We start from the raw sequence: 1075729 nt of genomic DNA, 5'->3' as shown, positions 1-1075729 counted from the left end.
TGATGATGATGATGTATATGATGGTAATATTCGATCGAAGACAAAAAAAAAATTATTGATTTCCAAAAAAACAAGCAAAAGAAAAAAAAAGAATAATGAGATATTCGATCAAAAAAAAACGAGAGAAGAGAAAAAAATGATGTACATTCTTTTACAACGAAAAATTCTGTGTGTGTGTGTTTCAAGACAAGATTCATTACTCTGTCTCTTTCCCTCTCTCAAGGCTCAGGTGGATCGAGAATATTTTTTTTTTTTTTTTTTTTGAATTTATTTATTGCCCAAAAAAATATATTCTGCTGCTGCTGCTGTTATTGTTGTTGTTGTTGTTATTGATATCTCGTGTGGAATATCACAATTTTCATTTTCTTTCAAAGATGTTTTCGAACGAAATACCAAGAAAAAAAAATGAAACGTTCGAATTTGATTTTGATTGAATGTTGTGTTTGGATTTTTTTTTTTTTTTTGGCGTTCGTTCTCGTCTTATCAATTGGGTACCAGATTGCATACATTGAGAAACGAGATGAAACAAAATTCGTTTGGTTAGTTTCAAAAAGCCAAATTCTTTTTCTGTCTTTTTTTCTCTCAGATGTTTCAAAATTTCTTTTTTGAATTTGATTTGAATTTTTTTTCCAACAACAACAACAGCAGCAGCTTTATTATTATTCACGAATGGACCTTTTACATCATCATCATCATTCTGATCCATTCATGTTTTTGTTGTCTCTGTTGTTGTTATTGTTGCAAATGTGTGACATATCCATCATCATCATCATCGTTATTGAACTGAGAATATAAGGAATTTTCAATTGATTCAGGTTCTTATTGAAAATTCTTATTTTATTCAATTTCCATTCGATGACACACACACAATGTTGTCAAAATCGTATATATTGATTATTTCATTTCGAACAACAAATCGAATCAGAATATTCAGAATGGATGACCACTGTATTCACTGTATTCATCATCTTATATTTCATCATTATCAATAAAAAAAACCTGCAAAAGTAAATTTGTTTTTTTTTGTTAGTTCATTTCCTCATTGAATCAACTATAATAAATAAAACAAACGAATTAATAATAAACATTCACGACATTCAATGAACTACCTACTTTGAACCAAAGAAAAAAAACCAAATTAACTTTAATGATGATGATGATGATGATGATGACAATTCTGGAACCCTAGAGATAGTGATAGAAACGGGAGAAAAATAAAAACAACATTTGTATCAAATCGAATAGAATAAGATGATGAAATAATCAAAATAATAAAGAAAAACCGCTTACAATTCATTCATTCATTCGATTGAATTGGATTCATCATCATCATCATCATCGTTGTTGTTGTTGTTGTCGTTGTCGAATATTTTTATCCGAATTATTTTTATAGAGAGAAAGAATATTCTTTCAAATCTTTCTCTCAATAGAAATGTAGCCCCCATCACAATAAGGAAATTGAGTTTCAACGACAACGACGACATTATTGAGCCGGATTCTTTGTCGTTCATATGGCTGCTATACACAATTAACATCATCATCATCATCATTTAACTTAAGAACTTTTTTGTCTTTGAATTAGAATTCATCATCATTGATGAAAGAATCGAACGATTTTTGAACTTTGAGAAGCAACAACAACAACAAAAACAAAAATTGTGGGCTAAACAAAAATAACGTTTTTTTTGTTTGTTTGTTCGATTTTCTAACGTTCGAATTGAATTCTTTGTTGTTGTTGCTTCAATTCTGCCGTCGATTCTTGATAAACAAAAACTGAAAGCGACATTGTTTTTTTTACGAAATGGATTTAATCTGTGTGTATGTCTAATTTTCCATCTGGACGAATTTCAAATCATCTGGTTTGGTTCCTTTGACGATACGGATGATAATAACGATGACGACGACGGCAAACTTAATCAAAAAAAAAACGGTAAGCATTAATAATATCGAAGATTATTTTCATTTCCCGTTTTTGTTGTTGTTGTTCTTGTTCAATGTCCCGAGCGTCATTCTACTACTATTTTCTCATTACGGTATTATCATCATCGTAGTCAAACGTCTTAAAGATTTTATATTTTCTCTGTTTTTTTTTTGACGTTTGTTTGAATTCAAAAAGAAAAGAAAAGAAAAACAAATAAACAACGAGAGAAGAAAAAAAACGATTTAAAAAAATTAATTAAAATTTATCGATGATGATGAAAAGAAGAAATTTTAATTAAATCTTTTTTTCGAATCAAACAAAACAAACAAACAATTTCCAGTATTCAGATTGTTGTTGTTATGTCTGGATCATATCAAATCATTGGCTGCAATTCGATTTGTTGTTGTTGTTGTTGTTTTTTTTCTCATTCTATAATGATGGGCGACATATGAAATGAATATCGATGACAAGCATATGAAGAAGCAATACACAGACATCATCATCATCATCGATATGCAAATCATCACACAAGAAGAAAAATAAACAAAAAACAAAAAACTTTTTGAGAAATGAAAAAGTTTTTCAGAAATAGCAGAAAATTTTAAACTTTTTTGTTGTTGTTGTTGTTGCCGAAAATACAAGATTTGAATTAAATTGATTTTTTTTCTCTTTTTGCGGTTTCTCACCATTTTCTTTTCTTTTTTTTTTTTTTAGTTTGACACTCCAGAATCACATTCCTAGATTCTCGACAACATATCACATCATCGAGTCGTAAAATCGTAAATCAAAAAAAAAGCTCTGTCATACAACAACAACAAACAAATTTGCATTTAGCCATCATCATATGAAAATCGAGAATATGTGAAAAAGTTTTTCTTTCCACTGCCATCAATATTGCATACACACACATACACACACACACACACGTCTACTGTCCATAGGAAAGTTGTACGATGATTCTTGATTCTAGATTCTTGATGATGATGAGTCTAGAGAATCAAAAAAAAAAAAAAAAAAAAGAAAATATCTTGGGAATGTGTCTAATTAACATAAAGTTTTTTCTTGTGCATATATTCAAATTCAATTGTGTGATTTTTTTTTATTCATTTCATCAACATCATCATCATCATCATTTTCATCTTTGGTTTGACAAGTTAATTTTATAATTTCATCAGAAAAAAAAGTTTCTTTCATTATCAACTTTGCTTTGCTTCGGTGGTGGTGGTGGTGATGGGGATGGTGATGGTGTCAGTCAACTTTTTTTCATTTTCAAGATTTGCATCGTTTTTTTTCTCTCTCTCATTTGATCAAATCAATGGCTAAATCATTGAATGTTTATTAATTAAGAAACGATCGATTGATTTAAATGTCAATGTACGTGTGTGTGTGTGTTGTGTATACACCTGTACAACAATACAACCACTACCACAACCGCCAACAACATGACCAAGAATAATGGAGAATTTTGGAATTTTGGAAAAAGAAAGTAAAAAATTTTAGCAGCAAAAATGATGATGTACGAAAAAAAAATAAACACGCATGACTATAGTAGATATTACACAGAATATTCTATATTCTCTCTCTATATATAAATTCATTCGTCAAAACGGTTATTATTAAGAAAAAAAATTCTTGAATTCCGTGTTTAAAGTGAGCGCCAAATTCGTACCAATACCGACAACAACAACAACAACATTTCGGTTCGGCAGTCATTTTGTCGGTTTGAAACTTTTTTCTCTTCTTCTTTGTCGTATGCAAAAAAAAATCTTTTTTCGAATTGAAAAGTTTCTCATTTTGGCCAGTTTCATTCATTCATCCACAAATTCAAATTGACAAAAAATCAAAATTCTTTTGACATTTTTTTTCTGTTTCGTTTATGAATAAATTATCAAATTCTGTTTACCTGATAAGGGTGTGGGTGTGTGTGTTCATCAAAGCTTTTTGTCTGTTCATTCATGATATACAGAGTTTTTTTCCATCTCTTCATTTCAGTGGGCAAAAAAATTGATTTTTGATTAATCAAAAATCAAACAAAGAAAAAAAATCACCAAATGAAATTTGAAAAGTGAGGAAAAAAACCAAACCAAACCAAACAAACAAACAAACAAACAAAAAAAAATCTGAACCAAAGTCCAAGAAGAAAACAAACATCATTCAACAATTTCTCATCAATCTCGACAATTTTGTTGTCATTTGTGAACTTTGTGTGTGTGTGTGTGTATGTGTATCGTCGTCATTATTAAATGAACATCAATTCTTCACATGATCGTGCAAGTAGTATAAATCCAGCAGTTCGAATTTCGAATACCAAAACAAAACAAAAAAAAATTCAAGTGAATTAATCTTCTTAACGTTTCCGTTTTTTTTTCAACGATCATCCATTCTTCTTCTTGTTGTTGTTGTTGTTCATGTTCATGTTCATTGTGAATGAATTTCAGAATTCAAAATTGAAACAAAACACACAAAAAAAATCATCAAATCAATAGTTTATCGTCCGATTGTGTGTGTGTGTTTGTCTTTTGATCTGATTTTTGTTATTGAATCTAGCAAAAAAAAAAAAAAACAGAGATCAAACTTTTTTTTCAAATAGAATAAATTAGATTAGACACATACATACACACACATTCTATTTGGAGAATAGATAGCCAACAATGTCAATGAAATGAAATGAATGGTCAAGAATATGTCAATCAAGTTTCATTTGGCAAAATAAGAACATTCAATAAAATTCTTCTGGATCGGTTTTCGGCTGCTGTTGCTGCTGCTTCTGTTGCTTGCCACCATCATCATCGTTTAAGTTATTGGCCAATCATGTGATCAACATGATTTGAATCTGATTGGTTTGGTTGAACAACACAAAAAAAAATATCGTCGTTTACTATATTATTTGCTGCTAATGTAATTTCTGATGAATAATAAAAAGTGAAGAAAGCAGAAAAAAAACAAACAAACAAACAAACGTTTGAAGTGAATGGACAATTTCCGAGTGTTTTTTTTCACTGTTCATTTAGCTAAAATAAGCCAAAAAAACAAACCATCTCATCATTCTTTGTTCCTGGATCGATTAAATGAATGAATGTGAATATATAGATTCTTCTTGTTTGTTTATGTTGTGCTGTGGAGAAAAGAGAGAAAAAATATTTATTACTCATTATCATCATACATTTTTTTTTGTACTTGCCTTTCCACAAAAAAGTGTGTGTGTGTGTGTGTGGCTATCTTGTATGTAATACACACATTCTCATTATCAAATTATGATCGATGATGATGATGATCAAATGTTGTTGTTGATTAGTGATCGTTAGGTTGTTGTTCTATAGAAACAATTTGAGAAGTTTTGAATACTAATGCACACACTTCATCTTCACGTTTTTTTTCATATTCTACCATAAACTTTTTATATATTATTTTCACGATAAATGAATATAATACGATTCATCATCATCATATAAATTGATATATCAAGACCACAAGAATCACCATTAGTAAATAATCAAATCAAATGAAAATGTAATCATGTTCGATCGATCATCATTCAATTTGACTTAAACATGCATGTTTCGAGATCACAACCAGAAATTCGAATCAAAAAATGAAAACATTCGAAACATTGAATCTATACATAAATGACGTGATCATCATATGATATATTTTGACTTGTGAATAGAATTTTTGAAACAAAAGCAAAAAAAAAAAAAAAATGGAAACGATCAAACAACGAAAACAATCATCATCGACAACAACAATCAAATTATGTAATATACAACAACCACTGGAAACGAATCTGATGAATTATTTTGAACATAATCATTTTTCAAAATTATTTAGATCAATTTGGCTATTTTTAACTGATAATTTTCGTATCATTTCATCATCATCTTCATGGTCATTATCATCAATGTCGATACATCATTATCATCATCATCATCATCATACATCATCAGTGATTATTAATTATTTTGTGATTATATTCATTATATTATCAGCTATAACGTCATTGATAACCGATTTGGTTATTGTAGCAGCAGCAGCACCGCCCAGTTCATCATCATCATCATCATCATCGAAATCTGTATTAATATGGCCTGATGAAATTGAAGATAATGCATTGGCAAAACATGATGAAAGTGGTGATTTTGTTTATAAACAATGGATGATGATGTCACAACAACAAGGAGGTGGAAATGGTGAAAATAATGGTCGTGGACCACCACCACCACCAGGTTTATTTTATTCTGGTAGACATCATGCTCAATCATCATCGTCATCGTCATCATCATCAGCATCATTATTTTTTTGGCCTCAAACAAAATTTCGTGACGACCATCATCAGGATAATAATAATAATCGATATGAAACAAATAATAATAATTTCCATAATTCAGCTTCATTTATAAATCATCATGGTGTTAGTAACGCCATCCATTGGCAACAATCATGGTTATTTATACGTTTTTTTGGTAACATTCTTTTGTTCTATGGTTACTGTTATCAACAATTTAATCGTTTATTCATAATATTTTGAATCAAATCAAATCAAATGTTTATTGTAATGAATTGATCAATCAATCAATCAATCAATCAATGGTTACTGTTGTATTATTTGATGATTGTGAAAGATTTTTGAAAAGAAATCTATATATATATTGGTAATAAATTGGTTTTTTTTTTGTATTTATTATTTGCTCTATCGCTATTGATTGGAAATCAATTTTTTTTTTTTAATACTGATTCAATCATCAGTCTGTTTACACAGGTAAGGTGATTTGTCTAGTTGAGAATATATTCCATGGACCATTTGTTTTGGAATCGAGAAAAGAACAACAACAATGATGATGATGATGATGATGATGATGAATATTCGAAAAAAATCAATGGAATTTATTCATAGACAAAAATCACGATTTAATTGTTGTGAATTAATTTTTTGTATTTGTATCATTTTGTTGACAATTTGGTGTATATGGAATATTGAACAAGTATTACATGGCTATTCTGATCGTGAAACAACCATCAGATTGGATAGTCGACTACCAGATCATACAAATTTTCCTGGTATCACTATTTGTGGTCGTGCTATTTTTACACCAGAATATCTGGCCAGTAAGTAATAGCCGTATTTTTCTATAAATAAATAAAAATTCAAACATTCGATCTAATCAATTCATTCATTCATTCCAAAATAGATAAATATAGTGAATTCAATCGATCATATCATAAATTTCAACAAGATTTTCATCATGATCCATTTGTCAATACAACATTGGCCATACGTAATCGTTATCATTTGTTTCGTATTTATGAAAATATTGCTTTAACAGATTTCAATGGTTCCGATGTCATTGAGAATCATAGCCTACGTTTAGAACAATTGGTACGTTGGTGTCGATTTCGTCCAATAAATATTCGTACATTACATCGTTGTGATGATGATAATTCTACAACGGCCACTATTGTTGATCCAATATTACAAACACAATTTGATTGTGATAAAATTAAACAACCAATACCGATTGTTTATAATGGACATAAATGTTTTATGTATTTTAGTGATCTAGAAAATGTATTACCAGAATGGCGTCATTATAAACCACCAATAGATGTTGATGATTTTTTCAATATTCATCATTATCATCATAATCATAATCATCATAAATATAAACATAAAAATCAATCATTATTCATCGATGTAGCAAAATCGATCCGAATCAATGATAATGACATTGACCACGACGACGACGACAACGATGATAATGTGAATGATGATGATTATTACAACGATCACCATCATCATAGTTTCAATACGGATGATTTAAAAAGAATGAAATTCGAATTAAATCCTTATATTGTAATGCAGATTAATATGCATAATAATATTTGGAATTTCATAGGCGATACATTCGGTACAACAACCATAACGGTTCATCCACCAAATATTTTACCAAATAAACGTCGTTTTCGTTCATTTCAAGTACAACGTAGTTCATATTATGAAGTTAGTTTTACAAAGAAAACTACACATAAATTACCAACACCATATCGTACCAATTGTATTGATTATCTAAATGATAAGATATTTGCTCGTTATCGTACCCAGGATATGTGTCGTAATGTTTGCATAAAAGAATATTCATATGGAATTGATGATTGTGCAAATTATTATATGGCACTTTCTACAAGAATGTTTTCGGAAGATAATTCTGAATATATTTGTGATCATGATTATCAGGTAAAATTATCATGTGATGTTAATTGTGGATAATAATGGGTTTTTTTCTCCACTTTAGAATTATACAACATTTTTATCAGCTGAAAATCATTGTGAAAATCGTTGTCCAGATGAATGTTTACAGACAATATTTCAGCTAAATGGCCGTATCGATCCAGTGATAACCAATGGTTATGGTTGGCCATTATATGATAATCCAGATACACATACAATTGTGTTGATAAAAATATCACCAAAACCATTTCAAATTATTCAACATAGGCCACGAATATCACGTGAAGAATTTGTTGGTATAATTGGTGGTCATCTTGGTATTTGGCTTGGCCTGTCGATTTATCTAGTTATTCGTTTTATTGTAAATTTTATTTTTAATATCATCAAACGATTAGTTTATTTTTTCAATTTATTTAAAAAACAACCGCATCATGATATAGAACAACGACAAAGTGTTAGGTTATGAAATTTAATTTAAAAAAAAGATCCACAAGAATATTCTAGATAAAATTTAATAAACATTAAATTTTTGCAATTGAAAATTCATTCTATTGTTCTGACCAACAAGGTAAACACATAAACAGGGAAAAAAAGTAACTCGAATATGAGTCACAATATATGACACACACATGCATGTAAAAAAGAATTTTTACAATTTCCAATATAGAAACACAAAATGAAGATAAAATGCATGTGAAAGTTGATTTACTTGATTCCAAATGATTATTATCACCACCATTACCTTTTGTATAACTTTTTCACATTTTGTGCAACACACACACACACACACACACCAACACAAACACAAAAAGCATTGACTTTGGACAACGACGATGAAGAAGAAGAAGAAAATGTGGTCAACATGTAAATCATCATCAGGTATATATAATTCGTTGCCCAGCAATTGACTTTGTTATTATTTGTTTACTTTGATTTGAATCTGGTTTGTTTTTTGTCTGTTTTTTAGTCGAGTGGTAGTCATTTTCGTCATCATGAATATTGTCGATAAATATTTGCAACTAATCAATCGAACCTATTATGGATTATCGGTTGTTTATCCAGAAACAATACAGCAAAAATTTCGACCACCATTTTTAATTGATTTAATTGAAACTATTCAATATCGAATGGAAATGAATAATTATTATTGGATGGAAATCATATCGATTGTTGTATGCATCATATTGTTGGCCATTATTCGTTATGTATTGGTGAATAAATTCATCATTAAACAATTACGACATTATCGTCTTATATTGGGCCACCATGATCATCATCGATTTGGCAATAATTTATGGAATTGTCTATTTTATATGCATACATTCACATTATCATGGTGGATAATGGCCAATATTGGATGTTTAGAATATCCAAAACGATTCTGGATCAATAATTCATCGGACATTTATTATGGTGGTCAAACATCAATGATAATAATGTATCTTTATTTAATAGATATTTCGAATTATATCTATTCAATGATTTATTTATGCAAAAATTATCGTCAACAATTGTGGGATAAAGATTCACCAATGATCATCATACATCATTTAGCCGCTATTCTGTTGTTTACATTATCACATATGATCAATATGCATCGTATGGGTGTAGCAATCATTTTTCTTCTTGAAATATCAGAAATTTTCTATTTTCTTCGCTGTATGGTTAAATTACAGATCCATTTCATACAACGATGGCAAAATTCAATTCGTTTCATTGGTTTCACATCAATGTGTATTGTATGGCTATATAATCGATTATATCGATATCCATTGATTATTTTAACATCAGTTATCGATTATGGTTATCAGAATCTTGTAGATATGGATAGAATTGCCATCTATATATTGATTTATTATTTGTTATTATTGATACAATTATTCAATATTTATGGATCATTTATTTTGATTAAATTAATCATTCGTATCTATAGTAGTGGCCTGGATAAACTGGAAGATGTACGTGAAATCCATTGTCAACGTTAAATCATCCAATCAATATATATATATATACACACAATCACGATAGTTGTTGTTGTCCAGTAATGTACGAAATGTGATTGAATGATGATAGAGGGAGATTAACGTCAAAACATTGTTGTTGTTATCAATCTATATCCTGAATTTAATTTTTTTTTTTATTTTATTTTCGATGAATAAAAAAAAAATTTAAAAAATCTTTTGACGTAAATTTGTTGAAAATTTTTATCTTCAAAAAAAAAATGACCACTATTGACTATTGTAGTTATAATAAGCAAAGTAAACAAAAAAAAAATGACCAAACCAAACCAAACCAAAAAAAAAGAGTCTGACGTAAATACTTGAATACTTTAGCCAGAAAAATTGAATGAATTTTGTTTTGTTTAAATTGGACAAGGAAATGACCACAAACAAGAAACGTCGGTAAAGATTCAATTTGACAAATTGATTTGAATATTTAAATATCAATGGTAGGATTTATTTGTTTGATTTTTTTTGTCATATGTTTTTCTTGTGTACGTGTTTGTGTGTGTGTCCATCGTTGATCCAAAAAAAAAAAATTCATGCTCATCACCATCACAATGATTCGATTATTGGAACAATATTGGCACATAATCAATGGTACCCATTATGGTTTGGCCATTGTTTATCCACATTATATACAAGAAAAAATTTTCCCACCATTTTTCGATGATCTAATCCAAAATGTACAAGAATTATTGATTGAAAATCATTTCTATTGGCAACAATTATTGTGGATTTCATTCACCGTTTTGATCATTTCAAATATTCGTCATTATTTTTGTCGTTATATTGTAAATTTTTTAATTGAAAATCATTATCTATTGGAATGTGATCGAAAAAGATTTTCCGGTAACATTTGGGATAGTGTATTCTATTTGCATACGGTTTTATTGGCCAGATTTATTTGTATACGATTACAACTGTTGAATGATGAAAATGATACAAAATTTTTATGGCTAAATAATGAAGAAACTGGTGGCGTTGATTCATTTCTAATACGATTATTATATCTAATCGATATGGCAAATTATTTACATTCAGCTCATTATATAATATTCATAGATCAATGGGATAAAGATTCACCAATGATGATCGTACATCATGTGATTGCCGCATTTATGTTAACGATATCATACATAATACATATGGAACGAATCGGTGTGGTCATGATTTATTTGCTAGAAATCTGTGAAGTTTGTTATTTCATACGTTGTTTGAGTAAATTACAAATTCATCTTTTACAACGTCATCTGAATCCATTACGTTTACTGGTATTCTCTGTATTAATCATTGTTTGGTATTATAATCGTCTTTATCGTTATCCAATTATTATTCTACAATCATCAATTGAATTCGGATTCAATCAATTGATCAATATGAAACAGGTTGCCATCTACATTCTACTATATTATCTTACATTAATTATACAATTATTCAATATTTATTGGGCCATTCAATTAATACGTGTAATAATAAGAATATTCCGTAAAGGTTTAGAAAATATTGAAGATTTTCGTGAATTTCATCATCATCATCATCATCATCATGACCATCATTGTCAACATGATCAACAAAATAAATTGAATAATGGAAATATTTTTGAAAATTTTCTTCAAATTAATGATGAAAAAAAATACATTGCATCATAAATGTGCACTCGTAAAAAAAAATAAAAAAAAAATTCAGAGGAAATCAAGAGGCCCAAAAAAAAAAACAAAAACAAAAAAAAAATTTTTAAAATTTTCCATTAAAATTTTTGATAATTTACGTAAACATATGATATAATAACAATACATAAATGTGTCGTATTTGTATCATCATCATCATCGGTCAGTACACATGATATTTCTATTCTGATTTTTTATTTCGTTAAAATACAAATCAATTATTTCTAATTTTTAAAAAAAAAAATTATCATTATCAACATCCTCAATGAATCTAATCGAAACAATTGACGTTGGTAATCAATTGGTTTCCATTTAGTGTATTTAATTTATCAATTAATTAGGAAACACTAGGATTGGATTCAAATGAAAAAAAAAGTATTTTTTGATTCATTTTTATTTTTTTTTTTTTTTTTTGTTATCATTTCTATAACGAAATAATATATTCATGGATAAAAAAAAATGGAAATAAAAAGACCAGTAAAATTGATTTCATTGTCATTTTTTTTTTTTTGCTTTAAATTCCAAATAATCATCATCATCATTGGTCATCAAAATGAATAACATAATAGCCGATTATTGGAATATGATTAATGATTCACATCATTTATTAATCAATGTTTATCCTGAAATATATGATCATCAACCATCATCATCATTATTATTATTTTTTTTACAATCATATTGGAAATTATTCGTATTGAATAATTATTGTCTATCGGAAATCATATCGATAATATTGGGCATTACAATCATTTCAATCGGAAGAAAATTATTATTAATCAATATCGTTGATAAACTATTACAACGTCGTTTATTATTGCGACAAGATTATAATAAATTTGCCATATATTCATGGGAATTTCTTTTCTTCACCATGACGGTTATAATATCCGGTAAAATTGTATTAATCGATAATCAATGGCTAAAACAGCCGGAATTATTCTGGACTGATTTATCCATCGATAATAATCATCATAAACAAATGGCCACAATGATTAAATTTTTATATATAATGGACATTTCGAATTATATTCATTCTGCATTTATAATCATTTTTAAAGAAAAAACTTGGAATCGAGATTCACCACTATTGATCATACACCATATTATTGCTTGTTTATTGTTGATCACATCATATATGATTCGTTCGTATCGTATCGGTGTGGCAATGATATTCTTAATGGAAACAAATGAAATATTTTATTTTATACGTTGTATAATTAAATTACAATTTACCATCATACAAAAGTATTCTAATCAATTACGATTAATTGGTTTTTCTCTATTGACTTGTTCATGGTTCTTGAATCGTCTTTATCTTTATCCATTGATTCTGATAAAATCGGCAATAGAATTTGGATCAACCATCGAATGTAAACAATCACCGTGGCTTATAATCTATGTTTTTATCTATTATCTAATGATAATCATTTTGTGTTTCAATATTTATTGGTCAATAATTTTAATAAATTCAATCATTCATATATATCGTAATGGTTTGACGAGAATTGAAGATATTCGTGAATATGATTACAATTGCAACGACAACAACAACGATTTGGATGATGATGATGTTGATGATGACATTAAAAACAAAAACAAATAAAAACGACGAAAACCATTGTCACATTTTTTTCATTATCGATATATATCGGCAAATACATCCTGTGAATGTTTGTTCGCAATAAAAAAAATTTTTTTGTGACGTATTTGTGACGATTAAAAATTTTCAAATTTCTTTTATTTATGTTTTTTTTTTCTATACAATTCAAGATTGACCAAAAAAAAAAAAAAAAATGAATGAATGAATGGAAATGATGAAGAAAAAACAATAAAAAATGGATAAAATTGTTTATCATTTATCAATCATCAAATCGTTTTGGCATTGTAACATGTACCGGTGGTTGATCATTACGATATTGTTCTTTTTCCTCTTGATGTTCACGACGTTTACGTACGATTAATATGATCGCTAATATGATGGCAATGATTAATATGAATATCAATACACCAAGCAATGACCATGTTGCCTGTTGATAGGATTTATATTCTTGTTGTGGAAAATATGGTGGAAATATGACGGCCGTATCTTGTAATTTATAAATAAAATTATTAATAAAATCCACATATGAAGTACGATATCCTTGTTGATTATTATGTGCTGTTTGTGTTACTAATTGTCCATTACGTGTTAGTATCTGATAATTTGGTGCAGCAGCAGTATATAATACATAACGACTTTGTTGTGGAAATCCATATAGAATGAATTCACCAATAAATCGACAATATTGTTGTGCTACTGATAATTCAATTCCGGTTAAACCAGATGCATCATATTCAGTAGGCATCAGATAGAATAGATCATTAAAATGTGTTGAACCATAGGTTTCGATGCTTGGTTGTTGTAATACATTATTCTGTATGATACCGAATGATCGTTGTCCAACATAATCGAAAATCATCATCATTGCACGTGCTTGGGCTGAATGTAAGCCGTACAGCATAATCGATTGGACCAACAAAAAGAAAATCACCGAGCATCTATTGATGGAAAATTGAACTAAATTAAACTCCAAAAAAAAATTAAAAAATTTCAATTTTTTACCTCAGAAAACAGCTGATCCAATTCCAATTGGGTATAACCAATATTACCATTTGCATTACCCGTTATTGAATATGGACTATAACCACCGGTATTTATCTGATTATTCAATGTATATTGACTCTGTATCAATGATGGATTATTATTCAGTGCATTCTGTGGAATGGTTAACGAACGATGTGTACGATTAAAATAACGATATTCAAATGCACTGGCCATTATCAATTCATTTGTATAATATTTAAGATATGGACGAATCAGGAATGCAATTTGTCGTTCTAAATCCGGAGTACCTTTTGGCATACGTCCAGCTTGTAGATAATATTCAAGCGTACCTTCACGTCCTGTGGCAATGACTAGATATTGTTTTTTATTAAATTGTCCATTTTGATATAGATTCAATGGGAAATCTCGTAATAATGCTGAACCAGAAACATTACGATCAACAACAGGACGAAACCAAAATGGTTGACGATTTTGTTCCCAATCACGTTCGCCATTCACAGACATTAATTGTCCTAGATCTTGATAACGTAAACATTCAACAATTTGATCTTCACGATAACCACAACTAAAACGATAGGCAAAATCACGTGCCTGTGCCAATGGATTATCATTTATTGCCCATGGACTAAACACTGTACCACTGATTGATATTGCATTGGTGAAATATCCTATTGAAATGAATAATTTAAAAAAAAAATCAAATCTTCATCCACATCAAATAAACTTACTATCAGCTTCTGGATTCAACAGATGAAATGATACTGATGCACCACCAGCATCATGACCCATAATAGTTATATTAGCTGGATTTCCACCAAATTTGGCAACATTTTCATGTATCCATTGTAATGCTAATGTTTGATCACGAATACCATTATTACCTGGACAATTAATATCATCGGTAGATAAAAATCCAAGAACACCAAGACGATAATTCATTGTGACAATGATGAAATGGCTATTTGCATTATTTCCAGCTTGTAATAATAAATCTGGTTTATAGAAATCTTTACCACCATAACGAAATTCACCACCATGAATATATACTAGTACAGGTATGGTATTTGGACGATTATCCTTACATTTTCATTTTTAAAAGTAAAAAAAAAAATCAATCAATCAATGGAATCAAACACAAACAAACTTACAACTGGAACATAAATGTTTAATTGAAGACAATCTTCATCTTCACGTATAGCGGCAACATTTGGAAAACGTTGATAAACTTGTGGACACATTATTCTACGTGTACCAGTACAATCCAATGTTTGTGTCCATACTGGTGGAAAATGTGGTGGCTTTTTATTTAGTATTCAGTATTAAAAACGATTAAGAATTAGAAATTGGAAATTGGAAAACAAAATAACAACACAACTTACACGAAAACGATTAACACCAACTGGTGGTGCACCATATGGGAATGCCAATAAATTGTACAAAACTTAAACCATTTGTGTATGGTCGATTATTTGTAAACGATTGTGATGGTGTAAATTTTGAACCAAGTACTGGACCATATTGTGTTTGAACGATTGGATTATTTGGATCGAAAAAATATGAACCACCACCACCAATGCCTATTTGTGCATCGACAACCATATGATGATGATTGTTCACAAAAAACGTTATAACCGTAAACAAAAACAGATGCATTATTTTTTTCAAAATGTTTTCAAAAACACCAAATTTAAAAAATAATTATCCGATTGAGATCCGATTCATTCGACAACCAAAATGATGATGATGAATGTTTGAAATGAAATGGTACAACCTAAAACCAAGTTGACAATTTATTTTTATTTTTTTCATTTTGTTTTTTTTTATTGACCCAGTGTTGTTGTTGTTGTTTTTTTTTGTTGTGTATCGACGACGACAATAAAATGTCGGTATATGTTTGTGTTGCTTGGATTGTGTGTTGTTTACACACACACACACACACAGGCACACCAGTGGATGATAACCATTGATAATCAAGGTAACAATAACGACGACGACGATGATGATTTAGATATGGTAACGGAAATGTATAAAAAAAAATCAAACCGAAAATGTACCGCCCGAAAAAAACAAAAATTTATTGTTTTTTCTCTCCGGTTTACACCGTTGCCCGTGCAAATATGTGTGTTACAAACAGAAAAAAAAATATCCGGAAATGGTGATGATTTATAGAATTTCTCTATGAGTAATGCACATGTGTTTGATGATTCAATTTCACAATCCTCCAGTCAATTAATTCATTGCGACAACAACAACCTTGGATCATTGAAAAAAAAATTTTTTTTTTTTAAATTTGAAATTTCATAACATTATGAAATATGGATTTTCATTTTTGGATTTCAAAAACGAAAAAACGAATCTAATCATCATTATCTGGAGATTTTTTGCTTTCATTTTTTTCGTTATAATCGATATATAATAATCACATTATTAATCATTTACAATTTGATTTGATTTATGTCTTGTTTGTGTGTTTGTGTGTATATGATGCCAACAAACAACAGCAACAACAATTACCTGTGACAGAAATATATTTGTGATTACACACACACACACACAGATTTTATTGTCAAAAAGAAAAAAAAATAAAAAATCCATTTTTAATGGTCGTTGATTATGATGATGATGATTATGATTTCATCAGTTGTTTGCTCGCGTATATACATGTTTCTTAGGTGATCAAATTTGATCAAAGTCTCTTCACCGTTATTATTATTAGACATTTGGTATAATATTGCATATAATGCGAAAATCATTTTTCTTTCTTTCATCATATCATTTGCCATGATATGATTATCGGTATCTGTTTTGACAAAATGCCGACAAAATATCATGTTTTTCATTACGATGATGATTACCAATTGACATGGTTTTTATTATTATCATTTTTTTTTTGGTGATTATTAATCAACAAAATTTTGTTGCATGAAAATGAAATTTTTTTTAGTGTGAAATCATGATGATGATGATGATAATGATTCATCAAAATGTTCGATTTTTTGAAAAATAAAACTTAAATCCGACGATAGATGGCGTGTGTGCAAAACAGTACATATGATTCGAATATTTTTTTTTTTTTTTTTTTGAATGAATCAATTGATTTGATGATTTTGAACCAGAAATTTTTTTTGGGAATAATGGGACAAAAAAAGGTCACCATTATCATTATCATTAATACGGTAGTATACAGTATCATCGATTGTGTTTTTCATTTAATTCAATTTTTTTTTCATTTCTTTTCATTTAGAATCGTTGTTGTTGTCATTGAATCATTATGCAAAAAAAGGCCTGTTGATTATTATTATTGAAATCATCACCATTGTCATTACTGTCGTCGATTTGTGTTGAATTCAATTAACAATTTTTAAAAGAAGCGTTAGCAGCAACAACAAATTCATTCATAATGAATGAATGAATGAATGAATCGAACAACAACAACAACAAAATGGAAAACTTGAAAATTTAAACTGTTTTTTTTTTGTCAAAAGAAAGCAAAAAAAAACTGAATGATTAAGTTTTCGATTCAAATACATCATCATCTTACCTCGGAGAAAAAAAATCATAAAAACCTAAAGTTCTTCAAGACGTCTGGTATACAACATACACACACACAATGACGAATCATGAATCGATTTTCTTCATCGTCTTCTTGACATTGAATTATAAGATTGATCAATTTGATTTGATGATGATCATTATGAATGATGATGATCATCATCATCATCGTCGTCATTATCATTAAGTTCATCATCATTATTATTGTCATCAGGACAATTGATGAAGAAATGGGATTATCATCATCATCATAATGATAATCGGTTTGAAATTTTTTTTTTATTCAACAACAACAAAAAAAATTTCAAACCAAAAAAAAAACATTTCAATGTTTACGGACCATATGATTGGTACCAGATACCTTGGATAAACCTGCTGTTGTTGTTGTTGTTTGGATCAATTGTTTTTTTTCCAATTTCAATTTAATTATCATCAATTATTATAGTTGTAATCAATCATTTTTTTCTGTTAAAAAAAAGAAAAAAAAATTATTTTCTACATCGAAAAAAAATCATCATCATCAGACATCCAACCGGTAAAAAATGAAAAACATTTCAAATTGTTTTCATTGTTTGGTTGTTGTTGTTGTTGTTGTTGCTGTTCTCGGACATCATGTTGTTTGATTCGCAAGCAATCCCCAAACACAACTTGAAACAGCAAGTGATCAACATATGAAAAAACCAATGAACGAATTGTTGCAACGATGGCCGTTGATAAAGATTTTTTTTTTGTTTTTCCTCCTGAAATAAATCATTAATTGATTGAAACAAAAGAAAAAAAATGGCTATGACAACAAAGATAAAGATGTGAAAAACATAATGATCACTCACCGGTGAATATAAATTCATCAAAAAAAAGTGGGAATCAATACCGATGAGTTTTGTTTTGTTTTGTTTTGTTATCGATTATCGAAATTATAATAATCAATCGATCATATAATGATCAATATATATTGACACATTGATTAATTCACATTGTTTTTATCAATCGTCATAATTTTTGACCTAGATCAAATATTTGATTAAAATTCTTTTTTGTTGTTGTTGTTGTTGTTCTTGGAAATAGGTGCGTTGTGTACCATACAATTATATATCATTCAATGATGATGATGATTATAATTAGTAAAGAAAAAATTTTTTTTCTTTTCTTTTCACTTCAAAAAAAAATTCAAGGCCTTTTTTTCTGTTCTTATATTTTTTATCGATGATTGATTATTGATAAAAGAACAAACAGATTTGATTTTTGATGATGATGATGATTCGTGATGGGCGTTTTGTTTTTTTTTTTGTTTTATAAATTCTTGTTAAATGAAGCGGAAACAAATTTTTATTGGCTTAAAACAAAGAATAACAATCGATATATCGATCGAACACTATCGGTTTTGTTTCGAATGTTCATATTCATTCATTCATTTTTTTATTTATCCAATGGCACTATTTTGCCAATAAAAAGATTGATTTATTTGATTGATTGATTGATTGTTTGAAAGTGTTATTTTTTTCTGAAAAAAATTTTCAATGAATCGATCATCGAATTTGTTCGGTTGTGTCTGTGTATGTGTTTATTGATGTGTAAAAGTAAATATTAATATTCAGTACAAAAAAAAATGTTTTTTTTTTTGTTTTTGAAATGGTGATGATGATTGTATAACAACAAGGTGATGATATCGTCATTGTTTTCCCACCATCATCACCAACACCGAAAAAAAAAACAAAGTTTCATTAATTTAAACAACAAAAATCCCACACACACACAAACAAAGATCATATTCATTTGATATGATTTGTGAATTTAACACCTGGTTATTTTGACCAACACATGTGTGTGTGTGTGTGAATGTAAAATGTTTGAACAGAAAAAAATTTTTTTTTCATCAATTTCACAATTATGTTATAAATATGTGGCCGAATTGTTTGCTGTAGATATATTCATTGGATTTGAAAATGGCCAAAATCGATCAATTCGATCTAATCATCATCATCATCAGCAGCAGCAGCATTTGTTTATTTATTCAAAAAAAAAAAAAAAATGATCAAATCTGCAAATGAATGAACTGAAGATTAAATCGGATTTTTTTTTATTTATAATCGGTCAAGGTGTTGTTGTTTAATTTCATGTGCATTTGAATATTATTTTCATCACTAAAATAATATATTTATATCCATCCATCATGAAATATTGAAAATCATGAAACTTTGAAAATGACTATGTATTGAAAAACTAAAACACAACAACATTCGAAACTATCGATACTATCGAGATTTTTGTTTTTTTGGCCCATGCAAGAACTATTTCTGCCGGATCTAATATTTGCCATTGAAAGAAATCAAAACAAAACAAAAAACATTGATCCAATATGTGGTGATTTGATCTAATTTTTTTTCTATTGAATCGATTGATCGATCCATCATCAATGAAAATGCAAACAAACAAATGAATTGATTTGAAAATCAATGTTTTCCCTACACACACACAGATCACAACAAACAATTTCTCTCTTCAATTGAATTCTCAAAAATCATCATCATCATTATCATCATCATAGTCATTTATTATTGCTTTTTTTTGTCAAAGTTATCTTATTTCTCTTTTGTTCTTTCTCTCTCTCTCTCTCTCTCTGAAACAAATCACATCTGTAGTATGAAAATTTTCGAAAATTATAAAAACTGATGAAATGAAAAGAGATCAAAATGGCAAAAGAGAAGCACCGCTTCAGGGCTTTGTTAATTTAAAGATTTTGTATCCAAAATGTTGTTGTTGTTGTTGTTTGCTGTTTGTATACAAATGATATGTGATTTTTATCCAATTCATCAGAAATTATGTTGTTTTTTTTTTGGTTCGATCTGATCAAAGCAATTTCATTCTAAGGTAAGTTTTTTTCTCTCGTTTTCTCTATGTGATGTGTTCAGTTAACAAAAAAAATTTTTTTTTTTTTGAAATGATAACGATTTTTTTTGTTTATTTCATTTTCAGAAAGAGAGAGAGAGAGAGAGTTAAATTTATCTGAATTGCTATGGACAATGTAATCGATTGATTGTTTTGTTCATTCGATTCATTCAATTTCAATTTGCTGTACGCACTATTCATTCATTCATTCACTTGTTGTTGTTGTTGTGATGGTTGTGGTCAATAACAGCAGTACTTCAGAAAAAAAATCAATTATTTTTCATCTGAAAATCATTAATATAACCACCACCAACGACAACAACAACAACAACACCATCGCCAAAACGAACCACCATTGATGATGATGATGATGATGTTAATCTTTGAAGAAAAAGAGAAAAATTGTTTTTTTTTCATTTCAATGTTTGTTTGTTAGTGTGTGTGTGTGTGTGTGTGTGTACGGAACATTTTCTCTTGACAAAAAAGAAAATTTTCTTTTTTTTTCATTTTGAAAATTATCAAACACATCTGAAGACACCGTTTTTGTTTCTTATATATATACAAAGTTTAATTTGTAACTCTCTCTGTAATGTTGGTGTGTGTGTGTGTCTAATGGTGGAAAATTGCTACCAAAAAACATCGAAGAAACTTGTTGAATTTTATTAATTGGATAATCCATGACAACGACGACAAACAAACACCAATGATGATGATGATGATGGGAAAGTGAAATGAATTTGAAAGTAAAAAAAAAACAACGACGACGACGATCCACATCCATAATCATCATTATCATCATCATCATCATCGATTGATTATTTGCTGATTGTTTTCAATAGAAAAAAAACATTAATTTATTGATTTTTCCTTAGTAACGACGGTAATTGTTGTTTGTGTGTGTGTGTGTGTGTGTAAGTGCGTGTGACAATCATAATCATCATCAACCGAATTGATTCAATGATTGATCTATCAATCGATAGTATAGTAACATCTACGAAGGAAAAACCAACAAATTGTTTCAATGAATGATCCATAATTTACAAATTATTGATTTATCATCATCATCATCGATGGGTGGTTGTTATTCATCTTCTGTAACTTGAAAATTTTTTAATTTATCATCAATATATAAAATGTCATCGAGATCTCCATATTCTTTTTCATCATTATCATCAATAATGTCGTTGTTTCCGACAACATTATTTCTATTCCTCATTATTGTTCATATTCATTTTTCATCCATTTTAGCTCATAATATTAATCCACCATCATCATCATTATTGATTAAATCAAATTCATCATCTTCGACGACGACGACGACTGAAAATCCGATATCGATCAAGAATGAATATATGGAAGATATTGATAATGATGATGGAGAACTAGATGATGATGATGATGAATATTCATATGATGATAATAATGGTTATTATAAGAATAATAATAATAAAGATAAAGATAATGATCATTATACAGCATCATCATCAAATCATCGATCATCATCATCATTGATTTCACCAATAACCAATGATATTGATGATGATGATTTTTGTAATGATACATTTATCGATTCAGCATATTATAATGGTTATGATACAATATTAACACGTGGTAATCATTTATGGTATTATTATAAAGATCAAAATCGTTTAAGCCGTTCATATGATCAACGTAGATTTACACAAGGTATGTATATCTTGAATGTTTTTGGTCAGTAATTTTAATATATGTGGTCAATTTTTTTTTCTGATTAAACCATAAGATGGTTATGCCATTTTATTTCAAATTTTGATTTGTTTTTTATTTTGATGACATTTTATTAATGATGATGATTTTTTTTTTTTTTTTTTTTGATATTTGAGGTCATTATTTATGCGAAAAAAAATGAAAAAGAGGGTTTGACCTGTTTCGAATTTTTTTGTTTTGTTTTGTTTTTTTTTGTCAATTTGCATTTTGATTTATCTATCTATCTCTTTGTAGTTTTCATTGTTTTCTCTCTCTCATTTCGATAAGTTCTTTGTTTTTTATTTTGTATGTGTGTGTGTGTGTGTGTGTTTGGTTTTGAAATATTTTTTCATCATCATCATTATCATCGTAAATTTGTTCAGCTTCGACGAATATCGTTCGGCCTTGTTGTTTGGATCCAAAAAAAAAAAAAAAAACAGAAAAACAAAAACAATCTGATGACGAACGACGTTAATGATGATGAATTATTAGACCATATTTTTTCATTTTTGTTTTCTTGGCTAGAATTGATGAAATGATTGATGATAAAGATATGAAAATCTTTAATGATGGTCATTTTATTCGTGTGTGTGTCTGTGTGTGTGTGTGTTTGTGGTAGCGTAAATCGATGTTTTTTCTCCACTGGAAAAAAAATGCCATTTTAAATACCTGATTTGTTCTTTTTTTTCGGTTTAAATTTTTTTTTCCCATACAAAAACAAAGCCGGACATGTTTTTTCCGGCCAAACTGTTTTTGTCGTGTTTTTTTTATATATTTTGTTTTGTTTACCACAAAATAAGAGGCATTATCTTTCAAAATCAAAAAATTGTTTGTTTTTCATCTCATTTGTTAATCTGCTTATAATTTTGTTGTTAATCAAAGTTTTTTTTTGCCTAGAAATTTAATATGAATGTCATACACACACTAACACACAGAATTAGATCTTAATTTGTGCAACAAAAATCCCATTTTTTCTTCAATCAGATGTAGCCAATAAAAAGTCTCTACTACACAGGTATAATAATTCTATGTTTATCGATTCATTTGATGATGATGATGATGATGATAATGGCATTATTTCATTTTATATATCACAATGGTAAAAAAATATCGATTGTATCGAAAAAGCTTCTTCATATTTTTATTTTCCTTTTCATCATCATCATCATGAAAATATAATCGTTTGACATTTTTATCGACAACAGCATTACATAATTCCATTTATCTGATCATTTATTTTCCTCATCATTCAGGTGAATATAGAAAAAAAATAATACAATAAAAATCGAATTGAAATATTCTACAAAAAAAAAATGACAAATGACTAAACGATATGCAGATCAAGAGGGAAAAGGTCAGGTCAAAATGGTGTAATAAGGAAAAAAAATGATTCCTAACACTCAACAAATGATGATGATGATGATGATTGAAAAGTAGGGAAAAAATTCGGAAATCATGTCATCATTTATTGATTTGAATTGAAAAAAAAAAATTTATTCATTTCATCATCATCATCATCAATGTCATTATTATTGAAATGATGACATTTCATCGATAATTTATCACTTATTGTTATCATCATCATCATCGTCATCCACATGCGTGTTGAATATATAGAAATTGTCCATAAAATTTTTTTTTCTTGTGGCTACTTTTAACTTGACATTTTTTTCCATTATTTTTTTTTTCAATGTCTCTTTTTTTCATAGTCAATAGTCATCTTCATCATCATCTTTTAGATCAATGTCGATGATTTTTTTTTCGTTTGTTTGTTTGTCAATGAATTGATGAATTGATCATCAATGTTTTGTTGTTGTTGTTGACCTTTTTTTGTAGTAGATAAATTATGGATGCTTCTGTATTGTCCACTGGTTGACAGAGACAATCAACATCATGAAATTGTGATTTTTTTTAATCATCATCATTGTTTTTGTTTTTGTTTTCATCTTCTTCATTTTATGTATTCATGTTCCAACAAACATCGTTGATATCATCGATGTTGATGATGATTATGATGATGATGATGATAGTCATTATAAATGAACATTTAATAGTGGAGAAAGGAGATATCATTTTTCTTTTCCGTTTCGATTTTTTTTTTGCTCTTTCTTCCCATTCACATACACACACCCCTTTTTTTCATTCATCGATATTTTAGATAATAATTCCCAAATAATTAATGAAACAATCGATATGTAGTAGGGCCATTATCGATATAATTTACTCGGACACACACACACACACACACATGTTTGGGACACCATACATTTTCCGAAACCAATTGTCTTAAAGAGCATTGATGATGATGATGAAAATGATGTTTTCATCCATACGAGCATTTGTTACTGTTTTTTTTTTCTTTGACTGTCTGGCCTCTTTTGTTCATTATTTATGGACAAAATGAGCACAAAAAAAAACTTGACCACAACAACAACAACAGCATCCATGAAAATCTACATAGACATTGAAAAAAAATGTAAATGAAAATGAAATTCATAAATTTGCCAAATATGATCTTTGTAAATGTAGGTGGGTGTGTGTGTATGTTTCGAAAATGGCCCGGTAAAAAAAGAAGCATTCTTTTCTTTTAATCAAAAAAAAAAAAAAAAAAAAAAAACAACAGAGATTTTATGATAATCCGTGTATGGCGTGTGTGTGTGTGTATTTGTTCCAAGAATATTTAAGGCAAATAACAACAACAACAACAACAACAGAGAAAGAAATAATCAGCACATCATTATCACTATGCTGATTGTTGTTGTTGTTTTTTCTCTTGTTTTAATCATCATCATCATCATCATTATAATTATAATGATGATGATTCACAGTATTAGATAATGACATGTGTGTGTGTGTTTTTCATGAATTTCATTAATTAATATTCATAATTCATTTTTTTCATTTTAAATCATGAAATGGATGATCGTTTTGTTCAATTTTCAAATTCGTTTTCCATGTCCATTTATCACTCTTTTTATTTTTCCGATATTTGATCATTCTCTCTCTCTTTTGCTCTTTTTGATTTCAATGTCATCATCAATGTTTTCAGAATCACAATCGATTAGTTGAAAGATTTTGTTTTTGTGTTTCTTTGGAAAAAAAATCATTGAAATTCAATCATAAATCATTAACTTGGACAAAAACTTTGTGTTTATCTCGAAAGAAATGAAACAAATTTTTTATTTTTTTATTTTTATTTTTCGTAAATTTGTTTTGTGTATATGTCATTATAATTGATAGTGGAATGAAAACGAAAAACAAGAAACTCGTGTCAAACTTGTTGATAATAAATAAAAAAAAATTTACATCAAATTCAATCACCATTGAAAGTTCATTTTATGAATTTATCAATCATCATCATCATCATATAGAGAGAGATATAATGATAATAATTATATTACATTTTCTGCTACATTTACTCCACTGACATCGATCAATCAATCAATCAATCGATCGATCGAACGAACGAACGATTGATCAAAAGAAAAAAAAACTATTTGATAAATCCTATCCTAATTGAACCATTGAATTAATCGATTTGAAATTTTTGTTGATCACAACAAAAACAAAACGAAATTGATCAGAAAAAAATTTATCGAAATGAATGGTAATTTAGATGGATGGATAGATAGATAGATTGTTTTTCTAAAAACAAAACGAAAGTAATTTTCATGCCATAATTTTGTTGATTTTGTTTTTTCGTGTTTTTTTTCAATCACATTTATATAGGTGATCATATTCAAGGTGCATTCAACATATCACGAACACCATTATATTGTCTTAATAATCACAATCAATCTAAACATCGTCGACGACAAACACGTCAATCATCATCGGCATTATTATTACGTAATCCATTATTGAATGCCAAACAACAACAGCAGCAAAGAAAATCAATGCCATTATTATTGGAAAAACGTTCAAAATTACTGCAAGATCAACAATCAACAATATCCGGTGATTGTCAAGAATTACAAAAATTACGTTCAACAGCAATATATTTTCTACATAATAAAGAACGTACACGTAGTTATTATAATCTGGATGTTCGATATCCAAATGGTACACAACGTAGGGTACGTTCACGTGATTTACCATGGAATATGAAACAGGTATGTGTAAAAATGTTAATGAGAATCCATTTTCAACTCGTTTTGAAGATATTTTTATCGTTTGGGTTTTTTTTTGTATGACATCCACTTGACATGATCATCAGTTGTGTGATTGAATATCAACTGATGACATAAATTTATAGATTATTATAGGGATTTTTAGTGTAGAGATGATTGAAATTCAATTAGTAGCAGTAGTTTTTTTTCTGGCATTCAATTAATCATTATGTAACGTGTGTCTGTGTGTGTGTGTGTGTGTTTGTGTGTTTATAGACAGTGTAATTATAGACAGAAAACATTTCTAAAAAAAAGTAGCATGTTGTTCATTCAGACGATGGTTACATTTTTTTTTTTTTTTTTGATCTATTTGAAATTTGGTTATTTTTAGTGTCTGTGTGTGTGTGCGTTTTTTTTTTACTTGTTGCTTATCCTGGATCAAAAATTTTTACGAAATAGTCAGACAGTTTTTTTATACCCGTTGGTATGACATCTTTTTTTCCTGTTGTTGTTGTTGTTGTTTTTTTTTATTATCATTTCCTATCGAAATAAACACCGGGAAACTTGACTTGGTTTATTCGCGTTATATTCATTTCATTCATTCACACTCATATGGATCGATAATGATGTTGTTGATAATAAACGTATATATGTTTTTTATGCACTTAAAGAAATCATAAAATGAAAAATAAAAGTGAATCAAAAATATTTTGAGAGTTTTATTTGTGTAAAAGTGCATTGTGTGTGTATGTATAAACTTTTCTTGAATAATAATAATAAAAAAAAACTTGACTGATAATGAATGACCACGATTGATTGATTCAAATTCAAAAAAAGATTGATCATTGAATCTCAAGTGTGTGGTCTTGTGAAAACAACACAAACAAACAAACAAATAAATGTGTGGTTTTTGTGTTTGTGTGTTTTTTTTTCTATGAGTTTATTTGATTTTCTTTCATTCTGCTGTTTATTAAAACAAAACCAAAACTTTCAATCATTGATTTGTTTGCACTTAATAGAGAGAGAAATTTAACAAATAAATTTCAGGATCGATTCGGTCATCCTGTGTGTGTGTGTATGCTGTTTGTTTTCCTGTTCCCATTATCATCGCTATCATCAAGTTATGGTTATGAATTTCCGACAAAAAAAAACCCGACGACAATAATTATAATGATGATGATGATGACAATCTGAATCAGACATTTTTTTCTCGAAAAAAAAATTTCACTTAATCATCATTTTTATCGATTTATATGAACGGTAGTTTTTTTCCCCTCAAGTTTTTAATTGAAAAAGTGAAAAGCATCTTGATTTTTTTTGTATTTTCTTGTGAAATAATTTTTTTTTTCTTAAACGTTCCAATTTATAACTTTCTGAAGGCGATTTATTTTATAAACTAATGCTGGAAATAACGAATTTCGGTGGCGGTGGCAAGGAAACCGAAAAAAAGAAAAAAGAAAAAATCCAAAATTAGTAATTATTTTTATCTAGGGATTAAATTTTAGTTTTTTTTCGCTACTATCTTCATGTGTGTATAATTATGATTTGCTCGAAGGTGGCTGCTGGTTTTGGTGGTTTTTACACATTTTTTTTCAAGATTTGGAAATGTGTGTGTTTGATTTTCCACAACTGAAAAAAAATCAACACACACATTTCCTCATCAAAATAGTCGGGTTTTTTTTCTATTCGTCGTCATCATCATCACCGTTATAAGTCTACTATTTTCAGTTTGTTAGGAAATTTTTTTTTCTCTCTCATTAATTGATTTGATTTGATTTGATTGATTAATGATTTGAAAATGGTTCGTTCGATGAACTTTTTTTTTAATCGAAAAATTCCAGAAATTTTTTTTCTTTTTCATTCATTTTGGAAACTAAAATCAATTTTTTTCCCCATTTGAATCAATTCGATCTGATCACTGTGTGCGTGTGTGGGTGGATGGATTATTGAATTTTTGTTTCTCTCTCTCTCTCTCTCTGTGTGTGTATGTGATGATTCTCATCGAAAAGAAAAAATATTTTGAAAACGGTGGGCGCCATATTTATCGGATCCAATCAGTAAAGTCTCGTCCATACATGTCGTAATCATGCATGAATCGTTTTTTATCGAAAAAAAATTTCATTGACAAAGATGAAATTTTTTTTTTTTTGTTTGTTCATTAATCGAAAGGATTTCGTAAACTAATTGTTTAGAAACGATATTTGAAATGAATGAACAAAAAAAAGATATCCAACCATTGGCAATTGAATTGATCAAGAAAATCGAAACTGGATCCTTGAGTTTTTTTTCCTGGAAAAAAAGTGAAAAAAAAATTTCATAATCACCATCATCATCATCATTATCATTGGTTTTTGATCAACGGAAAATGAAATGAGAGTTAAAAGAAAAATTTTCCGCTTTCGTTCGCATTTCTATATTTTCCATTGATTTTATCTAATATTTGGTTGGTCATTGCTAAAATGTGCTTATTTGTCTATCTCTCATCGTCTTCATCATCATCATCATCATCAACATCACAATTATGCAAATTATTATCAAAAAACAGACAAAAAAACGATCAAAATCTCTGTGTTATTTGAAACCTGAATTTTTTTTTAATTTTTATGTTGTTTTTATTTTGAAAAACACACCACACACTCATGAACACGCGCGCAAAATAAATTTTGTGCTTTAGCTTTGATCAAGATTTGAAAAGAAAATTTTTTTTTATTTTTTCTTTTTTCAATTACATTGGAAAACATTGCTTTTTTTGTTGTTTTTTAAAAATTCATTCGATGATGATGATGATGATGATGATGACAAAGTTCACATTTCATGTTTATCAAATGATTCTCAATTTTTCTTCATGTGTCGATTATAAAGTTCCAATCATAATGATATTGATGATGATAAAATGGTGAACTTGATGAAACCTACTAACACACACACACACACAAAAAACATGATTTTACTTGGAATAAAAAATGAAAATTAAACTAATCTAGAAAATTTTCTATTTAAACAGTGTGTGTGTATGTGAGAGAGAAAGAGAGAAAAAAAACTTTATTCAGCTCATCTTCATTCATCGATTGATTGAAGCATCGCTTCTTGTGATTTATCTGTGTGTGTGTGTCATTTTTTTTTTGTGTGTTAATGTTTTGAATTTATATTTTTTTTCTCAATATATTTCTTGTATGAATCAATGACAGTAACAAGCGAAAAAAAACGAGATCAAAATGTTATTAGGACGATGAAAATGAAAACACATGATATTTTGTCACAAAAACATCAGCTGTCATCCAAATATTATTCACTATTATGGATGATGATTATTGTTTTATGAATGAAATTTTTTTTTTGTATTTGATGGTGACATATGATTGGTTTAGTTTAGAAAAAAAAAATTTCAGGTCGTTAGCGATTCCAAACCAATTATCCTTTTTCAATTTCTGAGAAATTTCCACCACCATCATCATCATCATAATCCAGGTTATCTTAGTTTCGGTTGAATGGAATAAAATTTTTTTTCTTCTGTTTTTTTTTTGTTTCACCCATTTTTTCCGTTTGTTTCCTTTAGGCGCTTTTTATACATACTATAATTTTTTTTTCTTTGCTTATTCATGTGTGTATGTGATGTACCTGATAAGGTAATGATGATGATCATTACCCGGTTACACATTTTTAAAATACCATTTTTTGTTACACTTGATTGATTTAGGTTCCAAAAATCGTTGTTGTTTACTATTTTGTTTATTATTTTGATTAACGAAATTGTTTTTTTTTCTATTAACTTTACTAGGTTGGTTTACTTGGCGGTAATCTATGGCCAAATGGTTGGGAAATATATCAAGAATTTCGTCCGGTTGCATTTTTACCTGCACGTTATGAAATGATATTTATTTTGAATGAACATCATTTTTCGAATCTAGAATCATCAACCAAGCAACATCAACAACAATTTCAATCACAACGTTTATCATTAAATAATAATAAACAAACAAAGAATAAAATTCCATCACCAATTTTAATATGGAATAATTTAGATGCTACAAATTGGAATACATCATGGAGATCAAAATTATTACATTTTGATCCACCGGTACGTTTTACCGGTATGTTTGAAATGAATGGCATTGTTTATGCTATTGGTGAATCGACGAATGATAATCATTCGCATTCAATATCACGAAGAATTGGAAAAATGTATCGATATTATGTTACGGAAAATGATGGCCGTGATTTTAAAGAATTAGTAAGTGTCATACTGATTTCAAATGAATTTTCAATTTAATCGATAAATTTTTTTTCCAGAATCAAACTGTACAAGAATTTTTTGGTTGTCCAAAATCAAAAATTCTTACAACAACAACAACCACAACATTCAAACCTTTTACCAAGGCTTCAAATACTTCAAGCCAAAGGTTAAATACGATTATTCCAAAATTAACAACTACAACAACGACAACAACTACTACCACCACAACAACGACGACGACGACGACAACTACACCAAAGCCCACGACAATAACAAAAACCACCACATCTACAACTTCCACACCATCTACCAATATTATGGAAGATTTTGAGTCATCATCGAAATCTTCAAATAGAATTGATAATTATAACGAAGTCGAAGACGAAGATGATGATGATAATAATAATGAAGATGCATCAGCTAATGATACTGACGATTCATCATCATCAACACCTCCTATGGATCATATAATTATACCAAAGAAAAAATCTTCAAGTCATTCAATTCCGGTTACGACGACAACAAATAAACCAACAGAAGAATTTACATCATCATCATCGTCGTCGTCGGAAATACCATCATCGGTATTTTTACGAAATTCACGTGCAAAAATTACATCCGTAATGCCGACAAATATTAAATCAATCGGTCATAATAGTCATTCATCATTGGGTACGACTGTACAACAACAACAAACCATTGGTGGTCATCCTGTTACAAAATTATCATTTCCAAAATTAGCTACAGCTGGTTCGGCTTATCCAACAGTTACATTGCGAGAAACTGATTCAATCATGCTGACCATATTGATTGCAATCGTTATCGGTGCTTCAATATTATGTATTATATTGGCCTGTTTAGTCATTAATGGTATGTAGTTTTTTATGTTCTCACACACCCCACATATATACATGTAATAGGCAGAATTAGTCAGGAAAAAAGGATAAATAGGATTATTACCCCTTTGACCACCGAATAACATTTAGAAATGACCCCAAAAACCAAAAAAAATTCTTTATATTTTTTGTCGTGTTTATTTCGTTCAATTACAATTCATAACATCAAATCAAAATATTCCCCAATATCGAAATTTTCTGAAAAAAATGAAAGGAAAAAAACGTCAACTTCCTCCTCATTTTGAAGGTGGTCATCATATCGAACCGGCTATACCGAAACCAACAATTATTGGTCTGGATTATCATCGCCGTAAAAATTCCACAACTAGTTCATTGACGCCATTCAATTTTCTTGCACGATATGATTCAATGAATTCATTGACGGCCATCTATTCACAAGTAAATCATCATCCGGGTTTGCATTCATCACATCATCATCATCATCAATCACGACCACCATCATCACGATTATCACCATCATCGATTATTGAACCAACAGCGTCTAGCCCAAATTTACATGCATTGCATCCAAAGATTCCAGCTCCGCCACCACCACCACCACCTCCTCCTTCAATATCACCACCGACAACAATATCTAGAAATGTCGGTGGACCAACACTACATCATAAATCTGTTTCAGTAAATCTAACTAATTCTAAATCTGGTCATCATCGTCATCATCATCATCATCATCATCATAATTCTCATAATCATAATCATTATTCATCATCATCCATATTAGTGAATTCTGAACCAAATCTAGTTGTAGCCGAAGAAATAGCTGGACCATCAATGACGAAAAGTGGCCCAAGTCATCATCATCATCATCAATCACAATCAATTCAACAAGAACAACAACAACAGCAGCATCAGTCATCATCATCATCATCATCACCGAATCGAATTAAATCATTTGAAAGATTTGAAAATTTAATTTGAAAGAAAAAACCTTTTTTTGTGTGTTTTTATTTTATTTCGAAAAAAAAATTTTGTATTACCATTTATATTGTGCATAATAATTTTTTTCAAAAAAAAACTGTGACAAAACTTTTTTTTTTGATTGTACAGATTCTTGTTTTTTTTAGACACACGCCCAGTATTCTAGTTATAATAATGATGATTATTGTCATTGATTGATTCGAAAATTTTCTTATTAACACATTGATTTCAAAAAGATTTTATTTTATTTCTTTTTTTATATAAAGATTTTTTGTTTTTTGATTTTCTATAATTAATATTTATTAGTTGAGTGAGATAAATAAAGATGAGATTGTCAAATTATTTAGTTTTTATATCAACAGATGGCAGCACTTCAGTAAATTGACACAGGTGATTTCAAATTTTACCGACAGCAACAAACTGCACGTCTGACCACAAACACCTTGTTTTATTTATATACAATCAATCAACGACGGAAACAAAAAAAAAAAAAATGAAAAAATGGGAAGAAAACAACCTTCAAGATACACACACAGATACATATAGATATTATTATAAAGTAAAGAAAATCAAGAAAAAGATACACATTGAAAAAAATTGTGGTGTTACACAAAAACAATGAATATAAAAATTTTTTCATCCAAAATCCAATCACAACAGATGATTCAAAAATCAATTTTTGTTTTCAATAATCGGCTAATATAACTGGTGTTGTTGTTGATTATCAATGGAAGGTGGTTAAATGGTTTTTCTTAAATTCTATCAATATATCATCATGAAATAATAGTGGAAGCGTTTTACATAGATTTATCTGTTTGTTTTTTTTTGGAAAAAAGTTTCTCACTTCTGGTTTATATTTTGTTGTTGTTGTTGTTAATTGTCTCTTTCCATTGTTGATTTTTACATACAAATTTTCTCTTCCGGAAAAAAATTTGCAAGAAAAATTGCAAAAGGGTAAGACAAAAAAAACAAAAATTCCAATTTGAAAAAAATAATGACAAATAAAAGATGTTAATATCAATATAGTAGAGTGAAAGGGGGAAGAGTAATAATCGGTTTATATCGCGCCCATTCATTTGTGTGTGTGTATGTGTATAATATGAGTGTGTATCACTAAGTTTTAAAGTTCCATTTTGTTTTGAGTGAAAAAATTTTGTACGAATCAATAGACAAATATAAAATGATGGTGGTGAGAAAAGAAGAATCAAACGGTATTAATGCTTTAAGAGTGTATTTAAAAGTGTGATTTAATTAATGAAGAAAAAACATTTTGTATCACACAAACACACACATTTAGGGGTGCTAAAATTTATGATGATGATTGATATTAATGCGGCTGCTGCTGTTGTTTTATCAATTTTAGTTCAGTTTATTTGGACCAAAAATAGTGATAATAATGATGATAAAGGAGGCAAAGATGAATAAAGAGAAATTCAGTGTTGTTGGTTGATATAATTACGGAGAATGAAATAAATTCCATTTGAAAGAAAATATTTTACTTTGTTCCTTTTTTTAGTTGTGATTATTCCAATTATTCCATTGCTATACGAAATGTAATGATATGAAAGAATATCAATGAAATTGTAATTTTCAATCAATTTTCTTACCATTTTCGAAGTATCCAATGTACCGACATTATTGATCGGTGATTTATTAGCAGAATTATTATTAGTATTTGTTGACCAATATTCTGCATCATTACTACCGCCAGTATTGTTCAGTATGTTTAACATTTTGAAATCATTAGCGACCTGGAGAAATAAACATAAAAATCAATGGTGATATTTTTTTACTTTGATAAAACAACTTACAGGATTGTATGGATCAAATGATGAATCATCGCCAATACGTGTGGCTCCAGACGGATTAACCGTTGTAGGATTATTTCTACCACCACTTGTTGCAGATGTGCCAAAAGTATTCAACAATCCAAAATCATTCGCTGTTGGTTGTGCTGGAAAAATGTCAGAAAAATCCGTGGTGCCAAATGGAGATGGCAGATGTGCACCACTACCAGGGGCCACAGATGAGCCAGAAGAATCGACTGCAAGATCATCACAATTTTCTAACCATCCCGAAGCAGTGCCAATCGTTGGATGATGTTCACCAAACAATGCGTTGGTTGTCACCGATGAAGCAGTAGAATGTTGTTGATTTGGATTTTTTCGTTGTGCACGTTCAGTTCCGATCGGTGCCGGTGGTTTCAACTTCTGTTGTTGTGGATTGTTACCATTATCTCCAGTATTATCTATTGTAGTAGCTGAAACTGTAGACAAATTATTTACAACATCATTTTGTTGTTGTTGTTGATGATTAGAAGATGAAGTCGTCGATGATGATGTTGCTGAAGTTCCATACAGATCATAATTCGATAGTGAGAAATTACCATGATTATTACTATTATTATTGATCAATGGATGCTGCTGCTGCATTCGATAATGTTGCATCAATGGTAATGTGGATGCTGTCTGTTGTTGTGGCAATCCAGATGAATAAGAATCGATATTATTTGTTACTCCAAGCATTGTAGCTGCACGGATTTGGCCTTGTTGTTGCTGTTGTTGTTGTAACATGTATTGTTGAATCATATTCAATCTATTATCTGCAACTGGTGGACCAAATTGTGGTTGTAATGGTGGTGGTTGTGGTTGATGTGTGGGAATATGTGGTCCAACAGTATTATTCAATAGTACTTCACTCTGTGCAAATGAATGTGCAAGACGTGCTGCTGCTTCTTGATGACGTTTCGGTATTTGATTTTGGAAAATATTCATTGAATAATTGACAATCATTTGACGTACATCGTTCGAAATATTGGGAGCTACATTTGTACCAGCAGCAGCAGCTGCCGCAGCGGCAGCAGCAAGGAAATTAGGTCTTCCGACACCAGTTTGCAAATGATTAGGTGCAGCCATATTGGCCCCAAAATTTGATACAGTGTGAGCAGATTGACTTAATGATGGATTCATTTGATTTAGATTCAACGAGAGCATTGAATTTGGCTGTGACAATGTATTCGTTGAAAATGAATTTGAACGGGAAGCAAAATCCGGTGCATTTGGATTCAATTGCGATGATCTACTGGATGACGATGATGATGTTGTTGGTTTGGAAGAATGATGTTCATAGATATTGGGCGTGATTGGCCTATGATCAAGGAAGCTAGCAGCATTTACAGATGCACGATTGATTGGTGAACTCATTGATACTGGTTGATGTCCCATTATTCCATGATGATGTGAATGATTCGATAAGGTCGATTCAGCATTTGAATTGATCATCATATTGGATAAAAGAAAATTTGGATGTATTTGATTATTCTGGTTATTAGCACCATTGCTATTGTGCTGTTGTTGTTGTTGTTGTTGTTGAAACAAATTAGCATATTCCGATGTTGTGGATGAAACAGCAGCAGAATTCAATAAGAATGGATCAACATTATTCAATTTGTTATTATTGTTTCCAGTTACATTTGATTGCAACAGTTGTTGTTGTTGCTGTGAATCATTACTATAAAGAACATCTGATAATGTCTGCTGTAATTGTTGTGATTGTAGATTATTTGAATTGGCCGATATAAATTTGGAACCAAATGAAATATAATTCGCAATAGGAGGAGTACATGGTGCCGATCTCACATGTCCAATTGGTGTTGGATTCGAATGCTGTGGCTGCTGCTGTTGATGATATTGTGAATGATGTGGTGGAACAGATTGATTATTGTTGTTATTATTATTATTACTATTATTATCCACACAAGTTTGTATCGATAATGAGCCTGTGGTTACAGCTGATGATGGTGAAAATGCTGCAGCAACATCAACAGCTGATGATGATGCCGATGATGAAGAATTTGATGATACAAATTGTCGATTATTACTACTACTATTTGAAACATTACTGGTTTTGAATACAGAAGTTAGATTAGATTGTTTATCATCAATAATCATTGAATCTGAATGTTGATGTTGTTGTTGTGTTGTGGTTTCGATATTGATGTGGAAGAAGCCATTGAAGATGATGGTGATGTAGCTGAATTAATCGAAGATGGTGATAATGCGATATTATGATGATGATGATGATGATATGAATCACCAATGTTAGAACTAACAGCAATACTGCCAGCAGCAACAGAAGCAAAATTCAATTTTTCATTCATCTTGGATGATGTCGTCGTTGTCGTTGTTATTGTCGACGATAGACATTGTACACTGGATGATGATTTTGTTTCATTCATTGAATGCGAAGTTTCCATTTTCGTAGCTATACTATTGTTGTTGTAAACAATATTATTTGTGTTTCGAAACATTTGAGATTTATTCGATGGCTTATAAACGGCACTCATAATTTTCACACCATTATTGATTGTGGTAGTAGTGCTACTACTATTTCCGCTGTTTGATTTGATATTCGAAACTGGTGTCGTTGTTGTCGACAATGTCGAAACCGAAGATGATGATGATGATGAATTTATTGATCGTATTTTAGAATTTACAGCCATTGTATAGGAAACAGTATTCGATGTTCCAGATGATTGTTTATTCGAATCGGATTGATTTTTTCCCGATGAGACTAATGTTTTGCCATTATTCGTATGAAAATTGGTTACAGATGTTGTGGGTGTTCGACCAACCGATTTCGATGCTTGACGTTGTTGTGTTTGATTACTGGTATTTGAAACGGTCGTTGAAGTTTGCGAAATTTCTGATGTTCCAGAAACAGGTGAGGATAATGTTGTTGTAGACGATTCTGTCTGATGGTGATTAGAATTGGACACCGCGGGAACAGTTGCAACAGCAGTCGTCGTTGTATCATTTGTTGGCTTTGATAGGCCTAATTCTCGAATAATTTCGGATAAATCTTTATCGGCTTCTTTCGATAATACCGTAATCAATTGTGAAGCAATTCGTGTAACATCGGCCGATCCACGAATAATAACCATACGATCTCCTTGACCTTTTTGTTTTTCCACTTCGATATGTGCACCGGAAATTTCACGAATAGTATTGATATTGCATCCAGCACGTCCAATTACACGGCTAATTGCATTGGCAGGAACCAATACTTTTTTAGATTTTCTTCTCTCAACAACTTCTTTCCAACCGTCTTCACGTTTCATTTCGTTCGTTATTGTTGTTGCTGTCGTTACGCTAGCCGTAGACTTATTATTATTATTATTCGACAATAATGATGCCGACGATATATTCGAATTCGAATTTGTTGATTCGAAACGTTGTTGTTGTTGATGGTGTTTACTAGTAAATGTTTTATTACTACCACTACTGCTACTACTATTGTTGTTACGAGAATTTCCAACGTTATTCGCTTGTTGTTGTTGTTGTGATGGTTGATTTTGATTATGATTTTTATGCTGTTGTTGTTGATAATTAGAATTAGTCATCAATGGTACAGCAGTTATCGATGTTATTTGATCAATTTTGCCCAAAGTATTGTCACCGTGGTTATTACTATTGTGATAATGTGATTGATGATTATTATTCGATCCGGTAAAAAGACTATTTTAACAAAGAATGAACACATGAAATAAGAAAAAAAATGTGAGTTTATAAAAAAAAAGTATATTATAAAAATATATCCATAAATGACGTTACCTGTTGTCGTTGTTATGGGAAATTTCCTGATTAGTTTTTCGCAATGATGATGAATTCGTTGATGATTCATCATTATTATTATTAATTAAAATTTGTTTTCGATTTTGATGATTTTTTATAATCTGAATTTTTGTTGTCGGTGATGTTCGATTTGTTTTATTACTAACACCATTTATCATCTTTTTATTATGTACCATTGTTTCTGTTTTATTATTATTCTGTTGCTGCTGCTGCTGTTGTTGTTGTTGATGAATTTTAATTATAGCATCTGCCACATCAACTTTAGCCTGTTCTTGTTGTTGCTGCTGCTGTTGATTAATTAAATTCTCTACCTGTCGATCATGTTGTTCATCAATTTGTCGAGATTTTTGTTTCTTCTTTTTCATTTTTTTCATAAATTCACTATTTTTATTCATAGATGATGATGATATTTCAGCATTAGTGTTGGTGGAAATTTTCGTTTTTTCTTTCGATGATATTGAAGAATCCAATTGCTGTTGTTTCAATTTATTATTATCAACCGATATCGTTTTCTCACCATCACCATCAACATCATCTTCATCATCATCATCGATTGTAAAATCATCATTATCATTTGATTTTATCGGTTCTTCACTACTGGCTTTATCACTATTGCTTGATTTCGTTGTTGAATTCATTTCATCATCCATTTGATTATTATTATTATTCGATTCCAAATGATTCTTACCGGCTCTTTCTTTTTTCTTCTGTTTTTTTCGTTCACGACGTCTAGCTGCTGCTGCTTTTCGATTCTCTTCACGTGAACGTTCTTGATCAATTTCTTCCAATAAATTTGCAGCATTCTTAAATGCTTCAGCTGCTTGTCGATCTTTCGCAAAACGTATGATACCGGCACAGATGCAAACTTTTTTCTGCAATTCTTCATCCTGACAAATGGACAGAAAACGATTGATCTCTTGATCCGATGGAAATTGTATCACGTGTCGAACCATTAATTTAACAATTTTTATATGACCCTTACGAAATGCTGCCATCAAACAGGAAATCTTACGATTATCCTGTGCATCGACATCACATTTTGCATTGATCAATAATTGTACAACATCATAATGGCCACCATTACATGATAACCATAATGGTGAATAACCTTTTTTATTTTTTGCATCAACATTTGCACCACGTTTTATTAATAGCTCAACAAATGATGTATGTCCTTTATCAGCAGCAATTGTTAATGCTGTATCACGTGATGCCGGTACAGGTGATGCATTAACTTCGGCACCTTTATTTAGTAAAACTTTTCCAACGTCAACATAACCACCGGATGCTGCTTCCATCAATGGTGTTAGGCCAGTTTTTGCACGATGTTCAATATTAGCATTACGTTCTAATAGTAAGGCAACAACTTCGGTTCTACCTTGAAAACATGCCAATGTTAATGCAGTATTTTTATTCGTTTCAATATAGGCATTGATATCGCTACCACGATCTAATAGGATTTTTGCCGTTTCCGTATGACCATTCATTGCAGCCAACATTAATGGTGATATACCCAATTTGGAACCGGTACGTGAATTTATTTCTGCTCCATAACTTAACAACAAATTAATGATGGATACATAACCACCAGATGCAGCTAAACTAAGCGGTGTATAATCCGATACATTCCTGTGTTCTTTATTGGCACCACGTGCCAATAATTTTTCCACCACTTCATAACGGCCGCCTGAACAAGCCAATGATAATGCCGTATCTTTTGTACGATCAGTATGTGCTTCAATATCGGCATTATGTGCAATTAAAATATCAACAATTTTCGAATGACCATTTGTTGCTGCCAACATTAATGGCGTATAGCCTTTCTTTTCACGATGTTCAATATCAGCACCTTGCATTAATAATAATTTCACAGTTTCTTCATGACCAGCTGCACATGCTAATGTCAATGCTGTATCATGATTGGAATCATTATGTGAATTTAGATCAGAATATGGTGATTTAAATTTTGTTGATTGATTCAATGTTTGTTGTGGCTGTTGTTGTTGTTGTTGTTGCCTGTAGCAATTGTTGTTGAGACTGTTGTTGTTGTTGTTGACAATTCGGAGCAATCTTTTTAATCGTTAATGACGATGATGCTGATTGGGTCGTTGTTTTTGATGATGACAACGGTGGTGGTGGTGGTGGTGTTGTTGTAGCCGCTAATTGTTGTTGATATTGTTTTGCTTGTGTTTCATAATATTTTGTAATCATTTCCTCATCATTCATCATTGATGAATAAAGATCTTGTTTATGAATTTTTGCAGTTCGTGGTATTGTCGTTGTCATTGTTGTTAAAGATTTTGAATGAGGTGATTTAAATAGAAAAGGTGAAGGTTGTTTTTGTACCTGTTGTTGATTTTGATGTTCCATCATCATTACTGAATCAGCATTATTATTATTATTCATAAATAAACCAGTACGTGCAATAGTTGCTGTTGATGTTGTATTTGTTGGTATTATAACCGTTGTAGCCGTTATCATTTGTTGTTGATTGGTTGAATGCTGTTGTGCGACCACAGGAACAAATGCAGAATTTGTCGATTGATCAAGCACATTTAGATAGGTTTTATAATTCATTTCATAATTCAATTCTGGCGATTGTGGTTGTATCGATGTTGTAGTTTCGATTGTTTGACATTCATCATTATTATTATTATTATCATTAGAAATGGTTGATAATAATGCATCATTCATCAATGATGACGAAGATGATGTCATCGTTGTATTCATCATTGTTGACGTTTGTTGATTTGCAGTAGCAGCAAAATGAAATAATGACGAAGTTGATGGTGAAATTGTTGTAGCCGTTGTTGATAATTGACAATGATTTAGATCAGGATTCACGGTGGTAGTCGTTGTTGTTGTATTGGTCATTGAAAAATGTGGCAATATTTGAATGGTTTGATTTGTATCATGTTCATGTTGTTGTTGTTGTTGTTGTTGTAATTGGGCAGCAATCATTTCTCGGAATAATTTTGGGACATCTGAAATAAAATAATAAATTAGAATTGAAATGAAATAGAAATTCAAATAAAAACTCAAAATTTGATACAAACACATGTGTGTATTTAGTCACTAATCTAACATAAACGAACTAAAACGATCGAAATGGAATCGAATTATCGAATCCGATCACGTATCACGTGTTTTTTTTCGAAATCTAAGAAAAAATAAAGCAGACAAAAACACTTACCCGAAGTTAATCTATCATCATTATTTGTTTTTCCCATTGTTTGGTCCAAATCCATTTCATGATCATGTTGATTATGTTGTTGATGTTGCTGATGCTGTTGTAGACGTTGTTGTCGTTGAAATAATTCCGTACTACAATTTCCTAACTCACGAAGACGTTCACGTAATAATTGAATCTTATTCTGATCACTAATCGATGATTGTGGTATAGCGTTAATAAATTCAATTAAAGCATTTGGTAATAATGTATTTGCTGACCATGATGGTGGCATCATTGATGATGGATCATCAACATTGTTATTATTATTACTAGTAACAGCATCTGAACATGCAACAGTTGGTTCCATAATAAAATTTGTTGATGGAATCACGGCAGCAGCAGCAGCAGCAGCAGTAGTTGTAGCCCCAGAAGCATTAGGAACATTATCATTAGAGGTAATTGAATTTTTTATATTATCCACCATAGACTCATTGATTGATGTTGGTGATGGCGATCTAGATCTTTGTTGTTCTTGACGATCAAATTGATTATTATTCATTAATGATGATGTTCCATATGTAGGCATTATGATACCATCACTTGAAATGTAGAAAACCAGATTAATTTCATATGAACCATCCATTGTGGTATTGGCCATCATCATTTGTGGTTGTTGTAACAATGCAATTCTTGGATATCGTAGATTTTCACGTAATAAATCTTTTGCATATTTATCTGTAGTAAATTTTGCAAATGATAATGAAGCAAGTAATTGATTTTTTAATTCCATTTCCACCTGTTCCGGTGATAATAAACATTGCCATATTTTTGATCGTCGATCACCATCATCATCATCAGTAGAAATAGCATCATTTTTCACTGTTTCAACTGTCGAAATAACATCATCATCATCATTACTATTGTTGTTATCGTTATTATTAGCCGTTGTATTTGAAACAAGTGCCATCATTTCATTAAATTGTTTCATATCAGCCGTAGACAATGAACGTGATGCAAAATACCAGAAATGTAATTCAATTTCATCTTTCAATGATTCAAATAATTCATCAATTGAACGTGAACGTACACTCTGTATACGACGATAGATTAAATCAAACAATGGTTGCATTACTTGTTTTAATGTTGATTTTGTTTCAACCAATTGCATCAATTGTATCATTGATTCCGGTTTATTTGGTGATAAAAATGTTCTTGATAATTTGCAAAAAACTTGAAACAATGAATTATCCAAATAGCCAACTGGTTTAATATCATCATCATGTATAGCGAAAATTATCTGTTCTGGATAAATTTTTTCCAATTCTTCAGGTGGATGAAAATGATCAACATTGCTGTTCGTAGATATATCTTGTAATGATGTTTTCATTTGTTGTTGCTGCATATGTTGTTCAATGTTTGTTGATATTATTGATGATGAATGATCACCAGTACCAAAATACAAACAATCCTGTTCAGTTAATGAAGCTGATCGATTTTCTTTTGTTGATTGTCCATTATTCTCATCATTTTCGCCACTTTCATCATTACCATCATCGTCATTCAAATTGGTCACCATACAAGTTGCCGATGTAGATGTTATTGGTAAGCCAAATGTTTCATTTTCTACGGAATTGGCGGCTACATGTTCTGTTGGTACATAACCATCCCATTTTGCTTGTAACAATTCTTGTAGCTTATCCAATAATTTTGGATTGACAATTCCAAAAAATGATTCAATTATACGTTTATGTCGTAGAAATGTTTGCAAAACAAATCCAGGTACAATGATTGGTGGCTGAATCTGATCATCATCATCGTCATCAACAACATTTGTAGCATCACCACCATCATGTTGTTGTTGTTGTTGATTTGATAATGATTGTTGTTGCTGTTGTTCATAAATATTAATCTTTTTATACATTGCCATACATCGTCGAAAAATATTCAAAAATTTAAGACGAATTTCAATCCATCCACGCCAGAAATCAATTTCATCCTTATTATCAATCAAATCGTTTACATTGGCAATCACTTCATTGAATAAACGATCATCATCTGGATATAATTTTTTTTGTTGTTTCATTAATTCTGTTACATTATCCGTTGTTATCAACATTGATGGTTTCAATAATGAATGAAATACACTGTAAAACATTGAACCAACCATTTCATCATACAATAATAAACGATTATTATGTGAATAATGATCTGATTGTTGTTGATCAATATTAACAAATTGATTAGTTGTTGCTGTTGTAACCACTGGATTCACAATTGAATGACTTGGATCAGAAAGGCTACGTGTTGATTTTGTTGCCAATGGAATTTTCTTATCATTACTACTATCACCACTACTACTATTATTACCACTTGTTGCACCGGAAGATAATTGTGGTAATGATGATGGTGGTGGTGGTGGTGGCAATGATTCAGGTATTCGAATCTTTTTTGAAGCCAATTCAATCGTTGTTGATGATTGCGAAGTTGTTGTTGGTGGTGGTGGTGGTGGTGGATAGATCACTTTATTTGAAATTGATTCATTAATTCTAGTCATTGTGATTCGTTTATTATTTGTTGAAGCAGATTTTTGATAGACATTTGTTGCTGTCGATTTATTTGATGATTGTTGCTGCTGCTGTAATTGTGTCATTTTTTTCTGCATCTTTGCACAAGGTGGTAATATTCTTGCCGATGAATTGTTTGAATTCTTTTTCGATTTAGTCACTGTTGTTGATCCCTGATTCTGATGTTGTTGTTGTTGTTGTTGTGGTCCACTACCATTTTGATTATTAACAGGATATTGACATGAATTATTCAAACGATAATGATGACTATATTGTAATAATAATTCCACAACATTCACGTGTCCTTGTTTAGCCGCTTCCATTAACATTGTTGAATTATCTTTAAGACGATGATAAAGATCGGCACCGGATTGTAGAAGAATTTCTGCCACTTCTGCATGGCCATTTGAACATGCCAATGATAATGGTGTTGCATCGTTTGTCATTGTACAACGATTTATCGGTGCTTTCGCTGCTATTAAATACGTTACGATTTCTATACGATTATTCTGCGCCGCCTTCATCAATGGTGTACGGCCACCATTAGCAGCAATATCAACATCGGCACCAGATTCAATCAATAATTTTACGATATCAAAATAACCATTTTCCGCTGCTAATGCTAATGGCGTTTCACCCGAACTATTAAACGTGTTGATTTCAGCACCAGCATCTATAAGTATTTTGACAATCTCATAATGTCCTTCTTGTGCCGATTCAATCAATGGTGTATTGGCACCAATCTCTAAATCAGCGCCAGCTTTAATCAATAGATTAACAACTTCGGTTGATCCAGCACCACAAGCCATCAATAGAGCAGTTTCTTTTGAATCTTCAGTAGTGGCATCGATTTTAGCACCATGTGATATCAATAATGCAACCATCTCTTCATGACCTTCACGTGATGCTTCCATCAATGCTGTATAGCCTTCATCGTTGACTTCTTCAATATTGGCACCACGTTCCAGTAACAATAACGCTAGCTCAACATGACCACCACAAGCGGCTAATGTTAACGGTGATTCAAAACTATCCGGTGGCATATTGACCTGAGCACCGGAATCAAGCAATAATCTTGCAACTTCAACATGACCATCCATTGATGCTTCCATCAATGCGGTATGCATCTCTTCATTACGATGTGCCATATCTGTTGAGCCAATTTCAATCAAATATTTCACCATTTCTGTATGACCTTTGTATGCGGCCAACGTAAGTGCCGTTTCTTTATATTCATTTGAATGAACATTAATGCTGGCACCTTGTGATACTAGATATCGTACGACATCGGTATGACCGGCACTTGCAGCTTCCATTAATGCCGTATGACCACTTTCATTTTGAGTTTCAATTTCGGCACCTTTTTCAACCAGATGTTCAACAACAACTAAATGACCATTTTCAGCAGCACAAATCAATGCTGTACTGCCCTGGGAAGACTTGTGGTTTAAATCGGCACCATGATCCAACAAAAGACAGACAACATCTAAATGACCATTACTTGCTGCTTCCATCAACGGTGTCATTTCTTTTGCACCACATTTATTAACATCAATACGTGGATTTTTTAACAAATATTCCACCATTTCATAACAACCAAAACCGGCAGCATATTGAAATAATTTATCAACATCAGCACGATTAGAATCATCATTTAGTGATAATAATCCGGCTACAGTTGCCGCTGCTGATGTGGATGATATTGATGAAGCCGATGATGATGATGATGATGATGAAGCGGAGGAAGAAGAGGATGCTGAAGATGACGATGATTGTTGTTGTTGTGGTTGCTGCTGCTGTTTGGACACTTCATCATCTATTGATGATGATGATGCTTTTTGAATTATTGTTGTTGCCGTCATATTGTTGTTGTTGTTAATATTCGTTGAATCCGGTCTACATTTCATCATTGTTTCTTCAATAAAATCAACATCATCATCATCATCATGAACATCTTCACTATGGTGATGATGATGATGATCCAAATATTTTGTTGTTGTTGCTGTTGTATCGACATCGTTATTTATTGATGAAGGCAAATTCTGTTGCGATTGTTGTTGTTGATTATCACTAATACGCATTTTGGCAATGGTGGCACCAACTACATCAAATGCACAATGTATATCAGATGAAGTAAATTGTAATTCATGATATAATTGAGAACCTAGATTTAAAAAAAATTGATTAATTTGAAAAAAAATTTATCGAAGAAAAAATCAAAAAAAAAACATACCTGGAAAATCTGTAACAGAAGACGTATTCAATTGTTGTTGTTGTTGTTGTTGTTTAGGATTAAAAGATGATGATGAAAATTTAATTTTATCACCACAAATATCTAAAGAATATGGAGCAAAAAAAAAAAATGATCATCGATTAAATTGAATTGATTGAATGAATCAATACTAACCATCTTTATTATTTTTACGAATAGAACGTGTCATCATTGATACAAGATCTAATGGTGTTTTACCAACAGTAGTAGTAGCAGTTCCAGCATTAGCAGATGAAACATTAAACATTGCTCTAGTTTCATTATCATTAATCGGTTGTTGTTGTTGTTGTTGTTGTTGTATGATACGATCCGTTGATGAATGAATATCCTCGTCCAATGTAAAAGATTCCACCTTTGAAAATATGAAATAAAATGATGATAATTATCAATAAAATTTTCAAATTTTTTTTTTCACCATTATTTCATTCAATCATTCAATCTATAGATCACAATTTGATGAGAAAAAAAAACAAATCACATTTCACACACACACACACACACATAACAGAAGTGAAATAAAGCCAAACAAATGATGATGATTTACAAAAAAAAAAAATAAAAATAAAAGACGTGAATATGACAAACAAACAAACACACACACAAAAGTTCAGTCATAATCAAAGATCAAATTATTATTATATATACAATGTTTATTAACATCACCACCAATAATGATGATGATGATGATGAATTTTTAAAAAAAAACCAAAACAAAATTCATCATCATCATCATGGTTTTTACCGGAAAATCTGACCCTGTTTGTTGTTGTATTATTGTCAATGGTCATACAACAATAATTGATTCTTTTTTTTCAACAAACCAAGAAACTAAAGAAAAAAAAACATAACAACAAAAACTCAACAACAACAACAACAAGAAAAGATGAAATGATGAACAAATAGGCAGAAGAAAAAAAAACTCAAAGATCCACACACACACAAAGACATACTTGCATGGTGGCAGATAATAATAAAATACCGAAAGAAGAAAAAAGAGGAAAATCTAAAAATTTTATTTTATCGTTGAAAATAAAAAAAAAGAGAGAAAAATCTACACACACATACACACCATACATATAAATTAAAAAATATTCGACAAAAAAGTATACATCATCAACCACCACCACCACCACCATCACTTCTTCCACATTTTTTTATCTATATTTCTCTCTCACTCTATTTATGCTCTATTCAATTCAATAATCATATCGTCGTCAAATTTCATCATCATCATCATCGAATCTCTTTCAAAGTTTATCGTCATCGTTTGTTGTCGTGGTCGTCAATTTTTTTTTATACTATTGGAATTGGAATATAAAAAAATTTAAAGAAAAAAAAAATTCATGCAATTACCACATCCACTCACACACACACACAGACATTGATTGATTTTTCCTGAATAATAAAAAAAAGAGAATGATGATGACAACGACGACACTTGTTGTTTGACATTTTTTTTTTGCCAATGATGCTGCAATTTTTTTTTCTACATTTCTTATGATCAACAGATAGAAAAAAAAACAGAGAGAGAAAGATGCAACTTTACCAGAACAAAAATTATTCGACCTTTTACATAGTAAAATTGAATTTTATTCATTTTTTACCGATTGCTGCAATCTATCTATTTTTTTTTTGCAAAACTCTAAATCATCAATGTACTACCATCACATTTTTTTTTTTGGTGATAACCAAAAAAAAAAAATCCATATGGAAACACACTGTGTGTGATGGTTTCTCAAACTATGGTCAAATTTCAGACACAATTTCAATTACCTGTAATATTTCATCGTTTGTTTTTGTTTTTATTATTCAATTACTTGTCAATGGCATATGTGGTCAATCATCATCATCATCATCATTACGGTTGTTATCTGAATAAATAATAAAATGAAAATAATAATGATGACGATCCATTGATCCGTTTCACAACAATATTCCAACAACAACAACAACAACAAACTTATTTGGAACGATAATAATGATTTCAATATAAAAAAAAAAATATTCGCTTCCTTGCTTCTTTACTTTCCACTATCACCACAACTAACTCCACTCTATAGAGTGTAAGCAATCTATCTATCTTGTTATCATTCAATTCAGGCCATTTGTGTCTATAGTAGATAGATATGAAAAAATTCATGTCTCACGGACAACAACAACAAACAAAACAAAACAAAAAAACAACAAATCATTGATTGTCCCAACAACAACAACAACTGACAATTATGAAAAAAAAATAAATTTCAAACAACAGCTGGAACAATTGTATAATCATCATCATCATCATCATCAATCAATGAATAAAAACATCATTGGAACACACACACACACACACACACACACACAGAAATGGAGTGAGACAGTATTACGGAAACACATCAATATATATCGATCATCTTTTTTTTCATAAAATAATAATATTGATGATCAATTGCAACAACAACAACAACAACAAACATTGAATAAAGAAAAGAAAAAAAAACAAAATTACTCATTATTTGACCACACGATATTCACACACACACATATATAATAACAAACAACTTACTTGTTGAATGTGTGTGTGTTTGTGCTTGTGAATTAGAAAGTAGAAAAAAAGTCGATCAAATAAATAAAACACACACATACACACACACAAACAGCGAAAGTAAGTAAAAGACACCTGTGACTATGAAAAAACAAACTAGATTTCAACTGGAACACACACACATACACACATGCATGCAAATACAATTTGAAAATGAAAAACAACAAAAAAAAATTATTAGAGGAAAAAAAACAACAAATGGCAAGCCCGGAACTGACCGGATATATCTTTTCCGTTTCTCTCTCTTTCTCTCTCTCACTCTCGTTATTTTATTTCGTTATTTTCTCTTTCTCTGTTTTTTTTCTAATTTCACAATCATCATCATCATCGTCAAATTCAATATTTACATTACCATGCAACAAAATTTGACATGTAATAATTTCAAAAAACAAAAAATTTCAGGACAAACATTGGATTACAAACACGCACCCACATACACGCATATATATGATTTATAAACAGTAAAATATGGTAGGTATATTTTTTTTTAATACATACTTCAGAATTTTCTTCTTCTTCTTCTTCATCATCGGCATCATTTGCAGCATCGATAACCAAACCATCACCAACATCACTTTGATGATTATCATTAATAGTTGTTGTTGCTGATGATATATTATCTAGCTGCTGCGTTGTACGTAATTGTCGAGCAATTTGAATTCCTTTTTTCCATTGCGGTTGTTGTTGTTGTTGTTGTTTCATTAGTTGATTGCTTTTTAAATCCACATTATCATTCTTATTATTATCTGCAATGATCATTTGTTCATCAATTACATCATTGTCGTCATTGTCAGGTTGATTAGTATCATTCAATTCTTCTTCGTCGTCATCATCATCCATTTCATCCTCCTCATCAATATCGACAATATTCTCTTCATCTTCAATATCGATAGGTTCAACAACATAATCATCGTCATCATCATCATAAATTTCTTCATCATCATCTTCATCTTCGTCTTCGTCATCATCATCGACATCGACTTCATCGCCATCTTCATCTTCCGATGCAAACAATTCAGCCATTAATGTCATTTTATGTGATGATAACTATAAAGAGAAAAAGATTATTGGTCATCATTCAATCAATTAATGAAGAATCCAATTTACCTTATCAGAAATCAATCCAGCTGCTTTCATGATGGTACGAACTTGTGCAGCAAATGCCTCATGATTCATATATGGTGATGGTGATGTTGTTGTCGATGATGTTGAATTTGTATTATTATGATGATTATTTGATCCGGTGGTATATGCTGCCAATGTAGCATTAGACGATGTTACATTATTGGCCGTGACAACAATAGAACCATTTCCATGATGATTATGGTGTTGATGTTGATGATGGATATGGCCATTCATTGTTGAACGAATTTTATCACTTAACAATGTTGTTATTGGATCATTAAGATGATGATGATGTTGTTGTTGTTGTTGATTTTGTATTTTATTGTTGGTTATAGTCGTTGATGAGGATGGTGGTGTTGTAATCAATTTCGTTGATTCATTCGTATGACCGGTTATTGTCATTGACTTTGGTACGGCTGTTGCTGTTGTTGTTTTAGCCGTTTGCATTGATTCCATTATTATTAAATTCTTCAATCATCTATAAATCAAAATTTAAAAAAAAAATCAAAAACAGATGAACAATAACAACCAAAAAAAAATCTTACCGGAAAGTTCCAGAATGATCCACCGAATAAAGAAGAAAAAAATAAGCCGATAAAATAGAAAAAAAACAGGCGATAATTCGATGATTTATTATTTTACTATATGGGTGGGTGTTGTTGTGTGTATTTCACAAACAAACGAAAAAAAATACCGAGCACTACCAACACATAGACACACACACACACACACAATCGATTTGATTCAATTTCCAGATATTTTTTTTCGGTTATTATATGATTTCTTCTATAATAAACGATCATCAATGGATTTTATTTAATTCCTGATTCCTGGAACAAAACAAGAAAGAAAATGAGAATCATTAGAATTTTTTTTTAAACAAAAATGAAATGATTTGATTAGAAAAGAAAAGAAAATCTAGCTTGTGGATCAAACAATTCTTATCGGTGCAATTGGTGGGCGCAAGAAGATTTCCAAAAACCACAACGGAAATGAATGTGCGGGTGTGTGTGTGTTTGTGTTTGTGCAAAGAGTGGTGTACACAGAGGACAAAAAAAAATGAAAAATAAACCACCAATCTAATCATTATCATTTCAATTTTATGAATTAAAAAAAAACACATGCATGCATACATTGGCAATAATCAATCAATCAATATATATACCTGAATGAGCAAAAATTTGAGTGAAAAAAAAATCGAGTACACACAAAAGAATGGACAACGATTCAATTCGATTCTATTTCGATCAAATAATGTCTGTATGTAGAATAATATATATTCGATTGTGTATGTTTCAAATTGAATTCAAGAATATATAAGATGTGTGTTTACAAAATCAATCAATTCTTAAACAATGAATGAAAATAAGAATGAAAAAAAAATTCCAAACTTTTTTTTTTAGAAAAAAAACATACACACCATCAATACCATACACAAAATTTTTACTCACACTCATATACAAAACAATTGCTCAAATAATACACACACACAAACAGAAAGCGAGAGAGAGAGAGAGAAAATGATGATTTTTTTTTCACTTGATCCTCATCATTGAATGTATTTTTTTTATGGGGGATGTCAACGACAAACAAACAAACACAACAACAACAACGAAGAAGACGACGATGGATGGATGATAAAAAAAAATGTGGTCGTCTGAAATTATAAAATGTATGTATGTATGTGTGTCTGTGTATGTCTGATTCTTTTTTTTCGATACGATAGATGGTGGATGATGATGATGCTAGTTTCGATGATGATGATGATGATTATATACTGGTGTTCTATGGTGTTGGCGGTGGTGGTAAATGTGAATGATGAATGTGTTAAACATCGATATCGATGAAAAAAATATTAGTTCTACATGCACAAATATAATAAAATATATAATAATAATTGAAAGAGAAACAATGAAATAAAATGAAAATAATAATATATGGGTGATCGATCAATCGATCGATATATAATTTGATTGATTGATTTAGGTTTGATGGATGCCAATTCATTGATTCAATATGATTCAATTGTCATTGCTGTTGTGATATGACTATATGACCAATCACATTTTATATTCAAAACAAATTTTTTCAATCAAACGATGACCATTTGTTCAACAGAATATAATGTTTGAGCAATTTGGTTCTTATTATTTTTTTTTCTCTGGATACAATCACTGAACATCAAGAATCATTGATTTTTTTTTCGTTTGTCCTTAGTTTCATTTGATTAGAATAATAATTTGATGGATTCATTTGTTTTTTTTTTCACAATTCCCGAATATATAAAATTCATAAACAAAGAAACAAAAAAAAATGTTCAGTGTATTTGAGTGTGTTGTGTTGTGTGCATCACAAACACATTCTTTGGGTTTAGATTTTTTTTTTTTTTTTTTTGGGATTTTAGCCACACATACACAGTGTGAGAGAGAAAAAAAAAAACTCAACACACACACACACACGGTGTTTGATCCAATTGATTTTTATGTGTGTGAGAGAGAAATAAGGAGAAATTCATAAATAAAGTACTCGTGTTTTTTTTTCTTTTTTGTTTTTTTGGTGATGGGTGTTTGTCAATTTTTCATCAAAATTCCAACAACAATAACGATAACAACGATAAAATTGAAATTAACCACAGGAATAATCAATCAATTTTGATTCACTAAACGTAATCATGTAAATTTGATTTTTTTTATCCGCAGATCTAATTTATGATTTTTCTCATTGTTTTTTTTTGTGTGTAATATAGAATGGAAAACAATTTTTTGAAAGAATTGCAAAAACTATCTACCATGAGTAGAAAAAATCGAAACCTACGTCCAACATTGGAAAATTGTCTATTATTTGCTTTTCATCAACCGAAACCATTGTTTGGGGACAAAGAACGTGCCGAAGTTGAATGTATGGTGGAAAAAATCATTCCTATTCTAAAGGAATTTTTCATCCAATTGAGAATAAGTCTTATACCTGATACAGTGGAAACTGCTCAACGTTTTCGTTCTGGTCTTCAATATATTGTTGATGAGCTTGGTAATGGATCCATTTTAGACAGAGTTCCTTGTGTACAGGTTGATGAATATATTAAAAATTGTAAGGAATTATCTTTGCCTATCGAATATCCATCTGTTCATTATTCTCATGTGACCGACGAACAAATCTCTCGTATCCCTCGCAATCATTGGTGGTGGTTTGTACAACCTATATCCGACAATGATTCGGATGAACAACAAGATGAAAAAGTTTAAATAAAACGATCTATTAATTTTCCAATAAGCGATTATCATTTTAAAAAATTTTCTGCAATGGTATTGAGAATGGTCAAAATTTGGGACTAATCTCCAAGGAAAAGGAAATATATGTAACATTATAAAATTTGAATTATAATATTTTCTATAAATTCCAAACATTTAAACATAACCGATAATTTAGTTATCGGATAATTAATAAACACAAACAAAAATATCAATCAACATTCTTTAAAATTCATATACAAACTATTTAAGGGGATAGGAACTGTAGAGGGCGCCAAAAAAACGCATTTTTTGTTAAATGATTGCTCTTTAAAGAAACATCCGAAATTTTTGAAACTTACCTATGTAATTATTTATGAGTCCTAGAATAATTTAACATAAACAAAAATTTAAAAAAAATTATACATTAATATGAAACAATCAGTTGAAATCAGCTGTTCAAAAAGCATGGTCGGTGTGATATCTTAAGAACCGTAGCTCAGAATTTGATGAAATTTTCAGGAATTATGGACAGGATCAGTGGCTATGGCGTATGACTAAATCACTATATATCTCCAAGAAAAAGAACATTTTTGGGCCAAATGAAACTTAGGGTTGAAAAATTAACAGTTTTTTCAGGCTAATATTTACTGCAATATCCGGTTCTACGCCTTAATTTAGTCATACGCCATAGCCACTGATAATATCAATAATTCCTGAAAATTTTATCAAATTCTGAGCTACGGTTCTTAAGATATCACGCCGACCATGCTTTTTGAACAGGTGATTTTTAACTGATTGTCTCATATTGATGCATAAATATTTTTTATTTTTTTTAATGTTAAATTATTCAAGGAATTGTAAATAATTACATTAGTAAATTTCAAAAATTTTGGACATTTCATTAAAGAGTAATCATTTAACAAAAAATGTGTTCTTTTTTGCGCATTCAACACTTCCTATCCCCCTTAAACTAAACACAGAACACGACAATCTTTATCTTGTGGAGATCACACTATTTAGCAGTGATTTCATTTGAATAAAGTTAAATTTTTTACATATATTTTGCCACCATTGTGCCAAAGTGGACCATGATCAAGGATGATCTTTTTTTCATATCAAAATACTCAATCTCAATCATATCGAGATATGACTAGCTGAGGATTTTTTTTATATTACCTGTGAAATCAAAATTGACAAATTGACGCTTAGCGTTTTTATTGGGAATTGAATGCAATCTCATTGGTGGCGAGACAACAACATTGTACATTATCAGCATTTGATGTTGATTTTGATAAATTATCAAAATATCATGGAATTCTAACGACAATGGAAAAAAAATATTAAAATTAACCATAGGAATAATCAATGGATTGCATTCATTTTTTTCATGACACGTAATCATATAAATATGATTTTTTTTTATCCGGATCTAATTATTTGTGTTTTGTTTCATTTTCTATTTTCTATTTGTTTGTTTTTTTTGAATCACAAAAAAACATCCCAATCCTTTTTTTTTTTGATTTCCCATCTGGTTTCAACCTGATTTGACCGCTGAATAAAATTGTATCGTAATCATTTGTTGATGGTTTGTACAGCTATCCTAAATCCAACACTAATTTAAACGAACAAAATGGAAAATAAATCATTTTGGAAAGAAACCGCCGTTAAAACAATGAAAATGTTTTATCAAAGTTTTAATGGAAGTCAATATGATGAATACAAAATCGGTACCGAGGACGAAAAACTATTACTTGCAAAAATATGTTTTGCCATTTATGGTCCTCCAACCATTAGCGAAGCTGAAGAACTTTGGCAAGGTTATACCAATGAACAACGTACAGAAGGCGAAAAGTTTTTGAAAATTATTCTGGATGTTCACAAGAAAGAAAGAAAAGGTTTTCGAAGTCTTCTTGTCGGTACAATATTCATTTATTGTAAGACAAAAGAAAATGAATTTATTTTGCCGATATTCCGATTGTATACCGGATCTAATTCTCAACCAAAAACAGCTGATGATGGTTCGAACGTTTTTATTGATATGCAACGACGAACTTATTCGGATTGGAATGATTGGAAATATAAGAATGTCTTGCCAAAGCTTGAGTATTATTATCCTAGACTCGGTTTTTTTACTGCTTCTGGTGCTGGTAATAATTTCATATTCGATCCAGACAAAGATCCTGACATTGAATATGGAACGTCGCCCGCTTGTGATGTTTCTTCTAAGGTGTTAAACTTCACTGATAAGATTACTGCATTAACAACATTTTTATGCGGAGTAACTGGGATAATATCGATGTTCACGCCGCTCGCTCCTATTGTTTTGTTTAGTTCCGCATCCCTTGGCGGTTCCTCTGCTATTTACGGAACATGTCGAGCCATTCATCGATTGGTCGATAAAGGGTCCCATGGCGAAAGTTTAACCGATATAGAAAGCTTTCTTCTTTGGTTTAGTATTGCTGCCACACCGCTAAACTTTACAAGCTCAATGGTCAATGCTGCTTTGGTTCGTGGTGCCACAGAGGAAGGTCGAATATTTAGTAGTTCTATGCGTATGTTTGCAACGATATTGAATTTCAGCACACTTGGTGTCGATGGCATTATGATTGGTTTTGGTATCGCTAATCTGATTGAAAAATCTAAAAATAATCAGCTCACCTCTCTGGATGTATTACAATTTTCAATGAGTTTATTCTTCTTTACCAATACTTTAATTCGACCAAAAATGGCCTCTACTATTATTCAAAAAGCTCAAGAAAAACATATTCAGGCATATTCAAAATCATTGACCGATGTTGATGCAAAGAAAACATTCGACAAATTTTTGGCTGACAACAAAGGAAGTGGCTCGATTAAAGATAGATCAAAGATAGTTCGAACAATAAATAAAATAAATGATCCGAACAAGCTTTTTGCCAATCTAAAAGATTCAACAAAAATCGAAATTGGTGGACGAAAAGGACGTACTTTGTTGATTAGTGACGGAAATAATTTAAAGCATCGTATAAGGCCAAATAGTAATGTAAAATTTACTAGCAATGTACAACAATTTGGTGCAGTTAATTTACAAAAACAGACACAAAAATGTTTAGAAAAAATCAATGCAGATGGAAAAAAGATTTTCGACAATTTAAATGACCGTCAAAAATCACGGTGTAACAAAACAATTGGTGGAGCAGCTGGCAAAAATGAGAATATTCTTAATGAAGCTATCAGCATCAGCAAGGATATGGGATTGAACAATATCGATGATGTATTGAGCATTGCTGAAATTCTTTGTGCAGAACTCGAAAAATGTAAGTTATACTAATTTTATTGTCAAAAAAAAAACAAAACAAAATCAATAATAATTTTTCTATTCCTCACAAACAGCGTTTCCGTATCGTAGTATGAAAGAAATCAATTCAGGCCATTTACAATCAATTGACAAAAAATCATTTATTTCGAAAATTGACTCTGATTATAAAATAGCAATGGATATTGCCAGTAAAAATGATGTTCATTTTGAAGATCCATTGAAAGCAGTTTATCATTATCGTAAACATGGCCATGAATTTCCGAACGTTCTTAAACAGAATCGAATCGATGTTTATTTGGATAAACTTCCAAAACATTTGATTGATATTACAAATTTGACTCAAATGGAGACTGTAACAAATGATGTGGATAAAACTTCGTTTGTACGAAAATATTACATGACTCCGGATGATAAATTTGCCGTTGTGATTGAAAAATTAGATGGAAAAACAATTAGTTCAATGTATCGAAAACTTGGTTGTTATAATGAACATCATTCGCAATTTCCTACTACCAATGATCAACAACAATGGTCGATTGATCCATTTGATGGTATCCACGAACAATTGGCTAAATCAATGGGATTCCGTGCCCATATACCAATCTATCTTAATTTTGAAGAACCAAACGATGATAGTGATCGTCGTCCATCATCCGAAAACTAAAAATGTGATTAAATTGTCATAGAAAAAAAGTTTAAATAAAATGATGATGATCAATTTAATTTTTAAAAGTAGAAATAGAAACATTTAATATTTCTTGTAATATATAATAATAGGTAGTAGTCACAAATTAACAAACAAATTTAAAGGTAAAATAGAAAGTGAGGTGTGTGTGTGTGTAGGTGTGACAAAGGGAAAATAACAAAGACAAATTGGGTGGATGATGATTTTGTATTTGTTTTGTTTGGACAATAATAGAGGTGTGTGTATGTGTGTGTGACAACACATCAATAAATATATATAATAACAAGTAGGAAAAAAACAAAACTAAAAGAAATTTTAAAAATTTTTGTTTTTGTAAGAAGGAAAAAAATGATGTTCCATAACTTGGTATTTTGCACTGTTGTTTGTTGTTGTGTTGACGATGATGATGACGATGATGATAATGAAATGATTTCATTTTTTGGGGGGGGGACAGGTGGAAGGAAAGACAGAAGAAACGGAAACACGATATAATAGATTTACGACTAGGATTTTTTTCCATTCAAGAGAAGAAAGTTGTTGTTCCATATGTTTGTGGTTTTGTTTTGGTTTTTTTTTGTTTTATTGATCGTTATCGGTATATATCATTCCATCATTATATATCGTTTTTGATTCGATTATGGAATGTATTGTCATCATATTGGATTTTTTTTCGTAGTTATTATGATTTCTTAAAATTCAATTGACTCGTTAGCCGTTTGATCATATTCTAATGTATCATAATGAAATTGGAAAAAAATTGAAATTAAAATAGATTCTAGTCAATTATAAAACTTGAACAAAAATACCTTATGATAATTGATCAATTGTTGCAGTTGTAGTCGGCTATTATTATTATGACCAATAATTTGACCATCAATATCGAATATGGTAGACAAATTACTATCTGTACTTGTTGTTGTTGTTGATAAATTATTTGACTGATGATTCATCATCGTTTTTGATGATCCATTACAATTAACATATGTTGCAGGTTTATTTTGTGATGATGATAATGTTGATGATAAAAGATGACAATCTTCAATATCATATCCATTATCATTAACCATTCTCATCATATTCGGATGTTTGTTGATATTGTTGTTATTGTTGGCTAATCCATTCATTATGGGAGGTTGATGTTTGGACATTTCGCCCATATCATCATTATTATCACAATTAATTCGATTATCTGTAATCATCAATCCATTTGTCATATATGGCGTTGTTGCCAATGCATAATTATTAAAAATTTGATTTGATCTTTTGAATAAACATGTATCGCTTAAATGTCTATTCAATATTGTTATTGATGATGATGATATTGTTGTATCTGTAAAATGTTTTATTGATGGTAAATTTCTATTATTGTAATTAGTAGATGGCGGTGGTTGTGGTTGTGATGGCTGTGACTGTTTCATATCAAAATTGGCCAAACTTTCATATGATGCTGAACGATTAAGATCACATTTAGATTGTGATTGACATTTAGTTTCATGTTGACAATCAAATTGTTCATTGTTTGTATTGGCAATAGTCGATCGATTTGTGGCCAATGAAACAACAGCTGCTGTCGATGCTGTTCCATGATGATTACAAATACCATTACATGATGATATTGCCATATTCGTTACATCGGTTCCATTATTCGATACAGGTACATATATTTCATTCCAAAATATTATATCCTTTACACGACATGAAGGCCGTAATACCTTTGTTTGTTTTGTTGATGAAAAAATTCAAATTCAAATTATAATTGCGAAAATTCATTAATTTCATTCAACAATAAATAAATAAATAAATACCTCAAGCGTTGGCAAATAAAGATAATTGATAAAATTGGCTCGATTCATTTCAAAATATGACCATAATGATATTGTTTTCTCATACACCTGATATGAACGACGTTCTTGAACAGTATTACAGGTGAATGTACCAAACAAACATGAATATGAATGATAGACAAGTTTCATCTAAAGTAAAAGTAAATCAAAATAAATGCTAATGTACAAAAACAAAACATCACAATAATTACCAGATAGAAAACATTGAATTCAAATTCTCGTGGAAATTGTTTGACCAATTGATGAACACAATCAACCCATTGCAGAAACACTGGACAACGTTCATTTGGATCAATATTCAATGTACTACTACGACAACGATCAGCAAACTTATGACCATATTGTAGCCATTCTTTTTCAATTAAGATTTTAAAACCATCAATTGTACGATAAAATGGATCAAGCATTAATTCAGCCAATGCAATGACTTGCGGTGTACGATCCCAACCATCTGAACAATGTACCAATACAGGACGTTCTTGTATGGTGATTGCATCAACAACAACAACGGCAGCTTTGCAACAACAACAACGATTCAATTCGATTCTATTTCGATCAAATAATGTCTGTATGGAGAATAATATATATTCGATTGTGTATATGTTTCAAATTGAATTCAAGAATATATAAGATGTGTGTTTACAAAATCAATCAAATTCTTAAACAATGATGAAAATAAGAATGAAAAAAAAATTCCAAACTTTTTTTTTTTAGAAAAAAAACATACACACCATCAATACCATACACAAAATTTTTACTCACACTCATATACAAAACAATTGCTCAAATAATACACACACACATACATACACAAACAGAAAGCGAGAGAGAGAGAGAGAGAAAATGATGATTTTTTTTTCACTTGATCCTCATCATTGAATGTATTTTTTTTTTTTTTATGGGGGATGTCGACGACAAACAAACAAACACAACAACAACAACGAAGAAGACGACGATGGATGGATGATAAAAAAAAATGTGGTCGTCTGAAATTATAAAATGTATGTATGTGTGTCTGTGTATGTCTGATTCTTTTTTTTCGATGCGATAGATGGTGGATGATGATGATGATGATGATGCTAGTTTCGATGATGATGATGATTATATACTGGTGTTCTATGGTGTTGGCGGTGGTGGTAAATGTGAATGATGAATGTGTTAAACATCGATGAAAAAATATGAGTTCTACATGCACAAATATAATAAAATATATAATAATAATTGAAAGAGAAACAATGAAATAAAATGAAAATAATAATATATGGGTGATCGATCAATCGATCGATATATAATTTGATTGATTGATTTAGGTTTGATGGATGCCAATTCATTGATTCAATATGATTCAATTGTCATTGCTGTTGTGATATGACTATGTGACCAATCACATTTTATATTCAAATCAAATTTTTTTTAATCAAAAGATGACCATCTGTTCAACAGAATAGAATGTTTGAGCAATTTGGTTCTTATTATTTTTTTTTCTCTGGATGCAATCACTGAACATCAAGAATCATTGATTTTTTTTTCGTTTGTCCTTAGTTTCATTTGATTAGAATAATAATTTGATGATGGATTCATTTGTTTTTTTTTTCACAATTCCCGAATATAAAATTCATAAACAAAGAAACAAAACAAAAAAAAAATGTTCAGTGTATTTGAGTGTGTGTTTTGTGTGCATCACAAACACATTCTTTGGGTTTAGATTTTTTTTTTTTTTTGGGATTTTAGCCACACATACAAAGTGTGAGAGAGAAAAAAACTCACACACACACACACGGTGTTTGATCCAATTGATTTTTATGTGTGTGAGAGAGAGAGGGAGAAATAAGGAGAAATTCATAAATAAAGTACTCGTGTTTTTTTTCTTTTTTGTTTTTTTTTTTTGATGGTGGGTGTTTGTCGATTTTTTTTAAATTAAAATTCCAACAACAATAACGATAACAACGATAAAATTGAAATTAACCACAGGAATAATCAATCAATTTTGATTCACTAAACGTAATCATGTAAATTTGATTTTTTTTATCCGCAGATCTAATTTATGATTTTTCTCATTGTTTTTTTTTTGTGTGTAATATAGAATGGAAAACAATTTTTTGAAAGAATTGCAAAAACTATCTACCATGAGTAGAAAAAATCGAAACCTACGTCCAACATTGGAAAATTGTCTATTATTTGCTTTTCATCAACCGAAACCATTGTTTGGGGACAAAGAACGTGCCGAAGTTGAATGTATGGTGGAAAAAATCATTCCTATTCTAAAGGAATTCTTTATCCAATTGAGTATAAGTCTTGTACCTGATACAGTGGAAACTGCTCAACGTTTTCGTTCTGGTCTTCAATATATTGTTGATGAGCTTGGTAATGGATCCATTTTAGACAGAGTTCCTTGTGTACAGGTTGATGAATATATTAAAAATTGTAAGGAATTATCTTTGCCTATCGAATATCCATCTGTTCATTATTCTCATGTGACCGACGAACAAATCTCTCGTATCCCTCACAATCATTGGTGGTGGTTTGTACAACCTATATCCGACAATGATTCGGATGAACAACAAGATGAAAAAGTTTAAATAAAACGATCTATTAATTTTCCAATAATCGATTATCATCTTAAAAAATTTTCTACAATGGTATTGAGAATGGTCAAAATTTGGGACTTATCTCCAAGGAAAAAGAAATATATTTTGCCACCATTGTGCCAAAGTGGACTACGATCGAGGATGGTCTTTTTTTTCTCATATCAAAAGACTCAATCTCAATCATATCGAGATAAGAATAGCTGAGGATTTTTTTATATTACCTGTGAAATCAAAATTGACAAATAACGCCTTGCGTTTATATTGAGAATTGAATACAATCTCATTGGGCGAGACGACAACATTGTACATTATCAACATTTGATGTTGATTTTGATAAAGTATCAAAATATCATGGAATTCTAACGATAATGGAAAAAAATATTAAAATTAACCATAGGAATAATCAATGGATTGCATTCATTTTTTCACGACACGTAATCATATAAATATGATTTATTTTTTATCCTGATCTAATTATTTGTGTTTTGTTTCATTTTCTATTTGTTTTTTTTTTTTGAATCACAAAAAAACACCCCAATTCTTTTTTTTTTGATTTTCCATCTGGTTTCAACCTGATTTGACCGCTGAATAAAATTGTATCGTATTCATCGTAATCATTTGTTGATGGTTTGTACAGCTATCCTAAATCCAACACTAATTTAAACGAACAAAATGGAAAATAAATCATTTTGGAGAGAAAACGCCGTTAAAACAATGAAAATGTTTTATCAAAGTTTCAACGGAAGTCAATATGATGAATACAAAATCGGTACCGAGGACGAAAAACTATTACTTGCAAAAATATGTTTTGCCATGTATGGTTGTCCAACCATTAGCAAAGCTAAAGAAGTTTGGGAAGGTTATACCGATGAACAACGTACAGAAGGCGAAAAGTTTTTGAAAATTATTCTGGATGTTCACAAGGAAAAAAGACAAGGTTTTTCACGTCTTTTTGTTGGAATCATATTCATTTATTGTAAAACAGAAAAAAATGAATTTCCTTTACCAATATTCCGAATGTATACTGGATCTTATTCGCAACCAAAAGCAGCTAATGAAGATTCGAATGTTTTTATTGATATGCAACGACGAACTTATTCTGATTGGAATGATTGGAAATGTAATAATGTCTTGCCAAAGCTTGAGTATTGTTATCCTAAACTTGGTTTTTTTACTGCTTTTGGTGCTGGTAATAATTTCGTATTCGATCCAGACAAAGATCCTGATATTGAATTTGGAAAGTCGCCCGCTTGTAAGGCTTCTTCTAGTTTTTTAAACTTCGCTGATAATATCACTACAGCAGCAACATTTACATGCGGAGCCATTGGAATTGCTTCGATGTTCACACCACTTGCTCCCTTTGTTTTGTTAGGTTCCGCATACGCTGGCGGTTCCTCTGCTATTTACGGAACATTTCGAGCCATTAATCGATTGGTCGATAAAGGGTCCCATGGCGAAAGTTTAACCGATAAGGAAAGCTTTTTTCTTTGGTTTAGTATTGCTGCCACACCGCTAAACTTTACAAGCTCAATGGTCAATGCTGCTTTGGTTCGTGGTGCCACAGAGGAAGGTCGAATATTTAGTAGTTCTATGCGTATGTTTGCAACGATATTGAATTTCAGCACGCTTGGTGTCGATAGCATTATGGTTGGTTTTGGTATCGCTAATCTGATTGAAAAATCTAAAAATAATCAGCTCACCCCTCTCGACGTATTACAATTTTCAATGAGTTTATTCTTCTTTACCAATAATTTAATTCAACCAAAAATAGCCGCTACTATTATTCAAAAAGCTCAAGAAAAACATATTCAGGCATATTCAAAATCATTGACCGATGCTGATGCACAGAAAACATTCGACAAATTTTTGGCTGACAACAAAGGAAGTGGCTCGATTAAAGATAGATCAAAGATAGTTCGAACAATAAATAAAATAAATGATCCGAACAAGCTTTTTGCCAATCTAAAAGATTCAACAAAAATCGAAATTGGTGGACGAAAAGGACGTACTTTGTTGATTAGTGACGGAAATAATTTAAAACATCGTATAAGGCCAAATAATAATGTAAAATTTACTAGCAAAGTACGAAATTCTGGTACAGTTAATTTACAACGACAGACACGAAAATGTTTAGAAAAAATCAATGCAGATAAAATTGAAATAGATGGAAAAAAGATTTTCGACAATTTGAATGACCGTCAAAAATCACGTTTAAACAATGTAATTGGTGATACAGCTGGCAAAAATGAGAATATTCTTAATGAAGCTATCAGCATCGTTATTGGCATGGGAATGAACAATATCGATGATGTATTGAGCATTGTTGAAATTCTTACTGCAGAACTTAAAAAATGTAAGTTATACTAAATTAAATGCCAAAAAAAAACAAACAAAATCAATAATAATTTTTCTATCCTACACAACCAGTGTTTCCGAATCGTGATATGAAAACAATCAATTCAGATCATTTCCAATTCATTGACAAAGAATCATTTATTTGGAACATTTTATCTGATTCTAAAATAGCAATGGATATTGCCAGTAAAAATGATATTCATTTTGAAGATCCATTGAAAGCAGTTTATCATTATCGTAAACATGGCCATGAATTTCCGAACGTTCTTAAACAGAATCGAATCGATGTTTATTTGGATAAACTTCCAAAACATTTGATTGATATTACAAATTTGGCTGAAATTGAGACTATAACAAATGCGGATAAAACTTCGTTTGTACGAAAATATTACATGACTACGGATGATAAATTTGCCGTTGTGATTGAAAATTTAGATGGAAAAACAATTAGTTCAATGTATCGAAAACTTGGTTGTTATAATGAACATCATTCGCAATTTCCTGCTACCAATGATCAACAACAATGGTCGATCGATCCATTTGATGGTATCCATGAACAATTGGCTAAATCAATGGGATTCCGTGCCCATATACCAATCTATCTTAATTTTGAAGAACCAAACGATGATAGTGATCGTCGTCCATCATCCGAAAACTAAAAATGTGATTAAATTGTCATAGAAAAAAAGTTTAAATAAAATGATGATGATCAATTAATTTTTAAAAGTAGAAATAGAAACATTTAATATTTCTTGTAATATATAATAATAGGTAGTAGTCACAAATTAACAAACAAATTTAAAGGTAAAATAGAAAGTGAGGTGTGTGTGTGTGTAGGTGTGACAAAGGGAAAATAACAAAGACAAATTGGGTGGATGATGATTTTGTATTTGTTTTGTTTGGACAATAATAGAGGTGTGTGTATGTGTGTGTGACAACACATCAATAAATATATATAATAACAAGTAGGAAAAAAACAAAACTAAAAGAAATTTTAAAAATTTTTGTTTTTGTAAGAAGGAAAAAAAATGATGTTCCATTATCCATAACTTGGTATTTTGCACTGTTGTTTGTTGTTGTGTTGACGATGATGATGACGATGATGATAATGAAATGATTTCATTTTTTTTGGGGGGGAGACGGGTGGAAGGAAAGACAGAAGAAACGGAAACACGATATAATAGATTTACGACTAGGATTTTTTTCCATTCAAGAGAAGAAAGTTGTTGTTTGTGGTTTTGTTTTGTTTTTTTTTTTTGTTTTATTGATCGTTATCGGTATATATCATTCCATCATTATATATCGTTTTTGATTCGATTATGGAATGTATTGTCATCATATTGGATTTTTTTTCGTAGTTATTATGATTTCTTAAAATTCAATTGACTCGTTAGCCGTTTGATCATATTCTAATGTATCACGATGAAATTGGAAACAAAAATTGAAATTAAAATGGTTTCTAGTCAATTATAAAACTTGAACAAAAATACCTTATGATAATTGATCAATTGTTGCAGTTGTAGTCGGCTATTATTATTATGACCAATAATTTGACCATCAATATCGAATATGGTAGACAAATTACTATCTGTACTTGTTGTTGTTGTTGATAAATTATTTGGCTGATGATTCATCAACGTTTTTGATGATCCATTACAATTAACATATGTAGCAGGTTTATTTTGTGATGATGATAATGTTGATGATAAAAGATGACAATCTTCAATATCATATCCATTATTATTAACCATTCTCATTATCATATTCGAATGTTTGTTGATATTGTTGTTATTGTTGGCTAATCCGTTCATTATGGGAGGTTGATGTTTAGACATTTCGTCCATATCATCATCATTATTATCACAATTAATTCGATTATCTGTAATCATCAATCCATTTGTCATATATGGCGTTGTTGCCAATGCATAATTATTAAAAATTTGATTTGATCTTTTGAATAGACATGTATCGCTTAAATGTCTATTCAATATTGTTACTGATGATGATGATATTGTTGTATCTGTAAAATGTTTTATTGATGATGGTAAATTTCTATCATTGTAATTAGTAGATGGCGGTGGTTGTGGTTGTGGTGGCTGTGACTGTTTCATATCAAAATTGGCCAAACTTTCATATGATGCTGAACGATTAAGATCACATTTAGATTGTGATTGACATTTAGTTTCATGTTGACAATCAAATTGTTCATTATTTGTATTGGCAATAGTCGATCGATTGGTGGCCAATGAAACAACAGCTGCTGTCGATGCTGTTCCATGATGATTACAAATACCATTACATGATGATATTGCCATATTCGTTACATCGGTTCCATTATTTGATACAGGTACATATATTTCATTCCAAAATATTATATCCTTTACACGACATGAAGGCCGTAATACCTTTGTTTGTTTTGTTGATGAAAAAATTCAAATTCAAATTATAATTACGAAAATTCATGAATTTCATTCAACAATAAATAAATAAATAAATACCTCAAGCGTTGGCAAATAAAGATAATTGATAAAATTGGCTCGATTCATTTCAAAATATGACCATAATGATATTGTTTTCTCATACACCTGATATGAACGACGTTCTTGAACAGTATTACAGGTGAATGTACCAAACAAACATGAATATGAATGATAGACAAGTTTCATCTAAAGTAAAAGTAAATCAAAATAAATGCTAATGTACAAAAACAAAACATGACAATAATTACCAGATAGAAAACATTAAATTCAAATTCTCGTGGAAATTGTTTGACCAATTGATGAACACAATCAACCCATTGCAGAAACACTGGACAACGTTCATTTGGATCAATATTCAATGTACTACTACGACAACGATCAGCAAATTTATGACCATATTGTAGCCATTCTTTTTCGATTAAAATTTTAAAACCATCAATTGTACGATAAAATGGATCAAGCATTAATTCAGCCAATGCAATAACTTGCGGTGTACGATCCCAACCATCTGAACAATGTACCAGCACAGGACGTTCTTGTATAGTGATTGCATCAACAACAACAACGGCAGCTTTCAATAGACTAGCTAGATTATGAAGCCATTTTGTATTATCCAATAATGTATACCAACTGTGTTTAATAAATGATAAATTAATAATTGTACAGTTTACAAAACAAACAAAAATATTCCACTTACTTTGATTGATCAATCTGTGATGATTCACATATATAACGTAAATTATAAAAACTTTTCCGTATACCATGTATATTATTTAAACCCATAAATTGTATATCACAATTTGTATAATATTCTGGACATTCACAACCACCACCTAATGCACGATTAGCAAATGCAGCTGTATATGATCTTGCATCCAATATTAATAGCTTATTATTATTTGATTGATCATCATCATCATCATCATCGTTATCATCATCATTTGAAGAATCTTGATCAACAACAGTGGAATGATTCGTTTGTTGTTGTTTCGTTGCTGTTGTTGTCGTCGTACTACCACCATTTGACAATAATTTAAAACCATCACCACCACCATTCATTTTAATTGATTGATTATGATCCATATGATTTCCATTACCATTGTATAGTGCAGGTGTTGTAGTTCCATTACTATTAATCATATTGCCACCGTTTGTCAATTTTGTTGTTGTCATCATTAAATTATCACCACCACCACCACCACCATAATAATTATATTGTGTATCACGTTGACATATTTTCAATACTTTTTGCAACATTTTTTCATCTTGATTACAACGGCCAAAAAACCAACCAACAACTGGCTGTGATGAACGCATTATAACACAACCATTATGACGATTACGCCAAACCACTACTGGTATACGTCTTGAATAACGAAAATTTGCAATATATTCCAATTCTTTATCTGTTATATCTGCTGGTACAATAAAATATTCTGGATAACTATTACAGAACTTGAAGTCTTTATTCAAATCACAAATACGCCATGATTGTTGTTGTTGTTGATCATTATCATTATCATCATTATTTTTAAAATTCATTCTTTTAAATTCAAAATGAATCAAATGATTAGATTGGCGATATAATTTTTCAATCACATCTTGATTATTTGAAAACAAATTTATAAATTTGTTATTAATAATATGATTATTATGATGATTATTATCAATGCCAATGGCCAATTCACGATAGAATTGAAAACAGAACAATTTATTAATATCAATCTGTTGTATATCACATAAACGTTTATGCCATTGTTGTATTGATTCTTGATTATCAAACGTCAATACAAATGATTCAATATATTTTGTATAAATTGTAAGAAAATAAATGTCACGTATCTCTATCCAATCAATATTATTGATTGGTATAAAAAATTCTTGCCGCTGATCATTCGAATGTTGATGATAATTAGTACGATGATCATTTTGTTGTTGTAGATAATTTAATTGATTATTATTATTATTATTAAGATGAGATTTATTATTATTATTATTTTTAATTGTTACATGACCATTTATACCATTCTGAAAACAAACAGCTGTAGTACCACCATTCATTGTAATTGTTGATGGTGTCGTTGTTTGTAAATGTTGCTGTTGTGGTGATGATGGTATCATTATTGATGATCGTTTATGTTGAATAATAATATTTTTTACAAAAAATCGATAATTTGTCAAGAAAATTTGATAATCATTCGTCGTTTCATGATGTTGCAATGATTCACCTGCTAATAATGGAAACGGTACCTGTTGTTGTTGTGCTATTTGATGATGATGATGATTGGCAGTTGATTGTATCATTGTTGACGGTTGTTGTTGACCTTTATCACCATTATTATTATCAATTAAATGATCATGATCAATTTTGTTCGTTTCATTTTCATTTTGATTACGATTATTACACATAATAATACCGGCCATATGATTATGATGATTTACATCATGATTATCATCAGAATTATTTGATGATGATGATTCACTTGCTGTATCACTAATTGTTGTTGATGTTGTCGTTGTTGTTGCATCCAAATTTCGATCATTTAATTCATAATTATCGGTAATTAATTGTTGTTGATCTTGTTTTACATCACCATTATCGATTATCGATGGTGATGATTTTTCACATAAACATCCATCAACAACAGTAACAACATTATTATCAGTTGTTTCTACACTAATATCTTCTCGTTGTTGTGATTGTTCAATCTTCATTTCGGCTATTTTTATTGATTCTTTATCATTATTATTAATACCAGAACCATTCGGTAATAATGATGATGATTCGTTCATTTCGAAATATATATATGATGAAAATTATTATTTCATTCGAATGTCAAAAATTGATTGGCTAAATTTCAAAATCATAAACAAAATAAAAAACAAATTAGCATTAATCAACCAGACAACAAAAAAAAGTACATTGAAAGATAAATAAATGAATGGAAATTCTGTAATTCAATGATGACCATCAACTCAATTTTTTTTTCGTCAAGATTCATTCACACTTGCTCATAATACACATTTATAGACTTTGAAAAACAAAATTTCATTCTTATCACACACAAACAAACAAAACACTACATTACAGTTCAATCCAATCAATCAATCAATCGATCAAAATGGATAAGAGTAAAAAAAAATGTACAAAACGAACCAAAAAAAACAAATAGTTAATTGAAAATGTTGAAATTGATAACAACAAATAAATATTGCTATTGTTGATGATCAACGAAAATGAAACAAAAAAAAATTTTGACAAGAAATCCAATCGCGGAATTTTCTTTTCAATTATAAATCAATCAATCAATCATCAAATGGGATGAAATCAATCACAAGAAAAAAAAGGAAAATCTGATATTACAACACACTAATAAATTACATAATAATAACTACATCAGATTTTTAACAACAACAAAAAAAATTTCAAAATTAAAAGCAAATTATTATTTATATATCACTGGTGGAACCATCCATACAAACAAAAAAAAAAAAAACAACACATAACACCAAGTTTCATGATCAAATGACATCCACTATAGTAGAAGATAAGGGCGTTTTTCAAACACACACACAAACAAACAGGCCAAAACCAAATTTCAAGATCTAGCAGCATAAACAGCAAGAAAAAAAAATTGTAAAATTTTTCATTTCAATTTGGAACAATTTCAAAAGAAATTGCGTCATAACTATAAACGAATTTGGCCTTTTCTCTTTTTTTTTCATTCATTTTTCAAGAGATTAACGGTGTTTCTTAATCAAATCGATCCATAGAAAAGAGATAGATAGAGAGAGAGAGAGAGAAAAATTTTGAGAGAAATGGAAAAAGACTACATTTGAACATACATACAGAGATTAAAAAAAAATGTTGATGAGTTGATGATAATGATGAATCCGATGTTACAATGATTATTAGAAAATATGGTTACATTATATGAATGAATGGCTGATCAAATTGATGTTGTTATGATGATAATAATGAAGATGATGAAAGTGAAACAGAAATGAGCAAAGAAAAAAAAACACGAATGAATGGGAAATGGAAAAAATTTTTTTTTTTTCGCCAATTACAGCAGAAATACTTTTTTTTTGTTGTTCAGTTTCAATTTGTTGTTCAAAAAATAAAAAGATAAATGATCAATTTGTTCGGTGATAATCATCAATGATAAATGGGATAAATATATTCAAATTTACTTTTCTTATTTGATACATTATAAGGTTAACCATTTTTTTTTTTTTTTTTGCTGTTGTTGAAAGTCAAATTTATATATCTATATAGATAAAATTCAGGCAAAATGTTGATTTTCATACACACACACACACAAAAAAAAAACAGGTGTCGAATAATTGATTTATATATTGTCAAATGATGATGATGATGATGATGAATGTTGTTTTTTATTGGTTGTTTGATACATTTTTTTTTTCATTATACTGGTCTAGGTCTGGTGAGTGTGTGTCTTACATTTGGTTGTTGCGTTTTTTTTATTGTTTCCTATTGATGTTATTGAATTTAATTCAACATTATATCAACAATAAAGACACAACCAACTCGACGAAAACAAACAAACACACACAATGAATGATGACGATGATGATTTGAAGAAGATGATAATTACGAAAACGACAACAACAAGATCAAAATGGTGAACGAAAAAAAAAATATAATATAATAATTTATTAATTCACTTTGAAAGTGAAAGACGTAAACATTGAAAATTGAAAAAAAAACATCGAACGCTAACGCTAACGCTAACAACAACAACAACGACGACGACGACGACGATTAAAATTTATCATTCATATAACAATTATATGCCGCTAGTTGTTGTGTGGTTGTGTATTGTGGACTCACAACAAACAAACAAATGAATAAACAAGAGCATTATGTGTAATGAATAGTTGTAGTAGTAGTGGTATGAATTTTGTAGTGACAAAATGACATTTTACCGTTTATAAGAACGTTTTTTTATTTGTCGTTATGCTACTACCTTTTATTTTTTTTCTGGTTAAAAAAAAATTGTTACTATCGTTTTATCACGATTTTTTTCTGTGTAAATAAAATTTTTTTCTATATGTTGTACGTCTTATATGGATGGTTCAATTTTGTATATGATCATACATTTTTTTTGACAAAGTTGTTTTTCCATTACAAGATGAAACGGTAAAATCCAATGAGCTTAAATTGTGGGGTAGTGGTGTTGTTGATATCTTGATTACGCCATTGCGGCTCTTTTTTTTTCTCTCCTCAAAACATCTGGTTGGATTCAATCGATTAGCATACAACAAAAATGATCATCATAGATTATCACCATAAAAAATTTTTTTTTCCTGAACGGAAATCAATAACGGTAATGGATTTCAGCATAATAATAATAAATATGAAACTGTTTCGAGGTAAACATTTTCTTTCCGGGTTTTCTGATCCCCGGAAACGAGATGATCGACCGATTGAAGTCATAATTAATATATATTGTTATATTGTTTTGACACCAAGTTTGGTGTCTAATTTCTTCCTAATAACAATTTTTATTTAAACTAAAAAAAACAATCATTGGAGAGAAAATATTTAAACAATTCAATTCATTTTGATTGATTGTTGTTGATTATCAATCTGAATACTTGATGATTGTTGTTGTTGTTGTTGATGATACAATGGTTCGGTTGAACTAGATCTTGATGGCGGTATTCGATTACTTCGAATCTAAATTGTCGTTAATTTTTTTTTTTTTTTTTGAACAAAAAAAATGAATAATTGGAAAATTTTGAAAAGAATACAAACCTTATAAGACTGATAGCTCCATCTGGCGATGTGAATTGTCAATAGTGAAAAACCACCAAAAAATAGTAGATAAATGATAATGTAAACAGCATAAATTGGATATAATGCTAAACGTAATTCACCACTTAGTTTATCATCAATTTTAGCACTTTTTTGCATCCACAATAATGGTAGTATAGTGCTATGAACATCCGAATATCCACTTAGATATGGTATCGGTTCTAATAATGCATTGATTTGTATTTTATCTACACCATTAAATGGACTGCCGGTAATCTGATAAATGATTAAAAAAAAATTTCAATCATTCAAATCAATCCAAAAAAAAAAAAACAAAACACATACCGGATCTACATCAATATAAGCACGATGACGATTTTCAGATGGCCGCATATTTTCAACATTGGTACGAATATCCGAATGTGCATAAAGAAAATGTGGAAATGAATATGCTAATGGTGCACCGGCTAAACATTTGCTAAGATCAAATATTCCATCACAAAGATTTTCATTATCCATATGGCGACAAAAACAACGATTCAATGGATTTTTTCTTGGCGCTGCAAATGCATTACGATCTGGTCCAAAACGATATGTATGAAAACCATTGACCCATGTATCTTGTTGATAGATAACATTTAAACTTCGACATAAATCATGTGTGAATAAATAATAATAGCGATCTCTGTGTACATTCAAACCAAGTGTACTGCCTTCAGTTCCATTCAAAGCATTACATTCATCATTATCATAAAAATCTAATTGATATTGTCCTTTAAATGTGACCATTCGTAAAAGATCTGTACCATCTTGCCCGGTATATGTTTGATATGGACCATTTTTTGTACCATTTTTGGTCCATAAAAATCCAAATTTATTATCAGGCATACCGGTATCTGGTAATTCAATACCAAACAATCGTAATGGTGCTGCTAAACGATCAATAGTGTCCAATATACGAAATGGATAACCATTCAATAGTTGACCAGCTGTAAGATTTTGTTTGATCATTGATTCACCATGTGTAAGAAATAATAGGCTAACCAAACTGAATACAATCGGATTAAGTCCAAATGAAAATGGCATCGATGCAATCATTCCACGTACCATATTGGCCATTGCCTATTTATAAATCAATCAATCAATCCATTAATTAATCAATTGTCAATGTTTACTTACATAGGCTGGAAAATTAAGCACATTCACTCGGTCACTGAGTTGACCATGTGATTCATGATTTTTAAAATAAAATTTTTGTACATCAAAAAATGTAACTATCCTATTATCATCTTCAAATGAAACAATTTCTTTATGTATTGCCAAACTGAAACAAAAAATGATTAATGTTTTTTTTTTTTGTTTTACAATTTACAAACATTCAAATATTCTACTGCTAAAAAAAATTACCGATATGAATATGGTCCCATTTCACGTATTTTAGCACGACTATGGCCACTAGCAAATTCTTGTGGATTATCAATAGAAAATATATAAGCATCAATGGTGATTGGTATCGGTGGATCTTGCCAATTTTTTGTAAAATCATTTGGATCTCCATTTATCTGTAATTGTGATTGTAATGCTATGACAAGAAAATCAGTAAATTTCATATATAAAAAACCACCAAACATTGTTATAATCAATAATATGATTGCCATTCTTTGTTGTTGTCGTTGATTTGAATTATTATCATTGGATTTGATTTCATTGGCCATTTTTGTCATTCGATAATCATTGGATAACCACCATGGAATGGATGAAAAAAATGAATAAATTCATATTCTTTGCTTTCATTCGAACAAAGCAAATGAAACATTTATTATTTCCACATTATAAATCATTTTATTTCGATCAAACAAAAAAAAAAAATGACATTTATTCAGACACACATGCGACCATGGTAATATAATCATGGTATATCATACACACAACACAATCTTCAAAATTTCATCTCAATATATCCACACTAATAAAAAAAAACAAACAAACAAACATAATTTCTGGATCAATAATGTTGTAGTGACAAGTAAAGTAAAATTCAGATCAATAATTCACCGATTTTTTTTTTTTTTTTTGATCATCAAGATCATGGTCACCATCATGTGTCATATGAAGATGAAATAATCGATTCTGTAATCATCATATTTGTTGTCGTCATATTTGTTGTACTTAGATTATCTAATTCAGCAATATGAATATTATCATCATCCACACATAATGCACCATTATTATCATCATCAGTAATAACAACGCCCAACATACGAACAGCATTACTACCACCACCACCACCATTACCGTTACCTGCGCCAACTTGGCATTCTATCGTGTTTGTTGATAATAAATGTTTCTTTTTCTTCTTTTTCTTATTCTTCTTTATATTCATACAAAATAATCGATGAAAGTTTGTCTAGAGAAAAAAAAACATCATAAGAAAGATGAAAATTAGAAAAACGAAAAAACGATTTTCATAATGAAATTGAAAATTTAGACAAACCTTGAAATTTTCACTCATAAAACCATAAATAAATGGATTAAGAAAACTATGTGCCATTGCTAGCCAATGGCAAATAAAAAATGATATAACATATGACATATAACCAATGTATGTTTGAAATCTAATTGGATGAAACCAAACAATAAAACTATGTATATGAATAGGTAGCCAACAAACGACGAAAATAATGACAATCATAATTAACATTTTGATTACACGTATTTTTTGTTGCCATTGTACAGAATCACGTATTATTTCCGGATTGCCAGGCATTTTTCTATACCATAAATGTATACCAATTGATGCATAAACAAATATCAATATCGATATTGGCAAACCGAATGTAAGAATAAATAAAAATATTGTATAATAACGTCCTTGTTGTTGATTCCATAATTCTTTACAATCAAATAATATTTCATCACCATAACGAAATGGTACGGCACGTGTTTGCATTAACTGTATGATGGAAAACAGAATTCCCGTTATCCAAATGGTTATAATAACATTTAAACGATGTGTTTTCAAATAAATAATTGGATGATTAAATGGATGTATGATGGCAAAATAACGATCAAAACCAATTACGGCCAATGTATATACGGAAACATAAACAGAACAAAGCTGTACGGATTGAATAAATGGACATAGCCATGATGGAAAAATCCATTGTCCAAGCATGAATGATGTATATGTGAATGGTATTGAAAACATGGCCATCAATATATCGGCAATAGAAAGATTAACAAGATATTTCCATATCTCTGACATGAAACGATCACATTTTATCAATATAAATATGGCTAAAACATTTGAAATTAATGATAAAATTGCTGTTGAACTATACCAAACAATCAAAATCATTTGCCATTCATTGTTCAATAATTCCAATTCATAAGTATTATTTAGACTTGCTAAATATGTTGGATCCATAATTTTCATTCAATAATTCAAAAAAAAAAAAAAAAAAAAATTTTCCCGATGAGTTGCTGGTTTAGTATGTCCACTATTGATAGGTTTTTTTTTAAATTCAAGCCACACACTGGAATAAAAATCGTTGTCAGTACTGATCATCATCATCATCATGATGCTTCTGCCATTTTGAATCGACCACCATACACATACACACACACACACACACATATCAGCATCATCATTGAATACAAATGAATGATGATGATCAGGATATGGGGATCCAGGATCGAAGAAAATCGATACGAAATAATAAAATAAAATTTGGCAATTTGTTTATTCAAGAAGCAATATATTTGATGAAAAAAACCAGCCACCCAGCCAGCCACCCACCCACCACAACAACCCCTAAAAATTGTAATAATCAAAATCGATCGATTAGATTCTAGATTCTGGAACAGAAGTGATAATAATAATAATAATAATAGAAAAGGGTGCGTCCGGGTTCATTATAATGTAATGTCGTCTATGTTGACATGAGATGGTACCGCTAACCAACCAACCAACCAACCAAACAACAACAAAAAAAAATTTTTTTATTGATGTTTGGAACAATTCAAAATCGAATGATGATATTTTATTACATTTTATAGCCATTTTATGTGCATGTGTTCGTGTATAAGTGTTGAAAATGATTTGATAAAAAAAACCGAGCCAGAAACATTGATGATCAACGTGTTTAATGAATGAATGATGATAATGAAACATAAAAACCGGAAATTCAGTAATACAGAATGAATCAAATTGAACAACAACAATACAAACACGTACACACATATTTTGAATGAATCAAATTTTTGTCAACAAGAAAATTAAATGTACACAAGTTATGAATTAATTTCAATTAAAATTGACAGCACTTGATGATGATGATGATGATGAAGGCGGTGGTGGATGATGATGATGGTTATATATAATAAAAACAATAATGTACTTGATTAATGTTAATTCACAAAAACAACAGTAAACTGGATAAAATGATTAAGAAGAACATGCCAGGAAATTTGAATTACAATATTTTTTGCAACATTTAACACTTTGGTTTCTTCTTGATGTCGAATGTGATTTTTGAATTTGGATCAACAATTTCCATTGTTGTTGTTGTTGTTGTTTGCAGAAAGTTTTCCTGCAACAAACAAATGAAAATATCGAATCGCCACTTTGTAATATGTGTGTGTGTGCGTATTATTCGTGAAAATTCCATGATTCAATGAATATTCATGAACAAATCACTTGTGATCTCCTGAATAAACAGCAACAACAACAACAACAAAGTAAACAAACCAAATCGAGAGAATTAATAAAAAAATTTTTTTTTCAAAGTGAAAACAAAAAAAAACAATTATCAATATCGTACCAAAAAAAAGGTGTGTGTGTGTTATGTGCGATGATTATCCATAGATCATATCATCATCGATGTTATCGATATAGTTGATTTTATTGTTTGTTTCGATAATTATTTATGTAAAACGTTCATCGATTAGCATATCATCATCATCATTTTTTTTGGGTTGGTTTTCTTTCATCCACAAAAAGGTGAGAATTTCAATGATGATGATAATCAGAAAATCAATTACGCCCTGAATATAAAAATTTTTTGATGATGACAAAAAACAAACAAACAAACATTCGATGTATGATTTGCCAGTGTGATACAAAGCGTGGTTCGATGATTCATTCATTCATTAATTCATTCTCACTGTTGATAGTTATAAAATGTTTGCGAAAATCAAAACCGACACCTTTTGAATGAATGATGAAAACAAGATGAAAACAAAGAGAAAAAAAAGATATCTGATCAGGCTTTGACCAGAAATGTGTAAAAACAACAACAACAACAAAAAATTTACAAAAACAACAACAAGACGAAAAACAAAAATATACAACTTATACTCGACAACAAAGTTTGTTTTTTCTTTCTCTTTAAAATACCCAAAAAAGGTTTGAGAATGAAAGGAATGAATCATCGAAACAGAGTTGAAGAAGAAAGAAAAAATTCAAAACACTTTGTTGTTCATTATAGAAAAAGAACTGAGAATAATAACGTAGGATGATGATGATGATGATGATTGAAAACTTGAATATTTCTTACCTGAAAACATTATCATTCTAATTTCGCTTAGTTCGTACATGATTATGATCACTATGGTGGTTGGCTGGTTATTTCACTCTTGTTAACTTTTTACATTGATTAATTGATTGATGATATTCGAATGAATCATACATTTGATAAGACATTTTTTTTGATGATGATTATGATGACCAAATTCAAATGAATGTCAATCATCATCATCATAATCATTGGCAATATTCGAATGTTTTTTTTTTTGTTTTGTTTTGTTTGTTTTGTTGATTATTCGAACATTTGTTATTTTCACATAATACGTGCACACATATAAAATTTTATCATTTTTTTTTTTTTGATTTTGATTTTTTCATTTCGTTTCATAGATCATCATCATCATCATCGCCATTATTCATCGTTCATAGGAATGTGAATAAGCAAAAGATTGCTGTTGCTGTTGTTGTTGTTGATATACAATGTTTTGTTTTTTTAAATACTTTTTTTTCGGATGTTTATTGTTCGTGTCTGTGTCGATTGATCACCATTGGTTACTAAATCATCATCGTCATCAAAATTGGATTGAATGAGTTTGCCATCGTTTCCATGTTTCAATTACCGTGTTTTCAATTTATCCATCTTTTTTTTTATTTGATCAACTATCAACGTGTCTTGTCGGCTTGATTTGATTCATTTTTCAGTTCATCCACACCCGATTTACCGCGTAGGAAAATAATTGAAAAAATGTCGACCAATAAAAAATTCTTTTCATCATTTCGAATGTTTAATGCAAATTTCTGCTTACTACAATTGATTATAATCATTGTAATAATGGTTCAAAATGTTCATCAACAACAACAACACCAGGAACGGACACCAAGTCCAAATATACAACAACAAATGGCAACAACAATAAAAACATTATCATGTAAAGCATCAATGATACCACGTATGTTAACCATAAAACCATCATCATCATCATTATCATCTGGTTTAGATATTGTTACCACTCAAGATACAATAACTGTTCGTTGTATGGCTAATTTAACTGATCTGAATGATAATTTCATTCATCCGGTATTTGATTTATCATTTGGTGATACAACCAATACTGGTGTTTATATTGTACGTGGACAACCTGATTGTTTTGATAATTATACTAGATGTAAAAGTGAATTTCATGTATCAACATTGGCATTGATTAAATTATTATTACCATCATCATCTACAACAGCAAATCATCGTCCTCAATATTCGACATCATCACCTTATACAATAAAAGTTACATGTGATGTTGCCGATACATCTGGTTATTCACGGCTACCTATACGTTGTAATGATTCGGGTTTTTTTCATTTTCCAAAAGGTAAAGTTTTTTTTTTTTTTTTTTTTGATTTAAATTGCGATAATTATTTGTTTGTTTGTTTATGGATCAAGTGTTTAATTATGGTGATATGTGCTACGCCAAAACTGGTTCGACTGAAGATGTATGTGGAACAAATATGAAATGTTTGAAAGTTGACAAAAATTCACCATCATCATCAATGTCGTGTCAATGTAAACATGGATATTCAAATGTAACCATTTGGATAATGGCAATGAATTTAGCCAAAACAATTTGTATAAAACCGATTGGATTACAACAACAACAACAATGTTTAATCAATGAACAATGTATGGCAATGGATTCAAATTCTATTTGTCAATATGATAATAAATATGGCTATCCAATATGTAAATGTCGACATGGTTATCATCCAAAACAAAATAATTCAATCTGTCAATCAATTGAACGAACAACAGTACAACCATGTACTACTGATATTGAATCAACATTATCGAATCAGCCTAAAAACACTGTATCACCATCACCAATTATCGATAAACAAATGAAATCGAACGAAGAATCAAGTCCATTGTCGAATAAAATAAGCCATTTAGGTTTGGTCATATTTTTAATCGTACTATTATGGGCAATCATTATTGCAGCTGTTTTAGTCAGGTATGTGAATATTGGTCTTGTGTTGATTTATTATGGCATTCTTTTTTTTTCATTGATTTTTTTTTCTCGTTCACCATTTCATAGATATGCAAAACAGAAACAACATTTAGATATTCATTATCATCATCAAAAACATCGCCAACAACAAATACAACATGATAATGATGGTAATGATGAAAAATTGAAAAAAAATTCCAATATGATTAAAAATCATCATCCAGTAATTCTTAAATCACATGATCATCTCTATCATTCAAATAGTGATAATGATGATAATAATGATCAGATTGAAATGAGAATCGATGATAACCACGGTGTTCATGAATTGACAACAACAATACAATCAACAACAAAACAACAACAAATAATTCGTAATGAACCACCAAATTTTGATATTTTTGCCAAACAATCAGTTGTTTAATCAATCAATTCACAACCACTACTACTACTACTACTACAACCACCATCATCGCATATATTATCATCTTATCTATCCATTTATCTATCTATCTATATATCTATCTGTATTTTGTATCCAGATCTCTCATTATTATTATTATTATATAATTTAATTATATTCATTTATTCATGACACAACAACAATTTTTATTCCATCAAAAATTTTGCCAAATTGTCACACACACATAGGCATTTTTTTTCGTTTTAATATAAAAAACAACGACAACAACACTAATTGAACAATAAATAAAAAGATTTGACTTTGAAAAGGAAATCTGTTGTTTATTGGTGGTGTTTGATGATGAAATTCGTTTGTATTGGCCACTCCTTCTATAATGGCCATCATTATTGTTTTTTCAAAAAAAAAAACAAGAGAAAAAACATTAATTTTGTCGCCATTTGTGTTCCAAACATCCTGTAAACACATATACAGTATAAATAAACGAGAAATTTGATAATAATTTTCTTTTTCCTGTCACCATTGTTGATTTTGTTGTCAATTTGTTACAAACAAAAAACAATATTGTGTCTGTCATTGCCATTATGATGATGATGATGATGATGATGATGATGGTGCCGGTAACATTCAAGCATCAGAATAAATGATCCAAGCGCTTGCGCTTGATTCATGAAAAACATTCTGGTGGTTATCGACAATTTATATCCGTATATATGGCTAGCGGTTGTCGAATTCTATAGAATCCATATATATAGATATTCGAATTCAATATTCTCGATTGTATATATTGTTGGTCGGTGTGTGTGTGTGTATGTTGGAATCCATTTTTTTTGTAGCTGCTCGAATTATTATTTATTCACAAAGAATTGGAAAAACTTTTCGTCTTTTTCTTCTTCTTCTTCAAATTCCACAACAACAACAACAACAATAAAAATTTTCTGGTAACCATTGGTTTCAGCAATGTGTGTCTCTGCGTGTGTAGTATTGAATTTTGAATTCAACTTTTATCGATTCTTCATTTGAGAATTGTCAATGTATGATAAATTTCATTCTATAGATGACCAACAACAACGACAACAACCATTGAATCGTCATTGCAATTACATTCATGTCATCTATATTTATTGAAAGAAATGAAAAAGAATTCGATTAAATTTGAATAGCTAAAAAATCTACATTTTACAGAACAACGACAAAAAAATTTCTGACAGAATCAGAATTCTTCTATTAAATTAAATATATAATTCTGTCTTCTGATCAACTGTTATTGACAACAATATATGTTTATTATATAGATGGTAAAAAAAAATTGGGCCTTCACTTACATGTTTTTTTTTCGATCCAAAAAAAAACACCACAATTTGATCATCATCTGATATGAATAGTGGAAGCCATCCTTTTTAATCGACAATGAAATTCTATTCATAATTCAAAATTCTTTCAATCGATTTCAATTAGAGAATAGCTGAGCTGTTCTTCTCACATCTGTATGATTTCGACTATATCGACATAATAATAATAATAAGAATATATATTCTCAATTCATTCGGAATTTTTTTTTCTTTATTATCATCATATTTGGATCGATTTGAATTTCATTTCTTTGTTGATTGAATTTATATATTGAAAATATAATTGTTATCGATCTTCTTCTTTTTTGCTCTATATAACATCATCATATCGTGTGTGTGTCTTCTTTTTTCTTTTATAAAACTGCTATATTAACACATTTTGCTGCTTGCTGTTTTTTCATTCATTCATTTTTTTTTGTCATTCTTCATTATCATCGAATCTTTTGTTTGTTCCATTCAATTCAGCTGCTGTTCCCTAACAACAACAACAACAACAATAAGATGCTCTGAATGAATCGTTCACAAACATATTCGTCGCTATCATCAGCCACATCATCTAGTGAATATCCATTCGATCGACCAACAGCAAACCGTCAACAACAACAATATGATAACGAAATTAATTTCAACGATGATGATGATGATGATGATGATGGCCAGAAAAATCCATCAACAACAACAGCAAGAAAATCTTATGGTTATTGTGGTTGGAATCAAGTAAACTACAGTGGACGTGGTGGTACAATATTAAGTGATCCATTATTTCAAAACAACACTAATGTTGAATTTCGTGGTCAAAAAATTAATCCTTGTAATATTAAATTAAAGTTGACAAAAAATAAATTTGTCCCACCAAAACCGACATTGGTCATCATCATCATTATCATTAACATCATTATTATCATCATCAACATCGATTCAAACAGAAATGGATACAAATCAATTATCAGAGAATAAATCAATCAATCATCGATCATCATTAGAACATGGTTCAGTAGGATTGATAAGCGGTTATGATGAAACTCAACGTCTTGTTGATAACACACATCATCAACATCACAATTCAGACATAGAATCTAGTCATCAGAAGAAGAAAAATCGAAATTCCAATGAAACAGCCAATATTAATAGCTGTAATTTTGCCCTATATAAAGGCATTTTTTATTCATCATTATCATCAGTTTTCTTTTCATTATCAGCTGTTATTGTTAAATATCTTAAGGTATGTTTTCTTGGCCTGTTTTTTTTTCATTTCCATTAATATGATAATTATTTAATCAGGATATTCATCCCGGTCAATTGGCTGTATCACGTTTTTTCGGCATATTCATTCTGACCATACCATTGATTGTTTATCATGATTTGAATCCATTTGGTCCACCAGAATTACGTCCAATATTAATAATGCGTGGTATTGCCGGGGCTACATCATTGTTTCTACGTTTCATTGCATTTCATTATCTATCAATTGCTGATGCATCGGTTATTATTTTCTCTGTACCAATATTTGTCTCTATATTTGCTTGGTTCTATCTAAAGGTTAGTTTGGTGCCAATAAATGAATATATAAAACCTAAATATCTTTGTCCATTCTATAGGAACCATGTGGCTTATTTCATACATTGACCATAATAATAGCAATGATTGGCCTAATTATGACGACAAAACTACCAATATTTTTCTCCTATAGTGGTAATCATATTATGGATGATAATTATTACAATTATTATCATCCATCATGGTCATCAACATCATCAATGTTTATGAATATGGCTGGCTATCATAATGGTAATAATGTGAATAACATATCATCATCATCATCATCACCAAAAATGACGATGATGATGATTAATTCAAATTCCACAATGACATCATCATCATCAATTGTTGTTGGAAATCATAATGATCGTCTAAATCATCTATATGGTGTATTGGCCGCGCTTAGTTCATTAATATTTTCATCATCTGTATTCATTTTTATACGTAAAGCAAAAGGTGCACATCATGCTGTGATTATGTTTAATTTTGGCTGGGTTGCCATCATTGAAACCATCATATTGACAACATTATTGAATGGTTTTTCAATGCCACGTACACCATTCGAATGGTATCTAATAGTAGTGTTGGCTGTGTTTTCATTCTGTGGTCAAATGTTATTGACACGTTCATTACAATTAGAACAAGCTGGCCCAGTATCCGTTGTACGTGCTACAACCGATATTACATTAGCATTTCTTTGGCAATTGATTATATTTAAAGAAACACCAGATTTATGGTCAATTTTTGGTGCCTTAGTCGTATCCAGCTGTATTGTATTGACAGCAATGCGTAAATGGGTTCTATCATTACCAGAACATTCACGTATTCGGGATAAACTTTATTTCCTGTTATTATGAATGATGAAACCAAAAAAAAAAGATTCACTTTTTCATCTGATTGATTGATTAATGGCTGCCAAAAAAAAACAACAAAAACAAAAATGCAAAGATTTTATCATGTGTATAATAATGAGAAACACATATAATGATCAAATTGTAATGAATCAATAAAAATGAATTTATAAATAAATAAATTTTTTTTTTGTTTTTTGTTTTGTTATCTTGAATTAGATTCTGGATTCTGGATTCTTTTTCTTTTCTTCACTTTTTTTTCAATCATTTGGAAAGAAATGCAAAACGTATACGCATCGGATGATTATCAGGCAATCCAATTATGTATTTACGAAATGATAATAGAAAAACGGCACTTAATACTAATATGGCACCAATCATGGTGAATAGATCCGGTATTTGTTGAAAGAATATTATTTGCAATATGAATGCAAAAAATGCCTAAATGAAGAAAAATGAGAAAAAAAAATAAACAAAACAAAACAAAACAATTTCACACATTACCTCGCTACTTGTACGTACGACGGAAACAACGCCAGCTTCTTCAATCTGTATGGCACGTGTTAATAATAATTGTGCATAAAATGATAATATACCAATCAGAAATATTAGATATGGTGTATAACCAGTTGTTGGTAATTGAATATCATAGAAAAAATAATCAATCATGACCATTTCAATCATTGATATGATGGAAAAATTGAATAAAATCACATATTTATCAACATGTTTGAGCTGTGTAAACAAAATTATATGTTAATTAATAAATCAATCAAGAATTTCAAGAAAAAAACACTTTACCTTACGAATAATCACATAGACAAAACAACCGACAAATGTTGCACCAAGACTATATAATGTACCAATTAATTGATCACTTAAATCCATTGATTTTGTTATTGGGTTATCATCAATATAATAATTGGTTTCATTCATTGTTTGATTACCATTATCATTGAAAAATTCTGTTGTGGCCATTGTCGTTGTCGTCGTTGTTGTTGTTGTCATTATCATTGTATTATTATTGATCACAAAATCATTTTCTTCACCCATTGGTTTGCCAAATATAATTTCTAATTTTGATGCAAAAATTATACCAACAATAGACATGACTAATGCTAGTACATGATATGGACCAAAATGTTCTTTAAGAAAAATTCTGGCAAAAACAAATACAAAAACAGGCATCGATAAAATGATGATTGTAGAATCAGCCATCGACATATAATGTAATGCTGAATAACGGCAAAAAACACTGGTACCACCAGCCAGGCCACGTAATGCAATCCATAGATATGTACCAGACATACCGAATAATGGTTGCGGTGATTCCAATGCCAATGGAAATGATAGTATAATGATTCCTGATGAGAATTTAACAAATGTTTCAAATTATTATTCAAAAAAATAATAATCATTTGCATTAAATGGTTAAAAATTTGCTTACCAAAATAACGGAAACCAGCCGTTGTACCAGGTGAAACATCTTTAACATATTTTACAACCAATGTTGTGATTGAAAAAAATAATCCCGAAAGAATTGTCAAACAAATTCCTTTTAAGAATTTTTTTGTACGATTTAAAAGATTACTTTTTTGACTATTTGTCATTGAATGTATTGAATTTCGTGGTTGTTTACCATTACCATTACCATTACTAATCTGTGATGATTGTTCAATAATTGGTAACATACGAAAATCACCATTTGGTTGATGATTCGTTGTTGTTGTTGTTGTAGAAGCAGCCGTAGTAGTAGTAGTAGTAGTTTGATGACCATTTTTCATTGATGATGATTTATCCAAATCATTCGATGTTGTTATTATCGATAATGGTTGTTGTTGTTGCTGTTGTTGTTGTTGATTATTATGATGATGATGATGATTTTTACCACCATTTTCATTACCACCACCACCATGATTATTATAATGTTGTGATAAATTATTCTGTATAGACATTATTGATTGAATTGAATTGAAATGAATTTAGAAAAAAAAATTGATTCAATGACAAAAAACGAGAGAGAGAAATCTGTAAAAAAAAATTAAAAAGATAAATTATGAAAAAAAACACTTGTTGTGACTATGTTTATATAAACAATATATCAACAAAATTTTTATTTTGTTTATAACTGCAATATAAATCATATATATCAAGGAGTTTAGATGACCACTACACACAGTGATGATTATTATTATCATTATCAGCAGCAGCAGCACACCACACTAATCGTTTATTGTACGTGATTTCAATAACGTTATAATTTTTAGAACACATAACAAAAAAAAACGACCAGTTTAAGACAAAATTTATTGACATCTTTATTCAATGAAATCTTAAAACATTATGATGATGATGTTGATTAACTAACAATAAAATAGTTTTAATTGTAAAGAAAGAAAGAAAGAAAATCATTAACCATCTCTCTCTCTCTCTCTCTCTCTCTCTCACCACCACTGACATTACATTTCTCCAGTCATTGGTTATTTTGTCCTTAAGCCAATTTTACACATCACAAGTATTTTCTGTAAATTTCTCCCCCCTCCCCGTTTTTGCTATCTCCAATGAGACAATACGTTGAAGAGCGGGACGAACCATTATATTATCGCCAAGTTTTATTTTATATGTTCGTACTATTTTTCCATCAGGAATTTTATCCATCACCACACCAGTAGTTCAAAGCGCAATGTCTTCAATTTGCACTTGATGATGGTCATTTCCGTTCTGGTAAAACTTTCGTATATCTTTCATGTATACTCTTGCCACCCAGTGTTTATCATGTTTAGTTTCCGGCGCCAGTATGTCAGTAATTTGTCGGAATAAATTCTTGTTGATTTAACTTAAGTTAAAATTCTCAGGTTATCAATACCATCGTCGATATTTCGTTTCCACTGATCAGGTTGTATTTCAATTTGTTGGAGCCATTCGTCATACGAAATTTTTTTTTTTATCCAAGTCGATAATATATCCAATATTTATAATTAGGATGCAATTGAAATGACTTTACAGACACACTGTATAAGACAATTTACACATTACAAGTATTTTCTTCACATTTTCGTATATTTATTCAAATCATCATCATCATCAATCAATTTATTTATTTATCAAAATGTTTGGCACATTTTTGTCATAAATACCACTTGATAAATAAAATCATTTATCAAATAAGATCAAATAATGACCAAATGACATAAGAATTGTAAAACAATTTATTATATCATTATAAAACATTACGTGATAATTAACTGAAGGTAATTATTCATAGAAAGATAATTATCATATCATCAACATTATCTAATGTACTAAAAATTTTGTCACATAATAATTATCATATATCCATTATTATATTATTACTAGGAGATGAAAATAAAAGTTAACTATTAGTTTAGTTTTTTACCATGTTTTTCTTGCCAATGTTTACCCAAAAAAAAGAAAAAAAATTTGGTAAACACAAAAAAGTTATTATTGAGGAAATGAACAATTTTTTTTTGTTTCTTAGATTTTCTCTTTTCTTTTTTGGGCCGGTATTTTCCCCATTTTTTTATAACGTACATATCCGGTTATAATAAGAGACAACTACTTACTTGGTTAGCCAATTATTTGTTGTTGTTGTTGTTGTTGTTATTGTTATTGAACACAATCAAATAAAACTTGTAAAATGAAATTTCGAAAAAAAAGACATTTCCACCTTGTATAATGTCGAAAGATAGAAAAAATCTGATCAATGAGATGAAGAGGAATGATTTGGTGAAAAAATTTTTCTTTTCAATCAATCACAAAAATTAAAAATCAAAATTGAGTCATTCCAACATCATCATCATCATCATCGATCGATTAATCGATTGATGAGAAAAAAAAACAAATAAACAAACACTTGTTGCTTTTCGGTGCTCTTTTTTTTATCACATCATCATCATTCATTATTAATTAATTAATTTCAATTTAGAAGAAAAAAAATTTCACATTTTAAAAACACTGGTTGGTTGTTCATCGTATTGATGATGGTGATGATGATGATGATAATGATGACTAATAAAATCACTATGTGCAGTGTTTTAAATTTCAAAAAAAAAAATTGAAATTTGAATTTCTTCAAACAACCGAGATTGTGATTGAATTTACAATGACAACATTTCAATGTCATTGAGCTTTGATTTTTGTTCAATTTGTTGCTGTTGTCACACACACACACACTCATTAAAAAATCCGATGAATATGAATAACCGAAACATTGAATGAATGGAATAATCGGCCTTGGCATTGACACACACACACAATATGTTAATTGACAACTACGACGACAATTAATTATTAATTATCAAAATTCGGATGTTTAAAAAAAACATTTGGATTTTTAAATTAAAAAAAAACCGTCAATCACACCTTGATGGTGATGATATGATGATGTTCAGGTGACAGAACAGCACACACATTCATACAAACTCAATTTTTGTCACCTGGACAAATATGTGTATTATTCAGAATGAATTTTTTTTTTTTTTTTGAAACAGGATTTCCACAAAAAAACATTCATCTCTATAATTGATTAAATGATGATGATGATGATGACCGGTATCAAATTGGGATCATCATGCATTTCAATTACATAAATATCACAAACACACAAACACATACATAGAAAGACAGGATGATGACAAATACCCACAAATAAACAAACGAACAACGACGACGACAACAACAACAACAAATGATGATAATATCCTGTTTTGAACTTGTTACGATTTTTTCTGTTTTGTTTTGTTTTGTTTGTTCAGACAACACAAAACAGAAACAGAAACAGAGAGAAAAATAATAAATCTTGAAAATCTTGATAGGATTATCGTAGTCGTTGTCGTGGTGGTAGCGGTGAAGGTAGTAGTGGTAAAAAATTGAAATTCGTTATTTTTTTTTTTTTTTTTTTGGTTGACAAAATGTTCGGCATCATCGTCGTTTGTTGATGTCATATACCACGATTATCATCATGACAACAACAACCAATGATGATGATGATGATGATGATCTTGATCAAGATTCTTGAATCAATGATCATAATGATGATGTCAAGACACAATGAGTTGGTGACTTTGATACGATATAGAAGAGTAAAACGATGATGAATGTGACAAAAATAGAAATTTTTTTTTTTTTTGAATGTAGCGAAAAAATGAAAACAATCGAATGTGAATGTTAAACATGAAAATGATGAACATGAACATGTGATCGAGCGAAAAAAAAATTTCGAAATTAAATTGTTACCAAAAAAAACAAAAAAAAATATTTAGCTGCTGTTGTTTTTGATGATGATGATGATGATAAACATCCAGAAAAAGAAACCAAAAAAATTGCCAATTTGATATTGATCGGCCAGGTACATCTATTGATACAGTTGATCGAATTTTGATTTGATTTATTCGCTGCTTCTGCTGTTGATGATGATGAATTTCATTTTTTTCGCTATCTAAACAAACGATGTGTCTTTTTATATAAACGAAATGATCAAAAAAAAAAAAATCAGAATTTCCCCCATTCAATTACAAAAACAAAAAAAAATGTACCTGATTGATGTTCAATATACACAGATGTACTTGCATCGTATGAATGTGATGTGTGATATAATTATTTCATTTTTTTGTTGTTGTCTTCCTGGTATTTTTTTTTTTTTTTTTTAATTAAAAAAATCATTATTATTGGGTACAGATGTTTTGTTTTTTTTTCACTATCTCAATGTTGATGATGATGTAATTAATTTGATAATTATTTTCGTCAGGTAATTTTGGGTACTTTTATCGTATTATTAAATTTTAATTTTCCACCAAAAAAAATCATTCGAATTTAACGAATCTATTCATTCATAAATGACGTATCCGAAAAAACAAAATTCCAAAAAGAATTTTGTTTTCGTTTTCGTTTGGAATTGATTATATAGCATATATCAATATGGTTATTATATACTCATGTATCTAGGACACGCACATAAAGGACAAATTGAGGTTTTTGTTTTCATTATTCGGAAGAAAAAATTCAATATTTTCCGGATAAATTGAAAGAAAACAGAACCAAATTCTCCTATCTAGACGGTGGTTGATTTCGGTCTACTCAACTTTGGGTAAGTTTTTAATGTGTAAAAATGTAGAATTTATAATTTTGTAAATCGTTGAATTCTTTGTTATGTCAAACATTTAATTGCCAGCATTTTTAACGATAAATGGTGGTGGTGATGATGGTGGTGGTAGTGGATTTTATAAATAGAAATTAACAAAAAAAAAATTCGAATTAACAGATAAAAAGAAAAAAGGTTAGCTAAAGGTCTCAATGTGTGTGTGTGTGTGTGTATGTGTTGAATTCACTATAGTTTTTCTTTTGAACAAAAAAAAACTTTTTTTTTGTCGAAAAAATTCGAAATCGTTCGTTTGTTAGAAAATGTCATCATCATCTCTTAGATTAAATTTCGAATTTCTATCGTGTTTGTTTGTTTGATTTATCATCGTTTAGATTCGGTTTTTTTTTCTCTGATTAACAATTTCACTGTCGTTTTTTGCTATTTTTGTCATTTTCATAATTTTAATTCAATTTTTTCCATTGTCCAATAACGACGATACAATTACTATTACTACTACTACTACTACTACTAATAGCAATATCATTGATATGGCACCAACAACGCAAACATCAACGACATCTACAAAACCAATCATTATTTTTGTTATTGGTGGTCCTGGTTCAGGAAAAGGTACCATTTGTGAACGAATAAAAACAAAGTAAGTCAGATTTCTGATTGTAACATTCGAACATTTTAACATGGTTTTTTTGTTGTTGTTGGTTCGAATAAAACCCACACAGATATGGTTTCACACATTTATCAACCGGTGATCTATTACGTGATGAAGTTGCATCCGGCTCATCATTGGGTAAAGAATTGAATACGGTAATGCAATCCGGTAAATTGGTATCCAATCAACAGGTATTGACTCTGTTGAAATCAGCTATTGAAAAAAATCTTTCCAAATCCAAAGGATTTCTAATCGATGGTTATCCACGTGAAATAAATCAGGCCATTGAATTTGAAAAACAAATTTCACCATGCACAATGGTCTTTTATTTTCATTGTTCAGATCAAGTGATGATTGAACGATTAATAAATCGTGGTAAAACAAGTGGCCGTGTTGATGATAATGAAGAAACAATTCGAAAACGTTTGCAAGTATTTCATGAAAATTCTGATCCAATCCTGGAATATTTGAAAACAAAATTGGCAAAAATTGATTCAAATAAACCGGTGGATACAGTATTTGTTGCCGTTGAAAATGTTTTGTCCAAATTAATTTAATCTGATGATGATGATTTCTATCCAAAAAGCTTCGGTTTTAAATACTCAAAAAAACAACAACATACACACGTGTGTGTTTGTTCATTTAAATTCAAAGTTAGATTAAAATTGTTGTTTTATGCTCATTGAAAAATTAAATGAATTTTATTCAAATTTTAAGCCTTTCAATCTTTTTTTTTGCACACAAATTTTAATCAATTATAATGGGTAGTCAAAATGACACCAGGTGTACGATGATTTGATACTTTTGCTGTCATAGATGATGGTGATGGTGCACTACTAATCTGTGAATAAATATTTTCAATCTGTTCATATTGATGATGATTAGGATTATTTTGATAATTGGCTGGCATTAAATGATTTGGTAATTGGTGATTATGATGTTGATGAATTGATGTTCGATAATAATGTTGTGATGATGATGATGGTGGTGGTAGTGGTGATAATCCATATTGTTGTGTAACTTCTTTAATTGCACGTTGACGTAAACGTGATACTTGTAATTGGCGCCAATCACGTATTAGTATACAATAGATTATTGTCAATAAAATAAGACAGGCCAATATCGATGTACGCAATATAATCCATCCGGCTGTATCGAATATTCGTGAATACATCAATAGCAATAGATAGAAAATCATTGATACAGCAAATATTAATATACATGGTACATGTTCTTTGATGATTGCAATCAATCCGATTAAGAATAATATGATGCCCAACTATATATAAAATTAAAATAGTAATAAAATATTAATGTTTGGTCAGTTTCAAGATAATCTTTCTGCTAACTTACCAACGAAATAATTCCAACAGCAAGATATGATCGTTCCAAAAATGATTCAGCAACAATTATGGCAATAATTGCAATGATTATCATTGATAATAACAATGATATCAATGTATATTTTACACATTTGAACCATGAACTTTTTGGTATAATATCTTCAGGTTGTATTTCAATCTTTTCAATATAATCGGCTTTTAATTGTGGTCGTTCCATTTTATTTATTATTATGATTATTATTCGGTTGTTCAATCATTTGTCAAAACAAAAGATTGGTAACCGTTAACACACAGACAAAATTATCGAACTAAACGAACAACAAAAAAAAACTAAGCTTTAGAGTGAGAAATAAAAACTTGAAGAAAGAATTTAGGACATACGAATTGGAAGAAATACAGAATAATTTTTTTTATCATCATCATCATCATCATCGTAGTCATCAAAGTTGCTCATCATTTTTGGCATCACAACCGATGTGGATTCTGTATGGATGAATGAATGAATGTTTGTAACACATTCTATACAAAGAAAAAAGCAAGATTTTTATTACTTACTTACATTGCCAAAATCTTCATTACTTTTTTTTGATGACATCATATTTTTACAGAATGAATTTCAAAGAAAATATCACATACACACACACATACACATTAATGATGATTCAATTTCCGTTCCAATTACCGTAGCAATTTGGCCTAGATTTCTGGATGATGATGAGAACGGAAGATTGAATCTAATACACGTCGTCGTCGTCGTGTACCCAAAATGAAAATTTGAATTATGAGGGGGTACCACGATGTTGGTGTTTCATTTTTTTTTCGGTTTCCAGGTCATATCGTCTAAATTTTAAAAAAAAATCTAGGTCTTATGGATGCGGACGGAATATCATGATGATGATCAAGTCAACATTTGATTATCATTATCCATGAGAAACGAAAAAAAATAGATTTCGGTGTTTTGGTGTTATGAACACACACACACACACACTCACAACGACAATGATAATGATAACACATGCAGGATGATTGGTCAGGATTGTGATTTCGATTTTTTTTTGCGGTCAAACTGTTACTTTTGTTTTGATTTTCATTTCATCGTTAAATCATTCAGTTAGAAAAAAAAGTTCATCGTCGAGAAATTCGTTCCAATTGGCAACTCTCGACGGTAGACGGATGGATATGGATGAAAGAGGGGGTCCATGTAATTGAATTTTTTGTTTCTATTTCGACTATAAAAATGCTGTGAACATCCATCGATGATAGATTCAAATCAAATCAAATCAATCAATGAAAATTTGAAAAAAAACAAAACAATACAAAACAAAAAAATGTTTTCCATTCGACATATGTTGGCTTTTTTTCTGATGATGATCTATACACAAACAATGTACTACATGATTATTGCTCAACAAATTGATAATAATAATCTTGTTTCATCAACGACGACAACGACAACAACCGAATCAATTTTATCTACAAATAAATCAATATCAATTCGATGTGGTACATATCAAAAAATTACCGGATCAATTCATAATCAACAAGTACAACAACAACAACCATCATCATCACCAAGACAGCCACGTATAATTGGTGGTCAAGATGCATTGATTGAAGAATTTCCATGGCATGGTTCGTTGCAAAAACTTCGTCTTTTATTTCCATTACCAATACCAGATTGGCGTCATATTTGTGGTGCATCGATTATCAATGAAAATTATCTAATAACCGCTGCACATTGTGTTGATGGATTAATCAATTCATGGTGGCCAGGACAATTACGTGTTGTACTCGGTACAGATAGATGGCGTTACACATTGTTTCAACAAAATATTCAAATGATACCTGTTGCTAAAATCATTATACATCCAGAATGGAATTCACGTCGTGCACAGAATGATATTGCATTGATACGAACAACAAAACCAATTGTTTTCAATCAACGTGTACAGCCAATTTGTTTGCCTGAATCAAAGAATTATGAATTACATGGTGGACAAACCGTTACGGTTGCCGGTTATGGTTATACAACGGACAATCTGGTTTTTAATTTTCTACCCGATCGTTTGAAAGCTGTTCGCGTACCGATTGTACGTATGGATAATTGTCGTCAAACATATAATGTTTCACGAATACCAATAACGGATCGTATGATTTGTGCCGGTGTCACTACATATGGTAGATGTTCGGTAATTTTTTCATTGTTTTTTTACTTGAATTTCGTTTTTCACATTTCTATTATTTATACACACACACACAAACAGGGTGCAATGAGAGGTGATTCTGGATCAGCATTAATTACCTATACTAATGATAATAATGATCATGATGATGATGATCGACGTGCAATACATACTGGTATTGTTTCATTTTCACTTCCATGCCGTATGTTTGGTGCACCGGATGTTTATACACGAACATCATCATATATTGATTGGATCAATAATGTTATCAATAATAATAATAATGGTAAAAAAATGATTTAGGAATTTGTGGCTCCTTATCATCAGCTGTCAAAACCATTGATGTTATTATATTATTGAATTATTTCTTTTTGTTTTTCGTTTTTTTTTGATCATTTTTTTAATCATGATTTCAATTTTAAATAAAAAAAATTGAACATTTTGCAATATTGAAAAGGTACACAGAAAAAAAAGAGTCTATGGAGACGACCACGCATTTTTTTTTTACCAATTAATAAATCAATAATTGCAGTTGAGTTTAAAAAACTCACTGCTTCTCATAATACCATATCTTCCAGGACTAAGTCAGAGTCTGAGTCTTCTGGCTTCAGAGTAATTGCTAAAGAAATTACATTTAAATTACATATATTACAGATGTCTATTTAATATTTATGATAATCTAGTATTTACATGGTATGTATGTTCAGCGGTTTAGAAATCACTGGATGATCTTTATATTCGTGATAAGTGGGGCCGCAAAATCTTTAAAATATAATTAAATTATATGTAGATAAAACATAAAAAGAAAAAAAAATTAATTACCGGCAGGCGAAATAGGTGGAAAAATTTTGTTTAAATCCTAACAGTTCTGACACCCCCAAATTATCGCCTATCACAAAAGCCAATCAGACTTTTATAGTGATGCCACGTTCCCAGAAGAATAGTCCTCGGTCCTGGAAATTAAAGTTATTGAAAAAATTATAATAACTATGCAAAAACATACTTCTAGCCGCTTCAAATCTGAAACCAATGGTGAAAGAATTTGGTGGATCGAAGTTGCTTTTATGGTTTTACGATTAGCCAAAAGGAGAGCTGGGAAATCTTCCGATTTAGTCCTGTATTTGGTGGTATTGTCCGAATCCAAATACAAAGAAAAAATCTTTTGCGTGCATCGTGTAAAATTTGTTCACCTAAATTTTTTTAGTAATTTATCAATTGATCATTGGCGAAAATATATGAATTGTTAAAAGAAATTTCTTCAAGAAATATCGAAACATCTTGTTCAATAATCGTCACTTTCCGGATATAAAATAAATCTGTCGTTGTTGTTTTAAATTTGTCGTTAAAAAATATAACTTTTTCGTTTTCAATGACAAGTCGTTTTGCTTTGATGAAAACGATATAGTCATCTGAATCACCTTTAACGATAGCACGGACTATGTTTCTGTCCAACGATCAGGATTCAAGAGCTATTTTAAATGAAAAAATTAGATCAATAATTTTAAGAATCAATCACATAAATTTGAATGATCTTACAAGTTTGATTCGCTGCCTCGTCCAAATGACATTTTGTAGCCAAGAATTTCATTCTGGGCTAGATTATCGCTTATAACTTTGGATAATCTTATTTTCAAATTTTTCATCAAGTTCAGCGCTCAATTGGTAAATGCTACAAACGCAAAACTTTGTTTTGATCATTCATCAATGTCGAAAACATTTCGATAAGACGGCAAAAAAATTCAAATTTCTAAAATAATAAACACTAGAATAAGTCAATCTTTTTTACCATTTAAAAACTTACTTGAATCGCCGCCTTTCCCATTATTTGGAAGTTCGGCTCGAGTTAGTTGACCCACCTGATGGATTTGATCTTCCTCCTAATTTCTCACTTCCTTACTTTCAACCAAATCAAAATTGATTTGGTGACATCAGTCAGAATGCCTTCCTGAATGTCATGAAAGAGGTCGGGAAGGGCCAACTTGAACAGGTTGCAGTTGAGTTTAAAAAACTCACTGCTTCTCATGATACCATACTTTTTTGATAATTTCATTTATTACACAAATTTTTTAATTTAATTTTGATGGAATTTTTTTTTCACAATATAAATTCGAAGTGGAAATTCTATGAAAATGCTACACGCATGTTTCCATGCTCATGCTTTATATTCCGTTCGTTTTTCATCCGCACATGTTCATAGATGATGTTACAGCTTAAAAATTGTTAAAAATCGTGTATACACGACGACCATCAATGTGTCACAATGGACACATTTGACTATTTCCACCCAATTGGATGAAAACACACAAACAAATAGACCCCCATTTTTGGGGTAGACTTTATATTATTTATACACACACACACACAAACAGGGTGCAATGATTCATGCATCCATGATGAGGTGATTCTGCATCAGCATTAATTACCTATACTAATGACAATAATGATCATGATGATGATGATCGACGTGCAATACATACTGGTATTGTTTCATTTTCACTTCCATGTCGTATGTTTGGTGCACCGGATGTTTATACACGAACATCATCATATATTGATTGGATCAATAATGTTATCAATAATAATAATAATGGTAAAAAAATGATTTAGGAATTTGTGGCTCCTTATCATCAGCTGTCAAAATCATTGATGTTATTATATATTGAAAATTGTTTCTTTTCGTTTTTCGTTTTTTTTTTGATCATTTTTTTTACCCTAATTTCAATTTCAATTTTAATTAAAAAAAATTGAACAATATTTTGCAATATTTAAATTGAAAAACTAATTTGTTTTTTGTTGTGATGATTGATTTTATTTACAATCTATAAAAGTGCTGCCATCTATTGTTAATGGTGAAAAGAGTTTTTACAGAATTTATTTTTCATATAATAAATATATAACAAGCGTCATACATTTGAAAACGGAAAAAAAGTTGTTTCCGTAAGATCCATGCAATTTGAATAGAACATAATTATCATAAAAAATATATTAACAGAACACAATTACATGAATTACAACATAAATATTTGTGTTGCGGGCTGTACATAATTACCGCAATAATTTGGGTATATATGTCTTTGATTATGAATATCATTTTTTCATATATTAAACTAGAATTTTACCATGGTGGAAATTAAAATTTTCTAGTCGATTAATAATATGATGATCGATGGTGATGTTAGATCAAATCCATTTTCTTTGCACTTGATGATTACATTCAGTTAAATTAGATTCGTTATTGATTTCGAATGAAGGTGTAATATTTGAATTATGTGTTGGTTGCGATCGATAATTTGTCTCAAAAATTTTGTTGAGAAGTGTATAAATTATCAAATTCCTCAAGAGTTTTTAGTACGTCGTATTCGTAAAATTGTCATCTTGAAATTGTTGGAACCATGGTTGAACAGTACGAGAAGTGGTAGTGATTTCGACAGCAGCTCTCGTGGTGGTCGTCAATTATTTGATGTTGTATTTGTAAAAGGTTTCTTTGTATTTGGAATAGCTGATTTCGTTGGTTGTGATCCATGTTTCTAAATTGAATATATCAGAATCAATTATTGTGAATGTTTATTTTTTTATGTTTATATAAGCCACCTTTGCTGAAGAACGATTTTCCACATCCAATTTTCTTGCACTTATTTTTCTGTTCAAGATGGAATATTTTCTCGTGTTCATTATATTTTCCAATTTTCAGGAATTTTTTGTCGCATCTTGGTCAAGGACAAAGAAATTTAAAACTCTTCTTTATCATTACCATAATTTGGAAATAATGATACAGATGAGGATATAAAAATAAATGTAATTGTTGCAACATCAAAATCGTTCATAATTTGATCATGAATAGAATTTAGAATTTTTTTTTTTTTTGATAATTTCATTTATTACACAGAAATTTTTTAATTTAATTTTGTTGAAATTTTTTTCACATAAATTCGAAGTGGAAATGCTATGAAAATGCCACACACGTGTGTTTTCCATGCTCATGCTTTATATTCCGTTCGTTTTTCATCCACACATGTCCATAGATGATGTTACAGCTTAAAAACTGGTAAAAATTGTGCCATCAATGTCAACATAGACACATTTGACTATTTCCATCCAATTGGATGAAAAGAAAAGATTTCTCCCGCTTTTGTGACAATAAAATAATCACACACATCTACTAAAAATGTAGAACAACGAACAACGAACAAACACCACCAGATGCAGAGCATAGAAACCGAAACATATACGGATAAAGAATTTACACATTTCTCACATAAATTCTTTATACAAACGAAACGAAAATTGGGGGCAAACAAAGTTATTTTTTCAAGTTTTCATTTATATATTGATATATAAACGCGCATGCTCAAATCATTAAAATTGCAATCCATTCAATGATGATGATGATGAAAAATTCTTCCTGTTGATATTCTTATTGTTGATCATTCGCAAATTATCACGATTCTTGAATGGTTACGCGGTGTGTGCGTGTGCTTGATAAAATATTGGTGGTTAACAAACAAAAAAAAAACGAGAACGAGAACGAAACATTTACTACGGGCATTTAATATTGGCCCGGTATTTGTTTCACGAATGAGATAATAATGTATACCAGCAGAGTGTGAATTGCGATTAATTTTTGAATTGGATGAAAGTGAAACAAAAATGCACACGAATAATATCAACAATGAACCATCGTAAACGAAAATACGAACTAACCTGATCGAATCATTTTTTTTAATGATTCGATTAAGGTTTTTTGTTTTCACATTCGAACGACGACGACGACGACGAAAAACCTTGTTTTGTTTTCAACGAATTTGTGATTTTTAATAATTTTAAAATTCAAACATACACACACAAAAAAAAACAACAGTTCATTTTCGAGAACCGAAAAATTTAATTCTGTTTCGTCCATCATCATCATCATCGTCATCAATCATCATCATCATCATCATCATCTTTTAATATCATCCATTTGTCTGCTTCTTACGTAATCGACTAACTAAAAAAAAGCTAAACTAAAAATTTCATCATCAGTCAATCATCGAGAATTTTCATCAAAAACACACCTAATAATTAATCATGGACACACAACAACAACAACAACAAGAAACGTAAGTTTTTTCCATATAAAAAAAATTCGAATGTTTGTTGTTGATGACAATAACAACAACAACAACGACAAACATTTGAATTTTTTACCCCTTTTATGGATTTTCGAGTTCTTTCTTTTTTTTCTAATGTTCGGCGTTTCCTATATCCTTTTTCATTGTTGTTGTTGTTGTTGTTGTTCAACTCTCAACAAAATGAATGAATGAATTCAACCCATTAACACAGTTAAATAGAAATTTAGTTCGAAAAGAATTCGAACCAATGAGAGAATATTGTTGTTGTATCGTTGATGATGATGATACGAACTTTAAAAAAGAAAAAAAAAATTTCTAATTATAGAATCGATTTTTTTGCCTGTTGAATATATATTCACTGTGTGTGTGTGTTTACGTGTTTTTTTTGCTACACATTTTTTCTGTCAAGAATCATCAACAACGACAACGCCCCCCCACTATATTGCCGTCAATCCGTAATTTAGGAAATGAAAAATGAATTCATCATGGTGGTAGTGGTGGTGTTGTCTGGATGTTTGGCTGCCATCACCATTATTGTTGTTGTTGTTGCTAGTGATGAATAAAGATTATGATGATGGCAATGAGAGATGATCTTTTGAATAATAACTCAAAAGGAAATGAAATATTCAAACAACGTAACAGCCGATTGCTTTAGCTAAAAATATATTCGCTCTAGAAACAAAAAAAAAGTAGAATATAAAATAATAAATTACAAACCCAGAATTTAGCGAAAAAAAAAAATTTAAAAAGAATTTGAATTGCAAAAGTGTTATTTGCTGATTGGATTTGAATTGATTGATTAATATATTGATTTTCTTTTTCGTTAAATCAAATGCCGGAATCAAGGCCATATTTGGCACCGTTATTTGAGCGACCACCAGAGATTGAAAATATTCATGAAGGTGATGATGTATTGCTCAAATGTAAGATACGTGCACAGCCACCGGCTACAGTACGTTGGGTACGACATGGCTATATGCTGACACATACTAACAAGTAAGTAGTGTATCGATTGTTTAATTATCGATTGTATTGATTATTGAATTTTTTTCCCATTTTTTTTATTGAAGATATCTCATTTCAAATAATCCACAAACCGGATATCATTCATTAATTATAAAAAATTTTCACGAAATCGATGATGGTGAATATGTTTGTATTGCCAGCAATGTGGCTGGTGAATCATCAATTATAGCGGTAATTAAAAAAGGTGATAAAAAAGATAATAAACCAGAAATGGCAACTAGACAATTTGATTCATTCAAAGAATTACATGATTTTCAATTGAATCGTTTGACACGTCAAATCGATATGGTAAGCAATTCTGATTCCGAATTAATATTCTTGGTTTCATACTCTCTCTCTCTCTCTCTCTCTCTCTCTCTCTCTCTCTCTCTCTCTCTCTCTCTCTCTCTCTCTCTCTATATCTCTCTCGCGACTTTTCAGAAATCAAATTTTGATTGCGAAAAATTCGAAAACGATCTAATCAAAAATGACGAATTTCGCCATAATAAATGTTCATTATTTGAACGTGATGAACATTTTAATCGATTAAATCAACAAAGTGATCAACGCCGTACGGATATGGTGGAATCGGCACCTGAAATTATTGAAAAACCAAAAGATATTGTTTGTTATGAAAATGATGATCTTGTATTCGATATTCGTGTCGGTGGTAATCCGATACCGAAAATTTATTGGTTCAAAAATGGTCAACCAATGCCACAGATAGAGAATAAATGTCGAATAAGTTATGATAATGATATTGTACGATTACATATTTCACGATTATTAAATGAAGATGCCGGAAGTTATACAATTCTTGCTGAAAATAATCATGGATCAGCAACATTTTCAATCAATCTGAATGTACATTATTTTATTGAAGATGATATCTATACAAAACCGCAATCGAAACCAACAAATGCAACTGGAACTAACCTGATGTCCGGTGGTATAAATACACAACAACAACAAACTATGACGACGAAAACAACAACAACAACAATAACACAACAACGACAAACTACAACATCAAGAAGGTGGGTGGTAGTATGGATCGGTAGTGTTTGCGGTAATTAATTAATTTTTTTTGTTACATTTTCAGTGCTGATACCGTAGATGAATTGCCAATCATAAGTGGTATACGGCCAAATTTCTATCTAATTCCATATGATATGGAAGCAATGGAAAATCAAATTGTACGATTCGAATTACGTGTTAGTGGACGCCCAGAACCGGAAATCACATGGTTCAAAGATGGTCGACAATTATTTGATTGTGAACATTTTAAATTAGTAGTAAATGAAGAAGGTAGTCATGCATTATTAATAATGGGAGCTGATCCACAAGATTCTGGCCTTTATAAATGCGTTGCTTCAAATCAAAATGGCCAATCAGCATTTACAGTACGATTATTGGTGTTGGAAAAAGAACCAACGGTATCACCGAAATTTGTTGAAAGATTTCAAAATACCACAATCAAGGCTGGTGAATCAATTGTCTTTCATTGTCGTGCTGTTGGAACACCATCACCAATTTTGACGTGGCAAAAAGATGGTATACAAATTGATCCAAATCCACCGGCCGTTGAAATTCGTTCGGATCAATGTTCATCATCATTATATTTGAATAATGTTTCGGCACGTGATTCTGGCTGGTATCAATGTACAGCACAGAATCAAGGCGGCACAGTTGCAACACGTGCACGTTTAAATATTGAATCTGATCAGAAAACTCTGTTGCAAGGTGAACCATTGAGATTGAATCTACCAAAAACACATCGTCGAATTGAACCAGAACCAGGACAACAATCAGAAACAATTATCTTGAGACATGTTCAGCGATATTATGAAGAAATACCACCAGAACAACGTGATTTCATTACATATGAAGAACGTAAAACAAAACCAATATTTGCAACACATTTACGTGATGTTAATCTCCAAAAAGGAATGACTGGACATTTTGAAGCATATTTAAAAGCAGCTGATTATTCAAATATGAAAATTGAATGGTTTCTCAATGATAAACTATTGGAAAATAGTGAACGATTTATTATTACAGATAAATATGGTTATATTGCCTTAACAATATTAAATGTACAGCCAGAAGATTCTGGTATCATCACATGTAAAGTAACGAATCAATATGGTGATGCACAAACATCGGCTACATTGAAATGTGCCGATACAATAGCAGCACCAGCACCAGCACCAGTACCAGCCACAACAACAACAACAGCAAAACCAGAAAAACCAATACAACAACAAGTGAAACCAGAACAAGAAAAACAAAAAGAGACGACTATATCACAACAAAAGCAACAAGCGAAACAACAGGAGGAAAAAGACGAAGAATATCGACAAAAATACCAACAAATTGAAGATTCAGAATTTTATAGTTATCAAAAAGAAGTAGAAGAATCGTATAGGAAAAATTGCACCACATTTTGTACGGCCATTACAATCACAAATTTTGACCACACAAGGTGCAACAATATTATTGGAAGCACAAATCACACCAGTAAATGATCCAAATATGCGTATAGAATGGTATCTAAATGGACAACCATTAATATCTAATGAACGAATAAGTTCTAAATTTAATTTTGGTTATATTTCATTGGTTATTGTTGATCTACGTGAATCTGATAGCGGCGTCTATATGGTCAGAGCCATTAATGGTGCCAATGAAGCTACATCAACTGCATCGATTCATGTGAATCCGCTTGAACCACCACCACCACCACCAGCACCAAAACCAATTATTGAGAAAAAACATCAACAAGTGGAAACGGAAACACAACAACAACAACAACAAACAACGACAACAGCAACAAGTAAAATTCGTAAACATACACGTGAAGAACATGTTTATAGTCCAACTGCTGCTTCGATTGTTGATATTCGACAAATACGTCCATATTTTAAAAAACATTTTCAAAATTTAATTGATACTACAAAAGGTGACACAATTCGTTTTGAAGCATTAGTTGAACCAAATGATGATCCAAATCTTGAAGTTTATATAGTGAAAGATGAACAAATAATTTTGCCAACACCAAAAATACAAATTCTTTATAATCGTGGTTTAGTATCAATTTGTATCAATGATTTAGCCACAGAAGATTGTGGCGTATATAAATGTACAGTAAAAAATTCATTAGGTCAAGCTGAAACAATTGGTGAGTTACGCGTAAAAGAACCAGTAAAAATGGATGATCAATATTTAAAATTTCAACAACAACAACAAATGGACACAATGACAACAAAAGAAACTGTTCTAGCTACACAAGAATTCTATACGCATACACAACCACCACCACCACCACAACCACCGGTAATAGCAATGAAACAAGAATCATCACCACCGGTGATGCAATTTCAGCCATCACCACAGGTACAAACAAAGCAGCCACCAATTAAATCTGTAGCAGTGCCAAAAATGACCACTGGTATGGCACCAATATTTCGTATACCGTTACAGATACCACCATTAATGTATAGTGAAGGTGAAAATGTCTATATGGAAGCATTTATTGAACCAGTTAATGATCCAAATTTGAAAATTGAATGGTATCTTGATAAAGTACCGGTTGTATTCACTCAACGACATCATCAAAAATTTGATTTTGGCTGTATTTCGATGATGATTGAAACGGTTAACATAAATGATGGTGGTGAATATACCTGTTGTGTACGTAATCATTATGGCCAGGCTGTATCATCGGCTAATGTTTCGATTGTAAGAATTCCTGGTGTAGAACAAACACAACCACCAGAAATTCCACCACCACCACGTCCTGCATTACCAATTCATATAGCACCAGCTATACCACCGCCACCTGTTTATTCATATTTTGATGAAAGTCAACGGATGCAAACCAAACAAGAATGGTTTGATACAACAAAAACAACAGTGACAACAGATCAGTATGAACAAATTGTACCACAAAGAGCTTATTATCAAGAAGTGTATCCGGTTACAACTGGTCCGCCACCACCAATTCTAACCACAACGGAACCACGTGAAATATTTCCAAAACCCAAATTTGTTACTAAAATGAATAATGTTACAATACCAGAAGGTAAAACAGCATGTCTGGAAAGTCGTATCGAACCGACATTAGATCCAAATCTAGCAATTGATTGGTTTTTCAATGGCAAACCATTAACCGTTGGTAATCGTTTTCAACCATATTATCATTTTGATTATGTTGTATTGAAAATATTGAAAACACAACCAAATGATTCTGGTTTGTATACATGTCGTGTATCGAATGAATCTGGTTTCGATGAAATGTCCACTACAATTGTTTGTTATGAAGAAAATCTTGAAACGGACATACAATTTCATGAACCAATAACAAAAACAAAACATCGAGATGATGAAGAAATTTCTGGACAACAACAACAAGCACCAAGAATAAAATCCACTTCGATGAAAGATATCCATACGATTGAAGGACAAAAAATTCATTTAGAATGTTATGTACAACCAATGGATGATCCAGATCTTGTGGTGGAATGGTATAAAGATAATGAACTATTGAGAAAAGGATCACGATTTGTAGAGATTTGTGATTTTGGTTATGTTTGTCTGGATATTCTTTGCGTTTATCCGGAAGACAGTGGATTGTATACATTGAAAGCAACCAATAAATATGGTACGGTAACAAAATCATGTAATATTTATTGTATGCCAACTGCAAATCTTGATACAAGATCATTGAATGAAATTAGTATGCAAAGTATACGTCGTTTAGAATTGCGTCATGAACAACGATTTGAACGTGAAACACTGATAACTGAACCACCAAAATTCTTGCAACCATTACAATCAGCTAAACGTATTGAAAATGAACGTGTTCATTTTGAAACACGATTGGTGCCCATTGGTGATGAAAATCTCCATGTGGAATGGTTTTTAAATGGACAATCATTGAAATCAAGTTCAAGAATTTCATTTATAAATGATTTTGGTTATGTATCATTGGATATTAAAGAATTAACACCATATGATTCTGGTACCTACACATGTAGAGCACGTAATGCTAATGGTGAAGATAGTGTTTCCGCTACGTTAACAGTACAAGCAACCGATACAATTATCAATGATACAATACATCCAGGAACGGTAGCAAAATTCTCGACATTAGAAACGAAAACATTTAAACGTAAAGAAATTGAAGATGATATCACCGGACAAACACGACCAACATTTAAACATTCATTGAAAGGAACACGTCAATTAGAAGAAGGAATGGCAGCACATTTTCAATGTGTTGTGGAACCATCGCGTGATGAAACAATGAATGTTGAATGGTTTCATAATGGCCGACCAATGCCCGTTGGAAATCGTTATCATACATTGTTTGATTTTGGTTTCATAACATTAGATATATTGAAAGTTACTGCTGAAGATTCCGGTGAATATCGTATACGTGTCACAAATCATCTTGGCATGGTTGAAGATAGTATCCATTTAACAGTTATTGAACGTGATACAATACTACGTGGTAGTCAACAACCACAAAGTTTGGAAAAAATTCAGATTCTTGAACGTACATCATCAGCACATAAAAAGAAAAAAATTGAAGATGATTATGTGATTATTGATCAACCGAAATTTGGTCAAAAATTACCAGAACTAAGTGAACTAATGGAAGGACAACCATTGTATGTGGAAAGTACGCTTACGCCTATAAATGATCCAACAATGAAAGTTGATTGGTATCTCAATGATCAATTACTGAAATGTGGTCACCGATTTCGTACATTGAATGATTTTGGTTATGTTTCATTGCAAATTCTATACGCTTATCCAGAAGATAGTGGCCGTTATGAATGTCGTGCCACAAATGATCTTGGTGAAGATCGTATTCATTGCAATGTACAGGTGAAAAGTCGAAAAATTATCGATACATCAACCATACATGATGAATCATTGGCTCGAATTCAACAAATTGAACGCCATACACGTGTGAAACAAGAACAAGAAATTTTTGATCAACCAATACGGCCAAGAATTATTCGACCATTGCGTAATTCACATGAATTAAATGAAGGTGATTCTGTGTGTTTAGAATTGACAGCTGAACCAGTGAATGATTCAACGATGATTATTGAATGGTCACATGATGGAGTTCCTATTAAAACTGGTCATCGTTTTGTTGTTATTCATGAATTTGGTTATATCGCTCTAAGGATTCTTTATGTTTATCCAGAAGATTCCGGTACATATACCGTACGGATATCGAATGCATCTGGTGAAGTGATACAAACATCAAATATAATTGTCAAGGAAAAAAGAAATATCATTTTCGATACAATTCATCCGGAAGGATTGGAAAAAATCCAAATGTTAGAAAAACATGTACAACGAACCACTAGAATTGATTATGAACAAATGGACATGACCGCGGCACCACATTTTGTTTCAAAACTTCGTGCCAATAATACTCAACTGACCGAAGGTGATAATTGTCATATTGAATGTCAAATTGAACCGATTAATGATCCAGACATGGTGGTTGAAATATTGCATGATGGCCGACCATTAAAAACTGGTTCACGTTTTCGTACACTTTGTGAATTTGGTTACATAGCATTGGATATTCATTCAATGAATCCAGAAGATATGGGCACATATAAATTTCGTATATCAAATCGTTTAGGACAAATTGAAGATAATATCAATCTGCAAGTAAGACCAATAAAATCCATTCAAACTGATACAATGTATGGTGAAACATTGAAAAAATTAAATATCCTGGAACAACAACAAGCTCATCGAGTAACCGATGTAGATGATGGCAAAACACAACAAAAACCAATATTTACACAACCATTACATAATGTTTATAATGTAAGGGAAGGATCAAATGCTCATCTTGAATGTCGTCTAATACCGGTGGGTGATCCATCAATGAACGTGGAATGGTATAAAAATGGCCGACCATTACAGCATAGTTCTCGTTATCATCATATCAATGATTTTGGTTACATTTCATTGGATATTCATAAAGTTGAATCGAAAGATTCAGGCACCTATACAGTAAGAGCAACAAATGAATTAGGTGAAGCACATACACTATGTACATTGGAAATACCGTCGGAAAAATCCGTCATCACCGACACAACAAATGTTGAATCATTGAAAACCATTCAATATTTGGAACGTAATTTAAGAGCCACCAGATCAGATCATGATCAACAGCAACGAATGGAGAAACCGAATTTTTTCGTACCAATTCGTGGTCCAAACATGGTGAATGAAAATGATCGCGTATGTTTGGAATGTCAAGTAACACCGATTGGTGATTCAACAATGACATATCAATGGTATAAAAATGGCCAAGAATTATCACCAAGTTCAAGAATTGCAACATCAAATGATTTTGGTTATGTTTTTTTGGAAATTGCTTCCGCCTGTGAAGATGATAGTGGTGTTTATATGTTGAAAATTGCCAACGAATCTGGTGAAGCAATTTCATCACATCAATTACGTGTGAATACATTTCCAGCAATCGATACACAATGTCAACATCCAGAAACATATAAACAGATTCAATATTTGGAAAAATTTAAACGTGGCTCACATCGACAACCAATTCAACAGCAGCCATCAATGGGTGAACCACCAAAATTTACCAAACATTTGAATAGTATCGATAATGGTAATGAAGGTGATTATATAAGGCTAGAAACACGTGTTGAACCTGAGATGGATGAAAAACTAACAATTGAATGGTATAAAAATGGCCAAATATTAACACTTGGTTCACGTATTACATCGAATTTTGATTTTGGTCTCGTCATTTTGGAAATTATTGGCGCAAAAAGTGAAGATACTGGTGTTTATACTTGTCGAGCTGTAAATCAATTTGGAGAGGCAACCAATTCTTGTACGATCAAAATAAAAGATAGTAACCGCATTGAAACTGGATCATTTTTTCCGGAAACATTGAAAACCATCGAACAATTGGAACAACATCCATCAAAGATTCATAAATCAACAGGTCAATTAGAAATACGACCACAACAACAAGGAGGTCAACCTCCTTATTTTACAAATCATATACAGAATATGGTCATACCAGAAGGTCAAAATGTTACATTTGAATGTAACGTACAACAGCCAATACAAGATCCAAATTTAGAATTCCGTATTCTACATAATGGACGTGAAATTCAAGTAGGAAATCGAATTCTCGTACAACATGAATTCGGATATGTACGTATTGAAATTGATTCCGTTAAACCACAAGATTCTGGTATCTATACGGTAAAAGTGGCAAATAATTTTGGTGAATCCACTTCAACAGCATCATTGAATGTAATACCGACAACTAATGTTGATTATCAACCGGTACATCCTGCCGGTATGAAAGGAATGAAAGCAATTGAAAAAATTGAAAAACAACAACAAAAATATACATCGACTATTACCACCACCACTGCTACACAGCCAGAAAAAGAATTTCCATCTTCACCCAAATTTATACGATCATTACCAAATGAAATCCGAATACGTGAAGGTAATGATTTGGAATTGAATTGTGAAATATCAGATGATACAACCAGTAAAATTGAATGGTTTCTAAATGGCGTACCATTAAATGGTTCATCACCAAGAATAAATCTGAAACAAGAATCGGGTAAAATTCTTTTAACAATCAAAAAATCTGAACCAAAAGATTCTGGACTTTATAAATGTCGTGCATCAAATAATCAAGGTGAATCATATACAACCACACAGGTATATGTACAGCCAAGTGAATCAAATATTGTCAGGGAATCATTATTCTACGAACAAACAACGACAACGACAATTGATGACGAAATCCACGATAAATTGCCATCAATTATACCGTTAACAGATACGGAAATTTTTCTGAATGAAGGTTCAAGTCTTCATCTTGAAGTCAAAGTTGATCCGATGAATGATTCATCAATGCAAATTGAATGGTATCATAATGAAACCGAGCTAAAAATCGGTAATCGTATCACAACGTTTCATGGATTTGGTTTTGCTATCCTGGAGATTAATGATTGTAATCGTGATGACGGTGGAACATATGCATGTATCGCTAGAAATGATAAAGGTTATTCACAACAAAATTTCCAGGTTAATCTGATTGAAACGATGATCAATGAACCAATGATCCAGCAACCACATCCACAGCCACAACAAGAAAAACCACAATTTCAACAACCATTAAATGAAGACATTCAAGTAGTGGAAGGTGAAAGTATTCATGTTGCAACAACCGTAATACCACATGATATACAATTAGAATGGTTTCATAATGGCCAACCATTACAACAAAGTTCAAGAATCAAAACAACCGGTGATTTTGGTTACGTAGTGTTGGAAATATCAAAAGTAGAACCAAAAGATTCTGGTGAATATCTACTTGTAGCTACTAACAAGTACGGTATTGATACATTAAAATTTAATCTTGATTGTCAACCAACAAGTAATATTGATCATGGTGCAATGTTGGATCCAAAATATCAATCAACATTACAAATGATGCCAAGGCCACAACAAGTGGCGCCAAAATTTAATCGTAAATTACCTGAACAAATTAATGTTTGGGAAGGACAAAGTGTCCATTTGGAAAGTGATTATCAACCATTTGATGGTACAGTACAAATTGACTTCTTAAGGGATGGAAAACCATTGGTGGCAAGTGAACGTTTTCAAACAATAAATGAATTTAGTTTTGCAATACTGGATATTGTCTATCTTTATGAAGAAGATAGTGGTATTTATGAAATACGTGCCACCAATCAATTTGGTACCGATCGTGTACAAACACGTGTTAATGTACAATCAAGAGATCAACAGCAACAAATACTACTACCAGGTGAAACAGTGCCAACAATCAATTATATTGATCGTGTTGTCAGTAGTAGAACAACACACATACAACGAGAAGTGGAAACACGTTATGAATCACCAAAATTTGAATTACCATTAAATGATCAAACAAATCTGAAAGAAGGTGATTGTGTTCATTTGGAAACACGTGTAACACCTTCATCAGATCCATCATTATCAATTGAATGGTATAAAGATAATCAACCATTACGTGCATCAAATCGAATCCGTACAATAAGTGAATTTGGTTTTGTCATCTTGGAAATAAGTCCAGTCTGTCCAGAAGATAGTGGTCTTTATACAGTTCGTGCTACCAATAATGTTGGTGAAGCTGTACTTTCTACACGTATTTTCTGTCACGATAGCCGTAATATTGTTTATGATAGCCAAATATTACAACATACAACAACGATGGATAAAGCACAGATTTTCAGTAGTACAAAACAACAAAAACCACGATTTCTTGATCAATTAACTGATCTGAATATGAAAGAACATGATTTTATTCATTTGGAATCCCGTTTAACACCGATTGGTGATCCAACAATGAATGTTGAATGGTTTGTCAATGGAAAACCATTTACAACTGGATCAAGATTTCGTACAATCAGTGATTTTGGTTATGTTGTGCTAGAAATCATTGAAGCATATGCACGTGATTCTGGTGTCTATGAATGTGTTGCCACTAATCAATATGGCCGAGATTCAATTAAAAGTCAAATAAATGTGGAAAAAACAAAAAATGTCATAATGGAAACACAATTACCGGTGGAACACAGCCGAACATTACAATCATTGGAACAACGTATCATGAATCAACAATTTATTCGTAAATCCGATGCTGATGATCAACGAGAATTTCCGATGCCAAAATTTTTCGGTAAAATTGAATCCACTATCCACAGAAAAGAAGGTGATGCATTACATGTGGATTGTCGTGTTGAACCGTCAAATGATCCTGATCTTACTATTGAATGGTTTCTTGATGGTAAACCATTAATTACAAGTTCACGTATACATTCAATCAATGATTTTGGTTTCGTTGTATTGGATATTGATTGGCTATTTGATCGTGATTGTGGTACATATCAATGTGTCGCTAGTAATCATCATGGTAGTGATACATTTGCATTTAATCTGGTTGTTAAACCAGAATCCAATATTGTTTATGATAGTCAATTACAACCAACTATTTCAACATCAACAACAATAACATCACCACAGCAACAGCAACAAAAACAATTAATGGCACCACATTTTACAAAATCATTAGTGGAAAAAATAATCATAAATGAAGGTGAAAATATCCATTTTGATAGTCGTATTGAACCATTTGGTGACGGTGAAATGAAAATTGAATGGTTACATAATCAGGAACCATTACGTTCAGGTCATCGACATAAAACTATTAATGATTTTGGCTACATTTCATTGGATATTATTTCGGCTGACTTAGAAGATTCTGGCCACTATACATGTGTTGCAAAATCACCACGTGGTGAAGATCAAATCATGTGTTTAGTAGAAGTACGTCCTCGAAAAAAATTGGATTTTAAACCACAAATACCAAAAGAAATGTCAGCTGCATTCGAAAGAATTCAGGATCTTGATCAACAGCAGCAACAAATACCAAGAACACCGGATTTTGTATCACCAGATGATCGACGTGAAAATATGGCACCAACATTTGTACAGAATCCTGAACCACTGTGCGTATTGGAAGGTGATGTGGCACGATTCTGTTGTCGTATAATTGGTTATCCAAAACCTCGAGTTATATGGACATTGAATGGTAAACCAATACCGAATGGATCACGATATAAAATTCGCTATGATGGTATACATCATTTGGAAATTCCAAAAACTCGACAATATGATCAAGGAAAAATCGAAGTAATTGCAAAAAATAATCTTGGTGAAGTTAGTGCATCGACAATGTTGGAAGTTCGTCCAAGAAATGCTGATTATCGTGCCATTTTGAAACATTCACCAAAAAGTAAGTGAAACTAATTAATTATTTTTGATATTCTCATTCTCGAATTCATTCATTTCATTTCATATATAGCTAATTATGATGATAATATGGAAAAATATCAAAAATCACGTAAAGAACTTGAAACAGAAAATGTGTTTGAAGAACGTATTAGTGATAAAAAAGAAGAAATTGTTTGGTACACTGAACAATCTGAAGATGGTGAACGGATAAAAATACGTGAACATCTTGTTGATTATGTACCGATAAAAGCGGATGCAACTTATTGTAAAGATGAAACAACCACAGCAATGAAACCTGCCATGGAAATGGAACCAAAAAAGAAATTTAAAATAATTTCTTCACCAAAACCAAAATCGACTATTTCTATTACACCAGATCAACAACAACAAGCCGAAACATTAGTACATGGACGTGAAGTTGTAACAAAAGAACAGAAACAAACACAAAAAGAAATTCGTGATCAAACTGAGATAACCAGAAAAATTAAAGAAACAAGTTCAATTGATCAAGAACATAAAATGATGACAGCTGAACGTAAAATTGCCACGAAAAAACCACCACAAGCCATTATAATTGGACCAAGATTTATAAAGAAAATTAAACCATGTCGTTGTGTGGAACGTAATCAAGCACGATTTGAATGTGAATTTTCAGGGAAACCAACTCCAGAAGTAACATGGTATAGAGAGAATTTTGAAATTCAATGTTCAGATGATTTTAAGGTAATGTTTCAATGATGATGATTGTTGTCAAGAAAATTAGAAAAAACTAAATTCAATTTCATTTTCATTCACACACACAGATCATAAATGAAGAATTTAAATCCACATTAATCATACAGGAAGTATTCCTGGAAGATTCCGGTGTATTCAGTGTTGCAGTACGAAATGATGGTGGAATCGCTAAATGTTCGGCAAATTTGATTGTTGAAGGTAAGATGATGATTAGGTTCAATTTATTCAATGATGAAAATAATGATAATTTTTTACTCAAAAAAAAAAACAGAAATGCGTAAAAAATCCGATGATGTGCCACCAAGTTTTACGAAAACCATACAATGTATACGAACAAAATCCGGTTTGGTCATCACGTTGGACGCAAAAATTAATGGTTCACAACCGATGAATGTATTTTGGGCTAAAAATGGACAACGTATACAAGAGGATAAAAAACATCGTATCGTTGAACATGAAGATCAATATACATTGGTTGTATTGGATGCCCATGTCGATGATTCTGGTTCCTATGAATGTGTTGCAATGAATAATGTTGGTGAAGCACGTTGTATTGCTGAAGTATTCGTTGAAGAAGCTGAACCATTGTCGGTGGAAAGTTTTCCGGAAGAAGAACCAAAAATAATTGAAAAACTCAAAGATATCACTGTGAAAGAAGGACAATCAGCTGTTTTTAAATGTCGTATTACATGTACGAATCAAGGTAATGAAAAAAAAACTAAATTAATGAATTTGTTCAAATCCTAATTGATTTATTAATTTCTTTCTGTAGAAGTAATCTGGTATAAAGATGATGAAATGATTAAACAATCACGTTATTTCCGTATGACATCAGATCGTGAATGTCATACATTACGTATATATGAAGCATTCACTGAAGATGAAGGCATTTATCGTTGCTGTATTGGTCGTGTATCAACATCGGCACGATTAAGAGTCATTTGTAAGTATTAATCAAAATTTACCCACAAAAAACATTCGACACAAATATATATCAAATCAATAATTGAATATATATCAATTTTTTTTATTTCCATCATCATCTAGCTGATGAAGCAGAAAAACCAAAATTATCCGAATTAAATGATCAAACAATAAAAGAAGATTCACAATTACATTCAACATGTACACTATCTGGTTCACCAACACCAAAAGTAACATGGTATAAAGATGGACAACAAATTTATCAATCCAGAGAAGTTCAGGTATAATCAAAATATATTTAAAGAAAAAATTTTCAATGAAAATTCAATATTATAAAATGATAACAACGCAAACAACATTTGCAAAAAAACACACGCATACACACACTCACAACATCAAAATTCATTCACAAATCACACAAGAATTTACTCAAAAAAAAATTTATGAAAATTTGCATCCTCACTACTACTACTACTTACACGCTCAAATTAATTACAAAACACAAACAGAATATTCTTTCTAATCACTATTAATTGATTACTAAAGATTCTTTCACTTTAGCTGTGAGTGCAAGAATATTCTCAACCACAAACACACACACACAAACATACATTCATTTATTCTTTCTTTTCATTTCTTAATTTTCATTTTTTCTTCCTTTTTTTCTTTTCTTTCTTTTTTCCTTTATGAATATATATAATTTGTCTATCGAAAAAAACAAACAAAAACAACAACAACAACAACTACATCAAAAATACAAAAAACTTGCCTTAAAAATGATGAAATAAATTCGTTGGAAAACAAAAAATTTAAATTTCACTTGATGATGATAATGATGATAATAATGATTAGATTTTACAAGATGATATATCATGCACATTGATTATTGCACAAATATGTCCCGAAGATGAAGGTCAATATCGATGTGTAGCAGAAAATAAGCTTGGAAAATGTGAAAAGAAATTCAAAGTTACAGTGGAAAGTATGATGATGATGATTTTGTTGTTTGTTTGCGATGCGATTTTGAAAATTGAATTTTTTTTTCTATTTTGCACTTGAACACACTTGTACTTTGCAAAAAAAACATTATAATTAGGAAAAAAACAACCAAGTAAAGAGAAATCGGATTCGGAAGATTGGTTGTTGGATGATGATGGTGGCAAAAAACCGAAAAAAGATTGTCAAGTAATATTTGTCAAACCATTACGGCCATTAACCATAAGAAAAAATGAACCAATCATGTTGGAAGCAATTGTTGAATCAGTACCATCACCAAAAATTTATTGGTTTCATGAAAATCGTAAGATAAAAAATTCACGTTTTCATCGTATTGATGAGCAACATGAACCGAATGATGATCGTACAAAAATTCGTACAAAAAGTCAATTACAAATTGATAAAGCACATCCAGATGATTCAGGTAAATATACTGTTCGTGCTATTAATCGTTGTGGTGTACGAACATCATCTGTAAATGTTAATATTCTGGGTAAGTTTGTTGAATTGGTGTGTGCACGTGATTTATGAACAAATAATCTATATACAGGAGAAAAACCAGAATTTATTGAAAAAATTCAATCAGAATTACGCGTTAAAGAAGGCAGTATAATGACAATAAAATTAAAAGCTCAAGGAAATCCAATGCCACGATTAACATGGTATCATAATCAACGAATGATACGTGATCGAAGATTTTTTATTGTTAAAACATTCGAAGAAATTGGTTGGACTGAATTGACCATATTTGAATGTTTCAAAGATGATGAAGGTGAAATTAAATGCGTGGCAGAAAATAAATACGGTCAAACTGAAACCGTTGGACGTATCCAAATTCAAGAAACCACACCATCGGAACAACCGTTGGAGGATGTTTACGCGGATCTAGTACCACCAGATTTCACACGAACATTACGAAATCAAATTGTAAAATTAGGCGAAAAAGATTTCCTATATGAAGTGGATTTTATTGGCAATCCAAAACCAGAAATATTCTGGTATCATAATGGTAAAATTATCGATGCTGATTCTGGTGGTGACCGTGAATATTATCAAATAATAACCGATGGTTATAATTCAAAATTAATCATCAAAAAAATGGATGAAGAAGATATGGGTGAATATCGTGCACGGATATTTTCCTATCTTGGCGAAGCCATTTCCATTGCAGAGATTCGATTTCAAGAACAAGAACAAGATGAAATTGAATTTAATGAGGAAAAAATTATTAAAAGAGTAATAAAAATAACTAAACGTAAATCCATAAAACAAGAACAACAAGAAGATTTACAACAGGAGGTAAGTGTGGCTATTTATACAGAAATACAAAAAAAAATAAATCTTAAAAAAAAATCTATTTTAACATAAACAAAGGAAACAACGACAATGGCGGCTAAACCAATCGATGAAAAGGATATAATAAAGGTAAAAATAGAGGAAAAACAACAACCACTAACAATGAAGACGACAATAATTCCTAAACCAATCATCGATGACCAAATCCCGAAGATTCCCATTGATAATAATGGTGATAAAAAACTAACAAAAAGTGTTAAAATAGCCAAAGTAAGTAGATTATTTAATGATGATGATGAAAGAAAGGTAAGTAAAATTGATGATGATGAGCGATATACAAAAACGAAATCAATTCTGAAGAAACCAATCAAAAGTGATGGCAAAATCGACGCCACTGCCATCACCAAAGTTAATGAAGAACTAATCGATGATAATGAACAACAGATTATTGGAGAAGAAATACTTGAAATTTTTCCACAAGAACAACAACAACAGGAAAAAGGAATGAAACCAACAACAACAACAAAAAGTCCAAGAAAATTAATATTGAGACAAAAATTGGGAAAACTCGGTAAAACGGAAATGATAACCGAACAATTAATCGATGCTGATAGTTTGACGGAATTTTCCGTCGGTCCTGGTAAACCAAAAAGGGTTATATTGAAACGAAAATTAAAAAAATCCGATGAAACAAAATGGATTGATCAACAACGTGATGTAACCAATGAAATTATAAAAATTATTGATGAAGAAATCTATGAAATACCAAATGATGATGAATATCAGCAAAAGAAATTTGTTCTACGTCGAAAATTAAGACGACCCGATGGAAAGGAAGAAATTGATGAACAAATTGTTTTGATGGAAGATATTGTTGAAGTATTACCGGCGATTAGTGGCGACAAACAACCGGCGGTAAAACCACGAATAATTGTACGAAAAGCAAAACCGAAACAACAACAACCAGAAACAAAGATGTTATTACCGGAAAAATCATCAGACAAAGAAGAAGAAAAGGAAACAATGACAATGATGATTTCAGAAGAAATTTTTGAATTTCCTGGTGATGAACAAGAAATGCCAAAAAAATTGATCATCAGACGAATATTGAAAAAACCCAATGAATCACAAATTATTGAACAGGAGATTTGTGCCCATGAAATCTGCATCAAAAAAGAACCGAGAATTATTGATGATGATGATTCAAAAATGATGAAAAAACCAAAACGAATGATGATTATGCCGAAGATATCTGAGAAAACCAAATCTGAACAAAAAGATGTGGTAGAAATAGCAGAAATTGTCAGTGAAGAATCAATAGAAATACCAACTGTACCGAAAAAATTTATTATTCAACGAAAATTACGTCGACCAGATGGTGCAGAGCAGATAATTGAACAACCATTAGACAGTCATCATAGATCAAGTATTCAGATTGATGAAATCAAATCAAAAATAATACGTGAAACTGATTTTGATGATGTTGAGAGAAAAGTGAAAAAATCTAAACCCGAAAAATCAGAACCAAAACAAGAAGAAATCATTGAAAAACCTGTTGCTGAGACATTGCAACAGGATATTGGAGATGACCAGAAACAAATGAAAATTGTACATAAACCAGTTATGATTGAAGCAGATAAAAAACCAGAAAAATTGAAAAAATTAATCGTCAGACGTGAACCAGAAAAACAAACGGAAAAAATTGAGATAATTTCCGAAGAAACAAAAGAAATGCCATCTGAAAAACCAGGCAAATCAAAAAAGAGAAAGACAATACAAAGAGTGAAAAAACCGGATATCACCAAAGAAATTGGTGAACAAATCTCGGCTGACGATGAAGATGAAAAGCCGAAAATGTTAGCCATTCATAAATACAAACCAGAACTTCAACAACAAAAACACATGACCGAAGTTATTTTTGAAGAAATCAACGAATTTTCACCAACAGAACAAACAGAACAACCAAAACAAATGAAAATAAAACGTGAAATTCAAAAACCAGATAAAACTGAAGAAACTATCAGTTTGAAAGAGGTTTGTGCAATCATACCCGAAAAAATTATTGAACAACAACCAGAAGAAACACATAAAATCAGAAAGAAAATTGTGAAAAAACCAAAATCAGAAACGATTGTTGAAACAGTCGTAAAACCATGCATTGAACCGATAGAAATTGAAGAAAAAGAGATTGTCATCGATGAAATAATCGAATATCCAGCAGAAAAATCTGGCAAACCTAAAAAACTTGTCCTGAGAAGAAAATCAAAGAAACCAGATGGCAGTGATGAGATTGTTGAACAACAAATTATCAGTGAGGAAATTATTGAATTTCCTGCTCGCACATCAGATGAACCAAAGAAATTGATCATCCGACGAAAATTACAAAAACCCGATAAATCCGAAGAAATCGTTGAACAAGCCGTACCGGTTGAAGACATCGTTGAAGTTCCATCAAAACAATCACATGAACCAAAAAAAGTGATGATCAAGAAAAAATCAAAAAAACCAGATGGAACTGAAATTGTCGAACAAAAAGATGTTACCGACGAAATCATGAAAGTGGTCGCTGAAGAATTGATTGAGATTCCAGCGGATAAAACAGCGCCAGTAGACAAACCGAAAAAATTGTTACTAAAACGAAAAATCCGAAAACCGGATGGAACCGAAACGATTATTGAACAAACTATCGACGAACAACAAAAACAATTCATCGAAGAATTGGACAAAGACGAAAAGAAAATTGTATTAAAAAAACCAAAAAAGAAGCCAGATGATGAAAAAGCTGAAAAACCGAGCCAAATTCTTCATCGAAAATTGAAAAAAGATGAACAAAAATTATTGGCTGAAGAAATAAATGAAATTCAAAATGAACCAGAAGAAAAAACAAAAAAATTAATAATAAAACGCCAATATGAAAAATCAGATGGCAGTCAAATGACGGAAATAATTGAGATTCATCATCCACAACGAATTGGTGATGATGATAAAGAAAAACCGAAAAAGATTATTATTCGTAAATATCAAGCAAACGATGGTGAAGAAAAACCAAAATTAATAACAGAAGAGAAAATCATTTCCGAAGAATTAATCAAAATACCGGGTGACAAACCAAAGAAAATATTAATTCAACGTAAATTGAAATCACCGGATTCATCGAAAGATTTTATCCAAGATATCGGTGAAGTTTTAATGGAAGAAATTATTGAAATAACCAAATCAACTGATGTTGATGATGATAAAATGGAAAAACCGAAAAAACATTTCATTAAACGTTTATTGTTGAAAAAATCGGATGGAAATGAAGAAATTGTTGAACGATCAATCGATTCTGAGATGGTGGTCGATTCACAAACCAATATGGATCAACCAGAAAGAATTTCTGTACCAAAAATTGATCAAAAAGTAAAACCAGAATCAGAACAGCAAAAGAAATTCATAACCGAAGAGATAATAAACGTGACCACTAGTGATGAAGAAGAAGTGGTAAGCAAACCAAAAAAGATTCTCATTAGAAGAAAACATGAGAAGAAACCAATGGATGAAATAATTCCGTTCATGTATCATCATCATCCAGACGAAGAAAAAGAAATAATCGAAATCATATCGGAAGAGACACAAATGATTCCATCGGATAAATCTGATAAACCAAAAACGTTGATAACGATTCGTCATATGAAAAAACCAGATAAAACAGAAGAAATTGTTGAACAAATTGTGGAAATCACAGATGATGATCGAGACAAAAAACCAAAAAAATTGACTATTCGTAGATATGAACCAGAATCACAACAAATGACTAAAGGTCAAATTATTATTTCAGACGAAATTATTGAAATTTCACCCAAAGAATCAACGGATAAACCGGAGAAAAAATTGACAATCAAACGTCGAATACGAAAACCAGATAACAGTGAAGACGTTGTCATCCTGAAAGATGTTCGTGAAGAAACAGCTGAAATTACATCTGAAGAAATTATTTCAGCACATGATGAAAAAGAAAAGGATGAAAATAAATCTAAAAAAGTGATAATAAGACGTAGTTTGAAAAAATCCGATGGCACTGAAGAAATTAGTGAAGAAGAAAAAATGATAATTTCGGATGTTGATCATGTACTACCCGTAGATGATGAATCAAAAATTGAACCGACCGAAAAAATCGAAAAAGAAGAAACTGATGATGATGGCAAAAAATTGAGAAAAATTGCACGAAAAATTCCTGCAATACAACAACAAGAAGAAAAAGTCATTATAAAAGAGCCACCGAAACAAATGACAATGGTGATCATTTCAGAAGAAATTCTAGATTATTTACCCGATGATCAAGAGGATGGTAAAGAAAATGTACCAAAAAAGATTCTTAAAATACGAAAATTGAAAAAACCAAAAAATAGTAAAATGCCTGAATTAAGCACGATAAAACCGGAAGATATTGTTGAAGAAACGGTAGAAATCGTTGCTGAAAAAATGCATGAAGAATTGCCCAAAAAATCGGGTGAACCAAAGAAAACAATCCTTATGCGTCGAATGAAAAAACCGGAAGAACAGAAAGAAATTATCGAGCAAACTGAAATCGAAGAATATGGAAAAAAACCGAGAAAAACTGTTGTACGTAAATATCGACAACGGCCAGAAGATCGGAAACCGAAAATTGTATCGGAAGAGCGAATAATTTCTGAAAAAATTATTGAAATTCCGACAGAAGAACCAGAAAAGTGGAAAAAAATATTGGTTAGTCGTAAATTGAAGCCCGGAATCGTGGATACGGAATTTATATTGGATAAAAATATCATTGAAGAAATCGTTGAAGTGGTTTCTGAAGAAATTTTCGCATTACCATGTGAAAATGATTCAAACGAACCGATGAAATTTATTATTCGACGACAATTAAAACAACCAGATGGCACGGAAGAAATTATGGAAAGACCGATTGATAAATCAATGATAGAAATTCAAGATGATCAAATCAAAATGAAAATCATACGTAGACCAATGACAAGAATAGATGATGAAATATTTGAATATTCCGTATTCGATTCGGAAAAAATAAAGAAAATTGTCCAAAAACAAATACCAGATACTGCTGGTGAAGAAATAGTGATTGTAAAGAAAACTAAAGATGAAAAAATCACTAAAGAAGAAATAATTGGAGTTGTAACTCCTTCCGAACAACCGGAAAAGGCAAAAAAATTCATTATAAAACGTAAACCAAGTAAACAACCAGAAGAAATTGGTGAAATAATTTCCGAACAAACACAAGAAATCAAAGAAGAACCAAACAAACCGAAAAAGATAATAACCATAAGAAAAATAAAGAAACCGGATAGCAGTGAAGAAATTGTCGAACAAATTGTGGAAATCGACGATGGTAAAGATGAACAACCGAAAAAATTGACCATTCGTAAATACAAACCAGAACCTGAACAAAAACAATTGACTGAAGATGAAATTATTATTTCAGAAGAAATTATCGAAACAGAACCAACCAGAGATAAACAAGAGAAAAAATTGACAATCAAACGTCGAATTCGAAAGCCGGATAACAGTGAAGAAACTGTCATATTGAAAGATGTTTGTGAAGAAATAGCTGAAATTATATCCGAAGAAATTATTGAAAAAATTTCGGATGAAAAACCCGAAGAGACAAGTAAAAAATTGATCATTCGACGTAAATTGAAAAAACTCGATGGAAGTGAAGTAATCAATGAACAACCATTTGTGGAACCACCACCACCAATTGATAGAATAAAAATAGAAAAGAAAATTATTGAAAAAGAAGACAAAGTCATTGACTTACCAACAACATTATTGGATGATGATGATGAAAAGCAATCAAAACGGATGAATATGATTCGACGAAAACAAAAACACGATAATGAAAGACAAATCATGGGTGAGCAAAAAACATTCGATGAATTGAAACTAAAATATATCGATGATGACAATCGACAATCGGAAAAAATTAAGACAACAATCGAATTTGAACAACAGAAAACACCAGATGGCACTACTAAATTCACGGATGACAACAAAGAACTTGTTGATGATGAGATTCCCACCAAAAAATCATTCGAAGAAACAAATTTTGTTGTTGAACAACAACCGAAAGAACCAAAAACATTGGATCGAAGAATCATTGAAGAAATTATTGAATTACAACCAGATAAACAGAGTGATAAGAAAAAATTGATTATAAAACGTAAAAAACTGAAAAATGAAACCACCGAAAATGAAATGCGACCAACCGAATTGATTGAAACTGTTAATGTTATCAATGAACAAATTGTTGTTGATGATGAAGAAAAACCGAAAAAATTCCACCTACGACGATTGGTAAGTAAATCTGATGGAACTGAAGAAATAATTGATGAAAATGATACAATGGTTAAAAAAATGATAATCACTGGTCCACGACACCAGCCATCAGAAATGGCCGAAATAATTTCCGAACAAATTGTGATGATACCATTGGATGATCAAGTAGAAAAACCGAAAAAAATTATACTTGAACGTAAATTACAAAAATCAGATGGCAAAGTGTTGATTGAAATGAAAGATGTAACCGAAGAAACTGCCGAAATTGTTGATGAAGAAATAATTTCTGTTGAATCATCAACATCAGAAACAAAACAGCAGCCATCAGATGATGATAATGAGATGGCCGCAAAACCGAAAAAATTAATTCTAAAACGTAAACTTCGAAAATTTGATGGCAGTGAAGAAACAAGTGAACAATTATTGCCGGTCAAACAATCCGATGATGTTGTTGATGATGAATTGACGCCAGTCGAAGAAGCTGAAATAATTTTCGAAGAAATTCTCGACGTTGATGGTCAAGTTGGTCAAGTTCAGACACCATCATCATCAGATGATGATGGTAAGCCAAAGACAAGTCGAATCCTTCGACGAAAATTAATACGAAAACCAAAAATATTTACCGAAGCAATGATTCCCGATTCCGAAGAAATGATTGAAGAATTTTTTGAAATTCTTACTGAAGAAAAAATCGATGAATCAACAGAAACCAAAAAGAGGATAATCAGAAGAAAATTAAAACGACCAGATGGAACAGAAATTATTGAAACAAAAAATGAAGCCACTAATGTTACAATAGCGGAAGAAGAAGAAATGAAAGATGGAAAAAGAAAAATGATCCGAAAAATGAAATTGAAAAAATTCGATCAACAACAATCGAATGATGATGATGAAGTGACAAAATTTCTAGAGAAAAAATCAATCGTCGAACAACAAATTCAAACACCAACAGCCGAATTCAAAATTATTGAACAAACACAACAAACAGTTCAAGAAGAAGAAGTATTCGCTGACATTGAACCGATTGAATTCATTGAGATTGCCCAAATTATCGAAACCATCGAAGAGATAGAAGAAACACCAGATGGTGATAAGAAAATTGTGCATAAAATCAAAAAAGTGAAAAAATCAAAAGATAAAAAATCAGAAGAATATAAAGAACAACCAGGCGATTTGGTAATCGTTGATGAAACGAAAAAACCAAAGAAAATCATTCGTAAAGTAAAAAAACCAGAAAAAGTAACTGAAGAAACGATTCCAATGACTACTGAATTCATTGAAGTTTCTGATGTTGTTGAAGTGGTTGAAGAAATTACCGAAACACCAGAAGGCAAAAGCAAAATCATCAAAAAAGTAAAGAAAATAAAGAAACCAGAAGAAAAGTTACCAGAAGAATACCAGAAAAAACCGGACGAACACATCTTGTCCGATGAAACTGGTAAACCACAAAAGGTGATCAAAGAACTCCGAAAACCTGGGGATGTTGTTTTCGAGGGGAAAATTGAATTGGTCAAAGATAAAAAGAAACTTGTCTTGAAGAAACAAAAGAAACCCGATGATGTGGCTGAAGAAACGACACCAGAAATCAGTTTCAAACCAATTGAAGAAAAAATGCCAGAAAAGAAACCTGAGGAAACTACCGAAGAATTCACTGATATGTATCTTACAGAATTCGTCGAAGTTTCTCAAGTAGTTGAAACTATCGAGGAGATTGAAGAAACACCTGAAGGTGGCAAAAAAACTGTCCATAAAATTAAATTGGTGAAAAAACCAAAAGCCAAAAAACCAGAAGAATATAAAGAACAACATGGCGACTTGATAATCGTTGATGAGACGAAAAAACCAAAGAAAATTATTCGAAAAATTAGAAAATCAGATGAAAAATCTGAAGAAACGCATGAAAAGTCATCTGAATTCGTTGAAGTGGCTGATGTAGTGGAGGTTGTTGAAGAAATTACCGAAACTCCAGAAGGCAATAAGAAAATCATCAAAAAGGTGAAAAAAATAAAGAAACCAGAAGACAAAGTAACCGAAGATTATGAAAAGAAACCAGATGAACATGTGGTTGTAGATGAAACGGGTAAACCAAAGAAAATAATCCGAAAGATCAAAAAACCAGAAGTCAAAACTGAATCAAAACAAGAGATTGAACTTAAAGACAAGAAAAAGATTGTCTTAAAGAAAACGAAAAAACCGGATGAAGTTGTTGAAGAAACGAAACCCGAAATTAGTTTCAAACCAACTATAGATGATAAATCAGAAGAAACGACCGAAGAAAAAACCGAAATTGAGATGAAAGAATTCATCGAAGTATCCGAGGTTGTTGAAACAATCGAGGAGATTGAAGAAACACTTCAAGGCGACAAGAAAACCGTACACAAAATCAAATTGGTTAAAAAACCAAAAGAAAAGAAACCAGAAGAATATAAAAAACAACCAGGCGACTTGGTAGTCGTGGATGAAACGAAAAAACCAAAGAAAATCATTCGAAAAGTGACAAAACTCGATGAAAAATCTGAAGAAACGCCTGAAAAGCCTACTGAATTTATCGAATTGGCTGATGTAGTCGAGGTTGTTGAAGAAATTACCGAAACGTCAGAAGGCAAAAAGAAAATCATCAAAAAGGTAAAGAAAATAAAGAAACCAGAAGAAAAGTTACCAGGAGAATACCAGAAAAAACCGGACGATCACATCTTGTCCGATGAAACTGGTAAACCACAAAAGGTGATTAAAGAAATCACAAAACCGGGCTATGTAGTTACTGAAGAAAAGATTGATTTGACGAAAGACAAGAAAAAGATTGACTTGAAGAAATCGAAAAAACCAGATGAAGTTGTTGAAGAAATGAAGCCCGAAATTAGCATCAAACCAACAACAGATGATAAACCAGAAAAGAAACCAAAGGAAACGACTGAAGAATTCATTGACATGGAGCCTATAGAATTTGTCGAAGTATCCGAGGTTGTTGAAACAATCAAAGAAATTGAAGAATCACCTGAAGGCGACAAAAAAACCGTACACAAAATCAAATTGGTGAAAAAACCAAAAGCTAAGAAACCAGAAGAATATAAAGAGCAACCTGGCGACTTGGTAGTCGTTGATGAAACAAAAAAACCAAAGAAAATCATTCGAAAAGTGAAAAAACCTGATGAAAAATCGGAAATAATCATTGAAGAATCAGCAGCAGAAGTAGAATTTGTTGAAGTTTCTGATGTTGTCGAAACAATTGAAGAGATCATCGATACACCCGATCGCGAAAAGAAAATCATTAGAAAAGTCAAGAAAATCAAACGACCAAAAGAAACTAAATCTGAAGAATATGAACCAAAATCAGATGAACACGTGGTTGTCGATGAAACCGGTGAACCAAAGAAAATTATTCGTATAATTCAGAAGAAACCATGCAAAGAAACGAAACCTGATATCCACCTGAAGGATGGAGAAAAAATTACTGAAAAAATGTCTCCGATAAGTTTTGATGAAATAATCGAATATCCAGCAGAAAAAGCTGGCAAACTTGTCCTGAGACGAAAATCAAAAAAACCAGATGGCAGTGATGAGATTGTTGAACAACAAATTATCAGTGAGGAAATTATTGAATTTCCTGCTCGCACATCAGATGAACCAAAGAAATTGATCATTCGACGTAAATTACAAAAACCAGATAAAACCGAAGAAATCGTTGAACAAGCCGTACCGGTTGAAGACATCATTGAAGTTCCATCAAAACAATCACATGAACCAAAAAAAGTGATGATCAAGAAAAAATCAAAAAAACCAGATGGAACTGAAATTGTCGAACAAAAAGATGTTACCAACGAAATAATGAAAGTGATCACTGAAGAATTGGTTGAGATTCCAGCGGATAAAACAGCGCCAGTAGACAAACCGAAAAAATTGTTAATAAAACGAAAAATCCGAAAACCAGATGGAACCGAAACGATTATTGAACAAGAAATGTCAATCAATGAAAAATCAGTTCAGCCACTTGATGATGACAAAACAATGAAAAAAGATGAAATGGTCAAAGATAAAAAACGACCAAAAGAAACTGAAGAATCAATCAAAAAAGAAACTGAAAAGCCGTCACAAAAACCTAAAGAAACATTGGTGACCATTTCGGAAGAAATCATTGATCAACCAATCGAAGATTCATCCGGAACCGAAACTAAAAAGATTCTCAAAACAAGAAAATTGAAAAAACCAAAAGACAGTAAAATGCCCGAGTTAAGCACGATCAAACCGGAAGATATTGTTGAAGAAACTGTCGAAATCGTTGCTGAACAAATTCATGAAGAATTGCCCAAAAAATCGGGCGAACCAACAAAAACAATCATTACACGTCGATTGAAAAAACCGGATGAACCAAAAGAAATTATTGAGCAAATTGAAATTGAAGAATATGGGAAAAAACCGAAAAAAACTGTTGTACGTAAATATCGTCAACGGCCAGAAGATCGGAAACCGAAATTGATTAACGAGGAAAAAATCATCTTGGAAAAAATACTCGAAGTTCCTTTTGAAGGTACGGAAAAACCGAAAAAAATATTGCTCCGTCGTAAATTTAAACCGGGTATTGTTGAAACTGAATTCATTCGAGACAAAGATGTGGTTGAAGAAATTGCCGAAATAATTTCCGAAGAAATCATCGAACTACCATGTGATAAACCTGGAGGAGAACCAAGCTTCAAATCAATCATAAGACGAAAAGTGAAAAAACCAGATGGCACTGAAGAAATTATGGAACGACCTGTTGATAAGACAATGCAGTTGGATATTGAAGATGATGAACAGAAAAAAGTGAAAATTGTCCGCAAACCAGTAATGGAAACAAAAGAAGATGTTGATAAAAAAGATGAAATCATCGATGAACAACGAAAATCGAAGAAACCAGATGGCAGTGATGAAATTGTTGAACAAAAAGATGTTACCGATGAAATCATTGAAAAGATTCCTGAAGAAATCCAGGCAAAAGATGAATCAGAAAAGACGAAAAAATTGTCGTCGCTTGAACCGAAACTTTTGACTGAAGGTCAAATATCAGATTTGGTTCTTGAAGAAATTGTTGACGATAAAACTGGACAACATTTACCAGAAGACAAAAAATTAGAAGAAGAAATAACCGAAATTCGATTTGAACAACCGGAAAAAGCGAAAAAGAAAATCATAAGACGTAAAACAAAAAAACCTGATGATGGAAATGAACAGATAATCGAACAAATAATCGAAACAGATGATGAGAAGGGAGAGAAACAACCGAAAATGATGATCATACGAAAATATAAACCAGACGACGACCATTCGAAAGAAATGGTAATTAACAGTTTTCTCACCGAAGGTATAATCATATCGGAAGAGAAAATCGAAGTTCAACCCAAAAAATCGACAGATGAACCGAAAAAATTTACAATTAAAAGACGAATCCAGAAACCAGATGGTACTGAAATCGTCTATGAACAAAACGATGTTACAGAAGAAATTGTTGAAATTTCAGAATCACCAGAAAAACCGGATGAAACAATGAAAAAGGTTATTAGACGAAAAAAATTGAAAAAATCCGATGGAACGATAGAAGTTGTTGCTGTTGATCAACCTGTTGATCAGAAACAAGAAGAAATCGAACCAATGGATGATGACAAAATCATTGATGATAAAGTGAAATTAATTTCTGAAGAAATCATTGAATTTCCATCAACTGGAAAACCGAATGAACCAAAACGTATGATTATTGAGCGAAAATTTCAGAAACCCAAAGAACCATCAGTGCTGCCATCGTTGGAGAAAACTGAAATTGAAATTTATAATCGAAAACCGAAAAAAATAATCGTACGCAAATATCGATCTGATAATAGTGGACAATCAAAATTAATTTCTGAAGAGAAAATATTGTTGGAAAAATTGATCGAAATACCCGTTGATGATGATGATGAATCGGCCAAGAATAAAATGATTCTGATTCAACGTAAATTAAAACCCGGCATAATTGAAACGGAATTCATCAAAGATAAAGATATTGTTGAAGAAATATCTGAAATTATTGATGAAGAAATTGTTGAAATTCCAACATCATCATCATCAACAACAACAACCACAACTGATGAACCGAAAAAATCTTTAATTCGAAGAATTCGATTACGAAAATCCGATGGTAATAATGAAGAAATAATTGAACGACCAGTTGATTATTTACTTAGACCAGATGGTGAAACCAAAATTAGAGATGATAAGTCTAAAAAAATTAAAATCATACGAAAGCAGCCAATCAAATCATCATCAATTGAAATAATTGACGACGAGAAATCATGCCATGAAATGATGATGATGGCGAAGCCGGAAAAAATAATTTCCAAACATGTGGCTTCCGATGATGAAGAAACGATTGAACCGGAATTATATACAAAAACATTATCGTTGAAAAAAATTTTACAAAAATCAGATGAGCAACAAGAATGTCGTGAAATTGCCATCACTGAACAAGTGTTTGATGAAAAGGAAATTTTCGAAGATATTCAGACGGAAATTTTTGAAGAAATAATCAATCTTCCATCGCAGGAAATTTCTGATGAATTTCCAGCAGCCGTATCTGAAGAAACAATGGTACCATTTGATCAAATAAAAAAAGATCAGAAGAAACATTCTGAAGAAGAAATTATTATTGAACATAAAGAATCAATGACACCAGATGGCGTTCGGAAGAAATTTGAACGAAAAATCAAAAAGATTCGAAAACCAAAAACTAAACCTGAATTGTCGATCAAATCAATGATGATGATGGAAGAAGTTGAACAACGTGTTCCAGACGAAATCATTGAACATCATCCTATTGTCGATGACGACTATATAATGATTGATGAATTGATTGAAGAAATTATTGAAGAAGAAACAATGCCAGATGGTCATAAACGAATAACGAAGAAAAGTCGAACGATACCAAAATTTTCGACTGAAATTCAGCCTCTCATAGATAAATCGATTGAAGAAATTACCGATGATTTACAATCGGAAAAACCGGAACAAAAATCAAAAATGAAAATAGTACGACGTAAAGTGGAATCAAAATTAGATCATGATGATGATGATCATCGAGATCAAAAACGATTTGAAATTATCGATAAATCTCCAATAATCGGATTGCAACAACCAGGTATGTTTCCTGTAAATCACTGGAAAATTTCTAATTTTATTTTTCATTTAATTTAGGCGAATCAACTACCATTATCGACAATAATTATCGTGGAGACCATCTTCATCCTCATCATCATCATATTATTACTACTGACAAACACCTACCATTACTACCAACAACACCTACTACTACTACTATAACTACCACCAAACCCATCACAATAATTGCCAGTTCCATGATTGATTCATTTACCTGTGTAGAATATAGTGTTGTCATTAACCAAATTCATACCGATCACCACCACCAACCAAAACTAACGGTAACATTTACCATTACTACTAAACTATTGAGTTGTATATGAAAAAAAAATTTAATTAATCAATTTTATTAATTGGACAAAAAATCGTGATCAAAATCTCAAATGGAAGAATCAAATTAATACTTTTGAATTTTTTTTTTTGTTTCATCACATAATTTCAGGATGATCATGAACCACGTGCTGAAGAATCCAAGGAGCCAGAACTGGAAACAGAACAAATTGATCAAGGTATGTATAAAATTAAATGAATGAATGCAGCTTTTAAATTTTCTATGATGAAAATGGCCGAGAATTGGTATGATAAATCCCCCAAAAAAGCAATATGAAATTATCATTTAAGCTCTACTTCTGCTTGTGTATGATGATGCTGTGTGTGGCATTTTTCGCAAACACCACCGCCACCACCTTCTACCACCACATCACCATGCAACCGCAATCCATTGGATGTTTTCTGAATGGACACTATACGCTATAAAACGCTCCAAAAAATGCTCTCAATTTGATGATGACAAATAATCTTCAATTAATTCAAAAATTAAAAGATGTCGTCTATGAAGAACAACAACAACAACAACCGGATGATAAAATCATCAGGAAAATCGTACGAAAACCAAAGAAAATCGAACCGAAACAAGATCAACCAATCAAATTGGAACGTGTCATAAAGGCAACAGATAAGCAGCAGATTGACCAAGAACCAGAAACAACGATTGAACAACGACCATACGATTTAGATATCGAGGAATTTATTGAAATATCAGATGTCGTTGAAACAATTGAAGTGATCGAAAGTTATGACGAAAAAGAAAAACCAAAAATTCAACATAAAATTAAACTAATCAGACGGCCAGAAGATCAAAAACCGATTGAATATCGTGAAGAACCGGATGATCATTTTGTGATTGATGATCAAACAATGAAACCGAAAAAAATAATTCGGAGAAAACAACCAAAACCCGTGACAACTGTAGAAACAATAAAACCATCGCCGGAATCATTCGAATTTATTGAAATTTCCGATATCATTGAAACGGTGGAAGAAATGACCGAAACACCGGATGGCCAAAACATTATACGACATAAAATCCGAAAAGTTAAAAAACCTAAAGATCAAAAACCAATTGATTATGAACCTAAATCCGGTGATCATTTACTTGCTGATAAAATGGGTAAACTAAAGAAAATCATTAGAATGGCAAGAAAACCGAAAGAAATCGTTGAAACCAAACCTACCACCACAATATTAGCAACGATAACAAAACAAATCCCCGATACAGAAGAAGAATGTAAAAAACCAAAAGAATCAACAGAAGAAGAATATCCAGAAGAATTACCGGAATTTATTGAAATATACAAAGTTGTCGAAACAATCGAAGAGATTGAAGAAACAACAACTGAAGGTGATAAAAAATCGGTTCATAAAATTAAATTAGTACGAAAACCAGATGATAAAAAGCCAATTCCATATGAAGAAAAACCTGGTGATCATGTTGTCATTGAAAGTGAGACGAAAAAACCGATAAAAATTATACGTCGCTTACGAAAATCCATCGATGATGAGCAAAAAGATGATGAAAAAAGATTAGAATTTATCGAAATATCTGATATCATCGAAACAATTGCTCAAATTGAATCGACACCAGATGGAAGTGAACGTGTTTCGAAAAAAGTTATTCGAATCCGTAAACATGATGAGAAAAAACCCGAAGAATACGATAAACAACCTGATGATCATATGCTTTCGGATATAAGTGGAAAACCGAAGAAAATTATCCGAATTCATGCCAAACATCCGGATGAAAAAGATAAAAAGAAAATTTTATTGAAAAAACCAAAAGAAACCAAAGAAGAAGAAAAGCCAACAGAAATGGCTGAATATATGGAAATAGCTGATGTCGTCCACATAATCGAAGAAGAAGTAGACGACAAGAAAAAAGTGCACAAAATTAAATTGATTAAAAAACCCAAAGAAAAACAACCGGTAGAATATCAAGAGAAACCGGGTGAACATATTTTGATTGAAGAAACAACAAAGAAACCAAAGAAGATTATCAAACGTGTGAAAAAACCTACTAGTGACGAAACAATCGAAATACTACCCGATGAGGATAGACAAATTCTTGAATTCATAGAAATCACAGATATCGTGGAAACTATGGATGAAATATCCGTAACACCTGGTGGTAAAAAAATCATAAAACATAAAGTGAAAAAAGTAAAGAAACCAGAAGATGGAAAATCTGAAGAATATCTCCAGAAACCAGAAGAACACATGTTATCCGATATTTCTGGTAAACCAAAGAAAATCATACGAAAAATCCAAAAACCCAAAGAAATATCAGATCAAGACAAGAAAAAGATTGTCTTGAAAAAGCCAAAGAAATCTGATGAAAAAGATGAAGAAAAACCAAGAGAAATTGTTGAAAAAATTGAACATGAACCAACACAAATAATACAAGAAAAAATTCATCCTGAAATTGAAACAATCACTGAAGAGTTTGTTGAAATATCAGAAGTTGTTGAAACAATCGAAGAAATAGAGGAAACACCTGAAGGTGATAAGCAAACAACTCATAAGATTAAATTAGTGAGAAAACCAAAAGCCAAGAAACCAGAAGAATACAAAGAACAACCTGGTGATCATATTGTGGTGGACGAAACCAAAAAACCAAAGAAAATCATACGCAAATCCAAAAGACCAGAGCAAATAACAGAAGAAACAATTCCAATGACGGAATTCATCGAAGTTTCCGATGTTGTGGAGACAACCGAAGAAATTATTGAAACACCAGAAGGCAAAAAGAAAATTGTAAGAAAAATCAAAAAAGTGAAAAAACCTGAAGATAAAAAGCTCGAAGATTATGAAAAGAAGCCCGATGAACACGTGGTTGTAGATGAAACGGGTAAACCAAAGAAAATAATCCGAAAGATCAAAAAACCAGAAGTCAAAACTGAATCAAAACGAGAGATTGATCTCAAAGATAAGAAAAAGATTGTCTTGAAGAAACAAAAGAAACCCGATGATGTGGCTGAAGAAACGACACCAGAAATCAGTTTCAAACCAATTGAAGAGAAAATACCAGAAAAGAAACCAGAGGAAACTACAGAAGAAAAAACCGAAATTGAGATGAAAGAATTCATCGAAGTATCCGAGGTTGTTGAAACAATCGAGGAGATTGAAGAAACTCCTGATGGTGACAAGAAAACCATACACAAAATCAAATTGGTTAAAAAACCAAAAGAAAAGAAACCAGAAGAATATAAAAAACAACCAGGCGATCATGTTGTGGTAGACGAAACGAAAAAACCAAAAAAAATCATACGAAAAATTAGAAAACCAGAAGAACATGAATCCGAGGAAAAGCCTGAAAAGCCAACGGAATTTATCGAATTGGCTGATGTAGTCGAGGTGGTTGAAGAAATCACCGAAACGCCAGAAGGCAGAAAGAAAATCATCAAAAAGGTGAAGAAAATAAAGAAATCAGAAGAAAAGTTACCAGAAGAATATGAGAAAAAACCGGACGAACACATCTTGTCCGATGAAACAGGTAAACCACAAAAGGTGATCAAAGAAATCACAAAACCGGGTAATGTAGTTTCTGAGACGATTGATTTAACGAAAGACAAGAAAAAGATTATCTTAAAGAAAACGAAAAAACCAGATGAAGTTGTTGAAGAAACGAAACCCGAAATTAGCATCAAACCAACAACAGATGATAAACCAGAAAAGAGACCAAAGGAAACGACAGAAGAAAAAACCGAAATCGAGATGAAAGAATTTGTTGAAGTTTCCGAGGTTGTGGAAACAATCGAAGAAATTGAGGAAACACCTGATGGCGACAAGAAATCTGTACACAAAATCAAATTGGTGAAAAAACCAAAAGCCAAAAAACCAGAGGAATACAAAGAACAACCAGGCGATCATGTTGTGGTAGACGAAACGAAAAAGCCTAAGAAGATAATTCGAAAAATTAGAAAACCAGAAGAACCTGAGCCTGAAGAAACGTCTGAAAAGCCAACTGAATTCGTTGAAATGGCTGAAGTGGTCGAGGTTGTCGAAGAAATTACCGAGACACCAGAAGGCAAAAAGAAAATCATCAAAAAGGTGAAGAAAATAAAGAAACCAGAAGAAAAGTTACCAGAAGAATATGAAAAGAAGCCAGATGAACATATCTTATCTGATGACACTGGTAAACCACAAAAGGTGATCAAAGAAATCACAAAACCTGGTGATGTAATTTCTGAAGAGACGATTGATTTAACCAAAGATAAGAAAAAGATTGTCTTAAAGAAACAAAAGAAACCCGATGATGTGGCTGAAGAAACGACACCAGAAATCAGTTTCAAACCAATTGAAGAAAAAATGCCAGAAAAGAAACCAGAAGAAACTAGAGAAGAAAAAACCGAAATTGAGATGAAAGAATTCATCGAAGTATCCGAGGTTGTTGAAACAATCGAGGAGATTGAAGAAACTCCTGATGGTGACAAGAAAACCATACACAAAATCAAATTGGTTAAAAAACCAAAAGAAAAGAAACCAGAAGAATACAAAGAGCAACCTGGCGACTTGGTAGTCGTGGATGAAACGAAAAAACCAAAGAAAATCATTCGAAAAATGAAAAAACCCGATGAAAAATCTGAAGAAATGCCTGAAAAGCCATCTGAATTTATTGAATTGGCTGATGTAGTCGAGGTTGTTGAAGAAATGACTGAAACACCAGAAGGTAAAAAGAAAATTATGAAAAAAGTGAAGAAAATAAAGAAACCTGAAGAGAAATTACCAGAAGAATATGAGAAAAAACCGGACGAACACATCTTGTCCGATGAAACTGGTAAACCACAAAAGGTGATTAAAGAAATCACAAAACTGGGTGATGCAGTTTCTGAAGAGATAGTTGATTTAACAAAAGACAAGAAAAAGATTGTCTTAAAGAAAACGAAAAAACCAGATGAAGTTGTTGAAGAAACAAAGCCCGAAATTAGTTTCAAACCAACTATAGAAGAAAAACCTGAAGAAACGACCGAAGAAAAGATGGAAATCGAGATGAAAGAATTCGTCGAAGTTTCTCAAGTAGTTGAAACTATCGAGGAGATTGAAGAAACATCTGAAGGTGACAAAAAAACCGTACACAAAATCAAATTGGTGAAAAAACCAAAAGCTAAGAAACCGGAGGAATATAAAGAACAACCAGGCGATCATGTTGTGGTAGACGAAACGAAAAAACCAAAGAAAATCATTCGAAAAATTAGAAAATCAGAAGAACCTGAATCCGAGGAAAAGCCTGAAAAGCCAACTGAATTCGTTGAAATGGCTGAAGTGGTCGAGGTTGTCGAAGAAATTACCGAGACACCAGAAGGCAAAAAGAAAATCATCAACAAGGTGAAGAAAATAAAGAAACCAGAAGAAAAGTTACCAGAAGAATATGAAAAGAAGCCAGATGAACATGTAGTTGTAGATGAAACTGGTAAACCACAAAAGGTGATTAAAGAACTCCGAAAACCTGGTGATGTTGTTTTCGAGGAGAAAATTGAATTGGTCAAAGATAAAAAGAAACTTGTCTTGAAGAAACAAAAGAAACCCGATGATGTGACTGAAGAAACGACACCCGAAATCAGTTTCAAACCAACTCATGAAGTTGAGCAAGAAAAGAAACCAGAGCAAACAAAAGAAGAATTTGCCGATATTTACGAACTTACAGAATTCGTCGAAGTTTCTCAAGTGGTAGAAACAATTGAAGAAATTGAAGAAACACCTCAAGGCGACAAGAAAACCGTACACAAAATCAAATTGGTTAAAAAACCAAAAGAAAAGAGACCAGAAGAATACAAAGAACAACCAGGCGACTTGGTAGTCGTTGATGAAATGAAAAAACCAAAGAAAATCATTCGAAAAGTGAAAAAACCAGACGATAAAAAACCATTGAAAGAAGAAGTAGATGAATCAACAACAATTACTGAATTTGTTGAAATAGCAGATATCGTCGAAGTTATTGATGAAATAATCGAATCACCTGAAGGTAAAAGAAAAATCATTAAAAAAGTGAAAAAAGTAAAGAAACCCGAAGATGAAAAGCCCAAAGATTATCAAACAAAACCAGATGAACATTTATTATCCGATGATCAAGGTAAACCAAGAAAAATCATCAGAAAAATTCCAAAATTACCCGAAAAAGATGTAATCAGTGAAGAAAATATTGAAATGATCAAAGATAAAAAGAAAATCATTCTTAAAAAACCAAAGAAATCTGAAAAAGAAGAATTTGAAGAGCCAGAAATAATAACAAAAATTAAACACTATGATGATGAACCTGTAATGCAAAAACCAATGGAAGAAACTATCGAACAATCATCAAGCGAAATAGAAACAATGGAATTCGTTGAAGTTTCTGAAGTTATCGAAACAATTGAAGATAGTGAAATCATCGATGATGATCAAAAGAAAACTATTCATCGAATTAAATTGATTAAAAAACCAAAAGTTACGAAACCAGAAGAATATGAGGAAAAACCTGATGAACATATTGTGGTGGATGAAATTAGTCAAAAACCAAAGAAAATTATACGAAAAGTGAAAAAACCACATGAAACGACATCAAAAGAACAGCAGCCAATAGAAAAATTGGAATTCGTTGAAGTTTCCGATGTTGTGGAGACAATTGAAGAAATCACTGAAACATCGGAAGGCAAGAAAATCGTAAGAAAAATCAAAAAAGTCAAAAAACCAGAAAATGAAATGCCTGAAGATTATGAAAAGAAACCCGATGAGCATGTTGTGATGGATGAAACGGGTAAACCAAAGAAAATTATCCGAAAGATTAAAAAACCGGATGATAAGAAACCAGAAGACCAAACTGAAACAAAAGAAGAAATTAAATTAGTCGAAGATAAAAAGAAACTTGTCTTGAAGAAACAAAAGAAATCCGATGATGTGGCTGAAAAAACGAAGCCCGAAATTAGTTTCAAACCAACCGAAGAAAAAATGCCCGAAAAGAAACTCGGGGAAAACGACTGAAGAATTCACTGAGATGGAACCTAGTGAATTCGTTGAAGTTTCCGAGGTTGTTGAAACTATCGAAGAGATTGAAAAAACACCTGAAGGTGGCAAAAAAACTGTTCATAAAATCAAATTGGTGAAAAAACCAGAAGAAAAGAAACCCGTAGACTATAAAGAACATCCTGATGATCATATCATCGTCGATGAGACAAAAAAACCAAAGAAAATCATACGTAAAATCGTCAAACAAGAAAAAGTGACTGAATCAAAGCCATGCGAATTTGTCGAATTGGCCGATGTGGTTGAAGTGGTAGAAGAAATTACCGAAACACCAGAAGGCAGAAAGAAAATGATCAAAAAGGCGAAAAAAATAAAGAAACCAGAAGAAAAGTTACCAGAAGAATATGAGAAAAAACCCGATGAACATGTGGTTGTAGATAAAACGGGTAAACCAAAGAAAATTATCCGAAAGATTAAAACACCGGAAAAAACTGAAGATGTACTGGTTGAAGAGAAAATTGATCTGACAAAAGACAAAAAGAAAATTGTCTTGAAAAAACAAAAAATGTCAGATGAAGAAATAACTGAAGAAAGTAAACATGAAATAAGTGAATTGATAGAAACTTCAGAAGTTATCCAAACAATCGATGAAATTGAAGTCAAAGACAAGAAAAAAATTGTTCGGAAAAAACAGAAAAAGACAACAGATGATGTTATTGAAGAAACTAAACCAGAAATTAGTTTTCAACCAACAACTATAGAAGAAAAGCCAGAGAAAACGACTGAAGAACAAACTGAAATTGAGATGAAAGAATTTGTTGAAGTTTCAGAGGTTGTGGAAACAATTGAAGAGATTGAAGAATCACCTGAAGGCGATAAGAAAATTGTTCATAAAATAAAGAAGGTAAAGAAACCAAAAGCTAAGAAACCAGAAGAATACAAAGAACAACCAGGCGATCATGTTGTGGTAGACGAAACGAAAAAACCAAAGAAAATCATTCGAAAAATTAGAAAACCAGAAGAACCTGAGCCTGAAGAAACGTCTGAAAAGCCAACTGAATTCGTTGAAATGGCTGATGTGGTCGAGGTAGTTGAAGAAATCACCGAAACTCCAGAAGGCAATAAGAAAATCATCAAAAAGGTGAAGAAAATAAAAAAACCAGAAGAAAAGTTGCCAGAAGAATACGAGAAAAGACCAGACGAACACATATTGTCCGATGATACCGGAAAACCACAAAAAGTGATCAAAGAAATCACAAAACCGGGTGATGTAATTTCTGAAGAGACGATTGATTTAACCAAAGATAAGAAAAAGATTGTCTTGAAGAAACAAAAGAAACCCGATGATGTGGCTAAAGAAACGACACCAGAAATCAGTTTCAAACCAATTGAAGAAAAAATACCAAAAAAGAAACCAGAGGAAACTACAGAAGAAAAAACCGAAATTGAGATGAAAGAATTCATCGAAGTATCCGAAGTTGTTGAAACGATCGAGGAGATTGAAGAAACACCTGATGGCGACAAAACCTTACATAAAATCAAATTGGTGAAAAAACCAAAAGCTAAGAAACCAGAAGAATACAAAGAGCAACCTGGCGACTTGGTAGTCGTGGATGAAACGAAAAAACCAAAGAAAATCATTCGAAAAGTGAAAAAACCCGATGAAAAATCTGAAGAAATGCCTGAAAAGCCATCTGAATTCGTTGAAGTGGCAGATGTAGTGGAGGTTGTTGAAGAAATTACCGAAACGCTAGAAGGCAGAAAGAAAATCATCAAAAAGGTGAAGAAAATAAAGAAACCAGAAGAAAAGTTACCAGAAGAATATGAAAAGAAACCCGATGAACATATCTTATCTGATGACACTGGTAAACCACAAAAGGTGATCAAAGAAATCACAAAACCTGGTGATGTAATTTCTGAAGAGACGATTGATTTAACCAAAGATAAGAAAAAGATTGTCTTAAAGAAACAAAAGAAACCCGATGATGTGGCTGAAGAAACGACACCAGAAATCAGTTTCAAACCAATTGAAGAAAAAATGCCAGAAAAGAAACCAGAAGAAACTAGAGAAGAAAAAACCGAAATTGAGATGAAAGAATTCATCGAAGTATCCGAGGTTGTTGAAACAATCGAGGAGATTGAAGAAACTCCTGATGGTGACAAGAAAACCATACACAAAATCAAATTGGTTAAAAAACCAAAAGAAAAGAAACCAGAAGAATACAAAGAACAACCTGGTGATCATATTGTGGTGGACGAAACCAAAAAACCAAAGAAAATCATACGCAAATCCAAAAGACCAGAGCAAATAACAGAAGAAACAATTCCAATGACCGAATTCATCGAAGTTTCCGATGTTGTGGAGACAACCGAAGAAATTATTGAAACACCTGAAGGCAAGAAGAAAATTGTAAGAAAAATCAAAAAAGTGAAAAAACCTGAAGATAAAAAGCCAGAAGATTATGAAAAGAAACCAGATGAACACTTGGTTGTAGATGAAACTGGTAAACCAAAGAAAATAATCCGAAAGATCAAAAAACCAGAAGATAAAAAACCCGAACATGAATTACATGAACGTATTGAAACATTAATTGAAGAAATAACAAAAACATTTGAAAAAGAAATTACCGATGAAAAACAAAAAGAAGAAACGATTAAATCGGAAATTCAGGAAATGCTGAAACAATTACAAATACCAACGGAACATGACAAAATGGAAAAACTTAAAGATGATGTTGAACAATTGAAATCACTGACAGAAGAAATGGATGAATTTGAAGATGTTCTACGGGAAAAACTTGGCAAACCACGAAAGAAAATTGTTCGTAAAATCAAAAAAGAAAAGAAACCAGACGAAGAAGTTAGTGAAATTCAATCAAAAGTCGAAGAAAAACCTGAATTAACTGAACATCAAATTGAATTGAAGGAAATTCTTGAAGAAATTGATGTTGTTGTCTCAATAACTGATGAAAAACCTAAAGAAGAAAAGCCAGAAGATATTGTAGGATCAAAAGAAGAAATTGAAATCAAAGATAAAAAGAAAATTGTCTTGAAGAAAAAGCCCGATGATGTGGCTGAAGAAACGACACCCGAAATAAGTTTCAAACCAACTATAGAAGAAAAACAAGACAAGAAACGACAAGAATCGACCGAAGAAAAAACTGAAATCGAGATGAAAGAATTTGTTGAGGTTTCCGAGGTTGTGGAAACAATCGAAGAAATTGAGGAAACACCTGATGGCGACAAGAAATCTGTACACAAAATCAAATTGGTGAAAAAACCAAAAGCCAAAAAACCAGAGGAATACAAAGAACAACCAGGCGATCATGTTGTGGTAGACGAAACGAAAAAGCCTAAGAAGATAATTCGAAAAATTAGAAAACCAGAAGAACCTGAGCCTGAAGAAACGTCTGAAAAGCCAACTGAATTCGTTGAAATGGCTGATGTGGTCGAGGTTGTCGAAGAAATTACCGAGACACCAGAAGGCAAAAAGAAAATCATCAAAAAAGTGAAGAAAATAAAGAAACCAGAAAAAAAGTTACCAGAAGAATATGAAAAGAAGCCAGATGAACATATTTTATCTGATGACACTGGTAAACCACAAAAGGTGATCAAAGAAATCACAAAACCGGGTGATGTAGTTTCTGAAGAGACGATTGATTTAACAAAAGACAAGAAAAAGATTGTCTTGAAGAAGCCGAAAAAACCGGATGAAGTTATTGAAGAAACTAAGCCTGAAATTAGTTTCAAACCAACCCAGGAAGACAGACCAGAAAAGAAACCAGAGGAAACTACAGAAGAAAAAACCGAAATTGAGATGAAAGAATTCATCGAAGTATCCGAGGTTGTTGAAACAATCGAGGAGATTGAAGCAACACCTGAAGGTGGCCAAAAAACCTTACATAAAATCAAATTGGTGAAAAAACCAAAAGCTAAGAAACCAGAAGAATACAAAGAGCAACCTGGCGACTTGGTAGTCGTGGATGAAACGAAAAAACCAAAGAAAATCATTCGAAAAATGAAAAAACCCGATGAAAAATCTGAAGAAATGCCTGAAAAGCCATCTGAATTCGTTGAAGTGGCAGATGTAGTGGAGGTTGTTGAAGAAATGACCGAATCTCCAGAAGGGAATAAGAAATTCATTAAAAAAGTGAAGAAAATAAAGAAACCAGAAGAAAAGTTACCTGAAGAATATGAGAAAAAACCGGATGAACACATCTTGTCCGATGAAACTGGTAAACCACAAACGGTGATCAAAGAAATCACAAAACCTGAAGAAATTAAAATTATAAAAGATAAAAAGAAACTTATAGTGAAGATGGCAAAAAAACCAGCTGATGAAATAGAAGAAAAAATCAAACCAGAATCGGACAAAAAACCTGAAGAAGAAATAACTGATCAACAACCAAGTGAAAAAATTGAATTCATCGAAGTATCTGATGTCGTTGAAGAAGTGATAACTGAAACGTCTTACGATGATAAGAAGAAAATCGTGAAAAAAGTTAAAAAACGAAAAGATCAACAACCGGTAAATCTTGACCAGTTTGATGAGCCAAAATTAATGGCCGAAGAAACGGTTCATATGAAACCAGAAGGAAAACCAATCGTGCCGTTTGAAGAATCGGATGAAGAATTAACCGAATCGGTTATAAAACCTGAACAGGAATTCATCACAGAAAGTAGAAAGAAAATTCAAACGAAATCAAAAAGAAAAGAACAACCACAAGAAATTTATGAAGAATTTTCTGCAAAAGAAATTGATGAAGATGTTATGACAGAAATTTTTGAAGAAATAATCGATCTACCAGATGATTATGATAATGAAGATAAAACTGAAGGCGAAGATTTAACAATAAATAAACCGAAAAAATTAATTCTTCGAAAAACGAAATCAGAATCCATAGAATCTGAACAATCTAAACAAGATGAATTTATTGTTCAAGAACAAAAAGAAGAAGTGATTACACCAGAGGGTAAAAAGAAGGTTGTGAAAAGAATTAAAAAGATCAAAAAACCTGAAGAAAACAAACAACTAGAGAGTGATTACGAATTAAATATAGAAAAAGAAAAACCGATGTCTGAAGAAATCGCTGAACAACCTGAAGAAACAGAAATGATTGAAACGATCGAAGTTATTGAGACAATTGAGGAAACACCCGAAGGCGACAAAAAAGTTGTCAAAAAGATAAAAAAAGTGAAAAAACCAAAAGTAACAACTGAAGAAACAATCAGCTTGAAACCATCTGATGAACCAATCATAAAAGTTCCTGAAGAAGAGATTCGTCCAGAAGCTGAATCTGAATTGACAATCGATACAGAAACAAAAAAGAAAATATTGAAAAAACCAAAACGAAAAGAATCGATTATCGAAATTCCAGAAATAAGCGATAAAGAAGTGATTGAAGAAATCAAAACAGAAGTCTTTGAAGAAATCATTGAATTGCCCAAAGACGATGAGCAAAAACCAGAAGAAATTATTGAAACAATCGAAATGACACCTGAAGGTGATAAAAAAGTTGTCAAAAAGATCAAGAAGACAAAGAAACCAAAAGAGGAAAAACCAGAAGAAATTAAACCAGAAATCAAAGATACGAAACCAACTGAAGAAGAGAAACCGATTCAGGAAAAAACGACTGAACAACCTGAAGAAAGGGAATTGATTGAAACAACCGAAGTAATCGAGACAATTGAAATGACACCTGAAGGCGAAAAGAAAATTGTCAAAAAGATCAAGAAGACAAAGAAACCAAAAGAACAACCACTTGATGAAGAATCGAAACCAGAAAAACCAATAGAGGAAGAGAAACCGATTATCGAAGAGATTACTGAACAGCCTATTGAATCCGAAATGATTGAAACAACTGAGGTTATCGAAACCATTGAGGAAACACCTGATGGTGATAAAAAGATTGTCAAAAAGATCAAAAAAGTCAAGAAACCTAAGGCAGAAAAGCCAGAAGAGGTTAAGTCAGGAACTGATGAAATAAAAACAACCGAAGATGAAAAACCAACCCAAGAAGAAATTACTGATCATCCTAGTGAACCAGAATTGATCGAAACGATTGAAGAGACAATCGATGATGGAAGGAAAATTGTCAAAAAGATCAAAAAAGTCAAGAAACCAAAAGTGACAGAAGAAACAATCAGCTTGAAACCATCTGATGAACCAATCATGGAAGAATCTCTTAAAGAAGAGATTCATCCATTAGATGAATCGAAAATTGATACAGTAACAAAAAAGAAAATATTGAAGAAACCAAAACGAAAAGAATCAATCACCGAAATTCCAGAAACAAGCGATAAAGAAGTGATTGAAGAAATCCAGACTGAAGTCTTTGAGGAAATAATTGAATTGCCCAAAGATGAGGAACAAAAACCAGAAACAATTGAAACGACACATGAAGGTGACAAAAAAAACGTCAAAAAGATCAAAAAGCCTAAAACAAAAAAGTCAGAAGAAATCAAACCAGAAATCGAGGATATGAAACAAACTGAAGAAGAGAAGCCTATGTCTGAGGAAATCACTGTACCACTAGATGAACAAAAAGATGTGATCAAACCTGAAGATAAAACTCAACCTGAGATGCCCGATAAAATCATTGAAGAAATCAAAATGAGCAAAAAGAAAATTGTCAAGAAGATCAAAAAGGAAAAGAAACCTGATGAAGTGACAACTGAACTTCAACCTGAAATTGAAGAGAAAACTGAAGAACCAGAATTTCATCCATTACCCGAAATAACAGAACATATGGTCGAACCATCGGAAATTTTCGAAACAATTGATTTAGTCGAAACAATTGAAGAAAAACTTACTGAAGAGGAGGAAATCGAATCCAAAAAGGAACAACCAACCGAAGAATCAAAAGTTGAAACAACAGTGACTCAAGAACAATTAGAAATAACAAAACAGAAAAAGAAATTGATACGTAAAAAAGATAAAAAATCAGAAGATGAAGAAAAACCAATCGAATCGGAATCAATACAACCAGAATTAGAAACGAGAAAACATGATGAAATTGAAGAAAAAGTTACTGAACCGAAAGAAATTACTGAAGAACTAATGTTGGAACAGCAAGAATTTGTTGAAATCATTGAAATTTACGAAGTGATTGAAATGGTGGAAGAAATTGAAATCTTTGATGAACAACCAAAGAAAAAGACTTATAAAGTGAAAAAGATAAGAAAACCTAGTGATAAAAAACCAATGGATTATGTGGAGAAACCGGATGATAAAATCATTACCAATTTGATAAATGGTAGACCGGAAAAAGTTTTACGAAAAACAAAAAAACCAAAAAAATTAATCGATGAATCTGAACAACAACGATCAGAAGAACAAATGGAAAAAATTGATGAAACTATTGACGAAATAGAAGTGGAAGAAATTGTCGATGAAATCGAAACATCAGATGGTGGGAAAAAGATTGTTAAGAAAATCAAAAAAATCAAGAAAAAGATGATCGATGAAACCGAGATTTTCACTGAAGAAGAAGAAGAAGAAGAAGAAGCAGAGCAACCCGAAAAAAGTAAAAGAAAAATTTTGAAAAAAGTTAAAAAACCAAAGAAACCTATCCAACAAGAATTGGAGGAAAAACAACCGACAGAAGTGATTGAAATGGTTGAAATCTATGAAGTTGTCGAAACCATTGCAATAATCGAGATTGTTCAGGGCAAAAAGAAAAAAGTGCATAAAATTAAACAAATCAAGAAACCAGAATCTATTGAATCGATTAAATATGAAGAAAAACCAGATGATCAGGTAATTTTGGATTCAGAAGATAAACCTGAAAAAGTCATCCGTAAAATCAAAAAGGATAAAAAACCTAAAGAAGATGAGTCTAAACCAGAAAAAGAAGAAATGTCGGAACAACCGACAGAAACCGATCAAACTGAAACAACAGAAATCATTGAAACGATCCAAGAAATTGAAACTCCAGAAGGCAAGAAAAAACTTGTTAAAAAAGTGAAAAAGACTAAGAAAACAGAAGCTACAAAACCAACAGATGAGAGACCAGTTGAAGAAAAAGATAAACCAGAAGAAATTATCGAATCCATTGAAGAGATTGAAACAACTGAAGAGAAACCGAAATCTGTAGAAATTATTGAACTGCTGCCACAAGAACAAGAATTGATTGAAACAACTGAAGTCATTGAAAAAATTGAAGAAACACCTGATGGAGGTAAAAAAGTGATCAAAAAAATTAAGAAAGTAAAAAAACCAAAAGATGAAAAGTCAGATGAAATAATAACAGAAATTGAAGATAAAAAACCAGCTGAAGAAGTGAAGCCAATTTCTGAAGAAATCATTGAACAACCAAAAGAAACAGAAATGATTGAAACGATCGAAGTTATCGAGACGATTGAGGAAACACCCGAAGGGGACAAAAAAGTTGTCAAAAAGATAAAGAAGGTGAAAAAACCAAAAGTAACAGAAGAAACAATTAGTCTAAAACCATCTGATGAACCACTCACGGAAGAAGTTCATGAAGAAGAGATTTGTCCAGAAGATGAATCGAGAATCGACACAAAAACAAAAAAGAAAATATTGAAGAAGCCAAAACGAAAAGAATTCATAACCGAAATTCCAGAGACAAGCGATAAAGAAGTGACTGAAGAAATCAAAACTGAAGTCTTCGAAGAAATCATTGAATTGACCAACGATGATGAAGAAAAACCAGAAGAAATTATTGAAAAAATCGAAGCAACACCCGAAGGTGAACAAAAAGTAATAAAAAAGATCAAAAAAGTAAAGAAATCAACCGAAGAAGAAAAAACAATTCCAGAAGAAATAATTGAACAACCAAAAAAATCAGAAATGATTGAAACAACTGAAGTAACCGAGACAATCGAAATGACACCTGAAGGCGAAAAGAAAATTGTTAAAAAGATCAAGAAGACAAAGAAACCGAAAGAACTACCACTTGATGAAGAATCTAAACCAGAGATCAAAGATACAAAACCAACTGAAGAAGAAAAACCGATCCAGGAAGATACAACTAAACAACCTGAAGAAAGAGAATTGATTGAAGCAACCGAAGTAACCGAGACAATCGAAATGTCACCTGAAGGCGAAAAGAAAGTTGTCAAAAAGATTAAAAAAGTCAAAAAACCGAAATCTGAAAAGCCAGAAGAGATTAAACCTGGTACTGATGAAATAAAAACAACAGAAGAAAAACCAACTCAAGAAATTACTGATCAGCCTAGAGAGCCAGAATTAATCGAAACCATCGAAACAATCGAAATGACACCTGAAGGTGATAAAAAGATTGTCAAAAAGATCAAGAAAATAAAAAAATCGAAAGAACAACCACTTGATGAAGAATCAAAACCAGAAATCGATTATGAAAAACCAATTTCTGAAGAAATCACTGAACAACCAAAAGAAACAGAAATGATTCAAACCACCGAAGTTATCGAAACCATTGAGGAAACACCTGATGGTGATAAAAAGATTGCCAAAAAAATCAAAAAAGTAAAGAGACCAAAGGAAGAAAAGCCTGTTGAAGAAGAATCGGAATCTCAAATCGAAACTAAAGAAACAACAGAAGAACAGAAAACAATTTCTGAAGAAATCACTGAACAACCAAAAGAAACAGAAATGATTGAAACCACCGAAGTTATCGAAACCATTGAGGAAACACCTGATGGTGATAAAAAGATTGTCAAAAAGATTAAAAAAGTCAAAAAACCGAAATCAGAAAAGCCAGAAGAGATTAAACCCGGTACTGATGAAATAAAAACAACCGAAGATGAAAAACCACCCCAAGAAGAAATTACTGATCATCCTAGTGAGCCAGAATTGATCGAAACGATTGAAGAGACAATCGATGATGGAAAGAAAATTGTCAAAAAGATCAAGAAAATAAAACCAAAAGAACAACCACTTGATGAAGAATCGAAACCAAAAATCGATTTTGAAAAGCCAACTGAAGAAGAGAAACCTAAACCAGAAGAAATTACTGAACAACCTGAAGGAAAAGAGATGATTGAGACAACCGAAGTTATCGAAACAGTCGAAATGACACCTGAAGGTGAAAAGAAAATTGTTAAAAAGATCAAAAAAGTCAAGAAACCGAAAATCACAGAAGAAAAAGTAAGTTTCAAACCCGATCAACAACAACCAATGGATAAAAAATCCCCCGAAGAGGACATTCGTCCAGAAACTGAATCGACAATCGATACAGAAACAAAAAAGAAAATATTAAAGAAACCAAAACTGAAAGAATCGATCAATGAAGTTCCAGAAATAAGCGATAAAGAAGTTACTGAAGAAATTAAAACCGAAATATTCGAAGAAATCATTGAATTGCTCAAAGATGATGAAGAAAAACCGGAAGAAATTATGGAAACAATCGAAATGACACCTGAAGGCGAAAAGAAAATTATGAAAAAGATCAAAAAGACAAAGAAACCAAAAGAGGAAAAACCAGAAGAAATGAAACCAGAAATCAAAGATACGAAACCAACTGAAGAAGAGAAACCGATTCAGGAAGAAACAACTGAACAACCTGAAGAAAGAGAATTGATTGAAACAACCGAAGTAATCGAGACAATCGAAATGACACTAGATGGTGAGAAGAAAATTGTCAAAAAGATCAAGAAGACAAAGAAACCAAAAGAGGAAAAACCAGAAGAAATAAAACCAGAAATCAAAGATACGAAACCAACTGAAGAAGAGAAACCGATTCAGGAAAAAACAACTGAACAACCTGAAGAAAAGGAATTGATTGAAACAACCGAAGTAATCGAGACAATCGAAATGACACCTAAAGGCGAAAAGAAAATTGTCAAAAAGTTAAAGAAGACAAAGAAATCAAAAGAGGAAAAACCAGAAGAAATGAAACCAGAAATCAAAGATACGAAACCAACCGAAGAAGAAAAAACATTTACAGAAGAAATAATTGAACAACCAAAAGAATCAGAAATGATTGAAACAACCGAAGTAATCGAGACAATCGAAATGACACCTGAAGGCGAAAAGAAAATTGTCAAAAAGTTCAAGAAGACAAAGAAAACAAAAGATGAAAAAACTGTGGAAGAAGAATCGAAACCTGAAATTGTAGAAGCGAAGCCAATTTCTGAAGAAATAATAGAAAAACCCATTAGTGAACCAGAAATTATTGACATGACGGAAATCGTTGAAACAATTGAAGAGACACTTGAAGGTGAAAAGAAAGTGATCAAGAAAATTAAAAAAGTCAAGAAACCCAAAGAAGAAAAACCCGAAGAATCAAAACCGATTGAAGATATTAGTAAACCAGATGAGAAATTTCAGCCCGAACCACAGAAGGAGGAAAAAATCGATCAACCCGAAATGCCAGATAAAACAATTGAAGAGTTGAAAGTGGACAAAAAGAAAATTGTGAAGAAAATCAAAAAAGAAAAGAAACCAGATGAAGTGACAACTGAACTTCAACCTGAAATTGAAGAGAAACCTGAAGAACCAGAATTTCATCCATTACCCGAAATAACAGAACATATGGTCGAACCATCAGAGATTCTAGAAGAAAGTAGTATCATCGAAACAATTGAAGAAATTGAAATAACACCAGAAGGTGAAAGGAAAGTTGTAAAACGAAAAACAAAGAAACCAAAACAACCTGATGAAAAAGAAGAATTGCCTTCTGAAGAAAAATTACCAATTGAAGAGGAAATCAAGCCAATGGAGGAAAAACACGAACCAGAAGAAGACAAACCTAAAAAAATAAAGAAGATTATTCGTCGAAAATCTAAACCAGATGTTGTTAGCGATGAAATTGCTGAACCGCTTAAAGAAGATATCATTGAAACATTGAAAAATGAAGAAAAGCCTGAAGAACAATCAATTGATAATGAACAAACAAAGCCAATCGTTGAAGAAAAAATTGAAATAACCAAAGAAAAGAAAAAAGTAATCAAAAAGATTAAAAAAGAAAAGAAAGATGAAGATTCAGTGATTGAAGAAATTAAACCAGAAAAACCAATTGAAAAACCTGATGATGATATCACCGAAATAATTGAACAATTTATTGAACAAATTGAAATCTATGAAGTTATTGATTCAATTGCTACAATTGAGACTATTGATGGCAAAAAGAAAAAAGTGCATAAAATCAAAAAGGTGAAAAAACAAGAGGATCAAAAACCCATTGAATACAAAGAAGAACCAGATGATGAAGTGATACTTGATCATGATGATAAACCAGAAAAAGTAATTCGTAAAGTTAAAAAAGATAAAAAACCGAAACCATATGAAGAAGTGATGCACGAACAGCCAACTGAAACTACCGAAATCATGGAAATCATTGAAACAGTCAAAGATATTGAAACACCCGAAGGCAAGAAAAAAGTTGTCAAAAAAGTAAAGAAAATAAAGAAAACTGAAGAAACGATGCCAACAGGTGATGAAATAAAGCCTGTTGAAGAAGAAAAACCCGAACAAATAATTGAAACAATCGAGGAAATTGAAACACCAGAAGGCAAAAAGACTGTGCTCAAAAAGATCAAAAAAGTCAAGAAACCAAAAGATGAAAAGCCCGTGGAAGAAGAAACAAAACCACTGATAGATTATAAAAAACCAATCGAGGAAAAGAAACCAAAACCAGAAGAAATCGCTGAACAACCAAAAGAAACAGAAATGATTGAAACGATCGAAGTTATTGAGACGATTGAGGAAACACCCGAAGGGGACATAAAAGTCGTCAAAAAGATCAAAAAAGTCAAGAAACCAAAAGTGACAGAAGAAACAATCAGCTTGAAACCATCTGATGAACCAATCACGGAAGAAGTTTCTGGAGAAGAGATTCGTCCAGAAGATGAATCAAAAATCGATACAGAAACAAAGAAGAAAATATTAAAAAAATCAAAACGAAAAGAATCGATCACCGAAATTCCAGAAACATGCGATAAAGAAGTAATTGAAGAAATCCAAACCGAAATCTTTGAGGAAATCATCGAATTGCCCAAAGATGATGAAGAAAAACCCGAAGTAATTATCGAAACAATGGAAATAACACCTGAAGGTGAAAAGAAAATTGTCAAAAAGACCAAAAAACCTGTTGAATCAGAATTGATTGAAACAACCGAAGTTATCGAAACCATTGAGGAAACACCTGATGGTGATAAAAAGATTGTCAAAAAGATCAAGAAAATAAAGAAACCGAAAGATGAAAAACCTCTGGAAGAAGAAACAAAACCATTAATCGATTATAAAAAACCAATCGATGAAAAGAAACCTAAACCAGAAGAAATCACTGAACAACCTGAAGGAAAAGAGATGATTGAAACCATAGAAGTTATTGAGACGATTGAGGAAACACTCGAAGGTGACAAAAAAGTTGTCAAAAAGATCAAAAAAGTAAAGAGGCCAAAGGAAGAAAAACCCATTGATGAACCAACTGAAGTCGTCGAATTAATTGACATTTATGAAGTTGTCGAATCAATTCCAACAGTTGAACATGTTGATGGGAAAAAGCGAAAGGTCCACAAAATAAAGAAAATCAAAAAGCCTGAAGATCAGCAACCGATTGAATATGAAGAAAAACCAGATGATCAGGTAATTTTGGATTCAGAAGACAAACCAGAAAAAGTAATACGCAAAATCAAAAAGGATAAAAAACCGAAAGAAGAAAAATCAGATGAAAAAGTGATACCCGAACAACCAACTGCAACAGATATAACTGAAACAACAGAAATCATTGAAACTGTTCAAGAAATCGACACACCAGAAGGCAAAAAGAAAGTTGTCAAAAAAGTGAAAAAGACAAGGAAAACTGAAGAGATGAAGCAAACAGAAGATGAAAAGTCAATTGATAAATCAGATGATGTTATGGAATCGATAGAAGAGATTGAAACACCTGAAGGTAAAAAGACTGTTTTGAAAAAAGTCAAAAAATCCAAAAAACCAAAAGAAGAAAAACCATTGGATGAAGAATCGAAACCATCGATCGATTATGAAAAGCCGATCGAAGAAGATAAACCGATCCAAGAAGAAATTATTGAACAACCTGAAACAACCGAAGTGATCGAAACATCTGAATTGATTGAAACCATCGAGGAGACATCTGAAGGCGATAAGAAAGTTGTCAAAAAGATAAAGAAGATAAAGAAACCTAAAGATGATGAAACTATTAAAAAATCGATCGAATTCATCGAATCGATTGAGATCTATGAAGTCATCGAATCAATTTCCACTATTGAGATCATTCAAGGTAAAAAGAAAAAAATTTATAAAATTATGAAAGTAAAAAAACCAGAAGAAAAAGAACTGATTGAATACAAAGAAGAACCAGAAGACCAGATAATTCTGGATGAAAATGATAAACCGGAAAAAGTTATTCGTAAAGTCAAAAAAGACAAAAAGAAACCAGAAGAGGAATTACCCGAACAGCCGACTCAAACTGAAATGACTGAAACGACAGAATTGATTGAAACGATAGAAGAAATCGAAACACCAGAAGGCAAGAAAAGTGTTAAAAAGATTAAAAAAGTCAAAAAAACCAAAGAAGAAAAACCCGATGTTGAAACGAAACCTGAAGAACCTGAATTTCAATCATCACCCGAAATAACAAAACATGTAGTTGATGAACCATCAGAGATTCTAGAAGAAAGTAGCATTGTCGAAACAATTGAAGAAAGTGAAATAACACCAGAAGGTGAAAATAAATTTGTGAAACGAAAAACAAAGAAACTAAAACATCCTGATGAAAAAGAAGAATTGCCTTCTGAAGAAAAATTGCCAATTGAAGAGGAAATCCAGCCAGTCGACGAACCAGTTGGAGAAAAACCCGAGGAACCAGAGAAACCGAAAAAACCAAAACGAAAATCAAAACCCGTGGAAGTCATCGAAGATCAACCATTATTATTGGATGAGAAACCAGATGACAAAGAAAATGTATTTGAAACGGCCGTTGCCACAAAAATCGCAGAGGAAAAACCAGAAACAATTTTGGATGGGAAAGACGAAACAATCGTAAAAATTGTTGTTGATGATAAACAAGGTATGTATAAAAAATTTTTTATTAATAAAAAGAACATAGAAATGGCCGAGATAATAGGTACAAAAAATGCAAATGAAATGATGATGATGACTACGCCAATGAATGTTGATGAAACAGCCGATGTTGTAATGGCAATGGACAACAACGACAACGATGATGCTATGGCTATCAATGCTGCTACTGCTGCCCGTGTTGATGATGATAAGAATGCTATTGTTGCTATTGATGTTGCTAATGGCTATAATTTAGCCAATTATTCTGAATTAATTGATGATGATGATAAAAAATCAAAAATTTTAGAAAAATCACAACTACAACCAGAGAAAGAAGTGGCAGTGGAGATGATTGAAAAACCGATTTTGGATGACCATAAGGAGAAGGAGGAAGAACCACAAGTGAAAACTGGTGCTGATCAGATTGAGAAAAAAGTCGATGAACCAGAAGTTGAACAGCAGCCATTAGCTGAAAAAACGAAATCATTGGAAATTTTTGAATCTAAAGAATCAGAAGAAAATACACAGAAAAAAGACGAAACATTAGAATCGATAAAACAAAAACGTAAAATTATTCGGCGTAAATCGGCCAAATTAGATGATGAAAAACCAGATTTGCAGCCTGAAAGTAAAATTGAAGAGAAACCTTCCGATGAACCGGAATTTTCACAGACTTCATTGGTAACCGAACATGTAATTAAACCATCAAAGCCATCAGAGATTTCTGTGGAAATTGATATCGCAGAAACAATTGAAGAAATTCAAATGCCAGAAGGGAAAAAGAAAATTGTGAAACGAAAAACAAAGAAACAACAACAACCTGAAAAAGACGAAACGGTTTCTGAAGATAAATCTATAGAGAAAATTGAACAAATAACAATCACAGTAGATGAACATTCTGGAGAAAAACCATCAGTTGAAAAAGCAACAGTTGTTGATGAAGATGATAAGATTGAATTTGAAAAACAACAAATGATTGAAACAACTGAAGTCATTGAAATAATTGAAGAGACGCCAGAAGGTGATAAAAAAATTGTCAAAAAGACCAAAAAAGTTAAGAAACCAAAAGATGAAAAACCAGTGGAAGAAGAAACAAAACCATTAATCGAAGATGAAAAACCAGCCGCAGAAGAGAAACCAATTACTGAAGAAATCATTGAACAACCTGAAGAAAAAGAGATGATCGAAACCACAGAAGTTATTGAGACAATCGAAATGACACCTGATGGTGAGAAGAAAATTGTCAAAAAGACTAAGAAAACAAAGAAACCGAAAGAACAACCCCTTGATGAAGAATCGAAACCAGAAAAACCAATAGAGGAAGAGAAACCGATTATCGAAGAGATTACTGAACAGCCTGTTGAACCAGAAATGATTGAAACAACTGAGGTTATCGAAACCATTGAGGAAACACCTGGTGGTGATAAAAAAATTGTCAAAAAGATCAAAAAAGTCAAGAAACCTAAGGCAGAAAAGCCAGAAGAGGTTAAGCCAGGAACTGATGAAATAAAAACAACCGAAGATGAAAAACCAAACCAAGAAGAAATTACTGATCATCCTAGTGAGCCAGAATTGATCGAAACGATTGAAGAGACAATCGAAGATGGGAAGAAAATTGTCAAAAAGATCAAAAAAGCCAAGAAAATCACAGAAGAAATTAGTTTAAAACCAGATCAACAACAACCAGTGGATGAAAAATCCCCCGAAGATGAGATTGGTCCAGAAGCTGAATCGACAATCAATACAGAAACAAAAATGAAAATATTAAAAAAACCAAAAAGAAAAGAATCGATCACCGAAGTTCCAGAAACAAGTGATAAAGAAGTGATTGAAGAAATCCAAACCGAAATCTTCGAAGAAATCATTGAATTGCCTAAAGATGATGAAGAAAAACCAGACGAAATTATTGAAACAATCGAAATGACACCTGAAGGTGAAAAGAAGATTGTGAAAAAGATCAAAAAAGTAAAGAAACCAAAAGAGGGTAAATTAGAAGACATGAAACCAGAAATCAAAGATACAAAACCAACAGAAGAAGTAAAACCGATCCAGGAAGATACAACTGAACAACCTGAAGAAAAAGAATTGATTGAAACAACAGAAGTATTCGAGACAATCGAAATGACACCTGAAGGTGAAAAGAAAATTATCAAAAAGATCAAGAAAACAAAGAAATCGAGAGTAACTGATGAACCAGAAATAAAAGAATCTCATGAAGATGATATCCAACCAGAAGATGAGTCTAAAATCGATACAAAAACAAAAAAGAAAATATTGAAAAGGCCAAAACGAAAAGAATCGGTTACTGAAGTAAACGAAACAGATGATAAAGAAATAACGGAAGAAATCCAAACCAAAATCTTTGAAGAAATCATAGAATTGCCCAAAGATGCGCAAAAACCGAATGAAATTATCGAAAACATTGAGGAAACACAAGAAGGTGATAAAAAGATTGCCAAAAAAATCAAAAAAGTAAAGAGACCAAAGGAAGAAAAGCCTGTTGAAGAAGAATCGGAACCTCAAATCGAAACTAAAGAAACAACAGAAGAACAGAAAACAATTTCTGAAGAAATCACTGAACAACCAAAAAAAACAGAAATGATTGAAACCACCGAAGTTATCGAAACCATTGAGGAAACACCTGATGGTGATAAAAAGATTGTCAAAAAGATTAAAAAAGTCAAAAAACCAAAAGAGCAACCACTCGATGAAGAATCGAAACCAGAAATCGATCATGAAAAATCAATCGATGAAGATAAACCGATTATCGAAGAGATTACTGAACAGCCTGTTGAATCAGAAATGATTGAAACAACCGAAGTAATCGAAACCATTGAGGAAACACCTGAAGGCGAAAAGAAAGTTGTCAAAAAAATCAAAAAAGTCAAGAAACCGAAATTAGAAAAAACCATTTATGAACCAAACGAAGTCATCGAATTGATTGACATTTATGAAGTTGTTGAATCAATTCCTGCAATTGAACAGGTTGATGGCAAAAAGAAAAAAGTTCATAAAATCAAGAAAATTAAAAAACCAGAAGATCAGCAACCGATTGAATATGAAGAAAAACCAGATGATCAGATAATTTTGGATTCAGAAGACAAACCAGAAAAAGTAATACGCAAAATCAAAAAGGATAAAAAACCAAAAGAAAAATCAAATGAAGAAGTGGTATCCGAACAACCAAGTGCAACAGATATAACTGAAACAACGGAAATCATGGAAACTGTTCAAGAAATTGAAACTCCAGAAGGCAAGAAAAAACTTGTCAAAAAGGTAAAGAAAACAAAGAAAATTGACGAAACAAAACCAACAGATGAAATAAAACCAGACGAAACAATCGAATCAATAGAAGAGATTGAAACATCAGAAGGTAAAAAGACAGTCCTCAAAAAGATAAAGAGATCCAAAACCAAATTGGAAAAAGAAGAAAGTGAACCAGACATCGAATCCGAAGTTGGCGTGGAAACCAAGAAAAAGTTGGTTAAAAAATTAACAAAACCAAAAGAACCAACAGCAGAATTACATGAAAAACCTGAACAAAAAGAAATTACAGAAGAAACGACAGTCATTGTGACTGAGGAAATCATCGAACTTCCCGATGAAGAACAAAAACCAGAAGATGAAACGAAACTCGTTGAAGAAAAACCGAAAAAGAAGAAAGTCATCAGACGAAAATCCAAACCAGATGCTTTGGAAACTAAACCCGATGAAGAGACGAAAATTATCACTGAAGAAATGATTGACTTGAAACCAACAGATGAAATTTTGGAAGAAAAAGCTCCAGAAGATGAAATTCAACCAGACATTGAATCAGAAGTTGATGTTGAAACAAAGAAAAAATTGATAAAAAAATTAACAAAACAAAAAGAACCAACAGCTGATTTACAGGAAGCTGAGGAAAAAGAAATAACCGAAGAAACAACAGTCAATGTCACCGAGGAAATTATCAAACTTCCTGATGAAGAGCAAAACCCAGAGGAAGAAATTCCAGAAGAGAAATGCGAAGAAGGTAAATCGAAAAAACCTTCAAAGAAAAAAGTCATCAGACGAAAATCCAAACCAGATGCTTTGGAAACTAAACCCGATGAAGAGACGAAAATTATCACTGAAGAAATGATTGACTTGAAACCAACAGATGAAATTCTCGAAGAACAAGCTCCAGAAGAAGAAATTCAACCTGACATTGAATCCGAAGTTGGAGTTGAAACAAAGAAGAAATTGGTTAAAAAATTAACAAAACCAAAAGAACCATCAGCTGATTTACATGAAGCTGAGGAAAAAGAAATTACCAAGGAAACTACAGTCACTTTGACCGAGGAAATCATCGAACTACCTGATGAAGAAGGTGAAAAATCCGAAGATGAAACTAAACCCGTTGAAGATAAACCGAAAAAGAAAAAAGTCATCAGACGAAAATCTAAACCAGATGTGAAGGAAGAAGAGAAACTAGAAAAACCTTCAGAAATGGCAGAGGAAGAAAAAGTTGTGGATAAATTGAAAGATGAAAAAAGACCATCAAAGAAAATCAAAAAAGATAAGAAACCTGAAGATGTAACAGGCGAATTACAACCTGGAGTTGAAACTAAAAAAGTAACCGAAACATTTGAAAAAACTTCACCCGAAGAAACGACAGAACAACCTGGTGAAATTGAAAAAACCGAATCGGTTGATATTGAAATCACTACAGAAGAAATAACCAAAGAGAAAAAGAAAGGCGTCAAAAAAATAAAACCAAGACGACAAGAAGATATTGTGAAAGGTGAAACTAAACCTGATGATGAAGTTGTCGAAGAGGAAGATAAACCTGAAAAAGAAGAGGAGAATGTAATTGAAGGAAAAGACGAACCTATAAAACCTGAAGACGAAACCAAGCCTGAAATTGATGAACAATTGGTAGAAGAAAAACCAAAGAAAACAAAGAAATTGAAACCTAAAAAATCAACGGAAAAACCAGAAGATGAGGATAAAGTCATCACTGAAGAAGTGATTTCTATAAAGCCAACCGATGAAATTTTGGAAGAAAAAGCTCCAGAAGATGAAATTCAGCCTGACATCGAATCCGAAGTTGGCGTGGAAACCAAGAAAAAATTGGTTAAAAAATTAACGAAATCAAAAGAACCAACAGCTGAATTGCAGGATGCCGATGAAAAAGAAATAACCGAAGAAACTACAGTCATTGTGACTGAGGAAATCATCGAATTACCAGATGAAGAAGTTGAAAAACCAGAGGATGAAACGAAAACCGATGAAGATAAACCGAAAAAGAAGAAAAAAGTAAAGAAACAAATCACAGAACAAGTGATTGAAGTGATCGAAATCTATGAAGTAGTTGAATCAATTCCAACAGTTGAAATAATCGAAGGCAAGAAGAAAAAGGTTCATAAAATAAAGAAAATCAAAAAACCAGAAGCCATTGAACCGATTGAATATAAAGAAGAACCAGAAGATCAAGTGATTCTGGATTCAGAAGATAAACCAGAAAAAGTCATCCGAAAAATTAAAAAAGACAAAAAACCGAAGCCAGGTGATGAGTTGATACCCGAACAGCCAACTGATACCACTGAAACAACGGAAATCATTGAAACTGTTCAAGAAATATATACACCAGAAGGTAAAAAGAAAGTTGTCAAAAAAGTCAAAAAGACAAAGAAAACTGATGAAACCACTCCAATTACTGATAAAATTGAATTCGTTGAAGAAGATAAACCAGAAGAAATCACGGAATCAATAGAGGAGATTGAAACGCCAGAAGGCAAAAAGACTGTCCTCAAAAAGGTTAAAAAATCCAAAATCAAAGTTGAAGAGGAAGAAGAAATGAAACCAGAAAAAGAAACAAAGACGAAAAAGCCGAGAAAATTAAAACCCAAAAAACCTACTGAGGACGATGAAAAAGCAATCACTGAAGAAATGATTGACTTGAAACCAACAGATGAAATTCTCGAAGAACAAGCTCCAGAAGACGAAATTCAGCCCTGCATTGAATCTGAAGTAGGTGTTGAAACCAAGAAAAAATTGGTTAAAAAATTAACGAAACCAAAAGAACCAACAACTGAATTGCAGGATTCCGATGAAAAAGAAATAACCGAGGAAACAACAGTCACTGTCACCGAGGAAATCATCGAACTACCAGATGAAGAAGGTGAAAAACCGAAAGATGAAACTAAACCAGATGAAGAAAAACCGAAAAAGAAGAAAGTCATCAGACGAAAATCCAAACCAGATGGTTTGGAAACTAAACCCGATGAAGAGACGAAAATCATCGCTGAAGAATTGATTGCCTTGAAACCGACAGATGAAATTCTCGAGGAACAAGCTCCAGAAGAAGAGATACAACCTGACATCGAATCCGAAGTCGGTGTTGAAACCAAGAAAAAATTAACGAAAACAAAAGAACCAACAGCTGATTTACATGAAGCTGATGAAAAAGAAATAACCGAAGAAACAACAGTCACTGTCACCGAGGAAATCATCGAACTTGCAGATGAAGAAGTTGAAACTAAACCAGATAAAGATGAAGAAAAGCCTAAAAAGAAGAAAAAAGTAAAGAAACAAATCACAGAACAAGTGATTGAAGTGATCGAAATTTATGAAGTAGTTGAATCTATTCCAGCAATTGAACAAGTTGATGGCCAAAAGAAAAAGATTCATAAAATCAAGAAAATCAAAAAGCCTGAAGACCAACAACCGATCGAGTACAAAGAAGAACCAGAAGACCGGATAATTCTGGATTCAGAAGATAAACCAGAAAAAGTTATTCGTAAAGTCAAAAAGGACAAAAAACCAAAGAAAGTCCAACCAGATGAAGATGTGATTGAACCTGAACAACCCAGTGAAAAGGAAATCACTGAAACGGAGACCATTGAAACTGTTCAAGAAATCGACACACCAGAAGGTAAAAAGAAAATCGTCAAAAAAGTAAAAAAGACAAGGAAAACTGATGAAACCACACCAATCACCGATAAAATTGAACTCGTTGAAGAAGAAGATAAGCAAGAAATCACCGAATCAATAGAAGAGATTGAAACACCAAACGGTAAAAAGACTGTTTTGAAAAAAGTCAAAAAATACAAAAAACCAAAAGAAAAACCACTTGATGAAGAATCAAATCCATCGATCGATTATGAAAAGCCGAACGAAGAAGAAATCAATGAAATGCCTGATGAATCAGAAATTATTGAAACAACCGAAGTCATCAAAACCATTGAGGAAACACCGGAAGGTGAAAAGAAAATTGTTAAAAAGATCAAAAAAGTCAAGAAACCGAAAATCACAGAAGAAAAAGTAAGTTTAAAACCTGATCAACAACAACCAATGGATGAAAAATCCCCCGAAGATGAGATTGGTCCAGAAGCTGAATCGACAATCGATACAGAAACAAAAAAGAAACCAAAATTGAAAGAATCGATCACTGAAGTTCCAGAAATAAGCGATAAAGAAGTTATTGAAGAAATTAAAACCGAAATATTCGAAGAAATCATTGAATTGCTCAAAGATGATGAGCAAAAACCAGAAGAAATTATTGAAACAATAGAAATGACACCTGAAGGTGAACAAAAAGTGATAAAAAAGATCAAAAAAGTAAAGAAACCAAAAGAGGATAAATTAGAAGACATGAAACCCGAAATCAAAGATACGAAACCAACTGAAGAAGATAAACCGATCCAGAAAGAAACAACTGAACCTGAAGAAAAGGAATTGATTGAAACGACAGAAGTTATCGAAATCATTGAGTACACACCTAAAGGTGAAAAGAAAATTGTCAAAAAGATCAAGAAAACAAAGAAACCAATAGAACAACCACTTGATGAATCTAAAATATCAATTGATTATGAAAAATTAATCGAGGAAAATAAACCGATTATCGAAGAGATTACTGAACAGATTGTTGAATCAGGAATGATTGAAACAACCGAAGTAATCGAAACCATTGAGGAAACACCTAATGGTGATACAAAGATTGACAAAAAGATCAAAAAGGTCAAGAAACCGAAGGCCGAAAAGCCAGAAGAGATTAAAACAGAAACTGATGAAATAAAAATTACAGAAGAAAAACCAACCCAAGAAGAAATTACTGATCAGCCTAGTGAGCCAGAATTGATCGAAACCATTGAAACAATCGAAATGACACCTGGTGAGAAAAAGATTCTCAAAAAGATCAAGAAAATAAAAAAATCGAAAGAACAACCACTTGATGAAGAATCAAAACCAGAAATCGATTATGAAAAATCAATAGAGGAAGAGAAACCGATTATCGAAGATATTGAACAGCCTGTTGAATCAGAAATAATTGAAACAACGGAAGTAATCGAACCCATTGAGGAAACACCCGAAGGAGATAAAAAGATTATCAAAAAGATCAAAAAAGTCAAGAAACCCAAAATCACAGAAGAAATTAGTTTAAAACCTGATCAACAACAACCAATCGATGAAGAATCTCTCGAAGAAGGGATTCGTCCAAAAGATCAATCTGAAACCAAGAGAAAAATATTTAAGAAACCAAAACAAAAAGAATCGATCACCGAAGTTCAAGAAACGGGTGATAAAGAAGTGATTGAAGAAATCAAAACAGATTTCTTCGAAGAAATCATTGAATTGCCCAAAGATGAGGAACAAAAACCAGAAACAATTGAATCGACACCTGAAGGTGACAAAAAAATTGTTAAAAAGATCAAGAAGACAAAGAAACCAAAAGAGGAAAAACAAGAAGATGAAAAGCCAGATGAAGAAGAGAAAACAAAACTTGAAAAAATTATTGAACCTGGTAAACCAGAAATGATTGAAACAACTGAGATTATTGAAACTGTTGAAGAAACACCTGAAGGAGACAAGAAAATTAAAAAAGTCAAGAAGCCTAAAATTGAAGAAATTAAACCAACAGAAGATGAAAAGCCAATCATTGAAGAAATGACTGAAAAACATAACGAATCAGATATTGTGGAATCCACTGAAATAATTGAAACGATCATAGAAGACACACCAGGAGATGATAAGAAAGTTGTCAAAAAGACTAAAAAAATTAAAAAGCCAACAAAGACAATATCTGATGAAGAATTAGTGGAATTGATTGACATTTACGAAGTAGTTGAATCTATTCCAGCAATTGAACAAGTTGATGGTAAAAAGAAAAAGGTTCATAAAATAAAGAAAATCAAAAAACCAGAAGCCATTGAACCGAATGAATATAAAGAAGAACCAGAAGATCAAGTGATTCTGGATTCAGAAGATAAACCAGAAAAAGTCATCCGAAAAATTAAAAAAGACAAAAAACCGAAGCCAGGTGATGAGTTGATACCCGAACAGCCAACTGATGCCACTGAAACAACGGAAATCATTGAAACTGTTCAAGAAATATATACACCAGAAGGTAAAAAGAAAGTTGTCAAAAAAGTCAAAAAGACAAAGAAAACCGAAGATACAAAACCAACTGAAGATGAAAAATCTGTTGAAAAGGAAGATGAACCAGAAGTTGTCGAAACGATCGAAGAGATTGAAACACCAGAAGGTAAAAAGACTGTGCTGAAAAAAGTTAAGAAATCCAAAAAACCAAAAGAAGAAAAACCAATTCAAGAAGAAATCACTGAACAACCTGAAGAAACAGAAATGATCGAAACTACCGAAGTTATCGAAACCATCGAGGAAACACCAGTCGGTGAAAAGAAAATTGTGAAAAAGATAAAGAAGATAAAGAAACCAAAAGAACAACCCCTCGATGAAAAATCGAAACCAGAAATCGATTATGAGAAACCCATTGAGAAAGAAGAACCAACACCTGAATTGATTGAAACCACTGAAGTCATCGAAACTATTGAAGAGACACCTGATGGTGAGAGGAAAATTGTCAAAAAGATTAGAAAAGTCAAAAAACCAAAAGTAACAGAAGAAACAGTCAGTTTGAAACCAACTGATGAACCGATAATGGAAGAATCTCTTGAAGATGAAATCAGGCCCCAAGATGAATCGAAAATTGAATCAGACACCAAGAGAAAAATATTAAAGAAATCAAAACGAAAAGAATCGATCAGCGAAATTCCTGAAACTAACGAAAAGCAAGTGACTGAAGAAATCAAAACCGAAATATTTGAAGAAATCATTGAATTGCCTGAAGATGAAGGGCAAAAGGCAGAAGTTGTTGAAACGACACCTGAAGATGAGAAGAAAGTTGTCAAGAAGGTCAAAAAACTTAAGAAATCTGATGACAAAAAACAGGAAGAAATAAAACCAGATGAAGATATCAGCAAAACAGAAACAACAGAATCCGAGCCAATACCAGAACATGCAGACGAGAAATTGAAGATTTTCGATGAAACAGATATGATCGAAGAAATTGAAACAACCACAGAACCGGATGGCAAAAAGAAAGCTACGAAACGAAAAACAAAGAAACCAAAACAACCTGAAAAAGACGAAACGGTTTCTGAAGAGAAACTCGATGAACCAATAGAACATGATGATATTGTTGAAACAATTGAAATGATTGAAATATACGATGTAGTGGAATTTACTCCAGACATAGAAATTATCGATGATAGTAAACAGAAAAAAGTACAAAAAATCAAAAAGATTAAAAAGCCAAAACACAAAGAACCAATCGATTACGAAGAAGAACCAGAAGATCAGGTGATTCTTGATGCAGAAGATAAACCAGAAAAAGTCATTCGAAAAATGAAAAAAGATAAAAAACCAAAAGATCAGCGAATTGAATCAGAAGAAATATTAGATGAACCAAAGACTGAAGAAATCATTGAAACTGTGGTGGAAATCGCTACACCAGAAGGCAAGAAAAAAGTTGTTAAAAAGTTGAAGAAAATCGAGAAAACTGATGAAATGAAACCAAAGGAAGAAGAAGAAGAAAATCTCGAAGAATCAACAGAAATGATCGAAGAAATTGAAACACCAGAAGGTAAACAAACCATATTGAAAAAAGTAAAGAAAATCAAAAAGATTAAAAAGGAAAAACCAAGTGAAGAACAAACAAAACCAGAAATTGAAGAAGAAAAACTGATTCTTGAAAATATTGTTGAAGAGCAGCCTGATGAACCCGAAGTGATTGAAACAACCGAAGCCATTGAAACTATTGAAGATACACCAGAAGGTGAGAAGAAAATTGTCAAAAAGGTTAAAAAAGTCAAAAAACCAAAAGTCATCAAAGAAATGATTGATTTGCAACTTTCTGATGAACCAATAATTGAAGAAATACCAGAAGAAAAGATTCCAAAATCCAAACCGGATGAACAATCGATAATTGAATTGATTGAAATCTATGAAGTAATGGAATTAACATCAGATGTAAAAAATGTTGAAGGCAAGAAGAAAAAGGTACACAAAATCAAGAAAATCAAAAAGCCTGAAGATCAACAACCGATCGAGTACAAAGAAGAACCAGAGGATCAAATCATACTTGATCAGTATGACAAACCTGAAAAAGTTATTCGTAAAGTCAAAAAGGACAAAAAACCAAAAGAAGAGCCAGATGAAGAAGTTATACCTGAACAGCCCAATGAAAGTGAAATAAATGAAACAACGGAAATCATTGAAACTGTTCAAGAAATCGACACACCAGAAGGTAAAAAGAAAGTTGTCAAAAAAGTGAAAAAGACAAAGAAAATTGAAGAGATACAGGCAAAAACGGATGAAAAACCAATTGATAAAACAGACGAAGTGATGGAATCGATAGAAGAGATTGAAACACCTGAAGGTAAAAAGACAGTATTGAAAAAAGTGAAAAAATCAAAGAAACCAAAAGAAGAAAAGCCATTCGACGAAAAATTAAAACAAGAAATCGAGTTTGAAAAATCTATAATGCAAGATGAACCGAAAATGGAAGAAACTGTTGAACAACCAGGCGAAGAAAAAATGATCGAAACTACTGAAGAAACACCTGATGAAGGACAGAAAATAGTTAAAAAAATAAAGAAAGTGAAAAAACCAAAAGCGATAGAAGAAACAATCAGTCTGAAACCATCTGATGAACCACTCACGGAAGAAGTTCCTGAAGAAGAGATTCGACTAGAAGATGAATCGAAAATCGATACAGAAACAAAGAAGAAAATATTAAAGAAACCAAAACGAAAAGAATCGATCACCGAAATTCCAGAAACATGCGGCAAAGAAGTAATTGAAGAAATCCAAACCGAAATCTTTGAGGAAATCATCGAATTGCCCAAAGATGATGAAGAAAAACCCGAAGTAATTATCGAAACAATGGAAGTAACACCTGAAGGTGAAAAGAAAATTGTCAAAAAGATCAAAAAAGAAAAGAAACCAACCGAAGAAGAAAAACCAATTCCTGGAGAAATAATTAAACAGCAAAAAGAATCAGAACAACCTGAAGAAAGAGAATTGATTGAAACGACAGAAGTTATCGAAACCATTGAGGAAACACCAGAAGGTGAAAAGAAAGTTGTTAAAAAAATCAAAAAAGTAAAGAGACCAAAGGAAGAAAAGCCTGTTGAAGAAGAATCGGAACCTCAAATCGAAACTAAAGAAACAACAGAAGAACAGAAACCAATTTCTGAAGAAATCACTGAACAACCAAAAGAAACAGAAATGATAGAAACCACCGAAGTTATCGAAACCATTGAGGAAACACCTGATGGTGATAAAAAGATTGCCAAAAAAATCAAAAAAGTAAAGAGAACGAAATCAGAAAAGCCAGAAGAGATTAAACCAGGAACTGATGAACTAAAAACAACCGAAGATGAAAAACCAACCCAAGAAGAAATTACTGATCATCCTAGTGAGCCAGAATTGATCGAAACGATTGAAGAGACAATCGATGATGGAAAGAAAATTGTCAAAAAGATCAAAAAAGCCAAGAAAATCACAGAAGAAATTAGTTTAAAACCTGATCAACAACAACCAATGGATGAAAAATCTCTCGAAGAAGACATTCGTCCAAAAGATGAATCGACAATCGATACAGAAACAAAAAAGAAAATATTAAAAAAACCAAAACTAAAAGAATCGATCACCGAAGTTACAGAAACAAGCGATAAAGAAGTGATTGAAGAAATCCAAACCGAAATCTTCGAAGAAATCATCGAATTGCCTGAAGATGAACAAAAATCAGAAGAATTTATTGAAACAATTGAAATGACACCTGAAGGTGATAAAAAAGTTGTCAAAAAAATCAAGACAAAGAAACCAAAAGAGGAAAAACCAGAAGAAATGAAACAAGAAATCAAAGATACGAAACCAACTGAAGATGAAAAAACAATTTCAGAAGAAATAATTGAACAACCAAAAGAATCAAAAATGATTGAAACAACCGAAGTAATCGAGACAATCGAAATGACACCTGATGGTGAGAAGAAAATTGTCAAAAAGATCAAGAAGACAAAGAAACCAAAAGAACAACCACTTGATGAAGAATCGAAACCAGAAAAACCAATAGAGGAAGAGAAACCGATTATCGAAGAGATTACTGAAACAACTGAAGAAAGAGAATTGATTGAAACAATCGAAATGACACCTGAAGGTGACGAAAAAGTTGTCAAAAAGATCAAAAAAGTAAAGAGGCCAAAGGAAGAAAAACCCATTGATGAACCAACTGAAGTCGTCGAATTAATTGACATTTATGAAGTTGTCGAATCAATTCCAACAGTTGAACATGTTGATGGGAAAAAGCGAAAGGTCCACAAAATAAAGAAAATCAAAAAGCCTAAAGATCAGCAACCGATTGAATATGAAGAAAAACCAGATGATCAGGTAATTTTGGATTCAGAAGACAAACCAGAAAAAGTAATACGCAAAATTAAAAAGGACAGAAAACGTAAAGATGAGTCAAAACCAGAAAAAGAAGAAATGTCGGAACAACCGACAGAAACCGATCAATCTGAAACAACAGAAATCATTGAAACGATCCAAGAAATTGAAACTCCAGAAGGCAAGAAAAAACTTGTTAAAAAAGTGAAAAAGACTAAGAAGATAAAAGAAACACCAAAGGATGATGGAAAAGTCGTTGGAGTAGAAGATAAACCAGACGAAGTTGTTGAAACTATCGAAGAGATTGAAACTCCAGAAGGCAAAAAGACTGTGTTGAAAAAAGTGAAGAAATCAAAAAAACCAACGGAAGAAAAGCCTTTGGATGAAGAATCGAAACCAGAAATCGATTATGAAAAATCAATCGAAGAAGAGAAACCCATTCTCGAAGAGTTTACGGAACAGCCTGATGAATCAGAAATAATTGAAACAAGCCAAGTCATCGAAACCGTTGAGGAAACACCTGAAGGTGATAAAAAGATTGTCAAAAAGATCAAGAAAATAAAGAAACCGAAAGTTACTGATGAACCAGAAATAAAAGAATCTCTCTCATCTCATGAAGATGAGATCCAACCAGAAGATGAATCTAAAATCGAAACAAAGAAGAAAATATTGAAAAGACCAAAACGAAAAGAATCGGTTACTGAAGTTCTCGAAACAGGTGATAAAGAAGTAACGGAAGAAATCCAAACCGAAATCTTTGAAGAAATCATCGAATTGCATGAAGATGAACAAAAATCAGAAGAATTCATTGAAACAATTGAAATGACACCTGAAGGTGATAAAAAAGTTGTCAAAAAGATCAAGAAGACAAAGAAACCGAGAGCAGAAAAGTCAGAAGATATCAAACCAGAAAACGTAGATGAAAAACGAATCCAAGAAATTACTGATCACTCTAGTGAGCCAGAATTGACCGAAATCATCGAAACCATTGAAAAAACGCTTGATGATGGAAAAAAAATAGTTAAAAAGATTAAAAAAGTAAAGAAATTGAAAGAACAACCACTCGATGATGAATCAAAGCCAGAAATGGAGTTGGAAAAAGAAGTTGTTCCAGAAACAGGTGTTGAAGAAGTGACTGAAGAAATTAAAACTGATATATTCGAAGAAATAATTGAATTGCCTGATGATAAAAAGAAATTGGTCAGAAAAAAGAAACCAAAACAAACTGAACCTGAAAAACCAATTGAGGAAAAAGATGATATGCCTGGTCGTGATGAGATCAGTGATGAACAACCAACCGACGACAAACCAATTGAAGAAAAGCCAATATTAGACGAGCAACAACTTCAAAAAAAACCAAAGAAAAAATCGGTGCGTATCAAATCCACCCCCGAAATAATAAATGAAAAAGATTTAGGAAAATCTCCAGTGGAAACAATTTTAGATGAATTAAAAGATTCGGAAAAACTAGATGAAACTACTGATAAACAAATCGAAACACTAGTTCAGCCACAATCTGAAGAAGAAAAACCTAGAAAACCAAAAAAATTGAAACACAAAAAACCTACTGAGGATGAAGAAAAAGCAATCACTGAAGAAATGATTGCCTTGAAACCAACAGATGAAATTTTGGAAGAAAAAGCTCCAGAAGATGAAATTCAACCTGACATTGAATCCGAAGTTGGAGTTGAAACCAAGAAAAAATTGGTAAAAAAATTGACTAAACCAAAAGAGCCATCAGCTGATTTACATGAAGCTGAGGAAAAAGAAATAACCGAAGAAACAACAGTCACTGTGACCGAGGAAATCATCGAACTACCTGATGAAGAAGGTGAAAAATCCGAAGATGAAACTAAACCCAAAAAGAAGAAAGTAATTAGACGAAAATCTAAACCAGATGTGAAAGAAGAAGAGAAACTAGAAAAACCTTCAGAAATGACAGAGGAAGAAAAAGTTGTGGATAAATTGAAAGATGAAAAAAGACCATCAAAGAAAATCAAAAAAGATAAGAAACCTGAAGATGTATCAGAGGAATTACAACCTGAAGTTGAAACTAAAAAAATCGATGAAACCGAAACATTTGAAAAAGCTTCACCTGAAGAAACGACCGAAGAACCTGGTGAAATTGAAAAAACCGAATTGGTTGACATTGAAATCACTAGTGAAGAAATAACTAAAGAGAAAAAGAAAGGCTTCAAAAAAATAAAACCAAAACGACAAGATGATATTGTGAAAGGTGAAACTAAAACTGGAGATGAAGTTGTCGAAGAGGAAGATAAACCTGAAAAAGAAGAGGAGCATGTAATTGAAGGAAAAGACGAACCTATAAAACCTGAAGACGAAACCAAGACTGAACTTGATGAACAATTGGTAGAAGAAAAACCAAAGAAAACAAAGAAATTGAAACCTAAAAAATCAACGGAAAAACCAGAAGATGAGGATAAAGTCATCACTGAAGAAGTGATTTCTATAAAGCCAACCGATGAAATTTTGGAAGAAAAGGCTCTAGAAGATGAAATTCAGCCGGACATTGAATCCGAAGTTGGAGTTGAAACAAAGAAAAAATTGGTTAAAAAATTAACGAAACCAAAAGCACCAACAGCTGAATTGCAGGATGCCGATGAAAAAGAAATAACCGAAGAAACAACAGTCACAGTGACTGAAGAAATCATCGAACTTCCTGATGAAGAACAAAAACCGGAAGATGAAACAAAACCAGTTGAAGATAAAGAAAAGCCAAAAAAGAAAAAAGTCATCAGACGAAAATCTAAACCAGATGCTTTGGAAGCTAAACCCGAAGAGGAGACAAAAGTCACAACAGAAGAAGTGATTTCTATAAAGCCAACCGATGAAATTCTCGAGGAACAAGCTCCTGAAGAAGAGATACAACCTGATATTGAATCCGAAGTTGGAGTTGAAACAAAGAAAAAATTGGTGAAAAAATTGACTAAACCAAAAGAACCAACAGCAGAATTACAGGAAGCCGAGGAAAAAGAAATAACCGAAGAAACGACAGTCACTGTGACTGAAGAAATTATTGAACTTCCTGATGAAGCGCAAAAACCAGAGGAAGAAATTCCAGAAGAGAATTCCGAAGAAGGTAAATCGAAAAAACCTTCAAAGAAAAAAGTAATTCGACGTAAATCGAAACCAGATGCTTTGGAAACTAAACCCAATGAAGAGACAAAAGTTATCACTGAAGAAATGATTGCCTTGAAACCGACAGATGAAATTCTCGAGGAACAAGCTCCTGAAGAAGAGATACAACCTGATATTGAATCCGAAGTTGGCGTTGAAACCAAGAAAAAATTGGTTAAAAAATTAACGAAACCAAAAGAGCCATCAGCTGATTTACATGAAGCTGATGATGAAAAAGAAATAAACGAAGAAACTACAGTCATTGTGACTGAGGAAATCATCGAATTACCAGATGAAGAAGTCGAAAAACCAGAAGATGAAACGAAAACCGATGAAGATAAACCGAAAAAGAAGAAAAAAGTAAAGAAACAAATCACAGAACAGGTGATTGAAGTGATCGAAATCTATGAAGTAGTTGAATCAATTCCAGCAATTGAACAAGTTGATGGCCAAAAGAAAAAGGTTCATAAAATCAAGAAAATTAAAAAACCAGAAGCCATTGAACCGATCGAGTACAAAGAAGAACCAGATGATCAAATCATACTCGATCAATATGACAAACCAGAAAAAGTCATTCGAAAAGTTAAAAAAGATAAAATACCAAAAGAGAAGCCAGATGAAGAAGTTATACCAGAACAGCCAAGTGAAATAACTGAAACGACGGAAATCATTGAAACTGTTCAAGAAATCGATACACCAGAAGGCAAAAAGAAAGTTGTCAAAAAGGTAAAGAAAACAACGAAAACTGATGAGGCCACACCAATCACTGATAAAATTGAACTCGTTGAAGAAGAAGATGAACCAGAAGTTGTCGAAACTATTGAAGAGATTGAAACACCAGAAGGTAAAAAGACTGTCCTCAAAAAGGTTAAGAAATCCAAAATCAAAGTTGAAGAAGAAGAAGGAATGAAACCAAAAGAAGAAACAAAACCTAAAAAACCGAAAAAGTTGAAATCCAAAACTACTACTGAGGACGATGAAAAAGCAATCACTGAAGAAGTGATTGCCTTGAAACCAACCGATGAAATTCTTGAGGAACAAGCTCCTGAAGAAGAAATTCAACCTGACATCGAATCCGAAGTTGGCGTAGAAACCAAGAAAAAATTGGTTAAAAAATTAACGAAATCAAAAGAACCAACAGCTGAATTGCAGGATGCCGATGAAAAAGAAATAACCGAAGAAACAACAGTCACAGTGACTGAAGAAATCATCGAACTTCCTGATGAAGAACAAAAACCGGAAGATGAAACAAAACCAGTTGAAGATAAAGAAAAGCCAAAAAAGAAAAAAGTCATCAGACGAAAATCTAAACCAGATGCTTTGGAAGCTAAACCCGAAGAGGAGACAAAAGTCACAACAGAAGAAGTGATTTCTATAAAGCCAACCGATGAAATTTTGGAAGAAAAGGCTCCAGAAGATGAAATTCAGCCGGACATTGAATCCGAAGTTGGAGTTGAAACAAAGAAAAAATTGGTGAAAAAATTGACTAAACCAAAAGAACCAACAGCTGAATTGCAGGATGCCGATGAAAAAGAAATAACCGAGGAAACTACAGTCATTGTGACTGAAGAAATAATCGAACTTCCTGATGAAGAGCAAAAACCAGAGGAAGAAATTCCAGAAGAGAAACCCGAAGAAGGTAAACCGAAAAAAACTTCAAAGAAAAAAGTCATCAGACGAAAATCCAAACCTGATGCTTTGGAAACTAAACCCGATGAAGAGACGAAAATCATCACTGAAGAATTGATTGCCTTGAAACCGACAGATGAAATTCTCGAGGAACAAGCACCAGAAGAAGAAATTCAACCAGACATTGAATCCGGAGTTGAAGTTGATACCAAGAAAAAATTGGTTAAAAAATTAACGAAACCAAAAGAACCAACAGCTGATTTACATGAAGCTGAAGAAAAAGAAATAACCGAAGAAACGACAGTCACTGTGACTGAAGAAATCATCGAACTACCAGATGAAGATGTTGAAACTAAACCAGATAAAGATGAAGAAAAGCCAAAAACGAAGAAAAAAGTAAAGAAACAAATTGAAGTGATAGAAATCTACGAGGTTGTCGAATATGTTTGCGAAATTGAGATCGCTGGTGACAAAAAGAAAAAAGTGCACAAAATCAAGAAAATCAAAAAGCCTGAAGACCAACAACCGATCGAGTACAAAGAAGAACCAGATGATCAAATCATACTCGATCAATATGACAAACCAGAAAAAGTCATCCGAAAAGTTAAAAAAGATAAAATACCAAAAGAGAAGCCAGATGAAGTTATACCAGAACATCCAAGTGAAAGTGAAACAACGGAAATCATTGAAACTGTTCAAGAAATCGACACACCAGAAGGTAAAAAGAAAATCGTCAAAAAAGTCAAAAAGACAAAGAAAACTGAAGAGATGAAACCAATGGAAGATGAAAAATCTGTTGAAAAAGAAGATGAACCAGAAGTTGTCGAAACGATCGAAGAGATTGAAACACCAGAAGGAAAAAAGACTGTCCTCAAAAAGGTTAAAAAATCCAAAATCAAAATTGAAGAAAAAGAAGAAATGCACGAAGAAGAAACAAAATCTAAAAAACCGAAAAAATTGAAACCTAGAAAACAATCATCAGACCAGGAAAAAATTATTACTGAAGAAATGGTTTCTATAAAACCAACGGATGAATTTCTTGAAGAACAAATCCCTGAAGAAGAAATTCGACCGGACATTGAATCCGAAGTTGGCGTCGAAATCAAGAAAAAATTGGTGAAAAAATTGACTAAACCTAAAGTACCAACAGCTGATTTACATGAAGCTGAGGAAAAAGAAATTACAGAAGAAACTAAAGTCACAGTGACAGAGGAGATTATCGAACTTCCGAGTGAAAAAGATGAAACCAAACCAAGTGATGAAAAAGAAGAACCAAAAAAGAAGAAAATCATTCGAAGAAAATCTAAACCCGATGTCACTGAAGAGAAGAAATTAACAGAAAAACAACCTTTAGATGAAGAATCAAAAATAAAAGATCAAACCGAAGAAAAGCTTGGACAGCTTTTGGAAGAAACACCTAAACCAAAGAAAAGTAAAAAAGTTATACGGCGAAAATCAAAATCATCTGAAGTATTGGAATCTGAAGAAAAGAAACCCGATGAAAAAGAATCAGAGAAGATTACAGATTTAGAGAAAGATGAAATAGTTGAACAATTGATTGATGAAATCACAGAGATTTACGAAATTGTTGAGTTGATTTCTGAAGTTGATATTGTTGATGGTAAAAAGAAAAAGGTTCACAAAATTAAAAAAATCTTGAAGCCAGAAGATAAAGAATCGATTGTATATTATGAAGAACCAGATGATGTAGTGATTTTCGATAAGAATGATGAACCAGAAAAAGTTATTCGTAAATCTAAAAAAGGCAAAAAACCAAAATTAATATATGAACCAAAAGAGACACTTACCGAGAAAGCTGAAATTATTGAAGAATCAATCGATGAAGAATCAAAATCAAAACCAACAATTGATTTTGATAAACCAAGCGAAGAAGAAATATCGAATCCCGAAGAAGAAATTATCGAACGCCGCCAGGGTGCAGCAGAAATAATTGAAACGATTGTAGTGACATCTGATGGTGAGGAAAAAATTGTCAAAAAAATTAAAAAAGTGAAAAAACCAAAAATCACAATGGAAGAAATAAGCTTGAAACCTTCTGATGAATCAATTAAGACAGAAATTCCTGAAGAATTGATTCAACCAGAAGATCAATCAAAAATTGACACTAAAACCAAGACAAAAATAGTTAAGAAAGCCAAACAAAAAGAATCGGTAACAGAAATTCCGCTGGCAGACGCTAAACAAGTAACGGAAGAAATCCAAACCGAAATCTTTGAAGAAATCATCGAATTGCCAGAAGATGATGAGCAAAAACCAGAAGAAATTATTGAAACAATTGAAATGACACCTGAAGGTGAACAAAAAGTTGTCAAAAAAATAAAGAAGACAAAGAAACCGAAAGCAGAAAAACCGACCGAATCGATTGAATTGTTTGAAATCTACGAAGTAGTTGAATTATTCCCAATTGTTGAAATGGTCCAAGGCAAGAAGAAAAAAGTGCAACGAATCAAGAAAATCAAAAAACCTAAAGATCAGCAACCAATTGAATACGAAGAAGAGCCAGAGGATCAAGTGATTTTGGATTCAGAAGATAAACCAGAAAAAGTCATCCGAAAAGTCAAAAAAGGCAAAAAACCTGGAGAAGAGTCGAAACCAGAAAAGGAACAACCGACTGAAATTGAAATGATTGAAACGACAGAATTGATTGAAACAATAGAAGAAATTGAAACACCAGAAGGAAAGAAAAAACTTGTGAAAAAAGTGAAAAAATCCAAGAAACCAAAAGAAGAAAAACAATTGGATGAAGAATCAATTGAACCTAGTGATTCAGAAATGATTGAAACATCCGAAATAATCGAAACAATTGAAGAGACACCAGATGGTGGCAAAAAAGTTGTCAAAAAGATTAAAAAAGTCAAAAAACCAAAACTGACAGACGAAGCAATCACTCTGAAACCATCTGATGAACCAATCACGGAAGAAGTTCCTGAAGAAGAAATCCGGCCAAAGGAAGAATCGAAAATCGATGCAGAAACAAAGAAGAAAATATTAAAGAAACCCAAACGAAAAGAATCGATCACCGAAATTCCTGCAACAGGTGATGATGAAATTACCGAAGAAATCAAAACCGAAGTATTTGAAGAAATTATTGAATTGCCTGAAGAGATTATGGAAACAATCGAAACGACATCTGATGGCGAAAAGAAAGTAATTAAAAAGATGAAAAAAGTTAAAAAGCCAAAAGATGAGAAACCAGAAGAATTAATCGAATTGATTGACATCTTCGAGGTGATTGAATCCATACCAACGGTTGAAATAGTCGAAGGTAAGAAGAAAAAGGTGCACAAAATTAAGAAAATTAAAAAGCCTGAAGACCAACAACCGATCGAGTACAAAGAAGAACCAGAAGACCAAATAATTCTGGATTCAGAAGATAAACCAGAAAAAGTTATTCGTAAAGTCAAAAAGGACAAAAAACCAAAGAAAGTCCAACCAGATGAAGATGTGATTGAACCTGAACAACCCAGTGAAAGTGAAATCACCGAAACAATGGAAATAATTGAGACTGTTCAAGAAATCTATACGCCAGAAGGCAAAAAGAAAGTTGTCAAAAAAGTGAAAAAGACAAGGAAAACTGACGAAATGAAGCCAACGGAAGATGAAAAACAAATTGATAAACCAGACGAAGTTGTGGAATCGATAGAAGAGATTGAAACACCAGAAGGTAAAAAGACTGTGTTGAAAAAAATGAAAAAATCCAAAAAACCAACAAAAGAACAGCCAATCGGCGAAGAATTTAAGCCAGAAGTTGAGTTTGTTATGCCAATCAAAGAAGAGAAAACAAAATCTGAAGAAATCATTGAACAACCTGGTGAACCAGAAATGATCGAAACAACTGAGATTATTGAAACTGTTGAAGAAACACCTGAAGGTGACAAGATAATTGTAAAAAAGATTAAAAAAGTCAAGAAGCCTAAAGAGGAAATATCTATGAAAGAAGAATTAAAATCTGAAATTGAAGAAATTAAACCAACAGAAGATGAAAAACCAATCATTGAAGAAATGACTGAAATAATCGAAACGATCATAGAAGACACACCAGGAGATGATAAGAAAGTTGTCAAAAAGACTAAAAAAATTAAAAAGCCAACAAAGACAACACCTGATGAAGAATTAGTGGAATTGATTGACATTTATGAAGTTGTTGAATTAATTCCAGCAATTGAACAGGTTGATGGTAAAAAGAAAAAGATTCATAAAATCAAGAAAATCAAAAAACCAGAAGCCATTGAACCGATTGAATATAAAGAAGAACCAGAAGATCAAGTGATTCTGGATTCAGAAGATAAACCAGAAAAAGTCATCCGAAAAATTAAAAAAGACAAAAAACCAAAACCAGATGATGAGTTGATACCCGAACAACCAAGTGAAACTGAGATAAATGAAACAACGGAAATCGTTGAAACAATCCAAGAGATCGAAACACCCGAAGGCAAGAAAAAAATTGTCAAAAAAGTAAAGAAAATGAAGAAAACTGAAGAAACAATACCAACAGGTGATGAAACAAAGCCTGTTGAAGAAGAAAAATCCGAACAAATAATTGAAACAATCGAGGAAATTGAAACACCAGAAGGCAGAAAGACTGTTCTGAAAAAAGTTAAGAAATCCAAAAAACCAACGGAAGAAATAATTGAACCAGAATTATTAACAAAAAAATTGGATGAAATGGAAGAAAAACTTGTTCCTGATGAAGTAACAACCATTGAACAGCAGCCAGATGACAATGATAAAACTGAAACCATCGATATAACTACTACCGAAGATATTATCGAAAAGAAAAAGAAAGGCATCAAAAAAATGAAACCAAAACATTTGGATGATGATCAAACTGAACCAGAAGATGGTTCAATACAACGACGACCTGTTGACGAAACAATCGAGCAATCAGCTGATCAGGATCAACAGGTTGATGAAACAGAAAAATCTAAGAAACCATTATCGAAAAAGAAAATAATTTGTAGAAAATCTAAACCCGATGAATCATCATCATCAACAACATTATTAATGACAACACCATTGGAAATTATAACCGATCAAATAAAAGATGAACAGACTGAAATTCCCGTACCGGAAACATTAGAATTTCCAATGGAAACTACAACAATGGATGAAAATCATTCAATTACATATGCTACTGAAGAAATTGATGTGCCAAAAAAGAAAAAATTACGAAAAATTAAACCATCATCAAATGATCAAAAAAGTAAAGAATCTAGTGATGATAAAATGCCAAAAATTGATGATGGCGATGATGAAATTGGCAAACATCCAGATATTACAATTGAATCAATTGAAGTTATGATCGACAGCAGCGATCATTATGATGATGATGATGATGATGATGATGACAAAACAATTCAAGATGGCATTCTTGGTGAACAAAAACCAAGTGAAGAAAATATCAAAAACAAAGGAAAAATTATCACAAAGAAAATCATTAAAAAGACAAAAAAGAAGCCAAAAGAATTTGCTGCTGCTGCTGCTGCCACTACTGAACCAGATGAAGAAAAATTGGTCAAGGATGAAATAACTTCAATGACAATGGTTGGCATGCAACCAACTGATGATAAAGCTAAACCGAATGAAGACGAACAACAACAACAGCAGCCTGATGAGGAAATAATTGAAGCCAAATCTGACGATCAAACAAAAACATTTAAAGTTGATGATGATGATGATGATAATGTGGATGATTCTACACAGAAATCGAAAAAGAAGAAACGAATAATTCGAAGAAAATCTAAACCGGAAATAGAACCGGAACAATTACCGAAATCTTATGAAGATGATGATGATGATGATAATGTTGATGAAGACAACAAACCAAAAATCATCAAAGACAAAGATGATAAAAAAATCGATATGATACAAATTTTGGAAAAACCAAACGACAATGAAACATCAACAACAACAACAACAACAGCCACAAAACAAGGTAGTGTAATTTTGTTTTGTTTTGTTTTTTTTTTCATTTAGGAAATTATTTTGGCTTTCAATAGTAAAAATAATGGAAAATCAACAACAGCAAAAGAAAAAAAAAATTCATCACAGTCAAATATTCAATTTTTTTTCGCTGCCATTGATTTTTGCTTTTTCATATATAAATTTTTATTTATTGTCATCTGAAAATGTTGTTGTTTATGCGCAAAAAAAAAGAAAAAATGGAAAACGCTTTTTTTGAAAGCAACCAGTGTTTTTTTAAATCCGGTATTTATGAAATTATGAAAAAAAATTTTTATCAAAAATTCGTTCAATTTTTTTCTATATTTTTTTAATCATTTTTTATCTTGTTTCTTTTTTTTCACACCCGTCCGTTCACTATTTAAAAACCAATCTCGGTCATTTTCATTTTATGAAAAAAAAACTTATGAATTATGTGTGTGGTTGAGAGTGTTGATATGCTTGATTAGTAGACACGTTGCTAACATCCGCTTTTTTTTTGGTTTTTTTCCAACAGAACTTCAACAACAAACTATTGTCGTTGGCGAACAAGAAGAAGAGATTCCAGTACAATTCATAACGATTGAACCAGAGATGATGGTGATGGAAGAAGAAAAAGTAAAACAGCAGAAAGTTGGAAAGAAAATCAAAAAATCGAAACAACCAAAAGAAGAAGAATCGAAACCTTTGGAAGAAGAAACACCAGGTATAGGAATTTGAATTTTGATGAAATTTTTTTCTGAATTTTTTTTTTGCAGCTTCATTCATATCACCAAATGAATTACGAATATCACCAATTGAAGATGAAAAACTTGAATCCGTACAGCCATTATTATATGAAGCTGAATGTAAAGATTTAAAATCAATCATATTGAATGAATGTTGTTTTGCTGAACCATTTAATCGAAAATCAACAACAACAACAATCAGTACGGTGCCAGAGAAAATAACCGAACAAACAGTGTATGATATAACGTTTGAAAATTTTACAAAAGTTTTGAAAAAAATCGATGGTGATGATGGTGATGATGGAAAGCAGCCAGATAAACAACAAGAAAAACAACCAGAATCAGCTGAAGAAAAACCAAAAGAAATATCCATCAAATTGAATCTTGTAACACCAGTGATTGCATTTGATAAAACCAAGGATTACATAATTCCATTAGAATTGTCTGGTGAACAATTGTCCAGATTTGAACAGCATATGATTGATGATCATAATATTGATCAATCATTATTGGATGAAATGAAACAATCCACGTGTCCAATTGAATGTCGTACGAATATCAAATTACAACTGAGTCAATGTTATGCAACCGTTACGGAAACACCGTTATATGAAACATATCAAATGTTGGAAGAATTTACAGCGGATGATGAATTTGAAAAGATCGATAAACCATCAACAATTGAAGAACATCGTGAAACACAATCTGTAATAACGGAAGAAACATTTGTATTTGAAACATGTAAACCATTCAAAATTCCAGATGAATTATGTCAAGCCACTGAAGTATTCGATGATGATCTAACCAAACCGGAAACCAAAGAAGATGAAGAAAAACAACCGACAAAGAAAAAAGTGAAAAAACCTAAAAAAGATAAACGTGAACCATCGATAACCATTGAAGAGATCAATGTTACATCACAAGATGAAGATCAAAACGAACAGCAACCAATGAAAAAACCAATGAAACCAGTTGTATCATTGTTTCAAGAGGAACGTGATATAAAAATTCAGATTGAATTGGATGATTTAGAAATCAAAGATTTCACTGAAGGTGATGATGATGATTTATCACGATTGGATATGTCGGGAAAAATTGAATTAATCAGTGAAGATGATGATCAACTAAAATCATTGGGTGAAGAATTGGAATCACTGGGCGAGGAATTGATCGAAGATCAACCAACGGAAACGACAAAAATTAAAAAATCAAAGAAAATGAAAAAAGTTTTAAGACGAAAATCAACACTCGATGATGATGAAGAAAAGCCGAAATTTGTTACCACTGAAGATTTGATTGAATTAAAACCAACGGATGATTTACCATTACAAGAAGAAAAGCAGACAACGATTGAAGATGAAATTCATCCAGATATTGAATCTGAAATTGATGTTGAAACAAAAAAGAAAGTGATAAAGAAAATGAAACCAAAAGAACAATTTGTTACCGAATTAGATGGATTTGATCAAAAAGAAGTGACAGAAGAGGTGAAAACAGAAATTTTTGAAGAAATTATTGAATTGCCATCGGATGAACAGCCAGAAAAACGGGAAGATGATGAAAAGCCTATTGATGATGATAGGCCACACGATGAAAAAGAAAAACCGAAAAAGAAAAAAGTCATCAGACGAAAATCCAAACCAGATGCATTGGAAACTAAACCAACCGATGAAGAGACGAAAATCATCACTGAAGAATTGATTGCCTTGAAACCAACCGATGAAATTCTCGAGGAACAAGCTCCTGAAGAAGAGATACAACCTGATATTGAATCCGAAGTTGGCGTTGAAACCAAGAAAAAATTGGTTAAAAAATTAACAAAACCAAAAGAACCAACAGCTGATTTACATGAAGCTGAGGAAAAAGAAATAACCGAAGAAACTATAGTCACTGTGACTGAGGAAATCATCGAATTTCCCGATGAAAAGCAAAAACCAGAGGAAGAAATTCCAGAAGAGAAACCCGAAGAAGGTAAACCAAAAAAACCTTCAAAGAAAAAAGTCATCAGACGAAAATCTAAACAAGATGCTTTGGAAGCTAAACCCGAAGAGGAGACAAAAGTCACAACAGAAGAAGTGATTGCCTTGAAACCAACCGATGAAATTCTTGAGGAACAAGCTCCTGAAGAAGAGATACAACCTGACATCGAATCCGAAGTTGGAGTTGAAACAAAGAAAAAATTGGTTAAAAAATTAACGAAACCAAAAGAACCAACAGCTGAATTGCAGGATGCCGATGAAAAAGAAATAACCGAAGAAACGACAGTCACTGTGACTGAAGAAATCATCGAACTACCAGATGAAGATGCTGAAACTAAACCAGATAAAGATGAAGAAAAGCCAAAAAAGAAGAAAAAAGTAAAGAAACAAATCACAGAGCAAGTGATTGAAGTGATTGAAATCTATGAAGTTGTTGAATCAATTCCAACAGTTGAAATAATCGAAGGCAAGAAGAAAAAGGTGCACAAAATCAAAAAAATCAAAAAGCCTGAAGATCAACAACCGATCGAGTATAAAGAAGAACCAGAAGATCAAGTGATTCTGGATGCAGAAGATAAACCAGAAAAGGTTATCCGAAAAGTCAAAAAAGACAAAAAACCTAAAGAAGAGAAAGATGAAGAAGTTATACCTGAACAGCCCAGTGAAAGTGAAACAACGGAAATCATTGAAACTGTTCAAGAAATCGATACACCAGAAGGTAAAAAGAAAGTTGTCAAAAAAGTCAAAAAGACAAAGAAAACTGAAGAGATGAAACCAATGGAAGATGAAAAATCTGTTGAAAAAGATGAACCAGAAGTTGTCGAAACGATCGAAGAGATTGAAACACCAGAAGGTAAAAAGACTGTCCTCAAAAAGGTTAAAAAATCCAAAATCCAAATTGAAGAAAAAGAAGAAATGAAACATAAAAAACCGAAAAAGTTTAAATCCAAAACACATACTGAGGATGATGAAAAAGCAATCACTGAAGAAATGATTGACTTGAAACCAACAGATGAAATTCTCGAGGAACAAGCTCCAGAAGATGAAATTCAACCTGACATTGAATCCGAAGTAGGTGTTGAAACCAAGAAAAAATTGGTTAAAAAATTAACGAAACCAAAAGCACCAACAGCTGAATTGCAGGATGCCGATGAAAAAGAAATAACCGAAGAAACAACAGTCACTGTCACCGAGGAAATCATCGAACTTCCTGATGAAGAGCAAAAACCAGAAGAAGAAATTCCAGAAGAGAAACCCGAAGAAGGTAAACCGAAAAAACCTTCAAAGAAAAAAGTCATCAGACGAAAATCCAAACCAGATGCATTGGAAACTAAACCCGATGATGAGACAAAAATCATCACTGAAGAATTGATTGCCTTGAAACCAACAGATGAAATTCTCGAGCAACAAGCTCCAGAAGATGAAATTCAGCCCGGCATTGAATCCGAAGTAGGTGTTGAAACAAAGAAAAAATTGGTTAAAAAATTAACGAAACCAAAAGCATCAACAGCTGAATTGCAGGATGCCGATGAAAAAGAAATAACCGAAGAAACAACAGTAACAGTGACTGAAGAAATCATCGAACTTCCTGATGAAGAACAAAAACCGGAAGATGAAACAAAACCAGTTGAAGATAAAGAAAAGCCAAAAAAGAAAAAAGTCATCAGACGAAAATCTAAACCAGATGCTTTGGAAACTAAACCCAAAGAGGAGACAAAAGTCACAACAGAAGAAGTGATTTCTATAAAGCCAACCGATGAAATTTTGGAAGAAAAAGCTCCAGAAGATGAAATTCAGCCTGACATTGAATCCGAAGTTGGCGTTGAAACAAAGAAAAAATTGGTTAAAAAATTGACTAAACCAAAAGAACCAACAGCAGAATTACAGGAAGCCGGGGAAAAAGAAATAACCGAAGAAACAACAGTCACTGTGACTGAAGAAATTATTGAACTTCCAGATGAAGAAGTTGAAACTAAACCAGATAAAGATGAAGAAAAGCCAAAAAAGAAGAAAAAAGTAAAGAAACAAATCACAGAACAAGTGATTGAAGTGATCGAAATCTATGAAGTAGTTGAATCAATTCCAACAGTTGAACTAATCGAAGGAAAGAAGAAAAAAGTGCACAAAATCAAGAAAATCAAAAAGCCTGAAGACCAACAACCGATCGAGTACAAAGAAGAACCAGAAGACCAGATAATTCTGGATTCAGAAGATAAACCAGAAAAGGTTATCCGAAAAGTCAAAAAAGATAAAAAACCTAAAGAAGAGCTAGATGAAGAAGTTAAACCAGAACAGCCCAGTGAAAGTGAAATCACTGAAACAACGGAGATCATTGAAACTGTTCAAGAAATCGACACACCAGAAGGTAAAAAGAAAGTTGTCAAAAAAGTGAAAAAGACAAAGAAAACTGATGAAACCACTCCAATTACTGATAAAATTGAACTCGTTGAAGAAGATAAACCAGAAGAAATCACGGAATCAATAGAGGAGATTGAAACACCAGAAGGTAAAAAGACTGTAATCAAAAAGGTGAAGAAATCTAAAATCAAAGTTGAAGAAGAAGAAGAAATGAAACCAGAAGAAAAAACAAAGGCGAAAAAGCCAAAAACAATAAAACCCAAAAAACCTACTGAGGATGATGAAAAAGAAACCACTGAAAAAATGATTGCCTTGAAACCAACCGATGAAATTCTCGAGGAACAAGCTCCTGAAGAAGAGATACAACCTGATATTGAATCCGAAGTTGGCGTTGAAACCAAGAAAAAATTGGTGAAAAAATTGACTAAACCAAAAGAACAAAAATTTGAATTGCAAGAAGTCGATGAAAAAGAAATAACCGAAGAAAGAACAGTCACTGTCACCGAGGAAATCATCGAACTACCAGATGAAGAAGAAGAAAAACCAGAAGACGAAACAAAACCAGTAGAAGATAAACCGAAAAAGAAAAAAGTCATCAGACGAAAATCTAAACCAGATGTGATGGAAGAAGAGAAACTAGAAAAACCTTCAGAAATGGCAGAGGAAGAAAAAGTTGTGGATAAATTGAAAGATGAAAAAAGACCAACGAAGAAAACCAAAAAAGATAAGAAACCTGAAGATGAAACAGAAGAATTACAGCCTGAAGTTGAAACTAAAGAAATCGATGAAACCGAAACATTTGAAAAAGCTTCACCTGAAGAAACGACCGAAGAACCTGGTGAAATTGAAAAAACCGAATTGGTTGACATTGAAATCACTAGTGAAGAAATAACTAAAGAGAAAAAGAAAGGCTTCAAAAAAATAAAACCAAAACGACAAGATGATATTGTGAAAGGTGAAACTAAAACTGGAGATGAAGTTGTCGAAGAGGAAGATAAACCTGAAAAAGAAGAGGAGAATGTAATTGAAGGAAAAGACGAACCTATAAAACCTGAAGACGAAACCAAGCCTGAAATTGATGAACAATTGGTAGAAGAAAAACCAAAGAAAACAAAGAAATTGAAACCTAAAAAACCAACGGAAAAACCAGAAGATGAGGATAAAGTCATCACTGAAGAAGTGATTGCCTTGAAATCAACCGATGAAATTCTTGAGGAACAAGCTCCTGAAGAAGAGATACAACCTGATATTGAATCAGAAGTTGGCGTTGAAACCAAGAAAAAATTGGTTAAAAAATTGACTAAGCCAAAAGAACCATCAGCTGATTTACATGAAGCTGATGAAAAAGAAATAACCGAAGAAACTACAGTCATTGTGACTGAAGAAATCATCGAATTACCAGATGAAGAAGTCGAAAAACCAGAAGATGAAACGAAAACCGATGAAGATAAACCAAAAAAGAAGAAAAAAGTAAAGAAACAAATCACAGAACAAGTGATTGAAGTGATCGAAATCTATGAAGTAGTTGAATCAATTCCAGCAATTGAACAAGTTGATGGCCAAAAGAAAAAGGTTCATAAAATCAAGAAAATTAAAAAACCAGAAGCCATTGAACCGATTGAATATAAAGAAGAACCAGAAGATCAAATCATACTCGATCAGTATGACAAACCTGAAAAAGTTATTCGAAAAGTCAAAAAAGACAAAAAACCTAAAGAGGAAAAACCAGAGCAGCTGACTGAAACTGAAACAACGGAGCAGCTGATTGAAACGATCCAAGAGATTGAGACTCCGGAAGGAAAGAAAAAAGTTGTCAAAAAGGTAAAGAAAACCAAAGAAACAACAACTAGTGATGAAATAAAGCCCGTTGAAGAAGAAGATAAGTCAGAAGTAATCACCGAATCAATAGAAGAGTTTGAAACACCAGAAGGCAAAAAGACTGTCCTCAAAAAGGTTAAAAAATCCAAAATCAAAGTTGAAGACGACGAAGAAGAAAAGAAACCAGAAGAAGAAACAAAACCTAAAAAACCGAAAAAGTTGAAACCCAAAACACCTACTGAGGATGAAGAAAAAGCAATCACTGAAGAAATGATTGCCTTGAAACCAACAGATGAAATTCTCGAGGAACAAGCTCCAGAAGATGAAATTCAACCTGACATTGAATCCGAAGTTGGCGTAGAAACCAAGAAAAAATTGGTTAAAAAATTAACGAAACCAAAAGAACCAACAACTGATTTACAGGAAGAACCCGAACAAAAAGAAATTACAGAAGAAACAACAATCACGGTGACTGAAGAAATCATCGAAATTCCTGATGAAGAAGTTGAAACTAAACCAGATAAAGATGAAGAAAAGCCAAAAAAGAAGAAAAAAGTAAAGAAACAGATCGTAGAACAAGTGATTGAAGTGATCGAAATTTATGAAGTTATTGAATCAATTCCAACAGTTGAAATAATCGAAGGCAAGAAGAAAAAAGCGCACAAAATCAAGAAAATCAAAAAGCCTGAAGATCAACAACCGATCGAGTATAAAGAAGAACCAGAAGATGAAATCATACTCGATCAGTATGACAAACCTGAAAAAGTTATCCGAAAAGTCAAAAAAGACAAAAAACCTAAAGAAGAGAAAGATGAAGAAGTTATACCTGAACAGCCCAGTGAAAGTGAAACAACGGAAATCATTGAAACTGTTCAAGAAATCGATACACCAGAAGGTAAAAAGAAAGTTGTCAAAAAAGTGAAAAAGACAAAGAAAACTGATGAAGCCACACCAATCACTGATAAAATTGAACTCGTTGAAGAAGAAGATAAACCAGAAGAAATCACGGAATCAATAGAGGAGATTGAAACACCAGAAGGCAAAAAGACTGTCCTCAAAAAGGTTAAAAAATCCAAAATCAAAGTTGAAGACGAAGAAGAAGAAAAGAAACCAGAAGAAAAAGACGAAATGCACGAAGAAGATACAAAATCTAAAAAACCGAAAAAATTGAAACACAAAAAACCTACTGAGGATGATGAAAAAGCAATCACTGAAGAAATGATTGACTTGAAACCATCAGATGAAATTTTGGAAGAAAAAGCTCTAGAAGATGAAATTCAACCTGATATTGAATCCGAAGTTGGAGTTGAAACAAAGAAAAAATTGACTAAACCAAAAGAACCAACAGCTGAATTGCATGATGCCGATGAAAAAGAAATAACCGAAGAAACTACAGTCATTGTGACTGAGGAAATCATCGAATTACCAGATGAAGAAGTCGAAAAACCAGAAGATGAAACTAAACCAGATGAAGATAAAGAAAAACCGAAAAAGAAAAAAGTCATCAGACGAAAATCTAAACCAGATGCCTTGGAAATTAAACCCGAAGAGGAGACAAAAGTCACAACAGAAGAAGTGATTGCCTTGAAACCAACCGATGAAATTCTCGAGGAACAAGCTCCTGAAGAAGAGATACAACCTGATATTGAATCCGAAGTTGGCGTTGAAACCAAGAAAAAATTGGTTAAAAAATTAACAAAACCAAAAGAACCAACAGCAGAATTACAGGAAGCCGAGGAAAAAGAAATTATTGAAGAAACAAAAGTCACATTTACTGAAGAAATAATCGAACTTCCTGATGAAGTGCAAAAACCAGGGAAAGAAATTCCAGAAGAGAAACCCGAAGAAGGTAAACCGAAAAAACCTTCAAAGAAAAAAGTCATCAGACGAAAATCCAAACCAGAAATTACTGAAGAACAACCAGAAAAACCAGTGGTTACCGAAGAATTGATTGACTTGAAACCAAAAGACGAACTTTTTGAAGAACAAAAACCTGAAGATGAAATTCAACCAGAACTTGATGAATCTAAAATAGATGTTGAAACAGTCAAAAAGACTGTGAAAAAATCGAAACAAAAAGATTCAGTAACAAAACCACAGGAAACAGAAGAAGATAAAGAAATTACGGAAGAAACACAAATTACAGTAACTGAAGAAATTATCGAATTACCTGATGAAGAAAAGAAACCAGAAGAAGATAAAACTGAAGAAAAACCAGAAGAAAAAGGAAAAACAAAGAAGAAGCCTTCAAAGAAAGTAATTCGTCGTAAATCGAAACCAGATGATGTTACCGAAGAACAACCAGAGAAACCAATTTTAACTGAAGAATTAATCGAATTGAAACCAAAAGACGAAATCGTAGAAGAAAAACCAGAAGATGAAATCAAACCAGAACTTGATGAGTCTAAAATAGATGTTGAAACAGTGAAAAAGACTGTGAAAAAATCAAAACGAAAAGATTCAGTGACCGAACTACAGGAAGGTGAAGAAGATAAAGAAGTAACTGAAGATACACAAGTTACTGTATCGGAAGAAATAATCGAACTTCCTGGTGAAGAACAAAAACCAGAAGAAGAGATTCCAGAAGAAAAACCTGAAGAAGGTAAACCAAAAAAACCATCAAAGAAAAAAGTAATTCGACGTAAATCGAAACCAGATGTCGCTGAAGAAAAGATGGATGAAAGTAAAAAACCAGTCATGACCGAAGAATTGATTGAATTGAAACCAAAAGATGAGCTTTTTGATGAAGAAAAGCAAGAAGATGAAACGCGACCGGAAATAGAAGCCATAGTGGATGATGAAACAACAAAAAAGACAGTGAAAAAGTCTAAACGAAAAGATTCAGCAACCAAATTACAGGAAAGTGAAGAAGATAAAGAAATCATTGAAGAAACACAAGTTACAGTCACTGAAGAAGTTATTGAACTTCCTGGTGAAGAACAGCAGAAACCTGAAGAAGAAAAACCCGTGGAAAAGATGGCGGAAGATGAAGAAAAACCAGAAGAAGAAGGTAAGCCGAAAAAACCATCAAAGAAAAAAGTGATTCGACGAAAATCGAAGCCAGATGTCGTTGATGAAGAAGAAAAACAACCAATTGTCACTGAAGAATTAATCGAATTGAAACCAAAAGACGAATTTGTCGAAGAACAAAAACCAGAAGAAGAAATCCAACCAGAACTTGAACAAACCAAAGTGGATGTTGAAACAACAAAGAAAACGATTAAAAAGTCGAAACCTAAAGATTCAGCAACCAAACTACAGGAAGGTGAAGAAGATAAAGAAATTACGGAAGAAACACAAATTACAGTCACTGAAGAAGTTATTGAACTTCCAGATGAAGAACAAAAACCAGAAGAAGAAATTCCAGAAGGGAAACCTGAAGAAGGTAAACTAAAGAAACCATCAAAGAAAAAAGTAATTCGACGTAAATCGAAACCAGATGATGTTACTGAAGAACAACCAAAGGAACCGATTTCGGTTGTCACCGAAGAACAAATTGAAATGAAACCAAAAGAAGATATCTTAGATGAAAAACCAGAAGATGAAATCAAACCCGATGCTGTTGAATCAACAGTGGATGTTGAAACAGTGAAAAAGACTGTGAAAAAGAAAACTAAACGTCGCGAATCGAAATCAGAATTGGAACAACCAAAAGAAGAAACAGAATTTGAAGAAGAAACAGAATTTGAAGAAGAAACTGAAATTACAATAACCGAAGAGATTATAGAATTTCTTGGTGAAGAATTGAAACCTGAAGAGGAGATTGAAGAAAAACCCGAAGAAGGAAAACCAAAAAAACCATCGAAAAAAGTTAAAAGACGTAAATCAAAACCAGATTCATTGTTATTGGCTGAAGAAGAAGAAGATCAGCCAATCAAAAGGGAATCTAGTCCTGAAGAAGAAACTGAAGAAATCACAAAAACACCGAAAAAATTGAAAAAAGATAAGAAACCAGCCGATGTAATGGCGGAAAAATTAGAGCCAGAAATTATATCGAAAAAAGTAACCGAAGATGAACAACCTGAAGACGAAAAGGAAACAACCGTCACTATGGAAGAATATCCAGCTGAAAAAGATGCAGATGAAATTGAAGACATAGAAATTACGACCGAAGAAATAACTAAAGAAAAGAAAAAAGGTGTGAAAAAATTAAAACCAAAAGAAAAGGAAATTCTTCACCAGAAACCAACAGAAGAATTACAACAGCCTGAAGAAAAAGATGCTGTTACAACGACGGAAGAAACAATTGATTTGAAAACATTCGATATCGATGAACAACGACCAGAAGATGAAATTCAACCGGACATTGAACATACCGTTGATGTTGTGACAATGAAAAAAGTGAGTGAAAAACCAAAACGTCGAAAATCACAACCAACATGCATTGAGGAAACAATTGATCAGAAAGATATTTCGGAAGAGACCACGGTTACCGTAACTGAAGAAATAATTGAACTACCAGATGAACAAGAAAAACCTGAAGAACAGCAGCAGCAACTCGAAGAAGGTAAACCGAAAAAATCTTCATCGAAGAAAATTCGACGTAAATCTAAACCGGAAATTGTTGAAGAAATCAAAGATGTTGATGAACCAGTGATAACTGAAGAATTTATCGAACTGAAATCAGCCGATGAATCTGTGGTTGAAGAACAAAAATCTGTTGATGATGCTGAAATTAAACCCGAAATGGATGAATCAAAAATTGAAATTAAAACTAAAAAATCGGTTAAAAAACCAAAACGTAGAGAATCGCTAACACAATTAGATGAAACAAAACCCGAAAAAGAAATGGAAGAAAAAACACAGGTAACAGTGACAGAAGAAATTATCGAATTACCGGATGAAGTGCAAGAAGAACCGGAAGAAATTCCAGAAGAGAAACAACCAGAAGAAGAAAAACCAAAGAAGAAACCATCAAAGAAAATTCGACGTAAATCGAAACCTGACGATATCACTGAAGATAAACCTGAAAAACCGGTTGTAACCGAAGAATTGATTGACTTGAAACCCAAAGATGAAATTATTGATGAAAAATTGTCAGAAGAAAAAGAAATAAAACCCGATGAAGTCGAATCAACAGTTGATGTTGAAACAACAAAAAAGACAGTGAAAAAATCCAAACGAAAAGATTCAGTGACCAAAGTACAAGAGGGTGAAGAAGATAAAGAATTCATTGAAGAAACACAAATTACAGCAACTGAAGAAGTTATTGAACTTCCTGGTGAAGAACAGCAGAAACCTGAAGAAGAAAAACCCGAGCAAAAGATGGCGGAAAATGAAGAAAAACCAGAAGAAGAAGGTAGACCGAAAAAACCATCAAAGAAAAAAGTGATTCGACGAAAATCGAAGCCAGATGTCTCTGAAGAAAAGATGGATGAAAGTAAAACACCAGTCATGACCGAAGAATTGATTGAATTGAAACCAAAAGATGAGGTTTTCGATGAAGAAAAACAGGAAGAAGAAATTCAGCCTGAACTTGAAGAATCCAAAATCGAATTTGAAACCAAAAAATCAGTGAAAAAATCCAAACGCAAAGAATCTGTAACTACAGAATTGGAAGAAAGTAAAGAAGATAAAGAAGTAACTGAAGAGACACAAGTTACCGTATCGGAAGAAATAATCGAACTTCCAGATGAAGAGCAAAAACCAGAAGAAGAAATCTCAGAAGAGAAACCCGAAGAAGGTAAACCAAAGAAGAAACCTTCGAAGAAAATACGACGAAAATCAAAACCAGATGTCGTTGATGAAGAAGAAAAACAGCCAATTGTCACTGAAGAATTAATCGAATTGAAACCAAAAGACGAACTTGTTGATGAACAAAAACCAGAAGAAGAAATCCAACAAGAACTTGAACAAACCAAAGTGGATGTTGAAACAACAAAGAAAACGATTAAAAAGTCGAAACGTAAAGATTCAGCAACCAAATTACAGGAAGGTGATGTTGATAAAGAAATTACGGAAGAAACACAAATTACAGTCACTGAAGAAGTTATTGAACTTCCAGATGAAGAGCAAAAACCAGAAGATGAAACTGAAGAAAAACCAAAAGAAGAAGGTAAACCAAAGAAACCATCAAAGAAAAAAGTGATTCGACGTAAATCTAAACCAGAAATTACTGAAGAACAACCAGAAAAACCAATTGTAACTGAAGAATTGATTGACTTGAAACCAAAAGACGAAATCGTAGAAGAAAAACCAGAAGATGAATTCAAACCAGAACTTGATGAGTCTAAAATAGATGTTGAAACAGTGAAAAAGACTGTGAAAAAATCGAAACGAAAAGATTCAGTGACCGAACTACAAGAAGGTGAACAAGATAAAGAAGTAACTGAAGATTCACAAGTTACTGTATCGGAAGAAGTTATTGAACTTCCTGGTGAAGAACAGCAGAAACCAGAGGAAGAGATTTCAGAAGAAAAACCTGAAGAAGGTAAACCGAAAAAACCTTCAAAGAAAAAAGTGATTCGACGTAAATCTAAACCAGAAATTACTGAAGAACAACCAGAAAAATCAGTGGTTACCGAAGAATTGATTGAATTGAAACCAAAAGACGAACTTGTTGAAGAACAAAAACCTGAAGATGAGATTCAACCAGAACTTGAAGAAGCCAAAGTGGATGTTGATACAACAACAACAAAGAAAATGAGCAAAAAATCGAAACGAAAAGATTCAATAACAAAACAACAGGAAAGTGAAGAAGATAAAGAAATTACGGAAGAAACACAAATTACAGTCACTGAAGAAATTATCGAATTACCTGATGAAGAACAGAAACCAGAAGATGAAAGTGAAGAAAAACCAAAAGAAGAAGGCAAACCAAAAAAACCATCAAAGAAAATACGACGTAAATCTAAACCAGAAATAACTGAAGAACAAACGGAAAAACCGATTGTAACTGAAGAATTGATAGAATTGAAACCGAAAGACGAAATTATCGATGAAAAGTCCGAAGATGAATTTAAACCAGAACTTGATGAATCTAAAATAGGCATTGAGACAACAAAGAAAACGATTAAAAAATCAATACGTAAAGATTCAGCAACCAAATTGCAGGAAGGTGAGGAAGATAAAGAAATCACGGAAGAAACACAAGTTACTGTATCGGAAGAAATAATCGAACTTCCTGGTGAAGAACAGAAACCAGAAGAAGATATTCCAGAAGAAAAACCAGAAGAAGAAATTCCAGAAGAGAAATCCGAAGAAGGTAAGCCAAAGAAGAAGCCTTCAAAGAAAGTAATTCGTCGTAAATCGAAACCAGATGATGTTACTGAAGAACAACCAGTGAAACCAATTGTCACTGAAGAATTGATTGACTTGAAACCAAAAGAAGAAATCTTAGATGAAAAACCAGAAGATGAAATCAAACTTGATGAAGTCGAATCAACAGTTGATGTTGAAACAGTGAAAAAGACTGTGAAAAAATCTAAACGAAAAGTATCGATTACAAAATCACAAGAAAGTGGAGAAGATGATAAAGAAATTATTGAAGAAACAAAAGTCACAGTTACTGAAGAAATAATCGAACTTCCTGGTGAAGAACAAAAACCAGATGAGATAAAACCTCAAGACGAAATTCCTGATCAAGGTAAACCAAAGAAACCATCAAAGAAAATACGACGAAAATCGAAACCAGAAATCCAAGAAGAAGAAAAACAACCCGAACAAGTTGTTACCACTGAAGAAGTGATCGATTTGAAACCAAAAGAGGAAATTATCGATGAACAAATGCCAGAAGAAGAAATTAAACCTGAATTTGAAGAATCCAAAATCGATGTTGAAACGAAAAAATCTGTGAAAAAACCAAAACGTCGTGAATCAAAAGCAGAATCTGAACAGCAGCCTACAGAGGACAAAGATGTAACAGAAGAAACCAAAGTAACAGTTACTGAAGAATTCATTGAATTACCTGGTGAAGAACAGAAACCAGAAGAAGAAATACCTGAGGAAAAGATAACGGAAGAAGTGAAGCCTGAAGAAGAAGGTAAACCAAAGAAACCATCCAAGAAAATACGACGAAAATCGAAACCAGATGTCGTTGATGAAGATAAACCTGAGGAACCGATTACGGTTGTCACTGAAGAAATGATCGAATTGAAACCAAAAGATGAAATAATTGAAGAAAAATTACCCGAAATAGGAGAAGAAGAAATAAAACCCGATAAAATTGAATCAAAAATTGATGTGGAAACAACGAAAAAGATGGTGAAAAAATCAAAACGTCATGAATCAAAAACAGAAGTAGAACAGCAGCAACCAAGAGATGAAAAAGAAATTGATGAAAAAACCGAAATAATTGTTACTGAAGAAGTGATTGAATTACCGGGTGAAGAGAAACAACTCAAAGAAGAAGATGAAGATGATGAAAAACAGAAGCCGAAAAAACCATCAGTGAAATCACAACCTGAAGATAAACCAAAAGAAGACGAACAAATTGAAACAGCCTGAAGAACAAAAACCAATCGAAGAGGAAACTGAGGAACCTCAAATCAAAGATGAAGGGAAACCAAAAAAACCATCGAAAAAAGTCATAAGACGAAAATCGAAACCAGAAATTGTGGAAGAAGACAAAGAAAAACAACCTGAAACAATCATCACTGAAGAATTGATTGAACTGAAATCCAAAGATGAGCTTGTCGAAGAAGAAAAGCCAGACAAAGATGAAATCAAACCAGAACTTGATGAAGCAAAAGTGGATGTTGAAACAACAACAACAACAACAAAGAAAATGAGCAAAAAATCAAAACGTAAAGAATCGATAACAAAAATGGAAGAAACTGAAACTAAAGACATGGTGGAAGAAACTAAAATAACTGTATCAGAAGAAATTATTGAATTACCAATGGAAGAAAAACCAATTGAAACGGAAGAATGGACAGAATCGAAACCAACGATGGATGAAAAACCAGAAGAAACAATCATTGCCAAAGAAGAAGAAGAAGATGTTGGTGGTAAACCAAAGAAACCATCAAAGAAAAAAGTGATTCGAAGAAAATCAAAACCAGATGTCGTTGTTGAAGAAGAACAAGAAAAACAACCAATTGAAACAATGGTGACTGAACAACTGATTGAATTGAAACCAAAAGATGAAATCATTGAAGAACCGAAACCACAAGAAGAAGATGTGATTCAACCAGATATAGAATCAACAATTGATGTTGAAACTGTTGAGAAAAAGACTGAAAAGAAGAAAATTAAACGTCGTGAATCGAAAACTGAATTGGAGGAACCAAAAGAACAGCCGAAAGACGTTGAAGAAGAAACTAAAGTTATTGTCACCGAAGAAGTGATAGAATTACCGGGCGAACCGAAACATCCAGAAGAAAAAACCGAATTCGATGAAGAAGAAAAGAAACCCGAACATGATGAAAAAGAAATTCCCGAAAAACCAAAAGAAAAGAAAAAATCAAAGAAAGAAAAACGAGAATCATTGAAACCAGAAATTGAAAAAATGCCTGTAGAAGAAACAAAACCGGTTATTACCGAAGAAATGATTGAATTGAAACCAAAAGATGAATTGATTGAAGAACAAATGCCGGTGGATGAAATCAAGCCGGAAATCGATGAATCTAGAATTGATGTTGAAACAAAAAAATCGTTGAAAAAATCTAAACGACGTGAATCTCAACCACAAATTGAAGAAAGCAAAGAAGAAGGTACCGGCATTGAAGAAGAGACTAGTGTTACAGTTTCTGAAGAAATCATTGAACTTGCTGGTGATGAGAAAAAACCCGAACAACAACCAAAAGAAGAAGAAATTCCCATTACTGAAGAAAAACCCGAAGAAGAAGGTAAACCAAAGAAACCATCGAAAAAAGTCATAAGACGAAAATCTAAACCAGATGTTGTCGACGAACAAAAACCCATTGTCACGGAAGAAGTGATCGACTTGAAACCAAAAGAGGCGATCGTCGATGAACAAAAACCAGAAAAAGAAACTAAACCTGAACTTGAAGAATCCAAAATCGAAGTTGAAACAAAAAAATCGGTGAAAAAATCAAAACGTTCTGAATCAAAAACAGAATTAGAACAACCGAAAGCGGATAAACCGGATGTAGAAGAAGAAACCAAAGTAATAGTAACTGAACAAGTGATTGAATTACCGGGTGATGATCAAAAACCGGATGAAGAAAAACAACAGGAAGAACAAATATCTGAAATGGAAGAAAAACCCAAAGAAGAAGAAGAAGGTAAACCAAAGAAACCATCGAAGAAAATACGACGAAAATCGAAACCAGAAATCCAAGAAGAAGAAAAACAACCAGAACAAGTTGTTACCACTGAAGAAGTGATCGATTTGAAGCCAAAAGAGGCGATCATCGATGAACAAAAACCAGAAGAAGAAACTAAACCAGAACTCGAAGAATCTAAAATCGATGTTGAAACAAAAAAATCTGTGAAAAAACCAAAACGTCGTGAATCGAAAACAAAAATGGAACAACAACCTACTACAGAGGACAAAGATGTAGCAGAAGAAACCAAAGTAACAGTTACTGAAGAAATCATTGAATTACCTGGTGAAGAACAAAAACCAGAAGAAAAACCCGAAGAAAAGATAACGGAAGAAGAAAAGCCTGAGGAAAAGATAACGGAAGAAGAAAAACCCAAAGATGAAGAAGAAAAGATAACGGAAGAAGAAAAGCCTGAGGAAAAGATAACGGAAGAAGAAAAACCCAAAGATGAAGAAGAAGGTAAACCAAAGAAACCATCGAAAAAAGTCATAAGACGAAAATCGAAACCAGATGTCGTTGATGAAGAAAAACAACCTGAACAAGTTGTTACCACTGAAGAAGTAATCGATTTGAAGCCAAAAGAGGCGATCATCGATGAACAAAAACCAGAAGAAGAAACTAAACCCGAACTCGAAGAATCCAAAATCGACGTTGAAACAAAAAAATCAGTGAAAAAACCAAAACGTCGAGAATCACAGCCAACAACGGTTGAAAAACCTATGGATGAAGATAAAGACGTTGAAACCGACGCAAAAGTCATTGTTTCAGAGGAAGTAATTGAAATGCCTGCTGATATCGAGAAAAAACCAATGGAAAAACCAAAAGATGAAACTCATATGGTTGGCGAAGAAAAACCAGCACAGGAACAACCAACAAAAGAAGAAGAATCAAAACCCGAAGAAGAAATAGGTAAACCAAAAAGACCATCGAAAAAAATTATCCGACGTAAATCATCACAACCTGATGAAGAGAAACCTGAACAAGTTGTTGCTACCACTGAAGAAGTGATGATTGATTTGAAACCAAAAGAAGAAATTATTGAAGAAACAAAACCCGAAAAAGATGTTGATGAAATCAAACCAGAAGAAATTCAACAATCTACAGTTGAAATTGAAACAACAAAAGTGATAAAAAAATCAAAACGTAAAGATTCAAAATCCGAAGTGAAAGAAGAAGATCGTAAAGAAGTGATCGAAGAAACAACAGTAAAAGTGACTGAAGAAATCATTGAATTACCGGGTGAAGAAAAACGGCCAGAAGAAAAAGTTGAACCAATCAAAGACGAAGACAAACCACCAGTGCCGGAGAAAGAAGAAATCAAACCAGAACCACAAGAAGAAGGTAAGCCAAAAAGACCATCGAAAAAAATTATTAGACGAAAATCATCACAACCTGAAGTGAAACCAGAAGACGAAAAGGTCGAAAAGGAGGAAATTTCGAAAGAATCACCTGTTGAAGTTGAAACAATAAAAATCGAGAAGCCTGAACGACAACCAGAAGAATCGTTACAATCACAACCAGAAGAAATTCCCGATGATAAACATGTTGATGATGAAACAAAAATTACCGTTACTGAAGAAATTATTGAAATTCCATCGGAAGAAAAACCCGAAGAACCTAGAACTGAAGAAACAGTTCAATTGAAACCGATTGAAGAAACGGTTACCGAACCGACACCCGAAGAAGAAATTAAAACCACAAATTGAGGAAATTGCCACCGAAATTGAAACAAAAACAACAACGGTTAAGAAATTAAAACGAAAAAAAGAGTCTGTACCAGAAGCAATCAAAAAAGATAAAGATGTCGAAGAAGAAACAGAGTTCAAAGTAAGTGAAGAAGTTATTGAATTACCAGGTGAAGAAAAACAGCCACTGGAACCAGAAAAAGAAAAACCAGCACCAGAAGAACAACCTGAAGAGAAATCTGAACTCAAGGAAGAGGAAAAAATCGAAACGACAGTAGTTGAAGAAAAGAAAAAGAAAAAACTCAGCATCAAACGAAAATCGAAACCAGATATTATGGAAGAGGAAAAACCAATGAAACCCGATGAAACAACTGTTGTGGAAATTGTAAAATTGCAAAAACCAACAATCGAACAACCTGAAGACGAAACTACGGTTGAAGAGGTAATCAAATTGAAACCAACTGTCGACGAATCGATTGTGGAAGAGATTATTCAATTGAAAAAAGAAAAGACTGATGAACCGAAAATTATTTCCACTGCCGAAATAGTGGAACAAAAACCACAGATTGATGAAGAAAAACCTGAACTGCAGGAACCAATTAAAGCCCAAAGAAGATAAACCGAAAAAAATTGTTCGCCGAAAATCAAGCACAAAAATTGTTGTTGAAGAAGAAAAACCAAAAGAACAACCAAAAACTGAAGAAGACGAAATCAAACCGGAGATTGAATCAACAAAATTCGACATAAAAACCGAACCTAAACCGAAAAAAGAAGAACAGCCAAAAGTAGAGGAAAAACCCGGAGAACAAATGGATGTAACCGAAGATGTGAAAGACAATTGAATCGGAAAAAATTGTTGAAACGCCGGCAGAAGAAGAACAACCGAAAATTGAAACAACCGTTGAGGAGGAGGTGGTGGTGGAAGAAAAGAAGAAAAAGAAATTAAGTGTAAAACGCAAATCTAAACCAGATATCATGGAAGACAAACCAAAAGAACAACAGCAACCAGAAACAACTGAAGAAACAACAGTGCTATTACCGAAACCATTGAAAGAACCAGAAATCGAAGAACAGGTAATAAAATTGAAACCAAAATCAACCGATGAATTGCCGGAAGAAACAACGGTAGAAGAAGTGATAAAATTAAAACCAACTGTTGAAGAACCAACTGAAGAATTGGTTGAACAGGTGATTAAATTGAAAAAACCATCTGAAGAAACTGCTGTCGAAACGACTGAAGAAATAATTCGATTGAAAAAAGAAGATGCAAAAGAACCAGAAATCATTTCAACCGCAGAAACATTGGAACAAAAACCAGAACCTAAAACTGAAGAAACGATAACATTGAAACCACAAGAAGAACAAATTCCAGAAGAAAAACCCATAGATGAGATGATTAAACCAGAAGAGCCTGTAAAAGTGGATACGGTTATTGAAACGAAAGAAACACCAGAAGAAAAACCATTGCCTAAACATGAAAAAGTTGAACAAGAAAAAGATGTGGTCTCTGCAACAACAACAACAACAACTTCAGAAGAAATTGTTGAATTACCAAAACAAGAAGAAGAGAAAAAACCACGAAAATTGAGTATCAAACGAAAATCTAAACCTGATATTATGGAAGAAAAACCAAAACCTGAAGAGGAAGATGAACAAAAACAACCTGAAGAGGAAATCACAGTGGAAGAAACATTTAAATTATCGAAACCAAGTGATGATCAACCGATCGAAGAACAGGTAATAAAATTGAAACCAACCGATGAATCACCGGAAGAAACAACGGTGGAAGAAGTGATAAAATTGAAACCGACCACTGTTGGTGAAGAATCACCAGAAATTGTAGAACAAGTGATTAAATTGAAAAAACCAACAGAAGAAACAGTAGTAGAATCTATTGACGAAGTAATCCGATTGAAAGAAGAAAAAACTGAAAAACCAGATATAATAACCGTTGAAAAGGTAATCGAACAAATACCGCAAGTGGTGGATGAGCAGCCTTTGAAAGAAGAAGAGAAAGAGGAAAAACCGAAAAAGATTATTCGACGAAAATCTAGTATAAAATTAGTCGAAAAAGACAAACCAAAAGAAAAAGGAAATACCAGCCGATGAAGTAGAAGAAGAAGTATTGAAACCAGAAATTCCACAAGCACCTGTAATTGAAACAGAGAAAACGATAGAAGAAGAAAAACCAAAACGAAAAGAATCAATACCACCACCGGAATCGGAAAAACCTGATGAACAAAAAGAAGAAAAAATGACCGAAACAATAACCGAAGAAATTGTCGAACTATCCAGACCAGAACCAGAAAAAATTGTTGAAAAAGAAGAACCGAAAACCGAAACAACAAAAACAGCAGTGGAAGAGAAAAAACCACGAAAATTGAGTATCAAACGAAAATCAAAGCCTGACATAATGGAAGAACAAAAGAAACCTGATGAAGAAGAAAAACCTGAAGAGAAAATCGTGGAAGAAACGGTAAAATTACCGAAACCATCGGAAGAACAACCGGTAGAAGAACAGGTAATACGATTGAAACCAAAACCAAAAGAAGAATCGGAAGAACAATCGACAGTAGAAGTGATAAAATTAAAACCAACTGTTGAAGAACCAACCGAAGAATTGGTTGAACAAGTTATCAAACTTAAAAAACCATCAGAAGAAACTGCTGTCGAAACGACTGAAGAAGTAGTCCGTTTGAAACCCGAAAAACCTGGTGATAAAACAGAAGAGATTTCTGTGGAAAAAGTTGTCAAACAAACACCACAAATTGAAGAAAAACCCAAAGAAGAAGAATCAAAGAAAATTGTTGAAGAAAAGCTTAAAGACGAGCCAAAAATCGAAACACAAGCAGTTGAAGAGAAGAAACCGAAAAAATTGAGTATAAAACGAAAATCTAAACCCGATATAATGGAAGAGAAACCTAAACCAGAAGAACCGAAACCAGAAGAAGAAACCATTAAAGAAACGGTGAAATTACAGAAACCAAAAGATGAAGAACAACCAAAACCAATCGATGAAACACCGGAAGAAACTACTGTTGAAGAAGTGATAAAACTTAAACCAACAATTGAACCATCAGAAAAAGACGAAGAAACTGTTGAACAAACGATACAATTGAAAAAACCAATCGAAGAAACAGCTGAATCGATTGAAGAAGTGATTCGTTTGAAGAAAGAAGAAATCAAACAGCCGGAAGAAATTTCCGTTGAAAAAGTTATTCAACAAACACCACAGGTTGAAGAACAACCAGAAGAAGAAGAAAAACCAAAAGAACAGCCAAAGAAAATTGTGGAAGATGTGCACAAAGAAGAATCAAAAAATGAAACTCAAGTAATTGAAGAGAAAAAACCACGAAAATTGAGTATCAAACGAAAATCTAAACCCGATATCGTGGAAGAAGAAAAACCAAAACCAGAAGAAGAAACCACGGTGGAAGAAACATTTAAATTACCGAAACCAAGTGAGGATCAACCAATAGAAGAGGAACAAGTGATAAAATTAAAGCCAAAACCAAAAGATGAAACACCAGAAGAGACAACTGTTGAAGAAGTTATCAAACTAAAACCGACGGTTGTAGATGAACCGGATGAAACCATCACTGTACAGCAGGTGATAAAATTGAAAAAACCAAAAGATGGTGATACAACAGTTGAATCTATTGAAGAAGTAATCAAATTGAAGAAAGAGAAACCAGTTGAACAGCCGGATGAAGTTTCAGCCGAAAAAGTTATCAAAATAACACCACAAGTAGATGATGAAGAAGAAGAAAAGAAACCAGAAGAAATTGAAAAACCAGTGGTGGAAGAAAAACCGAAAAAAGTTATACGACGTAAATCAAGCACCAAATCGCTAAAAGATGAAAAAATTTCATCCAAAACACCGGTTGAAAAACCAACCGTTGAAGATGTGCTACAACCGGAAACAAAACCGGTGGAAAAACCGAAAAAAATCATACGAAGAAAATCAAGTACAAAACTTGAAGAAAAACCAAAAGAAGCAAAAACCCGAAGAAGAAGAAGTAGAACAACCAGAGGTTGTATCCACTGTTGATATGGAAACAAAGAAAAAAGTTCAACCTGAACGTAAAGATTCAACAACAAAATTAGAATCAATCACTGAAGATAAAGGTGCAATATCTGAAGATGTTGTGGAAGAAGAAACAATTACCACTACGACAACAATCAAAACTGTAGAACCACCACAGGAAGAACCGAAGAAAATTGATGAGAAAAAATTGGATACAAAACCACCAATAATGGTGAAACCAATAGATGAAGATGTTTTAAAACAGGAACCAAAACCAGTGGATAAACCAAAGAAAATGAAATTGAAACGTAAAGAATCAAAACCTGATGTTAAACCGGAAGAAAAACCAAAACCCGGAGATGATGACAAAACAACAGAGGAAACAATTAAATTGACAAAACCAACAGATGAAAAACCAGTGGATGAAATTGTACGATTGGAAAAGAAACCCGATGAACAGGAAGAAGAAGAACAAACGGCGCTACATACGATAAAATTAGCCAAACCAAAAGAAAAACCAACGGATGAATCTGTATCGGAAACGATAAAATTCGTTAAACCAAAAGTTCATGAAGAAGCATCGGCTGAAGCGACATTGGAAATATCGACAAAAGAATATGATGAAATTTCTACGGAAATTATTATTAAACGAAAATCGAAAAAATCTAAAGAACCAAAAATTATCGATTCCGATGAAGTGACGGTTAAATTGCCAACAAAACCGAAAAAATTTTCATTCTCTGAAGCAAGTGCTGAATTGAAAGTGACGAAAAAAATTGATGTAACATTGGACGATGTTGTCATCGTTGATGATATAGTGACCGTAATTGAAGAACGAAAACCGAAGAAAAAAGATGAACCAGAATCCGAAGAAGAAGAAGAAGAAGAGGAAGAAGTACAACCGAAAATTGAAATGCCCGAAGAATCGGATGAAGAAAGACCACAGGAACCAGTAGAAGAGGAAGATGAAGAAATGGAAAAACCGAAAATTGAAGAACTTCAACCAGAAGAAGAAGAAGAAATATCTGAAACATTTAGATTGCCAAAACCAAAAGATGATGACACCGTTGAAGAAGAATTACGATTATCGAAAACGAAAACCACGCGACGAAGATGAAGAATCTGTCAAGGAAACAATTACAGTAATCAAACAAGTAGTAGATGATGTGGAAATAGTTGAAGAAATTGTACGATTAAAGAAAAAACCAAGTGTAGACAGTATTGAAAGTGAATCAACAATCGAATCATCATATCGATTAGTGAAAAAGCCAAGTCAAGAATCAGAAACTGAAGAATCAGTATCGGAAATCATACGGATACAAAAACAAGCCGAAAAAGAAGAAGAAGAAACAATAGCACAGATTATTAAATTGAAACGGAAATCTATGCCGGAAGATGATGAAGAAACGGTTGAAGAAACATTTCGATTACCGAAACCTGGATTTGATGAACAATCAACATTTGCATCATTGGATGTGACGAAAATTGCTGACAATGAATATGATGAAGTATCCACAGAAATTGTCATAAAAAAACAGATGAAAAAATCCAAAACAAATGATGAAATATTGGATGAATCATATACATTAACAATGCCAACGAAACCACGAGAAATTGGTTATGATGAAGCTGCAGCTGAACTTAAAGTGCAGATTGAATCAAAAATTGATCAACAATTATTGGAATCCAAAATGGTTGAAGAAATGATCAGTAAATATGCTGTTACATCGGAAATACCGAATGTAATGTCATTACGACAAGGTGATCGTATTTATGTTGTTGAACGTGTCAATCAAGATTGGTGGTTTGTCAGGAAAAAGATAACAAAAGAATTTGGTTTTGTACCAGCAGAATTTCTTACAGATGAAATTTCATATACATTACATTTGGATGATACATTAAAAGAATTTATGGAAACTGAAGAACAAGTTGCTGAACATATTACTATAAGAAAAAAACAGCCAGAAATTATTGAAGCACCTGATGAAATGATAAAAGTTGAATCCGGCCAATCATTGGTATTGGATTTCAAATTCGATGGATCATTTCCAATGCATTTTGTTTGCTTTAAAGATTCACGGCCACTGCAACCAGATTCAAGAATTAAATTATTTTGTGATGAAAATAATGTTTTACATCTGAATTTTGATGAAGTTTATTGCATTGATTCTGGTACATATTCGATTGTGATGAAAAATCCAGCCGGTGCCGCCAAACATACATTTACATTGGAAGCTGATGGTCATATGTCGTTTGTGAATGAAGAAATCTATTTCCATAATTTGCCATTCAAAGATGATGAACAACCATCAAATGTACCATTATTCTCGAAATTTAATGATTCCATTGAAATCAATATAAATGAACCGTTCAATATTGAATTCACTGTTTATTCGTTGGAAAAACCACGACTGAAATTGACAAAAAATGGAAGAATTGTTTATAATTCCAGTAAATTTCAATTGGAACATTTGGAAACTAATGAATATTTTCATCGTTATCGTGTACAATGTACCAATACGGATGAAAATGATGATGGTATTTATGAATTGTGTGCACAAAATTTGGATGGTGAAAATCAAGCCACATTTCAGGTGGTTTACAAAGATCGCATTGAAAAACCAACATTCAAAAAACGATTTAAATCGATTCGATTACAGGAAGGTAATCAATTATTATTGGAAACAACGGTGAATGGTTATCCAACACCAACAATAACATGGTATCGAAATGATGATCGTATTGTATCATCATCACAATGTTTGATACGACAACATAAAAATGATGCAACATTAGCGGTGAATAATGTGTCGAAAATGTTACACGAAGGTCAATATAAAGTGATTGCCCGTAATAAATATGGTAAATGTCAACATGAAGAACGTGTTGTAGTGATAAAAAAGACACCAAAATTTTTGGAACGTTTAAATGACATTGAAGTATATGAAAATGAAAAAACATTCCTTTCAGTGAAAATAACCACAAAAGAAGATGATGTTCAATGGTTGAAAGAAGGTGAACCAATAGATCAAGATGATGATGATGATTATCAAATGATAAAAGATGGACATTATAGAAAATTATTGATCAAAAAAGCAAAAGTATCACATCAAGGTGAATATTCATGTGTATTGGAACAAGATAAATGTACTGGTTATCTGGAAGTGATTGAATTACCAGCTGAAATTGTTAAAGATCTTAAAGATTGTAATGTAAAATATGGTGATAAAGCACAATTTGTGGTAGAAGTATCCAAAGGTGATGCTATATTACAATGGTATAAAAATAAACAACCAATCATGTTTGATGATCGTGTTTATTTGGATATTGATGGTAAACAACAAACATTATCCATTGAGGATTCAAAACTTGAAGATATTGCCGAATATTCATGTCAATTGAATCAACAAACATCAAAAGCACGGTTACTTGTATCATATCCATCGACAGAATTTTTACGACGTTTACAAGATGAATATTGGATTGATGAAAATTGTGAAACAGTTTTCACTGTGGAAATATCACGGCCAGATGTTGATGTTTTTTGGTATCATAATGGTGAAGAATTATGTGAAACATCCAATATTAAAATGATTACCGATGGTACGGTAAGAAAATTGATCATTCACCACACACGAATGACCGATATGGGTGAATATATTTGTATGGCCAAAGGTGATCAAACACAAACCACGTTGAATGTATCGAAAGATCCATTAGTATTTTTATTGAAACTTAAAGATTTCAATGTAAATGAAGGTGAAACGGCAACATTATCTGTTGAAGTTATTGATGAACATATGAATATCGTATGGATGAAAGACGATGAAATTATTGAACCGGATGGCAATCGTATGATGATGAGCAATATTGGTAAACATAAAAAATTGATCATAAAAAATGTCAACATACAAGATCGTGGTTACTATACCGTTGTTTGTAATGATCAACGTTCAACAGGTAAACTTTCTGTGTTGACACCACCAAAAGTATTGACAGATACAAGACGTTTTACTGCTGTACGTGGAGAAAATTTTTCATTGGATATTTCATATGAAGGTTATCCATCACCAAAAGCTGAATGGTATCATTCTGGTAAAATCATTAAAACATCGAAAAAAGCATCAGTAGAAATAATGATGAGCCGTACAATATTGACAATTAAAAATTTCGATGATGATGATATTGGTCTTTATAAATTGAGTCTGGAAAACACCATTGGACAATATATAACACATTTTGAATTGTTCATCATCGATAAACCAGATCCACCAAGCAAACCGGAACCGATGAATATAACGAATAATTCATTGATTCTAGTATGGCAAGCACCGAAAAAAGATAATGGTTCACCTGTATCGAATTATGTGGTTGAATATAAAGAATCAAAAGCTAAAAATTGGAAAGAATATAATGAATTTATTAATGAACAACATGTCAAAATAAGGAATTTGAAACACAATATTTGTTATGTATTTCGTGTATATGCCATAAATAAAGCTGGAAAATCATCACCATCCACAGAAAGTGAACCAGTCACTATGAAAGAACAATATCTACCGATGGCACCGACATTTATACAGCCATTACCATCGACCATAAGTACACAACCATTTACAACGACAACAATGGAATGTAAATCCATTGGTAATCCAACGCCGGAAATCCAATGGTATCGTAATGATGAACCAATCGATGAGAATGATGATAATAATGTTATCATTAAATATGATCAACATTCATCCACATTGATTATAAAAGAATGTTCATTTGAATGGGCTGGCCATTATAAATGTGTGGCACGAAACGTTGAAGGTGATGCCATAACGAAAACAAAATTATCTGTAGAAGAAAAACCATATGCTCGTTTCAATAATGATGCCATTGTGGCGAAAGTTAAACAAGGCAATGAACATTTAATTGAATGTGAAATTTATGGCTATCCTGAACCGGAAATCAATTGGTATAAAGGTTTAATAAAATTACGACGAACATCGAACATTTTCGTTGATGATCAAGAAAAAGGAATGACAAAATTGGTGGTGAAAAATTTTTCGTTCGAAGATGCTGGCATTTATACATTGCATTTGATCAATGCAGCCGGTGAACGTAAATATGATTTTGAATTACGAATGTTGAAACGACCTGGACCACCGGAACAGCCAATTCGTTGTGTGCCGGGTGGTGAAAATTCCATCGAATTATCATGGAATCCACCGAAAGATGATGGTGGTTCACCGATTCTATTCTATTTGATTGAAAAATATGAAACAAAAATGGGCAAAGAATGGATCGAAGTTACCCGTGTGAATGGTAATGAATTTTCCCATACAATTCGTCATCTAATCGCTGGTTCACGTTATCGATTCCGTGTCAGTTCAATCAATGAATTCGGTACAAGTGATCCAGCAATGACTGAATCGGTTGTTTGTCGTAAAATACTTGAACGTCCATCACCACCAACTGGTCCGATTAAAACAAGTGATCATACTGAATCATCATTTAATCTGCATTGGAATCCACCCGAATATGATGGAAATTCTCCATTGATTGAATATCTTATTGAAACACGTGAAGTTGACGAAACAGAAACCACTATTACAAACACGTGGAAAAAATCAACAACCGTAAATGGTGAAACATTGACAGCAATGATTGAAAATCTAGAAAAAGAAAAAACATATCAATTACGTATTACATGTCGTAATGAAATTGATTGGAGTGATTCATATTATCCTGAAACAACCGTTATGGTTAAATGTCGATATGGACCACCAACAGCACCGGTTGGCCCGCTGGAAGTGAATGAAATGACAAATGCATCATTACGTGTGGCATGGAAACCACCAATATCGAATGGTGGATTAGAACTGATCAATTACATAATTGAAAGAAAATTAACATTTGAAAATACCTGGATTCGTGAAGCAATTGTTAATCCGGATCAATTAACATATACGATACCGAATTTATCATCTAAATATGAATACAATATACGTGTGTTGGCTGAAAATGCATTGGGACAAAGTGATCCATTAGAATCCGATTATCCGGTACAATTATGTAAAGATGCCACACCGCCAGGTATACCAACAGCACCATTAGAAATGCGTTCCGTTAGTCCTAGTGCAATAATGATTGAATGGGGTAAACCAGAACATGATGGTGGATCACCAATCACTGGTTATGTAATAGCAGCAAAAGATGCACGTCGTACAATGTGGATACAAGTTGGTAAAGTAGATGCCACAGTACATCGATTACAAATAAAAGATTTCCAAGAAAATCGTTCATATAAAATACGTGTTATGGCTGAAAATGAAATCGGTTTATCCGATCCATTAGAATCAGAAGAACCAATTACCGTGATACGGCCACCTGGATTTGAAGAACAAGAAGCTGAACGTGAACATTTAGAACGTGATGATACATTATCATTATCATTTACAACATCTGAAACAACATCATGGATGCGTGAAGCTAATGTTGAAGCACGTGTTGAATCATATACAGTACATTCATTATTGAAACGTAAAGAATATTTCTTTTCATTATGGGTGAATGCAGATAAATTGTTCAAATAAATCAAACGAAAAACGAACGAAAAAAATCACCGAGAATTTAAATTGCCGCTATTTTTACCTAACGAAAACGAAAATCAATCATCATCATCATCATCGTCGACAATGAATGAATATCCGGTTTTTTCAATAATTTAATTTTAAACACAAAAAACAATATTATAATACTAACCTTGCTAATCTATATTTTCCGCAACAAAAAAAAAAATATATTTCCCGTTATGTTTATGTTTTTGTTTGTTTTGTTTCAAAAAAAAAATGTCTATTTTAACCCGATCAATAATCAATAAAAAATAATCTTTATTCAAAACAAAAACAAAACAAAAAAAAATTTGTTTTTTCATCTGTTACCATCAACAAATGGTGAAAAAAATGGGGAATGAATTTTTTCTCTTTTAATTTAAAATTTATTTTTTTTATAGAAAATTCAATATATTTTCGCCGTTTTAATTCATCGATATTCGATCGATCCATCCAATCAATCAATCAATCAATCACCGTCCACATACACACACATACAGATACAGAGATTACGTGTGTGTATATCAAAAACAAAAATTGATCGAAATATAATTCAAAAATGAATAAACAAAGGAAAAAAGAAGAAGAAAAAAAAAATCATTTAAGCATTCTATAGATTCTTTTTGTTTGTTTTGTTTTGTTTTGTTTTGCTTTCTAGTCATATCATGGTTTATAAATAATAAAAAAAAAATTCTGTATTTCTGTAGTTGCTGTTGTTGTTGTTGTTTTTCATAATCCATCACATCATTACACACACATATATAAATCATCATCATTAATTGTTAGTAGTAGGTAGTAGTAGTAATATAAAGAAAATTCATGAGAAAAAGATTGAGAGTATAAAATTAGAAGCCAAATTATAGATTTTTTTTGTTTGTGTAGGTGTGTGTGTGTGTGTGTAGGTGTAATGTTCAGGTATCATTAAAGACATTTTGAATTCAGTCTAAAAAAAACGTAAAACACATACATATTATTATTATAGAAAGAGAGCAATGAAAAAAAGGGGACACCATTGATAATAATAAAATATTTAGGTCCATCATTTTTGGATCGATACATTGTTCATTGAGGATAATTAATTGTTTGAATGTGTATGTGTGTGTGTGTGTGGATGTGTGTATATTGGGTGGATGATAAACAACGAAATTACAGACTTTTTTTTTCTTCTTTTTCATTATTCACCGATAATAAACACGATGGAAGAAAATTATTCAATTATGAATTTTGATAGCTTTCTCCAGATGAGTATAACGTGAACGTTTAGGCGTTTTGTTCACATGATCCAAACCGAGCCATGTTTTTGGCAAATGAGTATTGACTGAATCTGGATAAAAATAGAATGAATGAAAAATTAATATCAATGAAAGATGAACAAAAAAAAAAAAAATGAAATCTTACTGCATGTAGCAAATTCTTCTTTGTTGAACACAAAGTTTGTTTCATCATTTATATATTGAACTCGGGCCGTTATGATTGCAAATTTGTACTGTTTGAAAAAAACAACAGCAAAAGGTAAAAAATAAGAAAAAAAACAAATTGGAAATTACTATATAACCTTTTCATATTCTTTATCCGGTATGTCGAGCTTTTTCTGTATTTTTTCCTTGACCGATGCGAATGTTTCTTTCTGTGATCATGATTGGAAACCGAAACAACAGAAAATGATAAACAATGCCAATGATGAGAGATTGAACTGAAACTTACATTTTTAACTTTCAACAAAAATGGCACACCAAACGTATGATAGGATTCTTTTTGAAAATGAGCAACCGGTAATAGGAATTCATTTGGTTCCATTTTCAGCTGATCTTTAGGTATCTCTTCAATACGATAAGATTTTGTTCCAGTTGCATTCAGACATTCAAGCAATATATCATTTGTTATGACATAATTAATTTTACTTGAAACCACTTCCAATAGACGTAATTCACGTGATGAATCTTCACTGAATTCAATCTGTTTTTTTGCTTCTTCAAGCAAATCATTGACAGTGCCATTCTTATTGGGATACAATTCCATTTCCTTCTGGGTGATATGGTCGTTGATCAATCAACATTATGAATCAATGAAAAATAACGACAATAGTGATTAGAAAAAAATTCAATTGAACAAAAAAAAAACAAAAAATCCTACCTCTTCTTTGAGTTTACTATTGACATATGTACATTTGAATGATCGTTTGTTCTCAAGCTCATGTATGCTTATTGTCAACTGATTGAATGGGATAAAAAAAATTAAATGAATCAAAATGCCTAAGAAAAATGAAAAAAAATGTCTGCTTACATGTTGATAGAAAATCTTTTTCGGTTGTCGTGGTTTAAAATAGAAAAGAATGTCTTTAAGTGTTCCATCATAATTGCAACGAAGTGGACATCCCGGTCCTTCACGGTAACTGCTACAATGTTCATCGAATGAGAAGAAAAAACAAATTTAATTTTCAAGTCAAAAAAAAAAAAATTCCATATTGAAATGAAAAACTTACCTTTGATTTTTGAAAAATTGAATCAGATATGGTTCCGTACCTAGACGCATGGCTACAGCATCGGCCATCTGTGTATAATTCATTTTCATTGACAATTCCAATACAAAACCAGGATCGTTTGGATTGTTTTTATCACAGAACAGTACTTCAACCTTATGTATTAAATCTGTATAATATTCTTTGACCGATGCACATTCATCGATCACAATATCATCACGATGGAAAACAAGTATATCACCATCGGATAGATCGACAATAGCATCAGACAATGTTTTATCCAAATCATTAATTCTATTTACAGTAGCTAAATATTCTTCCTCATAAATGGCCAATGGTGTTGATTTCGGTAAGCCAGCTTTTTCACATAAAATGGGCATCAAATCAGCAACTGTCATGACACGTTCTATATGTCCGAGGCCACAATAAGTTAAATATTTTTGATTCGGATCATAATACTTGAAAAATAGCAAGACTTGTACTGTGAATAATGAAAGAAAATTGATAAGAAAAAAAAAATAAAAAAATTCCATGTCAAAAACATACCATCATTTTCCGAATCAGGCAACATTTTATATGGTAATTCCGGTGGTATTGTTTCCACAAACAATGTCATATTATTCAATGATTCAGTTACATTACCCATATCATTGATCATACGTGTTGGACGAAATGAATGATTATTACGTGTAATGAATGGCCATAAACGGATACCATCCGTTGGATAATTCATTTGTTGCGCTATTGTGGCCAGATTTTCTCTATATGAACCCAATTTATATATTTTAAATGTATAACATGGTGTCTTTTCTGGATTGATCAAATCAATACCCTTATGTGACATAATATTGTCTTCAGTGTATACGGTTATATTATTGAAAAAATGAGCTTCATTTCGTTCTTTTCGCCGTAATGCTTCCTGTTTTTTCTCCTCTTGTAATCGTTCAATCAATTGATCGGGTATATCTTCTTTGGTTACTGGTTGTAATACATCACTAATAGCCGATTCACGTATATATACCAACATGTATGCATTTGTTGAATGTTTTCCAGGTAATTCTTCATCATTACCGCCGAAATTATGATCAACAGCTTCTGTTTTTGAACAACATGATACAACATCATCATCAAATTTACACCATTTTCCATCGCCATTCGGATTGATAAATACAACATAGTGGCCACCATGATTATCACCAGAATGTACCAATACAGCATGTAATATATAATTGGCCGGTGTACTTTCCGGACTTTGTAAATATTTATTTAGTGTTAACTTCTCCGGAAATTCCAAACTAAAGTAGAACAAAAAAAAAATAAAAAAATCATTTTTCAATAGAAAAAAAACAAACAAACCGATCATTAATCTTGACATTTGCATCGGTCAATGGATCATATTGAAATCGTAGTAAATGTAAATGCAATACGGGCGGAAATGATTCAAATGTGATGCCTTTTTCCGCTTCTTGAAATCCATGTTCACCGGCATCATATTTATTTTCACCATCCAATGTTTCAACTTCCACATAATCATCGAATGATTCATAGATATCTTTTTTATCTTTTATATTCAATTGTATATCATAAAATGGTTCGGTACGTGATGATGAAAAAATCACATGTTTACATCGAACAAATGACTGGAAAAAACAAATTTAAAAAGAAATTAAATTAAAAAATCTTTTAATTAATTAGCAAGAAAAACCTACAATCATTTTTCCTTCGAATAATTTCGGAATCGTACCCTCAACGATAGTATTCTTCATTTTACTTTCCATATTATCGAGCAATACACGACACAATTCTTGTACATCATGTTGCATAAATGAATCAAGCGTTTCCCAACCAAATGATTTGGTTAATTTTTTCGTTCCAACTGGTTTATCCGAAAATTGTAGATCATAAAATACACGTTGTAATGCCAATGCAACACTTTTGGATGAATCATCACTTTCGGTGGGCATTTGATAAACAGCTTTACGTAATTTGTTTGTAAAAAATAATGTTTGTAATAATGAATTCATATAGCATGTAGCTCCTTGATTTTTTAGGCCAACATATCCGGTATGTTTTTTTGAATCCCAACTAACACCATGTGGTGCATCGGCTTGTACCCAAACTTCGAATGTAACGGCATCATCTTTAATATAGCCTTTGTTTGGATCGCATAAATCCTTTATTTCATTTCAAAAATGAATTTAATGAATTAATTAATAATCAAAAATCATTCAATTATGAAACTTACATTCCAGCCAATATAATAGCTATAACCCCAATCATTTTCTTTATTATAGAAAATATGTTGAATTCTTCTTGACATATTATCAACACCTTCTTTTTGTGAAAGAATTCTTAATTCAGCTACGGCACTACATGACCATGCTCTATATATATTAAATGAATGGATGAATTTAAGTGAATGAAATTAAGAAAAAAAACATTTTATAATGAATGACACTTACGTTGATTCGGATTCACCATTACATTGTAGGAAATAGCCTAGACTTTTTACTGCTTGTTGATTTGGTTGTCCAGTACGTGGCATTACCATTATACGCCATGGTAGATTACGTACATATGTTGCTGGACTTAGTTCAGAATCTTTGATTTTACTAAAATTTTCAATTTTATAACTGAATGTTGCTTCAGATCGTGATTCATCTACTGTTTAAAATGATTGATTATTTATTAAGCAAATTTTTTTCTTCAAAAACAAACCTTCTTCCATATTGGCATCAACGTTCTCTTCAAGTGTTTCATCTGGTTTAACTTGTGGACTAGGAATTAAATGACGGACAGCTAGTATATCTATAATTTATTAAATTATCGTTAAATTCGAATGTGTAAAAAAAAAAATAAAATCAACCAACTATTATCATCCTCGACCATAGAATTTTTTGGATAATCACGCCATCGCCATTTTTTCATATCAACATCCATTTGTTCTTCATCTTCATCGGGCCACATTTTATTACTCATCTTTAATAATGATCTATATTTCTAATCAAATTAATTTAAATGACGATGATGATGAGGAATTTATTGGTGGCAAAAAAAAACTTACCGATCCAGAATGTGTGAAATTTAAAATAGCTGCTAGACTCACACACTGCTGTGGTGTTCAATGGATCAAATACAAAAATAGCCGGCCGGCTTATTTTCAAATATAATAAATATATAATGGGGAAAAAAATGGATGATTGATTTTTTGAAATTTTTGTTTAAATGTTTTTCACACTTCCTTTGGTTGTTTTCGTGTGTGTAGTGGTAGTTGTTACAATTAGTCATCAATATAACAAGGAAAATATATCAACTATAATACAACATAACATCCAAGATGAAATATATTTTTCACAAATTTTTCGATGTATCGATATTATCGAAATAGAATCGTTGTGTGTTTGTTGAGTTGTTGTATATAGAATTCGAAGAAAGAAACAAACAAAAAAAATTCATTCAGAATTAATGAATTTGAATTTCAACAATAAACAAAAAATAATAATTCAATTTGAATTTCGATTCCTGGTATATGATGATGTTGTTTGACAAACTTTTCGATTGTTGTCATTGATTTTTTATATTCATATAAGATTTACGTGTTGGCAATCATCACAATTGATTTAATGTTTTTTTTTTGTTGATGTTATTGTCGTCGTCGTCGTTGTTGTTTTTTGTAATTTAAATTGCTGAGCACAACATATACACAAAAAAAATGAAAAAAAAACTTTGAATAGGCCCGGTTTATAGACGACAACATATCATCATTATCATTAAAAACCAGAAACAAAAAGAAGCAGCTGAGACCATATATAATAATAATAATATTCGATACCAGGATTATTTGAGAAATCCAGAAAAAATATAAAAAATCATCAACCAGAAAACTTGGAAAGAAAGTTTTTTTTTTTTTTGTTTAACTTGAACCACCACTAACCACAAATAGATAGACGAATAACACACACACATACAAGTCGAGCGACGACAGAGAAAAAGGGAGAGAGCGTAGTAAAAAGGCAGAGCACGCAGCACATTCGATTATGTGGTGGTGTTGGTGGTGATGATGATGATGATGATGATGAATTCAATTTGTTAATGTCGACTATATCCACCTAAATGGGTAAATAAAGGGGGTTTGGGTATTTTTTGAAATTTAATTCAGTTTTTTTGCTTTCATTTTTCATTTATCACAAATATATTTTTTATTTATTTATTTAGTAAAAAAAATATGATGGCAATAAGAATATGAACAAAAAGAAATAAATAAACAGAGAAAAAAAAGAGAGAATCAGATGATGACAATCGGTTTTTTGTTTCTGAAAAAAATAATGTTTATGGCTGCCTGTGTACGCGCGTTTAGTGGTAGTAAAAGTAGTATATATATATGGTTTCCAAATTCTGGTTTCGTTATTTTGAGAGGGTGGATGATGATGATGATGATGAGAGATAGTGGGGAGAAAAATGATGAAAAATAACAAATAAAAAAATAGATCACAAAAAATAGTATAGATTAGAATAGAATAAGGTAAGATGCCGGTAAGAATTTTTTTTTTTGCTTCTTCAAGATAGTAGCCAATCGTGTTCTTTTTTTTAATCAATTTTTTTTCAAGAATTATCCGAATCATCCGATGAATGATATTGAAAACCGTGATCATCTTGATGATCTACAACTGTTGCCTGTTGATGATGATTTTGTGATGAATGTGTGGATGAATCATCATTATGCTGTTGTTGTTGTAAATCATTCGACGATTGTATGGATAATTTTTTCAATTCTCTTCGTAAACAGGAAACATATACACGATAACGTTTTATCTAAATTAATATACAATTAAATTAAAATGAAAGTTAATTTTATATGATAAAATCTAATCCATTGTTATACCTCATGTTGTAGATAGGTTTCTTTTTCCATAAATCCTTTACGATATTTAGAATTTTGGCATGATTTTTCCAACAATTGTTCCAAATCTTTTTGTAATGATAATAATTTATTTTCTTGATCTTTTAGTTGTTCACGCTAAAAAATTTTTTTTGTTAAGTAGAAATAATTAGGACTTGTTATTCACAATTTCAACAACAACAACAACAACAAAAAATTCAACTTACCAATGATAATTTAGTATGGCTAACAGGAAATATTTCTTTTGTTGTTTTAAATTTTCGACTATCCGAACTTACTGCCATTGGTAATGTTGGTGCCGAGAGACTAGCTGCAGTTGTATTGATCGTTTCGATCCATGATTGTAATTCTTTTGAATCACTGAGGAAAAAAATAAATGCGTTAGTGTGAAAAAAAACAAAAAGAAATTTTTTTTTTCTTACCTAGTTTCAAATAAATATTCCGCATAATCAGCTGTGATTAAACGAAATACAAATTTTTTCTTAGGATAATCATCCGCTTTCGATGCAATTGAATGATGTATTCTTATTGAATTGGCAAAACTTTCCTGTAATTGTGATTTACGAAATCCATTTTCATCTTTATGTAGATAAAGAACTAGATCTCGTAATGTTGCATAGAATAATTTCCAGTTACGTTTACCGATTGAAGCTAAATAATAATAATAAATAACAACAACAATAATAATCAGATGACATTAATCAATCAATCAATCAATCAAGGATTATGGAAAAGAAAATAAAAACACTTACTTTTATGTCCATTTGAATCATAACAACATTTACGACGAATATAACCTTTTTTATATTCAATTGCAACCAATGGATTTGGTAGTTCAATAAATGGACTTGTTGCTAATGCTGATGCGGCTGTTATTGTTGCCGTTGTTGTCATCATTGATGATGATGACGATAATTGTTGATTAAATTTTCTAGGTAATGTTGCATATGGTGAACTAATCGATTTCGATATTGTTGTTATTTTAGCAAATACATTATTATTATTATTACGATTTTTTATTGTTGTTGTTGTAGATTTTCCTCCCATTGTTATAATTTGATCTTCATCACTATACAACAAAGAAAATGAAAAAAAAAAAAATGAAAACAATTTAGAATTATACACACACACATACACAGACAATTATATAATAACATTATTATTATTATAAGTAAATGAACAACGAAACAAAAAATAACTAAAAATAAACTTACTCAATCCAACCAAGTGGATTATTCTTGACCGAATAATAAAGATATTTCAATAGATTACTTGGATAATCATCACCATCATTCATACCGGCTAAATTGAGTATAAAATTTGAACAAGTCATTTTACGTTGAATGTTCTATTTTGTTAAACAAAAATTATTTCAAAGTGAATAATAGAATGAAAATTGACCACTTACCTCTTCATGTAAATCCGTATTCAATAACATCAATGCACATGTCAAGGTGTGTATTGAATCAATACTTTTAAATTCGGTATCTGGATTACATTCATGATAACGTTTAGAGAAATAAACTAAAACACGTTCACGTTCTTGTGTTTCACCAATCAAATGAAAATAGGAGAAAAAATTCCGTAATGCAACATCCAATTCTTGATTAGTAAAATTAAATAATTTCAGATATTCTTCTGCCACTGTACGACAAAATTCATTATTCTTCGATAAATGTCTGGCTACATCAGATTTTTTAAATCCTTCAAGATTATATAATCGTCTTGCTAGTCGTGATGCACTCGGTGTATCGATTCCTTGTTGTTGCTGTTGTTGTTGTAGTTGTTGTTGACCATTTAATTTTATTGGTGATGAATAATATAACAGGCTACTATTATCACTTTCAATCGATAATTCATCCATTGATCGAGAATAATCATCATTATCATCATCGTCATCATCATCATCATCAGGAATTAAATTATAAAGATTTGATTCCTGTGATTTGAATAAACAATCGCCAATATTTTCATAACAATTTTCTTGTTTTTTATCTGATTTTTGTTGTTGTTGATCAAAAAATGAAAAATGTTGATAATCACTTGAACAATTCGATGATGGTGGTTTTGATGAATGTGATGGTGATGATGGTGATTCATGTTTTACAGATTGTTTTCTACTACCACCACCATCGTCATCGCCATCATCGCATACAATACCAGATGATACATTTCCCGATGATGTCGTTGCTGTTGATGATAATGAATTTGATATTTTTGATGATGATTTGAATGTATTATTATTATTAGTAGTTTTGGTCAATTCTACATTTGTTGGTCCAGTATTTGTTATTGATTCATCATCATTATTGATATCAGTCTCTTTTGCATGTTGTAAATTTTGTTCCAAATTTGAACGTATACAATCAAGACAATCATCATGATCTGTATCATTTGAAATGATTTTACAATTATCATCATCATCATCCGTGATTAATTGTCGTGCTTTTGATTTCAATGATGATGAAGATGGTGATGAAGATGGTTTAACTTGATTTTGATTATCATCCAAAATTGTTGTTATCGTTTGATCATCATCATCATCATCATGAATGTTTGAAAATTTTTTCAAATTTTGTTGTTTCCCATTCACAAATGTTGTTGTTGTTGTTGTTGCTGTCGTTGTTGTTGATGATAATGATGATAATTGTCGTCGATTTTTTCCATTCAACAAATTATTTGTATCACCTGTTTTTGTACTACGTAGATTGATAATTAGATCACCAGTCATAAGGAACCAATCCTGATTATTTGATGTTGTTGTTGTTGTTGCTGCCATTGTTTTTGTTGTTGTTGTTGTTGTTCAGTCATTAATTTATTCTTCATTCACATCGATTGTTGTTTGTTGATCATTATTATTATTTAAAGCCGTCATTATTTATTTATTTTTTTTCGAATTCACGAAAACGTCAACGAAAAAAAAGCACAACCCAAATTTTTTTTTTCAATCAAATAAATACACATACAATACAGGCAAGCAACCACACAGCGATTGATCGATCGATCAATCACACAATTAATCAATCAATCAATTTATGTGGCCACAGATTGAAAATAAAACAAAAATCACACACACACACACACAACAATGATTTGATTATGAAAAAAAAGAGAAATGTGAAAACAATTGTTTTTTTTATGTTTTTAATGAATGAATAGGATCTTATTTTTATATCAATTCGACGAGAGAGAGCGATGTTGTTGTTGTGCAATTCAATTTGTATTCGGATCAATACAAAAAGATCAATATCATCATCATAAGCGTTGTCGAATTTTTTTTTTTACATAAACATGATTATTTGGTGATGGTTGATATTTGTATCCATTTATAGCTTTCACATACATACACACACACACATAAAATGTGAATTGTTGAACGAATAAAGAATTTCACATCATACACAAAAAAAAAAACACGATTCTATAACGAAAATATCGAGAATTTGTTGTTTCGATTGTAAAACGTATTGTTTACGATGAACATATCCATGTGTGTGTGTGTATGTATCGATCACATCATATCATAATCGTTGATAATCATCATCATCATGAAAAAAATAAAAAAAAAATCTTCAGTGTTTATTTGCTACCCCATTATAACAACCAACAAATATATACGGGCCTGTTGCTTTGCTTTTTTCTTGCTGCCGATGATGATGATGATGATGATGGTATAGTTTTATAGTGTATATCATTCACGATGAATTTGAATGTGATGGTGATATTTTTGGTTGAAAGTTTTCAAAAACATCAAAGACGACAGATTTTGAATGAATATAACTGTGTTTTGTTGTTGTTCAATGTTGCAAAATATAGAAAAAAAAACGACAGGCCATAAACCACCAACATGTGTGTGTGTGTGTATGTATGTATGAAAAATAATCTATATATCGAGATAAAGATAGAAAATTGAAATGGTGAAAAATGAGAAAAAAACAAAAACACACACAGTAAGAATATCTGGTTGAATAATGATTTTTTGTTTTTTTTTTGAGTTTAAAATGTACAGAAAAAAATAACAAAAACAAAACAAATGAATGATTGAATCACAAGGAAAAAAAACAAAACAAAATTTTAAATTAAAAAAAATCAGTCTTTTTTGATGCTGCCGCTGCTCTCACATATCAACCGACAAATCGACCAACAAATCAACCAACCACAAGGAGTGCCAAAAAAAAAAAAAAATCAGTCTGTAAAGGGATAATCTCAATCCTATACCAACTACATCGACTTTGAGGATAAACACCATTTATACGCACAGCACACACACATACAAAATATTGGTGGTTTAACACATTTTGAAACTTGACTTCAAAACCATCAATTTCATCATCATCATGATCATCAGTATAAATGGCAATGGTTTTATTTTATATTTGAAACCATCCACATTTTTTTTTAACCGACGACTACGACTATGACGACGACGAAATAGGAACATTCATATATGAAAAGAAAAAACTAGAACTAATCATAATCATTTGTGTATATAGCATCAGCCATAAGGAAAGAAAAAATAAAAAAAAATTGAAAAAAAACTATAATATTTTTGATTTTCTCGCTTTTTTCTTGCCAAATTGCTATATGTATGTGATTGTGAGCAATATATATTGATGATGATGGAAGAAAATCTCTAAAAATTGTGTCTCTATATGTCTCACATCAACATATCTATGTGTTTTTGTTAATGATAAATGATGATTTCAAACATTTATATACTTACTTTATAAACTCGGCATGAATAGAAAAAAAAATGAATGAATTGTAAATAGGAAAATGAAACAAGAACACACAAAGTTATAAGTTCAAAGTTATGAACTAAAAAAAAATGAAATGAAATGAAATGAATGACTGAATTATGAGAGAAATGAGAGGAGTTGTGAGCATTGAAAAAAAATAAATATAACACACAAACACAAACACTACTATGAATTTCGAATTCGTCGTCGTCATATGATGATGATGATGAGAATGATGATTGGATTCAAAATCCAAAATATTCGACAGTTAGACAAAAAAAAATGCTGTTTGCTGTTTTCATCATCATCATCATCATCAATTGATCATTCATGATGATCATTGCAATTTTTCTTTGCCGTTGTTGTTTTCTTCTTCTTCGATTCAGTATTTTTCTATTCTATTCGTTGATATAATCATCACATTCATACACCAACACACAAACATACAGTTGCATGTATATGAATCAAAGATGTTTTCATCATCGTCATCATCATCATGATGAAAATCAATTTTTCTTCGCAAAAAAAAGAAAAAATTTTCACATAGATCGTTGTTGTTGTTGTTGTCGTTTTTGGCTACATTTGGAATTGAAAAACAAGTGAAAAAGTTACTATTGTCGACATGATATATTGATTAATTTTTTTATCGTTGAGAAAAAACAAATTGAGAGACAAACATAAACACAAACACAACAAATATTTTAATTCTATTGTTCCTGGAACAATAATAATAATAAAAGAATGAATGAATCGTCCCAAAAACAGAAATCGAATGTTTTGTGTGTGTGTGAGAGAGAGAGAGAGCAACAGAAAATTCTAGTCGAATCGTTTTTATAAATAAATGGCCACAATGCAAACATAAATGTAGCTGTTACAATAAACATTTAGAATTTGTTGCATTCATTTTAAATTGAAAATAGAGTTGGTCACATTGTTGTGGCTATAATGAATTTCAATGTATCAAAATTAATTGTGACCGTAGCAGTAGTATGTTCATATTTTTTTTCTCTCTTCATCGAATCATTTCGAATTTAGGCTCATTTTTGGCCAACGCAAAATCGGTTTGTTGTTCATCATCATTTGATTGATTTGTTCGTTTTTTTTTATTTGGATCAAAAAAAAAAAAAAAAATTTGGCGCGATAAAATTCAATTCATCTCACCAACACCACCTGATGATTAATGAAGATTATTAAATCAAATCGATCATTAATCAATCAAAAATTTGATTTTTATTTGATATGAATTTCACCTGAATATTAAAACAAAAACAAAAAAAAATGATATGTGATTGATCAATCATCTTGATGACATGATGATTGGTGCATACTCGATCAACAACCTCATCTTCATCCTACGCATGAGAAACCTATGGCCATCACTATCACCATCATTAACATCATCGACATTGAATTGAATTAAATTGTGTTTAATGTGAAAAGAACACGAAAAAAAACTATGTTCCAAAATGGTAATAAAAAGGCGGCGTACAGGATTTGAAAATCGCAAAGTTTAAAAAGTAAAAAAACCAAACCATTATGCAGAAGCAAAGATGATATAATCATCGCCAAAATAAGATGCTCATCATTCGTTTACCATAAATGATTTTTTTTTTTTTTTTTTGATATTCAAGTTTCTCATTTTCATTTCATTTCACAATAAAATAAAGACATATTTATTTATTTATTCGGTTTGTATATATGAAGGAAAAAAAATATATCTATGTTGTGTTTTAAGAATATATATGAAAGATGAAAAAAATGATTGAAATTGATGATGGCGACAGATGAAAAAGAAATAAGAAATAGATAAGGATAAATATTGAAAAAAATGTGATTGGTTGGTAGTAGCATTTAAAAATTTGATATTTTAAGAGGATACGATAAGGTGTGTTCTGGTGGCTGGTTAATAATAAATTTTAAAGATTCCATGAGATATATAAATTTGGCTGAAAGCAAATGTGATAAAATTGGACATTGAAAATTGTGTAATGAAATTTTTTTTCCCATGAATATAACCGGATTGAAAATGATATTCTTGGCGTTTTTTTTCTCTCGTTTGGCTCTATATTTTGAATTTGTTCTTGTTGTTGTTGTTGTTGTTTTTGTTGCTGTTGTGATGAAATGGCACTGATAAAAATGGAGGTTTGAATTTTCATTTTCGGTTTGTTTTTTTTCGATGTAATACTTGGGCCATGTAATGATAGCAGTAGTAAAAGGATGAGGATGAATGTGATAAAATGATTGACACATTTTTGTTGTTTAAAAAAAATTTGATTGATGATCATTCAAATCGATGGGTGTTGGGGGTTAAGCGAAATGTGGAAAGCAATGAAAATTCATTATATCGATGATCGATTTCGGTTCATTTTCCTATTTTGTTCGCTTATTTAAATCATTCAATGTGTTTCACCATTATTTGTACGTGATGATTCATCAGTATCCAATGTTATATTATGTGCTGCTAATGCTTTTTCTGTATCACGAAGTCTAATCTCATGTTTCAATACGATTGCCTTCAATTTATGTACTTCATTAGCTAATTCTTCGAATTTTTGCAATTGTTCCGGTGTCATACCGGGTGGTGGTAATGATGATAATAATGCATCAAGACTATCACCACCACCACTACTACCAGTAACAGCACTTGATTCACCATCAGCTGTTGATCGTTTTGATGCCGGTTTCGTATCCAATATGTTGCTCTTCTTTTTAACAACTTTAAGGTCCTGTTTTTTTGTCGATTGATAACCTTCTTTCAATGACACCTAAAGGCAATAATTAAAATTTTTGTTAAAAATAGTACAAATCCATATCCATTTTAATTAAAATAATATATAAATAAAACTCGTTCATACCAGAATCGGTTCAGCATCTTCACCATTAATCCATTGTTCAGCTGTTAATGCTGGTTCATCGCCTGCTGTATCCGGATAGAGATCATCTTGAAATAGTTCAGACTAAAAGAGAGAAAGAGAACATTAATTCAAAAAATCCAAATATCGATTCCATCGATTGATTGATTTTTTTCCTTACTTTTCTTGGCACAGTAAAACTAATTACTTCACATAAACCTTTTGAATGTAATTTAAAAAGCCTAGCAATTTCATTATTATGAACATCACAGCCACGTTTTGGCATATAACCAATACCACGTTGTGGTTCACTTGATTGGTATGTATTTATATAATGAACAAATGGTGGTTCATCGGTGATTTCAAAGTAACGTATATTACTATCACCCTATGTATGTGCGTGTGTAATTGAAAAAAAATTACAATTAGAAAGATTTTTTAAACGAAAACAAAAAATGACAAACCTTAGCACAAAGATATAAAAGATTAACATCCGGATCATAGAATGGATATAATACACCATTACTAGTGTCCAATGTTTCCAAAACGATTGGCTTTAGATCCGATTCACTACGTAATGAATATTGTCGTTCACTCATTTTAGAGAATCCGGTTGTGAAAATTAAATCATCACGAAGATAGATGGCTCGTTGTGGTTTAGCGCCTTCATGACCTTCACCTTCCTGATGTTATATAAAAAATGTCATTGTTTTATACACACACTCACAAAAGATTATTATGAAAAAAGACAATACCTGTTCCATATCTCCAGTACGTGGATCATATATTCGTATTTTTTTATCTTTCGATGTTGTTACAATACGTGAACCATTCCAACACCATGATACATGAAAAATAAGATCAGGCAAAGAAATGGCTGATAATATTTCACCAGTGCCAACATTCCAGATGATAATTTTACAATCAGCACCAGCTGATAACAGTACATTATTAGCGGATGGATGCCAGGCAAGAAATCCAACACGACGTTGATGACCAACAAGATCGACAACCGGATCGGTTAATGTACGTGATAGGCCATGATCAGGAATTTGCCAAACTTTAACCGTTGTATCTTCCGATGAACTTGCAATAATATTATCATTGAATGGACACCATGCAATATCCAATACAGGTCCTTTATGACCGGCAACTAATGGATGATTAATATCAACACGTCCAGGCTATAAATATGAAAAAAAATATTAATCAAAAATCATCTGTTAAAATATATATTCAACTTACCTGTTTCAATGGTAATACGAGGAAAGCACCACCACCGGCAGCTTCAATAACGATGGCAACAAATTTTGAATTTACAGCACAAAAATTACCATCCCATGAATTTTTCGATATCCGTATATTATCATAACAATTTTCACGTTTAAATGCTTGACCAAATACATGACGAAATTTACTCGTACGTACAATACCACGTGATGCCATTATTTATTGTTGTTGTTGTTTTCAATTTTATCTAATTTGTTATTGTTGATCAATGTATTGTGTGTGTGTGTTGTTTCGAACAACAATCAATTGAAAGAATTTATTTTTTCTTTTGCGCGAATCGACCAAATCTGTTGAAAGGGAAGAGAAGAAAAAAATCGTTAAATACGTGTTATTCTCGCAAACATTTCGAGGACAAAAAAAACAAAACAAAAAATGAAAAAAAATCACATTTCCACACCCAAAAATTCAAAAATTGACATTTTTTTATTTCATTGCCTTGCTCTGATGCCTGTATATTTTTTTGGTACAAATCCAAAAAACAAAAAAAAAAATCTTTTCATGGTTACCATTCGGGCCTAATATAATAATGTTTTCATCATCAACATCGTCGTCGTTGCAATCATGATCATGATCATGGTCAGTGATTCTCAAATTCAATCATTGAATGAATGAAAAAATTTGAGAATCTCTGATTCATTTGATTATTTACCCAATTAAGACACCCATCATTTACAACAAAACCATAACCACCTACAAACAATGATGATGATGATGATTGCATATTGCAACAATTGAATTTAGCATTCAACATTCGAATGTTTGTTTTGTGTGTGTGTGTGTGACATTCGAATTCGAATGTAAAACAGAATTCATCAACATGATCATTTACATAAATCTCAAAAAAAAACAAACAAACAACCATCAAAAGAAATTAAATGGCACACACACATACCATGAAGAATTATCAACGAAATGAGATTGTCAACAAATTATTTTATTATAATGATGCTGATGATGATAATGATGCGGCAACGATAATTATCACAATAATTCAATAAAAAAAACCGACGACAACAACCAAAGAGAATTTGGAAATTGAAAAAATTTATTTGACAAATTATTTGTGTGTGTGTGTGTGTGGTTTAATCGTTGTATCCTCATACCGATTATGATGGTTTCATATCAATAACAAAACACACACACAGGAACCGAAAAAAAATCAAAGAAAAAAGCCAATGTAAAAAGAACAAAAAAAATCCATATCTAAAAAAATAACCAAACCCAAAAAAAAAGTTTTTCATTTTGGGTGTTGACAACAACTTTTTTTTTGTCAAGTGGTTGCCTCTCTCTCTCTCTCTCTCATTCTTTTTCTTTTGTATCTCTCTCTCAAACAGGAAATCCAATCTCTCAATCTCTATCGTTTTTGACTTTATTATATTTCGATATTTTGGGCTATTATCGAGCTATTAAAACACACACACATTAACCAGCATAACAACACAAAACAGATATAGACAATATAAATAAACGACAAAAAAAACAACAAACAAACAAACAAACAAAAAAATCATCCAGCATAATCATTATCAAACAAATCAATCGAACAAAAAAAAATCGTCACCATAAAAAAAATGGGAATTTTTGTCAATTTTTAAGGATTAAGATTTTCAAAACACAAAAAAAACTTAATCATCAAAATTCGAATGGCCAATGGCATACAAACACAGAAAAAAAGACTATTTTGACTTTATTCATATTTTTAGATTTTCCGATTGTTGTAAATATCGATATAATCGGTTCGAATGTTTGATCTATACGGCCATCATTATTAACATCATCATCATCAATGATATTCGATCAATAGATGAATGAATCGGATTTTGAATTTGAATTTTTTTTTTGAATCGAAAATCGATTTTGAAATATGATGAACAATGCAACAAAAAAAAATAAAAAAAATTAGAAATGTAAATAACAAACGAATGATGACGACCTGAAACCTAAAAATAGTTTTTTTTCAACCATCATCATCATCATCATCATGTTCAATGCCTGCCCTAAAGACGTCGAAAAATTCAACATTGAAATAATCAAACTAACACACACACACACCGACTGATGATGACTGGCATCGCACCAAATTGGGATACCGAATTGTCGACGATTATTACATTATAATGATGATGATTCCATCACACATCACACCGAATTCGGATGAAAAACAAAAATTTAAAAACTAAGACACACGTCAATAAAGAATTTTACTATTTAATGAAGTATGTGTATTATTGCCTAACAACAACGACAACAACAACAACAACAATTTATTATTGAATGAGATATTTAGGTAGGTAGGTGTGTCAGAAACAAGACAGACACACATTTTTTTCACAAATACAAATTTTATACAAAGAAAACTTACCAGTTTTTTTTCTTCTTTTCTCAGAATCTGGATCGTATAAAATTGGTTCAGATCATAGATAATATATATCGGAGGGGAACAAAATTTCAGAATCGAAAAAAAAGAAAGAAAGAAATCAAGGCAGATTGAAAAAACCGCTCAAAACCAAACACAAATGAACAATGAATGTCGATGTTGATGGTCAGTGGCACTACTTAATCGAATTTTGAAATTAATTTAATATAAATATAAAATTTTGAAAAGTTTCATTGTTTTTTTTTTTTTTGAATCAAATTTCAATTTTTTTTCCCTCGATTCTTTGATCTGATGATGATAATGATGATGATGATGATTTGATTGTGTGTGTGTGTGTCTGCTCTGCCCACAGTTGTCGTTTGTAATTGTTGTCGTCGTCGGCATCCATCAGCTTACACAGGCAGTCTTATTTTACTGTCTGTCTGTCGGTTCTTTCTTTCTTTTTTTTTTTTTTTGTTTGTTTGTTGTATGCCTCTGTGTCAACATTGTTAATCTGTAGTAGAGGCATTTGGTATATATATGGTATAGAAATAAAATTACAAAAAAAAAAATGAATGAGTCATCAATCAATCGATTAATCGCGATACAATCGATTATTTTAAAATTCAAAAAAAAAATTTATTAATTTTTCAAAACTAAAAATTTATGATTGAAAATTATATAAATCCAATACAATACAATACAACACAATAAAATAAAATGATTAATAATATGAAAACGAACATTGATTTTGGATGAGTTGGTAATGTAATCGGTGAACAAAATCGGGGATCAAGGCACCACCATTATCATTCACAAGTTTTGTGATGAAGAATTCATTTTTTCTTTTCGATTTTTCATCATCATTTTACCACCACATTTACCGACAACTGTTGCATTCAACACGGCAGGTAATGATGATAATTGTAATTGTCGTTGTTGTCGTTGTTTTCCATTTTCATCATGTAATTTAAGCATTTCTTCTTTCAATTTATTCAATATTGCATAATTTGGTTTATTCGAACAGGCATTATTTTGTAATTCAGTTATTTTCTGTGCTTCTTCCTATAAATGTTCATTTAGATGTATTGATTAAAATCCAAAAAATCAATTTTTCAATCAATCAATTTTCAAACCTTTTTCTCTTTCGATGTTTTACATGAACCTTGTCCATATAATTTTAATAATGCACCCCAACATGTTAATTGTGGATGAATACTTTTTAGTATTTTCTGTGCTGCACGTTGTTTACCTTCACGTTTATTTTTACAAATGACCACAGCTTCATGTTGTCCTGCTGTCATTTTAAATTCAATTTTATGATGTTTAACAATTCTTGTATCGGTTTTTATGTCCATATCTTCGAATCCATATAATCTAGTCATCATCATAATCATAAAAATAAACTTTTCAATTACACAAAAACAAAAAAACCAACCTTTTGATACATTCAACCAATATCTGATATGGTGAATATTGGCCAGCTTTCAAACATAATTCACTAACACGTTGATCTTCAATGGAAATTGAATCAAAAAATTTCAAATCATTCAACGATTCAGCTCTATTCTGTTCTTGATTTAATGTCTGTTTCAGATCCGGTATCAATATATCTAGACTGGCACGTGCTGTTTGAAAAATGAAAAAAAGTTTTTTTTCGATTCCCTTTTTTTTACAAATTCATTCACAACAAAACTTACCAGCTTCAGTTTTTGCTTCTTTTTTACTACTACCATAACCTTTACCATATTCCATTTCATTGATAAAAACTGTTGCACAATATGGTTTACTGACATTTTCCAATTCTTGAAATTCATATTTTGGCTGCGTACGTTCAGTATGTTGTACATATTCATGTAGAATACAAATATCGGATTTACCAACTGGATTCATGATGAATTCTGTTTGGCAAAAAATAAATGAAAAAAATCCACACAACCGGACAAAAAAAAAATTTCGAACCTTTTTTAAATGGTTTACCGATGGTAGCGGCAGAAACACCACCACCACCACCACCACCATTAACCGTTGCCGGTATCTTTGGTATCGTACAAGTAATTAATTTTGTAGATTCAGGCAGTGATGGACGTTGTGCTAATTTTTTCGATTGTTCATGTTTACGGCGATCGGCCCAATTACTAAATTATGGACAAAAAAAATCAATCAATTTAAATTTTAAATTTAAAATGAATAAATTATACTAACGTAAATTTTTTCACTGTAACTGTTTTAAATTCAAATAATCGTCGACAATATTCACGAACTTTGGCCGCTTCTAATGAACGTTCTTTTTTATTCTCTTCAAGTGTTTCAACTTTTGCAATTGGTTGTGGCGGCTGTAGTGATTGCTGTCCACTACCATCATCGCCATTGCCATTACCATCGACATTATTATTATTCAAACATTTTGATTCCAATTCTTCACGTATTTTACGTTCTTTTTCCAATTCATTTCGATATTGTAAACATGGTATGGCTGATAATGGAATATGATGTTTACGTGCACTACCAGTGCCAAGATGATATGGTTTCGATAATGTACAAACACGACTTCGTTTATCCAAATAGATTGGCATACCACTAAAATGTGTTATCTCTACCCAACCTTCGGGTAGAATTTCAAATAGATCATGACCACGTTTGACTAGAATATTTTTCTGTTTAGTTTCAATTCGTGATTTAGTTGCTCGTTTTTTACCCGGTTTTCCTGTAATACGAGCAACAGCAGCAGTAGTAGTGGATGATAGTAATTTAGTTTGTTGATCAATTTGTACATCTTCATTATCAAGATCATCTAATTTACGTTTAACCTGTTCACATCGTTTTAATGATTCAATATCAACACTTTCTTCAAGCATATTATCAACAAATGAATAATCATCATCATCATCATCATCTGAATCGAATGAATTAATTGAACATTGATCATCAACATCATTATCTTGATCATTATTTGATATTTCATTCATCATCATCGATATTGTTGTTGTTGAATCATTATGATCACATTGTTGCGGATCATTGTTTGTCGAATCATCAATCATCGATGTTTCATTCGTTAACATTTCAACAACATTACAATTATCAACAGCGACACTAGAATCCGTTTCATTTTCAGTTATTGTTTCCGACATGATTTTGTTGTTTTTGTTTCGTTACTAATTTTCATTGTTTACAATTTTCTGGTGTCTGCACGCGTTAACCACCACCACCACCACCACCACACTTTTAATTGTCTATCTATGTGTATGTTGGGTTCAGAATTTTTTTCAACAAATAATTCACCAACAGATGGCGTTGACTATAGAATTTTTTTTCACAATAAAATATTTTGCCATCTAGTGGCCAAAATCTTTATTAATTGATTATTTTAAAAAATTCAATCATCTTGGCACGTATTTTTTAGATTTAATTTAAAATCAAACGAAGAAAAAAAAAACAAAAAAAAAAAAAAAAATAGTCAAAATTGTATTCAAATAGTATGAATGGATAATAATAATTTGATTGTTTGATTCAAATTCAATCATATAAGTAAATAGAAAAACACACACACACACAAGCTGTTATTGTGACACGCAAACACACTTATCTTCAAGAAAATGATGGTAATTTAGCTACTTTTTCATCAATCATTGCTAATAATTTATCCATTTTTTCATTTTTTCCTTTATATTTATTTAGATCGGGTCCAAGCATTTTAATCAATGCCGGTACATCTGTTGGACTAATTTCAATAAATCTTGTAATAGCCGTCAAGCTAAGCAATGCTTGATCATCTGGTAGATCACTATGCATATATTGCAATACAGCTGTAGCCAATTCAATTGATACGTCTTCGAAAACTTCTTTCAATGATAGATTATAGATAAGATAAACACCATTACGTTGTAATGTTGTTAGTTGATCATTGAGCAATGTATGTACCGCTGCACGAATTGTAACACGTGAATTACTATTTGGATGTCCATTTTCTTCACACCATTCACTAATATACATTAGCCAATCGATTGTTGATGGTTGTCCACAAAGATTACATAACAATTTAACAATTTCTTCTTGTTCGGCAAGTGTTAAATTTTCAATACGATTTATATAGCTCATTATACGATGATCTTTACGATCCTGATGTAGAATCAAAACAACATCTTCTTTTAATGATGCTGCTTGTAACACTTCTAATGTTAATAATGTTACATTTGGTGCAAATTTTCCATCACCACCACTATATTATTGTATGGATAGAAATTTTTAACAACAAAAAAATTCTGACAAAATCTAACTTACTTGAGTAAATAGGCGATAAGATCCAAATGTTCATCACCGATAGCCCAGGCACCTGATTCTGATTGTAGATATTCATCAATTTCTTTCAGACATTGTTGTTGTTGTGGATTCAACATTGTAAATACCATTTCTTCTACTTTACGAATGGCTGCAAGTCCCTAAATATATAATTATAATTTGAATATATCGATTATCGGATCCAAAAATTTAAACTTACATCAATATCTTTGAATACAATTGGTGGATCTTCATATTTATACGAACGTCTTGATGTTGATGTTGTAAATTTATCACCAATGGCTTTATCATCACCATCATCATCATCATCATTATTAATATTTTCACCATTATTATTTGGAAAATTTTCCACCAATTGATCATCCGACATTTTTAATTTGTTTTGTGATGATGTTGATGTCGGTATTTCGTTATTATGATCAGAAACAGATTTCGATATTGTCGTAGATATTGATGAATCCGTTGAAATTTGTTTCGGATGATTATTATTATTATTATTATCTTCACAAACGTCCGGATTATAGAAACGTACACCAGAACCTTTTGGCCGTATTGTTAATGTATTCAAATATTGTTGTAATGTTTGCCCAAGTGGCCTGAAATCATCATCACCATCATCAACAACAACAACGACAACAACAACAAAAAAAATCAAAAATTACGAAAAATAAAAAAAAATTTCAATTTTGCAAATGAAAATGTGAAGCAATCCAATAATAAACAGCAAGCACAGAAAAAAAAACATGCAACAAATCACAAACAACACCACAAGCACAAAGTTTGGAATCGATCCAAACATGAAAAACTGTGAAACCGAATACACACACACTTACATAGAGAGAGAGAGAGAGAGAGAAAGGCTTCAATAGTGGGGCAAAACTTTGACTTTTTTTTTGCTAGAAAAAGAAAAATTCTCTCAATCACAATTCTATGAATAGATTTTTTTTCGTCTCAACTTTTTACCATACACACACAAATACACACATTATATGGAATACATACAAACTAAAAGATTTCACACTGTCTAGAAATTCTTCTCAAATCATCATCACTACGCTGTAGTTGAAGAATTTGTTTTTTTCTTCCTCTTACCATAATCATCTAATAATCAAAATGGATAAATTTAGCCCATTCTGAAGAATCACGAATCATGTCATCATCACATTATCGTTATGAATTTTTTTTTTTTGATTCCTGTATATATGATAATGCGTGTGTGTGTATGTGTTGGGTGTGTACACTTTCTGTGTTCTCTTTCGTTATAGCTACTTGATTATTATATAAAGAATTTATATAAATAAAACAAGAAAAACATGTAATACATACGTGGAAAGAAAATCATTTGGTAAGTTCAATATCTCATCCGGAATGCCATTACCAGTAAGAAATAGGGCAATTTCATTTGAAAAATTATTACAATTATTTTCAAATATTTGATATGAACTAGGTCTATAGGTAAAAATTTTTGTCATAGAATCATTCATCGGCAGTATAAATCATTTATAACTTACGAAAATGTTGATTCACCCATTGAGAAAAGATATTCAAGAAATAGATTGTACGATACTTCTGTATGACCCAATGCTAATATCTGATCCGGTTCACCTAATTGGCTTGAACCCTTGATTTCCGTGTTAGAGAAAATAAAGAAAATTTAATTAATTTCCTGAAAAATCTTCAAAAAAAAACAAACTTACAGCAATACAGCTTTCAATTCCACGACCACCGAAAAAATATTCACGGTCATATACAACAATGGCCGTATGCCAAATGGCCGGAATTTCACGACCTGACCAAAAAAAAAAGAAAGAAAAAAAAATGAAACGAAATCCACCGAGAATAATAAATGAAAAAAAATAAAAACCTAAAAACAATGTCGATAATGATCGTGCCATCCCTTTGGATAGATCATAGATATAAAGTGAAACTTCATAACGTTCTTGATGATGATGATGACTCATTATGGAACTATATCGAAATTATCGCAGGAATGAATATGTTCGATAAAAAAAATGATGAACAACAAATATCGATTATAATCGATATATATAGCAGCAGTAGGAGAAGGAGGGTATTTCGGGAACAATTGAATTTTTTTGGAACTTAATTTCGTTTTTTTTTCAATCAATACACAAAATTGCCAATCGACCATTCAATTACCATTGATTTTATTTGATTAAAATAAAAATCATCATCATTTTCTGCCAATTCATCGTTGTCGACTACGACGACGACGACGTCAATGACGCAAACTCCACCTTTTTGAAAAACATCAATTTATTTGTTGTAACATTGTTGATATATACAATCAACTGTTGTGCAGTTTGAGTTTCTCGGTTTTTTTTATCATGATAAAAAAAATTTCAGAATGAATAAGTTTCCTGTATGTGTGAATAATAATCAATGAATCAAACACATTCATCAGCATTAGTAAGCAAAAAAAAAAGAAAAGAAAAAACAAATTCAAGGCAATGACCAATCACAACAAAAACACGTGTTGTTTACCTTGACAATGTTCAATTGATTTTCATTTGATCTGAAGAATTTTTTTTTTGTCTTGACAATGAATTTTTCAAAAAAAAAATATTTGTTCAAGTTGAGAAAATTCAGTGAAAAAAAAACTATTTCGATTGTTTTCATAAATCTGGACATGAGACATTATTCGGGTAGAAATAGCGTGAAAAGAATAACGGATCATAATAATTTTTTTTTCTAAATATAAATATTCGATTCGATCGATTGATTTGAACATCTAAGAACGAATATTCTTCGAGATATGATGAATAATATTCCAGCAGAAATATCTGTAAATCCGGTGCCTTATATATCATTGCTTGGATTAGATGCCGCAAATAATCCAATACATTCTATAATATGGAATAGTTTTGCAATAAATCGTTCAGCCGATCGACCAGTTTTATATTATAAATTATTACCCATTGATTATCGATTTCCATCATCTAAAAATCGAGTAAGTATTTTTTTCCAAATAAAAGAAATCTCGAATAATTGAAAATTTATTATTTAGCGATCATATGATCGTTATATACCGGCCGGTATAATCAAAACTAAATGGCTAAATAAACATCTGTTTGAAATACCATCAGTGGTCGTGGTGTTTGTTTCATTGCAAAATTGGCAACAATTAGATCGTCATCGATTAATTGATGAAATTAATTCATTGAAAATGGCACTAATAAATCGTCAGATAAAAATCGTCGTAATTCTATTACAAAGTGAACCAATATCATCCATTACATATAATCATCAAGATAATCATCAAGATGTTAATCAAATTAACAAAGATCAAGCTAACACGTTTATGTGAAGAATGTGATATTAATCCAAAATCATTATTCATCATACCAGTACAGGATGAACAATCCATTCCAGGTTATGTACATCGTATTGAATCAACATTGAATGAATTGGTTAAAGCACATTTTTCATCGAAAGTAAAACAAATTAAATCCTATCGTGATCAACTAAATAAAATTACACAAAATTATCTATTCGTACGTCATGAATTTAAACTTGGTTTCTATCATGAAATTCGTCAAATTTATAATCAAGCATTGGTTCATTATAAAAATGCTTATGCATCATTGATGGAACTACGACAATCATCAATTAATCTGATTGAAATTAAAAATGTTGCCACCGTTTTAAATTATAAAATCATACGTTTATCATTCTATTTAAACATTCCGTTGGATGCAATTTCCTATTTTCGTAAACATATCGATATATTTCACAATCGTTTTGCCGATGATGAACGTATTGAATTTGAACATTATGCATGGCTTGCCAATCAATTTTATTTGTTTGCCGAATTATTCGATATGTCAATATCGATGTTACATCTTTCACCGTCGTCATCACAGAATCCTGGTGTTTATTATTTTGAATCCGCTATGTATACGATAAAACGTCGTGAATCAAGTCAACGATCATCATCATCATCATTATCGTCGTTGAATCATGAAGAAATTGCCCATGTTGAACGTGCACTACAGAATGGATCAGAATTCATTGGACAGCTTAGTTGGTATCGACCTGGTGAATTGAATGATGATAGCTATGTGAAAATATTTCATCATATTGAACGTACAACCGATCTGGCACCATTTCTTATAAAACTTTTGGTTAATGTATTGAATCAGATCAAAAAATTCAAGAAACCACGTTTTATGCGTTTTGTTATGTACCTGATTGGTCGTGAATATTTCTTGCAAGGTAATTACAATGATGCCTTAAATTATTTTGGCAATATCCTCGGTTATTATCGTGAAGAACGATGGAAACCAATTCATCGACGTCTTGCTCAACTTGCGTTGCAATCTGCATATCTTTGTATGGATTATGTTAGTGTTATAAAATGTTCATTCGAATATATATCGAATGATACGATTGATCCACAGAGAAAAATTTCACTACTAAAATCATTGCTCCAATTTTTACAATTAGAATTTCAATCATTCATCACTGATGATACAGATGTGGAAATGAAAATAAATTCGAAAACTTTATCAGAAGCTGAAATGGAATGGCCAAGAAAATTGATGGATATCGAACAAAATGGTCTACCATCGAATATTGGTGGTGAAATACTAATCAATGCTGATCATGAATTGAATTTTATGAAATGCAAAGTTACATTTGATCGTCGACAATATACAATTGAAGATGATATTCGTATTAAGGTGGCAATTTTCAATCAACTCATCGAACAACTTGATCCAATAGACATACAAATTAGATTTGAAATACCTGAATTTGATAAACAATGTCAATTATTATCACCGCAAGGTGAACAACAACAATCTATACTTTATTCAAATTCATTAAATTTATTTGAATTTCGTCTACGATTACGACCATCCAATGATCGTCAATATTGTCGAATTAAAATCAGTGAAATAGCAGTGATATTGAAATCGAAAATTTCCGTTCGTTTTCAATGGCTTTATACATCCACAATGTTGACGATGGCAACAACAACAACACCAGCAATAACTTTACCAATTTCATCGATATCCGATGATTCAATCAAATTTAATAAAATTGATAATAGAATCGATGCTGATTTGTTGGACTTGGAATCACGGTTACAATTGATTGGCATCGAAATGAAACAACGTTTATTTCGTAATGAAAATGCATCCATACGGATTCGATTACGATCAAAAGAACGTCATGTTATTGGTAATTTAAAATTATTGCCGAAAATTATGACTCAGCAGCAGCAACAACAACAACAACAAGTGGCTATATCTGCAACCGAGATAAACATTGATAATACTGCTACCGTTATGAATATTATCCAGGATACCAATTGTCAATGGTCAATTCGTCTTGTTAATCAAACTGATGCTTTTGAAACCATTCCATCCGATTCAGCGGGCATTTTAATCACTGATCAACTTGAACCTAGCCACGATGATGATGGTGATGATGATTTCATCATTGATCTTATACTCTGCTCACGTGATCTTGGATTGAAAATATTATCATTCGAATTTAGTTATGATTTAATGATGAAAACAGATGATGATGATGTTCAATCGATTCCGATAACAAAAAATTTTCAAACATCAATCAATGTTGTCGAACCATTTCAATTTTTAGCCAAAGTGGCTAATTTTGCTAATCCAGATACATCAAACATACGATTAGATGAACCATTTAGATTGAATTGTCATTTACGATTACCAACGAATGGTGATGAAGAAGATGATTACAGCAGCAGCAGCAGCAACAATAATCAAAAAGATGATGATTCATCAATAATTGAAATTGATTCGATTAGTTCGAATTTTGATGAAAATATCAAAATTATTTCACAAAAAATGACCAAATTACCAGCATTGTTATCGAAAGATTCAACTACGCCTATTGATTCATATCTAATGAATTGTATTAAATCTGAACAGAAACCACAACCATTAGGATCATGGTCAATACGATGGCATCGAAAATCGGAAACCACCACCGCTATTCATGCTCCAATACTATCGGAAACCACGTTTCCATTACCAGCAATTACAATGATACCGGCAATTATTTATGTGGAGCTATTCGTTCCGGATAAATTATATGCACGTAATCCATTTATGGCTAAATATAAAATTACCAGTCGTTTAGATGTGGATGTTAGTCTTGAAATACAGATTGGACAAGCCGAATATTTTATGATTGCTGGAAATCGACAAGTAAGTAGAAAACAAATAATCGATATTCGATAAATCGTCCATCAACTAACTATCGATATTTTTTTTTATTAGGTAAAAATTATTCTTCCATCACGTTCGATTATTGAACAAGTGTTTATATTTTTTCCTCTTACCTGTGGTCAACTTGTTTTGCCTAAACTTGATATAATGGTACATCCTAATGGCTACAATGAATTCATTATCATTAACATCCAGTAGCAGTAGCCAAATTGGATCAAAACAAACCATAACACATCCAATTAAAATTGATTATATTGGTCAAATGATTTTACCGACAGTATTTGTTCTGCCAAAACTTCGTACCAATATTTTTGTAATAATTACCAACATGATGATGATCTTATGTGATTGTGAATTATTTCAAAAAAAAAATTTTTGATTACAATCTAAATCTGTTCATTTTGTTTGTTTGATTGTATATGATGTTTGATGATTGCAATACCCCAATAATGATGATGATGATGATGATGATGATCAATGATTATATATTGTATTAAAAAGAAAAATTATTTTTAGAAAATTCATTCGATTCGAAATAATGATGACATTTTTTTTTATTCTCCACCCAAATTTTTATTGTACATATTTTGACTTTGATCATCAACCGATTGTTGTTGTTGTTGTTGTTGTTGTTGTTGTCGTTGTAGTTGTAGTTGTAGTTGTTGTTGTTGTTGTTGGTTAAAATCGTCGAACAAGTGAAAAAAAAACTACATCATCATTGACCTTTGATCCTGATTGTCATCATCATTATAAAAATCAAACAAGTGTCATCGATTTTGAGCAATGATGATGTTGATGATGATGTTTTTTTGTATTGATCATCATCATCATCATTATGAGGAAGAGATAATCATCAAATAATTATCATCATCATCTTTATCATATGACGTCATCTGCATTACATGTACAACATGGTGAATAAAAGATTCGAAATTGTTGATCCAATCTGTGTGTGTGTTTTTGTGTTTGAATCAATCAATAAATTATTATTATTGAATAAATTATGATCAAATTTTTAAATTGTGAACAAAACAAGAGAAACGAAGACGACAAAGATAACGATGATGATGATGATGATGATGATAATGGAACACGAAAGAAAACGACCAAAAAAAAAAGTAGTCAAACGACATCCACATCGAATGTTTACATGACGACATTGTGTATACGCCCACCACAAAAAAAAATATCATAAACATCTATACACATAAGAAGATGAAGAAAAGTCGAGTGAGAGAAAAGAAAAGGAGCCAAAACAAAATTTTCAGTGAGGCCAAAACGATGAAAAGACAGAAAAAAGAAATGATGATGATGATGATCATTATTATTATTATTATTTGATGATTATGATTACCAATTCGGCATATAGAAATGATCATCAAATGATCATCAAATCACACATTGTTTGATTGATTGATTGATTCGGTTTTTTTCTTTTTTTCTTTTTATTCAATTCATTGATTGATTGATGGTGGTTGGTGGTGGTGGTAACACATCATCATCATCAACAGCAGCATCTTAAAATGGTCTGATGATGAATGAATGAATGAAATACGGAATGGCCCAACAACAACAACAGCAACAACATTATTATCACCGTCATCATCATTATAAGATTAGTGGTAGTAATAAAAAAAAAAAAAAAGTTTTTCTGAAAAAATTATTTAAGTATTTGATTTTTAGTAATCATCATAATTGAACATATATATTGGTGGCGATAATAAATATTAAAGATTCAAAAATATTTCAATTCAAATACATCACATACACATTTAAACAGACCATTTTCAAATCATTATATCAACCAAGCAACAACAACATCATCGACAACGTTAAATCAATGTTAAATCATCATCATCATCAAGAATTTTTTACTATAGTAGAAAAATTATTCTAAAGAATTGATTGTTTTTTTTTCTTTTTTTTTTGAATTTAAAAACATCAATCATCATCATTATCATCAAATTTCATTTGTTATATGGAAGGACCGTAAAAAAAGAATGTAAGTTTCATTCGATTGTTATTTTCATTTTCATTTTTTTTTTGTTTTAAATGTTCGAATGTAGAACACATTCGAAATTGAGATCATCGTCAACACACATCTTCGATGATGATGATGATAATTTTTTTTTTCATTTCTAATTTTTTTTCCCATATTCGATGGCCACTGTCAATTGTTATCATCAAAACATACACACACACACACACAAAAAAAAAAACAAAACAAAAATAATATTTTTAATCATCATCATCATATTATCATCATTTGTGTGTGTTCTAAATGTCGATGACACAAAACATGGAAGCACTTAAACTATCCATTCGTTAAATATATTTATGATTCTAATATCTATCTATCTTTATATATATATATCATTTATAATCCAAACAGAAGATTATTATTTTACTACGTACGTCATATATATAGCCGATATAAAATCGACAATTAAAAAAAAAGCGAGGGAGAAAAAACCTATACCAATAACAGTTTGGTTCAAAATTCAATCAATCAATCAACCATAATAAATAATAAAAAAAAAACATTCTTAAACAACGACAACTAACACGACGAACGATAACAACGTTGACCGAATTATTTGGACATTGGAACCATTTTCATATTGGTGGTAAGTGTGTGTGTGTGTGTGTGTGTGTGTGTGTGTGTGTGTCTATGTGTTTATATACATGTATGTTAGTATGGATCATGATCATTTGAATGATTTTTAATTTTCATAGTAAAAATGGAAACGATCACGAATAATACCCCAAGTGGTGTTATGGATGAAGATTCCGTACGACGGATATTTCGTTCATCCGATGCTGTTTGTTTTGATGTGGATTCCACTGTTTGCCGTGATGAAGCTATCGATGAATTGGCTAAATTTGCCAATAAAGAAAAAGAAGTTATGGAAATGTAAGTGTAACAAAAAAAAAAATAAGAAATAAGATTTTTTATATAATTTAATTAATTTTAATTTTTTTTTTCGAAGGACTCGACGTGCAATGCGTGGTGGTTGTAGTTTTCATGATGCTCTTAGTAAACGTCTACAATTAATTCAACCAACTGTGGATATGGTTAGTGATTATATACGTACACATCAACCACGATTTACACCTGGAATTAAGTATGGTTATCATCAACAAAAACTATTGTGAAAAAAAAAATTCTAATAACCAATTTTTTTGTTCCATTATTCAACAGAGAATTAGTATCATTATTACATGCAAATGATGTTGCCGTATATCTTGTATCCGGTGGATTTTATTCAATTATTGAACCAGTTGCCAAAGAATTACACATTCCATACAAGAATATCTATGCGAATAGAATAAAATTTTTCTATGATGGAAATTATGCCGGTTTCGATGAATCGGAACCAACAAGTCAACAACATGGTAAAGCTAAAGTAATTGCATATCTTAAGAATCGTTATAAATATCGCACAGTAACAATCGTTGGTGATGGTGTTACCGATATGGAAGCCTATCCACCAGCGGTAAGAATAATAATCGATTTGATTGGAATTTTCATAACTAAAATTGTTTCATTTTTTTTTAATAGGATGCATTCATCGGATTTGGTGGTAATCAAATACGTGAAAAAGTTAAAAAAGGTGCTAAATGGTTTGCCACTAGTTTCTATGATCTAATCGAAGAGCTTAAGGTGGATTCATAGAATTTATGAATATTTTTTTTTGTTTGTTTGTTTGTTTTTTTCGGAAAAATCTATCTCTTAATCACTGTATACGAAATGATGAAAAATCAATAATGCCAAAAAAAACAACATACACACAAACAAACAAACAAATATTTTCAACAAGCTAGGAAAAATAAAAAATTTTTTTTATCACTTCCTTATCACACATACCTCTGGCCTTCACAAGAATAAGAAAAACAAAAACAAAACAAAACAAAACAAAAATTCTGTATGTATAAAATGAAATGAAAAATAAATGACATCAAATTTTCTAAAGAAAAAATAAATTCAAATTCTAAATCCTGGAACATTCTGTCTTTCCATGTATCCGGGAATTTACCAGCAACATTAATGTTCGAATTTTCTCATTTTTGGATCCACCTCACCAACACGACCAAAAAAAAAAAAAAATTGGATCCAAGCTATATAATGATTGTAATTGATGATTATAACTTGAAAAAAAATTGGATCCAATTACAATTAAATAGTGATTCTATGCTTTTGTCTATCTATATGTGATGTTGATTCAACAACAACAACAACAACAACAAAATTATACGCAGATCCATAGAATAATGAAATTGAGCAGCCAGAATTTGTTGAAAAGTTGTTATATAGAATGAATGAATAAATGAATGAACGAACGAACGAACGAAAAAAAAATATTCCAGAAATATGGAATAACCGACAAAACCAGGATCAGTGAAAAACAAAAAAAAAACCAAATTTTTTTCCACCCATTACGTTTCAGGAATTTTTGTTATCGTTTTTCTTTTGCTCACCTACATTCATCAAACACCGTAAAGTGTTCTCAAACGAAAAAACAAACAAACAAACAAAACGATCCGAAGGAAAACAAAAAAAAAAAAACGAACCTTGAACGAAAAATTTTTCAACAACTCAAACAAAGAAAGAATTCGAGTTTTTTTTCTCTCGTCAATTTAATATCGATTTACGTTCTATTTTGCTGTAACAAATATGAAGATGAAATTATCATTTCCATCATCATTCAATCTACAGAATTTATCATTGAAATCAATCACCAAAAGCCTTGGACAACAACATCAACCAATGTATTCCTCATCATCATCATCATCATCATTAATTTGGTTCATCATTATTTTACAATATTTTCTACATCAATCAATAATTCAAGTAGTCAATGCAATCGATAATGGCCACATCAGTAGCAGCAGCAGCAACGGTGGAGGAGGTGGAAGTGGAAATAGTTGCCCAGTACGATCATTAATAAAACCATGCCTTTGTAATGAGATAACAAAAGGTCTTGAAATCATATGTGAAGGTGTACAATTGGAAATGCTCAAAGAGATTTTTGATCGATTACCAGTTAATAATAATAATAAAAATGGTGGTGGTGGCGGTGAGCATCAAAAAAATCAACGTACAACAATAATGTATTTAAAAATGAAAAATAATCATATCCATTCATTTCCGGCACGTTTATTAAACAATATAAATGTTCGTCATTTAATGGCACATAATTGCAATATGATTGCTGTTGATTCAGATGCCTTTTTATCAATACATGATCAGATTGAATCATTAGATTTATCGCATAATAAATTTCAGAAGGTAAGTTTTTTTTTCATGCATTAATTAAATTACTAATAATAATAATAATTTGATAATGAACCTGAATATTTAGATACCTGATGCCCTAAAAGGCCTTTCAACATTGGTTTCATTGAATCTGAATTATAATGAAATTGAAACCATTGAACCAGATCAATTTGATGGCCTGGAATCATTATTACGACTATCATTATTTGGTAATCGTATATTTGCCGTACATGAACGTGCATTTATTGGTATCGGACCGAATGTAACACAAGTGAATCTTGGCGGCAATGAATTATCACGTATACCATCGGATTCATTACAATATTTAGGATCATTACAACGATTACAATTGCATGAAAATCGTATACATACAATCACACGTATGGATCTAAAACATCTTCGTCAATTAGCCCATTTGGATGTATTGATTTTGGCCAATAATCTAATCAAACAATTAGATGCTAACATATTTGCTGATTTATCTGTATTAAATTATATTGATCTTGAATCAAATCAAATATCGATGATTGATGAACAAGCATTCAATGGTATTGAAAAAACATTAGAATGGCTAAAATTGGATAATAATCAATTGCAAATAATACCATCAAATGCATTAAGAAAAATAACACGTTTGAGACAATTGGATTTGAAAAATAATCAAATTGAACATATTGATCGTCATTCATTTGAATCATATGGTAAGAATATAAAATTTTTATATTTACAAAAAAATCGTATCCAACATATTGATGATCAAGCATTTGAATCATTCGAATCATTGGAATGGCTATATCTACATTCAAATCATTTACAACGTTTATCAAGAAAATTATTTGAAAAAGTTATTGATAAAAATTTAACAATTCTTGATCTTCATGGTAAGTTTGGTTAACATTTTTGGAAAATTTTTTCCATTTTTTTCATTTTTATAATTTTTTTTCTTTGATTCAATCCAAAAAGATAATCCATTCATCTGTAATTGTGAATTAAATTGGTATAAACAATGGATTGAAGATAATGAAAAAAATCAAATGTCTCATATTTGGAAAGAAACAAAGTGCTATTATTATGATGATGATGATAATTATAACGATAATGAACCAGTTTCAATAATGGATCAACAACAACAACAACAACAACAACAAAAGCAACGTAAACGTGAAATATTTCTCACTGAAATGGATAAAATGATTGAATGTCATGCATTTACAATGGATCGATTATCAATGACAACATTATTAACAATGACTATGATGATGACAATTATTATAACGTCAATATAATTATAATTATTATATATATGTTTGGTGTTCATATAACTCGACAAACAATATTAGACATGTATGTATGTCGACCATGGTAACGTGGAATGGTGATAATTTGTTTAAATACAACGACGACGACGACGACAACAACAACAACAACTAAATCTGTGAAATACAATCATAATCCTCATCAACAAACAAAAGAGAGAGCCAGAGAGAGAGAGAGAGAGCCAGTAAAAAAAAACCGGAAACCAAAAATCAAAAAAAACAAAACAAAAAACAAACATAACGAGCAAATTCAATCCAGATTCGACAACGAGATGATATATATTGGTGATAGGAGAAAAAAAAATTAGACATTGAATGAAAATCAATATAATACAAACAATGACGAATCATAATTTTTTTTTTGTTCTCTAAATTCTCGATGATACAAAAAAAGTGAAATTATTTCATTAAAAGAAAAAAAAAATTCAATCACTTTTCTTTTCACTATTCGTTTCTATGAATTAATCTCAATGCAGAAACAAAAAAAAACATTCGAATTCGAATTTTAGGTTTTTTTTTTGTTTTTTTTTTGTTTTTTTTGAATACGATCTGATTTTGTTTTCCACAATATTGATTGATTTGTTGTTGTTGTTTTGATCGATTTGGTTGTTGTTGTTGTGTTTTTTTTTTCATTGGCAGGGCGTGTGTGTGTGTTTTTTTTCCGTTTGATAGATTTGGCAATGATGATGATTTGCATCGATTTCAATAAACAATAATTTAATGATGACAGTCTTGATATTGATTTTGATGATGATGATGGTGGTGGCCATCAAATCAAGGTAACTATGGTGAAATTTAATTATGATGATGATGAAATGTTTAACATGATTCGATTAAAACATTTTTTTTTTGTTTGTTAGTTGAATGAAATCTTGATCTTAATGGTTTCTATTCTTTATCTATATCAGCTAGTTTCCGATCCGAATTGTTTATCAAAATAGTGGGTAATTTCTTTGGAATTTTTTTTTTCATTCGTTTTTAAATTTTTATTTTTATTTTTTTTCAAATAAAAAGATTGTAGCGACAAATGGTGAAAAAATTTAGCAACAATTGTTATCTTTACAATTTCAACATCAACTTCAACTTTATTTTATTTTGGTAGTAGGTGGCATAACAAAAAAAAAACCCGAGGGGTTAAAACAACAAGTGAAAATAATACCACTACTACCATATACATACCATATATATATATAAATATGGGCGTGGATCAAAGAAATGTGATGCAACAGCCAAAAGTGAAAAATAAAAAAAAAATTCCTCTTTTTCCTCCTCCTCATAAAAATTGGTTATAGTCACAATGATGATAACAATCAGATTTATTTTCTAACACAAACAATGTATATATTGTATAAAGTTAGTCAGATGTCCATATAGAGTAATTTTTTTTTACATTTATCTATACTACTAGTTATAAACGTAATTATAAACATAATGCATTGTAACCATTGCCCGGTATTTTATGTGTAATTGATAAAAAAAAATGGCCTGATAACCGTTGCTGTTGCTACTTGTTCTCGCTCATTGTGTGTCTGTGTGTGTGATGAGTAAATGTTCAATGTTTTTTCTTTCCCCCCCTCTCGTCAACAACCATTGAAATATATTGAAAGACCATAAAAAATTGTGCTTACCTCATCTTGTATGTATGTGTCTGTGTGTCGATGCTCAAAAAGGAGAAGAATAAAGAGAGAAATAGAAATAGAAATAGAAAAAAAATTATTATTTGCAATTTTGTTAAATCAATTGGCTCATCATCATCATCCTCATCATCATCATCATCATTGACATCGCCATTGAATTGTCGTTGAACGAACACAAGAAATTAAGTGAAAAGTAAAAAAAAAAATTTTCATTTTATCTTTTTTTGTTCAATGTTCATTTCTCTAAAGATCAAGATCTTTAATTGATTGGCAATCTATCGAAATCGAAAAAGCCAAGTTTTACGGTAATTCGAATTGAATTTTTTTTTCTATCGTCAAACAACGAAGATAGAGAGAGAGAGAAGAAGGTGGTTTTTGAGCTTTCATTTGATTCGAATATTTGTTGAGGAAATCTATTGCTTATCATTGTGATTGTGTTGTTTGTGTGTGTGTGTGTTATTTATTTGCTTGCTTGCCAAAACAATTTTTTTTGTTTAGAACTGAATTTTTTTTGACGTTTTTTTTCTGCCGGTGTTTTTTCTTCCCATCATCAAATTTTGACGCACATACATTCCTTTTTTTTCATTCATTTGAACCGGTTAAAGAACTCGAATAATAATTTAAATATATATAATACAATGGCTGAAACCCGTGATGATAGTGTATATAAGGCTAAATTGGCCGAACAAGCTGAACGTTATGATGGTAAGAATTTGTTAACCGTTTTTTGAAGTTTTTAAATTTTATTTTTTTCTCACCATTTTTCTATAGAAATGGTGAATGCAATGAAAAATGTTGCCATGGTCGATGGTGATCTAACCGTTGAAGAACGTAATCTTTTATCTGTTGCATATAAAAATGTAATTGGTGCACGTCGTGCTAGCTGGCGTATATTATCATCAATTGAACAAAAAGAAGAAATGAAAGGTGGTGAATCGAAATTGGAATTGATTAAAAATTATCGTTTACAAGTGGAAAAAGAATTACGTGAAATTTGTAATGATATATTGGAAGTATTAGAAAAACATTTGATACCGGCTGCAGCCAATGGTGAATCGAAAGTTTTCTATTATAAAATGTAAGTTTTTTTTATGAAATATTCTGAATATTTCTTCTGAACATTGTCAATTTAGGAAAGGTGATTATTTCCGTTATCTAGCCGAATTTGCAACCGGTAATGATCGTAAAGATGCTGCAGAAAATTCATTGGTAGCATATAAAGCTGCAAGTGAAATTGCTACTACTGAGCTACCGCCAACACATCCAATACGTTTAGGTTTGGCATTGAATTTTTCTGTATTCTATTATGAAATTCTTAATTCACCTGAACGAGCTTGTCGATTGGCAAAGACAGCATTTGATGATGCCATTGCTGAATTGGATACATTATCCGAAGATTCATATAAAGATTCAACATTGATCATGCAATTATTGCGTGATAATCTAACATTATGGGCATCGGATGTTAATCAAAATGGTAAAAGCTAAAGATTACAACTGATGATGAGATTTTATGTCAATAATCAATTTTTTGAACTAGGTGAACAAAAAGAAATATCCGGTACCGGTACTGCTGGTGGTGATGCAGGTGGCAATACAACAACTGAGGCTTGTGCTGCTTCATCTGAAGAACCAAACGCATAATACCACCTGCATACATTTACATCCATGATGATGATTGATGGGTGTAGGAGTGGATATCACATCACCAATTTAAAAATATATAATACATGTGTTGGAACCAATTTTTTTTCAAATGAAAATCTTATTCCATTTAACAACCAGCCAATTAATATTTAATGTCCCAATATATAATGATAAAAAAAAACATACAAAAAACAACCCCATTATATGATGATGATGATGCCAACAACAACAACAACACTATTTGATCCCTTGATATTTTTCATGTTTCAAACACAAACACACCCAACATACATACATACACACATTAAAAACGCTCATTTATTATTATACACACAACAACAAAAAAAAAATAGTCAAACTATATATTTCTGTTCATTTTTCACTTGATGAAATCATTTTATCATAACACACCCATAGAGAATATCAACAACTTATCACCACCACCAACACACCCACACACACAAACCTCAATTTCATAATTCATTCACACTGATAAAAAAAAAATAATTTTCTTTTCTTTTCTCTTCATTTAATGATTTTTGATTTTGTTTCACATATTCCAAATTTGATTTGATTTAAAATTATTCTTTGTTGAATTGAGTAGTTTGATCAAGATGAAAAAAAAATCGAATGTTTAGATCATTATACACACACACACCGGACACAATGAATTTATAAACACAAATAACGTATAATCCGGTTCTAGTCGTTTTGTTTGATTGTTTTTTTCTTTTCTTTTTTTTTGTTGTCGTCGTCGTCGACCAATTCTGAATCAATTTTAGTTATTTGTCTTTAATCACCACACACACACAAACAGACACGCACACACCCACACACACCCAGACCAGAATTTCAATAGAGTCCAATCAATACTACCATCATCAATTATATACTGGAATACAAATACAAACACATATATATGTCTTAATCCGGGAATTATTATTTCTCACTTTTTTTGTCCCTTATATGTCCCAACATTCTTTTTATTTATCCTATTATGAATCCATTTTCTTTTCTTTTTTTCTTTTCTATTCTTTTTTTTCCATGAATTTTCCATGAATGAAAACAGATAATGAAAATGAATAAATTTTGATTTTTAAAATTCAAAACAAACCGAAAAAAAAATTTCGAACGCAAAAAAAATAACTTGAAATTCTCATCAAAATGATTGTTGGGAAAAATTCTTTCCCAGAAACATTTTCTCTCAATTTGATGATTCTTCGAATGTTTGTGTGGTTGTTGTTTTGGGAAAGTTGATTGATTTTAAAAAAATTTGATTTTTTTTTTTTGGTTTAAATTTAATCAATCTTGACATCGACAACGATGACGACAACGTCATCATCAGAATCGAATCAACAATCAATGATGACAATGATTGATTCAAATCTTGAATCATCAATATTCTGGCAACATATTATTGCATTGGATGTTCAATATAATTCATCACGTTACTTTTGTACCTATATGAGTGAGTAATGATGTTTTTTATTTTACTAATTATTAATCACTTTATTATGACAATCATCAATTTTTGATTTATAATATAGAAATTCTATACATAAAACGTCGAAATCAATTATTTCGTGAACTAAGTAAACAACCATTGAATTCATTTCGTAAACAATATCTTCGTTTACGACATACAATCCTTTCGAATTGTTATCAACAACAGCAACAAAAGTACGATTTATAATTGTAATTGTTTTTTATTATCTAAATCATTCAATATTTTAACAGAAAACATGTTCGAAATAATAGCGATAGTAGTTTTCTATCATTCATCTATGATGATTTACGATCATATTCTGGTGGTGATTGGAAATCTAATATTACATTGACAAATGATGTCAATCAAATTGAACATCTCCAATTTCATCAATCAACATCATCTTGCAATGCCGACAAAAACCACAACAACAACAACAACAACTACAATAGTAATATTGCATTCTGTGAAAATTTTGCTTTCTCCGGTGTTCATCATATATTTGATCAACATAAATCAGCTGTAAATTGTGTAAAATTTGCCAATTCTAATAAATCATTAATTTGTTTTGCATCGGATGATCATACATTATCGATTTGTCAACTAACACCATTGCCAGCTTCGATATTGTTTGTTTTACGTGAACACCAAGCACCGGTTACGGCATTCGAATGGTCACAATCAAATGATTTGATTGTCAGCTGTTCATTAGATTCAACAATAAATCTATGGTCAACAATGAATGGCCGTTGTTTGCGGCGATTTAAAGATCCACAAAAATGTTCCATTCTTACCTGTACATTTTTACCGACTAATAATAATATGATATTCACTGGAAATCAAAATGGTATCGTTAATATATTGAATTTATCCACAGGAATTTATTCGAAAAATTCCATCAACATTTGTGATGGTGGTCATATTGTATCGATGTGTTTCGAATCAAAAGGTCAATTACTTTGGTGTGGTGATTCTAAAGGTTTTATATCAACATTTCGTTTTGAAATGGAAACCTGTAAATTATTGTTGGTCAATAAAGTGATTATAGTACCTGGATGTCCAATTACATCATTATCATCATCATCATCAACAATTATTGGTTATGATATGAATCAAAATCTTCTACTAGCAAATTGTGCTTGTAATGCTGTCGTATTATTTCGTACTGGTATTGATAATAAATTGGAATTTCTTAAATGTTTTCCAATTAAACATCAAAATTCTAAATTAAAAATTAAAAGTTCATTCTGTCCAAATAGTGATAATATTGTCAATAATCAATTACCACATTACCATCAACATCATCATCAACAACAACATCGACAACGACAACACCGGGAATATGTCTAGTAACCGGTAGTGAAGATACCTGCATCTATTTTTATCATTATCAACCACCAGATTTGAATACAAAAACACCAGCCATAAGTCGTTGTGTAAATAAACTACAAGGACATTCGGCAACGGTTCTTGATGTTCGTTTTAATCATGATGAAAGTTTACTTGCATCAGCCGATTCAAAAGGTTCAATTATCATATGGAAACGTAATAATAATTCATCTGTTTCGAAAAATTTTTAAATTTTCTTTTTATTTTATTTTTCAAAATTTATAAATCAATTTATAACAATTTGTTTTGACATTTTTTGAATTAAAAAAAATAAAATAAAAAAAATTATGATCATCATTTTCAAAAACATTCAATCTGTTGTTGTCAATGATGATGATGGTGATATTTTCTTCGATAACGTTGTTGCTGATGATGATGAATGGCTAAGAAATTTTTTGCTGATAAAAATATTGAAATAGGTGTATCATTATTATCAGATTTTGACCAGTCAAATTCCGGTAGATTCAATTGATGATGATTATCATCGATTAGTGTTGAAATAGAAATCGAATGATTTTGTTGTTGATCATTATTTAGATTTCTATGAACAGTGGTAGCAACTAATGATGTTGATGCAATCACAACACCAATGGCTATTGTATATGCAGCTGTACAAATAAGTATTCCATTGATTAATGTGACCAGATTTGACCATAATAATTCATTATTTTGATCATAAAAATGACGTAAATAATTGAATGATGATATCATTTCCATATATGTCATTGTATTACGATTACGTTTACGAAATTCATTCAATGATATTAATCCTTCCATTTTAATCATTTGTTCTTGAAATGTTTCTGGCCGTACATAACATGACCATTGTATGGCATCAAGAAAATCACGTTCCAATTGATTTAAATCATCCAAATCGATATTGGTAAATGTAGCCCATTCATCATTGTAAACCAGATCGGCACCACCTTTATCATATAGAAATTTCGTTGCAACAACCAATGATGCTACAAATAATTCCGATGATGTCATACTTTCAAGATAAGTGGAATTGGTTTTTTTCAATCGATCCAAATAAATCATTGCCAATATTACCGATTCAGGTGAAAGAGCCGCTTGATGTAATATATATGATGCATAATTTACATCCAATTTTCCTAAACGTTTAACCGTTTTTGATCGTCGTCCTGATGTACCACCACCATTACGATATAATGTTTTTTCAATCAAATCAACAGTAACTTCGGTTAATGGTAAATTTGATTCAAACGATGCAGTTAATTCAGAAATCGATGTTGATGATGTTACCGTTTGTGGTGATGATGATGATGACGATGATGAAGATTCACCATCCATTGATTGACCATAGAAACCAAAATCTAAAGCTCGTATTGTTCGACATAATCTATTCCAAAGTGATTGTGTTTTATAATCATCCATTGTGAACCAAAAAAAAAAAAAAAAGAAAATCGAGATCAATTTACGAAAACAAAAAAAAAATCAGACGAGTCAAACTAAAAAAAAACAACGCGTCCAAAACAAACAGCAAAAAAAATCGCAACAGTTGTAACCAGTTCCTTCCGTATAGTACGTATTTATTTATTATTATCCAGCGATTTCCAACTTTAAAAAACAAAAAAAAATCCCGTATACGGATACTATGTTTGGATATACATACTACTACTATGACATCATCATCATCATCATATATATGATCTGTATATATACAGACTGTTGGATTTGCATTGAAATATCGTGTCATAACTAAAAAAATGCTGCTGCAGCTGCTTTCTTATTACATGGTGATGAATTTTGACATTTCAATTTTTCTCTCTTTTTTTTTCAAGAAATTACAAATCAAATCGCCATTTAAAAAAAAAGAGAACAAAACGTGTGTTGTGTGTTTGACCATAAAACATGTTGTCCTTGAAACTATTCATCTTGAATGAATGAATAAATGAAACAAACATCTTCCTCAATGTGATCAAATAAGCGTGAACTTTTTTTTTTAATACTCGTTGGACTATATGATTGAACGATTTGATTTTTTTTTTGAAATTGAGGAAAAAAATGAACATAATTTAAATTGAACACTTTTTTTATGTTGGTCATACAAATACTCTGTCTTAGTGAATTAAACAAAAACAATTTTTAAGAAAAAAAATGGTAAGTTTCTACATGTTTTTTTTCCCAGTTGTATTGACTAATTTGATTATGCAAAAAAAAATTCTTTATGAATTCAGGAACAAACCAAAGAATTTGATATTAAAATTTGTTGGCTACAAATTGATGGTCTTAGCTGTCATACATGTATTAATACAATAAAGAAAAATTTAGCCAATTTACATGGTTGTTCGGTTAATATTGAAATCTATTTGGAAGATGGAAAAGCATTTGTTGAATTTGATCCACAATCCATTCGAATTGATAATATTATCGAAAAAATTGAAGAATTAGGATTCGATTGTCGTCTATTGGATGATGATGATGATGATGATGATAATGAAATTAATAGTGATTCAAAAATCGATAAATTTACCGTATTGGTCAATGGAATGACATGTAAATCATGTACGAATAATATTGAAACGAATCTAATGAAAATTGATGGTATCAAAAATGTCGTGGCTGATCTCCATACCAAACAAGTTTCTGTTACATATCAATCTACATTGATCACAAAACATGTGATTCTTGATCGGATTGAATGTCTTGGTTTTGAATATCAAACTGAATCTGAAACGGTGAAAAAAGATTCAAACATTGACAATGCTACTGTGGAAACAGCAGAACAAATCAAAACAACATCATTGCCGGTAATGGATAAAGAACAAGAGAATTCAAGAAAATTTTTAAACAAATGTTTCATCACCATAACTGGTATGACTTGTTCATCGTGTGTAGCAAAAATTGAACGTAATCTATCGAAAATAACTGGAATACATGGAATACTCGTTGCATTATTGAATCAAAAAGCTGAAGTTCTTTATGATCCTGGTTGTATGGATTCGAATCGAATTATTCAATCAATAATTGATCTTGGATTTGATGCTAAACTTATTGTTGATAATATTCATGATTCGAATGGTGAATTATATGAACTTTGTTTATCTATACCTGACGTATCATCATTATCATTATCAAATCCATTACAAATTGAATCTACATTGGAACAAACTGTGGGTATAAAATCGGCAAAATTTGTACCATCATCATCAAATCAATTAAATATTCAATATTATGGTGATCAAATTGGTGCACGAGAAATTGTACGAATAATAAAATCATTAGGATATAATTCATATCCATTGGATTGTGATCGAAAACAACAGGCTGAACATCGCCAGCTACAACATCGTGAATTATTACATTGGCGACATTCATTTCTATTTTCTCTGGGATTTTTCATACCATCAATGGTTCTTATGATAAATCATATGACTAGTGAACATTCATTTCATGAACATCTATTATTACCCGGTTGGTCAAAGGCAAATTTTCTTCAATTTTTGCTTGCAACACCTGTACAATTTTATGGTGCAAGATATTTCTATTATCAAGCATATAAAGCGATTAAATATCGTTCACCAAACATGGATGTATTGATCATGTTGGCTACGACTGTTGCATATTTCTATAGTTTTTTTGTATCCATATATTTCATGATAATCGGTGCTGATCGTAGTCCGAAAACATTTTTCGAAACACCACCAATGTTATTAACATTTGTATCATTAGGCCGTTGGCTTGAACATATCGCACGTGGTAAAACATCCGAAGCATTAACACGTTTAATGTCATTGAAAGCAACAGAAGCAATACTAGTCGAAATGGATGAAAATAAAAATATAATCAATGAAATGGCCATTGATATTCAATTAGTTCAACGTGGTGATATGATCAAAGTGTTACCTGGTACAAAAATTCCTGTCGATGGTCGTGTATTTGATGGTACATCAACAGTGGATGAAAGTTTGATTACCGGTGAATCACGTGCGGTTATAAAAACAGCCGGTTCTTCAGTGATTGGTGGATCAATCAATATGAATGGAACATTATTGATTTGTGCAACACATATTGGTCGTCAATCAACATTAGCATCAATTGTTGATCTAGTTGAACAAGCACAAACCGATAAAGCACCTATACAACAATTGGCTGATCGTATTGCCGGTATTTTTGTACCTGTCGTCATCTTTTTATCAGCATTGACATTGATCATTTGGATTATCGTTGGCCATAAAAATTTAAATATAATTCAAACATATAACATTGAACATCGATATACGAAAATGTCATCCATGGAAATGATTTGGCAATTTGCATTTCAATGTGCCATCACTGTATTGTTGATTGCATGTCCATGTTCATTAGGTCTGGCAACACCAACAGCTGTTATGGTTGGAACCGGTGTTGGTGCTTTAAACGGAATACTCATAAAAGGTGGTAGTGCATTAGAAAATTTCTGTAAAATTAATTGTCTGGTATTCGATAAAACCGGTACAATAACATATGGATCACCACAAGTTACACAAGTATTTTTATTCGCACCAACCAACGTGAATGTTATCGATCATTTCAAAAGAATATTTTTAGCTATATGGAGTGCTGAAAATCAATCAGAACATCCAATTGCAAGATCATTAGTGAAATATTGTCAAAATATTTTCGATTATCAACAACGTTTATGTCGATGTGAAGATTTCCAATCAGAAAGTGGTTCTGGTATTCGTTGTCGAATTTCCATGGAAGAATTTAATCGACAATTGACAACATTTCAACCGAAATCTGTCTGGTTCGTTTATTGTGAATTTTTTTTTTGTTTTTTTTTTGAATAATTTATTTTTCTTTGAATTTTTTTTTTGTAGCATTAAAATCGACAATAATAATAGCAACAATTTTGGAACAAAACAATTTTCCATTGGTAATTCAATTGTTACAACGGTAAAATCGATGGAGAATTCCTTTTCATTAATTTCCAAAACAACAGATCTAGTGATTCTAATTGGTAACAAAGAATGGATGATAAAAAATAATGTCAACATTTGTAAAAAAGTTCAAATTGTAATCGATGAAATGGAACGACAAGGATCGACCATTGCTTTAGTAGCCATGAATGAAATAATCGTATCGGTAATATCGATGTCTGATACGATTAAAATGGATGCAAGACAAACAATTCGTGAACTAAGACGTCGACGTCCAAATCTTAGGATAATGATGATGACTGGTGATAATGAACGTGCAGCACGTAAAGTTGCCCGTCAAATTGGTATCGATCGTGAAGATGTTATTGCCAAAATATTACCATCAAATAAAACGGAAATTGTTCGCCAATTACAATTGAAAGGTCATTGTGTAGGAATGGTTGGTGATGGTATCAATGATTCACCTGCATTGGCACGTGCCGATATTGGTATTGCATTTTCCACTGGTACGGATGTTGCTTGTGAAGCAGCCGATATAATACTCATTAATAATGATCTCTATGATATTGTTGATGCTTGGGATCTAAGCTATCGTACTGTACATCGAATACGAACAAATATTGCATTTGCAAGTGTTTATAATCTAATTGGTATACCAATGGCAGCTGGTATTTTTCTACCATGGGGTATTGTATTAAAACCATGGATGGGATCAGCTGCAATGACATTATCATCAATATCGGTTGTATGTTCATCATTATTATTGAAACGATGGCATCGATCAACATTGAAACATACCAATGATAATATTGATCACCATTATAATCGATTTAATGATTTTGATAATGATAGTGATGAACAAAAATCATCATCATCATCATCATCATCATCTGAAGAAATGAAATTATTTACATTTCGTGAAAAAAATGTCCATTTATCAAAAATTCTAAGTTTAATGCCATTATATAGTCGTCGTAAAATTATTAATGATAATTTATCAATTAATACTAATGGCTATCGTCCATTGAATCAAAGCGATGATGATGATGATGATGTTTACAATGACAACGACGACGATGATGATAATGATGGTGTTTGTATCGCTTAAATGGTATGTGAACAGCAACCATAATTGTTGAATTTGAAAAATTATTTATATTCCAAATTTTTTTTTTCGTTACGTAAAAACAAATTTTTTTTTATTTTTATTATTTATGTTACATTTTTTTTTATTTGAAAATTGTAAAATTGTGAATTGATTAAAAACGAACATTTCATTTCATTTGGCCCCCTTTTGTTGTTGTTGTTGTTTGGTGATGGACGATTCGATTCGATTCGAATTGCACAGAAATAATCGATTTTCATATGGCACATTTAATTGTTCGATCATGTCGTGCACGATTTGTTAATCGTTTCCATTGATCTAAACCGATTGAACATTCGATAAAATATTTGCCTAGAATTTGTTTCCCAGTGAACAATTGACGAATATTATCAAACATCAACATTGATCGATTTGAACAGATTGGACGATTTAATATCAAGGTTTGTTGTGTTGAATTTGTATCCATATCACTAAGAATTATTGTATTATTTTGGCCATATGGTATACGATGAATATAGAATGGTTGAATACGATATTCCATTAGATTTAAATCGATTCGTTCATGATAGTAAATAATACGACCAGTCAATACAAAATCAGCACGACAATATGAATCCAAAATTTTATCATCTGAACATTGTTCGGTTTTGGCCGTTATACATTGTGGATCATCATCATTATCATCTATGATTGATTGATTTGACGATGATGATGATGATGATGAAGAGGAAACAATTTCCTCGAGATCATATTGAAAAATCACAGGATCATTAGCATATTTGATCGATATATTTGAATCAATGATTGATGAATCAATGAATAAGGCAATAAAATGATTGACAGAAACAAAACAACGGAAACGATCAGGATGTTGACCATCATCGGCGGCAAAAATTTGTAATAATTGTCTTTTACCTTCAATATAAATACGAACATTACGGCTAGTATTCTGAGCAATACGAATACATCCACGAAAATCACGACTATCATCAGTGCCCAATTTCAATACAACACGTAAACCACCAGTTGGATAGAACCATTTAATCTGGCCACGTGAACAACGAAGATATATTGGCATTACTAAACGTTTACCATTATTATTATCATCTAATGTCGACAATAATGATGATTTCGATCCAGACCAATCACATTGATCGCTTACATAGCCATGATGTTGTTGATGATTTACATTAATTGTCGAATCTGTTGTTATTATCGGATTGTATTCATCAATCGTTTCAAAAGTGATGGCTATTGATGAAACGATGAATGATACGATAAAAAATATCCACAATGGCAGTAATATTCGATGATCCATTATCATCGAATAATTTCATTCATGATTGATTGAAACAAAAGTAAAAGTAAAAAAAAAGTTGAATGAATTCTTTCGAATGAAACCTGTGCAATGTTGCTCACACCACAGTTTTTTTTTTTATCGAAATCGATCGATCAAATCAATCATGGTGGTTGTGATGGGCGTTCTCAAGAATGCCTCTGTGTGTGTGTGTGTGGTTGATGGTGGTTTGAATATCGATGAACAACAAGTGTTCAAAGTTCATTTGATTTGTATGCTATAGCAGTGGTCATGCACAGAATGGACCCATAAATGGTCATAAAATACCACTACCACAAACCGTGAGTGTGCCATATTTGTTTGCTTTTTTTTTGGTTTTTTGTTTCAAGGGTTTTTTCATGATTGGTGATAATTTTTGAAATTTTTTTCAACTTTTGAATGATTTTGGTTTCATTCGCGATGTGTGTTCCAGTCCAAATTTTTTGCAAAAAAAAAAAATGTTTAAAATTCGGTAATTTAAAAAAAAAATTTCATTTCAATTCAGCAATCACCGACCAGATGGCGACACTAGGTCCGCATTCCAAAGAATGAAATCTGAATCCAAAAAAAAAAAAAAAATAGTAGTAGTAGTAGCATTGATCAATGTTGTATATTTTATATGTGTGGGTGTGAAATAAAGAATCTTTTTTCATTACGTTATATGCCACTACAATTACAACATTGTTTTCATTTCCCCCCCAAAATTTTTTTTTTACTATTTATAACACCTGCTATAATTTTATTAACCACTACTACTAATCCTTATTTGAGATATATCAATGACAAAAAAAACACACCTGAGTCGCGTAGGTTCAGATTCCTCATTGTAAAATTTTTTTTTTTTTTTTCGTTTTGTTTTGCTGTGCTGCATGGCTTTTTAGGTTTTGGTCTGGTTTCTTTTTTTTCTGCTTTACTTATTATTATATGTTGTGCCCGTGGCCGTCCGCCGTCGTCGTCGTCGTCGTCGTTGTTGTTGTTGTTTGTTTGTTTGTTGTTGATTGTTCAATTAATTTTCATTCATTCATTGTGGTGGTTTATGATTCAAAACAAAAAGAATTCGTTGAACAACAACAGAAAAAAATTCTTTTTGTTTTTTTTTATCTATAAATACATCATCATCATCATCATCATTCGAAAAAAAAATACAAATACACACACCCGACAGGGACAGACAAACATCTTTAACTCTTGTATTTTTTTTTTCTTGTCTTGTTGTTGATTTAAATATATATAAAAATATCACACCCACTTTGTTCATCATCACTAATCATCATTATTATTATCATCATCATCATCATCATTGACATCGACAAGAAAGTGCAAAAAATTTATCATCAAACAAACAAACTACCATCGACCAGCCAACCAACCAACAACAACAACAAAAAAAATTATACCAAATATCATCAAATAAGTAAAAGACAATGATAATATGCAAAATTGAACATCAATGAAATTGTTGAAGAAAGAAAGAAATGTAAAAATTTCATTCCATAATTCATATTAATAATTTATTTTTTTTTTTTGCAATTCGAATGTCATTTTTTTTCTTTTCGCTTGTTGCCTTTTTTTTCCAAATCATACGATTCAATTATATATATATATATAGTTTGTTAGTTGAGTGTGAGCATCATTTTTTTTGTCATCATCCTCATATAATCATAATCATTCATCGTCTGTCTTTTTTTCTTTTTCTTCTTCTTCTTCTTCACCACAATATCAATGTCTTTTTTTTCTGTTTGTTTGAATGTGTTTGATTCAACAATAATAATAAGCTGATTTAATATGTTTGCTTGATTTTCGTTTTCCTTTTTCTACAATATAAATATTTGAGATGTTGATGTGTTGATGATGATAATAACAAACTACCAGCATAACCACCACTCCTACTAGTTAAAAGTTAGATGAAAATATACGAAATTGTCACCAGAAAAAAAATAATAAATGATAGATCTATCTATCATTTATTTTTTTCTTTGCCAAAGAAAAGACTCCAAGGTTCAATCTGTGTGTGTGTGTGTGTGGCAAAATTACAAGTGGTCTATATGTTGATTTGCCTATATGTTGTTTTATACAGGAAGAAAATCTGAGATTTATAATCATTATTAAACGATACAATTTCTAGTCCCCATAATCATCAATATCATCATCATTGCAACCATACAAAATCATTTAATGATTTAATCTTGGGACTATCCTTTTTTATATTTTGAATCTGATTATTATTATATTTTGTTTATCTTGGTTATCATCATCAACTAATAGTAGCAGTAGTAGTAGCATCAGCAACAACAACAACAGTAGCAAGTGTTTTATGAAAAAAGAAGAAGAAAAAGAAAAAAAAAATCCTATCCTTCCATCCATCCAATTAATTCAAGGTGTTTGGTATGAAGAAGAAAAAAATTTTTTTTTTTTGTTGCCTCTTATTTACACTAGCATAAATCTTTCTTGTTCCTTGTTGCCGATGTCATCGTCATCATCATCATCATCCGTGTTGATGATATGTGATCATTTAATTGGCAATTAATTTTCTTTATTATTTTCTCTTCTAAGAAAATAAAAATCCAATGATGATGATCTTTGCTTTAAAAAAATTAAAAAAAAATCATAAATCTAATACGTTTCTCTTTTGTTTTTTTTCACGTTTTGTTACAGCAACAGATATATTGCAGCAAAAAAAAATTTTCATATGTGCCCTCAACCTCTCGCTACAAGGCAACCTTTTTATGTCTCATGTTTGTTGTTGTCGTTGTATTCACCCGTGATTATCATCATTATTATCATTTAATTTCAACAACAACAAAGAAATTATCAGATTGTAATTGAATATTTTTTTTTTGCCAATTCACCGATTCATCATCACCATCATCAATCAATCAATTGATATCAATTTTGTTGCTTTTATAAAATCAATCAATACGCCTTAAATTTACAAATACACACACACACACAAACACAAACACAAACACAAAACACTTGTATCGGATAAGCTGAAGATCCGGATTTATATATTTTGATTATTGATTACTATTATATACCAACAACAACAACAACAAATTTATGTATATCATGAAAACATTGAAGAATCTGTGATTCGAATCTTTTTTTTTCGTGTAAATATTTTTTTTTGTGTGTGTGTGTGTGTATGCAAACCATTCACTCTTATCGAAAAAAGGAAACTATTTTTCTTCCAATTGGCCCTTTTTTTTAACAAAAAAAAAATCATAATTTACGAATTTAACTGGAAAAAAAGAACTTGCAAGATTTTTTTTAATATATATAAATGGACGGCCAAAATCATCATTATAATCATCCACAACAACAACATCATCATCATCATCAATCGATCATAACACAAGTAATGACAGATGGTGATGTTGGTAGTAATATTACATCACCAACACCAATAATAAATACTACGAATATAAATGTGAATAATTATCAGAATAATGATACTGATTCTGGTGAGTGGAAGAAAAGGATTTTTTTTTTTTTTGGTTACTAATGACAATTGATTGATTTTGGTTTTTGTTTTGTTTTTTCACAGATACAAAAATAACGAAAAAGAAACGACATAAAAATATTTTACATACATTATTCTGTTGTTTTCGTTGTGTTCGTACACCTGAAGTTGCCTCTTCCGAGGAAAGTGTTTCACTTGCCGTAAGTTTTTTTTGTTGTTGTTGTTGATATAATTTAACATTTTTAAACTAATTTTTTTCTTATTAAATTTCTCATAGTATCAACATCTATTGCCAAGTGTTCGTAGCCAAGATGAGAATAAAATTTGTCTGGTCATCGATCTTGATGAAACACTTGTGCATAGTTCATTCAAGGTATTGTTGTTTATTGGATTTTTATTTTTTGTTCATATGAATATTGATTATTATTATTTTTTTGAAATTTCTTTGTTTTTTTAGCCAATAAGTAATGCCGATTTTATTGTACCAGTCGAGATTGATGGTACTACACATCAGGTCTATGTTCTTAAACGGCCACATGTTGATGAATTTTTACAACGTATGGGTGAAATATATGAATGTGTCTTATTTACGGCTAGTTTAGCTAAAGTAAGTTTATTTTTTATATAACAAATGATGATCAACGATGTAACAATGGATTTTTGTTTTTTGGTGTTTTGACATTGTGTTTAGTATGCCGATCCAGTTGCCGATCTACTTGATCGTTGGGGCGTTTTTCGTGCTCGATTATTTCGTGAATCTTGTATATATCATAATGGAAATTATGTTAAAGTAAAGTTATTTTTGAGAATTTTGTTTGAATTTTATTTGTAAATGTTGCCATTTCTTATTATTATTATAGGATTTAAGCCGACTTGGTCGTGATCTAAACAAAGTTGTGATTGTCGATAATTCACCAGCATCATATTCGTTTCATCCGAATAATGCTGTAAGATATTTTCAACAAGAATTTTGTCATTTAAAACATTGAAATTTTTAATTTACAAATAGGTTCCAGTTGCATCCTGGTTTCAGGATATGAATGATACTGAATTAAGTGATCTGATACCATTTTTTGAACGTTTAGCCAAAGTAGATAATGTTTATAAAGTGTTGAAAAATGCACAAATTCAACAACAACAACAATCAACAAATAATATGATGTTACCTTTGATTACAACGGGCAATAGTGGTAATAATAATAACAATACGGCAACAACGACAACAATGACAAAAACTGCTACAATTGTTGTTGATCATCGTGCACCATTAAATTCACCGATGACAACATCGGTATTATCACCTAATCCACCTGTAGCTGGTGGTGTTGTATCATTCATACCGAATGTTACTGTTTCATCGTCATCATCATCAACATTATCATCACAATCATTACAATCATCATCGTATCAAAATAAAAATCTTCAACAGCAACAACAACAACAACAGCAGCAGCAATATTTAATTCAAGGAATATCATCTTCATCATCACCTGGAACGATGGCGACGACGACAACAACAACGGCAATGGCCGTACCAAATGGTGCTACATCTTAGCTACAATAATTTTTTTTCATATTTGTTAAAAAAAAATTATAATTTTGAGATTTTAGTTGACCATTTTTCTTTCTCATTTTAATTCAAACACATTGTCATCAATCAATTGATCATTGAAGCCTACCAATCATCAATTATCACATCCCGATCATAATCATCATTATGTCGTCGTCATGATTATTATATTATATTATTATATTAATTGTTGTTGTTGTTATTCTTATTATTAATTAATTAATTGATTATTTGATCATTTCATTATATATATAAAAAAAACTTTATATAACATCTAACAATTCGTATATATAAATATAAATAATTATTATATTTGTCAAATTACAACATGGATATATACGATTATTATTATATATTAATACAGTTCTATATCTCAGTAAATGAAATTAATTTTTTCTATAAAAACAAAAACAAAATTTCAAAATTTTAATCACTAAAAATTTGTTTATTACTCAATTGAAATTTAAAGTATGTGGATGATTAGGTCCAGTCACCGGTTTTAAATTTGTTCAATAAAAGTGCTGCCATCTGTTAACAGAAAAAAGAGCTATTATTTGACAATTTCATTTTTTTTCTGACATTTCAAACTATAATTTCGTTTTCATTTCATTTTGGAACAAAAAAAATATCACAATGTTTGTTTGTTTGTTTTTTTTGAATGGAACAAAATTTAATTTACAAATTTTATTCTCCTTTTTCACACTTTAATTTGATCAATACTAATGTTTAAATTATAACGATAATATTCAACAGTTTTATTCCATAATGATATAATCGTATGACTTATTTCATTTGGATCATTATAATGATTAGCATCGATTAAGCTTAACATCGGCGGTATTGAAATGGCAGATGATTTGGTTGATTTAATGAGCCAATTTTTTACATTTTCATTTTTATAACAATGTATTGATTTACGAAAATCAAAATGATCAATATGAAGATCATTTGCTAATATGCCGGATATGAATACATCATCGATCCAAAGTAATGGCCGATTACCGGCTATTCGATATAGATCTAATGTAATATCATTCGACATTATTATTGTCCAACCATCACAATATGCAGGATAATATTGTTCAGAATATTCCTGATGATTAATAGAATATATAAATGTTAGATCAAGTTATCATCATTATAACAAATCCAAATACATTACCTTATAGCTAACACGCCATTTATTACGATAACTACGTGATACACGACTATTTTTATTAACATAGCATGCCATTAAACGTTGTGGATGATCACCGAATTTGCCATGTAAATAATAGATTAATTGATGAAGATCAATAAATATATCATCATCGGCTTTCAATATATATGAAGCATGTGGACAAAAATGGTTTATCCATTTTAATCCCATCACATGTTTATAGGTAATATTTCTATACGTATCCAAAAATGAACCTTGAATAATGTCACCATAGTGTTGACTTTCTTGTTGAATTTGATTCTGAATAGTTTGATTTTTGGTTGTTCCCAACATGAATACTAATCGAACATTGTAATGATTATCGATACCGAAACCAATTGAATGATTGCCCCATGTTTTACGGATGATATCACGTTTATCAAAATTTTTTGTGGCACTATGAATAAATATTGCTAAAAATATGTTTGAGTATTGTTGTTCACTATGATCAAATGATGATCGACAAATATTAGGTTCATTTATAAGAAATTGAAAATCTTTTAGATCCAATAATGTGGATAGATTATCATTTATAGTGATGGAAAAATTCATTTTTGATCGATAATAATTTGGTAATGGTAACATTCTTTGCCGTTTGATAGAAATATTCGAATTGTCATCATCATCATCATCAGCATCATCATAATCATCATTATTTGATGAGAAAATAATAATCAAAACAAATAGAATGAGCAATGTTATGATGAAAGAATTGAATGAATTTAATTTTAATTTAGTAACATTCATGTCTCTTTTTGGAATTGATTAGTAATTATATCACAATTTTGATTAGATTTGATTTTTTTTTTTAGTGGAGAAAACATTGTAAAACACAAACCAAACATCAGCACTAAAGAATTTTTGAACGTCATATTTGAATCGATCGCTGTGTGTGTTTGTTTTGGAAAAAAAAATTTAATCAAAATTTTTTGATTTGAATTTTTCTTTTTTGTTTTGTTTTGTTTTGAGAGTTACAAGTTTCAAATCTAAATCATCATCATCATCATCATTATGGATTGGATGTATAAAGGTGTTTCAGGTCATGTTGATCGCGAAGATTATCTTACTGGACGTAAAATTGATAAATCATTTGAAATGATTGATCGTGAAGAGAATCCACATTTGCATCGTAATGATGATGATGAATTTTGTTTGCCAACAACATCAACATCAACATCAATGAACGATAATTTGGAACAATCCATAATGAACATGTCAAAAACAGATATTGTTGCCAAAATGCGTGAAGATCCATTATTTCAGATTAAAATGAAACAAATGGAAAAACGAAAAGAATTATTGAAAAATCCATTGAAATTGAAAAAATTGAAAAATCTATTACAATCATCGTTGGCAAAAGAGGAAAAGAGTAAAAAGAGAAAAAAGAAACGAAAAGCAAATGATAAAAAGAAAAAACAACGTAGTAAAAAAAGTCGAAAACATTCTAAACATTCATCAACTTCATCATCATCATCATCATCATCGACATCTGAATCTGAATCGGAATCATCAGATTCAGAATCAGATTCCAATCATCGATCAAAAAAATCCGCTCATCGTCATCATCATGATAATCGTGATCAACGAAAACATCAAAGTGATAGAAAATATCATTCTAATCAAAGACAATCAGAATCAACAAGAAGACATTCAAACAATGATAGCCATGATCGATATCGATCTTCAAAATCCAATCACCAATCATTGCCATCATTATCGAAAAATAAATCAAAATTAACGGAAGAAGAAATTGAACGAAAACGACGAGAAATGATGTCAAATGCAGAATGGCGTGAACAAACACGTAGTGAAAAAGTGACTAAATTAAATCAACGTGATCATCTTGAAGATCATCTTGCACGTGAATCATTTCGACGACAACATGATAATAATAATGATTCAGATGATGATCATGGCAATCATTCTGGTCGAAATAATAGTGGTTTTATTCGTTCAATGTTATCAAAAATGGCCGATAAAAATACTGTTGAAAGATCCATACAACAGAAACGTTTTCATTCACAACGTGATCACACAGCAATGGATAGGAATTTTGCAAGAAAAACCTAATTAATTAATTTTGCATCATTGACCATTTATAAATTCTTTTTTTTCCCATTTATTTTATAAATTAAAAAAAGCTGTTTTCAAACTAAAAAAACTAGGCCAAATTCAAAATTTATTGATCGATCGGAAATATCTTTTTTAGATTCGTTCTGCGATTGATTCATGAATTGATGGATAAATAAATTGATGATGTTACATAAGCATAAGAAATGTCATACATTTCTCTTCATTCAAATGACACACCTTCGGGTTTTTTTTTAAAAATACGGACGGATGCACAGATTTTCGCTTTCATCCACATAATACAAATACACACACCCAGAAAAATTTAAATCGAGGCTAAAGATGCTTCTTCTTTAAGAAGAATAGAGAAGAGACCTAGAGACCTAAATTCATCATCATCATCATCATCATCAATATCGTTATTCATGTGAAAGTGAAATTCATAAGCCACAGATTGTGTTGCCTATTCAATTCAACTTTCACATCACTGAAAATTTTTTTTTATTTTTTTTTTAATTTTGAAACATACCGTATATATTTACCGATATCGGTGATGATGATGTTTGATTGAGGGATTTTCGGATTTTTTCTTTTCTTTTCTTTTCTTGTTGTTGTTGTTGTTGATATGACCTTGTCCATGTCCGGTTTTTTTTTGGTCCACCATCGCCACCGACAACCACCATCACTATCAACAACAACAAACCATAAACACCATCGCCACCGACACCCGTATTACATCAAGATTGACAAAAAAAAGAGAAGAGAAAAAAATCAAACAAAAGATTTTTTTTTCTTTTTTCGATAAGGGTCCATGGATAAGAGTACAGGTAATGATGCGGTCGAGATTCATTCGATGCGTTTTTTTTTATCAGAAAAAAATGTTCCCACGCATCGCGCAAGCTATATTATATATAGCAAGCGTGGAGAGTGAGAGTGAATTTAAAAAAAATGAAATGAAATGAAAAGAAAAAAAAATTGAAAAGACTTACAGAGTGGGAGAGAAAACAGAAAAAGAGAGAAAGAAACAAGGCCAGTAGTGTATCAACAGTGTTCCAGAAAAAAAAATCTCATATATACCAAAGAGAGAAAGAGAAATGGTTGGTAGGTAGGTATAGGTATACAGGTTACAGGTTTCCAGGACCAAGGTGTGCAACACCAACAACAAGAGATATATACAGTTTTTGATGATGTAAGCTTACATCATCAACAGGCGCGGCATTAGGGTCGGGATTTTTTTTTTATTTCGTGCTTGACCCGTAATAATGGCCTAATGAAAAAAACGGTACCTACACACACACACTCACACACAAACACAATACCAAGATGCATCAAATTTTGAGAAATTGAAAGTTTTCAATATAGACAAGAGGCTGGGGTGGGGGTTTATATCTAGAATGGGGGTGGATATGAAGAAAAAGAAACAAAAAAAAGGAGGAGGAAGATGGTGACAATCAGATCAAATGATCCACCTTCTCGTCATATTGAACATCATATATATTTGAATCATAAGAAAAAAATTTTTTTTTTAATTTGAATTTGAAAAAAATTTCATCTTCGGGTCATGTATATATAAAAAGCGTACGAGATTTGTTGGGAAATTTTTTTTTTTTGATGTGACATTTTTCATCAAGTTCAACAACGACGACGACGAAAAAAAAAATTTCATCATTCTCATATTGGTGGACAGAACAGAGAATTGAAGAGAGACAGAGAGAAAAAAATTCTGGGATTCAAATTCAGAATCGACATTTCAGTGATCATCATCATCATCATCATCATCATCATTATTGTTTTTGTTTTCAACCTCCACAGAAAAAAAACCACCAAATGTGTGTATACCCAAATGAAGAGAAAATTTAAATAGCAATGTCGTCATTTCATTTATTATTATTATTATCGGCCCAAATGAATGAATAGAAAATAGAAATGAGAAAAGAAAAGTTTAAATGTCATCATCATCATCAACAAAAACAACAGTGAAAAACATTCCAGAAACATCGTCAACTGATAAAAATGAAAATAAAATAAAATCCGGGCATCATGATGATGATGATGATCATCATCATTCCCAGATCAAATGCATTTCCATTTGTTTGTAGTTAATGATGATGATGTTCAACAACAACAACAACAACAACAAAAAAAAAGAATTTTTCTGTTGCTGTCAAAACACCGGTCTGGGATATATTCTTCATCTGTGTGTGTGTGTATGTGTGTGTATGACATCATTCATTCATTCCAAGTAAAAATGATCCATGAGAATTTAGTGAAAAAAAAAATAAATCACAGGACCTAAGGGACCTGGAACAAAATAAAAAAAAATTTCATCATCTTCATCATCTGCTTTCGACTAACTTGATTCGGATTTTCAAACAAAAAAAAAAAAATACTGGACTAGAAGAAAAATCCTTACTCATCCTCTTCTTTATTTTACTCTAATACCAGAATAAAGAATTTTCAAATTCCAATTTGTAAATGTCGATTCGATAAACGAAAGATCGACCTGATCAACCGAATGATTGAAAAAAGACTGAAAAATAATCACTACAATACACACATATATCGAGAGGGAAACCAAATGTTTTTGTAAAAACTTTGTGATTCTGTGTGTGCGTGTGTGTGTGTGTGTAGGCGTGTGTGTGTGTTCCATAACAACATCATCATATGAAGATCAGAATCAGAAGATCTGAATATTAATAATAAAAAAAAACAACAAGAACAGACTATAGAAATATTCTGGATTCGTCGCAAAGAAAGAAAAAAAATCCAAATGTAATAAAGGTACCCTCTATTATATAACAATAATGATGATGATGATGATGACGAAATGAAAGAATTTTAACCCCCCTCCCCCGCCACTAAATCAACCACCATAAACAACAAACAAAGTTTCAAACAAAATTATCGTGCGCGCCAAACTAAAAATCACATATTAAATGTAAAAAACAGACGATGGCTTTTCGTTTTTTTTTTTTTTTTTTTTTTGATCATGATCGTCATCATCAACATCAACAATAATAATAATAATAACAACAACATGATGATGATGATGATGATCGTTGGATAGTCGTCGCACACCTTGAACTTGAAAAAATATATGTTTTTTTTTCATCTTCGTTGTCGTCGTCGTCGTAGTCGTCGTCCGTTCATTCGACACATTTTATTCGATTATAAAACAACAACAACAACAACAGAATATTATTTTATTCTTTTTTTTTGCAAATTTTCAAAATAAAAATGATGAGCTTTTTTCAACAGAAAAAAATCTGATTAAAAAATCTGATTATCAGTGACCATTGTCATCATAAATAATTAAATACATTTCAAAGAGTTTACATTATTATTATTACTGTTGTTTATTTTTTTTTGCCAATTTCATTCCAGAATCGAAATATAATCGGGTAAGTTTATCGAGAATTTCATTTGTTTATCATTCATTCATTATTATTATTATGGTATTTGCATGGCAATTTTGCATTGTTGTTTATTAAATTTTGTTGTGTAGTGTTTTGTTTTTTTTTTCTTGTTCATTGGATAATATTTCGGCCACTTGTTAACCCATGATCACACATTGAATGAATTTTTCATTTTTCATTTTTTTTTTTTTTTTTTTGAAGAATTTTTTTTCACTATTTTCACAATAAAAAAAAAGTTTGTTGCATTTGGTAGAAATTGCAGAAAAAAAAACAAAAACATTAGCCTTGAACATGAAAAACATTTCTTGATTTTCAATCAACAATGTTGTGTTATTTTTTTTATTCGTTTGTTTATTTGTGATATGGATCACATTGTGATGAAGGTGAAGGGTCAAATTCGTAGAAAATAATTGAAAATTAAAATGACAAAAAAAAAAATAGAGAGAGTGGGAGAGAAAGAAAAAACAGAAACCCGGATTGTTTTCACGGATTGTGGAAATAATGACAAGTAAATAGTACAATCAAAAGCAACAGCGAGAATAATTTCATCGAATCCAGAACCCAGAAGGAAAGAGAGAGAAAAAAAATCCAAAAACAAAATGAAAATCGCCAACGATGAAAGAGAGAGAATGAGAGAAAGAAATAGAAAAAAAAGAAAGAAAACAAACCAAAGGAATGGCACAATATATCTGGTTTGTTGTGTTAGTTTATTGACGTCAAACGATTCCCGGGAACATATTTTCTTCTTTCATTTCCAACAGAATCAAAAAAAAAAAAAAATAACCAGAATATATATGGTATATATATTGGTATAAGGGTTCCCGGTGCGTGCATCTGTATCTACATACTCTACATACAAATACCATATTATATATAATAAGTAGAATTGAAATGAACAGAATATAACACGGGAAATCTTCTGCTTACATGCATCAAAAAGAAAAAAAAATAAAAAATAGATGATGGTGATATATTCAAGACCGGACAAAATGAAAAGTAAAATAAAATAGAAAATGAAAAAACAAAATTTAATTCTTATGATGACGCCAGTATGAATTTATTATTATTTTTTTTCTCGCTAATTCACATGATGATGATGCATGATCAATCCGAATTGATAGTCAGCAAACATATTAGTGAGATAATAATTAATGCAAAAAGTTATGATTCTGTTGATGATGATTCTAGTGGGCGTAATTGCATTGTTTAACTACATCATCATCATAAACAACAACAATTCAATTTTATTATTGTTGTTGTTTGCCTTTTATTTGTTGTAAAAATTCATTTGTTGCTATGTGCCCCATTAGGTTTAGGTGTGTGTGGGTGTGTATATTTGTTTATTTCAATTATAGATTTCTTTTTGTTTTTTTGTGTTATATTGTGTTCAACCAACCGACTTGTATTTGACATTATCAAATTCAAGTAGAGAGATAGAGAGAGACAGAAAAAAGTGATTGCAAAAGCTTCAACTGGGTGTTCATAGTCATCATCATCATCAAATCACAGAATAAAAATCAGAATTAAAAACAAGGATGATGAAAATGTAGAATGGGGGGCTATCATCTATTGATGAGATTCAAACAATAATGATAGTCTAAAGAAGAAAAATATAAAATAAAAATGACTATACTCGATGATGATGATGATGATGATAAAGAATGGGCAAGAGAATAAAAAACAACCTACCCTACACTTTACCATAGGAATATTTTTTTTCAATTCTGGTAAACTCGAGCGCAATTTGCGTCATTACTTTCTGTTGATGGTGGTGGTGGTTTTTTTGCACTCAATAGAGAAAGAGAGAAAGAGAAAATCCTCCTCACTGGTTGGTTGTTTTTTTGGATCATTGATGATTGGATATCATTTTTTTTTGCTGTTTGACGTCATTGGAAAAAAAAATTTTTTCGGCTACTGACGAATAATAATGAAGATGATGGGCAAATAATTTTTTTTTATCCGGGATTCTACTTCTTTTTCATCTGAATAGCTTTGTATTTGTGTGTGGGTTTTTATTTTTGGAACATTTTCTGGAACATACACACACACACACACACAAACAGTGGAAAGCAAAAAGTCCCAGACATACTATATTGCCTTATAAATTTTTCTTGTGACATATAGCATAGACACCCACGCATGGCGCCCACAATTGAAAATTCTCAATAGTCATAGCCAACTATGGTGAATGGAATTTTTTTTTCTTTGAAATAGGAAAAACGTTACATGTTAATGGAACACACACACATATACAAAGAATGAATGTCTGTTTTCAATGTCAATGTCGCAATACAGGCCAATAAAAGCAAAGATGAAAAAAAATGTTTAAATATCAAAAAAAAGGAAAAGGAAATTAAATAAATAAATAATTAGATCAATCTATATCCTGAGAATTGGTAGGAAAGGTAAGAAAATTCGATTACTTACCAGTTGTACGTCATCATCATCATATTCAATGACCTTTGACACACACAACAAAAATGAAATCAAAAAAATTCGACGAAGAAGAAGAAGAAGAAGAAGAAATCTTTCAATACAAGGTTCTTTTTTTTTTGCTTCTATCTATTTGTTGTTGTCTTACTTCTGTATATTAGATTCTATTCTGTCGATAAAAAAAAAGAAAAAAAAATATTAAATGGAATGCCCAGCAGTGTTGTTGATAAATTGCTTGTTGAATGGTAAATGATATCAATGATTTGATGATGATGATGATGATGATGGCAGTTGTGGGTGTATATGTTCGAAAAACGAAAGAAAAGGAAAAAAAAATTTTTTTTCCCATTTTTAATCATTCGAATTCGAATATTTAAGAAGTGGATGGATGGAAGGAAAGATACAACCCTGATAGCAAGTGGATTCGAATTTTTTTTTTCATTTCATTTCATTTCATTGCGCTTCAATATATTATCATCATTGGTAATGGTAACGATGATGGTTTGTTTGTGTGTGTGTGTATAATGTGTGTGATGGCCATATTGAAATTCATGCCTTAGGCAATTATCGTTGGCGGCGGTGGCGGTTGTCTTCAAAAATGATGATGGTCGAAGTCGTTGATGGTTGGTTGGTTGGATAGATGATTGGTCGATGGTTAGTTGATTGGTTGATGGTCAAATTGAAATGAAATATCACAATCAATTCAATCTTTTGAAAATTCGTCGTCATCATTTGACGAATCTGTATGTGTGTATTTATGTCGATGTGATGTGTCGACGATATGACGATATGATGATGTGATGATGATGATGATGAGATCGTCATTTTCATCTGGAGCTTCTGTTTAACAAATAAAAAATTTATAATTTTGTTAATGAAAGAAAAAAAAAATTTAATTTCTTCGTGTAACCAGATTTTTACGTTTTTTTTTTGTTGTTGTTGTTGTTGATTTATTTGCAGGGGCGTGTGAACGTGTGGGTTTTTTTTTCTTCATCTTCTTGGATGTTAACGAAGAAGAGAATAATATTAAATATGTAATTGATATAGCCACCAAATGTCGAATAATCGTACACCATCAATCAATACGACAACAACAACAACAGCAACAACCACAACAACAACAGCGACGACGACGATATTAACATCAATTTCCCAGATACCATTATTATCACCATCATCATTATTAACCATTTCCTCTTGTTCCACTATTTCCACCAATATTCCTCCCATTTCTTCCACAACATCGACAATTATTTCAACAAAAACATTCGATTCGACTATTTTGACTGCCGATGTATTAACAACCCAACAACCAACAACAACTACAATAACAATAACGACAAAATCCTCAATAATGCCTTCATTAGTACATAATACCAAACGTAAACGTTTGGATGCTGTTGTAACAAAATTATCAATGTCAAAAATACGTAATCCATTATCATCATCCACCGCATCATCATCATCATCATCATTATTGTCAACAACCATATCTGAAGCATCAACAATTGTTCCAATTTGTTCCAATTTGGTTGATTATGATGAATTATCATCATCATCTGTAATTGACGATAATGATAATTCACCATCATCATCAACAGCCATAATGATTGTGGATGATGAAACAAAATCATCACCAAAAAAACAATTATCATTAGATTCAGAAATGAGCTTAACAGTTGGTAATTTAAATTTAAATATTTCAACATCAACATCATCATCAGAAATTATGGAAAAAAAATTTCATCATCATGCATCGACATCGACATCACCTTTATCATCACCATCATCAACGACAACGGCAACATACACAACATCATTGATTACTCCACCCACAACAAAATATTATGAAGATAAAAAAATTGAAACTACAAAAAATATTGATGAAATTATTGTTTCAGGCAATATTTTTGAAAGTAAAGAAAAATATTTTACTGATGATAATAAACAGGAGACGAAAATGAAAGATAATAATGATGACCATGAAGTTGTTGGCGGTAGCAAAAGAAGCAACAGCAGCAGCAGCAATGAACAATTATTATCAGGACCTAGATCATCATCATCTATATTATCAGGTAGCAACAAGCTACCAGTGATGATCACAACAACAACAACAACAGCAGCAACAACCACCACCAGTAGTCGATCAGGTAATTTGTTTTCAACATCGTCAACAGACGATAAAGTAAAAAACTTGAATACGAATCAACAACAACAAGAACATGAACAGGAATCTCAATCAACGAAAACTAATATCAGTGAAGAAAAAAATGATGATGATGGTGATGGCAAACTCTTAAGTCACGATTTAGCTGTAAGGCCAAAACAACAAGAACAGGCCAAAACATTAGAAATTGGTGAAAATGTTAAAGAAGAAAAAAATTCAACTTTGACGTCGTCGTCGACGTCGTCGGCGGCGGTGGCGGTGGCCAAATTCCAGCAGCAGCAACAACAACAACAACTACAAAAGCAGAAGCAACAGGTGACCGATCATCATCATGATGAACAGCAACAGCAGCCATTGCCACCGTCGTTGAAACAACAAGAAGAAAAAGAAAAAGAAAAAGAAGATGATGATGATGATGAAAATGAATACCAGCAGCTAAATCTAAAAAATAAGCAACAGGTCAAAACCGAATTGGCTATTCAGTCGATTTCGACCGGCGAACCGATCGTATCGACTTCGATATCACCGTCATCATCATTGAAACCATTTAAATTACCATTATTTGATTGTCTACCATTTCAATGTAAATGTCAACATTGTCACCAACATCAACAACAGCCACAACATTCGATTCGAATACCAACCATACAATCAACATCATTGATAATACCTATGCCAACTAGTTCAACATCACCGACCATGACTGGTCATCATCATCTTCATCATCATTCTCATCATCAGAAATCAACATATTGGCCACAACCACAATCATCATCCACATCGTCATCATCGGCTACATCAACAGCAATATGGTTTAATAATCCAAAAAAATTTTCATCAACCGGTGGCGATGGCCGTTCAACATCACCAACGACATCGACAACAACACCACCGGTTATGATGGGAAAATGTTCACCACCAATATTGGAATCGGCACGTATGCCAAATTATAAGAAACAAATTTTATCCGCTGCATTAAAACCACAACAACAACAACAAACGTATGAACAACCTGTAATGACATCCGGTATAGATATGATAACACCCGGTAAAAAACGTAGCTATTCCGATTCTGATGTACTAGTCGCTGATTATTTAACAATGAATGCAGCAGCTGTAGCCAAAAGTAATACTGCCGCTTTATCGTTATCACAACAACAACAAGAACCAATTCCATTAATTCGTACAGAATCTGGTCTAATTCATGATAAAATTGGACGATCATTGCCAAAATTGAAAACACAACATCAACATCATCATTATCATCATCAACAAGAATGTCCATTAGATTTATCTTGTAAAACAATAATAAAAAAACATCCACCACCACCGCCATTACCATTGAAAACTATTTCTACAACAATGCTCAATATTGCTCATCCATCATCATTATCATCATCATCATCATCATCATCGTCGGCAAAAACGACATCATCATCCTCATCAGCATCATCATCATCATATACACAGAATATATTCTTTAATGAATCCGATCCTAATACTCCAAATATTCCGGTTACATATCCATTCAATCAAACAGCAACAGCAGCAACTACATCAGAATTATTGTTAAAATATTCAAATTTATTATTAACAACAGTTACAGCATCTTCATCATCATTATCATCATCATCGGTACCACAAACATCGCCAAAACAAACAAAATATTCGCCACAAATATTACCATCAACAATATTATCATCACCGATTATAATTGCTGGACAATCTTTTAAAACACCATCAACAACAACAACTACAACGACAACTACAGCCGATAATATAATCACTAGTACAACATATCAACGTCATATAAAAAAATCATTTAAATCGAAAAGTTCTGAAGATTTTTCATCAACTTCAGCTACTTCGGAAATTACTGCTGCTGCTGCTGCCGCTGGTGGTGGTGGTGGTGGTGTTGGTGGTGGTAAAAGCTGTTCATTAACCGATCTAGTAATTGATAGTAGTAATCGTGGTACAATAACGAATCGTTTATCGACCAAGTCATTTACTTGTACCATTTGTAATGAAACATTTGGACAACATGATAGGCTTGCTAAACATATTGCAAGTAGACATAAAAATCGTCAACAATGTGATTCGGTGGCGAAAAAATATCTATGTGAAATTTGTCATCGTTCATTTGCACGTAGCGATATGTTATCAAGACATGGTCGTGTACATACCGGTATTAAACCATATGCATGCGATATTTGTGATCAAGCATTTTCACGTTCCGATCATTTACATACACATTTGCGTACACATTCTGGTGAAAAACCATATAGATGTGAATTTCGTAATTGTGGTTATGCTGCATGTCGTCGTGATATGATATCTAGACATATGCGTACACATTTTCGTTATGAAAATTCAACAACAACAACAACAACAACAACATCGACATCGACATCGACATCCACAACAAATCAACAATCATCATCATCAACTGGTGATTTTTAATATATAATCATTAAAATTCATATCGATAACCAGAATCGGACCTCAAAAATATTGAAATTACTGTCCACTGTCCAAACATACTTTTTTTGTTTTTCATTTTTTTTTACACTTACCACCATCTTACCTAATGCTGCACAACCATGAACAACAGTGATCTCTAATTTCATTTTTTTTTTCAATTTTTTTTGCATCTTACCTTTGTCTGTGTGTGTGTGTGTGTTTATGTCCAAATCAATTAATGAAAAGGAAATTCATGTATAACAACAACAACAAACAACAACAACAAAAAAAACAAAACAAAACAAAACAAAACTTGCCATAATAATCCAATGATTCTGATATTTGTCTATTTTTTTTACCTCTTTTTGTTTTAATAATGAAAATTTAAATATGCAAAAATAAAAAAAAAATTTAACAAAAAAATTACTTGCTTGCTTGCTTTTTTTTTGCTGAAACGAAATCAACCAAAAAAACGAAGAAAAAAACTGGAGAAAAGAATTTCAATTTGATACCATTATCATCATCATCATCAACGTCGTCATTATTATGGCACATGGAATAGTCAAGAGTAAAGGTTAAAAGTCAACGATAATCATAGCTTGTTGTATTTTTCTTTTCTCTTTCTCTCTTGAACAATCTTTGAACAACAACAACAACAAAACCGAACAAATGAGTGGGTGTTTAAAAAACATAAAAACGATTCTATTGATCGATCGATTTGATTCGAATGTTTTTTTTTTCGTTTTCGTTTTGTTCGTTTTTGTTCGAAATCAACCTAACCTGTCATTATAGCCATATTTTGTGTGATTTGGCCGGTTCATTTTGTTGTTGTTGTTGTTGATCCATTTTCGTTTGAATTTGAAACAAAAAAAAACAAAACAAAACAAAACGAAAATTCAATTAATGGGTAGGTGGTGGTGGGTGGGTTGGTTCATATAAAAATGTTTTTCAAAACAACGAACAACGAATGATGAATGATGAATGAATGATGATGACCACAACATGATTATTATAAGTGAATCTTTTTCTTTCTTTTTTTGGACCATCAATGATTGTCGATTTCATTTTATCATTCATTTGTTGTGAAAAGAAAAGAAATGAAAAAAATTTCTGCTCTCAAAAAAACGTCATAATACAAAAGATGTTGTCGTCATCGGTCAAAATTTTCTTTTTTTTGTTGACGAAATGGAATGATTTTTTGTTTTATTTTTTTTTTTTTTAATTTTAAATTCAATGCCTCCTCCACATTCTATTACTACGAAATTTAAATTAATTTTTTTGTTCCCATTTTGTTCTTTTATTCATTTCATCCATTCATTCATTCATTTGTATTCGATTTTTTTTTTGTTATTCATTACAACAAACAATCAACAGGTAGGTATATATGCACGTAATAATGAGATTTTTTTTACGTTCCTAAAACTAGAATGGTCATAGAAAAATGACCAAGTCAATTAATTTGCATTTAAAATTCCATTGACCACCACCATCATCATCATGTGTCCCTTTCATAGGCCCATTTTTTTTTGTTATCACAATGTTAAATTGGAACAACGAAAAAAAAACTAAAAATAGCCAAGACAACAACAACAACAAAAGCAGCAGAAGTAAGAAGGGCACCGACTAATGGAAGTCCACACACTGAGGCCATAGGGTAATTTATTTAATTTTTTTCCATTTTGTTTGTCATTATTTTTTTTTGTTATTCAAGTTTTTTTTTCATTTAATTTTCAATCAAAAAAATTTTTTTTTCGTTTGAATTTTAAATCTAAAAGAAATAGAAAGTCTTTTTGTTGTTGTTGTTGTTGTCCGTAAACATATTGGTGAAAATCATACAAAAAGACCACCACCAAATGTGTGTGTGTAATGTGTGACAAACGGTGAAGTGACAATTATTCAATTTTTTTTTTCGTTAAATTATACAACAGGTTTTTTCTCTTGCCTTTTTTTTTTTTTTTTGTCGATTACGCAGTATAATAATAATGTGTAAATAAGTTGATTTGTCGATTTTTGTTGAATATAAAATAAATAATTTCGTTGATTGAAATGAATGAATGTAATAAATGTAAAACGAACAAATGATGAAATAAAATTGATTACAAATTAATTCAATCTATTTTTGTAGCCATTGTTGTTGTTGTTGTTGTTGTTTTGTTATTTGATTGAATTTGTTTCATTGATAAATTTTCTGTTGATGGACGTGTTGATGTTGTCGATGATGATGAACCACCATCAATCATGTCTAATTGTTGTCGATCACTAGATTGTTCATCACTATCATAGCAATCATTGTCATTATCATTATCACTTTGATATGGTATATAAAAATAGGCCATTACAGCAAATATCAATGCATCAATAAACATAAGACCAAAAAATAGGAAAAATTCATGTGATTGTTTTTTGAATTTTACCAATGTTATAAGGGCAACAATAAGATTTCCAAATGCAACGGTCATCAGCCATGCTGCTTGTAGTACAGATTTCATTGATTTTGGTGCTTGTGAATAGGAAAATTCCAATCCAGTAATGGAGAATAAAATTTCTGCAGCTGTCATTATAAGATATTGAATCAATTGTAAAAATATTGATAATTTATTCTCATCAACGATCCGAGATAATCGTGATTCTGGTTCAGTATTTAGATCACCAATGATTACTTGGATATATGTAGCACCTTGTCCCATCATTGGATATGTCATGCGTTTATTTTCACCAATCATTAAGACAATATCTTCACCAATAATATCCACTTCGAATGGATTTAAATAGCCAATTGTTCTACCAGTGTCAATATTGTGCTGTACAATATTTGTAACCAATCCATCTTTATGACCGTCGATGGCGAATTTATCAAGAGTTTCATTGAAATTTTTCAAATCAAATATAGTGAACAATTTAGCGCCGCTTGTATCTGGTTTGACTAATATATTTTCCCATACGAATTTCAATGGTGTTTCAACGGTGGTATAATAAAGAACTAATGTTTCATCATCCGTGAAATTCGTGATTGGACCAAATTCTGATTCCAATGATGATCGTTCAATATTGTCTAGAACTTTGATTTCATTTGGCATTAGTGTAATGTTTGAGAGAATGGTCAAATTTTTGGGCATATTATTAACGATGGCTAAATGATTATGACCAGGCATCATTGAAACAGGTGCTTCAGCTTCTATTGATAGCTGGAAAAAACCACAAACACCAAATGATAATGATGCTAATAGACCACCGATAACTATTCGTTTCAATGGGGTATAAAGACCAATTTTGTTCATCATTGGATAGATAAGATAATCGAAAATTGGTACGAAAAATATGACCAAAAATGGATTAATGGCTTGAATTTGATCTGGTTTTATGGTGAAATGTTCACCAAGTTGTCCGTTCATACGAATTGCTTGTAATGTCCATCGAGATGCTTGTTGATCAAACAATGCCCAAAATACAGGTAATGGTATATACAAGAATAGTATACGAAGCAATGCTTTTACATCTTTACGTGTTTTATTCTTTCAAAAAAAACAATGAAAAAAAACAATGAGAAAAAAAATTCTAGATAAAAATCAATAAAAAGTTTCTTACATCATATTTATCATCAGCATAATCGATCCAATGTTCTTTTTTCGTTGAATTTGATGATGAAAAAAATCGTCGATAAAATGCTCGCTATAAAATGAAATTTGAAATGATAAAAAATTGTAAATTCTAAACAGAAAAAAACTTACCCCAATACAGCTAAAAACACGAAATACAATATTATTTTTTTCCGGTGGATTAATAGTATAACCAGTTATAAATTTTCCCAATATAAACAATATCAAAGCAACAACCATCAATATGGCTGGAACTCCGAATGCTAATGGATAACAATCGGATCGACCTAAACATGAGACATTTTGACGTAGAACTGGTGTTAAAAATGTTGAAATTAAACTGCCCGAATTGATAGCAATATAGAATAATGAAAAAAATTGTTGCAATTGTCGTTCTTGTCCTGGTTTAAATTGATCGCCACCAAATGCTGAAACACATGGTTTTATGCCACCGGTACCAATTGCAATCAATGCCAATCCAATAAATGATATCCACACGGTACCACCAATGGATGCACCAGATATAATAATATTACCAGCTGCATATATACAAGAAATACTCAAAATGGTCCAATATTTTCCCAAATATGAATCAGCAATTATAGCACCAAAAACTGGTGTAAAATAACAGACCATAACAAATATATGATAAATTTGTGTGGCTAAATCTTCATTGAATAATAATACATATTTGAAATAAAGAACCAAAATTGCTAAACAAAAAAAAAAGACAAAAGATTAATAATCAGATAATATTTATGAATCATCAAGTTGGAACTTACTTCGCATTCCATAAAAAGAGAAACGTTCACAAAATTCATTACCAATAATGAATAGAATGGATTTTGGATATGGAATCTTTTTTTCACCACCATTCTCTTTATCCACTGTATATGAATTTGAATTCTGTTTTGTAGAGTGATGAAAAAATTGACATTAAAAAAAAAATCAGGTAAACATTAAATTTATCATCTGCCATGCTATACTAACAGCCATTTTGAGTGGATTTTTCATTTTTCAATTGTCATCAATCAATCAATCAATCGAAACAAACTTAAACCAAAATGAAAAACAAAAAACAAAAAAATTCCAAAATATTTTCGATGTAAAAGTGTTGCATAAAAATTGGCAATCGTTTTTTTTTTGGTGGTTATCAATAATCAAAAATTCTTTAAAAAAAAACAAAAACTTTTACAAACACAGACACAAATGAGATGAAAAAATTTTTTTTTTCTACAAATAAAAGTCAAATAAAAATTTTTGCTGCTTCTTGTTTTTATTGTTTTTTTCTTGTCTCAATTGAACTATATGGTTGTCATTGGGCAATGAATTTGGGTTATCAAATACATACACACACAAATATTATGGCCACACAATAATCCGATGGTTATCAATGCAATGTGGATGATTAAATCAAAAAAAAAAAAAAAAAAAATGGTCGTTGGACAAGCAATATATAAAGAAGCGGTAAATGCAACAAAATTTGATTATGAATGATAATAATGAGATAATGATGATGATGGTTATTTTTACAATTTTTAATTACAAGTGAATTAAAAAAGAATCTGATATCATAAAAAAATGGAGAAAAATCGGGTATTAATTAATTTTTTTCCCTGATTTTTTTGATTGTGCCAAAGCAGCAATCATATAATGAGACACACGAATGAAATGATGATGATAATAAAAAGAAAAAAAAATCGATTTTCGATGATTCGATGAACAACAAAAACAAAACATTCGAATTCTATTCACAGGAAATAATTATCGTACATACATAAATAACGTAACCATGCCAATTGATTGAGATGATCATAGATGAGCATCATCAACTTAAATATATAATATATCTCTGAGCAACGATAATCGATTTTTTTGTTTTTGATTTTATTTTTCATCATAATCTTTAAATTACTATACATTTAGATTGAATGTTGATTGAATTAATAATTGATCTCCTGGATACAAATGATGTCAACGACAATAAAGCATTGATTGAAAGAAATCAAAAAAAAAAAAAAATCAATTCTTACCTTTGACATGTTTGTTACAAATGTTTGTTGATCCGATGATGATTATTTGACAACCACGCTGGTTTTTTTTTTTGAACATTCACAATATTTAGAAAAGAATCCAAAAATAGGAAGGGTGTTGTTGTTGTTGCAATCAAAAAGCTCAAAATGATGATGATGATTTGAACATGTGTGTGTGTGATGGATGGATAAAAATAGACTGATCCCGGATATATTCGAATTCGAATTTTTCATACACACTCGCACACACACACAGAAAGATGGAGAAATTAACAATCCATGAATGAATGGTAAAGAATCTTTTTTCAATTTTCTAAATTTGTTGTTGTTGTGTTTTCCACCAGCAAAAAAAAAAACACATGAATAAATTTGAAAAGAAGAAAAACAAGTTGTGAAATAATGAAAATTGAATATCGAGAAAAAAAAACCCTTTATCTCAGTCGTTGCAAAAGAAACTTTGTTTTTAAATCGAAAAACAAAACAAAAAAAAATTTTTTTTTGTTTTTTTTTGTTCTCTCTGTTGTGTTGATCATCAGCCAGTCAGCCAACCAACCAGCCAACAACATAAAACCGGAGCCAAAATGTGAATATTATTCGACTGTTTGTGTGTGATAAGTTATTATCACAAGATGAACGAAAGATGACAAGTTGATTTTTTTTTCCATCATAAAAACCATGATGATGATGATGATTGGTGTTACAACTAAATGATTGATGACCGACCACCGCCACCATCATCATCATCACCGGATGAGAAACATTTTTGTTTAAAAAAAAAGAAAATTTTCTTCAAAATCTAAGAGTTCAATGTACAAAAATCTATATGGAAAAAAATTTGACCGAAAAAAACAACCAACCAACCAACCAACAAAAAAAACACAAAAAACATGTGTGTTTTTTTGTTGTTGTTTTTTCATTACAAACTCGTTCATTGATGTCTTTTGCTTTTGTCGATGACTTTTAATTTCATTTAAAAGAACAACAAAAAAAATTCATTTCTGGTATTGTGAATGATTCGGCTGAAAAAAAATTAATGAAATTCATTTTTTTCTTTTCATTTTCAATTTGGCTTCCAGGTTTTTTATCCTTCAAATACCATAAATCAATCAATCAATCATTCATTGGTATCGAATGTGATCGACACACACACACAACTACATTGGATCCCTTTATTTGTTTGTATAATTTGGAATTTTTCTCCCCCCACTACCACCACCACCACCACCACAACCATCATTCGATGATGATGAAATCAGGTATGTAACATATGCCAGCATAATTGACAATGTAATTTTAAATTTTTTTTATTATTATTATTTATTAATTATCAGGTAAGGATTAAGGTAAAAGAAAAAAAAAGAAATCTAGCACTCACGTGAGATAATAAATCATGTGTCTGTGTTTTGTTTGTTGTATGGAACAATGACATCCTATCATCATCATCATCACACATCATCACACATCATCAAAATCCTTCATAGGTGACCTGTAGTTATGTTAATTAAAATTTTTCTGTTCCAATAATAAGACACAAAGTAAGTGAAAGTGGTGTGATTGGAAAAAATGAAAATTGGAACAACTTGTCTGGATTTCAAGATGGTCACAAGATTTTTCTTTTCCTGTCAAATCGGGTAAAAATTATGGAAAAATTTTTATTTGTTTATACTCAAATGCAAACAAAGTAAATAAAAAAATAAAATAAAATTGAATCAAGAAATCAAGGAATTTTTTGTTTTGTTTATTTATTTATTCATCTGATTCAAATACAAGAAAAAAAAATTCAATGATTTACTTGGAATTTTTTTTTGCACTACAGAATTACAGAATTTTCAAGAAACTATTAATAGGAGGAAAAAAAACGGAAATCTTGATGAACAATCTTGATGTTCAAAGATGATGGTCACTTGAATTTTCATTTTGTATTATTACATTTGTGGTAAACTTAATAATGTATGTTGACCAGGTGGAAGATAGGCAATATTACGTGAACGTGATAATTGTTTAGCAATTTCTTCAGCAGCTTCCATACGACGTAATTCAACCAATGCTTCACCACAATCACCAAATGCTTTAGCCAATAATGATGCTGCTTGTGAATCACCTTCAGCACTGATAACTGCTGCTTTTTTCAAATGTTCAGCTTTTTCCACAACAAAACGGGCACGTTCTGCATCCTGTTGTGCAACTTGTTTCATTTCAACAGCAGCCGTAAATTCACGACCAAAACCTAAATGTGTCTAAAGAAAAAGGAATCGTTGAAATCAAATGAAAACAAAAAAAAAAAACAAGAATTTTACCAATGAAATGTCATCAAGTACAAGACCAAAATGAGAGGCACGTTCAGTTAAATCTTCACTAACACGACTTGATACAATTTCACGTTGTGTAATCAATTCGCCGGCATCAAATTGTGCAACAACAGCTTTTAGTACTTCATTTGTAATCGATGGCAATACACGTTGATCATAATCTTCACCTAGACTACTATATAATTTCGGCAATTCCGATGGTATTGGACGGAATAATATCCTCAATGTAATATTGACTGTTTGTAAATCTTTACTGCCGGTTATTACTGATACCGATTTTGGTCGTGATCGTATATCATATATGATGGCACGTTGTACCCATGGAATCAAAAAATGTGTACCTTCACCGACAACATTTTTTTTAATGCCAGCAAAACGATCAAAAATAACAGCTCGTGATCCACCGTCGACTGTAAATAGAAAAATGAAGATGAATATTTCAAATGTGAAAAAACACAATTCGCTAAAAAAAAAAACACAATTCTTACCATTATACAATGAAGTATTCAGAACACTAGCACCAATAGCTAAACCAATACCTAGCCGGCCAAGACTGTTGAGAATTTGTGCAGCCATTATTATTGTTGTTTCAAGAAAAAAAATCAATAAATTCCGCAAACAAAAAAATCAAAATTAATTCAACAAGAAATTAGTGACAATACAAGATTTGGCGAATCAAAAAAAAAAATTCTCACGCAATGACATCAAGCATGGTTTTTTTTTTTTTTTTGGTCAAGCATCAGCCAAAGTATGGAATCATATGTTCGAAAGTAAAAGAGAAAAAAAAATTCGAATACCATTCATAAATGATAGGACCGATGGAATTTTTTTTTTTTTTTTTTTTTGGTTTTTAATCTTCATCAAGAACCAGCAAAAAAAAAAAATTAGAAAAATAAAACAACCAAAAACATTTAATTAATAAAATGAATTTAGAAATTGTGTACACCTAAATTCTCATTGAATTATCATAGTTCATTTTTGAAACAAAAACCCAAAAAAAACCAAAAAAAAAAAAAAAATCCAGAATTCATTCTGATCAAGAATGGATGTGTATGTTCTGTGTGTTCTGTGTGTTTGTGCATTCAACTATATAGCATCCCCTTTATTTATTCCAAAACAAGAATTCCATTCATTTTCTATTTCACCTCCAACGCTTTTTTTTGTATGTTCTTTCTTTCACTGTTTTATTGTCTATTCCACCATCATCCACTATCATCATTGAATCGTATATATCTGAGCTTTGTTTACCATTTACATTGACACATAATAATACACCCGTGTATATGTTATATCCCCACACACACACAAAATGATAATGATAAACAAAACAAAACAAAACAAAACAAAAAAAAACAGCGGCTCGTTTTGTTTATTCTCCAGAATTTGATTGAATATTTGATTGGCGATAAATATTTGAATGGAATCAATGAGAAAATGATGCTAAACAACAACAAAAATTTACATAACATCATCAAGCAATAATTAATAAATTCAATCATCAAACAAAACATGCTCACCATTATACGATCTATTCGTTTTGAATGATGAATGAATGAATGTGTTTACATTAACCAAACACACACAACAATCATCTATAGATATGGTCAAACCGATAAATGTGTGTGTGTGTGATGTCAAATCTGAATTAAATTCATGAAAATTAAAAAAAAAAACACCGCTGATAATATTGATTCTGTGGAGCCAAATTTTTTTTGTTTGCCCCAGCGATCAATCAACAATTATCGAATATCGATTTTTTCTTCACTCTCTTTCTCACCTTCGAATCTCTTTTCATAAATCATTCGCGAATCAATGGCCAAAACAAAAAAAAAATTTTTTTTTTTCATTCGAATAATAATTTGATTGATAACGTTGTGATCACGAAATTGAATTTTTAAATTTTTTTTTTCGTTCACCATGTTTTTTTGGGTGTAGATAATTTTAGTCAATCATCGAATAATAATCAACAATCGATTATATTATATCAAGATCTCTATAAACATTCGAACATTTTTTTTGGACCGAAACAAAACGATCTTCATCATCATCATCACTTCCATTTCTTCCATTATCAACTGAACCAAATTCTTTGATTATTAAACATTAGAATTTTCAGTACAAGAAATTACAAAACAACAACAACAACAACAATGGATCAAGATACATTATTATCCATATCACATCTGCATAAACAATTTGCCGATATTAAACAAAATGCACCATCAATTGGTTCATCACAATCGGCAAATGAATTACATGAACAAAAAATTTATAACATTTTACCATTATTTTGTAAAATATTCAACAACAACAATAATTATCAACAACAACAGACAGAAAATTCGAATGAATCGATTGCTCAACAACAACAACAACAACAACCAAATATCGATATATTCGAAACATTTGCTGATGCAACATCATTCACACAAATGGTATCACGATTAATGGTCACTGAAATAAGACGTCGTGCATCGAATAAAACCACCGAATTAGCATCATTAGCGATTGTGGAATTTTTAGAAATAAGTCCAACGGTTACAAATATTCCGGCAAATAAAAAAGGATGGATCCTATTGTCTACGTTGAATATACTGGTATCATTTAATTCATCACAATTGATTGCCATAATGACAAATAATTCATTGGCATCAACATTGGTTAAATGTCTTTATCTTTTCTTTGATTTACCACCATTTGATGATGATGATGATGAAGATGAAAAATCAAACAACAATAATGATTATTATCTATCCATTGGTGAACGTCGTCAATTATTACAAAAAGTTTTTTCACAATTATTACAACGATTATGTACATCACCAACAGCATTGAATGATTTGACTAGAAAAGATGATTTAATATTATTATTCAATGTGATTACATCATGGTGTCCAGAACATAATAGAATGTGGCGTAAAACAGCCGCCGATACAATCATAACGATGGCCAAACATGGCAATATAAATGTTGATTATTTACATTCGAAAAATTGTATCCATTTATTTGTAGAGAATGTACAAAGAATATTGGAATTAGGCACAGCACCGAATAATGAAATATTATTGATGATACGTACATTTATTGGATTCATGTTTGAATATGTCCACTATTATTATCAACATTCATCGATTACAAACAATTCAAATGTTGCCATACAGATTTTATTGGATGATTTTAATGAATGTTTTGGTTATCAATTTTTTGTCGATTTTGGAACACGTTTAGAACAATCTGAAGATTTTGATTTATTATCAGATTTTTTAATATTAATCTGTTTGTTCACGAAAATTGGTGCAACACAATTGAAACCACGGCCATTATCAGTGAATCAAGTGTTTATTATTGAAAATTTTTCCATACCAAAACCATCGATAAAGAATTCGATAAAAAATTTAAAAGCATTCAGTATTTATGTATCATTATGGCAAAAATCACGTACAATAGAATTACAGCGAATGATATTGAATCAGATACAAAAAATTTATGCCGAAGATAAAGCCAATTATTTTCTACTTGAATCACAGAATACATTAAGTTCATTTGCCGATCAATTGGAAGAGAAAAATGAAACAATACAATCGATATATTATTCATTATTAGAATATATTGTTACTGAATTGAATTATGTTCCATGTAAAGAATTGATTACCATTGGTATGATATTGAAAAAACAAAATTCAACACCACAAAGTTCATTATTGGCATTGAAATCATTGAATTCAATGTTAAAATTGAATACAATATTCAAAGAAGTATTTCGTGAAGTTGGTCTTGTCGATATACTTTGTACGACATTTAATTCATTTATTGAAATTCTTGAACAACAACAACAACAACAACAACAACAGATTGAAATAAATCTAACTGAATTATTGGAAATTCTCATACAGCTATTGATTGGTGGTGGTGGATCATCAGTGAATCAAAATTGTCAAATATTTCATGATCTTGATTCATCAACACATACATTTCAATTGATTAAAATACTTACCACTAGTAGTAGCAGTGGCAACAATTCCGGTAGAAATAGTTCATTATCATCATCTGGTGGAAATAGTGGTAAAGAATCATCACGAAGTAATAATAATCATCGTGAATCAATCAATAAATCCATTCGTAAACGTGCATTCACATTGATACAACAATTAATATTATCGAATAATAGTGAAGAAAATTTATCACAATTATTAGTACTATTACATCGTGATCGAAATTCATTCAATAGTGTACAAGAAATGTTGAGTTTAAAATTATCCGTTTTAAAATCATTACTTATTGTATTGAGTGAAAATCATCGTGTTCGTGCCCTATTCCGTAAGATTGGTGGATTCGTATCCGTCATATCGGTTATTGTTTATATGGAAAATTATCTTATTGAAATACCATCATCATCCATACATTCATTTGATAGTCGACAAATATGGAATCTATTGCGTTTTGTTTTCGCAATGTTAACAACAGCAATGCGTTTTGAACCGGCAAATTCCAAATATTTTGCTCAAGAAATTTGTTCACCAAGTTTTACCGATTCATTACGTTTATTAGGCTGTTTTGATGAATTACAATTTGGTTGGAGAAAATCAACAAAAATGAAACAAGAACAACAGCAGCAACAAGAAGAAGAAACGAAAAATTATCAAAAATTATTCGAATCAAATGTTGATGAATTACAATCGAATAGAAAATATTCGAAAAATGAATGTGCTTGTGTTCTAATGAGATTATTATATGATATGGCCATGGATTCATTGGATCGAAATATTGGTAGTAATAAGACTGGAACACATCAACAACAACAACAGCCAAAACAATCGACAAATATAATTGAAACAAATATCATTATTTATCCATGCATCATTGATTCAATATTTCAATTATTGAAATTCATTGAATCTGGTCGATTATGTAGATTTTTGATGGAAAAAATTGGTGCATTATTACGATTAGAACGTAATTGTCAAGCAATTTGTGAAACTGGATTAGTTACCGAATTAATGAATTCAGCATATGTGGATATTTTTATGGATGAATCTAATCAATTACATCAATTAATACGTTATATTTTCGAACGATTAGCAGCACATCATATACAGGCTAAAGATTTACGTATATTTCTTCGCCTATCGAATCCATTGAATTCAATACCAGTGGATGAGATTAAACCGAAAATATTTCATCGTGATCGTTCGATTCCTTTGTCAAGAATTAAATCTATGATTAGTATATCAACACCACGTGATTCACAGGATGATTATCATCGAAGTATTCATGGTTCAAATTTACGAAATCTAAGTCCACCATTCACCGAATTTGATATGAATCCAGAAGGATTTAGTTGCATATTTATTCCATCGATTGCACCTATTTCGACAGCTGGTAATTTTTCAAATGGTCCATCAAGCCTATTGACCGGTGCAATTGTTGGTAATTCTGATGTGCCTGTATTGGTCAATGGTGGCATAGGCACCGGTGAACGAGCATTTCCATCACAATCCGGCTTATCGTTTACTAGTTGGATTTTTATCGGTCGTTCAGATCCATCGAATGATAATCATACTATTAATGTATTGACATTATATCGTGCAACACAACCAAATGCTGAATATTCATGTTTAAAAGCATACATAAGTTTGCAGGAAAAAACAATGACCATATCAACACAAGAATTGCCAATATTTACAACGATGACAATGCAAATGAATCTTGATTCAGATCATAATGTTCGTTTTCCAGTGCCGGAATTGACCACTACAAATTCATGGCATCACATTGTTATTGTATTGAATAGAGCATTATTGAAAAATTCTACAATCTGTGTTTACATTGATGGTTGTCTTCGTTTATCGAAAAAATTAAGTTATATTTCATCCATTGTTGGTGGAAGTTATGGTATTGCCAATACAAGTCCATTATATATCAATGCATTCATTGGTACACCACCACATTATCGGAAACAAGGTTCACGATTGGTATGGAAACAAGGTCCATGTCATCTGATTGAAGAAGCATTAGGTCCACCATTTGTTTCATACATCTATATGCTTGGTCCGAATTATATTGGAAGTTTTCAGGCGATTGCTTATAAACAACCATCACAATATCAGCAACAATTACAATTACCACAACAACAAATAGCTGAAGATAAATTAATATTTGGTTTGAATGCTCGTGCAACATCGGTGATGACATTATCGAAAATGCGTCGTGTTTATTCCAAATTTGATTGTAAACAAATTGCCAAAATTATTGGTCTTTCAACACACGAAAATGCTACACCAATATATGTATTACATAATTCAGCTGGACATCTTTGTGGACCAAGTCGACCATTAGGTGGTGTTCTTATCGGTAATATTGGTGCACGTTGTTTTGTACCAAAACCAATTACATTAACTGTAGCCGATATTGGTGGCACATATCTATTACTTGGATTAGTGGCCAATGCACATGATAATGAATCATTGTATGCAAGTTGTAAAGCACTTGTATGTATTTTTCGTGCAAATCGTGAATTACAACTAGAAATGGATCGTATTAATGGATATCAAATATTAGCAATGTTATTGAAACGTAAACGTTTATCATTGAATAGTCATATTCTTACTTTATTATTCGAATTGGTGGATAATCTTGATGCAAGATTGATAATAAATCAAACGAATCGTTCACTATATTCATCGACAACCACCATAACGAATGTAGTTGCTTCAACTGTCTCGAATAGTATTAATTCTGGTCAAAATCAATCCCATTTAGAATATCCAAGTAATTATCGTGCATTTAAAGAATTATTTATCGATTCTATTGATTTATGGTTTCAATGTGACCTGTTGAAATCATTATTGGATCGAATCAATGAAATAATCATAAATGGTTCGACAAGTTCAAGTATGGAAAATGCATTTTTAATTGAAAATCGATTGAATATTTATCATTTACGTAAAATGAATCTATTATCAAGATTATTCACATTGTTCAAAGATCATATGGAATTGAAAGATGATGAAAAACTTGTTCCAACTATTATGATAATTTGTTTCCGTTTGTTGAATAAAACAAATCGATCCAAAGATCTACTTTGTATTGGTCAATTTATCGTTTCATTATTACCGATCTGTCAAGATGATATGCAACAAAATAATGCTGATAAATCTGAACCACAACAACAATCGAATGAAGTGACAATCGATTCATCGATCGAATTGATAAATTCATTATTGAAAATTATATTACAATTAATGAGTCGTAATACACCGGCATTAAATGGTCAAATGCAAGATGAACTTGTACGGTCGCTTGGATTTGATTGGTTCCTACTGTTTATTGGTGGTGGTGGTCAACAAAAAAAATTACATATGGAAACAATAACCATTGGTTTAGTGAATTTAATGCTTTTATTATCAAATCCAGTTCTTTATTCAAAATTTCGTGAAGGTCATTCAAATGGCCAATGGTTAAAAGATGCAGATTCATTTATTGAAAATCGTTCCACCGGTTTTCAATTGGCTGGTTTTAATATATCGACAGCAGCAACAAAAACAACGACAACAACAAGTAGTTCAACAGCAGCTGCTGCAGCAACAACATCAACAAAACAATCAATAACCAAAATTCAACGTGATTTATTCACATTACCTGGTTTTCAACATTTAAATTGGCTACTTACATATCATTTATATGAACCAAAAATTTATCTAATTTTATTTCAAACAATATTTGGTCATTATCGTACGTTAACACCAAAAACATTGGAAGATATTGATTCATTTGATCAACTATCAATGGAACATTTGTTGAATGTACTTGTTGTGGATGTACGACAATTGAAACAAGAAAAAATTTATGGTAAAGATTTAATATTATCGATTATTGGCATGATAAATGCAATTTGTTGTGAACGATCATCATCAACGAAACGAAATGAATATCCAACAATATTGTTTACATTCATCAAATTTATCTATAATCATAATCGTGATTTTCGTATTTATTGTCAAACAAATACAGAATTTCTTCATCATTTATGTCGTGCTTTGATTTTCGTACAATCAGCCAATGGTTTGAATAATAATAATAATGATATGAATGAATCGATTGAGTTATCATCATCATCATCACAATTAATTGATCATTCTGTTTGCCAATCAATATTGGAATTTATTATGGCAATTTTCATCAATATAATCAATACAAATCCATACACATTGACAATGAATCAAACGGCGCAATCATTTTTCATGAATAATAAACCATGTACATTATTCAATAGTTTATTGAATTATATGGGACAATGTCGTCTTGGTCAAACAAAGATTATGTCATTATTTATGGATTGTGTTTGTAAATCATTAGATTGTAATAATCAATCTTCGTCATTATCACAACAAAATGTTATTTTAAATTTTCAAAATTCCTATTCCAATATTGTTGTTCTGATGTCAGCAATAGTGGATAAATTATGGCAAAATTGTTATATTGATGATCGTCGTAAAGTACTTGATTGTCTTATTCGATTATTACGTGCAAATTCACCAAATGATTCGTCATCAGTGGCTATGAAATCACAACAACAATCAATTAGTTCATTTAAAACATCATTGAAAAATCTTACATCACAAGTATCCGAATTAAATCTACTATGTAAATCAATTAATCGTAGTATATTGTATCTTATATCCAGGTCACTTGATTCAATGTCTGATCGTATACAATTATTTGAAATATTACAGCTGATACATACGAATAGTCAATTATTGATCATATCCAAATGTAATAATGATCCAGAATTTTTTGCTTGCCTCACTCATTGTCTGCTGCAATTGATACAGGAAGAAACAATTTGTTTGACAAGCGTAAAAGATCGAACATCACAAACAACATGGTATATTGGTAATAATTCCGGTTCGATGGATATTGGTACCGATACTGATGAAGGTACATTATTGATTACATCAACAGCTAAAAAAATCTGGCAAGAAATTTATCTATCAAGAAAAACGTTATTGGAAGAAACACTGAAAATATCACTTACATCAAATAATTCAGCATTTGGTATTGAATCTTGTGATTTAAGCCGTTTTCGTGATGTTCTCTATGAACCGACATTGAAATGTTGGTCAAATTATATTGAACAAGAATCACAACGGTTAAAAAAGAAACCAGCAACATCATCATTATCATTTGATTTACCATTGCCGAATTCAAATGTTTTAACGGAAAAATTTACCAATATCAATAAATTGAATAATTTGGTCACCAAATCAGCTGGTGGTCTTGTATCGAAAATTGTTGGCGGTACTTCTGGTGTTGTTGGTAGTGCCATATCATCAGCTGTTGGTACAACACGTAAAGAAGTATTTCGTTCAAGTTCAAGTTCAGATTCAACACATTCACCACATCATTCTACTCTAATACCATTGTGGACATTGATGTCAAAAAATGATGTTATGTATTGGTCATCGATACATGAATTGATTGTAAAGAATTTTGTCAATTTTCAAGCTAAACAAAAACGTACATTAGATTATAATCTTCGTAAATATGTCTACAATGAATGGTTGAATAGTGAATATGAATTTCTTACCCGTGAACGTACTATATGGGGTCCATTGTATGGTTCAAAACGTTTCGATAAATGGATGATGGACATGACTGAAGGTCCAAATCGTATGCGTAAAAAAATGATTCGCAATGATGAATTTTATCTCAATTATCCATTTCGTCCAGAAATGGAAAATGCAAAATATCCAAAATTTCGTTCACCAATTTCATTGGATTCAAAAGATTATTTTCGACGAATTCATTCGGAAAAATATTTCCATCTGGATAAAGATGAAGATGTACAATCATTTGAATATGAAATTGATGAATTACCATGTGCATCGATCAGTGATTCAAATGAAACATCTAAAGGATCATTATCAGATTCGAATAGACCAAAAACATCATTATCAAATACCGATGATGATTATCCAGAATTTGCTGATCCTTCGGATTCATTGGATATATTTGAAGCTGAACAAACAATTGGTGAACAACAAGTGGTACCTGCGGTTGGTAATAATGAAAGTGGAAGTAGCAATAACAATAATAAACAAACACCAAATAAATCAGTTGCCAAAGATGTTGTAATGCATGAAGATAATAATGAAATGCAAACAATATTACGATTATTGGAAGAAGGAGAAAAAATTTCACACATGTTTCGTGTTGCTCGTGTACAAGGTCTTGATTCATATGAAGGTCTCCTATTATTTGGTAAAGAACATTTTTATCTTATTGATGGTTTTACATTGTTGAAAACAAAAGAAATACGTGACATTGATTCATTACCACCAGGTGTTTATGATTCAATCATACCAAATACACCAAGTTCAAGTTCAGTATCGGTTTATACCGGTAAAAAAGTATGCAATAAATTTGCATTCGAAGATATACGTGAAGTCCATAAACGGCGTTACCTTTTGCAACCGATTGCATTGGAAATATTTTCAATGGATGGTCGTAATTCATTGATGGTATTTCCAAGAAATTTACGAAATAAAGTTTATGCAAGATTTTTATCAGTAGCTGTTCATATTACCGATAATGCACAGGATTCATTGATGGGACAAAAACGTAATGTTAATGTTGAAACCGGTGGTTTATTGAGTAATCTAATTGGTGAAACTTCCGTTACACAACGATGGGTTCGTGGTGAAATATCAAATTTTCAATATCTAATGAATCTCAATACATTGGCTGGCCGTTCATATAATGACCTGATGCAATATCCAGTGTTTCCATGGATTGTAGCCGATTATTCAAGCTATGAATTGGATCTAAATAATCCGGCATCATTTCGTGATCTAGGAAAACCGATGGGTGCACAAACACCTGATCGTTTGGAACAATTTAAAAAACGTTTTAGTGAATGGGATGCCGATACGAATATCAAAGGGGTATGTATGTTTGTATCACGTGTATGATTTGAATTTTAAAAAATTTTTCCTTCAAAAATTTCAGGGTGATGAACTCATACAAGGTGCATATCATTATGGAACATTTTATTCAAGTGCAATGATTGTTGCTTCATATCTTGTACGAATTGAACCATTCACACAACATTTTCTTCGATTACAAGGTGGACATTTTGATCTAGCTGATCGAATGTTTCATTCAATTGGTGATGCATGGCTTTCAGCATCTAAACATAATATGGCTGATCTGAAAGAATTGATACCAGAATTTTTCTACTTACCAGAATTTTTAGTCAATTCAAATCGTTATGATTTTGGTTGTAAACAAAATGGTACACGTTTAAATGATGTTATATTACCGAATTGGGCTAAAGATGATCCACGTGAATTTATACGTGTACATCGTGCAGCATTAGAATCGGATTATGTATCGGCACATTTACATGAATGGATTGATTTAATTTTTGGTTATAAACAAAATGGTTTGTGCTCTTGACCATTTGACCATTTGAATTAATCTGTTTTTTTATGGTTTTATTAGGTCCACCAGCAATCGATGCTGTAAATGTATTTCATCATCTATTCTATGAAGGAAATGCCGATATTTATAATATTGATGATCCATTGAAAAAGAATGCAACAATTGGTTTTATCAATAATTTTGGTCAGGTACCAATGCAATTGTTTAAAAAACCACATCCACAAAAGAAAACATTCCAATCGAATATGGTTTCAACACCATTAATTTCATCATTACCACCATTATTATCATCTGTAAATCTAAGTGGTTCAAATATTTCAACAAGCAAAGTATTTATACATAATCTAGAATATTTGAAACCAATGATGCATCCAATCAAAGAACTAAAAGGTGCTGTTGGTCAAATCGTACAACAGGAAAAAACAATATTGGCTGTTGAACAGAATAAAGTATTGATACCACCATTATATAATCGATGTGTAGCATGGGGTTTTGCTGATCATAGTTTTCGTATTGGTCCATATGAATCGGATCGTGCACTTTATGTTTGGGAAAGTGAATTATTTCCACCGAATGGTGAAATTCTTTGCACTACGGTACCAAATTCTCGTATCATAATAACGGCTGGAACAAATTCAGTAATCTATGTATGGCGTGTGAAAACTAAATCATTAACATTATCATTACATCAAAAATTATATGGCCATACTGAAGCGGTTACATGTTTGGCATCATCTTCAGCATATGGAATTGTTGTTTCTGGTTCTCGTGATAAAACCTGTATTATATGGGATCTAAATCGTTTTGTTTTCATACGACAATTAGGTGGTGGTCAGGAACTAGTTCATCGATCTCCAATAGCAGCAGCTGCTATTAATGATTTAACTGGTGATATTGCCACTTGTTGTTCAACAATGCTTTATCTTTGGTCAATTAATGGTGATCTAGTTGCACAAGTCAATACACTGGATTGTTCACCATCATCAGCAATGAATTCAACGATGGCTTCACCACAACAACAGAATTGTCCACCACAAAATTCGGCACAAATATTATGTTTAGCTTTCTCATCATACAATGAATGGGATGCCGATAATGTTATACTAACTGGATCATCAGATGGTGTTGTAAAAATGTGGGCATTACGTTATGTTCAAGAAAGATCACAAGAAATGGATGAATTTAAAGAAAACATTTCAAAAACTACATCATCTTCATCATCGTCATCATCTTCGTCACCATCATCATCAACATCATCAGCTGATTCATCTGTATCGGAAGATTTAAAAAATTCTATTGCATTAAATCCATCGAAAGATGAAATTGTTCGACGATTATCGATAGTGTCGACAAAAAATGAAAATGAAGATTCGGAAGAGAATTCAACAACACCTGTTGATGAAGGTGATAATGTTGATATAAATGATTGGAATCAATCATCTAATTATCATCAACAACAACATTATCAGCAGCACCAGCACCAACAACAACAACTTATTATTCGTCCACAGCCTACTATTGCATTAACACATTCAGAATCATTTACAGAATCAAAACCTGAACAATTGCTACATGATACATCATCAAAATCATCAACGAAATTATTATTGGGAAATTCTTTACAAGCTGGACCGGTTGGTGGATCTATTCGAAATTCAAAATCTGATACAGCATTAGCTGAATCATTATCGAAATCGAAACCACATGATATAGATGAAGAAAATCCATGCTTAAAAATGGGCCATCGTTGGGCAACAAAATTATTATTTCGTTCAAAATTAACAATGCATACAGCATATGAACGTAAAGATAATAAAGATCCGGCAGCCATCACCTGTATAGCCATATCGAAAGATCATCGTAATCTTTTCGTTGGTGATGCACGTGGTCGTATATTTTGTTGGGCAGTAAATGAGAATAAAAATCTTGCCGCTGATCATTGGATTAAAGATGATGTGGCCACAAATTGTACAAGCTGTTCAATAAGATTTTCCATTACCGAACGTAAACATCATTGTCGTAATTGTGGTAAAGTTTTCTGTGCACGGTAAGAATATTATCATCGGAATTTAAAAAAAAAATTATTTAAACCTTTTTTTTCTCTTTCATTTCGATAATGATCTGTAGATGTTCACGATTTGAAGCAACAATTGTACGTTTAAAAATAATGAAACCGGTACGTGTTTGTCAGAATTGTTTCATCTACTTACAACAACAGCAACCAAAAACAACATCATCTGGATAGAAAAAAAAGACACCATTCTTATACCGATGTTCATTGTTATTTCGTGGAAAACAACATCGAAAAAAAAATTCTAGTCAAATTTCGTCACAAACACACACACACACAAACCAACGGCTACATATGACTTAAATATTTTTTTTCCACAATGAAGAAATTCCAAAAAAAATTGTTTTTTTTTCTTTTGCACATCTCATCATCATCATCATCATCATCGAATTCATTACTCTTTTTGTTGTGATAAATTTTGGAACAAAAACAAAAACATCAATTAATTGTACATGAAGAAAAAAAAATTATCATAATCATCATTTGTTTGTTGTTTATTTTTAAAAATTTTTCTCGTTTTTGTTATTATTAATTATTATTAATCTGATTATTTTTGTCATTGATTTTCGTTTTCTCATATATGAATTATATCATTCAACAACAACAACAACAACAAAAAACATTCGAATTTTTTTTTTCTCATATGATTCGACTCTGATCGAATCGATTCGAATTTTTTTTTCGAAACATCACAAAAACATCACTGGTAGTATATTTGTTTAAGGTGTGAACTTTGATTTAGAGATTTTTAAAAATTGCCAATTAATTTTAAAATGTGTGAGAGAATCATAATTATTATGTTCAATTAATTTGATGATGAATAATAAATGAATTCATTCTTGGTGAGCATTCTTTTTATTTCTCCATTTTCATTCATTCATTTTTTCATGTTTAATAGAATTCCACCCTGATTTTTTTTTTTTTTTGGTCTGCTTTTGGGCAAAAAATTCTCCAAACAAATTGGTTGAATTTGTCTCACTAATCTCACTTTTGGTGTTTTATGGTTAGATAATTTAGTATTTTTCAAATTTTGATCAAATATAAAATAACAATAAATAAACATGTTGTCGTGGATGGTGGTGGTGTGTGGTCATCATCGATCATATGGATCATAAAATGGATTTTCCCGGAAATCATTAATCGATGATGATGATGGCCATCGATAATATTTTTTTTTGTTGTTGAAAAAAAATGGTCATTTTATTCACAAATTGAATTTGTGTTTTATTATGGATGGGATTTTTCAATCTAACAGATTGATCGATAATAAACGATATGATGATGACGACAACGACAATCTGTTAAAATGTGCAAAGACCCAGATCGGCATTAAACAAACACATATGACAATAGATTCATCATCTAAAACAACAATAACAATTCAACATGTGATTATGATGATGATGGTGAACGTGACCAAATCCTGGTATTACTCGAAAATCATCTATTATCTTGTTTTGGAACAAAAATTTAAAAAAAAACGAGGCCACCGGATATTCGAATGATGAAAATAGTCATGTCATGTATGAATGTGATTTTGAAGGAAATTAAAAGTTTTTTTTCAATTGATTTATGATGATGATCACGATCATGATCACACGTCAATAAATCAAATTGATCCAACCATGGCCGGTTAGTTCCAGTAATGATTGACCTTTAAATTGACTGGTGATTCGTTTCATCATCATCATGTTGAATGATCGCACAAGTTTGCCTTGAAAATAGTTAAAAAAAAAAAACAAGGAGATTAGCAAAAATAACAAAACAAATGATTGTCATTAATAAAACAGAATTTTTGCGAATGAAATTTTTTTTTTCTAATACTTCTTCTTTTCAAGGAAAGAATCCGATACTTTGAATAAATAATGAATCAATCGATTGATTTGTCCATAAGCAACATTCGAACATTCAACACAGAATATATAAATGGGTATATTCATAAATTGAGCGAATTTTTAGCCATTTTTGTTTACTGTGTGTGTGTTGTGGTGGCTGTAATTAGAATCGGCTATTTTTGACACACACACACAAACACACAGAGAGAGACTCCACCTTAACACTTTATCATCTGTGATGATGATGATGTTTGTGTGTTTTGTGTTTGTTTTGTTGTGTTCAATGATCAATAGAATCAATCAAATTCAACAAATTCAAAATGTGTCAATGAAATTTATTTTTTTCTTTCTTTCTTTCTTTATAGGGAAAAAATTCAGGAAATTTATCTGATAAATAAAACAAAACAAAAAAAAAAATTTTTTTTTTCTCTTCTATTCCATTGCCATCAACAACAAAACATCTTGTCCTGTGTGTGTGTGTGTGTGATGGCCATCATCATCATCATTCAGTTTTTTGTTCGAATGTTTAAGAATGGCCTTTTCAAACAACAACAACTACAAAAATCATCATCATTTATCATAGAGCAAAGTAAATTTTGTTTTTTTTTCTGTTTGTATGTTGATATATGAAAACGAATTGTAAATTTGAAAACGAGAGATATAAAGAAAAAAAACCCTTGTTGTTGTATACAATGAATGAATGGTAAATGAAAAATTCCTTTCTTCAATTCATAATAATTTTTTTGACAATCAATTCGATGATCATCAACATTGAACAAACAAACTGAAGATGTCAATGTTGATGATGAATTTTTCTTCACTCGGTTATTCTTTCTGATCCCATAATGATGGTGCCGTTGTTTGATTTTGTTCATTTTACATTCGACATAGCTAAAAATCAATTTGAATTTTTTTTTTCTTATCATCAATAAATTATCATCGTTATCATTATCGTAGCGATGAAAATGAGCGGAAATTCAATATATACTTTATCAATGTTCAAAGTTCATTCGAATTTTTTTTTATCATGCAATGTAGGTGAGTATAATAACTACTAAAAAAAAAAAATTTGAATTCGATCCTTTTTTTTTCATTAATTAATGGCTCTTTGTTTTTGTTTCTCTTTTATAAATATATGTTCGATAGAATCGAATCTAAATTGTTTGGTGGTGGTGGCGGTACAAAAACCATCATTTATTAGCACATGTTGATCGTTGAATTTTTTTTTTGTTAATCAAACCTTCCAATTGCCAAGACTATTTGGTGAATGTCGAATGAAGGTAATAATTCCATCACCATCACAGCCATCCTGTTAAAAGTGGAAATCAATCATAATTTTGTTGATTGATTGTGAATTGATTCGATTGGTTGAGTACAATTATGTGTGTGTGTGTGTGTGTGTGTGTGTGTGTGGTTTCAAACATTGGCAATTATCAAATAATTATCACAACTTCTCTCTCGCGCTCTCTCTCTCTCATCATCATCATTAAATATATAATTCGTTAATTGTGTTATTGTGTGATTGAATTTCTTTTGAATTTTTCCTCTGATTTTTTTTTTGTTGCACGAGTCAGCCCCATAGAACAACACCATCATGACAGCATACATATTGACATTATTTTATAATGATAATAATAATAATTGTCCACATTAGAACGAAAAACAAAAAACAAAAAAACAAAAAAATCTAGTCAAATTTCAATTCGCGCCTATTGGCTGTGGCTGTGGCTGTTGCTGCTGATTATATTTTTCTCTTCTCTTCGTTTTTTTTTTTTTTTTGATCATCATCAAAATAACTAGAATAAACACAAATAAGTGGCTGCTCATTTATCAATCAATTTGGTTATAGAAGAAGAAGAAAAAAAATTCAAGATAACCATCCATCCATCAATCAATTATTCGATAATCACCATCATCATGGTATAATAGTGATTATAAAAATGATAATGACTACGATGATGATGATAATGGTAATCTAGTCACACAAATATACCACACACACGCACACTTATATTTGAAGAAGAAAAAAAAATCAACCCAAAAAAAAAATCAAATCACTGAATTTCAATGCATCAAATTATCGAATGACATTATTATGAATTGTGTCGCAGTTAAATTTTTCCAACAAAACAACAATTTTCTTCAATCAATTTAATACAGACCTTTATTGATCGATCGATTGATTGATTGATTGATTAAGATTTCTATTCCGGTTCTATTTATCTTTAATTTTTCTTTTTGAAAAAAAACCAAAGATTAATCAACCAAAAAAAAAAAATAAAAACATTCAATTCAAAATGATTAAATTGACAGAATTTCCACCAGTCACCTATAGTTCATCATTTGTATCGTATTTCATTCAGGTAATGTATAATTTGCTTGTTTTTATTATTATTATTATTATTATTTTAATTCTACAAAATAAAATTCTACATAATCGATTGTGATAAACAAACAAACAAACAAACACGCACATATAACACACACACACACATTTAATACCCTCATCATCATAAATACATTGAATACACACAAAAAAAAACATTCCACAAATACCAAATATCAACTTGTTTTTTTGTGTGTTTATATGTTATCGACCACACAAAATCAAACAATTTGAATTCAATTGACGTAATCTATTCTCAATATAAAATGAGATGCTATGGCAATTAAATTTTTTTTTGTTTACCTGGCTGATTGACTGATTGATTGACTTAGTAGAAAGTAATTGAAATTTTATTTTCACATTGTTTTTCATATATAGACACATTGTTTGCGTGTTTGTGTGTGTGTGGTTTGCAATATTGCAAATTTGAAATTTATTTTTACAAAAACAAAGAATCAATAAAACACACGACATTGAAAAAGATTTAAATTATCTTATCATTTGGATAGATCAGAAATTTTATCCTTTATCTCTATCTCTCTATTTTGACCATTCTACAGGTCAAATTAAATCGTTGACTTTCAAAGTTGTTTACAAAATGACAAAATTTTTTAAATTTATTATATCACATGAATGAATGAATGAACGAATGACGTATTTCATCATTTTTTTTTTTTTTTTTTTTGATCATTACCGTTGTTTTTGTGGTTGTTGTTGTTGTTTGCCTGTTTGCCATTTATATTTATTGATTATTATTTCAATCATATGTAATATATTCACATTTTAATAATAGATGTGATATTGCAGATAGATTATTTCATGTCATGTCATGAATAAATACAATTTTTTCATTTCGTAATTAGAAACAAAAAAAAAAAAAATTTTACAATCAATTATCATCAACGATGGACGTATATATTATAAATTGATTTTATAAACACACACACACACACACACATTAGTTATTGCAATTCTTTTTTTTTTTTGGAATCAATTTGTCATGTTTGAATCATCATCATCATCATCATCATCGATTTATTTAAATGTAATAATTTTGTGTCCATTTTTTTTTCTTTGAATAATTGTACATTATTATATTATGTTTATAAATGTACTTTTTATTGGGTTGAATTCGTTAATTATTAATATCATGTGTGTGTGTGTGTGTGTGTGTGCATGTAATGTTTCGCCACCACCATCATTCATTTCTTCATTTGAATTTTTTATTTTTTGTTTCGTTTTGTTTCATCCATTCAATTTTCGAAGGACAATTACATTTTCAATTGACATATACATCTGGATGGTAAGCCACAGATTTTTTTTTTCTGGCGCTCGCGTGTATGTATTGTGTATTGTGTGTGTTTCACATTTTTTTTTTTTTTTTTTTTTTTTTGATTTCAATTTTCATTCATTCATTCATTGACGTAATATAATCGATACGCCCATTTTAATAGCATTTCAATTAAATTCATTCATTTGTATACCCATCCATTCATTTATCAATCACACACACACACACACACAAATATTGACATCATCATCATTCAACCGTATAGGCTGAATTTTGTTGTTTGTTTTTCTGTTATCTGTTGCTTTAAACTTTTTGTAAAAGAAACAAAAAAAAAATCATCATCATCATACAATTTGTTTCACATAAATGAAAGTTCAGCCATGTACACAAGCAATACCATGTGTGTGTGTTTGTGTGTGAGTGTGTGAAGATTTGATGAACTAATCTCTCTCTATCTCTATTTCTCTATTTTAATGAATTGGCAAGAGAGAGAGAGATAGAGAAAAACATGCTAAAAGTCATGTTCGACGCTTTATTCGATCCAGTTATTTTTATTTATTTATTTTTTTTTTTTTTTTGGTTTTCTTGCTATTCGAGGTTGAAATAGTCAAAAAAAAAAAAAAATCAAAATCAATTTCAAAAATATTGCCACACACACACACACATTTATTTGCAACATCAGATTATCAAAACGGTCATCATCATTTTCTGTTGTTTTTATTCAGTTTTTTTTTTTTTTGGTTGATGATTCAACCACACAAAGCTAAGCTAATCATCACCATAATATTCATTCTCATACCATTGATCAAACTGTTTTCATCTTGCACATACACAAATATTTTATACATTCACAATGTGAAGCTCATCTCTTTCTCTCTCTCTATCTATCTATCTATCTGTGTGTTTAGTACAAAAAAATCTAGATGTTTGAACCTGAACATACATATAATACATTGCAGAATAAATTAGACTCCATCTTTTTCTTCTTCTATACTACTTTTTTTCAAAGTTGAATGTTCAAATCATCAATATTTTTACGATTATTATTATTACGTGAATATTGTGAGGTTGAAATTTTTTTTTTTCTAAACGACAATTATTATTATTCATAAGAACATTTGGCTAGTCACGTAATTCTCTTTCGTTTGAATTTTTTTTTTAAATTTCATTACATTTGTGATGATGTTCTTTTAGTTCAGTAATAAATATATTCATGTGATTAGCTTGTGTGGTTCTGTTTTATGTTTTCTGTTTTCTTTTCTGTTTATCTCTCTCTGTTTGTGTGTGTGTGTGACTGTGTGGTGGTTGCGGAATTCGATCATCGTCATCGACATATAACCAATTTATGATCAAAAAAAAAACAAAAACAAAAACAACAACAACATTTTCAATTATAATGAAATCCTTTCAAATTTGATAATTGATAATTACAGACAAACATAGATTTTTGAACAAATTGTGAATACACACACACATGATAACGAAACAGGAAGATTCTTTTTAATTTTCAAATTTCAATTGAATTTCATTTCATTTTTCCTTTGTTTTTTTACATTATGCTCTATTTTTTTTATCTCTCTCTTTTTCTGAGAATAATTTTTGTTTTTTTTATTGAATTTTAATAAAATTGTAACAATTATGACGATGACATTAATGACCATACTTCAACATCATGATCAACATCAACAGCCGTCTGCACAAATACAATCATCATCATCATCATCTACAACATCGATATCGTCACCAAAAACAATGACATTATCATCTATAAATACATCATCATTATCATCATCTAAATCGATTGAATCATCAGAATTAGAAAAATCAAATTGTGAAATGACAACAGCAGCTGCAGCAGCAGCTGTTGCTGCAGCTGCAGCTATAGCTACATTATCAAATCATTGTTCATTATTACATAATTTTATGGTATTGAATAATTTATATGATTATTGAACAAATTTTTTCTGCTAATCAATTGATTGATTTTTTTTTAAATAATAACGATCTAATCCATTCGATTTTTTTTCTATTTTCAGAATACAAATAACGACAATGAACGATGTGATGATAATGTTGTAACGAATGGCCATCATCATCGTCATCATCACCATAATCATAATCATAATCACCATCATCATAACCATCATAATCATCATAACCATCATAACCATCATAATCATCGATCTAATCATTCAATACGGTTACGTTGGCAACAATTGGCTCGTGATGCATTTCAATATTCTTTACAAGAACAACAACGTCAAAAACAACAACAACCGCAGCAGCAGCAAAAACATCATCATCATCATCATCAACACCAATTAGAAATGTCTAATAATTTTGATATAATCAATAATCATCATCATCATCATCAACCGAATCAATTCGATATATTACAACAGAATCTAATTGATCTCATTGCTTTAAATTCCACTGGTTTAAATCCCAATATATTCGATCATCAATGGATACAATTATCTGGTCATGAAGATTCATTTGCATTAGCTGGACCTGGTACTATATGGAAAAAACATTCATCCGATTCAACTGAAATTGATGTTTATGAAGCATTAAGTTTAGAACCAATAGCCGAAATGATACCAAAATTTTATCGCAATGTTCAATATAAAGGCGATAATTTTATTGAACTAGAAGATCTTTTATATCCATTTAAAGATGCATCTATAATGGATATAAAAATGGGTACACGTACATTTTTAGAATCTGAAGTAAATAATACGAAATCTAGAAATGATTTATATGAAAAAATGTTACGATTAGATCCAAATCAATTGACTGCCCAGGAACATGAAACAAAATCTGTTACAAAACTGAGATATATGTTGTTCCGTGAGAATCTAAGTTCATCATCCAATCTGGGTTTTAGAATTGAAGGTTATAAGGTAAGGATATTTTCTTTTGTTTGATGTAAAGATGAATGGTAACCATTTTTTTTTTATTTCCACAAACATAGGTTGGCAACAATGTTAAACACAATAAAAATCTACATACAATTAAAACCGAACCTGATGTACAGACAATATTGGAATCATTTTTTCAAAACAAACGTTCGGTTTGTCGTGAAATTCTTGTCCGTTTACGATTGTTACGAAAATATTTTGAATCATCACCATTTTTTCGTCACCATGAAATTATTGGATCATCATTATTAATCATTTATACAGCTGATCGTGCCGGTGTTTGGATGATTGATTTCGCAAAAACCGTACGTATTCCTCAAGATTGTCAAATTAATCATAGAGATTCATGGCAACCGGGTAATCATGAAGATGGATATCTATTCGGTCTTGATAATCTGATTCATATATTGACCAAAGTTTTGGATCATTCAAAGAGTCAGCCACAATCATGATTTGTTTAGCATGATTGATATATAACACGCCAACCTTTACCTCAATATATAATACAAGGCCCTATGTGGTTTTGATGTTATTGGCAACTTTTTCCGATGATGAGATTTCGAATCGACGTTTTTGATGATTCATATTTTGATTTACGATTGGGATCTTCGATATTCAAGTGTAAATATTTGACCTTCTTTCATCGGATCTTTCATCACCTTTTTTTTATCTAAATTGTTTATTTTTAAATGAACACAAAATAAAGAATTGATCATTTAGAGAATAATTATAAAATTTTGTTTTTAATCATCATTTACTGATAATAATATTTTACAGAATATTCAATTTCAATTGTTATGAAGGTGCTGCCATCTGTTTACAAAGAAAAGAAATGTTCGAATTGTCAAATTCTTTTATATAAAATAGATAGATAGATAGAAACAATACATAAATGAACATGTTATGGCAGTATTTGGTAATGGGTAAAAAAAATCAAGATTTCATTTATATAAAATAGAAGAAAATCAATAATCGAAAAAAAAAATTATTTCAATCAATTTGTACATTGGCCATTAGATTCAATCGTTACGATTTCTGCCATTCATTCATCGATGTTGCTGTCGTTATTATATTATTATTATTAACATTGGTCAGTGTGGTTGTTGTTGTAGACATAAGATTAATCAACGATTTTTTGATACGTAATGCATTTAATCGTGAAAATGGATTCTTTGACCATGATTCTCGTATAATTTTGCATATTGTCTGTAATGATGGTATCTGATTGTATTTTGATTTTATGGAAAAAGAAAAATAAAATTTGTAATTTTAAAAAATGATGATGATAATAATAATAATAAATTCATCACATACCTCTGTGTTCATTTCTAAATGCGATGGAATTTCTGGTCGGAATTGTTCTACACAAACAATTTTATACATATCTTCAAAACTTGGATCCGAAGGTACTTTATATTGATATGGTACCTCATAATTCGATAATGGTGGCAGATCTGAACGACGTAAAATTTCCCAAAGTACTAGGGCAAATGAATAGATATCGGCACATGTATAGGCAGTAAAAACATCTTTACCAAATGAATCATCCAATACTTCGGGTGCCATATAACGTTTTGTACCAACACGATAATTATTACGGCCCACATCTAGTAAGCCGGTTATTTGTTTCGTAACGGCAAGACCAAAATCGGCAATACAACAAACTGAACGAGATTTCATCAATATATTTTTTGATTTAATATCTCGATGAGCGATAGCAACTTTTTTCTGTGTACCAAAATTTTCTGTATGTAAATATGTAAGACCATTTGCAATTGATGCCATGATGGAAATCATATCGGTGAATGAAAGTATATTTTGGCTAAGAAAATCGAATAATGAACCAAGCTCATGATAAGCAGTAACAAGCCATAAACGTGTACAGGAATTTTCTGATGTTACATCTGCACCAATAAATGATAGAATATTTTCATGTTTATTTAAATTCGAATGTGTGTAGATTTCAATTTCACGATTAAATGATGCTTCATCACGTGATAGAAATTTCTTTACAGCTACAGCTTCATATTGAAATAGACCTTTCCATACTTCACCATAGCGGCCTTTACCAACACATTGGATTAATGTAATTTGTTTGGAAATTGTACGTTGTGTAAGAATGAATGCACCCCAACCAGAACCGGATGAACATGATTCTTCTAAGGCTCGTAGTGTACTATCACCTGGTAATGATATTTTCAATTCAGGTGATCGATACTGTACATTTGCCACTTGTTGTTGTTTACTATGATGATGATCATTATTGAGATGCATTTTTTCCATAAAATCCAAATGATCATTTCCATATGATGATCCTTTCAATATTGATTTTCGACGTCTTATTTGAATGAAATAGTATGTGAATAATGCCATTGAAATAATGAATAAAATGATGATCATAATAATAAATATTGATAATGGTGTGATATATAAAAATTCATTCGTTTTGAATTCATCACCATCACCATCGCCATTAGCATTCAAATCAAATTTCATAAAATCATCATCATTACAGAATTGTTGTGAACAACATTTTATATAACTATCAACACCATTTGTAATATGATGATGTTGATTTTGATCAATTGGTCCCTCTAAATGTGGCAAACAAGATAGATTATTATCAACACAGCCACGTTTATAAATGATGGATGATTTATCATAAAAATCGACAAATGTGAAACACTAAAATATTTGTCAAATTGAAAATGAAAAAATTGAATAATTCGTAAAGAAATTCATCAACAAATTGGTTTACCTTGCCGACTAAACTTATACAATAATGTTCTGGATTCAAAGCGATTGCTTCATTAAAACAATCATCATCTTCACAATGATGACACTTGAATGTATACATTTCAATCAATCGAATTTAAATAATTTTTTTCATTGGCAAAAAAAAAATTTTTATTTTTCGTTGCTAATGGAAAAAGATTATCAACAAATTACATGAGCAACAGGCAAATTGTCTTCTATCAAACCATGAGCAACAACAACAACAGTAGCAGGTTAATAAACGAAACTCACACATACACCAAACAATTAATACCGATGAACTACCCTGTTTTTCTCAATTTTGATTGGTTAGATCCAATATCTTCTTCATATCATATGCTCTATGAATGGCCCAAACATTCCTGACAGAATTAATTCTGAGTCTCGGGGGTGTTTTGTTTTGTTGTTTTTCTTTTTTTTGTTGTGAATTTCGTTGCAATATATATCCACAGTTTTATTAATCAAACAATGGCTTCGGATCGTTTAAATCTGGAAAATGATGTTAAAAAAGCTTGTGAATTGATTGATAAATTACAAAAAGTAGAATATAATGCTTGGCTTTCAAGGTTTGTCATTTATTTTTTTTTCATTATTTACCTGTTTATTTGATTGAATTTTTTTTAAATTATTATTCTAGCAATTCATCATTGGAAAAATTGGTTACATTAAAAAAAATATTTGAAAGTGATTTTTTCAATGCTGTACGTGAAGTTTATGAACGTGTATATGAAACGGTTGATATAACCGGTAGTCCAGATATACGAGCTTCAGCAACAGCCAAAGCAACTATTGCCGTATTTGCTGCATCCGAAGGTCATGCACATCCAAGAATTGTTGAACTGCCAAAAACCGATGAAGGACTAGGTTTCAACGTAATGGGTGGCCGTGAACAGAATACACCTATTTATATATCACGTATTATACCGGATGGTGTTGCCGATCGTCATGGTGGCCTAAAACGTGGTGATCAACTTATATCTGTGAATGGTGTTAATGTTGAAAATGAATCACATGAAAAAGTTGTCGAATTATTAAAATCAGCTATCGATAAAGTAACATTAGTGGTACGATATTCACCAAAAGTATTGGAAGAAATGGAAATGCGTTTCGATAAACAACGTATGCGACATCGTAAATTTAAATGAAAATCTACCAATTCATTCGATCAATGTTCGATATTTTTGTAATGTTGTCCACTACCATTCACCATACACACACATTCCATTATTGTATTCAATTTTATTATCTGAAATTCTAATAACTATATATTATATTATTAATTAATTTACATGAATTTAACCGGATGGAAGAGAAAAAATTTACAATCACTTTTACAATTTTTTTTTTTTTTTGCTAAATTATTTCATTTTCACCATGTTTGTTATTATGAATAAATCAAACGCCAATTTGATGGATGATTATAGGCTAAAAATAATGGTGTATGTAACAACAATGAAATGGTACGATCTGTGTGTGTGTGTGGGAGTGAATGAAGTTTTTTTTTATTAGTTTTTTTTTCATTTTAAATCAAAATGGACATACCGTCAACATTCTTTGATATTTGTTGCCATTGTCGAAGCCAATCAAACATTTCTTGTTGTGTTAGATTTATAGGATTCAAACCACGTATAAAACAAGCTTGTCGTAATTGTTCAAATGATAATTCATTATCGAATAAATGATGATCCATTGATTGAATGAATGTTATATGTTGAAAAAGACGACGACGTTTAAAAAGAAATATTCGCCGTAGACCATGTGTACGACAAAGATGGACTAGATGTTGTTGTGACAGTGCACGAAGACCAAATGGTTGTTCAATGAATAATGGTTTCAATTGAACAATATCATCGACATTTGGATGTGTACCACTGCCAAGACGTGTGAAAACATATCGACATTTTTCTCTGGTATATGGTGATTCAATTGAATCAAGACGTTTTTGTAAGCTTCGAAATAATGGCCGATAATGATATAATTTACGACGATGATCATCGATAGCAAATTTTGTTCGTTGTTGAATTGTCCAATAATGTGAGGATAATAATTGTTTCGGAAACATAAACGCTAATGGTATGCTAACATATTGTGCTAATGGTAAAGCCGTGATCACTAGAAATGGTGTCATTTTTCGAATATCTTTGGGTGTTTTCATATAGCACATCAATTCATTATAGGTCAAATCTTTAACCGATTTATCGATGGCCAAATCTTTTGATATTCGCATATAATCAAAAACATCACCAGAAAATTCTTTGGTACCTACCGTAAACATTTGTAACATTCGATAGGTTGATGGAAAATTTGTCAACATTAAACGTTCATAACGATCGATTAATAGACGAATCTTGGCAAGTAAATAACGTTTAAAACCGCTTAACGGTTTAATCACAGATGGTTGTGGTAATTTTGACATGATTTTATAACTATAAACAATTGATCCAATTGGAGCGAGAAAATTTTTTCAAAAAAAAAAAAAAAAAAATGATTGCATCACAGTCATAAATCTTTTGCAGATGATTCGATTTGTGTACATCAAGATTGGCCAATGGATGCTGCCATCTATCTTACAATATAATCAACATCAATTCATTCGAATTTATGATGAGAAAAAAAAATTACGAACATATCGATTAAATAATAAAAAAAAACAAATTTCATATATCAACAACATGTCTTCACATTTAATGATGATCCGATCAAATCGGTTGTTTAAAAAAAAATTGGAATATGTAATTTAAGAAAAAAAATATATATAGAACCATAGTTGCTTATAATAATAATAATAATAATAACGAGAAAAAAAATAACAAAAATAACAACAATAACAATGAGAAATGGCATTATTCGTCGTTTTGAATAATAATAATAATAAAAAATTCGAATTAACTACATAATAATGAATGATGAATGATGATTATCGTTTACCCAATGGATTCGATTTATTAAATTTTAAACTATTCTGTGGTGATAATACATTTGTTAATGATGTTGATGATGAATTATGCTTAATTATTGATGATGATGATGTTTGTGATGGTGGTGGTTGTGATTCTTTACGATCTTTATTCATGGATAAATTATTAAATGAATTAGCTGTTGCAAGCATTTCTTTTGTTGCTACAACAGCAGCAGCTGTTGTCGTAGTCGACGTTGAACTTGTATTCGTTGTTGTGGATGTGTTGGTAGTATTATTATTATCACAAATATTATTATTTGGCTGATGATGATGATTATTATTTTGATGATAATCTTTTTCATTCGGTGGTGTAACCGATAATATCGATGAACTTAGATTCATTGTTGAAGTTAAACTTAATGTACTTGAATATTCACTCATATATTCATTATTGATATCATTTTCATTTTCATCAACAGTAAGACAAGTTTCAACCATTGCCTCTAAACAATTGACAAACAATTCAGCATTGTCTAAATTTGATTCGGATTTTAAAAATGGTCCAGCAAATCTCCATAGGCCCCCGAAGCCAAATGCTAAGAAAAAAACAAAAAAAAAAAATTTTTGAAAAATTCAAAGGGAAAAAACATTTGCATTGGAAACAAACTTTGTAAACAATGTGATTGTTGTTGTGGTTCTTCATTACACAGTACCATATTATGTATTATACATTGTACAGCACTCAATATAACTTTATCATGACATAATGATAGTACGCTTGTAATTTTTGAATCCAATAATGAATGTCTATAAAATAAAAGAAAAGAATTTCAGTCTAGAATTTTCATTTTCTGCAAAAAAATCTTACATCACAGGAAAAACTTTTGGAAAAACCACTGATGCTTCAGCCAAATATTCATATAATGTACGCATTTCAGATTCATCCGTTGTGTTTCGTACCAATGTTGCCTATTTATTTGAAGAGAAAAAAATTTTTTTTTTTTGAATAAAAAAATTCTTAAAAATCAACTACACACTTACCAGAATGGTTAGAATTAGTGCCTGATTTTGAAAATCAATCAATACATCTGGATCAAGCAAAATGTTATTCTCATTCGAAACGGATAATCGTGATTTTCGATTCGTTTGTTTTGGATCATGTTTTGAATGATGATGATGATGATGATGAATATCAACCAAATGATGATGATGTTTATGATGATCATGATTCGATGATGATGATGATTTTTGTTGTTGTTCCGGTGAATCTTTTAACGATTGTTCATCGAATAGATTATTATTGTCAAATAATTCACCATTTTTCGAATTATTAGCAATTTTTGGTGATGGCATTGAACTACTACGTTGTGTACGAAATAATGGTCGATATACAGATGATGTTAATGATTCACTATCTAAACTTTTCCAATGTTTATCATCCACATCTAATGATGATGTACAATTAGAATTGATTGATGAATTTGGTGATACAGATGAATGTAATACGGTAGCAGCAATATGATTTGAAAGATTTGGTTTCAATTGTGTTTTAATTACTTTATTATTAGTTCCGGTTGTTGTTGTTGTTGTAGCACCAGCAACAGCAGAATTAGCACCAGAAGTAACAGTAGTAGTAGTTACGGTAGTAGTCGTTGCATTTCCGGTTGATTGTTGATTTGTATAAAAAGTGGCCGTAGTAGTAGCAATATTTGAATCAATCGATTTTTGCCTTATACTTGTCGGTGTATTTGGATTCGATGATGATATCGATGATGTCGTTGTATAATATTGTTGATGTGTTTGAGCAAACATTACTTTATGTGGTTGTGTTATATAACTACTTAATGGTAGATTCATTAATGTTGATGGTGATGACAATGGACTTGGTGCTAATGTTTGCTGTATGGTCATCATAGTGGCCGGTGATGATGATGATGATGATGATGAAATATTTAATAATTTTGTATTAGAACCACCGCTGCCAGCACCGTTAACATTTGATGATTGTGTGTGTGGTGGATTATGTGTTGTTTGATTTTGTTGTATTTCATTGGTTGTTGGATAATTTTTCGACGATGTACGATCCAAAATCATACGGGTAACACGATGTCGAAGATGTACTCTACTTTGAACTTCTTCGGATACAGGTAATAATGCAGCTAAATATGGTACCGATTCAAGATTAACTTCAAATTTATCACGTTTATGTGGTTTAGCAACAATCTCTAGTAACATATTCAATATACGTGTTGTACGTGATACAGTTGTCGGGGTTGGATGACGAAAACCTTTTATCAGATGTCCAACTAATGCACAATGAAAATTTGATTTAAAACTTAAACCAACTGAATGATCTAATTGTTTGAAATGCCATTCTAGTGGTTCACGTGTTGCCATCATTACAGATTTCAATGTATTCAATTCAAATGTTGTTGATGAATCCAATGTATGTAGATTTTGTTCAAGTAATGCTAAACCAGATGCATATAATGATATTTCATCTAATTGTAATACGGAAATTGATATCCAAAATAATGCACGATGTATATGTGAATCAGGATTAAGTAATGGTTGTAATCGTGTTAAACACATTATAATCGATTCAATTAGTTGAAGATCTTGAAATGATTCTAATGCTTTCACTAGGATACGTAATAGACCAAGAATTTCTTTATCGGTCGTAAATTTTGATATACAACCCAATACAATAATGGAACGTGGTTGTAAAGCCGGATTATATCTGAATGCAAATGATCGGGACATTTCAGTCCACCGTTGTAGCCAATCACAACCAGGTATATTTTTCATACAAGCTTCCATTATTTCCAACAATGCATCGGTAATTGTTTCCAATGAATTCAATGGTAAACGATCATAATTTTCATTCATAGTAGCAATAGCACGATCCTGTGTCAGATTATTATAATGACGATCAGTACAATAATGACGATTATAATTCAATGTTGGATGTGTACGAAATGCAGTAACAGCCGCTGATTTAACATCACTAATGCCAAATAATAAATAAAATTTTGGCAAACTAAATTCATCCAAACTTAGTCTTAAAACACGTTGTGTTTCACCACTGAATGATGGTTTTGTACAAGTACACAATGAATGAATAATATTGATGACTAAACCATGAATGGATGCACGTAATGAAATTGGTCCAATATGAACTAATAATGTGACAATATGAAATAAATATGGCAAATGATTGGCAACATCCAGACAATTATTGAATGATAACATTAATAGATAACGACCTAGAATGGCAATATCATCCCACATAAGATGTTGTTCCAATGTTGATGTTGGTGATGTACAGGTTTTTTCGATTACCCGACATAATCGACTTATTACTTTCATTGCCACTAGTTGTACATTTGATGATGCCAATGCAACAGCTGTATCAGCCATAATTTCTGCCTGTGAACTACCAAGACCACCGGTTACAGATCGTTTCAAAAAGCTATCCAATGTTAAATCCAACAGATCCGAAATCTGTCCAATATTACCCCATATTTTGGCTTGTATTGATGGATACATTTCTACTTCTTCAATAGTCAATGTAATCAATTTATCCAATATGGTTGCAACACGTTGTCGTTTATTATCATCGGTTTGTTTACAGAATCTTGTCAGATTCGGTAACCATGGTGTCATATATTCAAGACAAAGATGTTTCAGTTCGATGTTTGATGAACGAAAACCTTGAATACATTCTTCAAGAAATTCTAATGTTAAATGTGATGCATTCATGGCCAATTTTTCACTAATTTGTTTGATGAAAATTGTATTATTCGATGGTATACAAAGACCAGCTGTTTCAAGAAGTTGACCTTCAATTTTCAAATCAAATGTACCGGTCAATGCACAAAGAAGATTATAGGCAGCTGTACGAAGATTTGGATCAGCGCTGCCAAGATTTAAAAGAGCCATATTAAGTAATGTACCAGGTACATCTTTTGGTCGTATTTTCGTATGAACCGTTACAGAATCTGGTTGTGATAATTCCCATCTTGTTCGTATGTGGATGATAGCCTGTACGATACTATCACAATCATTATGTATGAATGATAATGGACCACTTTCATTTGCAATGGTCAATGTAAATTGATTATCATCCACCAGACAAACTTCTTCAATTTCTGATGCATAATAAACATCATTTAAATAAACGGGAATACCCAAAACTTTTGTTTTTTCAGCCGATGTAATCTGTATGGCTGTTGGACCAACTTTTATCGATACTTTTGTATCTTTATGTGATAATTTTAATGCATTATTAAATACTTTAAGATCTTCTTCCAATGATAATGTAGCACCAGGTAATCGTTGTTGTTCAATATCAATATATTCACTTAATTTTTGTGCACTTTCAACAAAAATTAATTTACGACTACCTTTCAATGGTACCAATAGACGATCATGATATTTAGAATATTCACGTACCCAGCTATTACAATTATAAATATAGGTGGCGACAATTTTTTCATACGCAATTTCTGGCAATACAACAAACCATTTTTGTAGAAATTCTGTCCTATAACGATGATCAGCACAAGTATGTGTGAAATCGATGACCAATTCAAATGGTTTATGACAGAATGGTTTCAATGTCAATATAACATGATAGATCAATAGATCACCATTGGTTTCACCAATTTTATATCTACGTGCAATATAATAGAAAACTGGATTACCGGCTTTTGATGTACCAGCATGATAGAATATATTCAATGATTTTATCGATTTAAATTCATCTTTTTCATGCATATTATGTTTAGCCATTATTTCTTCGAATTTTGTTGATGTCATTTCCATTGAATTCCATTGTGATTCACTTATTGTTTTATGTTCAGGTGGTCCAAGATATGCTAACAATGTAGCCATTTTATCGAATGGCCTACGGCCCATTGCTTTATTATCACGTGAACTGGATAGATAATCACCAATTTTTTCCTGATGATTCCATAACAATCGATGTAATGCATGGACATTTGCATCACTAATAAATGATATATTATGATTAGCTTGATATTCGACTATTTCCACTTCGGATGCAATCTGATAAATCCATCGTTTACCGGCATCAAAATTTGTTCGAAGAAAATCATTAAAACATAACATATGTTGTTCTTTACTAAATTCCACGTGGTTAGCAATGTTTTGCAGAATTTTCGATACAAGCATTAGACCACGTTTAATTTTTGGCGCTGGTTGTTTTTCAATAATGCCCAATTCAAATGGTGACACTATTGCTGGATTAATGAACCGCAGAAATACCACCGTACCAACAGCGCTGATATTATGTGGAAAATTTGGAAATCGTTTATTGAGAACTTGATATAAACAATGGCAAATTAATTTCAATTGTGATGGAAATTTTTCCGCTGATGAAATGATTGCATTGAATATTTTCTGTGTTAATGCCATCAAATTGTTACGATTAGTTTCAACATTATCATTATCATCGAATCGTGCTGAATCTACTTCATAACTAGTGTTTGGTGCTGAATCCAACAACGGTTTTATCAATGGTTCAAGAAGATTTTTTAAATATGAACTACCATAGATTTTAAAACAAAATGCCATTATCTTGCTACCAAGACTATTACCACGAAACAATGTGGTCATACAATCGGATACTTCAACTTCTTTGTAGAACATATTCCACAATAATGATGATAACATATGTTTAGCATCGAATAATGTAACAAATACACGTGCCAATTCATCCATTTGTGGTGTGACAACCACTGTGGCTAATGCCATTGCAATGGGCAATTCACCTTTCTCGCCAATCATTGTTACCAGCTGAACTAATTGTTCATAACGATCGGCCAATACTGTTTCGGCTAACATATCGAATTCGGTACCTTGTTGAAGAATTTTTGTCAACACTTCCATAAATGCTGCACGTGTTTGTAGATCTTTATGATAACCAAGACCAATGGAATGCATTAGGCCAGAATCAATATTGGCACTCAATAAATTGGACATTGCCTGTATTGTATATGTTCGTAATTCACTCAATTTTGTTGATGTTGATGATTGAAAACGTGCTGCAGCAACAGTACAACGTGTTGCTTCACCAGAATTATTTGAAACAGTATCTTCAGTGGATAATACTTCACTACATTCATTGAGTAGATTCATAAATAGGCTAAAATATTTAAGAAAAAGTTGTGATTTTGCTTCCATTAAATCACCACGATCAGATTCTTCTGGTTGCAATGGTAAACCACGTAATAATGCCGCAACAGCTTGCATACAAGATTGATCTAAATCACGTAATAATGATGTTAAATCCGTATAAACTGTTGGCTGCATTTGATGTGAATTGCCCATAACCCAATCGGTTAAATATTCAACAAGTTTATTACGAAATTTCATTTCTTGTCTAAATGACAGATCATCACGACGTGCCATCATTGCTTCAACTAATTGACAGACTTTATTCTTGATATGTATATGATGATTATTATTTGAATCTAAATGGCGAACATAACGTACAATGGCCAACATTATATGTTCAATACTTGTTGTTTGTCCAAGATTTTCTGTTGTATGTTCAGATTTATTTTCAAATATTGATTTCATTATAAATATGATATGTTCGATGAATTGTGTATTCGTATCGGTTAATTGTACTTGGCCATTTGAATCGAAAAATTTTTCAATCAATATTTTTATCTGATCAAACAATATTGGATATAACATTGGTGACATTTCATGTGCCAACAAATCTTTCACATGTTTCTGTATTTGTGTACCAAATTTTTCATTATGACAAACAAGTAATTTCAATACGACACCAACAAATTGAGTGACTGGACAATATTGTAATGAATCATGACAGTTTGGTAGCACAAGATTTTTCTTGTTTGTATCAGCAATAATATTCATGGCAAATGATGATGATTTATTGGCAGATTTTTTAAAACAAACACCACCCAATGCACACAAGAATCCGGTCATATTGGCCCATTCATTAATTTGATCTTCTAGTTCATGTTCAGTGCTTTGATGTGATGCACGACGTTTGGAAACATTACGATGCAAACCATCCGATTGTTCAGAATCACCGAGTTTACTTTTTGGATAACTAACCAGAAATTTTGTTGTTGAATCCCAATTCAGGAATGAATCTTCCCATGCTTGTGAACAGCCTTGTGTACAATTTTCAATTTTACGCAACAATGCCATAATTCGTTTCTGTAATGCAGCACGACCAGTAGTAAGAATTGTACTTGCATTTGTTAATTCAAGATATACATGATAATTTGGCAATGAATACGTATCGGTTAAATCATCTTGGCCACAACGAATATCGGCTTCTTCGGTTAACAAAGCAAAACAAGACATGGCCACCAATACACATTCAATATCAATAGACCATAAATAGATGAATAGAACGACTTCAAGTTTTATATGTGCCTGTTTACAAATAGCCACATGACTGCCAATATTTGCATAATCTTTATGTCGTAATAGGAAATAATTTCGTTGTTTCAATATATCACGTAACCATTTCAATATTTCTGTATAATTAACGATTTGATGTTGTATTAATTTTTGTGATATTGAAAACAATACTTGTGATGATACATCCCAAAATGTATTGATCGGTGCTTCTGGATTCCATAATTCAATATTTTCAGGTCGATGTAGAACAAGTAATGCTTCCATTGCTTCTTGTGCAATATCAGGCATCGATGGTTGATGTACTAACGACACCAGTCCATTGATCAATTCAAGTGTATTACTTTGTATTTCATGGCCAGCTTTGCCTTGATTATTTAACATTAGTATAGGATTCACACGTATCAGGCGAACCATCCATAATAAAAGATTTTTAAAATTTAAACCTTCTTCCGATGATTTATCTTTGAATTTTAATGTTGTTACTTTTTCTTTCAATGTGAAACTCTAAATTTTGAGAGCAAACAAACAAATAAAAAAAAATAAAATTTAAAAATGAACAAACAAACAAACAAACAAAAAAAAACAACAACAAACCTGACAAAGCTAAGTTTTAGTGAAAAGAGAAAGTTAGAAAAAAGTAGAAAGAAAGGGTAAAAAAAAGGAAACAGAAAAAAACAATTAGCCATACCAAATGGGAAGAGAAAGAAATGGATCTGGAAAATTCATACCTGTATCATTCGTAATGGTGTATGTGAAATACATCCTTGTGTTGCTTTTATCAATGTTTCTGTAAACATAAAACGTAATTCTGGTGCTTTATTATAGATGATATCAATTTTTGGCCACCATGATAATCGTGGTTGAACAATGATGCGAAACAATGAACAAACCAATACATAATGATACATTGATGGACAATTTGGATTCAGGCAAACTTTCAATGCTTCATTATTATGCGGTGTTATACGGAATATTGAAACAAAACATTCAATCATCAATTCAACATCGTTATAAAGATTTGATGGGCTACGTATCAATGGTTTCGTGTTGAATAATAATAATTTCAAATCATTAATAACGGATTGTACCAATGTAAACATAACATTATTGCTATCCAATATGTTTATATATGTTGATGCTTTACATAATTTTACACATGTAATAGCAGCTGCTTCGGTCAATTGTTTACTGGAACTATGTGGTACTAATGATTTTTTAACATTTTCAATAAAATTTCTTTTCCTTTGATGTCGTGATGAAAATGGTGCACCACTATCGGCATTAACAATTTCTTCCAATATTTTTGGACATAGTAACAATAATAGGATTTGTAATGGCCAAACAAAATTTTTACGTTTATTATTATTTTCAGCATATGAATCCAAATGTTCAAATAATTTATCGCAACAATCACTTAGTTCTTCATTTGGCCGACATTGATATTCCATAAATTCCTGTGGATATGTTTCAATCCAATTCCATATAGCTTTTTCAACATTATTCAACAGTATATAGTGGGCATTCTTTTTCAATGAACGAAATTTTAAATTAATTTCCAATAATAATTTCAATAAACGATTTATATCAACATTAATATATTGTATTAATTCAATATCGATAAAATCCATATTTTCTTCCGATGTATTTGATAATTCTTGTAATCGTGCCGATATACGGCTAAAAACGGCATTAAAATTATTTAAACTAAGTGAAAATAGTACTTTGGATGCTAAAACTTTTAATTGTGCTGCCATTATATTATCATTGGATGATTCAATAAACTATTTTGGATAATAAATAAATAAAGATTATATGAAAATGGAATTTTATTTTTTTGTTGAAAAAATTCACTTACATGACAGATTTCTTTCAATAATGCTTTAACATTCATTGTTTCATCATAACGTGTTGTTTCTTTTGGCTGTATGCTAAGACATTTTTCCAATGTATCCAATAATAATAATTGAGATTCATAGAAATTTCTTTCAAATTCTGGCTGTATTGGACCATGGATTTGAGATCTTTGTGAAATGAACTAGTGATGATAGAAAAGAAAACAAAAATTCAATTAAAATTCGAATCATAAATGAATGAATGAAAAGAAAAAAACATTTACCATTTCATTTACAGTATGTAATGTTTTAGTTAAACCAGAAATAACTAATGAAAATTTTGTCTTTGAAATCTGTATCAATGTTTCTTTAATTTGTTCAACATTTACACGTGTTTGACTGGTCTGTGGACCACTACGATATGGTAATTGTTCTTCAAATCGTGATAACAGGGATGTAACCCATTCGACTGGTTTTTGATTGGCCATTATCATTAAACAATGGAACGATTTTCCACCGGTGAAAAAAAATATGAAAATTAAATACACACAAAAAAAATAAAGTTGAAAAGAGGAAAAAATCACACAAATCAGATCAGATCATGAAATGGAAATCATCATCATCATCAATTTGATGACAGATGTTGTTGAATATTTCAAAAAATTAAGAATCTTGTTGTGTTGATATTTGAATCAATGGAAATCATCATTGTGTTGGCCACCATCACAAGAAACGATAAACAATTCTTCATGAAATCAGTGATCAATGATTAATAATAAAAATGAGATGATGATGTTGATGATGACAGAAAGAATCACTTTATCACTCTCTCTCTCTCTCTCTCTTTATTCAATTCTATATACTAAAATGCTTTTAAATGCATCGAAATGTGTAGGCGACAGAAAAATGAATAAGTGGGGAAAAATTTACAAAAAGACTTCGCTTTCGTTTCACAATCAAAATTTATATAGAAAATTAACACCGGGTTAAGCGGCATTTTACGGTATACATTGAAAATTGAAAAAAAATGGCCCTACTGGCCAATGCTGTCAGTGTTGGCTCGAAGCGTCTGATTACTACGGCTATTGGTAGTAGATATATGTGACAGCATCGATTTGCATGGAAATTCACCATAGAAGATTCAGATTCGAATGTTGTCGTTTTGTTGTTGTTGTTCAATGTAAAACGGTGGCTTTTTTTTCTCTCTCGGTATGAATATGATAATTATTTATCTTCGGAAGTAAAAAAAATGGTCACACATCATCAGAACCAGAATCTATCAATATGGACCGCTACCAATATACCGCCATCAATATTTTTCTGGTCCGTTTCGATTTTCTTCGATCTTCTATATATATTTGGCTTGCGTAAAACACAGTTTTTTTGAGGGGGGAACTTGAAAAAACCAGAATCACTAGAAAATGAACAATAAGTTGAAATTTGTCGTTTTGTTTGCTCTTCACACACACACACACACACAAACAGAATCCTTCAGCAACATCAACAAAAAAACAACCAAAATGAAAAAAAATAACAACGACCAAATGATTTAGAATGATGAATGGAATAGAAAACTACCATTCAACAATCATCATCATCATCACCACAACCACAACCAACACCACTAGCACTAAGAAAAGAAAGAAAGAAAGAACCGAAACAAAACAAAAAAACCCGAAATGAAAAAAAAATTTGGCAGTAGCACACAATGATCGCTGGTCGTCGAACGACAATAACAACAACAACAACAACAACGACGACGACGACGACGACAGATGATTTTTTTTTACCACCAATATATCAATGGTGTGTGTGTGTATGTGAAGAATCTTCACTCTCTCTCTCTCTGTGTTTCGTTATTGTTCTTCTACTTTTTTTTACCAAAAAATTCATGATGAATGTGTGTGTGTGTGTGTGTATATATAGAGGATATATAATAAAGACAGACACCTACTATTCTCCCAAATTTCCCTAGTACTACAACATTCCATTGGGTATAATTATTGGGTTGCTGCTCTCCTACTGCTGCTTTATTTTTTTCCGATTTTTTTTTGTTTTGTTAAGAAATTTGTGAACCAGAGGAATGTTTTTTTTTTTACTATTTTCTTTGGGACACGACCCTAGCTAAAGTAGTAGTAGTAGCGGAACATGAAACCTGGTGGAGTGTGTGATTTGCATTTGATGAATAGCTTGCAAGTCCCTAGGGGGGGCCCATCGACGATGACAACAGTTGTCGTGGGTTTTTTTTTCATTCATAATTTTTTTCCATTTTTTTTTTTTGGTTATTTCTGCGCGCGCAAAATTGTTTTTCCTGTCCAAGTAAGTGGTGATCCAACAACAACAGATGGTGGTATTGTTTTTATAAAATTTCAAAAAAAAAAATTTTTTTTGAAATGAAAATTTTATTTTTTGTTCTTTAAAACTTAAAAAAAAATTAAATATAAAAATATTAAATCAAATCATTTGAATGATAATCAGGTTCTTGGAAATAATCCAGATTTCTTTGTCGATCAATAATAAATCAAAAGTAAATAAATAAATTTGGAACTTTATAATCGCCCACAAATCATCGAATGTGTGTGTGTCGGTATGTGTGATGGGCCCAAAAATGTAACGTTATCATTATCATCATCATCATACGTTATATGTATCGAGCTGATGATGATGACGATAAAAATGAGTCATTCATAAATTGTAACCACAATAATAGATAGTGGTAGTAGTCACAATGTAAAAAAAAAAAATTTATAATAAAAAATACGTAGGATTTTTTTTAATGCCGCTCATAAAAGATATAGGAAAAATCAAAAAGAAACCATGTATACATATACACATTGAAAAAGGGGAAAGTAGTCTTAGTCCGATAACAACAAGAATCATATCTATATATATTGTGACACAAACCGATTATATACACATATATATATATAAATGTATGAAATACAGAACACACAATTGAGCCGCTAATAATAACAAATGGTAGTAGCATTATTGGATGGTGAAAAACTTCAATGAGTGTGTGTGTATTGTGTATGGTGTATGGTGGTGGTGGTGGTGGTTGTGGTTACGTTTGGAACGGATGAAATGACGAATAGAAAGAACGAATTGAAAAAAAAACGAAGACATTCAACGAAGAAAAAAAAATGATGTGATTATTTTGATGATGATGATGATTGTGATATACACACTATATTTTGATAAATTATTGATTGATTGATTAACACAGCAAAAATTGTCGATGTTTTTTTTGTTGTTGTTGTTTTTGTGTTTATTGTTCATCATCATCATCATCATCATTTGTGTTAATCATCAATTGTTATAAATGTATATATAAAATAATTGTATCTCTATCTTTGTGTGTGTTTTGATGAATGAATTGGAATTTTTTTTTTATTATTATTGATCTGATGATCAACATCATTATCATCATCGTCGTCGACAAACAAACAAACAAATTAACAAAATATAACATCGCCATCATTAAAATAATTTTCGTTTTCTTTCCATTTTTGATCATCATCATTATCATATTTTTTTGTGCTGTTCAATCCTTTTTTCTTCACTGTTTTCGTTATTCATTCATGTGATGTAATTTGTTGGTTTTTTTTAATGAAAGAAAAATTATTCATTTTTTTTTCGTTGGATTGATAAGATATTGATGTCTGTTTGTGTGTGTGTTTATTTTGTTTTCATCATAAAAAAAGTATTTGATAATTAGAATAAATTTTCAATTTAAATCCTGGTTCAAACACACCAACGATCAACTAGGATTTCAACCATGATAATGGTGCTAACACCTCGTCAAAAGCAAGAATTGTATGTTATTATACACATATTTTTTTTTTTTTTGATTATTTTTTGTAATTATTACATTTCTTATATGTTTGTGTGTATTTTAGAGAATATGCAATTGCCGATTATTTAGAAAATAATGGTTATAATGACGCATTCGAAGCATTCAAAAAAGATGCAAATATTGTATGTAGTTTTAATGATAGTTTTTTTTTAAAAATTCGATTGATATTTTTTTTCTCCTGAATTTCAATAGCAAAAAGATCCAGATAAAGGACCATCAGGAATATTGGAAAAGAAATGGATATCTGTTGCAAGATTATCTAAAAAAGTTAATGAATTAGAAGATAAATGTCGTGAATTAGAAAAAGAATATGTTATTGGTGCACCATTAAGAGATAAACGTTCACCAACTGAATGGATACCACGGCCACCTGAACGTTGTACAATGGATGGTCATACAGCACCAATAACACGTGTATTATTTCATCCAATATTTGTCTGTGTTGTATCGGCAAGTGAAGATGGTACAATTAAAACCTGGGATTATGAAACCGGTACATATGAAAAAACATTAAAAGGCCATACAAATGCCGTTCAAGATTTGGCATTTTCACCTAACGGTAAATTACTTGCATCATGTTCAGCTGATCTAAGTGTTAAATTATGGGATTTTCAAAATTATATCTGCATTAAAACATTATATGGACATGATCATAATGTATCATCCGTTACATTCGTTCCATCGGGTGATTATGTATTAAGTTGTTCACGTGATAAAACAATTAAAATGTGGGAAATATCAACCGGTTATTGTGTAAGCACATTTACTGGCCATCGTGAATGGGTTAAAATGGTTCGTGTCAATGCTGATGGATCATTGATGGCAACCTGTTCAAAAGATCATGTATGTTTATTGGGACCATGACAATTCAAATTCAAATTGATTAATATCTTTGTTTTTCGTTTTTTTTGGTAGACAATCATTGTCTGGAATTTGATCAATGCTAATCAACATATGAACAGTGGTGGTGGAGGAGGTGGCAGTAATAATGATATTAAAGTTATGTTACGTGAACATGATCATACTGTTGAATGTATATCATGGGCACCGAATACTGCCTATAAATCAATATCGGAAGCATTCGAAGAGGTAATAATAATGAATGTGGCCGAAATCATTTTTTTAAACATTGATTTAATTAATTTTCCATAGAAGAGAAAAGAAATACAAGGCCCTTATCTGGTTAGTGGTTCACGTGATAATACATTAAAATTGTGGGATATTGGTACTGGTGTATGTCTATTCACATTTATTGGCCATGATAGCTGGGTACGTGATGTTTGTTGGCATCCGGCCGGTAAATTTTTCATCTCAGCATCAGATGATAAAACTATTCGTGTTTGGGATGTTGTCAATAAAAGGCTGACTAAAACACTTGAATCACATAAACATTTTTGTTCATGCATAGGTTTGTTTTTTTTAAATTTAATTTTTATGGGAAAAACAATCAATCAATTAATCCAAATGATTTCTATTTATAGATTTTCATCAACGAGCACCATATGTTGTAAGCGGTAGTGTCGATCTAACGGTTAAAATTTGGGAATGTCGTTAAATTATTATTATTATTATTATTATTAATTATTATATTGTGGTGACATATGAATCATAATTAATAATATGAAAATGTTTGTTGGAATCTTTCGTAAAAAAAACCCCGGAACAAGAAGACAAATAACGAAAACGTTAGACAATTATATTAATTAACACACACACACAAACACCTACACTTATACTTCGTGAACATAAAAAAACAAAACAAACAAACACTAATGAATCCCCTTGATCCACCATGAACATCAAATGCCTCTATCACTCTTTCTTTGGTCATCAAATCCATCCACATACATTATCATCATCATCATCATCATCATCAACATCCTCGTCACCATTTAGGGATCCATCATCATTATCATCATCATTTTTTTTTGTTTGATCATTTCGATGAACTGAATTTCAACAACAACAAATTTTTGATGAAATTACACTTGTCCTTTATTTCCTTCTTTTCATTTTTCAGATTAATATCAATGAAATTTTTTTGATGTGATGATCACACTTGTTCGCTCTAATTATACAAACAACAACAACACACACACATACATACATTTACTATTTACTTTCATTTAAATTTTTCTTTCATAAAATGTCTCTCCCTCTCTCTCTCTCTCTCTCTCTCTCTAATTTGATTTGATTTTGATTCTTTTTTTTCTTCTACTTTTTTTTAGTTGTCTATTTCTTATTATTATTATTCAGTTGATTAATTAAACAAACAAGAAAGAAAAAATTTTCGATTCATTGTAGTATATATATAACATTCGTGAATAGCCGAATTTTACAAAAAAAAAAATTTTTTTTTTCATTGATTTGAGTCGATTTTCTTTGATTTTTTTTTCACTTCATCTAACGAGATTGATTAATTGATCAGAATTTTTTTTTCTTTCTCTTTCTCTTTCTTTGGGATTGTTTCTATTTCTTACACACACACACACAGTGATCATTTGGACAGACAAACTTGATTAATTTTTGATGAAAAAAAATCAATCTGTAAATAATGAAAATTTTCTATTCATCTTGGAATTGGAAATGTTTTTTTTTTCGCAAATAAATCTAATCATTATTATTCAATTTTGTGGCGATAGATGGCAGTGCTGGCTAGTTGTTAATCACATGTTTTTCTATCGATCAATTTGCGCCAAATAATCCATTGTGTGTTCGATTGACAATTTTTTGTGGTGAAAATTTCAAACAAAAAAAAACAGCAACAACAAAATAATAATGAATCAAAAACGTGTACCATGGTTGGAAAAATATCGACCAAATAAATTCGACGATATTGTTGGTAATGATGCTGTGATTGAAAAATTCAAAATATTCAGCAAAACGGGTAATATACCGAATTTCATTCTCAATGGTCCACCGGGTGTTGGTAAAACAACAACCATTCTATGTTTGGCACATCAATTATTGGGTAATCATTTTAAAGAAGCTGTACTTGAATTGAATGCATCAAATGAACGTGGTATTGATGTTGTCCGTAATAAGATTAAAATGTTTGCCCAAAGTCGTATGACATTAGAACCATATCAACATAAGATTGCCATTCTGGATGAAGCCGATAGTATGACTGATGGTGCTCAACAAGCTTTAAGACGTACGATGGAGATTTTTTCATCAACAACACGATTCGCTTTGGCTTGTAATACATCGGAAAAGATAATCGAACCAATACAATCAAGATGTGCGGTTATTCGTTTTGGAAAAGTACCAGATGAAAAGATTGCCAAAAAATTGATTGAAATTTGTAAAATGGAACAACTTGAATATGATGAAGAAGGTATCGAAGCTGTTGTATTCACTGCTCAAGGTGATCTTCGTCAAGCTATTAATAATCTACAATCAGTGGCCGATGGTTATGATGGTAAAATTACTAGCGTAAATGTATTCAAAATATGTGATGAACCACATCCATTATATATAAAAGAAATGTTCAAATTATGTTTGGATGAGAAATTCGATCAAGCATATGCTATTGTTGCAAATCTTTGCCATCTTGGCTATTCAGCCGATGATATTATTGCGAATATTTTACGTGTATGTAAACGATATCCAATGCCTGAATATTTGAAATTGGAATTTATTCGAGAAATCGGTCACACACAGCTACGTATTCATCAAGGTATACATTCATCGATACAATTTGCTGGATTGATTGCTCGATTGGTTAAAAAACAACATATTATGGCTAATCATTGAATGGGGTAAAAAATTTCCAAAAAAAAGAACCGAATTGAATTTAAATTATTGTCCACTATTTTCACATTCATCATCTTGTATCGGTTGAAATAGGAAAAATTTGTATCTCATTTAATTATTTTTCAATATTTATTTTTTTTTTATTCATCATTCTCTTTACTCCTACTGATGATAAACCAATAAATTTTTTTTTAATGCCAATGAAGCGAATAAAACATTGTTGTACAAGTTAACAATCATTCAATAATCATGATTGATGATAAAAATGATGCAATCATTGTGAATGGTCAACCAATGACGTCGACCAATACCAAAATGAATCATTCTGTTAATGATGATGATGATGATATTCTTTTTACTGAATTTAAATCAATTCAAATCAAAAAATCACTTCAACAAAATGATCGATTAGCATTGAAAACATTGGCCTGCTCAAACGGTGGATTTGTTACAAATGAACTACGTGTAAAAGTTTGGTGCCATTTAGCAAATGTTGATGATAATGATAATGTATTCAATGACATTTCATCCAACATTCAACGTAATGATAATTATCGTCAAGTTATATTAGATGTTGAACGATCATTGAAACGATTTCCACCAAGTGTTCAAGAAGTGCAAAGGATTGCCTATCAGGATAAATTGACCGAAATAATCATTCGAATATTGGATCATAATCCCGATATGTACTATTATCAAGGCTATCATGATGTTTGTTTAACGTTTCTATTAGTCATGAATGAACAGCAAGCTTTTCATTTGATCAACACAATATCAAGATCACATTTACGTTTCTATATGGAACGTACAATGAATACGACAAGTAATTTACTTGAAATTATCTATCTAATCATACGAGATGAAGACAATGAACTATATGATTATCTTATACGTTCCGATGTTGGTACAATATTTTCATTAAGTTGGGTGATCACCTGGTTTAGTCATGTATTGAATGATTTGGATGATATATTACGTTTATTTGATCTATTCATATCAACACATTATTTGATGCCAATCTATATGACAGTGGCTATATTAATGTGGAAAAAATCAGACATTCTATGTATCGACTGTGATATGGCTAGTATGCATAAATTCCTTACGGCAATTCCCAATGACCAGCATTCACCATTACCTATTGATCGATTAGTACTGGATACATTGGAACTTTCCATACGATATCCACCTGAAGATACACTTGAACGACAAAAACAAATTGAAACAAATGCTTTAAACAATGGTAATGATAATAATCATAATAATAATAATAATGGTGGTGGTGGTCGATCATTGTTACGAATATCAACACAATTCCTGAGGGGAAATATTTTTTCCATGGCATTCATTGGTTTCATATCGGTAATCGTTTATCAATTCTATTATGACCATCTTCAATGATGATTATGATGATGACCATCGCGATGGTATTGATCTGGCTTGCTGTTTCATTGGATGGATCTGTTTTTTTCTCATTAGATGACGCTTGTCATTTTTTTTGTTGTTTTTATTTTTTTTTGTGTGTTCTCTTTTTATGAATTAATTCCAATTATTATCATCATATTAATTATTATATTTACATCAATCACAATCAATTATAAATCGTAAAAAATAATAATAATAATAAAAAATTCAATCAATGATGATGTTTTATTGTCAATAATGAAGGCAAAAATGAACCACCAATCAATAGAAATAATTCTTTGATTTTTAATCGTCGATGTTGAGTAATTTCCGGCAACACATGTACAGCGGCTACATATAAAAATGTTCCAGCACTAAACAATAATGATACACCGGTTGCATTATATTCATGGAATGTTTGCTGTGATGAGGAATTGATTCCAAAATATGTTATAAATGATGCTGTTGGTGCACTGATTGAAAACCAAAATAAATGCCTTTTAGCACGATTACGATCAAGACCTTCGTGCAATAAAAATGTAACCAAACCGAATGCTGCTGGTGCTTTATGTAATAATATGGCTAAAAATACGATCATTTCAACATCAGCATGTGATGTTGTAGCTGCCGCACCCAATGCTATACCATCGGCTACATTGAAAATAGTGGGAAATACAAAAAAAAAATTTAAAAATTTTCGATAAAAAAAAATCCAATTTCTACTACTAACCAGCCGAATGAACAATCAATCCAATGGTTGCAGTTAATTTTGAAGTACTTTTTTTATTAGAATGATGATGATGATGATGATTACTAGTATTGGATTCAGAATCGATTGCAATTGAGCTATCAGTGGTTGTGGTGGTGGTCAATTGGCTATAACCACCATGTGATCCACCATTAGTCATTCCGGTGGAAAATTGATCAACAATTAACATTGTAACAAAACCAATTAATAATGTTAATCCAATCACTGTATGTGGATCATATTGTTCATCAATATGATTATCATCATTTTCGATTGAAATGATTGATGAATTATGTTCCAATGATCGTCGTTCATCATGATGATGATGAATTTGTTGTTGTCCTGATTGATATATACTGCTAATACCTTCAGGTATAATCACACAAAGTGCAGCACCAATCAATATGCCAGCACCAAATACACTGAATAATCGTACTTTTGATTCGGATAAATAAAATAATATCGGTATTGTACCGGCAATATAGCTACCGAAACCGATTGAACAATTCAATAAAATTAAAAAAAATAATTGATCCATTTATGTGGATATGTAGATATCAATCAATCAATAAAAAAAAAGAAAGAAAAATCAAAAAAACAAAACAAAAAAATGGACAGAATATTCAACAAGATGATTATCGATATTCATCATCATCTGTTCAATATTGATTTCATGCCGATGTTTGTTGATGATGATGATGATTAAAAATTGCGTGCAGATAATATACAGATTTTAAACACGTATACAAAAGATATCATAGAACTAACTAATCAATCAAACTTTTGAGAAAAACAAAAAATCAAAATAAAACTCATCTCATCATTATAATCATATGATGACTTTTTTTTGAATTGAATCTATGAATAGCTCACTCTCAGCTGATAGGGATTCTTGAAAAATTCTCAATCTTATAAAATAAAAATTTATTGTTTCAAAATACATCACAATTTTAGGAAAGAAAAATACACACATTATTGTTATTATCATGATATTTTTTTTTATCGATGATAATGACGTCTAGATCTGGATGGTCGTGATGACGATGATGAACTTGATCTTGATCTCGATCTAGATCTTGATCGTGATGACAATGCTGATGTTGATGAAGATGAACGACGAAGATGATCATGATGTCGATTTCGTTTGGATTTTGAACTTCGATGATGATGATGATGACGATTTGATGATCGATAATTATGATCACGATCACGTGATTTGGATCTAGATCTTTTTCGAGAATGTTTTGAATGTCGGTTGTTTTTGTGATGACGTCTATGTCGTCTTTCCGAAGATGTTGATCTTGATCGTAATCTTTTTCGTCGCTGATGTTTATCGAAATCATGATCATCATCTGAGCCTCGATAACGTTTCGGTGGTGAACGGTAATCATCAATGATTATAGGATCATAATTTTTTGATGGTGATCGATCGGTTTTGACTATGGGTGTATCGACAACTTGATTCCGATCATCTTGTTGGTCGTCTGCTGAATCACTAGAATCATACAATGGTTGTAATGGTGGCGATGTAACCCTTTCGATCGTAGGAGATAATTCTACATTGTCCACTGGTGGTAGATTTGGTCCAAATGTAACAGGATCATTAGCCAATCGATTTTGATTGCGTAAAAATTTCAGAAATTCTTGAGCTTTTCTTTTACGAAATTCTTGCAATCGTTTTTCTTGAGCTGAAAGATTTTTGGCAACCGGTTTCGATTCTTCTCCATGATGATGATCACCATCATCATCACTATGATTATTATCACCATCATTATCAACACCATCATCATTTGGTTCAGCAGTTAAATTCTTACGAACACGATCATCAGTTATAACGACAAGACGAGATTTTTTCGAATCTTCTTTTCTTGTACCGGTCATTGAAAATGTTACAGAAGATGATGGTGATGATTTTTCCAATCTAGATTTTTGCAATTTTTCCATTCGTTCTTTTTGTTTATGGCGAGCAATAAAATGAATTTTTTGTTGTACATAATAGGCATTAAAACGATGTCCATTGTTAAGAAAATCAAATTTTGGATTATTTAATTCACGAATTGATGTTTCGAAATTTTCACCATTTTGTGCTACATGTTCGGCTAGTTTATCGATTATCAATTTGATATCAGCCGATGGTTTCGGTATCAACATTGGACTTGATTGATTATTATTACTACTACTACTACTACTACCAGCATCTTTTATTGTTGGTATTTCAGTAGATTCCGTTTTCGGTTTTTCTTCTGCCGGTTCGATATCATCACCAAATTTATCTTTGAAATTTTTAACCAATTTTGAATAAGCCAATTCTTGTTCACTATTATTATTCTTCATAAATAAGCTTGGAATCTCAACTTTTTCAATTGTTTGTGATGTTTTTTTGGACAATAAACTTGGATGAAGATAATCACCGTCATCATCATCATCATCATCGGATTCATCTTGATGATTATCATCATTTAATTTAGATTGTTTAGGTGAATCATCATTGAATCGATATCGTCCAGATTTCATTTCCGATAATAAATGTTTATAATATGGATGTAGCCGTGAATCAATGGAAAGAAATTCAAAATTCGAATTTGATGCCTGTTTTGTTTTCAATAAAATTTCCATTTGTAATCCTTGTGTTGAAACAAATGAAGCTGTCTTTGCAATAATTTGATGTAATTTCATATTCGACGGTAATTGCATATTATCCGGTATGATTAGTCCAATTGGTATTTGATAATCATCATCATCATCATCAGGTTTTCCATCTTCATCGCCACGACCACAACCACCACCACCACTATTATGGGTCAAAACATTCGAATCATATGAATAGCCAACATTAGAATAATCACCAGACATTTCTTTGTTTGTCACTTTATCATCTATGATGAATAAATAGAGAAATTAGTTTGTTTTGATTGTAAAAAATAATAATAATAATAAATAACATACCCATTTGATCTGCATCACAAAGATCACGAAAACGTTCACGATTCAATTCCAATTCAAATTTTTCATCATTATCATTATCATCATCAATAGATTTCAATGTTTGTCGATGATTTAGATCGGAAAGATCATGTAGATAGCCACGTGCATCATATCTTTATATGTGTTATATATGGATAATGTGAGTATGGGTGTTGGGAAAAAAAATTTGAACGGAAAAAAACGGGAATTAGATACGTATTTTTTTCAGCTTGTAATAAAAAAAAATGATGTAAAAGAAAAAAGTTATTCATAGTTAAACAAAAGTACAAAATGTATGTACAGGAGGAGACAAGAATTTTTTTTCAATCCACTCTCATTCTATTAAAAATATAATTTTTTTTTGTTCGTAGAAATCATACCCGTTTTTTTTTGATTTTAAGGAAATTTTTTTTTCGCTATAACTCGCGATACATTTTCCTCCTTTGGGTTTCTTCTTTCCATCGAATACGAGGAAATCAGTTCTCCGTGATAGTGATGATGATCACAAAGCCAATTTTTCGTTAATTGATTGATTGGAGCCAATTGATTCGGCAACGTTTTCTTTCTTTTCCATTTTGCTTCGAAAATTAAAATCATTTGTAATTAAGATGGGTGTGTGTGTGTGTGTGTGTGTTTGAATGTTTGTTTACAATCATCATGTTTTATGTGTAATTTTTTTTTTTTTAGTTACAATGTTTAATGAAATCATATTTTTTTTTTTTTTTTTTGATAATTTTCAATTTATAGATTTTTTTTCGAATCGAAGAACACACGAACCTGTCAATGAGAACATTATGATCACCCATCCATGGTATTAAATGTCGGCCATTGTTAATCCAACGTGCTTTTTCATCATCACGATATAATTTACATTGATAACCAAATACAAATAATGTTGTTTCATCATCTTGACCACCATTCAAAGCTTTATGCTTTGATCGTTTCCATTGATTGATACCGTTTTGCATTTCGAAATATTTTATTCATCAAAAAAAACAAGACAAAAAAAATTGAAATTTATGATTCGAACGAGATGATAACAAAAACACGATGTGATGAGTATTATGAATGGAATTTTTCATGCTCATGTGAGCAGCAGCACAAGCAATCGCTATTTATTTATATCGCGTATACACAGTGGCCATCTAGCGACAGAATACTAGAAACATTGAATGATTCGAATTTTAATAATGCCCGCCATACCATACAAAACTTGATCAACAAAATTCATTTTTTTATCGTTTTAATTTTTTTTTATTAATTAAAACTTTTAAATTTCTCTTCAAAATAATCAACTATCAATAAATGTAATATGATTTTTCTTTGCAAAAAATCAAAAACAAAATTGCAACAATAAAATCAACAATAAATATAACGAATGACAATAACAAATAAATAATATATTGTGATATGTGAATGATTGCACGAAAACGAATCTTTTCTTTGATTAAATCAATTTCAATGATGACTAGATGATGATGATGATGATCACTAAAAAAAAATATCTACGATGATTGTGATGATGCAACTACCATTCTATCAATGTATCTATCTATTTGTAAATAAATGAATCCAAATCAATGATATTTCGATTGATTGGAATAAAATAATGGTCACAACCTTGTTTTGAGTGAGTGTATTTGTGTGGGTGTGTGTGTGTGTGTGATTGAGTCAGGTGATATTGTTTGATTGATTGATTGGTAGCATTTGTTTCAATGTGTTTTTGTGGCAACAAAAACGGAAATAATTAAGGAAAATATACAGAGATGTAACACAAAGAAAATAACTCTTTCTACATGTAATTAGTAGTTGGGAATTTGTCACAAAAGAAAATATTCATTTTGTTTTTTTTTTGTTGTTCGGATAAAACTTTTGTTGTTTCACTAATAACAATAATTGAAGGGGGTATTATATATGTTGTGGCGGGTGTGTATTGTACTTTTGTTGTTGTTGTTGGATCACAATTTTTTTTCACGTCGGTTTTTTTTTCATTTGAACACAGTCAGGTTTCTTTTTTTTTACCAATTATGAAATATTAACGTTTGTCGTTGTTGTTGTATCGGGTGTTCGTGCCGAAAATGTTGCCAATGATCCATTGGCATTCATACGTAGACATAATTCACGCATCTGTAACAGGCTTCCTTCAAGACTTAATGCAAAAAAATCTGAACTAGTTTCATCGGAACTATAAAATGATGATACACAGAATATGATATGATTTTTTTTCGTACTATATGAACAACCATAACCATCGGGTACAACGGCACCATAACCAACCAATATATCGGCATCAGTAGGCAATTGGCTAGTCGATAGACGATAATTACCATATTCACCGAAAGATTTCTCACGAAAAACAGCTGGTATTGAACCAAAGTGTTTCTTGGACAATTCACGTAATGCACGAAGATGATTTTCAGGTCCATGACCACTCGATGTCTGAATATATATGATGTGATGTACATATATACGGGCACAACGAAAAAAAAAAACAAAAAAACAACAACAACAACAACGAACATGAACATTATTTATGGTTCAGTAAACACACACACAACAATTTCACTTACATATTGCATGATTTCCACTTGTTTTTGAATTGCTCGTTTGAAGAGTTTGATTTTCCGGTCCTCCTATGTGTGTGTGTGTTCAAAGTAATTGAAAAAACAAATATTAGAAAGAAAGACAGACAGAAAAAAAATGTTAATCAAAAAAAAAAAAAAAAAAATTCGCTCGAAGCAAATTTTAGAAAAAAAAACTCTTCAGGAATCAGAATGATGATTCTCTCTCTCCTCTCGATTCATTCATTTATTTATTTACCTCAACATCTAACAAATTGGCGGCTGTTGTTGTTGGATTATCAATTGTCGATGATGATGCTGATGATGATGATGATGATGGCTGTTGTGGACACATACTTTGAGCCCAATCACGTGCCTCCACAGTCGATGCACGTATTGTATCAACACGACCCATACGAAATTGTCGTAATGAACAACTTTCATATGTAGAAACAATACAACGATGTAATTTAAAATAGGTTAATTGTAATGCTAATTGGATGTATGCATCCGGTGATATACGTTGTTGTTTAATAAAATCACTACCATATTCATTGAAACGTAGTACATATAAATCTAGATCAACGACTGCTTTATCAGCACGTTTTTCTGCTTGTTTGATTTGTTTTTCAATTTCTATTGAAATATTCCATTGTAATGGCGTTGATTTTAGCATTGTTGTTGTTGTTGTCGATGATGATGATAATAAGGATGGTAATTGTGATGGTGATTTCCATTCAGCGCTTGTTTGCCGCATCAATAGATTGGAATTATCAACAATGGTTGTTGTTGTTCCAGTCGTTTGTTGTTGTTGATAATAAATGAGAAATTTTTCCAAAAAATTCAACATTGTAATTCCTTCGGATGCTGAATGTTCCATTAAAACACCGCAGATACCTTCTTTGGAAACAATAATCTGAAGAAATTTATCCCACCAACGATTTGCTGTATGTACATCACTACCACCACCATGTAATAACATTGAAGCCATATATGATTGATCCATTTTAGCAATCTGTATTGAATCACGATAACCAGTACGTTGACAAGATTTTGGTAGAATAAAATCATCCAAACAAAGTATAAACAATGATGTTTCAATCAATCGAATATTTTCGGCATTTGTCCGATCTATGATTGAGAAAAAAAAATTCATTCCAAGATTTATCACCCAAATCAAATTGAACATACCTTTAATCAGATCGGTACGAATTTTGGCCCAAATTTTTCGATTTTCCGTTGTCAATATACCAATGTTTGGTTGTTGAAATTGTTTCGGTGTTTTTGATCGATTCCAAATCAATGATAAACATTGTTCCAATTCAGCGATAGTCGGTAATGGTGATGATTGTTCCAGATGGACAGCAGTAAACTTTATAATTAATAAGTACAATGTGTAGTTGTGTTAATCAAAAAAAAAAAAAAAAAAAATAAATACCTGATTAAAAGCAGCTACAATAAAATGTCGGCTACCCGGAAATGGATGGATACGAAGTTCATCTTTATCTTCACCTGGTATACGACATGCAGTGAAAAAATGACGATATGTTTCCATACATAATCGTTTACCACGTACAATATCTTGTTTCAGTGTTTGTCTGTAAGAAAATCAAATCAAATCAAATCAATCGAATCTCATCAATCACACCACAGACATACCTAACAATTTGTTCATTAAACATGAATGCAAATTTTGTTATAAACGATGCAAAACGTATTAAATCCGATGTAAGCTGAAATGATTGTCGTGGTAATAGAAAAAATGGATTCGAATTGATCAATAATGGTGATGGATTTGTAAGATACATATCATCTAGCCAAAAATCGGTTGACTTTTTATTTTTTTCATGGAAAAAAAACAAAACAAAATAAAAAAAAATTACTCATTCGATCGAAATATTCGAATCAAATTTCTGAATATGATGATGACTCAATCAAACTCTTACACACACACACACACACACACACACACACACACACACACACACACACACACACACACACACACACACAAAATAAATGAATATATCCCCAATAGAATATTCATTGTCAAAAACCATATTGTGTGTTTAGTGTGTGTAGAAAAAAAAATTTTTTGGACACATTTGCACCAAAAGCTGACATTTCATGTCAAATGATTAAAAATGCTAATACACAGCTGAGCTCAATCATCATCATCATCGTTTGCATTTTGGATTCTGTAGAAAAATTCTTCATCTCTCTCATTTACACACATTCATCACGGGATTCAAGAATTTTTTTTTTATTGTTGTTCACATTCAAATTCGAAAATTGAAAATCCTGTCAATCTCTACTATGTGATGGTTGGTTGTACAGCACATACAAACACACAACAAAAATGCTGAATAGAAAATGATTCATAGAGCCTTGTTTTTCCGATGACGATGACTAGTGGCTAGTTGTAGTTTTTTAGTGATTGAGGTTCATATTATATTCAATGGAAAGAAAGAAAAACAAACAAAATAGAAAAACAGTTTTTTTTTTAAATTGAATAAAACCACACACCAAACGATGATGATGATGGAATCCAATTAAAAATTCTCCTCCAAAAAAAATCATCATTTTTCTAAACAAGCTAGATAAGTGGAATATTCTGCATTTTTATCCAGAGAGTTCAATGAAATCTTTATCTTGTTTATCGGTGGGTGCATAGCGGTATTTTTTCTTGTTCCATTTGTTTTTCATTTACAATCTTTTTTCTGCATTCTGGGGGTGGTGGTTCGGGGCTAGCTAAACCGTTATATATATTGATCAATAATTGATGATCAAGAAAAAAAATGCATTATTTTTTAATGATTATCATTGACACACACACACACACACACACAATCAATGTCGTGGCCTTGATTATTATTACTACCCATTCATTCACTCACGATAAAAAATTCTATTGATCTTGATCGTTTTGATCATTTCTGTCCTGGTATTTGTTGTTATATCATCATCATCAAATTTTCGATTGAAATATCTTTTTTGAAGTAAACAAACAAAGAAACAAATCTTGTCTATCATTTCTTTTGTCGTTTTTTGTTGTTGTTATTCTCAAGAAAAAAAAACAAACAAAAAAAATCAATCAAAAACATTCAAGTTTTTCTCTTGGAAAATTCTTTCGATTCAAATGGAATTGAATCGACACACACACACACACAGAGAGAGAGACAGACAGAATAATTGAAACTTGGACAAGATGCGTGTGAATGGACAACCACCATCACCACCATGCTGCCACCACCGGGGGTTTTTTTTTTGTTCATTAAAAATTTTCTCTTTCTCTCTTCATTTTTTAATCGATACAAATTTTGTTTGCCATGAAAAAGAGAGAGAAAGAAAAACCAAACCACATAATTGCTCGTAATTACCCATTCACATACACCCACCCCAACCAATGAAATTTTCTATATCTAAATAATAATATCATTTTTAAAAGTGAATTATCATTCATTCATTAAACGAGGAGAAAAAAATTCAATTTTTTTTTGCCAGTGAAAACGAAAAAAAAATCGATCAATCTCTCTCTCTCTCTCTCTTGCTCTCTTTTTATAGAAAGAAAAAAGCAAAATAAAAAATCGAATAAAATAACCATCAACTTTGGCCAGCTATACACATTTATCACACACACACACACAGACACAAAGAAAAAAACAGTCGCCAAGAATCGATCTTTCGATCTTTTGAATATTATATCATTCTATACTTTTTTACCATCTTTTCTTGACAATCATCATTTTGAGTTATTTTTTTTTGTCTACATTGTTCCTTATGTCTTTTCTGTCTATGGATTTGAAATGAAAATGTATGTACAAAAAAAAACCAACAGACAGAGACAGATTCTGAAATTCACATTCACAACCACCAAAAAATAAAAAAAAAATAAAAAAAAAAATACAATGAGAATTTAGACAGACAGTTCAGACAGATAGAATAAAAACACACACACACACACAGACAGTTTGTGTTGTTACGGAGAAAAAAAAACGAAAATTACGTTATAAGAGAATTGTGATTCATTCATTCATTTGGGAGCAGGTGGTAGAATTTCTTTCATTCCTATTTTTTCGATAATAATAATGATGATGATGATGATTCGGGAATTCACTACATTCGTTGTGGTGGCGGTGGTCGTTGATCTTATTGTTTTTTTTTTTTTTTTTTGCTGCTGTATTCAAGAGGATGTTGTTGTTGTTATTATTGTCAGGTCATTCAGAATCGATTCAGAATTCAAAATTGATAGGTAGGTTTATACATAAATGTGCGATTTAGAAAAAAAAAATTGCGTGAGTTTAATTTCAGAGAGACAACAAAAAAAAATCGAAAAAAAAATTCGTTTGCGTGTGTATGTGTCTGCCAGCCATGGAATTCAAAGCTTCACACAAATAAACATTTGAAAAAAAACGAGCTTCTGCTGTTGATTTTTATCTTTTTTTAAATGTGTTAATAAAACAAAACACACACCACTAGCCACTGGCCACTGGGTTAATATTATCATTATCATCATCATTTATAACACCCATATATCACATTCATGGATTGGCTTTTAAAGAAACAAAATCCATAATGAATTCTTGTTTTCTTTTATTTTTCGATTGTCGATTACAATCATCATTAGATATATATGGTAATTTGGCTAATCATCAGAACAATCATTGTGTATCGAATTTATCCAAGAATCATTATCACGCAACACACACACAGAGAAAGAGAGAGGCAAAGAGAATCGAAAATTCAATAGCACCACCACCACCACCACCACCACTCTTCTTGAATAGAATTAATCTTTGAGAATCAATGCTCTATATTGTACACACACAGCCAATTTTTTGATTCAACAACATGTCAATAATCTAAAAACAAGGGGGGATCAGTGGTTGTGTAAGAATATAAATCAGAGAGAGTTTTCCAACCCAATTCATGTTTGTTGCCAATTAACAACGACAACAACAACAACAACAACAAGCAAACCAAACAAAACAACCGAAAATAATGATGGAAGCAATTTGCAAAACATGATGAAAAAAAAAATTCTTCGATATTCTGTTGATGATAAACTTTTATATATATCGAGAAGAAAAAAAAACGTTAATTAAATTCATTCAGTTTGGATATTTTTTTTTTAGATAATTTGTAGCAAACCAAAAAAAAAAAAAAAAAAAAACAGAAATAAATAAATATATAAGGTGTCATTCAGATTCTGGTGATTATATTTTATCCAGTTTTTTTTTTCTTTTGTTGGATTGAAAAGAATAGAGGCAGTCGGTGGCGGTGGTGGTGGTGGTTGTATAAGATTTTCAATAGAATTCACTACTACCATCATCATTCATATGACCCTTATATATACATCATTTGTCGTTTGTGTGTGTATGTTTGTCGATTAGTCTGTGCGATCTGTTTGTTTGTTTGATCTATTTATTTATCATACCCGAGAATCGAGAAAGTTTTTAGGGTGGTTTTTTTTCGCAGGGGAAAAAGTCGTCGTCGCCAGCAAAACAGGCGATCGACTATTTTGTTAGATAAAGCCAATTAGGACAACAACAACAACCAGAACTAGAACTAGAACCAAAAAAAAAAAGATCTTTTTCTCGAAATGATCTCTCAGATCATTTATTGTTGTTGTTGTTGATTTGGATCGAAATATATCGAACCAGATAGAAGAAATAGGAGAAAGTAGGTAGGCGGCATACAAGTTTGTATTTATTGTGATGAGATGAATAGTGTAGGATCCACGATACACACACACACACCATTCATCAATGTTGAATGGAATAGGCCTGAATGTTATATTTCATTTATTCATTTTTATTATTTTGGCACACACACACACACACACATACACAACAAAACACAGAATTAGCTAAATCCATGCTTATTTTTTCTTTCAATATACACACACAAACAGAACAGAACAGAACAGAATTGGATGGCTAATACTCAAATAACAAGCAAATTGAGGAGGAGTAATACTTCTTCCTTTGTTCTCCTCTCATCCTCATTCTTCATTTTTTTTTTCTCTTTCACTAATTCTTTCTGGAACACTCAAAGATCATACACACACATACACCGAGAAGAGGATCCTTATTATTATTATTATTTTGGATTCGATTCTGGTCTTTTTTTTCCAAAAATTTTGCTCAGTGTGATTAACACACACACACACACACACACAGAGACAGAGAAAATATTCTTTCATTCTTTTTTTTCCAGAATTTTCAAAATGATAAGATAGAATAGAGAAAGAGAGAGAGATTAAGTGTATATTGTCGTCAACCACACATACACACAGCCATCATTCATTGTAACAAAAAAAAAATTGAATAATAGAATAATCCATCATTGAAATCATCATATGGATCACATTCACATATTATGAAATTTTTGAAGAGGTATTTACACACACACACACTGAACACATCACTTACCCAATTGTCAGTTTGTTGACTATATTCAATCAACAGTTTTTGTAGACGGTTTCCTTCACTGTCAACATCATCAACATCATTGCCATGAAGAAAATCCTTTACTGTTTGTCGTGTTTGTTCCATTTGCGATTTTGATTGTATCACCGGTTCCAGGCCAGATATATAACGTTCCATTGTTGTTTTTAGATCTGGTATTGGTGGACTTGGTAAATCATTCTATGTGTGTGTGTTCCAAACAAACGAGAAAAAATAGAGAAAAAAAATCATATCATTAATTTTCGAGAGAAAAAAAGTTTCCAGAAAGAAAGAAAAAAAATTTCAAATTTTTTAAACAAACAAAAAAAAAACAAACAACAAGAGAGCCAATTAAGGCTTGGAAAAAAAAATAATCAGACTGTTTGGAGAATATTTCGGCCAAATAGAGAGAGAGTGAGAGAGAAAAAAAATCTGAAAAAAAGAATCCTACATCCTCATCCTCCTCATCATTTTTTTTCTATCATTTCTAATGATCACACACACACACACACACACACACACACACAGTATGCCTTGGGCACCACCAATTCGGAAAAAAAAACTTGAAGAAAGCGCAGCAGCAGCAGAATATTCACAATAAATGTTCAAAGTTTTTTTTTATCCCAAAAATTCAGAATTCAGATGATAAAGAGAGCATGTGTTCCATTCATCATCATACCGAATATTCCCGACATTTGCCTAAAAACCAGACCGGACAACAAACAGTTGTTTTTTTTCTTACCACCGCCGCAAGCTTCCGTGCTCTATATATTGTCACCCACACATTATAAAAAAAAACACAAACCGACCAACCAAATAAACTAACCAGAAACAAAAAAAAATTGAGTTCGCTCGATTGAATATTATTTTTGTCTTATTTATTATGATTGTTGTTGTTGTTGTTGTTACACTTTTTTTCCCGTTTTTTCGGGTTGTTGGTTTTCCTTTTTTTTTTGGTTGATTGAACAACAAACACACACACACACATCATACATGAACGTCTATGATGATGATGATGACAAACCTCTAAATCATTACGCACGAATAATAATTCTGTATATATCCATGGTACAAATTATTCTAGATTTTTTTTTCTTCTATTTGTTCCATACACATATTCTATTTATCATTACCATCCACAACTAAGAATATTCTATAAAATCTTCTTAGAATGGGTTCACAAAAAAAAATCTAATTTGTGGTTTTCTTTTTTTTTGCTGATGATCATTCAAACAAAACCAAAACCAAAAAAAAAAAAAACAAATCAAACAAAAATCACACAGCAGGTTTCAGATTTCTGATGATTTTCTGGTGACATCAATTCTAATCATCATCATCATCAGAGACCTTATTTCTTATTCTTCTACACACACACACACAAAAAACATATTAGATTACACATGCCAATTCTCCACCATAAATAACTACTATCTCTAATGGATTTTCATTTATTCTGTGTGTGTGTGTGTGGTGAACTTTTTTTTCTGGGATTCTAAATCTAGAATTTTTATTTAAAAATAAAAGTTTTTCAAAACTAATAAATTGAATTTTTTTTCTTCTACTACAACTAAAAAACAACAACAACAACAACAACAGTAATCTATTTTCATTCATTTATTTTAAATGTTTCAAAAAAATTTCATATATGAAATTCATTCTCCATTTAACACACACAGTTGGAGATTCATTGAATTCTATCTATGGATTGTAATGATGTAGTTGAATTCTGAATTATTTCGATATATACCTATGGTACGACCTTAGAATCAATATATCCTTACTCACACACACGTGACCTTTGTAACCAATTTGTAAACACAACATGCACACACACACAGAATTTCATTCAGTCTTCTATTTTAATTTTGAATTCAAGACATTATTACTACTAGGCTAAAAACAAAACAAAAAAAAATCAGAAATGAAAAAATGAAAATGAAAAAGTGTCAAATACAGATTTTTTTTGCAAAAAAAAAAATCTTCAAAAAGGTTCGAGGGCAAATAATCATCATCATCAGTGAAAAAAAAAGACCAAAGTGGTGTATTCTACAATTCCACTTTTGGGGTTCATCATTCATTCATTCATCCAATTCATTCAACACTAAACAACAACAACAACAACAACAAGCAAGCAAATTGGTTTGCCATGTTATTAATTAATTTTCATTCATTCGTTTGTTCGATGTTGTTGTTACTTTACATTCAATTGTAAATATAATGATGATGATTATAATTAGGAAACAAATGGGGATAGATAGATAAATAAATAAATAAATGGAAAAAAAATCGGAAACGGAACATGCGTATAAAGAATAATGTTTGTGTGTAATGAAGCAAAACAACAACAACAACAACAACAACAACAATCCGATCACTATATATCAGCGCGTCGATAAAGACACGGGTATTTATTTATTTTCTGTTATAATAAACAATAATTTTTTGTCGACAACTGGTCGATCTTTTTTTTTCGGGGTTTTTTCGAGTTCGAGTTTATTGGTTGTTACGAATTTGCAACCCAAAAAAAAAAAAAAAAAAATTCTGATGAGAACGACAACACTTGCATCGGTAATGAAGCGCTTACACATACACATTCTCTATCGATTCATTGTTTTTTTTTATCTTCTGGTTAATTCTAGTCACAAAACACCCCTTCTTTTTTTTTCTCGATCACGTTGTTGTTATTGTCATCATTATCATCATCATCATCACCATTGTTATTACACAATCGACTAGAAAAACTAACTAACCAAATCTAAATTCGAATCGTACAAAATCAGTCAATTCAAGCGACTAACAAATTTATGGATGAAAGAATAGAAAAAAAAATTCATTAATGAAACACATACACACAACACACACACACAGCAGTAGCAGTAGAAATTCCAATTGGAACCATCATCATCATCATCATATTCATCAAAGAAGCATCTCATTTGGTCAAAAATAATTGCACGTGTTCTAGCAGTGGAACAGAAACAGAAACAAATGGGAAAAAAATAAATTGAAAGCAAGTGGGGGGGGGCAAAACTTTTGATCGATTCTTCGATAATAAAATACACCAAACCTTTTTCTTCTTCCCCCTCTCGCTATAATTATATGGCCAGACAGTAAAATAAAAACACCTCTCGGGGCTATTTTTCTTATGATGATGATGATGATGATGGGGGGTTATGTTTAGTTGGTTTTACCACACACCTCTATATTTGCCTCTAAACATCGGTATGACCACACCAACACTACTGCAGATTCTATACACACATACACAGACACAAACGGATAATAATTTGTCCCCGGCGGTTGTAGTCATTAGTCGTTTGTGTTTTTTTTTTACTGTTCGTTATCCTTATTATTATTATTGTCGTTACTTGCTTGTTTGGGTAGCCAATTAGTTTTTTTTTCTGGGGAATTATAAATTGTTTTCATTTTCATTGTCCCAATTTTTTTTTTGTTCGCTGTCAATTTTATGAAATAAAAAGAGCTAAACCACCACCAGCAGGCAAAAAAAAAAAGAAAAACAATCGACAATCGGAAAATGTCAATTGACAAAAACAACAACAACAACAACGACATAGGAATTGAATTTTGAATTGGAAATTTGCAAAAACACTGACTGACTGACTGACTTTTCCAATTTTCTTTCTTTTTTTTGTTTTGTTTTGTTTGTTTGTTTCTGGATCAGACCAAACCAAAAACAAATCGAACATGTACACACACACACACACATTCATGAATTTCATTTTCTGCTTTTATTATTCTGGCTACTCTTTTTTTTTGGATTTTCTATTCTATATTCTACCGACCAACCAACCAACCAACCAACGACAATAGGATTTCAGAAGGGGATCAATAATTACTCTCTTGACGCGCGAACGTTGCACCATATACACACACACACATACACACAGAATTGGTCTGAGAATCGAGAATAAAAATCTTTTTCACTACCAATGAGAGGCTAATTCTCTCTTTTTTTTTAATCTTAACTAAAAACTAAACTCGGAAATAATGAATTCTTCTTTTTCGAATTTGGGTATATAATAAAATGAATTTGAGCTAATTTTTTTTTTGTTCTAGAAATTCCAGAAAAAAAAACAAATTCTCTCGATACACACACACACAACACAAAATCCAATCCAAACGAATAAAATCTAATCACACACACACACAATCAGCATTGTTTTCGTTATTTTTTTTCAATTTCCTTTTTCATTTTCATTATTATAAAAATTGTCTCCTCTCTCGCTCACTCTTTTCACAATACAAACTTGTGAATTATAAATGTGAAAACACCGTAGACAAAGAGAAAGAGAAATGAAATTTCAATTTTCACACACCCACCACCACACCAAACAATTTATTACATATGAAGTGTGTGGGTGGGTGGGATAATTGAGAATTTGAAAAGTGAGATTAAAGTTTGTGTGTGTGTTCAGGTGAAAATTTTTTCCACTCCATTTCGAATTGTATATTCTGTCTGTGTGTGTGTGTGTGTGGATGGGGGTGTTGGAGAAAAATGGGATTCTTTTTTAATCACATAATCTTTATTTGGTAAATGGATCAATTTTGTTATTGTTGTGAAGTGAGAAAAAAAAATGATGAGCAATATTTTCAACAACTTTTTTTTCCGGCAAACAAAAAAAAAAAAAAAAATTCACACACAGACTGTTATCAATCCATTGGTTTTTTTTTTGTTCTGTCGACCAGATGGGATTCGTTTCAGTATGATAGTCGTCTCTGAATGAATCAGAATCGTGCAACAAAAAAATTTTCAGAAAATTTCCAAGAAAAATTTAAAAAATTTTTATGAAAAATAACGAAATGTTTTTTTTCCACCGAGAACAATAATCTCAACATCAATAATAATTGGATGCAAGGGATCTTTCCCTTTCTCTGTGTGTGATTGTCAAGTTTTCTCCAGAGGTCAATTTTTTTTTTGTTGAAATTATTAATATTCTCCATTGAATAAATTGTGGATAACACACACGAAGGGAACATCAAAATATAATTTGAACCAAAAAAAAAAAAAGAATTGTCACGCATCAGAAATATATAAATATAAAAAAGAATAAATTTTCCGATAAACAACAACAACAACAACAACAACAGCGACAATAAAAATAAAATTGTCAAAGTTAAAAAAGACAAGTTGGCCAAAAAAAACCTAAGGGAAACAAAAATTGGGTCATCACTACTATCCAAACATGCCTACCTACCCACCCCAACCAACCAAGAAAAAAAAACAAATCATTTGACTTAATGATTTCTTCTTTTCTCCACGATTCCAAACAAACAAAAAAAAAATTTCAGATCATCATCATCAGTGAGCTAAATAAGTAATCAAAAAAAAAGACACCACACACACACACCCCAAAAGCCAAAGACGAAAACATCATTATGAAATTAATGATGAGAGATCTTTCGCGTTGTATAAAAAAAAACTTTGAAAACTTGGAACACACCACACCATTCATATATTTCATTTTAAAATTCTTTTTGAAATTGAATGAATTTTTTTTTATTTTTCATTTTCACAAGAATTTCATTTCGTTTATTATTTCATTTAACAAAAAAAAAAAAAAAAAAAAAAAAAAAAGAAGAGAAAGAGAAATGAATAACAAAAATTTTCATTCCTACTCACACTGCACTGTACTTTTAATTCTCTCTGTTTTTTTTCATCATCATCATCATTTGGTTGGTTAAAAGTTTTGTAGTTTTCTAAAAACAACAACAACAACAACGATGATGATGATGATGATGACGATGACGACCAATTGGGTCCCAAGAGTACTTTTTTTTCATATTCTTTTTTTTTTTTTGCACAATTCAATTGAGTTTGAAGTTTTTATACGGATCGTTTTTTTTTCTTGGCACCAAATTCGATGCCACCCTCCTAGTTCACACACTATTATTAGCATATACATACAGAAAAAAACTAGGGGCATTTTCTCTCTCTGCTGCTTCTGCTGCTGTCGATGTTCATTTTGATTGAAATTCTGGAACTTTTTTTTCTTGGTACCCCAAAAACAAAACAAAACAAAACAAAAATTTGATTGTCTCTGAAGAAACAGAAAAAAACGACAACAACTATAGTTATAATAATAATAACAATACTAATAACCAAGAATTGCCGTAAAAAAAATTGCCATAAATGAGACGCCCACTCATTGAAGAAAAAATAGGAAAAATATGGTAATAAGAACCACTCTCACTAACTGTCTATATTTTATGAAAACAAAGAATATGAGAGAGCATTGTAGATAGATTAATCGAATCGATCCAAAATAAAAACAAACCAGCACACCAAGATCCAAAAAAAAAACTCAAACTGCCAATTATTATCTAGGAACCGGATCTAGAATAGGGAAACAAAACAAAACAAAAAAAAATTTACAATTCACATCTCATTTCACATTTAGAATATTCTCTCAGAAGAAACTTTGGTATGTGAATCACACACACACACGCACTTACTTATTTTACAAAGACACGCAAATTTTTTTTTCTCCGTTATTCAAATCGAATATACAAATTTTGCTTACTCTACCCTACTAGAGGAATAATAATAATCTAACCTATGGAATATTCTCGCTTCTCTTCTTCTTCTTTCATCGGAATCAATTCAAACAAAAAAAAATTGGAATTTTTTTTTTCTTGTTTGCCAAGCACAAAACTAGAATTAGGAATAAAAATGGAAGGTCAAATGTGGCTTAGAGATATATTCTAGTCAAGAATGAATATCTGTTTTTTCTTGAAAATGGCACGCACATTCATACTTTTTCTCTCTCTCCAAGAATAAATTGTTCTTGAGAATATTCTCATTTTTTTGCATCCTTTCGTATGCGAAAAAAATTCAAATTTTTATACCACACACACACAATCAACCATTCAGAATATAAGAGAATAATAAAAAATGGTGGGCGTCAAAACAAAGTAAAAAAAAAACAATAAATGAATTGTGTACCGAGAGAATACACACACACACACACACAAAAGATAAATTAAACTCTCTTTTTCTTTCAAACAAAACAAAAGTGAAAATGTCGAAAAATTTACATACCTCAATCCATTTATCTTGACACATTTCGCTGCTGCATGTCGTTTTTTCTCCTCCTCCTCCTTCTTCTTGGCCTGATCTTGAACCAACACAAACACCAACCCCACCACCACCACCAGTACCGCTTTCTTTCGGGCAGATATTTATTGCCAAATCTTTTTTACCGCCACCACCACCACCACCATCATCTTTAGTGATCATTGCTTTGGCTGTTCGTTGTTGTTGTTTTCGTTGTACATCATCATCATCATCGACAGTCATTACAAATCGAAACAACAGAGAGAGAAAAAAATATCAGCGACTAAACTGTAAGGAAGGGGATATTATTTTTTCAATGAAAAAAAACAAGAAAAAAAAGATCTTCAAAAGGAATGGCAAAACAAAACAGAAAAAAAGTTTTCAAATCGAAAATAATATTCAGAAATTTTCAGAAAAACTTTTGTCAAGAATCGTTCTTAAATACACACACGCACACACACACACACACACACACTTACACAAACAATTTGATTGGTTAATTCAATTAAATTAATTAAAAAGTAAACACACAATACACACCCACACACTAATATTATATTTGGAATCATTCTCAATTATACAGTATGTATAGTGAGAATTGTGACAAATCACGTGATTAAAAATGAAATAAAGAATTAAAGTAAACAAACACACTCTCTCTCACACACACACACACACACACACACACACACACTTAAAAAAACCAATAAACAATTTCCAACACCAAAAAAAAATGATCCTCATATGGATCGATTCTTGAAAGATCAAGAGTCATCATGTGTGTGTGTGTGTGTGTGTACAATGTTTGCGTTTTGTTTGTTTGTTTGTATATCTTGCATCATTGGTAATTAAAATGAAAACGAAAAAAATTTTTTTGGCTTTTTTTTCGATTCTTGGACATTTTCTCATTCAATTCTTCGTGTGTGTGTGAATAGAATTGAGTAAACAAAACAAAAAAAAACGGGAGAATCTAACTACCAAAAAATGAAAGGAAAAAAAATTCTTGGATTCCATCATCATCATCATCATCGATCCACCTGGGTTTCACAATAATTGATATATCGAATCTAATCAATGAATGAATGAATTCATCATGAATCGAATGTTTTTCATTTTCATTTTCATGATTATTGGTCAATGACGAAATAATATTATTGGCCATTGAAAGATGATGATGACGACGACGATGATTATCATTTTGTTTCAAGTATTCATCTATCGAATTCACCATTTCAATTCAAGAGCTTTTTTTTCTCGTTCAATAATATCATCATCATTGATGTTGTTTGGTTGTTTTTGGATATCTATCTGAAAATCTAATAAAAACAACAATGTAGAATAATGGTCCATCTCTATTTGGTTTTTGTTTTTGGTAATACAAAACACACACACACACACACACACATGATTTTGTATTTCTGGAACAAAAAAAAATTGGATTCATATCAGGTTTATTTTTTTAAATAAAAAAACAAAAAAAAAAAAAATGATATTGGTCATTACCATCACTATCAATGGCTATTTTCAATGATTGTAATCATCATGGTCATCATCAATGATCAATTCAAAGTATGAAAAAAAAGGAGACAAAGAAGACAAAGCTTAACGTTTCTCGCTCTCTCTCTCTCTAGTCTCTATATATATCCTATCCGGTCATACTATGCCATATCTCTATCTATCAAGGGATTCCATGCACACACACATGATCCCCTTGATCATCATCATCATAGCCGTTTACGTTGTTTTAGGTTGTATATGGAGCCATAAAATAGGCGCACAAACACATACACACACATTTATATTATATGGGGATTCTTTAATAATACAAAAAAAACAAATGATGATGATGATGATGATGAAATTGGATAATAAGAGAATAATATTACCCAATTTTTTTTTCGTGTGATTGTGATTACTATTGTGTAATCACAGCACATCATTTTTTGTTGTTGTTGTTGTTGTCTCTTGAAACGAGAAAACAAAACAAAACAATATCGGTATTTAAGCCCATTTTGAAAATGAAAAGCACATCACTATCACTGTTTTCTATCTATCTATTTATTTTCACTGTGTGTGTGCACCAAAAACAAACAAACAGACAAATAGACACCGGGTATTATGCTCAAATATTCTTAATTCAAATGGAGAGATTTTTTTTTCTCTATCTCTCTTTTGAATGAAATGAATGTTTGTGTGTAATAATAATAATAATAATGTGATTATTATAATTGAAAATGAAAATAAATGAAAAGAATTTTGTCAAAGAGAAAAATGGACACAGGCAGATAGAAAGAAGAACATATGTGGTGATACATATAACAAGGAATTTATATTAATGAAATGATGAATTTGTCATTCGATATAGAAATGAATGAAAGAGAACAAAAAAAAATACGAATACGGTACCCATATGGTATCAATAACAACTAATTCGATCATTGATAATAATATTGGTCAGTCTATTTCATCATCATTATCATTATCATTCATTGTGATGATGATCATGATCATGATCGAATGTATCTGGATTATATAAAAAAATAGGGGTCCACTTTGTTTGTTGTCATTGTTTTTTTTAGGATCCACACGTAAAACTTAAGGATCAATGATGATGATAAGGATGATGAGTGGAAAAGAATGTACTGTAATTTCGGCAACACACGCCCGTACCAAATTGAATGTGATTCGGATTTATCGGGCCATTTATCGATCCAATCTTTGTTCTTATATATGTTCATGGGAAAAAAAACACAACGAACAAAAAAAAGTTGATCAATATTTCATTTGAGTGAATGAGATGATAACAGGGCACATATGCTGATGATGATGATGATGATGGTGGTTGGATTCATTTCTAATGATAATCATGTATGATGTGAAAAAGGAAATCCGGCCAAGAAGAGGATTATTATTTAATGCAATGTTTCCGGTGCAATGATCGAACATTTTTCTATTTTTTTCCTATTTTGACATTGATTGCACAATTCATGTAGATGTAGCCGTCATCACCGAAGAAAAAAAAATAAATCATTCGAATCGTTTGATTTGTTTGATTGGCCGTGTATGATGACCGATTTGGTCGATGCGTAGCTATCGATGTAATTGCCAACACGCTAAAACACCCTTAACATTTTTTTTTATTTAAAATTTTTTTTTCACATTTCAAAAATCATCTATGAAAATCAATTCAAATTTGATTTTGAATCATGGGAAGCTAAAGCCATTTTAGCGTGCTATCAATCACATCACATATCGATGAAAGCCAATTCTTTTTTTCGACCAATCAATCAACCAAACTATAGCGTTCCATTAATTAATGTTTATTTATCGTTGCCACACACCCACACGCACAATTCATCCCGGTGTTTGTCGACATGTTGATTGATCGGTGATCATCATGCAATTATCGATCAATTAGAAAAAGGTTTGTTGTTTTTTTTTGTAAAACGGAAATTTTTATTCATTATTTATTTATTATTTAGGTAATATTTGGACAAATAAATATATAGATAGATATAGATAGAATGGATTGATTGACTGTTATGTGGACAAGACAATTATGTTTAACAAATGGACCGATTTTTATATATATCAAACAATAATGTGTCAACAAACAAACAGAAAATGAAAGAAAACAAATGACACATCAATTTCAATTTTTTTTTGTTTAATTCTTCATCATCATTGATCATTGACAACACATGCTGCATGCAAACATATGGAAAAACGATTGTGATTTGATTTGAAATTTACAAATTTTTTTTTGTTTTGTTTTGTTTTATTTCGGTAATCATCACATCAACAAAATCAATCGAACAAACAATGGAAATTCAAAATAACAACAACAAAAAAAACATCGATTATTTTCAAGAATCGATTAATCGAATCAATTCGAACGTCGTATTATATCAGCATTATTATTATTGATGATTGATTATAGCTCGATTAGAATTATTTTATTGAAATAGAATGGTAAAATTGGAAGAATGTGTATGTGGTGGTAATGAAAATGAATTTTTTTTTGTTTTGGTTTTGGTTTTGGTTTATCAAACTAAATTAATTTTTTTTCTCTTATTTAGGTTTCAATCTCAACAATCAAACACAATGACACACATCATACATGATCATCATCAAATGAATGCAACAGAAAGAAAATACTGAACATATGTACAAAAAAAAAGAAAAATTTGAAAAGAACAAAATCACCGAATAATAATTGAAACAAAAACAACAACAACAATAAAAAGAACAGTTAATAATCATCATCAATGACAAACAACAACAAGAGAATATATATAACAAATGAAATGTTCATGGTTTACGATGATTATCCATGGTCATCATCTTTTGTTTATTTATTTATTTGTTCATTTTACAGATTTGATTATCATTGTTTATTGTTTTTTGTATATATGTGATCATCTATTATTTCTATGATGATGTGAATGGATTGTATTTTGATTGTGGCGGTGTTATTGGCTCATTGTATTGTTGTTGTTGTTGTTGCTGCTGTTGTTGATATTGTTGATTTTGTCCAGACATTGTCATCATCATATTACGGTTCATTTCATTTGTTGAAGAATAATTGTTATTGTTAAATGTAACATAAGAAGATTGCTGCTGCTGCCGTTGTTGTTGTTGTTGTTGTTGTGATTGTCCAGTCATTATTAAACGTTGTCCCGATTGTTGTCCATATGGTCGTTGTGACGGTATCGTCTGTTCAGTCATACCAATATTTTCCGGTTCAAATTGTTCATAATCATAAACATGACGTAATGAAGCCAATACTGGTACATATAATAGATTGGATAATGCAATACAAACATTTAATGCAGTGAAACCAATCGATTCAACGATTGAACCAGCAATAATTGGACCAATTGCATATGCAACTGAATAGCTTATATCGGCAATAGCATATATTGAACCATAAACTGAAACATAACGTAAATCGACTAAATAACCAAGTGCAGGCAATAATGATGTATCGACCAATGCTATACCATAACAGATACCGGATATTGGTAATATTAGAAACCAGAATGATTTTGAGAATGGTAATATAAAACTACAGATGCCTTCAAGGGCAAGGCCGAATGCGGCAAAAAACCATTGATAACGTGGATATTTTTCCACTAATGTAACGGTTGAATAGACGCCCAATACATGTGGAAAAAATGCTGGTAACCATACTAGACCCATTTGCCATTCTTCAACATGCATCGTATCTTCCATCCACAATGATATTGTTGGTTCAAGAAATGCTAATGATACATTTGCCATAATTAATGCACCGGCACAACAACAAATATATGGATCCATAAGTAATGTATGTATGGGTGTACCGGCCGGTTTTTCTACTGATGAACATTCTTGTTGTATTTCTTTGGTCGGTTGCATCACAAATTTCAATAGAAATGCATCAATCAAACATACTAATGATAATATGATGAATGGTACTTCTTTACCAGCAATCTGATAAAGAATACCACCAAATGGTGGTGCTACTAAACTACCGAACGATATGAATGCCAACGCTATAGCCAATGCACGTTGTCGTTCATTTTCTTCCGTAAAACGATCAGCAATCATAGCCAAACCAGATGTATCGGCAAATGCTGAACCAACACCTTGTAATGATCGTGCCAAAAATAATACACCATAACTTTGGCCACAAGCGAACACAGCGGTCGAAAAGAACATAACACCAAGACCGATCATCATCGGTATATCATAACCGATACGATCGATTATAGCACCAGAGAATGGATTGACAAATAACTGGACTATTGCTTTCGATGCAAACAACATACCGACGGCTGAATCTTCACCTTCATAAACTGTAGTACCACCAATACGAAATGGAACGAATTTATTCGATATATTACGATATTCAATTTCGGCATTTTCTACATGTGTTTCCCATGCACCAATCTCTCGTAGATAATCCGGTATAATCGGTACAATAACCATATAAAGCATATTGTCCAATAATAATGCCACACATACTATAAACAATATAATACGACGTTGACTTTTTGGTTCTTCAATTTTTTCGTTGAAACGTTTCCATAATTCTTCCGTATCCTGATTAATAATCGGTATGAAAGGCATGATGAAGATGAATTTGAATTTGTGATGAACGAATTAATCGATAGTAATGATGATGATGATGATGATGATTTGTTCGAATTTTTTGTTTTTATATTTATTGCCCGTTGTCGTCGATAATTCCAAGTGCAAACATAAATCCACCACCAATAATACACAACACAATACACACACACAATTACCACCAAAATAGCACACGCAAACACACACACAATTATAATTAATTAATCAATCAATGATCAATAATCATCAGCACAATAATAAATAATCCAATTATTATTCAATATATATGGGGAAAACCATCGATCGTAAATATTTTTTTTCTCCAATAAATATGATTACATTTTGCCATCAACAACAACAATAACAACAAAAATGAATCATTTCCATCTTATTCAATTGGGTGTGCTTTAAAGACGTGTGTGTGTATGTGGTGTGTGTGTGTGTGGGCGTTTATTGAGAACGAGATGAACGAATTTGATTTTGAATCGAAAATAGCGCCCTGAAATTTAGAAAAAAAAACGAAAGAAAAAAACAAAAAAAAAATTTTTTTTTAGTCGCACAGCTTTGAATTTTGAATTTATAAAAAAAAACGTAGGCGGTAAACGCCCACAACAACAACAACACACGGGCAAACGCCAATTGAATAAGTGATATGGAAATTTTTTTTTTCATTTTATTTTGGGATTCGATCGATTTGACCAAAAAAAAAAAAAAAAAATGAATGAATGAATGATTATTCTGTATTCTGTATTCTGTTTTCGCTGTGCTGTGTTTATAATGTCAAAAATTTCAGAATAAATAATTTCTCAATTTTTTTTTATCATTCATCATGTGTATATCAAAAATTATGATTAGATTATCGTTATGATAATATTTTTGCATTGCAAATTTCAATTTTTCATCATCATCATCATCATCATCATCATCATCATTGAATCGAATCGACATTTTTTTTTTTACTCCTGAATGAAAAATAACCCTTAAGGCCATTTCTATTCTATTCTATCGTATCCAACAACCAACAACAACACACAAGATGACTTTGGTTGAATGAATTCAATAGAAATTTTTATCATAATCATCATGAATGATGGAAATATATATGGCCCAAAGCAACAAAAAAAAAAAAAAAAAAATGGGAACAAAGAACTAAATTTTTTTTTTCGTAAATGTCAAATACATGCAGAGCAACCATTCGATTCACTATTTTTGATCAAATTCAAAGAAATGATGATGATTATTTTTTTTTCTATAGGATGATGAAGAAAAAACGGAACGAAATTTAAATTCAACAGAAAATAAAAACCAAACGTGTATCATTGATGATTATATTTTATCTTTTTGCTGACAAATGTCCGAAAAAGAAAACAGAAATGGTATGTAAAGAAAAAATTCACCAAACACACACACACACACACACACACACACATTAACTATACACAAAAACTGTTCATAGGAAACAAGGGAAAAAAAATTTTTTTTTTTGTTTGTCCATATCAATTATTTATTACATCACGCGCCAAATACGCGTCGTCAAAAAAAAAAAAAAAAAAAAAAAAAAAAAAAACACCAATAATAACCAAAAGTAATAATGATGGTGTTGTATATTTGGTGGGTGTTGGAAATGTAATTTTGTATCACACACACATACACACACACTCAATAATTCTTTTGAGCACGTCTTTTGGCTGCTGATGCTATTGGTTTGGAACCACATTTACGTTTCGTTTTTGAAATTCACTTTATGATGATCAAATGAAAATGAAAAAAAACTACCAACTATAACTACATCTATATCATTTTCATGATCATCATCAATCCAATTAGCTAAAAAGCAAAAATATATGATGGTAGTTTGTTTTCAATTTGAAAATTTATTCTTTTTCATCATTTCAAACGTGTAAATTGTTTAAATGTTCCGGATATTGGTCAAAATATACGAACATCATTTATGAACGTATACGAGTAGTTTGAATTTGAATTCGAATGTTATGTTCTTGTAAATTATTGTTCCAATGAACAATAATAATATTTTCGATTGAATCTACAAAACGGAAATTGTTCGTTGTTTCAATGATAATTAAATAAGTGGACGCATACACACACACACACAATTTACTAAATACAACACAAAACAACAGCCAATTTCAGATATTTTGGGTACAAAAAAAAACTGGTGAGTAGATTACCCATGATACGATTGCCTAACAAAACAAATTTTTCTTTTCTTCCTTTCTTTGGCTGTCGTCGAATCAAATTCACTCCTACAAACTACGCGTATAGCATCATCATCATCATCATCATCATCATCATCATCATCATGAACATCCATAACATTGAATTGAAATCAAGCATAACAGTAAAGAAAATAAGCAAACCAAATGAATTCTTCATCCACTCACACTCTCATTCTAACCTAGTACGTGACCAGAGTGATAAAAACAAATTTCATTCATTCATTCATTTCTATTTCATTTTCAGTATTCTATTTTGTTCATTCTATTTTTGATCACACATCACCATCAGCCATCAACAACTACAACAACAACAACAATGATGCTGATGATGATGATGATGGGTGATCCTAGAACATTGGCGTCTTTCGTTTTTCAACATACAAATTATAAAGGTTAGAGTACGTGAGATTCGTCTCTATTTTTCGTTCTCTTTCATTTATTTATTTATTTATTTATATCATCATTTCATACTGAGAGAGAGATACACAGAGAATCTTTTTTTTTGTTGCATTTTCACATATTCTAGCATCAGTTTCAATAACAATGATAACTATGGTAAGCTAATATTTTTTTTTCTTTCATTCGAATATACATGTTATATGATGGTATAGATTCAAATTTCGTGACAAATCTATTATTTTCATTCAGGAATATTTAGCCATCAAAATGACTAATGTTACTAGCAAAACAACAACAACAAATTCCTATTCCTAAAATATGATGTGCTATGTGGTGAATGTCGATTCTGTTTTTTTTATTCCTATACATTTCCTATTGGTGTGTGTGTGTGTGTTTGTTTTGTTTAACTTTTCAATTTTTATCTAATGAAGAAAAAGAATCTCCAAAAAGAATTTGTTTTTTTTCTTCTTTTTCAACAAAAAAAAATTCAATAAACAATCAAAATGAGAAAAAACACAACACACAGGGGGGAGGGGAAGATTTGGCGATTTTTGAGAAAACAGAATTCTGATAAAAAAAGAAAAATTTACATACCTGATGTGTTTTAATAATAGAGTGAATAAGCTCAATATATGGATGAAAATTTTGATCGATTATATTGAATCATCATATTAATGGTCGATTTGAACATAACGAACCAAACACATTTGAAACACAATTGAAAATAATTTTGTTCGATAATTTCAACAACAACAACAACAACAACAAAAATCAAATATGATTTATCAATCAAAAATAACAACAACATGAATAAAATATGAATGGCACTTGAATTTTCTTCTTTTTTTTATTGCACTACATTGATTAATTGATTGATTGATTGATTGATCGGACAGAAACAATATGACAAAATGATGATTAAATGGCCGGGACAATAAATTATCGTTGATTAATAGATAGATAGATAGAGCTGTTGATCATTAATGATTTGGGTGGTGGTGGTGGTCAGATTTTTTTCACATTTTTTTTTTGTTGGTGTGGTAGTGGACAGGTGTTGCTATTTTGAATTTCAAAACAACAAAAAAAAGATAATAAAGGATTATTAGTTTGAGAGTGGTGGTGAAAAAAAATCAAATGAAAAATCAATATCGATAATAATTACCCAGAGGTTTTTTTTTCGTTATTATCCGTATCCGTTTAGATGATGGTGTTAGTCGGTGACAACCATCACAGTATGGCAGCCAAAATCATACTATTTTTATTCGTCGTTGATAATGACTATGATGATGATGATGATGATGATGATGATGGGTAGTCTGACATACACACTCACCTGTCTCTCTCTCTCTCATTTTTTTATTCGGTTTGATTTCATCGTTATTGCGGCGGACATTTTTTTTTTCTACAGCAATCTACAAAAAAAAACCTAAAGTGGGCGCGAATTCATATCATCATCATACAAAAAACACTGGTTAAATGAAAAACAGGAGGTGCTTAAAAACACACACGAAGAAGACAAAAAAAAAAACCCATCACCATCACCATCACCATCATATCATTGATGCCTATATACATACCATGAAGATGGCGCCGACTCATAAAAATTCAATAATGATCATGTGTGTGTATACGCCTTTTTTTCAGTATTTCATAAATGGCTCCTATGAATCATTTTTTTTTTTTTTTTTTTTTTTTTTTGGATGGTAGCCATTCCCACCCAGACAATGATGAAATTATCCAATCACAATCAAGTCATTTTTCTATATTCATTTCAAACCAAACACACAAATCATAAGTTAATAATATATATGCCATGTGTGTATATGGCGTGTTGAAAATATTTTAACCAGAAAAAAAATCGAACGATTCTATATAGAAGTATTTCGAACACTTTGCTTTCATCATCATCATCATCATTATATAGAATGTCGAATGTCGATGATATTTTTGTTTTGTTTTCTGAAAAAAAGAATATGAAAAAATTTTTTTTTTTCACGGTACATGGTTTGAAACACACACACACCCACACCCACCAACTGACATTTGATTCGGCGACCATTGTTATTGTTGTTGTTGTTGTTTTTTTCATTTTGAAAGAAGTGACGGCGGCGGTGATGGTGGTGGTGGTGGTGGTGAGGGGTAAAGATTGTGAATTTGTTTGGCGAAAATGGCATGATGATGATGATGATGGTTTTTTTTCACATTTCATTTCATTTTCTTATTGTTTTTGGTTTTTCAAGTGAAGAGAGAGAAAAGAAAAGAAAAAAATTTTCAATTCATTTCATAAAGTGTGTGTCTGTTTGTCGATGGCAAGACAAACACACACACACACACACATTTCATTTTGAAACGATTATTAAATTTTCAACGTTCTTTCGAAACTTTTATAACTAAATTTTCAAAACAACAACATGAACAACAACAACGTTAGAATTATGACTTACTTTTCTTTTCATATCATCATCATCATCATTATTATTACACTATCGATAATATCGATTCTCATCTCATACAAACCCAAGTTACAGTTGTAGTTGTTTTCGATTGAATATATTATCTCGTTGAAAAAAACAAAACAAAAAAAAATGCTGAAATAAGCAAGAACAGAAAAAATGGATCGATTCGAATTCTTTTTTTTTTTTTGCTTCGATTCATGTTCAAATGTTTTAACCTGTCTATTCTTGTCATGTCTTTCTTTGTAGTTGTTGTTGTTGTTGTTGTTGTTATTCTTAATTCTCTCCATTAAATTGTTGGCCACACAGAATTATTTTCTATTTTTTTTCTACTCTTAAATGATGATGGTAATGATGAATCATTTATCATTAAAAACAAATGTTTTTTTCTCTAAAAAAAATGATGATGATGATGATTCTGACAGGGCGGTGGGTGGGTGTTGGTGGTTTTTTTTCAATTCTTGTGTTTGATGATGATGAGAAGAAATGACAAGCTTATTATATGAATGAATCATGGTCGATTGGTTAGTTGGCTGTGGTGTGGTGTTGATCCATATATTTTTTTTCCCAAAGAATAGTTTTCGATTCTATGGTATTCTATCAAATAAATGTCATCATCATCATCATCATCATCATCGTCATAATACCAGCTTGAACATATGACAAAATAGGGCTTATGATCACCAAAAAAAAAAATTTTTTTTTTCGTTGATCGGTCGATTACAGTTTCATTACAGCTCTAATCGATCAATAGTTTTGATGATGGTAGTGTGGTGGTGGTGGTGGTGATGGTGGCAAGAAACTATTCAAAATCGAACAGATAAATGTTGTCAATTGTGTCAATTTCGGTTGCGAAACTTTTTTTTTTGAAAATGAATAAGTGAACAAAAACTGTTACAGAAGAAAAAAAATGTTTTTTGATGATCATAATGAAGCAGAAGTGAGAAGTGTGTGTGTGTGTGTATTTAACCATATAAATGGAATTGTCGAAAGAAATTATCGGGTACAAATCGAATGATTTATTTTTTTTCCCCATTGTTTCTGGCACGAGAAATATATGTACACACACACACAATGTTTATGTATGAATGCGGGGGGGTATTTATGACAAAGAGATGAGATGATGATGAAAGAAAATTTTTTTTTTGTATTGTTGTACAATACACGCAATTGGAAAAAAACCAGGTGTTATGAATCTCATCATCATCATCATCTATCAAATTCAAATTGGATTGTTCGATATAATTTTTTTTTGTTTTCATTTTTAGCTAATGTGCTGCCATCTATATTTTGTGTCTACAGTTATTATTATTTTTTGATCAAGAATACAATAATACAAGTTGTCGCCATCTATTATTGAATCCATATATTAAAATTAGATTAGAATTTTTCAATTTTTACGATTTACGATTTATAATTTTAATATAAAAATAAAATGAAAAGCATCATAAAGAGATAGATTCATCAGATTAAAATGATACAAAATAAATGAAAAAAGTATAAGTATGATTTTAAATGATCATCAAAAAATTGTTTTCGTACAATGAAAATGAAATCAATTAAGAAAGATAAACACGTAAATGGCCATCAATTTTTTTTCGACAGATTGGACAGTCAACAATTTGTGTTGAACATTGTGAACAAGAAGTTAGATGACAACAGGGAAAAAAAACAATCTGTCTTTCTCTATCCAAACATATTGAACATAGTGAACGATCATTATTATTATTGATGGATATGTTTTTACTTGTCGTTGCTGCTGCTGGTGATGTTGATGTTGATGTTGATGTTGTTGGCACAGTTGATCCATTTGTTCCATTCGATTGTTGTAATTGTGTATTATTCAAAAAAGTTGGAATGAATGAATGTGGAGTTTGTGTGAAATCTTGATATACATCATCGAATGTTTTTAATACCTTAAAATTAAGTTTTGGTTCACTATAATTATGAAGATTTTTACGCCCAAGAACATAGGATTCACCGCTTGATTTGAAAAATATGGCAAAATTGCCAAATTTTTCACAAGCAATGGCCTCAATGTTAGTGATCGAAATTTTTCTTTTAATCACAGTAAATACTTCACGACCACCAACATGACCGAATTGATGAACATTACCAGTGCCCATTAAAAACCATATATTACTGGCACCAGCAACGATATTAACGACTCGACCATCATAGTTAAACATTTTTGCAGGAGCAAATTGAATCCGAACATTTTCTATACCCAATTGTCCACAATTATTCAAACCCCATGAATAGGCTTCATCACTTGTTATAGCTATGGAAAAATTAGAACCACAAGCGATTCTTTCCACATGTGACAAGCCAGTATCAATCATATGTATAAATGATGAATAAATGTCGTTTCGACCCAATTGACCAAAACGATTATCACCCATGGTGAATAATTTACCATCTTCACGTAATAATAAGATATGATTTAAGCCACAGCTAATCATACGATAATTTTGATTAGATATCCATTGCAATTGTCGGTAAGTTCTCCATTCTTCCGATTTACGGCTAGCCATACATACGGATCCATTTGCGGTCAATACAACAAAAAATTTATCGCCATAATCGACCTGTTTTAGTTCTGTATATCTCAATTCTAAAATTTCGTTTACAAGTGAATTTTCGTGTGGTAAACCAAGCCATGCACATACTTGCGGTCCATAAACAAATGTACGCCAATTTTTAGTGATTATTATAAATGAATCATTCAAATGCAAAAAGATCACATAACGTACTGATTGACGAAAATTTCGATTCGTTAATCTATCGAATAGTTTTCGATTCCATTGATCCAATGATGATGAATAATATTTCGAAATTCTTGATTGTCGAACATCCATTTTTCAATAATTCAATAATTTTATTTAATTAAATTGTTACCATAAAACGAGACTCATTTGCTGACTATGTTTAGAAAAGTACACTCATAGAAAAAAAAACAAAAACAAAACACAAACACCATCTAGAAGCAGTGATTGTAACTTTTTAAAAAAAGAATTTTCATTTTATTTGAATGATGATGATGATTATAATACTCATTAAATGAATAAGAAAATTTTGAAAATTCAAAGATTAGAAAATTTTTTCTAATTTCAAAGACAAAGAATCCAATTTCATCAAAATGTAAACATATCAAGCAAGATAAACACGCAAACTGGTGTTGATATCAATTCGACATATTGGACAATTTTTCATCTGTATTGAGCATTGTTCACATGAAGTTAGATGACAACAGGGAAAAAAAACAATCTGTCTTTCTCTATCCAAACATATTGAACACAATGAACGGTCATTATTATTATTGGTGGATATGTTTTTTCTTGTCACTGTTGCTGCTGTTGACGTTGCTGTTGATGTTGTTGGCACAGTTGATCCATTTGTTGGATTCGATTGTTGTAATTGTGGATTATTCAAAAAAGATGGAATGAATGAATGTGGAGTTTGTGAGACATCTTGATATATATGTCGTCGAACATCATCAAATGTTTTTAATCCATTAAAATGGTCATCATTATTCCTGGAAATGCTTGTCGTTGGTGTTTTTGCTATTGCTGATACTGCCAATCCACTCAGGTGCAATTGTCTCATATTCAAACATATTGAACGTAATAAACGGTCATTATTATTATTGGTGGATATGTTTCCTCTTGTCGCTGCTGCTGCTGCTGTTGACGTTGATGTTGTTGGCACAGTTGATCCATTTGTTCGATTCGATTGTTGTTGTAATTGTGGACTATTTAAAAAGGTTGGAATGAATGAATGTAGATTTTGTTTGACATATTGAAATACATCATCAAATGTTTTGAATCCTAAATATTGTGTTGGTTCATGAAAATTTAGAAGAACATAGGATTCAGCGTTTGACTTGAAAAATATGGCCAAATTTTCGAATTTTTTACAGGCAATGGCCTCAATGTTATGGATCTGCATTCGTTCAGGGAAAATCTTGTTGTATGGAAAACAATTAGAATTCCCACATTCATAAACGTTTCCATTGTCAAATAGAAACATTGTATATGTGTCACCAGCAACGATATCAACAATTTGATGTCCATCAGTGTCTCTATTGAATCTGATTTTTTTAGGCGTATTTTGCTGGTAAACATGATTGATACCTAATTGTCCGCATTCATTTTCACCCCAAGAATACACTCCATTATCTGTCATGGCTATGGAAAAATCAGAACCACAAGCGATTCTTTTCACATGTGACAAGCCAGTATCAATCATATAGGTAAATGATGATGATGAATCATTGTTACGACCCAATTGACCAAAAGAATTATCGCCCATGGTAAATAATTTACCATCTTCACGCAATAATAAGATATGTTCAAAGCCACAACTAATCATACGATAACTTTCAATAGATATCAATTTCAATTGTCGATCAGTTCTCCAATCGGAAAATTTACGGCTAGCCATATATACGAATCCATTTGCGGTCAATACAACAAAAAATTTATTTCCATAATCGACCTGCTTTAGTTCTGTATATCTCAATTCTTCAATTTCGTTCACACTTGAATATTGGTGTGCTAAACCAAGCCATGCACATACTTGCGGTCCATAAACAAATGTGCGCCAATTTTTTGTGATTATTATAAATGAATCATTCAAATCCATAAAGATCACATAACGTACTGATTGACGAAAATTTCGATCCGTTAATCTATCGAATAGTCTTTCATTCCATCGATCAAATGATGATGAATAATATTTCGAAATTCTTGATTGTCGATAATCCATTTTTTGACAAATTTTATTTAATTAAATTGTTACAAGAAAAAAAAAGACTCTTGTGCAACGTTGTTGAACACTCATATAGGAAAAACGAAAAACAAAACACAAACACTGCAGCCTAATTTCCTGTAACGTTCATATAGAAATCCGTTTTTCTATCATCTCCCGAGTAAATTTTCAATCATCTTTTTGTTCCAAACACCATCTAGGAGCAGTGATTGTAACTTTAAAAAAAAGAATTTTCATTTTATTTGAATGATGATGATGATGATAATACTCATTAATGAATAAGAAAATTTTTCTAATTTCAAAGACAAAGAATTCAATTTCACTGAAATGTAAACACATATTAAGCAATATAAACACGCAAACTGCTATTGATATCAATTCGACATATTGGACAGTTTTTCATCTGTTTTGAGCATTGTTCACATGAAGTTAGATGAAGACAAGGAAAAATGACCATCTGTTTTTCTCTATCCAAACATATTGAACATAGTGAACGGTCATTATTCCTGGAAATGCTTGTCGTTGGTGTTTTTGCTATTACTGATACTGCCAATCCAGTCATGTGCAATTGTCGTGGTGAAATATTCAAAAAAGCTGGAATGAATGAATATGGTTTTGTTTCGTATCTTTCAAATGCATCACTGAATGTTTTTACTCCATGGATCTCTGTTGGTACAATAAACTTCGATGAATATTTACGTCCAAGAACATAGCATTGATCGTTTGTTCCGAAAAGTATTGCAAAATCAGCAAATTTTTCACAAGCAATGGCATCAATGTTATTGATATGCATTCGTTTAGGGAAAGTCTTGTTCTTTAGAAAACAATCAGGATTTCCACATTCATAAACGTCACCATTGTCAAATAGAAACATTGTATGTGAGTCACCAGTAACGATATCAACAATTTCATGTTCATAAATGTTTCTATTAAATCTGATTTTTTTAGGGGTATTTTGTTTTGACTCGCTATTGATGCCCAATTGTCCATAATCATTTGCGCCCCAAGAATACACTCCATTATCTGTCATGGCTATGGAAAAATTAGAACCACAAGCGATTCTCTCCACATCTGACAAGCCAGTATCAATCATAGAGGTAAATGATGATGATGAATCATTGTTACGACCCAATTGACCCAAAGAATTATCACCCATGGTGAATAATTTACCATCTTCACGTAATAATAAGATATGGTCATAACCACATACACAGCTAATCATACGATAATTTTCATCCAAATCATATAACGGTTTCAATTGTCGGTAAGTTTTCCAATCGGAGAATTTACGACTAGCCATATATACGGATCCATCTTCGGTCAATACAACAAAAAATTTATATCCATAATCGACCTGCTTTAGTTCTGTATATCTCAATTCTTCAATTTCGTTCACATCTGAACTGTCGTGTTCTAAACCAAGCCATGAACATACTTGTGGTCCATAAACATATGTACGCCAATTTTTTGTGATTATTATAAATGAATCATTCAAATCCATAAAGATCACATAACGTACTGATTGACGAAAATTTCGATTCGTTAATCTATTGAATAGTCTTCGATTCCATTGATCCAATGATGATGAATAATATTTCGCAATTCTTGATTGTCGATCATCCATTTTTCAATAATTCTAAATAATAAAATCAATTTCAAATAATCAAATGCTGTGCAAACAAAACAAAACAAAAAAAAAAAAAAACACAAACCAAGTTGTTACCAGAACAAAACGAGACTTATTTGCAGATTTCAACTCAATCAAGATCAGACATTCATTGACCAGTGTTAAACATGGGTGTTCAAGGGTTTATAAATTGCCAAAAAAAAAAAAAAAAAAAAAAATACCACGTGAACACAAAGTCTAAAATTTCGAACAAATTTTCGAACATAAAACGATCATCATGAATCAAACAAGATTGACAGTTACGCCACACAACGGCGATCACATGTTCATAAAAGTGTTTTTCATTTTCAAATTTCGAATTGAATTTATTTCTATATTCATTTATCAAATTTTCATTTAAAATATACACATGTTTTATAATAATTTTTTTTGTACATGATGAGAAAAAAAATTACAAAAATAAACAATAAAAAAAATCAAACAAGTGAAAAAAAAATCATTATGTTCGTTGATAGGTTAACAATTTGGCCAGATTAATCAAACCGAATCGATTTTCTTTTTTACTACTACCATTATTATTATTATTATTATTTACATGACCATTGATATTATAATGACCATTTAATGATGATGATTTTTCATGTAGACTTAATTTATTTCTTAACTGTTCTTCGATTAGGATTTCCATGTCAACCTGGAATTTACAATTATAAAAAAAAGAGATCAAAAAAAGAAATTCAATCATGCTGAAGAACTATTTCATATGTATAAGAGACATACCTGCCATTGTTCAAGCTGTTGTGATAATTCAATTTTTTGTTGAATCGTTTCCAATAGTTGGCTATTTACATGCATCAATTCGATTCGTATTTTGGCCAATTCAATTTCGACTAAATTCTTACGGGAAATAGTTTCATCACGCATTTTTAAAGCTCGTTTAACAATTTCATCTTGTGATTGATTATCTGCTTGTCTATCCTGTTCAAAAGCTGCTAATCGTTCACGTGCAGCAATCAATTCAACATCATTCATCGTCACTGTTGATGATAGTTGAAGAATTTCAGCTTTTAATTTACCAATTTCTTCTTTATCTTGTTGTGTTGTTTTATGTAATCTTTCTAATTCCATTCTTTCAATACGAAATTGTTGACAAAATGAACATTGTGACTAAATTTAATTGAAAAAAAACACGAGATTTGAATAGAAAAAAAATCAAAAAATCCTTATTGTCATACCATGTAATCAAAATTTTTAATGAGGTCCTGTATATCACAAACAATCATATTCAAATCATCGATAAGGCCAATGTTTGTTTGAATACCACTATCATGATTATGATCTACGCTACGTGCTGTAGGCGATGATTCACCATTCGTTGATGATGATGATGATGAAGATGTTGTATTTGAATCGGACATAATATCTATAGTTCCATTTATCATGGTAGATGTATTTTGTTCCTGTTGTTTTTGTTGTTGTTCACTTTGGTGTTGACGTTTATAGAGATCATCATAGATTTGTTTAAGTTTTTGATATAAATCACTAATTTCTTGTTTATTCTATATAGAAATTAAAAAAAAAACATTGGACTAAGGAAAAATTCAACTAAAAATAATCCATACATACTTTAAAACATCGATTACAACGGCTATCGATTGGAAACATGTCAATATCATCGGTATCGGATAGATATCCACCACCAACATTTTGATGATTATGATTTGATGAATGATGATGATGGTGATTATGTTGATGATGATTATTATTGTGATGATCATCACCAGATGATTGTGATGAAATTTCAATTTCATTATATAATGATGATATTTGTTGTGTACCGATATCAAATGTACGCAACTTCATTAATGAATCAATACGATTCTGATAATGAATCATTGTACGTCGTAAATCTTCGAGATCTTTTTGTTGATTTTGTAAATTTAATTCTTTATCTTGTAATTGTTTTTCCAATGCCATTATACGATATTGTGATTCATCCAATGTAATTGATATGGACATTTTTTCCTCATTCAATGATGATATTTTATTCTCTAATTCACGTTTACGATTTGTAAGTAAATTTATTTCATCACGTAATCCTTCTAACTGGCCAAGATGATCACTAAAATTGATACGTCGTGCACTGAATTGTTCTTTCAATGATTGAATTTCTTTTTCCAACATTGATTCTCGATTCGTTGTCTATAGAAATAAATATGAAGAATGAAAAAAAAAATTAACAACAACAAAAAATAAAAATCTCACAAATCTTCACAACAAACAAACCTCTTTCAATTCAGTGGTTAGCCTTCGATTCTGTTCACTTAATTCAGCAATCATACGATTTGTTTCCAATTCTGATTGTTTACTAATATCAACATGTGTACGAAGATTTTCATTCGCCGTTTCCAGATCACTATGTAGATCATGTAATTTATTTTCATATTCAATTTCAATTGAATTTAATTTTTTTCTTAATGCATATTTTTCCTGTTCCAATAGCTTTACGTGGTGGAAAAAAAATTTGGAAAAAAAGAAAAAAAGAAATAGAAACATTAAAAACAAATTGTAATTTTTTTTTGTTGCCAGCACACACTCAATAAAAATATTCAACATTCAATCAATTGATTGATCAAGATTGGAATTTGAAAACAAAACAAAAAATACCGAAAAACACATGGAAAACAATACATGATCATCATCACGAAATGACAAAGTGTGAAAATTTAAATTCAATTGCAATATAATAATAATGAAATGATGATGATGATGATTATAATTAATGATTAGATTCATAGATTTGATCATGAATCATCATCATCATTATTATTAGAAATGGAAAAAAAATTTTTCTCTCTGTGTGCATTGTTAACAATTCATGATGGTGGTGGTGGTGGCGGTGGTCACGATTGATGACAATAATAATGAACAAATGTATGTCGCATGGAAATTTTGTTTTTATTTTTTTTGTTTTGGAAAAGAATCAAAACTTGCCATCCATCCATCCATCCATCCATCCATTCATCGATCAATCAATCAATCAATCAATCAAGTTTGAATCTATCTATCCAAAAAAAAACAACTAATAGTCATCGTTGTCGATTTTTTTTTGTTAATTTTAAAAATTTGAAAATTAAAAATCCATCAACAACAACAACAACCAGATAAAACAATGAAAATGATGAAATTGTAATGAATTGTTGTTATTATTTGACAAACAAACAATTTTCTATCTATTTTTTTTTTCTTATCAGTTATACAGAACTGTTAAAAATTTTCGTTGAGTTTTTCGATAATAATTATCGCCATATGCGAAATACACACACACTAATGATCATCTTGATGATGATGATCGAAACATTGAATGAATGAATGAATGAATGAAAACCCAATGAATTATCCTTGAGTTGATCAATCTTTTTTTTTTCGTCGTCGTCGTTGTTGTTGTTATTGTTGCTGTTCACTATAAGTCGTAAATGATCACATTTTTTTTTCTTGGCGACTGTTATTCATCATTCATTCGTTTATTTTAATGAATGATTATTAACTCGAAAATGGTTCAAATCATCACTATATCAATGGTTATTATAATTTATTTTTTTTCTAAAAAAAGAGACGAAAAAAAACTCATCTCAATGATTATGATGATGATGATGATCAATTTGAATCTCAACTTGAAAAAGTGGAATGAGAAAAAAAAATTGGGTGAAAATGATAACCATTTAAATCATCATCATTGTCATCAACAATAACTAACTCATTACCATTATTATTAGAAAATATACAAAAATGACAAAAAAAAACTGATCAATCAATCAATCAATAAAATGAGCACATTCAACAGATGAAAAAAAATTGTTCTATTGTCAAGTGACAAACCAAAAATAGATGCTATTCTTGGCGGTTTGTATTTTTGGAACCAACCAAAAAAAAAAAGAAATGAATGAATGAATGAATATCCGGTACAATGAGAACCAAACAATGAATGAATGAATGAAAAAAAAATCAAATTTCATTTAAATAGTGTCAAAACATTTTTCCTATAAATAAATGTTATTCAAAATGGTCAAAAATAGTCATCATTCAATAAAATCATTTTTGATGACAAATAATAATAATGATGGCCATCATCAAATAATACCACGTGATGCATCATGTCATCATTAAATGGTCATCATCATGTTTCTCTCTCTCTCAAAACAAATGTGTGTGAGAGAGAGAGAAAAAAAACAATAAAACATTTGACCTTTTTTTTACAATAAATAACAACAACAAGTAAACGGGTGACATGACAAATTCATGAATTAATACATGGTTATTATTATCTTTTATCGTTCTCTGTTTCCATACTGATCATCCATTATCAAAATTCAAGGATTTCAATCATCATCATCATCATCATCATCAAGATGATATAATCAATTGAATGAATAATTTTTTTGTTTCCAATTTCATTGCTAATAAAACCACATTATGATTAAAATGAAAATAATCTTGAATTATCCTGAAGTTAATCCTATGGTATATTTCATCATCATCATCATCATCATTGGACATCATCATCATCATCATCATATTTTCCTGTTGTAGAAAAAAAAACGAATAAGCAACAACAACAACAACAACAAAAAAATCATAGATTTTGTTTAGGTTACCAAAAAGTTCTTGTTGTTTCGATGATAATCATAATAATAATGATGGTTTTTTTTGTTATCTATCTCTCTCTCTCCCTCTCTTTTTCGTTCTGTTGTTTGATGATAATGACCACAAAAAGAAAATAATTTTTCTTTGTTTTGTTCACTGTTATTATCATCGTCATCATCATCATCATCATCATGATGATTATCATTATATAACCATTGTATTTAATTCAAAGAATAGTATTTTGTTGTTGTACAATTTATTTCAAATCGTATCAGATTATATTATATGATGATGATGATATATCCTAATCTAATCTTTTTAATCCAAGAAAAAAAAACCATCGCCACCACTACTAAAGATTGGATGAAAGAAATCTTTATTATTATTATTATTATTATTGGATTGAGGGCGCCATTACATTCGTGATCATCATCATCATCATCATCATCACAAATCATCATTAATGTTTTTTGGAATACTCAATAAAAAAAACCCAAAGAAAAAAACAACAAAATGGAACCAACACGATCATCATGATCATGATCACGATGATGATGATCAAAAATTATACACCAAAAAAAAAAAACAACAACAAAACAGATCGAAGATCCAAAATGAAAATTATAAATGCATGTCATCATCATCATCATCAATGATGATTGGAAATGATGTTTACTATAGTACTATCAACAGGTTTGATCATAGAAACAATAATACAACACTTGTTGCTGTTATTTTTGCTGAATAAATAGATAAATTCATTATTATTGTTTGAAAACGAAAATTATTTTCTTCTTCAAATGATTATTAGGTGTCTTATATATATAGCTGATGATGATGATAATCTGGTTATTGTTTGATTTTGTTTTTTTTAATTATTATTACTATTACTACAATCCGAACAACAACAAAAACAAAAAAACAACAACATCCCAAGTCATGCATGGAATGTTACAAAAAAAAAAAAAACAAACAATGATGATGATGAATTGCAAATTTTTTTTTTTAAAGTGTATTATGTACCCATATGTAGTTGAATATGAATAGAGAAAACAACAACAACTACAACAACAACAAAAAAATTTTTCACACACACACAAACACACATGGATAAGTTATGTGCACATCCATTTTCCAATAAAATCAATTCATTCATTCATAAATGTCAGCCAATCTTTCTCTCTCTCTCCCTCTCTGTTTGTGTCGTTATTTAGAAATGATTAAAGACAATGAACCTTAAAGTGAAACAAACAAAAACAAAAAAAAATCTGAAATGAAATGAAATGAAACGATCCAGAAAGTGAACTAAAAGCTAAAATAAAATGAAATGAAATGAACTGCAACAAAAACAACAACAACAACAACAACACAGAAGAGAAAGAAAGAAAAAATTCAATTGTTTTTTCAAACGAATTGCAAACTATAACAATTATCATCATCATCATTATTATTATTATAATCAAAAAAAAAAAAAAAAAAAAAAAACAACAACAAACAACATTATAATGATGGTAATTGTCGACACCATAATCATCAATTCAAATTGTGTCATTCACACAACGATACACATAGACACCATGATGATGATGATGATGATGATGGAACCCATTTTGGAACATCAAGAACAAAAAAATCATTCCATTCACATATATGTGTGTGATTATATTTGTAATGGTCATCCATAAATAAAATAATGATGATAATTGTTACCGAAAATAATTCAGTGTAAAAACAAAACACCAAAAAAAAAACAATACAAAAAAAAATTTGAAAAAAATCAAAATTGTAAATCATCATTTTTAGATAGAATGAATAATTTGATAATTTCTAGCTTGCACACACACACACACACTCTGTCTCCATCTATTTCTATTTCATCGTTATTCAATCCTTTCACAATTGATTGATTCGGTTATAATGATAATTGTTTTTTTTTTGTTGTTAATTTGTTGTTGTTGTTGTTGTTATTGTTGTTGCTATTGTCTATCAATAGATTATTACATACACACATGAATGAAAATCAATCAATCTGATCAATAAATCTGTTGATGATTGATAAATAATAATTAAATCGAAAACAACCACTTGTTGTTGTTGTTGTCGTTGTAGTTTAAATGAAATTAATTATTATGTTTTGTTCTGTTTCATTATAATGAAAAGAAATATATCAGAAAAAAAATGACAGCTAAAATAAATTTAAAGTGAAAGTGTGAAAACAAAAATCCAATGATTCCAATGTGAAATTGTCAATTCGTTTCAACAATCTGGGAGAGAGAGAGATAGAGATAGAGAAAGAAATCAATCACATATAACGAGATCGAACAACTTTTATTTTTCTTTGTTCCAATTTCCTTCCATTTTTTTTTGTGATTCAATTCAATCAATTGAATTAAATTACAAAGAAAAAAAAAGGGAATGAAACTTATAAATTAATCATTTTCTGTTAAAGTTGTGTGATCAATGTGGCAAACAAAAAAAAAACAGAAAACAGAAAAATCGAATTTAAAATTGATGATTGAATGATGATGATGATGATGATGAAAAAGGGAAATGGCAGGGCAGAACAAAAAAAAACTGTGATTCGATCGTGATCGGGTTTATTTATTTATTTTTTTTAGCGGCCAAATAAAATTCAAATTAATTTGAAATCATAAAAAAATAAAATATAAATTTTGTCACAATTCAATTTTTCATTTTACTTTCTGTCTGAAATCAATTGATTGATTGATTGATTGAATGTCGATCGAATTAAATTTTTTTTGCAATTATAAATGAAAAAACAAACATTCCGAATGATGAGAGAAAGAATCGAAAAAATAAATCTATAAGACTATGATCATCATCATGATAATCATGGATGATACAAGAGCAAAACATTCATTTCAAATGAATTGTGACCACTGACATGAATGTTTTTGTTTTTTTCTTGTTCCAAACAAAAGAAAAAGTGTTTTTTTGTTTCAAAAATCGCGTGTACAAATGAAATCAAAATGGTTACAGTGATGATGATAATGATGATGAACACTCATAGACTGAGATGACTTTAATTCAACAACAAACAAATCATCATCACGATTATGATGATGATGATGATGATGATAGTCACGATTTATGCTTTAAATGGATCAAATAATTGGATCAAGATTTATATAATAACATGATTTATGTTGAATAAAAAAAACAAATGATTTAACCATTTTCACCAAACATTTAGTCTTTCATTTAAGTTTTTCCTGTTCAAGGTGTAAATAGGAACGAATCATCATCATCATTTATTTAAAATTAATGATGATTTTGAGAGAAAAAAAGAGAAAGAAAGAAAAAAAAATTCCGGAAATTCATTCAGCCATTTTTTTTTATAAATGTGACAAATTAAATGAAAAAAAACAAATGATTGTCATCCAAATGATTCAAGAATTTTTCAAGAAGTGATTTCACTGGTTATATGCAATTTATTAGTATTTCAAACAATAAATGTATGTGTGTGTGGGTGGTGACAATTTTTTTTTTTTGATTTTTTCATTGACAAAAAATTAAGAGAAAAAAACAATGAAATGCACTAATTGACTAAAATAGCTAAAATTTAGCTGCTAAAATGAATGGTGGCCGTTTTTTTTTATTTTCATTGTCTGTCTTTGTTGAAGAATATATGTCATTCACGTAACGTAAGGTAAGTGTGTGTGTGAGTGATTGGCATTACCAAAAGTTATCAAAAAAAAAAAAATCATTATTTTTGTCTCTTTTTTACGGTCATACACACACACTTACTTGCACCTAAATATGCACACCTTTCTTAACAATCGTTCGTGTTTTACTTTCGTTTCTAATTTTCCAACAAAAATAATGATAATGATAAATGTCACCATTTCATTTTCAGTGATAGTATCTCATTTGTCAGGTAAACACAAACCACACACATACACATAGATTGGAACAATGAAAAAAAAGCTTCATTATATAAGTATCGGGTGAATTATTGACAAAGATAACAAAAAAAAATCATATCCAATCGAAAGATTTTTCAGATAAAAATGATATCGATTTTACTACAAATAAACAGAATCATAAATTATCCAAAAAAAAAAAAAAAAAACCACAAATGTGATAGCCAGAATAGAACAACAAACAATCATATATCAAACAATCAGGGCGATAATGATATATATGAGTATGTGTGACGAACATTTTATTGTTCCTGGAACAAATAAAAAAAAAGATCAATTTATAACTCACGCACACACACACCAATGAACATCATTGATCAAATTGAATTGTATATAAAATAAAGCTAGTCATTTTTTTTCAAATTACACATTTCATCATCATGATCTGTGATCTGTGTCATAATGAAAACAATATGTTTTATATGATCAGATTATTACAATATCTGTGTCAGTGTGTATATGTTTATGACACTAATTTCATCATTTTTAGTTCAGAAAAAAAAACATTACATAATACAAATAATAAAAAAAAACGAAAAACTAATCATTATCATCAAAATCAACGGATAAACAAAACACAGAACATTTATGGTTCCAGGAACAAATAATATCCGGCATATATTCATTATATGTGGACAAATTTGACAAAAAAAAGTGATAAAGATGATGATAATAATAATAATTTCTCATCTTTCAAACTCTATGAATAAATTGAAATTGAATATAGTTCCGGAAACAGCAAAAAAAAATGAAACACTAAGTCACCATAACTGATGAGTTAATGTCACCAGTTGTCATACACACACAGACAACAACACACCGGACATGTAATTTCCGGACCTCTGTGTGATAATCATCATATAGCCTACGGTTAATGGAAATTTTGAATGTTTTTTTTTATTATTCAAAATCAAGAGAAAAAAAATCAACATAACCGAAACAAATTTGATCATTATTATGTGATAAATGAAAATAAAAATGGGGAGATTTAAATGGAAAATGGAAAAAAAAGGAAGCGAATCCATTATTGATTTCAATTCACAAATCCCCAGTAATGATCAGAAATTTTTTTTTTATATTTTGCAAATTTTAGTCTTTTTTTTCATTTTACGTGTATTTACTCGATTATCATTTTCATCATCATGAATGAATGAATGAATGATGGACATGAATATATTTGAAAATTTTATTCATTATTTATCATCATTTTCATCATCATGATCGATTTCCATCATCATCATCATCAATAATAATGATGATGATGATTCGAACCAATCAATTGATCTTTGGATCATAGCCATTTCCGGTGGATTATATACGTACAGAAATGTATTATATTTATTATGATCAACAAGATCTATTCATTAGAAAGAACAAAATAAAACAAAAAAAATGTTTGAATTTTTTTTTTCTATTTTAGTTCAAACATCATCATACTGGTCAATGAAAATTATTGATGATGATGATGACGATGATGATAGATAAGAAAGGTAAGATAAGTCTGAATTAAAATGATTGTAACCGGGTATTTTTGATAGATCTTGAAAAGGATCCTTACATAGAAAAAAAACCCAGTAAAAGAAGGAATGGAAAATTGATTAACGATTATCTCGTAGTGGCCAGCCTAAATGATAATGATGACGATGACATCCACATCCATACATCATTTCACATTCAACTACAACAACAACAACAACGATCAATCGGTCAACAATTGAAGATTATATATTATATACGAAAAAAAATAACAATTGAAATTGAGAGAAAACAAAAACAAAACCAAACAAAACAGGAAGCCAAATAAGATGGAACGAATGAGAGAGAAAAAAATGGCTTTTATCCCAAAATGAAACAATAGCTGCTAAATACATATGGGTAAAATCTATGAGGTTTTCACAAATGAAATGAAATGGCCAGTTCTTGTATAATAATAACACACATATCGTTGAATTACATAATCAATTCGTTATGATGATGATGAAATAGAAAAGATATAGATATATTTATTGATAAAATTCATCAAGGGTTAAGTATTAATAGCAAAAAAAGACTTATTCAACTATATCAGCTAAATTGAAATTGAATTTTTTTCTTCTCGTCTTTGATCTCGAGAATAAACAATAACAACAACAAAAGTTCAACTAAATAATATAGGTCGGTTATCATCGAAGAGAAAAAATTGACTAGACAACAAAATCCGATTATCTTTCCCACATTGAATACACACACACACACGCACACATATATGAAAAAGGATTTTACCTATCATTATCATCATTATTTTCATTTCACCATCATCATTTCAATGATGATGAAACGGAAGAAGAAAAATTGAAAAAAAAATTTAAATTTTCTACTTTCAATTACAATAATAACAACAACAACCACCACCAAGACGACGATAACAGAAAAAAAAACATTGAACAACTTGTATTTGACCGAATTCAATTTCATGTTTCAATTTTTATTCAACAAAAAAAAAAGTTCAATCCATTAAGTTCAGTGTCGTCATCATCATCATTGTTGTTCATGTTCCGTTATATGGATACAAGATATAATAAATTATTGTTACATACCAAATGTATCAACATATACAACATGATGACGACATGTTGACCAATATTATTATTATCATCATTATAATGATGATCATATTGATAAATATTTCATCCAAATGACCAATGGCCACCCAATAATAATCCATATTCATATATATTCATATTATTATTATTATTACCATCATCATAATCATTAATCCAAGTGGTGGAATGAATGAAAAAAAAAGTGATCTGAAAATGAATTTTCCCCAAAACAAAAATGATATTTGAAAATTTCTTTCCAAATATCATTTTTTTGGGCAAAAAAAAATGGAAACAATTTTCTTCTTTACAATAATCCTGAATAAATTCTCTTTCTCTCTACATCCATAACTCTCTCTCTCTCTCTCTCTCTCTCTCTCTCTCGCTCTGTGTTCGTCTCTCATTCTCTCCCACTCTTTCATTATCCAGTAAATAATGATAATTTTCATTTTCTCCACGACGACAATATTGTATATCATTATCATCATTATAATGAAAAGTTAATAGTAGCCACTGTTGAAAAATTCGTGATTTCAAGATTTTTTGTTTTCAAGGTTTTTCAATAAACAACAAACAGACAGAAAAAAAACGAAATTTTCTTAAAGGTTTTATATTAACAAATATAATGATGATGATTATTATAATTGTAATTGAATTGCATCAGTTTTTCAACTTCATCATAATCATAATTATTATAATCAATGAATTCATTCAGAATAAAATTCAGAATTTGAATTTGTAGAATTTTCATTCACTTACCTCAATATTTTTTGTATATTCTTCATTCAATTGTTCATTCATACGACTTAATTCTTCATTACGATCTAATAATGCTTTACCTAATTCAGCGGCTAATATTAAATCTTTTTCTTTTTTAGCTAAACGTGATAATAATATATCACTGTTAGTATTGGTAGTGGCAGATGATTGACTAGTATAAATTGAATTCGTATTCATAATTGGATTCATATTTTCATTATTAGTAATAATATTGTTGTTGTTGTTGTTGGTGATAACTATACCATCGTCATCATCATCATTATCATTATCGATATTACGTTGCCGTAATTCATCAATAAAATCATCCAAATTTCCCCCATACATCGATGGAATAGATAATGATGGTGATGATGATGACGATTGAATACTGTGGTGATTATTGATCGTTTTTGTTGTCGATGATGATGATGATGATGATGATGACAATGATTTTTTAATATCACCATTATCATCATTATCACTGATAATGATTTGATGGCTATTGTTGTTGCTGGTGACATTTGATGATAATTTAGAATGTTGATGTTGATGTTGATGATGATGAATAATGTTGTCATGGAAAATTTCTTTTGTAGACATGACATGTCATGACAAAACAATTACAATTTAAAAGAAAAAATTTGATGAGCAACAAACTAAAAAAAAAATCAAAACTAGATATGGATTGATTCTTTGTAACAAGAAAAAAAATGAAAAAAAAATCGAATGTTTCAAAACATTCGAATTCACACACACACACACAAACAACGCAGTTGGTTTTTTTTTTGGATTTCAGGTGAGCTTAATATTGGATTGTCAATCAATCAAAAAAAAATTTTTGATTTTTATTTTTAACTTTTCATGGTGATTCACACACATATACGACTGAAAAAAAAATTATGACGACAATTTCATATCTTTCATCTTCGTGATTAATTGTAATTTCCAGGATATGAATTTTTTTTTTCTACAACAACAGCAACAACAACAACAACAAAAATTTTCATTCAATTATTTATCAACATTAAAGCGGGAAAAAAATGACATTGTCATCATGATCGTCATCAGATTGAATATTATCACCAGGAAACGAATATTGAGATAGAAAGAGAGAGAGCAATAAACAAACTTCAAGTGTCAATCACACGTAAATCTAATAGAATGAATGACAATGGTGATCACTTGGATGATAGATAATGACGATGATGTGAATTTCACGATGTAATCAGATTGGAAATTTGATTATTTTTTTTTTTAAAAAAGCTGTATTTCACACACATACTCACACACACAGGCAAACAAAAAATAACAAACAAAGAAATTAATTCGATCCAAAATGGAATCACCATGGAGATAACATAATAACAACATACACAAATTTGAATCCAGAATTGATCCAAGTTGGGTGTATACAGGCTGCTGTTGAACAACGCGTTCGAAATTTGAACGTTTTTTTTTGTTTGATAATACGAAGGCTAGAAATGTTGTTTATCACAAATATATCGGTGTTATATGAATATTGATTGAAATTTTTTTTTTTTTTTTTTTTTTTTTTTGAAAGAGAATGATTATGAAGATGAAGAAAGAGAAAGCGATCGCGATACAGCGATTTTTTTTCAATGATATCAAACGGGTTTATCGATGATTATTAATCGAACGAACAAAAAAAAACAAAACAAAAGGTTGACACAATCACAGCTAAACAGAAAAAAAAGAAAAAAAAATTGAGAAAAACAAGACAAACACAAAAAAAAGTCAATCACGAATTTGTAAATGGTTTGAGTATAACAGATTTAATGGTGATATATACGAGAGAGAGTTCCATCTCCAACACATAAAACCAGACAAAACCATACACGAGAACAAAGACCTGAATTCCCATAAAGACCAAAGTCATCTGGTCATCTATGGGTGACTATCACTATACTACTTACATTTTGGTTGAATGAACATACATAAATCCAGAAGACATCCGTTTTTTATTTTGGTGGTGGTGGTGACTATTAAAAAAAAAACACATATTCACATGATGAACCACAACAACGACCAAACAACCGGACGACAGATGGCTGAATGAATGAATGAATGAAATCTGGATTGCATTCGAATTGCAATCACCAAAAAAAAAAGAAAAAAAGTTTGATGGCCACAGGTTTTTCATTCATTCAAGTTTTTGATATTTTTCTCTCTCTCTCTCTGTCTGTCTTTGTCTCTCAATTCACTTCAATCATATCGTCTGTGTGTCGATGTATTGCAATACCTATGATCATCATCATTTTGTTCTACACACACACACCTGTCCAGGTGAGAGACAGAGAGAGAGAGAGAGAGAGAGAAAGAAAGAGAAACCATTTGATATAGTAACGCGTAATGTATTGAAATGGAAAATTACCAATTTTTTTTTTGAGAATAATCGATTACAATCGATAGATGTCGTTCATCATATCACAATCATTCATGTTTTTCTATTCATGCATGGTTTTTTTTTTGTTGACATTTGATCATCATCATTTATTTAAATTTTTTTGTTTTTTTGTTCAAGAAAAGTAATAAAAAAATAAAATAAAATAAAATCTAAAAAATGGAATCCGATGAAGCAGTTATCTATAAATTATGGCGTATACGTAAAACCGTCATGCAATTATGTAATGATCGTGGATATCTTGTAACACGTGATGAAAAAGAACAAACATTGGATCAATTTAAAGAACAATATGGTGATAAACCAAGCGAAAATCATCCATCACGTAGTGATTTAATCGTACTGGTTTCACATATGAATGATCCAACTGGTAATCTATTTATAAATTTTTTCTTGAAAATTTAAATTCAATTTTATTAAATTTTCCATCATTCCCCCCCCAATTCAGATCAAATGTTTGTATTCTTTCCGGATGAACCAAAAATCGGCATAAAAACGGTCAAAAATTATTGTCAACGTATGCAAGAAGAAAATATAACACGTGCTATGATTGTAGTACAACAAGGAATGACACCATCAGCTAAACAGGCATTAGTGGATATGGCACCAAAATATATTCTTGAACAATTTTTAGAATCTGAATTATTGATCAATATAACTGAACATGAATTAGTACCACAACATATTATATTGAATGTAGAAGAAAAAGCTGAACTATTAGCACGTTATAAATTGAAAGAAAGTCAATTAATGAGAATACAAGCTAGCGATCCGGTTGCACGTTATTATGGATTGAAACGTGGCCAAGTAGTAAAAATCATACGACCATCAGAAACGGCTGGACGTTATATTTCTTATCGGCTAGTTGTATAGAAAAATTAATCATTTGTTTTTTTCATCACAATTTAAAAATCTGAAATCATTTTCATTTAATCATCATTTTGTCATTTCAATAAAACAAAATTTTTTTTTTTGTTGAAATTTTTCTTGCCTTACAAAAATCCTAATTTTCGATTCAAATTACGATAATTTTTCATTGCTTTCATAACACCTTGTGCTACATCTTCAGCCGTTTTTGTTTGGCCATAATAATCGACTAGTTGACCTTCCGGATTAATCAAATAGGTAATAATTGTATGATCAACAATATAATCATTTTCATGATCACGTGGTCCAGCTGAATAATATACACGATATGCACGTGTTGCTTGATTAATCTGTTCTTTATTACCGGTAAGACCGATAAATTTTGGTGAAAATTCGTGGATATATTCACGTACAGCTTGAACATTATCACGTTCTGGATCCACTGTAATAAATACCGGTAGTATTGGATCCGAATGTTTATCCTGTTCAATCAACTCAACGGCTTTAACAATTTTTTCCAATTCATCTGGACATACATCTGGACAATGTGTGAAACCAAAATAAATCATTGCCCAACGGCCTTCAAGATTGGTTGATGAATATGGTTTTCCATTATGATCGATTAGATCAAATCGGCCACCAACAGCTGTTTCACCTAACGCTTTTTTACGTTGTCTTTCCATTTGTTTCAATTTTTCATTTTTCAAATGTATCATGAAACCGGCAAATAATGAAACTAATACACCAGATATGATGAATGCTTTCCAAGTGAAAAATGCACGTTTACTTTCATCACTTTTTCCCGTTGATAACCATAGTATTGTTCCGGAAGAATGATTCGAATGATGATGATTGAATTTAATTCGAACAATCATCGATCGATTGTTTGATGAGAGAGCGGTAAAATTTCGAGTAGATGTAAAAATTTTCATCGATAATCCATGATTTTGATGAATTAATCGCCGAAATAGATGATGGCTTGATCTTAAAATTGTTAGATTCATTTTGTAATCGTATGTAATCGTCTGATATACTTCGATATATGATCACTATCAAACGACCGAAACAACACGCTTATTTGGGTAGTGTCACTGCAGTCGAAATTGTTTTTTTTTCAAAACGATGCATTGATATTGTCAAGTCACGTGGATACCATCACCATCAATCATCAACACGATTTAATGTTCCAAAAAGAATTTATACAACATAAATCATGAATCCCGAAACAAGTCGTACCCGTACGGTTTTAGTACAATTTAAAACCGATAACGATGAAACAATTGGTGCACCATTCGATGTTCCTATTGATATTAGTGCAGATAAATTACAATTAATTTGTGATACATTTCAACAGACCGAAGAATCATTTCGACAACCATATTTATTCTTTATACAGGATACTGAAATCAAAACAACACTTGCCGATTGTATTGATCAATTTGATGGTGATCAAATTCAGCTTGAAAAATGTGTAGAAATTGTTTGTGCAGCACAAGCTTTATTTCATGTGGAATCTGTAACACGATGTTCCAGTTCATTGGCTGGCCATTCCGATGCCATTGTATCGGTTGCATTTAGTCCAGATGGTAGTTCATTAGCCACCGGTTCTGGTGATACTACCGTACGATTTTGGGATGTATTGACCGAAACACCATTTCGCCAATGTCAATCACATAAACATTGGGTATTGGCTATTGCATGGTCACCAGATTGTATACGTCTTGCATCTGCTGATAAAATTGGTGCCATTTATGTTTGGAATACTAAAACCGGTGAACAAATCGGTGGATGTTTACGTGGCCATAAACAATGGATCAATGGATTAGCATGGGAACCATGTCATTCGAATATTGAATGTCGACATCTAGCAAGTGCATCAAAAGATACATCAATTCGAATCTGGGATGTTATTCTTGGCCAATGTCTTTATACGCTTAGTGGTCATACACAAAGTGTTTCATCAATTAAATGGGGTGGTACTGGACTTATCTACAGTGGATCACATGATCGTACGATTAAAGTTTGGAAAGCTGAAAATGGTATTCTATGTCGTACATTGAGTGGACATGGACATTGGGTCAATACATTGGCATTATCCACTGAATATATCATGAGAATTGGATTTTATGATCCAACTAATCAACAAAAACTGAATGCATCATCATCACAAGAATTACAAGAAAAAATTCAAAAACGTTATGAACAAATACGATTACAGCATGAACGTTTAGTTTCTGGTTCAGATGATTTTACATTATTTCTTTGGAATCCTGAAACAGGAAAAAAACCAATTTGTCGTATGACTGGTCATCAACAATTAATCAATGATGTAAAATTCTCACCAGATGGTCGTCTTATTGCAAGTGCATCATTTGATAAATCAATTAAATTATGGAATGGTTTCACGGGAAAATTTCTAACATCATTACGTGGCCATGTACAAGCTGTTTATCAAATTGCATGGTCAGCTGATAATCGATTATTAGCCAGTGGTAGTGCTGATTCAACATTAAAAATATGGAATATCAAACAAGCTAAATTATTACATGATCTACCTGGTCATTCTGATGAAGTATTTGCATTGGATTGGAGTCCAGATGGTTTGCGTGTTGCTAGCGGTGGTAAAGATCGTATACTAAAAATGTAAGTCATTTTTTTCAATCAACAAAAAAAAAATTCTGTTTGACTAATTATTATTTTATTTATCATCATAATTTTTACTTAGATGGCGAAGATGAAATAAATCAATTTATCAAAGAATTTTCCATTTTTTTTATATAGATATTGTAATGTATTAAAAAAAAATAACTTGTTGAATGTTATTGATGATGAATAAATTATTATCGATTTCAATAATTTGAATGTTCCGGTGCCGATGGTTCTTCCATCATATGATGAGGAAAACTATTTATTGAATTTATATCTGATTCATCTGTAGTCGTGGTATTCGTATTTGTTGTTGTAGTACCCGGCAAAAATGTTATAATTGAACCATTATCATTATCATCAAGCATAGAAGATGCATTATCATCATTATAATCATTTGAACTACTATCATAAGGACGATTTTGATGTTCCGGTCTTTGATTAGGTGTCATACCAAGACCAAATGATTTGAGTCGTACCATTTCAAGTGATAGGCCACAATTATATGATAAACGACATCCATTATGAATGGTGGCACCACAATTTTTACAAATTTTTGCTTTCGAACCAATCGTTATTGATTTAGCACAAGCAACACAAATGTCTGATAATTTTATTGTTTTCGATGTGAAATTATGTTCACCACCCATTTGTTCGAAATAACTTTTGGTCTTTAATTGTGTTTCAAGTTTTCGAACTTCTTTTCTCAATTTTTCCACTGTATAAAAAGAAAAAAAAATTAAAAGAATTTTTAGACAAATTAAAATTCAAAAACAATATACTAACCATAACTAGTACGTTCATCCAATTCATTAATCATTTCATTTAATCGTACATTTAAAAAATTATTCTTTTCTCGTTCATTTTTCAATTTACGTTCCAATTCTTCAGTCAATGATTTTGTTGATGATTGATTACTATTGATTAATTTTGAACCAAATGAAAATAACATAAATGGTTTTTTCTTCTCCAAACATTTACAATTGGATTGTATAAAATCAATTAGTTTCAATTGTTGTGAAATGGTTTCTTCATGACGATAAATCTCTTCAGATTTTTGTTCCAAATTATTATTCAACAATTGTAAACGTTCATTCAACAGTTCAATATCATTGGCCATTGATTCACATTTTGCTTCCAATTCTAAACGTTCTTTACTTATTTGTGAAATTTTAGTTATATGTCCAGCAGCCTCTTCTTTGATGGCAACCAATTCTTGTTCTCTATTATCAAAAATATCTTGCTGACCATTCATTTCATGTTCCAGTCGTTCAGTTTTAGATTGTTCAATCATTAATTGCCGTTGTAGACGATTATTTTCCATTTTTTCATTTTCCACAATCATTTCTGTTTGTTTTTGTTGTTCAATCAATTTAGCTTGTAATTCTTCCAATTCATTACGTAATGTTTCATTCTTCTTTTTCAATTCCATTAGCTGACTATTCAATACAGAAATAGCATCCGATGATTGTGATTTTTGTTGATGTAAAAGTGTTGGAAATTTTATGTTATATTGATCCAGTTGTTCTTCACAACATTTCAATAGTTTACGATATTTTTCAATCTTGTTCTTTAATTGTTCATTTTCATTATTCGAATGATTCAAATTATTTGTTGTTTTATCCACCAAATAATGTAGATCAGCATTTTTTCGTTTACATGTTTCAACTTCTTTCATCAATGTATCGATTCGTCTGGTTAGTTCACCAGTTTTCGAACGTAATTTTCGTTCATTTTCGGATGATTCCTATACAAGAAATAGAGAAAAAAATCAAAAACCAAAAAAAAGAAGAAGAGAATTAATATAAGATTTTCTTTTAAATTTATTAAATTTAGATGATTATAATTCAAAATATTTTTTTTCAAAAAAAATTGAGAATGGAAAAATTTTCAAATAAACAAACAGAAAAAAGAAATTAGTAACTATCAATAGAAAATTCAATAGAATTAAACTGACTATGACTATATATGCTGCACGGATAAAGAATTATCACATAACTGAATTTAGAAAAAAAAATTAACTAAAAGAAAAAAAAAGAAAGCCCTCATCTATAAGTAACTAAATAAGATTTAACAAAATTTTGATGACAATCAATCAGCCTTTCCGGATAAATTATCACTTGTAGCGATAAAATGATGATGAAAATTATTGCTACTGGAAATGGATAAATTTCCAACAATCGATAGCTGAAAATAGCCAACCATATTTGATGGTTGATTCGATGATCCGGAAGTAGTGGCAGTAATAGCAGAATTTGAATTTTGTTGATCATCGAAAAAATTATTAGCATTTGCATTCACCTTTAATTTCAGATTGAAGTTATTATTATTTTCATCGACCAAACATTTCAGGTTCTAGAAGTGTAAAAAATAGAAAAAGAAGATGGATATGTTAGAATGAATTTTTATAATACAAAAAAAAAAAAAAACAAAAACAAAATACAAACCACAATTTCGGTGTCTTTTCGCTCAATTTCTTGTTTGTTTTGATCCAATTCAGATCGATATGTTGAAACCATTTCGGAATAGCCATTCGAACGTTTCTTTTCATCAACTAATGATTTTTCGTAATCAGTTAATTTCTGTTTAATTTCACTCAATTCGGTACGTAAAATATTACAGATTTCAGTCTTATTTTCCAGTTTACGATTAACAGCACGCATATCACGTTCACTAATGATCAATTTTGATTTCAATGTTTGAACATCATCGTTATCATTATCACTGCTACTGTAAAGACCACCATAACCGCTAGTGAAATTTTCATCCATCATTTTACCATGTGGTAATATTATTTCGGCTGTCGATGTTGTTGACGATGTTGATTTGATTGGTGTTGCCATTTCTGCGACTTCTTTTTCAAGCTTTTCATTCTTTTTTCGTAATTCAGAAATTTTCGATTCTTTTTCATCCGATTGCCGTTTTTGCTTATCGATAGCCTTTTCAAGTTCGGTAATTTTCAATTTTTGTTTACGAATTTCTTCATTTCGATCATTACATTCATGTTTTGATTTTCGTAAATCATTTTCAATTGTTTTTCTTTGTGCTTCATTCTGTTCAATACGATTTTCCGATGTTTCTACACGTGTTTTAAGATGTTTATTTTCACGTTCAAGTTCATCGTTTCGTTCTTCCAATCGTTTAATTTCAGCTTTAAATTTTTGTTCTTGTTGTTGATCGATTTTTTCATTTTTTACCGTTTCTTTCGATGATGATGATGATTTAATGGTTTTTTCGATTGATTCATACTTGATGCGCCATGTTTGAATCTCGGATTTATGTTTTTGTATCATTAACATGAATTGTTTTTCATAATGCTTTTTAATACTGTCGATTTTTTCTTCATAAACAGATTTTAATTCTTCCATCAATACCATTGCTTCAGTTTCGATTGAACGACATTCGTTGATACATTTTTGTTTCTGATCCAAATGCATTCGTTCACGATCGGCAAATTCATTTTGAAGACGTTTCATTTCTTCATTCATATCATTTTGTTGTTGTTCAAATTTATTTGCATATTCAATAAGTTCATCCAATTCTTTATTGAATTCTTTGGATAAACGACACGATGATTTTATTGGATGAACCATTTTTAAATTTTATAAAGAAAAAAAAATAAAGTTTGAAAATTACAGATTGATTAATTGATTGATTAAAAATGAATGATGATGATCAATCAATGACAATGGCAAATATTCAAATGAAAGTCATTCGAAACTCATTTCAAACTCATTCGAACGAATGTGATATAGAAAATACGTTTCAATTTCAAAATTGTCACTGTCAAAACAAGCAAACAACAAAAAAAAAACAGTCATTTAAAGCACACCATTTGTAACCGAAATATTCAATTTTCGTTACAAACGTTTCTGATTGGTTGATTTAATAAATTTTTTTTGGTCACATTCATCGATGACGTAACATATATAATTTTTAACGCCATTTTTTACCTTTTAGTGTGTGTAATATATAAATATATAAAAAAAAATCAAAGAATTTTTTTCCCCATTTAAATAATGATTTTATTCTATATTAAATTTTTATAATTAAAATTCTTGAATTCTGTGAATTTTCCTATGGCCAATGAATTTTTGTGTTAAAAAAAATTTTGATTTATTAGGGCAAAAAGATAGAGAGAGAGAGAATAATCTGCGTGTATATGCATGTGAACGCTGGTCATCCTCAAGAACATTGAACACAATAGTAGTAGCATAGATTAATGATACAATTTGATTTGAAAGAGTTTGACGTTCATACGTGACGTAGGTATATAAGCATCTATTATTCAAATGACCAGATCGATCGCACTGCCACCACACACACACATACTTACATAAAACATCCATTTACTACTACTACTACTACTATTTATTTATACCTGATCTTTTATTTCTTTCAATATGTTCAATTGCTACTACTTTTTTTTCTATTAATCATGGCCGCTTTCATCATCAAATGATATATATATATAAAAATATGCGAAAAAACCATCCTCCTCCTCATGTAGTAGTAGCATAAATTAATGAATATATAACCTGTAAATGTATAACATGAACAACGTTTGTAAAATGAAAAACTAAATCTTAACTCATAAACGAAAGACGACGACAACGAGATGAGCGGCTCTCCATCATCCATCACCCTCATCATCATCATCATCATCATCTTCGTTCGTGTGTCGCTTTTTTTCAAGCAAAAGAAAAAAAAATTTTCTGTTTATCATCATCATCATCATCACCAACATCGACAACTTTTTTTTTCTAATTTTTTTTTTGTTATATTGGCCCCCATAATCATTATCGTTGTTTTGTTTGTGTGTGTGTGTGTGTTCTATAACACACTTTGAGCAGTAACAACAACAACAACAACAACAATAACGACGACGACAAAACACCGAAAAAGAAAAAAAAATGATGAAAAAATTTTATTAAATTCGGGTAGTGGTGGTGCTCTATGTGTGTGTGTGTGTATGTGTGTATGTGTGTGATCTTGATTGATTGTGAGTTCCAGAAACAAAATACGAATAAAAAAAAATTTCAAATATTCATCACATCTTTAACAATCTAAACATTTGAAAATAATACAAATGAATAGATAGATGGCTAAATACCGATGCTGGTTGAATTCTTGAATTTTTTTTTGTCTTGTATCACACATATCTGGACTAATTGTTGTTGTGGTGTGTGAATGGATTTTTCTCGTTTTTTTTACGATTTAATTGCGTTCCAAATTATATACAACCAGAAAAAAAACAACCATTATTATTATTGTGTGCTATAACTCACAATGTGTACTTCAAGACTGTATATGTAGTGATGGTGCTGGGGTGATGAATGATAATTATCGATATAAATATCAATCATCATTTTTTTTTTGTTCATTTTCCGGTCATTCATTGATGATCATCGAATGTGTGTGTGTGTGCATGGAAGAATGTATTAATTATCGAAGAATAATTCACTGCTGATATTTCAATTTCAAAATTCTTTATTGTTTTTATATATATCGTATTTATTCGTCAAAGTAAATTTCTAATCAAATCATCAAATGTTTTTATATTAGAATAAAAATTTGAAATTTTTTTTTTAAACTCAATCCAATTCATCATTTTCTTCTATAAATACTACTACTGTTGCTGCTACTACTACTACTACTACTACTTTCATCGATGTTATATTATTCTTCTTAAGGTTTTTTGTCATATATAAATTATTAATTAATTAATTAATTTAACGATGATAATCATGATGATGATTTTGAAAATTTTCTAAATATACAAAATTATGGCCGATAACATTATTATTGATGACATGAACACATTTATGAATGACCCAATCATCATCATCAATCGATTTAAATTATTTGCCCAAAACAACATAACGATCATTGAAGATAATAATAAAAATCGACTACAATCAACAATATGACTCAAACGACATATTTTCTAACCAACGGTAATAGTCTTGAAGATTGTCATACAAATTTTTTCGCTTTGGTATGTATCTGATTGATTTGATTTGTTGTTGATTGATTGATTCATTTATTGTTTGTTTATATAAATAAATTATTAAATAGGCCGATTTATGCGGTATAAAATGGCGACAATTTTCATGTGACAAAAACTTTAATGATCTTAATGATGATCCAATATTATCATCATTTTCAAAATGTATAAATGCCAATCTTTTATGTGTTTGGCGTCGTATACGTAATACAAATTCATCATCATTATCGACAAATACTCAGGATCATCCCCATCAACAACAACAATATCGTGATCTAAATTATTATACAAAAGAATTATGGATATTCTGGTATGGTGATGAACCGGATCTAAAAGATTTGGTTACACCAAATCTTAAAGGTAATTCATTTATTTATTTATTTAATGAAAAAATCCAATGAATACAAAACAATGATTATAATACCTATACAGAAGGTGAACAAGGATCCTGGGAAAGTGGTCTTTCATATGAATGTCGAACATTATTATTCAAAGCATTACATAATCTAATTGAAAGATGTCTACTATCGAAAGGATATTCACGTATTGGCCGTTGGTTTTTTCAGACAAAAAATCGATCACCACCATCATGTTACAAAGAAACAACAAATCAATCATCAACAACAGCAGCTACAGCAAATGATACATCAATGAGTGATATTCTAAAAGAAGGAACACAGATAACATTTCGTTTTAATTTTTTCCTACATGGTGATAGTAATGTTTGTGCAAATGTCGATGTACGACAACATTCATCGATTAGATCAATCACACGTGATGATCTACATATGGCTCAACAGATTCCTGATGGAATGCAAGGTAAACATTGTGTGTGTGCTTGTGTGCATGAATTTGAATAATTTACAAATCTTTTTTTTTTATTTAATCAAACAAATAACAGTATTGCTATCTCCATATGGCGTACAAGGCTATCTAACTGGCTATGTATATAAAGATAATGATCAAAATGTTCAGAAATTTTTATCCGATTGGAATAAGATTTATCCATTGCCATCAAATACAAATAATTCATCATCATCATCGAATTCTTCATCAAGTGCTAATAACAGTAACAATAATACAAATAATCAGCAAAAAAGTGCAAAAGATAAATCTACATCATCAAATTCAACATCGGATAATGATCATTTTGGATCAGATTTATCACAAAAAGTAGTCGAAATTATTGTCGATAATTGTCGTTTGAAATATCCGGCAAGTTATGTATTTGTAACGGATGTTGATGCACAAATATTTCGTGCAAAACATTCATTTCAATCTCCAACATCACAGAATTCAAATAGTTGTCCACCACCATCACCGTCGTCGAATATGATGGAAAAAGCAAAAAATCTATTCGAATTGTCCATACAATTACAAAAAGAATCGGATGAACACCTGGAACAGATTAAATTAATAATGACACCATATTATAATCAACAACCAAATGATAGTTATTATTTACGAAAAAATTTCAATCGAATAATGAATATTTGTGATCAACGTGATAGCGATAAGAAAAAGAAACAAAATGTAACAACAACCATGACGGATGACGAAGAAACATTATCATTATTAAGGCGTAATTGTGATTGTCCAAAATGTATGAATCAAAATCGTCGACATTCATCTAAATTATCATCATCAAATTCTACTACATCATCATCCCTATATTGTTCATCATCATCATCATCATCGGGAAAAAATATTGGTAAAGATATGAAAAAATGGTCATCATCAACATCACCATTATTGAAAAATTTATCATCAATAAATTCAACACCATTTCATCATCGTACATCGACAAGAATTGATTTAAATCATCATCAATTTAATCTGCTTACCACACCAGCTGTTTGCAGTAAATCTAATAATAATGAAGAATCATCAAATCATCAGCCCAATAATAATAATAATAATAATAATAGTTCAAGCGGTATTTCTCATCCAACACAATCATTTAAAAATACAGCTGGTAATGTTGGTGGATCAACAACATCAACATGTGATCCATCATCAAATTCATTTGCCCAGCAACAACAACAACAACAAGATCATCATAATCCACAATCAAATCATATGCAAATTGATTTAGTAGCTAATAATCAGATTGATTCAAGGTCACAACAACAACACCCACAGCAAACGCCCATATCACTCCCACCGCCACTTCCAGCTCCTCCAATAGTAAAAGAAGAATCAGCATTGGCCAGTTTAATTGCTGCCAGTACATCAATTTCTAATAATAATCAAATGATTCATTTATCAAGTCCAATAGGAATATCATCATCATCAAAAGATTCAAATAATAATCATAATGTTGATGGTATGAATGAATCGAATAATAATGCTCAAGGTGATAATAATAATAATAACGAAAGAAATGGCCACAATAATAATAAACGAAATAAATGTTCATCATTCTATGATGATGATCTAACATATCGATTACGTACCGGTCTATTATATGATTTTAGTCATGAAAACTTATTGAATGGATGGGATAGTGATGTACCAAGGAAAAATCGTCGTTTTAAATCCAACCATACAATATATCGTGAAACAAATAATCATCAAAAAGATGATCAAAACCATATGAATGGTGGTATTGTTGATGATGATGATCATCATTATTATCATCAAAATAAGATATTTGATCAACAAAATGATGATAAAATATCTGCGGCAAACACCGCTTCGTCTTCTACACCGATGATAAATAGATTATTAAATAGTAGTACGATTAATAGTAATAATACATCGGAAATTCTTCGTTCAAATCTTTCCGGTCCTGGTGGTGGTAATAATGTTATTCCACCACTTATGAATGGTGGAATCGTATCACCATCATCATTGGATCATAATCATAACAATAATTTGAACAACAATACTAATAATGGATCACAATTTTCTTCATTAAAATCAAAATTATCATCAACTGATAGTGAAATGATAAAGAATACAGTGGTCAATTGTCATAGTCTTAATGGTGGTGCTTTTGGTGAAAAATTGGTCGTTAATCATAATGGTAATTTATTCGTTAAAAATGGTGAAATTCTACCAAGTGATTTGGAGTTTTTAAATTCACCATTGGAAGAAGAACAACAGCATCTACAACAACAACAACAAACAATGAATGCTCAAGCTAATCACAAGAATAATATTAATAATACTACTACGAATTCAATAGATGCAACGGAAACAACAGCGTCCACATCGACATCTAATAATTCAACTTCCGTTCTTGGTGTTGCTGAATTGAGTCGAATGTTTCCAACACCACCATCATTGGAAGCAATGGTATCATCACCATCAAGTTCATACGTAACTGAAGTGGCAACAAATAAATCGTCGATTAATGATAACAAAAATTGTAATGAACCTGATTCAGATTCAACAATTGTTAACAATAATCATCATGTTAGCCAAAATATTAATCGAATGGAAACGCAATCATCATTATCATCATCATCAACGACAACAGCAATGATTTCACATTCATCAACATTAACACCATTAAATGATGGTGAATCAAAAGATTCAGCGTTAGTTTATATGCCACCTGTTCAATCCGTATTCATTACATCGGATAAATATGCACCATTAGGTAATGTTGAATGTAAAAATACATTACCACCAAATTTCCATTATAAACATAATGTCCATCATCAACGATCATCCAATTCTCGTAATAATCATCACCATCATCATCATCAGGCAACACCACATCATCATCATAATCATTATCAACAACCAATGGCACATCACCCTCATCATCATCCAAATATGAGAAGCTTTTCTCCTAGCATGTCACCATTTTCTGGTGGTCATCCATTGCAACAGCAGCAACAACAATCTTTCCTAAAATCGAATCAAAAATTTCCTCCGAATTATCCAATGCAACATCAACAACAACAACATAATATAAATAGCCCAAAAATTGGACAACCATTTCCAAATACAATGATTCGTGGTCCTCGTGGCCCATCGAATTTTCCAATATCACCAATGACACCAGGTCCACCAACATTGCCATCTCATTCAATGCATCCATCTCATCCAAGATTACGTCAACAAATTAGTCCTGTTCCTAGCGGTGGTGGTGGTGGCGGTAGTCATAGTCCATATGCATTAATGGATGGCAATATGAATTCACCTGGATCAATGATTGATAATCGTCGGTCACCTTTTATGTTTACACAACAACAACCTCCATCATCTATGATGATGGCTAAAAATCCAATGATGATGAGTCCATATGGTGGACCACATCCATCACATATTCATCATATGGCTAATGATGGTCATCATATGGGGTCAATGACAATGGAATGTAATTCATTGATGCTTAACTTGTTGCTATCGGATTCTATGTTCAACTTGTTCCGTGATCATAATTTTGAAAGCTGTTCGATTTGTGTCTGTAACATGAATATCAAAGGTAATGATTTCGGTACATATCTACCTGAACATCTTACCCAAAGAGATCATATGCAACAACAACAACAACAAAATTCCGATCAATACTATCAAACATGTACCTGTGGTTTTAGTGCCATTTCTAATCGTCATCTTAGTTATTTTGCTGGTTTATTCTATGAAGATGAGGTTGAAATTACCGGTGTATATTATGATCCTATTGAAGCAAATAAAGAGAATCTATTAATGTTACCAGATACGCAAAAAGATTCTACGAATCAACAGCTTGAAGCATTTATCGATAAAGACTTGATGAAAAGTCTAGCCACCGTTAATGATGATCAATTTATTAAACTTTTATTAAATCAATCGACAACGATATTTCCATCGGCATCAACATTAGCTAATCTTATGTACTGTGATCGTCGTCGCCAATATTGGCATTCGACATTTAACATGAAAAACAACAACAAATCTAATCAAATGGAAAAGCTTCGAAATCCATTACGATTAATGTATGAAGATTTTTCAGCAATCATACAAATGTCTCTGCAAATAACTAGATCCGATCATTCATCAGGATCTAATACACCAACAGGTAAATTATTTCAACATGGCGGATGGTCTAATGGTTGTCATACACCAACGCCCACACATATTGGTGGTCATCCACATCATCCAGGTTCATCATCGAATCGTCAATCTCTTTTACATGATTGGCAATTTAGAAAATCTAATTATCCAGTTAATAATCATGAAGTGATGCTTACATTGAAAACATTACAGCCATTAATGCAAGAATCTGTACAACGTAAAGGATCATTGAATGAAGTGACATATAATACGGTTAAAGGACCATTAACTTGGAGACAATTTCATCGATTAGCAGGTCGTGGAACCGAATGTCAATGTGAACCACAGCCTATACCATCTTTATTGGTTGGATATGACCGGGAATGTGTTGCATTAAGTCCATTTGGATTAAAATTTTGGGAGAAATTATCATTGGAACCATTTGCTATTACACGTGATGTTTACTATGTAGTCATTACACCAGCTGATATGGAATCACAACTTTCAACCATAAGAAATTTTTTCAAAGAATTATCCGCTACATATGAAATTCTTCGTCTTGGACGACATACTCCATTGGGAAAATTATCCACCGATTCTGGTATCTATGTCGTTAGTAACAATGGTAATGGACAGGGAAAATTTAATAATAATAATAATGATTATCAACATTCAATGGATGATTGGTTTCAACAATTGGGCGATAGTAATCTTGCGCAGAAAATTCGTTCATTTGCACATGCATTATATGAACTATTACCATCATTCACACCATCATCTGTTGGTGATCGTTCAATGAAATTGGAAAAATCTTCAAATTCACATTCAACAACAATAGGTCAACAACAACAGCATCAGCATGAAATGTCTTCATCATCATCATCATCATCCAATAATAATAATAATAATAATGGAAATTCAAATAATCATCATGTCACAATGAATGGTACATCTTCTTCATATACATCATCAAATGCAACGACATCATCAGCATCGTTATTATCTTCATCAACTTCATCGGCAACTTCATTCAATGCCAATAATAATAATAATAATAATCCTCAACAGCAACAACAAAAATCATTAAATAACGGTATGAATAATAATGGTCAGCAGCAAACACAACCAGATGGTAATGTCAATCCCAATAATAATAATGGCAATCAAATTCTAAATGATTTAGATACATCACATGGATCATTAAATCAAGAACAAAATCATTCAAGTTCATCATCGAATGCATTTCAACCATATGATGAAGAAGAAGATCCACATAAATATCCATCAGTAATGATCTATGTATTGGAATCATTCTCACCATTAGGTAAAGAAATGGCACGATTTGGTTCGATTGGTCTATTGAAAACATTTGCAATGTTGAAAAAATATTTTCCCGAACAAATGCGTAATAATGTACATGTGCAAATGTTATCGATTGATTCGGTTTGTTCAAATGATAAAGATTTTCGTGATTATTCACGTCTTTCACAATTGAAAGAATTGGCATTTGCTGTGTATGGCCAATGTAAACAACAATTGGTCGTACAATCGAATATTAAAAGTTTAACCGGTTTAGGACCAGCAGCATCGTTTGAATTATTTTTGAAGAATAAAACATCAGGTTTCAATCGAACCGAATTATTTACAACACCTTATATTCTGGCATCATTAAAAGATAAACAAACCGAACTTACCGAAACATTTGGAGATAGACGAGAAAAATCACAGATTCTTTATTGTAGTTATTGTTTAACGGAAGATAAAAAATGGCTTATTGCATCATGTACAAATGATCGTGGTGATATTTTACATACAAAAGTTATCAATATCACTATACCGAATCGTATGAGACGAAGAAAAGCATCTATACGTAGATTTGGATTAGATAAATTGATGAAATTCATGCAGACCGTAATGGCCGAATCAGTAATGCCATGGCGTCTAATAATTGGTCGTGTTGGACGTATTGGTCATGGTGAATTGAAAGATTGGACATTTTTATTAAGTAAAAAATCATTGCTTAAATATAGTCGACAATTACGTGAAATGTGTGATCAATGTCGATATGTTGGACCAAATGATCAGCCAGCCATTTATTCGGCATGTTTAATATCATTAGAGGCTGATACGGCATTACGTGTGTTTCCAAATTATTATACACCGGATGAACGATTTAGTAGTTCGTGCAATACATGTGGTCTTTCAACGCCTGAAGATGCATCGTGTACACATATTTTGGTGTTTCCAACATCGGCTACAACACAATCATCACATACAAATTTCAATCTAAATGATGAATTTTTCAGTAATTTAGATGATAATAATCTTGAATCGGATATACCGGTTGAAGATGATTTTCTTGATTTTTGGGCCGACGATTTATTATTACAACACCGTGAACCGGATAGCCCAAGTAATCGACAAATGTTTGATACATCCAATTCATTAAAGGTATTTTTTTTTGCTTGTGAAAGGAATTTTGTATTTATATTTGTATTAAATTCTTTATTTTTTTTTGTTCACACAGAATTCTAGCCTTATGGACGTTGATCAAGATGAACCTACACAATTATTACAACAACCATTGGCATTAGCATTTTATGTTTCAACTGCTCGTACTGGACCATTACCACGTTGGTTTTGGGCCCATTGTCCTCATTTGGAGAATACATGTCCTGTTTTCCTAAAGGTTTGTATTTTTTTTTTTTTGTTCAGTCAAAAATTTATCCCTGCTAATAAACGATATTTTTTAATCCAATAAATAGTCCGCTCTATTGATTCATACACCATCAGTACAACAAAATACCGATGATCTTTTACAATCAAATAATCGTGATGGACATTCACTTGATTCAAATCTTACTACTGATGTTTTAAGGTATGTCATTCGATTGATTTTTTTATTCTCATTTCTCATTGCTAATCGTAATATTTTTTTCTGTTTAAAAAAAATTAGATATTCACTTGAAGGCTATAATGCATTATCATGGCTTATACTTGATCCATTAACCAATGATAGATTATCATGTCTGCCGTTACATATACAAGTATTGATGCAACTTTATCATACAATACAGACACTGGTCCAATAATAATGAATTTAATGTGGAAAAAAAGTCATCAAAATTGTTATTGTTATTGTTTCTGTTGCTACAGATATTCAATTCATAATTATACACAATTTGAAAACAATCAATGTACAAATGTCCTTATGGTAATAATCGATGAATCACAAACAAACAAACAAAAATTGTACAAATGTTTCCATACCAACACAATCGTCGATTTATTATTTTAGGTACATTATTATTATGTTTAAAAAAAAAAAATTTCTTTCAAAATTCAAATTGAGATTTGAAATGACGAAACATTTTATTATTATTATTATTATCATTATTGCTGTTCCAAAACAAAAACAAAAACAATTGTAAATAGCCCCAATCAATTGATGATCATCTCAACAATCACCATCACCATCTACATAATAAGAGACGATACATATAATTTTTATTATTTATTCGTTCACACATCATATATGATCAAAATATTGATGATGTGAAACAAAACAAAAAAAAATATTTGCATATTCATCTCATCTCAATCACTCAATCATTGATTTGCTTAATTATATTATTATTATTATTACATTATTTAATTTTCCATTTTTCTTCTTTCTTTTTCTTTCGATAATTATTATTATAAATTATTCACAAAAAATATTCATGATTCATTCATTCATTCCATTTTTTTTTTGCTTAATACATTATTCTTATTACATTATCATCTCAGAAAAAAAATGATGATGATGATGATGATAATTACAAATAAAATGTTACTATATCAAATGCAATGGCATTATATTTGCCAATTAAAAAAAAAAAAAAAAAAAAAAAAATTCAATAAAAACAATGAAATAATAATGATAATAATTCATTTTATATAAAACATTTTCGAATTCGTTGACCATATCGTTCATGAAGATCGGCAAATGTTAATTGTTCTTGAACATGATCATCTGGCCGTTCATCAAATGGATTGAAACGTTGTTGTTGTTGTTGTTGTTGTTGTTGTGTGGAATCTGATCTTGATAGAATTGGACTTGAAGTGGATTTCGAATGATCACTATCGTTAGTTGCTGTTGTTTTGTTGTCATCATGATTCAATTCACTAAGTCTATGTTCAAGTTCAGATACGACCATTTTAAGATAATCATATGATGCACAGCTCAAAGCTTTAATCCATTGTTCCATATCCGAATGATTATCGGTGGCCAATATATATGATTTCAATGGTTTTCCAGTAATACGGCTAATACCGAAATCAATTTTAAATGGAAATCTATCATCGGCTAGACTTTCGATTATTTCGACACGATAACCATCCAATATAATTAGACCGGTAGGTTCACGATCATTACGTTGATTATAATAGAACAGAAGATTTTCTTTCAATACAAACCATTTCTTTTGAAATGTTTTCTTTTCATCATTCCATTGTTGTAGCCAACCACATTGATCAATAGGATTTTGATCATTCGATTGAGCAATATGTATGAGACAACGATCATTTAATTTCATTTTCATTATTATTGAATCTTATTCATGGATGGATTATCATGGATTATCATGGCTAATTTCGGTTTCGTAAATCCATTCATTCAACACATACACAATGAAATGAATCCCGAATTTTGTGATCAAATCAAATCAAATCAAATGTTGTTGGTTTAAACTTTAAAGCTTGAGCATCATAAACATTTTTCTTATTAATATTAATCATCATGATGATCAGTCAATAGATGGCATGATTTCTTGATATTTCGGTAATGGAAAAACAAGACGTACAAAATGTATATATTAAGATTACTCTCATTAACATCATCAAACAGAACAAAAAACTACTGAATAGACCATGTCATTAATCATCATATATTATATCATCATTATTATTTTCCGAATTAAATTATAAATTAAAATATTCATTCAGAACATGTTGAATTTTTGTTTTGTTTTTTGTTTTGTTTTCTTCATGAAAAGTATATGAAATTGAATGATTCTCGAGTGTTTTTTAAAAAAAACAATCGAAACGCTGTACAAATATAAATATTGTTGTTGACTAAAACCAAAAGTGCAGAATTTTGTTGTTGTTGTTGTTTTTTTCATAACACATAAAATTAGCAGAAAAAAAGAAGAAAACAAATACATAACGAAAATTTTTAAATAAAAAATAAAAACTACAAATGATCAATTTTTTCTTTTGTTTTTTTTTGTTTTGTAAACAAACACACAGAATCTCAATAACAACGATGAATAAAAAAAAAGAAACAGACCGATTAACAAACAAACAAATAAACAAACAAAAAAAAAGTGATATATTCCTATCATAAATGAGGGCCGGGTTAAAATGGTGTGTTTTGTATGTATGTATGTGGGTGTGTATGTAAGTACTGCACATTTTCAATTATAATAATTCTATAATAATTAAATAATTATTCTTAGTTGTAATTATTATTATTATTGTATAAAGATGTGAAATGAAAGAATTACAGGACACAAAAAAAAGAGCATATGAAAGAAACAAGGAATCAATCACTTGTGGTTGGTCGTCGAATATGATTATTATTCATTATCATCATCATCATCATTATCATTATTTTCAGTTTCAAAATTCGTTTCAATAATATTCTTTCTGCATCTGTGCTAAACGGTCACAGGATGGTGTTTTCAATGCTTGCGCTTTTGATTCCATTGTAGTATCACGTAAAAATCGAGCTCGATAAATTAGATTCTCTTCTACAAATAGATAATTTTTTTTTTTAAAAAATGTGAACCTTTATTATGATATCAAAAAAATACTTACTATAATTTCTTTCTTTAAAACAGGATGTTTGTAGATTCGAAATATAACTTTCTTCCACATGTCTTTCAATCTGTGATAGGCTATCTCTGTAATCACGTTCAAAATTTTCTTTAACAAAATAGGGCACTTCTAGATTCTCGGTGAATCGTTGATATGGATATTTGCTATATTATTATAATGATAAAATGGCAAAAGTTAAAAGAATTTCCATTAATTAATCAATCAATACATACTGTGATCGTTGTAGACTATAAGGATTATCTGGAACAAGATTACTTAATAATGAGATACAAATGAAAAATAATATGGGCAATATTTGTAATAGAACCGTATAACCAGCCGTTGCTTGTGATTCATGTTGACGATTTGTCCGTTGTTGTTGATGATGATGTGAATGATGTTGATTCCAACCACCATTACCATTTCTATAGACATAAACATTACCGGTAGGAAAACCACCACCAAAAAACATATTGAATATTTCATCAGCATTGAAATCTTCAAAACCACGTGAATAATCATAGCCACGTCTACGTGATGAACTAAATGATGGATAATCGGAATCATCTATTGTACCAATTTGATCATATTTACGTCGTTTTTCTGGATCACTTAAAACGGCAAATGCATTACCAATAGCTTTAAATGCTTCGGCAGCACCAGGTTCTTTATTCTTATCTGGATGAAATTGTAATGCTAATTTACGATATTGTGTTTTTATCTCTTTTTCCGTTGCCTGTTTCGAAACGCTTAATATTTCATAATAATCTTTACAATTTCGTATATAATCCACCGATTTTGGCTGATCATTTGTTGTCGTCGATGACGATGATGATGATTGGTTTTGTTGTTCACTATCCATATTATTATTTGTTGATGATTCTGAATTTTTCCGTTGATGATTATTAGTACTATTACTTGAATCATCAAATGTAGGATTATGGCGACTTTCGGCCAATAATTTTGCTTTGTTTAGTAAATCTTTTGAAAAAAATGATAGAAATTAAATACCTTGATTGATTAAACATTACTTTCACTTACTTTTTGTTACCTCAGTCGAATATAATTGATCAGCTTTTTGAGCAAATTTTACCGCTTTATTAAAATCTTTTCTTGATAATGCCTGTTCGGCTATAGCCATACATCGTTTACTTTCGTCTTTATTTCCTTCCATTTAATCGATCAGAATAGAAGATTATTATTATATTCACTCAATAAAATTGAATTAATTTTTGTCTGTTTTTTTTACGTTTCGGCACTTGTTTTTGCTATGGAATATTCTCGATATTCGTTTCGATTACAAGATTTTGATGATGATGATGATGAAGAAATGTCGTTATTATTAAATGATGAATTTTTTTGGTGATTCAATGATGGTGATGATGATGATCCAATAAATATTTTTACTCAAATAATCATCTGAATATTTTCTTGAGTCTGTTGTGTGTGTGTGTTTGTATTATTAAATAGTTAAATTAAAATAAAAATATGATGATAAAACAAACAGCAAATATTGGTAACCACGGCCAAACTAAAATTATCATATACTCATCTCATATGAAAAAAAAAATGAATAGGCATTACGTATGCTTTAATTATGCCCACTTCTACACAACCACATATATTAATTTCATTATTATATGCTACTACCATTCGAAAATGTCTCCGGCAATCATTCATTTCCAATGTATAAATCGATTATGTTCCAATTCATAATGTACGCATTCATAATGATATTTTTTTTTGTTGTATGCCGATAGATGTCGGTAATCATTTGGATCACATGTTTTTTTTTTGAATTGAATTGAAATCATCGGATTCTTTTTTTTCGCGATAATTGATCATGATTTTCCGTAATAACCGGTTTCCGTTACAACAGATGATCAGATTGGCATCATCATCATCAAGTACAGCACCAAGTATGTAATTCGATGTACTGATTTTGGATTGGATTTATCAATTAAATTTTTTTTTTTTTTGATAGATATCAAACGATTTTACAAAAATGTCCACATCCTTAAAGCCGATAATCATGAACCACGTTACGAAATCATTTTGGATAAACGAAAATTAAAAACACCTAAAGGCAATGTATTCTTTGTACAAAATGAACCATTAGCATCGATGATTGCAGCCGAATGGGATTCACAGAAAGATAAAATCGTTCCGTCAAGTATCCATTTAACAACATTGGCCAACACTGTTATCGATAATCCGGGTGGTCATACAATCGATTCATATGTTGAAAAATTAATATCCTATCTTGAATTCGATACCGTTTGTTATCGTAATTCATTACCAACTGAATTAAATGAATTACAAACCACTCGTTTGGATCCAATTGTTCAATGGTTTGCCGATCAATTTAAATGCAGTATGCCTGTTACCAATGATGTTGTATTGCCAGATATTGATCCACATACATTGGATATTATACGAAAATATTTACGTTCATTCAATCAATGGTCAATAGTTGGCATAATGTTTGCAACGGAAAATCTTAAATCATTAATATTAACATGTGCATTGATTGCACGTCAAATATCCATAGAACAGGCTGTATCATTATCACGTATTGAAGAAACATTTCAAACATCACGTTGGACATCGGTTGAATATCATCATGATATCGAACAATATAATATACAATCACGTGTAGCGGCTGCTATTGTATTTATTTTATTGAATTTTGAAAAAAATTATATTTATCACAAAAATTGATTGATATTCAAAATTTTTCATATTAATTAGTAATAATGATGATTTGACTTTTAAAAATAATCATCATCAATAGCAATATATATAAAGATGTGGGTGGTGTTGTGGTGGTGGTAATTATTAGATTTTTCTGTTTGTGTACACAAATTGTATAATATATAATATATATAATAAGATTATATAAAAAAAAATTCATCAAGATTACTAGATTGTATTTCAGTTTTTTTAAGTGTTAAGTTTTCATTAATTATAGAAATACTTTTGTTTTCTTCTTATAAGTTATATTTGCATTAGCAGTATGTGTGATGTGTGTATAAATGATGACTGAATGATGATAATATAAAAAAAAAATGCAATGCAGTGAAGTATGACTTGGCAAATTGACAGGGGCATAATAATGAATAATTAGTAGTTGGTTGATTGTGGTCAGTTTGTCATTATTTGTTATTTTTTTTTTGGATATGATTTTTTTCATCAGGAAATAATAGCTAAACTTTTCCTTTGAAACAATGTTACACTGTTTTGACTTGACCATTTTCGTAAATCTTTTCTTAGATTTATAAATTGTGAATGTTGATTATCAACAGCCGATAGCCTTGATAATGCTTCCAATTTAAATGCACGTTGTTCAGTTAATTGTTCAGCTAATTGTGTAGCTGGATTTGAAAGGAGATCGTTTTTTTCCGCTAATTCACGTAATTCAAAATAATATTTTGCATAAACACTTGATGGAACATTTATGTTGAATTGTATCATTTCAAGAAATCGACGTTCCAATTCATTCCTGTTGATTAAAGAAATTAAAATGTAACATCAAATAATAATAAGAGATAAAACACAAACATACATATCATCAATAGAACTATCACGAAGTATTTGACAATAATCTACATTCCATACAGCTTGATCATCCCATACTTTTGATGCAAGTAATATTGCACCTAAAACAATACGACGCCATGTACATGGTACAATATCAATTTCAGCATATGTAAGTAATCGTTCCAGATAAACAAGTGTTATAATGGCACATTCAGATGATAATTGAGCTGCATTAAATAATGTACGTATAAAACGATATATCGTACGAAAATCAGGTTCAACCGGTATATTGCTATTGTTTGATAGATTCTAGATTTCATATTGAATTGTTAAAAAAATTTTTTGAATCAATGATTATTACTCACTTCTAATGGATAGATTTTCTCATCAAATATATCGAGAACAACTTCAGATGAACGATTATGTATATGATAATAGATAGCCATAGAAACACATTTAATCATATTCTTTAGATTCGGATGGCTAACCGTACTATCATCAATAAAAATTGTTGAACATGAACTATATTTTTTCAACGTATTTCGATATTCATACTATTCATAATGTTTCGAATGATAATTATCAGTATCAGTATTTTCCAATCATAAATAAATCACATTTTACTTACATAATTTGGTGTGTTTTTCCGATGATAATCTGATTGAAAAAAATGAATCCAATGAATAAATGGAATTATCGTAAATTAAACAATATAATATACTTACTTCTCGATGTTGATGATTGTTGTGAATGTAATGGCGCTTGTATTGATTGTTGTTGTTGTTGTTGTTGTTGTTGGTGAAGATGGTGGTTGTTGTTGTTGTTGTGATGATGATGATTATTATTATGATTAATATTATTATTGGTAAATGTAGCTGAACGTTGTACAAATAACGGACCAGCCGTTGGATTTGTGGATGGATCATGATTTGTTTCAGGTAATTCACGTTCACTAATATGTTGCAGACTAAGTATTGTTTCATCATATTTAATTTCAGCATTATTCAATGTTGTCTGTGAACTTTCTTTTCGTCTTCGACGTGATAGCCGTCGTCGTCGATGTTTGAATAAACTTTCTCCATGTGTTTTACAGCATGAAAAACGATTACCCATTTTTTACTTGGAAATTTTTTCCTTACAAATCTTCTTGTATAACGTTTGAATATTTGTTACAATTTCGCTTTCTTATTCTTGTTTTTTTGTATCGAGATCAACAATTCCGATGAACATTTGGATGGATGGACTTGTCATAATAATTTCTGAATGGCAAAAAATATTTTCAAAGAATTTGATAACGACAATGTCGTTATTATGGCATTTGTTTTGATCAAAATATTGTCGAATTCATTGGTAATCATTATTGTTGTCATAGCCTTCATAATCATTATGATCATGATCAACAACACACGCAAACACAATCTAAATTTGTAGTGGAAAAAAAAACAAAAACAAAAAAAAATTGATGTCAAATTACTATAGTTTGCACACTCACCTACTCACAATAACCAACAAACAAACCAAACCGATCGGAACGAGTCAAAAACAGAAATAGAAGAAAAAGACGCTCTGGTTTCAATCGTGTTGATACCTTAGTGACCAGATCTTCTCAGTATTTTTTTTTTGGCGTTGATGAAACAAGATATACAACGAGAAAACAAATCAAATAACAATGTATATGTGCATGTGTTCCAAAGGTTTTATGGTTTTTTTTTTGTTTTGCTGGTAATTATCGTCATCACAAAACAAGCACATACACACACACACGCACAAATGATGATGTTATGACGATAATTGGGCTATAAAACGCCCCAATTACTTGAATTTTTTTCTCAGATAATTTTCAGGTGATTTGATTACAACAACAACAACAACAATAAAATAATTCCTTTGTAATTCCAAAATGGCCAACGGGATGATGATTATTAAATTGAATTGACAAAAATGATAATCCAACAATAATAACAAAGAGTCAATGATTTAGCCGTCTGTTCGAATAGGCCGAAATATCAGGTAACAAAAAAAAAATAACCGAAAATCCATATCATTCACCCACACACACACACATACACACACCAAATATTGCAACAAAAGATTCGATTTAATTCTAATCAATTGTAAATAGATGGCGCTTATCTGATCTAAACATGTGATTATTATTGTTTTTTGTTGTTATTTCGGGTCATTCGAAATTCTTGATTTCAAATATTTTTTTAAAAAAAGAAAAGAAAAATGTTAATTCGTACAAATTATTTATCATCATTGATTATACGGAATATTCGTCATTCGTATTGTAGAAATTTATCTAATCAAATTGATAATAAACTAGATTGTGTACAGCAAAAATCTGATGCAGAAATAACAACCAAAAATGAGAAAAATAACAGTCCATCATCATCGGATACCAATACGAAGATTGAATCATCATCAACAACGGACGATCATTTCGATATATCATTAATACCACAAGCAGCAAAAGATAATTTTGTTATTCAATTCAACAAACATGTACCTACATATGATCAATTATTTGAATATCATATTGATAAAAAATTATACAATCTTAATCGTTATATTAGTGAATCAAGATTCTTATCCGTTGATTTCAAAATAAAAATGCAGAAAAAATATGATCTTTCTATGTCAGAATTTAAACATGGATTGCGTAATAAAATCGATCGTATTGAAACAAAACAACAAACTTATTCGGCTAGACGACATGGTATATTGGGTCCAGATTTAGCAACAGCACATTTTATATTATCACGTGGTGGTCGTGTTCGATTCCGTCATGAACCACATAGATGGGTGACTAGTTTGAAAGAAATTCCACCAACATTTGATAAAAAATATCGTCTCATTTCTGTGGACGGTTCTGAATTGGCACTAATATTCGAAGGTTTAGATAATTTAATTCTATTGAATGAACTTGAAGAATTAAATCTTGCCAATAATCGTCTAGATGATTGGTGTTGTGATAAATTGGCACGGTTATTTCGTAATTCAAAAACACTTAGTTATCTGAATATAAATGATAATAAATGGATTTCACATCGTGGCATAGAAGCATTGTATAAAATTCCATCATTAAAAACATTGGTCATACGTCGTACAAAAGCGGCTGAATTTCCATTCATCGATCTAGTTATTTTAATGTTTAATGATATAAATCCTAATTGTAATATTATTTATAAATAACAAAATTTCAATTGAAATTTCATTTGTTAATTTGTGGATATTTAATAAAATTAAACCAACAGACAGCAAAACGAAAACCACCAGTACGACCTAATCCAGTTTGTTCATCATTTGCAAACATTTCCGTTTTAGCTGCTTCGATTGATAATCTAGAACAAAAGAAAAATAATTTTTATCATTTTCACCATATTCAGTTGTTGAATGAAAATTAAGATTTCAAAACTTACTCGATAACTTCAATTGATTCATCATCGATACCACCGCCAGAATTGACACGCATTGAATCACTTGAAAAGTAAATTTTTCGATTAAAATTTCAAACAAAAAAAAATTTAAACATTTACTTACTCAACTTGACAATAGAATAGATGTTGTAATGATCCAGATGAACCGACACCTGTTCGACATGATGTAATCAATTCTAAAGCATCAATTGGTGGATTATATCCTGTTTCTTCCAGTACTTCTTCATGTGCAATTTCCCTGGGACTTAGACCATCTTTATCAATAATACCAGCACATAATTCTATTGTATAGCCACAATCATGTTTCATTTCTTTGGATTTTCGTTGCAATTCTTTTAAATCCGATATTGAACAATTGAATTTATTAAACAATGTTGCAAGAAATACCGGTGGTCGAAATTGTCTTACAAATACCAATACATTGCGACTTTTATTGTAGATAAGAATGGCAACACTATCATGTGTCCGTACACAATCCCAAACTTTTATCCGTCCATCATGATCACGATATTGTAAACGAAATGGTTTCAAATACGGTGATTCTATATTCACTAATGATTGAATATCAATTATTTCCAACGTATTTTCTTGTTCTGCATTCATATTTTTGTTTTCATTTTTATTCGACATTTGTTAAAATGAATTTGCAACAACAACAACAACAACAAAACAAAACAAAAAAAAATCAAAATCAAAATAAAAAAAAACATTCGAATCAATTCATTCATCAATAATAGGTCCATTCGAATAGGACGTAATTCTTCGAAAGAAAAAAAAACCAATGAAAGATGATAATAGCTGATGTTGAGAGGATGACAATTCAATTTAACATCGAAGAAGAAGGCAGTGGTATTATTTAAAACTAACCCAGCCAATAAATAATGACACGTGTGGATAATAATAATATAATATAATTGTGTGTGTTTGCGATAATATAAATTCAATTCTGTTGTGAGAGAGTTTGTTTGCTTGCGTGTCACAATAAATCAGGGAAATTGATTGATTCTTTTTTGTCAACTTTTGTAGCTCATCATCATTTGTTTTTCAAAGTTCCTGCCAGTTTTTTGCTGTAGTTGTTGTGAGGCCACAAAAATTCAAACATTTCAAACAATGAATTCATTTATCAAGAATTTTTTTACCATTCTTTTCATCATTGGAATGGCTATCGCTGATGATAATAATGGTGGTGATGATGTAACGGAATTAAAAATTGAAACCTTGGTTAAATCGGATAAATGTGATCGTTCGGCTGCAAAAGGTGACATGCTTTCAATGCATTATAAAGGTACATTAGAATCAGGTATTGAATTTGATTCAAGGTAAGTTGCCATGTTTGATTTGACTAATTCTAATTCTAATGGAATTCTATTTTTTTTCCACATAGTTATAAACGTGGTGAACCATTTAAATTTCAATTGGGTGTTGGTCAAGTAATCAAAGGCTGGGATGAAGGTCTGTTGGGTGTTTGTCCTGGTGAACGACGTAAATTGACCATACCATCACATCTTGGTTATGGTGATATTGGTGCCGGTGAATTAATACCACCAAAATCAACATTAATATTTGAAGTTGAATGTTTAGCCATTGAAGATGGGCCAGCACCAGTGAATATATTCAAAGAAATTGATTTAAATAATGATAATCAATTATCACGTGAAGAATTAAGTGATTATCTTAAAAAACAAGTGCCAGAAGGTGCAGCCGGTACACATGATTTACCAGATCAAGATAAATTGGTTGAAGATATATTTCAACATGAAGATCGTGATAAAAATGGTTTCATATCACATGAAGAATTTTCCGGTCCAAAACATGATGAACTTTGAAATAAAAAAAAAATGAAAAACAAAACAAACAAACAGCAACAATAATAATAATGAAAATTCGCTCAACATCTATCCATCCATTTATACTACTTTTATCTGGCATATTGAAACATTGAAACATTAATTCTGTAACAAACAAAAACATAAACAAAACTCTGTCGCTCTCTATCTCTCTCCGCCCAAAACAAATGAAGAAAATATTTGAATTCATGAAATTTTTTTTCATATAAAAATTATCATAATAATCATATAATAATAATAATAATTTTCGAACGGGAAAAAATTTTTGTTTAGACTCTTGTTGATATATCATAGAGTGGATGTGGATTGGCGGTGTGTGTGTGTGGGGGGGGGGGTTGTGTGGGTGAACAACGGATATTGTCTTGGGCATGTTTTGATCAACGGATCCAGTAATCTCAGACAATGATTTGTGAGTAGTGTTTTTTTTTTGAATTTGACGAAACAAAACAAAAAAAATTTTTTTGACTATAGGTGTGTGTGTGCGTCATTTTGTGTGAAAACTATACGTTATTAACAAATCAAACAAAGAAAAAAAAAGTTAAAAATTAATAAATTTGTTTAGAACAATTTTAAATGAATATAATAATAATAATGAAATGATGAAATGATAATGGTGGGTTAATTTTGTTGTTATTGTCGTCATCTGTGTATGAGTGTTTTTTTTTATTTATGCATCAATTATTCGTCAATATCATTGATTTGATTAATTTAATTGAATCAAATCAGTCAATAAATCAATCAATCAACATCACATTTTGAGATCTTCTTGTGCTTCAAGATTGGCAATTGTTTTCTTTATTCGTAATGCTGTTAATCGTGCAGCAGCATTATGATACCAACATTCTTTCATTATTTTTGACATTACTCGTAGTGCCTGTGTGAAAAATACAAATGAGTTATGGATAAATCATACTGTCAAACTACTAAAAAGCTAAATTCAAAGATATTTACCTCACATGATTGCCAACGATTTGGTATTTGTGGCCGTTGTCGTTCAATGCAAACAATTTTTTTCATATCATCAATTGTTGGATCAAATGGAACGACATCATAATATGGTAATTGATATTCATCATGTATTCCTATATGTGTGTTACAACGATAATGATGAAGTATATAAATTCATTAAAATAATATATCGATCACTTACCACCAACATTACAACGACGTGCAATTTCCCATATACAAAGACCAAATGAATAGATATCCGCACGTTTAAATGAATCAAAATGATTAATATTGATTGATTCATCAAGTACTTCGGGTGCTAAATAACGTTTAGTTCCTACACGTGGATTTGGTGGTATATCCACTGAATTTGTTGAAGAATCATAACGAACAGCTAGACCAAGATCAGCAATGGCACATGTTCCATTCATTTTGACAAGAATATTTTTTGATTTTAAATCTCTATGTGCAATGGCCGGTTTTCCTTGTGTACCAAGGATTTCCATATGTAAATGAGCTAAACCATTTGCAATGGATGAAGCCATCTTCAACATGCCAGCTATATCGACAGTATTTTTACTTAAAAAATCAAATAATGATCCACGTTCATGATAATCAGTAATAAGCCATAATTGTGTCCATGTTCCATTGTCTATTTTCACAAAAAAAATCAATCAATTAGCAAACAATGAAAATACAGGTAATATCTTTTACCTTTATTATCGGCAGCAATAAAGCCAAGAATATTATCATTTCGAAGCATAACGGTTTGATATATTTCCACTTCACGAAACCATGATTGTTCATCACGTGATGAGAATATTTTCACTGCAACCCATTCACCGCGCCATTTACCACGCCATACTTCACCAAAACGACCTTTACCAATAATTTCCAATAATTGTATCTGTCTTGCTATACTACGTTGTACAAGTAATGGCAGACCCGAACCAGATGATGTATGATCCAGAAGATCTTTCAATAATTGTCCTGGTATTAATGGATCACAACTAGCAACACTACCTTCAACATCATTGATGAAATGTTTCTTTTTCGTTTTCACTTGTGTTTTACGACGATATATTATTATGACTATCAATATGAATATCAAACAGAATAATATAGCTATACTGCTGATGATGATTGGTAAATTTTTGGTAAAATAATTTGATGCAACTATTTGGAATACAAAGAAAAAGAGAAAAAAATTAATCAAATTAGTGCAAAAAAAACAAAATCTCAAATTGAAAATTTAAATAAACAGATCATAAAACATTTTAGCAAATAAAAGGAGGTATTAATTATAATTGGCATTTTTAGGAAAAGCAAATTTGTCACAAAAAAAACAATCAGAAAAAAAGGGGAGGAGTTGTCATGCCCACCACACAAACACAAATTGACAATTTTGGTCATGCTTTTTTGTTTGTGTTAGTAACGCTTTTATCAATTTTTTTTTTGGTTGGATTATTATAAATAAAAATAACAATTACACAGGTGATATAAGGTGATACAAGAAAAGCTTACCTTGATTAGAATCCTCATCATTATTAAAATTATAATTAAAAACATCATCATTATCATCATCAAATGATATGAAAAGATTACAATAATCATTATCATTACAACAGCTATGTATAAATTGTTTAGTGCTTGATTTTTTACACCATGATGGATTATCCGTTGGAAATAATGTATATCTATTCATACATCTATTTAAACGATGATTTTTTTTTATTTTGAGTGTGTGATGTGTGTGTGTGCAAGGTAAAAAAAGCATTTTTGTTTTGTTTTGTTTTTTGTTTTCAAAACCGAAGAATGGCAGGCAAGCATAAACACACCACAAAGAGCACATGCAATTTAAGCAAAAAAAAAAAAATTTTTTTGTGACAACATGAAAAAGTGTGACAGAATCATATATATATAAAAAAGAAAAGAGAAAGAAAAAGAAAAAAGCAAAAAAAAAAATTAATCTACTGAAAAATCAAAAATTGCTTACCGGAATCCAATGAATCCGTATCATCATTGTTATTAAATAATTGTGGATTAAAATGAAAATTTTTATTACAAAAATCTCTATCTACACAGCAATGTATATCGACGTTACGTTGTAAACGTTTTGAATATTGACAATGTACCGGATTTTCTGGCGGTAATAGATCTCTTTTGTCATAACATCTTTTGTTTTTTTTGTTGTTGTTGTTGTTGTTTTTGTTGAGATTTACGAAAAGAAAAATTTCACAGACAGAAAACAAATAAGATAAAAAATATAATTAATGAGCCTAAACAACTAACAATTTTGTTTTTTTTCTCTATAGTGTTTAGAAACTAAATTTTACAGAATAAAATGATGACTTACCTATATGATGTACGTATTTTACCCGATTCTTTATATAGTGTTGCTGCACAAACACCATCCGTTTCACAGGTATTGTTGTTTTTTTCACATATATCACAGTGACAAAGTAGACCTGAAAAAATCAAAGATAAAAAAACATTATCCAATAACATAAAACAGTGGTGGTCAATTTTAGAAAATTTTAATTATTATTATAAACATAAAATATCAAGGAAAAAAATCAAAATTTTGTTTAAAATCTTGTAATTTCATAAACTTTTCCATGTTTTTTAATAAATTTTGGCCGTTTTTCACGATAACAAATAGCGGCAACAATAGCCGCTCCATAAAGACTACCATCATTTGCATGTATCAAACTGAAACGTTTTATACGTCCACTTTTGGCAATAAATTCATTCAATTTATTTTCCACCCATTGACGATAATGTGGATGTAAACAAATTAATGATCCATCATATGCAATGGAAATATCTTCACGATTAATACGACACATTAATGTCCACAAGGCGGTAGCAACAAAATTTGCCGATCTACGTGTAATACGTTGATTAATCATGTGTATGATTTTTACATCTGAATCGTGGAATCCATTTTTAAAACGTGGATTTTCTGTACCAAAAATATTTTGCATTGCTTTTCTTGTATGTAGAAAATCATTATTATTGCCATCATCTTGATCAATTTGTGACATATATTTTGTTTTAATTGAATATGGACGAAACAATTCTAATGGTGGACGACCATCAAACAATATGCCCAATTCAATTAATGTTAGCAAACAACGTCGTAGAATTTCTGGCAAATACATTCCACTAATTAATTTTTCATGTATCTGTTTATTAAGATTAAGTGATTCATAATTTAATCCGCGATCCCAACGTGTTAATGCCCAATCAATAACATGATTATCACCAAATGCACCACATTCACAATTAATAACAACTTGTTTTGGATCACTATAATTAAATGGCCATTTTTCAATATTATGTAATTGTTCTACATAACATGCATTACTGCCAGTACCAACGATCAAACCGATGGCACAATTTTTATCTTGTAATGCACCAAATATTAATGTACCAGTTGTATCATTGATAATGGCAACAACATCAATATATGGAATTGAATGATGCATTTTACGTTTCAATGATGCTTTTAATAAACGTACAACATCAAAACCAACGACACCTGAACAAACAAATGATTTTGTCCATGTAACTAATGTTGCCTCAGCCAGGCCATGTTGTACAACTGGAAAACTAAATGTAAAACCAAGAGCAATACGTACACCAGCCAATTTATTACGTAATGCAAATGAAACAATAAGTTCAGCTATAAAATCAAATAATTGTTGTCCAGTTCCATAGAATAATTCTGTTGGCAATGGTTGACATAATGAATCGATTATTTCAATTTTTTCAGATTGTTCTTGTTGTTGTTGCTGTTGTTGTTGTTTCACTAATGATGTATCTGATCCAGGACCATGAAATTTTAATAATAAAACACGTATATTTGTACCACCTAAATCTAATGCTAAATAACGGCCATGTTCTTCTTTATTCGGTAATGATCGAACATATGTTAGATACATTTTTACAATCGAATCTTTTGTTGATCTTAGGCCACGATCAAATTCTTTTGATAATAATCCAGATATTTTTTCAAAATCTTCATGTGATAATTGAAAATGTTTGGTTAATGAATCAGCTCGTTCTATGAATGCTGGATTATTATTATTATTACATTCTTTATCTGATGACATGTTTTTTTTACAACTCTTTCCAAATCAGAAAAAACTAATTCAACAAATTCAACAAAAATCTATCAACGACATTTATATGCTTATTTAAAAAAATTTTTCATTCATTCTTTTTCCTCACAAATGGTCAAATCAAATTAATGGAATTTAATTTATAAAATAATAATCAAATAAGACTTACCAACGACAATCGTTTTGGTACAAATTATAAGTATCAGAATAGTATTATAGATGAATATTTTCTTATTTGATAATGATGATGATGATGGACATGATGAACGATGATATTGTCGATTTTGATTAGGATGTTGATGATGACATTGATTATCATCATCATCATATGTATTTGATGATGCCATCATCATCAAATAATTTGATTTGATTGTTGTTTTTCACAAATAACGAAACCAAAAAAAAAAAATCAAAAATGATCGTGATGGTGATAGAAGGTCATAGGGTTTGTAGTCAAGTCATGTCAAAATATGTGTATGTGAATATGGAGAATTCGAATGTCAAACAAATGGATATGGATCTATTTTCGAATCATTTCAAGTATGGCTCACACACACAGACACATTTTCATTTGATGATGATATCCATAGACGATATTTGTTGTTTGTTCGAATAAAGAACAAAAAAAAACGATCTAAATTTTCAATAATAAAAATAATGTATGTATGGATAAACTCCCATCAAATCAACAAACTAGCTATTTATTGAAACTTACACGATGATGATGATGATGATAATGAAGGCAAAAAAAAACAGTCAGACTAGATCATGAAAGAAGAAGAAAAAAAAACAAGACGAGACGCTTAAATTGATCCAGAGCAAATTTCTTATTCTTCAATCAACAAACGAAGGATGTTCTTGGTAACAATTCCACACACACACGCACAAACAAACTTTGTTATAATGATTACAACACAGACAGAATCTATTTTTCTTCAGGATTCATTTATTTTTGTTTTTGTAAATTAATGCTTGCTTGCTGGTTGGTTGGTTGGTTTGTTGGTGTAGCACATTGATGATAATGAGAATGGCTATTATTTTGTTTTTTTTTACATTCACACTCATACGCACAATTTTTTTATTCTTCGATTCTTATGGGGGGGGTGGATATATTGCGTGTGTGTGTGAAGCAGCATTTAAAATTGAATATAATATAATAAACACAATATAATAATTCGAGTGAAGACAAATTAAAAAAAAAAAAAATTCTACATTCTGATGATATGATATGATCAAACCAATTTTCGATACATATGTGATGGAGATATTTATCATATTTATTCACATTTTATGTCGTCGTCGTCGTCGTTTACGATCGTTGTCGATGTCGATGAAGATCACCACTGCCATTAAAGTGGTTTTTTTTTGTTTCTTCAACAAACAAACAATAAACAAAACAACAAGAAAAAAAAATCATCATCGTGTATATACACGATATATACAATTCGATCATCATCATTCGTTCTTTTTTTTTTAATATTTGATTGGAGAACATGATCAAGTGAAATGTATAATGAGAGAGAGAGTGGTAGAGGTATTAATTTATCCACCATATGGATGAAATATCCGATCTTCCCCCCTCCCAATGATATGATATGATAAAATTAAACGTAGACGCATGCGTAAAGTTGAATGTACCTTCTTTTTTCAATGATAATCAATATATAAATATAAATAGTAGCTGCAAAACAAAACAAAAAAAATCTGATTTATACGTTGTAAGTTTATTTATTTTTTAAATTAATTTTTTTTTACATTGATAATTGAAAGAATTTTTTTTTTCTTTCATTGGAACAACAATTCTATTATCTCGATTGATGTGGATGAAGGCTGAAATGAACAACATTAATCAGATTGTTGATTCAAATCGAGAAATCGTTTGGTTCCGGAAATGAACACATCATACAATCAAAAATTATGCACAGTGTTAACTGGCTTCATCTTTTCTTTTTTTTTACATACAAACTTTCTTATTTATATATGGTGGTGTGTGTGAGCAGCAAATTTTGTTTAGGTTATAGTCACAATATATATATATATTGATTATGATTATATCATATTTCATATGCTCATATTTACAAACACATATATTACCGGGTAAATTACGTTTTAGGATAGTAGCATTTTCTATAACACTTTTTGTTTAATAATGTGAAAATTGGGTTGTGGTGGTGATGGGGGTGGTAGTAGTGGTGGTGGTGGTGGTAGTAGTGGTGGTGGTGGTAGTGGCTTGAAACATCAAACACACACACACACACATTTTGCTTCTCCAAAACAAAAAAAAATTCCATAACATGAACCACTACCTTAATGGCTCAATTTTTTTTTTATCAATGAATTATGAATTGAGGAAAAACGACAACAACTTTTATATTTCCGTAATGGTCACAATATAATAATGTGTATAATTGCTGCTTTCCCCTTTACACGAATAACACACAGACACACACACGAAGAAGAAATTATAATTCTCAACACAATATAAAAAACAATCGAATCCTTCAGCTCACATCGCTTTATCGTCATCATCATCATCATCATTCGTTGTTGTTGTTGTTGTTGTCGTTGTCGTATTCGATTGCTATATTAAAATAAAAAAAAAAATTTTTTTGATTTCTGTCCGTGTATTATTTTTCATATCAATCAATTTATATTTTATTATTATTATTTTATTCGACTCGACAACCATCATCATCATCATCAGCATCAATAAAAGAAAATTTATCCACAATTTGTTGTTTTTTTTTCTTAATAATTGTGGATACATTACAAATACAACATATTAATCACACACAATCTTTATATGTTTGTATGTGTGTGTGGCAAGCCTTTTTTTTCTATGGTTGGAAAAATTAGAATGAAAATGGAATTCAAAAGAATTTATTATATGTAAAAATACGTAGAAATTGTTATTAATTCGATTTTTTTTTCGTTTTTTTTAGATTCCAAATCGGTAATTTACTACCAATTCATTGATTTGATTATACATATATAGATTGGCTATGATTTGGGTACGTACGATTTTCTGAATCTATTCTGATTCGATTCCAATAACATTTGTTAATTGAATTTTTTTTTTCATTAAAAAAAATATATGTAATCAACATGTATTAATTGGTCATTTTTTTGCCCATTTTTAAACAGTTAAACTATATATGAAAGAAAGAAAAATATAACATTAATGAAATCAATCACACATGTATTCAAATATAATGCAAATCAATCGAATTTGATAGAAAAACGTAATTGAAAAAAAAACGAAAACAAAATCTATTTGAATTTGTGGTTACATTTTTTTTCAAAGAAAATAAATCCAAAAAATGAATAAGTATTCAACAAAACGGTCACATTCTACGACGACGACGACAACAACAACATATGATTCATATAATCATACACCAACAAAAACATCTTCATCAACAATAACAAAACATAGACGTGAATATTCATCACCACCACCATCATCATCATCAATATCAAGATGTCGATCTAGAGATCATAGTAGTGAAGAAAGTAGTAGCCGCCATAGTTCACAAGATTCATGGAGTCCAAGATCACGTGGTGATGATGATGATATCGATGGTCGTGGTGGTAGTAAAAGTGGCCACAATCATCATCGATATAATCATTCAAATCATGTAAATAAATATTCAGATCGTAATAACAGTAGTAATAATCATAATATTCGTCGACGTGAAAGAAGTCCAATAAATGATGATGATGACGAAGATGATGATGATGATGATGATGATGATGATGAAGATGATGATATTGATTCGATTAACAATAATAATAATAATCGTAATAGCAAGTATTATGAACGAACATCAAGTAAAAGTAATAAATATATAAGATTATCAACATCAAGATCACCACCACTTCAATCATCATCGTCGATGATAAATAGCCGTGGTCATAATAATAGACATAATGATTATCATCATTTTAATCATCATAGATCAACGTCGAATAAATTTTCATCAACAACAAAAAGATCTAGATATGATGATACAAGAAATTCCTTATTATAATAATGGTCATAGTAGCCATTATCGTCATAATAATAATCATCACCATTCAAATCATCATTCTTCGACGTCATCGTCATCGAATAAAAAATATTTTGGAAATTGGTCCGAACAATATAGTTCATCTGGGAAACTTTATTATTATAATAGTAAAACAGAAATATCACAATGGGAAAAACCTAAAGAATGGATAGAATGGGAAGAACAACGAAATTCAACAAGGGAAACATCATCATCTACAAGTAGATATAATTCCTCAACATTGAATCATCGTGATCGTGATAATCATCATCATCATCATAGTGGTAGTAAATATCATCATCATAATGATAAATATGACCATAGTAGTAGTAACAATCAACAACCGAAGTCCTATGCATACTCAAATCATTCACCATCCGAGCATTCATCATCAACAATTTCGAATAATAATAATAATAATGATCGACATTATTCACATCATCATCAACAACAACATCACCAACATCGGAATCGATCATCAACATCAAGACATCGATCAACATCGAGACAAAGATCTCGTAGTCCGTCGACACATTATTCCTATCATAATCATAGTTCATCATCATCAAGATCTCATCATAATAGACGTCGTCATTATGATGATGATGATGATGATTATACTGATGAAAGTGATGATGATCTAATTACTAATCATCATCGTCATAATAGGAGTAATAGTAGAAGTAAAATGGATAAATTATCAACAGAACAATCAAGAAATTCATTAAATCATGATTCTGATAATAATAATGATGGTGATGTTGATGTTGGTGGTTCTAATGTGCATTCAAAATTAACAAATAATTCCATCGATAATCGTCATCACCATCATCAAGATAATTCTTTGGATAACCTTAATAATAATAACAATAACGATTCAAGCCATAAAATAACGGATAATGTGACAAAGATTAAAGATTCAAATAGTAAATTGGATGCATGTTCACCAGATTCTAAATTTATCCGCATTTTTAATGAAAGCGATGACATCGATAGTATCACAATCATCATCATCATCATCAACATCACCATCGAATAATAATAATAATAGCCTTCATCATATGATTGCCAAATTATTACGACAATTTAATATAAATTCACAAGGTATTAATCTATCAAATACGGAAGAAATATTGAATCTTTTGAGAAAATTACAACAAAAATCTGCTACTACATTAAAAAATTCAAGCCGTTCACCACAGAATGTAAAATTAATGAATAAACAACATCAGCTGTACAATAATAACAATAGTTCTCGACATAATCTTTTAAATAGTTCTGATGGTATACGTCAAGATTTAGATCAATTATCTAAAAAAATTATCAATCAACAATCAGCCGAATCACCACCACCACCACCAACACCACAGCAAACAACAGATTCAAAAAGTGTGAATAATTGTAGCCAAAACAATCAATCATCATCATTAACATCGGCTATTTCATCGATAACAAGTTCAAATATTGCACAGAATAAATGTTCATTACCTGATCTATCGAGATTTTTTAAATTATATAATGTAGATCTGATTAATCATGTATCCGGTTGGTGTTCCGAACAATTAGAAAAACAGGTAATTTTTATTAATTTTTAATTGATATTGGAATTTATTTATTATTGTTTTTTTTTCTCTTTAGGCAAATTCATTATTTGAACAAGCCAATCATATTGGTAATCATTCATGTACAAGAATTTTGACTGAATTAAAAAATGCCCGAAGTTTAGTACGATTAACTGAGATACAGAAAACATTACAAAAACAAAGGTAAATTAAATTTAATTAAATTTTTTCATGTAACATAATTCCATTACCAAATCAAATATTATTATTATTATTATTATTCCATATAGGATTCTGTTTGCCAGTCAACAAATCAAAACGGTTGAAGAATGGAAAAGTAAACAATTTGCAAACTATTCTTAGTGTGTACATCATAAATGGAAAAAATGTTTTTTTTCCAATCCTCTACAAATAAAACTCTCTCAATTCATCGACAAAAAAAATCAAGCAACCAACTAATTTTCATTTTTTTCTACAAAACATACAGTAATTTCTCTTTGATGTGATGAAATTCATACATTATTATTCAAGTTGCATTCAAATTCATCGCGAAACTTTTCAATTTTCTTGTGAAATTCATTAATTTTTGTACAGACAATATATACATTGTCACACAAACACACACACACCTAGATACATTTGGCAAAAAAGCATACCTGTATCAAAATAATTTTTTTTTGTCACTTTTGATCATCGTTTATCAGCCATCATCATCATTATCGTCAGATACATGAATTTGTTCTTAAAAAAAAAAATACAACAGAAAGACAAAAAATTCTCCAGATACAAATCCAGTCCATTTTATCTTGTTCTAGTTTTTCTTTTTTTTTCATTTATTATTCATCATCATCATCATCAGCAACAACAACAACAAACAAAATGATTTATTTAAAATTTTAAAATTCAATTTAAATGTAGCACTCAGTAAAAACAGAACAACAACAACAACAACACTACCAATCCTCCCAAGTTAAACAAACACCTCAATTACAAAAATTTGAATGAAAAATATATTTATTTTTTCACACCGAAAATACACCACACCACCCATACATAGATGCATATGAATATTTGTCTGGACAGAAACAAACAAACACACACACACATACCCATCTTTATTTGGATTTTATTTTCTATTTTTTTTTTTGTAAATATTTTTTTTCTTGATTTTTTTTTCTTTTGTTCAATTGTGACAAAAAAAAATAAACTGCTAAGAAAAGAAAAAAGCTCATCATCATTTTTCATTGATTGTCGAAATTAATTTTTTTTTCGATTTGTGTAAATATGATGATCATCATTTTTAATTGAAAATAAAAATTAAAAAATTTTGGAAATTTATTTTTCATCTGTTTGAGTCGAAATAGTTGACCATATGATCATCATTTGTTTGTGTTTTTTTTGTTCCACCATCATATTTCAATATAATAGTTGGAATAGAAAATGTTTTTGACCACAATTTGTTTTAGTCGTAGCCGTATGTTGAATCGTTTTGTTGGAAAAACCGTTATTGTACGTGATGGTGATGTTGATGGTTCTATTCGTGTTTTGAATCGTATAATGGGCTCAGAAGGTTTGTTTGATATTTATCGCCGTACAAGATATTATGAAAAACCATTCAATACACGAAGACGTGTTAGCTGGCAAATGTGTAAAGCAATATATGATGAAGATATGGAAAGAAAAATACGATTTGTTTCACGTAAAAATCGTACGAATCCAAATCCGGCTTATATTTTCTAAATTGATGTCATCATCATCATATATATTTCTTAATTTCCAAATTGAAAAAAAATAAATTGTAGACATATATATTGCCTGTAAATTTTCTTTTTTTTTGTGTGTTTTTTGAAAAATAAACGCAATTTTTTTCAATTGAAAAATTAAAATTTTTTTTTGCAATCAAATTGATGCGGTCAGAAACAAAAAATTTTTTTTTTTTATTTGGATCGAAATAGCCGAAGATATCCTTTTATTGATGATTGTTGTGGTTAAGTATGTCCTGCGTAAATTTTTTTTTTTTTTTTTTTTGATGAAAAAAAAATTCGATCGTGTCTGTCTGTCTGGGCGTTTAAGTTGTTGCTGTGTCTGTGTGTATTGTGTGTGTGTATTTTTATCTCGGATTGATGTTTGTCGTAGCTGTTGTTGTCATCATCATCGTTTGATCGAAATAAATAAATTTCGATTTCAATTTTGTTCTGGTTCATCTAAAAAAAACCACCCCACATTTATTATTCAATCTAATGAATAGCCATTATTCGTAGTTTTAATTTATATCAACAAATGAATTCAAAAACAGATTTTAAAAATGGTTCCCGTTATTTTGTCATCAAAAGTCATCAATGGCGTGGAAAGTAAGTTGATTTTGTTTTTTTGTTCAAATATTACATTGTCATTGTCATTGTTATTGTTATTATTACTAGCCTTCGAAGATTATTGGTTATTGAACCGCCGAATGTTGCCACATATGATCTGGCTGAATATAAATTAACAAATAGTTATTTTTGTAATGATATTCGTGAATTTCAACCAATAATCAATGAAGAAGAATCAATGACAGTCATGACCGGTGCTGATCAATTTTTTCTCATCAATTTTCCTAATAATAAAATGAAATTTAAATCAAAATATCGTTCAGATATTTTGACCGATCTATTTAAAACATGTCCGAATATATTGCCAAAATATTCGGAAAATGTTCGTCGTTATAATGTGCTGAAACATCGATGGTCTGGTGAAAATTATAAAGCCATTCTTGAAATTGGAATTTATGGTGTGAATAAAATTCATTCGAAAACCAATCAAATTCTATCATCATATGCTTATAAAGATATTTATCGATTGATTCATGTACGTGATTCTGAATACGGTGCAGCAATCGTAATATCGACAACGGAAAATGAACGTCTTCATCTTTTCATCATGCAAGATGGTAATAATTCACAGGAAATGATTGATCGAATTCGTTTGATTGCAAGAAAAAATATCGGTGTCGTAATACCGGTATCAAATGAACCGATGACATTTGCTCATTATCAAGAAAATTGTTTCGGTATTCCTAGATCAGCTTTGGCTTTACCTATACATCTGTTTGTTGTGAATAAAATCAAAACAAATCATCAAATATTAGTGAACAATGGTTCAACGGAACAATGTAAAAAAATAATGTTAGCATTCACCGATAATTGCCTAATTGAACGTGATTCAACAACCAATACATTGATTAATGTACGACGTTTGATTGAAGTTTATGCTATCGTAAGACCAATAAATCATTCACAAAAATTTGCAATACTTTATCTAAATGGTGATCGCCGTTTTTATACATCAACTGAACGTGATTCATTATTAGCATCATTATTGGACAGTGTACGATCATCGGGCAATGCAAATGTTTCAATGAAATTGGATTATAATCATCATAAAGTGATATCACAACCAGAAATTGAAGTTGCACGTTTTATTAATTCACGTAATAAAGATCTAATACAAGCATTGGATTTTTTTATTGAAACAAGTTTTTTCACCATCACCAGTGTTGTATTTGAAAATGAATCAAAACGTAATCAAAAAGAACAGGAAAAATTCATACATAATGCTATTGGTGAATTATTATTCGAAGATCATTGTGATCAAGATATGGCCGAATTCAATACAAAATTATTGGTATTGAAAAATTTATTTACAACACGTGCCGGTTTTGCTTATTTCATCGGTACGGATAAGAAATATAAATCCGTTGAAATTGAACAATTATTTAAAAAAGTAAAAAAAGCTTTTGATAGAGAAAATGATGTAATCATTTTTACTGCTATCGATATGCTTTCAACTTTGATGCAGGTAATTTTTTTTCCATATTTTTTATTGATTTTATTTTGTTTTTTTTTCTCAATTGATTTAGCCTGTTCACGATGAAAATGATCTGTTTTATGAGCAGAAAAATAAAGGATTTTTATTTAGTTCGAAAAATTTCCTACCAATCATTCTGGATCTAATGCAATATCATATCAATAAAGGAACCGGAGCATTAATCATATCGGCCATATTAGATTTTCTTACATATGCATTATGTGCTCCATATAGTGAAACAACTGATGGTGGTCATTTTGATCAATTATTGAATCTAGTATCACAATATGGTCGTTGTCTATTCCGACTTTTTGATCATCAATCATTGTCGATTGTGAAGGCAACCTGTCTACTGATGAAAGCTATGATTGAAGAAGGTAATCCAACCATTGCTAATGAAATGCAAAAATTAGCACTTGCAGAAGGTACATTTTTATTCCATTTACATGCATCACTTTATCCGATTGTTACACGTGAAAAATTTTTACCAATACAAATTCTATCAAGAAAATTAATTTCTTTATGGACCGTTGATAATGATACCGGTTGGTCAATATTGCAGAATATTTTCCCATTAGGATTGTTGAATTATTTTGAGTCAAATGAACAGCCACCAGCTGATGCATTAGCGGCACTTAATTCTCGAGATAATCTAAAAATTGCTCAAGATCTTTCACAGAAACCAATTTCAAATCTGCAAAAAATTCGTGATCAATATGCTGTTGTTCGTAATGTTGAACGACATCTTGAAAATGCGTTCAATCATTGGCGCAAACGAATTGGAATCGTATCGACCGCTAATGCTGGTGAATCTGTTCATCCAATCGTATTACGACGACGTCGTGAATTTATAAAATCAAGCCTCAATTGGAACATGTTTTTCTATCAATTCACACAGAATCATTCGAAACCAGATCTTATATGGAATCATAAAACACGTGAAGAACTTCGTGAATCATTGGAAAAGGAAATTTCTTTTCTCAAGAATGAACGTGAATTACATTCTGTCCAATTATTGTCATGGAATTTTGATGAATTCGAAGTTCATTATGTTTCATTGGATGAAGAGCTTAAAATTGGTAACTATTATCTTCGACTTTTGTTGAGTCAAGGATCATCATCATCATCATCAACTAATCCATCATCGGCAACAGATATTGATGGATCATTATACATTAAATCACCGGTTGAATTTTTCAATGCACTATATCATCGATTTCTATCGAATTCAAATGTTCAAATGAAAGCCGATTGTCTACAGGCAATGTCAATAATCTATGAAAAATATGATGAAGAAATTGGTGCCTTTAGCGATGTAAATTTCCTACTAAACATTCTGAATGGTTGTCGAAATCGAACATTACGTGATCGAATCGTACAGTTTATCGGAAAAATTATCAAACAACTAACAAACATTCGTACATTACTTCGTTCTGATGGTCTATTGATATTGATTGATTTGGCTACACTTTCACATTTACATGTAAATCGTGCTGTTATTCCAACACAAACAAATGTTATTGAAGCATCACCTGAAATGGCACGTGATTCAATGGAAAAAGAATGGCATGTATCAAAAGATGTTGCAATAAGTTTTGCTGATTTAAAAGATCTATGGAAAGATGATAAAATTTCTGGAGAAACCAAATGCTGGGCACAAGGTTATAATTCATGGCGTAAAGTTTCGGAAATTGCTCAACTTAAATGGACATTAATGGCTGAAGGATTGTCAATATTTCAAGAGAATAATATGACCATCTATATTCTGGATACATTGATACGAATTTGTGAACGTTATCCTAGTCGTACGGTACCAGATAATGCAATCATTCGACCTATTCCAAAAGTGAAACAAATTCTATCGGATGAAAGTTGTCTACCACATATTGTCCATCTTCTGTTAACATTTGATCCGATAATCGTCGAAAGAATTGCAACTTTAATTTATCTAATCATCGAAGATAATCCACGAATTTCACTTCTTCATCAGACTGGAATGTTTTATTTCATTCTAATGTATACTGGATCGAATATTCTACCAATTAGTCGAGTTCTTCATTTGACACATATGAAACAATCTTTCAAAAGTGATGATCAAAATCAACAACAAACCGTTCTACAGCGTAGTATCTTGAGTCAAATGATACCAGAAGCAATGGTTTGTTATCTAGAAAATTATGGTCCGGAAGAATTTTCTAAAGTATTTCTTGGTGAATTCGATACACCTGAAGTGATTTGGAATTATGAAATGCGTCGTTTTATGATTGAAAAAATATCCGCCCATATTGTTGATTTTAGTCCACGATTATATTCAAATGTACGTGCCATCTATCAATACTGTCCAATTCCACCTATTCGTTATCAACAATTGGAAAATGAATTATTTTGCAATATTTATTATCTAAAAAATTTATGCGATACAAAACGATTTAATGATTGGAAAATCAAAGATCCTGTTACATTTTTACGTGATATATTGGAAATGTGGAAATTGGAGATTTCAAAAAAACCGAATTCAATGCAAATTGAAGATGCATTCGAAATATTGGGCATAAAAGATTATAATGGACCATTAAAAGGTCATGAATTTGAAAGTATGATACGTAAACGTTACTACTTACAAGCACAACGTTATCATCCAGATAAAAATGCCGATGGTCGTGAAATGTTTGAAAAAGTTAATGAAGCATATTATTACTTATTTCGTGCTAAACATAAATCAAATGGTCCTGATATACAGAATATTATATTGATATTGAAAACACAAAGCATATTGTTTTCACGTTATAATGTAGAATTATATCAATATAAATATGCTGGTTATCCAATGTTGTTGAAAACATTGGAATTAGAATTGAATGATCAATATTTATTCTCAAAAACTGATTCTCTATTGGCACATGCATGTAAAACTGTTTATTATACAGTGAAATGTTCGGCATTGAATGCTGAAGAATTACGTCGTGAAAATGGTCTACAAATGCTTTATGATATACTCAATCGTTGTGTTTCGGTATTGTCATCATCATCAACATCAAAAGATTTATGTACTAAAGTTTGTAAATACATTATCTCAACATTTGGTGTATCCGCTGAATTTCCTGCATGTCGATCATTTTTCTATCAAATGCCATCATTGGCTAAGAATATATTCTACATATTGAATTATAAACATCTAACAAAATTATCAATGGCTGCAATCGATTGTGTCATATATTTTTCCAATGATCCATATCTACAAATGTTATTATTCAAATCTGGTTGTCTATTCAGTTTGATACAATTCATATTTAAATATGATTATACGTTGGAAGAAAATGCCGAAACTATTGGTGCAAATGAAAAAGTAAGCAAACAATTTGTTGCAAATTCATTGGCGAAAAAAAGTCTTTCAGCTTGTGTTGCATTGTTCGATAATCGATTTGATTGTGCACAAGGTTTAGAAGATAAATCATTATTGGATGATTATTCACTTATAAGACAAGCAATATATTCATTACTAACACCATATATTGCTAATCAATTGAATATGGAAGCTGTACCAGAATTATTGAAATTAATCAATTCAAATATTGAAAATCCATATTTTATTTGGAATAATGCATCACGTGCTGAATTATTGAATTATCTACAGACACAGGAAAAAGAATTATTACGTAGCGGTGTTTGTATGGATGAATCATATGGTACAAAATTTGTTTATAGTTGCCATAAAGAAGAGCTTATTATTAGCGATATATTCGTACGAATATATAATAAACAGCCAAATTATCCATTGAATAATGTTAAACAATTTGTATTGGCATTGTTGGATAATCTTGGTTCGAATGCACAATATTTACATACAGTTAATGCAATATCATTTCCAACTAAAGAAGATTTTCAAATGGATGAACAACGTCGTAATACTATTGAACAATGTTTAACTGCATTGATTAATCTATTGAATTATAATGCTGGTATTGAACATTGTTTTGTTGGTCATTTTCGTAATATTTTTAGCCTGTTACGTTTAGAATCAGAACCAGAAGTTCAATCATTGGTGTTACGATTATTGATGAAATTATCCACCAATAAGGATTGTATCAATGATATTTCCAATTCAAATGTTTTGATTAATTTGTTGCTCATGTTACATATAACGTCACGAATTACTGAACAACGATCAAAACCATATATGGATATTTTGGAAATATTGCTATCATTCACCACAAATAGTGAACTAGTTAAAGAAGGTATTGGAAAAGGTATTCTTCTCTATGTTCTCCATCTGTTCATTATGCCCAATTTTAATACGGTACGTGAGAAAGCAGCACAATTGTTGATTAAAATAAGTGGCGATGTACTCAATGGACAATATTCATCGTGGGTATTGTCACATTTTTTACCTACATTATTTTTGAATGCCATGAAAGATGCTCCACAAAGTGCCATCAATCTTTTTGATGAGAATAAAGAAAATCCGGAATTGATATGGACTGAAGATGCAAGGCTACGGCTAAATAAACATATCAGAGATCTAATTGAAGACCTGTATACACAACAGATCTCAAATCCATTACATTCATGGAAATTCAATGCTGATTGTGAATTTAAATGTTCATTAGATGATAATGAATTTAAGATATCAGGTGTTTATCTTCGATTGTATAATAAAAGCCCTGGTTGGATTCTTAGTCGACCGAAAGAATTTTTATTGGAATTATTGGAATATGCCAAAAATGCTTGTGATATATCAGATATTGATGTAAGTTATTGCCTGTTTTGTTTGACATTTTTTTTCATAATGTTTTTTTTCTGAATTTCAGGAAGAAAAACTTGATATGATCAATAATGCATTGCATATTCTGTTGACAACACAATCGGATCTCCTCATTCTTATACCTCCTACTGGTTATATTCCAATATTCATCAATAAATTGGATAATAATAATTTGAATGTATCCAAAACGTGCCTATCATTAATACATAAATTCTCATTGAATCCTGCCTGTTTAAACGATATGATTGTAACAGGTAAATTGGCTAAAAATTTCAATACAATCATTGAAACACATCCAACTTTGATTGAATTATTATGCGATTCATTGGTGAAAATATTCGAAGCCAAAAATGAAGAATTCATTCATCAATCAATTAGTACTGGTTTGATTAATAATCTATTGAAAGTACTCGATTCAAATGCTAGTCAATCAACTAAAGCAAAAGTGGTGCAGATGTTTCAAACAGTACTTGATTCAGAATATAATTCACAAATAAGCGAAGTTTTAAATAATTCAAATATCTGGAAAGATTATAAAGATCAAAAACATGATCTTTTCATTGCCAGCACTAATGCCACTCATCTTTTGACAAGTGAGTAATTTTATATATTATTGTTTATAAAATTGATAATTCCATCTTATAATCGTAATTATTATTTTGTTTATAGATTCCACTGTCAATATTGCCGGTTATCTGAAACAAAGTTCAGCAAAAACATTACCATTGGTACCACCACCGATTGAAGAGTAAAAAAATTGGCCAATTGGATTCGAAGATAATTCAATTTTGTGATAATTGATTTTTTCCATATTTTTACTTGAAACTGAAACAAAACAAAAAAAAATTTCATACACTTGCTTATGATCATTATTGATTGATTGATTGATCAAGACTGGTCTCTTCTTCGTTTTTCCACTCTACTATATATATCTGTCGGTTATATATGTCTCTATATATTTTTTTTTACATTCATTTGTAACTTTTAATATTTGATAACCATTTATATATGCTAATATTTCTTTATGTTGAATTAATTATAAAAACTATGAAACTTGAAAAAAAATTCCAACTTTATCATCAATTTCCATATTTCGAACGTGTTTCGTTCCAACAGTAAACCATCGCGAGTTGTCGAGTCTTATGTGCCGCCATCTAGTTTTGTGTGATGTTTTACATTAACAATCAAAACATCACATAATTGGCCCATGTGGTTTAGAGTTTTTGATAAATTAATCCAATGTGTTCGAAGAAAATATTCAAATTAAAATCAACACTCATGTCAAATATACCATTGATCAATGTGGCCAAATCATTACTGATGTGTGATAAAGTGATTGCATTACCAACAGATACCATTTATGGATTGGCTACACATGTTGACAGTACGAAAGGAATCAATCGTTTATATGAAATCAAATCACGAGATTATAATAAACCATTAGCCATTTGTGTGGCCGATGTCGACGATATAGCCGAATATGGCAAGATAACCATTCCGAAAAGTTTACTATATCAATTATTACCTGGTGCTATCACTGTAATTTTTGAACGAACATTAAAATTAAATCCATCATTAAATCCAGAAACGAATCTAGTCGGCATTCGAATACCCAATAATGAATTTGTTCGTCAATTATGTCGACAATCTGGTCCAATTGCATTAACAAGCGCTAATGTGAGCTCAGAACCTAGTTGTTTAAAAGTCGAAGAATTCGAACATTTATGGCCATTGATCGATGGTATATTTGATGGTGGGCAACTTGGACATCAGGATCCACAAGGATTAGGTTCGACGGTCGTCGATTTTTCTACTGAAGGACATTATCGCATTCTACGTGATGGTTGTGCATTTAAATCCACTGAGCAATTGATTGATAGTTATCACCTTAAACGATTATTATGATCATAAGGTATATATCATGAGTCGGCAACCATTTGGTAGTTGAGTGCCAACAAAAAATTTTTTCCATGGCATCACATTGGCACGTTGCATACCACTGGCCCTATGTGGTTTACAATGTACGATGTTTTTAGATGAGATTTATGCAACTATCTATTTATACATTCTTTCCATTCTGCAATATTTTGGCCAGTACAAAATTAACGATGGTAATTCGTTTGCTATTTCATCGGATGGTTGGACTACCTTTTTTTTATCTTATCTTAATTGTTTATTTTCAATGAATTTATAATAAAGAACTGATGATCAATGAATTTTTAATTAAATTTTCATTCATGTTTTTCTCCATTTTTATAATTTAAAATCATCATCATCACTGGTATTTAATTTCAATTTATGAAAGTGCTGCCATCTATTGAATAAAACTACGATTCGGCTATTTTTCAAATTCATCTTTTTTTTTGAAAATTTCATCATTTTTAAACGAATGTATTTTTATGTAAATTCAAAGAAGGCAACATTAAATTTTAACAAAAATTTTTGTTTTTTTTTCTTCTATAGGCATACAATGTGTCTGTGGGTGTAATTGATTTCAGTATTTTTCTTTTTGTTTTAAAACAGAATTTTTATAAACGATTTGATTTCACAAAAAAAAAATATATAAGGTATATATGATTAATAAAACGACAGAATTAAATAGTTTATTTAAATAAACAAAACAAAACAATTGTATGTGTTTGCGTGTGTGTGTGTGTGTACGTGTAATCATCCGGATGGATTATTACGAGGAATTGTTGTTGTTGTTGTTGACGATGATGATGATGATGATGATTGAGGTGGTGGTGGTAGTGGTGGTTGTTGTTGTGGCTGTTTGATATTGCTATTGGAATAATTTCGAACATGACCACCAATAATATCATGACGATTCATTTCTTCCAAAACACTAGGTGCAACATATGTAAAACCAATAAACATTTCATTGATACTACGACTTAGATGTGAACTTTCTTCTGGTGAATCAATTGGCATCTGTTCAGTGAATTTTGTATCAAATTGACTTACATCATCTTCAGAATGTAACACTGGCCTAAATGGTGGACTAAGTCGTTTGAAGAAAACTTCATCCCAATTAATTTTTTTGAAAAATGCATGATGTTTAACCGGTGCTGCATCATCAACGCCACCGCCAAGCCGTAATTCTGGTGATCGTCGTAATAATTTACGAATCAAATCTTTAGCATCATGAGTAAGATGTTTTGGAAATTTGAGTTCAGCGTGTAATATTTTGGCAATCGTTTTATTACGATTCGAACTAACAAATGGCGGTTTACCGGTCAACATGTCAAACATTAATGCACCCAATGACCACCAATCAACTATGAATTAAATAAATTGGATTTGAGTGAATTTTAGTTTATATTTTGAAAAAATTAAATAACTTACCGGCATGATTATGACCGATTCTTTTGAGAATTTCAGGCGCCATATATTCAACTGTACCACAGAATGTATAAGTCATTTTACCACTTTGTATGGATTCCTTACAAAGGCCAAAATCAGTCAATTTAACATGACCATGTAGATCGAGCATAATATTTTCTGGTTTAAGATCACGATAAATAATGCCCAATTTATGTAAATGTTCAATGGCCAAAATGATTTCGGCTGCATAGAAAATGACAGCATTTTCCAATAAAAGACCTTCACGTTGTAGATACATGAATAGTTCACCACCACTTAGATATTCGAGTATTAAATACAATTTTCCACGTGTTTGAAACGCATACATCAGATCAACAATAAATGGATGTTTAACACTTTCCAATATATTACGCTCGGCTTTCGTATGATCCGTATCTTTGATACTACGAACGATTTTTGCCTTTTTCAAAACTTTCATTGCAAATATAGTGCCTAAATTTTTACCCGTAACTTTTCGTACTTGAAACACTTTTCCATATGCACCCATACCAAGAACTTTGAGTAATTCAAAATCATTTGTCGAAACACGTTCATGATGTTGACAATTGACCATCTCTTCAGTTAATTCGATGCTATTATTTTCCGGTCCTAAATTGATTACCTCTTCAGCGGTAGCCTCGAATGAATCGATCTTTTGAAATTGAATATATATAATATATAAGAATCAGAAAAAACAAAAACACGCAAAGTTTATAATACCTCAATTTCATTGTTGACAACCATATGATCATCATTTTCGATTTCGTAATCAAGTATACGATTATGTGTATGATGATGATTATGTTGTAATGGATGTGTTTGATGATGATGATTATTATTATTATTATGATTATGTTGACCAATCGTTTGATTATTAACAGGAAGTTGTTGTGATGTTGGATTGGAAAAATCTTCAATCTCTGAATCATTAAGTTCCATATCGAATATTGTAGTCATCATTGCGGATAATTTCTTTGGATTCTTTTTTTTTGTAGGCAAATAAAAAAATTTTTTTCACTTTGGTTCAAACGTTTATAACACAGACAATGAAAACAACGAAAACAACAACAGAACAGAACAGAAAAATATCTAAAATCTAAATTTTTACAATCTAAAAACAAAATTGTCGTCGTATTCAAATCCGAATACGGACGATAAATAGTAGTAGATTATTATGATTCATAAATATATAATCAGGATAATCAGGAATAATTGGAATCACAACAATAATAATCGAAAAAAGGATGATGATAACGATGAATGTAAAATAAACGAGTTTGCGTTTGTTTGTTTGTATTGATGATGATGATGATGATGATTTTTTTATCAAATATAATCATATCAATCAGAGAAAAAAAATTGAAATTGATGATTGAAAAAAAATAAAAATAAAAAAATGAAAAAAGCCGAAAAATAAAACTCAAAATGAACTACACATACATATACATCGCACACACACATCGTAGATTGTTTTTCTTTTTTTCTTTTTTTTTTGTTTTTTTTCAGCGATGGAAAAGGGATTGTTAATAAACAACGTGATGCCATGTATATAAAAAAAATCGAGAAAGAAATCCCTTTAAAAATAAAAAAAATCAGGTCATGATTATTATGATGATGATAATATCTCCACATTTGTAGTGGATGGCAGAGAAATAACAAGAGAAACACACATCTTTGAATAGATTTTTTCGTTCTATAATTATAACAACGATGATAATTACGTTTCTAGTGCTGCTGCTGCTGCTGCTGCTGCTGTTGATCTATTATAATTATTATCAATGTCCTGGCCATCATTATCATCATCATCAAACGTGATTATTGTTGATCCAAAAAAAATCGATTATTTTTTTAAAATTTTATTTCAAAATTCATAAAATCCATTGTGTTGGTCAATATAACAACAAAATCGATATGATTTTTTATGGAGAAAAAAAATGGTCAAAAAACAACAATACGTTTGATTGATAGATAGATAGATGGTTAAGCAGTTTGATCGATTGTAAATTCAATATTATCTAGATCATCATAATCATCATTGACAATACCTAAATGTCGTCCTAATTGTTTAACTTTATGTATCACTTCCTCTTGCATTAGATTAAAACACATGGCTAATAATGCCATACCGGCCAATAAATATAGGCTACATATGACTAATTTTTCTTGTGAACCTGAACTTTCAACAACGGATGCACCGGGCACAAGATCACCGAAACCAATTGTACTTAATGTTACGAAACAAAAATATGATCCATCCAAATAGTTCCAATTTTCCCAAATAGAAAACAAAAGGCCACCACCACAAACATAACTGGCAAGTATTAAAAGGCAAAGTGTAATCGGTACATGGACACGATTATTTTCTTTGAATTTAATTGTAGTAGTTGATGGTGGTGCCGATGTAGTCATCATTGTCATTGTTGTTGGATCATAACTAAAACCAACGCCAACACCTATTTCCGGTGTCAATTGACTGGTATGATTGGTCATACTGAATGGAAAAAAATCAAAAAATCAAAACAAAAATAAAAACAAAAAATTTGAAATTTGACTTTGATCGATCGACTATCCAAACCACAACAAACCTATAGATTCCAGTTGGAGCAGATACTGCACGTTGTAATAATAAACGATTTCTTTGTTTCAATGTGGTCGATGATTGTTTACATGAACATAGGCCACCATAAACATAACGAAATGATTTGGCTAAAATATCACCAATATTAGTAAGATATAATAACATTAATGGTATGCCAATAATGGCATACAATATGGTCATTAATTTTCCACGATCCGTACGTGGACTAATATTTCCATAACCAATAGTTGAAATAACTGTCAGGCTGAATAGAAATGCACCAGAAAATGACCATTGTTCACGACCTTCGCTTTGTTGTCCTTCATAACCATCTTTGATTGATTTCAATAATTCACGTTGAAATAATTTTATCGTATCGGTTACTTGGACATTCCATTTTTCATGATACAAAATATTTGTATTGTATGCTATTAAAGTGAATCTTTAAATTTACTAAGTCAATAATAATAAGTTCATAATAAACATACTTATATTCCAAAGATTCAAAATAATCTTATTACGTAATTCATTCACCTGTTTAACTGTTTGCACTTCGAATGGTGATTCAATGGCACGAAACATGAATGCACCACCAACTGAATAGGCAACAACCAATACACAAAGTCCAACATTTGATAAAAGAAATGCGAAAAATTTTCGACAACAAATTCGACATTTTGATGGTGGTGGTGGTTTACGTGGTTTACAGGATTTTGATTTTGATTGTTGTTGTTGTTGTTGTCTTGTTTTTGTTGTTGTTTTCGACGCCGTCGTTATCATGTGACCAACATTATTATTGTTAGTATTCGAATGTAATGGATAATTAATTTCTTTCAATTGATGATGATGATGCTGTTGATTTTGATTCATAATAATATTCTTTGGGTCAGAAACGAAACCAGAAAAAAAATTTGGAAATTACTAAAATTTGACAGAAAAGAAAAATAAGTGAAAAATAAAATGAGAAATAAAAACATTGCAAAACTAAATAGAAAACTCAACTGAACTTTGAGTGGATTCTTGTTGCCGCTGCCATCATCATCATCTTTTGGATCAAATCCAAAGAATCAAACTGTTTTTTTTTTGGTTCACTCTTGCCAACAGCATATACACACACATACATGTGTGTAGCAAAAAAAAAACAAAACAAATCTAAGGCTTTGGCTTACATTACACATCGACTATAGAATTTCAAAATTCAATTGTTGAATTTGGTTTTGTGTAAACGATTTATTCATTTCATTTCATTTCAATTTTTTTTTGATCATAGGCTTCTTAACAATTATTAAATTTGATCATAATGAAAGGTTGATTTGATTATTTGCATATATATGGAAAATGAGGAAAAACAACAACAAAAAAAATTTTCGAATTTTCATAAAAATTTTTCGAAAAGGAAGTAAAAAATGTGTGTGTGTATGTATGTTTGTGTGTTCACTTTTCATATTTGTTCGAATCTATCACATTTACAAGAGAGAGAGAGAAAAAAAACAAATGTTCCAATAGATTATCATCATTAGACATCGATATCTTCATTTGTTTGAAATTTCGATTGATGTTGTTGCTGCTGCTGCTGATGTGATTGTTGTAATGATGATGATCCATGTTGATGATGATTCATCATTTTCATTGAATTTTCTTTCATTATTATTTCATCCATTCTTTGTTGATGACGTTGCTGTTGTAATTGTATTTTATATCCAATCTTTTTGAATTTGAATGCCAATTGTTCATATACTGAGAGAGAGAGAGATATATAATGCAAAAGAAAATGGAAGATCATTAGTAATATTATGTAATGTAATTAAATTCATATAATATTCGAAAATCAAAATATAATGATGATGATGATGATGAGAAACTTACTTAGATTGAAACTCATTGCTACCAATGTCATACCGCCAAGTATATAGATGACAATGATGATTATTCGTTTTTTCGATTCTGTCTGGCTTGGTTGATTCACTGTTGTTGTTGCTATTGTTGTTGATGATGATGATGATAATGTTTTTTCGGGCAATATGTCACCAAAACCAATTGTACTATTGAAAAAAAAGGAAATATAATAAATTAATTAAATTATGGATAATTATGTAAATCAAAATTGTTGAAACAAACCTGAGTGTAACAAAACAAAAATAGGCACCATCAAGAATGGGTAATCCTTCCCAAATATGAAACATAACACTACCGGCCATTATATACAATGTAATCAATAGGAAACAGAAATAAAATGGTACATTATCCGTTGCCTGGCGACTATTGTTTGCACCAAAATCATCGAAACCAAAATTCGATGAATCTGATTGATGTAATTTATGATACAAATGATGATGATGATGATGATGTAAATGTTGATGATGAAGATCTAGATCTAATTTATTTGTCGATTGATGATGAATTGGATGATGGAATGCTGTATTAAATGGCGATCCATCACATCCACTAACACCAGTACTAAAATGATGATGTGGATCCAATGTTGTACCAGTACCTGGATAGGTTTGAAATTTTGTATCACAAATATGATGATGATGATCCATAACTAATGGATCGGATAATTTAGCTGTTGGATCAGTAATAGCCGTAGTGGTAGTGATGGCAGCGGCATTTGGATCCAAAAGATCACATGAACAGGCTCGATTATCATAATGTCCAGTACCAGTGCCTGATACAGGTGGATAAATGGAATTTAATTGAGCATAATTTTTTGTCTTATTTCCAATATTATTCATATCTAATGTAGATAATAGGCCACTACTATCACCACCACCAATATTATTCAATGCAATATGATGTATTTGATAATTATCATGATGATGATGTTGTTGTAAATGATGTAAATGATCTTGGCTATTATTATTATTATTTGGTGTTGTCGTCGTCGTTGTTGTTGCTCCTATTGTTGTGGTTGGTGTTGGTAAATTTTGAAATGAATGTTGTAATGATGATGATGATGATGAATCCACACCATTTGGATTACAATGACAACAGAATTGATATAGATATTTAAGACCACGGCCAAGTAGGCTACCAATTGTGGATAAAAATAATAACATTATTGGTATGCCAAATAATGCATAAATTATTGTTGTTAATTTTCCTTCCACAGTTAATGGACGGTTTGCATAACCTAAAAAAATTAATCAATCAATGAAAATTTATAACAAAAAAAAAACACAATTCAATTCATTACCGATTGTCGTTATAATCGATATACTATACATCCATGAATCAATAAATGACCAACGTGTATAAAGATGTTGATGATTAGAATATTGATAATGTTGTTGTTGTTGTTGATCATCAGAATTCTGTTGATGATGTTCTATTGATTGTTGATCATCACCATTATCTACATTATCGTCGTTGTTTATTGTTGTTGTTGTTGTTGATGATGTACCAGTAAGATCATAAACCATTGGCCAATAACCATCTTTAAATGAATCAATCAATGTACGTTGAAATTGTTCAATCTCTTTTGTTGCCATTGTTGTCCAATTTTCTTTATATAATACATTTAATTTATATGTTTCAATCCATAAACGATCCACTGTTTCATTACGTATACGTTCAATAAGACGATTTCTTTCGATAATGTTTGGTTCTATTTGTTTTGGGTTAATTTTCAAATTAACGAAAAAAAAAATTTTCCCAAAACAGGAATAGAAAAAAAACCAAAAAAAAAGATCGTGAATTTCAAAGAAATGAGAAAAAAAAATCATCAAACATCAGCCAATGCAAGTATAAAATATCGATAATATTGACGAAATGGGAAAAAAACGGAGAAAAAGAAACAGACAGACAGACAGAGAATTTTACTTTTTGTTAAATTAGCATCATCTATTATTTACGGTATAAATATAAAAAAAACAACAAGAATATTGAGAATTGGATAGAGAGAAGAGAGAGAAAAAAAATTGCCGCTGTTCCGATATATTTACTGTCATCATTATAACATTAACATCAACACATTATATCAGTATTAACATACATGGCTATTTACAATCAACAACAACAACAACAGCAAAAGTCAAATCAAATACCATTCTGGGGTATATATCTAGAATATATTTCTGATCTTTTGTTTTGTTTTGTTTTTTTTTTTTTTTTTTTTTTGGTTCATTCATTCATTCTTTCTATCAAACATTCTTGAACAACGTTGACGGCAGCGGCCGTATAAGGGGATGGCCCCCAACCCAAAAAAAAAAAAAAAAAAAAGACAATCAATAGTGAATATATTCTGTTCGCTGGTTCTTATCTTTTTTTTTGTTATTGTTGTTGTTGTTTTCTTTCATCGTTTTTTATTGTTTATTGTTTATTATTATTATTACTGGAAACACGCGGGTGTTCCTGTGGTTCATTAGGTTCATCATCATCATCATTTTCCATTGCCACCAACATCAGACTAATAACATAAGTTCATTTTTTTTGTTTTGTTTTTTTTTAATATTTTTAGTTCAATACGTGTTTGTAATGTGTGATGGAGGGGAGGTAAAATAAAAATAAAAATAAAATGTTAATGTTCATCGTCATGATGATGATGATGATGAGAATGTGGAACATTTTTTTTTCTTCTTCACTGTAAATCAGAATAACGAAGAAAATTGGTTTTTTTTTTCGTTTCCTGGTAAAAAACAACAACAACAACAAAAAGGTGAACCAAGGGACCTATTTGTACAATATTTTTATGATGATGATGATGATCATCATCATCATCATCATCAATTCAATGATTTTTTTTCAATCGAAAAATTACCATTACTAACAACAACAATAATAATAACAATAATCAGGATAATCAAAGACAAATTACTTATTTTTTGAATGATAATGATTCAAATCAATCAATTGATTTGAATATATATTGATTACTTACCTTCAAAATGACGGAATAAAAATGCACCAATAATAGTATAGGCAAGCACTAGACAACCAAGGCCAATATGTGAAAAAATAAAGGCAAAAAATTTAAAACAAAAATTCCATTGCCTTCGTACAATATTATTATTATTGCCAACATTTTTATTATTATTTCGACGATTAGTTTTGATATCAGCCGTTGATTTATTAATCGAATTATATGATTGCTGATGTTGTTGTTGTTGTTGTTGTTTATTAACCGCCTCTGTTTGATAGGCTGGATCCGTACGATATGATGACATGATTTTTTTTTTCTATTTTGGTTTGTTTATGTTTGAATTCTTTGGATTCTTTCTTGATGCTGATAATTAGATAATAAAATAATGAAAATGAATAACGGGATCAGGAACGCCCCCCCACACACACACGATAATGTTGATAATAATGGGTGTTCAATAGTTAATCAATCGTCAATAAGGCGACAATATTGTTTTTCCATTCTTTCATTCTCTATATTTATCCAAAACAATTTTTTTTGGACGACATATTATTATTCTCTCTGTTGTTTTGTTTTGTGTTGTTGTAACCAAACAAATTGACAGAAGATGGAAAAAAAACTTTTTCTCTGTTAGTACAATGAGAGAGAGAGAGAAACAAAAAGTTTACTACAACGGTCTAATAATTAGGTTTTCGGGTTTCGTTGTTAAAGTACTGGTGGTGATGGTGTTGTTGTTGTTGTTGTGAAGAAGAAGAATTGAGAAAAAGAAATGGAAAAAAAGCCGAAAGAACAAAAAAAAAAATCAGATGAACACACAGCCGAGAAGAGAATTGCATGAGCAATTACATGATTATTCAATTTGTTGTTCAACAATGGAATATCTGTGGAACACAAATATAATAAACAAAATAAACATCGAGAAAAAAAACATTGGAAAGTTGATAATGACGATGATGATGATGATGATTGAAAATCAAATAATAAACAAATGACCGATGATGAATTCATTCATTCAATCATCATGGGAAAGTTTTTTTTTTAACTATCCTCAGTAAACATGTGAAATTGATAAAAAATTTCCAACAAACAATCATCAACATCGTCATCACTGGTGACATTTAAAAATTCGAATGTTTTGAAATTTCGAATGTTTTGCTGTTTTGTTGCTCATCGTTTGATGTTTTTATTTTGCAGATTTCTTATTTTATGATGATTCAAGAAGAAAAAAACTTTTTTTTTGGGTTGAAATTTTGGATTGCAACAAAAAAAAAATTTCATCTATATATGAACGAGTTACATTGTATTCATCATCATCATCATTATTGGACCGGATGGATCATCATCATCATCGACGACAACAACAACAAAATTCAATGGTCACGAAGCGACACAGAATGGATCTATATTCAAATGGATCACTGATGATGATGATGATGATGATGATAATGACAGTGTTGGCGTTTTTGTTGTTATATCATCATGAAGATTATGCATTCATTCATTCATTCATTATCAATGAACCAAAAATGAATAATAAAAAAAAACTCATGAAATAGTGAAAAAAAAGATAAAGTGTTCGATGATGATGATGATGATGATAATGGTGAGTTCAACTATTTAGTTCACTCAAGTTCTTCATATCCATTTTTTTTTTGTTTGTTTGCAGTATGGATAAAACGAATATAAAAAAAACCAAAAAGAAGAAGAACAAGAACAAGACCAAGAAGAACAATGAAATCGAAACGACTACTATGGCACTAAGTTCTGTGTGTTTGGAAAAAAAAAAGAAGAAAGAAAGAAAGAAAAAATTGAAGAATCAAAATGAAAATCCAAATGAGAATCTATCACTAACAAACCTATTGCAGTATACTATCATCAAGCCATAATAAAGTATAAAATGAATGAACTGAATAGAAGTGAAACATACCCATACCATACATTGATGGAAGAATATTTTTTTTTTTTCTTTGACTCGACTCATTTCCAGAAGAATCATGAAGTGTGTGTGTGCTATTATTCGACTACTAGCGACCAGACTTGAGAATCGAACCGACTATCCAAACAACAACAACAACAACAACTACAATAATAAAATATGGATCAAAGTGGCTCCAAAATTTTTTTTTTCTTTTTTTAGCTTTTCTTTTTTTTTATTATTTGTTTCTTTGGTTTGATTTAGATTCTGTTCATATGTATCTCTCGTTACAAAGTTTGTCTATCTATATCTGGAACATCCATATATATATAGAGTATATTTGGTGATGTCGTTATTTCTCTATAGAACACATTGTTTGTAAAAAAAAAAATAAAAAAATTCATCTCACTATGTGTGGCAACGTCAAAAAAAAAAACCGATTCTGGTTCATATAGCTGAGAATACCAAAAAAAAAAAAATTCTGATGGAACAAAACGGTAATAGTGGTAGTAGCACACACACACACACACACACACATTCTCCCGGGTACAATGGCCCGAATTTGAAGGAATTTTTTTTCTTTTCGCAAACTTTGTTGTAATATATCGCATGCATACACACACAAACACACCCTCAAATAACCACAATATAAAAATAGGGTGGCTGTCATATCAACCACCTCTCAATTTTTTTTCCGATAGTTTGTTTTGTCAACCAAACCCAGAAATTTTTTTTTTTTTTTTTGGTTCCAATTCAGTGTTTCAGTTTTTCATTCATTCATTTCTATTCATTCAATGAAATGAAATGAATAAGTCTATCGTTTTTTTTAGTTAACTAAGCGAGATAGAGAGAGAAAGAACGGATAAGTTTACCCATTTACAACAAGAACTTCTTGGAAATATATTTGAAGCTAAATTATCTGCCTGTGTGTGTGTGTTTCTGAAATCAGATGGATGACATGATGATGATGATGATGATGATGATGATGGCAGGGGTAATATAATAGGATTCATTACATTTTTTTTTCTTTGCCATTCATAATATTCGATAGTATAGTGTAGTCATAGTTCGTAGAACTTGAACTCGAATCCGGATCCAAAACATACACACGCACACACAAACGAACATGAAGAATGATATCAATAAATGGAATAGAAAAGAATCCATCGGGGACATTCATTCATATACAAGCAGAAAGTATAGTCATTATTGCAAGCATAGCTTTTTTTTATTGGCCACCAATCATTGAAAATTGTCGCAATGTTTGAACATTGAAGAATCGATATTCTGTTTTCGAAATGTGAAAACCAATGATATAGAAATAATTTTGAGGAGAAAATCTGCAGGAAAAAAAGATCAAAAAGAAATATATAAATAAATCAATTAATGTGGCTAAATTGATTCGATTGAATTTTTTTTTTGGCTCGTTATATCGTTGGAATCAAACATACCATGTTCCATCATCATCAGATACATGTTGGAGGAGAATAAAATATCGATTACATTATTATTTCTTGAATTTTCTTTTTTTTTTGGCAACAACAAAAAAAAAATGACAATTTCATGGTCATTTTGGTCATATGCATTGAAGAGAATTTATTCATTCACAGACATTGCATGTGTGTGTGTTGAGATAAATGAATTTTGGATTCGAAATTTTGTTTCAACACTTGAAAATTCTTGTTCAATTTCATTTTATAGTTTGTTGAAAATCGAATCGAATCGAATGTTTTGAATGAATGAATGATGATGATGACAATTCCATCCGGAATCAAATTGATGATGTTACTTTTTTTTCTCTCTCTCTCTTTCTCAACACTATTCAGTTTTTGTTTTCGTGAAAATCGAAAATTCTAATGTCATGACCAGACACTTGAATTTTTTCTTCATTTTTTTTTTGCTTTTTGTTGTTTCGAAGTTTTATGAGGTCTTGAATTTTTAAAAACCCCATTGGGCAGCAACAACAGCAGGAACTGAATTTTATTTTATTTTTTTTCAACAAAAAATAGATCATTATGTATGTTTTTTTGTTACTGCTTGTTTTTGTTTGCTATTTGAAGATATAAATGTAAATTTATTCAAATTTAAATTGACAAGGTAGTTGGTTATATAATAATAATAATGATGATGATAATGATGATTCAGAATTTCGATAAAATTGAAAAGAAAAGAAAAAACAAAATTGTTATTATTGTCAAGATCAAAGAAACAAACGAAAAATGAAATGAAAAGAAAAATCAACATTCGAAAAATTTTAAACTCAAACTTTTTGTGTGTGTGTGTGTGTAACAAATAAGGTCAAAATAGAATCGAAAATATTAAAAAAAAATCATCATCATCATCATTCATATGTTATGTTTTGAATGAACCAAATTTCGGCGACGAATCTTAATTGTTTTCGCCATTCCTGTAGATAAATGCCGTTGATTAATTCGTTCATTATTTGTTGTTGTTGTTGTTGTTGATGATGATGATGGTGATTTTGTTGACGAATGATGATGATGTTTATTTATCATTCTATTGGCAATATCTATCATTGCCGAAGTGGCCGGAAATTGAAAAGGAAAAGGTTCACGTATTGATTTCGATTTTTGCGGATGTTGTTGCTGTTTTCCCATAATGATCGATGATCGTTCTTTACTAGCTTTGACCATGTTGTCCAATGTTTTTTGTGATCGTAAAATTTGCAATATCAATGGTTCTCGTTCATTTGACCTGGTCTTTTTCTTTGACGACGGTTTTTTCTCTTTATTTTCAGTTTGTTGTTTCTCTTCCGGTTGTTGTTGTTCCGGTTGTTGCTGTTGTTTTTCTTGTTCCGATTGTTTTTCATCACACTCATGATTCACGATATTTTGACTTGACCCAATAACATCAGTATTATCATCGGTATCATCATGATCTTGATCATCATGTTTAACAAATGGAATGGTCAAATTGAAACAATCTGGATATGGAATCATTTCCGGTGTAAACATTATCACTTTCTCGTCATCTTTATCATTTTCTCTTCCAATGTCATTAGAAACATCATCATCATCATCACTAATGGCCACAATAGTTTTTTCACCAAATTTTTCAATCTGTGCAACATTCGGTACGGCTTTAACACGCATCTGAATTGTTTGTCCAAAATATTGGCCATCATGCCAGAAACGCCATACACTATAGAAAATTTTTTCTTCACAAACATCGGCCGGTATCATAAAATCCATTTGAACATCATATTGTTCATCTGCTTGCAATGATAATGGTATAGATTTTTTTCCATCAATTGGATCAATATTTGAACCAAGACAACGAAGTTCAGTACCCATTGGCCAATCAAAATTACCATTATTACCAATATGCCAGATTTTTGTGAATCGTGTACCAGGTGTATATTGTTCATAACAATCTTCAGCAATCGATAGATCACGTTGTAATTCACCAAGCAATAGGATAAGATTTTTTCGAAACATTTCAATAGCTGGACGTGTAGCTTTAACTATTGGATTTGTTATTGTATTATTCGAATTTAAAGATTTAGGTTTGATTTTAATAAAATCAAATGGATGTAATTCTTCACTTCGTTGTTCACATTGTTCACATAATATTACTTCATGACAATGTGAACAAACATAATGCACTGTTTCGGCCGTACATGGCTGTACACAACGATAACAGGTATGAATTTCACTGGCCAATTCTTTTGTTTTTTCAATACGTTCTGGTAATCGTTGTAAATCTTGTACATAATAACGAATTGCTTCAATCATTTGTGATATGGTCCATGTACCGGATGATGAATTGATCAAAATGGACATTAAATCCATTTTTTCACCAATATTGAACATTGAACGATAGGATTTGTTTTTCAAATTCAAATTATTCTGATTTCGATTTGTCGATGTTGCCGATGCTGTCGCTGTCATTTGTCCATTCGTCATTGTTGATTGACCATTCATAGTACCACCACCAGCACCACCACCACTGCCACTACCATCTGTTGTGATATTATTATTATCATCGATTAATGATAATAAATCAGATAAAACGGAAAATATCATCATTGATAATGAATTTTTAATTTTCAATGTTCAATTGCTCAAAAATAAACAAACAGAAAAAAAACAACGCACATTCACCAAGAATGCTCAATTTGTGTGTGTCGAATTAAAAACAAAAATTTAAATCGAACACAGCACCATCTGTCCGACATTCATTGAAACTAAAAATCCGGTATATTCATTTTGCATTGATAATCTTGGCCCATTGTGTTTTTTTTTTTTTTTGACCATTCATTCATTCAATGAATGAAAATCTAAACTTGTTGAGCAAGATTCTTTGCATACAACAACAACAACATCAACAACAATAATCATTTTTTTTGTTGAGAAGATTATTTCATTCTGGAATGATAATTATATAGCCCAAAAACGATGATGATGATGATGATGATAAAGGTCGAAGGTCATAATCATCATGATGATGATGATGAAGGGAAAAAACTTTCGATTGATTCGAATGTTTCTCTCTTTCTCTCTCTCTCTGTGTCTTTTTTGAAAGACAAAAACATTTTGATGACAAGTAGAATTGATGAATGAACTTGATCTTCATCATCATCATCATCATCATTATCGTTGGTCGATTGGTCACACACACACTAAGATACAAATTTGACAAAATGTTAAAAGACAAAATTTACAATGTCACATTTTTTTTTTGAGGAGAAAAAGAAAATAAAGTTGTCACATTTTCTTTCTGGATTACTTATTTACTTACTTTGACTTGAAACGAGAAAAAAAAAATTGTTACACAGATGACCAATGGCCGAATGTATGCGGTGTGCATGTGTGACATGTATATATTAAATTTAATCCATTCACATGCACACATACACGATATAAAAAAAGTGTCGAATGTCCAAATCGAATCGAATTGACATTTTTAAAAAATTTATATCCCAGTGTACTCAAATTTCATCATACAGTCATAAAGTTGATTATTAAAATGGTTTTTTTTCTCCAAAAAAAAGTCAGAAACACCCGATATATATGAGAGCTATGTTGAAAAATAAGTAAGAAAAATGATCAAAAATAAAGAAAAATCGTCTTAAAAGATTCTTTACCTCGATTTGTGTCTGTGTCATCGATGATGATGATGATTCGTGTTCATCTTCTTAAAGTGATTTTATAATCAAAGAAAAAAAAATTTAATTCAATTCAAAAATTTTTGATTCATCATCATCATGATCATGATCATGATCATCAAAACCACGCCAAAAATTAACAAAAAAAAACAGCAAAAATTTCAAGGTGAAAACCAAAATGGACAGGAAATTTGAATCTCAAATGAAAAAAAAGAACGAAAACATTCGAATGATGCAAAATAGCCTTGAGGGTTCGACAGCATCAACGCAGCAGCAGCAGCAGTAGCTAAAATAGAATGTTGGCTATTTCCGTTCTGCTTGATTCGAATTCTATTCATTCATTCATTCACTTGTTGTTGTTGTTGTTGTATTATTATCAACGACAAAAAATCAACTTTAAACATCAAGCATCCGAATTAAGAAATTCACCAATCACCATTATCATTATCATCATCATCATCATCATCATCATCATCATCATAATAATAATAATCAAGTGTGCTAAGGTCGACAAGGTTAACGAAAAATATCAAAAACCAAACTTTCAACTACCACAATGAACACAGGTCAAATGTAATTTCACTTTCGTTATGCTTTTATACAAAAGATAAATGTAAACTTTTACCTCGGAATCCATCATCATCATCATCATCATCATGGTGTTATCTTTCAAATATTTGATGGTTTCTTTCCCTCGTTCTCTCTCTCTCTCTAGTTTGTTTCATCATACATTCCAGAGATGATGCGGCTCATAGACAAGGTTAGATGTACAACAACAACAAAAATCTACCTGAATCTCTGATGAAAAAAAATGTGTGAGAATCAACGCCATCAAGCAATTCAATATAAACATTGCTTGAATACCATCATACACAAAACAAAAATTCATCCAAAACCGGCACACACACACACACACATATAAACAGGTAGGTACCCTGGTAATGCGAATAATACCTATAGGTAGGTTTGGCATTTTTTTTTTGACATTTCTTTTCCTGCATCATCACATCTTCATAAGAAGAGAGAGAGAGGATGGGTAGTAGTAGTAGTAGTAGACCTTTTCTTTCTCTCATTGTGAATGTTTTTTATTTTTTTTTATTTTTTTTGTATTTTTTTAAATTCACAAATTCGCCAACAACATTTTTGCACAAATGGACATGTGAAAATAGTTCATTACGATTCATTCGAATTTTCTCCTTTTCTTTCTTTCCCATTCATTTGTAATGATGATCATCATCAATGATAATAATAATCCGTTTTCTGTTTGATTATAAAAAAGATTTCTTTTCTTTTCTTTTTTTTTTATTTCATTTAGTTGTTGTTAACAAACAAACAATCAAACATCACAAAGTTAGCATCATATTCACACACACACACACACATGCGAAACAACGGTCGTCGTCTGATATACAACGAGATACAGTCAAAGATTTCTTCTTCTTTTTCTTTTTTTATTTCTGATTTTCACACGGAACCAAACGAACTAGTCGATTGGCTGCCATATGGATGATGAACACAGCAACAGATGTTTTTTCTTTTCTTTTTTTTTTTTTTTTTTTTTTGATGGTTAAAATTTGTCCTTTGAATGTCACCAATATTTGAATATTTTGTTTGACAAAATCCACATTTGCTGTGTGCATGTGATATCGGAACTAAGGACCAAAATTTTTATTTTTATTTTTTTTTGATCATAAATCCACTCATATCATATTATATACATCCGTTTGTTTTTTTTTCTGGTTGTCACACCTCCACCCACCGACCGCCTAAATACCGACTCATCATCATCATCATCATTATCCACCATGTTATGACCATATGTGCCCATTCCTATGTTGTTCGTGTAATTATCATTAACGTGAATTGTGTGTGCATTTATGTATGTATGTATGGTCAATATGGACAACAACAACAACAACAACAACAAAGATCATCATTATCATATCATGAAAATAATAATTGTGAATGAAAAATTGAATTGAACCATATGAACTACAAGTTTGTATGTGTATGTGTATATGGTTGTAATTTTGTTTGTTTTGTATTTGGCCTAAAAATTGTGAGAATAAAAAACTCCCATGGCCTCTATTCGGTCTCATCATCATCATCATCATAAGCAAAGAAAGACAGTAAATCCAAAAAAATAAAAATAAAAATAAAAACGATCATTTAGAGAAAAAAAGACATCTGTGTGTTGTTATGTCTCGTGTGAATTTAGATTCAAGATTCGTTTGATTTTTTTTTTATTTTCTTTGATTGTGGTATGTATGTATGTGTGTGTGTGTGTATGTCTGTCTATCTGTGTTTGGTGACCATTTCATTTCCTTTGATATCCATCTTTGTGCATTGGATATTTTCTTTCTGTTGTCTCTTTTCTTATGTAATTTGATTAAATCATTATTAAAAAGTAGTGGAGTGAAGAAGAAAAAAAAATTCATAATTGTCAAGAAAGAAAAAGAAAAAAAAATGTTCCCCGTTATAATTTTCATTCCCATCTTCTTATGTTGATTCATCCACATTCACATTGATCATCATCATTCAGACATTTCAATCCAAAAAAAAAAAAAATTTTTTTTTGTTTCGTTTCCATATTCAAATATTCAAAAGCCACACAGTTTTGCAAACATATTGTGTGTGTGTGTGTGTGTGTGTACATCTGCAATTTTATTTTTGACTTCTGGAATTTCATTTCATTTCATTTCAAAATATTGGAAAATCCCAATACAACATACACAAATTTAGCAAAAAAAAAGTAAAAAAAAACGGTTTTTCTTTTGGATTTTCCCTTGCTGCTACACTTTTCCAATTCATTGCATTTTGATGATCCAATTTTTTTGATTTCGTTTTCTAATTCTTCAATATATTTATATGTGTGTGTGTGTGCATGTGTATGTTTAGTTTGTGTTTGATTGCCGGTTTTATTCATGTAAATCTTATTTTTTAAATATCCAAACAAACAAAATATTTTCTTTTGTCGTCCGAATTGTGTAAACACACATACACACAAATAAGACCTCCTGCTTTGGCATTACACCACCACCATTTGATTTTTTTTCCATTCAATTCAAACATACATTGATTGATCTTCGATCGAAAAAAAAACAAACAAAAACATACACACAGCTGCACGATTACGACCAAAGAATTGATCAGAAATTTTTTTTTCATTTTTGATTTTGAATGTGATTTGTGAATGACGAATTTTTTTTTTTTTGGTTTCGATTTCGTATAAAAATAATGTTTTGATTGTTTTTGATCACGAATTATTTGCCACTGAAACATCAATCAAGAAAATACACAACCGATTGTTTTTAGTGATTTATTTTTCATTGTTTTGACATTCAATCATAAACATTATTTTTGTGTGTGTGCATGTACATAGTGGAGAATATTCATTTCATTCACATGCAACGATCATTCAAATCAATCAACAAGAAATAATAATCATATACAATTGAAATGAAAAATTGAATTCCATCGATCACACCATCATCATCATTATCATCATCAAAATTAACGACGTCCATAATTTTTTTTTGTTTTGTTTTCGTGTGTTTCGTGGTTTTTTTTTGTTCATTTGTATTTAACCATCAACAACAACAAAAACGTTCATATCACATTCATATATTCATCATTCACCTGCTGCTGAATTTTTTTTATTTCAAATTCAACAAAAAACAGCAGGAAGAAAGGAAAAAATAACTTAACCGATTCAATCGATCAACAGCAACAACAAAAACCATAACCAAGAAATAAAATCTAAATTAAATATTCAAAATACAGAGGAAAAAAAACCTGTTGGTCTTTTTTTTTCTTGTATTCAAGTATAATTATTATCATTATTATACAAGTTATACAATAACAACAACAACAACAACGACAGAAAATCCATACATAATCGATTTGAATTCAAATTCCAATAACAACAACAACAACAACAACTACAGCTACAACAACAACAACAAGTTTTGAAAAATACATCATCGCCGAATAAGGCACATGTTATTGATGAAAACTCTTTGAAATTTTCTATGAGAGCCTAAAAGGTAAGTTTTTTTTCAATTATATTTGCAAATGAATGAAAGAAAAAATCAAATCAAATCAAATCAAATGAATCAATCAATCAATCAATCATTTATTCAAACATCATACCATGGCTATAAAGTCATCTTGAATTTTTTTTTTTTTTTTGTTCTTTCCCATCAAGAATCATTATAATCCACGCACAAAAAAATGTATGCATTCTAAATAAGGTATTGGTGTGTGTGTGTTTGTCGTTGGTAGTCAGGGCTATAATAATAATAAAATTGTTTTAATTAATAAAAAAAACATGACAAACGGAAGCCGCATTTTTGGCTTTTATATTTGAATCAAAAACAACAACAACAACAACAAGATGATTAGCCTATATAAATAATGTACGCCCTCTTGTTTTTAGCTGATGATGATGATGATGATTCTAATCAATTGTTTAGATTATTGATTAGAATCTAAACATTCAATGATTATGATGATGATCATAACGATGATGCCTTGAAGCTATTGATTGCCTTAAACGTAATCATCATCATCATGATAATGATGTCTACATCTGTATAATCATTCTATATATTTTTATGTGAGGGTTTTTTTTCTGTTCATTCTTTTCATTGAATGAATATAAATGGAATATAATCATGATGTTTGAAACTAAATTTTTTTTTTAGTTATAAATACATAAGCAATAATAATGATAATAATGTCCATCTGTCATCACTTTTATATATTATAATAAAAGCCAATTTGATTGGGGGTGTTAGGTAGGTGTGGGGGGAGGGTCAATGGCAAATTGATGATGACGGTGATCATCATCATCATCATCAGCCAATGACGCCTACACAATCATTTCATTTCATTTTTTTTACTGGCTTTTTGTTTTTTTTTGGTCTAATTTTATTCTCAGAATTTAATGAATGAATGTAAGAAGATGAAAACAAAAAATTCTCAGAGGCAAGCTGTATCTTTTTTTTTAATTAAATTGGTTTTGTTTTGTTTTTTTTTCGTCCTGTCTAAATGATGTTTTCATCATCATCATTAAAAGTTATTTTTGTTTACTTCATAATATAGATAAATATAAATGGTTGAAAAGTTTTTGTTTTGATTTTTTTTTGTCCGGCAATCTTGATATTTTTATTCATGATGATGATGATGATGACGATGTGCGAGAAATTTTAAACATTAGACTACAGGGTGAGCGATAGCATTCAAAAGACAAAACAAAACAAGGACGAGAATCTTTTTGAAAAACAATAAAGATTCTCACGATTAAGAAAAATTTTCTTTTTTTATATATATTCAAATTAAATTGCAAATTATGTAAATATATGTGAATTGTATGTTATGAAAATGTGTCGAGTTTGCAAACATTTTGACTCTTTTTTTGTCGTTATCATCTTATTGATGACATCGACATATGTCATATGAAGATGAACTTTTGGTCATTTAATTTATTGTTTATATGTGATTTAATAATAATTATTATATGTACCTGTTGATGTCAGTTTTTTTTTTGTTCGCAATGGTCATTATAACTAAACATATATGCAATTGGACTTGCATTTACATTTTACATATGATGGATGAATGAATGTAAAGATTGGATAACTTGAGATGATTATATCTCATTGTTCATCATTATAAAAAAATAACATGATGATTACAATCATCAATGGTTTTGCTTTGTTTTTTTTTTGATTTTTGAATGTAAATTTCATTTTCAAGTCGTTAATTTTTTTTTTGTTTTTATATATTTAATCAACAGTTTGTCATTGTGTTTTTTTTCTATTCTTCTGTACCATCAACAAACATAAAACGCCATTATAATTATGTCAAATGGATTTCTCTTCTTCTTCTTCTTAATGTGGTCTGAATTTTTTGTTGTTCTTGTTCATTCAGCATTTCACAATGGTACGAAGAAAAAAAGAAATTTTCTCTGCTAATTTTTGATGATACAAGATTATCATTGTCTACTAATCATCATCATCATCTTCAATGAATCAAGTGTCTTGTGTTTTTTAGTTCTGAATCAATGAATCATTGCCATTAGGATTTATCCAAAAAAAAAACGGAAATGAAACATTTCCAGCCGTTTTTTTGCTTAATTTTTTTTTCTTTCATTTCATTTTGCCATTAAGATAAAAAAAAATTAAGATTTTTTCTTTTCCATAGAAAACATATGTGGTGGATTTTTTTTTTTGTATTGAATGTGTTCTCATTTAAAACTTTTTTCCATTTTTTTCCATTTGTATGCGTCATTTCAATCATATTTTGTGGTGTTAATTTAATGCCAAAAAGAAAAATGATCCAATCCATCTACATAGATATTCTTTAGACCTCAATATGATTTTTCTTTTTTGGTTTTTTTTTGCTAAATGAAATTTTATCTCAACCAAAACAGCTTTATAATATCCTATGTTGGTTTCCTGTTACCTCTCTCTATTTTTTCTTTTACACAATTATTGCTCTGTTTCTTTTTTTTCCTATCTCATTGTATGTGTGTGTGTGTGTGTTTTGTTGGAATTCAAATCATATCACAACCGACGAAAAAAACAGACAAGAAAAAAAAACGAATTGAACCCGAACAGCACACACAACAACAACAACAACAAACTATCTTCTTTTAATAAAGTAGTATATGATATGATATGTCATAATTGATTGGGTGTCTGGTCATTATTGTATTGACATTTGTCATTTTTTTTTGTTGGTGTTTGTTTTTTTTTTTTGTTTTGTTTTGTTTATCATCTTCGTTTTTTATTCCTGGATATGATAATATACACGATGGGTGTGTGTATATGTGCATGTGTGTGTGTGTGAAATATGCAGAGATAACACTTCCGACATTTGTATTATCATCCATTATGATTTGCCGGTGATAATTTTTCAAAAAATCTTTCCCATTTCTCTTTGTGTGTGTGTGTCTGTGTTTGTGTTTGTGTTTTTTGATCAATTGACTTTGACACTTTTTTTCCGTATCACTCATCCATAGTCTTTATTGATGGTGGTGGTGGTGGTGGTAATGTTCCAAAATTGTTGTGAAATAATCAAAAAAAAGCCAATAGATATATCTAGCTTATATTTTATTTTCTATGTCAATATTGTGTGTGTGTGTGTGTGTGTGTGTGTGTGTATAGTGGATATTAATAATTGATAACTTTAACTTCAACCACCAAAATCACTAATAATTTGTTTATCTTGTCTTTTGTTATTGATAATAATTACTATGGTAATTGGACACCAATGATGATGATGATATTTTGTATTCATTATCACATTTAGAACAGAATTCTGATGATAGGTATTTCAGCGGACAGATTTTTTTTGTTTGTTTGTGTGTGTGTTTTGGTTTGCACTTTGACATTTGCAAGTTTCTCGTTCTATTTTCTCATTTCCATTGACATTAATAATAATAATCATTTACATTTTTTTTCTGATATTTATTTTGTTGACAATTCTCTGTCGATTTGCATTGTAAAAAATTATTATCATCATTATCATCATATAATTGAATTTAACCAAAAAAAAAAAAAAAAAAAAAAAGAAAGAAAGAGTTTCTCCTTTGTTTATTCTATTTCTCTCTCTCTCTTTTTTCTGCCAATTGTTTGTATTGTATTGTAAATCAACCCAATCGTCACCATCATTAATATATGTTATCATCATCATTATAATCATCCGGCTTTACTATTTATATATTCATATTCATATATATTGACCAAGGTAAATGTCAGTGGTCTCTCTCTCTCTCCCCATTTTTTTTTCTACATCTCCATTAACACCACCAACACACACACACACACACACAAATGCAAAAACCAAATATACACATAATGAAAAATAATTCAAAAATAGCCATTCATTCGATTCAAATAAACAAACAAACATATCACATAAAGCACACACACACACACAAACACACATCACAAGCTATATATAAACACAACATTCATTCATTCATTTTTTTTCCATATACAAATTGATCAATGTGTCAGGTCATATTTGTAATCCATTCAATCCTAGATGAAAAAAAAACAAAAAAACTTTTTTGTTGTTGTTGTTGTTAGATTTATGTGCGTTTTTGTGTGTGTGTGTGTGTGTGTGTATATGATTCTGACTCTGAGATACCATCAAATGAACATTAAATATCATTATTATTTTTAATAATAATCGATGTCACAATCGATTATAATCTTTTGAATCTCTACGTGTTTGAGTGATATCAATTTGGTTTGAGTGTTTTTTTTTCTATTGGTTGTATATCTTTTGATCTATGATTTATTATTATTATTATTATCATGTATACGTGATGTCTATTTCCGCTCCAGTTTTTGTTTTTTATTTTGTTGCTGCTGTTGTTGTTGTCGTCGTAGTTGTTGTTGTTGTTGTTTCTGGGAAATGACAATCATATATTGCAATTCAATTACTATATATAATCAATGGTGGTAGCATATGATGAAATGGTTTGGTTTGATGATGACTTTTATTAATCACCATTTAAAATGTGTTTTTGATTTTTTTTTCTTTAGTTGATATTCTAAAACCAATTTTTTTTCTAATTTTTTTTAGTTTTCAAATTGTTTTTCAGACGACCATATAATCACACCTTTTTTTGAATCATGCTCAAATACGTTTCAACACCAATGCCATTATCATATTCAACATCACCATCATCATCATTATCAGCTTCAAATAATCCAACAATGTTTGATGTCGATCTTAAACGACAATCATCATCATCAACATCATCGGATTCAATTTCATTGAATAGTTCTGATAGTATTTCGAATGGATCATCATCGATAATGAATGATTCTATTGAATCGCCCATCACTCATCATCATCATCATCATACGAATCATTTATTAGTTCCTGTTGTTAATCACCATCATCATCATCGTTCATGGAGTTCATCTTCATCATCAACATCATCATTACCTAGTCTAATAACGGATAATGTTCAATTATCATTACCAACAAAATCAATAAATAATAATGATGATCATCAGAATAAAATTGTTTCATCATCACCAACATCAACATCATCAAATACGATTGATCGTAAATTTGTAATAAAAATATTTACACGTGTTCTTTGTACAGATGTTGAATATAAAACATTATCCATATCTAATCATACAACCAGTCAAGAAATTGTACAGATTATATTGAAAAAATTTCGTCTCAATCATCTAGATCCTAATCTTTTTTATTTAACCCTTGAAGCATGGATTAAACAAACCGGTATACCAATACGTAGTGTTATGGCATTAGATGATGATGCATGTCCAGCATTATTACAATCATGTTATCGACAAAAAGATCTTAAATTCACTTTAGTAATGCGTCGTGGTGAAAATGTTCGTATTCATAATCAATGTAAACATGGGGTAAGTGGTTATTTGTTTGTATGTTTGTTTTTTTTATTTTTGTTTCTGGTGATGTAATATTTTTTTTCCATCCAAATAGCCATCCACTGTAAATATTCTCATATCGGAAAGGACGAATGTTGAAGAGTTAACTCATTTGGTTACCGGTATACTTGATTTACCTACTATAGATAAACAATATGAACTTTATGTTTATTCACCTTCTTGTAAAAGTAAGTGGCTATTTCTAGTTCAATACCAGTAATCATAATTGTATGATGACAATTTTATTTATTTGTTTTTTTTTTTAGTTGAACAAAAATTGTCACCAACCGATCGACCATTAGCCATACGTATGGAATGGCCAAATCAAGATTTTAATCGTTTCGAAATTCGTCCATCATCATGTCGAATTCAACATCATCACCAATACATTGATAACAACAACAACAACAGCAGTAACGATTCCCGTTTGATAATGGCTGATTTTCGAAAAAATTTCAAATCTGAATTTACTATGAATTTGCTGGGTGCAGCAACCACAACAACAAATCATAATAGTATGGCTATTGCAACGGAAAATCGAAATCACTACCACCACCACAACCACCATTATCCTCATTATCGATCACATCCACAGTTACAGCTACCGCAGCATCAACATTCATCATCATCATCAAACAACAACAACAACAACAACTACGACCGGAAAAGTTCTGTATATTTAAAACAACACTCCCTTCGACAAGAAAGAGGGTCCTGTGTTATATCATTTTGATTCGGTCATCAACATTTTTTTTTGTTTGCCTCTTTATTTCTAGTCTAACCTCATCATATTATTATCAATGATGATTTTTTCGAAATTTTTTTTTTGTTCTTGCTGTTGTATATTGGCAAAGACTTATCGTAATAACTGACTGACTGACTGAATTTATAATCAATTGGAATAATAATATTTTATTAATAATAAAAATCAAGAAAAAATTAATCAAAAATTTATTTATTACGCATACGAAAAAAAAAATGATTTCAATCCCATAATAATGAAATTGGATTGTCGAACCAACCAACCCGTGCGTTTATCAAATATAAAACAACACATAACACACACACACACAAAAACACAGTTGGAACAGTTTTAAATTTTGGAACATTTCAATTCTAAAAAAATCTCAAATTTTTTTTTTGTTTGGTCTGGTCCTTCTCTTTGGATTCACACACACACAAACATACATATTGACTGTATGAAGCCAATGTATGTATTACTGAGGACCAATATGGCCCATATATGTATGTGAGTCGGTACAAACACACATAATAATATAATATTTATTTGGCTCAAAACCCCAGAAACACGAAGCAAACACAAACTTATACAATTCACATACACACACACATATATACAGAAGAAAAAAAAAAGATTTCTTTTCTTCTGTTTTCAATATTTATGCATTTGTTGTTGTTGTTGTTGTTGTTGTCATCAACCCGTCATCGTCGTCAAATGTATATGTGTAACGATCAATTGCGATTGCAGACCATTTTTTTTTCTTTCTTCTTAAAAAACCGATTTGATTCGATGATTCGATGATGATGATGATGATGATGGTTTGATTTTCTATACGTATTTTGTTTGATTATAATCATTATCATTTAAACACAACAAAAAAAAAATGACGAACGAATAAAGAAGAAGCGCATCAATTTCACTATCAAGAAAGATATCTTCAATGTATGTGTGTGTGTGTGTGTGTGTGTATTGTATAGCAAAAGTATTTGGCTTAAATTCAAGTTCTGTTCTTCGATACAGAAACATAAAAACGAATTTCGATGGTCGTCGTTTGTGATGTTGATGATTGGCACTATGATTGGAATTCTTTATGTTGTTTTGTAATTTGTTTTTTCATTCATTCATTCATTCATTTTGATTGGTTTGTTCGTCAATTTCGTTTTTGGTGATATGGTTTATTGATGCATACATTATTCTCTTGAAGTGAATTTGATGACGAAAAAAAAGAATCTTCTTTTAAGTCAGAATAAGACAAAAAAAAAATATATCATCACTTGTCATCACCAAAGAACATTGCCATTGCCGTCAAGTAAAGAATCGTCTGTTTTTTTTGCGTTTTCAGAATTTGATTTTTAAACTTTGAATTCGTTTGTCAAATTATTCGATTGTGACATTCGAATATCAGTGATCTCAAAACGTTATTGTTGTTTTTATTATTCTTTTTGGCCATGATAAAAAAAAATGACGATAATAATAATGATTATAATCAAACAATAGGCCGAAGGCAATTTCTATTTACGATTTGTTTGACAAAATAGAAGAAAACAAAAACCAATTTTCCTTATTGACAACAACAACAACAACAACAACTTACTTTTTTTTATTTTGTTTCTTGGGTAAACATTATCAAGATCATTTTCTCAATTACGATTTGTTTGTCGATATGATGATGATGATGATTGATATTACTGATAGCAATTGATTCAATAACATTTGATTGTTTGTCGTCATATTCTCAATTCGTCGAACAAATTTTTATTTTTATTATTCATGATAATCATCACACACCATACACTGTACACTGCCATCATTCATTTCGATATATAAAATTTTGGTAGATTATTATTGTTTTGACTTTAAAAGTCCAATGAACCCGATATTCATCATCATCACCATTATCACCATCATATGTTGTTTTTAATTTGTTGTCGACGCCATTTTTTATTCTCATCTTCATCAAAACGATCATCATCATCGTCATTTGTATTATTTCATTTGTAACAACTTAAAAAAAAACAAGGATTGATCATCCCAAAATCAAATCATTTGATAATTGATTAAATGATCCAAAAATGATCGATCCAAATCAAAAAATTGTATCGATATTATTAATGAAAATCATCATATTAATTATTATCATCATAATCACAAGTTTATCATCAACGAATATTCAATGTTCAAGAATAAGAATAAAACATTCGGCAACGATAATCGATACTATCGATTCATCACAACAACGACAACAGCGGCATCAGCAACAACAGCAACCAGAATTCTATTATATCGAACAGGAAGATAATTTTAAATATCAATTACGTAATGTACCATTGGAACAACAGACAATCAATTTTATTGGACAACAACGACCAAAACGTGCAGCGACAGCACGTTTAGAACGTCTCTGGGATTATGGTGTCATTCCATATGAAATTGAATCCAATTTCAGTGGCGATCATCGTGCCCTATTCAAACAAGCAATGAAACATTGGGAAAATAATACGTGCGTTAAATTTGTTGAACGTACTGCTGAACATCCTAATTATATTATATTTACTGAACGTCCTTGTGGGTATGTTTATTTATATTTATTGGATTTTTCTTTCTTTTATTTGAAATTTTTTCATTTTTTTTTCGATTCAAAATTCATTTATTCATTCGACATCGAATCAACAAATCAAAGCTGTTGTTCATATGTTGGAAAACGTGGTAATGGACCACAAGCTATTTCGATTGGAAAAAATTGTGATAAATTCGGTATCGTTGTACATGAACTTGGTCATGTTGTAGGTTAGTTTCACCAGATATTTCCAGGGAGGATTTCCGCAATTTTCTGGCCTAATAAAAAAAATTTTTTTTTATCCCTATAGGTTTTTGGCATGAACACACCAGACCCGACCGTGACGAAAATGTTCACATTATGAATCACAATATTATGCCTGGTATGTTCATTGGATTTTTCTCATTTTTTTTAGAATTTTCAAAACAGAATATAAATCAAGTGAGAAAGAGAGAATCGTACACTAATCGAAAATTCTGTTTATGTTTTCCTTTTTTATTTTCATTTCTTTAAATTATATAAATTCCAATTTTCAATTCAATTCCATCGAACATGGTCCGTGTACATGTGGGTAAGGTCAGGAGTATAATTTCAACAAACTGACCGAAGATGAAGTCAATTCATTGGGTATCAAATATGATTTCGATAGTATTATGCATTATTCAAGGAATACATTCTCCAAAAGCATTCATCTGGATACAATATTACCGAAATTATCTGCAGTAGGAGATATGGATCCAGCAAATAGGCCTGAAATTGGTCAACGTATACGGCTAAGTCAGGGTGATATTGCTCAAACTAAACTATTATATCGTTGTCCAAGTAAGTGTGTCTAGATGGAATTTTAAAATAGAAATGATTAAATAAATAATTTTTCATTACAAAGAATGTGGCCATACCATACAGGATGAATATGGACAAATTATATCACCAAATTATCCACAATCATCACCACCACCTGAAGGTGAATATTGTGAATGGCGTATAACGGCAACACATGGTGAGAAAATCATATTGAATATTACCGATATCGATATTTATGAAACGAATAAATGTGAAAATGGTTATATCGAAATTCGTGATGGTTATTGGTTTAAATCACCATTAATTGGTAAATATTGTGGTAGCGGTAAAATACCAACATCAATCATATCACAAGGACATCGTATGTTAATCACCTATATGGTTACACCTAATCAACATAATCATCGTGGTTTCAATGCCACCTATGAAGGTTTGTTTGTTTTTTTCAATTTATTCATTTTCATTGAAAGTTGTTTTTTTTGCATACACACTCACACACAGAAACAAACATTATGTTAATTTTTGTTTTCATTTTCTCTTCCATTCATCCATCCATTTCATTATAGTCGTTTGTGGTGGTGAAATTGTTGCCGAAAATGGCTATTTACAAAGTCCTTATTATCCAGATGAATATCGTCCAAATAAAGAATGTATATGGCATATAACCGTACCGGATGGCTATCAAGTAGCATTGAAATTTCAATCATTTGAAATTGAAAATCATGATAATTGTGTTTATGATTATCTGGAAATCAAAGATGGTTATACTGATACTAGCCCAATGTTGGGCAGATTTTGTGGTCATAAAATACCTGCCGATATACGTTCGTCGACAAATCATTTATATGTAAAATTTGTTTCCGATTCATCCGTAAGTAAAGCTGGATTTTCCGCTACATTCATCAAAGAAATGAATGAATGTCTGGATTCAAATCATGGTTGTGAACATGAATGTATCAATACATATGGTGGTTATCATTGTGAATGTCGTATTGGTTATGAATTACATTCGGATGGTAAAAAATGTGAAGATGCATGTGGTGGCCTTATTGAATCATCAAATGGAACAATATCATCACCATCATTTCCTGATCTATATCCACCGAATAAGAATTGTATATGGAAAATTGTTGCGCCCGAAGGATTTCGAATCTTATTGAATTTTACATTTTTCGATTTGGAAGGCAACAATGTTGGTGAATAATTGTCTCATTTTTTGTTTTGTTTTGTTTCATTAATTATTTTTTCTTTTCTTTTTCGATTAGCAAGATTGTGAATATGATAAATTGGATATCAAAAGCAAACTGAACGATCATTATAGCCCACATGGAATATTCTGTGGATCACGTCTACCACCGATCATAACATCACAAGGACATAATCTTCTTATGGCATTTACATCGGATAATTCCGTACAACGTGGTGGTTTTCATTTGCATTTTTTCACTGGTAAACAAAGTTTTTTTTTAATTACAATTTTCTTTAAAACTAAAATTCATTTTTTTAACTGATTAATTGATAGATCTGGATGAATGTGTCATCAACAATGGTGGTTGTCAACATGTTTGTCGAAATAAAATCGGATCATATGTCTGTGAATGTAATAGTGGTTATGTTTTACATGAAAATAAACATGATTGTAAAGAAGGTAGCTGTTCATATCAGATAACTAGTTCGAATGCTGAGATTGTTAGTCCACAATATCCGGAAGAATATCCAAGTAAAAAAGATTGTACATGGCTATTTATTGCAACACTTGGACATCGTATTAAAATTGTATTTGAAGATTTTGAACTTGAACCACAACAAGAATGTGCATATGATTTTGTTGCCATTTATGATGGTGATACACCTTCTGGACAAACATTGGGTAGATTCTGTGGTAGTAAAGAACCACATCCATTAGTATCATCATCTAACAAGGCATTAATGGTATTTAAAACTGATGCATCCGTCCAACGAAAAGGTTTTAAAGCAAGATACTATACAGGTATGTTGCTGTAAAATTATAGTCGATCAATTATTAAAATTTATCTCACTATTTTTTTTTCTCACTATAGTATGTGGTGGACGATTATTAGCAACAGGATCATTTGAACATTTGTATTCACATTTTAAATTTGGTGATGCAAATTATGATAAAAAAGAAGATTGTGATTGGCATCTAGTAACGGCTGGACATGATAAAAAAGTTTATCTAAAATTTGTTACATTCGAATTGGAACATGAAAATAATTGTTCATATGATTTTGTTGAAATATTTGATGGTGGTGATGATACTGCACCATCATTAGGACGTTTCTGTGGTAATCAGGTAGTATATAGTAATTTATTCTTGCAAAAATCAAAACAAAAAAAAATTGACCATTTTATTAATTATTAATAATTTTAGATGCCAAACGATATGATCTCATCAGGTGATTCATTACTAATACGTTTTCGTACAGATGATTCAATCCATAATAAAGGATTTACATTAATATATTCATCTGTTGAAGCTGATGAACAGGAACAATTTATTAATCAACAAGAACGTAAACAATTGGAAAATCAATTGATTTCGAAATTTTTTTATCCACAACCATCACCATCACAATCACCAATGCCGTCATCATCATCATTATCTATACATCATTCAACAATTCCTCGTTATCATCATCGACATCATAATCATAATAATAATCATCATTATCATCGAAATCCACAACAACCTCATCGAAGAAAATTTTACGTATAGAGTGCCAAAAAAAAAACAATTTATTACGGGAATGATTCACAAACATACATCGATCATCATTTCATTCATATATAATCATTGTCAATTTTTTTTTGGTATTTGGCAGTTTAAAATTAATTATTTTTTCTTGTGATGATTTATTATCAATCGACAACAAAAAAAAAAAAAAAAAAAAAAAAAAAAAATACATTCGATCTACTTACATCATCATCATCATTCATATTATGATGCTCAGTCAACGACAGAACAATATTCATCTCAGAAAAAAAACGATATCCCGGTTTCGAGCTTGAACAACAACAACAAAAACAACAGAACCTTCCTATCCCTTTTTCCAGGTTCTTCATTTTTTTCTATCTATCTATTCAACAATCCTAACCAAAAACTATTGCTCAAAATATCTTTCTTTTTTTTAAATTTTGTAGGTGATTTAAAATTTTTTTTTCTTGTTTCGTTCGTTCCTTTTTGATGTTTTAAATGAATTTTTTCTTTTGTCTTCTTCTTCTTTACCATTATATATCGAATATATATACAAATAAAAGCAAATTGAGTACCAATTTTTTTTGTTGTTGTTTTTGATGTTCTTTTTTTTATTGATATGCGAACGTGATCATATTCGATTTTGAAATCTAATTTCCGAATCGAAGGGTTCAAAAGATTTGGTTCGATGATTTTTATGATGATGATGATAATCGAACCAAGATAATAACCGAAAGATGATTGACCCAAGCCAAAAAAATTGGTTTTTTTTGGTTTTTTTGGCTGATAACACGTACCAGGTATAAAAATGACCCAGATTTTTTTTTGGTTTGTCGTATTTCATTAGTGACAAAACAAAAACAAGAAATAAAAATCTAGATTTGGTGAAATTCGTCACCAAATGGTCAATCTCCAAATAATTCGGGTCGACTTTTTCTGGTTATATATTAACAAACAAGCAGAAAACATATAAAATGGCCAATGGCCCGATTTATAATTATTCGTTATTCGTTTTGGCACAAATTTCCATTATGAATGGCAATCATAATAATTTTGACATTTTTTTTCAGGTATGAATCATTAAATAATTTCAGTAGCCAACTTGCCTATAATACGGTAACAAAGCAAAAAAAAAAAATAATACATTTTTTTTCTGATCGGTTGCCAGTAGCCACCACCAATACAACAGCCAACCAGCGGGTAGTCAATCTGAATATTCTAGGGCAAATATGAAAATATTCTGTGATGGTATCTAGTTCAGTTGATCATCATTTGGGATATACAATTACCTTGTCAAATATTCAGTCAGTCAGTCAGTCGATCAAATAGTGTTCCACAAACACAATAAAAAAAAATAAAACAACAAGAATTTATTCTGTTTCAAACTTTATTCGCTGCCAAACACACACACAAACACACACACGAAAACATAAACGCACAGAATATTTTTTTGTTTGTTTGTTATATGTGGTATTAAGGCCAAGTTTGAATTGTGAAAAAAAATGAAAATTATGAAATCGACAAAGAATCGATACAAGATCGATCGATTAGATGAATAGTATAGTTTCGAAAATTATTATTGATTATTTCACTATTTCAACTTATATTCGAATTTTTGATTATGGATTCACATTATTCATCATTATTATCAACTATTGTGATCTATTCGGCCATATTATTCATTACGATAATTTTTATTTCAATCGAATCAACCATTGCATATCCACCGATCATACATTATTCACATATAATGCGTATATTAAAAATTCCATATACAACCGAACCGGGTACCATTGTTTACAGGTAATTGGTAAAGTGATGTTAATTTATCCGGAAATTCAATTCATTCGTTTGTTTGTTTGTTTGTTTGTTTGGTCACTCAAGAATCAAAGCCAGCAATGCCGATAATGATGATATTATTTTTGGTAAGTAGTGGTGTTAGACGTTTTGAATTTGAATTTTTTTTTCGTCACCCGTTTTGTAAAGACGTTCTTGAAGATTATGGAAAAACATTGATACGTTTCGATAAGATTAATCCAAACGAAGCAAATGTTATTCTTTTGTGTCCATTGAATGTATGTACCATTGTCTTTGTCTCTCTCTCTTTTTGTGTTTTGTGTTCAATGATGAAACTTTATCGATCCACATTCATTCGATTCGTATTCATTTTTTCTTCTTTTGTTCATTTGTTGTCTCAAACAGAAAGATTCTGAATATAATCTAACAATCTATGCGAATAGTGGTGATGAATCAACATATATTGAATCACGTTTAATTGCAACCGATATTGATGGAATTGCCGCCGAAGAACTTATTCCATTTGTCATCGATAACGATCCAATTTATGTGTTTGAGGTGATTTTTTTTTTGGTTCATTCTCCTTGTTCAGCATAATTTGATATAGTCAATTTTGTTTATTTTATTTTTTTTTTGCCATTAACTCAGAATGTATCGCTCAACAATTCGATTGCCATAATTAAAGCCCATGAACAAGAATCAAGTGAACTTCCGGTCACGTTCGAATTATTGGTTAGTTCAAACGAAAAAAAATTAATTTAAGTTATTTTTGATATGATTTTTATTTTTGGACAGGAGGATGGAAATATTTTTCATTTCCGTTATATATTTGGTCCTCGTGGTATTACTATAGCTGAAATTACCATATTAAAACCATTGGATTATGAACAACAAAATCTTTACATTTTAACCATATTAGCTTTAGTAAGTTTTATTTATAGATGGTATTACTTTGGTTCTGATTTTTTTTTCTCTCTCTCTCTCTCTAAAGAATGGTAAAACTAGACAAGATATCGACACAAGAAATGTACATCAAACACATTTGACTATTGTGGTCAAAGATGTACAGGATACAGCACCGAAATTTGAAAATTTGCCACAAACCACTCATATCAATGCTTCGTATCGTCCGGTAGATGTCGACAATGATGAAATGGAATGTTTTTAATGTTAATTTTTGAATAAAAATTTTTTTTTCCAATTTCAGAATCAAACTCTGTTTATTGTTCAAGCTCAAGATGGTGATGTCATCGACAAACGAGATTTAATCTATCAGATAAAAAGTATGGAAATTATTTGGATTTTTTTTCCTCATGAATAATTATCATGTTTTTTTTTAAATAGAACCAAATGATAGATTTTTTAAAATCAATTCCAATGGAACCATATCAACGCCATTATCTTTCGATGAATTGAATGAATTATATGATATACGAACACCGATAACGTTAATGATTGAAGCCAATGAAATTGTAAAACAAAGTTTATTGCCAAATAATTTGGCCGAAAATAATAATTCATCATCCACATCATCTCAATCACATCTGATAATCATATTCAATTTGAATAATCGAAAACCTCATTTTTCACAGCCACAATTTATAGCCAACATTGATGAACATAGTCCATATTTGACTTCAGTTCGTTGGTCATCATCAAATGGCCACAATCCAATGGTATCGGATCCAGATTATGGTTTCAATGGAACGTTTGTTCTTCGAGCTTATGATCCTACAAATACATTCATCATATCACCAATGATTGGCTATAAAAATCTTACATTTACATTGTTGGTTAATGATTCTAATTCATTGGATTATGAAAAATATCATAATCTAAGCATTCATCTTAGCGTACAAGATACATCCGAAGAACAGCCTCTTTCATCGAATGTAACATGCACAATTTTTATCAACGATATTAATGGTATTCTATTCTATGGTATTGTTACTCAAGTGACGGTTTTGATTTTCATATTTTTTTCAGATAATTATCCCGAATTCACACAAAATAGATACTATAGTTCAATGTTGGAAAATGCTGTAGAAGGAACCACTGTGACCACTTTATCGGCCACTGATAAAGATACTGGTGATTTTGGCCGCATTCGTTTTACTGAAATACGTGGTCCTTTTGCACAGAAGTGAGTAAAATCATGGAATAATTTCCTGAATTTTAATTTGGCCACATTTTTTCTTTATAAAGTTTCAAGATTGATCCTGTAACCGGGACAATCATTTTGATTAGCAACAATCATGATATCGATCGTGAAAGTATGGAAGAAATTTTTCTAACAATCGAAGCACGTGATAACAATGGCCAAGGAAATCGTAATACTACCGAATTATATTTACAAATTTTAGATGTCAATGGTAAAAAACGAATTTGATTTAATCTAAAGTTTGCAATTCATTCATTTTTATTTCACAACAATGTAGACAATCAACCATTATTTTTACAGCCATATTATGTGGGAATTCTTAAAAATGATCTCAAGGAATTTATTCATCCATTAAAATTAGATGGTAAGAATTTAAATTAATTTTTCATGATTGATAAATCTTGTTTTTTTCAGCAATAGATATTGATCAAATAAATACAACCAACAGTATGGTGAACTATGAAATTTTACAGGGAAATTTTGAAAATATGTTCGAAATTGATCGACAAAGTGGCGGTATAAAACTTACAAAATACGATGTTCATGATCAACGATCATCCACATTGAATGCCATTCCAAGCTTAATAAGTTTGACTGTTCGTGCATATGATTTTGGTATTCCACAATTGTCATCGTTGGTCAAAGTTTTCATCTATGTTCTGGTATATTGATTGTTTTCGATTAGCTTTTGATATAAATTAAATTCTTGTCTTTTTTTGCAGAATACGCCAACATATCTGCCAACATTGTTTTCCACGAATAAAATACTCGATATTCGTAATGGAAACAGTTCGTTAGAAAAGTATGACCATGATTTTTATTTTTTAAAAAGTTTTTAAAAATTTTTTCCGTTTCTACCTATAAAGATCTTTGAGCTTAATTACCGGTGGTAACGTAACAGTGAAAGAGTTACGTTCACCTGAAACGCCCAATGAACCAATAAAAATTGTTACAATGGTCCGTTATCAAAATGAAAATATTAGTAAGTCATTTATGAGGTTTTTTTATCGTAATACTTTTATTCTGGTTCATTAATTAATTAATCTTTATTTCTTCAATAGTCGATCTTGACAATCTAGCATCAGCATATAAAAACTTGTTCTATATTCCACCTCAAACACCAACATTAGTTTTACGACCAAACTTATCATCATCATCATCAACAATTCCATCTATCCATGCCACTAATATTCCAGTTACTGTTCCAGTTGTAACAAGTAAAAATATCAATGAACAACAACAGCATACATTCATCAGTAGAACTCATCATCATGAAGTGGATTCCAGTTCCTCATCATCATCATCATCATCGAAAATTTCAAGAGATCGAATAACCGAATCAAATAGTCATCAAGATGTGGCTGATTACAATGATGAACAATCTGATGAACAAGGCCAGGAAAATAGTGATCCATTAGTTGTACGGACTTCGTCCACTGTTGGATTTTTAAACTTTCTCATGTATTTTCTATTGGCCTTGATTCTTATGTTTCTCATTTTTCTTTGTTTTCTTTGTTGTTGTTATTGTTGGAGCAAAGGGTAAGCAATTTGAAAGTAATTTTATTCTGTTTATAGCTAATTACTTGATATTGAAGGGATTCCGAAACATTATTTGATTGGAAAAATATCTGGTTCCTACAAAATCATAACAGTAGCGATAAATATCAGAAACGAAAACGACGAATGACCGAAAATCATCCAAATCAACGTCATCATGTTAGTCAACATCGAAAACAACGAAATGAAAGTAAAGTAATGACTATTTCAAATCAGCAACAGCAACAGCAGCAACAACAACAACATTCAAAACAACTGGCTAAACAAGAATCATCCATTGTAAGTTATGGACATCATGATAATGATTGGTTTCAAGCATTGGAACAAAAACTTCAAGGCGAAGATGGAGATGTTGAATATGAGATTAAAGAAGAAAAAAAATATTCAAATACACCACGTACAATGTCATATTGTATCAGTAAGAAAATCATAAGACCTAAGCCAAATCAACAGCAACAACAACAACAACCAGAACATTCACGACAAGTGGACATTTTAAATCTGGAAAATGGTGCGACTAAAGTGGAACATCATCGTCTGTTTCCAAGGAAAAAAAATTCCGTTAGGCCATATGAAACGATCGAACAACAAGAGGGTAAAAATCAATCAAATATTGATTTGGCCATCAATCAAAGTACAAAATTTGCACAATTAAATAAACAGGCAAGTAATCTAAATAAATCATCAACAAATCGAATGATTGGCACGGATATGTTACAGATTTGTCCACAAACAATGCATAGACGTAGTATATTTTCCATTGCTTATGATGGTATTGAACATCGAGAAAATATTTCATCATCTGAATCAAATCAAACAATAATGCATATTTAATTGGGAAAAAAAATGTACAGAATTTGAAAAAAAACATCTGTGTGTAAAATATGATGGATTTCAATAATAATGAAATTTATTTATAGAAAAAGGTAATCTATTTTTCACATCGTTCAAAAATACAAATAATCGTATTCACACAAAGTGTGATTCAAACATTCAAACGTTTATTATTGAAAATTCAAAATAATTGAATATAACAGAAAATTTTTTTTTTTGTTCAATAACAATAAAAATCTATAAATATATCAAAGGAACTCACAGTTATTATATGGATGTGTTGTGATTCATATATTCATTCATTCATTCATCCAAAATGATTTTTGTTTTTTTTTTGTTTGTTGATAGAAATTATTATAAAATACAACATTCATATTGCCAAAAAAAAAGAAATTTTGAAAAAATATTGATAACAAATGTCATTGTATATCATGGATCATCATTATTGGCATTCACAATTCATATCGGCACACCTTAGATAGATATATTCAAAAATTTACCAATTGTTACCCATTTGTAGTAATGAAATGGTTCGATTTCAATAATCAATATTTAAAAACACTTGAATAACTTTTCATTTGGCTTGCCGTTTCATCATATGTTGAACATTTTAAAAAATTTGATTGTAATTGATTATAATAATAATCATTATTATTATTATTATGATGATGATCATTATTTTGGTGAATATGATTATTGTTGTTGCCAATACCATTTGTTGTTACCAATGATGGCCATGATGAATTATGATTTGTCGATGATGATGTTCCAATTGTACCGTTGACGAATCCCGATAATGATGATGATTGATGACCATTATTATTCGTTGTTGTATGTAGATTACCGCCATTCGAAAGACCATTACACATCTGATTATTAAATGTATTCAATTTATTACCAAAAGCATTCGATTGACCGGTAGTAAGTTCAAAATTTTCACGAAAATTAAATGGATTAAAAGATGATGTTGATGATGATGAACAAAACGGTAATGAATCATTCAATGATGTCAGACTTGTATCGTTGCTCAAAAATCCATTTAGACAACTCTAAAACAATGAATATGTTAATCACATAAATTTACAATCGATTTACTTACGGTTTGACAAAGTGAACAACTCGGAGATTGATCATGAAAACCATTGCTATTGACTGATTGGCAATTCGAATGATTAGATTTGATCGATTTCAGATTATTGTCAATCATTGGTTGTAGAACATTTGGTGGAAATGAATTACGATAAGTAGCGGCGAAATTCATCAAAGCCATACTGGCAGCTAATTCTTGTTGTTGTTGTTGTTGTTGTTGCTGCTGCTGTTGTTGTTTTTGTTGATGATGATGATGATCAATAGTCGCTAATGTCAAGACGGCTTTGTTTTCGTTGATTAAATTGTTTTCATTCATATACTTAAAATTCAAGATTCTTTGTCGGATCTCCTGTAAATAAGTCGAATGACGTTCCTGAGTTTTAATCAGAACCGTATAAACATGGCCCGATAATTTTTCACGTGTACGAATACCAACACCAAATTCTTTTTCCAATTTTTGTAATTGTGATTGATGGCCATTAATATCGAAATTAATATCAAATGACAATAATAATGGCAGATAGCCCATCAATTCTTGCCATCCCATTACGGTTGATAGAAGATTTCTACTTTGTATTATTACCTGGTTACAATTGGATTCATGTGATGGAAATATTATCATGGCACCGGAACGTTGATGTATAACTTTAAGATTGCAATTATTCTTTCCCTTCACATATTGATGATGTGAATGGCTTACATCAATTGTTATTGCAAACATTACATGTGAATCATTGGTCAATTTTTCTTCAGTAACAAATTGATACAGTTCACGAGTGGCAGATTCAATTTCTTCCAGTTGTGCACGTCCACCTTTAACATTGATTGTCACTTCTGGATTACGAGTATCGGCAATAACATTTGTGAATGTTACATCAACACGATATTTTCGTTTTACAGCCTGTACTTCGGCGCTTGCCGTATCAATAATGACAAATTTACCGGATTTGATCTGTGCTTTGAATCCAATATTCAATGGTAATGATTTTCGAATCTGATCACGAGCTTTATCAATGGCTGTAAAATCCGTACCAGCAATCGATAATTTATTCGATTTTTTATTGCTAGTTTTATTACAATCAGGTAAATGAATATGGCAACCAGTCATACGAGATAATTGTTTAATACGGGTACCATCTTTACCAATGATATATGAATGGTCATTATAGGGCACGTCGATATTGAATGTCATTTTGTCACGATGAGGATCCAGTCGTTCCATAATAAGAGCTGATGCAACCTCTAAACTTTTTTGACTGCACGCTCTTACTTTTAGCACCGGTATTTCATTACCTTGTCGATCTCTTAATGAATTCGATACATCTACATGGCAATTTGTTTCAATCGATATACGAGATAGAAATTGGCTCAATGATGGATGATAGTCATTGCCACCTGATTGTATAATTTCGGATGCAAAATTAATTCAAATATATAAATCACAACATTATGGGTCTTACCTTGATTCATGATAGCCAATATTTTTTTGTCCACTTTAAGATCTTTTTCATAGAATAATGAATCCGATTCTAAACTACCATTACTACTACTACTACTACTACTATTGCTTGTATTTGGTGAAGAATCGGTTATCATTGTCGTCGTAATCAATGATGATGAATTAGATTTACTACCAACAAGCATCGATGATGAAATAGATGATGTTGTCGGCATTGGTTGTTGTTGTTGTTGTTGTTGATGTTGCAATATGGTGGATCTTGATTCCATCATCATTTTTTTTTTATTTTGTTCAAAATCAATTCTATCGTTAAAAATTTTGTCAATACATACATGCATAAACACACACATACACACACAGACAAACACAGTTGTCATCAAAATAAAGCTAACATAACGAACAGATACATGGATGAAATTATAATAATAATAAAAAAATTAACAAAAAAAAATTTCAACAAAAACGATTTTCTATAACTTTTTAATAATCAAAAATTTGATGAAAAAAAAAATATTGTGAAGATTGTAAAGAGAAAAAATTGTCAAATGGCAACCATACAAATTCGAAATTGATATTTATATTCGAATGTTGTGTATGTGTGTGTGTGTGTGTGTGTGTATGTATGATGGTCATGTCATCGTTGTTTGATTTGAAGAAAAAAAAAATTTTTTTTTCGAATTTGAATCACTTTATTAGTTTCGATTACAACTTGACGTGATTTTTTGGTTTTGGTTTTGGTTTTGTTTTAAATTTTCAATACTATTTTACCAATGACTAATTGACAATTAAATTTAAAACATCATCATCATCATCATCAATAAATTTATAAATGACCTATGACGACATATGTATATGAAAATGAATGTATATTGTGTATGTATGTGTGTATTTTATGATGAATACGAACGAGCAGAATTCGTAGACGTTTAATTGTGACGATTAATGCACAATCTCGTAATGTTTGATCATAATGGATTCAGCTACCTTTTTGAACGACTACTAATTCCATCTTTTTTTTATCTTGTTCATTGTTGTTGGTTTGCGTAATCAATGATAAATTGCATAGTTACATATTAACCTCCGATTTTAATTTTTATTTTAAATATACAATATTTAATTGATAAAAGTTTAAAAAATAACTTTTTAAATTATGAATTATCAAGAATGAAGAATATAATTATTCCAATCTTCTTTGATTGTATCTTCATCGACAATATTTCCAATTCCTCCAAAATCTTTTGATAGAATTGTTGATTGATTTCATTTTTTTTTTAATAAACAAAATAACTTGATTATTCTCATTTTCATCAGTCAATTTTCATCCATTTGATCATTTGAAACTCCACGTTTAGAACCAGAGGTTCGGAACAATTTCCGCCCATTGCAAATTCGATTCTTATTTCCATGATAATCACGATCATTAGATTTAATATTCAAAATCGGTTTCATAGTTGTTGACGAAACAATATCTTTTGGTTTTGAAGTCAAAAACTTAAATATTGGTCGTACCAAGCAGTCAACTGGCTGCGCATAGTCTTGTGTCTTGTTTTCACTTCTTTCCATTTCGATTGAGAATGTCGGTGAGAAAGACGAGCATGTTTTTTCAATCGTTAATACCGATCACAAAAGAAAATCATTGTTAAAAAATAAAAAATCATTAATGAATGAATGGGATTCAAAGTTCACAATTAAATGATCCGAATGCTTTTTGATGAAATACAGACCATGAACTTGTGCGTTTTCATCTTCTTGACACCATCAATGGCACCTTCAACGAAGATTTGTTGAGTCTGAGGATTCAGTAAAAATTTATTAGCTAAAAGCCAATGTCTTTGTTGAAATCCTCGCAAAACAAGTCTTCTCAGGACATTCTCCTTCAAAGCGAATTTCAAGTGTTGATGTTAATTGCGGCAAAACTTGTACTATATTTTCAGTCATTTTTTGTTGTTCCATGGTTTTGTTGAACCACGCTCTGCTACCAAATGTAGTAGAGCAAATATTGAAATACAAATAAATTTCACACAATAAAAACTTTAATAATAATTAATATTAATATTAATATTAATTTTTCGCAATCATTCATATTTATATGTTTCAAACAATAATCTAATAAAATAATTGTTTGTTATTTGTTGACCAAGTACAACACCAAATGTGTGATGAATAACAACAAAATATGAAAGGTGATAATATTTAAATTGGATACACTCTGGCTCACGAACAAAAACCAACACGCCAAACGCGAGCACCACATCCGTTGTTTTTCTTCTCCCTCGCTCGCCACGTTCACAAAGAACGTTACCGCACGTGGCAGCACTAGTCACTTAAAAAGCAAAAAAATGATAAACTGTTTTTTTATTTATTTCGTATTTTAAATATAAACTGTTCTTTTATTTCGTATTTTAAATATAAACTGTTCTTTTATTTCGTATTTTAAATACACGTTTTACAATACAATCATAGCCTAGAAAGGGGAGACCCCCCTACATTAGCATTAATGGTGGTACACCTGGAGGAGGCGGTGGAGCACCAGGTGGAATATTTTGCATTAATGGTGGTACACCTGGCGGAGGTGGTGGGGCACCATGTGGAACATTCGGTATAAATGGTGGTACACCTTGCGGAGGTGGAGGAGCACCTGGTGGAACATTTGGTAATAATGGTAAACGGCCCGGTGGAATTGGAATCGGCGGTGGTGGAAATCGTGCACCAGGCGGTAATCCTTGTGGTGGAAGTATTGGTGGTGCATTTGGTGGCCGCATAGCTGCTAATGCAGCTGGTGGTACTAAAGCTTTATTAGCTTTAAATGCGGCAGCTATATTTCGGTTACGAAAAATATCAGAATTAATTCGATTGTGTTAATATTTGGACTTACTAAAAAAAAAACTTACTTGTCACATCAATTAAATTCTGTGCTTGTTCTTCCATCCATTTTTGATAATAAAATCGAACATTTTCCTTATGTTTTCGTCCATTACAATGAGTTTTACGTACTGATGGCTAATAAAATAATAATAATTTAGATTCAATTGTTTTTTTTTATAAATCAAAATGGTTGTCACTCACCGAATCATGTGTAAGAAATGTATCACAATAATCGCAATAATATCTAAACAAAACAAAAAAGAATGAATATAATTATCACATGAACAATTGTTTTCATTTTCAACTTACTTGGGCATTTTTCAATGATTTTTGTATAGAGATTGATGAAAATGTCAAAAATCAATGTGTTCGATTGATGATGATGATGATACACAGACACAAAATACACGCACAAACTAATGAGTATACTCAAATATATATATTTGGTAGTGTACACGAATAAAAAAAAACGTGGTAAAACGTGTGCCCGACAAATATGACATGTTTTTATTCTAAATTTCATCCGAAGCAACAACCACAACAACAACGATTTCAAATGGCTTTCAATCAATTTATGCATCCTCGTAATATTTACCGCCAAAAACCTGTTTATGAACAATTGGCTCGTGAATATTCTGATTTTGCTAATCATGTTTATCGTGATGAAAAAGGAAAAGTTCATATTGATTATGGTGATATTGGTGCATTACGATCATTAACACAAACATTATTGAAAAAAGATTTTCATTTAAATGTTCAAATACCCGAACAAAGACTGGTACCAACATTGCCTATGCGTTTGAATTATATTCTTTGGATCGAAGATCTTCTTGAACATTGTCGTTTATGTTATCAAATCAAAGCGATCGATATTGGTACTGGTTCGTGTGCCATTTTTCCATTATTAGCAACAACTTTAAATCCTGAATGGAGATTTATTGCCACTGAAATTGATCCAATTAATTTGGATTATGCTAATAAAAATGTTCAAAATAATAATTTGAATAATAGAATCACAAGTGAGTGTAAAGTTTTTTTTTTCATTTCGATTCATGAATTTGAATTTTTTTTCTCATTTCATATATAGTTTATGATAATCATAATATTGATACAATCTTCAAACATCTCGTACAAAATTGTCATTTCACTTTTGTAATGACTAATCCACCGTTTTTCGATGATATGTTCAATGATTCATTTGAAGATATTGCTACGAAACCAAATGGCCATAAAACATCATTTCATTGGCGAAAAATAAATTCTGCATCCACTGATGAAGCTATTTGTGATGGTGGTGAACTTGCATTCATCAAACAAATTATGGATGAAAGTTTTCATACTAAAAAATTAATCGATCTTTATACGGTGATGATTGGCAGAAAGAAAACATTTCTTGAATTGAAATGTTTGCTTAAAGATATGATTGAAAATAAAACATTGGCCAGCTTTGCCCATACTGAATTATGTCAAGGTAATACAAAACGATGGGCATTAGCATGGACTTTTGATGATCGATACCAATTAGCTAATTCACCTAAAATAATTCATTTAAAATCAAAACCATTGATACATTATCTGAATCCAAATATGAAATGTTGTGATTACGATATCCAATCTATTGGCAATTTTATTGAAAATTTATTATTAAATGATTTACATATCGAACAATTTCAGATGATCAAACTGAATAAACGAATCGAATTTGATATTAAATCGAATGAAGCAAATTGGAAAAATCAACGCCGTAAACGAAGAGAAAAATTATTACAAGAATCAATGAAAACGATGCATATAGATACAGATGTTTTTATCGCCACCGGTAAACGGCCATTAGATGATCATCAGAATAATGGTGATGGTCAGAATTTGAAAAAATTCTCTCAATCAAATGAATTATGTAAAGTAAATCTAACATATTTATTACATTGTTCATTGATAATCAAACGTGATAAACAGGATATTGTGATCAAAATGGAAACAAAAGAAATGTCACAGAACAAATCGGCCACATATGAATTGTTACAATATTTTAAAAATAAATTAACATAAAATTAAAACAAATCACCACTCTGGATGACAAAGATCTTTATCAATATGAAATTCAATATCAAATTTTGATCGTGGCCATGTATTTTTTGTTATAATTTCCGCAATAATATGATCATCATCGTCATAACCATTTTTTAATGTAATATCAATATCCAAATGAAGTGAATGATCAAATCGATTGTTCAATCTTGTAATGATAGTAGTTAAATAACATTTACGTGTAATTGATTCGATTGCATATAACAATCGTGCTATAAATGATTCTCGTGAACAATTCGAATGTTTACTTGCCCATATGAAACAATTGAATGAATCAATTATCAATACTGATCGATGTAATTGTTCATCTTGATCGATCATTTCAAATAGATTGTATAGCTGATTTATTTCAAATATAGGATAAATTTGAATCAATGAATTAAGATCATCCAAATTTGAATGCAATAAACGTAAACGATCATTAGTCAATGACAAATCGGAATCGATAAACAATACTTTTCGTTTGGATATTGATACACAATCAATTGCAATCGATGTGGCGAGCATCGATTTTCCCGTATTTGAATCACCCGTTATGCATATAATTGATGATGGACGAATTGATTGGAAAAATTTGTTCAATCTAAAATTTATAAATTCAATTTATCAGAGATTAAAAACAATCATACAAACATTTATTACCTTGGAAGACGGCATTTGATTGGCGATAAATTTGAGCATTGAAATGGATGTGATTTCATCATACTATCGATATATGATTGTCGTGTTTGAACCATACGCTATTGATTAAAATTAATCAGAAATCCATTAGATATAAATATTGATTATACCTCATATAATTTATTTCTTGAACTAATTGATTTATTTGAATAATTTTCAATGATCCAACGTTGAATTTCTGAATGATTCATGGCCATAAGTTGAATTGCATTCATTGATTGATCATCAATTTCATCAGAATGTTTAGAATCATCCATTTTTTTTTCATTTATGATTGGAATTGGAATTTTTTTTTTTCAATTTAAAATGGCGCGAATATATTCGGTAAAAAATATTTATAAATTGAGAAAAAGTTCCATGTATTATATAAGAAATATTCCAGAAATTTTTACAAAAACGTTGTCTATGAATAGATATTCAAAAAAAAAAAAAAATTGATGCTGCTGGCAAATCATCAACCTAAATAAAAATTATGATGATACTGCCAACAAGCTGGGACTGCAGTCGTCGCTAAAAAAAAATATTCAGCATTGTGATTTCAATACACCACACCGTGTTATCAACTTCACTCGCAATATAAAATTTTGTTTTTTGTTTTTGAAATTTATTCCAGAATTTCAATCTGAAAATTAAAAAATACCATTCCATAAAATTAATTGATTTTATTGGTAAGTGTTGAAAATTTTAATTATTTTATCCTCAAAAATCTGTGTTTTTCCCTTCACTATTCCTTTAATCATTTCGAATTGATCAATAGATTTGGTTATTGCTGGCTGCTAATTCATTCGATTTGTTGATCAAATGTTGAGACCATCAATATTATCATCATTTTGTTTACGATCATCATCGGAAGCACTCTCGTCGCAGTATCGAAGGAAAGCTATTGTTTAGGAATTGTATTTATAGAACAAAATTTTCATTGAATGATATTTAACATTCAATTTTGACAGCATCATTCGATAATTTTTTTTTTCAATATTTGATCTGCTGTTGATTTTCTATCAATTCATATTCACAACAGAAAAAAGCAGAATATTTTTTGCTGTAGCAGAATCAAGCTGAGAGCTCAAAAGTAACAAGACAAACAAAAATCAAAAAACAAAAAACCTGAGGCAGATAAAAAGAATGTCTAGTCCGGTAATCGAAACTGGTAACCGGGACCGTGACCGGAACCGTAGAGAACGAAGCCGTGAAAGCAGACATCGATCATCATCAAATCGACATCATCGTAGTCGTGATGATAGTCGTAAGCGTAGCAGAAGTCGTAGTTATAGCCGCAGCCGTAGTCGCGATCGAGATCGATCATATCATAGCAGCAGCAGTCATCGAGGTTCAAAACGATCATCTCGTTATACGGAATCGGAGAATAATGAGTTCAGTACAAAAGGACAAGGCCCTCCTCGTATTGAGGGTATGATTTCGCTCAAAGTTGACAATATAACTCATAGAACCACTGTTAGTCAGTTGAAAAGACTTTTTTCTAGATATGGCGAATTGGGAGATATTTATGTACCGAGATATCCTGATTCATATATGACACGCGGATTTGCATTTGTACGTTATTATCGTAAACGAGATGCTGAAGAAGCGATGCGTAAACTCGATGGTGAACGTCTTGATGGCCGAGTACTTAGTATACAAATGGCTAAATATGCCCGTCCAAATAGCCGACAACGTAAACGCACTGAATATCGTTCTAAACGACGATCTCGGACCCCCGATCGGTAAGTGATTGACACATTTTTCATTGATCAATAATAAATCCCATTATTTTGTTTATTGATTTAGGAGGAGACGAAGCCGTAGCCGCAGTTATGGTCGAAATAGCAGACGATATAGCCGCTCGAAAAGTTCAACACCATCAAGACATCGATCAAGATCAGTTAGTTCTGCAGAATCAGATCGCAGTGAAAAGATATCACCACCACGTGCACGTTCGAATTCAACTAGCGATGGTGAAGAAAGAAGAAAAAATGATGATCGTAATAGTTCAAGTGGTGATGATCGAAAATCATATGAAAATCACCGTGATGGTAATGATGATCGTTATAATGGTTCGGATAAAGAAGGATCGAATGATAAACATGGCCAACATCATGATTCAGATGATCATAGTCGAGAATCGAATGAAGATTCAAATGATGTCCCGAACAAAGACGATGACGGTGATGATAGAAAACGCTCCGAAACGAACAACAATTATGATGATGATGATGATGATGCAACCAATTGAATCAAATGAAGAAGCATTTCATTTTCCCCCCCTCCCAAAAAAAAAAAAAAAAAAATTTGCATCAATGGCACACTTACACACAAAATCATCGTATTCTTTTTTCTCATATTTATCATCATTCATTCATTCATTGCTAATTTTGAGTCTTAATTTTGAATCAATCATTTATCAACCATTTACATGATTCATAATTAATTTTATTATTTAGATAACCAAATTACAAATACAATTATTATTTTTTTTTCAATCATTACATAATACATACACATACTTTATGAAAACACACGCATATGCACACTATTTAAAGACAGAAAAATTAATTTTTTCATTCATTTACAATTTTATTCATTCATATTCTTTTTTCTTCATTTTTTTTGTTGTTGCTATTTCTAATAATGATGATGATTTAGAATTGACTCTTGACAATAGTTGACATTTGAATATCCAATGGTACATCTGGTTACATAAAACATAAAAACAAACAAACAAAAAACAAAACAAAAAAAAAATGAAAATCAAGAGCCAAAAAAAATTATTATATACAGAATAAATTGAATCGCTTATCTTTTTCTTTCTTTTTTTGTTTTGTTTTGTTTTGTTTGATTTTAACCCATTTACCTAGATCATATATGGATGGTGCAACCATAAATATACCACCAGTACCGATTATACAGGCTAATGTAAATATCCAAAGAAATAATCGATCCAATACCATTGATACGTATTTCCAATCTTCTTGATTCTAGAAATGTAGAAAGAATAATTATTATTAATGATGAAAATGAAAATTAAGGGGGATAGGAAGTATAGAGGGCGCAAAAAAAACACATTTTTTGTTAAATGATTGCTCTTTAATGAAACGTCCGAAATTTTTGAAATTTACCTATTTAATTATTTTGGAGTCCTAGAATAATTTAACATAAACAAAAAATAAAAAATATTTATACATCAATATGAAACAATCAGTTGAAAATCAGTTGTGCAAAAAGCATGGTCGGCGTGATATCTTAAGAACCGTAGCTCGGAATTTGATGAAATTTTCGGGAATTATGGACAGGATTAGTGGTTATCGTGAGTGACTAAATCGTTATATATCTAAAAGGAGAAGGGCATTTTTGGGCCAATTGAAACTTAGGGTTGAAAAATTAACAGTTTTTTTCTTCACATTCAGGCTAATATCCGCCATAATATCCGGTTGTGAGCCATGATTTAGTCACTCACGATAGCCGCTAATTCTGTCCATAATTCCTGAAAATTTCATCAAATTCTGAGCTACGGTTCTTAAGATATCACGCGGACCATGTTTTTTGTACAGCTGATTTTCAACTGATTGTTTCATATTGATGTATAAATATTTTTTATTTTTTGTTTATGTTAAATTATTCTAGGGACCCTAAATAATTACATAAGTAAGTTTCAAAAACTTCGGACGTTTCATTGAAGAGCAATCATTTAACAAAAAATGCGTTTTTTTTGCGCCCTCTACAGTTCCTATCCCCCTTAAAAATCTTAGAATGTTAATTAATATGTAACACATACACTTTTATATTCATCAGCATTATCAATATGATGAGCAATGAATATTGCATTCAATATGATTTGATCAATTTTTCTTGGATAACAATAATGTGGTTCACGTGTTTTCATCATCGATGATGATGGATGATTTGTAACCATTAGATTATAGCCATTATCAAATGTTGAATCAATTGATTGATTCCAATCGATTGGTGGTGGTGGCTGTGGTGATTGTATTGTTGTATTTCTTTTATTCTGTTGTTCTTGATGTTGCAATGGCTGTTGTAAATTTTTCTTTTCAGTATCCGGTAATTCTAGTTTAAATTGTGGTGATTTCATCAATAACCATCTAGGTAATGTATGAATGAATGTTTTTCGTATCCATGGTGACTGTAAATAATAATGAATTAATAAATGAAAAAAAAATAGAAAGAAAAAATTCCATCCATACCATTCGATGTGTAGATGGTGAACGAAAATGAATATTCATTACCAATATGGTGACAATGACCGAAAGGGTTACTAATACCATTGTAAATATAAGATATTTACCAATCAATGGTATGACTAATGAAGTTGATGGAATGATTTCAATCAAAACAAGAAGAAAGAAACTGAGCGATAAAAGTATCGATACTGATAATGTAACCTTTTCACCGGAATCTGATGGCATATAAAATACCAGAATTGAAAGACATGATATCAATACACATGGAATAATCAGATTGATCGTATAGAATAATGTTTTCCGTCGTAATGTTATATTGAATGTTATATCCGGATAGAATTGTGGACAACAAGTATATTTAATAACTTTACGTAATGCCGGTACACGCATTATATCCCATTCAACATTTAGATAAAATTCTGATAAATCGATACCATATTCCAAAAGATCGGTACCATTACCTTCATTTAAATGGATTAAATCTACATCATTACCACTATATGTCCAGCTACCAAATTTCATTGTACATTCTTGATAATCGAATGGAAAATAACTGATATCAATATTACATGAACTTTTATAGATTGCAGGTGGATTCCATACAACACGACCATTATAATGCTAGAAATAGAATGATATTTTTTAGAAACATTCGATTTTCCAAAAATTAAACTTACAATAATTGCTTTAGTCATGATGGTTATCTCGTAATTACCATCACCATTATTGTACAATACAATATCTGTAGATACATGATAATATTAATTAATTAAAAATTCTAATTCATTCAAATATCATTATATATACCTGGTAGCCATATCTGTTCAGATGGTACATATAATTGTCGTACACCGCCATATTCTTCTGGATCCCATTTAAGTTTATGATCAAACCATTCTTGTGTTACCCATACGTTTGTGGTCATCATTTGATTCTTTAGATTCTATAAAATGATTGTCATTTGAAAATTAAATTAATCCAAAAATTAATTAATTGTTTGTTTAACTTGTTTGTTTGTACATACCACATCGATTAATTGAGTTAGCTTTAATCCAAGTTTGACCTTTAAACTTTGCGAATTATTACTAACAGGACGTACTAGTCGATTATAGCTAGATAATAGATCATCATATAATCTTTTTCCATCTATAAGATTGATTTGATTAGAAATTAATTAATTATGATTAATTAATCAATCGAATAAATTACCTGAATTGGCATCAATTTGTCGTATGAAAATGTTGAGCAATACAATGATAATAATAATGATGGCTAAATTTTTTCGTAGCCAACAACAATTGAATAATGGCTGCATTTTCGAATTATTATGATTATTTACATTTTTTTCTTTTAAAAACAAAATTGTCTCAATCAACAAAGAACAAATCGGTTTGACATCCAGCAGCTATATGGTCCAGGATCCAGGATTCTAACCAAAAAAAAAAAAAAACATACAATAATAATGGATGCGGACATTGATGTGGACATGCGTGCTGAATTCTGTATCCGTTTCAATAGCATCTATTCATTCATCCGTGTCTCAAATGTTTATTTTGTCATTCTGCTCAAAAAAAAATAAACAAAAAGTTCAATATTCCATTCCATTTCGTGACTTTGAAATTTATCATTTAACAGAAATTCGATAGCCACAAACCAAAAATGATGATAATTCTATCCAATCAATCCATATTATTATTGATGATAATTTGTACATGTCCAATAAATGTAATGACCAATCCAGATGTATGTATCATATAAATATGTTTGTTCATCTGAAATTGAAATAAAAAAAAAAAAAAAATTTCAAATTACAGGCAAAACGATTATATGATGATCTAATCAATGGATACAATAGTATTATTCGACCATTGGTAAGTTTTTGTTTTTTTTTTGTCAAAGAAAAAAAAATTCGAACATATAACAATATTGATTATGATTAATTTCAAAGGGCAATAATTCTGATCGTTTAGTAGTGAAAATGGGTCTTCGATTATCACAATTGATTGATGTTGTAAGTATCATCATATATGAATTGAATTTTTTTTTTAAATACAAACCAAAACAATTTGAAAACAATTTATTTTCAACAAATAGAATCTAAAAAATCAGATCATGACAACAAATGTATTTGTCGAACAAAGATGGATTGATTATAAATTAAAATGGGAACCAGAAGATTATGGTGGTGTCACAAAATTGCATGTTCCATCCGAACAAATTTGGTTACCAGGTATTTTCTGTTGTTGTTATTGTTGTTGATTTGTATTCAATAATCTAATAATGCTTGAACTTTGAAATGATCATAGATATCGTATTATACAATAATGCTGATGGTAATTACGAGATAACCATCATGACCAAAGCAATACTTCATTCAGATGGTCTTGTAATTTGGGTAAGAATTCTTTTGATTGCATGCAATTCAATCCAATTGATCCAAAAAAAATTTCAAATCTATTCGACAAAAGAAACCACCGGCAATCTACAAAAGTTCATGTGAAATTGATGTCGAATATTTTCCATTTGATGAACAGACTTGTTTCATGAAATTCGGTAGCTGGACATATGATGGCTATACGGTAATTAATTAAAATGATGATGAATTTTGAACGAAAAAAAAACTTACATTCATTGATAATATATAGATTGATCTAAGACATATCCATGAAAAAAATGATGATCCAGTAGTTGAAATGGGTATGGATTTAAGCAGTTTCTATCTAAGTGTTGAATGGGATTTAATGGCTGTACCGGCTCGTCGTAAAGTCATTTTTTACAGGTTTGTATTACAATCATTCATTGAATGGATTCTATTAAAAATTTTTTTTTTGTTTTGTTTTGTTTAGCTGTTGCGATACACCATATATTGATATTACATTCAATTTAACATTACGTCGGAAAACATTATTCTATACATTTAATCTGATCATACCATGTGTTGCAATATCATGTCTTTCAATTTTAGTATTTTATCTTCCATCGGATTCAGGTGAAAAAGTTAGCCTTTCCATATCAATTATGCTTTCGTTGGTAGTGTTTTTTTTATTATTGGCCGAAATTATTCCACCAACAAGTTTAACAGTACCATTACTTGGCCGTTATCTTTTATTCACAATGATTCTGTTAACATTATCCAGTGTGGCAACAATAGCTGTATTGAATGTAAATTTTCGTTCACCATCAACACATCGAATGGCACCATGGGTGAAAAAAGTATTCATACAAATTCTGCCAAAATATCTATGTATGCAAAGACCACAAGATGCAAATGAAGAAGATGATGATATAACAGCAGTACAATCTGATATGGAACAACGAAATGATGAACAAAATGCACGTAATGGACCAATGATGGATGATTTTTATTCATTCAATAATTCTCCATACATTTCAAAACATCATCATCAACAACAACAACAACAACGACGAAGAAGTAATAGTTTGACTTCATTCGAATCAAATGAATTTACGATTATTCCGGAAAAATGTTTGGCAAATGATCAACGAATAAAATCACCACAACCACTTTATCCACCCAATATTGATATGATAAATGATGAATTACATGATGATGTACAAATAGCAGATCAAAGTAAATCAGATGATTCGAATTCAGCTGAAGAATATTCGATTAGTCCAAATCTACGACGATTAACAACAAGGATTCAATTCCTATCACAACATAAACGTAATCTGGATAAATATTTACAGGTAATAAAATGTATTATTAATTCATAATAAATCATAATCCTTTTTTTTCATTTATTCTAAAAAATTTCAATTACAGATTGAAGATGATTGGAAATTTGTAGCCATGGTATTGGATCGTCTATTCTTATGGATATTCACCATAAGCTGTATTAGTGGTGCTGCATTAATCATATTACGTGCACCTAGCCTTTATAGTTTTAAACAACCAATAGATGTATTGTTTAGTAAAGTTGGTTCAAATCATTGAATAATAATAATAATGTATATGTAAAAAAAAATTAATAATTCAAAAAATCTAAAATCAACAACCATAGAAAATTATATCGATATCAATTTCTAATCATCATCAATATCAATAATTGTTTGATTTTTGCTCAAATAAATTCGAATTTATCAAATCATCTTGGTCATCATCATCATCGTTGACAAAATCTGTTATTGTCCACTGTTATTTACAAGTGTTTATTAACAGAATAAATTATCCGGCTTTATATACACGAACACATCACCCTAAATTATTCGAATGTGACATTTATTTTTTTATATATAATATAAAAGCAAACCATCAAAAGTTTACTCTCTCCATCATCATCATCATCATCATCAATCCCAATTTTATTGGCCATTGTAGAATTTCGGACAAACAAGCTACCGAATGAAAAAATATACAAACAAGACCAATCAGATATTACAGAATATACTCGAAATGTTTGAATGCAACTATCCCATTTCTCTTTCTCTCTCTCTATCTCAATCTATCTAAACAATCCCGAGAGAGATTCTTCATAGAGTGGTGGGGGGGGTTGTAGGCAAACGACATATATATTGACAGCAGCAATGATCAAATGTGTAATAGCTTTTATCGTACATGTCTATATGAATGTGTGTGTGTATATATCACCCAAGATAATTTATAAAACGAGAATCGGTTTTTCCATTATATAATGACTAATGGCTAAAAATTGACCATTGAGAATGGATTGTCGTTGTCGTTGTCGTTATTATTGTGCCTACTGCCAGTGATTTGTCTCCAAAATACAATGCATCAAGTGTGTGTGTGTGTGTGTGCTTTTGTATTATATGTAATCATTGATAATTTGAATTGCCCATTCTGGACAATGCTGTCGATGATGATGCTACATTAATGGATCATTATCGGTTACCCCTCATCATCACCCACTCGTTCAGTTATATAATGATAGAGACCAGTGGTAAAATATAATAACTTGTTTTTTATTATTATAAGTTTCAGAATTTGGTTTGCATTCAACAACAATTGAGAATGAACAACAGAATCGAAACCAAATAACATTGGATTCTCTTCATTTTTTTTTCTCTTGGTTGCCTTGGGCCGAATGAACAAACAAACAAACGAATGAATGAAAAAAAAAATTCTGCTGTTCAATTGATCATCATCATCATCATCGAGAGAGAGCGAGCGAGAATTGCTATCTTGTGTACTTTACTTTTACTCTACTATACTAAATATTCGGTATAAACAAATTGAATGAAAATGGATAAGTGCAATTTGGGTAAATACTAACACAGTCGTTATTACCCCCCACCCCACCAGAACGCGTCAATTCACCCATCATTACTTTATCTATTCCGGCTATTTATACCCCAAAGAAAAAAAAACGGGAAAATAAATGGCCTATGTCAAAATCGGCGCCAATGCCTCTTTCTCTCTCTCTCTCTCTCTAACTCACTCACTCACTCACTCACTCTTTATGAAATGGACACGTTCGAAATTGTGAATGAATTAGTGAAAGAATTCTAGCCAAAACATTCTTTCATATCATGAAATTGGCATATTACATACACTCGATTGGATTGTTGTTTCGATGCAAAAAAAAAAAACAGAGTGCCATCATTTATTTTTCTTTTTCTTTGAGTAAAGATTGTAGACGATCAACAACAACAACAAAACTAAGAATCAAGTAAGTCCCACTCATCCCCTTTATTCTAGCCATGTCTCTTTCTCTCTCTCTCTCTCTTTCTTTTATTCATTCAATTCTGAATTTAAGCCATCCACTTCCATCCATCTATTCATCCACAGAATCTTTATTGATCCCCTGTTCTATTGGTCTATTACTTCTTTTTTTTGGTCCAAATATATATATATCGGTTGTTGTTGTTATTAGTTCGTTTTTTTGGCGCCTTCAAATCGAATTTTTTTTTCGTCGACTTCCACTTTTTGGTTATTTGTATCTCGCGGCCTGGAACTATGGCCTTTTTTTCTATTCTTTCGGGTGTTTAGTTTACTTGAACACACACACACATACAGGCTGACAATTGGTTTCAAATTGAGTAAATGAGACCAGGGTTATCACTCGACAATGATAGTAGAGAAAATGCCAGGCCAAATCGGAAGCTTCTCTATCACTCCTTCAATCAACTGGCTAATTTGAGAGAAATAGAGAAAGCAAAATGATGAGGCATATTAACGGCTGTCGCGTCAATGTGTGTGTATGTGTGTTTAGTATTCTGAAATGAAATGAATGAATCCAGCAGAGAGAATTGATCAAGATGATAGAATATTCTATGTGTGTGTGTGTGTGTGTGCATGTGGTGTTAAATCGAATGGATGGATGGATGGATGGATGAATGAATGAATGAACCAAAAAAAAAAAAAAGAGGGGGAACCATCACATTGTTGTTGTATAATGAAAAGAGTGTGTATACCAAAACATCACATCACACACACACACACACTGGATCAGAATCAGATGTAGTGATCAAGTAGTAGTGAAGTCTGTAGTAATTTTCTTTCTTTTTTTTTGGCAGTCAAATTTGTTGTACCAAAACCTATCATCACCACCACCACCACCACTATTATTATTTCATCCCCTCGGTTTTCTGGGTTATATAATGGATAGAAAAATGAAAAAGTGTCTGGCAACAAGAAAAAAGCGATGCTTGTGTTCGTGTGTGTGTGTTTGTGTGTGTGTGTGTTGTATTCACATTGTCAATGGCAAGGGCTGCTGCTTCTGTTGATGTTATTGTTGTTTTGGTTAATCAGATTTTCTTTTCCGTTCATCATTTTGCAGGATAATTTGGTTTACTATGTGTGTGTGTGTGTGTGTGTGCATTCATGAAGAGAACCAGAATTTGAAAATTTGGTCTATGTGTGTTTGTATGTTGAAATAGCAGCTGATGTCATCATGTTTCAAACACTTGAATTCTCGATTTTTTTTTCGGAGATATTATTCTGAAACTCTGGTAGTTGATTGTGTATTGGTGATAGTCAAAGAATTTCATTTTTTCTACATACTACTACACTATACTATTGTAATTTCAATTTGAAATGCTATCAAAATATTTTTTTTTTTGGCGCGTTCTTCTCATTATATCTGAATGGATGATCATGTTGATGATGATGATGGATTCACTTGATGAATTTTCATATTAATATTACACACACATACACACAGATACACACGCTTTATTAATTTTGATCATCATCAACAACAAATTTCATCAGCAGAGAAGAGAAAAAAAAATGTCAGATTAAAAATGAAGACCACATCACAATTCAATGTTCAATCTCAATGATTTTGACCATTACTATGTCTATATATATATAGTGTGTATATTTTGGAAAAGCTTGTGTTTCGAAATAGCCATTCTATAAGCCATTTTGATGACGAATAGAATTAGGCTGTCTTTGACAGGATTTGATCATGATGATGATGTTGATGGTGAATTTGGGGGGGGGAAGATTTGTTTAGTAGATGAGTAGTTCCCCTTTTCCCCACTATTTTCTTTTTCAGGAACACATACGATGATATATTGAAACACCCATGGTTTCTGGTCTCTCTCTCTCTCACTATATATATGGTTGATATATTTTTAATCGAGATATATGGTTGAGAATTTGAAAGAAGAAAATCAAATGGAGACATCCATCCATCGAAACCCAAACATACACACACCAGCCATTATAGAGACCATTGAAAGTACAATTTCATTTGATTCCACATATACACACACACACACACACATCAAGTTTAATAAGCCGGGATTAAGATGAAAATAGAAGAAAAAAAAACTGAAAAGAAATGAACAAAGTAGTTGAGTGAATGGTATAAAGCCATTGAGTGATAGAGATGAGATGAAAACATCGGTAGCCAACAAAAAAAAGAGCTTGTTGTTGTACCAAGAAAACACACACACACTGGTTTTTTTTTCACTATAAGTCTCTTTTTTTTGGTATTACTGAAAAAAATGTCTCTAGAACAAAAAAAAAACAGGAAACAGAATTTGTCTGAAGATCATATACTGTATATATATTATATGACTATTATAATTCCAAATGAAAAAAAAATTGTAAGGATCTATAATCTACAACAACAACAACAGCAACAACGATAGCAATAAAATTCCACATAAGCTTAATTTCGAAAACGGCAATTTTAACTCGATTACATTATATCCAACGTTTTTTTTTTGATTTTATGAATTAAAACTGTCGAAATAGAAATTGCTCATCTTTTTGTTTCCATTTGATTCGAACATCTAATATTCCAATAGATTCCAAAAAACATCTAACAATAAGATAAGAATTTGTCAATTTTGAATCAAATGAAAAAAAAATCCAAAAAAAAAAAAAAATTCTTTTGCGCTTCATTACATTATAAATCATACAAATGTGTACTTTATTTTGTGTATGTGAATCCTGCCTTTTTAGAAGTTAACCATTCAATTGCTTGACCATTGACGAAAAAGAAAAAGAAATTCTACCAAACCAATCGAAAAGGAAAGAAAAAAAAAGAATCGAATCAAGAATCAATGTATTTTGGGGGTCATTATTATTATTATTATTATTCAATCACGAATTGAAATGCCAGTTCCACTTCTTCTAATCCTACCCCCATGTCGAAATTCAATCGAAATTTCTTTCAAAATTCAAATTAAATCGAATGGTTGGGCAACCTTTTTATGACAACTCATGGTTGATATTGATGGGAATTTTCAAAAAATTTCCAATCGGATCAAATCGTCTAGAAGTCCAAAATTGACTTATTAATACAAATCCTACCACCACCTCCACCACCACGCCATTCACTGCAATTTCCTGTTCTTCCCTCTTATCTGTTTTGTTGTTTGTCACTTATTTTCAAACGATTTTGTTATATTCTGACACAATAGCCTGGATCATTTTGTCTCAACGCCAAATTTGACAAATTATTATAGCATCAGGAAAACTACTGACGACAACAACGACTACGGTTCATTGAAGCACGATTTTTTTGCCTTTATTCATAAAAAATAGCATTCATTCCACCCCCCACAGTCATAGTTAGATGCGAGAATAATTGGTCTGGCCAATAGTTCTGTGTGTATGTGTGTGTATAGCGAACCAGCCAAACAAACATGCACCCAGATTCTGGGTATAGTATAATTTGGTCTGGCCAATAGAATCGTTTTTTTTTTTGTTTGGTTTGGTTTGGTTTGAAGAAAATCCTCATCACCATCATCATCATCATCATTAGGAACATTCTTCCCAATAATGAATGAATGATTGCAATGCATCACTATATGTAGCATCGTATTTTTGTTTGTTCGAACGAATGAATGAATGAATACCACCAGATACCCTTATCATCATTGTTTCTGCTTATATACTGTGGCTGTACTGTTGAAAAATATCTTGTAGGGTTCCACACACACACACACACACTGGATAAAATAAATGGTAAGTAAACTCTGATGGTATTATGGTGGATGCGCATGATGATGATCCAAATTGATGCGGCTCCTTTCATACAAACCACTCACTTTACTTCCTATAGCAAGAATATTGTGTGTGTGTGTGTGTGTATGGTCACCGGTTTTTTCCATTCCTTTTCCCGTTGAATATATATCGATTTTTTTCAATATCAAACTGCTACTATCAAATCGAGACATAGAACATTTACAGAATTTTTCGTTTGCTGAATATATTGAATTGATGTTGTTTATACGCTCAAAAATAGCATCATCGTAGGGTATCTAATTCTTCAAGATCCATACACTGTGTGTGTGATCATGTGAGAGACGCATTCCTATGTAGTTTTTTTTTAATTGTGAATTCCTGAATCCATCTAGTCAACAAAAGCCAGCATCATCATCATCATCAACTACAGCCACAACAACAAAGAGTATAGAAAACCTTTACTCTCAACATTGATGATAATGATGTTTGATCGTGATCATTGATGATTCGAATTCTAATACGAGGAATTCATTTGTTTGATAATGTTGATTTGCATTTGTGGTTAAAGTGGTTTTTTTTCTTTCGTTTCGTATTCCAACATCATCATCATCCGGTTTTAATCAAATAAAAAAAAATAATTTAAATTGAATGATGATGATGATGATGATGTGAAATTTAAATTTTTTCAACTTTTCAAACAAATAATTTTTTTTTGTTGATTGAATAATTTTTTAGATTTTGGAATCTAAAATTTTTATTTACCGATTCTTGAATCATCATAGCCAATCAAATGTCATCATCATCATCATCATATTCGATGCATAGTCCGATAGTCACTACACAATTGGATTATTCGGGTAAGTGTAATATTATTTTGTTTCAAACACACAATGATTTTCGTTTCACCATATACATACACATAGGTCCATTATCGAACGATATCTATGCTGGATCATCATCATCGAATCGACCATCAATCTATGCCAATCATATGATGGTAATGTTTTTTTTTTGGATCATGATAATTTCCATTGATAATTAAATTAAATAATTTCTAGGCATCCAATTCATATGGGCCTACATATCCATTACCACCACCACCACTACCATCACTACCAACATCACCATCATTTCGATCTGATATGAATGATGGTGATCCATATTCAAGCTCAACAACAAACATTCATTATACAACTAATGGAAACGATGTTCCATCATCATTACATCATTATACGGATAATCCAAATTTATCATCATCATCACCATCGATGGCTCAACAACATCATCCACATCATAATCATGTTTCTATGCATCATCCACATCATCAGCATTATCATCAAACATATCCACATGGTCCACCATTAGCTAGTTTGGAACATCATCCACAACATCAATCTCAATCATCATCATCACAAAATATCTATCCAAATCCGTGTATACGAAACATGCAACCATATCCTTTAGTTTCAAATAACCTAACCATGATGAATAATAATCGTAATCATACCATCCAAACTACTTCAGCTACTACTATAAATACAACTACTAAACAACATCATCAAACATCTTCAGGTATAGGTTATTGGCCATGTGATTCACAAACATTACCGCCGCCATCACCACTATCATCATCATCACCTCATTGTTATCCTGCAAATGTAAATAATAATAATAATAAAACAACGACAACAAATTCCAATCATTGGACAAGATTATCACCATCGAATAATAATACACCATCACCAATACAACCATTACAACCACCTACATTACCACCACCACCACCACCACCATCATCTTCATCATCATCATCTTCTTCATCATCAACACCAACATCACATCCGTTCCATTCATCACCACATAATCATAATGTTATGCCATCATCGGATTCTTCCTCATCATCATCATCATCAAATAGTGGTAAACAATTTACAAATCATACAATGATTAATTCTTCCGGTCATCATCATCATCCTCAGCAACAGCATCAACAGCAACAAGGATCAATGATGATGATGAATAATAATAATAGCAGTGGAATAAATCCATTACAATCATTACAAAAAATGGTACAAATAGATCCATCCATTTCTTCACCAATATCATCACAACCATCCAATGGAAGTGATCATCTACGTACAACAATACATTCACATCAACAACAACAGCAATATGAAACGGCAATAGTTACTATGAACGATACGCAGCAACAGCAAATGAATGTTTGCGGTTCTGGTAATGGTAGTCATTCATCATCATCTTCATCATCATTAGATGGTACGATCATCGATACAAATAATACTATCAACAATTATCCAACCTATTACAATCTAGATCAGAATCGTTTGTCAGCAACACAATTACAACATCCACAATCTTCTTATGGTAACATCAACAGCAATAATCCATCCATATCAACATCTTCAATGATGGTGGTACCAGAATTTTCACCTATGGCCAAAAATTCATTATCACCATCATCGTCAGCATCAAATTCACCGCCACCACCACACACACCAACAGAACGGTCTCCAATTGAAGTTAACAATAGTAAAAATTCCAATGATGGAAATAATTCCAATCGAACAAATTTAATTCGATTTTCGAATAAAAATGGCAATCAAATTGGTAGGAAAAACAGTAAAAATTTTCCATTAGATAGTAATCCATTGGATGATTGTGAATCACCAAATCGTAATCAAAAATTAAAAAATAAAACAAGGACTACAACGAACATTACTGGACTACAAACTGATCAAACACATGATCATTCTAATCATTCATATCGATGTGGTTCAATCGAAACATCATCATCACGTGATTCAATTAAATCAAATGATTCGGCCACTACAACATCGGATGGACAATCCTCATCCGTTTATGGTGGTATGAGTAGTAGTCAATGTTCAACACCTAATAATTGGAAATCAAATAACAACAGCAATAATCAACAACAACAATCAACACAGCAACAGCAGATAGAATTTCGTAATTTTTCAAATTCAAATTCAATACAAACACCAAAATCATCGTGGTGGTCAGAAAATCAATCATCAGCTAGTTCAAATCGATCATTTACACCGATGATTGATAGTAATCAATCATCTTATAATAATAATAACAATAGTTCCACGATGAATAATTATCCAATGACACGATCAACATCTTCATCTTGGTCTCAACAGCAGCAGCAGCAACATCCACACCATCAACAACAACAAATGTTACCATTTCAGATGTCCGGTTGTACAATACCGGATGGTATAATCAAAAAGAAACGTGGCCGACCATTTGGTAGTAAAAATCGTCGAAGTTTAGAACATGCTGTTGCTGCTACTGCTGCCTCTATTTCAACATCGAATCCTAGAATTACAACTGTAGCTACAGCTGTTACCACAACCACAAATGCTTCCAATAATCAATTAATCGATCCGAATCGAATGATGAAAAAACGAAAATCATCTATGTTTATCGATATTGGTATTAATACTAATCTATCGTTTGATGTTCATGATAATTGGAATCATCATAATAACAGTAATAATAACAAGGATGATCAATTTGAATTCGAATCGAATGTAGAACATCCATTACCATTGGCTAGTAAACGGAAAAAAATAGTTGGTCCTGTTGTTCGTATTGATAAATCAAATGATACAAAATCTGCGAATAATTCTCAACAACATGATAATTGTAATGCAAGATATTCTATTGTGAATAATTCTCATAAATCAATCAATAATGATTCAGAACAAAAATCAAAAAGAACATCATCATCAATATGGTTATCATCTTTGAATCGTCGAAAAAATAATTTACAAATAAATCAAAATAATAATAATGTACAACAGAAATGGTATTGTATTCTATGTCAAAAACCATCAAATTATAAAGGATTAGGTGAATTATATGGCCCTTATTATATTCAATCGGATCATCAACGATTACAACGATTATTTTCAGATTTAAATGACCATACTAATATGAATGATGATGATAATAATAAAACAATAAACCATGAAAGAAGATCATTACGTAAACGAACAGCTGAACAACAACTTGTCAATAATGGTGATACGACGATAACAACGACAATGGATAATAAAAATAATAAAAATGGTAATATGAATGAAACGATTGAACAATCGATCCAAAATCATAAAACCAATAATAATGATCAACCAATGGAAGTATGGATACATGAAGATTGTATTGTATGGTCAACTAGTGTATATGTTGAAGGAATGAAAATTCGTAATCTTGAACCAGCCATTATCGAATCTTTTGATCATGTAAGTTTGTGTCAACAACAAGTTTTTTTTTTGAATAATCAAATGTGAATGAATTTGGATTTTATTTTTTGTCCAATTAAGATATGTACCAAATGTAAACTGCCTGGAGCTACATTGGGTTGTATATTTAAAAATTGTCAAATGTCACCATTACATTATTTATGCGCCAAGGAAAAAGGTATTTTTTTTTGTTCAAAGAAATTTTCCATTCCAACTAATCGGAAAAAAATATTTCATTTCTAAATATCAAAAATAGACTGTGATCTGGATGAAGAAAAATTCATACTTAGTTGCTCAAAGCATAAGGTTAGTTTTAAAATTCACAATGAAATTTTAATTGATTTTTATTTATTTTTTTTTCTTGTAAATTAGAAACGTCGAATAATAATGACTAAAGATTTTGAACCATTTGATAATCCACAACAACAACGATCATCAACAGTAATTAATCAAGCTCAAGAAGATAATGATAATAATAATAATAATGTTGATGTTGATAATGGTCATCATGATGAATAATAATCACCAATCCATAATTCATTCATTTTATTTTAACTTGGATTCTATTTGGGTAAAACAAAAAAAAAATAGTTAAAATATCTGCTATATTGATATGATATATTTACTATTTTTACCTGTAACACTTACACTTACACTTACATCAAACAAACAAAACAAAAAAAATTTCATTCATACAATTTTCATATATTTCCAGATTGTCAATGTCAAACTGTTTCTTTTTCTGTTTTTGTTTTGTTTCTTTGTTTGTTTGATTGTTTTGTATTTCATATTCTGATACATTCCAAGATTATTCATAAGCAACAACAAAAAAAAAGAGATGGAAGAAATAAAAATTTCATTTATTAATGTGATAAATAATAATAATTTTTTCTCAAGAAACAAAAAAAAAAAATTAATGCTCAAAATCCATGGATGATTGATTGTCAAGGTTTATATATATTCATCATTATAAGTACATTTGTAATACGTATGTGGTGATGATGATGATGATGATCATTGATCAATGAGAAAAATATCATCAGGTAAAAATGGTGATTATCGATGAAATTTGAAAATGATCAATGATTATGTTTGTATATGCGCATGGCGTGTATACACATTCTGCCGTCTATCGACAATGGATGATAATTTCATTCATTAAATTTAATATTTCGAATCATCATCATCATCATCATCATTGAACAACAGAAAATTTTCCAATTATTGCCGTTAGGAGGCGTTCAAAATTCCTGTATATATCGTGACTTGTCAACCAACTTTTTCGCTATAGAGCCATACACAGTAACAATCAAAACCAAAAAAAAAAAAAAAAAAAAATCGCACTGATGTTTTAATGCCACGTTTCATAAGGTTTGGTCTTTTATATTTTCATCATCTACTACTGTTTTTTATTTGTCGATTAGTTGATTATTGGTTGTTGATGATTTAAATCTCCACACATTCAATTCATTTTTAAAAATCAAAATTGTCTATGTGTGTGTGTGTAGCTTCAATTATAATTGTGTTTTATTCATTCCTGTGTTGATTGATGATTTGGTAGACAAAATAATTTTTTTTTTCGAACCTATCGTCATCATTGTTGCCAAAAACGTTGTCATCATCTTTGGCTGTGTATTTCTTCCAATTTTTTTTACCATAAATTAATTTAATTAATATATATCGAATCGATTGGATCACGTTTATTTTTTTTGTGAATATTAAATGATGACAAAATCATTTGTAATTTTAGCCCTTGTGGTGGCCATAATACAAACAACTGTCAATGGTGGTTCAGTCGATGATATCGAACGTGAAGAAAATGTACTCGTTTTGAATAATGATAATTTCAATGATGCTATAGCTATACCGGCCATTCTTGTAGAATTTTGTATGGAAATGATTTTTTTGTTTTTTTGATTGAATTTTTATTAATTTTATTTAATTTTTTTTTAGATGCTCCATGGTGTGTTCATTGTAAATCATTGGCACCGGAATATGCTAAAGCGGCAACTGAATTGGCAGCAGAAAAATCTGAAATTCTTCTTGCCAAAGTAGATGCAACAAAAGAAACCGATCTCGCTGAAAATTATGATGTACGTGGTTATCCTACATTGAAATTTTTCCGCAATGGTAAACCAATCGATTATAATGGTGATCGTACGGCTGAAGGTATTATTAAATGGTTGAAGAAAAAGACTGGTCCACCAGCTCAAGATCTCACAACAGCTGAAGATGCAGCGAAATTCCGTGATAGTCAAGAAGTTGTTGTCGTTGGTTATTTTCCCGATAAGGATAGTGCAAATGCAAAATTGTATCTAGAAGTAGCCGCAGAAAATGATGCCATTCCATTTGCATTGATTACGGATAAATCTGTTGCCGAATCATTGGCCATTACTGAGGATGGTGAACGTGTTGTATTATTCAAAAAATTCGATGAAAATCGCAATGATTTTGATGGTGAATATAGTGTAGATAATCTTAAATTATTTATCGCTGCCAATTCATTGCCGTTGGCCGTTGAATTTAATCACGATGTAAGTGAAATTCTTAAAACAAAATTATTTCAAAAATTTTCATCAATCTCATCAATGTATAGACTGCAAAGAAAATTTTTGGCGGTGAAATCAAATCACATCTACTATTATTCATCAGTCAAAAAGATGATGATTATGAGAAAAAAATTGAAACCTATCGTTCAGCTGCCAAATCATATAAAGGAAAAGTTCTTTTCGTCATATTGAACGCCGATGATGATGAACATGAAAAGATTATGGAATTTTTCGGCATTCAAAAAGAACAGGTTCCATCAATGCGTTTGATTCGTTTGGAAGATGAAATGACTAAATTCAAACCAGAAACAAATGATTTCAACGAACAATCAATTAAAGATTTTGTTGCCGGTGTTTTGGATGGTAAAATCAAGGTAAATTTTGTCATGGCGTTTTTCTTAATCATTACCTAATGTTTTTTATTTTATTTTTTATAGCAACATTTACTTTCACAAGAATTACCAGAAGATTGGGATAAAAATCCAGTAAAAATTCTTGTATCTGATAATTTTGATTCGGTTGCATTTGATAAAGAAAAAGATGTATTAGTGGAATTTTATGCACCATGGTGTGGACATTGTAAAAATTTGGCACCTGTTTATGAACAATTAGGTGAAAAATATAAAGATAATCAAAATGTTTTGATTACAAAAATGGATGCTACAGCTAATGAGCTTGAACATACGAAAATTGCATCATATCCAACATTTAAACTTTATAAACGTGATACAAATGAGGTATTCATATTCATATTCATCACATTTTTATTTTGTAAATTTTTTTTTCAAATTATTTAACCTCGTTTTAGGTAATTGAATATAACGGTGAACGTACTTTGGAAGGCATTTCAAAATTCATCGAAACGGGCGGCGATTATGGACGTGCCGCTCCAGATTCGGTACATGTATCGTTTCATTTGCATGACTAAGTTTTTTTTTCTCTTTTTTTTCGTTTTGTTTTCCATCCTCCTTTTTCCCCCATAACAATTACCCAATTTTATGATTTAATGATAACGAATCTATAGATTGTCGATTTTAATGGTGAAAGAACATTACAAGGCCTTTCGGAATTTATTGAATCTGGTGGTAGCAAAGGTGCTAGTCCACCACTTGAGGTTAGATATGTTATGTTGATCTATTCTCTATATATGTGTGTATATGCTGCTTGTGCGTCTATGTGATGTTTCTTTTATCCATTACGTTGAAACAAAAATCGGCTTCAAAAAAAAAAAAAAAATTTCCAATGATTTTCACAAAAAAAAGATTATCATTTATTGATTATTAATACATTTCATCATCATTTTTTTTTAATTTTTCAAATATAGGAAGTGGTCGAAGAAGAAGAATTGGATAAAGAAAATCTGAAAGATGAACTATAAAAGATGACGACGATGCTTTTATATATTATGAATTAAATGTGGACTGAAATGAAAATTGGTTGTCTTCGTTTTTTTTTCATCATTTTGTATACAGACATTTTTATATACTTTCTAAATAAAAAGCTGAATATAAGGATGATGATGATGATGATGAAAATTATTTTTTTTATAGTCAAAATAAATTCTGTGCATTTTTCTAAATTGTTTTTTTCGGTGCTGGTGTGTGGTGGGTTATGATGGATTAACGAGATGATCCAGAACTTGATCGTGATGAACGACGACGACGACTATCACGTATGGGTGGTGGTGGCGGTGGTGGAGTACGACTACGACTACGAGATCGTCGTCTTGAATGTGGTGGTGATCTACGTGATGGTGGTGGCGGTGATCGTCGTCGGCCACGATTTGGTGGTGATGAATTTGGTCGCCATCCGGAATTTCTCCCGCCTCCACCACGTGGTGGTGGTGGATGACCTCGCATTTTTTGTAGATCAATTTTGGATGCACTGATTTCCTGGCCATCAATCTGGCCACCATCCATATATTTTACAGCTTTAACTGCATCATCAGCGTTCTCATATTCAACATAAGCGAAGCCACGATTTAAATGGCTATGCATACGATCCATTGGCAAATCAACGCAGATAACTTTGCCAAAAGCACTGAAGATTTCATGCAAATGATCTCGATTGACATTACGAGTTAAACGTCCAATGTAAAGTCGAGTGAAAACCGATGATGGTGGTATTGGTGATGGACCACGTTTTTTCGATGATGATGATGATGGCGGTGGTGGGGCACCACGACGATCTCTTGGTGAATCGCCACGATCACGATGATAACGGCGACGATATCCCGAACTTTTCGAACTGGATGAATGTGATGAACGTGAAGAAACGGATCGTGAACTAGAACTACGACTTGATGATCCACTTGAACTTGATCGAGAAGAAGCAGAACTACTACGTGAACGGCTTCTGGAACTATTGGTGAATCGGGCATTTAAAATTTGTAAATATTTTTTTTAAAATCTAAAATCCAACTTACCTGCCACTGGATCGTGAGCTAATACTTCGGCTTCGTTTTCGACCTTTTATTCCATCTTTCGATTCTTTCAAAGCTGTCGTACTACCCCTGTGTGTACAAAAAAAATGAATTTAATTAGAATAATAAATAAATAAAATTTGACAGAAAATTCTACAAACATTTTATATTAGTTTTCAAATTATAATTCGGATCCAAAAAAAAGAATGACAATTGAAAGATGCAATTTTGATACCGCTTTTGTATCACATGCATGCATGCATAAAACTCGATATATGATACATTCATAAAGACTGTATCCAAATTCCAAATTTTATATTTTGTTGGAATTTTGAACAAAAATAATTTCATCATCAATCATGAACATCATACATGGTCATAATTGTTTTCGTATCACATTTTTTCACATTGATTCATACATTACGAAACCGGATCTAGTTTTGGATGAAACCTATTCCAGTTTTCGAAAACGTAATATTAATTTAGCCACCATCATTCGAGTGTTTGGCACAACCGATGATGGAATATCCACCTGCATTCATATTCATCAACATTTTCCTCATCTAACTATTCGTCGTGAAGATCTATTCGAATGTTATCGAATTGAATCGACGAAAGAATCGACAGTAGATCACACGGCCATTCTGGATGTGTTTGTCAAAGATTTAGAAAATTCATTGAGTCAATTTGTTGATTCACGATCACAAGATGAAATACAGATTATCAATGTTGAACCACATGATTCATTGTAAATAAAGTTTTGTTTTTTTAAAAAATGAGATGAATTCTTTCGATTAATTTGATTTTTTTTCTCACACAGTTCATTCTATGGATATCATGATCGGCCAGAAACATTTTATCGAATTTATTTTACCACCTATTGGATGGCCAATCAGTAAGTATATATTGTATTTAATATTGGAATTTTCGTCATCATCAATCTCGAATTTTTTTTGATTTCATAGAGCAAAAAATTCACTTGAATCCGGTATGATTAATGGCTATAAATTTGTTTGCTATAATTTTCTTGAATTTCTTCTTCAATTCTACATTGATCGACATGTCTATCTGAATACATTAACATTTAAACAAATTACGTTTCGTAAACATCGATCTTCAAATGTCTATGAAGATATTGATTGTATTCGTGATCGACAATTCACAACGGTTGCCAAAATTTTATCCTATAATGATCTAATCATAACGAGTACATGTCAATTTGAATGTGATGCATTGGCCGATGATATTATGATTGTCGAACGTCAACCATTGTTTCCATCAAATGAACTATTCAATCCATCAATGCCGGGTATTATCAGTTTATGGAATCGACAATTTCAACGATCATCACCAGAAGAATTTCAATCACTATTAAATGTATTGCAAAGTAGAAATTCAATTCATTATAGTAGTCATCAATTTCAATTGAAAAGACATCATATATTCGATATAAATCCAAATATTCCACAATTGGATGGTCCAACTGATTCTGAAGATGTTAACTATTATCTATTCAATGGTAAACAAATTCATTTCGATCCAAAACAATTTCAGAAAGGCATTGTATGTGCACCACGTTTAAATCCACAATCCGGTAATTTTCCGATATTAAAATTTATGGATAAGAGTCCTGGAAATATTCCATTAATAATGGAACGTTCACATTTGACCACTATTTCGAATACTGATACCAAACATGAAATGTTCGAATCGATTGAAAGAAAAATCAATACATTCCATCGTACTTCTGATTATATGGAAAAATTAAAATCACGTCTAAAAACATATCGGCTGTCAAATCCAATACTCGAAACAGATACAGATACAGATATCAACAGGCCTAAATCAACAAGTTGTCCGTTGAAATTACATTTTAAAAACAAATGCAATGTACCGAAAATCTCACTTCCAGAATCAACGATTACGAAGGAAACGACGTAATCCATTTGATAAAAATCCAGCTATTCAGGATATTCAATTGGACAATCTTATCACCGACAGTAATCTAATGATGATGGCCAATAGCTTTTCTACCACCGTTCATACGATGAATTCAAGTTTAATGAATGATTCTAATCAATTCGAAATGACAAAATCGAATGAATTATCGATTCGATCAAATCATTTCGAATGGATTCAATATCCACATTTAACCATAATGTCCATGGAATTACATGCACGTATTCGTTCGAATTTAACACCTGATCCAAATTATGACCCCATACAAATGATCATGTTCACCATACATTGGGAATCCATTCATGATTCATCATCGGCACAAAAACCGTACATGGCTGCCATCATCGTTGACAAACCCGATGTCAAAAATGTTGAACATTGTTTGAATTGGAAAAATCGATCAATAAACATTGATTATGTGCAATCTGAATTGGATTTATTTTTTCGTTTCTCACGTTATGTTCAACAATCGGATCCGGACATTGTTCTTGGCTATGTGGTCGATACACAATCCTGGGGTTATCTTCTTCAACGTGCAATTATACTTGGTTTTCAAATTGGACCAATGTTTTCACGTGTGATCAATACATTTCAATCAAAAGGTAATTCTGCTGGTGGCCAAAATGAATCACCATCACTAGTCGGACGTATCGTTCTAAATACATGGCATCTATTACGACATGAATTGGCTTTACGATCATATACTATTGAAAATGTTTATCATCATTTATTCGGTATGACAATGTCAAAATTATCCAACGAATCATTAGGACAGCTATGGGAATCTGCAAGCGATTTGATTCTAGAATATTATCTACAACGAACACTTGGTTCAATGCGTATATTGAATCATTTGAATTATATACGTCGTACATTTGATCTTTCCTGTGCGTTTGGTATGCCATTTTTGGATGTCATCGAACGTGGAACACAATTTCGTGTTGAATCAATGTTATTACCATTGTGTCGTCAAGCAAATTATTTACCATTACGTTTTTCCAAACATTTTATACGTCTTCAACGTGCACCACAATATATATCATTAATATATGAACCGGATATTCGTATACATTTAGAACCGGTTGCTATTCTTGATTTTCAATCACTTTATCCATCGTTAATTATTGCACATAATTATTGTTATAGTACTTGTTTAGGTCGATTACAAAATATCATCAGGTATGTTCTGTGAATGATCAATATGAATCCATTAAATTAATTTCAATTTCCAACAGTAAGGACGATACGTTTGGATGTTACAAACTTAAGAATCAACAACAAATATTAGATGGATTATCAGATGATCAGATTCATATATCTGAAAATGGAGTCGTATTTGTTCGACGTAATGTTCGACAAGGAATATTACCAAAAATGTTGGAAGAAATACTCAATACAAGAATATTGATTAAACGAGAATTGAAAAATGTTGATCGAAAATTAAAAAATCCTGAATTATCTCGATCAGAACGTAAACGATTACAGGCGTTACTAAATGAATTGGATAATTCACAATTGGCAATGAAATTAATATCGAATGTTACCTATGGTTATACATCGGCCAATTTTTCTGGTCGTATGCCTTGTATTGAAATAGCCGATTCGATTGTATCGAAAGGAAGACAAACATTAGAAGAGGTGATTACATTCATTAATCAATGGGGTCAAAAAAGTGGATCAAAAGTTAAAGTTATCTATGGTGATACTGATTCAGTATTCATATCGTTTCCAGGTCATTCTTTATCGGCTGCATTTGAAATGGCAAATTTTTTCATAACCGAAATTAATCGTCGACAGCCATATCCAATTTGTTTGAAATTGGAAAAAATCTATCAACCTTGTATCATTATGGCAAAAAAACGTTATTGTGGTTATGCATATGATTCGGCCACAGATCAGGCAAGATTCGATGCCAAAGGTATTGAAACCATACGTCGTGATGGATGTCCATTGACCGGTAAAATAATGGAACGATGTATTCGTATTTTATTCGATTCGAATGGTAATGTTGAATCATTGAAACCATATCTTCAACATCAATTCGATCGTATCCTATCTGGTCGTATTAGTCAATTATCGGATTTTATTTTTGCAAGACAATTTGCCGGACTTAAAAATTATCGTAATGGTGATGTAATACCTGCTTGTATTATTGCTCGAAAACGAATGCAAATTGATCCACGTGATGAACCCAAAATCAAGGAACGTGTTGCTTATGTTGTCATCGATGATGGTGATGAAAAACGAAGAATAGCCGATCTAGTTAGACAACCATTCGATTTATTGGCTGATGAAACACTTCGATTGAATGGTGATTATTATATTAGAAGTGCAATCATTGTTCCAATGATTCGAGTATTGGATTCAATATTTCGACAATCACAAAAATGTCTAAATGGTTGGTATGAAGAATGTCGAATACGGAATAAACGAAATAGACAAAACCTAATGGTTGGTCAACAATTAATGCAACAATTACAACAAAATCATCAAGAAGAATTCAATTTAATGATGAATAATGATTATTGGCAGCAGCAGCAGCAGCGGCGAATTTTAACAACAAACGATTATTTGGAACCATTAATTCAAATAATGGATTCAATTAGAAATGTTCGATTTAAATTGAAAAACTATGAACAACAATGTTGTCATTGTATGCAATTTGATTGGAATCATATTTTCAAATCAAATTCATCAAAACATCCATGTCAAGTGGAAACATGTCGATCATTGTATGGTTATCATCAATGTAAACGTGATTTTCATTATTTATTGTTTCTTCAACAAGCATTATTGAACAAATCCACCACCATCACTAATTTGTTTTAAATCATTTTTCTTTTTTTTCTCTCATATATTATTATTTAATAAATTCATTTTATTCAATGAAAACAAAAAAAAATTTATACTGTGTAATTGATATTTGATAATTATGAAAAAAAATCGAACGATATATTGGCTAGGTCTCTCTCTCTGTTTGTGTGTGTTTGTTGTTTGAACTTTGAACGCTGTGAAAATAGGTACTTTTTACCAACAAAAAATTCAACTGGTTGGACAAGTTTAATTGAGATAAAAAAAACCACCCATTTTTTTTTCTTACACACAACAAAAAAAAACAAGTCCTGGTTCTCGATTCTGTTGATTGTTGATTATTAATTCGTTTTCAATATATATATATTATATTGAAAAATTGCACGTATACACCAAACGTAACGTAATGTAATATAACATATATATGTACGTATTTATTATGACCACTACCACACACACAATATAGATGTGCAACACAATAAACAACAACAACAACAACAACAATATTCACCAAAATATTTGGCTGAATGCAGTCTTCATTTTTTTTCCTTGTTTCCATGTTGTTGCTGGTGTTGTTGTTGTTGGTGTCACTGGTTTCGCTGTGTTTGTGTGTACTCTTCTTCCATCATCATCATCGATCGATCGATCACCATTGATCATCATTGATATTGAAAAAAAAAGAGAAAATCAAAAAAACAAAACAAAAAGAACGATAGAATTTTGAATTTTTTTTTTGTTTCCAAAAATCAGATTCTGATAAGAATCATCAAATGTTTTATAATTCGTTTTAATTGTGGCTGAGCTATGTGTGTGTGTGTGTATACATCTGATGATCAATTTTCATTAATCGATTGATTTCAATTGAAGAATATTTTATTTTCTTTAGTGCCAAAATATTAACAACAACAACAAATATTTTATTACAATCATTCGACATCATCAGAATCATTAATTTTGCTCAATAAAAAAAAAATTTTTTTTTCTCTCTCTCTCTCTCATTTGGATCTTAGTCTAATCTACTATAATTATTTGAATCTCGAATTCATTGTTGATCTTAATAATAAAAAAAATGGAAGCCATTGCTAAACATGATTTCAATGCAACAGCCAATGATGAACTTAGTTTTCATCGTGGTGATGTATTAAAAGTTTTGAATAAAGAAGAAGATATTAATTGGTATAAAGCTGAATTGGATTCACGTGAAGGTCTTATTCCAAGTAATTATATTGAAATGAAAAATCATGAGTAAGTTTATTTTGTTTCGAATGTTTTCAATCGAATGTGTTTTTTGTTTTCAAATTCTTTTTCTTTGTAATAATAATAATAATAATTTATATAGTTGGTATTATGGCCGTATAACAAGAGCTGAAGCTGAAAAATTATTACATGATAAACATGAAGGAGCCTTTCTTATACGTGTCAGTGAATCATCACCAGGAGATTTTTCCTTATCAGTCAAGTAATTTATCAAGATTGAGTTATTTGATGATTCAATTTACAATTCTTAATTATTTGTTTTTTTTTCACTTAGATGTCCTGATGGTGTACAACATTTTAAAGTTTTACGAGATCAAAATGGAAAATTTTTTCTTTGGGTTGTTAAATTTAATTCATTGAATGAATTAGTTGATTATCATCGTACATCATCGGTTAGCCGTAATCAAGAGGTTAAACTTAAGGATATGCGACCAGAGGTAAAATTTAAATTCTAATTACAATTTTAATTATTGAATTGAATTTGGATCCTTTTTTTTAACAGCTAAAAGTACAGGCAATGTATGATTTTTTCTCACAAGAATCTGGTGAACTTGAATTTCGTCGTGGTGACATAATCAGTGTAATTGATCGTAGTGATCAAAATTGGTGGGAAGGTGAAATTGGTACTCGAAAAGGTTTCTTTCCGGCTACATATGTTGAACCTTATTTTGGACAAGTGGATGGACAACAACAACAACAACAACAATAATAATAATAATGATAATAATACGTTAATCAATTTGATTTCAAATTTTTTTTTCTTCTTTTTGCGATTTTAATCATCGAATTCTCTACTACTACTACTACTAATTATTATTATTATTCAACGCTGACAACATTCGATTGATCAGTCAGTTTTTTTTTCTATATCTACAAATTATTTTACACATCCCTCTCGTCATGATGGTCAACTGACAACCAAAAAAAAAACCCGAGGTGGATGTGTATTGTGCTTCAATCATCATATAAATTGTTCTGTTTTTTTTCTCTCTCTCAGCATTTACCTTATCTCATTCTACACACACACACACATTACACAGCAGCATGAATTTTATCATTCTATCTTGAAATTTGTTTTTTTTTTTAAATTCTTTTAACCACCACCAATCTCCCTCGTCATTCGTTTTCCTGATGATTTTATTTGCATTTTATTTTACAAAAATTCTATAACCAACAACAACAACAACACTAATTCGATTCGATTTAATATTATTGTGACAAATGACCATGTGTATTATTATTAGTAGATGATGATAATCTAGATTTTTATTTTTATTTTTTATTTATGAATTGAAAAAAAACATGCTGAAATAAACAAACATACACACACACACACATACAGATTAAAAATTTGATTCGATTGAATATCACATTTATATGATAATAATGATGGTGATTCTGGAGCTTGATTTTTTTGTTTCTTATAGATCTGATTTACGATTTTCAATCTGAATACATTCAACTTCAAATATTAATGATGAATCTGGTGGTATTGTTGGTGGTGAACCAGTGGAACCATATGCAAGATCAGATGGTATGACTAATTTTCGTTTTTCACCAACACAAATACCTAACATTCCTTGATCCCAACCGGCAATTACTTGACCAGCACCTAATGTAAATTTCAATGGTGTTCCACGTTTATATGAACTATCAAATTCAGCGCCAGTTGAATGTAATGTTCCCTGTGTGTAATGAATGAATGAATGGAAAAGTGGATGATTGAAATTTTTTTTTTTTTCATTTTCGAATGACAAATAAATTTACCCGATAATGAATATGTAATATATCGCCTTTTGATGCACGACGTTGACAATCATCGACACGTTTTTTGATACCAATCTGTAATTTGGTCACTTTTTTATCATTATTATTATTATTACAATGTACAGTAATGAACACAATGGATAAAAATAAAATAATGATGATTTGAGCAGTTGTAATCGATTTCCGATTGATAGACATTTTCTTTTTTCAATCCTTTGTTATTATATTCAAATTTACTTAATTTAATGGAAAAAAAAAATACTTGACGTCAGAAAATTCAAATGTGACAACTCAACCAACAACAAAAAAACAGTGTGTGTTTGTGTGCGATATATACGATATGTCGATTAATATGAACAATCGATTGTTTCTTTCGAACGATATTTTTTTTTGAAATTGTCGATTTTCGATCAATTTTAAACATTCTTGTTATTATTTTATTATAAATTAATTGATAATTGATAAATGATTGATTTTAATTGACGAATAATAATAATAATAATTTATATATGATAAGTGTTTAAACAGTAATAATATAATGATTATCTATACATTTATTATTATAATATATAATGAATGGATGCTATAATTGATCATTGTTGTTTGTTCATTCATTGATTATGATCACCACCACCACCAACATTATCATCATCATCATCATCGCCATCATTATCATTTTTATCATGATCATGATGATATTTTTGATCAATCGATTTTGATGGATAATCATTTCTATCATTAAATGGTCGATTAAATGATCGTTCCAATTCACGTATACGATATCGTTGAATAGTCAATTCTTTCAATATTTTCCGTCGTCGATGTTCACATTCAACATTATCACATACATACCAATCACGATCACAAATATCTTGATCTTTTTGATTCAATTTTAATGATCTGGCCAAACTCTAAAATGATAATAATTCAATTAAAATTCAACAACATTGTGAATATGAAATCTGAAATCACTTACAAGGCTAACTAGTGCAAAGCAATCGGCTTTTTCCGTTTTAGCCAAATAACGGCGACAATAACTAAAATAAAGATGTTCAAGTGCCAATAATATGACTGTCAACAGGATACCACAGCCAAGCAAAAGGAATGCACTCATAAATTGATTAATATCCAATGGTTTACTCATGTTTCGTTTATTTTTCTGTGATTTACATGCACCTTGAAACCAATAACGACGAAGCCGTTCCAAATCACCACTTTCACGATATTCAATCATTTTTTTATTGAATTTTTCCAAATATTTTGAATTTTTTGGCATAGCAAAGCCATATCCAGTCATAGCATACCAACTACCGACGGTCAATAGGCCACAATCATTATCTTCACCGACCAGATAATCCAATACTACGGCATCATAGATGAATGCATCCAATTCTCTATAAGTGAATAGAAAAATTTGAATTTTTTTTCTAAATCGAACAACAACAAACGAACCCTTTTTTAACAGCTGTAACACCATTTTTACTTGATGAACGATTAAATGGTGCCATATAATGATACATTTTTGGTTTATTCAATTTCAATACTGCTTCCGTATTACCGAATGGTATGGTGCCGAATTTTAATGGTGGTTCACTTAGATGTGGATTGGCCAATTTTTTATCCTCAATACCGGTAAAATCATGATATTCTTCACGTGTAATCATAAATGCTGCCAGATTAGCAGTATAAATGGCAAGAAATACGACAGCAAATGTAGCCCATGTATTGGCCATAAATCTGAAATGTGCGAAAAAAATCCGATTACTCAAGAATACAAAACCAGAATCACAAACATCAAAATACCTTGCTGTATATCCTTTTGGACAATCTACAGGTACGGCAGCTCCAAATAGAATGGCCCAAACTAGCCAATAGGTACGGAATAATGAAAATTTATGATCTAAAAACAAACAACAATCGATGAATGAAAAGTAAATTTTTCAACAAATCAAAACTGACCTTTTGGTGGTCTCATTGCCATATCATAACCGGATGGACTTAGCCATTCGAATAGGAAAATAGCAAATGCAGCTATTTGTATGCTGACCAACAATATCATGATCCATGATATTACATCGAATGGTTCTACAATATATCAAAAAAAGGTATTTGTAAAAATTGACAAATTTTAAAAATTTCACAATTTTTATCTCATTTTACCTAGAAATGCTTTTGGTGAAATAATACCGGTACGTTTTGCAACGGCTATAGCGATACCAGTTTCCAGAAATGGTACGGTAAAATCAACAAATGCTTGTCGATCAGAATTAATTTTGATCGATGTAACAACCATATCGGCTTTATGATTAAGCAATTCTGCAATTAAACCATTCCAGGTTCCATTCTTGAATTTTATTCAAGAATTTTAGTCAACTTTTTTTCCGATTCTCATCATAAGAAAAAGACTTACATTCAGTATACCCCATGCACCATCTTCAACACGAACTAATTCATAGGTAAATTTAAGATCATTGGCAAATTTTTGTAACAAATCGATACAGAAACCAGCACAGCATCCATTTGATGTACTTTGAAGACAAATAATTAATTAAATTTCAAATGGTCAAATTTTGAAATCGTAAAACCACTACTAACCTATTATCGACGATATTAACAAGTGTATATTTACATGGTACAGCACGACTCATACGACATTCACCGGTTTCATTATCGGGAGGCACAAAATTAACAAATGGTGGTTCTTCTAACCAGCTTACTTTTAGGCTAAATTTTTCTGGTATACCTATCGGTGGTACTGGAGAATTTTCTGGCCATGTTATATCTTTGATTTCTATACCATCTTCAGTCCATGTACCAATCTTATCCCAAATGGCCATATTATTCAAATTCATTATATCCAATTCAACATATTTAAGTGTACCATCCAGATTGAATTCAACCGATGGTTTACCCGATTTACTTTTGATTGTTACATTACGTAGAAAACTATTTGAAATGCAAAAAAAATCAATCAATTAATTCAAATGATTCAAGTCAACAAAAAAGAAAAACATACTAAAATAATTGTTCACCCGTTGTCCATTTAATATTGGCCGATGAATTACAATTAATGGCACTATTTAAATTCAATACATTACTATCATTGTTAGTGTTGACCAATAATTCTAAACCGTGTCCAAATATGGTTACAGCTAATTCAATTTCTTCCAATAATTTTTCATGTGTCGTATTGAAATGTACTCCTGCAAAAAAAAATGAAAAACATGTCAAAAAGAAAGAGATAAATTACTGTCAATTATTACCTAGAATACCGGTAGGAAATTCACCCGGTGCATATCCGGCTCTTGGTCCAAGTACACTTTGTGTTACAATCCACATATAATTCTTTGTAGTCATATTCAATTGATCAGCAGCAGCAAATATATCCTGTGCTTCACGTTTATTTGAATACAACAATATGACTCTTGCTTCACTAAATGAAAGTGGACGTAATTCTTCAACAATTTCATCACGATTCGTTCGTTGTACAGTAATTATATCCAATATAGTGAAACTATAATCATTTATCGATAATGTTTGATCACGTAATGCACGTATAAAATGATCATAGCCACCAATTTTACTGGTTATAATTGAAAATGTATGCCATGAATAACGACGTAAAATACTTAACATTGCTGATGCTTGATGTTCCATTGATGGTGCCAATTGTAATATACGTGAATGAACACTTTGCTGTTGATCAAGACCAATATTATCGGCATTCCATGCAATAACCGGTATGCCTAAATAACTGGTCAATTGTAATAGATATTGTGCCGATGCAGCATTACTACCCCATATTTCTGAATTGGTCATATACAATATTGTCGATACATTTTTCACTAATAATTGATTACAAATACTATTCAAAATTTCCGTTGGATTTGGATCCAACGATAATGGCACAACTTGAGCCTGTGTTATTTGATAATAATTTGTAAAATTATATTTTTCATTTATAGATTCAATTTTTTTCTCATGACGATTACGACTTTTCATTAATGATTCAACAGAATCTTGAAGGCGCTGGAAAAAAAATTTATTTTTTTTCAATCAATTCATTTTCTCTGATACAAAAATGAACTTTTTTACCTTATAATATTGTCGCTGTAATGTGATCAACGATGTTTTGGGCAGTATAGCACCGAATGTTATTTTTTGTGCATTCATTAATGATGATCGATGATTATTATGATAATTTGATGAACCATCAATATTCGGTATGATTATGATGATGATTAATGAAAAGATAAAAATTGTCATCGATAGCAATAGTATCAAACTACTATTATTATTACTACTACTATAGGTATATGATGATGGGCGGTGTCTGATTAATTTGAGCATCATCATCTTTTTTTTTTGTTGAAAAAAGAAGGGTCGTTTTTTTTTGTTTTGTTTTATTCGAAAAATTTATGAATCAATGAATTTGATGATTTTCAAATTTCTCCATCTTACAATGATAATAGAGATGATGATGGCTTTTCATTGTCACAAGATTCAATTTCGTTTTGGTTGTTGGTTTTTTTCCAATTCTTTTTTTTATTATTATTAAATTCAATCGATTGTCAAATCGATAATGTTGATGTGCATGTGTAAATCTATTTAATTTGTGTTAATGGAATGGAATGATGATATATTTCTATAGAGACACTGAATTCATTCTATTCAATCAATTCAATGAACACATAGTCATTTGGATCGTTAAATGTTTTTTTTTGTTTACCCATATTCTCTATTTATTTTCGTTTGGTTCGTCGTAGGCAACACAGACAAACACACACACACACACACACACACACATCAAATTCTGGTTGTAAACACACACACACACACACACACATCCCCCCAACCCATTTCTCACTTAGTGGCCATCAGATTCTCTCTTTAAACATCCATTCAAGTGACATTGATGTTTTTTTCATACATAGACAACAATAATATATAACATGTCCTGTCCATATACACACACACACACACACACACACGCACAATAGAATCATTCTATAAATTCTGTTGGGTTCGGCTAACACACACAAACACAATTCGATGTTTTTTTCCTATAGCATCTGTGTGCCTGCAATATTTTAAACCCCCAATTCCTAACACCCGTAAACACATCCAATCCATGCGCGAAACTTTTTTTTGTTTGCATCATACAAAAATATTTCCTCATTTTTTTTTGTTTCAAAATCCCCCCCAAAAAAAAACAATAAAATTCCGAGCATGTCATTGTCAAAAAATATTTTAACCGCGTTTAAATGAAAAAATTTTTTTTTTTTGTTGTTGTTAATGTGGCTACTGCCATCTATCGAACGATGGTCATGATTGAGTCAATCTATTGATTTGATTGTTCGATTCGTTGTTTTCTTTTGGTTCCATCATCAGCTGATTCATTTGATTTGATAATGATTAATCGTATGGTCATTCCATTATTATCATTTAAAATTGGTCTTAATTTAGTTTTGACAACACTCACTCAACAATCACAACGAACAATGGCTAGTTTTCAATCGACTAAAGGTTAGTGTGAATTTTTCTTAATCGTCATCATGTTTGATTTGTTTGACGCAAAAAAAACATGATGAAAATCGATCCAACAACAACACTAATACAATATTATCAATGTAAATTAGATAAATTTCTTTCCATGGCAATAAATGAAAAACGTACACATTATAAATGTGGTGAGAATTATGTACAATTAAATCAGATACCAAAATGGTCTGAACAATCAAAATCACAAACAACATCAGCAACAATGAATGTATGCAATAAATATAAGCCAATGGCCGAAATGAATGATCGTTTATCATTGTTTAATGGCGATATAACAACATTGGAGATCGATGCTATTGTTAATGCTGCTAATCAACAATTAGCTGGTGGTGGTGGAGGTTAGTTTTGTTTTTTTTTTCTATTGTGGATTACAAATTAATATATCACATGATGATAATAATGGCTAGTTGATGGTTTCATTCATCGTGCTGCCGGATATGAGGATTTACAGGCTGAATGTCGTACATTGAATGGCTGTCATACAGGTGATTGTAAAATGACAGGTGGATATCGTTTACCAGCAAAATGTAAGTATTTTTGCAATGATAATCCATATTTGTCTTTCTTTATATATAGTAATTAAGTCTGTCATTTTTTTGTCTGAAAAAATTTATTTTGAACATCATAGATATAATCCATTGTGTTGGCCCAATTGGAGAGAAACCTGACCTACTCGCAAGTTGTTATCAACATGCATTGGATATGTTACGTGATAATCAATTACGTTCAATTGCATTTCCATGTATATCTACTGGAATATTTGGTTATCCAAATGAAAATGCAGCTAATATTGCATTGGATACTATACGAAAATGGTTGGAAAATCCATCAAATCTTCAATCAATTGATCGAATAATATTCTGTTTATTTCTCGAAAAAGATATTGACATTTATAATCGTTTAATTGGAGAATATTTTCCATTAATCGACAAATAATCATATCAATAATTGGCACCACACACAATATACATGATTTATAAACCGATTCAATCAAATTATTGATTATTGATTATATTTTTAAAATTTTATTTCGACACATTTTAAATTTTTTAAATCATCATCATATCTGACATGCGCTATTAACTTATTTTGTGGGGAGTTTGTTGATCAACAACCAACCACTATCATCATCGTCGAATGCAACAACAACAACAACAACAAAAACAACAGGGAAAATTGAATATTTCGTTTTGATGATAAATAAACAGCTTTTTTTTTTGATTCAAGCATCTTTTTTTTTCTTTCTCTTTCTTTAATCACTGTATTTTTTTTCGTCGAAATATTTGATTTTGTTGGCGTGGCCCTGTCAATTTTTTCATCTGATAAAATCTGTGTGTGTGTGTGTGTACATTCCAAATGATCTGCGATTCGAGATTCGAATTTCCAATCTCATTTTGAAATTCATTACTATTATTACTACTACTACTACCCTAAATGCTGCCTAAATGTCAAAATTTCGTTATCGTTACATGTGCAATAAATAACAACAAGGGGTATTTTCTAAAAAAATTTTTTTTTCCGTTTGATTTTTATATTCCTGATGTGACTATCTTATCTTATCTCTTTTTAAATTAATTAATTAATTTTTCATTTATTAAATCAAATCAATTGTATACAAAATGATTTTAAATATTTGTATATTGTTGTTGTTTCCTTGGATATTCGTGGATCCTTGTCATCAATCATATGGATGATGATGATGATTTTCATTCCATTAGACAACACTCAATCATTGGCCATTTTTTTTTTTTTTTTTTTTTTGATTGATTGATTGATTGATTGAATGATGTCGCACTTTGTTTTTTTTTTCATTTCATTTTCATTATTTAATTGATAAATCTTAAATCAAAATTTTTTTCTTTTTATCATCATTACTTATGGTTTTATTTATATTTTTACAGATCTCATTTATTTAATTGATACGACAACAATAACAACGACAACGACCACAACGTTGGTTACGGAAATTTATATTGATATATCGAATTCAATCAATCAATCAATAGTATATAACAAACATTAAAGGGTGGAAATTAACAAAAAAAATGGATCGTGATCTAATCAACGTGTTTGTATTGGGTCTTTCGTTTATGTTTTTATTCACAGCATTTCAAACGAATGGATTCATTCAGGTAATTTCATTTTCAGGTGTTTTAAATTTTAAATTAAAAAATCATTTTTTATTTTAGGGCCCAATGATCGATAGTATCAATCATGAATATGGAAAAGATCAATATGGTGCCAATACATTTGTCAGTATGTGTCTTATTTATTTAATATTTAGTCTTGTCAATTGGATTGCACCGGCATTCGTTAAATTATTTGGTGCTCGTATATCGATGATTGTTTCCGGTATAACCTATATGTAAGTTTCTATATTCATTTTCATATTGATTGTCTGATGAATGATGTCATTTTGTTATTATTTTTTTGTAGCTTATTTGTAGCCAATTTTCTATGGCCACAAGCATGGCTTCTTTATATTGTATCAATGATTGTTGGTTTTGGTGCCGCAATCTTATGGACTGCTCAAGGTTATTATCTAACCGTTTGTTCAACAGAAAAAACAATTGGACGTAATAGTGGCTTATTTTGGACATTATTTCAATGTAGTCTTCTATTTGGAAATATATTTGTTTTTGTTTATTTCAAAGATATGACCGGTGAAGATATACCACATTCAACAAGAACAATTACATATATTGTATTATCGATTGTTGGTTCAATAGGTATTGTTACAATGTTTTTTTTGGGTTCACCAAAATCTTTACAATCACAGGAATCAATCGAATCATCTGGTTCATTCAATATTATTGAATCGATAAGTAAGTTGATTGGGTAAAAATACAACGATTATTATTAATTGATGATGAATTTTTTTTTGTTTGTTTTCGCTTGAAATTTATAGAGGAATCATTTGCATTGTTGAGTACCCGTAGAATGATCCTGTTATGTATTACATTCTGGTATACTGGTATTGAACTTAGTTTTTATAGTGGTGTTTTCACCACTGCATTAGGACGTATCAATAGCCTGGATAAAGATGGTGGTAATGCAAAAAAATATGTCGGTCTTGCCGGCATGCTTATTGGTATTGGTGAAATTGTTGGTGGTCTTATATTCGGTATTCTTGGTTCAAAAACAGTTCGTTGGGGACGTGATCCAATCATTGTATTGGGCTATTTTATTCATATGGTTTCTTTTCTATTGATTTTAATCAATTTTCCACCTGATTCAACCATTTCGGAAACGGTAAAAAAATCCGCTTACATTGATCCAAAGTGAGTGTTTTTCCATCATTACATTGAATAACTAATTTTTATCATCATTTTTTATTCATTTTTTTAGCCTTACAATTGCTTTAATATCTGGATTTTTACTAGGTTTCGCTGATTCATGTTATTGTACACAATGTATGTCAATATTAGGAACATTATATGCCGATAATAGTGCACCGGCATTTGCATTATTTAAATTTTTCCAATCAATCGCATGTGCCTGTGCATTTTTCTATACACCATATTTTAATCTTTATATACAATTAGCTATATTGGCAATATTTGCATCAATAGGAACATTAACATTTGTCATTGTTGAATGGAAACTTCGCCGTGATGAACATATCAATCTAAATAATGATCATCGTGTCCATCAAAGTTAATAATGATAATAATTGTCTTACATATCATCATAATAACAATTATTAATTTCCTACTGATCAATTTTTCTATTCCATTTTTTTCTGTATTTTTCAAATTTTTTTTTTTGTTGCAAAAATTATTTTATATTCAAATGAATAAATTTTTTTTATATAAATTACGATAGATGGCGTTTTTGTAGTCATTGTTATTGTTCGAAAAAGGACATTTTCAAGCTCAATGATTTGTTGTTGTTGATATTTCATAATTTTTTTTTGTGAATAAATTCAATTCTGAAAAAAATGTATCAAAGAGATATTAGTAAACCATTACAATTTTTTCGTGCCTTATTATTGGGTGTAAGTATTTTTTCAATTATTTCGAATTTGTTAATGTTTATCATTGGATATATATGATGATTTATGTTTAGCGTACATGGAATAATCAAAATCGATTTCAAGATCAACTATCACCAAGGTATGTGTGTTTTTGAATTATTATTTTAGGATTTCAATCATTTTTTTTTATTTGACAATAATCATACATAGACCATATCCAAAACCGGATTTGAATCAAGGTGTAGCACATAAAGCATTTGATAATTATTATGTAAATCGAGATGCACGACGTTCTGTTTTACCACCACAAACATTACAATCACCAAAACAGATTGGTGATTCTAAATCTAATCTACCGCCAACACCTGGTCATGTTCATCGTTGGGATTAAATATATAAAATATTATTCTTGTAGTTATATTTATCTTTTGTTGATTTCGGAACAAAAAATAAATAAATAAATAAAAATTTTTTAAAACAAAAATAAAAAATCCATTCTTCTACGTCAAACGCCATCTATTGTCGATATATTAAACAAACATTGTGTATTTATTAAAAACTAGATGTCAGTACCATTCTTGTATATTCACATTCTTCACCAAAAAAAAAAAAAATGAGCACAAACAGAATATGAATGTTTTACTGCAGTAAATCAGACAAGATACACGTGAATTAAATTCATTTCTAAATTATTAAATACACATGCGTATTGAACAATAAACGCAATCAGAGCACATTTTCTTCATTAAAAGAAAAGAAAGAAAAAAAAAATATAAGCCGGTATCATCATCATCAAAATTATACGGACAAAAAAAAAAAATCCATGCATCATACATACATCCTATCTGTTGCTTCACACATACACACACACACACACAACATTATCATTCTATTCATTTTTACACAACACAACACAATATATATATATATATCATATAAACGCGTTGTAATTTCATCAACAAAAAAATTTTTTTTTGTCATCATCAACAAGTTCTAAGCGTTTTTTTTTTTTTTTTTTTTGGTTGAGCCAATTTTCACATCTACTACTTTCTCTTTCCTATTTTTTTTTTTTGCTGTTGTCTTTATATTTATTGTTTGTGTTGTTCATGTACATGTGTGTGTATTTTATAGATTGCAAAGCAAATCTCACACGTTGTTTTGGATTATATCAAACAAAATTATAATATTTTTTGATTTTGATTGTTGGTTTTTTCATGATTTGATCTACATGATTATAATTGTTTTGTTTCCATAGATATATGAATAATAATGATAATGAAAGAATAATAAATCCACATTAAACTGTAAAAAAAAGAAAATAGAAAATCAGAGAAACACCAAAAAAAAAACACCTATAATTCGTTTTTTTTCCATTCAATAATATTCGAAAATCATCACATCTGATATAATTGATTATCTGAGAAAAAAAAGGTAAGCTTAATGTTTTTGTTGTTTGTTTTGTTTTGTTTGAATGTCATGCAAAACCATTTGACATTCAAATTTTTTTTTTTCATTCGGCAAATGTTTTCGAATGCACACCCACACACACACACAAACACAATGAGAATATTCGAATTCGAAATCATCATCGTATCAATCAGTTTCATTTTTTCGAGACCAAAAAAAAAACGTAACATAGATATGTGACGATAATGATCAAATTGCGAAATTAAATAATTTCGTTCGATAGTGGCGCCCGTCATAGAATACAATAAGAATCCTAATTTTTTTTTTTCATTACTTGCGGTTATTTTTCTGATATTATCGGTATATATTGTTGTTTTTGTTTCGGTTTTTACGGTTGATACAACAAAAACAACAACATTGATACACTCGATATTCGTGTGTGTGTGTGTGTGTGTGTATGAGTAAGTATCATCATCATCATTATTATCATCATTGAGAGTCGGGAAAAAAAAAATTTTCTGGCAACAAAAACCAGTTTTTTTGTTGTTGTTTTCATAATATATTTCCACATTTACCATCATTCCATTCATGAATAGTAGAAATGTGAATTCATTTTAATTTGGTTGCCTCCACCATCATCATCATCATTATGAACATTCTCTGATCATCATCATCATGATGGTGGTGGTGGTTGTAAAATGTGCCAATACCACACACACACACACACACACAAACATCGAGAGAGAAACACATTTTTTTTGATAAAGAAAAAAAAACGTTCTTTTTTTGCTAGAAACCGAATTTTTTTCCGGCGTGTGTATGTATGTTGTGTCTTGAGATGAAAAAAAACAACAAAATTGAATTATAAATTTTTCTCACAAAAATTGTTTGGAAATTTTCTTTGAAAAAAAAGTTCGAATTATGTAAAAAAAGCAAAAAAAAAGCGAATGTTTAGATTGATCGATTGATTGATTGATTGATTTTATTTGTGAATTTTTTTTCTGTGAATATTAAAATCTTATTTTTTTCTTTCTTTCTTGCAATTGAATTCATCAGTTCATCTTTTTCATCAAAAAAAAAAAAAAAATAAATAAATAAATAAAATTTTTTTTTTTTCGATTGATTGAAACCAAACGAAAAATCGTTTCATTCATTTCTTACCATTGATGGCCTTAACTGATCGTGCCGTAGTGTTAGCCTGTAGTGTTTCATTATTGGCCATCACATTAGCAGCAATTTATTATTGGCAATCATCATCATCATCATCGCCATCATCATCGAAGAATCGAAAAAATTCAAAAAAATCAAAACAATCTGTTGTTGATGACGATAAACACAGTGAACAACAACCAAAGCAGACCACCACCACAACCACCATCATATCTGTTAATAATAATTACCAAACACAACAAGACCATCATCAACAACAACAGCATCAACCGAAGAATATTGTTGAACAACAAAGTGTTCAAACATTTGATTCAAATCATCATTCAAACATTGATAAACATTTGGATGATAATAATAAGATTCCATGTTCATCATCATCACCGATATCTGTCGATATAGGCAATTCGATCGATAATAGTAATAATAAAGATCAAATTCAACAACAACAACAACCAGAATTCTATGACAAAGATTTGATCAAAAGTTTGTATATTAATCATTTATATTCTTTTAAACATTAATTAATTTAACTATATTTCTAGTAATTGAATCAATCAAAAACGACGACAACGACGCTGAAGAAGAAGATTTAAATTTGAATAACGACAGTGTTAGTAGTACAAGTTTATCATTTACTAGTATTGACGAAGACGAATATACAGCTAAGAAAATGCATCTGAAAAATTATTCATTCAATACTGCTATTAATGCTGACGATCATGAAAATTCATCAAATTTTTCAATATTTAAAAATTGTTCACCCAAATCAACATCATCATCATCATCAGCCGATAATACTAAAGAAATCATTATGATTGATGATGATGATACCGTTCGATCCGTATTGAAAACAACCGATGAAATTGATGGTGGTGGTGTCCAAAACAAAATTAATAACAATGATGATGATGATGATGCTAATGATGATGGTAAACAAATAATCAAATCGAAAAATGATATTGATGATGATAATGAAACAATCAAATCATGTTCAGAAATTGATTCGTTAACTCAGGATAATAATGATAATGTTGATAAATACAACAATGATGATGATGAAATAAATCAAAAGTCATCAACAGTAGCCAACAATAAATTGAATGAGCCAAAATCCAATGATGATGATATTGATGATGATAACAACCAGAATGAGCTTAACAATGCTACTAACAGTAACAATGATAAAAATATCGAATCGATTGATAAGAAAAATGTCTCAAGTAGTGAAGAAAGTGATAATGATTTGGATACAATCATTGATGATAATGATGGTGATGGGTGCAATCTTCCTGTTAGCCATATTGATGATTCTGCTACAAATCATCAATCCAAAGACGACAGTAATGGTAATAAGAAAATGCCACCATTGATGATGGCGACGACTACAACAACAACAACAGTGAACACATCATCGAATTTGATGGCAAAAATGAGCGCTTTTGATGACGATCAAACCGACAATAAAAAAATGTGTGATCATAATAAAGATACAAATTCTATTGGTCAACAACAACGACAAACATTTGCTCAAATCGTATTATCATCATCGTCATCATCAACAGCAACTATAACATCAACAAATAATTGTGATTCAAAAACAATGGTAGTCGATAAAAATGATCATCAACAAAATGATTTTCAACAAAATTGTGAATCAAAAATAATTGCTGAAAATGTTGAAAATGCAAATAATGATAATCATTCAAAATCAGCGAAAATTGATGATTATACTGATGATCCATCACAACAGCTATCAATAAAAGATGAAAATGATGACACTGATATTTACCAAAATTATCCGGATCTTTCTTTAACACCAAACAGTGATGATCAACAACAACAACAACAGCAGCAGCAGCAGCGAGATCAGCAACAAGTTACTGATCCTAATAGTAGTAATAATAGCTGTGACGATCAAAGTCAGGTAAGTTAATGATTATTACCAACTTTTTATTTTAATTTTTACTTTGAATTTCATCTTCCTTTTAAAAGGAATCAAATGATAGTGGTAAAGGAAGCTGTTTGCTTGAAACAACAACAATTGATCCATCATCAACATCAGCTACTACAGTGCCTATTAATGATAAAATTACAGAAGCTATGGCTGCTGCAGAAAATTCTTGGTATCCATCAACAACAACAATCAATGATAATGTTGCTTATCCTCCGATGCCATCAATATTTGATACTATACCGATGGATAGTCAACATTGTATACAATATAATTTCCGTATACCGACTGATCTTTGTGGATTTCTTATTGGCCGTAAAGGAAGATTTATAAATCCAATTAAATTGTCGACAAATACGCAGATTATTATTGAGCCTTATAATGGAACGACAAATATTTGTACCATCTATGGTAAATATACTAACAAAAAAATATGAAATCATCGATTCTATAATCAATCCACAATTTTCTAATTAGGTCCCAGACCTAATGTTTTTCAGGCATTAAATTTGATTAAAACTCGTTTCCCCGTGGAAACTTATCCAAATGTGGATTATAATCATTTTCCAATCACACCAACAGTGGCATTAACAGCTTCTTGTCAGGTATAATATGAAAAAGCATCAGATGTTGATATTTTTTTTTGTTTATTGAACAATTTCTATATTCTATATCTAGCTATCACTACCGGTCGGTGTAATGACCGAAGTAGTATTATCCTGTACAATTGATGCTAGCCATTTTTATCTACAACAACCAACACATCCATCATATCCAATGTTGAGTACTATGGATCATGAAATGAAAGAAAATTATTCAAATGGTGATACACCACCCATTCCACAAGTGAAAGAAGGTCTTGTTTGTGCTGCACCTACAGCTGAAGGATGGTATCGTGCATCGGTTAAATATGTTCATGAATCTAGACAAGAATGTGATCTAACTTTTATTGATTATGGTGGTGAAGCATTGAATGTACCGGTTGATACATTACGTGCTATACATTGTCATTTTTTACGTTTACCATTTCAAGCATCAGAATGTCGTTTATCACGTGTGATACCAATAGATGGTAAGTGTAAAACGAAAATTTCTCAAAAGCTAAAGATCATGGTCAAATTTTTTTTTGTAGTAGAAACAGGTTGGACAGCACAAGCGAATGCATGTTTTGAAGAATTAGCTAAAGGACAAGTGATTTATGCATTTATTGAAAATTTCGATGAAACAGGTATACCATGTGTTAATCTATATAAAAACGGTGAAAATAAAACGGTAAGTTTGAGTGTATTCATTTCAAATTTTTCGAATAATCAATCCATGCATTATTATTATAGTGGATTGATATTGCTGATGAATTGGTCAATCGTGGCCATGCTCAATACATTATCAATACACCATCATCGACAACGATGACGACAACAATTAACAAAACACCATCTTCATCAAATTTAGCATCACATTCATCAATGCAACAACCATATTGGCCATCATCTGGTCATTAAAAAATCTGGTCCCTTTTTGTGGTCGTCAAAAAAATGATTGCTCAACATTTTTTCCCTTTTTTATGTTTTTTTTGTTGCCTCTAAAAAAAACAAATGTCCATGAAAAATTCATCATCAATCAATCCACCACGACCACAGACACACACACACACACAGTCATCTATATTAATCCACATTCTCATTTCATTTATTGTCCATCGTCATCATTATCATCATCATTAAGTTGATGTATTTAAAAAAAAAAAATTAATTTGTAAAAAAAAATTTGATCAACTTTTTTTTCTTCCAATATATACAACATTATAGCTCTACCAATTAATTAATTAGTCTTCTTCAAAATATTCAATTTTACCACCACAAAAAAAACGAATTCTTATATCATTCATCTCATTTTTCATTGTGGTTTCTGTAGTTTTATTTCGTTTTTTTTTCTTTCTTTCTTTTTTTTTCACACATTTGCTGCTCTCGTATATATAGTAATTTTTCTTTTTTTTCTAAAAAAAAACGTTGGATGCAATGTTTGAACAACACACACACACACACACACATACATTCTACCAATCTGAATTATTTTCTCATTTCAAAAAAAAAAAATTTGATTGAATTTTCACTCTTCTTTTTCTTGATCAAAATTAAACATATTTCACCACGAAAAAATTAATAAATTTTTAATGTTTTATTACAATTTATTATCATCAGTTTATATTTAACAGCTAAGAAATGATCACCATAAGTTGATTCTATATTCGTTTTTTTTTCGTTGGAAATGATCAATTTGTTGTTCATAAGCCCGAATGTTCGTAATTAGGTTACCGTTTGTATTGTAAAAAAAATAAAAAATAAAATCCGGTTATAATCAATCATTTGATGATGATTGTTCGGGCAATATTCGTCCTTGTAGTTTATTTTCATTCATTGTTGTCGTTGTTGTTGTTGTTGTTGTTTGTGTTGTCATTGATATTGCCTGTATAATTTCATCATGTAATAATTCTGGATTGGTCAAAATATTTGTAGATGTTGATACGAATCTTAATGAATTTAGTACATCTATGATTTATTAATAATAATGATGATAATGATTAAAATATATGAAAAAAATTCAATTCAATTCAATTCATTTACCTTTTCGTAGTACAACTAAACTACAGCCTTGATCAAGCCAACGAAATAATGTTTTACACAATTCATCAAAATTATTTGTTGCTATTTGTCTACAATATGAATCTAATAATGATTCCATTATTATGCTGAACTGCAAACAAACAAGAAAAGATAATATACAGATAAATGCTATTTAATCATTTGTACTTACGATCCAGAATTTCCAATTTTGATTCGTTTTCTGTCTTACGTATTGTATATATTGTTCTTTAAGACGACCAATTCTAGGGCCATCAGCAATTGGTAAACCAGTGGTTGGTAACTGATTCTGAAATATGCTGAATAATACAATAATGAAATAATTAGAATCATGATTTATTTGATTGATACCTGATGACATGATTGAGATTATCAATCTGTTGTTTGAGTAATTCATATTCTTTTTGTTGTTCAAATTTTTCATTCTTCAACACTCGAATATAGTCGGCTGCTTTGTGTAGCATAGCTGCTTTGCTTATTTTCGTATTTGAATTCTGTGCCAATGATGGTAATAGGCTACGTAAAGTATCGAAACCATTTTTAATATTACAACGACGTTTTTGTTCAGCATTTATATGGCAAACTCTTCTTCGTTCTCTATGTTCTCTATGTAGATTTCGATGTTCATGTTCATTTCGACCAATAAAGCTTATAGTATTAGCTGGAAATGAATATGAACCAAATGATGCCATCGTAGTCATCATTTCATCATGTGTTGGACTTGTATTATTATTATTATTATTCGCAAGAAAATATTTATTCACCGGACCATTTAGGATTCGATCTTTGAAACAACTATAATCCAATGAACCAAGAGTTGATGATAATGATGATGATGACGATGAACCTGTTGCTGTAGTATGATTCTTTAGCAATGGATTTCTTATCTTAAAATTATTATTACTATCTATATTCCTACGTGGATTTATACTATATGGTTTTTTACCATTATTTATTAATGGAAATTTTCTATTCATCTGTGAATGTGACGAATTTGATAGATCGAATGCTGCTGCTGCTGTTGCTATGGATGATTGTGGTGGTGATGATGATGATGAAGATGGCGATAGTTGATTCTGTACGAATGTATGTTGTTGTTGTTGTTGCTGTTGTTGTTGATGTTTATGAATTGTCAGATTTGTCGCTGGTACCATTTGGACATTTGTGAATGATGATGTTTCATTGTGTGCTGATGTATTTATCATTGATGAAATGATCGGTCCAGTTACCTGTTGTTGTTGTTGTTGTATGGATTTGATGAATTTTTTATTATGATTCAATGATTGTTGTTGTGGCGGAATTTGAATGCCACAATCTAATGGTAATGATAAAGAACGTCCAATATTGGACAATGTATTCGGTTCATTAGCTATTTGATATGATGAGGATGATGATGATAAAGTTCCATCACCAGTGCTAATGGAATTCTGTAGTTGTGATATATTTTTACAAGATAATGAAAGTGCTTGATTCTTTAATTCTTTCAAGTCCAGATTCATGATTGGTGATGTTGATGATGATTGTGGTGATTGTTGTTGTGATGAATTTGGTATCAACTTTTTTAGTGGCATTGTTATAGGATTTATTTGTTGATTGGTGGTCATAATGGTCGCCGTATTATCATTCGTATTTGATGGATTAAATGCAAAATTCATTGGATTATAATTGATTGAATTATTTGCGGACATTTGAATCAATTGACGATTTGATTCTTGTTGCTGTTGTTGTATTAGTTTGTTAGAATGAAAAGGGAATAATGATGATGTCCCATTATTCGATGTATTCATTGTCGATTCAAATTCCATTTTATATGATGATTGTACTAGTTGTTGTTGTGGTTGATTTATATTGAAAATTGGTTGCCCATAATTATTTGGATTATAAACAGCCGTCAATGGTTGTTGATTAATTTGCTGATTTGGTGAATTATTGGCCGAAGCAAATTGACAATAGTTATTATCTTGCAAAGATTTCGGTGACAAATCATTATTGTTATTGTTACTATTCGTTGAGGTAGTTGGACAAGAATTGAATAGAGAATCTAAAAGATCTTCTTGTGGCTATTTTGACAAATCAATTGTTAATTCAATTGAATAAAATAAAATAAAAAATTAGTCTAACCTCTTTGTATCCTGGTTCCGTTTCTTCTGGTACAGTTGATAGTGTTGGTTGACCACGTAATGGGAAAAAATCTTGTTCAAATGTATCAATAAAATCAATATTTGGTTGTAATTGTTCCAAACCAGGTTGCATAAAATCAGCACCCATACCGGAACGAGCTAAATTTTTTTTGGATATAGTTGATGAAGGAAAGAAATCATCAGCAAAAAAACGACATTACCGATTTCCCGAGAACTTGCATAATCAAAATAATTTGTATATGGTATTGATGGTATATTATCGTTAAATATTTGCATAGTGCCATTTTGATTATTTTGACTAATCATAGCCTGGTTATTGTTGTTATTATTAGTCAAATTATTGCCTGTATTAATTGTCGATGGACATCCAATGATTGAAGATGAAGAATTGAACGCTGCCGATGATATGGATGGTGAACAGGTAAAAAGTGAATCCAAACTTAGATTATTACTCCATCTTGGTAGATTATTCTCCCAATCATATGGTAACTAGAAATTGGAATTTGAAAAAAATACGATTAATAATTATACAAATGAAGAAGACTTATTCAATACTAACCATTCGTGATGCATTAGAACCAAGATTATTGCTGGAAAAAGCTGCAGCTACTGAACGTGAAAGATGTTGATAATAAAGTCGCCATTTATTATATTCAGCTTTAACAACATCGGCACGTCTTTTCCAATATTTTCCCTCTAATAATATAGCTTCCGTTTTCTTATGTCGTTCAGTGTCGATATTCGAAGAAAATTGACATACACCTGGTTTACGTCCAGAAATGTCTGGAAAAATAATGGAAACATTTATTTAAGATTAACAAATCATCATCAATAAAAACTTACATTGAATATGCCAAGCACGCCATATAATATTGTTTAATCGTATTTTATCCTTGATATTCATCTTTAAACCTTTAAATGTTTTCCATTTTGGTGATGTAATATCATCATCATATGCTAATGTCATACATTGAAATAATTTCCATAATGATTGATCAATAGAAACTATTCTTGTTGTTGTTGTTGATTTTCTTATACGATATGTTTTTGTTTTTGTCACTAATTTTTGTTCCATTAATGACATTGATATAGATGATGGGTATGATTGTTGTTGTTGGGCTTGATTAATGCCGTTGTTAGCATTGTTGTTGTTGCTGTTGTTGTTGTTGTTGTTGGTTAATGATACATCATGATCATCATTTTCAATTTTGGTTTCATTATCTTCATTTTCATCAATTTCAGATACCATAAAATGACCACTATGAATACGATTTTCTTTTGTCGTTTTCGGTGATGGTTTAATTCGTCTAATAGAATTGACATTAATCATACAACCATCATTGATATTGGCCATATTGGTCATTGTATTAAATTGATTATTATCCATTTTATTCGTATTGTTGACCATTAATAATGGTTCATTAGTTGGTGATATTGATGAATATATTGTTGTTGTCGTTGTCATTGATGATGATGATGATGATGATGGATACATATCGTTATTTTGAGAAAATTGTTGTTGTTGTTGTTGATATATTTAGATTTATGTAACATTTGATCAATGATTTTTTTTTCTTTGGTTTGTTGTCTGTATATATGGATATTGTTGTCACAATAAATTCATTCGAAATCAAATGTTATTCGAAATTCAATTCATTGATATATAGTGATAAATTTAGCTGTTTTGTTTTATTTTGTCACTTTTCTAATGAGAAAACAAAAACATATATCGACAATAAACGTCATTTATGTAATAATTTTCGGCAACAAAAAAAAATTTGTCAAATCAAGTCGTAGAAAAAAAAATTTGGCCGGATATTATTCGTTTGCCTGTTTCGAAACAGATGATTAAATCAGAAAAAAAACGATTCGAATCGAATCAAAAACAGTCACGCGTGTATTCATTTGGTGATGGCGGGAAGAATTGTGATGATTCTTTTTATTTCAATTTGAAGAATTCATGTTTTTTTTTGTTTTGTTAATCTAACGTATCTTTCTGTATTATTTTGGGTTGTGAAATAACAAGTGGCTCAACACAGACACACACACACAGGCAAAAAATGTAGTTGTATCGAATAAAAAAAAAATGTTTGTTTTTGGAAAATCACACAAACAAAACACACACATTATAGCATCTCATCATCATCATCATCATAGTTCATTTGTTATTATTAAACTGAAAAAAATTGGATTTCTTTAATCCTACACATAGGATCTTCCAATCAATCAAATCAACACACACACACACAATCGATTATAATCGATAATCTTGTGATAATCACATTCAATGAATCATGGAGAAAAAAATAAAAATTCCGTTATTATTGTAAATAATGAGTTTTAACAAAAAAAAAATTTAAGAAAAGAAAAAAAATTGCTCACCTACGTCATTAATTATTACAAATCACGATAATAATTTGATTGAATTACAGGAAAATATAACGACAATAATAACAACGATGGCGACAACGACGACGACGACGACAGTGATGGCATAGGATGATGTCGATGTTTTCGTTTTGTTTATTTGTTTGTTGCTGGTATCATCATCATCATCATCATAACCAAAATATCAAAACGCTAGAGAGAAAGAGAAAAACCAACCTACTCAAATTATTTATCATCAATAAAAATAAAGGGATAAAGTGATGATGATGATGATAATTTTACCATTACACCATTATCGCCATCATTATCAAAAAAAAAAAAAAATGTTTTTATCATAAACTACAACGACCAATGACAACATTTATCGCCGTCGTCGTCGTCGACGATTATAAGTGATTAACGATAACATTGAATAAAAAAAAACACTGACAACAACAACTACCATCATATAACGACGACCATTTTTTTTTATTTTATTTCCATGTATTAGTGTGTCAGCGAATCTTGAATATTTGATTAACCAATAGAAAAAAAAAACAAAAAACGAAAAACGAAAAATTATTATCGAATATTATCTGTCTGCATACAGATTTTTTGATTCAAATTATTATTTTTCCATAATATAATAAATGAACATATATAAACAGGAACGATATATGATTGTGATATGATGATGTGATTGATAGATATCTATTTTTGTTTGATGATGATGCCAAAGTGCAACAAGTTATTAGATGCGTTTATGTAGTGTTGTTGTCATTGTTGTTTCCCAAATAGTTTTGATTTAATTTAATTTCAATTAAATAAAAAAAACTGCAAGGGTTTTTACCATTATAACGGATTTTTTTTTTAATTTTATTTTATCATCAGCAAAATTCTCTATTTTTATATGGAAAAAGTTTTTCGGTTTTTTTTTATGATTCAAATCATATCATATCATATAGATTCAGTGATTCTCAACATTTTTTTTTTGTTGCGGCACACAAATATAAAGAAAAGTTTAAAAATCAAAATGGTCAATCTAAAATTTGGCGGCATAATTTTAGAATTTCGTGCCGCAGCACAGTGGTTGAGAATCACTGATATTGATTATAAATAACCATCATCATCATCATCATCTATATAGATTATAAACCTGTTGATATATATTAATTTTTGGTGGTAAATTTTTATACAAATTTTTTTTCAAAAATCAAATATCATTTTAAATTTTACATCAACAACGACATCTATGAACAGTGTCGAAAATAATAATGTGAATTATTTATCAAAAAAAACAGTAATATAAAATGTTCATGATTTTAAAAAAATCACTCTGTTTGTATTGGTAGTACTTCTTGGTCCTCATCCAGGAGACATAACTAAACGATGATCTGATTTAAGTGAGTTTAGTTTTGCTAACATCCTGTTGAAAAAAAACCCGCATTCGACATCCTACTTTCGATGTTGAATGCAATTTTTGCAGGCACAATGTTGCCCAATTTTTTTATTCTGAATAATGTTTGAAAAATGATGATTCACATGATTTTTTTTGTTGATACGATTATCAACCACTATTTTTCTTGCCAATCATCATCAGTAATGCAGTGTGAATTTTATCTCTATTGATTAACAGCAAAAAAAATGATAAATAAAAATCGATTAAAATTGATGGAATTTTTTCTTTTATAGCTAAAATAATCGATTGTATCGCGATTCTAGCCACCATCTCTTGTCACTCATAGCCGTTTTAAATTGTTTTTTTTTTGTTTATTGTTTGGATTTTTTTTTTTTTGCAAAGCAAGCAGCTGCTATGTAGCATTGACATTCAATATCTGATGTCAAATTACAAATATACAGGATATTATTTAAGACGTAGATACATCATTGTATCTTATCGAATCATCATCATTTAAATAAATCATTCATTTCCATCATCAGTCTGTAGACATTGAATCATCGAATCATTCAAAATGGATGATGATCTACAAATATTAACTTTACCATACAATAATGATTTGTATGCTATTCATCGTAAAACGAATAATATTAAAGTGATCATTTTGCTTATATTGCATGCTATTATTATTGTAAGTTTATTTTGGAAATTCTTTTGTAATTTGTAATTATTTTTGTTCACCCCATAATAATTGTAGATCATTAATTGGATATTAAGTTTTGTATTTCCATTGGAACAACATAATTTCATCAATTCAGCATGGCATGAAGAACAAGAAACAAAAATTAATCTATTAAATTCCTATAATCTAACCATATATTCACAGATTATTCTTTGGCTTCTTAGTTTAATGATAAAATATTATTTAAAAAATATTTATTATCGAAGATTACGTATACTTGGCTATAATAATCATCATACAAAAGTTAAAAAACATATACTATTCACTAGTTTTATTCTGCATTTAGCCAATGGTGTATTGTTAATCAGTACGGTCATATTTAATCATTCGGATCGTATAGAAATATTTGGCGTACATTTAAAACCAATTCATGCAGCCGAAATAATAATTTCCATTGCATCCATTCCGATATTGATCAATATTCATATACACATTTATCATGAGATTAAATTTCGTCGTAGCCGTAATCCACCGGATGTTTTTTGTGTTGATGATCCATCAAGACGTTTAACTTCGGATGGTCTTAACCAAGTGGCAATTCGGTATGTTTTTTGGAATTTTTTTTTGGCCTTGTTTTTTTATAATTAATTTCAATATCAGATCGTCATCATTCCTGGAGGATTTATTGGAAAATCAAGCCGATTTGATCTATAATCTCAAATTACAGAATTCGCATTTAAGAGAATTACTATACAAAGCGACCAATAATAATCAGAATGGAGATAATCCACCTGAAACATCGTCATCGACGGCTACAAATAGAGATACTAATTAATAATCAATTTCGATAAACATTCTATTTCATTTTTATTTCGGTCATTCAATTGAATCTATATTATGGTTCCATTATTTTATAGAAAAAAAAAATTTTTTGTTTTCGTAAAAATTACATTAAAAAAAATTCACATATAATCTTTGTATCGATACAATCGATTATAACCAACATCATTATAATGATAGTCACGTGTTTAGCCAGCGTGTCGAACTTGGCACTGATTTTTGTATTTACATTTTGTGGTTTAAATTTTGAATTCAAACAACAAAAACAAAATGAAAACCAACCAGAAAAAAGAGATATCACCAAATTGGAAAATATTACGTTATCAGGAAATGTTGCGAAAAAATCAAAATAATATCAATGTTGGTGGTGGTAAACGTAAAATAACGAAAAAGACAATTGTTAATGGTGTGAAAACAAACACCACAGTCGATACAAAAGTTAATGATATCACCAATGGCAATCATAGTGTTAAAAAAATTTTAAATAAATTTGGTCTTCAAGAAAATGAAAACAAAATCTGGTTCGATGGTGTGGATCCACATTTGATTCGAGCTACGCAATTTCCATCCAATTCAAATCTATGTCTTGAGAAATCATCAAAAGAACTAACGAATGCAGTGGCCATCGATTGTGAAATGGTCGGCACCGGATATGGTGGCAGTAATTCAGCATTGGCTCGTGTTTCAATGGTCAATTTATATGGACATTGTATCTATGATAAATATGTAAAACCAATTGAAAAAGTGACCGATTATCGTACAATGGTTTCTGGTATTCGTCCTGAACATCTTAAGAATGCTATCGATTTTAAGACTGTACAAAATGAAGTATCCAAAATAATTGATAATAGAATTTTAGTTGGTCATGCTGTTCATCATGATCTTAGTGTATTATATCTATCACATCCAAAACAAATGATTCGTGATACAAGTGTCTATTTTAAACGTTATTATTGTGGCCGTACACCATCATTGAAAAGATTAGCACAAGTACATTTAAATGTAACCATACAGGATGGTGAACATGATTCCATTATTGATGCTCAAGCAACAATGCGTTTATATACATTATTTAAAAAAGAATGGGAATCACGATTAACATCTAATTCAAAACGAAAAAAGAAAAAAAAGATGATCAAGGAATCTAAATCTGAAATATAATAGCCAAACAAATCGAGATAATAATAAACAATTTTATATTTATTTCCACATTTTTGATTTGTGATATATAAAATAAATAAAATTCATTTGAAAATTTTAAAATTCGAAAAATTACCGTAATAAAATCCATTTTAACCCGAACGGTTTCATTTTTGTATGTGTTTGTGTGTGTGTGTGTGGCGAAAATCGGTAAAAATAGAAAATTATAAAATGGTGTGTGTGTGTGTGTGTGTGTGCCCTATTAATACATGCTTTTTTTTGTTGGTTACAATTGATGATGATGACAGTGTGTATGTGTGTGTGCAGCAGCAGCAGCAGCAGCAGTATAATACACTGGTTGTTTGTGAATTAATAATTCTCAAAATAGGAAAAAATAACCTACACGTCATTCTGACAGCCGTATTCATACACAATATACACACAACTTTATAATTTCATTATTTTCATTTTACATTGTTTGATTTCGATCGAATTTTTACATATTATTATTCTTTTTTTAAATTGTTTTTGTTGAAATTAATCAAATAGTGCCTATTTTTTTCATATTCATTCATTCATTTCATCAATAAATAGAATCATCGTCATCGTTATCATCATCATCATTCATAATGAATATTTTTCGTTTAACCGGCGATCTAGCACATTTGACCGCCATTATAATATTATTGTTAAAAATATGGAAAACACGTTCATGTTCAGGCATATCTGGTAAAAGTCAGATACTATTTACAGTGGTCTACATAACACGTTATCTTGATTTGTTTACCAATTATATTTCCGCTTATAATACATTGATGAAGGTATTTTGTTCTGGTTGATTGATTCAGTAATTTTTAATTTTTCTTTTTTTTCATCATCATTAGATTATATTTGTTGTTTCATCATTGGCAACAGTTTTTTTGATATATTTTAAATTTAAAGCCACATATGATCGAAATCATGATACATTTCGTATGGAATTTTTAATTATTCCATCCATTATATTAGCATTATTGATACGGCATGAATTTACTGTCATGGAGGTAAAAAAAAAATTGATTATGATTGATTGGTGAAAAATTCAACTAATTTTATTATATCATTTTATCAGGTATTATGGACATTTTCAATCTATTTGGAAGCTGTAGCCATATTACCACAGCTATTTTTGGTATCAAAAACAGGCGAAGCTGAAACAATTACATCACATTATCTGTTTGCATTGGGTTCATATCGTGGTCTTTATCTATTGAATTGGATTTGGCGTTATTATTTTGAAAATTTTCTTGATTGGATATCAATTGTTGCCGGTTTTGTTCAGACTGTATTGTATTGTGACTTTTTCTATTTATATGTCACACGTGGTAAGTGTCATTGTGTTGAATTTTTTGTCAATTAATTGATTTTGAACCATTTTTTTCTATTTTTGTTTTTCATTCAGTTTTACATGGTCGTAAATTAAGGCTTCCGGCATAGAAAAAATTAACTTTTAACATCATCATCATCAAACAAACAAACAAAAAAAAACCACCACCATCACCACCACCACCAATAACCAAATTCAACCCGAATTCAGCCAACACTTGAAACAAGAAACAAAACAAAACTATGTGCAAATGACAATCGGCAACGAGAGAAAAAAGAAAGGAAAAAAAAAATCGATCAAATCGAACTTTAAAAAAACACGATGAATTTGATTTGATATTCAATTCTGATAAAGATTAGCTCTTTCTCTCTCTCTGTTCATCATCATCATCATCATCTGATCGGTGTCATCAACATCAAAAAAAAGAGGAAAAAAAATATGAATGATAAATAATTTTTCACATTTTTTTTATATTTACTTTATTATTAATACTTTATAAATATAAATTATATTCAAATGGGAAATATATAAATTTTCAATTTTTTTTCTATAGAGAAATTGTTTTTTTTATAAAAAAATAAAATCGATGGTAATTTACTTACTTGCGAATCATCGAATGGTTGAATTCATCATTTCATCATTCATCGAACAAACAAACAAAAAAAAATTACAGATATTTCAAAGTGCTGCCATCTGTTTACAATGAAAAGCACTGTGGTTTAAATTCATCGGTTTTTTTTACGTTGAATTCAATTCAATTTGTTTAAAATTAGATAAAATTTTTATTGAATTTTATTTTTAAGAAAAAAAAAATATTTGTGTTCATAGGTCATCACTCTCTCTCTCTCACACATATATATGGTATAATCATCGAATATTCTTCAATGGTTATGAATGTGTGTGTGTGTGATCATATTATTTACATCAATAAATTGAAATATATTTATCGGTTACATGTGTGAAGAAGAAAAAAAATCTGAGAAAAGAATAGGTCTTGTGTGTGTTGTGTGTATGTGTATATGATAGTTTAGAATGATTTTCAATATTTTGAATTTGAATATTAATTATTATGAGAATCGAATTAGATTAATGTGATTATTATAACTATAATTTAAACAAAGAATGTTAGGCCAACACAACAGAATGACTTGAAAGATGATCAGTCTGCAATAATTTTTCTATGCAAATGTGACAACACTTCTTTGGCATATTTTAAACGAGTCAAAAGTTCCGAATTAATACCATGTTCTTCGAGTAATGAAAATTTATATGCTCGAAAATCTCCAGTTTCATTTACAAAAGTAACGGCAGCCATATGTGGACATAATATTAATTTGATATGATCTTTGAAAAAATTCAACTAAAGAATTTGATTAGAAATTAGATAATTAATTTTGGTGTTATTAAGATTAAGATTTTTTTTTTGATTTAAAACTTACCTGTACAGTACCATTAGTCAGATGAAACACTATGGCACTATTTGTACGGAACCAAGAGTTAATATATGGTACTCGTACCATTTCCTCTTTTTCACCCAATTGTTGTTTCTGTTTTTCACCCATTTTTATTAGATGTGAATTCATATAATTACGAAAATAACGAAACAATGTTGTCTTTTTAACCAGATGATCGGGTGCATAATCAGGATTGTATTTATAATATTCTTCTACACCATCTTTGTCAATGTAATGGAAATTTGTTTGGTCAGGCATCAATATGAATTTAGTCGAATCATTGAATAATACACCAATACTGTTATCGCATAATTGATAGCCAATACCATAACGATCGGTATAATCGACCCATTTACTAACCCAATAGCATGGCATTGATGCTGGATGTTCAGCTTCATCGTCGTTTGATGATTGTTTAACACGCAAACGTTTTGAGCTCATTAATTTAATCACTTGTTCACGTAATTCAGATAGATAATAATCCGATGGTGCATTTTCATTCAATGGCTGTAATAGAGCATTAACTCCTTTGTTAGCGGCCAATTGATTATTAGCGGCAGCCTTAGCTTGACCATTATTAGTTTCTTTGGCACTTTGTCCATCTTTTTCTTGATTAGCCATTTCGGAGAATGGTCGTCGAAAACCTTCACCGTGAGCAAGAATTGAAAGACGATTTTCATTGATACGTGGTGCAACACTAAGACATGATGTTGGTAAACAAGATGGAATATAATTATCAATCAAATATGGATCCTTAAGAATTTGTTGCATTGTTGGACGTTTACTAGGATCAGCTTGAAGCATTTTATGAATGAATGTAGCCAATGCTGGATTCACATCATTCGGTATGGTATAATCATTCTTTTTAATTTTTCGATAAGTATTTTTCAATTCTTCTGTTTCAAATGGCGGTTTACCGACAGCCAATGTGAACACAATACAACCTAATGACCATACATCCACTTCAAATCCATGTCCAGTTTCCAATAAAATTTCTGGTGCAATATAATTTGGTGTACCACATAAAGTTTTTCTCTGTTCACCTTGATTTAATTTTGTAGCCAAACCAAAATCACCTAATTTTACTTGCATATCATCATTAAGGAATAGATTTCCAAGTTTGAGATCACGATGTACAATACGTGAATTATGTAAATAAACACATGCCAAAGTTATTTGACGAACATAATAACGTAATTCAGCTTCACTAACACGTTTACGTCGTTTATGCATTTCCATCAATGAACGTTTACCACATAATTCCAATATAATGTAAACAAAATTGGCATCTTCAAAGAATGAATAAAATTTGACAATATGTTCATGGTCAACACTACGATGTATGGATATCTCTAAACTCATCTATAATATTAGATTAGAATAGTAACAAATAATATAATAAACAGATTTAATAATCAATATACAAAGAAAAGAGTTTATTCACCTTTGTCTTGTGTTTATCTTTGACCAATTGAGTTTTTGAAATCACCTTACATGCATACATTTTTTTCGTTGATAAATCAGTAAATTCATAGCATTTAGCAAAACCACCCTGTTTTATGTTGAAAGACAAAAAACAACAACAACAAAAAAAGAAAAGATTACATCCAGATTAATGACATAAATCAGAAGATTTTCTACACAACTATAATGCCAATCAAGAAAAGGCGCCATAGTGTGTGTAGGTGGACAATAACATTAAAAAGGCCAATGATTTAAATCCATGAACAACAAAAAAAGATTGGCTTTAATCGACTGAATCGAATCATTTTTTGATAATAAAAATACAACATACCCGACCAAGAAATTTGCCTTTTTGATATTGTTTTTTCGTCTGTGGATTTATGATTAAATCCGGTATATCGATTTTTGACACCAATTTATCAGTCATTTTTCCAGTAAAAAATACGACGAAATTATTTGATCAATGAAAAAGATTTCTAAATTAGATGAACTGAATCAATCAAGAATTAATGTTTGAGATTGTCGATGATGAAATAATTAAATGAACAGAAACATACAAGGAAACAGAAGAAAAAAAATTAATTTTTAAGTAAAAAAAAATGTTGAACACAATATACAAATTCAATTGTTCTTTGAATCGTTAGACAAACACAACACACACACACAGAGAAACAAAATCAGTAGATGGTTAGTCAAAAAAATGAGATTTCATCAATGTTGACGATGTACATGATCATCATCATCAATATATGAAATATTTCGAGAAAAATGAAAAAAAAAACACAACGATTTTTTTTAACGGTCAAATGTTGGTAGGTGGAGTCAAAAAGCATGTTAAATACAATACACAAACGATTATTATTAGTTGTTAGACACACACCATACATACACGATATATTAAACTTTCAACTGACATTTAAAAAAAAAAAATACTGCCACCATCACCACTGCCACAACGATGATTAACAGTCAAAGGCAAATCAAAACTTTACCACAATCAAATTTCGACCAATAAACCCACCAACAGGTTTCAAATGCATGAACAACAACAACAACAAAAAAAAAAAAAAAAAAATGAAACCAAAACGAAACAAAAATCGAATTTCCAATGCATAAGAAAATTACCCTTACTACTTTGATTTACGCATGCGTGATTTTTTCTTTTCTTTTTTTTTTTGTTTGATTTTTCGAATGTTAACGACTTTTTTTTTCTTTTTTTTTGAATTTTCACGATGGCTAGAATGAGAATGATGTGTGTGTGGTCGTTATACGAGGATTCTGTAATTGCAATCAAGGTTATTATTTTTTTTTCACTAATTTGACCCGATCATTAACCCTTTCGATATGTTGTGGCAAAAAAAAAAAATTAAAAATCATAAATTTTAAAATTAAATTATTAATTACATTGTCACATTGGAATTTTATTTTTTTTTATATTGAAATTGATTTTATGAATTTAGGAACTAAACAAACAGAACAAAAAAAAATCTACCGGCACTATTATTACGCCATCTAGTGTTTTTGATTAGAACAAATTGATGAGAAAAAAAAATGATGCCCATCATCATCAAATTTTATTTATGTGTTTCCTTTGCTCTTCATCCACCCCTCAAACGTATACTGCTAATATATTAACCTTATTAAAATGCCCAGCTATTTTTTTTTTTTTTTTATTTGATTTGATTTGATTTGCGCAGTTCTTGGCAAATCAACACAACAAAAATAAAAATCATTCGATTGTGTTTTTGTGTTTGTTGTTGAACTCTTAACATTTTGGTACGTGGATTATTATTTTATTTATTAATTAATTTTCATTTAATTGTAATAAAATCATCTTTATCCTGGTGGATTATTATTATCCACAGAAATTTTTTTTGTTTGTTTGATTCTTATAGCTTTAATCCTATTTTATTATTATTTAATTTGATTTGATAATCAAATGCGTGATGGTTGGTATTCGATGGACAGAAAATTGATTGTTCGAAATGATGAATAATAATAATCATAATAGTGATAATAGTCATAATAATAATAATGATAATGATGCTCATAATAAACATAATAAATCGAACGAATCATCATCATCTTCATCGATATATTCATCACCGATAAATACACCGATAAATCCACCACAACCACCACCACAACAACAACAACAACCGCCACCGGATGATCAGATAAATTCCGATTATGAAGAATTAATTGCACAAACAAAACAACGAATGGCCATAAAATTCGAATGTTTGGAAAAAGAAACTGGATTATCATTATCAATAGGTCGAAATAGTTTACAAAAACAATCAAACATTAACAATGGTGATGTGGTTGGTAATAATTATCGATTAAAACAATCGGAACAATTATTTTTATCTAATGAATGTCAACGGTTAAAAGAAGAACTTCGATTGAAGAATGAAATTATCGATAAAATGTATCAAATACGAATACAGGTTGATAGTGAATTAGAAGATCTGACCGCATCATTGTTTGAAGAAGCGAATAAAATGGTCTATTCAGCCAATGTTCTAAGAGATCGTGCTGAAAAAGAATTACATGAAGCAAATCTAAAAATTGATATGCTTACAGCCGAAGTTCAGGCATTAAAATTATTGGTAATAACATCGACACCATCGAAACCGAATGCACATCTTCATCCACAGCTCAATTGTTCGAATTCATCATCATCATCATCATCATCAACAATGATGGCATCGACTTTACCATCATCAGGTAGTCATCATCATAGACAAAATCAAAAATCGAACAACAACAACAGTGATAACAATTCAAAATCACCAAAACAAAAACGTTCTATGCCTATGAAATCACCAAGTAATTATGAATTGACAAGTAATTCAAAATCCACAGAACAAATAATGATGATGGCTAACAAATTACCAGCCATTGATGATGAAAATGATTTTGATGATCAAATTGATGATGGTATTACTGAAATTGATCCAGTTTTATATGAAGAATTTCAAGAATGGCGTAAATGTCCTACACTTGAACCAATATGTTCGAATTTTATGAAACGTATCTATGATGAAGAAATTTATCCGGTATTTAATTTTAAAAATAAAAATCTTACATCATTGGTTCTTCGTTCGATTGAATCAAATACATTGACAGTGGAAATGATTGGTGCCACCAATGCTGCCACTACTGCTGCTGCTGTTGCTAATTGTAATGATCAAAAATTACCATTTCCAAAGAAATGTGCACTATTAGAAGTGCCTCGTATATGTCGATATCGTATGAGAATCGATTCAAATGTCAATACACCAACAACAACAAAAACAACAACAAATAATGGCCATAATCAATGGTATTTTATATCACAATTATGTCGTAATCGAATTACTACTGTCTGTGATTTATTCTGTTATTTACGTTATGTACAACAAGGACTAGTCAAAAGTAATATAAAAGATATTTATTGGCAAATAATGAAACGACGTCGTAATATAGCCCAATCTAAATTAGGTTTTACACCATCCATTAATGCATTTGAATTCAATGGAAATTGAAATGAAGACATGCCATTAATATTTCCGTTGTTTGTTCCTTATTTGTTGGCCATTTTAACCAAAGAAGATAACAAACAATTTATTATAGCTCAATGAAAGATCTCAATTTATGTAAGCAAACAAACAAACAAAAAAAAAGAAAAGAAAATGGTCCAATTATATATTTATTAATTCAAATGACTGATATTTATTTATTTGATGAAATTGTCAAATTTCAATTTTTCGTTATTTTTAGATTATCATTTTGATGATTAATGATGAATATATATTAATAAATTCATGTATGCGTATATATTATACAAATGATTTGATTTGATTTGATTGATTTGATGTGAATCAATAATTTCGAAATGTATCCGTTACAATTTTCCATACATTATTCTCGGCAATCAACATAAATGATTCATTAAAATGTTGTTGTTTACGATTAATGGCCATACGTCCATTACAGGTGACCAATATACTGGTATGATCTTTTGATATGATCTGTGATACTGGTTGTGAATCGATAGCATGTAGATTTGTATCAATAGCCGGTAGATTCATATAGAATTGTACAATATTTGTTTTGCCAACAATATGATTACCATTCCATATTAATGTTGCTGTATCATGATATAGTTGACCGATTAAATGACGATTCTTATCCAATTGTTCATAGAATAATTCGGCAAATTTTTTACCACTTTCACACGCATGATTTATTTTCAATGTTGATGATTGTATTGACATTGTTTTCGTTTTTTTTTTTTTTTTGAACTTTCAAATCCAAAATTCAATATATTGAAAATCACAAACACATGGGCATCAACGAATCAGGAGCATCAACGTTAGATGGCAGCATCAATTTTTTGTGGAAAAAAAATTCCGCAAAAAAATGTTTTACGACGAGTGAAAAAAATTTCCAAGAAATTCAAGTCCTCAATGACATCCATACGGCCTGATATCAAGTTCACATCATAACAACAAATTGTTTTTGTCGATGTGTGACTTGTAGTTTGATTTGTGAAAAAACTAAAACATAACGAAACAATCACGATGGCTGCCAAACGAATCACTAAATCATCAATTGATTGGGCCAAATTTGCTTCGGTTGTACCGAAAAATGAAATGAAAAATTTCAATGCATTCAAAGCTCGTTCCGATGCCTATTTGGTTAGGTAAGATGAATGTTTCTTTTGGGTTTTATGTTTGTTAATGAATCGGATTCATTTTGATATTTTAGAGCATTGGCCTATCCAGAAAATCCACCGGAAATTAATTTCAATGAATACAAAGCACGTTTAGCGAATAAAGATATGGTACAAAAGCTTGAACAAGCATATAAATCATTGAAAATTCCTTATCCAAAAGATACGGTAGCCGGAGAAATTGAACAACAAGAATCGGAATATAAACGTACATGTGATGCTTATGTACCAATTGCTAATGCAAAAATTGCCGAAGCTGAAAAATTGGTAATAATTGAATATAAGCTATAGAAATTCATTTCTTATTTCTAAATTTTTTTTTCTTTTTCTATTTAGCGTAAAAAATTCGAAGTGATGATTCCGGTACGTGACATGAGCAATGAAGATTTTACATTAACATTTCCTGATTGGGTATGCACACTGGAAAATCCATCCATTTATCCACATTTTGAGAAAACACCTGGCCTCACTAAAGAAGAACGTGAACGTTTGGCTGCACCGGATGGTAAACCATATTCTACTGTATAGAATGATAAAAAACAAAAGAATTGTTCACTGGCTTTGTGCTATTGATTGTGTTTAGCTAATTATTATCAAAAAAAAAAGTTTCAGACAATAACAAAATCATCACGGTGTGTTGAGATTTTTTTTTATTTGTCTGTTAAGAATAGAATTAAAATTTGGAAAAATAAAAGAATTATCATTTTTTTTTCTTAAAACAAAAACAAAAAATAAATTCGAATGCTACATTTTGATATTTGGATAGCCAAAAAAATAATTCTGAATATTTCTGTTTTGGTTAATGTGCGTTTTGGTTTCCATTCTTGTTTATCTACTACATTCCAATATGTTCGGATTCAAGTTGTTGTTTTACCTCGTGATATGATGAACCAGATTTTTTCAATATCTATCAATTAGAATTTTTAGAATTAGATACGATAATTATATATATGTGATCTAATCAATTACCTCTGTCATTTCTGAACATATTTTACAAAACCAAATTGTTTCATTCCGATGATTAATTGTATCGACACCACATTTATTACATACAAGCTGTAAATGATAATGTTCAATAATAATAATAACATTTGATTATATTGTTATTAAAATTCTATTCTTACCTTTGAACATCCATGACATTCATGGGCATTATGATTGAAAAATCCAAATGATTCGTTACATAATATACAGGTGTAATGGCCATCACCACGTGCATTTCGTTTCATATTTTTCAATCTTTCAATCATTTTACTAATTCGTTTCTTTTCAATTTCATCCGATTGTTGTGCACGACTTATTACATCTATAATGGTCTTTCTTTCCTGTTCTGTAATTTTATCATTTCGATTCGGTGAATGCAATGTTTGAAATTGTTTCGTTTTACATGACCATCCAGTTTCCAATCTATATGAGCAAATTTTAAGTAAAAACATTTATTCAAGAATGATTTGAATCATCATCATCAACTCAACTTACTTGGCACGTAACATAAGTTCACGATCATTAGGACAGGTCCAATTACTTTTACTACGATTCACATTCGAAGAATTCGATGTACCAATACCATCAACATCATTGGCCATCATTTTGGAATCCATGTCGAAATGACGATCCATATGGTTAGATCCAAATGTTTTTGCTGTTTATGGCAATGACATATATTAGTTTCAAAATCAAAATATACAAACGAATGACGTCATCAAAACTATATAGTCGAATTAATGGAAAACAAAATATTTTCACATCTAATAAATTATTGAATGTTGAAATCCGATGTCCATATATATATTGGAGGCCATGATCAAATAAATTTCAATATCTTGGTTATCAATGAATTGAAAACAATGGTGATAAACTTTTCCATAGAAAAAAAAACAAAAGATTCGAATGTCGAAAAAATCATCATTTTTTCAAAATTTAAATTACAAAAAAAATTTCCATAAACATTGTTTGCATGTGTGTCGGAAACTATTCTCCATATTCTGACATGTGGCTTGATTATTCATACATCGACATCATCAGTGTATTAAAATTTATTTTTTTTTCATTTTCATTTTAATTTCAGAAACAAAACAATCAGCAAATCATGTTCAAAAAGTATGCAATATTCTTGTCAAGTTCTTGTTAATTTATTTGATTCTATTTTTCCTTCAAAAAACACATAGATTCGAAGATACAAATGTATCGGGTGTCACACAGCTTAAATCAAGCGTACAAAAAGGTATTAAAAATCGATTGGTCGAACAATTTCCATATCTAGAGAATTATATTGATGAAATAATACCGAAAAAAGAAAATCTACGTATAGTTAAATGGTAAATTATCATATTGTCATGTTTTTTTGTTTCATGGAATTTTTTTTTCCAGCCAAGATCATATCGAAGTAATTGTCAATTCTGTTGGTGATTATCTATTCTTTCGGCAACGTGATGATTGTTATTATCCGACACTTCGATTAATACATAAATGTAAGTTTTTCGAGATTGGCCATTTATTTTTTTTTTTCATTCAATGATTCTAATCTCTCTACATAACATGTTCATTACCAATCTAGATCCATTCATATGTCCATTGATGCAAGTGGATGAAGGTGCCATTACATTCGTTTTATCTGGTGCAAATATTATGTGTCCAGGATTAACATCAAAAGGTGCCATTATGACTGATGGATTGCCAGCTGAAACAATTGTTACTGTTATGGCTGAACGTAAACAACATGCATTAGCTGTTGGTAAATTGAAAATGTCCGTCGATGATATGTAAGTATTACTCTGTTGATGATGATGATGATCATAAACATTTGATTTGATTTGATTTCATTGAAATTTTTATTTCATTTGTTTTCACTCATACACACACACACAGTGCCAAAATTAATCGTGGTGTTGCCATTGAAAATGTACATTTTCTTAATGATGGTCTATGGCGTCTTAAGCCAAACAAATAAAATGATGAAGAATTTTATTTTATTTTATTGTTTGTTTATTATTATTATTCAATTCAACAAGAAAAATTTTTCAAAAAAAAAAAAAAAAATTCATCATAACAATAATGATTGCGAGGTGCTGTTTCCCACCATCATCATCATAACAATTATTTTCTCACACCATCATTGTTCAAACAATATCAACATTAATAATAGCATTATATATATATACTCAAATGGTAATAATAATAAATACAGATCAATTCGATCAAGACATACACACACCCACCCGGCCAAATCACCGTTCATTATTTTTTTTGTGTTGTATAATGTTTGTGGTATTATGGTGATGATGAATATATAATTCAATTGAATAAATTGCAAATGATGATGATGATGATGATGGCAGTTGTTGTGATCAAGATGATGATGTTTTTGATTTAGGCAGGTAAAATGTCTATATTAATGACATAGAGGGTGGTGTGATGTTGGTGGTGGTAATGGTTGTATAAAGTGTAATAATCCTTTGGTGAAAAAAAAGAGTGCTAATTATCAAAAAAAGAGAAAAAATCTTGAAATTTTAAATTCTATAATATCAAATCAATCTTGCACTGTTGAGAATATATAGTGCAAGAATATAATCATTATGTAATAATAATCATAAATAGGTAGAAAGGTAGATGTATAGGAAATGGAAGCCAAAAAAAAAAAACATTTCCACCAAGAAGAAGAAGAAGAAAAGAATTGAATTTGACCAGATATCAATTTAACGAAAAATTGATTCGATTGATGATGATGATAATGATTAGTGTTTGATGTAATCTGATCTATCTTTTGATTGGATATTCACGTGATACGACAACAAAATAGTCGGTGGTCCAATTCGGAAAATTTGGTAATAATTGTTCAAATTTCCAACCATCCGATAGTGTTGATATAGCCAATGATAATTCACTTTCACGACAATGTAATAGACGATAAACATTTTGATTTTTTGATGAATCTGGACTAGGATTATGATTCATTGTACGATCTAGATGACGTTGTTGTAATAATTTTATCAATGATGTTATATTATAGAATTCGGCTTCTTCAAGTACACCTTCTTCATTCAGATCTTTATTTAGTATAAGTTTACCATGACGTAGAAAATTCAATATTGGTGCAAAATATGATGGATCACGATCAATTAAATAGGCTCCATTTTCATCCTAAAATTAATGGGAAAAAAAGTTTGATAAATTTTTGAATGCATTAAAACTTGATTCAATCAATTAAACCTTTTCCGATGCTAAACTATTCTTATTATCATCTTGTTGACAAAGACGATAAAAGAACGAATTACGATCACTACATAGTGTGGTACGTGTCGTTTGAAAATAAGTACCACCAACATTTAATTTGATCCATTCATTTGAATTCTTTGTTTTACCATTATTATTATTATTGTTATTGAATTCAATCGTATTCATCGTTCTTTGACAATTATTATTATTATTATTATGATTATGATGGTTCATCATCATTGTTGTTGGTGATTGACAATCATGATAACTAATATTTTCACCACCACCACTGCTACCATTTGTTTCGATTGTACAATTCTCAACCAATAAACAACCGGATGATGTTGATGGTGATGATGATGAGGTACTACAAATATCAGCTATTATTGCCGATGATGATGATGATGATGATGATGACGAAGATCCGGATGATGATAATTGGTCATCCGATTTACTATTAATATCATTTTTCATTGTTAAATTAGTTGTAGCCGTCATCATTTTTGATGATGACAAAGATTTTGTTTGATTATCTTCTTCAGATCGACTTTTACCACTTGTACTATAAATAATTCTTGATGATTTTTGTGTCACTGAAATACAAGCAGGATTTGGATCATTACCATCACCATCATCATCACCAACACTTTTAGGACTAGTAGTATCATCAAATTCTGTAGAATCCAATTGTTGTTTATTATTATTTTGAGACATTCAAAATTATTAATTGAATAAACAACAAACAATAGAGCTTAGATTTGATAATCATTGAATCATCATCATTGAAATAATCTCTTGAAAGAATTTTTGAAAATAAAACGGAAAAAAAAATTCTTCAAGAATTATTTTCAGATGACGAATTGAATCATCAAATATAATAAAAAAAATTATTATTCCGTTTTATGTAACCAGAGATGAAAAAAAATCGAACAGACTGTGACTCGAGCTACTACCACCACCATCACCACCACCAACCACTACTACCATCAACAACAAAAAAAAATGCAGGCTCTGAAAATAATGTTTTTTACACACATGCGTCATAGTCCTATATTTTGTTCGTCCATAAAAACATTCGACAAGAATCAAATGTGAAGAAAATGTTTCGAATTTCAAGATTCTGGTTATTATTATTATTATTCTAGAATTCTATAAATGAACTGGAAACCCCTCCTTATCCATCTATTCATTTTTTTTTCATTGATTTAAACATTCATAATCTATATAGGCGAATGATGATGCCCAATGGCAATGATTATGATTCTAGGGCAGGGAAAAAAAATGGAATTTTTTTTTCTACCCAATTCCATAACAATCATCATTGATGTTGTTGATGATCCAGTATGAAAGAAACAATTTTTTTTCTGTTTTTATTTGTTCTTTAGGTTGATTGGTTGATTCTCTTTTCCACTCTCTCTCTCTCTAGAATCCAAACACACACCCCCAAATGGCCCATATATCCAAATATATTTTTTTTGTTGTTGTTATTGCTGTTTTTGTTCTTGTAGCTTGGACCGTCTCTGTTGAATAAACCAAATGGGTTCATTGACTTGAAATAAACAATAAACCCTCCTACGTATACGTATCCCAATATTCCATAATAATGCACTGGACTTATGTTCAACGACGACGACTCTTTTTTGTTGTGACAAACCCAGACTATAGTCGTCTTAACACAAACACTAAGGACCTAAGAACAACGTAGACAATTTGACTAGACCATTGAAAATAGGAATCATCTCAGTTAAAAGATATTCCCAAAGAAAGTTGGTTAGTAGTGATTCCTTAAATTGAATTTCAAATAAATAAGAGAGTAACACTACTCTCGTTTAATTCTAACAGAAAAAATACACAAACACAATGTGTGTGTGTGAAAAAAAAACATTCAAAACAGGTGTGTAATTAAGCCATAAAATTTGTTTTTTCGTTTATAAAATTCATTTACAGACAACGCCGACTGTGTGGGTGGTTGTCCACTATACAGATGTTGCCGTCGTCGTCGTTGTTGTTGTTGATTGATGATGATGATGATGATGATGATGGTAATAATGATGGTGCACAAACATAGGTAAATTCTTCACGTTGACATTGTTGACAATGTACCTGGCAACAGAATTCAAAACGACAATTACAGGTGGTTGTTATTATACGGCGTTCACGTCGTACACGATAACCACATTGTTTACAAAGACGGCGACAACTTTTTCTTTCTTCACCGGTAACATCATCATCTTTGCGCATTGAACAATGACGACCTAATGTACCGGTATATGAACCGAATGTTGAATTCATATCCGCTTTACAATAATCCGGTGAATCATGTAGATACATTAATTTCCATGTGGGCACTTCTGGTTGATTATTCTGTTCCCATGGTGAATTATTTTCAATTTTTACCGCTTTTCGATAAGCTTTCTTAAGGTAATTACCAATTTCACGAAATTCATTCACTTTCATCCAACAGGTTTGCATTGAACATGATCCACTTACACCATGACATTTACATTTTCGTATCATTGTTTCTTTTACTGACTGATTTTACAAACAAAAAAATAAAAAAAAAAAATGATTTTTTTTCGAAAACAAATTACTTACAATTCGACCAACACGATGATTATGTAGACGAATTTTAGCCTTTAAATCTTGTCCAGTTTCACGATCATCCAGATGGGCAACAGCAACACGATAACCAAGTTCAACATTATCACTACAACCACCCCAACGGAAATCATTACGCATTGATTGTTCATCATCATTGCCATTCAATATTGATGATCGTGTACATTTACAATTATCCAATGAACCGGCACTACAATTTCTTGTAACCGTATGTACAATACCGGCACTTATAATTGCCTGTACAAATGCTACTTCTCGATTTACTTTATCCAGAAAAAAAATTTGAATAAAAAATTCAAATGAAAAAAAAATCGAACCAGAAACAACAACATACTTGGTAGATGATTTTGATAAACTTCCGATAGTATCGATTCTGGACATGGCCATCGTTCATACATAAATTGTTTCGAACATTCATCTAAACCTTTTTGTGCACCAATCCAAACGGTTTCAAAACTAGATAATGTTGCCTGGCTACTTGTACGTAACATATTGCCCAATGACCTGTTGTGTGTAAGAGAAACCCAAAAAAAAAAAAAAAAAAATAAAAACAATCAAATTGATCAATCTGTCCTTTTCATAATAAACAGTACAATGACCGAATTTTTTTTTTGTTTAAAATCCACTTTTTCTTTAAAGTCCAAAAAATTGTACTGTTTGTTTGTGATTTGTATCCGGAACATTTTTTTTTTGTATCTTTCCAATTGAATCGAATCAAATCAAATCGAATCAAATTGATTAATGATGATTATTAATTTTTTTTATTAATGACGACAATTATTCAAATGATGATAAAGTTTTTTTTTGAGATAGAAAAAAAAAAAAAGAGAACTTACCAAGAATAGACATGATGATGATTGACAGGCAATATCAATAATAATGAGATTGTCACATGAAATAATCGATATATTAACGATGATGATGATGATAATAATGACCAAACCTGATAGTTTGTTGATAATTTATCATTATTAACAATGATGATGATTGATGACATATTTTTATGCAAAAAAAAATTGATGATTGATTGATTGATTGATTTGATATGACGAATCGATTGTATCTGAAGAGGAGAAACGAAACGAAACGAAACGAAAAAAAACAGTGCAATAATGATGATCAATGTTTTGATAAGATGAAATTATGAAAAAAACAAACAGAACAGAATAACAAATGTGTATTTGTGATCAGAATGATTACCATTTGTTGAATGTATCTGAAAATATATGAATATGTTTTTGATCCATGGGAAAAAAGAAATATTCATATGTTCAAACAGTGAGACAAAATATAATTAACAGGACAGAACGTTTTTTTTTCGGTCATTTGAGGTTATTAGTAGAAAAAAAAAATTTGTCACACTCCCACACACACACACACACTTGAACATTTCGAAAGGGTTCATAGTGGGGGGTCATCACATTCACAATCATCATCGTATTTGATGGCCAACAACATGTCTGGAACAACTGGACAATTGGCTCACATGTGTGTGTGTGTGTGATATGCACGATATGTGAATATTCTTGGACCACTTGATTTAATTTGCTATAAAAAAAAAATTTCAGAGACGAAATTTTACTCCTTGAAAGTTTTCTTTCACACATGTATTCCGTACATGGTGAAAATTGTAATTGAAAAAAAAGTGAATTCAGCCGGAAAATTTAATTATTTCAATATCTCTTTTGCACCTATTTTCACCCACCCACGCACTCATCCACCACCACCACTACCACCACCAAAGAAGAATATTTTCACACAAAATGACAACAAAATTATATAAATCCGGATAATAATTTTTTTTTCTTTTGTTTCTTTTCCACATTATCTAAGTGATTATTTCAAAGTTATTATTATGTAACACAGGAGGAGGTGATTTTTTTTCTATTTGACAGTGCAAGTAATACAGTGTATGGCTAAATCAATCATGTTATGTTGTAATCGAATTCATTTTTTTTTTCTGTAATTTCAGATCAAAATTTTCATGTAGGTAAAATTGATCAGTAAATTCATTTCATTCATTCATTTGTCGAACTGTCAAAATCTAATCAAATGATTACGATATGAGTGTACATCATTCAGAAAAATTATTCGAACCCTTAGTAACCTGGTTATCGTTGTTGTCAATATAGTCGGTACACCTATTACAAACGATTTTCGAACACAAGAGATAATCAAATTTTGTTTTCCAAATAAATCTAGAAAAATTGATAAATTCGGTTCAAACTGGATTTATCAATTACATGGATTTTCTTTTTCGTCGTTATTTTACGTATTTATTGCTTCATTTATTTTTTTTTCATCATTCAATTTCATCATCATGGTCAATACACGTGATGATGATCAATCAAATTTTATTTTATTATCGTTATCAATCAGCAAACATTCATATCGGTTAATCAAAAATGATGAATCAAATCTGGTAATCTGATCTCTTATATATATATGAAATGTTTTTAACGAGGTTGTGTGTTTAAATCAAGAAGAAAAAAAAATTATCAATGTTTATATACGAATTGATGAAAATTGTAATTCAATTTTTTTTTTAAACATTACGAATTTTTCCATAATTGCTGATCATGATTGGATATGATAACGGTGGACAAACCGGATTAATACATCATCATCACCAACATCGTCGTCGTCGTCGTCGTCGTCTTCATCATCATCGTTATCCTTTCGAGTTTTTTTTGTGTGGCCAATCAAATTGGATTTCAAAACAGAAAAATTGACAATAATTTTTTTTTGTGTGATATCCTGATAGATTCCGTATTCGATTTTTATCATATCAAACAAACAAACAATTTTTTTTTTGTTACATTCGCCCCCTCCTTCACATCATTTTTTTCTCTCTTTCTTATTTTCACAGTGCACTGTATGATAAAATGTTCATCATCATCATCATCATCAACATGTTTGCCATGACAAAATAGAGTTTATCCCTCCTTGTTTTTTTCCCCTTTCCACCAAAAACAGTTTGTCAGTTTTTTTTTGTTGTTGTTTTTGAGGCAAAACCAAACATGGCCAAAACCGACACACATACACAAACACGCATTACTGGCATTTGTGGCACAAAAAAAAACTAAAACAGAGAAAAAAGAGAATGATGATGATGATGATTTTTATAAATAGTAGATTCATTTCAATCATCATTCAATCATCTAAACTCATGCAACCATACACATAGACCAAATTGTCAAAATGGAATATCCATCAACAACAACAACAACAATAAGTTGTCATCATCCGAATATTGTGGACATTCAAAAACCATTGCCGATAACATCACCAATGATGATGGAAAAGATGTCGAAATCCGAGACAATAGAATTACGAAATAAACATGTTGGGTAAATATAGAATTTTTTTATTTTTTTTTGGTAATGATTCTAATTTTATTTTGTTCCAAAAATATAGGCCATCGGTAACGTTATTTTTTAAGAAAAATCCATTGAAAATCATACGTGGTAAAGGACAATATATGTATGATGAAAAAGATAATGCATATTTGGATTGTATTAATAATGTTGCACATGTTGGACATTGTCATCCGGCCGTGGTTAAAGCCGCTACTGATCAAATGCAATTGATCTATACGAATAGTCGTTTTTTACATGATAATCTTGTTGTTTATGCTAAACGTATTACAGATACAATGCCAAAACCATTATCTGTTTGTTATTTTGTTAATTCTGGGTAAATTGATTTTTTTATTGATTATTAGACCTGCTCTAATTTTAAAACTTTTTTCTTTTTATTTAATTAAAAAGATCCGAAGCAAACGATTTGGCCATTCGTTTGGCACGTAGCCATACGAAAAACAAAGATATTATCACAATCGATGGGTATGTTTATCATGGATTCGAATGATTTTTATTATCAAATTATATTGATAAATTTTTCTAATCTAAATACTAGTGCATATCATGGTCATCTAACCACATTGATCGATATATCACCAATGAAATTTCTGAAAATCAAAGGAGCCAAAAAGAAGAAATGGGTTCATCTGGTATTAATATAACAAAAAAAAAATTTTCCCTATTGTTGAAAACAATCCAATTCACCTATAGACATCGCTACCGTGTTCTTATCGAGGTAAATACAATTTGGATAATTGTGAATCATCCAGTGAAATTGGCCAACGTTATGGTGAAGAAATCAAGCAGATCATTCAGGATGCCCACGATCAAGGACGACAAATTGCTGCATTCATACATGAATCAATGATTAGTTGTGGTGGACAAGTTTTATTACCGGAAAATTATCTGAAAAATGTTTACAAGTAAGTTATCGATATTTGTTTTGCTCTAATTTTTCTTTCATTTTATTTCATGATAAATAGACATATTCGTGAAGCTGGAGGTGTTTGCATTGCCGATGAAGTTCAAGTTGGATTTGGACGAACTGGAAAAATGTGGGCATTTGAATATCAAAATGTTGTACCGGATATCGTAACCATGGGCAAACCAATGGGTAATGGACATCCAATTGCATGTGTTATTACAACACCTGAAATTGCCGAAAGTTTTGCTCGTATCGGTACCGAGTATTTCAATACTGTAAGTGTGACAAAAAAAAACATTAATCAAAGAAAAATAATCCCCGAGAATTTGACCGTTTTTCTTTTGGTACGTACAGTACGGTGGCAATCCCGTTTCATTGGCTGTAGCAAATGCTGTACTTGATGTAATTGAACAGGAAAAACTAATTGATCATGGTATTCAGGTGGGCAATCTAATGATAGAAGAGTTAGAAAAATTGAAGAAAAAGTATTCATTAATTGGCGATATTCGTGGTGTTGGCCTATTCATCGGTATTGAATTAGTCAACAATCGTCGTACAAAAGAACCGGCCACATTGATTGCCGAATATATTGTTGCACGTTTTAAAGAGAATCGTATATTAATGAGTACAGAAGGTAAATTTGGAAATGTATTGAAAATTAAACCACCAATGGTATTCAATGAATCAAATGTCAAACAATTTATATTCATATTGGAAGAAATATTACAAGATATTAATTATATGCATCAAAGTCGTACACGAAGTTCATCATTAAGTTCAGCATATAGTTCAGATTCCATATCCATCAATGGTGGTAATGGTAATTACAATAATGGACAAAATGGTGTTGAAAACAACATTAGTTCGGATTCATTATCTGACGAAGATTCATCAATCATTTCTGAATAACCTTTTTTTTATTACACATGAATATTTCAATTACGATATGATTATTTTTAAAATAAATCAAGTCTTTTTATTTTTTAAATTTAAATTCTCTTTGTGTGTGTGTGTGTGTGTATGTAGTACATTGGCTGCAGTATAAAGAATTTTCGCTAATTACGAAGATATGATTTTTTTAAATAGAGAAAAAAGAAAAGAAAAAAAAACTAATGAATATCTAGAGAAAATAAGGAGCTGAAAAAAATAATAATCCTATGTAGGCGTAAATATGTATGTGTATGTGGGTGTGGCGGTGGCTTCTTATTTTTTTCCCATATCCATTCCAATTGGGGCGACATTTTTTCTTATTGATCAACATATTTTTAAGCACTCAAATCGATACCCATACCCATTTTATGGCCACCTTGATTGAAATTTTTACCATCAATCAAAGCATTCAATGTGAATGTAATTCCTGGTCGTAGACGACGAATCAATGCCAATCCAATGTTGCTCTTGGTGTTTACACGTGCCTAGAAATACAATGTATTTTGTTCAATTTAGATTGATTCACATTGAGAAAGAACAAAATGATGGCTAACCTTAATCTGTGTATCTTCATCCATACGATACAGACAGCCAATATTAAAATTGGGTGTATTATCGGCAGATGCACATGAAATAGTGATGGCACTTTCCAAATTATGGGCAATTTTTTGATACAATGAACCGGAAAATTCTTTACCATCCGTTCTAATTTTCATAATTGGAAAAAAATAGATGAACGATTAAACAGATTATTATATCGATATATCAAAAAAAAACATCGATCAACTACACATACACATTAGTATGAACTTGAAAGTCCTTGTCCAAATAACCGATAGCAAAATTGGTTTTATTCAATTTTCCTTGTTGTGGATTGAATGATAATTGTGCACCAGCAAGCCATCCAGCTTGGCTATTGATGTATGGATAAAATGAATTAAATTAAATTTGTTTCTTTAAAATTAAAAATACTAACCCAAGTACCAATGAACCATGTACAATAGTACCATTGTTAAGTGAATCAAAATCAAAATCAGCATTAGCATGAAAACAATCACCTTTCAATGCTGTTTTGATGGCACCGGATTTTTTACCAGATTGTGGAGCAATATTACCATTGAATAACAATTTTGATCCTTTAATAAATTGATCATCAAATTGTAATTCAGTAAGTATGGTATTGTCGGTTGTCCATTTTTCTTTAAGGGTACAATTCCAATCTTTGAAAAAGTACTTGGTTTCCAACGTAGCATTCACACGGCCAGTATCATTAACCGATACACCATTAACGGCAAATTCAACATTATTCTGTGTTTTGGTTTTCACATCCAATTTTACCAGGCCAAAATCTGCATAAATTGTAAAAAAAAAATTATTTAAAAAAATCGAAAAAGGGTATCGAAGCTATACTAACGATAATTTTTCGAGAAAATATCTCGTGCTTGTTTTCCAAGATCAGAATAACATGGTGGAGCCATTTTTTTTCTCTTTATGAATGAATTAATTAATTAATTATTGTCGATCGTTGATTCAAAAAATGTTTGAAAAGTTGTGATTGATTGATTTTCACACACAAACACACACAAATTGTTTTTCTTTTGGAACAAACTGGATAGAAAATAAAAAAAAAAATTTTGGCCAACAAAAATGAAATATAAATGTGATGATACGAAGTGAATATGATGTGTTTGTGAAAGTGAGAGAGAGAGAGATGGAGATGGAGAAAAGTTCTTTTACAAAGTTCTATCGGTTTTTGTATGTGTGTGTAGCATAACCAGATTTTCATCCTCCTCATTCAATTCTCCTTATACACATCCAAAGTGTCCTTTTCAATGTTAGCAAAAAATTTCAATACACACACACACACTATTGTGAGGGAGGGAAAGATTTTTTTTCAATTATCACACCACCGATACATTGCTGCTGCCCTCTACTGGTATCGTGTACTTGTATTGTAATCTAAATTTTTTTTTTTTCTTTCATTTGATTGTAGAGTGTTAATTCCATGTCACAAACAAAAAAAAAAAAATCAAACACAAAATCATCATCATTGTTGAAAAGATTTTATGACGATGATAATCATAATTTTGTTTTCATTTATTTATTATTAATAATAAAGAGATAGATGACGTTGATTTTTTTTTCTATAAATTTCGGATATAAAATGATGTGATGAACGAATTCTCACCTATAGCATGACAAATTATAAAATTTCGAATCATTTAGATTTTAACCTATCGATTATATCGATTAATTCAATGCGAAATGATCTTATCTGTTCATTGGTTATAATTGTTGTGATTGATCGTTGATCATTATTTAGATATTTTTGACAAATAGCATTAGAATTACATATTAAATGTATACCACAATTATAGCCATCTTCTTGTGGATGACATTGTTTAAAATGAATATCCGGATCACAGGATAATAATTGTGATAATTTAGAACCAATTATCTTTATGTTGATCATCATTTCTTTATGTTGTTCTTGATTGGCTGAATCATAATATTCCAAACGAGATTGATCATCACCATCATCATTAATGAATACAAGTAATGACCAATGTGAACCACCATAATCATATGATAAATTATCATTCATTGGTATTAATATTAATTTTCGTTGTTGAATTTCTAATGGCTGAAGAATGGCTTGAATCTCATCCATTGAATCAGTCATTTTGATTAATTGTGTTAATGATGGACTTAGACATAGTAGTTGATTTGAATATTCTTTAAAAAGATTATGTGTAAGATATTCATACCAGAATTCAATCAAACTATCATTGATCCATTGTCGTGATTGTAATATTCGATAATCTGATTGCCGGATAATAGCATCATGGTAGCTAAGAACAATTTGCCAATCATCATCACACATTTTTTTATTTACAGCCATTATTGTAATCCAAGATATTTATTCAATGATGAATGACACCAATCATCTTCTTTAAGATTTTCAGCAACTTTGCGTAATGATTCCAATTGTTTGAATATATCTACAATTTACAGTAAAAAAAATTAAAATAAAAGGGAAAAAATTATTAATCAAACCTTTCGATTTTTTATTCGAATCCAATTCCGGAAACGATTGATTATCCTTTAAAGCTTTAGGAAAATTAAATTCTATAATATAATAATACAAAAACAGAAAGACTAATGATTTTGATGGTGGTAATAAAAATGATATAATTTACCTTCTTTCTTGCTACTATTATGATTATTATTTGAATGATGATTAACACTTGATGATGAATCGTCCATCAAAAATAATGAAATTTTGTTTGTATTTTTTTTAGAGAAAAAAAAATTCTAGCAATCAAATTGATTCGAATATAAATCTCACATGTGTGTTTGTTGATTCAAATAGATTGATCGATACTCATTTTCGGCATACACATGCGCATTTATAATGAATGATGACGACTAAAAAAAAAGTGAAAATCAATGATCAATTTTTTTTCCAATTTAATAATTTTATATATAATTCTTGGATTCAAGAACAATTTGTCGATTTAAATCAATTATAATTCAACATTCCTATATTTAATAACAATCTTCAATTCGATTTTTGTTCAAGCAATCAATCAATCAATTATTATGAAACGATTATTACATTGGGGACCATTAATAGCATTGGCAATTATTAAATGTATTTCATTGACAACATTATATTTTACCGGTTATTGGTTCACTTTTCATCATAATGGTTGGCTAGCACTTATCAATTATATCTGCTATTATTGTCTATTAGCGGTGACATTATATAATTTTCTTTGTGCCATCATTATTGGTCCTGATTATGTACCAAAAGGATGGCGTCCTGAATGTCGTGATGATGAACAATATCTACAATATTGTTATCAATGTGATGGCTATAAAGCACCACGTAGTCATCATTGTTCCAAATGTAAACGTTGTATATTGAAAATGGATCATCATTGTCCATGGATCAATAATTGTTGTGGTTATCGTAATCAAAAATTTTTCTTTAATTTTCTTCTTGCCGCTGTTATTGGTTCAATGCAATCGGCTATTTTGTTATCGATTACATTATATCGAGCTTTAACATTCATACCAAATAGTAGTGGTCAACGATATATTCATTTAACAATATGGAGTGCATTTTTAATATTGATCTCAATTGGTATGGCAATCGGTGTTGTATTTGCTGTTGGATTTTTACTCTATCTTCAGGTATGTCTTGCATATTTGATTTTCTTTTCTTTCCTTTAATTTGAATTTGATTCATGATTCAGGCAAGGATAATCATTTATAATTGTACCAGTATTGAAGATTGGATTATAAAAAAGCTGAAAATCGTAAACGATCCGAACCGTTTATATTTCCATATAATTTAGGTGTATGGCAAAATATTCGCCAGGTATTATGGCAACCATTATCCAATGGTATACGATGGCCAGTAAGAAATGGTTGTGATCAATATACATTGACTGTAAGTATTGATTTGAAATTCAAGAATTCAGAACATTTTATAATCCAATTTCATTTTTGTTTTTTTTTTTGCAACAGTATGAACAATTACAGCAGAAAAAAGATAAAATTGATAATGCATCATTATATCGTATAATACGGCCATATAATGGTCGATTTTTTCCATTATTTTCACAAGGATTTAAAGTATGCATTACATTTCCAATTAATGATGATCCACGTCTTGTGATTGAATCTGGTGATGAAATTCTTGTTACACATTCCCATAAAAATTGGTTCTATGGACAGAAATTGACAAAAAATGAAAAAATTCATCCAAAAGGATGGTTTCCATGTCAATGTGCTGTATTAATGGTACGACCTACATTAATGTATTATACAAATAATAATGATTCTGGTGATCAAAATCATCATTATTCTTCCGGTGATGATGGTCGTCGTGGTGATGATGTTAATAATTTTACAATATCAAATGGCAATGATTCACATAGTAAAAAAGATAAATGAATTTATTATATTCGAATTTTTTTTTCTTTGACATATTTTATATACTAATTATTTATATAAATAATAAATTTATTAAAAATCATCATTCAAGTGATAATTTTAAAAATTTTTCTACCCATATAAATGTTCATCATTGCTATGAACATGGCAAATATGCTTCTAAACAATTGTGATTGTGGTATGAAATTTTTCATTATGGCTGTAAATAAAAATGAACTTAAATTAAACATCAATGATCCATAAATTGAAATGATAATGTGATCATGACATTGTTGAATATGTTTTTGACGATTTATATAATAACCGATTCCAATGTGTGATGTAAGTAATAAAAGATTCAATGATCGATTACCAATCGATGGTATTAGGCTTAAGAATCAAATCAAAAAAGAGAAAAAAATTAGCTCAATCAATTGGATTTGAAGATTAGAATTACTACTACTACTACCTTGATAAACCGCCATTCAATGACATATGTAGATTATATGTACAATAACAAATTGAACCAATTAATGGTAGACGATTATTTTTATTATTATAAATTGATTGAAAATTTTTCCATTCAATCGATGATAAATTGAATTTATTGAAATCCATAATTTACCACCACATCATCATCATGTGGAATATAGAATCAAAACAAGTTCGAATTTCAACCATTCAAGCCAATAGATGGCAATCAACGATATCGAGAATACCATGCATGCATGCAATTTTTTTTTTCTTCATCGAATGAGTGCCAATGGACTTTTTATTATTTTTTTTTACTCTCAACAAAACCAAACAGCTGTCTGAATTTTTTGTTTTTTTTTTTTGCTTTTTGATTCACGAATTTTTTCTGTTTTTTTTTGTTGTTGTTGTTTTGTCATCGGAAAAAACCAACGGACGAATTTTTTTTTTTTTTTTGTCAACTTTTCTCAAATTCTTGTGATCCCTGTTTTGTAATGTTGTTTTATGTTCATTTGTGTATATTATATGATTGATTCAAAGAAATTTTCAAAAATTTTGTCATCATTTTAATGATTCATGTGATATAAGAAAAACGAGATATTCGAACAAATGAAATGGAATGAATTGGCATAGATTTTTCTGGGATTTTTCTCCCATCGAAACAAAAACGAATCGATAAAAAGACAACTTAGTGATAACGCAAGAGAAAACAATCGAAGAAGAACAAAAAAAAATGACTGCCGAAGAAAGTTTCAATTATCTATATGTAACATTACCAGCACAGGTATCCGGTTCCAACCTGGAAATGATCAACATATTGACACCAATATTAAATGTTGATGATAATGGTAAAAATCATCATCATCATCAAAATGAAAATTCAAATAATGGCCTCACTACTGCTAATCATCATCGATTATCATCAAATGATATCGTACATAATGATCATCATCATCATTCGATTACCTTTGAAACAATCGATATAAAATCTGAAAATGGAATACTAACCATAAATACTGATGAAAGTCAAACATCACCATCCGATGTGGCCATTAGCATTGATCCTGATTTAGATCTAAAACGTTATGAACGATTACAGAAAGATATTATGCGAAAAAAGATGGCACGTATGCGTGAAACTGAACAACAACGATTACAACGGCTACAAAAAGATCGTGAACGTAAAAAACTTTCTCGTCAAAATGAAACCTATGAACAACGACAACGACGTTTGGAAAAGGACCGCATCCGGATACAACAACGTCGTGCATTAGAAAGTGATGAAGAACGAAAACGTCGATTGGAAAAGAATCGTCTTAGTAAACGTAATGCTCGTATCAAAGAAAATCCACGATACAATTCCTAATTGATTGATTATTTTCATTATATACATGATCCCACCATTTATATATCAACAGGAACGATTCGAATGGAAACCTAGCCGAAATAAAAAACCGAAAAAAAATGAAAATACAAATTCACATTATGTGTAACCATGTGTAAATATAACAAAATCAAACGATGATGATAATATGATGGCTGAATTGATTTAATCGATTCATTCATATTTTTCAAATGAATTCTGATTTATATATTTTATTTAAATAATAATAAAAAACGTTTTTTTTTGCAAACAAAAAAAAAAGAAGAAAATCTGTTGGCACTACGTAGTTGTGGATGGTTGTGGTAATGATTCTTTAAAAAAATTTGCCTTTGCCCTTGCAATCTGTTCTTTGAGTGCGGTCACTGAATTTGCATAATTTAATTCTGGTGGATATAATAACCGATTGTTGTTGTTGTTGTTATTGTTGTTGCTGATGTTATTATTATGAAAAATTTGAACATTCACTGGATTTGGATTTATATTCTGTGATGAATGTTTTGGTGCATGATCAAAATCAAATTGACTATAGGTACCGTTGGTAAATATGGCGCCAGCAACTAATTGTTGCTGTTGTTGTTGTTGCCTATGGCCCATCATTGATGATTGTCTATAAGAATCATCGGTAATCTGATGGCAATTAATTTGTCGATGACCGCTATTTTCTGCAGTAGCTGTCATCGATGATGATGTTTCTATTTCAATCTTTACACTAACTGAATTATTAACGAAAATATTTCCATTTGTTGATACGGGTGAAGAATGTTGATTTTGATATTGATGGTTATCATATCTCGATATACGATTATTGTCATTTGAATTGACCGTCATCAAACTGGATGTTGTATCTTGTGAACTTGTTGCCAGTTTATTACTGCTAACACCGGTTGTTGATTCATCATCAACATCTGAATTATGGTCATTAATCTGGATTGGATGTTTTGCTGTCCAATGATCGTGGTTGTGGTTGTCATCATCATCATCATTGTCTAAATTAAATAAATCTAAACATTTGTCATCGTTATTACCATCATTCAAATATAGTATCCTGTTTGTCAGAATCAGGTTGCCATTATTATTATTTAATCGATGATCAATAATGTCATGTTGACCTGATTTGTTGTTAGCCATAATAATACCGGGGTAAACTGTTTGTACATGTTCGGCTGATGATGGTGTATGACAAAAACTACCGTTATCAATGTTATTTTGACCATCACCATCGATATAATAATCGATCAAACTATTACGATGATGATTTTTATGATGATGATGACGAATTGATGAAGTACTTCGATGTGATTGTTTTCGATGGTTATGATTATTATGGCCTTTACAATCACCGGTATTGACATTCGAATGGCAACATCTATGGCATTCATTCATTGATGAATGTTGATGATGATGATAATGATGTTTCGAGATATGTCGAGATTTTTTATCTCGTGTTAATCTTGATTCCATCTGATTACCAGTACAATAACAACAATGACAACATGAAGAACATTTACCATTTACATGATGATTTCGTGTGGGAGGTAATGATGATGATAAACATCGATTTTTCGCATAACACACCCCTTGATGATGATCCATCTGTTGTTGCACTTGTTGTTGTTGTTGTTGTGGATGATGAAGACGATCTTTTGACAAACGTTTTGCTCGTGAAAGTGCATGCCTTCCAGATTGACGCATTACAACTGTTATTATTTCTTCCGGACCTGATTTCACTGTTTGTGTAGATTGTGTTGAGAATTGTTTTCGTTTAGCAGTAGTAGTTTTATTATTTTGTTGTCCATGATGATCGTAATGATTATATTGATGTTGATGTTGCTGTTGCTGATACTGATGATGATGATTATCATCATAAAATATAATGCCATTATCATCATTAGTATTAATCATCAAATGATGATGATCATCATTAAGGAAATTTTCTTCCGGAAATTGAGATCCAAAATCGTTACATTTTACTTGCTCTGAATGTAATGGAATTGTCATCGATGATGAAGGTGATGTAGAAGATGATTGTAATCTTGATGAAGAAGATTGTGGTGGTTGTGATGGACGTCCTTTTGAATTCAATTTAAACAATTTACCTAAAAGTGATTGTCCTGTAAAATAAAAAATAAAATAATTTAATTTAATTGAATTTTATTTTCGAAAATAAAATTGAAAATTTTATTGGAAAAAATGATGATGATGATGATGATGACACATACTTTTAAGCATCAAATCGGTTGGTGAGCAAACAAATTTCGTTCGTTCTTTATCATTCATATCATCATCACCATTATTATCTTGATTGGTCATCATTGTTGTTGTTGTTTTATAATTCAATTTAAATGATTTACTTCGTCGAAATGGTTGTTTCGTTTTTGAATAATGATTACCGCAGTTGCTATTATTATTAGTATTATTATCGTTTGATGATGAATTTCTACGTTGAAGTAATTGTAATTTTTTATTCGTTGCAATACAATCGGAAAAATCATCATCTGTTGTTGTTGTTGATTGTGATTGTGATTGTTGTTGTTGTTTTTCAGAATTATTGAAATTTCGAACATTATTCGATTCGATTTCATTTGAACATCCAACAGTAGCGGCAACATCATCAACATCATCATCATCATCACCATCACCGTCTTCCGTATGATATGTATGTTTACTTGTTGGTGTTCTATCCGATAACGAGAGGCTTTCAAATTCATCCATGATACCCCATGGTAGTACAAAATTTGATGATACAGTATATGTTTGATGATAACTATCATAATTTAATTTATTCTCAGCAGTCATTGCCAACAATGTACTGCGAATAATATCATCGGCAGGCAATTCAACACTAGGAAATTCTGAACACAAACGTTTTAATATCTGATCATAAGTGGCTGCCAAATGTCCATTTGTTGTTGTACCTAATTCATCAATACATCGATATAATGCTTCAGCTAATGGCGTAAAATGTGATTGGCAAATAGTGTTCGCTTCCAATATGGTCGTATATCCTTATTTGAACATTTAAATGATGAAAAAAAAACAAAAAAAAAACCGGACAGGAAAAAAAAACATTTGATTAGAAAAAAAAACGAACAGGAAGACAGGTGAATGCTCTAAATAATAATAATAATGATAAAATAATTAAAAAAAAAATTTGATTTTCATGTCCACAATGCTTCAAACGTTGAACGAGACAAAAAAACAAAATGATAATTTCAAGCATCCATTAAAAAGATTTTGTTTTTTGTTTTTTGTAGTTTTTTTTGGCGAACCAAATTTCCATCATTTCCGACACGTCATTTATTGACAGGGATTATTCGAACGAATTTTGCATTTTTTGAATCGTCCATCTCGAATCATTCGATAGTTGGCCTAAAATAAATGTTTGTTACCTGTTGTTTTTTTTTTGTTTGTGATGCTGTCAACGAAATCATCGATTTGATTCTCAAAAAAAATCAATGCAAAAAAAATTCAAATTCAAATTCAATTCATTATTGTTGACCACAATCACCGACAACCGATATGGTAAGTGTATTTTTGTGTGTGTTGTGTGTGTGCATAAATTAAAGATTTACATAAATTTAAAATTGTTGTTTCACTGATTTTATAATAATAATTTGAATTTATCCAGATCTGGATTTTATTCATTCATTCATTTTTATTGTATGACCATTCTTATCATTCATTTATCATCATCATCATCATAATCATCATCAAAAAAAAAACCACATGAACATGGTGCTTTGTTTTCATTTTTAGCCAAAAAAAAAAAAAAAAAAACGAAGCCATGAAAATGAATGAACAACAACAACAAACACAACCACTTGTTGTTGTTGTTGTTGTTGTCGTCGTCGTCGTCGTCGTTGACCGATGATGCTAAAATTACAATTTACGTTTTTTTTTTGTTTTTGTTTTTTCACTTTGCATTACCATTTCATATATATAAATTCGTCGGATTCAAAATGTTTGTGTGTGTGTGTGTGTGAGTGTGCAATGGTAAAATTGTTCATTTGAATCTTTTGCCAATGTTTTTTTTTTCATTTTGCTGGTTGGTTGGAAGATGTCTATCGATAAAATGTATGTATGTTTGAGTATGAGTGGTATTTGGTGAGGATGTAGAAACTTTTTTTTTCTTCTTTCTATTTTTTTCCTATACGACCACATTTACACGACGGCGGCGGCAACTATGATGATGATGATGATGATGATGATAAATGATTCATAGTGACCGACAACGAAATGAAGAAATGGCTAGGAAAAAAAATCTTCAAATTGGAAAAAAAGGTAACAACTAAAAATAAAAATTTATTAAACTCTAATTATATAATAGTGAATTTATGTGAAAAGAAAATTTCAACAACAACATCAACAACAACAACAACAACAACAATCACATTGATAGAGAGTTGACCAACGTTTTTTGTTTGTTTGTCTAGCTTTTAAAAATGTTTAAAAAATTTACCGAAATGATTGAAAAACAGCAACAACAACAACAACTTTCAACATCTTATATGTGGCAACAACGATCAATGATAATCCATGAAGAAGAAGAAGAAGAAGAAGAAAAAAGAAACTAGACAGCTAAATCAGAATAAAGATCCGTTAAAAGTAAATGGATAAACGAATTTTATGTATGATTGTTTTGTTCAACCAGAAGAAAAAAAAAGAAAACAACAAGATGAATGAATAATAATAATATTATAACAGTAAAAAAAAAATTCGGCAAATGGGTTACTTGCTTATCATCGGATTGGATTGGAATTGGTATAGATTTGAATGTGACAGATTTATAATTCTTCTTTTTATCTTTTTAATCTTTTGACAAAGCAAAGCAAAGCAACGAAAATATTTATGACCATCAATCAAACACACACACACACACACACATATATTGAGAACATTGATTGGATTTTTTCGTTTTTTTTTCGTAAACAACAACTTTTTTTTTTACTTTTCCCTCCCAAATTTTTGTCGGTCAATCACAGATCATAGAAATCATAAAATTTATCATCATCGTCAGATGTGTATATTCGAAAATGATCGTGTCAAATATTTTTTTTTTTTTTTAACCCATTTGTAATGGCAAAGACAATCATTCGAAAATCCATCACCATCATTATCAAGAGAAATTGATCGTCGATAATTTGTCCAATTGCCACACTTTTGATCAAAGGTGTCTTGTGTGAGTGTGTGTGTCTACATCATCATTTGGGCAATTATCGATTTTGATAACATCGAATATTACAAAAAGGCGTCGAGCCGTGGTTATGTTATATACTATCATCATCATCATCATCATTCGGAAGAAGATATATGGGTATAGATAATATGGCCTTTGGCTATTTCAACACAAATTGTCCATTAAAAAAAAAAAAATTTTTTTTTTCAAATTCAACTGAAAATGGATTCAAATTTGAATTTCATTCTATTTTTTGACTTATCGATCATATCATCACCGATCTTCTATCCAATACCACAACAGTAACATCTTGACATTTGACCAAGTTTTTCTTCTTTTTTTTCTTGTTCTTGTTCTGATGATAATTCACATTGATCTCAATATAATATTTGATTGGGATTGATGCCGTGACATCAAATCCTAAATAACCGAATGAACCGGTCATTATTATTATTATTGTTGTTGTTGTTGTTGTTATTGCTTTTGAGAATGATTGTCAACATTATTAACAACATGTATTAGCCATGCATCATGTTCAGTAATATTATTATTATTGAAAACAGGATAGAAAATTGTATTGCTTCGTACATGGATGATTAGTTCAGCCATTCAGATACATATATAGACACACACACACATAAATATCGTTCAATTTCATTAGTCTGTTTTTTTTTACCAAATATATCAAGTTGCGGCTAGCCTTAGGCTTAGCAGCTTGTCTTTTTTCATTTCATTTCACATTTTTTTTGTTTTGTTTCGAGACTGTCGATTTTGATATGGTCAAGAAAAAAAAATGAAATAGTAAAATTTCATCCAACAACAGTAACAACAACAACAACAACAACATCATCCTCATCATCATCGTTATTAGCCGAAACTGAAAGAAAAAAAAATTATTATTGAAAATTTCCTTTCTATCGGAAGCAGAAATTTGATATCCAATCCAATCCAATCAATATCTATCCGACAAGCCATTGTATTGGATTAGATCACATCGATACACGAAAAAAAATTTTCATATCTCAAGAAAAAAAAAGAACAATTCTTCCATAGACAAATGTACTACACGCACGAACATGAAAGATTTGAAAATTTTTTGCAAGGAAGTATTGAAAAAAAAATTTTTCTTTCTTTTTTTCAATGTAAAAATCCAATCAAATTTTAAACTGAAAAAAATGTTAATTTGTCGTTTCAAGATACTTGGTAAAAATATTTTGATCATGCAATGGGATTTTTTTTCCCTTTTTTGTTGACCACTTGATTCTCGGATGACGAAAGATGATGATGATGAAAATGTAGATCAGCAGCAGCAGCAACAGCCGTGCTCTATATAGACATTTTATTTTAATATTCACACTTGATTTTTTTCCCTTGTTTTTTTTTCGTGTGTGTGCGATTGTGATTAACCGATTTAATTACATTGCATAAATCTCCAAGCCTACAATCTTTTTATCATTCGTGTGTCTATGTGTGTGTGTTTACGATTAATTTATGTAAGAAAGCAAAAAAAAAAGTTTGATTTCTTTGCATAATAAACATAAAAAAAAAAATCTTAATGTTTATGATGATGATGATGATGATGTCATCAAACGAATTGTGAAGGAATCTCGTTCAATCAGGCTGGCTGCTGGTTTTTTTTCTTTTATCTCTCTTTCTTGTGATTTTTTTTTACTTCGTCATTACACTAAATTCAGAATGAATTATTATATTTTTAGTCAATCCGTATAAAAAAAACATCCTGTTTATGGATGTGAAAAAAAACCGGGCCAAAGTTGAATAAGAATTTGCTTTTTTTTCTTTGTTTCTCTCTCTCTCACTTGTTTTTTTTCGTGTTTGTTTGTTTCATTTTAATACTTGACTTTCTATAGATAAAAATATAAAACTTTTGATGATAATAATTATTGGTGATTTACATACCAACAAAATTTATTATATAACCAGCCGGTGATTTAAGTATACGTTTTGACCATAATGAACACAATGTTTCCAATGTTTCTGATGTTTGTCCAATTATCAATAATGTTGATGGATAAAGAAATCCGGCCATTGATAAACGTTGAAAACAATTAGCAACGATTGTTGATGAATGATGATTATTTTTCGAATTTATTCGTATAAATTCATTGAATAATTCCATTGGTTTTTGGCACTCTTGTTGCTGTTGCTGCTGCTGTTGTTGTTGATCATTGTTATTTGTCGATGATGTTGTTATCGATGTTAACGATACTTTATCTACAATCGATAATGGACTATTATTACTTTGTCGTCGATTTAATGATGTTGGTGATGTAGATATAGCCGATATTGGTGATGATGATGAATTATTATGGCTACATTTTTTTATCATCAAACCAATGGCTAAACAATCTTGTGAAATTAATTTTAAATTTCTTTGTTTAATAATCATTGAATTCATGTCACCGTTGTTGTTGTTGTTGTTGTTGTTGATGTTCATCATCATCATTTTAAATTGTAGTAATAATGACAATAAATTTATTATTGATTGATCATTGAATTGAAAAAAAATTGATCGAAAATCAAATTATTCGCTGTATCATCATTGATGAATAGATCACATGAGAACTAGATCGATGAAAAAAAAATTCAATCTGATTGAATATGATCATATGGTAATTGATGATGATGATGATGATGATGATACAGCATAAATGAATCCAACATACACACCATTCACTTGTTGATGGCCGATTTTCAATGTGCGAAATTGAATTTACCAAAAAATCATTATTAACAATCATGGAACACACCAGTTTTTTGTTGGTTTTTTTTTGTTTGATGACCTAACTCTTGATTCAATTCGATTCAAATGTTGTTTTTATTGTTGTTGTTGAATGTTTGACGACGAAAGTTTTTTTTTTCATTTCTGGCTAACACCAACGCCAAGCCCATTCATATATACATACACACCACATATGAATTGAATTGAATCCAATCGGGTTGCTCTTTTTCTTTTCTCTCTTTCTCTTTTAATATGTGGCTCTTTTTTTCATTTTGTTTTTTTTTGTTATTACATCCATCATTGAATCATCATTCGACTTTTGCCCTCATCAAACATCTTTCTATGATGATGATGATGATGATGATGATGATATTCATAGTCATTCTTGAATTTTTTTTTCATCTCTTTTTATTGGCCATCAGGAGATAAAGAGAGAGGATGGATGGATGGATGGATGGATAGAAAGATCGAAATGAATATTTAGAATGGATCAACATATAAGCCATTCATATCCACAATTTTATTAAACCGGTGAAATGATTTTATACACACACATCATATGATAGTATTGTAGTAATGGATGGATATTAAAAGAGAGCAACACACACGGTTTCAATCATTGATGATGATGATGATGATCATTTCGTTCGGGTGGTAGAAGAAAAAAAAAGCGGGAATCATTTTGAACATTGCCCAAGTTAAGCCAACATTTTTTTTTTTGATTGCATTGATGACCATAGTTTAATAAACTTTCTCTCAATTCATAATCAACCGATTTATTTTATTATTATTATTATTTGCTTGATGATTTAGAATGAATCGAGCAACAACAACAACAACAACAAAAAAAGTGGTTAGGGGTTAAGTGATTGAGATAACAGAATTCTTTCATCAACCACGATCCATTGTTAATGATGATGACCTTTGTGTTATGATATTCATTCATTCATTGTGAAAAAAAAGGTTTTTGATCATCAACATCATGGTCAACAACAACAACAAAAATAATTCGATTCGAACGTTGCGCTAAGCAGATGTTCGAATCAAGTTGATGAACAAAATGGTTCGAAATAGTCTCCTTTTTTTTGCTTTCTTTTATGATTATGATCTCATGATGATGATGATGATCATTGAGATTCAATGATGATGATGATGATGTTTGAAGACAAAACATTGAACAACAGGTGCGAAAATTGTTTCGTAACAAAACAAAAACAAAAAATTTTTGAACTTGGCATTTCATACTTTTTTTGTTTTGTTTATTATTATCATTATATCGTTGTTGATGATAATAGGGCCATGATGATGTCTTTGTCGAATTTTTATCATCATCATCATCATCAATTTTTTTTTGTTGACCAGTTTGTTTTGAAAATCTATATACACAGTGACAAAACAACAACAACAAGTGTTCCTATATAGTTTCGATTGATCGATCGATTGATTTTTTTTTATTATTCATTTATTTATCTGATTCAATTTTGATTGATTAGTTTTCTCTCAATCGTTAATTATATTGATTAAATATTAGAATTGAAATGTTTTCATTTTTCCAATTCATTTGTTGTTGTTGTTGTTGTTGTTTTGATTCAATGTTTTCATGATGATGATGAGTAGGGAAGGGAAAAGAGGGTTAAATATGGTTGTCATGTGATGATGATAATAATAATAATGATGATGATAATGTTGTTTGTTCGATCTTTTTGAATGTTTTTTTTTTGCTTTCCAAAAAAAAATGATGATGAAATGTACATGTGATGATGATGATTTGATTTTAAGTTATGGACAATGTCCGATTGTTTTTTTCTGTTTTTTGTTTTGTTTGTTCGAATGATTGACAGTTAATGTTTTTGTTGTTGTTGTTGTTGTTGTTGTGTTTTATATTTTATTTCATCTAAAACCTTGCACTATTTTGTAATTGACGTCCAAAACTAAAAAATTGATTATATGTTTGCCGATGATTACGATATTTACCCCATGCACCAAACGGTACTACCAATGCTGTTGCATTATCATCACAAGAACAATGTAATGCTTGATCAGTTAAAAATTTGGCTGCTTCATTTGGTTTTTCACAACTTTTCACTGCATTTACAATTTCACGATCATTCATTACATCGGTAATACCATCTGTTGTTAATACAACGAATGAATCTCGGCCATGTTTTATCTATTTATCCAAAAAAAAAAAAAAATCCAATGATCAGCTATCAATCAATCAATCGATCAAAAAAAAGAGACTTACCTCATATGTTCTAGTATCGGGCAAAGCAATCACACCATATGGTTTAAGATCTAAATCACCGATACTACGTGTCATTGCTAATCGACCATTGATTAATCCACGACCAAGGCTATCATATTTGATAAAACCATTTGAATTGGTTATTCTATCCTGTTTTTTGTTTTGACGATACAATCGATTATTTTATATTCTAATATCGATTATTTATATTATTCGAATTTACTTACTTTTTCTGCTTTAAAATTAGCTGTATGATCATTTGTTAATTTAATACATTGTCCATCACGACAAAGAAACATTCGACTATCACCAACATATGCAACAACTAATTTTGTACTATTATGCAATAAACAAACAGTAGCTGTTGTACCGGAAGTACTACGTTCATTACCACCATTCATTGTATATGTAAGATAACGTGCAAATGAATTATTCACCTCAGTGAATGCATTTTGTAAAACAATTTCCAGATTTTTTTCACCACGTTCAAGCCAATATTTAACATGTTCAGGTAAATGTTCATTACAGAAACGTGCACAAGTATCACCACCATGACCATCAAATATGGCAAAATACATCATATCGGGTTTGATTTCCATGGCACTAATTTTTTTTTCATTCATTCATTCAATCATCATGACAAATCGAATAGAATAGAATTGAAATTATAATCGATACAAATCAGGTCAATGGTTGTGGAAACACTAATCATCATCATCAGTTTTATACTTACTGGCAATAATCTTCATTTTGCATTCTTCTACCAATGACACTTGCATGGCCAATATTATCAACACTAATTTTTGGAATTGGTTTACCATGTTTGATACTTTGTTGTAATAATAATGTAAAATCAATACGATTATCCCATGTACCGAGTGTATCAAAATTAACATGACGTTGTTGTGAACCTTTATTCTCTGGATCGGATAACATACGGGCAAGATAACGACGAGATAATGTGATCGTCGTCGTCGTCGTTGTTGTTGTTGTTGTCGATTTCTCACCACCCATCAACTTCATAGAAAGGTTGGTAAATATCGTACGGCTAGTGATTAATTTTCGCATTATTCTTCTTTTTTTTTCTCTCAAATTAATTCAACGAAAACGAAGAAGAGAAGTGAAGAAGACAAATGAAAATGAAAAGCAAAAGCCAAAAAAAAAAAAAAATAAAAATAACAATTCGAATGTCAACCACAATGAATGAATCACAAACACAAATGAATTGAAAAAATGACAAGCTGGTAATCTTAAAAAGTAAAATTTTTTTTTCTTCTGTGAAAACAAAAACGAAAAATATCGAGATATGATGATGACGGTGATGGTGATCACATCATCATCATTCGTGCCGATGAGCAAATAAACTTGATCATCATCATCATCAGTATCATCATGCCATATACACTAGATATGATTTTATACTAAAGTTATGATGAAATCTAAGCCATCGATTGCCATCATACACACGAAGAAAAAAAAAGTCAAGAAGATGTAAATGATGATGATGAAGAAGAAGAAAAAAAAATAACGATTGGGAAAACACTTGTTTATAAGTATGATGATGATGATTATGATGATGATGGTGTTGCCCCCTTTCTCTCCCTTTTCTCTTTCTTTCTTCCAGACACAATCATCAGGAAAATTAATCATCGATTCATCATTATCAAATAAGATTACGCCTTTTTATATATTTCAGAGCCAAAAAAAAAAAATTTTTGGATTCGAAAATTTACATCAACGTGTGTGTGTGTGTGTGTTTGTGTGAGAGTTTGAGAAACAATTTTGATTGTCAACAACAACAAAAACAACAAGTGTTGATCTTTGAATTTGAAAAAAAGATTTATCCTAATACATAACAGCAACAAATTTTTTTTTTCTGTACTTGTGACTATTGATGATTGTCGACAACGACGACTACGATGACGACGACGACTTTGATCATCGAATCATCATCATCATCATTAACATCAGTGATCAATGATCAAGGATGTCCACTTTTTTTCTGCTATTTGCCACTTCTATCTTCATTCATTCATTTTTATTTTTCTTTTTATTTAATAATTTCTGATCATCAACATGACTGCCAAAAAAACATTTGATCGTATGATATGGTTGTTGCTGTTGTCAACAACACAACCACAACAACAACAACAACAACAACCATCACCATGTAATTCGCACTAGGATTTTTTCTTTTATTTGCTCTTTGAATTTTTTTTTATTTATTTTATATCTATTCAATCGAATTTCTATTGATATTTGATGATCAATTGATATATTTTTTTTTGATGATTGATCGAATAATCGACAAACATTTTTATCATCATCATCATCATCATCATCGTATCAATGTAGCTTCATTGAATGTTACGATTGATTTTCTTCGAAATTCTTTCATATCAATTTTTGTATCATCATCATCATTAGACAGTTTAAATTTGATATTTGGTTCAGTATTTGATCTACTTATTGTTGCCACTAATGGTTTTTCGTTGTCATTTTTTATACGAAATGAATCCGTCGGTGGTTTCAATGATGATTTCCGTGGTTTCAATGATGATGAACATGATGGACAACGTAAATTTGCTGGAACATATCTGTTTCATGGAATATTTACATTTATTTAGGTTTTATTAATTAAAAAAAAAATTCAGCTCATTTTTTCATTTTTCATTTTCTTACCTGGAAAAATTTGGTACCGATAATGATCGACATTTTTGTCTTTGCTGTTGTCGTTGTAATTTATACTGTAAACCATATGATTTATTTCTTTTCATTACAATTAACAAAAATGTTAATGCTGAAAATAACAAAAGACAAACACTGGCCATTATCGTTATGATCATTGTACATTCATGTGATAGACCACCCCCACCACTATCGCCATCATTTTCCACTTCGTTTGTTGATGGAAAAGATTCTATGGCCACAGATAACGTTACATGATGATTGTCATTTTCGATTAAATATTGAATCGTTTCTACAGAACGGAAGTAGAAAAAAAAATTAGGGCTAAATCAAAAAAAAATTAAAGAGAAAAAAACAAATTTTTTTTTGCTGTCGTAATGAAATGTTGTTTTTTTTGTTCTATATCAATGATAATGATCATTCAATGAGATGAGCAAAATCCATATCCATATAGAAAATATATCTATCTATATTGATATATTGATTATGATTGATTGCAATCGACAATCAATCAATAATCATTGATGGATGAGAATGGTAACACTTGTTATTGGTGTTGTTGTTTGCTAATTCAATGAAAATCATTTTTTTTTTGTTCACATTTAGCTATGCTTGAGGTCAATGTTGTTGAATTGGGCTGATTTTTTTTTCTTTGGTTTTTGGTTTTATTTTTACCATTTAATTTGGATTTCCAATTTAAATTTTCAATGCTACTGTTGTTGTCAAAGATGATGATAAGTTGCTTCTGGTGTTTATTAAATGATGATGATTTTTCTAATACATTTACAGAATCAATATTTGTTGCTGCTGCTGCTGTTGTTGTTGTTGGTGATATCGATGGATAAATAAATCGTGACCATCGTTGGTCATTATTATTATCATTATTAATGGCCATTATTGATGGCCAATTTAAAATTAAAAAAATATAAATAAAAACCATAAAATAAATTGATTGGATGTTGATTGTCATCATCATGATGATGATCATTTTAGGATTAAATCACAAAAAACTTGTTGTTGTTAAAAACCATTGTCATGATCAATTCATTTTGATTAATACTATTGCTATTACACATGCACAAAAAATACATTGATTCAATTCGATCTGATCATCATCATCTTATATAAATTGAATGGGAAAAAAAACAAAATTAATTATCTGCTTCTGTTTGTTCTATGGCGCATATGGTTTTTTTGGCGTGTGTTTTCTTTTCTCACCATTCTATTTCTTTTGAAAATTGATTTTGATCCATTGATTAAATCTAATTGATGATAATAATGATGGTAAAGGGGCAACACGTCAAATGTAAAACAAAAAAGAATGAAAAGATGACGTTGATGATATAAATATCATAGTAACTAATGAGGATTATTATCAATGAATGAATAATAATACTGGTTGATGATAAATTTTATGATCCTGACCTGACATATGACGAAGGTTGATGATGATGATGATGATGATTATTGAAAAAAAAATAATCGACTAGGCACCACGACCCGAAATTCAAAATGAAAAAAAAACAAAAAACCAGAACTACTGGATAATATTCGAAAAATAATAAAATCCACTAAAATGCATTTTTTCACAACCAGATGGCTGTTCTGTGTGTGTATCCAAATACACACACACACATTTCATCTGAGTCACAATCCTGATCATCATCATCATCACTGCTGCAGTTACGGTCGTTGGTACCCTCTCTCTCTCTCTCACACACACAGTGTCCACTTTTTTATATTTGTGTTTTGTTTGTTTGATTGAATTGTGACAATGAATTGAAATCGGTTTCATCATCATCATCCATTCATTCATAGTCGTCATTATTTTAATTTACAAAATTTTTTTTTTTCAATTTTCAAAAGTGTTGCTCAATTCCTTTCCCCCCATACCAGTTTTTTTTTCTGTCATTGTAATTCCCATCCTTTTTTTTTGTTGTTGTTGATTGGTTAATCGATCAATTTCGATTGACGCCTATTGTTAAAGAGTGGGTGTGTGTGTGTGTGTGTGTTTTCATTTCGATCGAACATTGACCAATTTTTTAATGTTCGATTTTTTTTCCGGGTATGTTTTTTGAACAAATTTTTTTTTGTTCATCATCATCATAACCTGCTTATTTGTTTTCCATTTTCCAATTCACAACATTAACAAATGAGATAGATATAAACAGACAAAAAAATCCCAATTTTCCATTCCAATTATCTTATCTTATCACTTTTTTTTATCTTATCAAAATCAATGTTTATGATGATGATGTATACGACAATTATATATCGATTATAACTCAACAATAATAATAACATTTGTTTCAAATGTTTATCCGTAATTAAACAAATGAATTTATCTTTCTCTGATTTTTTTTTGTTTTTGTTGTTGTTCCTTTACAGATAAATCTCAAAAAAGCCCAGTTTCAGAATCGAATCATCGATAGGCAAAAAAAAACGCCTAGAAAACAAAAATTATTCCAAAATAATATCGAAACATTCCGAATCAATTCAACAACGGTCTTTCAACGATTAATCAAAAAAAAAAAAAAAAAAATTTCTTTTTGTGTTTGTTTTACGTTCCACGTTTGTCATCGATAATCCGTAGAAACTATATACCCAACATTCGATGTGATTTAATCTTAAAAACAATATATATGATGATGATCATCATGAAGAAGAAGGATAATTGAATTTCAATTTGATTCTACAAATTAAAAAGAAAAGCCACACACACACACTATTATAATATCTTTAGTTGTGTTGGCACAGTGGCTACTCAAGTTACAATTTTTTTTTTTGGTTGATAATTGTATTATTAATCAAAATAAATCAATCAACAAAATAACCAACGATGGCTGATTTAGGTATCGATGTCAATAAATTACCAACTGAAACAAGAACAAAATTGGCTGAATTAGAGCTTGAATTATCTGAAGGTAAGTCCTGTGACTATGTCTGTCTGTTTTTTTTTAAAAACATTCCATTCTTCTAAATCATAAATTCAAAAAAAGTATGAGGAAATTTTTTCTTCAAATTAACCATTTGATTGATGATTGATCAATCAAATTCGAATCGAACATTTGTACATCATTATTTCAATCCCCTCGTTTATTGTCTTCATATATATATAGGAAACGATATGGACAAAAAAAAGATGGACAAACTCTTTCACTTGTATAGTGTAATAATCAAAGTTATTTTCATTATGCATTCCACCACTTAGTAATTGAAATTTTCTATCATTTCATTTCATTTTTTTTCATTAAGCTGCTATTTTTATTGTTAATGTTGTATATGGTGTGTGTGGTGTATTATATTCATTTTATTAGCATTTATTCACTTCTTTGTTTCAAATGGGTGTGTGTGTGTATGCAGCATAGACAAATGGACAAATTTTCTTGGAAATTTGTGTGTTTGTATTCAACACTGTTTCTCTCTGTGTGTGTGTTTGTCATTAGATGTAGTTTTTTTTCTTGTTTATTAAATACAAACTAAACTGGATCTGTGTGTTGTTTGTGTTTGTCTATACATCCAGATGTAGATTTGATCCGATCCGATCCGATAATGTACTGTTATTTGTAAATTTACCATGTGTTTGTGTTGACCACCCATAAAGTATATATGTGTGTATGTTTTAATTATGAAATTCCCAAAATTTGTTTGTTTGTTTGAAACACATACACACATATGGTACCCATATGGATAATAATGCTGTGTTTTCTAGAAAGTTTTGTTTGTGAAGAGAAAAATTTGTCATTTGATGTTGTGTCTATCAATCGAACGTTTGATGTTGTGGTGTTTTTATTGTGGAACTATGGAAACGGAAATGAATTATTATTATTATTGTAATTATGATTATCATCGTAATGATAATAATGATGAACTAATAATGTGGAAATCAAAACATTCATCGAATGATTTCAATCAAAATATTGATAATCTAGATTATCTTGATGATGGTTTGTTACAATTTTTTTTTTCAAAGAATTTGCATTAAAATGATTTACAATTACAATATTTATTATTTTTTAGATTTGATTTTAATCATCATTTTTATTATTGTTTTTTTTGTATTAATAGGTGACATTACACAAAAAGGTTATGAAAAGAAACGTTTTCGATTGTTGGCACCATTTTTTAATCAACAACAACAAGCTCAACAACAGCTACAACAACAACAACAATCTGGTAAATTTTAATTTTGTGTAAATAAAATCATCATTGTTTTTATTATTAACAATAATTTAATTAAAGGAGCTGCTAGTCCATCAACACGTGCCAAACGACGTGCACATCGTCGTGTTACTCGCCATGAAAGCCGTTATCATTCAGGTGAGATTTTCTTTCATTTTCCCACATCAAATAAATGATTTTGTTCATTGTTAACCCATTTTTTCGTATTATCAATTTATCATGGAAAAAAATTTATAGAAATTCGACAAGAAGCTGTACAACAAGCTTTGGCCGCAATGCAAAACAAACCAAAACCATCTATGCCAATGCCATCAAAACGTACATCAGCCGTAATGGCTACTGGTCATCATCATCATCATCGGAATTATCCACAGATGCAACATTCACCGAATCGACGTCGTCCAATTGATTCACGACGACAACCACCACCACCAAGGACCGATTCATCAACCGATGATGATGATAGTATTCTGAATGAAAGTAGTAGTACAGCATCTGAAAGGGAAAAACGTGGCATTGGCCGTCATGGATCAAAATTTCGTGGACCATCATTTATGGCCATTGATCAATCATTACCAAATTCATCAGATACATCAACACATTCCTCACCTGCTCATGAACGATCTACAAGTCATCATCATCAACAACAACAACGATATTCTCATCATCAACAACAACCAGCTTTACTGCCACGTGTAATTGGTATGCACGAACATTCATCATCACCATCGACAAGAATCTGTATTGGAACACCAGATTCATCATCAAAACATAGCCGAAAATCACATATACAATCACAGCCGTTACCACCACCGCCAACAATGTTCAAAAATCCAAGTCCAACTAATATTATGGAACAGCAGCCAAAGCAACAACAACAACAACAATCATCATCATTGAATCAGGCATATAGACCACAATCACATCATCATCCAATAGGATCATCATCATCAGCTGGTGGTCATCGTATGAATGGATCACAATCACAGCAATCACATCTGCATTCAATACCACCGGCACCGGCTGAATATGCTAATGATGATGCAAGTAATAACAAAGTGGAAATACCACCCGAAAGACCAGAAAGGGTTAGCTCAAAAATATCTGATGTAAATCATTTGGCTGATATTCTACAGAATCTATCGCCAAGTGGAACATCAGCAATTAATCAGCTTCCTGGATTATTACCCGATGTAACCAATACAAATTCATCATCATTGATGATGATGTTGAATAATAACAACCAAATTGATGATAACCAAAGCTTCGGTATAATATTTTTATCTTGACCATTTTTTTTTTTTAGTTTGACTTTTTCTTATTCGAAATTCTTTTTTTATTTCTATAACTCACAGAGGATTATGAAATCGATTCGGGCACTTGTACAACCAAATGGAAAGTATCGACAAAAATTCAACAATTATTGAATACATTAAAACGGCCAAAACGACGTCCATTACCTGAATTTTATGTTGACGATGAAACGGATCTAGAAATAGCTGCCAATCAAGTTGATCCATCGGCACCTAAACCAGAAGGAAATACAATGTTACCATCAATTGGAGAACAATTAATGGTACCTCCGGGTCTACCTCGTACACTTGAAGCAGCATTGAATCGTTATGGTACATCTACAATGAAAGCACCGGCCATTACTGTACTGGATACGAATGGAAAAATATCACCTCCATTAACATATGGAAAATTATATAGTAGATCTCGTAAAATTGCTTATAATCTCCTGAACAAAATTGGACAAAAAGGTGAATTGAACATACGTACTGGTGATCGTGTGGCATTAGTGTTTCCGAATAATGATCCAATCGGATTTATATGTGCCTTTTATGGCTGTTTAACTGCCGGTGTTATACCGGTCGCTATTGAAGTACCATTAAGTCGTCGTGATGCCGGATCACAACAAATTGGTTTTCTATTGGGTAGTTGTAATGTAACATATGCATTAACATCGGAAGCTTGTTTCAAAGGTTTACCAAAAACAGCGACCGGTGAAATACATACGTTTAAAGGGTGGCCAAGAATTTCATGGCTAATAACCGATAATCTTACGAAACCACCGAAAGAATGGCAACCACCAACAAGAATATCAGAAGAATCATCTGCTTATATTGAATATACATCAGATAAAGATGGTGCCGTTAAAGGTGTCTGTATATCACGTAATGCAATGATTTCACATTGTCGTGCATTGACCGGTGCTTGTGGATATTCCGAAGGTGAAGTTATGGTGTGTGTTCTTGATTTTAAACGTGAAGTTGGCTTATGGCATGCCGTACAAGCTAGTATATTGAATGGAATGCATGTCATATTCATTCCATATGCATTGATGAAAATCAATCCAGCTATGTGGATGTTAATGATCACGAAATTTAAGGCATCACTTGCTATTTGTAAATCGCGTGATCTGCATTGGGGTCTATTGGCTAGTAAAGATCATAAAGATATTAATCTTAGCTCATTACGAATGCTATTGGTTGCCGATGGTGCCAATCCATGGTCGTTATCATCATGTGATCAATTTTTTTCCGTATTCCATAGCCGTGGATTACGAGTTGAAGCAATGTGTCCATGTGCTACATCACCCGAAGCAATGACAATCTCGATTCGAAGGTAGGTTTAGATATTTTTGCTAATTGATACTAAATTCTTTAAAATGATCTTTTCATTATTAATTAGACCTGGCCGTACTGGTGTTGGTGCTACCGGTCGTGGTGTATTATCAATGTCGGCATTAAGCTATGGTGTTATTCGTGTTGATAATGAAAATTCATTAACATCATTAACATTACAAGATTGTGGCCATGTATTGCCTGGAAGTATGTATTTTTTTTTATTTGTTATAATCTAGTCATCAATTATCATTTTATATAAATATAGCTATTGCAGCCGTTGTCAAAATGAATGGACTTCCACATTTATGTAAAACAGATGAAGTAGGTGAAATATGTCTAAGTACAACATCGGCCGGTAGTTGTTATCTGGGATTACAAGGCTTAACAAATAGTATATTCAAAATGCAGCCATTCAATTCGGATGGTCGTCCATTTAGTGAACAAACATTTGTTCGTACTGGTCTACTTGGATTTATGGGTCCAGGTGCATTGGTATTTGTTTGTGGTACACGTGATGGTGTAATGCAAGTTAGTGGACGAAAACATAATACTGATGATCTCATTGCCACTGTATTGGCTGTTGAACCAATGAAATTTGTCTATCGTGGTCGTATTGCAATATTTTCAATCAAAGTTCTACGTGATGAACGTATTTGTGTTGTTGCCGAACAACGTCCCGATTGTACGGAAGATGAAAGTTTTCAATGGATGAGTCGTGTAATACAAGCTGTGGATAGTATACATCAAGTTGGAATTTTTTGTCTAGCATTAGTGCCACCGAATTGTCTTCCAAAAACTCCTTTAGGTGGTATACACTTGTCTGAAGTTAAACGAAAATTTATCGAAGGTAGCCTACATCCAGTCAATGTATTAATGTGTCCACATACATGTGTGACGAATCTACCGAAACCACGTGAAGTACATAGTGAAATTGGACCAGCATCAGTTATGGTTGGCAATATTGTTCAAGGTGTACGATTAGCCGTAGCACAAGGTCGTGATATAATGGATGATGGTGATAATAGTAATGATCTAAGGAAACAGAATTTTATAACCGAAGTTTTAAAATCACGTTCAATGACTACACCAGATCATGTGTTATTTACATTGTTAAATTCAAAAAATATGGAAGTAGCAACATTATCCTGTTCACAATTATATAAAAGAGCAGAACGTATTGCTTGTCTATTGATGGAACGTGGTAAACCAAATACAGGTGATCATGTTGCTCTCATATATTCACCTGGGATCGATCTGATATGTGCATTCTATGGCTGTTTATTGGTCGGCGTTGTTCCTGTTACTATACGACCACCACATCCACAAAATCTTCAGACCACATTGCCAACTGTTCGAATGATAGCGAATGTATCAAAATCTTCATTAATATTATCAACGGGACCAGTAATAAAATTGCTGAAATCAAAAGAAGCAAATAATGTTGTTGAAATCAAATCCTGGCCACCAACATTGGATACAGATGATCTCCCTAAACGAAAATTGAATCAACCATATAAGGCGCCGACACCGGAAATGATTGCATATTTGGATTTTAGTGTCAGTACTACCGGAATGTTGGCCGGTATTAAAATTTCACATGCTGGTCTTACATCATTGTGTCGAAGTATGAAAATTGCCTGCGAATTATATGCATCACGTCATATTGCCCTTTGTTTGGATCCTTATTGTGGTCTTGGTTTCGTTCTATGGTGTATTAGCAGTGTTTACTCAGGTCATCATACAATCTTAATACCACCATCCGAAGTCGAATTGAATCCAGCCGTTTGGTTAACGGCTGTTAGCCAATTTAAAGTTCGAGATACATTCTGTTCATATGGTGTTATGGAATTATGTACCAAAGGTCTTGGATCTTCGATTCAACAACTCAAAGTAAGTTTTTGATTTCTTAAAATTATTTATTGATGATGGTTTAATTTTCTATTTTTATTAGCAACGTGGAATCAATCTAAGCTGTGTACGAACATGCGTTATTGTTGCCGAAGAACGACCTCGTGTTAGCCTCACTTCATCATTTACAAAATTATTTCATAGTCTTGGCCTTTCAGGTCGATCTGTATCGACATCATTTGGATGTCGTGCCAATATTGCCCTCTGTTTACAAGGTGCATCATCACCAGATCCAACCACTGTTTATGTTGATACTCGAGCTTTACGTAATGATCGTGTTACATTAGTTGAACGTGGTGCACCACATAGTGTATGTCTAATGGAATCGGGTAAATTATTACCTGGTGTTAAAGTGATTATTGCCAATCCTGATACAAAAGGACATTGTGGTGATTCGAATCTTGGAGAGGTAAGTTGAATTGTAATTTTAAGCAATATAGAATCCAACTGAAAAGAATCTTTTCAGATTTGGATACAATCACCACATAATTCGAGTGGATTTTTTGCCGTTTTCGGTGATGAAATGATGCACAATGAACATTTTAATGCACGATTGAGTACTGGTGATACCTCACAAACGTATGCACGTACTGGTTATCTAGGATTTTTACGACGAACAGAATCGGTACAAGCCGATGGAGGTTAGTAATCAAATTTGTATTCGATTATCATGATTAATCATTGTATTTTTGGCAGAATTACATGATGCCGTTTTTGTCGTTGGATCATTGGATGAGACTATTACATTACGCGGACTCCGTTATCATCCGATCGATATTGAAAATAGTGTAATGCGATCACATAAGAAAATTTCTGAATGGTAAGTGATCATTTTAATTGATTATTATTTTTAACACTAAATATTTGATTCAAATCAATTATTAGTGCCGTATTTACATGGTCAAATTTACTAGTCGTTGTAGTCGAATTAGATGGTAACGAAAATGAAGCCTTAGATTTGGTACCAATGGTCACGAATGTTATATTGGAAGAACATCATCTAATCGTAGGAGTTGTAGTAGTTGTCGATCCAGGTGTTGTGCCAATTAATTCTCGTGGTGAAAAACAACGAATGCATCTAAGAGATGGATTCTTAGCCGATCAATTGGATCCAATATATGTTGCATATAATATGTGATGATCATGATCAACACAAATACACACCGCGGACAGACATTCCTAATATTTTTACGATCATAAAATCGATTGACATCAAATCTTTAAACTTTCATCATTTTTTTCCACTACAAACTCAATAATGACAAAATTAGTTGAATTTTATTAAATTTTCTTTCGAAATAGTGAAAATACATTGAATATATATATACATTTACGACAGACACATTTCACATAGAAAAAAACTTGTCCAAACGCTAACCAGTGCCAGCCAGTGGCTGTATGTGGCTGTGTGTATGCCTAGCGTTAACATGCCATTACTGGCACATTAACATGACGGTAAAATTTTATGGAATTTTCATTCAAAATTATGCAACCTAACCAAATCTAAAACAAAAAGATCTACACAAACATACACCTTATATTACATTTGTACACGTTTTTACAATTTTTTTTATTAAATTCAAGGTTAATAAGTTCCCGTGTTTTCAACATTCTGCGATTACAAGTTCTGTTTGGACATCTCATTCAATCTAAGTTTTCTTGGTTTGTTGCCTGCTTCAATAAAATCTTAGCTCAGTTTGTTCATGAATGTTTGATAACAAATCGTGGATATGAAAAAAATCATAGAAAAAACAATCCTGTTCTGCACAAACCAGTTCATCAGAACAATCAATATCAGCGATGGGCATTTCATCAATCATGGAGTTTGACGAACCTTCATCGAAGCATCTGAAATCGTACAAACAGATATTCGAAGTGTGAACAATATCTAATCATTCACACTTCAATTGAATCATTTCAATAAAAGAATCTTCAAAAAGATTTTTGTACCGAAGAGAAATCGATGTTGTTCCAATCACTTGATTTACGAAGATGTTTTTTCAGAATGTAAATTGAAAACGAGATGGAAATTGTTTTGGAATCTTCAATTTGGTATGGGTTTTTAACAATGTATAAGCATCTCTACACTCTCAAAGAAAAAATCAAAGAAAAAAAATATACCGAACTTTTTGCTCTCTGGCACAAGTCGTGGGCAATTCATGTACCATCAATATCAATAATTTCAATTGATCTGAATCATCTTCAATCAGTTTAACATTTGATCCTAAATGTTGAACTGATTGAGGAGAATGCATTTTTGAATGAAAATTCCATTTTTAATTTGTTAAAGTAATGGCATGTTAACGCTAGGCATACACACAGCCACATTGGCTGGCACTGGTGAAATAGCGTTTGGACATCGATCGGTAATTATCGGTTTTTCGGCCGATATGGTGATTTTTAAAAAATTTCAATGATGGAATACAAAATCCTAATAAATTTCCTTTATTTTGCATAGCTCATCATGCATCTAAATCTCATACATAAAAAATAGGATGCAATTAAAATGGGTCAGTTACTTTACAGACATCCTGTATACATTTACGACAGACACATTTCACATAGAAAAAAACTTGAACCAAAAAAAAAAAAAAAAAAAAAATGTGCAACCTAACCAAATCTAAAACAAAAAGATCTACACAAACATACACCTTATATTACATTTGTACACGTTTTTACAATTTTTTTTTTTATTATAAATAGTTTTTTTTACACGTGAATTATCGCCCATCTGGATGTATCAATATTCGAATGAAAAAATCGTACAAACAGATGTGTGATAGAATCGAATCGATTTTTTTGTTTTGATTTAGTTTTTTCAGAATTATTATTAAATTTTATTTTTTATTTAAAACAAGACAAAAGTGCTGCCATCTTGTTAACAGAGAAACAGCTTTTAATTTCAATTTTCATTTTTAATTTTTAAATAATCAAATATAATTGATTGATTTCTTATTCAGTTTTTCAAAACAAAAAACAACAACAATCCAATATGGTTTTCTTCAAACAATCAACAAACAATGGAAAAAAAACAAACTAAAATTCAATTTAATGATTTTTTTTTTGTTATATCAAAGTGTATGGTGGGAGTGTTTGTTTGTTTGTGTGTGTGTGTGTGTGTTTTTGTCGATTTGTCAATTTAAAATTGTTTATATCTGGATATAACAACAACAACAACAACGGAAAAAAATGGATTTCTCATTGGATTTGGATTGGGAAAAAGATTAAAATGTCACAACCTTTGTTTCAATTAAATTAGTAATGGTAATATAATTGATTTGATAATGATAAATGATGATAATCATTTTTTTTTATCTTGAAGAAGAATAAGCAACGTATTTCATTAAGTGATAAATAATCAATATGATCAATGAATGAATGAATGAAGAGAAAAGAATGATGAAGATCAATTTTCAATCACAACCATCGTTTTTTTTGAATAATAAAATTGGAACGGCTAAATTCTAATATTGGTTTGAAAATAAAAAAACCAAGAATTTTTCAATCGCATTGGATGATGATCTGGCCGATGTACATATCTGTGTGTGATGGTCAACTGAGATTTTGGACAACTCTCAACTGGCCAATTTGGGCATCTTTTTTGTGACAGATTTATCGATCAGAAATTAGGTCAGTGGTTATATATGGGTGTGTGTGTGTGGTTTGTTGGTTACGAATATTCTATGAAAATGATAATGGCCAATGGCGAATAATAAAATTTCATTTGTTTTTTGTTCACAACCTCGATAAATATCACTGGGGACAGATAGATATGTAAATGTTTGTGTGTTGTGTGTGTGTGTTTAAAATGTGAATTATATAAAAAAATAAAACGTCACCTGATTTTCTTTGTCGATATCAGGTGTCTGATTAATTATGGCTAAAAATAAAACACTCTGATTGATTGATTGATTCCATGCTGTAAATAAGATGATTGATGACGATGGTGACAGCTACGATGAATGGTTAATGATGAAATTTTTCAAAGTTTAGTGATAATAACCTGGCCCGGATTAACCGATTCTATATTGGGCATCGGTTTTGCTTCATTAGCACAGCTAATCGAATGTTGCCGTCGAAATGATGCCATCAATGGATTCGATGATTGAAATGATGGCTTTACATCTAGATCGACAGATGAATTGTTCGATTTACGTTCACGAATCAATCGTTCTTCAGCCAATGGCTTCAATGGTGGATCGATTGTGGTTTTATCCAATAATTTTTCACTACTACTACCACCACCAACATTATTATTTTTATTATTACCGGTTGGATCATCTTCGCCGGTATCCAATGCTTGATTAACACGGCCATTTAATTCGGATGTTTGATAATAGAAAGCTTGTGACGCACTCAATACGGTCATTTCTTCATGTGGTTCATGAACAACATGTACATCATCCGGTATGTTTATGACACAATGAAAAATATCGAATTCGGGTGGTAACCAACCGGATTCAAATATACGTTTGGACAATATGGAAACACTGATCAATGTGACTAGGCTGGACAACATGGCAAATGTTCTAAATGGAAATAGTTGACCATCAATTTCGTTATACCATGGATATTTGATGAATGGTGGTAGATTGAGAATATCTTCACCACCAAGTGCACGAAGTAAAAATCCAACTATATAACCGGACAATGAACCATAGGTATTACAATATTCTTTATAATGAACTACGCAGACTAATTGTGGAAACAGAATTACATAGACCAAATCTGGTGACAAACAAAAAACAATCAATCAATTATAGTTCAATGGGGACTGTATGTGTATACATACCAGATGAAAGATACCATAATCCATAGATTGATTTGACTGTAATGGCCATTGTGGTAGCAACACAACCTACAACAATAATTGATATTTTCATGACGAATATTACTTCATGTTCGGATGCCTAAATTGAAAATGATTGATTGATTGATTATTAATAAATCCAATATTAGATATTATATTTCAAATGATTCATACATTTTGTCTGATCATTAATTTATAAACATTACGAGCAAACATTGAACTGGCACTCAATAGTGATGAATCAGATGATGACATAACAGCGGCACTAACTGCTCCCAATCCAAAGAATGATATGAATGGCGGTGTTAGATATTGTAATACCAATGGTAAAACCAGAGATTGATGATCCTTGTCCAATGGAATTGGTCCTTTGAAATCAGTTTCGTTCCATGCTGTAACACGACCAACAGCTCCAATGATAATCGGCGGTATAGCCATTATGACACAACCAAATGCCGCTACATAAGATAGAAGCTGTGCTTTTGCACCGGATTTTGATGATAAAACTCGTTGAAAATAAACTTGCCAAGGAACACCACCCAATATTAGCAATAAGAATAGATCCGTATATTGGGCGAATTGATAGCCATGTAGAACACCAAACCAATCATTATGTTCGGTCGACATACTTTTGACCGCTGGATGTGCAATACTGAATGGTATGCAAAGCCACTACATTCAAAGATGGAAATAGAATTATTGATCAAATGTAAATTTGAATAAAATATCAGAAATAAATACCAGTCCTATGAATATGCAGAATAATTGTATGACATCGGTATAGGCAACCGAATATAAGCCACCAAACAATGTATAGATCAATGCAATGGCTGCAGATAATATGATCGATGTGTTATTATCGATATCAATGATAACACTGACTGTAGCACCCAATGCAGCCAAAATGGCTGCTGACCAGAAAATCTCGCCACATAATGCAGGCAAAAATAATAGGCCACCCATTCGAGAACCAAGAACCTCCTTGAAATGGATCCAACATTGTTACATAGCCTTGTTCACGCATTTTTGTTGCAAAAAAGAAACCACCCACAACAAGACTCATTGCATAACCAATCGGAGCTTGACACCAAATGATACCGGAACTATACAGTGCTTCGGCCGTTCCATTAATATAGCCACCACCAACCCATGTTGCTAGAATTGTAATGAAAACGTAATCGTGATAATAAGAATTGAATTCATCAATATTTTACATACCTGTCATCGTAAAAATACCAACAAAAACGCCTATATTACGGCCAGCTAACATAACCTCTTCGGTTTCAAATTCATCACCTTCACCATCGGTCTTTTTCTTACGTCCAGCCCAAATGCCGACAACCAAAATGATAATGTAGAATATGACAACCGAAAAAATACCGGCAATATTGACAGTCATTATTGATTGAATTTATTTCGATTGCAAAATATATTTGAAAATGACTAAATGAATAATTGAATTATTTTCGTATCAGCTTTGTTTGATTAGAACCACCAGCAGCAAGATGAAGGATAAATATAACGATTGGATTTCAGAAAAAAATGTTTGATTTCATTGATTGATAGATTGTCGTGCGAATAATTGTGGAAAAAAAAACATTAATAATGATGATGACAATAACGACAACAATCACCCCAACGAAGGCTGGTTCTTTTCGATGGGAAATTGCGCGTACGACTTTTGATTAATTTGATCATGTAATTATAATAGAGCTAATTAATTAATTAATTAACTGTGCTGAATTCCGATTGTTGTCGTCATATAATAATAATGTAATTAGCATGATGATCAATTTGTTTTTTGAAAAACAAAAAATTTTTATCAATGATATTATCGTCGATCATTGACCGATGATGACGATGATGATAATAATAATCAGCTTATCTTGAATTCATTCGGAATGATGGCAAATATATATTTTGTAATCACAACCTTTGTTTGAATGTGTGTGTGTTTTTTTTGTGTGGACGAATTATGATTCTTTTATTTTTTTTTTTAACAATTTAAATTTGCTAAAATAGAATGATTTATGTTGATTGATAATTGATGATCATAACATTATTTATAATAACCGACCAAAGTCGATTATGATGATGATGATGATGATTGTAATTGGCCATGTTAACAAGATTCTTGAAATTATTTAGCCAATCATTCGATTATATCACACAAAATCATACGACAGAAATCGATTTTTCACAATTTTTTTGAATTATATAAATACACAACCAGATAGAATGATGAAAGGCGAATAAAATTTCAGACAATAATCGAAACTTGGATAAAAATAAAAAAACCAAGAGTTTCGAGCTGGAAATTGAATCGAACCATACGAAAAGTTTCATACTATTTTATAGGAGAAAAAAAAACAATAAATGATTACATGGTTCAAATCGAATGACAGTGACAAACTCACCACCACCATCATCAATCGATCTGATAATAACGTTCATTTATTTTTATTATGGAACTCAATGGATCACCATCAAACCACATCATCATAACATACGCACGGATATATGAAAACGAAGAGAGAGAGAGAAAAAAAAAATAAGTTCAATTTGGTATTTGGGCAAAATATATAGCAAAAAATTATTAGCTTCGAATATAATCATATATGGCACAAATGGGATTCCCTTTCTCAAGTACACACACACACACACACACACAAGCGCAAAGAATTGATCACCAACTTTTTTTTGATAAAGAAAAAAGATTCTTGTTCCATGATTTGGCCACCAACACACCAACACCAACACCACCACCACCACCACTTCTGTCCAAATGGCCATCAACATAAAACTATACATTCGATTTGACATATGCGCGATCACATCCGCGCGCGTTTATCGTTCTTGATTTCGACAAAAAAAAAATTCAGAATGAATTTTTCACAACAACAACAACAACAACAACAACGACAAGAATAGAAACAACTGAACCATATAGAAAAACATTCAAGGCTGTAATGGTTCTATCTATTAACATCATAATCGTAATCGTAATATATATATTAAAGAAATAAAAAAAAAATGGCTTGCCATCATAGTCAATTCTAAAAATGAATGAAAATTCTATAAATTCAGATAGTCGCCTCTAACAAAACAACCAAAAAAAAAAATCCATATATGGCAATTACGTGCATGTATTTTGTGCCGCATTATTATAAACCACCTTGAAGAATTATCATCATCATCATCGTCATCGTCATACGATATGATGAAGTGCGCACGTGTATTACCGAATTTGTAACAATTCAATTCAATTTTCAATTTAACATTCAAAGCGGAAAACAATGTAGAATAAAAAAACAATCAGTAATAAATTTCAAATAATTTAAATGAATAGAAAAAAAATCAGAAAGACAACCGCTACAAAACTTTTTGACGATTGCGAATACACACGAATTTGAATAAAAAAAAAATTCAATTTTCAATTGTTAATAATTGAGAGAAATGGGAAAAAAATAAAATCGGATGAAACATAATAATAAAACTATTACGAATGCATTTCCGGATTCGAATGTTGATGTAAATGTAACGGCTGTTGTTGTGGTTGCTGCTGATGAGTGGCTGTTGTCGAGACTGTTACTGTAGCCGGTGTCGAATTTATTAGTGGATATTGACTAGTCTGCTGTTGATGTTGTTGTAATTGTTGATGATGATGTTGGACATATTGATATTGTGGTGGATGGCTATACAAGGAATAATGATTTTCATGCATCGGTAACAGACTTATAGTTGGAGCATTGGATGTTGATGTTGGCAATTGTGATTGAATTGGATTACCATTCATCGCCATAACCATTGATGATGATATAGTGGCCACAACCGTAGTTGATGTTGATATTGGTGCAGATTCATCAATTATTTTTGATGTATTAGTTGTTGTTGTTGTTGTTGCGGATGCTGATGATGGTGGTGATTCCAAATTATTTATCATACCTATGTGATTAGTATTTTCATATAATGGTGGTGGCATAGTTTGTTGATAATTTATATTTGTTGTTGTCAATGTCGAAGATGGTTCATTTGAAATTTTGTTCGTTTCCAATGGTTCATTATCACCAGCTGTTTCATCTACAACCTATATAAATGAAAAAATTTTCGTCAATCATTTGATTGAATAGATATTAATCTTTTTTTACATACTGATTCTAAACCTCTGTTTTTAAATTCTTTTTCATAATATTGCAATTTCAAATTCTGATCACCAAGCAACGATATAAGGGCATCTTGTTCTTTTCGGATTGATTCTAATTCTTCACGCAATTTTTCCATTTCAACTATCTGTACATTATTATCGGCCAATTCGTTAGTGGTTGTTGGTGGACGATCCGGTTCAGACACATGTCGTGATATATCACTATCCGATACATTCACTTGTGTGGATAATGATAATGATTGTGATTCGGATGCAAATGCCTGCTGCTGATGATGTGATTGTGATGGCTGTTGTTGTTGTTGATTGTAATATGCATAATAATTTTGTTCCCAGCACTTATATTGATCAATTATTGATAATAATCGTCGATTTTCATTCATTAGATAATTAATTTGTTGATTGTCGACAGGATTAATTGCATCTACACTGTTATTCGAGTCTGGTGAAATATGCAAATTTGCCATCTGATTAGCCTGAATATGAATTAAATTAAATGAAAATTAATTTTCAAGAACAAAAAAAAATCATTATCGAACATACCATTTGATCATGGACATTATTATTATTAGATTGATAATTACCATTATCATTATTGAATTGAGAATAATTTGTTTGACCGGAAACATAACCCGATTCAGTAATGGCAATCGTAGCCTGATTACTATGGATATCATTCGGTTGTTGATTACTAAATGCCTGATTACTACTATTTGTTGCACCACTACTAACAGCAGCATTCGATACGAAGGATGTTGACATTTCAGCACTACTAACAATTGGACTAGGAGTTTGTAACAATGTTGATGATGATACTTCTGAAGTTAATGGATCATACATTGATTTTTGTGCTTTAAGCAATGCTAATTGATCACGTAATTGTTGTATAATGGAATGTTGTTCATTCAATTGTCGTTGAAAGAATTCATTTTCAGCTTTTAATTCCAACGATTGTTTCTTCAACAATGTTAATTGCTCATCTTGTTGTCGAATTAATTCTTTATATTTAATCAATAATTTATGATCTTCATTCGATAATGTGGATTCCAGATTTTGATTCGAATCATTCGTGGCTGGTTGTATTATTTTCAATATAACCGGTTCTTGTTTTCGGAATAGATTACAAAATTCATAATCAAACAATACATCGGATGCTTTATGATAGGCAAGCTGTGGTTTCTGTATCGCTTGACTGAATTTTTCATTTTTTGATATTAATGATAATTTATCAATAAATATTTCTCGTCCAATTCGATTATTGATTAATTGACACAGATTGTCCCTAAATGGAATTTATATTAGATATTTTTTATTATTAATAAAATTAGCCACTCAAACTTACTTGGTAAAACTGGGAACCGAATTATCATTATAGCATATACAGATACCCAATAAGAAGGCACATAAACCTTGAACAATAAGTTCAACATCATCGGATTCAATTAGGCCAACTTGTGAGGTTAGATATGGCACATTGGTCGATATTGAGACAAAATTCGCTACAACAACAGATGAATTGGCAAGCCAAGTGGATAATAACATTAAAAGGCTAACACGTCGTTGATAATGACCACCTTGTTGTAATAAGCTTGAACAATATGCTAATAATGAAGTTGGTGAACTATTCGGATCGGTAGCCAATTGAACACGAAGCAACTGTTCTTTCTGTGTTATATTATCCAATAAGGCATACGATAAAGAAATGGAAACAAACCAATTGGAAAGATAATCATAGCTAAAAAATCCACTGCATAACAGTTGGCCAGCAGAAACATCGAAATTCGTTACTATTAAAATTCGAAAAAAACAATGATTAAATTTCATCAAGAATTCGGCAGACATTCCTCAAATCTACCTTCAGATGTGGTGGGTAATAATGTTTCGACAATCTGTGCTTGGCCAAGATCATTTTTATATAGGAAACATTGAAAACAATAAAGAACGGCACATCGTAATTCGAATGGTTGTTTCTCATTGATCATAGACATCAATAAAATAACAATCACTGGTTTAGGCGGTTCAATCGGTGCATTTACACGGCTAAAATAATCCTGATTCTGTTGATTACCACGTATTACTTCGGCAACACAATTGATTGTCTATCTCAAAAGAAAAAATGAATTTAAATTTTAAATGATAAATAATAAAGATAATACCTCAGTTAGAATTTCTGCTGGAATGCCATTCGACATGAGTATGGCGCATAATTTCTGCAATACTTCATTTTGATTCATTACTTTTTGACAGGAACTAGTAACTTGTTGTGGATTTTTTGGCGATACCAACGAACGAATCACTTTAAACATGAGCAATAGATTATTGATTTTTTGTGTATTCCAATTAGTGTCGAATGAAAAATCAAAAAATGGTAACAATCGATTAATGTAGCTTCCTTCTTTAAAAAAATTCTGATTCGATGTGTTCGTTTTCAATAGATTCAATAAGATAGAAAGACAATCTTCGACAATGATACCACCATCACTATAACCTTCAGATGTAATTATATCCAATATTCGATCGAATGCATTTTCGAATGCAACAATTTTCTGTATATTTGTATTATTTTTTGTTAAATCAACCAATAATAATAATGCATCATTACGTATAACTTCACGTGGATCGGACAAAAGATCCATCATACGTGATATACCCATTGGATGTGTAAGTATACAATCTTGACATTCACGAAGTTTATTCCTTAGTAAACTATATAATAATTTAATTGTTGGCCAACGAATTTTAAAATCAAATTCACCCAATAAATCCAATACTAATTGAACGTTTTCTTTTCGTTTGATGAATATTTCAGTAAATTGAGTACTTAAATCTTGACTATTAGTTGGAGAATCAGATAAATGGACATTATCTTCTTCATTACCAATTACATTGATCAGTGTTTCTAACGCAAATGCAACAATATCAATATCATTCGAATCATTCTGTAGAACAAACAATAGAGCATCCATTGCTTTGGCTCCTACTTCTAAACGATAAGTTTTCGACAATGATTTCAATGCACGACATGCATCACGACGATCTTCAAGCAATGTTGAAGTTTCCACACGTTCAACCAATCGTTCCACCTGAATTCAGATTCAATAAATGAATTTTAGTTGTTTTTAAAATTTTAAACAAAAAAAAAACATCACAACTATACCGTTTCGGCAACATTTGGTTGATCATCAAGAACCGAATCAGATGGAGCACCGACCACGGTTTTCCATCCACTTTTTAAATATTCCATTATTATTAATGATGATGATGATGATGATGATCACAACCACAGAGTTCAAGGTGTTTTAATAAAAAAAAAATTTGAATAAAACTAAATATGGAAACTTTTTCGAATAATTTTTGAACAAAAATACACAATATTAGTAGCGGTTGAAAGTGGAAAATTCAATTTTTGTCAGACAAATCACTAATCTCATTTGGCCAATTTATTCGTTTGATTGGACTTTAATCTTAAACTTGGAAAATTTTAATTACGTAATTACGGTAAATATCGTGTGTGTATCTTTAAGGTGCGTTTACACTATAGTCATCAACATTTTTGTTGAGGTAACATTTTTTTTTTATATTGTCGAAATGTTGATTGACCAACACGTCAACAACAAACGTGGCTATTTTGATTCACTTATGACTATATCAACCATGTTAGTTGTAGCCGGTTTTAATGCAACAACCAAAGAAATTTTTTTTTTGACAATTTATTTTTTCAAATTTTAAGTTTCATTAATTAATTTCAATTTGAATTGAGCAACAAATTTTCAATTATTCGTCTACCAAAAAAGTCTAGATTAGGTGAAAAATATGAATGAATGTCAAAATTCCAGCAACGATGAGAACAAGGTTTGAGAAACGCCCTTTTTTCTAATTTTTTGTTTTTTTTTTGGATTTGAATTTAATTTAAATTTTTTTTGTTCTAGCTTCTTGAACCATATCATTATATTATGCAATGTAGTGGTAAAAAAATTCGAACCAAACTTATTCAGGTATGAATGGATGTGTTATTCGAATGAATAAATTTCTATCATCATCATCATCTACTTTAGGCTTTTAACCATTGGTTACAGATTCCAGATGATAAATTGGAAATTATCAACACTATTATTGAAATGCTTCATAATTCAAGTTTATTGTAAGTATTATTAACAATGATTATCACTAACCATTGTGTTGTTTGTATTTTTATACAGGATCGATGATATTGAGGATAATGCTACATTACGTCGTGGAATACCTGTAGCGCACAATATATTCGGTATTGCATCGACAATCAATTCGGCCAATTATGTCTATTTTCTTAGTGCAGATAAATTAATTAAAGAATTTCCATCAGCTATAATGCCAAAAGCAATTACTATTTTTACTGAACAATTGCTTGAATTACATCGTGGACAAGGTATGATGCCATATTGAAATTAACATTAATTAAAATAATTTTTATTTATTGAAGGAATGGACATTTATTGGCGTGATTCATATACCTGTCCAAGTGAAGAACAATATATTGCCATGATTGAACGAAAAACCGGTGCCTTATTCAGTCTAGGTGTAAAATTGATGCAATTATTCAGTGCTGATCAACGTGATTTTAGCTTTTTAATTACATTGTTGGGAAAATATTTTCAAATTCGTGATGATTACGCTAATCTCAAATCAGCTACTGTATGTATTGATTTAGGAATTTTTTTAATTTTGCAATTTTTTTAAAGAAATTTTTTTTTCTAGTATGAAGAAAACAAAAGCTACTGTGAAGATTTGACAGAAGGAAAATTTTCCTTTCCCATAATACATGGTATTCTTTCGAATCCAAATGACAAAACATTAATCAGTAAGTATATCATTATCATTATCATTATTATTATTATTATTAATTACCATTTTATCGATCATTCATTTTCATTTAAATTAATATATAGACATTTTACGAAAACGTACAACAAATGTTGAGTTGAAAAAATTTGCCGTTGAAAAATTGGAATCTTTTGGTTCATTTGAATATACAATGGTGACAATGAAAGATTTAAGTCAAAAAGCACGAGAAGAAGTTGATCGTTTGGGTGGTAATAAATATCTACATCAATTATTAAATTATCTGGAAACAATTTGAACAATTTTTCTTTTTTTTTTGTTATTATTTTTTTCAATCATTTTCTTCATTTATAAAATTTAAAATGAATTAAAATTCTATACAAAATTGTTGTTGATTTGTCCATGATTTTTTTTCTTTGATCAGCTTGATTGTTTTCTTAATCTTTTCTGTCGCATACTTGATAGTAGATCATAAGCTTGTTGTATGGCCATAAATTTTTCTTGTGCCAATCGTTCATCACCAATACGATTTTTATCTGGATGCCATTGACGTGCTAATTTCCTATACATAGCTGTTATATCATCCTGTGTAGATGATTCATTAAGACCAAGTATTCTTAATGCATTTTTTTCACCTTGTGGATCAAGTGCTTCAACAATTTCATTCCATAATCCACTAATACCTTTAATTTGAATGAAATCCCAAAGATTACGTAGAACCATACGAAATTCTAACCATGCTGGACTATTGAAAAAATTGCCTACAGCCACACGACATTTAATGATTTCGTCATTTTTATCGGTAACCGTACAATTAAAATAAAACCATGATATCCATAACATGAGATAGGCAAACATGGCTAGTGTAACCAGCCATTTACTAATTGATTTTTGAGGCGTACGACGCCATTGCAGTGAATATCGAGTGAATGCTAATGTAGCCAATAATGAGGTAATGAATACTGGATTTAAATTAAAAAAATATAGCGGTGCAGTCATATAGGCAGCTATTAATGGCCATCGAATCGGTCCACAATAATGACCAATATTACCAACGGTATGTACACCGATAGCAATAGCAACCGGTACCAGAATAGAATTCAATAATCGAGATATTATATTATCACTGGTATCATCCACACTGAACCATTCATGTGGTATGGCACCCATGACCAAATAGCCAAGTATATCGGCAACAACAATACTGGCAAAATATCTAACAATTCCGAATGATGGTTTAGATTTTTGTCGCATCTTTTCAATCAATTTGACCATATAATCATGATCACCATTAACTTCGGCCACATATTCAGGTAGACGCCAAAATTCTCGTATAAGACCAACACCAAAATAACCGCCAAATGATGCACACAATGCAAATCCATGTCTATAACGACCAAGATAGAATTGATGTAAGCCAAAAAAACCACCAAATAATAGGAATAAATAGGCCAACCATAATCGTTTCTTATTGTTGTTCGGTGTCATTTTATCACAGAATCGTAAATATTTCTAAATGATGATCTAAAAATTTGTTGTTGTTGATGACATAAACTTTTACAAAAAAAAACAAGTCAGCTTTTTTCAGGTTTGTTTTTGTTTTTGTTTTGAATGTTCGAATGATGAATCACATATTCAGTCTGTTCATTGGTTGCGATGCGACGACCCTCATTCATTCAATCAATTCATGGTCGACCTGTTCATGGTCATTTTATATGATAGCAATGTGCAATGTGTTCGAATCGAATCAACCTGATTGACAGATAATAATATAGGTGTCGTCATCTATTATCAATTATGGTCAAGTTTTACTTTGAAAAAAAAAATTATTTTTTTTTATATTCTGTACAGGAATGAAAATTTTTCAAACATTTTTTTTTTTTTTTTTTTGTTATAAAATTTCAATACAATCCGGATGATGATGATGCACGACGTGATGCAAGTACATGTGCTAATGTTTTTGCTGATGTATGGCCACAATTATAAACATGTGATGTTTCAGCAGAAAATGATTGCCGACGTCGTTGATGAATTAATAATAACATTAAAATGATAATTAAAACGAATAATGTTAACGACAAGGCTAACATTGACCATGCAAATGTTCGTAGTTTTGTCATCGAACGTATACTACTACTGCTATCCGATTGTTGACTACGGCCATTATTATTATTCATATTATTCGATTGATGCCATTTTGAATTGGATTTCGTACGATCAATGATCGATGCTGATGTAATCGACGATGAACTAATTGATGGTAAATAACGTATCCAAAAATGTGTTGCAGAATCATGATATGAATCAACTGGTAACAATTTTTCTTCAATCAAATATGTAGTTGGCCTTTGTATTGTATATGGTGGCCAAAATGGTGTATCCAAACTTGGTATAAATGGGGCAAATCTACAAGGAAAATACGCGGTAATGTGTAAAAAAAATTTTAAACAACCGGAACAAATAAACAAACAAACATTCAAATTATAAACATACCCATGTTTGGCAAAATCAGTCCATAGATGTAATAATCGTCGTTGTATCAATGCATCACGATTATCTTGTGGTTTTCGTGTTGAAAATTTTAAATTGAATAAATAAAATAATTCATCACCATGACAAACGGCATTGGATGTTGGATCAAATTCTTGATTATTATTTGATGGCCACCACATTAAACCTCTATTATTATAACCGATTAGTTGACGATGATTACCTTGTAATATTAGATTTAACATTGAATTACGTCCACGATAACCAAATACATATTTATAAGTAATATTTGTGAATGGTAACGAAAGGAAATGACCCATAACATTAAGATTTTGATTGGATGATGTTGCAGCTGTTGAATATAATCTTAATGTTTCATCGATACAAGATCCATATAAAGCATCGGTGCTCATCTTTGAAAAAAAAATTTTTAAAAAAAACATGAATCAATCAATTGTTATATACTTACATTGACAAATCGAAAAGCCATTTCAGGATAATTTTTACTATTTAGAAAATTAAAATATTTGAACAAAATATTCTGCTGTATATCATGTTCATAATCTTTGATTGCTGTTTTCAGCTTATAGGCATTATTTCCAATCATTTCATAGGCAGTGTTTTTTCCACCATTATTCAATAGAATTGTAGCACGTATAAATCGTGGTAAAAGTTTTTCCTCTAAATATGTTCGTAGATTTCCGACTTGGTCACCAATCATCTGTTTGTTAAGTATGACTAAAAAAAAGAAAATTAAGAAACGAATGACATGACACATGACTTTGAATACTTACGTGGATAAAGAAATGCTGTTTCATCTTTATTATATCCCATCATCAATGGAATACGTCGATAATGACCTTGACTTATTAACCGTCGTGGTTCATTCGGTACAAGACGTTCATGAGCAACACCCACTTCTTCAACAACGGGTACAAATTGGTGTGGATATTCACCGAATATCTTTCCTTGTTGTTGTTCTTTAAGCAATACGGTCAATTTCACCCGTCGTAAACATTCGATTAATTCGGCGTTTCCACGACGAATTGGACAGCCAATTTTACGGCCCAATTCTATGGCAACATTGGCTGCATTATATTCCATTGACCAGCTACAAAGTGGTGATCCACTTTGTGCAATTACACGATTGAATAGTCCAGTACTTAATGGCGAAATTAGATGCAATATGGCCGATGATGCACCAGCTCCTTGACCAAACAATGTAACTTGACTTGGATCACCACCGAATGATTCAATGTGATCATGAATCCATCTTAGTACCAATAATTGATCATAAAGACCCCAATTTCCAGTACCATGTTCATCACCAGTGCTTAGAAATCCAAGTATACCCAAACGATAATTGAAAGTAACGACAATAACATCCCAATCGAGTAGATATTCTGGACCATAGAGAGCTGCATCACCATTTTCGAATGATTCTCCTTGAATGTAAACCATAACTGGAAAGCGTCTACCGATCGGATTCTGTTGTTGCTTTTTTTAATGACAAAATCAAAATCAATTGTGAATAAATTCATTAAATTGTTACCTGTGGAAGGTTAGCCAATGGCACAAATACGTTCAGATAAAGACAATCTTCTTGACCATGTGGTAGACCATTAATATCTAATTGTGGACAACATGGTTTATAACCATTGGCTGTCAATGTTTTTGGATACCATTTTGGATATGGTATTGGTTTCTGATTTTATAATAATTTTAAATTAGAAATTAATTTAAAAGTACAAAAACAAAAAAAACTCTTTTCTACATACCTTAAAACGTAGATTACCAATAGGTGCTAATGCATATGGAATGCCCATAAAACCAATAGCTCGATTATTGAGATATGTTCGAATTCGTAGGCCTGTGATCGGTCCTAATTCGGTTTGAATTTCAACCACCGATGCTGATGATGTCAATGATGATGATGATGATTGGCAATTGATTGAATAATCATCACTATACATGGATGAAAATAATAACAACAACAATAATAGAAATCTTGATAATAACAAAAGAAGAAATGAAGAATCAAAAAACAAAAACATTTTCAATGAAAATTTTCGTTAATCATTTCGTCAATATTGTTTGATGAAAAATTATCAAAATGATTCGACATTTATGATTGATTTTTTTTCTGGTGATTGAAATGAATGGAGAAATTCATGAAACTGAAAAATTGCGAAAAAGAGAAATCAACGATTCAAACACAGAAAAAAAAACAAAACAAAACAGAAAAAAATGAGATTCGGATGCTAATAAATGGACTTCCTGATTGGACAATGGTTATTTCTCTCTTCATTCGTTGGTTGGTTGGTTGGTTTTTTTTTATATGTTTTACAACCAAAATTGGTCAATAAAAACAATATATAATTTCACTTTAAAAATTTCAATTTTTTTCCGGAATGTCAATATTTGATCAATAACAATTCAATCAATCAGATCTGATGTGTGTGTGTGTGTGTGTGTGGGTTTTGTTGTGGCAATCTGATTTGATTGATTCTATAGGAATTGCAGAGATTTATTTCATTATGACTCAGAGATGTGTGTAGAGAAAAAAAATGCAACAGGTAGTGTTTTTTTTCTTGTCTTCCACAGTGTGTGTATTCAATAGCTGTTAAATGATAATAATAACAACAAACGACGAGGACGATGATGATGATGATGATGATGATGTTAATGAAAAACATACGGGAATTGAATTTATAATTACGATATGAATGAAATGAATATAACAATAGCCAAAATAGAATGTTTTACATGGAATGGACATGGTTGGTTTGATTTTGATTCTCTTGATTGTTGTTGTTAGTAGTGGTGGTGGTGGTGGTGGTGGTCTTTAGATGTAGAAACAAAACAAAATATCATTGGACATGATGATGACCAAAAATTAGAAAAAAAAATTATGATGACCAAATGCTGGCCTTGCTTTTTCAAAAAAAAGCATTTCGATTCGAATGTGTGAATGAATGTGGATGGAGACAATTTTTGAACGGTGAAAAACATTCGAATATTTGTCACTCATGTATTTTAATTATTACACATACCTGTTATTATTGTTTGTTGATACATTTTTTTTTTCTTTCAAAAAGATAAATAATCACGGTCAGTGGTATAAATTAAAAACGAAAAAAAAAGAAAAAAAATTCTCATCAACCGTTAATCGAAAGGAGAAATTTTTTTTTCTTTTCGTTTCGTTTTCACGATACATTGAAATTCGATTCGATTCGATTCGATTGTATGCCATCGTGGTCATCGTCATCATCATCGAAATCGTGTGAGTAATGATCAATGATTAGTGATCATTATCTATTTTTTTTTCATCAAATTCAATTTCATTGAAAATTTCATCGGCTTTTGTATTATTTGTATGTATAGACAACCGACAAATTTTTTTTTGTGGTTGTGGGAACCAGATAGTTACGATTGATGATGATGATGACGATGACTACAATGTGAATTTGTGAATGTAACCAGTGACTAAATGACCAACAAGTAGTAGCCAAGAAGTAACACATGAAAATCAAACAAACCAAATCGAAAACCAATTGAAATCAACGACAAAAAATTTATTAATTTTTTTGTTGTATTGAAAATTAATCGATAAAATCTAAATTCTTTTTTTTGTTTCAATTCTTGAATTCTGTATGAATTATCATCATCATAATTGAATTTATTATGAAAAAAAATGCAAAAAATCCACTACATACCTTTATATTTGTGTATAGACCTATATTGAAGAAAGAAAAATTATAATAAAAACCACACAACAACAACATTGTCGATTTCTCTTTCTATTTTTTTTTTCACCATTCAATCTAACTGTTTATATTTGTTGCTGTTCGTCGACTATCATTGACGATTGATTGAATCATTGGTCATGTTCAATAATAATAATGATGATGATGATGATAATGATAATAAAAGACATCAATAGTTAATGTTCGGCCCTTTTTTCTTCTCCATAAATAAAAATTTTTTTTTTGTAGGAGGTTTTTCATTGGGCAATCAAAAAAACAAAAATTTTGTTTTTGTTGATGATGAAAAAAAATGGAAGGATGGATCTTGTTTGATTTCGACAACGATGATGATGATGATGATAATGATGATGAAGAAAATGAAGGGAGCGATTTGAAGAAGATATTAAAAAAAAACAGGCTTCCAATATAGAGATTGGAGGCTTGTCTTGTCTGGTTTCGTCTTTATAATCATCATCATCAAATATATAAGACATCATAAAAAAAGATTCGAATGTTTGAATAGATTGATAGATAGACGGCAGGTAGATTTATTGATTGATTGATTGACCAATCGATCAGGCGATTTATCATCAATTGTATCTTGAATTATCAGATGATTTTATTTTATTTGTATTTAATCTTGCTATCGATGATGATATTTGATTTATTGATATGATACTGCCACCAATAATTCAAATGACAACAATGATGGATATAAATAATCAGTTTTCATTGAATAAAGCAATAATTTATCCGGCTAATTATAATGGCTACCAAAGTATTAATGGTGAAAATGATTCCCATCATCGAACATCTTCATCATCATCATCATCGGATTTATTATCATATCATCAACAACAACAACAATCACAACATTTTTATCAAAATGATGATGAACAAACAAGAAAAACAATGGATAATATGACATTTTTATCGAATGAACATGATATAGATGATGATGATAATGTTGATGATGAACAGCAGCAACAAATATATCCAACAACTATGGTAATTATCAGTGCGAATACATTACATCCACAAACATTGCCGGTTATCGATGATGGTAAGTTTTTTTGGTTTTGTTTTGTTTACAGCATCTATCGAATGATGACCATGATTATCTATTCTTTTTTACCACACACACTCACTCACACACACACATTACAGATCTACAAGAAAAAGGTGTCCATCTGACCATAATCGAAGAACCAATCAATCGAATACGTTATCGTTATCGTAGTGAAAAAGGTTCACACGGTGGCCTAAATGGTGTGAATAGTTGCCCAATACGTAAAACTTATCCCACCGTCAAGGTAGTAATTGCCACACACATACAAATTCGGAATTTTATTCGAAAATTTTTTTCTTTTTCCTTTTTCAACGACCACAACAACAAAAACAACAACAACAATGATCATAACATTTTAGATCGAAAATTATCATCTTTCAAATCCCGTTTATGTTCGTGCCAGTTTGGCTACAAATGAATTGCAACCAAAATTACATGTACATAAATTGATGGGACGACATTGTAGTGCTGATGGTTCGTGTACATTGCCCGTAAATCTGGATAATATGACTGCAATGTAAGATTTTATAAAAAAAAATTTTCACTTTTTTTTCCTAAAGAAAATATTCTTGAAATTTTTTCCACAAATAGATTCCAAAATCTAGGCATTCTGTTTATTGGCAAAAAAGAAGTTCAAGAAATTCTGTACAGACGAAAATCATCATCACATCAACTAAATCGTCGCCGTCTTCTTCGTCGTACTGGACAACAACAACAACAACAACATTGTCTTAACAATCAACAATTACGACGACAATTACAATTAGAAGCAGAAAAAGAAGCTAAAGATTTGAATTTAAATTCAGTTCGAATTCGATTTGAAGCATTTATGCTTTGTGAACAACAACAACAACAACAACCAGAAGTGGAATTGGAAACGAAACAATTTTTTCTACGGCCGTTATGTGCACCTGTCTACTCGAAACCGATTGCCAATCAAAGTAAGTTGAATGAAAATTTTTTTTTTCATGAATTAATCCACACTCTCTCTTTCGGTATAGAATCACCTGATTCAGGTGAATTAAGAATAGTACGTTTAAATCGATTCTATGGATCAGTTATTGGTGGTGATGAAATCTATTTATTATGTGAAAAAGTGAATAAAAAAGAAATACGTATAAGATTTTTTGAAATCGACAACGATGGTAATCAACAATGGGAATCATTTGGACAATTCAATGAATCAGATGTTCATCATCAAGTTGCCATTGTATTTCGTACACCACCATATCGTAATGTGGAAATAACAAAACCAATACAAGTTTATATACAATTATTTCGACAACGTGATGGTGAATCAAGTGAACCACGAACATTTATCTATAAACCACAAGATGAATCGATATCAAATGATTCTTTGGATATCGATGATCATAATTTACTTAAACAAATTAAAATGGAAAATCAATCGGGTAAACGTCGTAAATATTGTCCAAATATTAATCAACAACAACAGCATAATAATAAGAATCGAAAACAGCAACAACAAAATGAAAATCTAAATAATGAACAAGTGATAAAAGTGAAAAAAGAAGAATTGGACAATAATAATGATCATCATGATGATGACGATAATCAGAAGACGACAATGACTACTACGATGAATACAGATAATTACACCTCTCATCATCAGCATCATCAATTACCACCACAGCAACAGCAGCAGCAACAACAACAACAACAACAACAACAGCTACCACCAATGATTAATCAGAATATCGATCATTATACATCAATCAATCATCAATGTGGTTAGTATTCAAAAGAAATTTTTTTTTTGTTATTATTGCCAATTTACGTACAAAATTTGTGTGATGCAAACATTATCATTATAATCATCATCAAACATTATCATTACCAGTGTAAAAGAAATCATTATAATTTGAATCTTTCGAACGTGTGTATGTTTGTGTGCATCAACCATTAACATTTGATCCATTGGAGAATGAGCAGATTAGAGCCAATTAGCATCAATTTACGTTGATTTTTTTGTTTGTTTGTTTGTTTAATCTCCTCTTAATTTTTCAAAGATTTTGATTGAAAATTGAAATTTTTTCTTTTTTTTTTGAAATTGATAATTTTTTTTCTAGGTCGAATGCTGTTCTTTGTACCTAAGTGATAATTATATATTTTTCTTAGTCAATCTATTCAGTGTTTTTTGAATGATTATCGATATAACCTATGTTTTTTTTTATTGATGATTGATATATAATAACTATTTCTCTTTATATTTTGTTACTATATTTAGGCGATTGACAATTCGCATTTGATTGATCTGTTGATTGATTGATTTATCATTTAAACAAAGAAAAACATAAAAACAAGAAATTCTCCATAATTATCAAAAGAATTAATGATTGCACATTGATCAATAATAATGAAGCAATTATCAGTCTTCATCATTCCTGTTGTTGTTGTTGTTATTGTCACTGTTTATTTAATTGTGAGAACAAAAACCACGCGTATGCCCCATTACCAATTTTTTGTATATCGATTATCCATTAGTGTAATTAATGACATTGATGTTAGATGAATATGGGTACTATATAATCACATCATAAGATAATTTTGTTGACAATGAAATTTTGGTGGCTATAATAATCAACAGTAACAATAAAAATGGCATAGAAAAGAGAAGAGAAACGCTATACAAAATCTAATCCTTGTATGTGGATTATATGATACGAATACAGAACTATTTTAACAGGAGAAATCAAGACTTTAAGAAAAAAAAAATTGTCGTGAGTGATTAATATACCAAATACCAAAATATAATATAATCGATATATAGTGGTGGATGCAAAAAAAAACCACACAAATTGATCTGATAACTAAAATATTATAAAAATATATTTGATCAAAATTTTCACATGGATAATAATTGATGATGATTATTACTATTGATACAATTGTGTATGTATCGAATATTTCACGAAAATCACGTTCGTAGACCACACACACACACACACACACACACAGATACAGACAGACAATGTTGTTTACTGATAATTGAATCTTTGTTGTAGTTCTTCAATGTTTACTTAATCGAAATTTGATTTTATCTGTTGTTTGATTTTCTTTTTTTTTTATTCGATAAATTTTCAATCAATGACAATTGGTAGTAGAAAAAAAAACGATTTTCATGATGATGATGATGATGATAATCGATGAATAATCAATTTGTTTTTCTTTTTCTTTTTGTTTGTTTGACCAATCAATGTATTCATTTAGATTTTTATTATCTGGATAATAATAATTCCATTTATAATGATTATGCTAATGATGATGATGATGATGATTTTTTTTATTCATATAAATTGAATAATCCAAAAAAATCGTATGAATGAATTTCCTTTTTTTTTTATTTTATTGTTGTTGAAAGGTCTATTCATATCTGTCGTTATTCATAAATGAGATAAGATTTTCAATCAATCAATAATGATGATGATGATGATCACAATTTATTAATTAGAGAAAAGAAAATTATATTTATTAATATTTACTCATCTTTTTTTTTGAATAGAAACAAATTGTGACAACGAACATCATCATATTGTTTCCGATATCAATTGTCATAATCATAATCATCATTTAATCAATGATTATTTTCCACCAATTCAACAAGTACCGCCATTATCATCATCATCATCATCATCATCATTAACATTACATCCGATTGACGTATTACAGCCACGAATAATGAATGATTTTGATCATCATCAACAACAACATTCTGATCATTCGATGGCCAATCATCATCATCATCATCATTGGACAGCTCAATCATCATCTATATTATCATCAACGGATTATCATACAGATATAATAATTGGAAATGAAAATCCAAATCCAACAATGGAATCGATTATTTTAACGAATCATCATATGAATACAAATACCTCATCAATGATTGAACATTCAAATCGAATATCTAACAATAGATTCGAATATTCTACCTATTATTCCTATCATACATCATCATCATCGACATCATCATCGTCTTCATCGTCAACATAGCCAAAATTGTTTGATTGTTTGCAGAAAAAAAAATTCCGAAAAAAAGGAATTGTAGCTAATTAATTAATTCTTTTTTTTATAATCAATTATTTTGAATTTTTTTTATTATATTCTGTTATGTGTGTGTGTGTTGAAAATTATTTATATTTTTTTTCAATATATTTATAATGTCTTACCTGAAAAGAAAGAAAAAAAAATGAAAACAGAGAGTTTGTGTGTGTGTGTGTGTGGTGATCAAAGCAATTTCAAAATGGGTTGAGATTATGGTAATGTTGGTAGATAGGTGGTGTGTGTGTGTGTGTTTCAAATTCATTGGAATTTCAATAAATAAATATATTTAAGAATATTATTATTCAACAAAATCAAATTCAACAGAAAAAAAACAACAACAACAATAAATCAATCAATCAATCAAACATATGATAGCATAAGATAACGGGAATAAAATTTTTTGTTTGTTTGTTTGTTCACACCATGTTTATGTTGAAAAATTTGCCGATTGATTATATAGTTGATGATGATGATGACGATGTGTTTGGTTTATTGTAGAAAAATAAATATTGTGTAGACAGACAGACAGACAGAAAGTCAGAGAGAAAGAGATAGAGGTCACAGTTTCTAAATATTATTGGCTTTGTTTGAATCGATTAATCAATTAAACAATTGATGATGATTGATCTGTGTGTTTATGTTTGTGTTAAAATGGGGTTTCATTTTTTAAATGAAAAGACAAATGAAAAAAAAAGATAATGGACATATTGGTCAATGTAATGTAACAAGAGATCGGGAAAAAAATAGAATGGAATGGATCAATTTGAATTCAATGTAAATGATGTTGTGGTGTGCTTGTATTTTGAGAGTAACATAATCTTTTGAAATTCAAAGTTGTTTTTTCTCACTGTTTGGGCATTTTTTCGATATCAATGCTTCGATTAATTTGATTTTTCCTTTGATCGTCTAAAAAGAAATGTAAGAAAAATAAAGACAAATTAAAAATGAATTTATAAATGATATAAAATACCTTGTATGATGCATAAACTGAACTCATATTTGATCGATCTTCTTTTTCCACATGACGACCAGTTTTTTTATAGAAATCATTTTCAAATGTTCGTAGTACAGATCGAAGATTACGTTTTTGTTGTCGATATTCATTGAGGTGTGCCATTAGCTCATATTGTGACATAATATGATAGTTTTTCTCCTTTGATGATGATGTTGATGAATTATTTGTCATATCACAGGTAGTAGCTGTAGCAGATGATTGATCCGAATCGGATACTTTAATCGGTTGCGATTCCAATGTGGAATGTTCTTTATTCATTGATTCAATGACTGTTGCTATTACATCTACAGTTTTCTGATGTGTTGGTGATGTAAAATTCATTTGAACATGTTCAAGAATTGGTTGTAAATCGGTGTTTGGATCCAATTTTGGTGTTTGTTTTTGATTCAATTTACTAGCATGTCGTTTTACTAATCGATATCTATACAAAGAATTATTAATACGAATTAGAATCAATTGATAAATATTAATTAATGAATGAATGAATAAAAATATACCTATCATAAACGGGTCGAACAATATCTCGTTCAGCTTTTGAGCTTGGTCGACCACATAGGGCTTCGAAACGAAGTAATGCTTTTTGTAGGGCAAGTTTTTCATCCAAAATTTGTTCACCAGTCATTAAATCCAATGATTCTGGTCTTTGAGCAATTATACGTTTTTCATTCAAAGTACGTTGTATATCTGTCATCATTTCACTAATACGTGCTAAACTTTTTTCTTTACGGCTACCGAATATTGTATTGAATATATCTTCAGTAGTGAACACATATGAATTACTAGTAGATGATGTTGCTGTTGGACTTTTCCATGCAGACGGCTGAATACCAGGATTACGAGAATCTCCAGAATCGATTGTCTTTTTTTCAATCGATTCTATAGGTTTCGGATTGTCTTGGCTGTTTTCAGCTTGAAGTAATGTATTCAATTCAACCATCAATGGTCGTGCAAATGATGAACTCATTTTATTTTCAAATGTAGCCTGATATCCATTTTCTTGTTCAAAATCAATTTCAAATTGTTTCAATTTTTTTCGTATCGATTGTAATCGCCTATGTCGTGATTTACTTGTGCGATTTTCTTGTTCATCTTTCGATAATTTTGATTCATTTTCCGGTTGTATTTCTGTTAAATCCTCGGGTTTCGGATCTTCAACGAATGGTTTTTGTTCTTCAACGTTTAATTCTTGTTCAGTTTCCTCACTAACTGGTTGCTTAGAATCAGATTGTTGTGGTTCATCGGTACCATCAGCATTGTCATTATTATTATCGTCATTGGAACTAGATGAACTAGTATTTTCTTCATCATCATTACCATCACTACATTCACTTGCAATTGATTTCAATAATGAATCTTCATCATCATCTGATGCAAAGCTAAGACTTGTCGGTATATTAACATTTTCAGTACAATCACTACCACAGCTAATACTACGAGCACCTTTAGCACCATCACCGGCGTCACCGACGGTCAATAATTTAGAATAATTAGGTATTGTTGGTCCAGCGATAATACCACCAGCAAAATTATCTTCCGATATATCTGTCATATCACCACCGGAATGATTACAAATATCCACTTGTCCAACACCGATTATAACAGAACGAACTGTTGGCCCGGTACTTGTAGCTGTTGTTGTATTATCATCGGTGGATACACTATCACTACTATTCGTTATAATTATATCATGTGAATGAGAACTTTTCCGATATGAATCATCTATTTTCAATCCCAATCGATTGACAATGGACTGATCAACATTTTTTCCATACATTTCTTCGCTATTACAACGTTGTGGTGGATGACGATGAAGATAATAATCACCAGAGTTAATCGATTGATTATTGTTATTATTATCATGATTGTTTTCATAATCAAATGATTGAGATGAACGATCATCATGAAAGCGATCATCAATTGTATGATGATGACTTTGACTTTGATACGATTTTCGTTTCTTATCCAATTGTGAACGTATTTCCTGAATATTCGGATCTCCATATGGGACATCTAAATTGATCGATGATTGTGATGTTATTTCGAGTTGTTGTTGCTGTTCTTCTTCATAATCTTCTTTTTGTTGTTGATCAGTACTATCGGGACATTGTGTACATGGACATTGTGATTCCGATCCATATGATAGGTCACCGGAACTACCGGCACCTTCAACACTATGACAACCAACATCACTTGATTCATTGAATATTTCAGAATAATCACTGATTAACAGATTAACTACTTCATTGGCTGATGATTGATCCTTGAGACCTTGATATGTGTCTACACAGACGCGAAATATGTTCGGAGCGAATACAATTCCTATTCAGATTTAAATTGTTGTTTACATTTTAATTGTACACAAAAATACCAAAACAACTAATGCTTACCTAGATTTGTTGACGTCATTCGATTCTCTTCATTACGTTGAGCAATACGATGTAAGAATCGTATCAAATATCTTAAAGTATAATAATTTTCATCAGGTAATTGGGAAACAAGTGCCTTAAGACTTAGTACACATGTTTCGTGATCATTTTTCAATGCTATTTTTGTTTAAAAAATTGATTAATTAACAATAAAAAAAACTATAATGACTTAAAATACATACAACGTATAACGTCCAAAAATTGTGATCCATTTGGTATTAATGGTTGTGGCAATTCCCTTAGGAATTGTTTAAGAAGGGCAGCAGCAGCGGCTAGATCACCATCCGTTTCTAATGGTGCATCACCATTATTATCGAATGATTGTTTTAATTTATCCACAATTTTAGCATTACCGCTAATACGGAATAGGCCTTCCTGTAACAAACCGCCAGAATTTTCAATATACGTACAAAGTCTTGTTACGATGAACGGTATAAGACAGGGTATATTTCCGATGCCACCACCACCAACACCACCAGTGGATGATGCTGTAGATGATGTTGTCGATGATGATGAATTGCCCGATGATGGTGATGCAGCTGCTATTGATGATAATGATGAATGAAGATCATCAGGATTACCGTGTGGTGAAAAATGGCCACTACTTGTATCATTAATACTACCGGTACTACTACTATTACTTGGAGCACTTGTCAAACAACCGGGGCAAGCTTGCCCTAAAATATGTGCCGCTTTTTGATGTGGTACAATAATTTGTTCCGGATCTCGTACATAATATTCTTCCATACAATGATGATTTGAATGTTGTTGTTGTGGATTTTGTTGTTGCTGATGATGTGGATGTTGATGATGGGATAAAGATTCTAGTGATACTCCAAATGTTTTCATCGATACATTCTGTCCTAATGCCGGTGATGATGATGGTGACGATGATGCAGATGATGATGGTTGTGGCAGTTGTTGTCGATTGTTTGAAGTGGTAGATGTTGTATTGGTGGTGGGTGTATGCTGATGACTCGAACAAACATGATGATGATGATGATGATGGTGGTGATGTTGTGATGATGAAGCAGTTTTACGCTTCAACAATGGTGAGCTTAATAATTTTCGCATCCGTTCAATACGACTTTCCGGTACGCATATGTCAAGGCTCTATAACAAATGGATGGATGAAACCATAAAAATTCCATCGGTATCGAAATTTGAAATACTTGAAAATTTTTCATTTCATTTCACAAACCTTTGAAGTAGGATTATTATTATTATATCCATACGAAGATGTATTGGAGGATATATCCGGTGTTAAATTCGAATCAGTGTGGGTGCCAATGGCTGTTGTTGTATTAATGTTCAATGTATCAGATGTTGGACTTAATGCCGTATCCACTGATGCCGATATTCGTCTTATCCTGGCCTTCATATCGTTGTCGGAAATGATTTTTAAGATGTTGAAATATTAAATCAATAGTTGTCTTCATTTAGTACCAGAAAATCATCACATACACCCTACATATATTATATCCATCAATAAAAATTTGATTATAATCAATCATTCAAATTCAAATAACGCATACCTTTTGAAATTTCAATTAGAATCATAATCATCATCATCAACATATATCATATATAATATAAATCAAATCGATTTGTTTTTTATTATTCATAATGCTTGAATACTTTTCTAAAGATTCGATTTGTCGTTATTATTGTACATTTCTAGATTGTGCTCGAATTGATGATGATGATGGTGATGATGATGTATACACTGAATTCAATTCAGAATTGAGTGCAATCGATCATTATATAAAATATAATGATCGGCGATAATATATTGTTGATGACGATTGATGGTGGTGGTGGTGGTGGTGGATATAACAACGAATAAACGAATAAACGAACAAATAAGCCAACAAGCCATCCAGCTGAAAGCCGTGTTTGTATATGTCCGAATCCGTTTTTTCTTTTTTATTCTTATTATTATTTTGTTCTTCATCTTTATTTTCTTTCTTCATTCTCTGTATTCATGTTTAATTTTGGCATTATATAGGAAAAAAAATACCCGTATATATAAATTTGAGCATGATAAATTGATGAATGGATGAAATTATATTCATATTACGGAAATATGAAGGGTACGATAGAATTAAGTTGAGAATAACAAAAAAAAAAAAAAAAAAATTCAAGTTCAACACAGAATCAACGATATAGAATGTATCGTTCATATCATAACATATCTACTAGAAAGGAAACAAAACGATCCAAGAATTTGTCCTCAACATTCGATTCTATTTCGACACACACACACACATAGATATATAGTTACGACAGGCGCTTTAGTGATCCATGGCCATCATATAGAATAGATAATAATTCTTCGAGGTCTTCCCGGTACAGTACAAAAAAAAAACGACCACTATTACACATCTTTTTTTCAGTTTCAAGACCATCATCATTGGATCCAATGATTGTGATGATGATGATGATTGTCGCCAAGTTGGATTTTTTTTCCCATTTGATTCGACAATTTGACTCTAATGAAGACGATATGGATGAAACAGCAGTAGCAGCAGCAGCAGCAGCAGCAGCAAAAAAACAAATGTAGGAAGTGGATTATTTTCACATGTTGGCTGCCATCTATTGTTCGACATTGTCATTTGAATTTTTGTTCTTTATTTTCAAAACAAAAAACAGAAATCACCAGTCAATAAACAGCGTTACCATACAAATTCAATGCTTTTTCTTGACTTCTCATTTTCGAGGTGCGTAACCCAACCGTTTTTTTTACTTTTTTTTCTGTGTTCTGTGTTCTGTGTGATTGCATTGTTGTAAATGTGAGTAATTTTCCGGAAAATCATCATTTGTTGCACATGTCTTAAATTTTGAATCTCATCGTAAAAAAAAAAATTTATAATTTATGATAATAATATTCCATAATGTCTGACAATAATGTAAAAAGTGATCTCAACAATGACAACATTGCATCATTTAAAAAGAAAAATGTGCCAGTTGCTAGTTTGATTCGTATCATAACGAAACCTGATCATAACTGCTTCAACGAAATGATTTTGACCAAAAGCGTAAATATTGAATCCAATTCTCTAACATTCATGTTTCCTCGATTCTAATGTGTTTCCTGAACAATTTTTTCCCAATTCAATAGCCAATGACAATTGGTCGTAATCCTGAATCGGATTTTCACATCACATCTATTGAAATTTCTCGAGTTCATGCACGAATCTTCAATCTAGGTTCATCTTGGTATCTAGAAAATTTAAGCGTAAGTAATTGCAATGATGATGATGATTTATCAACAATGTTTTCATCTTTTTTTTTTTGTACACAGAGCACAAATGGTGTATATGTAGATGGTCAAAAAGTAGCTTGGCGAGTTCGTTTGTCCGACAATTGTTTTGTGACATTTGGCCCGTTAAAAAGTTCCAGTTTTCGTTATGTTTTCGTTGAAAATTATAAAGTTTCTATGAATATACAAAGAAATGTGACATTGAGCAAAACAATTCAGCGCTCATTTGTGCTTGGTGGTACTAGTTCTGGTGCCGGTGCTGGTGCTGTTACAGCTACTGGTGGTGACATTACCCATCTGTCTACAAAACCTGGTGAAGATGTTTTAAGACGTGACTTTGATCGTAAACATTTCGAACAAACGATGACAATCAATTTGATGAAAATTGAATCGAATTTTTCGAAATTGAAAAAAGATGTCGAAAACCAAAAACAAGAGTTGGATTCAATTCATGCCAAAGCAGAAATGGCCCAAAAGGAATTGATACGAATAGCGGAAAAGATGAAAGGTCAGGATGCTTTGAAAAATGTTCTGTTGAACGAAATATCCTGCTCCGTTTGCTGTGATATAATGCACGAACCAACCGTTCTCAATTGTGAACACACATTCTGCTTCACATGCATCAATGCCTGGAGTCGTCGCGGTAAACAACATTGTCCAGTTTGTCGCAAGAAATTTTCACGGATGACCAAATCGATTCGATTCCATTCATTGATCAATCTGATTCTCGATCATTATCTCAGTGAAGATGAAAAGAAAGAGCGAAAAGAATCGATCGAATCTCGGCTCACCGATCCAGCGTTCACCAATGAACATAGCAATGATGAATCGAGTTCACAAGGAAACTTGGATGAAATTCTTTCCGGATCAGATTCATCGTTTCGTGATGCATTTTCCACTCTGTTGAATTTTTTAAACTTTCATCGAGAATATAATGTTGACAGTTATGTACAGTTCCGCGATGCAGTACAAGTTATCGCTGATGAAGATGAAGTGAATGGAAACGATGGAGAGAATGATGATGAAAACGATGTATCATTGGATCTAGTAGAGAGTATGTCACCATCATCAAATTCTGTACATGCACCGACATCATCCTCTTCACCGGTGTCGATATCGTCAAACTTTCCCGATCAATTGCGTCTTCGACGATTCTCCAATTTGATCAGCAGAGCCAATGAATCGATGCTCATCGATTTTCATGAAAATTTTGGATCACTTTCAAATAATATGTTCAACAGCACCACCACCACCACTGACAATGATAGTAATGATGATGATGATAGCAACGATCCTCATAATGGTGATGATGATGCAGATGCAGCTGGAATTTCCGACATTCATGCCGAAGAAGATGAAGACGATGTAATGGAAGTGAATACTGATCAATCTGTAATTTTCCTCGATGATGTTGATGACGACCACGACGATGACAATGATGTGGATGCTGCTGCTGATCAAGGTTCGAGCCAAGTTCGTATTGCGAATGGAGGTAGCAGTCGACGACGTGCTGCTGGAAACGGTGTTCGTAATTTGAATCGTAATCGTCGTCCTGTCGGCATTGGCCACAATGTTTCAAATCGTTGGAATGTACGACCAATGCGTAACAATAATCGTCAGTCTTTGGTTCAACAAAGATTACATCGAATACGGAATTCTCCGTATCCAAGTCGCAATGGTCAATCCAATGAACCTTTGGCTTGATACTACCAATTGGACAAGTAATAACTTGATTGTGATCAAATGATTCTAACTGTGGTCATTCATTTAAGAAATTGATTCGTTTCAAATTTTTGCTAACATGTGTGTGTCAAGTGGTGTGGTGTTTTTTTTTCTTTTTACTTTCGTAAATAAATAAATGAATAAAGTTGAATTTAAAATAATAAAAACTTTTTAATTGCAAAATTATCACACTCTATGCAATATTGTTTACAATTGGGTTTTTGGACAATCTATTGTTTGGTTCGAATGTGTAGGTGGTGGTGGTGTATCATTTGTACCACTATTACACATCTTTTTTTTCAATTTCAAGACCATCATCATTGGATCCAATGATTGTGATGATGATGATGATGATTGTAGCCAAGTTGGATTTTTTTTCCCATTTGATTTGACAATTTGACTCTAATGGAGAACGATATGGATGAAACAGCAGCAGCAGCAAAACAAATGTAGGAAGTGGATTATTTTTCACATATTGGCTGCCATCTATTGTTCGACATTGTCATTTGAATTTTTGTTCTTTATTTTCAAAACAAAAAACAGAAATCACCATAGTGATGATGACCATCAATGATGATTTTTATTTGTTTGTTATGATTGAATTTTGTTTCTTTGTAATTGTCAATGGTTGATTTATTATCATCATAAATTATAATAATCGAAAAAGTATATTTCAATGTTAATAACGAAAACCGGTGATTTTAATTTTGATTCATAAATCGAATGTGTGATGGCCCGAATTATTCTTACAAGAAATTCAATGAATTCTAGTGTCTGTACATTGGATGATGTTGATGTTGTTGAAGTTGGTTCCAATCATTCATATGATCTTTCTAATGAAGATGACGACGACGATGATGATGATGATGATGATGAAGAGGTAAGTTTTTTGTTGTTGTTTAGATGAAATTATTAATTCAATTTATTATTCAAAATAAAATAGAATGATGAAGATAAACAGAATGAAAAATATCTACGAAAATTATTAGATGCAATTGATATGATTGTATTTGATCAAGGAAGAATATCCAGATTTAATCGATATACCAGAAACAATATTACCTGAAATACAAACTTGGCAATGGAAATTTCGTACAAAACAGTATGAACCGTGTATAGTTTTTTCAATATTCGAATGATGATTAATTTTATTATTTATAATTAATTGATGATTTCAGTGATGCCAATTTAAATCGTCAAGGTCGAACATATGAAAAATCACCACTACCATCACAGCAACAGCAGCAGCAGCAGCAACAACAACAACCATCACAAACTGTTGACCTTTCATCGAATAATAATAGCAGCAACAATCGTGAAAAAACATTGCCAAAATTATCAATAAAAAACAACACAAAACGTATTGAACGGATATCATTTATAAACAATGAAACACAAAGACGAGAAATTGGAATAATCAATGGTAAACAACAACAGATAACATTGCCACCGTTATGCATATCGAAACAAACATCTAGATGTCCAACTGGTTATGTTTTATTGAATGAAAATCCCGATTATATTAGACCTGAATTTAGACGTAAAGGTAGATCGACAATCAAATCGAAAATTGAATTTTGAATTTCAAATGATTTTCATTTATTCTAATCCATATTAGCAAGCTTAATCCTTAATGGTATTGATAATAGTTCGACAAAAACAACAACGAATATAACGAAAACAACATCTTTGTATTTTGAATCATCATCGTTTTTATCATCACCATCAATCATTCAACGACAATCACCAATGATAGTGTCATCTATATTTCATAATCGTCGAAATTCTTCAATACGACAATCAAGAATTGATTCTTCAAATCATCATCATCATCATAATAATGATGATCATTTACGATTACGATTGCCAATATTATTGAATAATAATGTCAATGTTTCTCATTCAATAACAACAACAGCAGCAGCAGCAGCAGTAACAGCTAGCCAAAGACGTACAACAGGCATTGCAGGCGTTTAAAATGTCATCATCATTCTCTAATGGTAAAAGAGTTAAAAAAAATTCACGTACAATGATGGCAATTAAAAAAAAAACTTTCTATTCCACAAATTGTGTGTGAAAAAAGAAGAAGAAGAAAAAGATTGCAATCATCATCATTCATATTATTAATCCTTGTTGACGTCATTTATTCGCAATTATTGGTCAAGTGCATCAACCAACCAACCAACCAACCAACCAACCAACTAACCAACCACGAAAAAAAAAGACATTGCTACCGTTTGCCGCTAGCTTTCAATGAATTCAATGTGAATGAAAACAAAAAAAAATGGATGCAACCATTCATCGTTGTTGAATAATAATTTGGTTTGGCCAAGAAAAAAAAAATCATGGAATTTTCATCATATGAATGAATGAATGAATGAATGAAAATGACCTTCAAATCAATGAATGCATTGGAAAAAGAAAAAAAATCAACAAACGACCGAGAACATGTCGGCTACGGTATATGATTGGATGGATGGATGGCTGACTTTGTCTGTCTGTCAACATCTTATGATAAGAAAAAAAATCATTTTTTATTCATATTTTTAATATTAATGAGGACAAGCCATCAAAAAAAAAAAAAAAAATGATAACGACCAGTTCGAATTTTGTTGTTGTTGTTGTTCAGGTGTTGTTGTTGTTGTTTTATGTGGTTTGTGTTTTGATGGTGTACTAGATTCTTAAATTTTTTTTCTTTTTATTTTTATTTAGAAGAAAAATCTGGATTATACTGGACTTCATCATTAAGGGACATCAACAGCCGACATTTTTTTTTTATTTTTATACATTCAAATACAAACATGCTTACAGCATCATTAAACAAGAACAACAATGTCATCATTGTGCTTGAAAATTCTTAACTTGATGATCAATGCAATAAAAATGTTGATGACCAGCTGATTGAATGTTTCGGTTTTTTTTTGTTTTATTATTACTTGTTGCTTTTATTAACCCCATCATCATCATCATCATCATCATCATTCGTATGTAAAAAACAACTGGACAACTCGTTTTTTTTCAACAACGACAACGATATTAAACCATCGTTTATACATGCGTGTAATGTGTTGAATGAATGAATGAAAAAAATGTTTATATCAAACATCAGTTCATCATCATCAAATTAACAGCAACAAAAATAACAATAAATGTAAAATGAAATGCCGGCTAAATGAATGTGGTGTAATTGATCGTCATACAATGGTCATCAAACAGAAAAAAAAACATTGAATCCTGAACTTGTGTGTTTGAATAATAATCATAATTGTGTTTGGTGTTCAAATCAAAAATCATGATTATCATTTGATCAATCAATCAATGTTCCGTTTCCGTTCCGTATTTCCTATTCATCATTGCATAGCAATCAATCAAAACGATCAAGAAAAAAAAATGAATTTTGTCGATCAATCAATTCATCAATATTAAAGAGAGAGAAAGAGAGAGAAAAAAAATTTGTCATATTACAATACAATCATTCAATCCATCATCATCATCATCATCATGTTATAATAATTTTTATTATTTCAAAATATATAGTTTGTTTTTATTTTATTTTTTTGGAGAAAAACACACGCACATTTGATCATCAAAACATAATAATGGTAAGTAATGGTAAACATTACTCATTATTTCAATGATTTGATAATTTCATCATTTTTTTTCTGAATTTCTCATAAGAACAATCAACATCATAACATCAGATCATCATCATCATCATCTATATTATGGTGTATGGCTATTTTGTTATTATGTTGTTTATCAATCATACCAGTGAGATTACATCCATTAATTGTTGATAATGATCATAATCTTAAAAATAATGATGATAATAATCAAAGAACTCGATCATCAATTAATGAAGATCATCATCAAAATGTAGTAATGTCATTGGGTGGTGATTCATCAACAGAAAAAGCATTATTTAATTTACGAAGACGTGATTTTTTTTTAGATGACTATAAAAATAAAGAGATTCAAATTGTCGATACGGTAAGCAATTATTGATTGACAAAATATAGATTTGAATAATAATTTTGAATGAAAAAATTTCAGATTGCAAACAATTCTATTATCATTAATAAATATAAAACAAATAATATGAAACAAACATCGTTGAATCCATCACCGCTGGTATTGGCAGAATTAACCGTTTCACCATCCACCATTATGATGATGACAAATCAATCAACGATAACACCATTGCATACACAAATTGAATTAGAAATGAAACCACAACGGTCAAATATTTTATTACCAAAATTAGAACAAACAGGACGACCATCGTGTTTAACAACACCAGATGATACATTCTGTGAAAATGTTGACAATTATCCCAAGTAAGTGGACATCATTTCTGAATCATTTTTGTTTTATTTGAAATTTAATATTAAAAAAAAAGCAGAAACATCATTAAACAGGAAGTGGATTTTTCTATCGATCAATTTGCTGAAATTTTTGGCAATAAAGAAATCGATGGCCGTACAATAATGGACGTTGAAAATGATGAAAGTGTTTGTGGAAAAACACCAAGAGTTATTTATCCAAAGATGGCAAAAAATCAAGCAAATCAATGGATTTATGTTGTAAATGAAGTAGAATATACACAGGCTGTTGTAGCTGAAATCTGTCAGTAAGTAGACAATGAGTAATGTAATTTGTTGTTGTTTTTTTCTTTCGATAAACATTTCCGTTTCAAATTGTATAGACGACCGGGAAAACCATGTGCATATATGGATAGTTTACCAATGGGATTGTCATCAACATGTAAACAAAAATATTCATATAAACGTTTATTGGCATTACATCCAACAGAAAAACGTACATATCCAGATGCATTTCGTTTTCCATCATGTTGTTCATGTTATATAAAAACTATTGATGATTTTATGGCACGTAGTAATTTTCGTAAGATTGATAAACCAATTACAGTGGTTGATACATCGGAAAATAAATCATCTGCATCATCATCATCATCATCATCATCATCAGCAGCAGCAGCAGAATCATCGTCATCAATCATTATGGATGATAATATTGATCAATCATTTATCAATATAACAATTGATAATATCAATATAATGTCTAATGATGATTTAAATAAATTTGAAATGACAACAACAACAACAACAACAGCAACGACCATGATGATTCCTATACAGAATCAAACGACAATTGTGATTGATTAGAATCGAAATGAAAAAAAAACGAAATCGATTTTTATTCGATTTAAAAAAAAATAAATACAACCATATCCTTCCAATATTTTGGTAATTTGTTTATCGAATTTATTTTTTATTTTATTCAAAATTTTTTTTTTTTGGGTGTAATTATCAATAATATCAATTTACACATTGAATAAACCAAACATGCTTAAACTTCTTTGAGTTCATTTTAAATGCAGAAAAAAAAATTTCCGGAAAATCATCATTTTTTTCACTCAATATTAAATTGTTGAGAAAATCATCAATCATCAATCGACTGATGATAAGCAACTCAGCACACTCTTCTGATAACAGCAACAACAACAACAACAAAATGAACAAATCTTTATCATTTGATCATCAAATATCATTAAAAAAAATCGAGCAATTTCACGATTGATGCACACGATATAAACAAATTGGATGGATCTTTAGTCATAAGAGTATAGACACAGCTGAGTGGGTTTTTTTTTTGCTTTCTTTGTTTTGTTTTGTTTGCTACGCCTATAGGAAAGTAAATAAAGAAAAGAAAAGAAAAGAAAATCAATTAATTAATTAATGAAAATGGAACCATCACAATTAATCATAAAAGGATCAGAAATCCAAGATCATCAATTGATTGCCAATGGTCGTGTAAAAATAGCCGAAATGAAAGAATTAACTGGAATAAAAGCAGCCAAATTTCGTCGTATGGATGATTCAATGAATGAAATCGTTAATAATGGTTATAATCATAATGATGATGATGATGATGATGATGTTGAAAAGATCAATGGTCTTATTTGGAATGAATATGATGCTGTAAGTATTATTGAAATATCAGAAAATGATGATTATTGTTTTTTCATTTTTTTGTATTCAAGTCAATTAAATTAGTTAATCAAAATCTATGGCAAATACCATCACCATTAACCACACAATATGCAAGTCGTGTACGAAAATTAGATCTAAGTTATAATTGTTTACAAACATTATCCGGTATTGAATATTTTAATTGTCTTGAAGAATTAGTGCTTGATAATAATCTTCTGGATGATTCGATTCGTTTTTTTTACAATCCATTTATGAAATGTTTATCTATAAATAAAAATAAGGTAATTATTATTATATATCAATGATGATGATGATGATGATGATCAAACTTGTCATTTTTTTATCCAGTTGACAGATTTGGAACGATTTCTTAATGAAATAACATTAAAATTACCAAGTTTAACATATCTTAGTATGTTGGGTAATCCAGCATGTCCTGATCAATTATCCAGTTCTGAACATGATGATAAAGATTATAGCCGTTATCGTAGTTATGTAATACATCGAATGCCACAGCTGAAATTTCTTGATTCAACACAAATTCGACGTACAGAACGAACAGATGCACAGCAACGTGGCCATTATTATCGTCTTATACGTTTGAATTCAGATTCAGTAGTGGAAACAAATAAATTACGTAGCCATTTGTTTACATTACGTGAACAAAATGATAATAATGATGATGATGGTAGACAGAATAATCCACTTCCGTTTACACAGGATAATGGACAACCAAAAGGTAATAATAATAAACAATTCGAATCTATTTATTTTGACATAAAAATTAATGGAAAACAATTTTTTTTATTTTAATTAGGTGGATTTGGAAAACTTAAACATCGTTATACTGGTAAACATTCGGAAGGAAATCGTTTTATACGTAATCATGAACTTTGAATGATTCAGATTCAATCTTTGTCAATTCTTTTCAGCATTATCAATTTGGTGATGACATTCTTTTTATTTGTCTTTTTTAATATTTCGAAAAAAAAAAACAAAACAAATAAACAAAAAACAAGAATCAGGAAATCAATCCAACAGAATCCAAAAAAAAATCGAATATTGATATCGGAAACAAAAAACGTCATCATTTCGAATCAAATCAATTTTAAATAAGACAACAACAACAACAACAAACCTTATAATACAAAAACAATATAACCAATGATGATTCAGCAACAAGAATAAAAAAAAATACAACAAACAAATGACGACATAACGACCTTTATTATTATTATTTTGTTGTTGTTGTTGTTGTTTGTTTGTTGTTGTTATACAATTATCAATTATCATCATCATCAAATTATATATATAAATACAAAACAAAACAAGAAATTCAACGGTAATCAACGGGAAATCACAAAAAAAAATGATCATGATGATAATGATGATATTTCAATTCTATTTTTAATCCCCATATTATTATTATTCTAAATGTTTATATTTCTGGAAAATTCATCCGATCATCATCATCATCATCATCATCAACCTAATTCTAATAATAATGATTGCCATGGTAATTGTCAATTTGACATTTCATTGTTTATATGTTGTCGTTGTTGTTGTTGTTGTTGTTGTTGTTGTTGTTGTTTCATCTTTACGCGTCCGTATATTTTGGATAATTCAATTTTGAATGAAAATTAATAATAATAATAATAATAATAAACATGATCCCCAACAAAATAACTAAACAAACAAACAAAAAAAAATAATGTGATGTCATAACATATAAAAAAAACGCGTTTATATAGTTTTTTTATTATTATTATTTTACGAGATGAGATCAATATTTATTTCCACACCATATGACTAATACTCTGGAACGAAAAACAGAACGAAAACAACGAAATGGATCTATCTATGAATCTATTTATAACCGAGTCTCATTTTAGTATTAGAATTTGGATCATATAAAAATAGAAAAAAATAAATAAAACCCAAATAGCCGGTATTAAATAACGAATAAAACAAACGAAACCACCACCACCACCAACGCCACCCACATTAACTAATTCCTTTTATTATGGATGGAAAACCGAACAATTGTCTAATCATACAAAAATTTCCTTTGTGGATCAAAGTTCAAAGATTGTCGTCATATTTGGGATTGGGTGCATTTCTTTTTTTTATGACAAAGCCAAAGAAAAGAAAAAATAACAACAACAACAAATTTTTTTTTCTTTTATTACCTCAAACAAAACAAATGACGATGAAGACAACTATTTCCAAGGATTACCACTAAATATTTTTATCGTACACACACACAAAACAAACAAACAAACATGCATAAGATAATAATAATAAAAGAATCAAATATGACCATGAACCAACAACAACATTCATCAGTTTCATTCCTATTATCATCATCATCATCATCATCATCATCATCATATGATACATTTTCCCACATAGAAAAAAAATCACACAAACCCTCTTCACCATGCATGCATGGTCGTCATTTAACAGAAAAAAAACAAGCCAATGGTTTTTATCCTTAAGGGTATAATATATCAATCATAATCTCATCATATATATAATCCACCTGGTATACGCGTATATCAACATATCATATCATCCAAAAAAAAAAAAAAAAAAAAAAAAATTCAATAAACAACAACACACCAATGTGCAATATATATACAATGTGATGATCAAAGATCTAAAAATATTGAAAATATGTAAAAAAAAACAGGATAAAAATTACATCATTATATAACAAACGCCAATCATTTGGTGATGTTTAGCTATTATAAATGGCCACAATACAACTGTTGTGTGTGTGTGTGTTTGTGTATGTGATTCTATTCTATTTTGTTTTGAATGACTTGACTAATAGATTGTACATGTGTTGTATGTGTGTATACGGTTAAACGAATGAAAAAAAAATCCATTGCATGCTCGATTGATTTCATCAAATAATAATAAAAATAAAAATCAAATGGTGTGTGTGTGTGTGTGAGAGAGAGAGAAAGAGAAGAAAGTGGAATGAAATGAAATTGAAAAAAAAACTAAATTTTTCTCTGTTTGCTCTGTTTGCATAAACCAAAACGATTGTGAAAAGCATCAACACATTTGATATTAGACAAAAAAAAATTGCCGATAATCAATTGATTTGATGTGTGTGTGTGTGTGTGTGTGTGTGTTCTATAAAATATAGACGAAAAATAAACAAAAATTATTTTACATTTTTGATCAGAAAAAAAACGGGCAAAAGAAGCTAGACTTACCGTTATAATTCATATAGCAGCTTATTCGTAAATCAATTTATTCGATTTTGGTGATTCAATCTGAATTCATTCCATCCATCAATTGTATATATTGTTGATCTCATTTGTTCTTGGCGTGTGTGTTTGTGTATACTTTTCAATCATCATCATCGAATCCAATGTTTTCATCATCATCATCATCATCATGATTTAATTTGATTTTTCTAGTTGTTTTGAATGATGAGAATTTTGACTTTTTTGTTTTGTTTTGTTAAAATGATTACTTGATTGATGATTTTGTGATTGATTTGCGTGTTTGATTTTAGCCATTTTGCCATTTTTACGTTATTGAATTCGTCACATTAGAATTCATCAATCGATCAATCAATAACAAATTGATTGATGAAATTCGGAATAAAAATTACAGAAAATGAAACGTAAGTATCAATATATATTGATTGAAAATTGATTCCTTCTTTTTCGTTTGTGTGTGTTTGGTTATCGTATATATTTCATATATTAAACATAATGGACAGAGGTAATAGATATAAGATCAGGTGATCGATCAAACATGTTATTATCGTCATCATCATCATTTGATCGATATTTTCATGGCCATATAAATTTAAAAGACCACGAGGATATGATGTTCAGCTGATCTTTTGATAGAAAGATGTTTAAAATTCCATCTACTAGACGGCGCATCATTATTTAGAGTTTTTTTTCTTTTCATGATGATCGATTCGAATAAATTTTGATCATTATCATCATCATCATCATCATCGATGTATACCAGATTATACCGGTAATAATAATTATATTAATCAAAATAAAAGATGGTGAATGAATTTTTCCACATTATTAAAATGATCATCATTTGTTCGTATCTGGCCTTTATCTTGATGATGATGATGATTTCATTTACTGCTTTGATCGATGATGATTGTTTTTGCCAAATTGAACAAATAATATTCATATTCATTATTATTATTATTATGAATATAAATTACAAGAAAAAAATGACAAGCAAATCAATTATATTATTATGTCATAAAACATGTTTTTGAATGAATTTATGACAAACAAAATTATTATTTAGACAATCGTGTTTGTGTGTAATCGAATGGATGAATGAATGACGTAAATTAAATTCAAAAACATTCGAATCTTATCCGATGATCTGTTCGAAAATGACGTAAAAACGTCTTGATTTTTATCTGAAACGAAACCAAATGAAAAAAAAACCAAATTAAACTAACTCGAATTAACCAGTTAATATTAGATTTGTTGTCAGAATAATGAGAAAAAAGAAAAAAAAATTTATAAAATTTTTTTTACTCACAAGACAAAAATCAAAATTCACAAGTACAAAAAATCCATCCATCCATTAATCGAATATTAATATCTATATGTCAATCAATAATTTTGTAGTATCTCAAAATGTTTTCCAATTCGATTAAATTCATCAAATTGATTGCCATCATCGATCGAAAGAGAGTGAGAGTGAGAGAGAGTGAAACGAAAAAAAAGGCAATTCCTGTCCTTGTACTTGTACTTTTTCAATTGTCTCTCTCTCACTATCACTATCACTATCATTGTCATCATTTGTATTTTGGTAACAAAAATTTTTATGGATAACGGATTATTGTCAATCAATAGGATGACATTGTGTGTGTGTGTGTGTGTTTGCATTAAAGATTTTTTTTTTCAATATCAATGATCAATGATTGTCATCATTGTTGTTGTAATATTTGACATTATCTAATTATTTGGAAACAAACAGCCATATATTTCATATTTCATCACTATGTCATCATCATCATCAACAACAACAACAACAACAAAAAAATTACATTTGTTGTCGAAATAGATTTTCTTTTGTTTTTTTTTTTTTTTTTTTTTTTTTTTTTTTGGTTTTAAATCTGGAGAAAATTTTTGATTTTTTTTTTTCGTTTTAGAAATTTTTAATTATATGTGTGTGTGTGTGTACTAGTTGTACTTGTTTTAAACATATGAACTGATTATAATAATGATGATTAGTCTGTCTTTTTTTTATATATTGTCTGATATTTATTTCCAATGAAATGGAGAAAAAAAAATTCCTGAGAATTCTTTGCCTTTTTTTTTATTATTATTAATAATTTGAACGTACATTTGTGATTTGTGATTTCATCATTTTGATTATCATTAAAATATATTGCAAATTTCGTTTGTTTAAAGATTTCTCTCGTTTTGGTATTGATGTTGGTGGTAATGGTAATGGTAATGATAATGATAATGATGATGATGATGATGATGATGTTGTGCCCAATCTTTATCCATCATTGTTGATATGGTTGTTGTTTGGTATGTGTAATAATCATTGGTGTATGGTGTGTGTGTATGTGTCATCGAAATGAATGAAACTCGTCGTCATCGTTGTTGTTGTCGTGGTTGTGTGTGTAAATTTAAATCCAATATAACCACCATCATATGTCATTCAAAAACATTGGCTTCAACGAAAAAAAAAAAATGCTACGTACAATGACGATATGTTCATGGTGATGATGATGATGATGATGAGGATTGCCCATAAAGATGCCGTATCATCAACAATTTATTCATTTAGGAGATTCCATTTTTCATTTTACAATTGATGCTGCTAGATGTTCACATTTCTTCTGTTCATCATCATCATCATCATGATTTTTTATTTTGATGGCGGTTACCATATTGAATCTCGATGTTTCTTTTTCTTTTTCTTCTTCTTCTTCTTCTTCTTCTTCTCACTCTCTTGTGTCATCTGAAAAAAAATAATTTTTTTTTCTTTCAAGTCTGATGATGTTGATGATGATGATGAAATCTTTTGGGGCTTTTTTTCAATGAAATTTGAACATTCAAACAACAACAACAACAACAACAAGCAGCCGCATCTATTTTTCTTCTTTCATCTTTTTTTTTTTTCCAGTTCAAATCGGATGTTTATTTATTTGTTTACTCGATTTTTTTTTCTTATTTTTTTTAAATTGTTGATTTGAATCGCGAAAATTTAAATTTTTTTTTTTTTAAATAAAATTTCCGACAATCATTCGATATTTTTATCATCATCATCACTCGGCATCATTATTGAATTTTGACATTTTTTTTTTCGTTGTGAATTTTTTTTTTAAATCATCATCGAAACTGTGTAGTAGCAGCAGAGGTAAGTTTAGGTTATGTAAACGAAATCAACGGAAATGAAAATTTTCAATCATTTTTTTTTCTGTCCCTGTTTGCGTGTGTGTGTGTGTGTGTGTTTTTCTTGAGAATTCTAAAAATTCATTTTTTTTCATTTTTCTGGGTCTTGTTTTGTTCAAAAAAAAAATGAATGAATGGATGGATGGCCAGGTATTCGAAATTTTATTCACCACTATTGTTTAACTGTTTTTTTTTCTTCTTCTTCTTCGACATACAGCCCACATAAAATGTTTAGTCTTTTTTTTCACAATTACAAAAAAAAAAAAAATGAACGAACGAACGAACGAACGAAATGTGGACACATATGGACCCGGTTAGAGAGATAAAAAAAAAGAAAGTAATCAATTTTTTTTCAGTTGGAAAAAAAAACTGATCCAGAAATATCAGACAATTTTTCCAATTGATCAGTTTTTTTCTCTGTTTGTTTGTTTGTTTGTTTTCAAATGATTCTTGTTTTTTTTTATTGTTTGCATCGATAACGGCGACGACCATGTTGATGTCACCCATTACCGGTTGATCAGCAGAATGTGTGTCCATTTCTTTTTCTGTTTAATATGTGTGTATTATATATGCTATGTATGTTTGTATTGGTGATCATTATCATTATCATTTAAAAAAAACAAAACAATCGATCAACATCAAAAACGGAATACCGGTGGCATAGACACTTACTGACTGACTGAATAGATGGAATGAATGAATGAATGGAATGGAATGACTGACAGAGTTGGCGCTCTTGTTTAGTTTCATAATCATCATCATCATCATCATCATTCTTTGTGTGTTCGAATATATATCTATATATAAATTGATGGAGTTGCGCTCCATATCCATCGGACAAACACACACACACACACACCACACACATTGTGTAAAAAGTATAGGTAGCAATTCACTACTACATTCTGTTCAATTCTGTTCTTTTATCGTGATTCTGTTTTATCAATTATTTTTTTTTGTGAGTTTGAAAAAACCAGCAATCTTGTTGAATATATATATATATGGATACATCATCATCATCATCATCATAATCATTGATTATCAATTGTCATATATTGTATTCTGGATTCGATTGATGAAACACGTTGGTCGGTTGATAAGTTGGTTGGTTAGTTCGGTTTGTTGAAAAATAAAATTTCATTCATTTGTTTGAATAACAATCATTCAACGAGAACGAATGACGACGACGACGACTACAACGATAACGACAACTACGACATACGTAATTGTAATCAATTGGGTGTTGTTCTGTGTCCCATTCTTCATTTATGTCAGTAAAAGTTCATCATTTCAATTTCTTCATGACATTTTTTTTTATTGTTTGTTTTTTGTTCATTTTTCATTTTCATTTTGTTTCATGTTTGGACACGCCATCATTCTCATATATTTGTTCGTCAATTTCAATTTTTTGAACACACAATAAATTAATTCTGAAATTCTGGCTATGATGATGACATTTTTAAGATTGAAAATTAATCATCAATAATAATAATATACACATGATACATACATACATACAATTGAAATGAAAAAAATGGTTTCTATATTTTCTGGCCGTTGTCCAAAATAAATTCAGTCAAACTTGCAACATTTTAGATTCGATTCGTTTATTCGAGTTTTTTTTTATTATTATTCTGTATCAATTGATTGATGACAAATATATAATATACTACAACGATGCTTGGTTATATTCGTAAAGTAACTAAAATTGATCAACTCTGTCATCAACAATCATCATCGTCACGTAACGGTAGTGGCCAACAACAACAACGACAACAACAACAACAACAACAAAAGCAACAATCATCATCAATGATTATGATGACGGTGATCAATGATTCAAATCGTTTATTAGTACCAGTCGATACAATCGATACTGATGTTAATCGAACAAATTCAGATTCTAATTCGGCTACAAATATGATGATGAATAATAATAATGGTGATGATGATGGTGATGATGAAAAATTGTCCGCTGATGATCAAAAATCAACATCAACGAAAACTGTTATTCATACTCCAAAACGGAAAAGTTTATTCAAACGACGACATAATCTTTTGCCAATATCATCAACAATTAATAGTGGTAGTAGTAGTAGTAATAATCGAACCCGTTTATCATTCAATAGTAATAATAATAATTCTGATCATAATATTATGGAAAAATCGATTAATAATCCAACGTTGATTAATAATGATTCGCAAACATATTGTTCAAATATTTCCATAAATCATCGTCATCATCATCATCATCATCATCACGATCAAACACATACAATTCATTCGCATAATAATAATGTTAAAATCTGTCCAACAATAGCATCGGCATTATGGCGTCCATTATGGCCACCTGGTGAGCGAGTATTTTTTTTTTTTTTTTTTTTTGATTGGAATTCGAATTTCCTTTTCGGAAATAGAAATTCAAAAGGAATGGATAAGAAAAGTGAGAGTGAAAGATTTCGTTTTAACTTATTTCATCATCATAATGAATATTTTTAACATATCTCCATTAGAATTGAATAATACTAAACTTTTTTTTTAATTTTAATTTTTTTTCAATTAAGGTTGGCATCCTCGTAGTAATAATACATCATCATCATCAGCATCAGCAACAACCACAACGTCCAATACAAAAGTGCCTACGTCTTTATCGACCACAAATGATGGTGGTGGTGGTATAAGTACATTGTCTTCGTCTTCATCATTAACACGTCGATCAGCTAATAATAATAATAATGTTGAACATCAACAACAATCGTCAATGATGACAATGGATAATGATTCAAAATCAACAATGACAATGATAGCAACAAAAACGATAAAATCAATGAATCATGTTGATTCAAAATTATTAAATCATCATCATCATCATCATCATAGAAAATTATCATATGAACAACAACAACAACAACAATTGAATGGTGATGATATCGATAATGAATCGAATAAAATTGAGGTATTATCGATTGATGATGATAATGGTTTTTTTTTATAGTTTCTAATCGAATATTTATTTTATTCAATATAATTCAACAAATAATTTAGGATTGGCTAGACGAACATCCCGATTTTGTAAATAGTTATGTTATACGTAAAGTATCACGTTCGATTATTGATAAATGGCTTGTTACACATTCAGCATCTACAATGGGTAAGTGTAGACTGTGTTTTATTTATGAACGTGTGTCTATAGGAATGAAATGAATTACGATGATGATGATGATGATGGGAAATTTTTTTTTTCATCAATTTATTCCTAGTTTGCAATTATAATTTGATTGCCCATTTTTGGTTTATTGAACATTTTCTTCTCTATGCTTCACTAAGTTGTGTGTCTGTTCATTTGGTTGAAAAGTAGTTTAGTTTAGTCAGTTTAAGAATAAGTTTTTTCGATAAAAATAATTTATGAAACAATAAAAATTGTATGAAGAATTAATTTCAAAAAATTCATTCATGATGAAGGTGATGATGATGATGATGATGGTAATTTATTAATTCTACGATTTAATTTTCTAAAACTTTGTCTTTTTTATAGGAACATTATTTCCGAATAATCAGAATAATACATCATCATTGGCAGCATCATCATCAACATCACCAACAGCAGCAGGAGCGGTGGCGGCGGCCCCAGATTCAGGTGCAAATACACCGGTACGAAAAATATCTGCACATGAATTTGAGGCAAGTGGTGGTGGTTATCTACGACCAATGGTATCGACTACTTGTGATGGAATGTTAACATTTTTATCACTTCAAGATAATATGGGTAGAGAAAATTCCATAACAGCCAGTGATTCTTCAGATCTTTTTCATGCATCCGGATCATTTGGTAATCGACCAACGGCCACGACCACGTGCATCAATCATATCATTACGTTCACGTGAACAATTAGAATCCAATAGTACTGATGAATGTGAATTAATATTTGAATTAGTCAAAGATATTTGTAATGATTTGGATGTAAAATCATTATGTCATAAGATATTGAAAAATGTTAGCATATTGACACAAGCTGATCGTTGTTCACTATTTTTGGTACGTTAAATTTATTTAATTTCAAATGAATTCATTTCGTTTTGTTTTCTTATACTAAAATGAAACATTTTTGTTTTCATTCATTCATTTATCTTATATATAGGTAAGAGGCGAAAAAGATGAAATCGAAAATAGGTAAGAAATAATTTTGATGAATAGATCTATCTTTTTTTTTGGTTCTACCTAGCTACTGACATATGGAATTCATTAGTTTTTTTCAACTCAAAAGTTCCACTGATGTGCCCAACATATATGACCGAAGGCATATTGAATTCAATTGCAAATTTTAGTCATTTCATTTGAACAATAAAATAATAGTTAAGGATGAAGTAACAGAGAGAGAGAGACAAAGAGAGAGAGAGAGAGAGAGAAACATTACATTTCAATTTGATTGTTTGGCAATGATTCACTGAGAGATGGTCGAATATTTGATTCTTTATTCGAATTCAATAGAATATAATAATAATAATAATAATGAGGCGAAGAATTTCAAATGAAACCACCATTATTATTATGTTTCCCATTGATGTTAATAGGAATTTGTTGTTGTTGTTGTTGTTGTTGTTATTCGTCGTTCCGATTGCATTTTTCAATAATTAATGTCTTGAAGGCATATAGAATTTCAAGATAATATATTACGAACATATTATTTGGATTTTCTTATTTTTGTTTTTATCTTTCTTTATTTTTTTCTTGAATTATGTACAGATATTTGGTTAGTCAATTGTTTGATGTTTGTGGACAATCGACCATTGAACAAGTGTCTAAAAATGAAGAAATCATTATCCCATGGGGCACAGGCATTGTTGGTCATGTAGCCGAAACTGGTGAAGCGGCAAACATTCCAGATTGTTATCAGGATTCACGTTTTACCGATACAATTGATCAAAAAACTGGTTATAAAACATGTAATATGTTATGTAATCCTATATTTGATATTGATGGTGAAGTGATGGGCGTAGCACAGGTGATCAACAAAAAAGATTCCAAATGTTTTGATAAGAATGATGAAAATGTTTTTGTAAAATATCTACAATTCTGTGGTATTGGTTTACGAAATGCACAAGTTTATGAACGATCACAGTTAGAGAATAAACGTAATCAGGTATTGTTAGATCTGGCCAGAATGGTATTTGAAAAACAATCAAATATTGAAAATATTATCTACCGTATTCTGATACATATTCTATCATTATTACAATGTGAACGTTGTCAAATTATGTTGCTTGAATGTGATGATAATGATGATGATGAAAATGATGATTTTATTTTAGCTATGAATTCAAATTCAACAAAAATTAGTCATGATGATTCGCCAACATCGAAACATCTACATCTAAATGCACAACAAACTGCGAGTAATTATTCATCAGATCGAAGTCCATTATCTGATTGTCCAAGTAGTAATGGATCAAGTTGTTTGGAATCAAATTATGAACTACAAGTTAATCAAGTTACAATGGCTACACGTAGTTTTTATCGTGTATTTGATTTGCAAGCCAAAGATTTGGAACAAATTGATTTTGAAAAGAATCAAAAAACACCATTTGAAGGTCGATTTCCAATCAATATCGGTATAACTGGTTATGTAGCTACAACGGGCGAAACATTGAATATTGCCGATGCTTATAATGATTGTCGTTTTGATCCAATCGTCGATGATCAAGATGATGATAATTATGGCGATAATAATAATGTTGATGATGGCAATAGATTTCGACATAAAAGTATACTTTGTATGCCTATCCGTAATGCAACAAGAAAAATAATTGGTGTCGCACAATTGGTGAATAAATTGAATGGTCGTCCATTTAATAAGAATGATGAAAATCTATTTGAAGCATTTGCCATATTTTCCGGTATGGGTATCGAAAACACACATAAATTTGAAAAAGCCGTTAAATCAATGGCTAAACAAAAAGTTACGTTAGAATTATTATCATATCATGCATTGGCAAGTGAACATGAAGCATCAAAATTTGCCGTAAGTTATTCAATGATTTAATTTCTGCAAAAAAAAAAAAATTACAATTGATTTTATTCATCAATATAGCGAATGTTAATACCATCTACAAGCAGTCTTTCATTATCTAGTCTACGATTTGATGATTTTAGTTTGAATGAAGATCAAATGATAAAAGCTTGTATACGAATGTTTATTGATTTAGATCTAATTGAACGTTTTCATATTGATTATAAAGTACTTTGTAAATGGATTCTAAGTGTACGAAAAAATTATCGTCCAGTTTTATATCATAATTGGCGACATGCATTTAATGTTGCACAGATGATGTTTGCAATATTTGTTGTAAGTTTTGAAAAAAAATTTTTTTTTTTAATTTTAATTTCAATTTATTTTTTGAATGTTTTATTTTCTCATCATAGAATTCAGACATGTGTTTTGTTTTGGGTGAACTTGAAACAATGGCATTAATAGTTGCTTGTCTTTGTCATGATCTTGATCATCGTGGTACAAATAATTCATTTCAAATAAAAACCGGTTCACCACTTGCACAATTGTATTCAACAAGTACATTGGAACATCATCATTTTGATCAATCATTAATGATACTCAATAGTCAGGTAAATTGTTATACTTTTTCTGGTTATTCGAAAATTATTTTTGAAATCCATCAATAGGGCAATCAAATATGGAGCAATCTTTCACCACAAGAATATCGTCGAGTTGTATACGTATTGGAAGAAGCTATATTAGCCACCGATTTGGCTGTTTATTTTCGTAAACGTGATAAATTTTTTCAACTAGTCGAACAAATGAAAACCACTGGCCAACGTGATTGGTCCGATGAGAATAATCGTTCATTATTACGATCAATGTTAATGACTTGTTGTGATATAGCTGCCATTACGAAACCATGGTTTGTTTTTATTTTTATTTTATTTTTTTTTTTTGAAAATTTAAATTTTAAATTAATTTATTACCAATATTTTATTTTTGTAGGCAAACACAAAAAGTGGTTGCCGAACTAGTCGCTAGTGAATTCTATCAACAAGGTGATATTGAAAAAGAACAACTTAAATATTGAACCAATTGTAAGTAAAATCAATAAATATCATTGACTTTATCATTTAAATCCATCATCATTTATCTCATTATTTTAGGATATGATGAATCGTGAGAAAAAAGATGAATTACCTAAAATGCAAATGTCATTTATCGATACGATTTGTTTGCCAGTTTATCAGGCATTCGCTAAGCTAGGACCATCGCCAATGAAAATATTATTAAATGGTGTTACTGATAATCGTGAAGCATGGCATCTATTATCAAGTCAACCATATCAATTAAACATTCGACAAACCAATTCAACCTCATCAACAACAACAACAACAATAACAACGACGGATACGACAATAAACCAAACAAAAACGATAACGGTACCACCATCACCACCATCACCAACCATAGAAACACCATCATCAACATTTATAGATGATGAACCAAATGTCTGAAATATGCATGGTTTCCACACGTCCTTCATTATTTCGATATTCGAAAACCAAATTTTTTCTTAAGCACACAAACACTCACACACACACTTACATTCATCATTATTTTTCATTTCAACAAATAGGAATCACATTTGCACATGTGAAGAATTTTCATTTTATTGCAATTTGTTGCAATTTTAAATTTGTGATATAAATTCGAAAAAAAATCGGTTAAACTTAGCGATGTGAAGAAACACGTGTACACAATTCAATTGAAACTTTGAATTTCATTGGTTGAATCAATGTTTCAAGTTTGGCAATACGATGAGAGTTTCAATCGATACGTTTTTGTTTAGTTTTGTTTTTGTTATTGTTTTGTTTTATATAATGAATGAAAATCATCAATATCAATCAATCAATCAATAATCAATAATAATTAATAAATGGTAAAAAATTGTGTGATTATAAGATGCGTTAAACTTAGCGATGTGATGTACACAATTCATGAAACTTTGAATATCATCAATCAATCAATCAATCAATCAATAATCAATAATAATTAATAAATGGTAAAAAATTGTGTGATTATAAGATGCGTGATGATGAAAGATAAATAAAAGAAATATATTTCGTTGTTTTTTATCATTTTTTTTTGTCGATATGAATTTTAAATGCTCAACGATTAATCGAATTATTATTATTATTGTTATTGTTGGTGATGATATAATTATCCGGTTCAGTGTCGGTAATTTTCAATTCTGGTACAGCCATTACATTGGTATTATTATTATTATTATTGTTGTTGTTATTATTATTATTACGTTGCAATGTAAATTGATGTTGATCACCACCATCAATTAATTCAAGATTCAATGCAGCAATACTTGATGAAAAACATCTAGTTTCTACATGAACATGACATGGTTTATGACAAATTAGGCCACAATCTAAATTTGTTGTTGTTTTTATTTGAAAAAAATGTTTATCATGTTCAAATAGTAAATTTTTCAAAAAAACACTTACCACGACATTGATAGGCTTGTTTACCAAGACGAAATGCAAATTTTTTACCACAAATTTGACATAATCTTGATGATGGTACATGTCGTGCAATAAACAAATGATCTTTATACAGATGAAGTTTGGTGCCTTTACGTCGTTTCAAATCATGACGAGCTTTATCCACATCCTCAGTTGGTACAACAAAATGTTTAATCATTCCTTTTTCATTACATTCCATTATCAGTACAGAATCTTCATGCATAAATGTTCGTGTAGATGTTTGACTTAAATTGCCAAAACTTTCCTTAATACGTGGTTCTTGTTGTTGGATATTGCTTTCTTTGGGCATAGATGTTTCACGTGAACCGGGTACCGATCTTGCTCTTTCCATTCCATGACCACGTTGACCGTCATTATAATCATCATCAAAATCGTCATCATCATCATCACCGTTGGCAACCGCTCGTTTACCAAGATTTCTATCCACTGATTTTGATCGTCTATTGAAACTAAATCGTTTCTTTATGTTTCGCAATAAAGATTTATCACGTGGTGGACGAGAATCTAATCAATGAAGACGTAATGTTAAAAAAAAATTTGAATTCCGACAGTTCCTTAAACATTCAATAACAATTTTACCTGAATTTCGTTTATCCAATGTAGCCGATATCCTGGCTGATTGTTCATTGGCAGCGGCAATTCGTTTCTGTTCATCTGTTAATGATCGTAATGTTGAATGACCATTTTCACCCGAATTATAGCCTGGATCTTCCTGTACAGATTGTTGAACAGCTATTTGGAAAAGAAAGAAAATAAAAAATTCGTTTCAATAAAAAAAACTAATGATTATGAGGATTCAGGAAAAAATTTGAAATCAGCATGAAAGGCATATGATTAGGTTTTTGTGAATCTCTCTTATGCGAACCGATATTATAGTAATCATAATCATCATATTGTTTTATGAATCCATTTCGTCGACATTTACGGCTTAACGATGAACTTGATGATGAACAATTATTGATAGCTGGTTCAGAAGCTCGATAACGGAGTGAACATGATCGTAATGGTGTTGATGATGATTTTTCCCTTTTCGTACGATGCCAGTCATCATCATTTTCATTATTATTACTGTTAACATGTAAACGTTCAGCAATTTTTCTTGATACTTTACTACTATAACGAAATTTAAATTTTCTTTTCATCGAATCTGTAGCCGATGATGATGATGATGATGAAGTCGTCGACATTGATGAACATGGTGGAGGTGTTGATTGTTGTTGTCGTTTATTTTTATTATTATTAATGCCAAGCCATTTTTCATAGAAACTAGCACGAATCTGACTATTTCGTTTGCTGGCGTTGGTCGTTATTTTATTCGATTCTGGTACTTTTAATCCATTTGCTGATAATGATGATGATGTATTGATAATAGTGGAACAATGACGTCTACATTGATTCAATTGACGATCTGATTCATTGCCTATGCCAAATTGATCATCACCATAATAGTAGCTATAATCATCATCATAAAGACAGAAAAATAATTGTGTATCGGATTTAGCTTTCGATATATTTTCATTAATGTTGTTGCTGTTATCATAACGGATGTTTGCTCGAATAGATAGTTGTGGTGATGGTGTCAATGTTGGTGTAGGTGTTGTTGTTGGATGTTGTAATCGTATTGGAATCAATGACTGTAGATACGATGATCGTCTTTTCAATGGCTTAGATTCTTTTCGCTTTTCTTGGTCATTAACAACAATCATTTGTGATGATTGTATTGTAGGTGGATCAACCGGTAATTCAATGGCTGATATTTGAACTCGTTCCATCATTGATGCGATTACAGATTCTGATTGCTCGACAACTTGTCGTTGTTGGTCATTAAATGTACAATTATCCACAACATCTAAATGGCTATCAATACTTTCGAGTGATAATTGTGAATAAAGTGATAATCGTTTCTCAGGATTATTCCAATCATCATTATCATCATCATTATTATCGATTTTGGATGATTTCAATGTTGGGCTATTCGAGCTAATGGATTCCGGATGTTCAATATCACGGATCATATTGTTTGTGTTTGAATTTTTTGTCATTTTTCATAAAATTAAAAAAAACGCAGAAAAAGAGACAAACAGAAAGACAAGACACAAATACACACACACACACACACAAAAACAAACACAATTAAATTAGGAGAAAAAAATTACATTTAAAATTAGACTGTAGTAAATCGTCGATGTTATTGCATTTCGATATGATTGTCTCAATATTAGGTATCGTATCGATTTCAAGTGTTGTCAAAAATGATGATGATGATTTCGATTGGCGATCCCAATTATTATGATCATGATGATGATGATTTTTATGATGATTATTGCGATAAAAATATTCCCCATCATCCGTGATGAAAGCTAAACTGTTATCATTATAATCAACATCAAAATAATCAGTTAATGTTGCTGTTGTCAATGCCGATCCTATTGACCATCGTTGACGATGTTCATGATGATGTCCATCTATTTGATTTTTTTTTTGATGAAAATTTGAGAGAGAAATTTGTTTATTTAGGCATAAACATTTGAATCATTAAATTTTTAGATGATCAATGAGGAAAAAATATCGATTTTTTTCAATCAATACGATCGATGAAAGAAAGAGAGATCAGATTATCGGTAAAAATCCGAACACAAAATAAGAAAGAGGATATCCCGTTATATTTTTTTTTGTATTTTCGAGGAAATTTTTTCGTCGTCGTCGTTGTTGTTGTTGTTGTGAATTTCAGTTTGTCGCGCGATTCAATTATATAGAAACACAGATATATGAGATGAGGATGAAATTGAGACGCGTGTAATGATGATTCGTTTCGTTTTTCGAAAGGTTTTTTTTGAAATGATTATTGTTGAATATGATGATGATGATGAAGAAAATGATGTGGCAGGATTATTTTATTTTATTTTTTTTAACGGAAAAAACCGACCGACCACCATCACAAAATCATCAGTATCATTGATGATTGTTGTTGTCGTCGTTTGGTCATTAAAATGATTATTATTTCATTATACCATCACAATGATGGCAGTGGTTATTTTTTTTGTTATGGATTGAGATTTAGATGAATCACGTTTCGTGGTTGGTTCGGGTTGTCAATCATAATGTACCGTTTTCAAATCAATTCGAATCACATATAAACAAAATAAAACAAAACAAAAAAAAATTGTTTGAATGCAATCATGGATTGATATGATTATTGATGATGGATGATGATGATAGCGATTTTTTTTTGAAGAACGATATAATCATAGGTAAAATTCCAGATTTTGTTTCCAAATCGAATAATATGTTTCCATTATCGATAAGTTTATCATTATTTTATCGTTTTTTTTTGTTGTTATGATTCGAATGATTTTTTTTTCATTGATGATGATCAGATTTTCGATAATCCGTTGCCGTAGAGATTCAATTTTCAGAAATAAAATTCAAGCAATAATAACACACATATATAGTGAAGAGATTTTGAGGCATAAAAATGAAAAATAGGCAAGATGCAAGCAACAGATCGAATATGTGTATGTGTGTGTGTGTGTGTGTGTGTGACATGCATGGATATATATGATATTTATTTATTGATTGGTTGTTGGTTGGGATTTGTTGATCCAAATATAAAGTAAGTAGATTGGACACATGCACATGCAAAAAAAAAGAGATAAGAGAAAATAAAATAGACAATAAATAAGCATCATCATGATATAATTAAAATATATCTCATCTTTTTTTTAGGAAGAAAAATCTAATAGGAAATAGGAAATGGAAATAAAATGTGTGTGTGTGTGTATGAGAAAAAAAGGGAAAATAGGAAAATAAAGTATGCCTATGTGTATTGTATTATATAATATGATGATGATAATACCTGATGATGAACGATGTGATGCTGATTCATCATGATTGTTGATTTTATTATTATTATTGTTATTTGGCTTTGTCATCGATTGTGATCTTGTAACCTGATTCTGTTGTGATTGTTGTTGTTGTTGTGGTTGTCCATGCAGTCTAATTGATCCATTTCGGCTATGTTCCATGAGTAAAAACTAATTTTTTTTTATTGTGTGAGAAATTTGTTATATTTTTTTCAGATTATGGACGCATCAATCATTCAAAAAAAAAAAAAAAATACACTTACCTCAACAATCAAATTTCCCATATCTTGTTTATTATTCATACCGGATTGTAATCGTAATGTTTGTGTTTGTGATGGATTTGACATTAATTCCTGAATGTTTACAATAGCATTGCCTAATATTTGATCTGAAAAAAAACAAAAATTTTTTAATTAAAATTAAATATTTGAGAACAATGATGCAAAAAAAATGAAAATACCACCGATTAGATCATTATCCTCCGTTTGTTGTTTATTCGATTTTCGTTCTTCAAATAATTCGAATAGCAATTCATGTGATCTTTCATTGAGATTACTGTTCGATCGAAACAAAAAGAATTAGTATGAAAATTTGAATGACAGTAATCGAAACAACACTTACAACATAAAATGTTGATCCCATTCTGGTGAATCATTATGTGAATGACGAATAATCGATGTACGTGTCGATTGAAATGGTTCATCCAATTCAATAGTACAATAAAGGGCACCGGTACCGTTTGATTTTTCTAATTGTAAATCATTTGCTTTGGCTATTTTTACCAATAATTTTCGTTCTACATTTGGCTAAATTTTTTTCCCCAAACAAACAAATATTTGATTAATTGAAATATATGAACTTTAATGATACAAACCTTATAATCAGTGGTCAATGATGTTTTCGTTGATTCTGTTGTGGCCAATCGTGGAAAATCATGATATTTATTATGTGATTCATTAAAATTCAAATCAAATATAGTGGATGTGAATACATTCAATACAGCATTAATAATAATGTCTGGTTGAAATTTATTCTTCGATCCAAGTAATGGACCTTCAATTTGTGCTTTTGTTTCTGGCCGTTCTAATGGCCGTATGACAAATAATAATTCATCAGTTATACCGACCACTTTTAACTTCAAAAAAAAAAACAGATCAGAACGAATGATAAATACAATGAATGATGTTGTCTATACATACCAATGAGCTAAATCGTTCCATAATAATATGATAGATAGCCGAACGATTTGGATCACCATAACAATCAGGTGCAACACGTACCTGCATGATTAAACGATCACATGTAGCTTTCATTGTTGTTATCTGATCAGTAGAACAAAAAACAGATACATGATAAATAATTTTCATTTCATTCGAAAGCTATTTTCACACATTATGTGTGTTTTGAAATTACCAGATTTTCATTAAGTTCTTCGGCCATTTTAACCTGACTTAGTTGGGCACCAGTTAATTGTTCAATTTGTACAAATTCAACAAATATACCATTCTATATGTATACACACATGAAAATCATATGATCAATTTTAAATATCTATAAATGAAAAATGAAAAGTCACGAATGACAAACCTCGATTATCAATTGTTGACTTTTATTATTCAATGAATTAAGCCATTCATTTGTTGTTGCCATAACAAACTGATTGTCCATACTTGATGTATGTTGAAACCATTTGATTACTTCATTCATCCATTGTTGACGATTAACAATCGGTTCATTTGGAATTGATTGACCAAATTGCATTGAATGATGTTTAGTGGTGAATTTTTCACGATCAGATACTGAATTCTGTATCCAATCTGATCGTTGATCATCATCATCATCATTGATTTTTGTTGTTGATTCTTCATTTTCATCAATCTTTAACGAATCATTTTGACGTCTTTTAATCTTCAAATAGATATTGGCTGCAACGGCTACAATCAATGCAACAATTGTCCAGAATATAAACAACATTGTCGATGATGATAATGATAACAATAATGTTGATTGATCATCATCCGAATTAATGCAACAAAAATCCATGATTAAAGCTATTATAGATTCGATATATGAATTTGATGTTGTTGTTGTTGTTGACAATGTTTGTTGGCTGCTACTGCTACTACTACTTTTATCATCCATTTTTTTTTATTTTATTCTGTCATCAAAGTTTTAAGATCAGATCAACAGCATTCATGAACATCAAGAAGAAGAAGAATCACAACGGCAACAACAATTATTTTGATGTAAATAATAATGGATTCTATTCAAAGAATAAATGAAAAGAAAAGTAAAGTAAAAAAAATGACATGTGTGTGTGTGTGTGTATGTAAGATTTCTAACAATCCATGAATTCGTATCATCATCGTCATCATCATCATCAAAGAAATAGAATCACACGCCCAAAACAATATGTAGCAGCATTTATGTGTATATAATCTACATGTACGGTAATTTTAAAATGATCATTTTTTTTATCAAAAATGAAACTTACCACGAATATTCTTTTTTTTTCTTTAAAATTTAGATTGCTCAAGAATTGAGAAATCTTCTACAACCACACACGGAGCGAGAAAGAGAAAGAAAGAGAATGAAAACAATCACTTTGGATGAATGATGATCATCCGAAATTCTGGCTGCCAATAACACAATTTAAGCTATATTTTTAAGAACAATTTTTTTTTCTGCAATTCTTACATCAAACTTCATCATTCATTTGTTTATTTACTGTATATATATTCATATAAAAGTAAAAGTGAATCTAGGACGCACAAACAAACAAAACAAAACATATAATATATATCAACCATCAACCAAACCCGATCATCATCATCATCATCATCATCATCACCATCATTGCATCAAATCATCATCAAGCTTTCATTTCATTTCATTTAACATAAGTTGTCTGTCTGTATATTATAAATATATGACAGACATTACTATTAGTATTTTCAGACAAACAAATATACATTCCATTAGATAATCCTATGAGATATTTATCTATCTATCCATTCATTCTATCACCATTGGTGACCACCTACAAGAGAAAGAAAAGTACCGATAATATCACTATGATAATCTATTGATTATAGAATTTTTTTTTTTTTTGGTTTCAAATATTTTAATTATTTATCCTAAATGTTCATAGATGGCAATACATGTTTAGAAATGAAGAAAAAAAAAATTTTTCGAATTCAAACTTGAATACTTTCTCAATCATCAATATGGTTCACTGCCAAATTTTTTTTTTTTTTTTTTTTTTTTTTGATCGATTCGAGTGATATTGTTGATTCGACAACATTCAATTTGTTTGATTTTGATTGATAACGATTTTTTTTAATACTTACGATATGTATCGATTGTTGTTGTTCAGTGTGATTTTTTTTTCTCAGATTGTTTGATTGTTGATTCACGAACTTATTCAAATCATCATCATATAAATCAATGATGAGAACGTACGTGAAATAAGAAAGATCAATCTAATTGATTAATGTGAATGAAAAAAAACAAGAACAAGAATGAATGGTTTTTATTTGTTGATTTGGTTTTTTTTTATATCTTGTCTTGTTTGTTGTTGTTGTTAATGATGATAATAATAATTTTTTGTTTTTCGTTTTTCCGATTCACACACTTCAGATTTCTTTTCTTCATGGATCAAGGACAACATCGGAATTCGAGATCAATTTTTGTTGTTGTTGCCATCATAAGCCGGAAATAATGACCAGAATTTTCATTTCAACCAATCCGTGACACATCAGAATCAGAAAAAAAAGATACACGTGTAATACATACACAATCAAATCGATTGATGGATGATTGTAAAAGAAAAATCATCAAACAAGGAAATTAGTGGACAAAACAACATACACAAACAATCATCGTATCAACCACACATACACACACAGGTAATAATCGACGAGAAAAATCAGATAGAAATGATGAAGATGACGCAAATGATGGCAATGGCGATGCGAGTACTAATGTCACACATTCACAAACACAAAACGTTCGAATGGTGTACAGGTGTGTGTGTGTGTGTATTTGGAAAATAATTGTTCCAGAAAAAAACAAATTCAACAAATGAAAACAAAAATGCAGAAAATATCAGATCAAATCACCATCATTAATAAAATTATATATTAGAAGAACGAAAGATGCCAGAAGAAGAAAAAAAACACGAATTTCAATCAGATAAAATGATCAATTATTGGGCGCCAATTCATTTGTTGCTACCATGTTGTTTCAATCATTCATGATTTCAATGTCTTTTTTGATCACATACATATCAAAACATACAAATCATGGTTGTATGTATCTCTGTTATACCGGTGAAATCTGAAGAATCAATTTTCAAAGTCGATCTATTGATCAATCAATCAATCTATTATTGAACATCAATTCAGCCGGTTGTAATGATGATATATGTGTTGGCTATATTTTCTTCTTCCCCTTTTTGTTGTGTATAGGTTGAAATTATTGTGTAGTATAGTGTGATGTGGTGTTGTGTGGTGTGTGTGTGTGTATTTGTATATTTGTCTTTCAATGTCGATTGTCGATCATCATCTACCATACACGATGTACGACAATCTGTGCAAAAAAAAAAAATAAATTTTTTCAATTTTTTTTTGTTTTTTTTTCATTATAGAAAAAAAAATTGACAGATGTATTCAAATGATGATGATGATCATTATTATTATTATTTTTGATGAATACTTGTATATATTATGGCCATCATTCAACGAACGAATCATAATAATCAAATTGATGATGATGATGATTGATTTTTTTGGAAGAACAAACATGACCAAAATGTTTTTACCTCATTCAATCCTCAAATTGGTAAATACAAGATTACAAACTGTCATTGGCCTTTATTTGTGAAGGAAAATTCAGATAGAGAGGGAGAGGGAGAGAGGGGATAATCAGATGAATTAACAAAATTGGCCAAAAATCATTGGCTATAGCAAATAGCAATATATTCTAATTCAGTTGGTTTTTCCCATTTGAAATTTTTTCATTTTATATATTTATTAAAGCTTTTAAAATTTGCAATAATTTATACAGGCAAAAAAAAATTTTTTTTTTTATTTTATTGCAAATAGAAAACGAAAATAATTTGTCAAACCATAAATAAATGTAAATGAAGTAGTAGTGGCCAATATAGAGCCATTTCATTTATGGATTGAAATCATCAAATTCAATCGGATGTTCTGGTTGTTGTTGTTGTTGCTGCTGTTGTTGACGATTTGTAACGGAACAAACATCATTGATAATACCTTCAGCTATACGCCATGCATCATCTTCAGATTCGATTCGATTAGTCGAATTACCAAATGATAGACGACGAAAAATTTGTGCCAATTTTATACGATCAACAGCAGGTGATGATCGTGGTGGTTCTGGTTCCAATGTACTATTCATACGGCCATATTTATCAATATAGGTGAATTGTAATTGATCTTTTAAATCACGATTCCATAACAGATCTGTTTGATCAATATTTAGAGAATTTAATTTATGATTTCCAATATCATTTGATGTTGTTGATGATGATGATGACGATTGTTTGGATAATATTTTCATTGATGGCCTTATCAATTTTTGTTTTTGATTTTGTGAACATTTTAATTTTTGATCACAATTCTGTACATATTCAAGGAAATGATTACTTTCAAGAAATTGTGGAAAATATGTTTTGGAAAAATATTGTAACAGAATATTTGCTATACGATCAAAACAATCGGATTGAAATTCTGTTTTCGGATCCTTTATATTCACAATAGATGATTGCAATTGTTCAATGATTGGTTCGGAAACCTGAAGAAAGCTTTCAATTGTAGCTGCACGACAATTAAAAAATCTATTATATAAAGCATTAGCATCCGAATATTGTCCAGAGAATTTTCGATAATTTCGATATTGTACTAAAAAATCAACAAAACATTTCATACGTTCAGTGGCCATAAAATCCATAAAAGCTGACGATATTAATGTATGTGAAAATAAGATATCGGAAAGCTGAAATTTTTTCCCATTCAATACTTCATATTCATATTTAAGAAAAAAATTTGAACGAAGAAATTTTTCGTAATAATCACAATCAATTTTTTCGGCTAATGATTGTCGAAACGATTCGAATATTTCAAATGATAATTGTTGTTTTTGATAATTTGGAATGATTTGGTCATTATTATGATGATGATCGAATAATTCAATCATTTTTGAGTGGACGTTTGGATCGATTTTCATGGATGTTGTTGTCGAATGGGCAGCATCAGCAACATCACAATTGGAAGCATCATTTTTATCGAATAATTGATTAAATATTCGATGAAAATCAGTAATGAAATTTTGATAATTATTTTCATGTTCTTCTTGATTTTCAAATGAGGAATTTTCGTTATCACCAGGAAATTTTTCTTGTATAAAAAACATTAGACAATTTGTTTGAAGAAAACATTTGATCACTGTATTGGCATGTGATCCTAATGATTCCATAAATTGTACGAAACACAGAAGAATATCGGCATTTTGTTCGACAGTAAAACATTCATCAAACGTACAAGTTAGACAAGAATCGAGCCGTACGGTAACGTTTGGATCATACATTGATTCAGCTAATAACATCTGATATGATGGTTTAAGATTTCTATGTGAATGTAGGCCACTAATCTGTGATAACGTTTGTTTGGCACTTGTTTGATGGCTTGATGAAAGATCATTATTATTGCTAGTGATAAAATTACCATTTTGGCTAGACGAATATCGACCTTTATATGAAGATGATGATGATGATGGTGAATCAATTGATTTATTCGAACCATTCGATGATAATTGATTCAATTTATCACGACTATTGGCTTAATTAGTGAAAAAAAATTATATAATCGAAAATAAATGAAAAAAAAAATATTTACCAATAAAATTTTTAATTAAATTTGGTAGAGGCATAGTTTTGTTTAAGTAATAAATTTCATTGTTGAAATAAGAAATCTAAAGCTTTTTCTTTAAAAAAAAAATTAAAAATTCATCAACATAAATGAATGTGTGTTCGATTAAGCCGCATCAATTTGTTTGTTTTTTTTTCCATTCACAAACAATTTCGAGCGAATATAAATAAAAACATTCGAATTGATGATGATCGAATATAATCCATTTAGATACGTTCTTTACGAATGGATATATACCAATTTTTAAATTTATTTAATTAATTTAAAAAAATCACAAACAAAATATAAGAATGATGATGATGAACATTGATCATCATCATCATTGAATATATATAAATGAAAATTCGTTACTACAGCAAAAAAAAAGAAATGAGATAAAGGCAATTTTGAATCGGATGTGGATCCAATGATCGATAAAAAAAAGGCAGCATGTTTTTCTAGTAACCCTGTTTACAGACTTCAGGATCATTTGGATTGTAGAAATAATCATCATAGAAAATATTGAATAAAATGGCAACAGTCATGAATATGATGTAAACTGTTAATGAAAACCAGGCCAAAACCAATTCCCAACGTTTTGCTTTTAAATTCCGTAAAACATTGAATCCAACGAATAAACCGACTAATGCTCCGGCTAGATGTGCTGAATAACTGACACGATTACGTTGACTGGTTTTATAACGATCATATACAGCAACACTTATGTCAGTTGAAACGAAAACAATGATGGCCAATAGACGAGCCCAATTGAAATCCATTTCATCCCAATTCATAACGACATTGGCTAGATGTGCTGCCAATAAAGCATAAACACCACCGCTAGCACCAGCTAAAAATGTATTTGGATCCGAAAGTGAACTGGCAAGTGATCCTGCAATCACACCGGTTATGTAAACAATACCGATACGCCACCATTTATGTACCATTTCAAGCGGGATACCCAACACCAATTGGATTAATAAATTACTGAATAGATGATAAAATCCAGCATGAATGAACATGTAGGTGAAAAAACGCCAAATTTCATAACGTCGACAAGGATTATAGATTAGTACACTTTTCCATGGTACCGGTCCAGAAGTGGAAAATTCACCCAAAATAACACAATAATATATAAAAATGGCCACTTCAATGATACTGATGGTCAATACGAATATCGGTGGTGGCATACAATTATATTCATTCAAATAATTACGTATGACCGATTGTCGTTGTGATTTAGGTACAACAGCCACTGCTGCATATCTAACTAATCGATGTAGCCGTGATTGAATTTGTGTGTCTAATCGTGAATTGTAGATCTAAAAAAAAACGAATTTTGAATGTGAAATGAAATTGAATTTCTTTGAATCATTAAAAAAAATGCCCATACCATATTGAGAAATTGTTGATAATTAATCAATCGATTATCATCTTCATTCTGTAATAATGATTCCAATACATCGACAGAAATATCTTCACTAAAATGATAATTACTTTCATGTAGAATACGTTTAAAATCACCTAAACGTATTTGGCCAGTTTGATGGCGATCAAATCGATCGAATACTGGTTTCCATATCTATTGAATTGATTGATTTTTAAAAAATTTTACAAGAGGAAAAAAATCCACTAATAACATACCCGATCCATTTGGATTCCAATTTGATTGGCATTTGATTTTGTTGAACTCATCGTTGATTTTAAAACATCAAAAAAAAAAACAATAAAAGATTTATAATTTAAAATTTTCAATAGAATCTTAAAGAATGATATGAAAAAAAACAAGACGAAATAATGATAGAATTGGCTAATGACTCATTGTTGAATGAATCGATTGACAATCATTATATTGTATGTACGCGATGCATTCATGCATGTGAGTCGAACAGATAGAGAGTATATACTGGTTTTTTTTAAATATTTTCTTGGTTGCTGGTTGATGACATCAAAAATTGAATTCTATCAAATGGCACGCCTATTTATTTACAAATTGAGGCCATATAATCTTGGAATTATCGACGAAACAAAAAAAAAAATTGTCGTGACGACCATTTACATGGAACTGATTCAACGATATTATTATCATATATATAGATAGTAATAGTAATTGTTGTATAATTAGCCACAGTTTTAGATTAGGTTATGTATTTGGCAATGAAATTCTTTGTAAAACAAAAAAAAAACAAAAAAAAATTCTGGTAAACACCCAATATTCGTTCGATTCCAAATCAATTATATATTATATATTTGTTATAATTTGATTATGAAGGAATTGATTTTTTCACTTTCAAATAAATGCCATCGTAATTGACCTAGATTTTGGTGTTGATTTACAATCTTTTTGTTTTGTAATAACAAGATTTATAAAAAACAGGCGGTATCCACGGTTGTAACGTTGTTTATGATTAAATCCAAAAAAAAAAAAAAAAAAAAAAAAATCTTTATTGTTCTTATTTTATTGACAAAACAATTTAACTGCGAAGTTAATTTCATTTGTTGGATTATCAATCATTTTTTTCATCACCATATTTTCGATTTTATTAATTCTGCTAAATTTGTGATTTTGAATTTTTTTGTTTTCATCAAAGAAATCATCATCTTATAATGTTTAAAAGCTCAACTTATCCGTTTGATAAAACGCTTGGTAAGTTTAAAAGTTTTTGGCTTTATTTTCAAAGTTTCATCGATTTTTCTGATTAATGTAGAAAAAGCTACTAGTCTTACAAATTTGGAACCTGATTGGACCAGTATAATGCAAATTTGTGATGCAATCCGTCAGAATGATGTCCAGTATGTTGGTTTTATTTTTATTTAGAAATTAAAATTTTTTTTCTTGATATTTTTTTTAGACCCAGATATGCATTGTCAGCAATCAAGAAAAAATTGAATGCAACCAATCCAAATGTGCAATTGATGGCTCTGAAAGTGTTGGAATCATGTGTTAAAAATTGTGGACCCGTATTGCATTTCGAATTGGCTACAAAAGAATTTATGGAAGAATTACATGCAATGTTACGAAACACTGCTGATGTTAAGGTTAAGAATGAAATTTTACGCATCGTACAAGCATGGGCACATGCATTTCGTAAAGAACCATCATTCAAAGCTGTCAGTGATCAAATGAGATTGATGAAAGCAGAAGGCTTTCAATTTCCAACATTGAAAGAAAGTGATGCAATGTTTTCCGCGGATGTAGCACCGGAATGGTCAGATGGTGAATGTTGTCATCGTTGTCGTACACAATTCTCCGTTATGAATCGTAAACATCATTGTCGTCATTGTGGACAGGTATTCTGTGCAAAATGTTCGGCAAAAACATCGACTATTCCAAAATTTGGTATTGAAAAAGAGGTCCGTGTTTGTGATCTTTGTTATGATAAAATTAACAAAAAAATCGAAATAAAAACGATGCCAATCAATGATTCGGCTGAAAATGTGGCTAAAGGATCAACGAATTCATCGAATCCAACAACACCAACCAAAACAAAAACTGAACAAGAAATCCAGGAGGAAGAAGAGCTGCAACTTGCATTGGCATTATCGAAAAGTGAAGCTGAAAGTCTTGAATATGAACGAATGCGACAATTTCGTAAATCAAGCACTTCGTCTGGAAACAATGGTCAATCAAATAAATCTCACAAGAAAAGTTCAAAATCATCAAAATTAAAAAGTAGTAAAAAATCCTCTTCATCGTCTTCATTGGCAGCGAAAACTGATCTGGATATTGAAAATGATGATCCAGAATTATCTCGTTATTTGAATCGAGAATATTGGGAACAGCGATCACAAAGTTTTGGTGAATATGAATCATCACCATCGCCCAGTGCTCCACAATCATCATTGAGTAATTCTTCTTCAGCTGTCAAAGTGGATAATGAATCAAAATTGGCTTCTCAAAATAAATTTGGCCTACAGTATGATGCTGAATTGGAAACTTTTATGAAAAATCTTCAATCAACAATTGAGATTTTTGTCAATCGGTTGCAATCGAATAAACTTCGTGGCCGCCCAATTACAAATGATAGTGGTGTACAAGCATTGTTTATGAATCTGACGGATATGCATTCACATTTGATGATGTATATGCAGCAGACAAGTGAAGACCGTTCTAATTGTGAACGATTACAGGATAAAATTCAACAGATCCGTGATGCACGTGCTGCATTGGATGCATTACGAGATGAACATCGTGAACAATTGAAACGTGCTGCAGCCGAAGCTGAACGTTTGCGTCAGCAACAAATGGCACAAAAATTGGATATAATGCGTAAACAGAAACAACAATATCTGCAATATCAACGTGAATTGGCCATTCAACGAATGCAAGAACACGAACGTGAATTAATGATGAGAACAGAATTGTTAAAATTTGGCACAAATCCGGCATCGATTGTACAATCACAACAGCTACCACAACAACCACCAATGCAATGGAATTCTGCAGCATCAACAATGGGTCAATATCATCAACTTCCTGGAACTTATTATCAACATCCAGAAAACCATAGTGTAAATTATCAGCCTACATCCAATCCACATGGCATGGTGGCTACTCAACCACAACCGGCACCACCACCACAAATGATGCCTCAGCCTCCCACACAATATCCGCCTACATCGACTGGTGGTCCAAATTCTATGATACCACAACAGCAATATTATTTGCCACAACCACAACATCAACCAGCTGCTTATATGCCGCCACAGCCTGCTCAACAACCACAATCTGTTGTACCAAACAATGGATATCCGCCGGCATCATATGGTGGTGGAATGCAAGCACCACCACCACCACCACCACAATCACATCATCCCGAACAGCAGCAACAGCAACAACAACAACCAGAACCAATTAAAGAGCCAGTAAAAGAAGAATTATTAATTAATTTCGATTAAATTGGACATGCATACTCATCAATAATTCGAACATCACTTTTGTTTTTTATTGATTGATTAACGATATATAATAATAATAAAATATTTGTAATAACTAAAAAAAAGTAGATTTAAAATTATTGGTCTATTTATTGAATTTTCAATTTGAAATAATAAAATTTTTCATGCATAATCAAGAAAAAATGTTTTAAATAAATTTCTTTTGAATTAATTCGGAAATTCGATCCACATTATCGGTGATGAATGTCTGATGATTACCTGGGAATTTATGACATTCACATTTGCCAGTTATGATCTATTTAAATTAAAAATAAAAATAAAAATAGTTTTAAAAAAAAATCTTAGACAAATTTGTTTGTTTGTGTTTTTTTTCGATTTACCTTTGAACAGCCATAATCATCATCTTGTTCACCACTTTTAACAAATGTTTCTTCTGCACGTATCAACATTACGTCACCGGTGAATTTTTGTTCTGGTTTATATTCGGCCAACATTATTAATTTTGAAATGAAAGTTTCAATCGCTACCATTGTATCGGATATATCGGATGATTGAATCAAACCATTTTCGGCAAGAATTTCTGCAACTTTACGTAATTGTTGTTGTTTATCTTTCACAGCCATTAGATGTTGTCGTAGTTGCTTTGAATCCATACGTGTCAATTGACCAAGTAAGAAAACCAATGATTCCGTTTGTTTCGAATGTTCATCATCATTTACATTGTATGCACGATCACGATAAGCATGAATAAATGAACCAATATTAATTGGTGATGCATCCAACATTGTCAACGATACTTGTGATTGATTTGATTGCAATTTGTGTGCCAAATCGAATCCAACGATTGCACCGAATGAATAACCAACCAGATTAATGATGGAACAATCATCAACGATGTCAGTGGTCAATCGAACAAAATAATCACTTGCCTGGTCAACGGAGCTGCAATCACGAAGGGCAGCAGTCCAATTCAGACCAAACACTGGATTCGAACATCTTTGAGCCAATTGTTTGAGCAATTCAAAATTTCCTTCGATTGGTGGCAGAAAGAAAATTGGACGACCTTTACCATTATCGTTTAATTTTATGAATTTTTCTGTCGGTAATTTCAAAACAGGCATATATAAAGCCATTACTTTTGAAGGTGTTGTATTGGTCGAACTTTTCACTTTAGAATCTTCTTTTGTTGCTTGATTTAGGCCACCAATTTCCATTAGATTTTTTATGGTTAATGATCTTAATTCTTGAACCGAAAGAATCACTTCAAAATTTCTTTCGAGAAATTGTTTAACTTCAACAGCCATTAAGGAATCCATACCTAATTCTGATAACGAGGTATTTGGTGGCAGATTTTCCAATTGTTTAATGCCAAGAATATTTGCAATTGTTTTCAATATATCTTGTCCACTTCCAGCAGATGATGATGATTTTTCATTATTACGTTGCGCACGAACATGTGAACAATAGACAGCAACTTCTGTCATCTGTAAGAAACGATCCAAAACGCTCAAACATGATGGCATACGTTGTGGCAATGTACCACCAATCACAACATTATTACCACCCATTTGTTCGGAAACAACACCTACATCGCCAATTGCACCCCATTGAACAGCAAGACCATGTAGTCCTGAAGCACGACGAAGTTCACAAATACGTTCCATCGATGAATTAGCAAAACCATAATTCGTTTGACCAGCATTACCACGGCCACAACTGATTGATGAAAAGGTAACAAAATAATCTAATTCTGTACAAACTTTTCGACTAACAGCATCCAAAATTTGAGTTCCACGAACTTTAGAGGCACAAACTTTTTCAAATGATTCACCGGTTTGATTTTCGATAAAACCATCACTGAGAACCATTGCCAAATGGAAAATACCGCCAATCGGTGCCATTGATGATGCTTCCTTGAATAATTGATTCACGCCATCCATGGTTACAATATTGGCTGTCGAAATATGGACTTTTACACCTGATAATTCAAATTGTTCAATACAATATCGTTGATATTGTTGTCGAACACCAGATCGTGAGACAAGAACTAGATTTCGTGCACCACGTTCAATTAGCCATCGAGTCAATTCAAGACCGAAACCACCAAGACCACCAGTAATGATATAACTTTTTGTTTCATATAGTACTGTACGAGCAATAGCCATTACTGGTTGTACAGTTGGTCTAACTGCTTTCAATTTTTCTTCTTGTCGTATTTTGATGACAACTTTTCCGATATGTTTACCGGTAGCCATAAAACGGAATGCCTGTTCTGTACTATCCATATCGAATAAATTCGATTTCAAAGGTCGTACAACACCGGTGGCAATTCCATCAAGGACTAATTTTGATACCGTTTTTTTATGTGCTTCAATCAATGGTGAAGAGCTATCACGATCCATTAGGGCATCCAATAGAATTCCATGGAAAGCAATATTCTTCAAAAATGCAGCCATACCCAATGGATTATTTTGTGAAAGATCATATTTACCAATCTCCAAGAAACGACCATGTTGTGCAACACATCGTACACTTGCTTCAAGTTTTTCTTCGGCCAATGAATTCAATACCAAATCAACACCATAGCCATTTGTTTGACGGAGAATATGCTGTTCGAATGATGTGTCTCGCGAATTGGCAATATTTCGATCAGTTAATTGTGGAAATCGTTGTTTCAGATATTCTCGTTTTTCTTGTGAACCAACAGTTGTAAACACTGTACATCCCATACTAAGAGAAATAGCGATGGCAGCTTGACCAACACCACCACTACCGGAATGAATGAGTACAATTTCACCGGGTTCCAATTCACCACGTACAATCAATGCATAATAAGCAGTACTATAAACAACAGGCACAGTTGATGCTTGTTCCATTGTCCATTCATCAGGTATTGGCCATACAAAATCTTGATCTTGTATCAACACTGATGTAGCAAGACCTTTAGATGGCACCATACCCATAACACGAGCGCCTTGTTGATCACGGCCAGCAAATTCTAGACCAAGTATACAATCTTGAAGTGCAAGATCACCAGGTAATGCATCTGGTGGCAGTTTTCCCGTTGCCAACATTACATCACGGAAATTCAACGGAGCATAATATACGGTGTATAGATTGCCCATTGATTTTTGCATTGTTTGTGGTGATTGTCGCCAGAATTTATGTTGAGATTCATACCAATTAAGACTTGATAGATCACCACGAATAGCAACATTTAGATAGGCATGTTCGGTAGCAACTTTTGTATCCACATTATCCAATTCATAATGACGGAATGACCCGAATCGATTCTGACGATAAACATTCATAACTAAATCTTTTTTCAATATATTCGAATAGAAACCTTGAGTATCATCGAATGTTGAGAATTTAGGTAGTGTATGATCTTTGATGTCAGTATCTAAAATACAACGAATACGATCACCACCTGGTTCTTGTCGAAGACATTTAACTAGACCAACTACACCATTTGCTGGATTATCATTAGCGATTAACCAGATATTTTCACCAATATTTCGTTTCTGATATTCAACCATTTTAGTTTTCAATTCTTCAACCCATTTATCATAATTAGATGTAGTCACATGGATTACAGCCTGTCCATTTGCAGAAATTGGATGATCGATTTTTCGCCATAACAATACACAACTTGTCAAATCATCTGATCGTTCAGAGATCAATTTAAAACCTAGTTTTTCAGCTTTTAATTTAAATTGATCAATATGATCGGCATATAAATTGTTGAGTTTTTTCAATGTTAACAGCAAATTTTCAGCTGTTGTTGGTTTCGAACGGAAAATGGCCATAAGAAAACCACCATCTTTGATTGATTGATACATTGATTCTATCATTACCGAATAATCGATTGATTGATCAGCGAATGGAGATTGTAGATAGCTATCTTTGTAGATGATTAAATCCGTTGAATCTGATGCAATCGATAAACGTTCTTTTGGATTCCATGTTACTTGTTCGATTTCTTCAGATAATTCTTGAGGATTAGTAGTCAAAATGGTATAATCGACATTGATTGGATATCCAGAGGATTCTACTGATTGTTTTACTATTGAAATTAATGGTCGATTTGTTGGATTTACTTCAGCTATGTTTAATCGAGCTGTCATATGATTTTCAATGATGACATGTATCGGAACGTTGATGAAAGATTCATGGGCTGTCCATAAAGGATCAGATGTAAAATCAATCTGATTGATGATGTCATTGAAATTCTGACCCATTAATAATTGTCGAAGTATGGATAAAAGTGGATATTCATCCGAAGATTCCAAATAACTTTTGAGCAATGATTCTTCAATTTTTACTGGGAATTTTTCAACCGATGATAATTTCAAATGATCAATCAATTGATTCGATACAAACTTTAAGACATTATTGTATTCATTCAATTTCGAATGAATTTGTGGATCAAAAACATCCATTTGATTGTAGGCAGTGAAATGACATTTTTCCAGCATTGGAATCTGACTGTTGATTCGTCGTGGTGCTAAATTTACTTTCAATCCTTGAATTTCCAGACCAGGAGCAATGATTGAATTAATTCGATGATCATTAATGACCGTTAATACACCATCAGATTTTTCAACGGCTTCATAAAGAATTTTTGGATCACATCGAACGGATTGAAATCGAACTGGTAAGTAAAGACCACGATTATTTTGTCCCAATATTCCAACCTGTAACATATTATCGGCCAATACAATCCAATTGGAAAATTGAAGTCGACCTTCACGAGAATCAGCTTCGACAATTCCTTGAAAATTTTTTCCATAATCATAGCCACGTAATCGAAGTTCTTTATACACCTCTTTTCCCGTTAATCGAATCGTTTGACCAATTGGTTTTTCGGCCAGTACATCCTGTAATTTTACAGGGCTTCCTTCTGAAAGTTGAATTTTACCCGATACAACAATCATATCATTTTCACAGATTGTAAATTCACCACTACTTTCCATAAGATGGATTTCAAATTTAACTGGTGTTTCTTCATGTAAAATGGTTGCACGATGTAGGGAAACATTTTCAAATATAACTGGTGTTTGTTCACAAACTTGTCCCTTGAATTTAGCCAACATTTGCCATGCAATATAAAGATAACCGGTTGCTGGAAACAATATTCGGCCATCAATACAATGATCAGCATAGAATTTTTCGGAATTTTCATTCAAATCAATTTTAACCGAATGATCAGCTTTATTACTTGGATTGAAATATTCTGGATACAACAATACTAGCCATGATTGTGAATGATCCCATTTGATTAATGGACTTAATGATTGAATATTTCTTGATACTGGATATTCAATTTTCGGATACAATACGGTAATGTTTGGATTCAGACCAAGATTATACATTTTACCAGTTGAATTCAAAAATAACGATAATTGTTGATCATTATTGTTACGTTTCATTAATCCAAGATAGGAAATTTCTGAACCTAATGTTCGTTTGATAATTGGTTGCAACAATGAATGTGGAGCAATTTCAATGACAATAGCATTGGCTGGTATTTTCTGTACAACTTCATGAAACAATACCGGTGATGTAAGATTATTTACATAATATGATGCCGATGAATATTTGGCCATTTCATCATTCCAACGATCTTCTGGAAACGATGAACTAAGCCAACGTGATGATCGTAGTTTTGGATCCGGTATAATTGGTTCAAGTTTTTTCAACAAAGTTGGTGCAATTTGTTCCATAAAAAAACAATGGAATGCAACATTACAACTTTTAACTTCACGTGCAAATATATTTTCACTTTTCAATTGTTCAACAAATTTTTTAGTCTCATCATATTTGCCAGAAATGGTTACCGAATCTTGTGAATTGTGACATGCAGGAACCACTCCGGATGGGCATCTAGCTTTTGCTTCTTCCCATGTGAGGCCAACAGCTGCCATAAGACCTTTTGGTAGATTAGCCATCTCTACACAACGACCACGCCAATAAGCTGATAAAATCATCTGTTCATGTGTGAATGCTCCATCAGCATATGCACAACCAAGTTCTCCTACTGAATGTCCAACAATACCATCCGGTTCGATTCGTAATGCTCGAAGTAAATCGGTCAATGCAATTTGTACGGCTGCAATTGCAACAAATGGTGCTACAGTTGTATCAAGAACTTTTTCATCTTTGCTCAACAATATATTCATCAGATCAATATCTAATTTTTTCAGGATTTGAGCTGATTTTTCAATCGATTGTCGGAAAATATCGACTGTCATAAGACCTTGTGCCATCGATGTCCATTGGCTTCCCATACCAGAATATACGAACCAAACGGGTCGTTTTTCCTGAACTCTGCCTATCTCTCGTGGCAATGTTGTTTCACCATCTGGATGTTTATCAGCAATCATAAATCCTCGAGAATTCATACCGGAATTTTCCTCTGTCATTGCTACGTCGTTGAGTAAGGCCAAAAATTCTGGATTCACTTTATCCGGATTTCGTTCGATGAAATCAAAAATATGATTAACACTTTCTTCATTACGGCCAGATACACAAATTAATCTTGGAATTTCTGTTACAATCGAAGATTTTATCGGATCCAATTCTTTGACATGTGGTTTCAACAACACATGGACATTAACACCACCAAAACCAAATGAATTAACGGCAACAATACCATCTTTGAATGGAGTGTTTTCGATCACCGGCTTAATTCTACCATCCATTAATTCTGGAATATTTGTATTTGGTGTTTTAAAATGTAAATTTGCTGGTATCATTTTATTCTGAAATGTGAGCAAAACTTTAGCCAATGAATTAAGGCCAGATGCTGGTTCAGCATGTCCAAGATTTGATTTAACTGATCCAATTAACAGTGGTTCTTTACGATGATCAGGACAGAATACTTGAGCAATAGCTTTGGTTTCGACTGGATCACCAACAGGTGTACCTGTTCCATGTGCTTCAACATATCGAACTTCAGCTGGATCAATACCTGCTTCTTCAACTGTTTCACGCATAATCGTCATTTGTGATCTCCATGATGGATATGTTACGCCTTCTGGTTTATTACCATCGGTATTTGTTTTGACATGTAACACCGTAGCATATACACGTTTTGCAGCCGTTTTTCGTTGTAAAAATATTACTGAACAACTTTCCGACCGGACATAACCATTGGCTGAATTATCCAGATGTTGACATTTACCATCCGATGATAACATATTCAATCTATTAAATTGTACAGATGTTACAGGACGAATACAAAGATTAGTACCACCAACAATTGCCTGATCACAATCATTTGTTTTCAATGCCGAAATAGCCTGATGTAAAGCCATAAAACTAGATGAACAAGCCGTATCCATTGTATAGCTAGGTCCTTGAAAATCGAATGTGAATGAAATTCGATTCGAAAACATTGATCGTGAACAACCGGTTAGTGCGTAGCCATTTGCACGTTCAACATCTTCAACAAGTGCCTCTTCAACTTCGGATGTTGATGAACCAATAAAAACACCGGTACGTGTACCACGTAATGTTTGTGGATTAATACCAGCATCAACGATTGCTTCATATGTTAATTCTAACAATATTCGTGCCTGTGGATCCATATTACGAGCTTGTTTACCGTGAATACCAAAAAATTGAGCATCTAATTTACTTAAATCTTTTAGCTTTCCATTTCGACCAGGTAGACCATAAAATCCTATAAAATAATAATAATTATATATATATATCGAGACTAAGAACCAGTTTTTTTTCACATACCAACAGGCCAACGACGATCATCTTCGGTGACCATATCGACATTATTGTAAAGATTTTCTTTGAGCTCATCAATATTTTCCGATTCGGGAAAACGGCCAGATATACCGGAAATGACGATATCATCATCAATAAAATTTTGAAGAATTTTATGTGGCATCGTTTATTTGAAATGTTACGTTGGTATTATTGAATTCACAAAAGTACACTATGATGGAGACAACGAACAACAACAACAAAAAATTAAAAAAAAAATAAAAAATAAATATCAACCGATTGATGTCAATGAAGAAAAAAAAATTGTTTCAAACTCAAGATTTTTTTTCGAATGTAAAAAAAAATTGTGTAAATGAAACAAGGAAAATTTTCATCGGGTAAAAAAAAGAGAGTATAAACAATATTGGAACACAATATCCAATTATTGTTGGCTCTCAAACAATTGATTATCACCGATTATTATTATTATTATTATCTGGTGTTGTATTGTGTCATTATTATTAACTGTCATTATCATCATCATTTATTATTATTATTATTATGTGAACACAATTAAAAAATTGTATATTGCTGTATATGGCATTGATGCGTGAATTTCGTCAAGTCAAGTCAATTCAATTCAATCCAATCAATCAATTATTACCATTGATTGGAGAATAGAAAATATGACAAAAAAAAAGAAAAATTTTCTCTGTTCATTTTTTTGGTGTTGCAATAATATTTCTTTTTTTCTGTAAAGAATTACTACGTTTTTTTTTCATCTGATAATTATTTAGGGCATATAATTTCAATCGTTTGTGCCATGCTTTTTCTATATATATATTGATTATCGAAAATTGGTCCTTTTTTTGACAAAGTTAATTATTATCATCATTATTATTATGAAATAAACTAAGAAATTATGCTTCAAACTATCTAAAATTTTCTAAAAAGGATCATTAGATATGGTTCACAAACATGATTTATTGATTTTGAAATGGAAAGAAGAAGAAGAAAAAAAATTGTCGCTTACCTGAACCAAAAAAAAAATTGAGAAACAAAACGAATAAATTATTGAATGATGGATAAATCAAATTGGATGTAAGAATTTTAATGGATGAAGAATTGCCGTATTTGTCCGGTTATTGTTGTAGTTGTTGTTGTTGGATGAATGTTAAAATGTGGTAGAAATGAATATATAAAAACGCGAATCGAATCTGATTGAAAATAAAATTAAAAAAAAAATTTTCAAATACAATTGAATCAACTACGGTAATGACATATAATCATTATGGTCGAAAATCATTGATTTATATATGTAATAAAATAGAACTGAGCTTTATCTATCTAGCTATAGCTAAAATGATTAGAATCAGAATTCGATATACATACATTCAATGTGTGTGAAATGGATCCATCACCACCACCACCACCACCTTCATCATCATCATCACAATTACATTACATCGTCGCATGATGCTTCATGGCATCATTTTCATCATCATCATCATCATCATCAACATCAACATCAACCATCGTAACCGACACAAAATAATGAGAAAAAAATAAAAATCATACGATTCTCATCCAATTCACACGAATACTGCCATGATCATCGTCATTGTCATCATCAAAGGATCAATGTTGATGACAATCCGGGTTCGATTAAATGTTCTACTGTTATTCATTTATTCATATATACATATATAACTATAATACTATGGACTTTTAGTCCGAGATTCGTACGATGATTTGAATTTTATCCGAAAATAAGTTTGTTTTTTGTTTTTTTTTTTTGCTTTGATGTGTTCATCAAATATTTTGATTCGATGTGATTTTATTGATAATCGATAATATAAAAGATTTATAAATCAATCGATATCAATTTTTTTTGTTGTTGTTTTTAACATATATAAAAAAACGTACAAAATAGCTCGAATGATCATTCAGCATTGCACGTGAATTGGGAAATTTTTGTTTTTTTTTCTACTGTTTTTTTTTTCGCGCGCCACGCGAAAAAAAAATGACATTCAGTTTGTCATACGATTCATGATGATGATGGCTACTGACGATTTTAGTGGTGCCACTAATTGACGTCGATTTATAATGTATTACAAGATGAATGATGATGATGATGACAATGTACACATACACAGACACACAGACGACAAAAAAAAAATTTCAATTTTCACCTGATTGTATTTACAATGAAAAAAAAAATTTATTTTTTCTCCAAAAATACTGGTCATTGGCCAATCATGAATATGATCAAATTCGATATTCGCAAATCAATAAGAGAAAAACAGAGAAAATGAAAATTAAAAAAAAATCTGAACCACCACAAAAAAATCAGTGAAAATTATTGACAACGACAAAATAAATCCCGTATTAATTCAATCAAAGCAAAAAAAAAATCGCCCGGGATCGAATTTAATCCCGAAAATTTACAATTTCAAGTTCGTGTCAAATATACACAAACAAACACATATATTCATTATAACCGACATGGTGAATTTCCACCAACCCCAGGTTTTTTTTCCTCCACCAGGAAATGGAATAGACAAAAACCAAACCAAAACAAACCAAAACAATGATTTCAATTACCGAAATATTGCCAAAAAGAACTGGCTAAATTTGAATTTTTCTTTTGCTTTCTGCATTTTTAAATGACATTGACGACAATGTGATATGATACATTGACTACGTAAATTTTAATTCAAATGAATTTCAACATTTTTGTCGGTGCAATATATTATAATATGGTGCATGACCACTGAATTACACATTTTTTTTTGTTATTGCATATATGGAAAAAATTTATCGAAAAAAATGGCAAAAATTATTTCATAGGGTTTTTTTCAATTCAAAAAAAAATCAATCAATCAATCAAAATGAATAAAGGGCTTTTAATTTGTCCACATTCCAATCGACTTGATCACAGTTATTATGATGATAAATTGTAGTATTGAAATTTTTACATAAATGATCACCATTATATGATGATGAAAACAATATTGATGTATGTACCAAATCTTATTGATCATTGATAGATGAATGCCATTTTGAGGGAAAAATTCTGAATATTTTCCCATTATAAATGTGACCGATTGTTTGTTTGTTGTTGAATGGTTCAATCGAACCATATTGATATCATCATTATCGTTTGTATCAGTTGGAAGGATAAAAAATCTTCCCATACCAATGACAGAGTCGGTGGCTTCATTCATAATTAACAATTTCCATAATCCATTCATAATGGGATAATATGTTTGATTATTATGTCGATATAATATTCCAATTCGATCATTATCAGTTATTTTTGTATTATTCAATAAAATACGATTTTCATTAGCAATACGATTCCATGGATCGATGAAAATGAAAAGAATATGGTATACACCAAAAAATGGTTGCCATTCATGCCATACTTCTAACGGTTGGTTTGATTCCAGAACACAATCCGTGTTACGAAAATATTCATCTTTTTCATCGAATGAATTACAAATCTAGTAACAAATGAGGAAAAAAGGATGAAATTTTTGAAAAAAAAAATTAATTAAAATCAACATACCTTTAGTGATTTTAATCTCGGCACAGATGATGAATCAAATATAATGGTTTGATTTGAAAATGATCGTAATATCATTTCAATTTTATAATTTTGAATAGATTCTTGAAATCGAACGATTGTACCATAGAATCCATTCGAATTGTCAAACAATAGATTTGTTTCAATTATTTCAATCTCACATTGATTATTGTAAATGTTTGAGCATAAAGAATCAAGTAATTGACAAGCGAAAAATGTGAAAAAATTCCTGCGAAACCATGGTAAATGATTTGGTAAATCAAATCGAGAATGATAACTATTTTCAAGATACAAATCATAATTTTTGCCCAAATTATTTAGCCTGAAATTTTGATTCAAAAATCTTAGCTCAACAAAATCAATCACTTGTCCATCGATTAGTGGAGAAAATTTTCGACCAAAAAATAATGGCTTTTTTTCCGTAGCCATTAATCGTTGAATATCACCACGACTATTCGTTGGACTGCGAAGTCGAAATATGTTCGGTGAACATCCACACCAATCAACAATTTTTTTCTGCTGACATTTACAGCCACGTTTACGATTCCAATTGGTTGCCAATAAATTATTGGAAATTATGGTCGTACAAAAGGCAGTATTTCTTAAGACTATATGGAAAAAACTCTATAAATTTATAAAAAAAATATAAATGAAATCACTATTTTAACAGAAGAAAAAAAGAAATTCATACCTCAGCTGGAAGTAGTGAAAATTCAAAATAATTACGTAAACCATGTACTAGACTGACTCGTCGATTGTTCAATTCATTAGTTACATAACGGCAAAATGATTGACTTAATATCATCCAATCACTACCACCATCCCAAACAATACCTTTGATCAATGATCGATCTGCTATACGCCACATTCGTCGTTCACATTGTACAAATACTTTATTTAGTGCTTGTGTTTGAATAAAATCAAATGTATTTTTTCCATGTGATTTAATGAAATTCCGTTCATGATTCAGCGATAGATAGCGTTCTAATTGTTCAATTTTCCTAATGAAATAAAAAAATTTTTTTCCTTTGCATTGTAAATAATCTATTAGAAATTTATAATCATACTTGATTGGAAAACTAGATTCACTTAAATTCAGAATGAAATTCCAATCATTCCATTCGTTTAATGCTTCACGAATACAGGATAGAATTGCTGTCAAAAGACTTGAACCACCCCATATTGTATCGAATCTTTGTTGTGTTAATCGTATATTGGCTGGATATTTCCGTTGTAAATATTTAAGTTCAGCATATAGGTAATTATCATGCTAAATAAAAATTTTGAAAATTGAAAACATTACAATCTATGTATAATAATAATATGAAAAAAAAGACATTGACATACAGCATCCACATGTATAAGGTAGTAATGATGATTATCGAAAATGTTCAACATTAATCTTTTCACTTGAAGTGTTGAACGACCACTGAGCAGTAGAAGAAAGACTATTTTTGGCCTAGTGAAATTGTGTTCATGATCATCCGTTGTAATTAACGGCGGTAATTGGTGGGTGTTTTCTAATATATATTAAATTGAATCACATGAAGATTGTTATTAGTAAATTGAATTGAAAACTTACTTTTAATACCGGTTGAAATGATAAATAAAAAATTAGGTGGACATTTTGAATGTTTGACACATTGTAAATCACATTCTGTATGGTTTGTTTGATCAATGATTGATTGATAATTATTTGTACATATACAATATTGATTCGATACGAATAATGCAAATTCAAAATCAATTTGCATGCATAGATCCGTACAATCAGTATGATTGAATGGTTGTAGTGGATCTATACGTAAAATTTTATTCGATTTTTTATCCACAAAATGATTAAGAAATTCTGATCGAAATTCCATACAGGTAAATAGTTTGGAATTTGCGTGACATTCATTCTGTAATCTTGATGGCCATGATGGTTGAAATTTTATACTACAATAGGCAGCGATTAATTTTTGACGACAATCCAACGTTTGAACACGATTCAATGCACTAATTGCTTGTTTATCATCAATCTTACATCCATCATGAATATCAATGATCGAATGATGGCCAGAAATAGTTTCGTATTGGCTATAATTAAATAAAAATGTTGATAATAAAAGTAATAATAATTGTAAAAGAATTATGCAGATAATTAACGTGAATATTTGACGGAATGTCAATCGACGAAACATAATTCTTTCAATCAATGTTTCATGGAAGATTTGATTATTTGATTGAATCAAAAAAAAAAAAAAAATTTCGATACGTATCCGATGAACGGTTTGTTTATAGAATCGTCTTGTTTAGGTTTTTTTCGGAATGCGCATTTTTATTTACTGAATTTTAAAATTTTTATTCTTTCAATTCTGTCATCATTCTAATCATTTTAATCGAAATGTCAATGGCCAGTGATTTTAGTTTTCAAGTAAATAAATTGATTTTTTTATTCATTCATTAATTTGATTGATTTTTATTTCTTTTTTTTTTAATGATTTACAGGTTGAATTTGCCGTTTTAATGAAATGTGATGCATGTCGTGTAAAAATTATTAACGAATTAAACAATTTACCTTCGGTTCAGATTGACGAAATAAGTGTGGCCAATCAACGTTTAGTTTTACGTTTGAATGAATCAAGTCCAAGTGCATTTGAAATACAAAATTTATTGGAAAAAAAATTACGATTAAATACAATTATTCGTGGTACTGGTGATTTTATAGCTGCCGTTGGTGAAATTCGTGGATCTGCAAATTATCCCAATGTTTTTGGTGTTGCCCGTTTTGTCCAGAATGAACATAAACAATGTCTCTTTGATGCTGTTATTGATGGATTCAAAGATTCATCATCATCATCATACAATGTTGGTATCCATGAATATGGTGATTTAAGCGATGCTGATTTAAAATCAATTGGTTTCGAAGTTTTCAATATTGCCACCAATGTTCAACCAATTGATGGTCAATTGTTGGTGAAGAAAAAAATCGAAAATATCGATATATCAACAAAAATTGGCCAAAGTTTAGCCATAAGTAGTAATAACGTTAATGGTGATATTATTGCTGCCAGTGTTATTGCACGTGCTTCAAAAATATTGAATAATACCAAAAAAGTATGCGCTTGTAGTGGGAAAACATTGTGGGAAGAACGAGAAACCGAAAACCGAAAACATCTTTAAAAATCCGAAATCCGAAAATATTTTTAAAATTTTAAAAATAGTATCGATTGTTTCGGGTATCGATGAAATCGATACTTTTGAACCAATCCCTATCGAAGGCAGAAAATAGCCAAATACTTTTGAACCAATCTATTATATTATACATTCAACCGATGAACCGATTTATAGTATTTTAGACTTTGTCTCTATTCTAGATTAATTAAAACCTTCGGTGAGGTATAAGATTCGTCAATATTCGTTCGACAATCCACCGTATAATAAAGTTCGGACAAAATCTTTTTGTTGCATTCCACATGCAATGATCAAATTAAAATTCTTTGATTTATTTATTATATACATTTATCAATGATCAATCAAACAAATATCTCGGACAGCAAGTTTAGTGAACAATTGTTGTTATTAATTTAATGAGTTTTAATGAGTTCGTTTTTTTCATAAAAGAGCGTATAATAAACATGTTCCAAAAATTAAGCTATCTTTTATCATTGTTCCAAAAAATAATGTTCTTTCGTCATGGAATTGTTGTTCGTCGATTTTTTGCCAGCAAAAAGTTTAAAATTGATCCAGAATTACTGCAAAAATTAACCGATAAAATTGATGAGGAAAAACCATTTGTTCATGTTCGTGTGGAAGATTTTTCCGAATTATTTCAACAAAATGGCCATGAAATGAATCGGATGAAAATTGAAAAAATAATCAACATTTATGATGGAATGAAATATAATCTGGACCCAGTGCCTAGTAAATTGACTGTTGAAGATGTTGAAAATCTTCTTCAATTGACGACATTAAGTGATATTCATCGACAGATACGTAAACTTCATCGAAAAGAATTACAACAGCTGTTGAAAGAAGAATTGAAAAAACAATTGAAAAAAGAAATTAAACAGCCAGTAAAAGATGATAAAATTTCTGAAGATCGATCTGGTTTGTTTGATTCAGATGGCAATTTAACCTATGGCTTATGGCATAATTCATTGTTCACAAGAGTCAATCCAAAATTACGACGATTATCATTGGAAAAATTTCGTCATGCTCATTGTTTTGGCCAGAATCTATTCATTGATTGTAGTTATTCATCATTTTTATCACAACATTTAAGTGTACAAGTAGTCCATGATCTATCTCGCTTAATACATTTTAATCTAAGACAATTGAATGACCCATTCAAGATCATTATATGTGGTATTGATTATGACCATTATTTATGGAAATCATTACAACAATTATTTCCAGATATAATTGAATCAATTGAACATACAGAAAAAAATCTAATGTCATTAACAACCGATTCGAAACAGATTGCCTGTTTTACATCATTTGAAACAAAAACACCATTGGAATATAATCCAGATTGGTCATACGTATTGCCAGCAATACCGGAACGTTTAATGAATCGTGATATTATTACACCATTATTGAAAAAAATGAAAATTCAACGTATGGGTGTACCAATCGATCGTTATGTTATTTGGCAATCAGGATCAAAACGTCTTTCGTTACAGCAAAAAATTCAAATCCTTAATGATATACGTTCGAAAAATTTTGATTGGAAACGTTCAATAATTGATCATGTGCAACCGAAATCAGGCTTGAGATAAGATATAGTGTTTTTTTTTATTTTGATTTCAAAAAAATTCAAATAGTCCAAATCAACAGATGGCATTATATTTGCATCAAGTGTCACATGCATTCATGCCGATATATTATTGTGGACTTGACTTGTTTTCTCTCGCAACCATATTATACAGTGAAAAATTATACATCGATATTTTGATGATAAGAGGAAAAAAAATTAGTAAAAGAGAAAAAAAAATGAAGAAATCGTTATCAACCAAACAACCGAAATAGGTTGATTGTTTATTTTTTTATTTTTTTTAACGATATACATAATTATATCCATTCATATTGACTTTTTTCACCTCTAAAAATGAACATGAATGATTGGCCACTGTGTGTGTGTGTTTTTTGATTGAATGAGCATCGATTTCTTGTTCTTCATTTTAATGAACTTTTTTCCTTCGCCAATAATAACCTCAAAACGTCAGCGATTTTAAATCGATAATTTGATTATTTTTGTCAATCAATCAACGGCTTAAGAAGAAAATTTTTTTTTATTCCAAAAAAAATATGTCATTCATTCAGAAAAAAGCATTGATTAATATTTTAGTCCATTTTCGAAAATCAAATTCCAAATCCATATCATTTATAATTGATTCCATTCAAAAATCCATTAATCAATTATATGGATTAAATCGTTTCGTTGTTTATGGTGTAAATGAATCCGATATTCGAACGAATACACGTTTACTTTCGGCCAAAGCTTTATTGATCATAACAAGTAATGATGATGATAATGGTGACAATAATGAAACGAATCTTTTATCAACATGGATAAAATCAATTAATCTGGAAAAATTAATACTCAATTATGACGATTTATTGTCATCATCGAATTCGATGAATAATTTTAATCATGATTATTTTGTTGAAAAAATACGCTCCATTATTCCACCACCGTCTACGATTATGGATTCAGAATTGAAATCATCACCAATCATAATGGATAATAGTAATGAAATGTTTTTGTTTGATTCAAGAAATAATCCGGTACATATGTGGACCAATTTATGTTCATTGAAAGTTAAAAAATTTCCCGGTCTGGATAAATTTCGTTCCGATTCACCACCACCAAATGATGATATAATCTATTATATTGATGGTAATCAAATTGATCAATTCTGTCTACAACAACAACAATCAAATGAAATTGTAAATTTCAATATTCAAAGTTATTTTGATAATCTTCGAACCGAATCGATTGGACGATCATTATTGTTTCAGAATGTAACCGAGACAACAATGAAGATGGCAAATAATGTTGTAAAAATCGATGGAATTATTGCTACGGCAAATTATCAAACAACTGGCCTTGGTCGTAGTGATAATCAATGGCTATCACCATTTGGTTGTGCAATGTTTACATTGAATTTACATGTACCATTTTCAAGTGGATTAATGTCGAAAATAACATTGATTCAGCATATTGCATCATTATCGATTGTTATGGCATTACCAAGTGAGGAATTGAATGTAAAGATTAAATGGCCCAACGATATATTATATATGGCATCCAGATCAAAATTGGCTGGTATTTTAGTGCGTTCATTTTCCTATGAATATCATCTTAATGTTCAGATTGGAATCGGTATGAATGTTTCGAATAGAATGCCTAGCGTTTGTTTGGATGAAGTGATTGAACATTACAATGAACAGCAACAAATGAATTCGGATCAAAAATTGAAGACAATTCCACGTGAAATTATGATTGCTCGTATCTTGAATTGTTTTGAACGTCTATATCGTATGTTAATGAATGGTCAAGTGGCTGAAATTAAACAACTTTATTGTTCCAATTGGATACATTCAGATGATATTGTTGATATTTATGACAATAAGAATGATGATCAAGAACAACCAAAATATAAAGCTCGTATAATCGGTATCAATGATAATGGTTATCTATTGGCACAAGATTTAAATAATGATATTATACATTGTTTACAACCGGATGGTAATCGTTTTGATCTAATGAATCGTCTTTTAATACAGAAAACATAATTTTTAATCTCAAACAACAGCTCAATGTCAATCAGCTAATGATTCGATTCATCACATTCGATAATAAATAAATAAATGATATTAATGCTGCTGCTAGCAACAATTTTGATTAAATAATAATAATTTGTGAAATGAAGAGAAATGATAAAATAGAAATAAAGACGACAACAGAAAAAAAACAAGTTATTCAGTATTCAGATTTCAATGATGATCGTATGATGATGATGATGATGATGATCCATATCATGATCATTCGATGAGAGAGGTGTTGTTTTGCCTTAGTGTTTGCCAATGAGTTTGTGTGAAGGTCATCGGCAGATATTTTCTTCTATCCATTTTTTCACACCGCCATCATCAATGATCAAAAATTGAATAAGAAAAATCTACAAAGAACAAAAAAAAAATTCTAGAATCCATCGAATGACATTTTAATTTTTATTTTGGTTGTCGAAGAAATAATGATCAGATCAATTTTAGGCCGAATTCTTACGGCAACCATCAATAATTCAACGATTATAACAACAACGACGACAACAACATCAAGAACATTGTCTCATTTTGCATTCAAACCGGATACTGCAGCCGTTTCAGATGGTGATACAACACGTATGAATCTATTTCAGGCAATCAATAATGCCCTTGAAATTGCATTAGTTTCTGATCCAAAAGCCGTTATATTTGGTGAAGATGTATCGTTTGGTGGCGTGTTTCGTTGTACAGTAAATCTACAGGATAAATTCGGTAAAGATCGAATATTCAATACACCATTATGTGAACAAGGTATCGTTGGTTTTGGTATTGGTTTGGCTGCAGCTGGTGCTACGGCTATCGCTGAAATTCAATTTGCCGATTATATATTTCCGGCCTTTGATCAGATCGTAAATGAAGCAGCAAAATTCCGTTATCGATCTGGTAATCAATTTGATTGTGGTGGTTTAACGATTCGAACACCATGTGGAGCAGTTGGACATGGAGCTCTGTATCATTCTCAATCTGTTGAATCATATTTCGCTCATTGTCCTGGATTAAAAATTGTCATTCCTCGTGGACCAATACAAGCGAAAGGTTTACTGCTCAGCTGTATTCGTGATCAAAATCCATGTATATTTTTTGAACCGAAAATTCTTTATCGATTAGCCGTCGAACAAGTTCCTGTCAAAGATTATATGCTGCCATTATCAAAAGCAGAAGTTCTTGTTGAAGGTGATGATGTTACATTGATTGGTTGGGGTACACAAGTTCATGTATTGCATGAAGTTTGTGAAATGGCACGTGATCAATTGAATACTTCATGTGAATTAATTGATTTGGCCACAATAATGCCATGGGATCGTGAAACGGTTATTAATTCGGTGAAAAAAACTGGTCGTGCAATAGTAGCTCATGAAGCACCATTAACGGCCGGATTCGGTGCAGAAATTGCTGCCACATTACAGAAAGAATGTTTTCTTCATCTTGAAGCACCGATATTACGGGTTGCCGGTTATGATACACCATTTCCACATGTATTTGAACCATTCTATTTACCGGATAAATGGAAATGTCTTGAAGCCATTAGGAAAAGTATCAACTATTGAGAGAAACGTTCGATGAATCTGTTGCATCATTTCAGGATCTAATTGTGGTACGCTTAATGCTTGTTTCCAATCAACATTGGTTTCGATTTCTGTTCCACATATCCATCTGTTATCCTATAATAAATTTTTTTCCATTGTTTAATTTATGTTTTTTTGCAAAAAAAAAAAGATTTAAATAAAATTAAAAATTGTAATTAATAGACATTCCAAAAATAACTTACCTCAATTTTAATTGGATTAATTGCTGCCATCCATATACCCATGGATACATCTTCACCTTGATAGGCATAAAGTCTATCAAAATTTATGGCTAACCATTCAATTAAATCATGGGTAATAATGTAACCAGATCCACATGCAAACCATGGATACCAAGGTGATGTCCAATCATTTTCCATCCATTTTCCATAATAATTAATTGGCCATTGTTTTCGAAAACTATAATTTCATGAGAATGGTTTTAATTTACTGATATACTGTTGAAAAACTGTAAAACTTACTTTCCAAACCAAGTACAATTGGAATCTGAATTTTCCATAATCAATCGAACAATTTCAGCTACATTTAAATAACAATCATCATCAGTTTTAAGAACATGTGTAATGTTTAATGGATTGTCATTGAACAGGTGATGAAAAAATTTCAACAATTTTTCTGACAGATTTCTATATACATCGATTAAATCGACAAATAGAATATCATCAAATGTTTTGGATTCATTCGATAATCGAAAGTCAAGATCAGTCCATTTTTTGATGCCATACATAGCTATTATTATTGTTGTTGTTGTTGTTTGATTCAATGTTCGATACGAATTGCCATTCAAAATTCAATGCAAATCGATGTTGATTTCGATTGAATGATTCGGATTCATAATCATTCATATGGCCATCATATGACTGTGTATGAAATGAAAATGTTGAATTATAGATTAGTGGATAATTTTGATTACTTACCCGTAAGATTTCCATTGCACAATCATTGTCGGTTGATAATGGACCAAACGTTGCGTCCGAAACATTATTATGATCGATCATAAATATCAATATAGATCCAGCATCCAGTTGAATGTTAACGTTTTCATTATGAAAATCTTGATCTTCAAGATTTTCATTTTGTTTGATTTCAAATTCGAACAATTTTTCTTTGGTCAATGCATTCAATATTCGTACATTGACAATGTTCAAACGATGGATCAAAGATTGTCGAATTACAATTAGATTTACCAATATTTGACGATATATTTTGATGCTAAAACCTTTGAATAGACGATAACGATTTTTAGATCTGTATGTAACTTTCAAATAACCATGATTTATTTGATAATGAATTACATTCGGACAATTCCGTACATCCATATAATGTTTTACGATTTAATGGATGAATATGACATGATCGAGAGCCAAGAATAAAATGAGCATCAATTTGAATTGAAATTTGATTGGATTTGAAATGTTCATTTAAAAATTTCACATTCTGTAACCAAGTTTGTCGAATAGCATGACGTTTTTCAAAATTTTCGCGCGCAGATAAAATGGCTATTTCCAAATGTAATGAATGTCCGGTTCTCGATAACAATTGATCATCATTTGAAATGATGATAATAAAATATGAAATAAATTTTTCCACAATTATAATAATGAAAATATTGAATATGAACAATGATTTTACGATCATAATTTTTAAAAAAAAAACACCCGACTAGATTATTGTAAACAAAAATTGATGAACAAAAAAAAAAAAGAAAAGAAAAGAAACTTGCAACATATGAATTTGTTAATACAATTATTTGACGCATGCGTTTTAAAATTAACCAATCAAATTAAATGAAAAAGTTCGATTTAAAACGTTCGTTTTTTTTTCTGTTACCACACACAATACACATTCGGTTGTGATCACGCACATTTTCATTGACCATTTTTTTCGGTTTTTTTTTTTTACTTCATTAACATCTAAATTTGAATTCAGTGACACACTGTTTTTATAAGATTTTTGTTTTTGTTTGAAAGAAAAATTAAAAATATTGTCAATCATCTCTGTTATTATTGTAATGGAAGATTATCAAAAAATTGAAAAAATTGGTGAAGGTACCTATGGTGTTGTGTATAAGGCTAAACATAAACAAACCTCGGAATTGGTTGCATTGAAAAAGATACGTTTAGAAAATGAAGATGATGGTGTACCATCGACTGCCATACGTGAAGTGACCGTACTCAAAGAGCTCAATCATCCAAATATTGTTTGGTGAGTTTTATTGTTAAATTTGATTTGAAAATTATGATTGAATGGAAAATTTTTTTTTCACAGTCTAAAAAATGTTCTACTTCAAGAGAATCGTCTACATTTGGTATTTGAATTCTTATCAATGGATCTGAAAAAATATCTGGATTCACTACCAGCCAAACAGATGATTGATAAAAAATTGGTTAAAGTAAGTGTAATTGAGTCTCATCAGTTTTTTTTCTATAATTTCAATTTATTCAAATTTAGAGCTATCTACAACAAATTACTGAAGGGTTGATATTTTGCCATTCTCGTCGTATTATCCATCGTGACCTTAAACCACAAAATCTTTTGTTGGACGATAATGGCCACATTAAAATTGCCGATTTTGGTCTTGCTCGTGCATTTGGTATTCCCGTTAGACAATATACTCATGAAGTAGTCACTTTATGGTATCGTGCACCTGAAGTTCTGCTTTGTAGTCAAAAATATTCCACACCGGTCGATATGTGGAGTGTTGCTTGTATTTTTGCTGAAATGATTACCAAAGTGCCATTGTTTCATGGCGATTCAGAGATAGATCAACTTTTCAGAATTTTTCGGTTAGTAATTCTTTTTATTATTTAATCATACAATTCTAACATTTATCGTTTCTGCATCTAAAGAACACTTGGAACACCGGTGGAAGAAACGTGGCCAGGTATTACATCATTACCAGCATATAAATGTAATTTTCCAAAATGGAAAGATAACATTCTACAAACAGTCATACCTGATATTGATGATGATGCATTAGATTTACTCAATGCAATGTTAATCTATGATCCACAGAAACGTTTACCAGCTAATGTTGCTATCAATCATCCATACTTTAATGAAAAAAATTGAACCAATTGAAACATGTAGGGAAAAATCATTCGAAAACTCATCATTTATGATTTTTTTTATTCAAATTCATATCTTTCTGTGTTCAGTGTGTGGTGAGTGTGCCATTCATTCCAAAACGGTATTGATTCAATCATAACAATGATAGAATAACTATAAAGGAAAATATGTTTTTAAAAAATGTAATAAAATCTCTTTTAAAATTTTATTGTATGGTTGGTTGTTCGTTGGTTGCATGTGAAAATTTTGTTTTTGTTTTTTTTCCAGTAGGCGGGGGGATTGTGCTTTCGATCCAAAACGAGAATTAATCCAGATGATGATCATTCAAAAAGATTTCTGAGTACAAAATGGAACATTTTTAGCTTGTGTTGCCGTTGTATTACGTGGTTCAATCGATACGGTTTTAACTTCTGGTAAATAACCGGATTTTGCTGCCATTATTTCATAAAGGCCAGGTGTCAACAGGCGCCAATATTCACCATTTTTAGCTATTCATTTATTTAGGAAAATTAATTAATTTTAGTAATTTAGAATCACTGTAACTCTATCTATTACTTACTTGTACTAATATCATGATTGATAATCTGATTAATACCATCAGTGATATTCTGTACACGAATGATTGCATTATCGATTGGCATACCATTTTCATCTCTTACTAAACCTTTAGCACCAATATGTGCTTGATTGATAAATTCTAATAAAGCTTTTTTATTATCTTCCCATTCTTTTGATAATTGTGATTCTGGTGGATATTTATCGCAACCTAATTCCAATGTAATTTCGAATGTATTCGTAGCCAGATAATTAAAATCTTGCATACCACCAGCAACAGAATACCATGCAGCACCATTTGTAATACCACCCTGTTTACCGAAATCTTCATCCTGATCACATGCTGTACCTGAATGTGACATTCGTCGATGATTTGTGGCATATGTACGTGCTAGATGGAGAAATGTTGTATCATCGGCCGATGGTGTATACGTATTCATACTACCATCAGGTGTTTCATCGAATGGATAATTAGCAACAAGAGCACCACCATGAAGATTTGCCGATAATACAAATGGATTGGATAATAACCATACAACGATAGCACGTGTTTCCGGTTGCATTTTATGATAAATCAATGTATTGATAAAATCATCTTTGTCACCATGACGAAAGGCAATCAAATCCAGATCAGGAAAATCACGATTAATATCAATACCATTTAGATTCGAACGACCCAATAACCAATCAGAACCATGATTTTGATCAAGATTTGCTGTAGCCAATTCCCAACCATCCGGATTCAGTGATGGTAATAAATGAATACGTGTATTGTTGACTAGATTCTGTATATCAACATTATTATTACGATATTCATCGCAAAGATAATCGGCAAGACGAAGTAATAGTTCACGGCCTAAAACTTCATTACCATGCATATTGGCCACATATTTAAATTCAGGTTTCACTGATTTGAAAAGAGAAATGAAAAAAATAAAAATTGAAATGCGTGAATCGAAAATAATCTGAAACTTACATAATTCATGTTCACCAGGATTCGTTGATATCTCAATCACAGTCAATGGCCAACCATTGACACTTTTTTCACTTAATTCATATAATCGTGTAATCGATGGACATTTATGATGAACATCTTGTAATGATTGATTCAATTCTTCATTACTATGATGTTTATATTCAAATGAACATATGGTTTGAATTGTTAATGCAAATATAAATGACCAGATGAATATGAATTTTATCATATTTGAATACATTTTATGTTTATAATAACAATAGCCAAAATAAACGAAAAATCAATCAATCAATTATTAAAAAATGATAAATTTTTTTTTTCAAAATCAAACAAACAAAAAGATGACTACTAAGCAACAACAACAGCAACAATGATGATGACGGCCAAGGTTTTGTGATTTTTTTTTTTGTTTCTCGAATAAGCGCCATCAAAACACAAAATTCACCACAAAGAAAAAACTCAATTCACCAGAACTACTAACTTGCTGCTTTTTTTTTCTTTCTGGATCATCATTATTATTACTACCGAGAGACCAAATTTTATTATATAGATGCCCAAAAAAAAAAAAGAAAATGTGAATCTAAAAACTCGAAACCGAGATATGGAAAAAAAATTCAAATGTCATTTTGAGACTACACCGAATCATCTACACAAACTCATGAGTTCCAAATGACGTCAATAGATAATTTGATATATACTATCGACGTGTATGTGTGTGTGTTTGTGTTTCCTTTTCAAAAAAAAAAAAAATCAAACAGAAAGACGGGGCAATCATTTTATTTCGTACCTTCGTGATTTTGTATTTCTTTTTTCTATCTTTTTACTTTCTCATGAACAAAAAAAAAATACAAGAATAATCGGGTAATCTCTATATACAAGAAAATAAAAATATCAACAAATTAATAACCGATGACGATCAACAAATAAAATTCTTGATGATCGATTACGAAATATCCGATCATAATTTCCAATAAGATTCCATTGTGTGGATTGTCCATTTCATATCGATTAATTTTATTTATCATCATCTTGATGATGATGATTATTCGATGATGATGATGACGATGATGAATTTGTATGTTTTGGATCATTATTGGTTACATCATTATTGCTTGAGGCATTTGATGGATGCTTTTTATGTTGATTTAAATTAATAGGGCCGGGATGATGATGATTTGGATGTGTTGTATTGTCATTATGATGTTTACTTTCCAATGCAAATGCTGGTATTTTACAATCAAACATTGTACCATCTTCACGTTCCATTTTAAAGATTCCCCTGTTAAGATTAAAAAAAAAATTTGAATTGGTATCAAAAATTGAAATTTAAAGTTGACATACCACATATGCCCACTTGGATCCTGTAGGCTAACATGACTACTATATTGAAAAGCAGGAAATTTTTTCGACAACACTGGTTCTTCACCAACAACACCACGACCACGAATTGATTCCAATATTCCGGGTATACTATATATTTGCCAATGTCTTTCACGAAGTTGTACGGTTATATCACCGAGGTTTTCAATTCGAACACAATAACGCCACTGAAATAAGTGATAACAATTATTTAAATGAAATATGAAAACAAATAAATCATACCCAATAGACATTGTTATTCTGTGATAATCGACAACCCATATAGAATGGTATGACTGTAACACGAATATTTTCGGTTGTTTCACGATGAACATCAGATAATTCAAGCCATGGATGATTTTTCTCTTGCCATGCTAACAGAGTTTCTTTAGGCGCAAATGGTGGATCTTTATCAGGTTCAAAAGTAAGAAATTTTTCAAACAATTGATGTTGAATCAATGTTGATTCAGTACTCATATATGGGATAACATCATCGTGGGCGACATAATCCAATCCTGGTATTGCATACAAAGCTCTGGTATTATCATGATTACCTAGAAATGTAACAGCTTCTGTTTGGGCTTTCTGTATCAAGACGAAAAAAATCAGAATTATAATGAAATCTAAAAATAGGAATTTAAAAAAACCTACCACATAAGGGCAATCACGTTGATCAATTAAAACCTGATAATAGGTATGTGGTTTAGGCGTAACGCCATTCATTTTAAATTCATTTCGTTCATTGTGGGTTCTTGAATGATAGAAAAAAAATATGAAAAAAATCTCTCCATCCGCATCAATGTAAACATACATTTGACTAGGTTGTTTTTTCCTATGATCACGGTCATAAACTTTAGCTGTCCATGGAAACAATGTAACACCACGATAACCGAATACTCGATGTAAAAAAAATTGACCAGTATCATATTTTTCATTAGAAATTTTTGGCGAAACGATTCGACCTATTTCGGCCAATCTGAATTGTTGTTGAAATGGAAACAAAAAAAAAATTTATAACTCAATGTGAACAGCGAAAAAAAAACAATTCGAAAAACAAACCGATAGTTTTGACAATTTCGAATTGAAACAGATAATAATGGACGGCACGATGAATGAAGAATCCATGGTGTATAACGCGAAAATGACATGATCTATAGAATTCTGAATTTCAAAAATCCACAACAGCAACAAAAAAAAATTCTGAATCAACCAAAAACAAAATCAAAACAAAAATGCACACAAAATTCATGTGACTTTCGAGAACCGGCCATTCGCAGAATATGTTACCAATTGGTTGGAAATCAAAATGAAATCAAAATTTATCAATTTTTTTTGCAATAAAAAGCACCACAAAAAATCAGATTATTTATTGAGTATAAAATTTTAATTATTGGAATTAGATATTCATTGTTTTTTCTTCAATGTATTGATTATCGCAATCAATTCGGATATCTCTTTACTCCTAAAAAAAATTCATAGGAAACAATTGGATTAGATATTGGTCAATGACAAAAAAAAAACGAATTAGAATTACTTACTGTTTGGCTAGCATTTGTTTAATATTCTTTATTTGTATTGGCGATTGTAGTTGTGATTCTGGTGGACCATCATCATCATCATTATCATCATCATAGATTACTGATGATTGTTGTAATGAATATTTCTGTATCTGCATATCTTGATAACGACGTTTCTGGCGTATCAATTCAAATTGTTCACGATATTCATTCAAATGTTGTAATTCTTCTGTTAGTTGTTCACTTAATTTTAATTCAGCATTAGACATTTCTGGCCGCTGTTTCTGTACCAATGTAATTATATTTTCCAATCGTTCAGTCAGAAAATTTGTCATTTCCTGTATTTTGTCATATTTTTCGGTTAATTCTACATATTTTTTGAGCATTTCATCCTTTTCTTTGGAATGACGATCCAATTGATTTAGCTGGAATATAAATATAAAAAAAAATTCAAATCAAAAAAAAAGTTTACAGTTGAAATAACGACAACATTCGACAAACCTGTACTTCGATTTCGTTGTTTAAAACTGTTTTACGTTTATTAATAGCTTTTGCTGCCACAAGATATTTATCCAGATATTCAATACGTAATACATCAATTGAATTCAGTAACATTTCCAATTCAGCCATACCGACTTTTGAATCGGTTTTTGATGATTTTATCAACGGTAAACTAGTCGTTTTAGACAATAATCGTTGTATGTGTTCAGAAAAATTTGGTTTCTTCGCCTGTTGCTGATGTTCAATTGTTGGTGATGATTCATTCAAATTACTCTGAAAGCCAAATTCAATTTGATCATCGTCATCAAAATCGGTTAATACAATATTCGATAGACGTTTATTAATCAATTCGCCCGTATTCAATATGACGGTAATAGATGTGAAACCATATTTAATGGTTAAGCCTATTCCAAGTGGAAAAGTCGGACAATCTTTTGATTGTTGTTGCGATTTTCGATCATCAATAGTTGGCCGTGTACATATCAAATATTCGACAATAGCTTTATCATCATAAAATTCATTGTTAATAGTTGGATTGACTATTTGTTTGAAAAATGGTACCATCACACAATGAACACCATATGAATGTTGACAATAATATCGTTGACCATCTTTTGGATCGGCTATCAAATTCAATGCTGTACTAATTGAATCTATACCAGCATCATCAAGACCATTATCCATTGTTTGATATGTTGCCAATGGAAATGATAATTCAATCGTTTCAAATACATTCAATACTGTTTCCGGTATGATAATCATCGATTTAGATGTTGATATTTGGTATGAGGAATCATTATCACAGTTATCATCATCATCATCATTATTATCAGGATTAATGGGATCATTTTCAATCGCTAAACAATGATATAAAAGACCGGAACAAGTACCAATAATGATAATAGGTGGTACACAATCCAAACAAAGTATAGAACATGCTTCTGAACCATAATTATCTTCAGCAGCTGGACGCATTTTCAATGGTGGATGTTGACAATGAAATGTGGATAAATCTTTAAGATTTAGATATAGTAATAAAACATCACCATTTTCTTTTAGTACAAATATCGAATAAATATCAATCAATTCTGTCATTGTCATCGATAGGCTATTATTATAGTCATGGTATTGTGATAGTGATGGACCAAAATCAAATGAAACAGCATTTTCACCTAATGCACCAGAATAAACGCCAGAATTATAATCATTACCAAGATCAACAGTTTTAATCGGTTCAAATTCATTGAAAACATCGAATAATCTAAGACGATTATCATTGGTTAATATAATTAAATGTCTTTTAGATATTGGATGCCATCGTAAACATTGTAATTTTAAATTACGATTCGTTAGAAACATTCTTTCGGCCAATGAAAATGATCTACAAGAGAGAAAAGAAAAAATTTATTTATTAGTCACATTGCAACATCATCAACTAGTCATACAAAACACACACACACACGCTAAACATTTTGGTGATAATAATCATTGAAAATTGAAGATTCGAACCCATCATCGTCATCATCATCGTCATCATCATCACAATAATCATCAACTGTTAATGGCTATAATTATGATAAAAGCATATGGACATTATCGACCACCTCGAATCGGTAAATTGGTTTCCATCATCGTAATCGCAATAATAATAACAAACAAAACATTTCTCTTTCTCTCTCTTTTATTTGTTTGCTATAGATTTCATTCTTGATCACGATCATCGAATTGGGATGAATGAATTTCAATGATCCGGTCTCTTGCTTTTACTTTCTATCTCTATCTCTATCACTATATATATATGAGTACCATTATTATTAACGGCCAGCCAGAAAAAAATCCAGTCAACCAATTCATAATCATCATTGATAAACAACCAGACACACACACACACACAAACATAATGAATGCCAATGGGATAAATTAGTTTCATTTAAAAATTGGCTTGAAATTGCAATGAGAAAACAGGAAAACAAAAAAAAAAATTCCATATATCAGACATATGCCATCTAATAAATTATGGAAAAAAATTATATCCAAAAAAAAAAAAAAAAAAAAACCCAAACACACCATCGAAACGAACGAAGAAAAAAAAATCGAATCGACAATGAACAATTCAGGTATACATAAATACATATATTTAATACACCTAGAACCGATTTTTTTTTTATATTCTCAATATATATACCCCCCAGGTTATCTACCAGATATATATATCTGTCGGCCATTCAGCCATATCATATTTTTTTTTTGTTGCTATCTGGGTTATATTATTAATAATCGGCTGAAAGAACAGAATAAAATAAAACAAAAACAAAAAAATTAATCAAAAAAATAGCAAATCTCTCTGCGTTTGTGTATGTGTATGTGTATTGATGATCCATAGAAATAGAAAAAAAAATTCTAAATGACTATCCATGATGATCAATTATTAAAATCGAATGTTTTTTTTTTGTTATGAATCTCAATCTTTCGAATCTAATCTATTGAATGGCATCTATCCATATTTTTGTTGTTGTTGTTGTTATTTATTCGGCAACAAAATAACCATAAATCGAACACATAAAAAAAACTGTTTCGAAAGAATATTGCCCGGCAATGGATTTTTCGTACATTCTGTTTGTAGTTTGTTACAATTGAAATTCCAGAACCACAAACAATCGAATTCGAATCAACAAAAAAAAAAAAAAAGAACGTGACTTTTTTTCACGCTTCTATTGTCTGTGTGTATATATATTATGTATTTATTGAACATGCACACACACACACACACATTCACAATCATCATCATTGGGCTTACCTGATCAATAATTTGGAAGTCTCTTGTCGGTGTCGTTGTTGTTGTTGGTCCGAATCAACGGTAATCGATGTGGCGGCTGTAGACGTTATTGTTTTTGGTGCTACTGTTCTACAGCGAGACAAAGACCAATTTTTTGGCAATTCAACAATCATACAACCACCGGTACCATAAATGGCCATATAATTTTCCATTGGATTTGAACATATCCAATTGACAGTAAATGTTGGCAATGATGACAATGTAACGATCTATGAATTTTGAGACAAAAAAAAAGAAAAAGAAAAAACAAAGATAAATAGTGAGAGGAGGGGGTAAGATGATGATATTGATTATATAATTTTGAATTTTCATTGAAAAGAGAGATAGAGAGAGAGAGAGAGAGGGAAATCATTCGATCGATTAAGATCAAAAAAAAAAAAAATTAATTGACTATAAATATATGATGACAATGGCACATACGACGACTGCTGCTGCTTACTCATTAGCACCATTTGGTGTGTGTGTGTGTGTGGTTATATGACAATAAATTCATTTTCAACATCGATAATTGTTGTTTGAATAAAATCGAAAATTAGTGCGAAAGACGGAGAGGGGGTGGGGGTAAATATATATGGTGTGTGGGAACAGGACAAGTCAAATAGACAGTCAATAAGTCAGTCAGTCACACACACACATAATGAATTTCAAGTTTTTTTTTTTGGTTCCAAGAATCGATACATATGTGTGTGACACATTGAACTATGAGATAGAGAGATAGAGAGAGAAAAAAAAAAAAGAATCGAGAAATTCAAATGGTCGATGAATGAAAATTTGCCAGTGAGTGTTTGATTCATTTTCACTCTCAATTGTTCTCTCATTGGATCGATCGATTACAATTCGAATTTGACAATTAAAATCATTAATATAGCTGCCCATTAATTTGCTTGGGAAAAAAAACCCAAACCAGTCACAATAGTAATGACATCGTACCTAAAAAAAAAGTATCACTTTTTTTCATTCTACTAATTCTCATCTCTTTTTTTTCGTCTATTTGAAACCAGAATCGATGAAAATAAAAACCAACGATGGAGAATATATCGAATCAAAATTCGAATGGCAATAAAAACAACAACAACAACAACAATCAACAAAGAATCTCGTTTACTCTATGCAAATAAAATTGACAATAATAACAATAATAATGATAATATTGAGAGTTTTTTCTTCAAAACTAAAAAAAAAATTAGACTTTTTCGTTTTCGGTTCCAATAAATCAAAAGCAAATATTGAAACAAAATAAATCGATCGATTTTCGAAATGAAAATAGGGAATAAAGAATAAAAAAAATCGGTCAACACACACACACAGATTGTGTGTGTGTGTTGAATGTCATTCGTGTGTGTTTTTTTATTCTGTATTTTCGATTCCTTATCTATCCCTTGTACAAACACACGCAATAAATTCGATTTTCAACAAAAAAAATGAGAGATAGAGAAACTTGCAATACTAATAACAGAATTATCGGAAGAATAAAAAAAAATTCTATAATTTTTCAGTATTTTTTTCATGCAAAAAAGATAAAATTAGCAGACAACAAAAAAAATTTGGTAATAATGTGGTGGATGAATAAAACCAGCTCGATGATCACTGCTGATAATATGATCTGAACGGTTTTTTTTATATTCTGTACTGCATATTGTTTAGGTTGCATGTCATTCGTTTGTTTCTGTTTTCTTTATTTTTGTTGCATTCGTGATCAGCAAACATATATATATATTGATTGAAATTAAATTCAAATTCAAATATAAAATACGACCTGATATGTGTGTTTTCGATCCCCATTTTCAATATTTATGCCCCTCTTGGAAATTGTTTTTTGTTGTTGTTGTTGGCATTAAACGCGTTCGAAAACTATAAAATTTTATTTTTATTTTTTCCATTCGGAGATCTTTGTCAATTGTTTTTTTTACGGTGTTTGATTAGTTTTTTTTCATATTTTGTTTTTATTTAGTTTTGGTTGTTCGCGTTTTTTTTTTGAGGAAGTTCAAGTGAACCCTATATGTTTGGTTGATTGATTGATTGATTGATAATGAAGAGTAAAAGTAATCATTTTTTTTTGTTTGACTATATAGTTTTTGTTTGATCGATTAATAATAATTCTATATATGGATGAAATTTTATGCTTTAAAACAAAAATGAGAATCAGCTTCAATCAGAATCGTGATTGGATTCTGTGAAGATTTTTCGTGATGATGATGATGATGATAATGGATCCAGAATAATTATTACATCATTTTCATGATCCATAATTATCGCCATTATCATTATCGAAAGAATTTATTTATAAATTATTTATATATAAATGAATTCTGTGGTAAATATGACAAACACGCCAATTGATTGATTGGTGGTCGAAAGGCACGAGAAAAAAAGGAAAGAATATTCGAAATTTAAACTAACCTGAATATCTGTAATATTATAACGATCATCTAATGAACATTCATATAGACATTGATCATCTTCATTCCAAACAATTAGTCGATCATGATAATAACAGGATAGATTGGCCACAATATTACGATCAAATTTTTGTTTTTTAATCGATTCCACAAGCTTTTCCAATTGATTGTTTTCCGTTGATGATGCTATTGGAATTTTCAAGAATTTTTTATATATGAATTAATTCGATTGAATATTCTTGATTACCTTGAGCCATCGTCGTTTCAGCTATGGATTTAATTGTTGTTGTTATTTTTGGAGAAAAAAAACGAATAAAAACCAAAATGCCGCTTTTTTTTCGATTTTTTTTCATCACACATAATAAACACCACATGTGAGCCAACAACAACAACAACAACAAAAAAACTATTTCGACCATTCGATCAAAAGGTGGCGGTAGCTGTCCATTATAATTTATCATTCGAAATTGAAAACAAAACAAAAAAAAAAATCATCAAAAGAAATCAATAATTGAAAGAAAATAAATTACAAATCCATGCCGTCATTATAATGATGATGATGATGATGATGATGAAAAATTAATTTTCATTTTCATCCAAAAAAAACTATCAATTTGTGTGTGTGTGTGTCATTTGATATGATGATGATGATGATAGTGAATGGTTTCTTGCCATTCAATTAGGATAAAAGCTGGTGGTTGTTTTGCTAGAAAAAAAATCTATCTATCAATTTTCAATTTTCAAAATATTAGATTAGATTAGATTAGAATTTTTCCATCATCAAAATAGGAACAGGATTAATTAATTTATATATTAAAATGAATCAAGAGACCAAAGAGATGAGAAAAAATTCAATTTCAATCTTTTTTTTTTCTTTCAATATTGAAAAATTGAAAAATTGAATTTATCCCTTTCATTTCAGTAATTCAGCAAAATTTAAATTTCTGTCTATAATCGTCATACGAAAAATGATGACGATCATCATAAAATATTCAACAACAACAACAACAACAACTGTAGATTGGAAATCTCTCTTTTTTTTGGGGGATTCTGTAGATTTAATGGGAAAATTTTTCATTTCATTTCATTTCTCCATAAATTCACATGACATCAGACAGAGATTTTTTTTTTTGGCCGCTTCAACACCTTTTTTGTCCGGATCGAACCATTTATAATCATTAACCATAAATATATGTCCAGAAAGGACATTTCATTTATGAATGAACGTTCATCATCATTATCGATAGATATATTTTTTTTTGTTGTTGTCGGTCGGTCGGTCAGATATTTAACCAACGCCCGAAACAAAGTGTCAATAATTCCATGATCGATCATTATTTCAAGTTGGTGAAAAAAAAACCATCAAATTGTGAAAAAATGAAAATTTTTTTTGCATTGAAATTGGTCTAAACATGATTGCATTTTGAAATTTGCTTGCAATTGTTTTTGACATTTTCAATTTCATCCGATGATGATAATAATGATGATGACCATTTAATTTTATCAATTTTGTTTTGTTTTTTTTTCGCAATATCTGAATATCTTATTCAATCATCAAGTATATTATGGTTGACTAAATCATAAAAAAAAATAATTCCATCATACACACAATCAAGCCCGTAAGCAGCATGTATGTGAACAACAACAACAACAACACAGCAAAGAAATGATCAAATTAAGTGGCCAGTTTGTCAGTTCTGTCTGTGTGTGTGTGTGTGTGTGTATCATGTGTTCGTGAATACATTAAAGGCCAATTTTGAATCAAAGATCAGAATTATTCACCGGAATCAAAAACAAAACAAAACAAAACAAAAAAAAATATAGAATTTCCAACAGAACATATAAGCGGGTATATATATCGGTAAATATTTTTTTTTATCTGGCATCAATTTTTTTTCTGTGTTCTATTCCATTCTGTTGTTGTTGTTGTTGTCGTTGTCGTCGTCGTTTTTTTTTCGGACAAATAATTTACCCGAAAGTAAAAAAAAAAAATTAAATCAGCAAAAGCAGAACTGCCGTTGTTGTTGTTGTTGTTGTTGCTGACTAATTTTACACTTGAATTGAATTGATATGATCTTATATGTGTATGTTGAGAATGAATCTTAAATTGAATAAAATAGAAAAATATGGAAATTGCTTTTCAACCGTATGTGATGATGATGATGACCAACAGAATATATAAAAAAAAACAAAAAAAATTTGTTTGACACTAACAACAGCAACAACAACAACAAATGATTTGTTTTTGTGAAATTACAAAAAAAAAATTTTTTTTTTGTTTGTCTCAATCACACTTTCATCGGTGTTTGTAAACGACAAATGCACACACACACACACACTAGACTGGACACTAGGCGAAAAAAAAATTAACGGATCATTAGACCAAATGAAAATGATCATAGTGATGATCAATGAAAACAAAAAAAAAATTCTTGATTATGATTATATACTGTGTGTGTGTTTGTCTGTCTGTGTTTCAATAATTGGATTTATCTATGAGAAGAAAAGAAATTTGAAATTCTTTGTTCAAAAAAAAAATTCACCGATTCTTTGCTGTTCATATATCGATATATCAGAAACAGCGGGTGTTTCGTATTCTTTTTTTGTTGTTGTTGTTGTTGTTGTGTGAAGTGAGTGTGATAATAACAAAATAACAGAAAAATTCTGTAAAAATGGAGAAAAACAAGAATCATCAACTTGAATTCAACTCAACTCGACTCGATGATCATGATGATGATGATAATAATCGAACAGAAGAAGAAAAAAAAAGTGTTTCGATATTATTACAAGTATAAATTGTATCGATAATGGTGAAATATTTGCAATATATACAATCATCATCATCATCATCCTGATCCGGATCATGATGATGATGATGATGATGGTGATGATGATAATTGAAAAGATCATTTTATATTTTTATCATCATTTACACAAAATACATTTAGTGTGATTGTGTGTGTGTGTGTGAACATTTGTGTTCAATTCTTGTTGTTTTGGATCGGTTATTGTCGATTGTTGATCGCGGGATCCCGATGTTTGTTATTATCGACAATCGACTGTTTTTGTTGTTGTTGTTGTTGTTGTTGTTGTGTGTTTGTTTGTGTATATAGTAATTGTTCAATTGATTTACAGTTGTTCTTGTTTTTATTTTTTTTTTTTTTGCAATAATCAATTTCTGTAAGTACATTTAAAGGCAATGATGATGATGTTTTTTCTTGTTGTTGTTGTTCAGGGCTCACACATTGATGTTGGTGTGTGTGTATGAGTGTTAATGATAATTGTTTTCAAACACAAACACAAACACAGAAAAAAAACACACAGGAATTGATTCATTCTTTTTTTTTCTCGTTTCTAGTTGATTGTTTAATTCTGAATTCTTAAGATTTTTTGTTGTTGTTGTTGTTTCAAATTGTTGTTGTTGTTGTTATTTTGTTTGATTGAGAAATTATTGTTATTACTATTTCTCAACAACAATAATCAAACGGAATCAGTCGATTTATTGTATAAGAAAAAAATTTTTGTTTTTTTTTCGTTGTTGTTGTTGTTATTTCTTGATTGTTTCAATTTACATTGATCATTATAATGATGATGATGATTGTCCATCAATTTGATTTTTTTTTCTGGTAAAAATCGTGAGAGAGAGAGAAGGAGAAACACTAAAAATCGACGGACCATTAGTCTTTGTGTTTTTCTTTTTTTTTGCATTTGTTCGGAAATTCCATTCGAATCGTTTTTTTTGTTTTTTGTTTTTTTGATTCGAAATTTTCTTCGGGTCGATCGTTCCAATTGTAATTGTTGATGAATGAAATTTCGTCATTGTTGTTGTTGTTGTTGCGGTTGTTGTTAATCATGACAATTCATGCATAATAATGTCATCATTAAGGTTTCATCATCAGCAGCAGCAACAAAAAAAAATGAATTCAAGGATCAAGTCGGGTTTTTTTTTGACTGATACGAAATCGGAATCATAAATGAATTCATAATAATGATGATGATGATGATGATGATAATACGGGAAAAAAAGAAGAAGAAAATTGTAACAATTTCTGAAAATTTTTTTCATACTCGCCTGATAATGATGATGATGATGATGATGATACCGTGTGAATACAATTAATAACAACAACAACAACAACAAAAAAAGTCAGTTGGAATCGAAATGCAAAAAAAAGTCTAATTATACCTGAGTGAATACAAATTATTTGAATTGCCCCCACTATATGTACACACACACACACGATGACCGTTCGAACGAATGAAAAACAAAACATTCGAACCGTAGAAAAGTTTTGACATTTTTTTTCGTTTTCGTTTTTGGTTTTTCGTTTTTGGTTTCCAGAAGATATTATGAGATATAATGGCCATTATCATCATCATTATCGATAGCACATTAAAGTGATATAATATAGTGACCAAAATCCAAAACCATCAAAAAGTGAAAGAATTATTTCGAGAATCGTTTTTTCTTTTTCTTTTTTTTTGGTCGAATATGAATATTCAAAACGGATGTATGAGTCATTGATATATATGCATGTAATATATTCATTTTGTGTTCATGTTCGATGATTTTGAACCCCACCACCACCATCACCCCAAGTCAAGAGACAGAAACAAAAAAAAACGATTCTGCAACATTAACCATATTGTTTCATTTTGACGTTAATTATCTCTCTCTCTCTTTTTTTTGGATAATTTTAATCAATTTAGCTCAATTTTTTTTTCTCTTTTTCTAGATACATCCGATTTCGAATATGTGATCAAATGATTTTTCATTTATTCATTTTCTTTTGATTAATTAATTGGATTAATTGGATCAGTTATGGTGATTTTTGTTTTGTTTTTCTTCGTGGTTCTGGTTGAATGATCCCAATATGGCCATCATCATCATCATTATCATCGAAAACAAAAAACCATTGGATTGCAAATGCAAAACTAAAACTAAAAAAAAAAAAATGAATAGATGTCATTTTCTCATCTCTCAGAATGATTTACCGAATCGATAATCGAATTCTGTCAGACAAAACAAAAAAAAAAAAAAAAGAAAAAAGAACGGAGAACTTTTTTTGTTTCCAACCGATTTTCAAACTATTACCCAACAAAACGAAACGAAACGAGTGGTGTATTCAAGCAAAAATTAAAACGAAAAAAAAAATATGGAAATAGGGATACTATTTACTTATTGTACCCAATGCTATAACCACCCCATACATGGCCATTATCATCATAATAGCCATTCATTTATTTATTCATCATTCAAACATTCGAATGTTTTGTTGTGTGTGGAACATATTCATATTTCATTCAAATGTTATTATCGTTTTTTTTGTTGTTGTTTTCAGTTTTCTGTTTTCTCTGATTTGTTTTGATGATCATGATGATGATAATGATTTGTTCCATTATCGAATCGAACAACAACAACAACAATAACAACAACATCTAATATGAATATAAATCTAATAATTTATAAGACAATAAAAGACAAAAAAAAACTTTCCGATTGAAAAAGACTGAGAGAGGGAGAGAGAGAGAAAAGTTTAAATTTGATCCAATCAATCTTTACACAATAACAACATCAACAACAACAACAACAACCACCACCATCGAGAAAATATATTCAACAACAACATTGTATTACAATGTGATTTGTGTGTGTGTGTGTGTGCGGTGGTGGTGGTGGTGGTGGAATTTACAACAATTTCCCAATATTTTTCATCTAAACCAGACAAAAAAAAATTCGACAAACTTTTATTCAAATCCGTTGATGATGATGATTGTTATTTTCATATTTTTTTCTCTCTCTTTGTTGTTGATGATGATCAAATAAAATTTCAACAAAAAACTTTTTCATCACCAATTTCACCATCATATTAATGTATATGGACATTTTTTTTATTTTGGATTTCACATCCTCAAGCAATCAGTCTGTATAGCCAACCAACCTCTCCATTGAATCAGGATCGATTCCTGATTATGATGATGATGAACCTAACAGAATATTCTAAACACACACACACGCACACGGATTTTCATTTGAGCAACAAAAAAAAATCAAAATCAAATGAAAAATCATTTTCAAACATTGAAAATTTTTAAAATGTTTGAACCAACGAAAAAACGAAAAAATTTTCGATTTAATTTAATCGTTTTTCGTTGTTGTTGTTGTTGTTATTGAATTCGTGACTATTCAGAAAAAAATAGTGATCTGTTGATGATGAAAAATTCCAATAATTGAATTTCAACGATCGAGATTTTCAAAGAAAAAAAAACACGATTAACAACAACAACAACAACAACATGGACAATATGAAACGTTTATGGAATATGAATTTAAAATTCATATATATAAATGGACACATGAAATGTTTTGATTGAATTTTAATCAATTTTTTTTCTCATTTTGTCAATAATAATGATCTCAATATGTTAATACGTGTACGGCCATCGGCTATTAGAATCTGTTTGTGTGTTGGTGTGTGGGCGTTTTTTCAAGAAGAATTTCTATTTAACACACTTCAAGTGGCCAACATTTTGATAACATTTTCTATAGTGACATGTGTGGCATTTAAAGTGTTAAAAATCATAAAAAAAAATCTAGAGAAAATAATGGCCAAAAGATGGCGGCCATTGTCTTGAAAATGAATTCTTTTTCATCATCATAACTCTATTTTTGTTTGTTGATGATGATACAATAAAATCAAAAATCAAACGAATAGAGAATAGAATTTTTTTTCCACCAAAAAAAAAAAAAAATATGAAATGAAATGAAATTCAATAATGATCATTACAATAATCATTATTATTATCATCATGCATTAAGATCATCAAAATTGTTTTGTTTTTCTGATTCTTTATGTTGATTACAATAATCATGATGATGATAGTTTGAATATGAAGAAGAAAAATGATAATTAATTGTGTACAATAATCATATTCATCATTGAATAATTGAAATCTATAGTGAATAATTAATAATTATGTACACACACACACACACGCATACAGACATTACTTGTAATGACTTATTATTATTAGAAATAATTTTCTTCTTTTGAAAAATCAAGCTACAAAAAAAAACAGACACACACACACAGAGACAGACCCAGACACAGAATTTGATTCTTACAACGACAACAAACGACAATCGATATCGAATGATGATGATGATGAAAGAAAAAAAAATGGCAACCATAATAATCAAAAAAAAAAAAAAAAATCGAGTCAGAATAATAAATTTTAGCCGTCCATATAATTTATTGAGCTAATCATCATCTTTTATGATTCTGAATAATATGAGAATAAAAAAAAAATAATAACTGATGACAAGTCAGAAAGAAAGAATGAAAGACAAAAAAAAAAATCAATTTTAATTGTAAAATGAATTCTATAAACTTTTTTTGTTGTTGTTGTTGTTGAGAGAGAAAAAGAAAATTATTCCGTTCAATAACGATAATAATATTCTTTGGTTGACAGGTAACTGACACACACACACACACACAATCGCACACGAACCGATTCTCAAGCAACAAAAATAACAGTGTTGACAATTGCTAAATAAGCTAAATATCGAATATAATAAAACTCGGTAAAAAAAAAAGTTTCATTGATTTTAATCTTCATTTCTTTGAATTTCTCTATTTTTTTTTGTTTTTTCGTTTTTGTTTTGGTTATAAATTATTGAAATCTCCAAAAAAAAACCCAAAAGCAGTAGCAACAAAATAAAAAATTCAATAAAAAAAAACACTACCCAAATGAATCAAAAGTGATAAACAAGATGAAAATGATAAAAGGTAAGGTAAAAAAATGAATGTTATCAGATATTCATGTTTTAGTCGATTCAATTTTGATGATTTTCAATCAAATTGAATCGGGTTTTTTTTTGGAAAAAATTTTTGTAATGACAAAAATAGAATCTATTTTGTTAATCGATATGTATCATGTGTGTGTGTGTGGAATTTTTTTTTTCTTGGTCGAAAAAATTGTCAATTCGTCAAAATCGATATATATGGTTACATATTGCAGAATATTTAAAAGGAAAAAAATGTTAAGAATCGATTCCTGTATAAAGTCATATTACTTCAGGTGTGTATGTTGGTGTGTGTGTGTGTGTGTGTGCGGGTAATATATGTCGATTTATTGCTTGCTTTGGCAAACTAGGTAATAATTAATAATTTCTCTCTCACTCTCACTCTGTCTCTTTTCTGGTTCTCGAAAATTTTGGAACAACAAAAAAAAGTGAAAAAAAAAATTTTGACGTGTTCGATTAACGATGACTATGATGACGACAACGACCACGACGATGATGATGATGATGATAATGTTAATGGTGGGCTAAAATGACCACCCCCTCACACACACACACACACACACACGTACACACACTAACTCGATTCCCGGTAAATTATTATGGGTGCTTTTTTTCTATCGAAATTATCGAATTTTTTTTTTTGACTGATGATGAACAACTACAATATGAATCACTTCAAAAAAAAATTCAACGGTAATTATGACATAAATAAAACGTTAACACGCCACCACAGGTGATTATTACCATTACCATTGTGATGGTAAGTAGGTAGTCAGTCGATGGTTTATTCAACATCCGATTTCGATTTGTGTTTGTTTTTTCGTCGTTTCATATGGATCATTCATTGGTATGAAATAAAACAGGAGAAAAAAAATGATCACGAAATGATAGATAAAAATGAAAAAAAAGAGAACCATTAACCACCAAAAGAACAAAAAAAAAATACAGATCGATTCTATCCAATAATCAATCTGTCAAACATTCTGTGTGTGTGTGTGTGTGTGTGTATGTCGATGAAAAACATTTTGAAATTTCAGTCATTTGTTATTTTTTCATTATCGGTAAATTCATTTGTTTGGGTATTCAGAAATGAACAGAAATGAAAAAAAACAAGAAAAAATGAACACCGTTTAATCGATTTTTAGGCAATAATTTTTTTCGTTTTTTGTTTTCAACTTTTTTTTTGCTGTTGTTGTTGTTGTTCAATTGATTTTCAATTCAATTCAATTTTTTCATTCTTTTCATTGGTTTTTTGTTTTTGTTTTTTGTTTCCATTCACTTATTCAAACAAATCGATGAAAATTGAAATTTCGAGCATGGAAAAAAACATGATAAAAATACATTAATAATCAATGAATGATGATGATGATGATGAATTCGAAAATCGAAATTTTTAAATATTTTTTTTGCTTGCTGTTTGTTTGATCATCGATCGAATGATTGTCATTGGTAACACGGAATCGACAAACACACACACACCCACACAGACACACCAAAGAAAACATTCGAATAATAATTGATTATTATCCGGATTCTTTATTTTTTTTTTTTTCGTTTGAATTTGAAAAAAAAGATTGGTTGACGCCAAAGGGTGTGTAAATCTAGATAGATTTTTAAATCTGTTTTTTTCTGGCAACAAAATAATAATTTCCTGTTTATTTTGAAAAAAAAATTCAAACAACAACAACAACAACAATAACAACAGATAATCAATTTTAGAATATTCCAGAATCTATTAACATCCATACACACACACATATTGTTGTTATCAGAATATAGAAAAAAAAATGACGAAGAAATTCATATTTTCTTGTTGTTGTTGTTGTTGTTGATAATGTGTGTGTGATTGTTGTGATTGTTGTGATTGTTGTTGTTGTTGTTGTTGTTTGTATCGGCAATAATAATTTGAATGAATGAATACAGGGAGAGAAGGAATGTTTATAAGCAAATGGAAAATGGAAAAATTTTCTTCGATTCTGATAGAAATCATGCATAACAAACAACAAACAGAAACAGAAATGAACATGGTGTGAATGGTAATAAATTATTTAAAAATTAAACATTTTGACAAATCACACACAAACATCGAACACACATTATTATTATTATTTGTAACGGATGGAAAATTTTTTTTAATATTTTTCGATCATCATCATCATTCTTTTTTTTGTTGTTGTTGCTGGTGAAGGGGTAGAATTTTTGCATATAAAGACCAATCATATGTAAATATATGTGAATGAATGAATGAATCGACATTGAATAGGAATCAGTACAGAATGGTGATGATGATGATCAGTGAACAACAACGGAATTTTTTTTTTACCAATAAAATAAATGATGATACTGATTCTCCGGATGATGATGGAAATTGGTTGATGATGTAGTAATGGTTTATCATTTCCTATATTTTTTTTTTTTTTTTTTTTTTGCTGGTTGCATCATTTATTATTATCAAATAAAGAAGAGAAAAAAAATGGCAATGGAATCAGAATTGATAATGAGAAATCAAACAGAATAACTACATGTTGTTTATTTTCTTTTCATGTGTGTGTGCGTATGTGTTTTGAGAAAATGAAAAATTTCTTCAAAAAAAAAAAAATGTAAAGAATATATGCCCTCTGGAATCGATAACCAAGACTGAGCACCAATAAAAAAGGGTTTAACACACTCATACACAAATAACCATTTTCATTATTACAAAATCAAATCAAAACAGATCATTTTGCCTTCAAACTTTTGTTTTGATTTCGATTTATCATCATTTTAAAATGTGAAACAAAGTAACGAATGTGCAACAACAACAAAAAAACTGATGATGATGAAACAAAGAAAAATTTTGTAATGAAAATGGTGCGATGATGGTTGATGATTAGTAATGTGACAGGAAATATATCAAAAAAAAAAAAAAAACGAATGGAAAAAAATTTGAATTTAAATTTAAATTAAAAAAATTTTTTTTCCCCCTGTTCATTTATTTCATAATTTCGATTTTTTTCTACCCCTTCAAATTTCAAGACTTTCAAACAAAAATTGGAATGAAAATCGAATGAATGAAATGCAAAATGAACAAATCATCATCATCCACCACCACCAACACACGCTCACACACACACAACCAATTTATGAAACAAAAAAAATGAATGCTGGGGAAAAGTGTGATGAAATGAAAAAATCATCAGTAAAAAAAATCAAATTAGAAAACCAAGCACAGAATGATGATGATTTGATGATGATAATGACAACAACAACAACAACAACCAAATAGACACATTCGAATTCAAATTCGAATGAATCCATTCATAAATGACATTATGAAAGGGGTAAGAAATGAAATTTTTTTTTTTTTAATTTTTCATATATTCATAAAATGATGATTATTGGCTGATGATAATGTGTGTGCGCTGGTCGGGGGGCGGCAGGGGTGGAGGTGTCATAATATTTTCAACAAAAATGTCAAAAATGACACACACACACACACAACAACAACAACAACAACAAAAGAGGAATAGAATATTTTTCGAACAAACCAATTGAATACTAAATACCTTAAGCTTTATTTTTTTTTTTTTTTTTTTGTTTTCATTTTTTGGGAATTTGAAAATTTTTTTTTCGGGTTGAATTATGAATTTTTAATTTGTATATATGTATTTATTGAGTTTGAATTTTGAATTTTGAATTCATTCAAATTCATTCTCACGTATGTATGCATTGTCTGTGTTGTTGTTGTTGTTGTTGTTTTTGTTTCGAACGAATAAATTTTTTTTTTTTTTTTTTTTTTTTTTTTGGATTCTGTCAAATCAAATTCAAGTTTTCGTTTCAATCGAGAAAAAGAAATGATTCTATCGATTGTCAACATTTCATTCATTCATTCATTTGCATTGTTTTTTTTTTGCACACTGAAACCTGTCATCATCATGTGAACGGAAACGGAATATGGTACTGATGGTGGCCGGATGGATCGACCGGGTCTTTAGATACAAGAAAAAAAATGAATTTCTTCTTCTGTTGCACAACACATAAATATATAATATTATTATTGAATTAATTGGTAAATGAACAAAACAAAACAAAACAAAAAAACGATTCGTGATTCACAAACAACACACAGAATCAAACAGAATCGCTCATACACACAGATAGAGAAGGAGTGAAAAAACACATTTTACCAGCAATTTTGGACAGATCGAGGCGACATAAATTAATTTTTTTTCTTTTTTTTTTGATTTCAAATTTTGTAAAAAATGAAAATTTTTTTAAAATTTAATTTAACACTTTCCACCATCCGCCATCCATTTCATTCAAATATACACTGTACAAATGAATTGGTGTGTGTGTGTGTGATGGGCATTCAATATTTTTTTTTATTTTTTTTTTTTTTTTTTTTTTTTACTATTCGAACATCATCAGCCATTCATATCAAACGTGTATATTGAATAACTGTCAAATGAAACTGTCGTCGTTTCGTTTGAATCAAAAATGAATGATGTCAAATGAAATGAAAAGTGAAATTTTGAAACAAACAAATAGAAAATAGAAAATGAAACAAAAAAAATGACAAAAAGATAGAGAGAGAGAAAAAAAAATTGGGAAAAATTTAAATTTTTCCATTTCACGAATTATAATTAGCTACTGCCAAATATTTTTGTGATTCTGTGTTGGTGATTACTATGATGATGAGTTTCGATCTACATGGCAAATTCCTTGAGATTCGATCATTGACCAAAAAAAAAAATGATAAATTCTCGTCAATTACAGGGAAAAGAGCGAGAGGTAGAAAGGCAATGAACGTGGCCAAACTACCAAATGGATCGATATTTGCCTAATAGATATATCTATCTGTGTATATTTAAGCTATAAATATTGCCATATCATGATCTGGTGATTCGTGGCCCAATATGGTAAATGTTTGGTGATCAATTTTGAAACAAAAAAAAAACATGATAGATTAATGAAATAATCACCATCATCATTTATTAGTGGACACAAGTTTGGACAACTGAATTTTTTTTTTTTTTTTTTGTTCTTCTGGCCAATCTTCTTGTTGGTCTATAGTCAAACAATGTGATTGTGAATATAATAATTGTAAATTTGACAATTGATCAATGGAATTTTCACCAAAAAAGTGACCAAAAAAAAAAGAAAAAGAAAAAGAAATTTAATAAATTAAGCCATAAGTCAAAATGAACCAGAAAAACAAAACAAAAAAAAAAGTTTGCATTCATTGATTGCTACCACCCACACCAATCATCATCATCATCAAAGAAATGTGTATTCAATTAAGTTCAATTGAATTTGACCAATGACCAATGACCACTGCCATCAGTGCTACTACTACTAGGGACAACTACAAATCATCCATATTGTGGATCAAAATTGGTTAATTAGTCTCCCTACATCATCATCATCATCATCGTGATCGTCAGTGGATTGAGTTGTTGAATACAATGGAAAAAAGCTAAACATAGAAATTGATCAGTAAGCCAAATCACGTACAACAAAAAAAACAACGCGTATCAAGTGATCAACTGAAAATGGCAAACAGAAAACAGAAAACAGAAAAGTCAAACACTGATCAACGAAAAGTAAACGAAAGTAAAGTCTCAGTGGATAAAGTGGAATGAAGGCAAAGGGAGAGAGAAACGGAAATTTTGATCAATAACATAAAAACTTGGCTGAATGAAGGAAAAAAAATTTCAGTCAAAAAAAATTTTCAGTCATTTCTTTTTTTTTGGATCGATGAATTGGCCATTGGAAATGAATGAAAAAATTTTCATTTCGTTTGTTTCGCCAATCATCAATTGGTAATGGTTTTGTGACAATTAATTGTGGCCATTATTAATTGTCACTATTGCCAATTTACCTGGCTAATTTTTTTTTGTGTGTGTGTGTGTGTGTGTGTCATTGAATTTGGAATATAATAATAAAGATCGATCATAAATGAAGAAAAGTTTTTTTTTTCTTCACTCTTGATTGAATGAATTTGTGTATTTTGACCAAGGTGAACAAATAATGAACAAGAAAAAAAAATAATTCGTAATCGATCTCGATTCGATTTTTTTTTTTTGGGTAATAAAAACGGAAAGAAATACACACACACACACACACACACGAAACAAGGCTGAGGTGAAAAATAAGATTGATTGGTGTGTTGCTACAACAACAACAACAACAACGAAATAAAAATTAGCAACAAAGTTTTTTTGTTCCCAGATACAAAGTATCCAGTTTTTTTTCTGGTTTGGTTTATTCTCTCACAATGAACAGCCACACACACACACACACACAAAAAAATTGATGTTTACATTTCACATCTGATTGCACATTGATAATTGATAGATTTTCATTCATTCACACACCATACACACACACAGAGAGAGAGAGAGAGAGAGCACACACAATATTGATTTTCATTCATCGATTCACGGCATTCACATTGCACACACACATACACACACACGGCAGATTTTCGGTTTAGATTTATGAATGAAAAAAATGGATTCTGGATTCTGGTGTTAACTTTGTTTAACAACAACAACAACAACAAAAGAATTTTAAGATTTTTTTTTCTTTTTTCCACAAAAGAATTTGTCGTCTTTGTTGAATATGTGTGTGTGTGTGTGTGTGCGATTTGTTTTGGTTTTTTTTTGTTTTGTTTATTATCATTATTCCGAAACGGATCGATTGAGCAATGATTTTGTTTATAGCTTGTGTGTGTGTGTTTGTGGCTTGTCTTTTTTTTATTATTATTCCAAACAGCCAAACAGAATTTGAGAATATGAACAAAAAAAAATTCTTGGATAACAAACAAACAAATTCTTTAATAAATAACACACACAGGCACAAAAAATTTTTTTTTTACGGAATTTAAATTGTGGCCATGTGATTAATGCCGGGTAAAATCGTCATTATTATTCCGGAAAAAAATGGTTCATTTCATTGAAGCAAACAAGGAGTTATATGGTCGATCAGTTTGCATTCTGTGGCATAAGAGTTTTTTTTTAAAAAATTTTTTTTCGATTCAATCGAACCCACACACAATGATTTTAATGTACAAAAAAAATTGTGTTGTTGTTGTTGTTTTTAATGATTTGAAAGTGGAAAATTTAAATTTGTTCAAATTGAGATAAAAATCGAAATTTTCTAGAAACCAAATTGCGTACCTATTTTTGTTTTGTGTAGTTTTAATTTTGAAAAACAAAAATTGTCACCATGTCGATAATTGTGAAAAATGCCATTACATCTCTCTTTCTGTCTGTGTGTGTGTCTATTTAGTGGAATAAATGCATCTGTCATTAATATCATCATCATCATCATCATCATTGTATACGTATATGGAATTAATATTTTCAAATATTCGATGTATGAAACTATAGTAAATTATGACAAACTGAAAATGAAAAAATGAAAATGAAAGGCGGAGATTGAGAAATGTGAGGAGATTGGGGGCTAGAAACCAAAAAAAAAAAAAAAATATGAAAATCAAAAAGGGGTGGAAGTGGAGAGAGAGAAATATGATGAAAAAAAAACAAAATTTGAATTGGAATTGGAAAAAGCGATTATACAATGATGATGATGATGTGTTTGGGAAAGTTCAATTGTTTCAAGTGTGTGTGTTTTATATATAGATGGCCAAGGAAAAAAATCTAAAAGTTTGCGTTATTGATGAGTGATGTTCACACACACACCCGAATTGCACTCATACAAACACACAAAAAGAGTGAATTTGCATTTGGTCCGATGATGATGATGATGATGATAGTTAGAAATTGGTTGATTCGATTCTAATCAATATTGATTATGGATCACGCGCGTGAGAGTATTTTTTTTTCATTGATCGAACAAAACCTGGTATTTTCATCCAATTCGATACGATTCGAATCGATTGTATCGGTTATTCGTTCTTCCTGCCCCCCACATCCCATCATTCATTCGAATTTACTTTTATTCATTACCACCACCACCACCACCATCACCACAACGAACCACAATCATCATTCAATTCGATTCGATTCGAATCGAATCTCAAAATTTGAATTCAATTGAATTTTTCCTCGAATGTATCACACACACACACACACACACACACATCAGCAGAAACAAAACAAAACAAAAAAAGAGTTAAAAGAGAATGCCTATGAATGTCATTGGTGATCATCATGGGTAAAGAAAATGGAATGAATATTTGTACCCAAATGAATTGATGAACGGTGCTTCTACACTTGTGTATGTGTGTTCGATTTCGAATTTCGAGTTTCCAATTCAATTCAGTTCGATACAAATGGAATTACCGAACTGAAAACTGATCAAAAAAAAAAAAAAGTTTGTCGCTCCGATTCTTCTTCTGCTGCTGCTGCTAACTGTTTTTATTCATTATATATTGCCCCCATCATATTTCAGTTCATCATCATCATCAAACATCCTCATCAATGCAGCATATCATTCTCTCTCTCTCTCTTTCGATAGTTTTTCAATTGTTTTGCATATATTACCCCCTTTTATATCTGGCCCCTTTTTTTGATATAGATAGATAATGAGAATCAAAATATCAATGAAAAAAAAAATTTTGGACGGCTGAGAGAACGATTTCTAATGGGCGAAAATGATGTATGTGTGTGAAATGGGGAGTGAAGGGAGGTGGTGGTGGGGGGGGCTGGGTAAAAAAACAAACCAACATTCTATTCAACAAACACACATACATACACAGCAATCACGCATCATCATCATCATCATCATATAATTTTGTATATCAAACGATTGGAACCTTTTCGAATAGTTTGAAAACATCCCCCAAAAACTAAATGAATTTTATTTTTCCCCCCCCCCAATACACCCGATTACCACCACCACCCCCTTTGAATCATACACACACAGAGAGAGAGAGACACAATTTGAAAATGAATTGGTCCTATTGCAATATTGAATGAAAGAAAAATGCAAATATTAACTATCGGGCAATCATCATCATAATCATCGAACTGAATTGCCACTACTACTACTGCTGCTGCTGCTACTACTAAAATTTTCGAATCAATATCTCAACCCTTTTTTTCCGATAAAGAATGAAAATGAAAAAAAATTTTTTTTTTTTTTTTTTGGAATGATCCAATCGACGATTTTGATGATGATGAGTGATCGAAATCGAACCCATATCATTCTTTTTTTTTGGTTATAATTGTTGTAGCAGCAGCAACAGTAGCCGCATCAATTGAGCTTTTCCATTTTCATCATCATCATCACCCCGTTCATCACATTTGTTTGCCCCATATATTCATTCTCATTAATTTGCTTACTATTTGTATATATTGATAAAGAATATTCCATCTATTTTTTACTCGAAATAAAATTCGATTCCAATTCCTGAATCGAAAACCAGAGAATCGGAGAAATGAACGAATGAAACGAAAAAAAAAAATTCAAAATACATATAGCCAGATAGATAGATATTTAAATGCGTAAAAAAAATTCGATTCAAGAGAAATGAATTTGAAATGTGAATGAAACATGTGTGTGTGCAGTGGATGCAGGCAAATTTTTTTTTTATTTCCAATACTTTCAGAGTTAGCAGTAACAATTAAAATTGTAAAAATAGCAAAAAAAAAGAAAAAAAAGGGTTAAAATACTACTAAAATAAAGGGGCAAACAACAAATGAGACGACGACGATGATGATGAGAAGAATTAATACAAATGGAGTCATCCTGCAAAAGCCTGTGTGTGTGTGTTTGCATTGTGTCCCTTTTTCCACCCCCACTACTACCACCACCACCATACACCCCTTCATAGATAGATACGATCAGTTCGATATATGGCAAAAAAAAATTTCCAATGTTGTCGCCTACATTTTATTTTTTTAATTCAGTTGTTCTAGTTCCATTTGTTTTTTTTTTGTTTTTAATGGTTTTATTTTTTTTTTTTTCTTTCGACATTTGAAAAATTTGTGTGAATAAAAATTCAATACATTTTCAGCTGCTATTATCAATTACACACACACACGCGAAAAAAAAACATTTACTAATTCGGGAAAAAATTTCAAATCACATCGATCCGATTTGGGACATTTGCTGCACCGAAAAAAATAAATATTCGATAGCTATGCATGGAATGGAATGGAATGAAATGAAACGATAGACATACATACGGATGAATGGACATTCGATATAATTTTCAACTCTTTTTTTTTGGTAAACAGTGTACACATAGTGTATAATTCCTGAAATACACATTGATAAAAGTAAAACATTGTCGTTATTTTTACTCTGAAAAAATGTATATTTGTAACATGACAAATAATGAATGGAATGAATGAATGAATTGAAAAAAAAGAATAATGAACAACAACAACAACAACAACGGGATTTTGGTCTGTCCAAACAGTACAAGTGGTGGTGGTGATCATTACAATAGAATATTCTGGCAAAACGGGGGAGGGAAAATGGTGTGTGGGAGTAAAGAATTAGAAATTCTCTATAATTCATTTTTTTATATATATTTGTGAAATTTATTCATGCAAGAATTTCGTCCATTTTTGTTGTTGTTGTTGTTGTAAATTTATGAATTCGATCAGGATTCATTTCTATCTCTCTCTCTCCTCGCATTTTCATTATCTATCAGTTTTGTTTGTTTGTTTTTTTTTTATATTTGTCATTTGCATGCGTAGTAATAATCAGTAGTGGTAATCATTGATGATGGTCAATTCAATTTCGTGACAAAACCATCGCGCGTGTTTTATATACTCTGCAGTATCTTCAAAGAAATTTGACTTTTGTCTTCAAATTTTTTTTTGTTCTGAAGAAAAAAAATGAAAATTTTATACGTGTAGGTCCCCAAAATGAACTAACCAGAATTTAACGAAAAAAAAAAAGCTATTGCACATCATCATCATCCATTATTTGTATTGGTGGTAGTAGTAGAAGCATTACGATATGGAAAAAAAAGAATTTTCATTCCATCCATTCATTCATTTTAAATTTATTGATCGATTTGATTGGAAGAGAGTGAGCAAAAAAAAAAAAAAACGGAATGAATAAATGGAATAAATGAATGAATGAATGAGCGCAAGAGAATCAAAATGGCGGCGATATTTTTTTTTTTTGAAAATGTGAAACAAAACAAAAAAAAAGTTCGATTCGGTTTTTGGTTCGATGAATATATGCAATATATATATAATCAGTGTGTGTGTGTGTATGTGATATAACCATTTGCCAAACAACGACAATCGGAGAGTAATTAATTCGAATTGTTTGGCAACAAGAAAATATATATTATTGGTGAACGATTCGAAATGGTGATGGTGATGGTGATGGTGATGGTGGTGGTGGTGGTGGTGGTGGTAATGAAGAGGGGGGAATGTTAGGTGGATGAAAATGAAAAACGGGTTGTGCGTGTTTAGTTAATATATAAATGAATTTGGCCAATTTTTTTTTCGTTTGTTTGTTTCTATCTCCCCCCGATTGACAATGAAGAACGATAACGTTGAGTTTGATTTTTTTTTTTATTACAGATTTTTTAGCAAATTTGATTTTGGTATTTCGATGAGAATGTGTATGGAAAATGGAATGAAAGTTGATGAGGAGGATGGTGGCTGGATGGAATTTGTTTTTTTTTGTTTTATTCAAATTCTCCATTCGTAAATCACTATTCTGTTCATTTCATATTGTAGAATTGGCCATGATAGTGGTGGTGGTGGTGGTGGTGGTAGTAAATCGAATTTGTATTCAAATCGAAATGATTCGAAAAAACAACAACAACAACGCCAATGAATGGATAGTCTCTTTAATGACGAAACCCATCATCATCATCATCATCATCAGAATGTTGATGGTGGACCCTTCGATTCGATAAAAATACACATTGCTAGTTTGAAACATTCAAAAATGGGGAAAAAAAATTCAAAAGCGGGGTGATGGGTGATGGTTATAAATTAATACAGGATAGATGTGTATATATAAATAACTAACGAGGGAGTATTATCTATCCATCTATCTATCTATCTAGTAATGGTTGATTGAAATGAACAGAAAACAGAAGAAAAAAAATTTTAAATGAATTAATGCAAAATGAAAATGGAAAAAAAACTTATTAGTAGTAGTTTTGCAAAAAGGCTCAAACACATATTGCAAACACAGACACGCACACATTATATTGGCACATTTCAAAAAAAAGGACCAGAATCATTGGTGGCCATCGTTTTCATTTTCTCATTGTCTGTTTTTTTTCCTATAGCTAGCTGAAAACTATTCTGATCGAAAAAACTTATTGGCAAAAAAAAGAAACAAAGAATATTCAAAAAATTTGAAAAAAGAGAAAATGAACCAAAAACAGAATACATTGACATTATTATTATTATTATTATTCTGGATTCTTTTTCATTCTAATTCACATTCTTCATTTTCGTTGTTGTTGTTGTTGTTATTGAAACTAACTAACTAACTGGACATATTAATTGTTTTTCATTGCTTTTCAGAACCAATGAAATTCTCTATATATACATGTTGTGTGTGTTGTTGGTTTTTTTTGTTACAAATATGCAAAAATCTAAATTGATAAAGAATGAGATTATGTCTGATTCATATGGAATGACCATTATGAAATATGACAATTTCTCTCTATATTTCTCATTTTCATTCAAATTGATTTTTGCCAGCCATTGATGATATGGCTGTGTACATGTGTGTGTGTGTTTAGCCAATTAATAGGGTAATAAAAAGAAAAAGAAAATTTTTTTTTTATAGATAAACATGACGAGGGTGAGTTGGAATTTCCAATTTCCATTTTTTTGTTTTTGTTTTTTTTTCTGGCTAGATAATCATAATGTGGATTATTATTATGTATATTGTGTATTGTGAATTTTAAATTCGGATTTGCATAACATAACAGTGAATGAAAATGAATATCGTACAAATTGCCCAAAAAAATATCATCATCATACCCATTGAATTTCAATGGAATGAATAATAATTCTGAACTGAAACAAATTAACCAAGTGATCAAGATTCCATTGCATGTGTCTAATGGAAAATGATTCTGGTGTTGTTGTTGTTGGTTTTTTTTCATACCTGTCAAGTAAATCATTCGTTATATATCGTCGTCAATATGAATAAAAAAAAATACATTCAATTAATGGGAATTCAAGAATTCATCATCACCATAGAGAATATGAAAGAATCGTTTAAAGATAACAACCACAACAACAACAACAACAAAAAATGAAAATAATTTTCGAAATACAGAATTTGAATTTGAATTTGAACACAATAAAAGAGTTAAAAATGTGTGATGTCTAAAATCTATAGGTACGATGATGATGATGATGATGCGTTTGCTTCGGGCAATATAACACACTTATTGCCAATTATCAACATTTTTTTTTTTGGATGGGAGACAGAATTTATGAATGATAAATAAGAAGAAGAAAAAAAATAGATTCTGGTCGAACAATAAAATAATAGATGGGGAAGGGAATGAATTCATGATGAATTCATGATTCATATATCTCAAACTATAAATCTCAATCATTTTCAATTTACATTTTTTTTCCCATCTTATTCGGTAATTATTACCCGAAATAAAAAAAAATGTTTAGTCAACAACATAACAACACAAAACGATTCTTCGTTATCTTCGTTATATTCCAATTGCAATTTTTTTTCCAATTACAATTTTCTCATTTCTTTTGTTGTTGTTGTTGTTGAAAAAAAATGTCAAATAGTTGGTAAATATAATGAATATCATCACTTTGTGGAACAAGAATTGATTGAGTGGCTGACTGGTGTGTGTGTGTGAAGTGTTGATTAATTTTTTTTTCACTTTCTCTCTCTTACCATTTTCGCCCGTTAGGCGATTTAACCATTGATGATGGTGATGGTGATAATAATAATAATCGTTTAAGAATCCTGGTGAATAAATGATTTCTTCGATTACATCATTCATTCATCCATCCATCCAGCCATATATATCACTGAAAGTTTTCTGGTTAATCGTTTGGTGCATGGATGCATTTTTGATCATCATCATAAGATAGAAAGAAAATAAAAGTGTGAATAAATGATTGTAAATTAAAAAAAAAATAATTAACACTAATTTGCAATTAATACATGCAAATCAGAATCATGAGTATTCTAATATCATGCTAGAAGAACAAAAAAAATTCTCTCTCTCTCTCAAGTGTAATTTGTATCGTCAAAAATCAAAGATGAATATTCCGAAAAAAAAGAAAGAAAGAAAAATGCTTTTTAAGAAAGTCATTGATCAATGATGATGATGATGATGATGATCATGATAATGATAATGATAATGAATTTCTATGAGAAGAAAATAAAATTCAAGCCATACTCAAACTTGACAGTTTATGTTTCGAGAGAGAAAAAAGAAAGGAAAAAAAAATTCTTCAATTTAGGCTACGGAAAAAAAACGAGATTGAAACTTTGTATTTAACAACAACGACGACGACGACGACGAAAAAAAGACAACTTGAATCAAGTGAACGAAAGGGACAACAAAAAAAAATCATAGAATCACAGAATCGATACAGATAGATACACACCCAAAAACTAAATGGAACTTTTTGTTGTTGTTGTTGTTGAAGTGAAAGAATCGTTAGTTAGAGTTTCCAAGTTTGAAAAAAAAAACAAAATAACAACGACCAAAAAAAAAAAAATGAAACTCAATTTCAATAATCAAAAAAGAAAACGAAAAAACACCCAAAAAAATAATATGGCAAAATTTTATTTTGTTTGTTTGTCAATTTCAATTAAATTTGATCAAAATAAATGGTAATCTGAATCATTTCTCTCATTACATTCGATCACAGTTGAAAAATTTCCCATTTCACAGAAAACAACACCCAGTCATTGCAATGGCAGCATCATACGATGGCAATTGATTTGAGCCAAATCCAAGTCCATTAGATTGAAAATTCAAATACAAAAAAAAAACAAGAATTTTTATATTTAGAAAAACAAAACAAAGGGGATGGAAGTCAGATGAAACAATTGAAAAAGAGGGTAGTAGTGGTTGGAAGTGGAACCCGTTTATTTGTTTTGTTTTTTTTTTGCTGGTAAAAATATTATAATGATAATAAATATGATGATGATGATGATGGAAATTGAAATCGAATATTAATGCAAATTGCCTTTCATCAATAATAATAATAACAATAACTGGAAATAACCCTTTTTTTGTCTTTCGATGATTTTCTTGTCATTTTTATTTTTATTTTGCAATCGAGAAGAGACAGTGAGAAAAATATATGGATCGCCTGCAACAGACAGACAGAGAGAGAGAGTTGGCAATAGCAATTGACAAATTTGTGATCGACGATTGAATATTATTCAAATTATCATTATTGGAGGGAAAAAAACGGCAAAGAAAATTTTGATTTTTTTATTTTTTGGTCTCTGTTGGTTGCTTGAAACCAGAAATAATTTCTGTGTTCGTGTGTGTGTGTGTGTGTTGAATGATCTCAAATATCTTTGTTTTTTTTTCTAATTTTCAAAATAGGAGAAAAAAAAAGAAATTCGAGTATCGAACCAGAATCGGTTGTCATCATCATCATCGTCATCTGAATTGATTTTGATGTGATGATAATGATGATGATGATGATGAAACCATGTATGGGTTCCAATGACGACGACAACAATTTTTTTTTAACCCAATTCATCAATTTGATAAATACACACACACACACAGCTATTGTCACAATTGGTCGACGTGGTTTCTCTCTCTCTTTGGTCGAGATTGATACGATTTTAATCGGTTTTCCCGACCCTCACACACACATAAACACAGAGAGAGAAAAAAAAAATCCAGAACCCCAAGCGTTCATAGGGTTAATACGTCATATTCGTTCCAATTTCAGTGATTTTTTTTTTATTTTTTTTTTTTGTTGTTGTTAAATTCGTAGCTACTGTTTTATGGTATTTTTTTCGATTATGATTTTGATTGAAAATGAATATTATGCATTGATTTTCTATCTACGATTAATAATAATAATACGAAAAAAAACAGCCAGAGAGAGAAAGTTTCAAACACAACACGTGTGTGTATGTGAGTGTTTCTGTACCACTGTTTCACAGTGTAGTACGTGTGCACACTACGAGTTATTGAAAATTAATATTGAAAAAAAAAGTTTTTCATCATTCAATCGACAATTCATTGATCGGCACCATTTTTTTTTATTCAGACAAAGTGTGCGTGTCTGTAAATTGAACAGAAAGGATTTTCATGGCATTGGAAAGTCATTAATAATAATCCTTTTTTTCCACCGTTCTCTTTCTATATTCACAACCCGGTCAATGATGAAATGAACCGATCCAAAAAAAAAAATGAACGATGACATTGACACGAGGTCGTCGTCATCAGTATTCATTCGAGATCCTGTCAAAAAAAAAAACAAAAAACAAAACAAAACGAAAGGGCTAAAAAAACGTGTGTGCATATCTCATTGATTTGAAATATTAAAAGGGAAAATAATTTTCATTTATGAATAAAAAAACCAAGCAAGATTCGATCCATCAAACGAAACGAAACTTCTACACTTTAGATCCCCCAATTTTTTTTTTTTTTGCTAATCATAGATTTAACCCCCTCCATGCATGATGATGATTGTCACCACCCCTTCCCCTCCCAAAAAAAATGAATATAGATGTTTTAATCATTAACACACTGTCAGCAATAGGGGAAAAATGGAAGGGTTAAACAAAGTAATGAAAATTAGAATCTGCTATTTTGGATCATTTTATTGCCCCCATTACCAACACACATACACACACACCATTCGATTCAAAATCAATTCAACTTTTTCGTTTTTTTTTGTCCTTGTCAAATCATCATCATACAACCGCACGCACAAAAGTTGTGTTTGAAAAAGGGTAAATCAAATAATCGATCAAATGGATCGATATTTGAAAACAAGCAAGCAAGCAAGCAAACAAACAAAACATTAAACAGCAATAATAACTAGATATAGATTGATCATAATCGATTCGAATCGAACACATATACGTGTATATCGTGTTAGTAATGAATGAAAAGGTAACAGCGAAAAAAAGGGTTGAATGGCAGTAGCATCGATTTAAAGTAGCAGAAGCATATGTGCAAATATTACAACAAACAACAAAAAAAAAACACCCCGTTGAACACATTTATACACTTTTTTTTTATTCGCTCATTACAATTAATACTTTATGCTCATAGATTGAATATTTCTGAATTGTCAATCTACTACTAAATGAGTGAATGAGAGAGAGAGAGAGAAAAAAAATCTATAGATTGAAAAATAGCGGCTGCGGCGGGGGACTGTGATCAACAACAAAACTATTACGTCGTCGTTGTCAATTCAATCGGTTCAAGTCATAATGAACAAAAGCAAAAAGAAAAAAAAATTGATTCGTATATCGATCCAATACTAAAACATACAGTGCGTGTGTGTGTGTGTAAGAATATAGTAGCAGCATTAAAAGCATTATAAATGAATAATAACTGGGAAGAAAAAAAAATTATTTTGGAACACGAATATCAATAAATTAACGACGATTGAATGACATATATACACACACACACACACACACAGTGAAAGAGTGAACAAATAAGCATAGTGTGTGTGTGTTTGCATATGAGATCCGATCATCAAGATTCGGTCATCATGCAATGTAAATTAATGAATGAATAAACAGAGAGAGAGAGAGAGAGGTGAATGAGACATATGGAATCAATGAGTAATGAAAAAAAGGGGTAAATTTTTTTCCTCCCCCCTCATTGGCCAATTCTAAACATAGAATTTATTCATTCCAAATGTGAATTCTATACTGTACGATTTAAAAAAAAACAAATTCTATTTATTATCATTGTACAACATCATTGTGGATAGAAATTAGTCTGTATAAATGGTGAAAATGAATGATTTGATTGAAAAATTGTTGGTTCAACATGCGCTACCACTACAAGAATTTGTATGTGTGCGCGCGGATTTTGATTTTGGATTTTTTTTTTGTTTGAAAAAATCCCAATGTCCATCTTGTATTGTACCTACAACAACAGATAGATTCTAGAAGAGAATAAAACCAAAAAAAAAAAATATCAAACACAAACACACTGAAAGCAATGAAATTACTGACTGAATCATCATCATATTTAATAATTGTTTCAATTACAATATGAAACAGATTTAAAATCGTACACAATAATTCATAATCATACACACACACACTATGAATATTTTTTTTCTATCCAACTGGCCAATGAATGAATCCACAAGACAATCGTACAGACCAAAAAAAAAAAACTCAAGACGACGACAAAGAAGCAGCAGCATAGTGAATTAGAGAGAATTAATATATTCAAATACAAAAATCGTAAAATTCATTTGGAACCATTACGAAATGTGTTAAATAATTGACAATACACAACTGCTGCTGCTGCTGCTGCTGCTATGACACTGAAATTCCATCCACAATTATATATCCACATAGACAAAGATTCATAGATAGTGAAACATAGGCAAAAAAAAAATAGACAGAGTCAAATATAAAGATAAAGAATAAAGCCCAAAAATGAAATGAGAGATTCGGGGCCCAGTAATTATAAAAATAAAACGTGTGAGAAAAAAAAATTTATCAAACAAACGAAATAGACAAAGAAAAAAACGCACATTCATACTTCTACATGCACACACACACACACACACACACACACACACACACACGAATCGCAGATATAGAATTCTAGAACTGTAGAATTATTTGTTAGAGTTTCAGAATGTTTAGAATCATATCAAAAAAAAAACATAGAACTATCTAGCATCACAGTATAAATGAATGAATGAATGAATGAACAATCATCTCTAATTTGCACAAACTCTGAATTTGAATTTTATTCTTTCTTTCTTTCTTTTTTTTTTGTTTTCACAACCAGAGGAAAAAAAATTCAAATTCAAATTCGAATTCAAATAATTCGAATCGATTCGATAAAATAAAAGAGTGAGAGAGTGAGAGAGAGAGAGAGAGAGAGAGAGAGAGAGAATAAATACTTTCTGTGCCTATGCCTATGTTCCAATTGTGATCATCATCAACCAAATGTATTGATTATATATATGACAGTGTGTGTGCGTGTGTGTGTGTGTGTGTGTGATTCATTAACGAATCAAATGAAAATTTTTCAAACAAAAAAAAAACGAAGAATTCAAATATTCAAATCAATATACACACACACACATACACCAACAGTATAGCTATCCATATATGATTCAAATGCGCCAAATCAAATTGTTGGAAATCGAACTCATGCATGTGTATATTATGTGTAATAGAATTTTTTTTTTTTTTTTTTTGAAATGGACGACGATAACGACCGAACCAACGACAACGACGACAGTGAAATGAAAATTAAAAGAGAATAGAATCACTAATGGTAATCATTACATCGATACATATTTTTTTGATTCGAAATGATTGTCTCATCTTTATCAATCTGTATGTGTGTTTGTTGTTGTGTATGCTGCCGGTACATTGGTATACACTGATATTCTCTATTCTGTGTGTGTGTGTGCGTAAATCATTCTGAAATTCTTCAATGATAATCTTGATTTTGATTGAATAATAATAATTTAATCGACCTTTTTTCACTGCTGTTGTTGCTGCTGCTGCTACTGATCTGTTTCTATTGTTGCCAGTGTAGAATATTCTCAATAATCAACATCATCATCATCATCATCATCAACAACAACAATAACAACGTCAACATTGTAATCATAATAAAAACATGTTTGACATCTAAATTAATGTCGTATGATTCCGTTCATATCGTTATATGGTCATCATCAATCTGCGTTTAGTGTATTTTTTTTTTTTGCTCACTCACTGGTCCATAATATTGATGATATTGTGTATGTTACTTTGTGTAGCCGTTTATTGGTTCATTTTTGTTTGTAAATCGTTATTTTTGTGTATTTGAGTGTGTGTGTGGTGAATAATATTATTATTATTATCATCATTATAATCGAACTGTATGTACAGTAGTAGCAAAAGCAAAGGAAATTCATGTCTCGGATCCTTTCTTTTTTTTTGTAATGATTTATTATTGTTATATATGTGTCCGATATTCATTATTTTTACGTTGGACACATTTTTTTCCGTCGTAAATGTTTTTATATGTAATATGCATACATTTTTCTGATGAAAACAACAACAACAACAACAACTACAAACGATTAAACGGTATTTGTTTGTATCATCATCACAATCATCAATAATCATCCATGTGTGTGTGTGTGTTTGTTTGTTTGTATACAAAAATGTTTGGCGGCAAAAATTTTTTTATAAAATCACCATAATACATAATATGTCCACCAGGTGGCATACGTTGTTCTATTTCTGTATTTTTTTTCTGTTTTGTGTTATATACAAAAAAAAAATTTCAATTTGTGAATGAATTCTTACCATACAAAAAAGCTAGGTAGGTAATTCATTGCTTGTCATTTTGAAAATTTCTATCCATTTTTTTTTAAATTTTGTTGCTTTCACACTAGAAAATCATCGAAGCAAACAATAAGAATCAAATAGACTTGTAATGATGATGATGCGATGATTTCATTTTTTTTTTGCGGTTTATTATTATTATGACAACAAACAAACAAACAAGTCAATCGAATGACACATATCCATAGATAGATAGATAGATAGATAGATAGATGTTGTCATTGAAGAATAAGAATCGATTCTGTAAGTGAAGTAAGCGAGAAAAAAAAATTCGTTATCTTTCTTATTCAACAGAATTTGTTGTTGTTGTTTAGTTGACAAGAATAAGTTGACAAAAAAAAAATAAAATAAAATTCGATTGAATCCATGACAATGATAACCGAACCGAAAAGAATTATTATTTGAATCAGATAGCAAAAAAAAAAAAAAAAAAAAGCAAATAAGATTGGTGTATATCAGTCACCAATCACCAAACCGAAAAAAAAACCAAACCAAAAAACCAAACTACAATACATGACAAGTGAACAGCGATAAACACATTATATATCGGGAAAAAAAGGATTTTCTCCTAGAATGCCAAAAAAAAAAAAAAAAAATTCACTCACACAAATATAATGTTATTATTATTATCCATACATTTTAAGAATTCCATTTTGAACACGAATGAATAAAAAAAAAAACTTTGATTTTTTCTGGTACACACACACACACTTGATTTGTGACAACTTGTCTCTCGTTATTGTTGTTGTTGTTTGCTTGTCTCTCTCCATCTCTCTCTCTCTCTCTATTTATGTGATTGTTATCTATCTATTTGGTTGGTTAGATCACATTTTCTCAATCATTCGATTGTGTACCATCATCATCATATGATTAGCTTGGGCAAATAAAAAAAATTCTTTTCGATGATGATCAGATTATGGATGATGATGTGTTTCCGAAATCTATTTTTTTTTTTTGTTGATGCAAATTATTGGTTATGATGTGATGATTATGATTGTTATACTGTCATCATCATCATCATCATTCCACAATTGAACAACAACAAATATTCAAATATTCAATCGTACAACACTCAAAGTAAAAAAAAAAATGATTTCATTCAGTATTCAGAGTATTCATTTTGTTCAGTTTATTTAGTCTAATATTACCAACATTCAATCATATATCGAAATTTCAATTTGTGTGCATGTGTGTGTGTGTGGGTGGGTGTTTGTTTGTATTTACGAATCATCATCATTTCCCACACAATCTTAAAGAATTAATTTCATCATCATCATCATCATCATTTTTTTGTTCAATGGTCATTCTAATGTATATAAAACACATCAAATGATGATGATGATGATGATGATGGCAATAATAAAGACATTGATGATGGAATATCATGTTTGTTTGTTTGTTTGTTTGATTTGTTGATTTTCATTTGACCAGAGTATCCCGAATAATCCTATTATTCAAGTGGAAAAAAAAGAATAATTTCTTTCTGGCAAAAAGAAAAAGCAAACAATCAAAAAGTGTGGACAACAACAACAACAGCAGTAGCAAAAATATTTGAGAATCGAATCCAAATGATGACATGTGAATATCATCATAATCTTGCTTTGGTTCATTTTCGTTTCGATGAATAAAATGAACTACTATATACAAATCACAATGAACAGAAATGACACTGGACAGCATTAATAATAATTTTTTGTTGTATAACTGGTCAACTGATCTGTGAATAGAAATCGAATTTTTTTTTTTTTTTTTTTTTTTGCTGGCCAAGTCAACCGAATAAGGCTGTGTTAATTCAAGTCAACTGTTTTTTTTCCTGTTAATTTATGCTTGATTCATTCGTTGAATGAAAGTCAGAAAAAAAATCTAGATTTGTTATAATTGAATTCCAGCATGATCATGATCATGATGATTCCAGATCAGATGCAATAATAATAATATTCTTGATTCGAAACATAACTATTATTATTATTATTATTAAATAATCCAGAATTCAGAATCAAAAAAAAAACAACAACAACAACAACAGCAATCAGAATTGATCAAACATAATACCAAATGATGCAAAAATAACAACAAACAATAAGCAAACAATCCAATGATGATGATCCAATCTGATGATTGTCATTCATTATCGCTCAAACTTTACATATATGGAGATTATTCTTGATATAATAATGATAAACTATAGTGAACAACAAAAAAAACAAATAACAAGGATCAACGACAACAAATTATGTATTGTATATATATCCAGAATCCAGTATCTGAATGGCCGATTTGATTTTTGATTCTGTTGCAGTTTAATATTGGATGACAATCAATAATGGCCCATCTAGCAGCTAGTGATCCGAAATGTTTTTTTTTTTTTACTTTTCCAAACAAACAAACAACAATCATGTCGACGATGATGATGATGATGATGATGATGGCGAAACAATGAACCGAAAAAAAAATTTGGAACAACAAAACAAAAACAAAAACAAAACAAACAATGGAAATCATCAGAAAAAAGAAAGAATAAATCCACACAAAAATAGATATTCAAATTGTAAGAAAAACCAAAACTCTATCATCATCATCATCATTGTGATGATGATCATAAAAAACTTTGAATTCAAAGAAAAAAAAACTTATGATTGATATACACTATTTTCAAGAATTCTGAATTTTAGATTCTATAATCATCATCATCATAATGGTGATGGCCATATGAAAAATCGATATTTTTTGAATAACCGACCGACACGGTGATAAACGTAGAGATAAAGAATAAAAAAAAATACCCGGCTATTATCATCACCATAATACAATAATATCCGTTCAAAATGGACAACAACAACAACAAAATCGATTGATTCTTTTACAAAACAATATGTTTTTGTTGTTGTTGTTGTTCTTTTGGAACAATGATGACATTCGATATATTTTTGTATTTTATATCCACACAGATGGGTCAAATTCGATTCAGTTTCATTTTTTTTTAAAGTTTTTTTTCCACAAAAAAAAGAAAGAAGGTTCAAGTTTAAAATTACATAATTTATCATTAAAATTGAATGAATGTTCACAGTCGTTGTCGTTGTCGTTGTTGTTGTCGTTGTTTTGGTTTGGTTTGATATTTGCCGTCGTCGCTGCCTTGTTCACAGACCATATTGTCAGAAATAGAGAGAGAGAGAGAAACAAAAAAAAAATCCCGTTAACGGATAATTCAATATAATGATCATCATGATGATGATGATGATGATAGCCGGTCGATTCCATTGAGAGATAGAATGGTGAGAGAAAAAAAAATTCAACACCAACAGAGTGAAGAAAAAAAAACGACTGACCAGAATATATATGGCCCGGAATTTCAAAAAAAAAATGAAAAAAAAATCTTTAAAATGAACTTATGGTCCAATGGATCATGATGATGGTGTCAAGTGTAAATTATTTATTTGTAATATACTCTCGATACCATAGACCATAATTGAAAACAATATCGGTACATATACACATCCATTGTGTGCATTGAAAAAAAAAGAATGAACAGAATTTTTCATTTTCAATTCTTCGAACTTCTTTATCCATCTAGTAGTAGTAGTTGTAGTTTGTCATATCAGTTGTTGTTGTTGTTGTTAATTTTAAAATGATTTGTTATCATCAAAAAATTCTTGAAAGAATTTTTTGTTCACCATAGATTTACGACCAGCCATAATAATGATGATCATCATCATGATGATTTCTTGATGATTTTTTGCCCATTTATTCTTTATCTATCAAAATCAATCTTTATGTATGTTATGCCATTGTCATTCTATCATCATCATCATCATCATCATGGTTTTTGTAACAAAAATTCTTTTGAAATTCTTTACATTGAAAATATTGGAGAATTGAATTTGGCTGGAGTAAAAAAAAAAAAAGAAAAAATAATTTATTGATGATGTTGATGGCTAGTATATCATCATTATCATTATTATTATTATTATTCGTTGAATTCGATTATCGTTATTATTGTGTCACCGCTATTTTTTTATTTTTTTTTTATTTTTGGAATTGACGACCATTATATTTCATTCATAGATATGAAATTTGTTATTTTTTTCTCGTTTGTTGTTGTTGTTGTTGTTGTTGTTGTTCCATGAAAATAAATGTTCAGGAATGAGAATTGAATGTCACACATCAAACATCAAACATCACATCACACACACACAAAAACTAATAGCGTGACAAATAAGAATTGGCCCCAATTTGAAAAAGTAGTAGTAAAACTGCTGTTGTGAACTTTTTTTTTCGATTGTCTTTTGATGTGTATTCGTGTATTTGTGTGTGTTTGTGTGTGTGTGTGTGTGAATTACGAGTTTCCAGTTCCAGAGATTCTCAGTTCAGTTATTATTGTTTGATGTATTATTGCCATTATTATCGATTGGCCAAACCAATGCAACCATTCTCAATGATTCAATGACGATGGATAGATGGATGGATGGATGATGGTGAAACAGCAGAAAAAAAAATTATTATTCCGTTTATTTAATGTGACAAAAAGATAGAGAGAGAGAGAGAAAATTTTTTTTTCTTCAAAATTTATCGTCATTTTTTTTTCTTTCTTTTGACAATTTATTCGGCAATTCTGACAGACTCCACACAGAGAATGTTGACAGGCTGAATTGAATTGAATTGAAATGGAATGAATATCCATTACATCTATCATCATTGGGTGTGTGTGTGTAGGTTTGTGCGATATTCATTGACAGACTCAACAATTGAAATAATTGCAACATATCACAAGCTTTACACCTATGACAGAATTTTCAATTTTTTTTCAAAATAGAAAAAAAATCAATATTGGTTGTGTGTGTGTGTGAATTTCAGCAAAAAAAAAGAATAAAAATTCTTTACCAGGAAAAAAGAATTATTTGGAATGAATGAAATAGACAATAAAAACCTATTGTATATTGAACAATATTGATGAACACCGGTAATTACTAATTACCTGATTGAACAAAAAAAAACTGACACACACACACACACACACAAACAAAGATTTGAAATTAAGCAATTAATTAAACTCTCACCATATATACACAATAAATAAATGTGTGGTGTGTTCACGATTTTCAACCTGTGTGTGTGTGTATGAAAGATGTGGCCGGATAGGCCACACCATAGATTTTTTTTTGCTGTTCTTGTTATTATATCCTTGAGATTATAATAATATTAATAAATGAGATAAGAAAATTGAACATCATCAAGCAGGTAAAAAAAATAAAGAAAATAATCAAAAATAACCATATTCAATATATATATCCAGATCGACCTGAATGAACTATTATCATCTGATGGTCAAGACAATATGAGATTTTTTTTTTTTGCCCACCATCTTTACTGATAATCATGATGATGATGATGATCAGTTGATTATTCGGATAACAACAACAACAAATTAGGCTAGCCTCGAATGGTTAATTTAATCAATAGATTTTTTCGTCGTCGTCTTCGTTTTTTTCGCCATTATATTCAACGGAATTTTCAAATTATTTTTTCGAACATTTCTTTTTTTTCTATTTTTCTTCATCATCATGTTGTAAGTCGATTAATTTCTTTTTTATCGGGATTTTTTTTTCGTTGTTGTTGTTGTTGTTTCGTAAATTATCTAATTGATGATGATGATGATGATGATGAACATTGGTCGGATGGATTTTTTTCTGTTTTTTTTTCATTGTTATTTCCGATATTTCATAAAAAAAATGGCAAGATTGAAATTAGATTTAGATTTTTTTTTCGGTCGCCCAAAATGGCCAACAGATGGCGTATCAAGTATCGAAGGAAAATATTCGAAAAATCGTCATCAAATGAATGAATGAATGATTACCATTTCACAGACATACGAAATCATCATCATTTGTCGAAATGATGATGATTTCAATAATCAAGTGAAATATATCGATTTATATATATGGATTGCAGTACTGTGTATATAGTGATGAAAATGATCATTATCAATCATCAATCAATCAATTCAACCAACGCCGAAACAAAACAAAACAAAAACGAAAACAAAAACAGAAAAAAAGCGCCGATATAAAACATGCGAATGACACACGGCTTTTTGTGTGTTTATGTGTGTGTAATCGATATTGGGGAATGAGAATAAATGACATTTGTTGCTCTCATAAGCAATATATATTTCTGACTTTACTTTATTCTGTGTGTGTGTGTGTGTGTGGATGAAGAATCCATCCATTTGTCTTTTCTGTTTATTATGGTTGATCTAAAATGAAATGACACATTCAATGGAAACAGATAGGTCCCTTTTTTTCTTTTTTTTTCATTTTTTTTTGCAAATAAATTGTGCTGAGCCAAGAACAATTTTCAAATTGTCAAAGTTGAACGAAAAATGAATGACGAATCATTCATTCAATTCAATTCAATTCAATCCCCAATACAATCCATCCATCCATCCGATTCTCATTGATTGCATAGATAGACAGACAGACAGACAGACAGACAGACTCAAGAATATTATATTCAACAATTTTGATCGTTATTTTTAGAATTTTTTATGAAAAACAAAAAAAAAGAATAAGTAAAATGTCACATTACTCAAACACTCAAACAAACACACACACACACACACACGAATAACCGATGATTTTATCTTTTGCCAATCGTCGGTTAATATATATATTTATATTTCATGATGAAAGTCATCATTTATATTACAGAGCAAGAGAGATATTGCTATGCTGTGTTTTTAAAGATGGAAAATTCCGTTTTTCTTTCTGTTTTCTTTCTTCATTCGAGAATATAAAAGTCATATATTTGTGTGTGATGAACAAGTGTGAAAAAAAAATGTCGATATAAATGATGATGATGATGATGATGTGCCAAAATAACAACAACAACAACAACAACGCATTCATCAAACATTGATGATGATCCATGGAATCTAAATTCAATCAAAAAAAAAAAAAAAAAAATTCATTGAATGATACAACAACAACCAAAATGGATCTATATAGATTTTATGAATAGGCAAAACAAAACAAAAAAAAATTGAAATTCAGTAGTTATTGTCATGTTTGAAATTTTCTTTCTTTTTTTTAATTACTTTTTTCTCTCTAATTATGGTTGACGATGATGATGATGATGATGACAATTAATCTATATATACTGTATACACACACACACATGTCTGTCTGTCTCGATTTTTTGTTGTTGTTGTTATTTATTCATTTCGAATCTATTTTTTATTGTTATTTGAAAATTTTTTTTTTCGCAATCACAATTATAAATTCATGAAATTGTCTTGTTCATTCACACACAGTGTACACACACAGACAGCGCACAAATCAAAATGGCTGACTGTCATCAGTATTTTATTGGATTTCAACGAAAACAAAAACAAAAAATCGAAACAAAATAAAATCGAAATTCATTCAATTTTTTTTTTTTGATTGCCTGCCTTGTTGTTCACACACACACACACACTGGTTAATGTCTCACCATATATTGAAAGAGTGTATGAATGAATGGATGGATGAAAAAGAGAGAAAAAAAATCGTAAAATTTATAAATAGATCCATTTCCGATTCCATTCACATAAAAAAAGAAAAACGAATAGGATGAGCGCAGATAATGATGATTTTCTAATGAATTTTTTTTTGTTTTCACTCCACCATCATCCTTTCTTGGTGTGTGTGTGTGTGTGTGTGTGTGTGTTTGTCAAATGAACATTTCCTGTCTGTTTTATAGCAGCAAAAAAAAATAAGGAAAAAACAAATTTGTTTTTTTTCTCTGTTGCTGTTCAAGATTTTCTGAGGAAAAAAAATGATTGATTTTTCATCAAAACAAAACAAAAAAAAAATCATTGCAAATTCCTGTTGGCATTTTGTTTTTGTTTTTGTTTCAACCATAGAGCCACCAGAAAAACAAAAATAGTCATCAGATTCTTTAATCGACATGATGATGATGATGATAATTCTTTTTTCTCACAAACTCTTCAATAATGATTTTTTTTTCTGTATTTATGATCAAAAGCAACCAATGTATAATAATGGTTATAAATGAATAGAAATGGCCCATTAACACTGATGATACTGATACTGGTACTGGCGATGATGATGATGATGAAGTGAATGAGTTTAAATGGCGACAATTTATAGTCGATTAGTCGAAAGAGAGAGAGAGAGAGAGAGAAAGTCGACATTTAGAAACATCCAACGGCCAAAAAAAAAATCGATTCAATAAATAATGATGTACATCATGATTCATTTCATTCCCATTTCCATTCAATTGTAATGATTAAATCTTTGTTGTAATAATTCAAATGTGTATCTGTGTGTGTGTGTGTGTGGATATTTAAGAGTGAAAAAAGATGAAAACCCAAGAATAATAATGTTCCAATATCATAAACAATTAATCTTGTGTTTGTGTAGTGATGATGATATTCATTAGATTATTAATGAAAAATTTTTAAAGAATTTTCATCCATTCATTCATTCATTTATTCATTGTTCAACAATGGAATTGGAATAATGTCAAGATCCAAGATAACCATCCATAATGGAAAATCAAGAGACCAGAGCAAACCAAACCAAAAAAAAAAAAAATTCTGTATAAATTAGGTGTCGCTGTTGTTGTTGTCGTTGTCGTTATTCTGCATTGAATTTAATTAAATTTAATATATACAATAATGGAAACTGGTAAATCGAGATCGTTGAATACAATGACAACAACAACAACAAGAGAGATGAACCAAAAAAAAAATCGGACAACATTAACGATAAAAAAAATAAAGAATCATACTAATCATTATTATTGATTATTATCAAATACCATATTCAAGAACTTTCATATGAAATAATAATGAAAAAAAACTTGAAACAATTTTTATTTCTCATAATCATCATCATCATCATCATCATTATTATATAACAACGAGCTAGTCGATATTGAATATAGTCATTGTTGATGAATGAAAATGAACCAAAAAAAAAAGATGATGATGATGATGACACAATGAATTAATCGAGAAAAAGTTTTTCCAAACACACACACACACACACAAACACTGTGTTAATGTCTTGTTCATTTATAAATATATTATTTTCTGGAACAGCAAAAAAAAGAGAAAAATGAAATTAAAAATGATGGCCCTGCATTATAAATACATTAATACAGTTTAAATCGACCACACACACACACACACACAAATATATCATAATCACCATTTTTTTTATTGTTTCAAATGAAATAAAACAACAACAACAAAGCAATAATTTTGCCTGTCTTTTTCCATTTTTTTTTTTTTTTTTGGTTCTTGTCCCCAAATCATGATTTTTTTTTTTGGATCATCAAAGAATTTATTGTATATGTGAGAAAAAAAATCGCAGAATGTCGATTCTTACCAATTCATATATATGCACATACTTATGCGACCAAATGAATGGTAATGGCCATCTTTATTGTTAAAAAATGTACACAGTCCATTAAAAATCTATCACACACATATGTGTGTGTGTGTGTGTGTATGAGTGCGATAATTATTTTTGTTATTATTGTTGGATCATTGCCGTTGTTGTTGTTTTTGTTTATAAAATGTTTGTCCATATTCTGGCATAAACTACTACTGAAACCACTTCCCCATAAGTAGTAATACCGGGATTTGGGTGGAATGAAGAAAGATCTAGCCGGTTTTTTTTTTTGGTTTTTTGGAACTTTTTTTAAGCGTGATAATGTATAAGTGTGTTTGTGTGTCCAGAAGAAAAAAAAAGAAGGACACATTATATCATACAAGTCAAATTAACGGAACATGACCAAAGAATCATTGTGTGTGTGTGTCTGTGTGTGCTCTATTATTATTTGTAACAATTTTTATTATCCATCGCCGAAACACAAACAGAGAGAGAGAGAGCAGAGGAATACAAAGTCAAAAATGATTCATGTTTTTCGATCAAGTATGTGTTTGTACGTCCGATACAACATTTGTGTTTGATATATGAGGCTCGGATGTATGTATGTATGTTCCAGAATAATCATCAAACCATCATAATCGAAATGATTTTTCTGTTCTGTTCTGTTTTGTTTTGTTTTGGTGATGGAAAACAAAAACAAAAAAAAAACAAATACCGAAATAATGGTGAAAATGTTTACAAAGCAAGCAATCTCTATATATGAATGAATGAATGAATGAATCTTCAAAACATCATCATCATCATCATCAGTATCTATATATTTATCTATCCAATCTATTCGGCGACATTATTATTATCATCATACTGGCCATAGATAGATAGATAGATGTTTGACCAATATGATGACCATATTTTTTTTGTCAACGATATATTTATATGTTCCAAAAATGATCGAAAAAATGCAATCACTTAAAATGTTTTATGTTTTTTTTCATAATCATCATCAGATTAATATTCGCTTCACTTCTTGACCATATATATGTTTTTTTTTCTATACTGACAAAATGTGAAAAAAAAATCCATTGGAATAATCGGTGATGCGGGTTTTTTGTTTTTCTCTAAACGATGGACAATGATTTCCATCGGGATATGAAACCGATTTTTTTTTTTGGATATGTGTGTGTTTGCCATCTTGAGATTCTTAAATTTTTTTTTCTTCAATACGAGAGTGAAAGAAAAAAAAATCTCAATCAAAAACATTGGAACCAGAAAAAAAAATTTCTCGCATTGTGTGTGTGTGTGTGCGAATGAATTATGGGCCCAACGAGGTATATATTCAACAGCAGCCTTGTTGTTGTTGTTGTTGTTGTTCAAATAGCTAAGATTTATTCTGTCTTTAATTTAACCCTTTCCATACACACACACACACACACACACATACACATACATCAAACGGGCAAAACGGATATTAATCGCTTGAACACTATAGGAAAACAAAAATTCATATACAAAATGATTCATTCTGAAAAACAAAAAAAAAATCCAAAAGAAAAAAATGGTAGACATATTTTCATCAACAAACACACACACCACACACACACACACACACACACTGGGTTCCACAGAATCCCACATTGAATCATGATGATGATAAAATGGATGGATATAAATTAGAACGTGCAGCAGTGAGACCGAAAGCGAGAAAAAAAACACGTTTGCATAAAACTGAATTGTGTGTGTGTGTGTGTGTGTGTGTGAAAGAAATATATTACTTTTTGGTGAACGAAAAACGAAAAACGAAAAACTTGCCATTCAAAAACGCGGTAAACGCTTAACTCTTTTTTATTTCTACGACCCATCATCATGAATGGATGCATTGAATAATAGCGGGCAATGAACAAAAAAAAACACCAACATCACCACCGTTTATATATATTATTTGTTCCAAAAAAAAAACAAAAAAAAATACAAAAAATCACTCAGTCAAATGAAATGAATGAATGAATTGTAAAATGTATTACACATCAAACACATCGTGATCCACACAACAACAACAACAACAACAACGATGAAAAGTTTAATTTCAAAAATTTTAATTTTTTCAATTTTCAATCCACATCCATGCATGGAGAGTGTGTGTGTGTATATGGAAAACGAAGAAAGTTGTTCCTTAGATCGAGTGAGGAAAGAGAAAAAAAAACTATTTATAAAAATATAAATCAGCTGGGAAATTTAAATTTTTCATCATCATCATCATCATCGTCATCATTCCATTTCATTTTATTTTGGATTTTGGATTTTGGACAGGAAAACGTGAAGAAACGTATTTTGGAAACTGAATGATTATTTCACCAAAAGAGATTCTCTCAGTTCGTTGCTGTTGTTGTTGTTGTTGTTTATTTGCTTTGTTACATAATAATAAATATATATTCCAATCATTTTTTTTCTGTTTCATATATTTTACTAGGATTCTTTGAGATTAACTCTTTGTTTTCTGTTTTTGCTGTTTTGTTGCACCCACCCAGCCACCAACCATCATCATGATTGGAACAAAATTTTTGCCATATATGATAAATAAAAATGTTGATGATGATGATGAATAAGAATAAGAAGAATGAAAAAAAAACGTGCCGGCCATATTTAAATTTGTTATATGTTTCAATCCATTCATCACAGCGAAAAAAAAACATACATACACACACTGGGGATGAACTTGTATTTATTTATTTGTGTGTCCTATGAATGTTGATGATGGATCAAAAGTAATCATTTTTTTCTTTCTTTCTATCTAGTTGCAAGAATATTCCATTTGAATGTCATTTTCGATTCATGTGTGAAATAATAATAATAATCCAGAATTCTGAATTCTAGATTGAATTGAATTGATTGAATGAATGGAAAATTGTTTTTTTCTGTTTTGTTTTGTTTATTCAATATTTTTGACAAGACAATTATTCATACAGACTAACACAAAAAACAGAATTTCATTGACAATTGAATTTTTTTTTGTTTATCAAGTTTGACAACAACAACAACAACAAAAAAAATTCTTGTGGTCATTTCTTCTGGTCAGGCCTTCTCGTCTTTTGTTTTGGCACAATGTCAAACCAAAACAAACAAATGAACAAAAAAAACTACTAACACAGCACCATCAATGGAATATTTTTCATTCATTCAAACTAATCGAACCCATGTATATGAATAAATAGAGAGAGTGAGAGAGAATATTCTCACATAATGATCATTTGTGTGTGTGTAGGACTACAAAAGAAGCAGCAACACCATCATCATCATTATCATCATTATCATTATGGTTCAATGTGTTTTAAACGATTACAAAAATATGTCCTTTTGTTGTTCGTCAATATGGAATCCAAGTACTTGATTCTTGATTTGAAATGGTTTCGGCTGACCAAACGCAAAACACGACAAAAACATTGAATTCTGAAATTGTGTTTCTCTCCATATATCGGTTACGGATCAAACTATTAATCGTATTCGGAATTACAATTTTTTTTTCTGAACAACAACAACAACAAAGAATCGAAAAGTTTCAACTTGTGTGTGTTAAATGATGCAAATAAAAAAAAAATTGTTCACTTTCTCTCATTCTAATCTAAGTGTTTGTGTTGTATTGTTCATCATCGAATGATATGTGAAGTGCTTTGATCATTGTTTGTTGTTTCGATATCGTTTATGTTTTGTTCTAATTTTAGGGTCATCAACAACAACCAAAAACATGTGTGCGTGTGTGTGTGTGTGTGCATAGACCAAAGAATCGAAATAAAATAGATAAAAATAGATAAATAAATGAATAACTAAACTATTTAAACAGTCAAACAAACATTTTACGATCTATATTTACATCTTTTAATCGCTAGAATGACAACGAATGATAAAGATGGTGATGGCGATGGTGGTGGACATGGAAAAGTCTAGCAAAACTTAACACAATTTTTAGCGCCATGAATAATTATATTGTCCGTTTAATATTGTCTTTCTTTTTTCCATCTTGCTGATTCTTGTCGATGACATTGATAATTTTTTTTCTGTTCATTACATCCGTTTCCATATGTACTATGGATTCGAAATTCTTAATTTTATACCACCATCAACAATAACAATTTGGCAGGCAGAAAGACAAAAAAAAATCACGTTCGGTATTTGTTTATTTGATTTATGGCCGGCTTTTCTTTTCTTTTCTTTTCGTCATCACCATCATGATGATCATGACGATGATGATGATGATGAGATTAAAATACATACATAGTACATTGAATCTACTTAATAATCGATTTATAATTCTATTTCTTACTGCTGCTGCTGCTGCTTGTGCTGCTTATATACACTCACCATGAAACGCATCTAAAGAATCTTATAGTAATAATAATTTCCTAATGAAACAAAACCGAAACCAAAAAAAAAAAATGAAAAAAAAATCGAACACAATGTAACCATCGCCATCATCATAATCAAAAAGTGGAAAAAAATGAACAGAACAGAACAACAAAAAAAAAATTAAAGTTATTTATTTGACTTGTCAAATAAATTTATCCAAACTCCAGTGTATCCGTAATCTCAATAATATTCATGAATTCACCAACACACATACACACACACACACACTGGCGAAATAAAAAAAAACGAAAGAATCGAATAAGAATCATCTGATCTTCTATATTAAATTCACTTATTTATTATTTAATACTCAACAGCTAACAGAAGAACATACCATAAGAAGCTTATTATCATCTTTAGATGGATATTTTGAATTGATGGCTGATCCATAATAATGATGGCTTGGATTATGGATCCAAAAAAAAGAAAAGAAAAGAAAAAGGGTTATTATGTATCCATTTCGTTATTATATTAACCTTTTTTTTCAATGATTGTTTGCTTGCTTGATGGCTTGATTTTTTTTTTTTTTTGTTATGAACACCCGTCGATCGACAATAGAGATGTTTTTTTTGTTTGGTTGGTGTGTGTTTGGAGTGCCACATGATTTTCTTTTTTCTTTTTTCATTTTCAACATCTTTGATATTCGATTCTTATTATTATGTATTGTGTGTGTGTGTGTGTGATGCGTGTGAGTGTGTGATGCGTATTAATTCACTTGTCAGTCATATTATTTATATACTTGGTCGACAGATATATAGATAGACGAAAAGACAAGAGATGATGATGTTCGATGCTTCTTTTTTTTGCTGGTTATAAGTGAATATTTTAAGTGAATTTTTTGTTGTTGTTTTTGTTTCAAAATCGATTACTATTTTTTTTAACCATTTTTCTTTTTTCAAGAAATGTCAAAAATGCAAACGAAAAAAAAATTGAATTTGTATTGATTTTTTTTTCATGTTCTGTGTTCTCTTTCTATTTCTGTCATTGTATTGTATGACAAATTTTTTTAAAATTTTGGGTTTGAAATTTTCCATTCTGGCTGTTTACTACACGTGCACAAGCGCACACGCACACACATTAATATATGGATCATCTTTATTTTCTCATCCATGGTCAGATTTATAGTGATCATTTCCTGTTGATAAACATTAATGAAAAACGGAAGACAACCTAATACACCTTGTTGTATGAATTGATAGCAAAAAAGATTGATTTAATGGTAAAGGTGAACTAATGATAATGATGATTATGGCTTCAAGCAAAATACACGATGATGATGGCCCTTAGTATCTTATCGCAAGGGTCGTCGTCTGCTTTCTCTCTCTCTTGCTCATTAGCTGATGATGATGATGACCTACAAAACCAAATTCAAGCAACAACAACAAAAAAATTCAATTTCAATTACTATTTTCATTTATTGATCACATGTGTTTGAAGCTGATTATTAAAAAAAAAAAAATTTTCGTCGTTAGATTTTGAATATTTTTGCATACATAGTCGCTGTTGTTTAGCTTGGGAAAATTGGTTGTATCAAATTTAATGATGATCTCTCTTTCTCACTCGCAATATTCATCCAAATCGATCCAACAACAACAGCACCAGCAACAACAATGGAAAAAAACCAATCAAAAAGCAATAGATGGATGGATCGATCGCAAATATTGAAAGAAAGGAAAAGACACGAACAAATCGGTTTAGTTTTTTAAAAAAAAACGTCAGACAATAATCATCATCATCATCATCATAGTGATGATCGATCAATTCGTTCAATTTATTTTCCTTCAATAATAATAATGATAATAAATAATTCGTTCTCACACTCATCAAAAAAAAAAAAAAAACGGTTCGATTGGTAGAGGTCAATCATCATCATCATTCTGTATAATGAGTGTAGATTGACTGAATGACGGACAGGCAACCATTTAACAAGCAATTTTCATACACATATATATTGGGTGTCGTTGTGTCTTTGTTGTTGTGTTGTGTGATTAGATCACACATTGCCCATAGCAATTCATTCACCCCTGATCATCATTATAATGATTATATTGATGGTCATCACACACACACACATACACACTGCTTTTAAAGATTCTGTTCATCTTTTATAAATCTCTACTGTGTCGTTGTTAATGATGATGATGGCTTTCTTTTCCTTCTTCTTCTTCTTCTTAAATCATTTAAAATTCGTTGTCACATAACCACAACAGTAAAATAGATGAGCAGCTAGATTTTTTTTTTTTTTTGTTATCCAATCCAGATTTTTGTTTTTGTCGTCGTCGTCGTATTCGATGTTTCCATTCATTCATTCTTTCCTTCTTTTGCATTTGAATATTTTATTCTTTTTTTTATTCATCTTGGCTATTTTTGAAGACAGAAAGAAGATTTAATTAGATTTTAAACGCCAGTTTCCGTTCCCACACTTACTTTTTTTTTAATATTCTTCGTTTTGTAGAGCGAGAGAAAAAAAATCCCAATTCACTTTAGGTTAGTGTTGTGTGTGTGTGTGTGTGTGTTTAGTTTACACTCAATTTGGCTATTCAGAAAAAAAAATTCTTGGATTCTTATGCTGTAAACAAAAACAAAAATAAAAATTCTAGACACTCATCATTGATCATCTGATGTATTGTTTAATGTTCTGACTGGAATCGATAAACAATCAATGGATCAATCAATCAATCAATCGATAAATTTTAAACATAAATCAATGACAAAAAAAAACGTACAAAAACACACAAACATCCTAAGTCTAAAGCCATCAGTAAAATCAACCAAACCAGACACCCACTCAATTTTAGTGGAAAAAAATGAGTTTTTTTTTTGGTTTGAAAAGCAATCAATAATCAATGTTTATTTCATTCATTCATTCAATCACTCAGTCAGTCAGTCAGTCAGTAAGTAACTAAATAACTAACTAACTAACTAAGTCAGTTAATTATTGAAGAAAGTTGTGTATTTGTTTGTTTGTTTGTTTGTTTTGATTTTCATTTTGACTTGTTATTTCACAGTTTTCAAAAGAAAGAAAAATGATATTTTTTTTGGTTCAAAAACCAAAAACACACATACACACACACAAATAGACCAAAGCAAAAAAAAGTTTGACTTTTTCTTGGGTGGCAGCAATTAGAGCTGTCAATCTTTTTTTTCTTGAGTCCTGTTTGTTTGTTTCCATTTTCTTGATGCTTTTAAAATAAATTCAATCCACACACAAAGATGCAGAAAAACAAACACATTATCATTGATGATGATGATGATGATGCTAAATATTGAATTTGAATATATTTTTCAATTGGAGGCGAATTCTTTTTTCGGTTATTTTGTTTTTCTCTTTTTTCTCTCTTTCGATTATGATGATGATGATGATGGAAAAAATTGGAAAATGTATCAATCATTTTGGGTCTTCGAAGAATGCGTAGAAATGGAAAAATATTTACTATTAACACAAATGATTAATTATCCATTTAGGCGTCTCTCTCTCGCTCTCTGTCGATCTATATCCATACAAATTTATTTGCATCCGATTTTTTTGTGTTTTTCATTTCTTCTTATTGAATTAAGAAGAAATGCAAAAAAAAAAAATTTTTTTTTTTCGATGACGATGGCACCCATCATCGACAAAATTTTATTCGTACAACAAAATACAACAACAACAACAACAAAAAATTCAAATTCAAATTCAAATTGAAAAATTCAAAAACTCTACTATCGTGCTGTGCGTGTGCGTGTGTGTGTGTGCGTGTGTGTTGCTCACATTTGTCTATGTCGATTTTTTTTCCAGCTCGCGCCCAAAAACAAAAAAACATCATCATTATTTATGATGAAAAAAAATTCAGTTCAATTTTCAATTCGGCAAAACAAAAAAAAATCGACGAAATCATTGGAAAAACAAATAAACAAACAAACAACGTAACAATTTTGGAGACAAATTTTTTCAGGATTTGATTTCCACTTTGTTGTCGTCGTGTTTTTTTTCGGTTTCCTCGCAATCTCACAGTGATTATTAGTTTCACATGAAAACAAAAATAATAGACGATGATCATCCATGATTGTCCACTACATTTATCATCATCATCATCATTGTTATAATCATGGATGATGATGATGAACAAATCGGACAGCATTTAATAATGGAAAATGGAAATAAAGCCAAAAAAAAGGGTCCCACACTTATACATACACACATACACAAACAGGATATCATTGTGGTCAAAAGATTCTCAAAAAGTTTAATAAACTAAACTATTATTGGAAAATAACGAAAAAATCTTTTTTTTTTTTTTGTCTACCTGTCCTGTGCTGTGTGTGTGTGTGTGTGTGTGTGTGTGTAATAATCACTTCTTCTTCTCCCGTTAAAATTTTGAATTGATTATCATAAAACAACAATTTTCAAAAAAAATGAAAAATTTCCTATTTCATGTGACAAATGATGATGATGATGATGACAACTATACAATGATTGCTTTTAGATGAAAATAAAAAAAAGAAAAAAAAATTATCTCTTCCTCACTGAAAATGATGATCTACAACAGATTCATTACCTTTTTTTTGTTAGATTTTAATGACAAACTTGATGATAATTTTTAAAGATGTGTTTTTTCTCTCTCTCTCTCTCTCTCTCTCTCTCTCTCTCTCTCTCTCTCTCTCTCTCTCTCTCTCTCTCTCTCTCTCTCTCTCTCTCTCTCTCTCTCTCTCTCTCTCTCTCTCTCTCTCTCTCTCTCTCTCTCTCTCTCTCTCTCTCTCTCTCTCTCTCTCTCTCTCTCTCTCTCTCTCTCTGCCTAATCATAGTTCATCATCATCATGCTGACGATAATTTTTTTTTTTTTTTTTGCTTTGGTTTTGGCTACCTCGTCATTCATTTATTCATTCATTCCGTTCCACATTTATATAATATTCAAAAACATCATCGTCGACGACGACTATATTCACATATCGAATAATGTTCATTTTTTGAACATATAGCAATAGCCAATGATGATCTAATCGCTTATTATTATTATATGAATGAAGATGATGATGATGTGTCCTGCTTTTTTTCTGGTCGTTATCGTTGACCAGAAATTAAAAAAAAAATATTTTTTTCAGGACAATTCATGTCCATAAACACACTATATGTCCATATGTCAAATATATACCAAAAGAGAGAGAGAGAGAGGGAAAGAAATCATAAAAACAATAGCGATTAAACAAGATTAATTCTTAATAATAATCATCGTCATCATCATCATCATTCTAAACATAGATAATAGCCTTTTCTCTCTTATGATAATCTAAAATAAATCTAAAAATGGACAAAGTGATGATGATGATGATGATGATGATGTGATTGTCCATCCCTATATTGTTGTCATCGAGATTTTTTTTTTTTGATTTTGTTGTTGTTGTTGTTGATGATCAAATCAAACAAACAATGAATGAATAGTGTGTGTGTGTGTGTATGAGTGTGTATATGAAATTTTTTTTTTTCGTAAAAAGAAAATGGCCATTTGAAGATAATTATTTTAATTTCGAATCATTCAACTGTAAGTCGTTGGTTGGTTCGTTCGTTCATTTGTTCATTTTTGTTTAAATGTCATCGTTCATTGCTTTGTTTTTTTTTGTTGTTGTTGTTTTAAATGAAGAATTTCTATCTTTCTCTCTCTCCCTCTATATATATATGTCTATATCTATCACAAATGAGCAAATGACCTATGGTCATTGACGATGACAATATCTTATAAACATAGTAGATAGATAATAATGTCTCTTGTTTTTTTTTCATTAGTTTGTTGTCATTTACAAATAATTGATAGACCATAATTAAAGGCAACAAAAAAAAAATCCAAACACACACACACACATATCTTAGATGTGTATTTGTGTATTTGTGTCCAATATGTAGTAGTCTTTTTTTCGTTGATTTGCTTCACTGATCTTGATCATCATCATCATCATCAGTAAATTACATTGCATCGATGGACAAAACAATCGTATATATATTTATCCATTCATTCATTCAACCATGTTTTATTTTGGTCATGGCTTCTTTTGCTGATGATCATCATGATCATCATCATTAATGAGAATTACTAAATGAAAATTTCCGAATTGCACCCAAAAAAAATGATTTAAAATTGACCAATGTTGACCCTTTGATTTGATTTTGAATGACAAAAAATGGTGATTTTATAATAATTTCGAATCTATCAACTGGAACTTGTTTTGTTTCACACAATAAATATGTTAATATAGCCATATTAATTACCACGTTTTTTTCTGGTCAAATTGGCAAATTTATTCGATTTTTTTTTCATGCTATCTGTTTTGTTTTGATATTGGATTATATCTGGATTGACACCACCACCATCAGGTAATATTGTCCAGTCAGTTGATTTTGATTTAACCAGCCATGACTATATATAATGTACATTGATATGGATACGACGACGAAAAAAAAAACTGAATAAATTCAGTTCATTAATCAAAACAACAAAAGAGAGAACGCTTTGAAAATGGGCAATGACGTTTTTTTATTTATTTATTTATCAATGCAAATGGGCAATGGCCATTCAATTGGACAAACAAACAAACAAACGAAGAAAAAAAACATTCACATGCATCAATAGTGTTGTTGATGGTCATTGAAAGAAAAAGAGAGATGAATGAATGAATGGATGGATGGAAAAGACAAAGAAGCCCAAATGTAAAGAAAATTGGTAACAAAAAAGGAGCCACCCTGAAATGGTATCGAAGCTCCACCAAGGCGACCAAACAACGAACGACTGATTTTTTTTTTTTTTTTTTTTTTTTGGTAAAAGCCCCCAATCAACATTCAATGTGCTACTTGTATTGAGCGCCCAAAAAATACATACATACAAAATGATCGAACCAAAAAAAAAAAAAAAAACGATCAATGCATCTCTCTCTTTGAGTGAGTGGCATACACACACAAACTTTTATTCAATCGATTGGTTGGCGCCCATTGGCCAATAAACTCGTTTTTGGTTTGCTTCTTCGTTATTTCGGGTTTTTTTTTTGTTTTGTTTTGTTTATTTGTTTGTGTGTGTATGTGTTCAATGTTTAAGAGCCTCCTTTTTTTTCTTCATTTCAAGCATTCGATTCATGATGATTCGATTCTTTTGCTCTTTTGCTGATAGATAAATAAATGGCTCCAATCGCAAAAAGAAGAAGAAGAAGTAGGAGGGCAGGGAGCATCGCGACAAAACAAAAACAAAAAAAAACAACAACAACAAAAAATCAATCGAGGATGGTTTATTTATATATTGCCAATATATTGAATACACACATGCATGCACATAGAAACAAAAACAATGTGGGCATGTCGATCAATTTCAGTCGATTCAATTCAAACAAAAACAAAACAAAAATAAAATAAAGAGAGAACAAGAGTCATACAGGACAATATCACTTGTTGTTATCCAATTAGATGTATTGGTACGCCTTTTGTTTGGTTGTTGTTCAAAATTTCATTCAATTGGCTATCATAATGATTATAATGATGATGATGATGATGATCCTTAAATCATGAACAAAAACAAATTCCCACACACACACATACACACACACACAAAATGAACGATGGAAAATTGTCATTAGAAAAAGAATAGAAATCAGCCATTTTATTCCAGTAGTAGTAAGTAGTAATAAATAGCCCCTACACACACACACACAAATGATCATATTATATATACAGATTAATAGACTTGAATTTTCTTTTTTATTTCGTTTGTTTCAAACTGAGACAAATGAAAATAAAAAAAAAATATTACCTGGCTACCTGGCAAGGAAACACATACACACACACAATTACACGAAAAAATACACACACACAAAGTCGGGATTTTGGATGTTTAATTAGTGATGCTAACTTATACACACACACAAGGATATCCTATCATCATCATCATCTTCATTATTATTATCGTCGTTTGAAATTGGCTTGATTTTTTTTTCTTTTTCATTCATAAAAACATTTTGGTCATTCGTCCAGTATATATGTGAGATTCATCAAACAATTTATTTACGAGATGAGATGAGATGAGATTTTTCATATAAACTCTTTATGTGTTTTCTATTGTCTTTTTTTGACCAATTTTTTTCACAAAACACTGATAAACACTGTGGGAAAAAAAACCATCGTCATCATTTTCAAAGGACATCTCTTTTTTTTCATTTAAATCCAATCTTTATGGCAATGGTAATAATTATATTATAATCACCATATTTGGCATCGATTTTACGAACGAACGAACGAATGAAAAAAAAAATCCTCTTTCGACCCGAATTCAATCTGTGAAATGAATTTTTTTTTTTTTGCAAACAACAAAAGACAGACTTTTTTTCGGAATAATAATAATAATAAAAATCATAATCATCAATTAAAAAGTAAACACTGCAATGGATAAATATTGGCCAAATATGCTAAAATGTCTACTTAGAAGAATGGATGATGTTCACACACTCGCACACACACACACACACACACACCGAGAGAAATGTATTTCAATTGAAATTTTTGAAATTTATATCAATCGGAAATATTTTTGTTTGGCTATAAATTGTTGATGGTGATTATTATCCACCACCACCACCACCATCACCACCACCAACACCACTCACAATCATCCTATTGTATTGGTAAATTGGTTTTTTCACTCATAATCATCATTGTCCATAATTTTCAATCTAATTTGCATTAGAAAAGAGTTAAACTAAAATTGTTGAAATTGATGAAAATTTTCAATGTTTTTTTTGTTGTTGTTGTTGAATTTCATTTCTATTTCTATTGGCAGTTTGTCATTGAAATGTATGACCCTCTCTCTTTCTTTTTCTGGCAGTTGATGTGATGTGATGAGATGAAATGAAATGAAATGTCGGTAACGATTACAAAATGTCAGATCTATTTTTGTGTGTCAAATAAATAATTTACCGACAACAAAAACCAAACTATAGAACGAAATACGAAAAAAAATAATAATCGGTAAATCTTGAAACATACACACACACTGTCGATCGAATGTATCGAATATACCATATTATCGAGCTATAAAAAAGATTAACTTACACTGAATGTTATTATTACTATTACTGACTGACTTGGCCATTTATTTCAATTCTATGGAACAAGAACATTAAATTATGAAATGGCAAAAACAAACAAACACACACACACACACACACACACAGTGCATACAGGTTTGGATAATTTTTTTTCATTCATTCATTCATTTGGTTATGGTAAGTATTTTTTTTTTTTGTTTGTGTCTAATTTCTTAATTTATGTGATTGGAGTGAACCAAAAAAAAAAACCCGTGGTATATATGATATAAATGTTGTCGTTTTGGTGATCATAGGTGTTTTTTTTTTCTTTTTAGCTGCTGTTAATCACGATTATTATGATCCATGATGATCAACTACCAACACACCATTATTATTATTATTATTATCATGAAAAAAAAAATAAACCACAATCCAATGTTTGGCCATATGGCCAATTTATTCAGTATGCACAGCGATGATCATGATGGTGATCATGAGGAAGAGGTGGTGGTGGTTCATATATTTCGACTTTCAAATTTTTTTTATTATTACGATAACGACAACAACAACAACAACAACAACAATGATGATGACATTGACTTTTTTTTCATTCAATTTTCACTTTTATATGAAAACCATAACAAATCGAGACTGTGAATAGATGAATGAATGGATGGATGGATGGATGGAAAATAAAACACATCATAATATGATATCAAATCAATAAATCTCATTTTTTTGGTTCTAAAATCCCAGAGAAAAAAAAATAATAATTTCATTCCTGTTGGTAGATTTTGTTTGGATTCAAATGAATTTTTTTTTTTTGTTTTGTTTCGAAATTGTCTCAATTTCATTTTTCCAAAAGAAAAAAAATCAAAATTCAAAATTCAATCCAAATACAAACCGGCCATAATATATTAATGGGCCATGTTTATTCCTAACTTTTCATTCATTAATTTGGGTGGCAGCCCATATACATACACAAATGCACATTCATATATCATGATGATGATGATGATGATGGTTGTTTTTTTTCCACTGTAATATAATCTGAATATAAGGTTTGGTCAAAAAAAAAAATGTTTTGACATATGGATCAATAATTAGTGTAGTTTTGGCAAACACATAGTTTGAACAGAATGAGTTTGAATGAGCTCATCATCATCGTCATCATCATCAGAGCAAATGTGAAAAAAAGTCATCAATCGAACCATCAAAAAAACTGACAGGTCTTGAATTGAATATGATTAATCCATTTGACCAGGCCTTCATCATCATCATCATCATCATTTTTTTCCCATAATGAACATACCTTAGAATACGCAAAAGAGAAGAAAAAATAATTTGTAATCGAATCTGAAATTGAAATTTGCGAGTTGAAATTCAGATTCGATTGAAATTCAATGAATGAACAGAAAACAAAACAAAACAAAACAGAACGAAAAATTCTCCCATAATCAATTCACATGTTTTATGATGAAAATGAACAGCCAAAATAGAAAAAAAACACCATTTCTCATCATCAAACAATGAAAATAATCGAAAAAAAATGATAACGATAACGATAACCAATGTTTGTGTGTGTGTGTAGGTGTCCAATTGAATACAATATATTCATTCATATGACTTGATTAATAATAATAATAATAATTATGATCAATGTGTAATAATACAAAAAAAAAAAAATTTCGATTCACAACGAGAAAAAAAAGTAGGGCCATATCAATCATTGTAAACCAAAATAAAGACAGAGAGAGAGATAGAATACATACATGTTTGACCTGTGTGTGTGTGATTGAACTGGAAAATTTTTTTATTTTTTTTTTGCATAATAATGATCGGTGTGTGTGTGAGAATAATGATAATGATGATGATGATCATCATCATCATCATGACGGTAATGATGGCCGGTAAATCGAAATAATTAGATTTTTGTTATTATTCAATGTGGTCAGTTTTTTTTTGTTTTTTTTTTTGTTTTGGATTTGATTTGATTTGTTTCTTCTTCTTTTTTTTGTGACAAGTTATTGATACCCCTCTCATCCTTGCTTCTTGTTTTTCCCCTCCCTCTCCTCTCTCTCTCTCTTTCTATCTTTTGATTTTGAATTGGATTTGTCACGAAATGAAATTATTTGTTGTTGTTGTTGTCGATAATAATAACAATTTTGTTGCCATGCTCCTTTTCTTTTGAAAATCAAAAAATCACATGGATTCGAACGACAAGTTCATTGTCATTGAAATTTTGACCAACTTGTTGCTGCTTCTGGCTTCTGTATAAATATATATATCTGATGATGATGACAGACACACACTGGTCATCACCATATTTATAATACAATATACAATGGATAATTTTTGTCTTTGCTTACTTACTCGATTGATTGCGTGTGTGGCATCCTGAATTTCTTTATGCACAGAACAACAAAAATGATGACATTTGTGTAACCTTATTTGAGGGTTCGGTTAATAATAATAATCATAATCATATATATATGGAGCCAGGATATAGGAGTGGTATGTAATTTTTTTTCCAGCTAAAAAAAAAAAATTTCAGGTCACAATATCAATATATAAACATATGAAAGGGGGCAAGGGAATGTCAACGACGACGACTACAAAAAAGAAAATCATTTTTGATGCTAAACGTTTTGCTTTTGTTTCATTCTCATTCAACAAAAAACAACAAAAACAAAAACAACAAAAACAAAATCCATAATTCTACATTCATAAGGCGTAAATTATTATTATTTTTTTTCCTATTTGTTCATTTTATTCATTTCAGGTTGTGACTAAAATTTTGAATTTATGTTTTTAAAAAATGGTGGGGATTTATATGTTTTCATTCATTCAATTTTTTTTTTTTCATTTTTGGTACGTGAAAAACATTATGATGATTTGCATGTCAAATGATTATGATGATGATGATAATGTTTATTGTTTGTCTGTCCATTTTTTTTTTATAAATCAGCAAAAAAAAACATATTTATCATCATCAACGTAATGAATATTTGCATTGAATTGAAAACATTTGCCGTTATCGTGGTGGTGGTGGTGGTGGTTTTTTTTTGAAAAAAAATTAATTATTATTGGACACATTTCATTCGTCCACACACACACAGACACACAGAGTTTAATTGTGAACAAAAAAAAAAACAATGGACCAATATATTAATATAACACCACTCAAACCAGTTACAGATTGATTATTATTGAAACGATGATGATGATGATGGCATCCATATCATCCATATATTCACTTTTTTTTCTAACTCTTATCTTTCTCAACCATTTCAGATGATGATGATGATCAGATTTATTGTATTCAATTATTATAGCCGTATTCGGCAAATCAAACCCACACATGGTCGATTTGATTGAGTCGATTTGTTGGTCAAAAAAAAAAAAAAAAAAAAAAATAGAAAAAAGACAAAATATTAAAAGAAATGGAAAAATTTCGTATGCTTATCATCACCATCACCATCAACAACAACAACAAAATTTGGATTGATCGTGCCATTATGGATGGATTATTTTTGCTGTTGTTGTTGTTGTTGTTGTTCGGGTTTTTTTTTCTCTAATATTGGCCAACTCTCTCACACTGTATATGGTACAATTAATTTTTTTTTTTGTTCGCTCTATTGTCTTTGATTTTTTTTTCACTCATTCTCGGGTCAATCATCATCATTCATTCATTCATTCAGTCATCTATCAACGAATTAATCTTCAACTCGTTCAAAAAACGAAAAAAATCCATATGGTTTTCGATCATTATCTGCCTACCTGTTGTCTGATTTATTTTTTTTTCGCCATTTTATCTTGTTTGTTCGACATAAATGAATCATATATCACGCTGTGTGATCGTTCCAGATATACAATATATATATATATCGAACACACGGCACGGCATGTAGTATCATCATCATCATCACTATGTTATTGAATAATATTTCTGAAAATGGATTTCATTTTTTTTCACATTTCTTTCTGTTGTTTTTTACGTTTTCAATTAAAACTTCGAGACATTGAAAAGAATAATAATCCAGATTTAGATTTAGAGCAAATTTTTGTTGTTGTTGTTGTTGTCGTTGTTGTTGATAGCCGATGATGATACGGTTTTCAAGATTATTTGATCAAAAATAATAAATGATCAACAACAACAACAACAAGTTCGATTTGATATAATGCAAGATCGAATCTACATATATGAGGCGAAAAAAAAACCGTGACGAAGATGTTGAATAGATTGTTTTTGACACACACACACACTTAGACACACAAATAGATCAAAAAAAAAAAATTTTTCATTAATCGTTGCATCAATTCAATTCTACATTCAGGATTCATCAATCCATATTGCCATCATCATCATTCAAATTGTTTGTGAGACGTGGGCGTCGATTTTAATTATTATATTTGAATAAGAAACCTGATTCCAATGTGGATGATCAAAATTGATTGTATGTAAATAAACAAATCAAATAATTAATTTATGAATATTAATTAATTGATAATGTCCAAGTGAAGGTCAACTATATGTAGTATTCATTCATTCTAATAAATTGATTCGATTCGTTTTGATTCCAGCCACCCACGCGTTCGCACAAACATCCAATATATATCGTTTAATGACCATATGGTTTGATGATTTTACAAGAAAATTTTTTTTTATACTCTACCACGTTCCTGGAATCGTTTTTAGTATTGAAACAATGTACCATTTTGTATTGTTTGGTAGCAATAAACAAAGTTTGTTGTATTTGGTTTTTTTTTCATTTATATATCGATATAATAGCTTAACGTTGTAGAATAATAAAAAATGGAAATAAATTTTGTTTCAACAACGAAATTCATATACAAAAAGGGTTGAGAAAAAGGATTTTCCAATGAAACAAAGAACAACAAAAAAAACGGTGATCACACGAATAATTATGGTTATGGTAGGGAATATAAAATTCAAAATACTAAAATTAGCTGAATGGATAAAAAATTTATTCACAATCAAACAAAACGAATGTAAAGTAAAATGAATGTGATTCGTTGCTTCAAATTCTTTCACATTCAGAAGCAAACAAAACAATTATCCCACCACCATCAAGAAAGAACAAAAAAAAAAACCCATTCAAATGTTGTTGTATGCAGCCATATCATAAATTTGGTTTTGATAGTCGATAGTAGTTGTGTTTGTTTGTGTTTAGCCATTACCGTAAAGAAACCCCCATTTTTTCCATTTCATTTCATTTCACATCCACAATAATAAGAACAAGAAAAAAAAGTAGCAAAAAAAACAACACTGAAAATAATTGCCAATTTGAATATGGTCATTTCATTTCGGTCGGTGATCGTTTTATATATATATATGAGTCGATATGTTTTGTCGATTCAAGCAACAACAACAACAACAAAAAATTAACCCTACCATTTTACTTTATGGAAAATTATCAGTTTTTTTTTCTTCGATTTTCAATTCAAGAATTCAAAGTTCAATATTTATCGCTGCAATAATTTGAAGAAGAAGAAGCAGAAAAAAAATCGTTTCAAACATGCAACCAGATGATGATAATTTATGTATTTACAATAATTGCGTGCCAATATTTTGTATTCAATAATTCCAATGATTTTTACAGACATACATAATTCATTTCATACATGTGATTCATATAATCATCAGGTTTTATTTTTCGAGGCCATTTTAATATTTTACATTGTATCGAATTTGATTTTTTTTTCATCTTTTGGTCAGAAAAAAAGTTGCAATTTTTTTCTTTTTTTTTTGATTATTAACCAAGTTTTTTTTTCTTTTTCTTTCTTTCTTTTTTTCAGACTGATAACATGTAGAACAAGGGCCACAGATCGGATGTTTTTTATCCGGTGCTTTCGATGCTGCTGCTGCTGCTTTATTTGATCGGCCAAGATTAATTAACTTTCTTATCGTTCGTTTGGTTCAATGGCGATGTGCATGGGATACAAATAATCAAACAGATGAACAAAAAAAAAAAAAATTCAGGTAAACTTTCTCTTCTCATTGAACTAGGCGATTTTTTTTTCTACCTGTTATCTATCTATCTGAGAAAATGAATTTTAAATGAATTTGAATGAATGAACAACAATAACAGCAACAACAACAACGACAACAGCAAGGTGTCATTTCATTTGACAGTCGGATCGTATCGTTCGATTGTCATCATCGTTGTTGCAATGGATAATTTTATTTCTTATTTTTACACAAGATATCCACATATCATTGAACGTTTCGGTAGTCATGATTTGTGTATGTGATAACGATGATGATGATAATTATCAATCAAATTGTCAATTGAAAATCATCATCAATGGTGGTACTACTACTACTTGTGTTTTTGTTCTTTTTTGGTCATCGTTATAATGATGATTATCCAGTCCGGATGTACTGTGTAATTAGACCTGTCCATTCTAGGTTGCTGATTTTCAATGTCAATTTTATGAATACATGCATGTGTGTGTGTAGTAATGAAAAGTTTGTAAGTCATTTAAATTCGGCACCAAAATCGTTAAAATACAAAAGAAAAAGACGACAACGACAACGACGACGTCATTCATTGCCTTGTTGTTGTTGTTGTTGTTGTCGTTGTTCAACATCAATTGATATCAATGATAATTGCAATGATGATGATGATGATGAATCAATGATCGTAAAAATTAAACTTTCTCACCAAAAACAGAAAAACATTACCCACCAAACTACCCCCACAAAGGATGTGAAACAAGTGAATATTTTGAATAAATTTTCAAACAAGAAAAAACACTGTGATAGCTAACTACCGACCAATATCCATTGACAAACAAACATCCGATAGATTAGATTCTCATTGAGAAAAAAAAACAACAGTAAAGGAAGTATAAATTGTGTGTGTGTGTGTGTGAAAGAGAGAAAAAAACAGATTGCCAATTTAATCCCGGTTGCACTCCTCATCAGATTGATGATAATTTTAAAAATTCTAAACAGAAGAAACTTTTTTCATCAAAAAAAAAACTAAAAAATGAAAAGTTTAAGAATGATGAGAATCAAGAATTAATTAACTTTTTTTGCTTCCTTACTCACTCACTCTCTCACTCTTTCTATTTCTCACTGTATACGCCCAAACAACTGGACTTGAAATGATTTAATTTTCAATCTCTAGAATTATTTTACTCACTTGAAATTTGCAAAAAAAAAATCCGATTCGAATTTTGGATAATTATTTTAGCAAAAAAAAATGAAAAATAAACGTGATTCTACAGATTTCAATGTTAAACATTTAAATTCTTTATTCACCACCGTTACACAGAATCTTGAATTACATTTCTCTCTCTCTGTGTGTGTGTATGAGTTTAATTCATTCATGATGATGATAATCATGATTATGATGTTGATGAGGAAGAATTTTTTTTCATGTTCATAATATTTACAACAACAACAACAACACAAACAGACATTTTTTTTTTATTTTGAACAAAAAAAAAATTAATTAAAATTTGAACATTTGCCCAATTTTTTTTCCCTATTTGCTTGTTTGCAAAATTATTATTATTATTATTATTTCTTGAATCTGAATTATTATTCTTTCATTCATTCACTCAATTCTTATTATTTAGACAGAAAAAAAGAATTTCTGTTGAGAATGAAAAGATTAAATTTTAATTTTGTTCAATTCTGTTTTCAGTGTGTGTATGTGTGTGTGTCCGTGCATTGAAATTCGTTGTTGTCATCATCATTATAATCATCAGCGATTCTTCTTATGTCATAATTCCTACTGGAAATGATATGAATATTTTATAATTGTATAATGATTGAACTTTTCTATTTGCAATGATGTAAAGTAAAGTAAATAATATAAAAGAATGAATCAAAAAAAAAAAACGTTGGTTGTATAATGCGCATATGAAAGAATTTTTTTTTTCGTTCATTTTCATTTTCATAAATTCTAAATTCTCATTATTTGGTTAGTGGTCATATATAACAACAACAACAACATATATTGTGTTCAATCAGACAAAAAAAAATCAAATCCAACTAACTGACCAATTGATTGACATGATGGACCTAATGAATTGGTTATGGATTGATTGAATGGAGAGAAAAAAAATTGAAGTTTTCAACAACAGCCAAGATGATGATGATACACATTTCAATCAATCATATGAAACAACAACAACAACATGTCTGCTTGATGGTAGAAGAAAAACAGAAAAAATTTTTTCAATCAATCTCTCTATGATCGAATCTGTGTGTGTGTGTGTGTGTGTGTGTGAAAAATGACGTTGTTGCTTGTTCATCATCATAAATATTGGTGATGCATATCCAATTTTGGGATGATAATAATGAAAAAAAAAACAAAGCCGTAAAAAACAAAAACGAAAAAAATGTATGCGCATCCTGAATATACATCTTTTTTTTTAATCATTAACAGCAACAACAACAACAACAACAACAACATTGAATTCTCAATTCAATTTGAATTTCCCAAAATCATAATACACCGACGCAATTTTTTTTGTTTCGATTTTTGTTGTTGTTGTTGTTGTTGTTGTTGATCGAACAAACAAGCCTTTTTAATTTACTATATGATGTGATTTTTTTTTCTATCGTTCATGTCTCAAATTGTTTTTTTTCTGGTTTGGTTCTCGATGATCTATGTTCTTGTTCTTGTTTTTTTTCTGTCCATCATCATTGAATCTGATGGCCAGTGGCTCTACATGTGTGAAGATTCTAGCCAAATTTTTTTGGTGATAAAATTCTTGATTTTTTTTGACACTAAAATTTCCAGTTTTTTTTCTAGAATTCAATTATGGATAAATTTTTAACATGACCGACAAAATATTTGTTCAGGCCATTTTTTTCGTTTGTTTGTTTGTTTGTTTGTTCGATCTACCTGTCTCTATTCTCTATGTATATGTTTCAATCACTTCCTGATATAATCTATCCACATGTTACATTAGTAGGTGGAAAAAAAAGAAAAGAAAAGAAAAGAAAAGAAAAAAAAATTGAAATCCAAGAAGTGCATGCATATCGAAAAATATTGAATTCTTTAATGGTAGAAGAAAAAACAACAACAACAACAACAAAAAGCAGAGAAAAAGAGAGAGGAAAAAAAATATTAAAAGCAAGGTGCGTCACATCCGCCATAATCATCGATTTCATCATGGTTATTATTATTATTATTATCAGGTATATTGAATTGATGAAAAGATTCAATTCATACAAGGGTAAGGCAGTTTTTTTTCTACCTTGACCTTACCTAGACACACACGTCCATATATTGATCAATATTGGTCTCGCTCTCTCTCTCTCTCTCTCTCACTTTATATCTCTGTAATCGAATGGAATAATGATGATGCGTTGGCGGGCAATAATGGTGGTGGTAATGGTGGTGGTGATTGCTAATGGCAGGTTGATATTTTTTTTACATATGAAAATCAATATGATGCAGAACACATATATTACATTGGTTCGTTGGTTGATCGCAGTGTGACTTATTGGCTTTAAATAATATATCAATATATGGTACCCGGAAAGTGTGAAGTTTTTTTTTCTTACCCTGGCCTCACCTTCAAAAATATCTGTCTACAATCTGTGATCATGATGATCATTATCCATTACCCATCCTAATCAAAGAAAAAACAAATTCAAATATTCGATCAGTTATTAATTGAATTAATTAATAAATTACAGGTTTTTTTTCCCAGTCTCTCTCTCTCTTTGATTGCATTGATTAAATCTGTGCAGGAATTTTAATGTTTTTGAAATAAAAAAAATCGCACATAATCTTTACACACACACACACACATTGATTGATTGAATAGTACAAAAAAACGAACAAGAAGAAAAATTGACAGCCAGATGGGAATGTGTGTGTGTGTATATATATGGCATACCGATGGATATCCAATAAATCTATCTACCATCACATCATTATTATAATACCACTCACCAAAAACATCGGTACGCCTAATATTTCATGCTTATATAATCTTTAATCATTTGAATTCATATTAATTGAATTTTTTTTTTTTTTTTTTGATTTTTGAATAGTTCATCATTGGTAGTTATTAAACGGGTAGGTAGTTGATTCATTAGATGGTTAATTTCTTGTTTTTTTGGATTTGGATATTGAGCTTTTTTTTCATTCATTCAATATTTTGCGATACAAATACAAATTATATTGAGGTTTATAAAAAAAAATGGTAGTGGTTAACCACTGACTTTACTACAAAAAGTCATATAATAATTCTTTGGTTTGGTTCGGTTTTTTTATGGTATACCATTTTTTTTCAGTTAATACCGTAACAATTGTGATTAATCGAGAGTTGATTGAACCATCATCATTTATAAAAACCAAAGAAAAGAATAAAAAAGAGAAAAACACAATCACCAGATTGAAATAGAAACAGGACAAACAAAAAAAAATCATAACACAAAGGACATAATTTCAGGATCATAAATCTGCAGTTATATATATTCACTAAAATTAAAAACATCGAATCAAGTTGTTCAACAGATTTTGTTTTTGTTTTTTTTTTTTTTTTTTGGGTATCAAACTTTACTCTACACAAAAACGGCAAAACAATCAAATCAAATCTAATCAAATTTTATAAGTCAAGTTGAGAATCTAACAGTGTTGAAGAAGAAGAAGAAGAAGAAGAAAATTAATTAACTCATCTTATTGTTATGCAATCTATCTTGAGATTTTATTATGAATTTTTTTCGTTTTTTTTTTTGGCTATTACATGGCCATTCATATAATAATCTATATATTTATATATGCGCGTGTGATATGAGAAAATGAATCGATTAATCTTGCTTGTTTTTCTATTATATACAGTGTCCGACTAGAAAAAATTCATTTCAAGCATGTGTGTGGCCATTATTGACTTGTATTCACAATGTGAATGATACAATTTTAATGACTTTATATATATATCACAATTCACCAAACAACAGTACATTGCACATTGCACACACACATCAATCTATTCATTTCATTCACTTTTTTTTTGCACTCCGGAACAGCCGACCATATATTTCTTTTTTTTTATATTCAAGAATAAAATTCTTTTCATCATCATCATCACCATTATCATCGTTGTTTGTTTGTTTCGATTCAGAATATATTTATTGAATGATGGTGGTGATGGTAATTAAAAAATTTTTTTCTTTTTTTGCTTTTTTTTTAATGTTGCAAATATTTATGAGATGGACTTTTTGTGTGTGTGTGATTCATTGACAATTCATTCACATTTTCATTTTCAGTCAGTTATTCATTCATTCATTCATTCATTCAGTCAGTTTGTGTGTGGCCATTAATGACATTTTCCAATCGATATATTTTTTCCCGAAAGCAATAATGACCATAAAAGTAAGCAAGCAAGAAAGAAAAAGAAAAAAAAACGGTTATTGCTTTTTTTTTCTTGGCCAAGTGAAATGAAAGAAATGTACATCATTGGATGTGATGTATTTAGTTGACTATTTATTTCTGTTTCGTAGTCAATGTTTTTTGATTATTAACAGAATATTTATATGTTTGTAATAATTATATCAATCATGTCCATCCACCAAAAAAAAAAAAAAAAAAATGAGATGATGATGATGATGATGGAATATGAAAATGTTTCACATATACGTGAATGGTTGCACTGGTTACTATAGATGGATGTGGTATGTGAATAGATAAGAAATTTGCATAACAATCATCATCATCATCAACAACAACGACAACAACGACAACAACATGGCAATCAAGCGAAAATATTCAAATTCAAATGAAGAGGAAATAGAGAGGGAAGAAGAAAAGATTTTTTTTTTTTTTAGGTATTGTCAACGTGGTCATCATCATCATAATCAAAATAAAAATAATCAGAGAATCAGAAAAAAATAGATTTGAAATGATTTGAATAGATATGCTGCTACTACTACCACTGTGACATCAGTAGTATATTCTCTGGTCAATTCAATCATATAGTTTTTCATTTTAATATTCCCCTCCCCTTTTTCCCCATTAATCACTCTACATTTACAATTTTATAGTTTTCAATTTTCATTCCATCTATCCATCTAGCTATTTATCATTGACTTTGATTACAATTAAACAACAACAACAACAACAACAATGACCAATATATATAGACAAATCATAAAACTAAAACAACAACAACAAAAACAACAACGACAACAACAAATGTTGACAATCAAGCTCTATAAATAGATCTAATTTTCTTCTTCTTCTTCTTTTTTTTTCCTATCAAAAATTCAATTGTCGTCTTTTGTATATTAAAATGAAAACATCAAATAATGAAATAGTTTATGTGATTGCCATTGCATTCATTCAATTGAATTTGCAATCGTATACACACACACACACACACACACGAACTGCCATTGTCTTAGATAGATAGATATATACGTGATCCATTCACAATTTGATGGCAAAAAATGGCAAGAAAAAAAAGAAATATAAATTCAATTCAATTCAATGGAATGAAAATGAAAAAAAAAAAAAATTCAAACTTTGATTGTCTGTCATCATCATCATCATCATCATCGTTATTCGTTATTCGTTATTATCATCGTTTAATCGTTCGTCGAATTTAAAATAATAATAAATTGAATCGAATAAAAACAACAACAACAACAACAACAGCGATGACGACAACAACGAATAAAGAAGAAATGGTGACAATTAGTTTGTGTTGTCATTCTTTTTTTATTGTCATTGGGAATTCATGTTATACACACACGAAAAAAAATTGATATTCTATTCTTGGCATGCATAAAATGAAATAAAAAGATAGATTGAAAAAGATATGGATTCTATTTCTTTCTTTCTCTCTCTCTTGAAATTGGATAAATCAACATAAATACAATGCTTAGGTGGATATGATGATGATGATTATTCATAAATTGTCATTTATTTCAAAAGAAAAAAAAAATCACCACCACCACAACCATGGATAGATAGATAGATAGATAGATAGATAATGTAAAACAATAAATCGACAATCGTTTCAATTGAATGAATTTGTCAACAAACAACAAACAACAAACACAACAACAATGAAAAAAAGTCATTTCCTTTTTTTGTTAAATTTCTAAAATAAAAAGGTAATTAATCAGTAGTAGGCTAAACAATCAAACACACACACACACACACACACACGTAGGATAATAACGATTTTGACCATTGATACTATAGTTAAAAATAATAATAACGATTTTAGCCAGATGTGAACATAGGTAAATGAAAACAAAACAAAACAACAACAACAACAACAACAACAACAAAAATCGGGTTATCATTATGATTCAAACTGTCATTCAATGTTAATTCAGTTTGTTTTGTTTTTTTAGTTCTTTGTTTTGTTTGTTTCATTTTTATACATCCACCCCTTATTATTCGATTGAAATTGATGCATTTCTTTTATACACAGATACGTGATTGTAATTTAGAATCAATTAAAAATGTGAACACATAGAAGTATAATGATGATGATAATCAATTCGTATACGTTTTTGGGCTGTGGCTGTGATTGTCGTCGTCGTTATTATTTGGATTTCTGATCTGATCGGTTGGATTTATTTATTTTTATTTTTTTTTTTATATTCCACCCAAATGACCGATAGATGTCTCGCATCGTTCATCGCAGTGAGGATTAAAAAATTTTTTTTTCTTGCATTCGAATTTTAAAATACATTTGGCGCGCCGTATATAAAACATTGGAGAAAAAAACCACAACGGGTTTTTCTTTCCAAAATGCACGGTTCTCTTTTCTCTCTCTCTCTCTCTCATTGATGATGAATATGATACAATGTCAATCATTCATTCATTCAACTACTTTTACCGCTGATAATGATCATCATGACCATGATGATGATGTGGATGATAATGGCTTCGTCTTTTTTTTTTTTTTGATGACCGATGGACCTGTGTTTATGTCATCAAATATATCGGAGTAAACAACAACAACAACAACAACAACAACAACAACAACGACAACAAAAATTTCGATCAAACCAAAAAAAAAAACAAATCATGGTTTCGTTGTTTTATTTATCATCAGGTCATTCATTTCATTTCGATTTACAATTCAATTCAATTCAATTCGATAAAAAGAGTTTTTTTTTCTCTTGATAAAATCCATGATACACTGATGTACTTGAAATGAATCAAAAACAGAAAAAGGTGTTGTCATCATTGGTTTGAAAATTGGGTTGTTGTTGTTTGTTTTTTTGTTTGTTAGTCTGTATGTCTGTTTTTTCTGGGTTGCCGATGACAATGGTGGTGGTGTTGTGAATTTGTTCCTATTTCTATCTATCTATGATTTTCTCGATTGAAACTGATAAATCAAATCATCAAAAAAAAAAAAAGAAAAGACAGGTTGAGAGAAAAAAAAGAAACAAATCTGACAAGCAGCACACCACAAGTATTTTCTTTCCCGTTGAATAACCGTATAGAGATCCGAAAAATCATTCAAATTCAGATCAAACACACAAAATAACAATTCCATATCGAAAAAATGATGATGATGATGATGATGATTGCTTGTCACGCAGTCGTCTGGCAACAACAACAACAACAACAACAAAAAGATTCCACACAATGTGACCGGATTGTTTTTTTTTTCTTTTCACTATTCGATTCGGCTCGATGAATTAAAAATGATTTGTATGAAATGAAACATCAGCGCCCTCCCACCATTTTCGACAAAAAAATTGAATTGAATTTAAATAATATGATGATGATTCAAAATGTGAAAAAAAGATCACCATCATCATCAAACAATCGGGTTGAAATAATTCTATCGAACGAATAAATGAATGAATATGTTTCTTGAACACAATGATTATTTTATCAATTTTCAAGCCAGAAAAAAAACAACAAACAAAATATCTGAATAGGAAGCAAAAGAAAAACAGTCGGATCAGATCCAAAACAACAACAACAGCAACAACAACAATGACAATTGAGCCATCAACTCGATGATGACGATGATTATAATAATTGTGTGTGTATATAGAGAAAAAAAACCCGGTATGTTTATGCAGATAACCAAGAAAAAAAAGCAAAATTAGTAGTTGATTGACTGGCCGATTGGCCTGCCAATTCAATTGTGATTTTGATTCAATTCAAATTCATCATCATCAAATAAAATGTAAAATGGAAAATATAAATATTTTAAGTGTAACGCCTTGTACAAAACACACACACACAGAAGAGCATCGAATTGATATTTTGTTATTGTTGTTGATTTTTTTATTTCATATTCACAAAATCATCATAATAATTGGTCGTATGCCATTTTGTGGTTATGGTGATGATGGTGGTGGTGGTGGTGGTGGTCGATCATCATATCCTCATTTTATATTTGTTGCTATGGCCCCAATGTGGCCCCACCACACACACACATATATATAATTGATGTATCGTGGCCAAGATTTCAATAGAATTGAAAATTTTCTTCATTTTTTTTTATTGTTATTTAATTCAATGTTTTGTTGTTGTTGTTGAGTTTTTTTTCAATTGTTTGTTCTTCTGGTTGTTGTGGTTGTTGTTGTTTGCATATAATAATTCCAATATTTACTACTAAATTTTCATCATTCTGGTCTACAATTCATTCATTCAATCATTCAATTGATGATGATTATTATTGGACCATTCATTCATTCATTCAGCAGTTATTATCATCATTCAATTGATAAAAAAAAAATTTTTTTGGTCATCCTTATTCCGATGTTTGTGTGTGGTCACCATCAAGCAAAAATTTATTTAGAGAGCAAGAAATTGGCCGGATGAATACCCGGATTAAAAATCATTGTGTGTATATGTGTGTAATTCATTCATACAGATAGATAGATATAAGAAGAAAAAAAATTTGATCGATACGATTGATGATTGATCGATCATTTAAGTGATAATAATTTGTAGAAATTTTTAGAAAAAAAAAACGTTTTCATTTTTTATTTTAAATTTTTGGACCCAATTAGTTTGGTTCTCTCATTTTTTTTTATTCACAAACATTGATTACACACACACATAATTGTTTTGGCCCATTATAATCATTGATGATGATGATGATTACAATCATGATTATGATGATGATGATGATCATGATCAACGAATAGACAAATTATCGATTGAATCACGAATTTTTTTCTATCTTTCTCTCACTCGAATATATACAGGAAAATTATTCGGTCAATCAATTCGGCTTTTCTGTTTTTGTTTTGTTTTGTTTCGTTACATTTACAAAAAAAAAAAAATATTATGATTGATCAAACAAACATACATACAATCGCCAATTGATTGATCAATTGTTTCACATAGGAATTGATTAATACAACAAACAAAATAAACGGAACAAAACAAAAAAAAAAATGATTGATTAGTTTGAAATGAGTGGAAAAAAATATCGTTCAAACAACAACAAGAATCCGGAATCCATTTATTCATTCATTAATTCATTTTTTTTCTTGTTTTTGATTCACAATTTGACTTTTTAATTACTCAATTCTACAAAATTCACATTTTAGAATTCCCCATCAGTTCATTGAGACATAGTGATTTAAACAAATGAAAAATTTGAAAACCAAAAAAAAAAATCGAAAAAAATTTTTCATTCATGCTTGAATATTTGAAGGGTAGTAAGTGGTGGTGGGTGTGCCCCACAATCACAAACACACACACACACACAGGGAATGGGAATAACAACAATTGCTGCTGCTGCCAAAACATACAATTGTTATTGCAAATCATTCATTCATTCATTCATTCATACAGCCATATTCAATCATATTGATCTTCTTTTCTATGGTTAACATCGTATAGTATTAGCATAGCATGACATGCTACGGATGTTGATTTTAATCAATAATAAATATCATGATGATGGATCTTTATAAATCAAAAAAAAAAAAAAAAAAAATCTATAGCAAAAATCATTGTACGATTGTTGTTGTTGTTGTTGTTGTTGTTGTTGTTGTTTATTCTGATTGTCATCACATTGTGAATACAGTAAACCATTGAAAGAATGTATTCATTCATGTAATATTTTTCATTCTTTCATTTTTGTGAATAATACACACACACACACACACACACACACAGACAGACATAGACATACTACAGATTCATTCATTCATTCAAACAAATTGAAATTATCCATAGTATGGATAGATCGAATACATAGATAGATAGATAGATAGATAGATTGATTGATTGATAATATACTGATCATCCAACCAACCAACCAACCAACTAGCAAGCTATTCAGATTCTACAACAATATATAAAAAAAATGATGATTGGTGGATGATTTTTTTTTTTTTGGTGGTGGTGGTGGTTATTTTTTTTTCTGTTGTTTATTGTTGTTAAGCTTAATGATCATGTTTGATCGATCCCGATCACGCATGCTGTGTATGTGTATGTTGAGCATTAACCATATCAAACAACAACAACAACAATATATCGACGATGCGGTAGTGAAAAGCCAATCGACAAAAAAAAAATCTCTCATCACTCAAAAAAAAAAAAATTTCTCCATTCGATGATGATGATGGTGATAATTATTGGCTTGATTAGCCCTGTGTGTTCGATATATTCAATTCAATTCAATTCAATTCATTTTTCGGTTTGGTTTGGTTCGGTCTGGTTCAGTTGTTGTTGATTTGGGCGTTGTTTCGATAAAAAAAAACGAACCGAAACCGAAATGAATGAATTGAATGAACAAAAGAACGGCTCTTTTTTTTCAATCGAATCTCTTTTTTTTCTGATCTTTTGATTATTATTCAATCGATGATTTTTTTTTGTTTTCCATCATTTCTAGGGTCGTGTTTTCGAAGAGGCTGAGTGGTTTTTTTTTGCATTGCTATCTCTATATCTAGAATTGAATCACAGGAAGAATTGAATTGAATAAATGAATTTTTTTTTTATACATTGAAAAAAGAAAAAAAAGTTTTGTCGTCATCGTCGTGGTTCTTTTGATAATAATAATTTGTTATTATTGCTGAAATATTCAACAAGTCGTGATTGATTAAAAAAAAAAAAAAATACGAATGTTTGGTGTATTGAATTGTTGAATCTTATTCAGTCAATCAACCACCACCACCACCACCACCATTACAACCACACGAATGGAAACAATAGAAGGTACAGCATCAGGTATTTTATTCTTTCCAATTTCTAGTGATGGTTGTTGTCGTTGCTGTTGCTGCTGATGCTGCTGTCAAAGTTTAATGGACTAATTATTTGTCATCATCATCATCATCATTCTGAAGTCTTTTCATGAAAAAAAAAATGATGATGATGATGATGATAATTTTCAATGTCAACGATTCATTCATTCATTCAATTCATTGATTCTGGTTTGTAGTAAATTTTATTCAAAATAAACCATTTCCAACTTATTGTCATTTTTTTTTCGTTTCAATTCAAAAAAGTCAAATTTCAAGCCAATGTCGAATGTCACAATCGTGTTTCAATTTCGTTTCATTCTCTCTCGATGTTCATTTGATTTGATTTTTCAAGTTGTCATTGCCGAACAAACAAAAAAAAAAATTTACGAGCATCCGAAATATAGCAAAGAAAAAAAAATTATTATTAATTCAGTCAAACATTCGGTGTATATATATATCAAACACATGGTCGCTTTTGTTTTCTTTGATTCATCATCATCATCATAATCATTTTTTTTCACATTTCAAAACCATTTTTTTTTTGGCCATTTAGAACATAAATTTTCGAATGAACAAAAACTAGCATCACCACCAAAACAAACCACCCTCTCTATTTGTCACTATGTGTTGTTGTCGTTGTTGTTGTTGTTACCAACTGTCAAACTTGTCAAATCTTAATATATTTTTTTTTCTTCATCTTTATCGTCATTGTTCACAACGGCCGGCTATATATATGTGTTTGTTTAGTCAGCCCCGTTCCCCCGAAATGAGAAAAAAAAAACTATAAATTATTACATAACCCCATCATAATCATAATAGGTGATGCCATATGTCTCCATACATAGCGAGAAAAAAAAAACCAATTGGCTGATTTGTTTTGTGTTTTTTTTTACTCGAAAACATTTTTTTTTTTTTTGGAATATAAACAACAAAAAAAATCGTATCCAAGTCGGTTGCCTTATGATTTGTTGTCGTTGTTGTTGTTGTTGTCGGTTCTGTTCACTATGATGATGATATATTGACATTGACTTTTTTTTGTATTTTGACACTTTCACCACGAAAAAAAAAGAGAGAGAGAAACTTTCTATGATTGGGATTGAATTTTTCTTTTTTACCATTTTCAATGTCAGAAAAAAATTCTTTGTTTTTTTTTTACTGGTGGCAGTGGAATTTTTGAATTCTCAATCAAGAATGATCAATAAAATTCAATCACTGAGATTCCACAGTAAGCACAGTCTACATTGTAGTTTCTTAAAAAAGAAATAGATGAGATGAATTAAAAATTTGAAAATAGATTGTGTGATAATTTCACCAATTTTTACCTACAATTATTATGGCCATCATACACACACACACACACCGAGACAAAAATCCATTGGATCGCAAATTAACATTATCAGATTTCTGTTCTTATTCTTTCTCTCTTTCTTCAGGAAATAAACATTTTTTTTTCTTTCAAAATTTATTACACAGGTATAGATAATTTTGTTGTCCAGAGAAAGAATCACCATCATCATCATCATCACCATGTAGTTTTGAATTATGATAATGATAAACGATGATGATGATGATGATGATGATGATAATGTTTAATTATACAGCAATCATTTATCGAACAAACAAACTAAAAAAACAAAAAAAAACAAAAAAAAAATTCACATCGAATTGTCCAGTCAGTTAAGTGTATAAACTAATCATTCATGAAGAAAAATGAATGAACAAACTATATATAAAACATTTAAAAAGGAGAAAAAAAATATAATAAGATTGTCAAATTCAGAAAAAAACAATTTATAAATCGAGAAATGAAAAAAAAAATAATAAATAACTACTACTACAACCATAGTGTGTGTGTGTGTGTAATAACAATTAACAAACAATGATAATCAACAACAACAACAACAACAACAACAGTAACGATGACCAGTTTGTAAGATATTCATTCATTTATTTCGTTTCGTTTCGGTCATTTATTTATTCCATTCATTTGAAATTGGTCGGTCACTAATCTTTACGACGACGACAACGACAACGATAACGATGATGATGGACATAAAATTACGATTGGAAAACTTGTTTTTTTTCTTATTTTTTTTTGTCACCAAAATCATTTCGCATATCTCCATTACTATAATTATTTACATTTGCATATATAAAATACGATTGATGATGATGATGATTATTATGATGCTACCTGGTTTGTTGTTTGATGATGATGATGATGATGATTCTGGTCATCATCTTAATCATCAAAAGATGATGATGATGATGATTTCTGTTGAATGAAAGAAAAAGACTTGATTCTATTATTAAATGTAAATCGCTAGAAAAAAAAAGATAATTTTGGAGATGAAAATTTGATTTTTCAACAACGAAGAAGAAGAAGAAGAAGGCAAAAGCTCTAATGGTCATCATTTTTTCTTTCATCTTCTTCTTCTTCTGATTATTATTATTTTGTAATTATGACCAAATATCCGATTTGTCGTCATCTTTGTTACTACTGTTTGATTATTATTATAATTTGAATTTTTGATGAATTTAAAAAAAAACAAAAAAACAAAATCTAGATTGGTCATCGTTGTTTTTTGTCATTAAAAAGAATTCAAATCTCATCATCATCATCATCATCATCAACAAAGACAAAAGAGTTTATTATCAACCAAAATACGATGAAACATACACACACACACACATACAAGTAAAGTGATTTTCAATTACGACGGAAATCAAATAATAATGGTAGTTAATTGCCATTATAACGACAACAACAACAACAACAACACCATTATCATCTGCGTAGATTGATGGTCACTATTTTTTGAATCAAAAGAAAAAAAAGTCGACCTGACTGACCTAACTCAGGTGTGTGTGTGTGTATGTGTGTGTGCATTTCATTCTGAAAAAAAACAAAAAAATCTAAATCTATGAATCAAAGCTACCTATTTGTCAACTGGTCAAATGGTGGACAAAGACGGGCGGATTGAATGAATGAATGAATAAATGAATGATATCTACAACCGTCGAAATATACAATAGCCAAAAAAAAAAAAAAATAATCATCCTCATCATCATCGTCATTATTTCATTTGTAGAATATATGATAATGATGATAGAGTGACATTTAAGCAAATGAAGACAAAAGACAAAAATCTTGAAATTAAAATTTAGTTGACCTGTACCTACTACTAGTACTGGTTAGTGAATGTCGATTATCATTATTACAATGGACGCATGTATTGGATGCAAGTATTGTATGGATTCAGTTTGATATATAAATTATAATTGGTGTGTGTGTGTGTGTGTTTTGAATTTGTCAAAATTTTATTCATTCAATTCATCACCGTTGTATAATCATCAACTTTATTATAATTTTTTTTGTTGTTGTTGTTGTTCTGGGTAACGATGATGACATTCATTCTCAAAACAATGGCTGAAACATCATCATATATGTTGTAAAAAGAGAGAAACGGTAAACAAAAAAAAAATCATAATTCGACGATACCCGATTTTGTGTAATTAATTATGGAATAATAACAATTCCATTGGTTATAGCCATCTTGTTCGTCGATTATCCACAAACATCCAATGGTTGTCATCATCATCTGTAGATATTCCCGAAAAATGAGATGACAAAATCAAAGAAAATAAAAAAAAACAACGGTAAAAAACCGTTGTGTTTTTTTTTGACTTTTTGTTAATTGAATTTCAGTGTCAAGTCAGCCACACACACACACACACACGCAAACACTGTCTCAATGACAAAAAAAAGCCTACACAACAACAAAACGATGATGATGATGATGATTGTCTACTGAAATTGTCAAAATTATCAGAACAAAAAAAAAAGAATTGAACAATTATCATTGTGGAATGTAAATAAATGGCTAAAGTAAAGTAAAGTAGTAATTTACAATTATAATTACCTTGTGATGACGTGTTAATATAACGGAAAAGGCGGCATTGTTGTTGTTGTTGTTGTTGTTGTGTGATTTGTGGTGGTAGTTTTCATTGTAATGATGATGATGATTTGTTCATTTTTTTTCACATATTTTTGGTAACACAAAAAAAAACCATCATCACGTGATTTATATTTATCCAAATTCACTAAAAGTGGTCACTTCCTGAATTCAAAATAAAAAAATAAAAAATGTCTGATGATTGTAAATGAATTGAACTTGAACGATGACGATAAACGGACGACGACAATTGATGATGACAACAATAAGTAAGAGTAATCCATTTTCAATCAACCATAACGATAAAATATATATATGCACATGTGTCACAGACTGATGGCTTTTGATTTTTTTTTTTTTTTTTTTTTTTTTGGTTTTTTTCGTGAATTTTGATTTTGATTTTGATTTCTGTTCCATTAATATGGTTGTCCTTGACGTTTTTTTTTGTTTGTTTGTTGTTGTTGTCCTTTTTTTTGGTACATTGTTGTTGTTGCTGCTGTTGTTGTTGTTGCTGTTGTTGTGTTGTTGTTGTCAGCTGTTGTTGTTATTATTGTCATGTTACATTGTGTTCAAATATTACAATATTTAAATGGATTTGATCACTTGTAAACGATTAACACTTTGTTGATTAACAAAAAAAAAAAAATGAAAACAGTTTATATTCGATGTAATAAAGATTTAGATCTGATGGATCGTTAATTATGGTTATGGTATGATTGGTCAGTGATTATCGATTTCCGATCCAGAAAGCAATAAAAAAAACAATCTTGCACAAAATTGCTGTTGCATGGTTTTTGTCTTTTCTTTCTTTTTTTTTTTCGTTTGTGTGTTTGCGGATATTGTGTCGTTGTTTCATTTTTTTTTTTCATTTTGACAAAACAAAATTTTCATGATTCAAGTTCAATAGAGATTTTTTTTTTTAATTTGCAAGCAATTTCTATTCATTTATTCATGTTTAAAAAATGTTTTGAATGTCAACCACCAATAGTTTGCCATTGACATTGATTGCATCGAATTTTTTCATTTCATTTCGTTTCGTTTTGTTTGCTGGATCGGTACAAGTTTGTCATATTGAGAACTGTGAGTCAGTAAGTCAGTGAGAGAGAGAGAAAGAGAAAATTAGATCCTGAAAATGAAAATGAAATAGAAAAAAAAAATTGTTACGCTTTATTTGATACTTGACTTGATTTTTTCTTCAAGAAAAGAAAAAAAAATGATTTGAAACAAAAACAACAACAAAAAAAAATTGTCGCAAATCTTATGCACACTGTGTGTGTGTGTGTGTGTGTGTATTGATTGACTGAATAGTTGATTAAGCGATTTTTGTTTTTGTTTTTGTTTTTGTTGTTTTATTTTCAAAAAATTAAATATTCTTGCATAAACAACAAAATAACAACAACAACAACAACATTAATTCGAGCATTTTTGACCATTTATGTGTAAATAGTCGTTTATTTTATATATTATTATGATGATAAGAATTTTCATTGAGTTTCCCATCATCATCATCATCATCATCATCAACCATTTCACCCATTTCACCCATGGTTGGTCGGTTGGTCGGTTGTTGTGTCATTTATATGTTTATGTGTTAATCACTTTGATAATCAATAATTGATTATAAAATATACCAGGCCATGTTTGTTTGTTCGTTCGTTCGTTTGTGTGTGTGTGTGTGTATTCCACCTCTTCGTTGTTTCGTTTCGTTTCCATGGTAAACATCACCATCACCATCATCATCATCATCATCATCAACCGAATGGAAATAAATTTACACATCGAACGAATAAAGTCCACCATTGAATTTTATGTGTGTGTGTGTGTGTGTTTTTTTTGTATTTGTATTTGTTGTGTGCGAGTTAACTGATAAACAAAAACAATGACATTCGACGGGTTGCAAAAGTAATTAGAATTAATTGGAAATTTTTTTTTTTTTTTTTGGAATGAAAATTTTCAACAACAACAACAAAAAAAAAACGAAAAAAATTATTCAATGTTCCAGCTAACCAACCAACCAACCAAATAGCAAAAATTCATTGATTCATGTGTATTGTATATTTGTGTTTATTACCAGTCATTTTTATTTTGTTGTTGTTGTTTGTTGTTGTTGTTATTGTGAAAGAATAATTTAAATTGAACCAAACAAACATATATATTAGATAGAATTTGCCTTATCTATCAAACAATTTTTTTTTTAATACTGGACATTATAATATTCATCTAATAAATTCCAATTGGAATATAATTTTCCATTTCTCTCTCTTTCTCTCTCTCTCTCGTCCAGAATTCAGACAGAAACAACGATAGAATGTGTTTGGGTGTTCCAAATGATTGCTTCGAAATGAAAACCTGTGTGTTATGGACTACTGCCACTACTACTACTACCACTGACTGATTCTTCTCCAAATTGGTAAGTTCACTTCCCGAGATATTTTCATTTTGAATTTATTTATCGCTATTTTTTTTTTTTTGTTTCATTTGTTAATTCTGTCAAAAGATTGTTACTCAGATGGATAGATTGTGTGTAGGGAGAGAGAGTGAGTGAATGAGGGATATTATTATTGTATCCGATATGATCATTCAAATCGAATTCCACTGAACAAGAATGAAGAGGAAAAAAAAATAAATGATGATGATGACTTTGTGTTGTTTGTGTTTTTTTTTCTATTTTTTTTTTTTTTTAAATAATTAATTCCAAAAACAATTGGAAATTGACCATTTGAACATTTTTTTCCACTGCTGCTGTTGTTGTTGTTGTTGTTGTTTTGGCGACAACAATTATCAATTCTGTTGTTGTAGGGAGTAGTTTGTGATTATTATTCATCATTTTTTCCCATTATATAATAATCATTATTATTACTCGATTGATTTGCTCGATAATATTTTTTTTCTCTCTCTCGCTCCGTCATTTTCATGTGAATTATGATGATGATCATCATCATTCGGATTCATTTTTATCGGACCGTTTGTTTGTTTGTGTTTGTGCTGGCCAAAGATTAATCTATCTGGAAAAATAAAATTCATCATAATAAATACGAATGAATCCTGCTCACTATCCTATTTTTTTCTCTCTCTCTTTCTGATTATTTCAATTATTATTTTCACGAATGAAAACAAAAAACAAAACAAAACAAAAGTCGATTGTCATTTCCGATCATCATGAATGAATGAATGAATGAACAAATGAATGGACAATTTGGCTATCTATTTCGTTGTTTTGTTTTTTGTTTCGTTTTTTTTTTTGGGCTTCCAAAATTTTTCGATTAAAAATTAATTTACCTGACCCATTGCAATAATAATGATAATCGAGCGATTGCAATCATAGGCAATAAACATATCTATATATCTGGGTATATAGTAGAAACATTTAAAAAGATTGATTGCTACATCATTATTGTGTGTGTGTGGATGATTACCTTATTCGGTAATTTCATATGTATGGAATCGATTTTTTTTTGCTTTCCTTTCCTTTCCTTTCCTTTTGTTTCGTTGCTGGTGTCATTTGTCAACCCCGATTTATAGATGGTATACAATAATTATTGGCATATCAATCATTTTCATTTTTCATTATTATGGAATTCAATTGCAAGTTGCAATAGCATGCTGCTGCTGCTGTTGCTGTTGCTGTTGTTTTTGATCATCATTATCAATCGATGTCGTTTGATTATTGTGATTTTTGTTTTATAATTATACAACACAATGATCTTTTTTTCCATCGTAATTTGTTATCTGTTCTGATTGATTAGTCTTGTATCTTGTTTCTTGTTTCTTTTGTTTTTTTTTCATTGATTTATGATTTTCCTTGATAATTGTGATTTTTTTTGTGGTTTGATTACCACATAAAACATAAAAAAAATATGGCACCTTTTTTCGGATCATCATTATATCCTGTGTATCTTATGTGTGTGTGTGTGTGTGTGTGTGTGTGTGTGTGTGTGTGTGTGTGGAATTTACCTGAATTGATGATGATGATGATGATGATGATGGTGATAATATTGCCGATTATATAATAATAGACTTTGCAATGGCTGACTGTATGTGACAATATATCATCGATATTGTATTGGTAGTAGTTTTTTTTCTGACTAGAATCGATCATTAGTCCCACACACACACACAAAAAATTTCTAGCCACTTTTTTTCACATTTGATCATTAGGCAATAGTTTTTCCGAGAGACCAAAGCAAAACAAAAAAAAATTCGATCAATTTTTTGTTTCCATTCCATTTTCCATTTCATTGATATTGAAAATTGTCAATTGTTATCCGTCGATTTTTTTTCTTTTTTTTTCTTTTTCGTTAATGATGATCCTGATAATGGTGAATGGTGATGGTCTTTGTGTTGTTATAATGTCGATACACATATATATTGGACCAGCAGAATTCATTCCAAAATGAACAAAAAAAAAATGATTTGATCATTAAATTGGTTGCGATTGGCCATCATCATCATCATTGACAATAAAAAAAAAAATATTTACCTGTATTGTGTGTGTGGAATATCATTAACACCATTGCCATATTTGACTGGGTAGTATATATAAAAAGAGAGAGAAAAATCAATAGTCAAATGTGGTCTATAATGGTAATAATATCCATACATAATGTAATGCATTTCAACACATAATCTATCTATATATGATAAATAGATTGTATATTGGATTGGATTGGATTGGATTGCCAATGTGAATGATGATAATAATGATGGATTTATTAATAGTAGCTAAATTTTATCTAGTTTAATGATGTTGATGATGATGATGATGGTTGATGGTTGATGGTTAAAATGTATTTCTCATCGATAATGATGATGATGGTGTTTTTTTTTTTTTTTTTTTGTATCGATGATGATGGCCCCGAATTGTGTGTGTGTGTGTGTGTGTGTGTCAATAAATGAATTTTAAATAGCCACATAGGTATATTGTATATTCAGTTTCTTTCTTTTTTTTATTATTTATTTATTCATTTTCATTTGTTTGATTGTCAACAACAACAACAACAATATCGAACACACTGGTTCACATAGATGACCGATTCGTTTTTGTTGTTGTTGTTGTTGTTGAATTGGCTATTCGACCCCGTTTTTTCGTTGTGGTTGATATATCCGATAATATCGTTGTTGCTGCTGATGCTGCTGATGATGATGATGATGATGACATCCATTAATCCATCCATCCAATGTGGAAAGAATATAAATCCATAATAATAATTGAATGGTCAAATCATTTTCTTTGATCACAGCGTTGTTGTTTTTTATTTTGCAGAAAAATAATTTTATACCACCATTTATATGGTTATATGGTAAGAAAATAAAATCTGGTTTTTTTTATTATCGAAAACTGTCCTTTATTTTTTGTTTATTTATGCAAGAATGATGATGATGATGACGATGATGATATAATAATAATAATAAATGGATCAATGAATGCTGGTGACCTTTACTTCTTCGGTTGTTGTTGTTGTTGTTGTTTATGGCTAATGTTTGTGTGTGTGGTTGATATTGATCACACACACACAAATTGAATTTGATTAAATCCACCTGTGATATGTAGCGGTTTCATCATCATCATCATCAATGACACATTCCATTTAATCATTTCTTTTGGATAAGATTTACATTTGTCGATCAAAAATTTTTGTTGTTGTTTCTTTTTCTGTTAAATCTTTTGTATATGTGTGTAAAGAAAAAAAAATCCAAGTTTAAAAATGAAATAAATCTATTAGAAAATTGTCTCGATTATCGTCATCATTATAATGATCATGTTCATCATGATCTATATCTAGATATCTAGAGATCTTGATCTGAATCTGGATCTGGATTTGATTAAATCTTGATTTCTTTCTGTATTGTTGTACATTTTATTTGTCTCTCTCTCTCTCTCTCTGTGTGTGTGTGTGTGTGAAAGCCTTGCTGTTGTTCTAGTAAAATGGTTAAAAGATGATGATGATCATCATTTTAATCTTCAAATGATTTGGCCATACATTCTATATCCATGATGATGATGATAATAATCAGCAGAAGAAATGATAATGGCTGCCGCCATAGTATCGTGACTTTTTTTTCTCATTTTTCTTTTTGTTTTGTTTTCGTCGATCATAAGTCGATCACAAAATTTTTTTTTTCGTTTACCCGATCATCATCATATGATCAGTATATCTTGGTGTTTATGTATACAGAATTTAAATTGAATTTTTTTCTTTTCTGTACTTCTCAATTGTTCTCATCATACACACGCACACACACAACAAATCGATTTCAATCATGTAAATATCGGTGGTAGAAGAAAGAAAAAAAATACTGGGTGAACCAAATTTAACCATTCACCTGACGCCTTGATGAAAAAAGAAATTTAAATATTTTTTTTTTGCAAATGAAAAATGAATGCCGACAAACGTATTTTGTATCCACATCTCACACCGACATCGACACACACACACACACAGAGAGTGATGCTTACATAATGAATCTAGGGAGAACAACGAGCAATATCGAGAATATCTGAAAGAATTTTTTCCTATATGAATGATATATATTCGTATTCAGATCATCATCATCATCCTCGATTTTTTTTTTGGTTAAATAAATCAGTTTAAGTGAACAGAAACACTGAACATAGGTGAAAATGGAGTTAATAAATTTTTTTTTTTTTGCTGTTGCCAACAACAACAACAACAACAAAAATTGAATATATTTTTTTTCTGTGGCAAAATAAAAAAAAAATTCATTCCTGTTCACATTGTGTCGGTAATATCATCATCGATTTATATTGGCTCAATGATGATGATGATGATAATGATTGTATTTTTTTTTTGTTCTCGTACATTATGGCTCTGTGTGTTTTCGTGTGTATACGTTATAACCGATAACAATCAATGTTGTTGATCTTTATTTTTTTTCTACTTCTTCTTCAAGATTGATGTCGATTATGGATTGTAAAAAAAAGATAGGCGCTAATCATTTTTGAATTGTTTTTTTTTGTTTCGTTTCGTTTCGTTTTTGTTCATTGTCCATCTCTTTTCTCCCTTCATCATCATCATGTTGGTCAAAAAAAAAATCGAAGCCAATATTAGATATAGATCAGAAATGTATGCGTGTGTGTGTGTGTGTGTTCGAGTTTCAGTTTTCGGGTTAGATGAACGAATGAATAGAATAGATCTGTTTGGTTGGAATCATCATCATTTTTTTTTCGATTTTATTTTTCTGATTTCTGACGTTTTTTTTTTCTTTTTTCTTTTCCATAAATCACGTTTTTGTAATTCGAACGAATTATTTTAACGTTTGTTCAATTGCTTTTTTTTTTGTTGCTCCAGTTTGAAATGGATTCCAACAAGTGTTTTTGTGTGTGTGTATGTGTGTGTGTGTAGACCATTGATGTGGCCAATATCGTATCGGAACGATCAGACACACACACACACACACACACACACAGATAAACATGAATGTATTTCATGTTTTTTTATTTTCTATCCACCATAGTTCGATCATTCGTGTATTCGTGTATATTTGATGATTATTACAATCATTTTCTCTTTGTTTTTTTTGGTGATATATCCCCATTGATGATTATGATGATGATGATGATGATTGTATGATTCGATTGTTGTTGCTCTGATTGTAATGATGTAATGTGTCCGTTTGAAATGAAAAAAAAAATTGGAATTGATAATGATGATAATAATGATGATGATGATGATGATGATGTTACATGTGGAATTTTAAAGTTGAAAAGAAAAAAAAAATATTGTAAACCATTCATGATGATGATCATATCGGGTCGATAATTTTCACAATCGACATCATCATCATCATCATCATTATCAACAATAACAACAACATCATCATCATCATCATCACGGTTTTTAATCAGCATCGATTGATTGATATCCATCACATCATCATCATCATTATTATCTGATAGAGAGAAAAAAAATGGTCGATACTTTTTTTAAAAAAAAAGAATCAGGTGATTTATGTCGGCATGTTTTTTATTTGGTTCCTTTTTTTTTTTTGATTGTTGTTGTTGCTGTCGTTGTTGTTTAGGGTAATCGGGTAGGTCACTGATCGACAGAATATGATTTAACATCACCATAACCACCACCATACAGGAAAAATATAGAAACGTAATTGATGTTCGGCCCACAATCACCATCATCATCATCATCATTCACAATCATTGAGCCAATATATATATATAGCCGATGATTATTATCGATGCCAATGATGCATTTTTTTTCTGTGGTATCCATGATGATGAAGATGATGATGATGACACTTTAATAGTTAAGACTTTGATTGATTGCATCATATTTGCTATATTCGAATGATTTAAATTTTGAAATTTTTTTTTTACTTCATTCCATTGCTACTACTACTACTTTTTTTTGGTGATCTATCTATCACATCTTGCTATCTATCTATTTATCTATCTTTCTACCACAGAAAAAAAAATTCTACCACCAACACATATTTTTTAAAGGAGCAAAAAAAAAAATTGGCAATCGATTCGAATTTGAATCGAATTTTTTTTTCCACTATGCTCCTTGTGAGAAGGTTTGCCATAAAAATGAGAAATATCATCTTCATCAGTAAATGGTTTTTTTTCGTTTTTCGTTTTTTTTTTTTTTTTTTTGGTGATGGCAATTTATATATGAACATTATTGGCATATGGATTTTTTTTTTAAAATTTCGTTGTTTCTATTCCTATTCTAATTAATATCTATCCTATACGATCAATCCTGGTTACCATATGATGATGTTCTTGTCGATGTTGAAATCACCATCATCATCATCATCATCATTTACACACCTGAACATCCGATCGATGATGATGGCAACGTGTGTATGATGATGATGATCAATAATAATGGCCAGAAGAGAAAGAAAGAAAGAAAAAAGAGATATATAAATTATATTCACACAAACATTCAAACATCAACAACAGGTCGAACATCTTTGAAAGTTTTCAATTTCTCTCTCACTTTTATTTTGTGTGTGTGTGGAATGTGTGTGTGTGTGCATTATTATCATATGGTATTTGTCAAATGAATCTGTTGAATTTTGATTTTGTTTTTTTTTTTCGTTTTTCATCCATTTCAATCATCAAATTGATTGATGCTATTTGCCTATATGCAGATTTTAATTGAAACAGACTATTTTTGGTCATATATTTCATTATATTTGAAATAGAAAATGATTGGCTATAGCTGAAGAGAATGAATCATTTTTTTTTTGTTTCTCTTTTCTCTTTCATATAAACGAATTATATCAAAAATTGAAATTGGTGCGATATCTGTTTCGAATATTTTTTTTTTTTTGGCGATAATGATGATAATCATTGAATATAATGTCTGCTTTCTATACATTTATTAAGTACATCTGCTTTTGTACAGTGTGTGTGTGTGTGTGTGTGGGTGTTTGATTTTTGATTTTTGATGATGCTGTCGTTGTTGTTCATCATCTGTTTCCCTCCCTGTTTAACACCCGTTAATATTATATATATCCTCTATTTATTTTTTCATTTCAATCAATCTTTAAATCCAGCCAAAATCATCATCATATCGTTCAATATTCAGAGAAAGAGAGAGAGAGAGAGAAATCGAAAAAAAATTATTTGATCGATTGATGAAAAAATTTATTTTTTTCAAAATAAAATAAAAAAAATCACACAGTCCATAAAGTTATTATTATTATTATTATGTTACAATACAAATAACCAATAACCAATATGGGTTTGTCCACAACAACAACAACCTGACCACTATTATTGACCAATGGATATTTTATTTAAATTTTATTAAATTATTATAACCATCGAATGAAAATCTCTTTCTCTCTCTCTCTCTCTCTCTCTCTCTCTCTCTCTCTCTCTCTCTCTCTCTCTCTCTCTCTCTCTCTCTCTCTCTCTCTCTCTCTCTCTCCTCTCTCTCTCTCTCTCTAATATGGTTCGATCATCAATGAATTTGTTTTGATTATTAGTTATATTGTGGCTTCTTCGTTATTATTGTGAGGCGTTAATCTGAATATTTTATAAATAGAATCACTCCTTGTTTTTTTTTTCGTTTTCTTTGTTTGGTTTGGTTTGATTCGATTTTTTTGTTCGTTTTTTGTTTTTATCAATAAAACAATGTAAACGAATAATAAAATAATACGACGATGGCTGCACCTTTTCGATACGATTGATTCGTACATATTGGTATATTGGGTAGTAGTAGTGGTAATGGTTGATATGGTTTTTTTTTGAGAATCGAAGTTCATGAATTTTTTTTTTTGTTCTTCTTCTTCTTCTTCTTCTGCATTATTATTATTCACAATGAATTTTTTCATCATCATCATCATCATCATCAATTGAAAATGGATACATCCGTCTGTTGAATGGGCAAAACGAAAAACATATCGATTATAAACCTAGACACATACAACCGATGATGATGATGATGATCATCATATCACACCCAAAATTTGGCGCTCTCTCACTCGCTCTCTCTTGCCACCACATAGGATCCTTTTTTCTGTTTTGTTTTTTGTTTTTTTAATTCAATTTTTTTTTCAGAAATTTTCCATTATCTTGTTTCATGTGATCGAATTTTTCATTTTGTTTTCGTTGAAAAATTAATTATTGTTGATGATTGAATCGATCGATTCTTGATCACAAAATGACGATCATATTAAATATTCATTTTCATGTGATTTGAATTGAATTGAACAAACACAACACAGAAACAATATATCATGTGTGTGTGTGTGTGTGTGGGTAGTTTATTGTCGATCAAATCAACGCATACACAGTCAGACAATGGAAAAAGTAATTGTTTTTTTTTCTCAATACGCGATTCATCGATATTTGATTTTTTTTCCTTATTTTGATGCAAGAAAAAAAAATTTTTTTTTTTCAATTAAAAAAAAATCCAATGGAAAAACAGGGAATTTTCATTCACATTTTATTTTTTGTGCATAGTGTTGTAATGCAAACACACCTATTATTACTTGTTGCCAGTTTTGATTGCTTGATTTTTTTCTTCGCTATTTGCACACATTGAACTAATTGCCAATTGACACAATCATCATCATGTGTGTGTGTGTGATGAATGTCCATATTGTTTGTTTGTTTTTGTTAACTAAAAAATTAATCAATACCTTCTATGTGTGTGTGTGTATGTGTGTATTACCTTTTCTGGCCCAAACTGACCTATAGGATCGATAACGGAAAAAATTTTCATTTTTTTTTCTAAATTATCGTTTTGTTCGATAATTTTCTTATGTTCGTTCGTTGATCTCAATTAATTTTTCCATTCATTCATTCATTCATTCATTAATTTTTATTGTAATATGTAGATTTCTCTCTGTTTCTGTTTTAGATTTATCGATTATCCCAAATAACCAGTCATCATCATCATCATCATAATCGATTGTTTTTTTTTTGTGTGGCCGGATCTTTTAGTTTTCTACTTCTTATGAATGTAATAATGTAAATAAATGAATGAATGAATGGAGAAAAAAAAATATTGAAAGATCGAGTTAAAATCGATGATAATATTATGTACATATTACAGACGAAACAAAAAAAAAACCCGGCAATACGACGAAAACCATTCCCATATTGATAGTGATGATCGATCACCACACACACACACAAACACACAACACACCGATCAGATATTAGGTTGCCATTCATTCAATTCAATTCAATTCAATCAATTTTTAGCTATTCAATCAGACAAGTGGAGCCAAAATACACCATACACAGGCATATATGTGTATGTTTTGTTAATCATAATGATTGGACCATCAAACCTGTAAACATCTGAAATAAAAGAAGGGGGAGGGAGTTCTCATCATTTCTGTTTTTTTTTCTTTATTTCTCCCTTTAGTCGATTGATTACTAATCAATCGACTTTACTAATACTGTATTTAGATATTATTTTTTCCCTTAAAAATGCCCAGCCTGTCTTTGTATCCGCGTGTGTGTGTGTGTTTTTGGTATCAAAAAAAATGATTAATTGATTTTGAAGCGATAAAAAGCAGGAAAATCGGAAGCATTGCAGTGATAGCCAGAGAGCGAGGGAGAGAGAAACGATCGATCGATATAAAATGGATGGAAAAATGATCTGACATTTTATATCTATCTATAAATCGATATTGTATATGAACATTATGAACAAAAAAAAAAAAAAGATTGACGGACCCGGTCATTCAATTCAATTTGATTTTCAATCCATTCTCAAACACACACAAATGTGTGTGTTTTACTGGATTTTTTTTTCAATTCAATCAGCAAAAAAAAAAGAAGTCAAAAAATCAAAATAGTCCATCATGTTAATATTATATATTGTTATTTATGAATGAATCGATCCATAAATTGATGAATACCAACAACAAACGAATACCAGTAAAATAAAATCCAGTAATAGAGTACAACAACAACAACAAAAAACGGGAGTCAAATCATCAAAATATTAGCAAAAAAAAAAAAAGTATAAAGTGTGAGAATGAAGGAAGAGGATTGTGTGTGTGTGTGTGTGTGACGTGCTACCGTATGCATCGATTACGTTTATATATGCAAAATAGATTTTTTTTTCTGGCCTAGCTCTCTGTTATATTGGCAAATTGACAGGCAATGGTTCTTATATATAGATTGACAGGCCATTTGTTGTTGAATGGAATAGAATAGATTTTGAAATCGGCTTGGAAAGGTATACAAAATGTAATTTTTTTTTTTGATTGATACAATTTATTCGTGTACGGTCATTGTATGTTCAGTATTCGGTTATGTCGTGTATTAATCCAATTATCCATCGTTTTTCTTTTTTTTTTTTTTTTGATCGAAACCAGATATTGGAAAAAATCAAAAAAAAAAATTTGATTTTCGTTCTGGATCGAATAATAAATGACAATATATATATAAACACATATGATCCATGGCCGTATTGTTGTGCAAAGACCACCGCGTTCCATTTGTGTGGGCCTATTGTGTGTATTGGTGTGTTGGTGTGTTTGCAAACATGTCATTTTTTTTGTGTCAATCTGACCTTCATATAACCAGTGAATAAACAAAAAAAAAAAAAAGAATTTGAAATTGAGTCACTAGGTTCTTTCCAAATTGATCAACAACAAAAAATCTGTTCATCGTTATCATACCGATTTTTTTTTCTCGCTTTTGATTGATTGATTGATTGATTAGTTGCAGTAGAGCAAAAACGTTCCATTGTTGTTGTTGTGCGATGTTTTTTTTTTGTTATTATTCTTTTATTGTTGTTACAGTTTTCATTTCATTTTTTTTTCTGTTGTTTGACAAACGATTGACACCTTAAATCAAATTAGACTTGGTTTGCGTTGAATATTATTGTCGTCGATTCTTTTCAATTTCAATTCAATTCAATTCAATTCAATTTTTTTCGAATTTTGCTGTTGCTTGAATAAATTTCTACAACATCAATTTTTTTTTATCGAAATGGAATGGGTTTCTTCTCGCATTTTTTAAATAAAAAATTTTTTTTTTGGAAAAAAATTCAATTTTCAATGTTTATAATGTGAAGGCATTTCGGTTTTGTTTCTCATATATTGAAATGGACAGGTTTTTGTCGTTTTTTTTGTTTGTAATCAAATCAAACCAAACGCACACACACACATAGATAGATAAAGTAATATGGTGCAACCTACACACACACACACACATTTCTCATGTTGTCAATCATATTTTTTTTTCTCTAGATTGAATGGCTTCATCCATCCATCCATCCATCCATTTTGTAATGGCATCCATTTTTGATTTGATTCGATTTGATCGACACCTAAGTGTGTGTGTGTGTGTGTGTGTTGTTATATACCATAATTATTGTCTGAATTTTTTTTCTGATGACGATAAACACATTTGTAGCAATCATCATACAGAAACAGAACAGAAGAAGAAAAAAAACAAAACAAAATTGATTCCATCACCATCATCATCATCATCATCATTTGTCGCTTACATCTAGCCTATGTGTTCGGGTTAATTGATTTTTTGTGTGCAAAAAAAAGTCAATATTAAATAAAACAAAAACAAAACAAAAAAATTTTACTTAATCGATTCAATCAAATTAGTCCATCAACAACAACAACAACAACATCATCATTGACATTCTATTCAATCGACTATAACCAATCATTTGGAAATGGATGGATTGATGTCATCGTATGATCACATCATCATCATCATCATCATCATGATGATCATCAATACCAATTCCATACATAGGAAAACTGAATCTTTCAGTTTATCGACATCATTCGAACCTGACAGGTGACTTTTTTTTCCATTGGTTTTTTTTTCTTCGTCGATTAATGAACCTCAATCAAAAGGCAGATGAAAAAAAACATATGATGATGCTGATGCTGATGATGAGATTGATATTCTCTCATCGTTGATAGATCGACATTTTTTTTGCTTTTATTTCATCGAGATCAAAAAAAAAAATGTCCAAAATAAAATTGAACTTTTATTGAAAAAAAATAACGACGACGACTACGACAACAACAACAAAATGGCGATAAACTTTACATAGAGATGGATAATGATGATGATGATGATGATGATGATGATGAAGATCAAGATTCGTTCGCAGACTGTATTGAACAAAATATGAGATATGTCTTTTTTTACTGGGGAAGGGGGATATCCATCCACATATATGATCAATATATTTGTTTGTGTGTCCATCATCAAAGAGAAAAAAAAACGAAAAAGATCGAAGATCATTTTCGTTTTTTAGTGATCAATTAATCATGATTAAGAAGTTTATCTCTCTCTCTCTCTCTGGTTCTGGCTCTGTGTATTTTATTTATTTTTTATTTTTTCATTACCATTCCAACCGAAAAAAAACCCAAAAACTTTTATCTATCGTTTTCGAATCTTATTGAAATCTATCAAATCCTACCTATTTCTTGTTCAATTTTTTTTTGTTTTGTTTTTTCAATTGATAATAATGATGATGAATATTACTGACTGACTGACTGACTGATTATTCGCAATCAATTTTTTTTGTCGATTTTCAAGAATTATAAATTGTTGATTGCCGATATTTGATTTTTATGATTTCACATTCATTCAATCGGTGAAAGCCAATTGATTGAAGAAGAAGAAGAAGAAGAAGAAAAACCGATAATCGAAAAAATTTTTATTCAAATGTAACGGTCAATTAGAACTACTTTTCAATCGATAGTGATGTTTGGGGGCCACCACAGGTAATCAATTGGTTTGATCAATCATTAACCCATAATCACAGACAAACAAACACACACATAAAAAATTAAATGTGAATCGAAACAACAAAACTAACATTGTAACTCTATGTGGTCATCTATTTTCGGTTTAAATAAATAAATAAATAAAAAAAAATCCAAATGACCATGATGGATTTTAATTAATTCAGTGATAGTATAGTGAATTATTTCACACACACACACACACACACACACACACACACACACACACACACACACACACACACAGTATAGTGAATTATTTCACACACACACACACACACACAGAGAGAGAGAGGCTGATTTGATCGAAATTGCTCTATGATGGTGACCAGGAACCATCACCACCATTTATTTATCCATTTATTGGTTAAAGGTAATCAAAAAAAAAGTTTAATCAGCACATCTATGGTGAATGGGGAAAAGATTCGATTATTTTTTTTTAAAGGGTATTAAATCTCTTATCGAACCAATGAATATATATAATATGTTTGGTCAAAAACTGATTTGTTGTTGATTTAAATCGAAGGAAAAAAAAATTTGACATTTTCAACTAAAATAAATTTCTGCTTCTTTTTTTCTTCATTCATTAACGTTTGACGTTCGATAATTTTCAATTTATTTATTTTTTTTTTTTTAAATTTTTCATCATCATCTATCTATCTACCTGTGTGTGTGTGTGTGTGTGTGATTCTTATCGATAATTTTTTTTTCACTGAAAAAAAAATTCAAATTCAAGTCTGAGGTAAAAAGAGAAAGAAAAATAAGAGAGAAAGAGAAACGAAGATTGGCCATGATTGAAATCATCATATACAGGATATATTCCTTGTGATCTGTGTGTGTGTGTGTTTTTCATCGATATATAGATTGATGATTTGAAAAAAATTTTTTTGGATTAAAAATGAATTTTTTTTTGAAGAAAAAAATTTTTCTCATTTATTTTAAAATGAATATAAAACACACACCAATTAAACTTGTTTGACAGTTTTGATTTGACCGAATTTACGAATAAACAATTTATGGTTGGCTGCTATGTGTGTGTGTGTGTGTGTGTGTTCGTTGGTTGTTTGACTGGTTAAATTCCAAAATAAAATGAAATGAAGATTTATTCATTATCAATCGGTTCTTCAATCACAAACACACACTGAGAGAGAAAGAAAGAAAGAAAAACGAACCAAATCAAATCACAACCAATAATAGCCATATGCATATCATGAAACAAGTTTTGAGGTTTTTTTTTCACCAAAAAAAAAAACAAATTTTTTTTTTTTGATTTTTGATTTTGATTTTTTCAACTCCTACTGATTAGGATCGATTTCTTCTTCTTCGGATGTTGTTTTTTTGATGATGATGATGATGAAGAAAAACGTTTTTATTTTTATCATTATCATCGCCATCGCCATCATCATCATCATCATCAATATTGGTCGTTTGATTTTAATTGCCCACCAAATGATGATGATGATGATGAAAAAAACTATTTCGTTCATATTTATCTATTTTGGATTTTGTCGAATATTTGTGCATGTGTTTTTAAGGCGATTCCATGTGATTAATCGTCTTCTGATCACACATACACACACACACACAAGCGCACTAAAAAAAAAAAAATAAATAAAAAGAATGCTCTCATCAATAGCGTATCGATGATGTTAATGTCACTCGATCATGATCATGGTGATGTGGTGACCGTCTGTCTATCTATCTACCTGTCTATCTACCTATCTGCCTATCTATCTATCTATCTATCATAGCTGAATGATGATTAAACAAGTTTTTTTGCCAGCCAACTAGAAAAATAAAAAAAAAATCCATATGATGATGATGGCGGTGTCGATCGATTTTAAATGATGGTTTGATTTTTTTTTTTTTTGGTTTTTTTTCGATGGAAAAAATATTCAAACAATTTTTCTTTTTTTTCCCTACCGATTTGACATCGATCGGTTTCGGATTTTTTTTCTAGTGAAAGATTTTATCATTTTTTTTTTTGATCTTCGATCTTGATTTTCTCCTTTTTTTGCTCTTCATTGAATCAATGTATGGACGTTGATGGTGTGATCACAATCGATTTATTATTATTGACCAATCAATTTTGCCCTTTAATAAAATGACCAATCGTTCATTATCTTGAATAAGATTCTTTCAACCGTATCGATCAATTTTTTTTACTTCATATTTAAGATTCATCATATCGATAACCGATTTCCATACCGATCATCATCATCATCATTATTTGATAATATCGAACATCCTTTATGTTGTAATCTGTAAAATAAAAACAGAAAGAAATTTGTTGTTGTTGTTGTTATTATTGTTGTTTGATTTTATCTTACACACACATATACACAATAATCATAGTCACGATTCTTGGATTCCGATTACCTTTAGTGTATGTTTATGTAAGGAGAGGGAGACAAATTGGTTTTTGATTTACCTTTCCAATCAATAACATATAATCCCAATGTGTATATGTGCATTGTGTGTGTGTGTGTGTAATTAAAAACTTCATAGTCATCATCATCATCATCGTGTATATTTATCGAATTTTTCAATGTTTTTTGAACAATTCATTGGGATGTATGAATTTCAAATAAAACTTCAAACAAATCAAATCAACACATTTCATTTCATCAGGTCATGATTATTATATATGGGTTATCTTGTTGCTTTTGTCATTTAAAAAGCAACAAAAAGAGAGAGAGAAAAAATCGATTTTTTTTTCTGTTCGTGAATTCCATTTGTTATTCGTTTGTGTTTGTGTTCTATGAATCGATTTGTATTGTTTTCAAATTCATTTTCAAAAAATATAAATAGATTCCATTTTGTTGATTTGGCCTGATTTATTGTCCATTTTTCTTTTTCTTTTTCGTTTCATTTCATTTTGTTCATGTGATTTGATGATTATATCTTGATCTATATTCATACAAAATTATCGGGTTATATCCATAAATGCAATGACAATGATTTTCTATTGACTGAGCAACAACAAACTGATCTAACAACTGTCATGAATTTCTGAAGAATGAAAATTGAAATTGCTATGTTTTGATTGATATCGATTATTGATTTTTTTTTACATTTTGAAAATTCTTTTTGGCCAAAAAAAAAAGAAGAAAAGAAAAGAAATGGCATTTTTTTCATGTGTTTGGGTCAATGGCTTTGTTTAAAATTTTGCATATATTGATTATATGATGATGAATATGTTGCTTGTTGTTGTTGTTGTTTGACCAAAACATTTTGTTGTTGTTGTTGAATACATTTATCACCATTGAATGCCATGAAATGAAATGAAAAAAAAAAACAAAATACAACAGTGTTGTTGTTTATTAGCTGAAATGAATTTCATTTCATTTCATTTTTCGCTGGGCAAGTCCTTGTTCTGTTATTCTTTTTTTTTCATTTTTCGGTTTGTTGTTTGGTGCAAAATTTGTTTTTTTTTCTTGCTTGTGAAAATCAGAAAAAAAATTCGGCATCAAACTGAATTGATTATCCAATGAATTTGATGATTTGGTCATATGAACACCAAAAAACAACGAAACAAACATAAAGCAAAATTTTTTGAATAAATGAATATCATTCACTTGTTGCTTTTGTTGTTGTTGTTGTTGTTGTTGTTGTCCTATGCAAATAATCTATATGGATCATAAACATCACATTTTGGACACTACCAAACAAACAAACAAACAAAAAAAAAAAACAACGTAAACAGAAGAAAATAAAACAGACAGATCGAACCACCACGCATTCAGAAAAAAAAACACAACCCTTGTGGTTTTTTTTCTTGGTGCTTGCTGTTGATTTTTTTTTTTGGCTGTATTGCTAATAAAAAAAAAATATAAATGTCTGACTTGTCGGCAGATTCTGTGTTTGTGTATCGATGGTATTTATTAGGTGTTTTTTTTGTCTGTTTGTTGGACATATATATCGTAAGTTTCAATACGATTTATTAGCCCATTAGAGGTCGATATTTTTTGTTGTTGTTGTTGTTGTTGTTGTTGGTGCTCAATATTTGACAACAACAACAACAACAACAACATAAACACCTTATAATTGTTTATAAATATGGTGATGATGATGATAATGGAAGAAATGATTTTTTTTTCATAAAGTTTAGTTTTGTATGAAAAGAAAAAAAAACATGAAATAAACAAACACCCTTATCATTTGGATTCATTTTTTTTGTTTCTATTTGTTTGTTTTTTCGGTTGTTTCGATTGTTGTTATATTCATAATATACACCTTTTGAATCATCATTCATTCATCGAGAATTGAACATTCGTTTGTATTGCCGACAAATTATGTGTGTGTGTGTGTGTGTGTGGATTTATTTACTGTAAACATACACACACACACACACACACACAGAAAAGAATTATTGACGAAAATATCGACAAAATTATGAATCGAAATTGATGGACGGAAAAGAAATTGGAATTATTCGAAGATTTTTTTTTTGTCCTAATGCAAAGGGGTAAAGCTGCAAGAATTTGTTGATGTTTATAATCATCATGAATGATGATGATGATTATGCAAATCGTACGTGCTCAATCGATATATTAGAAAGCAAAAAAAAAAAAAAAAAATACATTGATTTGACCTTGATGATTTTCAAAACATTGGACTTTGATTTTTCAATATGAATCCAATGCTGACCTTTTGCATATTTTTTTTCTTTCGTTTTTTCGTTTTGTTTTGTTCTGGACAATGGAAAAAATTTTTTTTTTCACTTGAAAAAAACAATGATGAAAAGTGTTGATTGAATCAATATTCATTGAATCGAATTTAGTTTGATTAATTGGTGGTTGTGTTCTATTGTTTTTGGTTCTATTTTTTTTTTTTTTTTTTTGATTGAATTGGATGGATGGATGGACAATTCAGATATTCTCAATCCATTTTAATCGAATCAAATCAAATCAAATCGAGTATAATGATGGCTATGAATTTCATTTCCGTTTTTTTTTGTTTTTGTATCAAATGAAATTGATTGTTTTTGATTATTTTTATATGAGCAAAAACAAACGACGACGACCATCATTTATTCATTTTCCATTTCAATTCTAATTTCATATGATGATGATGAAAAAAAATTGATTTTTTTTTGCATTTGAATTTTTTTCATCTGTCTGGCTGTCGCTCTCTCTCTCTCTCTCTCTCTCCGATTGATTTAGTGTGCAGCAGTTTTTAGTAGGAGCAACAACAACAACAAAAAATTGACATATTTACGAGCTATTTTGAGAGAAGTTGAAGCTGAATACAGCCAATTGGCCATATAATTTTCAATATCGATGATGATGATGATCAAGCATCCATTTATATTCATTGGAATCTATCTATCGATCAATAAATGGCAATAAAGGATTTTTTTTTGTGTATGGGGCATCAATTTTATTTTTTTTTTTTGTCCATTGAATTTCAATTACAATCAATCTCTCTCTCTCTTATGACCAATAAGTGAAGAAAACACGAAATTCAATTTACAACAAAAAAAAATTGAAAATTTAAAATGAAATTAGTTTGAATTTAGCCGATTGTGATTGTGACTGACAGGTTGATAATACTTTTTTTTCTGTGTTTTTTGTTGTTGTTGTTGTTGTTGTGATCACAAGCAGAAGAAAAAGAAAAAAAAATCTAAATGCTAATCCAGTGGCAATCTATCACCAAATATATGCCTAACTAATCAATCTTGGTTTTTTTTCTCGTTTTTTGTTAAATCTGTTTAGGGCAGTGAATTTGAAGATGGTGAAAAAAAAATCAAATCAAATTTTGTTTTTCTACCTGTGCGTGTGTGTGTGTGTTTGTGATTCAATGATCATAATTAATAGGTAACGATTTATTATTTGATTTGAAATTGGCAAAGAAAAAAAAAACACAGAGAAAATCTATATATATTGATGCAATATGTGCAATTATTATTTCAGGTACAAAAAAAAAATTCAATAATTTGAAAATTTCAATACATACACACTTGCACACACACAAGGGCTTGCCACTTACATAGATCACGCCAATGTTAATCTACATATTTGATCAATAGTTCATAATTTTTTTTTTGCTGTTGGTTGGCAGAATATAGATAACCCGGCTAAATTGATTTGTGCCTTCCTTTTTTTTCTTACTTTATTGCATTCTTGTTGTTGTTGTTGTTGTTTTTATTTAATTGTAATAAATGACTTTGTTCATATCGATTGAAAAGGACATTAATTTTCACTCGATGATGATCAACACACACACACACACACACACACACACACAGAGATGATGAGAGCATTTTTTTTCACGAAACAAGAAAATATTCATTCATTACCAAAAAAAAAAAAAAAAAAAAAATTAGCAAACGAAAGATGGATATTCATTCATTCAAAGATTGAATAATTTTTTTTTGTTGCTCACAACAAACAAACAAACAAAAAAAAAAATAAACGAATATTTCGATAATCATCATCATGGCCAATATTGAAGCAATCAATTGAATGTGTGGAATGTTTCTCTCTCTGTTTTTGGTTATTTATTACCTTGAAGAAAATTTTTTTTTCTTCTCCAATTTTGAATTTGATTTATTCGACATTCGTTTTTTTTGTTGCTCGCTTATCGATAAATATTGGGCATTTTTATTTCTTATTTTGTTGTTGTTGTTGTTGTCGTCGTTCAAACCAACCAACAAATCCGATTCACGAATGAAAATTTAAAATTCATTAGAAAATAAAATTTATTCTGCCAATTCTGCAATCACACGCAGATTAATCTTCTATATATTTATATTGATATTGATTTTTATTGGCTACAAATCGATTAATTCGACCAATCAAACAGGCAGCGGTTAGTTGGTTTTTTTTCTATTCTTGTGTGTTAAGAGTTTGTCTGAATTCATAAAATTTTCGAAAAACTTCCGAGAACATTTAACATCGGCTAATAACAACAACAACAACAACAACAACAACAGCCATTGGAGTGAAAGTAAGAAAGTACGCGTGGTACGCGGAGGTGAATTTTGTTAAATTGAAAAATAATTTCACGAAGAAAAAAACAAAGTTTGTCCAAATGCATGTATTATGTTCCAGTAGGAAGAGTTTCACATTTACAAAGTTTGTTTTGACTGTTTTCTTTTTCTGCTTGTGATTTATTAAAATTACAAATTGTTTTCTCATTTTTTGCAAAGAAAACATCATGTCAATGGTGTGTGTGTGGTACACATGTTATTGTTGTTGTTGTTGTTATTGTATTCTACAAAAAAAAACACAGAAAAAGTTAAATGAAGCTTCAATTGAACAAAGAATTTTTTATTTTAGAAATAAAAAGTTCAAATGAAGGGGGTTAAAAGCATTCGGTGAATAGATTTCATCAAAAAAAAAATGTTAACCCTTTGATTACAATTTAAATGATTTTTTCCCTTGAACAATTCTTTAAAAAAAAATTGTTTTGTAGAAACTTTATATCATACCAATAATGGTCATGTTAGCCACTGTAATCCAAATGTTCATTTATCAGGATGAATTACTGATTTTTTTTGTTGAATCCATGTGAAGTGATTATCCGATCATTGATTGAACCTGGGATTTTTGAACTTTTTTTTTTGATTGTTGAATTCATGCTAGCCATAGTCATAGCTCATTTGACAGGTATTTTTTAATGGCAATCAATGACAATCACATGCACACATCACATACTGTCAATTATCAGGTAAATAACAAATATCATTGACACACACACACACATTTACCTGAACGAATGATATAATAATCCATAAGGTGTTAAATCTGTATATACACCTGATAGATAAAGATGGAAAATTGTTACTTTTAATCATCAGTAATAATGGTAATAATAAATGTTTGTCCATTTTATTTATTTTGTTTTTGTTTTTGTTTTTGTTGTTGTTGTTGTTGTTGTTTTTTTTTTTTTAATTTTAACACTTTCGTAATACATTTTTTTTCTCTCTTCTCTTGACCATCATCATTAATGATAATTTAATGAGATCAATCTGACTGAATCAGAGAAAAAAAACAAATAAAAAAAAACAAAAATCAATTTTCATTTTCTCTCACTCACACACACGCATCCATTTGACATTTTTTTTTCTCTGTCCATAAATGCACAATCAATCAAATATAAAAGAAATTATTTGATTGAATTTATAAAACTGATAAAAAAAAGCTGAACTATAAACTTATTAAAGCATTCTAATTCAGGTACATTGACATTTGTTTTTTTTTTTTATTTATTTATTTTGTTTTTATTATTATTATTTTAAGCCGATTCTCATCCGATGACCACTGGTTATTTCGTAATAGACTACGTATATATAGAGTGGAATGAATTGAATTTTGTCGATAATAATATCAAAAAAAACGATAAATGAATATTGAGATGAGAGAAATGAAATCGTAATGATGATGTTCGATGAGTTGACATTATCAAATCATTTATATCATTTACGAAAATTGATCATTCTGGGTACATTTAATAGAATCTGAAAACCAGTCTTGGGTAATGGTGATGATTCATTTCAACGATTACATTTGTCTGATTGATTTCCACATTGACATTAAATTGAATTAACAAACAAAAAAAAACTCGAATAAAGCGATAGAGAGAGAGAGAGAAAGTGAATGAACTGCTGCAATAAATGCAATTGATAGATTGATAGATCGATTGAGAATCGAATAAAAATTCAATCGACATAAATGCCAGACAAACCATCTGCATCTACTCTTATATAGCCATTCGATTTGTTTGATTTTTATTTTATATTCGTGATTTGAACATTTTACGATTTCAAACGTACCATGGTACGTGGCCACTATATTTTTAATGGATAAAATCGAATCGAATTTTTTTTGGTGTTTTTTTTTTGTTCTGTTCGCTTCGTTGAGATTATATGACTCGTATTCGTTGGTTGAATAGAAAATAGAAAATGAATCTCACTTATTCTTCACTTGTTCATTCATTTATGATGATGATAATAATATGGTAAAAACAATTAAGGCCTAATAGGCAAAAAAAAAAGAAAGTGATACATTGCTGCTACCAGAAAAAAAAATTCAATTCTTTTTTTTTTTGGCAATAATAACCGGAATTGAATGCATTTCAAATTTGATGAAAGCAATGAAAACATTGAACATCAATGAATATATGAAAAAATGGTTAATGGGTGGCCATTTTCAATATTGAACGGTGAAAAACGATTGTCTTCTCTATATCCATATTATTATCGTTGTCAATGGTTTGATGCATTTAATAGCCTATAAATTAGCCCATTTACGTTTTTTTTCATTCATTCATTCATTCATTTGCTACTAAATTATTTCACACGATCACAATGATGATGATGATGATGATGAAATGAAATGTAAAGTAAGGGAACAGGGGGTGGAAAAAATAGAACATTATTGTGTGCGTGTGTATATGGATGATCACCGATTTCTACATGACTTGACTAATTTATTGGCTAAAGCTTCAAGACAACAACGGCGACTACGATTCATTTTGGAACGTGTTTAATATTTATTGTGACCATACCCCCTCCCATACTTTATCCGATTTTTTTTCGGATATATCAATGTAAGATGAGTGCGAAAGAGAAACATAAAATTGTACAAAATGAATACATTATGTATCAATGATGATGATGATGATGGCGATGTTTTTTTTTCTGGAAAATAAAATCGTAAATAATTTGTAATAATGATGATACACACATACTACGCACACGTGTTTTCGATAATAATTTAAAAATTGAACTACAACAACGATAGAAATCGATTCAATAACTTAAATCGATATAAACAGTTGGTGGTGGTGGTGGTGGTGGTAGTGATTTTTTTCTCCACACACACACACATACACAGGCAATTCAAATGGATAGAATGGCAATAATAATAAAAATCGAACATGGATCGATTGAATTATTATTACCGTTAAGTAACATCTGCCGTTTTTTTTTCTTTCTGATTTTCTCCCACTTTCATTCATTCATTCATTCATTCATTCTTCATTAGCCAGTTCATAATTGATATACATAACATTCAAAACTACCGTTATTGATGTTGTTCATGGGTCATCAATGAATTAAAATGAAAAAAAAATACCACGTACGAACATTTTGAACACACACACGTGCTCCATACACACACACACACACATGTAATGAGATTGCATTCCATTTCTGGCCACTAGTCATTTGGCCATTTTATTTTTATAATTACCAAAATTTCTGTTTGTAAATTCAATTTCTGCTATTTTTTGTTGTTGTTGTTGCATCTGACAAGAAGAAGAAATCTCCTTTTTTATCTCAATCTTTTATATATATATCAATTAAGTTAATTAGAAATTTTTTTTCCATTTGAACCAAAAAAAAACGAAACTAATTTTTGGACTGATGGACTTTTGTCTGTCTGTCTGTGTGTGTGTGTCTGGAACTATCATATAATGAGAATGATGATGATGATGATGATACACACACACTTGAACATCATCATGATCATCATCATCATCATCAAGACATCGACAATAGTAATGATAATAATTAGACACAATAGATGGATGAAAATCATCCAAGTTAATTAAGAATCGTTGAATTTATTATCAGTGAATTTATGCAAATACAATGTGTGTGTGTGTGTGTGTGTGTGTGTGTGTGTGTGTGTGTGTGTGTGTGTGTGTGTGTGTGTGTGTGTGTGTGTGTGTGTGTGTGCGCGTTAGAGTGCTCATCTGGTTTGATCATCGGTTTAGATTTGGAGATTTAAAAAATTTTAACTCTTTTATTTTCTTCACTGTTTTGAATTCAAAATTATCTTTTGAATATTGCACATTTGTTCATTAATGAAAATAGAATTCTGAAAAAAATTGTAATTTGATTTTACACACACACACACACACACAATCGGTCCGATTGTCCGATTCAAATTTTGTTGAATTCTTTTTTTTTATTTGAATAATAATCATCAAGAATAGAATAATATCGAGAATTGAGAATGAAACAGAATCTCTTCTTTGAACCATCGCCATTCCGCTCTATCTGTATTCACATTCAGGCTATGATGATTACAATTAAATTTAATTTGTAATACATTGTATCATCATTGGATTTAGATTTTTTTTTTAATATTCCACACTGTCTGTCTGTCTGTCTGTCTGTTTATCTAACTATCTATCTGTAATCGTGATTCATATGTAAAATTCTTTCTCTCTTTTTTTGTTTCTCGATTTATTCTTGTTATTATTATTATTATTATTCTGTATACGGTATTATCATGATTATATAATAATAATAATATCAGCACTAGACAATGTCGCTGTCCATCTATTAATACAATGAATTTATTTCTCTCTCTCTCTCTCTCTCTTTACACATTGTCCACTACAAGTTGATCCAGAAATGGAAATTGGTCATTCACTGAATAATAATAAAAACAAAACAAAAAAAAAAGTTTCAGCCATTTAATGATCCGGGATTGTTTTTTTCTTCTACTTCGCTCCATTTTTTTGTTCTTGTTTTGCTTCTGAAAACAAAAAATGTTTTAATTAATGTTTGAGAAAATGAAGTAAACCTGAACGACAACAACAACAACAACAGCAAAAATGAAATCTAAAGCAGATGTAATTTTGTTTGACACACACACACACACATGCACAGTAGCCGATTTGAAATTTTTTTTTTCGGTAGAAAAGAAAAATATTGTCAATATCGATCGATGGCCTTTTTGATCATCATCATCATCAACATCATCATTACCATGAATATTTATCATTTGATCATTATCACTATAAATATATCCCATTGATCCATCATTGACCTTTGGCTTTAGCATATTTAGTCGGTTGTTAATCGACATAGACACACGTACGATTCTAAAGCGGATTATAGCTGCTGCTGATTATTTTTGTACAAAGATCAAATGTGAAAAAAAACCTTCTGCTCAATAAAACGACTTTCTATTGCTAATCGTTTGATCATTTCGCAAATTTTTTTTTGTTTAATTTTTCTTTAACTGTTCTATAATCATTCATCAATGGTGTGTGTGTGTGTGTGGAGGGGGGACCATTGATATTCATTATTTAAAGATGAGATGATGAGGATTGATTATGCCAGATTTTGTTTTTTTTTTGTTTCTTGCTACAAAGGTGTTTCCTTCCTATATTTCTGACATTATTTACCAATCAACTAACCAGCAATCATTATCATCATCATCATCATCTAGCTATGAGATATCATTGATACCTCTTATTTAAGTGCATGTGTGTGTGTGTGTGTGTAGTAGTTCGATAGCCAGATGTTATGATATTTGACAGAAATCGATCATTTTGATATAAAGCTCACGCACATATAGAATGAAATGAGAGACCGGACAAGCACGTATTGACGACATTTAACAATACACACAAATGTTATGTATACATGGCAACAAATGTCATTTACAATGCTTCTGGACACACATACACAACATAAACAGACAACTAATTTATGATTCAAATCGCGTTCCACCATCACCACCACCACCACCACTACACCATCAGCAACTAAACAAAAAGTTTTCATTTCTAAAAAGACATCGCGAATCGAACGAATTATCAATTGACCCAAACGATCAAAAAAAAAAAAAAATCAGTCAACCATCCCCCAATGGTCATAGGCAAGGATGATGATGATGATGATGATAATGGCAATCAATGTTAAGAAAAACTCACCTGACATTCTATCTACACACCCTTCATACCATTGACATCGAAATATAAATATATATAAACGTCCGGTATTTAAAAACGACGAAAATACCAAAAATAAAATTAGAATAAAAAAAACGACAATCAAAAATGAAACAAATGAACAGAACGACGACGTTTCGATAGTCATCGTAATGCGATTAATGTAAATTTATTGCTATATCGAAATTTGATCGCTTCGTTTTAACGAACAGGAAAAAAAATTCAAATTCAATCTGGCTAGCTGAATATGGCATGTGTGTGGTGTGAATTTCTCTATATAAATCGAGAGAAATTATTATTTTCCATGGAATTAAAAATTATTATTATTTGACCAATGTCAAATGGCAGTGGCAATGAAACCAGAAGAGCGACAAAGAGAGACAGAAAAAACGATTTTTTTTCATCTCTGTGTACTATGAATATATTCATGTCACCATTATGGTGTCATATTGGTTGGCTGGTTGGTTGGTTGGTTGGTTGGTGTGTGTATTGGATGTGGTCACATTTTTTTTTTTGATTCGTTTGTTCACTAAAGTAAAATTTATAGCCGATCATATGGATGGGGTGTCGATTAGTCAATACAACGATAACGATAATAATAATGGGTCACTTTTTTCCATTCATACTAGCTGCCGATCACAAATCAATTGGAAGAAAAAAAAATCCGATATGATCAAAAATCCACCATAATACTGGTGGTGGATGATGATGATGATGATAGACGGGCGGAACCGATATTTATAATATTTACATTTCGAAACAAATGATGATGATGATGATGATGATGACGATGGCCGCTATTTTAACCTTTGAATGATTTGTCTTGTTCAATTTCTTTTCAATTTTTTTTTCTGTTTTGTTTTGTTTGTTGGATTTAGATTATTTTTCATTCATTTTCTGATTACTTTAAGTGAAAATCGAAAGGTCATCAATTATGAGCAAGCGAATGAGAGAGAGAAAAAAAAAACGATAATTCGCAATAACATCCCGATGGAGAGTGAAAAAAAAACCAGGACAACAACATTGGTAGCCATAATTTATTGACTACTCACTCACACACTGCCCGTTGTCATTTGATATATCCGAAAAAAAATTGTGTGTGTGGTTTTTTTTCGTTGTTCATTCTGTCAAATTTTTTTTTTCGTCTCTGGATTTATATTATGGGTGTTGGACCAATTTTTTTTTCTGTTCCTCAATTTTTCATTTCAGGTTTTCGATTTCAACCAATAATCATTCACATTCAATACATAATAATAGAATAGAATAGATGATCAACTGGACAACCAGTTTCTCATGAATAATCATTCTCCACTTTTTTTTAGATTCATTTTCTTGTCATTCGAATCATCCGGTTAGTTTAAATTGAATCATTATTGGCAATTGACCGATGATAATCACGATGATGATTATGTCATGTCATGTCATCGAAAAAAATGATTTCTATGGACGAACATTTCTTTTTAAAGTTTTCTGGTTTCGTTTTCAATTTTCGTAATACCATTATCAAATCAGATTATAACGGAATACCATTCAACCAACCGAAAAAAACAATTCCATTTGATGATAATGTGGATACAATCTTTTGCTAAGTAAACAAAGGGTGTATTCTATATATCATATCATGTGTACAGAATAGAATAGAACAGAATCACTTCACTTACAATATATAGGAATATAATAATGCTCCATTCATATATTATGTTTCGTGTATTTGTGTATCAATTTTTTTTTTCATCACCATCATCATGATATGATTATGATGATGATTTGTTTGTATTAACATTAATCAAGATTTTCGAGTGTTTTATTTTTTTTTTCGTTCATTTTCATTTTTCATTGTAGATAAAAATATATGAATCACGAACTCTATCTATTCAATCTATTGTAATAAAAAAAAAAATTCAGAAAAAAAAAGTTTGGCAATTGAGAATATATCTGCCCATAGTCATCATGATCATCATCATTATTATTAAATTCTACAAGAATTGAATGCTGAAACACACACACACACACACAGAATTCATTGAATTCTATGTAATATGTATTAGAGAATTGAATCGAGCTAAGCACAAAAAAATAGAGAATCGACCTATGGATTCTGTTGTGTGTGTTTTGAAAATCATTTTCAGCTCAATTTTTACACATTAAATGCGATGATGATGATTATGATTTTTTTTTCTTCTTTATTTTCGTTTTTTTCTCTCGGTTCCTCACCAAGATCATTTTAAAATTTTCCAAATGTGCCAATTTTCATTTTCATTTTCATTTTCATTTCATTTCAATTTCGGTAACAATGATTTCAGTTCATTTTGTTTTGTTTTGGATTTTTAAATTATGATTATGATGTGTTTTTTTTCTCTCACTATTCGGTCGGTTATTCATTTGGTTGGTCTGTCTTTATTTTTTTTTCTTTGGCTATTTAGAATCGACCAACATCATTGGATCATTGGATGATTGGGTGTGATGATGATGATGATGATTGCTATTACTCTACCATCATGGTTATTGTCGTTGAAACAGCAACAACAACAACAACAACAACAACAAAACAAAACAAACACTGAACAAAGTGAAAAAAAAAACAAAATACGAACCAACAGGATGGATATGGAAAGCCATCATCATTAGCATCGTACGCAAACAGAGTGCAGTTCCTTTGATTATAATTTTTTTCACTTCTTCTTTTTCTTCTTCCTTTTGCCTCTCATTGGGCAGCAATTATCATTAGCTAACTTGCAGAAAAAAAAATCACTATCACTAGGCGTGTGTGTGTGTGTGTGTGTGGATGCGCCATTCATTAGAATTTATTAAATTTAAATTTAATTTTATTTACCCAGAATTTAATGGCTAAAAAAAAAAAGAATCGCACAGAGAATCCGGATCACTATCTATTGTAGAGAATCCATTGTTTTTTTTTTTTGTTTTTTTTTTTTTGATGACCTTTTTTTTCTAGTTCCTTGTGTCTTTGTATGTTTCAGTATGTCAGTCAATTAGAGATTATCATTCATTGAGCTTCTGGTTTCCTAGTGTGTTTGTGTGTTTGAATCACAAATAAATGATAAAAACAGCAAAGGAAAACTTTTACACACATATTGCTATAATTGTTGTTTGTATTTTTAAACAACAACAACAACAACAAAATTTGAAATGATCAAACTTGTAATCATCATCATCATCATCATAATACACACTTTTTTCTTATGATCAAATTAGATTAGATTTGATTAGATTTTTTTTTCTTTTAAATCCCATCATAAATGATTTTTTCACTTGTTTTCTTTGTGTGTGTGTGTGTGTGTGCAAGTTTGATAATGACAACTACAAAGGCAACAACAACACTGTCATTGTATGGAATAAATGGACATCCCCAATCAATGTGATGATGATGATGATGATTTTTTTCCCGTAAATTTTCTACGTTTCATAATGATGATGATGATGATGATGATGGACACATTGAACATTTGGGAATTGACTGTCATCAATAAGTTGTCTATATTGATGGTGATGAACAAAACAAGTAAATCACACTAAAAGTCTAGATAACATGGAAAAATGACCAATTCCACTTAGCTTTATTGAAAAAAAAATCGAATTTTATTTTTCTGATTTCTGATTACAATGAAAAGCTATCATTTTCAAATACAATCATTCTTGTTTGATCTGTGATGATTGGTTTTAGTTTTCAATTTTTTTTTTTTTTGGATTCTTTTGGTCATTCAATCAAATCAAGTGAATGATTATTACTAGTTAGCATCACTATCAGATGAATGTATTTATTGATGATGATGTTGCGTTTTTGTTGTTGTATGTATATGCAAATCAATTGATTGTAAAATAGGTAGAAAAAAAACGGAAGGCGTTCCTTTTCATATTCAATCATGATGTTGGTGATGATAATCGATTTTTTTTTTTTTTTTTTTTGGTGATCGTGTGTGTTGTTTGAATCAAACACTGGCATTGAATTCGTGCTTCATGCAAGAAAAAAAAATTGTTGTTGTTGTTGTTCAGGTAACAATGTGTGTGTGTGTGTGAATCCCTTTTTCTTCGATACATGGATAAATTTTCATTGGATTGGATTGATGAATAGATTGGATTGAATGGTTAGATGGATAGATAGATTTTTTTTTTTTTTTTGGTGAACACACCTTGTTTAGGTTCAATAGATTTTCATTCATTCATTCATTCATCCATCTCATTTCATTGAAAATTCTCTATTGATTATAACGATGATGTTGATGATGATGATGATGATGATCGAACATTATTACCTAATGCGATAATCGCTTTTGTGTTGTTATAAATGTTCAATCATATATCTACCACCACTCACACTGTGTGTTTGTTTGTGTGTGTTGAGTCTATTGTTTGATCGATTTTTTGTTGTTGTTGTTGCTGTTTTGATTGTTTTATTGTTCATCAACTATACAGTATGATTCGTGCAGATTCGTTTTTTTTTTATTTCTGGCATCCATCCCATCATTTGATTTACCTAAAGGTTTTTTTTCTGTTTCTATTTCTAAAATTAGATCGTCATCGTTATGGTTATGGCCAATGAAAAAAATAAAACAATCAGATTAGATATGATGATGAAAGAATAATAACAGGTAGAAAAAAAAATCGATCAATAGCCAAGTCAGTCATATCCATAAACATAATGTATAATGCCTCCGGTTTGAAACACCAATCAATTGTTGTTGTTTTGTAGTTTCAATCAACAAACCATCACACCATCATTGATCAATTTTTTTTCTGCAAAAAAATAGAGATCGCTACCGATATATATGTGTATGATTGAATAGTGATCAAGTTGTGAGTTTGATGATGATGACGATGATGGGTAATCCCTCTATTTATTCAATGGATTTTTTCTTTTGTTTTTTTTTACTTAGGTAATAATAATTGATTAGCTTCGAAAGAGAGAGAGAGAAAAAGAGAGAGAGGGCAAGAAATTTATTGTCATCATCTTTCATTTTGAAATAATTAATCAATTGTTTTGAAACAACAGAACAATCGATTGTGAATGATGATGATGATCTTTGATGATGATGATGATAATGGGTTCAAATGCCTATTAAGTAGCTTTATTATCATTGTTTTTATTTTTGGCTGTTGTTGTTTGCATGAATCACACGCCCATTACATTATCGATGCATTCGATTAGTGAATTTTTTTTTTTTTTTTTTTTTGATTGTTTTTTTTCCTATTTGTTTGTTGTTATTGGCCATACCTTTTATTGATCGATCACCCAATGATGATGATGATGATGATGATGATATTGATTCAATGGTAGCGGAAAAAATCGATCAAATGGTTTTAATATGACCAAACCAGAAATTTCATTTCCCCTTTTATTTCCCCACCACCACTACTACTACAACCACCACCACGTCCTGTAATAATTGATTCAATATTCATCAATGAAATGTGAAATTAAGACCCAACCTTTAACAATTGCTCTTTACTCATTCAATTAACTCACAATGTGTATGTGTCACCTAGGCCAATGTCAAAATTCACTATGAAGCTATGAAGGTAACAACAACAACAAAAACAATTATAATGAAATGCAACGACACGAATCATTGTTATTGATCATCATCATGATGATGATATGACCATGGACATTTTTTGTTTTTTGAACGTGGGAACCCTTGTTTTTATCATGATGTGTGGATTAACGATCCATGATATAAAAAAAAAAAAAAAATTTTAACCGACCATCTCTCTTTTGCTATCTATCTTTTACTAACTGATGTCATATCTATGTCCTTTTTTTTCTCTTGTTTCATCAACCTCTCTATATTGATTACCTTGACAACATTGGCTTCATTATCAACATATAGCCATTATCATAATAATGATCACTTTTACTTGATAATTGTTTTCTTCTATCTGTTTGTTTGTTTGTTTATCTGCACACACACATGATGATGATGAATTCAACTCGAATGAACCAAACTAAAAACATCATCATCATCTAAATATGATGAATCGTCTCATCATCCATACATCCACAAATTTATTTTGGTTGCCTAGATGGTTGGTCCATTTGTCAATAATTACTATTACATTGCACTACTACTATAGTGGCTAAAATCGATTTGCTTGATTCTCACCCACACACACACACACACACAGAACACACGAATTTTCGCTGTTGTTGTTGTTGTTGTTGTTGTCTGTCCAAAGTGATTAATTATGTTTTCGGTTTTTTTTTGGCTTTACAAAAAAAAACGACGATAACGATGATCTGAGATCAGTATGATGATGATGATGATGATGATGACAGAATGTGAATTCCCATGCAATGATATTTATGCAAATCAATATTCGAATTTTTTTTTTTGTTTGTTGCTGTTGTTATTCCATTGTGATTCCCTCTTTGCTTGTGTGTGTGTGTGTGTGAACGAATTTGTCTGGATGAATGAATCGACAAATGTCAAAATTATTTGTCTGCTTATATGGATAAATATATGGATACGGTCAATTACCGATTGGTGAAAATAGAATGAATCTACCTTTATCATCATCTATAAATTAGTCAATACAGAAAACACGTAAAAATCATCATCATCATCATCATTTTTTTGTTGATCATAAAACAATGAACACCAGAAATCCTGTAGATTCTTTCATTCTTCTTAATGATAATCAATATTTCGCATACACACACACACACACATGCACATACACACACAGGAAATAAAATGTATACGGTCCACAATTTACATGATACATGATACGATATATTTGAATGATTATGGTGAATTGAAAATGAATGTGTGTGTGTTCGTTATGTTGTATGATGATGATAATAATAATTCATTATAATTCAGTTATAAGCAGAAAAAAAATCTATAGTTGGTTGGTTCATGATGATTCTCAGCCATTCACACACACACACACACACACATACTGAGAGGTTTGGCTCATAAATCTAAATTAATTTCAAACTCATAAATACTATCAACTTATATGGATCATGATGATGATGATGATGATGATGGTTATATGACCATAATAATCATAATCATTATTATTATGATCATCATCAATGGACAAATTGTATCGATCCATTTTTTGTTGTTGTTGTTGTTGTTGTTGTTGTTGTTCTCTTTACATTAACATCATCATCGAATAATTTATAATTCTATTTGCCATATACGTATACTATGGGCAATTGTTATTTTTTTTTTTTTTTTCATTCATTCAAGTCATTAACAACTCATTGATGATACATGCCTTTTTTTTATCCCAATGAATATATGACCACCATATAGATATATTCAATTCAATTTGCTCGATGATGATGATGATGATAATGATGGCCTTTTATTATCTCTACGTTTGTTGATTGTAATCCAATTTTATGAATTAGTCCCAAAAAAAAAAAATAAATTTATCTGTTCTGTTGGTGGTGGTGGTGGTGATCTATTGGATCCACAAAAAAAATTGATGATGATGATGATGATGCTTTGCAAATGATGTCGGTTATTGTTGTTGTTGTTGCTGCTGCTGTCGATGATTTATGCTTATCAATGGAAATCAATTTACTTAATTACTATTCATGAATGATGATGATGATGATGATTTTTTTTCTGGTCATTTTTTGTGTTGTTGTTGATGCTCTGAATTACATTACATTACACATTATACATACGATGTATAATCACTTATTGAGCCGGAATTACTTATCTATCCATTTTTTTTATTATATTATATCTAGGATAATCCATTGTATTGTTAATGATTATCATCATTGATGATGATCACCATCACCATCATCATCATCATTGTATCGCATCATTAAGATCAATTTAATTCAATTCATTGATCCATTCGCACACACAAAGAACAAGTGAAAAAAAAAATGATAGAAAGATGAATGAATGATAATCAAAGAAAAAAAAACCACGGTTTTTTTTGGGGGGAAGGCATTATATATTATATAACTTTATAATTGATTTTTGACGAAAAAAAAACTTGATTTATCGGCATTTTTTTTTTGCTTACACAATTACCCATTGTGTTCATGGATAGATAGATAGATAATCATCTACAATGATTATCTATCCATTCATATAAATATTGTCATCCATTTGTGATCCATTCATTCAATATTCACCGGCACGTTGTTTCATTTCATTTCATTTTTTTTTTTTTTTTGAAAAAATTTCGCAAAAATCTAAATCTAATCCTCCTCTTCGTTTTTTTTATGAATTGAACAATTTAGCCATTATTGGTCATTATTCATGACGACAACAACAACAACAACGATGTTGATGATGATGAAATGATTATCATTATCATCCACCAACGAACGAATGAATGGCCATATAATAATAGGACACGAATTTGGATATAAACTCATCAACAACGAAAGATTTAGCTTTTTTTTTCCTTCGAAGAGAGATAGGGTTTTTTTTGTGTCTTCGATTATCATTTCTTTTTTCTTTCGGTTGAGAAATTCGGTTGAAATTTATTTCATTTCATTTCGATTTGTTTACATTTTCGGTTCAAAATTGAAAAAAGTTTTTCATTCATAGAAAAAAACTAAAATAAAAATAAAATTATTATTACTATCATTGGAAATTTGATTTTTCCATTTCCATTACGTTCATTCATTCAAAAAAATTTTTTTTGTTTGTTTGTTTGTTTCATGGATGAATGGATGGATGGCTATATTTTGACTATATTCGAATGTTATTGATGTTGACCTTCGTCCTTCATTATTGTTGTTGTTGTTGTGAATGAAAAAGAAGAAAATGTCATAAAAAAATCAAATGTCCAGTTTGGGAGGAATAGAATGGGTCATAGAATTAAACAAAACAAAAAATTTAAAATTCAATTAACCGATCATCACGTTCTTTGATTTTTTTTCTTTTTTTTTTGTTTATTTGATTGTATGCATGAACCGGATGTGTGTGTGTGTGTATGTGTATGACCTCATTAAACTCTCGTATATGTGTGTGTGTGTATTTGATGGCTTTTTTCTTCATATAGAATTTTCTGGTGGTTTGTGTAGCAGAATTACTCCAGATTTTCTCATTTTTCTGTTTGTTTCTTTGTCTGACTTAACCAGTTTATTTTTTTTTTTTTTGTCACTGATCCATTCATTCAATCAGTGAGAGAGAGAGAAAGAGAAAATCACCATTCATCAAACACATTACACAAAAGAAAGAAATATAGTGTGAACAAGATAATTAATCACACCGACACACATATATTATATTTATTGATTAAATCTTTAAATCACATGAAATAATCGAATTCTTGTTGGCCAAAAAAAAAAATAATGCAAAAGAATGTAGAATCATTATACAGAATAACAAATTCTCTTCATTTCACTCTAATCATGAATCAAGAATCGAATATGAACATGAACTAAAATTGCATGTCAAAATAGAAAATTCAACAATGTTTGTGTATGATTCACGTGTGTGTAAGTGTATGGTGTGTGTGTGTATGGTGATTATAAATGAACATTTGTGGTCATGTGTGTCAATGATGATCATAATCCATAATTATAAACTACATTGTGTTAACGGTATGGTTTTAAAAGTGTGAGAGACATAGAGAGAGAGAGAGAAAGATTTAATCAAAGATAAAAATAATAATAAAAAGATGGATTGATTAATATAAATCATCATCATCATCATCATTATCATCATCAATATCAACAACAACAACAACAACAACTACAACTACAACAACAACAACATTGAAATGTATAGAAAATGTAATCATATTAATGACAATGACAATGATGGTGATGGTGTTTATATATTTGAAAACAAAGAAATAAAAACCGATTGAATGTGTGTGTGTGTGTGTGTGTAATATAAATGCACACACACACACACTCGAAACACAAAGCTATTAATGGCACCAGAAGAAATATTTATCGAAATAGTGGATCATCATTTGTGATGATGATGATGGTGATCATAGTCATAATCGAAAAACATAAAGTGTAAAACGGGGATTGGAATGGAATCAAAATAATGATCATCATCATCATTGTTAACTGTAGTTTTTTTTTTTTTTTTTGGTTTTGATATCGTCATTAACATTATATGACATTAATGGGTGTTTGAGTTCCTTTTTCTTTTTTATTTTTATTTTTGACGATTATCAATTTTTTTTTATATGAAATATTCGTTCGATTCGTTTGTCATCATCATCATCATTGTATAGATTAGTATGTTTTGAATGGATAATACATGACGCCGCATACTAATCACTTTTATGATTCTTGATTTACTTGTGTTTTTTTTTCTCTGGTTGTTATTGGAATTTCCACTTGGAACTTTTTTTTAGGCAATTCACTTGAACATTATTCTCAATACACACAGATATAGATAGATACTTATCTTGAAACTAAGTACTTCGCAGTACTTTTTTTGTTCTAAAAAAAATCCATTCAAATTGAATGAAAATTGTCATTAATTAATTCCCGAATTACCGATTATCATCATCATCATCATCACACACACACACACACATGGTTTATCGATTTTGAGCTTGAGATTTGGATCGATGATGTAAATTGGATTCACCTAATTGAATGAATGATAATAATAATGACACAATGACTCGATGATGATGATGATGATCGTTTTATTTTAATCATGTCGTCTAATTAGTCTAATCACGAATCTCATCATCATAACACACTATACACACACACACTGACAGACAATTGATCTGAATTTTTTTTTTATTTTTGCCATTCAATTGTATGTGTGTGTGTGTGTGCTAATACATCTATTATCAATGATAATCATGAACAATTGAACTAAAAAAAAAAATGAAAATTCGACATGGATTTGGTGGTGTCATCACCATCACCATCATCATCGAAATTATCATTCAGCTAGTCAGCCTAAATCAAAATCAAATCAATTCGGCAACAACACACACCATTTTCAATTCGATTCGATTCGAAAAATTTGAAATTTGTCATTATCATCATGATGAATTGAATCAAATGATCATCATTCGAATCGAATGATTTTGCACAGTTGTTTTTTCCCTCCCCCCCCCCAAAAAAAAAAATTTTTTTTTATTTATTTATTTTTGGTATCGAATTTCTGTTGTGATCAAAAATAATTTGATGGTAGTAGAATTGTCAAGTCATCATTATCATTATTATTCAGATATATCAATGGGAAATGGATTTATTTTCAGTGCACTATTCCGATGATCATCATGATGATCATGATGATGATTGACGCCCAAAATTGGGTGTCAATAAATGACAAAAAAAAACACTATATATTTTATTGAATTGAATCAATTTGATTTGGTATGATGATTCAATATAATCTATATAATCAATTCAGTATTGGCATATGCTATATACATTATGTGTGTGTGTATAAATATTTATGCGAAAATTTTTGATTTGATGATGCGCATCATCATCATCAATCTATCTATATCTATATCTGATCATTATTTATACAATTGATTGGAAGCCATCCATACACACACGCACACACACACACACACACACAATGGGAGCCATTCCCTTATATTTCTCTTTTTCTATATATATGTTATACACAAACTGCTGATTCGATCGTTGATCGATCAATTATTGCTTATAGAGAACCAATCAAGTTTTTTGATCGGGCGCCTTTTCAATGCGACATACACACATACATACATATACACAAACACAAACATATTGAATGGCTATATATATTTATGATAATGGAACATATTGATGCGCAATGGTTGTTGTTGTTGTGATGGTGGTGGTAATGGTGGTGGGAGCCTTTTGAACTGTTGAATTTTCTTTCTCTTTTTCTCTTTGTTTGTTTGTTTGTGTGTGTGTGTATGTGTGTGGCTTTTTATCTGTATATATTGGTTGATAGTTGTTCGATAATAGTGGGCGACGCCAATCAATATTTGTTGATCGATAAACCATTCATTCCCTCCTACATCAATGATGTGTATTCAATACATTTGTATTCAATGTCTCTATAGTATCTACTAAATCAATGACAAAAACAACAACAATTGATTCGATTCAAATCTTTAAACCAGAATTGTCTCCATAAATCTGTTTCTTTTTCTTTTTACTGTACACATGCACGCTTTACAAATCATTAATATCATGGTTGAATAATTCACAAGACATTGGTTATAGGTCAAATGGATACCACAGAAATAAAATTAAAAAAAACAATTCAGTACACACTAGATGACTACACATCAATGACTTATCATCATCATATGCAAATGATAACCTAATTATCTTCATCATGATCACAAGTCTTGAATTTTGTTGTTGTTGTTGCTATGTTTGATTCTTATCAATAATATCCATCTGTTTGTGTGTGTGTGTGTATGGAGATTATTATGATTTTTAAAGTTTCCAAAAAAAAAAAAATTTTTTTTTTTTGAGGAGATCCGCTTGAGTAACATCGACAAATGAATTTTAGTTTTCTTTCAATTTCATTTATTTCATTGCACACACACACACACACACACACACACATATATATAGACAACAAATATATGACATCTTGGTGGTAATCGATTGTTACACCCAAAAACAAAAATAAAAAAAAGAAAACGAATACAAAATTACATAAAACATAAGTCATATTGATAATGATGATGCCAGGCCAGACACCATGTCCTTATCATGTGATGGTCATCGGATGTTATGTATTTTTTTCTTTATGCATGGCGATGACAATCATTTTGATTTTTTTTTTGAACCAAAATTTTTGGGTTTTTTTTTACCAAATGAAAGAAAAAAAAACCATTAAATTTCACACTTGTCCATCAATTCAATTCAATTCATTCATTCATTCATTCAATGTCTCAAAATTCAGATTCATTCCTGGATTCTGTTTTTTTTTTTTTTTTGGATTTCAAGTTGTTTGTCATTGATCCGTTGCTGTCTGCTGTCCACATACATATACATAGATAGATGTAAGGCAATAGATAATTCAAAATTTTGTTGTTGAACAACAACAACGAACAACGAACAATCTTTGTCAAACGCTGATGATGATGATGATTCTTTATGGGCAATTAATAAAGAGACTCGATCATCATCATCATCAAAAGAAATTGAATACAAACTGAAAAAGAATAAATGTCCAGATGTCAATGAAAACATACACACACACACACCACGTTTGTCCATACAAAAAATAATGATAGGTCATTTATATACATACATAATCGTTTGAATTCATTTTGTTTTTCTGTTTTTATTTCCATTCCATTGATTTTTTGTTTTTTTTTTCATTATTTGTCCATGATAAATAAATTGAAATTTTGTTTTTCTGTTTTTTTTTTCATTGTCTGTTGTTATTAATATTCATCCAAAAAAAAAATTCGGTAATAATTATTCAATAAACGTATAAGTTGTACATTGTAATTTGAAATGACAAAAACAAAAACAAAACAAAACAAAAAACAAATCTTAACGAATCACGTAAAAAAATTATTTTCGTTCGTTTGTATTTTTGCTATTTCATCAATTGTCTATTTTTTTTTCTTCAACTCTATATTCTTGATTTGTATTTATATTCAATTAGAAATTGATTGCTTTGAATGAATCTGTGTGTGTGTGTGTGTGATTCTTTAATTCATTTTATTATGGCTCTATGATCATCATAATGTTACCTTGATAATTTTGTTTTTCTGTTCTCTTTTTTCTTTTTTCTTTTTGATTTTTTTTGTTGTTGTTGTTGCTATAATAATGATGAATTTGGGTAATCAAGCTAATTAAATCATCAGACTCATCTAAGACCTTGGTGTGTGTGTGTGTGTTATTAATACGTGCTACAACCACCACGTACAAACATACATCCTGACCTGACTTGATCCAATAGTAGTCTGGCTATTTATTTTTTTTTTTGGTTCAAATTGACTCAATCAAATAAAAAAAAATCAAAACGAATGACAATTACAATGCAATTGTCAATGTATATGGTTGTTGTTGCATTTTTTTTCTCTTTTTTTGATTTGATTTCTCATTATCTCTTGCTCTTTTCTCTTTCTCTGTTTTGTTTTTTCTCATTTTCTTTCCTGTTCTAATTTATGGCTTCCTTTTTTTCTACTTTGGCTGCTGCTGCTGTTGCTGCTGTTGCTGTTTTCATTTTCATTGACTTTCACTTTGAAGAAAATGAGAAAAAAAAGTCAATCCAAATAATTAGTGCAATTATGGGTGCATAATATATATATTGATGACGAACAAATAATAATTGTGTGTGTGTGCAATGTGAACAAGTGAGTAAATGAGATAGTTGGGATAATTAATTTCGGATGTTTCATTCATTTATATTCCATTCATTTGTCCACTTAAACTCGTACACACACACACACATGATGAGTGTATTGTCCAAATTGTCAAACACGATTTTTAGTAGAAAAAAAAATTTTTTTTCTTTCTTCTTGATATCGAGCTTGGTTACACTTCACAAGTCATACTAATTGTCAACAACAGCCATCAACAACAACAACAACAATCGAATAAATTGATTTTTTTTTTTTTTGGTTGCTGTGGACGAAAAGAAAAAAAAATGAACATAAAAAAATCCATATACACAATACACAAATGCACACACACACATCATCATCATCAATATGTCCAAAATGGTTGTTGATAATGATTGTTGATCACTAAGCTATGATTGTTCATTATTATGATCATCATCATCATCACGATGATGATGATGGGTGTTGAATAATTTGTCCATTGATATTTATTAGTCGTTGTCGTTGACGACATTTTTTTTCGATTGCCTGCTGCTGCTGTAGCTGCTGCTATTCTGATGTTGCTACCGTCGTCATTTGCATAATCAAAAAAAAAAAAAAAAAAAAAAAAAACGAAACGAAAGCCAATCATTTCTTTTTCTTATGGTTGATAATTAATCGTTTTGGCCTTGTCGTCATCATTGCTATTAACCCGTGTGTCTGTGTGTATACACATAGCTTGTATCAATTATCAATGGCAACAGAATCCATTAACCAACAATTTTCATTTTCTAAATCACTAAAAAAAAAAAAAAATTTATTTCAAAAATTGAAATTCATTGACAATTTTGTTTGTTTGATGATAATAATAATAACATATAAGATGCAAACACACACACAGAATGGAGAGAAATACAAATCAAAATATCAGAAATAAAATGGCTTTTTAAAATGTTTTGACAATATATCCATTGTCGGGCCATTTCTTTCATCATCATCATCATCAAATGTTACACATTCATATCATAAATATAAACCAATAACCATTAATATGTGTATGCGTGTGTGTGTTGTTCGAATCGTCGGATATTATTATAAAAATCGGGTTATATTATTCTGACATCCACCAACCCGTTTGGTTGAAAATAAAAAAAAAAATTTGGGAGGTAAAATGATGGTGAATAATCATAATATTTACCATTTTCAATATATATATTTGATATTTATTAAAATTAAATTGCATTTTCATCTGTTTTTTTTCTGTTTAATCTACAAATGGTGGTGGTGGTGGTGGTGGTGGTTATATAAGATGAATGGCTAAACTAAACATTTGTGTGTGTGTAAATGTTGCACACCACAATATATTTGATGTTTTCTTAACCCTTTATTTCTTTGTTGTTGTTGCTGCTGCTGCTGCTGTTTTGGCTTTTAATGAAATTCTAATATATGGACCGAATATATATGAAAGATGGCAAAAAAAATCAAATAGTTCCAATTTGCAAGAAAAGAAATGAGCTATAAGTGAAAGTAGTAATCAAATACGATCTAACATCCGTTGCCAATGTTTGTTTATGTGTGTGTGTGTGTGTATGTTTATTCCATATGAAAGATTTTTCAAGTTTAAAAAGTATGCATATATTCTGGTCGAAAATCAAAGAAATGTTGTTGATGATGGTGGAAATAAAAAGTTTTACATTATTCACTATGTAGTAGATGGGTGTGGAATGCCAGAGACACCCACACACACACACATGATAGAATATTATCTATATGTAAAAGTAAATAATACAATTATATAATTGAGAATCAAAGAGAAGAAAAAAAAATTTCATTATTCAGTCATTTTAGCTTCAAACAAAGAATCCAGAGAATTCATGAATTCTGGTCCGATTCATTTTCTTTATTATCCATTTTCCCCAATCTATCCATATATAAAACCGTGACACATTTTCATACGGGGATGAGAAGATGGAAGAAAATGGGGAGTAATAAGGAGAAAAAGAGTTTTGAATTGAAAATTGAATACGATGATGATGATGATGATGGCATTACGACTACTGTTACCCATTTATTATTATTATTATCAATTCATAAAAATTCAATTCATTTTCATTCGGCAGCAACAACTACAACAATACTGTGATGATGATGATGATGATGTAAGAATGATTATTTGAAACTTGGTTGAGACAAAAAAAAACAAAATTTTTCGGTTGTTGTTGTTGTTTTGTATTAAATAGCTTTTAATGTGATCATGTTTGATGATGATGATGATGATGATGATGATTTTTACACAAACATTTTCACTCTAAACACTTTTTGAATCTATTCCTTTTCTGTGTGTGTGTGTAGATTTTCACTTAACCAATCATCATACAATTCAATGTTGTTGTTGTTGTTGTTGTATGTTAAACGTAATTTTTTTTCGACAGAAATTCGTAACTTCCATCATCATCATCATGTTGATGACGATCACTTGCCATTCAGATTTAATTTATTATTGTTGCCATTATGGCATATGTTTGTTGTTGTTGTTGTTGTCGTTGTTGAAAGTAGCAACCGAAAACACACATTTTACCCTTTTTTTCACTCCTAAGCATTATCAAAATCCCAAAATCATCATTTGATCCGGGAACGGTACCAAAACTAAACAAAAAAAAATTGAAATTGAAATTGAAAGATCAGAAATTCGAAAGAAATCAAAATCATTTAGGCAAAAATTTTTTTGACATTTGAAATTTGGAAATTTTGTTGGAAAAAGAAACAATTTAATTTTATTTATTTATTGTATACCGAACAAAAAAAAGGAATGATGATTACTTGAATGACAATTTCAATTTTATTGAAAATCAAAAAAAAAACCTGTCACAACAATCATCAATATTTCTCAATGCTAAACATTTTCACTTTTTCATTTATTTTCACAGATTTTTGCATTATCATGGATGATGATCATCATTGATTCTTTAAACAACAACAACAACAACGACAACAACAAAAAGAGGTAAGTTGAAACCATAATTACATATATCAAGAATATTCTGTTTACATACATAACCCGTTCAAAAAATGACATCATCATCATCATCATGGAAAATGGAATTTCCATTCGATTCAAAAAAAAAAAAAAAAAATTCATGAAACAAAAACAAAAATGGAAAAACCATTTTGTCATGATTATTATTATGATTATGATGATGATGATGATTTTACGCATTTATGAATTTTTCTTTCCGTTTGTTTGCTTGCTATATATATGAAATATTCGTCAAAAAGTGAATTTTTCTCCATTCATTCATTCATTCATTTTGTTTTTCTTTTTCTTTCTTTTTATTCATTTTCAATGTTGATCATAACATTTTAATTCAATTCAATTCAATTCAATTCAATGATAATAATAATAATATGCAAACGTGTCTAAATATCAGGATGACGATGATGATAATAATGATGATGATGATGATGATGATGATGAAAGTTATATAATAATCAAAATATTTCTGAAACCAGAAAATGAAAATAAAACTTGGCAATCAAATCCACTTTGTAGTTGCTTGTAGTTAAAATGAATGCATCCATTCACCTTCTCTTGCTCTTCTTCTTCTTCTTCTTCTTCTTGTTCTTCACATGACTTGGTTTTTTTTTGTCTGCACACAATTTGAATTTTGGTTTGAATTTTCATAATTCCAATTTGAAATATTCACTGTGATGATGATGATTTACCGTTTTTTTTTTCATTTCATTTCTATTTTGTTAGGGTCATATTTTATATATTACAATTTCCATTTGTTGTTGGTGATTCTGTCTGTTGTTGTTGTTGTTGTAGTTTTTTTCCAATTGTGTCACCATAAAATACCAATTATTATTATTGGGATGTAATAAAAACTACAAAACTACGAACAACAACAAAAGAATCATTCCAATAATAATAAGAATTTAACTTTAATACACAATGGCATCGTAAATATTGTCATTGTCAATTTTGGTTATACCATCCAATGTCACATGATGATGATGATGATGATACCGAATATTTATTGCCCATAATTAATTATTCATTATTCAATACAAATTATTTTGGGTTTGGGTGAAATTCTTCTTCTTGTTGTTATTTTTTTGTTGTTGTTGTTGTTGTTGTTGCTGCTTATAATTTGTTTTTTTTCTTGATTCAGAAACGTAAACGCTACTGTGCATGGTTGAATTTTTTTTCTGGTTTTCATTTCAATTTCGATTATTTATTTTTTTTTCTTCATTTTCATCACGACGATAATTCAATCCCATCATCATCATCATCATCGTCGTCGAATGTCATTGTCGATTTATTTGGTTATTCATTTTTGTTGCAGCAATCCAAATTCTTGCGTGCAGTTTTTTTTCGTACCAAAAAAAAAAAAAAAAAAAAAAAAAAAAAAAAAAAAGATTCCACAACAACAACAACAACAACAGCCATCCGAATCTATCTTTTTTGACTTTTTAATGCTATTAACCGTCATTTTTTTTCTCTCTCTCTCTGTTTAAATAACCCGATATCCAAACTTTTTTTTGGAACGAAAAAAAAAATAACCGTATAGTTTAGTTAGTTTTAATTACTCTCTCTCACTCTCTCACACACACAGAGGGATCTAAATAATTTTTTTTTTCGAAATTTTCATCTCATTTGTTTTTTTTTCTGTTCTGTTCTGCTGTGTATACACACAAATGACAAATGTTTTGTCTCAAAACAGCACACACACACACACGCCATTTTGCTTATTATTGGTATATGATGGTGTATGATTCTGGTGAACACTGGAGATGGTTTTCAGTTTTTTTTTTAATATCAGAAAATCGGGTTCGATTCTCATATAATTTTCAGGTCATATCATCATTCTGTGTGTGTTTTCATTAAGAATCATTTCATCTGTGTGTGTGTGTGTTTGTGTGTGTGGACACGGATACGGGTATTAATTTCTCGTAGGAGCAATATATTTTGATTAGGACACTAGTAATACACACACACACACACACACATCTTGTCAATGAAAGAAACAAGCACATCATCATCATCATTTGTATATATGGTGAATCACAGAGAAAAGTTTGTCACCAAAAAAAAAACTTTACAGTTTGGGTTATAATAGTAAATATTTCATTAGATTCTGTATATTCTTTGAATATACATAAAAGTACCATCCATAGGTGAAATGCGCAACATCAATTCTATATGTGCGTGTGTGTATGTGTGTGTGCCATGTTCACATGATGGTAGCCCCTTGTTTTTTTACCTCTTCATGTTATTCCATCATCATCATCATCATCATTGTAGATGGTTGTTGAAAGTCTGATTTAATTTTTTTTTCTTCTTCTTTTGCCTCCTGTTTTTTTTCGGTTGTTGTTGTTGTTGTTGTTGTAACTAATTGTATACAGTTTTCTGATGCTATTACATTTGGGTGGCAATTGGATTAATAGTAAATGAATGAAAAATGAAATGAATGGAATGGAACTGAATTGAATTGAATTGAAATGAAATAAAAAGACAAGAAAGAATGAATGAATGAATGGAAAGAAAAAAAAGGGTTTGACATTTGTACTCGAACATTAATTTAATGTTGTCGTTTTTTTTCTGTTTTTTGTTGTTGTAGTTGTATAATATGAACTTTTCATTCATTTAGAATGTATCTATCTCTCTCTCTGTGTCTTTATTACGTATATGAAAACATCTTTTATTCAGTGAAAGTAAATAGAATATACAATTCAATTGTCATGACACATTGTCATTTTGATTTTGATTTTGATTTTTTTTTTTGATGTAATTTAATGGTAAATTATTGGCAATTAATGTACACACACACACACACACAAACATAAACACACGCATTACATTTGTGAATTTTGTTTTTTTTTGTGATAAATTTGTCAATTAATGTCCTCCCCCCAGCCAAAAAAAAAACAAGAAGGGAAAATTCAATTCAATTCTTGAGAATATCCGGTTTCCGGATCATTGTTAATCCACCTGAAAGTGTATGGTGTTTGCGTGTTTTTTTTTTGGGGGGTGAGAGAGATTTATCCATTTGATTTGGCACTTTGAAAATCTTCACATATGACATGTCATGACATTACTTGTCATGAATATTTCACATGCAAACACATGGATTCTTTATGCAAAGTGAATTTGATCTCATTATTCTTTCGATATGAATTTTTTTTCTTGTTTTTTTTTGCCGCCTCATCAATCGCTCGTAGACATTTGTAATGAGACGTTAATTTTTTTTCCTGACCCAGATGATCTTTGAAATTCGTTAGTATCGAATATCGAAAAAAAAGTCAGCATTTCGAATAATGATAATAATTATGGATCATAAGCTTTGAGAACGAACGAAAGAAACATTTGAGATTCCGTTAAATTTTTTTTTGTTTTGTTTTGTTTTTCACTTCAACTCAATGTCAAATGGCAAATCATTATCAAAAAAAAAAAAAAAAAAAAAAAAAAAAAAAACAGCAGCAGCAACAACAACAACAAGAATGATGCATTACGGTTGATTTCGGTCAATCTGCTTTTTTCTAGCTTTCTCTCTCTAACTGCATCTGATGTTTTTTTTCGGTTTTGTTCAAATGATGTCCATTTAATATTTTCGCCTAACGCTTGTCACTGAATTTATAATAATGATGATGATTGTATAGTAGTCGTCGTTGTCGTCATTTGTTTTTTTTTTTGCTGTTTAGTCCATCATTGTGTTTCATTCATTCATAAACTTGGAATGATTTTTGGATTTAAAAATGATGAGAAACCAAAAAAAAAAAAATTCGAGTACATCAAATTGACTGACTGACCGACCAACCGAATGAATAAATCTCTGTTAAATATATACAGTGAGAATCCAAAACTTATACTATATATATATCTATGAATGTTGTTATCAAAACATGGTCCAATAGATTGGAATAAATTCCTTATCTCTCTTTCTCTATGTGTGTGTTTTTTTTTGTGCGAAAAAAAATTGACGATTTATTCATTGGTCCATGTTGTTCATATGTATATATGATATAGGAAAAGTGAATGTATCCCAAGAATGGATCATCATTATTTGTTTTCGATTCAATTCAATTCAAAGCTTTTTTTTCGGTAGGGCGGAAAGGAAGGGGTGGTAAATATCAAAACAAATAAAAACAACATTGAAAAACAGTGAAAAAAACAATAAATGATTATGAATGTACTATAGTAGAATTTTGGTATTGGATCCCGTTTGTTTGTTCATTTTTCATCACTGGTAAGTGGTACACACACACAGTAGTAGTATAATTGAGATATGGACCCGAAAAAAAAAAAATTTCATCAAGCGGGAATGTTTTTTTTTTCTAAAATAAAAGAAAAGAAATGACCACGATTTTTTGTGTTTATAAGTCATTCAAGTAGTAGTAGTAGTAGTAGACTCGATATCCGAGTTATTTATTTCATTACATCAGACCGGTTTTTTTTCAATTTTTTTCCAATTTTTCTGCTACTGTTGTTGAGGTCATTTATATTGAAATTAGTCTGTATATGATGATGTTTGATCCAGAATTCCAGAATTTTCAATTAAATGTTGAATAGTTGAATGTTTGAATGAATAATGATTCACTGTTGTTGTTGTTGTTTTGCTTTTTTGGTTTCTTATATTATCATACCACCATTCTATTTACCCCCACATCCTCGAAATAAAAAAATTCTTGACAATCAACCAATTGGAATTGGCTATCCACATTGACGCTTTGTGCTTGGTTATTCGCGTTTGAACTTTTTTTTTTAGAGTTGATGATGATGATTAAATTAGATTAGCCAATTGAAATGAACGTATCGTTTATCTTGTTGTTTGTGTGTGTGTCTGTGTGATCCAGAAACTATTTGAATAATAAGCTCAATACAGTTTGTGTGTTTATTGGAATATAATGTCCATATGGAATGTATATTTATATATGGAGATTTCTATGGTAAAACTATTCGTTTTTCTCTTTCTCTCTCTCTCCATTATTGGTAAATTTATCTTTGAAACCAATTCCATAATGATGTTGGTGATATGGTGGCTAAATGGCAAAATAGCAAATGGCGATAGTGTGTATGGAAAGTGAAAAACACAGAATGAGAAAGAGAAAAAAGTCATTTATTCAAATGGAAAGCAATGAATCTTTTTTCCTTTCTTTTTTTTTGGGTAAAAATTTTCTTTCTTCACTCACACACACACACACACAAATACACAAAATACATAGACCATTACTATTCGATTATTCATTCAGTGTAAATGGCTACCGAATGATGATGGAATTTTACAACAAACAACAACAACAACAAGTTCATCAAACAAAATTTTTTTGCAAAGTTTTTTTCGTTGTCGTTGTTGTTGTTGCTGTTATTACACAATTGAGATTGGAGATAGTCACAAAAAACGTGACATACCAATATCTGATTTATTTATTGTATCAGAAATTGAATGAGAAAAGAAAGAAAATTTCATTTTTTTTGTATGAATCAATCAATTGAATTGTTATAAATGTATGTCGATCACGCAATCGATTTTTCAACGATGATCCGGTTTATTGTTTGCCGCTTGTTGTTGTTGTTGTTGTTATTGTTGCCGGAACTTTCTTATTAACATGTCAATGTTGTTGTTGTCCGAAAGTTGTAAATTGGATTGTTTTGGGGCTACATTTTTATTTATTTATTTTTGACCAAATTTTATCGATTCATGATTGAAATCAAATCAAAAAAAAAATTGAATGCAGTGATTTTGATGGATCGATTTTGCGTGATCAACTTGTTGTTGTCCGTGTTGATTTTTTTCTCTGTTTTTTTTTCTTTGGTTATTTTGTATCGTTTCGGTTTGTTCATTTTTTTTTATAATCTATGAATTTTGGCTATTTCTATGAATTTCAAATATTCAAAATAAATGTGACCAGAAAGATTAAATACCTTTTTTTCGAACTCATAAACAATAATCATTGTGCAGCAGTGGTGGTGGTGGTGGTGGTGATGGTGATGAAATGTAATTATGAAAATGTATCATTCATTCATTCGTTGAATATTTATTCTAAACATTTGGAATTGGAATTGATAAATTTACATTTATTTGTCCACAAGAAGAACCAGTGAAAAAACAAAACAACCCCTCTACTTTCAACTATGATGATGGAACGATATAGTTAGAATATTCCTGATTAATAACAACAATCATTCAACATTTCATCTGTGGTCAGTGTGTGTGTGTGTGTGTGTTCCAAAACAACAACAACAACAAAAAAAAATGGTAATAATAACCAAATCGAACAAATATAAATGAAGAAACGAAAGAAAAAAAAATGGAACAAGTGAATTAACCTGAACCAATTCGTTGTTGCTGTGTGTGTGTGTGTGTGTGTTCAAATTGCTTTGCCTGACCATTTGTTTTTTGAATTTTTATAATTGGCATACAAAATGTATGTGTGTGTGTGTGTGGTATGTATGGTAATTATTTGATATGACCACCATTTGGACAATCATATCAAATATATGTTGTTGTTGTTGTTGTTGTACAATCATCATCATATATGGTCGAAATAATAATAAATTGCAAATTTTTTTTTTGTTGTACAAACAAATAAAAAAAAAACTGAATAATATTTCAAACCGGAGAAAAGAGAAATATGGACATCAAAATCATATCATATCATATATATTGTAAATGGCAATCTAATTCATCTACTATAGTGTGTGTGTGTGTGTGGGTGAATGATTTATTTGTGTTGAAAAATGAAACTCATATCATTTGAAAAAAAAATTTTTTTTTTCTTTCTCTCTACATTATCATCATCATCATATGATAGATATGGACAATTGTCATGGACCGATTATGATCATCCATATGATGATGATGATGATGATGATGATTGTGCTATGCAAATCGGTTTTTTTTTCTTGTTTTGTTTTGTTTTTGGTGCAGAATTTTTTTTTATTCTTTTCCTTTTGCGTATGTAGATAAGGCTCAATTTCATTTTTTATTCTTTGGATTCAATCTATATGTTCAGTGAGTGAATGAATGAATGAATATCCATCATGATCATCATCATGATTCAGTGGCAAAAAACAACAACAACAACAACGACAAGAATCAAAGAAATGAATTTTTTTTTTATTTTGGATCATATGGAATATTCTATCTTATTCTATCTGTCTGTCTGTGTGTGTGTTTGGTGTTTGGTGTTTGGTTTAGTTTGGTGTTCGGTTCGGTTGACATTGTTTATTATGATTATCATGATTTTTTTTTGTTTTTTTTTTGGTCTTCAGTAAATCTATTTCATTTTTTTTTTACTTTCACTTTCATTTTTTTTGTCGAATATAATTATCGTAATTAATATACAATTTTTCAGTTCACATAATCACAATTTTTTTTTCGTATCAAATTCTGTTTTGTTTTATTTCATTTGACATTTTGTATCCATATTGTGAAGACAAAAAAAAAATCCATAGATTCATTTGTTTGTTTGTGTTTCTCTCTGTCACCACCACCATCATCATCGTTTGTACTCACATGGATGAATTTCGATCTCATTCTATATCTATCCATTCGTTCATTTCATCTAGATAGTAGACATCCGTCTAAATCAGAAGAAAAATTTTGTTTATGAAATTTTTTCCTCCATCTTTGCGTAATATAAAAATCAATTTAATTGATGAACAAACAGAAATCATCCATTTACAATCATTATCATTGAGTACAATGACCATTGATGATGATGATGATGATGATGATGACCGATGCAATTCAATAATACCACCACCAAGATAGGGTCATTCTTCTTCTTCTTCCGAGGGTTTGTTGTGGTCAATCCTATGTTGTTGTTGTCTGATGAATAATATGATTAACTCGATCTACCAAAAAAAAAAAAAAATTGTCTCTTGCTATCTGTTTATTTTTGTATATGGGTCTGTGTACATATATTATATATATTAGATTAATTTCAGTGATGAAAAAAAAACTTCGATTCATCTGGTTTCTCATTTTCTTTTTTATTATTATTATTATTATTTAGTTAAAATGTTGAACATTCACTTATTATATACATATACAGTATATGGTTCGATGTTCGTTCATAAATACTCAATAATGATAATGATTTGGTTTGGTTTGGTTTGGTTGGATGGTGGTGGTGGTGGTGGTTGGTGGTTGGTAGTGGTGGCCACTGATCATCATCATCAACGAATGATTACATAACGGAGAACATTAATTTGTTAAATGAATGTCATAAATAACATATAAAAAAACATGACCATTTTCAAAATGTTTGTTATTTGTTAATGAAACATGAAACATGAAACTAAAAAATTCCAAATCAATATGCTTCACCAAAACATTTTGTTTTTCGTTGTTCAAATTGAATGGAGAGACAAAAAAATGACAGCAGAGGATTGTGAATAGGAAGAGGAACAAAAAAAAAATTGTTCAAAAGTCAATTCAATTTAATTCAGGTCATAGGTGTCGTCATGTCGTCATTGTTTTATTTATTTAATGAATGAATGAAAATATGTGTGTGGTGCACATACCAAACACATACAATGGTATTTTGGTTGGTCGGTTGGTTGGTTGGTTGGTTAGTTGGTTGGTCGTTTGATATCAGTTTTCCATTGCAATTAGATGAGATTCCATTTTCTATCCATAATAATCATCATGTTAATAATTCAATTCGTTCAATGTTTGCCTTTTTTTTTCTTTTCTTTCTTTTTTTCCTGTATGTTACAACAACCACACACACACACACACATTGATGTCGGTGTTTGTCATTCATTCATTTGTTTGTTGTCGGTCATGTTTGTCGGTTACCGTTAATGATCCTGATGACGCGTTGAATCTATTAATTAAACACCCCAGCAAAAAAATGTTCTAAAACGAATGAACCACACTTCTTTCTTTTTTTTTTGGTTGGTTATGGAATGAAAACAACAAAAAAAAAAAAAAACATGGTTGACAGCGATACAGAATCGAGAATATTTTTTTTTTCTATTCCTTGTTGCTGTTGTTTTCACTTTATAAAAGAGATGTGTGTGTGTGTGTGTGGTATTTTATGGTTGATGTTTGGTTTCGGTTATGTATTTTTTTTTTCTCTGTTTCACTGGAATTACCGTTTTTTTTTCAATTCGGTTACCCGATTATTTCTCTAGTTTGGTCAGTACACTGTTGTTGTTTCACACTATATATGTATATGTTATTATTATTCGATCTAATGACTCAATAATTTTCTCATTCAAACACATGTCTCGGTGCGTGTGTGTGTGTGTGTGTGTGGACAAAAAGAATCGTGTCCATTCTACCAAAATAATGTACGTCATTCACAATTCAATTCAATTCAATTCTCACATTTACACACCATACACACACAAACTATGTGTCGGTTATTTACTTAGATTCCAAACAAGAAAAAAAAAGAATAATGTTTACCGCAAGCTACTGTTACAGTGGCCGAATATTTCTTCTTTATTCTTCTTTTTTTGTTAGCCATAATTCACCTTGTTTTTTTTTTTGGTTTTTCAAGAATACAAAGAAAACAAAATAATTTTGGGGAAAAGTTTTTTGTTGTTGTTGTTGTTGTAAACTTTTTTTTTTTTGTAAATGGTTGGTTGTGACATTCTTTTTGGATTCCATCCACTCATTCTATGATTCTATGGTCATTGATGATGATGATGATGATGGTGTTTGACTTGTGGACAATGTGCATGTGTATGGATTTTGTATGACAAGAAATGTTTACGGAATTCATTGAAGCTAATATTAAATTTAATTAAATCATTGCTCACTCACGCGGCTTATATATTGTTATTATTATCATTACAACCACAACGACAATGGCAATAATTTTGCTCATTTGTTTTTTTGTTTATCATCATTATTATTACTACTATTGGATCCACTTCTCTCCTGTTCTAGCCATCTATTTTCATTCAAGAATTCTATAAAACAAATCAAAAGAATAAAAAAAAATTCTTCAATTCTGTATTGCTATTAATATATATGCACAATATTCTTTGTGTTTTTTACCAATGAATTTTTATTCTCTATACTTGAAATGGATTCTTTTTCTCGTTCTAGCGATTTTTTGAGATTATTCCGATTTATTCACCATTATGTTGATGGACATTCTGTTGTTTTTTTTTTCTTTGGCTAACTCTCATGAGGTATATGAGCACAAACACACACACACAAACAAAGCCATTACCGACTTTTTTGTTGTTGTTGTTGTTGTCGTTTGTTTTATGACCGTTTCTTGTTTTCAAGACGGTATTTTTGTTTTCTCTCATTCTTTCCTTATTGTTAGAAATTTGTAAAGTCAGAAAGTAAGAAAAATTCAAGTTCCAATTCCATTGCGCATCTCACACCATTATCACCACCATGTTTTTAGGGTAATATTTTTGATCTTTTTTTGCATCCATGTCCTGTCAATGGTTGGATTTTTTGTTTTCTGATTGCCGAAAAATAAAAAATACAGCGCCTGCTTTTTAGAAAGTGGAAATATTGTGTGAATCTATCTAGAGTTATAAAATGAAATGAAAACAAATCAAGGCAGCCATTATATATTTTGAATAATTTTTTTTTTTTTTTTTTTGGTTCGATTTTCGACCAATCCTCTAGTCTAGTTGTTACCATCGTATATAAATTAGCTAGTAGAAAATGATGACATAACTAGAATAGTGAGAAGAAAGAGCGAGTGATTTGGGCGTTTTCGTTGTTTTTTTTATTATTCCATTCTCTTATTCACCATCGGAATATATATTGGTCCCGATTGGTAATTCTTTGCAAAAAAAAAAATTCTCTTTTATATAGATAGATGAAAAAGGAATTTGTATTTGCCCATATTCTTGCTCTCTCTCTCTTTTTCTACCTATATTGAGCTAATGATGATGTTGAAGGCTTTTTTTTCATTTTATCCGCATACTCATACACACACACATATATATATATCGATAGGAAACACATTTAATCGTATCGAACGTTGAATTTTGTCGATCCATTGCCATATACAATATATTATACTATACACATTGTGAATGAGGCAGATACAGAATAATAATGCAAAAAAAAGGCAGACAGTCGCAATTTAAACTTATATGCGAATGGAATGAAATAGAACAGAATTGAATGAATCTGAATTTTCATTTTCGGTGGGCGCCACCAAAATCATCATCATCATCAATATATATTGTAACCAATGAATTTTTTCTTTACACCACGCCCGATTTCCGTATTGGTTCTATATCAACGAACAAACTAACGAACGTTCGACAACAAAATTTTTTTTTTCTTCAACGAATTCAATTCAATTCAATAGCTTACGCACACACACACACACACACATTCAAAAAAAACCGAATGACGGGCACGATTCTTTCATAAGTCAAATTCAATTGGTTGCCCGCCTATATATATTGCCCATTTTTATTCTTCATATATTCACAAAATATACCATTGCCACCAATATCAAGAAGAAAAAGAAGAAGAAGAAGAAGAAAAAAAAATAAAACGAAATTCATCATGGTATGGTATGGTAAAAAAAACTGCCGTTAGTTCATCAATTCGTTTTTGCGCACACACACACACACATGCGATTCAATTCAATTTTTCCTGTCGATGCTATTTTTTTTCTTCTTCTTTTTATTCTTTGTTCATTCGAAGAAAAAAAAAATTATTCTCAAATATAGAGAATATTTCATTCATTCAGCCAACTGTTTAACATGGTGTGTGAGTGTTCGATTCGTGTATTTCATTGTGAATCTCTCTCTCTCTCTCTCTCTTGCATTCTGATCTTTTTGTGTGTTGTTGATGGGGAAGCCAATGCCTTGATGATGATGATGATGATGACATTATGTATGGTATGGCGATGATGATGATGATGATTATGATGATGATGATAAAAACAAAGCCAATGCTTTGATTTTCTTTCTCTTTTTTATTTTCGTTTTTTCGTTTGGTTCAAAGTTTTTTTTGTTTTTTTTTTGTTTTTGATGATAATAATGCTTTCACATCATTTGTATAGGCTATATATGTAAGTGTTTTTATTTGCTTGCTTGTTTGTTGTTTCGTTATTCTCCATTTATTCATTCATTCATTCATTCATTCATCGTTTTTATTACGATTCAATTTTTTTTCTCTCTTTTTTCAATTCTTATTTTGGATAACGCACTACCAGACACATGCACACACACACACACACGCATACGCATACAACCAAATCAGAATAATGATCATCTGATGAGATCTGAGAGATTTTCAAATTTTGAAATTTGATAATTCTGTAATCATTTTTTTTTTTTTTTTTCATCATCATCATCGTCATTCGATTCAATTTCATCATCAACATCAACATGATGATGATGATGATGGAATTTATGTTCAGATTTCATTTTGCTTTTGTTTAACAAGAGAGAGCGAGAGAGGAAAAAAAGTTCAATTTTTTTTTCATTATTCAGTCTGTTTTGAAAACATCTACATACATACACACACGCAGAACATTGACAAGTTGGAAGATTTTTCTTTTCTTTCAATTTAAAACAATTTTTTTTGTTTTATCCATTCAAATCCATAGACAAATATTGTGAATGACAAAAAAGCACAAGAGAGCGAGAGAGAATCTCATCTTAACAAAACAACAACAACAACAACAACGAGGCAGATCAGGGGCAAGAAAAACACCAACCACCACCACCACCATCACTTTGAATTGAAAATGAAATATGCCACACTGTGTTTGGGCGTTATGTTTTTTCTTGATGATGAGAATTGAGAATTTTCTATTAATCTAATTGAGCATTCATCAGGAGGCAAATATTTTTTATTTTTTTTTGTTCATTTCTCCCATTCAATATATAATAATAACGACAATAACAACAACAACAACAAAACAGCCTCGATTCTTGATTCTTTTTGATCCTCGATTGTTGATGATGATGATGATGATGATGTTTTTTTTTTCATTTCTCTTTTGAATTTCGGTTATTTTTGTCATTTTTAATCGACGACGACGATGATGATGATGATGATGATCATCATCATCATTCTCATCATTGAGAATTTGAAAGAAATTCTTAAATTCCATTTTATATTTATAGATTTATTATTATTATTATTAGTCAAAAAATACAATACGAATTTCATGTCATTGCAATCATTCATTTGTTTTTCTTTTTCTTTTTTCTGCATCTTCATCTCCATCTCCATCTCACTCATATTGATGAGATTCTGTTGTGTGTGTGTGTGTGTGTGTCTATGGACGAATGAATGTTTCATTCATTCAGACAATGATTCTCTCTCTCTCTTTCACTGATAATTTGGTGTGATATTACAAGAATAACGAAAAACAAAAACATGTCATATCATAATTTTATTTTTCGTGTTCTGTTGTTGTTTTTTTTCTATTTTTTGAATTTATGACATTGGTCTATATGGGAATTAAGAATGACAAAAATTATTCTGTTAGAGAATAATTTTTTTTTTTGAAATTTCAATTCCTTTAATGGTATAACTTGTGATTCTTCATGTTTTTTTTGTTTTGTTTTTTGTTCGTTGTATACAGATTACTTTTTTTTTGATGAAGACAAACAATTCATCGAGAATATTCATCATCAATTATAACAACAATCAACGTACGTGTTTTCATATAAAAGGTAAGTTGATTGACCTTTTTTTTTCTCTCTCTCTCTCTAACTTTCACCTTTAATCCTTTGAAACCAGAAAATGAGAAAGAATTTTTTTTGAAGCGACTGATTTGACTTTTTTTGAAAAAAATATGTTGATGCTCTCTTTTAGTTGAATCAAAAAAAAAACCAAAAAAAAAAAAAAAAATCCAAAATGTGGCCACCAACCACACACGCGTGTCATTTCAATTACAATTTTTATTTTCAGTCCATTTGTTTGTTCACAGTTGAATTCGATTTTTTTTCGTTGTTTTGTTGTTGTTTAGTTCTAGTAGTTTTCTTCTCTTTTTTTGTTGCTGCTTCTGCAAGAATTTTCCAAACGATTTAAGCAGCCTTTTTAATGGGAATATAAAGAAACAAAAAAAAAAAACCTGGAACCACCATCACCGATACACACACACACACACAAGGCTGAGTCATCAGATTTGATTTTTTTTTTGTTTTTTTTTTTTTGGTATTAATAAATTATCCACATACTGTCATCTCGTGATTTGTTGTTGATGATGATGATGATCATGATGATGATCATTAAATCAAATGGTCCGCATACAATGTCTGTGTGTGTGTGTGTGTGTTTATTGATAGGCAATTATCAATGCTTATGATTATTATTATTGTTGTTGTTGTTGGTTAACCATTATGGTTGATAATAAAACACATATATATAGATCAATGGAATTCAAAATGCAAACACGAAATATGAGCCATTAAAATCAATGATCATATTGTACGTCATTTAGGCCTAAATCATAAATATTAGAAACCAGAAGGAAAAAAATCCAGGGCAATATGTAACCAAAAAAAAAAAAAAAAAAAAAACCAAAACCAACCAAAAAAAAAAATCCTATTAATCCAGATTGTAAAAAAAAAAAATTTCCATTGATATAATTGATGTGATAACCTGTTTGTAAGTTTTGTCGCTATGAGTACCAATTACATACATATATTCGAATGGCAAATTGGCAAAAAAAAAAATTATTAATTGAAAAATAATCAAAATGTGTGAATAATATAACAAGTAGTGAACTTTTAGGCATTTTCATTTTTTTTGTTGTTACACAATCTCATCGGATGACTAATGGTTTTTGTTGATTCTGTATATTCTGATTCATTTTTGAATTCTGATTCTGATTCATTCTGATTCATTTTTGGCAAATGTAAATATAAAATGACAATCTGTTATAAAACAATAGAGGATCTATCTCTGTCATTATTATTTTAAAATTAATATCATATTTGTCAGGCGTGAAATAGAACAACAACAACAACAACAAAAAAATGCTGGAACCTTTTGCTGAAGGTTCCAGTATTTTTGATTCCATTCAAAAAAAAAAAACAAAAAACAAATATGCTTTGTTTGTCCATGGCCAACATTGTGTTACTTTATTCTCTACACACACACACACACACCTCTATTTTAAAATTTTTTCTCACAAACATATGGATGACAAGAATTGTTTACGAATCATCATTATTTATATAATGAAAAAAAATTTCAACAACAACAACAAAAATTGAAAAAAATTGTAACGAAAAAAAAAGAAAAAGAAAAATGAGATAGTATGCTATATTCATTGCCAAAAAAAAAGAGATAAAGGCAGAAAGAAAAAATCTTTTACATTTTTATATTTATTTCATTCAAAACATTTCATTTCATTTCGTTTTGTTTGACTAATAACTTGTTTTGTTTGTCAATCGATGCATATTATATACATTGTGTGTGTGTGTGTGTGTGTGTGATAATGTTTTTTGGCCATTTTTCCACTTTAATGATTACCATTCTGTTTGTTTGTTTGTTTCTAATTCGACATTGTTCAAAACAAAAAAAAAAACGGTAATTAATAGTGTGTGTTGTATTATGGAAATGGATAACAAAAAAATGTCCATTCTTGTAGATTTTGTAAAGTTTTTTTTTCTCCAGTTTTAAATTTATTTTTTTTTTTGTTCAATTCATAAAAATAGATACACTAGCTACTACTACTACTACTACTACTACTAATCTCTCAATGGTTGACGGAAAAACAATAACGTCAGCTAATGATAACCTATATGTGTGAAAGGTTCAATTCGAACGACGACGACGACGTGAAACAATTTGAGAAAAAAGTTGTTGTTTTGTCTGTTTGTTTGTTTATTTTTCATTTGGATTATTTTCATTTCAATTCAATTGTAAATTATCCAAGATATCGTAATAATCAAAAAAATGATAATAAAAATAGACACGCACACACACACACACACACATTCCATTTTCTGATCAAACAAAAACAATTTACATATCACGTTCGAACATTTAAATTTCGCAATTATTATAAGAATAATAATTGTGTGTGTGTGTGTGTGTTTTTGGTGAAGAAAAGAAGAAACTTTTTCTTCTTTTTTTTTGTTTTTGGACGATAATAATGACCATAAAGAACCATCATCATCATCAATATTGAAATTCTTTTCAAATGGTTTTTTTTATTCTTATTCTTCTTAAATCCAACTTATTCTTTATCTTCTTTTTATTCCATGATAAATAAATATTCAAAGTTTTTTTTTTTGCTATCAAATTCCGGATTTATTCTCATCATCATTGTTATATTATTATTATTGCCATTCTTATTAGTTTCTTTGGGACACATTCATTTATTCTTGTCGTTCTTTTTCTTATGAACGAAATTCTTAGCAAAAAAAAAAAAAATTCTTTTTTTATTCTTCTTTTGTGTGTTTGTATACAGTTAATTCATATATCTGCACTGTCTCTGTCTATGGTTTTGTTCCTGTTTTTTTTTATTAGACACATTGTTTCACATTTGAATAGGCACAACAAAAACAAAAAAACAAACAATTTATGCTGACTTACCATATTCATAACCTTCAATACAAACCTAGCTAACTAAAAACAAGCATTGTTTGTCTTTAATAATGAGAATACAGAAAAAAATGAATAAATAAAAACAAGACAGCGAGAACTAGTGACTAAGATTCGTTCTTTTTTTTTCCTATTCATTTACAATCCACGAATTGATGCTAGAGGTCATCATTATTTTGTTTGTTTATTTGGCCATGATTCGATGATGACATTAACTTTTGATTAATATATAAAAGGTATATATTGACTATCGGAAATCATCAAACACAAATGTCCACACACACACACACACACGCGACACGCGTTTACATACACACACACACAGTTTATCTTGGCTCAAACATTTACCATCCTGGATTCTGATTTATTCTTCGTAAATACATTATATTCGGTTAGTTGACTTTTTTATCCATTCATTCGGTTCGTTCGTTTGTTCGCTTTGAACATCAACATTTATTTACTTATTATGATAATTATTAATTTTCATCATCATCATCATCATCATAATCATCAACATCATCGTAGCTGGCTTTTTTTTGTTTATTTTCTGTTGAATGGATGTGTGTGTGTGTGTGTGTGCGTATTTTTATCGTAATTAGCAAAAAAAAAAAAAAAAAAAAAAAAAAAAAAAACTTTTTTAATATCAATTTTTTTTCACTTTACTTGTTTTTTCTGTTGTTGTTGTTGTTGTTGTTTGGTGAGCTTAATCGACAGTATATGAATTGGTTTTTTTGTTGTTGTTGTTGTTGCCCAAAGAATATTGTCAGTGCATATGGTTGGTATTTAGTTTTTTTTTCATTCTATAGACAAGATTAACGGTGTGTAGCCCCATATATTTATATGAATATATGCCTCGGGTGGCCTGATGTATTAAACCTTTTTCTCCTGCTGCTGCTGCTGTTTGCTATCTTTCTTGTTGTTGTTGTTGTTGATGTTGTTGCAAGAATTTAGAATTCGACAAACATTTTTTCACTGCTGCTGTTGTTGTTGTTGTTTAGAACTCTAGATTGTTTTTTTTTGTTTTTGTTTAGTGAAAATATAAAAAAAGGGACACGTTTGACATGGCTCATTTGATCCATCGCTCCAAAAAAATATGGTCCCTTTTTACTGTTGTTGTTGTTGTTGATGTTTGATGCCATTTGTGATGTATGCTATTTGGTTCGTTAAATAGGTGCCTATATTCTTTCTACCATTTTTTATGGATATAGAAGGGTTGCATTCGTTGATATTGGGTGAAAATGATTTGTTTTTCTCTGTTTTGATTTCTTAATCCCAGTGGTGATAGTGTCAGTCAGTCGATGTTAGTGGTGGTGGTGGTGTGTGCATTTAATCTTTTCGATTTTCTCTATCACACACACACACACACAGCACATTCTGTTAATTGATTTCAATCTTTTGTTTATTACAAAGAATTTTACTTTATTTTGAACCAATTTCAACTGGTAAAATTCTTCATCTTTTATATGATGATTCTTAGCGATTCTTGAGAATCAATAATTGATGAATGGATTGATGTTGGTTTAAATTTAAAATTGGATTAAATGAATAAAATTTTATTGCTTAAAATGGATTTACATTGTTTGCTGCCATTATATTAGCTCCTTGCATTATTTACATTTGAATCTAATTTTTGTTCGACAAAAAACAAAACAAAAACAAAAACAAAACAAAAACAAAAACAAAAACGAAAACGAAAACGAAAACGAAAACGAAAACGACAAATCTTCAATCAAGTCAGACTGTTTGTTTGTTTGTGATTTAATATTCACATTCATTCTCGCGGATGGATGAACCTTTAACGAGAAAAAAAGGGAAAAAAATATTAAAATGAAAAAATGAATTCAAGAATTTTCTGTTTTGTTGGAACACAAAAATGTTTTGTTTCTTTTTTCGTTTCTATTGTTTCAGTGTTTGTATATGATCCCAAAAAGAATGTTTGAATGGAATTCATCCATTTCCATTCAATATTAACAAATGGTTAAAGGCTACACAATCTGACAATGGAATTTTTTTTGTATTTGTTCAAATAAACTAAGATTATCGTTTTTTTTCTTGTCTCGCTGTTTAACAACATTTACATGTAATTTATACCAATGATGATCAACGAAGTGATCATGATGATGATGGGCCAATAATGTAATTTTTTTTTCGTATTTTGTTTTCTCGGTAATGATTGTTTTTTTTGTGTTTGCCATCGTTTTCGAAATGATAAAAAAAATTGCTTTTTTCTGGTCGGTATATAAAAAAAGGGCTCCGAACTGGAATATATTCATTCATTCATTCCATAAATCATTAACCTGGTCCTCTGTTTGTTTGTTTGTTGGTTTTATCGATAAAAACAAATCGGTGATGAACTACAACAACAACAACAACAAAAAAGTCGGTTTTTAGATCCATAACGAATTTGGCCATCTAGAAAAACTTTGGCACCACTTTGCTTGGCATTTGCTTATTCATTATTGATACTTGGAAAAAAATGCCCTCTGAATAAATATCAATGGTGACCTTTGACCACAGGGAGAAAGAGAACAAAAAAAAATGCCAACATTGTACAATGTGGCTAATCAAATTAAAATGAATGAATGAATGAACAGATCATCATCAACAAGTCAGCATTGAGAATCGATGACTTTACCGAAAATAGCGGCAACGATGATGATGATGATGATGATGATGAGATAATCAGAAAAAAAATAATGAAAATAAAAACTTAGATTGGATATAGATTTGAAAATGAATGAAATAATTACAATTACCATGTTTGTTTTCGTCATTCATTCTGTCACTGATGATGATCATGATGTTTGTATTCAATCTATTTTTTTTTTCTTTGCAATGATATAGATTCGGTACGCATTCATTCTATTTTTTGTTTTTCATCCGTTTTTGTTTAATGATGGATACGATTTAATGTTGTTCAATGGAATCAAATACACTATGATTGTTTGTGTTGATAAATTCAAAAAATGAATTTGTAAATGTGAATAAAAAGAATCATCATCATCATCATCTTTCAATGGTGAATTATTGTGAATGGAAAAAAATGGTTGTCGCCCAGAAAAAAAATGATTAACATGATCAACAGTAGCAAATGGAAATAATTTGAGAATTCGGCATGAAATTTCATTCATTTACTGAACAAAAAATCCACACTGATGTGTGTGTCTATGGTATATTCAATCTATCTACTATAGATTGACTTGAAGATGACGATGATGATGATGATGATGATGATGATCTCATTGATTCTTATGAATTCTTATTTCTCATTTTAAATGGTTTATGACGACATTTTTTTTCAAATGTTGTTCTTGTTGTTGTTGTTGTTGTGGCTGCTGTTTTGTTTTGTTTTTCATCACTAATTACAATTTTTTTTTCTTTTGCTTTGGATTTAATTCACATTCTGTCATGGTCTATGATGATGATCATCATCATCATCATCAGCGTTCAATTTATATTCAAATTGCTTATGTTGATGTTGATTATCATTGTGATTCTATTCTATCTTTGAGCTAAATCTATCCATTGAATGTTTGTGTGTGTGTGTGTGTGTGTGTGTGTGTGTGTGTGGATGGGGGGAAGGAGTGAATGAAATTTAAAAATTCTCTCTCTGTGGTTGTTGTTGTTGTTGTTGTTTTAGCAATAATCTGGCAATTGTGAATTGGTTTTTGTTGTTGTTGTTGTATGGAAGCCAAAATAAAGATGATCATTTGATGTTGATAATGATGATGGCATAGAGATTTAATTTTGATTTTTTTTTCTGTCGAGAATAATTTGATTGACTTTTGGTTGTGGCTGTGGGTTTTTTTCCATTCGTTCATTCATTCTTTTCGATTCTTTTCATTTCAAATAATTATTCATTCATCATTTGAAACTGAAAACTCATTGTGTGTTTCAAAAGTAAATTAAAAAAACAAAAACCAAAAACAAAACAAAACAAAAGTCCGTTATCCGGAATGCAAGAGGAAACAACAACAACAACAACAACAAAAATTCTTGAATAAGAATCAGATTCCAGGGTTCCATGACTTTTTTTATTATTATTATTCGATTTGAATTTAAGATGTGGCATGTTTTTGAAAATTTTTTGGATGTACACGCGACCGTTATACAGAACAAGCAAGAAAAAAAAGAACAAAAAAATAAAATGATCAAAGTCGATCGACAATTGTCCCTGGTTTTGGTTCTTGTGTTTTTTTTTTTTGTTTTTTTGTTTTGTTTGGAACCCTTTTCTACATCGTCCGGTTTTTTTTATTGTCTAAACTCACGCACCACACGCACACACACACACACACACACTTGTCCTTTTTTTTGTTTTGGAACCCGAAATTTTTTTTTCTTTGATGCGGTTGTAATGATCATCATGATCATGATGATGTTGATGATCATCATTATGGTTGTCGTTGTTGGTTAGCCTAATTAACTATTGTCAGTGCTCGATAATTCTTTCTGACTTTTTCATCTTAGCTCGAACTAGCTCGAATACGAATTTTTTTTTCTCCGTTACTGTGTGTGTGTATGTGTGTTCATAACCCCTTTTTTCTTTTGTTTCATCCTGGTTCTTTTTTTTCTGAACTTTTTTTTTTTGTTTGGTTCCATGATCATCATCATCCTGCAGATGCAGATGCAGATGCATATACTTTAATTAATTTTCATTTGCAAAACACAAAAACAACAACGAAAGTCTGTGATTTGAACTGTTTTTTTTCTCCATATATAAAATTCAATATGAAAAATGAATCTTATCCACGTGGGCATGCGTACATTGACTGTACATTTTTTTTTATTATTAATAAGTAAAATTTTTTTTTTGTTTTTTTTTCATGAGAAACATTATTCATACATATGAATTGAATGTTTGTCCGGATGTTGTTGTTGCTGTTGTTGTTGTTAGAGGCTCAAACCATCAATATCAGTTACATCTGTGTGTGTAGATGTCATCATCATCATTCTGTATAATGATTGTAATTAAAATTTTACAATTTAGTGGTTTTCTAAGAGTGGCAAATGTGAAGGACTGAGTGAGAGAAACAAATTCTTTGTTCATTGTTCATTTTTTTTTCTGTTTCAAATTGAAACAGGCCAAAAAAAGGGGTGTTGTTTTCCGAGATATCCGAATAAAAGTTGTTGTTTTTTTTTTTTCGATTTTTTTTCATCATCATCGTTGTCGTCGTTGTTGTTCGTTGTGTCGAATCTTGAATCTTTTGAATTTTGTTCAGTATTTTACAAGGGTATATAAAACATGTGGGTAATCATTAACATTTTATTTTATTTTTTTTTGTCTTTGTTCATTCATCCATTCCATTGTCATCGTTTGAAGATTGGCTCCGGTGTTGTTGTTAAGTTTTGTTTTTTGTTGTTGTTTTTTTTTCACTATTCCACATCAGACCCGGGAATACAGAATACAAAACAACGGTAGACCTAACTTCATCATCATCATCATCATCAGGGTGGTGGTGAAAGAGAGAATCTCGATCCAGAAAAAAAAATCGGAAGGCATTGGAACCAAACAAAGTATTTGTTGTTGTTGTTGTTTTTTTTTCTCACTAGAAAATGAATCATGGATCATGGATGTCAAGCAATATTTTTTTTTCTGGTCATAATTTATGACATTCGATGGTGTGTTAACACAGAAAGAGAAAGAGAAACAAAAAAAAAAAAACGATTTCCAACAATAAGTGAGTAAGAATATTTGGATGTTGCGAAAGGAAAAAAAAAGTTGTTGTTGTTGTCGTCGTTTTTATTCTTTATCATGATGATCATCATGATGGTAGTGGTGGTGGTGGTGGTGGTGGTGGTAGTTTGGCAGTTATAATTTATATCCATGTTTTTTTTTCTGTAACCATTTTCTTCATCACCAATATCTAGTGTGTGTAGAATCTTATTATTTGTTGTTGCTCTGAATTCTGTATTCTGTATTCTGGATTCTATATTGACTTTTTAGTGTTATATTCAATTCAATTATTATTATTATTATTATTTGAACTATTTAGTTAGTTGTTTTTTTTTATCTTTTTTTTATATTTATTCATTGAAAAATTCTCTTCAGGGGATTCTTTTTATTGTATGTATATATGACTATTATCGATTCTTGTTTGTTTGTTTTTAGTTTTTTATCCGATTATTTATTGATGTTCACACACACACACACACATACACTGTTATGTTTAGTTGTCATCAACACCACCAGTACTTTATTATTATGTCAAACTAAAAAAAAAAAAAAAAAAACAACAACAACAACGACTACGGCGACAACAACAAAATTTGATTTCATTGGTGTTGTACCCGTATATATGTATCGACCAAACAGTTTATTTCTGCATGGACTTTATGATGATGATGATGATTATTATTACAAATTGATCATCATCATCATCATCCCATATTATCATCAACGATTTTATTCTTTTTTATGGAAATAGCAATGTTTCGATTTTTTTTTTCATTGATGGCCAATTGATGATGATGATGATGATGGCGGTGATATTTTTTTCCCCCACTACACTTCCCTTTTTGTTGCTTAGCTTATCAACAACCTTCTTATATGATGATGATAACACACACACACACAAACAGCGTTTTAGATCATCGTTATTTGATCGATGCCATCTCATTATTATTGGGGTTTGCAGTCGGCACATATTATAGCATATATAGTACGAAGAGACCAATTGTGTGGAATTTATATTGCCCATTTATCGATAAAATATCTGATGTATGTTTTTTTGCTATGTGTACAAAGTTGTGTTTTTTTTTCTTGTTGTCGTCGTCGTTGTTGTTGTTGTTGTTGTTAATCTCAATAATTTCAATTTTATTACCAATAAATATCGCATTTTTTAGCTAGTAACAAAATGATGATGATGGATGGATGGATGGATCCAATTCAATTGAATTGAATTAGATTGATAATTTAAATGTTGATTAGTGTGTGTGTGTGTGTGTGTGGTTGTTATTACTTGTTACCTTAGTCTACATACATACGGTGTGTGTGTGTACATGTGAAAATACTGAGGAGGATTATTATTGAACCACATCATTTCTTTTCTTTTTTTCTGGTCCAATAATACCGATATATTTTTATTATTTATAAACTCTCTCTCTCTCTCTCTCTCTCTCTCTCTCTCTCTCTCTCTCTCTCTCTCGCTCTCTATATCAATAATGGCGCCAATATTGACTGACAATTGTTTAAATGTTTGCTGGCTTGGTTTGGTTTGGTTTGTGGTCGATACCTGTCAACCATTTTTTTTTCTCTTTACCATTTATTGAATGACATTTTAACGATCTGGTATCGGTTGTCAGTCAGTAAGTCATTTTTTTTATTATTATTTGATTGGACTATATGACATTTATACACATACAAACAGAGAGAGAGAAACAGTGGTGTGGTTTATAGATTGAATTATTATTATTGAAATTTTTTTTTTTTTTTTTTGGAGAATTTTTTCCACTCTCTTCATTTTTTTTTTTTTTTGATTTTTGATTTTATTTATTACCTTCATTTATATTTTTTTTCACATTTAACTATTATTATGACAGGTTTGATTTTTATTGATTTGACTTGAGAATGGAATGGAATGCAAAAAAAACAAGAGAATTGTCACCATCATCATTTTGTTATCGACTCGGATGTAATATTGTGATGGTGGTGATCTATATTTATTATGGATGATGATGATGATGACGGTGATTATCTTGATTACTATTAATCACTTGTTACAGTTGTTGCCTAGATATATTGAATCTTTTTCTTTTTTTTTCATTGGATCATTGATAATCATAAGGTATCGATGATGATGATGATGATGATGATATCAATCACCATTAAAAATCATGTGTCAAACACACATGATGATTGGTTTTTTTTTGTTCAAATAAAAGCAAAACAAAAACCATAAAATTTTATCCATTTCCGGTGGGATTTTTTTTTTTTGGTTTTCGATCTAGACATATAGCACATTACCTGGATCATCAATATATACAAATTTCAAGATTCCATGTTGAATTCTATGGTTCTCACAGAATTGAATAAAAATCTCATACAGCTTTTACGCGTAACCATATATTTATATTGGATTTAATAATCCCAGGTTTTGTGGTTTTATATGTTAATTAATTTTAATGATTATCATACACGCAATATCATTATAAATATATACTGTATTTGTGTGTGTTATATAATGTTGTATTGAACTGAATTGGCATTAAGTGGAATATAATAAAAATTGCACCCATTCATATATGACGTTCACGATTATCGATTGTTCAATTTAACGAATTACGAAGAAAAAAAATCCAGTTCACCATAACATAGGTCAAAAATAATTAAAAAGTCACATATACATTATTCATTCACATTCATTTATGACAAAAAAAAATTGATTTACACACCACCACCACCACAAACTTCAGAGATATTTTCGATGTTCTGTCTGCTTGTGACATGTCATCATCATCATCATCATTCGATCATTCAATAGCAAAAAAATTTTAAGTTGACCGGAACACCACAAGATAGATCAAATGAAAAGAAATCTCATTGCCTGCAAAATAACATTTATGGGTTTTTCATTATCCACTAGCTTGGCTGTTTTTTTTTTATTTTTTGGCTTGAAACAAAAATCTGGCCAAAATGGAAATGGCTCATTGCCATTATGGAAATCATCATCATCATCATGAAAAATAAAGGTCAATTGCAATCGACCATGATGATCGTGTGTTCATAGAAGAAAACCAAAAAAAAAAAAGTTTAGTCTATCGATCTATATCCACACATTTATTCAGTCAATGTTGATGATGATGATGACCGATCACTATATATTTTCGGCTTTAATCAATCGATAATATTTTTTTTTCCTTCATACTCTACTATACATAACCGATTTCTGTTCCTGTTGGACCATCTGGATTGTCTGGTGAAACAAAAAGGCCAAGGGCCAAATAATAAAATAACCAGACACATTGACTGAGTGACTGGTTGATTTATACATTTAGTGGTGTGTGTGTGTGTGTGTCATTTTACGAGAAAGGGCATCGATTTTGTGGATTTTTAGACTAAAAATTTAAATTGATGGACAACAACAAAAAAACCGAAAAAAAGCCAATCACATGTGTTCAATCAATAATGGTAATCGATATGGGATATATGAAAATTTCATGACCACTAAATGAAAAACAAAATCTCATTCATTTGATCCGTAAAGAAAGTATGTCTGTTTTTCTGACCATTTTGATCCAATTGCAATTTGAAATTTGACTTTTTGTACACACACAAAAAAAAATTCAATCGACATGTGTGTGTCACCTTTGTGTCACATTCATAGAATTTCATTGTGACCACCACCACCACTACCACCACCAAAATGGTTTCGGTCATTTCATCCATTTCCTCTCGTTCTCTCTCTGTCTCTTTGGTTTTTCAATTCAATTTCATTTGATTTGGTTCTCATGATGACAAGATCTCGAAAATCACCTTTTTGATTGATTTTTCTTCATACAAAAAACAACCTGCAATTGACCAAAAAAAAAATTCCTTTTTTGGATCGAATTTTTTTTTGTGTGAAAAGATTTTGTAGATGCGGATTGATGTGTGTGTGTGTGCGCGCGATTATTCAATTTTCAATCCTATTTAAATGATGATGATGATGACCTTTGATTTTTTTTTTGTCGTTTGGCCGAATCATATATCGTCTGAGACAGAAAAAACATTTTACCCGAACAACAAAAGAAAAACAGTTAAATAGCGGTATTTTTTTTTGTTGGATAACAACAACAGTAGCAGCAGCATCATCAGCAGCTGGTTTCTGGTTTTTGTTTTCTTTTCACAATAGCCAGTGTTATTTTTTTTTTTTTTTTTTTTGGTTTTGGTTTTGTTTCAGTTTCAGTACCATAGGATTCACAAGTATAATGTTTGTCTGTATGTATGTTTGTGTCTGTGATTGATTTTGATTGACTCGAGTGGGCACACACACACATACATACACACTACTACAAAAACATTGCCAGAAATTGTAAATTTTTTTTTTTGAATGGAATGATGTATTGATGGTGGCCAGATTTTTTTTTTTTTTTTTTTGGTGATGTTCGATTGTGTAATGACACCTTGTCACCAAACCAAAGAGAGAGAGAGAAAGAGGAACAAACCCATACTAAAGTACCGCATAGTTTGACAATTGTTGTCCGTGTGTTGATTTTTTTTTCTCTTCTTGGTTTCGTGATTGACAACAATGAACATCGAACAGAAAAAAAACAACAAGAGATCCTCCCACTCATTTGTCAATGACAATCAATGAATGAATACATTTCAAATCACCATTGGCCATTTATAGTCATACATTTCAGACCTATTTATATTGATGATGATGATGATGATGACATTTGTGGCCCATAGATGACAATAATCAATTGAAATGATGACTTATAATAAATGTTTCCTCTTATTTTTCTCTTTTATCAGTACCGGTATGTGATATGGAGAGAGAGAGAAAGAAAGAAAAAAAAACAACAACAACAACAAGGTCCTTTTGGCACTGATTAATTGACTCAATTCAATACTCAAGTCGATGCTTATCGTTGGTGGTGTCCATGTCTTTTTTGTTTCGACAATTTGACCAGCAAAAAAAAACAACACAATTCTATGGTAGATAGTTGTTGATGTTTGCACCTTTCACAATTTTTTTTCATGACCTGCTGATAAGGGACAATAGGATCGTTTCGGATTTAGGAAAAAAAACTTGATTTTTTCTCTTTGTTGTTGTTGTTTTTTCTTGGTCAAATCAGTAGCGTTATTTTTTTTTTGACTTTTACTATTGTCTCAAATTTAGGACCCATTATTCAAAATGTTTCCTTTTTTCAAATGTTTTTTTTCTGATTGTCGTGGTTGTTGTTTCAAAAAAAAGAGAAAAAAAAATCAATCAAACAATGTGATGTCTATGTGTTATGCCTTTTTTTTTTGTTTCGACCATGGACATTGATCTTTCTGGTTGTAATCCCACACAGACATAGACACATTTTTTTATCGACTTAAAAAAAACTAGTCTTTCAATTTACAACAAAATCTATGATTTTCAATCAAATAGTGTGATGTTTGTGTGTGTGTGTGTGTGTGTGGTGGTATGTTTGCTTTCATGTAATGCAGACAAAATAACAATAAAAATAACCAATTGAATTCTAGCAAAAAAAAGAGCTGAAAAAATGTGTGAAATAAAATTCCAGTATTGAACACACACACACACACACACACACACACACGTAGATATATAATGGATATATTTAAAGTTTTGAACTGGATTTATCTGATGATGATAATGGTGATGATGTCTTGTTGGGTAAACCTGTCTTTTGAAAAAATGATCGAATCGATCAGAAAAATGATGATGATGATGATGATGATGGTAGTAGTGGTATATTTCTAATACACAAACACACGACTTTGATGGCCAATTATACCTGAATAATGATGATGATGATTATCATTCATGAGTAGAAAAAAAATCAACAACTCTGATGATGATGATAATGATGATATGAAATTTTTTTTTTTCGCAAATAAAAAAAAACCACACGAAAACAAACATTACTAGACTGCCGGACGCCAATGAATGATGCATACACATACACACACACACATACAAATTCGAATGTCATTGAATTATTCCAATCACTTGAATGAAAGAATCGAATTTTAGCATCAAAAACTGGTTGCCAATGCCATCTAGCGACACTGAATCAATGTATTTCGGATATAAAGAATATCGAATTTTTTTGTTTCTCATCATCAACAACCTTATTGATGATGATGATGAGGAGGATGATGATGATGATGATCGAGAGATATGGTTAATAGCAGCACAATATAAGAATGACGAATTGGATCATACATTCAATTCAATTCATTCAATGTTTAAGTTGGTTATAATATTCAAATCAATTGCGCCATCTCCTCTTTGATGATGATGGTGATTATGTGATGAGGAGGATAATGATGATCAGGAACATTATTAGAAAAAACATACACACACAGAGAGAGAGAGAGAGAGAGAGAGAGAGAGAGGGAGAGGGAGAGCAAAACCGATCATCATCGGTTCTGTGTGTTATATGTATTTTTTTTTCCGATTGGCGGCCGCCTACAGAAGCCGTATCGAAAATAAATTGAACTGCGCACATAAATAGTATACATACACACAGACACACACACACAGAAATAGTAGCAGCAATAATCGTCGCTTTATTTTTTTTTTTTTTACCTTTTTAGCCTTTTCTTTCCCGCCTTTCAAAATATATATTGTAATGTTTTTGATGTGACAACCCACACATACAATTGGAAATGTAAGTGAGTGAGAGAGAGAAATGAATGAATGAATGAATGAGAGCCAGAAAAAAATATGATGAAGAGAAAGAGAACCGATCGGTTTCGAATCATCATCATCATCATTGAATGGGATATCTATCCATCTCTCTCTCTCTCTCTCTTACTCTTACTCTTACCATATATTTTTGGCAAAGACCGCCAGTCATCAACAACAAAAAAAAAACAGAAGAAAAAAAAAATTGAATTCAATTCAGTTCAGTTCATCTCTGCCATTCGGACAGATTGGATCTATGAATGTTTGTGGAAAATTTTTCTATATTCACGACAACAACAACAACAACAATAATTTTGAAAAATTCGTTCATCAGTTTCAAACATCGTCGCGGTTTTATTTCGGTTAATAATTTTTTTTTGTCGTCGTTGTTGTTCAATTCAATCGGTTCGCGGAGGATCCTGACATTCGGCTTTCATATTTCTGGTTTTCACAATTCATTCATTCATACTCACTCATCATATGCATCACACAGACAAGCCACAACAGATATTCATTCAACAACTCTTTTATTGGTCTGATGGAAAAAAAAAGAAAATAATAATTTTCAATGATCCGATCTCAATTCCAAACAATTACGTGTGTGTGTGTGTGTGTGTTTGTGATTCATAAATGACTGAATTGATAAACGCGTCATATTTTTTATTTAATTTGTTTTTATTCGATTTGTTGATTCATTTATGAATCATCGAAATATATATCATCTTGAAGTACAAAATCTGTGTGTTCACACACACCTTGTGTGTGTGTGTGTGTGTGTTTGATTATATCATCAATTAGTTTTTATTTTAATTTGTTTTTTTTTGGATCCAAATCACCCGCGTGTTTTGCAATGTTTTTTTTTTTTGGTTTAATTCATCATCAACATCAAATTTCATAATGATCATGTGATTTTTTTTTTCAATATCGCTCAGTGTGTGTGTGTGTGTTTGTCGATTTCAATTTCTTTCACACAAATGCACACCCATTACCATCATCACATCTGGCCATTTTTTTTTCTTTGATTGATCCATTTGGGATTGGGTTTTTATTTTGAAACAAAAAAAAAAAAAAAAAAAAAAAAAAAATAAAATAAAAAATTTGATCTGTGTGCTCTGCGTATGTTGACCACTACACTGTGATTTTTGTTGTTGTCTAAATTTTTTTTTTCTCGTTTTGGTTCCAGTTAATTTTAATCGATTGATTGATTTAATTGATTTTATTTGAAATAAACACGAATCTCATCATAATTGTCATCGTCACCAAATCACCCACCTACACCTACACACACATACGTAAATCTAATCACTTTTAATTGATCAATTATCGATATCATCATCATCATTTAATCTCAATATTTATTCACATAATCAAATGTCTGTGTGTGTGCAAAATTCAATTAAAATAAATGTGTAAAGAAAAAAAATCATTCATATTCTTCAAATTGAAATAAATAAATTTCATAATGATTCTCGATTCATACGCCAACAACAACAACAAAAACAACAACAACAACAATAACAATAATAATCATAATCATCATAATCATAATCATAATATAACAAAATTATCGACTAAAAGACTAACTACAATTGATGCTGCTGCTATTGCAAATTCTGTATGTATAATTTTTTTTTTTTTTGAATTTATTCATTCAACAACATAACACGCACACACACACACACAGGAATTTAGATTTTTTTGTTTTGTTTTGTTTCTTCACTTTGTTTGAAATTTCATTCAATCAATCAATCAAATGACTGATTTTTTTTTCAAGAAAAAAAAAATTTTACATTTATATCGATAATGAATGATGGTGATATTTTCTCATTCATTGTCCACCTAAATGTGCAAATTCAATTTTATTGTGTAATGAGCGTAAAATGTGTGTGTGTGTGTGTGTGTTTTGTTTGTGGTGTCACAAGTGGTGGTGGTTTATTGTTTATAAATTGATGTGGCCAAATCATGATGATGATTGGTTGGTTGATGGCCAAATGTATGAATAACCAAAAAAAAGACAATATTTTTTGTCGATTAATTGGCTATAGTTAGGTTTTGTATGCAAACATACACACACACATTGAATATGACCAGAAATATTCGATATTTACGTTTAATGATTTCATTTTTTCTCTCTCTTCTGACTCTATATATTTGATTTGGTTGAAAAAAAATGTTTGGTTTTTTTTATTTTCGCTAAATAGACAGATACACACACACACACACTCGCACATGCACACCTTATTTTTTTTTCTCTACCTCTTTGATGATTATGATGATGATGATCGATTCATCAATATATGTCTGTATGTATTCCAAGTTTCTCTCTCTATGAGTGTGTCTTATTTGTTGGCGGCAATTTGTATTAAAAAATGGTGGTTGGTTGTTTGGTTGGGTGGTTGATTGTGTCTGATGATCGGATCGAATTGAATCAAATCATCATGTCTATTGATTTTACCTGAATGGTTGGTTTTTTTTTTTTTGGTTGGTTGTATGATGAATCATTGTGTGTGTGTGTGTGTGTGTGTGTGTAAATAACGAGCAATGTTGTATGTAATTGGAAGAAAGAAACAAAATTCTCTCACTCAACTATCGATTTAATCGTTGTGTGTGTGTGTGTGTGTTTGTGTATGTATTATCGATATCGATGATTTCAATGATGATGATGATGATGATAATGATGATGTCATTGATGTTGTTATATTTATGCAAGTGATTGATCTTTTAATTTTCAATTTTTGTTTTTTGTTTTTTTTTTTTGATTTAACCCGGCGTGCGTGACGTATTATATATTTATTATTCATTTAAATCAATCAAATAGAGACACCATCATGGATGTTGTGATAATCATTGGATTTCATTCAAAATTATTTTGTTTTGTTTTTTTTCTGCTTTTTTCGAAGATATCTAGATTGACCATCTTTTAAAGATTTTATTTTTTCATCATCATTTTTTTTCGATTTTAATCATCAAAAAATAATTGACCATTTTGAAAAAGTCTTTTTTTTCGCCTCTTTTTTCTGATTTATTAAATTTTGTTTTTTTTTTGATTTTGATCAATCTGGATCTAAAACAATCACTTTTCAATTGGCCCCTTTCATCATCTCGATGACCATCGATTTTGTTTCCCATAAATGATCCATCAATTGTATTTTTTTTGCATGTCACCAAAAAATTGCGTGTGTCTTAATTTCAAAGAAGCGCAAGAGAGTGAGTGAGAGAGAGAGAGAGAGAGAGAGAGAGAGGGGGGTTTTGGTCGATGGAAATTGGTTATATTGATATTTTGATATGATCGATAGTGGAAATATTTCCAACATAGCACACACACACACACACACTTATTATCTGATTGTATCTTTGTGTGTAATGATGATTTTTTTTCTCTCCAAATGAATCTATTTGTATTGAACATACACAAACACACACACACACATGAGGTTGGACTTGACTTGTACCTAGAATGATTAAATTAATGTTATTTATTGAATTAACATTAAATCATTTACCGGTAAATAAGTTTTTAAAAAAAAACATTGTGTATGTACAAAGTGTAAAATGAAATGCCAACAACAACCAAGAAAATGAAAAAAATTTCAATTTTAGTTCAAATAATAACTATATGTATGTGCGTGTGTTTTTAGATATCGAAATAAAATAAAAGAAAAAAAAAACAAAATAAACGATTCAATGATGATGATGGTGATGGTGATGATCAGTTTTTTTTCCATTCTGTTTGTTACGTTTTCCATAACACAAAAACAATAATCACGTCAATGAAATTGTAATTGACCAACAACAAACAACAACAACAACAAAAACTTAGTGAATTTGTAAAATTCGAAATTCGATAATTTCGAATTTTTTTTTCCATTGTTCCACTATCATTATTGATGATGATGATGATGATCAAAGATGTTTCAATTGAAATGATCGATCATTTTGAATTTGATTTTTGTTTTGTTTTTTTTTTTTGATGATCCAAAATATCGTACTACTTACTTGAATACACACAAACAATTTGTCCATTTTTTTTGTGTGTGTGTGTGTCTTAAAATTTCATCATGTGAATCGATTATTTCCATATCTTGATTCAATTACCTGTATGTGTGTGTGTGTGTGTGTGTAACAATTTTTATGATGAAAAACTGACCAATGTTGTTATTATATTCAATCACATTGTGATTGATTGAATGAATGAATCCAAATTTTTTTTTATTATTATTTTTTTGAAGAAAAAAAAATCATCATCATCATTTTTTTTTTAATTTAAAGTTGTCAATAAAAAATGAATGAATAAATGAATGAATGAAAGGTTATCATTTCTACTCTACATATAGGCTTTACTTTTATCAATCTTTTCATAAATAAACAATTTTTTTTTCTTATTATTTTCGTTGTTGTTCATTCATTGTTCCATCCGGCTTTCATAGTCATCATCATCATCCTATGATGATGATGATGATGATGATGATGAATCGACATTCAATCCCAAAATATTTTACAGTGTGTCTATGTACAATACCATTTATTTTTTTTTTGTTTTGTTTTGTTCTTTTCGTTCGAATTCATTGGCAGTCGAAGGTCATCATCATCATCATCGTCATGATAGACATTATAAAAAACAAAACAAAATAAAATAGAAAAAATCCAAATAGATTTGATAGATAGATAGATAGATGAGCAAGCAGGAGGTCGATAACTGGACAATCATTATAATCATCATCATCATCATCATATATATTTGAAAATAATAATAATAATCATCCAAATGTCCATGGCCTTAACCCCCCTCTTTATAATGGTCATCAACATTATCATTGGTATTTTTTTTTTTTTTTTGAAGAAAAAAAAGTAATCATTGTAAACATTGCACACATCAGACATATTTTTTTTTTCGTAAAAATAAGGGTTTCAATCATCATAGATTTCCATATGGTCAATGTTTGTGTGTGTGTGTGTGTGTGTGTGTGTGTTGTGTAATGATCACAGCTTGTGATCAACTATAGTTGTTCTTTTTATTTCTGATTTGTCGATCATTTGAAATAAAACAAAATCAGATCCAATACTGTGTGTGTGTGTGTGTGTATGTTATGTAATAATGTTTCCGAATTGATTATGTGATTCATCATCACATAATCAATTGCTTTGATTGTTGATGATGATCATCATCATCATCTCTCTCTGGCGATCGATGTTTGATAAACAAATGATTTTTTTTTCATTTCAAAAAAAAAAAATTTGTATATCTAATCATTAAAGTTTTACCCATTGTGTTTAGTTAGATAGGCAGATATTGGGCTGGCCATTGTTTTTTTTGTTTGTTTGCTGGCCAAGTTGATTTAATTTTAATTGATTGATTGCATAAATAATAATAATAATGATGATGATGATGATTTTATACATTACTGACCATCAGCAATTGATTATATAAATACAATATATACATACATTTCACATTTCATGGTCAAAATCCATGACCCCCAACCAATTTTTTTTTTATTTTTTATCATTATTTTTTTCTTCTTGTTACTACTGTCAATGTTTTATCGACCATTCTCAAATAATTTGTTAAAATAAACTTGTTGTTGTTTGATATATTGGATTCATCATTGTGTGTGTGTGTGTGTGTGTGTATCGTAACAAGATGATAATGTTTACATTGTTCAATTTTAATCTGATTTATTATTTATATGTGTCTGATGATGATCATATAAAAGAAATTGTTATTAAAACTAAGAATAAAATCCATTGTTCGATGTTTAATTGATTCGATTCAAATCGATTGTTTAGAATCGAATTTTTCTTTCCCTCATGCCATCATTATTGATGATTAAAATCATTTATCATTGTCATTTTTTATCATTAAAATTCATCATCATCATCATCATCATTTTTTTTTTACAATCAGGAATTGTTTTGATTCATATAAAAAAAAAATTTTTTTGTTTACAATGCAATGGTGCCCTCTATTGACATTGGTTGATATTAATAATTTTTGAAAATTTTTCGTTCATCATAATTAATTGTTTGTTTCACTTTCATATATAGACAAATGTACGCAATCAACGATTAGTGAAAAAAGATTTAAAACATTTAATCGAAACGAATAATACATTTCAATCACTATCATCAAATATTTTTCATACGAAATTGATAACGAAAAATAAATCAATTATAAACAACAACGACAACGAAGAAAACGATAACGTTGACGTTGACGATAATATGATGGACAAATCATCATCATCTTCATCATCATCGACTGCATCATCCGATGGTGAAGAAATGGTTGCCAAAGATAAGGCTTCCACCACCTTAAAGAATTTACAAGATTCTCATGATGTGCAACCACCACCACCACCACCACCACAACAACAACAAATAGAATCGGACAAAAAGTCCAGTGATCATCATCATCATCATCATCAACATCAACATCAACATCACCATCAACAACAACATCAGCATAAAAATACCAATGACGTATGTATAATTAATTCTGTTTGACAAATACTAATTGATTAATTGAAAAAAAAATTTAGTCAAATTTAGCTGATCTAATCAAACGATTAAAATGTCAAATAACACAGCTACAGGATCTTGTTACACAAAAAGATAAAAAAATACTTGATCTCAATGAAAAACTTGATCAACAAAGTGATTATGATGAAATAAAACGTGAATTATCAATGGTTCGTAATGAACTAAGTCATTTTGGACCAATAGTTTCATTGGATCCAATCACCTCAATTACGACCGCTGATGATGACGATGATGATGATGATGAAAATGTTGGTGATGATAATATTGTTGATAATGATAATAATAGACCATCATCAACATCATCACTACCACCACCACCACCATCAACGAACATAATGTCAACAATAGATACTAATAATACAACAAATCTGAATAATAATGCAAATAATAATAATAATCAGAATCAGAATCAACGGAATTCACTTTCTTCTCATCGTCATCAGCAGCATCATAATATTACACCACCAACAACCACATCATCATCATCATCACCAATGTTTAATCCATTCAATTTTCCACCATTACAAAGTCTTGGTAATGTTGAATCATTTGGTTCATTACTTGGTGAAGAGATTGCCAATTCATATGCAAAAGTAATGGCAGCTGCTGCTGTTGCATCATCAAATTCTTCTTCAAGCAATAATAATAATCATAGTAATAATAATAATAAAACAAATCATTCATCATCAAGTCATTGTAGCAATCATAATAATAATAATGGCAATAATAATAATTCTGTTGGTAAGTTGAATTTCTTATTATTCTTATAAAGCATACGATTCTTATCTAGAGAATTTTTCAGATTCACCATCACAATTATCAAATGGAGAAATTGGTAGTGGTGATGGTTGTGGTGCTGGTGTTGGTGCTGGTGGTAATGAAACATTAGAATTGGATAAATCAACCATCGAAAGTGTAACGACAACACCGACAGCTAGTGCAATGATATGTTCAATGGATAGTGCTGAACCATTAACACATAGTCCATTAGGAGCAACTACCGTAACAGATCTGGGATTGATACCAAATAATTATTCACAAAATATATTCTATGATAAACTACAGCATCAATTACGATATAATGTTGAAAAATATATGAATGAAACATTGAATACCTTGCATATATCTCGTTTTGTACGAGAATTATTATCGATACATAATATTGGACAAAGATTATTTGCCAAATATGTTCTCGGTCTTTCACAAGGTACCGTTAGTGAACTTTTATCTAAACCGAAACCATGGGATAAATTAACAGAAAAAGGTCGTGATTCATATCGAAAAATGCATGCCTGGTCAACAGATGAACGTTGTATTAATCTGCTCAAAATGATGGTACCACGTAAAGGTATTTATTTAACAAACAAAAAAGAAATATTTGCATCCAAATTGGCAAATTATTTTTTCATTTTTAATTTTTTTTTCTAATTAAGAATATGGTTCTTATCTAGGAAAAGATTCAAATAGCTATAATAAACAGGATGAAACAAGCGGTGCCGAAGAACGTATTGCACATATTCTTAATGAAGCTCAAAGATCAATGAAAGGTTCTTCATCATTAAATCGTCACGAGCTGTTGGCACATTCATTCATAAATGGAGATAATATTGCTGCATCGATGGCCGCAACAGCTAAAACGATGGCCGATTTAAAAGAACTGAAAAATGTTGTCAATGATACCATAAGCGATAATGGTAGTGATCGTGATGAGAATAAATCGGAAACGCAATCACTTTGTGATCGTAAATCACCATCATCATTGATGAATCCAACTGCAATGGCAACAATTAGCAATTTTTATAAAAATATCAATGAACCTTCAATTCATAATGAACGTTCAAGCAATAATCGTACACCGGTTCGAAATACACCATCAAAATTACCCGACAATAATGAAGATGCATCTGAATTGATACGTCTATATCAAGCTTTGATCGGTCAACAAATCGAAGAAGGATTACGTAATCCTCAGAATTATGATGACATTCGTAATGTGATCGCATTACATCAGGAACTTTCACGGCTCAATCCATTCATTGCCCAACAATCAAATCCAGAATTAATTGCACGTTTATTTTCGACTGGTTTGTTTAACGGAGTAAATTATCTGAATGGACTTCCGTTGGCGATGGATTCATCATTACAATCTGGTGGCAATCAATTAGTTGACACTGCTATGCGTAAATTATCACCACTTGATTCACCACAACAACAGCAACGTGAATCGAATGCTCAACAAGATTCACCACGAATCAAAATCGACAATCTATTGGGTCAAATGAAAACTGATTCATTATCACCATCACAGAATGGTAATAGTTCATCAACTGGTCATCTTTGTCAGCTCAATTCGTCTAATACGCAATCATCAAATGCTGTTTTCAACAATGCGGCGGATTCGCCGGACGATTTGGCCGCTTCACCATTGCAACGGATTCAATCGATAACGAATTCATTACTTTCACAATCATCATTACCAACATTACCAAGTCAACCTCCACGGCCAGCGAAAGCCGTATTACCACCTATTACTCAACATCAATTTGATCAATATAATAATCTTAATACGGAAGATATTGTTAAACGTGTCAAAGAACAATTAAGCCAATATTCGATTAGCCAACGTTTATTTGGTGAAAGTGTTTTAGGTCTTTCACAAGGTTCCGTATCGGATTTATTAGCCCGACCAAAACCATGGCATATGTTGACACAAAAGGGACGTGAACCATTCATACGAATGAAAATGTTTTTGGAAGATGATAATGCCATACATAAATTGGTGGCTAGTCAATATAAAATTGCACCGGAAAAACTTATGAGAACCGGTAATTTTGTTACTGGACCTGGAATTCCACCTACCGGCATACCGGGTATCAATCCAGCTGCAGTCATTGCACCGCCACCACCACAATTACCTGGTTCACCACAATCATTGCCACAATTGAATACATTGGCTACAACAACTGTTCCAACGACGAAAAATTCATCAAATACGATCAAAGGTCCAAATGCAGCCGATTTAGCTCTAAAATATGAACAATCATTAAGTCCAAGTAGCGTAGACAATAGTATACGATCAAATACATCAAGTCCAGATCTTGCTTCATCCATTACGACTGTTCCATCACCTACAGCAGCAGCTGCATCATCACCATCATTGTCGATGAGATCTCGATTATCAGCTGCATATAACATGAGCAATAATCTTCTAAGACCGGTAATGAATCAGCCACCGAATAACTACATGCAACCATCAGTCTATGAATTGGCAGCATTGACATCCGATTTAGATACACAAATCATTACGACACGAATCAAGGAAACATTGATGGCTCATAACATCGGACAAAAGGTATGTCCTACTTCATTATTAGTAGTTTGTATTTTCATTTTTTTCTATTTTCTAGATTTTTGGTGAAGTTGTTCTTGGACTATCACAAGGTTCAGTCAGTGAATTATTGTCTAAACCAAAACCATGGCATATGTTGAGTATCAAAGGTCGTGAACCATTTATTCGAATGCAATTGTGGCTAAATGATACTAATAATATTGATAAATTACAAACATTAAAAAATGAACGACGAGAAGCGAATAAACGGCGCCGTACTCATCTAGATGAAAGCCTTCCCAATTTCAAACCATTTGACAATCAATTATTGAATCAATTTCCCAATTTTGGTCAACTTAATTCTTTAAGTAAAAGCATGATTGCTTCTCCTGGCTCTACCGGTACAGGATTTGGTCTTTCACCGATGGCAACTGGACAACCAGTTGTGAAAAAAGCTCGAATACTATTCACTGAAGAACAAAAAGAAGCACTTCGAGTAGCCTTCTCGATGGATCCATACCCCAGTTCAGCGACGGCCGAATTTCTAGCTAAAGAATTAAATCTATCCATTCGTACAATAACCAATTGGTTTCACAATCATCGTATGCGGCTAAAACAAATAAATAGTTCTGCTAGCAGTAGTAACGATCAAGATTCAAGTAATCCAGCAACAGCTGCCGGTTATAATCTGGGTCGTGATAATGTCCTTTTTGATCAAAATAAATTCCGTCAGTTACTTTCACATAGACTGTCCGATATAAAACAACGTTCAAACAATCTCAATAACAATAGCAATCATGGTAACAATATAAACGATAATTCCAATCAATTTGGCTCGCCCACAATATTCCCTTCATCACAGAATTCCCCACCATCAAATCATCGAATGAAATATTCACCATCAATGTTTCAGACACAATCAATCTATTCGAATAATACAAACAGTTGTTCATCTCCTGGATCAAGTTCATCATTTCATGAAGAAGAAGATCTTGGAACATTGGATCTAAGTATCTCTAGTCATCATGGTCATGTTAATCCGAATCAATTTCGTTCACATCGATCACCAGATAAATTGGATAGTACTGGTCGTAGTTCAATGCATGATGATTCCGATGATGGTTGTCGTGATACAGGAGATGATGATGATAATGATGTCTCTATGGCCGGTAATACAAATGCAATTTCAGCCTCAAATGATCAACAACAATCGAAATCATCATCCAAACAACGTCGTTCGGGTAGTAGTCGACGAAAACCATTGAATGTTATGAGTTCAAGTTCTCGACGAAAAGCGGCACAACCACAACAATGGGTTGCACCGGTTGATCCATCCACATTAATTGGTGATGATGATTATATTGATGATGAATTTGTTGGTGATGATGATGATTTTACAACAACCGGTGACAAACAACAACGCTCATCAAACAATAACACTAATAATAATCAAAATCTTAATAATGGTAATAATCCATATGACAATCACGATGACGATGATGGTTATGAGGTAGATAAACCAAATGATGATGATCAACAAATTGATGAAGATGATTATCTACAAAAAACAGATAATGAAGATGAAGCCGATGACGACGATGATGATGATTTGAAAGAATTAAGTTTACCATTCAAAAAACATAAATCTTCTTATCATCATTCTTCATCAACCAATAATCAATCAACATCACAATCATCATCATCTACGGCCATATCTAAAACGAATATTATACAACAAGAATGTGTTCAGTAATTCATCAATCATCATGATCATCAATGATCAATCAATTTGTATCGATATCGACCCACTCATACATACAAACCTATTGCCTCAATAAATTCTTCTTGAATATCTATTTGTCTATAAATAAAATAATAGTGACAAACAATACAATACTTATCAAATGCTTTATTCTGTTGATATCAATGAATGATGATGACCATTAAGTCAATTTAAGTATTATTGATCTGTATACTGAAAGTAGACACACACCTACAGACAATTTACATCATTTTTTTTTCTATTTATTCAAATTTTAATTTATTCAACAAGAATTCGTACACACACACACACACACCTACACTGATCATCTCATCTTCACACCAAAAAAAAAAAACAATCTGCTTTGATTTCTGTTTTTTTAAATAATTTATTTTAGAATTTTTTTTTTGATTTTTACACTCTCTCTCACACACACACATCATTTTTGAACATCATCACATATAGTTATCTCAACAAAACTTTGATTTAATCATATTTTTTCCCATTCGATGGATGCAAAACAGGAATATTCTTGTTTTGCATCCATATTTTTTTGTATTCTTTTCTTTTTAATTTAATCATCATTCGATCATTCGATTTAATTTGCTTCATCATCATCATCATCATCATTATTGACCATTTTTAATGTCCTCACCTGACACACACTCACACATCAAAACATCAATACACATCTGCCTCATCTCACATTCATTATTCTCATCACAAAAAAATTCTGTTTCTCATTTTAAATATTGTTTTTTTTTGGATCTCTTTGAATTTGAATCTGGTTCGTTTTTTTTTCTTCATGCCATTCATTTTCACTATATACAACAGACTTACATCTTCACACACACACAGACAATTCTTTGATTCTTCTTTTTTTTTCTCATCTCACTAATTTTCAATTTCTAATATCTGTCTGTCTGTCTGTCACCATCATCATCATCATCATCATTATCATTACTTCGATTCATGCCCGGTGTGAAAATTTTTCTCGTTTTTCTCTTTGTGTAATATTTTTTTTCTTTTTTGAAATATCTAATTGTATGACCTATTATTATATAATTGATTTGATCAATGGACATCATTTTTTTTTTCATTTTTGATCATTGATTTTCCAATTCAGTTTTATTTGTCAAATCTTATTAATTTGTATTTATCTGATTCATTTTATTTCATTATAATTATTATTATTATTATTATGGCCAATAAATACATTACATGATTATTGAATGAATTTCTTTCGTTTGTTTATTTCTATTCTTAAAGAATTTATCATCATTCATCATCATGGAATTTATAATTCTCAATTTGACAATTTCATCTTTTTGACCAGCGCCATCTATTATCTATTCCAAAAGGATAGAAATTCTCATAAAAATAATCGACACAATGGAACTTATACTGCCATCTAGTTTTTAGATTGTTTTCAATTAAAAATAGTTTTATTTATTGAATATAAGCAATGAACTCGAAAAAAAATATTTTTAACACAATTTGAATAAGAAATTCAACAGTTTCAAGGTAACATGATCATTGGCATCGTAATAAGTATATATCAAAGTATCGGCATCAATGAATCAATCACAGATCAATCGGGATTTTGAAGAATCAAATTATTTTTGTTACGGCAGTTGATTGGCATCATCTATTTTCAAATTCGATCATGTTGTTTGTTGAACTTGTGTGCTTCTTTTAAATAAGATAATACCTTTACCACCAATCGGTATTTTCATATTAGACTGTTTTGACGATGTTTTTGCTTTCGAAACAGAAACCTTTGGTGTGGAAGACTTTGTCGTGAGAATTTTGGAAGAAAAAGATGTTAGAATTGGATTAAACTTCGGCAATTGATAAGAGGACAAACTAGAATGAGAATTGGATGCAGTAGGCAATGAGGAACAAGGTGGACTCTTCTGAATCTGAGGATATTGACCAGAATAAGTTGAAATCGAATTTGAATCAAAAAAATCAGACGATGATGATGGTGATGGATCATCAATAGGAATAACAGATTTCGTAATAGCAGTACTGAAAGAAGATGGCACCACATCTTTAATAACTTTATTAGTAGGCTTGGGCAATTTTTTCATTTTAATTGATCTATATATTTGAAATGAACCCAATAATAATTAATAATTAGAATTGAAATAATAAACAAAATATAAATAAAAACTTACTCAGAATAATCACTATGATATAGTCTCACATGTTTAAAGAAATCTCTTTTCGTTTTAAACAATACACTTTTTCCATGTATCTGATTTAATTTGGAACAAATATAACATTTATTGGGTATACCGAAACCATTTCTTTTGATACTATCCTCACTTTTCGATAAATTTTCCAGCATTTTTCTGTAATCATCATGATCAATTCTTTTTGGAAAACAATACGTTCTTATGAATTCTTGTCTCATTTTTTTCTGATATATTATATCAATGAGAACATGAAAGTGAAGGATTTTTACCACTACCGACTATGACGATAAAACGCGCGTTGAGAAAAGATTTATAATACTATTTTGAGTATATTGAGCTTTCAGTGTTGAAATAGGAACCACACACATTCATCGAATTCAAGCATTTTGACTGGCTCATATTTTTTATTTGTTTGTTTTCAAGTTTTAAATTTTAAGAAAAATTTCAATTTTATATTTGATTTAAAAATTTAATTGTAATTGTTTTTTTTTCATCATCTAACAATGGCTATGGCTATGCAAAACAAACGGGCCAATCTACGTCTTCCGCCTGAAGTGAATCGAATTCTTTATGTTCGTAATCTTCCATACAAAATTACATCAGATGAAATGTATGATATATTCGGTAAATATGGTGCCATAAGACAAATTCGTGTTGGCAATACACCCGAGACAAAAGGAACTGCATTTGTCGTATATGAAGATATATTTGATGCAAAAAATGCTTGCGATCATCTATCAGGATTCAATGTTTGTAATCGATATTTAGTCGTACTTTATTATCAACCAAATAAAGCATTCAAAAAATTGGATGTCGATAAAAAAGAAGCCGAATTGGATCAACTAAAGAAACGATACAATATCTAAACGACAACATATGATATATTATTCCATGTAAATGGAATCTCTTTTTTTATTCGTTTGTAAATAATATCAACAAAAATTCATTTTTAATAAAATTAATAATAATAATTCATTTCGAACATGATAATCTGAGAACAAAAGAGAGAAAGGAAAAAATTATTTACAAATAAATTCGGTATCAAAAATAATCAATTGGTGGCTTGATAGCAACAAAACGATGATCATTCAATGAGGTAAACATTGTTGGAATGAATGCTACGATGTGATGATGATGATGATCCAATTGCAGAATTAGCTGCTACAGCAGCTGCAGCGGCCGTTGTAAATTCTGAATTAATAAATTCAATTTCACTTTTACGTTTATCTTCACGTGAAAAATATAGGCCAATAGATGAAACGCCCAATACGAACAATAGACCACCAATCAATAGGAATACAATACCCGTTATCCATATGGCTTCTGGTATCGATGGTGATGATCCAAAAACCATTAAAATGATACCGATAAAAAAAATGAAACCAGCAATACAACAGCATAGAATACCAAGTGTAAAATATCTTCTTGGTGTTTCCACATAATTATCATTATAAACATAACTACCGGTTATTGTGCTCATGATTGAATGAATGATAATCGATCAATGATATATACGGTTATTATATTTATGTATTCTATAATTCTTTATATATTGAGTTTTACATTCAATTACATTCGGAATTTATATCAACAAGATAAAAAAAAACAAATTCAAATGATGAAATCATTTCATTCAGAATAAAATATTCTTAAATCATAGATCTTTGTGAATTAAGAAAAAAAAAATCAGATATCAGATACATAAATATAAAGATTATTATAAATTCTCGAATATCTTAACCGAAAATTTTGTTGTCATACAAACATTGTGATAATGATGTTGTTATTATATGTAGATGATGGTAAACATCTTGAGCTCATTCATTTAAAACATACACACACACACACACACACACTTGTATAAATCTTGAGAAATTAAAATCAAACTATATATAATGTTGAAGAGACATCGAATTAAAATGATGAGAAAGGTGAGCACCAACAAAATATTTGAAGGAAAAACCTGTTTCGAGTGCTTGAAACTATGTTTGTGTTTGTGTGTATTTTCCAATGAATGAATGAGATTCGAATGCCAACGAACGAAATTGATTGTCTCGTCATTGTGGAAAATTTTTTTTTTCTTGAATTGAAAAAAAATAAAATATTTTGAATAAAATAAATCACTTGGTTTCGGTTTCGATTTCGATTTCCTTGTTCCGTTTTCATTTTATATATTAATATTGAGTATTTGATAATGGAAATTTTGATGATGATAATGATTGTGATGCCATCGTTGTTGCCGTTGCCGACGTTGTCGCTGTTGTTGTTGTCGTTACATTTTCATTACGTTGTTCCATAAATGTATGATAGGCTGATTTAAAAAACAGAAATGTTGCAATAAAAAATACTATTAAACCAATGGCCGTGACCGTTATTGTTGCTATTAATTTGGCCTCTGTTGCTTCCGGTCGTACCATAAACCAAAGGCCAAGGCCTAAACAAATTATCAATGAACCAATTAGGCCCAAATATTTAGCATAATGATATGAACGATAATGTGTAATATGACGACGATCTTTTTTCCTTTTCCTATTCATCACCGATATACATGTGGTGCACAGATTAAAAGACATTTGGTTTAAATTTTTTTTAGGAAACAAAAAAAAAAAAAAAATTTTACAATTTTTTAAGAACGAAAACAAAAAAAATTAATAAATTTCTATATAGAATTTTTTTTCTTTGTTTTGTTTTGTTTTGTTTTTGATGAGAAATCACAGACAAAAAATTTTTTTTGTGCAAACAGCAGACATATTACAACAAAAACGACAACAAAAAAAATGAAATATGAATCGATTCCATTTTCAAAAGAAAATGATTGATGTTGAGTAAAATAAAAAAAAAGTGTTGAGAGTTTTGCTTTTTTTGGTTTGTTTAATTGTTGTTGTTGTTGTTATGACAATTAAACCTTGAATTTGGATGATGTTATAGCGATGTGATAAATGATACAATGATGATTATATACACGAAGACCACCACCCCAAAAACATCCATATGCACACAACAAATATACACACACACAAACACATAGCTTGTTATCATATCAACAACAACAAAAAATTTATTTTTATACATTTTGCAACTTGATTATCATATTATCATATAACCATTGAATTATTGCAATTTTTTATTATTATTATTATTATTATTTGTGCGAAAATTCAAATTATTGTTTCCATTAATGATTGATTTTATCAATTGATTTGATGATTGATGATTGATGACTAGTAAATCATGGGGAAAAAAAACATCAATTTGTTGAGTAATCATCCATTGTTGATCAACAGTCATCGTAGATCACAAATCGATTAAAACATTCCATCTTTAATGCCGACCGGTAATAATATAAGACAAATTATGCTTAAATTACGTAATGTATGACGCCAATCATTTGTAATTAAACAATGTACAATACAATCGGTTATTATGTGTATATCATGTGCTATCGATATGAATATAAATGATGTGATTACTACATTCAATACTGGATAGCCTGGTATCAATACCAGTATTCCATGTGTATCAGCAGCCAACCATATATGATATTGACATAAGAATAACTTAAGAATAATGAAAGAAAAACAAATGGTTAAATAGAATAGATTCACAAATGAAATTTGTATCATTATTTTACCTCAAGAGAAATTCGTCCAAACCAAGCAAATAATAAACTAAAACGAGAACGAAACCATTTCGATGTATTACGTAATATGATAAACGATATTATTGGTATGAATGATACATATGGATGTAATTCATTACATTCAGATTTATTATTGCAAATAAATATCAACGCTATGTAGAACTGTAAGTAAAGGTAAATAAATTTACTCTTGTTTTTTTTATACATATTGATTATGCAATCATTCTACTTACAATCAAACCGATAAGGGCGGCAAATATTGTGAAAATACTGATACGAAATGTAAACAAATATGGATACGTATCATTCTCCCAGATTAGCTGATGTTTACGTAACATTTGTAAGCCAAATGCGGTGACCATTCCAAACAGGACACTCTAATTTACATAAATCGAAAAAAAATAGAATTTCAACAAAATTATCATTCAACTTACATAGCGATCAATTTTCCAACGAAACCACCATTCTTTGATTGAATCATCTGTAGTGACAAACAATGATTTCCATGGACGAATAAGAAAAATATTTTCGAAAAATACTTCCGATGTATATAATAATGAAACGATGGCAAACAAAGTGACAATTTTCAATACAACATAAAAATAATGTGATGAATTTGATTCGGCCGATTGTGTTGAAACATGTGGTATAATTTTAAATGTGGTGAACATTATTATAAACCAGAATGTAACAAGTGGAACAAAATAATAAAATTGATAAGGACGATTCATACAAAGACAAAGGCAAACGGCAAGAAAATTTAAACGAAAAATTACTTTCCAAAATCTTGTAAAACTAACATCACCGGTAGTATAGAAATAGGTAAAATGTCCATATCCACTTAGAAATAGATACAATGATACCAATAATCGAACGGACATATAAATGGGTAAAACTTGTGATGCACCAGTATAATGATAAGCCAAAATGACCAATTGCATCCAGCCTTTCATTTCGTTTGTTTGATCTGTATGCAATACGTTCGTTTTTGATGATTCATCCGTAAAGAATAAGCCTAATGCAAATACATAGGCAATTGGAAGTAGAAAATTTGGTCGAGTAAAATATTTGTTTTCTTTCATAAAAAAATTCGTACGATCACAGAGATAAAAATATAACATTATGATTCCTAAACGGGCCAATGGAAAGAATAGATCTCGTTTCATTACTGGTACATTTTTTTCGTTTGTTGATGATTGTTGTTCTTGATTTGTAATGATTCTTACTTCTTCAGTATCGTTACTTTGTTGATCATCATTGTGATTATTGTTGATCTCGGTATTGTTATTATCAAAAATACCATTCACTTCAATAAGTTCAAATTCACAATCATCATTTTTTAGCCGTGTCCATTTATATTGTCGTCGTCGTAATCGGAAATAATTTTGTCGACTAAAATATCGGCTATAAATATAAATCGTTGCACTGATCACAATGATCATTGTGAACACCATTAAAACAACACATTGAATGGCAGTAATTTTCTCCGGATCACTACAACATGTTCCATCATTATAATTCATATGATCATTACAATAAAGATTCAATAGAATTTGAATGGAAAATCGTAGAGAATGTGGATCAATACGAAGTTCATCATTTGAACCATTTATTGGATCTTCACCACTGAAACCTTGTGCTACTAAACGAGCTGAACTCCATATATGTACCGTATTTGCTTTGGCAAAACGAAGTGCTTCCATCGCTGCTTTATTATACAGATCGATTTGTTCATTTGTAATCATTGTTGTTTTAGGTTTTTCTTTCCTTAAAAATCCGGAATGTTGTTGTTTGATTGGATCTTGTAGAACCCATAAAAATCTAGTCGTTCGATTCAATGCTTCCATGCATGGTAACATTATGGTAAGATTTTTATGATAAAATTCTAACGCTTCAACACTACCATTACTTGAGCGAATAGAATTTGTAGCACTACCCATTATGACAATATTCGGTTTAAGATGATCTTTTATCGAAGACCAATGTTTACATTGATCAATCATTGATCGATTCACAACTGGACGCCATAAAAATCGAATGTTTAAATTTAGATCTTTATCCTGATAACCGGAATCACCAAAATGATGATCGATTGTTGTTGTTGTTGTCGATGATGGGGGTGGATCCACACCAATAGATTGTACAAATTGTTCATATAATTGATGGATACGTGCATCACCCATGAATACAATGTGATTACGGCCACCCCAATAGGCAATGTATTTGAGGCACATTCGTGTATCACTTAGAAGAAATTAGAAATGAAAATTTAAAATGTTTTCCAATTGGAAATACTTGACTCACATTTTGGAATATGTATGCAACATACAGCCGTATGGTTGCCAAACACGATAGCTACCGAATCCATGAAAACTTCCATCACTAAGTAGCCATTTGCATGATTTTACTCCTGGAAACAAATATTTCAATTATCTACAATCGAGAAAAAAATTTGATTCAAACCTGAAGTCAAATGAAGAACGCCATGATATCCAATCAATATGAATGTAAGTAGAAAGGCAACTTTTTTTATATTATTAGATGATAATAGATTTCTTATCATCCAATGATCACTAAAACCATAGGTAAATATTTCCGATTTCATTATCAGAAAGGATAAATTATTTTTTTAATCATTAAAATTTCATAAAAATAAAATTCAAAGCCATCTCTTTTCTCTCATGCTTTGATGTAATAATTTATCAAACAACAAAAATATGGGCCGATAAACATTGCCAAAATATCGATTCTTATTGCGCATGGCAAACAATTGGCTGGATCAGCTGCAAATTGTCGTCAATAAATTATCCAAAAATGTTCCAAAATTCGAGATTAAAATGTACAAAAAAAATCAATCAAAGAAAACATTAAAAATTTAAAAGAGACAAGTTTTTTTTGTGTATGTGTTTAATAAGACATAATTAGAGTTTTTATTCAGAAAAATTTAAATATTCAAAATGAAACTACATGAATTTTCTTTCACGAATTTTAATTATTATTATTTGTTTTCATACAGATGTTTAATATCTTTCCATTGTTTCTGAAATTAATATTTAAAAAAAAATAATTAGTGATTCTGAATAGGAAACGAAAATGATAATTTACTACTTACACCTTTATTGATCCTATCGAATGTATAATCGGAAAAGCCCGAAACTCCACGTTCGAAAAAGAATGCCATAGTGATGACGGCCAATGCTGCTGTTGATGTCCGTGCAAATACGGTCCTGTAGATTGTTTGTCCTAGACTCATTGTTTTTTTTTCAAGGATGTGAATTGGTGAGAAAAAAAATGACGAATTAATTTGAACAGCAAAATCGTCAGATATGTCAACACGACAACATCAATGCATGAACCAAAGTCGCGAAAGGACGCTTCTGGAAATATTACCACACTTTTGAATGGAATTTTTTCCCGAAAACTTTTTCTCAAAATTTTTTTTTGTTTGAATGTTAATTTCAATTTTTTTTAATAAATTAAATTTTAAAAAATTAACAAATAGAAAAATCAATGTAACAAATATAGATAGACAACAATAATAGATCGTAATTAATCAGCATTATATTTGATATCATTTTCGGATGATTCCAGTTCGGTGGTCCTATCCATGTCCATTTTTGAATCATTTTCATCATCATCATTTTTGTAGATTCTAATGCCAATTTTCTCCAAGACTGCATCAATTTTCTTACAATAATCCATATGGCCTTTTATCTATTAGAAATCAAAATTAAATTAATAATTTTAAAATTTATTCGCGAAAAAAACTTACCAAATCTGTTAGATCATGATTTTCAAGTTTTTTATTTTTCAAATTAACTTCTTGTAGGCCGGCAATCCTCATCGTAGCGGTCGATGTTCGATATAAAAATTTCAACAGCCAATCATCACGACAAAAACCATTGATAATTTTACCACTTATGATAGACATAAATCGTTCCCAACGTTCTGGAACGGCTGATACAGGTGCACCAAGTAGAATGACATCTTCAATGATTCCTTCGGAATTTTTACGTTGTGCTAGTTCTTCAAGACAGAAAAATATAACCCTTGCACCCAAACTGAATCCAATCAATGAAACTGGCCGTTGACCTTGTTGCCGAGATAATAGAACTTCGGCAAGAAATTTACCAACTTCAGCCGATCGACTTATACACACACCCCATGGATTATCGATTACACTTGAAATAGTTAATAATGTTGCTGGCCAAGCTATAGCTGCCATAATACCGCTAAGAAGAGTATATTTTAAAGCTTCTTGAGCTGCCATCGAAATGGCAAACCCTAAAAAATAATCCAATGCTCTACCCAATTCCAATAGATAACAAGATTCATATCTTAAAGAATATTGTTCTTGACTAAGTGCTAATGATCTCCAATGTTTACTATAAGCATCAGTCGATTCTTCCGTTATCCAACCGGATATGGCTATCGTTAGCGTTAAGCTTCGATTATCGGAAAGATTTTCGAATGAAAATTCTTCAATATTGCCGACGCGTTTATTCATTTTATAACCAGCAAGTCCAGCCCCGGCTACACCGAATAATGATCCAATGACAGCAACACCGGCTGGTGTTCCTAGAATGGCTGCACCACTGGTCAATGCTGTTGCTCCAGCTGCAAGTAACGGTGCAGTAAGACCACCAGTAAGACCTAGAATGGCACCACCACCAATACTGGCCAATGCTATTAGTGCATATCGTTTAATTTTTTTCGTTTGATTTCTTCGTCGCTGTCGTTGATCATCATCGTCATCATTGTTGTTTTTTACTTCGGCCGTCGATAACATTTCGACCAATGATAATTCACTTAATTCAAGATATTCTAATGAACTACCGAGGAAATTGGCTAATTTAATTAATACTACACGCATCCGAGCATCATAATTGCCATCTTTAACAGCAAATACGACCATATCTTCAACAATCTGTGTAGATTTCATTGCTTTTTTATCCATTTCTTTGTATATTAATTTGATGAATGAATTTAAATCGGCACCACCTTCACCATCGATCATGGCTATCATTGATGCACCAACTTTTGTTGGTAAATTAAGATAAGTGACCAGATCTTTGACGGATTTTTCAATAAATGGCCTGTTTGAAGGTTTCAAAATAATATGACAATCAAGTAGCAAAAAAAAATTCGAAATCACTCACCGATGACAAGATTCAGGAAAATATTTATTAAACAACAATGTACAAAGACCACATAATGAATATGAACCAGCATCACCAAGACAATCTATCAAAGTACTTTTATATCGGGTCATACGTGTTGATATCGATGAATTCATGGAATCCACTGTAGATGGTCCAAGTAATGGTATCGATGTTGATATCAAAGATGTTCCTATTAAATGACTAGAACGTTCATCATTATTTTTATCATTGCCATTCTCATCACCGATGGCCATTTTTATTATATCATCATCAGAGTTTTGATTATTCATTTTTTATAAAAAAACGTAACATGAATTTACGACGAAACAAATTGATGATGATGGCCCAATTTTTGACGATGGGAGTCTATGGAACAACAATGATAACAAACAACAACAATAGAAAAGATGTTGATCCATTTAGTGTGTGAGTCATATATGAAAAATAAAGATTTCGTCAGATGGATACAATAAAAAAAAAAAATATCAACAGGTAATACCTGTGTTTATGCACGAGCTTTGTGTGAATACGAACACTAAAAGTGGCGCCATCCAGCAACAGATGTTATTCATTCATTTTTTTTCGAACACCAGTGTCCCGAGGCCATTTGATTTGGTTATTGATAATTATGAACTAACCTGTTTTTTTTCTGAATATTTGGACTGTCCATAGAATATCGTTGTAGCACACGCACAAAAACGACCATACACGACCATTATAATGTTGATCAATATGTGAAAAAAATAATAAATCTACCTGCACCATTTTATGAGCGCTCCACCTTGCATACCATGCTATGCAAGAAGCAAGTTTTTTTTTTCTTCAATGACCAAAACATATCGGGATCACAGGTAACACTGGTTGAATGATTACTGGTGATGCCTCAAACTATACTGTTGATGTTGATGATGAGGTCGATGTCATCAATGATGCTATAAGTGGTCGATGAAAAATACGTTGCCCTTTTCAAGAGTGAAACAAATCAACAACAACAACAACGACAAAAAGAAACATTCATATATTACAAATGCCCGAATCGATCCATAACAACAAAATGGATAAACGTGATGAAGAAATTCTTGAATTGAAACAAAAACTTATCGATTTAATGAAAGAGAATAATGAAATGAAAGAATTGATCCTATTTCTTGATGATGAACGAAATTATGCTCGACAATTTGTACGGCAATTCAATAGTAAACAATCAATGAATTGGAATTCATTAAAACAGAAACTTAACTATTTGGAACAGAAACAATTTGAATTGGTAAAAGAGAATCTCTCTCTTAAACAGGTAAGGCATTCTTGATTCAATAACTATCTAAATTAGATTTTTAACATTCTTTTTTTTTGTTGATTAGCTTTGTGTTTTACTTGATGAAAATTCCAATCTAACCGGTTCAGAACACCAAAATCAAACATTGCCAAATGGCCGACAAATTGATTCGAATAGATCCAATTCATCATCCAATGCTGGCCTATCCTCATCCGTTGTTTGTCAATATATTTTACAATTAGAAAATGAACTTAAATCTCGTGGTGTATCAATGCAACGTCCTAGATATGTACATGACATTATTAAATTGAATTCATTACGTAATTGTGAAACGAATGGCCACGAATCATCAACCACCGCCACCATTAATAATAATCCAATGATGACAACCAGTGAAGAGAAATCAATTATTTATTCATTAAGTGAAACGGCAATCAAATCAATTGTATTCAACGGCAATGGCAATCATCGAATGCAATGATCAATCTTTTAAACATCTGTAAATACACAGTGTCTGAATTTTTATTTATTTATATTTGATTAATAATATTAATGCTTTTTTTCACATGTCATGTTTTTTTTATCGAAAAAATAATGATATTATGCAAAGAGAAAGAGAATAATGAAAATGTCAAAAAACAAAAAAACAAAATCTGTTCAATTGTCGTTCATTAATCACTATTATATATCCAATTGATCGGTACCCATTGATGTTCAATCGATAGACTATCCACCGCTTCTCTTAATAATTCAAATGTTTTATCATAATTATTATTGATAATAGTCAAATCAAAATATCTTTCATATAATCGTTGAATTCTTGCCGATTCTTCAATGGTTACTTGTAGATCTTCATCTTCATAGAATTCAGCTAAACTTTGCATTGTACGACCACGTCTAGATCGTCCGACTGCTCGATCAAACTATAATGATAAAAATTAATCATTGGAAATTGGACTAAAGGAATTTGAGCTTACCGTATAATATGTACGAGACCCGTATGTATTACTTCGATTCATTTCATTTATATAACGAAGTTGATCCAATGCCGGTGCAGCGATGAATACAACATAGGGCATAAATTCAGCATTTTTTAACAATTTCAAACATTGTGGATTCGGATCAATTACACACATTTTACCCGATCTGATAACATTTCGTATTGTATCTAATTTTGTTCCATAAAGATGGCCTTGATATTCACCATATTCAAGGTATTTACCTTCAGAAATTTCTTTTTCCATTTGTTCACGTGATACAAAATAATAATGACGACCATCATTTTCACCAACACGAATTGGCCTTGATGTATGTGGTAATGGAATCTCAAATCTTTCACCATCATAATTAACCATACGAGTTTTTAATTGTCCACGGCCAACACCTTGTGCACCGATTAGTATCAATGTTTTACGTTCGAATGGTGGTGTACGACACACTTCTTCATATAGACATAATTCTGCTTTATCAAATTCAAAATTCGATTGTAGATGATACATTTCTTTTTTCTTCTTTTTCGTTATTTTCGTACCACATATACTTGTTTTGGTTGCATAATCAAATTCTGGTCGTACAAATGCTCGTCGTCTTTCTTCGAGTTCTTGTGATGGTATTAAACCGGCACGACTATTTGGTGAATCAACACGACGTGCTTGCCACCAATTTGGATCCTCTTGATTCAATACTTCTAATATGTCACCTTGTTTGAATAAGATGCCAACTTCTTTGCAAGGAAGTAAACGATCCTGGTTTGGATCATAAGAAAATAATGCTCTCATAAAACATGCTGATGCTGGAACCGGATCCTTTGCTGATGGTGATATTTTAAAAATGACCGATTCATCAGATTTTCGAAGTTCTTCCTGTAATTGTTCGGGTGAATCAATTTCCTGTCCATTTACTTCTAATATAATATCGCCCACATGTAATAAGCCTTGTTTTTCAATTAAACCACCGGCTAATATCCTGGCAATGACAACTAGACCATCTTCAACTTTTACTGTCATGCCTAATGGTTCATTTTTTGATTTACGTATACCGACCATTCGTATGGCACTGGTTGCAATATCGTTATGTGTAGATCCTATCATTGCCATATCACCATCTACACAATTATTACCATTCATTACATCCATTTCGTATTCTTCTTCGGCCGCTAATTTTGTTTCACGATAATCTTTTTGAGCAATACGATCATGTGATTCTATCAATGCATCAATATGTGGATCATCCAATAAACGTGATAATTCTTTTGCTTCTTTTGGATTATGTCGTAACATTTGTGGTTGGCGGCAAATAGATTTTACTTCTTCTACGATCGTTCGTGCATCATTAAACCATTGATCATTTTGTTGTTGATTTTGTCGTATACGTTCGGCTGTTTCTTCAAGACGTTCTTGTACTCTTAATAAATTTTTTACCACCGGAGATTCAATAAGACCTTTAAGAAAATCGATATCGGTTGTACTAATACAATCGGCTTTATTATCATCGGCTATTTGTGGATTATCTGATTGATCATTTAATACTTCAAAACTTGCCCGTAAAGTATCATAGGCGGCTAGTAAGTAACATAGGAAAAAGAAAGAGAGAGAGAGAGGGTCGATTAGTTATGAATAAATCAACAAATAAGAAGAAAAATTCAAATTGAATATCGTCAAGGCAACCAAATAGATGGGATGTGTCAATGAATCGGTTGAGTAAATTTGTCGTTGTTATAAAAACAAAAACAAAAACAAAAAAAAACAACTCAAAACAACTAATGGTGACAACAATCAATAGAAACATAAATCAAGTTTTGTCTCTTTTTCTTGAAACAATGATTGAATTAATGGCACACATGAGACACACCTGTAATAAATATTTCAACACACGCCCTATTCCAATGATGTTGTTGATGATAATGGACAACCACGTAGCATCATCATCATCATGTGTGTGTGTGTGTGTGTGTGTTATTAAGCTCAAACATCAATTGTTGTATTGTGTGTGTGTGTGTGTGTGTCTATAGCTCCATGGCGAAAAAAAAACTAGCTTAACCACAATCGATGAAGATGGTGTATCCAACCACCATTCATCATCATATACGAGGAGTGAGTCACATTCACACATCGATGGATTTGGTGGATGGATGCCATTTATATATACAGAGACAGGATACTTAACATTTCATACAATTCCTAATATATACTTACATTTTCGACCATTTGATTTTCCGGTTGATTCAGGCATTATTTTCAAGGCATTGAATTGATATTAATCGAATATTGTATTAAAATTAATATTCAGAATTGATAGAATTCATACAACAAAAAAAATTAAGGCATCAAAGAATCGAACTTTTTTTCTTTTCATCAAATAAAACAATAAACAAAAAAAAAAAATGGCTAGGCCCTTGTAAATAGGCCTTTACTGGATGAAGATTCGAATGTGAATGGCCACATACTATTCAGTAGTTATGGTAATCGTATCCATGGTATCTTGTATGACCACCATACAACATTGAACAATCAACTCAATGGATCTACCACGACGACCACCACCACCACGACAATAAAGATAATGGCTTCAATTGTGATCATCAACTATACCATACTATTTGTATCGGACCGAAAAAAAAGTAGTGGCCATTCAAACAATCAGGTAACTCATTTAACCGGTATATAAACAAACAATACCGCCACCACCACCACTACACTCATACATATGTTGATAAATAAATGTTTTACGAATATTCGAACAGGTGTAAAAAAGAATTCGGTTGCGAAATGCTCACCGCGTGTCTATGTTTATATGTGGGCGCCATATACATGTCATATTGAAATTGAGAATCCAACAACCAACCAAAAAAAAAACATTAATCAAATTAGCCATAAGAGGTGGTATTCAATTTCAATCAATCCATCACAATCACCACCACCAACAATAAAAGGAAGAAGAAATATGTGCGCGTAACCACTTTTGATTTCAATTTCAACTCAAAAAATATATCAATCCCATTTAGAATTTCATTTTGTTTGTTTGTTCATTTTCAATTAAATTACTCTCTCTCTCTCTCTCTCTCTCTCTCTCTCTCTCTCTCTCTCTCTCTCTCTCTCTCTCTCTCTCTCTCTCTCTCTCTCTCTCTCTCTCTCTCTCTCTCTCTCTCTCTCTCTCTCTCTCTCTCTCTCTCTCTCTCTCTCTCTCTCTCTATGATGATGATGATGATTACCTGATTATTATTCTCCATGATCATATTCATCATCAAATCAATGATTGTTGGACGCGTCGACATCTTTTTCAATTTATTTTTTTTTACGCATCGACTCATAAACTACAAAACAACGACATATACACACACAGAGAGAGAAGTATAAGATACAAAAAAAAATACTCATACATTGAAACCAATTTGGATATTCTTGTTACTCACATAACAAAATTGTCCAAATATTTATTACCATTACCATTTTAATGAATGAAAAAAAAAATGAAATGAATCCTAAAACACTTCCTTGGCTGCTTGCCTGACTGATTTATTTTTTTCATTTTTATTGTTGCCATTGTTGTTGTGCACACACAAACACGGCAAAAACGAAAGAAAAGAAAAAAAAAGAAAATTTTGTCTTCGTGTGTGTGTATGTGTGTTTGTATTTCGCCTTGTTCACCCATTATTTTTATGGGTGATGATTTGGATTTTTTTTCTTCTCCTTTCATTTTATCCTTTGTCATTACTATCTACGTGTCGATATATATTTTTTATATAGTGTGTTGGCATTCGGAAACATAACAAAATCATTGTATAAATTGTATATCACAATTATAATGACCATGGCCGATGAAATAAAATGATATCATCATTCTCATCATCATCTTCATCATCAATTTCATCACCACCACCACCATCATCATCACCAAACACTACACACGTCAATGGCAAAATCAAAATTATAATCTTGGCTGGTATCGAATTTCATATATTTAATAATTAATCTATATACTACCAATACTAAGCTAGTAAGAGAGCTATTTTGTTTCAAATTTTTTTCTCTTTATTCACTTTGCATGATAATTGTTTTGTTTTTTTTATTTATTTATTCAATTTATTAAAACAGTTACGAAAAAAAAATAAGATTAAGAATGATGGAATCGAATGTGAATGAAATCAATAATAATAACATTATTTTACAGCAGCAACCAGCCATGGCTTCATCGATCGATATTGATAATCAGGTAAAGATGATTTTATAAACAATTTAGATGCTATTAAATTGATCATTTATTTTATTTTTTTTTGTAGGAATATTATGATCAATCTAATTGTGATTTAATCACAGACAATCATCAACTTCAGCAGCAGCAGCAACCATCGAACAAATGGCATATATTGGAAGGCCTTAAAAATGGCCATCAACCATCGGATAAAAAAACCATCGAACATAAACCACCATTATTCACTGGTTATATATTGAAACGTCGAAAACGCCCATTAAAAGGTTGGCATAAACGATATTTTCATCTAGACAGTGGTATATTATCGTATGCAAAAAATATCAATGATTGGCAGAAACGAAAACTACATGGTTCGACCGATATTGGATTATCTGTCATTTCATGCAAACCATCTAGTCGTCGTATCGATATTGATTCAGATTCTGGAATATTCCATTTGAAAGCCAAAAAAGAAGATTATAGCCAATGGGTGCATGCACTGCGAACACATCGATTAGCACGACAACATGAAATTGCATTCGGTAGTACTGGTAACGATAATCATGCTGCATTAGCTTCAATCACCGAAGATTCAATTAATTCATCATTATGCCTTCAGCAAAATCGGCTAAAAAGTCCGACAACTTCATCCGGCCAATCCCTTATTCAAAAATGTGATAAATTATCTTCACAATCATCATTGTCGTTGCACAATCAATCTAATTTAAATGTAGGTAAAATACAAGAAAAATTGATCAAACTAAGTTCATTGCTCAAATTTATTGAAACCGCACCGGCAAACGCATCGGCTTGTGTTCCTTGCATTGGTGATCTTGAAACATATAAATATACAAAAAAATCATCGAAACTTCTACGATTTCATCTACATAGATCGAAGAATAAAAATAAATCCAAAGATCATGATCAAAATGGTCAGCCTAAATTCTCATTACAGCAACAATCGTTTCTAAGTATTTCACATCCATCATTAACCGATGATGATTTAACGACTGCTGCTGCTGCTACTACTGCTTGTGATAATCAATCAATTACAACTATGACCAAGAATGTAGCCATGAAAGATTTTGTTCAATTGGCAAATGAAAGTAAATGAATGAATATATCGACTTTGGACTGAGAATTAATATTAAGTTTTTTTTTCTATTCCTCTTTCAATCTAGTTAACAATAATTTTAGACAGCTATTGAAATCGATACAAGATATCAACTATAATGAAAAACAAGATGATGATAGTGAAGAACGATCGAAATCAATACGAATTTCATTCGATAAATCTACAGTTCATCATGATGCTGATGATGATGGAGATGGTGGTGATGAAGATGTATTCACCAGTAGTGAACAACAACAGCAACAATCGCCTTATCATCGAACATATTCGATGGATGAAACGTCTGTGATGAGTATTTCCGAATACCATGATGCCGAAGATGATGTTGGTTTTCTTGGACAACCAAATCGTTCATCTGATGATTATAATTCATCATCATCATCATCATCATCGATCGAAGATGAAGATGATGAAAGTATTGTAACTGATTTTAGTGAAGATAGCCACAAACAAAATAATTGTTGCCTAAAATCGGAACAACTTTTGGCAGTAAAACGAAGAACCCGATTACCAAGTGTTGAACCTACAAGTGAGTTTTAAAAAAAACCATGTCAATCAAACACATTGAGAGAACAGCGAAATTATTCTCAACATATTCATATTCAATTGTTTATTAGATGATATTAGTCTTTGGAGCTTGTTGCGAAAGAATATTGGTAAAGATTTATCCAAAATATCCATGCCTGTTACGATCAATGAACCATTGAATCTATTGCAACGACTATGCGAAGAATTGGAATATTGTGAATTGTTAGATATGGCAGCAGCAATGATCGATGATCCTTGTCAACGAATGCTGATGATGGCCGCATTTGCCATTTCATCGTATAGTTCATCCTATTATCGTGTTGGTCATAAACCATTCAATCCATTATTAGGCGAAACATATGAATGTGTTCGTGATGATAAAGGTTTTCGTTTTATTGGTGAACAGGTTAGCCATCATCCACCGATTTCCGCTTGTCATGCTGATTCAAAAAATTATGTTTTTTGGCAAGGTTATTTATTGATTTTTTTTATTTTCTTTTCCATTATTATTTTTTAATTGAAATATTTCTAACTTATTAGATATGAGAGTAAAGACAAAATTCTGGGGTAAATCAATGGAAATTATACCGATAGGAACGGTGAATGTTGTATTGCGACCATCAAAAAGTCATTATAAATGGAATAAGATAACCACTTGTGTACATAACCTTTTCAAAGGTGAACGTTATGTTGATATCTATGGTGAATTGACGATAACTGAAATGGGTAATGGCCTCAATGATCAGCTAACTTGTAAGATAACATTCGATAAAGCTAGCTATTGGTCTGGTAGTCAGAATGAAATCCATGGTATGGTTATGAATAGTCGTGGTCAGATTATTGAACGTATACGAGGCCGTTGGAATGAATCGGTTTATGCTGGATCTCGTTGTATATGGCGTGCCGGTACAATGCCCGATAATTATGAAGCATATTATGGTTTCACTAGATTTGCTATTGAATTAAATGAATTAATTGATAATGAAAAGCCTTGGTTACCACCAACAGATACACGATTTAGAACAGATCAACGTGCTCTAGAAGAAGGTGATGTACAACGAGCCGAAACGATCAAATCAGAACTTGAACAACAACAACGTGAACGGCGTAAAATGCAAGAAACGAACGGTGAAACTCATTTACCACTTTGGTTCAGGTAAGCGCTATAAGATTTCTAAACATTTTATAATAAATAATAAAAAAAAATTAAATTCTCTCCACTCAGTAAACAACTAAATGGTAATAAAAATGATGAAGCAACGGATATTTATACATTTAACAATCAATATTGGGATTCACGTGCGAATCATTTTGATGGAATCGATTTTGTTCGATTATGGTAGAGAGAGCTTGAATTATGATTCTAGTCAACTAATAATAATTGGATAAACAATTACATACATACATACACACCATCCGTGATTATTGATTATTATTATTAATATAAATTGAATGATTCTTGGCTTCCATTTTCTTATTAATTTTTTTTTTGATTGTTACTGTTGTTTACAGGCATAGGTTAAATATATATTTTTTTCAATTATCTTATTCTTTTTATCTTGTTTGTTTGTAATTTGAATTGGAATTTTGAATTGGAATTTATTGATTGAACGGGGCTGTGTGTGTGTGTATTTTGTTTTTTTTTCGTTGTCTGCCAATTTTTTAACAAAAGCTGTTTTTGGACAAAACAATAATCCAAAATCAAATAAATAAATAAAAAAAGTATTTTTTCCAAAGTTGAAGTTTGTTTATCTTGATTCACATAATGATTGATTTGTTTTGTTTTTTTTCTTGTTGGCTACAAGAATGATCAATGAATCATTGGTGATGCTTGTTTTTTTTTATCATCAACAACATTACGATCATTAAATGGTGATGATCACTAAGGAAACGATGTCAATTTTATTGAATTGAAAAAAAAGGTGTGACCATCATGACGACCATAATCATCAACATTATCTATTGAATCATGGTAACCAGGGATAAATTTTGGTTATATTTGTCTCTCTGCAGGTTGATAATAATCCGTTATGATCAACAAGCAATGATCGTTGATTGTTGTAAAGATTACTAATGGCGACCAAAATGATTAAAGAAAAAAATTTACAAATCTCGGCCCGATAGTAGCGTTGGATTATTATTATTATTATTGCAACAAAGTTGGGACATTATCAACATTTTTTTTTGTTTTCCAACCAAAAAAAACGACGCAATCTATTATTTTACGGTCACATATTCATCTAAATCTAATTGATTGAGTGAAAATTTTCTTTTTTTGTATTTGTTTTTGTTATTCTTCTAAACATAATTGCAAATTCAAAAATTTCGAACCATTTTACAAACAATACAACAATTTAAGAATCGGAAAACAAAATGAAACAATACGGAGAATCCAAAGTTGATTCATCATTAGTGTTGGCCATCGGTGCCATCATTATCGGTAATTATTATTCATTATTCTGTATTGCCGATCATGAATTTGTATGTTTCATCACCAAAAAAAATAGGTCTAATTTTCATTGTATCGGGCGCGATTGTATCTGGTATCGCGTATACGGAAATCACACCACCAAACTATGATGTAAATATTCCAAATAAAACTCATCAAATCATGACTGATTCAAATTTTTTTTTTTTTTGGTTTGTCCACTCCTCTACTTCGATATATATATAGGATAATTATGATCGTTATATTGGATCCAGTGTACCACGATTATTAGGACCATTTTTATTAGTATTCGGTCTATTTATTGTTGTCGGTAGTGGTGTTATGGCCGGTCTGAAAACAATGCGTGAAAATGGAAAAGCTTATCATGGAATTGCACAGCCAACAATGTATTCGGCAGCAGATATTGATCAGGATGATTCACCACCATCACATGAGGAAAAGGTGTAAATTTTTTGTTTTCACAAGAAAAAATGTTTAAAAAATTCCAAAAAAAAAATTTTTATCAACATCCACATTATTCATCATCGAAAACATTTCATTCCACATTCCATCATGGTCAATATCATTATCATCATTTTTTCTTTTGATTCATCCAATTTATTCACGAAGTCTTGTTTTGTTCTGCCATATCTTTATTCCTATTGTTCATATATAATGATTTTATTTTGACAAATAATAAAAGAAATTTGGTTCAAAAGAAGTTTTATTTCAAGATTTTAGGTTTTTTTCAAAATTCAATATGAAAGAATACATAATGTTCAATCATTGTAAGAGAGAATTGAAGCCGATTATATTGGAATCATTTTTTTTCGAGAATCAGAATATAAGTTTATCGAAAATTACATTCTTAAAATCTAATGATGATGATGTCCAAAATCGGCATGGATGATGGTCTACTTGGACCTTTCCCTCATCTTCCTACGTTTTCGTTTCAACCTTCGCATTCGTTTCTTACGCCACTGTTTTCATTTACAAAACAAATAAAATTAATTTTTTTAGAAATTTTAAATTAAAAAAATTAAAAAAAACCATACCTTGGCCCGCATTTTCGATTAAATTTTTTAGAATAACGTGCGATGTTTCACCACACACACACACATACACTGCTCAACATTGACCAAAACCAAAGCACACACAGTGTCAGGAAAAGGAAATTTTCTAAAAAAAAATTTTCACACACACATGTAACGTTCTATATGAAAGGAAAATCGTATTATACATTGTTAAATTCAAAAATTTTTTTCCAATTTTTTTGTTCGAATAAAAATTCCAAAAAAATCATTTTTCATTATTATAATAATTGCTAAATATAATTCATTATTATTCATCATTTATATAATTTGTTTTTAATTAATTATTATCATCATCATCATTCGAATCCATTGTTATCGGAATTCATCATTAATATTGTGGAAAAAAAATTGAAATGAAAATTAATGAAAAAATAAAAGAATCAACTATTTTCGAATAATAAAAAGAGCAAATTAAATGGAGCCCGTTTTTTTGTTTGTTTGTTTGTTTTCCTTGTGTGTATGTATTTGTTTGTGTATAATAATCATCATCAAGTGTAAAATTCATATTCTAACCAAACAAACGAAAAAAAAGACTTGGAAAAAAAACAATGTTATAATTATCCAAGTCAATCTGAATCAAAATTTGGTCATTTGGATTTAATGGTATGTGAGTGAATGTGTGTGTATGTGTTTATGCATGGGTATCTCCGGGTAAGTATTGATTGAAAATTTCAAATTTATTCAAACGATTCATTGAAGAAAGGATGGTGAACGAGTTTGATTTTTTTTACCACCAATTTTTAAATAATCTTCATTGCATTAATAAGATGAAGCAAGAATTTTTTCTTAATATAAATATATATAAAGTATAAAACAATTTTTTAAACATTCGGGTAAAACATATTCATGGGTTGATGGGTGTTGTGTGGGCTTGTCTTGCTGCTTTTTCTTTGATTTTTTTTTAATTTGCTTGATTATTCATTTGCTTTTTTGTAATTAATTTTTTTTTTTGTAGCAGACCGGATGATGATCATGTATGTGTTTGTGGAAAGACTCGACGAAGACAACCAGACCAAATGTTTATGTTTTGTTGGGTAGTTGTATTTTATAGTTGTTCCGCTGATTTGTTATTGTTGATTTTTTCAGATGATTTTTTATATTCACTCTTGTCATTTGATGTGTATAGAAGGGGTGGTGGTGGTGTGTTTATTTTCGATTTTTTTAAGATTTACAACAACCTGATGATTGTTGTTGCGTATCATTTAGATCGATTCGTCTTCCGGCACCTGATTGACCACCAGCACCACCACCAGCTGTTTGATCTGTTTTAGGTAATTTTTTAGCTATAGCCAAAAATATATCATTAACATTCATGGCGGTTTTTGCCGATGTTTCCATAAACAGAAGGCCATTTTCATCGGCATATGCTTGAGCTTCTTCCGTTTCAACTGCACGTTTGTTGCTCAAATCGGATTTATTACCAGCCAATGCGATCACAATATTTGGACTCGCTTGTCGTTGTAATTCTTTTACCCAGGTTTTTGCTCGATTAAATGTATCCTATAAAAATTAATATTAGAAATAAAAAATAACATTTAGAATAGAAATAAGAAATACCTGATTAGTAATGTCATAGACAACGATAGCGGCCTGTGCTCCACGATAATACATGGGCGCCAAACTATGATATCTTTCTTGGCCAGCCGTATCCCAGATTTCAAATTTAACAGTCGTATCATCCAAACACACCGTTTGTGTGAGAAAAGCAGCTGTTATTATTAATTTACAAAAAAAATCACAGTTATTTTCCAATTGAATGGAAAAATCCAGAAAACATACCTCCAATAGTACTTTCTTGATATTCATGGAATTGACCTTTGACAAAACGTAATACAAGACTTGATTTACCAACAGCCGATTCACCAAGCAAAACAAGTTTGAATTGACAAATTTTTCCTTGCTGTCCACCAGCCGATGCACCACCACCATTTGGTCTTTGTTGTGCATTACGATTCGCCATTATTGTTTGTTTTTTGTCTGTTAGGTTTTTTTTCTATGTATTTGATTGTGTATATGAAATGAAATGAAAATTGGTTAGATTATATTATTATTCATCAATGAGAGATGAAAAAAAACTCACTCAAATTATTATTAAATTTATTATTATATGACGTAGAAATCAATATGATGTGTAATGCATATGAGAGAATCACACAAGTACCGAAAAAGTAGAGAGAAAAAAAATATTGGACCAATATGAATTGAATGAATGGATGAATATTGCTTGTCAGATGAAATGATGATTAAAATTGCCTAAAAAAAATAATCCACAGATATAATATTCGCTATACACACACAAAAGAAAAAAAATCTGGAATGGAATCGTATTTTTTTTTTTGAAGTTTAATTTTTGACAAAGAAAAAAAAATTCACAACACAAACATACACACACACACCGTGCACAAAGAGTGATAAAGAGGAGTTATTATTATTGTTGTTGTCGCCGTCGTCGTCGTCGTATTATGACTGATGCTAAAATATTGATAATGACGATGATAGATGTGTGCTATTGAATGGTGGTGGTGGTGGTTGGTTATATTATGGTAAGAGAAATGGTGACAAAGAAAAAAATGAAAATCAGAATCAAACAAACAAACAAAAAAAAATCAACGTTTTAGCCAATTTTTTTTTTGTTGATGAATAAATGTAAAAATGGGAATTGTGTTGAGATGAAATAACAAAAAAAAAACAAACAAAATTGCGAATCACCAATTAAATCAAAACAAAACAACAACAAAAAAAATGGGCAGAAAAGGCAACAAGACACCTTTCTCTCTATCTCGTTTTTTTTTCTCCTTTGCTCTCAAACACGATTATTTTTTTTTTATTTTAATTATTAAATTAAATTTTTTTTTTCAACCATAAGAAATAAAAAAATCGTTGATGGAAATTAACAACAAAAAAAGCCAAAACAGTAAATGGCCGACTCACAATATATTATCAATAATATACATATACACACACAGACAGACAGATAGAGATACGAAGAGCAGAACAAAATAATCCTTAGCCTTTTTGTATGCATTGGTTGTGGACTGATGATGCGATATATTTTCTTGATGACAAATACATTCATTCGAAATGGGCTGTACTTATTTTTTTTTTTATTACAACCAGCAATAGTCACAATGAATAGATAAAATACAGTAACATTTTAAATATTCAACATTCAATATCATGCTTCTACCTTTTAACGTATAGAAATAGTCTCAATGAAAATTTCTGACCAATTTGGTTATATATTATCATTATATGATAACCCCCCTTTTTTTGTTTCCCACATATTAATGCTGCGTAGAATGGCTAGAACTGCTAGCAGTAGCTATAGGGTATGGATGATGAACCATCCAATGAGGACGTTCACCATTAATTTTTTTTTTAAATTATGAAATTAGAACGTTTATTATTCCATTGTTTTATGATAAACAACGTATATTAAATAAATAAATTAATAAATTGTAAATGAATACATTATGGCATTTATTATCAAAAAAAAAAAAAAAAAAAAAATTATGATGCATGTAACAATTTATTAACAAAATCAACAATTGCATGGGGCGGTTGATCTGATTCGTAATGTCCAAATATTAAACATTCATTCTCTAAAGGTGTATTTTTCTTTCGTGTTACAAATCCAAATAAATAGCTAGAGAGAAAATATATTTTTTAAAAATAGTAGTTATTTTGAATTTTTTTTATAATTTACCTTTGAAGCTGCTGTACATGATCCGAATGATATATCCATGAACGATTATCCGGATCAATTGAACAGAAACTGATCGATTTCAGTGGATAATGTTGACGAAAAAATAGCCTTTACAAATGGATGATAGGTTATTATTTTTTTTTGTTTTGTTTTGTCAGATTTTATATCAAACTTACCTATGGCTATTGTCTGTCAATGTAATACCTTTACTGGATGCTTTGAAATGAATAATTGCTGGCTGAATTTTCTTTCGATCACTAATGTTCATCATTATATCAATAACTTTTTTTATAGCTGCATTTCCGGTCAATGATTCCACATCATCAGTGATAAAATAAAGTACATTACAAGCTGCTCCGTTATCATAGAATTGTTTTAGTAAAATATTATCCGTATATAATGAACCATAATTTGAAATATCAATATCATCCGATGATGGAATAATCAATTGGATTGGTAATGATATTTTGGTTATTGAATGTTGATAAACTAATGCAGCTAGACTGCTAAACACCGGTTCTTCTGGACAACCTTTTATTTGGACACCTTTATTGGTTGATTCGATAAGGAAATGACGAACAGGATAAGCCTGATCCGGTCTGGCATCTTCAGGTGTAACACGAACTGCTAGCCCATATGCATTAGGAAATGAATTCGAATCACGAATGATAAATGATCCAGGTGGCCGATCTTGTAGATAGCGAACAGCTACCATAAACATAGTTAATAGTAGTGTTCTCATCAAAATAATAGAATATTCTTACCTTCTTCTCGTGAAATAGTTGGTTTGTACCAATAGGATGATGTATCCTGAATGAACATCGGTACATTATGCCGATGTAGTTGTTGGCCATCATCCAATGTTTGTTTCAATGATGATGATAATTTTCGATTCTTTTGTTTTACAGGAAAAGCTGGAGTCGAAGATCGTAGCTGCTGTGTATCAGATCCAGATAATTTAAGTCCGGCCAAAAACTGAGATGAACTAGTAGGAATTTCAGCCAATGAATCGACGTGTTGATTAACACCAGCAGTGCCGCTATCGATTTCATCGATTTGTATGGGTGTCGCTTCGTTAATTAATTGATTATTTCCATTCTGTATTTTATGAATGATACCGTAATCACCATTGTCAGTATCATCTGAATGAGGTATGATACCAAAAAAAATATTTCGACTAGATGTACGTGTTGGCACTTCAGGTGGTGTTGAACGGTTAATCATATGTTGAGGTGTTTGTTTAATTGTCGTTTTTAATTCGGCAATCAATTGTTGTTCAGCAGCTTGTTTTGGCCGATTTCGACGTATTGTAAGTAATTTTTGTTGTTGACGCTGAAGCCATTCTAGATTCTGTTGTTGTTCACTTGTGATTGGCTCAATATTTTCTTTACCCAAATCACTACCAGGAATTTCATTCGGATGTTCATGACCATTTTTCGTTAAAAAATCATAATGCGATTCTTCCAGATTATCGGATGGTGTCGATGTTTGTAACGGCTTCGGTTTGGTTTCCGAATTTTTTCGTAAATCAGGGAATGATTGAATTTCAGTGAATATTTCATTAATCAATTCATCGAGAACGATTTCATTTTCAATTTTAGACTGTTGCGGTTGTTTCGTTGGTGATTGCTGTTGATCAGTCGATGGTTCAATACTAGTCGGTTTTTTTAATACAGTTGCATAAAGACTTCCGTCTAAAGGTCCTTTGGTATATTCTAATGGTGGCGCACATTTATCGTCGAAGGCATCAGCATCCAACGGAGATTCAACTTTTTTCGCTGTAGTTGTGAAAAAATTTTCAAATGAATTACATCGAATAATTTGACTTTCATCAATGATTTGATAAGATATTTGACCGGATTCTTCCATTTGATTCGATTGATCATTATTAAATACAAGCTCAACACAGATATCATCCGGTAATCGTCGATCATAAAGGGCACAATCTAAATCTGATTTATTAAACTTGACTGTGGTCGTTGCCAAAGTACCCGTATGAAATTGGAATGCAAACATTTCCGTTTTGGAGCTAGGCACAGCAATTTTATGATAACATTTAATAAGAATTTCACCACGTAATTTCAATGGTGGTTGTATATCGAATATGATATAATTCCAATGTTTTAAAAATTCATTATCAATATCGACAACAGGTGATGAATATCGTAGTTGCCAATCTTGATAGATTTTAATGAATGGACGGGAACGACCACAGCCATCAAAATTTGGCACACGATGAATAATCACTTGATTTAGATGAAGTTTTTGTACATTAATTCGGCTATCACCATTCAATAAGCTCTTGAAATGATTGACATATCTAATTAAAAAAAAAATTCGAATTATCACGACAATCAATTTATAGATTTAAATGTTACAAATACTTTTTCTGTGATGGCTGTAGATAGGCCTCCAGATTATAATGGAAATAATTATACATTGATTCAAAATCAAACATTGTTGTATTTGAATCATTGCCTAAACAGATGTCAATATATTGTAAAAATACGGCAATAGCTAGACTAGCACGGCTGAGATCACGTTTTGAATAAATTATGGCCAAATTATGATCATTTTGTGTTAACCATGAATCCAATGATTTACATAGGGAACATAAACGTTCTAATGATGGTGCACGACGTTCAGGCCAACCAAATTCCAATAGTTGAACATTAGCAAGAATTTCATTGCTGTTGGTATTTTTATAAAATTGTAATGGTTCAGCAAGATTGAAAACCGCTATATGATGACCATTTTGTTGTTGTTGTTGTTGTTGTTCGTCAATTAATTTTTTTAGATAATTTTCCAAAATTTTATTTGGCGATAGCTTTGTAAACGTATCAACAAGTGAGAATACTAACAAGAATATAATTATGATTAAAATGTCAAATAAATGTCAATCAATCAATCAATCAATACCGATAAGTCGTTGATCCACTTGCAATGGTTCCATGATGGCAAATTTAAATGGATCCAAACGGATCAAAATTAATTGGGCAACTTTTTTTGGTCGTTTGTCAGTTGATGATATCTTTGTTATTTTACCACCACCAACAATATTCTGGCCTGCAATCGCTGGATGATCATAGATTATGATGTCACTGTAATAAGATTCTTGTTCTTGGTTTTGGTCTTTATTGTGATGATGAGTTTTCACTTGTTTATTATGAGAATCGATTCTAAAATTAGTATCTAATACAGATGTTGTAGTAGCGGCGGCGGTGGTTAATGGAGCCAAGCCCAGATGTTGATTCGAATTTCGTTCTTTCACTAATGTCAATGATGATGATGATGATGATGATGAAGAATCGATAGATTCAGCAGCAGAAACTTGTTTATGAATCTAATAAAATCAGAATCGCAAAGAAAAAAAAATCAGGTCAGCTATAGTGATCGAATCAAATCAATCAATCAATCAATCAGATACAGATCATGACACAATGACAAGAATGATTTATTCGTATGAAATTTCGTTGGGAAAAAAAACAACATTTAGCTGCCAAAAAAAAAAAAAAATGGTTGTTTATGATAATATTTGTTTTCAAGATTTTGTTTAGATAATAATAATCAAATCAAATCATAATCAATATTAAATCATAAACAAGACAAAAAAAAATCTGGTATATTCACTAAAATCACAATGATAATCAAATGGTAAATATTGTGCACATATGCACACACACACATCGAGGAGACACGTCGCGATTAGATGCTTGCGTGTGTGTGTGTGTGTGTGTTATATGTCTATAGAGATCCAAATATAGAGAATCCAAATAGGCGACAAAAAAAAATTTTTTTCCCTTTTATAATAATGCTTGTTGTTATTTATTGTTGCCTTGTCAACATGTAAATATATAATCAAGCAAACGAAGGATGTTTTTTTTTTCGTTGTCAAAAATCGATCTGTCAAAACATATTGATCCTCTCTCGTTGCCTGGTTTTTTTTTTGTAAATGTGTTTATACTACTGTTGACAATCAATCTATGTCATTTGATTTTAAATATTTTTAATGAATTAATCGATTTAGATAATATACCTGTGGATTCAGCAGCGATGAATACAGGTGGCTAGATTCGTTATTATCGATATTATTATTAGTTACTGTTGATGTTGGAGTTGATGATGATTTTGTTGTTGAATAATAATTGTAATCACCACTTAGATGACGAAATTTTTTCGCCAATATAATTGGTTGTGATGATAATAATGTCGAAAGATGATATGGTTGATGTCGATGATAATGATGATGACGATGTTGTTGTTGTTGTTGGTGATGATAAAAATTATGATGACATGAACAATAACATTCAGGTGATGGTGGTCGTAATTTCAATTTATGACGATGATGATGATGATGATGACGACGACGACAAGGAGGAGGTGGTGGTGGTGTTGGTGATGCAGATGATTTTCTTGCTGTTGAAGATTTTCCCTTCTTCTTGATAGTATGTTTCCAACAATCAAAATTAATGACCATTATTTCGGGTAATAATTTCGGTATCCAAGAAAATGTAATATATAATCATCATTATCATTATCATCATCATCATCAACCATCATTCGAATCTTGATGAAAATGATCCAAATAAAGAATCGAATAAAAAAAAAAAATAAAGATTCATACAAGCCGCTCGAACAACACACAACCACACATACCACATAGTCATTCCATTCATAGAAGCTCAAAGGGCAGTGTGTGTGTGTGTGTTATGTTGAAAATGGCATTCGATCGCGATCGATGCCCTTTTTTTTGCTGTATATGGAATTTTTTTCCCACACACACACACACACACCAAACAAATGGTTGCTTTTTACAAAAGAGATTCAATGATTTGTTGATGATGATGACGGTTATAATGTAACCACACATTCAGTTGTGATCTCGTGATGATCATGTCCCGTTGTTGTCGTTGTTGTAAACCACAAACAAAAATGAATGATCATCACTGATGATGATGGTGATGATGTATTTTTATTTGCAAAAAAAAAAAAAAATTTCGGTTATTTTCTTCCACTCTTTAACCGTTTACGCTTGTTTATTGTTTGATTTTTTTTTTTTTTTTTGATCAACAACAAATCAATCAATTTGTTCAATGTGTTGTAAATAACCGTGTTATTTGTGAATTTTTTTTCTTTTTTAAATTTATTGTAATGAATTTTGTGTTCAATTCAATAGAATGATTCTTTTCACAAATAAATGAAAAGCTAATAGTATAGGATTTGTTGTATAAAATTTTTCAAAATTCATTTCAATTCAAACTAAAAATAGAAATTTATCAAAAATTCTGTTGTGTGTTTATATAATAAACATGGCATTTGTTTATTATCATCATCATTCTACCTCATTCCCCACTGTGTGTGCGTGCGTATCCACAAGCTGAAAAGGGAAAATTCCTTTTATTTTTTCATCATCATTTGATTTAAAGTGGCAACCTGAACAAGTGTCTTTTTTTCAAATATTATACAAGTAATACCTGCGTTTGTTTGTGAATCTCAAATATTATTATCATTACGCGGAACTATTAATATAGAGTAACAAAACCCCGTGGCTGCAATGGCCATATTTGGCCATAACACACAACAAGGTTGGGTTAAATTGAGAATTCGAATAAAATATGTGCAACAAATGGTTTTTTTTTGCTGGCGTAGGATGTCTGAATGACTGATTGTTTTGTCTGAAAATTTGTCTAAAAACAATCAAAAATCTGATAAACTTTATTAAAGATTAATAACAAAAAACAAACAATTGACAACAACAGAATTTGGTAATAATTAGCCTAATTAGCTATACGGATTTTTTTTTAGAAAATCAACTGAAATATCGATAAATTGTTGTGCTTTTTCCACATGTAAATAATGACCAGTATTGGCTATACTAACAAATTGAACTTTTGGCATTACCATTCGAATCTGATCAAATTGATTTGGTTGTACATAATCCGATTGTTCACCATAGATAATTAATGATTCACCCATAAATGGTCGACTTGTATCCAATTGATGAGCCATTCGATTTCGTACCAATGTTTCCAATGCACGTGTATTGAAATGCCATTTAATTTTACCATCATTATTATCTTGATAAAGATTGAGCAAGAAAAAATCAACGATAAATGTATTCGAAATATTTTCGATCAATATTGTACGGATATGTTGACGAGCTTGACTTAGATTCATTTCGGCAGGCAATTGTTGTATACAATTTTCAAGTAAATCAAAAAAATTTTCTGTAAGAAAATCAATTTTAGGTAATGTTGGCAGTGGACTTATATCGACTAAAATCAATCGATCTACACGATCCGGCCAATCGAATGCAAATTGTGATATAACACGGCCACCAAGGCTATGTCCAAGAAGATCGGCACGATCAATATGGTTTGTATCCATCCAGAGGCGAATATCTGATGCCATAGCACGCATATCTGATTTATCACCATCAACATGTGGACTTTCACCATGATTTCTAAGATCAAATGAATAACATGGCTGTTTTGTACGTGCACAAATTTGATTCATCAATGATCGTAAATTTGTTTTTGAACCAAAAAGGCCATGAAAACTGAGTAACGGTTTTTTGTTCAAATCTATTGAAATCGATTTTGGTTGAGCTTTCACAAAGGCTAATGGCACTGGTGATGGTCCTGTATTCGATTCATAGCGGATAGATTGCCGAAAGTAATTTCCGGTCGTCATCAATCTAAATCGAAAATTCATGATCGATTATCATTGATTATTCGAACGATCGAATGATTTAATTTACGCAATATCTCTGTTATAACTATGGAACACATTTTTGGTCGAAATAGTGGCGATGATAATAAATCCTCCCGTTCAATCGTTCAATGGTATTGATATGCAAACTTTTCATCAATTGAAATTGAAATGTTTATTTAAAAAATTTGTTTTTAAATTTTTTTGTTTTTAATAGAAAATTTTTTGTTAATCAATCATGTTTATTGTTGATTATTTTGGTTATTACTGTTGTTGTTGTTGTTGTTTATTTAGTTCATTCATCAATGATTATATTATTCTGGATTTCATCAAATGATCATCGTTTTCATCATCATCATCATCATTAAATCTATTTTTTTTTTCAAACCTACAACGTATAAAAATAAACACAAACACACACAAAAAATGGATCTATTTTATTATCCGTTTTATTTGTTGATATTTTTCATATTTGGTTATTTTTTATCAAGGTAAATTGAATTTTTTTGGGTGAAAACAATTTTTGAATTTTTTTTCTTTGGAATTAATATTTAGAATTTTTCTATGGCTGTTAAATTATTATCTACGATTGAAATTTCAAATCAATCTTCAAGTGAAATCCATCAGATTCAATTCATTACGAACAATACAATTGGCCTGTCCATCATTAGGCATTAATATCAATATCGAACATATTGGTCTTTCGTCCAAAATATTCAATTCTAAATATAATTCATTATTTGTATTGAAATTTTCCGATATTCGTCTTGAAGGTGATATTGCTGCTGCATTTTTAAAATTACGTTCAGCTACTTTATCAATCAATTCAGATCAAGCTCAATCAAATGATATTACATTTCGACAGGATGATGAAACCACTATTCAACAATTATTACGAACATTTTTCATCAATAAATTATCGATTCTAGCCAAAAAAACATTTTATTTAGGTTCAAATTATGTATCGTCAAATTTTCAAGTTTCATTACATAATATTAGTCTTATGCAATTGGGAGTTCCATCACGTGATTATCGTATAAATGATTGTCTTCTTCATTCGACCATACAGTTGATACAATTTGGTTATGCGAAATCACAAAATCAGATCACATTCCAAGTGGATGGATTTGCTATCAAAATGTTTAAATCTCAAACTTCAATTGTGAGCACAACGAATGAAAATGATGGTGGCGGTAAAAAATCTTACTTATTCCAATGTTCATTTCCATTTCGATTTGTTTATTCTCCTGGTGATCGATCTGCCGAAATGTTCATATCATCATGTGAGATTATCGTATATGACCTATTGAAATTAGCCAAAATGGCACCAAAACGTATGAATCGTATCGAAATGGGAAGTTTATCAAAGGCCAAAATTCTTGACAAATTGAATGATGACTTTTAATACCATCCTAAAAGGATCATTATTCAAAAGTGCTTCATTCAAATTAATTTCGGCAACTGTGAAATTGGTACGTGAATCTGGAAAAAAAGAGCTAACATTTTCGGTTGAACCTATTGAATTATTTTTAAATAAAGTGGATAATCATCGGCTAGAATCAGATCTATCGATAGCCAATTGTATACTACAAGATTCCGAATCAATCATTGATTTCTCGTTGAATAAATGTAAAACACTATGCACCATTGAAAGAGATAAACTAACGGACAAGCTATATATTCAGTTGATTTTGGAAATCCATAATTGTTCATTCATAATCAACATCGATTATTTGATAAATTTCTGGTTCCAAAACTATTTTGTTCAATTATTCCACAATGATTTCAATGGAAAAGTCAATAATCCTGTTGATGAATATAGTCATAAAGAAGTGGCGGCCAAATATATTAATAAATTTGTCTTTCTTATGGTCATCCATGATATATCATTATCGTTGAAACATTCAGAAAATTTCGGTATGGTTACTTATGGCCTTAAACATCTTAAGACAACTTGTGTTCGAAATGTAGATATTTTCCGTGAAACAAGTGTCGAATTGCTGCTTGAAACATTCTGGTGTTGGAATGGAAACATTCAACTTAAACCATTGAATCCGAATTCATTGAAAAAATACAATGAAAAACATGTACCATTATTCATGTCAACATTGTTACTCAAATTCGGTAATATGAATTCATCAGATCTTCGAATCAATTGTGTTATGGATGGTCTACAGGTTAGCCTCGAATATTTTCTGAACACTTTGGAGAATTTCAATCTAGAATCATTGAAGAATACGATTTCGATGAAAGATGGTCATAACAACATTTCACCAACTTTCCATTCACCATATAACCTTTTGGGACAAATTAATTTCACATCTGTAAATGTATTTACAAGACAATTAATGATGCGTATCGATTCTATGGCTTGTGATTTGAATGGTGCTAAAATAACAACCAGTATTAATGGATTCGGTGTCAATTCTATGTATGCTCCTTCTGCAACGTTAGCCTGTTTGAAAGCATCAGAATTGGTTCAACATCGAATTGTTTATTTTTCGGTTATGCGAATTAATTTTTGTCAAGATAATGGTCAAGATGTTGCCCTTAGTTTAACAGAAGAAATATTCATTCAATGGTGTCCGTTATTTCATGTTAATGTTCTTGAACTTTGGGAAGATTTTTATCATATTTATTTAAATTTTAAACCCGACATTCAATCTCAATCTTTATCTGTGACAGCCAACAATGACGATGATCTTCCAAATCGATACAAAACCATATAGTCTAAAGTTTGAAACTTGATGGAAAAATTTGTCTCGGAATTCTTCTTTCCGATGATGGTGATACGATGCGTTTTGAAACTGAATATTTTACCATCGCATATCAAAACCATAATCAATCGATGACAATCAAATGTGAATTGCTCAATATTTTCATCAACGATGTTCTCAATTGCAAAGTGGAACATCTGTTAATCGGTCATCTGGCAGCGGCTAAAAGCTATCTGGATCGTCGATCATTCAAACTAACTGAACAGGAACAAAATGATGCTATTGAAATTAATGTCGACAAAGTGACAATGAAATTTCCATATCAATTCAATTTTGCTTATTATTTTAATGAAAAATTTCTTACCATTGTTAAATGGCTACGATTATTCCATTCAAAACCAAAACAATCACAGCCACATTCTCCATCGATTGATCAAAAGACGTTATTATCGCCAGATTTTATCATAAAAATTCAATCAATACTCATGGAATTGGGTGATGATCCATTCGAAATACGATTGAATAATAACTATGAATTAATGGAAGATGAATTTAATGAAAGCCTTAAACGATGGAATATATTGATGGAAAAAATTAATGAAAAAAGTTGTGGCCGTAATAATGCTGCTTTATTGTTGACAGATGAATTAAGACGTGCATTTGATCGACAAAATGCTAAAACCTATGTTGAACGTTCGAATAAAATGTATGATGCAAATCAAACCGTACAACGGACACAATTGTTCACAATTAAAATGGAAAATTTTCAATTACATCTAATAGCAGATTCATCATATGATTCGTATGAGAAAAAAATTCGACTAATTAAACAAATTGATTTTCATAGTCCATTTCCGGAAGATCTTCGTTTTTCCACCATTTGGTGTCGACAATTATTTGCCAGTATTGGTGTTTGTGTCATATCGTTACGTGATTTTCCACAACCAATGTTGAATGCTAAAAAATTATATTTCAAAGGCGTATTACTTGGTGCCGAACAAGAAGCAAGTGCTCGTGCCAGACGAACATGTGAAATTGATATGGGACCGAATTTTGCTAGATTTAAAATTGAACGTTCAATGACCACAATGAAATTCTATCATGATATAATTAGTAATATATCGAGTATGATATACACACATGGTGCATGTTGGGAACCAATCCTACAACAGGTGAATTTGTCATTTGAATTAATTTTTCGTCCTTCAAATGATCCAAGTCCTAGTTTAACATGGTGGGATAAACTACGATTTCTTTTTCATGGTTCATTGAAAATGAGCAGTAAACAAATATCGATCGTATTTCATGCATCACTAGATCCATATAATTCAACCGAATTGATTGAATTTTCATTCGTTAATTCAACCACCCAAATCGATACTGGTAGAATTCAGATTCTATGCGATCTGGATGTATTTGTTCATGCTGCATCGAAATATGATGAATGTCGAATCATTCATTTGCCTGATGTGACCATTACATTCAATTTGAATTGGGATTGTAGTGGAACTAAAAATGATCATCATTCAGTAATGCCATGTGCACGGGATAAACTGCCTGAATATACCTGTAATCAGGTACATGATTCATATCGTGCATTTAGATCACACCATCTCAATCTTTCAGCATCGATTGAAACCAAAGAATATGATAATACCGATTCGAATGATAATCTGATAAATGATCAGACCACCGATCGTATACCATGTATATTGATCTATAATTCTACACTCAGATGGTTGGAGAATAAAAAATTTATGATTACCGGTTTTCCACGATTAACAAGACGAGGAAAATTGTACAAGAATACTCGTCCACGAAAAATGCCATTCACAAGATTATTCAAATCGATTCAATTGACAATTTATCTGCAAAAATTAGAGGTATGTACAAGATAACCTACAATCGACTCGATTAGCAATTAAGCCCAATGCATTTTTTTAATAATTTCAGGTCACTTATTGGTCATCATTCAATCGTAATCGTGGATTTAAAATTCGTAGTTCAAATTTATCACATAGTGCTCAACATGCACAAACATTCATTAAGATTAATGATAATCTTATCCATAGGTAAGTGATCAATAGAAAGATGGATTTTTGGTAGTAAAGCTAACTTTTTTTCTAATAAAAAAAAATCTCCCGTATACATAGGCCAAAACCATTATGGGAAACCATCTACATGAATTCAGAATTATCCGAAGTTGATATTGAATTATATAAGGCACAAGGAACCGGATCTGTTTCTCTATTGAATGTGCAAAAAGTAACATATAATCGTGAAACAAAATTACCACAAACCGTACAAGAAGAAGATGGTCCTAGTCCTACACATCGTGTTGTCGTTCATGGTCTAAAAGGTGCATGGACCAAAGATAATCGAGACATTGTAATCAGTTTATTTGATTCGTATTTCAAAACACAACTACTAAAACGTAATCTTTCGACTGAAGCACTTCGTTTATTCAAAGATCAATTGAATGGTACACCATCGAAAAATTCTGGCCATTCTGATTATCACCATTCCCATCATCACCATCATCATCATCATCAACAAAACCATCAACATTCTAGTCCTTATGTTTTATCCAAAGGAAATGCTGCAAATATGTTACAGAAATTAATTTCAGAAAGTGAATCATCTGAAAACATTGTCGATACCGAGCAAATCGAGAAAGGAATTAATGATCGACAACAATTGTATGGTATTGAAGCATGTCAAGGTAATGATGTTCTTCTTGACAATTGGCTTATTGAATTAGTCAATTCACAAGTTGTTTTACGTGGTTGTGAAACCGATGGCTATGTCATAGTAAGCGCTGCTAAAGCACAGATTATGCAACGGATACATAGGCCGGTATGGAAAAATCGAATTCTTTATTCAAAAACAACATGGCAAGGATCATTGGAATGTATGCAATACTATGCTACAGTCGATGCAGGTGGGCTTAAAATTTATCAGATTACCTGGTTAGATTTGGATGATATCGAAGAACCAATCAACAAAGAAATTGCCGAAATTCCCGATCTAGTGGGTAGTGGCCGTAGTGTTGGTGGTGTTGTCAATTCAGAAGCTGGTGGATCCACTTGTACTGAATCAATAAATACAGTACCAATTCAGTTACAACGAATTGTATCAAGATGTCGATGTAAATTTTTCTATGCAAGTTATGGAGAGAATGCCGATCCAAATAATTATGAATCGGTACCACCATTACCAGCGGATGATGATCTTTTACCTCTTGAACCATGGGATCGAGAAGTTGCCGTTGACACGTTTACATTGACTCATGATAATCTAGAAATATCGACAAATTCTCAACAGTATGCAATGATAATGGATCTTGTCAACAATTTGTTGCTCTATGTAGAACCACATAAGAAAGAAATTTATGAAAAACAACAACGAATCCGATTTAGTATGCAATTGAATTCATTGGAAGAACAACGTGAACCAATATCCGAGTTACAAGAAAAAGTACGTTCTTTATTAAACAAGATAAAATTACTTGAAAAAGAAAGCTTTATTCTATACAAGAAAATCAATCATCCTCATCAAGAAGAATGGAGGAAATTGGAAATCGAATCTGAATTGGAAAAATGTAAACGTGAATTGAATGTTGAAAGTGAAAATCTAAGCATTATGATTAATTGCTATAAAGAAGCACAATTGATTGCAATGAAAACTAAAGAAAGACAGGTGGCGGCACAAGAATCTCGTGTACCATTCATGGCCCAAGTAATTCGACGTAATGAAGTTTGTTTTCGACAAGCTCGTTGGCGTTTGACCGATTCTGATGGGCAACTTGGTCTGGCTGATCTTGAATTGAATAATTTCCTTTATACCAAAGTCAGCAAAAATGATGATTCTGTTGAACATTCATTTGAATTGGGTTACATACGTGTGCAGAATATGATACCAAATCAAGCCTATAGAGACGTATTACAACCGACTGAACTTCAACCAAACATGCCAGTCGATCGTAATCGAGCTCTGCGAATTCTTTGTATTGAACGAGCACCTGTTGGTGGCATAGCCGTTAAAGAGCATTTAGAAGTAAATGTCATCCCATTGACCGTTGGTCTTACTTATGCATTTTTCAAGAAAATGTTAAAATTTTTCTTTCCCGATCGAAATTCTGATACTGTTTCGGTTTCAACAGTATCCACATCGTCACAACAAGATTCAAACGATGCAATCGCACAGGATACAGATTCGGTTTCGATGATAAGTTCATCCACATCGTTATCATCATCAAAAGCGAAAACGAAAAAAAATTCTGCTCATCATCATCATCATCATTTGAAACGAGATGAAAGTATGGCTAGTCTTACGACATCACTTTCATCGTATAATTTCCCTATGATAAACAATTCAAAAATGGTCAAAGAAATTACACATATTGAAAAGATGCGTGAACGAGCATCGAAAAATCAGACATTTGTCTATATTAAAATACCTGAAGTACCGATCAAAATTAGCTACAAAGGTAATAAAAATAAGAATCTTTCTGATCTACATGATGTTTATCTGTTAATACCGACGATTGAATATCATAATCGAACATGGACATGGCTCGATTTATTGATGGCATTGAAAAATGATTCGAAACGTGTACTTTTATCACAAGCATTGAAACATAAATTTCATATATCAAAATCTAAACCTCTACTTGAACCGGAAAAGAAACCAAGTCAAGTGGCTAATAATCAGAATACAGAAGATGAGGATAAAGCTCGAATTCTATTAGGCAACATAGTTGTTCCACAGCAGAAAAATTCTCGCACTAAATCGCTGTTATCGTTTGGTGGTAAAAAGTGATTTTGTTAAACATTTCCTGTATTTTTTTTTTAATTAATCAAGTAACAAATTAAAAAAATGAACTAATGAATATTCTCAAACATCGGGCCAAATGAAGTTATCCTCTATTTTTGGATATTTTTTCTTAGCTCTTAGTCCAACCACTTGTGGTGTGTTACCAGGGAATGCATTCACACCATCGAAAAATGTATCCGTTTTTGGATTAAACCTCAATGGTTCGGGTATTAAGTTTAAATTTGGTGGCAACGTTGATTTTTCATATGCCCAAACATTATATTTGGATCGGCCACGTACAGGTATCATATAATATTCTCTTACATCATCGACTGTGTTCATTCGATAAAGTTCTGAATTGGTCACTTCATGATCAAATCGTTCCTGACATTTGGTAAGAAACTGTGAAAAAAAAAGATTTTGTAAAATTGTAACCATAAAAGATTTTCCAAGTCTTACATTGAACTTTTCAGTTAGATTGGAAAAAAAATTTGATCCTCGACAAATTTCCTGACAGATTTCATCAATAATTTGGCTGGTATTTTCCGGTGGATCGTATGGTTTTGTATCACGACATAAACTTTTTGACATAATAATGAGAAACTGAATTTTTTCAAAAAAAAAAAAAAAAATAAAGAAATCATACCCTGAAGATTTTAAACGATCAGCTAATTGTTGAAATTTATCTTCAGCCATTTGACGTGCTTGTTCTGGATCTGCATGTAGTCTATCGTTGAATTCGATTTTACGTATTTTTTTCAATTCATCTTCATATTCCATTGCTTTGACATTTTGCCATTTTTCACGTTTCGATCGAATATTAGTACGTTTACTTACGACAACTTTTTCACCATTCTGATTGATGACATAATGAGCTAATGGTCGAATTGTATGATTGCATAACGATTTCGTCGTTATTAATGATTTAGTCAGATTGATGATAAACATTTTTTTTTTTAAATTGAATCAATCAACACGTGAATCGGCACATCGATTCATATCAATGACCGAAACATATGACATGACGGCTATATACACCCGAAATGATCCACGATAGTGATGATTACGATAATCGGTGTGGCAAATAGAAAAAAAAATAGAATGTATTACACACAAACAGAAATAACCAGAAGACAAAAATCATTTAACCATCACAGTATGTGTGTTGTATGATTTTTTATAAATAAAAGAAAAAAAAAGGAAAAAACACCTCACCTCTTTATCATCATCGTAATAATTATCATCGCTAAGAAAAACAAATCGATCGACAAATAACATTGCCATCCTTGTAATCAGTCCGACCAAGATCTATCGACCTAAGCGCTAGTGTTTTTTTCTTTAAATTTCATATATTCCTAATAAATTTTTTTTTTTAATCATAACTCATCATCGCCACTTCTATTCATGAATGTTTGGTTGATTATTCAATGAAAATTTATTCATTACAAATTGTTAATGTTATCAAGTATAAAACACCTGGATAATAAATTAATTTGGCCAAAACAATTATTAATGCAAGTGGGTGTGTATAATCAGAATTATTTCAATTGCAATTGGAATGGCCGAACGTAAAGATTATGATTATTTATTCAAATTGCTCATAATTGGTGATAGTGGTAAGTTTGATTACTGAATTCAACAATTGAGAATCTAAATATTACCGATTTCAACTAGGTGTCGGAAAAAGTAGTCTATTGTTACGTTTTGCTGATAATACTTTTTCCGGAACATATATCTCAACAATTGGTGTTGATTTTAAAATTCGTACAATCGAAATCGATAACGAACGAGTCAAATTACAGATCTGGGATACAGCTGGCCAGGAAAGATTCCGGACAATTACCTCTACGTATGTTTGAAATCAAATCGAGTATTGCAGTTATATTTGTAAATGGGGTTTTTTTTAATTACTTAAATCTAGATACTATCGTGGCGCCCATGGTGTCATCATTGTATATGATGTAACGAATGGAGATAGTTTTCATAATATTAGCCGATGGCTACAAGAAATTGATCAAAACTGTGAAGTTGAAAATAAAATTCTAGGTAATCTAATCCAATCTCTTTGTCATTAAACTATTGAATCATTGTATTTTGTTGTTTTTATTTTTTCCTAGTGGGCAACAAAAACGATGATCCAAGTCTAAAAGTAGTATTGACAAAAGATGCTCAACGTGTTGCCGAATTGATGAAGATACAAATGTTCGAAACGAGTGCCAAAGAAAATATTAATGTTGAAGAAATGTTTTTAGCCATCACAAAGATGGTGTTGAGAACCAAAAAAGAACAACTAAATCGACAAACAAATGAAAAGAATGCTATAAAAATAGCTAAAGGAGGTGGTGGTTTCAAACCACGGAAAAAATGTTGTTAAAATTGCGCCTAATAACATCAATAATCTTATTTTTTCCATCCTCCTCCCCCCAAAAAAAAGTTTAAAGCCCTAATAATCAATTGATTGATATATTATACAGCATGTAATAAACATTTTACACACACACACACACAAACATAATTTTAAACTAATTTATTTATGTACAACATGAAACCTTGTTGCCACATATTAAGTGTTGATTATTATTATTTTTTTTCGTATAATGAATTTGTGTAAAGATGTTAAAATCAAATTCTAATTAATTAATTTTAATCAATCAAATCATCAAATATTTCTTTAAAACGATTATTGAATTCTAATTTTTCCAATACAAAATGTTCGATACTTAGCCATCTGGTATTCCGGTTTTTAACGGTGTTATTCCAAATCGATTGTCACTTAAGTCAAAGATATGAGTACTCCAAAAGAAAGTATCCGATTAGATCCGAAAACAGCGGCAGTTTTTCGTAAAAAAGGTTATTCCGTTGATAAAAAATTGAATGAAGGTGCCTTTGGTCAAGTGTACAAAGGTAGTAATACAAAAACGGGTGAATTAGTTGCCGTCAAAGTGATGGATTTGGATAAGGTGGGCGATAAATTCAAACAAAAATTTTTACCTCGTGAATTGGCTGCTTTGATCGGTATCAAACATGAAAGTGTCATTTGTATACACGATATAATCAGGGCGAATCACAAGATTTATATTTTCATGGAATTCGCAAATGGTGGTGACATTACTGGTTATTTGCACAAAAATGGATCAATTTCCGAACCATTAGCCTGTTATTGGTTCACTCAAGTATCGAATGCTTTGAGTTATATTCATGATGAATTAAAAATTGCACATCGTGATATCAAAATCGATAACATTCTTTTACATGATAATATGGCCAAATTAACTGATTTTGGTTTTGCAAAAGAAAGTTATGATTGCCATACGGATACGATTATAATGTCTGAAACGTTTTGTGGTACAGAACCATATTATAGTCCACAGATTGTGGCCAGAAAACCGTACAATGCATTCGCAGCTGATGTTTGGGCCATGGGTGTTACATTGTTCTGTATGCTTAACAATAAATTTCCATTCCATTTTGGTGATTCGAAAAAAATGCTAATCGAACAAACGGATAGAGATTTCATAAAAACTCGTTATGTTAAACGTTTTCCATCGGATTTAAGAAATTTTCAAGAAAAATTTTTTGTCGTCGATGAAACAATTCGTTGGCAAATTAGTGAAGTATTTCAACATCCTTGGATATTACGAAAAGGAAGATAGAAAAAAAATCAGTAAGCATCAAACAGAAACAATCGAATAAAATAATATTTTCTTATTATAATAAGAAAAAGGTTATAAATTGAAATTTTTTTTTTTAAATGAAAATTGTCGAATCAAAATTTTCTTAGATAATTAATACATGAATGAATGAAAATAGAGTGTAGGTGTTGTATGTATGAGATGAAAAGAGTGTTGGTAAATATCACATGTCCCTATTAATGTTTTTTTTTACACAATTGGATGTTCGTCTATTTTTTTCATATATAAACAAAATTGATTAAGATGACAAAAAAGATGATAATATGATGGGAAAAATGTATATAGATAAATAAAATACAAAATGCAGATTAGTGTCTTGTTCTAATAAAATTTTTCGTTAATGTCAATGTGTGTGATTGAGATTTTTTTTTTGAATGGATAAAATTTGAAAGCTTTTTTAAACATGTGAAAATTTACAACAAACAAAAACAAATTCATTTTTATGTAATCGGACTTGGCTGTGGTGCTATTGGTGATGATGAATCTTGTAAATCCATGCCAACCGAACGTGATGATGTCTCCGGTTTATAAATTGGGCCAAATTGTGACATGTGTCGTTTAATGAAATCTTTCGTTTTATGTTTAACCGTATCGGTAAAAGATAGATCTTTACTGCTTTTTACTTGTTTCAATTCTTTCTCCACAATGGTATGCGTTAACTAATTGGATTGATAAGACAGAATACAATTTGAAAATCATTCAGACAAACAAAAAAATAACTTACCTTTCGAGCTAATGATTTGAAATGGCTACTATTGGTAATACGGCCTTTCGTACATGAACTTCTCATATATGGATTTAAACATTTAACAATGAATTGTGATACCTTGTAACGAAAATGTTCACGGGAACGGCGAGATTCTTTACGTTTCAATTCATCTGCAGGCATTTCAGTCGTACCACCAATGGGTACATCTTTCGTCGTATTTATCAATGAATTAGGCGATGATGACGTCGATGGATGACTTATATCACACGATGGCAAATCACTACTGATGATTATATCACCATAATAATTGTCAATTTGATTATCTTGTGGTGGATGCCATTGTTTAATTTGTTTCCGTCGATTATAATAATAATAATGATTATTATTGATCGAAGTCGATTTCCAATCATAAGAAAGATTTTTTTGGTCAGGCGTATTGGTTGTAAAAGAAATGGGTAACGGTTCAGTAATATTTTCTTTAACGTTGATTCCTTGTGATAATTCGTCCGGAATAGGGAAATAATATGTTTTTGAATCATTCGTAACGAAAAATATACCAGCCGGTGGATAGATTTCATCAAACATTCGTTTTTCCATACTTTCAAGGCAGTCATCATTTTCAAATTTAATTTGATTAAAATCAACATTATCGATTGCTTCGGGTGGAATGTCTTGCTGTTTATAGCCGATATTGAACAGGGATTGATATGATGAATTTTCATTAACATTATCATCATTCGATCCGACCAGTTGTATCAATGGACTTTCATATTTGGGTAATAAATCCTGAAAATCAACAATCTCATCGTAATCATAAGAATGAATTGATTGTACATAGTTTGAATCCATCAATTCTTGAACTGGCTGTTCTTGTTGAGTATCGGGGAGGTAACTGACTGATTGTTGTTGCTGGAATTGTTGTTGAACATGATCGAATGTGGCGCCAAATTGTAATAAATTCTGTACATTAGTGCCTACTTCATTAGTACCAGCATTATTGTTCGAAAAGGAAAGATCCGGATTCATGAACATAGGATTGTTCGAAGCAAATGTCGTTAAATACTGTTGATAAAATTCATTGAATCCAATCATTGGATTAGCCGCAGCATTAGCCGATATCAAATCATTAGTACCAGAGCTAGCAGTGCCTGAAACAGAATTCTGTAAAGCTTCCTTATACAGTTTCAAATGTTCACGATATTTGTTCAATGCTTCAGTATAATCATGTTGTACAATCGTATATTCAAATCGTTTTCGATGTTCTTCTTTTGTCAATTTTGGCGAAGTTGAACCTTGGTTTGGTGTTTGATGGAATGGAGATGGGATGGAAATATTATTATTCTGACCATATAATGATCGATGTTGTTGTTGTTGTTGTTGTCGCATTGATGATCGACGATTAGTCAGATTTTTCAAACAACGACGTTTATTACCTAATATACCGGCAATTGTATTGTAGCTATCACCTTCCATATTATCATCATCATCACTAAATGATCGTTTATCATGATTGATAAATGGTAAACCTTGTGAACGACGTTCTTCTTCTTCTTTCGAACGTCGATCTGCTTCGGCTTCATCATCATGTCGTTTTTGTCGATCAAGACGAGGTATGCGAAATCCTTCTTTCAAATCTTTCCAATGAATTAGTAATTTTTGAGCAAGAAATCCTATTGTTACATTTGATTTTGCTTTAGTTTCATTGGCCGTAGAATTAGTTGTATCCGAAGATTTAGTTTTACTTTTTATCACAATTTTTCCTGATAATTTGGATAAATCGGTTATTAATTTAGATTTTTGACTATCTGTAACCGTTTCTTTATTGATACTTGGAGATTGGCTATTTGTTTCTTCTTTGGGTGATTCGACTGTAGCAGCATCTTTCGTTTCTTCCACAGCTGTTTGAGACGATTGATCGTCAGTGGCTTTTGGTGTTTCAGATTTTTTATCTTGTTCACCAATGTTAAGATATTGTTGCGATTCAGGGCTATCAATAGCGGCCCATCGTTCAACTACCTCTAATACTTTACAATCGACTAACATTGTTTTGTGAGGTATGGGCAATACTTCCAGTAATGCCAATAGACGTGCTTTGAGTTCAACATTTTCCGCTTCAATCATCCAGCCCCAGATTATACGAAGACCATGATAATCGATGAAAAGTCGAAGATATGCTAATTCAACTGTTGACATTATAATATCAATCAATTGTATGCGTAGTGAACATTTATCAGCTCGTAACATGAGACGTGAAACCTCAAGAATTTGTTGACGATTACGAAGGCCACCATTTTCGGCCAACATGTCGATTTCAAGCTAATTTGTTAAAAAAACAAAAAAGATAATGAACGAAATTCTAGAAACTAATAAAGTAAATATTTACCGCAACATCTTCAAGAAATGCTTCTTTATCTTCATCCTCCTCTTCTTCAGATTTCTCAACATTTTCTTCATCCTCTTCATCAACTTCATCCGCGGAAACACCCACTTCTTCGTCTTCAGCAATCTTTTTACTGGCCACTTTCTTCTTACTTTTAGGTATTTTAGAACCATCAGTTAAAATTTCTCGTCCACTTTCTGATGATCCAATATAACCACGACAACATTTCGATTCACAATAACATTTTTGTGCCTTTTTTCTATACAATGAAAAAAAAACTTGGATTAGTTTTGTAGCCGATTTTTTTTTTGTTAATACTAACCCATATCGTTGAAATTGATAATCAAAAGTAATCTCTTCACCAGCGGCAACTGGTTTGATTGTGAAAAAACCGATTCTAAGTTCGCCATTTACAGTCCACTATTGTTTCAGGAAAAGAATTCGAGATGAATCATTTTTTTTTTTGGTAAACTAAAAATTAGAAGGTACGAACCTTTTGTGTGATTGAATTTGGTTCACAACTATGATTAATAAAACGAGTCATATTACCCTTATAAGTAGCATCGATAATTTCATCACTTTTCAATGCCATAAAATAATAGTGTTCCATTTTTAGTTTAGAATATTTATCCGTGCGTTTATGGAACATAAATGGATCGATAACTTCGCCAACATATTCCATTATAAATGAATTTCTATAATGGACAGTAGATATATTTTCAATTTATAAACAAACTCCAAATGAATCACAAGATTTACTTACGCTGGTATCGATTCAAGTGTCATCAGACCCCAGCCTTTCTTTTCGGTTTTGAACGGAGTCAATTTCATGTATTGTTTCTGAAAAAAATAAATGAAAAAATCAGATTCACTGAATAATTGGAAAATGTGACAACAAACCTTCTGGAAACGTTTATTGGAACAATGTTCACCCAACGGACAACGTGAACCACATTCTATCATCAACATTCGATTAAGACAATCTTCACCGCAGCCCATTAGACCACGAGCACGTTCTTCTTTCATTAGTAAACAATCGCATACCATTTTTTTCGTCTCTTTTTTTGTTTTACATTTTTTTCTATCAAAATAAATAAAAAACAATTATAATCAATGAATGATTGAAAAAAGTGAAAATAACATACTTTTCGAAAAGAAAAATATTCTCATCAATCTGTTGATATGAAGGCATTGGCGAATCTGCTATCATTATCGGATTCAATGATTCTTGTGATGAATTAAATGTTGAATGTTGTTGACCAGTAGGCGATGAAGGCGTCGAATCCATTGGTGATAGTGTCGTGCTAGTAATTTCCAATTCTGAATTTCGACGCCATCTTGATTTAACTTTTTCCGGTCCCTGTTTATTATTATCATTAATACATTCTATAATTGTCGATGATGATGGTAATGAATCTTTGGTCTGAGCATTAGTACTACCACCATCTACATTGTTATTTGGTTCTTGTTGTGGCAGTGTTGTTGTGAAATTCTCCTTTGGAGTCGCTAATGGTGATTGTTGATGGTTGGATAATGATTTCGATTCATGTTGGCTATTAATATGATTATGATGATGATGATGATGATGATTTTCAACATCATTGGATGATTTATGCTTTGATTTCACTTTACGATGTTTTTTGGATTTTTCATCTTTTTTACTACTTTTTGATTTATGTTTTGATTTCTTATTCGAGGATGATGACGATTTAATTGTTTGTTGGTCTGAATTTTTCAAAGATTCTTTCTTCGATTCCGTATTGTCCGACATGGCTGGTGTATATGTATGGTCATTATTATTATCGACTTCGGAATTATGATGATCATGACCATTTGATTGTTGCTGTGATTGCTTTTCATCCATTTCCGGTGAATTTTGTTTTCCAAGATTTTTTATTCTCGTACTTCGTCTTCTAGTCGATGATTTTGTTACCACTGGTTCATTTTTATTGTCTTTCTTTTTCGTCTTTTTATTATCGTCAGTTTTCTTAGCTTTACTAGTGTTATTGTTTTTCTGATTTTTAGGTTTTCGACCTCGACGATTTGGGGTGGATGATGGTGATTTTTTACTTTCATTTTTTTCATCTTGTGTGGAAATTTCCAGATTACTTGAACAAACATCCACTTCACTGCTTACAAAATTGATATCATATGATTCATCATCATGATGATTATCCAATGTTGTTGATCCATTCATCATCACCATGGTGGTGGTGGTGGTCGTCGTCGTCGTATTCGGTTCAGATGATGATGATTCTTGACTATTATCATTAGCATAATCTTTCATAATACGATTTTTGTATTTAAATGTAGAATTATTATTATTATTAGAATTATTAATATTATTACTATTGATCATTTCTCCATTGATTGAATGAACGGTGTTGTTATTGTCCGTTGTCAAATTAGATGTTTCGATCACAATTTCCGTATGGTCTGATGTATGATTCACATTTACGACTGTAGAATCACCATTCATCGTAGCCGTCGAATCATCGTAGATATATTTTAATTCTAATTCTCCATTGGTCATATTTTCTCCATTTGTGTGATTCGTAATGATCCTTTTAAAGAAAATCAGGATAAGTAAAATCTACAAAAAAAAATCAAATACAAAACAAAACAAAATTTAAACTTACATGTTTTTCGATTTTACTGTCGTCGTGGTCGATTTACTGCTCATTGCGTTTTACACGCGTTTGGTGTTATTTTTTTTGGAAAATCGATTTTAAAGAGACGGCCAATAGAATCTTTATTTTATCGTTTTATTAGGAATTTAAAATACAAGCATTTAGATGAACAAGCATTTATCATATTGAAAAAGATAAAATTTTCATAGCAAAAAAGGATAATAAATAATGAATCATTTCTTTATGATCAACAGAGAGAAAAAAAGGGAAAAATTCCATTAAAATCAGCCAGATTCGAATATTATTTTTCAACATTCAATGCTGTATGTTTGATATATATTGGCCAATTAAATAATCGAATAATAAATTGATTCGTCCTTATAGAATTTACAGGATAATGTTTAAATTTACATTTGGATGACCAGAAATTAAAAAACACGATAAATACACACAAAAATACACATACATAACAAGACAATAACCAAACATTGTCTATATGATGATAAAACACACCAAAGAATCAAGCAGCCAGCCAGCCAATCAACTAAAATAAAGCTTCTAAATAACCATAGAGCAGCATTAAATCTGCATCTAAATTAACATTGGCAAACCGAACAAGTCGAAACGGTGATCCATGCTGGGCCTGCCTGCCTGCTTGCTTGCTTGCCTGTATAAAAATAAAAGGGACATGAGAATCCACAAATCTGGTTTTAATTTTGTAGCTACAATCCTTATGACTAATGTTACGTATCATTATGGCCGGTATGATTTATTTACACATGTTTGATTTCTAAATTTTTTCATTACAAACTCATTTTTTTAAATCCAATAGATCTGTGGCCACAATATCAAAATATGGATGGCCAGAATTAAACCTCAGAAAGAGTGAAAATGAAAAAGTAGGAGGAGTTAAACATAGGGAAATCATAAAACATTCGAAACTATATATATATATTATCCACCAAAAACGAAAACAAACAGAAATTTTGGTTCTCGCGCGAATTATATTATTGAGCAAAAACCAACGAAAAAAAAAACAAAAAACAAAAATCGATTTCATTTCTGATCAATTATATTAAAAATTTGTTTCTAATAAAAATGAAGACAATTAATGAATGGCTCCGAAAAATAAGAAAAAACTCAACAAAAAATTTTTCATCATCGTCACCATACAAGAAAAAAAAGCACCCATCAATCGATGGAGATGATGTCAATGTCAATGAGAATAATAAATTAAATATATAGAATGAATGAATGAGAAAAAAAAGATGGCAAATATCATACAATGATGCATATATTGCTTGTGATGAGCATGTATATGATACAACAAAAAAAATGATAATGATATAATATGATTAAGTATTTAACAACAAAAAAAATGGCAGATTTACATATTGAAGATCAAAGCGTTTCAGATTTATCAAAATTAGCCCAATGAAATCTTATGCAGTGACCGATTCGACCATACTTTTCTTAATTATTTCAACAAAATTTTCATTGGAACCACCACCACCAACAGCAGCAGCAGTTACTAGATTGGCTGTATCTAACAGACCGATATCCGATGATGATGATGAACTGGTTGTGGATGTTGTCGACGTTGAATCAATCATTTCATCATTATTTCTACCTGAAGATGATAATGTCGACGATGAAGATGATTCATTTGTAGCGTCCAAATTATTGATCGTCATTTGTGAATCCTCGAATTCGTTATTCGTTTGTTCATAATAAATAGTATTATTATCTTGAAGTTGTTGACAAGTTGATAAATCATTTACATCTTCATCGCCACCAACAGCAGCCATAGTATCATCATTATCATTAGATGGATGATATGATTGTGTAGCCACGCTCGATGATGTCGTAGTTGAATATGACGATTGATGTGCAGCTGCAGCTGCTGCGGCAAGCATTGATTCAGTGGCCGATGATGATGGGCCGCCAACCGATATGCTTAGGTCGATATACTTTTGTTGTTGATGATTATTGCCATGATCAAGTTGATTAATGTCATTTGCGTGGGTTGTAGCGGTATGATGATGATGCTGTTGCTGATGTTGATTATGCATATCATACGATGAATGATGATATAAACCATTATTCGTATAGCCATGTGTATGGACCGGATATGATTGCTGATGATGATGATGGTGGCTATAATCAGTATTACCATGATGCTGATAATGATGGTGGTTTACATGATGATATTGTTGCTGGGCATCACAATGAATCGATGGAAATGGTGGCAATGAAATTGTTGTTGAACAATTTGATGTCGTTGAAGATTCTGTGGATGGCTGTTGTTGTTGTCCGGTCGTTGAGATGTAATTACCATAAAGCTGTTGCTGCTGTCCTGATTGATCTTGTTGTGTTTGGTGTTGTTGATCATTATTTTGTTGATATTCATCATCAAAATCATCGCTTGTATAATCAGAATTCTCAGAATATGAAGAAGAATTATCGGGACTATATGATTCATCATCATTTGGAAGAGGTTGTTGAGATTGATGATGTGGATATAGTTGCATACAATCAGTTGTATTGAATTGTGATGAATTATCTGTTGTCATCATTGTTGCTGCATTGTGATGGTGATGATGATGATGATTGTGGTGGTGGTGGTCAGTTCCAGCACCGATTACATTATAATGATGATGTAATTGATTTGGTTGTTGCTCCATATGATATAAATTATTATGTGGTGATTGTTGATATATGGAAGTTGATTGCTGTGATAATATCGATGATGATATACCATCAGGTGAATCGATAACCAATCCACCATTAGAGGTTTGATCGTATGATTGAGCATGAACCATATGATGATTCATATGATATCCACTATTGTTTGCCTCTTTCATTGTTGCTTGTGCATGATGTTGAGCGTAATTCAATTCGGAAGCATTCTAAAAGTACAAAAAAAAAATAAAGAAAAAAAATGGTTGACCAAATATGATTCAAATAATTTATGTAAATGACTCATTCAATCATCATCATCATCATCATTATGACAAACACAATCATACCTGATTTTTATTGACCGTATCTACTTTCATGATTGTTTCGATAAAATGTTTACGCACACGAAGTGGATTAAATTCAATACGCCCATTTGAATTACCACAACCTTCTCGGGTACATCCACATGGGAATGACATTCGATCTACTTGGCATTGAATACCGGCTTGATGACAAGAACAAACATCAGGATTACAATATACACGACAATCGCAGCCACAAAATTCTCTTGAAATTCGTATATCACGACATTCTTCTTTTTCGGTTGTTTCAATTTTACGTACACCCGATGCACGTAATAGAGCACGACGTTGTTTGATTGGGACCGGCTGTAGAAAATAGCAACTATCATTTTCGAGATCAATATCACTTAAATCACTCAATTCATCATAGGATTCATCTTCAGATTCTGATGTCGATGATTGTTTATTAATTTTAGCAAAACGTTTTTGTCGTTGTAAAATTTCTTTATGTACACGTTTTCTTTCTTCGGCATGTGTTTCCAATGTGAAATTTCGATGATAACTATGTGTGGTTTCCATACCGAGTGTTGAACCACCTTGACTTGGTACACATGTAAATCCTTGTGATCGTTTGAAAATAGAAAACGGTCACATTATTAAAGATAACTTTTTTCTTTTCATTTTTCAATTTTGGTTTTCGTCCAGATACTTTCAATAGACTACGTAATGGACGAGACGATGCTGTTGTTGAATCAGATGTTGAGCCATTATTTGTGGTTGTTGAATCCTCTCCAGATGATGATGAATTGGCCATCGATATTACTCCACTACTTGATGATGAACTAATACTTGTTTCATCATTTAATTCTATTTCAGTACTTGCATCTTCAATATTTTCTGCTGGAATATTCTCATCATTCTGGATTGTATGATGAATATTCTCCTCCTCCTCCTCTTTGACATTACAATCATTACCATCAACAAATTCGATTGGATTTTCTTCTTCAACAATTACATCTTCCTCTTCATCATCATCATCATCGTCATCATCATCATCGATATCGTCGATATCAAAATCATCATCATCGTCGTCGTTAATTTCATTTTGAACAATATCATTTTGGTCATTATCATCATCGAAGCAACATTGAGCTTCTTGTGACTGTTGTTCATTTTGGCAAAAATTTTCAGTTGAGGAATCATTCAGTTGTCGTTGTTGTTGTTCGAAATTAATTGTGGATGAATTCAATTCAATTTCAACCACTTCATGATGATGATCATTATTAATATCATAGTTTGTTGAAATTGAATCGACATCAACCGTTTTTGGCGTAGTATCAACCTGAATACATTTATCAATCAATTCTGGTGGTGATTGTGGCTGTGGTATTAATGGTGAGGTTGATGAATCTATCAGTTGATGGTTATTGTCATCGATTTTCAACAATTTGATTGCTGGTTCATCACCATCATTGACTATTGCATCATCGTTATCATGATTTTCATTAAGACCATTTTGTTGCTGTTGTTTTGGTTGATAATATTGATGATCAATCATTTCGGTGACAATAATTTCATCATCACAATCAATTGATTGTTCATTTTGTATTTGTTCATTATCATCGATTATTGGATCGGATATTAATGGTTGTGGATCAATCTGATCAAATGTTCGTTTTAAAGATGACATTATATCTGTGAAATAATAAACAAATTTCGAAAATGAATTACTATAATATACACAATACGCAACAAAAAATAAAATTCAAACAAATTTTTAATTTTAAATTGGAAATTTTACCGGGAAAAAAATGATGAACCTACTTTATGAAATTTTTTTTTATTCGGTACTGATGATGTAATCAAACAATTTACATGTATACACACACACATATATAAAAACACAATTATTATTTTCGACAAAGACAAACAAACAAACAAAACAAAAAAAAAATTCGAAAATTTTAAGAAAATATTTTTTTTCAAAATCAATGATTGTGCGCTTTTCGATACATATTTTTTTTTATTGATTTGATTTATAATTTCTTGATTGAATGAATTTAATTGATCATTGAAATATATTCTGGTGTGGTACTGTTATGCAAAAACAAAAAGAGATTTTTGAAAAATTCGAAATATTAGGAATAATGATGATGATGATGATTATAAATTATAAATTTTTTTTTTGAACATGATCACCTAACACACACACACAAACAACAATAAATGACGGATGATGATTAGGTGAATGTGGCGACACACAATGTGAATAAAAATCAAAAAACATTAAAAAAAAAACACAGACAAAAATTAGATTGAGAAATAGCCAAACACAAGCAAAAAAAGAAAAGCAATCCAACCAAGCCAGCCAGCCAGTCAACGAAAAAGAAAAAAAAATATATTCAATTTACGACGTTTGGATCACCACCATATATATTTCGAGCGTCATCATCAATAGCGTTAGTGAAAAAAAAAAAAAAAATGTGCAGCTGCATCACAAATTGAAATCAGTAAAGCGAATGGAAAAAAATAGGAAAATTTGGCACACACACACACACACACACAAAATGCAGCACAGAGAGTCGCTGTAATGCAAAATACGAAAAAAATTCTTATAAAACAAAAAAAAAGTAGTGTAATAATTTCCAATATATAACCACCACCACCACCACCACCACCACAACCACACACACAGTGTGTTGTTGTTGTGGCTCTATTTTTTTTTTTTTTACTATCCGATTGGAAAGAAGTTGTTCAACTATTATTACTACTACTACTACTACTACTATGGATCCATTAGCTTCATATATATATATATATCCAATGCTACTACTTTATATGGATCCTAAAGTTGAGTCCAAAGTTTCAAATTGGAAAAATGCGCATGTATATGTTGATGATAAGATACAAGGACGGATGGACGGAAAAAAAAACTGGATATATGTATGTATTGTGTTGTGGATTATAAGCATCTTGTTTCGTTTGAAAATGGCGGCCTATATGAGAAGATCTAATGCCAAACACACACATATTATAATATGAAAAAATTCCAATTTGTGCAAAAGAATATTTTCCAATATGAATGGTGTTTATGCCAGTTTCAAAATGAAAATTTTTTTTTTCTCTTTTTTTTATTTTGCCAGTTCAAACTGGCTAAACTTGTTTTATTGGCAATGCGCGCACACACACACACACACACATGCTAAAAAAACAGAAATCCATTCCATCTATCGGAGTTTTTTCATCATCATCATCATCATCATCATCGAGCAACAACAAAATTTTTCGCTCGTCCTGAATTGACGTCGAAATTTTTTTTTTCTTTTCTATTTGTTTGTTCCTTTTTTTTTGCACATTTCAACTTAAACATAAATTATTATACGAGCGCCACCATGTGACTGTTGGTTGAAACAAACAAATGTTATTTTTGTGCAGACATACTCCCCGATCTTTGTGATAGTAAAAAAAAAAAAATGAAGAAAGAAATGAAAAAAAACGAAACGAAACGAAACGAAACGAACATTTTTGAAGAGTTCGTTCTATCCGAAATACAATGTGTAATACACAGGCATCCAAAGATTGAAACATCCATTGAAGGGGGGTGGAAGCATTCTTTCGCTGTACATTTCTCATCCTCAAATGAGGAGGCTAATTTTTTTTTCTCTCTATGTATAAGATTCAAATATGCAATAAAAAATCATCAACATGAAAATGAAAATCATCATCATCATCATCTATATCTCCTTTCAACAATATAATCAATATTATAATATATAAAACAAAATCTTATAACGCCATCAATTCTGGCTTTTATCTTTCTCTTTCTGTACATATAAATAAATCCACAATTTATTATCATCGTTTCTATATCACCATCACCACAGATCACATTATCTAATAAAAATTTTTCTTTTTCTATAGCCAGGTGGCGCCCTCATTCATTTCCTTTTTTGCTCGTTCTCTCTCTCTCTCTTTATAAAAAAAAATAATAAAAACAAAACAAATGATGATGATCAAGTGTATTGAGCACTGTTTTCAGCTAATAACTTGATTGTTGTTGTTGTTGTTGTTCTCGTATATATTGATGATGATGATGATGGTTGAAGGCGTAGTCAAAAAAAAAAAAAAATTTTTTTCTTTTATTCCTCAACATTTTTATTCTCAATATCGACCGACCTGATATATATTGTTTGCAAGTTGGTGTATGGCACGCAACTTATATATGTGTGTGTTGTTTATATTGCCAAATTTTTTTTCTGACCGAAAATTTTGGTGTTTTTCTACGATGGGGCCCAATTTGGTATTTTTTTTTTTTTGGGCTTCCATTCCATGTTTATTTATCAAATAGATTTACTCTAACATACACACACAGACACACTATAGAAAGAAAAAAAAGGACAAGAATTTTTTTTCCTTTTCTCATTTTCTCTTCCGTTAGGCGCCCATTGATTTTTTTTCATTCGATTCGATATCACGATGAATTCCATGTGATGTGTTGTGGATTTTTTTTTGTTTTGTTTTGCCTTTCGCCCATCAAAATTACACAACTTCCCCGAAATGGTTTGCTTCTGCTCCGAAAATTGGCAAAAAAAAACCACCATGTTTATATTCATTTTCTTTTCGGAAATTTAGACCTAGACCTTTTCTTTTTTTTTTTTTTTTTTGCTTTCTTCACATCCATAATATATCCACATGAACATGGAAAAAATGATAATTCATCAAACAATTGCCAGCGAAAACAAAAAGAGAATCTCAATGAACAAACAAACAAAAAATTTGAAATATTCTGATTATTATGATGATGGATGGAACAACAACGAAATACGAAGTAGAAAGAAATGGATGCTTTTTTCTTCATTTTTTTTGTTTCATTTGCTATAGCAGAAAAAAAATTAATGTCAAAAAATATAAAACCATTTCTTTTTGGATTTCGTTTGATTTGTTTTTGTTTTTTTTTGGTTTTTGTTGAGAATTATAAGATAGATCATGTATGTGCCTAAATTTATGTATAGTGTTGTATATGTGGGTGTGTGGGTGTTTTGGGTATAGATAGTCGATAATTTTGATTGATTAATTGATTGATATATTTAGTAGATAGATAATCTATCGATTATTAGATGAATCAAGATATTCGATTCCATGAGCAAATATCATTATTAATCCAGGTTCAAGTATCATATCATCATTCATATGTTGATTTTCATAACTAGTAACCAAAACAGCTTGTTGTCCAGGTATTTTACGACAAATATAATTATCAAACAATGAACGATTTACCTGACGAATTTCCAATGTACTTAGACCGGGTGGCCATTTTCTTTCATGTGAATTTTCCATCAATTCATTAACAGTTGAATTTGGACATCCAGTATCAAGTAATGATTTTTTCACAGCAAATTGTATCGATAAATCAGGTGTACTGATTAGACCACCCCAACGTAAAACTCTTGCACGAGGAAAAAAATGACACCAAATTGGTATCGGTTTAAATGTGGATGATAAATTCGGCGGTAATGTACAGCCTATAGTTCCGGTCGTTGTCAATGGTAATATCTGCCGTAGACAATCACGTATTGAATTCAGATAGCCTTTCAATTCTTGATATTGTTGTTCCATTTTTTTCGATTCTTGTTCAACGAATACACGGAGATCTTTGAAACAATTATGATTCTAATTTAATACCAAACAAAAAACACGAATTACAAAATTTTAATGAAAAAAAAATTATTATTTCCATTTCTTACCTGTATTTCATCTTTAGGTATAACAAATCCACATCCTTTACTACATTCAATTGGACGTTTTGGATTAAATTTACAATCCTTATGATGTGATTGTAATGATTCTAATTTGACAATTTCTTGGCAACCAAATTCAGCATTATCACAGAGAATATCAAGGCGTGCAAGCAAATTTCTTAAGATTCTAGGCACAGGTTTCAATTCATTTATTGTCAATGGTTGCCGATCAACAGGACAAATTGAATCACGATCAAGCCATTCCTAATTACAATATAATTAAAAGAATTGTGTTTAAAATTTAAAATTCAAATTATACCAACTTTAATACAATTCGAACAATATGCATGTTCACAATTTGGTGCTTGTAAAGGTTCTTCCAAAACTGAAGTACAAATCGGACAGATAAGTTCTTCATCAACATGACCATTCTTAAATCGAGCTATATCGTAACCCATTTTGTTTTGTTGGCCATATATCATCAACTAAAATATATGGCCTATCAAACAAATCGTGAATGAAAAAATTTTCCAAATCCAAATATTATTTACAACACACAAAAATAACAAAACAAAAACTGCGAATTTATATACCGTTCGTGAATGCTTTGTACATAAAGGACGTGACGGAATGGGCGATGAAAGAATATTTTTTTTTTTTGAAAAAATAAAATTCCCGCTTCATTTTTAAATCCATTGATGACCAAAATATTGAATATAAATCTTTCAATTTTATATAATTTTTTAATATTGTATGCATGTATGAGTAGGACAATTAATTTGTAGGTGTGTGTGTGTATGTGTGAAATTAATTGGAAAATAATGATAAAAAAACTAATTGAATGGAAGAATCAATCGCAACGGGATGCATAAATGAAATATGATATAAAATAATGATCATTACAAAAATAAATGGAATAATAGTGAACAAAAAAAAAGGTAGAAAGAAAAGGCATCCACTCCTAGAATAATTAGAATTCGTCAATTTGCCGATGATTTTACCTGATCATTCAATGATCCAATATTATTAGATGTTATTATCAATGTTGTTGTTGCTGGTGCCGTTGTCGTTGTCATATTATTCGTAACATCATTCTGATTCAATTGTTGTGGCTGTTGTTGTGGTGTAGTTTGTATCTGAATCTGTTGTTGTTGAGCAGCCTGTGCAATACGTCGTGCTTGATGTGTTTTCAGATGTTTGGATAGATGATCACTTCGCATGAAACGTTTTAAACATTCAGCACATTGAAACCTTTTTTCACCTTTATTTTTAGAAAAAAAATTGATCAGAATTTTTCACGAATTTTAAAGCCAAGTTATTCAATTTACCTGTATGCGTTCGACGATGTCGTTGAAGCTCATCTGACCGAGTGAAACGTTTTCCACAGAATAGCCAATTACAAACAAATGGTCTTTCACCTGTATGCCATCGTAAATGGGCACGTAAATGTGATGTTTTCCCATATACTTTATTACATCCAGGAATGTGACATATATGCTGTTTCTTTTTCGTATCACTATTACGACCTTCACCATCACGACAATTTGGACATGTACAAGCAACACGGCGAAGTTTTCGTTGTGGTTGTCCATCAGGACCAACAGCACCGCCAACACCACCACCACCACTAACCGGAATTGTTGATCCATCAGTGCCAGTAGCTGCAGAAGTTGCTGTCGTAGCAAAATTTGCTTGTATAGCTCCTTGAACTTGAAGAGCATTTGTCGGTGTAGCTACAATTTGCCATTTACTTGGATCATTTGGATCTTGTTGTAGCTGCTGTATTAATTGATTACTATTGGCTATTTGAATAGCTTGTACCGGACTTAATGGGCCAACGGGTTGACCATTAGGTGCATTTGCAATTATGTTACCTAATCATAAACAAAAAAAAATCATTCGATGAGAAAAAATAGTTCAATTTAGAATGATGTATGAATTTAGAATACCTCCTTGTAACTGGATTGTCTGCAAACCTTGAACGCCCTGTACACCTTGAACTTGAATGACATTCTGTCCTCGCATACCAGTTAATAAATCTAATCACAAGATACATGTCAATTAATAATTACTCTATACTGATTGATTCGTCTGAAACTTACCACCAATATTGGAAATGTTTACAGAATTTGCTGGCCAAACCGCAGGTGCTGCTGATATGAGTTGTCCAATTTGACCATTTGGAAGTTGAATATTCAATACCGTTTGTCCGGTTTGAGCATTCGTCAGGTGGCTATTAGCGTTTGCCTGATACATGATATCAATTTCGTTTTTTTTTGTAAAATTAAAAATTGCAAGTTAGATTATTGAAATGGTTTCGAATCAGAAACTTACAGCTAATTGTGTGGCACTTTCGGAGGGTTCCTGTTTTATTGGTGATGCTGATGCTTGCGATACGGCAATGGGCGTCATTTGAACTTGTTGCAATTGTGGCATCATTTGATGTGTGGCTATCTGTGGTTGTTGAACATTTGCTCCAAGTGATTGTAATGCTTGTATTGGTATTTGGATTGTCTGTAGTATGGTTTGACCATTCTGTGTCGATATGGATTGGACGGGTATGGTTTGTTGAACGGGTAGCTGTAATGCTTGCATCATACTACCAGCTTGTCGTACGGCTACCGGTTGTCCATTACTAATTACCGCATTTCCTAATCCTTGTATATACACCTGTTGTCCTTGTTGAGCTTGTTGGGCCTGTGCTTGTGTTTGTCCGGTTCCAGTCGCACGTACCACTTGATGATTTGGTGACAATAATTGATGATGATTACCCGATATCTGTATCGCTTGTTGTCCACTTTGTAGAAAAATAGCTTCAGCTGTTTGGCCATCAGCTAATTGAATCTGTGGCTGTATGATACTGTATTGAACAGCTTGAGCTGTTCCACCAGTGGCTGCTGTTGCTTGTGTTAATATCTGATTTGTAGCCGTTACCGTTGTTGATCCTTTCATTGCGGTCTACAAAAAAATTTTCTCATTAATTTTTAATTGACAAAAAATGGAGCAATTTTCCAATAACAACTTACTTGAGCACCATGATCACCATTCCCACCACCAGGCCCAGGACCAAATAGGCCCTGATTATCATCGGCCTGTTGATTATTCGACATAGTAGTCGCTTTGGATTTCCCACGTCGCGCCAATTTGAATGAGTTTTTAATTACCAAACCAGATGAAAATAGTATTTAAAATTCGCGGGGTTTTTTTTTGAATTTTTTTTGTATGGTGATATTTGAAATGACCACCATACAGACAAAACAAAAACAAGTGAGTGGGATGAGGATAAAATTCGGGACACGCCGAAAAAAGGATGTATCGGTGATCCAAAAAAATGACAGAGAAAAATAGAACGAAAGAGGAGGAGGCGTCGGAGAACAAGTAGGAGGTGGCCAAAGAATCGCGGGTTTTTTTCGTTTTTGTCAGTTTTTTTTGAATGTTTTGATATGATATTTATCTAGGTGTGTATGTTTGTGTGTTATTTATATATTCTCTTTTCACATTTGATGATATTTTCTGGGTCGAATTTTTGGTTACGGGTTGTCAGATTATTCTGAAAATTTTGTATATTACATTACACACACACACATGTACATGAATCCAATAGATCAAAAAAAAAAAAATAAAAATAAAAATAAAAGAAAAAATTAACCAACCAACACCTACAAGGATGGATGTTGTTGTTGTTGTTGTATAAAGATGATGGGATTCACCATAAATACACACACACACATCACATTAAAACAATTTGGGGCGACCACACCACCATACACAAAAAAAAAATTTAGATAGAATGAATCGAATGAAAAAACATATACAAAACACAACAAACACACACAGGAAACTCCACCTGAATTTGCCTCTGGCCTCGACAGAAATGGGACGTGGTTGTGGATGAAGAGGGATCGCCGTCAAGGCTGGTCACTTCTTTTGCTACATCAATACAAAAAAAAAATTCATTTGAAATGGCTATGAGCCGTCGTTGTTGTTTTGTATATCTGTGTGTGTGTGTGTGTGTGTGTGTGTGTACGGAATGGAGTGATTTTATTATGTTGTGACTCAATGTATGGAACTTTCTGGTGGTGGTCGGTCAAAGGGAGGTTGTTACCGTCAATATTATTATATTGGCGAATGGATGTATGGTATTATCTCAACCCACAAAAAACCGTTTTCGATAGAAAACATTAAGAAATGGCGGCTCCCGAATGAACAACGATACAATGGGTGGTGTCGAAGGAGGTCTGCGCCGTATTTTACTGTAAATCGATGTTTGCTCGTTGATAATGAATGAAACAGAAAAAAATGGCTGCCTGACTCTCTCATACTCACAAACTTGAACTGCTCTCTCTTTTTTTTGTGTTTACAATCCAAATGATACTTTTATACAAACTGCTACTTTTTCACGAGTTGTCCATTTCATATATATCGTTACTGCTAGTAGTAAATTTTTCAATATAATTTTAATTGGCGCGAATTTTATCATTATTATTATTATTATTATTAATTGAAATAACTGGATTTTTTACATATAAATAGATGGAAAATGATACGATTATGATTGATGTGAATGTAAACAGATTTACGGCTACATTCAATAGCCAATATGAAATGAATGTAACTAGAATAAGATGACAACCGGTAGCAAAAACTTTCATTATTGAATTGAATTGTGAAAGAAAAATGCTAGCTGCCATGCCACAAAGAGCATTGTTGATGATCAAAATAAAGAACCAGAAATTTTGTTGATAATCATCAAATACAATCAAATTCATTATTCGCCAACGTTGTCCATGATCCGATGGTATCATTGTGAATATAAATAATAAATTAAAACCAATTGATAGAATATAATTGTAAATATTCTGCATCATAAGATGTACCGTTGCTTGTGATTCTTTAATCAGATATTCATTATAAACACCACCGATTGTTGAACACAATATTTGTACAATAACCAATATGATATAACGATCAGGTAGCTGAACATGGAATTCAAATGTTCGAAACCATGAATCAAACAATGACCAATTGATATGATCAAATTGTTTAAAAATACAGCCAATTGTTAACAATGTTAATGATAACCATTGAATTCGATTCAGATATCGTTTGAATACGAATTGATATACAATACCGGTAGCAATTAAACGACATTGCATCCACACTGAATATGTAACTGGATCATAATGTGACATATTGATAAATTGTAAATTATTTACAATACAATATAGAATGGCCGGTATACAGGACAATAGCAAAAGACGATTATGTCCAAATAATTCATTTGGTATGTAACGAAAATCATTATCTTTTACATAGATACTAATGGCTAATAATAATTTCAATATTTCAGTTGCCAATACTATTGTTGTTGGATGTATGGTCGTTGTTGAAATCATCATCATATAATTTGATGTTGCCGTATCCACATGGATTAATTTTATCAATTGACTTTGTATTACAAACAATAAAATGTATGTGATGAAAAATATACGATGCCAATTTGTTGTGAATAATTTCATCATTTTTTTTTTGTTTGTTTTGTTTCCACTGTGTTTTACATAAAACAGCCATAAATTCTTTTCCACATGCTTCTCATTTTTTTTTTAATTCTAAAATCTATTCGAATATCGAATTTGTTTTTTTTTCATTTGATTATTTGATTACAACATCAAATCGTTCCTTCGTTCGTTCGTTCGTTGTTTTTGTTTTTTTTTTAATTTGAATTTGAATTACATAAAACAAATTGTCATTGAACTATATGGCTACTATCGTAAAATTGTTGACAGGATGTGACACACACACACACACAAGCAGACATACACAAAAAAAAAACAGAAGGAGGAAATACAGAAACAAACAAAGACCAGATAGACAGACAAATTCGAGCCAATTCAGATTCAACAGCAAATGATGTTTGACTATAAAAAAATGTTCATTGATCGATATTTAAATTTTTATAGAATCTTATTATATTGGATGCTATTCATTATCATTATCATTACATTTGTTGATGGCCAACAGAATGATGATGATGATGATGATGGTGGTGGTGGTGATCATCAATCCATGCAATTCAATGTTGACTTGAAATTTCCAATCACAATTGATCCGATCAATCAATACAAACAGCAGCAGCAACAACAACAACAACAACAACAGAGTTTTGATAATAATTGTGTTCCATTTTTCAGTTCATTAGTGGCCATCAATGGTCACGAAGATCAGCAACTTATATTGATGGGATCACCAAATTTTCTAGATTCAAATGTCCAGGATCATCTTATCACCGGTGCAGTGTTTTCATGTCCAGTCATGACAAATTCATCAAATTGCAATAGGATTCTTGTAAATGACAAAGGTAAGTTTTTTTCTCGTTAAAAATTTCCTAATTCCAAATCTTGATCGTTTCTAAAATAGTGGAAATCTTTGGCTCAAATCTACATTATCAACAAACGAATAAATCATTGTTCGGTATGACCATACAGCTTACCAATCAGACAGTAATTATTTGTGCTCCTAATTGGGTGGGACCGGATGATACACCGGAAGGTATTTGTTTTGCAATGGATGGTCAAGAGCCAACCAAGCAACGTGTTGTATTCAAATATGTCCGTGAAACTTTAGTCCGTTCAAATCGACCATATGAATCACATAATCTTTTCGGTTTTTCAATAGCCTACAATCACCGTGACAATGATTTACTTTTCGGTCTACCTGGATTCAAAGATTTTTCCGGTGCCGTTTGTCGTGTTAGTGAAAATTTAACAGTGGAAAAAATTAAATTACCAGATTATCGAAAAACAACAACCAATACTTATAGTGGATATAGTGTAGCATATTACGCTTTGGATGAATCATTCGATGCTGTACTTGCATCGACACCTAAATATCTTAATTTCAAAGGTAAAATTGAACTAATCGATACGAATAGTCGTCAAGTGTTGGCCACGTTTATGAGTAAAAATGATACAATGGCAGAATTCTATGGAGCAACCATGCTGGTTGTTGATATTGATGGTGATAGTCAACAAGAATTGCTTGTTGGTGCACCATTTTATTCGATTAGTTCAAAACGTCGTGAAATTGGACGTGTATATCTTTATGGTAATATCCGTCAAAGTATAATCGGTGCAAGACGTTTGTATAGTGAACAAATTATCATTTCACCATCAAAAGTGGCTGGTAGTCGATTTGGTGCCAATTTGGCTGCAGTCGATCTTAATCTTGATCGATTTAAGGGTAAGATTTTTTTTTTAAATTGGATTTCGATAATTTTGAAACTTACATCTCTTTCACAGAGGTGATAATCAGTGCTCCATTCGAAGAAAATGTTGATCGATCCAGTACAGGTGCCATTTACATCTATTATAGTACATGGCGTGGTCTTGACATTGAAAATTTCAAGGTTAGTGTCCTTAAACTTTTTTTAAAATTTAATCCATTTTTTGTGTGTGGCTAATTAGCGAATTGCACCTGAAAATCTTGGACAACAAAATCAGCTTGGATTCGGATTCAATGTATGGACAAAGACAGATTTCGATTCAAATGGTTATGTCGATTTAGTCATTGGAACATTACAACGGTCATTTGTATTGCGTTCATATCCAATAATCAACATTAATGCATCAATGGAATTCGAACCACGAGGCATTAATTTTTCCGATATTCGAAACTGTAAAAGTCGACAATATCCATGTTTTCTAATCACCTATTGTATTGATTTATCATCAAATCGTTTCCAATTCTCACAATATGAATTAACATTCAATATTGTCATATCGGTTACGGATAGAAATTTGGATCTAAAAGAAGAACGTGTACTACAAAAACGTCATAATCAAACAATCCATTCGAAATCAAATCGTTACTGTTCGAATGAACAACCGATTAGAATTGAATTGAAAAACAAGGAAGATATTTTCGATATTATAACACCAATTGAAGTACAATTATCGATTGAATTACAACAATCAAAACAAATGGAAGAATTTTGTCCACATTGTCCAGTGGCCAATTCTTTTAACATTTATCAAGATATTGGATTTGAACATGGATGTGTACATCAGTTTTGTCTATCTAAATTGATGTTAGATGCAAATTTTAAATATGGTTCAATAATAATCAAAGATAAGATTATTGAAGGTCAATACAATACATTCGATGTAAGTGCATTGATTACAAATCTAGGTGAATCATCTATCAATACACAAATGATAATACGTATGAATCCAGTATTGTTGAATCTAATGCCAAGTTCAGATTTTTCACGTTGTCATTCAATCGATACAGAAAATGTTTATCGTTGTAATGTTAATAAATTGATGATAACTAAACAGAAAGAAAAATTCGTATTACGATTCGAAGCACAATCCATACAAAGTCGATACGTTTATTGGGATTTTGAACTAAAAACCAGCAGTCAAATTGATCCTGGTAGTCAACTTCGTTTCCAGAAGAATATAACCATATTGAAGGAAGCACAATTTGTTATGCGAATGCAAATGGAAAATCATTATAATTTTTCCAATTTTGTTTCACGTGTTTTATTTCCCGTATCGATTGTATTGGAAAAATCCGGTCCAAGCAATGTGGATGGTGCATACGTTCAATTCGAAGTTCCATGGATGATTGAAATGGAACAACCATTTCAATATCGATGTAATAAAATTCGTCAAGGATTGGAAAAATCCGTACGATTAGATCTTGTGAATGGAACATTGAAAATGTCGTGTTCGGAAAATCCACATGGTTGTTCGAAATATCAATGTAAATTGAATCGATTTGAAAGTGGTTTTCGTATGAAAAATTTCGATATAACATTATTGTTCATATCATCACGTATAAAACCAAGTATCAAATATCGTGAACTAATATTGGAACCATCATTTTCACTTTATCCAAATGATAGCATATTCTTTCTATCGAATGAACCATTCGATGAAGTGAAACCATTTTTTTGGTTCAATCGTCAAAACAATGAAGAAAATGAACGATATCAGAATATGATTATATTTGGTAGTGCTGGCCTTGGTATCATCATTATCATATTAACAACATGTATATTGATTAAATATGGATTTTTTAAACGAAAAAAATTTGAAGAATTAAAAAAAGAACGTATGTCCATGATGATCAATCCAACGACAATGATGTTGCCCACAATGGATAATGCTGGTGGCCATCAAGAAATTCATCAAATTGGTTCCATTTCTTAAAAAAAACAAACAAAAAACAATTCTCTTTTGTTGTTGTTGTTATCAATGTAGCAAATTTATTCATTTGCTCTATATTGAAAAAAAAATTTATTATTCATTTAAACATAATTTTTTTTATATATAGAGAGAGAACAATAAGTAAACAAAAAAAAATTTGATGAAGAAAAAATTCAATCATATTTTCAGGTGTTGAAAAATTCTTTTTTGTTGTTGTTTTTAAAAAAAAAATAACACGATGATTATTGATTATTTTGGCCATTATTGCTTATTTGTTTACTTGTTTTTGTGTGTGTGTGTGTGTGTGTGTGTTAACCCCGAATAAATGAATGAATGAAAAAGTGAAAAAAAAACATAGAACCCTATACACGTTACAATTGTGTGTGTGTGTGTGTGGAAAAATTGAATATAACAATAAAATATATTATTTAACATTCAGAATTTCCATTTTTCAGAAATTCGAATCGAAAATATGAAACCTCTTTTAGTGGTTTCATGTTTTGTTTACTTATTTTCTGTGAATTATTACATAAGAAAAAAAAAATTCTAATGAAAAGATAAAAGAGCGAAAAAAAAATTACGACACAATATACGATGACCAAGGTATTCTTATAATTCTTCTAATAGAATTTCGTTCGTTTATTATTATTGTTCAACGATGAATCAACCATACAGATGTCCATCGATGATGTACGTTTACGTGATTCATTATGGCGATGAAATTGTTGATCAACAAATTCATGTAAATCTTCATGATGATGATTATTATTATTATTATGTGAATCATGATTATTTCGTTTGTGGTTTGTTTGATTTGTTACCATCGATGTTACGGACGGATTACGCATGTCTGAAGAGAAAAAAAAAATGATAAAATTAGTCATATTTCAATGAATATCATACGACGAAAAGACACATACGAAGTGCTTCTTTAAATGTTTCTAAATTCGGTTCAACATTATTGTTGTTGATTGAATCATTATCTGATTCATTATTATCAGGAGATAGTGTCAATTTGGATACCAAATCCAAACGATTCAATATACTATTATTATTGTTGTTGTTTAGATTTGATGAACGAAAATTATGATTTGATGTCGTTCGAGTACCGGATCGATTTGATCGATGTACTGTGTGATGATGATGGTGATTATTAAGGTGATGAGAATGATAGTGATATGGACTACCATTTCCACCGAGAAACGCAATCAATTCTTCACGTCTAATTAGATTCTTTTTCTTTTTAATCCAATTCAATAATTCTTTCGTACGTTTATGATAGCCAATCTGACGATATCGATCATAATGTTTACGATGAAATTCACTACTCTCTTTATATAGACAGGTTACACTGGTCGATGCTTGTTGAAATGTGCTCCAAACATTGTGAGCTGTGGATAAATTGTCTAAAAAAAATATAAAATTCAATCAAATTGAATGTGAAAAGAATGTAATCACATACCTCTTGAGTATAATTGAGCAATGGCCATGGCTGAACTTTGGAAATAATTCCATAATTTACGTTCATAATTTAAACGTTCTTCATCATCCATATCATCATCATCGGTATCATTGATTATAACATTGGCCGGTATTGTTGATTCAATATAATCAATACATTCTTGTTCATGTGTAGAGAATTTATTCGGACCATTAACCGTCGTTCCATTCAAATCGTTATCATCATCATCATCATTATTATTATCGTTATGAACTGGATCCATTTTTTGTTTATGTTTTTGAGAAAATTGGACAAACGAAAAAAAAAATTTCCTATCGATGATGAAATTCCAATCAATATATGGTTGGTGATAATAATGGCCTTTAATTAGATGAAAAAATGATTTAGTATCAAGTGTGAATGGATTATAGAAGAATAGCCTGAAAATTCTTCAGGCTTTCCACTATTGAATGGATAATAAAATGATGATATTTCGATGATGATGATTAAAAAAAAGGTTAGATGAATGATCAAAGCGAAATTAACAACAACAACAAAAAAAATGAAAAAAAAACGCGATACAAGATCGCGAGAAAAAAAAATCAAAACAATAAACTCATAGTTTCGCGTACACATACACACACACACAGAACACACACATCAATAAGCAATAAAAGTAAAAATCCACTGGCGTTTTAAGAATGTATAATATGAATACACAACAGCAGCAGCAGCAGCTGATACAGCTGTGTAATGCAGCTGCTGCTATTGGGCCACCACTACCTCCTTATTTTTTTTAGTTTTTATTTTCCTATTCACGATAAATATGTATATATAGACATACATACTAAATACACATACCGCTACCACTCTCTATAAACACATATACACAAATCGTTTATATATTTATTATTATATCAAGTTTTTTTAAAGCTAAAAAATTTCGCGAAAAAAAAATTCGTAAATTTTTAATTTTCAATTTTTTTTTAATAATTGAAAAATAAATGGCGAACGATTTTATTTTTATTTATTTATTATTATATGTCAAATGTCAAATAGTTAAAATTCAAGGAAAAGGATGTGAGATGTGTGTGTGTATGATTGTATATAGAGATTGAAAATTGAAAATTTAATTTTTTTTTATAATAGAAATTTCGACCAATTCTTAACAATTATAACACACACAGACACAGACAAAAATATTTGTAATGTAATTTGATTATTATGTATGTGTGTAATAATAATAATAATGATGATAATAATGTATAACATTTGGAATTTTTTTTTATTATTATTCTCTGCAGTGGATGTGTATTTGTCAAAAATGTGGACAAAATAAATGAATTTTTTTTTGTTTGAAGAAACGTCACATGTACCCACCCACTTCCTCGTCGCTAGTTTGAGATCCAATTACACATGAATCTTCTTAACTGATTCGAGTTTCATTTTGTTTTTTTTAGTTTCGATTCCGTTTTCGACGATCATTACGTTCCTATAATTTTGTTTTTAAAATATATGATTAATTTGAATTTTAAATGATTTATAAAAAATAACCAACCTTTTCGGTAAGCAATATCAACAAATGACGGAAAATGCTAATTAAATCCATAAACAAAAGGATTGAATGACTAGAATATAAAAGATTAGATTAGAAAGGTCTGTGATATATGAATGCAAATAGAGAAACACTTACCCAATGTAATCGGTATCGCCACGAAGACGTTTCTCAATGATGAATGCCGTATCATAGATGACAAATGCACACATAATGGCAAATGCAATATAAACATAAGCCTAAAAATGGATAATCAGTAATTTTATAATTTATCGAATCTAAAATGCACACATACCTTGAACATTAATTGTGATCTGAAGAACAAATTAATCAACGACATGTATGTTAATAATGATAGACCAGAGAATAGGATACCACCATAAAACAATGTTTTACGTCGATCACCATAAATGGCTGAGATGGTGAAACAAGCAAATATCAATGCTGTTGCCATAAATGCCGTCGGTAAGATGCTTGGATTAATATATAATGAATGTTCAATCAATGAACCGAGGCCAAAGCCAGAAAAGAATGAAAAACCAAGCAAATAATTCAAACGTAATGGTTGATTCTTTCCATTATCCGGTGTTGAATACAATGCAATGAGTAGACCTGTCATAAAGATAAAATTCAAGAATCCTCCCTAATATGTACGATTAAATTTAGTGATTAGATGATCAAATTTTCACTTACAATAACATTCGAAAGGCTAGTATAAAGATGGACATAACCACCAATAGAAGCCGACAATACCGAAATGGCCAATGTTGAATAGACTTTTTTCAAATGTGTTTGGACTTGTGGCTCCCTATTATAATAAGAAATTAAAACATGTCCAAGTTAAATATTTTAGCATTTTTTCAACGAAAATTTCAAAAACTTACAATCGCCGATCCAATGATGACATGAATGTATCGAATGCGTTCATTTTTTTTGTTTGGTTAGTTATCGTGGTTCAATCAAATGAAAATTTTTGGAAACAAAAACAAAAAAATTTCACCAAAATATCGAATAATAATTGATTTAAGATTTGAAACAAAATTTGAAATTTGAAATTTTATAAACAAATTGTGAAAATCGTAAACAACAAAGTCAAAATGAGTGAGTAAAAAATGATTAGCAAAAAAAAACTTTTTATAACACACACACACACAAAACCGCTATATATTGCAATGTAAATTTCATGCGTACTGGGGGCCGATTTTTTATTTTTTCTATTACACGTACCAACAACAATATTTCTCATCATGCAATAAAAAGTCATCATTTCAATTACAGGCAACGCCATCTATCGGTTTCAGATTTACACAATTCGAATTTTCAAGAATTTTCCCGTTTCAATTGTGTTGTTTATATTAGATTCGACAAAAAGTCGTGTCGTTTTTTTGTATAACATTTTTGAACGACTGTCACAAAAATTTGGTAAAGGTTCCGACATCGACTATGACCTTAATTTATTCTTTGATGATCAGACTTTAATTAAAAAATAAATTTTTCCCAACTTTGCCCTCCGGAAGTGGTGGCGGGCCTCTGGTAGTGGACACATCAAAATACGAAATTTTAACCATTTTGATTTTTGCTCGTACTGACCCCGACCAAAGAGGTAATGGTCACCTGAACACTCAATGGAAATTCCACATGTCCTAGGAGTTGAAAAAAATTATGGGCGTAATTCTTCCTCAACTCATCCTTTCTCAGGAGCGGATCAAAATCCGGTCGGTCGCTATCAGCCACTGTGTTATTCAGCCATAGGAAAAATATGCTTCAAAATGAAATTTTTAAAAAATTTTGATCAATTATCGCACGACACGTTTTCCGCTAACCAAAAAGTCAAAAAAAAAATTGGTTGACCAAAAATTCCAAATTTTTGAAAATTTTTAAAATCGCATAACCGACAATGCAATGCATGTGCCGTCAGCCACTCTGCCAATGGCATTGCCCATTGAAATTGTCAACATTAACATGTTGGGTTTGTTTCATATCGACATTCATGGTGCAGAAACAAGATGAATTCATGAATTCACAACACCATAAGTCGAAAGCCAATTTTTGAATTTGATTCGTTTTACAGCGAACGAATGATTACTGGAAAATTTTAAAAAATATTGATTAATGAACAACAAAAAAATTTAATGAAAAAAAAATCGAACACACAACGATAAATTGATTAACAAAAATGACTGAAATTTGACCAACTGATGTTCACATCCGCCATTTAATGGCTTACTGGTTTAAACGAGAATACAATACAACTACGGCTACATTTGAAATCAACAAAGCCTATACAAATGCTGTAACCGTTCAGCGATGGTTCCAATGATTTCAAGATGATGATTTCAGCCTGGAAGATCGACCGATATTGACGATGATAAGTTGCTGGAATTGATGATCATTGGACAAGACACAAGTTGTCAGAAACCAATCTTGGACAATTCATCGGAAGTTTGCTTCGGGTTCGATTCCATCAGTTCCAGCAACTCATCATCGTCAATCTCTTGAGGTCGGCCAGATCGCGGTTTATCTTCCAGACTGAAATCACATGCATTGTATGGTCGGTTATGCGATTTTAAAAATTTTCAAAAATTTGGAATTTTTCGTCAACCAAAATTTTTTGTTGACTTCTTGGTTAGCGGAAAACGAATCAAATTCAAAAATTGGCTTTCGACTTATGGTGTTGTGAATTCATGAATTCATCTTGTTTCTGCACCATGAATGTCGATATGAAACAAACCCAACATGTTAATGTTGACAATTTCAATGGGCAATGCCATTGGCAGAGTGGCTGACGGCACATGCATTGCATTGTCGGTTATGCGATTTTAAAAATTTTCAAAAATTTGGAATTTTTGGTCAACCAATTTTTTTTTTTTGACTTTTTGGTTAGCGGAAAACGTGTCGTGCGATAATTGATCAAAATTTTTTAAAAATTTCATTTTGAAGCATATTTTTCCTATGGCTGAATAACACAGTGGCTGATAGCGACCGACCGGATTTTGATCCGCTCCTGAGAAAGGATGAGTTGAGGAAGAATTACGCCCACAATTTTTTTCAACTCCTAGGACATGTGGAATTTCCATTGAGTGGTCAGGTGACCATTACCTCTTTGGTCGGGGTCAGTACGAGCAAAAATCAAAATGGTTAAAATTTCGTATTTTGATGTGTCCACTACCAGAGGCCCGCCACCACTTCCGGCGGGCAAAGTTGGGAAAAATTTATTTTTTAATTAAAGTCTGATCATCAAAGAATAAATTAAGGTCATAGTCGATGTCGGAACCTTTACCAAATTTTTGTGACAGTCGTTCAAAAATGTTATACAAAAAAACGACACGACTTTTTGTCGAATCTAATATATCGAATCGAAAAAAAATCAATCAATCAATTTTTTTATTTATTAATTTTTTTTTACAAATATGAAAACAAGAGACATGAATTAGAACAGGAATTTTCTATCCGATTGATTAATAATAATAATAATAATAATAATAATAATAACAATGTGAAAAAGGAAAAGAAAAACATTTAACAAACGACAAAATCAGAATTTGATTTGAATTTTCTCAAAAAATGTGTATCGGATCTGATTTGATTGGTGTACAATCTGTGTATGTGAATTTGAAATTGGAATAAATACAAATCAATCAATCAAATCAAATCAAAGATTCACGGATTGATCCGTGAATTTTCTTCATTTAAAAAAAAAATTATTGAACACGCTAACACAGACATCGTAGGCAAGAAAAAAAACGATTAATTTGCACTTGAATTTTTATATCAACACAATTCTCGACCAGAGTAATCAATCATCACCATCATCTTGATGTTCAACACCAAACACACATCCTTTTTTTTAGATGAGTACATTTGAGTGTTGTCAAATTTTCAAAATTCATCATCCCAACCGGTAAAATCATCCGGTGGATCAGGATCACGATTTGGTGGATATGTATCAAAATTTGTTGAATCGCATGCACTTTTGATCTGTTGAAATAAATTATCCATGAATCAGCAAATTTTTTTTAAACATTTAAAACTTACGATAGGAACAAATGGTGGTTTCATTTGGCGTGATTTCAATTGTTCGAAATCAAAATTTTTAAACCAACTTTTTTTTGAATATGAAAAAAATGATTGGTGGGTAATCATGAGACTTGAAAATTTAATTCAATTTACTATATACTTACTCATGATTTTTAATATCATCGATACCACGTTTCTGATATCCAAGACGTTCAGCAGGATTATCTCGACAAAGTTTTTTAATTAATTCAACACCTTCACGTGAAATCGAACGAGGAAAATCGATTGAATCGATACCTTTGAGTATCATGTTGTATGTACGCATTGGATCGGTACCACAAAATGGTGGCCTAATGAATAATTCAAAAAAATTCCGTTAAAAATTGCATGCAAAAGAAAAAAATGTCAAAATAAAAATACTTACGTTCCGGTGAGTAATTCATACATGAGCACACCTAATGACCAATAATCGGCAGAATGATCATGTCCACGATTCAATATGATTTCTGGTGCCACATATTCAGGCCTAATATTGGAAATGAATTATTATTCTTGAAATTTTTTCAAATAGAATACATACGTTCCACAGAATGTCCATGTCTTTCTACCCGGTGGCAATAATCGTTTGGCAAAACCAAAATCTGTCAATTTAGCATAACCAAATGGATCCAGTAACATATTTTCCGGTTTCAAATCACGATAAATAATATTTCTTGTATGAAGATAATCGAATGCTTCGATAGCACAACCAGCATAGAATCGAGCAGTTTTTTCGTCAAAATTTCCTTTATCCCTGAGTATGGTCCATAATTCACCACCAAGGCAAGCTTCCATCAACATGTATAGATATTTGTTATCTAATTAAAAATTGATAAATTTTTCATTTTCAGTTTTTTTCTTGATTATTAACAGGTGGTGATTTTTTTTACCTTTAAAAGTTTTATACAATTTGACGATAAAATTACAATTCGATTCAAGCATAATTCGTTTTTCATTTAGAATATGTTGCTGTTGTCTTGTTTCAACAATCTGTGCTTTTTTCATTATTTTCAATGCAAAACTTGTTGAACGATTTTCACTAAGGCTAACCAATTCAACACGTCCAAAACCACCAACACCTAATGTAACTTCAAATTTTAAATCATCCAATTTGAGATGAGCAAATCGTTCGTTTAAACTAAGAAAATCAAATAACATGATCAACAACAATAAAATTAATTTAAAAAAAAAAACAAACAAACAAACAAATGAAGAAGAATATGTTGCTTTCCGGAAGCAATATACATACAACAAAAAATGAAAAGGACAAAAATTACCTCACCAACAAGAAGAGGAAGAAGAAGACGAAGAACAAGGGGTTAGTAACAGCGACTAGCAGTTAGTAACAATTACAATTAGTAGTTATATGTAAATTGATAAAATTATAAAAAGTGAAAAAAGAGAGAGAAAGAGAAACATATTATTATAGACAGAAAGGCAACCGGAAAATCATCAACAGTCCAGAACAAAAAAAAAACAATCATTTCCACAAAAAAAAGTCAACATACATTTTACGTTCGCTTATATCCTGATCATATCGTTTTGTTTTGATTTCGTTCAAACCACTGATCAACTGGTTGAATGAACTGGAAAAAACCGAAAATAAAAAAAAATAAAAAAAAGTAGGTCATTAATCATGATGAAAATAGCAACGAAACAAAAAAAAAATTATAATTAAATCAATTTTACATACGCTCTATCGATGACCAAACAAGTAACTGTTGGTGATTCGGCAATTATATTGGCTGATCGTGTTTCTTCACCTTGTAATGCACGTTCACCGAAAAATTCTCCACGTGTTAATGTTCGAATAAATTTTTCCAATGCCATAGTAGTAGATGTTGTTAGATTCATATTCTGATCACGTGATGGTGATGATAAAACCGTGTTGTTACGATCATTGATAGTAACATTTACTGTTCCTTGATTAATGATGTAAAAAGTATCACCTTTTTCACCTTGTCGTATGATATAATCACCTTTTTTATAGGTAATTTCATCCAATACATTGGCAATTTTCAATACAATTTCATCGGATAATTTCGAAAATGATGGCACTGTTTTGAGGAATTCAATATATTCTTTTTGTTTGAGTAAACCGGAACGCATCATAATAGTACGAAAACATTGTCTTTCAATTGCCCATAATTTACAATCAGTTATGGCTATATATTTGAAATGGGAAAAGAAAAAAGAAAAATCGATTATAAAATTACACAAATGGACAATTCAAACAAATGAAACAAACCTTTAACGGTTGCTGTACGAGTACAATTGTATAGGATGGCCAATTCTCCAAACATTTTTTGTGGGCCCATTTTCGATAGAAAACGTCCACCTTTTGTTACTTCCAATGTACCTTCTTCAATAATGTAGACGGCCGAACCAATATCACCTTCTTTAATAATATATAAATCTTTGGCATATTCAACTGGATACATGCAATCGGTAATTTCATCGATTTGAAATTGTTCCAAATTTTTCATAAAATCATTATCCGATATTGCTGCTTTTATTAATTTTTTCGATCTACAATAATTATTTATATTTGTATTCAAATTAATATGGAATAAAGTATTGATTATATAAATAAATAATCGATAAATAATATCAATGATGATTTGATGATAATTATATGACCTATACATTGGCCACATTGATGATGATGACAATTTAGCCAATATTAACAATAAAAACGTTACATTATTCATCATTGTCAATCAAATATATGAATCATCATGATGATCATCATATTCATCATCATCAATATTGATTTATTTTGATTTTTGAACAGTTTGATCATTTTGACAATTCTATTCAATCCTATCTTTATAAATTCAAATTGTGTGCTTGTGTGTGTGTGTTACATTCGTACTTTGGATTCTATTCAAAAATAGCTATAGAGAGCTCAAATAAATGTCCATCATCATATTAACACCGCCATCATCATCGTATATCATATACCAACACACACGCACGCACACACACACACACACACACGAATACAGCCGACATTCATTTTCCTTTCTTTTTTTTTTTATTCATTGATGATGATGATTGATGATTGATGGCAACGACATTCACGAAAAAAAAACAACGATGTTCCTTTATATATAAATTCGTTTTATGTTCTTCTCGTGAAAAAAAAAGTGAAATAGAGAAAAATTTCCTGTCATCGTCTGACCACTGAATATTTTAATGAACGTCATCATCAATTATATATATTATTTCTATAATCGAAAAATAAAAAAAAAATTTTTTTTTGTAATCAGGAAAATGGGAACCAAAAACAACAACAACAACAACAAAAATCTTTATCGATATATTTTGTCATTTAATCTAACAAACTGGAAAAAAAATTCATGTTCCACGTTATATATATAATGTGATGATGGCTATTTTTTTCCATTCGAATCAATGGTGAAGATCAAAAAAAAAAAGAAAAGAAAAGAAAAAACCCAATAGAAAAAAAAAATCATTTTTTTTTCGAATCATCAAAATGAATATATCAATCAATCAATAACATTGACAGTATATCAAAGAAAAGGATGAAAAAAAATCAAACACTATTCATTGAATCAATTGATTTGATTTGGTTAATCAAATATTGATATGCAAATCAAACACACACACACATACAAATTTCATTATCATTAGTTGGCTAAGGTCGAATCATCATTATATACCATCATTAATGTGTGTGTGTGTGTGTGTGTGTGTGTGTGTGTGTATATGGCATCAAACTTACGTTTCGGTTTTAGGATAATTTGTAAATTTAGTCTTTAATAATTCATCATATGTTAATGATGATTCTGGTTCAGCCGATATACCCATAAGACGATTTTTTCTTGGTTTTTGCATACCAAATCTAGTTGTTGTCATCATCATTAATGGATCAATGGAATGATGTAATTGATGATGAAGTGATCCAGTAGACAATGGCGATGTCATTGTTGCCGATGATGATGATAATGATGTTGATGATGAACCTGGTATTGGAGAAAATGTAGACATTGGACCAGTACCAGCAGGCGATAGATAGCCATCATACATTGATAAAACAGATTTATATTTATCCACCTGTGATCGTAAATCATTGATTAGATCATCTTTTTCCTGTAATTGTTTATGTAATAATTGTATTTGGTTTTGTAATGATTCAATTGTTAATGGCTGTGATTTTGCTATTGATTGGCATTGTTGTTGTTGTTGAGCATTATGAGGCTGCTCATCTTCATCCATCATCATGATGGCCGATGTATTTGTTGATGTCATCAATGATGACATTATTGTTGTACGTAATGAACGATATAATAAAAATAATAGATGGCCAATTGATTGTGTTAGCTGTAATTCGGTGATTGTCACCCGTAGGTCGATCAATCGAGCCGATATTTTGGCCCAAAATAATTCAATCTTGGATGTAATGATGACGGTTTCAATCAATTCAATTTAATCACAATTTTAAACACACACACACAAAATTTTTACAATTAAAAGTTTTATAATAAAAAAAAAAATTTGAAATTCTCATCAAAATCAGCATATCATGATGATGATGATGATGATTATGATTATGATTATGATGATGATCAAATGTTGAAATGTTTGCACATCTTTATGAATATAGCAGTTGAATTTTTGTTTTTTTTTACGAAAAACAACAACAAAAAAAAACATAACGAAAGGATTGATTGATTGATTGAATGATGATTGATTTTTTTTTTGTATCGAAAAAAAAATCTTCCAGTAACAACACTATTTTATTTACTCTCTATCTATCTAGTTAATTTCAATCCATATGACCACAATGATGAACACATATATATTCGAAGAAAAATTAATGGCACCAGACAAAAAAAACCATACACACACAAAGAGAGTGGAGAATGAGAATGAATGAAGCAAACAAAAAAAAAAATTTTTTTTTTGATCGGAAATCAGCATATCAGGCATCACATATACACACATACAAACACATATATATCGAATATTTGTATATCATACCATCATGGACACACAAAACCAAAAAAAAAAAACTAAGGAAGATGACAAAAAATGTATATCAGGATTTTTTTTTTGATTCGATGATTTCGACAAACGTTTTTTTTTCTTCTTCTTCTTTCCAATCAAGATTCAAACAATCATATACCGCGATCATGTCTTCGAATTTTTTTTTTTATTTCACTATAGTTTTCGTCTTCGTTTGATTTGATAAATAATAAAAAAAAATTTCTTTCTTTTCCTGTGTATTCGCGTCTTCAATTCGTTTTAGTAGTCGTTGTTGTTGTTGTTGTTGTTGTTGTTGTTCTGTATTTTGGCTTAGTGATTGAGCTATGATGATATTTTTGGTTATTATTTTTTTATCATTAATTGTCGTTATCACATTTAAACAAAAAAAAATGGCAGAAAAAAAATCACTAAAAGCCTTGTAATATCCTTATTATATTATTATTATTTTCATTATTGAATGGAGACAATTAAAAATCATTTGATTTTTGTGATGGTTAAAGTTAGTATCTTGATTTGAACACAATTTGATAATTAATGGATTGTTTCAACATCGAAAAAATTGAAAAAAAAACAATTTTTTTTCAATTTTGATACACTATCAATTGAAATAATCGATTTTTGAGTAACTAGAGATAAAAAAAGAGAAAGAAAATGAATAAATCAATTTTGGTTTTTTTTTTATTTGAAATTCAATCAAAATAATCAGCTACCCATAGATATAGTAGTTGAAAATAACGGTAAATCACACAATATGTACCGTAAGAAAAAAAAAGGTTCCAGTGAAAAAAAAAAAAAAAAAAAACAGGACACGGGATGAATTTTCGTTCGAATCTGTAGATGATTTGATGATGATGATGATGGTGTAGATGTTCACTTTGGGTTAAAAGATCTTTAAGATTTTTCTTTTTTACAGTTTGATGCCTCGTATTGCAATTAATAAGAAAGACTACGAATAATACATTGGTACATTCGGTACATTTATCAATGTGTGTGTGTGTTTCTATTTCACTCTCTCTCTCTCTCTCTCTATCATTCATTTGGTTTGTATTGTTGAATGAAATTTTCTTCTATTTTTTTTCTCTGTTATACAGATGCAATTTATTTATTGAGTTGTATGTATATTTGTCGATATATTGTTTGACTATATTGGCTGACGATGTAAACGATTCATTAGGTTGATGATGATGATCCTCTTGCAGGATTTGAGGATCCATCAATGAAGATCATTGATATATCGCAACAAAACTAAATAACAACAACAACAACAAAAAAAACAACCACTATCATCATCATCATTAAAAAACAAAAACAACTAGTTGCATGTGATCATCATCATCATCAAAAATATTTACGCGTATCATAATAAATACAGATGTTTAACAAATACGTCCTTTTTGGATAATCAATTTTAATGTTTTGAATTTGCGATATTTTGTTTGTTTGTTTTCGCATTATAATCAATCAAATCATCAATCATCATCATTAATGATAATCTTGAAAACAATTTTAGGAGTATTCTTTCATTCTTTTCATGTATTATATAATGTTATCACTCTTTCTTTGATTTCATTATGTCATCGGTTGAATCATCGAATGTAAATGATGCAAACAAATGATTTTTGTTTATATTTTGTCTAAATTTTTTCTATTTTTTTTCTGTATACAGTTTGATATTGATTTTTCCATTCCATATATTGCCGAAACGCCCACATTGGCCGAAATCCTTGCCGAAAATCATGATGATATTTTTGAACAAGTTGATCATCTAATTGAACAAGATCTTAGCCTAATAGGTGAAGATCTAGAATTTTCCGGTACCGAATTGTTGGATACAAGTTTGACAAATGCGGCTATCAATCCGTCATTGCATCAGGATCATTCGGCTATTCAGCCGGAAAGTTCATTCAATGTAGTTGAATTAACATTTATAAAAACACAACTTACTCAATCAAAAAGTGATCAAATTGATTCTGGCAATCCAACTGCGTTTGCATTGTCAAAAAAATTCTTGGCAATCGGTACGTTTAATGGCCATATTTTGCTGTTTGAATTAGCCAACGATAGACTAGCTGCGTTTCTAAAACATTCGAAAGAATTTGGTTCTATAACATCTGTCACAATAAATCGAGACTCAACCCGATTGTTAGCCGGTGGTAGCCGTGGTTCAATTTCATTATGGAATATAATCACTTATGAAATGATTCGAGTGATTGACGATCTAAATGACCTTTATAGCTCGATATTGTCCATACACTATCTATCCAATGGACATTTTGTCGTATTAAACGATACGAGTGGATCAATATTCATTATGGATGTGCGGAAGAAAAATTCCAGATTACAATGCGTATTTTCAGGCAGTCGTGGCGAAGCACTTGTATTGAAACCACTTACTTATGATGACATTCCTCATGATCAACCAGAATTCAGCGGTATCGAACAAATTTGTTTGTTAGCTATGGCAACCGTTACGAAGATGATTGTTATTTCATTACGGCCATCTGTTGTTGTACATTTTACCACAACATTACGTTCCACAAATTTAGAATGTTTACCATTGATTGCATGGAATTTGTCATTCAGATATGGTAATGAATACATGCCACTGTTGACATTTGGTCGTCAAAATCAAATTTTCATTCATCGAATGGTTACAGATTTTGTGGAAAAAATCAATTTTATTCCATTATATCAATTTATCACCACTAATTATATGCTACAACATTTAAGTTGGTTTGAAGATGATAAATTACTTGTAATCGATACAGATGAAACTGGACATTTGATCGATGTAATTGTACAGGAAGAAATGGAAAAAATTGATCTAAGTCATATAGAATTAGTTTATGAAAATGCCCATTATAAATCTTTAGTCAATGGTGGCTACGTTAGTCAAGCAATGGCTCAAGCAGGTGAACATGCATGTAATAATTCCATTTGTTTACGAATTATGAACGAAGATTCCAATAAACGTACTAAGAAAAATCAACTCTATATACTGGGAATTCAATCGATTTTTGTCGTAACCTTACGGAATTGGATAGAAAAAGTTAATCATTTAATAAATGATAGTCAAAATTATGATCAGGCATTACAATTCCTGTATGATCAATATGAATCGTATAAAGATCGACCAGATTCTGATTTCGAAAATGTCATTGATCAAGTCATTGAAATGATGAATCAGACATTAACAAGTTATATTCAATCATTAGAACCGAAAAATATGAAACAAACTGAAGATTTGACCAGAGAAATTATTGCCAATCTGATCAAATACATTGTTTGTTTGAAATCCGAACAACGACATATGGCTATATTTGAACTATTCGAACGAATCAATTTGAATCCGAAAATGAAATCAATTTTTATTGAATCACTTGAATCACATATTTTTGATGATCAATTACCATCATTGAATCCGTTAATTGTCAATGAAATGATTGATTATTTAATTGGTAAAGAATGGTATAATCTATTGGATTCATTGATTGTTCATTTGGACATTCAATCATTGGATATTGATCATATAATTCGAATCTATGGCCAATATCATCTGTACGATTCATTTATTTATATCTACACTTGTGCTATGAATGATTTTCTTACACCTTTTGATGAATTGCTTAAATTATTACGAGATTCGATTCAAACAAAATCACAACTTTTATCTAAAACCGACATAATCATTGGAAACAAATTACTCGTCTATTTGAATTGTATGCTTACATGTACGTACTATCCAAACAAAGGTTCTTTGCCCGAAATGCAACAACAAGATCATTTGGAATCTTGTTTCCAACGTCTTATGGCCGTAAATGATGATAATCGATTGGATATAATTGATGTTCTATTTCGATATGATTCAATCGAATTTCTCAATACACTTTTGATTGGATTCGATTATCTTGATAGTCATCATTCAAATTTATGTTATTTCAAACAGATTGTAATCGATAAAATGCTTGCCTTTATTGTCGAACAAAATACAACCGATTTCAATGATGATCATCGAAATTCATTTTTCATATTCCTTGGCCGATGCTGTATTTCAACGCAGTCATCATCACATGATTCGATCAAAATAATTGATGATCATTTCAATCAAATGATTGATTCATTGTTTGCGGCAAGTTCGAATAAACGTTTCGAAGAACGACAACAAATTCTTATTCAACTTTTTCGGAATCGTCCTTGGAATCAACGTCTAAATGCAGAGAATTTTCTACAAAAAGCACAAACAAGTCGAATGTATAAAATTTGTGAACAAATCTATCGTGATCGTCGTGATTGGATTAATCTGTTTCGTATACATGTTGATGATTCCAGTAAACATGATGAAATTTTTAATTTTATCGATTTGATTATCACTCAGGATGATAGATTTTTCAATTTACAACAATTCACTGATAATTGGAACAAAAGTGATTTTCTAAATACCGTATTTGAACAGTTTTGTTTTTTGATTCAAATAGATCATCGAAAATCTGCTCAACTTTTTTATCAATTTGTTGAACAATGTGATGGACTTTTTAATATAATTATTTGTCAACTTGAAAGTGATCCATATCGTCATTATCAATTTCTTCGACAAATTATGGTCGAATTTAATCAGAACAATAATGATGAATCAAATGTAGTGAATAAACCGAAAATATTGGAACAGATTTGTAATGATGGAAAAAATCAAGATATTTTCCTTGAATTATGTCTACAATTTGAACCTGAAAAAATTGTTTCAATGTTTCAACTATTGAAAAATTATGATCAAATAAAAATGTTGGAAATTTGTCATGAATCACAATCATATGATGGCCAAGCATTCTTGTTGGAATCGATGAAACAATATGTAAAATCATTTGAAGTTTTATTCGATCAATTTCGAAAATCATTGGATGATATTGTCCATATGGATCGCTTTTTAGTTAATGTCGAAGATAATGAATGTGCAATGAAAAATTTTCAAAAAATTCTTGAATTTTGTGATCGTCATCATGATCATGATAAACCTGAAATGTATTGGCTTAAGCTACTTGAATATCTTATATTCATAAAGTCTGGTTGTCAACAACAACAACAACAACAAATATCGGCGAAACAAAAATCATCATCATCATCATCATCAAAACGTCGTGAAATGGCTGGACAAATTGAATTGAACAAAATATTGAATCAATTATTCGAGACACTTATAAGTGAAATGCTTACTCATTTGAATTTGGTTCTATTTTTAGATATAATTATGGAAAAAATTCTCAAACAATCCGATACAATATGTGATTTTCGTGAAATGCTTCTATGTATATTGGAGAATTATAATTATGAAAAAATTCTATTAGAATTAACAACTAATATCCTGTCGGTTGAACATCGTCAACTTATTGAACAATTTCGACGATTAAAATTTCGTTCAAAAATATTTCGTCGTTCAATGATTCATTGTGAATTATGTGATGATAATGAAAATAATAATAATGATGATGATGTTGATGATGGTGAAAAATTTGTTACATTCCATAATTGTGATCATATTGTTCATTGGACATGTTTACAACGATACACAAACAATCAAACTAATAATTGTCCATTTTGTCATCATATAATACAACAACAGACTAGTCGAAATTATGATAAAACATTTAGCAAACATCAGAAAAATCAAAATAATCATCAGCCAATATTTAATGATATTCAATTGAGAATTTTAAATCAAATTCATCATGGTCGATTAAAATCATTGATGATTCATAAACAAAGACAACATCATAGATCATCACCATCTAAATCGAATAATTCAAGAACAATATTATCACCATTTAAATAAAAATTATTATTATTCATTTATTTTTTTGTTGTTGTTTTTGTTGCCATTTAAAAAAAATTAATAAATTCATTTTTTTTACATTAAATTTTCATTATTTGTCTGTGTTTGTGTGTGTGTGTGCGTGCGTACGTTTAAATTCGACATAATGATTTATTCTGTTGCTGAATCCATGCAATAGGTATCCATGTTGGTTTCATTTCAACCATTCGTACTGTATCAAGCAGTAGATTAAATGTTTCCTTGAGATCATCATTGATCAATGTGGTATCAAATTTATGGCCATACAATATTTGTAATTTATGTGATTCATATATCATTAGATGCATTTCATATGCAAATCGTTGTTTAGATTTTCGTTGACTATATTGACTACTAACAGAATCTGAATGATCATAATAATTACGGCTTCTTGTTTCAATCAATCGATCCAGGTCATATGGTGGCTGTATGAATATAATGTATGGTTTGAATTCAGCTGTATGAACTAGTCGTAAAAATTGAGCATCCATTTTGAATATGCAAACAGCACCAGCATCGACAATCTGTTTGATTGTATCTCGATGTAGACCATAATAATTGCCACGATATTTTGAATAACAAACAAAATTACCTGTTTGTATTTCATGTTCCATCCAATCTTCATTGACAAAATAATAATCGATAGAATCATTTTCCTGAAATCGTTTATAACGTGTTGTATGAGCTAATGGTTCACGATATCGATTAGGATTTTGTTGACATAATAAGCTAATCAGTAATGAACATCCAACACCAGAAGGACCAACCAAAACAATAGGACGACAATGATCTGAACGTGGAAAATATCTGGCCACTGGTTCATATGTACTGATCTCTTCACGATCATAGCGGATACAATCACTTAAATCATACATGATTTTTTTGATTTTCTGTGCACACCATTTATTCTTACGAAATGGAAGTGGCAATAATCCACCAAGAATATGTATATAACGTTCACGATCAAGTTGACTTTTAATGTCACGAATGGCAACGATTCGTCGTTCTTGTAATCTTTTTGAAGGAATCAGACCGGCTATTTGAAATATTTCCATTCGTGATTTACTTGATAATTCAATCTGTTTACTTGCTTGCCACCAATTGGCATCGTCTTTATTCAAAACATTCAGGATGCTACCTTTATCGAATGCCAATCCTATGGATGGACAAGGAATCTGTGGATCTTGTTCTGGTTTGTAATCGAAACATGCTTTTACCAGATAGGATTTTAAAGCCTGACTATTAGCGGTAGAATCGAATGATGGTTGCCAGTTCATGACAACAATTTTTAACGTTATAATCGTTTTCATTGATTCACGTTGCAATATGTTTATCACATCTAAATGTGAACGGCCACGTAAAGGAATTCCATTCACTTCGAGAATATGATCACCAACTTGTACGAGACCACTTCGATAGGCTGCTCCGCCGACCAATATTCTTGCAAGAATAATGTCACCAGTTCGTTCATCAAATCGAACTGTTACACCCAATGGTTCATCACTTTTGATGACTTGTATGATTTTTTGACAAGGTCGACGTTTTTTTCTTGGCGTTGAATATACCAATGTGGTTGTGGCAGTGGGCATTTTTAGTTTCATGGTTTTGGCAGAGGTAATATCGAGAAATGTTTCCAATTTGGCAGTGTCATAGTTTTCAAGATTTTCAATAATTTTTAAATTACTTTTACTGGTGTTATCGAGAATCATTTCAAGATTGGCAAATATTTCAACATCAAATATTTGACGGGCAACACAATCGACCACTTGCATGAGAGCAAGCAGATGTGGCCGTTGTAATAATTGGCACAATTGATCACATTCGGAAATCCATTCTTGTCGTAATGATACGAGAATTTGTTCAATTAATGTATTGATCGGTATCAATGATGATGATGATGATGATGACGATGTTGATACCGATAATTTTGACGATTGTTTTGATGATGACAATAGCAGTGGTGGTGGTGATGATTGGTTATCGTCCATATTCATTGTACGTGATTACGTTTTTAAATCACATGATGATTGACAATGAAAAAAAAATTTTTTGGTCCAATATAATTGAGATGGAGATGTTGATCATCATCATCAACGCAGACATATAAATACAAACATAAACACAATTGCATTCAGAGAACATTCTGCTCATGTCCGAGCGTTCCATTTGGAACATTTGGAATATATTCTCGTATAGAAATAGAGTACTTGCCATCACGCATACAGTGTTCCATGAATTATTTGTTTGAACTGGCGATTCTATTATACAAATTCAAATCAAAATCATGTGATTCATGAATTAATAAACTGTTCATATAATACGTCATTTTCTTTTTCCTGTGTTCGATGTTAATATCGATCGATGAATCGATTACAATTCAAGCCTAAAGGTATGGCCAAAAAAAAAAATAAAAACAATTTTCTCATGATCATTATAAACAATAATAATAATAATAATTTTTTTCTGGTTTTTCAGAATTTTTTTTCCCAAAATTATAATAATTTTCCAGGTCCATTGTGTGTGATGAATATTTTAATTGACCATTGCTATTGTTATTTGTGAAAAGAGAAACAAAAAACAATATTTTTTCAGCAATAAATGTCCACATTTGAAAAAATAGAAATAGAAGAAGAGAATGCTAAAACTGCACTGTAGAAGAAAAAAAATGATTGTCGACCTTGTTATAAAGAAAAAAAGACGAAGCAAAGAAAAAAAATTGAGCTAAAATCAAATGAACTTGAATGATGAAGATTTTTTTTTCGTTTGACTTCATTCTTTCAATGAGATAGTCTCAAATGTGAATGGTCGAAAAGAGAACGTGAAATGAAATTTAGAAAAAAAAAGAAAGACTGGCTATTCTTTCAAAAAAAAAAAAAAAATGATTGGCCTCTTTTAGTCGCTTCGATGGCCACCACCACCACCACCACCACCACCACCACTATCATCATCATCATCAAAACAAAGACATTGGAGAATGTAACCAATGTCTGAAACGAGAAAAAAAAATTACTCCAATCATCTTAGACTATCTCAGGTAAATATTTCTTTCTTTTTTTTCTCATTTTACAGTCGTCCAACAACTTTGATTGACTCTTAAACTTGCTATAGTATAGTATTTTTGCTGTTGTTGATCATCAAAGATTTCTTTCTCTCTCTCTCGTCTAATGTCTCTCTTTGCTTTACTTTTATCGATCAATGACTTGTAGAACCGAAATTATTTGTGGCTGTACATTTTATTTAGATAGAATGGTCCACAAAGTAGCTCATCGTTTGAAAAAAAAACAACTATGGGCAAAACCCGAATAAACCGAACATTCGATGATGATGATGGTGGTGGTCGAATACCTTTCTCTATAATAATAACAATGTAATGGCCACTCAATGAATCGAACAACACCAACAACAACAAGCCTCAAGCAGCATCATTCTCGAAATAGTTTGATTTGAACATTGAAACAAAAAAACAAAAATTTTCGCTTTCGTCCGTGTATGTGCGTGTGTGTGTGTATACATGATACCCGGATCTCAATTTTTTTTCGGGCCGAAAATAAACCAAAAACAATCTTCATTGACAAATGTTTTCAATCAAAAATGTGAATGATTAAATTCTATGGCCTGTCATCTATGATTTATTAATTTAAATTCATCATTTGAAAATTTCATCAACATTTGATTAACATAATTTAACACAAAACAACAAAACAACAACAACAACAACAACAAAATAATTATTCATGTATTCATCATCTGTTGTACTTATGGAACGTTGTGGCCATCATAATGCTGATGATCATGATCATGATCATGATGATGAAATGATCATTATACAGAAAACAACAAAGATGAAAATGAAACGAAAATTATCAAATAAATTCATTAAATGGTCAAATAAGACCAACAACACCATCAACACCACCGACGCCACCACATTATTATCAAAAAGTTATTTTCAATCATCATTAACAACAATAACAAGGTTTGATTATATTACTACCAGAATCATCAGTATCATCATCTGTATTATAATCGCATGTTTATCATCATTACCATTGATTGTTTCAGGTAAATATAAAAATCCATTCTTGGTGTCAATGATCGAAATGAATAGAGGGGAAAACAGACATATGAAAAAAAAAAACATTTGCCATTTGATTTTATTTTGTATTGCCCGAAGCGAATGTGAAATTTTTTTGTTTTGTTGCAATCGATCGTAATATGTCAAAATGTCGAAATGTTAACCCTAGTTTGAAATCTGAGAATTTTTTTTTCTTTTGCAAATGTTTTCAATTGGTTTTTCATTTTTTTTTCTTGAATACACTACATATATATAGCATTCAATAGTCCACCAGTATTTGATTTTAAACGAGAAATATTCGTGTCCGAAAATACACCTGTCGGTATGTATGATTGATTGATTTATTATATAAATATGAATCCTTCTAATCTCTATTTTTATCGCCAACATAGGTCAAATGGTAACGATGGTACGTACGATCGATAAGGAAAAAGATATAATCACCTATGGTATTGATCCGGCACATTGGAATGATGGATCAAAATATTTTCGTATCGATGAAAAAACTGGACAGATTTTTGTACGGGAATCATTAGCTGGTCAGGTAAGAAAAATCTTTTTTTTTTTTTTTTGATTATCGATTATATCGATATGTTTGCTTGCATGAGTGTGTGTGTGTGTGTGTGAAATCGGTTCGATATTATCAGATTAATTTTTTTCCCATTATCCAATTGGTTTTTTTTTCATTAAGATTTACGTTATGTTCACTATCTGTTTCGTCGTTTATATAACAACTTGAACTTGATATTTACAATCTGTTACAGATCAAAGATTTTCTGTTTTTCTAACCATTCTAATTTTTTGTTGTTGTTGTTGGAAATTTCCTTATCATCGAATTGACGATAAATTTAAGCCAAGTCCATTTCATCCTTGTTCTACCAATTTATTCAGATATCATAATATGCCGATGGTGGTTGATAGCTTAACCACCATGATCGTCATATTATAACTAGGTTTCCAGAACTTGTGACAAAAATAACTTTTTTTTTCTTCTGGGAAAATCATCCTGTAAATTTTGATGATTGGTAATAGCAAAGACAAACAGACGACTGCTTTTTTTTCATACTTAGTTAGAGGTCTTGAATTTGAAAAAAAAACGTTAAATGAATAGAAAAAAAACAAGTTGAGAGAGACCTACTTAATTTTTTTTTTTCATCACCAACCAGATTGGCAAATATGTCTCCCATTATATCCCGAATCTTTATTTTTTTTTCTCTCTTGAATAATGATGATCATTAATATAGCTTTCTCTTCAAACTCTTTTTTCTGTTGTATGTATTTATATGATCATCTTCTTGATGATATGGCCATCGAATCAAATGACGATATATATGTGTGTGTGTAATTGCAAACTAAAAATAGAATTTCGATTTCAATTCAAATATACATAAAATGAATTGAGGCCATATAATAGATAAGCTATATAGATGGGTTGCCAATCTAGCTTTAATCAAAATCAAATCGTGATTCAATTGCGGTTGATGTTTGGTCATCATCATCATTGACGCATCTGGTATATACCGAAAAATTGATCAAAAGAAAAAAAAACAAGAAAAGGTGTAACCTAATTTATTTTCATATATAACAAACATAGGTAATCATAATAATAATAATCATACCTGATTGCGATAAAAGAGGCGAAGGGTGGTAGCGATGATGGTGTAAATAATAATCAATGATGATGATGATAAGGGTTAAACAACAACAACAACAACAACAAGTCTGGAAAAAAGCTTTTATAGAATATCACCTCTTTTTTTTTATCAAAATGGATTTTTTGTTTTTTTTCTCGCTTCCTTGTCGAATCATCGTGATTTGACCTGAATTTTTTTTATCGTTGAACTTATTTTTCCGTTCTTTTTTCGAATGACTCCCTTTCTCAGTTAGAGAGTCAATCACAAATAATAAATAATGCTAATGTCTCCAACCTCAATATTATTAGCTATTGTGTTTTGTTCTAATTTTTAATTTTTTTTTAACCATTTGAATCAGGGTGGAAATTTTCTCAACATGTACATCAAAGCCAATGATGGCCATCAGACTGTAAGTTGTTTTTTTTTCTTGAGAAAAAAATTCATTTGAATTTTTTTTTTTGTTTTTTTTTTGTTTTTGATAGGCCAAAATTGAAGCTGTAATCAGTGTATCTAAAGCCACTGACAAAGGTCAAATTGTTCATTTTCCCGATATTCATTTGCCACCATCACAGATTTTCAATACAAATAATATTCTTATGAACAAAACTGAAACAAGACCTTATCATCCACCCACACCTAAAGATGTTCCATTGGAAACGTTGAGACCACAACGAAAACAAAGGCCACCAATAACCAAATTGAATACATTCAATAATCGAGCAAAAAATGAAACTAAAAATCAACAATCAATAACTGTTAAACCAGATGTAGTAGATCATCGTGATGATCATTATGAACAGATGCCTACGGAAGATAAGCCACATAGACATTCTTCATTACTTACCGATATTCTGTGGCCAATAGGACCATACATTCTTGTCAGTATATTCGTACCGACCTTATGTCTAATATTCTGGTGTTGGATACATAAACGTAGTATGCCCAGTCGTAATGCAATAAAAACATTTTCACATAAAATTATCAACAATAATAAATCCGAAAGTATCGAAACAACTACCAGTTCTTTTACCGGCGATTTCGATGTTTCATTATTCAAAAATAGTGGACGTCAATTCCATGAAACAAGTGCCGATAGCGGTATGGGTATTTCTAGAATTTCAAATCAATGGGAATTTCCTAGACATCATCTACGATTCATGCACATTCTTGGTCAAGGTTGTTTTGGTCAAGTTTGGAAATGTGAAGCATTCAATGGTAATCAAACTGCAGCAACACAAACACAAATTGTAGCCGTAAAAACATTGAAAGAAAATGCTGGTGAAAAAGAAAAACGTGATCTACTTGATGAATTGCAAGTGATGAAAATACTTGATCCACATCCAAATGTTGTCACATTGATTGCTTGTTGTACGGAACGTGATCCAGTCTATTTGATAATGGAATATGTACCATATGGTAAATTGCAAAAATATTTGGCCGATAGTCGTGAAGATATTGCCTATGGTAGTAAACAACCACATGAAAAACTTGAATCACATGATCTGATTTCATTTGCATATCAGATTGCCAAAGGAATGGAATATCTATCTTCCAAAGGCGTAAGTTTTGAATTGATCAAGTCCATACGGATTGTCATTTTTTTCATCCATAATTTTCATTCATATAGATTATACATCGTGATCTCGCCGCACGAAACATTCTTGTTGGTCATAATAAAATATGTAAAATTGCCGATTTCGGTCTAGCCAAATATAATCAGGAAATCTATGAACGTAAATCTGAGGTAAGTCATTAACAGAAATGATTTCTAAATGATGTTGACCTACATTCATTTCTGTCTCTTTATATGATAGGGTCGTTTACCAATTCGATGGATGGCAATCGAATCATTGAAAGATTTCATTTTTACAACCAAAAGTGATGTATGGAGTTTTGGTATTCTAATGTGGGAAATTGTAACATTAGGATGTACACCATATCCTGGTTGGACTGCATCCGAAGTAATTAAAAAAGTTAGTGAAGGTTATCGATTGGAAAAACCTGAACATTGTAAACGTGAAATGTATAATATAATGTACTATTGTTGGGATCGTAATCCACATCATCGACCATCATTCAGTGAATTAGTATGTCTATTAGATAATCTATTCGGTAGTGATGATGAATATGTTGAATTGGATAGATTTCCTGATCATTGTTATTATAATCTATTGAAACCACCGGGTTGTAATAATGGAAATTCTGGTGAAAAATTGTGATCACACACACACATACACACATTCCTTGTTGATTAATGAACACATTCATAAATGGCATGGTTATATATACTTAATATAGTTCCCGATTTTTATTTTATTTTTTTTTCTGTTTTCTTTTTTTTATAAATTGTTGTAAATATATTTTTAAATAATCAAATCAAATCATGCATTTTTATTTATTAATTTTCATAAGAAAAAAAAAATTTGATCAATCAAATTAAAACATTATTTTTTTTTTTTTTGATGAAAAAAGTGCTCATTTTTTCTTCGATGTAAGACCAGCACCAGCATTGAACTTAAACAGAATGATATCACCATCTTCAACAACATAATTACGGCCTTGTTGTCGATATTTTCCAGCAGCTTTCACTGCAGATTCACTACCATGCTCTTTGAAATCATCGAATTTCATCACTTCAGCCATAATGAAACCTTTTTCAAAATCAGTATGTATACGGCCAGCTGCTTGTGGTGCTTTTGTTCCTTTTTGTATAGTCCATGCTTTCACTTCATCTTTACCGGCAGTAAAAAAATAAATCAATTGCAATGCCTTATAACCGGTGACGATAATTTTGTTCAATGCACTAAATAATTAATTTTCAAATATCAGAATTAGATTAAACTTATTAGGAATGGAAAACGATGGCGGCTTACCTTTGACATTTATTCAATTCACAAAATGATTTTCGTTCATCTTCACTTAGTTCCAACAATTTATTTTCAAACAGGCCACTAAATGGTATCAATACTGCATGTGAATCATGTTCATCGATCCATTCTTTAATCTTAATAAGCCATTTATTCTTTTTACGTATGTAATCTTTTTCCGATAAATTGACCAAATAGATCATTGGTTTCGATGTTATGAATAGATATTTATTGAGAATTTCAATCTCATTCGCATTCCAATCACCAAAACGAATATGTCTTTTTTGATCGACCAAAAATTGTTTAATTTTCATTAAAATGTCCTATTGGTTTTTTTCGAAATTATTAATATTAATATAAATCTATATTATGATAATCTATTCATCTTACATATTCAGCTTTGTCTTTTTTATCACCACGTTCAACAAATCGACGAAGTTTTTCAATCACCGAATTCAATAGTTCTTCATCTTTGAGCCGTAATTCTTCATTAATGATTTCGATATCTCGTACTGGATTAACATCACCTTCTACATGGGTAACATCATCATCTTCGAATGCACGACAAAGATGAAATATGGCATCACAAGCTTTAATGTGTGATAGAAAAGCATTGCCTAGGCCTTGTCCTTCGCTAGCTCCTTTCACTAGGCCAGCAATGTCCACTACGTTTAAAAACGCTGGAACTTTACTGTGAATGAAATGGGAAATTAGAAATATTGACATTTATAAATTTTACATCATACCTGGCTGGTTTGTGATATTCACAAAGAAAATCGAATCGTTCATCCGGGACTGGAACTCGACGTAAAAGGAAAACAAAAAATAAAACAAGTAGAAATATATGATCGAAAATGAATCAAAAAAAGTGATACTTATTTTCATTTGGATCAATAGTACAGAAGGGGAAATTCTCAGCTGCCGCTTGACTTTTGGTGAGAACATTGAAGAATGTTGATTTACCAACATTTGGAACGCCAACAATGCCAACTTTAAGATTGGTTGCCATACGACCCAACAATAGAACCACATCATTTGAATCTTTTTGATCTTTTTTCGGTGGCATTTTTTTGGCTATTTTTTTAGTGTTTAAATTTGATAAAAAATTAAAATTTTTTTTTTTAAATTCGTCTGTATTCAACGATGATTTGATTTCGTGGCCAACATGTGATCGATTTATTATTGATACAATAGTAGTATCATCGTATACTTTCACGATACAAACTAACAATGATAAATGGAATATTTTACATTTTTGTCCACTATGTGGCAGCATATTATCATTGTGAATGATTCGAACAATCAAAGCTGATATATATTGGTGAATTTGAAAAAAAATGATCAATTCTATGGAATTCTACTGGAAAATGTACTTATTACCATTATGATGATCGTTTTTTTTGGTTTGTTTCATTGTTTTTTTCCATTTCATTTTCAATTTCACTAACTCATTCATTCATTTAGTCCATTTCATTGATTAGTTTTTCGTTTCCATGAAATGCTACGAAAAAAAAAAATTTTTTTTTTATGCTGTAAAATAAACGACAACAATCGTATTTTGGAACAAATTTTCGGCTGTTTGATCATTTTGAAAAAAAACGTTGCATTACCATTCGAGTTTTTGAATGAATGAATGAATTGTCATATTTGTGTTAGTTATCGTTCTCTATAATTATTCTCGGGTAAGTAGAAAAAAAAATTTTTATTTTCAAGCGATGATTGTGTGTGTGTGTGTGTGTATGTGCATGTGTGTCCTACGTGAATTGGCACGGTTCTTACCCGTAGTATGTAATTAAAACTTGTTGTTCACATTTTTTTATTTCGTTCCGTTCGGCAGCACCACCACCACCACCACCACCATCAACCATCAACCATCATCATCAATATACTACAAGTCTTTAATTTTGCGACATTCAAAAAAATGGCCCCTTTACTTAACTGGAGCTTGGAATATGGATAACTATGATGATGATGACGATGATGACGATAATGATGGTAATGTACCGAAAGATAAAAAGTCAACGTCAATGTTTAGCCACCAGAAATCCCTTTCAAACGAACTATTAAGTTTTTTTTTCTCCCATTCAAAAACAATGTGGAACCAAACACGATGGATAATGATCGAAACAAAAATGGAATGAATTTTGGGTTGACGTTCGAAAATAAAAAAAAAATTAAAAACAAGCTAATAATCATCAGTGAAGAATAAGACAAAGAAATAGAAACAATATGGCTACTTTTTTTCCACCCTAATCATTATCATCATCGTTGAGTGTTATTACTCTATTATGGCCATTTATATATTATAATACCGCCTTCGAAACTAATGAAACCAGAAACAGAAACAAAACAAAAAAATCTTCAACTAAATCGAACAAATGAAAACGTTAAAGATTTCCGTTTATTGAAAACAAAATCAATGGTCAGAATGAAAATGAAAAGTGAACAAGAAGAGAAAAAAAAAGTTAAATAGACAATATTCTGGTCAACAGAAATAATAGAAAAAAAAATGTGACATGACATTCAGAGCTCTATGGTTGCAATGCATTAATTATACCAGCCGTTTTTGTTGTTTTTGTTGTTGTTGTTGCCATCATGCCAACCAGAATATTGAACATGAATGAATCGACAATAATAGTAATGACGACATTGTTATTGAATGGCTGATTATTTTTGTTTGTTCATCATCATCATCATCATCACTGGTTCTTTTTCTTTTTTTTTTTTTTGGTTTGTATGTGTGTTCCTCTTGATGACCAGATTGATCATTTTGTCAAATCTGTCGTTTTTTTTCTTTTTTTTTTTTGGTTAATCGACAAATCAGACCGGATCGATTCAATTATTCTGCAAATGGTTCTATTAGTAGTCGTTGTCGTTGTTGTTGTTTGATTTCGAAAAGTTTTTTTTTGTTCGTTCATCATTGATGATTCTGAAAATTGAATAAAATTATCATCAATTTTCCTATATACTGACTGTGAATAGAATACATGAATGAATGAATCGAACAAAAAAAAACTCATAAAATCCAAAGAGAATGAATGCATTCACCAAATGTTGATTCAAATTCGTTTCGGTTGCAATATATTATTGACGCACTGTATAATGGCCATAAGAATCCAGACTTTTTTTTTGGCCATCCAACCAAAAACGATCTATTAACCACCACACCATCAACAAACAAGAAAAAATGGATGGCCAATCCGAATTTCTATCATTATTAATCGGCAATAAATCGGCAAATCAACATCCAAAATGGCCATAATGATGTTAATAATAATAATAATAATAATAATAATTCAAAATCATTGGAATGTCGAAGAATAAAAAAAAGGAATTTTGTTTTTTTTTTAGTGGCCATTTTGCATGCAATTCGCCATAGCTCATCATCATCATAGATGATCATTAAGAAGAATCAAGTGTCAAAACCGTATGATGAAATCCACATAAAATACAATAACCAAAAAAAAACTTTTGATGAACTTTTTGCGTGTCATAACCGCAAAGAATTTTTTTTTTGTTGGTGGTGGCCGGCCATTTTTTTCGGAATGAATTGAAACGTTCAAATATCAAAAATGATGATTGACCAGAAAAATGAAAAAAAACAACACATCCGATTTGTTCATTGAATACAAAAAAAAACCAAGTTGCTACTACCATCAGATTGGATTAGAAAGAAAGAAAGAAAAAACGATTTAAAATCAACACAATCATCATCATTGCAGTTAATCAAAACAAAGAAAAAAATGAATGAATGAAAATTCTATCAGAACATCAATAAATCCATTCAAAAAACAAAAATGGATTTGTTCAATTTTCGTGTTTCATTTGGTTCATCATCATGATTATCTTGGCAATTCTATTTTTTTTTTTATATACGACTAAAATCTGATCATTTGATTTCTGGTATTGTATAGTGGTAAGGACCGATTATTGTCTATGGAACCGCACACACAAACACAATTTACCTGTATATATTTATTTATGATGATGATGTTTATTTGTACATGGAACTTGCGTGACATAGGTTAATTGTAAAAATAGCCATATTGTTGATGATGATGATGATGTCATTTTGTCTATTTAGGTTTTTTTTTATATCTCTTGTTGATTTGTGATGTGATTTTCATCATCATTCATTTAATTGTGTGTGTGTGTTTGTTTGTTTGTGTGTTTGTTTGTTTGTGGTAAACATAAATATGTTTTTTTTTCTCCTTCCACACATCCATAATGTCTATTTACAAAGAAAAAAAAACCAAATCAAATCAAATAAACAAAATGACAAACAAAACGACCAACAAACAAACGATGAAAAACAATTGGTACACCACCATAAACACATTCGACCTAGAAACATTAAAATTGTTTCAAGGACAAAATTTCAACAACTGAAAGCCGACACACACACACACACACATACCTTGCGGCCAAATTGTTCCAAGTTGTTTAATTTACTCATTCGAATCGAATTTTGTTTTTGTTTTTTTTAAATTTTTTTTTCTGTCTGTTAGGTCGGTCGGTCGGTCGGTATGTCGAATTCAAAAAGTCAAATTCTGTTTTTGTTGTCCATAATAAGTCGATTATTAATGTCTTTTTTTTCGTTTACCTCTTTTTTTTCTGAATTGATTGAAAATCATTTCAGAAACATGTCAGTGTCAGTCAATGGATAGTAGTGGCGGCGGCGGCGGCGGCCGCTGCTCTGAGCGTCCACAATGAAACTGACAAGACCGAACTTTCGTTTTTCATTTTGATTTGTTTTTTTTTTACCATGAACAGAATAAATAAATCAACGCTTCAAACTTGTGAAAAGAAGGGTTATGTTTAATGATTATGATGATGATGATGATGATGATGAAGGTCAATTGTGGGGCCCAATTATTGATTTTTGTTGTTGAAAAAAGTGGAAAACTTGGTCCAATCAATTTTTTTTAAACATCATCATGTGGTCCACCACCACTATCACCACCGCCACCAACGGTCTGAATCAAAGTCATCAAAAAGCCGCGTTTGATTTTTGTTTTTTTTTTTTTGTTCATCTTCAGGTCGGTTTTTTTCCTCTATATAAATGAAATAAATCCCAAAATAATTGTCCTGCTTATAACAACAACAACAACAACGAACACAACAAGAACCCCATTGATCGGGTTAATTAGTCGATTTCATTCGTTTTTCGTTTGTTTGAAAAAAAACACGTACCAAAATATGATAATGAAACGAAAAACAAAACAAAAAAATAATTATTTCAAACCCAAGTAAGAGAAAAAAATATCTGAAATCATTTTTCACATGAAATTCAAAACGAAAAAAAAAATTTTGACTTTTGAAAAATTTTCAAAAAGAAACAACAAAAATCTGATTCGTTTTTTTCCCCGTGTTTACATCTCTCTGAACCAAACAAACAAACAAACTTGTGGTTCACACAAGAATTCAAGAAAAAAAAGGCTCGGCTTATAAATCAATCGAATTTTGAAAAATTATTCTACCCATATTGGTTATTAAATTGATGGTGGTATTAGCATCATTAGTAGTGGTAGTAGTAGTAATAGTCATCATAATTCATAAATCACTTTTATTCATCATAATCATCATCAATTTACTTATAAAAAAAAAATCGAATCTTTAATAATCTTTAAATGCTTAAGGCGATTTGCGGTTTTGTTTTGTTTTGTTTTTGTTTTTGTTTTTGTACCACAACACAGGGCAATGTACAAATGATGATGATGATGATGATGATAATTTTGAAAATCATCTTATATTCACTGTCTTTATGTGTATGGTGTGTGTGTGTGAATTATCATATCAATTGGTCAGCTTCAAAGTTTCAAAAAAAAAAAATTATCCGAAGCTACAATTATCGACATTAAGGATGGTTTGAAAATTTTTTTCTTCTCTCCCTGTGTGTGTGTGGATATTTGATATTAGATAACATTTTTTTCATTCATGTTCTGTTCATATAATGTGAATTCAGATGTTTTCTGTTGATCAATTAGGCCAATTATCGGTTTAAAAAAAACAAACTGCAAAAAAAAGATGAGCTAATCTTTCGAATTCTAAACATTGCAAATATATAGTCGATTGAATTTTTTTTTTATTTTCAAAATGAAATGAAATGAAATGAAAAAAAAAATTTCAAATCAAAATTCCAAATAACAACAGCAATAGTAACAATAATCAGAAGATATCATCATCAATTATCTGGATAAATGTGTGTGTGTGTGTGTATGTTTTCCAATTCTCTGAATTTTTTTTTTTTGTTTCACATTTCCATTTTTCTCTTATTTGCAGGTTTGGTTTTTTCCATCACTGTGTATGTGTGTGTGTGTGTGATACTTGGAAGCGTCATTTTATCATGATGATGATGATGATGATTATCATTTTTGGGGGCCATTATCATTCATTATCTATTTGATATTTGTTATGCATGGTTTTCATGTGTGGTGGGCGACTATCCCATATGGATGATCATGATGATAATGGGCTGAATCAATTTAAAAAAAAATTTTTTTTTCTCCTTCACGCCTTTGAATATTTGTTACTTGGTTCTCTTTCTTCTTCTTCATTTTGAATCGATCTATTGATCGAATGAAATGACAAATGAATGTGTTGATGTATTGAATTGATACATAGATCTAGCGGATGTATTTCGAATTGGATTTTTTCCCTGATTTGAAATGGCAAAAAAAAATCGAAAATGGAAAATTATTGTTAACACACACACACAAACACACATTGGTGAATACAGAATATGAATGAATACTGCCTGTCATCATCATCACACACACGTCATCAGGTCGTGTGTCCAATTGGTGGATTTTTATGGATGATAACAATAATCATTTTCTGTTGTTTTGACATAGCCAGAAAAGTCATTACCAGAAAAATCAAAAAAAAAAAAATTTTTTCGTTTCGTTTCATTTTTTGGTTTTGTTTGAGATGTGATTGTTGCCTGTCATCATCATCATCATCATCATCATTGAATCATTATTGTTGTTGTTGTTGTTGTTGTTGTTTTATTCGTTCAAATTCAATTTGTTTGATGAAACAAAACGAACAAAATAATTCAATATATATTGGCTATGGCACACGACCCTTATTTTATTTGTTTTTTCTTTTTTTTTTTGACTGACAAATTATTTCTTGTCATCATTCGATAACAACAAATCGAACGTTGTGTTTGTGGTTGTTCAATCATCATTATTTGATAATTGTTAATTGATTGTAAAACAACATCAACATCATACATAGAAAATCAATTGCCTTGTCAATCGATTGTTCATTCAATTTGATAAGAATCATGTAGAATTTGAATTTTTTTTTTACTTTTTGAAAAAAAATTGACCAATAAAAATCACAATCGATGATGTTTTTTTTCAAAGAAAAAAAAACTTTTCAATCATCAGACAATTCATCAAACACACACACACACACTGTCTACATTGTCGAGGTGATAATTGTGGCCAATGAAAATGGCCAGACGAAAAGTAAAAAAAAAAAAAAAAAGAAAATTTCCATTGACCATTCATCTGATCATTCATTCAATCAGAAAAGAGTTATTACTATTATTAATAATGGTGGTGATGGTGGTGGTTGTGGTGGTGGTGTTAAAAAAATTATTAGTTTTTTTTAATAATAATTATAAATCATCGTAAATCATAAATCGATAACAATAATAATGATGGTGTGTTTATTACCTAATTAAAATTCGACCATTCATTTATTCATTCATTCATTTGAAACAATCAATTTATCTATTTATTTTCATTAAAATCACACACACACACACACTCACACCATTACTACTTATACAATCATATGGACCATATAATTATACTGGAACCGTGTGTGTGTGTTTTTTTTTACTTTCTTGAAGAAGAACAACAACGAAAAAAAAATTCATAACATTTTAAAAAGCGAAAAAAAAATTCATTTCCAATTCATAAGAAAATCTCAGGTGCCAAGCTATTTTTTTTTTCGTTTTGTTTCGTTTGCCTAAATTCGTTTATTTACCTTAATACATCCGCTGTTTGTGTGTGTGTGTGTGTGTAGAAATAGTTCTGTTCAAACAATTCAACAACAGAAAATGAAATAAAATCATCGACAACAAACAAATAAACAAACAGCATCAATGGGGTAAAAGTCAATGATGATGGGGCGGAAATTAAAGAGAAGCCTAAATAATAACATGACATACACTCATACACACACACTCAAAGCTTTTTCAATTGACCAAGAATGAAAGAATGAAACGAAAAAAACACACGATGATGATGATGGATAAAAAGGCTACAATTAATCAGCCAAATTAGGCGTGTCGAAGTTTGTTTTATTTTTTTTTTTTTTTATTTTACTTCTGAGCCCGAAAATTGTCGATGATGAAGATTTTCTTTGAAAGTCTTGAGTTTTTTTTTTCTTTCTTTATTTATTTATTTTATCTTTATCTTTTGTTGTTGTTGTTGTCGTTGTTTTCCATTCGTTTTGTTGTTGTTGTTGTTGTTGTTGCGATGCCTTGTGATTCATGTTGTGTGTAAAGTAATAACCTCTATATTAAAAGTAGACAAAAAAAACGTTTCAATTGCCATGGCATTTTTTTTTTTGGTATTCTATAATCTTCGCCATAAGATTTGTGTGTGTGTGTGTGTATTGTTGTTGCTCGAGTTATTGTCATCATATTCGATTGTTTGGAGATGGAATAAAAAAACTTTTGCTGCTGCTGCTGAATACTCCTTCGTAATCACATCATTGATGATGATCTTATTTCATTTCAATAAAGATTTTCTTTCCACTATACACAATGGATCGAATTTCGAATTCAAGTTTCAAATTCCGGTGATAATAATTCCTGGATTGTCACGCAATTTTTTTTTGTATTTTTTTGTTGCTGTTGCACATGGAGTTTTTTTCCCCTACAAATCATATGACTCATTGGAACAAAAAAAAATCATCGTTATCATTAGCAAGAGGAAATTAATTAACTGCAAAAAAAATGGTTAAATTGAAAAAAAAAAATCGTGAATATTTGAATATTCCATTATAAAAGATGCTTTCAATATACAATTCTAGTTCATTTTTTTTTTCATTGGTTGCTCATTTGCATATCGCGTATGCAACAAAAAAAAATGGTTTCCATTCCATTGGAATGGATGAATACGGTCTGGTGATATGATTTAATGGTGAATTGAACCGTATATACGAACAATTGTTTGAGCCTGATGCTTTGGTGGTGGATAACGTCATAACCAGACGTTTTTTTTTGTTTTGTTTGATGCTGTTTTTGTTGTTGTTGTTGTTATTGCTGCTGATGGTGATCCATCCTAACACCCGACCGATGAATGCAGAAAGCAGAAAATGGTGAAGAAAAAAACGGACAAAATACGATGTATATTCGTCAAATGGTGCTGCTGTCGCTGCTGCTGCTATATATGGGAGAAAGAAAAAAAAAATTTTTCGCTTTCCATTGAAAATATTGATCCGAAAAAAAACCAACCTAGAACTATGTAAGAAGAATGAAGCAAAGAAATAATAAAAAAAAAACAAAACAAAACAAAACAAGTAGGCGGATACGGAACATGTCAATGGATTTTGATCATTTAAATCAAAACGAATCAATGCCCAGAGTGTAAAAGAATGGAGGTTTTCATACACACACACACACACAAATGCACATCGAAATACATTGATGTCTCGACAATTTCGAGTGTCCTAATTGAATCCTTTTTTTTACATTCTTTAATATATCATTCGTGAAAATATAATTTCCGAATGTCGATTTCGATGTCGATTTCGATGATGATGATGATGACGAATCATATCACACGCAATCGATTTTGATCATCATCAACCAATTAGAATGAATGGTGGTGGTGGTGGTGGGAAATTTTTTTTCCTGATTCTATCACCCACTCGCTTTTCATCCCCACTCCCAAACAATAGACAGAGAGAGAGAGAGGTCCACTCGAATTATTTTCATGGGCTACTAAAGTGCCATATATACTTTTAGCAATTCTGATGATGATCAAAATCAAGAATCAAACGAAAAAAATTTTTTTCTTTTTCATCATACGCATGCTCTATGAGAAGACGCCCAAAAAAAAAGTGAAATTCATTCTAATGAAATGATACACGCGCCCGCGCACGTGTAACACAAACAAACAAACAAAAAAATGGGGTTGTCCTCTGATGATGTCAGATGATGATGATGAATTGAAAGAAGAAAAAAAACTTTTTTTCCTTTTTCAACTTCCACACACACACACACATCAATCTGTGTGCGTGAAAGTGAATATTATGGAGAATAATAATAATAAATAATACACAGACACAGAAGAATTGCAGAACGAAACCAAAAAAAAAAAAAAAAAACAATCCAAAAAAATTTTTTTCCATCAAAGTGAAAAAAGAGGCAGAAAAACTAGCGTGTAAATAAACTAAAAGTAGGCCGTAACCGATCAAATAAAGGCGGAACCACATTTTGAAAACCTTTGGTGTGTTCAACATGTTCATGTTTGTGTGTGTGTGCAGAGCAATCTCACATTGCGTGCGTTTGTGTTTTGTGTGGGATTCAAGAAAAAAAAATTCTCATTCATTGATTGTAACTTGATTGAGAGTGACCATCATCGCCATCACCATCATCATCATCATTGACGACCAACATATATATAAAAAAAACTACATAGAGTGAAATAACGACCCCGTATCTTTATTGTGTGTAAGTGTGCGAGTGTGTGCACGTTTATATTTCCATTTTTGTGTCCATTTGTCATTGTATTCGATATTTTTATTATTATTTTTTTTTCTTTGAATGACAAGTCTTTTTGTCTTTATATTTGTGTTTTTTTTTGTCTATGGCTACTGTCATTGTTTTTTGTGTTTTTAATAAATTTTTGATTTGATTTTTTTTGTTTTGTTTGTTTTGTTTTGTTTTGATTGGACAAGATCTCATTTCAATATTTTTTGTTTGTTTTGTTTTGTTTTGTTTTGATCATCATCAGAAGAATCATCATCATCACATTTCAATTCATCAATGGGTTCCAGTTTTTTCTCGTTGTTTGTTTATTTGTTTGTATTCAAATATGACATAAATTCATTCATGACATCCGCATATTGAAAATTGATTTTTTTTTTGTTTGTTAAAATTGTTTTTCTGTGTGTGTGTGTGTGTGTGCGTATGTGTAGGCGTGCCATTGAATCATTTGAATACGAAAAAAAAAATCCAATCCGTTGGGCGTTTTATTCATTCATTCAATCATTAGTGTCAGTGTGATATTTTGTGTCAATCAAATAATTTGGGATCCAACAACAACAATAACAACAACAATAAGAAAAAAAAGATATCAAAATCGACAGCAACAACAACAACAACAACGACGACGACGACCTGTCGATCTGAAAATATAGCAAAAAAAAAAAATCCAGATCAAAATATGATGGCTAGTTCGATTGTACAGATGGTATGTTTGGTGTTTTTCACTGATTTATCTGAAATATTCAATTATATTATAAATATGATCCTGTCAATTATATATATGATGATGATGATGAATCCAAATGTGTCTGCCCAAACTTGTGTTTGATGTTCTAGATGTGTTAAAATTGACGCCAAAAAAAAAAATAAGAAAAAATTTAATTCTAGGCTTTGATGATGACCGAAAAGAAAGATACTCGTGAATGAATGAATGAATGAAAATATGGATCAAGTTTTTTTTTTGTTATTTCGATGGGCGCCCATTTCATTTCTTTTTTTGTTCACCATCATCATCATCATGATGATGATGATGATCGAAACATTCATTCATTTGTTAATGATGCAGCAAAAAAAAATTGGATCCACAGTGGTTCATTGCGGATGAAGATACATCATCATCATCATCATCATCATTATGATGTATGTATAAGGATGATGATCATCGATCAATCGATGATGATGATTATCAAATGAATGAAAAATCTGTATAAATAAAAACTGTTAAATAGTTAGAAAAACAAAACAAAACAAAACAAAAAAAAATCGTGATCCAAAAAAAAACAACAATCTGTTTTACACTCAGGTATTGTGTGTGTGTGTGTGTGTGTGTGATGTGTATACTTGACACATTTATAAATACATTTTAATAACAACAACAACAACCATAACAAAGTCTTGTTAGCAAATTTAAAAAAAAAAGATTAACAGCGGCAACGGCGGCGTCGGCAATGTTGTTGTTAATGCCTTAGCCTTGAAATGAGAAAAAAAATTTTCAATACAACTTTTTTATAACATCATCATTATCAATGAAAAATATCATCATCATCATCATCATCATCAGAAGTAATTAAATGGCTAACTTGTTCGCTCATAATTCTCAAATTACTTGCACAAAGATGCACAAAGAGAGTGAGACAGAAAACAGCATAAACACGATTCATGAAGATGGTGATAGTGATGGTGATGCTCACGATTCATATCGTGTTTATACCTACTGAATGTATGTATGAATGAATGATAATGGTTTTTAATTTGTATGAATTATTATGAATCATAAAGATGGATTTCATTAATAAAATTATTATGATCATCATCATCATCATCATCGTCATTAAATCATGATGAATAAATGTGAAATTTTGGGATTTTTTTTTCTATGTGAAAATGTTTTATTTTATTGGACCTTGTTGTTGTTGTTGTTGTTGTTGATTTTGGTTTTTTTTTGTTTTTTCATTCTTGAATTCGATGAAAACAACAACAACAACAACAAAAAATTGAAATTCGATATTCAACTACGAATCAATCACGATGATGTATTGATGATGATGATTATGATTGATTATCTTTGATTGATTCTGGTATATTGGAAAGAAGAAGAAAAACGAAATTCCAATGTTTCAAATATCAACAACAACTGATGAATTCCAAAAAAACAACAACAGAATTCTTGTGTTTCAAATTTCCAAATTAAAAGTTTTTATTTTTTTCCGTAATAATTTCTCTATATCGATATATATTGATCATCATCATCTATTAGACATGTAGTCGATGTAAGTTGTTTGTGTGTGTGTGTATGTGATTGGCGCTGTAATTTTATTGTCAAAAATAACAACAACAACCGAAGAAGAAGAACTACAAAGTATCATTTATAATGATGATGATGATGATGAACGCCAAAAATAAAATAAAAAAAAATTCGATTCTGAACTAAATGCATGCATGCATTGAACATTGAACATTTTTGTTTCGATTTCACACACATACTTAACACTGGACACTAACAACAACAACAACAACCAGGACTCTTAATTGGCCCTGAAGTGAAAAAAAATGAAAGAATCAATTAATTAAAAAGACCAACAAGCCTAACAATCAAGGCAACAACAACAACAACAACAACAAAAATTTATTTGACAGGTCGAAATAGAGAAAAAAAATCAAAACAACAAAGCAAAAAAAATATATAACAGGTCCGACTAAAGCAAAAAAAAACAACAAGAGGAGAAGAAGAAGAAAAAAATGAATCGAATCGATAAATCTACACATCAGTATATGCATAATGTATATAACTAACTGTTACATTCAGTTTTGAATGGTTGAATTTTTCAAAAAAATTTTTTTTTGTTTTGTTTTTTGTTTTAATTATACGTTTTGTTTGTTTCAATTTTTTTTAAAAATTGAAAAATGATGAACGCATGCATGATGCATGATGATGATGATGATGATGACATGCAATATTATCGAGAATCGAATCGAATCGAATCAGAGAAAAAAAAATGAACGATTCACACTGAACACACACACACATTGATATTGACAGGACAATTGATTTGTTCTCTCTGTGTGTGTATGTGATATCATTTCAATAATAATAATAAATATTCGACAAACGAATAATTTTTGATTTGATGTTTGTTTCGAGATCAACATCAGATCATATCGATATTGATGTGTTTTTTTTTTGTTTTGTTTGATGCGAAAATTGATTTTCATGATAATTTTAGATGGTTTGTTTTTTTGGTTTTGCTTTGCTTTGATTAGAAAATTACATCATTGGTCATCATATAATAATCATGAACATATAATCCATGTATATACATATTCTTTGTTCATTTGTTCATTTTGTAAATTCTGGTTGACTTTTTGTAGTCGCCGTAATCATCGTCATCATCATCAGAATCCAGAAAATGTCACTGACAGCAATCGTGGTTTTGTGAATAAAAAATAAAAAACAATGAACAAAAACGGGTATAATGCAAACTGTGAATTATTCTCAATTCTCTCCGTGTGTGTGTGTGTGTGTGTGTGGCTGAAATGGATGGATGGCAAGCAGCAAATTTTTTTTTTCTCCTAGTGTCGATGTGATTGATTACAACACACAAAAAGCGGATAATTTTCATTTTCATTGTATTATTAATATATATATGTTTTTAAACGGCTTGTCATTTGCCGTATATGATTAGAATTTGGAAAATTTTTCATTTTGTTCATATAAAATTCTATTCTGCAAAAAAAACAAAAAAAAATTCTAAAATGAAATGTGAGATTTCACTATTATCATTATCATTGTTGTTGGTGATCCAGAAAATTATCGTTTAAAATTTTTTTTTGTTTTGTTTTGTTTTGTTCTACATTGATCCCAATCTGATATCTCCGTGTGCGTGTGTGTGTGTGTGTGAATGATCTTTGATCATTAGTTTTCGTATGTCGATTATTTGTTGTTGTTGTTGTTGTTCGATGTGTTGTATATCAAAATGGTGTATTTGAATTAATTAATGTAATCCAAACCATGGTATGGCCATAAGGCAGATGGTCCGAACGATACACGAACCAAATACACACACACACACACACACACATGCATAGATTCCTCCTTCCAATAACACCTTGTTCGTGATCGAGAATTTTTTTTTTTTCATTTTTGTTGTTGTTAGTTATCGATAAAAAAAGCCGTAAAGCTCAAATTTCTTGTTGCTGCTGCTGCTGCTATTTTTGACTTTTGATCTTATTTTTTCTCCCTCTTTCGTTAATCTTTCGTTTCGTTTCGTTTTTTTGTTTTCCTGTTGTTGTTTTTGAGCTAATTTTCTTTTTTTTTCTTTTTTTTTTGGTTCTTTGATCATAAATCAAACAAAATTTCTTTTCATTTTTTTTTTCTTTCTTTCTTTCATTAAATGTGTGTGTGTGGACGACGACGACGATGATGACGATGATGATCATCTGGACGGATTCTTGTTATAAGAAAAGTTTAAACTCACTCGTACATACACACACACAAAATAACGACTTTTTTTGTAGAGAAAATTTTTTTAAAAAAAAGACGTGCTTCTTTTCATAGGTAAAGATCTGTAGATGATGATCCTAATGCATAATGCATTAGGATAAACCAATTTTTGAAGGGGGTATCCGTATGTATGTGTGTGTGTGGCTTAAATTAATAATTTTTTTCGATATCGATTTTATTTGAATGATGTTCAAATGATCAAAAATCGTGTGGCCATCATATTCACAACAATAATAATGATCATCATCATCATCATCAATTCCAAATTGGTGAGATAATTACTGTACACATGCGTAATGAATGTGGATTTGGAATATCAAAGATAATATAAAAAAAAGGTCAAATATATGACTTCCAAATGATGATGATGATGATGATGATAATGGTTGAAGAATTTTTTTTTTGTTTTTTTTTCTAGAAAAAAATTTTTCTTTCAAACAAAAAAAAACAACAACAACAACAAGAGATAATTACTGTCAGAAGCGATTCGATAATTACTTTCGATACTGCTTTTTTCGTTCATCGATTCGATTCCAATGATTTATTATACTCGACCATTCTTTTTATTTTTGCTATGCATGAATGTGTGTGTGTGTGACGTTTTTTTTTTGGTGATTCTTTTCGTTTCTATTTTGAAAAAATTATTTAGCAAATGTGTAATATTCACATATATAATCTATATAAAAAAAAATGAGAAAAATCAATAAATGAATCGATTCTTATGCAAATCGATTCATTTGTTGTTGTTGTTGTTGTTTCGGTGGTGGTCATGGTGTCATTGTTCTTTGCGAAATATTTCGAAAAAAAACGGTTCAAGAAAAAAAAATTTTTTTTCTGCTGTTTTGTTTTGTTTTTTTTTTGTTTCAATTTTGACAGATTCAAATTCGTTATATTCACACAATTCTTCACACAATACTGATGTTTCGTTTTTTTTTCATTTTTGTAATTTAGTTTCAATTGTTGTTGTTGTCGATTCGAGCTTATCGAAAGCTCGTAAATATTGTCACAACCTCTGTGTGTATTTTTTTGGTTGGCCATCAATGTGATAATTAAGCCACACACACACACACACACACACACAAACAAAAAAACAATAGAAACATTCCTAGTACTGGATAAACCGAACGAAGAGAGTGAAATTTATTATTTTTATTTTTTTTTTCGCTGTCCAAATAATGTTTCCAAATCATCAAGTCAAAATGAAAAAAAAAACAGTCATGCATCATCGATTGTGTCGATTGACCAACCATTGAAAATTGGTGGAAATCAAATTCTACCTTCCTGAGAATCTTTATTCTCTATCTCTCTGTAAAAAATTCCTGTTTATATCAGCAACATATATTTGTCATACACACAAAAACACATAGAATGAGATTACTATTAACCATCATTATTGATGATGATGCATTACTGTGTGTTGTGTGTGTATTGTTAACCCGATTGATGACCACAGTATCATCGATCCCTATTGATTGAAATTCATTTTTTTTTTTTTTTGGTTTCGTTTTGCTGTTGTTGTTGTTATTTTGTTTGATTTTCATTATTATTTTTTAATTTGAATATTCATTCAGTGTGTGATCGATTGCAGCCAAAAAAAAAAACAAAAAAAAAAATCATGGTTAACATAGACAACAACCTACCGGCTGGTTACTCCACCCGAAAATCTCAACAACAACGATGATGATGATCTTGATCTGTGTGTATAAAAGCGAGACAAACAAGATGAAGAAAAAAAAACTTGATCTGATTTGAGGTGTGGCCCTCATCTGATCATCATCATCATCATCATTTTGATTCTGATTAAATCAATAATAATTTTCTAGTTTTTGATCAATAATATATACCCTACTTGAGAGAGTGAGTGAGTGTTTTTCTTTTCTTTTTTTTTGATATTGATGCAGGCATTTTTTTTGTAAATCATTTACGTTATGATGATGATGATGATGGCAATGAACGAATTTTTTTTTTGCCATTTTGATTCGATAATTAGATATAATGACATCTATGAATTGAATTGAATCATTGATGATGATGATGATGATGATGATGACGAAACGCAACAGGATCGGTTTTATATCCAATAGAGATGATGATGATGATGATGATAATAATCACGAAAATTCATCAATCAATTCGAATGAATATCATGTTTACAACAAGACCATCACACACACACACACACACATTGATAACATGGCAGATGGATTCATGAATGAACCTGGCCGATCAGTGATCGAGGTTTGAAATCCAGGTATCAGATGACAGTATTGAAACTTGTTTTTTTTCGCTGAGCTGATCCAATTGGATTGCTGAATTTTTTTTCTATTTACTCCTGATTCACTTTTGACACGTTTGGTCATTATTAATTTTTTGTTTTTTTTTTGTTTTTCATTTTATCTAGGAACCAGCTACAGCACGTTTAGCTGGTGGTGGCGGTGTTGTTGGTGGTGCTGGTGGTGGTACAACAAATCCATTAGCAATGTTAACAGCACAATGCAATAAATTAGCATCGAAAACACCACCACCATTGGCCGATGCAGCCGTTGGTAAAAGTTTTCATCCATGGAAAAAAGCTACATCATCATCATCATCATCGAATTCATCATCAACGACAAACACATTGACAAATACAATCGGAAATAATAATAACAATAATAATACATCAATTTCACCACCAATTAATCATCATACACCATCACCAAATTCTGCAGCACCACCAAATGCTGGTTTACCTCAACAACGAGCCTCATCATCATCGAATGCCGGTTCACCACCGACATCGATTGGTCAAACAATGTATAATACAAATACAAATAATAATAATCGATCACCATTAAATTCAACGCCCAATTCCAATAATAGTAATAATTCAGCTATCGGTTATAGTACTGCTGATAGTATATTTAGTGTTTATCCACCGGCACCACCACCACCTCATTCTTCTGTTACTACTTCCTGTATGTTAGATGGTAGTGGTAATGTAGGTACAACAGGACAATCATCGAGCTTTTTTAGTAAAATGCATTCACATCATCATCCGGGTGATCATCATCATACACACACCCCACATCATACAAATCATACAGCCGCTAGTAATCATTTGAGCACCAGTCATATGTATTCACGAATGGCTACAAATCCATATGCTGTTGATAGTTGGCCATTTGGAATGAATACTTCTGGTCATCATCATGGTGCTTGTATCAAAAATGATCCAGTCACACAATCGTCATTGAATCATCATGCAGCAGCCGCCCATCATCATCATCATCATCATTCATCAAGTTGGTGGGAAATGCCCACAGCTACCGGTAGTAGTTGGCTTGATATGGCACCTACATCGGCTACAGCCAGTACTGGTCTTCATACTGGACTACAAGCTAATGCTTATGGTTCACCTGCTACTGATTATGGTCTTGGATCATCATTAGCCGCTGCTGCTGCAGTTGCAGCATCAGCACAATCGGCTGCCGCTGTGGCAACAGCCCATCCATTACTTTCTGCATCTGGTCAACATTTGTTGCAAGATACGTATAAATCAGTGTTGCCAACCAGTCACCAGAATCCAACGGCAACATCACCGTTTGGTTTATCTGCAACCACACAATCAACGACTGCAGCGATCACTGCCTCGATTCCACCGGCTGCTTCATCGGCCAATCAATCATCATCGACAACAACAACAACGACAACATCAACTCGATCACAACGTCGTTATACTGGGCGTGCTACCTGTGATTGTCCCAATTGTCAGGAAGCTGAACGTTTAGGACCAGCTGGTGCTCATTTACGTAAAAAGAACATCCATAGTTGTCATATACCAGGCTGTGGTAAAGTTTATGGAAAAACATCTCATCTAAAAGCACATCTAAGATGGCATACAGGTGAAAGGCCATTTGTTTGTAATTGGCTTTTCTGTGGAAAACGTTTTACACGTTCCGATGAATTACAACGTCATTTACGAACACATACTGGCGAAAAACGATTTGCATGTCCAGTTTGTAATAAACGTTTTATGCGTTCTGATCATCTTAGTAAACATGTTAAAACACATAATGGTAATGATGGAGGTGGTGGTAATGTTATTGGTAATGTTAAAAAAGAAAATGGAAATTGTAGCGATAATGAAAATAATAATCAACAAACAGCGCCCAATCATCATAATAATAATCATAATCATAATAATCATAATCATAATCATCTTCATCATCATCAGATGACAACATCACCCGGTATTTTACCATCAGAATTATCAATCAAATGGTGATCGAATATGTGTATCCACAATAGTCATTTGATTATTTATATATGAATTTATTGACCTTTGGAATTTTGCAACAAAAAAAAACGAAAAAACTTTGGCTTTCAATCAAGAATTGTAAACATCTACTCCAAGCTACATCAACATTCATTCATTGTTTTGTTCATTGTTTTTTTCACACCCACACCCACACACAAACACACACACCCACAATAGTTCCATTTCCACCCACAACACTTGAAGAATCAACAATGTATCATAAAAAAATAGTTGAAATAGGAATAGGTTTTTTTCTGGACAACCAAAAAAAAAAAAAAACAAAAAACTAAACGAACAACAATCGATGACATTTCATCATCATTATTATTATGTATTTGAATTTGTGAATTAGTGAATATTCTCATTGAATATTGAACATTTTCAATAATGGTTTTTTTTTCTTGTTTATTGTAAATAGCATTTGTTCATTAATCAATATATATCGATTGATTGATTGATTGATTCATTTTTTTTATTGCTACTTATCATCATCAATTTTTTTCTTTCTCTCTCTATCTCTTGATTCATTCCAAAATTAATTGATTTAAGAATGTAACCAGTACCACAACCACCCACCACCACCATCCCCTTACACAATCATGGAAACTTTTTTTTGATTCAATTCAATCATTTTTTTTTGCTTGTAATTTGAATTTAACGAAAAAAAAATGAATTTTAAATTAATTATTAAAATAATATAATAAAAAATTTATTTAAACAAATCAATAATTTTCATGGTGAATGTACTATTATTATCAGGTGTGGACAAGAACATCGATGAAGAAAAAAAATCGATCAATCATATAATATCTACAGGTGATGACACACAAAGGGCAAATTTTCTGTGTGTGTGTGTTTACGTTTCAAAGACAGAATTCGAATAATGTCATCATCAATCATCATCGAAATCATCGATACAATCGATTCGTGTTGTTGATATATATTTTGATTGTTTATTTATTTATTTTTCTTTTGAAAAAAAAAAATAAATATGTCACACACGAACACCAACAAGAACATTTGATTTATGTAACGTTTTTTTCCATAAATGAAATTATAATGGCCTGTATTTTAATCATAATCATCATCAATTATGGTGGTGGTGGTTTGAATAATTTTAATTTTAAAAATTTAAATTTAAAAGAAAACAAAAATTTAATTACACATCATCATTGTGTGTGTGTGTATGTATGTGGTGATTATTGTTTTAAATCGACCGATTCATTCGATATTTTTTTTTGTTTCGCCAATGATGACATGTTTGTTTTGTTTCAAAATCGGCATCCCGTAAATCTTCATTAATCAAAAAGAAAAAAAATGAATTTTTTTTTCTTCTTTTTTCATTTGATTTGATCAATTAAAATCAATTAATTAATAAGCATATCTTTAATCGTTCGACCGATAAAAACAATAAAAACAACGACGACGACAACAATTTGATATGCATGAAATACCGAATGTACTCGAAAAAAGGTAAATATTTCGACACTAGTAGCGACCTCTATCGTCAAATCGTGGAACTTTGATCCAATTCGAATTGTTATTAGCCAATTCAAAACAAACAACAATTAACAATCTTTGTTGTTGTTGTTGTTGTTTTTCATTGATTTCAATTGATTTGACCAAATATGATCATATACAACGAATGACCATGTAAATGTCAATGTGATTATCATCATCATCATCATCATTATCATGATTTGGAGACATTAAACATCATGTCTGGCCATCATTAAACATCATCAACGTCGTCATTTTTCTCCACCCACCCTCTCTGTTGAACAGAAAAGAAATTCACCAGCACACAAATTCAATCCATATATAAATATTGGCGTCATCTAGTCCAAGATAAAAATTCAGGTATGTAATAAAGATGTGTACAACGATATTTTAGACTAAAAGATTTTTTCTGAAAAGAAACAATTACGAACTTTTTTTTTTTTTTGATGGCGATTCGACTGATTGGCGCTCTCATATAATATACTAATACTCGACGTCGGTCGTATATGCAAATTTCTTTTTTTTTATGAATAAATATACCATGAAGTCATATTAGTTAACGAGCAACGATTAACAAATATGATGATGATGATGATCAAACCAACTGCTGGCTGTTGCTGTCACAATTATCGAAATTATTATCTATATCACATATATCGTCATCGAGAATGCAGCTGACTGAATTAAATATTTACTGACTGGCTGACTCATTACTGTTGTCGATCTTTCCCGTCCATTCATCCATCCATCCATCCATCCGTCATTTGGTTCCAGTGATATTTTTTTTGTTTTGTTTTGTTTTAGTTCCAAATTTTTTTTCTTTCAATCATTTTTTGTTCCACAACCAATTTGGAATCAATGATGATGATGATGATGATGAGCTAGCTAGCCAGCCAACCAGCCAGTCAGTCAGTCAGTCAGTCATTTCAGTCAGCCATTTACATTTTGGTCTATGTCCACTCTCTTGCTTGATCTGTCGATGTGACTGACATAATCATAGGTTATAGAACCACATATATAGAATATATAGTGCTAAAATATGTTGACCACAAGTCAATTCTCAGCTGGTCGAAAAATAATTTTTTTTCTTTTTTTTTGTTGTCATTATCTCTCTATTCTTTCCCCCCACACACACATTCACAATCTATTCGATCTTATACATGGACATTTGATAGATTCTATTTCTTTATATAATTCATTCATTCAGGCTGGTCAATCTCATTGTCATCATCATCATCATCATCATCATCATGTGGACACACAGTGTGTCATTATCGACAAAACCTATCCATGGATGATGATGATGATGAGGAATTGGCGAAAATTGGTCCACACACACACATACACACAGAGATCGGCAATGGTCTTCAATTACCTGCCTTTTTTTTCTTCTTTTTTTTCATCGTCAACATTGATATATAGTGAAACTACCCCTATGTGGTTTTTAGTTTCTTTCATAGTGATGATGATGATGATGGTATGATGAGCCCCATCATCATCATCATCATCATGAACATTGTTGTGGTTTTTTTTTCTTACCTGCCTGTCTGTTTGTATATTCATTGGCGGCTTTTCAATATAATTGACCATCGATGAAATCGACGGCCACTCATCAATGTTGGTGATGGTGGATATAGAGCTATTCGTTGATGACCCTCAAAAAAAATTGGCCGGTCATCATCATGATCACATGATGATGATGATGATGATGAACGGCGGACATGATGGCGACATGATCGATTTCAATTTCAAAAATCCAATATCACCTCTGTCTGGACCATCAAGGTATTATCATCATCATCATTTCTCACTAAGGCTAAAAGAAAAAAAAATCCCATAATAATCTCAACAATTTGCATGTTCATGAGACCTAGACCAAATGCGTGTTTCTTTTTTTTTCCTTTGGATGTCAATCACAATCACACAAACCCAAATACAGAAAGAAAGAAAGAGGCCAAAAACAGGCTGTTTGTGTGTGTGTGTGTCACCATTAACAGCAGCAGCAGCAGCAGCTGAACTCGTAACTGAAATGTTTATCGAATTCAAAATCGAACACGAAAAAAAACGAAATCAATTTTGTCATCAAACCATGGTGCTGCAACAAAATTTGTTGTTGTTGTTGTTGTTGTTGCTATTGTCCAATCATTTCGAGTCAATTTCCAATGAAGAAAAAAAAAGAACGTACAATTTTTTGTTTGGTTGGTCAGTCAATTGAAATTGATTTTTTTTCATCATCATCATCATCATTTCTCAAAATGTACAACCAATGTCCACCACCACCACTGTATATGATGATGATTGTATGGATATAATAATATGGATTGTGTATGTCATGTCTGAAACTTTTTTTTCTTCATTCTTTTTTTTTTGCATTTGTTGTTGAAAGGATCCGGCTTTGTATTACTTTACATTTTATGTATGAATCATTGATTGGTCAATCTTCGTGATCTTCATCAAAATCTAACCCCCACACCCCACACTCCATTTCCACATATATATACATTTTACATTGAACAATGACAATGAATATGGCTATGATGATGAAATGATTGAATTTGATTACTAGGTTTGTGTACACACACACACACACACACACACACACAAATCAACCAACCGACCAACACACACATATTTACAATGGTCAGCAATTGTCCGAAAAAAAAGAAAAAATCAAAAAAAATTTTTTTTCTTCGAAATGCAAAACATGATTTCTTTTTTTCGGTTTTTTTTCTTGGTTTTTTTTTCATTTTGTTTTCGTATCTCAAATCATTCGATTTGAAAACACGATCGATTTTTTTTCTCCATTTGAATCATTCAATTTGTGTGATTTGAATTTGAATTCAAACAAAAAAAAATCGATTCACAATCAATCAATCGATAGTTGAATTAGAGTCTAATTGATTTTCAATTTTAAATATTCTTTGTATAGCTGCAAAATTCATTATCATTATCTTTGATCATTAGTGGTGGTGATGGTGGTTGTGGTACTGGTAGTAGTAAAAATCGATTTGATTAATCCATCCATCCATCCATTGGCCAATTATAATCTCCATTTCATCATCATGAAAAGAGTTGACAAATCATTCTGAATGAATGAATGAAATAGCTTTAAGCAAATTGTTTATGTTGTTGTTGTCGATTTGTTTGTGTAGTTTTCTATTTCTATTTTTTTTCAATTTGTTTTGTTTGTCTGGTTGGTTCGTTGTTCATGTTATCATTATTTATTTATTATTATTATGATTATAATCATCAAATATCTATTGAAATAGAATACAACCATCATCATCATGATCATGATCATCATCATCTTGAATCAAAATTGAATTTGAATTTGAATGAATAATGATTACTGCTATTATCACGTGAACAATAATATTATCAATGTCTATATAATATGGCCAATGGCTATAAATTCAAACAAAACAAAACAAAACAAAAACAGCAGCATCAGCAGCAACAACATAAGAATTGAATAATAACAATACAGACACACACACACAGTAGCTTGATGATGATGATCATTATTATTATGATTGTGACAAATGATCATCAATGAATGAATGAATGAATGAATGAATGATGATGAATGGCGCCCAAAATAACAGATGATCAAAAAACTCTTGAAATATCCAAGTCGCACCCAGATTATTTAGATGATGATGATGGTGATTTTTATATTTTTTTCCCCGTTCAGATCTTTAATTTTAAAATTGAATTTCAAAATACAAAAAAAAGACACAGAACAAATAAAAAAACTTTCAATGAAATTCGATTCGTAACCAAAAAAAAAGGGATTCTGTGAATTAACCCATCGTTTAATACCCGTGAATGGCGTGTGTGTGTGTGTGTGTGCGGATTTTGTGCACAGTTTTGTTTTTCAGTCTTTCATTTGCCGCCATTCACAATTCTCAAATATATTTGATAATCACATTTGATCATCATTACAATTTAATTTAAAAAATTTTTTTTTCTCTGCAAAAAAAAAATTCATTCAACCAAGCAAACATTTGTTGGCTTTAAACCGGCTTAAAAATGTTGCCCATCACACTTCCTTTCTTCTTCCTTTTTTTTGTTATTTATTTCTGGTTCAATGGTTGAAAAATTGAAAATTTTTTTTTCATTGACCCACGACCATTTCATTTTCAACACTTATTATTATTGGATACACTTTTCATCATTTAGATTCTATAGAATTTTGAAAATTTAAAATGTGATTATAATCGAGTTTTTTAAAAAACAAAACCAAAACCAAAAACAAAGAAAAAATAATTCGGTCTCACAGATATGAGACATATGGATTTTTTCTGGTTGCGAATTTTTTTTCTCAATCTTCGATATTATCCACGGTTTATGATGATGATGATGATGAACTCGATGACATAATAATCTTGATCATGTGTCAACGCCTTTTGAATTTTGTTTGAATGGATGGATAATATTCAAACATCATTTTTTGGCATTCCATCATTCGTCGTCGTCGTCGTCGTTGTCATTTTTTTCTGAATATTGAATTTCATCATTCCTATAGCAACCAGAAACAAACGATACCAGATATACAGAAAAAAAACTTGTTTGTATGCAAATTTCGTTTTTTTTCTTGCTTCACTTGATGATGATTTGTTTGGCCATCACAAAACTTGTTTGAACATATTAGATGCTTAGATAGATGTGTGTGTGTGTGCGTGGGTTAAAAGAGAGACAGAGAGACAGAGATGATACGCAATTTATTTCAAGCAGAAAAAAAATATATACAAATATTAGACACGTGCATTGTCGATTTCATTTTGGATTCAATTCGGATTCAATATCAGTGTTTAAATAACACGAATTAATCATTGCCCAGTATTCAAATGTTATTTTTTTTATTTTGTTTTGTTTCGAATAATAATATGCAAATTATTTCCGATTTCAGGTTTTCTTTTTCATTGGTTGGAAATTTGAAAATTGAAATTCAATGATTCATTGAATGATTGAATTGAAATTCATGTCTAAAGAATTTTTCAATACTGTATGTCTATGTGTGTGTATGTGTGCATCTGGATTCAGTTGGTTGACCGAATTTTTGATCCAGAATTCGTATATGCTGTTTTTTTTTTTTTTTTTGGTTCGAAAAAAAAGTCAATTCCATCACCAGGAAAATGTTTGTTTCATATTTTTGGTCTTTTAAAAATTCCATTTGAATGATGATGATGATGATGAGTTCATTCATTGTAGCAATTGTTGTAATTTTTTTATTTCCCTGTACGTTACACATTGTGTTGATTCAGACTGACACTATTTGAGACTATGTGAATAAAAAAAAAATGTCTGTGAATGCACATGAAAAAAGGCGTGTCTCTAGGCGTAATTAGGCGGTTCAACGATAGAGAGAGAGAAAATACTGTTACAGTAACACTACTACTAGACAACAACAACAACAACAACAACGAGAAAAAAAAACCAGAACCAGCAAAAATGGTATCAACCAACCAACCAGCCATCCATGGATAATGATGATAACAAATTTTTTTGTTTTGTTTTCATGTTCTGATCCAGGGCCCTATCATCTACATCCATAATAGTAGTAGAAAGTTTGTCGTCCCATGAGATGGTCCATGTACGTATACCATACATTCAATTTTATTGAAATATATATTCCAGCATTTAGAATTAAAATGAAATGAATGAATGAAGTTTTTTTCGCTTTACAATAACTTGGTATAAATGATTTTCAAAGTAGAATTTCCGAATAGAATCCTGTTATATTCATTTGTGTAAAAGTAATAAATTCTTTCATTCTCTCTCTATATGGTAGCTTAGAAAATAATGTCGATTTGGCTTGCACAATCGGAAAAGGCTATCATTAGAGAAAGAGAGCACCAACGAAAAATGTTAACCATGTGGCCATGTTTGTTGGAATCAAACGCATCACTTGAAAAAATAACGTCAAGTCTATAATTTGGTTGTTGCTTTTTTTCTTTTCTTTTCTTTTCCGTCCAAAGTCTCTTCAAGAGCAACCATATTCGGTTGAACGGTGAAAGGCGATGAAATAAAAAAAAGTTTTAGCTACTTTGATGTATGTTTTCTAGATAATGGTTCTTTTTGCCATCGTTGTTGTTGTTGTTGTTGTCGTCATTATTTTACTCAGACAAACAAACAAAAAAATAGATTCCATAGAATCAAAAAAAAAAAAAAAAAATACAAGATTGATGAATGAATGATAAAGTGCAGAATGTAGAAAAAAAAGAATCGATTGTATCGATTTACAAAAAAAAAATCTCCCAAGATGAATCTTTTTTCTTCTTGATTCGATCGATATCTTTTATGGTACACAATTTGAGTTTGTATCCCTTCATCATCATCATCATAATGGATAATCATGGTGCCGTTCATTGGCAAAGAAAAAAATCCTGTAAATGCAATTGGGATAGAATTACAACAAAACTTTTCTGATTAGTCAATTATATTTCCGGAAAGATATAGAATCATTATATTTTGGCTTTGAAATCCAGTAAAGAAAAATTAAAATTCTAGTCATCAACAACATTATCATCATCATCATCATCATCATCATGATTTCATACGCGTATGAAATTTCTACTTCTTCTTTCAATTGCATTTGGTCTTGCCCAACCAATTCAAAAAAAAAAATCTATTTTCAGTACACATGAAACAAAATTATGAAATTACAAATAAATCAACTTGACGCTTATTGTTTCCAACAATATAATAAAAAAAAAACTGAAAAAGAATTCTGCAACATAGTAGCACAGTGAAAAATTTATGATGATGATGATGAAAAAAAAAAATTAAAAATTAAAAATTGATATCACGAACCATCAGCAAAACAATAATATTCACTTTTCATTGTGTTTTATTGTTTCGTACGGTTGAATTGATTATAATGTGTGTATACAGAACGTGTACACACATTATTCTTTATTCTAGCAATACCATAATGTTGATGATGATGATAATGTGTCCTATATAAATTGTTAATTAAAACATACGTATATTGTGCGTTTTCTTTCTTCATTTTTTTTTCTGAGTGAAAAAAAATATGAAATATGAAACTTAACATCATCATCATCATCAGTATCATATAGGTTTTTGTTTGAACCAACCATTTGAAATATAGGCCCTATACATTTTTCATGAATTCGTTGATTGATTGATTGATGTGCACGAATTATCGAGAGAGGGAAAAAATCAATTGTTTTTGCGTGGTTTAAATTTTCCTTGTTGAAATGTAATTCATATTTCAGCGAAAAAAAGGACTTGGATTGTGTTGTCATTGGATAAAACAAAAAAATTCCTCGTGCCCTTTTCCCATGTTTTGTTGTTACTTTTTCTATTGGATCGATTCTGAAATTACGCACCGAAAAGAAGAATCCATACATCCCTATCATTAATATAACATTGCGACCAATTTTTTGTTTCCACTTTTGCTTGCTATGTTGATAAGTTTCATTTTCTTCCCATTCAACATTCACATTCATATTCGTTTTTGGGCAAACAAAAAAAAAATTGTCTTTGTTGAAAATTGGTCGTCGTTAAGGAGGAAAAAAACGACAAACGAAAAGAAAGAAAGAAACTAAATCGTAATGCTCTGATGACCGACAATGATGATGATGATGATGACGATAATGATTCGTTTCAAGTCGGTTGAACTTTTTTCTATTTTGTATTTTTTTGTATTTCGTTTTGTTGTTCCTTTGATTGAATGATGAGAGGATCATCAAGTCTTAAAAATTACATTCACAAAGTCAGTCAGTATGGGTTGTGTTGTTTGTTCATAGTGAAACACCCGAACAATTTTCTTTCAATGATGATATGATTGTGAACCAAAAAAAAAAATGAACCAAAAATCCATCTTTTTTTTTGACTTTTGGATTCTTCAAAATCAATAACACAATGATTGAAAAAAAATTCTCTATAACGACTGACTGACTCACTTTCGATTATGATGATCTATATTTTTACACATTTTTTTTTTTTTTTGGTTTGATTCTTGACAATTGTCACAGAACCCAGTTTTCTGTATTGTTGTTGATGGATAGAGAAGAAGAAAAAAAAACTACTAGTTTATAAAAAGGGAAAGGCCATGTATATTATCTCAAGGCTAAGGTTATAGTGAATGAAAAAATGAATGAGAACAAAAAACAATGAAAGAACAACAAAGCCATTGAGTTTGTGTGAGAATCAAACCATCCATGCAAAAATATCGCCATCACCATCGCCATCATCATCATTTATGAGATGCCATTTGAAGATTATTTGATTTCATCATCATCATCATCATCAGATAGAAATCGAGTTTTGTTTTTTCACTATGATGGTTAGAATAGTGAAAAAGTAGGAAAAAAAACCCAAAAACTGGTCCTATAATGGCGTCGTCCTACACACAAAACATAACCATCATCACCATCATCATCATCATTGAGCTGACAACCATTGCAAGAGAGAGAGAGAGGCTATAGCTGCTGTTTGGATGGATGGATGGATAGATGGATGGATGGCTGGATGGCTGGCAATCACAATTTGTCAATTCAATGAAAAAAAAAAATTTTCTTTTTTTTTGTCATTCCTTTTTGTGAAAATAGGAAACAAATGGCCAAAAAAAAAATGGATCCTTATTCTTCATATATCTATACTAATGCACTATGTATAGTACGAATACGTTTTTTTTTTTTCTATCTTTGCTGTTTGTGTCTGTTGCAGCATATAATTAACTACTATGACGATGATGACGATGATGATGATGATGAGATATAGACAGATTATTTCCATTATTTGCCAGACCATTTCTACCAACGAATGGAAAAATTTTTTTTCGTTGACTATCTCGTAGATATATGGATGTTATGGATGGATTTTTCAATTTTTTTTCCTTTTATGATGACGAATATGTTTTTTTTTTTGATCATCATCACTATATATGTTGTGAGAATCGAGAAGATACACAACAACCACCACCACCGGCAGCTATAAGGTAGTTGACTGGAATTTTTTTTTTGTTTAGTTCCCAAGACTATGGGGGCTACGTTTGCTGAAATGGACAAATTATTCAATTTGATGATGAAAAGACTGAGAGAGTAAAAAAAAAAAATTCTTTAAGTCAAATGACAACTTTGATAATGATGATGATGATGAGTGAACAAATGTTATGCAAATAAACAATTTTTCTTCAACGATAAACAAAACACATAGTGGTTGTTGTTGTTGTTATTATTTTTTATAGTCTAAAATTATGATTATTATGATGATGATGATGATGATTGTCACAGTGGAAAAACAACAACAACGACGACGACAACAACAACAATAAGCATGGATAATCCACGAAAAAAAAGATTGTCGATAAAAGATAACAAAATTACCATTTTACTTTTCGACAAAAAAAAGAAAAATAATAATGATGATGATGATGATGATGAAAATTATTTTGACGAAAAAAAAAACAAAAAGAAAAAAGAAAAACGACAAAATTGAAATTAATTAAAAAAATGTTTCCACATAATCATTGTTGCTGTTTGTTGTTGTTGTTGCTGTTTGTTGTTGTTGTTGTTGTTGTTGATGAAATTAAATAAAACAAAACAAGAAAATAACAATTGTTCGGATGAGAAAATCTGTTTGCATTGTGGAAAAAAAACTACATCGTCATCATCATCATCATCATCTTGATTGTTTTAATGATGGGGAGGAAAAAAATGGCCATTGTATTTTTTTTTTTTTTTTTTTTTGTTGATAAACAAGTTGACAAAACTTTTCAATTTTCTTTCCAATTTCAAATTTATCTTTTTTTTTATATTTGGACAATTTTACCTTTTTTTTCGAAAAAAAAATCCAAATGTTCATAAATAGCGTATATATGCACCCAAATGTGTGTGTGTAATCACCGAAATTGGTTGGTTTGTAATCAAAAATTTGAAATTCAATCATCAATCAAGTAATGCATTTGTTTGTGGTTTTTTTTTATTTCTGATTGCTCATAAATATTTATTATCATCGTAATCATTTTGTCCAGAAAAAAATACAAGAATAAATTGTCATTCGTAAAACTATAATCATCATCATCATCATCGACAACAACAACAACAAACAGTATACAATGAAACAAGAACACAACGAATAAAAAAGGACAAATGAATGAATTTTTTTTTTTTTTTTTTGAAAACAAGAAAAACCACAATGGAAATTCTGCTGCGCTTTGAATACAAATGTAATGATGATGATGATGGTGATGACAATCCCTGTTGTTTTGAAACGAATATAGGAAAAAAAACCCGATCCAGATGGTAAGAATATGTTAATTCTATTTCATTCATCACTATTATCATCATTAGGATTCTGTTGTCATCGCATACACACACACAGTCAATAAAGACAATGATAACAACAACAACAACGACAACAATAATAATGAATTAAAATTCAAAATCGTTTCACAATGGGACAACCTAAATAATAATAAAGATGAAAATAACAACAACAACAACAAAAAAAAGAAAAAACTAAATTGAAATGAAATAAAAATGCTGGACGGAAGAGGTGGAGAACAAGGAGGAGTGGCACTTCTGGTTTGATCGGCTTTATATGGATTTCATAATTTTAATCATTTGATGATTGTTGATGGCGTACATTATCAACTGAACAGCTACGTCTTTGTTGACTTGGAGATCTAATACCCGGTGTATTGGGCGTTGGTGGTAATCCATGTGGTAGACCATAACGATGTGATCCACTAATACTACCAGTTAATGATCCAGAACAACAATCTTGTGATTGTTTACTATTTTGATATTCACCACGCATAAACCTTTCAAGTTTATCAACACAAGCTTCTTGATAATCATGTATCCATCTAGTGGGAGAAAAAAACAAAAAAAAATGAAAACCAAACCAATTTCATGATGGATGATTTATATCACCACCACCACCAACCTTATGCCGTTAAAATGGCAAATTGGCTTAATATCATCGGGTAATTGATCCGGTTCTGGCCATTGAAATGATTCCATTATGGGTATTATATTGCATTTGGTCAGTAGTGCTTGTGCAATTTCCTATTGAGAAAAAAAATATACAGAAAAAAAAATAAGAATGAATAGTTAGTGGCTGGATAATCTGTCTAAATTTTTTGTGGTTATTTTTTTTACAAGGGAGATGTAGGGGGATTTTTTTCTTCTATACAATCAATTGATTGATTGATTGATTTTCGGGTGGAGAAAAATAAAGGTATAAAGTCGAATGTTTGGCATTAACATTTAAGTTTAATATAATACACACACACACACATACATACCCGATGAACCCAGTCCTTTTGTTCATCATCATTAATACAACGATCCAATGCATTTGGCGTGAGAACCAATAGAAAATGTTTCGCTTGTCGAATACTATTCAATAGATTATTATCAAATTTACCGGCTTCTAAACGTTCAACATCCAAAAAAACGGAAAATCCACGCAATTGTAAATGGACTTTTAATAAGCTAACAACATCGTACATCGCGCACACACACAAGAAATGATATTAATTCCATTTTATAAGTAGATTATTAGAGAGTGGTGATGTAGCAAACAAAAAAAAAGAAAAAGAAAAATGAACAAAGGGAAAAAAACCGTTAATCAGATTAAAAATTATATATATGATATCAAACAAGACAAAACTTTGGTGTCGCTTTTACCTCGCAAGTTGTGAACCATTTGATCGTCGATAACTAATGAAAACGTCTAACGTTTTATCTGGATCATTGTCATCTTTGCTTGAATCAACTATTGGTTGACATTTTTTTAAATCTAAAAAATTTAACATGTCAATTTCGGTAACAAAAAAAAATGGATGAATGAATGATTGAATGAATGAAACATACTTTCAACTGCTAACAATATTTTCATTCGATGTATTGTATTATCGATATTACATTCAGCAATAAGTATATCATCAGTCGCTACGGTCAATGTATTTTTATCAATACCACCATGTAATAATGAATATGTATATCTTGTATATTCTGGACCTAGATTACTTAATATTGCAGCCAAATTTGTTGGATCACAACTTGAATAATCGGTTATCTGTTTAAGATTGGCTAATTCACGCATAAAACGTTTACGTAATATTCCATTTTTAATACCAATATCATCATGTAACATATGTTCATTGAGCTGTAATAATATGTCACCATCAACGCGACTTTTTTCAAATTCTTGACAAAATAATCCAAAACCAATCTATATAGGTTTTATTTATAGAAATTATTTAATGTGGATTTCTGAAATGAAACACAATATGACAAACCTGTTTGACCCATTCTTTAACATCTTCAATTGTCCATAATGGTACCTGTTGTGATAATTTATGTGGAACTTCTTCACCAATCAAACGTAATGCTTGTGCTGCATATTTGGATGCAATTGCATTTGGACAACTGGCTACTTTTTTCAATGCATTTACTGCATTTATTTCCCTGAATATCTATGTGGAAAAAGAACAATTAAATCACATTTTTTTTTAAATTTTCATTGATCATTTTACCTCGGCTTGTTCCTGAGTTTTTTTGATCCAAGCTTCCATAGCAAAATGGAATGCTGCCAAACTTCTTGCCTCTTCACGTTTGCTCATCAATACCGGTACTAATCTGGCTAGCCAATTTTTTGATTGACCATGTATATGTGATATTGAACTTTTTGCAAATTCTTCCGGATTATGTGACATAACGAATGGTTCACAAAGATCAAGAGTACCGGATTTGATAACTTCAGCTTCAAGTTCTTGATTAGCAACAAGTACCGTAATAGCTAAACAGGCATAATATTTGATATTATCATTATTATGGAAAGCCAATGGAAATAACCACATGGCTGCTTTCAATTTGATCATCGATTCTTGGCTATCTGGTCCACCATATAGACTAAGATTAGCCAATGCTGATGCACAATGTCTTAATGTTTCAATATTTGTACTTCGACATTCATAAAGAATTGTTTCAAGTCCATTTAGTTTAATCACTTCTTTACATGTATTTTCTGAATGTTTAAATAAATGTTCCAGTATACCAACACCGACAACCACTTCGTCTGGTTGTTTTTTATTCACACATTCTTTGGCCGTACAAACCACTTTCTCTAGACCATGTTCAACAACATAATCTCGATTTTCTGAAACCAAACATTGTTCGAGTAATTGAGCACTTGAAAATTGTACCTTCCATTCATCATCAGATTCAATGTTACATAGTAATGCTTCTATTGCTCCGGTTTCTCGAATTGTTTTGGACATGTTAAATCCAAGATCATAACCACATTGTGGTACTGACCAGGCTTTTCTAATCATATCAGTCATCATAAGCAATATGTCAACATTATTTCGATTTTGAACCAATTCTTTACATAGATTCAACATTTTGTTTTCCAATTTATTCATTGATCCTTTCATATTGATCGATTCTGTTTTCGATATGATTGGACTTTTAAATGTTTTAGCAATAGAACTTAATTCATCAAATTCCATATCAACTTCACTAGAAAATGTTAACATTTTCGGCGACATTGATTGTATTAATTCAGTCAATTTTGAACTAGCTGATGATAGATTGAAAGGATGATGACCAAGTGCTTTACTACGACTACTGGATGATAATAAACCTGAACGTGAAGAACTTTTCTCTGAACCAAATCCAATCATATTGTCTGCGGTAGTAGTGGATGATGATGACATTGTCATTGATGCTGAACTTGATTTCGATGATGATTGTGTTTTCATAACCGTATCACCAATCTGTATTTGTTTATGATCTTCTTTTGCTGCAATCATTTTAGCTGCTGCAAATCCATTTCCTTCCATTTTAGCTTTCATTGCAGAAATGGAACTTTTTTCAGCAATTTTTGAATCATTCGACATAAGCATACGCATCTCTTGATTTGATGTGGCTGATTTTTGTGCTTTAAATGCATCCGATGATGATAATAGACGATGTTTTGATTTCGATATTGGTGATATAACATTTGATCTTTCAACTGGAATCGATTGTAATGCTGATGATGATGAAGATGGTGGTGGTGATGTTGATGGTGATGAAGAATCTTCACCATCACTATCAGCTGGTTGTACAATCACTGTACTGCCGGCATTATCATTGTTGTTGTTATTATTATCAAAATCAAATGCCTGATCAAGGCTAGATTTACGGCTATTCGATGAATGTTTAAGAAAATTGGATTTATTTGCCGATGAAGATAGCTAAATAGATAATAATTTAATTAATAGAATGCATCAACAACAACAACACAAAAAAATGTTTAATTACCTGTCGTGAATAGATTTCGGAAATTCTATCCGAATTTTTCATTCTTGGTTCAGGTGTTGATGATTTTGACGATTTTGGATTTGATTTATTATTATTATAAAATCGTGTTGGAGATTCCGAATCACTATTACATTCAATAATGCTGATTGGCGTTTCGTTTGATTGTTGATCATTTAAATCTACAACATGGAATAAGAAGAATTACAAAATTAAAAATTACACAAATCAATCAAAAAAAAAAATCAATTTTAATAACAAACAGAATTTTCTTTGTCCTCTACAACACACACACACTCATTTGGTGTCCAAAAAAAACCTCCCGATTCTTTCAACGTAATAAACGTTGGTTTTTTACTTTTACTTCACAAGTTCTACAAGTGTTTTTTTCGAGTTGTTGATGTTGAGACGGTTCTCGATCATCATCATCGAGGCATTTTCACATAAGTATGTTATTTTTTTTTCTTTAAAATTCAAGTAGCGGTAAAGACACATGAAACGCAACATGAATTTCCGAAAAAGAAGATGTCTACATTGCTCAAGAATTACTGTGCTTTGTGTGTGTGTGTATGTTTGTGTGATATAACATAACCTAACTAAATATAGCGATAATGTAAACAACCCGAATAAAGATAGAAGAAAGTTAGCTTGTAGAAGAAACGATTTTTTCAACAAAAGAATTCTTAAAAAGAATTTGTTTGTTCTCATTCAATCATTGTTGTTGTTGTTGTTGTTATTATTATCATCAATTTCCTGTGGTTTTGAATCATCTCCAGTAACAAGTATACAAAGTGAGAAATGAAAAAATCAATTGATCAACAACAACAACAATGAACAAGAAAAAAAATATTCGAATAATTTGAATTGAATTTTAAAACAAAGCAAAACAAACAAACAAACAAAAAAGAATTGAACCTGATTGTTGTTGTTGTTGTTGTTCATCAAATTCGGCATTCTTCGTGATGATTTTGCCAGTACTACCGCCACCGCCAACTCCACTAGTGAATACCGATTTAAATGCCTTTTTCATTGTTTTAGTAGTCGACGATGGCGATGAAGAATGATTGTTGCCTATTTTTTTTTTTACTGTTTTTTTTTCTGATTTACAAATATTGTATTGTATTGAATTGATGGTAAATTAAAATATCACATATATAATAAACATTCACAAATAAACATGTATCAATCAAATAAAACATGTAAGGACAATCGATTTGTGGATAATTGAATAATCAAAAAAGATCATAATCATCGTTAGTGATGGATGGATGATTTAAATGATCACACACACATACACACAATCACAATCATACAATGATTATGATTTTTTTTTTTCATTCATGATTCTCATTTGATGATGATGATGATGATGACAGTTGAATTCTTTTTGTCGATCTGTTTCTGTGTATGTGTGTGGGTGAATGCATGTTTGTTAATGAATCTAAATGTATAACTCATTCAATACCCATATTCATATCATTCTTTTCTTAGATTTAGATTATACGCATCTAAAGAATCAAGATTCTTCTTTGTGTCTCTATGTGTGTGTGTGTGTGTGACATATATGAATACAAAGATTAATTAAACACATTCGCATACACAAAGACACACACACACACACTGGTTGCATGTCTTTGCATCAATCCATATTGCTCATATAATAATGTAATGTAATGTGTGTGTGTTTTTCAATGTGCAAAAGAAATAAATTCAATGTCTCCATCTTCAATAACACCAAGCTGATGATGATGATGATGAGTTATATATCTGTCTAATCTTAATTTTTTTTGCGTTTTTTTTCATTTCACACACACTTACTTGATAATGATGATGATGATCGTGATGTATGGAAATGAGTTGTTGAAATTTTTTCTTGTAGCCTTTTTATCTTGGCCGTTGTTCTTATATATCTTCGTATCGTTGGTTGTCGTTCTTGTTGTTGTTCATCTGGTGTCATCATGATGTCATTTCATTTGATTTAATTTACAAGAAATACCGCCAGAAAGCCAAAAAAAAAAACAGAAACAGAGACAGAGACACAGATAAACGGTGATGATTTTGTATATTAATTTGTTCTTTTTTTAGAATTCACATGGCATACATGTAAATTTTTTTTTCAAGTAAAATTGAAAATGAATTTCAAAACATATATATAAAAAAAAATTATGACTTTTTTTTCTACTTTCTTGATAGACAAGACAATACCGACGATGATGATGATGATGATGATGATGATGATGATGATGATGATGATGAGTTGTGTGTAAGTTGATGATTGCATCGCTATCATCAAACAATAAACTTTGTGTGTTTGTTATAAATCCACAAATTTTTAATCTCAAAAAAAGTTTTGTCGCCTTTTTGTCCCTTTATTGCAATGTTGTTTTTTTTTTCACCCACTTTCACTTGTTAATCATATTCGATTAGTAATCAAAAGTTAAAAATAAAAAAATTATCAATGCTTTGTAGCATTTGTTGTTGTAAATATGATGATGATAATCTACATCATTTGATAATCACTATTGATTATCATCATCATCATCATCATCATCATCATCGATAATAATCATCACCGGATCTATTCTTTTATTTGATTTTGTCACGATTTGTTTCTACACAAGAAAAAAGTTTACAATTAAACATTGTGAAAAATCATCATCGGAAAAATAATGACCATATTTGGCGATAATATTGTGGTCAACAAAAACAAAACAAAAACATACAGGCAAACAATTCTGTTTTAAATTCAAATAGAAAATTTCGAAATTTATTATTTCAGATTTCCACTAATTTTGTTTTGTTTTGTTTATTCGATTCGAATATATATATAATGATGATGTGTGTGGTAAAGACATATGTCTGTGTTTGTGTGTTTGCGTGTTCATGTAAAAAAAGTGGTGATAATCAAAAAAAAAAAAAAAAAATTTAAACAAACAAATTGATAATGAATGAAATAAATTATAGAACAAAGGATTGTAGTTTTGTTTTGTTTTTCAAACATCATCATCATCTTCTTTCACTGTATATACTACGTGACATTTTTTTTTGTATTCAACAGAATCGAAATAAAAACAAAACAAAACAAAAAACATTGGGCTTGCATATTGGAATCTTTTTCTTTTATTGATTACTCCATAGAATTTTTTTTTTCTTCCCACGACAATAACCATCAGAATGACCGATGATAATAATAATGATGATGATGATGATAATAAAGATTATATACGATGACAATTTTCTCAATTACCACCACCACCAATTCCGCTATTCTCGGTGTTGGCATTATTGTTATTGGTGGCCGTAACGACAGTCATTTTTTTAATATTCAAATTAAATAGACTATTTTTTGATTTTTTTATATAACTACTATTTGTACTATTGCTATTGATATTACTGTTGTTGTTATTGATATTATTATTGATTGTTATTAGACCGTTATTCATATTCTGTTGTTGTTGTTGTTGTTGATCCAGTAATTTTGTTGATGATGATGATTGTTGTTGATGATGATGTTGATTTACATGTAAGCCATCTTCATCACCACCAATGATAGTAGCAGCAGCAGCAGCGGAGGCTAATTGATCTTGTAAGGCATGTTTTTTTACTTCGTCAATTATTTCACACCAACCGGGTGCATTATTTGTTATATCTTCGAGAATGTACGTTCGGTTTGGCTATTATATTTATACCAAGATTTTTATCATTATGATGATGATGATGATCATATATCATAATGGTTGAGGCGTGCCGGAACAAAACGAGAAAAAAAAAGAAAAAGATTGAGCAATTATCTGATAATCATTTGGGCAACAACAAAAAAAATTATGGATATATTTTATACTTACAACATGTATATAGAAATTACGAAAATTTTTCGCTTCAGTTCTCATCTCTTTACAGAATGGTACCTCACCTTTCAGTACCATATTGGCCGGATCAACATAATATATATGTGGCCCAGTTGTTAACAGGAACATACGACGTCTTGGAAAGAAACCTTTTTTCTTATCAATCAATCCTTGTTTTATAATAAGATTATTCTCAACAAACGGATGAAATTTGTTTGTTTCTTTTTGTTTACGTAAACGTTCTTCAAATTCTTTGGCCGTTATATCCAATATGTGTCTACGTTTGTTCACCATGGACGTTGTATTATTAGTTTTGTTATTATCACAATTGTTGGCATTGTTAGGTTTAAATGAATCAGATTCTTGATGCAATGAAAGACAAAGTAGCCGAGTGATTTGTTTCTCATTCAAACCAGGTGCCAAATTCATTGACTCAAATTCAATGCATAGTTCTTCTATTGATACATCATTACGTGCAACGGCTAATAATTGTTGTGGTGGTTGTTTATTTAAAAGATTCCAATCATTATTTAATGGATGAAAAAATCTATGATTTCGTATCGATATATAACCATCATTGCTTTTAATATCATCATCGGCACCAAGACGTTGTGTAGGATCTATTTTCAATATTGATTCAATCAATTCTTTTGCATCATCAGGAAAATTTTCCGGAAATTTATAATCTAAATTTTGTATCTTTTGAAATATACTATATTCATTACTACCAGAAAATGGTGGCGATGAAGTAATCATCTGATATAGCATACAAGCCCATGCCCATAAATCACACATGCCAGTTATGTTTTTATTGGTCAACATTTCTGGCGATACATATTGTGCAGTACCGACAAATGAATTTTTACGACTACGATGTTGTTGCGAGTATTTGGCATCAAATGGATCATTCTTTTCACCAGTTGGATCATTTAGGAAGAAAGCCGAACCAAAATCAGTGATTTGTATGTGCATTTTTTCATTCAATAATATATTTTCCGGTTTTAGGTCACTAAAATCAAACAATCAACATCATTAATAAAATGAAATGAATTAAAATTAATCATCAAAACTTACCGATGAACAATATCATATCGATGAAGATGTTCAAGAGCTAAAAGAATTTCGGCAGCATAGAATAATGTGGCCTTATGATCGAATATTTCACGTTGATTTATAAAGGATAATAGTTCACCATTAACACAATAATTTAGGACAAAAACTAATTGGATTAAAAACAAAAAAAATAGAATGAATTTTTTTTTTGCATTGAAACAAATGTACATACATAATCGGGTATCATCTTGAAATGTAGACAATAATTTTATGATAAATTTCGATTGTTTTTCGGTCAAATATTTCATAATTTGTTTCTCCCGAAGAATTGCTTTGTGCATCTTTTCACGATGAATATGTGATTTTTCACATACTTTCACAGCACATAGACATTTTGTATGAACATCACGGGCTAGATACACCTGGATATTTGAATTGACAAAAAAAATTATTATTATTATTGATAGTAAAAAACGTTTTGTATCCAAAAATTACTTACAACTGAGAATGATCCTTCACCGATGATTCTGTGAAAAACAAAATCTTCGGCACAACGTTTGGCAGTGTCCATTATCGTTGTTGTGGTCAATATGGTTTTTAATACCACAGCAACCACACACCAACGTCGAGTATTCGAATGTTGGAATGTATGGATGTGTGCGTCTTTTTTTTATTAATTGCTGGTCGTTTGTGATCAAACAAACAAAAAAAAAATTTGGGTGAACCAGAAATCAATTTTATTATAATACAATATATTAAAATAGAGATTTCAATAATTGGGAAAAAACGTATCAAAATGTGAAATGTATTTAGACAGATGACGGATGAGCAATAATAATATAATAATATATTGGACACGTACAGAGAGACCACAAGATACACATCAAATAAAATACAAAAAAAAAGACAACACAAAATCTCTCAATAATCATTGGAAAGCAAAAAAAAAAAAAACAAAAACAGCCAAAACAGATGACCAATCGAGGTTTGTTCAAAAATGACGTTATTATTTAAAAAAAATTTACGACTTGAAATTTGATTCGAACATTGTATTTTCATTTATTTACTGGCTTCCGTACATCATAATTTTTTCTTATTCATTCATTTTGTTTGTCTTATGATTTGATGTCGATGATCTGAGTGTTTTTTTTCTTGTCATCAAAATCAAATTCACATGTGAAAAAGGCTTAAAATGAATGTGTGTGTGTGTGTGTGTGTGTGTGTGTATGTATCCTATTTCATCATCATCTATAATAATGATCTATTTATAAATAAAATGACGATGATGATGATTATTGTCACAAACATTCATTCGATTTGTCGAATAAAATGATTGATTTTTTTTCCATGATTCTATTTTTATAATCAATATGGTATGGTTATTGTTATTGAAAAAAAAATCATTGTTTTTGTTTTTTCTTTTTAATTCATGTTTAAAATCCGGATGATCCGTTTTAATCCAATCACAAACGAAATGTTCAAGATCACAAAATTGAAAAGTTCAACGTTCAGAAAAAATGTGAAGTGAACCGAATCTTTCTTCATATTGCCTAAGTATTACAGTTGCATCTTTAATTGAAATTGAAATTGAAATAAACAAACAAACAATAGCTCGCCATTCAAAATTATGAACCGGTATGATTTTTTTTGTTTTTGCTTTTCATCCTTATTAGATTGGATTTGGATTTTTTTTCTGTGTAGAAAACAAAATTGTTTACGGTCGTCTTCTTTTTCTTCTTCGGTGATCAAATGCAAACAACAATCTGCTATTGCAATTGTATAAGCATAGAAATAAAATTGGCAACATCTCAACATTGGTTCTAAAAGAAAAATTGAAATCTTCTTTCGCTAGCACTTCGAAACATCATCGCCAACACAGACAGAATTTTTATATTCATGAAATGGTCCCTTTGAATTCTAATGATTTCGATGATGGGATGGGAAAGACATTATGGTTAAAAAAGGTATTTTTAGGCCTATGGAAAAACCATTGCCATTTATATCAAAAAATGCCAACGTGAATAAACAAGAGAGAGAGAAAAAAAGAAAAATATTCCGTAATCATCATGTCGCCATCGAAGATGTTGTTGGATGAATCTTTTGGCTACATGGCTTGTTGTTGTGATCACAAACGATCCTGTAGTTGCAAAAGATGCTGTCAACCAACCAAAGATAATAACCGATTACATTGAAAAAGAAATTTAACGCCCGGTGCCGCCACCAACGGTTGTTGTTGTTGTCGTTGTTGCAGCATCAAAAAAAAGAAGAAAATATTTGCCATTCTTGTTGGTCTTATCCGACAACAACGTTTGTCACCGTCGATTCTTTTTATTCTTATATATTTCGTACATCTCCATTAATTAACCAGAAAAAAAAACACACACACACTGCACTGTGCTTGTATTCAAGACAAATAATTTAATTTTAGTTTTTTCTTTTGCCTAAATTTTCTAAAAAAATTATTTTTTCTATCAACACACATACAGTGCGGGCAAATATTTCTCCCATTGGTTTATCTTATTTTCTTCTTGTTGTTGTTTTTGTTGTTTGTTGTTAATTTTCACATTTTTTTCGTGTAAGTAATATTCTTTATTTTTTTTTATTCATAAGGAGGTTTGATTTTCACCCAATTTAAGTCATTTTTAGTCGTTGATTCTCTCATTGCTATTCAAGATCACACATACACGCACATATAGAGAGAGTGAGAGAAAAAAACTTTGTCAATCAAATCATACATACAGCATGGCATGTATCATTTAATTTTTTTTTAATTAATCTTCTTGACCTTTAATCTAAAATTCGATTGATTTAATCATTTCATGCTCTAATTAATATGTTTATTTTTTCTGCTGTGTATAGGGTCCGAAAATGGAACAAGAAATTAATCTTGATGAGCTTACCGATATGAATCTTCTGCAAAATCTGGTATGTTTTTTTTCAGAAAAAATGTATTGAAGAATTTGAATTCTAATACAGGAACTATAATGTCACTTTCTCTTTTCACAGTTGGATCAGACTGAAGATATTGATGATCGGAAAGCGATTCGTGGACGCATGCAAGAAATACGTTCTATCGAAAGAGGTTAGCCAAAGTTTTTTTTCATTCATGCTTTTCATCATTCAATTTTGTTGTTTTTTATTAAAGCTAAACGAGATGCAAAATTGGAACGATTAAACAATAGCCGTCAAGAGATGATCGACGAACGACAACGAAAAGCAGCTGAACATAAAGCCCGTACATTGGCTATGTATGATCAGATGGCACGATCTGCACCGGCTGGTGGTAAAAAAACAATGGACATTGGTATCTATACAACCGGACAAGGTAAGCGATTTTATAAATTTTGGTTCTTCTGAAATGGATTCTAATCCAAAATGGGGTTTATACAAACATAGTTACACCACCATCCTCTCCAAGCATCAATGACAAAGGTTTAGTCGAAGATGTTCTACAGCAATGTAAACGAAGTGCCGAAGAACGAAAGAAAAAAATTCTGGAATCCTATTCAGTGGCTGCACGTTCAGGACCTGCTGGTGCAATGACCAAAGATGATCCAGCACAGGAATTTATTCGACAACGACAACAAGAAGCCGAAGAAGATAAGAAACGTTTATTGAAAGCATATGATTATGTATCAAGACAAGGTGCTGGTCCTAAACAAGTTGTACTCGAAGAATTAAAACGATACGATGGTAATCCATATTTTATTTTTTATTTGCATTTTAACATATTGTCATTTTTTAAATTCTTTTTACAGTCGATCCAGGAGAATTGGTGGAAGATCCACGTTTGAAAAAAGTCATCGGTACCACATCGTTTAGAGATGGCACGAGCAAATAAAAACAACAACAACAACAGAAAACCATTGACATCCATGCCAATAATCATTGCCGCATCACAATTGAAATAGTCACAAATAAAATTCAAATGAATCATGATTTATTTGTTTGATCATCATTCGTCAGTCAAATCAGAATTGAATTCTTCTGCCATTGAGCCAACTAATTAACCAACCCTTGAATCATTATTATTGTTTCTCTGCCATTTTGATTTTGTTTTTTTTTTCGTTTTCGTTTTCTTTCGCAATCTATTTAAACATGTTGTAATGATGAGTAAATTCTATCGTTTGCACTCATATACAAACACAATACAATTGAGCTTTCCTTTGCAACGAATTTATGTCAATCAATGAATATATATTCTTTACATAGCCTGATACGTGATAATTAAAGAAAAAAAAAATTCTATATTTTCAATGCAGTTTTAGTTATTTGCCTCGTTATTGGGAAATATCCGAATTCATAGCTGTCATATACAGGGGTTCATATATATATAGAGATTTGAATTTATAAGTGATGAAGAAAAATCATCATTTGCCATTAACCAAGTGACGATATTACTAAACATATATGAATATAGAAGAATATCTTATTTGATGATGCTTATTGCTCGATTTATGCCGAGATTTCATTTCAAAATGATAATGTTGATGTATGTCTATTTCTATGATGATGATACCCGAAATAGAATTTTATTCGGTCTACTACATTTCTTGTTTGTCTTCTCTTGTTTGATCAATTGTTGGCATCGGATATAATCATGGTGATGATGATTATCATCAACATTCGCGCATGTCTTTCATCCGTCATCATCAAGTGAATTGAATACCAAAAATGAATTTATTAGATTCAATTCTAACATTTTTTTTATATTTATTTTCCAAATGTTCTGTTTGTTTTATGTTTCGCATTATTATTATTATTATTATTATTTGATGAGCCAGTTGTTGTCTTAAATAATCATCACTAGTGTGTTTTTTTCCGATTTGAATTAGTTTTCAAATTTTCTATAGTTGATCATTTTTATTTCAAACCAACAATCAAAAACACACTGGTGTGAAAAAAACTTTATCCAATTTCCATTAGCGAATCGAATTTTTGTTATCAGAATCCGAAGTTAAAAAATGCCGTAAGTTTTTTTTATTCTATACAATCATTATTTGATTCTTAAACTGTATGAATTCCTAATGATGATGATGATGTTGACTATATTTTAATTCTTAAATTTCACCATTCATCCATGTAAATTTCATTTTATTCATCAATCACTTGCACACCCCACTGTTGTTGTCGGGACGCCTACAGTCCTACTCCTGCCCAGATCAAAGACATGTTGCTTCGATGGAGCAAAGCCAAAACCAGAGGATATGAGGTAATAATCATATTATATGTCTATTATCAACCATAATCTTTAAAAACTATTCGCCTCATCTGGTTTGATATAATGTGTCATGAGCATTTTATAATGGAAAAAATTTTTTTCGCCTTCAACATTAACTTTGTCATACACCGTTTTTTTTTCTAATTCATTATGTTTTTTAGCATGTCAACATTGAAAATTTTTCGAGCAGTTGGGCTAATGGTATGGCATTCTGTGCTTTGATTCATCATTTTTTTCCAGATTCATTTGAATATGACAAACTTGATCCGAATAATCGTCGAGAAAATCTGACAATTGCTTTCAACACTATTCAGTAAGTGATACTACTACTATTACTACTTACAGTAAGATTTGCCATTGATTTTATTTTTAATCATATTATTATTTTGTTTCAGAGATAAGATTGATGTTCCACCAATGATCGAAGTGGATGATATGTTGGCTGCTAAAGACAAGCCGGATCCTAAATGTGTTTTCACTTATATGCAAGCTGTTTATCGAAAATTACATGACAAAGATTGATAAATATCTTTGTGAATCACTTTTCTGTCTTTCTGTTTAATGATTCTTTTGTTCAAATCAATAAAAAAAACGTGTTTATGATTGGAATTATCTTTAATTAATCATAATATAATAATATATATCTAGTCAACAAAATTTGATATGGAAAGATTATCAATTTAGAATGAAAAATGCACAAATTTAACAAAAAAAACAAGTCAATTTTAGTAATTTGAATTCATTGCAATTCAAATTCGATTATATTAATTATTGATTAAAATTGAAATTATTGGTCTGCAGTTGATTGCTGATTATTTTGCTGCAATACTATCGAAGGTGTTGAAGATATCAATGGATATGAATTTAATGCATTTAATAATGCAGCTCGTAATTCGAATTTTCGGGCATTGATTTTCCGCAACACGGCTTCCGATTCTTCAATGTCTTTTTGCAACATGGCATTAGTTTTTTTATATTCTTCAATAAGTTGAAGTTTTTTGTTGCGACATTTTCTTGCGGCTACACGATTTCGTTCACGTTTCATTTCAAGTTTTCTTGCTAAATCATCGGACGATTCTGTTGAATAAAGAAAAAAATTGAAATATTTCAAATGAAACAATTAACACTAATACTTACGGTTAGAATTAGACTTCGGATTGACAGGCTTATTCATCTTGGGTGCCGCTGTTGGTTTGATTTGTTGTTGATTCATCGATTTTGGATTGACCAATGTAGATTGTACATCAGACATAGAAACAGAAGAAATTGGCGCTGGAATTACATTTTGATTGAAAAAAGACAAATCAATATTATTATTATTATAATTCCAATCGTTTGTAACATTCAATTGGTTTTGCGATGAAATGTCTGAGACCATATAATTGAATGGATAATAATTTGATTGCGGCAATGGTGTTTGAATTGCAGAATCCAAAACAGTTGATGTTGTTGAAAAATTTGAAGCCGTAGATTGTGGAGATGTCGATATCATTTCGGAAATCGGAGAATAATTCAAATTTGTATCGTGATAGTAGAAATCCGTGTTATTGATGACTACAGGTTGTGTGGAAATTGCTGCCAGATCAACTATAAATGGAAATTAAATATTTGAAATGAAGTCGAATTAAGAAAAATTATATAAAGCACTTAGATGTTTACGTTACCTTGTTTGTTGCCATTATTATCATTTGGACAATTTATGTTCGATAATTGTACCATATCAGGCTGATCTAAAAAATTATGATTAATATAATAATCTTGATTAAGATTCGATAACAAATGATATGAGGTTGTATCTGATGCTGTTGTTGTTACATCATCAACAGTGAGTAGAACATTTTTATTATTTTCATCATTTGAAATAGGATTCATATCCATCATCATATATTGTTGCTGTTGTTGTTGTTCGAACGATGATGAATAGACATTTTCGATTTTAAAAAAATCCGCCATTTTGAACGAACGAAAAAACAAATCAATTGTTTGAGCGATTATCAAAAGTGATTAATCAAATGAAATGATTTGTGTTCAAACGATGAGTTTTTATATTATATTTGTAAAACGACAATTGTATTGGAGTAGTAGTGGGCAAAGATGAAACAAACGCTTTATCCTTTCATTGATAACCAATGAGATGGATTTGTGTGATGAATATGTGATTAGCAACCCCTTCCTCATGTTCGAATTCATTGTCGATTATGGTTCAACAAAAAAAAATTCGATTTTACACCTCATCACCATCGAACGAACTATCGATTAGGTTATTGTTCATCCATATACGATTATCGATAGTCAAATCATTCACAATTAATTCATTCGAATATATTATATTATTAATAGAAATAAATGTTTAGCATTATATTTACAACAAAAAAAAAAATTGTCAATAAAAATCAATATAAAAAAAATTTCATTACTGAAAAATGATTCATTTATGAAGAAAAAATTGCACATATTTAAAAAAAAAGTTAGCCAGTCATTTGAATGGTCAATCATTAATTGGCCATGATGACTGGAATTTGATTTAGTTTATTTGGGCAGGCTCTTTAGTTGTGTTTGATGATGATAATTTTAGCTTGAAAGAATTACAAGAAAAAACATTCGATTTTTCAACGATGACAAAAGAAAAATTGTAATGGTAATGATGATAATAAATTAAAAAAAATGAGTTTGGAATTTTGTGAGAAAAAAAGATGAAAATTTGGTATCCAATGATAATGATGTGTATATATGGCGTTGATGACCTCTTACAAGATCCAAATTGTCCATTATCAATATCATATAATGAGTATCATGGTTTCTGGCAATCTATTTATTAGTAAATGAAAAAATTTTAGGTTTCTAGAAAAAAAAGAAATTTCAAACAAAAGCTTACAGCAAACTTCACATTGTTCTTCATCACTATTATCTCCACATCCATCTACACCGCTACATAGAATAGCCGTTGATCGACACATTCGATTTGAACATGTAAATGTTCCATTTGGACAGGTCATAGCTAATTAAGTGGTAAAAAATAGAATACTGGTTAGTGGATATATTACAAAGATCTGAATTTACTAATTACAGCTTTCACAGATTTCTTCATCTTCATCGCTACCATCAAGACAGTCAGGAACAGCATTACAGAATGCATATTGAGGTAAACATTGTCCAGATTTACATTGCCAAGCTTGACTATCACAAGAATTTCCTATAATTAAGGATTTTGATTTAACATGGTGATTAAACATAAAATTCAAATAAAAATGACAAACCTTTATGACAGAGAGCTTCATCTGATCCATCTGTACAGTCCCATTTGCCATTACAAATTGTTTGTCTTGCCACACAAACACCATCAGATTTACATTGAAATGCTTCTTTTGGACAATCTTTTCAAAGATAAAAAATTATTAGTAAGAAATTTGGAATAACTTGAAAATAAACTTACTATGTGGTTCACATTCAATTTCATCAGAACCATCATCGCAATTATTATTGTTATCACAAACAAAATACCAAGAAACACATTGTCCATTACGACATTGAAATGTATCGGCATGACATCCTGTATTCTGTGCACTACAATTATCGGAACGTTTAGTGCATTCACAAATACCATCGATACATCGAGAATATGGATCACGAAGTTGACATTCGAATGAATGATTACATGGTTTACCCAATGAAACAGCATTTGCATTACGGATTTGTGGTTCATCTTCAAATGAAATTTCTTCTTCATCATCATCATCGATAATGTTGGGTAATAGATCATCATTTGTTATAATCTGTCTTGGTGGTTCAGTCGTCGTCGTAGTCGTAGTAGTAGTTGTCGTTGTCGTTGGCAATGGTCGACATGTTTGTTGATCTTTAGATTCCTGGAATCCGGGTTTACATTGGCATTTATTCGAACCAAACAATGATTTGGCACAATAAGAATTTGGTGTCACTTGTTGACATTCAAATGAATCATTACATGAACTTTGTAGATCTGATTATATAAATTGTAATATTGTGTTGGTTTAAATAATCATCATTCGACGTTTTTTTCTTGAAAAAATTAAACTTACTTGGCAAACAATGATTATCTTTAGTTTGATGGAAACCTTCCAAACAGCGACATTTACCATATATTCGTGGAATAATGTATTTACATTTGGAATGTTTATTACCCATAAGACATTGTTGTTCATTCAGACAGAAATCGCCGGCCATAGCAGCTAGATATTTCAAACAAACAAAAAAATCCGAACAAATAAAATGAAAAGCTATGATCATAGATATTAAAAATAAACATACGTGGTAAACATTTATCACGACGAAGTGGAAGATAATTTGATTCACATTGACATAATCCATTATTACATTGTGCATTCGAAACACGAGCTGTACATTGTTCATCTACACTACATGCATATCCAAGTAATGATGCTAGATTATTTTATTCAGCACAAAAAAATGTCCATAAAATTTTGCTGTATAATTTAAAATATTTTAAACATACCAGGTAGACACATAGTTTGATTAAATAAAATATGATATGGTTGACATGAACAAACATTTGTTTGACAATCACATTGGCTATGTGGTACAAATAATAAACATTCCAAAGAATTACGACATGTGGTACCAAGTTTTAGATCGGCTGATAATGGACCTAATTGTATTGCAAAATTAAGAAATGAAAGAGAAAAAAAATTTCGAATAAATCAAACATACCAAGTTTACGCCAATAATCGAAAGCATCAACATAATTGTTGGCAATTTTCAGACAAATCTAAGAGAATAAATGGGGAAAAAAATTATTTTTATACAAGTAAATCGGCAATGATTGATTTAACCTGTCCATCTGATAATTTTTCAACAACAAAAAAAGCAAATTATAATTATGATTAATAATTTTTTTTATTCCTTCGATTACATATTAATGATGGAACACACACACACTTACATAGCTGCTTTTGTCTGTTTATTTCAATCAAATTTTCAACAGAATGAAAAAAAACGAAAATATTGGGATTAAATTTCCGCATTTTTTTCGTGCAAGTCAATACCAAAAAAAAAAAAAAAGAATAATTATACTGAGTAAACAACAAACAAACCAGTGTGTTAAGAAAGAAAATTTTTTTCCGCAAATATCAAAAGGATTGATAATCATAATCATCAAAAAATGGAGAGATGAAAACAAAATCCACCTGATGCTGCTGCTGCTGCTGTTTCTTATTTGAATATAAAAATACCAAAAGATTAATGTAAACATAAAATTTGTGATCGCGTGAACAATTTAAACATTGAAATTTGAGAAGAAAAAAAACTATATTGAAAATAGCCAAAAGGATTAATCTTCTAGTGTGTGATGAAAATGCTTTGGTTTGCAAAATTAAACTATGGTAATAATTTGTTTGTGTGTTCGTATGTATTTATATAAATTGATTGACATTGAATGTCAAACATGTATGATACAGTTATATATAACGTGATATATAACCCAGGGAAAAAAAATCCGCGTGAAGAAAAAAAACGACAACCACTTATTAATGATTTATGATCACAAATATCATCATGAGTTTGTTTTTTGATCGAAATTTTTCGTTACCATATCACCACACACACACACAAACACACATGATGAACCTTGAACTTGAAGATTTTTTTTTCGCATTATAATTTTTAAAATTTTCATTACACTCGAGGCACTACTGATTATGTTCATGATGATCATTTTGTTGTTTGATGGTTTTTGTTTTTGTCAAAATAAAAAAAAACAACATTCTAAAGGATCATCAAGTAATCAACTAATCAAAAAATTTAAAACATCAAGATCTCGTTTGAATAATATCCGATCCGATTTGATCAATTTGCAATGAATTAAAGAGTTTTTTTTCTTGAAAAAAAAACTAAAATTCAAAATAATTGATCAGGAAATGGATATCGGAAATGAAATCACAAATGTTTGCATTGGAATCTCGGTCGAAGCAATTAGTGCTGTATATACCTGGGTGAATGTGTAAATAGGCGAAAAAAATCATTATCATCAACATTGGTTGAACTTTCGAATTAAATTCAGTAAAAAGATAAATAATTTCGCATCACAAAGTGATAATCGATAATTATATCGAATATCGGTTATTGTGAATTTTTTAAATTTTAAAACTTTCAATCAATTTGGTCTTAAAATGTTTTTTTAAATGTTATATTCCTTTAGTTTCATTCAATGACCAGAGGCCAATTTTTATAACAACAATATATTGTATTAGATGAACTACATTTTATGTAGATTGTGACCATATATACTCATCATCATCATAATCACCATAAACACCAATAATAATTTTAGTAGAACGAAAACGAAAAATTTGGTTTGTCTTCATATTCTAATTTTCTTAGATTTAGGTCTACTATGACATGCACATGCACACACACATACACACGCAATCGGCATTTATTTGAAGCGGTCATAGTCAAAAAAAAGCATTGAACAAAAATCAAGAAAACTGTGTGTATACTTACAATCAATAGCTGTATAATGATGGTCATCAAAATGGTCGATTGATAATTTGATGATACAAACAACAAATGCGACGATATGGATGATGATGATGATGATGATGACGATGTTTTTGGTTTTCGTTGAAGCCGCCTTCTTTCCATTTGATGATGAATCGTTATGGATGACATTCTTATTTATGTAAAGGTTGATGTTGCTGCTGATCTACTAGAAAATTATTATTGAAAAAAAACAAAAAAATCAATCATCAATCAATTTATGATTATTGTACAAAATGTTTAAAAATTAATAATCATTATCATTCATGAAAAAAAAATCTAAAATGAAAAACTGTAAAGCACTAGCTTGTTCCAGTTGTTATCCCATTTTGTTGGTGATTGATTTAAGATTTTTTTTTCGTTTTCAATTTGAAATTCATGGTTGATCGAATAGTACTAAAAAAAATCGAATCTAGATCTTCGGACAGACGACCTAAATCACTATGATTTCAATGATGATGATGATGATAACAATTGAATCGATCAAATTGTCATCATTCGAAGTTTGTTGTTATCATCACCTTTGGATTCGGATAGATAATAATGGGGGCATTATTCAGAACAAACAAACAAACAAAAAAAAACGGTTTTATTCTTTTACTATTATTTGAAATGAATGCAAATTCAATGTGGAAAAACATTCATTCAATTCCATCGAAAAACAAACAATGTGAATGGATTCGATTGATCAATCAGAATAATGATGATCACGCAACGAAAAAAATGTTTGTATGTTTGTTTTTTCTTTTGTCATGAATAATGTTCACATAAAAAAAGACCGATTTATTGAGATTGATTGATTTGAGAATCAAAATACCGGCAATAAGATCATTATGATTACCAGCTATAACTAACTCCATCATTATTATCATTGAAACACAAAAGTGTATTGTATATTCTTATGACACTTATGAGTTCAAAAAATTTTTTTTTGGTTCCTGTTTTTTTTCAACCGGCATTTTAAAATGTTTGAATTTTTTTTTAAATAAAAACGGCCCTCTAACTCACTTGTGTTTGCGCACATGTAAATTGGTTTAGTTTATATGACATTTTCATGGTAAAAGCCAAACCGACGATGAGATCAGATTACACTTAGGTGTTAGAATTCAGATAATTGATTATAATGTGACAATCAATTAGCTAAGAGAGAGAAAGAGGGACAGGGGTATTTACCATTATCGAATTGATTGTTTGTGTGGATGAATATTGTGAGAAACATCTGTTGGTACATTTGTATTTTTTTTTTTTGCTATCGATTCTATTCTATAAGAGGGTGATAATTGGATCGATGAATACTAATCACTCTTATTTAATGTCACGACGATTAATCGGCTTGTCATTAATATTGATTCTTAACAATATCGACATTTGATAATATACAACAATAAAAATAGAAATTCAATGAAAATTAATAATAAAAAAATATGGATAAAAAAACATGTCTATTTTCAAACGATACACCTGTTGTTTTGATATATTGGCTATTGAAAAATACAATGAATGTAGTGATTAATGGTGGTAATGAAAGTTTTGAGAAGAAAAAAAATCATACAGATATCAGTATGATTTTTTCACAGGTATTGATCAACCTATTGTTTGCATCATTCAATAATGATAAAACCATCAATTGCTATTATGAATGATCGATCGATCGATCAATTGAATTGAATCGATCATTTTTTCCATACAATTGAAAATAGATAGTGGCTATTTCAAACATTTTTTTTTTTCATTTTTCATCATCACATTAATTCATTATTATTCGATATTAAAAACGAAATGAAAGCAAAAGAAAAAAAATCACACTCACCAATGTTTTGAAAATTAATATGTTGAAAATCGATAAATCATGTGAAAAAAAATGAAGGCTACAAAAATTTATCGATAGATGAATTTGAAATTTGAAATTGTCAAACAAGGAAATAAGAGAATATCGATGATTACAAATAATAAATAAATTTACAGTTAATCGTGAAAAAACAGGTGATATGTGGGAAAATTCATAAATTTCAAATGTATCAAGATGATTATCAATCAATGGTGATTAAAATTGATTTCATCAATATTGAATAACTGGTTCACACAATTGTTGATCACTTCTTTATATAAAGACGATGGATTTGTTTTTTGTTTCTTAATTCATTCATTCATTCATTTGCCTAATGAACTAGACACACACACACACAGACAAAAGATTCATTTGGAGTTATTGGCTGTTTTTGATTTTCAGATTGCTTACGGGGTTTTCTTTTCAACAACGAACGAATGAATGAATGAATGAATCGACCAAAAAATGTTGGTCGTATGAAATGTGGATGGCACAGAAACGAATGAAATGGACAAACAACTTTTTTTTTGGCTGGTATGTTGTATGATGAAGGCGACGATAACTATGAAAAAAAAAGAAAATCGTTTTTTTTCTCTTGTAAAGACCCTCCTATTTGATGATATGGAAACACAAAACACAGGCTGCTATTCTCGTTGTTTGTTCATCTAAAATGGATCGAAGTAAGAAAAAAAAATCGAACGGTGTTTTCATCAATCAATCGTCATAGGTTAGACTGTGTGTGTGTTAGTGTGAATCTGGTTTGAATATTACAGAATTTTAAAGATTGGTGATAGATTCATCATAACGATGAAAAATGAGTTGATCAATGTTTTACAAATACTTGGTTGGATACAATGTATCGATTTGTTGATTGATGATATATAATGGCCATGAAATTTAATATTGAAACAATATCAATTTGTCGAATCATGATACTACAATCATTTTCCATAATGATGATGATGATATTATTATCGACAATGTCAGATAAAAACAAACGAGATCGCGAGACCACCTAGTTGGTTGAAGAAATGATGAGACAATTTTTTTTACCGGATTTGATTCGCTATTAGTAAATGAAAAAAAATATTAAAATGACCATCATGATATCATCATCATTCTCACTCACCACAATTTGTTAGTCATGATAATGATTATAATGGAACTGTTGTCTGAAACACGATGATGGAACAACATGATAGTTTAAGAAAAATGTGTTCTAAGGGGTGGTATTTGAATTTGAATCCGTATACAAAATGTCTGGAAATTGTAAATCAGTCAGTCTGTCTGTGTATGTGTCATACATTTGCGTGTATGATTGATGGAAACAGAAATATTCAACCATAGGATGTTTCCGTTAATAATAATGATGATATTAATGATATTGGATAAACCTTGACCTGTTTGTATTTGAAACGATGATGATGGTGATGATGATGTTAAAAACAAAACATAGACAGACATAATGTAAGTGAAGAAGAAGAAGAAGAAGAAAATCCTCATATAACTCATTCTCATCATCATTTTGTTTTTTTTTCTCATACGTACTACGTACTACGAGCGTTATCAGTGACGATGATCAAAATCATTGAATTAAATTTTATAAACAAATAAATAAAAAAAAATCAAATAGTGAATGAAGAAAAAATAAAAGAGAAATTTTAGAATGAAAAATTTCACCTGTATAATAAACATTGTTAAAGATGATGATCAACAACAACAACGACAACAACAATTCATCATTATGATTTCCATTTGAATTAAATTTTCTCTGATTCTTTAATATATGAAAGCTGAATAGATTCTGTTGACCACATATCTATGTTTATCCGAAATTTAAATCTGAAAATAAAAAACAATTTTAATCAATGTCATATGACACACACATCATTCATACACACCTTTTTGTTTCTGTTTGGTGTAAAAAAAACATATCAAACATGTTGATAATGTATCCGATAATGTAAACAAAAACAAAACGATGATCAACACACACACCATGGCCATTTAGGATCTGAAGACATTGTTCGCTAAAGGTGATAATGATAATTAATCACTCTTGATGATCACAACCCATGAAGTTTTTTACTTACCTTCTTCTTCTTCTTCTTGCTGTTGTTATTCATTTTAATTCACAGACAGATTTTTTTTGTTGTTTTGTTTTTATTCGATTCACTTGCTTTGATTATGATTAATTGAAAAATTGAATTGTCCAAAAACATTTAAAGATGAACAAAAAAAAATTTCTGGGAAAACTAAAAAAAACAAACAAACAAGAAAACAAAAACAGAAAAAATTCGGTCAAATGTCTGAAGAAATTCTTCTTTTTTGCAGTTTTTTTGTCATTATTCTCATATGGGACAATTTTAAAGCTCTAATTGAAAAATAAATACCCACTTTTTCCATCACATCATTCATCATCATCATCATCACCTATTATCACCAGTATAGACTTGGTAGAAACGAGAATAATGATCATCGTCGTCGTTTACGTCGTGTGTGACCATCGACCATGATAATGATGATGATGATAATTTGAATATCATCAAGGATATATACGGAAAACGGATAAATCTGCCATTATTTTTTTTGAAGCATTTTTTTACATTCATTCTTTGATGATTCTTGTGAAAATGTCACATTTTTCTGGTGTAAATGATGATGATGATGATGATAATGGCCCCTCAAGATAATCGATAATAATCTTGCTATTATTGTCGTAGTATGCAAACGCGGAACCACTTGTTGCCACGGTCAGTTTGTTTGTTTGTTTTCAGGTGTAAATGGTTTTCGACAAAAAAAAATCAATACACACATACACACACACACCCATTATTCACCATGTTCATCATACACAATCGTTTTTGGTCTTGAATTGTAAATCTTAATCATTTCATAAATAAAGAGAAAAACCAGATAGAAATTCGTTTGAATGACAATCATCATTTACACATTGTGTTCAAATCTAGTTCAAGATAATTTTCGAAGAAAGCAAAAAAAAAAACCAGAACAGTATAAAATGATGACTTAGGGACAGTTATTTTGTTTTTTTTTTTTCATTTTCTTGGTATTTTTTTCGAAATTTTCTTTTTATTTTGTTGTTGTTGTTGTCGTTGTTTCGTTTTCGGTTGATTTGATAGACTAATTGTTAGTTTTCATTCACAGAGCCAATGATTGTATTTCGATAATGATGAATCTATCATTCATGAATCTCGGATTTAACGATAGGGTTAATTCTATAAAATTCTATGAAAATTATTTCAGTCCTGGTGACGATGGCGTTTGATCATTAGCATTGATGCATAATTAACATTATTATCGAATGTTGTTGAAAGAAACAAAAAAATTCGATTCGATAAATCCAATCAAACATTCGTATGGTAATGCTTTTTTGAATATATGTGTGGATTATCCTCAAATCAGCTGCAATCAGGTCAACAGGTCGAGATTGGAAGGTTTATCCTGTCTCGGTGAGAAATGGGATTATTTACATATAGAAATTGATTGACATTGACATTGAATTGCTTGAAGACTACCGGATCTGTGTCCATTAATGATTATAATGATGATCATCATTAACACAGACACAAAAGAATCATTATAGAATCTTCATGCTTGAATGAAACAATTTAAACTAAATTGAAAATTTTTCCATTGAAAAAGAATCTATGTAAAGCCCTGATAAACCGAAGGAAATAAGTTAGAAAAAAAATTCCATTTCTTATAAATCCGTAATCAATTGTTAATAATCGACGATCATCATTGGACACCCTGAAAAAAAATCAGATCATTAAAATGGCTAGTTGTTGATTTATTATATTAATTTTAATACATAAAAAAAACCTCGTGTGATCATTATCATCATCGATCAATGTTGATTGGTCAATGATGATTAATAATAATTACAAAACATGTTTGGAAATAAATTGAAATGAAATCCTGGTCTGTTTCTTTTTTTTTCTATAAATGACAAGATTGATGTTTGGTGATGGTGATGATCTTGTCCACACACACACACACACACACACCGACACATAAACATGGATTTTCACTATAAAAGATAATTTTAATGACAAGGAATTCATTTTATTTCATTTGGATTGGAATTTCGAATGATTTTATTTTATTTTTTATTATTAACATACATACACAGATAATAAATCAATTTGGTTTGGGTGAAAAAAAAGAAAATTTTTGTTTTTTTTTCGAATCCGGTTCGAAAAAAAAATCACACGACTATTTCCAGCAACAAGATCATAAAATGTTATAATAGATTATCATAGTGATTTTTTTTCATTTCTCATTTTTTTTAAAACATTCATATTTCAAACATGATTTGTGGTGAACAGAATTACAATTCTGTTAAAAAATATGATGGTATTTTCCATCATCAATTTAAAAAAAAAACCGGGAGCTGCAATCATATATCATGACTACGATCAATCAAAACATTGAACATTGAATTGTGAATGACAATTTGAAGAAATCAATGATCGCAAACATTCGAATTACAATCATCATACAAGTTCAACAATTATCATATCCAACATATTGTTGTTGATGTTTATCATCATTTTTGCTGACACTAGTAGTTTGTTGTGATTCTTGTTGCTGCTGTTGTTGATAAATTTTTTCCAATATTATTTTCAAATGCCAAACACTGAATATGATTTCAGCCAATGTCATCAATAATAGTAAAAGATTGGAAATTATTTCAGGTATAAATACATGATGATACCAACATTCAATTGTGATCAAACGAAAAAGATGATTTGGCAATTGAAATGTTGTTGATAAGAATATGAATGCAATCATATATTGAATCTGAATCGAATGATGATAGGATTATATTATGTTTAAACCACAAAATTTGAAATTACAACAATACAACACACACCTTTTCCAAACGATTACCATAATATCCAGCATATAGACGGCCAAATTCAACAATGGTCAACAATGTGAATGATGCATTGCGAAGAAAAACGTAAAGGTCATCATTCTAAAATGAAGTTCAATAAAAAAAAGTGTAAGTTGAATTTTTCTTATTTTTTTTTTTTAGAATTAAATTCATTAACCTTAAAAACCTGTTGACAATATTGAATAATTTCGATTCGTTGATAATAGAAAATATGTAGAATAATCCATAAAATGAATAGAAAGATATTAAAATGTAAAAGAATCTGTAATTGTACATTGCTTTGTATCTTGTTTTTCATTCGATAATTTAAATTTGACTATGTGGTAAAGAAAAAAAAAATAAATTCAAATTGAATCCAATGATCACTATATATGAAAATAAGTAAATACCATGATGATTATTTTGATTTATCAATTGCAAATATTTTGACGGATAAGAAAAAAAAATACGACGTTCATATCATCAACAAACGATTGATATGATAAAAACAGTGGCCAACACTAAATAAATGGCATCAAGAAATGATTTCTAAGCAAATTATTCAAATCAAATTCGGTTTTGATTGAAAATAGATTTGACATTCATATCCATTCATCATTGATTGTTGATGACGATCAAATGTGTCGGTTATTTTTGTGTGTATCTCCTCGGTAACCAATGGCAACCTTAATTTAATATTTTTTTTTCTCACATTTTCAAACGAATCTAATTGAATCATTTAACGCGCGCGTTAAATTATTATTATTTGGAACACATTCTTTGTGTATGGTATCCGAGAAACCAGTGGCCACTTTTCTTTGGCTGTAGCGCGATCTTCTCATTGAATCAAGCAAGAAACAAAAAAATTTCATCCACATGAATTCATCAATGTAAACAAACAAAAAAAATTTTTTCTGTTTTTGTGTTGCCAAATTTTTTTAGAGAATTTTTTCCAAAAAAAAAAAAATGTGTGCCAAATTAATCGAAGCTTGATAATATCCGAATTTCATCTACGAACAATTGATACGAAAAGCATGACCATCATGAAAATGTATCATCAAAGCAATAATAATTGGTCATAGATATTTATTCAATCGTTTTATATGATAATCAACATTTAGCAGCTATAATTTTTATATATATTGATCTATCTAAATGATTTTGATGATCTCATTCTCATAACAAGCCAGCCATAATGAATGAAAATTTTAAAATATTACTTTTATTTACAATTTTATTTTCAATTCATCATTTACTAATAACACAACATCAATCTGTTGATGCATTTAGTGGTGATTTTTTAGGTCCCAATGATCATCGTCTTAGTCAATGGCTTAATATTAGAAATTCAACAATTGAAAATAAATCCAATGTTCTTGGTGTAACATTTTCCTATAATAAATCTTTGATTCATTTTGTTAATCTAAATGATAGCCATGAGCAGCTTACAGGTTTGTTGATAATTAATAAATTAAAAATTTTCTAATTAATGTTCAATTTCAATAGTTCATTGGGCCGGGAACAATACTCCAGTTATCATATGTTTGGCCAAAAATCGTGCAAACAGTCGCCAAAATCAATCATCATCCATATACATTTCACATGATTATGGGCGAACATTTTTAATGGCTGATTTGAAAACAAATGACAATCAATCTGCAATGATGCATACATTCTACATATCACCAATATTGAATTCATTCTACGTGTTTGTTGATCAACAAAATCAACACATCTTCATCACTAATGATTATGGTCGAACATTTAAACGAAATCGTTTACCTTTTACTCCGAAAAAATTTCAACTACATCCAACCGAACCAAATCTCAATTCTTGCACAATCATCAAATGATGTTCTATTTGTTAGTGAAGATTTTGGCATTACTTGGGAAGTAATACATTCAACTTCTACTGGTTATTTTACATGGACCATACCAAAAATTGATCCAGCTATAGATTTTCGAACGATTTTTGCACAACGTTTTGAACCTAATGGTCAATCATCTTTAATTGCATTTCCTAGTGATCATCATTTAAAACATCATTTCGTTCATACCTGGTTACCAGATGTGCAAAAAGTTTCCATCCAAAATCGTTTCATATTTGCAACTCGTCGATTGAATTTATACACACATAACAGCAACAAAAGTCATTCTATGCTTGATTTATGGATTTCTATCGATCGTCAACCATTTTTCAAAGTACAAATATTAGATTCAGATTTCGGTGATATGCTCGAACCTGTCAATTATTTTGTAGTCGATATAACCGATGTGGCCATCTTTCTTTGCGTCACTTTTCGAAATGGTCAAACAAATCTTTATATTTCAAATGTTGATTTTGATAAATTCACCTTATCTTTGGATAATATTGTCTTCTATCATCCAGAATATTCAGGACATATACCTGGATTACATTATGAAATATCTAAAGATCAAGAATTTGCCGACATACATCGTGTGGCCGGCATTCGTGGCACATATATTATTTCTAAATGGAAAAATCCACAACGTAAATCTATATCGGATATTATTACGTTGATTACATTCGATATGGGTAATCGTTGGCATACATTGAAACCACCAACAAAAGATGCATTTGGCCATCCAATCGTATGCAATATTACTCATAATAATTGTTCATTACATTTGACGCAGCGATATCTGTCAATGAATTCAAATTCAAAACCAATACTCACACGTGAATCATCGGTTGGATTTATACTTGCCACTGGTATACTTGGTGATTCATTAAAAGGCAAACAAAATCTTTATCTAAGTCTTGATGCTGGAAATACATGGCGTCAAATACTTACCGGTAATTATCTCTATGCATTTGGAGATTTCGGTAGCATCATAGTAGCCGTAGAACATTTTTCAAAAGCCGGTCCAACCAATGAACTCTACTATTCAATCGATGATGGATATTCATTCACATTGCTTAAATTTCATCCGAATAAAATTCGTGTATACGGACTATTGACAGAACCGGGAGAGAAAACGGCTACATTTACAATATTTGGTTCTGCAGAAAAACGTCATGAATGGATTGTTATTCAGGTTAGTTTTGATCATTATTTTTAGTTTGTTTGGACATACTTTATCTCATTATAAATGAATTAAAAACAGGTTAATTTTACGGAAATTTTCGACTCACCATGTCGAATGCCAACCGATTATAAAGAATGGTCACCACATGATTTTGAATCCAAATGTTTACTTGGATCTACACAAATTTTTCTTCGACGTATTCCTAGCCGAAAATGTTATAATGGCAATGAATTTGCCCGTCCAGTCTATCAGATTAATTGTCCATGTAAACATTCCGATTATGAATGTGATTTAGGTTACATGCCAGTTACTAAATCCATTGGTTTTCATTGTGAGCTTGTACACGAATCATGGCTTGAATCGATCAACTATAGCAATTGTTCACCTGGACGAATGTTTAACAAGACTAAAGGTTTTCGTAAATTACCTGGTGATACTTGCGAAGGTGGTGAAGAAGATTGGTATTCACCACATTTGCTTCCATGTCCATTCAATACAACATTAGTGCCTGAATTCATTCTATTTATTCAACGACAAGAAATATCAATCATTCCATTGAATGATTATGAATTTACTAAATTAACATTATTGCCTAAATCATTTTTAACGAATGCTATTGCAGCCGATTTTGATTACAAAAACAGTTGTCTTTATTGGTCAGATATTCATTCGAATAGAATCCTACGGTATTGTTTCGATGGTGAACAATTACAACCAGAAACATTGGTTGAAATAGGTCTGGATTCTGTTGAAGGTATTGCATTCAATCAGATTAATGGTCATTTATATTTTGTAAATGGAAACAAATCCAAAGTTGAATTAATCAACACAAGAATCAATTATGAAGGTCGAATGCGTCGAACAATTTTAAGTGATCCAAATATCAAGAAACCAAGAGGCATTGCTATTGATCCGATTGAATGTTTTTTATTTATCACCGATTGGAGTTTAACATCGGCCATCATTCGAAGTGATTTAGATGGTAAAAATGTACGCGTTTTATTCAATAGTAATGTTGTTAAATGGCCAAATGGTATTGCTGTTGATCATCAGGCCAAACGAATCTATTGGGTGGATGCTAAACATGATTATATCGCAAATTCATTATATGATGGTACAGATTTTAGATATCTTATTCGTGGTGAACAAGCACCACATCCATTTGCATTAGGCGTTTTCAAAGACATGGTATTCTATGATGATTGGGTTCTAAATAAATTAATATTGATCAGTAAAAACAATTCCACCGTACGTAAAACAATACTTGAAGATGTTTCAAGTGCAATGGATTTAAAGATTGTTACGAATCAATTTTCCAATGAAACCAATGTCTGTAATTTGAATGGTACTTGTTCACATCTTTGTATTGCTACACCGTTCAATACATATCGATGTTTATGTCCTGATGGATATATTATAACTCAAACACCAGATGGTAATGAAAAATGTTCATGTCCATATGATCGTATATTGACAGCAACAGGTGCATGTCGATCATCATCACCGAATGCGACTTGTGCATCAAATGAATTTCAATGTGATAATGGTAATTGTATATCACGTTATTGGAAATGCGATGAAGATGATGATTGTAATGATGGATCGGATGAAAAATATTGTCATAATGAACAATGTAAATTAAGAGAATTTCGTTGTAAATCATCTGGAAAATGTATACAAGATTTATGGATGTGTGATCATGAACAAGAATGTGAAGATGGTAGTGATGAAGATTTAACATTATGTGCATCATTCTATCAAAAATGTAATCCATTAACAGAATTTCAATGTAGCAATTATCGTTGTATTGATATAAGAAATGTTTGCGATTTTCTTGACCATTGCCGTGATGGTAGCGATGAAATTGGCTGTGCATATAGTAATCATTCAACCACTGAAAATATAACCCAATGTGAAGATGGACATTTTCGTTGTAATAATGGTGATTGTATCCATAAACATTGGCGTTGTGATGGTTATTTTGATTGTTTGGATAAAAGTGATGAATTAGATAATTGTACATCGGGATGTACTGAAATGGAATTCAGTTGTCCAAATAATATTTGTATCGATAAACTTTTTGTATGTGATAATGATCCAGATTGTATCGATGGAAGTGATGAAGCAAACTGTACTGATGCTGGTATCATTACCAATATTACTGGTCAAGGATCATACGATCCTGAACATGATCATACCAACAACAACAACAACAAAAATCATGATTCATCATTAAAATGTCCAAATAATTCATATCATTGTCAATCGGATAATTTTTGCATACCAATCGAATGGTTTTGTGATGGTAACAAAGACTGTATTGATGGTACAGATGAATTAGATTGTCCTGAAATAATATCATCAAACGATAAGAACGAAAATGGGTCCAACATTGAATCAACAAGCATTTTATCGAATGGCGATTTAAAATGTGGTAATAATCGATTTTATTGTTATAAATCAAATCAATGTATACTTCAACTTTTCGTATGTGATGGTCGACCGGATTGCCGTTTCAATGAAGATGAACAAAATTGTTTCAACGATACGGAAATTAAATGTCCAGAAAATTATTTTAGCTGCCTATTAAGTATTGGTTGTATACCACCAAGAAAAGTTTGTGATGGTCGCCAAGATTGTTTCGATGGAAGCGATGAATGGGGTTGTCTAAATTCCAAAGTAACTGTTGCACCTGTTTGTCTTGGATACAGTTGTAATGATGGTGAATGTATTGAATTAAATCAACATTGTGATGGCCATCATGATTGTCTTGATGGTAGTGATGAAGAAAATTGTGAACAAGCTAAAATATCTAAAGATGGATTACAAATTTTTGTACATTATGATTCAATTCGTATCGATAGTTTTACTATTTATTGGCGTGTACAATTGAAAAATATGTTCAATCATGTTTATTCATTTTTACCGGCATGGATTGATGAACATCATCATCATCATCATTCACCAGTAATAAATAATCAATCTGCTTTTAATGCCACAGATTGGACTGAGAATCAAAGCTATACATTTCAGAATCTAACACCTGGCCATACATATAAAGCATTTGTTTACTATAAATTTTTATCACCAAATTCCACTGACATTCATGAAAACGATACTCAGATATATCCATCAAATAGTTTTGTAATTGTAACAACGGAATCTATTTCACCGCCAGCACCTGATAATTTGACTGTAAAAATTGTTGAATATAATCAAGTATTGTTAAATTGGTCCATACCACTATCACCGACATCAATCAAAAGTTATCGTATATATCAAACACCACCAGATCCACCAATAACATTTGATAGTCATTCTAATCAGATTCAATTATGTTGTTTTCAAACCGGTATTAATTATACATTCTGGGTTACATCGTTAAATAGAAATCTAGAAAGCCAAAATTCAATAAAAATTCCTTTATCGATTGGATCGATTGCAGCAATCAAAAATTTTACAGCAAAAAATCATACCATCAATTCCATTGAATTATCGTGGCAATCACATCCGGAAAACATTACTAAATGGTTTATTGTCTACACTTGTGAAAAATATTTTCCTTCGTTTTCACAAAATTTAACCGTTGAAAATAATCGAATAATTGTGAACAATTTATCGCCTGGTGTGGATTATCGATTTAAATTATATCCCTATATTGATGACCAATTCTGGTTCGATGGTATCGATAATAATGTTCTGGATATACGTACATTTGGTTCACAATTACCATCTGTTTCTGTTCAATACGAGGTTTCTGGTTCAAGAATTTCTCTTTGGTGGCAAGCACCTCTTCGAAAATCCATTGAATATCTACTAAATAAGGATGATAAAAAAACAATCGAATGGGAATATGCCATATATGTTGGAGATGATGTTCAAAATCTGCGAATTTATGCCCAAACTAAAGACACGAAAATTATATTGAAAAATTTATTCAATTGTCAAATGTATACCGTACAGGTACGTCTAATCAAACCGTTTGGAATCGGTTCTGCATCATCAGACCCGCTACGAATTATAACGAAATTTGATCCAACATCACCACCGCGAAGAATTCAATATCGAGTTTCCAATGAACTGGCCACCAGATATTCAATCAATTGGAATGCTACATGTCAATCACCTATACCGGAAAAAATTGGCTATATTGTCAATGTTTATGATTTAGTCAATAAACGTTTGGATCGATTCCGATTCCAACCAAATCGTGATACATATCATTCATTTGATCTAAGCGTACATTATGGTGCAATCTATGAGATAAAAGTGGCAACAATCACCGGAAATGGCAGAATATCATCTCGATGGAGTGAGAAAACAATTTTAGAAGCACCAGCAATGCCTACAGTCACGAAACCATTTGCATATGTTAATAATAAAAATCAAATACAAGTCATTTGGAAAATGGTTGATAATTTTCCCATAAATGATGATTATAAACAGCATAGGTAAGTAATCATTTTTATTTTGTTTTCATATTGTTCCAATCATTAATGATCATTATCACACCACCAGGATCCAATATAAAGTCTATTTGCATGATGAAAAAGATGTACAAAAAGGACATTCAATACAAACAAAATCACCGCCGGCTATATTCGAAACGAAAATCAAAAAAGATCATTACTTTGTTGCCGTTTCATTAATTGATAATCATGGTTATTCGGGACCAATTTCAGAAACATATAAGCTTTACACAGAAGATTTCGGTTAGTTTGATTCATGATCATTAATATTTTGCAATTTTTTTTTATTAATAATCTACTATTTTTAGCTACAACATCAACAATAACAACATCATCATATTTATACCAATTTGGCATCAAAGAACTATTTTTAATATTCATCATTATAACCATGTCCATTTTCTTGGCATATATGGCCGTAAAAAATATTGGATCACGGCCAACAATCTTATTATCGGCTGCATTTGCCGGTAGCCGTTATAATTCTCGATTAGATTCGGCCACACTTTCATCGTATCATAATCTTCAAGGTATATTTTTTATTCAGACAAGTTACATATTTTTTTTCTAATGAAAATCTTTTTTTTTCTTTTTACTAGTCGAAGACAATCACGCCTATTCGGATGATGAACCATTGGTCATTGCCTAGATGAATTTTATAATCGACAAATTTTTTTTTTGTTTCCAGAGGCACTAAAAATGATTGTGATAACTACTAATTTTTTTTCCATATTTGAAATCATTTAGCTTTCATTTTTTTTACTGCTTTGATCAGAAAATCCCAAATAATTCATACAAATAAAATTTTATTTTGTATTTTCAATGTTTGTGTTTAGTTGTTTGGATTATTTTCATGGAAAAAAATCAACCGAAAAATATGTACTACGTATTAATACTATTTACATGGAAAAAAAATTTCCCAATCAATTATCAATTATATATACAGTATATATTATAATGATAAAGTGATGGATAATAAAATAAGGTGACTAATCAAAATTCTTGATGAAGAAAATGATGCAGCTGATGATGATTGATAATGATGATTTGATTTTTGTACTCGTGGTGCGTTCGATAATTTTTGTCGTGATTGTTGTTGTTGTTGTTGTGTTTGATCACCATCAATAATAACATGTGCATGACTATTAAAGAAATGAATACAATTTTGTTCAAAATTTTCATCACCATTTGAATGAACCATGATACCCATAGAATCAATTGGCACTATACAAAGAACATAACGATTTCCAGGTTGTAGATTATTATTATTTACAATGAATGAACGTTTTAAATAATTGACTTTCTCATTGACAAAATAATCATTAGGATTATTTTCCGATCGTAATAGAATCTGAAACGATGCAATATCTTCCACCTGATTCTGTATGAACCAAACGATACGCATCGATTCTTGTCGTCGTTTACGAAATTTATCTATTGTTCGAATACGTATTGATGATGTGCTTGTGAATTTTTTCCCATATGAATCACGTTCATTTTCATCACAATCGACCATGGTGGCACGAAGATCGACCATAAATTTATTTTTCACATACAATGGTTCGTGACATTGTAAATTTCGCCAATGTTCATATATAGTGGATTGTTTGCCCTCCAGTTTCGATTGATGGTGCTGGGAAAATATCCATGAAACTAATGTCATTATTTTGCAATCACAATGAAGATAATTATCTGTGGAAAATAAATGAGAATTATTCAATTCAATTATTATTGTATTATAAATTATTACCATCAAAATAAATTGTCAAATTTTGTTTGATCCGCTCGATTAATTCTTCATCAATATGACTTAATCGATTAGAATTAAGATTCAATTTGATTAGTGATGGTATAGCTATAATATCATCAACAAACAATGATTTAATCTTGTTGAATGATAGATCCAATTCTTTTAGTTTTCGAGGGATTGGTTGTAATACACCTTTTGAGATTTTTCGCAGATCATTTTCCGATAGATCCAAATATTCAAGCTCAGTTAGATTACCCAAAGTATTTGGATAAATTTCATTGATAATGTTACCCTTTAATGATAACCAATTCAATTTTGATAGTCCATTATCGAAATGTGATGTAAGCACCGGTATAGTATTGTAGGAAAGATCTAAATGGCGAAGTTTATATGGAATCCATGGTGAATATGGAAATGAACGATCTTTGATAATTGAAATTTGATTATGTGATATATTCAATCTTTCCAATGATAATAGTTGATCAAATAGACTATGTGTTCCATTGTCTAAATTGTTAATCTGATTATATGATAGATCCAATGTACGAAGTGAAACCAAAGTGTTGAAAACATCAGGAGTTAATTGATTCAATTCATTATGGCTCATATTTAATGCCAATAATTGCAACAATCCTTCAAAAGAGTTTTCACTGATATTCTTGATCATATTATTGCTTAAATCAAGTTCGAATAATATATTCAATGTTCCAAAGGCGTTACGACCTGTCATCAATGAATCAATAGATTTTAGAAAAAAACATGTTATTATTTTTGTTTATAAAACAATTCACATATAAATCGAATAAACAAAATTAAATGATTCGAAATGTTGATTGTGCTAATAATAATAATAATAATAATAAATAATAGACAACAAAAGAAGCAGCTAATAACATACCTAAATTTTTTAAATGATTGAAACTTAAATCAAGTTTCTGTAATGAGGTCAATGGTGCCAAGGCTCGTTGCGGTATCTCAGTCAATTGATTTCCTTTCAACGTCAATGTATTTAATGATAAACATTGTCTGAATGAATTATCATCCAGTTGACTAATGTTATTATTATCTAAATGGATGGCCAACACTGCGTTAATCATTGGAAACATATTTGATCCAATCGATTGTATTCGATTATTTTCCAAATGTAATGTATTGACAGCCATCGAAACGGTAAACATTCGCTCCAAACGATTATCATTAAGATAAATTGTTTTCACTGATAATAGATTCGAAACACCACCGTTGGATATTTCACTGATTTGGTTATGTGACAAATCTAATTCTAATAATGTTGGCAATGCTCCAAATGCATTATAGCTAATTTTACCAATCAAATTATGCGTCAATATTATCTGTCGTATGGAGACGAATTTTTCGAATACATTTCCAGATATTTCCGTTATATTATTATAGCTTAGATCAATTGTACTTAATTCATATAATTTTTTCGTTGTAAAATGTTTACGGTTGATTTCTGTTATGAAATTTCGACTTAGATTCAGCATTCGTAAACCAGTCAGATTGGCAAATATGTCGACATTCGACAGATTTCTGATTTGATTGTCATTCAATTTGAAAATAGTACAATCACATTCATCGAATATATTGGCACGAAGTGTTTCAATCTGATTATTTGACAGGTCGAGTTCGGTGATATTGCTCAATTCTTGAAATGATTTATATTCAATAGTTGATATATTATTATTGTTCAATTTTATGGCTATTTTAAACATTCGTTGAAATGAACCTTTTTTGATTTTGTTTATATGATTATAGCTTAAATCAATTAGATCAAGCCATTGCATATCTTTGAATATTTCTGTTTCCACTTCGGTCATCAGATTATGTGATAAATCAATCAATTTGATACGTGTGGTTGATGTGAATGAATTTTTAGCCAATCCTTCAATCAGATTATGGCTAGCATAAAGTTCTTTTAGGAAACGTACACCACGTAACATATATGAATCAATTTGTTTGAATTTATTGCCAGATAAATTAAGCACTTTAAGCTGTGAAACACGTCCAAAAATGGAACGAGGAAATTCTCGTAAATCATTATAGGATAAATTCAATGTGGTCACAGAAACCAGATCATTAAAATCGGATTTTCCCAATTCTTTAAAATCATTATATGACAAATCAAGATAGCCAAGTTTTTTATTAGCACGAAATTGATTTCGTTCAATTTTCTTCAAACGATTATGACTTAGATCAAGTTTTTCTAAAAATAATAATAATAAATCATTTTAAAATCGAAAAATTTTTATTTGAATTTAATTAAATGAGGTCATCATATGATTGAAAACATTTAATTACTTACCTAAAACTGTTAACGGTGTGAAAGCTGATGAATCAATTTTAGCAATTGAATTGTTTCGTAAATTCAATTCAATTAATTGAACATTCTTTTTGAAATCATTTGCTTTTATTTCGTTAATGATACGTTCTTTATTATTGATCACAGTCAATTTGGTGAGATTAGACAATTCGTTGCCGATAGCTTCAGGTATCGATATGAATCGATTACCATCCAATTGAATGGATTTAAAATTTGTATTTATATTTAAACATTCATAATCAATTGTTTGTAGATTAGAATTACGAATCGATAATGATTGAATGATTTTATCCTTAAATAATGGCCCAAATAAACGTGTAATATTAGCATTGTTGATCATCAAATGATTGATTGGTGTTTTAACATTTTCAAGTGCCAATGATATAGTGGCTAAATTGGAATTTTCACATTGTAAATCGATACCGCTAAAACCATTGCTCGTACAACGACATGGATAAAGATAGAATTGATTTTTTGGACATTTATATTCATCATTCGTATGAATGGAACAAATGCATAATATTATTATTATTATTATAAACGTTATAGTTGTAGAATTAGTCATTATGAATCATTTTTGATTTCACTGGATTTTCTTGGATGAAACTTTTTAATAAAGTTACGACATTTTCATTTAATTACCAATGATCTGATTTAACACAAATAAAATATAAGTAGAATATATTTTTTGTTTTCTAAAGCAAAAACAAAAAACTGAGTACAAAATCGTTGTCCATTGTGTTGTTGAAATGATGATGATAATAACATGATCATAGTGTGAAAGAAAGAAAAAACACAAACATTGGCTACGAAAACAAAACACACACACACACACAATGATAATAATAATGTTCTGGAATTTTGACTACTCGGCTAAATGAATGAATGATTGGAAGCGGTTTTTGAAATGAATATGATGATGGCAGGATCCGTTGCTTCGAATGCTTCATGTAGTGGTTAAACGCATAACAACAGCAACAGGTTGACCTTATTCATTTTCTCATTTTCGAATGGAAAAAAATATTTTTCATTCTCTTTTTCTCGTTGATCTTGTGTTTTGAATGAAACTAGTTTTTTTTGTTTCTTATTTCTCTCGTTTATCCAAGTCCAAAACTTGTGAAACTATGCCGCCGATCTACCATCATCAACATCGACAACAATAATATTATAAATCTATGAAATAAACGTAAATGAGAATTATATCTAAAAAAAGAAAATTCATCAAAACTCCATTACCGGCAAATGGCAACAAATCATCAGGATTATGATGTTGATGAAAATGATGATTAGAATATGGAAATGATACGTTTCGTTTTAGTTTTCGTAAATCGACCATTTCGTTTTTTTTTTCTTCATAATGGATTTGTATGGGCCATTAAATCGATCCATACCAACGATTACGATGATGATGGCAATACGATCATTGACAACTTTTTGGATATTTAATGACATTTTTTTCAATAAATCCATTTTGATGAAATGATTAGCACCCTGGAAAAATTTCAAAATTTTTTATTTGATTTTTTTTTCGTCTTCATTGAAGTGAAATATCGAAACCTGTGGCTAAAAATTGAATTGAATCAAATGACAATTTTATCAGACGATTTGCATAACTTCAATCATCATGAACATACCTTCAATGGACATTGGTCAATTTCATCATCATGGTATTTGGTAAAAAAAAAATTTTGAAATCAAATTGAAAATGATAATATTTTCATCATATTGAGGGGCAAAGAATTTAGAATCGAATTTAATTACAAAAAAAAATCAATGTGGCGCCATCTGGAATCCAGCTGGGATATACCCTTTTCATACAACAGATGATTTGATCGACCTTTATATGATCGAATATCGATATTTTTTTTCACCTGTTCTGATGATCAAAAAAAAAAAAATCAAAAAATTAATTAATGAAACAAAATGATACCAGCATTAATATCAGTTGCACGTGTTTATGCACCATATATAATGTTACCAGTTGCTATGGTCATTGGTGCAATTGGCTACAATATTGAATGGACAATACGTGATCCAAATAAACCGAAAGGTGGTCAAAAACCAAGTGTTGAATTAGAACGAGATGAACGTTTATTACGACAATTATTGGAAGCAGAAAAGATTGAAGATTTAACTAAAGTGGAAAGTTTAAAACAAAAATCTTTTGTCTCGAAAACAATATTCGAACAAAATTTATCGCCTTCATTAAAGCCATCATCATTTTCATCATCAACGACATCATCTTCATCTTAATGACATCATTATCATTGTCTTTCACCGATTTTCTAAATTGTCAACGAAACAAAAACAAAACAAAACAAAAAAAAAACAAAAAATTATTCAAAGCTTTGTTTAAACAATGTTTGTTTCATTGTGGTCCATTGAATCCATAATAGATCCATTGAAAAAAAAAACTTTGGAATATGTCGCTCATTGTCATTGATAATAATTGTTATTATTTTTTTTATGATTTATAATCATATATATAATACAAACACAGACACACAAAAATGAAAATATTATTACATTACAATTAGAATTTATTTATTGTATTTTTTTTACATATATATAAATGGTCTAATTAAAAAACGATTAGAATATAGAAAAGATTATTATATACATTGTACGACATTCATTTGATTGTGTGTGGAACGTGAATTGTAATTTTTTCTCCATATTACATATACACATTCAATGATGATGATGATAATAATGAAAAAAAAAATTTTTACAATCATTTAATCCATCCTTGTGTTTCTGGCGGTTAAATGTTTGTTTTGTGTTTTGATTCATATCTTCTTCGTTTATTTTCTCTTTTGTTTGTTTTACTATCGAATGAATCGGATATAATGATGGGAAGTGCGCGCGTTTCCACAAGGTTGAGATTGATAATGATTGGCAATGGGGGGATTCATTCTCAAATAAGTAAATGAATGTGGATAAATAAGTTCAATAGGTGGACGGCGTCAATCGCGGACTAGGGATTTTATTTTTCCTGACCTTTTCCTTTTGGATGATGATTATTTACAAATTGAAGAAGAAAAAGTCAATCGATTTTTTTTCTGTTTTGTTTTTGTTTCTGCTATTCGAATGAAACTGGCAGTTGGAAAAAAAGGGGGCCACAAATTCAAACATCGTCATCATCGTGTATCGTTTCAATGTCAATGCCACCATTCGACATTTTCATCGAAATTATCAATGAATGTATTCGATTTTGAATTTTGTTTTTTCCGCAATTATCAAATGGGACAAACATTTTAAATTTTCTCACCGCTGAATTACTTTTATCACTATATATCTGTATATCCTATATCTCTGTAGTTTTTATTGTTCGAATCATTTTTCCTATTCGTTTTTTGAAACTTATCGAAACGGGCGTTATCGATCCAAATTTTTTTTCTGTTTTTTTTTGTTTTGTTTTGTTTTCCTCATTCAAATACTATTCAATTATCATTATAGAGAGAATCTTATTAGTTTCGATTGTGACATAGTTCTATTTCCACCACATCATTTTCATTCACCATTCAATCATCATCATCATCATGATCATCAGTGTGACGTTCGTTGTGTATGAAAAAAGTTTTTTGAATAAAATTTTCTGTTGGAACATATTCTTTATTTGTTGTTTTAAACAAAATTTTTTTTTTTTTTTTTGTTGAAATCATCACATCATTATTCTCATCGTGTACACAAAACACAAATAATAATTACAAATTTTCCATTTTCAACAATAAAACAATGAATTCTACATCAAATAATAATAATAAATGTCCCACCACAATGACAATAAAATTGTTTCGAATACAGATGATGATGACCTTTTTGATGATGTTAATGATTATGATTATTATTCATAATAATAATAATAATTTTGTCAATTGTCAAATTTCCACTTCATCATCAAAAACAACGACAACGACGACAACATCAAAAACACCGATATATAATGATTATGGTGGATATAAAAAAAATAATGCCTATGGATACGGTGGTAGTAGTGCTGGTGGTGGTGGTGGTGGTAATGGCCATTATGGAGGATATTATCAAGGTGCTAGCCAAAATGGTGGTGGTCTTGGTGGTTTGATTGATGTCGATGTACATAACCTAAACAATGGTGGTAAACATGTTGGTGTTCATGTTCCGTAAGTTGTTTTTTTTTTGTTTTTGTTGTTGTTGAATCATTTAACTTTGTTTTTTTTTCTCAACAATTGTTTATATATGATAGAATTTTCTACACAATGGATCTGGATAAAGATCCATATCGAAAAAATCTTGGCCTAAGTATTCTGGATGGTCTTATCAAAGTACGTGTCAATGATGATCCAAGCTATAATAAATCACCATATTCATCATCATCATCATATGGTCGGCCATCATCACCATATTCATCATCATATGGTCGGCCATCATTAGAGACATTATTATTGAGTGGTAAAAAGAAATTCAAAGAAATTGAATTATATGAATTACTTGCACAACATTTATTATATTGATTTTGAAATGGAAAAAAAAATTTTTTATTTACACTTTGATCGATTGATTGATTGACCTTATTCACAATCAGTGGTTGACATATATAATTTTAATTAAAAAAAAATGAATGAATGCATATAACTTTTCCTTGTTTGAAAATATTGAAAATTTTTTTTAATCAATATAATCAACAACAGATGTCGTTACATGTTACATTGTTTTGAAGAAATGATTTGATTTGATTTTTCCATTCATCTTTGGTTTTTCGAATGATTTACATGTGTGGATTATTGTTTATAAAATGATGATGATGATGGTGATCTCCACCATGTGTGTGTTAATGATGATGTTTAGATTGACATTTAAAAATTGTTGAAAAATGAAGACTTATTCTACGTACAGTATGCCAACGATTATTTTGATTATGATAATCATATAATAATTTTGCATCAACAATAATCATTTCAAAATTTTTCAATGATACTAGATATAATTTATTGATTTTTCCAATAAATCCATATGATATTGTCGATGTAAAATAAGCGGTAATACCACATTCATTATCATCATAATCAACGTTAAATTTATTATGATCTATATTATTACCAGTATTGATAAGACGAATTTCATTACCATCAATTGACCAACATAATTTACCCATATATTCAATATGTGTATTACCTGGTTTTCTACGCCATACATTCACTGGTGATTTTAACGTTTCTATTTTATCATAATTTGCGTTCATTACTATTGTATATAGTTCATTTTGGCCAGAAATTTCAACAAAACGATAATTATGTCCATTATTTTGTCGTTGTTGTTGATGATCATCATTATGTGTCATGTTTGTATAATGTAATTCAAATTTTGTACATTCTGGTTGTTTTGTTGTTTCCCAATATAAATCTACCAATTGTCCAAATTGTTCGCATAATAAATGGCCAGCAAAATATGTTTTAGAACCAACATCATATTCATCATCACAATTGACAGTTGTATTTAACATTGATATTGCTATTGGATTAATATGATGGCTATTATTATTATGAGGATCATATTGTTTCACAAATGACATCTTATTCCATATAGTATAGAAACCGGAATCGGTAATTTTAACCCAATAACCATATCTTCCAAGTGTAAAATGATCAATATTATTGATTGTTGTTTCATTAAAATTTTCCCATATCATTATTTGATTCAAATTATCCTGTATAGAAATGTATAAACGATTATTCATCATTGAAATGCCGATTGTATGTTTTAATAAATCATTCACGAATGTACGACATTTGATAAATTCATGATGTTTATGATGGTGGTGATGTTGTTGTTGTTGTTGTTGATGTTTTGGATTTTGTTTTCCATGATGATTTTTTCCACCAGATGATTGTTGTGATATTGGAAACCAATGAAAATTTGGTTTTGTCCATTCATTAAATTGGCAAAGAAAAAATTCTTCAAAAAAAATAATTGAAATTCGATGATGTCCAGTTGAATATAATGCTTCTACATTTACAATGGCAATTCTTTGCCATCTATATGATATTAGATAAATATAATTATTGAAACAAAATCCATATGATGGCTGAAAATTCAATGGATAATTGTGTTCATCATGACTGCATGTTGGATGTTCTTTGACTGATTGAGTATTTCTTGTCCATATGTATGCATAATCCATATGATCCTCTATACACCAATAAAATGTATTGATCTTTTTATTAATCGATTTAACCATAAATAATGATGGATGTTTTTCATGTGATGTTATTCTATATGTTATTCCATTATTATGTAATAAAAATGAATATCGTTCATAAAGACGAACGTTCTTAAAATCCAAATCCATAAAGAATAACAAATCATTAGTTGTTTTTTTTATTTTTTTAATATTCAACATTGTAATACTTGGTTGATCATCCATATTTCTTATTGTATTCGATTTGGTTTCCAAATGAAAATGATAATAATAATTTTCTACCATTAAATGTAAATCAAAATTGTATAAAATTTTTTTCGTTTTCGAATCAATTTTTTTATATAGAAGAAAATGTGTTAATCCTTTTTTATTGGATACAATATAATCATTATACATTCCATATTCATTCATTAATTCTTGTATATGTTTCATATGGATCATTTGTCCACCATCTAAATAAAAACGACGATAACAGTCATGTTCACATGATATTTGATTATAAATATCATAAACAATAACATTCATATATTGATCATTATTATCATCATTATTATTAATAAATTGATATATTTGATCATCAATCATTACTATATCGATTGTTTTCAATATAAATTTTTTCGATAATATTGATGAACAATTCATTGTTGATTTCTGACATGATGTTGATTCACATGTATCATATGTATGTGGAAACCATTCAAAATTGATTAATTCACGATTAATAAATGGTATATTTTGTACATTTGAAATGATCATGATCATGATCATCATCATTATGATGAATATGTATCGATAGATTTGTATCATGTTCATCGTAACAATGTGTAGTAATAATCTGTAAAAATACAAACAAAACAAAAATAAACGAAATTCTTTACAATTTCATTTGTTTATATATAAAACGAATTACTTTATTATTATTTTAAATAATTTGATTTTTCAATGTAAATCAAAATTTGATCATCTCATCATCATGTTAATTTTTAATACGTTGGTACACCATACGATTGTTGTTTATATTGTTGATAATTAACACGTTGTTGTTGTTGCTGCTGTTGTTGTTGTCCACTGACGGATGAATATCCAGAATTTACAGTGCCAACATTATTCATAATAGTTCGTATGGATGCATTAGCTGGATCAGAATCAACAACACCCGGTTCATTGGATTGAATTTCAGCATGAAATCCATCATCATCGGCACGATAATTTACAATTCTCATTATACCGGTTATTGGATCTTGAATAGTATATGAACCAACAACAACACCGTCACCATTTGATTGTTCTTGTTGATACCAATTAGCACTACCAGTACCATCATCTTGACTTTGTAATGAAAATTGATATGGTTTTGGAACGGTTTCATCAGCTGAACCATAACCATAATCATAACTGGATCCAGTATATCCGCTCATTGATGATTGACCATATGATGATGATGATGATTGTTGTTTTTGTTGTTGGCCATTCTGTTGTCGAATACCATAGTATACGGTCGGTGATCGATCATGGGTAGGAAGTCCATCAATACTACGACGAAATCGTCGAAAAGATGATGGTTGAGTAGCAATCGTTGATTTGTATGGATAAATTGATGATCCAAATTGAGTAGATGAAATCGAACTAGGCATAATTCGTGATGATCCCACTGGCATAATTGTTTGTCGACGTTCAATGTATGAAGGAATATTCGATGAATGTCCCATTGGAGTGGCATAAAAATATCGTCCATTCGAAGGAAATGATTGAATATTACTGCCATGGCCAACAAAACCTCCACTTGTTACCACTGGAACATTTTGATGACCAACAAATCCTCCACCGGATATTAAACCAGTATTGCCAGTAAAACCACCACCTGAAACTATTCTATGACCAACAAAACCACCGGAACCAGAACGTTTACTATCGATGATCATTTGGGCAGAAATGATCGATACGATACCAAACAAAACGATTGCCTATATCAAGTAGAAAAAAACAATCAAAAATTTAATGTAAGAATTTAACAATCTTACTTTGAACATTATCATTTTTGTTTGATTTTCACTTTTCAATTATGCTAATGGTCATTTTCATTCGATCAATTTATATACCAATCGAAAATTTTCACTAAACAGGTAAAAACAAAACCAACACCAGAATAACCGGTTTTTTCACACGTTTACTGGACAAGAAACAAAAACCTTGGTAATTAAATGTGAAAATTATTGTGTGTATGAATTGTATGTTCATTATTCACATTGTAATCTTGATCTATTGATCAATATAGTTAATCAGAATAATGTATTTCAAGAAAAGATTGTCATAAAGATAAATAATTCTATAGCAAACAGTGGAGATTTTAGCCAATGAAAAAAAAGCCAAAGCCTATCATAAAAAAAGAAGGTCGTATTCTATAACAACTAAAGAATATATCAATGTAATTAGGTTTCAAGGATAAAATGGCAAAGAACTCTATAGAATAGAATAGAATGATGAATGTTTAATGGTCATCATCAAATTTATGACCATAATAATTCATTTAAAAATTACGTATTCTTCCACTAATCATCATTGTATTGATGCATCATGTTGAAATTATCTTCTAAGATTTATTTTCACGTTTTTTTGTGTGTGTGTGTGTGTGTAAAGCTTTGATTTCTTATTATTTGTATCGTCATTTTCATTATCATCATCAATGATAGGAGTAGAAATTGATTTCAGGGTCAATTTTTTTTTATTTGAAATAACAATAATCAACGATAATGATATATTGTATATATCGATTGCTTTCACAAATCTGATAACTTTTTTTTCTTCTTTTTTGTTTTATTACAACCACCAGAATTGTTATTTGAATTCATATGTGTCTGTGTCTGTGTCTGTAATCATAATTGTTGATCAAATGAGAATTTAAAATTCACTGATATAAATGATAAGATTTTTCATTAAAATTTCCAACAATTTGATAATCGCACAATCGAATTATGGAAAATTTCCTATTTCTTTACATTCATTTTTGATTAAATAGAAAAAACCCCCCGTTACCCATGTACTCATTCACTAAACAAGAACCGGTAATCTAAATTCAATAACAGTCGTTTATTGTTTATAATGTCACACGTTAAATGATAATGATAATGGAAATGATCCCCACCATTACAAGGTTCAAATTGATTTTTTTTTATAAAAATTTTTATGACATCTTTAAATTCTTAATTAGATTTTTAAATCGCATTATTCATTCATCATAAAAAAAACGTAAAAAAAAATTTTATCTGATGTATGAAAAAAAACCCGAAATGACTGGTTACATAGATACACGAGGAAATAGACAGAAATCGATTAAATGGTATGTGTGTGTGTGCGAGTTTAATTTGGATCATAAAATTCGATCCAAAACAATGTTTTATAGTGATACCGATTACAGATATGGAAATGGATTGTGACATTCAATGTGGATTGGAAATGTTGGTCTAAAAATAAATCTAAAAAATTTTTTTTCCAGTATAAAAACCCAGTATGATTCTGTTGATCGTGATTTGGACGGTAGCATCCTTATTTTTTTGTTGTCTCATTTTTTTCATTTTTCATTCATATTTATCCGATAAATTGTTGATAAGAAAAAAATCCGAATCTAAAATTAAATGCCAAAATTGGCCATCGGTGTCCAATATTCATTTTTATATTGACATTTATCGATATTTGAAATTTTCAATCAGAAAAAAAATGGTAACCAATTCAATCATTTGATATCCATAATTTAATTTTTAATTTCTTTTTTTTCTCATTGAATTTAAAGGGCTGTAAATCATCAAAAGCAGAGAAAAATCTAGATGACCTCAAACAAGAGGTAAAAATGGATGAACATCAAATTCCATTCGAAGAATTATATGCTCGTTATGGTATCACACATCCAGATCAAGGTCATAGTTCAACTAATGCTATGGAACTCTTAAAACGTGATGGCCTGAATGCACTTACACCACCGAAAACAACACCAAAATGGATTAAATTTTGTAAACAATTATTTGGTGGCTTCGCCATGCTATTATGGGTTGGCGCCATTCTTTGTTTCATCGCCACAGCCATTCAACCGGAAGAATTTGATAATGTAAATAATATCAAGATATTCATTTCTATTTAATCCGTTATAGATATTTTAGTTTTATCTTGGTGTTGTACTTGCATTTGTTGTTATTATAACCGGCGTATTTTCCTATTATCAAGAAGCCAAATCATCGGCCATTATGGAATCGTTCAAGAATCTGGTTCCACAATATGCTATAGTCATTCGTGATGGCCAAAAACATACAATATTAGCAGATGAATTGGTTGTTGGTGATATTGTTGATGTTAAAGGTGGTGATCGTATACCAGCTGATATGAGAATTATTCATTCACAAGGTTGTAAAGTAGACAATTCATCATTGACTGGTGAATCTGAACCATTGATTCGTTCGTACGAAAGTACACATGATAATCCATTGGAAACGAAAAATATGGCATTTTTTTCAACAAATTGTGTCGAAGGTACCGCTACTGGTATTGTAGTTAATACAGGTGATCGTACTATAATGGGACGAATTGCTAATTTGGCTTCCGGATTGGAAGTTGGTGAAACTCCGATAGCCAAAGAAATTTCTCATTTTATTCACATTATTACTGGTGTTGCTGTGTTTCTTGGTGTTAGCTTTTTGATTATTGCATTATGTATTGGTTATGGTGTCGTGGATGCAGTGATTTTTCTCATCGGTATCATAGTCGCAAATGTTCCCGAAGGTTTATTGGCAACAGTAACTGTATGTTTAACACTTACAGCAAAACGTATGGCCAAAAAAAATTGTTTGGTTAAAAATCTAGAAGCTGTTGAAACATTAGGATCAACTTCAACAATTTGTTCGGATAAAACTGGAACATTAACACAGAATCGTATGACAGTTTCACATATGTGGTTCAACAATGAAATCATCGAGGCTGATACAACTGAAGATCAAAGTGGAACAAAAATGGATAAAAGTTCCAACGAATGGAAAGCCATAGAACGTACAGCAACATTGTGTAGTCGAGCTGAATTTAAAGCCAATCAATCTGACGTTCCGATTCTAAAACGGTGAGTTTTTAACTGAATTATATAAAAAAAAAATTTTCTCAAAACAATAATTTGAGTTAACAGAGAATGTACTGGAGATGCTTCTGAAATAGCCATTCTTAAATGTATGGAAATAGCCACAGGAAACGTTATGAATTATCGTGCTCAATATCCGAAAATTTGTGAAATTCCATTCAATTCAACGAATAAATATCATGTAACGATACATGAACATTATAATGTAAAAGGAAGTTATCTATTGTGTATGAAAGGAGCTCCTGAACGTATTCTTGATCGTTGTAAAACGATTTATATAGATGGTGAAGAAAAACTTTTAGACAATCAATGGCGAAAAGAATTCAATGAAGCCTATATGAAATTGGGTGGTTTGGGTGAACGTGTGATTGGTTTATGTGATTATGAATTACCGGAAGATCAATATCCAAAAGGATACGAATTCAATGCTGATCATATGAATTTTCCATTGGATGAACTACGATTTTTAGGTTTGATTTCAATGATCGATCCACCACGTGCTGCTGTACCTGATGCTGTAGCTAAATGTCGTAGTGCCGGTATCAAAGTTATTATGGTTACCGGTGATCATCCTATTACGGCTAAAGCAATTGCAAAAGCAGTCGGTATCATTTCAAAAGATAATGAAACTATCGAAGATATTGCATCCAGATTACAGGTTCCAATTACAAGTGTTAATCCACGTGATGCAAAAGCTGCTGTCATTCATGGCCAAGAATTGAAAGATATGTCAAATGATCAACTTGATGATATTCTTCGACATCATACGGAAATTGTATTTGCTCGTACTTCGCCACAACAAAAATTAATCATTGTGGAAGGCTGTCAACGTCAAGGTGCAATTGTTGCCGTAACTGGTGATGGTGTCAACGATTCACCAGCATTGAAAAAAGCCGATATCGGTGTAGCAATGGGTATTGCTGGTTCTGATGTTTCAAAACAAGCAGCCGATATGATTTTATTGGATGACAATTTTGCATCAATTGTTACTGGAGTGGAAGAAGGTCGTTTGATTTTCGATAATCTAAAAAAATCCATTGCCTACACTTTGACATCAAACATTCCTGAAATCACACCATTTCTTAGTTTTATATTATTCGATATACCACTTCCACTCGGTACTATTACCATTTTATTTATCGATCTTGGTACAGACATGGTACCCGCAATCTCTTATGCATATGAAAAAGCCGAATCTGATATTATGGAACGAAAACCACGTGATCCATTACATGATAAACTAGTCAATTCTCGTCTTATTTTTGCTTCATACGGATTAATCGGAATAATCGAAGCCTCGGCCGGATTTTTCACTTATTTTGTCATCATGGCTGAACACGGTTTTTGGGGATGGATTGTTTTTGGTCTTCGTACTCAATGGGATAATGAAAATATTAATGATTTATTGGATGCCAATGGTCAAGAATGGACGTATGCACAACGTAAAAAATTGGAACACACTTGTTATACAGCATTTTTCGTTAGCATTGTTGTTGTACAATGGGCAGATTTAATCATACGTAAAACAAGAAGAAATTCAATTTTTGAACAAAAAATGGGGTAATTAATAATTATTTTGTGTCATTTTAATCATTGTTTAAAAAAAAAAAATTTTATTTTATTCATTTAAAATAGCAATCAAGTTTTGAATTTTGCATTATTTTTCGAGACCGGATTGGCCGCTTTTCTTACATATTGTCCCGGTATGTCAATTATACTTCGCACACAGCCACTAAAGTATGTTTGAATTTTTTTTTTGTTTTGTTTACAAATTTCACTTTATTAATTATTGATTGATCGATTATTTTTGTTTTTATTTTCCAAATAGATTTTCCTGGTGGTTATTACCACTTCCATTTTCATTTTTAATTTTCATATTCGATGAAATACGACGATTCCTATTGAGACGAAATCCCGGTGGCTGGATTGAACAAGAAACTTATTATTGAAACAAAAAAATTAGCCGAAAATTTTTGTTTTTTATTTTAATTTTTATTTATTTTAATTTTAATTTTTTTTTTAATTTTAATTTTATTTCCATCAATTGATTGCAATTGAATAATCTGATTACTAAATTTATTGTTCTTTTTCAAAGTTTTCTTATTCTTTTTTTTCTTTGTTTGGCTATTAACAATTTGTCTATTGAAAGGCTGCTGGTGTTTAGATTTTTTCTTGGATATTTTCATCACGTTAATTTGATTCTTTTTGACATTCCTTAATGATTTTTGTTTCTTTTTCACAATATTCGATTGATCTATTCTATCCAAAGAAGGATTCGATTGCCTTAGCATATTTTCAACATATTCCAGTGAATCATCATCGCTATCAACATTTCCATTTGTTACATTTGCTAAAAATGGTTTAATTTTTTTGCCAGATTGTTTTTGAAAAATTGTTGTATTTGTTTGCTGTCTTGACCGTTGTTTTCTATTCATTTTGTTAGGTTTCAGATGGAATATGGGCGATGGAATTTCATTACGTTTCCTATTGATAGTCAAGGATTTGCATTCCTAGCAAAAAAAAAAAAATGATTGTAATAAAAAAAAAATTTTTGGCCAAAGTTTATTTATTACTTACATGTCCAAAATGCGATCCATCCATACCACAATTATAGCAAGACACCTTTGTATTAATGGTTACATCATTAGATTGAAAAATAGAGATATCTTTATGATCGTCGGTTTCGTTGACAACAGTCAAATATTTTCGCCAATGATATGTACAATTTTCTTGACTATGACCAACAATATTACAAAGTTTACATTGTATTTTACTCGTACAATTTTTACTAGTATGGCCAATCATAAAACAATTTGAACAGGTTAATTTTTTATCACATGATTTCTGTTCATGGTCATCATCACCACAAATAAAGCATCTTTTAATCCTCTAAAGAAAACAAAAAAATTTATAAATGAATAAATAAATAAACAAATATATTCATTTTATGATTAATTCATACATACATTAGGACAAACTCGATCTAAATGTCCAAAGTTAAAACATAAATTACATTGTTTAGGTCTATGACGACCACGTCGATAAAAAAATGATTGTAGATCTTGTGTCCCCACTTTCCAATACCGGCGATCTTTTGGTAATTTTTTCATAACCTCATCAATATCTTCATTATCATAATTAGCTTCTAGATAGAATCCATTCTTTGTATCAGTACAATTATCAGAATTTAATGAAATATTATGACCATATGAAATGTCAAATTGACCTGGCGTTATTTTATTTTGCTTCACAATAGATTGTTGACCATCATCATCAATTGTATTCTGTTGTAAATCGGTTTGATTTTTACGCTTAAGATTTTTCCGCTCTTTGATTTTCTTTTTCTTAACAATTTTTCTTTCGTTGAAAATGTTTCGAACGTTGTGTATTAATAATTCATGTTGATCATCGTCGTCATCATCATTCGATGTTTCGTTCGGTCTTGTAGGAATGAAACTCAACTCTTCTGAATTAATTGTTTGATGATGAATCGATGCATAAAGCATGTCTTCAATGTCCGAATCAATTTTATCCGAATCGTAACCATTTTCACATGTTTTTTGAAACATATGACAATGATCATAAGGAATCTCTTCTAGATAATCATAAGCCATATTTGTAATTTAATTTAATAAATAATATATAATTAATTATTTTTATAATGAAAAAAAATTTGCACAAATAGATCAAAAAAAAAATTGTAAACAAAAAAAATAACTACAAAATCAAATAGAATGAGTTTTAGCTGAAATAAAATTAACCACGTGGAATCGGTGACGTAGTTCATAAATAATGTAATATTTAAAAAAAAATCACAGCACTGCAAAATTGAGTGCAACCTAAAAACCTACAATCTTAAGATAACTACAATAAATTCAAAATAATAGTCAAATAACTACAATAAATTCAAAATAATAGTCAAATGTTTTTCTTTTTAATTTTTTTTTTTTACTCGAGAAGAAAACCCATGTAAAAGAATCTGAATCAAGATGATAATCAAAGATAAATAAATGAAAAAAAAAATTTCATTACACCAACCGTGTTTTTACGTTATTGACAGCTAGAAGGAAAAAAACAGCAAAATTTTTTTCTCACTTATTCGGTTCATTATCGAAAAATCAAATTATAAACAAAATAAAAAATAATTATTATATATTAAACGATTCGCAGAAAAAAACAACCCTAATGACTTTAACATCGTTGTCAATTATTAATTTTTCAAGATTTAAAGATTATAATTTCACACAAACACACGATCATCGATAAATGTTGTTTTCATAGTACAAATTCAATGTCATTAATATTTTTGGATGTTTATATTTAACTTTTTTATCATTTTTTTTTTTGTTGTTTCGTATCGCATTTGATTTAATTATCATCATTCATAAGAAGTAAATAAAATAATCATTATCGTGGAATATAAATGAACTACTACAAGGTTATACGTCTTGGCTATATGGAAAAAATTATGAAACAAGCAAAAAAAATCCCAAAATTCGAATCCTTCAACAAGTGTCATCATGAGAAAATTTCCTCGGTAAAATTGACTTTTTCCAATTTTAAAATAAAAAAAAATTGTCAACAACACTCACATTCCAGCTAAATTTTCAATGAAACAAAAAGAATACAGAATTTAAAGAAAACACAACTGAACAGGAAACTTTTAGCAAGAAAAAAAAATTTATGACCACTATTATTTTTATACAACAAGTCGTGTTTGTTTTTCTTCATTTCATTGCTCACGCAAATTGTGAGTTGATTTTTTTTGGGAATGAAATGAATGATCATTATCAAAAGCGACAAGTGTTGTTTTGATCGTAATAAATACTAATCAATGGCTGACGGTGAATGGGTTTGGAATGAAAAATAAAAAAAAAACATGCGTCATAATGAATTAGATTAAATGGTAAGTTTTTTTGGACGTAATGGAGTTTTTTTTCAAAAAAAATCCTGTCATTTTTTTCACATTTTCATTTTGTCGATCATCACCATCATGGAGTCATCATCACTAGTGTTAAAACAAATAAATTTTTTGCCAAACAATCAAAATCAAAATGTTTCGATTGCATGGAAAAATCTTCGTTATGAAGTGAATACTCGATTCATTGGTGTTGGTGGACGAAAAGTGATTCTTAAACGTCTGAATGGCCATCTTGAATATAATAGTCTGAATGGATTTCTAGGACCTAGTGGTGCTGGTAAAACGACACTTCTTAATTGTTTGAATGGCAAATATCAATCTGGACTCAGCGCCGATTCAGAGATCTACATCAACCGACGAGAGAATGATAAACCGAGAATAAGATACATTCAACAACATGTCCATGAAACGATAATCGGTTCGATGACAGTTCGTCAGGTGCTTTACTATGCCTTTCGATTCAACAATAGCTACAAGCATGGTCGATCCGAAATGGATAAACAGATGACCAATGTACTCGATCAACTGTTGCTCGATCACAAAGTTCTCGACAGAAGGTTCGATCTTTGCAGTGGAGGTGAACAAAAACGCATTGCTCTTGCCCAAGAATTGATGTCACTGAAGGCACCGACATTTTTGTTCGTCGATGAACCGACCACTGGGTTGGATAGTCATGCCGCATTGTTGATGGTACGTTGTCTACGAAAGTTAGCTGACAATCCACAGAATCAAATGACTATTCTGGCATCGATACATTCGCCCAACTCGGACATTCTCAAATTGTTCGACAAACTCTACATATTGGCAAAAGGTGGTGTCTGCATCTACTCTGGATTGCCAACATTGTTACGGCAGAATCTTCACGAACATATTGGACTAGTGCATGATCAAAGCAAACCGCCGATCGAAGAATATCTGGCCATCGCCTGCAAAGGAATTGACTATGAAAATGTTCATCTATTAGTAGAAGCTACCTGGTCACAACAACAAACCGAATTAAAACAAGTGATACCGCAGATGAAATTCTTACCACAAGGAATCATTGCCGACCACAAACTTTTCTCGGCTGGAGATTTTCTTCTTCAAATCACACGAATGTTTCAATTAACGTTTATTAAACAAATTGATTTCCGTATCATTACATTAATAATGATGACATTGATGTTTTTTATCGAAACAAATATCTATGATTCGGATATGGTCACGCCAAATACTTGTGTGTTAGCTGCCGATTTCAGCAAATCGTATGGAAAACAAAATCAAACTTGTCTAGAGAAAATCAAAGATGATTATCGTGTTGAATTTTATTTAAATTTTCAATGTTTATTCATTATGATGCTTGGCTATCTACTTAGCGGTATTAGTAGTTTAACATTATCATCACTAATGAAAATATTCAAGAATGAACATCAAAATGGTAATTTTTTTTTAAATTTCAAATGATCAACAATCGATTAGATTGAATAATTTCCTCTATAGGCTGGTACAGTGTTGGTGTTTCGTATTGGTCCATCGTGATTGTTCGATTAATTGATTTTACCATCATTGCATTATATGTGACAACATTGATGTATTTCCTAATTGATCATAGATATGTTGATAATGGCCAATTCAATTCGCATCGATTCACCAGTTTTTTCCTATTTTTATGGATGTTTATTGTTTACATACAATCAATGGGACAATTGTGGAGTTTGATTTTCGCCAGTTTATCCGACATTGCTGTCGCCATTTCGCTTATTGTTTATGCATCCATTGATTTTAATAATGGTTATATTTTTCCGTATAATCATATTGTTATGATGACAAGTAAAATCATTAGCGATTTGATTGGATCAAGAATCATTAAAAATGGACTAATTTATTCATTTTACGGTATCGATCGTTGCGATACGGAGGAAATTTCGTCCGTATTGATTGGTCATGATATTGATCCTGATACGGTTTATGTTGATTTATATCGAATCGTAATCAATTCAATCATTCTACGTTTATTAACGTTAATATTGATGATGTTTAAATTGCAAGGATTACGCTGTAATCATCACCATCATTGGTTCGTGTTGCGAAAAAAACAGTCACCATCTTTAGATTTTATCCCGATTGATTATGATGATTTAAATAATAATCATCATGAATCATTCAATGTCAATGTCGAAATTGCTAATGATGATGATCAACGTAGAAAATCAGCAGTGGAAATTGAATTTGACAAATTTGCGAAAAATCGTATTATCATTGCTTGGAGGTCATTAAGTTTATTTAATTCTGGCTCAATATTTGAATTACGTTCGGCCAATGATCTTGAACAACCCAAGTATATACTGCGTAATCTGAATGGCCAATTTCGTTTTGGTACATTGAATGCTTTGATGGGCACGTCTGGAGCTGGCAAGACTTCTTTTCTCAAAGTGTTGAATGGACGGGACAAGACTCGATTGTGCAGTGAAACCAAATTCTACCTAAGCAAGTTCACACCACTTAGGACCTGTTATATAACTCAAGAGATTTCTTGTCATCTGACACAAGGATTGACGGCACTTCAATGTCTCATATATGCAAGCAGATTGAAAAATCTCGATGAAAATATCGATCATAAACAAAAGGCTATGGCCTTGCTAGAAGAACTGGACATTGCCGACACCGCCAACACATTGGTCAATAAATGTTCAGGTGGTCAACGAAAACGGCTGGCTCTGGCTTTGGAACTAATGTCGTTACGAATGCCCAATTTCATCTGTATCGATGAACCAACCAGTGGTTTAGATTCGAATTCAGCCGAAGTGATCGTTACATGTTTACGAAAAATGTCACATAAACACAACATCACCATAGTAGCAGCCATTCATCAACCAAATACTGAAATGTTAATGCTTTTTGATCAGGTCTACATCCTGGCTAGAGGTGGTGTTTGCATCTTCTCGGGACCACCATCACAAATCAGTGACCATCTCCAGCAAGTTTGTAACGACGAAAATGGTGATGGCGATGATAAATTTGCTGTTGAAGAAATGATGAAATATTCTAGTTTGAATCATTTGGAACAACAAATTAAAACATTGGTTCAAGCGACAAACGAATCAATCTTGGAAAATCAATCCGACGATCAGTTATTAACGGATACACGATACATTTTAGATGGGCCACAAATGAATCGAACAAGATTTTCATTACAATCAATCAGAATATTAATCAAACGTCAATTATATTTCTACATTGGCAGTCTAATGGCAAGATTTTTGATTTTGGCTGTCACTATATTTGCTATATTAAATGGTTTGATAATAAAAAGTTTAATTGATCCAGATATTGCCTATAGAAATGGTTGCATTAGTCTGGATGAAGATCTATTGAATTGTAATCGTTCCATTGACGAAAGTTTAGAACTTTATATTAGTTTTCAATACATGATGTATTGTCTAGATAATTTCGGCATAATTTGTTTTATATTTTTTGCAATGATTTTTACATCACAAAGAAAATTATTTCAAATTGAACATCGTAATGGTAAGTGTTTGTTGATTTGTTTGTTGTTTTTTTTTCATTGTCGTTTCGTTTTACAGGATGGTATAGTTCAGGTACATTCTATGTGGCCAAAGCAATCTCTGGATGCTCATAATACCTATAATCATCATTTATCCGTTTATTGTTGATATTTACTCACCAATTCGTCCATATGTTCCTTATTATATGATCATCATCATCATATTGCCACTGATTGCATTTCAAGGTGCTGGTTATATATTGTCCATTTTGTTTGGTCGAAATCCATTTATTTTATATATATCATTGCCGATTTTATCAATACTATCGATTGTTTGTGCAGTGTCACCACATGCATTATCACACATGGCATTTAAATTGTTGACAACATTTAATCTTTTCCGATATCAAGTTGAAGCCATTGTATTGCTAATATTTGGTTTCGGACGTTGTAATGATAGAGAAATACAGATTGTTTTGTATAAATTTGGTTATTTACATGATGATTATTTTTATTATTCTATCCTGATGACTGCCGTTAATGCTTTGCTTTATCAAACCATAGCCATTACATTGTTTTGTATCCGTCATAATCCATTTGAAAATCGTCGTAAACGTATTGAGCGTATCGAATATTTAAATCAACGAAAATTACCATCAAATGTAATATTTCCCGGACTTGGTTGTTCGAATGATTGTTTCACTATTAAAACAATTCAGTGAATGAAATTAAATTTTGTTGTAGATTTATTTCAAAACAAAGTCTGGCGGTAATGAACGATTCAAAAATTAAGTTAAAAAGCGTAAACGCAAGTCATTTAAATACCAAACGGAAACAAATACAAATCTAATTATGGAACACCAATTAAAAAATATTCTTTCCATTCTCGTGTGCCATTTGATATTGCAAGAAATTCTTCTGTACAATCGAAACACGTTCGAAATAAATTGATGGAATTCTTCTGGAACGAGGGAAAAATTTCATCACAACCATACCAATACTAAAGTAGATTATTATGATTATGATTTTTGTGGTGAAATCGTGGTATAATTATGGTATGAATGACATTTATTTTTATTGAAACATTTGTCATTATTTATCATTTGGCTGTTGTTGTTTCTTTTAGAATCGCCAATTTTGAATTACGATCATTTGCCTTTATCCTTCTTTAAATACGAATTCAAAAAACAACTATATTGTGCATGGAATGAGATTTGGACAACATGCTCAAATGGATCCACTACTAAAAAAATTTTTCCACTGGTCAGCATCAGATCAGGAATCAATCTGTCTCCTGATTTCATTCTTACCCAATTTCTAACAAACCATGGAAAATTCAACCAGTATTTAAACAGAATGCGAATCAAAGATCAATCGTCTTGTTTCTGTGGTAATCCTTCACAAACATCATTACACTTAATTTTGGAATGCGATCGTTTTGCAGCACAAAGATGTTTTTTCGCTTGTTTCTGTTCTGATATGTCTAATTCTCTATCCAATATGTTGGATGAAAATATTAGAAAATATTTTTCAAATTTCAAATTGTCCCACAGGCAGCTTCGTTTCAGCACTGCGGAAATAAGCAGTTGTTTGTCCATATTATAAAATTTTAAAATGCCAATATGCAATAAAAATAAAATTCGAAATTGTAATGATCACACGAATAAGTAACAAATTATTCCCAAAAAACCTTCATATATGCAGTATACTGTCCATGCTTGCAGGCTACACTTGTTATTATGCTTTTTTGCAATTAGAAATTCGAAAAACCAAGTATTTATGGTCAAAGCCAAACTACTGATGAACCATGTGCTTCACGATTAATGGACATTTTTAATTTAATGGAAATGTCCTCAGACTCATCGATGGAAACTGATGCTACTGATTCTTGGATTGATTCACAATTATCTTGTCTATCTTCATTGGCAATTGAAGAACCCATCTATAACGAGTCGGCTGAAGAACAATTTCCAAATCCAAAAGTTCATGTGCCATTTTGTAGACCAGTAATTACACCCACAAATACTGTTTTATTTGTTCTTCGAATACCAATTTATTAACCATACCACCATTCGAGGCACGGAAACAAGTTTTTATTAAGAGAAAAATTTTTGTACCAAGAAGAGTTCCAATAATATATACCAGCGAAAATCGTATTCCATGCATAAGAATACAACATTATGCAAAGCATTTACTGTTTGCACCAACGATGGTTTCATTCTTGATGTTTCAGGCCCATTTAACGCCAAAATGAAAGATGCCCAAATACTGGAAGTTCTTCTCCAAGAAACTAATGACTTATCCACTATTTTAATACCTGGTGATATTTTCGTATTGAATCGTGGATTCAGAGATGTCGTGCTATTATTGAAAAAGAAAGGGTACAAAGTCTTAATACCAGCATTCAAAGGCAGCGATTAAAGCCAATTGACTTGCCAACAATCGAATGAATCCAGATTTGTGACAAAAATTCGATGAATGGTCGAAGCTATCCATGGCATCATTGGCCAGAAATACGATCTACTTCATCGCCAATACAAAAATTATTCACTGAAAAAATTGGGGTTATATTGTAGAATTGCGTGTCATTTATATAACACTTTTGGCAAACAATTGACTTCCGATTATAATATGGTAGACGCGATAGAGTGAATAGGATGAAGTCAAAACGCCATGATCAAAACTATTTGGCCGAGTTGGTTGAAGAAAAACGATGGAATGTTGAATGATGATGATTTTGTCATTGAGGATGATGATGAATGATGTGTTTCACTACGAGATTTCATTTTCGTGATATTAAATAAATCAATGATGAAAAACAATATTATTTATGAATAAATTTTTGATGATCAATTTATACAATGTTCATCATCATTTATTATCATGAACATCCGATTCTAATGGTTAATATCGATGATCATGAGCAGCAACAGCAGCTGTATCAACAACTTTTTTTTTCTATTTCTTGCTGCTCGTGGTTTTAATTCGCTCTATCAATCAATAGCCGATTTTTGTGTTTGTTTTTTTTTTTAAATATTGTATTTTGTATATATGTGTTTACTTATTAAGAATTGTATATTTTCACATTTTAATAAATATAATAATAAAAATCTGACCGAAATTCCTCCACTATACTGCTAATACATTAATGTAATTTTAATTATTTGAAAAAAATATATTAGATTTATTTCAAAACAATCAGTAAATAATGATTGAAACTATGAAAATTATGAATTTTATCCAATTGTAAATGATTATCGGATTGAAAATGTCATTGTATTTAGTGGAAAAATTACGAAAACATTATGATATTGTTTGTCGAAATGATCAAGAATGTCTTCAATTACGAAATCAAATTCTTGAATTATTTCGTTCCTCACGTAAATATAGAAATGATGAATTTCAATCAATAAATATACTAGTGAATCGAATTCTTAAACGTTTATCGATTGCTGCTGTGATCGCTGTCTGGATCATTTCTTGTCAATCAGTACTTAAATATTGGGCTTCATGTTTGCCCAATTATAAAGATGACAATTATGTTTTAGATTATTTACTTCAATGTTGGTTCCGATTTCAGCATTCAATAAATTCATTCTATGCTATGACTATTTCTATACAACGATTTGCCTATCAATTGGTGAAACACCAGACCATCAATCTATTGATATCAATGTTTGTCGATAATTTCCTAATCAATCATCAAGAAATTTTATTCGAATCAATTTGGCAAGCAATACAAAACCAAAAACAAAACTCTAATCATCAAAATGATCGTGTAAAGCAAATTTTTCAACTAATGATATATATAGATGGTCAATCAAAAAATCCAATCATCTATTGCCGTTGTTTTGGATTTCCTTATTTAAAACGATTGAAAACTGTTTATAGAAATGAATCCAAAAAGTTAATTAATGAGAATATTAAAGTTGATGATCGATTCGATTTGATTGGTTATTTACGTTTTGTTAAATCTGTCATTAATGAAGAACTTGCTTTGGCCAGACATTATTCATTCAGTATAGATTTGATTAGGATGGAAGCAAAATTATTGTATTCTGAATTGATTGGTCAATATCAGGATGTCATTTGTGATTTTGACCAATTTTATGAATGGATTGAATCAAAACGTTGGTCCGATCTACAAAATCTTTTCAATATGATCAGATTTAATGAAAACATATTGCAAAAGTTGGCAAAAAATTTTGGCGAATATGTTCGACTGAAATCAATAACATTCATCAAATTGATTGATTGGAAATCGAATCAATATAATTGGAAATCGACGTTTGAATTTGTTCATGATTGTCATGAATTATTTCGATATTGCCACGAAATTGTTGAAAAAGTTTTCCAGAACGATTCAACTATTTTTAGATCATTGAATACTGCCTATCTATTTTATCTGAATTCAAACAACGCATTCACATGCATCATATCTTTGTTGATACATTTTGTTTCAATCATCAATCTGGACGATCCAAATTTTCCTATAAATGTAGATCGACAAACATTAATTAAATCTGCGTTTGATCTATTGATGTTTATTGAAGATAAATCGGCCATTATTCACTATAATCGTCGTTTTCTATGTCAACGTATTTTATTTGGCCTGAGCATTGATTCGGTGGTACAGGACATCAATCGAATAGCTAATTTATTTGATATTATCATCAATCCATATAGTCCTTCAAGTTGTAATGTGCGAATTTTATTGAAAGATTATCTCAGATCTCATCAGTCCATAGCTGATAAAATGGAAGTGTTTTTATTGAATGCATCACTTTGGCATCTGGATCGATTTCCATCGGAACAAATGTTTAAGATTCCTATAGAATTCATAACGATCTATGAAACATTTAAAAATCAATTTCAGCAAAATAATTCAAAAAAATTGCTCATGCTCAATCCAATTTATTGTTCTGCATTGGTTCATTATAGTAATTTGGAAAATCGTCAATTTCATTTTATAGTTACACTAAAACAATTGTCAATATTATTAGTTTTCAATGAATTTGATATATGCAATTATGAACAATTGGAAAAAACAACTGAACTTGAATCAGATCAATTGAAAACCACATTGAATGTATTCATCAAATATAAGCTATTACTAGTTGCTAATACGAACGATCAAGATGAAAGTAAAGATTTGTCTCGACAAATTTTCATATTCAATGATCAATTCAAAGGCATCGAAATCATGACATCATCCATAACGACAAAATTTTCCGAACAAAATACCAATTTTATAGATTGGATCAAATTAGAACAATTATCACTTGGTTATGATATACAGAAAATTGTAGCCATCTATGAGTCTGTTTCTAATGCATCGAATTCAACAAAACAATTCGATGGAGGCAATCGAATCATGGACAAATATTTGGTCATCGAAGCAGCCATTGTACGAACATTGAAATGGTTGGTTTGCGTTGCTAACCTCGAAACATTGCAACAAAATATTCGACAAAAATTGCCATATACACCTTATGAGCCAATCATATCGGATACGGATGAATTCCGTAACATTATCAATTCATTACAGCAACGTGGCTATCTTCATTGTATGGAAGATGGCCGAATTGTTTATGAGCCATAAATAAATGAAAATATATTTGCTTTTTGATTTAACCTTTTCATTCAACATAGAATTGAAGGACTTTTTAAAGAGTAATTTAAAAAATTCGCGCATGTCTCCACCATCTATTAATTTATCATCATAGTTCGATAGATTAACAGATTCAGAAGAATTCGAAATGTTATCGAATTTTTTCCATACAAATGTTGAACAGTCATGCATGGCAATTATTTTTATTTTTTTTGTCGTCATTTAGTGTGATACGTGTCTGTGATATGGATCTTATGACTTTGGATAAGTTCGTGAAAAATATCGATTCATTTCTATCGGCTCGATTATTGAATATTCTGGCCGAGAAATTTTCCGATGATAAAATAAAAGGTAAATTATTATGATTATCATGTATTGGATAAAATTATTAATAATTACCTTCACGTTTAGCAATCCAAATGCCCGATTGTTTATCAAGTAATCAATTGAAATGTCTATGTGAATCGTTGTTGGGTAATTCGGACAACAATCAATTCAGTATTATGTCCGACTGGTTTTATCCATACGCTGGAAATATTTCATTCATACGATCAACGAAAAAAAATGGATTAAACGGCGGTACTTATTCGAATGTTTACAACAGTCGACGTTCTATTCGTTTAAATTTTCAATCGATGCAATCAATCAAAGATCTATTGTTAAAATTTTCGATCAACAAATTGAAAAAACAAACTTCTCGCTCTGCTGACCAACAACAACAACAACAACAACACCAACACCACCAACAACGATTCGGCAATAATAATTTCAATCTATTTACATATTTTGATACAAAACCAATTGTACCGAAATTCATACACAAACAATGTAATGATGGATCATCGATCAACATTGTTAACAATGAAATCGAAAATCGATGGCTTACACCACCATCATCATCATCATCATCATCATCATTGCCATTATGGTTTGGAACGTCAAAAATACAAATCTTAAATGGATTGAGTAAAAATGATTGTCTCGATTTATTGATCCAGATCAATAATGATTGTTCACAAAAACAACAACCATGTCGTATTGTTTATTTACAATCATCGACAATAATGACATTTTGGATGGCACTGGCAATCAAACAAATGGCTAATGATAAATGGAATTCAATTGGTTACCAGATTATGTTGGAAAGCAAGTATGTATTTTTTTTTACAATGAATAAGAATGAAAATCACTAAAAACTAATTCCATTTATTATTTTTTCTTCATTTTTTTTATTTGAAAGAACATCATTGAACAATAGTATCATTTTTTTCGAAATCGACACATTTATTCGAGCATTAACAAGAGATTTAGATATGAGTCTATTGACCCATTTGATCATCGATGTCAATGATCTGACCAGTTTGTTTTTCAATCTATTTCTATTGTATTTGAAAGAGAATATGGAAAATTTGGATCATTTAAATATGATTTTTTTAACACAAGATTCTAAACGTTCACAAAAAATGATTGATTATTTTGGTCCAAATGTATTCTATAATAATATGGCTGATAGAAATTTAACCAATTACAATATGGCAAAATTACAATATTTTTTTCTGGATGATTTACAACCAATGTCCATTACGTCTACTTCATCATTAGAAAATCTAAATCAAATCCAACAGGTTACAACAACAACATCGATACATGAAAATCATTCGGAATTAATCATTTTTGAATGTTGGACAGAAAATGTTGAAATTAATAAGATGATTGAATTTTTTCAAATGTTTCCATGGCAAATCAATTATCAATGTAAACGAATAGAAGGTATAACACCATTGATTACAGCCATTGTACGAGGAAATCATACAAATGTTTATCAATTATTGAAAATTGGTGCCAATCCTTGTCTTGCATCCAGAAATGGTTGGGAACCAATTCAATGGGCCATAAATTTCCGGCAACAACAAACATTTCAATTATTATTTGTACATCTTTACACGATGAATGTATCATTTGATTTACATATTCGACGTTATTTGAATTTTCCACATCGTCCATTGTCAATGAACAATCCGATCAATAATCAGTCATATCATTCGAAAGTGAACTATAATCTAATTCTACAACTTTTATACAATATGATCAAACAATTATATCATAATCATTGGACTACAATGAATCAACGATCTTCAATTGGTTCAATATTGATAATGTTACCATCATATAATCATGTTAGTACATTACGTAAATTGATAATATCATCAATGATTGAAATACAAATTGAATTCACCATATTCTGTTTATATCCAAATGTACCGAATAATGAATTGGATGCCGGTATTGAAATATCATCATCATCATCTAATCATATACGAGTCATATTATCAACATTCAATGTTGATTCAATTCTATTCAAAGATGTTTATTTTATTATCAACACTGGAAATCGTCTGATGAAAATGCCAAATTCATTTAGTGATTCCACTTTATTTAGAATGGTACCTAATCCAACGGAAAATATTGAAACAAAATTCATTCTGGCTAATAATCAAACATTCCCGGTTATTATATGGAATCTTTATCGGCGAGATGAATTTTTTGATTATGAAATTGATTCAATGGAAAATCCAATCAGTATTCATTCAAATGATTCATTATATCATTGTATATTTGCGGCTAAATTTTTTAAATTCAAAAACATTGGCTGTTTAATGGATATTTTTGATCGAATGATATTACCACCAAACAAAGAAATCATTTATCGTGCATTGAATTTTATGCAAAATATTAATGTATTGGATACGAATGAAAACATGACAACATTGGGTCGAATGTTGATTGATATTTCGATTGAACCACATTATGCAAAAATGATTATTGTTTCAATATTGCTCCGATGTTTAGATCCAATATTGACCATTGTATGTGCATTGTCTTCACCTAAATCACGTAAGATATATTTATTATTTTGTTGCTTTCCTTTGAAATTGTAATTTTAATCACATCTTATACTCATCATCATAGTCTATCAACAATTACAATTTTTGGATGAAAATAATCAACAACAGGATGAATTTCATTCAATCCATCCGGGCACGAACAATTTACAAACACGATTATCGAAAAATTCTGATCATTTAAACCTTGTTTATGCATTTCAAAAATGGCAAGAGATTTGTCGTTTAAATGCTAAATCATACTGTTCAATGAATCAAACATTCTCCAAAACGGCCAAAATAATGAATCAAAATGAATTCAAAGAAAGTTTTGCTACATTCGAAATGATTTATTCATTACGAACAAAAATATTGGGCCAGCTTCGTGCAATCGGTCTTGTCAAAGGAAAAGGCTTGATGAACATACGTTATTTGAATTCAAATTCAGAAAATTTTTCATTGATATTAGCAGCCGTAACCGGTGGACAATTATTTGATCATTTTGCACAAATTATTGATTCATATAGCCGCCAATGTCATAGTTCAAATCCAAATGAAATATTGTATATGGAGCCGAATTCGATTCTGAATTTATCATCATCAAACAACATTGAATCCATGAATGACGCATTAATCCTATTTGATCGAAAAATTCAATGTGGTCAGATATCATATATACAGAATTGTACAATAATCAATCCACTTACATTTATCATATTTGTAGATGATAATTCTATCGATTATAATCGTGATAGAAATTGTATCGAATTTATGAATGGCCAATTCGAATTTCATAATGATGATGATGATGATGGCAGCGGCAATAATTTAGAAAAATTATTCGTCATCAGACAACGTTGGCAACAATTGATACGAAAACGATTGGAAAACATGCAACAAGTGTTCAATGAAGATGATGAAAATTTCCTTGAAAACATGATCAATTTGATTACGGTTGCTGATGAATCATATGGTTTTGGACCACATCCAAATATTGGTCGTGCACCGCAGGTGATGTCGACATATTTTTGTTCAACAATTCGAATTAAAAAATGAATAGGAATGATATTGTTCAACGATGACACCTGTTGTGCATATTTTGAGAATGTGATGCTATATGTCGCCATTGACATCGATCGATCAAATTGTTATATTTTGTAAAATTTTTCCAAATTATTATTATTATTATTACATTGATGAATATTTTTCAAACAAACAAAAAAAAATGCTCAAATTATTATTATTTTGTCACATATCAAATGAATATTTGTCATCGACGACCATGGCAATGAATTTTGATCTTTTTTTGTTTGAAATACTGATAATTATCACTGTACACGATATGGTTGATTATAATCAGTCAATCAAATATCTATCTATCTTCATATTTTTTCTTTATCGTCATTTCATGTTTATGATAATATATCTGTGTTAATGTGTGTTGTTCACCGATTCATGAATGATATCCAAATTCATGGATCAACGACAATATTGTTGCTGTTGTTGGCGTTGCTGGTGGTGGCATACTAACTAATGACAAAAAAAAATTTTTCATTTTTTTTCTTGTTCAAAAAAAAGCTGATCAAACGGATGTCGGTCGGCAATAGTTATAAGAGAGAAATAACATCAAAATTTGTCATTTGGTGGTTGAATGGATTTTTCATTTCATTTGATCTATACGTCTGTGTTTGTTTACATATATATGTAAAGTATCATTTGTGGTTTAGAGTTAAATATAGTAATTAGGATTTTTTTTGAAAATATCCAAAGCTTGTTTTTTTTCTACCGGTGTAGTCTTCTATCTACTTTCAATTTGATTTGATTTTGCTAGTATATGTATATGAAAATTATATTGGATTGCATTCTATTGTTAAAGCAAACAATCAATGTATCATCATTGCCATAATCACTACGGTATCTGTATCCATGTAATCAACAGTGATGTTCATCAATTTTTTTTTACAATATTGTATTATATTTTTCATTATGAAAATCTGATATCTCTCTCTCTCACTCATTTGTCATATACAAATGCAATTGCTCACATATTTATCAATAAATTTGATTGTGGTACTTAACTTGTTGTCGGTTATTATTATCATTCATTTTTTTTTTTGGTTAAATCTCAAAACAAAACAAAAAAAAATCAACAGGTTGACAACGTCGTGACTATCAACGCAACGTAATAAATCGAGAAAAAGTTCTTTTGGGTGGATGATTTCAAGTGTTGTTTTTTTTGTGTGTGTGTGTGCGTGTTTCTATGAAAAATAAAGAAAAAAAAACTTTGCAATCTTTCATAGAATTCAATTATGCAAAACCATCATAACGATCATTCGAATCGATTGATTGAGTTAATTAATCATCCAACAAGTAACCAGCAAAAATTATTAATTGGATTACTAATAATAATTTGTTTTATTATTAAATTTTCAAGAATAATGTCTTTGTTTCTATAGTTTTTTTTTGTTGTTTGTTGTTTATTACGACAACCATATATAGTGAAGAAAAAAAAATTTATTTCCGTACAAATGAATAAAGTCCAAAGTGTTCAACGTAATGTTCGTAATATAATTCGTATCATCATAACCATTATTGCTATTGTGATATGTGCATATCAAATATATATTGTTTGTAATCTATATCTTCGTTATCCAACAACGGTGGATATTCGTGTGGATCCATCACCATTTGTACATTTACCAGGTATTACTGTTTGTAGTGAACTATCTAGTACAATTTTGGTGGAAAAATTAATCAAAATCGAACCAAGTATATATGATGATTTTGTCGGTAAGTAGTGGTGGTTAAAATAGCAAAAATAAAACAAAACAAAAAAAAATAAAAATTCACGATAATACACTATTAATTGATTTTTTTTTCTTTTTAATTTTCATTATTCATTCAGGCAAAACACGAACACAGATAGCAATGATGTTGAAAAAAAGAAAATATCGTGATAAATTATTGAAATCATTGCATTCACAAACCATCGACATACAACATAATCTGACAGTATCAACGGAAAAATTTTTTAAAAAATGTCATCTAGCCACACCACTTGGACAATATCTAAATCGAGTGTCTAATAATAATTATTATTCATCAACATTGATGCATCCAAATTGGGACCTCCAAAGCTATAATCGTATCAATTGTAGTACATTGAATCCAATTCATGAAACAATTTCATATGAATTTAAATGTTTTACATTATTTTTGAATCGTACCGCTTATCAAGATATCAATTATCAGATACCAAAAGATGCTGCAGCTAATCTTAAATATTTAGCATGGATCGAATTGAATCGTGATTTTATGTTCAACGGTTTGATCTATATTCATTCACCTGAAAGTAAGTCAATGAATTACTAATGAAATATTTTTTTTTCTTCATATGTTGTTGTTTTGTTCCATATATCTAGTGTCACATCAATTTGCTGCAACTAGCAATATTCAACAATTAGATCCGGATAAACATCAATTTGTTAGCGTATCATTTGAAAGACAAATAACCAAATTATTGCCACCACCATATGCTACTAATTGTTATGATTATCGTAAAGATGGTTATGCATGTCGTAGTGATTGTATGACGGAATGTAAAACAAAAACCTATGTACAACGTGCAGATGGTTGGCCCGGTGATGTTTATGCCGATAATAATGTATCGTATCGATTTTCAAAAACATGGACCAATTCTTGGAGTTCATCTGGACATCTTGAAGAAGGTTTAGATGCATCAGAATTAGCAGCATGTAGCTATCAATGTGGACAAATGGATGATTGTGAAAGTGTACAATATGATGTACGTACGGCTCGTGTACGTGAAAGAGATGAAGATGATAAATCACAAAGTCATTCATTTACCATTGGTATATTACCACCGAAAAATTTCCAAATCATTAATGAACATGTGCCGAAATTTGAAAAAATTGAATTTCTGGTAAGAATTGAATTTTTTTTTTGTTCTATTATTTTTCTAAAAATTTTTTGCTAAATCAATTTACAATTTCAGATTTATATTGGTGGTCTAATTAGTCTTTATATGGGCATATCGTTCCGATCCATCGGTGTATCAATATTAAGTTGGGCAACATTCTCATCTAAACATCAATCCGGCCTTTGTATATGGTGTTGTCGACAAACAGATTTAAAAGATAATAATACACCTACTGCCATTGCAGTTGCCACATCAGCAACTGGTAATAATCAACAGGCTGATAAGACAATCTATTATAATCTTCCGCCACCGACGACGACAATATTCTATAATAAAGATTACAAATGATGATGATGATGAGTAAACCTACTTACGAATTTTCGATTTACGAACAAATTTCAATTGGGACATTAAAAATTTAAGTTTTTTTTTTATTATTTAAGATAGAAAATTGAGAATCAATTATAAAAACAACATCATTCTGCCTTTGATAAAAGTTATTTATACATTGAATAAAATATATTTTGGCTATACTATAAAATCATTGTTCCAAATGATCTTTGTACACTAGATCAGATACATTCTGTGTTTTGGTGTTGACGACAAAATCCAATTCCAGATAGTCAAGAATCGATATATTTGAATTTTCATTATTGTTGACTGAAATATATCGTCGCTTCAATTCTTGTGGTTGACGATGATCATTAATCCATGATCGAATTTGTTGGCCAATCATTGATGGATCCTTTTCATTATAATCAACAATATGAAATATATCAATGGCTGATAAAATTTTTAGTTCACTTAAAGTGGTGAAAGTTTGTAAACGTTTTGAAACATTATTATAATGACTTGATCGATTGGATTGTTTTCTGTTCTCTTCCGATTGATTCGAAGAAATGAGCCGTGTAAGACGCATTAAAAATACTTGTAAACAGAATGCCTGCATCATTGATAAGGAATCTAATTCAAGTGAGCCCTTTTCATCATTATCATCAACTTCAATTGTTTTTGATGGCAGTAATAATAATACATCGACAATCTCTTGGTTATCATTAACACTGATACCAACTAATGCATCATTCATATCACCAACTGTTAATGGTGGATGATTTCTATGTTTCGATTGATTGTCGGTTGTTTGTTGTTGATGATGATCATGACGAGTGGTACCCATTTCAAATCGAGCTAAAATACAATACAATTGTAATACGATAGAATCGACTAACATTTGACGATTATCCTTAGTGAAAGAACGATTAAGACGGTCACAAAATGTGGTTATGGTTAGGAAATCGGACCATTTTTTCTCCAAAACCAGGCATGGTTGGCTATCATAATGATGTTGACGTAAATTACTATCATAACAGGTAACCCAAAAAGTTTTTGAGGTCTAAAAATGCAAATATTTAAAATTTAAAATAGAAAAAAAAATTACTATAAAAAATGCATACAATAGAAAATGAAAAAAAACTTACCAGCAGGTGGGCTTCAATATTTAATGAATTCAGATTTATACGATAAAAACGGCAATCTTTTAATGAGACTCGAAAATCTTCAATAATATCTACACAATCATCCAAATTATCGACGTCTTCAATGATGACATTCATTTTTTGTTCCAGATATTCTATCATTTTTTCAGCTGAAATACCTACAGTTCTATTAATTGCTTTTGTTCGTCGAACAGGTGGTTTGGGCGGTTGTGAATTATTAATATCATTGAAATCATTAGGAGGCGATGGTGGCAGAGTTTCACCATTTTCCTCTTTAATATTATTCAACGTAAGATTAACTTTCGATTTTAAAGTTCTGGGCGGCAAAACCGGTGGATCGTTCACATTTTTTGATTGCAATAAAGTCGGTGGTTTTATATATTTAGTAGATTCTAGACGTTTAATTTTAACTAATGTTGGCTCTTCGTCTAATGTTTCGGTTGATGATCCATTGAAGCCAGTTTGATGTTTTGATGGCGCTGATGATCCCATCAGGTTCCATTTTCCATGGCGAACTTTTTGTTCTAACGTTGAATAGAATCCATCCTTTTCGGATGTTGTAGATTTTTTATCATTTTTCAATCGTCTAACCATATCAGTGGTATCCATTCGTATTTGTTGTGTTGTTTCGCTAATAAATTTAGATGTTTTTCGTAGATTTTTTTGCACAATTTTTTTATATTTTTTCTTATTGTTTGCATTGAATGTGACGACATTTTTGAATAATTTTGAAATAGATTTTTTGGCAGTTGGATTTGATGAATTCGTAAATTTTTCATTCGAATCTGAATCATTATTATTAACACTATTATCATCAGTATCATCATGATCACTTATATCACTGGAATCCGAATGATTAACATTTTCATCGTCATCATCACTATTATCATCGTCAACATTACAATCATCATCGCTACTATCATCACTGGAAATTGAACCCTTTTTGATTTTATTATTATTGTTAATAGATTTTCCAAATACAATTTCGCCACAATGATTATCAACACTATCATTAGCATCGTCAATACTATTAGTTTCATATGCTTCTCTAATCAAACGTTCACGAAATGATTCATTTGTTTTTGATGATATAACACTAGATTGATTTGAATCGGATCTTGATAAATTGTCTGTTGGTGTTGCTGATGAATCACGATGATTATCATGATCATTACGATGTAGTTTTAAATCAAGTGCCATTTTGGCCAACATTTGACTACGTTTATCTTCAGATGAAAGTGAATCAGAATGTTTTAATGAACCATTTGTCAGAATAGATGATGTGGTAGTTATTTCACTTGAACCATTCGAATTGATCACTATGGTACTTGTATGTCGTGATTTCAATTCTTTTGATTGTTGTTGTATTGTTTCAACATTGCAAATGGATTCTTTTGTTTTAATGCATGTCGATAAACGATTTGGCTGGAAAACAACATAATTTTCATCCGGACCATCGATATTTTCATTTTCATCTTCAAATTGTTGTTGTTGATGTTGTATAAAATGAAGATTATTATTATTACCTTGATTATGAAGATGATCAAAAATTTCCGGCCTGTTGGAAGATGAATGATTAGTGATGAAAGCCATGGTAATGGGTTGATTTTCAACTTTTTGTGCTGCTGTTCGGATTATGTATCCAAAAAAAAAAAAAATGTGAAAATGATAAAAGAAAAGAAAAAAAATGAAATACACGATTTTCATAATCAAAACGACAAAAGTTGTGATTAACAAAACACAAAGTTACCTTGCTGTTGTTCAGATGAACCATTATCGTGATGTTTGCTGCTGTTATTTTTGATTTGAAATGCTTTTCCATTATTATTATTATTATTATTGAAATCTTCCTCTTCTTTGACCGTTTCCAATATTTCATCATCATTTCCATCGGATAAAAATTTTGTTGATGAATCATATGAATCGGGTGCAGATTCCAATGAATCCGGTGATGATGACGATGATGATGAACACGTTTCAATATTTGTAGGTGATGTTGAATGTGATGAGGATGAAGATGAAGATGAAGCCATTGTAGATGATGATGATGAATTTGTAACAGAACAACAACCCGATGATGACGATGATTGAGATAATGTATCCAGATTATGATGATGATGATTATGATTATTATCGGACGATTTATTATTATCAGATTTTTTACCAGTACAAGATACGGGTGGTAAATAAAATAATTCACTACCATTTGTAGTTGTATGATGATCAATTTGTGACAAGTTTTTACTATCCAATGTTAATATCGATCCTTCACGATTATCAACTAATATCACTGATGATGAATCACTACCATTGACAGCAATTTCTGATTTATGATCATCATCATCATTATTATTATCATGTTGATGGTTTTCACATTTTATATCACTTTTCAAATTATCTGAAATATCATCCTCATTATTTTGTTGTTTTACAGTGACTATTGTTGTTGGCACTGTTTTTGTTGTTGTTTGTATCGATGCACGAGGTATTCGAATTCGATCGATATCAATTTCTTTAATCTTTTTTTCTAACAATGTTCCATTGGTTATTGTTGACAATTGAACATTGTTACCAATGTTTGAAAGCTGTAATTTGACTTTGGGAATTTTCGGAACATTTTGGTTACCATTATCTTTATTATTGATGGTGGTAGCAGTGATGGTTGTGGAACCAGTACTAGTTGCCGAAACATTTTGATGATTGATGTTTTCAGAAACAAAATTGACTGCAAGTCGTTTTTCATTTTCCTTGTTGTTGTTGCCATTTTGTTGATTGATATTCGCCATCGATGATGATGATGATGATGATGGTGGTGGTGGTTTCGATCCATTTGTCATCAAATCACTATCATTCGTAGTATTTTTTTGATTTTTTTCAAACATTTGTCGTATTGAATTGGTCTGTTTGTTGATAATAACGGTTTCAGGCAATGGCTGTTGATAGCTATCGGATATCTTAAATTTGACAGGACCATCATTTGTTGATGTTTTATTTCTGCCAAGAACACCGTCACTAAAGCATTTGAAATTTCCATAATTTGAATTGAATAATGTATTGGCAGCGGTTATTTTTTTCAATTCGAGATCATCACTTTCAGAAGAATCATCATCATTATCATCATCAATGATTTCATTATGATTATCGTTGTTTTCATTCAACATAGATGATTTTCCATAACGATTTTGATGATGAACAAAATCCAATAAATCTTGATCATCATCTTCATCATCGGTGGGGCAACGAAATCCAATAATTTCCGGATCCAATTCCACAAATGCCACACGTTTTTTCGGCACTAATTTCTTTACATTATTATTATTATTACGATTCATATCGTTATCCATCTTTATTCCGGATTGTTTTTTATTTGCCGATATTATTAGGATACCTATAGTGAGAAGAAAAAACCACACCCAATGAAATAGATATAAACAATAATGAAGAGAGTTTAAAAAAAAAAATATGAAACAATAACAACAAAGATAGGAATGGTCAAAAATCAATTTGATGATGTTTATTTTGTTGTTGTTGATCAAATTGTTAACGATAAAAGTCTAGTCTTTTTTCGTGATCATCATCAGATAGTTAGTGATCGAATAAACAAATTGACTTTTTTAATTCAAACATCGATGATCTAGTCTAGTCATCATCATTATAACTATCGTAAATTTTCCAAAATCAGTTTTAAATTTTTTTTTTAACTTTGATCATCATCATCATCACGATAAATTGCATACATTGCTGCCGTCTTTGACGGAACAAAAAAACACACATGATTTATCATTTGAAAATGAAATAAATTATATGATGATGATGACACAATGATCAATCTATCCATATCATAAATTGATTAAATGAAATAATAATTTTAATTAGATTGATAGATCAAAAACAAAAAAAAAATGTTAACGAAGATGATCAAATGAGAAATATATGAATGGGAAAAAAAACAAAAAAAAAATATCGAACCTTTTTTCTGATGCATTTTGCCGTGCACTAAATTTTCATTTATCGTTTGATTCGAACCGGTTTTAAATGTCGTATCAAAAATTTTTCTATATTCGTACAATTTTTTCGATGAATCAGAACAAAATTGTCGATCTATTTTCAACAAATGTTTTTGTTGTTGTTGTTGTTGTTGTTCCTGAAATCGATGTTGATTTTCATCAATTTTAAAGATCAAACAATCATTCGTTTTATTTGTTCCTTGCTTTTGTTGCTGTTGTTGTTGTCGAAATTGCCGTTTGGTTGAATGATAATTTAAATTCAATGATGATGGTGTTTGAAATTTTGAAATATCAGATGATTTCAAACAACAACGGCCACCGCCCACAAAATTATTAGCACTATTGTTATACAATACACAGGATGTCGACGATGATGATGATGATGATGACGATGATGTTGATTGTTGCAACCATAACAAATGTCTATCTTTATATCGTTGTTTTCGATGTCGGCAGCAATTCACTAAACTTTGTTGTTGTTGTCGTCGTGGCCGTCGTTTCAATTGACAACCAGGATGATGATGTTGATGTTGATTATATAGATTAGTCTTAACCTGTGTATTGGTTAAATTAGAAATTTTTATTCCATATCTACCATCATGATCACCAATTTTATTGATATTATTACTAACACTTGATTTATGGAATTTATTTATCGTAACATTAGAATTATTAATATTGTTATTCAAACGAATCTTATCAATATATGTTGTTGCTTGGCAATTATCATCATCATCATCATCATCATTATTGTTGTTGTTGTTGTTGTTTGTAAATCGATGATCGTTTTGTTGCAATACTACGGATGTAGTGAATTTATTTAGCTCATTTGATGATCGATGTATTGGATTTGTTTTTGTTTCAATCTCCCTATCATCAATATATTGTTGTCGTTCTAATTGAAAATTGTTAGACAGGTTTTGTTGTTGTTTTTCGTTGTCTTGTTGTTGTTGTTGTTGAATTGATTGACGTTTATTATCTATAATAAAAATATTAAAAATTGAATTCCCTTTTAATTATCATACATATTACTTACCACTGTTATTAAATATTGAATCCAATGGATTATTAGGATCCAATGATGAAGATGAATGGTTGATAAATTTCTGTGGGCAACAACAACAAGTGTCTGTATTTTTTAAAATTTGTATTTTTTCTTTTGTTTCACTATTTTTATCAGTTCGATTTTTTAGTGATAGTTCAAATTTTTCTTTATCATTAATATTTGGATAAAAATCACTTATACTCCTACTATTCAATTTGTTTGAAGAATCAGACGATAATGTTGATGATGATGATAATGATTTTTGATGTTTGCGCAAAAATGGTAACAATGATTGTTTATTAGGGTCAGGATTATCATTATTATTATTATTTTGTGCTAAAAACAACGACGACAACAAACGATTATCATTATTCACATTCTTATCATCATCGTCATCATGATATTGTTTATTATCCGATTCATTGATGATGGTAGTAAATTTTTGATCAAAATCAAAAATTGTACAATTTTCAAATAATGATGGTTTTAGTAAACAATCCACAATATCATCATCACTACTATTATGATTGTCATTAATGATGGTGGTCGTATTAGTAGTAGTAGTAGTAGAATTATTATTGATTGGCCGTTTCTTTATATAGTTTTTATGAACTAATTTCTTGATAAAACAATGATGTTGGTCATCACCAGAATGAATGACACAATTTAATGATTTTGAATGTTGATTTTTATGATGATTGTGATTTTGATGATAAATACAGCCTACACTATGATGATGATGATCAATTCTATTCGATTCTATAACATTTACATTATGCTCATCATCATCATCATCATCATGATGAATGTTTTTATTACATTGATCATCATCGTTGTGGTTGTGTGCAATATCATGATGATTTGAATCACTTTTTCGATTATGATTATTATTCGTTCTAGTTACAAATTTTTTTCTATTTCTATGATGATGATCATCATCATCACTATGAATGTTCAATATATGATGATCAAAAATATTATCATCATTTTGTATTAAAATATTCGATCGTTTTTGTTGTTGTACTTTTTGCTGCTGCTGATGATCATCATTTACATTATGATTGATATGATTATCATCATCAAAATCGTTATTATTGTTGTTGCTGCTGCTGTTGTCGTTGTTGACATTATGACAGCAACATTTAATGTTGGCACATTTTTTTCCAATATGACAGCAGTGATATTTATTAACGTCGTTGACCTTATTATCATTTACTATTTTGAATGATGATGATGATGATGGTGATGGTGATGTGGTTGTTGTCAAAGTTGATGACGACGATGGCAAATGACAACAAAATATCGATTTTTTTGACAAGTTTTTCCCGGTCAAATTTGATGTTGGCAGTGATAAAGACGATGATGATTGTGGTGGAAAATCAATTTGATTCACTTGATCATGATTATTATCATTAAGAATAATGGATAAATGTGTCGAAAATGTTTGATCATCATCATCAAATTGATTAAATTGTTCAATATGTTTATCGTTCAACAGTGGTTGTTGTTGTTGTTGAAAAAGATTATGATTCAAATGATAAAATTTTTCACCATTACCGGATCTTTGATTCGATTGTTTCAGTAGTTGATAATCTTCTAGTAGTTACAAATGAATTGAAACAAAAAAGAAATTTAAGAAAAACAAAAAAAATTATTTCACATGATGATTAGTACACAACAAAATGGGAACAAAATTCATTTGGAAGCAAATGGAAAAAAGATTGTTTTTTTTCCCCAAATGAAAATGAAACCCTCAATTTTAAATGAACGAATCTATCTGTCCATCAATCTATAGCCGCAAACAATGGTTATGTGTAGTTCCAAAAAAACTAATGTCACTTTTGTGTTATACAACAACAACATGATCACCATCATCATTAGGTAAGATAAGAAATCATCAAATTCATTGGGCATCCATTTGTGTGTGATAATAATAAAAGATCAACAACAATGTAAACAAATCAGGAACAAACAAAAAAAAGTGTCACAAAAATAGAAATACAAAATCCAATCCATGATGATGATGAAAAAATAAACTTTCGGTGCTATATAACAAAAAAAAAAAAATTCGTTTACAAACACAGATGACAGGTTTAAGGAAAAAAATTTATAAATGCAATACCTGGATTTTGACCATCGTATAAGATAATCTACATGTATGAAAATCCATATTTTTCATTTCTATATTTATATACACAAAAAAACTATCGGACTATATATATGAGTGAAAAATAAACTGAAACACTGACAAATATGAACATGAACAGTTTAATATTAAGAAAACGACGACATTTAGATTTTATCCATGACAAACAATCAAATAATGAGCAAAAAAACAACAACAAGATTTATTGGCAAATAATTTGAACTTTTGTGTGAACAATGTGACAAGTTCTAATTTCAAAATTTTTTTTTTTTTTGACACACTGGTAATCGTCGTAAGCAATAACAATCGATACGAATTTTTTTTCCATTCAAATGTTATTATATATTGTTCACCCAGTGAAAAAAAACAAGTCACAAATCTAGAATGAAATTAGGATTGCAATTAAAACACAATGTGTATGTGTGTGTGTGTGTGACATGTAAAAATAAGAATGGTGAATGAATCTCTACAGCACAATACAATTAAAATAAAAAATAAAAAATCGAAAATTGCCTGCAGAGAACAAGAAAAGAGAATTGGTAACATGCAAATCTTGGAAACTAAAGAAAAAAAAATTACGACCACGATTATAATGATGATGATGATGATGATGATAAAGATTCATTCATTAAGAAGTAAATATAAAATTATTATTATACACAATAACAATACAATTCAATTGTGAAAACAACAAAACAAATGAAAATGATGTGTATAATTATATTGAAGGTAAATGTTGTCCAATGCATACAAATTCAAATTCATGTTCATCATGAGAGAATTTCGAGCAAAAAACAAACCTGGTCATCACTCTAGTTTTTATCAAAAAAAAAAAAAAAAAAATTCACATTATGTGACAACATTTTGTACATATATACAGAATGAAAATGAGAAAAAAATGATGATGATGATGATGAGTATATCATTAATTAGTGAAATGGTGATGAAAACAATAAAAATTCGAAACACATTCATTCATTCATCTTTTTTTTTTTTTTTTTTTTTTGGTCAAAAAAGTTCATTATTTCTGGAGCAGCAACAGGTTTTTCTTTCTCATTTCTTTTTCTTTTTTTTTGACATTATCATCATCATTGTCATCATGAGATATGGCCATTTAAGACAAATTTTTCTTTTTCTTTTTTTAATAATGACCCATTGACAATGAACATCATTCTTTGTAATCTTTTCTCTTGTGAATGTCATGTATGAATGTGTGCGTGTGTGTGTAGAATTCTTACATCACATTAATATTTTATACATTCAGAGACAGCAAACAATTGAAATTGAATTAAAAGACAACACAGAAAAAAAACAGAATTGCACGTGCAACAATAACAACAAAATTGATGTAAACATGAACTCAAATGATCGAATTTCGTTTTTTTTTTTAATTTTGGCAAACATTTCAATTACCATTTTGCAAAGGCGAGAAAGAAATAAGAACGAAATTTGCAATTCAATTTTTGTTGTTGTTGTTGTTGTTATGATAACATGAAGATGAATTCAATGTAAACAGACAGAATAAACAAATGATGAAATGGAAAATTCGAGCTAACCACAATATTTAACCGAACATCATCACTGTCCATGATCATCACCAATCATCGAACATGGTAACACAAATGAACAGATGGCTAGATTCGATGATTTTTTTTGTTCGCACCGAATATTAACATGGACAGATGCACGAAAAAATGAAGATGAAACAGTTCATTAATGGTGAATAAAATGAAATGATTAGATGGATCCTATCGTCATTATCATCATATTATGATGAAAAAAAAATGCCAAATGCCCAGTAGCCATAACACAAAATCAAAATCAAAAAAAAAAAAAAAAATTCAAATCATTCAAATGGATGACGATGATTCATCCATGCACGCACGCACACACGCACACACATTCAAAACATTCGAATGTCTGAATGGATGATCATCATCGACACAACAACAACAACAACAGCATTGAACAGTATAAAAAAGTGCCGGTATTTTTTTTCTCTCTCTCTCTCTCTCTCAATTTTTATTTTCAACTATGAAAAAAAAAATCAGTGACTCTCTTTTTTTTTTTGCTTTCGAAACTAGGATTTCTCTTTTTTTTTTGCCTACGAATCACATATCTATCATACACACACACACACGCACACACCGAAAAATCATTCCGATAAAGACCTGAAAAGAAATCATATCTAATGCTACCAAAATAGTGTAAATATATATGAGAAATCAATTTGATCTTATTGATGATGATGGTGGTAGTAGTGGTAGTAGTAGCAAGATGATGGCAATATTTAAAATCTATACGATCATAAGGTAATTTGAGAGAGTGAATTTTGAACATACATTTTTTTCACACATTTTTAAAAAAGAGAAAACAGAAAAAAATATTCAGAGACAGCAAAAAAAAAACATATGATTTTTTTCTCTGCGATCCATAACATTTTTCATGTTCCTGGAACCACTTGATGATTATGATAATTTTATGTGTGTGTATAGAAAATGGAATAAATATGACGAATAAATACTGATGATTATTAATAATAACAAAACAATAGACAATATGACCACGGTAACGGTGGCTACCATTGATTTTGATCACACCATTATCATCATCAAACAAACAAGCAAATAAACAAACATGACTATTTGTTGTTTGTTGTTGTACATTGTTGATTTTGATTTTGATGATGATGAATATTAAAACAATTGAATTCATATCATCATCATCATCATCATTATTCAAGCATTAAAAAGTAGCATCTCCATAACATCTGGCCATTTTTTCATTTTAATTTTTTTTTTGCTACCTTTTTCTTTCACAGTTTGTCTACTTGTAGTTGTTGTTGTTGTTGTTGTTGTTTTTGTTGAAAACACAATCTTCGATATATGATAACATACTTAAGAGTAAAACAAAAAATCTACCGACACAATTGGAAAAGATGAACAAAAAAAAAGAAAAGATTAAATGAAACGCAATATGATAATAATAAGTGAAGAATAATAATACAAATATAACAGCTGAATAAATAAACCAAAATGTAAAAAAAAAATCAAAATGTGAAAATGATATATAAAGAGAGCAAAAAAAAAAGAAAATGGCAAAATGCAACACACAAAACGGAAGTTTAATTCCGGTATTGATAAGAATCATTCATTCATTCATTCACAATCATTAAACACCACATATACACCATTTATTTTTTTTTTGCAGAACAAAAAAATCCAATATATCAATGACGTGCGATGGTGGTATTATATCGATCGAATCAATCGAATGAAATCAAAAATTTTTTTTTTTTAATGAGAACAACAAATCAATCAATGAGATATACTATATAGAGGAGGGGTTAAAGTTTTTTTTTCCAATGAACAATACCCTAGCATATGATGCGGATAATCATCGAAAACAACAGCAAAAAGCAACAGCAACAACAACAAAATCGATCATATTCAAAAATGAATAAACAAAAAAAATAGATATTCACCATCCAATTGGAAAGTCTTGATCAATGATCAATGATGATGATGATGATCAAAATTCAAATTTGGATAATAAATGATCAATTGATGATTTTTTTTTCATAATAAAAATTTATATTTTTGGAAATGTAGACCGGTTTAATATCAAATAAAATGGAATGATGATGATGATTATGATAATCATCATAATTATTGAAATCAAAAAAAACAAAACAAAAAAATATTGATGATGATTTTGCATCATTGATCATTCATCATTGTATTTATTGGTGACGATTATAAATGATTATTATTGGTAATAATGATGATGATGATGATGATCATGTTATGAATATGTAAAAATATTCCCGTTTATATGCGTTGGTGTTTGTATCATGTAGAAATAATAATCAATGAAAATCAAAAAAAAAACGAACAAAAAAAAAAATTCGAACCAAACCCAATAATATACGTTGATGTTGTTGTTGTTGTTGTTGTTGAACTTTTCAAATTTTGTTCAATATATGAATGAACCACAATATTAATCAATCAATGATAGAGGATGATTTCAATAGAAAATGATCAAACCAAAGTTAAATTAATTTGATTTTTCCATTTTTTTGGTTGTTGTTGTTGTTGTTGCTGTTGGTAAACAATTTACATTTTTTTTCTTCAAACAATCTCGTTTTGTCATCTCATTGTTTGTGTTTGTTTGATGTTGTTGCTGGTAGTGGTGGTGGTGGTGGCGGCGGTGGCGGTGGTTTTGGTGGTTGCTATGTGATGTCCATTTGCTATACTGAGTGTCATTATTATTATCATCATCAAAGAAAGGAAAAGAAAAATCAAAGATCACTAGCGTAACAAGCAAACCACTTCGTTAGAATTCAGTCAGTTCAGTATTATATTGTACACTTTCTATTTTCTTTATTATGGTTTGCCTATTGCTCACACACACACGGACAAACACAGACAAACATCTTGAAAACATTAATTCAGACACACATGGTCTGTTGTGTTGTTGGCCCATAATATGTAGCAGCTACATCAAAAAAAAAAAATTTCTATACTGAAAAAGTTAGGCTCAATTTACATAAATTCAAAACAAATGTGTGTGTATAAATAAGAACCAAGAATATGGCCAAGAAAAAAAAATCAACCAAGTCTTGAACATCAAATAAAGAACAAATAGATCATTGAATCAACAACAGGTGAACATTGGTAGTAGCATGAATAAACTTCGCATACATCGACACACATCGATATAATTAAAAGGACTCTATTTTTATAAGTGTGAGAAACAAACAAAACGCAAAACAAAACAAAAAACCTGTTTTCCATTACAAATCCAACAACAACAACAACAACAATATGATGATGATGATGATTTCCATATGGATCAAGATCATCATCATAAATAGGGTTGACAAAAAAAAAATTTTCATAAATTTTACGCATATTCAAATCAATTATTATTATTCATTGAAAAGATGTCAATTTTTCTTCACGTTGTCTATTGTTATGATGACTATCAGAGCAAAACGATTCGAAATGAGTAGACGACGACGACGACTACACTGATGATGATGGAACAAATTAGAATGAAAAAAAAAATAAATAATCTAAGATCAAAGAAAATGAACATAATAAATATCATCATCATCATCATTTGCATACTACAACATACACACACACACACAAACAACGTTATCATCATCATGGTTATTTGACTGGAAAAAAAATTATTCCAATTTCCGGATTTCATTTCATTTTTTTTTCTTGAAATAATCACCATGGCAATGTATGGTATGGTATTCTAATTTTGCGTTTTTTTTTCTTGTTGTTGTTGTTCTATTTCCACACTAATTTTGTTATATACTTTTGTCGGCTTTTTTTTTGTTTTTTGTTTCTTCATTCAATTCAATCCATTCCATGTCATTGTTTTTTTAAATTGACATTCTTATTCCACCATTGATGTTGATGATGATGATGATGATGATGACAATTGGATTGGAATCCATACCACAATTGTCAACAACAACAATATATTGTTTAGTTGTAGGCTATAAATCAAAAAGACAGAAATCATTCTATTGTCTACATAAGGCTAATGGCAATGGAACAGAAAAAAAAGAAAAGAAACCGGTGTGGTGGCGTCACCATATACACCGGCCTATATGTTCCAAAAACAACAACAGCAGCAACAGGTCGAATGCAGTGGATCGTAAATTTTTCCGTTCACTCTTCACCCATTTTTTCACATTGCTTCAAACCAAAAAAAAAACAGAAAAAAATCAAGCGAACCGAAACTATCTTAATTGACTTTTTTTTCCACTTTTATTCTGTAGCTGTCTCTGTATGCTTATGTGTTTATTATTGTTGGATCGTCAGGTTTTTTTTTTTTGGTTGCTTTCCATTCGATTGATGATGAATTTTTTCGATTTGTCTTGTATTAGGAAAACATGAAAGAAAAAAAAAACACAGAAGAAAATCTTGCCTGTACCATCTGTGTATTATTATTATTAAATATATGTCAACATGTCGAGTGTTTTAAAAATGTCATCATCATCATCATCATCATCATTTTATTTTCCAGTGTTTGGTGCAATGACAAAATGGTGATAATACTATAGTAATAAAAAAAAGGTATATATAATTGTTTTCCCTCAAAGATAAATTTACTTTACTATTTATGATCACATTCAATAGTTGAAAATTATTCGTTTTGATGTACCATCACCATCATCATCATCATTATTCGACGCCATAATGGCCGTGTGAACCAAAAAAAAAAAAAAAGTCAAAAATAACAAAAAAAAGGACAAATTAATACATACATGCACAAAAAAAAAAGAATGACAGAAAGCAATGGGGAAAATGTGAAAAAAAACGTTATGTTCAAAATAAGAAAAAATTCACGAGTTTTTCTAATAAAAAAAAGCAGAATGAAAATAGCATTGGATTGTTCATTCGTACATTTCATTTATTCATTCAAAACTTTTCATCATTGAAAACAACACTAAAAATAAATGAAAAAAAAAGACAAGAGTTAATCACGAGTTAATCAATGAATCCATCAATCAATCAATTGATTATCATAATCGATTGATTGATTGATGATAGGATATATTGTATTACAACTAAATAATCAAGTGACAATCATCATTGATTTGATCAATAGAAAATGATTCGTGATCATGATCAATCATCAATGTATAACTCACTATATATCATTATTATAATCCATTCTTATCACACACAAACAAACACTAATTTTTGACTAAATTATTCATATGTGAGCGATTGAATGAATGAAGGAAAAAAAATTTTCGTTTTTCGTTTCAATCCATTGGTTCCAAATTAGAAAAATGAAAAAAAAACAAAGAATAATAAAATAGTAAAAATTATAATAGCATTCGATGTGTTTTTTTGCATTTTATTATTGACATTTTTTGTTTTTTTCAAAGAACAAAAGAAAAAGATCAAATGGATTTATTTTTATCAAAGAACAAAAGAAAAAGATCAAATGGATTTATTTTTATCATTATCATCATCGTTATTCATTCATTATTATGAATCCATCATTGTCATCATAGAAATCAATTCAATTATTGAATGTGAAAGAAATGAATGAACAATCAAAAAAAAAAAAAAATAAAATAAAATAAAACTACAAGGAATCATTGATAATTGTTGTTGTCATGAAAACTTTTATATAGATATGAGAAACATTCATTATTATATAATGGCAATCATAAACCCATGTTCCGTGTCACTTGTTGCTGTTGTTGTTGTTATTGTCACACAAATGAAACAAAATTTATCATTATGGCGATGACGATGATAATGATGATGATGATGATGATGATCGTACATGGACGATCATTTTCCATACACACATACATCTTTTTTCTTTTCTTCATTTGATTATATATTTGCATCGATGACCGAACATTGAGGTCAAGATGATAGAGTGGTGGTGGTGGTGGTGGTGATTTTTTTTTCTTTTAATTTAATGAATGAAATGTTTTTTTTTCATGAATTCTAAATCAAATTTCCTTTTTCCAAATTTTTTTTCCTGTGCACTTTTTTTATGGCCAAGAAAACAAAAATTAAATCTCAATTCAACAAGTGTCGGAAAAAAAAGTAGACAAGATTATATAAATGAAAAGCGAGATTGATTGAAATCATCATCATCATCATCAACATGTCTAGCACCCGAATAATCTGAATAACGGTGAAAAAAAAACCAAAACAAAAAACAATAAAAATAAATAAAAACAACCAAAAAATTCATTCAACGGAAATGTTCAGGAAAGCAAAAACAACCAAAAAATTCGTTCCACCAGTCATCATCATCGTCATTGTATGGTAAGTAATCTTGAAATCTATAATCATCATCATCATACACACACGTAGATTGTAATTCAAAAAAAAATGTCCAAAACAAATTGCTGAAAATAAAAATCCAAGATTAGAACATTTTTAAGGGATTGCAATTGATAAAAATATACTCGAAAAAAATGGTGTATGGTAAAACTAACCAACCAACCATCATCATCATCAACATGATGTTTGAGAAAAAAATTTTTTTTCATTTCGATTATCAAAAAAAAAAAAAAAAATGAAGCCAAAATTGTCTCAAACAAGTGGACAGCAAAAAACAAGTTTTTTTAAAATTTTGCTACCATTTTTCAAAAAAAAAATCTGTATAATGAAAGTTTACATCTTAATCTTGTTCTGTGTTTGTATCTGATTTGAAAAAAGACGGATCTTGATTTGATTAGATTGAAATGAAAAAAAAATTTTCATTTTTTTTTGTTAATTTGTTTCAAACCATTAAACATTATATATCGTCATCGATCATCAGCTACAGTGGTCAAAGTGGACAACGGTCATCGAGACGTTTTTTTTGGAAGAAAAAAAAATTTTTTATTATTATTATCATCGATATCTTGTTCATGTGGTTAAAAAAAAAACAACCACAAACAGGATGCATCAAAAACAGATTTGTTTATAAAAAAAAAAAAATTATTTCTGGTAGCAACCATTATTTTTGACGTTATCTTTTTCTTTTAAATTTTGAAAATCTGAAAATTATTGAATGATCATAATGATAGTAACAGGAATATAATAATCAAAAAATATCGATATATTAGATACCATGTGAATCAAATAATCATGATATAATCATATTCAATTATTGATCAAGTTCACAATGATGGAAAAATTGTTGAAAACAAAATACAGAAAACTAAATCCCCATAATAATCCCAAACTGGAATTATAATATTTTCCATAATTGACATCTATCATCTCTCTCTCTCTCTCTCTTTCTCGTAGTACATGATTGTCCCGAATCTAATATGTAATACAACAACAACAACAACAACAACAACGACAACAACAACAACAAGAAAGCAGAGCAATTCGTTCGATTTGATATATAGGAAAATTTTTCTCGCTCTCTAATCTTGTTGCCGGACTTCCTTCCTGAATGTTTGGGAATTTTTTTATCCATTCATTCATTTTCATTTATTATAATCATCATCGTTATAAATTCAATTCAATTTTTTCCACTCATTTTTTTTCATGTGAAATTTATGATTGAAAAATTATTATATTTATTATAGAACAGAGAGAGAGAGAGAGAGAGAGAGAAAAAAAAATCATCATCATCATTACCATCAACGCAACACAAAAACATTTTTTTTTTGATTTCTATATGAAATCAAAAATTTTGAAATAAAAAATTTTTTTTTGAAATCAAAATTGAACAGGATGAAAATTGTTGTTGTTGTTGTTTTGTATATATGAAATAATGACATTTGTGTTTGAGTGTGCGTGTGTTCGAATTGGAAAAGAAACAAACCATTTTTTTCCTATTTCGTTATGATGATCCATCCATCAGATGATATTATAATTCATCATTTTTTCTCAATAATTCGATGATGATGATGATGATGAATAGAAAGATTGAATCAAACAAATAAACAAAGACCAAACCAAACTAAACAAAACAAAAAAAAATTCAATCAAATAAATAAATCTGACAGCAAATGAACAAATTGGTGGAGAAAATTCAATTGATTCGAATTTTTATCCATTTTTTTTTTTGTTTTTGAATGGTTGAACGGAGATGAAAAAAATGGACAAGATTTTTATCTACGAGAAAAAAAAATAGTTGGAGATGTTTTGAATTTTATTTTATTTTTTTCCAAATAGATTGCCAATCGATATAAAACTAATTTTTCATTCCATTCAATCACTCTTCTTCCTTCTCCACTTTATAGATCATATTATCGATGTGATACGGTGAGATAATGATGATGATGATCATCATCATCATCATTTCGATTGATTGATCAAATTTTGATAGGATTTTGTTTGTTTAGATAGAAACAGCAAAAAAAAAATTTCAATTTCATCCAACTAATGATGTTATGATTGAAATAATTTCTAAAATCAAAAGTTTGTTTTTCTTCAACCGGAAATGCAACGAAAACGAACCAAATAATGTTTCGTACATTTTTTTCCATTTCAAACAAAGATGACAATGACAATGAGTTATGGAAAAAAAACATTTGCCACCCACACACATTTATTGTGATTCTTTTTTATGCTAAAAAATATGACATTCATATCTGGCATTCAATTGATTTGTCATAAATTATGATGATGATGATAGAATTGACTAAAAATAGCTCAAACCAGTAAGATCTGCCAATATAATAAATATGGTTAAATATGGAAAAGATGTGTGTGTGTGTATATAAAGAAAACACACATGGAACAACAAAGGTTAATTTCAAATCGTGAAATTTCGGATCATGTTTCCAATGTAAAGTGAATTGAATTGATCAATCAATCAATCAATTAGATTGTATAATCGAAAAAATGTTATATAAACATTTGATCATGGCAATTTTATTGTATGTTTTCACTTCTTCATTATGATGATGATTATCCGATCAAAAGGATTGTTATATTCTGGTTGAAATATATCATGACATAAGCATGACATTACATGTGTATATATAGAGATAATCATCACCAATCATGCTCGATGAGATTTTATCAACGGACAAAAAAAATTTTCAATAATAATGACGAGGTCATCTCAAATAAAAAAAAGGATAAAATGAAATTTTATTTTTTTTCCTTGTGTTATTCATTCAAATCTCAATTTCTAGCTCTTTCACTCTTTTCATCAATAAAAAAAATAATCTCAGGATCAAGGTCAAAGGATTTTTTTCTTTCGAAAAAAAATAAAAAAAAAATTAGAGCAGGAAGATGTTTATAAATTCAATAATATTTAGGGTGGCTTGAAAGTGCTTGTGAAATACGAACAAAAACAACAATAAAAATCAGAACAGATTAAGCAAAAAAAAAAAAAATTATGGATTTGCGTGTCTATATATGTTCCATGTATGGCTTGGTAGCTGTCTAGTGTGTGTGTGTGTGTGTGTGTGTGTGTGTGTGTGTGGAACATAAAATGTTCAAATAGCGTGCAAAAACAACGTTCATCAAGATCCGGTAACAGGTAAAAAAAAAATTATCATCATCATGATTTCAAATTCAAAAGATATATTTTGATATGGTAACAAGTTTTTATTTTTATTTGCTGCTGCTGCTGCCGTATTTTTCACCAATTTCTGCCCGTTAGCAAAAATAAAATACATTTAACTAAATTTTAATGTTGGAGTTGTTGGGGCGAACCAAAAAATAAAATTGAAATTCAAAATTCAATTTATCAGGATCGAAGCATTTTTTTTCCTAGATTTGTCCAAGAGACCGTTGAAACTTGCCAATTATTTGGTTGGACATTTTTTTTGGTTATGTATTAAAAATTTTTCGAAAATTCATACATATATTTCTTCTGGTTTCTAAATGGAAATGTTGATCATACAATCTAAATCTTAATTTTTGATTTTTTTATCCACCATTCAAATCCGGTATTTTGTTTTTTATTTAAAGTTTGATTGATCAAAAAAATAAAAATAAAAATTTATATGACCAGTAAGAAAATTGAACCATTAACCTATGATCATCATTCTCAGCATCATCTTCATCGTCGTTATCATTTATGCTTTGAAAAAGAAAAAGATAAGATGAAGAAATATAAAAAAAAATTGGACAGAAGTGCCAAAATACCGAAATTTCAAACTTAAGAAAAAAAAAATTTCGCTTCATTTGATCACGATCCGTGATCTGTGTGTGTGTAATAAGGAAAAATAACCGACTGACCGACTAACTGACTGCCTGACTGACTGACTGACTGAATAACTAGCTGGCTGACTGGCTGGCTGGCTGGCTGGTCAATCCATTAAAAACATCGATATAGTTTCAAAAACATATCATCATCGGATATTATTATTATTATCATCATCATCATAATCATCGTTTTTTGGATCTAATTATATTAACTGAATCTATTGTTTTAACGTTACAACAATAAAAAAAAATGATGAGAAAAAAACAAAAAACATAACGATGAGGATGAGATACAATCGAACCAAATAACAATAACCCAGATTAAGGATGTGTATGTATTATTGTGAACAACATCAATGATACAGAAAAAAAAACAAATGTGGAAAAAAAAATTTTCAAAAATGGTCATTGAACAAAATGACCGGAAAACAATTGATGATGGATCGGCCAGTTATTAATAGATTGTGCAATAGTCGAAACAAAATTTTCTATAAAAAAAAAATTTCACATACCTTTTGTTGTTTCTGAAAAATTAGATGAATTGGATTTTTGAAGATTTTTAAATCCATCAGGAATTTTCAACCGTAATCGTTGACATTGTAGCCATTTTTGACGATTTTGTCGTTGTCGCCAACGATTTGTGGATGGTATTAATGTATTCACGACACTTTTGTTTGTGGTTGTTTTAGTAATGATGTCATTATTTGATGGTGAAATTGTAGTAATCGTTTTATGATTTGTTATTATTGGAATTCCAAATTTTCCAAGTCTTCGCCGATATTCCCGGCGTCCTATTACACGCGCTTTTCGTGATAAACTGCCAGTTGATATGCCAATTGTATTGTTATAACGTTGTTGTTGTTGTTGTTGAAGATGATGACGATTGAAACGATGACCAAAATGACCACCAACATTGCTTCTATTAACATCATTTTGGCCATCATTGATGTTATTATCATCATTTAAAGACAATAAACAACCATTGATTGTTGTTGAATGATGTGAATTTTTCATCCATAAATTTTCAACATACGTTTGGTCATCATTTAGTGGAAAATTTTCTTTCATTAAATCAACTTTAACTTGCCGTTGTTGATTGTTATGATGTTGGTCATTGCTAGTATTATCATTATTATTATTATCATCATCATCATCATTTTCCGTATCTTGACAACAATTTCGACAGCTTTGACGGTACCGATGATCGATGATCATTTTGTTTCGTATAGGAAAAATTTTTTAATTTTATTACAACGATGATGATGAATATTTGTGCTACTGTGTGTTCAATTATTATTATATATCGTCTGAATATCTTGAATTGAAGAGAGAGAGAGAAAGAAAAAAAAAACATGAAAGATTAATTGAAAAAAATTTTTGAAATAGGAAATAAAATGAAAAAAAAATCGAAAAAAAAAGAATGAAAACAATGAGTGGTCATCATTGACCCATTCATATAGGATAGGATTTTTTTTTCGTATTGTTGAAATTCTTGAACCAATTTTTTTTATCCTTTCCATTTGTTATAACAATGTAAAATCGATTTGAATCGGTCGATTATCAATCTTTGTCATTATTTTGATCGATCAGTTTTTGTTCAATAAATGTTCGGGTGTATGTATGTCGATATTGTATTGTTGTGAATGTTTCGATGTTTACATTTCTATAGGTAGATTTTTTCATATTCAATCTTTGATTTTCATTTATCAAAAAAAAAAAAAAAAATTCTAAAAATAAACTGACAATTATATTACAACCATTTATTATTATTACTAATTAAATGATTGATTTTTTTTTGGCAATTACAGATTTTCTTTAACAAATGAATGGAATGTGATAAAAATATGCCAAAGGAATTTCGGTCGATCACAAACAAAACTTATCATCATCATCATCAATAATAAAATTGCCAATCAATTCGTGATTTATTCGACCACGTATGGATTCGTATATCTTTGCAATATGACCATCTAATTTGTTTCTGTTTAGATTTTTTGTTGTTGTTGTTGTTGAAATATAACTTAACAAGTGGGTAAGTTGTTGATATATCCAAATTTATCCAACAAGAAATTTATCTACATTTTTTGATCAAATCAACAGGTTTAAAATATAAATTTTTATATACTTCTTCATCATCATCATCATCATCATCCAGTTCTCAAAAAAAAAACAAAATTCTCCGAATTATATTATCAGTGGATTTGAATTTTCTACTTTTCTGAAGTCATCCGAAAATCACTTCTGTAAATTAATTGAAAATGGTTCCAATGTTTTTTTTTTATTTGTTACAAACATTGAAAATTGGATGACCTAATTTGTCGATTTGATTCGAAATCAAAGTCAACCTCATTCATATGGTGATGGATGATTTGACCACAAATGGCTATATAGAAAAAGGAAACAAGCATTATTTTTTTTTTTTGGCATCCTTTCAATGTTCAAATGTATTAGTGGCATCAATGTCAACCACATGTTCATACATGTCAAATTTTTCGAATGGATAGATTGATATATGAATGAGGTGATGAATGTGGAAAGAAAAAGAAAAAAAAAAGAAAAAGAAAATTGATATTTATTTATAAATTTGGAAAAAAAAATTCGAAACACAAATCTTGATTATTATTGAAATAAAATGACCAAATGATCAATGGTCGAGAAAATCAGAAATGAAAATCATTCAATGTGGGAAACAATATCAATAATAATAAATGGCATCCATTTTTGGATTTCATCGAAATTTCGAATCAAAAATCAAAAAAAAACGACGAAAAAAATTATGAAATCAAAATTTAACCTGCTTTTGAAGATCGATGTTTTTTGGCAAATGCTTGGATTTTTGTTTTGTACGATAGTACAAAAAGATAGATGAATCGTACACATACCTTGATGATTGTTGTGATAACAATAGAAGATGATGATGATGATGATGATGATGATGAAAAAATTTCAAACATTCAAAAACATTCCCCAAATCGAATGACAGAAAAACAATTTCATATGTTGAACAACAGTAAATATTATTGGATTGATGCCGGAACTATATTTTTTTTTTCGATCCAATCGGAACACAATCTATGCAAATTTTTTTTTTCGCCACAGAATTATTTTTTTTTTTTCATTTGCTGAATCGACTTAGATGATGATGATGAAGATCATATCGGCGTTGATATCGTCAATGGACTGGCCAATGGATTATTTTGTACAATTTTTGTTTTTTTTTTTGGGCAAAATGAAATCCTTTCATCTTTCATTCAATCATTGTATCACTATAGATGAAGTAAAGAAAAAAAAGTGAGAATGAATTATAAAACAAAACAAGTAAGAGTGAATTAGAAAAATGGGCTCTTTATCTTTACCTTTATCTTTGTTTTTGTTGTTGTTGTGGTTAGAATCCGACATGGACATTTTGATGATATTTTTGTTTGGTTTCAATTCGATTTTCTCGCCTTGCAATTTTGGTTTTCTCTTTATCAAGCATTTATTATTCGATAATGTTCACCATAATCCTTCAAATGTATCATCATACCGAAAAATCGTGCCGGTATTCACTCAAAAATTTTTTTTTTTTTTTTGTACACTTTTGTACAACAAACATTCGAATTTACCGTGCAATACTGTAATTAGAAACAACAACAAGAAGAAGAAGAAGAAGAATTTCCCTTGTATTTCATTCATCAATTATCATTATTTTTTTTGTTTGTTTCACCTCTTACTGATGATGATGGATGAAAACCGAGAAAAAAAATCATAAATTCATTTCGATCGAACAATGAACCTCATCATCATCATCATCACCGTTTTCATCATTTATATGACCCGGTCATTTAGACACATATATCTTATGATGATGAACAAGTGTGACCCGAAAATATAGAAAAACCAAAATTCATAGAAAAACCATAGAATTATGCCACAGAACTAAAGAGAAAGAAACGAAAATGAACAAGTAATCATGTTGTATGTTTTAATATTTTTTTTACCGACTATATCTATCTATCTTTGATATACACTTCTGACAACTTGACACGAACGCTTCTGGTAATGGTGGTGGTGTTGGTCATGATATATGCGATTTTATTTTTTGATGGCCAAATTTATATAATTTTTCGCCCCCATTTGAAGATCATTTAATTGGAAATGTTTATTATTAGTATCCATAATCATTTGATTTGAAGAAAAAAAAACAACATGCATTGAAAGAAGAAGAAAAAAAAGAAAATTTATGGTCAATATCATCATCATCGTGGCAATTTTTTTTTCTTCTTACCATTTTCAATTTTCAATATGTTTCAATAGAAATCAATCAATAATCAATCCCCATTGATCATTCATATGATTAAAATATTAACGAATTTTTCTTTCTTCAACATTTCATTTAATCCGATAATTAACGGATTAAGTACAAATATATTCATTCGATCATCATGTATTATAACTGTCGATTTGTTTTCCTATATTTACAATTGGTTTGATGGAATGTCAAAATAGATTCGAATGGAAAAAAAACAAAAAAAAACGGACAAATTTTACTGAAAAACCAAAGAAAGAAATAAAAAAACGTTGCCATTTTCTCCCAATGTAGATAATATTATTGTTATTCTCAACCATACAGTTCCAAGATAATGATGATGATCGTTTAATTTCGTGACCTATCTTTGTATATTCGTTTTCGCTTTTCTTTCCATACATACACACACACACAAGATATCTCTATCTTTCTTCACTGTAATTTATGCCATTTGTAAATATAAAACTACCATATATTTGTCTATGTTTAGATCGTCATCAATCCTGACAACTTTAAACAAAAAAAAAATTTCTTTCATTTTATATGTGATGTTGATCACCATTATCATCATTTCAAAAAAAAAAAAATATAAAAATAATGATGGTCAGATTATATTGCACCAGCAAAAAAAAGAAAAAAAAATCAGTAATCAAAGTAAATTTCATCCACTTGTGTGTGTGTGTGTGAACACACATGATTAGAATTTAAATTGACCCAAATGTTGATCCAGAATGGATGATGATAACTGAATTATGATAAATATAAATAAACAAATCACAGAAAGCGAATATCTAAATCATGAAAAAAAAATTTATACAAATTTATTCACTTTAAACAACAGAATAACAAAATGATAACAAAATGTTTCTTTTTTTTACAACGAAATGAGAAGAATTTTTGTTTATATGTGTGCAGAAAGATGAATGTTGTTGGAAAATGGAAGAAAAAAAAGCGCACTATTTACATTCATTTGTTCAAATAAAGCAAAAAAAAAAAACTTATCAGTTTAAAATCGGTTTAGAAGAAAAAAAAATTTCGTAAAAAAAATGGCACAAATAATAATGACAAAATGATGCAATGTCCAATAACTCTTGTCAATTGTCCAAAAAAAAATCTGATAAGATTTATAATCATCATAGTTCAGTTGTTTCCAGATTCATCAATTGAGATTCAGGTAAATATGCATGATCATTCGATAAATCTTGACCTTTGTTCATACCAAAATAATGATGTGGCTGTGTACTAGTGGTGGTTGATGATTGTTGATGTGGATGTGGATGAGAATGATGATGATGATAATGATGATAATGGCCATGTGTAGATGATGGTGGTATATGTTTGTTACCACCATTATTAACCGATATTGCATTACCATTACTATTTTTATGATGATTAGAAAATGTTTCTATATAGATATTATTTATGCAAGGTGATTTCCCATTATTTGTTGTCGAACCATTTGATGATGAGACATAATGACCATTTCGTGGATCATTTTTATTGATCGTTGATGATGATGCTGTTGCACTGATGACCACAATATTTGGTGCCGGTGGTTTTGGTGCTGGCGGTTTTTTCAATGGTGCTGGTGGATTCGATAGTTGTGTTGTAATCATTTGATGACGACGTCCAACGGTACCAAAATTTGCAGTACCATTCATCGTTCGATTATTTGAAGCAATAGTCGATGTTGGTTTCGATAATGTATTACTGATACGACATAAAACCGATCGATCATTCGTCGTTGATGAAGAACTATTACCCGATGATTCACTACGAACAGCAATATGTTCATGTGTTACATCACCTTGATCCAATGTATCCAATGAGGAAAAATTTAAATGTTCATCTTCGATAGCAACATTGGTCAATGCATTTTCATCCAATGAATTACTGCTACTACTACTGCTACTTGATTCACTACTAAGATTTAAAAATTTTCAATAAATTAATTTTCATTGATTTTTTTTGTTTTGTTTTGTTATTTACCTTAAACGTTCTTCATCTTTATACCATTGATTATCATAGCCGGTCATCCACATTGGATTCGAACCTTCTGTTGCATGTTGATTAGTATTTGGAACATTACTTCGTGTTAATTGTGGTTCATGGCCAAATATTGGTACGGTGGCTGCTTTCAATTGCCGTTCATATCTATGATTATAAAAATGAAATGAAATTCGTTTTTGTCATATGAAAACATGATAATATTACATACCGGCTTTTTTGATTCAAACACAGAGAAATGACCAGAATAAGTAACAAGAATAGAAATGCAGAAGTACCAGCAAGACCAGCTTTTAATTGATCTTCCCATTCCATGAATGGTTCGGCCATCGATGTCGGTTCACTGATCAATACATTGAATTCTTTATACAAATCATCCAGATAGTCAATGTTTTTATCAATCAACATAAGAACATTGTCCACATCCATTATGCTGTTATCATCTCGATTCACAAAATGTAAATACAGATCCGTTCTGAATTTTTAGACGAATAATAAATAATAAAATAAATCAATTTTCAAATTTGAGAAATGAAATAAAAATACTTTTTCTGATCAACACTGCCATCTTCTGCTTCATGAAAACGATAACTATCCACATTGACCAATGCACCGGTAATATTAGCCAAGACACTAAAAAACAAAACAAAATTAGTATCATGAATCCAAATAATTTAGTAGTTAATTACTCTTGAAATTTATCCAATTTTTCTCTCAATTCTTGCGGTGTCAGCCGTAATACAAATCGAACCCGTTGATCTCCACGAAGTAAATAAATCTATGAATAAAAGCATTGGTTATATATCAAACAAATGAATTGCAAATTGATACTTACAAAAACTTTTGCAATATCGTACAGGCCATCCGTATCATTGGCTTTTATTTCAAATTCAAAATAACCTTTCATTCCTTTTTGTGGATCAAATTTCAGGCTTATTTCACCGGTCCGTTGATTAATTTCGAATGGCTTTGATGGAACATTTTCAAGACCTTCGGAAAATGACTTTCGTACATCGGAAACAATGTAATAATTAACATGACTATGTGTACCAACATCTGGATCGATTGCTTTGACTGACATAAATATTGTTCCATATTCGGTATCGGTGGTGATTCCACCAGAAAAAATCTTTTTAAGAAATTTAGGTGGATTATCATTGACATCTTTGATGCCAACCAATACTTGTAACATTGAATTATCTTTCGGATCAAATCGTTCAACACGATGCGGTACACGAAAACAATCATTGGTTGCTTGTACAATCAATGTATAATTAGATTTTTGTTCACGATCCAATGGTTTAGTTGTCGACATTTCATGGGTGAAAGTATCTAATTTGAATAATTCTTCATTATCTTTGCTTAATCCATCACCACCAACAATAAAATAACATGGTATTGATTTGAAAGCAGTGTTTGGATCGCTGAAATCGTAATCATCTTTATCAATGGTGGGTAAAAGTTTATAACGTTCACTTCCAGGCGAAAGATTTTCTGTGAATACAACTTGAAATACATCTTGAGTGAATTCTGGTTCAAAATCATCGACATTGGTCACAAGTACAGTAATGTCTAAATCTGTCGACAATGGAGTTGGTGTTCCAAGATCATAAGCTTGTACACGAAGTTCATGAACTCTAACCGATTCACGATCTAATTCTTTAGATAAAGTTATCACACCGGTGATTGGATCGATTTGAAACGAACGCCATTGACCATTGGCTATTTCTCGTAAACGATATCTAACTTCAGCATTCAAACCATGATCTGAATCTAAAGCAAGAACATCGACAACACGAGTCCCAATCGTTGCATTTTCTGGAATTCGAATCGTCATATTAGATGGTGGTTTCACAAAGATTGGATTATGATCGTTGACATCAGTCACACAAATTTTGATAGGTGATGTTGATATCCTTGACGGTAAGCCACCGTCGCTCACTTGAATGAAAATGGTAAAATTCCCAACGCGGCCACGTAATGAACTTCGAGTTCGAAGTACAACACTATTAGCAGTATCACTTGGAGAAAATTCAAACAAATGGCCATCGTTACCATTCACAATGGCAAACGAAATTTGACCATTCGGCAAGGATGCTATATGCAAAAAAAACAAAATGTTAATATTTCATTGTTTTTATTCTAAAATCAACATACGATCATCGGCATCATGAGCTTGAATAGTGACAACAGGATCATTTTGACTATGAAATTCACTGATAAAAGTACATTCAGATTCAGGAGATGGAAATACAATTTTAGGCGTTTCATCATTAACATCACTCAGAACGATGGTCAATGTTTTGAATGCTTTGCGACTTTCACCTGTACTGAAACCATATTCATAATTATCCCATGCTTGTACCAAAAGTTTATAGAATGGAATCTGTTCACGATCAAGATGATCAGCCACAATAATTGAACCCTAGAAAATAAAATTAAAAGACAGTTAGTTATAGATAGCCAAATGAATAACCAAGTGAATAGATACATACCGTTTCGCGATCAATTTTAAATTTTCCCAACGAAGAACTTGAATCAAGTAGATATGTTAACTTTCCAAATGCACCAATATCAGCATCAGATGCTGTTATTCGTACAACTAGTGATCCGATTGGTGAATCTTCCGGTATGGTAACTTTATGTAAATTTTCATCATCAAACACTGGATTGTTGTCATTTTCATCAAGAACTTGGATAGCAATTTCGGCCGTTCCAGAAAGTGGTGGATCACCATGATCGATAGCACGAACCGTAAGATTTAGCCAATTATATATCTCACGATCGATACGACCTAAAACAGAAATCTCACCAGTTGTAGAATTGATTCGCAATAATCTTAACAAATCAAATTCTTCACTTTCCAATGAATATGTAAGTGATTTGTTCGTATCACGATCTTCAGCTGTTACTGTTATTACGGATGTACCAGGTATAGAATTCTCTGGAACAATTGCTCGATATAATCGTTGAATGAAACGAGGTGGATTATCATTTATATCAGTAATATGAATCGTAAATGTTGTACGAGCTTTCTGGCCTTTCGTGATGGCTGCAATATCTTCAACAACAACCTGTAACTTCAATATTGACCATAATTCTCGATCAAGGGATTTAGCAACTCTTACTACACCATCTATCGGACCGATTGAAAATGATTCGGCAAATGATGCAAGATCCATGGCCACGCCAAAATCATTACGAGCTTCTGAGCGTGAATAATCGAATGAATACCGTAACACAGGTTTATCATCTAGATCGAATGCACTAATTTGTGTTACAAATTGATTAATTTTAGCATCTTCAGCCACATAAACTTCAGGTAAATTATTTGGAAATTCAGGAGCTTTATTGTTTACATCAATGATGGACACATTTACTGTAGCAATACTGGACAATTGTTCTTCGGTACCGAAACTCGAATCAATGGCCATCACTTTGAGAAGATACCATAATTTTTTGGACATTTTAGAACTGCCAATCGATAATGATTTATCTGGATCAAGTGATGCTCCTTTTGCAACGGAAATTATTCCCGTATTACTATCAATGACAAATTTATCAGCGCCACCAGATAGTAAACGATAATAAACACGAGAATTAGCTGGTGATTGATCGGCATCAGTGGCACTAACTTGTACGACCATCGATCCATCACGTACATCTTCAGGTATTGATTTTGTGTATAGAGATTTTGAAAACACAGGTGCATTATCATTTTGATCAAATACCAGAATATTAACAGGAACTTGATTGCTTAACGGCGGAATTCCATGATCATGTACACGGACTTTGAACGATATATTTCGTGAATCAGCTATTTGACCAGGTATCGATTCGAAATCTAATGGTTTAGCAACGGTAATTTTACCTGAGTTCGGATCAATATTGAAATGTGGTGAAAATGGCGACGAATTATTAACGATAGAATAAAGTATACGAGAATTGGCCGTATTTGGTGCATCATCATCCAAAGCACTCACAAACAAATCTTGTTCGAATCGCTTTTGATTTTCATAGATTCGTCCTGTGTATGAACTTTGTAAAAATCTTGGAACTTGATCATTTACATCGGTAATGTTGATCACTAATTGAACAGTGTTTTTATTACCGAATCCGGCCGCATCTCTTGCTTCTACGATCAAAAAATGTTGGGTATGTTGTTCACGATCGAAATACACTGAATTTCTGGAATCTTTATTATCGGTGTCATTTTTCACAGTGATTATACCTGTCATTGGATTTAATGAAAGTGCAGCTGCAATATCACCTCTTAAAGATGTATATCTGATACCATCAGTACCGAATAAGCCATCATCAATATCGGTGGCTGAAACTTGAGCCACAATAGTTCCGGGCTTTGGAATCTCCGATACTGAGCCATAATAGATTTCCTGACTGAATTGTGGTGCATTATCGTTGGCATCTTTGATCGAAACAATTAATTCGGCACTAGTGAATCGTAAATTTTGATGGCCAGCAGATGGTGATCGTTCTTTGGCAATCATTCGTAATTTGATTTGTTTTAGTTTTTCATAATCTAATGCTGTTGAATTTCGAATCCTAACACTTAATGTTGCATCATTGGTACTTTGTAATGGAGTCACATAGAACGTATCGACTAGTTGTGCTCGCAGATCTTTGTCCAACGATTGATCATCATCCAATTCTAAATGTAAAGGTGAATGTTCCATTATTGCCTTGATCCAAATCATAGACTTGTGGTGATAGCAAACTATTCATGGCTTGATCATTTGTATCCATTCGATTATTTTTAGCATTACGTCTAGTAAACGTTACAGGCATATCAGATGGTGAATTTTCGATTATTTCAGCAGTATAAGATTTAAACCGAAACCTTGGTACTTCATCATTAACATCGGTTAAAATGATTGTCACTTCGGTTGTCACTGATGGTGGTGGAAAAATAGCATGTGTTACTTCAGTAGCTTCAATTTCCAAAATATACGAAGCTGACAATAGATTTGCTGATGAATAAATTGCTTCTGTTCCAGAATCAGTAACCGATGCTTCGCGATCCAATTTTCCAGCAACACTTACGATACCGGTATTTGAATTAATTGAAAATAAACCATTACCACCTTTAATGATTCTATATGTTATAGGATTATTCACACCTTTATCACCATCGATAGCGGTCACCTGTAAAACATGGCCACCGATTGGTGTATCTTCAGATATTCTTGTTACCGATGGAATCGATGTGAATATTGGTGGTTGATCATCTACATCTTCCACTTGAATAACAATAGCAGCGGTTGATGTTTTTCTTGAATCTTCCATCGCACGATCAATGGCCAATACACGAATCTGATATAAAGATTTACGTTCATAATCCAAATGGCCGGATAAACGTAAAATACCTTTGCCTATTAACGAATTAGAAATAAGTAAACATGCCAATTGATTATTCGAATACATACCATCTACTGTTTGAATGGAAAACATATTCGAACCAAGTGAATTAGTATCATGAATTTCATCACCAAGTTGATAGAAAACTTGACCAAATCGGCCTTCATCTGAATCGAATGCTTCGAATGTTTCGATCAAAGTTCCAGGTTTTGCATTCTCTTTGACTAGTACGGCCGTTCTAAATGGACGAAATATTGGTGCATTATCATTGATATCTTCAACGATCAATAACAATGATTTTGTTATCTAATTTTAAAAGAATAAAAAATTAATCCATCGAATTTTATCGATTATGAAGAAAGAAACGAAAAACTTACATAATTTCCTTTGCCTAATTTACCATCAGTTATTGTTAATACTAATGTATACGAATCTTGTATCTCACGATCAAGCTCTTTTTTGAGGTAAACTTTGGCTTCATTATTAGATATTGATTCAATACGTAAGAGATCTTTACCAAGTGTTCCAAGAACACCGAATGTCAATGGATCATTATCAGGATCTTCACCATAAAGATGATAAATTTCTTTATTCAATGAAGAAGCACCTTCTTTAACACGTACAACAATTTCAGATTGTGTATCAAAATCATTACTATCGGATTTAAATCTAGGTGGAAGATTTGTACGTGTTGCCCATACTTCATTGATCGAAATCAATGTCAATTGAATCAATACAATTTCAACAATGATGATGATGATGTACAATGAGGATTTATTTACATTTTTATAATTGTGATGATGATGATGATGATGATGATGATTAGATTTGAATAGTGATGAACGAAAATCGATAGTTTCACAACATTTTCGTCGACGAAGTTCGAGTTCTCGATTATCTTTTTCTCTTTCAAATCTTCTTGATACAGGTGATGAAAACATTTTTGTTGTTATTGTTGACATTATTTAATTTTTAACCGGTCCAAAAAAAAAAAAATGATGAACCGGTATATTTGTGTGTGAATGTGACAAAAATGAATGTGAATGGTAGTAATAATAATGGAAGAAAAAGAAAATGAATCTAGATGATCACAATTGAAATCTTCTTCGAATTTTTTTATAATATATAGATATATCATTCACACGCACTTGCAACAAAAAAAAAAAAAAACAGACGCCAAAATTGTCAATGATAGTGATGACACATTTCCTCACACATTATCATCATTAGTTTTGTTTGTTTGTTTGTTTGAAGACAGCAATATTTTTGACAATAAAATAGTAATAATAAAATAATAATTTTTCAGGTTTTCTTTCTTTGATTTTCATTTCTATTTTTTCGATCTAGAATCTAGGTTTTTTTTTCTCATTTCCATTATCATCATTTTAAATGGTTACCATTTTAAAGATTTCCATTCACAAATGAAATCGGGCCATATCATTCATGCACAGACACACACACACACACATACACAAACAATTGAAATTTTTCATTTTTATTTTGACTGAAAGTGATATGAAAACGTGCCGTTTTGTTTTGTTCCATCAAACGCACACACACACACGCACACAACAAAACAAAACGTTGAAGAGTTAGCCGAATGATGAAGATTCAATCCAAATAATAATGATGATGATGATGATGATGATGGTGAAGAAGATCCTAAATTGAATGAAAATGAAAAAACAACAACAACAAAAAAAATGGAAATTAGTTGATTTATATACGTGAAAATTATAATGCTAAGGGACAAAAGTTTTTTTTTTGCATTTCTGTGTGCGTGTTTGTGTGTGTGTGTGTGTGTGTATAAATCATTTTCATTTCGATCTAAATTCAATTCGACAATTGAATGAATGAATGAATGATTGAACATGAAGCATGGCATCGTATTTCCCTATTTATTATAATTTCAATTTCAATTTCAGATTTGTTCTTTTTTAGCGCCATTCTATCTTGTCTTGTGTTGAATTATTTTGTATATTTGTGTGTACGTGACTGTCGACTATTTCGACAGACACGCATACACAAAATGAAAATCAATATACACAAATTGATTCGATGTTGATGTTGATGATCAATGATTATTATTATGCGATATTTTTATCTGTTGTATTTTACAAAAATTATTTTCAATTTTCAACTATACATTCGAAATTGTTGCACGTGTAAACCGGAAACAATTGATCAAACAAATAATGATAACATGCAATCAAATTAAATCATCATCATCATATTATGTCATGAAAAGGATGAAAATATATCGTCCATTTTCATTGGATACAACGTATTTTTTTTTACAAAATTTGAATTTTTTTTTTTTGAAAAATCCACTATTATAATTTGAATATTTCGAAATTTTTTTTTTATTTTTCAAAATAATAATGATGATCATCGAATAGGTGTGGTGTGGATAACTGTGGAAGGGGATGTGTAATACATTCCTTCGAATTTAAAAAAAATCATCGTTTCATTCGAATCATCATCATCATCATCTTCATTGAACAGCATACAGGTAAGTCAATAATACTGTAATGTAATACATTGGTATGCAAATAATTAGCATTTTTTTTTTCTCCAAAAAAAAAGATCATAAAAAAATCCGTAATTGTCATACGCCCCATAAATCAATGTGTTAACGAACGAAACATTCGAAAAAAAAACAACAACAAAACATGAGATTAAAATTGAGTGATTTAAATTTTAAATTTTATTCACACACACACATCAAATTATTTT

At 30.6% G+C, this 1075729-nt stretch overlaps 205 protein-coding genes and 4 long non-coding RNA genes across 324 annotated transcripts in view; 104 read left to right on the top strand and 105 right to left on the bottom strand.

Annotated features, from left to right (window-relative positions):
* The first annotated feature begins 6470 nt into the window (after nucleotides 1-6470).
* On the top strand, nucleotides 6471-8667 carry LOC124496426 (uncharacterized). Its single transcript, XM_047059944.2, has 4 exons — nucleotides 6471-6570; nucleotides 6665-7024; nucleotides 7108-8150; nucleotides 8209-8667. The coding sequence occupies exons 2-4, from the start codon at nucleotides 6751-6753 to the stop codon at nucleotides 8608-8610; spliced, it is 1719 nt and encodes a 572-aa protein (XP_046915900.2). The 5' UTR covers nucleotides 6471-6570; nucleotides 6665-6750; the 3' UTR covers nucleotides 8611-8667.
* Nucleotides 8668-8886: 219 nt separating this feature from the next.
* LOC124496425 (ceramide synthase 1-like) lies at nucleotides 8887-10241 on the top strand. Its single transcript, XM_047059943.2, has 2 exons — nucleotides 8887-9023; nucleotides 9112-10241. Exon 2 carries the CDS (start codon nucleotides 9137-9139, stop codon nucleotides 10127-10129), a length of 993 nt encoding a protein of 330 aa, XP_046915899.2. The 5' UTR covers nucleotides 8887-9023; nucleotides 9112-9136; the 3' UTR covers nucleotides 10130-10241.
* A 3292-nt stretch (nucleotides 10242-13533) lies between these two features.
* Nucleotides 13534-16187, bottom strand: LOC124496483 (esterase-5B). The gene is given in 7 exon segments (XM_047060001.2): nucleotides 13534-14306; nucleotides 14308-14355; nucleotides 14420-15090; nucleotides 15151-15499; nucleotides 15571-15720; nucleotides 15802-15840; nucleotides 15842-16187. Coding segments are annotated over 7 exon segments (2121 nt in total). The 5' UTR covers nucleotides 16076-16187; the 3' UTR covers nucleotides 13534-13676.
* Nucleotides 16188-19740: 3553 nt separating this feature from the next.
* LOC124496973 (uncharacterized) lies at nucleotides 19741-33105 on the top strand. 3 transcript variants are annotated; one of them, XM_075732438.1, is made up of 6 exons: nucleotides 19741-20842; nucleotides 20958-22546; nucleotides 26315-26697; nucleotides 30473-30925; nucleotides 30985-31798; nucleotides 32039-33105. In XM_075732438.1, exons 2-6 carry the CDS (start codon nucleotides 21994-21996, stop codon nucleotides 32761-32763), a joined length of 2928 nt encoding a protein of 975 aa, XP_075588553.1. In that variant the 5' UTR covers nucleotides 19741-20842; nucleotides 20958-21993; the 3' UTR covers nucleotides 32764-33105. The 3 variants fall into 3 exon arrangements, with proteins under 3 accessions (XP_075588553.1, XP_075588552.1, XP_075588554.1); XM_075732437.1 differs by having other exon boundaries at nucleotides 20948-22546; XM_075732439.1 differs by having other exon boundaries at nucleotides 20281-20842; nucleotides 32072-33105.
* Nucleotides 33106-33288: 183 nt separating this feature from the next.
* Nucleotides 33289-60847, bottom strand: LOC124496974 (uncharacterized). The gene is given in 16 exon segments (XM_075732432.1): nucleotides 33289-34305; nucleotides 34371-34514; nucleotides 34575-36744; nucleotides 36783-38279; nucleotides 38376-38787; nucleotides 39040-40396; nucleotides 40398-40491; nucleotides 40573-41380; nucleotides 41590-46296; nucleotides 46366-46467; nucleotides 46540-46756; nucleotides 49490-50038; nucleotides 50099-50594; nucleotides 50662-50946; nucleotides 51537-52164; nucleotides 60547-60847. Coding segments are annotated over 13 exon segments (12561 nt in total). The 5' UTR covers nucleotides 50573-50594; nucleotides 50662-50946; nucleotides 51537-52164; nucleotides 60547-60847; the 3' UTR covers nucleotides 33289-34275.
* LOC142597689 (uncharacterized) lies at nucleotides 52641-53771 on the top strand. 2 transcript variants are annotated; one of them, XM_075732781.1, is made up of 2 exons: nucleotides 52641-52781; nucleotides 52863-53771. In XM_075732781.1, the coding sequence occupies exon 2, from the start codon at nucleotides 52864-52866 to the stop codon at nucleotides 53356-53358; it is 495 nt and encodes a 164-aa protein (XP_075588896.1). In that variant the 5' UTR covers nucleotides 52641-52781; nucleotide 52863; the 3' UTR covers nucleotides 53359-53771. The 2 variants fall into 2 exon arrangements, with proteins under 2 accessions (XP_075588896.1, XP_075588897.1); XM_075732782.1 differs by having other exon boundaries at nucleotides 52686-52789.
* LOC142597305 (uncharacterized) lies at nucleotides 54719-57383 on the top strand. The gene is made up of 2 exons (XM_075732440.1): nucleotides 54719-56642; nucleotides 56719-57383. The coding sequence occupies exons 1-2, from the start codon at nucleotides 54977-54979 to the stop codon at nucleotides 57306-57308; spliced, it is 2256 nt and encodes a 751-aa protein (XP_075588555.1). The 5' UTR covers nucleotides 54719-54976; the 3' UTR covers nucleotides 57309-57383.
* Nucleotides 57363-61583, bottom strand: LOC142597634 (uncharacterized). The gene is made up of 6 exons (XM_075732442.1): nucleotides 61475-61583; nucleotides 59905-60358; nucleotides 59365-59739; nucleotides 59135-59302; nucleotides 58136-59041; nucleotides 57363-58056 (listed from the first exon to the last, which is right to left on the bottom strand). The coding sequence occupies exons 2-6, from the start codon at nucleotides 59914-59916 to the stop codon at nucleotides 58009-58011; spliced, it is 1509 nt and encodes a 502-aa protein (XP_075588557.1). The 5' UTR covers nucleotides 59917-60358; nucleotides 61475-61583; the 3' UTR covers nucleotides 57363-58008.
* On the top strand, nucleotides 61061-64855 carry LOC124497252 (uncharacterized). Its single transcript, XM_047060889.2, has 4 exons — nucleotides 61061-61182; nucleotides 61257-62195; nucleotides 62399-64114; nucleotides 64189-64855. The coding sequence occupies exons 3-4, from the start codon at nucleotides 62434-62436 to the stop codon at nucleotides 64773-64775; spliced, it is 2268 nt and encodes a 755-aa protein (XP_046916845.2). The 5' UTR covers nucleotides 61061-61182; nucleotides 61257-62195; nucleotides 62399-62433; the 3' UTR covers nucleotides 64776-64855.
* LOC124497017 (uncharacterized) lies at nucleotides 64834-71379 on the bottom strand. 4 transcript variants are annotated; one of them, XM_075732435.1, is made up of 7 exons: nucleotides 70791-71353; nucleotides 70447-70677; nucleotides 67294-69447; nucleotides 66845-67226; nucleotides 66615-66782; nucleotides 65607-66521; nucleotides 64834-65525 (listed from the first exon to the last, which is right to left on the bottom strand). In XM_075732435.1, the coding sequence occupies exons 3-7, from the start codon at nucleotides 69387-69389 to the stop codon at nucleotides 65478-65480; spliced, it is 3609 nt and encodes a 1202-aa protein (XP_075588550.1). In that variant the 5' UTR covers nucleotides 69390-69447; nucleotides 70447-70677; nucleotides 70791-71353; the 3' UTR covers nucleotides 64834-65477. The 4 variants fall into 4 exon arrangements, with proteins under 4 accessions (XP_075588550.1, XP_075588548.1, XP_075588549.1 ...); XM_075732433.1 differs by having other exon boundaries at nucleotides 70443-71379; XM_075732434.1 differs by lacking the exons at nucleotides 70447-70677; nucleotides 70791-71353 and adding an exon at nucleotides 69754-70368.
* A 795-nt stretch (nucleotides 71380-72174) lies between these two features.
* On the bottom strand, nucleotides 72175-74109 carry LOC124497012 (platelet glycoprotein 4-like). Its single transcript, XM_047060599.2, has 5 exons — nucleotides 73786-74109; nucleotides 73558-73702; nucleotides 72724-73500; nucleotides 72379-72654; nucleotides 72175-72300 (listed from the first exon to the last, which is right to left on the bottom strand). The coding sequence occupies exons 1-5, from the start codon at nucleotides 74100-74102 to the stop codon at nucleotides 72175-72177; spliced, it is 1641 nt and encodes a 546-aa protein (XP_046916555.2). The 5' UTR covers nucleotides 74103-74109.
* Nucleotides 74110-74209: 100 nt separating this feature from the next.
* Nucleotides 74210-78059, bottom strand: LOC124497014 (prolactin-releasing peptide receptor). 2 transcript variants are annotated; one of them, XM_047060601.2, is made up of 2 exons: nucleotides 74873-76064; nucleotides 74210-74785 (listed from the first exon to the last, which is right to left on the bottom strand). In XM_047060601.2, the coding sequence occupies exons 1-2, from the start codon at nucleotides 75812-75814 to the stop codon at nucleotides 74477-74479; spliced, it is 1251 nt and encodes a 416-aa protein (XP_046916557.1). In that variant the 5' UTR covers nucleotides 75815-76064; the 3' UTR covers nucleotides 74210-74476. The 2 variants fall into 2 exon arrangements, 1 of the variants encoding a protein (XP_046916557.1); XR_012832315.1 differs by lacking the exon at nucleotides 74873-76064 and adding an exon at nucleotides 77937-78059 and having other exon boundaries at nucleotides 74658-74785.
* LOC124497015 (uncharacterized) lies at nucleotides 77953-80642 on the top strand. 2 transcript variants are annotated; one of them, XM_075732443.1, is made up of 3 exons: nucleotides 77953-79251; nucleotides 79344-79908; nucleotides 79993-80642. In XM_075732443.1, the coding sequence occupies exons 1-3, from the start codon at nucleotides 78651-78653 to the stop codon at nucleotides 80327-80329; spliced, it is 1503 nt and encodes a 500-aa protein (XP_075588558.1). In that variant the 5' UTR covers nucleotides 77953-78650; the 3' UTR covers nucleotides 80330-80642. The 2 variants fall into 2 exon arrangements, with proteins under 2 accessions (XP_075588558.1, XP_046916558.2); XM_047060602.2 differs by having other exon boundaries at nucleotides 78405-79272.
* A 460-nt stretch (nucleotides 80643-81102) lies between these two features.
* LOC124497011 (solute carrier family 35 member G1) lies at nucleotides 81103-84250 on the top strand. Its single transcript, XM_075732441.1, has 4 exons — nucleotides 81103-82375; nucleotides 82605-82900; nucleotides 82960-83217; nucleotides 83277-84250. Exons 1-4 carry the CDS (start codon nucleotides 82189-82191, stop codon nucleotides 84072-84074), a joined length of 1539 nt encoding a protein of 512 aa, XP_075588556.1. The 5' UTR covers nucleotides 81103-82188; the 3' UTR covers nucleotides 84075-84250.
* Nucleotides 84155-89368, bottom strand: LOC124497013 (solute carrier family 35 member G1). Its single transcript, XM_075732444.1, has 5 exons — nucleotides 87653-89368; nucleotides 85516-86096; nucleotides 84870-85432; nucleotides 84573-84803; nucleotides 84155-84509 (listed from the first exon to the last, which is right to left on the bottom strand). Exons 2-5 carry the CDS (start codon nucleotides 86021-86023, stop codon nucleotides 84333-84335), a joined length of 1479 nt encoding a protein of 492 aa, XP_075588559.1. The 5' UTR covers nucleotides 86024-86096; nucleotides 87653-89368; the 3' UTR covers nucleotides 84155-84332.
* A 666-nt stretch (nucleotides 89369-90034) lies between these two features.
* On the top strand, nucleotides 90035-91548 carry LOC124496972 (adenylate kinase isoenzyme 1). 2 transcript variants are annotated; one of them, XM_047060551.2, is made up of 3 exons: nucleotides 90035-90174; nucleotides 90704-90826; nucleotides 90909-91548. In XM_047060551.2, exons 2-3 carry the CDS (start codon nucleotides 90717-90719, stop codon nucleotides 91393-91395), a joined length of 597 nt encoding a protein of 198 aa, XP_046916507.1. In that variant the 5' UTR covers nucleotides 90035-90174; nucleotides 90704-90716; the 3' UTR covers nucleotides 91396-91548. The 2 variants fall into 2 exon arrangements, with proteins under 2 accessions (XP_046916507.1, XP_046916506.1); XM_047060550.2 differs by lacking the exon at nucleotides 90035-90174 and having other exon boundaries at nucleotides 90414-90826.
* On the bottom strand, nucleotides 91521-92803 carry LOC124496971 (uncharacterized). 2 transcript variants are annotated; one of them, XM_075732445.1, is made up of 4 exons: nucleotides 92737-92803; nucleotides 92563-92664; nucleotides 92192-92511; nucleotides 91521-92117 (listed from the first exon to the last, which is right to left on the bottom strand). In XM_075732445.1, the coding sequence occupies exons 3-4, from the start codon at nucleotides 92396-92398 to the stop codon at nucleotides 91590-91592; spliced, it is 735 nt and encodes a 244-aa protein (XP_075588560.1). In that variant the 5' UTR covers nucleotides 92399-92511; nucleotides 92563-92664; nucleotides 92737-92803; the 3' UTR covers nucleotides 91521-91589. The 2 variants fall into 2 exon arrangements, with proteins under 2 accessions (XP_075588560.1, XP_046916505.2); XM_047060549.2 differs by having other exon boundaries at nucleotides 92192-92489.
* On the top strand, nucleotides 92801-94945 carry LOC124496970 (trypsin-1). The gene is made up of 2 exons (XM_047060547.2): nucleotides 92801-94370; nucleotides 94446-94945. Exons 1-2 carry the CDS (start codon nucleotides 93438-93440, stop codon nucleotides 94665-94667), a joined length of 1155 nt encoding a protein of 384 aa, XP_046916503.2. The 5' UTR covers nucleotides 92801-93437; the 3' UTR covers nucleotides 94668-94945.
* Nucleotides 94946-98324: 3379 nt separating this feature from the next.
* LOC124496906 (titin-like) lies at nucleotides 98325-114827 on the top strand. The gene is given in 11 exon segments (XM_075732678.1): nucleotides 98325-99463; nucleotides 100322-100471; nucleotides 100546-100789; nucleotides 100922-101517; nucleotides 101583-102906; nucleotides 102908-112361; nucleotides 112431-113083; nucleotides 113164-113293; nucleotides 113367-113798; nucleotides 113868-114038; nucleotides 114143-114827. Coding segments are annotated over 11 exon segments (13350 nt in total). The 5' UTR covers nucleotides 98325-99431; the 3' UTR covers nucleotides 114307-114827.
* A 7715-nt stretch (nucleotides 114828-122542) lies between these two features.
* Nucleotides 122543-125075, top strand: LOC124496908 (uncharacterized). Its single transcript, XM_075732731.1, has 3 exons — nucleotides 122543-124061; nucleotides 124140-125014; nucleotides 125064-125075. The coding sequence occupies exons 1-3, from the start codon at nucleotides 122543-122545 to the stop codon at nucleotides 125073-125075; spliced, it is 2406 nt and encodes an 801-aa protein (XP_075588846.1).
* A 29691-nt stretch (nucleotides 125076-154766) lies between these two features.
* LOC142597664 (uncharacterized) lies at nucleotides 154767-156629 on the top strand (the record flags this gene model as incomplete). Its single annotated transcript, XM_075732690.1, has 2 exons — nucleotides 154767-154961; nucleotides 155436-156629. Coding segments are annotated over 2 exons (1389 nt in total), but the record flags the coding sequence as incomplete, so codon positions are not given.
* Nucleotides 156630-176948: 20319 nt separating this feature from the next.
* On the top strand, nucleotides 176949-177647 carry LOC142597682 (uncharacterized). The gene is made up of 3 exons (XM_075732730.1): nucleotides 176949-177174; nucleotides 177227-177443; nucleotides 177635-177647. The coding sequence occupies exons 1-3, from the start codon at nucleotides 177063-177065 to the stop codon at nucleotides 177645-177647; spliced, it is 342 nt and encodes a 113-aa protein (XP_075588845.1). The 5' UTR covers nucleotides 176949-177062.
* A 45-nt stretch (nucleotides 177648-177692) lies between these two features.
* LOC142597681 (uncharacterized) lies at nucleotides 177693-195895 on the top strand. Its single transcript, XM_075732729.1, has 11 exons — nucleotides 177693-179939; nucleotides 180153-181276; nucleotides 181346-181579; nucleotides 181817-182151; nucleotides 182197-182553; nucleotides 182635-183027; nucleotides 183253-183921; nucleotides 184159-186736; nucleotides 187094-187171; nucleotides 188216-191434; nucleotides 191796-195895. Exons 1-11 carry the CDS (start codon nucleotides 177715-177717, stop codon nucleotides 195284-195286), a joined length of 14703 nt encoding a protein of 4900 aa, XP_075588844.1. The 5' UTR covers nucleotides 177693-177714; the 3' UTR covers nucleotides 195287-195895.
* A 206-nt stretch (nucleotides 195896-196101) lies between these two features.
* Nucleotides 196102-197813, top strand: LOC142597661 (uncharacterized). The gene has a single exon (XM_075732687.1). The coding sequence runs from the start codon at nucleotides 196241-196243 to the stop codon at nucleotides 197372-197374; it is 1134 nt and encodes a 377-aa protein (XP_075588802.1). The 5' UTR covers nucleotides 196102-196240; the 3' UTR covers nucleotides 197375-197813.
* LOC142597660 (uncharacterized) lies at nucleotides 197520-200160 on the top strand. The gene has a single exon (XM_075732686.1). The coding sequence runs from the start codon at nucleotides 197520-197522 to the stop codon at nucleotides 199314-199316; it is 1797 nt and encodes a 598-aa protein (XP_075588801.1). The 3' UTR covers nucleotides 199317-200160.
* LOC142597662 (uncharacterized) lies at nucleotides 199522-201121 on the top strand. The gene has a single exon (XM_075732688.1). It carries the CDS (start codon nucleotides 199522-199524, stop codon nucleotides 200407-200409), a length of 888 nt encoding a protein of 295 aa, XP_075588803.1. The 3' UTR covers nucleotides 200410-201121.
* On the top strand, nucleotides 200678-206030 carry LOC124496918 (titin-like). Its single transcript, XM_047060485.2, has one exon. It carries the CDS (start codon nucleotides 200678-200680, stop codon nucleotides 205874-205876), a length of 5199 nt encoding a protein of 1732 aa, XP_046916441.2. The 3' UTR covers nucleotides 205877-206030.
* Nucleotides 206031-206257: 227 nt separating this feature from the next.
* Nucleotides 206258-212412, bottom strand: Usp7 (Ubiquitin-specific protease 7). 9 transcript variants are annotated; one of them, XM_047060474.2, is made up of 15 exons: nucleotides 211438-212412; nucleotides 211244-211373; nucleotides 211092-211181; nucleotides 210836-211037; nucleotides 210619-210757; nucleotides 210083-210547; nucleotides 209730-210013; nucleotides 208920-209668; nucleotides 208377-208854; nucleotides 208178-208289; nucleotides 208028-208105; nucleotides 207599-207916; nucleotides 207450-207521; nucleotides 207293-207380; nucleotides 206258-207218 (listed from the first exon to the last, which is right to left on the bottom strand). In XM_047060474.2, exons 2-15 carry the CDS (start codon nucleotides 211350-211352, stop codon nucleotides 207106-207108), a joined length of 3297 nt encoding a protein of 1098 aa, XP_046916430.1. In that variant the 5' UTR covers nucleotides 211353-211373; nucleotides 211438-212412; the 3' UTR covers nucleotides 206258-207105. The 9 variants fall into 9 exon arrangements, with proteins under 9 accessions (XP_046916430.1, XP_046916431.1, XP_075588798.1 ...); XM_047060475.2 differs by having other exon boundaries at nucleotides 207599-207919; nucleotides 210836-211034; nucleotides 211438-212407; XM_075732683.1 differs by having other exon boundaries at nucleotides 210836-211034; nucleotides 211438-212407.
* Nucleotides 212413-212946: 534 nt separating this feature from the next.
* On the bottom strand, nucleotides 212947-218823 carry Efa6 (Exchange factor for Arf 6). Of its 4 annotated transcripts, XM_075732674.1 has the most exons (9): nucleotides 218185-218823; nucleotides 217997-218091; nucleotides 214682-217156; nucleotides 214488-214621; nucleotides 214026-214342; nucleotides 213696-213924; nucleotides 213480-213633; nucleotides 213256-213390; nucleotides 212947-213185 (listed from the first exon to the last, which is right to left on the bottom strand). In XM_075732674.1, the coding sequence occupies exons 3-9, from the start codon at nucleotides 216050-216052 to the stop codon at nucleotides 212976-212978; spliced, it is 2550 nt and encodes an 849-aa protein (XP_075588789.1). In that variant the 5' UTR covers nucleotides 216053-217156; nucleotides 217997-218091; nucleotides 218185-218823; the 3' UTR covers nucleotides 212947-212975. The 4 variants fall into 4 exon arrangements, with proteins under 4 accessions (XP_075588789.1, XP_075588787.1, XP_075588788.1 ...); XM_075732672.1 differs by having other exon boundaries at nucleotides 214682-217233; nucleotides 217997-218823; XM_075732673.1 differs by lacking the exon at nucleotides 217997-218091 and having other exon boundaries at nucleotides 214682-217503; nucleotides 218460-218823.
* Nucleotides 218824-219661: 838 nt separating this feature from the next.
* On the bottom strand, nucleotides 219662-224944 carry coro (protein coronin). Of its 3 annotated transcripts, none has more exons than XM_047060735.2 (7): nucleotides 224517-224944; nucleotides 222110-222441; nucleotides 221620-222048; nucleotides 221329-221547; nucleotides 221046-221252; nucleotides 220868-220969; nucleotides 219662-220777 (listed from the first exon to the last, which is right to left on the bottom strand). In XM_047060735.2, exons 2-7 carry the CDS (start codon nucleotides 222308-222310, stop codon nucleotides 220409-220411), a joined length of 1527 nt encoding a protein of 508 aa, XP_046916691.1. In that variant the 5' UTR covers nucleotides 222311-222441; nucleotides 224517-224944; the 3' UTR covers nucleotides 219662-220408. The 3 variants fall into 3 exon arrangements, with proteins under 3 accessions (XP_046916691.1, XP_075588791.1, XP_075588792.1); XM_075732676.1 differs by lacking the exon at nucleotides 224517-224944 and adding an exon at nucleotides 223047-223423; XM_075732677.1 differs by lacking the exon at nucleotides 224517-224944 and adding an exon at nucleotides 222804-222827.
* LOC124497127 (uncharacterized) lies at nucleotides 223613-224667 on the top strand. The gene is made up of 2 exons (XR_006959396.2): nucleotides 223613-224441; nucleotides 224541-224667. It is a non-coding gene; the product is annotated as an uncharacterized LOC124497127 (long non-coding RNA).
* Nucleotides 224945-225127: 183 nt separating the features above from the next.
* pasha (microprocessor complex subunit partner of drosha) lies at nucleotides 225128-227767 on the bottom strand. Its single transcript, XM_047060732.2, has 6 exons — nucleotides 226716-227767; nucleotides 226473-226648; nucleotides 226211-226411; nucleotides 225949-226138; nucleotides 225647-225887; nucleotides 225128-225575 (listed from the first exon to the last, which is right to left on the bottom strand). The coding sequence occupies exons 1-6, from the start codon at nucleotides 227642-227644 to the stop codon at nucleotides 225324-225326; spliced, it is 1989 nt and encodes a 662-aa protein (XP_046916688.2). The 5' UTR covers nucleotides 227645-227767; the 3' UTR covers nucleotides 225128-225323.
* A 131-nt stretch (nucleotides 227768-227898) lies between these two features.
* On the bottom strand, nucleotides 227899-231408 carry LOC124497125 (uncharacterized). 2 transcript variants are annotated; one of them, XM_047060733.2, is made up of 8 exons: nucleotides 231318-231408; nucleotides 230677-231193; nucleotides 230510-230601; nucleotides 230324-230433; nucleotides 230139-230261; nucleotides 229012-229408; nucleotides 228795-228952; nucleotides 227899-228732 (listed from the first exon to the last, which is right to left on the bottom strand). In XM_047060733.2, the coding sequence occupies exons 2-8, from the start codon at nucleotides 230771-230773 to the stop codon at nucleotides 228102-228104; spliced, it is 1608 nt and encodes a 535-aa protein (XP_046916689.2). In that variant the 5' UTR covers nucleotides 230774-231193; nucleotides 231318-231408; the 3' UTR covers nucleotides 227899-228101. The 2 variants fall into 2 exon arrangements, with proteins under 2 accessions (XP_046916689.2, XP_075588784.1); XM_075732669.1 differs by having other exon boundaries at nucleotides 230510-231193.
* A 63-nt stretch (nucleotides 231409-231471) lies between these two features.
* Nucleotides 231472-235566, top strand: gry (trafficking protein particle complex subunit 11 gry). The gene is given in 5 exon segments (XM_075732668.1): nucleotides 231472-231783; nucleotides 231841-232125; nucleotides 232127-235024; nucleotides 235097-235214; nucleotides 235279-235566. Coding segments are annotated over 5 exon segments (3642 nt in total). The 5' UTR covers nucleotides 231472-231588; the 3' UTR covers nucleotides 235425-235566.
* A 300-nt stretch (nucleotides 235567-235866) lies between these two features.
* Nucleotides 235867-239029, top strand: aay (phosphoserine phosphatase). Its single transcript, XM_047060024.2, has 6 exons — nucleotides 235867-237047; nucleotides 237438-237672; nucleotides 237782-237959; nucleotides 238036-238170; nucleotides 238248-238542; nucleotides 238608-239029. Exons 3-6 carry the CDS (start codon nucleotides 237787-237789, stop codon nucleotides 238719-238721), a joined length of 717 nt encoding a protein of 238 aa, XP_046915980.2. The 5' UTR covers nucleotides 235867-237047; nucleotides 237438-237672; nucleotides 237782-237786; the 3' UTR covers nucleotides 238722-239029.
* Nucleotides 239030-239157: 128 nt separating this feature from the next.
* LOC124496506 (uncharacterized) lies at nucleotides 239158-243110 on the top strand. 3 transcript variants are annotated; one of them, XR_012832331.1, is made up of 5 exons: nucleotides 239158-240335; nucleotides 240409-241204; nucleotides 241287-242418; nucleotides 242500-242579; nucleotides 242654-243110. XR_012832331.1 is itself a non-coding variant. In XM_047060026.2 (3 exons), the coding sequence occupies exons 1-3, from the start codon at nucleotides 239721-239723 to the stop codon at nucleotides 241607-241609; spliced, it is 1734 nt and encodes a 577-aa protein (XP_046915982.2). In that variant the 5' UTR covers nucleotides 239158-239720; the 3' UTR covers nucleotides 241610-243110. The 3 variants fall into 3 exon arrangements, 1 of the variants encoding a protein (XP_046915982.2); XR_012832330.1 differs by having other exon boundaries at nucleotides 241287-242579; XM_047060026.2 differs by having other exon boundaries at nucleotides 241287-243110.
* Nucleotides 243111-243164: 54 nt separating this feature from the next.
* On the top strand, nucleotides 243165-245859 carry 14-3-3epsilon (tyrosine 3-monooxygenase/tryptophan 5-monooxygenase activation protein epsilon). 2 transcript variants are annotated; one of them, XM_047060588.2, is made up of 5 exons: nucleotides 243274-243581; nucleotides 243882-243981; nucleotides 244048-244354; nucleotides 244410-244753; nucleotides 244817-245859. In XM_047060588.2, exons 2-5 carry the CDS (start codon nucleotides 243915-243917, stop codon nucleotides 244918-244920), a joined length of 822 nt encoding a protein of 273 aa, XP_046916544.1. In that variant the 5' UTR covers nucleotides 243274-243581; nucleotides 243882-243914; the 3' UTR covers nucleotides 244921-245859. The 2 variants fall into 2 exon arrangements, with proteins under 2 accessions (XP_075588786.1, XP_046916544.1); XM_075732671.1 differs by having other exon boundaries at nucleotides 243165-243981.
* A 278-nt stretch (nucleotides 245860-246137) lies between these two features.
* On the top strand, nucleotides 246138-248083 carry LOC124497005 (WD repeat-containing protein 13-like). Its single transcript, XM_075732670.1, has 4 exons — nucleotides 246138-246391; nucleotides 246471-246603; nucleotides 246661-247689; nucleotides 247743-248083. Exons 1-4 carry the CDS (start codon nucleotides 246247-246249, stop codon nucleotides 247987-247989), a joined length of 1554 nt encoding a protein of 517 aa, XP_075588785.1. The 5' UTR covers nucleotides 246138-246246; the 3' UTR covers nucleotides 247990-248083.
* Nucleotides 247973-249307, bottom strand: LOC124496764 (uncharacterized). Its single transcript, XM_047060325.2, has one exon. It carries the CDS (start codon nucleotides 249194-249196, stop codon nucleotides 248123-248125), a length of 1074 nt encoding a protein of 357 aa, XP_046916281.2. The 5' UTR covers nucleotides 249197-249307; the 3' UTR covers nucleotides 247973-248122.
* Nucleotides 249308-249461: 154 nt separating this feature from the next.
* LOC124497002 (copper-transporting ATPase 1) lies at nucleotides 249462-253966 on the top strand. Its single transcript, XM_047060586.2, has 3 exons — nucleotides 249462-249922; nucleotides 250000-252551; nucleotides 252625-253966. Exons 1-3 carry the CDS (start codon nucleotides 249920-249922, stop codon nucleotides 253790-253792), a joined length of 3723 nt encoding a protein of 1240 aa, XP_046916542.2. The 5' UTR covers nucleotides 249462-249919; the 3' UTR covers nucleotides 253793-253966.
* On the bottom strand, nucleotides 253940-255290 carry LOC124497003 (meteorin-like protein). The gene has a single exon (XM_047060587.2). The coding sequence runs from the start codon at nucleotides 255111-255113 to the stop codon at nucleotides 254046-254048; it is 1068 nt and encodes a 355-aa protein (XP_046916543.1). The 5' UTR covers nucleotides 255114-255290; the 3' UTR covers nucleotides 253940-254045.
* A 606-nt stretch (nucleotides 255291-255896) lies between these two features.
* hzg (CTD small phosphatase herzog) lies at nucleotides 255897-260574 on the top strand. 3 transcript variants are annotated; one of them, XM_075732667.1, is made up of 9 exons: nucleotides 255958-256602; nucleotides 257781-257943; nucleotides 258301-258589; nucleotides 258673-258788; nucleotides 258866-258961; nucleotides 259046-259195; nucleotides 259280-259378; nucleotides 259449-259535; nucleotides 259598-260574. In XM_075732667.1, the coding sequence occupies exons 3-9, from the start codon at nucleotides 258409-258411 to the stop codon at nucleotides 260141-260143; spliced, it is 1275 nt and encodes a 424-aa protein (XP_075588782.1). In that variant the 5' UTR covers nucleotides 255958-256602; nucleotides 257781-257943; nucleotides 258301-258408; the 3' UTR covers nucleotides 260144-260574. The 3 variants fall into 3 exon arrangements, with proteins under 3 accessions (XP_075588780.1, XP_075588782.1, XP_075588781.1); XM_075732665.1 differs by having other exon boundaries at nucleotides 255897-256602; nucleotides 257781-258589; XM_075732666.1 differs by lacking the exon at nucleotides 255958-256602 and adding an exon at nucleotides 257128-257510 and having other exon boundaries at nucleotides 257781-258589.
* An 86-nt stretch (nucleotides 260575-260660) lies between these two features.
* LOC124497253 (beta-1,3-galactosyltransferase 5) lies at nucleotides 260661-262210 on the bottom strand. Its single transcript, XM_047060890.2, has 2 exons — nucleotides 261321-262210; nucleotides 260661-261251 (listed from the first exon to the last, which is right to left on the bottom strand). The coding sequence occupies exons 1-2, from the start codon at nucleotides 262101-262103 to the stop codon at nucleotides 260856-260858; spliced, it is 1179 nt and encodes a 392-aa protein (XP_046916846.1). The 5' UTR covers nucleotides 262104-262210; the 3' UTR covers nucleotides 260661-260855.
* A 36-nt stretch (nucleotides 262211-262246) lies between these two features.
* LOC124497254 (uncharacterized) lies at nucleotides 262247-263517 on the top strand. The gene has a single exon (XM_047060891.2). It carries the CDS (start codon nucleotides 262368-262370, stop codon nucleotides 263424-263426), a length of 1059 nt encoding a protein of 352 aa, XP_046916847.2. The 5' UTR covers nucleotides 262247-262367; the 3' UTR covers nucleotides 263427-263517.
* A 3240-nt stretch (nucleotides 263518-266757) lies between these two features.
* On the top strand, nucleotides 266758-274281 carry LOC124496765 (uncharacterized). The gene is made up of 2 exons (XM_075732664.1): nucleotides 266758-266827; nucleotides 270236-274281. Exon 2 carries the CDS (start codon nucleotides 270330-270332, stop codon nucleotides 273900-273902), a length of 3573 nt encoding a protein of 1190 aa, XP_075588779.1. The 5' UTR covers nucleotides 266758-266827; nucleotides 270236-270329; the 3' UTR covers nucleotides 273903-274281.
* A 1263-nt stretch (nucleotides 274282-275544) lies between these two features.
* On the bottom strand, nucleotides 275545-280120 carry LOC124497144 (solute carrier family 15 member 2). Of its 2 annotated transcripts, none has more exons than XM_047060762.2 (5): nucleotides 279532-280120; nucleotides 278281-278404; nucleotides 277631-278211; nucleotides 277488-277571; nucleotides 275545-277414 (listed from the first exon to the last, which is right to left on the bottom strand). In XM_047060762.2, exons 1-5 carry the CDS (start codon nucleotides 279538-279540, stop codon nucleotides 276011-276013), a joined length of 2202 nt encoding a protein of 733 aa, XP_046916718.1. In that variant the 5' UTR covers nucleotides 279541-280120; the 3' UTR covers nucleotides 275545-276010. The 2 variants fall into 2 exon arrangements, with proteins under 2 accessions (XP_046916718.1, XP_046916717.1); XM_047060761.2 differs by lacking the exon at nucleotides 279532-280120 and adding an exon at nucleotides 278489-278854.
* Nucleotides 280121-280145: 25 nt separating this feature from the next.
* On the top strand, nucleotides 280146-281777 carry LOC142597659 (uncharacterized). The gene is made up of 2 exons (XR_012832329.1): nucleotides 280146-280787; nucleotides 280863-281777. It is a non-coding gene; the product is annotated as an uncharacterized LOC142597659 (long non-coding RNA).
* Nucleotides 281257-282613, bottom strand: Phb1 (prohibitin 1). Its single transcript, XM_047060744.2, has 3 exons — nucleotides 282329-282613; nucleotides 281829-282250; nucleotides 281257-281768 (listed from the first exon to the last, which is right to left on the bottom strand). Exons 1-3 carry the CDS (start codon nucleotides 282414-282416, stop codon nucleotides 281457-281459), a joined length of 822 nt encoding a protein of 273 aa, XP_046916700.2. The 5' UTR covers nucleotides 282417-282613; the 3' UTR covers nucleotides 281257-281456.
* Nucleotides 282614-282833: 220 nt separating this feature from the next.
* Nucleotides 282834-296202, top strand: bchs (WD repeat and FYVE domain containing 3 bchs). The gene is made up of 4 exons (XM_047060554.2): nucleotides 282834-292783; nucleotides 292848-293283; nucleotides 293343-295329; nucleotides 295410-296202. The coding sequence occupies exons 1-4, from the start codon at nucleotides 283991-283993 to the stop codon at nucleotides 295525-295527; spliced, it is 11334 nt and encodes a 3777-aa protein (XP_046916510.2). The 5' UTR covers nucleotides 282834-283990; the 3' UTR covers nucleotides 295528-296202.
* Nucleotides 296203-297463: 1261 nt separating this feature from the next.
* On the top strand, nucleotides 297464-304510 carry IP3K1 (inositol-trisphosphate 3-kinase-like protein). Of its 10 annotated transcripts, none has more exons than XM_075732657.1 (5): nucleotides 297464-297777; nucleotides 298989-299551; nucleotides 302555-302791; nucleotides 302902-303768; nucleotides 303840-304510. In XM_075732657.1, exons 2-5 carry the CDS (start codon nucleotides 299486-299488, stop codon nucleotides 304236-304238), a joined length of 1569 nt encoding a protein of 522 aa, XP_075588772.1. In that variant the 5' UTR covers nucleotides 297464-297777; nucleotides 298989-299485; the 3' UTR covers nucleotides 304239-304510. The 10 variants fall into 10 exon arrangements, with proteins under 10 accessions (XP_075588772.1, XP_075588770.1, XP_075588771.1 ...); XM_075732655.1 differs by having other exon boundaries at nucleotides 298843-299551; XM_075732656.1 differs by having other exon boundaries at nucleotides 297464-297891.
* On the bottom strand, nucleotides 304502-306901 carry LOC124496991 (activin receptor type-1-like). Its single transcript, XM_075732651.1, has 3 exons — nucleotides 306545-306901; nucleotides 305101-306471; nucleotides 304502-305007 (listed from the first exon to the last, which is right to left on the bottom strand). The coding sequence occupies exons 1-3, from the start codon at nucleotides 306641-306643 to the stop codon at nucleotides 304813-304815; spliced, it is 1665 nt and encodes a 554-aa protein (XP_075588766.1). The 5' UTR covers nucleotides 306644-306901; the 3' UTR covers nucleotides 304502-304812.
* Nucleotides 306902-306909: 8 nt separating this feature from the next.
* Nucleotides 306910-307993, top strand: veli (L27 and PDZ_signaling domain-containing protein veli). The gene is made up of 2 exons (XM_047060584.2): nucleotides 306910-307127; nucleotides 307199-307993. The coding sequence occupies exons 1-2, from the start codon at nucleotides 307030-307032 to the stop codon at nucleotides 307704-307706; spliced, it is 606 nt and encodes a 201-aa protein (XP_046916540.1). The 5' UTR covers nucleotides 306910-307029; the 3' UTR covers nucleotides 307707-307993.
* LOC124496992 (LETM1 domain-containing protein 1) lies at nucleotides 307781-309125 on the bottom strand. Its single transcript, XM_047060576.2, has 2 exons — nucleotides 308104-309125; nucleotides 307781-308028 (listed from the first exon to the last, which is right to left on the bottom strand). The coding sequence occupies exons 1-2, from the start codon at nucleotides 308975-308977 to the stop codon at nucleotides 307946-307948; spliced, it is 957 nt and encodes a 318-aa protein (XP_046916532.2). The 5' UTR covers nucleotides 308978-309125; the 3' UTR covers nucleotides 307781-307945.
* A 91-nt stretch (nucleotides 309126-309216) lies between these two features.
* Nf1 (neurofibromin 1) lies at nucleotides 309217-320788 on the bottom strand. The gene is made up of 7 exons (XM_047060556.2): nucleotides 319008-320788; nucleotides 318747-318926; nucleotides 317620-318672; nucleotides 310502-317395; nucleotides 310329-310429; nucleotides 310128-310267; nucleotides 309217-310056 (listed from the first exon to the last, which is right to left on the bottom strand). The coding sequence occupies exons 1-7, from the start codon at nucleotides 319215-319217 to the stop codon at nucleotides 309479-309481; spliced, it is 9156 nt and encodes a 3051-aa protein (XP_046916512.2). The 5' UTR covers nucleotides 319218-320788; the 3' UTR covers nucleotides 309217-309478.
* Nucleotides 320789-321107: 319 nt separating this feature from the next.
* Nucleotides 321108-327736, top strand: Lis-1 (LisH and WD40 domain-containing Lis-1). 3 transcript variants are annotated; one of them, XM_075732649.1, is made up of 6 exons: nucleotides 321108-322539; nucleotides 322623-322701; nucleotides 322772-323422; nucleotides 323495-323668; nucleotides 323732-323940; nucleotides 326941-327736. In XM_075732649.1, the coding sequence occupies exons 1-6, from the start codon at nucleotides 322502-322504 to the stop codon at nucleotides 327734-327736; spliced, it is 1947 nt and encodes a 648-aa protein (XP_075588764.1). In that variant the 5' UTR covers nucleotides 321108-322501. The 3 variants fall into 3 exon arrangements, with proteins under 3 accessions (XP_075588764.1, XP_075588765.1, XP_046916527.1); XM_075732650.1 differs by lacking the exon at nucleotides 326941-327736 and adding an exon at nucleotides 324061-324866 and having other exon boundaries at nucleotides 321119-322539; nucleotides 323735-323987; XM_047060571.2 differs by lacking the exon at nucleotides 326941-327736 and adding an exon at nucleotides 324061-324866 and having other exon boundaries at nucleotides 321132-322539; nucleotides 323732-323987.
* Nucleotides 325204-326537, top strand: RfC4 (replication factor C subunit RfC4). The gene has a single exon (XM_047060578.2). The coding sequence runs from the start codon at nucleotides 325358-325360 to the stop codon at nucleotides 326333-326335; it is 978 nt and encodes a 325-aa protein (XP_046916534.2). The 5' UTR covers nucleotides 325204-325357; the 3' UTR covers nucleotides 326336-326537.
* A 151-nt stretch (nucleotides 327737-327887) lies between the features above and the next one.
* Zip102B (Zinc/iron regulated transporter-related protein 102B) lies at nucleotides 327888-329284 on the bottom strand. Its single transcript, XM_047060577.2, has 2 exons — nucleotides 328470-329284; nucleotides 327888-328390 (listed from the first exon to the last, which is right to left on the bottom strand). The coding sequence occupies exons 1-2, from the start codon at nucleotides 329023-329025 to the stop codon at nucleotides 327972-327974; spliced, it is 975 nt and encodes a 324-aa protein (XP_046916533.2). The 5' UTR covers nucleotides 329026-329284; the 3' UTR covers nucleotides 327888-327971.
* Nucleotides 329285-329396: 112 nt separating this feature from the next.
* su(w[a]) (suppressor of white-apricot) lies at nucleotides 329397-332666 on the bottom strand. Of its 2 annotated transcripts, none has more exons than XM_047060559.2 (3): nucleotides 332229-332666; nucleotides 331434-331585; nucleotides 329397-331363 (listed from the first exon to the last, which is right to left on the bottom strand). In XM_047060559.2, exons 1-3 carry the CDS (start codon nucleotides 332417-332419, stop codon nucleotides 329487-329489), a joined length of 2220 nt encoding a protein of 739 aa, XP_046916515.2. In that variant the 5' UTR covers nucleotides 332420-332666; the 3' UTR covers nucleotides 329397-329486. The 2 variants fall into 2 exon arrangements, with proteins under 2 accessions (XP_046916515.2, XP_046916517.2); XM_047060561.2 differs by having other exon boundaries at nucleotides 331832-332505.
* Nucleotides 332667-332805: 139 nt separating this feature from the next.
* ChAT (Choline acetyltransferase) lies at nucleotides 332806-357740 on the bottom strand. 5 transcript variants are annotated; one of them, XM_075732641.1, is made up of 10 exons: nucleotides 357449-357740; nucleotides 356881-357343; nucleotides 347522-347824; nucleotides 340447-340662; nucleotides 335672-335844; nucleotides 335451-335610; nucleotides 335204-335384; nucleotides 334272-335143; nucleotides 334022-334084; nucleotides 332806-333890 (listed from the first exon to the last, which is right to left on the bottom strand). In XM_075732641.1, the coding sequence occupies exons 3-10, from the start codon at nucleotides 347777-347779 to the stop codon at nucleotides 333477-333479; spliced, it is 2337 nt and encodes a 778-aa protein (XP_075588756.1). In that variant the 5' UTR covers nucleotides 347780-347824; nucleotides 356881-357343; nucleotides 357449-357740; the 3' UTR covers nucleotides 332806-333476. The 5 variants fall into 5 exon arrangements, with proteins under 5 accessions (XP_075588756.1, XP_075588757.1, XP_075588759.1 ...); XM_075732642.1 differs by having other exon boundaries at nucleotides 347522-347819; XM_075732644.1 differs by lacking the exons at nucleotides 340447-340662; nucleotides 347522-347824; nucleotides 356881-357343; nucleotides 357449-357740 and adding exons at nucleotides 336019-336229; nucleotides 336290-336367 and having other exon boundaries at nucleotides 335672-335953.
* VAChT (Vesicular acetylcholine transporter) lies at nucleotides 352009-353650 on the bottom strand. Its single transcript, XM_047060328.2, has 2 exons — nucleotides 352164-353650; nucleotides 352009-352042 (listed from the first exon to the last, which is right to left on the bottom strand). Exons 1-2 carry the CDS (start codon nucleotides 353648-353650, stop codon nucleotides 352009-352011), a joined length of 1521 nt encoding a protein of 506 aa, XP_046916284.2.
* A 2393-nt stretch (nucleotides 357741-360133) lies between the features above and the next one.
* Nucleotides 360134-361659, bottom strand: LOC124496986 (X-linked retinitis pigmentosa GTPase regulator). The gene has a single exon (XM_047060569.2). The coding sequence runs from the start codon at nucleotides 361595-361597 to the stop codon at nucleotides 360299-360301; it is 1299 nt and encodes a 432-aa protein (XP_046916525.2). The 5' UTR covers nucleotides 361598-361659; the 3' UTR covers nucleotides 360134-360298.
* An 82-nt stretch (nucleotides 361660-361741) lies between these two features.
* On the bottom strand, nucleotides 361742-363710 carry LOC124496983 (uncharacterized). Its single transcript, XM_047060566.2, has one exon. The coding sequence runs from the start codon at nucleotides 363504-363506 to the stop codon at nucleotides 361890-361892; it is 1617 nt and encodes a 538-aa protein (XP_046916522.2). The 5' UTR covers nucleotides 363507-363710; the 3' UTR covers nucleotides 361742-361889.
* Nucleotides 363711-363745: 35 nt separating this feature from the next.
* LOC124496987 (RCC1 and BTB domain-containing protein 2) lies at nucleotides 363746-365432 on the bottom strand. 2 transcript variants are annotated; one of them, XM_047060570.2, is made up of 2 exons: nucleotides 365222-365432; nucleotides 363746-365145 (listed from the first exon to the last, which is right to left on the bottom strand). In XM_047060570.2, exon 2 carries the CDS (start codon nucleotides 365131-365133, stop codon nucleotides 363850-363852), a length of 1284 nt encoding a protein of 427 aa, XP_046916526.2. In that variant the 5' UTR covers nucleotides 365134-365145; nucleotides 365222-365432; the 3' UTR covers nucleotides 363746-363849. The 2 variants fall into 2 exon arrangements, with proteins under 2 accessions (XP_046916526.2, XP_075588778.1); XM_075732663.1 differs by having other exon boundaries at nucleotides 365233-365377.
* A 41-nt stretch (nucleotides 365433-365473) lies between these two features.
* Nucleotides 365474-379277, bottom strand: LOC124496981 (bicaudal D-related protein homolog). Of its 5 annotated transcripts, none has more exons than XM_075732647.1 (7): nucleotides 379018-379277; nucleotides 377063-378760; nucleotides 367423-367638; nucleotides 366763-367338; nucleotides 366372-366695; nucleotides 365917-366303; nucleotides 365474-365830 (listed from the first exon to the last, which is right to left on the bottom strand). In XM_075732647.1, the coding sequence occupies exons 2-7, from the start codon at nucleotides 377660-377662 to the stop codon at nucleotides 365636-365638; spliced, it is 2298 nt and encodes a 765-aa protein (XP_075588762.1). In that variant the 5' UTR covers nucleotides 377663-378760; nucleotides 379018-379277; the 3' UTR covers nucleotides 365474-365635. The 5 variants fall into 5 exon arrangements, with proteins under 5 accessions (XP_075588762.1, XP_075588761.1, XP_046916518.2 ...); XM_075732646.1 differs by having other exon boundaries at nucleotides 378997-379241; XM_047060562.2 differs by having other exon boundaries at nucleotides 377063-379241.
* Nucleotides 379278-379550: 273 nt separating this feature from the next.
* Polr2E (DNA-directed RNA polymerases I, II, and III subunit Rpb5) lies at nucleotides 379551-381366 on the top strand. Its single transcript, XM_047060581.2, has 2 exons — nucleotides 379551-379854; nucleotides 379933-381366. Exons 1-2 carry the CDS (start codon nucleotides 379644-379646, stop codon nucleotides 380355-380357), a joined length of 636 nt encoding a protein of 211 aa, XP_046916537.1. The 5' UTR covers nucleotides 379551-379643; the 3' UTR covers nucleotides 380358-381366.
* Scox (Synthesis of cytochrome c oxidase) lies at nucleotides 380389-381355 on the bottom strand. Its single transcript, XM_047060579.2, has one exon. It carries the CDS (start codon nucleotides 381353-381355, stop codon nucleotides 380477-380479), a length of 879 nt encoding a protein of 292 aa, XP_046916535.1. The 3' UTR covers nucleotides 380389-380476.
* Nucleotides 381367-381477: 111 nt separating the features above from the next.
* LOC124496982 (notchless protein homolog 1) lies at nucleotides 381478-383204 on the top strand. Its single transcript, XM_047060565.2, has 2 exons — nucleotides 381478-382994; nucleotides 383077-383204. The coding sequence occupies exons 1-2, from the start codon at nucleotides 381565-381567 to the stop codon at nucleotides 383087-383089; spliced, it is 1443 nt and encodes a 480-aa protein (XP_046916521.2). The 5' UTR covers nucleotides 381478-381564; the 3' UTR covers nucleotides 383090-383204.
* Nucleotides 383029-386845, bottom strand: LOC124497001 (uncharacterized). Its single transcript, XM_047060585.2, has 4 exons — nucleotides 385445-386845; nucleotides 385299-385352; nucleotides 383784-384744; nucleotides 383029-383715 (listed from the first exon to the last, which is right to left on the bottom strand). The coding sequence occupies exons 1-4, from the start codon at nucleotides 386588-386590 to the stop codon at nucleotides 383201-383203; spliced, it is 2676 nt and encodes an 891-aa protein (XP_046916541.2). The 5' UTR covers nucleotides 386591-386845; the 3' UTR covers nucleotides 383029-383200.
* Nucleotides 386846-387722: 877 nt separating this feature from the next.
* On the top strand, nucleotides 387723-397338 carry skd (mediator complex subunit skuld). The gene is made up of 7 exons (XM_075732640.1): nucleotides 387723-388995; nucleotides 389076-389364; nucleotides 389437-389823; nucleotides 389906-396447; nucleotides 396524-396685; nucleotides 396762-396874; nucleotides 396953-397338. Exons 1-7 carry the CDS (start codon nucleotides 388924-388926, stop codon nucleotides 397086-397088), a joined length of 7701 nt encoding a protein of 2566 aa, XP_075588755.1. The 5' UTR covers nucleotides 387723-388923; the 3' UTR covers nucleotides 397089-397338.
* A 275-nt stretch (nucleotides 397339-397613) lies between these two features.
* On the bottom strand, nucleotides 397614-398754 carry LOC124496999 (sesquipedalian-1-like). The gene has a single exon (XM_047060582.2). The coding sequence runs from the start codon at nucleotides 398577-398579 to the stop codon at nucleotides 397932-397934; it is 648 nt and encodes a 215-aa protein (XP_046916538.2). The 5' UTR covers nucleotides 398580-398754; the 3' UTR covers nucleotides 397614-397931.
* Nucleotides 398755-398913: 159 nt separating this feature from the next.
* Nucleotides 398914-401412, bottom strand: LOC124496989 (dnaJ homolog subfamily B member 12). Its single transcript, XM_047060573.2, has 4 exons — nucleotides 400897-401412; nucleotides 400089-400836; nucleotides 399856-400019; nucleotides 398914-399788 (listed from the first exon to the last, which is right to left on the bottom strand). Exons 1-4 carry the CDS (start codon nucleotides 401027-401029, stop codon nucleotides 399670-399672), a joined length of 1164 nt encoding a protein of 387 aa, XP_046916529.2. The 5' UTR covers nucleotides 401030-401412; the 3' UTR covers nucleotides 398914-399669.
* Nucleotides 401413-401652: 240 nt separating this feature from the next.
* Nucleotides 401653-402576, top strand: l(2)k14505 (ATP synthase mitochondrial F1 complex assembly factor 2 homolog l(2)k14505). Its single transcript, XM_047060580.2, has 2 exons — nucleotides 401653-401774; nucleotides 401840-402576. The coding sequence occupies exons 1-2, from the start codon at nucleotides 401699-401701 to the stop codon at nucleotides 402574-402576; spliced, it is 813 nt and encodes a 270-aa protein (XP_046916536.2). The 5' UTR covers nucleotides 401653-401698.
* On the bottom strand, nucleotides 402512-405465 carry CycY (cyclin Y). 2 transcript variants are annotated; one of them, XM_075732637.1, is made up of 6 exons: nucleotides 404888-405465; nucleotides 404121-404814; nucleotides 404024-404052; nucleotides 403761-403949; nucleotides 403421-403704; nucleotides 402512-403357 (listed from the first exon to the last, which is right to left on the bottom strand). In XM_075732637.1, the coding sequence occupies exons 2-6, from the start codon at nucleotides 404506-404508 to the stop codon at nucleotides 403048-403050; spliced, it is 1200 nt and encodes a 399-aa protein (XP_075588752.1). In that variant the 5' UTR covers nucleotides 404509-404814; nucleotides 404888-405465; the 3' UTR covers nucleotides 402512-403047. The 2 variants fall into 2 exon arrangements, with proteins under 2 accessions (XP_075588752.1, XP_075588753.1); XM_075732638.1 differs by having other exon boundaries at nucleotides 404896-405465.
* Nucleotides 405466-405624: 159 nt separating this feature from the next.
* LOC124496770 (distal membrane arm assembly component 2) lies at nucleotides 405625-406667 on the top strand. The gene has a single exon (XM_047060332.2). It carries the CDS (start codon nucleotides 405625-405627, stop codon nucleotides 406588-406590), a length of 966 nt encoding a protein of 321 aa, XP_046916288.2. The 3' UTR covers nucleotides 406591-406667.
* Nucleotides 406525-407598, bottom strand: LOC124496965 (uridine diphosphate glucose pyrophosphatase NUDT14). The gene is made up of 3 exons (XM_047060544.2): nucleotides 406939-407598; nucleotides 406818-406877; nucleotides 406525-406739 (listed from the first exon to the last, which is right to left on the bottom strand). The coding sequence occupies exons 1-3, from the start codon at nucleotides 407463-407465 to the stop codon at nucleotides 406610-406612; spliced, it is 717 nt and encodes a 238-aa protein (XP_046916500.1). The 5' UTR covers nucleotides 407466-407598; the 3' UTR covers nucleotides 406525-406609.
* A 37-nt stretch (nucleotides 407599-407635) lies between these two features.
* On the top strand, nucleotides 407636-408908 carry Fkbp14 (peptidyl-prolyl cis-trans isomerase Fkb14). Its single transcript, XM_047060545.2, has 2 exons — nucleotides 407636-408154; nucleotides 408220-408908. The coding sequence occupies exons 1-2, from the start codon at nucleotides 407946-407948 to the stop codon at nucleotides 408659-408661; spliced, it is 651 nt and encodes a 216-aa protein (XP_046916501.2). The 5' UTR covers nucleotides 407636-407945; the 3' UTR covers nucleotides 408662-408908.
* LOC124496771 (TGF-beta receptor type-1) lies at nucleotides 408862-415215 on the bottom strand. Of its 8 annotated transcripts, none has more exons than XM_075732636.1 (9): nucleotides 414970-415211; nucleotides 414473-414690; nucleotides 413927-414391; nucleotides 411987-412098; nucleotides 411627-411805; nucleotides 410345-410806; nucleotides 409836-410282; nucleotides 409634-409764; nucleotides 408862-409556 (listed from the first exon to the last, which is right to left on the bottom strand). In XM_075732636.1, exons 3-9 carry the CDS (start codon nucleotides 414108-414110, stop codon nucleotides 409431-409433), a joined length of 1641 nt encoding a protein of 546 aa, XP_075588751.1. In that variant the 5' UTR covers nucleotides 414111-414391; nucleotides 414473-414690; nucleotides 414970-415211; the 3' UTR covers nucleotides 408862-409430. The 8 variants fall into 8 exon arrangements, with proteins under 8 accessions (XP_075588751.1, XP_075588749.1, XP_075588748.1 ...); XM_075732634.1 differs by having other exon boundaries at nucleotides 409833-410282; nucleotides 414970-415208; XM_075732633.1 differs by lacking the exon at nucleotides 411627-411805 and adding an exon at nucleotides 411155-411339 and having other exon boundaries at nucleotides 414473-415215.
* An 864-nt stretch (nucleotides 415216-416079) lies between these two features.
* LOC124497244 (WW domain-containing adapter protein with coiled-coil wacky) lies at nucleotides 416080-420594 on the top strand. The gene is given in 6 exon segments (XM_075732639.1): nucleotides 416080-416768; nucleotides 416902-417694; nucleotides 417696-418844; nucleotides 418846-419380; nucleotides 419445-419572; nucleotides 419659-420594. Coding segments are annotated over 5 exon segments (2502 nt in total). The 5' UTR covers nucleotides 416080-416768; nucleotides 416902-417077; the 3' UTR covers nucleotides 419732-420594.
* A 131-nt stretch (nucleotides 420595-420725) lies between these two features.
* mRpS21 (mitochondrial ribosomal protein S21) lies at nucleotides 420726-421219 on the top strand. The gene has a single exon (XM_047059999.2). The coding sequence runs from the start codon at nucleotides 420809-420811 to the stop codon at nucleotides 421106-421108; it is 300 nt and encodes a 99-aa protein (XP_046915955.2). The 5' UTR covers nucleotides 420726-420808; the 3' UTR covers nucleotides 421109-421219.
* Nucleotides 421220-421462: 243 nt separating this feature from the next.
* Rme-8 (receptor mediated endocytosis 8) lies at nucleotides 421463-429042 on the top strand. Its single transcript, XM_047059962.2, has 5 exons — nucleotides 421463-421719; nucleotides 421789-423205; nucleotides 423267-427961; nucleotides 428023-428569; nucleotides 428646-429042. Exons 1-5 carry the CDS (start codon nucleotides 421649-421651, stop codon nucleotides 428726-428728), a joined length of 6813 nt encoding a protein of 2270 aa, XP_046915918.2. The 5' UTR covers nucleotides 421463-421648; the 3' UTR covers nucleotides 428729-429042.
* Nucleotides 429043-429100: 58 nt separating this feature from the next.
* Tcs1 (Threonyl-carbamoyl synthesis 1) lies at nucleotides 429101-430204 on the top strand. The gene has a single exon (XM_047059963.2). The coding sequence runs from the start codon at nucleotides 429216-429218 to the stop codon at nucleotides 429879-429881; it is 666 nt and encodes a 221-aa protein (XP_046915919.2). The 5' UTR covers nucleotides 429101-429215; the 3' UTR covers nucleotides 429882-430204.
* A 113-nt stretch (nucleotides 430205-430317) lies between these two features.
* Nucleotides 430318-433162, bottom strand: LOC124497029 (ribosomal protein S6 kinase beta-2). The gene is made up of 3 exons (XM_047060614.2): nucleotides 432060-433162; nucleotides 431322-431991; nucleotides 430318-431254 (listed from the first exon to the last, which is right to left on the bottom strand). Exons 1-3 carry the CDS (start codon nucleotides 432297-432299, stop codon nucleotides 430644-430646), a joined length of 1521 nt encoding a protein of 506 aa, XP_046916570.1. The 5' UTR covers nucleotides 432300-433162; the 3' UTR covers nucleotides 430318-430643.
* Nucleotides 433163-433307: 145 nt separating this feature from the next.
* On the bottom strand, nucleotides 433308-435058 carry sand (potassium two pore domain channel sandman). Of its 2 annotated transcripts, XM_075732628.1 has the most exons (4): nucleotides 434920-435058; nucleotides 434406-434838; nucleotides 433925-434345; nucleotides 433308-433830 (listed from the first exon to the last, which is right to left on the bottom strand). In XM_075732628.1, exons 2-4 carry the CDS (start codon nucleotides 434785-434787, stop codon nucleotides 433320-433322), a joined length of 1314 nt encoding a protein of 437 aa, XP_075588743.1. In that variant the 5' UTR covers nucleotides 434788-434838; nucleotides 434920-435058; the 3' UTR covers nucleotides 433308-433319. The 2 variants fall into 2 exon arrangements, with proteins under 2 accessions (XP_075588743.1, XP_046916571.1); XM_047060615.2 differs by lacking the exon at nucleotides 434920-435058 and having other exon boundaries at nucleotides 434406-434854.
* A 74-nt stretch (nucleotides 435059-435132) lies between these two features.
* On the bottom strand, nucleotides 435133-440986 carry LOC124497031 (uncharacterized). 2 transcript variants are annotated; one of them, XM_075732627.1, is made up of 6 exons: nucleotides 440706-440986; nucleotides 438797-440542; nucleotides 437114-437524; nucleotides 436036-437050; nucleotides 435784-435959; nucleotides 435133-435654 (listed from the first exon to the last, which is right to left on the bottom strand). In XM_075732627.1, the coding sequence occupies exons 2-6, from the start codon at nucleotides 439080-439082 to the stop codon at nucleotides 435434-435436; spliced, it is 2109 nt and encodes a 702-aa protein (XP_075588742.1). In that variant the 5' UTR covers nucleotides 439083-440542; nucleotides 440706-440986; the 3' UTR covers nucleotides 435133-435433. The 2 variants fall into 2 exon arrangements, with proteins under 2 accessions (XP_075588742.1, XP_075588741.1); XM_075732626.1 differs by having other exon boundaries at nucleotides 438797-440986.
* Nucleotides 440987-442628: 1642 nt separating this feature from the next.
* Nucleotides 442629-444754, bottom strand: LOC124496433 (uncharacterized). Its single transcript, XM_047059951.2, has 2 exons — nucleotides 444673-444754; nucleotides 442629-444597 (listed from the first exon to the last, which is right to left on the bottom strand). The coding sequence occupies exons 1-2, from the start codon at nucleotides 444740-444742 to the stop codon at nucleotides 443039-443041; spliced, it is 1629 nt and encodes a 542-aa protein (XP_046915907.2). The 5' UTR covers nucleotides 444743-444754; the 3' UTR covers nucleotides 442629-443038.
* A 2751-nt stretch (nucleotides 444755-447505) lies between these two features.
* On the top strand, nucleotides 447506-456219 carry rau (RA domain-containing protein rau). Of its 5 annotated transcripts, none has more exons than XM_075732622.1 (4): nucleotides 447506-449867; nucleotides 454423-455243; nucleotides 455323-455455; nucleotides 455534-456219. In XM_075732622.1, the coding sequence occupies exons 2-4, from the start codon at nucleotides 454473-454475 to the stop codon at nucleotides 455998-456000; spliced, it is 1371 nt and encodes a 456-aa protein (XP_075588737.1). In that variant the 5' UTR covers nucleotides 447506-449867; nucleotides 454423-454472; the 3' UTR covers nucleotides 456001-456219. The 5 variants fall into 5 exon arrangements, with proteins under 5 accessions (XP_075588737.1, XP_075588740.1, XP_075588739.1 ...); XM_075732625.1 differs by lacking the exon at nucleotides 447506-449867 and adding an exon at nucleotides 452446-452487; XM_075732624.1 differs by lacking the exon at nucleotides 447506-449867 and adding an exon at nucleotides 453068-453576.
* A 147-nt stretch (nucleotides 456220-456366) lies between these two features.
* Nucleotides 456367-462664, top strand: LOC124497280 (tolloid-like protein 1). Of its 4 annotated transcripts, XM_075732620.1 has the most exons (11): nucleotides 456369-456951; nucleotides 457012-458578; nucleotides 458690-458796; nucleotides 458877-458948; nucleotides 459143-459388; nucleotides 459453-459800; nucleotides 459937-460562; nucleotides 460636-460819; nucleotides 460893-461360; nucleotides 461431-461684; nucleotides 461763-462664. In XM_075732620.1, the coding sequence occupies exons 2-11, from the start codon at nucleotides 458082-458084 to the stop codon at nucleotides 462105-462107; spliced, it is 3147 nt and encodes a 1048-aa protein (XP_075588735.1). In that variant the 5' UTR covers nucleotides 456369-456951; nucleotides 457012-458081; the 3' UTR covers nucleotides 462108-462664. The 4 variants fall into 4 exon arrangements, with proteins under 4 accessions (XP_046916877.2, XP_075588735.1, XP_046916876.2 ...); XM_047060921.2 differs by having other exon boundaries at nucleotides 456367-458578; nucleotides 459937-460566; nucleotides 460640-460819; XM_047060920.2 differs by having other exon boundaries at nucleotides 456369-458578.
* A 1172-nt stretch (nucleotides 462665-463836) lies between these two features.
* Nucleotides 463837-468437, top strand: LOC124497288 (cadherin-86C-like). The gene is made up of 17 exons (XM_075732619.1): nucleotides 463837-463889; nucleotides 463971-464011; nucleotides 464073-464161; nucleotides 464289-464441; nucleotides 464532-464615; nucleotides 464679-464807; nucleotides 464875-465015; nucleotides 465091-465166; nucleotides 465228-465809; nucleotides 465870-466026; nucleotides 466089-466255; nucleotides 466322-466408; nucleotides 466459-466706; nucleotides 466767-466846; nucleotides 466911-467026; nucleotides 467106-467583; nucleotides 467640-468437. Exons 1-17 carry the CDS (start codon nucleotides 463837-463839, stop codon nucleotides 468433-468435), a joined length of 3477 nt encoding a protein of 1158 aa, XP_075588734.1. The 3' UTR covers nucleotides 468436-468437.
* A 143-nt stretch (nucleotides 468438-468580) lies between these two features.
* On the bottom strand, nucleotides 468581-471592 carry LOC124497267 (uncharacterized). Its single transcript, XM_047060904.2, has 3 exons — nucleotides 470985-471592; nucleotides 469535-470919; nucleotides 468581-469484 (listed from the first exon to the last, which is right to left on the bottom strand). Exons 1-3 carry the CDS (start codon nucleotides 471358-471360, stop codon nucleotides 468981-468983), a joined length of 2265 nt encoding a protein of 754 aa, XP_046916860.2. The 5' UTR covers nucleotides 471361-471592; the 3' UTR covers nucleotides 468581-468980.
* Nucleotides 471593-473391: 1799 nt separating this feature from the next.
* On the bottom strand, nucleotides 473392-474253 carry snRNP-U1-C (small ribonucleoprotein particle U1 subunit C). The gene is made up of 4 exons (XM_047059902.2): nucleotides 474158-474253; nucleotides 474050-474092; nucleotides 473875-473983; nucleotides 473392-473798 (listed from the first exon to the last, which is right to left on the bottom strand). The coding sequence occupies exons 1-4, from the start codon at nucleotides 474163-474165 to the stop codon at nucleotides 473467-473469; spliced, it is 492 nt and encodes a 163-aa protein (XP_046915858.1). The 5' UTR covers nucleotides 474166-474253; the 3' UTR covers nucleotides 473392-473466.
* A 110-nt stretch (nucleotides 474254-474363) lies between these two features.
* Nucleotides 474364-475909, top strand: LOC124497197 (U6 small nuclear RNA (adenine-(43)-N(6))-methyltransferase). The gene is made up of 2 exons (XM_047060820.2): nucleotides 474364-474867; nucleotides 474936-475909. Exons 1-2 carry the CDS (start codon nucleotides 474405-474407, stop codon nucleotides 475895-475897), a joined length of 1425 nt encoding a protein of 474 aa, XP_046916776.2. The 5' UTR covers nucleotides 474364-474404; the 3' UTR covers nucleotides 475898-475909.
* Nucleotides 475910-476948, bottom strand: LOC124497198 (uncharacterized). The gene is made up of 3 exons (XM_047060821.2): nucleotides 476728-476948; nucleotides 476579-476676; nucleotides 475910-476519 (listed from the first exon to the last, which is right to left on the bottom strand). Exons 1-3 carry the CDS (start codon nucleotides 476872-476874, stop codon nucleotides 475910-475912), a joined length of 855 nt encoding a protein of 284 aa, XP_046916777.2. The 5' UTR covers nucleotides 476875-476948.
* A 141-nt stretch (nucleotides 476949-477089) lies between these two features.
* LOC124496424 (uncharacterized) lies at nucleotides 477090-479425 on the top strand. Of its 3 annotated transcripts, XM_075732616.1 has the most exons (4): nucleotides 477109-477285; nucleotides 477375-477496; nucleotides 477639-478341; nucleotides 478406-479425. In XM_075732616.1, the coding sequence occupies exons 3-4, from the start codon at nucleotides 477743-477745 to the stop codon at nucleotides 478848-478850; spliced, it is 1044 nt and encodes a 347-aa protein (XP_075588731.1). In that variant the 5' UTR covers nucleotides 477109-477285; nucleotides 477375-477496; nucleotides 477639-477742; the 3' UTR covers nucleotides 478851-479425. The 3 variants fall into 3 exon arrangements, with proteins under 3 accessions (XP_046915897.2, XP_075588732.1, XP_075588731.1); XM_047059941.2 differs by having other exon boundaries at nucleotides 477090-477285; nucleotides 477375-478341; XM_075732617.1 differs by having other exon boundaries at nucleotides 477098-477285; nucleotides 477375-478341; nucleotides 478409-479425.
* Nucleotides 479171-482221, bottom strand: LOC124496423 (acetylcholine receptor subunit beta-like 2). 2 transcript variants are annotated; one of them, XM_047059940.2, is made up of 8 exons: nucleotides 482026-482221; nucleotides 481841-481962; nucleotides 481624-481759; nucleotides 481494-481558; nucleotides 480820-481437; nucleotides 480390-480758; nucleotides 479469-479592; nucleotides 479171-479306 (listed from the first exon to the last, which is right to left on the bottom strand). In XM_047059940.2, exons 1-8 carry the CDS (start codon nucleotides 482129-482131, stop codon nucleotides 479257-479259), a joined length of 1590 nt encoding a protein of 529 aa, XP_046915896.2. In that variant the 5' UTR covers nucleotides 482132-482221; the 3' UTR covers nucleotides 479171-479256. The 2 variants fall into 2 exon arrangements, with proteins under 2 accessions (XP_046915896.2, XP_075588730.1); XM_075732615.1 differs by having other exon boundaries at nucleotides 479171-479592; nucleotides 482026-482218.
* A 132-nt stretch (nucleotides 482222-482353) lies between these two features.
* Nucleotides 482354-484928, top strand: LOC124496422 (acetylcholine receptor subunit alpha-like 1). The gene is made up of 9 exons (XM_047059938.2): nucleotides 482354-482559; nucleotides 482631-482687; nucleotides 482765-482827; nucleotides 482911-483046; nucleotides 483123-483211; nucleotides 483285-483395; nucleotides 483462-483595; nucleotides 483663-484527; nucleotides 484604-484928. Exons 1-9 carry the CDS (start codon nucleotides 482476-482478, stop codon nucleotides 484772-484774), a joined length of 1710 nt encoding a protein of 569 aa, XP_046915894.1. The 5' UTR covers nucleotides 482354-482475; the 3' UTR covers nucleotides 484775-484928.
* Nucleotides 484929-490543: 5615 nt separating this feature from the next.
* Nucleotides 490544-495249, top strand: LOC124496772 (uncharacterized). 2 transcript variants are annotated; one of them, XM_075732614.1, is made up of 7 exons: nucleotides 490545-491082; nucleotides 491149-491222; nucleotides 491284-492502; nucleotides 492560-494517; nucleotides 494599-494695; nucleotides 494774-494823; nucleotides 494890-495159. In XM_075732614.1, the coding sequence occupies exons 1-7, from the start codon at nucleotides 491016-491018 to the stop codon at nucleotides 495034-495036; spliced, it is 3612 nt and encodes a 1203-aa protein (XP_075588729.1). In that variant the 5' UTR covers nucleotides 490545-491015; the 3' UTR covers nucleotides 495037-495159. The 2 variants fall into 2 exon arrangements, with proteins under 2 accessions (XP_075588728.1, XP_075588729.1); XM_075732613.1 differs by having other exon boundaries at nucleotides 490544-491082; nucleotides 491284-494517; nucleotides 494890-495249.
* Nucleotides 494991-495471, bottom strand: LOC142597658 (uncharacterized). The gene is made up of 2 exons (XR_012832328.1): nucleotides 495153-495471; nucleotides 494991-495080 (listed from the first exon to the last, which is right to left on the bottom strand). It is a non-coding gene; the product is annotated as an uncharacterized LOC142597658 (long non-coding RNA).
* A 319-nt stretch (nucleotides 495472-495790) lies between these two features.
* Nucleotides 495791-498645, top strand: Pdi (protein disulfide isomerase). Of its 3 annotated transcripts, none has more exons than XR_012832327.1 (6): nucleotides 495791-496405; nucleotides 496471-497051; nucleotides 497114-497440; nucleotides 497504-497803; nucleotides 497875-498180; nucleotides 498391-498645. XR_012832327.1 is itself a non-coding variant. In XM_047060229.2 (6 exons), the coding sequence occupies exons 1-6, from the start codon at nucleotides 496240-496242 to the stop codon at nucleotides 498442-498444; spliced, it is 1518 nt and encodes a 505-aa protein (XP_046916185.1). In that variant the 5' UTR covers nucleotides 495791-496239; the 3' UTR covers nucleotides 498445-498645. The 3 variants fall into 3 exon arrangements, 2 of the variants coding, with proteins under 2 accessions (XP_046916185.1, XP_046916184.1); XM_047060229.2 differs by having other exon boundaries at nucleotides 497875-497964; XM_047060228.2 differs by having other exon boundaries at nucleotides 495792-496405; nucleotides 498091-498180.
* A 40-nt stretch (nucleotides 498646-498685) lies between these two features.
* On the bottom strand, nucleotides 498686-499788 carry LOC124496706 (uncharacterized). Its single transcript, XM_047060264.2, has 3 exons — nucleotides 499650-499788; nucleotides 499492-499578; nucleotides 498686-499427 (listed from the first exon to the last, which is right to left on the bottom strand). Coding segments are annotated over exons 1-3 (831 nt in total). The 5' UTR covers nucleotides 499652-499788.
* A 59-nt stretch (nucleotides 499789-499847) lies between these two features.
* On the top strand, nucleotides 499848-504349 carry PolZ1 (DNA polymerase zeta catalytic subunit). Its single transcript, XM_075732618.1, is given in 5 exon segments — nucleotides 499848-500236; nucleotides 500309-500383; nucleotides 500454-501380; nucleotides 501382-502626; nucleotides 502683-504349. Coding segments are annotated over 5 exon segments (4230 nt in total). The 3' UTR covers nucleotides 504277-504349.
* Nucleotides 504350-504724: 375 nt separating this feature from the next.
* Nucleotides 504725-506920, top strand: drk (growth factor receptor-bound protein 2 drk). Its single transcript, XM_047060277.2, has 4 exons — nucleotides 504725-505503; nucleotides 505598-505717; nucleotides 505790-505952; nucleotides 506018-506920. The coding sequence occupies exons 1-4, from the start codon at nucleotides 505328-505330 to the stop codon at nucleotides 506222-506224; spliced, it is 666 nt and encodes a 221-aa protein (XP_046916233.1). The 5' UTR covers nucleotides 504725-505327; the 3' UTR covers nucleotides 506225-506920.
* On the bottom strand, nucleotides 506759-507592 carry LOC124496727 (peptidyl-prolyl cis-trans isomerase FKBP2). The gene is made up of 2 exons (XM_047060288.2): nucleotides 507283-507592; nucleotides 506759-507200 (listed from the first exon to the last, which is right to left on the bottom strand). Exons 1-2 carry the CDS (start codon nucleotides 507478-507480, stop codon nucleotides 506937-506939), a joined length of 462 nt encoding a protein of 153 aa, XP_046916244.2. The 5' UTR covers nucleotides 507481-507592; the 3' UTR covers nucleotides 506759-506936.
* A 93-nt stretch (nucleotides 507593-507685) lies between these two features.
* LOC124496651 (glutamate receptor ionotropic, NMDA 2B) lies at nucleotides 507686-512481 on the bottom strand. Its single transcript, XM_047060194.2, has 11 exons — nucleotides 511378-512481; nucleotides 510546-511311; nucleotides 510299-510485; nucleotides 509878-510228; nucleotides 509693-509810; nucleotides 509443-509626; nucleotides 509242-509367; nucleotides 509086-509182; nucleotides 508735-509019; nucleotides 508259-508676; nucleotides 507686-508193 (listed from the first exon to the last, which is right to left on the bottom strand). The coding sequence occupies exons 1-11, from the start codon at nucleotides 511636-511638 to the stop codon at nucleotides 507894-507896; spliced, it is 3093 nt and encodes a 1030-aa protein (XP_046916150.2). The 5' UTR covers nucleotides 511639-512481; the 3' UTR covers nucleotides 507686-507893.
* Nucleotides 512482-512590: 109 nt separating this feature from the next.
* LOC124496733 (macro domain-containing protein PG1779-like) lies at nucleotides 512591-514070 on the top strand. The gene is made up of 4 exons (XM_075732938.1): nucleotides 512591-512808; nucleotides 512922-513182; nucleotides 513252-513371; nucleotides 513473-514070. The coding sequence occupies exons 1-4, from the start codon at nucleotides 512694-512696 to the stop codon at nucleotides 513778-513780; spliced, it is 804 nt and encodes a 267-aa protein (XP_075589053.1). The 5' UTR covers nucleotides 512591-512693; the 3' UTR covers nucleotides 513781-514070.
* LOC124496678 (UNC93-like protein MFSD11) lies at nucleotides 513631-516661 on the top strand. Its single transcript, XM_047060233.2, has 6 exons — nucleotides 513631-514337; nucleotides 514746-514976; nucleotides 515034-515209; nucleotides 515281-515669; nucleotides 515753-516125; nucleotides 516193-516661. Exons 2-6 carry the CDS (start codon nucleotides 514890-514892, stop codon nucleotides 516503-516505), a joined length of 1338 nt encoding a protein of 445 aa, XP_046916189.1. The 5' UTR covers nucleotides 513631-514337; nucleotides 514746-514889; the 3' UTR covers nucleotides 516506-516661.
* Nucleotides 516662-516699: 38 nt separating this feature from the next.
* Nucleotides 516700-517330, top strand: LOC124496737 (NADH dehydrogenase [ubiquinone] 1 alpha subcomplex subunit 7). The gene is made up of 3 exons (XM_047060299.2): nucleotides 516700-516841; nucleotides 516913-516959; nucleotides 517031-517330. The coding sequence occupies exons 1-3, from the start codon at nucleotides 516785-516787 to the stop codon at nucleotides 517209-517211; spliced, it is 285 nt and encodes a 94-aa protein (XP_046916255.1). The 5' UTR covers nucleotides 516700-516784; the 3' UTR covers nucleotides 517212-517330.
* A 361-nt stretch (nucleotides 517331-517691) lies between these two features.
* On the top strand, nucleotides 517692-523507 carry LOC124496702 (uncharacterized). 2 transcript variants are annotated; one of them, XM_075732611.1, is made up of 9 exons: nucleotides 517692-518022; nucleotides 518076-518251; nucleotides 519284-519880; nucleotides 519940-521321; nucleotides 521390-521759; nucleotides 521826-521953; nucleotides 522027-522420; nucleotides 522481-522620; nucleotides 522683-523507. In XM_075732611.1, the coding sequence occupies exons 3-9, from the start codon at nucleotides 519394-519396 to the stop codon at nucleotides 522848-522850; spliced, it is 3069 nt and encodes a 1022-aa protein (XP_075588726.1). In that variant the 5' UTR covers nucleotides 517692-518022; nucleotides 518076-518251; nucleotides 519284-519393; the 3' UTR covers nucleotides 522851-523507. The 2 variants fall into 2 exon arrangements, with proteins under 2 accessions (XP_075588726.1, XP_075588727.1); XM_075732612.1 differs by having other exon boundaries at nucleotides 517707-518251; nucleotides 522484-522620.
* On the bottom strand, nucleotides 523492-528664 carry Mondo (MLX interacting protein mondo). 2 transcript variants are annotated; one of them, XM_047060190.2, is made up of 10 exons: nucleotides 528514-528664; nucleotides 526975-528399; nucleotides 526691-526914; nucleotides 526332-526620; nucleotides 526112-526269; nucleotides 524937-526050; nucleotides 524342-524843; nucleotides 524163-524289; nucleotides 523973-524102; nucleotides 523492-523897 (listed from the first exon to the last, which is right to left on the bottom strand). In XM_047060190.2, exons 2-10 carry the CDS (start codon nucleotides 527624-527626, stop codon nucleotides 523707-523709), a joined length of 3387 nt encoding a protein of 1128 aa, XP_046916146.2. In that variant the 5' UTR covers nucleotides 527627-528399; nucleotides 528514-528664; the 3' UTR covers nucleotides 523492-523706. The 2 variants fall into 2 exon arrangements, with proteins under 2 accessions (XP_046916146.2, XP_046916144.2); XM_047060188.2 differs by having other exon boundaries at nucleotides 524342-526050.
* A 1342-nt stretch (nucleotides 528665-530006) lies between these two features.
* Nucleotides 530007-531551, top strand: LOC124496707 (uncharacterized). Its single transcript, XM_047060265.2, has 3 exons — nucleotides 530007-530588; nucleotides 530655-531181; nucleotides 531240-531551. Exons 1-3 carry the CDS (start codon nucleotides 530472-530474, stop codon nucleotides 531412-531414), a joined length of 819 nt encoding a protein of 272 aa, XP_046916221.1. The 5' UTR covers nucleotides 530007-530471; the 3' UTR covers nucleotides 531415-531551.
* A 138-nt stretch (nucleotides 531552-531689) lies between these two features.
* LOC124496700 (uncharacterized) lies at nucleotides 531690-532721 on the top strand. Its single transcript, XM_047060259.2, has one exon. The coding sequence runs from the start codon at nucleotides 531690-531692 to the stop codon at nucleotides 532578-532580; it is 891 nt and encodes a 296-aa protein (XP_046916215.2). The 3' UTR covers nucleotides 532581-532721.
* A 239-nt stretch (nucleotides 532722-532960) lies between these two features.
* Nucleotides 532961-534478, top strand: KdelR (ER lumen protein-retaining receptor). The gene is made up of 4 exons (XM_047060279.2): nucleotides 532961-533380; nucleotides 533444-533602; nucleotides 533671-533923; nucleotides 534001-534478. The coding sequence occupies exons 1-4, from the start codon at nucleotides 533189-533191 to the stop codon at nucleotides 534033-534035; spliced, it is 639 nt and encodes a 212-aa protein (XP_046916235.1). The 5' UTR covers nucleotides 532961-533188; the 3' UTR covers nucleotides 534036-534478.
* Nucleotides 534479-534683: 205 nt separating this feature from the next.
* On the bottom strand, nucleotides 534684-537619 carry polo (Serine/threonine-protein kinase polo). Its single transcript, XM_047060214.2, has 5 exons — nucleotides 537401-537619; nucleotides 537175-537333; nucleotides 536824-536931; nucleotides 535365-536741; nucleotides 534684-535285 (listed from the first exon to the last, which is right to left on the bottom strand). Exons 2-5 carry the CDS (start codon nucleotides 537268-537270, stop codon nucleotides 535085-535087), a joined length of 1782 nt encoding a protein of 593 aa, XP_046916170.1. The 5' UTR covers nucleotides 537271-537333; nucleotides 537401-537619; the 3' UTR covers nucleotides 534684-535084.
* A 1088-nt stretch (nucleotides 537620-538707) lies between these two features.
* Nxt1 (NTF2-related export protein 1) lies at nucleotides 538708-541171 on the bottom strand. Its single transcript, XM_075732610.1, has one exon. It carries the CDS (start codon nucleotides 541103-541105, stop codon nucleotides 540710-540712), a length of 396 nt encoding a protein of 131 aa, XP_075588725.1. The 5' UTR covers nucleotides 541106-541171; the 3' UTR covers nucleotides 538708-540709.
* Nucleotides 538829-540670, top strand: LOC124496679 (guanine nucleotide exchange factor for Rab-3A). The gene has a single exon (XM_047060235.2). It carries the CDS (start codon nucleotides 538829-538831, stop codon nucleotides 540371-540373), a length of 1545 nt encoding a protein of 514 aa, XP_046916191.2. The 3' UTR covers nucleotides 540374-540670.
* A 117-nt stretch (nucleotides 541172-541288) lies between the features above and the next one.
* Nucleotides 541289-542299, top strand: LOC124496726 (ATP synthase peripheral stalk subunit d, mitochondrial). Its single transcript, XM_047060287.2, has 3 exons — nucleotides 541289-541533; nucleotides 541599-541830; nucleotides 541900-542299. The coding sequence occupies exons 1-3, from the start codon at nucleotides 541412-541414 to the stop codon at nucleotides 542089-542091; spliced, it is 546 nt and encodes a 181-aa protein (XP_046916243.2). The 5' UTR covers nucleotides 541289-541411; the 3' UTR covers nucleotides 542092-542299.
* Nucleotides 542150-543322, bottom strand: LOC124496723 (rab effector Noc2). Its single transcript, XM_047060283.2, has 4 exons — nucleotides 543043-543322; nucleotides 542688-542970; nucleotides 542533-542619; nucleotides 542150-542470 (listed from the first exon to the last, which is right to left on the bottom strand). The coding sequence occupies exons 1-4, from the start codon at nucleotides 543180-543182 to the stop codon at nucleotides 542399-542401; spliced, it is 582 nt and encodes a 193-aa protein (XP_046916239.1). The 5' UTR covers nucleotides 543183-543322; the 3' UTR covers nucleotides 542150-542398.
* Nucleotides 543323-543522: 200 nt separating this feature from the next.
* Nucleotides 543523-544888, top strand: MCTS1 (malignant T-cell-amplified sequence 1 homolog). The gene is made up of 5 exons (XM_047060285.2): nucleotides 543523-543663; nucleotides 543732-543881; nucleotides 543934-544034; nucleotides 544121-544325; nucleotides 544432-544888. Exons 1-5 carry the CDS (start codon nucleotides 543653-543655, stop codon nucleotides 544511-544513), a joined length of 549 nt encoding a protein of 182 aa, XP_046916241.1. The 5' UTR covers nucleotides 543523-543652; the 3' UTR covers nucleotides 544514-544888.
* Nucleotides 544889-545269: 381 nt separating this feature from the next.
* LOC124496699 (BTB/POZ domain-containing protein inc) lies at nucleotides 545270-547095 on the bottom strand. The gene is made up of 2 exons (XM_047060258.2): nucleotides 545773-547095; nucleotides 545270-545703 (listed from the first exon to the last, which is right to left on the bottom strand). Exons 1-2 carry the CDS (start codon nucleotides 546490-546492, stop codon nucleotides 545320-545322), a joined length of 1104 nt encoding a protein of 367 aa, XP_046916214.2. The 5' UTR covers nucleotides 546493-547095; the 3' UTR covers nucleotides 545270-545319.
* A 478-nt stretch (nucleotides 547096-547573) lies between these two features.
* LOC124496691 (protein Wnt-8a-like) lies at nucleotides 547574-549650 on the bottom strand. Its single transcript, XM_047060249.2, has 5 exons — nucleotides 549598-549650; nucleotides 549234-549460; nucleotides 548732-548901; nucleotides 548374-548660; nucleotides 547574-548310 (listed from the first exon to the last, which is right to left on the bottom strand). Exons 1-5 carry the CDS (start codon nucleotides 549598-549600, stop codon nucleotides 547720-547722), a joined length of 1278 nt encoding a protein of 425 aa, XP_046916205.2. The 5' UTR covers nucleotides 549601-549650; the 3' UTR covers nucleotides 547574-547719.
* Nucleotides 549651-550869: 1219 nt separating this feature from the next.
* Nucleotides 550870-553672, top strand: LOC124496671 (5-phosphohydroxy-L-lysine phospho-lyase). The gene is made up of 7 exons (XM_047060226.2): nucleotides 550870-551747; nucleotides 551815-552093; nucleotides 552168-552242; nucleotides 552316-552409; nucleotides 552471-552682; nucleotides 552743-552959; nucleotides 553039-553672. Exons 1-7 carry the CDS (start codon nucleotides 551599-551601, stop codon nucleotides 553591-553593), a joined length of 1581 nt encoding a protein of 526 aa, XP_046916182.2. The 5' UTR covers nucleotides 550870-551598; the 3' UTR covers nucleotides 553594-553672.
* Nucleotides 553638-555482, bottom strand: LOC124496704 (non-selective voltage-gated ion channel VDAC2). Its single transcript, XM_047060263.2, has 5 exons — nucleotides 555029-555482; nucleotides 554591-554963; nucleotides 554411-554527; nucleotides 554169-554319; nucleotides 553638-554099 (listed from the first exon to the last, which is right to left on the bottom strand). Exons 1-5 carry the CDS (start codon nucleotides 555090-555092, stop codon nucleotides 553950-553952), a joined length of 855 nt encoding a protein of 284 aa, XP_046916219.1. The 5' UTR covers nucleotides 555093-555482; the 3' UTR covers nucleotides 553638-553949.
* Nucleotides 555483-555699: 217 nt separating this feature from the next.
* On the bottom strand, nucleotides 555700-556981 carry Den1 (SUMO peptidase family member deneddylase 1). The gene is made up of 3 exons (XM_047060274.2): nucleotides 556815-556981; nucleotides 556672-556743; nucleotides 555700-556616 (listed from the first exon to the last, which is right to left on the bottom strand). Exon 3 carries the CDS (start codon nucleotides 556514-556516, stop codon nucleotides 555833-555835), a length of 684 nt encoding a protein of 227 aa, XP_046916230.1. The 5' UTR covers nucleotides 556517-556616; nucleotides 556672-556743; nucleotides 556815-556981; the 3' UTR covers nucleotides 555700-555832.
* A 32-nt stretch (nucleotides 556982-557013) lies between these two features.
* LOC124496683 (palmitoyltransferase ZDHHC6-like) lies at nucleotides 557014-558667 on the top strand. The gene is given in 4 exon segments (XM_047060241.2): nucleotides 557014-557814; nucleotides 557877-557919; nucleotides 557922-558073; nucleotides 558151-558667. Coding segments are annotated over 4 exon segments (1221 nt in total). The 5' UTR covers nucleotides 557014-557217; the 3' UTR covers nucleotides 558580-558667.
* On the bottom strand, nucleotides 558576-559346 carry LOC124496778 (uncharacterized). Its single transcript, XM_047060339.2, has 2 exons — nucleotides 559028-559346; nucleotides 558576-558948 (listed from the first exon to the last, which is right to left on the bottom strand). Exons 1-2 carry the CDS (start codon nucleotides 559174-559176, stop codon nucleotides 558666-558668), a joined length of 432 nt encoding a protein of 143 aa, XP_046916295.2. The 5' UTR covers nucleotides 559177-559346; the 3' UTR covers nucleotides 558576-558665.
* A 171-nt stretch (nucleotides 559347-559517) lies between these two features.
* LOC124496721 (uncharacterized) lies at nucleotides 559518-560677 on the top strand. The gene has a single exon (XM_047060280.2). It carries the CDS (start codon nucleotides 559763-559765, stop codon nucleotides 560393-560395), a length of 633 nt encoding a protein of 210 aa, XP_046916236.1. The 5' UTR covers nucleotides 559518-559762; the 3' UTR covers nucleotides 560396-560677.
* On the bottom strand, nucleotides 560578-569325 carry LOC124496779 (Stork-head domain-containing protein knockout). The gene is made up of 3 exons (XM_075732608.1): nucleotides 567507-569325; nucleotides 562633-563418; nucleotides 560578-562524 (listed from the first exon to the last, which is right to left on the bottom strand). Exons 1-3 carry the CDS (start codon nucleotides 568051-568053, stop codon nucleotides 560693-560695), a joined length of 3165 nt encoding a protein of 1054 aa, XP_075588723.1. The 5' UTR covers nucleotides 568054-569325; the 3' UTR covers nucleotides 560578-560692.
* Nucleotides 569326-569744: 419 nt separating this feature from the next.
* LOC124496684 (protein phosphatase Mn(2+)-dependent 1K) lies at nucleotides 569745-572496 on the bottom strand. The gene is made up of 4 exons (XM_075732609.1): nucleotides 571308-572496; nucleotides 570802-571177; nucleotides 570575-570724; nucleotides 569745-570499 (listed from the first exon to the last, which is right to left on the bottom strand). The coding sequence occupies exons 1-4, from the start codon at nucleotides 571640-571642 to the stop codon at nucleotides 570224-570226; spliced, it is 1137 nt and encodes a 378-aa protein (XP_075588724.1). The 5' UTR covers nucleotides 571643-572496; the 3' UTR covers nucleotides 569745-570223.
* Nucleotides 572497-572759: 263 nt separating this feature from the next.
* On the bottom strand, nucleotides 572760-574354 carry LOC124496708 (uncharacterized). The gene is made up of 3 exons (XM_047060266.2): nucleotides 573938-574354; nucleotides 573257-573554; nucleotides 572760-573171 (listed from the first exon to the last, which is right to left on the bottom strand). The coding sequence occupies exons 1-3, from the start codon at nucleotides 574248-574250 to the stop codon at nucleotides 572913-572915; spliced, it is 870 nt and encodes a 289-aa protein (XP_046916222.2). The 5' UTR covers nucleotides 574251-574354; the 3' UTR covers nucleotides 572760-572912.
* Nucleotides 574355-575032: 678 nt separating this feature from the next.
* On the top strand, nucleotides 575033-584697 carry DIP2 (disco-interacting protein 2). Its single transcript, XM_075732607.1, has 13 exons — nucleotides 575033-575327; nucleotides 575651-576186; nucleotides 577331-577438; nucleotides 577505-577582; nucleotides 577682-578713; nucleotides 578800-580072; nucleotides 580139-580278; nucleotides 580340-581964; nucleotides 582026-582391; nucleotides 582449-582623; nucleotides 582679-582802; nucleotides 582868-583346; nucleotides 584548-584697. Exons 2-12 carry the CDS (start codon nucleotides 576102-576104, stop codon nucleotides 583118-583120), a joined length of 5259 nt encoding a protein of 1752 aa, XP_075588722.1. The 5' UTR covers nucleotides 575033-575327; nucleotides 575651-576101; the 3' UTR covers nucleotides 583121-583346; nucleotides 584548-584697.
* A 166-nt stretch (nucleotides 584698-584863) lies between these two features.
* ChT (choline transporter) lies at nucleotides 584864-589203 on the bottom strand. Its single transcript, XM_075732415.1, is given in 6 exon segments — nucleotides 584864-586710; nucleotides 586775-586892; nucleotides 586967-587464; nucleotides 587534-587773; nucleotides 587775-587947; nucleotides 588011-589203. Coding segments are annotated over 6 exon segments (1956 nt in total). The 5' UTR covers nucleotides 588192-589203; the 3' UTR covers nucleotides 584864-585964.
* Nucleotides 589204-590043: 840 nt separating this feature from the next.
* Nucleotides 590044-594569, bottom strand: p115 (General vesicular transport factor p115). The gene is made up of 7 exons (XM_047060180.2): nucleotides 594112-594569; nucleotides 593111-594037; nucleotides 592810-593053; nucleotides 592297-592741; nucleotides 591498-592236; nucleotides 590945-591430; nucleotides 590044-590879 (listed from the first exon to the last, which is right to left on the bottom strand). The coding sequence occupies exons 1-7, from the start codon at nucleotides 594196-594198 to the stop codon at nucleotides 590292-590294; spliced, it is 3516 nt and encodes a 1171-aa protein (XP_046916136.1). The 5' UTR covers nucleotides 594199-594569; the 3' UTR covers nucleotides 590044-590291.
* On the top strand, nucleotides 594542-596167 carry qm (geranylgeranyl pyrophosphate synthase quemao). Its single transcript, XM_047060257.2, has 7 exons — nucleotides 594542-594806; nucleotides 594884-594949; nucleotides 595010-595095; nucleotides 595154-595359; nucleotides 595414-595625; nucleotides 595689-595791; nucleotides 595880-596167. The coding sequence occupies exons 1-7, from the start codon at nucleotides 594768-594770 to the stop codon at nucleotides 596068-596070; spliced, it is 903 nt and encodes a 300-aa protein (XP_046916213.1). The 5' UTR covers nucleotides 594542-594767; the 3' UTR covers nucleotides 596071-596167.
* On the bottom strand, nucleotides 595801-601766 carry LOC124496656 (esterase E4). 3 transcript variants are annotated; one of them, XM_075732412.1, is made up of 7 exons: nucleotides 601316-601766; nucleotides 600041-600227; nucleotides 599815-599967; nucleotides 599057-599759; nucleotides 598732-599000; nucleotides 598266-598675; nucleotides 595801-598178 (listed from the first exon to the last, which is right to left on the bottom strand). In XM_075732412.1, the coding sequence occupies exons 2-7, from the start codon at nucleotides 600086-600088 to the stop codon at nucleotides 597674-597676; spliced, it is 2088 nt and encodes a 695-aa protein (XP_075588527.1). In that variant the 5' UTR covers nucleotides 600089-600227; nucleotides 601316-601766; the 3' UTR covers nucleotides 595801-597673. The 3 variants fall into 3 exon arrangements, with proteins under 3 accessions (XP_075588527.1, XP_075588526.1, XP_046916154.2); XM_075732411.1 differs by having other exon boundaries at nucleotides 597585-598178; nucleotides 600041-601105; XM_047060198.2 differs by lacking the exon at nucleotides 601316-601766 and having other exon boundaries at nucleotides 597585-598178; nucleotides 599057-599750; nucleotides 600041-601256.
* On the bottom strand, nucleotides 596193-597260 carry wus (TM2 and DnaJ domain-containing protein wurst). Its single transcript, XM_047060246.2, has one exon. It carries the CDS (start codon nucleotides 597258-597260, stop codon nucleotides 596193-596195), a length of 1068 nt encoding a protein of 355 aa, XP_046916202.1.
* A 422-nt stretch (nucleotides 601767-602188) lies between the features above and the next one.
* On the top strand, nucleotides 602189-607430 carry LOC124496780 (nuclear factor NF-kappa-B p105 subunit). Of its 2 annotated transcripts, none has more exons than XM_075732413.1 (6): nucleotides 602189-603071; nucleotides 603176-603321; nucleotides 603437-603594; nucleotides 603669-604018; nucleotides 604079-604828; nucleotides 606601-607430. In XM_075732413.1, the coding sequence occupies exons 1-6, from the start codon at nucleotides 602681-602683 to the stop codon at nucleotides 607092-607094; spliced, it is 2289 nt and encodes a 762-aa protein (XP_075588528.1). In that variant the 5' UTR covers nucleotides 602189-602680; the 3' UTR covers nucleotides 607095-607430. The 2 variants fall into 2 exon arrangements, with proteins under 2 accessions (XP_075588528.1, XP_075588529.1); XM_075732414.1 differs by lacking the exon at nucleotides 606601-607430 and adding an exon at nucleotides 605326-605409.
* Nucleotides 607184-612646, bottom strand: LOC124496641 (protein FAM13B). The gene is made up of 7 exons (XM_047060179.2): nucleotides 612122-612646; nucleotides 611788-612053; nucleotides 610769-611699; nucleotides 610548-610703; nucleotides 608658-610479; nucleotides 608116-608581; nucleotides 607184-608051 (listed from the first exon to the last, which is right to left on the bottom strand). Exons 2-7 carry the CDS (start codon nucleotides 611965-611967, stop codon nucleotides 607974-607976), a joined length of 3633 nt encoding a protein of 1210 aa, XP_046916135.2. The 5' UTR covers nucleotides 611968-612053; nucleotides 612122-612646; the 3' UTR covers nucleotides 607184-607973.
* Nucleotides 612647-613210: 564 nt separating this feature from the next.
* LOC124496658 (uncharacterized) lies at nucleotides 613211-615737 on the top strand. The gene is made up of 3 exons (XM_075732416.1): nucleotides 613211-613624; nucleotides 613708-613824; nucleotides 613891-615737. Exons 1-3 carry the CDS (start codon nucleotides 613481-613483, stop codon nucleotides 615550-615552), a joined length of 1923 nt encoding a protein of 640 aa, XP_075588531.1. The 5' UTR covers nucleotides 613211-613480; the 3' UTR covers nucleotides 615553-615737.
* An 840-nt stretch (nucleotides 615738-616577) lies between these two features.
* Nucleotides 616578-618102, top strand: LOC124496690 (uncharacterized; the record flags this gene model as incomplete). Its single annotated transcript, XM_075732728.1, has 3 exons — nucleotides 616578-616672; nucleotides 616749-617116; nucleotides 617189-618102. Coding segments are annotated over 3 exons (822 nt in total), but the record flags the coding sequence as incomplete, so codon positions are not given.
* Nucleotides 618040-620952, top strand: LOC124496681 (uncharacterized). 3 transcript variants are annotated; one of them, XM_075732417.1, is made up of 6 exons: nucleotides 618040-618199; nucleotides 618283-619172; nucleotides 619249-619560; nucleotides 619624-619907; nucleotides 619970-620200; nucleotides 620276-620952. In XM_075732417.1, exons 2-6 carry the CDS (start codon nucleotides 619170-619172, stop codon nucleotides 620754-620756), a joined length of 1311 nt encoding a protein of 436 aa, XP_075588532.1. In that variant the 5' UTR covers nucleotides 618040-618199; nucleotides 618283-619169; the 3' UTR covers nucleotides 620757-620952. The 3 variants fall into 3 exon arrangements, with proteins under 3 accessions (XP_075588532.1, XP_075588534.1, XP_075588533.1); XM_075732419.1 differs by having other exon boundaries at nucleotides 618052-618199; nucleotides 619973-620200; XM_075732418.1 differs by having other exon boundaries at nucleotides 618198-619172.
* A 132-nt stretch (nucleotides 620953-621084) lies between these two features.
* Nucleotides 621085-623101, top strand: LOC124496695 (leucine-rich melanocyte differentiation-associated protein). Its single transcript, XM_047060253.2, has 4 exons — nucleotides 621085-621572; nucleotides 621635-621865; nucleotides 621933-622323; nucleotides 622402-623101. Exons 1-4 carry the CDS (start codon nucleotides 621330-621332, stop codon nucleotides 622479-622481), a joined length of 945 nt encoding a protein of 314 aa, XP_046916209.2. The 5' UTR covers nucleotides 621085-621329; the 3' UTR covers nucleotides 622482-623101.
* Nucleotides 623102-629631: 6530 nt separating this feature from the next.
* On the top strand, nucleotides 629632-635960 carry LOC124496782 (cGMP-specific 3',5'-cyclic phosphodiesterase). The gene is given in 13 exon segments (XM_075732403.1): nucleotides 629632-630359; nucleotides 630571-630962; nucleotides 631052-631157; nucleotides 631542-631846; nucleotides 631848-632042; nucleotides 632146-632177; nucleotides 632751-634026; nucleotides 634096-634350; nucleotides 634428-634625; nucleotides 634683-634921; nucleotides 635005-635077; nucleotides 635079-635096; nucleotides 635166-635960. Coding segments are annotated over 13 exon segments (4116 nt in total). The 5' UTR covers nucleotides 629632-629683; the 3' UTR covers nucleotides 635517-635960.
* Nucleotides 635961-636098: 138 nt separating this feature from the next.
* Nucleotides 636099-644915, bottom strand: LOC124496672 (uncharacterized). 7 transcript variants are annotated; one of them, XM_075732404.1, is made up of 13 exons: nucleotides 643771-644915; nucleotides 642008-642683; nucleotides 641834-641926; nucleotides 641620-641742; nucleotides 641295-641555; nucleotides 641042-641226; nucleotides 640881-640975; nucleotides 640684-640808; nucleotides 640414-640591; nucleotides 638714-639022; nucleotides 637137-637289; nucleotides 636519-637061; nucleotides 636099-636442 (listed from the first exon to the last, which is right to left on the bottom strand). In XM_075732404.1, exons 2-13 carry the CDS (start codon nucleotides 642560-642562, stop codon nucleotides 636171-636173), a joined length of 2892 nt encoding a protein of 963 aa, XP_075588519.1. In that variant the 5' UTR covers nucleotides 642563-642683; nucleotides 643771-644915; the 3' UTR covers nucleotides 636099-636170. The 7 variants fall into 7 exon arrangements, with proteins under 7 accessions (XP_075588519.1, XP_075588522.1, XP_075588521.1 ...); XM_075732407.1 differs by having other exon boundaries at nucleotides 640884-640975; nucleotides 643771-644066; XM_075732406.1 differs by lacking the exon at nucleotides 643771-644915 and adding an exon at nucleotides 642915-643260 and having other exon boundaries at nucleotides 640884-640975.
* Nucleotides 644916-645478: 563 nt separating this feature from the next.
* pkaap (A-kinase anchoring protein pkaap) lies at nucleotides 645479-647509 on the bottom strand. Its single transcript, XM_047060216.2, has 2 exons — nucleotides 647341-647509; nucleotides 645479-647283 (listed from the first exon to the last, which is right to left on the bottom strand). Exons 1-2 carry the CDS (start codon nucleotides 647372-647374, stop codon nucleotides 645599-645601), a joined length of 1719 nt encoding a protein of 572 aa, XP_046916172.2. The 5' UTR covers nucleotides 647375-647509; the 3' UTR covers nucleotides 645479-645598.
* Nucleotides 647510-647603: 94 nt separating this feature from the next.
* On the bottom strand, nucleotides 647604-649758 carry LOC124496688 (rhomboid-related protein 2). Its single transcript, XM_047060245.2, has 3 exons — nucleotides 648997-649758; nucleotides 648746-648934; nucleotides 647604-648674 (listed from the first exon to the last, which is right to left on the bottom strand). Exons 1-3 carry the CDS (start codon nucleotides 649045-649047, stop codon nucleotides 647811-647813), a joined length of 1104 nt encoding a protein of 367 aa, XP_046916201.1. The 5' UTR covers nucleotides 649048-649758; the 3' UTR covers nucleotides 647604-647810.
* A 40-nt stretch (nucleotides 649759-649798) lies between these two features.
* On the top strand, nucleotides 649799-652434 carry Hrs (Hepatocyte growth factor regulated tyrosine kinase substrate). The gene is made up of 3 exons (XM_047060196.2): nucleotides 649799-649999; nucleotides 650061-650145; nucleotides 650205-652434. The coding sequence occupies exons 1-3, from the start codon at nucleotides 649960-649962 to the stop codon at nucleotides 652249-652251; spliced, it is 2172 nt and encodes a 723-aa protein (XP_046916152.1). The 5' UTR covers nucleotides 649799-649959; the 3' UTR covers nucleotides 652252-652434.
* Nucleotides 652357-661500, bottom strand: FASN1 (Fatty acid synthase 1). Of its 2 annotated transcripts, XM_075732398.1 has the most exons (5): nucleotides 661366-661500; nucleotides 661007-661190; nucleotides 660001-660205; nucleotides 652632-659938; nucleotides 652357-652546 (listed from the first exon to the last, which is right to left on the bottom strand). In XM_075732398.1, exons 3-5 carry the CDS (start codon nucleotides 660155-660157, stop codon nucleotides 652439-652441), a joined length of 7572 nt encoding a protein of 2523 aa, XP_075588513.1. In that variant the 5' UTR covers nucleotides 660158-660205; nucleotides 661007-661190; nucleotides 661366-661500; the 3' UTR covers nucleotides 652357-652438. The 2 variants fall into 2 exon arrangements, with proteins under 2 accessions (XP_075588513.1, XP_075588512.1); XM_075732397.1 differs by lacking the exon at nucleotides 661366-661500 and having other exon boundaries at nucleotides 661007-661296.
* Nucleotides 661501-662662: 1162 nt separating this feature from the next.
* Nucleotides 662663-665842, bottom strand: oxt (Xylosyltransferase oxt). The gene is made up of 6 exons (XM_075732401.1): nucleotides 665145-665842; nucleotides 664910-665082; nucleotides 664630-664832; nucleotides 664254-664563; nucleotides 663545-664186; nucleotides 662663-663479 (listed from the first exon to the last, which is right to left on the bottom strand). Exons 1-6 carry the CDS (start codon nucleotides 665743-665745, stop codon nucleotides 662880-662882), a joined length of 2529 nt encoding a protein of 842 aa, XP_075588516.1. The 5' UTR covers nucleotides 665746-665842; the 3' UTR covers nucleotides 662663-662879.
* Nucleotides 665843-665849: 7 nt separating this feature from the next.
* On the top strand, nucleotides 665850-666816 carry LOC124496711 (uncharacterized). Of its 2 annotated transcripts, none has more exons than XM_047060270.2 (2): nucleotides 665850-665978; nucleotides 666053-666816. In XM_047060270.2, exons 1-2 carry the CDS (start codon nucleotides 665949-665951, stop codon nucleotides 666725-666727), a joined length of 705 nt encoding a protein of 234 aa, XP_046916226.2. In that variant the 5' UTR covers nucleotides 665850-665948; the 3' UTR covers nucleotides 666728-666816. The 2 variants fall into 2 exon arrangements, with proteins under 2 accessions (XP_046916226.2, XP_046916227.2); XM_047060271.2 differs by having other exon boundaries at nucleotides 665861-665950; nucleotides 666053-666809.
* Nucleotides 666817-667174: 358 nt separating this feature from the next.
* Nucleotides 667175-670447, top strand: LOC124496686 (mitochondrial ribonuclease P protein 1 homolog). The gene has a single exon (XM_075732402.1). The coding sequence runs from the start codon at nucleotides 667183-667185 to the stop codon at nucleotides 668326-668328; it is 1146 nt and encodes a 381-aa protein (XP_075588517.1). The 5' UTR covers nucleotides 667175-667182; the 3' UTR covers nucleotides 668329-670447.
* Nucleotides 668846-672138, top strand: BckdhB (Branched chain keto acid dehydrogenase E1 subunit beta). Its single transcript, XM_047060243.2, has one exon. The coding sequence runs from the start codon at nucleotides 670807-670809 to the stop codon at nucleotides 671923-671925; it is 1119 nt and encodes a 372-aa protein (XP_046916199.1). The 5' UTR covers nucleotides 668846-670806; the 3' UTR covers nucleotides 671926-672138.
* On the top strand, nucleotides 668858-670447 carry Hcs (holocarboxylase synthetase-like protein). The gene has a single exon (XM_047060230.2). It carries the CDS (start codon nucleotides 668858-668860, stop codon nucleotides 670346-670348), a length of 1491 nt encoding a protein of 496 aa, XP_046916186.2. The 3' UTR covers nucleotides 670349-670447.
* A 1656-nt stretch (nucleotides 672139-673794) lies between the features above and the next one.
* Cdk1 (Cyclin-dependent kinase 1) lies at nucleotides 673795-675239 on the top strand. Its single transcript, XM_047060260.2, has 4 exons — nucleotides 673795-674169; nucleotides 674233-674356; nucleotides 674416-674750; nucleotides 674814-675239. Exons 1-4 carry the CDS (start codon nucleotides 673976-673978, stop codon nucleotides 675034-675036), a joined length of 876 nt encoding a protein of 291 aa, XP_046916216.2. The 5' UTR covers nucleotides 673795-673975; the 3' UTR covers nucleotides 675037-675239.
* On the bottom strand, nucleotides 675077-677141 carry LOC124496680 (carboxypeptidase E). The gene is made up of 3 exons (XM_047060236.2): nucleotides 676565-677141; nucleotides 675593-676495; nucleotides 675077-675521 (listed from the first exon to the last, which is right to left on the bottom strand). The coding sequence occupies exons 1-3, from the start codon at nucleotides 676803-676805 to the stop codon at nucleotides 675358-675360; spliced, it is 1308 nt and encodes a 435-aa protein (XP_046916192.2). The 5' UTR covers nucleotides 676806-677141; the 3' UTR covers nucleotides 675077-675357.
* Nucleotides 677142-677325: 184 nt separating this feature from the next.
* POLDIP2 (DNA polymerase delta interacting protein 2) lies at nucleotides 677326-685565 on the bottom strand. 2 transcript variants are annotated; one of them, XM_075732399.1, is made up of 9 exons: nucleotides 685424-685565; nucleotides 685178-685362; nucleotides 682739-682986; nucleotides 679967-681322; nucleotides 678735-678899; nucleotides 678575-678674; nucleotides 678167-678508; nucleotides 677909-678111; nucleotides 677326-677843 (listed from the first exon to the last, which is right to left on the bottom strand). In XM_075732399.1, exons 1-9 carry the CDS (start codon nucleotides 685548-685550, stop codon nucleotides 677579-677581), a joined length of 2991 nt encoding a protein of 996 aa, XP_075588514.1. In that variant the 5' UTR covers nucleotides 685551-685565; the 3' UTR covers nucleotides 677326-677578. The 2 variants fall into 2 exon arrangements, with proteins under 2 accessions (XP_075588514.1, XP_075588515.1); XM_075732400.1 differs by lacking the exons at nucleotides 677326-677843; nucleotides 677909-678111; nucleotides 678167-678508; nucleotides 678575-678674; nucleotides 678735-678899 and adding exons at nucleotides 679232-679385; nucleotides 679462-679865 and having other exon boundaries at nucleotides 679942-681322.
* A 99590-nt stretch (nucleotides 685566-785155) lies between these two features.
* LOC124496717 (uncharacterized) lies at nucleotides 785156-846584 on the bottom strand. Of its 2 annotated transcripts, XR_012832353.1 has the most exons (3): nucleotides 846264-846584; nucleotides 845578-846186; nucleotides 785156-785201 (listed from the first exon to the last, which is right to left on the bottom strand). XR_012832353.1 is itself a non-coding variant. In XM_047060275.2 (2 exons), the coding sequence occupies exons 1-2, from the start codon at nucleotides 846500-846502 to the stop codon at nucleotides 845748-845750; spliced, it is 678 nt and encodes a 225-aa protein (XP_046916231.2). In that variant the 5' UTR covers nucleotides 846503-846584; the 3' UTR covers nucleotides 845499-845747. The 2 variants fall into 2 exon arrangements, 1 of the variants encoding a protein (XP_046916231.2); XM_047060275.2 differs by lacking the exon at nucleotides 785156-785201 and having other exon boundaries at nucleotides 845499-846186.
* LOC124496784 (uncharacterized) lies at nucleotides 833567-845320 on the top strand. 2 transcript variants are annotated; one of them, XM_075733081.1, is made up of 6 exons: nucleotides 833567-834068; nucleotides 838499-838933; nucleotides 838993-839734; nucleotides 839796-840341; nucleotides 840445-842345; nucleotides 842401-845320. In XM_075733081.1, the coding sequence occupies exons 1-6, from the start codon at nucleotides 833916-833918 to the stop codon at nucleotides 844072-844074; spliced, it is 5451 nt and encodes a 1816-aa protein (XP_075589196.1). In that variant the 5' UTR covers nucleotides 833567-833915; the 3' UTR covers nucleotides 844075-845320. The 2 variants fall into 2 exon arrangements, with proteins under 2 accessions (XP_075589196.1, XP_075589195.1); XM_075733080.1 differs by having other exon boundaries at nucleotides 833569-834068; nucleotides 840427-842345.
* Nucleotides 846585-846642: 58 nt separating the features above from the next.
* On the top strand, nucleotides 846643-847270 carry Sf3b6 (splicing factor 3b subunit 6). The gene has a single exon (XM_047060293.2). The coding sequence runs from the start codon at nucleotides 846788-846790 to the stop codon at nucleotides 847148-847150; it is 363 nt and encodes a 120-aa protein (XP_046916249.2). The 5' UTR covers nucleotides 846643-846787; the 3' UTR covers nucleotides 847151-847270.
* On the bottom strand, nucleotides 847217-847786 carry LOC124496730 (uncharacterized). Its single transcript, XM_075733093.1, has 2 exons — nucleotides 847506-847786; nucleotides 847217-847475 (listed from the first exon to the last, which is right to left on the bottom strand). The coding sequence occupies exons 1-2, from the start codon at nucleotides 847762-847764 to the stop codon at nucleotides 847369-847371; spliced, it is 366 nt and encodes a 121-aa protein (XP_075589208.1). The 5' UTR covers nucleotides 847765-847786; the 3' UTR covers nucleotides 847217-847368.
* Nucleotides 847787-847799: 13 nt separating this feature from the next.
* LOC124496729 (uncharacterized) lies at nucleotides 847800-848857 on the bottom strand. Its single transcript, XM_047060290.2, has one exon. It carries the CDS (start codon nucleotides 848855-848857, stop codon nucleotides 848459-848461), a length of 399 nt encoding a protein of 132 aa, XP_046916246.2. The 3' UTR covers nucleotides 847800-848458.
* A 459-nt stretch (nucleotides 848858-849316) lies between these two features.
* Nucleotides 849317-852628, bottom strand: LOC124496650 (N-acetylneuraminate (7)9-O-acetyltransferase). Its single transcript, XM_047060193.2, has 6 exons — nucleotides 852388-852628; nucleotides 852229-852334; nucleotides 850359-852168; nucleotides 850158-850301; nucleotides 849916-850086; nucleotides 849317-849841 (listed from the first exon to the last, which is right to left on the bottom strand). Exons 1-6 carry the CDS (start codon nucleotides 852527-852529, stop codon nucleotides 849590-849592), a joined length of 2625 nt encoding a protein of 874 aa, XP_046916149.2. The 5' UTR covers nucleotides 852530-852628; the 3' UTR covers nucleotides 849317-849589.
* A 183-nt stretch (nucleotides 852629-852811) lies between these two features.
* Nucleotides 852812-853291, bottom strand: ox (ubiquinol-cytochrome C reductase complex subunit oxen). Its single transcript, XM_075733079.1, has 2 exons — nucleotides 853037-853291; nucleotides 852812-852964 (listed from the first exon to the last, which is right to left on the bottom strand). Exons 1-2 carry the CDS (start codon nucleotides 853175-853177, stop codon nucleotides 852923-852925), a joined length of 183 nt encoding a protein of 60 aa, XP_075589194.1. The 5' UTR covers nucleotides 853178-853291; the 3' UTR covers nucleotides 852812-852922.
* Nucleotides 853292-853363: 72 nt separating this feature from the next.
* LOC124496665 (transmembrane and coiled-coil domain-containing protein 4-like) lies at nucleotides 853364-855595 on the bottom strand. Its single transcript, XM_047060212.2, has 3 exons — nucleotides 855084-855595; nucleotides 853697-855020; nucleotides 853364-853638 (listed from the first exon to the last, which is right to left on the bottom strand). Exons 1-3 carry the CDS (start codon nucleotides 855374-855376, stop codon nucleotides 853474-853476), a joined length of 1782 nt encoding a protein of 593 aa, XP_046916168.2. The 5' UTR covers nucleotides 855377-855595; the 3' UTR covers nucleotides 853364-853473.
* An 86-nt stretch (nucleotides 855596-855681) lies between these two features.
* LOC124496710 (uncharacterized) lies at nucleotides 855682-856927 on the top strand. The gene is made up of 2 exons (XM_047060269.2): nucleotides 855682-856380; nucleotides 856448-856927. Exons 1-2 carry the CDS (start codon nucleotides 856114-856116, stop codon nucleotides 856841-856843), a joined length of 663 nt encoding a protein of 220 aa, XP_046916225.2. The 5' UTR covers nucleotides 855682-856113; the 3' UTR covers nucleotides 856844-856927.
* On the bottom strand, nucleotides 856850-859976 carry LOC124496664 (protein PALS2). Of its 3 annotated transcripts, none has more exons than XM_047060210.2 (3): nucleotides 859557-859976; nucleotides 857340-858922; nucleotides 856850-857285 (listed from the first exon to the last, which is right to left on the bottom strand). In XM_047060210.2, the coding sequence occupies exons 1-3, from the start codon at nucleotides 859591-859593 to the stop codon at nucleotides 857034-857036; spliced, it is 1872 nt and encodes a 623-aa protein (XP_046916166.2). In that variant the 5' UTR covers nucleotides 859594-859976; the 3' UTR covers nucleotides 856850-857033. The 3 variants fall into 3 exon arrangements, with proteins under 3 accessions (XP_046916166.2, XP_075589186.1, XP_075589185.1); XM_075733071.1 differs by lacking the exon at nucleotides 859557-859976 and adding an exon at nucleotides 859213-859370; XM_075733070.1 differs by lacking the exon at nucleotides 859557-859976 and adding an exon at nucleotides 859029-859204.
* Nucleotides 859977-860572: 596 nt separating this feature from the next.
* On the top strand, nucleotides 860573-864948 carry LOC124496649 (oxysterol-binding protein-related protein 3). Its single transcript, XM_047060192.2, has 7 exons — nucleotides 860573-861357; nucleotides 861456-861573; nucleotides 861641-862658; nucleotides 862734-863213; nucleotides 863302-863682; nucleotides 863753-864368; nucleotides 864438-864948. Exons 2-7 carry the CDS (start codon nucleotides 861481-861483, stop codon nucleotides 864553-864555), a joined length of 2706 nt encoding a protein of 901 aa, XP_046916148.2. The 5' UTR covers nucleotides 860573-861357; nucleotides 861456-861480; the 3' UTR covers nucleotides 864556-864948.
* Nucleotides 864949-865295: 347 nt separating this feature from the next.
* LOC124496734 (uncharacterized) lies at nucleotides 865296-866358 on the top strand. The gene is made up of 3 exons (XM_047060296.2): nucleotides 865296-865652; nucleotides 865720-865793; nucleotides 865887-866358. Exons 1-3 carry the CDS (start codon nucleotides 865586-865588, stop codon nucleotides 866106-866108), a joined length of 363 nt encoding a protein of 120 aa, XP_046916252.1. The 5' UTR covers nucleotides 865296-865585; the 3' UTR covers nucleotides 866109-866358.
* LOC124496740 (uncharacterized) lies at nucleotides 866347-866810 on the bottom strand. The gene is made up of 2 exons (XR_006959379.2): nucleotides 866696-866810; nucleotides 866347-866620 (listed from the first exon to the last, which is right to left on the bottom strand). It is a non-coding gene; the product is annotated as an uncharacterized LOC124496740 (long non-coding RNA).
* A 154-nt stretch (nucleotides 866811-866964) lies between these two features.
* On the bottom strand, nucleotides 866965-869810 carry Rab5 (RAS oncogene family member Rab5). Of its 2 annotated transcripts, XM_075733078.1 has the most exons (5): nucleotides 869131-869765; nucleotides 868815-868987; nucleotides 868514-868727; nucleotides 868292-868443; nucleotides 866965-868234 (listed from the first exon to the last, which is right to left on the bottom strand). In XM_075733078.1, exons 3-5 carry the CDS (start codon nucleotides 868692-868694, stop codon nucleotides 867896-867898), a joined length of 672 nt encoding a protein of 223 aa, XP_075589193.1. In that variant the 5' UTR covers nucleotides 868695-868727; nucleotides 868815-868987; nucleotides 869131-869765; the 3' UTR covers nucleotides 866965-867895. The 2 variants fall into 2 exon arrangements, with proteins under 2 accessions (XP_075589193.1, XP_075589192.1); XM_075733077.1 differs by having other exon boundaries at nucleotides 868815-869810.
* A 294-nt stretch (nucleotides 869811-870104) lies between these two features.
* Nucleotides 870105-876042, bottom strand: by (focal adhesion protein tensin). The gene is made up of 7 exons (XM_047060178.2): nucleotides 874477-876042; nucleotides 873360-873783; nucleotides 872825-873296; nucleotides 871205-872760; nucleotides 870617-871148; nucleotides 870441-870548; nucleotides 870105-870380 (listed from the first exon to the last, which is right to left on the bottom strand). Exons 1-7 carry the CDS (start codon nucleotides 874915-874917, stop codon nucleotides 870245-870247), a joined length of 3669 nt encoding a protein of 1222 aa, XP_046916134.2. The 5' UTR covers nucleotides 874918-876042; the 3' UTR covers nucleotides 870105-870244.
* Nucleotides 876043-876122: 80 nt separating this feature from the next.
* On the bottom strand, nucleotides 876123-877248 carry LOC124496696 (sn-1-specific diacylglycerol lipase ABHD11-like). Its single transcript, XM_047060254.2, has one exon. It carries the CDS (start codon nucleotides 877152-877154, stop codon nucleotides 876222-876224), a length of 933 nt encoding a protein of 310 aa, XP_046916210.2. The 5' UTR covers nucleotides 877155-877248; the 3' UTR covers nucleotides 876123-876221.
* A 272-nt stretch (nucleotides 877249-877520) lies between these two features.
* Nucleotides 877521-884769, top strand: hob (bridge-like lipid transfer protein family member hobbit). Its single transcript, XM_075733064.1, is given in 6 exon segments — nucleotides 877521-877642; nucleotides 877707-878541; nucleotides 878543-879860; nucleotides 879896-881751; nucleotides 881822-881940; nucleotides 882022-884769. Coding segments are annotated over 6 exon segments (6861 nt in total). The 5' UTR covers nucleotides 877521-877577; the 3' UTR covers nucleotides 884690-884769.
* mRpL50 (mitochondrial ribosomal protein L50) lies at nucleotides 884690-885762 on the bottom strand. Its single transcript, XM_047060268.2, has 3 exons — nucleotides 885330-885762; nucleotides 885143-885263; nucleotides 884690-885085 (listed from the first exon to the last, which is right to left on the bottom strand). The coding sequence occupies exons 1-3, from the start codon at nucleotides 885629-885631 to the stop codon at nucleotides 884765-884767; spliced, it is 744 nt and encodes a 247-aa protein (XP_046916224.2). The 5' UTR covers nucleotides 885632-885762; the 3' UTR covers nucleotides 884690-884764.
* A 4-nt stretch (nucleotides 885763-885766) lies between these two features.
* LOC124496722 (ras-related protein Rab-35) lies at nucleotides 885767-887366 on the top strand. The gene is made up of 4 exons (XM_047060282.2): nucleotides 885767-886299; nucleotides 886358-886532; nucleotides 886605-886729; nucleotides 886801-887366. The coding sequence occupies exons 1-4, from the start codon at nucleotides 886242-886244 to the stop codon at nucleotides 887055-887057; spliced, it is 615 nt and encodes a 204-aa protein (XP_046916238.1). The 5' UTR covers nucleotides 885767-886241; the 3' UTR covers nucleotides 887058-887366.
* A 103-nt stretch (nucleotides 887367-887469) lies between these two features.
* Nucleotides 887470-888336, top strand: LOC124496703 (testis-specific serine/threonine-protein kinase 4). Its single transcript, XM_047060262.2, has one exon. It carries the CDS (start codon nucleotides 887470-887472, stop codon nucleotides 888334-888336), a length of 867 nt encoding a protein of 288 aa, XP_046916218.1.
* Nucleotides 888337-888363: 27 nt separating this feature from the next.
* Nucleotides 888364-894754, bottom strand: Set2 (SET domain containing 2). 2 transcript variants are annotated; one of them, XM_047060176.2, is made up of 10 exons: nucleotides 894104-894738; nucleotides 893814-894028; nucleotides 892610-893744; nucleotides 892365-892545; nucleotides 892228-892304; nucleotides 891958-892159; nucleotides 891787-891884; nucleotides 891468-891723; nucleotides 889100-891400; nucleotides 888364-889034 (listed from the first exon to the last, which is right to left on the bottom strand). In XM_047060176.2, the coding sequence occupies exons 1-10, from the start codon at nucleotides 894145-894147 to the stop codon at nucleotides 888816-888818; spliced, it is 4728 nt and encodes a 1575-aa protein (XP_046916132.2). In that variant the 5' UTR covers nucleotides 894148-894738; the 3' UTR covers nucleotides 888364-888815. The 2 variants fall into 2 exon arrangements, with proteins under 2 accessions (XP_046916132.2, XP_046916131.2); XM_047060175.2 differs by having other exon boundaries at nucleotides 892610-894028; nucleotides 894104-894754.
* Nucleotides 894755-895148: 394 nt separating this feature from the next.
* Axud1 (AXIN1 up-regulated 1) lies at nucleotides 895149-899549 on the bottom strand. The gene is given in 4 exon segments (XM_075733066.1): nucleotides 895149-897003; nucleotides 897124-897708; nucleotides 897710-898773; nucleotides 898880-899549. Coding segments are annotated over 3 exon segments (3111 nt in total). The 5' UTR covers nucleotides 898769-898773; nucleotides 898880-899549; the 3' UTR covers nucleotides 895149-895536.
* A 2354-nt stretch (nucleotides 899550-901903) lies between these two features.
* Nucleotides 901904-903437, bottom strand: elgi (E3 ubiquitin-protein ligase NRDP1 elgi). Its single transcript, XM_047060251.2, has 3 exons — nucleotides 903140-903437; nucleotides 902823-903080; nucleotides 901904-902748 (listed from the first exon to the last, which is right to left on the bottom strand). Exons 1-3 carry the CDS (start codon nucleotides 903296-903298, stop codon nucleotides 902182-902184), a joined length of 984 nt encoding a protein of 327 aa, XP_046916207.2. The 5' UTR covers nucleotides 903299-903437; the 3' UTR covers nucleotides 901904-902181.
* An 89-nt stretch (nucleotides 903438-903526) lies between these two features.
* On the bottom strand, nucleotides 903527-907148 carry LOC124496667 (uncharacterized). 2 transcript variants are annotated; one of them, XM_047060215.2, is made up of 7 exons: nucleotides 906480-907144; nucleotides 905843-906366; nucleotides 905151-905774; nucleotides 904919-905063; nucleotides 904766-904855; nucleotides 904145-904690; nucleotides 903527-904077 (listed from the first exon to the last, which is right to left on the bottom strand). In XM_047060215.2, the coding sequence occupies exons 2-7, from the start codon at nucleotides 905924-905926 to the stop codon at nucleotides 903797-903799; spliced, it is 1770 nt and encodes a 589-aa protein (XP_046916171.2). In that variant the 5' UTR covers nucleotides 905927-906366; nucleotides 906480-907144; the 3' UTR covers nucleotides 903527-903796. The 2 variants fall into 2 exon arrangements, with proteins under 2 accessions (XP_046916171.2, XP_075589191.1); XM_075733076.1 differs by having other exon boundaries at nucleotides 904922-905063; nucleotides 905843-907148.
* A 125-nt stretch (nucleotides 907149-907273) lies between these two features.
* Nucleotides 907274-908338, bottom strand: senju (UDP-galactose transporter senju). Its single transcript, XM_047060349.2, has one exon. The coding sequence runs from the start codon at nucleotides 908336-908338 to the stop codon at nucleotides 907274-907276; it is 1065 nt and encodes a 354-aa protein (XP_046916305.2).
* Nucleotides 908339-908666: 328 nt separating this feature from the next.
* Nucleotides 908667-912381, top strand: LOC124496646 (integrin alpha-8). The gene is made up of 4 exons (XM_047060185.2): nucleotides 908667-909174; nucleotides 909234-910055; nucleotides 910115-910221; nucleotides 910280-912381. Exons 1-4 carry the CDS (start codon nucleotides 908724-908726, stop codon nucleotides 912029-912031), a joined length of 3132 nt encoding a protein of 1043 aa, XP_046916141.2. The 5' UTR covers nucleotides 908667-908723; the 3' UTR covers nucleotides 912032-912381.
* LOC124496694 (uncharacterized) lies at nucleotides 912057-914126 on the bottom strand. Its single transcript, XM_047060252.2, has 3 exons — nucleotides 913491-914126; nucleotides 912949-913434; nucleotides 912057-912878 (listed from the first exon to the last, which is right to left on the bottom strand). The coding sequence occupies exons 1-3, from the start codon at nucleotides 913750-913752 to the stop codon at nucleotides 912649-912651; spliced, it is 978 nt and encodes a 325-aa protein (XP_046916208.2). The 5' UTR covers nucleotides 913753-914126; the 3' UTR covers nucleotides 912057-912648.
* Nucleotides 914127-914579: 453 nt separating this feature from the next.
* On the bottom strand, nucleotides 914580-916372 carry BI-1 (Bax Inhibitor-1). Its single transcript, XM_047060273.2, has 6 exons — nucleotides 915909-916372; nucleotides 915718-915832; nucleotides 915320-915667; nucleotides 915163-915263; nucleotides 915028-915097; nucleotides 914580-914961 (listed from the first exon to the last, which is right to left on the bottom strand). Exons 1-6 carry the CDS (start codon nucleotides 915950-915952, stop codon nucleotides 914926-914928), a joined length of 714 nt encoding a protein of 237 aa, XP_046916229.2. The 5' UTR covers nucleotides 915953-916372; the 3' UTR covers nucleotides 914580-914925.
* A 2019-nt stretch (nucleotides 916373-918391) lies between these two features.
* for (cGMP-dependent protein kinase for) lies at nucleotides 918392-925467 on the bottom strand. Of its 2 annotated transcripts, none has more exons than XM_075733067.1 (11): nucleotides 924804-925467; nucleotides 922829-924719; nucleotides 921329-921609; nucleotides 920774-921245; nucleotides 920589-920666; nucleotides 919971-920218; nucleotides 919622-919898; nucleotides 919466-919567; nucleotides 919206-919391; nucleotides 919060-919126; nucleotides 918392-919002 (listed from the first exon to the last, which is right to left on the bottom strand). In XM_075733067.1, exons 2-11 carry the CDS (start codon nucleotides 923365-923367, stop codon nucleotides 918904-918906), a joined length of 2349 nt encoding a protein of 782 aa, XP_075589182.1. In that variant the 5' UTR covers nucleotides 923368-924719; nucleotides 924804-925467; the 3' UTR covers nucleotides 918392-918903. The 2 variants fall into 2 exon arrangements, with proteins under 2 accessions (XP_075589182.1, XP_075589183.1); XM_075733068.1 differs by having other exon boundaries at nucleotides 924851-925378.
* Vps8 (vacuolar protein sorting 8) lies at nucleotides 925201-930002 on the top strand. Its single transcript, XM_075733065.1, has 2 exons — nucleotides 925201-925688; nucleotides 925760-930002. Exons 1-2 carry the CDS (start codon nucleotides 925665-925667, stop codon nucleotides 929915-929917), a joined length of 4182 nt encoding a protein of 1393 aa, XP_075589180.1. The 5' UTR covers nucleotides 925201-925664; the 3' UTR covers nucleotides 929918-930002.
* LOC124496660 (MAGUK p55 subfamily member 7-like) lies at nucleotides 929934-931929 on the bottom strand. The gene has a single exon (XM_047060207.2). The coding sequence runs from the start codon at nucleotides 931927-931929 to the stop codon at nucleotides 930049-930051; it is 1881 nt and encodes a 626-aa protein (XP_046916163.2). The 3' UTR covers nucleotides 929934-930048.
* A 327-nt stretch (nucleotides 931930-932256) lies between these two features.
* Nucleotides 932257-938115, top strand: LOC124496652 (tyrosine kinase receptor Cad96Ca-like). The gene is made up of 9 exons (XM_075733069.1): nucleotides 932257-932324; nucleotides 932411-932969; nucleotides 933142-933997; nucleotides 934267-934332; nucleotides 934403-934554; nucleotides 936003-936053; nucleotides 936127-937203; nucleotides 937272-937388; nucleotides 937459-938115. Exons 3-9 carry the CDS (start codon nucleotides 933670-933672, stop codon nucleotides 937861-937863), a joined length of 2196 nt encoding a protein of 731 aa, XP_075589184.1. The 5' UTR covers nucleotides 932257-932324; nucleotides 932411-932969; nucleotides 933142-933669; the 3' UTR covers nucleotides 937864-938115.
* On the bottom strand, nucleotides 938089-939679 carry LOC124496682 (obg-like ATPase 1). Its single transcript, XM_047060240.2, has 5 exons — nucleotides 939391-939679; nucleotides 939258-939318; nucleotides 938902-939202; nucleotides 938518-938834; nucleotides 938089-938447 (listed from the first exon to the last, which is right to left on the bottom strand). Exons 1-5 carry the CDS (start codon nucleotides 939575-939577, stop codon nucleotides 938120-938122), a joined length of 1194 nt encoding a protein of 397 aa, XP_046916196.2. The 5' UTR covers nucleotides 939578-939679; the 3' UTR covers nucleotides 938089-938119.
* Nucleotides 939680-940100: 421 nt separating this feature from the next.
* LOC124496659 (transcription factor Sp8) lies at nucleotides 940101-958729 on the top strand. 5 transcript variants are annotated; one of them, XM_075733072.1, is made up of 3 exons: nucleotides 949112-949213; nucleotides 949497-949955; nucleotides 956152-958729. In XM_075733072.1, exons 2-3 carry the CDS (start codon nucleotides 949929-949931, stop codon nucleotides 958015-958017), a joined length of 1893 nt encoding a protein of 630 aa, XP_075589187.1. In that variant the 5' UTR covers nucleotides 949112-949213; nucleotides 949497-949928; the 3' UTR covers nucleotides 958018-958729. The 5 variants fall into 5 exon arrangements, with proteins under 5 accessions (XP_075589189.1, XP_046916161.2, XP_075589187.1 ...); XM_075733074.1 differs by lacking the exons at nucleotides 949112-949213; nucleotides 949497-949955 and adding an exon at nucleotides 940101-940193; XM_047060205.2 differs by having other exon boundaries at nucleotides 949090-949955.
* Nucleotides 958730-969486: 10757 nt separating this feature from the next.
* Sarm (sterile alpha and armadillo motif) lies at nucleotides 969487-976111 on the bottom strand. 5 transcript variants are annotated; one of them, XR_012832352.1, is made up of 9 exons: nucleotides 975657-976075; nucleotides 973842-974020; nucleotides 972071-973774; nucleotides 971834-972010; nucleotides 971406-971766; nucleotides 971220-971331; nucleotides 970831-971024; nucleotides 970474-970595; nucleotides 969487-970393 (listed from the first exon to the last, which is right to left on the bottom strand). XR_012832352.1 is itself a non-coding variant. In XM_047060182.2 (9 exons), the coding sequence occupies exons 1-9, from the start codon at nucleotides 975796-975798 to the stop codon at nucleotides 970141-970143; spliced, it is 3240 nt and encodes a 1079-aa protein (XP_046916138.1). In that variant the 5' UTR covers nucleotides 975799-976111; the 3' UTR covers nucleotides 969487-970140. The 5 variants fall into 5 exon arrangements, 4 of the variants coding, with proteins under 4 accessions (XP_046916138.1, XP_046916139.2, XP_075589176.1 ...); XM_047060182.2 differs by having other exon boundaries at nucleotides 970835-971024; nucleotides 975657-976111; XM_047060183.2 differs by lacking the exon at nucleotides 975657-976075 and adding an exon at nucleotides 974754-975561 and having other exon boundaries at nucleotides 970835-971024.
* A 465-nt stretch (nucleotides 976112-976576) lies between these two features.
* Pdk1 (Phosphoinositide-dependent kinase 1) lies at nucleotides 976577-979674 on the bottom strand. The gene is made up of 5 exons (XM_047060209.2): nucleotides 979239-979674; nucleotides 978972-979161; nucleotides 978761-978905; nucleotides 977684-978695; nucleotides 976577-977512 (listed from the first exon to the last, which is right to left on the bottom strand). The coding sequence occupies exons 1-5, from the start codon at nucleotides 979308-979310 to the stop codon at nucleotides 977078-977080; spliced, it is 1854 nt and encodes a 617-aa protein (XP_046916165.2). The 5' UTR covers nucleotides 979311-979674; the 3' UTR covers nucleotides 976577-977077.
* Nucleotides 979675-980872: 1198 nt separating this feature from the next.
* On the top strand, nucleotides 980873-982996 carry LOC124496713 (uncharacterized). 2 transcript variants are annotated; one of them, XM_075733063.1, is made up of 6 exons: nucleotides 980873-981314; nucleotides 981599-981664; nucleotides 981746-981821; nucleotides 981885-982064; nucleotides 982136-982432; nucleotides 982498-982996. In XM_075733063.1, the coding sequence occupies exons 2-6, from the start codon at nucleotides 981608-981610 to the stop codon at nucleotides 982578-982580; spliced, it is 693 nt and encodes a 230-aa protein (XP_075589178.1). In that variant the 5' UTR covers nucleotides 980873-981314; nucleotides 981599-981607; the 3' UTR covers nucleotides 982581-982996. The 2 variants fall into 2 exon arrangements, with proteins under 2 accessions (XP_075589178.1, XP_046916228.1); XM_047060272.2 differs by lacking the exon at nucleotides 980873-981314 and adding an exon at nucleotides 981324-981484.
* A 237-nt stretch (nucleotides 982997-983233) lies between these two features.
* Nucleotides 983234-984760, top strand: LOC124496735 (smoothelin-like protein 1). The gene is made up of 4 exons (XM_047060297.2): nucleotides 983234-983708; nucleotides 983885-983951; nucleotides 984122-984273; nucleotides 984356-984760. Exons 1-4 carry the CDS (start codon nucleotides 983704-983706, stop codon nucleotides 984480-984482), a joined length of 351 nt encoding a protein of 116 aa, XP_046916253.1. The 5' UTR covers nucleotides 983234-983703; the 3' UTR covers nucleotides 984483-984760.
* Nucleotides 984557-986115, bottom strand: LOC124496728 (uncharacterized). The gene is made up of 3 exons (XM_047060289.2): nucleotides 985625-986115; nucleotides 985098-985547; nucleotides 984557-985037 (listed from the first exon to the last, which is right to left on the bottom strand). The coding sequence occupies exons 1-3, from the start codon at nucleotides 985911-985913 to the stop codon at nucleotides 984748-984750; spliced, it is 1029 nt and encodes a 342-aa protein (XP_046916245.2). The 5' UTR covers nucleotides 985914-986115; the 3' UTR covers nucleotides 984557-984747.
* A 145-nt stretch (nucleotides 986116-986260) lies between these two features.
* On the bottom strand, nucleotides 986261-995249 carry LOC124496669 (uncharacterized). 4 transcript variants are annotated; one of them, XM_075733058.1, is made up of 16 exons: nucleotides 994717-995249; nucleotides 994413-994574; nucleotides 994221-994349; nucleotides 994000-994161; nucleotides 993449-993873; nucleotides 992302-993385; nucleotides 990456-990660; nucleotides 988665-988722; nucleotides 988450-988602; nucleotides 988245-988376; nucleotides 988016-988165; nucleotides 987394-987936; nucleotides 987218-987334; nucleotides 987028-987153; nucleotides 986836-986958; nucleotides 986261-986768 (listed from the first exon to the last, which is right to left on the bottom strand). In XM_075733058.1, exons 7-16 carry the CDS (start codon nucleotides 990621-990623, stop codon nucleotides 986752-986754), a joined length of 1587 nt encoding a protein of 528 aa, XP_075589173.1. In that variant the 5' UTR covers nucleotides 990624-990660; nucleotides 992302-993385; nucleotides 993449-993873; nucleotides 994000-994161; nucleotides 994221-994349; nucleotides 994413-994574; nucleotides 994717-995249; the 3' UTR covers nucleotides 986261-986751. The 4 variants fall into 4 exon arrangements, with proteins under 4 accessions (XP_075589173.1, XP_075589172.1, XP_075589174.1 ...); XM_075733057.1 differs by having other exon boundaries at nucleotides 990456-990657; XM_075733059.1 differs by lacking the exons at nucleotides 993449-993873; nucleotides 994000-994161; nucleotides 994221-994349; nucleotides 994413-994574; nucleotides 994717-995249 and having other exon boundaries at nucleotides 993161-993244.
* A 459-nt stretch (nucleotides 995250-995708) lies between these two features.
* LOC124496724 (transmembrane protein 17B-like) lies at nucleotides 995709-997768 on the bottom strand. The gene is made up of 6 exons (XM_047060284.2): nucleotides 997630-997768; nucleotides 997398-997556; nucleotides 997217-997321; nucleotides 996152-997143; nucleotides 995856-996090; nucleotides 995709-995781 (listed from the first exon to the last, which is right to left on the bottom strand). The coding sequence occupies exons 1-4, from the start codon at nucleotides 997630-997632 to the stop codon at nucleotides 996847-996849; spliced, it is 564 nt and encodes a 187-aa protein (XP_046916240.2). The 5' UTR covers nucleotides 997633-997768; the 3' UTR covers nucleotides 995709-995781; nucleotides 995856-996090; nucleotides 996152-996846.
* Nucleotides 997769-997789: 21 nt separating this feature from the next.
* On the top strand, nucleotides 997790-1005562 carry LOC124496636 (uncharacterized). Its single transcript, XM_047060172.2, has 6 exons — nucleotides 997790-998670; nucleotides 998726-1000279; nucleotides 1000349-1004721; nucleotides 1004789-1004982; nucleotides 1005048-1005269; nucleotides 1005339-1005562. The coding sequence occupies exons 2-6, from the start codon at nucleotides 998966-998968 to the stop codon at nucleotides 1005386-1005388; spliced, it is 6153 nt and encodes a 2050-aa protein (XP_046916128.2). The 5' UTR covers nucleotides 997790-998670; nucleotides 998726-998965; the 3' UTR covers nucleotides 1005389-1005562.
* On the bottom strand, nucleotides 1005529-1009979 carry LOC124496643 (uncharacterized). Its single transcript, XM_075733054.1, has 4 exons — nucleotides 1008813-1009979; nucleotides 1007388-1008713; nucleotides 1006490-1007212; nucleotides 1005529-1006431 (listed from the first exon to the last, which is right to left on the bottom strand). The coding sequence occupies exons 1-4, from the start codon at nucleotides 1009393-1009395 to the stop codon at nucleotides 1005692-1005694; spliced, it is 3372 nt and encodes a 1123-aa protein (XP_075589169.1). The 5' UTR covers nucleotides 1009396-1009979; the 3' UTR covers nucleotides 1005529-1005691.
* Nucleotides 1009980-1010646: 667 nt separating this feature from the next.
* Nucleotides 1010647-1011568, top strand: LOC124496736 (small integral membrane protein 12-A). The gene has a single exon (XM_047060298.2). It carries the CDS (start codon nucleotides 1010754-1010756, stop codon nucleotides 1011081-1011083), a length of 330 nt encoding a protein of 109 aa, XP_046916254.2. The 5' UTR covers nucleotides 1010647-1010753; the 3' UTR covers nucleotides 1011084-1011568.
* A 777-nt stretch (nucleotides 1011569-1012345) lies between these two features.
* LOC124496789 (uncharacterized) lies at nucleotides 1012346-1013471 on the top strand. The gene is made up of 2 exons (XM_047060350.2): nucleotides 1012346-1012972; nucleotides 1013056-1013471. Exons 1-2 carry the CDS (start codon nucleotides 1012569-1012571, stop codon nucleotides 1013321-1013323), a joined length of 672 nt encoding a protein of 223 aa, XP_046916306.2. The 5' UTR covers nucleotides 1012346-1012568; the 3' UTR covers nucleotides 1013324-1013471.
* On the bottom strand, nucleotides 1013430-1015821 carry LOC124496697 (uncharacterized). The gene has a single exon (XM_047060255.2). It carries the CDS (start codon nucleotides 1015819-1015821, stop codon nucleotides 1013641-1013643), a length of 2181 nt encoding a protein of 726 aa, XP_046916211.2. The 3' UTR covers nucleotides 1013430-1013640.
* A 67-nt stretch (nucleotides 1015822-1015888) lies between these two features.
* On the bottom strand, nucleotides 1015889-1017085 carry LOC124496692 (uncharacterized). The gene is made up of 2 exons (XM_047060250.2): nucleotides 1017030-1017085; nucleotides 1015889-1016972 (listed from the first exon to the last, which is right to left on the bottom strand). The coding sequence occupies exons 1-2, from the start codon at nucleotides 1017042-1017044 to the stop codon at nucleotides 1015992-1015994; spliced, it is 996 nt and encodes a 331-aa protein (XP_046916206.2). The 5' UTR covers nucleotides 1017045-1017085; the 3' UTR covers nucleotides 1015889-1015991.
* Nucleotides 1017086-1018524: 1439 nt separating this feature from the next.
* On the top strand, nucleotides 1018525-1022215 carry LOC124496647 (sodium/potassium-transporting ATPase subunit alpha-like). The gene is made up of 6 exons (XM_047060187.2): nucleotides 1018525-1018725; nucleotides 1018796-1019107; nucleotides 1019160-1020106; nucleotides 1020170-1021681; nucleotides 1021757-1021858; nucleotides 1021950-1022215. The coding sequence occupies exons 1-6, from the start codon at nucleotides 1018723-1018725 to the stop codon at nucleotides 1022068-1022070; spliced, it is 2997 nt and encodes a 998-aa protein (XP_046916143.2). The 5' UTR covers nucleotides 1018525-1018722; the 3' UTR covers nucleotides 1022071-1022215.
* LOC124496675 (uncharacterized) lies at nucleotides 1022081-1034579 on the bottom strand. Of its 2 annotated transcripts, XM_075733055.1 has the most exons (4): nucleotides 1034537-1034579; nucleotides 1023088-1023716; nucleotides 1022699-1023010; nucleotides 1022081-1022631 (listed from the first exon to the last, which is right to left on the bottom strand). In XM_075733055.1, the coding sequence occupies exons 2-4, from the start codon at nucleotides 1023688-1023690 to the stop codon at nucleotides 1022107-1022109; spliced, it is 1440 nt and encodes a 479-aa protein (XP_075589170.1). In that variant the 5' UTR covers nucleotides 1023691-1023716; nucleotides 1034537-1034579; the 3' UTR covers nucleotides 1022081-1022106. The 2 variants fall into 2 exon arrangements, with proteins under 2 accessions (XP_075589170.1, XP_046916187.2); XM_047060231.2 differs by lacking the exon at nucleotides 1034537-1034579 and having other exon boundaries at nucleotides 1023088-1023880.
* On the top strand, nucleotides 1024609-1030182 carry LOC124496639 (uncharacterized). 2 transcript variants are annotated; one of them, XM_075733053.1, is made up of 5 exons: nucleotides 1024609-1025027; nucleotides 1025121-1026459; nucleotides 1026522-1028549; nucleotides 1028606-1029581; nucleotides 1029653-1030182. In XM_075733053.1, exons 1-4 carry the CDS (start codon nucleotides 1025025-1025027, stop codon nucleotides 1028659-1028661), a joined length of 3426 nt encoding a protein of 1141 aa, XP_075589168.1. In that variant the 5' UTR covers nucleotides 1024609-1025024; the 3' UTR covers nucleotides 1028662-1029581; nucleotides 1029653-1030182. The 2 variants fall into 2 exon arrangements, with proteins under 2 accessions (XP_075589168.1, XP_046916133.2); XM_047060177.2 differs by having other exon boundaries at nucleotides 1024609-1026459.
* LOC124496790 (uncharacterized) lies at nucleotides 1031795-1034160 on the top strand. Its single transcript, XM_075732727.1, has one exon. It carries the CDS (start codon nucleotides 1031795-1031797, stop codon nucleotides 1034126-1034128), a length of 2334 nt encoding a protein of 777 aa, XP_075588842.1. The 3' UTR covers nucleotides 1034129-1034160.
* Nucleotides 1033622-1038724, top strand: bgcn (benign gonial cell neoplasm). Of its 2 annotated transcripts, XM_075733052.1 has the most exons (5): nucleotides 1034212-1034488; nucleotides 1034549-1035287; nucleotides 1035378-1037032; nucleotides 1037108-1037680; nucleotides 1037744-1038724. In XM_075733052.1, the coding sequence occupies exons 1-5, from the start codon at nucleotides 1034311-1034313 to the stop codon at nucleotides 1038073-1038075; spliced, it is 3477 nt and encodes a 1158-aa protein (XP_075589167.1). In that variant the 5' UTR covers nucleotides 1034212-1034310; the 3' UTR covers nucleotides 1038076-1038724. The 2 variants fall into 2 exon arrangements, with proteins under 2 accessions (XP_075589166.1, XP_075589167.1); XM_075733051.1 differs by having other exon boundaries at nucleotides 1033622-1034488; nucleotides 1037108-1038724.
* A 249-nt stretch (nucleotides 1038725-1038973) lies between these two features.
* Nucleotides 1038974-1041500, top strand: LOC124496624 (uncharacterized). 2 transcript variants are annotated; one of them, XM_075733050.1, is made up of 5 exons: nucleotides 1039037-1039389; nucleotides 1039476-1039809; nucleotides 1039925-1040371; nucleotides 1040442-1040962; nucleotides 1041035-1041500. In XM_075733050.1, the coding sequence occupies exons 2-5, from the start codon at nucleotides 1039548-1039550 to the stop codon at nucleotides 1041305-1041307; spliced, it is 1503 nt and encodes a 500-aa protein (XP_075589165.1). In that variant the 5' UTR covers nucleotides 1039037-1039389; nucleotides 1039476-1039547; the 3' UTR covers nucleotides 1041308-1041500. The 2 variants fall into 2 exon arrangements, with proteins under 2 accessions (XP_046916117.1, XP_075589165.1); XM_047060161.2 differs by having other exon boundaries at nucleotides 1038974-1039809.
* On the bottom strand, nucleotides 1041370-1054125 carry LOC124496623 (uncharacterized). Of its 2 annotated transcripts, none has more exons than XM_075733048.1 (6): nucleotides 1053567-1054125; nucleotides 1047499-1049103; nucleotides 1046425-1047441; nucleotides 1044206-1045843; nucleotides 1042438-1044080; nucleotides 1041370-1042352 (listed from the first exon to the last, which is right to left on the bottom strand). In XM_075733048.1, the coding sequence occupies exons 3-6, from the start codon at nucleotides 1046438-1046440 to the stop codon at nucleotides 1041501-1041503; spliced, it is 4149 nt and encodes a 1382-aa protein (XP_075589163.1). In that variant the 5' UTR covers nucleotides 1046441-1047441; nucleotides 1047499-1049103; nucleotides 1053567-1054125; the 3' UTR covers nucleotides 1041370-1041500. The 2 variants fall into 2 exon arrangements, with proteins under 2 accessions (XP_075589163.1, XP_075589164.1); XM_075733049.1 differs by lacking the exon at nucleotides 1053567-1054125 and adding an exon at nucleotides 1049630-1049797 and having other exon boundaries at nucleotides 1042438-1044077.
* Nucleotides 1054126-1066409: 12284 nt separating this feature from the next.
* The window catches only part of LOC124496360 (cadherin-87A), a 13738-nt gene continuing 4418 nt past the window's right edge, over nucleotides 1066410-1075729 (bottom strand). The window contains 11 exon segments of the mRNA XM_075733047.1: nucleotides 1066410-1067533; nucleotides 1067600-1067764; nucleotides 1067829-1068092; nucleotides 1068164-1068250; nucleotides 1068307-1068395; nucleotides 1068453-1069714; nucleotides 1069775-1070042; nucleotides 1070113-1072296; nucleotides 1072298-1073007; nucleotides 1073062-1073299; nucleotides 1073371-1074655. Coding sequence (XP_075589162.1) covers nucleotides 1066744-1067533; nucleotides 1067600-1067764; nucleotides 1067829-1068092; nucleotides 1068164-1068250; nucleotides 1068307-1068395; nucleotides 1068453-1069714; nucleotides 1069775-1070042; nucleotides 1070113-1072296; nucleotides 1072298-1073007; nucleotides 1073062-1073299; nucleotides 1073371-1073955 — 6642 coding nt within the window. The 5' untranslated portion in view covers nucleotides 1073956-1074655 and the 3' untranslated portion in view covers nucleotides 1066410-1066743.

Source organism: Dermatophagoides farinae, chromosome 7, assembly GCF_024713945.1.
Source record: "Dermatophagoides farinae isolate YC_2012a chromosome 7, ASM2471394v1, whole genome shotgun sequence".
Lineage (NCBI taxonomy): Eukaryota > Metazoa > Arthropoda > Arachnida > Sarcoptiformes > Pyroglyphidae > Dermatophagoides > Dermatophagoides farinae.
This window is presented reverse-complemented; position numbering and strand designations above follow the sequence as displayed.

Coding starts and splice junctions, on each gene's coding strand:
- Nxt1 (XM_075732610.1), bottom strand. CDS start 541,105: ATGTCAATACAATCATCAACATTGAAAATAAATCATGCGTGTGAAAGT.
- LOC124496778 (XM_047060339.2), bottom strand. CDS start 559,176: ATGGATTTCAATAAATTCAATTTATCATCGATTGAATGGAAAAATTTT. Junction 558,949..559,027: donor TTGAATGGCGGTTTATCAAG/GTAGTAGTAGTA, acceptor TTGATTCTTAAG/CCTAATACCATCGATTGGTA.
- LOC124496697 (XM_047060255.2), bottom strand. CDS start 1,015,821: ATGAACATGATACAAATCTATCGATACATATTCATCATAATGATGATG.
- LOC124496779 (XM_075732608.1), bottom strand. CDS start 568,053: ATGATGATGATGAACATCAACAACAACAACAACAACAACAACGGTGAC. Junction 563,419..567,506: donor TTATATAATAAATTTTGTTG/GTATGTAAATCA, acceptor TGTTCAAATAAG/GATATACGACCATATTGGAA. Junction 562,525..562,632: donor AACCGATTTGATGCTTAAAA/GTATGTGTCATC, acceptor TTTATTTTACAG/GACAATCACTTTTAGGTAAA.
- LOC124496624 (XM_047060161.2), top strand. CDS start 1,039,548: ATGAATAAAGTCCAAAGTGTTCAACGTAATGTTCGTAATATAATTCGT. Junction 1,040,372..1,040,441: donor CTATATTCATTCACCTGAAA/GTAAGTCAATGA, acceptor CCATATATCTAG/TGTCACATCAATTTGCTGCA. Junction 1,040,963..1,041,034: donor TTGAAAAAATTGAATTTCTG/GTAAGAATTGAA, acceptor TTACAATTTCAG/ATTTATATTGGTGGTCTAAT.
- LOC124496691 (XM_047060249.2), bottom strand. Junction 548,902..549,233: donor CATCATCATGTCTATTCTTG/GTAAGTTCTCTT, acceptor TACACACAACAG/GTCATTGGGCAATATGTTAC. Junction 548,661..548,731: donor TTATCAAAATCATCTACCAA/GTATGTTGTTGT, acceptor TTCTGGATAAAG/TAAATCGAGAAGTAGCATTT.
- LOC124496667 (XM_047060215.2), bottom strand. CDS start 905,926: ATGTCGAATAATCAACAGGCCGATGATAATCAGGGCCTATTTGGTCCT. Junction 905,064..905,150: donor AAAGTGCCACACAATTAGCT/GTAAGTTTCTGA, acceptor ATCATGTATCAG/GCAAACGCTAATAGCCACCT. Junction 904,691..904,765: donor GACAATCCAGTTACAAGGAG/GTATTCTAAATT, acceptor GTTTATGATTAG/GTAACATAATTGCAAATGCA.
- Fkbp14 (XM_047060545.2), top strand. CDS start 407,946: ATGAATTCATTTATCAAGAATTTTTTTACCATTCTTTTCATCATTGGA. Junction 408,155..408,219: donor GGTATTGAATTTGATTCAAG/GTAAGTTGCCAT, acceptor TTTTCCACATAG/TTATAAACGTGGTGAACCAT.
- qm (XM_047060257.2), top strand. CDS start 594,768: ATGAATGAATGTCAAAATTCCAGCAACGATGAGAACAAG. Junction 595,360..595,413: donor TGAATTACATCGTGGACAAG/GTATGATGCCAT, acceptor TATTTATTGAAG/GAATGGACATTTATTGGCGT. Junction 595,626..595,688: donor CTAATCTCAAATCAGCTACT/GTATGTATTGAT, acceptor TTTTTTTTCTAG/TATGAAGAAAACAAAAGCTA.
- BI-1 (XM_047060273.2), bottom strand. CDS start 915,952: ATGAACGCATTCGATACATTCATGTCATCATTGGATCGGCGATT. Junction 915,833..915,908: donor TCATCATTGGATCGGCGATT/GTAAGTTTTTGA, acceptor TTATTATAATAG/GGAGCCACAAGTCCAAACAC. Junction 915,264..915,319: donor GATCACAATTAATGTTCAAG/GTATGTGTGCAT, acceptor ATCCATTTTTAG/GCTTATGTTTATATTGCATT.
- LOC124496646 (XM_047060185.2), top strand. CDS start 908,724: ATGATGTTTGACTATAAAAAAATGTTCATTGATCGATATTTAAATTTT. Junction 910,056..910,114: donor TAATCTTGATCGATTTAAGG/GTAAGATTTTTT, acceptor TCTCTTTCACAG/AGGTGATAATCAGTGCTCCA. Junction 910,222..910,279: donor TTGACATTGAAAATTTCAAG/GTTAGTGTCCTT, acceptor GTGGCTAATTAG/CGAATTGCACCTGAAAATCT.
- LOC124496908 (XM_075732731.1), top strand. CDS start 122,543: ATGCGACCAACCGAATTGATTGAAACTGTTAATGTTATCAATGAACAA. Junction 124,062..124,139: donor CATCTTGTCCGATGAAACTG/GTAAACCACAAA, acceptor AATTGGTCAAAG/ATAAAAAGAAACTTGTCTTG.
- LOC124497280 (XM_047060921.2), top strand. CDS start 458,082: ATGATCGATCCAAATCAAAAAATTGTATCGATATTATTAATGAAAATC. Junction 458,797..458,876: donor TGAACTTGGTCATGTTGTAG/GTTAGTTTCACC, acceptor TTATCCCTATAG/GTTTTTGGCATGAACACACC. Junction 460,820..460,892: donor TCATTTGCATTTTTTCACTG/GTAAACAAAGTT, acceptor ATTAATTGATAG/ATCTGGATGAATGTGTCATC.
- drk (XM_047060277.2), top strand. CDS start 505,328: ATGGAAGCCATTGCTAAACATGATTTCAATGCAACAGCCAATGATGAA. Junction 505,718..505,789: donor GATTTTTCCTTATCAGTCAA/GTAATTTATCAA, acceptor TTTTTCACTTAG/ATGTCCTGATGGTGTACAAC. Junction 505,953..506,017: donor TTAAGGATATGCGACCAGAG/GTAAAATTTAAA, acceptor TTTTTTTAACAG/CTAAAAGTACAGGCAATGTA.
- LOC124496764 (XM_047060325.2), bottom strand. CDS start 249,196: ATGGATGATTATAAAACACAATCACTTTGGAATAGATTATGTCGAACA.
- LOC124496682 (XM_047060240.2), bottom strand. CDS start 939,577: ATGCCACCGAAAAAAGATCAAAAAGATTCAAATGATGTGGTTCTATTG. Junction 939,203..939,257: donor GAATATCACAAACCAGCCAG/GTATGATGTAAA, acceptor TTTCATTCACAG/TAAAGTTCCAGCGTTTTTAA. Junction 938,835..938,901: donor AAAAAGACAAAGCTGAATAT/GTAAGATGAATA, acceptor AAAAACCAATAG/GACATTTTAATGAAAATTAA.
- Polr2E (XM_047060581.2), top strand. CDS start 379,644: ATGGAATCCGATGAAGCAGTTATCTATAAATTATGGCGTATACGTAAA. Junction 379,855..379,932: donor ACATATGAATGATCCAACTG/GTAATCTATTTA, acceptor CCCCCAATTCAG/ATCAAATGTTTGTATTCTTT.
- LOC124496982 (XM_047060565.2), top strand. CDS start 381,565: ATGAATCCCGAAACAAGTCGTACCCGTACGGTTTTAGTACAATTTAAA.
- LOC124496991 (XM_075732651.1), bottom strand. CDS start 306,643: ATGTATACATTCAAGTGTCATCATTGTGAAGATGATGATTGTTTTAAT. Junction 306,472..306,544: donor GTATAAGTTTAGTCGGCAAG/GTAAACCAATTT, acceptor CAAATATTTTAG/TGTTTCACATTTGTCGATTT. Junction 305,008..305,100: donor ATTTAGAAATGAACACAGAG/GTATGTGATGAA, acceptor AAATACAATCAG/ATACCATCATTACAGACAAT.
- 14-3-3epsilon (XM_075732671.1), top strand. CDS start 243,915: ATGGCTGAAACCCGTGATGATAGTGTATATAAGGCTAAATTGGCCGAA. Junction 243,982..244,047: donor ACAAGCTGAACGTTATGATG/GTAAGAATTTGT, acceptor ATTTTTCTATAG/AAATGGTGAATGCAATGAAA. Junction 244,355..244,409: donor AAAGTTTTCTATTATAAAAT/GTAAGTTTTTTT, acceptor TTGTCAATTTAG/GAAAGGTGATTATTTCCGTT.
- LOC142597660 (XM_075732686.1), top strand. CDS start 197,520: ATGACCGAAACAATAACCGAAGAAATTGTCGAACTATCCAGACCAGAA.
- CycY (XM_075732637.1), bottom strand. CDS start 404,508: ATGGGTAATCGTTTTTCATGCTGTAAAACACATGGAGAAAGTTTATTC. Junction 403,950..404,023: donor GGAAAAACACACCAAATTAT/GTAAGTAAAATG, acceptor CATTATGAATAG/TATGAATATCGAAATACGTT. Junction 403,705..403,760: donor AGAAAATCTATCCATTAGAA/GTGAGTAATAAT, acceptor TATGAAATCTAG/AATCTATCAAACAATAGCAA.
- LOC124497125 (XM_075732669.1), bottom strand. CDS start 230,773: ATGAGTCATCATCATCATCAAGAACGTTATGAAGTTTCACTTTATATC. Junction 230,262..230,323: donor ATGGGTGAATCAACATTTTC/GTAAGTTATAAA, acceptor TTTTACCTATAG/ACCTAGTTCATATCAAATAT. Junction 228,733..228,794: donor CTTATCGCCTATTTACTCAA/GTAAGTTAGATT, acceptor ACAATAATATAG/TGGTGGTGATGGAAAATTTG.
- LOC124496708 (XM_047060266.2), bottom strand. CDS start 574,250: ATGATCATCATCATGATGATGACAATCAACATCCAATCAATTTATTTT. Junction 573,555..573,937: donor TTGGAAATCCAAATTAAATG/GTAAAAATAAAA, acceptor TCCGTTCTGTAG/AAACGATTCAATATTTAATC. Junction 573,172..573,256: donor TCGGTACCAAATTTTTCCAG/GTAAGAAAATGA, acceptor TCCATGAAACAG/ATATGTTCCAGCAAATTTAC.
- LOC124496727 (XM_047060288.2), bottom strand. CDS start 507,480: ATGTCTATCAATCGGAAATCGATTACAACTGCTCAAATCATCATTATT. Junction 507,201..507,282: donor TATTACATATTCATTATCGG/GTAAATTTATTT, acceptor CATTACACACAG/GGAACATTACATTCAACTGG.
- LOC124496706 (XM_047060264.2), bottom strand. Junction 499,428..499,491: donor AGCTCACGATCCAGTGGCAG/GTAAGTTGGATT, acceptor ATTCACCAATAG/TTCCAGAAGCCGTTCACGTA.
- LOC124496717 (XM_047060275.2), bottom strand. CDS start 846,502: ATGAGACAAGAATTCATAAGAACGTATTGTTTTCCAAAAAGAATTGAT. Junction 846,187..846,263: donor TATCATAGTGATTATTCTGA/GTAAGTTTTTAT, acceptor TCAAATATATAG/ATCAATTAAAATGAAAAAAT.
- LOC124496659 (XM_047060205.2), top strand. CDS start 949,929: ATGATGGCTAGTTCGATTGTACAGATG. Junction 949,956..956,151: donor CTAGTTCGATTGTACAGATG/GTATGTTTGGTG, acceptor CATTTTATCTAG/GAACCAGCTACAGCACGTTT.
- LOC124497011 (XM_075732441.1), top strand. CDS start 82,189: ATGAATCGTTCACAAACATATTCGTCGCTATCATCAGCCACATCATCT. Junction 82,376..82,604: donor AACAGCAAGAAAATCTTATG/GTTATTGTGGTT, acceptor CGATTCAAACAG/AAATGGATACAAATCAATTA. Junction 82,901..82,959: donor TTATTGTTAAATATCTTAAG/GTATGTTTTCTT, acceptor TTATTTAATCAG/GATATTCATCCCGGTCAATT.
- LOC124496506 (XM_047060026.2), top strand. CDS start 239,721: ATGAAGATGAAATTATCATTTCCATCATCATTCAATCTACAGAATTTA. Junction 240,336..240,408: donor CGCATAATAAATTTCAGAAG/GTAAGTTTTTTT, acceptor CTGAATATTTAG/ATACCTGATGCCCTAAAAGG. Junction 241,205..241,286: donor AACAATTCTTGATCTTCATG/GTAAGTTTGGTT, acceptor CAATCCAAAAAG/ATAATCCATTCATCTGTAAT.
- ChAT (XM_075732641.1), bottom strand. CDS start 347,779: ATGACTGTCGATGATGATGATGATGTACAACGAAAACAACAACAACGA. Junction 335,385..335,450: donor TTGTAGCTGCTTTTAATCAG/GTATTTATTTTT, acceptor TTAATTATAAAG/TTTACTGCTGTCCATCTGGA. Junction 335,144..335,203: donor TCGTACCGATCTGATTAAAG/GTATGTTCAATT, acceptor TCTCAATCATAG/ATCGGACAAATGCCGAAAAT.
- KdelR (XM_047060279.2), top strand. CDS start 533,189: ATGAATATTTTTCGTTTAACCGGCGATCTAGCACATTTGACCGCCATT. Junction 533,603..533,670: donor ATGAATTTACTGTCATGGAG/GTAAAAAAAAAA, acceptor TCATTTTATCAG/GTATTATGGACATTTTCAAT. Junction 533,924..534,000: donor CTATTTATATGTCACACGTG/GTAAGTGTCATT, acceptor TTTTTCATTCAG/TTTTACATGGTCGTAAATTA.
- elgi (XM_047060251.2), bottom strand. CDS start 903,298: ATGATATATGGCCAACAAAACAAAATGGGTTACGATATAGCTCGATTT. Junction 903,081..903,139: donor ATTGTTCGAATTGTATTAAA/GTTGGTATAATT, acceptor TATTGTAATTAG/GAATGGCTTGATCGTGATTC. Junction 902,749..902,822: donor TACCTAAAGATGAAATACAG/GTAAGAAATGGA, acceptor GTATTAAATTAG/AATCATAATTGTTTCAAAGA.
- LOC124496643 (XM_075733054.1), bottom strand. CDS start 1,009,395: ATGACTAATTCTACAACTATAACGTTTATAATAATAATAATAATATTA. Junction 1,008,714..1,008,812: donor CACACCGTTAACAGTTTTAG/GTAAGTAATTAA, acceptor TATTATTTTTAG/AAAAACTTGATCTAAGTCAT. Junction 1,006,432..1,006,489: donor TTTGACAATTTATTTTGATG/GTAATAATTTAT, acceptor TATTTTCCACAG/ATAATTATCTTCATTGTGAT.
- BckdhB (XM_047060243.2), top strand. CDS start 670,807: ATGATCAGATCAATTTTAGGCCGAATTCTTACGGCAACCATCAATAAT.
- veli (XM_047060584.2), top strand. CDS start 307,030: ATGGCTTCGGATCGTTTAAATCTGGAAAATGATGTTAAAAAAGCTTGT. Junction 307,128..307,198: donor TATAATGCTTGGCTTTCAAG/GTTTGTCATTTA, acceptor TTATTATTCTAG/CAATTCATCATTGGAAAAAT.
- bchs (XM_047060554.2), top strand. CDS start 283,991: ATGGATCAAGATACATTATTATCCATATCACATCTGCATAAACAATTT. Junction 293,284..293,342: donor TTTTGGTTATAAACAAAATG/GTTTGTGCTCTT, acceptor TGGTTTTATTAG/GTCCACCAGCAATCGATGCT. Junction 295,330..295,409: donor GGTAAAGTTTTCTGTGCACG/GTAAGAATATTA, acceptor AATGATCTGTAG/ATGTTCACGATTTGAAGCAA.
- LOC124496790 (XM_075732727.1), top strand. CDS start 1,031,795: ATGTCATTGTATTTAGTGGAAAAATTACGAAAACATTATGATATTGTT.
- Hrs (XM_047060196.2), top strand. CDS start 649,960: ATGTTTAAAAGCTCAACTTATCCGTTTGATAAAACGCTTG. Junction 650,000..650,060: donor TCCGTTTGATAAAACGCTTG/GTAAGTTTAAAA, acceptor TGATTAATGTAG/AAAAAGCTACTAGTCTTACA. Junction 650,146..650,204: donor ATCCGTCAGAATGATGTCCA/GTATGTTGGTTT, acceptor TATTTTTTTTAG/ACCCAGATATGCATTGTCAG.
- LOC124496713 (XM_047060272.2), top strand. Junction 981,665..981,745: donor TGAATCTTCTGCAAAATCTG/GTATGTTTTTTT, acceptor CTCTTTTCACAG/TTGGATCAGACTGAAGATAT. Junction 982,065..982,135: donor TATCTATACAACCGGACAAG/GTAAGCGATTTT, acceptor ATACAAACATAG/TTACACCACCATCCTCTCCA.
- LOC142597662 (XM_075732688.1), top strand. CDS start 199,522: ATGGTGAAACCAATAGATGAAGATGTTTTAAAACAGGAACCAAAACCA.
- LOC124497003 (XM_047060587.2), bottom strand. CDS start 255,113: ATGATAATGGATCATCGAATATTACTGCCATTGTGGATATTTTTTATC.
- LOC124496686 (XM_075732402.1), top strand. CDS start 667,183: ATGTTCCAAAAATTAAGCTATCTTTTATCATTGTTCCAAAAAATAATG.
- Lis-1 (XM_075732649.1), top strand. CDS start 322,502: ATGATAATGGTGCTAACACCTCGTCAAAAGCAAGAATT. Junction 322,702..322,771: donor TCAAAAAAGATGCAAATATT/GTATGTAGTTTT, acceptor GAATTTCAATAG/CAAAAAGATCCAGATAAAGG. Junction 323,423..323,494: donor CAACCTGTTCAAAAGATCAT/GTATGTTTATTG, acceptor TTTTTTTGGTAG/ACAATCATTGTCTGGAATTT.
- LOC124496433 (XM_047059951.2), bottom strand. CDS start 444,742: ATGATGATATTTTCCGTTTTATCTGATTTATTATCATTAATCGATGAT. Junction 444,598..444,672: donor TAATAATATCACAACAGATG/GTAGTGGCAGTG, acceptor GACAAATGACAG/CGACAGCATCGGCAACATCG.
- LOC124496722 (XM_047060282.2), top strand. CDS start 886,242: ATGGCCGAACGTAAAGATTATGATTATTTATTCAAATTGCTCATAATT. Junction 886,300..886,357: donor GCTCATAATTGGTGATAGTG/GTAAGTTTGATT, acceptor GATTTCAACTAG/GTGTCGGAAAAAGTAGTCTA. Junction 886,730..886,800: donor AGTTGAAAATAAAATTCTAG/GTAATCTAATCC, acceptor ATTTTTTCCTAG/TGGGCAACAAAAACGATGAT.
- Zip102B (XM_047060577.2), bottom strand. CDS start 329,025: ATGGATCAATTATTTTTTTTAATTTTATTGAATTGTTCAATCGGTTTC. Junction 328,391..328,469: donor ATTGATTGTTCATTCGGCTG/GTTAGTAGTAGA, acceptor TTTTCAATGTAG/CCGATGGTATAGCATTGGGT.
- LOC124496973 (XM_075732438.1), top strand. CDS start 21,994: ATGTCATCGAGATCTCCATATTCTTTTTCATCATTATCATCAATAATG. Junction 26,698..30,472: donor TACCATGGAATATGAAACAG/GTATGTGTAAAA, acceptor TAACTTTACTAG/GTTGGTTTACTTGGCGGTAA. Junction 31,799..32,038: donor GGCCTGTTTAGTCATTAATG/GTATGTAGTTTT, acceptor AAAAAATGAAAG/GAAAAAAACGTCAACTTCCT.
- Hcs (XM_047060230.2), top strand. CDS start 668,858: ATGTCATTCATTCAGAAAAAAGCATTGATTAATATTTTAGTCCATTTT.
- Phb1 (XM_047060744.2), bottom strand. CDS start 282,416: ATGGCTGCACAAATTCTCAACAGTCTTGGCCGGCTAGGTATTGGTTTA. Junction 282,251..282,328: donor GAATACTTCATTGTATAATG/GTAAGAATTGTG, acceptor TTCTATTTACAG/TCGACGGTGGATCACGAGCT. Junction 281,769..281,828: donor TACTTGATGACATTTCATTG/GTAAAATTCTTG, acceptor CTTTTTCTTTAG/ACACATTTAGGTTTTGGTCG.
- bgcn (XM_075733051.1), top strand. CDS start 1,034,311: ATGTTGAACAGTCATGCATGGCAATTATTTTTATTTTTTTTGTCGTCA. Junction 1,034,489..1,034,548: donor TTCCGATGATAAAATAAAAG/GTAAATTATTAT, acceptor CTTCACGTTTAG/CAATCCAAATGCCCGATTGT. Junction 1,035,288..1,035,377: donor CAGATTATGTTGGAAAGCAA/GTATGTATTTTT, acceptor TTTATTTGAAAG/AACATCATTGAACAATAGTA.
- rau (XM_075732622.1), top strand. CDS start 454,473: ATGCTCAAATACGTTTCAACACCAATGCCATTATCATATTCAACATCA. Junction 455,244..455,322: donor ATAATCAATGTAAACATGGG/GTAAGTGGTTAT, acceptor CCATCCAAATAG/CCATCCACTGTAAATATTCT. Junction 455,456..455,533: donor TTATTCACCTTCTTGTAAAA/GTAAGTGGCTAT, acceptor TTTTTTTTTTAG/TTGAACAAAAATTGTCACCA.
- LOC124497031 (XM_075732626.1), bottom strand. CDS start 439,082: ATGTCATCATATCGTACGGATCCAGCCTATCAAACAGAGGCGGTTAAT. Junction 437,525..438,796: donor TTTATTCCGTCATTTTGAAG/GTAAGTAATCAA, acceptor CAAAACAAATAG/AACCAAACATTATCGAAAGA. Junction 435,960..436,035: donor TTTTGTTTTGTTACACTCAG/GTTTGTTTCAAC, acceptor TTTTTTCAATAG/TACAATTGGTTTTGGTGACA.
- senju (XM_047060349.2), bottom strand. CDS start 908,338: ATGATGAAATTATTCACAACAAATTGGCATCGTATATTTTTCATCACA.
- LOC124496987 (XM_047060570.2), bottom strand. CDS start 365,133: ATGGATGATCGACAATCAAGAATTGCGAAATATTATTCATCATCATTG.
- LOC124496730 (XM_075733093.1), bottom strand. CDS start 847,764: ATGAGCACAATAACCGGTAGTTATGTTTATAATGATAATTATGTGGAA. Junction 847,476..847,505: donor TTTTTCACGTGAAGATAAAC/GTAAAAGTGAAA, acceptor TTATTAATTCAG/AATTTACAACGGCCGCTGCA.
- LOC124496675 (XM_047060231.2), bottom strand. CDS start 1,023,735: ATGGCTTATGATTATCTAGAAGAGATTCCTTATGATCATTGTCATATG. Junction 1,023,011..1,023,087: donor TAGATCGAGTTTGTCCTAAT/GTATGTATGAAT, acceptor TGTTTTCTTTAG/AGGATTAAAAGATGCTTTAT. Junction 1,022,632..1,022,698: donor ATGGATCGCATTTTGGACAT/GTAAGTAATAAA, acceptor TTTTTTTGCTAG/GAATGCAAATCCTTGACTAT.
- LOC124496636 (XM_047060172.2), top strand. CDS start 998,966: ATGATTATGGTCGAACATTTAAACGAAATCGTTTACCTTTTACTCCGA. Junction 1,004,722..1,004,788: donor GATGATTATAAACAGCATAG/GTAAGTAATCAT, acceptor TCACACCACCAG/GATCCAATATAAAGTCTATT. Junction 1,005,270..1,005,338: donor ATCGTATCATAATCTTCAAG/GTATATTTTTTA, acceptor TCTTTTTACTAG/TCGAAGACAATCACGCCTAT.
- LOC124496425 (XM_047059943.2), top strand. CDS start 9,137: ATGAATATTGTCGATAAATATTTGCAACTAATCAATCGAACCTATTAT.
- LOC124497144 (XM_047060761.2), bottom strand. CDS start 278,512: ATGAAAAATCCACTCAAAATGGCT. Junction 278,212..278,280: donor CTCTTTTTATGGAATGCGAA/GTAAGTTCCAAC, acceptor TTTTTTGTTTAG/CAATTTTGGTTCTTTATTTC. Junction 277,572..277,630: donor GTGTTTTTAGCTGTATTGGG/GTAAGTTTTTTT, acceptor TTCATTTTATAG/CGAGCATTTTATCGACGATT.
- LOC124496426 (XM_047059944.2), top strand. CDS start 6,751: ATGATGATGATGATGATGATGATGATGAATATTCGAAAAAAATCAATG. Junction 7,025..7,107: donor TACACCAGAATATCTGGCCA/GTAAGTAATAGC, acceptor ATTCCAAAATAG/ATAAATATAGTGAATTCAAT. Junction 8,151..8,208: donor TTTGTGATCATGATTATCAG/GTAAAATTATCA, acceptor TCTCCACTTTAG/AATTATACAACATTTTTATC.
- coro (XM_047060735.2), bottom strand. CDS start 222,310: ATGGCATCACGTGGTATTGTACGTACGAGTAAATTTCGTCATGTATTT. Junction 221,548..221,619: donor GTACTGGAGATATGGAACAG/GTATTGTCTTTT, acceptor ATATAACATCAG/GAAGGTGAAGGTCATGAAGG. Junction 220,778..220,867: donor AAGATGCTGAACCGATTCTG/GTATGAACGAGT, acceptor TATTGCCTTTAG/GTGTCATTGAAAGAAGGTTA.
- LOC124496789 (XM_047060350.2), top strand. CDS start 1,012,569: ATGAATTCTACATCAAATAATAATAATAAATGTCCCACCACAATGACA. Junction 1,012,973..1,013,055: donor CATGTTGGTGTTCATGTTCC/GTAAGTTGTTTT, acceptor TATATATGATAG/AATTTTCTACACAATGGATC.
- Sf3b6 (XM_047060293.2), top strand. CDS start 846,788: ATGGCTATGGCTATGCAAAACAAACGGGCCAATCTACGTCTTCCGCCT.
- Pdi (XM_047060229.2), top strand. CDS start 496,240: ATGATGACAAAATCATTTGTAATTTTAGCCCTTGTGGTGGCCATAATA. Junction 497,052..497,113: donor CCGTTGAATTTAATCACGAT/GTAAGTGAAATT, acceptor ATCAATGTATAG/ACTGCAAAGAAAATTTTTGG. Junction 497,804..497,874: donor ATAAACGTGATACAAATGAG/GTATTCATATTC, acceptor ACCTCGTTTTAG/GTAATTGAATATAACGGTGA.
- LOC124496650 (XM_047060193.2), bottom strand. CDS start 852,529: ATGAAATCGGAAATATTTACCTATGGTTTTAGTGATCATTGGATGATA. Junction 852,335..852,387: donor CGTTCTTCATTTGACTTCAG/GTTTGAATCAAA, acceptor ATTTGTTTCCAG/GAGTAAAATCATGCAAATGG. Junction 849,842..849,915: donor TTGGACGAATTTCTCTTGAG/GTAAAATAATGA, acceptor ATTATTCTTAAG/TTATTCTTATGTCAATATCA.
- LOC124496771 (XM_075732629.1), bottom strand. CDS start 413,748: ATGTCATCAGATAAAGAATGTAATAATAATAATAATCCAGCATTCATA. Junction 410,283..410,344: donor TATTGCTGCCGATAATAAAG/GTAAAAGATATT, acceptor TTGTGAAAATAG/ACAATGGAACATGGACACAA. Junction 409,557..409,633: donor ATCGTTGGCAATCATGTGAG/GTAAATATCTTT, acceptor TTTTTCACACAG/GCACTACGAGTAATGTCAAA.
- LOC124496972 (XM_047060551.2), top strand. CDS start 90,717: ATGGCACCAACAACGCAAACATCAACGACATCTACAAAACCAATCATT. Junction 90,827..90,908: donor TGTGAACGAATAAAAACAAA/GTAAGTCAGATT, acceptor AAACCCACACAG/ATATGGTTTCACACATTTAT.
- LOC142597682 (XM_075732730.1), top strand. CDS start 177,063: ATGATGGTGATGGAAGAAGAAAAAGTAAAACAGCAGAAAGTTGGAAAG. Junction 177,175..177,226: donor TTTGGAAGAAGAAACACCAG/GTATAGGAATTT, acceptor TTTTTTTTGCAG/CTTCATTCATATCACCAAAT.
- pkaap (XM_047060216.2), bottom strand. CDS start 647,374: ATGCCTCTACCAAATTTAATTAAAAATTTTATTG. Junction 647,284..647,340: donor TTTAATTAAAAATTTTATTG/GTAAATATTTTT, acceptor TCACTAATTAAG/CCAATAGTCGTGATAAATTG.
- LOC124496728 (XM_047060289.2), bottom strand. CDS start 985,913: ATGGCGGATTTTTTTAAAATCGAAAATGTCTATTCATCATCGTTCGAA. Junction 985,548..985,624: donor TAATAATGGCAACAAACAAG/GTAACGTAAACA, acceptor TTCCATTTATAG/TTGATCTGGCAGCAATTTCC. Junction 985,038..985,097: donor TCCGAAGTCTAATTCTAACC/GTAAGTATTAGT, acceptor TTTATTCAACAG/AATCGTCCGATGATTTAGCA.
- LOC124496672 (XM_075732404.1), bottom strand. CDS start 642,562: ATGGATGATAAAAGTAGTAGTAGCAGTAGCAGCCAACAAACATTGTCA. Junction 639,023..640,413: donor ATCACATCGTTCATCATCAG/GTATTATCATCA, acceptor AAAATCAAATAG/ATGGACATCATCATGAACAT. Junction 636,443..636,518: donor ACAAGCCTATCAATGTCGTG/GTAAGTGTTTTT, acceptor CAACAAATTTAG/ATTGTGGCCTAATTTGTCAT.
- sand (XM_075732628.1), bottom strand. CDS start 434,787: ATGAATCAAAATCAACAGCATCATCATCATCAATTGAAAGAAATTAAT. Junction 434,346..434,405: donor TTTGAATCTTTGGAATATAA/GTATGTTTATTA, acceptor TCACTTTAATAG/CATACAATACAAATATTTTG. Junction 433,831..433,924: donor GCTCCAACTGGAATCTATAG/GTTTGTTGTGGT, acceptor TTTTCCATTCAG/TATGACCAATCATACCAGTC.
- LOC124496986 (XM_047060569.2), bottom strand. CDS start 361,597: ATGGATGTTCGACAATCAAGAATTTCGAAATATTATTCATCATCATTG.
- Rab5 (XM_075733077.1), bottom strand. CDS start 868,694: ATGGCGAATCGTAATGCACAACAAAGACCAAATGGTGGTGGTGCATCG. Junction 868,444..868,513: donor TCAAGAAAGTACTATTGGAG/GTATGTTTTCTG, acceptor TAATAATAACAG/CTGCTTTTCTCACACAAACG. Junction 868,235..868,291: donor TCTATGACATTACTAATCAG/GTATTTCTTATT, acceptor TAATTTTTATAG/GATACATTTAATCGAGCAAA.
- LOC124496652 (XM_075733069.1), top strand. CDS start 933,670: ATGTATTCATCATCTGTTGTACTTATGGAACGTTGTGGCCATCATAAT. Junction 933,998..934,266: donor ATTACCATTGATTGTTTCAG/GTAAATATAAAA, acceptor ACATATATATAG/CATTCAATAGTCCACCAGTA. Junction 934,555..936,002: donor GGGAATCATTAGCTGGTCAG/GTAAGAAAAATC, acceptor CATTTGAATCAG/GGTGGAAATTTTCTCAACAT.
- LOC124496658 (XM_075732416.1), top strand. CDS start 613,481: ATGTCTGACAATAATGTAAAAAGTGATCTCAACAATGACAACATTGCA. Junction 613,625..613,707: donor AAATGATTTTGACCAAAAGC/GTAAATATTGAA, acceptor CCAATTCAATAG/CCAATGACAATTGGTCGTAA. Junction 613,825..613,890: donor GGTATCTAGAAAATTTAAGC/GTAAGTAATTGC, acceptor TTTTGTACACAG/AGCACAAATGGTGTATATGT.
- LOC124496649 (XM_047060192.2), top strand. CDS start 861,481: ATGATGGAATCGAATGTGAATGAAATCAATAATAATAACATTATTTTA. Junction 863,214..863,301: donor ACCAAGTGTTGAACCTACAA/GTGAGTTTTAAA, acceptor ATTGTTTATTAG/ATGATATTAGTCTTTGGAGC. Junction 863,683..863,752: donor AAATTATGTTTTTTGGCAAG/GTTATTTATTGA, acceptor CTAACTTATTAG/ATATGAGAGTAAAGACAAAA.
- LOC124497015 (XM_047060602.2), top strand. CDS start 78,651: ATGTCGACCAATAAAAAATTCTTTTCATCATTTCGAATGTTTAATGCA. Junction 79,273..79,343: donor TTTTTTTCATTTTCCAAAAG/GTAAAGTTTTTT, acceptor TTATGGATCAAG/TGTTTAATTATGGTGATATG. Junction 79,909..79,992: donor ATTGCAGCTGTTTTAGTCAG/GTATGTGAATAT, acceptor ACCATTTCATAG/ATATGCAAAACAGAAACAAC.
- skd (XM_075732640.1), top strand. CDS start 388,924: ATGACTCAAACGACATATTTTCTAACCAACGGTAATAGTCTTGAAGAT. Junction 388,996..389,075: donor ATACAAATTTTTTCGCTTTG/GTATGTATCTGA, acceptor ATTATTAAATAG/GCCGATTTATGCGGTATAAA. Junction 389,824..389,905: donor GATTCCTGATGGAATGCAAG/GTAAACATTGTG, acceptor AACAAATAACAG/TATTGCTATCTCCATATGGC.
- LOC142597305 (XM_075732440.1), top strand. CDS start 54,977: ATGGAAAATAAATCATTTTGGAAAGAAACCGCCGTTAAAACAATGAAA. Junction 56,643..56,718: donor TTGTGCAGAACTCGAAAAAT/GTAAGTTATACT, acceptor CCTCACAAACAG/CGTTTCCGTATCGTAGTATG.
- LOC124496422 (XM_047059938.2), top strand. CDS start 482,476: ATGATGATAATTCTATCCAATCAATCCATATTATTATTGATGATAATT. Junction 483,396..483,461: donor GGACATATGATGGCTATACG/GTAATTAATTAA, acceptor GATAATATATAG/ATTGATCTAAGACATATCCA. Junction 483,596..483,662: donor CGTAAAGTCATTTTTTACAG/GTTTGTATTACA, acceptor TGTTTTGTTTAG/CTGTTGCGATACACCATATA.
- LOC142597661 (XM_075732687.1), top strand. CDS start 196,241: ATGGAAGACAAACCAAAAGAACAACAGCAACCAGAAACAACTGAAGAA.
- LOC124496784 (XM_075733080.1), top strand. CDS start 833,916: ATGATTCTCGATTCATACGCCAACAACAACAACAAAAACAACAACAAC. Junction 838,934..838,992: donor AGCATAAAAATACCAATGAC/GTATGTATAATT, acceptor AAAAAAATTTAG/TCAAATTTAGCTGATCTAAT. Junction 839,735..839,795: donor CAATAATAATAATTCTGTTG/GTAAGTTGAATT, acceptor AGAATTTTTCAG/ATTCACCATCACAATTATCA.
- LOC124496700 (XM_047060259.2), top strand. CDS start 531,690: ATGAAAACCAACCAGAAAAAAGAGATATCACCAAATTGGAAAATATTA.
- LOC124496726 (XM_047060287.2), top strand. CDS start 541,412: ATGGCTGCCAAACGAATCACTAAATCATCAATTGATTGGGCCAAATTT. Junction 541,534..541,598: donor TCCGATGCCTATTTGGTTAG/GTAAGATGAATG, acceptor TTGATATTTTAG/AGCATTGGCCTATCCAGAAA. Junction 541,831..541,899: donor TTGCCGAAGCTGAAAAATTG/GTAATAATTGAA, acceptor TTTTCTATTTAG/CGTAAAAAATTCGAAGTGAT.
- mRpL50 (XM_047060268.2), bottom strand. CDS start 885,631: ATGTTTATCATCAATCTGACTAAATCATTAATAACGACGAAATCGTTA. Junction 885,264..885,329: donor GATCGTTTAAAATCTTCAGG/GTATGATTTCTT, acceptor TATGTCAAAAAG/TTTATGTCGTGATACAAAAC. Junction 885,086..885,142: donor ATCTAACTGAAAAGTTCAAT/GTAAGACTTGGA, acceptor TTTTTTTCACAG/TTTCTTACCAAATGTCAGGA.
- LOC124496710 (XM_047060269.2), top strand. CDS start 856,114: ATGCCCGAATCGATCCATAACAACAAAATGGATAAACGTGATGAAGAA. Junction 856,381..856,447: donor AGAATCTCTCTCTTAAACAG/GTAAGGCATTCT, acceptor TTTGTTGATTAG/CTTTGTGTTTTACTTGATGA.
- LOC124496723 (XM_047060283.2), bottom strand. CDS start 543,182: ATGGATCGTCATTTCGACATGGATTCCAAAATGATGGCCAATGATGTT. Junction 542,620..542,687: donor AATGTCATGGATGTTCAAAG/GTAAGAATAGAA, acceptor TATCATTTACAG/CTTGTATGTAATAAATGTGG. Junction 542,471..542,532: donor TATGTTCAGAAATGACAGAG/GTAATTGATTAG, acceptor TCTAATTGATAG/ATATTGAAAAAATCTGGTTC.
- LOC124496734 (XM_047060296.2), top strand. CDS start 865,586: ATGAAACAATACGGAGAATCCAAAGTTGATTCATCATTAGTGTTGGCC. Junction 865,653..865,719: donor CATCGGTGCCATCATTATCG/GTAATTATTATT, acceptor CAAAAAAAATAG/GTCTAATTTTCATTGTATCG. Junction 865,794..865,886: donor TCACACCACCAAACTATGAT/GTAAATATTCCA, acceptor ATATATATATAG/GATAATTATGATCGTTATAT.
- LOC124496684 (XM_075732609.1), bottom strand. CDS start 571,642: ATGCGAAAATTAATCACTAGCCGTACGATATTTACCAACCTTTCTATG. Junction 570,725..570,801: donor CTAATTTTAAAGCAGAAAAA/GTAAGTAAATTC, acceptor AACAAAAAACAG/GATAGAATAACCAATTCAAA. Junction 570,500..570,574: donor CCGATACTAGAACATATGAG/GTAAGTCTCTTT, acceptor TTGGATAAATAG/ATAAAACATGGCCGAGATTC.
- LOC124496423 (XM_075732615.1), bottom strand. CDS start 482,131: ATGCAGCCATTATTCAATTGTTGTTGGCTACGAAAAAATTTAGCCATC. Junction 481,438..481,493: donor TCATGACTAAAGCAATTATT/GTAAGTTTAATT, acceptor TTCTATTTCTAG/CATTATAATGGTCGTGTTGT. Junction 479,593..480,389: donor ATGCTGATGAATATAAAAGT/GTATGTGTTACA, acceptor CTACATTTCTAG/AATCAAGAAGATTGGAAATA.
- POLDIP2 (XM_075732399.1), bottom strand. CDS start 685,550: ATGTGGTGTTTATTATGTGTGATGAAAAAAAATCGAAAAAAAAGCGGC. Junction 678,675..678,734: donor AAAAAACAACCTAGTCAAAT/GTATGTTTACAT, acceptor CTATCATTCAAG/AACCCACAATGAACGAAATG. Junction 678,112..678,166: donor AGAATAACAATGTCTATTGG/GTATGATTTATT, acceptor CACTTATTTCAG/TGGCGTTATTGTGTTCGAAT.
- aay (XM_047060024.2), top strand. CDS start 237,787: ATGGAAACGATCACGAATAATACCCCAAGTGGTGTTATGGATGAAGAT. Junction 237,960..238,035: donor GAAAAAGAAGTTATGGAAAT/GTAAGTGTAACA, acceptor TTTTTTTCGAAG/GACTCGACGTGCAATGCGTG. Junction 238,171..238,247: donor CGATTTACACCTGGAATTAA/GTATGGTTATCA, acceptor ATTATTCAACAG/AGAATTAGTATCATTATTAC.
- Scox (XM_047060579.2), bottom strand. CDS start 381,355: ATGAATCTAACAATTTTAAGATCAAGCCATCATCTATTTCGGCGATTA.
- LOC124497254 (XM_047060891.2), top strand. CDS start 262,368: ATGGATTGGATGTATAAAGGTGTTTCAGGTCATGTTGATCGCGAAGAT.
- Den1 (XM_047060274.2), bottom strand. CDS start 556,516: ATGGCTGTAAATAAAAAAATGTGTGATGATGATTGGCAAATTGTTCTT.
- LOC124497253 (XM_047060890.2), bottom strand. CDS start 262,103: ATGAATGTTACTAAATTAAAATTAAATTCATTCAATTCTTTCATCATA. Junction 261,252..261,320: donor AATGGCGTGTTAGCTATAAG/GTAATGTATTTG, acceptor ATTAATCATCAG/GAATATTCTGAACAATATTA.
- LOC124497002 (XM_047060586.2), top strand. Junction 252,552..252,624: donor TTTCAACCGAAATCTGTCTG/GTTCGTTTATTG, acceptor TTTTTTTTGTAG/CATTAAAATCGACAATAATA.
- snRNP-U1-C (XM_047059902.2), bottom strand. Junction 473,984..474,049: donor CATTTCTTACACATGATTCG/GTGAGTGACAAC, acceptor TTATTTTATTAG/CCATCAGTACGTAAAACTCA. Junction 473,799..473,874: donor GAATTTAATTGATGTGACAA/GTAAGTTTTTTT, acceptor ACCGAAATATAG/CTGCCGCATTTAAAGCTAAT.
- LOC124496696 (XM_047060254.2), bottom strand. CDS start 877,154: ATGAATTTTCGATTTAGATTGATGACGACCGGAAATTACTTTCGGCAA.
- LOC124496965 (XM_047060544.2), bottom strand. CDS start 407,465: ATGTCGAATAAAAATGAAAACAAAAATATGAATGCAGAACAAGAAAAT. Junction 406,878..406,938: donor CTATTCTATTGTCAAGTTGA/GTAAGTAAATGT, acceptor TTACTTTTCAAG/TGATTCAATGCGTGTCAATT. Junction 406,740..406,817: donor GAATCAATTGAAGTTATCGA/GTAAGTTTTGAA, acceptor CTTTTGTTCTAG/ATTATCAATCGAAGCAGCTA.
- for (XM_075733067.1), bottom strand. CDS start 923,367: ATGTCATCATTGATGACATCAACAAATACATCGGCCATCATGATGATG. Junction 921,610..922,828: donor AATTATCCTAAAACCGAAAC/GTAAGTTTGATG, acceptor TAATTATTGTAG/ATCGAAAAAATTAATAAAAG. Junction 919,003..919,059: donor AACCACCATTTGTTCCTATC/GTAAGTTTTAAA, acceptor TTATTTCAACAG/ATCAAAAGTGCATGCGATTC.
- polo (XM_047060214.2), bottom strand. CDS start 537,270: ATGACTGATAAATTGGTGTCAAAAATCGATATACCGGATTTAATCATA. Junction 536,742..536,823: donor AAGATAAACACAAGACAAAG/GTGAATAAACTC, acceptor CTAATATTATAG/ATGAGTTTAGAGATATCCAT. Junction 535,286..535,364: donor TGACTAATGGTACTGTACAG/GTAAGTTTTAAA, acceptor CAAATTCTTTAG/TTGAATTTTTTCAAAGATCA.
- LOC124496703 (XM_047060262.2), top strand. CDS start 887,470: ATGAGTACTCCAAAAGAAAGTATCCGATTAGATCCGAAAACAGCGGCA.
- LOC124497013 (XM_075732444.1), bottom strand. CDS start 86,023: ATGTCTATACAGAATAATTTATCACAACATTATAATAATCATGGTGGT. Junction 85,433..85,515: donor GGCTGGTTTCCGTTATTTTG/GTAAGCAAATTT, acceptor AATTCTCATCAG/GAATCATTATACTATCATTT. Junction 84,510..84,572: donor TCGTACGTACAAGTAGCGAG/GTAATGTGTGAA, acceptor TTCTTCATTTAG/GCATTTTTTGCATTCATATT.
- mRpS21 (XM_047059999.2), top strand. CDS start 420,809: ATGTTTTTGACCACAATTTGTTTTAGTCGTAGCCGTATGTTGAATCGT.
- LOC142597634 (XM_075732442.1), bottom strand. Junction 59,303..59,364: donor AATTCAATGTTTTCTATCTG/GTAATTATTGTG, acceptor CTTTTACTTTAG/ATGAAACTTGTCTATCATTC. Junction 58,057..58,135: donor AATTGATCAATTATCATAAG/GTATTTTTGTTC, acceptor ATGATACATTAG/AATATGATCAAACGGCTAAC.
- LOC142597681 (XM_075732729.1), top strand. CDS start 177,715: ATGAAACAATCCACGTGTCCAATTGAATGTCGTACGAATATCAAATTA. Junction 182,152..182,196: donor GACGAAAATCTAAACCAGAT/GTGATGGAAGAA, acceptor GAAATGGCAGAG/GAAGAAAAAGTTGTGGATAA. Junction 182,554..182,634: donor CTGAAAAAGAAGAGGAGAAT/GTAATTGAAGGA, acceptor GTAGAAGAAAAA/CCAAAGAAAACAAAGAAATT.
- hzg (XM_075732665.1), top strand. CDS start 258,409: ATGGACGGCCAAAATCATCATTATAATCATCCACAACAACAACATCAT. Junction 258,590..258,672: donor GAATAATGATACTGATTCTG/GTGAGTGGAAGA, acceptor GTTTTTTCACAG/ATACAAAAATAACGAAAAAG. Junction 259,196..259,279: donor TTACGGCTAGTTTAGCTAAA/GTAAGTTTATTT, acceptor CATTGTGTTTAG/TATGCCGATCCAGTTGCCGA.
- LOC124496770 (XM_047060332.2), top strand. CDS start 405,625: ATGTTAATTCGTACAAATTATTTATCATCATTGATTATACGGAATATT.
- VAChT (XM_047060328.2), bottom strand. CDS start 353,650: ATGCCTTTCATACCGATTATTAATCAGGATACGGAAGAATTATGGAAA. Junction 352,043..352,163: donor CAACAACAACAACAACAACG/GCAGCAGCAGCA, acceptor CAACAACAGCAG/CAACAACAACAACAACAATA.
- LOC124496780 (XM_075732413.1), top strand. CDS start 602,681: ATGATACTGCCACCAATAATTCAAATGACAACAATGATGGATATAAAT. Junction 603,322..603,436: donor AAACTTATCCCACCGTCAAG/GTAGTAATTGCC, acceptor ATAACATTTTAG/ATCGAAAATTATCATCTTTC. Junction 603,595..603,668: donor CTGGATAATATGACTGCAAT/GTAAGATTTTAT, acceptor TTCCACAAATAG/ATTCCAAAATCTAGGCATTC.
- LOC142597689 (XM_075732781.1), top strand. CDS start 52,864: ATGGAAAACAATTTTTTGAAAGAATTGCAAAAACTATCTACCATGAGT.
- LOC124496970 (XM_047060547.2), top strand. CDS start 93,438: ATGATAGATTCAAATCAAATCAAATCAATCAATGAAAATTTGAAAAAA. Junction 94,371..94,445: donor CTACATATGGTAGATGTTCG/GTAATTTTTTCA, acceptor ACACACAAACAG/GGTGCAATGAGAGGTGATTC.
- LOC124497197 (XM_047060820.2), top strand. CDS start 474,405: ATGGCTTTCAATCAATTTATGCATCCTCGTAATATTTACCGCCAAAAA. Junction 474,868..474,935: donor TTTGAATAATAGAATCACAA/GTGAGTGTAAAG, acceptor TTTCATATATAG/TTTATGATAATCATAATATT.
- LOC124496971 (XM_075732445.1), bottom strand. CDS start 92,398: ATGGAACGACCACAATTAAAAGCCGATTATATTGAAAAGATTGAAATA. Junction 92,118..92,191: donor CTGTTGGAATTATTTCGTTG/GTAAGTTAGCAG, acceptor TTTTATATATAG/TTGGGCATCATATTATTCTT.
- Efa6 (XM_075732672.1), bottom strand. CDS start 216,052: ATGGCAGCAACAACAACAACAACATCAAATAATCAGGATTGGTTCCTT. Junction 214,622..214,681: donor ATACGGATTTACATGAAGAG/GTAAGTGGTCAA, acceptor TTAACAAAATAG/AACATTCAACGTAAAATGAC. Junction 213,634..213,695: donor GAATATTTATTTGAAACTAG/GTAAGAAAAAAA, acceptor TTTTTTCCTCAG/TGATTCAAAAGAATTACAAT.
- MCTS1 (XM_047060285.2), top strand. Junction 543,882..543,933: donor AATCTACGTATAGTTAAATG/GTAAATTATCAT, acceptor TTTTTTTTCCAG/CCAAGATCATATCGAAGTAA. Junction 544,035..544,120: donor ACTTCGATTAATACATAAAT/GTAAGTTTTTCG, acceptor TTACCAATCTAG/ATCCATTCATATGTCCATTG.
- LOC124496679 (XM_047060235.2), top strand. CDS start 538,829: ATGATGAATAATAATAATCATAATAGTGATAATAGTCATAATAATAAT.
- oxt (XM_075732401.1), bottom strand. CDS start 665,745: ATGTTTCGTCGATTGACATTCCGTCAAATATTCACGTTAATTATCTGC. Junction 665,083..665,144: donor CATTTCAACCGGTATTAAAA/GTAAGTTTTCAA, acceptor AATATATATTAG/AAAACACCCACCAATTACCG. Junction 664,833..664,909: donor ACCTTATACATGTGGATGCT/GTATGTCAATGT, acceptor ATTTTTATTTAG/CATGATAATTACCTATATGC.
- pasha (XM_047060732.2), bottom strand. CDS start 227,644: ATGTCGGAAACAATAACTGAAAATGAAACGGATTCTAGTGTCGCTGTT. Junction 226,649..226,715: donor GTTACAGTGAAAAAATTTAC/GTTAGTATAATT, acceptor TCCATAATTTAG/TAATTGGGCCGATCGCCGTA. Junction 225,576..225,646: donor AAACATCGAAAGAGAAAAAG/GTTTGAAAATTG, acceptor GAACATTTATAG/GAAGAAGCACAGAAAATAAC.
- LOC124496724 (XM_047060284.2), bottom strand. Junction 997,322..997,397: donor ATTGTCAACAGGTTTTTAAG/GTTAATGAATTT, acceptor ACTTCATTTTAG/AATGATGACCTTTACGTTTT. Junction 997,144..997,216: donor ATGGTAATCGTTTGGAAAAG/GTGTGTGTTGTA, acceptor CATTCGATTCAG/ATTCAATATATGATTGCATT.
- LOC124496641 (XM_047060179.2), bottom strand. CDS start 611,967: ATGAAGGCCAGGATAAGACGAATATCGGCATCAGTGGATACGGCATTA. Junction 611,700..611,787: donor ATAATAATCCTACTTCAAAG/GTTTGTGAAATG, acceptor CATTTGTTATAG/AGCCTTGACATATGCGTACC. Junction 608,052..608,115: donor CAGTTTATGCATCATACAAG/GTATTTTATATC, acceptor ATTTCTTTTTAG/ACGATCAAAGGAAAAATCAA.
- LOC124496651 (XM_047060194.2), bottom strand. CDS start 511,638: ATGATGATGCTCAAATTAATCAGACACCGCCCATCATCATATACCTAT. Junction 509,811..509,877: donor GTTAATATCGTCGATAATAG/GTTAGTAGTGGT, acceptor TTGTCTTCAAAG/TACATCAAATGGATGCTGTG. Junction 509,368..509,442: donor TTCACCAAAAGCATTTCTAG/GTAAAATGAGAT, acceptor GATATATTGTAG/AACCATTCGATGTAATATCA.
- Rme-8 (XM_047059962.2), top strand. CDS start 421,649: ATGAATTCAAAAACAGATTTTAAAAATGGTTCCCGTTATTTTGTCATC. Junction 421,720..421,788: donor AGTCATCAATGGCGTGGAAA/GTAAGTTGATTT, acceptor TATTATTACTAG/CCTTCGAAGATTATTGGTTA. Junction 423,206..423,266: donor TGCTTTCAACTTTGATGCAG/GTAATTTTTTTT, acceptor CAATTGATTTAG/CCTGTTCACGATGAAAATGA.
- by (XM_047060178.2), bottom strand. CDS start 874,917: ATGGTCATTAATTTTGATTGTTGGAAACATACTATCAAGAAGAAGGGA. Junction 872,761..872,824: donor CTACAGCCATCACAGAAAAA/GTATTTGTAACA, acceptor TTTTTTAATTAG/ATATGTCAATCATTTCAAGA. Junction 870,549..870,616: donor TTGACAGACAATAGCCATAG/GTAAGTTTGATA, acceptor CCATTTGTAAAG/GCTATTTTTTCGTCAACATT.
- LOC124496639 (XM_047060177.2), top strand. CDS start 1,025,025: ATGGTAAGTTTTTTTGGACGTAATGGAGTTTTTTTTCAAAAAAAATCC. Junction 1,026,460..1,026,521: donor CAAGAATGAACATCAAAATG/GTAATTTTTTTT, acceptor TTTCCTCTATAG/GCTGGTACAGTGTTGGTGTT. Junction 1,028,550..1,028,605: donor TCAAATTGAACATCGTAATG/GTAAGTGTTTGT, acceptor TTCGTTTTACAG/GATGGTATAGTTCAGGTACA.
- Cdk1 (XM_047060260.2), top strand. CDS start 673,976: ATGGAAGATTATCAAAAAATTGAAAAAATTGGTGAAGGTACCTATGGT. Junction 674,170..674,232: donor AATCATCCAAATATTGTTTG/GTGAGTTTTATT, acceptor TTTTTTTCACAG/TCTAAAAAATGTTCTACTTC. Junction 674,357..674,415: donor TTGATAAAAAATTGGTTAAA/GTAAGTGTAATT, acceptor ATTCAAATTTAG/AGCTATCTACAACAAATTAC.
- Sarm (XM_047060182.2), bottom strand. CDS start 975,798: ATGATGACACCAGATGAACAACAACAAGAACGACAACCAACGATACGA. Junction 974,021..975,656: donor ATCATCATCATCATTATCAA/GTAAGTGTGTGT, acceptor TCCATGTTGTAG/ATTTAAATGATCAACAATCA. Junction 973,775..973,841: donor CCGAAATCTATTCACGACAG/GTAATTAAACAT, acceptor TTATCTATTTAG/CTATCTTCATCGGCAAATAA.
- LOC124497017 (XM_075732433.1), bottom strand. CDS start 69,389: ATGAACGAATCATCATCATTATTACCGAATGGTTCTGGTATTAATAAT. Junction 66,783..66,844: donor AATTTAATGTTTTCTATCTG/GTAATTATTGTC, acceptor CTTTTACTTTAG/ATGAAACTTGTCTATCATTC. Junction 65,526..65,606: donor AATTGATCAATTATCATAAG/GTATTTTTGTTC, acceptor GTGATACATTAG/AATATGATCAAACGGCTAAC.
- LOC124496999 (XM_047060582.2), bottom strand. CDS start 398,579: ATGAAAATGAAATTAAATGATCGTTGTCTCATACATATTGCTCAATCG.
- LOC124497005 (XM_075732670.1), top strand. CDS start 246,247: ATGACGACAACGTCATCATCAGAATCGAATCAACAATCAATGATGACA. Junction 246,392..246,470: donor TTACTTTTGTACCTATATGA/GTGAGTAATGAT, acceptor TTTATAATATAG/AAATTCTATACATAAAACGT. Junction 247,690..247,742: donor GATAATATTGTCAATAATCA/ATTACCACATTA, acceptor GACAACGACAAC/ACCGGGAATATGTCTAGTAA.
- LOC124496729 (XM_047060290.2), bottom strand. CDS start 848,857: ATGTCTTTTAATCTGTGCACCACATGTATATCGGTGATGAATAGGAAA.
- LOC124496772 (XM_075732613.1), top strand. CDS start 491,016: ATGTCATCATCATCATCATCATATTCGATGCATAGTCCGATAGTCACT. Junction 494,696..494,773: donor TTTATGCGCCAAGGAAAAAG/GTATTTTTTTTT, acceptor TATCAAAAATAG/ACTGTGATCTGGATGAAGAA. Junction 494,824..494,889: donor TTAGTTGCTCAAAGCATAAG/GTTAGTTTTAAA, acceptor CTTGTAAATTAG/AAACGTCGAATAATAATGAC.
- LOC124496918 (XM_047060485.2), top strand. CDS start 200,678: ATGCCGGAAGATGATGAAGAAACGGTTGAAGAAACATTTCGATTACCG.
- Usp7 (XM_047060473.2), bottom strand. CDS start 211,352: ATGAGTAATAAAATGTGGCCCGATGAAGATGAAGAACAAATGGATGTT. Junction 211,038..211,091: donor TGATGCCAATATGGAAGAAG/GTTTGTTTTTGA, acceptor CATTTTAAACAG/TAGATGAATCACGATCTGAA. Junction 210,758..210,835: donor AATGGTGAATCCGAATCAAC/GTAAGTGTCATT, acceptor TAATATATATAG/AGCATGGTCATGTAGTGCCG.
- LOC124496669 (XM_075733058.1), bottom strand. CDS start 990,623: ATGTCATCCATAACGATTCATCATCAAATGGAAAGAAGGCGGCTTCAA. Junction 988,723..990,455: donor TCATTATACAGCTATTGATT/GTAAGTATACAC, acceptor TTATTCTCTTAG/ATTTGTCTGAAAATTGCCAA. Junction 986,959..987,027: donor TGAAGAAATCTGTGAAAGCT/GTAATTAGTAAA, acceptor CCACTTAATTAG/CTATGACCTGTCCAAATGGA.
- FASN1 (XM_075732398.1), bottom strand. CDS start 660,157: ATGCCACATAAAATTCTTCAAAATTTTATTGATGATGATATCGTCATT. Junction 659,939..660,000: donor TGATCGTCGTTGGCCTGTTG/GTATGTGAAAAA, acceptor ATTATTTTATAG/GATTTTATGGTCTACCTGGT. Junction 652,547..652,631: donor ATGATTATGGCTGTTCAAAG/GTAAATCGAAAA, acceptor TAATTTAAATAG/ATCATAACTGGCAAATGTGA.
- LOC124496707 (XM_047060265.2), top strand. CDS start 530,472: ATGGATGATGATCTACAAATATTAACTTTACCATACAATAATGATTTG. Junction 530,589..530,654: donor TATTGCATGCTATTATTATT/GTAAGTTTATTT, acceptor TAATAATTGTAG/ATCATTAATTGGATATTAAG. Junction 531,182..531,239: donor CTTAACCAAGTGGCAATTCG/GTATGTTTTTTG, acceptor TTTCAATATCAG/ATCGTCATCATTCCTGGAGG.
- Nf1 (XM_047060556.2), bottom strand. CDS start 319,217: ATGATAATGGCCAATCAAAAACCAGTCGAATGGGTTACATCCCTGTTA. Junction 318,927..319,007: donor TACATACTGTAAATGAAATG/GTAAATGTTTTT, acceptor TATCATCACTAG/TTCATTTCACAAAGATCTCA. Junction 317,396..317,619: donor CACCATTACGAATGATACAG/GTATGAATTTTC, acceptor CTCAAAATTTAG/AGTTTCACATTGAAAGAAAA.
- LOC124496678 (XM_047060233.2), top strand. CDS start 514,890: ATGGATCGTGATCTAATCAACGTGTTTGTATTGGGTCTTTCGTTTATG. Junction 515,670..515,752: donor CAATATTATTGAATCGATAA/GTAAGTTGATTG, acceptor TGAAATTTATAG/AGGAATCATTTGCATTGTTG. Junction 516,126..516,192: donor TCCGCTTACATTGATCCAAA/GTGAGTGTTTTT, acceptor TCATTTTTTTAG/CCTTACAATTGCTTTAATAT.
- LOC124496424 (XM_047059941.2), top strand. CDS start 477,743: ATGTCTAGTCCGGTAATCGAAACTGGTAACCGGGACCGTGACCGGAAC. Junction 478,342..478,405: donor CGATCTCGGACCCCCGATCG/GTAAGTGATTGA, acceptor TTATTGATTTAG/GAGGAGACGAAGCCGTAGCC.
- LOC124496664 (XM_075733070.1), bottom strand. CDS start 859,149: ATGTTTCTATTGATTGTTGTCACCATTAGTTGTTTTGAGTTGTTTTTT. Junction 858,923..859,028: donor TGACACATCCCATCTATTTG/GTTGCCTTGACG, acceptor GTTACTTACTAG/CCGCCTATGATACTTTACGG. Junction 857,286..857,339: donor GGTCTCGTACATATTATACG/GTAAGCTCAAAT, acceptor TTATCATTATAG/TTTGATCGAGCAGTCGGACG.
- Pdk1 (XM_047060209.2), bottom strand. CDS start 979,310: ATGGACACTGCCAAACGTTGTGCCGAAGATTTTGTTTTTCACAGAATC. Junction 978,906..978,971: donor TCAAGATGATACCCGATTAT/GTATGTACATTT, acceptor TAATCCAATTAG/TTTTTGTCCTAAATTATTGT. Junction 977,513..977,683: donor GTAATTTCTATATACATGTT/GTAAGTATAAAA, acceptor TAAATATAATAG/CCAAACCGAACGTACATTCT.
- Mondo (XM_047060188.2), bottom strand. CDS start 527,626: ATGTATCCATCATCATCATCATCATCATCAATGACAACGACAACAACA. Junction 526,621..526,690: donor GTTCTAATGCATCACGAATG/GTTAGTATTGAA, acceptor TCCAATTTCTAG/TTACCATATGATTGGGAGAA. Junction 526,270..526,331: donor TGCAAGTTCTCGGGAAATCG/GTAATGTCGTTT, acceptor AAAAAAATTTAG/CTCGTTCCGGTATGGGTGCT.
- LOC124496989 (XM_047060573.2), bottom strand. CDS start 401,029: ATGGAAGGAAATAAAGACGAAAGTAAACGATGTATGGCTATAGCCGAA. Junction 400,020..400,088: donor TATAGTCTACAACGATCACA/GTATGTATTGAT, acceptor ATAATAATATAG/CAAATATCCATATCAACGAT. Junction 399,789..399,855: donor TTTTAAAGAAAGAAATTATA/GTAAGTATTTTT, acceptor ATCTATTTGTAG/AAGAGAATCTAATTTATCGA.
- ox (XM_075733079.1), bottom strand. CDS start 853,177: ATGAGTCTAGGACAAACAATCTACAGGACCGTATTTGCACGGACATCA. Junction 852,965..853,036: donor TCGATAGGATCAATAAAGGT/GTAAGTAGTAAA, acceptor TATTAATTTCAG/AAACAATGGAAAGATATTAA.
- LOC124496694 (XM_047060252.2), bottom strand. CDS start 913,752: ATGGATCCAGTTCATAACGATAATAATAATGATGATGATGATGATAAC. Junction 913,435..913,490: donor TGCTCAATTATACTCAAGAG/GTATGTGATTAC, acceptor TATTTTTTTTAG/ACAATTTATCCACAGCTCAC. Junction 912,879..912,948: donor AACATTTAAAGAAGCACTTC/GTATGTGTCTTT, acceptor TTTTCTCTTCAG/ACATGCGTAATCCGTCCGTA.
- LOC124496704 (XM_047060263.2), bottom strand. CDS start 555,092: ATGGCTCCACCATGTTATTCTGATCTTGGAAAACAAGCACGAGATATT. Junction 554,528..554,590: donor CATGGTTCATTGGTACTTGG/GTTAGTATTTTT, acceptor ATACATCAATAG/CCAAGCTGGATGGCTTGCTG. Junction 554,320..554,410: donor TTTCAAGTTCATACTAATGT/GTATGTGTAGTT, acceptor TATGAAAATTAG/AACGGATGGTAAAGAATTTT.
- LOC124496699 (XM_047060258.2), bottom strand. CDS start 546,492: ATGTCTCAAAATAATAATAAACAACAATTGGATTCTACAGAATTTGAT. Junction 545,704..545,772: donor ATAGTTTAGCATCGGAAAAG/GTTTAATTGATT, acceptor CATTAATTTTAG/GATGAAAATGGAGCCTATTT.
- LOC124496665 (XM_047060212.2), bottom strand. CDS start 855,376: ATGAATAATCAAAACTCTGATGATGATATAATAAAAATGGCCATCGGT. Junction 855,021..855,083: donor TTTCCTGAATCTTGTCATCG/GTGAGTGATTTC, acceptor ACCTTCAAACAG/GCCATTTATTGAAAAATCCG. Junction 853,639..853,696: donor ATCATGATCTAACAGATTTG/GTAAGTTTTTTT, acceptor GATTTCTAATAG/ATAAAAGGCCATATGGATTA.
- LOC124497267 (XM_047060904.2), bottom strand. CDS start 471,360: ATGACAACTGTGTTTGTCTGTGTGTGTATGTGTGTGTTTATGCATGTA. Junction 470,920..470,984: donor ATTGGCTATCATGAATCAAG/GTAAGACCCATA, acceptor TTATACAATCAG/GTGGCAATGACTATCATCCA. Junction 469,485..469,534: donor GTTGTTCACTTTGTCAAACC/GTAAGTAAATCG, acceptor TCATTGTTTTAG/AGTTGTCTAAATGGATTTTT.
- LOC124496680 (XM_047060236.2), bottom strand. CDS start 676,805: ATGTATTCAAATATGATAAAATTCATATTCATCTGGTCATTTATATTT. Junction 676,496..676,564: donor TCCTGGTGAACATGAATTAT/GTAAGTTTCAGA, acceptor TTTTCAAATCAG/TGAAACCTGAATTTAAATAT. Junction 675,522..675,592: donor CAATCATGATATTAGTACAA/GTAAGTAATAGA, acceptor ATAAATGAATAG/CTAAAAATGGTGAATATTGG.
- IP3K1 (XM_075732657.1), top strand. CDS start 299,486: ATGATTAAATTGACAGAATTTCCACCAGTCACCTATAGTTCATCATTT. Junction 299,552..302,554: donor TTGTATCGTATTTCATTCAG/GTAATGTATAAT, acceptor CAACATCAACAG/CCGTCTGCACAAATACAATC. Junction 302,792..302,901: donor CATTATTACATAATTTTATG/GTATTGAATAAT, acceptor TTCTATTTTCAG/AATACAAATAACGACAATGA.
- LOC124496765 (XM_075732664.1), top strand. CDS start 270,330: ATGTCGAATAATCGTACACCATCAATCAATACGACAACAACAACAACA.
- LOC124497198 (XM_047060821.2), bottom strand. CDS start 476,874: ATGGATGATTCTAAACATTCTGATGAAATTGATGATCAATCAATGAAT. Junction 476,677..476,727: donor CAAGAAATAAATTATATGAG/GTATAATCAATA, acceptor TTTAATCAATAG/CGTATGGTTCAAACACGACA. Junction 476,520..476,578: donor ATCAAATGCCGTCTTCCAAG/GTAATAAATGTT, acceptor TATAAATTTTAG/ATTGAACAAATTTTTCCAAT.
- LOC124496695 (XM_047060253.2), top strand. CDS start 621,330: ATGAAAATGGAACCATCACAATTAATCATAAAAGGATCAGAAATCCAA. Junction 621,866..621,932: donor TATCTATAAATAAAAATAAG/GTAATTATTATT, acceptor TTTTTTATCCAG/TTGACAGATTTGGAACGATT. Junction 622,324..622,401: donor GGATAATGGACAACCAAAAG/GTAATAATAATA, acceptor TATTTTAATTAG/GTGGATTTGGAAAACTTAAA.
- LOC124497012 (XM_047060599.2), bottom strand. CDS start 74,102: ATGACAAAAATGGCCAATGAAATCAAATCCAATGATAATAATTCAAAT. Junction 72,655..72,723: donor CTTATATTGATGTAGATCCG/GTATGTGTTTTG, acceptor ATCATTTATCAG/ATTACCGGCAGTCCATTTAA. Junction 72,301..72,378: donor GGAGCTATCAGTCTTATAAG/GTTTGTATTCTT, acceptor ACGACAATTTAG/ATTCGAAGTAATCGAATACC.
- LOC124497288 (XM_075732619.1), top strand. CDS start 463,837: ATGCGTATATTAAAAATTCCATATACAACCGAACCGGGTACCATTGTT. Junction 465,810..465,869: donor TTTTATCAACGATATTAATG/GTATTCTATTCT, acceptor TATTTTTTTCAG/ATAATTATCCCGAATTCACA. Junction 466,256..466,321: donor ACAAATTTTAGATGTCAATG/GTAAAAAACGAA, acceptor ACAACAATGTAG/ACAATCAACCATTATTTTTA.
- LOC124496623 (XM_075733048.1), bottom strand. Junction 1,044,081..1,044,205: donor TTCATCTGAACAACAGCAAG/GTAACTTTGTGT, acceptor TAATCCGAACAG/CAGCACAAAAAGTTGAAAAT. Junction 1,042,353..1,042,437: donor ATATTGAAGCCCACCTGCTG/GTAAGTTTTTTT, acceptor TTGCATTTTTAG/ACCTCAAAAACTTTTTGGGT.
- LOC124496711 (XM_047060270.2), top strand. CDS start 665,949: ATGTCAATGGCCAGTGATTTTAGTTTTCAA. Junction 665,979..666,052: donor CCAGTGATTTTAGTTTTCAA/GTAAATAAATTG, acceptor AATGATTTACAG/GTTGAATTTGCCGTTTTAAT.
- LOC124496681 (XM_075732417.1), top strand. Junction 619,561..619,623: donor AGATTCAAATTGTCGATACG/GTAAGCAATTAT, acceptor AAAAAATTTCAG/ATTGCAAACAATTCTATTAT. Junction 620,201..620,275: donor GTTGTAGCTGAAATCTGTCA/GTAAGTAGACAA, acceptor CAAATTGTATAG/ACGACCGGGAAAACCATGTG.
- LOC124496735 (XM_047060297.2), top strand. Junction 983,952..984,121: donor CCAAAACCAGAGGATATGAG/GTAATAATCATA, acceptor TATGTTTTTTAG/CATGTCAACATTGAAAATTT. Junction 984,274..984,355: donor ATTGCTTTCAACACTATTCA/GTAAGTGATACT, acceptor ATTTTGTTTCAG/AGATAAGATTGATGTTCCAC.
- LOC124496671 (XM_047060226.2), top strand. CDS start 551,599: ATGGAATATCCATCAACAACAACAACAACAATAAGTTGTCATCATCCG. Junction 551,748..551,814: donor TTACGAAATAAACATGTTGG/GTAAATATAGAA, acceptor CCAAAAATATAG/GCCATCGGTAACGTTATTTT. Junction 552,410..552,470: donor AGAAGAAATGGGTTCATCTG/GTATTAATATAA, acceptor ATTCACCTATAG/ACATCGCTACCGTGTTCTTA.
- LOC124496702 (XM_075732611.1), top strand. CDS start 519,394: ATGGCCTTAACTGATCGTGCCGTAGTGTTAGCCTGTAGTGTTTCATTA. Junction 521,954..522,026: donor CATTAACAGCTTCTTGTCAG/GTATAATATGAA, acceptor TTCTATATCTAG/CTATCACTACCGGTCGGTGT. Junction 522,421..522,480: donor ACGTGTGATACCAATAGATG/GTAAGTGTAAAA, acceptor TTTTTTTTGTAG/TAGAAACAGGTTGGACAGCA.
- LOC124496737 (XM_047060299.2), top strand. CDS start 516,785: ATGTATCAAAGAGATATTAGTAAACCATTACAATTTTTTCGTGCCTTA. Junction 516,842..516,912: donor TTCGTGCCTTATTATTGGGT/GTAAGTATTTTT, acceptor ATTTATGTTTAG/CGTACATGGAATAATCAAAA. Junction 516,960..517,030: donor CAAGATCAACTATCACCAAG/GTATGTGTGTTT, acceptor AATCATACATAG/ACCATATCCAAAACCGGATT.
- LOC124496656 (XM_075732411.1), bottom strand. CDS start 600,316: ATGTTTTTGTTTTTTGATTCTTCATTTCTTCTTTTGTTATTATCAAGA. Junction 599,760..599,814: donor CATTGGCTAACCTTCCACAG/GTAACAATTTAA, acceptor CATTAAAAAAAG/CAACAACAGAATCCGATCGG. Junction 598,676..598,731: donor TGGCTTTTCGATTTGTCAAT/GTAAGTATATAA, acceptor TTTTTTTCAAAG/ATGAGCACCGATGCTTTATA.
- Vps8 (XM_075733065.1), top strand. CDS start 925,665: ATGTCATCGGTTGAATCATCGAAT. Junction 925,689..925,759: donor CATCGGTTGAATCATCGAAT/GTAAATGATGCA, acceptor TTCTGTATACAG/TTTGATATTGATTTTTCCAT.
- LOC124497014 (XM_047060601.2), bottom strand. CDS start 75,814: ATGAAAATTATGGATCCAACATATTTAGCAAGTCTAAATAATACTTAT. Junction 74,786..74,872: donor TTATGAGTGAAAATTTCAAG/GTTTGTCTAAAT, acceptor TTTTTTCTCTAG/ACAAACTTTCATCGATTATT.
- p115 (XM_047060180.2), bottom strand. CDS start 594,198: ATGGAATATTTAAAAAGTGGATGGAAAACCGTGGTCGGTGCTCCATCT. Junction 594,038..594,111: donor AACCAAATGTTGCCGAAACG/GTATAGTTGTGA, acceptor ATCTGAATTCAG/GTGGAACGATTGGTTGAACG. Junction 591,431..591,497: donor ATAATGTCCATGATCAAATG/GTATGTTCGATA, acceptor ATTCATATTCAG/GCTAATCAGATGGCAAATTT.
- LOC124496688 (XM_047060245.2), bottom strand. CDS start 649,047: ATGAGTTCAACAAAATCAAATGCCAATCAAATTGGAATCCAAATGGAT. Junction 648,935..648,996: donor TTGGAATCCAAATGGATCGG/GTATGTTATTAG, acceptor TCAATTCAATAG/ATATGGAAACCAGTATTCGA. Junction 648,675..648,745: donor ATCAACAATTTCTCAATATG/GTATGGGCATTT, acceptor GTTTTTTTTTAG/ATCTACAATTCACGATTAGA.
- LOC124496721 (XM_047060280.2), top strand. CDS start 559,763: ATGACTGCCGAAGAAAGTTTCAATTATCTATATGTAACATTACCAGCA.
- LOC124496647 (XM_047060187.2), top strand. Junction 1,019,108..1,019,159: donor AACCGGAAGAATTTGATAAT/GTAAATAATATC, acceptor TAGATATTTTAG/TTTTATCTTGGTGTTGTACT. Junction 1,021,859..1,021,949: donor CTTCGCACACAGCCACTAAA/GTATGTTTGAAT, acceptor TTTTCCAAATAG/ATTTTCCTGGTGGTTATTAC.
- LOC124497252 (XM_047060889.2), top strand. CDS start 62,434: ATGGAAAATAAATCATTTTGGAGAGAAAACGCCGTTAAAACAATGAAA. Junction 64,115..64,188: donor TACTGCAGAACTTAAAAAAT/GTAAGTTATACT, acceptor CTACACAACCAG/TGTTTCCGAATCGTGATATG.
- RfC4 (XM_047060578.2), top strand. CDS start 325,358: ATGAATCAAAAACGTGTACCATGGTTGGAAAAATATCGACCAAATAAA.
- LOC124496983 (XM_047060566.2), bottom strand. CDS start 363,506: ATGGATTATCGACAATCAAGAATTTCGAAATATTATTCATCATCATTT.
- LOC124496733 (XM_075732938.1), top strand. CDS start 512,694: ATGATTAATCGTATGGTCATTCCATTATTATCATTTAAAATTGGTCTT. Junction 512,809..512,921: donor TAGTTTTCAATCGACTAAAG/GTTAGTGTGAAT, acceptor AATGTAAATTAG/ATAAATTTCTTTCCATGGCA. Junction 513,372..513,472: donor ATATCGTTTACCAGCAAAAT/GTAAGTATTTTT, acceptor TGAACATCATAG/ATATAATCCATTGTGTTGGC.
- DIP2 (XM_075732607.1), top strand. CDS start 576,102: ATGGCTGATTTAGGTATCGATGTCAATAAATTACCAACTGAAACAAGA. Junction 580,073..580,138: donor ATGACAATCTCGATTCGAAG/GTAGGTTTAGAT, acceptor ATTATTAATTAG/ACCTGGCCGTACTGGTGTTG. Junction 582,392..582,448: donor GTGATTCGAATCTTGGAGAG/GTAAGTTGAATT, acceptor GAATCTTTTCAG/ATTTGGATACAATCACCACA.
- wus (XM_047060246.2), bottom strand. CDS start 597,260: ATGACACCGAACAACAATAAGAAACGATTATGGTTGGCCTATTTATTC.
- LOC124496992 (XM_047060576.2), bottom strand. CDS start 308,977: ATGTCAAAATTACCACAACCATCTGTGATTAAACCGTTAAGCGGTTTT. Junction 308,029..308,103: donor AATATCAAAGAATGTTGACG/GTATGTCCATTT, acceptor ACACACACACAG/ATCGTACCATTTCATTGTTG.
- LOC124497029 (XM_047060614.2), bottom strand. CDS start 432,299: ATGATGACTACAATATTCGATATGGAACTTAATGATTCAGAGATTGAA. Junction 431,992..432,059: donor TTGTCAACAATGAAATTGAG/GTATTATAAACT, acceptor CAATTTCAAAAG/ATCGATTCATTCGAGGCTAC. Junction 431,255..431,321: donor AATCGGTCATAATCATGCCG/GTAAGTTATTTA, acceptor TTTAATTCATAG/TTGATTGGTGGTCATTGGGT.
- LOC124496736 (XM_047060298.2), top strand. CDS start 1,010,754: ATGATACCAGCATTAATATCAGTTGCACGTGTTTATGCACCATATATA.
- Tcs1 (XM_047059963.2), top strand. CDS start 429,216: ATGTGTTCGAAGAAAATATTCAAATTAAAATCAACACTCATGTCAAAT.
- Set2 (XM_047060175.2), bottom strand. CDS start 894,147: ATGAGCAGTAAATCGACCACGACGACAGTAAAATCGAAAAACAT. Junction 892,305..892,364: donor CCAATAAACGTTTCCAGAAG/GTTTGTTGTCAC, acceptor TATTTTTTTCAG/AAACAATACATGAAATTGAC. Junction 891,401..891,467: donor CATTTCTTGAAGATGTTGCG/GTAAATATTTAC, acceptor TTAACAAATTAG/CTTGAAATCGACATGTTGGC.
- LOC124496660 (XM_047060207.2), bottom strand. CDS start 931,929: ATGAATATGGACGATAACCAATCATCACCACCACCACTGCTATTGTCA.
- LOC124496981 (XM_075732647.1), bottom strand. CDS start 377,662: ATGTCTACAAAAGAAATTTTCCATGACAACATTATTCATCATCATCAA. Junction 366,304..366,371: donor TTAAAAATTTTGATTACATG/GTATGACAATAA, acceptor AATTAAATTTAG/TCACAATGTTCATTTTGTCA. Junction 365,831..365,916: donor AACAGCTTGAACAATGGCAG/GTATGTCTCTTA, acceptor TGTAAATTCCAG/GTTGACATGGAAATCCTAAT.
- LOC124497001 (XM_047060585.2), bottom strand. CDS start 386,590: ATGGTTCATCCAATAAAATCATCGTGTCGTTTATCCAAAGAATTCAAT. Junction 385,353..385,444: donor GAAAAGACACCGAAATTGTG/GTTTGTATTTTG, acceptor TTACACTTCTAG/AACCTGAAATGTTTGGTCGA. Junction 383,716..383,783: donor GGATGAACGTACTAGTTATG/GTTAGTATATTG, acceptor CTTTTTATACAG/TGGAAAAATTGAGAAAAGAA.